This window comes from Mugil cephalus, chromosome 1 (assembly GCF_022458985.1).
Source record: "Mugil cephalus isolate CIBA_MC_2020 chromosome 1, CIBA_Mcephalus_1.1, whole genome shotgun sequence".
Lineage (NCBI taxonomy): Eukaryota > Metazoa > Chordata > Actinopteri > Mugiliformes > Mugilidae > Mugil > Mugil cephalus.
In genome coordinates, this window is record NC_061770.1 from 38157855 (window position 1) to 39210543 (window position 1052689).

At 42.7% G+C, this 1052689-nt stretch overlaps 10 protein-coding genes and 2 long non-coding RNA genes across 19 annotated transcripts; 8 read left to right on the plus strand and 4 right to left on the minus strand.

Moving 5' to 3' along the window:
- The first annotated feature begins 121054 nt into the window (after positions 1 to 121054).
- nrxn2b (neurexin 2b) lies at positions 121055 to 811838 on the plus strand. 6 transcript variants are annotated; one of them, XM_047590093.1, is made up of 23 exons: positions 121055 to 121714; positions 204527 to 205907; positions 255956 to 255976; positions 303901 to 303930; positions 342238 to 342255; positions 416868 to 417169; positions 431923 to 431946; positions 442616 to 442777; positions 452362 to 452800; positions 454393 to 454776; positions 456500 to 456703; positions 459448 to 459474; positions 480574 to 480693; positions 481390 to 481771; positions 483032 to 483222; positions 505029 to 505202; positions 509244 to 509363; positions 693956 to 694137; positions 760386 to 760557; positions 778029 to 778118; positions 789733 to 790055; positions 797508 to 797586; positions 809389 to 811838. In XM_047590093.1, the coding sequence occupies exons 2-23, from the start codon at positions 205196 to 205198 to the stop codon at positions 809685 to 809687; spliced, it is 4455 nt and encodes a 1484-aa protein (XP_047446049.1). In that variant the 5' UTR covers positions 121055 to 121714; positions 204527 to 205195; the 3' UTR covers positions 809688 to 811838. The 6 variants fall into 6 exon arrangements, with proteins under 6 accessions (XP_047446049.1, XP_047446040.1, XP_047446012.1 ...); XM_047590056.1 differs by having other exon boundaries at positions 121058 to 121714; positions 808792 to 811838; XM_047590084.1 differs by lacking the exon at positions 778029 to 778118 and having other exon boundaries at positions 121056 to 121714; positions 808792 to 811838.
- A 41221-nt stretch (positions 811839 to 853059) lies between these two features.
- On the minus strand, positions 853060 to 906303 carry LOC125007528 (mitogen-activated protein kinase kinase kinase 11). The gene is made up of 10 exons (XM_047584328.1): positions 904304 to 906303; positions 883030 to 883210; positions 876568 to 876716; positions 874751 to 874926; positions 873051 to 873297; positions 870081 to 870197; positions 866792 to 866960; positions 866330 to 866442; positions 865481 to 866137; positions 853060 to 862758 (listed from the first exon to the last, which is right to left on the minus strand). The coding sequence occupies exons 1-10, from the start codon at positions 905058 to 905060 to the stop codon at positions 862157 to 862159; spliced, it is 3168 nt and encodes a 1055-aa protein (XP_047440284.1). The 5' UTR covers positions 905061 to 906303; the 3' UTR covers positions 853060 to 862156.
- A 4216-nt stretch (positions 906304 to 910519) lies between these two features.
- Positions 910520 to 919228, minus strand: drap1 (DR1-associated protein 1 (negative cofactor 2 alpha)). Its single transcript, XM_047598994.1, has 7 exons — positions 918965 to 919228; positions 917710 to 917782; positions 917334 to 917427; positions 915938 to 916060; positions 914161 to 914251; positions 913916 to 914004; positions 910520 to 912151 (listed from the first exon to the last, which is right to left on the minus strand). The coding sequence occupies exons 1-7, from the start codon at positions 919004 to 919006 to the stop codon at positions 911968 to 911970; spliced, it is 696 nt and encodes a 231-aa protein (XP_047454950.1). The 5' UTR covers positions 919007 to 919228; the 3' UTR covers positions 910520 to 911967.
- Positions 919229 to 920562: 1334 nt separating this feature from the next.
- On the plus strand, positions 920563 to 922332 carry c1h11orf68 (chromosome 1 C11orf68 homolog). 2 transcript variants are annotated; one of them, XM_047589873.1, is made up of 2 exons: positions 920563 to 920713; positions 921151 to 922332. In XM_047589873.1, exon 2 carries the CDS (start codon positions 921187 to 921189, stop codon positions 921931 to 921933), a length of 747 nt encoding a protein of 248 aa, XP_047445829.1. In that variant the 5' UTR covers positions 920563 to 920713; positions 921151 to 921186; the 3' UTR covers positions 921934 to 922332. The 2 variants fall into 2 exon arrangements, with proteins under 2 accessions (XP_047445829.1, XP_047445839.1); XM_047589883.1 differs by having other exon boundaries at positions 920565 to 920713; positions 921132 to 922332.
- An 8-nt stretch (positions 922333 to 922340) lies between these two features.
- On the minus strand, positions 922341 to 938416 carry rela (v-rel avian reticuloendotheliosis viral oncogene homolog A). Its single transcript, XM_047589862.1, has 11 exons — positions 938254 to 938416; positions 936534 to 936569; positions 936182 to 936327; positions 933014 to 933159; positions 931499 to 931590; positions 929934 to 930068; positions 928137 to 928241; positions 924803 to 925018; positions 924635 to 924715; positions 924474 to 924557; positions 922341 to 924222 (listed from the first exon to the last, which is right to left on the minus strand). The coding sequence occupies exons 1-11, from the start codon at positions 938258 to 938260 to the stop codon at positions 923351 to 923353; spliced, it is 1920 nt and encodes a 639-aa protein (XP_047445818.1). The 5' UTR covers positions 938261 to 938416; the 3' UTR covers positions 922341 to 923350.
- A 5660-nt stretch (positions 938417 to 944076) lies between these two features.
- Positions 944077 to 969497, plus strand: LOC125015714 (serine/threonine-protein phosphatase PP1-beta catalytic subunit). Its single transcript, XM_047597633.1, has 8 exons — positions 944077 to 944231; positions 962197 to 962328; positions 962417 to 962647; positions 964259 to 964363; positions 964601 to 964672; positions 966739 to 966890; positions 967096 to 967230; positions 968889 to 969497. The coding sequence occupies exons 1-8, from the start codon at positions 944180 to 944182 to the stop codon at positions 968991 to 968993; spliced, it is 984 nt and encodes a 327-aa protein (XP_047453589.1). The 5' UTR covers positions 944077 to 944179; the 3' UTR covers positions 968994 to 969497.
- Positions 969498 to 973201: 3704 nt separating this feature from the next.
- LOC125011958 (equilibrative nucleoside transporter 2) lies at positions 973202 to 996528 on the minus strand. The gene is made up of 13 exons (XM_047591510.1): positions 996315 to 996528; positions 988916 to 988970; positions 988646 to 988727; positions 986361 to 986508; positions 986134 to 986271; positions 985409 to 985543; positions 985152 to 985249; positions 984997 to 985069; positions 982159 to 982340; positions 980949 to 981051; positions 980768 to 980853; positions 977183 to 977382; positions 973202 to 976269 (listed from the first exon to the last, which is right to left on the minus strand). Exons 2-13 carry the CDS (start codon positions 988942 to 988944, stop codon positions 976158 to 976160), a joined length of 1386 nt encoding a protein of 461 aa, XP_047447466.1. The 5' UTR covers positions 988945 to 988970; positions 996315 to 996528; the 3' UTR covers positions 973202 to 976157.
- A 16486-nt stretch (positions 996529 to 1013014) lies between these two features.
- Positions 1013015 to 1017139, plus strand: LOC125004131. Its single transcript, XR_007112314.1, has 4 exons — positions 1013015 to 1013328; positions 1014891 to 1015272; positions 1015624 to 1015746; positions 1016943 to 1017139. It is a non-coding gene; the product is annotated as an uncharacterized LOC125004131 (long non-coding RNA).
- Positions 1017140 to 1019837: 2698 nt separating this feature from the next.
- On the plus strand, positions 1019838 to 1022468 carry LOC125004120 (cilia- and flagella-associated protein 251-like). Its single transcript, XM_047578509.1, has 3 exons — positions 1019838 to 1020228; positions 1020532 to 1020654; positions 1022199 to 1022468. The coding sequence occupies exons 1-3, from the start codon at positions 1019874 to 1019876 to the stop codon at positions 1022423 to 1022425; spliced, it is 705 nt and encodes a 234-aa protein (XP_047434465.1). The 5' UTR covers positions 1019838 to 1019873; the 3' UTR covers positions 1022426 to 1022468.
- A 230-nt stretch (positions 1022469 to 1022698) lies between these two features.
- Positions 1022699 to 1025280, plus strand: LOC125004128. The gene is made up of 4 exons (XM_047578522.1): positions 1022699 to 1022947; positions 1023096 to 1023476; positions 1023810 to 1023932; positions 1024657 to 1025280. Exons 1-4 carry the CDS (start codon positions 1022842 to 1022844, stop codon positions 1024731 to 1024733), a joined length of 687 nt encoding a protein of 228 aa, XP_047434478.1. The 5' UTR covers positions 1022699 to 1022841; the 3' UTR covers positions 1024734 to 1025280.
- A 5283-nt stretch (positions 1025281 to 1030563) lies between these two features.
- Positions 1030564 to 1041933, plus strand: LOC125003222. Of its 2 annotated transcripts, none has more exons than XM_047577347.1 (5): positions 1030564 to 1030680; positions 1038034 to 1038414; positions 1038515 to 1038625; positions 1039920 to 1040011; positions 1041722 to 1041933. In XM_047577347.1, exons 1-5 carry the CDS (start codon positions 1030623 to 1030625, stop codon positions 1041785 to 1041787), a joined length of 708 nt encoding a protein of 235 aa, XP_047433303.1. In that variant the 5' UTR covers positions 1030564 to 1030622; the 3' UTR covers positions 1041788 to 1041933. The 2 variants fall into 2 exon arrangements, with proteins under 2 accessions (XP_047433303.1, XP_047433295.1); XM_047577339.1 differs by lacking the exon at positions 1030564 to 1030680 and adding an exon at positions 1037388 to 1037639.
- On the plus strand, positions 1031785 to 1033990 carry LOC125003421. The gene is made up of 3 exons (XR_007112209.1): positions 1031785 to 1032614; positions 1032995 to 1033123; positions 1033200 to 1033990. It is a non-coding gene; the product is annotated as an uncharacterized LOC125003421 (long non-coding RNA).
- Positions 1041934 to 1052689: the final 10756 nt, after the last annotated feature.

The window sequence follows — 1052689 nt, forward strand, 5'->3', positions numbered from 1 at the left end:
GTTCACAGGTCATTTAGTTTGCCAGAAGGGAGTCAGGCTTTCGTCAAATCCCACAAACAGCTCTATTGTCGTTGTATTAGTGGAGAGAACTCTTTTAACAGGGGTTATGCGGTTATTGCGGTGAGCGATGCAGCTGTTCGCCGTGACGACGGTGACATTTTATCTCCTCGGCGTATGTGTGAGGTGCAGCTGCAGGAGGAGATGCCAATGTTTTCCTGGCTCGACATGAGGTGACTATTTTTGGCGAGAGGATATTTGATGATTTGATGAGGATTCCAGAGTCAACACAGTTTTTTTTTTTTTTTTTTTTTTTCCCTTTTTCAAGAGAGATGACACGGAGCTAATCCTGCTGTGACACACACAGACACAAGAGTGAGTTTTCATCCTTGGTCTTAGAGGAACGGCACAGAGCTGACTCTACACACATATGTTCACGCACAGACACACACACAGAAACACAACTCTGGTGATTTCTACAAACATGGAAATCATCTGGCTTAATGAAAAGCCGTAATTACAGTTAAGACTGCCAGATACACACATTCCCACACGATCATGTATGCACCCACACTACACAAACACCATTACACCCTTTCTGTGTGTATTCATTTGACAGTTCTCATAAAAATATTTGTCCAACCTGATTCGACCAACAGATTTAACAGCTTTGGTCAAATATCTGCTGAGAATGTAAAGACTTGATCCTTAGAATTTCATTTTACAGCAACTTTGTCACTAATGTGTGATAAATGATGTTTTGTTTCACCACTCATTCAAAAGTCAGTTTTAAACAGTTTAAGCCAGTTTAAGTCCATGGATTTAACATATTTGGTTCTTGGGTTAGGGTTACTGACCCACACTTGGTCAAAAAACCTACCAGACAGTTTAAAACCAAAGAGGCCCTATTTCAAGAAATGCCTTTAAGAAATCCAAGGTTCATTTAAAGTACTGTTTCTTTTTTACCAGCTGAATAAATTTTTGTTTGCACTTCCTGCTTCATGGCAATTGAAATGTTTGTCAAAATTTCACCGAAGACGAGCCGTACAATTGTTTGTATCTCCAAACCTCCTCAGTTAACATTTCCTCAATGTTTTCCATCTATATAGACCCCTTCATGGCCTACGTCACTGTGACTACACGACGTAAGCTGGAGGCAAAACAGAGGTGAAGCTGGAGGTGAACACTGTAACTTTTTGTATTAATACGTAATGCATCAACAGTTTCATAATAATGTTATGGGTTACACTAAATCATGACTAAAATTATGTTAAGTAAATCATTATTTGGAGGATTCTTGTTACAGGTTAATGCTAATGCTAACCGAGGCTAATAGTTAGACCTTTGGTTGAATCATCCATCCAGTGAGTGAGAGTGTAGGAGTCAGTGAATATAGTCCCACCAGTCAGTCAGCTTTTTAAAATAACACTCACAGTCTTGTGGATATGTGTGTGTATATATATATGTATATACATACATATATATATATGCGTTTTCCTCGTCCGTTCTTGCCAAAACAGTCCATTGAAATATGCTAACCGGCATTTACAGGCTATAGTGTTACAGATGTTTTGCCTCCAGCTAAGCTCCGCCTCTCAAAATACGTCACACTGTTAACAAACTGTGAAGGTGTCTATAGGTCCAAAACAATCAATCTAAAAAATTGCTGGAGAAGTAGCCGGAAATACTTAAGTGGAAATATGTGACTAGACCTATCATAGCCACTGCGGTCTGTGTCGCTGCAGTGCGTACTTAAATTTGGGGAGGTGGACATCAGGGTCCGCGTAGGGTCTGGGCTCCGTCGCTGCAGTGTCGAATTGATGCTGACATATAAACTGTGCATCAGGTCAATTGTTTTGTTCACCCCTAACCAAGAGTGGTGTCCTTGGGTTGGCTATGGCAGGCTAGGCTTAGAGAGGTTTATGTAAAAAACGCACACACACATAGGTGTTTGACCCAAGTGCAGACTCAGAAGTTTAGGCACAAAACAAGAGTTTAAAGAAACAGGGGAAGAGAACAGGAGCTGAGTGCTAAAAAGAAACGAAGGAGTCTACAGAAACTGGCTGGGGATTAGTGGTTAGAGCTGAAAGTCTTTAAATGGCGCTCCGGGTTTTATTGGATGATGATGCCCTCTAATTGCCACACCTAAGGCGGAAAAGATGACCCACTGTGGACAACAAGCCACCTCTTGACACGTTTAGGTGGCCAGAACCCTAATGATACGCCATATTTGCTTTATGTCGGTGTTGCATTTACAACTTGTCATCACAGCCTTAAACACAGAACCACTTTAGGGAGTTTTATTCCCTCGTAATGACAATTTTACTAGTTAAGTTCAGCATTTACTTACTTATTTATTTATTTCCCCACCAGCAGCTGCATGTTTGCAGGGAGCACTTTCACAAGCCCTTATCATAACCCCAAACAGAACAGTCAGTGGTGTGTGCATCTGTGTATGCAGCTGAAGGCTGAGAGAGTTGTCGGTGTGCGCCTGCAGCAGCAAATGAAGTGCTGTTGCAGCCAGCAGAGACATCATCTCTTATGTGTGCCCGAGGAACATTTCCTCGAGAAGGTCTAAATAATTTTTTTTTTTATTTTCCCAAACAAGAGTCTGGAGTTTGAACAGAGGGCCAAAGCAAAACAGAGAAAATGCCCAATTATGTGCGTAAGTTATAGATTAGGTTGTTGCCTTAAGACCGCAAAGAGATAGGGAAGCTACATGTTAGCGGCCTAGCTTCAGGGTGGAGGAGTGCGTGCGGGGGCTAGACACTTCATTACTTGGACAGATCAAACGTGTTTTTAATTACCATATCCACGGGTGCCCTTTAGTTTTGCGAGAACAGACTGTGCTACTGATGGTTTGATGTTGCTGGCCACTGCTTTGCACCCGTCCTTCTTCGTGCGCCGATATTGTTGTTTGTGAATTTTCCATGACGTTTAGGTGGGATATGCTAGGAAAGACTTCATACTTCTGTGAAATGTTGTTATGTTTTTTTTTTTAAATGCATGGAGCAGATGACACCAGAAGGTGGGATTCAACGAGCTGCAGCTTGTGACTTTGCTAACTGGATCACTTTCTGTTCATCATCTGTATATACATGCAAACAAAAACAAAAAAAAAAGTGCCAGACACGTCTCCGCTGGGTTCCGTTTGCGTCCCGACCGCTCTGTCCGCACACATGCCGCGCCGCCGTTTGCACACATGCATGCGTTTTCGACCACCTGTCCGTCCGCGTGTTCGGCAAGGCTACCTCCATTACACTGTGACTGTTCATCAAAAGCCTTGCTCCCAGGCAACCTTGTCGCCTGGCAACACGAGCGAGGTTCTCCAGGGGCAGACTTCAACCAGATACGAAGGGAGGAAAAGGAAAAAGAAAGGGCAGGACACACTGGCTCCACCTCTAGATTATTTTTTTTTGGGCCCTTACAGTTTTATACGTTAACCGGTCCCAAATTCTTTTCCCCCCGACTCCTTTCCGAACCTGGCAGCACACTACAGCTCGTAAGTGTAGACTGCTCTATATGAACCAGGCAGGTGGGGTCATTCATTTGTGGCCTGCAGCTCAATATCACCCTGCCAATTATTCAGTCCAGCTCCATATAGATATAAGGCCGCATCCACAATCTTCATCCTCCGCCGTGCGTTGTGTGTGCATCCGTACTGGAGGCAAAGTGATCGAATGTGAAATGCGTCTTCATTTTAGAGCTGTTACACCGTAGAGCCGCAATTACCCACTGATGCCTGCTTACCGCCAGGCAATCAACACTCCATTAGCCCCTCCACACTCAGCCCTAAGACACACACACACACACACATATGCGCTGACACCCACAGACTCACACACGCGGGCAGGCAGATGCATGTACGCACAAATGCACACTCCCCTCCCAGCCGCCGCGAATGTGTAGGGGGACACAAATCATTACTGACTGCTGCGGCGTTTTCTTTTTTTTTTCTGCTTTTTTTTTTCGTGTTTATCTTATTTTTCTGTCTCTTCCAGCATTTTTTTTTTTTTTTTTTACTCCTCCCGATCTTTAAAACCGCGCCGCCTCAGTTGCTTCTGCTTCCTAAAGGAACAGAGAATGTTTCCATTTTTAACACATCCCAGCAGAGGAAACGCGATCATGTGACGCTTAGCCCGAGGTACAGTAGAGAGTAAATGCGTTATTCATGGCCGAAGGCGTTTCTATCATATTAAGTGGAAAATCTGTCGCGGGGAGGTGACGGGGATGCAGGTGGCGCCGGGGATGAACGCAAACAGACACACATGCTCACGCGCTGAAACATGTTTGCTAATCGGTGCACAGCGGCACAGCACAAACACAACACAGTCAAATATAGTGGAGTAAATCTGCCTCCCTCTTTAAAATAGTAAGCCTGTGCAGGGAGCGACGTCGTGCTCTTCACTTCACAGCTGTAGACTGATCTATATTCATGTTCCCGCTCCTGTTTTCTTTCTCTTAACTTTCTAAGGGCACGCAGGCATCCCCCACGTCTATTTTCCCCTAACAGCACATATTACTTTCCCGATGAGACCTGCACCCTCGGCATGTGCGTTGCTGTCGTCGCCCGCCGCCCTTCAAAACACTCAAGGCGAGGAGTGGGCCGTCCTTCACTTTGCCTCCTTTAAATTGCCACACTTTTGGGGCTCTGTGAACAAACATTCAAAGTGTCATTACTCGCACTTGTGACTCACGGACGAGGAGACGTTTTCCTGTCTGAACTGAGGGGAAAGCAGTCAACACGCACAAAAGACACATGCACTGATCAGCTACAACATTAAAACCACTCCCAGGTAAGTAACATGTTGGATCAGACTAGGCCCCCAGTGAAATTTTAAAAAAAAAATGGGTTATTGCCTTAATCTGACTTTAACTGGACAACTTAAGCACAGGTGTAAAATCGGACTGAAATCGGAGTCCTCCTTATCCGAAGACATCGATTTTCTCCACCATGTGTACGCCTTAATCAGACTTTAACTGGACATCGCACGTGTGCATGTGCTCCACAACTGCTCGCAGAAGAACCACCTGAGGGATAGCGCCATCTTACCTGCACCAGAAGTTTTGCGCAAATTACATGCAAGATTAAAATGCTGAACTATTATCCATCAGGTTGCTGGTTGAAATGTCAGTCTGCCACATGAACGAGTCTTGTTCATGACGTATTAGGTCAACCGGAAAGGGGGACATATTAACCTGCTAAAAAGACACATATCGCCACCTAGTGTGGAGGAGGAGGACATGTTCCTGTCAGTTATTCGATTGTCTCCGTTGCATGTAAAGTGGGACAAGGCCTGCATTCAGAAAGTCAAATTTCGGACATATCTTGATTAAGCTGTGTAGTGTAAACACACTGACTGGCACTCCTTGGTGGCACACAAAAACATGAAAACCAGCACAAGGTGTTGACCTGGCCTCCAAATTCACTGGATCCCAAACTGATCAAGTATCTGTGGGATGATCCATTGAGGACCCCTCACTAACAACACATCCTGTTTCCAGACACCACAGGACAATGTCAGAAGGCCCATGTCCACTCGCTGATGAGTCACAACTGTTTTGAAGGTACAGGGGAGATCAGCACAATATTAGGTCATAATGTTTTGCCGGATCTATAGAGTAAGCATTTAGCCACCTTAATATGACCTTAAATCCAGAATCACCTTAGTAAATAGGTGATGTTAATACAGCCACGCATTTGCTTTTCAGTACAACTCGTTCCAGTGGAACTGTGGCACCCACAGTGAACTTGCTCCTTTTTAAAATGGAAAAGGAAAGCAAGCAAAAAAAAAAAAAAAAAACTATTGAAACGGGGCATTTATGATCTGTCTCTTTAAAGCACCACTGATCGTTCACACCTGTCACCTTGACCATACAGTATGAGATTGCTCACACTTGCGGGCGCTGAAAATTGAATGTCCCCCATGTAGCGGGAGAAACCAAATCCTTTTTATTTCCAGGGGTAGACAGGCATCTGTGGTCCAGTTATTTATTCAGGCATTCAGTCAGCATCCCAAATCTAATTTGTGTAATGCCTCCACAGCAAATTAATGCAAATATCTGGTCTTCAGAGTGCCGTATGCTAATCCACCCCTGCTGGACTGTAGTTGAAGTAGTTAGTTCATGGGGAAAATTACGCAGGTTAATTCGGATCAACGCTGTAACTCTGCGGCATCTTAAACATGGGTCAAAATGATTCAGCTACAGAGTGAACAGATTAAATTTGGTCGGAAGTGGTGTTAATGAAAGCATCTTTAATAAAAGGATAATAAATAAAAGCCAACACATACTCTTCCTTTGGTACTATTTGCCTGGATGCAGTGATAATTGCAGATGCATACCAGCCACTGAGATACAGCACACAATAAGCTCCGACCAAACCAGACATTAAGTTATACCTTTATACCCTGGCACTGTTTGTTCTGGCACTGTATGGGGAATCACAAATCTCCCCTCCTTTTATTATGGATTTTTCCACAAGCTTTAGGAGGCTATGGTGTTGCAGGGGTTAACGCCTTGCAATAAAGATGCAGTCTTAAGTTGCTTTTAGAGCACTGCGGGACACAGACGGTGTGACTTGAGCACGTAGCCTGTGCCGGTGCGAGCCATTTATACTTGTACTCGTGCATTTACATCAAACTTTCCAGATACTTTGTTCCCAAACATCAGGTAAAATGAGAGAGAATGAGTTGTGTAGCTCCTACAGCAGGTGGTGAATTGTCTCCAGCCTCCACGCAAGACTGGCCTCAGGGTCACAGGAGAATTCCCGCTTACAGAAACACAATACTGCCCTCACGCAGCGGGGGTGCTCCTACGTAAGCAGCGTTTTGCCACATTCATTCATTCATTCACAGCAGGGTCGAGATCAAAAAATAATAAGCTGTGTGTGTGTGTGTGTGTGTGTGCCAGGTCACGACACACACAAATGTTAGAGACAATAGATGTTAAAATATTCTACCGGAGCTCAGATGATGTCGGGGTTTATTTGCATACAGAGCGCGAAACCGAGACGGGATCTGGGGAAGGATTTTAAAAACGCATGTTAATGCCAGGTGTGACCACACCTAAAGATGGTCCAGACCGGATCTTAATTCAAGGTCTGAAGAGGCCCTCGGGAGTGTATGACATTATGGAGGTCATGACCGAGTGAGGCTGGAAAACCCAGACAGGCACAGGGAGAACGTGCCTATTATTATAGTATAAAAACACTATGAGGGCCACTAGATTGGCTGGAGGCTACACCACAAGCATTAAGCTTGGTGGACCTGCAGCCACATGCATGGTCCTCCAATCCCCTGGGACAGCGACATAGAAAGAAGAGAGAGTCCTTCCTACCTGTTCCTCCCTGACTTAGGCCTCACATGCTCTGCTCCACGTTCATCCTCGTCTCCCTGACCCTTGCAGCTTTGTGACTCCCTCCTTTGCAACTTTCATCACTTCAGAACAGCTCCTCATTGTTCTCTACTTTCCCTCTCAGACTCGCTATATGTTTCCTTCCTGCTCTGTCCTAGTCAGCTGAGCTGCTACTTTCTCAACATGCATCAACCCTACGCAAGTAAACTTAAACGGGGCTGATGCTCTTGAGCCTCCCATTATCTAGGACCTCACTCTTTAGTTGATTACAAGAGTGTTAATTACGTTAATGTTCACACTTATAAATAGAATCTAGAAAATCTCAACTGATTATCACACATCTAGACAGAAATCAAAAACTAATTCTAACAATATACTAATACACTCACTCTGTGAGACTGTGGAGTGTTATTTTAAAAAGTTGACTCTGACTGATGGGACTATTCACCAACCCCTACACTTTCACGATTTTGACCAAAGGAGGACACAGAGGGGACGACGTCTGGTCTTTCTTTATCAAGTGAAGTCTCTCCAACAACGATATTACGAGAAGTAAGTGGAACCACTGTGGAGGGTAACGTAGTAAATGCAACTTCTGCTTGGACACCCCTGAATGTTGTGTTGGCTAGCTGTTAGCATTAGTGTTAGCAAGAATTCCCCAAATAACGATTAACTTAATGAAATTTCTGTGATACTTTAGTGTAACCCATAACGTTATCCAGGTGAAACTGATGATTACATATTAATCTAACCTGATACCAATACAAGTTGTTGTTGGTTGTGTCACTCCAGTCCTTTATTCTTTAATCGCGTTCAGCCGAAGTTGTCTACGACTGGCAGTGGCTGGTGTACAATAAAACTTCATGTTAGTATTTTTGATTTTGCAGTTTTGGCACCAAAAAAAAAAAAGACGTCATTTTCCTGGTTGACAGTGACAGTGTCTGCCTCCAGCTTCGCTCTGTTTTGCCTCCAGCTAACGTTGTGATGTCACAGTGACGTAGGCCATGAATGAGTCTATAGACGCAGAAGCTTAAACCACCTATTATGAAGCACAATCCTCCAACAAAAGGCAGCATGTACAACAAAAACACAATGGGAAAAATAAGGAGAGCGACATATTTAATATTTGCGTATAGGTATGGAGGTAAAGCTGTTTTTTTTCTTTATCTGTCTAAGGTTTACATCTTCTGCCTCGGTCATTCATTCTGTTTGACACTGGAGAGCTCACTATTACTTTCCCACAGCAGATACTATAGCATCTCCTCGTCCTCCTGCTTCCTGATGTAATGAGCTGATAGCCACAAACCCTCTCATTCAATTTTGGGCCGGCCACAGAAAAAGAAAAGTTCTTCCATTGAGGAAGGTATTGTCTGGCAGACTGAAGTCATCTTGATACCACAAAAAAAACAAAAAAAAAAACACCTTTAGCCACTAAGAGCCAGAGAGAGAAATTCAACCCATACACTCATTGATTTTTTTTTTCATTCTCACTCTGTGTTGTCCTGCACATTTAGCTTGGTAAATAAATAAATAAATAAATAAATGCAGGGTGGATGGATCTCTTGCAAGCGATAATAAAGTTACCTGGATTCAACTAGTGTGCAGGACACTGCTGTGGAAGTTTCTTATTAAATGAGTTGTGCTGAGGTATTGTCTTGAGTTTGTTACTGAGAAGAATTTAGTTTTTTATACTTTCCCTTTGCAACCATTTCCTATAAAATATAACTTTAACTTTTTTTTTTTTTTTTTTTTTTTTTTTACCAGCGCTGCTGTTTCCCTGTCTTTCACCATTTTGCCAACATGACCAGCTATAGTGCTCCTGTGAACTCAAACATCAAGCGCGGCGACATATAAAAGAGAGTGTATTTGGACAAGAAAGGCTCAAATGTTCTTTTCAATTTTCAGAATGTGCGCGGCCTAGGGTGCGCGGTTCACGCTGTGTCTTCACACTGCGTCAAATCAAAGGTTCAGTGATTCCATGCGCAGCCACAACACAGTAGTCAACACATTTCTTTCTGATAAAAAAAAACAAAACAAAACAAAAAAAAAAGGGCTACAGTCGAGGGTGTCGATTTGAATTTGACATTTGTGGGGTCGCAGTGGGCCATTTTATTTATTTATTTGTTATTATTTTTTGGTGCAATTACGGCCAACATTTGATTTCAGTTTTGGTGCAATTTGGTAAATGATTGAGTAATTGTGATTGAAATGATACAATTTAAGGTTAAATGGGTTAAATGGTGAATTACAGGTAATTATGATGGACAAGGAGGCAGGTTTAGTCATAAATGACATATTTTTGAAGCTTGAATGTTTTCTGTTACCCTGTTTTGTTTTCCTTGTTTCCTGATTTGTAAAGGTCTTCCTCGGTGTTTCCCCCCTTTGACTGTTGGATTGATTTCTCCTTGTGTGCTCCACCCACATTAGTTTCACCTGTGTCTCGTTAACCACTCTGCCCATGTGTGTGTATATATATAGCCCTGTCTTTCCCCTTGTTTTCTGTCAAGTCGCCTGTGACATTACCCCTGTTTGTGCTTGTGTTTTTAAGTTCCATAGTTCACATTGTGATTTCTTTTTTTTTGTTTGTTTTTTCACACTTGGTTCCCTGGTCCGGGTTCTGCCTTCATCTGTTTCTTGTGTTTGGCTCCTTCGTCAAAAGAAACCGTGACAATAACCTGGTCATGATAGTAACAGAACACAACACAGTAGATGTCACTTTGTGAAGTGAATGAAACATTGAGGGTTCATCACATCTAGTGCAGTTACCTTCCCCAACCAGTGACCTGTACATTTTTATTTACTTAAACAATAGGATATTAACTATATCCACAACCTACATTAAGGAAAAAAAAGAAAAGGCTCAAGTGTGGTTTATACCTCTATGGGACTGGTGACATAACCTACATATGTAGACTATGAGCCATTTATCTCACTCTGTAAAAACAGAGTTAGCTAGTTGGTGCTGTGTCTTTTTTGCCAGTCGGTTTAATTTTTGTTTCTACTTCCTGCTTCACTTTCAGCAGTAGCTGGGTTTACATGGAGCCAAATATCCTGATTACAATCGGTTTAGAAGCCCAAACCCAATAAATATGGTCCATATCGACACCTCAATCAGGCAACAAATTAAATTTCATTCGGTTTCACTGGGAAAGAAAATTCCTTTTCCCAAACCAATCGAAAGTCACGTAAGTCAGGCTCCGTTCTGCCTGCGCATGCTCTGTCTTGACATAAATGCGCAGCGACATTCGAGTGATGTTTCCTCCACCGGTCTGCGGTGCTGTGGCTGAGCTTGTTTTTAATACCAACTCTGAAAGAACTAGACATTATCGCTTAGACGTCAGAAAACCTAGAAATGTCAAACTCTTTGAAATGATCCGTCAAAAAGACAGACCAAAACGTGGAATAAATTAAGCTAGCTAACATTAGCATCATAATTTAAAGTGTACGTGCCACACACGTACACATATCAACTATCCCATGGCTTTCCGTCTTTGTCCACCTGTTTTATGGCCTGAAGCCATACATTTAGGCGTTTTTTGTGCCTCTCTCTTGAGGGAAGTAGAGAAAATCTCAGAGTTTTATCTTTTAAATAGTTTGAAGAACAATACGCAGCAACATCTCCTTTGTTTTCACCCATAAAGGGCCGTGGCCTTATCAGTGATGTAGGGTTACTGTCTTCCATTGCTAACGCACACACTCACATATTTGGAGATTCCAAACTCCTGGTATGATACTGAACTGTAATATAATATTCTCTCTCCCTTGCTAAATGTGAGGATCCGTAGGCTTGGTCCTGTATTTCTGTGCACATAAAAACAGTGACTTCCCCATTTAGTGTCTGATGTAGATCAAATTGACGGCTTCCTATTGTTCCGCTTCTGACAATCAGAAGAAACTAAAGTCACATGTCAGGGGAAAAAAGGAAAGCTAATCCCATTAGAGATACTGGATAAGGAGGCAGGGCTCATGGTAGGGAACGAGATCTGTTAATAGTGTGTGTCACATTTATTGGTGGAAACATCCCCACACTGTCTCCATCCGATTCTTCAACAAAATAAATGTTAATCATATATAATTAAACAAAAAAAGTGATATTTTTGTTTTCATTTACATCTGTAAATGGTCTTGCTCGTATATAGCGCTTTTCTGTTTTTATGTTTTTTCTGTATTTTCTTTATTTCAAAATATTTTTGTCAGTGTCTGTCTTCCATATATTTTTCTGTTTTTGCCACTTAACATAATGCACCAGCTTGCGATGTTACCCGTCAAGATGATGTAATTTCATAGATGGAACTCTTGTCACAATCCGCGTTGCTTCGAGTACAAACGCAGTTATTCACTCAAAGTCAGAGGAAAAAAGTCGTCTCCTTTCATGTTTCCACCACATATCTCCCCTCTCAGTCTCTCTCTTCCATTGTTCATTGTCACGCCAGCAACGTAAATAATTACCCATAGCACTGAGAATGGGAAAACAAAAACGAAAGGGAGGGGAAAAAAAAAATATCTCCAACACAAACATCTTATAAACCACCACCCTGTCAAAAATGAGCCACATTCCCGATTGCAGTTTTCGATCGGAGCGTCAGTGTATCGCTGAAAGTAGTAATTAGGTTGTCAAGGAGAGAGCATGCGAGACAAACACAATAACCGCCACATGCATACACACAGCGACGACACACACAGAGGCTCTGTGGAGGGGAAAGCTGGGCGACAGAAGAGCCGTTATGAGTAATCTGACGGCAGCGACGACTGCGCGCTCTCCTGTTCCTTAACACCTCTATTTTACTTCCAAAAATGTATTGACTATGCGTTGATGTAAATTTTCTATCTCATAAATCAAATGCAAACCTATCACTGACAAGTCATTTAGATTTAAATACACAGCCATTGTAGCAGAACTGCACTTCTAAGAGACTTTCTGCTGTGACATTTACTCAGTTTAAGAATAACCACGCAGGATCTTTATGCCGGGGTTACCGCCTCATGACTTTGATTTACGAATATTGCAATGCATCATATGAATCAATTAGGGCGTATTTCACTGCGGAGGCAAAAGAGTTGTATTTAGTCCGGGCTTAGGGTGTGAGGTTTTGAAACGGATCGCCACCAAAAGCCGCGTAGGCAAGTGGCTAACACTGAGGCCACGTCCGCATGTATGAAAACCGTCCGGCTTTCCTTGGCTTTGTAAATGTTGATCCATTGCGAACCCGCATCTAGATGTAGAAAGGATGTAGTACATACTCCAGGCCTATGTGTGGTGCTGTTTCTGCTATAAAACTGAGGCGCTGTATACAAAGATACAGTCCGTAATCCTTTTTAGCTCATCGTAGTGGCAAAACTGTATATATTGCACCTAGCCACCTAATAAGGGTCAATACCTGATGCAGCACCGTCACAAGCCTGTAGTCTGCCATTAATGTTGTTGTTGTACAGGCTCAGTATTTTTCTTTGTCACTCTAAGACCTGGATTCAAAAGGGTGTGGTTCCAGTCACAGGAAGATCCGTATCAGTCATTGACGGCAGGCAGAACCATGCAAGACCTATGCAGTTTCACCTAAAAATCATATTCATGTAAGCGTGGCCTCAGTTTACACCACTGCCATGAAAAAGTCATGAGTATTTTTTGGAGATCAAGTACATTTTTTTTTTTCAGAATTTACAAATTTCTGTAACTGTCAGAGTTTCCCCCGAATGGCCCGGCAGAGAGTGGTGGAGCTTCCCTCCTGCTAATGACCATGCAAGGAAAGGTCTAGGCTCACAGGTTTTGTGGGGAATTTGGAGGTGGAGGTTAGTGACATTTTGCAGAAACTCCAGAAAATGGATGAGTCAGACACGGAACCCGGCTAAATGGGGAAAGGTCGACAGCACTCAGGAGGAGGAAAAAGGGGGGAAAAGAGCCGTGTCCAAGTGAAAGAAATGCAGAAAAGAGAAAGGAAAATGACGACAAAGAGCCTCACAAGCAAACAAGAGCAGAGAGAAACCTAACTATACCCAGCTGGCAGTTCCTGGCAGGGCCCCGGCAAGTACGGAGGAACCTCGACAATAAAAGGACTTGCAGCTCCATCTTCCCATCATCAGTCTCGATCACCCATGGCTCTTGTTAGACCCCGACCATTAGCTGCACGCAGAGCGGCTAACTAGCATCCCACTGTTCTACTTCCAATATGGCAGTGTTTTTAACAGCAGCATCATGGTGGGACGGAGTGTACCGAGCCTCACATGTAAGGGGAAAAAGTGGCAGGCGGGAGTGCTCTGATAGATGAGTGGTTACATGCCTCATAGCCACAATGGCTGTTTGATTCTCCTTTGTTGCGTGTCAGTCAGCCTCTCTCGCTCTCTATACAGGTTTCCAGTTTGCTTCTTTAGTGTGAAATACAAGTTCGGGGGTAAGGGATGGTAAATGGTCTCACTGTGACACCAGACAGCAGCCCCAGGGGGTTTGACAAAAGTTTTTATTCTGACCCTGCTCCCTCCAAATCCAGCAAGTTCTCTTGACAAGTTGGTTTTCCAATGATATTCCAATTAGCCTCCAAAACAAACCAACTTCCTCACCCACCTAGGTCTCCCCTGTGTCTCCAAAAATAAGTTAAAAACTTATCAGAGAATGGACATGGGCCTTCTGACGGTGTCCTGTGGGCTTTGTGGGTTGAGGGGAGGGGTCTCTTTGGATCAGGTTTGCTCCAGTGCATGCCACAGACACTTGATCGGTTTGGGATCTGGGGAATTTGGAGGGGAGACACCACGGGACTGGGGATGGGCATATCATTAGCCTTCACGCTTATTGATTCTTTTTGTGCCGAATCTTTGCGTTCCAGGCCAGATGGTGGCAGCAATGCATCTAAAAGTTGTTCGGCAATCACCATAACACAGAAGAAGAAGAATCCTTACGTTAAAGCATTCACATCATGTCTCGTGACGACATGGAAGGAAGATGTAATGGCAGAGAGTAACAGCACAATAATCTGTCTATCAAGCATGGCAGCAACACCACCAACATGCTGAGACATTTGTTGACGACGCAAGGCCTTAAATATCAAGTGCCGTGTGTTCGCCAATCTCCGGTAGCCAGAGCAACACTAGTGAGGATCCAGTTACCAATGTCAGTTCCTACACAGGAAGAGGAGGGTTCAGACGAGACAGAACTGTCCTGGAGGTACAAGGGGGACCTACAAAATATTGATAATATTCAACCGGACACAAACCATTAGTCTTCTCCTATGTGCCACTGAACACACTGCAGTGATTGTCTTTGAGGCGTGCCAAAACTAAACAAACATTAGTCTACTGGCATGGCTAATGTGGTCTATTTTGGTTTTGGCCATGATTCCAGTTGGCAATAATGACTCTGTCTGGACTTTCCAGGTTAATTGCTACAATCTGGGAATACAGCTGAATTTCTGCAGATAAGTCCAACAAGGAAAGGAAATGGGGACGAGGTTTAAAGTTTCCCCTCTAAATGTAAACAGGGCTAACCTCGGAATTTGATATAACCTCATATTTTCTTTTTATTAGAGGCCGTCTCAATCGCACGGGCTACGCTCTTGATGTTTGAAGATGCTTGTATTTGTAAGTCTCTCCCCTGGCTTCTTATTTCCACATGGGGAAGACACCCAGAGACCACAAGCTGAAGCTCCTTTGCAGGCCCTTCTCTCCTGATTAGGATCAGGAGCAGCAGGAGAGGGAGATGGGGGAGTGGAGGGAGGGTCGGGGGGCTTGAATGAGGAGGAGGAGGAGGAGGTGGAGGAGGAGGAAGTAGGAGAGGGCATCGCGGGAGCTCTCTAGGAACACACGCCAGTTGACTCTGTTGCACCCTTCACAGTGGGAGCTGTCAATCCAATTATGGCTACAGTCTGGCCCGCGAACACACACCCAGCGCACACACACACACACACACACTCCACCACCTCTACATCCTGACTCCATCCACATTAGTTCCTCGTGCGCACACACACATATGGCTAACATTTTCGGCACATCCACACACGCAAACACACACCTACGGAGACGGCTCCAGCTGAGTCCCTGACGATCACCACATCCCCCGCCTGGTGTGGGTATCACAGCAAAAACATGTGCAGCGGGGGGTGTGAAACGCTCCCCCCCCCCGTCTAATCAGGGCACGCAAGCAACGCAAGCAGCCCCACACATAGCCAGACACTTCAAAAGCCCCGCTGTTGCATGTTGTTTGTCTGGCCATTGTAAATCCGCCGTTCAAATGCTAGAACAAACCCTTTGAACACCCTTCCTGCCCCTTCTTCGTTTCCCTCTATCACTCCATCGCTCCTCTCTGTCTTGGCGCGCCACCTCTTTCATTACAGCTTGTTTACTGAGGAGTTAACCCCTTTTGTTCCAGATGTGAACGCAGCCTTTGTCTCGCTGTGTTTGTTTGTGTTTGTGTGAGTGTGTGTGTGTTGCATCCTATTGCGTTGCCCGACCGCCGTAATCATTTCCCGGAGAAAGAATCGCAATATCTGTTTTCTACCATCTTAGACGAAGCATGGCAAGTTGTTCTATTTTCTGTGCCACAAACGAGCGGAATAAACACACGTAATCTCATTCCAAACAATTCAATCAAATTGTGGCTTATACAGTTGGAAATGACTGCTCCGTGGCGAATTAATCTTTCTACCTACATGGGTGACGTTAGCAAAACTGAAAGCCTGGTGGTGCGGCTGTGCTCTGGTCCTGACATTAAAATATACCGCATACCCAGCAAAATTCTAATGTTTGTGGAATAACACAGTCAAACTTTCTTCCTCACAACAAGTAAATTGATCTGACATAACATTATGACCACCTTCCTAATATTGTGTAGGTCTCGCTTCTTCCTCCAAAAGAGTTGTGACGTTGCGATGTTGTTAGTGGGGACATTTGGGTCCTCTGTGGTTTGGAATCTAGTGCAGCGGTCTTCAACATTTTTCCAAGCCAAGGACCCACAAACCAACGAAGTAATTAAGTAGGGACCCCCTACCTACTATGTGTCCTATATTAAACTTGGATGATGAACAAGAACGGGGCCAAGAACCGAGCCTTGGGGGACACCTTGTGCTAGGGATGCAGTATATGTGTTCTATATTAAACTTGTGCTATTTATAAATATACATTATTATTAACATTTTGCATTCAATAATAAGCTATTAAAATAATACATAGTTCAAATATTTAAATTTCAAACATGTGCAAAACTAGGGTGGCCATGCAACTGCTGAAAACATAACAGCATTACCACAGCTAAATGATTGACAGTTCCAGGATTAACTGTAAATGTAGATAAATGTAGTAGGGGCACCAGTCATTTTGGCCTCAATAGTTGTCTGATGGGAGTGAGCTGCACTGTTAGCTTCTCTTCTGCTAATATTTCATCTTCAGCCTCCATTTATCCCTTTACTGAAATGTGTTGGTTTCATATTAATGTGTTTCTAAAGAAAAACACAATTAAATTTGTGGGGGAAAATGAATAAATGATATATTTGTTTGTATAAAAATGTCTAGACACAGACGCTAGACACATTAAAGCTTAGTGTAGTCATGTTACCCATCCTGGACATTCCAGGAAGTGGCTACATATGTAATCCTTTTGTATATTTTCCACCCAAAGTGAAACAGGCTGAACTTGAAAATCCTATTTGGCTTCAGCCAGAGCTAGAGGCCTGATGTTGGCCTGGTAGATTTGTTGGTAGGAACCAAAGTCACTGAACGTGTTGTCTTATCGTTAACAGGGAGAACTGTATGAGTCTCTCCCATTGATTGTCAACTCAAATATGAGATGAGTCCAAACTAAAGTGCCACTAAAAAGACCTGATTTGGGGCTTTTGACTGATGTTGCACATGTCTGGATCTAAATGATGCAGATGGAAGTCTTTTTTTTTTTTAACTGCATATTGCATTCAAGAGGTATGTTACGTGATGTAAGTGGTGACTGATTACATTTCAGCCTCTTAAAATGCATGTTTAATTTTTTAGTGGTGCCCCTTTTCTTTCATTTAAGCAAGTGAAAACCTGAGTGGGGTCATTTAGATGGTAGAAAAAAAAGGCAATTTGAAACTCAAAAGGACCTGTAAATCCTCAGTGCACATCCTTCCATATTTCCATTTTTGTAGCTAAATCTGTACTACACCATTTCTATGTATATTATTTTTTTTCATAATCCTATAATTTGAATACTCCCAAAACAAAATTATACATTTAAATATAAAACTGATGCTGCAGTTTTATCCACAGACATAAGTCGTCTTTTTCTTCCCCCATGACAATGGAGAATAATATAGTGACTAGAATCTAAACTTGGGGATTGAATTGTACACTGCAAACAAACTTCACACACTTCGCAGCGTGACAGAAAACACAAGTACATCTGAACTTAGAAACAAAGAAACTCGGCCGACGTCAAAGTGCCTAAAACGGCAGATCCCTGCACGGGCATTCGAGACATGGCTCCAAAAAAGCCAGAGTCAGTCCCCCGTAGACCTCCATGTTAAAATGTCCAACTCGACAGCAGAAAAGAAACATGTTTACAGCCTGGTACAAAAGCAGCTTTGGTCTCTAGAGATTTGATTTCCCCCGTTCATGACAACTGCACGGGGTTGAATATTTTATGGAATTCACCCACTTCAGCTCCACTCACGCTCACGCAAGACATGGGTGGACAGAGCCAGCGCACTGGGCTTCAAAGACGACCCGATGGGTGATGCAACCAGAGGTTTTGTTCATCTTTATGCACACTCCACGAGACCACTTAGTGCACATTATCACACAAATGCTAAAGGGTCATGAGGAAATATGGCAGAATGAGGTGCAAACTGGAAGCGAACTGGCAGAGCTGGGTCCCTTTCTCGAGCAGCACCACATTCTGCACAAAAAAACAAGTGGGTGGTGACGGGATGTGGATGTGGAGGGGGGGGAGTGACAAAAGGTGGGCAGGTGCAAAGCATTTAGCCGGAAGAAAAAGGTGCCATAAAAAGTAAAAGTGGTGAGTTAGAAGGAGTATGATGCTGAGTGAAGGGAGAGGGTGGAGACATAGGGGTAGTTTATGGTACAACAGATAAATATGACAGTCTTCTTAGAGGGTGAGTCTAATGGATTTCTCTTGTTCAGCCCTCATCCTTTCTGAAACACATCCCTGTCAACGGTGGCTTATACTGAAAGCTCTGGACCCCCCCTCCCCCCATCTCCCACGTCTGTATAGATACAGCTGGCTCTGGTGCCGTTCGGTATCGTACGGCTGCAGCTTTCGGTGACATTTGAAGCAGTTTGTGTTTGCGAACACGCTTATTTTTATTTTTTTAACCAGTTAGAAGCAGAACTTACGCTCCATGCTTATGTGACTTATGATAATGAGTCCTATGTGCACCACACCCATGCCTGACATAAATCTCTGTCATGCAATGATATATGCAGGGCCTCTCATAGGAGGAGGATATATTCAGTGATTTCAACATATTTCATGGTATCTAGTAACTTTACTATAAGGTACATTCCCTTGTCAGCAATTAAACAATAAAATAATAAATAAAAAACCTCTGCACGCCTCACCAGGAGGAACACTTGCCCACCAACAACGCTCATCTTTAACCATTAACCTTTAAATGCTCGACACGTTTGACTGACCAAGTCTGAATGGCAATTTTAACACACAAGTGCTTCCTCCCTCGTGTCTTATCAGAGGTGATGTTGTCGCAACATCGCATCACGGTTCCTTTCGCAATTATGCCTTCGCCGTGCACAGTATTTACTGTCAGACGCCCTCAAACGGCTCCATTCGTAATGGACTGAAATACAGCACGGCACAATGGCAAATAGATTAATGGTCACGTTGAGAGTGAGAGAGAGAGATAGAAAAAAAAAAGTGGATAGATAATGTACACCGAAGCCTGTTTTGAGAGACGAAATCATGAACTCATCGATTGCTTTTTAATGAAACTGAAAGTACCATGTATATAAATCAATGTTTAATATGCTGAGGATCATTTGGAAATGGAATTGTGTTTAATGCTCCATATATAATACAAATATCCATGGACATCAGCATTTTGTTTGCATTGAGGATCGGTATATGCAGCATACAACTTTTCTCCAGGTTTACTTCAAACTAGTGATGTGTGGATCGATGCTGAAATATCGATACTTCTGATACCAGGTCTTAATGCTATAAAATGAATCTCAAATCAAAATATTTACTTTCGATTCTTCAGTCATTCAAGGTAATGTAGTTAAACAATAATTTATTTTATTGGTCATATTATTTTACTACTTTTTTTGTGTGTTTGAAACAGCATTTTCACATATTTTGTATGATTGTGTCTCTGTTTGGTTTTTCTGTTGTATTAGCTCGGCTATATAGTAAATAAGTTTATATCAATATGCTTCCTAGTTTAAAATGAATAAAGAAATTACTCTGATGTCTAATTTTCTTTATGAAGCTATGATTTTTTTTTTTAGGTTTACCAGACACATTAGGATGTATTTACACAAAGTATCGGATCAGTATCACCGATACCAGCCTGAAATTTACTCAGTATAGGAAATCAGTGGTATCGAACATCGCTACTTCAAACAAACCTGTAAGGATCATATTGAGACCAGGCCCTTTTCTCTGATGTCACACTCATGATGCACACTGGGCCATGTGGTGATTTTCCACAAAGTTGAATTGTTTAGTCTCACTTTCCAAACTGACGAATGGGCAAATGAATATATCAAAGCACCAAAAAGGGTTCAAAAAGAAGGAGAAGTAAATAACATTGACCATCTTCTGACAATTCAATTTTCTGCAGTACAAGGTGTTGACCTGGCCTCCAAATCGACTACATCCCAAACTGTTGAAGTATCTGTGGGATGATCCACAGAGGCCCCTCCCCTCAGAATGTTGTTAGTGGGGTCCTTTTGGTCCTAAGGGCTGTTTATCCCTCAGAAGACCCATGTCCATTCTCTGATGAGTCACAACTATTTTGGAAGGTCAAGGGAGACCTACACAATATGAGGAAGGTGGTCATAATGTTGTGCCTGATTGGAGTGACTTCAGAGGAAAATGGCTGCGGTGTGATCCTGGTCTATAGTTGGTACTGGAACGGTAGTCACCAGCTGGTGACAATAAACTGACTCACACAAAGAACATTGCAGTCAATTTTTTTTTTTAATACACCACCGAGAGTATAATTTATTATTGTGTAATAATTTGGACTGTTTGGTTATTTGTGTGGATTGTTCTGTCTGACTCTGAAATGTCAGTTGTGATCAAAGCCCCATTGATTTAACCAACCCGGCCGATATGCCAGGAAATGAGGACTCGCTGCAGATGTATAACTTCTAAATGACGGAAAGGAATACAATCGTACGAATGATGGATATATTGAGTGGCGAGATTAGACGTTATAGCATAAAGGTTAGGTTATCCAGTTTTTATTTACCCGTTTAGATCCTTCAGGCAGTCTGGTGTGTGTGTGTGTGTGTGTGTTGTATGTTTTCTGAAGTGTGAAGTCATTGTTGTAGAGAGCACATTGTGTAAATAAATGGGTGAAGCGCTACAGTCTTTGCATTTTTCTCAACCAGCTGCTCAAATCAGCCTTCTGTGCTGTATTTTGACTGAGGTGGCGGTACGTTAGCTTGTTGTACACGTGTTACGTGGAACGAAGAGCGAGTGCTATTTTCTCATTGAGGATTATCTTTCTAGAGATTTGTTGTTGCTGTTATAGCATCACCTACCTGAGGACCTGCTGGCTGCTGTCTGGTGACTTGGACGGTGTTTCTGTTGCTTTCTAAACCAGTTTGTAGCGCTGCGAGTCTCATCTCACCTTTGTACTGGCAACCAGTCGTGAAAGTAGAAAGGCGGATCCAAAGCTAAACTCGCACTCTCCTTGTTTGGTGTCGTTTTCTGACAACGTGATTGATTTAAAAGCGTCACATGACCGGATATTCTGTCAGTCTGTGTGTTAATGGACATGAGTAGAGTTGGTTTTGGTACATCATGGTTTCCAAAAAAAATATAGACGATTTTTCAATATAAAACTTTAAAGGCAGTTTTCTCAAAATCAGTTTCTCTTCATACTCTGAGCCAGAAATCTCCACTTCAGTAGCACTTACACACACCAAACTTTAAAGATTTATTCCTAACTACATTCTGCAGGTATTTACAGAGGGAATCTTCCATATATCATTCGAAGCCTGATTTATATACTGTTTTACTCCCAAAAACATGGCGCCAAAAAGAGATATCCAAAATTTACTCAGTAAATACCTGGAAATCTAATATGTTGACAAAATGAAACTAGAATTTTGAACTTCACTTCAGCCATTATTCAGATTTCTGTTCTGGAAATATATGCAAATTTGTGCATATTCAAGATAACTCCAAATTTGCATATTTAAATACAAATTTACACAAAACTTAATTGTCTTTATGAAAGTAATCAACTGGAGAAGTTCCGTGGTGATATTTATTAATTTAAATTTGTACCCTATTCACCTGTAGTGCCTTAATTCAAATCAATTCAAATCCATTTCCAGTTTATTGCACTTGTACAGAAAAGTGGATCAAGTTTCTTCCACTTCAATGTGAAAATACAGTTCACAATTGTCTCCTTGAACAAAAATGTGTTTCGCCGTTTGAACACTCCACAGAACAGAGCTCATCTCATTTTCTACTACCGCTTATCCTCACTAGGGTCGAGGTAAAATGCCATGCATGCTCTCTGTCCAGCTTATTAGTCCCTGTCTCCTCTGATTTGATTTTGATTGCATTTCAAGTTTTGCTCCTGCCACTGCTATGCTTGCTTCTGCTACTTGCCTGTCCACTTCTTTCACTGCTACAGCGACACCTTGTGGACTGGAGGTGCGGATCAATTTTGAATGTCCCAACATCGATATATTGCCATATTGATATTTTTTTCCCACCAATAATATTATGTTTTAAAAACAAGTATATATTTTGTTTTCATCTTGATGATACAAAGTAAAAACTCACAAGGTTGGGTTGGATTCCGATGCAAATGTTAATCCGTAAAGCCTCTATAGTGAATAATACACCCGAGAGGCACAATATACCGCATTATGGTGAAGGAGTTCAATACGAGTGAACAGATGTGACTTTCCTTTCTCTCCTTGCAACAAAAGGCTGCAGTCACGCTGTCAAACATTTGCAGCGTTCAACCGGCAGAGAAAACATGTACATCGAATGAATCGCTCCTCGGCGTGCGCCGCGCCTGAGGGGGTTCATCGGTGACAAACGGCCTCAGAGAAACTCATGTGAGACGCAGGTGACGAAAAGAATCTACACTTAGCACCCTGACGTCTCCCGTGATGGTGGTTTATGTTGCTGTAAAGGAAAGGCTCGAGAAAGAAAAGCACGTGCTGTCGGATATTTGCGTGATGTGTTCGCCCCGGTTGTCTCATGCCTTGTGCTGCTGGTTGTGCCGTGGCAGCATGTGACCTCTCAAAGTGACGTGGAGCGTATTCATAGCCTCGGTGTTGTGGGAAATAAGCTGTCGAGAAGGGCACTGTATTTATTCATTTTTAAGATGTGCGTGCGATTGTTGGATGAGTACGCACGTGCAAAATATTAGAGTAATATATTACATTACTGTCTAGCAATAACCTATATTAGTTGGAGTGTGGAGTCTCAGGCCCATTTTCTCATAAGACAATATGGGTGAGATTTACAATTTACATCTTAAATCCACCTTCAAGTCGCCTACTTATATTTGTTTTTTGTTTTTTTTTTCTTCTGGGGTTGATTTAGGTTTCATTAGAAATCATAGCAGGATAAGACCATTTTCAGTTAACAGATATTTTCATAACTCAGAGATTAAAGATATTAGAATAATGAATACAGGCAGAAGCCTCCAGGTGTATCTGGAAGACGAAAGAGAGCATTATAATCACAGCACATTCATAACAGATTACACTTTCTTTAACGAACTGACTCCCAAAATTATGTTAGCTACAGCGTTTCTGTGCATTTCAGTCTTAATAGCATCTACTGTTCATGGCAGCCACCATTCATAACATACCGACCACTGGTGTACCACATTGTTTACAACAATCCACTGTTTGCGTCATTTTTTTATAGACCCCTTCATGGTTTGTCAACAATGTGACATATTTTGAGGGGCGGGGCTTAACTGGAGGCAAAACATCTGAAACACTGTAGCTTGTAAACAGCTGTTAGCATATTTCAACGGACTGTTTTGGTAAGAATGGACGAGGAAAACACATATTTTAGAGAATATACTAATACACTCACACCCGAGACGTGATTGTTACTTTAAAAAGTTGACTCTGACTGATGGGACTATATTCATGACTCCTACACTCTCACTCACTGGATGGACAATTTGCCCAAAGGAGGACATAGAGGGGACAAAAGTCTGGTCCGTCTTTATCAAGTGAAGACTTTTCTACAAAGATATTACAAGAAGTAAGTAGAACCACTATGGAGGGTAACGTGGTAAATGCAACTTCTACTTGGACGCCCCTAAAACACGCAGCTAACATTGCGTTACCTAGCGTCTAGCATTAGCGTTAACATGCAACAAGAATCCCCTAAACTATGATTAACTTAATGTAATTTCAGTCATGATTGAGGCTGAAACTGATGATGCATTACACATCTTTTCTTTAAATTGCCAAAGCCAAGCCAATGTTGTCTACGACTGGCAGTGGCTGGTATGTGATAAAAATTCAAGTTAGTGTTTTTGGTTTTGGCACCAAAAATTACAGCAAGACGACATTTTCACGCTTGGCAGTGACAGTGTCCGCCTCCAGCTTCCCTCTGTTTTGCCTCCAGCTGACGTTGAGACGTCACGGTGACGTGGGCCACGAAGGGGTCTACTACATTAAACATTAGTAGAATGGTGTTGCCATGACAGCAGATGCACAATTGACTACACATAATCATAGCATAATCACTCAAAAATTCATGTTCATTAGCATTTATGTGAGAGTGGGAAACAAATAGATGCTAACTTAAATTTCCTCCATTATATTATTTTTGTGTCTACTAGAAGGAATAACCTTGGTAGATTACAGTCTGTTTGTTTTTTTACAGCAATGACTGTGTGCCAAAAATGAGAGTTTTCAGTCGGCAGAAGTATTAAAAAAAAAAAAAAAAAAAAAAAAAACGAAAACGAAACAAAACACAAAATTCTTTACAAATCTCACTCTCATGGCTCGTTGTTGCAGATAAGGAGACTTGTTGCATTTTTAAATGTGTCTCTTATCCACAGAGCCCGAGGTTGTTTCACCATGGCCTCCACTGTTGGAACTTGACGATGTTTCATCCATTTCAAATAAAAGCCTTGGGCTTAAGTGGTGAAGATATAACAGTCTAGACTAAGGTGACATCCTAACCTACTTTTCCTGTCCCTGAAGCTACATTATTCAGCTGGTTGTTCATTAAGATATTACATATTTATATGATATTTCATTAGAAGTAAATGGAGCAAATGTGTTTTGAGAACCACAAAGACTATACTTCAGATTAAAGTTTTACTATTTAGCCGTCCAAATACTGTCCATACAGGCAAGGCAAGAAAAATATGTTAACATAACTATCAAAGAAAGCATCACAAGGCAAGAAAATAAAAATACTGCTCAGTGTGAATTCCAACTTGAGATGTAAGACGCTGAATAAAAACATCTATCATAAAGAAAATGACAGAAAGCAATTACAAGCTCTCAGTATCATGGAAGACAAAAGGAACATTTTCTGTCATGTCACTAGAAAGATGCTGTTCTCATATTCTTTTCATTAAAAAAAAAGAAGAAAAAAAGCATCCTTATCACTACTTTTCTTCTCCCTGCAGCTTGAGGAATGTGTTAAGGTAAATTAACCTGCATGTCTGTCAGCTCTGAGAGCACGGATCGAGTATTATCGCGACCGGTTTTTCGTGACTCACGCCGCACGCTTGCTGACTTCAGTAGCACAAAGGCAGAGTGTCTGAAATAGCATTCATTTACGTATTCCCCACTTTTGAGTCTCCTTTTAATTGGGTTTTCTGCACATTCAGATCCTTGCACGGCGCGCTTTGAGGCGCACGTACGCAGACGCCGCGCACTTTCACTCGCACACAGCCGCCGAGGAACGAGGGGAGCGAGTCCTTTCCCATTGATTTCTGCTTTTCATTATGCCAGCGCAGGCATTGGGGGGTATTTCACAAAGCGCTCTTTATCGCCTTCATTCTTTTATGAAATGGAAATTATAACCGTGGGAGAAAAACTCTCCATCCGTCGCTGTCAGAGTTAGCCCAGCTGGGATGCATTCACTGGCGTACTGTGGGCTGTGGACTCGGGGACGCGTTCAGGGTCAGGTTCTGATCTGAGCCTGTTCATCTGTAAACGGTTACCAGACAGTGCTTGACATCCATCCAAAAGACCTACTTAGCTGAGGACTGCTAATCAAAATGTTAGTGCGTGAGGACGCATATTAGCGGCGGCTGTGAGAACATTTTTTTTTTTTTTCATACCTAGTCTTGTTTCTTTCATCTGGATCTTAAAACACAAGCTCAAAGCCTACCTCCTCCCCCATCACCCGCAGCCGCCCACCTCCTTACACCCACCTGCTGTATTTCCTGACAAGCGCCGTTCCTCTCTCCCACACATCTTCATACCCAATTCCCTCGTCTCTGCCTTCACACACATCATCCGCTGAATCATGTGCCAGAGGAAAGTATTTTGACCAACAAAGAAGAGAACTCAGTGTTCCATATGTCATCTCTACACTCCACTGTGCCCTTACTTTTTCTGGTAATTGGATCAGCTCTCTTGCAGCAAGAGGAACATCTGTTGTTGTGAGGGGTTTTTTTTTCTTTCTTTTTTTTCACCACTCGATAGTAACTTTCCATACTCGTTCTGATCTTTAATTGTACCGAGAGTATTTCCACGGGTCCTGTTACAAATACCTGGTTCCTCTGAACATAGCCCGCGGCAAGGAGCGTTTATGGTCCCTGGCAAGAATCAAATGCCCCAGTCTCAAGTCTTTCTTTCTCACACGACCGCCTGTTTTGACTGCTCACCTGCCTCATAAAATTAGAAAATTGTCTTCATTCCACCTGCCATGTCTGTGAATTGTGATTTTTATGTTCAGGACTCCTCGGACGGGGTCGTTACAGTTGAAATAAAACACTGGGAAATGTTCACCAGGAACAATTTGGGGGTATAACTAAAATACATTTTGCTAATAGGTCTTTCCCATATCACATCAGGGGAAAAGGTGTAGAGTCTAAAATGAGTGATACTTAAAATCTTTCACTCTTAGTGTTTCTGGTACTGAACATTCGCTCTCGTGTTCTGAGGCTCGTGTTGGAGTTGAAGCTAATAAATGCCAGTACTCCATGTCAGAAAGATTCTGGTCTTTTCCTACTTTGTGCTTTTCTGTTCCTCATGATTTATTTTTTTTTTTTTTGAACTAGACTTTCTAGTCACGCGCTTGAGTACTCCTCAGCCAGTGGTATTACACCAATCCCAGTTGCCAGAGGTGCAGTTAGATTTCTGGGGAGGTGTATGTCAGGCTATGGCCTAGTCCTTATATAAGGGACAGAATAATGGTATACTTATGGTAGACCTATGACATACGTTTTGACGTAGACCTATGGCATACCTTTCGGGATAGACCATTCGGGCTAGTCCTTTTAATGTAGACCTATGGCATATATTTTGCAGTAGAACTATGGCATACGTTGGACCTTTAAGCTATGGTTTATCCGTCGCATTGTTCTGTGCTGCTTACCTTAGATTCCACCTGCTACTAAATGAAAATGTTTCTCCTGAGAATACCTACCTACCTACTTACCTACCTAATGAACCATCAATATAACATGTGACTCCCACTAAACCAATTCATAACTACTGGAAGTTTCATTTAGGTTTGTTTGGCTGAGCCTCGGTTAAAACTATGTTAAGGGGACATTGTGTTTTATGTTGAGGATATCTTAACTGTAGATGATCATTTCATCACACCTAATTGTAAGTCTGTGGTTTCGGCTCTCATCCACTTGCCTAATTACAGGCCCAGTGAATTGGGTGATACCATTCAAAACAGTCGCCCATCATTTGACGATCACAATTCGAACCATTGTGACATGGTACCAATGCTACAACAACAACAACAGCAAGTGTTCTAACACGTAATACGAGTGCACTGACATATAGAGGACCTTTTCTGTTGTGTCTAAGGACATATATATGTGTGTGCTCCACACAGCTTTCAGGATTGGACAAAAGGCTTCAAGGACATAAGTGACATTACCCTCTGTACAAAGTTAACATGTGTGGTGTGAAAATGCCCACTGTGGTGGAAGTGAGGAAGCATAAAGAAGCATCAAGTGGAAACACTCAAGTAAAGCACGAGCCACTGTAATAAGAAATATTTCTAAACAGACTGTTATTCAACCAGTATGTAAGGATTTTTTTTGTTTTGTTAGCTGGGATCTATAATCCCATATATCTATATATCTATCTATCTAGATATATAAATATATATATATATATATATAGAGAGAGAGAGAGATATTATCGTATATTATATTGTAAAACCCATTCAGATCTGCACTACAACTCAAGAGGTGGAAGTAATGCATTGTAATGACAACATCAGAAGAGGAGGATGAGGAAAATGAAGATGGCTGATTACAACCACTGATTGTCACTAAATTATTCAGTTATCAGAATACTTTAGTAATCCTTCAAAGAAATTGTTTTGTTGCTGTTGCTCCCATAAAGGTACAGTTTCAAGGTGACAGAGACAAATGCAAATAGAGTAAAGTTATTAAAGAATAAATGTAAGATGTCTAAAAAAACAAATATTATTGTACATTAGTTTTGGTATTAATGGCCTAACATCGTACAGAGGTCAAACTATTACTACTTGTCAAGGCAGTAGCTCACATGCAGTACCGGTAACCACCACCAGGAGGCTCAAACAAGCGTGCTCATATTTCGAAAACAATCCGTGTGATTTAAATGCAGGATTCACACTCCACATTTGTCTTAATTCACCCCACATACATATATCCTGGCACATGTGTACATGGGTGATTAGCCTACGTAGCAGCCTCTGCAGGGTGCTCACAAATCACGGGAAAACACATTAACGCTCTGCAGAGGCACACATAAGCGCGCCGGTCGTCTGCTTGTGTTGTCTTTCGCGGCAGTTGCACTTACAGAACTTTTCCCCGGTTGCAAACTGCCTCTCGAGCACGTGCGTGATGCAGGGTGTCGAGATAAAAAGGGCCGCTAATGGAAGCGCGGTGTGCGGTTCGTGAATGCGCGCGCGGGGAGGTGGGGGGGGGGTAAGCTGTGCCGCCGTGGATGAAAAGGGATGTGTCGCTCGCCTGCACGCGCGTGTCTTCGCGTGTGGGTGGAGACCGCGTGTCGACATGTAATTTGCCTGTATGTAACGCTCCGTGCGGGCATGTGTTTTGTGCGGCTTGAATATCCGTACGGTGTGAATGCACGATCGTGTCGGAGGAGCCAGCGTCGGGAGAAAAATGGCTGTCTTTTAAATGGCCCACTCAGCATGGCAAGATGGCTCGCTCATCATCAAGGTCTGCTCTCCGCGCGCACTTGCACACAAAAAAAAAAAAAAAAACGCAAGAACGCAGCTGAGGATTTATGCAAGGCTGTGCATTTGCATAGCCCCCCCCCCAACACACACACTCATATACCGCTCAGTCCTGCATGCGTCCATTTTTACATCAATCTTCTTTATTTTTTCCACGTAGACAAACGCACGTACGCGCACAAGCGCTACACACACCCGCCCGCTCTGGAGCTCGTTCCTCATCCTCATTTTCCAGCTTCCTCCCCTCAACTCCCACCCTCCCAGTTTTACCCCCTCTGCCCCATAGGGGAGATTTCACACAGAGTGAAATACAGCATCGCCAACATATGTCTCCAGCAATCAATTTACACCACGGGGCTATCTCTCTCCTGGCTCCCCCTGCTTAATACACTGCCACGGAGGGCCACATGCAGGCCATCTCAGCTCCGCTCCCATCACGCTCACGCTCAAGTGTTTTTGCGTTGCATTGTGCGATCTCCTGCTTTTCCTCGTGAGTGCAGACAGATTCGGCGCTTGTCATCAACGCGGCGAGCGAAGTCACAGAAACAGATGTTTGATGTGCGGCGTTTCAGTTTTTTTTTTTTTTTTGCGGACATCGTAATCGCATGCGTATGAGAATATGGCGGAATTGCTCCCGGCGGTTTCTCTGCAAGTGTTTTCAAGCTACAAAAGAACAACAAAAACACATATTGTTGAAATGGTAATGATGGTCAGCGCAGTGTAATGTTTGTGCCCCCTGTAAACACTATGTCACCCGGCAGCATGCCAGTAATACCTCTGTTTCAGCACCACTGGAGTGAACAGCTCCCTTGCGTTTTCCCCTTTTCCTGCCCAGTGTGTTAAAAAAAGTGCGTTAACAAAAATAACAGCAAGCGGACACATTCAGTGCTAGTCATTTACATGGCAAGCAGAGTCACAGAAACAGATGTGTGCGTTTGATGCGCGGCATTTCATTTTGCGGACATCGCAATCGTCGGCGCAGAGCAGCTAAGTTAACGTTAAGAGCCGGCGGTCGATATATGTTTGATGTACACACGAGAACATGGCGGTGAATGTTAAAAAGCGCCGGCTGAATTGCTCTCTAAGTGTTGTGTTTTCAAGCTAAAAAAATAACAACAACAACAACGTAAAAACACATATTGTCGAAATGGTAATGATGGTCAGTGCGGCGCGATGTTTGTGCTCCCTGTAAACACTATGTCACCCTGCAGCATGCCAGTAATACCTGTGTTTCAGCACCACTGGAGTGAACAGTTCCCTTGCATTTTCCCCTCTCTCTTTTTTTTTCCATCAACAAAATAAATACCCAATTTCGGTGTAGGGGCAGCAATGCATTAAGAACACAAGAATGAGGTAGCAAGGGAAGAAAAGAAGAGTATGATTGGGTAGATAATCAAACACAGGTTTCAGTTTTTTGTTTTGTTTTTTTTATAGGAGGAAATACATCTCCCATAGCTCTTATCTGGGCAGTGATGTGAGAACATTAATTTGCCTGCTTCTTCTTTCCCATGCCCCTGCCGAAGCCCGCCGCTTCAGTCGATTGCCTGTAGCCGTTAAGACAGGAGGCAGGATGGAGGGAGGAAAAGAAGAATGAAAAGAAGGGAAAAAAAACGGCAAGGAGACAAAGAGATGACACGCGGATTTATGCGGACGGGCACGCACGGAGACAAAGGGAACGCACAAAAGGTTGTGGGCAGAACGCCGCGGAACAGCCTCCCACGCGCAAAGAAATTGATTCCTTTCTCCGCCTCACGTGCACGTACTGTACTTGCACGCAAGTCGGTGTAATTGCAGCAACTGTGTAAAATGGAAAGCTGGAATAAAAAAAAAAAAAAAAGCCAGATGGACTGATGGACTGGCTTCATTATGTTGCAGTCCTCCTCTGAAAAACCACTAAGAAGGGAATGTGCGGGTAGGTTTAAATCACCATAATCCCTTCCCAGTGCCTTCTCACTCCCGCTTTTAAGTTTCCTGCATGCCTCTCTTCCTTTGTATATTTTTCGATTTACCCTTGTATGAAAAATAGGTACCCTTCACTGTGACATACTGCCGAGCTTTCTCCTCGAATGAAGAAAAAAATAAAACGGGGAAAGGAGACCGCCGCGGTCCTTAAGGGCCTCCAAACTCTCAATCAGAATATTCCACTTGCATGCATCAATTTATAATGGACGCAGACAGGTAGTAGCTCCCTTTCGCTCAGATCGTGGTGTCGTTCCCGGCTTTAAATGCACCTATCAATTAGCGGCGGCCTTAAGTTTGCTCAGGGCAGAGGAGCTCCACCTTATGTATTCAAGCCGTCATCTTTTATAGATGCCAGTGAGTCTAAGGCACATATGCTCTCGGAGGGGACCGGCAGGCAGAGTGGTCAGCCGTGGAATTCATTCTCCAAAAGTGGTCCAATAAAGCACGGGAATAATGAGCGATGGAGTGTGAAAACGTGAGGCTTAGCTGAGTAACAAGGTCAGCATTGCCGCACGTGCTTCGTTTATACTGGCGAAGAGGCCGAGCTTCTCCAGAGCCGAGTTTTTTATCGGGACCACTTACACAAACTGACATTTATTCAGTTTAACCAGGACTGTACACCACCCAGCGTGTCCTTTAACGAGCCTTGGTGCTATTAAAGCCAGGATTTTTCATTATAACTCTGGTATTAAAGCGTCCTGAATTAAACCAGTCTTTTCAGCGGAATAAGCGCTAATTACAGGTGGGGAAATCCAAAGGAAACAGTTATTCAAGAACAGCTAAAGGTGTTAAATTGTACCCATTTAGAACCAGCAAACCAGCAAGTAGATGCAGATACAGATAAACAGGAACAATTATTCACAAGTAGTTGAAAACAAAAACGCACAGGGCATAAAGCAGATGACACAGGCCGGCAGCAAACATAACAATCAAGAGGTCTGATCTTGAGGTAAACCGATGAGTACAAATGAATAGAAGTGACCGCGCGTCAAAACTGAGAGGTTTATAAACATTTATCTGACCATCCCACTGGTCATTGTTCTCCACACTCAGCTTGACATCTCCACAGAAGCCATTGTCATGAAGGTCACTTCACGGAAAGGACATGAAAAGGGTCTCGCTGCAGAAAGTTCAGGGTGATCACCTCCACTTCATTCAGCCGCCGCTGCATTATGCTCCTGTGGATGACTTACACTATTCACTTAGCACAATACAATGTGGCCTCTGCAGCCCCCAGCCAGACGGCATGAATGAGGAGACCTGGAGCCAGGCCACTGGTACTTTGTCAAAAAAAAAAGTTGGATGACAGCCTCCTGGGAGGGTAGACAGTTCCAGGAAGGTCAGTTTCGAATGTGGACGAGGCTGCTGGAGCATGGAATGGTGCTACTGCTTCATTGTTCAAAATGGCAGCGTGCACCAAAGTGTTTGTAGGACTCCCGGTTTACTTATGTTTTAAAAAATGTATTCATTGCAGGCATAGACAGCCGTGGCAGAGGTGTATTAGCATGTTCCTGCTGCAGCAGGAGTTTGGAACTCATTTTAGTTTGGGGGCCAAACACAGCCAAATTTAGTCACAGGCGGAGCCAGACCAGTAACATAACAGAATAATAAACTGTAAGCAGTGATGCTGCTAACACGTTACTTAGTAACACGCAAAAAGTGATGCGTTACTATTTCCAAACGAGTAATCACAATAAAGTTACTTATCCAAGATTCTGTGCATTACCATTTTTCCCAGGACAACTAACATTTTAACATTTGTGTCGCTGTGTAACACCACACAGTGACACAAATGTAAACAACAATGGAGGGAGGAGAGAGATGAGCGTTTTCGAGCTGGAAATACTGCCGCTATTTTGAGTTTGTGTCAACTACGGACAACGACATTAAGGTTAAGGTTAAATTCTGGGCTGGGGACACAGTCCTACCTAGCTTCAAAAACACAACACTGAATTTAAGGAAGCAGTTGGAGTCGCAGCATGACACAGTCCCCCATCACCACCCAGACAACAAGCAAAACCACTAAATGGAGGAGAATTGAAGAAGCTGGTTGGGCAACACTATGTTGTAGAAGAAATGCTGTCAGAAAACATTTTTTATAAAGTCACTAAGTTACTTTATAAAGGAATAATCATCCTAATCCATAAATAGATTATTTTTTCAAGGTAACTGTGGTAACTGTCTGTCTCTTCACTGTGCGACAAGAACTCAGAGAGCTAGAAGTCAAAGAGTCGCGAAAATAACATTCGCAAAATTATAAAGTATGTCTTACCTTTGCCGTTTTGTGATTAAAAATTATATTCCAGCTCCAAGAAACGCTGCTAAGGGCTTCTCCTATGACTCTGCGTCATTTTGAAATGAATCATGGCACTCCTATTTGTTTACATGAAGAGGAAGAGGCTTCTAGGATGGAGTGTAGGATCACTGACCATATGCAATCTTTATGTTTACTTCGCTCTCGATTGTCATTGTTGGTTGCTAGGATAAATTTGGCCCGCAGGCCTTCTTTTTGACACTTGTGTGCTACAGCACTGGTAGATGATTCCTTTTAGTGTCATCCTCAAAACAAGTAGTACACTTGACTTGTAAATTCTGCGTTTGGAACAAAGCAAACAATTACAGGCTCTGCATAAAGTGTCTACATACAGTGAGGGTATAATCATCAACCTAAGATAAGATCAAATTTAAGATTAAGACTCTAGACGCTATGTAATTCTTAATTTTTGGAATATATGTCATCTATGCTAAAAAAAAAAGAAGACAGAAATCAGAGGCCATCTGTTTCTCCCCTCATGCGCCACCAAAAGCTTCAGCAAATTCAGCCGTTGTTGAGAAGTGATCAGTAGAAGTGCAGCTTGAGCAGAATGTCGACATTTTAATGTCAGTATAATGAGGACAGAATACTGCAACATTATATATTTATATCTTATCTTTCTACCATGCCGTACTGCGTACACACACATGCTGTGCACACGCGCATTTGTGGGACGTTAATGAGGACGCATCCTTAAACCTCCAACTGTAGGACACGTGTGTTTATGCATGACAGAGCACCTTGTTCATGTGTCGTAAAAGTTGTGCATGATCAAGGGATTGACTTTTTTTTTTTTTTTTGCCTTCCATTAGGCCGGTAATGAGCTGACTTGAAGGTCAAACATGGACAGTCATGCAGGTTAATCAAAAGAAACTTCTCCAAGGGGTTAATATTGTTGGTAAGGTTTCTACATGCCTTACACCTTATAAAAAAAAAAAAAAAAAAAGGAGAGCCTGTAAGTCTGATGCCTCTTGGTGAGGTTTTGAGTGTGTGTGGACCATTTCTGAGAGTATATAAGTCAACAGTACATTGCTCTGATCGGCGTAGCTGTCATTTGAAATAACAGAAAGTCTGAGTAGTTGAAGCCAACAAAACTTTTATGAAATGTTTACCAGATACTCTAATTCATTTTATCCATAATTATCTTCTGTTTCCTTTCTACTTTCCCTTTTGTCGTGACTAAACAGCATTTGAACCCCCTGCTTGCTGCTCGCTCACTGGTGGACTGGACATCTTTTTCCATTTGTTGTGACATGTAACATCATCGTTATCTAGGATAATTAGATCTCGCTCGGCAGAATGACACACGCTCAGTATGTTTTCTGCTACCACTTAACTTAATATAGAACATCTGAATGAGCTCAAATGAACCTATACACAGATGCTACAGGTTATACACAACCATGATTGTCATCCCCAGCTGCCATCAAGCTCACCTACAAATGTAACAATTACAACATCAAAATAATAAAGGTGTTGAGAGCTGTCTTCTTCCTGACATCAACAATGTGGGGCTGTTTCTCCTCTCATATCACACATGCATCTAAATCCAAAACTGTTCTGTCTTACGTTATTTTAGCACGAGGGTAAAGAGAGGCCTGTGGAGGAGTTGTTGGCAGTGGTGCCAGCCACCCCGGCTTTCTGACAAGATTACCTCTACACCCAATTCAATTAGAAGCCCGCTTTAGTCACCGTTCACCCCTTCAGGGTCTCCATAATCATAACAGATGGCTCTCTGTGAGACGCCCACTATCTTTCACCTCCTAGAGGCCTGAAGAGGAGTAGAGCTAGATCGCTCATCATTGGCAAAGAAGAGGATCATGTGGAGTCTTTTCCACTGTGTGTCAGAGATACACTTACTTTGTAGCCGGTGATGTATGCGGTGCACAACAATGCTATTTTAATGAAAGTGAAGGCGTAATTATTTTACAAAGCACACTGAACTGAATTGACTGACTGGCAATATAGACCCCTTCGCAGCTTGTAAACAGTGTGACGTATTTTGAGGGGCGGGGCTTAGCTGGAGGCAAAACATCTCAAACACTGTAGCCTGTGAACAGCAGTTAGCATATTTCAATGGACTGTTTTGGCCACAATGGACGAAGAAAATACAGAGGGTGAAATACAGAATATACAAAGTCTGGTCTGTCTTTATCAAGTGAAGCCTCTCCAACAAAGATATTACAAGAGCCACTGTGGAGGGTAACGTAGTAAATGCAACTTGGACACCCCTGAAACATCCACTAATGTTGCCTTAGCTCGTGGTTAGCATTAGCATTAGTATGTATCAAGAATCCTCCAAATAATGATGAACTTAATGTTATTTAAGTCTCAATTTAGTCTAACCAATAATGTTATTCAGACTGAAATGATGTATTAGATATTTACCTTACCTGATATGAAGTGTGCACTGCATACTTCATATGCAATAAAACGTAATAATGCAATAAAACATAAAGTTAGTGTTTTTGCAATTTCGACCCAAAAATACAGCAAGATGACATTTTTCCAGTTGGCAGTGACAGTGTTCGCCTCCAGCTTCCCTCTGTTTTGCCTCCAGCTAACGTTGTGACATCACAGTGACGTGATCCATCAAAGGATCTATACATTATTTTGCATTTTGCAGCCAAAAATAATCATTCAGTCCTTATATCCATCGTAAATAGTGCACCGAATCTGACTTTCAATAACTTAAGTCCGCTGTGATATAAACGATTTGAGCCATCAGAGTCTGGAGGAACCAAGTTAAGAGTCAAAAGCTTCTTTAGATCTTGGTATTAGGGCCTTCACGTTGATACATGGTTGTTTCAAATGACACAGTTGCAGTTGATAGGTGCAAACAACAACATTATGACCACCTGTCTAATAATATGTAGGTCTCCCTTGTGAGGGTGTCCTGTGGTGTCTGGTAACAGGATGGTTGGGTTTTGGATAAGTTTGTTGTTCCTAAACCATTTTTGTGTGTGTCTGTGTCAGGCTGCAGCAGGATTTGATCAGGATTTACCGCAGGATTTTTAAAAAATTTTTTCATTATCTGTTGCTAGTTACACTTCAATTTCCAACATTATCTGCTAAAATGTATTATATATTTCCATTCAAAGGTCCAGCAAGGTCCTCCTCTACTCCTACTCCACAGTGTTTTCTTGATGTGCAGGGAGTTCCTTCATAGACTCCTGAAGGTCCCAGATGATGAATCCTTACGAAAACCTGTGGCGATCCTTCAGCTTCTCATTCACAGCAAGGTCGACCGTTCTGTGTCTCGGCTGCCATTAGATGGATAGCTGTTAATATTGACTCAGACAGTGCTGCTTAATACACTCGCGTTCCCTTCGGAGCGAATCATGATAATTGGTTTCACCAAGAAGGATCGTAATTTCCATTTTCTGCTGTTTATTTTTTGTGTATCACTAATCCGGGAGTCTTTGCATGCCGTAGCGTGATTAGTCATCCTGATCATGGTACGACCCACAATCTCACACAGATGTACAGTACAGTTACACGTATGTTTATATCAGGTATGTTCACGGCAGTTGCACGGCCACCCTACTGTTGCACATTCACAACTGAAATTTTAAATTGTATTATCTTAATATATTGAATGCAAAGTGATAATAATGTATATTTATGAATAGCACTAGGCCCAGTTTAATATAGAACATATATAGTAGGTAGGGGGTCCCTACTTAATCTCTCCATCAGTTTGGGGTCCTTGGACTAAAAAACGTTGAAGGCCCCTGATCAAAAAATAATCCCTGTAAGTCCAGTTGCACTTGTTTTGGGTCTTTTTTTGGATCCATCATGCTGATGTTAACATTGTTTTACTGAGCCTCCAGCATACTTGTGGACTATTTTTTTCTTTATTCACTCTCTCTTTTGTTGGTACTCACAATAAACACAAAGCTGATTTGTTTCTCTGAGCTTCTTGATGTTCACCCAACTGTTCCTACTGAGTTTATTCTGCGTTTTGTTCATGTTCCCTTTCGCTATTGACAGTTAATCATTGTTTGCTCCCTCTCAGCACCTGCTGTATCCCTGCAAATCCTTCTTTGTGATGTCTGCAGGCCTTATAAGATTTCTCCATTGTTTTCGCCGTTTGATTTTGTGCGTTCACCAGTCATCGAGGAAACTCCGCCGCGTTTCCATGGAAAGGGAACTGACAGTTCATTTGAGTCTTTGTGCTGTGTTGCTGAACCGTAGTAAAGCGTCGAGCTCCAGCAACGAACTCCACTTGAGATCCCTCCAGAGGTGGTTCCTCTTCCCAATCAATTTTTCATGTAAAATAAAATAAACCCCCCCCTCGTACGCGTCTCATGCAGAATAAATGAAGCCCCAGTTGTGTCATTTTTATGATACATTTTTAAAACACACAACACATCGGTCCCTCTGTGCTGCCACAGGCTAAGGCACATACCATGTCCTCACGTCATCACGATTTGGGGCTGAGCTCCGGACCCCTGTCTGACGCCGTCCCTGATTTCTTTCTCACCTCCCGTCTTCCTTTAACTCGACACAGTACGACTTAAAAAGCACCGAAATGGCTGCGTACTCTGCGACTACACTGTGGCTTTTCTTTTTTTGTTTTTTTTTTGAATGCGACAGGAATCAAGTTTATCCTGCTGAGAGGAAAGTTGGCACAAAACCGCTTGTTGGTGCACAAATAACAGTGGATCAAAGACACAAACAAGTCTTTTTGTTTTGGTAAGAGGACTTTTCGGAATAGAAATCAACCATCTACCCGAGAGAGTAACAAATTCACTGATATTGTTCGAGGCCTCTTTTATTTTTCAGCGCACATTTTCTTCATTTTTGGCTTCATCGTGGCGCTCCACTGTATTAATGTCTATCCCTTTGAATTACATTTCAAAACAGGATGCAAACAACAAATGCCTGTGAATGTTGATAGAGCTCCTCAGTCCTCCACAATGTCCCGGGGTCCCCTCTCATTGCCGCCTTTGAATCCTGTCACAGATAACGCTGCAGATTATACACCTCTCCTGAGTCACTTTCAAGTTGACTGTACTCCAGAACCCCGAATCTCTCAATCTGAGCTGGTACGCGCTTTGCAGTAGAGAGTGGCATTATCGAGTCTCCCATCTGACTGTGTTTTTTTTAGTTTTTTTTATCCTCTCAGTGAACAAATGAAGGACGCGTTTTACAGTGGCGGAGCTACGCGGTGCCCAAGGGTGGCCTGTACAGAATTAAACATCCGTGAATGCAACTAATGATAAGTTTTATAAATAATTAATCAGTGGATTCTTTCTTTTTCTTTTTAATTTTTTTCTTTATTAAAAGCTGGAACATTATGTCAAAATGGCAAAATGAGTGTAAAAAAAAGTGCCCAAATATCTGGCTGTTGCTTTATTATTAATAGAAATAGTTAAAGAATTTACATGAAACGAACTGTTAAAAAGATTTGTTTCAGTTTTAAAACCTGTTGATGTTTGAGGACATGGCTGAGATGTCTTACAGGGTCCTCTCCAGATCAAGGGCCCATGAACCCGTCCAGCCACCCAAGAACAGCCTTTGAAGACAGGCCGAATACCATGCCATTGATTGATAATGTACAGTATGTTTTATGTACACACAATTATTTCTGACTTCATGATTGACAAGTGAAACAAGGCATTAAAAGAAGACATTTAATGTGTCAATCAAGGACACTTGGAAAAAGTTGATATACTTTATAAGACACTAAAACAATAAATAAAAACAGCTACAGTACCAGTTGTAATAATGAAAACAGTCATCTAAGACATGTATCTACTAATTGCCAGCCCTATGTGAGTCATGGTGCCGCCCCAGTGAAAAAGTGTTGTTAAAGACACTGTGTGGTCGCTCTATTCCAGGTTTGTGTTTCTCAGCAGAGGCAAAGTACATTTAAAAAAAGTGCATTAATGGACATTTTATAAAATCTGCTGCAACAGTAATTTTTGTCCGTTTTATACATTTGCAAGGTCACTTTGACACAAAGTGGACAATGGTATGGAATCTTTTAACTTCCTTCCTAATAAGTGGGCAGACCTGGAACCATTATACTTCCCCCTGCACTGCTGGGATTTTTCTGGCCGCAGAACTCGTTAGCCAGAGCTGTCAGCAGGATTTCAGGGGACTGGCTTTTTTTCTTCTCTAAACCTTCTGCAATTATCTGTATCTTGATATTGTCTGGTTTCTTTTTAACTGTTAATACATCTGCACGTTAATTCATGCGTGTTTTTTGAGTGGACGATCCAGTTTGCATGAGGCATTGATATGGAATTCCCCGAACACGTGTAAAAACGAGGGGCGCTTGGAGACAGCTGTTGTTGAGACAGTGGCCTTCGGCTGCTGCTGTGCTCATGAGACAAGTGGAGGATAATTAAAGACAAGCCTCGTGTTCAAGCGTCTTTGTGCACGTCAATGAGACTCCTCTACCTGCATGAAGCTGAACGTTCCCAACCTTCTCAGCAAAGCACGCATCACAATTTGCCTCACATTCCACTCACTGTGGTCGTCGCTTCTTTAATAGTTTGACTCGTTTTCGGTCTTTGGCTAGTAAATAATATAGTCTAACTAATAGTGGGCAGTATTCAATTAATGGGTCTTTTATAATGACTGGAGACGTGGTTTAAGCGAACAAATACAGGCCGAGTGCGCTAGTAGCCACCAGTTGTAGATGTAGTAACACACAGCTACCAGAGGTGGCAGTAGCTGCATTTGAAGTGACACATGAACCCTAGATTTTCAATGAAACACTGTTAAAACACTGAGATTTATGGTACTGTGTACAGTACTGTTTGAAAAAAAACATGTCAATTTGCCCAATTTCAGTTCAAACTGATACAATGGTGTAATTTATTCGTGCTTAAGCCTTTATGAATCCTGTCCGGCTGCTGGTGTGTGTACGGTGTACCGGCTAAAGTGAAGCAAATATAAATAAATAAATAATAAAATAATGGCGGCTGAGTAAATGAAGGCCTCTATTAGAGGAAACACAGTATTCATAGAGGGACCGATTCTGATTCCAGATGCTATCTGCAAATTACACCAACCCTCACCACATCTGCAGCTAAATCAAATCCCTCGACGCCACACTTCACAAAACCAAGGGCATCCCCATCCATCAAGACCCAGCCCCTCGCCAAAACTAAAACCTCCTGCCGCCTCGACCGTAGCTCAGCTTTCTAATGGACACTAAGTAGCGCTACGTGCCGTGTTCCTCTGGCGCTAATGGTCTTGCTGTCTGGCCTAGGAGGGAGCAAGCATGAACTCGGCCAAATTTAATCTTTTAATAAGGCTTACTACTAAAGTAGTAACCCCCCCCCCCATCCACCCACCCACCCGAAGCAGGTTCTCAACTGGGCCGGGGCTGCAGCAGAGCACTTAGCTTCACCCGGGACGTGACGGCACTCGGCGGATGTAACGACTGAGAGGCGAGGAAAATGGCGAGGAGGAGATGGGGGTTGGAGGGTGGGACGGTTGTGGCGCTCGGGGCCTCGTTAATGGGTACACAATGTGCTGAGAGGCAAGGAGCGGCACACTCCGGCAGACAACGCTGTCATCACAGACGGAGAGACGGAGAGCGGGAGAGGAAAAAGAGCGGGGAAGGGTTATTGTTCTCCCGGCATGTGAAAACCGGTAAACGCACGTATGACGACCGAAACGTGCAACGCACCTGCAGGTGCTGGCCGACAAGACGCGCTTTGCATTCAGACGAAGGCGCGCGTGCGTGGGGGGGATGAGGGAATGACTCACATTGTCGCCGCGCACACGCGCGCCGCACGGTTAAGTGAATCTCCTAAATCACGAGGCAGTCTTCAATTCATTAGGGAGCTCTTAGCAGCTGTTCTTGTCTAACCGTATCAAGGCGAAGATTTAACACATGAATCCGACACTTATTTAAGTCTTTGCTTTTGTCGGAGATGGGGGAGTTCTCTCGGTAATAGGCTGCCCCGGAAATTGGTTTTAAAACCCGGAGTCTTAAGTATTATGAAGCCGCCAGTGCTATGCAACAAATGAAATCAACACGAGTGGGTCCTCGTGGGGCGGTGGAGGTGGAGCCGTTTGATCGCTGGGGTGCACGTCAGTGAGATAATGATGGATTTCAAATCTGAATGAATGTGAAAGGATGCTTCTTGAAATGTTCTGTTTGCTTTTATTTTAATCTGTTAAATTGGATTTATTTATTTATTCCAAAGGCTGAACGTTGCCTCTGATATTTACCCTCTGGAGACCATGAACGACGCCACAAAGACTATTTTTTTTTTTTTACTCTGAATTATCCAATAGGTGTTAAAAAATTCCTTATAATCTTTTGACCAAGTCAGAAAGGATTTGGGGATTTCTACCCAACGCTGGTCATTAAAATCTGCTCCAAATTTTATGGCAGATTATCGCGTAATTGTCAAAACATTTCCCTCGAACACGAAAACCTCTTTGTAGTGCTACGGCGGGACCATCAAAGCCATCAGCAGCTCCTCATTATCATCCAGGGAACCTGAATGCAATGTGACATTCAGAGCTACATAAATACCTCAATGTGAAGAAGTAGACATGTTGGCACACACGTCTTCAGCCATCTTAAAGGCCAAAATGCAAAAAAAAATAAAAATAATTAGTTTTATTGAGGGCACTTTATTCCACTGGTGTCAGATCCCAAGAGGTCAAATTGTTTAGAGCTGTTATTTATTTATTTATTTTTTTAGAGGGTCTTTAGATTGGATTCCATCTTTAAGTTGCCAAATCATCTCCTACACAAAACTCCACCCTGTAACCAGACAAACCAGAAGTTCCCTCCAACATCCAAAGTCCTCGGCCAGGGGTCGGCAGCCTTCAACACTCAAAGAGCCATTTGGATCCGTTTCCCACTGGGAGCCACAAAACCCCTTTGACATCTAAAATGAATTTGACACTGCATATATCGTTTTTACCTCTATGCTAGGCCTATAGTGTGTTGCATTTATGAAATGAAATAACTGCTACAGAGAGAACGAAATTGCATTTATGTAACATAACAGGGATTTATCCACGGTTGTCTTACCTGGGGTCGAAAAGTCCAATAAATAGCGGGCTGGACCTGCCCGGCGGGTGTCGCACGTCGGCAGTTGTGACGTATATTTTGAGCGACAAAATCAGCTTCCTTGCTCCGCACCGCTCGCCGCAGAGAGCCGCAACAGAGGAACGAAAGAGCCGCATGCGGCTTTCGGCTGCCGCGGGTTGCCGCCCCCTGTCCGAGGCGGTTCAGACTTATGTGTCGCTTTGACGGCGTTGCTATGGCGACAGCGCAGAGCATATGAAAAAAATCTTTGGTTGATTCGACATTTTTTATATATTTTTTTAATTTTCCCTCACAAATTTGAATTTCCTTAAACACACGTTAACATGAACGTTACATTTCAGCGCCACACTGACCTGTGTCGACACGACCCGTCAATCTGAGCCTCCTATACTCAGCAGGCCACGCCCCTTTCGCTGCTCAGCCAATAACGAGGCAGCATATTACAGCTGATTCTGTCAATAGGCCAATAGGCCTGTTGCGTCCCTGGATGAAATCCAGAAATATGCAGCAATATCAGCAGAAGAGAAGCTAACAATGCAGCTCGCTCTGAGGCCAAAATGGATCACTTTGTTTTATTCGTATGCATGTATGTTTATGTCGGCTATGGTTATGTTTACGGCAGTTGCACAGCCCCCATATTGTTTTATGTTTGAAATAAAAAAAAAATGAATATTTGAAGTTCTGTGTCATTTGAAAACCCTAATATTCAATGCAAAATAATATATATATTTATAAATAGCACTAGGCCAAGTTTAATATAGAACACATATAGTAGGTAGGGGGTCCCTATTTAATCAGTCCATCCGTTTGGGAGTCCATGGCTTGAAAAAAAAAGGGACAGGAACTTATTGCAGTTTCTAATTTTAAGTGCAAAAGCCGAAGAGGAAAAAAACATCTCCAAAGGCTGTTATTTCGAACTCTGATTGCGAGGAAGAAGTGCTGCCCAGGAGGAGAAGCTCGCGTTGAAAGGACACATACTACGACATAAAAGGCAGGTACTCTGATGATAAAGAATCAGCAGCAGTAGCTCAGGCAGCATGCACTCCGATCAACTTAAGCGAAGCCTCTGTTTATACTTGGCTGTCAGAACGATAAGCTGATGGACGGCATGGTGGGCAGCTCTGGCCGGGCGATGGTGGCGGCGTGGGGGTGTAGAGGTCGCCAAGAGACAGAAACGCGGAGAGACAGAAGAGGGAACGAAATGTGATGGAGGATACCTAAGAGTAGGAAAATGTGTGCGCTTGCGTGTCGGTGCGCGAGCAATCCAATGAGTAAGCAAATGTTGGTGCGAGACTGACTGAGAGACGAGCCTCCACCAGTGCTGAGGGCAGCAGGTTTTTGGCAGAAGCGGAGCTTTCGTGGGCAGAGGGAAGGAGAAGGGAGAGTCGGAGGAGGAGAAGGAGGAGGAGGAGGAGGATTTGGCTGCGGTACCGATGCCCAGCCATGTGGTGATGGCAGGGTCACGTCAAGCGTGATTGGCTTCACTTTTCTGACAGAGGTTGACCTTGAGATCGCGCGGCTTTTAACTGACTCTGACTGGCCGGTGAACACCAGGCAGACACGTTCCCGTCCTGCCTTCCCCAAGGCCACAGGCAGCAGGCAGCGGGCACACATGCATGAGAGTGTGCAGATGTTCACTTCACATATTAACGCTCCACACTGGTGGCGCAGCATCAAGTATTAAAATTCGTTAAAGCCAAACACATATGCGCACATGCATCGTCCTCCAGGCTCTTGACACAGTCCTGGCCAATCACAGGTGAGCGGTGTTGTGACAGCAGCCTCACCTGATTGGTTAATCATTTCCTGGCCTGGCTTCCCCTCAGACAACGGTGCAATACCGCGTTTGACCACGTAACATTTAGGGGGGCGCTGTTTCACATGTCGTAAAATTCTAAATAATAAGAGAAGTGACACAACGGAGAATTGCCGAACTGTTAAGAAGAGTGTTTTTATTTAATGTTGGATACAGTTATTACTTTTTTTTCTTTTAAAAAAGCGTGGAAGCATGGCTTCTCTTGGCCTCCAGGAGAAAACGTCACTGCCCTGCACAACAATAAGATATCTGCTTTCCCTTTATTCCTCTCTACGCGGGTCAATTTCATTCACAAGTACTATTACCAGAGCTTAAGTAGTTACAAATAGAGCAACTCCAGACCAGCTGAACATGTTCCATTGATGTGGGGTTCATAAATATGAGAAGGATATCATGAAAACATATTGTTTGCAGCCACAGCTGTCAGCCAAAATGATACCCAAGAACAAGCAAAAAAAAAAAAAAAGATACCACACTGTGGATCTGCTGTCTGAAATGATTAGAGGCTCAAATGTAACAGTGGAGGTGTTTGGAACCATGACTTATGTGAAACTCTAGGAGAAATGCTCTGGTGGCAGCAATACCGTTATTACGTATGAACTTCTCCATGACTTAGAGTGGCAATTAGTAACCATCACAAAGATGGAGACACTGTGGCACACAAGGTGATGACTTACTACACAGGAGAAAGCATCTTTAAATCATTTCTACATGTCGTTTATGAACAGTTTATTTAGTTTTGTTTTCAAATTCTCAAAACCAGACTGAAGTCGAGATGAAGAAAAGAACATTTTTCGAATTATTTCATTTATTTGAAAGAAATATAATGTTTTCGTAACTTGATCCAGTGACCAATAGAGTTAATATGATTTGATTTATTAAGTTGCATTTTAGATTACTGTATTTTGGCCTCATTAGATTTTTCCTTACTTCTTTTGGAGGACAGATTGCCGGGCTAATGGTGCGGGGTCCACAGGCAGACGTGTCATCCTATCTAGAGGTGAGTGAATCTGAAAGGATAGCCGGGACCCGAGGCACCTACGGTGTGGAAGGTCACGCGTCTGAGTGGTTCCTGAAGGACGTGGGAAAGCGATCCCACCCTTAAAAACCCCGATGACAACACATTAGCCGGCGTCCAGGGAGCAGCAGCAGCCGTGACACACACCAGCACACACGGCTACACGGGGGCTCCGGTTTCACCATTAACCACGTTACGTGATTTGTGGGAAAATCCTCTGAGATTGCACACGCGATTCACGTTGTCCCCCACCTCCGGGCCACGGGCTGGGCTCTTTCTGCAAGTAACGACGTCCAGCACGTATTCCTGGAGACACTGCGGGGCATACACCAGCATGCCGTTTCTTTTGATTCAGCAAGTTTAGAGACCACAGCTGTTGTTTGATATTATCTGTACATGCACTTTGACAATCAAATCCCACTTCCCTGATCCCCCCCTTTTCCTAAATCTTGCGGTTATTCTCGAAGAAAAACGCAAAACAAAACACAACAATGTGGTGCTGATTGATTGTAAAAGCGAATTCTTCAAATAAACGTCTGCTGTGTGGCTCAAACGGGAGTCCTAATGCATTCCTATTCAGCTTTCTGAAAGCCAGACCGCTTGATGACTGCTTGTTTTTTTTGTTTTTTTTTTAAGCCTACGCTTTGGAGATAAGTGCTGAGCAATTTTGTGAACGAGCTGGTCTCTGCATTCAAAGATAAAAGACGACTGTGAAAGCAGAGATCTTTTTAGCTTTGTCAAGGGAGGAATAATAATCACGGTGTGGGTGATTTGACTGGGCTACCAGATCAACTGGATAAACCACGGCTACTGTTGCATGGATACACGTGAGCACACTGTATGTTACTGTCAACGAGAAGTCACGCAGTGGAAAAACACCACAGAAATGCACAGCCAAATGGAAATTGGGTTTCCTTTTAAGATATAAACTAAATATAACAGAGAATTGGAAATGAATGGCAATGCATTTTTAATTCGCTGTGTAATAACTAAAGTAGAAAAGTGATTTTCCTTTTTCTCTCGCTTCTTCTCGCTTTCAATGGGAAATATTACCCTCCGTTTTTGTCCCAGCGGTGTACTTGCTGGTTAGATTAATACCTTACAAGAAAAACATAACCTGAGCTCATAAATAATGGTTGCACCGCTGAAGAACACACTATCCGCCAGCATCACGTAATTGGAGCCAGTGCCTCCTTTAACGTATTTGTATTCTGCACGATAGTTAAACAGAATGAGTAGCACCTTGAATTTGTTTTCAAGGAAAAGGAGGAGGAAAAGGTGCTGTAGGGACGTGGCGGGAAATTTAGTGACATGAGTCCAAGAAAAGGTGCGATCAGCAAAAGATGATCCAACATATCCAGCTGAAGTATCCAAAAAAAAACAAACAAAGAATCAGAAAACTGACAAAGGACGACTGGAGAGATATGGCTATATATACAAACACAAGGGCTGATGGGTAACGAGACTCAGGTGAAACCAATGACGGCGGAGAGAACAATCACACCGGTGAGGAAAACACAAAAGAACCAAAAGCCAGCAGAAAGACAAAGCCTAAAACTGGTAGGATAGATAGAAAAGCTCAAATAACAAAGGCCTGTAAGTTAACACAGCAGACGAGTCTCACCAAGAGTTTGCACTGAAGAAAGTCTATGTAAGAATATGTAATTGTAACATAATTAAGCCTGTGATGATAACAATAAAAAACAAAGTTTGTCTCTTGTCATGAATATATTATGTTTTGAATTTGTCTACATTTGTAAAAAATTCATTGATTTTTTTTCATTAACAAGCCACATGTGAGTGGATCAACAAATCTTCTTATGAAGACCCCACAACACACAATGTGCTCATTGTATTTACTCTGTTCCAACTGAATTCTGGGTAAATTTCACCAACAAACCAGCTCCACAACAGAAGAAACTGGAAAGCGTGGGCGACTGGACTTTAACGTGAGAATTAAGTTAATGTTAGTGATATAGTCAGTTAATTCGAGACTCTTGATGTAATTTGGAATTAACAATAGCAAGTGGCTTCAAAAGACTTTTTAAGTGAAACTAATGTCAGCAAGTTGTTTTATAACGCCTGATTCAAACTTAATTTCAAGCTAACTTTTGCAAATGACTGTAATTTAACATTAACGTTAGCTTATGGAGCTAACGCCGGTTAGCCGTTAGCAAACACTGTTAGCAAGTGGTTTTAGCTGTAAGTCGACCAAGCACTGATAAAAATACGATGCACCATCTACTTAAAAAAAACAACTTTTCGCATAATTTTATCCCCTAGATCAAACAAGAGTAGTCTTTGCTGCTACAACATTAATTCTATCAGTAATTTACTTTTGCAGATGATGTCAGCGTATGTTTACAAGTTGACTTTACTCACAAAAGTGAGTAGAGTTGTCTGAGCGTGCAATGATGTCTAGTTTGTTAGTTAGCTAGTTAGAGTTGTTATTAACTTGTGTGTGGAGCCACAGACCAGTTGAGGAAAAGTCGCACGTTTACATCAAAACAGAGCATGCTCAGACCGAACGGAGCCTGACTTAATTATGATTCACTGGAAAAGGGCTTGTTTATTCTGATGGAGGTGTTTATATAGAGCATTTTCATTTGGTTTGGGCTTCTAAACCGATTGTAAACGGAGTTTTTGGCTCCATGTAAATCCAGCTAATGTGTGCACCTGAAAAAAAAGTATGCTAATTTATCTAATGGATACCCAACCGAGGAAGACAATAATTACACTTACTGTTCAGAGCCTGTCTACACCGGCTCCTGTCACCAAACAGCTGTGTGGACCTCAACGAAACACAAGGACTGGGCTTGATGCGTCCTACTTAAGTTGTTTTAAAGTGGATGACTGACGCTCGAGGGGGGAGGGGAGGTATACGTGTCAATCAGCTGCCATGTGTCACCTTATGGAACACAGTATAACTTTCATTCAATTTTTGCATGGTTGCACAGACGCTTTGTGTGTTTATATTAGCAGCAATAAGTCTCGTAGCTCAGCAATATATTTCATTACGTGCATAATATTCTAGTGTGTTGATAAACCCATACACACGACTGAATTAACGTCCTGAGACCTGAGCTTTAGCTTGCTGTGCATCCTTAATTTCTCTAAGGTATTTGGGATTAGTAGGACGTAAGGAGTATAACAACTAAGCGTCATCTTTGAACAGGAAGCAGTTTTAACAAAATGTAAAACTGAACACGGCTGTGCAAAGACAGAATTAATGAATTCCCAACGTCCTCAAACGAGTATTTGCTAATTAGTGAAGTTATAGCTTGTTACAACGGATAGAGTTTATCCTATCAGGAATAGGATCTTGGCCAATACTGGGGAACGGGGCAGACTCAATGTGTAATATGCGGCCTCGTGATTGGCTCAGCAGCGATGGGGGCGGGGCTTACCTCCTGTATCACTGAATGAAAGATACCGTTTTCTGCCTCCATTCATCCCTCTTACTAAAATATGTTGGTTTCATGTTAAATGTTTAAATTTTATATACATGTAAAAATATATATTCTAAAAAATGTCTAATCAACCAAAGATCTGACCACCTGTTGAAGAACCATGGTTTAACTCCAGAAGACATCACTAGCATGATATGGGCTCAGGTCAGATAGTCGAGCCCAGAGTTCAGATCAAACAGGGTGAAGCAATTTTAGTCGTTAGGCTCGAATGTTTTTAAATCTATACTAAAAATTGTCTCAATTTGTAATCATTTTAAAGATGCTAGCTAGCGTTCCCCCCTCTATATCTTTTTGTTGTTCCTACCATAATATATTTCCTGAGTGTTTGTTTTTAAATGTCTTTACCCTTTTTTTTTATGTAAAGCACATTGAATTGCCCTCTGTATGAAATGTGCTGCCTTGTCTTGCCTTGACTGAATTCAACATATTTCCTCTCAGAGTCTCAGATGGATGCAGCAGCTTGGATTTTCACTGCAGCCACAGTATGTGATCATATTCAAACAACCCGCAATTTCCCGGCAGTTCTTTAGTCTTTAAATAGTAAAGGGGCCCGTATGGTAACAAGGAGGAATGAAGCAGGGGGGGAAAAAAGGATATAAAACGCTCCTCTTGCTGATATCCACCCTAACTGCGCACAGTGTTCTTTCAAGTGTGTTTTCAGCAACCAATTTTCATACCGCAAAACCTGTTTTCCGTTCATCTCCTGGGTCTAAATATAGAGATAGAGAAGAAGGGGTAGACTGAGTGAAAGTGAGAAAGGGAACCATCTCACACTGGCGTTTTGTCAGATCCTCTTTTTTTTTTTCTCTTGACAAATTTGCCCAATTACGGCTGAGTGACATGCGGCGTGGCAAATGGTAAAGCTGTTGGCGCTCATTTCATCGCAAACAGCAGTTAATGAGCTTTTTATCGTCTCTTTATGCGATTTCTGTGAGAATGCAGATGAAAGTGGAGATATCTTTGAGAAGATCCCAGAAGCTTCTAACTGTGTTGAAATAAAATACAGATTTATAAGAGTTGTTGTTGTTTTCATAAGATCTAGATGTGTAAAAATCAGTTTACAGTGACTGCTGCTGGTTTTTATGAAGGCCAGAGTCAATCGATTTCATATATTTTCAACCTTTTCGTTAAAGAAAGGTCTGGTGCTTAAAGTTCACAATAAATAGACAAGAATATCTATTACTTGACAAGTATCTAGAGGAAATGGTATTATACTTTACAACTTTATATTTAGTTATACAGTAGAAATAATATTTGGTAGAAATTATAGGGCATACGTTCTAGGGATAATACTTATGTAACCTGTTATTGAGTTATTGTAATTATGCCTTATTATCATACTAATTTATAAGCTGTGCAATATTATTCCATGCCTTTCCAGGATTGTGTTTAATTATCAACTACAGCACTTTATTTGTTTGTGGAACAGCAGCATGCAGTTATGTATGACTTCCCTAGTCAGTAAGTAATTTGGGTTCCTACCTGTCATTGTTTACAGTGTGGCTAAATTAGATGTGACAGTTTGTGCGTGTGTGTGTCTCTGAGGTGGAAATAAATCGGTGTGCGAACACTGTTTTAATGCACTGGTTTTAATTAAAGATAATAAGAATGAAAGCTGGAACTTGCACAAAGCGCACAGCCCTGTCGTGTCGCGTGTCATTCTGTGAAAGTGTCAAATGTGAGTCTTAATTCTTTTCATCTCTGTTGTTCTCAGTTTCTCTTCTCACCCCTCTCTTTGCTCTACTTTACTTCCTCTTCCACCTTTCGATACAGAAACCAGAGGAGGTTAGGGTCACCCAGAGACTCGATAGTATCGATACCAAGGCTGGTATCGCCATCTGATTGATACCGGCGTGATGAAATCGATACTTTTGATACAGTTACATTTAAATTTTTGTTACATTGTTCCCTTTTCTTCTTTTTGCACGAATGACTTTTTTTTTCTAAAACAATTGTTTGTAGTAAAATGAGAATTATTAGAATTTTATACTGTTAAATTGTTTTATATCGTAACTGATTAATGGAAACAGGTTTATTTGACTAAAATATTTGTCCTTTATCATAATTAACGAACTAAAGTAAAAAATTACAACGTTATTCAATGATATGACAAGTAAAAAGTATCGGTATCAGCTATAATAGCCTGCTATTTACTTGGTATCGGATTGATACCAAAAATCCCAGTATTGACCACCCCTATTAGACAGTTTGAAAATGGAACAGCTCATCAACAGTGAAGTCAAAGCTAGTAGAGCTCCCCCTGGTGTCTGGCTGCAGTAAAGGTCATAAGCTCCACCCCCTCCATGTTGGTGGATGTCAATTATTTGGATGAGTTAAATTTTAGTTAGTAATTTGACGCTTTATAAGCAGGATGTAACATAATGGCACATAAAAATAAGTTTGTTTACAACAAAACTTAAAAATGTGTCTCACTAACGGCCACTAATGGTCATTAATGGCGGCGCTGCTGGAGACACACTGCATGATGAGATATCCACCACATGTTGAGTGACTATCGGATGGTCACCACTTTTTGCAGTGCTTTATGGGAAATTTTGAGTTCCCTTTAAAGCACTGCAATGTAGGCCATAGAATTTCGGACACCACTATAAAATGACGTAACCCAGAGATTTCGGACACTCATACGATGCCCGCCGGAAAAATAGCGTCAATTGGGCAAGGCGAGAAAGTGAGGACACATTATCCATATTTATATACAGATCTTTGCTGGTGATTCTTCACTTCCCATTAAAAATGATACAGTGTCACTAGTGGCCACATTACCGGTTTAAAGCTGGCCTAACATATAATAAATGTGCCTCTGATACTTCAGCATGAATCAGCTTTTAGTCAACCAACGGGTCATCACTGACGCTTTAACTTTCTTGAATGGTATATTACTTTAGAGAAAGAAGTATTAAAATGAGACCCATACTGGCATATGAATCCATGGTAATTGTAATTACACCTATGGAAACCAAGTCAGTGCGCTGCTGTCCAAACAAATTCACATTGGTGGTTTAAGCCATCATTATTATTATTATTATTATTATTATTATTATTATTATTATTATTATTATTATTATTATTATTAGGTTCCAAAACTAATCGACAGTATGTCAATGAACTTATGAATGTGGCTGCATTTTTGTAAAAGCAAAAGTGTGCAAACTTTACACTTTGGTTGGTTCACTCTAATTTTTATTTCAATCTCGTTTCAGTGTGAAATAAAACTCGCTGGTAAATAATTGGGTTGAAATGATTTGACTGCTAACATGGTAGATTTTTACATTGGGTTCCCCCTCAAACAAGTTGGATTTCACCAAAGATCGTCTTGGTCTTGAAATTAGAAATCAGCTGGAATTGACTATGTTAAAAAAGTGTTTTAAATTACCTTCATTATTTTTAAACACATTGATTCGACTGAATGTTCACCAATCATCAGACAGGACCCTGAATGACTTCCTGTTGAAGGGCAGCATCAATCAGTGCATTAGTGGACGCCACAGTGCGCGGGAAAGGACTCATCCTTCAAAAGGACAGTCCTATGTGTCCTCTACCCTCCTCCGTCCCCCCCATCCTCACCCCCCGGGGACGCGCAGGAAGTGCTTTAGGCCTCGATGTGGGAGGGGTGAGACACACACACACATCAGGCTTCGATGATTAAGAGTCCAGATCTGGTGGCCATGAGTGTCAGCCTCTACAACGCAAACACTATCCAACCGCTCTGGTCTGGTAGAGTGTGAACCCTCCCCAACCGGCTCGGTCAGAGGAAAGGGTGGGGGGGACGCATACAGCCCGTCATCCACTACTGATGGATGGGGGACATTACGGCTCTTGGGGACAGGTGCCACCGACGATTAAAGGCCCCAGCCAGTGGCTCGGAAAGAATGGAAGTGGAAAGGGGAGAGAGGAAGGAAAGGGAAACTGTTGCCGCAGAACGAGTAAACACAAACACTGCGGGGGGAAAGCAGATGTGAAACAAGCGGGCGAGGTGAAGGGGAAGGAGGCGGTGTTGCAGGTGGAGGAGAGACAGATGGCAAGAGGAGTTTTTTTTTTTTAGGTTTTTTTTGTTTTTTTTTCTTCCCTGCATTTAGTTTCTAAGTGTGATACAATACGACTGCATGCGTGCCGTCATAAAAGCTAACGCGCCTGCTGCTAACAGGTGCAGAAACACTCTTTCGGCACACTTCTGCTGATGCGGGCTTCTCACAACAAAACGCTTTTTACATTTCACGACTGTCTCCCAGAGTCCAGCGGCCGCCCCGGCTGCTCCCTCCTGCTCTGTGCTGTGCTGATGACATTTGTCTCCCAGCCCCTGTCAGCGAGCGCCGGGGACAAGCGCTACCTCCCAGACACTCAGACACAATTCACCTGTCTGTCGCTGACACGCCACCACCTTCCCCGTCTTGTCTCAGCCGCCTCGTTGCGCTACCTCGTAATTGGTCCCCAGCCTTCCCTGGGATTCACTCCTTTGAAGCACACCTAAAAACTTTCCCAATTTAATGTATCGCTGGTGGTTTAATTTCTATTTCGTCTGAGTGGACACCAAATTAAGCAGTGGTAGATGTGTCACATCGCACATACGGGCCCTTCGTTCCTACTTAATAATAATCGCAGCACTGAAACTGAAGGTGAAACGTGAGAAAAATAACCTGCGTGCTGCCTGATTCCCATTATCGCTCCCGATCACAGAGGGACGGAAAGAGGACGACGTGTGAATGAAAGACGCGCGATAGCCCGCTGGGAACGGGCCACCCATTGTTGACGCCAAGTTCAACGGACCCGGCTGTGGAGTCGAATCCCCACAACGCCGAGGCGAGGTATAACGAGGAGCCGGGCTACACTTTAGGTTTCGGTTTGCAGAGGGAAATGTACGGCCATCAGCAGAAAAAGAGGACACGAGTGGGGACCAGCGTCTATCTCGGCAACACCAGTGATTATCTGGAAATTGCCTTGACATTCAGCTATAATTTGCTCTGTAATGACTGGAAATAGCTGGGGATGAGTCCTCCCAGATTGCTATGTTATCAAAAATTGCTCCCGTGAAAAACAACGTCTTTACATTTGCAAACAGCGGGAGGAAACTCTTCATCGAGCCCGCCGCCCCTCCCCTCCGTCCTCCGTGGATTCAGCTCCTCTTGTGATCCTTCAGTATTATTTTTTTTTTCTTTTCCTCCAATCCATCAGTGTTTACTGTTATAATGTTTAATGTTTGCTCATCTGCTTACCCGTAATCCCTCAGCACACGTTCCCTCTCCTCCTTGGCCTCTATATTAAGGCTCTGTCGTCACTGGTGGATTAACTCCTGTGAACTTCTCGAGGATGATACGGAGCTAAAACGTGCTATGAACTATGCCTGACTATCATACCCGCTACAATGGCTCTTTGCAGCGTGATTCTGTATGTCTCCGTGTCTACTCCTTGCATGCACACCCTCAAGGGAATAATAGTTCTCTTAAGTCACAGGTGTCAAACATAGCATGAATTTGCAAAGTGCGAAAATTACATAGGAGGCTGCGAGTTTTCATTGAAAATAACTTCTATTCCTAATTTGTCCACTGTGTTAGTAAGAAAAGTGGCAAGAACATAACACAACACTGAGACACAGGACACAGTTATAGAGTTATATATGGCAGTGGTTAACAACCTGATCAAAGGGGGGTGCACTAGCCAATAAGAAATAGGGTGGGTCTTGGAGAACTTGGAGAACTTGGTTGAGATCCAGCTGCAGCTAATGCTGCATTCGAGACAACTTAGGGGAAAAAGTGGGCTCCGAGTTGTCAAACTGATGCTGCACATATCTTAATGTTCAGAAAACGGTGACAATGTACCAATCTTATTTTTTCACCTCCAAGTCAACCTGTAAAGTGAACGCTATGATGTCAGAAGTGTGGAATTTCCAAGATGGAACACAGAATTTCCAAGATTTCCGTGAAGGCATCATCCAAGCCGGCATTTTTTCGTCAAGGTCACTTGTCGGATGGAAGATGGATAGTAAGGAAGGAAGGAAAAGAGGCTGGGAGCCAATAATTTGCTGATCTACTCAAGACACAAAATAATATGTCGTGTTACCATGGAATGAAACATCAAGTTAAGCAGAAATCCACAAAATTTCTTGTGGTGTTTTGGAGTATTTACAAACAACACAGCAAAAACCAAATCTTTCTTTCCTTTGGTTTATGGTCAGTCTCTTAAAACCTATGCATCCCACCTAATTATAATGAAAGCGGTGTTCCTTTCCAGTTAGTTCACGTCTGATAGGTTGTCATGCGGGTTTCTGCTTCCTCTTGAAAGTGTCCCTTTATCAGCGAATCCACATAGATACTGTTCCGAGCCTCTCGCCAGCTTATCTCCGCTCGACCGTTAATTAGTACCAAGCGCAGCAATTACACTCAAATATCACGGGCAGCAGAGGCACAAAAGATGCCCACCCCCCCCCCCCCCCCCCCCCACCCCCACAACTCCTACCTACCCTCATTCCCCCTTCCTTACCCTGGCCTTAAAACTATAGACCGACTCCCACAGATGACGGGAAGGAGAGAAGGGTGAAGAGAAAGAAATGAAGGAAAGGGAGATTTTTTGAGTAACACAAAGACAGAACATGGATAAGGCTCTGCTGCCGGTTTTAATTGGTTTGTCTCTCCTGAGAGGAGCCCCAAATCTGGAAGGTTTTAGATGCTGAGCCTTCTCCTGTACATGTCTGTAATTTTTACAAGTCTGTGCGTATACATGAGTTGAATTTTGCACGCATAAATCAACACGGTGGTGGAATACCAGGGTAAAATTGGAGAGTTGGATATATTTTGCCGGTGTTGTTTACTGTGCTGACACTTAACTACACAATGAACACAACACACCCAGTACAGAACATTTTTGAAAGCTCTCTATGTTCCTAATCCTCTTGAGAAGTTTTGACTTGCTTTAGTTAGTGTAGACAGAATTTGTTCCTCAGCGTAGATGCATACTGTAGAAGGGGGTGTACTTTATATTTGTCAAATGGACCTAAATTACAAACTGCAACAGTACTAGTTATTGCCATTTGCCGTTTTTCCCATGTAGTAGGCAAATATGCTGAAAAATTAGGCCAAAGCAGAAATTGGCAAAAACTGACTAGCAGCATGTCAAACCCTCACAGAGCCCCATGTAACAGTGCAAACTATACAGAGGAACAGAACATGTTTAAAAATATTTTTGCTCTTGACAAATGCCTGGGGGAGATTTGTTTTAATATAATTCACCTATTCAGATTGTATTGAGGCTTAAAATGATGCATAATTAGGGACGAGGCCGCCCTGAGAGACAGATAGGTGCTTTCACAGGTCGATAGCTGTCTGCCTAGATGTCAGCCACCTGCCGCAGCTCCACTCATGCTCCATTTCCTTGCACATTTTCACTTCAGCCAGGAGTAATTACAAGTGAGCAACGGGATGAGCTTTGAAGCTCGTCGTTGTCTTCTTCTCCCGCTTATCCGGGTCTGGGACACGGGGGCAGCAGCCTCAGCAGGGAAGTCCAGATCGAGATCTTCTCAACCATTTCAACCAGCTCCTCCAGAGGAATCCCAAGGCGTTCCCAGGCCAGATGTGGGATATAATCCCCCATCCTTTCCTGAGTTGGCCCTGAGGTCTCCTTTTGGTGGGACATGCTTGAGGCACCTCGGGAGGCATCCCTACCAGATGCCCCAGCCACTCCACCCAACACACATCCTCCTTTGGTACAGGGATTGAAAGGCCCTTAGCAAAGGGCCATCCACCCTATACTCCCGGGGCACCCCTGTGCCTCTGGGGACATGGTCATGGGACTTCTTCAAATCCACAAAACACACGTTGACCAGTTGAGCAAACTCCCTTTTCCACTCCAGCACCTTAGCGAGGGTAAAAAGTTGGTCCATGGTTCCACGTTCAGGACGCCGGCACCGGCCTCTTTCGGAGTCCCACAGTCTATTTCCATAGTCTTTCATAGCCTCACTGAACTCATCTCATGCCTGGACTCAATGTCCCCCACCGTCCCTGGTACACGGTTGAAGCTCTGCTGGTGGTGGGAGTTGAAGACCATCTTGACAGGTTCTTCCACCGGGCGTTCCGGGAAATTTAATGGATGACGTCGTCGATGGTTTGTTCATCATTAATTTGCAGACTATCGAGTTTATAGTAGTCAGGGATAATTAAAAACCACTGACAGAATAAGTAAATAACGGTGGCCATCTGTCACAATTCAACACACTCTGTAGATACAGTATGAAAATGGTTCCCTAATTGGGACATGAGGGTTCACAGACCTCACATCAGAAGAATCCTCCGCAGAGTAACTTCAGAAACTTCTCTTATTCTGACAGAAGCTGTTTCAAAGGTAAAGCAGGTACAAAAGCAGAGGACTGGCAAGACATTATCTGACTCACTAAAAAGCAGCTATTAGTTCTCAGGGTCCACCAGCTCCAGAGAGCAGGTTGCATGCCTCTAATTGTGAGTGTTGCTTCTAAATATGGTCAGTAGGTGCATTACCTCGAGTGCATTTGAGGACAGCGGCTACACCACCATCATCATCATTCAGAGTGAGGACAAAAATATAGCCATTCAGTTCATATTACATTTAAAAACGTGTACAGAAAATGAAAAGACGAGGACATTGTGGGATTGCTGCGATGACTGTTGGGGCCCAGTCTTTAGATAAAGCTGAGTGGGGCTGCACTTACGAATAAATTTATGTTATTGTGAAGACTTAAGCCGACAGAGACAATTAAGACCTCATAATAGGAATACAGAAGGACATTTGCAAACTGTATGGCTTGCTAGCTCCGGTATCTGAAAGGCCTCAGGTGTTAGCTTGTTCTCCCCACATGTGAAATCATGCTGCTCCGTGAACAGCTGACTAGACAGCAACCAGGAAACTGGCAACCATCTGGCGCCACTGGGGATACAGACACCCCCCTATAGCATTCATCATGAACAGAGGAACTCTTGGGGGAAGACAGGGGAACAAATTAGGATGTAGCACATAATCTTAAAGGTTCTCGCGCTGTTTGAGAGTTACTTTTAACTCTGGAGGGACACGGTAATCTACTCTAAACAACATCTGTGACAGTGGGGTGTATCAGCTAGCGAGACATTCAGCAGACATTCACGGAAAACTTCATATCAGAAGTGCTGAACTTCACTAAGCATCTGGCAGAATTCAGAATCTCAGAGTTACAAGAGTACGACAGGGTCTTTCAGCCATGTCTTCCTTGCTCTGGGTCTACCAGAGAGTTGGACTTAATGTCTTTTTGATTTTAGCTCCGCAGCATGGATCCCGCACCCCGCAGAGCAAAAAGAGGCTGAGGTGTGGTGAGCACAGTTAAGGAGCCTGGAGTTGTATAAGATTGTGGAGAACATATAAAAGCAATGCAAGGTCAGCATACCGTGGCTGCTGCTTCGCGATGAGGAATAGATTTAGGTTCACCGGCACTCGTTGGAGAATTCCCTCAAATGAGTCCTGACAACAGGCATTAATCACTATTTTTGTAATTATTTTCCACATGGGATGTTGACATGTTTATACCAGAAACACCTGTGACAGGGAGGCTGACAAGACTTTAACATCAGCGCTGACAAATATTAAATTAGCGGCTGTCATTTGCAAAAAAATATCACAGACTCTAGTAATTGCTGCCCTTCAACCATGGTTTTGAAAAACATCTTTAAAAAACGAAAGCTTCTGAAAATTAACTCCTCTTTCTTCTTTATGTGGTTTTATCCCATTTAATCCAACCAAAGAAAGTCGGAAAGATCACGATGTTTTTTCGACCCAACTAACCAAGTGAATTATCCGCTCAGAGAGGGTGATCTCCAGACGTGGTCGATCGCAGTAGCATCGGGAAGAGGTTCATTTGCAGCGTGAACGCAGACCGACACAAGCGCACAAGCACCAAGCTTTACATCACCAAGTAATTTACCTGAGGTGTTTGGAAGAGCACTGCTGTTCCTTTTGAGGTGTGTGGCCGCAGCAATTCATCTTCTCAACATGCATACATATCGCCTAGATCCTTGGTCAAAACATACTGTTCAATAGAGAACACTTTCTTAAAATACACATTAACATGAATGCAACACATTTTAGTAAAAGGATAAGTGTTTCATGCACACACTGTTGCACATGTTTAACATATAAAATGAATATTTGAACCTGTGTACTATTTGAATAGCTTAACATTGAATGCTGCACTAAGCTGAGTTTAATATAGAACACCTATTTGGGGGGGTCCTTGGCCTGAAACACCCTTGGTGTATATATATATATATATATATATATAGTACATGGCGCTTCTCTTTGAATTAAAGTCAACTGTCTGAACGATGGTTGGTCTGACGAGAGCACATCGACCAGTCGACAGCGAGTCTCCGGCTCCAGTTGAATCTTGCATTGCACTGCAGGTTTTAGCTCATTGTGTTAATATTTTAAACGTTTTGCAGAGTGTCATCTGTCATCTGAGGAATTGGGATCGCGGACAGACGGACAGCCGAGAGGAGTCTTTAAACTGGGGCAGTTCAGTGCGTTTCAGGTGAACGCGCACTCAGCAGAATGATGAGCAGGGGCGAAGGAAGAGAAGAAGCAGGGAACAGCAAAGAAAAAAGAGAAAAAAAGTAACTTCAGGCTATATTATTGAACAGATTATGCTCTCCAGTGAAGCTTTCACAAGCAGCGGGAAAGTTTGAGGATTGACTTTCCACTGATGAGTAGCGGCGTTTAAAACAAGAGCTGCAGCGCAGCTTTACCATTATCACTCCACAGTCATTAAGCAAACAAATTATATATTAAAAAAAACAAACGAAAAACTAATAAAACTATTTACCACTAACAACAGCAGTCTGACCTGTTCATTTCCTCTCAGAAATATGTTTCACAACAGAAAAGTCTCTGATTTAGTTCATTTCCTCCTTCTGCTGCGTCTCCTTAATGACTGTAATCATGACCTTTTGTGGATCCTACAGCTCTGCCTCCTTCCCACACAGCGCTCTCCGCTGCCTTGTCTACACATTAATTTGATCTTATGAGAATCAAACGTTATTACACCTGAAGGTCACCGCGTTATCCCCTGCATCCAGGCTGCAAATATTCACGCGCGGCGGCGCTTCTTGGAAAGGTGGAGATGTGACAGCATCATCGCTTCCCCAGGTAAAAAAAAAAAAAGCTCACATCTCCAAAACGCTGGAGGTTAAAGATTGAAAATAGATCCTTGCGGCAGTGGGAGATGCTTACTGTTAGTTTGGGGGCGCTGTTTGCGGGCGAGGGAGGCGGCACGCGAGAAGGCAAAGAGGGGGGGGGGGGGAGTGGGAGAAAAGGAAAAGGAACAAGAGTGTCACATCCATTTGTAACTCCCGCTGTGATGTCAGGATGCTGGCGGGGGCTCGCCAACTGTGCACAGTGACATTGATGGATGCAGGTGAGCGCGCTGACTTTCTCCCCAAATACTCATCTGCGGAGATCTGTCTGTTTGTTGTTCCTTTATGAACCCGTAGCTGAAAGCTGACAGCAAAAAAAAAAAAAAAAATCAAGCTAGCAGGATAAATGAGGGCCGAGGTAAGAATTAAAGTGAGGACGGAGAAGTGTTGAAAGGAGAGGAGAGGGAACGTTAGAAAGTTCTTGGACCTGAACTTTCCCGCCTCCCCTCCCTCTCCTCAATTCTGTTTAAATATTAAAGGGTTGTAATTAAAAGGTGACGGAGTGGGACGCCACGGGGGGCTCTGGCTTTATTGACCGGGGGGACGTAACAAAGCGTCAGTCGCTGCACCTTGCAGCATCCAGCATCAAACGGCGAGCTCGCGGGGCTGTTGAGAGCTCGAGGCAAGCACATCTGAACACCGAGACGTTTTCATCTGTTTACGTCCCAGCAAGAGCTCCGCCAGGGCTCCCGGGGAGTCCTGACAAATATGAGGCAAGGGCCCACCGCGGCAGATATGTGTTTCTGCGCGTTTATGTATTGCTTAATTTGTTTCTCCCCTCCACGTGGGATTGATCTCTCGCTGAGAGATGACTGGCAGACAAGAAGGAGGAGGAGGAGGAGGGAAAAAAGTCAGTTTTCAGCACTTTGCAGAGGGCTTGCAGAAGGCTTGCGGAGCGGCCCCCGCTACCGCTGCTCTGCTTTGGTTACACGATGCGAGGGAAGCATTCATCACGTCCGATCGGGCGCTCCGTGCGCGCTGAATGCCGAGGCTGTTTGTCATCGTCCCGCGAGGGTGTCAGCGGCGGACGCGTGGAACAGATCACGCGATCATTGTTCACTTTGATGGGGGCCACACGCAGCCCCAACGGAGGCATGTCGGGGGGGGGGGACGCACAATTAACCGCCTCCAAACAGGAAGCGTAAATATCGATGGAGTAATTCATAGGTCTTCAGCAGGAGGTCACGGAGGTACTGCAGGGAGGGCCTCAAAATCTTTGGTTGATTAGACATTTTTGTTATACATATATATTTTTTTTTTACTTTACTTTTTTTACTTACACAAATTTAAATTTCGTTAAATACACATTAACACGAAAACAACATATTTTAGTAAAGGGATAATTGTTTGGTATGTTTATGGCATTTGCACAGCCACCCTACTAAATTTTCAGCTAACAGATATCACCATTAAATTTCTCCAGTTGATTGCTTATATAAATACAGTATTCTTTTGTATTACAAATTATTTGTGAATTTATATTTAAATATGCAAATGAGGAGTTGTCTACTTAAATATGCGCTCATTTGCATACATTTCCAGAACAGAAATGTGAACAAAGTGAGGTTGAAAATTCTTGTTTCATATTGTGAACATTTGAGATTTCTATGTGTTTACAGAGGGATTTTTAGATATCTCTTTTTATCACCTCATAAATCACAAAATACTTTTCAACAAAATCTATTTTTGCCATGTTTTTAGGGGGAAAATGTTCTACAAATCAGGCTCTGAATGATATATGAAAAATCCCCTCTGTAAACATCTCCAGAATGTAGTTAGAAATACATCTGGAAAGTTTGGAGGTTTCTGCCTCAGAGTAGCAGAAAAACTCATTTTGAGAAAACAGCCTTTAAAGTTCTACATTGCAAAATCACGTATATTGTTATTGGAAACCATTATGTACCAAAACCAAATCTACTCAAACAATTCAAAACATATCACGCTTCGTTGCCAATACATAGGAAATGACCATATTTGGACCTGACAGCCTTCTGTGGGAGAAAAAGAGCTTCACAAGAGTAGCTCATATACCAGGGTAGAGACGCCTTAGAAAGCTGAGTTTTAGCCAAGTTAGGAGTTAATTAGAGGTGCAACACAGACGAAATGAACTAAAATGAACACCTAAATGTGCGTTTTGACCACTTTTTAAAAATAGTTTAATAGGAGACGTGTTGATGAAGCAAAATCGCAAAAAATCGCAAAATTGAAAAGTGGTGATAACAATAATGTGTATTTATCGACACCACTGGGCCGAGTTTAATATATAACACATATAGTAGGTAGGGGGTCCCTACTTAATCTCTCCATCAGTTTCCAGATCCTTTGTCTGAAAAATGTTGCAGTAACCTGATGGTGGTATCGAACGATCCGGCGACACCTCGGAACGAAAGCAGCCGCCACACCTCGAAAAGCTCTGGATGAGATGAAACGAAATGTCTGCTCACCTTTGCACATCATCACCCCCACACCCCACCCCCACCCACATCGCATCGGGCGGAGCTGTGAGTTGCAAAGTTGTGAAACAGGCGCAAATATTGTATTGAATCCTCACCTTCATTAATCATACATGCCTTTGAGTAAATTCACAGCTCAACAGATTTAATAAGAGTCGCGCTGGTAGGCCCAGGCAGTCTATGTTCCTCATATATGCCAGTGTAAAAGAGATCATTATGGAAATTCTCGGAGGGAGGTGAACTTTAATAACTGCTCAAAATAAATCAAGAGGCAATATGAAAATTGACAGGCGTTTCTACCCCCCCCCCACACTCTCCTGCCCCCCCCCTTCCAGACTTCAGGTGGAGTGTGGTACTGAAACAACACTAAGCGTCAGAACCCCTCAAGTAATATTGCTTCTTGAGAGAGATTCTGATTATGCGGGTTAGAATATTATGTGCCGCTGCTTTGGGTAATCATGTAGCGCTGCAGCGGTGCTACTATTGCAATAAATCACAGTTTATGATAATGACTCGGGAGGAAATCATTGACACCTAGGCATCCGGAACATGATGCACGCCGTTCATGCATATTCAGCGCCAACACCTTCCGTTTGTTCCACCCTTCGCTTAAAGGAGAACTCCGGCGCGACACATGTGATTGCGCATGGAGATGTAAATCTGAGGGAAACGACAAAACGCCGATGACCTTTCCCGTCAAATCTGGGATGACCTTAGCGAAAGGGAATGCAAATGTGAGCAATGACAGAGTTTCAAAGGGCACTTTTAGCCGTGGAGAACATCTAAGCCTGCTGGATCACATCGATACGTGTGGAGGCGCGATGGATGCACGACAGTGTTCGTCTTATTCTAAAAACTGATAAACCATGACCAAACTGTTAGTACGACATCGATCAAACTGTCTAATCTGGTCTAATTCCATCTCTACCGGTGTTGCCAGGTAGTGCAGATACCTCCTCCAACGGGACACTTGGGGGCGAATCAATCATGCAGTCAATCCTAATGTACTTTACTGTCTTCTACAACGGCTTCATTGAGGTAATCAAAACAAGCAGTAGGAGTAAAGCAGCTGCATCCAATTTACTTGGCATTAAATGCAATAAATGTGCCACTGATATCTGCACGGTTCAATTTTTCCACACATTTCGCCTCGTTATTCTCAACTTTGTTTTCCATGTTTCTATTTATTTAACCTTTATTTTACCAGGTTAGTCCCGTAGAGATTTATTGATCTCATTCTCTAGGGAGACCTGCCCAACATAGCAGCGTCATAAAAAGTTACAGACAAGACGCAACAAACAACAACAGGTACATTGAAAGTAATAATAATCCAGTACAAGTGGGATAAGGCTCCCAAGATTCAGGTATTTTTGAAGGCTGAAGGTAAGAGGAGATGAGCATTAAAAGGCTTTTTTACCCAGATCAGTCTTTTCGTTTGGTGCAGGCAACGGTATAATATCTTACGATCTCAAGCTATAGCTACCACCAGCTAAGAGCCAATATAGAACAGGTACCAGTGACTGAGGCTTCGCATAGTCAGTGAGGGCCAGTCAATCCTGAAACAGAATACAGAGTACAGAGTACAGAGTACAGCGATGAGTCAGAACTGCACAGTTTGTGACAAATCTCAGGAGCTCTGTGATATGTGGTGTCCAACATCCCCAAACACTGGGCTGGAGCATTCATACATAAAATATCCCTATAATTGAGAAGAGGTAAAAAGGTTGCAGAAATTAATTTATTTCTCGCCTCAAAGGAGAATCAACTCCTGTCTCTAAAATAAAACCCTAACTTCAGCTTTTTGAGAAAAGTTTTCACTTGAGGTTGAAAAGATAAGCATCTATCCATCTATCCATATGCCCAGATATTTATAGCAGGAGACAATCTCTAGTTTCCTTCCTTGAGTTGTAACAGTATCTAAGGTGTTGTTGGGTTGTGACCTATTAGAAAACAACGTTACCTTAGTTTTGTCAGGATTTAAAAATGATTTTAAGTGAAAAAGCTGAGTCTGAATGGTATTGAAAACAATCTGCAATTTTGTAAGGGCCTCCATGATGGAGAGAGTTGGCCAATGCGAGGACAGTGTCCATATTTATATACAGTCTATACTTTTGTGCAATAATCGGTTTTATTATTTCGGTCATTGCATTCACCATTCCCTAACGCAACACTTGCACACAATATATTCTATGGAAAGTCATTGAAAGTTAAAGTGTATTAATTTCAGGTCATTCTATCAATCTGAGGTTTAAATCGTTAACACGTAACCTTGTGGAAACCACTGCCCTGATACAGTGTATTCAGAAAAACATATCCGCAGAAATTGTCTTGCATTAACACTGAGAATAACTGGCAATTGTGTTATTTTCTTTTTTTTTTAAAACACCTTTATGCTTTTGGAATAGATTTCCTGCAGCAGAAAACTTTTACATCATGCCCTTTGTTGGTTGAGTTCTGGCATATTTTGCAGTTCGTCTTGACACATTTGCCGAAGGAATATTTGTCATTTATTTACACCGCCGCCACCTGCTGAGACTGAGTCCAGAAATATACTTGAGGGAGTGGGGAGGGGATAAAAAAAAAAAAAACATCAGGCCCCTCTCTGTAGCAAGCACATAAACAAACCACTCAGGCGAAGGCCGAGATTTATTTATTTATTTATTTTTTCTTGCCTGCTGTCTTTCATCCTTAATCATGAATAGAAAGTAATGCAGGTAATACAGCCTCTGCCATTGTGTCTGCGCGTTTCCGCTTCTCCGTCCTTTCCCTTCCCTTGTCACAAACTTGCAAAGAGGGTGGAAAAAGGCCGCGACGCAGAATGAAAATAGCCCGTTTCATATCAGAGCCATCTTCGCTTTCGTCATAGGCTTGTTATGGACTGTTACATCCCTTCCTTGGCACTCTTCGGAAAGCATGTTTGCAGTAATTCAATCAGTCACATACACAGTGTCACTGGAGCGTCTCTTATAAAATAAGCCTTTATTCCTCTCTCCTCAACAAGAGAGTGCGGTTGATAAAAAAGCTTCCTGACCTGTCATGCTCTCTTATCATCACGGGCTTACAATAGGGTTTAAAAAGGAAAAAGAAATATAGTTTTAGTCTTGCGACTGCTGAGCCCTCTGGGGATTTGATGGAAGAGCTGACAAGCGGTGACAAACTTCCAGGACTGTCCCTGAAGGTGCTGGGGTGAGCATTAAGCAGACAGAGTGATGGACCCTATTTTAGTCTCCGGGAGCTGATAAGACCGGGATTCTGAATCACACATTTACAGTCACGGTTATTAAAAAGTGAGGTCACTTCACTCAGGCGAGCTCCTCGAACGACGATGGGGAGCTCGGAGAAAAGGAACGACTTAAGAACGGCCTGTCTTTTTGTCTCTGCAGGGCTGGAATTTCAAGGACTTTTCTTTTTTTTTTTCGTCAAAAAAATGAAAAAATAAAAAAAAAGAGAGTGAGACTCTTAATAAAATCTGTTATGAACTTACGTGCTTGTGTTGTAAGTGTTTAACATTTTAAAGAGGCCCGAAGTCTTGATTTACTGCGGCAATTATGTCTTTTATTATTGCTCACTATCGCGCCTCTGCTCTGCAGAATGTGGTTGCCATAAAGTAACAGTTTTCAATGCAATCTCCCAAAGGACAGGAAGCCTGCGCTGGTACAAAACTGCAAAAAAAAAATCAATCAAAGAGGAGACTGAAAAGAAAAGAAAAGAAAAGAAAAGACAGTTTGTGTGCTCTCCTCTTCTGATCTATTTTGGAAGACGAATTACATATTCTGATCCTACAAGAATATTTGTTTCTGATTACTGTAATTCTTGGATAACAACTGGGCTTGTTTTGCGTGAGGGGGAGAAAAATAAAAGAGTCAATTAGTCGAACTAATTAATGCACTTCCTCTAAAAGGAACACGAGTGTCTCTGCAGTTCATTTGCTTTGGTGCAGAATATCTAGCCTTTTGTGTCGCCTCGTTTGATACCGTGGGGTTTTTTTTTGAGTGAGCTATGAAACACATCTAAAAACACATGATATAATTAAGAGTGCCGTTAAATACTGGGGTGTTACTTTGCTCGGGAAATGAATGGATGATTACGCTGATTCAGGCCCTTACAGTCTGTTAAGTCAAGAGACTAGACCGTAGGTCTTCAACAGGGGGTCCGGGAACCCTAGGGGGTCCACGGAGGAACTGAAAGGGGGTCACAAAATCTTTGGTTGATTAGACGTTTTTATATATATTTTTTAAATTTTCAGCCACAAATTTAAATTTCTTAAAATACACATTAACATGAATCCAACATATTTTAGTAAAGAGATTCGATTAAATTCAATTTTATCTATATAGCGGCAATAACAATACAAATTGTCTCAAGGCGCTTTACAAAAAACGGCCTGCAACCTCCAGAGCAACCCTGAGGGGGCGACAGTGGCAAGGAAAAACGCCAAGAACAGGAAGAAACCTTGAGCATATGGAGGGACCCATAACCCGAAGGCCAACCGGGTAGAAACAGAGAAGATAGAGGGAAAAAAGGAACAGGACAAACAAGGTAAACAGAGACCTGTCACTCTAAGCTTCCTGTACGCAGTAGGCTCCGCCCCTATCGCGGCTGAGCCAAGTTGCACGGCCGCCCTACTGCTTCACATGTTTGAAATAAAAAAAAAAATGAATATCTGTATCTGTGTATTATTTAAATAGCTTAATATTGAATGCAAAATGATGATACTAATGTTGTAGCACTAAGTTGAGTTTAATATAGAACACATATACCAGGTAGGGGGTCCCTACTTAATCTCTGCATCAGTTTGGGGTCCTTGGCCTTAAAAATGTTGCAGACCCCAGGACGAGACCTATCTGACGAAGGAGCTGTCAGATCGGAGCGGACACTACTACAAGGAAGTCGTAAACTCAGATAGCAGCCTACTGTTTGCACAGCCAGGAGTGTTAACAGCGGCGGCCTTTTGTTGTATCCGTGTTAGCCGACCAGTTAGGGTTAGTGATTAGGTCTGTGATCCAGCTGTAGACCCTGGTACTTATAGGTCTGGACCACAATGTGATGTTTGAGGCTGCTGGTGAAACCCACTCTCATCTCCCTGGTTTTAGTTGAACTGCTCTGAGTGTTGGTTCCCTTCGTACCACGATCCTCCTGCTGCTGTCCACCCCTGATACTCCCCACAGTTGCAGTGTCATCTGGGAACTTCTGTGGGTGACATGACTCTGTGTGAGGTGTACGGGGCGAACTCACAGTGCGCTCAGTTCATTGTCATTTATTACAATCCACAGCAACATGAAACAGTGGGTGGAATAAAAGCCACAGAGGCAGCAAATCTAGAAATGTAAATCTTGTGGCGGTTGTGTTTGTATAATATACATTTTACGTTACACAAATTCTTCTGTCTTCCGCTGTATTTTCAATTCAACATATATTATGTGGCGTAGAGGGTGTGCTGAATATTGCATTTATAGTTGTGTGTTATGCGCGACTTGTTTTCAGATTCAGACTGATTATGCCACCTTTGCTTTCTCCGCTGCACCGGAGACGCAGTGTAGTGTCATACCAGGCCGAGAAGCAATAATAAAGTGTTGACCAGTATAAGGAAAAAAAAAAGCCTGTGGTCATAATGTGATTGTTATTATAGAGCTCAAGGTGAGCGGTCACCTATATGCGGAGCTCGGAGAGAGCGACCGCCACCTCTCACAGAGGGCCCAGAGAGTACATAATAATTTCCTCATTTTCTGACGTGTAACTGAACCAAGCAGCCACGCGGTGAATCATGAGTTTATGAGGTTCGGGGAAAAAAGAATATATATATATGTGTGTGTGTAAGGAAAAAATAAGGAAAAATACAAGGGTTTATTACTGGTATTATTGAATAAATCTGATTTTCTTAAAATGATAAACCACAGAGTAAAGATTTGCCTTTAAATCTCCTAGTTCATAGGTCTTCAACGGGGGATCCGCGACCCCTAGGGGGTCCGCAGAGGTACTGCAGGGGGGTTGCAATATCTTTGGTTGATTAGACATTTTATATATATATATATATATATATATATATATATATATATATATATATATTTAACTTTTTAATTTCTTGAAATGCACATTAAAATTACATTTTTATATATGTGTGTGTGTTTTTGATTTGATATATATTTTTCATTTGCACAGCTTAAAACTGAGTTCAAAATATAATATGTATATTTTGTATGTATATTTGTATATGGATATTTATAAATAGCACTAGTTTAATATAGAACACATATAGTAGGTAGAGGGTCCCTACTTAATCTCTCCATCAGTTTTAGGATCCTTGACCTGAAAAATGTTGAAGACCCCTGTCCTAAACCTTTGGTTGATGAGACATTTTTATATATTTTGTTTGTAATTTTCCCCCATAGTTTTAAATTTCTTTAAATACACATTAACATGGATACAACATATTTTAGCAAAAGGGATAAATGGAAGCAGAAGATGTTATCTTTTAGTCAACAATTCACTCGCTCACAGGAAGTCACAGGAACCCAAGCCAATTTTCAAAATAAAAGTACAAAACCACTACTTTATATAGTAGGTAGGGGGTCCCTATTTAATCTCTTCGTCAGTTTGGGGTCCTTGACCTGAAAAACATTGTAGAACCCTGCCCAAGTTTATTTCAAGCAGCCACACAATGAACCTGATACCTTTTTCTTTCTTCTTCTTCTTTTTTTTTTTTACATCAGAAATCAATGTTAGTGGCGGCACTCACAACTGACGACCGTGTCTCATTGTCTTAAATCAAACAGTTTCCCCCCAACTCTCTGTATTTATTTGTGCAGACACATAGCAGCGGTGGCCAAGGTCAGTGGAAGTGTCATGTTGCCAATGCAAGAAATCCCACTTCTGATAACGGCAAAAACCAGAGAGGCCACAGACATCAACCACGACTACACACAGAGAAAGAGAGAGAGAGAGAAACCTCGGTGAACTTTCCCCACACTGAACCAGCCAGTGATTGATTTTCTACACAGATCTCTAAACGGGTGTTACTCTCCTATCTGTAACAGTAATGAATTTCATTATAAGGCCCTGGAACAGAGAGAGAAGGGGGGAAGGAGGGAGACGGAGATGCTGGCCGATGTCAGGGGAGGAGCGGGAGAGCGGAGAGGCTGTCATTCAGGGTCTGCCTGTCAATACTGACGTGCGTCTCCCCCGCTGGCTTGGATACCGAAATAACCGCCGACCGCAGAGCAATTATAAACGCTGCCCGCTGCTTTTAGACAACCTACACGTTCCTCTGCGCCTCGAAAGTGTTGCACTGTAACGGGCTGAAGACGAACTTCCTTCTTCCAGCACGTCGTAACCCCCGTGCCCCCGTAACCACAGTGACCAAAAGACGTCCCCAGGCCGGGTCGCACTGAGTCAGGATGCATGATTGGATGACTCATTGCCTTCTCGGGGCTAAAAGCCCTTTCATCATTATCTTCCCTCTTCTTGTGTTATTTATTTATTTATTTATTTTTTTATCTGCACTTCACCATTTCCCAGGTAAATAAAAGCCATTCCCTTTTCTCCGAAGCCGCCGACACGGAGCGGCGTCGGGGTGTAGTGTTGACTCGCCACTCGCCTTATTTTCATATCTGCTCTCCCCTTCTGTTTGGTTGCTAAGGAAGCAAATTGCCGCTCTATCATTTTGCGGTGATTAGTATTCAAGGAGGACCGGGTCAGGAGTGATTGGCGCTCATGAATAAGCCAAATACCACTTGAGACTTTGCAGGAAGAAATGTTTCCTTTTTTTTTCTTTATTTTATTGGTTAAGATTTCAATCTGAGGCCACAGTGTAGAGCTTGTAATACTCTGTAGTTATTAAAAAAGGTTACACTTGTTATTTATTTATTTATTGTGTATCATTATGGAAATCACTTGCCAGGTTTCCTCGGCAGGACAAGCCATTCCCACCAAGGGCTCTGTCATTATTTATGCGCCTCCATTTCCTCTTGAGCAAAATTGATTTGACTCCATTTCCACTACGTTTGTCCCACCCCCTCCCTCCCCCCCACAAATTATTTCCCAGATGGAGCGTAATGTCGTACAAAAATATTAGGTTAACACTTAACACGGACTACAGAGGAATTTGTATTATGAAATACTCGGCTGATAAACCCGGCTCAACGGTACAGGAGTAAATCAGATATTGTCCTGCTCGGTGAATAAAAGTATAAAAGTGCAAAAATCATTCTTTGGAAATGCTCCATCACGAAGGGCTTTTTAAAATATTCTGGGATTTATGTAAGCGAGGTCACAACTGGAAATAGTTCTAAAAGATTTACAAAGAAAATGTAATATAATATCCGTCCGCTGTAAGTATTTTAGATATTACAACCCTTTGCCGTGCTCCAAGGCTGGGCTAATTAAACAGGAAAGAGTATAATAGATCTGCTAGTCCCATGGAGAGATGGTAATGTCATGTGTTGCCTCATTTAAGCATGAAAAGTACATCTGTGCGGTGCAGGATCAGCAGCCATGGGACGCAAAACGGTTGATTTCAGCCAAAATACAATCGGATCAAAACTGTAACGAGAAGAGACACAAAAACTATTAAAAATGTAACAATGTATTAGCACAATAGTACAATAATCAAACTACAGTATCCTCTCATATGCACTGTCATACCTTCACACACTTATGTGACACAATGACATGTGTGCACTGAAAAAAGTCAGTCTAAGAATATGTCATTTTAACATAATTAATAATAATTTTTTTTTTTACTCTTTGTAACATTAGCTTACGGAGCTAATACCGGTTAGCCGTTAGGTAACTCCGTTAGCAAGGGGTTTTAGCTGTAAGTCAGCCACGCACTGATACAAATGTGATACTCCATCTACTTAAAAAAAGTAAGGCAACTTTTAACTTCATTTTAAGTTGACTTTCCTCACAAAAGTAAGAAGAATTGAAAAACTTACTTTTGAGAGTAAAGTCAACTTAAAATGATGTAAAAAGTTGCCCTACTTGTAAAAGGTGTCATAGTTTGTCTCTTATTTTGTGTATCGTGTTTTGTATGTCCTGTTTTATTTTGCCAAGCAGTTGATTTCCTGTCTGTTGAGTTTCCTCGTGTGTGATTGTTAATTGGTTTCACCTGTGTTGATTGTCATCATGTGTTTCACCTGTGTCTTGTCAGCCCTCATGAGTATATATAGCCCTGCCCTTCCCTTTGTTCCTTGTTGCGTTGTTACTTTCTCCATGTCATGTTTCCATGTCCCTTGTCTCTATAAATTTTGCCATCTCATGATTCTTTTGAGTTTTGGGATTTTTGGTTTTCCTGCAGTACGCAGCGCCTTTGGTTAATTATTAAATACCTTTTTGTTTGGAGTTCCTGCCACATCCATTAGTCTGCATCAGGGTCCTCACCTCTACAACCCTCCTACTTGACAAAGGGTCCTTTGTTCTGAAAAACGTTGAAGACGCCTGATCTACGGGATAAAATGATGCAAAACGTTGCCTTACCTTTTTAAATAGATGGAGCACCGTATTTTTATCAACTCCACAGTACGTGTTTGTTGGGGCATTATCTGTTCCCACTGTACTGTAACCCTAACCTGAACCCAACCCTAAGCCTAAACCTAAGACTAAGACCTTTGATCCTTAGGTGAAACAATCTTTTAGTCAGATTTTAGTAACCTATTTGTTTGCACATTGTTTGAACCTCTCCGCTTGATAATTTCATTCAGAATTTCACCCCTACTTGCTAGCTGTGCATGTATATATGCAGACGATACAGGCTTTTATGAAAGACAATATGTCCATAGCTGGATGATTTCTATTCTCTATATAATCCGGGATAAACCATTTACAGTAAAATACAGGGTGTAATTTTGCGTCATTTTGTGAATGGCATCACTGACACCTCGGCTCATTCAGGGACCGCCCTTGGTCAGTGCTCATGTTTCGTCCTCAACCATAACAATTCCCTCTGTTCTCCTGGTTTTAATCCATCTACTTCACTGTCATCTCTATCTCTTTTTCTCACTTAGTGTCTAATCCTTTCACTCATCCCTTCATTTTTTTTGTCTTGTTGTTTTCACCCATTCCTTTGACCTTCTGTTCTGCATTTCGTCTTCATTTTTTCTTGTTCTCCTACAGCTCTTCAGACTGTGCCTCTGTATAGTGCGTTTATTTCTTTGTCTCAGTGCTTCTTCTTTTTATCACTCTTTTCCCCCCTTATTCATGACTCCACTGTTGCTGCCCTGCAACCAGGCAATTTTCCTCCCTTTATCCAAGACCTTCCTCAGTCTGCGCCTGTCCTGACCTTTTCTCCCCTCACCGCGGGCTGCTGCTCTCACTTTACCATCAGTTATATGCGTGTACGTACATATTACTACACTAGGCGCCTTCTCATTTCCGCTCATCAGCCGAGACACGTTTAATCCTTTTAAATTAAAAGCAACCTACATATCTTCAAAACTCCTGAGTCTGCAAACCCTAACTCCCGTCCACACTCCCGTGTCTGTCTCTTTCGTGCATGAACATGTTGACGGCTTGTCGCCTCAGTGACGTGACTGCACAGAGGTGACACTGCGACTGTCATCCTGACAGCTGGCATTTCACAGCGATCCACTAACTACGGTCCCCACAATGCAGACAGAAAATAGACAAAAAGGGACGGAAAAGGGGCACAGAGAGAAGAGAGGGAAAACAGGCAATATATATAAAGCAAAGATCAGCAAACATTAAAATGAAACGCTATGGCAGATGGACAGTTTTGCTTAATGTTACTGTCCTAACCTTACCCTTGTCCATAAAGATAAAGGTAAGGCTTGGTCTGCAACGTGCAATTGGTTTGGAGGGCACATTGTGGCCAGACTAAAGCAAATGTTAACTAGCCTGATTTGTTAATACAACCATATGGCCATTTACAAGTGGTCCTATCTGTGAATTTTGACCATATAAATTATAACTGAATTATAATCGAGCAGTCATACAGAATACATTCAGCGTGATAAGGTCACTGCTCTGTGCAAAGATGAGATAATAATGAGAGGGGGAAAAAAAAATCTGGCTAAAAGCTCGTATTACCCTTGATTCCCAGACAAACGCGCGTTGAAGGTCGAAGTAAAAGGAAAGGCCAGATCCCTGTTGTAGCTGATTAGCAGCTTACATTCCTGCGGACGAGACGGCTCCGGATCCCATACAGTATTTGACAGGAGGACAGGCTGGACCTGCTGGAGGCCCCACTCATGCATTTGGACTGTTATCACTTTGAGGAAACCTGGGTGTGAGAGGCTTACTGTAAGAGGATCTCAGAGAGTGCTGAGGAGCTGTGTGCAGAGTATTGCCCACTACTTTCTGCTTCTTAGTGCTTTGGATATACAGGACTCCAGAGCTCTGTTACAGTATACGTCGTGAGAGGGGCAGTGTTGGGTAACCCCCCTGTACCACAATGTGCCTTTCATCACGCTTTGTGAATGCTGCATTGGTTACATTCAAGTTTTTAACCTGACACACCAGAGGGTTATTTCACACAATCCTCTGTTGTCAGGTTGTCATGTAGTAAGCATATTGGAAGATGAGTCTTGCCGTCTTTGTACAGTCGCGTATCAAAGGCATTTTTCATTTTTTGAAGTCTGGCAAGAGTCTCCATTTTCATTTAATCTCATGAAAGTTCCAAAAGGTGTCATTCTGGTACAAGCCATCAAATGCATACCTGATTCCTTAAGATGTTACAATCCCTTGTGCGAAGATCCGAAGCAAACCACATTTTCAGTCCAACTGAAAACCGACCAGCAGGCTAGCAGTCAGCTACCAACTAGCAACCAACACTAGCTAACTAGCCTAGCCAACAGCAGTAGGCAGTTTGCGGCATTGGGGTTTTCAAGTGGGCACCTCCCGTCACCGATGTTTCGTTAAGTTAGGCCCACGACACCTCAAGAAGGCTTAACAGTGAGTTTTAGCATCAACCACCAAGAGATTAGCTTAGCCCTTTTTACTGCTTTCCACCAAAATGCACAATTGTGTCTCTCAGGTGTCCAAGCTACTTCTCTCCTCTGGAAGGCAAGGGTGGGATGAGGATATAAATACTAGTTAAGGGAAGGGGAAGGTGGGGGAATAAGGATAGAAAACCAGGTTCGGGTAGGTGATGGGGACTGAGGACTGAACCATGACCCGCACCCCCAAACACAAAGTTGCCCCGCATGAAGAAAGAAATGGGGGGGGACCACACACACACAAAGCCTCACAAACCTCACAAAACCTCATACCTTGAACCACGCAGCAACTACTAAATCTACTCTAGCTAGCCTTACCTTTAGCATGCTTCCCAGCTAGTGTGTTTCCTCCACAGCCACTCACTCTGCTGCCAAGAACATGTTGTTTACTGTGACCCTCTGATTTCTCCTGCGAGAAGGAGAGCAATGGTGGATTTTGCCACAAATCCACAGCAAACCATCTCCACCGGCCGCACTTCATTAGTAATATGGTGCAAAAGGTTGTTTCTCTCAACTTCTTGCTGTTCTTCATATCATTTGTATGTTGCAATTCTAATTTCTAAGCAACCCGTCCCCCATCCCCCAACCCCCCTCAAGGGTGTCGGCCAAGTCACTGGGAATATGCAGCAGACAAAAAGTCACCAGGACAGAAATCGGAAAGCACACACAAGACCACACACAGTATGTGTGTCATTTACCTTTTATTTACTTCCTCAGAAGTTAAAAAAACAAAACAAAACAACACTTACAGCTACTAAGCAGAAAGTTTTTTTTTTTTTTAAGAGACCAATCAGCCTTACTCAGCGCAGGGAGTTTAAGGCACTGCAGGACTCAAGAGCTCTCGTGTACTCGGGAGCAAAATTCAAAAGTAATGGAGAAATGCATCAGAAAATGGAAAAAAAAAATTAAAAAAAATGTAAGTTCACAGAAGTACATCTTTGAAAGTAGGGGAAAAGAAAAAGCTCAGCTACATTCAATCAGCTGGTAGCTCTGCAGGGATCTCTGCAAAAATCACTCTTCCCAAGGGAGAGTGGCGGCGCACTGAAAATTGCAAAGGAGGGTATACAAATCACCTCATGAAATAGTCAAACTGGGAAACATCGTAAGCTGGGGCATTTTTAGATAACCTAGTACACAGAATGGATTTTAGCCCACCAAGATGTAAAATGCAGTGAAACATTCATGAGATTCTTCCGGATTTGTCCCGTATTGTCTGCTGAGAGGTTAAAAGTAGTGCTCCAGGTGTTGAGAGATTTATATGAGGCTCATGAATGAAGAAAATATCTGGTGACTGTTGAAACAGGGGACAACCATAACGCTGAGGGAAGAATGACTCACCTTTTTTCCTTTTTTTTTTTTTTTTTTACCAGTATGCCTCCTCTAAGTGCCAGTAATAAAATGGTGAATGGTGAAAAAATGACTTATTATCATCAAAACTGCATGGCTTCTTGGGGGTTGTATAAATTTTGCAGTCAAAAAACATGCTGCACGTCATACCTGGAAAGGTTTTCTCAGCATCTCCAGCATTTGTGAGGGCATCTTTTGTGCAACAAACGCAACCAAGGATCATACGAAAAGCCGTTTCTAGAGAAAACGTGCAAATTGCGATGCTAATTATGCTTCACAGCAGTGAACTGGCACCGCAGCACCTGACAATTAGCACGTTGGCATGGTGAATGTTCCCCTGTATTATTCACAATTAAAATGGAACTAATCATCAGGGCATCAAAGTTTCTTGTTGATCAGGAGAGATGGCAAAGGAAAAAAAGTTCAAATATACCGGAGAAGCTAATTATAAGGCGAGGAAACAATGGACTAGACTGAACTGTGATTAAACTTTAGCATTAGTCAATTAGCCTTGATCGTGGCGGTTCTCTCTTCGAAAGGCTTGTAACGTGCCTAAGCATCTACTGACCTTCTGTCGTCATCAGTGACATCTAACCGTCAGCGGTGGCCTCTGCTACAAGCTGTCAAGCGTCATCTCTGAACTTTAGAACAGCACCCACAAGGCTTCTGGTGGCTCAGTTGTTTTACCAGCGGGACTAACAGCTGTCGGTGTTGAAACCATCTAAGCCATGGCCACCAATTAGGTAGATCTAAGAGCGGACTAGATGGTAGAGACAAAAAGATCATTTAGCGTGTTACAGATGGCAATAGCACCAAACACGACTTATCTATGATTGTCAAAATGGATGCTGTCAAAGGATTTTTGGATTAATATTTCCTTAGTGAGGGAAATATAGAGCATGTCATATATGAAAGAAAACTTGAACCACGTCATACGATACCTGCACTGCCCAGTCTATGCCACAGTTTGTTATTCATAAACCTGTGAATGAGGCTTTTTCTTCTACAACCCATCCCTCCCAGTCATCTTAAATGCTAATACACCTGGAAAAAAAAACAACTAATTACACAGATATGAGAGCAATTAATCATGTGATTTTCATAGTTAACGCGCATTAACGCAAATTAATAACACTGTTCTACATCGATTCTAAATGTACCCAATTTAAATCCACAGCAGGTGAAGTTAACTTCGTCCTTGTCCTTGTCCTCGTCTTTCAGCTCTTTTGGTTCTGCTTGCTTTCGTCTTCTGCTGCTTTATGGATTTTTAGGAAGCTATTACTGCCCTCTACAGGGCAACGTGACTTACTACAACTGCACTTCAGACTCTGCTTGCTTTCCACATGGTGTAATGACTCGTGTAAGAGCATTGTTTTTAGACAATCCACGCAGTGTTTTGTAGTTTTATAAACAACAGGCGGCAACAGTCAGATTCAAGTGTGAACTCATGCTCCGGTAATTTGCAAAACGCTGACTTGTATACAGGTGCTGGCCAGTAAATTAGAATATCATCAAAAAGTTGAATTATTTCAGTAATTCCATTCAAAAAGTGAAATTTGTACATTATATTCATGCAATGCACACAGACCGATGTATTTCCAATGTTTATTTCTTTTAATTTTGATATTTATAAGTGACAACTAATGAAAACTCCAAATTTGGCATCTCAAAAAATTAGAATATTGAAAAGGCCAATGAAAAAAATGTTTTTTTTAGAAATGTTGGCCAACTGAAAAGAATGAACATGAAAAGCATGCGCATGTATAGCACTCAATACTTAGTCGGGGCTCCTTTTGCCTCAATCACTGCATTAATGCGGCGTGGCATGGACTCGATCAGTCTGTGGCACTGCTCAGGTGTTATGAGAGCCCAGGTTGCTCTGATAGTCGTCTTCAGCTCCTCTGCATTGTTGGGTCTAGCGCATTGCATCTTCCGCTTCACAATACCCCATAGATTTTCTATGGGGTTAAGGTCAGGCGAGTTTGCTGGCCAATCAAGGACAGGGATACCATGGTCCTTGAACCAGGTACTGGTGGTTTTGGCACTGTGTGCAGGTGCCAAGTCCTGTTGAAAAGTGAAATCTGCATCTCCATAAAGTTGGTCAGCAGCAGGAAGCATGAAGTGCTCTAAAACTTCCTGGTAGACAGCTGCATTGACCTTGGACCTCAGGAAACAGAGTGGGCCAACACCGGCAGATGACATGGCACCCCACACCATCACTGACGGTGGAAACTTTACACTGGACCTCATGCAACGTGGATTCTGTGCTTCTCCGCTCTTCCTCCAGACTCTGGGTCCTTGATTTCCAAAGGAAATGCAAAATTTGCTTTCATCAGAAAACATAACTTTGGACCACTCAGCAGCAGTCCAGTCCTTTTTATCCTTGGCCCAGGCGAGACGCTTCTTACGCTGTTTCTTGTTCAAGAGTGGCTTGACACACGGAATGCGACAGCTGAATCCCATGTCTTTCATGCGTCTCTTCGTGGTGGTTCTTGAAGCGCTGACTCCAGCTGCAGTCCACTCTTTGTGGATCTCCCCCACATTTTTGAATGGGTTTGTCGTCACAATTCTCTGCAGGGTGCGGTTATCCCTAGAGCTTGTACACTTTTTTCTACCACATTTTTCCGTCCCTTCGCCTGTCTGTTAATGTGCTTGGACACAGAGCTCTGCGAACAGCCAGCTTCTTTAGCAATCAACTTTTGTGTCTTGCCCTCCTTGTACAAGGTGTCAATGGTCGTCTTTTGGACAACTGTTAAGTCAGAAGTCTTCCCCATGATTGTGGAGCCTTCAGAACAAGACTGAGGAACCTTTTAAAGGCCTTTGCAGGTGTTTTGAGTTAATCAGCTGATTAGTGTGGCACCAGGTGTCTTCTATATTGAGCCTTTTCAGAATATTCTAATTTTCTGAGATACTGAATTTGGTGTTTTCATTAGCTGTCAGTTGTAATAATAAAAATGAAAATGAATAAACACTTGAAATATATCACTATGTGTGGAAGGAAAGTATACAGTATACAAGTTTCACCTTTTGAATGGAATTACTGAAATAATTCAACTTTTTGATGATATTCTAATTTACTGGCCAGCACCTGTAGATTCGGACCCATCATCAAATGAAAGTGAGGCATGTGTGCACCCTCCAGCGAGTTGTCACTTTCTGCAGCTCAGCAAAGTTACACCAAGTTACTTTTTCTGGACCTGGAACAGACGATGTGTCAGACGAAGCCTGGGTGTTATACACACAAACACACACACACAAACAACTCTCAAAAGACTTAGCACCCAGATTAAATCACGAGTCATCTGTGCTCACATCCTCAAGTTCAGTTTCAAAGCGTTTCTGATTTTGTTAAGTTGAGTCTAATAAAGTTGTCAAATTTCTGAGTCCACCTGAGGTTATGTGACTCTAGTCTACACTTGTTCTGCCGTGCATCTAAAACACTTGCTTTTAATTATAGCGTGGCTAAGATTTGGCAGCTAAATCAAACACCAAAGGGGAGGGAAAGGGGATAAAAAGTGGAATTACAGATACACAGCTCATCAGGCACTCCAGTCTTTTCCGTCTCATTACATAAATGAGAATCCTCGTATCCGTACTGCACTTAGACAGTGGATTTAAATCCTTTATCATGATGTAGCTACTGCACGGATGGAACCTGGTACAGTGTGAGGACATGGTGAACTTTTCAGGAAACACACACTGAAGTAAAACTAGAGCTGACACCAAAAGGAGTCTAAACAGATTCTGTGCTTTTGACCGCGAATTGAAAACATCTTTGTGCGTTAACCCACAGAGGCTGCCGCTCTTCATGCCAACTATGCACTTCTCCGGTTTATTTCAAAAGTAACAGCTGTGGCAACGAGAGACGCAAAGTACTTTACTTTAAAGTGCACCACCGCATTACTTTTTTGGCTTCAAGAAAAGGAAAAAAAAAAAATCTTTGCGCTTTCTCAGATGTTCCTCAGACATCTGTTAGTCATCTGATAAAAGACGAGTGAAACGTCTCATGCTAAGCTCGTTATGCTGGAATTTACCTGTCAGGAGCTTTACAGTGTCTCTGCTAAAGTAAACCCAGAGTTTGGATAAACTTTAACGCGCCTTTTTTTTTTTTTTTTTTTCCCCACTTAGTGGGTGTTTAATTAATCTGCAGACCTTTAGCAAGAAAGATACAATGTAACTGGGAGATGAGCTGATATCAGACGGAGGGAAGCTCACCTGATGATGTGCAGCAAAACATGAGAGGATATCGTTATCTGTGCTGATGCGGCCATGCAGCTAAACAGGCAGCAAGCCGGGTCCTGTGAGAGACAGCAGCCTTATCAGAACTCCAGCAGAAGTTTATTTTTTTTTCTTAATTTATTTCCACCAGATTGCCAGATCAAGACTGGCATTTCCATCAGGTGTTGCCAGTTGTGTGTGTGTGTGTGTGTGTGTGTGTGTGTCAACCTGCGCGTTGCCAGCTGCGAATGTGTTTTATAAGCCTGTGCTCGTTTTATGGTAATATAGGTGAATGTGAGTACTCAAATATTTTAAATACCATTTGACTACTCATTAATATTTTCACACAGCGCGCTGGCATTTGCTTTTCCGAGAAACATCTGTCTGGGACCGAACCTGGAGACGCTATTGTTCATCTATTTGGTGTCGTGTGTGTGTGTGTGTGTGTGTGTGTACACACTGGCTCTTTCTTAAAAGTCTCTCTGCTTCGGCGCCTCCACTTTTCTAATTTCCAACACCTCTCCCCGGCTCCTTCCTCCATTGCTTCTCTAATTGCCTTTTTCTTTACCGTCATTTCCCGCCACCATTAGCATATGAATCAGACCCGGAGTGACTCTGTGTAGTTCGCTTATTATGTTTTCACGTGTATGAATGAAATACACAGGGGAGGGGAAAAAAAGCATTATATTCAATTACAGCGGTGGTTGCTACACGAGTTCAGAGTTGGTAAATATATCTCTTGTTCATGTAATGTAACGTATACTGTATGGCCTTGATTTATAATTGGATTACGCACAACAATGAGAGCAAATACAACTGGTATCCCCCCCTCCCCCCACTATGTGCAGCAGTGGTTTCTCCTCTTTTCTTTTTTTTCATGATTAATGGCTTTTAATCAAATGCACAGTGGATGGAAACACTGTTTGTTCATATTATTATCGTTATTATTCATTAATCTTATGTTTTGTCCACATGTTACGATAACTGGAATGGGTTCTTTCCAAACTGGAATGGCTGAGAGCATAAGGGGGTCTCCGACCCCTAGGGGGTTTGCAAAGGTACTGCAGGGGGGTTGCAAAATCTTTGGTTGATCAGACATTTTTTATATATATATATGTTTTTAATTTTTCCCCCACAAATGTAAATTTCTTTAAATATGCATTAAGGTGAAACCAACATATTATAGTAGAGCATGGGTCTTCTATAGGGGGTCCGCTACCCCTAGGGGGTTCATGGAGGTACTGCAAGGGGGGCGCAAAATATTTGGTTGATTAGACGGTTTTTGTTTACATACATATATTTTTAAAATTTCCCATATTACACGTTGACTCTGTTAAGTTCCCCTCAATTGGCCGAGATCTTATTCAGTCCCCCGGGGAAATTTCAGACATGCTGCTATGTCTATGTCAGGTATGTTTGAGTTTATAACAGTTGACCACTCAACAGTTGCTCATGTTTGGAAACATGTCTTTGCTAAATTTGAATTTTTTATTTTTTTTTCAAATGACACCATTTGTAAGCCCAGATTTCATATGTGATTGGTAACATCTTAAAGTCCTTTAAAACAGAGCAGAGGGAAGTTACACTAAGATGCTGCTGACAGGATGTTGGTGTTACATGTTGCTTTGAGAAATCACAAATCAAAATGTTGTTCTGTCTGACAGAAAGACAGACAGGACTCACTGTTTACCAGCCAACAGTATTAACAGCTCTGTTTTATGTATTAATCCTACAACACCTTTTCTAAAAAAAATTTCAAACTGCCATCAGTGTTTTCTTTCCTTTCTGCAGCTCTGAAGAAAGAGCTCTACATCAAACTTTTTTTTGTCTGACAGCTGAACAATCACAAGTGGAATCTGACAACAGCTTACCAGAAAAGGCAGAAGGTAGCTGTTGTGTTGGTCTCCGCAGATTCTGAGGCCAATAAACTGCACTGCATAACCCCTACAATGATTAGCCACAACATTATGACGGGAGAAGTAAATGACATTGACCGTCTTGTGACACATACAGTGTTCTGCTGGGAAACTTTTGGACCTGGCATTCATTCATGTTGATGTTTCTTAGACATGTAGCACCCACCTAGACCAGACCAGGCGTGACCGGTACAGCATCGATACCAGTGCCAGTATCGATATCGGATCGATACTAGCATGATAAGATCGTCACAGAGTTCATACGAGCACAGCTTCTCTTCAAGTCTGTCTTCACATGCCATCGGATCGATACCAAATTCCTAGTATCGCCCAGCCCTAGGGACCGACCTGACGGATCTGAGAGATCCACCAGGAAGGTGGTGAGGGTTAGGGCTGGTCATAATGTTATGCCTGATCGGTGTAAACTGTACCGCACAGTCAAACTGTGTGTCTCTTAGGACTTCATGTTGTTTTAACAACATAGCAAAACTAGATTGCTAACCATGTTGTCATACTGGTGTTAAAGCCTGGAGCGGTTTCATCGAGCAGGCGTTGTTTGTGGTCAAGGGGAGAGACAGAAGAGGAAGTGGCCCCGAGGTAGACCTGAAGCAGCCACAGAAATACTGCTTCTTCTTCTCCAGACACACTTGTTGCTTTCATACGATGTGCGCTTCCCGTCAAGTCTTTACATCACATTGTTTACTCAGTGTAAACCGGCTACACTCTTGGGGGGCTTTGATTAGGCCTTTAAATGTATCATTAATGACAAGCGGCACTGCCGTTAAATGATGAAATGCTAAACAAACAATATGGTAATTATTTCCTTTAGGGGTGTTGTGTGACTACGGTTTGACAGAAACCTTCCCCGTGCCAGATGAAAAGAATACATGCTTGAGGTAATCTAAGGAATTCATATGACACAGGAGTTTACACGGACTGACGGGATCAAGCCAGTGAGGGCGGGAGGGGGGAGGGAGTGTGGGAGAGCGGGGGTTTCGAAGCTGTGATATCACACCGCGTAACTCCCTGAGATTATTCTCTTCTCACGTAGCATTTCTCACTCATTTCCTAATGAGCTTAATGGACTGCGAGCGGAGTCTCACCTCTTAAAACCCGATGAGATCGGGCAGAAAATTGATCTGCCTGGAGGGTTGATATTGGCTCGAGCAAAATTATAGGTGGCATGAACTTATTTGCCCCCTTCCCTGCCCCCCACTTGCCACATTAAATTGGGTATGTGTGGCGCTGCTTCACAACGCAACAGTATACCGAGATGATACTTAATCTTGCAAAAATATCATAATCCCTTAAACCAGTGGTTCCCAACCTTGGAACCCCCACAGTATTATGCAGTTCAGGCAGAGAAAATACAAAATATAAATCTTCACATTAAATATTAGTTCTTGTTATTATTATTTTTTACTATTTTTAAGTCTTTTGCTTGTAGTTAGGACACATTCTCCTGGCTTCATACATTTACTCTCCATCATTCTGACAACAGTGCGTTTACATGCACGTGAAAAAAAAAACAAACAAATTATTGCCTTATTCAATAATCATTATATAACAGGAGATCTTAAGGGCATGTAAACACGTTACTCCGATTAAAATCGGAGTTCTCATTGTCCGATTGAGTTTGGAGTTTTCATCGGATAACGCGTGTGCGCATGCTCCACAACCGCTGCGCCGGAACAAACACGTCCAAGAAAGACGATCGTAGAAGAAGAAGAGAAACGGAGCCGTCTGAGGGATAGCGCGGATCTTACCTACATCAGAAGTAGCGCGAACATTACGTACAAGATTAAAAAAATGTAGTATTATCCGTCTGGTTGTTGTTTGAAATGCCGGTCCGCCGCATGAACGACTCGTGTTTATTATATCACGTGATAGGTCACCTGGCAATCGGGGCGTATTAACGTGGTATTAACCCGCTGAAAAGACACGTATCGCCACCTAGTGTGGAGGAGGAAAACAGTTATTCGATTTTCTTGCGCTGCATGTAAACTGGGATAAGGAGTGTAGTCAGAAAGTTGAATTTTAAACATAGCTCGATTAAGCTCTACATGTAAATGCATGTAAAAGTGACTTCAATGAAAAACCGAAACTTAGAAATTAAATATTCCAATTCGGAAATGTCACACATCCGATAATATAGTGTTCACGTTCCAGGTTAACCTGGAGGAGCAAAAATGTTTGTGGTAAATTGTCACCGTTGGCTGAAAAGTATGTGTTAAGATATGTGCAGCAGCCTTTTATTTATTTATTTATTTATTTTTAAGTAGTCATTTCATGAGTTTGATAACTCACAGCTAATTTTTTCCCCAAGTTGTCTTGAATGCAGCATCAGCTGCAGCTGGATCTTAACCAAGCTTTCCAAGACCCACCCAGACCCTAATTCTTCTGATTGGCTAGTGATGTCAGTTCAGAGCGGGAAAGCTGCGTTACTCTCATTCCATTGGTGGACAAATTTGATTGACTGCTCGAACCTGACAGTATCCCGCATCGACATTTTTTTTCTTCTAAATGTTCGGGATAAAACGACACGACAAACATACTTTTATCCCAGTGTATTACATAGTACACGTAGGGAGACACACCCAATAGTGGTTAAAACCTGGTGAAACTGGTGAAAACTGTAAGAGTTTATTAGAGGCACCCATGAGAAATAAAATTAGAGGAGGTAGATTTTTTTTTCATCATGCACTTTGAGAAAATATTTGAAATTTTGAGAAAAAGTCTACTTTCTACTTTAAAGTAAACTTTAAAAAGGCTCCAGAGCGTGTCCCTATCCGCCCGTAGAGTCCCAAAGCTGAAATTTTTTCTCGAATTTATTATTTTTTTTTTAAATTCACCTTTTTTCTCAAAGTGCATGATGAAAAAGAAATCTACCTCCTCTAATATTTGTTCTCACGCGTGGCCCTAATACTGTTACGTAAAAAACTGATGGTGAGCTCAGATCAATAGGTTGGGAACCAGTGCCTTAAACTGCTTCGTGCTTACTCATGGTCATACTGTCGTTCCTCCAGTTAAATTGTAACGGTATGTCAGACAAAAATTGGCCTTTGAATGATAGTCAACCATGCAGCACTGTCAGTGCCTTCATCATCTCCCAGTTCCACTCATAATCAATATCGTGTTCCATTTTCAATCTGATGAAATGATTGTTTCTCCGAAAGGTCACCACACAAGGAGAGAGCTTTGCTTTTTTTTTTTTTTTTTTTTTTTTCTTATCTGATTACGCTCGCTCTTCTCAGAACGGGGGCTCGCCGGGCCTACGGGTTGCCGCCTCGTAACGAACCGTTTGACCCATCGGCCTAAGGACAGCCGGGAAAATAAGCGTGAAACAGCAATTTTTGTCAGAGAGGCGCTGGCTGTCGATCAATGAAACAAGCAAAATGAGTGACAGCATTGTTATCTGAGGGCATGCAGCCATGAAAGGAGTGTTAAGCAAAATCCGGACACGTTACACCGGCTTCTTTTTCAGTAATAACAAACCCTAAGCCCTTTGAATATCACAGGTAATAAAAAATAGAATAAAATAAAAACAGTTCCTCACTAGAGATGACTTGCGGCAATTAGACAAAAAAAAAAAAAAAAGGCGAGAGTGAGATCAGAGACATGAGGTTGAGTGTTCAGGCATACCAGGGGTCCGGGATGATCACAGCCTCCGCTGGGTCTCTAAGGGTCTGACTCAAGGGGAGATACAGATCACAGAGCTGAGGCTTCGCCAGACTCCACACTGGTGTAAACTGTAGACTCGGCTCACAACTCTAAATGGAAAGACACCATCACTCACCATCACAAATACATCCCCTACCACGAGCTGATGCATGTTTTTAAAGCTTTGACATCCTTCATTAAACTTCCTCACAAACCCAACACGTGATGAGTATAGATGCACTGGCAGAGACAGTGGTCAAATATACGTCGCTCATCGAGGCGAGACACGGCAACAAAAACACCCTCTTATCAATTTTGAGATTTTTTTTTTTGCTATTTTGATTCATTAACATGTCTTCTATCAAACTAGTTTAAAAAAAAGCTGCCAAAATGCACATTTAGGAGTTCATTTGACTACACTTTGTCCATGTTGAGCCTTTAAATTACTCCTAAATTTGCTAAAAGTCATCTTTCTACTGTGATCCTTGTCTCTTTCTGGCAAATGAGCTACTGCTGTGAAGCTGTTTTTCTCCTGCAAAAGTCAGTCGGGTCCAAATATGGTCACATCCTTTGTACTGGCCAACAATCGTTAAAGTAGAATGATCTGAAGCTAAACTCTTACTGTCTTGGTGTCGATTTCTTGACGTGATTGGTTCAAAAGCATCACGTGACCAGATATTTTGCTGGTTTGTGTTTATTAAAGAGGGATATGCTGTAAATTGTCTTTGGTAAAAGGAGACAAAGGTGGAGACGATCAGCAGTGGATCATCATTCATGTTTCATACTTGAATTTGATATTTTGGTGTTATATATGTTAATATGATTATATGATGTGTTTTGAAGGATTTGAGTAGATTTGGGTTTGATACATAGTGGTTTCCAGTAAAAATCGATATGATTTTGCAATGAAAAACTTTAAAGGCTGTTTTCTCAAAATGAGTTTTTCTGCTACTCTGAGCCAGAAATCTCCACTTCAGTAGCACTTATACACACCAAACTTTACAGATTTATTTCTAACTACATTCTGCAGGTATTTACAGAGGGGATGTTTTTATATGTCATTCAGAGCCTGATTTATGTAACATTTTTCTCCTAAAAACATTAATCTTTTTGGACTGTTTTGGACAGTATTTTGTGATAAAAAGTGATATTCAACATACATACTTGGAAATCTATTACAATAAACGAATGAAAAAATGATTTTGATCCTCACTTTAATTATTGGCATATTTAAATATAAATTTACAGAAATAATACACAAAATTGTTGTATTTATGTAAGTAATAAACTGGAGAAGTTTCATGTTGCTATCTAGTAGTTAAAATATTTACCTGCAGTGTCTCGCTTAAATGCTAAATGTCAGTGGTATACAGAGTAGAGTGTGACTGGACAGAAACCTGCCTTCTCCTGCCCTCTCTCTGCATCCGGGACTCTGTGACACCTCTCAAACTGTCACCGAGAGAGAGAAACATGTTTATGTGAGACAATCCGTCCATCACATATTTTTTTTTTCCGCTCTTGGATGACAGCAACATGGCTGCCGTCTTGCTGTCATCCGTGCCATGCAGGCCTGGGAGGCAAGCCTGCAGTGAGGACATAAACAAGCGTGTTGTTTGTTCAGTAACTATTTCAGGCTCTTTCCAAGTCCGCCCCTTTTCCAACATATCGGCGGAGCACTGATTAAAGCGCTCGACTCCAAGAGGAATGATCCATCAGGGTTGTGTTTGCGCTATCGAAAAACCTCAAAGCCAGTGCTTGCTCACTGCTTTGTCTTCCAATGAGATGTAAGACAGCACATCAAACGGCTGACAAAAAACTGTAGTAAAAAGGGAATACTTTATTCACTCCATAGCTGTCGGCAAAAGGGAAAGGTGAGGCATGAGGGGCAAGAGGAACCCTCAGCAATTCAGGTCCTGAACCCTGAACGTGGTGTCTCTTCCATTCCAGTCTCATGATTTAAAACATAATCAGAAGAGCATGCCTGACGCATGTCGAGACACAAGAGGTGAGGATATTTACAGGCACAGATTTTCTGGATTGATATCTAGAAGCCTTCGAACTAACAGGCAGTTTAGACTTCTGGGTTGAATTGCCATAGAGGCTATGGTGATAGCATCAGCGCAGACCCCTACACAGACCCACAGCACCGCAACTGACCTGCACCTCTCCTACAGTCCACTTGGTTGTTGCGTATTTCTGCTTTAGTATTTCAGTCTGGTTCTCCATCTCTGCAATTTACTAATTAATTGCTTAGGATCAATACAGGTGGATTACACAGAGGAAAAGTTAACTGAGGAGGTTCAGAGATTCAGACCTTTGTGTGACTTACCTTCAGCAAAATTTTGGCAAACGTTTCATTCGCCATTGTAGAAACAAAAGCTTATCCAACTGAGCAAGAAAGACACAGTGCTGACTAGCATTTGGGTGGCACTGTTATAGAGTGAGCCAGACTGACTAGCGCACAAGTATAAAAGTGCATAAGTTACAGCGCCTATGTCCTGCAGTACTATAAAAGCGCTTTACCAGTTAGCAAGCTAGCAACCGGTAAATATATACCCCTTTCACATTGAAAATACCAGGTTAACACGGTGCTTTTACATTGCCAGCAGTCCCAGGTCTGAGCTCCTGCTGTGAGAGCTGCATGCCTGTTTTTTCCTCCCTCTCATACGTCATCGCGTCAACAATATCATCGTTATACATTGCCGCCAAATCTCCTCTTCTCCACAGGTGCAGCTGCTCGCAGCCCTGGAGCTTCTACAATGAAAGCGATGTGAAAGGGGCTATAGTGGAGGAAATGGGAACTGGGAATAATACAAATTCAAAGAAATCTTACAAAACATTCATTAACTTAGCTGATATTTGACTGAACTGAATGCTAACATGTAACAACTTACTGAAGGTATCCACTTCTAAGATCATTAATACATAAGTGAAAAGCCGTTTATACGAACTTTTCTTGCGTACACATCAAGCAAGACCTCATTCGAAAGGATTAATTAAGTCACGACAATCTGCAGCCCATGGCAGGCCTTCGCCTCTCAGTAGTGCTTGTTTTCCATCCCTGTTCTCTAGAACAAATCTGTAACAAACCACAGCAGCTTGAATAAAAAACATGTGATGTACCGAGTTCTACTAAACGCTAGTGTCTGCGGATGTCCCAAGCCTTAATGGAACTGAGTATCCAAATAAAATAACGATTCTGCAGCATTGTTTGGCAGCTGTGCTCTACAGCGAATATAATCATCATAATGTCAGTTATCCAAAAGGATCTTTGATCAGCTGAAATCTCCCTGTGCTTCATCAGCATTCCACCGATATCGGACACCGTTTACAGGGGGGAAAAAAAGCCTATTTAAAACTCAGTCTTTCCCATCACCATTGGATAAAACCTGCGTTACTGTATTAGGTTTCTTCCTGCTTTGACATGACATCTCCTCGTTGCCCTCCTCCTATGTGCTATCACTTGCTCCTCCTCCTCCTCTTAGAAAAATGTTTGGAAGCAAGCTGCCGGTGGATAAAAGGGACTTTTATCGGCCTTTAGCTGTAGAGCAGGCCCAGCTTCAGCTGTGCGTTATATCAAAAGACGAAGAAGCATCCAGGTACGTGTGACTTAATATAAGCAGGCGTGTCGGCATTGAATTTCAAAGGCAGGTGGACACAAAGACATGAGTGTGCGCAAGTATGTCCAGGCCCAAGGAGTCACATATATCTGCTGTTTCTTCCCAGATTTGTTCATTTCACTTTCTCAGAAGCTGTGATTGACAGTCAGGTGGTGCAAGAAAGAGACAAGAGTTTGTTGGTGAGCCATAGGTGGATGAGAGAGTGTACACATGTGTAAGGGGATTTATGAGACACGGACTAATGCAAACATGCCAGTCTGACAGCGTCCATCACAGAGGGCTGATGTGGAGGGACGGGTCATGTCAGAACACAGGGCGACGTCTAAAGGCCAGATTTCAGAGAAACACTCCTCAAAGACACACAGTCACACTTAGGCTGCCAGTGTTTTGCACCCAGGTGACCCCGCCTCCTCACATAATGACGCACATAAAACGAATGAGAAATCAGATTAATGTCAGACAGTCAAAGCCGGCGCTCAGACAGAGAAGTCACCGGTAGAAATGAAAGCCTCAGAGCAATGTCACCCCTGTCGTTCTAGCAGGAGGGTTTCCATCCAACCCCTCCACAGACGAACACGCTCGCATGACGCGCTCGGCTTGGCAGAGAAGTTTGATTTCTTGTTGCGTGGCCCGCGTAAATACGCGGGCCACGCTTAGGCCGGTGGCTGACATTGTCATCAAAATGAACACTGGAGACTGAGACGAGCTGAAATCTGCCGGAGTCTCCGGAACTGGAAGCCTAACAGTAAATTTTACTTTATTAGTAAAATGATGTTTGCAGTGTGCTTCTTCATGACCATGGTAATGGGATCTGTATGTATATACATTATGACCATCTTCCTAACATTATGTAGGTCTCCCTTGTGCCTCCAGACTCATAAGAGAATGGACATGGGCCTTCTGAGGGTATACTATACCTGTGTCTGGAATCGTTCGCTCACTCCCTATGAAGGGTTTCACTGTATAGTGAGCTCCATCTCAACAGCTTTCGGACTTCCGGATTTGTTTCACTTACAACTATTAACAGCGGCACCACTATTGACACAGTGCATGATGGGATATATTCCCTATGTAGGGCATAGAATTTGGTAGAAGGTTTCGGACACCACTGAAAAATGGCGTAACCCCCATATATGGCCCTATACAGGGATTAGGGGGCGATTTCGGACGCAGTCAATGTTGTTGGTGGGGGCCTTTGGATTCTATGGGCTGAGGGGAGGAGCCTCAGATGAACAGAGGGTATGAACGTGACATCACAGCAAGTGGAAGTCTCCATGGTTACGGCCACTGAGTGGCAAAAAGTGATAGATGAGCATGGAGATTAGTTTGAATCATAGGCTTTAATACCGTCTGAACTGTATCACTGCATTACATAGAAACAACTGGAACCAGGCACCAAAACCACATTTAGTGTCAGGTAATGTTCATTTATGCTGTATTTTCTGATGAAGATAAATATCATGAGAACAGATTTCTGGCCACATGTCAATGTTCTTGGACCATTTGTTATTTCGTAGTCCATATAAATCATTGTTGAGTCCAATTGTCCTTAATTTGATCATATTTTTGCCACCCGGGGGCAAGATAAGTCAGATAAATCCACATATATTTTAGGACAATCTTAGCCTTTTAGTCTTTCTCGTTCTCGTTTCTTTTACATCAGCCAGCAGCGTTTGGTTTGCGGGAGCTGAAGAGTGGCACAACCATTAGCACCGGAGATGACTCCCTACGGAAACTACGAATACAGGCGGACAATAACGGAGAAAACTTGTCCTTTACCTGTGGGTATACGTCACACATGTTTGTGTAGTTATTCTCCCGGCCAGAAGGAGGACACAGTATCAAGTTCCATGCTGAAAACTTGACACTTGACCCAGTAAAACAGCTGTGCTGGGACGCAGGTTAAACGTTTTTCTCTGGGATTTCTCAGAGGTTGCCGTTTTAGATGAGTGAAGCATTCATCATCCCTGCTCTCTGCCCAAATATTTGTACTAACACCTTTCTGGCCCGTTTTCTTGACATTTGGCGCTGCTGCCCCTCTAAGCTTCTTGATGTTCAGCGTTTGATATTTATTTATTTTTTTTAAGGCAGAAAATTGGAGAGGAAGACAGAGCCAGAATTTTTTGGCATGTCTCGTGGTTGTGCTATTATTCAAATGTGCCAAGTCTTTTGTCATGAAAACATCTTCTAAATATTAAAAAAAAAAAATAAAATCTGGTCTTTGATATTTACAGAAACACAGGCCTGCGAGCAGTTGGACACAGTTGAAATACATGCAATTAAAATACCCACATTTCCTCTCACGACATAAAAGCACTTCTGCAGCCGAGTTTTGGAAGGCAAACCTTCGCCATGCGGTTATTAATATCGGCGCGTCGTTCTTGCCTCCTTCTTGTTAGCAAGCGCGGCTCAACAACTTCGGCTTATTAATCACGCTGCCAAAAAAGTATGCGCATCGCAAATGAGCCTGTCTGGTTTTGTAGCCCTGGTAAATAGCCCCCGCTGAGATTTGAGACATATGTGGTGCCTGTTTCATGTTAAGGGGGAGCTACAATAAATAAATAAAGAGTGAATCGATCAGATCATGAAGAGAATCTCATTCACGCTGCCGCACCAAGAGATGAATTCGGCTGTTTGAGCTGACAGAGCAGGAAAATCCCACACTAGTGCAATAAGAAGAACTTGTTAAACCTGAATAGGAAATATGGAATAGCAGCTAAGCAAAGTATGTAGTACCAGGTAGTTTAATTGCAAGGTGGAGGCCGATTTGTAAGTACATGTATGTTTTGGTCATTGGCTTTTCTGTTCAGAAAAGAATATTAAAAAACCAAAAAAAAATAGGGGTTATTTGATTTTTATTTTAAAATTCAAAAATTGAAATTGACATTCAAGGCGTTTTTCTTCATCGGGGTCGAGAATGGATAAACAATATTTGCACTTTCTGTTTCTAAAAACCGACATAAAATCGTTACAAGACGTTTTTTTCGGAACACTAGCTAATGTTAGTGTTATAATTTGAGGTGATTTGTATTTGAAAGTGTCTTTCAGGGTTTCATGGTTTCCCATCTTCGTCCGCTCGTTTTATTCATTCATTTTCTTCGCTTTCGTCCCTCAAAATCTCAGAGTTTTATCTTTTAAATTGGTCAAAGAAAACAACACACAACGCAGCAACTTCTGCTTTGCTTTCACCCGTAAGAGGGCGTGGCCTTTTTCAGTGACGTGGGGTTACTGTCTTCTATGGTGCAGTCTAATTTAATCTTTTTTTCATAGAATGTGACATTCTCAACAGCATTATGTTTAGCATTAACGTATATGAACTGCACAGGCTGCTGCTAATTGACACTAAATCCATTATTAGCGTCATTACAGACTACGTTATAGTTTCTGGCAGGGGACAAAACATTTTGAGGCATACTGGTCGTCCTGGGAACTCGTACTAGCTAGCTCAAGACATCAAGCAACCAAAGCCTTAAGCTCTCTATCTGAAAAAGAAAGAAAAAATGCTTATAATTTGTATTAATCCCACCTTAATTCATATAAGAGCTTCCTGAATTAGATTTGAGCCTAGCCATGACATATTCATTTCATTCATGTTAGACGCACACCGTTTTATCTTTGCCATGAACTGCAGCTGACAAGCTGTCCACTGCAAACAGCTGATAACTGTGCTGAATAAATGGGCAACTGTCAGCTGAGTTTTCCCACCAGAGTGTTGGCAAGTGAGACGTCCCCGAGCGAGTGACCTGGGCCTGGTTGTGCTCAGTCACCCGAGGAATCCCTCTGAGACGGCCTCCGCTCAGGCAGAGAGCGCCAGGGAGGTGACTGGGGCCCGGACACATCATAAGACTTAGGCTCCCATTGGTCACCGGGGTTGGAGGTCACCGACTCAGACAGGAATTAAGGCAGTGTTTACAGTTTGGGGAAGGAGCTGATGGAAATGAAGGATGATGGCGGCGGAGGGGAGGAGGGGAGGGGGGGATGCGGTCATCTCGAAGATAAAATAGGATAATCCTTTATTTATCCCACAGTGTGGGAATTCGCAGTGATGTAGCAGAATGCGGTTTAAAGGACGGTGCACAAGAGATGAATACAAACATAAATGTACCAAAGTGCATGGTTGAGCGCACACAATAGTCTCTTACCAAGTACTGACATTGTCCATTTAATTCCCAGTAAATCCCCTCAAAGGGAATGGATTGAGGGGCTTCATCAATTACATTTATGATTATATAGACTGTGAATCTTTTTATGCTGTTGGCTTGAGATTAATGGTGAATTATTTTGTTAATCACAAGAAAACAGAAGGTTTTCTTTACGGTAGTCCATATGTAAGTCCATATGGGAAGGTGGATGAGGTGGATGCATGGCTTAAAAACAGGTCAACTTATGCTCAACTTAGCTTGATATTACATTGAGCAAGGTGACCATAAATCAGATTTTAGGTTTGGTTTAGATCGTGGTTTTTGGGAACATTAAAGTTCCTGCTCTCCACTAGAACATTCACAGCTCATCATCGACAGTGAAGACCCGCCCGAAACAAACTAAATTAACCATTTTTTAAGGGCAGTTGGCTTATTATATGGAGAGAGATATTGTTCTCTCGAGATAAGGAGAAAACAAGCTTTGTTATCTTGAGATCTTTAAAATGATTAACTCAATCTTGACATAACGAGCGTTACGGTAAAAAGAGTGGAGAAGGTTAAGCCAATTCACATTAAAACTAGAATCCAGAGTAAAACCTCTCTGCTGTCACACACATGCTCTGACACAAGCACATTTGCAGTGGTTCACAATCACAGACATATGATCGTGACACAGATGTCATATAATACCCGGAGATTTAATGAGGTAAGAGTAAATGTCCAGCATGACACCTCCGGCCCATTTCTCTGTCGGTAGACTGGACATGGAGATACGGCCCCTATTTCTTTTAAATTGTTCTTTGTTATATGTGAGTAATTTAGCCATTTCGCCCATTTTCTGGCCAACAAACACGAGCAACACAAAATAAACGCTGACTAAGGCAGGATTTGTGTTCACCACCAGAGGTTTGTTTTCACTCAAATGTGGGCGTGGCCTAATATGCTCTTATGAAGTTTAGCTTGTTCAAGTTATGTTCTCTGGGTTTTGACCAACTCCCTTAAAATAATTTTAAATATTCACGGTTTTAAAAAAAATCAATACATACATTTTATTTATGAAAAACACTAGTATATCGTGCTTTTTTTCCCCCTTCAGGTTAAATTCAGAACAGAGCAGGTTCGAAAAACACAACACGAACACAACATTGTTTGAGACCTGCAAAAATATTTCTGATTCATTAGTAAATAAGTAATTAATTAATGAAGTAAATCAGACCCTGCCAGGCCCCCATAGTATTAGCATTGTATGGGACTCGCCAACAACTCAACCAGACTCAACAACTATTTGAATCATTTTTGCTTATTTATCACATCTCTTACATGTCTCATCCCCGGCGTCCTACCACCTTGCCAACAGGGCCCCTCTGCGTGGATCCTTTAGCTTCAGCCTCTGGCAGTTTTCACCTCATCCCCGTCACTACGCCAGCGATCACTCCGTAGCCAAGCGGCCGAGGTTAGACGGAGTTCAGCGCTCTCAAGCTTGGCCCCTGCGTCCCTAAAGGACATCGATTCCTCTGACCTGCGTGTGACTGCTCTTCCTCCGACCAAGGTTCACCAAGCCACTTGCCGCATGCTTCGGCGAGCAGCTAATTTCCCAAGGCTCAGCACAGCTATTAGCGCTGAGGCTAAAACCTAGCTGTCACAAGCACCTGTGTTGGCGAGATCTATAACCAGCCAGAGACCAGGAGGGCACTGACATGCCGAAAGCTTCCGCTGGTTACTCATCCATGTGGCCGTGTCCTTCCATACCTGTGTTTCTCTCTAATAGTTTGAGCATGCTGTTGCTGCCTCAGGTGCTACAACTCACAAGTCATGTGGAACAGCAGTCATCGTGGCTTTTTACTGCATTTGAAAGAAAAAAAAATCATAAATGGCAAAGTTAGGATCAGAAGCCCCATGATCAGAAGCTCCTCCTTTGGATACAATGAATGCTGGATGTCTAGAGACCCGCAGAACATTGTAGAGATGACTCAAGCAGAGGACAAACAGTGAGCAAAAGCATATAGATGCTCTGTTTTTGTTGTCATGAAAGCTAACTTGTGCTCTACTAATTAAAAGATGAAGCTTAGGTGAAAGTTCAGGAAGTTCATCTGTTCATGGTATTTTTTCTTTTTTTTCATGCATAATCACGTGTTCACAACATTTCCTACTGGCTGAGAGAAGAATAAATGCAGTAGATTGACTAAGGATGGACTATTTAACTGTGATGATGAGTAAATATTGTAGAAGCCCACACTAGTAGTGAAACAGGTTTGCGTGGCCCCGTGCTAGCGCTGCCTGCTGATGTGGAAATTAAGGGACACCTGTGGAAACTTGTTGTGGACTATTACAGTTTCATTTACTTATTCATTCATATTTAAACATATTTAAACTGCTATGTCTGAAATGTCAATAGTAACGTGACTGGCTACCGTAATACTTGTATTCTGTGTGCAATTTGTTTTTTTTATCTCATTCATAAAAAGCTAAAATTGGGGCCATTTTCGAGGATAAAAGAGAAATGATTAGGGATGACATGGCAACTGACACGGCACCTTTTTTTTTGGCACAAGTCTTCTCCTTCTGCCGCTTAATTTTTCAGACTTTTCCATCTTCACCTCACCTTCATGCGTGTTCAGAAGCGCAACATTGAAAGTGGTCCGGTCTGAAACAGCGTCTTCAGGCGCAGTGTTCCTAAGACTAATCAAATACACTGGTATTCATATCATAATGGACACCGCCCAGCCCTACACCACGGTCAGTTTAGGCCAGTACTTCTGATCCATTATTTTCATCGCTTCCACTTTCCCAAGAATAATTTAATTCTTCATTTCACTGCCATAACTCTACAGTCTGCCCACACCTCATCTCATCCTCATCGCACAGAGCGTCTGGACTCTGGGAGATCCTGTCTCTGTCTACTACTACTTCGTATCACGAGGTCTTGATGCTTGTTTACTTCCAAATGATCTCTCATTATTAAAGTGCAACCATTTTGTGAAGTGTATTAATAAAACCAAAAGTGTATGGACCAGTGTGCGTTAACAGCAGTATCACTCCATGCTCTGAATGATCAAACAGGCGTGACACAGTTCTGCCAAAGTTACGGGGTCGCAATTAAGCTAATTAATGCATAATTTAGCATATTTTAAAATACTTGTCTTCACAACACCCCAGGTAGCAGCTCAAATAAATTCTCCGGGTGTTAAGTTATTATGAGGCCGCAGACGCGATAAGAAGTCGTCATTAACTTTATTGGCTCATTTATTCCGATCATATATGAGCGCGAGGATAAAGAGCATCACGCGGATACCATGCTCACTGAATGCGTCCATGCAGACGCCATTAAGACGCAGGCGTGCTTTGATCACGACAATGCAAGGATCAGAGTTTGACAGGCGATATCAGGGATAAAGGAGGCCGCTTTATCATACTGTAACAAGGTACTCGATGACTGCAGTGCAGCTTCCAACCACTAGACCTACCAGTCGGCGTGCTGCTGCTGATTAGTGCTCCAGTCTGTGATTAAAAGGGAGATCCTGCACTGCCTTTGATGGTATGTGGTTTGCACTGACATTAATCATGGAGCTGCACATGGTGGGGGGCACTGAGTTTTACTGCTGTTTGTGTTAATTTATGCTCGTAATACGACTCATGGTGCAAAAGAAACATCCCCCACAGCAGCCCTCAAAGCATTTACCATTAGGTCACCATTCACTCTTAGGTCACCATTGACTCTTAGGTCACCATTTACTCGAAGGTCACCATTGTGTCGGGAAGAAACGCTGACTGGCTTCCACAAGGTCGTTGTTTTATGTTATTTTAAGCCATGCAGGGTTTATGTTTCTAAAACTTTTTTTGTGAAGTCTAATGGGCCATTAACGGCACTTTCTTAAGAAAGTGCCGTTAATTTCATATGTTTGTCATAAAATTGATAAATAATATATATATATTTTTTTTGTAGTTTGTACAGTTAAGTTGTGCAGTTACATTGGGGACTTTTTTTGCATGATTGCAACACCAAAGTCAGAAATGCTCAAATATAAGCAAATTGATGATTTGCCAACTTCTCCTCAAGACCCTCTTGGTTATTTTCTGATTTTTAACCCTTTATATGCCAGTGTTTGTAACGGCATCAATTTTTTAAAATTAGTTTTTCTTCGAAAAAACAAATTGGAATTAATCTAAAAATGCAAAAGAGATTTTTTGTTCGATTTTTAGAGCATTGTAAGCATGTCAGTGATTAGTAGCAACATTGATTTTGATGGATTTTTATTTTTTTTTGTCTGATTTACAAAAATTATTACGTTTTTACCATTAAAGGACAAAAGTGTCCTTTTCAAAAACACAATAAAAATAGCACATGTTAATATTTCTTTTCTACTTTTTACATAAATCTTTTACTAATCACAAATATCAAAAGCTTGGTTATTTTCTGACTTTTAACCCTTTATATGCCAACGTTTGTGGCAACATCAAAAATTTTGTTTTTATTTATTTATTTTTTGGGAAAAAAAAAAAGAATTGGAATATTTTCAATATTAGAGCCTTGGACATGTTAATGATTAGTAGCAACATTTTTTTTTTTTTTTTTTGGAGTGGATTGTGTCTGTAACTCAATTCTCTCTGACGTTCACTGAGACCATGGAGCTCTGCTGCCACAGCGACTCCCCGTCCCTCTGAGGTGTGGCACGGCGGTGGGGGACGATCACTGCCTCCAAACAAATAACCTATGCGATCACCATGGAAACGCTGACCCCAGCAAGACCTTCCCACCCCAAGGCTGAGAGCGCAACTGCACGATAAGCAGCTTTTTAAGCTCAACTCCAGTCTGGACTCTGTGTCCCTCTCAGGCCATCCAGTTATGGGGCCAGTTGCCAGAGGCCAGTGTGAATCTCATATACAGCAGCCGCTATCAGCCGGTCCACTGGGGCTAGTAGCACTCGGTTAGGGCAGAGATAGTCGCGACTCCGAGCTCATTTTGCCGCGGCTCTCTGCTACGTAGCGAGGCAGAATAATCACACCAATAATACTCTCTGGCTCTATTTCAGCACAGGAGCTCCGAGGAAGGAAATTAAAGGAACAACAAGGAATGAGGCTCACATCCCTACCCTATTCTTTCTTTCTTTCTTTCCCCTTTTTTTTTTTTTTTTTTAAACCCCACGCGATGCCAGGAGAGGACGTCCAAGGCAATAAGGCTCTGAGCCTGCTGAGGGAATTGTTTTGCCAAAAATATTTGTTGTTTTCAATAATGTGGCTGTTTGTGTTGCACAGTGGAGAGGAGAAGAGGAGAGATGGAGGTTCACGTATAATCTCTTGTAGACCTAAATTCACCACCGATGCCTTATTCTCTTACCCGGGGGAAATAATGAGGAAAGAGTATGATTAGCACGATTAGTCTGTCTGTGAGTAATCCTGCTGCGTGTGTTAGTATACAGTATGGATGTGCTTTTTCTCTCTGTCCTATTTCTCTGGCTGATACCACAATCGCTGCCTGTATTTAAAATCTTGGCATGCTGGCTTAGCGCCTCAGGCTTACGGTTACCACTGGACCCACTTAAAGAAAGCGGATCCCCCGAGACTGAATTGCCTGCACAGGCTCTCCTCATTCTGGTTCTGACAAGCTATCTTGCTCTTCGGCTAATCCCCTGGAAAGGTGCCTGGCACTGGGGATGGCAGGCCCAAGAGAGACAACGTGTCCCTGGAGTTTTGAACAGGTGCCCCGCGGGGTCTTTACTGGCCTCAGACACACAACCTCCAATCCTCAATGATCCTCGGGATGAGCCAGGAAAATGCTGTTCCAAGGAGATCTTGCGCGCAGGCAAGACGGTGATGCAGGCAACGACCGGGCATCAGCAGTTTCATGGAGACAGACGAGAGAGTGGGAGGCAGGAGATAGGACTAACACCACTGGTATGAAAAAAAAAATAAAAAATACAGAGGCGCACATATGACCGACTTCCTTCCAGTGCACTAACTTTGACTCACTTAAGGCTAACATTTGGCATGGGGATATTGCATTTTTGCTGCAAGCGGTGTTTCTCAGAGACTGAAGTGCGTGCATGTATTGTCAGTGAGTGAAGAATCCCTTTCATCCCGCGTCTGCTACCAATATCTGAACACCCCCCACCCCACCCTGCACCGCCATCACCATGAGTGAACAGCCCACTCTCCAGTCTCCACTGCTGCCCTGAAAGCCCCATCACTCTTCAGGTGACTGTTTGCTCTAATGTGATGATGAGGCAAGTAGTATAGCCATGCTGCTTTATGTGTTGTGGGAGGGGGGGAGGCCCCCACAATGAGGGCGAGTAGTAGTGCCCAGTACTGTACCATACTGTTGAATTACTGTGGCTCATCCATTGCTAAAGAGGTATTATGGCCTCATTTAAATATGCTGACCATTGAGCCACAAAGACATCAGCTTAAAATATGGTTCAGTCAGATGCAGGGGAGTGAGTGGATTTGATGAATAGATGTGGAGTGAAGACCTTGGCTGTTCTGGCACCAGGGACCCTTAGCAATATTATAAAACCGCGACCATCTTATTAAGGCGTGATTACAGATTCATTACAGCTATGTCAACACCAGTGGCATTAAGAGAACTTAAAGACTAATAAAAACAAAAACAAGTATGACTAATATCGTGTAACTTAAGGACACGTCTATTAATACAGCTACATATACACCAAGCAGTAATATGATACAGAACAAACAAGCAAGCAGTCATATGGGCCAATTAAGGTTGCTAAATAGTTAGGGTCACGTTAAGTAAAGTCACATTTTTTAAATTTCAGATTTAAAAACATATTACAGGATAGCATCACATGCTATCATCAATGGGGTTGGGGTTGTGCAGCATTGGGGTTATGCTGCACATCAAACCCCAATGATGTGCCGCGTATTGCTTACTGTTGGTGGCTAGGCTAGTTAGCTGGTGTCTTATTGTTGGTCTAGCCTGCTGGTCGGTTTTTCAGTTGAACTGTGCTTCTAAATGCGTTTTGCCTCAGATCTTGGCACAAGGGATAAATGTTGGTTGACATGTAGTCCATTACTTCTTACTGAAAACACTCCCTATTGTCGGGGTGGTTTAAATGCTGGCATTTCCCACTCACACTGAGGGACAAGATTACAAATATCCCCCCTACTGCTGTTGGCTAGGCTAGTTAGCTGGTGTCTTCATGTTGGTTGCTAGCTGGTAGTTGATGGCCAGCCTGCTGGCTAAAAGCAGTTTATGGTTCCGAGTCAATTTTAAGCCGTAGCTACGGCAGAAACTCAGACGCCGACACCGTAACCTGATGAACATGTGCCCAGAAATTTATCTATGCAAGAGCAGTGATTGGTATTTCTGGCTGATTCTCCATCTATGAAGCTTTCTAATCGATTGCTCAGGTTAAGTGAACATTTGTACAACTTAACTTCGGTGAAATTTCTGTGAAAGAGAGGCAGGAAGCTGACAGAGAAATTAACCCGACTGACAAAAAGACAGTGCTGACTAGTGTTTGAGTGGTGTTGTTACAGAGTGAGCCGGACTCACGAATGCACAAGCATACATGGCTTGCACGGTGTAGGCTGTATGTGTAGGTTAAGGAGTCTTGCAGAGGCATAAACTGCACTTGTAACCAAAAATGTAAGGGAGTTGCAAGTTATTTACATTTCCTGTATACTTTACTTAGGTTCTCCTATATCTGCCGCACACACTCAGCAATCATTCTGAGATCTCCTCCTTAACAAGATGATATGATAACGTATGACAACGTAGTTCCTATCTGCTGTTGTAACTCCATGTGCCAAGCATTTAATTCTCAAGTTGGATTATGTGATAAAAATACTTTTAATTGTACTTCTTTTTCTTCACACAGCATGAATAAAACAGCAAACACACCAGCAGACAGTGGTGTTCAAACCAGCTGACGTTACCACTTGAAAGCATATTTTGTTTATGCATCTTCGATGCTGTAACCACAAGCTTTTGTGTTCAATGTGAATGCAGCAAAAAGTCCTGAATGAATATAATGGTATGCTTCTAGCTACTCAGCCTTGAATGAGCCAATCATTGTAAGCATATTGCAAGCAGCAGGCGCCAATCAGCCAAAACAAGCAGGAGGCCTTTGCACTTCCTGAACTGCACCATTCACTTGTGCAAAACAGTTTTTGATTAGAGATAAGCAAGCCAGACAGTACTACAAAAAAAATCCTCTTTATGACCCTAAATGCTTGTTTTAGGGGAGGACTTGACTGTTTAAATAGAGTCCTGCACAGCATCCACTGTGTGAGGCTATTCCTTGGTACCAAGTCAAAATGAACACATCATCCAACGCCACGTCTGCCCAGGAGGTGTAGAATAAGCTGCACATCAGCCCAGCAGCAGCTGCTGCTTCAGTTCTCCTTGTGTGCGTCTACACAGCTCATACACCTCTTTTTGTGATTTGTGATCAGATGAGTGGCAATTTCTATATAAGTGACAAACAAATGTAACATGGGGGCGACTTTGAAAAAAAAAAAAATGGAACATACAGCACAACATGAGGGAGGAAAGTGTTTTACTGCATTCATTATCACTGCTAATTAGCATAATAAGTTGTTATGCAAGCCTGTTATGAAGAACCTGACGGAGAAAGGTTAGCTCTTTAAATACTGAGAGGGAGTCAGACACACACACACGCACACACATTGCCAATAATACAGTGGTTGGCTCAGTCAACAATCAACACAAACTCTCACAGTCACGACATATTGTCGAAACGAAGTTTATTTAGGATATTTCTAAAACTTGGTGCATGAGAAGTCGATTACATATGAAATGTGCATAGGTCATTTGATTTTATTATGCTTTGTAGAAGAAGAGCTGATTTGAAGTGCATTAAAAGGTGCAACAGTGCTATTTATAAATATACCCCTATGTGTTTTGTGCCTCCATATATCTCTTTACTAAAATATTTTGGTTTCATGTTCATGTGTATTTAAAGAAATTTAGATTTGTGGGGGAAAATAATATATATATATAAAATGTCTAATCAACCAAAGATTTTGCGACCTGCCCTGCAGTACCTGTGCGGACCCCCTAGGGGTCGCACATCTCCTGTTGAAGACCCATGCTTTAAACCACAGCAGTGGCGATGTACTAAGATGTCAGTGACAGTAAAGTGGTCCAAAGTGGTTTAAGACGTAGTTTAAGTTTTTTGACAGCAGTACAATTTACTAACTTGTTTTCTGCCATTTCAGAGCAAAAGTAAATAGTCATTTCCTGTGTGTATAGATTTCCAATCGGTACCTGACATATTTGTCAAGAAATTACATTGCAGAAAATATGCATTAATCTATATCATCTCACACAGGAGAGTAGGACACTCTTTTACTTTTTCTAATTTGCAAATTCTTGGCTGATAAGACAGTTGTATTTTCACATATTAAGCCAGGACTAATGCATTTTGAAAACATCATGTCCAGAATTTTAAGTACTTCCCAAAATGATGATGTAAAATTATTACACACTCATGCATTTAGATTTGAAACAGACTGCTAATCTTTCTAAGATGAGCGTGCTTTTCTCTCCCTCACTTTCTCACTAGAATAACTGGGTCAGAGTCACAGCCAGACGGAAGCAAAGCAATGCAAACATCAACTCTACTAACCTGCTTATTCCCACTAAAGGCACGGAGCATGAAATGCACCATGCTCCCTCGTGACACTACAGTGAAACCCCTCTCTTTATGGAGCTTATTGAAAAGCCTCTGAACATTGTTTCAAAGCAGGAGGGGCAGAAGGGAGGAGAAATGAAAGGAAAAAGAGAAGGAGCATGGGGAAAGCAACATTTCCATTGAGGTGTCAAAAACTATTTTGATCTCGGTTTCAGAAATGAAAGGAGAGAAATCACCTATTCATCAGGTTTGTAGAAGAAAGCAACACCCAAAGGTTCAAAAATAACACACGGCAGTTAAGTTGTTTTTTTGGCCTCTATTGAAGAACAAAGTGTCCAATCAGCGATTAGGTTGAGCAATTATTTACTACCATGCTCCCCTGCAGTCATTCAGGGTCAGATAAATCCAGTTGCCTTGGTCTTAGCTTTGTTTTAGATACTAGCTCATGCTATGGATGACTGGGAATCTTCAGAGACAAACTGGTTGGTTGGTTTGACAAAATCGGCACTTGAGTTTGTAACAGTGTTGCCTAGATACGAGAGTAGCAGCATCAACAGACGGTGCCATGTTTTCTTATGTTATGTCTTACCTTGAAGAGCATGTTCCTGAGCTCTTGTTTACCATTTCACTTTTGCTTCTCGACATTGTGACCTTCGAGTTTCGTTCTATTTTGTTCATGTGTGAAATAGTAGGAGCTGTACAACCGGGCATGGTAAGGTTGATGTACCTTACGTCAATAAACAACGAGCATTGTGGAAGCGCCGGTTCAGTGTAGCTGTGAGTGTTCCTGCTAAGTTACCGACTAACATGACCTTGAAACGAGGATCATATGACTTGAAAATCTAGAAAGCGAAACTGTGAAAATGGGGGATTAAAACCCGTGACCCTTCAGTCCCAAGCCGCTTCACCGACCACTATGTAACTTATGGCATATAAAGTTGGGAATGTTCTCCTTTGTTTGTCTGCAAACCACAAAATTTAAACACTTGTCTGATGTTTGCAAAAACACACATAAAAAAAGTTGTGGAACCAATTCTTATACAGTGTTGAAACAAAAGTTTACCTTACATCAAAAATTACTGAAAGGCTGAAGTGTTGATGAAAAACACAGTCAAACCACCACCTCATCTTGTATGTCTGTTATGGCTTAGGCCAATGGAATTGTCATTCTGCCATTTATTGGTGAACAAGATGAATCCAAAGGTGTACAGAAAATGCTTATTGGGCATCAGCATTAAGCAAGATAAAAAATAAAAAAAATAAAAAAATAAAAACACCCCTAAACCATCCTAAAGTCCAGGGAGACAACATAGCAGGCAGGAGGTGATTTATCTGCAGGGAAGGCCTGGGAGAACATCACTCAGATGTAAAGATACGAACTGTCTGATGGTGCCTGTGGCATTTGATGTGGTTTGCACCGCTCTTGGAAAAAGAGCTGATGTGCCTAACTTGAGATGGAAACACCCTCTCCAACTAACTTCCAGTGTAAGCTGGATTTGACTCGGGTGGGATCTATCCACTGTTTTAGCTTCTAGACAAGAAGAATCGCTTCTGTCGTTGAGTGGCCCTTCCTAAATACACTAAAACTCCTGCATTTCTTGATCTGGGTCTCCAGACACCATGAACGTTGACATGATAGTTCAGAGGAGAGAAGTCTTTGGCCGTTAGATTCATTAGAGACATCATAGGTCTTTAAAGGGTTGACAAGACAAGGCTGCGCTTAGTGAAGGAAACCCACCGTGGGTCTAGACACTGGTAGTGGTGGTGGTGAGAGGATACAACTGGTACTCAGTGTGGGATTGACCTGGACCCTGGATGTCCAGGAAGACCCTGGAAGACTGGAAGTGAAAGTGGTAGAGGAAGACAGCAAGGACATGATTGGTTGTTAAATATTAAAATAAAGTTCCCTTAAAAGTTGATTGACGCTTTTGAAACACGGCAATTGTTTTGTCATTATCTACCACTTGTCCGGGTCCAGGTTGCAGGGGCAGCAGCCTCAGCGGGGAGGTCCAGGTGGATCTCTCCCGAGCCACTTCCACCAGCTCCTCTGGAGGAATCCCCAGGCGCTCCCAGGACAGACAGGAGATATAATCCCTCCATCATGTCTTGGGGCGAACACCTATAACGGGAGGCGTCCAGGAGGAATCCTTACCACCACCTCAACTGACTCCTCTCGACATGGAGGAGCAGTGGTTCTACTCTGAGCTCCTCCCGTGTGTCCAAGCTCCTAACCCTACCTATCTCTAAGGCTGAGCCCGACCACCCTGCGAGGGAAACTCATTTTGGCCGCTTGTATCTGCAATCTTGTTCTTTTGGTCATTGCCCGGAGTTCATGACCGTAGGTGAGTGCTGGAATGTAGAGCGACCAGTAAATTGAGAGCTTTGCCTTTGGGCTTACAGTAGCTCTCTCTTAACGACGACAGAATGGATCGCTGCAGACGCCACTCCGATCCGTCTTTTGATCTGCCATCCATCCTACCCTCACTCGTGAACAAGATCCTGAGATACTTGGACACCTCCACTTCAGGCAGGAACCTTCTCCTCGGCCTGGAGTGGCAGTCCATGGCCTCAGACTTGGAGGTGCTGATCTTTATTCCAGCAGCTTCACACTCAGCTGCGAGCCAGAGGTCGTAGTTCGCTGAAGCTAAAAGGACCACATCATCTGCAAAAAGCAGGGACACGATCCTCTCGTTACCAAACTGCGCCGTGCCTAGAAATCCTGTCCATAAAAGTTACAAACAGAACGAGTGACAAAGAGCGGATTGGATTTTTCCACAAACTATTAAATGTTGGTGTCACTCTTTTGCTTTAAGTGCTTTAAGTGTTCTCTCTGCCATGCAGTTCTTTGTCCACTGTTGTATTGAAATTAAAGATGTTAATGTAGCCCCCATTGATTTTATTTTAAATTAACCATACAACAGCAGCAGCAGCAGCAGCACAGAGTCTCGACTAGTCATTCCACCCACGTTGTCACTCTGAACTGCACCGTATGCACCGTGCTGTGGAATGGAAAACTAGACATGCGTACATTGAATTTTGCTGACGTGAGTGCACATTAGATCCTAGACTCTTTGTAGAAAGGGGGAAAGCTTCATGAAAATGTGTACAATGTATACGAATCAGCACTCAAGACTATGCTGGCTCTGAGTCATGCTCACTGCTTGTCAGTCACCATTTGTTCTTATGTATCCTGAGTGCAGTATTTTTTTTTTTTTTTTTTGTCACAGGTTTAGAAATTCTACTAGCAAAAAAAGAAAAAAAAAACATTTTGCTTAGGGCAAGAATAAGCTCTAAATGTTTCCATCTACAATTTGGTTAAGGAGACAGTGAAGAAGGGAGACAGGGAGAGATTGGAAGCTCCCTTAAGCTCAAACACATGTAGGCCATGGGTTTGAAGATGTCTCGCTTGCAGGAACAGGATGCTCCTGGGGTCAGACGCTGACCCCGTGTCCTGCTGGCTGAGCAAACTCCAAGTCAACTACAAAAACAGAGAGCAGCTCTGAATATTCTCCTATGTATACGTGCTCTACATACATTTTTATATCCACTCCAGTTGAAAGAAGATGCCCATTACATTCAATAGGGATTCTCTACCCCCTGCTGTTGCCTAGAACTATTTTCTTTTCCAAGAGAGTGTTCAGGAGAAAAAAAATGCAGGGATGAAAATTACCTGGGGTCATTTCTGAGCCCCCAGTTTTCCTTTCCTCATGCAAAATAAAATGGCCTGTTCTAATTCCAAACATAAGTAAATGCTTTTTTTTCAGCGGGAGCCTTGTTGTACAGGCTTTTCAGACCTGTCTAAGAAATATCTTTAAAGTATGGAAATGAGTTCAGCAGTTTCCTATAAGAACACACAAATACACACCTATGGCTCTACCAGCGCTGCTGTGTGCATAGCCTGTTATTTATTTTCCGTACTTGAAAACCCGGCTGGAAAATAAGAGAAGAAACTGAATTAAACATCATTTCAGGGAGAGACTAAGGGTATGCTTGTAAAAGTTTTCCAGGTTTTCGTGTGTGCAGTTTCTGACTGTGAGCGTCGGGAACATTTTACGTGCAAGCACACTGGCAGCTCCGTAACTTCCTAAATTCCATTTCGTGACACAATGACAGATAAAAACTTAACAGCATCGCCTCCCCGTATCACCTTCCTCTGGCTCTGTCTCTCCATTTCTTGCTGAGCCTTAAACCCGCTACTATAAAATTCAAAATCCCACTTGGCTCCGTTCCCGTAGTCCTATCTACGCCTTTTGGTGAACGCTCGCTAGTACTTAGCAGACAATTACAGCACATTTTACGGGAGCAGGGGAAAGGAAACTGCCAGAACCTGTCTCATAAGACGTGTGAGGCTGCCTAACACATGTATAAGCTCATATGAAACTGCCTCTATGCAAGATATGCAGGGCATTGGTGCAGGTTAAAGGTATATAGAATCCACATACATGCTTTTTATGCACTAAAACATGCACCAATTCAAAATGATCTTATCAATGACAAATGTGCATGCAGGGCAATATGATGTTTATGATTTCTGTGAAGAAAATTGAGAAAATAATTGAGAAAATTTGCATCTTTTTCTTATTTAAGACTATCAGAGGTGAGGTAGTCCCAAATAAAATCCACGTGGAAGCGGAAAAAAAGCAGATAATGTAGCAATAGTTAATCTGTGCAAACCATGGGTCTTCAACAGGGGGTTTGTGACCCCTAGGGGTCCGTGGAGGTACTGCAATCTTTGGTTGATTAGCCATTTTTTCATATATATATTTTTCTTTTTTAATTTTCCCCCACAAATTTACATTTCTTTAAATACAAACTAACATGAAACCAGCATATTTTAGTAAAGGGATAAATTGAGGCAGAGAACGTTATTGTTCAGTCAGCACACAGTAGGCCCCGCCCCTATCGCTGCTGAGCCAATCACAAGGCACTATTCAGTCGAGAGGTGACATCTCAGACTCACGCTGCTATGTACTGTTGCACATGTAAAAAAATATATATTTCGACCTGTATATTATTTGAATAGCTTAATATTGAATGCAAAATGATGATAATAATGTATATTTGTAAACAGCACTAGGCCGAGTTTAATTTAGAACGCATGTAGTAGGTAGGTGGTCCTTCTTAATCTCTCCATCAGTTTGGCCTGAGAAACGTTGAAGACCCCTGCTTTAAACCAATCGTGGTTGAATCACAGCCACTTCAGTGCCACTGTGAATTGCGGCAACGATACTTTCATGCAACATTTTCAAGATTGCCTTTGAACCCGCGTGCCACACAGTGCTTTCTGATTCCCCGTGGGCAGTCTCATGTAGCCAGACCATTCTCCGGAGCTGACACAGCGCTGGAACTACCTACAGGGAATGCATGATGATGATCCGTCCCTAGAGGTGAAGACTGCCTTTAGCTTTAGCTCTGGTTGACCTCACTGCACACCACTGGAACCACGGAAGATGAAGGGGAGAACGAAGCATGCAAGGACTTCCGTTAGGACGGAAGGAAGGAATCGCCAGAGATTTGTACAACCTGCAAAGTTGATATTTGTTTTTTTGCCAATAATTTCATTTCAGTGATTCAGCAATGATGGAAAAACATCTGGGAAGCACATGTCACATAAACGACTACTGTTTTTTGATTAAACAAAAACCAAATCAGCTCCTAAACTTGATTTATTAAAAAAAATAAATAAAAACATTTGTTTAATCTGTTGGTAGAGTGATAATTCTGTAATTAAACAACATAATATCGCATGCATTGACCATGGGTATATAGCGCTGCAGCCTGTAAAGTTGAAATAAATAAAAAAATATGGATCACAGAAATAAAAGTTTCCTATAAATAAATGCATAGATTCATAAAAAGAATAATTCCTCTCAGTCATCCCCTATGACCTCCTGGAAGTCTTTCACCGCATATTTTTCTGTAGAGAGCCTGACCTCCGTCTTTATCTTCTTATTTTCTGCATATTTTGCTGTGTTTCTCGGATGCAAGCTTGAGACGTTTGGGTTTGAAGCCCACAGACAGTTGCCCGCCAACATAGATGTAGAAAGAGAGCTGCTGCTGTCCTTCTGTCTGTCCAAGGGCAGCGCTGAGCAACACGCAGAGCAGAGAGGCCTGGGTGAGCGTGAAGATGGCCGCCCTTGGGCTGTCTTCTCACAACATCTGACAATGCAGCATCGCCTTTCAGCGCTACACATGTTGATTTGTGCTTTAAGTTGAAAAAGCTAAAAAAGCTGCTCCTTCTCTTCATTTACTCTTCAGCTACGTTGACCACATCTACTTTCTTTCACCTGTTGAGATGAAGGCAAGATTTTATGTTACGTTAGAGTGTAATATGTCTTCTTTGTCAGTGAATGGATGTGTCTAAGTCAACTGGTCCACGTTTAACAGAATATGAGTGTGTATTATTTTAATCTTGACCAGCTCGTTTGAAATCATCTTTTTGCCAGTTGGGTTAATTTTTGTTTCTACTTGCTGCTTCATCTAAAACAATGACAACTGAAACTTTCACTGGAATTTTGCCGAAGACGAGTTGTACAAATGTTTGTGGAATGTTTGGAAATACTACAGCGAAAATATGCTACTACCAAACAGACCAATCACAGCTCTTGCGTAGTTACATTTCTGGGGCGGTGCTCTTCTGGGCTTTTGCTGAAATTGACCATCAATGGTAGCATGTGATGCTATCCTGTAATTATTTTTAAATCTGAAATTTAAAAATCTGACTTTACTTAACATTATCCTAAGTTTGTAGTGAGTGTATTAGGTCATAGGTCTTCAACAGTGGGAACTGCAATAAACAAATATATTGTTTATTTGAAATAAAACAATATATTTAAACCTGTGTAATACTTGATTAGCTGAACCCTTTGACTTCCACACTAAGAAATACGATTAATTGCGATTAAATATCATTCATTTTTAACCTATATTAAATATCGTTCACTGCAAACTCAGTATTTTGACATATCATTATTAAAATGTTCACACAATTGTACAGACTGATACAATATAAATATTGAAGCTGTATAATGTATATTTTCTAGCTATGGTCATCTGTTCAAAGGCGCTATATCTCAAAACGTATAAAAGCCACAGCTTAGATATTTGTATATATGTTCACACAAGGGCAAATTTGTGTATCTTACAAACTGAATGAGTAGAAAAAGTTAGAAAACGAGTACAAAATGAGAATGTAAGCATTTTATTGCCTAGTCAAAGGGTTAATATTGAATTGCAGAATGATAATAATAATATATATTTATAAATAGCACTAGGCTGAGTTTAATATGGAACACATATAGTAGGTAGGGGGTCCCTACTTAATCTCTTCATCAGTTTGGGGTCCTTGGCCTGAAAAACACTGAAGACATAGATGATGTATTCATGCATCCGTTTCCTGACTCCAAACAGAGCCACCCTCAGCCATGCATGCAGCGCATCCGCACATCGTCCAGCTCAGCTCATCCGCCGTCACAAATGGGTTTTCATAGGGTACAACAGCACAACTGCACGAATTAGATCTTAGTTCATCATTCTACATTTTGATCCCAGCCAGTCCCGCCGCACATAGCGGAGTCGTTTAGAGGGAAAAGACAGTCATTTCCCTCCTAGAAAGTCACACGGAGCATTGAGCGTTCCCTTATTTAATGGTTCAATAGCGATACCTACTCCCTCCTGTTTCAGAGCATTGTTTCCCTATGGTTATTGCGCCATCCGTTACCCCTGCGGATGCCTGGCTGACACAAATGCATACTTCCCATGCCAGCCAAGCAAATTAAACTGAATTGAAGGCGGAGGGCGAAAGAATGGGAGATTAAGTGAGGGATGGCCCGCAGAAAGAAAGAGAGGAGGAAAGAGAAGGAGAGGAAGATTGAGCGAGAGATTGAAGGAATGACTTGCAATCAGGGCTAAAGGAAGTCATCTGGCTCTCTCTCCGAAACTACGCCCAGGTTTGCCTTATTGTGCTTTGAAAGTCCATCTGTCATGCCGACTATCTATGCATGGGCTGAGGCCTCACCCTAATCCAGGCCTGATGACGATTCTAAACCGAAGGCGCAGCGATCAGGGTGATGTGTGGCACGGCTGAGGCAGGGCCGAATGATGGCTTGCTCCATAATCACTGCACTTTGCTTGATCACACGATCCAAGAAACCTTTTTGAGGGATGATGAGACGATGAAAGACTACTGATTGAGTGGGGAGCTACTCTGACAATTTAGAAACCGCACAGGGCAGTGTTTGCAAAAACAGAACACGTGGTGGTGTACTGATCTCTACAATACCTTAAAACAACAACTAACTTTACTATAATTTTCGCACTTTTGAATCCACCACTTGTTTCTTTTCCCACATGTCACGCCCTCGGCCCTCCACTGTTTTCTTTTTCTCTGTTGCTTAATTACAGGAGTGGAGTCAGGTGCAGGGAGTGGTTCACCAGCTGCCAGCGATTCGATCCTCAACACCACTTATACCAGGCTTCCACTCCCGCTCATGTCTGGATTGTAGCCTCAGTCACACTGTGGACACGTTGACCCACTAATCTCTTCCATGTCTTTTAGCCACCAGATGCTGCTCTTCTGATTCTGGTTTTTGGCTACACCTTGGATATTATATATTCTGCCAAACTCCCTTTTAAAAGAAATCAACAAAGCCGGTCAGTAAGAAATTAACTTTAGTGATAAATGAAACTTGTGGCCCAGGTGCCCCCAGACTGTCTTGAAACAGCCCTGATGTTGTTATAAAATCTCCTGCAGAGCAAGTTGTACATATCATGTCGAAACACATAAACACTTATTTTGTACATCAGCTGACTAATTTCCTTAATCTTGTGGGTCTTGAGTGGGTTGTCCACTAACCAGAAACTTGCCGTTTGATTCCTGGCACCTGGACCACAACCCAAAGTTGCTCTCTCATTTCCATTATAGTATTTCGCTAAATATAAGCGATATTTCTGAAATGTTGATAAAGGAAGATGGACTTCGAATTAACTGGTCACATGACCTCCATGCGTCCATGGGATATACCTTGCATACATTTTAACTAAAAGTAGAAAAGTAAACTGTTTTTCTGTTCCTCATGATAACATCTTCCCAAAATCCATAATTATTTATTATGGAATCAATCGAGAAATGTCAACCAAATAACCGTCTGAATTTAATAACAACCACTTTCCAGTTAGCTAAACAATAGTAAAATGAGCTCATTCAAAATTAGTTTCGATTGTGTTCTTTTTGTTAAGTTGAGATAATCATTACAGATGTTTCTTTTTTGGCAATATGTCAAATTTTATATGGAAAACCACTATGACCTGCTCCAAGGTGTGTTCTTCCTGCTCTTTCTTTTATATTTTACACATTTAATATAAAGTAGTGTGTGCTGATATGTGATAAATCCACACTTGACTCAGTGTTACTACAGTATATTTATAACTAACGGTCCTTTGCTCATTTGTGTGTATAATATTTAGAAGAATCTTTCCATAAAAATGCCATGTGGTGACTGGTTATATGTTGATTTTAAGCCTGAAAATGGCCAAAATGTGATCAACTACGATACCTCGACTATGTTAAACTCAGAAAGTCACACAACTATATATTGGCACTGTCACTGTGTGACATTATGCCTGTAAAGCGCTTTGAAAGCCACTGGTTGGAGAATAAATAAATGCAAGCTATTTACCTTTGACCAACCTTTTAGTTCCTGGGACTAAGAGTTAAAGGACCACCCAGCTATTTGTCTGTGGGTTAAATGGAAAGATCAGCTTCATTAGGACGTCCAAGACAAAGGCGTCTGCACAAGGTATTCACCTCAGTTTGTGGCAGAAACAAACGCCAACATCGAAATCAGCGGAAATGAACTGGCACATCTTCCGAACACACCGCGATGTGACTTGGCCTCGGTTTTAAGCAATCACAGTGCAACAAAAGAGGGGTTAGGACGAACCACATGACGCAACCTCGAACACGCTGCTAAGAATAGAAGTCCAGGGATGCAGCACAAAAACGTGCACGCGCGCTAACAAACAAACAAACAAATAAACAAACAGGGCGAGCACACACGCCGCCGTGCAGGAGGGGACCGCGGGGAGCCCTGAGCTGATTTTCTCAGTTTTGATAGTGCGGCACAAAAGCGGCATTGTTCACCAGCGGCTGGCGCTCTCCGTCCCGGGGGGATGAAAGAGAGAGGGAAAAATAATTGCTCACCCTCACACCGTGTGTAAAGTGTGTCTGCTTTTGGCGGCGATGCGTGATGCTAGCGGTGGCGGCGGTAACCCTTTCGCCCACGTCCCTCAATCACGAGCCACCGCTGCCCACGTTCAGTCCCTAGAGAGGCCCCCCCACCACCACCACCCAAACATCCACCCACCCTTGGAAAATATCCCCCCCACTAGATGTAAACCTGTGCACACGCCGCTGAGTAGAGCGTGCAAACACTCGATTGATCCAAACACTTTTCTGTTGATGTAGCGTACCCTCGTATCTCTCCCGTGTATACGCCGCTATCTGAAAATGTGCTGATGTTGTCACAGTTGCATTACACACAACCCGCGCTGCGCACACATACCACGCCCAAAGGGCTCTGTAGGGTAAATATGTTTGGAGCCATCATGCCTGATCATCTAATCATGACTAGGCCTCTGGGGAGCAGAGAATGCATGTTTTTTTTTTTGTTTCCCATCGCCATACATGCTGATCACACAGTCCTCCCACAACGCCCTTCAACACTTCCACCGATTCATATCTCAGAGGCGGCTCAGATTGGCCGACTGAGTGAAGAGCTGCTGTGACGATCTCTTTTTTTATTTTTTTTTGTGGGGGGATAATTGATGTGTTTTGAGTTTTCACCATGACAGCTATTGTTTTATCCTTCCACTGACAAACCCAGCTGATAGATAAAGTTTGCTTGTGGTCACATCTTCAATCTGTCTTATGCTTGAAAAAGCCAAGTAAAAAAAAAACAAAAAAACACCCTAACAAAATCCCATTTAATATCCTTCCAGAAGCAATGCTTGTTAATTCAGAGCATAGGTCTTCAACAGGGGGTCTGTGACCCCTAGGGGGTCCACAGAGTGACTGCAGGGGGGGTCGCAAAATCTTTGCTTGATTAGATATTTTTAGATATATTTTTTTTAAATTTCCCCCCAGAAATTTTAATTTCTTTAAATACACATTAACATGAATCCAACATATTTTCAGTTAAGGGATAAATGGAGGCAGAAAATGTTATTTTTTTTTATTTAGCGATACAGGAGCTGTCTCAACACTGTTTCACCCAAGCTTCCTGTATGCCCCAGTAGGCCCCGCCCCCACTACTGCTGAGCCAATCATGAGGCCTCACATTACACGCCGATTCTGTTGGCTCCCCACAATTGACAAATGGTCGAGAGCCTCTTCAGTCCCCAGATGAAATATTAGCAGAGGAGCTAACTAGCATTTAGCTAACAGGCTCTTTTTGTTCACAGAATACAATTTAAAATAACATTTTCATTAATCAGTAAACTTCCCTCTATATGAGAACGGGAAGCTAACCTGTGTTATCCAGCTCTGCACAGAACTAGCAGGTGGGTGCAGAAGCGGAGTGCGGGGTGTTTCATGTTTCATTTTAAATCACAGAGGTGGTGGGAATACAGTAATACGGGCAAAATTGTGCCAATTTCTTCAGCTTTTCGCCTTAATCAGGTTCTCCACATGAAAAACAAAACAACAACAAAAAAAAAAGGGCATTTGTAATTTCCCTCTGAAACACCACAATGAGGACTGTTGTCAGCTCTGACAATGCTACGGTGAATGTTTGATTGAGTTTAGCAAGACAAACAAGTTGGTTACAATAAGAGAAACATCACGCTGGTTACTCCAACACACAATATGTCTGATGCTTTACTGACCCCGACATCCTCTGCATGTGGAGGAGGGGCCTCTATGGTGGATCATCCCACAGATACATTGAAACTTCATGTTTTTTTTGAGTTGTTCCTAAACTGTGTCATTGCTATGGGGTGGGGGTGTCTGGTCTGGTCTAGGTGGGTGCTACATGTCTAAGTAACAACCACATGAATGAATGCCAGGTCCAAAAGTTTCCCAGCAGAACCCTGAATAGTCACAAGACGGTTTAAATGTTATTTACTTCTCCTGTCAGTGGTCATAATGTTATGCCGGATTGTCTTTAATGGCTCAAAATTCAAAAAAAGTAACTGCACTCCAGTACATACCACTACAGTATGTGACAAAAGAAATATTATTTTCTAGGAATCGCAATCACACTGTTTGTCTCTACAAGATGTTGCAGAGAAAAATATTAAACACAGATATTTAGTGTTCGGGTGACTGACTTCAATATTTTATTTTATTTTTTTTTTAAGATAAATACAAGGAAACATGTTAGAAATACAAATATTTCAAAATAAGAGATCTTTTTAGTGCCAGAGTACCAATTGTGACAACTAATAAAAACCCATGAATGTCACCGTTAAAGCACAAAAATGAAAAACACTCCAATTTCGAGCAAAAGTTAGCATTACCTAACCTACTGCTGCTGTAAAAACCTGCGTTCGTGTCCTCGTAAAACACTTCACACACATATAGTCAGCTAGTATGGATACACCCGCGCAGCACTGCACTTCTAGTCAGCATTAGTTACATACATTTACATACAACTATTCATCACTTTTGGAGCAACACTCCTGGCTTCAATGTGGCTTTGTGTTGTGTTTTATTCAAGGGCAGATTATGTCTCATCAGGATGTTATCACAGTACATAAGTCACAATATCATGTGTTGCAATTTTCTCTCTTTTTTTTTTTTCTCAAAGCAAATTATGTTGTAATCTAATAATCAGGACGTTTAACCCTAGTATTGTCTTGTGTCAGACTAATTATAAAGCCTTAAACAAAATGTATCACCTAATTCCAGGCTACACATGTTTAGCCAACTTCTCCTCGACTAAATGCTACACACTGAACACTTTATTTCATAATCCGTGGAGCAAATCAGGTCACAGTACAATACTGCCATGATACATATGTTCACAATAATATTTTAATGTGACTTATGGTGTGAAGTATTGCTGTTGACTCACCTTTCCCGAATGCAAATTATGTGAAAATGCATGATTATCAGGATACTTAAACCACAGTATCATAGTGCTGCAGTATATTGTGTTACGTTGTTTCTTTTAGCTGCACAAAAATAATATCTTTTATTGAAACCGGAGTTTTTGTTTGCTATGCATTGCATAAGCATACTATGCATTTTTAATTTCTCCAAAGTATATGGGATCAGTAGGACCTAAGACGTATAAAAGCTAAGCATCACCTTCCAACAGGAAGTAGTAGTTTTTGGAAAAAGAAAACCCAATGTCCTCATATGTGGACGCTGGGATTATTTCATTATTTATATTATAATAAAGTGTAACAAAATATGAAACTGTTTACCTGAACATGGCTGAGCAAAATCAGGATTGCAAACAATAAAGTCTCAACGTCCTCAAACGAGTACTTGCTAATTAGCGAGGTTGTAGAAAAATTAGTTAAATTTGTGGGTCATCTCAAACTAGAAATGTAACTAAGCATAACTGAATACATTGTGATCGTCTTTAGAGCGAATCCAATGAAATTCTCGCTTTTGTGTTTTTACCGACTGGTGTATTGACCCTTTGCTACCACTAGAGGGCAGACTAACGAGGACAATGTCCAGTAACGAGGACAATGGGTTTAAATGAAGCACAACAAGCTGCAATAAAACCTAAAACTTAGCGTCCCCATATGAGGACACAGGATCTTTATTGATCTAGTTAGCTGGTGTCTTCTTGTTGGTTGCTAGCTGGTAGCTGACTGCTAGCCTGCTGGTCTGCTTTTTAGTCGGACTGGGCTTCTAAATATGTTTTTCTTGGTTCTTGGCACAAGGAATTGTAACATCTCATCCTGTGTAATAATGAATCTGGCGTTGCCACACTAAATATCACGCTGTAATGATTATTTTTTGTTTTCCTCCACCCTGTAGTATTTGTACCTTTTAAAGGTAATCTTGAAATATTTATTTCAAGCCAAGACTAAATGCACCCAAAGTTTTCTGTGAGCATAACCGCCACAGCCACGTCTGAAGCAGCCAGATAAACTGGCGTTTCAACAACTCTCCCCTTTGTGTTTTAAGCCAAGCTTTTATTTGGGAATTTGATTTGAAACGTGATAATGTGCTAACAGGAAACAAGGGAGATGACTTCTTGGGTGTATTGCCTTTCTTTTTTTTTTCCCCATACATGTCTGATTACACGGCGCACTTGATTTGTCTCATTTCAGGGATGAGCAGGACTGAGATGGTAGCGCTGTGATTCAGGGGCTCCGTACCATCAATTCAATTCAATTAGTTTTAATTAGCACAATGGAGAGAAAGAGGAAAAAAACAACAACCTCACAGGGTACTCCAACAATGAAATGAATTACTCATGAGTGAAAGCTTATCAAATCAGCCGGCTTTATATGTAGGGAATATTAAATCAAGGCGCTGGAAGACATACGACTGCAATGAGTTATACTGATATTTAAAAGGCATGAAATCTCTGTTGGACTCAAATCATATCACGATAACAGGCTTGCAGTTATTTGATGCTGTTTGGCTGTACACTCACTTGACATCTGTCTGCTCCCAGATATTTCCATTTATTTTTAGATGCTGCCTTTGAATGGGGAAACTCCGGCTGCGCCAAACAACACTGACTCACGTTTGATTGATGGTTCCGTCTAACTATGGCCGCAGAGACCGGCAGCGCCGTGAAAGGCAGGGCTGTGACGAAATGTCATATATATATATATATATATACACACACACAGAGACGCGCTCTCTTTATAATGACAACTCAGGCTTCTGTGTGTACATCTCAGTAGACAGAAGAGAAAGGCATCCGCGTAAACAAAACCGGCACAGTATTAAGGCGATGATTTCCGACCTTTATAAGTGGCGACGTTCTTCTTGCATTAGATGTTGGTTTGTGATCGGTTTTATGGCTATTTGCTGTTAACTGATTTCCCTTTCTGAACGCGGATGTGTCGTTTGACTAATTTAAATGTCAAGTAAGTAAAAAAAATGAAAAAATTGTATAATTTGTCTGTGTTTTTCCACCTTATCTGTACATTTTCTGTGCCATTTCTATGCAATATTAAAACAAATGATGGCTTCCCTCATAAAGAACATTGAATATTTTCAATTAACCAGTGTCTAAAAACAAATTTATCGGGCAACAGTGTATATGTAATGATCAGGCATAACATTATGACCACCTTCCTAATATTGTTTAGGTCTGGATTTGTGCCTCCAACAGACTCATCAGAGAATGGACATAGGTATTCTGTGTTGTCTGGTCAACAACGGGGTCCGTGTCGCAAAATCTTTGGTTGATTAGACATTTTTTTTTTACATTCTTTTTGAAATTTTACCCTCCAAATTTAAATTTCTTTAAATACACATTGGCATGAATCAAAACATATTTCAGTAAAGGGATCAATGGAGGCAGAAACACTTGACCTGTCAATATAAGCTTCCTGTACACCGTAGGCCCCGCCCCCATGGCTGCTGAGCCAATCAGGAGGCCACGGCCTCTGTCAGGTTCCACCCAAATTTGATGTTTTAGCCTCAGAAATTAATTCTGAGAGGTGCCAATACTCACAACTGACAGACGTCTCTGGCGCCACGCTGCTCAATAAGCCAGTGATTGATGCCCCCACCCTCAGGCTTCATTGACCGCGACTGGGATTTCTCCGTCGACACGCTGCTCTCCTCTGACGCAGGCAGATCTTTAAAGTAGTACGTGGACACGGCCCACATGGTGGAACAGTCCGTAAAAGGCACTCCAAAGACACATTATCGACGTACGTGTCGACTGAGAGTGACCGTTTCTGACCGATCACCTGCAAAGATATGAGCTAGCCCTTTATTAAGACACCTCTGAATAATCTCCAGTGGCAATCTAATAAGTCGCGAACTTGGCGACATGTTTCCACGAAAGCTCACTCTCCTCTGACCACCGAGCAAATACGTCCTGTAAATGAGCATAACAGGCTGAAATGAAGGCAATTTGCTGACATGATGTCTGACATGATGAGCAGACCCGGCCGTTCACCCACTGAGGGAAGACAGAGCTGCACGCCACGCAGCGGAGGCCGCGCACGGGCAGCTAATGAGGAACTTTGTCAGCCCGCCGCCTGACGTGATGAGCAGAGGAAATGAAAAGAGAAAAGGGAATGCACTTTCTTTCGGCTTCAAATGGTCTCCCCAGCCGAAACGACTGCCCAGATCAAATGGCCCCGCTTGTGCAGGTGGGTTTCGCCGGGAGCAATGGCGACGACAGGCCAGTCTTCACCGTAACGTATGACGGTGCAGCACAGCAGCAGCAGCAACACAACAGGGCATTTGTCTTCAAGAGGGGGTCCGCAACCCCTAGGGGCTCTGCGGAGGTACTGCAGGGGAGTCGCAAAATCTTTGGTTGATTAAACATTTTTTTTATATATTTTTTTTTTAAATTTCCCCCACAAATTTAAATTTATTTAAATACACATTAACATGAAACCGACATATTTTAGTAAAGGGATAAATGGAGGCGGAAAACGTTATCTTTCAGTATTTAATCATGATTAATTGGATCTCTGTGAAAGTCAAAGGGTTAAACCTGTGTATTATTTGAATAGCTTAATATTGAATGAAAAATGATATAATAATGTATATTTATAAATAGCACTAGTTTAATGTAGAACACATATAATAGGTAGGGGGTCCCTACTTAATCTCTCCATCAGTTTGTGGGTCCTTGGCCTGAGAAACGTTGAAGACCCCTGGATTAAGGGCCTGGCTAGACCCACAACAGAAAGCTGCTACAACTGTGTGTTTTTTGAGCCAAGCATAGTTCACAATTTTTAATTTAAGCTATTGATTACGTGGCTGATTTACAGCAAAAGTAAAAGCAACTGGGAGAATTCAAATTAGGCAGAGAGGCCTATTGACTTCTTAAAAACTGGCACACAAATGGAAGCCATAAAGTGGCAGATAATCAGTTTATCTCAGCGAAATGATCCGAGTTCCATCTGAACAAACGGCTCTTGCCTCGCAACATTAACAGACCCACGAATGTAGACGTTTGAAAATGACAGTTATCACAACCCAAGTATTAAGTGTGTGTACGGCTCTGACATTAGAGAGATAAATTAGAGCATATCTTCAACAGGGGGGACCGCAAAATCTTTGGTTGATTAGACATTTTTATATATATTTATTTTTTAATTTTATCCAACATTTTAATGTGTATTTAATTTAAATCCTGATTTAAATACACATTAAAATGTGTGTAAAACATGAATCAAACATATTTCAGTAAAGGGATCAGTGGAGGCAAAATATCATTTTTCATTCACACACTAGCCGAGACCTGTCAATCTAAGCCTCCTGTACACAGTAGGCCCCGCCCCCATCGCTGCTGAGCCAATCAGGAGGCCACACATTACACGCTGACTCTGTCAGGTTCACCACAATTGGTCAAGAGCCTATTGGATCCCCAGATGAAATATTAGCAGAAGAGAAGCTAACAGTGCAGCTCACTCCCATTAGCCAACTAGCATTTAGCTATGTTTAAAGTTAAATCCTCAAACTGTCACTTATTTAGCTTTGTTTGAATAACTTGGCTATGTGTAGCTGTGTTGTAGAGGTGTTTCCAGCAATTGCACGACCACCCTACTGCTGCACATGTGTGAAATAAAAAGAATGAATATTTGAACCTGTGTATTATTCGAATAGATGAATGAATGCAAAAATGATTATAGAGCACATAGGCAGGAGGGTCCTTAATTAATCTCTTGTGAGTTTGTGGGTCCTTGGCCTGAAAAACGTTGAAGAACCCTGGATTAGAGAACTAGTGGACACTGCATATTCTCTAATAACTGTACATTTAGTGCCACGGAGGTATTGAAATAACCAGTGAGAATACTAATAAGTCTTCTATTTATCCAATTCCCAAATCATCTCCTCCTTTATTTGAATCTTAAAGCCAATGTTTAATACTGTAATAACGTTTACAGACATAAATCTTACTTAGGGGTAACATAATTCAACAAAATGTGTGCATGTGTGCATCCAAATAAATTAGCTGTAAAACTATGTGTAGATGGATATAGATCCTTTTTTTCAGTTATGATTTTCAAATGGAGCTTGAGGACTGGACCCACTGTTGGGTTTGTTTATTTATTTGCATATTTGCCCGTAAAAATGTTTGAGGACAGTGATTATAAGAAAAAAACAAATGTTTGTTACGCTTTGGAGTTCCGTTTTGACTCAGACAACGTGTTTTGTGCACGGCAGGAGGCTGTAGGCTGACATCTGGGAGAGTGTTTATGGGAGGCTGCGTAACTGGGCGCGTTGCTTTCCTGGAAATCGCCAAGTGGTTCGTTTTAAATGTGCAGCAGCACACTTGGATAATTACGCACGCGTCCGTGTTGAAAATCCACCATCTCCGCCGCCTGCTTGGCGAAGCCGCTCGGTGTTGCGCAACTCCCCGGGTCCCCGTCGCCTCGGGGGTGAAGTAGCCTTCTCCAGCCGGAGCGGGGCGTGTCTCCGTGGGCGGCCCCTCTCCAGTGCGGTGCCGCTGCTGCCACTGCCGCCGACTGCCGCTGTGCCTCCCTTATTCCAGCGGATTGCAGGTGGCGGTGCGTCAAACGGCCTGCGAGCGTCCGCGGGGAAACGGAGCGGCGGCCCCTTCGCAATAAGAGCCGCGGTGCTACAAGCGGAGCGCGCGGGCTTTTAATCTGAAAGGGAGAATCTCGCGTTGCACTTCCTGTCTTTCGGCCGGCTTGACGGCAGAGATGCAGGTGGAGCGGCTCGGCCAGGACCGTTCACATCTGTCTTGAAGGAGAAGAGGGGGGGAGAAAAACCTGGTCTGCTAGCTGAACGCTCTGGATAAAAAAAAAAAAAAAAAAAGGGAAAGGAGAGACGGAGAGAGGCGCACAGAAGCGTAAACTACACCCAGGCTATACCCAGGGATATTTACAAAATCTTCCCAAGTGTGGAGAATAATATCGAAGGGATTGCCGCAAAATACAAGTAAGGACTTTTCTTTTCCCTTCTTTGCTGTGGTGACTGCACGCTCCTCTCTATGCGTGTGTGTTTTTTCCTTAGCTGTGAGGATTCGTCCCTCTCGCAGCTCTCCAAACGGTGACAGGTGGTGTCGAAGAGGGAATTTAAAAAACATATACACACACCAAAATCAGCCCAGTGGTGATCTATTGTTTGCTTTGTGCCGTTTCGGGGGAGGAAAGTCGCCAGCAAACGACGCGTAACGGGTCAATATTTGGAGGAGGTTTTGGGAGGCGAGCGGGTCTGAGGTCCGCTGTTTGTTTTCTGCGGCTCCGGGAGCAGACACGTTGAATTCGGTGCGAGGGATGAGGGGGTGGAAATTGTGGATGTTTTGAAGACGCTCGTAACAGCGGCAGGGGTAGAGTGTGGGAATTCAGAATAAAAAAAATAAACGAAGGAGAAGAAGAAGAAGAAGAAGAAAAAAAACACTGTGCTCGGTGAAAGTCAGTTTTTGTGCTCCGGTAAACTGTAGATGTGTTTACGCAATGCCCGGACGACTTGCGAGGGGTTATTCTTACAGGTTCTGACACTCGTTTAACACGAGGTGTCTTTTCAGTTCAGCAGCCTCGGTGTATAATCGAACAGGGGGTTGAATTGTAGCCAGTGAGGCATCATACATACAGCCCCCCCTGACTTGTACTTCTCCCTCACTCCAAATACCTGAAATATAAATTTGCTGGGATGTCTCTCTTCGGGGGAAGCGAAGATGTTGGCACAGTTAATTGGGGACGCAATTTTTTTTGTTGTTTTGTTTATCCATCACCATGCACTGCGAATAAAATATTTGTGACACGGTAAATTAGGCCACCGGAGGGTATACTTTCTGTAATGAGCGGCTGCATTAAACGTATATGCGCCGAAAGGGGCCAGGCTGGCAGTGATCCGGACCGTCTCCTGCGTAAAGCGACCTCGGGAGCGTTTCTCCCCGCAAACAGACGCCATCGGAATCGGCCGCGTTAGATGTGCACTCTCGCCAAGTGCGTAGATATTTGGGAATTTATATTGTTCCGAGTGCACTGCGACTGCACTCCTGCGCCACCGTGTCGCCAAACGCCCACTGGGGTGCGTAACGGTGTCTCGAGAAGGAAAAAGGGGAAAAGGGAAAAGACACAATCCCGAATCAAAGGGATAATTAACAAGTACTACAAATCCCTGATTATGAGATACAAATCGGGGCTGTGGTGAGTGAGTTGTGGTGCCAATATTTAAACTGAGCTCGGGGGTTGGTGTGGTAACGCGGCGCAGAGGCAGAGGAGACGGGTTGGGAAGGAGCAGGGAGAGGAGGGAAAGCAGATACCACATGAGGAGAGTCAACGCCAATGGGAAGGCTGACCTCTGAATTTTTTATCACGAAGCTGCCCCCCCCCCCCCCCCCTCTCTTTTTTATTATTCTTTTTAAACCCAACAAATGTGATGTCTTATTCCCAACAATGTCCAAAACAAGCTGCCCACACACTCCTCGTTCCAGCGTGTGACGTTTACTCTGTAGGATTTTCTGACCTTGCAACACAAGAAAGAGGATGCTTAGTGCAATCAGAGGAGTCAAAGTTCGAATACAGAGCCCCCGACTGAGTGACTTCATTTCATAGCTTTTTTTCAACACCTCTGGCTGGCTGGACCACACGGAAGCGCTCCCCGAGCCATGTGTCTTCTTAATGCAAATGAAGCCCGGTGCCAGAAATCAACCAAGGCGAGATGACTCATTTCCTGGTTACATCTCCAGGCCAGGCTGGAGCTGGATGTGCAGACTCACACAGGCTCATGCTGGGGGGGAAAGAAATATATCATGTCAAGGAGTTACACCGACGCTTCGTCACTGCAATCTGTCTGTTTCAGTTTGTCATAATTCGGGATGTACATCTTTTCCTGAACGCAGCTTTCTGGCCTTGACAGTGGTTTTGGAAATACCCGAATCGCTCCTTTTGTAGCGATACAACACACGGTGCAGACACCTTCACCAGCACGCTGGAGCTCCACTTTTGTCCTCAAAGCTTTCAGCTTGCCGCATGAAGGGTGCTTAACATTGCCTTTGTGGGTTGAGATGACTTATAATAATTGCAAATTCCTCCGCAATTTGAATAATTTCTCCAGACCTTTCCACTGTTTGGTATTCAGCGCGCTCAAACAGTGGACTTGAGGTCCCGCGCTTCTCTTTGTTTTCGCTCGTCTCCCTGACACGAGGTTTTCAAACGACTCTTGCCCCCCCGCCACCCCACCTGAATACGAATCTCTGGCTTTTCAACTCAAATGCCACCGTTCTCGGGGTAAACACGCGGCCCGGTACGCCGTTTGGCACGCAACGGCAAAATAACCTTTTTAAAATGTTTTTCGGGTGTCCGCCGCGTGTGTTTAGCTTCTCGGAGCTGCCGTTCGTGAGGGAAATTGATGAAGTGGTCGGGTCTCTGTGTGACTAATAAGATATTCGGCCTCATGTTGGGTATATTTAGCTCAAATGCAGCCCTTGAAGCAGCTGTCAGATCGGAGGCGTCAGTCAGAAACTCTATCCGCGCGCAGGTCGGTGTTTTGAGCAGCTGTCACTTTTCCCCCCTGACAGAGAGCCGAGGCGCTGCCTTCTAGCTCACCTCTATCAAAACACAGGCACTTGCACCCCCCCTCTCCGCCGCCTCCTCCACCACCGCCGCCTCCTCCACCTCCGCCTCACCCCTCCGGTTTGCCACCAAAGAGAGAGCGAAATTGGAAGAGAGGAGAATCAGAATGGGTAATCTTCCTGTAATCCCTCGCAACGGCGGCGAAGAGAGCAGTCCGCCTCATTAACCCACTCTTCTGCTGCTTGCGGCCTGGCCCTCATCCATCTTCCAGTCCCTTGTCCACCCCCCCACCCCCCAAAAAAAAATTGGAAAGGGGAGGTTAAAAGTTCTTAGGGGAGTTTTGAAGAAGGCGAACCTCCTCCAGCTCCGAACTTAATGTGGCTAAATGAGGACAAGACAGAAGTCTTACTCTTTGGCCCCTACCTACATCATACTAATACGAACCTCGACCACCTGTATCACACCATGTAAAGAAACTGGGTGTCTTATTTGACAGTAATTTAAATTTCATCAGGCATGTAAATTCTGTTGTCAGGTCCAACTCAGAAACATCTCAAAAACACAGGCCCTAACCCTGATGATAACCCTAACCCTAATTATAACCCTAACCCTAACGGTAACCCTAGCCCTAATGATAACCCTAGACTTAATGATATCCCTAGCCCTAATGGTATCCCTAACCCTAATGATATCCCTAGCCCTGATGGTATCCCTAACCCTAATGATATCCCTAGCCCTAATGGTATCCCTAACCCTAATGATATCCCTAACCCTAACCCCAATAATAACCCTAATGGTAACCCTGACCCTCCGCTCAGGTACCCAGACCACCATCTCTAACTGGTCCAAAACACTGCCGCCCGGTTATTAACAAGGTCAAAGAAGCGAGACCACATCACTCCCCACTCTTGCATCATTACGCTGGCTCCTCCTCTGATTGTTTATAAATCCCTCCATGGTCTCACTCCTTACACCATCTCCAGAACCCTCAGATCCTCAGACCGTGGCATGTTGGCTGTGCCACGTTCTGGTAAAAGTAAAAGAAGGGGATTCGGGCCTTCTCTGTTGCTGGGCTCTGGAACATCCTGGCAGAAGCTATTAGGAGCTCTGACTCTGTTGAGGCTTTTAAGAAGCACCTTAAGACCCATCTTTACTCACTGGCTTTCAGTGGCATTTGATCTGTTTTTAGTTTTTTTTTTCATCGGGTCACCCTGGGTGTTAATAGCTTTCCATTTGTTGATGCATTGACATGACATGTTGAATGTGACGCTCTTTGCTTTTAAGGTGGTATATAAATGAAATAAACTTAATAAACTGAGGGGGACATGGCGATGTCGTGTCCGTCCCGCCCATACCTTTTGAGAAAGAGGTAAGAAAAGACCGTGCCGCAAAGACGGACTGGGGCTCCTCTCGTTGTCTCGGCGCATGAATGGATCTGCGAGAGGAAGGGAAGAGGGGGCGGGGGAGGGGGGGCACGCAGAGAGAAGAGAGGATACAGTACGGCTTATCGATCCTATCAAGTTACGCCCTTCCCTCCTGTGTGGCCTTGCCGGTAGGATATCCATGTCTAGATTGAGACTAATATTAGTCAGCCCAGCAAGACATTTATTATTGAGTATGTCAACGCTAATATGTATCTTGTCCTTCTTCTTTCTGTGAGATGAGGAGGAAAAGGCGCAAAGTTGTCATGTGATGGCATTAACAGCCTCCCTTTGGTCTCTCTAATTGAGAAAATCCTGGATCTGTACCCCCACTGTACTCCACAAAGATCTCAGATGATTTTTTTTTTAATTTAATTCTCCAAAAACCGTTGAAAAGTAACGTAATCCCAAACTCCCCTTTTTTCATATCTGAGTAACCCCTTCTTCCCTTAAAAAGAAAAAAAAAAGAAGAAAAAAGCAGACTCTGCCAAGGAATTAATGAAGATGTTCTTTGTAGCCTCTGGTGAGAGCTTGATTTGAAATATTTGCATTACCGTATCGCCTGCCTTTTTACGGGCTCCAGCAAGATCCTCGGTGCTTCGGTTAAGCTGGAATTTATAGAAGAGAATATTGGAGTGTTAATAATACACAACTAAAACGTTGGCTTCGAGCTCTTTTTCGTCTGATTTGGCTCAGGACGACGTCTCCGTCAAGAGCCAGGGCTGCAGACGACCCTCGGCCGGAGAGTTCTCCGGGAACTTTCAGGAGTGGCACGTGCCCCTTTAACAGCAATTACTCCATCACAAAGGCAGCTGCTGTCCCCCCCGGGTTTAAAAAATACCACATCACGCTTGGAAGGGGCGCGTTCCGGACAAAACGAGCCGGCGTAACCTCTCTGTTGATGATGTACATCTCTTCCTCCCTGACACTGTAGTAGAACCTCTTACGCCAACTTGTCCAGAGCCCCATTTACCCACCGTACCCTCCCATACTAGGCTACGCTAACACGTAGTTAGCCATGACAAGATTTCAAACTGGAGCAGATTACGTAACCGGGATATGGGACACACACACACACACACTCACACACACACACACACACACACAAAACCCACATAAGAGTTTTATGCTCATAATTGAAGAGTGGGTGTTAGTTACTAATCCTTATGCTGTGGGATATCACTCATCCACATTATTTCTAGTTTTGCATAATCGTGCAATTTGTTTGCATAACACTTGCATATCTAACTGCGTTCGCTTCCGAAGGCGATTGTCGGACATTATTTAGCCGTACGCAATGAAACGGGGAGTTAATTGATGAAAAGCCATTCGGTTTCCCCCCAGGGAGCCTTTAATCCATTTATCCCGCTGTCAACACGTCGTGAGACCGTCTTCCCTCAACGACAGTAAATAGAGCATAGGCGTGAGACGTCCGAAGAAGGTTTCGAGTCCTCACCTGTTAATTTAAGTGCATTTGTGATCCCAGACAAGTTAAATAATCACAAAAAAACAACAACAAAAAAAAAACACTTGGTACAAACTGGCCTGTATAGGAAGTATCTTCTATGAGACTTACTTCCTATTAGTAGGACTGGGTGTATCGATCTAAATATCAATAGTATCCATACCGAGGCCAGTATCGGTATCGGATCGATACTAGCTTTCTGAGCTTTTTGTTACAGTTTCTCTTCTATGCGTCCAAATAACTCATCACAGAGTTCATACGAGCGCAGCTTCTCTCCAACTCTGTGTGGGTTCAGGAGTTTCTCCATCCTCACCTGTAGCAAAAGGTGGATATGGACAGAGTTTGATACTCAGATACCAGCATCACAGCAGCATCACATGATGCCATTATTGAAATATGTTGGTACTCAGAATAGAAGATGACTACACGGGACTCACTTCTGTGGTGGAAAATAAATGAGCCAACGTTTCCTTCTCTGAGCAGTTGTTATATTTATTATTACACTGTCACTTTTGTTTACTTATTTGCTCAGCTCACTACCGTTACTGTCTTTATTTCCCACCGTTGCTGTGTTGTTAACATTGTTATATTTTTGTTCCTTTTTTTCCTGTATTTACTTCATATACTTTTTGGATCGATACCAAAATTCCCAGTATCGCCCAGCCCAAACTATTAGCACCGAGGCCTCACAGCATGAAGATTCCAGGTTTCTCTGAATTGGCTGCAGGTCTCGATGTGAGTGTGAATGGTCGTGCGTCTCTGTGTGTTAGCCCTGCGATGGACTGGAGGCAGCCTCTCGCTGGGCCACTGACAGCTGGGATAGGCTCCAGTAACCTCCGTGAGCCTCCGGAGGGTCGGCGCTTACAGGCGGCGAATGAATAAATCTGAAAATGTTAGCACCTAATAACTAAGTGAGGTCCACGTACGGTGACTCGATGATGACAAAAGGAAACATGGCTGCAGCGAAACGAGGAGCCGTTCCAACGAATGTTTGAAAAGACGAACGAAGTCGGCGGCGATGTTGAAAGCGTGGGTCCGTCTCTTTCCATCTCGCTCATGTTCTGCTATTGAACGAATTTAATGTTGTCAACAAAGTAGGGACACACAACTTCTTCATTTTCTGTCAGATTCTATTTGCCTCAGCAGGGATGACAACAACAAAAAAAAAGTAATATGGGTTTCCATATCCCAAAACATCACAATGAGTCTAGTAATTTAAGCCTGAATCTTTAATCTGAGTTACTTCCCTGTGCTTGAGAATCTCTGTCCGCATAAAGGACGTGCAGCCAGTCTGTTTTCTTGTTTGTTTTTTCAGTTTTTTCCTCCTCCTCCTCCTCCTCTCCCCGTTTTTCGTCGAGTCTCACCGGAGCGGCTTGAAAAACTGTAAGTGCCGCTCTCAGTCAAGTGCCCTTAAGAGAATAGTTTCGCTCCGGCGCAGTTTATTCCTCCCCCAGAAATCCATACGGCTTCTCCGCGCGTCCTGTCATAAATGAATACATTTTCGACGAACGACCCCCGAAGCCGAATCGATGCGACGAATCCAAACGTGATTTGCCCGCACACCTCCGGCCACGTTGCGAATCGCTGCCATCATTTCCAGCCCCAGAATGCGGCCGCTCCTCGCACTCTATTCACCGCCTGAAATTAGGTCTAGATTGTCCCTACCTGTTGGATGAATGAACTGAGCAACAGGAGGTGGGGAACGGCGTGTGGGGGGGGGGTCCACTCAGGGGCTGATGGGGGTCAGGATAGTGAGACGCTCCGCACAGCACTTTCTCCCACCAGGCGCTGGAGAGGGACGGCTATTCCGCGGGGGCCACAATGGCCACTTCACTGGAGAGAGGCAGAGGCTTCGGCGAGGGCACAATGGGTCCTTTCAGAGAGGCGGCCCTGCCTCTGCCGGGGCTTGTACGGACGGCAGGTACGCGGGAATGGCCGCCGCCATTTGTAGCCGAGGACGCGGGGCTGAGCGCGTGGGGTCAGACTATTACCCAGCGCTATTCTCTCAGCTGTAATGAGCCGGGAATAGGGAAGCGTCGTTGACTCCTGACGATTTCTTTTTTCAACGCAGACACAAAATGAAACTGGCACTCCAGTTCAATCACCAATCACAATAACAGCAGTAACAGTTTTTATGTGTGTTGCTTTGAACCTCTTTAAATGTATGCTTAGGTGTTGACTTTTCTTAGTTTTTTTTGTTCTTATTCGTCGGAGGCCCAGTGTCACGTTTTTTTTTTTTTGGTGGCCAGTCTGCCACCTCGGCTGCTGCGTTTGAAGGAGAAAAGCAGAGACGTGAAGGCTAAATGTGTCAGAATGACGGTAAGAGGGGAGGAGGGGGAGGAGGAGGAGGGAGAAGGAGCGGGGAGTAAGAAAGAGGGAGAGCGGCGTCGCAGGCCATCCGTCCCTCCCTCCATCTCAGTCCAGCTGTTTCAGTCCGGCCATCCATCCGGAGAGCTCGAGCGAGACTTGCTGACTAACTGCTCTGCAGCAGCAGCAGCGCAGGCTTTGCTCTAGTCTCTAGTTTGGGCCGCGTACCCTTCCACCCCCCCCCCACACACACACCCCCCTGCGGACATTTATAGCGGTTTTTGCGGCGTTGCGTAAGTTTGCCCTCCCACGCCTCTTTTTTGATGACAAATCGGAGAAACCATTCAAATTTTAAACGGCTTATCCACAGCCCTGACGCGAGGCTGGCGTGTCCCCACCACTCGGGAGTGACGATCGCTGCTGTGACAGATTTAAACGTTGACGCGGAGCTTTGATGCTCTCGCAGTTTTACCGGGGAAGAATTTCCAGCTCCGTCCGGGGTGATTTGTTTAAGAGGAGTGATTCCTGAGGTGGGATGAAACATATAAAGACTGAATACACTGGATGCAAAATCTGAACTAACATTTTGTATCACTTTTTTAAAAAAATTTTTTAATCGATATTTTTAAGCTTTTAGTTTGGCTTGTAATTAAGTCTTAACTTTCTATTCATTTTCTCATTTACTATTTTCTTTTAATCTCTTTTACTGTCTGTAGTTTTATAGCATTTTTTATTATCTTAAGTTAGATTTTTATATTTATTTTTTTCATTTTATTGTCTTAGGTCTATATACAGTTTAGCAGTAAATTTAGCTGCTCTCATGGATATTGTTTTTATTTGTTCTACATAATGAAGCTTTAAGTCCTGTGTGTGTCTGTGCATGTGTAGGCGTGTATATCATAGGTCTTCAACAGGGAGTCCGTGACCCTTGGGGGGTGCTGCTGGGGGGGCGCAAAATCATTGGTTGATTAAACATTTTTCTATAGTTTCCCTAAATACACATTAAGTTGAATCCAACATATTTTAGTAAAGGGATAAATGGAGGCAGCCCTGTACACAGTAGGCCCCGCCCCTATAGCTGCTGAGCCAATCACGAGGCTGCATATTACACGTTGACTCTGTCAACAGAGAGTCTGTTCAGGCCCCAGATGATAATAATAATAATATAGTTTGATTGATTGATATATTTTAAGAATAGATTGTGTTTTGAAGCAGCCTTTAACGGCGCGGGTGTCGCCTGAAGCTGCAGCCTCTCTAACCACGGCCCTGAGATGAAATAAGCCCAGATCTGACTGTTTTGGGATCAGAGCCACTCTCCCCATCAGCGGTGCTAATTGTTGGGGTTTAGCACTTTCCAGGTTTCCAAGTCTCTCTCTCTCTCTCTGCGTCTGCGTCGCTCTTCCATTTCCAAACAGAGCAGTCTGGGAATCATCTGTGTTTTTCCCTTTTTCTAGTTTTTTTCCAAGCTGGTGTGACACGCCGTTTTGGCCCGGGCGCTCGGGGGGCTGGCACGTACGGCTCCCCGCGGAATTACTCGGCGGTTTGACGTGGCTCCCGGTGCACGGCGGGCCGCGGAGTAGGAGGCGGGAAGTGCGCGTGGCAGATGGTGTGAGCACCAGAGACGCCGCTTCCGCTGCTTCTGCCGCTTCTGCTGCTTCTGCCGCTTCTGCTGCTTCTGCTGCTTCTGACAGAGCAGATCGGCCGGAATGTGTCGGGGATTTCTGCCCCTCGTGTTTCCGATTTCGGGGGGGGAGACGTCACGGCGTGCGGCGCCAGAGCAGAATTAAAGCTCAGCGGCGCTTGCTGCGTCATATATTTCAATTTAGAGGCTTGAACTTGGCGTCACTGAACACGAGATTCTTCCAATTTGAGTGTGACAATAAGCTGAATAATAATCCATGACCGCACTAAATCCTTCTAAGTCGTGAACCTATTAAGAGCATGGGGTCACACAATAATGTGGAATGTCTTGTGAGAGGGTACTATGGTTGTACAGTCCTAGTTGTACTGTACTGTAATGTACTTTTATACTTTATTAATATGTTTTTGGTTTGGCTTTGGTGCCGTTTTACACTGGCAACTACAATAAAGACTTCATGTTCTATGACTGAAAGACAAAGACGAAGGTTTTTAAAGAGGTTTGAACTAAATAAGCTAATTGGAAATTTGAAAGTAAAGAAAAATGATTACACAAGAAACACAACTGGATAATAATGCCCTCTTCACAGAAAGAGTAAAGACCGCTATCATCGCTGGGAATAGCTTCCAGGCCGACAGAGTCAGAGGATGATGTCAACGTGGAAAATTAGACAAAAAAATAAACAGAGAAGAGAGAGGAAAACAAAAGACGAACAGAGGCTAAATGTGTATGCCGCGCTGGAAAGTCAGCCCCTCCGAAAGCCCCCGTTCAAACTTCCTCGGAGCGCCATCGATCCGGAGCTAACTCTCCTGCCAAGCCATTTTCTCCAAGGATGCAGCTATCTGCAAGCCGTGCACTTTGCTCTAGTTACCCACTATTCACTCGCTAACCCCGCTCCGCCATCAGCCCGCGAATCTATAAGACTTAGTCACACCTGTGTGGCCCGGAGCGAGCAGGGTGAGTGGGGGGGGAGAGATTGAGTGTGTTGTTCCCTCCCGCTAACATTAACATCTCCATCTTCTCGGCGGCTTTATTCGTTTTTGGGTTGTTAGCAGGAGACAGAAGCGGGGAATGAGGTCCGCGCTTTCCCGCAGCACCGCGTGAATCACCGTTATTAATGGCGGACCGCCGTCCTCCTGTTGATTGCGTCTTTTAGAGACCGGAGACTCTTGTACTGTACCAGAGAACAGCGCGCTTCTAAAGACGGCGCGGTTCGATTTGCTCGCTGCTGGAAATCTGACACCGAACTGACTTTAAGCTGGAAGCCGGACTTTATTATGAACAAGAGATGAACAACATCGCTTATTTAGGAGCGGGGAGCTGCACTTCATCGGCTAAAAGAAGGAGCTGGAATAATGGGAAGGGAATTAAATACAGGGGGAATCATGAAAGGTGCTTAGATTAGTGTGTTGTAGTGGAAACCGCGCGGCCAGGAGTCACATTAGTATATGTTAGAATTATACAGCACATGGAAATACATGCATACACACATATTTTTGAATCTTTTAAAACTGCATTCACACAGATATCTGAGTAAATATGAAAACTTTTTTCATTTTTTCCATAGATACTCCTCTCTAGATTGGTTGCAGGGACATGTCTAGAGGGGAGGCATCATTAAGTAGAAGCAACAGGGGTGAGAGTGGGACCCTAACTCCTAAAGTATGTCACTTAAAGATGCAATGATTTCCCTAGAAAGCTACTTTATTGGCGTAAGGACAAATTTGTGGCATATTATAGGGGTGGGGAAAATATCAGTATGGCAGTATATTGTGATAGAAGTAGATCATTTGGATTCTTGAATCTTTACATATTTTGTCCGAGTAAAAATCTTAATTTATTGCAGAGAGGTCCCACATTTCCAGCTCCCCTCCCTCCATTCATGCATTTGTTCAGCTCTCCTCCATCCTCGACGCTAGCTCCAGTCAAAGGCTGACTGTTAGCTCGGAGTTTTTCTCTGACCTTCCCTCGATGTCACTAAGTGCTTGTGGCACGTTCCGCTGTGCGGTGCCACCTCCTGCCTCTCCAGTTTAGCGGTGCAGCTGAACCTGAAACAAAAGGGTGCCAGATGCACAGCGGAATAGATCACAAGGACTCCATGACCATCACGTAAGGCCACGCTTTGTGCACACGGTCCGTTGCCACATATTTCCCAGACAGCTCCCACCACCGCCGCCACCACCGCCGAATTCAGGACAGCTGTCAATTCAGCACCACGGACAGCTCCCCGCGTGAACACATTGTTTTCGTCCGTCACACTGAGCCAGCCTGCCGGGTTAGTCAGCTGACCTTGGGTTTCACGCCGGCCCTCTCGCCGCTCCCGCGCTGCTCACAGAGCTCACAAGTTTGAGATGAAAACAAATTTTTCGACCGAAAAACCTGCGTCAGGGCTTTGCCAGGTGATCGTTTTACTCCCTCTATCTGTAAAACACAGTGTCCAACAAACCGGAGGTAAAGGTTGTTCGCGTGTGAATATCAATAGAGAATTAAATTTAGACTATTAATTGCGCCACGACACTACCGACATCGATCGGCCCACTGTAAACTGTTGCACTCATATTTCATCATCGCAGCTCGGGAGAACATGAAACCAAATTTTTAAATAGAGGTCTTTTTCCTCAATCAATACACGGTGCAGAATTAATGGAAAGTAAAGCGCGTCCACTGTGTTCTAATAATATTGTGCTTCGGGAGGTTTTGATTTATGCATTTGCGCCATATGCTTGTCTTCCAGGATCTAGTAGAAGTAGTGTTTTCTTTTCCAACTATACACAACATGTTTGTGTCTTTACACAGTTCATGAAACTTTTTCATCCTTACCTCAGTGTTTTGGTTTGCAACACGACACCAAACAACGAGCTACACTTGCGCAGACTGTGGGCGTAACACTGGCTTCACATACTGTACGTAGCATCTGTTTCATAGAATTCTAAAGTTGCGACGCTCGTACATGTGTCGCCTTTCCGCTCTGCTCGCACCCAACCGGTCGAGGCAGACGGCCGCCCACCCAGAGTCTGGTCCTGTCTGAGGTTTCTTCCTGCCTCTTCGCTGTTCTTGTTTGCGGCAGAAATCGTAGCGTTGCTCTATCTGTAAAGTGGGCTGAGGCGACATATGTTGTGATTTGGCGCTGTTTAAGCTAATTGAATTAAAGCGACAGCTTCAGTCGCTCAGTCGGGTGGCCCGCTCTGTGCACAAAATTGAATATTCAAAGGTCTGTACGCCGACAATGGAGAACTCCATGCATGAGTCCACATCCAGTTCGAAAGGGAGAGCTTTCGATTCAGTACCACGGACAGTTCCTCTCCTATCGCTCCTCTAAACCGGCCCATTGTGTCGGAGGGAGTCAGAGGGATTCAGCACCTTGGACAGCTCCAGTTCCTGGACAGCTGCCGCGCACTGTCCCTCTGCCATTTTACTCGGCACAGAGGAGCTGTTCTTTCAGCACCTTGTTCCACAAACTTTCCAGAACAGTTCCCACTCTCCGTGTGCATGAATGCGAGCGTGTGCATCCGACTCCGAGTCGGCCGTCGGTCGAGCTCCCTGGACGGATCCCCACACAAGGACTGCTGCTCTGGCTTTTTGTGATGGATTACAGGCGTGCGTGTGAGTGTGTGTGTGTCCGTCTCGTTTCCCCCACAAATTCTGAGTCGGCCGTTGCGTTTTTGTTTACCTTGTGCTTATACTTTTCCTCCCCGCTGTTGCAGAAATTAATGGCGGGCCGCTGGAAGTAAACAACCATGAAACGACCCAGTCAGGCCTCTTTCAAAATACAATACGAAGGCTGTTCGTGTGTCCAGGGTTGTGTGTGCGTACGCGCGTCGGTTTGTGCGGTCTGGCGGTGGCCTGGGCTGCTGTTTTTATTAATTATTGACTAATGTGAAGCCAGTGGGAAGGACTTGCAGCCTTTGCGGGATGAGACAGCTATGATTACGTCTGATTTACAGCCCCCGGACCTCTTAGTGATGACTGTGCAGGACTTCCTCCCCCAGCTCCTCCCGCGCCACATTTCTCTTTTCTTCCTTGCCCCAGTCTGGCGTTGCACCTAGCATTGCATTACTTACTTATTTATTTATTTATTTATTTATTTATCTTTAATCATGCCAGACTCGAGACGGGCATAATCGAGGCTTAGGGCAAAAACTGCTGACTGGAGTCCTCTGATGTTTGGGCTGCCGGTCTCGCGTCGGGTCACGGTGTAAACGTTGTGATGAGGTCATGGAATGTTAAGCCCGAGCCTCTTAGCGCACTTAAGGTAGCGGTGGAATATCTTCGTAAGCTCTTTTGAAGTGCATAAATTTTGTCTGACGGCATGTGCAGCGTCGGACGTTTTTTTCCGCGAAGGAAATACTGTAGTGATTTATGGAGCATCATAGCACGGCGGTTGTGCTCGGCGTGCAGTAAGAGTGCGGCGCGCGCAAGGACGTGCCTGTGTTGGGGTGGATTCGGGGGGTGAAGGCAAGAATGCATCCACTGATTGCGTCAAATTAGAAAAGGCTGCTTTCCGGTTTGAAGTATGAAAGCTTATCACCTGGTGTCACCACCTGTGAGCGAGTGAGCGGAAAAGTTGGCGGACGCCGGTGCCTTTCCCCTTCGCCTGATAGGCTGCGGCGCGGGGACAGCTGCTCAGTGTCACAGTGACAGGCAGGGAGTAAGAGGTGAGACGGTGTGAAGGGGGCCAGAGCGGCCGGGGGACCGTTTATGTTTGCGCAGGCGGTGCGGAGCCTATTTATCTGCCCCTTCTTCTTATCTGTTTCCCGGCGCCCTGGCACACGCCGGTGCTCTGCCAACGTCCCGAAGGGAAGCGAGGCTAATTAAGCAGATCACCGCGCGAATCTAACCTGGAAGGTGCGAGACGTCTTCTTTAATACACGAGGAGCTGATGTACTTAAAGAGGTTTGAGTTATCTTGAATGAATGCTGTGTTTTCGTGACGGTGTGGGTTGTAGTTGTACACTTTATTTATAGTCTGATGTCTTTGTGGGGTGAAGAAAAGTTAAATGTAATGCCAATACACCTAGAGGGTCTGCGGAGGAACTCTTTAATTACATATTATCATGAAACCAACATATTTTAGTAAACAGAAAACGTTATCTGTATTCCCCGCCCCTCTCGCTGCTGAGACAATATCTATAAATAGCACTAGGGGAGGTTTAATATAGAACACACACAGTAGGTAGGTAGGGGGTCCCTTCTTAATCTCTCCATCAGTTTGGGGGTCCTTGACCTGAAAACCGCAGAGGCCCCCCCGCAGCACAGCCATAGAAACCTGAAAAGGGCAGCGAGTGATGGCCTTCTTTGGAGTCAACGTCAGTTTGAGCCTGGATGTCGAGTCAGAGGAAAATGAGCGACGAGCTCAGAAAACAGAAAAAAAAATAAAAAATTAGGCAAAGGTGAAAGAGAAGCGATGACGATAATAATAAAGAACGAGGAGAATGGAGCGAAGCAATGGGAACGACTTTGGGAGGAGGAGAGATGCGGCGAGAAGCAGGGCAGAATGTTGCCTTTTTTCGGCACGCCGCAGCGAAAGTCTGCCGGGAGAAGAGAAAGACAGACAGAGGCGGAGAGGAAATGAGGTTTGGAGAGGCTGCAACCTGTGGTTTGACACTGGCTAACCTTGACTGTCACTCAGCTGGAAGGAGGGGTTATCTGCCTCCCTCCGGTCCACTCCCTGCTGCTCTAATGAATTTACCGAGGCCTCGGCGATGGGCAGCGTGTTTGTTTATGGAGGCCAGGAAAGAGGAAACTCCCCCAGCAGGGAATCGAACCGCCTCGCAGGCCGGGGGCTCGTGTGCAATTGCGATATCGTTTTGTAGATTTGAATCCAGATGATGACCTTGTACCCCATTTAAAACGTCTATATGTATAACAGGACATTCCCAAAATTACCTTAGTGAATTCCTTGCGCCGGTGGAGGCTTTCCTTTCCTTTCCTTTCCACTCCGCTTGCCTGCTTGCCTGCTTGCCTGCCTGCTCGCCTGCCCGCCTCCCTCCCTGCCTGCTGGCGTCCCTCCTCGGTTGGACTACCGCCATCAAACCATCCGATCCATCATTCATATGCTCCGCTGACTGCGCTGCGTCAAACAGGCAAGCCGTGAACTCGGGGGGAAGTATCCGCGGAGAGACGGGACGGCGGGCTGCGGGGGCGGGAAGCGGCGTGGCAGAGGGAGGCGAACGCGGCCGTCATCAATTCCTATTAGGGGAGAAGAGGGAGGTCAGGGGCCCGTTTGGGGAGAGACGGAGGAGGAGGAGGAGGAGGCGGCGAGTCGCCGGGAGGGGACGGAACGTGGCAACGTGAGGAGGAAGGCGTCGCTCGTATCACTCGAGTTTGGGAGGAAAGGACTGAGGACCTTTAGCTCGTGTGCAGTGTTAAATGATAAGCATGCTACTGCTTACTGCAGAGTTCTCAACCCTTCGGGCCTTCTCCTTGCCTCTGACTCCTGAGAGGAGGAGGAGGAGGAGGAGGAGGAGGGGGAGGGGAGGCGTTGGGTTTAAAGCTAGCTGTAGGCTGCTTGCCTGACTGAAATTGCTGAGGACTCCATCTCCCTTGCCGTCTTTCTGTGCTTAGCATGGTTCAGTTGGCATGTAACCATTTCCTGATTTGACTTATTTTCCATCCAGATGTTTCCAGCATTTTTTTTTTTTTTTTAATACGCATGGTGCAACATGGTGCTGGCAGATGTAGTATAAGTACACAATATAGAATTGCAGGATAATTTATAGGTTGTACTTACTGGGAACTTTCTTTCTTTCTGGACAAAGGGCTGATTTACATTTGTTTTAATGCGTCACTACTCATCCAAGTGGTACCTTCAGCTCTGAACGGTTGTAGGGGAGCTCGGTTTTTATTTATTTGGGGAAACTCCTTCAAGAGCACTCAGCAAGTTCAGTAAACTTTGCTTTAGCTTTGTTTGTTTAGACCGCACAATATTTGCTGACATTTTCCCTGAACGTGGCACCAAAGGTTTGCTGCTGATGTTGGAGTTTGGAAGAAAATAGAGGCACGAGGCGCCATATTGGATTTCAATCAAGCGAACACACCTGTTAAATGACCAAAATCGGGCGACCCCCTTTTCACTCTACTAGTGGTACGTTCCTATTTTCACATGACGTCTGGACACGTTGGTTTAAATTAAGCGTAGTGTGGTCGCGAGCAAATGAAACAAATTAATTGATAAATTAAAGAGGAGGATGTAGCGACATTTTTATTTTAAATGGCGGATACATTCGGTATAAATGACTAGTGTTTATTAGCGTGAAGTGTTTGTTGTCGAGTTTGCTAGCTTGAATGCGAAGGGCGTGCGGCAATATGGCTTTTTAAGAAAAAAACAAACAAAACGGAGCTGGAGGATTTATTACGCCTCTAAACAGTCTGGTGAGTACTTAATTAATTAATTAATTCGAGTATTTATGTATTGGCAAATTGCAGGTTAAAAGGTTCAAATATATATATATACTGTATATTAAGGTTTCTCAAGTTTGTGCGTTTTTAGCTTAAAAGTTCGACGTGACGCAGTTAGCGTCAATATTGTACAAAGACAAAATAATGTCCAGCAAAAATATATTAAAAAAAGCCGTTTTTTTTTGTTTTTGTTAATCATATTAGCAACTTTAATATTGTAACGTCCGACACAAGCTTATCAGACTGCCTTCACGTGTCCCTCTCCTCTCGCGCACCCCCTCGCGCACACCGGTCTCAGTTCCCTCACGCTCACCCCCCGCCCCCTCTCTGTCTCATCCAACCACATACCTGCTCGTACTGTACACATTCACGGACAGTCCGAAATCTTCCCAACTCTTTAACATTATAACAAAATATGATAACACATGATAACACAACACTTTAATGCAGGGTCTCTACAAGAAGAAGAAGAAACAAGTATATTAACAAGTCGGTTTGATGCCAGTGAAGCAGTCTTGCCTTGCGTCTACCGTCGTCGGGGAAAGGCTGCATAAGCTATATTCGAGGCTATATTTGAAGCAGTTTCAGGCACAGTTCTGGGTGTTGAGTGGGATACTTGGGGGGGAAAAGCAATCTTCCTCAATAAGTGAATCTTTTTCTCTGAGCCATAACAGCTTTAACTTTCAAGGGCTTCGCTTTCATGTTTGCAGGCATCTTAAGAGTAGGCATCTCTCTCTGACTAGACTAGCGGCGCCTTATTTTGAAGGAATACACCTCTCTGGGTATAACAGTCGTTTGTCGTCTGATTTTGTTAAGTCCTGACAGATTTTTTTATTTTTATTTTTTTGCTTGGTTACCTTGTATATTTGGTTATATCCATCCAGCATAACATTATGACCACCTCCCTAATATTGTGTAGGTCTCCCTTGTGCCTCCACAACAGTTGGGACTCCTCAGGGAATGGATTTGGGCCCACTGAGGCTGCGGCTTTGGGTCCTATGACTTTTAGCAGCAGGCTGCTTCATGCTGGGGATGACTGCTGTCATTGCTATGGGGGTGGGGGTGCCTGGTCTGGTGTAGGTGCCAGGTCCAAACATTTCCCAGCAGAACATTGTATTGACACAAGATGGTCAATGTTATTTACGTCTCCTGTCAGTGGTGTTTGGAAACCATTTTACTGACTATAATTCTTCCCGTCTCTGTCTTTCTTGGTGTTCTGGACAGCACATTCCCTGTCTGTCTGTTGCTAGGTTAGACAAACAATAGCCATGTGGGATCCGTCCTCATAGAAAAATGTTCAAAACCTGTAATAATAGAATCTAGTGGTAACATAGAGGCGAGATAGATATTAACAAGACAGAGAGACAGACAGACAGACGAACTATTAGTAGTCAAGCATCTTAAGCTTTCAGGCTTTAAGTTTGTCTATGTATGATTATTTCTTCCTCCTTATCCACACTGTTCACACTTGTCACCGTGTGACTGTGAAGAATCACAGCTATGAGTTTAATTAAGATAACAGGACTTCAATGTTTTTTAAATATGTCCTGCATTACTATTGGTTGCCTAACCTATCAGCAGTACCATAGGAAGTCAGGACTTGACAAAGGTTAGCTGCCCTCTGGTTGGTCAGTAGACCAATCAGAAGGCCAACAAAGAGTGAAGATGTCAGCAATTTAGCACTAACGGTGATTTCCCTAATTGCAGAAAGTTTTTTTTGCATGCATTCATTGATCTGAAAACGCATTCCCAGATTGTGATGCTTCACCTAGAAATTAGAAACCTTTAAAAGTTAAAACGTCACATTTACGAGCAAATCGAGGCAGAACAACGAGCGGCCATTGTTTGATTCCTATTCTTATCCTGATATGGAGCCAATATCAAAGACATCAAACTCAGTGGCTTTGCTGTGGTCACCGTTACCATGACTTGACAAATGTAACGTTGAATAAAACATGTCCAACGGGGCCGAGTTAAAAGGTCAGTCGTCAGTGAACGCACGCTTCATTGGTGTCCGCTCTGAACTTGGCGTCGTCTTACTCAGGTGTGTGTTTGTGCAGCTGTGCGCCTCAGCCTGCATTACTTTAATGGTCCCAGGGGAATCTGTGTGTCCTTGTGTCCAATAGTTAGTGTGAGCGGATATAAGGAAGTATTCATAGGTCTCAGCCCGTAGGCAGGAAACATGATATTTTCTTGTTTACAGGAAAGGGATGTCTCACAGTGGAGGCTGCTCTTCGCCGAGCTGCTGCCCATTGGTATGTTAAGGCCTTATAATTGAATTAGTGCATGCCTTATGGCCCTAATGTTGGAGGCACACTGACTTCAAACGCAACACTGCTCACTCATGATTTATGAAAGGAGGTCAGGATGAAATGTGAAAGTCCTTGTACTTGCTAAAGAGGGAAAAGTGCGGTGGCGTGTTTATTTCTGTGGGAGAAATTGCGAGCGTCTGTACTTTTAAGGTCCAAATTTATCCATTTGTTATTTTCCCACCAGGTACACCCTGCCCTTGTACCACATGCGGGGTGTGTGGGTGTGTGTGTGTGTGCGCTCTGGTCATGGCTGGATGCTGGATCTACTTCAGTGATTTGGATGCGGCAATAACTGCGAAACATCCGATCCTTTGTAAATTTGGAAATGGTTAATGGTCGATGTACATGTCCATCATTCAGGACTCTGGGGGCATCAAGCGAATCTGAAATGTGATTCATCTAACAGAGAGGAGCTTTGTAGTTTAATAAGTGAAGATGCTGTGTTAAAATTCCCAGGGTTAATATTACAGGGTCTACTACAAGGTCTGACTTAATCCCCCATGGTCTCATTTTGTAACGTTGTGCGTGCGTTGTGTTTTTCCTACTGCCCTCTCATCTCCACAACATAACGTACTATGTGAGGCTGTTTGGCACATTTATGTGCGTTACCACCACCAGCACATTCAAAAGGAAAGACTCCAGACATAACATGAACTAGCTAGACTTTAGAAGCCCTAGCTAGCATCGTTAGACTGAAAGTCAACTGTTTATTATGAATTACATTTATTTGTTGATCTTACATGCATGTGTCCATGGGATGCCGCGCCTCGATGGCCTGTCACTAAATCCAATATCTGCGTTATTACGGTAATTTAACAACAAATTGATTAAAAAAAAATAAATAAAAAGAAGGATGACCTTATTCTAAATGCCATATACTATAATAATAGCATACAATAGTTCTGATAGCATCATGATTAGGGGCTGATAACAATAATAATAATGATAATAATAATAACATTTTATTTCTGTTGCAATTCACATTTTGATAATCTCAAAGTGCCACAACTCTACAAAAAGGTCAATAAATAATTACAAGAAAGGGAAGGGAATCTACAATACATTCAGTAAAAAGCTTATTTTTTAAAAAAAAAAAACAAAGGTAGATTTTTAGGTGTCGTTTAGGAGTAGTCTGTGGGGCAGCTGATGAAATGGCCCGATCAGCCATGCTGTCGACCCTGGTTCTAGGGGGTTTGGAGGGTGTTTGAAGTTGCAGAACAGAGGGTTTTTTGGGGAGGTCGAGGGGGGGGGGCATGTTTGTAAATGCATTGGTTTTTGTTGTTAAGACCTCCCCCAACAAACAAAACAAACAAAAGAACTAACAGAAAAATGTCGGCAATGACTTCATGATACGATATGTATCACGATACTTGAGTCACGATACGATACATTATTGATATCACGGTACATTGCCATATCAAAACTTTTCCCACCCGTGGCGACCACCCTCTCACCAAGTCTTCCTTCGTTTGACCCTTCATCCACGGTCCACTGGATGTATGTCAGATTTTATTTTAGCCAGCCACACTCCCCTCCACTTTTTCCCAAATGTCCTCACTCCCAAGGTCTTAGAGTCAAACTGGCCTGATGGAGAGACACACACACACACACACGCACACACACTTCTCACAGAGTCCGCAGCAGTTGCCCACAGGTGCTGGCCACAGCTGAAAACGCCGGGCCACAATCATTTATTTCCATCGGCCTTCTGTCAGTTTAGCATAGTTTAGCATAACCCACTTGAGGACCGAAGAAAAATGTATGCAGATTTGCCATTACTCCGAGACATCAGCAAAACAGCACTTCGCCTCCCTTGATCCACCGCGTTGGCTGCATTACGTCACTCTGAGATAATGTACCACAGCCCATCCATCAAATCCCCTTACAGTCCTTTTCAGCCGCATCCTGCTCTCACAGGCATCTCCTCTGTGCTGCTGGAGGTGTCGGGGAATCTGCGCATTTGCATGGATCTGCTTTAGCATTAACTCACTGGCTGCCTCCACTGGTTTTTTTTTATTTTTTTATCGCAACCTAGCGGCAGATCACACCAAATACGCTTAAGATACATTTGCGCCTGGCACAATGCGGCCGCGGCGACACGTTCACTTGTAATGGGCCACAATCGGTTCGGTAGACCGCGGCTGGAAGCGGCGTCGCCGTGGAGGATGTCGGCGTGAATAATAAGGATTAAATCATAAGGCGGGTCAGGAGCGTTTTTTTTTTTTTTTTCGGGGGGACGGCGTCGAGACGCCGCTGCGGTTTTAGCGCACACGTGCGCGCCGAGGCCGAGGCGTTTAAAGCCCTGCGGCGCGGAAGACAAACGCACATGTAAGATGTCATTGTGCATAATTTAGCATGAACAAATCGCTTTTGTTGGTCGCGCGCTCCGCCCGCGTGAAATGCACGTCTGAGATTGTTATCGAGTGAGAGTTCACTCGTATGGAATGGATCTGCCTGAGTGGGCTGATCTAACCCCTGGATTGCAAACGAGCGTGTGGTGTGTGAGCTAAGTGAACGCCAGGCCCACCAGACATGGAGCATATCAAGTGAAAAGCATGAATTATGTCGAATTTTGCATTTACTGATATAATGAGCATATATTAAAATAATAATAATAATAATAAAAAAAGGATATATCTTGGTGGTTGGGTGAAGACGTTCTACTACACAAGCCTTCAGCCTCTAAGACCATTTTAATTACAAGGAAAATCATTTAGCCTCGTTAATATTTAACACGGTACGACACCGACCTGGACGGCGAGAGAGGGAGAAAAAAAATGGATGAGGCAATAGATGAGTGGAAATGGGCAGGAAGGGAGAAGGGAGAAAAAAAAAATTTGGCGAGACATGAGGTTGGAGCTCATTGTCAGAAGGGCCGTTTAAACTCGAGCTTAAATTCTCTGTGGTGACTGATTTCCACAAAAGTACTCGGTGTTGGCGAGTCCTACAGGAGAGAGCGGCGGAGGAAATTGCTATCATTTGATATTCAGAAAAATATTCAAATGAAAAGCTTGTGCTCTCCGGTCCCCCTGGCTTTCTCTCAACAACTGCCCTCCTACCCTCCTCTCGCCTCCTCTCCTCTTCCTTCCTTCTTTCCTTCGCTGGTTTATGTGGCTGTTTTGTCTCCTCTCCCACTATGCGACGTCTTAACACTGTCTTATTTCTGGGCTAATGCACCTCGAGGGGTTTTTTGACTCTCCCGGGCAGCGCCTGCGTTTAATTGTGATGCATCCGGCAGTTTTTTTTTCCACTTCGACTCAATTCAGTTCAGCCTGTGATGCTGCCGCGAATGTTAGAGCTTCTAAATACAACAGAATCAACTAAAAATAAATGACTCCTAACAATAAACATCTGTTCCGTTTCGTACAACTGTGTGTGGGAGCGCTAATGAAGGAGCTTAAACGCGGCGTAGTCATTTTACAGTGACTCACTATCTTTTTTTTTTTCAACAAAAAATAAAACGCGTACTATTAAGGTTCAAATAATGGCTGCGAGTAAAATAAACACACGCCGTCCTTCCTCCCCCTCCGCGCTGTGTCACCCACAGTTTGGCGCTGTTTAGTTTGGCAAATGACTGATTTGTTTATGTGATCCGCACAGAGTCGTTATGGCCGCCTGCCGCTTGGGCAACGTGTCCCTCCCTGTGTGGCTTTTCCCGGGGACATTCATCAAATGCCTAATAGCCAAAAACCGGGGCCAGGCCGCGCTCGCCTCAAGACTGGTGGCTGCAGCCAACGCGCTTTAGTCTGCAGATGGAAGGAAAGACAGAAAGCCCGTCGCAATCCGCCAAGACCTGTTTCGTCCTTGGTGGTGAAGCCCTTTTGTGCGATATTTGTTCCTCTTTCTAAGTTCTGACATCATTTGAATAATGAATTTAAATGATGAACTCTGAAAGCTCACGTTTTGTTAGTTTTCAAGGTTCGAGTGTACAAAAAAATAATTGTTGATGCTTGGAATAGAAAATGAAAATGCCAGAAAGGATGCGTCTAATTAATATTGGAGGCAGTAATGACAACAGGTTTGCTGCTGTGTTGTTCTAAGCTCAGAAAATGTCACTAGAATAAATAGGTCAGCTGGTAGCAAGTTGATGCTAAAACTCAGGAAATGTGAGGGTTGTACCGACCGATCGACTTCACTCCTGTTCCACGACGCTTTAAGCAGGAGGTCGACTAGTTGCCACATGTCAGTAATAACACGGATGTGTTTGAGAAGACAGGTGAGGAATGCAGAATGCAGAATATGTAAGTCAGTCCTGAAATATGACCACTGCAGTCACACTCCTCTGAAGAGACGTCCTGACATTAACAGAGGAACGGTCCAAATCCTTTCAGTCGGTTAACAACTTCACCAAAACTCCTGTGGTAACGGGCAGAAGGAGGCAGAATTTTATTATTTAAAGTTATTAGAACTTTAGCTGCTTCACATGGAAAAGACTTCAGAGATAAATCATATTTTTCTTTGCTTAAGATGCAGGTGATGGTTTATGTGGGTGAAGCGTATCTTCAGCCCTTAATATTGACAAGCCCATGTGTTTATGTGGACTTCTGTTGGGTTCTATTAGTTGTGGTTGTAGAGCGAGTGGCAAAAACATGGTGAAATGTAGCAGTAAAATCAAGGAGACCGGGAAAAATGTGGATTATTAGATCAAATTAAGGACAATTGGACTCGACAATGATCCATACGAACTAGTATGAACTTTATCGAGAAGTAGTATCCGACCAAATGTTAAAAAGATCACAAGGAGTGATCACAAATATCCTGTTTATTATTTTATTGTTATTTATTGTTGGAACAGAAATGTGTCTGTGAAGGTTCTCAGTCATCCAGGTCATGGTAATCCAAAAAAGCGTTCAATAAAGTCAGCTGGACTTATAGAATTCCTGGAAGACATTTCGCCACTCATCCGAGTAGCTTCTTCAGTTCTGATAAACTAGTGGGAAATTGAGGTTTAAATAGGAAAAACTTTGTGTGTACCACCCACCAGAAACTTGAATTTCTTGAAGATGTGTTTGACCAGAAACTGGGTTTCTGGTCAAGAAATTCTACAAGTCCAGCTGACCTTATTCAACCCTTTTTTGGATTGGAACGGAAATAGTTACTGTCGACCGTAACTACACCAAAACATCAACATGGACAAACTTAGGTATGACTTCATCAAAAAATACATCATAAATTATTATTACCCGACAGTAAAACTGCTGTTGTGGTTCACGTTTAATATTGTTCACCTGTCACTTTTTGCCACTCAGTGGCCGTAACCACGGAGATTTCACCTGCCGTGACATGTGCATCATACCATCTATAAGAAGTGTCAGACTGACGGTGCTTATGGTGTTGACGTGGTCCACGGCCGATAAGTGAAGCGTCAGAAACTTTCAACAACCCAATGCACTTTTTTCAATGCACTGAACGAACGCGCCACATGTGCTGGTGCTGTCGTCTCAGACGTTCAGTTCTGCATCTATAACTATGATAAATGTCATTGTCATCACTGGTCAGTCCCTGAAACTATCATACACTTACGTTGTCAGACTGCTCACGTTAAAAGAACCGTAACCAAACGCCGTCGTACAAACAGACACCGCGCTGGAGCTGCTTCCAGAACAGCTGACAGCACCAGATCTGCACAAGCGGTTTGACACCAAGCCTGAGCGTGAGTGGCAGTTCAATTTTAATCAACCCTCATCAGCGGCGATCATCTAGGTAAACAGTACGCGGGGACGGGATAATTAATCACCAGTCCCTCGTTCTCAATTAGCCGACGATTGGAGAAGTGGAAGGGGACGCTCCAATCACCGCGCTGCTGTAAAAGCGCCGCGTTGATGACACATCACGGTTAAAGACTTCCACCATCCCAAGATCTAATAGGCAGCGTCTCGTTAGTGGTCCCTCAGCGCATAGTTTATAGAGGCTGCGAGCTGAAGACGAGACGGTGGAATATTTGCATCGCGCCAATTAATGTTTCTTTGTGCTCGTGCGTCTGGTTCTCTTGTTCCGTACGGTTTGTGTACGGTTTGGGTGTGGACTCCAGTTTCTTTTCCCTCAAAGGCAAAAACAAAAAAAAAAAAAGCATAAATCAATGCGGTTTGACGGCTGTGACCAGGCGACTGCGCCGCATCAGCGTTTCCAGGCTGGAAACGGTGGCACCACGCCCCACGATCAATCAGCCAATGAGCTGATCAATCGGCGGCGCCGCACTCGAGCCATTTCACTTTGTTAACCTCTCAGTCAGATTAATGAGCAGCGCGTGTCGCTGCGGCGACCGAGTCAACGCGCGCTTAGTCAGAACGCTACTATCTTTTACCACAGTGTTACGTTGGTTCTGATCGGATTACGAGCTAATAAAAAGACATGAGTGATATACTTTTCCCCCGTCACTTTGCGTTTTCCGCTGAGTTCATTCGTCGGGGAAGGGAATGATGCCGGTGAAAATGTCACGCGGGGAGTCGCTCGGAGAGGGGGCGAGGGCGAAAGCATGCGGGAGACATGAAAGCATGAAAGAAAAAGGTGAGAAAATAAATTTCAGTGTAAAGATAAAGAGTTGGAGACGGGCGTGGAGCGAAATAGGCTTCTGAGGGAAGCCGGTGTACGTCAGCTGTCAGATTAGCGCGGGCGGGAGGAGCAGCGATGGTGAGCCCAGATGAGACGAGTGAACTTTTCACTGCCTCTCCCCAAGTTCCCTTTGGTGGCACCGCAGTCACTTTTTCAAAAGGCATTAGCTGTCACTCGGCGTGAACTCGGGCACTCTGCGTGTCCTCTGTGCCTTTTTCCCCCTGTGATGGTGGCTGCCAGTTTAGCCGGATGCAGCGCGGGGGAAGATGACGGCTGCGCCGGCTCAGTTACCTCCAATACCTTTCTGCCGTGTGTCTGATCTGCCTGTGGAATCCCGTGGGTGACCCGGGCGTGGAAAGGAGTGATCCTCTCTGACTGTATCTATATCTATCTGTGTATATATATTTAATCTATATCTGTGCTGCTGATGTACGGTGTTTCTCAGTTCCACTGACCCAGTCCTTGCTGTTATTCAGCATTGTTCTCTCTGAGTGCTCCTTGTGTTTCTGTTCAAACATCACACATAAGAAAAAAGGGTTTTAACAGCCCAACCTGTTATGTGTTGCATCTCTGATATTTTAAAGAGGCGTCTATGATGCAGAACTAGACACTGTTGCACGTTTCTCCTAGAACTAGTTTCTGTGTTGTTTGCAGATGAGTGGGAGGAGAGTATATCAGAGCGTAGGTCCTTCACAGGGAGGTACTGCAGGGGGTGGTTTGCAAAATCTTTGCTTCATTAGACATTTTTATATATTTTTTTAATTTTCCTCCACAAATTTAAATTTCTTTAAATACACATTGACATGAATCCAACATATTTCAGTAAAGGGATAAGGGGTAGCCTCATTTCTCTCCATTAGTTTGGGGTGAAAAATGTTGAAGACCTCTACATTAAAGTAAAACTGTGAAATAACTTTAACCTTAATTTTATTATATGTTTTTGTAGTAATTTGATGTTTTATCACTCTAATGATTTTGGCGGCAATAACTTTTAGAGAAATATTACTAGATACTTGGCAGAAGTATGTTATTATCCAAACAAATACTAACAAAATGACTTCACAGCAATAATATATGTGAGGAAAAAGGTTACATTAGACTGGCTGAGGACCCCCTACCTACTATATGTGCTTTATATCGGTCTAGTGCTGTTTATTAATATACATTATTATCATTTTGATACATTATGTTCAAATATTCATTTGTTTATATATATATACTGTATATATATGTTTATTTATATATATATATATATATATATATATATATATATATATATATATATATATATATATATATATATATATATACATACCATGCACTGTTACCTTCTCTTCTGCTAATATTGCAGTGTGCTCCTCAATTTCACCTGGGCCAATTGTGGGAAATCTGACAGAGTCGGTGTGTAATATGCAGCCTCATGATTGGCTTAGCCGTGATAGGGGCGGGGCCTACTGTGTACAGGAAGCTTAGATTGACAGGTCTAATGTGGCGCTCTGTTGAGACAGCTCCTGTATCACTGAATGAGTGATCACGTCTTCTGACCTTTACTAAAATATGTTGATGTATATTTAAAGAAATTTAATTTGTAGGGGGAAAATCAAAAAAAAAAAAAAATACCGTATATATATATATAAAAATTATTTCATCAACCAAAGATTTTGCAGTACGTCGGTGGACCCCCTGTGGTGAATGAACTGGCAGCTCTGGGTCATCACTCTGCAGCCGTGAGTTGCCGCTTGGGTCCCGTCTTTGTGTCTTTGTGTCTTTGTTTCAGTCTGATCTCGTCAGTTTGCTGCTGCCGCGCTGAGCTCTGTGTACGTCTGTGTAAAAACCTACAGGCTGTGAATAAAGAGGGAAGACGAGCTTTACCGAGGTGGGAGCAGTTAACCTGCCCGAGAGATTTCTGCAACTTCCTCCTCAGCCTGTTGATAAATTGCTCGTTCTGCCCTGGTGGCAGATTTTGTTGCCCTTTTGTTGAACAAGCGCCGTCGTCATCAACTCAAGTAATAACCAGTGTCACGTCTCTTTCACGATGGCTGTGTCCCGCGCTCGGGCGCTGTGAGTGAAAGGAACTCATTCTCATCTGGGGTGAACAGCAGTCACCTCAGAAACCGACTGTTGAGTGTTGCTCCTGGTCCTCAGCGTGCGCCGCGATATCTGATGCAATTGTCGTCTGCAATTCTGCCGCCCGAACAATAGCAGTAATGTGGTTTTGTTATCGGCCACCTTTTAATCAGGGCACGCTGAGTCTTTATTAACTGATAATACTATAACAGCAGAATGAGCACCTTAACCACAGAAATATTTGACTTTATAGAAGGATTCGACCGGGACTTTGCTGATTTCTCAGTTGTGTGGTTGTATCCTTGTGGTTCTGTTCATATGAGGGAGTCAAGGAAATGTAGATAAGGTCTTCTGGCTTTAGAAACACATTTATTGTTTCCATCATAATCGCAGAGGAATGTTCTGTTCACATATATAATAGATTTCGTTTAAAAGCCCTTCAGTTTATAAAGATATAATGGTGAGTGAATGCCATGCATCTATAATCAAACCAAGTTAGCAAAGGTGGACACAACACATTTTTATAAGACTCAGCTTAGCAGCTTTTCAAAGCAGAATAACATGCGGGAAATGCAATTTATAGTCGTGTTGTTTTACAGTTAAACAACCCACACAATTTCTCATGCACGCACACAATATTGGATGTTTGTTGCACTAGCAACTTGGTGCCATTGTCATAAATTTGACCAACAAAGTGAGATTTTTTAATATAACTACAACCTAAATTAGGATTTTTTTTTCTTGTTGAATTTCTGGAAGCTTGTTGTTCAGCCGCATGATATTTACAAGGCCATACATAGATTAGTATAAGAGGAAAATAATAATAATAAAATAATAAAAAATCCCATGCTACATCCAGAATTAAATTGTAGTAATTCAGTGCCGTAAACCTGATTTTATTACACAGCCGGTCTCTTGTTATTGACACAGTTCCAGCCACGCTGCAAATGGCTCAGTCTGTTGCTTTAAGAAGCAAAGTAGATAAAGACCAGGGAGATCAGATCTCATTCCTAATCCCTCCATTTAAATGATTAAGATCTGCAAAATGATGACGGTGTTTTCGGATCTGGCTGAATCGGAGCCTTCCTGGAGTTAAATGCAAAATTGATGGACGGAAACAAATAGTTGAATCCGTTTTCTTCATTTATTAATGCACGGCCAGGGGTCTGCCTGAATGCTGAGGAAAAATATTGTGATGCTAGACCAGCCCCGGCCCGGTCTTTTTCCCTCCTCTTGGTCTGAGCCGGTGTTGAATGTTTTTGCAGCGCTCACCACTGTAGCTTTTTATAGAAGCACAAGGATTTTTGCAAGCACTTGTAGGAACATGGGTTGTTTCGCCATGTTGAGCCGGAGTTTAACTCAAACGAATCCACAAAGCTGTAGATCAGTTGACCTTTTGTGCACTGTTGCTCACTTCATTGCACAGATTTGTGATTGCGTGGATTGATTTGCAATCTAGCAGCTCACTGACAACTTTTTCGATGTGGCCGGCGAGAGAATAGCAGGAAGGGGAAATAATCTGTGTGTGGGTGTAGTCAGATTCTGGTTTTTAATATTTACAAATGTTTGCTAAAAGAATTGGATGAGCTCATGGGTCTGTGAACTAGGGGTTAGGTATAGGCAAGGACTTCACGTATCACAATACTTGGGTCACGATTTTTGCGATATCATGATATTGCGATATTGTGCGTAGTTCACTAGGGAATTTTAAATGCACGTATATATGTGTGTCAGCTGGCAGTGATAATTCATTGGTCAAATTGAGTCAAAAAACAGTGTTAATCCAAATGATCCATTTCTAATTTATTATTAGAATTTATCAGTTTATTTCTAATTTATTGGACTTGTACAGAAAATGTGGTGTTGGTATTTTAAAACATGGCTCTTTCTGTTTCATTCAAAATCGATATCGTATCGGAAGAAAAACGATTAATCGCGATATATATCACCATATCGATATTTTTTCCCCAGCCCATCCTGGTGGATTAGTTCTCTAAAGACACTGTAGTTGACAATATTAAAGCCCCCAAAAACCTTGTTGTGTGTTTGATATAACTGCTGTCTCTCTTTTTCACCTCCCAGCTAATAGTAGTAACATTTATTCAAACAAAATCATCCTCTTCCCCCCCCCCCCTTCCCTGCTTCCTTTTAACCTTGGAGCTTTGTGTCGGGGCTTTTAGTCTGTTTGGAAGGCTGACAGCCTGAGCTGCCGTTGTCGGAGGCTTTGCTCTCGAACACCGGTCTGAGGTTTCATTCAATCAGTCATTCTCCTTCTGTCTCAGCGTGCTCCGCATCGATGTTGGTTTCGGGAGCCCCTCTCCCACGGCGAGCCGCTGAAGTTGATGTAGCCTCAGGGCAGAATAAGCGGCTCTCCAGCTGTGGATAGATGGGGCAGAAAGACACATGTGCACATATCACACAAACACAACACAAAGCGATCTGCTCGGCCGCTATTGATCCGATCATCTCGTTGCTGACTCCTATGTAGCGCGCTCTCGTCAGAAGGGGCTATGGAACGCCGCACGGCTACAGGGGGGGTCTTTCAGTTGAACCGGCCTAAAAAAAAAAAAACACAAATTACTGTAAATGAAACTCTCAGTGGTGTCCTCGCCGCACTGGCACCAAACATGCCCACCCGCTCCTCTCCTCCCCTCTTGTGTATAATAATGTGCGAGGAACACGCTGAAAGGGTCAGTTCATTTGCATAAAAATAAAAAAAAACAGCCTAACTTCTGTTTAGTCATGAATATTTCAGGTTTTTGTGCTGAGGTTTTGTTAGATAAAGTACCTCTGGAGTTTTGTTTGTACTGCACAATGCAATGAATAAATACAACTTCAATGTCTCTTTATGCGGCGTCTTAGATATTCAGAATATTCAGCGGTGCCCTGCCGACGGTTTCCACTGGAAATATTTCTCCCTTCTTGACGGGCGAGGTGCCAAAAGGCATCGGGAAGCAAACGTGTTTTTCCCGCGAGCGCCGGCCATCTGCCTTTTTTGCACTTACTTGTACACGTGTTGCACTTTGAAAGCTACACTGCCGCGTCCTGAAAATATGAATAAATTCATTTTATTTTATTGTAAAGATAAGACTTTTCGTCCGACCGCCTCCCACGCTCGGCGGTGGGGAGATCGCCGAGCGAGAGATACCGATAGCCAAACGTGCACCACATTGGGAAGTCGTAAAATGCCGGTGGTTCATTACCAAGCTAATGGACAAAGAGAAAATCCTATAACCTAGTTAGAGAAGGGCTTTGTCTTTACGAGCCCTGCTCACTCTCCACTAAACAAAACTCCTGCAGACACGCGCTCCCCGTTCCCTCGCTTTCGCTTGGACCCGGACGTCCGTGCGTCTGATTTATAGGGACGCTTTTATGGCTCCTTTGTGCCGTTACTTTACCTCTATTAGATAGACAAAAGCCGTCAGACGCGCACAAAATTTGGCACCGGAGACCGAGAGCGTAATGGATCCTTCTCACGTTTCCCCCCAGTGTACACATGTACACGAGCAGCGACGGCGCTGAGGAGAGAGGGGCTAATAGACAGAAAGGGAGAGTGTAAGCTTGTAAGTACTCCTCTTTCTATTATCCAGCTAAACGAGTCTTTTGTTATCACTTTTGCACACGCTCCATTCGGGGCGAAGCAGTTTTGTGTTTCAGCCTGGAGATGGCTTCAGTGTGTGTGTGTGTGTGTGTGTGTGTGATGGATTCAAAGTGGGCGCGATGACGCTTTGATTTTATTCCTACCAGCAAGCAGGGATGTGAATAGTGTTGTTTATTCCGAGGCAAAGGAGTAGTATTCATTTAGGTTAAAAGTAGTAAGTACTCGCTAATCAGCGTGGCTTAATTTTACTATGCTAGCTGGGGAGCGTGCTAAAAGATAAGTGTAGCTGAGTGGTTTTAGTAGTTAGTAGTACGGCTAAGCTAATCTCTCGGTTGAAAGTGACGCGGTTACTCACTCAGTGCGTTTACATGCACGTGAAAAAAAAACGAATTATTGCCTTAATCGGACTATAACAGGAGAACTTAAGTGCATGTAAACACATTACTCCGATTAAAAAAATTGGAGTTGTCATTATCCGATTGAAACACCCAGATATTGCGATTGAATCAGAGTTTTCAATCGGATGATGCGTGTGCGCATGCTCTATGACTGTTGCGCTGGCGTGTGACCCCGGAACAAACACGTCCAAAAAAGTGCAGAAGAAGGAGAAGAGAAACGGAGCCGTCTGAGGGATAGCGCGGATCTTACCTGCATCAGAAGTAGCACGAACATTATGTACAAGATTAAAAAATGTACTATTATCCATCTGGTTGTTGTTGTTGAGTTGTCCGCCGCATGAACGACTCTTGTTTATTATATCACGTAATAGGTCACATGGAAATCGGGGCGTATTAACGTGGTATTAACCCGCTGAAAAGACACGTATCGCCACCTAGTGTGGAGGAGGAGAACAGTTATTGGATTTTCTTGCACAGCATGCAAACTGGGACAAGGACTGTAGTCAGGAAGTCCAATTTTGAGCATAGCTCCATTAAGCTCTGCATGTAAATGCACTGACTGATAAGGCTTCTTGACGGTGTCGCGGGCCTTAACTTGGCGGTGAAGGGAGGTGCTCACTTGAAAACCCTAATGATGCGCCTCATGCCACCTGCCTACTGCTGTTGGCTCGGCTAGTTAGCTGTTGTCTTCTCGTTGGTTGCTTGTTGGACTGGGCTTCTAAGTGTTTTTTTGCCTCAGATCTTGGCACAAGGGTTTGCAGCATCTTATCCTGTGTAATAATGAATTACTGATACAACAGAACAACATGAAATTTGTTCCTTGCTTTACTTTCCTGCAGTTGGCCCCTGTCCCTTTAATTCCCCTCCTCTCCTCCTCCTCCTCCTCCTTGACTCATTGCCGGTATTCTCCTGCTTCCCATCCAGAGGCCTCTGGCAGGGATCATCTCAGGACATTACCTATTCAAGGCGCGTAATGGCACCCTCGGATTGATCCCTGCCTTCCTCCACCAGGGGATCTCTGGTCGGACGCTCAGGTTACAAAGCTGACATCATCTTTAGTATCCCCACCTCCTGCAGTCATGCTTCATCCACCGACTAATCCTTCTCCTCCAGTGGGGAAAGATTTGCATGAATGACTGAGCAGCTTTAGAGGCCAAAGATTTTTTTTTTTTTTTTTTTTTTTGGAAACTAGATGTCAAAAGTACACCAAGTTAGTTTGTTGCATTATAAATGGCACCGGCAGCTTCTACAATATCCTGGCGTTAAAGTTATCCCCTGGATTAACGCCGTGCAGCCCGTTCTAGGGATATTTTGACACAGATTACCTTGAATGCTGCCTCAGACAGTAGGTCTACAATGTAAGCTTGTCTACTGTACCTCGGTTCTGAAAGAAAAAAAAAAAAGGGAGTTATACTAAGGGCTGAGTGTGGACATTAAGCTCCAGAGAGCACGTAAACCTGACATCAGCCAAATTTTTATTTTGGCTCGTCATCAGGTTACTCACGGAGCGAGCGTTAGCGACAGCTGAGATCATCCGCCGCCGGCGACGTTCGTCATTTTATTCAGCAAAAGCGACGGTCAGAAATCGCAACCCGAACGTTTTTATTTCTACAGCGTTCCTCGCTCACGGGAGGAGGTGAGACGCGGTCGTGACGCTTGAGTGTTTTCCACCACGCCGCTCGAAGAGCGCTCCTTTGTCGCGGCTGAAGGGCTCGAGTGCGTTTAAATCTCCATTAGAAAAGGTTTCCTTTTATTAAAATTCTTTTCTTTTCACGCACGCAGTCGTCAGGTAGGTCGGGTGGCGGCGCTCTGATGGATTTATCACAGCTGCTGATTGGAGGCAGAGAGGGAGGCGGCTGTGCCTCGGTGGAAGCTGGAGGAGCTGCAGAAGAAATTGTTGTGTGTGTGTGTGTGTGTGTGTGTGTGTGTGCGCCAGGTTGAAGACATTGAACATATTTTAGTCAGCTGCAAAGAAACACAGTGCTATTTGATATATTCAGCCAGTAACTTTGGAAAATAAATTTTTCCTCCCCTCACTCCAGATACCAAATAATAAAGATGTATTTATCTGAGATGATGAAATGGCCTGACACAGTGTAACTTACTATAACCGTTTACAGACACAGGAGAGTGTTTGGGGGAGGCTGTGTGCCGGCCCAGCGGTGCTCCCTTTTTCTACATATAAAAACAAACATTACTCTCCGTGAAGGGTTGAGGAGATGGACACAGTTGTTTGTGGAACACACTGGTTGTGGCTCCGGGGATCAGGTTTTATGCACTTGGACTTGAATATAAAGAAGGACGCGGTGTGGAAACACTGAATTATGAAACTTTTTTGAATATGCTTGTCACAACACAAGAGAGCAACTTTTGTTTACTACAATCAAAATAAATGCCATATACGATGATATGTGATTTGACTTTGATAATTTCCCAAAAATGTTTGAAGACAATCAGGTTTCCATACAACTTTAATACTACGCAGCCCCACGATTGCTAATTTGCCATTGGTCTCAATTCATATTTTGACATTTGAAACACAATCATTGGTTTGCGTTCAGTTATTCTGTCAGCTCCTGAAAGCATCTCTCCCTGATCTGTTCTGACGGTTAAAGGAAACGGCACAGACAGCTCACGTAGCATGAGAAGCTATTTGTGTTGTTCGCTACAAACTAAGGTTACTACTGCTTTTTACAACCCAATGTGTTTGGTTGGTTGTTAGACCATGGACATTTACAATTATTTAAAGAGACTTGATGAAAGTCGAAAGGAAAAGACGCTTTAACGGGAGCTAGCTTAACTTAGCTAGCAAAGTTGGACTGAAAGTCAACTGTTTATTCTCTTATACTTTATTTAATCTTACACACATTTGTAGAATGCCACATCTTAACAGCATATGTTATGTTCAGTATTCCTGTAGATCAGGTTTGTCAAACATACGGCCTGCGGACCAAAAAATGGCCGACCAGACGGTCTAAAATGGCATGAAATTGCAAAATACAAAAATTACGTAACGTAAAATACGTGGACAGAGCACAACACTGAGACTTGGACTAAACTACGGACAAAGACAAATTACACTTACATTTCTTAAGAAATAAAATTTTTTTGAAGGATCAAAAAAATCGACCAGTGGACATCAACCAATAACTGATGAGTAACGTTACAACAAATGCTTTTTTCCCCTCAAGTTTATTTCTTTATTAATGTACAAATAGCAGCATAAAACAACAACAACAAAAGAACATGACCGGGTCCGACATGTGTGTGTCCGCCGCCTTTCAAACAAAACCCTCATGGGCGCTTCACAAAATACAAGCGGAGGCTTTTCTAGAGTGGAGGTTAGCCATTAGCAAGCGGTGTTGTAGCTTCAATACAGCGACTGTTAGTTGTTAACGCCGCACAAGACACACTGCGTATTGCGTCACTTCTTGAATTTTGTCCCGTGTTAACTCCACCAAGGAACCGCACCAGAATTGACTAAGGGAAGCGAACCTAGACCCCCGTTGTATTACGCTGTTACCTTACTGCTCTGACCTGCTTCAGGTCTGGATGCTGCTAATTGTCGCTAAATCTAATCTCCGTGTTATTACGGTAATTTAAACACAAAATGCACGATCGCATTTCATGCACAGACATTTAATATAATGCATAAATAGTTTTTAATAGTTGGGCTGTCATCATAATTAGGGGCTTTTATTAGGAGGAAGTGGGAACTGTGGACTGTACTTACTTGTTTTCGTGGCCAGCTCTTCAGAAGCCAGGGTCAAAGCTATTAGCAGCCTGAGAAGCTGCCTTGGAACGAACGTGTTTTGTTCCTTTGTGGTTGCCACAGCATTTCCCTCTTTTCTATATTTCTTTCTTCCAGTATTTAGACACGGTAGTAAAATTCCTCATTAAGGGGTTAACAGTAAAAATGTAAAGACAACTCACCACAAACCACAATCTTGTGTATTAAAATTTGAGCTGGTAGCTAACAATTTAAAATCAAAAAGAGGCTGCTGTGTTTCACTGTGCATTAGTCATGTTTAAAATTGCTTTTATTTCCTCCGCTGTTATACGGTCACACTTCGCCGTATAATTTCTTTGATGTTTTGCTCGTTTATGACTATTTATCCTTTTGAAGGTTTGAAAAGTGGCGTTCGGTGGCAGGAGCCAGGTGTGTGATTTATCAGCTACGAGATGAAGCCGTGAGTCACGGCCGACGACGACAGGTTTTTTGTGTTCATCCCCAACGAGACGGGAACGGAGCAGGAGCTGGATGCAGCCGAGTTCTCCTAGAATACGTACTCACAGATCAAAAAAATAAAGCAAACGCTTTGTGGGGGGGTGGGGGGAGAAAACAAACAAACAAACAGACAAAAAAAAAGAGGAAAAAAATGAATTATTCATGGTTCGTCATGGGCATGTTTTCATCATCAAGTTTTACCTTCCCGCTACCGCATTCAGCGGAGTGTGACAAATGATTCAGGCCCACAAAAACACACTGTAGGGGAGAGACAATGAAAAACGAGTAAAACAAAAATAAAATAAAAAAACACCCCGAAGAGCTCCCGGGGAAACTGCAAAGCAACTTGATCCCTTCTTTATCTCACGAGGACTGATTGTTAAACAACTCCCGCCCTCTGAGCGGTTGACGCCGGGCTCATTGTTCTTCCTGGAGTTACTGAAGTTGAGGAGTTTTGGGAAGGCACTTGTTTTACATCGTTATCCGGTAACCTCTAATGAGGGGAAGGTTTTGACTCGGTTGCCACGGAAGCAGAAAAACGCACTCTTCGGTGTGGGTTTGAAAGAGCACCGTATTGACTGACGATTGTATAGTGTCACAGATTGCTTTTTCTTTAGCCGAAGAGACGAGTGGAGCTCTGAGTCAAAAGGAAAATGGTGAGATTGCTGCTGCTTCAAAGTGTTAAGTGTATGTATAGTAAACAGAGGTGTTTCTGTGCATCTGTGGAGACCCTGTTAACTCTGTCTCCACAGTAACACAATATATTGCTTATTCCAAAAACTACAGTACAGAGGGATGTGCATTGACGTCACTGCTGCCCAGGGCCACACAACCTGAGTAGCAAAAAACATGGTGAAATATAACAGTAAATACAGAGAGACCAGGGGAAAATGTGGATTATCAGATCAAATTAAGGACAATTTATATGGACTACACTGACATGTGGCAACAAATCAGTTCTCCTGATATTTATATGGAACTGATTTCAACACTGGGACAATAATATACTAAACTATGACCTTTTGTTACTTTATACAACACAACTCCAATGGCTTTGTACTAGAGTAGCCCCTTATTTGGAAAAGCAGATTAGCCCCAGTTTCAGTAAGTTTAAGTTCATTTCAGTTGATGATAAATGTAGCTAACTAAAAGATGCTAATGCTAAGAGATTTACTGAGAAGTAACGCTAACCATACAATACTGTAGTGATAAAAGAATGATGAGGAGTGATTGTTATTTATTGTTGGAGCTGAAGTAGTTACTGTCGGGCGTGACTACGCCAAAACAACAACATCCACAAACTTGTTTGAACGAATTTCAAAAAGTAACTTAAGGTATGACTTCATCAAAAATGCAGCATAAATTAAGGGGAAAGGAGATATCTGTAAAAAATATATCTCTGACTGCTTTTACATCTGTTGGTACAGTCAATCACACAACAGCTCTTCACCTTTTTTTTTCTTTTCTAATTAATTTTACAGTTTAGTTTTTGCTATTAAAGCTGTGATTCAACCGTCACTTTTTGCCATTCAGTGACCGTAACCATGGAAACTTTGCTTACTGTGACGTCACGTTCATAGCCTCTGTTCACACTAAACTGTTTACCTAGTTAATTAAAATGAATATTACACTCATATTTAAGCAGGAAGGACAGTAGACACGTTTTTTTTTTGCAAAAATAAATAACTGTAAATAGCTTACAGCATGTCGGCTCTCATCTCAATAAAACACTGGATGTGTAGATTTGGTGTAACGAGATGAAACGAAACATACATGTTGGAGAGTTGTCTGCTTGCCTTTGTTTTCCAGCTGTTGCCATCCCAGATTCATGGCTCTATACCACAGATGGTTTTAAGATGGACGGCGGGCAACTCCTCAAAAGTGAAGTCAAAGCGAGTAGAGCTCCCCCTGGTGACTGGCTGCAGCATAGGTCATAAGCTCCACCTCTTCCATGTTAATAGACGGGATTTAGGCCACACTAAAACACTGAAGTACACATGAAATATTTTTTTTTTCAAGGATGGTTTCAGTCATTTTAGGTACATTCATATAATGTTGATACAGTTTTTTGGATACATTCTGTTTTAGTTCGTTATTCCCTGGTAAAAATACCTCGGCCAATGCAAGAGAGTGGGGTCCATATTTATGTACAGTCTATGTTCCTACCTCTGTGGGTTTTCGTCCACTTGCTTGAATCAGATATATTTTGACATAGACCTCATTATTCCGGTGAAATTACAATTAATGCGTAGAAAGAACAAAACCAGTTGAAAATATCATGGTATGGAAATGCGTATAACTGTAATAATATGGTCTAATGGTGTTTGCTGCACTTAACCCACAAAATGAGTTTGTTTCTCTTTTAAGTGAGATTCCATATATAATCTGGAACACCCTATTATGCCGTCCAATATATCACCACCTTCATGACCTCAGTAGTTGTAATTGATTTTCCATTTCCGATAATGCCACCAAACATTAGAAGCAATAGATTTGTAGCGTGTATAAAAAAAACAAAACGCACACGGGCTACGTCTGTGAAACAAATGAGTAACTATCCAATAGATGGCGACTAATGTCAAAGTTAAGTGTTTCAAACTAACCTTTCTGCTTCGGCCATTAACAACAGTCTGCGCTGTGGCAAATATTGTTTATGGCCTCGTTTCAAGCAGCAACCAGTGGATAATGGGGTTAGTGTGGGTGTTAATAATAAAAAAAAAACAAGTAAATTAAAAGTAAATAAATGCAAAAAGTCTGGAGTCAGCGAGTGCAGTAACACATTCAAAAAGAGCTGTTGTTCTGAGCACTAGATCGATAGCTTAAATCTGCCTGTTAAAAGACCCTGTTAGGAGTCCAGCCCTCTCACAGCCGCTTTCAAAGTCTGCAAATGTAATTTTTTCAATGCTATGTGGTTTTCTTCTCTTTTTGTCTTTTTGATGTCTGTGAAGTACCATTTAGAAAAAGTGCATATCTTATAGCCATTGTGTAATATTCACAAATGCCGGTTTCACTTTGACTTCAGACTTAAAAGGGTAAAAAAAAATCTGAGTGCGCGTCACGGATTATACTCGGTCGTCCTCACCAGACCCCGGTAGCCACTTGTCCCAAGGAGTGGAAGAGACGGGGGGGGGGGGACGGGGGACGGTTAAGGCCCCTAAATAATTCATTTCCATCTGCCAATATCAAACTTCTCCATTCCTCTTGAAATAATACATGAAACGTCCACCACAGAGACGCCGGTGTCAATTTTTAATGGTCGCCTCTTTTCCACTGACTAAGCCAAATCAATCATTGTCCCGAAGTCAGTCACTCCTCCTCCTTTTTTCGCAGGCCACTATTTGATCCAGTGGAAATTATTCACAGATTCCATTTTTTTTTTGGTCAAATGGCTTTCAAGCTCCACTTTGACGGGGCATTCGGGGACAAATCTTTCACGGTGGCATGGAATTCCTAGTCTCAAAGATGACATTTGTCCTTTTAATTTTTTTTTCTCTTCCTCCCCCCTGTTGAAATATGCATCGTGTTGCCAGAGATCCCTGAGTGCCTTCTCCTGTCGGGGACTTAAAAGTCCCCTGCATTTTTTTTTTTTTTTTGCGTGTGCCAAATCTAATTCCGTTTCCTCTCCCACCGGCGTGTTAATACATATACGACAGAATTAGTTACACTCAACTCTCCGCACACTCCCTGCGCAGACTCGAGTCTTTTAACTCGGTTTGAACGTCTATTTCTGTCCGCAGCCCGTATAGATAATACAGTTTTCCTCTGGTAACCGTGTCACGGCTGCGTGAGCGTTGCATCTTCCCGTCCTGATCGTCCGATTCGTCCGCGCGGCTTCCGTTCGTATTTTTCATGCTGTCGCGCCGGGTGCCTCACACCGGCCCCGACGGGTGTCGTCTGCGTCGCTTCACTTCCCGGCACCCATGAATCACACACACACATGTGCAGCCTGTGTTGTCACAAAGATAGATTTGATTTTCTTTTTTTTCTTTTTTTAAGTATAGAGTGCTTTCACTCAAGTTACTGTTATAGATTTGACATGACACAGTGAGCTTTCGCTTTATGAAAAGCACTCCTCGGTAAAAATCCATTATGTTGATCCGCGTTGGCAGACGTCCGTGCTTTTTATTGGTCCTTGTTATCGAGCGAGGCGGCCAAATACAGTGCTTTTCAACACAATTGAATGCAACACGGGGATGCATTTTGGTCTCGTATATTTTGCTTTACGATCACGTTAGAGATCGATATTGAGTCTCATCACCGTGATGTCAGATGGTGGAACACTGGCACTGTCGGGTTTTTGGGTTGGTAGCTTGTCGCGAGCTTCTTTATGTGTGGATTTAGGTTCAGTTAGTCACTAGTGTTGTGTTTATTCATGTAATTCCACACCGACTCTGTGAACCGTCTTTGAAGGATGTCATGTTCTTGGCACCGAAGACTTTATGACTTTCGGGGTCGTGCTGCGGAACAAATTAGAGATTTTTCAGATGTTTTTCCCGATATCTCATGATAGATAAGAGTCTTAAGTACCTAATATATTTGCATAATACTTCAATTTCCGTCATTTAGACTTGGAAGTCCATATCAGCACGGAGCCAGTAATGTGTAACCTCCATCCATATCTGGCTCAGGAGATGTTTCAAGGCTTGTTTCCATTCCTGCTGCCCGAGCCCACGGGTGTCAAACTCAAATTCATAGCAGCCAAAATTTACTAAACGCACAAATTCGAATATTTTTTTTGTTTATACAAAAAATATGGCCATATAAATAATTTTTTTTGTTCATGTTTTGGGGTTTGCATGCCATAAGACTTTTAAGCGCTTTGTTGTACCTTTAAGGCTGATATTTCTTAGACAAAAAAACAAAAAAACGAAACCAATTAGATTTTTATCGAACAAGGGGGGAAAAAACTACTATTAATGGGTCCTGTTCAGACGGGTCCATTGTGATTTATTTTCATATTTTTGTCCTAAAACCCTGGACCTTGTCTTATATGTCTTCCTCTACATACTCAGCAAGGACTTGAACACTTTATCATATTTCATTGCATTTTTCAATACTTCATTCTTTTTCATTCCCAACGTTATTATCAGCTGTATTTTGTCTCAAGCCTTTATACTGTTATATGTGTACAGATATTCTGCCTCCCACCTGTTCAGAAAACTCCTGTTTTCTGCCTTTCTTTTCTCCACTATTGGACGAAAGCTCTAGTAGTCATTTGGTATTTGGTCTCACGGGCCAAATATAATTCCACTGCAGGCCAGAGTTTGACACCTGTGCCCTAGCCCATAGGTCTTCAAGAAGGGGTCCAAAGGCACCTAGGGGATCTGCGGAGGGACTGCAAGGGGGTTGCAAAATCTTTGATTGATTAGACATTTTTTATATATATATTTAAAATTTTCCCCCACAAATTTAAATTTCTTTCTTAATTACTTCTTTAATACTCATTAACATGAGTGCCCTATCACTGCTGAGCCAATCAAGAGGGCGATTATTACGCTACGATAATTCTGCCAGGTTGCCCACAATTGGTTGAGAGCCTCTTCAGTCCCAATATGAAATATTAGCAGAAGAGAAGCTAACAGTGCAGCTCACTCCCATCAGCCAACTACTGAGGCCAAAATGACTGGTGCCCCTACTACATTTGAACTACATTTAAAATTAAATCCTGGAACTGTCAATTATTTAGCTATGTTTAAATGATTAAGCTGTGTTTAGCTGTGTTATGTAGGTATGTTTATGTTTCCTGCAGTTGCACAGTCTGCTGTTTGAAATAAAAAGAATGAATATTTGAACCTGTGTAGCACTGATCCAAGTTTAGCATAGAACACATATAGTAGGTAGGGGGTCCCTACTTAATCTCTTCAACATTTTTCAGGCCGAGGACCCACAACCCACTGCAGACCCCTGCCCTAGCCTGTTTCTTCTAGCTGCTCTGTTGGTGAGCGGAGAAAGTGTGAAAACCATCACCGCGCACCGTAACATTTTAAAGTTTCTCAGAGTTTTCACGACGCGGAGGCTTCGTTACACCACATACGGCGGGTGTCAGGTTCACGGAACAAGTGTCGAGGCGACCGACTGCGAGCGAGGTCCGTAGCTGACACATTTCAGGGTCTCCAGCCGCCGCTACTTAAGCCACGACACCTCAGGCCAACCTGATTATGCCACCTCTGCCTTGTTTTCATCCACTTCCTCTTTATTAGCTAATAGGCTTAGCTCTCTCGGGGGGACGCAGGCATATTGGATCAGCGCACCAACCTGTGCTCTGTCTGTCTCTGCCTCGTTTTCCATCCTCGCCCTCTCTCCGCTTCATTAACTGTCTCAGCCACTTTTTTTTTCCCTTCTTTGATGTAGCCCATGCTCTTGTATCATCTTTGAACGTGTAGCATGTGCACACAAGCACATTATACTCACTCAGCCTGAATTATTCATGTTATTTTATTTCTGCGTTTAGGCACCCTTCTTCTTCGTGTGTGTTTTTCCCGTGGGGCTGGAAAACACACGTACACAACGAAGGGCAAGTTTTACTGCTGCTTCGCCGATGCTGGGCGTGGAGTCGTAAAAAAACAGACATCATCCCTGACTTATCTCCAGCAATATAACCATAATAACTCCGCTGGGATTATGCATTGCACTGTAATTGACCCTACCTCATCTGCAAGATTGAGCCTATCATTTCCATTTCCGCGTGTGGCAACTCTTTAGGCTGCATGACGAATGGAATTAATATGAGGGCTACCTTGATGCCGTCAAAATGCATCTACCTCCGAGTTAATTGTAACGCTGGAGAGGAGTAAAATGTGATCTGAAGAAGAGATAATTCGTTTTCCCGTTTTTGTCTTATCTGACATTAGTTTAATTAATTTATTATAATCTGTGGGTTTGTGGGATTTAATTATCTTTGAAAGGACATCGTTCCCAATGAGGGGGTGTATTCTGGAGGGAAAACGACGCCAGTGCATGCCCTCTGTTTCTCTATTTGTCAGGCGTTACTGTCAGAGCTCATGAACATGAGGGACGAGAAGGAAAATATTCAACAGTCTCTCAGCACCAATCAGTCCAATGTGGGACTCTGTGGTGACCTTTGATGCGTAGAGGTCTGTGGTTTTGTGACATCACAAAATGCTGCTGCTGATGATGGCTGGTACACAAACTCAAAACAATACCAGCAGACAAACTTAAAGATGTCAACAATACACAAAGGTTGTCTTTATCTTGTGTAACTTAAACCACATGAAGCTTTTTTGGTTTTTCCAGCTGAAATAAATAAAAAAATAATATGCTCCAGCCCTGTACTGTCTCGTAGTATTTGGGTCAGACTCGCACACATTTATTTGACACATTTGACTCATCACTATCGACAACCAGACGGTTGAATGAGTAGACGATTTCAAATATCTCGGAATCACCACAATAAACTCAGCTTTGATCACCGCACCACAGAAATACAGAAAAGAAGCCAGAAACGGCTGCCTACTGTTACTCCTTTACAGCCAGTCCTCCTCTACTGCTCCATCTGCTTCTACACCGTGCTTTCATTCCCCAGCAGGACAAAATTAACGCACGTCACACTAGGGGTGGGTATTGACAAGGACTTCACGATACGATACGTATCACGATACTGGAGTTGCGATACGATACATTATTGCAATATAATGATATATTGCAATATTCTACGAAGTTGACTGAGATATTTTAAATGCAGCTTAACATACACATTGTATATCTGTAGAGCCGATGACAGTGGTAATTCATTGGACAAATTCAAAATGATCCATTTTCAATTTATTGCACTTCTACAGAAAAGTGACGGTGGAGGTGTGGAAGTCTTTCACGATCGATCCAAAACATGACTTTTTCTTTTTTCTTCGATATTCAGGCATTCAAAGTCAATATTGTATCTATCGGAAGAAGAAGTAGCACGATATGTTGCCATATTGATGTGTTTTCCAACCCTGCATCACACACCTTGCCTCCAAAATCATCGATTTTCCCACCCCCACTAGAGATCGACCAATATAAATATTTTTAGGGCCGGTACCGAATATTTAAAGCTCTTATGCATACAAAATAAAAAATGTTTAACTGTTTAACGTTTAATGTTTAATGTTTAACTCCTATTTTTATGTTTATCGACATGCCTATGAGCATTTTCCAGCTTTCAGTTGCACGCACTCTGCTAGTGGGGGAGGAGCAATGTATGGTCTGCATCTCCAGCAACACAGGGCTGGCTGTGGATGCGCCTGCTTGTAAATCTTGCCAGGGGAAAAAAAAAATATGTGTTGGTGAACACACCCACGTATCGGCCGATACTAGTAAAAAACAAAAAACAAAAAAAAAAACTCAAATATCGACCTGATATATCGGCCAGCCTCTACACCCAACCTCACAGAAATGAACATAAGACTATTTGCAGTTTCAATAGAACAGGACAGCACACACCCACTCAACCAGCACCACCTCCCACTACCATCACGACAGAGATACCGGACTTTTAAACTTCAACGGACATGCTTGGGAAAGAGCGTAATACCCACTACCATATCCACCCTAAACAGGGTGATTGTTTTTGTTTTTTTAATCTAAGCACTTTCTTGTCGTCTTGTTCAGTTTCCACTTGACTGTACATACAGTATATTCAACACATCTCCCTTCTGGAAGGAATTAGGTATAAGTTAAATTTTAATTTACACTTGAGGTCTTCAGATTTCCTAACCAAGATTATTACCAAATTAAAAGAGGTACATGGAGTCGTTTTGGCTGCTTTGTGTGAGGAGCTGTAACCTTTTTCTTGAATTTGCATCGGTGTATTCTTTGGCAAATATTTCCTTAAAGTAATGTAATACTGCTTCACTGTGTTGTGAAGTAGACTCTCTCTGTGTAGGTTTCTGCACACATCTGCTTTTGTGTCTCTAACATTGGGTTGCCTTTGCCTGTCCTCATTGTCCTTTGTATTTGATTTTAAACATGTGCATGTGTTTTATTTGCATGCCAACTCCATGTGCTGTTAAAACCTTCATCCAAAATGGAAAGCTTCTTCCACTGCTTCCTACTGACCTTTTTCACCTCACTACCACTAATTTGAACCTTTTTTCTTGTGCATTTGCCGGTTTGAACGTAATCGCGTTTCCATCTTTAGCAGCAGCACATAGGAAATATATGGTATGTGTTAAAATCCCTGCAAAGAGAGAGATCCAACTTATCCGTGCACGTCCTGTAAATTCGTGGCTTTATGGCTGATGCCCTTCCACCACTGTTCAAGGCAGAAAGCGAGGGCTCATGACAGCGTATGCCTCTGACAGTTTTACAAATAGATCTTTACATTCATCTGTTGGTTCGCCTGAAAGTAAATACAGAATGCAATTGCCACAGTGGATACCTGCAGAGGAATCTGGAATCTCCAACTCGGGCGGCTTGCTGGGTGGCGTAATCACCCCCGCACATCGATCCGCTCATGCTGGTTTGTTTACATGTTTGGACGTCGATTTTCACCGCGGTTCTTCTGTCTTCAAAGGAAAGTACCAAAGTAATCGGAAAAGGAGCTTCAAATCAAATGAAGGGGAAAGATATGTTGAACGGAGGCGGGAAGGCGGCGGGGAGCTGAAGACGAGAACTTTAGCTCGGTAACCGTGTTGATTTCATACTTGGAAAACAGATGTGTTTGTGGATAAGGGTGTAATAGCGACAAATGAATTTGCGGGGCTCAGCGGCGTCGTTGTCCGGGAGGCACAGTTTCACGGCCGAGCAAAATTACTAAAGAAAAGACTCGGGTCAGCTGGGGAAAGAGCCATCTCTCAATGCAGCAAGAAAAACTTATTACAAGATGTTAAAACACTGCAAAGGTTGCAATATGAGATCAACTAGTGATAAACACTGGCTTCTGGTTATATTTTTGAACTTGCACAAATGCAGTGGTCAATGAAATATCATCTCCAGGTAAATATGAATAAATAAAAAAAAAAAAAGCAAAGCCCTATTATCCTGCTGCAGCTTTAGCTTTCTCTGTTTTATTTGCTTATATTTGCAACTTCACCAATGACTGCAAGTTGTTCTGCATATATGGAGTACAGCTCTGTATATGGAGCTGTACATGAATATATATTATTATTACCATGTTACATTCAATAGTAAGCTGTCCCTTATCCCTTTGCTAAAACAGGTTGGATTCATGTTAATGTATATTCAAAGAAAATTAAATGTGTGGGAGAAAATTTTAAAAATGGTATAAAAAATGTGTAATCAACCAAAGATTTTGTGACCCCTCCTTGCAATGCCTCCGCGGACCCCCTAGGGGTCAGGGATCCCCTGTTGAAGACCTCTGCAGTACATAGTTTTCCCCGAATCTGTTCTTAGGTTTATGATGAAAGGAGCCATTGAATATTTGCAGAATTAGGCCTATAATTAACTTTTTACATTCTTTACAAATTTTCTAAACGGAAAACTGCAACATTTTTTAATTTTAGTCATTTGGAATTGCAGTGACCTCGAGGATCAGCTACGTGCCTCAAATAGTTGCTGCCTTTACCGTAATATTCGGCCTGTTTTTGCATTAATATAGTTAATTATTATAATCTTGTGCCAATAAAGTGACATGAAGTTGATCCACCATCACTTTGGCATCCCCTTCATAACAGAAACTCCAATTGACGGACGCCATTTAAGAAAGGACCTGTAGTTTTAAATAAGCTTTTACATGTTGGGTTTGATCAAAAACATCAAACAAGAGTGAACAGATGACGGATGTATCGGTCAGTTCGATGGTATGGAATTGGAGCCTTGTGTGATTCTCTTATTATCCGTAGGTCCCATATTTATATCCTCTCCTAACACTGTTGTTCATCTAAGTCGAGAGTATTCATGATATAAAATGCAACAACAACATAATACACAACACCCTATACTTACAGTACAATGCAGAGCGTTACTCAACTTGAGTACCGCATGAATATTTTATGTAATTAGAGAGCTTATAAAAGCCCGGCTCTGTGTGTCACAGTATTTTGATATTATGAGAGTCGTTCCCATTCATAGCCCATAGTTACCTTTGGTTCTATGTATAAACCATGTGAATTCATTTAAATATTTTTATAAGTAGGTTTTGAAAGTTTTACTGCTTTGAAATATATTCCATCAAAGGCAGCGGCTCTCAGTTCGATGTATATTTTAAAGACCGGCTTAAAATATACAAGAGTATTTTTATAATTTTGCTTTTATTACACTCATATAGCCTCCATTACATCAGGCAAAATCCCATCAGTCCTACACCAAATTGCTCCAGAGTACGCCATCATTTATTATTCATACGCGAGAGTCGTTCCTGGTCCGAGTAAATCATCTGGACTCGTCCGCTGAGTGTTGCTTTATGCTGGAAGTGGTCCTCGAGTCCCCGGTGGGGGCAGATGAAGCCTTCACGTGCTGTTGGTTTTTGCCTAAATTTGGAGTTTGTTTCCACTAGTTAAATGTTCCAAAATGGCAGCATATGCTCGCACACTCACCCATAGTCATTTTGTCCTTGTGTTTGGCAACGTTTTCGTTTCGGCGGCTCAAGCGGACTCCCTCCAGCCCTTTTTTCCCGTTGCCTGCTATCGGGCCATGCAGCTGGGGCTGGGGTTGTGACAGAGTCCCCTTTGGCTACAAGGGCTATCATGCAAGTGAAGAACAAATTAAACCGAGGGTGGTGAGCTGATAGCACGCTATTATCCTTATACTATCAGAGGGAAATAAATAAATAAACCCACAGCCCATTTTCAGCCAGTGTTTATAAGCCCCCCTTTGCCCCCCTACAGTATGAACTGTTGTCTCCACAGACCTGCATGTGGGCCAAACATTGCTGATAATATGTGTGAAGTGTATTCAAAGACATTAAAGAGGAAATGAAGCTCTCAATCATGTAAACCGCATTTTATAGATGGAGTCCGGCTCTTATCAACGATATAGAACACTACTGACAAATGTTAGCATATAAAGAGAAAATACGGTGGCCGTGATGTTTTTTTTTTTTAAATAAAAATAATTGATACTGTATTGATCCCCAAGGGAGAATTATGTTCCTGCTGTTTGACTCCTCCGTTTGTTCACACAGTAGTGTGTACAGTTGGAGCAGTGGGCTGCAGCCTTGTGTAGGGCCCGGGGAGTGAAGTGGGGATTAGGTGGACAGGACGGGAGGCGAACCCAGGACCCTAGGAACCGAGGAACCTAGGACCCTAAGCTGCACCTGGAACCACTACCGGGTGCTGCCATTTTGCTGTACTGTGGGCCATGACATCATGGGGTTGGTGATTATCTTAGCAGTAGACGGTGAAAAAGAGAAGATGGAGTTCAAGAAGGATAGATGGTGAAAGATAGATAGCGTTTTAGTAGCTTAGTAGGCTTGGCTTACCTGCTACAGACCCGACACGTAACGCCGAAAGTACGCGCAGTGGTGATACGGCAGATTATATGGTCCAGGGGATGGACTCTGAGACAGTGGAATCGGTGACACCTGGTCTTTGTCCAAGATGTTGAAACAGCTCTTTGTGGATTTTTACGGGACTAAAAGTAGTAGTTCTGGACTGAATATACAACTGAAATGCAAAGTTTGGACGCTTGTCAATACAAAAGGGGCGTTTTGACCCAAATAATAATGATTGTTGGATTGATATGAGGCTTTTTCCGATGAGTTGAACGTTTTTTCGTTTTTATTGTTTTGAACAAAGTGTGTTGGTTGTGTTGGTTGAATCCTATAATGGCTTGTATCTATGAAATCAGAAGAAAATGAGCTTTCCATCACACTGCATGCAGCATTTACTCAAACACAACAAGTGTACGGGGCTCCGATTTGTTCAAAAAACTACTGCCATCCCATATACGATCCAGCGGAATGTTAAGGGGTTGAAAACGGCGACTCCCTTAAGTCTTTGATTTCAGCAACTTTTAATATTTGACTGAAGGTGTTATATGGGATATAGTTCGCAGCACAAGGACCAATACATGTACGTTTCATTTTCCCTGTAATTTAATCTGGTCTCAATGCCGTTGACTTATTTATAGTGCATCCATATGCGTCCATCACCGGGGATGTGTTTTATATATATATGTACAAACATATACATACTATGTGAATATTGGATTTTGTGAGAAATAGCATGAGAAACATTGGTTGACTGATTGATTTTCTTAAGTGTAACCTTTTCCTAACGCATCATTTGTGCCACACAAATAGCAGCCAGTCGTTGAAATGAATTGTATCCATACTAATAATGTGCAAATGAAACGGGATCACTTTGGGTTTAGAATTTGGCCGCGCTCCCTGTATTCAGTCCTCTGCAGTCCAGCTGTTGGCTTTAATGCGGCGCCAAACAGTAACACGCCATTTAAGCAAATATGTGACACGGGCTTCATTTTGTCTGTCAGCTCATGTGTTTTGGCTTAGAGTGGACAGTCAAAAAAAAATAAATAAATAATGAATGTATCGTCGAGTCTTCTTTGATGGGACTGTTTCGCCGCGCAGCTGCTCTTATCACCACCGCATTTAGACTCGGCAAAATATCCGCGGTACAATACGCGTTCTTGGATTTCTTCTACCTGAGCACCTTTTGGATAGCAAACGACAAACAAGCCCGACGGCACGGACACAATCCTTGTCGGCTGAGATTTGTTTGCCTGAAACGAAGGACGAGCGCACATAGCGTCAGAGACGGATAAATGTTTGCTTTATGGGAGAACTGGCTTAAAAGCATCGCTAGGGAGGAGCGAAGAAATGTGGTGCAAGGATGCGGAGGCGAGAGGTCGGCGGAGGGCCTCATTACGAGAGAGTCGGACTTACACTGTCGCGAGTACAAAGCGTCAAAACGCGGACAAGCCCCTCGAATCGAGCGTCGCGCTGTGGATTCCGACCGACCGTGAGCGTCACAACGCTCCGGCTAATTAAAGCTCGCAAAGATGGCTTTGTGTGTCTGCGCTGCACCTTTGTAGACTGCTACGTACATATGTGTGAGGTCGGAGTTCAGGTGACGTGCGCCACGCGGATAAAGAACGAGCCGGGAGCAGTAAAAGAGAGCGGCGGCTCGCTGGGAGGAGGTGTCAAGAGAGCGGCGGTCTGCGCTCCTTTTGAGAGACGCTGATCATAGAGTGCGTGGCTGTTGTGGGATCAAAGGCTTTGTCGGTCAAAGCCCCTTGACTCCGTCTCCGCAGAGCCGACTACAGGTGCTCCGGGAGGCATGCACGCGGAATAATTCATGACCGGAGTGTCTAACCCTCAGATGCTCTTCCTGCCCAGAATGAGAGAGCACATTCGGGGTCACAGGTCTCGGAGCCTCACGTTATCAGCCTCGAGGCGTTCGCTGAGGAACAGCTGCTGTGTTTGGCTTCTGTTCCTCTTCGGCATTATCTGCCGTAACACACATGCAGCAACGCCGCTGTGTTTGGCTGACACACACACACACATGTTCACACACACACACACACACACACAGAGCCGTGCTGTGAAATGTGTTTTGCGGCACAAATGGCATGTTTTGCATGTATATGGGTGGGCAGGTGGGTGGATGCTTGGCGTGAGATGTTTTGTTTTTCCCTCCTGTCTGTCGGTGTGATTTTTAGCTCCTCCGCCCGCGGCTGAACCGATGCTTTAGTGTAGCAAACGGTTAAATCGCATTCGAGTCAGAGTTCCAGAAACGTGCAGTTTAGGCTCCATCGAAATCTGCGTCAATGCCATTGACGCGAGGGATCGGTTCCTTCACGTCACGCAAGGCGCGAGAGAAACACTCGAGCAGTCACCCAGGGTTTATGTGAACTTGCTAGAATATAATTAAGCATTCTCTATTATCACACTTCATTTTTCCAGAATTATGATAAGCAATCAAAGGCTTTGAGTGTGTTTGCCTACAGATCCTTATTTATTATCCATGTACGCCTGAATTAGACTTGTGTGAGCTGCATATAAGCGTAGCTCACTTGACTCTCATCTCTACGTGGTTTTTTAGTTCTGAGAACATGAACTGAGCACAAGTCTGCGTGACTGGTTGAGATTTTGGACCCGTGCACGCTCCACCGCCAGCTTCACCGACCGATAATACTCTTTTCCGCACACATGTGGAGATCGTGCGGAATTCCGACATCTTGTGCGTCTACAAAGGATGTATTCAAGCACCGAGTTGGGAGTCATTCGCGCTCGGAGCCGTAGACACAATGAATGCAGCCATGCACTGCGAATGGAATAAGCAGATATTCTCATCTGAAGGCCGAGGGAAACATAAGTGAGCGGACGTTTTATAAAAGCCACATGGCGTGTGGTGTCAGGGTCGTTCTGTTGAGTGGATAAACGCATTCATTCGTTCGTTCGTTTTCAGGAACCGGCTGATTTAGAATCTCCAGATAACCTAACGAGCGTGTCTTTGGACGGTGACAGGAAGCCGGAGTACCCAGAACCTTCTTGCTGTGATGCTTCGGCGTTAACCACCTGTGACAAAACACAACCTGAGCAATGAATGCAGAATGTGCAGATATTAAGGCATTGTTGTTAAATTGTAGCCTGAAAAGGATTAACTACCCACTGTTGAGCTTGGCTTCTGGCAGTCATATTTGATTATTTGGAAATGTTCACTTTGTTCATTCCAGTTTGTTGAATGTGAGAGCAGGTTTTGTGGTTGTGGTTGTGGTTGTGTGGAGATTTTGATTAAAGTTACAAAGCCTCCAGTAAATGGTGAGCGTTTTGCACGGATGGAAACGGTTTTCACTTTAACTCGTGCTTAATGGGGAAACAATATATGAAGGTGAAGGATGAAGAGCTTGTGTTTGGGAGGCCACTTGTGCCGTGCTAACAATCAGCGGAGAAACTACAGTTATTTTTTATTATAATATGTTCGACCCTTCACAACCTATCTAGGTGCCGTCTATATTTGCCAAGTAACGGTGCGAGGCATCACTCTATTGACTTAACAGTGATTACAATAAAGTATTTTTTGTAGCACTTATCTCAACTGTTTCTTTTTTATTATTATTTCTACCAGCAGACAAAGCAAAGGGAGATGAGAGGGGATAGGATGCAGGGATAATGGAGACATTGGCGTAGTCTGGAGAAGACACAAATCCAGTTCACTTAAGCCTCATTTCGCTCATTAATGAAACACTCGATTCATCAGAGCCATCTCTCGAACACTGGGCTCACTCTCCATTTAATACTGACTCCCTCTTTTGCTCCTATGATTCATCATCTGTATATATTTATATATATATGTATACAATCCTGACGTTTCTTTTCTTGTTTGTTCCTTCGCCAGCCTTGTCTGTCAGCATAAAGCTGTTGTAGTAGAGGATGTAGACCATAGTAGACACCTGTTCACTACCTGGGTTTCTTTGGTAGCCCGTAGGCCTCCTCTTCACCCATTCATGTCAACTTGTATAGACTTGTGTGCCTTTGTATAGACTGTATATAAATATGGAGAATGCGTCACCGCTTCCTTGCATTGGCCAAACTGACGCTATTTTCCCAGGGATACGGGCAACACCATCACATTCCACCTGATGGTGGATCCTCTGCTCCACCTCCACCAGATACAAGGAAATGTTGGATTATAGTGTTTTTTTATAGTTCTTACATTCTCACAGGACCGCTTTGTGAAATGGATGGCATGGCACCTGGTCATTTCCATTATATAACACATAACATAACAAAAAATTGACACTACATGCATCAGTTTTATATTAACTACCTAATAGGACAGAAACCGAAAATTGAAACTTGAAAATGATTTATTTGACATATATTTTAGTGGAAAACAAAGACCGAAAGTGACCATTACCCAAAGAAGACAGCAGGGGAGGGGCTAGTAACCACCTGGTCCAACTGAAAAAAAGATCAAAACTAAAAGACAGAAAAACCTTAAAAATGAAGGGGAATTTTTTTGTGTGTATTTTACAGTTTTAGTTTGGCCCAAGTCTCATCCACTAACATAGAAGGGGGTTGAGCTTATGACCGATACTGCAGCCAGTCACCAGGGGGAGCTCTCCTTGCTTTGGCTTCACTTTTGAGGAGCTATTCCGCCGTCTTTATTTATACTGTATATGACAGTAAAACAGTAAAATTTCCCATGTCAACTCATTAGAACGCCTCCTTATCGCTCTGCTGTTGTCTTAAGGAATAAATTGGAGGCCGTGGGGACAATCCCAGAAAATGGGTCAGCGTAAATATGCGCGGATAAGCGCTGGGGAAGGGAACGAGAGCAAATGGGGGAAGAACGGGGGAAAGACGGAGGGCACTAACTCCGAGGCAATAATTAAGTGGAATATGGAGCAGCCTCAAGGGTACGCTCGAATCAGCACTTTACATTTTGATGCAATGCGCGACAGCGTAGAAGGCACTTTATTAATGAGTTTATTTATGTGTGGGTGGATGGCATTCGCCCTGACTCCGCGACACGCTTGGCCGGACTCTTCCTCATACTTGCAAATTGCTAGCAGGGGGCAAAGAAAGGTGGCTCAGGGTCACATCCACTCGGTGTAATACAAGCTGTGGAGACCAACCATGTAATGATCGACTTATTTACATAACGCGCCCTCGTCGCACCTAATCATATGGATTTGTATGGGTGTGTTAAAGTTCAACCAGTATGGGTTATGCCACTGAAAAAGGAGAATTTGGGAGGGATTTGACCTGCTGCTTGTAGGTCAAATCTTAAGCAAACATGTAATACTCGGAAACCGTCCGACAACAACAATAATCCAGTTGGTTTTCTTAACACTTCCTTGAAATTGCGCATTGGAAATAATTTGCGTTTATGGGTAAACCTCAGGTTTCCAGTGATACATTTTACTATACGGCTGCACAAGCGGTAATTGAAACGATCTTGGACAGGGGAGATCTCCGGTCCGTGGAGGCGTCTTTATCGTCCCATCGTAACGGTCTCCCGCAGAAGCCATCGGAGACGTCATTTAATAAAAACTGAAGTTCAGGTTTTATATGAGTGATACTTTCTCACCCGTCGTCCTCTTTCAAGTTCATGGGTTTGGATGCCTCTTAATAAAAGCTGTCTCCGAGGCGCTGGCGGGCCTCCCCAGAGAAATGTATTTGCGGCGAAGTTTTACGAGGATACCAGTCATAAAGATTTAAGACAGAGCTTTTAAGGCTGCTAGCAACATACTGTAAGCACATGTATTAAGTTGGATGAGGGGAGTTAGTGAGTGGAGTATCGGTGCAGATTGTACATGATGCCCGTACACGTTTCCCAAGTATCTTACCCCATTGCTCTTTGACACCCTGTCGACAATGTCACATTGATGATCTCTGTTTTTCCACCCACAAAGCGTACGTCGGCCTGCCCTGCGTCCTCCTGGGTGATTGTGTGTGTGTGTGTGAAATGGTTTACCACACTAAGAGCCAGCACCATGTGCGAACGCTCGCGAGGGATTTGACATTTGACTGGTCTGTGGCTCACCACCTGTCCCTGGATGAATATTCATGAGCATAATCTCCGCTGACAACAGGCGCGACCACACAAACAAATGGGAATTCATTCGAGAATCTGTGTCACGATGACAAAGGGTCAAAAGAAGGTGTCTCTATAGGATATTTGTTCAATTATACAGCAAGTCGTGCAAGTCTTACCTTTGCAACCAAGGGATGGATTCTGTGTTAATTCCACTCCGGCAAGAGAAACTGTTGCTTCCATTAGTACTTAGACATTACCCACTTGGATGCCTACAAATTTAATGGTATTAAATGTCATACAGGTTGTTATATATCCAAAACCAAAGTTAAAAAAAAAAGGATAGTATTTAGGTAAAGTTTAAAGTTTGAAATGGTTCCTTCCTTCAGAAAAAAAACTAATTGATAATTAATTGATCCAAAAAACCAACAACACCATTTGCAGCTTTAAAGGAGACGTCAAAGTATCGCTCTCCTGAGAGTTCATCAGTGGGATCTATTACTGGGTCTTAAGTGTTTTGTTGATTTCCTCTAGGATGTCAATATCCTGCCATGTAGGACTGAAGTGCCTCGTCTTTTGATCAAAGGACGGAGAACATGAATTAGCAGTTTGCCGCTCGGTTATCTGCAGCGCCCGCTTGATCGGTGGCTTTGATTCGCATCTGGCTTCAGGGACTCGGTTTTAAGCCTGTGTTCCAGCGGCTTGAGGTTTTGCTAAGCTCCCACTCATGCTTCCCACTAGGACTGGAGCACCCCACCATTTTTTTTTTTTTTTTTGTACTAATTATTATTCATACACCCACATCATGGCCAATTCCTGGATCTCTTATTGTGTCCTACATATAAGCCTGTAGTTACTGAGGTAAATCAACACACTTCAGGAACACATTAGGTGTAATACATGGTTTGCTTTTCCTAATCCGCATTGCTACAACAACACTGCATCTTCAAATGTCATCTCAGATACTCTCTCCGATTTAAAATGTAGAAATTATTAAACTCGACCTCGGTCCGACTTATGCTCTACTGCCCACAAAATCGTCTGCATAATCAGTATCAACTACAGATGTCTGACAGCAGCATTAAGAAACTCTGAAGTGAACTAAGAGTTTTCAGTTTGAAGGTGAAATGCATCAAATATCTGCAGAACCTTTTTAGAGATTGTGTGTTTGAAAAAGACTCTCGCATCAACTTATCACCATCTCAACTTCACCACCAGCATCAGCAAATTGCTTAAAACATCCATCTACTCATCGTTTTTTTTTTTTTTCTCTTTTCCTCAAAATAGGTGATTATTTTTCTCTTCGTGTTCCCCAACCAGAGAGATAACCTTTACATTTATTGGCCGGTGGCCTCGCTGCCCCTGCCGCGCTTCGCGGCTTTAATTAAAGTTGTAATTGCGCGGACAGATTCTTCTCTCATTATATCTAATCTTTTCCTTCCAACCTGCTCACTGTCCCCTGTTCAATTAACCGAGCGGCCTGTTGTGGAGGCGTGTTTGGTAAAGAGGCGCTGCGAGAGGGAAGTGAATGAAGTTGGAAATATGAGCTTAATGATTTCCGCACTGACCACGTTGACCTTCGCCGGTTGTTGTGTAGTCGAGATGCGTGTTTGGAATCATATATGGTGCCTCAATTTTATCCGTTCAGCTGCAGCCAGAAGAAGGTATAATACGCCTAACACAGCATTGAATGCAGCCATTATTTATTATTTTTTTACATCAGCATTGGCCGATACGTGCCGACGAGTTTTCTGAGCTGGTATTTGGAGCCAATACTGCTTATTCTCCATTTACATGATAAAAACACAATGGCGACAAATGTTACAAGTCTCAATTTAACCAAATCATGAACATTTATCTGATTTGGCCCGTGGGCCTTCTCAGCCAAGCGTGTTTAGCTTACAGGCTCCTTGGCTTTAACATCAACACATCTTAACAGCAGCACAGCAGCTCCAATCTAAACTGTGGACAATGGTTCATTGACAACCTGCACTATTAACTTGCCAGAGAGAGAGAGGAAAAAAAATGTCAGCTAGCAAACTCCTACTTAACAACAACAACGACAGTAAAGGCAAAAAACTGTACATTTTCCAGCTTCTAGCTGTTTGCACTTGACTAGCGGGGAAGGGGCAATGTATGGGCTGCACGTGTCCTCTGTAAATCTTGCTGGGACAAAATATACATACATACATATATATATATATATATATCGAACATTGAAACAATAATGTCACTATGTAACCATTGCGTAACAACGGGAACACTGTATCTAAATATAGAACTCAATCATACTCAATCCCAATGGAAAAAACAGTATCTCTGCTGTATTTTTCCTTGTATGTGTTTTTTTTTGTTTTTTTTTTCTATCAAGACTTTTAAGACAGTATATAGCACATAGTATAAGATGATGAATTTTGTATCAGTCCGCCTTTAAATCCCCCTTCACATCGATGTGACTTTAGCAGTCAGGATTTAGCGGGACTGGATTTGGCGTCGAGAAAATCCTCTAGTGTTGGCATTAGCAATGTCGTATTGATTAGCTTCTTAGAAGTAAGTATTGTGAGGGGCTAAACTGATAGCCCTGTTGATCAGTCCGAGGTCTAATGAAAGATGCAAGCGTGTCTCCGTTGGAGATGGTGGTTGGGTGATCGCGAACTCCTGTGCGAACAAGAGATGGAATGGAAACTTATATATTTTATATTTTATATTTACTTATACACAGAAGTGCCGAAGTTCACCTCAGTTTTAACAAATCTTGCTGATGTTGCCCGGAATGTGTGCAAGACTGCGTGATACATTTCATTTAAAAGTGTCTAACCACACAGTTTTTAGAGCAGAGAAAATGCAACAGGCGTATTTGTAATTCGTTTATGGGCTATGCAGAAACATTAGGCGCGACACTTGTTTGTTAATTAAACCACAGAATAGATGTCTGCTGTGCCCGGTCGTAAAAAAAACAAACAAACAAAAAACCGCAGCCTCCTCCACGCATCTTTTGTTCAGTCAGGTATTGTGCCGGCCTGTCGCAATTAAGTGCTGAAAACAAGGTGAAAATGCCTTAATTATATTCCTTAGACGCGTCTGTGCCATTAAAGTCAAACACAAACCCCCCTTTTGTTGTTGGGCAATTACAAAGCGTCTTCACTCATGCTCCTTTTGCCTTGTTTGCCGTTCATTGTCTGGAATGGCCTTTATCCTTGTATTTTTGATATGGTCAGAGAAGATGAGAAACCGAGAAATTGACAGTGACAGGAGAAGCAGCGACGTGGCAGCAGGGTGGCGCGAGTCCCGTAAAATATACCGAACCACCCATCTGACCAATTAATTATTCAATTAATTCAATGCAAATTAGCATATCAATGCCTGATAACGGTCGAAGGATGCGGAGTCCTAAAGGTGCATTTAATAGATGCGAGATATGTATTTATTGAAAAGATGAAGGCGGATCACACAACGTGCTGTCTAACCTAACTAAATGCATTCAACTAAAAACAAAAGTATTGAGTAGGCGAGAGTGTGAGAGAGTAACTGTCTGGTGCATGTCAGAAAGAATGGGTGTCACTTTACTGTGCCGCCTCTCTGCGCGCAGCGTTTCCCATGAAATTAAACCTTTCATTTTTGTGTATGTGTGTGTGTGAAGGGGAGGTTCTACTGTCTTAATAAAAGCCCCTAATTATGATGCTAGCCCAACTATTAAAATCTATACAGTATATGGCCTATAGAATAAAATAAGGAGTTTTCTATCAGTCCTTCGAATGTGGACAAATAGCAGCAGCCTGTAACCTTCATATACATAAATGCTAAACAAAATGCCTTTGAAATGTGGAATTCTATGGGCAAACCTAAGTCAGATGACCCCACAGTCAGGCAGAGAAGCTCATTCAGTAATTATTATAATAATATAATTATAATAAAGTATCAATCCATCCAGGTGACTTTCAATCAAACTGAACTAGTTAGCGTTACATCGTTTCCTCTGGTTTGAACCAACTCTCTTTAAATAAGTCTAATTCTCTATGGTCTAAAAAATCAAGAGCACAAACAGTGGGTTTTTATCTCGCCTTCTACTTATCCTGCACTAGGGTCGCGGGGGTCGTTGGAGCCTATCCCAGCTGTCATCGAGCGAGAGGCGGGGTACAGCCTGGACAGGTCGCCAGTTTATCGGAGGGCTAACACAGAGACAAACAACCATTCACACTCACACCTAGGGTCAATTTAGAGTCACCAATTAACCTAACGAGCACGTCTTTGGAGGGTGGGAGGGAAACTCCACCCAGAAAGGCCCGAGCCGGACTCGAACCCCGACCTTCTCGCTGGGAGGCATCAGTGCATAAATATTTGCGATTTGTTCTGAGACCATGCCAAAGTGAATTGGACTCTGGCAGGTCGTCGTAGTATTGACATTATATGGGAAACCATGGTATTTGAGCACTTGCTAGGTGTAAAGAAAGGAGGTTTGTCTGAAGTCCATTCAAGGCATGGGGAAGAAATGGATGAAATCTGTAAAGGACAATGGTGGCAGATTAGAAGGGAGGATGTTGGTTTGCGTGAAGCATAACTATCATCAACCCAGAAACATAAAATTCTGTAAAAGCTGCTTGTAGATTTAGCAGGATGCTGCATCATAGATTCTGTTGACTAAATAAATAACTGAAAAGAGTTATTCCTATGCGAGCACAGACCACAGCAGTGTAAGGGGACACAACCCAGTGTCACCTGGACAAGTATGAAATTGTGATTGTCAACACAATGACTTGTGTTTCCCAGTAAAAGTTCAGTTCATAATCACATTATGAAACCGTTCCCATGCTCCCCACAACAGTCAGACAGACCGGTGGGGAAAAGGATTATTGAATATTGTGCTATTGTCGGGAAAGTCGGAGAGCATGTTTGTATAATCCAGTTGGACAAAGAAAGGACACACAGATTCATGCCAACAGTTATTGACAGCAATCCTCGGGGCTAACGCTGAGGTTATTCACTCCGATTAATGCCCACTCCCCCTCACCTAAAGAAAAAGTGCAGTAAACCAGTCTGTAGTTAGAAACAGAACATGCAGCGTATGGTGTGAAGAAAAGATACGACGGCTGCACATTCCGGTCTGTTTTTCAGTCTCTGCCGAGTATTTAAGATCAGCATTGACCTTGACTGCGTAAACCGGGAAACTCGTCAAGTCAGAGGTTAATGAAACATTTGCAGGTACAAGCAACTGTCCCAGATGTGCAAAGGTCCTGCTCAGTGTACATAAAAAAGGCATATAGTTAGGTTTAGTATGCATTATTCTTCTGGCAAGGCAATGCTATACATAGCTCCATGACCTAGGTTTATAGCCTCCAGTCAAGGCACTTTACCTTGTTAAAAGATCCTGTTTAAAAATTAATCGAGTCCATCAGCATCAAAAGCAGCAATCTGTCGATTGAGCAACTCCGTCATGCCCATTCCCGAGGAAGCTACAGCTTCTATGAAATCTGGTTTTCTCGCCCTCCCTAGTGATTTGTTGTGGCTAGTTCTTATCAAACGTGCTAAGATCAACAAGTGAAATGGCAATTGTACCTTCACGCGGTCATCTGATTTCAAACAAATACAAGTTGTGCCGTGTTTTTTTAGTGAAAAGCTGATTTGCGCACATCAAAGACAAATGGAGGCACGTTAGGGATGACTACTACTGCTCGTGAAAGGTCATCTTTGAGTTACTCTGCTGTAAGGGAGAGAAAATGATGAGAGAGATGAGGGCTGAGGATGGATCCCCCAAGGGCTGTTGCTTTGCTGTCAGCTCTGACCCTTGTCTTGGGGTCAACATAAACTACGTATTGCTTTGCCTCTGGGTCTCTGCAATGCAAACCGGACAGTATCTATCTATCCATGTGTATGTGTAAAAAAATATATATATACACACACACAGATGAAGCTGACATCATTTATCATCCAGATCTTCTTGTCCTGCCTCAGCTCCTCTTGATGCCCCAGGCTTTTCTTCTTCTCTTTTTCCCCTTTTTCCTTTCAGTCCCTAACCTCATTGACTGCCTTTCATGTCTTCATCTTCAGTATAGACTGACTTTTATTTCACCACCGTAGTCAGTATGCACTAAGGCCACATAAGTAGCTATTTGTGTAAGCAATCAAAGTCATCACGAGTCAACAGTGAATTACACAAAATATTATGAAGTGATTTGTGAGAGCAATCTTTAAGCCCAAATGCACTCTTCACAAGAAGACGCAATGACTTATCTGCTTGCTGTATATCCGCCATTGATTGCCTTTGGGTGCACTTGTTAATGTAAGATTTCTTTGTTAGTGTCTGCGCTTTAAGACTTCACAAGATTACAATCTCGGTCAGAGCATCAGGACAACAAGGAGGTATTGTGCACCAGAAAGGAATGATAATGAGAAAAAAAACACTCACACTGTATCATAGCGGGAGGGAGTAGATAAACAAATTTCTTGAAGGCAGATCTTTTTCCTGCCTAAAGTAGCATAGCTGGCATAGACCGCTTTTGCGTACCGTAGAGGGAAAGAAGGTGTAAGGTCTCAGAATAACTCTAGTCTTCCACAGATTGTAACCTGCGTTTGTCAATACTTTCCTCTAAGTCTCCAGCTCATCCTATCTGGAATTACACTGGCAACAGTTCAGACCTCGTTCTTTCTAACATTTTGGAGCTGCTGAAAACACGTGCTTTGGGCTATTGTCACATAAGGTCACAGCGTAAAAACAGGTAGAAAATACCAGACACTCATCGTAGCGGCCAGAACGTTTGACTCTTTACAGAGGCCCCTTCTGTGTAGAAATAAAACCTCCAGATAGCATGTATTTTCCAAGATTGTGCTTTATCTCTGTGGAGAGTGTTAACTGGGATACATTAAAAGTGTGTTAAAGGCTTGATTCCAATTGAGCCTAATATGATAACAAAAAAAAAAACAACAAAAAAACATGTGCTTCTAAGTACTCTGAATACAAGTATCTACCCAGTGGCATAAGCAATGTGAGCTATGCAAGCTGGCCTCAGAGGAGGATTTCTCTAGATACAGAAAACATTTAATATGCTAAGTTAGACCTCATTTGGTAAAGTTACAGAGGCACCATTTTATGTATTACACAATAATATTATTCACTCTCATTCTGGTATGAAGCTCAGAAAAACCTACCCACGGTCAGAAGCGTTCTTGCTTTTATAGAGATCAAATATAGCAACATTAATGGATTCTAGACTTTAAATATATTTTAATTATCCACACATCACTTGGTCGCCTATATACCTTGATGGGATTCTGTCTTTCTCCTTTTAGTTGTCGAGCAATAAGATCAAACTTCGTTTGTCATTAAATCCCAAAAGAAGCAAAGGTCCATGTGGATCCCACCTCAATTATGACCATGACATTTGTCCAATTCCACATAAAGGAATATCATTGATTGTGTTAAGCTGATTGTCCATTCCTTTTAACTTAGCCACCACTGGAAGGCCTCAATGCCCTACAGGTGTCATTGGATCCCATTACCGGAGACATGCTCGATTGGCTATGCAAGACACCTCTGTTCATTAGAGGCAAAGGAACGGGTGTGATTCCCATTTTGTAGCTCCGCCATTTGCATATTGGCTGATGATGTACCATTGTTTGAAAAAGAGTGAATATATTATAGATGGATTTCTGAATGACTATGCAATGTCCTATAAATAAATGAAGGGATATGCTTGCCTTATATTTTTTATTTAAAAGCCCACTGCCAATACAAACTGTTATTTTAACGTGGAAGTAAATATCCTGCACCATCTCGTGATACGACCTTGAATGTATTTATCATGCCATTTGGATCACTTTTAACTTTTAGAAGCTAAGTCTGAGAATATTACTTTTAAAGAGGAGCTATTGTGCTAAATTCTATTTTTATATTTTTATCTAGATATCCCACTAGATTAGATTTAATCAACTTAAAGTTCAGGAAAAAACAATTAATGTATCTCAGTTTTTGTTCTGCAGACCTTGTAGTTGTGTTTCTGCCTGCAAACAGAAAATATTAGCTCCATCTCTTTAGGCCCACATCCCTAAAAGCCCGCTGTCTTTTGATTACCAGATTTTGCATAGTGACTTGCCTTTTGAGCACCAGAGTTTGTATAAACTAATCAACTGGTTGATTAGTTTATAGTTGGCGATTATGTTACACTGACAACAGTAGCCCAGAGGGTCATTCGGGTCACCAAACTACCAGCGGTTGATCAAGTGTGTGGAACTCCTCCACCAAAGGTAAAGCCCATACTACCGTGCCATGTCAGTCCTGAAATTCAACAGAAGCCCTACTGCGATGCACACTCAACTGAAAAGGCATCTGCTGACGCTAGCAGAGGAACAGTCCAAATCCTCTGGCTGACAGCAGTCAGTTAACTACTTCACCAAAAGTCCTGTGTTAACCGAGAGAAGGAGAGGGGAAATCGACCATTTATTGGTGAATTTCATTGTCTAAAGTTATAAGACCTTACATAGATGCACAGAAGAGGCTTCGGAGAAATACAATGCTTCTGTGCTTATAGAACGTGTTTTTTGTCCTTGATGTCAGTGAATGCACCGTGCGAGAGATGGAAGTTACATAAGTTTAGCTCGTTATTTGGATCTATGGTCACATTTAATTTGGTCATTGTAACATACTCTGTTTAAATAATTATTTGTAAAAGAAATGAAGGAAAAGCACTATGTTTAAATAAGGTCATAATTATAAATTCTCCTTTAAATAGACGTGCCTGCTGGTATATTTAAGAGCTGATGGATTTTCAATGATATGGTTTTTGTTTGTTTTGTGTTTTAAGAGCTACCAGCCTTAATCCCCACTGGATGCAAAATAGACTGTTAATGTACTGACTATACATACATTACACACACTCAAAACACATATGTGGAGATTTCCACTCCCCCCTCTCCATCTCTGTTAGTTAATTCATCAAATCCCAGAGGAATCTGATGTGGAATGTGTGTTTTAGAGAGCTCTCTCTAATCTGTCCAGTACAATGAAGCTTCTTCGGCTCATTTTCAGGGGTGAGACCTCTGTCAAAAAGGTGTCTACTAATCCCAGTTGTACTTCTGTCTCTTGGACTTTGATGTTCAGGGTTTCGCAAATAATTCTTATCTCATTTGAATGTTTCAGGTCAGACGCACGGGAGGGGTTTGTGTACATAATCTAAAACATAATAACACAGTACAGTACACAAGCATTTCTTGAATTTTCTTCCAGCCATGTTAAATTGCAGGATGTCTTTCACTGTATCCCGTCGCCATATTGAAAGTTAAAGGCGTCAAAATAAACAGTTAGTGACACTAATTCTCTCCCCAGGTCCCATTAAACCATAGCGCAGGGAGGGGACGCGATGTGATACCAGACTAATCTCTAACTGTGGATAACCGCGTGGAAATATGACAATTCTGTTGCTGTCATCCAGGTGTCTTTATGTGTGAATTCTAACAATATAATAACAGCACTAGTAATTGTGAACATTTTTAAATCTGCATTGCAAGGTCAAACTATTGATACACTTGAAAAGAGGAGACGTTTTATAGTCTGACTTTTCTTCCACTCCCCAAAATAGAAATTGCTATACACTATTAATGGCAAAATATTCAAAAAAACTGATTCTATTATTATTTAATGAAGCCATGCTGGTTTTTTTTTTCATAAAGTTTTGATATGCTTTTAAATATTTGTTGTGAAATGTAGATGCCTGCAATTAGATTATCCGTTCATTAGCTATTCCTGTTTATCCTTGGATGTTAGTGGGGTGGGGGTGGGATGGGGTGGGTGCCGTGGCCAGTCAATCACAGGGCATTAGCAGTTCATTTATTCTTAATGGATGAACAAATGGGATCAGTCAGTTCAGAGGTGGTATGACTTTCTCCTGGGTGATGCAGGTGTCATTTACTGTCACGCTGTCAGCAGGAGGCATCTGGTAATGTGAGACGAAAAGACGGGGGCCGCTCGTACGGCCGTAATGCGCCCCATTATTCCCGTCATTATCACCTCGCGACCTTACCAGGTCGCTCTCCAAACACACGCTGCTCATTTGCTCGCCTTTCCGAGGGGAGCGTTTCGGTGCGCGGGTTATTTACAGCTCTGCCTCAGCTCTCCTCCTAATGCAATTGAAAGCATTTGGAGAGCGGTCATGTATTGGGCATCTTTGCGTCACGCTGCAGGTGACGTCTTCCTTTTCGCCAAGGTCACTGAGGATGGGGTCCTCGATGGCCGTCGTCATCTGTTCCTCCTTTCTCTTCTCCTCCTTTCTCTGCGACGGGCCGATTGTGCCGTTCAAGCGTGGCGGAAGGTGGCATCAGCTCCACTGCCACGCGCTCGCCGCTTTCTCCCCGAGCGCAAAGTGTTTAACCAAAGTCGTTGGGAGAGTGCAAGCGGTGATTTGCAAAGGCAGTGTTCTCTAATGGTGCTTTTCATGGGGCTGTGTGTCACAACCCTGACGGCCCGGCGTCAGCCGACCCATTTGAGTTTACGCCGTCACTACCGAACGTAATAAATCCCCGCCGCAATCCCTCGCATCCCTTTTCACACCCTGCCATGCACTCGCCAAATTCCTCTACTTCCAGCCGCTCCGCTCTTGGCTCTCGCTCCGCCGTCCCCGCGAGTTCCCAGAGGTGACAGCCGACGAATGAAGGCGCTCGTCGTTACGTCAGCTGAAGCAACGCCATGAATTTTTAATCTCCTCTGACACTGTTCCCTCTTTCTCCGTCTGTCTCCCTCTCGTTGCCTCTCTCCGTCTCCGTGTTCTATTTCCATCGGCATCCTGTCCACTGGCCACAGCTTGATTTACACCCAGCCGAGAGGCATTACACCTGGGACCACAAACCTCAGTGTTCTGCCTGGCCCCGGTGCCTGTGTCATGCACGTGTGTGTGTGTGTGTGTGTGTGTGTGTGTGTGTGTGTGTGTGTGTGTGTGTGTGTGTGTGTGTGTGTGTGTGTGTGTGTGCGTGCGCTTTGCAGCTTCGCAGCTTGTGTCAGGCAAGGAGGAGCATGGGAAGAGAGGAGTGGCGGGGAGGGGGGTCAGCATCCACTGACCTTCAGTCATTAGCAAGAGGCTGCTCTCATTTGCTCCCGCACAGACACAGACATTTTGTCCACCGCAGGTAGATGTCGATTCATAAAACTAATGGCGCTATTACCGGAGACCTTTGGTTGCCAGCTGACAACAGCCTCTTGTGTGAATAGATCAATGGATTCATCAATAAGACACTTGGCAGATATTTACCGTCGCCGTCTGAGGGAATGAGAATCTCTCACAGAAACTAAATAGACTTTTCTTTTAACAAAAAAATGTTGTTGCAGTTTTGCGGAGGAGGGGCAAAAAAAAAAAAAAATGACCCGATTTACACAATTTGATTCATTTATAATTACTTTTAAGACCGTTGCCGGTTCAGCGGCTGCGCCGGGCTCACGCTAGCGAAGGCTCAACACGACGATCCTGCAATAAATTCAGCCTTTATGAACTATTTTATTTACTGTTCTGTTTTATTTGGAGCCTGCTCAAAATTAAAAGCACCGCCCGCGCTGCTTTCATTCAACAGAGCTCCGTAGAACAGAAAAAAAAAAAAAAACTCCAAAAATGCCTTGAATCAACAGCGAAACAAAAGCCGAAACCTTCATGAAGGTTGACCTCACTTTGGAAAGTTTATTAGTTTTAGCCAATTGTTCCTAACACTAAGTCGAGGGTCTTCAACGTTTTTAAGACCAAGGGCCCCCCCCCAACCCACCCAGGAATACATTATTATCATATAATATTAAGCTATTCAAATAATACACAGGTTTAATTTTGGTTTTGCGACAGTGGGGTGGCCAAGTACAGAGTCGACGTGTGATCGGCTCAGCAGCGAAGGGGGCGGGGCCTACTGTGTGCTGACTGAAAGACTTCTGCTTCCATTTATCGCTTTACAATAATATGTTGGATTCATGTTAACTCGACCCCCCCGCGGACCCGCCTGTTGAAGGGCCATGCACTAAATGTACTCTACACATCAAAAAAAAGAAAAAAAAAAAAAAAAGGACGCTTATTTTTTGGCTCCAGTGCCGGTAATTTATGGACACTGTTGATCTCTTAATGTGTAACTAGATTTATGAATGCAATAACATGCCTCTGGTCATCACATGTGTGCAGACACATAATGGATGTCATTACTCTCCTGCCTCGTGCTCCATTCTAATAGAGCATTAGTATGCTCTCAGCAGCGCGGCCCGCATCGAACATCCTCTCCTCCAGAACAAACTAACGACTGCAGGGTCTTGGCTTGCGGGGCCCCTTTTTTCCTCCCGGCGTCACCTCGCCGACTTCCTCGCCCGCTCTCTCCCCCTCGCGCTCGAAAGACGGTGAATTAGCTCCAGCCTTCAACAGGGATCCGTCTGTAATGAAGCCTTTGTGTTTGTACTCTGAGCCGGCACCGTTTCGAAATTGAATTGGATGTTCTCTCCCCGCTCTGTTCCTCTTGCCTTCCTGCTCCCAACACGGTTCGGGCTCTCTCCCATTATCTACACCGCATCCCTCGTCGCAGTGCTCCGCATTGTGCGCCCCCAATATGTTGTCTTGCTGTTTTTTTTTTTTTTTCCTCCAAGGCTCTCATCCAAGCCTCCACACCTTGTTGCATAATAGGCTACACGCTCATATACACTGGCGACATATCACTTTGTTACGGTGTGAATGTCAGACGTACACATTTCCATGCAATAGACAGGCCCCTTCTCGCCACATCCACAGCCCTGTTTGCACCGACCCAGAGCTCCCTGCATACTTGTGCATGATACCCTCTCCGGAGTGCTCCTGCACCGCCACAATCACCACTACCGGTCTTTCAGCGCGGTTATTGTTCCTCTTTCCAGTGTGCGACTCTTCCCGACCTCACCTCATTCTTCACACGTCGCCTCTCTTCCATCAGGGAATCGACGCAGATCCCGCTCTCGCCGATTCACCTCTCCGTGGCAGGGCGATCTTTTGTGTTCCCTCAACGCGCTGAGGCTCTCACCGAGCGCTCTAGTCGCGTATCCTTCCTCCCCCCGATCTCCTGGTAATGGTTGAGGATGAAAGAGAGAGCCTGTCTCATCTCACGCCTCATCTCCTCACCTTTTCTTTCACTGTTTTTTACTTCCGTGTGGCGGCTAGCCGCAGCTTAAGGTAAACATATCAGCTGGCTTCACGGGAATGAGGATGAGAGAATATGCGAGATGGGGGTTTATTTAGGGAGACGATGAAGAAACGTCAGGTGGAGTACGATGAATAATATATGATGGAATCAGAGGAGGAAAGTATTGTTTTGCACTGCGAGAAGCTCCCGTTTGCTAAATGTGGACCCTTTACGCGAGAAACGCAGTTTCAGACTTGGACAGTGCGTTTTATTTCTCACTTTTTAATTTCTTTCTTGACATACAGCAATTCTACAAAAAATCCACAGGCGTTGCCCCAGGCCAACAAGTCACATAACCAGCAAATAAACTCTCTTTGACAGTGACACTTTATGTAAGGATCATAGGAGAAAGATGCAAACATGACATTTCGACGCGGCGTTTGACTTAGCAGAAATACAACAGACAGCAGCAGACAGCACTGGAGGTTAAAGTCCCAGAAAGAGGGTAAAAAAGACAACAAAGTGTTTTCACTTTTCCATCACAATTCTCCTGCATTTAAGTTCTTTCGAGTGGCGCCAGCCTTGTTTCACGACGCACCATCGCTACTGCAGGCTCCTTTAAGATCTGGAACGCTATTTACGCGCTCAACGTGGACAGTCTCATTATGTAATATCGTATTACTGCCGCATTATAGCTGGTTTATTGCTGGTGGATGGGCACAGTGTGTACTCATTCCAGTCCATCCAGCCAAATGAAATATGTGGCAACTCTTTAACTTTCACAGGTGGCTCTGTGGCGAGCGCATTACCGAGAGCAAGTCGCTTCCGGAGATTTACGAGCCTCTATTTGCATGATCCTTTTAAGATGGAACATCTCCGCTGAAGGACACAGGCCTCTTCTTACCTTGCTAAGGTACACCTTGCTACTAAAACGTCCTCAGAACTGCCTTAATTCTTCGTGTCGTACTTTCAACAAGGTGTTGGAAACATCTCTTCAGAGATTTTGGTCCTTATTGACGCGATAGCATCACGCAGTTGCTGCAATTGAACAGGTGTACCTAATAAAGTGGCAAGTGGGCGTATACTGACACTGAAATGATTCATTTTTGGGATGTGCAATAAAATAAAATCAGAAACACTGGACCGTGATGGTCACCCTCAGAATTAAATTACAGGATGTTTAGTAAAATGAACTCATCAGTTGTTATTTTCCACCTCGCATAAATAATATCACAATAGCTAGATTTACTGCTACAGTGTGGTGCTATGGGATCATCCCTGTGTTCCCCGGGTTCTATGTTCCCCGCTTTGTATGTGACTGGGGAACATAGGAACCTTTCTTTAGAAAAGGGTTAGGGCTAGGGACAGGGCTAGGGACAGGCTTAGGGCCAGGGACAGGCTTAGGGTTAGGGATAGGGCTAGGGTCAGGCTTAGGGTTAGGGACAGGCTTAGGGCTAGGGACAGTCTTAGGGTTAGGGACAGGCTTAGGGTTAGGGTTAGGGACAGGCTTAGGCCTAGGGACAGACTTAGGGTTAGGGTTAGGGACAGGCTTAGGGCTAGGGACAGACTTAGGGTTAGGGTTAGGGACAGGCTTAGGGCTAGGGACAGACTTAGGGTTAGGGTTAGGGACAGGCTTAGGGTTAGGTACCCGGGGAACATGGGTACACTCCCGGTGCTATCAAAGCCTGACTGGGCTGTATGTTGGACATAACGTGGACGAGGAGGAAAACCTGCAGTTAACGTGAAACGCATAAAGCCAGGCATAGAGCGCTCGCCTGCCTCCGTGATGCCAAATCAATAGGTGAGAATATTGACTCCATCTTAAAATAACGTGATCATCAGCATCTTACATTACTATACAAACTCACCTGAGACAACAGGCGGGCGTTCTCCTACGCGGACAGATTTTTACAAGGTCATAGCCGGTGCTTCTCGTATTGATCAGCCGGGCCGCCGTCTTTTAGCCTCTTATACTTGCTTTCGGGTAGTAAATCCTGAGGCACTGAGTGGTTTCAATTGGCCTCAAAGGCAGCCGGTGTAATATTATTTTATTCCAGGGGTCGTAATTTATCCTGTCTGTAATATCCCCACTGAGGCTCTTTGGAGGAGGATGCAGTTTGTCTTGCGAGTTCCTGTTGGATGCGAAAAATTCTTCCCTCCATTTTGTGTTTATTTATTTATTTTTTGCTTCCAGATAGGGAGTGAGCATTAGCTTGTATAATCTGATATTTATTCTCAGCCGCCCCGCCACCCTCCCCCTTGAAAATAAAATAAATAAAAATTCCAGTCTCCTCTGTTCGCTCTCTTCTGCTTAACCTACTTTTGCCCTGAGACTTGCAAATACTTGCATATTCTGCACCCTATTTCACAGCTCCGTGTGTGTGTGTCCGTGCATGTGCGCAGGCGGAGCTGTGCGTGTCGCCTCGTATCTTTTCAAAACCCAAACTCTCGCCACTTTCCTGTTCTCGAGTCGCCAAGCGGCACCGCATGCCCGCGCATGTTCCCTCTCCTTAAGATTTAGAGCCGGACTAAAGGAGGACTTGAATCGATGTTTTCTGAGCGGCGTCGGCTCCGTTTTTCATCAGTTGTTCTTAGTTTCTTCCTTCACGCCACCTCAAAGGAGAAGAGAGGGCCGACTGGGGACGGACGCGATACTGACGGCTAGGTACAAGAGGAGCTTGGTGAGAGGTCTTTTGTAAGACACGGCTTTCAGCCATATTGCCCAGATCAATATGCCACCATAGGAAGTGCACTGAGTGAATTGAGAGGCCAATAATGAGCTCGGTGAGTCTACAAGCTCAGTGAAATTAAACACATTGCTCACCTGCTGCAGATATCAGGGGCCTTGACTCTCGGTAATCATATTGGCGCCCTAACATCGGCGGAAATCGCTAAGCTTGAGTAGAATATCCAAACTGCCTTTTATCGCCTCCGCCGGTCGTTTTTCTTTGTTTGATCCCTCTGCCGAGTTTGCACCAGCGCGAGGCCTTCGTCAGCCGCGGCCGGCATATTGAAATGTCAGTTTCATTTACAAATCGTCAGTTTCGCGGCAAAAAAATCCTTTCGAATTCGTGTCTTCCACCTGCTGAGTGCGCAAGCTGTGAGGACTAAAAGAAAATAAATATTAAAGAGGTGGGCAATAATTGCATGTTCCCTTCAAATAACATCACTCTCGAATGGATTTTTTATTATTTTTTTTTTAAACTATTTTCTTATTTTTGAACAAATGTCAAGCGCCGCCTAAATTGGTTCCGGGATTGAGTTCGGGGTTTTTAAAATCCAGACAGGAGTCAAGAACGCAGTGACTCACGTACAAAGATGGCCACTAGGCGTGTATGTCACAAATTTGCCGTGCCAACTGTAACGAAGGTTGAACATGCAGTATGCGCACTGCATTAACATAGTAATGGTAAAAGTGAACAGACCATTTTTTCTGCGTTGAAGCTCTTTTTTTTATATAAAAGGGACTGCGATATGTCAAAGGGAAGTAATATGAATTAAGGTAATGGATCATTTTTGTTTCTTGAATAAAACGCCAGGGTTATCCATTCAACAGCGGCCCTCCCAGGGTCTAATTTGCTCCGCCATGGTCTCAAATCAGAATTATTTTTGCACGCCTCAAAAGACGTATTCCGCCTGCAGAGTGTCTCTTCCCATTAGTGATGTGCAGATTGATACTGAAACCTCGATACTTCTGATACCGGGTCCCCTATGCTCTAAAACCGATTCTCAAATCAAAATATCGATACTGTCGATACTTTTCACTGTCATTTGAGGTGATGTAGTAACATGGTGGAAAGTAACTAAACTATTGAGTTGTGGCAACACAACAAACCTTGTGAAACACCTCAGGTTGAACCACAACAAAGAATACGATGCACTTATGATGAGGAGGACAGAAGAGGAGAGCACAGTGTCAGAATTTTCATTTTATAGTAGTTCTTAAAAAGAAAAAAGTAAAGTAGTAAGACCATTGAAATAAATTATTGTTTATTAGTTTTTTTTAGTGTTTGAACACCATTTTCACATTTTTTGTATGATTGTTTGTTTTTTCTGTTGTTGCATTAGCTTGGCTATACAATAAATGAGGCCACAACCTCAATATACTTCAGAGTTTAACATAATTAAATAAATTACTCTGTTGTTTTGTATTCTTTATGAAGCTATGATTTGAAATACACTACTTTTTTCTGTGCGCTACCGCCACCATTTAAAGATCCTATGTTTGTGCTCTTGATTTGACTCTGGACACAGCGAAACTAGCATCATTTTTTAACTAACTAGCACAGTTAAACTGGTAAGCCGACTGTTTCCAGTGAGTTAGATTTAGATTAGTTTATTTAATTTAACATAAAATTGCATTTATGTATTATGTTTTATATAGACCCTTTCACAGTTTGTAAACAATGTGACAATTTTTGAGGGGCGGGGCTTAACTGGAGGCAAAACATGTCAAACACTATAGCTTGTAAACGCTTGTTAGCATATTTCAACCAGTTGTTTTGGCAAGTATGGACGAGGAAAACGTATGTTTTAGAGAATACGCTAATACACTCGCTCTCTGAGACCTTGAGTGTTATTTCAAAAAGATGCCTCTGACTGACGGGGCTACATTAACTGCCCCCACACTCTCAATCTCTGTACGGATGATTTGTCCAAAGGAGGACACAGAGGTCTTTATCAAGTGAAGCCTCTTCAACAAAGATATTAGAAGAAATAAGCAGAGGGTAACGTAGCAAATGCAACTTCTGCTTGAACAGCCCTGAAACGTACAACTAAAGTTGCTGAAGTTAGCCGTTAGCATTCACATGTAACAAGAATCCTCCAAATAATGATTAACTTAACATTATTTCAGTCAGTTCTTCCAAAGTGGATACGACTGGCAGTGGCTGGTATGCTTTTTTGGTTTTGGTTCCCAAAAATACAGCACAGTGACATTTTCCCAGTTGACAGTAACAGTGTTCGCCTCCAGCTTCCCTCTATTTTGCCTCCAGCTAACGTTGTGACGTCACAGTGACGTAGACCATGAAGGGTTCTGTTCCTCTATGGCTTGCTGCTATTTGTTGCTCATTCCAATATCCACGTTATTACAGTAATATGTTGAAAAGGCAGACTGATTATATAATAAACCATCTTCAAATGCCATAGTAGATACATTTGGGCTTTTATGAGACGGTTTAATTTACGATACTGTCCCACCACTCGCATGCCCAACTCCATTCACCAGGACCTTTCGCTTAAAAACATGTCCTCTGCTAGACAGGTGGCTTATGGGTACGTGGACACTTTGGGAGGTCGAGATGCTGGCCTCTTAAAATATAGGGCAGACTCCCTAATAAGGTGCAAATATCAGGCCTGTGGCACGAGCCGCAGCAAATTGCTTTCTGACAGTATATTTAAGATGGTAATCGACTGTCATTTACCACAGCCCATTCTCTCTGAATTGCTACGTGGACCCGAGCGTTCCTCCCACTCCGGCTCCATCACCCCCTCTCTATCAGCTGTCCCTCTCATTTTTCCTGTCTGATTCTCCCATAATTCACCAATGAATTATGGCCCCTCCCCGCTCCCTGATAATAAAGGAAATTCAATATTATATTCATAAATCCCGCACTCGCTGTGGGCTTAAGGAGGCTGTTATTCGGCTGTGCTGTCTTCTGCTCTTCGGTTCCACAGAGGAGCTGTTTACAGTATATGAAACGACACATGCAACCAATCTACATACATGCATTAGTCAAGACATTACAAATATTATTTTACATGGATGTTAAAAGTGCCCAGTTTTTTACATATATCTGCATTTTGAATGATCAACACGTTTTTGATGTGCAAAAACACATGAAACAAACATTAGATGGAGCAATGTGTAATTTCAAAGTCCTTGCTCTCATTGGCTGCTATTGAAATGCTTATTGGGTTCTCAAGAACCAGAAATGGCCTCCAGTAATGGCTGGCATGGACCATGGACACAGGAACCTTCTTTTTTTTTTTGTTTTTCTTTGTAGAGGTAAGCTTAGCGGAGGCTTAGTGAGGCTTTTGAAATGGAAACACACTTTTAGGTGCACATGTAAGATTGTAGCTGGACTCGGAAAAAATGCACATTCGCAACTAATTAAACCATCATTTTCTTTATGAGGAGAGAACAAAATCGCATCACATCACTGAATCTCACTTTTATATCCATGTTATGAGCTTGGAATGGACACGTGTGTGTGTTTATGCATCTAGCTTAGCAAACATCATCTCTCTTCATGTAATTCTGTAGAATTAACCCACTCACCACAATCATACATCCAAACTAAAGCTGTTTAAATCATAATTAACTCATTTTAAAGCCGTAAAAAAAATAAATTCTCACTCATCTAGCCTAAATAATAAAATAAAATATCTCTTTACGTTTTTATTTATTTATTTAAAAAAGACATTGCTCATTGATAAACTTAATAGTAAATGTGCCAGTTTTAGCCAACTGGCTAATTTGTAGTCCTAGTTGTAGTATTTAAAAAAAAAAAAAACATTATAAAAAATAAAAAAAACAAATTAAAAGTGCAGAGTTGTGAATAAGTGGCCGATGGAGCGTCCTCTTCCAGTGATGGTGCAATGTTTTCTCACTGCGAGAGACGTAGCACCTTGTCGCTTCCTCCCTCCCCACACCAAGGCGCCGCAAGGTCTTTGCTCCTCCAACCAAGATGCTTCCCCCGCATGTGATGGGGGGAGAAGAAGCAGCGAGGAGGAAATGAAAGCGCCGGTTAGTTCTCTGCGTGACAGACAGGGAGCTGAAAGATGGCGAGCGAGCGAGGCCCCGTCTGCGCGCAGTGAGTCCTCCCTTTATTCCGCCGCTGCACCTCTCGAGCCCCGCTCTCCGTCGCCTTTCCAGCTCCTCCCGACGTCTTGTCTCACTCGCTCGTCTATCTCGTCCTCCCTCTCCTCCCTGATAAGGCCGGCAGAGCTGCAGGCTGCTGGTCTGGTTAATTGGAACAGGAGTGTCTCGAGGCCTGGCCAGTGAGCCTTCGCGTTTCCTACCAAAACATCTCCAGGCACCGAGACAGCCACACGCGTGCCGCCGGGCATGCACACACACACACAAACGCACACACACACACATTTATTCATTCATATTTCCACACATCCCCCACATCCAAACATTTTACATTTCATACACGCAAAGCATCATAGATAGTGTTAGCAGGCGGCGGCGCTCAGAGAGGAAAATGGCGCATGCACATATCTAAACTTGTAAACTGTAAACATAATCCAAATGGCTCCAGTTGCCTTTGATTGTCGTAACGCGCGCATTACTTTTGGTGCCGATTGAAAACGCGTACCCCTGCAGGTGCTTAAACTGCTGCCGTTTTCACCCTCCATACTGTAATGACCCACATTATCTCCATCGCACAACAGCGATAACTTTGACGGAGCGTGACCCCGGGGCGCAAACGAACCGCCGGTTCACCCCGCTTTGGAACGCACTTAAGTCTGACTCATTTCGGATGTGGAGTTTTCGGAGGGACTGCGAAGTGTAATGGTGATGGATGGTGGGATGAACTGAGACGGGGAGGGGGGACATTACGAGGAGGTTAGTGTCAAACTGAGATGACAATAAAAAAACGTGCTTAGAGCCTGGATGAGCACTCAGCTCATGATTATTTTACGGTACATGTGTCTGTTTGTCTGCCTCATCCCTGATTGGTACTTCACACTGTCATGTGATGAACATGGCAGAAGGCGCGCAGGTCTAACGGCGCCCATGCGTGGAGATTGATGGTATGTGTGTGTCAGTGTGATTACATCTCAAGTAGCAGCACTGTGTCACAAGTGATGCCCTCTTCCTTCATTTTTATATATATATATATATTTTTTTTTTTCTTCTCTTTTTTTTCATGCTTGCTTCTCATGCCTCAGCTCTTTCCCTGGGTCGGCCATTTTGTTTGCGTAACAATAGACTGTGAACATGGACAATGTGTCTCCACCTCCTTTCATCGGAGACAGAGTCCTGGAGTGGAGCCACGCCCACACTACTGCCAGACTCGTTTGCGTTTTTGTTTAATTCGTAGGTCTTCAACAGGGGGTCTGCGACCCCTAGGAGGGTCCTCAGAGGTACTGCAGGGAGGGTCACAACATATTTAGTTGATTAGACATTTTTAATTTTCCCCCACAATTTTCCGGCACGGCCACCCTCTCTAATCAGTTTGGGTGTTATTGGCCTATAAAAAGTTGAAGAACCCCTGGTTTAATTAATACCACACTCTGCTCTACCACCACCATTTACAAATTAAATGTAGGATTCTACGCTGTACTTATTTTTAATTTTTTACTCTCTCGGCCCCACAGCACTGCTTTATTGAACAATTGGCAAAGCAACTGGTAGTGGACCCCCAAATGGTTGTGGACCCTCTGTTGAAGACCCATGTTTTAGTGTTTCATTTTAGTCCCATTCACTAACATGGAGGAGGTGGAGTTTATGACCTATACTGCAGCCAGCCACCAGGGGGAGCTCTACTTGCTTTGGCTTCACTTTTGGGAAGCTGCTCCCCCACCCATCTTTATACAGTCTATGGATGTCACGATATCAGTAAGAGGGCTGCTTCTTTAAGCCCGTAGACGTGTTTTATGACGGAACAAAACATTTGGATGTCTTTAATTGATGCCTGATGATTCAGACAAATTCAAATGCCATCCAAGTTCAGTTAAAAACCCTTCATTATCCACGACCTTGGATAGTGACCACCTTGATTTTGGGCGGACTGTTCCTGCGCCTTCAAATAGCTCGCTTGCCGCGAGTGTAGTTATCTGTCAGAACGAGCGGTCTTTTGGATTCACCGCCTATGGCTGCCATCTCTTTTGACCCACACAACACATCGGAGCAAATTCATTTACTCCCCACGATTCATCCTGCCAAGGTGTCACAGCAAAAGGAGCAACGAGGAGTCCCGCTGAACACAATATTAATCTGGCTGTTGCGTAGCACGGGTAAAGCCCTTGATCTGTTTCATTAACATCTCCTCATCAGGGCTAAATGCAGCTAGCACTAACAGCCAGAGCCAGTCACTAGCGGCTTACGGCTGACGAGCCTGATCAAAGGCAGTAATCTGATGTCGAATAAAGGCCCGCTCACCTTTGTGTTAGCGCACGCGGCCCACATGACTGAAGAGCCGCGCTGAATAGCTGCGCTCTCGCAATATTGATTCCTTCATTTTTTTTTTTATCCCAGCTTTAAGGTTCTGCGCTTTCATTTCGTCTTTTATATGTAGGTTTGTTCCCTTTTTTTGTAATTCCTCCTTCTCCCAATCCCTGAGTCATAAATCTGTCTCTTAATCCTACAGCTAAATTCCAGTGATGTCAGTCAGTAATTTGGCTTTTCAGCAGGAAAGCCACACAACCCCGGTCGAGAATGGAGCCATTTCAAATAATTAGCAGTGAAATTAAACAATTTGCTAATAAAACAGCTTTACCACAGGATTTACGCCAAAGCAAAAGGCATAAAATGTCTTCTATCTTCTCCCTGGTGTTGGTAACAATTTTATAACTAGGATTAAAACGCCTGATTCCACTCATGTTGCCCTGTCTGCATCCTTGATGTTTGAGATCACTTGGCCCCGGCCCTCTCTTCCCATGTGTCCACTATTTCTTGTCCTTCTCTTTCTAAATCCTTGTTTTCCATCTTGACCAGGAATATTAAACGTGGCTCAGCGTGCCTCTCTGGTTAATTAGAGCGCAGCAGTGGCAGCAGCAGCGTCACGCTGACGGATGGTACACTGCTGAGCTTCTCACGGGCCAGGATTAATGGCTCCTGCCTGACTAGGATATGCTGTGTATGTATGTCTACTCGGTTGCATGCGAAAGCTCTGCAGGTGTGTTAACGACTCAGACAAGCATTTGCACATGTAAAGATTTGTATCGTTTGTCTAGATTGTTGTACCCCATAAATATTTCATACGATTGAGTCATTTTCCCGGCTCTATGGAAAAGTGTTCTGTTGTAATATTTAGAATTCTGCATAAAGCTTCACATCCTCGGAGGAGAAAAGACGAAAAAAAAAAACGACACCATTTGAACTCTGTATAGCACTGATGGGCAGTGAAGTATTCAAACCAGGCTTCACCTGGTTGTCTGTGAGCTGAATATTTTTCAGAAGGAAGATGAAAGCCTGGCACAGCTCCACACAACAGGTGTAGTCTGGTCTGTGGGGAATCTGAAGACCTGGGGCCAAGGCGGAGCCCTGCAAGAGGTGGATTAAACACAAAAACACACATTTATGCCAAGGCATATTGCTAATGTGTGTACAAACACCAAAGCTCAGAGATCCACGACAAAAAAAAAAAAAGAAAAAAAAAGAAACGAAACAAAACGAACAAACCACTCAGAAAAGCAAGAATATATTCATATCTTAATACTAGAATACTAACACTAATAATAATTTAAGCTATTATTAGTTAACACAGAGAGACAGACAACCATACACACTCACACCTATGACCAGTTTAGAATCACCAATGATCCTAACGAGCATGTCCTCGGATAAACAAATTCCACCTATAAAGGCCTAATAGTGATGGATTTGAACCCAGAACCTTCTTGCTGTGAAGCATCAATTAACTAACCACATTGAAAGCTGATTTTTTTTTTAAAAAAAGGTGATATTATTCATCACTCATGCGATTAATCGCGATTAATCTATCAATGGGAACAATTCACATATTTTCCCTGTTTCACATTGCTCTCTAAATCTTTGAAAAACACAAATGTAAACCATATACAGCACAACTACTGAGGACAAATACCTTAAAATAGACGGCATAAAGTTAATCTTCTACACATTTCTGTTGTTTTCTTATCATACTGGCTTTTTGAAATAGTAGTACAGGTTGGATCAAAACTGGCCAAAGGGGTGCTGTGCAAGGAATACTTAGACTGATGGCTGAAACCAAGGCAGACAGACACCTCACACACCTCCACCCATTACAGGCTGCAAACATGGATATTTCTGCTGTAAAGTTTCTTTTTTTTTAACATGAAGTTCCATGGCATTGACTCACTTTGAGTCAGCCTCAAGTGCCCTGGAGGTTGCCACTTGGATTTAATTAAATTTGGCATCTCCTTAAATACCAATCAAGTCAGCTAGACTTCTCTCATTACTGCCTTGTTGGCTCTGTGCTAAGGCTGGCCAGTCTAAGACGCTGTTGGCACTCAAATCATCAGCTGGCTGAAGTGAATTATTTACCTTTTAAATTTTTACATTAGGAGCGTTCTGATATCAGAACTATTAAAAAAATAAAAGACGGAAGTGATTCTGTGTCCTATTGTCTTATCTTTGTCTCAAGCGAGGCAGTAAAAATAATACATGGGGCGGTATCCGTAGCAGCCTGGATGTAGCCAAACACTCTAAAACATTTGGAGAAGAGTTTCTGTCATGATTGTGCCAACATTCCCCTTGGGATGATTTCAGAGAAAATGGGTCAGTGGTGGCTCACATGACCGTGCAGCAATCCTGGGGGGTTTCAGAACTTTGCTTGTACAAGAAGTCGGGTCAGGGTGTACGAGGCTGTATACACATTGTATCGCCCAGATCTGCTGCATGATCGGCAATCACTGAGACTTGTTGTTTTTCTTCGGGAAAGGATTGAGGCAGATGGAAACCCTGCTAGTGGTTGGTTTAAACAAAAACAACATCCAAATGTTATCATTGGATCGTGAATGAACGGAGCTTTATTGTCGCTAGTAAAATAACGCCGTAGCCAACTGCGTCAGAGGAGGCGTTGTAAGCCTGAACTGTGACAAAACATATAATCCCAAGCGCAGACATAAATATATATACATTTTTTACTGAGTATACACAGTCCAGATGAACACTGTCGCACAAGGACATTTGCTTTGCTGGATGTAGAAAGCTACATGTGGAAATGGAATCAATCACAACCACACAATGTGCAATCCACAGAGCTCTAGCTATCTCTTGAGGCTTGTTTCCTCAGTGTCTTTTTGATTTCGTCTCTCAGACATGTCTACCAACATCTCCTAATAATTACCAAGTTATAAACTTATAAACATAACAGTGCTGAAAGAACAGGAAATGCTGCTTTTGTCCCTCTCGCAAGTGCTAGTTGGAGGACTGGTTGATTAAACAAGCTCTCAAATTGTTTATGAGAAGCAGGCGTTCAACAAAAACATGATTAACTCCCTGATGTTGATTATGGCAATTAAAACAGCGTCGTGAAAACGTAAGTTTCTTGTGTTAAATGGCAGGTTTTGTGCATTTGTGATTTCTTTGGTATAGGCAGGGTTTCCCATACGATGCCTATACTATGTCGGCACACCAGGGTCTACTTTACTCCGCCATGGTCTCATGACGAATTGGAAACCATGCTGTGAGGCATCTATTTGCTAACCACATTGAAAACAGATGGGAAAAAGGTATTAATCATCATGCGATTAATCGCGATTAAACATTTTAATCTGTTGGCAGGCCTGATTTGCATATATTAATTTCATGACATCTAATATAAAATACCTCAATTCCCAGTTGTACATTGCTCTTTAAATCCTATATAAACACAAATGTAAACCATATACATAAACTGCACACAACATTTGCATTAAAATACTATGGCGGACCACCAGCGTCTCATTTACTCTGCCATGGTCTCGTGATGCTTGTGCCTATTCCATCTCTTCCCCAAAGCCACGTCCCAGCTGGACTTTTTCAATTAAACCTGACGGAGAAAATGGCACAGCCAACAGAAGCTATTTGTGCGGTTCACCAATAAAAATTTACATTTTTACCACTTTTTTAAACCGGATGTTTGTGCTCTTGATTTTTAAGACAATAGAGATTTACTGTTATTAAAAGTGAGTTGGTCAAAACCTGTTATGGAGTCAAAGACGATGAATTAGCTTAACTAAGCGCTAGCTGGCAAAGTAAGACTTAGATTGAAGACTTTATTCAATCTTACATACATTTATCCATAGAATGACACATCTCAGCAGGTTTATGTTTAGTATTCATGCTGCTATACTGCCTGGCAAAAAAAATTAAAAAAAAAATAAAAATTCATTGGTCCACATTTAGCTTGGATTATAGCACACATTCGCTGTAGCATTGTTTCAATAAGCTTCCGCATTGTCACAAGATTTATTTCCATCCAGTGTTGCATTCATTTTTCACCAAGATCTTATATTGACTGCACAAAGTCTTCTCCAGCACATCCCAAAGATTAAGGTCTGAACTCTGTAATTTGAGCCCCATGAATACTGGCATTGACATTTTGGAGTACACCCGTGCCATCAAGGAAGAAAAAAAAATCCACGGATGGAATAATCTGGTCATTCAGTATATTCAGGTAGTCAGCTGACCTCATTCTTTGGGCATATTGCTGCTGAACCTAAAGCTGATGCAACTGCAGCATCCCCAGATCATAGCACTGCCCCCCCAGGCTGGTACAGTAGACACTAGACATGATGGGTGCATCACTTCATCTGCATCTCTTCTTACCCTGATGCACCCATCTCTGTTGAACAGGTTGGTTCCCTGCAATCTTTCCAGATTTTAATAATGCGTTGGACATTTTTTAACCAAATTTTAGTAGTTTCTGCTTCAGTCTCTTTAATCTGTTTGGGAATGGTCAAATCATTGGCATGCACCAGGCAGAGAAAAAATCTAACATCTTCTATAATTATCCCGGCAGGAGGCTCCTACCTGCTTAGTTAAATCCAGGTGGCAACTTCTATTTTTTTTTGTTATTTTTTTTTGGCCAGGCATTGTATTTGTCCACATTATCTGCGTTATGATGGTTATTTAGAGACGGACTGATACAAATCTTTAAGGGTTTTATTATTTTTGGTAGAACTCCCCTCTCTTGTGAGGACTTTTGTGAGAAACACTGCATGGTGCACATTTTTCTTTCTGTCCTTTGTACATTTATAGCACAATGTGTGTTTCATGCATATGTATATGTACAGTATCTCTGTAGTCTTTTAATTATACTCAACTATTCACATGGCGGGGGTTAATGAAATTTGAATGTGTGCGTATGCTAGCATGTGAGCATAAGCAGGACTTGTTCAAAGATTGGGCTCTGTCACTCAGAGACCAAAAATAGACCAGCCTGGTTTTTATCACCCCTAGAGGCATGCTGCGCCTGCTGCATCTTAGAAGAGATTTTGTCTGACTGTCTAACATTTAGCAGCACAGAAGCTGATCTATTTTCGACGCCACAGGACTGTAAACTGAGGTTTTGATCGTTGAGCGTCACCCTCTCCCGCAGCTTATGCTCTATACGTGTCATCCAGGTGTGTGGGGTATTTGATTTTCCTTGGAAGGATTCGGGATGGCCGGGTTAACTCTCGACAAACAACGGCAAACAACTGAATTGCGTTTGTCCAAGCGAATTCTTCCTAACAACCTTTAATCACGACGCCTTTCGCGCTTCCCTCGTTGTAAATATAAGCCCGTGAGTTCAACATGAAGACAGCACTGTGAACATCACTCAACAACTAATTGCCCCTAGATTATTTGCTTTCCTCTCCTCCTCTGTTTCTCACTGCTGCATCCGTCCCCTCTGGTCCTCCGTAATATTCGTTAATGTTAACGTTAAGCTTCGCCCCTGTGGTAGCATGATTATGCAGCCTCCTCCCTAACCTCCCTCCCCCTCCCTCGCTTCCTCCCTCCCTACCCTCCCCTGCTCGTACGGCGGCGTCACCGCCACCGCTGTCACTTCGAAACCAGGCGGGGTGGCGCATGGGAGCGCGAGCAGGGGTGAGACTAGCTTTAATTGTAGACTGTCTGCGATGGAAATTAAATCTCACTCGAGAATTAATGGCGAGGGATTAGGTCGAGCCCCGGGGTCAAGTCCAGCTATTCAGATAGCTATTGACTCTGCTGCACTCCACTCTGAATGCCATTTGATTTAATGATGTGTGTGTTTGCATACGCATGTCTATAGTGTGTGTGTTGCAGTGGGGCGGTGCGATTTATCAAATGCAGCACTAATGCTGCCAACAAAAAAATGTATGGACGGCCGCTTCCGTCTCTCAGTATGAAACCAATATGTTAATGCTCGGAGAGTCGCTTGTCTTGGATGAGAGTGAAGAGATGAAATAAGACGTTCATTTTGCTCTGGTGCTTTTGGGACGTACATGGAACCGTGCAAGACACTTTCTTGGCTGTCGCTGTGTAGGGATCTTTATTTATAGTGCATAGTACAAAGCAGATGAAAGGCAGATTAATTTAACACGGGGGCCGATTAACTTACTTTGGTCTGGCTCATATACATGGCCCATATGTCATGAACTGTTCTATATAGTTGCAGTAACACTGTAATTTAATGCTTTCTTGTTGTGTTTGCTTCTTCCAGATCCCTACCTGCCCACATAACCATGGAGCCCATACCTGCGTAAATCTTCGTGTTCCATAAGTTCCGGGAGAAGAAGAATGGGTTTGTGCTGAAACCATGAACGTGCTGCACGCTCCGGCAGACACCAGCGAGCTCTGATACCCGTCTGCTCGACGGCTCGCCTCCCGCTTTTCTTCTGCTTGCACTCCTCTTAAAGAAAGATCACAATCTTCCCCCCAAGCTTTTGGCAGCAGCTCAAATTTCCTGGAAATTGCTCGGAGATCTGGATTGTGGAGACGAACGTTCTATTTTCGGGGCCAGGATAGACCAAGAGGCTTTTGAAGAACCGGCTGTGTTGAAATTATCATATTCCCCCTCTTACTCTTCTGCTATTCCTCAGTCCCGGAGGCGCTAACTGATGGAGAGACGGAGGAGAGAGTCAGGATAAGAACAAGAATTAGAGAGATTCACAGTGAAGAGGAAAAACTGCTTATTGGTCAGGAAAATTGGAGTAGGGCTCTTGTGAGGATTACGTACCCATCGAGCTTTAAATCCCAGCCTTATTGTGTACAATTATACTTGTTTACATTTATAATTTGTTAGTCACAAGTGGAGCTAGGTCTTATCTCCGTGCTTCATTAGGCCTGTAAAACATCAAGTCGAAAAGGGAAAAAATTCCGAAATTTGAGCATGACGAGGGGGTTAAGATTCCTGTGTTGGCCCCTGTGGCCCCTGGCCCTCCTTAGCCTGCTCACCACAGTGACGATGCTGGAGTTCGGCGGGGCGCCGGGCCAGTGGGCGCGCTACGGGCGCTGGGAGGCCGGATCGGTGGGCGAGCTGAGCTTCAGCCTCAAGACCAACATCAGCAAAGCCTTGGTGCTCTACCTGGACGACGGCGGCAACTGCGACTTCCTGGAGCTGCTGATAGCCGGCGGGCGCCTCCAGCTGCGCTTCGCCATCCACTGCGCCGAGCCCGCCTCTTTGCACATGGAGACGCGGGTGAACGACGACCGCTGGCACATGGTCCTGCTCACCCGCAACTTTCGCGAGACCCTGCTAATGGTGGACGGGGAGACGAAGGTGGCCGAGGTGAAGTCCAAGCGGAAGGAAATGGCCGTGGTCAGCGACCTGTTCGTCGGCGGCATCCCGCCGGACGTTCGCCTCTCCGCGCTGACGTCCAGCACCGTGAAGTACGAGCCGCCCTTCCTGGGCTTGATCTCCAACCTGAAGGTGGGGGAGATGCCTCCTACTCTGCTTAACAGCCAGGGCATTCAGAGCGACCTGGAGTACCTCTGCACCAAACAGAACCCGTGCTTAAATGGAGGGTTTTGCTCTATTCAGTATGGAGAAGTTCACTGTGACTGCACCCATACTCGCTTCAAGGGGAAGTACTGCAAGGAAGGTAAGGAACCATCAGCTACGCTTGCTTCTTTTTCTTGCTTTGTTCCTGGGACATTGTTGGGCATCCTCATCCTTAGCATTTCAAAGCTAACACGGAGGCGTGTTTGCATTGTTACTCAAAAACTTGGTGGAGATTGGGCTCTTTTTTTTTTGTTTTTATTGACATTTTCTTGACATTTTCTACACAGCGGTATCAACATTTATCTCTAATTAACATTATACACATGTTTTATCTGCTTACCCACCAACCCTCCGGACCTCACCATTCAAAAATAAACAGTCCTTAGCCAATTACACACGGTAAAATTAATCTCAGGAATTTGACAGGGTAAGATATGACAACGTTAATTCAAATCATCTTGCAATTCTGGTTTTGATATCCTATGTTGCTGCATACCAAAATAATGTTTTCTTCTTCAGCATTATGAATTCTGGCTGTAGAAATATGGAGATTTCAAGAAGTCTCATTTAACAGTGAAAGATATCTAGTGTATGTGGTGGTTTCGATGTTAATCCCTAACCCTAACACTTTTTTCACCCTGGCTTTAGTCCAACAGGTGTTATTCTGCTAACCCTAAGTATTTGGGGTTTTTGCAGGATGCTTTTTGTTATGAGTAACGATTTTAAGTTTAAACTTAACCCTAACCCTAATGTCTAACGCCAACCTAAGGGTTAAACCTAACCCTTAATCCTAACCCTAGCCCAAGGATCTAACCCTAACCTAAGGGTCAACCCTAACCCTAAGAGTTAAACCTAACCCTAACCCTCTTAAAAGAGGATCCTAACCTTCTAAAAAGGGGTTAGGTTTACGGTTGAACCACCCTAACCCTCTTTTAAGTCTGATGCTCAAAGTGCTGTCAGATAAGAACTTATAAACAATTCAGTTTGGCAAACTTGCAGCAATATGTATAACCCTTTTTTTCCCGGAGAGGTGGCAGGGACTTGTTTCTCTGCTGACTGAGCGAGGTCAGAGTTGAGGGAAGACGAGGGGATCTCTGAAAAGCCTGCTTATTTTAGTACACTATAATTAAACTAGTTTTAAGAAGTTTCTTTGCTGGAAGGATTAAATTGTTGAGGAGCGCTTTCTTTGGGATTATGTGTCTCAAACAAGAGACGTGGCACAGGTGCTGCTTTGAATGTGGCTGTTATTTATTTTTGTCGAAAAAAAAGAAACGATATTTAACATCAAAGCTGCTGAATAATTCAAATGCAAGGCTATACGTTGTACGTCTGCTTTCAGACTCTCCTTTCTTTCCCCTCAGTTCCGTGCGTCTCTCTCCATACCTATTGTCTCGGGCGTACGCGCCGCTCTTGCCTCCCTTTGCTCTCGGGATGCGCTCCCGTGCTGTCAGCTCACGTCAAACTCTGTTCTCTTTTAAAACCTCTGGCTCCCTCCTTCACTGACACATCCCATTTCCATATCTATAGTTTTTCCCCTCTTTCCTTCACATTCATCCGTCTCCGTTTCCCTCTCGTCCTCCTACCTCCTCCTCCTCCTCCTCCTCCTTTTCTCAAGGCTATCTGAGCTCTCCACTTCCACCCTCCCCTCCCCACCCCGCCCTCCTCTCCGTTCACTCCCGAGTTCACTCCCTCATTCCACTTATCTCTCATTCACCTTTACCCGCTGTCAGCACTTCGTACCACTGCTGCTCCTCTCCTCCTCCTCCCCCCCACACTTATCTCCCGCCTCTCTTTCTTTCATCCTGTCCGCATCTCCTCCACACTTTGCTTGCGAATTGTCTCGTTCCCCGTGCGGCCATCAGAAATTGCACTCTGTCTCGATCATTTGTAACGGGGGTGGGTGGGGGAGCGGGGGGAGCTCTTCATCCTACATTATCACCACATCCTATAAATATTGCATCGGGGGCTTTCAGAATAATCAATAGACTCGGCAGCTCCTACCTTGTCCCGCGTGATGAAATGACTTGTAATTACAGCACGTTCAAAAAGGTAGATAACTATTTTTTGCCCGCGGTCACGCGCCCATTGTTTGAAGTGCTGCATCTTTGTGGCGCCCGGAGATAAGCGTCGACTGCGGCGAAGAAAGTAATCAACCCAAACAAAATATTCAGTTCAATTTTTTTTTCAGCGCTTTGGACGGAGCGGCGGTAATAAGAATAAAGCCTAGCGTGCGGACTCGTTTCAGATCAAAGCCTCGGAGTTATTTTGACGCGGGGAGGTTAGAGCGGTCCCAGACGCCTCGTGAGGCCGCATTGTTTCTCTCTTCCCCTCCGAGCCAATCAAAAGTCCTTTCCCTCCTCGCGGACGGGTTATTGCTGTTCAGAGACCCCTCGCGCCGATGATGTCGCTTTCTCGACAGACGCGCGGTCTTCCCTTCTCCCCGGCTCTCCGTCTTGTGTTCCGCGGCTCCCTCCCGGCCTTTTGCGCCTCTGTGTCAGATTGCTGCCGCGCGGCCGCTGGAAGCAGAAACTCTCAGAAACTGAGAGCAGAATACCAATGCGGCGCTACGGTGACTGCAGGAAGCACTTGTCCTTTTGAAATGGAGAGAGTAAGATAGAGAACGGTGACGGAGGGAAGAGGAGCCCGACGAGGCAGCAAGCGGAAGAGGAATAAGGAACGGCAACTTTTGCTCGGTGTTAATTTATTTTTCCGAGATGTTCTTTGGTTTGAGGGCTCCAAATTGGGTCATTATGGCTGACTGCCAGTGCCGCCGTGTATTTATTCCTTTTATCTAACACGTGGGTGGGAACGCAAAAGGTCTTCGGCGCTCTCTTTTCACTTGGTTTTAAGACCCTTTAGATGTCTGTGCTAACAAATTCATGTCTCGCCGTGTTAGCTCTCTGGTGAAGGGGCCGTGTCAAAGCAAGAGCTTATTTTGAAAGAGCTGCCGCCGCCGCCGCCGCCGCCGCCGCTGCCTCCTCTCTTCAGAGAGGAAGGAGGCATCATTTGATGGGAACATTTTTAATGATGAGATGTGGCACTCGCAATATATTTATCTGTCTAGTTCGAGATGATTCATGATGCACTCGTTGATCACTCAGCCATTTAGCCGATGCTCTTCTTCTGAGAGATTTACAATCGCTAGGAAAAGATTCAATTCCTAGATGTCTGAAAAAAAACAACAAAAAAAAACACAATTTAAAATTAGTGATGCACGGATTCTGCAGCTTTCATTTTTCTTTCTTTTTATCTTTTATTTATTACTTTAATATGCCTGTTGTTGGTTGTCTCAGAAGGACAAGATGTTTCCTAGATTAAAAATACATTTTGCCCCGCGTATGACGTACAAATGTAAATTAGTTTGGTCGTATGTGCTCAGGGTTTTGAAGCTTATTAGAAGTCTTCTTCCACTTGAGTGCACAGCAGATAGGGAGGATATGTTGATCTTTTCTAAAAGAAAAATCTGCTCAAATATTTGTATTCTAAAATTAAAAGCCAATGATTTATTCTTAGTCTTTTAACTTCTACACAAAAATTGGCTCCGATACGGTTCTCTGCTAATAAATAAATAAAAGCTTCGGTTAGACCCCGCAGCAAACAGCACACACGAGACAGAGCGTTAACTCATGCTATCATTAGAAAGGATATTCCAAAGCTTCAATACAGAAAACTTGAGAAATTGGACAGTCCAATTAAATAACATGCTCCATTTAGAGGAATGCGGCATTACCAAGAAGTTAAAACTGTGCTTTTAAATAAATCTTCTTTCAGTTGTCAGGTTTCACATTAAATTTTCTTCCCGGATTTGAAATATTCATCTCTTGTACCTGATGTGAATCCACTGTTCCCACAATTCCCTTAAGATGGTCATGCACCCAGCGCCATGTTTACTTGGCACATCTAATACATGAATTACGGTATGTGTGGATTTTCTTGACAAACCTGAGTTGATGCTGAAAACAACCAAACTCGACTTTAAACCACATCTCATTATATTCATGTATGAACTGCACAGCCTGCTGCTGTTTGTCACTAAACCCAGTATCCACGTTATTACGGTAAGTCAAAGACGAACAATGACAAAAACAAACAAAAAATGTAGGCTAAATTTAATATTAGAAATATCAACTCAGAAAGGTTACTGGGACTCTGTTCCTAAGTCAAAAGTACATGGGAATATTGTAGCTTTAACAGTCCGTCAGAGTTGAATTTGCCGCTATAATGAAAGCGAATTAATATTTTGTCGTCTGGAGCTGATCAGTTCCAACCTGAATGTACAGAGGCTGCCACTCAGTGCATTAAATTCATTAACAGAGGGACTGCTTATGCAGAAACAGACCAAAACAGCCTGTTCACATGTAGGCGGAGAAGAAGCACTGGGATGTGAATCACCAAAACAGCAGCTAATGGGCAGAAAAAGTAAATAAATAAAACCGACGCGCTTCATGGACCCCACATAATTGCACAAAACTGCAGGACATGGAAAGATAGCGCTTCTTCAAAGAGAGCCAAATAAAGGTCCTTGAAGGGAGAAAATATGTGTTAATGTAATGTGTGTAATGCTCGCGCACATTACAGTTGTTCGGTCGCGGTTCTGGATTAAAGCTTACAATATTAAGCAACTGAATTTAACGATTTAAGTGCCGCACCTTTTCGAACCGGTGCAATATATCACCAGTCAAAAGACTGAAGGTCGATAGGCAAAATTGGTTTGGTGCAGAATTTGCTTTACTGGCACTGATTTTTAAGTTTTTTCTAGCCTCTCATAATACACCTAAGTTATTCCATAAACCCAATTTGAAACGCGAAAAAAAAAGAGAAAACGTGATGTATTGATCCGTTATATTAAAACAGCAGACAAACTTTGATATTATTTGCTATCTTAAATTGGCCAGGCTGGACAGTAGAACCGGTTGGATTTTAAAAAGATGATGTCAAACAAAGTATTACAACTCCCTTTGAGTGCAGCATTATTAACCGCTGGACAGACGAGACGCAGAGAGATTCGCTGATCAGAAACACTGGTTTTCCCCCACCGCCCTCTTCTCTGATAGCTGCTGCATGCTCATGAATATAATGCTTTGGAAGTGGCAGGCTTTGATGTACGCATTAGAGCGTACCAACAGAGAGATTGAGACAAGAAGTTGTTTTAAAATCCGCCTGAAGCGGAGAGCCGAGCTTTAACCACAGATCCCCATTCAGCGTCCGCAAATTTAGCAAACTACAGCGCAGCGTGGACAGATGATTAAAACGGAAGCTGTTAGCCACAAAGGTCTAAAGGCTGTGTTAGACTAGATATTTGGTGTCATTTTGTTATTGCAGCCGTCGCTCAGAAGTTCTCGCAGCTTGTTCTCTCAACGCGTCTACCGGGCAGAACTTTTTTTTTTTCCTGTTCTGTGATTGGTCAGAAGCGGGAAGGAGGCGCGGTGAATGCAGAAAAGTGGAAGTGCTACCGGCAACTCTCTGAACTCCCAGATGGTAATATCTGTGACAAGCTTAATTCAGTACGAAAAAACACTGTCCTCCACTCTTTTGAAATCCTTTGTAATGATGAATTTCAGCCCAAAGTGGAATTGGTAAAATCTGAAAATTGAAAATGACAGCAGAAGCTTTTGTAATCTAAGGAGGTTGAGTCATTTCATCTCCCTTAGAGACATTGTTTTTTTTCTCTTCCACTGCTTTGGGAGTCCATACCTCCCATAGCACTGATTTAAATAACAGTGATGTCGCTCATCCTAGGGTTAGGGTTAATGTTAGGGTTAGTGGCTAGGGTTAGGATTAGTGGTTAGGGTTAATGTTAGGGTTAGTGGCTAGGGTTAGGGTTAATGTTAGGGGTTAGGGTTCGGGTTCAGTTGGACATTGGTTAGATAGGATGCATGATTGAAGGTGCCATTTTACCTCACACTTGCTTTATTCTGATATCACTGAAGATTGCAGGGCTTGCATTCTACCTCAAACATGTATTTGTTTTCTGCATCTATGCAGGTGCAACCTCCCCGCCTTAACCATGGTATTAGCTTGCATTTTGCGATTGTTATAAGCACACATTTTACCATTAGGGTTGGTAATTAAGCTGCCATGAGTCACTGTAGGCCATTGTTTTTATAACTGCCTCTGACCCCGGCTTTGTGTTGGTGTCGACCTCCAAACTGCAGTGGAGGGTAGGTCAGCTGTGAGCTCTCATGTCAGGGTAATTAGAGGTTAAATGACTTCATAAAAATGACTCCTATGATATTAATATGTTCGTTTGCTCGGCAAACTGTGCGCAGCCTTTCAGGTTGCCATGAGACACTTCAGGCAAGGCAAGAAACGGCATTTTTATTTATATAGCGCATTCAATACCAAGAGGTAACTCAATGTGCTTTACATAAAGACACAGCATTTGAAAAGAGCAGCATGAAACAGAAAAATTTAGCAAAGAAAAAGAAAAAAGTACAAGCTGATTTGAGTTCTGCGGGCAGTTTGTTCCAGTTGTGTGCAGCATAACAGCTAAATGCTGCTTCACCATGTCTGGTTTGAACTCTGAACTTTGTGCTCCACTGTCTGACTTGAGTCAGTAGATCTCAGAGCTCTACTGGGTTTGTACTCTATTAACATGTCATTCATGTATTCTGGACCTACACCATTCGGTGATTTGTAAAGCAGTAGCAGAACTTTAAAATCTATTCTGTAGCTGACTGGAAGCCAATGTAAAGACTCAAGAACTGGGGTGATATGATGTGATCTCTTTGTCCTGGTTAAAACTCAAGCTGCAGCATTTTGAATGAGCTGCAGCAGTTTGATACTTTTATGGGGGGAGTCCAGTCAGAAGACCGTTAAGTAGTCGAGTCTATTGGAGATGAAGGCATGAATCAGCTTCTCCTGATCTGTTTGGGACATAAAGCCTTTAATTCTGGATATGTTCTTAAGTTGATAAAAGGCTGTTTTGGTGACTGACTTGATATGACTGTTGAAGGTCAGATCCGAGTCTATCAGCCTGCCAAGGTTTAAAGCCAACAGACTGTAAAGGAAATGCATCATTCATTGAAAACAAGCATTTCATCATGCCGCCAGTTCCTTGGAAGACAGTTCTTTCTGGGGACGAACTAGACTTCACTCCTGAATAATCAAATACTGAATTTATTGACCTCTTATAGCTTCACTGTTTCCGTTGAGGAAGGTAGAGACTTTCCATGGTGTTGTAGACATGCATAGGTTGTGCTGGCCACTTTGTAGAGAACCAGTGTGTGGAATATAGAACTTTCAGCAGTTCCTGGTTATGCTTTCATCAATTAATAATCTCATACCTATTTCTGTTTGCTTTAGATGAGCCCTTCATATCCACATAGGGACCAAGCCTTCTTCCACTCAGCCCACTGTGCAGCGTTACTATATTTCTGCAGCAGCAAATAGACGACAAACCCAACATTGGTCTAGACAGGCGCTGTTTTATATCAAGCGATGCCACAGTAGGCTCACTTGGAGAAGGACAGGTATTCAATTGGTTGCAATTTTTTAGCATCACAACTACAATATTGTTGTGGCGTTCTGACCACTGACAGGTGACGTGAATAACACTGACTATCTTGTGACAATTCAATGTTCTACTGGGAAACTTTTACACCTGGCATTGGTGTGTCACAGGTGAACTACATATTGGTAGTGCGCCTGAACACATCCTGTGACGACTCTGACGAAGGACTCGCATTACAGCTAATGCTTCGCTAATAGTCAGGAGTTAAGAAAACGGGGTTAAGGATTTACCTACACCAGTAATATCAGAGTAATATCAGTCATGTAAATGAGTTTTCTTAATAAATGAGAAGCGCGTTGTTATTTAATTATGCGTGCAAACGTCGTGTTACTTTCAGGAGATGATAGGCAGTCGCCTATTGTTTATGCCCTCCATGATTTAATTGGTTAATTTGCATAAGCTTTACGTCTATTTCAGACGAGAAATGTTATCCAGGAGTGTCTCAGAAAATTGGGCGTCAGACTGAATGTCCATTTTTTGGCAGCGTTATACACAGTTTATCAGCATTTATGAGAGAAAAAAAGATTGACGCGGGAGCCCTTTTCCACTTGGCAGCTCCAAATAAAGACGTGTTCAGAACCAGCTGCTTAGCTCATTACTGCTCACTAATCCCCAAATCGCTTTCATCATCACTTTTTATTTTAGTTTTTGGATTAAAGGAGGAGTCCTGTGGTTAACTGGCCCGGACCCTGCATATTGGGATTGCGCTCCCACGTCTGAGCGAGTTTAGGGAGCCAAGGCTTCGGCTTCATACACCCACGGACCTTTTTTTTTTTTTTTTTTAAAAGCCCACAGAGGTGTTTTACCGCTGTATGTCGTGAACAGATGCCGTTTTCCCTGACAAGCCGGGGTAATCTTGTTTATCAGCCGTTGTAATTCACAAACGATAAGGGCTCACCGCCCCTCTTAATGCCACGACACCTGTGAACTTGACATTCTGTATGTTTTGCAGGTCTAGATTCCTTTTTAAATCTTAAATCCGGCCCTGGCATAAAGGAGAGCCCAAAACAGGGAAGCCTAAGACTTTCCTTTTTCTACCGCAGCACCGTGTTGACCTTTTGCAATTCTATATTGTAATCCTGAAAGTGTCTGCTACATTTCTTCTGAAAGAGAAGAAAAAAAGTATAACAGTTAATAACAAATAAGCAGATTTTCCAGCAAATGTGACCAGATGGTTTAAAAATGCAAAATGCAGGAACAGCCTAAACGTCCCCAATGTTAATGCCTCATAGTTGTTGGTAATGCGAGTCCGGTGTGGCGGGGCACTGAAATTCAGTCGCGACATTACAGCCGGACAGTGGCAGTGATGGAACAGGGCTGCGCCGAAAGGATACCAAAGAGTCGTACATCATGGTGATAATTGCGTCTCCCCACTGGCAACCACAGCGGGGGGAGGAGGGGTTGGAGGTGGCGGAGTGTGCGGCCGTGAAGGGGTGCCACGCCGCCTGATAACTGAACTCCCAATTAACTTGTCCTGTATACATAAATAAGTATAGAGCTAATGAGGGCTTTGCAGACTGTACGGCCGCCTGAAGAGATTCCATAGAACCCTGAAACGACCGACGCTTTTATCTTCACCAACCAACTGCACCGTGAACGTCCAGCGGAGCTGTCCGCAGCATCTCACTGCTGAGATTTTCTATTTTATCGGTTTCAGAGTTTTTTGCATATGTAGCATAATATACTGTTCGTTTAAGAGGTAGATTCTCTCCTTATAGGCTTAATTCTTGTGTAACATACGAGAAATCCAAGGTATATACTCTACTACTCAGTAGTAGTTCGTAATTAATTTGAGTTAACACACTGCATTAAATAATAATAACATAATAATTGTAAATAATCATATCAAATTGATTTTTCTTTTTAAAACAAACAAAAAATAAAATAAAAAACGTATCTGCACCCAGGTCTGTAAGCCCTACAGACAGACTGTCGAGATTTCATAGCAGCTGCCTTTATTTACAATGTGTTTCCCGATTGATAGTGCAAGGATTTAGGGTGGGCGGAGGGCAAAATAACAAGCAAGCAAATCTATCACAATGAAGATAACCTAACCAGAATCAACAAACGAAATAACAACAGCTTACCTCCCTGTCTAACACAAACAGGAGAATGCAAGGTCAAAAGAATGGCAGCCCACCCTTTACCAGACTCCTGGAGGAAAATAAGCCCTCCTCACGGCGGCGGCTACAAGCCGAGGATTTGAGAGCGAGTGGCTGGGAAAGGACGCTGCAGCGGCGCCATCTTGGTGGCGCAGGCAGGCAACCACCAAGATGATGATCGGTCGCTTCCTGATGCACATCTTTCAGACTTCCGTAACAGTAGGTTAGGAAAGAAACCGCAGTTTCTTCAACAAAGTAATCCAAGTCATAGCCCGTTCCAGTGCTAAATGATGAAACCTATCCAAAGAAGTGACACCTGGACATGCAGCAGCATTATATTGACTACCTAAACTGACCGAAACCATCCTTAAAAAAAAAAAAAAAAGACATTCGACGTGTATTTTAGGGTTTTAGTTTGGTCCACCAGGGGGAGCTCTACTTGCTTTGGCTTCACTTTAGAGGAGCAGTTCCACCTCGATATTTATGTTGTCTATGGTCTAACCACATCATGGATCTAAGTAAGTGTAGTGTTTTGCGGTAGAACATACTTAGCCAGTACCTACCAAGGAGAATACAATAAAACCACCTAGCTACATATTACTTTTTCTGACATATTTCGTATGAAATGTATATTTTCCAATCTGCCACTCTCTAGGCCTTCTCACCACCTTTTTTAGTTACAACTTTTTTTGGCTCATTTTCTACCACCCTTTCTTTTCATATATATATATATATATATATATGTATTTTTTTTTCTAGCCTCCACTTTGTTGAGCCATTTTGCTTGCTGAGCAATCCCGAGTTCAAAGGACACCCGCTCCAGGGCCTCCGTTCTGCGGCTGATAGATTTCCAGCCTCCCCGAACAGACAGCGGCCAAATTTCACTACTTAGACATGGGTTTCTAATATTCCTCAAGTCCCTCTACTTTGGTAGAAGGTGCTACATGTCTTGGCCTCACTTACCGTTTAGGCGCGCTCACATTTTGCTCCCGTGTTTTTTTTTTTTTTTTTTTTTTTGTAAGTCGAGCCCACATATTAATCTACACTCCAATAACTGATTCTGATCCCGTGTTAAACTGGTCTTTGGTGAGCTAAAAAAAGAATCCGGTAACAATTGCTCCAGATGAGTGACTTCCTTAAGTCCCTAATCCCCTAATTCCTCCATTTTTTTTTTTTTTTTTTTTTTTTGCAGTGTATGAATACTTTTATGCAGATTGCTTTTCCCTTGCGGAGGCAAAAAGCAAGCATTACTGGATTAAAGAGTGAGGTTAAATTGCCTGACTCAAAGGACCCGGTGAGCGCTAAGACTCTCACAACGCATTTGTTTTGACTTGCGCGTTGCCATGGGGGCGGCAGCGTTGGATGCAAGTGTGCGTGGGCGGGTGTCACTGTGATGCATCCTGCCCTTCCTCTCCTTCACCCTTTTCTTTTTTTTTTTTTTTTTCTCTCAGGTGAGTCTTTTCTAGTATGAAGGTCCCTGCCAATGTGGCCGGCCGTCAAATGCAATTAAAGCTTGCTCTCTACCCCTGCTGTCACTCCGCAAGTAGAAAATTGAGCGGGAGGTCTGGCTCCCGCAAAACCCCGTCACATGTCACTTGCTATCCATCCCCATTATCGCAGAGGTGTGGGAGAAACGGGCACAAAACAAAAACAAAGACAGAAAACAGCCTGTGAAGGTAACCTTCGTAAAAAGCTTTGTGACAGTATTTTTTGACTTCCTCGGATCACGTGTCTCTGCAGCGTCACCGTACACGACACCGAACACTGTCCAGTCTAATGTAACGTGAGGCAAACGCGATCCGCAGCATTTACCAACGAGGCCGTCATTGATCTCTTCTTAAACTATTACATACTTCCTTAAGAGAGCATTAGGCAGCTTAACTAACACAACAACGGAGCGGATCGATAACGTATTTCACCGTGTTAACTATCGAGCATCGTTATCCAAATGCACTCGCGTCGATGGCTTTAAACTTCATATGCATGGATTTTTCAGAAGTCGCTGCAAAGCTTCATGCGGTTAGTCTTGATTTATTTATTTTTTTCAAGCTCTAAGGTCTCTTGGCTATTTGTGTAAGCTGTTAATTAACAGACAGGCGATTTCACAGATGCAGCAGTCAGCAGAAACTGAGGTAAATAGCTATTTCAGATCTGCTTTGGATATATATATATATAAATATATATATGGGGACGATGCAGTTGTTGCAGTAAATTGTGAGAGTTCCACTGTCCACAATCTTGCTAAAAACAGCCACACATGCTAGGATACAGGGCTAATGGCATCTACAGCTGCAGTGACTTTATAGATGAAACTAAGCAAATAATAATGGGAAAACCGTTGTTTTGAGTCGAAGAGGTCACGAGAATAAAAAGCCACAATATTACACAATTTGGTTGACAAACCGGTTTCCCATTGTGCACTATATTCCTCTCTACGCTCAGCCACATGTGGTAATATTGTTTAACTCTTGCACTTTTTTATTAGAGCGCTTTGTAATCATGAGAGAACACCGCAGTTGCCGGCCGTCCGTTTCTTTCCCGTACGCCACAGTTTTGCAGAGGATATTGCTGGCTATGTGTCAACAGTATTATGTTAAGGCTCACATAAAATATTTATAGTTCATTTTATTTTTATTTTTTTATGGTTTGAGTTTTATTTTCCCATATTCTAGCTCAGTGTTGTTTGCTCTCTTTGCAGCTGCAACAGCTAAATGTTCCCGCCGACCAGAACGGTCGCAGGTTTCATGGAATGCTCCGTCCTCGATCTGTCAGCGTGATTGGTCTTTCTCAGTTCAACTCGCATGTAATTGGACCACTTTTGTGGCTGCGCCTTTCGAGGGTCGTCGTCAGTGAAACTAAATGACTCAAGTTTTTAAGGATTGCACAATGCCTGTACACCTTTACGCATAAGTGTAAAGTGTTTCCCATACAATGATAATACTATGGCGGTTGCCAATATACTCCCAACCCGATGTTTGTGCTTTTGATTTTTTAAACCATGGAGATGTAGAATTATTTAACAAGACTGGGTCAAAACTGGAAGAAAACGAGAGAAAAAGGGAGTTAATGTGAATTATTTATCAGTTATATTCATACTTGAATCATAGGTCTTCAACAGGGGGTCCGTGACCCCTAGGGGGTCCGCAGAGGTACTCTAGGGGGGTCGCAAAATCTTTGGTTGATTAGACATTTTTATATATTTTTAATTTTCCCCCACAAATTTAAATTTCTTTAAATACACATTAACATGTATCCAACGTATCTCAGTAAAGGGATCAATGGAGATGATTCAGGAGTTGTGTGAACAGCCCACCGTTTCACCCACAACGCCACACGAGCCGACAATTAGATGTAATTTTTAGCTGCTGCGGCACCTTAAATGTAAGCCTTGTTTATTGTGCAATGTATATAAGAGAAACTATTTATTTTTTTTTTACCTCAGTCAGCCTTTTTCTCTGCAAAGCCAGATATGTGAAACTCACATCCTCACATGGCGCCATTTTTTTATTTTTTATTTTTTTTGAGATACGAAATGCATGGGGAGGTAAGGAAGAAGCGTGAAAGGAAACAAGTGTCAGGTGAAAAAGTTGTGAAAGCATTAAAAAAAAAAAGAAAAAAAGAAGCGTTTGAACCAAAGCACTGCTGTCAACACTGCGTAGGAATACCTTCCTCGCTTCCCTCCCCCTTCTTCCCACTTGAATCAAACACCTGCCAGCTGAGCTACAGAAGAGCACTGCAATCCCTCTCCTTAACCAGCCGAAGACCCCCGCTACTGTAATGTGACAATATTGATATATGAAGTGCAGAAGGTTCTGATACCTCGCTTCGTGTCCCACAGCCCCCGCTGAGTGTGTGACTGTGAATACAGGTGCAAAATACACTACACTCAAGCGTGTGAAAAGGAGAGGCCTTGATCACAACGTGTGGGACTTAAATTGGCCTTTTGAAACGACCTGCGGGAACTAAGGTGCCATCGCGGCCGATTCCTGCACAAACACGGTGGCGTTCATTACGACTTCATAGATCTCCTCTGAACCCGGGCGAGTTCTATGACATTTTATTTATTAATTTCGCCTTCCAAACAGACGGGACCACCTATGGAGTTAATGCAGCACCGGCGACACCAAATTACTCGGAAATGAGGTCTGATTGCTGATGTGCCTGCTGCTGTAATGCCGTCAGTCAAGTTGCAAGCTGTTTGCGCTTGCTGCTCATCAACGCTCTCCTGCCACGCTGCTGAGAGAGACTTCACAACACAGAGAATAAAACTTCTCTCATTAATTTTGGTCTCAACTACTTCCATTTTCCAGTTTAGCATATTTTCATTATGTAAGTAGTCTCGGTGAAGGACTTTAGCAACATGAGAGCACGGAAGCAAAAGAACTGGAACAAAATATGCGCAAAATTATTACCTTTTTGTTATTCATGAGGAGCCTAATTTCCCTATCAGCCAAATGCTGCGTTGTGTAGTTTTTGGTAGCTCACTGGTTGTAGCCATACCATTGATTTCGGCTTGGGCTCTCAAGCCCTTGAGCTTGAGTTCGACAAAGAAATTAATCAAAATCTGATTTTGCTTTAGGTCAGCAAAATAAAACTAGCTGCTAACAGCTAACCAGTGCTACCTCGATCATGCTTTTTGTAAGAGTTGCAGATGGGCACGTCATCATTGAAATATTTGCAAAGTGCAACTTCCATTTCCCTTCTTGTGCACTGGCTTGCTAAAATGAATGGCCAATCAGAGTAATTGCTCTCATTGACGCACTCTCAGACTACTCCCAAATCCGTTGTAGTGAAGCCAAGTGAACGGGGAGATAGTAAAGAGTTATGGGCGGTTTGGGTTTCTCCGTCCGTTTGACGCCGTAACTTGGCGACAGTGCAGAGCATATGCAGACGTGAACTTCAACCAAAATAACTACGCAAACCACAAGAGCTGCGATTGACAGACTGATATTAAGTGGCATTGTTACGGAGTTAGCCGGACTCATAAGAATACAACGATAAATTCCTCGCACCGGCGTAGCCTTCGTACGTAGGTCACGGTGTTTATGTCCTGCAGTACTTTAAATGAGCCTTAACCTCCTAAGACCGTGTGTCCTCATATGGGGACACTAAGTTTTAGGTTTGTGGCAACTTATCCTACTTCATTCAGGCCTGTTGTCTTCACAGCTAATTAGCAAGTGCTCGTTTGAGGACATTGGAATCTCATTAATTAATAATGTCTTTGTGCAACCATGTCCGGTATTAAAATAGTTTGATATTTTATTACGGGTGTGGGAGTTTGCATGTACTCCCTGTGTCTGTGTGGGTTTTCTCTAGGTACTCCAGTTTCCCTCCGCCTCCGAAGACTCATCATGCTCATTAGGCTAATTGATGACTCTAAATTGACCCTGAGTGTGAGTGTGAATGGTTGTTTGTCTTTGTGTTTGCCCTGCGATGGACTGGCGACCTGTCCAGGGTGAACCCTGCCTCTCGCCCGATGACGGCTGGGACAAGCTGCAGTAACCCCCGCGACCCTAGTGAGGATAAGCGGTAGTAGAAGATGAGATGAAATGAGATATCATTTATTGTAACATAGAGTGAAATAATCCATGTGTCCACATATGAGGACATTTCCTTCATACTTCTTAAATCCTACTAATCCCAAATACCTTGGAGAAATTAAAAATGCAAACCCTATCGACGGTGCAGTCATAACAGAGATATAAAGAGGGCACCTAATTGGCAGTAATTGGTAGACAGAAAGATGCTGCGTCACGTAACAATGTGAGAGTGGTTTTGACAAAATTGCCATCGCCTTATGAATGAGCTGATGGATAGCCCAGGGTGATATTTGTCAAAGAAAATGGAACAGCTTGAGAGGCACGCTGCGAAGAATGGGAGGGCATCGCATTGTCATGCCAGTCAGCGCACTGCGCATCTGTAGGAATGCATAGAAATGGCAATCAATATGTAAGTGGATGGTGTGGGTCCCGGTTAGTGGTGAAGCCTTCAGCAGGGATTCTTTGTGTCACAGACAGCCTGACAGATGGCATGGAAAAAATTTACAAAAAAAGGCACAACAAAGAAAGGTACAACGGCGTTTGCTTTTTTTTTTGTTTCTTTGGTAGCGTTTCACCTCTTCTCCTCTCGGCATCCAGCTTCACCCTCCAAACAGCCACACACGGGCCTCGATGGCAGTTTTCCGTTTCATCAGATAATGTGATGCAAGAAAACAGACTTGGCTATGGCGTTCGGAAAAATCATTGTAATTATTCAGTCTTTCCATTTTGGAGCAGTCATCACAACATAGCGCCGCATTTATTCACAGCCATCTTTCCCAGGCAAAAGAACTTAATCACACATTTCCATAAACACACAAACACATTGACACACATCCTCTGGCGTCACCGCTCACAAGCCAAGCAGGGAAGGTAAATATTGACTCAGTGTCTTCTCATTAAAGGCCTTTTTTGACTATCGACGCCCGTAAAGGACACATACTACACTAATTGCGAGTGGTAGGATGCCAGGGGCAATGCGCGCCGGCGATAACGGCCGGCATTTATCTTCATGCCTCTCTTGTGTGCGGGCTATTGCCAAGGGACGAGTTAAACCAAAGTGTTGAATCAGATTGGAGGTCATCTCGGATGTTGGGAACTGCACAATTTCACTGCAGACGCAGAAAACATAGTTCACGCGAAAACAGGGTTAATCTTGTTATGCTCGGGATTCACGCCAAGTTCATACAATGAGCACAGCTCCTAGTCCCCGTTTTCTCTGCCAGCTGTTGTCTTAGTGTTTCACTAAGCAGCGCATTTTTTTTTTTTTTTTGAATTATCGTTACAGCTCAGAGTTACAGTACCAGCGCTGGTTGTTCAGCCGTGGTTTAATTTAGGTGCACCAGAACAACAAAGTCACACAAAGTCACCAATTGTGAAATATTGCAAAAAAACAAAACAAGAGAGTGTAAAGAGAGAAGGGGGATGAAAGAACTCCCGGTCTCAAAGAGAATATTGTTCTGCTGCCCACGTGTCTGATCAAGCTTAAAAAATGCTATTACGTTATTGTCACTGGAGCTGTTCTCCCTGGTTTAACTCGAGAAGATGCACTGACCTTTTCAGCACTTTACCACATCAGGTCTATTACGCACCAACAGTTCACCTCTCCCTTTTCCCTGCCAGAGGATAATACATGCGCCCATCCTCATTGTGATGAAAAAGCGGAGCTGGCTTTAGTGCGATTTCATTTCCCCCTGCTCTTTGGGGCTCCCATCGGCAGAAATTCACTTCACCTGAAAGCAGTCACCGGGAATGGCACTTGATCCAGTGCGCGATTGAATATCAATAAATCTTAACCTCATTATTTTTCCACTGAACATAGAACAGTGGGAGGATGCCAGCTCCTACAGACTAGAGGTTGGATTATCTTCCCTGTTGGACTTTTAGCTACATGATCCAGCATCGCCACGCAAAGCTTCCATCAAATATGTAGTGGAACGGATTGATTGAAGTTGATACTGTAATCCGCGTAATACTTCCGACTTCATGTTACCTCAGCCGTTCGGTGTGTCTCAGTTTGCACTGTGTGACCAAGGATTTCTTCCTCTTTTCTTGGGCTTTTTTATTGCCGCTGAAGGTGGTTGGAGCATCCAGTTCCCTGTAACTCAGAGCTATCTGCAGTCCGCCTCCCCCTGGAGCTCCACTCCCATCCATCCACTTCTATTCAGCACAGATTTGTGCTTTTCCTTGTTCATAGACAATACTCTACTAAGTGGGGATCTTGTCTCATATATACTATAGGCATAGAAAATCACCATCTGCACCACTGGGTTGCTTCAGTTTCAAAAAAAACAAACCATGACGCAAGAATCCCTGGATGACTTTGTGGGCGATTTTGTAAAGTAAGGGCAGATGGGAGTAAGGATTAATTCCCTGCATTTTATTTGTGCCGCTGCTGACAAAGCTGCTGCTTGGGTCTTGAGAGGGGGAAGCAGCCTTGAAGAGAAGGGGAGATATTTCAAGAATAAATATTTAGTCACAATACTGACGAGGCTGCGAGACACAATAGCCACACCCACATAGCTGGTAATGAATGATCAACCTGGTATTATCCCTTTATCCTCTCCCACTAGGGTGTTAATGTTGAGCTGTGACTACAGTGGATATTTACCAGTGTGAGACAGACGCTTTTATAAATTCAGATGGGAGCTTATACTTTATTCGCATGCATGCAAGAAGAAGGAAAAATAAAATAAATAAAAAAAACGTGTCAACCTAACCAGACTCGGATTCCACATGAGCTGATGAGCTAGAGATGGATATGTTTTCTCCGTCTGTCTTCAGCCAAGCAACCACTGCGATCTGGCCTGCTTTTTGGCTGCCACGTGTGCGCGAGACTGTGTGTGTAGTCGTACTGCACAGGTGGCGGGCAGCAGGGACGGGAGCAGGCCAGTGAGCAGGTAGAATACCACTGATGTGGAAATGACAGTCTGGACTCTTCTGCTGCTTTGAGAAGCCTGGCATGAAATGCTGCTGGTAGTGCTGACCGCACACTGTTGCTCCCCTTGTGCTTGACAAAATTTGCTACAAGTGAGTCCGTGTGGGTTGGTATATCTGGGAAAGACATGGGCGGGCCTTATTTTATTTTCTTCCAGTACCAGAATAGAACAGAATAGGTGGCACGGCTGATGCATATTCCTATTATTCTGCAAAAACTGAATCATCTGGACTTGCCTCACTGATGGTATGGTTGCATAAGTAGATCATGTGGAAAATGCTCCTCAAATGTTTATATCAGGGTAACATTTACATCACAATGCAAATTTTCGGTTAACACGTAATTTCAAGGCAACAAACTTTGATGAATTTTTAAGTTGGGCAATCCCTTCCAACGGGGTCAAGTAAATGCAAACTAATGAGACCCAGTTGTCCCAGTCCTTGGAGTCAACTTACGCTACATTTTATTCTTGTAAACTCTGAGACTGAATAAAAGATCAAACGTGAGAGAGTTGAGAGTGAGTAACAGAGTAAATTGGAGTTGGATATACAGAAAGGAACTCTTAGAGATCCACAATTCCAGATCCAGCATCATCAGTTAACTTGTGTGTTCACTGAAGGAGTTTGTTTTTGAGGAGTTTGACTGTTGCAGAGAGGTCTGCACCAAGCTCCATGGAAACCTTCTGAACAGTTTCAAATGTGTACTTGAGATCCTTTGGGTACTTAAGGTTTAAATCATAGATCAGTCCAAAGGGTACTTAGGGGGCTGTGTTGTTATCGTCCTCCAGCACAGTGAGGATACCCACAATGACAGACAGGAAAAGACGAACACATGAATTGCAAGACCTTAGTCATTAAAATACTGTGAATCACAATTACTCCAAATGAATTCCTAATGATTGGACAGTTCATGATTTCCAGATCCGGGGTATTGATCAAAGCTTGGTCACGGCGCTGAGACACCGGGTCACTTTCATTCACATTGATCATTGGCATTTTAGCGATGGTGCATAATCCGGTCAGTATACAACAGGTAACAGTAACTTTATTGCCTCTTCACCAACAGCTCCTGTCTCCCTTGTGTGATGTGATTATTGTCCTGCCCACACTCTGAAGCCTGGTTTAAACAGAGATCCCGCAGAAAAGGATCGATTAACTGGCAACTCAGTTCATTTAATTGAGTAAATTCTCATCGAATCGATAGTCAATTAATTGTTTACATCCCTAACCAGAACATATTGTCATAAATGTGACCAATACAGGCCTATATTATGGCTGATCAGATGCTAACCTGCTGCGGTATTCCCCTAGTTCTTCTGTCATGAAATGTCAGCTAATACTGTGACCACAACTTTGAATTAGCATAGCCTAATGGTTGCTCTTGTAGCTGTAACAAGATAGCAAGCACGAATTAACATAATACAAACCAGTCTTAAGGTAATATGAACAAGTTCATGGCTAACTGATGCAACGCCGCTAGCACCAGTTAGCTGCTAACGTTTGCTAATGACTTGTTTGTGTTCAAATGTTTAAAAAAATGTGTAGGTAGCCTTCTTCTTAACTGATTGAAAACAATCGGTTCAAAAATTGCAGAGATGGAGAAGCAGTCGGGAAATACTGAAGTGGAAACAATCTATTACCAAGTGGACCAATAACAACTCCTGCGATTTGTGTCTCTGTGATGTGTAGTTGCATTTCTGGGGAGTAGTGTAGTGTAGTAGTGTTTTCTGATCTTAGCAATCCTGTCTTTTTTCAGTCTATGGCCATATTTCGCAGATTTCTACTCATATTCAATCATTTCATTTTTAAATAAACTAAATTAAATTGCTAGTTTTGCTAGTTGAACAGTGACAGGGACAAAATGTACTGAAAAGCTTCCTGTGCTAACGAACAGGCAACTCTGCCTGCAAGGGTTCAGTTTGCCACCTTCTCTATCATTATAGCGTTGTTGCATGAAATTAAATGCATCATCATTAGTGGATGTCACCCCCCTATTCAGGAAACTAGGATATACTCAAAATATTCAGCTAAATGTTTAATGGTCAAGGCTGCTGTTTAATATTTGATTGCTGTGTTTTGGAAGCTTTATTGTTGTACTGTTAGATGTTGTGTCCATGGCCATTGTCTTCTTGTTGTTTCACCTAATGCCGCTGACCAAAGCCAGCACACAGTGCCAGAAGCTGAGCTGAGAGCCCAGCTGCTGTTTTTCTTACATCTTAGACAGGTGACATAGCCAAAGGAAATCATGGACTGTCCAAAAGTTTCAATTACATGGTAGCCTCGAAGGGTGATTGGTCCAAACACAGGGAGCCGGCAGCAGAGGAAAAACTCAGAGAATAGGTTACCAGCTGGTCCCAAAATAAACCTCACTAAGAGCCTGTTAAAAAATATATTCTGCTCTTGACTCTGTCTGACCTGTATACATACATGATTAAGCTTTTTAGTCGGTGTTGCTGCGAGGAGGAGAAAAATAAAAGAGACCGCCGACCTGTCTCCTCGAAAGACCTTTCTTTTGTTCTTAGGGTTTTGGCAGGGCGCCCCAGGCCCAGTCAACTTTCACTCGTCAGTGATTTGTCTGTGACACTTCGGCGCATCACAGAGCCGCTCAGCGCTCACATCTCGGAGAGTTTAGAGGGGTGAAGTGAGGGGCGAGTTTAGGTGCCAGCGTTGGATATGCTGTAAGGCCTGCCTTTGGCTCAAGCTGTCACATAAGAGGTAATTATTCTTTGGGGGGATCAAAAAAAACATTTTCATTTTTAAAAATGTCTATGCTCGCTGGCAGATCCTCAGGCAGTTGGGAATGCTGGATAGCAGGTTCAAATTAGTAGACTGATCTTAAAATGATACTCTTTCTTCCTCACACACATATGCAGCTGAACTTGTTTACTTACCCCAGAAAAGAACTATTACGGTGATCGTTGGTTGGTGCCTCAGAGGAGTTGTTCCATCCTTATCTGTTGTGTTCAGACAAGAACTTAGTGAACACTCCCTGGAGCAGTTGCTATTAGATTCCCGTGCATTTACAAGCTTTAAGCAGTTTCTTTTAATGTGCATGTATAACTATATCTGTTATGCTAAACAATGTTGATTTGCTGTGCTATAACTCTGTAGTTATTACAGTAAATTGTAACTAACGTCTTCCCATTTCGGTCTACACTACATGAGTTTTAGTGGCACTGGTTTATTTATGCTGAGGGTCAGAGAGTAGCATCGTGATAAAGGCAAAACGTCAAATCAGGTCGAGACTGAACGTTTCTAAGGAGGCAGTAGATGCAACTCGATCAGCCAGACGAAGACCGACCACACCATCAGTCAATACATCAAGCTTTGTTTGCAGAGAGTTAGAAAGGCAACTTCATTACCTATAGAAAATGTGTTAAATAACCAATGAAAGACTTCAAACAGGAAAGGTCCGTCCAAACGAAGGCTTTTTAGCAGCAGCAGAGGACGAGTAGACTTTCCAACTCCTTGTCGGGAGGTGATATATCAGCATTTTACGAAGGGCGACAGGAATAAAAAGTCCTGATTTATCCCAGTTAGGCATTTGCAGCGGTAACGCAAGGAAGAAAACTAGAGAGAATCATGCTACGGTGTCTCAGACCTGCAGTGAGAGTTGGACACCTGTGCTGAATCAACTCCACACGGACCGAGGAGAAATAGCTCAGTCCGGCGGACACGTGGTACACTTTGTGCTGCGCATCTTTGTGGAGGAGGATTCACGTTGCTGCAGGATACTAAACCCAAACATATCCTAAAAGTGGTACACTAAAGCCTGGTTGCACTTGTCACTTGAAGTAAGTCATGATATTATCATTTCAAATCATTGGAAATGTCTGAGACCCTGTCATGTCGTGGACATCCGTACTCGTTTGAACCGACATCGAACTTGACCTCAGCCTGAGAAGTGTCTGCAGCGGCCTTTGATAGAACTGCTACCACTGCATCTTTGACATCCCACCTATTCTATTCATTAATACAAAGAACGAGATGTTACAATCCCTTGTGCCATGATCTAAGGCAAAACTCCCTTAGAAGACAGGTCTAACTGGAGAACCAACCAGCAGACCAGTGGTCAGCTACTAACTATGTCAGAAACGAGATACAATTAGCCTAGCCACAGAAATAAAAAACACCAGCTAATTAGCCTGTAATTAGCCAATAGAGATGATGGGAACGCAACTACACTCAGACCAGGACATGTCATCCTTATGCCTATGAGATGTCCTGGTCTGAGGCAGAGCCTATAATTACACTCGGCTTGATTCCCGTTGCACCTTCCGCTGATCTTCACTGTTTGGTTACTCACTGCCCCCCCCACCCCCTTACTCACATACAAACCCGCACCGTGACTCTTTTCATACTGCCCACAGCCAGTTTCCCTTCCACTCTGGTGAATAAGAGCGAAACGGCGGCTTGGTGTAACCCACCGCCGCAACTCTGTACTCCCTCCCTCTGGTTCAGTGAACACTGTCTCATTGAGGGATGGAGCGGAGCCTGTGTTCCTGTTGCCACATACGCATAAAGGAATGATGAATGCCTTAATCCAGTTGAGGGGGACAATGGGGGGGGGGGGCCCAAGGTCAGGAGCCGGTCCAGACGATAATGCATGAATCTCAGGTGGAAATAGATGTCCTGAATCCTAAGAAACAGGGCGAGACTCCGCGGAAGACTCACGCAAAATGTTGCCGCCGCCGCATCGAGGGTTTCTCCAGTGATTTTTTCCGGTTTATGCCGCAGTGGTTGACTTTAACCGAGACAGCCGCGGTTTTGAAGTCTGCTCTTTCTGCTCCGCTGTGATCTTTCCGTGTCCGAGGTTTTCGTCGGCCGTGGACGGAAACCCTGTCTCGGGGTGCGTTCGTACAAAGCATCCGTTTGAACTCCAGACCGTTTATTCCATTAGCATGGTTCACCGGGGCAGGGCAGAACAATGCCGCATGCTATTTTTTATTTTTTTGGCACCAAACACACACTTAGTTGGCTGAAAGTATGACACAGAGTCATGTTACAGAATAGATTCTGCTAAAAAGCAAGGCCTGATGGGGGGAAAACGACATGACAAAATACCTCTGATTTACTCGTCCTCGGAAAGTCGAGCAAATCAAATTGAAGGGCGAACCACAGTCTAGACTGATATTCTTTCACGTGTCCCTAACTAAAGTAAAGACTATCGACAACTCTGATACTTTTTTTCCACTTGTTTCCGTAGCTACGACGGTGATATTTATGACAGCACCCCAGATTTCACTTTCCCAGTCACATATGCTTACGCCTCAGCGGTTTGTCTTGATTATGAAAGCATGCAATACTGTTTTAGAGAAGTGTTGCGCACATAAAGTTATTATTACTTTATTCCTTTCGCGGCAAACATGAATTATGGAATGCAAAATGGCGCCCGAAGCTGCTCGGGGTAATTTACATCAGCATCGAAAAACAATAGACTTTGTAATAGCTTTCGAGTTAAGATCTATCTTTTCTCCTCGACATCTATCTTCCCCGGCGATATTGGATTTTCGGCTCTCTCCGAGTCGAGAACGGTGGCCCTAAGCAGCAGCAGCAGCAGCAGCAGCCGTCGTCGTCGTCGCCCACCCACCTTGCCCCCTTATTTTTCTGACATTAAAGGCAATAAGATAATGGCTCTCTTGGCTGACAGCAAAGAGCCGGCTAATAAACCTCAGGGCCATCTACCGGACCACATAATGATTCTGATGGCAATAATTCAGTGTCGGAGTAATTTAAGGAAAGAAAGAGGAAGAAGGAAAGGAAGTTTTTTTTTATATATATAGAAGTCTCTTTTTCTTTTCAAATAATTACATTTTAATATTTCAGTTCCTGTTATTTTGTGGGCGTCTTGTTATCCAGATCTTTTATTACTCATCGATAATAGACAAAAATTTAACGTGCAGGTTAAAAATGACTTCCTTAGCCTCCGGTGACACTACACCGTGATGAACTTATCCAGCTCTTTTTAGGGTTATTTAGATATTAAGTCATTTAATTGCCCAAGTGCAGAACAGTGCGGTGCAGAGATTACTCCCAAAATGACCTGATGCGCAATATAAATTAAACCCCCGAGACCAATGTACTGTGCAGCCGAGTCTGGCCCGTGCTCTTCCAGCGCGCCGACCAGACTTGTAAATAACATTTAGATTTACCCCTCGTGATCGACACCTTGCTCATTCGACTTGTACACCTCAACCCCGAAATTCATCGGCGGCCGCCTGGCAGGCCGTAATGTACGCTTTCTTTCCGACATTCATCACTTCCTGACTGTAGGCAACCGAGCCGGTGCGGGCGCGCGGCCGTCGACAGCTCTCGCCTCAGAGTGGTGGCATTTTTGGAGATCTATGAGGGTGTTTATGAGCAGCTTGAAAAGGGCATTTTGCAGATTTATGGACGACAGGGCTAAATGATCTACCGGAGAAAAAAAAAGAAAAAGAAAAAAAACGGGAGCGTGTGAAGAGTTGTTGGTGTTGATTAGAAAAACCTGTTTGAGTCGTTCTTGTGTGCCCCCCCCGTCCCCCGTCCCCTTGTCCCCCCAATCTCTTTTAGCAATATCCCAGACATTCCATAGTGCAATTTGACAGCTACTGGGTGGGGAGGCGGGGGCGTGATTTAGATGAATAAATAAAAAGGTCACGTCAAGCCGTTTTCATAAAAGCTCATTAACTTTTATTTGCTCAAAAAGATGTCTGTGTAATTAGAATAACAGAGATTGAGCTAATGAAATTACAATAAACAGTGGTGGTGTGGAACCAAAAAATAATAACGCGGAGCTCGCGCACGTCTGAGGCTTAATTGCGCGTTATTGGCAGGTGACCTTTGAAGGAGATTGAGGTGGATCCCCAGGTGTGTTTTGCAAGGCGCGGGTTTGTCTGTGTGCACGCATTTGCATACAGGGTGTCCTGACACAGTGTGTGTCTGTGTGTGTGACAGGGTGATACAGTAACTGCAAGTTTTTTTGGTTTTTTTTATTGCCGCTCCGACCTTCATTTATTGGGCCCATTATTGCCCGCTAGTGAGGAAGTGGGGCGATATATTTTCACTGAATGGCAAGTCATCGAACTTACTCTCTCTACTACTTGTTCGATTAAAAATGAGCAATCAGAGGCTCACGTTTGTCACTTATCAGCGGACTTAGTAGTGAGGGTGGCGACACTCAGACCATTATGACAGGTAGAGTGAATAACATTGACCACCTTGTGGTAATTCAATGTTCTGCTGGGAAATGTTTGGATTTGGCATTTGTGTGGATGTTACTTAGACATGTAACACCACCTAGACCACACTAGACCAGGTACCCCCCCACCCCACAGTAATGACGCTGCTTGATGGCAGCAGCCATCTACCAGCAGGATGCAGCCTGACACAGGAACACACGATACAACAATATAAAGATGTATGCGGAATGACTCCTTAAAAGTGAAGCCAAAGCAAGTAGAGCTCCCCCTGGTGGCTGGTTGTAGTATAGGTCTTAAGCTTGGTCTTGAACCAAACCAAGGTACTAAAATACATCAAAATACACCAATTTCTTCAAGGAAGGTTTGTGTCATATTAACCCTTTAAGACTTTAACATCCACCCGTGGATAAAAAAAAAATCAAAAATCACAAAAAGCTTATGGAAAGCTAAGAACAAAACATGAAGAACGGCACAAGGCGTTGACCTGGCCTACAAATCCATTAGACCCAAACTGATCAAGTATCTGTGGGATGATCCACCATAGATGCCCCTCCCCTCAGCCCATAGGAGGCAACAAGGGAGACCTACACAATATTAGAAATTTGGTCATAATGTTATGCCTCATCGGCTAAACCCTAGCTACAATTTACTGTAGACGGCCAAGTGTGTGTTCCAGTGTGTGATTAGCGGGAGCTGTCCGTAAATGATAAACGATGTTGCGTCTTTAATATGGGAAAACGTTAATCTATTATCAAGCAGTTAAATCACCCTCACTGGTCTAACACCTGTTGTCGACCTTCAGATGAGTCGGTCATCAGAGCGATGGTTCATATCTTATAAAAAAAACTTAGCGGGGGAACTAAAGATGATACGGATAAGATCGCGTGGACGCGCTTGCGGCCGTATCGACATCTCTCCTTTCGCACCTGCCTGAAACCTGGCTCCGTTCCACGGATATGAGGGAGATTTGTCAGCCTCCCTGTTTGTTGGCGGCGTGCGCTGATGGCCTGGCAGCTTGTTTGTTTGTTTGTTTATTCCCCCGTCTAGGTCAAAGCGGACGCCCTCCCTGTTCTTCTCTCTCCTCTTTCCGTGCGCTCGCTCTCTCTCGTCAAGGCTACGTATCCGCGAGTCTCCGAGTCTCTGAACTCACACGGAACCCTGTTGTACTGACCTTTTCGGAGCTCTATATGTGCTGTAAGGTAATGTCACAACATTCAATTCTCAGATCCAGAGCGCGCTGTCTGAGGAGGCTGAGGGTCGTCTCTGGCGGGAGGGAGACTCTTTTGAAAAACACCTTGAGGTTAATAAGTTGCATGGGTTCAGTAAAGGTTAGAAAAATGGAATCTAAATTGGTTTAGTTGCTCCATATAGTTTCATTGTGTGGGTTCCTGTAACTTATTGAAAATAAGAATTTATATATATATTGTGAGAGAAACCAAAACTACATATGTTTCACGTCGCATGTCACTATGTGTGTTTGGCTATTATTCTGCACTCAATGAACAGCATCCTACAGGTCAGCACATATCTAAAGGCAGATTATCCTGTTGACATTTTATCCTTTTATGCCAATCTTCTGGCAGTGGAGTCTGACTTACAGTGCGTCCGCCAATATGTTCAGCAATATTAAGTCGCCCTGAACACGACGCGCCGCCACAAAGCGCGCAACCTTGACCTTACTGTCAGTGAGAATCCACATCAACCAGCTCATCCCATCAAACGTTTGAACGAGGTCAGGCCGCCTTCCCGCTAACGCTCGGAAACATTACGGACCACAAAGGTGATCAGCATAATGACGCGTTACTTGCGGCGGAGCTTGAAAACCGGATTTATGTATTTATCTAATATTCATGGCTCTCTAGTAGTATGCAGAACACACATAGGAAGGCTGGTGAATACTGTATATTACTATGCTTTACTTCCCTGTATTGACCCATACAGTCATTTTAAATTCATGGCTTAACCCTTAACTTTATACCTCAACCTCAGGACTGAATGTATAATTCATTATCCAGCACTAAGACTCCATAAAGGACACAACCCATATATACAGTACCAGTCAAAACACTCCAATATTTCTTTCTTTTTTTTACCGAAATGTAAGTTTAATTTCTTATTTTACTCTGAAATGTAAGAGTAGACCATGTTTCTTCAACAGTGGGGCGCAAAATCTTTGGTTGATTAGACATTTCTTTCATATATATATATATATATATTAATATTCCCTCACAAATTTAAATTTAAAGTTGTAAATAACTTCATATGATATAATAATAATGTAAACTAAATGTAATAAGTAAGGAATGACAAACAGTAGCTTTGATTCTAGTTTAGTTGGCGTTTTGAACAGTCGCTCTAGCCTTGATCATCTCCATACCAGACAACAGCCTTGTTACCAGACCGCTTGATCTCTATGGGAGACCGAGCCACTGCAACGACACACTTCTCTAAAATAGCTCTGTCCATTTTAAGAAATCTCAGGTGGGTTGTGACGGTGTGCAGCGCAACGTGTCTGAACCCAAGAAGACGGTGGCGCTGGTGCACACACTGCGATAATATAGGTCGGCACACACTCGCATACCTGCATTTACTGTACTTACACACAAAGGGTATTGATTTAGTGTCATCGCCTTGGAGGGGGGGATGGAGGCAGAGTGGGAGCTCTGTTTTCTGAAAACTGCAGGTTGCCTCCACGGTACACTTTGTGAATTCGTATTCTCAAGAAGACGGAGGCGCTTTTTGGCTCAGAACACACGTTGTCACCTGGCGAGGCGGTTCACTGGGTGTTGACACCGTGGGCCATTGGTCCATATTTCACATTTCATTCCTTGAAGGTGAACAAACAGATACATTTGGAATTCTGTTATGCAGCTGTTTACTTCTGTTTACTGTATTTCACCCTTTGCTAATAATTTTAGCTCATATATGTGTTTGCAGACAGTTTATATAAAAAAAAAATATGGACAGGAATATGTTTAAAAGCCCCTTCATAACACAGGTGTCAAACATAAGGCCCATGGACCAAAAGCAGCCCGCCAGGGGGTCCGAATCTGGGCCGCAGCATAAATTTGCAAACAGCAAAAATTACATAGAAGCATGCAGTTTTTTCAATGAAAATAACTGCTGCTCCTAATTTGGGCACTGTTTTAGTCAGAGAAAGGGACATAACACAACACTGAGACCCAGGACTAAACAGCAGACAGCTTTTAAATATCATTTTTTTAAAGGATATTTCATTAAATGTAAACAAAACAAAATGTAAATGTAAAAAATATATCTGGAGTTGTTGTTACTTAAAGGTTATTGTGTTATATTAGTGATCCGGCCTGATATGAGTTTGACATCCCAGCTTTACAACATAATCATGTGAATGTTTGCTAACTTAATACCGCTTTGTGATGCAACGCCCGACATGTATCTGGGGGGAAACAAGTGGGAGATGCAGCAAACCGTCTGGAAAAACACATAAAAAATTTGCAAGCATATTAATGAGTTTGCTTGTTAAGTTACTATATGAATCATAGATCCAAAGATATTTTCATCTAACTTTGCTTTCCAGTCCCACAAATAGAACCTTCAAAGGACATTATAAAGCTAGGGACACATCAGTTTGGGGATTTGGGGGATTCGCAGTGGCCCTCCCACTTTGTTCATCATACTGTAGCAGAGGATTTCAAGTAACTTTTAATCATTCGAGGTCTCTAGCAAAGTAGTGTACGTTTTTGGTCGGTGCTGTTATTTGCTTCCTTATTTCCCTATATGTTTCGCTGTTGTAGACGACAAATACACACTCCCAAGCCAGAGGGAAATGATAGGAGTGTTCTCTGCAACAGAGCTGCGGGAAAATAAATCAATACTCTTCTGTTGATACAGGAAACAAGAAATAAAACAAGAGTCGGAGCTCGTCGCCGTTTATAAGGTTTCGCTCTTTATTTGGCTTTTGGAAAACAAAGAAAGAATATGTACCTTCCTCACTTTTTTTTTTATTTAATTCTCGCGTCGTGTACCTTTCTATTTTAGAATCCCTTCGTCCGTGTAATGTCGGGGGCGTGCTGCTCAGCACCTCGGGGCCACGCCAGGCAGCTCCAGACAAAGTCACATTAGCTTCTCTTGACCTCGCAGCTGTAATCGGCTCTGGGGAGAGGCAGGTGGTCGGTGTTTTGCGAGAGTCCCATGCTCATCGTTAATAGTTTTGCAAGGCGGAGAGCGAGGAATGCGGACCTTACTACGACTTTCCTTGGAGATTAAAGCATGCGCAATTCAGTCACAATTACCATTACCCTACAGTGACACTGTAGGTACTGTGGTACAGTGAGAGTTACTTCCTGGGCTGTTATTAGAACGGAAAAGATTGAGATTTAAGCACATATTTCAACCCTAGAGCATTAACATTAGTGTGACATCAGGCTACTCACTGCTGTCATCGTAGGTACAGCTGGCGGCAACCTCTGAGTCTGAGAGATGAAGCCCAGGACCAAGTTCAATAAACTGCAGTTCATCGAATGGCCACTTATGGCTTGCTCCAAAAAATGCCCAACTTTACAGCATTATTAAACATGTTTACATCCTGGTACAAAAATAAAAGGTTTTGGTCTCAATAGCTTATTTCATTATTCATGACGACTGTACAGGGGGTGATTGTTTTTTCCATCATTTATTTTGTTATTGAGGTTTAAAATTCTGAATATTTAAGGGCGTTCCCGCTTTGAGTGACAGGTGGTAGCCTGAGCTAACAGGTAGCGGAGAGTTGAGTGGGCGGGTCTCAGCGGCCAGGCTGCTTTAGCTCCGCCCCAACGCGACAGCCATGTCCATATTTGGAGTATCCACCTGTGGCTGGAGTAAATCACATCCAAAATGGCGCCTGCAGGCTCCGCCCACTTCAGGCTTAATTTTCCAGGTTCAGAATCCAGTAGGTGACATCACGATGGGTATGTCCATAGTATAAACATCCCTGTTTTGTTCTACAACCACAATGTGTGGTTTTCAGCCGACATTAGTATTTGTATATTAAATCAGATGTTTGATAATCTGATAGACCAAGAAGTGAGTATAACATAACTAAAGGTTAATTACTTTAGCAATCCCTAGGTACACATGTTGATTATTCGATATCAAAGCTAGCTAAGTGTTCCTGGAGTTTGCATGTAATTCTTATTTAGTGTAATGCTCACGTATAAATATCATTTAACGGTAATTTCCAAGGGAATTCATTTGGTCAAAACCATCAACACTGCCATTTTTAGACGATGGTTGTGCAGGAAGACCGTGCCTTGTCCTTACATGAGCCAGGAATGGGTGGACCAAAGTTCAACTTCCTAGCTTCCAGCTTTTTTGCAAATTTTTGAGCCATTTTATAGGTACCCCTTGTACTTTATTTAGTATTTAATATTTTTTTGATAAGAAGTATGTTGTTTTGGGTATATTGGGTGACATATCCCCGATGCTAGCTCTAAGGATGCCACTTAGTGAGGGGCTTCCATTCATACTGTACTCTATCTGCGACATGGGCTGTTTCAGCCCATGTCGCAAGAAATGGGGAGCTCAATCCTAACTCAATCGAGGATCATCAACAATTGTCACTAAATCAGCCCCCTTAGTCTTTAGCTTCTCTTTCAATTCATTACGAGTGAATGGGCTTTTATTGGCGTGACCGTTTTAACAGGGACTCGGGGAGTGTGTGGAAGCTTGTAAGGCTGGATCGACACAGGCAATTTACGAGGGGATCGACAGCCGACTTGAGGCCAAAACCCAGCACAAAACAAACAGAGCCAGAGAGTGAGAGATTAAGAGATTTGTCACCCCTCCCATCCATACCCCCTCCACTCCACTGTTCCTCCTCTTTTTTTATTGTCCTTCCATTTTTGTTCTCAGCTTGTTTGTTTTGCTCCACTCATCTCCAGTCTGTCTGGGATGCTGTTGGTCTTCCAGGCTGATCTTTCATGTATATACTGTATGTTTTTTAGTTCTTTAGAAATGTCTTCCACTGAGACTGATATTCAAATACTGTTATCTCATCTGCTGCTGCCTTTATTTATCTATTTTCCCAAAGTGTCCCAGTCAAAATACATTTAAAATGCTTAAAGAGGTTCCTTTCAGAAGAACTTAATACAAAATTCCAGAAATAGATACAGAACATAAATGATATATAACAAAGAATCTTCTTACACTGCCTTATGTTCACCATGTGTTAGTTTATTATTATTATTATTATTATTATTATTATTATTAGTTTCCCATACTTTTTTTTTTCACACCAAACCGCCATAATTGTCATAATAAAAACAGTGGGGCTGGGTCTCACAAGACGGTACATTTCTTGGCTTTTAGAAAAATGCTATAAAGCATTTGCGTCATCAGATGTTTAATCAGGTTCGAGGTGTTACCTCCACGCTTCTAAATAAGATGAACTTTTTTGATCACCAGCCAAACAGAATTTCCACTAGTCTGTTTATTTCCAGTGAAAATAAGAGAGAATATGAGTGCCACTGAATGCATTTGATCATTTTATTGACATTGTTGGCAGGGAAAGCACACAGGAAGTACAACACATACAACAAAGTATACACAGACAGTGCAAACATTTCATTTTGATAAATTCCAAGTTTGGGATAAAAAAAACTTCAGGTACTGTCATGGTCCTTTAGTGCCACTACTTTAAAATGATCAGTCCCCACCACAAAGTTGTTCATTTTGTTTTTTCTTTCATGTACATGTGTGAATCCTTAAAAATCAGAACGACATTTTCGTCATCAAACATAAACACAACCAGTCAGCCATTTAATGTTAAACTTTGTCTTCTTGTCGCGCGTTCTATCGATATTCTCATCCCCTGCTTCATTGCTCTTCTTGCCCCCTGATGTCTGTCCTATTCACCACCACATTTAGTTTAACTTCACTTTAATTTACTGTTTAGCTGCCACCTTGCTCTCGCTCCGAGTCTGTTCATTCTGTTTCTTCTTATTTGTGTTTTCTGGCAGACACTCCATTCATTTCTGTGGTTTCTTGTATTGGTTGCACTGCAGACTGTAGCGTGTTATGTCTTTACATTGCATGACGGCAGTGTTCGTGGGAAATGTAGGAAGTACTGCCAGGGGGCATATGACTGAGAACAGTAGAGTGACTGACTGATATGATTGACTCACCGGTCAAACTGGCTAGTAAGTAACCCACCAAAATTAATTTTAACCTGCATTTGGCGGGTTGGCAGATGTTGATTTAGAACCCTGACCATCCTTGCACCAAACCTTGCCAAGTTTGCTTCTTTTGAGGTGAAGTACAGTCAAAGTCACAAGGATTTCCATTGGACCGGAGTCCATGCAGGTGAAAAACTGACGTGCCGTTACATGTAGCATCAGCACGGAAATACGAGCTAATGGTGTGCTAATTAAAAATTCAGTGGCACCGAAATCCGTGTTGCTTTTCGGTCTGGTTACTACCGTTTGCGTCAGCACCGGCACCATCATGGTACCCATCCCCAAGTACCAATACATTTTCCTCTTCACGAGAAGCCTGAGGGATTGCAGCAAAGACAGATCAATCCAGTGCCTGTTTTTCTTTGTTTGCTTTTTAGCTCTTGTCTAGAACCCTACATCTCACTTGGTGTTGAAATCAACATTTCAGGCTGAGAATAATTCACTTCATTTATATTTATTCATTTGCATCTAGGATTCCAAAATGTTTCCAAGAAACTGTTGCTAGAAAATAAAATAAGTGTGTAACTCTCATTTTTATTCATCAATCTTGTGATATTTTGGTATGTGGTTTATAGACAAAGCAGCCAAAAGGTTGTGTCCACCACTTTCAGGTCGGAAACTACGAGCTCTACCCTTGGCTGACAGGTTCCTAGGACTTTAAATCGTTTTTTAGGTTCTCTTGATTTGTATTGACATCTTTTATGTATATTTTTTGCCATTTCATTGGGTTGACATTCATGCTACTGCAGGATTTGACATATGTAGCGCTGGTCTTTTTGAATTTTTCTGAGTTTCTTGCTTTCGTAATGACATTCATTTCATTATATGAGGTACCCGTCTAAGATGCGACGTCCTGTTTTATTGCGTATCGGTATGATGTTGATGGCATCATGAGGATTGTATTAAGAGGTGTTTTGAATGAGGTTGGAGGCCACTGAAGGCCTACGTGGAAAACGCACGACTCACTAAGAAGAAATCTGAATATATTTTTTGAAAATTAATAACATGTTTGTATTAGCACCTTGAACTGTCTATTGTCGTCTATCTTCAAAACATATACAGAAGTGAAGGTCACAGATGGGTGATGGGGAGATAGACGCTGAGATAATAAATGACGGCAGCCACCTCGACTTTTTTTTCCATCTATCGGGAAATCTCAGGAACTTTCTGCTGTTGTACTCTTACGGTATATCATTGCACAACTAAATGGTGAGGAAAGTTAGTTTTCATTGCCCCATAAAATTTAACAGTTGTTTTTAAAGCATGATTAGGCGTCGCTTCAAATTCTCGTCTTGTTCCATCCGGTGCCAGACTCTTAAACAACAGCCTTCAGTTGCATCCCGCTTCTAATTTCACATACGCGATAAGCCGTCTGCCAAGGCTTCTAACATCTCATATCTCCCCCCTCCCCTCCCCTCCCCTCCCACCCCCACCACCACCACTTCTCTCTCACCTGCTTCTCTCCCACTCCTCTCTTTTCCCATTATCGCCCCTCTCCCCCATCTCCTCTGTCTTCCTAGCTTTGCAAAGATAAGATTTGCTCTCCCATGTGAGTTCTTGGTGTCGATACTAATGTGCTGCTATCATCGATGAACTGTCAGACACTCCACCCCCCCCTCCTTTCTGCACCATTCCTTTCCTGACCTTCCTGCAGAAATCATAGAAAAAGAATTCCAAACGAGGCAGAAAGTCGCAGCCGCTGCTTTCCTGTTATTGGATTACATAGCTGTGCAGAATAAGAGCTTTCCGACTACCAGTCTTTGGTGGGCAATAAATACAGTGCAAACAGTTGTGTTGCAAACAGGTTGATGATAATGGACATATGTGGTAAATGTGTAGGGTACACCAACAGATTGTAAAAGTATTAAAATATTTAATTTAAATTCTTTTTAAAAAAGAAAATATATAAAAATGTCAAATCAACCAAAGATTTTGCCTCCGCAGACCCCCTGTTGAAGACCTATGCTTCAAAGTATATCTTCCCTTTAATAAGTAACATCACAGTCGCACGACAACGTGGAAGTCAAACACCTCGCAATTTATTCAGTGTTGTGTGATTTTGTCTATATCTTGCCTGGCTGAACATCAGTACGTCGCTTTACTCTCTTGATTGCGGAGCGTGCCCAAGCTCTGGCGCCAATCAGCCACTCGTCAGGAAGAAAACGACTAAATATAGCGGCAGCAGAATACAAAACGTGTGGGTTTTGCTGTTTGTGCAGAAGATCTTTTTAAGCGGCGCTCCCGTGGGCTCTTGTTTCTAGTGACACTCGCCGACACGTGAGTGCAGCACCTTCTCGTCCTGATCTACTGCGTGCTCAGGCTGTCGTCGTCGTGATTATGTTCAGCTCTTTTGTGACCTAAAGATGACATGCGGGGCAATCGAGAGGGGTGATGGCTCAGAGCTGTTATGCATTTAATGTAAATGCGAGGATCAAATAAGGAATGTAAACACTTGTATGTAAAGAGTTGATTTTCTGAGGCTCAGTCTTAGTGTCTTACATTTAATTGGCATTTAAGCTCTGGTTTGGCTCACTGGATACGCTTTTATGCACGCAGACTGTACAACATGCAGCATACGGAATCTCTGCACATACAATAAGACCGTGCATTGTTATCAGTCCATCATTACCGTAATTACATGAATATTGGATTTAGTGACAAAGACTAAATTCCTCTCCAAGTAAACTAAACCAGAGGTCTTCAATGTTTTTCAGGCCTAGGACCCCCAAACTGATGGAGAGATTAAGTAGGGACCCCCTACCTACTATATGTGTTCTACATTAAACACAGCCTAGTGCTATTCATAAATATACATTATTATTATTATCATTTTGCATTCAATATTAAGCTAACCCTAACCCCTTTGCTAAAATACGTTATATATGATTCATATTAATGTTTTTTAAAGAAATTTAAATGTGTTAGGAAAAACTTAAAAAATACATATGAAAAATGTGTAATCAACCAAAGATTTTGCGACCCCCCCTGCAGTACCTCAGTGGACCCCCTAGGGGTCGTGGACACCCTATTGAAGACCTGTATACTACACAAACGGCTGTTGAGTCTTGATATTCTATGGACCAATGTATGTAAGATTAAATAAAGTATCAGCAATGTAAACAACTTCATTATAAACAGCTGACCTACAGTCTAACTTCACTAGCTAGCACTTTAGCTAGTTTAGCTAGTTTGCGTCATTTCGTCTGGGCTTTGACCAACTCTCTAAAAATCATTTTAAATCTCCGTGGCCTAAAAAATCTTTGGTGATAAAGCAATATTTAATTAGCGAATAACCGAATAGCTTCACGTGCTACGTGAGTTCCGTACGTCGTCCGTGTCGTTTTCTCCGTCAGGTTAAGTTCAGTAAATTTGCTGTGAGGGAAGGCGCGCACACACAACATCATTTAAGACATGCAAACATATTTCCCGTTCGTTATGAGACCATGAGTAAATTAGACCCTGATGGGGCGGCGTCGTATTAACATTGTATGGGATACTCTGTAACTGTGAACAGCCTGTCGGCGCAGTTCATTTAAAGTCATGCATTAGCTCCGACGTGTGAGCTCTCACTCTGCTTGTGTAAATAGCTGTATCAGTTCAAATAGAGCAGTATGTGTCCCTTTTAGATTGGACGGCTGAAACACCTCACCGTGTAGACACAGCTTGTGAGCGATGCACCTTGTACAATCCCATTTTGTTTGTTTGTCTTTTGTTTTGTTGTCGGCGTTTTATTCAGCTCCTCTGGATATCGCACTACAGCCCAAACATCATTAGTATTGTATTGCAAATGGTCCAGCAAACATGGGGACACACAGTGTTTTTACGCCGTCTGCTTCGCAGAGGGCTGTGACTGAAAAGGGCCTGTCCCACAAATGATTGTTCCTGAAATGCACTGTAATTCCCCACTGGTATCCTCTGTTACCAGCAATGTCCTGATTCTACTTGGTTTCGGTTCAGATACTGAAGCAGCGGACCAATTTTGTTGCGTTTAAAACAAAAAGCCAATTGTTACCGGTTCTGCCCCTTCCTCGTCGGGGCAGCATTTGTGACAGTTTAGTTCAGTCCCGCAGTTTAATTCCGACATTTTAAATAGTCATGTCTCCTAAGGATTAGGGCTGTCACCATTATACTTACAATAGTTGCAGTTATCGAGTGAAAGGTCAGGCCCGGTTTACGCGTTCACACGCACTGTGTCCGGCTGCTCTGCCGTGAAACAACAGATGGACTCTCATCACTAAATCCAGTTAACCGTATCCTTTCTAAGATCTAACCGTTGGAACAGAGCTCCACTCTCCACCCGTCATGCTCACCCAGCTTTGTCAGTATTCACCGTACTGAAGACGAAGAGAGATTCAGTCACACGTTCCCTGAAAGCTTTTTCTTTTTTTTAGATTAATGTAGCAAGTGATGCTAAATCCTGTCATTTATGCTCTGATATTTGTTGATCATCATTATTATTAAAGATAATAATGATAAGTCGTTACGCTCAAATAACTTAATATAGTTACTTTTTTTTAGAATGGTCAGATGCTGCTTGGATATTGGCAATATTGGATATTGGCAGTGTCTCCTTAAAAATAAAGCCGAAGCAAGTAGAGCTCCCCCTGGTGGATGGAGGCTGCAGCATAGCATGTTAGTCCATGTTAATGGATGGGACTAGCGCTAAACTGAAACTAAAATGCACATACTTTTTTTTTCCAAGGGTGCTTTCTGTCATTTTAACTAGTGGTAGGTAGTTTAGGTACTGGTGCATGTTCTAGTGTTGTTTCTTTTTTGTTTCAGGTAGCCATTTTAGGATATAGAAACAGGATGTGAGATAATAGAGACTGCCAATTGCCACGCCTGCTCCTACATAAAGTGGCCCTGTGAGATCATGGGATTTTATTTTTTTCTTGTATAATTTTATACAAAATAATAAGTACAGTGTATAATTAAACATTTCCTTGTACGTGGAGTTAGAGCAGAGTACAATAATAATTAATATGTATCAGTTGGACAATCTAAGGAAGTGGGGACGTGTTGTCCATATTTATATACAGTCTATGTGCTGCACATACAGATGGTCCAAAATATTCAATTTGGGGAGGTTTCCGTAAGCAATCCTCCAATAAACTCTTTCATTCTTCACTTTGTTGGCCTCAGTGTTAGTGCAGGTAATGTTAACTCTGACCCTCACGCTTACTCTCACACTTTACACTCCACTAAAATTAGAAATGTTGCCTATAATATGAGACAGAAATGCAAATACACCCTGTAGCTTTTATTTTGGGTATGTCATTTTCAGAGCAACAACAAGAAATTCATCAGTAGAATTCCTAGTCTGTTGCAATGTTTGAACGCAGTCGGAAATGTCTGATGTGTACCGCTAATATGTTGTGTATCACACATTTAACGTAGCTTTTTGTTATGATGTACATTAAGAGATGATTGCACAGGATAGAGGCGAAAGGATACACTTCTTTACTGGCGTTTTTCAGTGTTGTGTGATTTAGGGTAATGCCTTAGTTCACTGACAGTGACGAGGAAGATAAAGTCCTCATCTGCATGAAAAATACTGTTTAAGACTGGTCTAAAATAGACTTATGGACCTTTTTTTCCCCACGTCTTCTAATAAAACCAGTCTGCATAGCTGAGTGAAAAATGACAAAGCTGCGTCATTAGATCACAACGGAGCACATGATCGCAGCTACAGCAGGCATCCGTCCGCTCGGTGAGGGGTACGGCAGAGAAATGGGGCAGCAAACATGCCGCTTAATGTGCGTCGATGCGTCTTCGCTCACAGTCGCTGGGCTCGGGGTGGGAGCCGAGCGCCCGCCACTGCCAGCCAACGGTTAGTGACATCAGCGAGGAGGATTCGCCGCTGCTTATTGAGCCAAACTGGAAGTGTCATCTCGGTGAACCCCGTTATCCGCATCCCCTCGCGGCATCATAAGGGATGCATATTTTTAGCGCCGGGAACCCCGGTGGGAACCAAATCCTAAACATCAGCACCATTACTTTCGCACTCTGTCTTCAGCGCCGCCCATAGAAACGACTTTGCGCGCTGCCTTTGCCACAGGGGCCGAGACCCGACCCAGAGGGTGAAATGTCACTGCGATTCTTTGACATCAAATGATAGTCGTTTGACTTTCTTTGCACCGGTCGCGCAGTCTTAGAGTAAGGACTGAAATTTAAATAAGGTAAAATCTTGGTAAAGGTAAAAGTGTGGCAGTTGTGCTTACAAGTGATGGCTTCAAATAGAGACAATTCACAGAGATGATGCTAGCAGACAGTCTTAAACAGCCAATGATGTCATCCCTCGTCTCAGTCTCTGCTGTCAGACCAGCTTTACAGCCTGTACTTGTCAGTTTTGGAGATTTTATTACAGGCCTGTTTACTGTAAGAGAAACCAGACTCTGTTTAACTGGAGTTGTACTTCAAATATCCATTTACAGTAAAAAAATAAATAAAATAAAATAAAATAAAATAAAATAAAATAAAATAAAATAAAAATTGACTGACACAAATGTTGCCTCTAGATCATTAATGTGAGGTAGTAAATCCAGTACATGAGCAGCAGAGTCCCGTGCAGAGATCGTACTGTTCCTTTGGTGTGGAATTGGAGTCAAGGATCCTGTAGTAGTACACCGCATGCAGATGAAAATACAAAAAAAAAAGAAAAAAGAAAACCTTGTCCGGCAATCCAAATCCAAACAGCCTTGTTTGTATATTTGTGCAATCGTCTAACCCTTGTTTTAGACATTTGGAAGAAGTAATCTGGGTGGGGATTTGATAGCGCGAGACAAAGGAACATGATCGCCCCCGTGTTATTTGATGAGTTGGTGATCGTGGAGATTTCGGCAGCGACGGAAGCGAATCCCTTTTGGGTCACCTTGAACAGGGATTAGAGTACAAGAACTCGTTTTTACATGTTCACCAAAAGTCCCATTTGTCGGCCAGTTGTGGGGAAAACAGCTTTTATTCAAGGAAAATAAAAGCTTCAGTATAAGCCTTTGTAAAAAATAAAAAAAAATTAAAAAAAAGTAATATTTAGTAATATTATCCACTTGCATATCTGCTTTTGAATCACATCTCATCTCTACAAATAAAAACACATTACATCATGTCAGGTGCTTCTGCACACCTGAAAAAAAAGCGTGATATTCTTTCAGCTGTTATGTTGCGTGTTGAACCTTACAGGGTGGCAGACATATCCCACTCAAATTAGCTTTAATACATCCGAATGCCATACTGTGTTTGGATGGTGTGATGCACTTATCACGTTTTCTTTATCGGACGAAAGGGAGTAAGCTGTTGTTTCCACCTATACATACAACCTGCTTAGCTGTCAGGGGGTTGTTAGAGGTAAGTCATCACAAACTGACGAAGATGGAGTACACACTACATAAACGTTGCCATATACAACACATACAATCATTTATTCAGGTGTCCTGTTTATTTGCTGGCTTGCAAAGTGATATAAAAAGCCACAAAGCCCAAGTTTTGATGAGGAGATGGAGGGAGGGGTGGGATTTTTTCCCAAGACCCTGTAGTTGACTTGTTAATCCATTCCTCGCCTGTCCACCATTTTCTTGGGCCACCGTGATGATGAGTATCATCCCGGCTGAGAGATTTCACACGCGCTTCATTCACACTGCCGCGGGTCGCATAAGTAAAAATGAATGGCATCTCTTTCAGCGATAAGAATATTAGAAACTCCGGTTCATCCCAGGGTCATCAGCGACTGTGCAGGTAGCAGGCCGCTGCGTCCTGTGGAACGCGTAGAATGGAAACGTGAGAAATGCTTCTCCTCCGCTTTGAAATGAGTCCTTTAGTTAACTGAGCACCAGTCATTACTTCGGAGTTTAATTGCAGTGACACGTGAATGATATTAATACAGATTTCAATGGAGTTTAAAATCAAGGTTAAATGTAGTGAAAAATTAGCTTCGTGGAAAATCAAATGTCATTAAGTCCGCTAAGCTGGAGGGCCCTAATGGACAGGAAGGCAGCCATGCCAGGCCAATGCTCGGCTGGTGAAAGATACACTCATTCCTTGGACTCATTCACCTTGTTTTTTTTGTACACTTTGTGTTACAGAGGCTTAAAGAGTCCGTTTTCAATTGGTTTTATATAGCTTTTCTACCTATTGGTACGCAATGCACTTTACAGTCAAAATGCCAAATTTACCCTCTCATGCACAAATTAGCAGCACCAAATTGGGCTTCAGCGTTTTGCGCCAGGACAATTCGGCACATGCTGGGGATCAAACCGCAGACTGGTTGGTTCATTGGTTACAATGAATTCCAACAGACCGGGGCCTTTTCTGTGCAGAGTTTGCCCATTCTCCATGTGCCTGTATGGGTACTATCCAGGTATTCTGGATACAGCTTCCCCCAACATCTGAAGGCGACATGCTTGCTAGGTTAATTGGTGATTCTAAATTGGCTGGTGTGTGAATGCTTGTCTGTCTCTCTGTGTTAGTCCTGTGATAGACTGCGGACCCGTCCATGGTGTACCCTGCCTCTCGCCCTATGACTGGGACTGGAAGTCGTTGGGCTGGGATCGGATCCAGCCCTTCCACGATCCTCTAGAGGGCAAGCAGTTACAGAAAATTAATGAATGAATGTTTTAAAATTCTAAGTGAAAAGTGTAATCCCTGTGAAGAGAAAAAAACTCAGACACTTCATTAAGTACTTTGTGAAAGCCCCTTGGGCAGCAATTACAGCCTCGGGTCTTCTGGGTTAAGTCTCTGCAGACTCTACACACCTGGATCTGGGCAGTTTATCCAATTCTTGCTGGCAGATGCTCTCAAGCGCCATCAGATTAGATGGGACGAATCTGTAAACTGCCACCCTCAAGCTTCTCCACAGATATTGATTGGGGTTTCATTGTTGGCTTGGCGACTCAAGGACGGTCAGAGACTTGCATTTAAGAAACTCCCATATTGTCTTGACTGTGTGCTTGAAAGTGGAAGGAGCAGCACTGCTTCTGTATGTGAACTTTGTGATGCAGAGGTTAAGTACGACTTTCCAGGTGTATTTTGTCAAGAAACATTAATTATCTTAGATTAAACATTATGTGAACTGCTAAAAGGTAGGGTTTTGAGAATAGGTAACCATGCTATAAATCTGCAGCATCATTACTAGGAAGGCCCCACGTTTGTGTTTTTGGCTAACTTCATCCTTTTCTCAGTTCTCACATCTCTGATCGTGCCACATGATGCTGCCACCGCCATGCCTCATGTATATTGGCAAAGTGATGAAAGTTGCCTAGTTCCTGCTGGACATGGTCTTTTGATGGCCCAAAGAGTTCAGTTTGTCTCTTATCAGACAGAGAAGGTCTATCCTGAAACTGTTGGAGTCTTTTAAATGACATTTAAAGGAAAACGTTCAGAGGAAGCAGTCCCATGCAGTAAGGTGATCCATCCTGCAGGATCATCCAGCTCTATAGATATATACAAAGTTGGACAGAAAAGAAGACCTAATAAGTCCCTCCATCTAACAGTTGTTGGACTCAGAGCTTTAAAAATGGTTTCATATGCTTGCCTTGAACAATTTTAATACAGAAACGATTAAATGGGTCTTTGATATAATAAAATTATACGCCATATTTAAAATAGTTTCCATGCTAAGCAGCCATTTGTTCCCAATTATAGTATGTTGTCAGAAACAATAGGTAGATAATCCATTGCAGCAAATGAGAAGCCATTGGTCGTCAGAGTTGTAGATTTCTCAGTATATTATTTCACCTTAGGTTTTTAAACCACTACTTCCTGTCACATACCGGAATTATTGTTCATTTATGTCGCCTTTGGTAAGTGCTTGAACTCCGTTCAGTAATATATCTTTGTGTTTCTGAAATTCTCCAACTTTCTACAACAGTCTGTCTTTTTGCCTCCACTGGCTGTCCCCAGTCGACAACTATTAGACAAGAAATCATGCCTTGTTAACCTACATCTCATTTGAACTAATTGAAATCTGCTCTGCATTTCTTTTTTTCTTCACAGAATAAAAATCTCTCTCCTCGCAAGGTTTTGTAAATTGGCTCCGATTATTTCTTTTACTTCGAATCAAAGACATTTTTTTCCCTATTTTATTCTGCATTTGTTTCCTATTTCTTTTCTAACTGACCTCGTCCTTGTTGAACCCTGTTTAAGCGCCCTGATATATGTCAACCATTGCCTTTACCTTGTCCCCTTACTTTAGCGCTCTCCGCTCTGTGGTGACATTGGCAGGCAAGGTGCACCCCTACTCATTTCTCAAGTTATTACCTTTCCCTGACCTCCGCCTGAAACCCGCTTTTGCTTTATGAGTCAGCGCACCTCGAGGTTGCGTTCGTCTCTCTTTATGTCTTCCGCAGACAAACTATATACTGTTTGTGTATCACTGTCGGCGAGAGACATGTGAGAGGCGAGAAGGTACCCGGGGCGCGTTAGTTTGCATAGGCTGAATCATTTTCTGCATATATTTAGATCTTTAGAAATATCACATCTGATGCTGGCACCCGTATGTGCATCAAAATACGTGGTAATAGAAAATTCACAGGCACAGAAGTGAATGCAAATGGGGGTGAAGGAGTTTTTCAGTGCTATCTCACTATGATAAATCCTTAATACTTCAACTAGTTCCCTCACAGCTTACTAAATTAAATGGATATATATTAAATGTAAATGTAAAAGAAAAACTATTTCACCAAATCCAGGAAAAACATAAATGATTTTATCCAAAAGAAAATGCAAAACTTCAGAATGACCACTGTGCTGACAGCATTATGTTTATGACAGAGATTTTGTGATAAGTCTAAGTCAACGCATAGACTGTGTGAAGATGGAGGCGGAATTGCTCCTCAAAAGTGAAGCCAAAGCTAGTATAGCTCCCCCTGGTGACTGATTGCAGTACATCGCAATACTTTTTCCTCTGATACAATATCAATTTTGAAAGTCTTAATATTGATTTAAAAAAAATAAAGCCATGTTTTGGGCCTATCGTGAACGACTTCCACACCTCCACCACCAATTTTTCTGTAATCTGATGTACATATATATACGCCTTGTATTTTAAGCTGTATTTAAAATGTCTCAGTGAGCCATGTACAATATTGCAATAATGTATCGTATCGTGACTCAAGTATCGTGATTCGTATTGTATCGTGAAGTCCTTGCCAATGAGTATAGGTCATTATCTCCACCTCCTCCATGTTAGTGGATGGGACTTTGGCCAAACTAAAATACATATCACATATTTTTTTTTCAAGGATGGTTTCTGTCATTTTAAGTAGCGACAATTTTTTTTCTAATAAGTTTTGCTTTTGTTAGTAATTTGATGCTATAGTGACAGGATGTGAAGTAATGACAACTGCCAGTTGACATGCCAACGGTCGCAGACTTGTAAAAAAAAGTACTGTTTATCATTGAACATTTCCTTGTGACTGGTGTAGGTAGAGCAGTGTAGTATTATTTAAATGAAAACACGAGTAAATCTAGTGCAGCTGCGTCATCGATTCCGCAAGATGGGTCTGGCTGTATGAGCGGAAAAATATTGTCAATTTGGCCAAAGCAAGAAAGTGCGCAGTATGTAGTCTATGATCTGGTGTGAACAGTCTTTGAGACCTTCACAATGTTAGGAAGGTGGTCATAATATTATGTGTGTCAATTGGCAGTACAACTCAGACGAAAAAAGACTTATAACTGTTCAGGTCTGTTAAAAAACAAACAAACCCACACACGTGTTAAAGGTTTTCATCACTCTAATCCCTTCCATTTGCCCTCAGTTTTTTTTCTTTATTTCCCATTCTGACATCCTGTATTAAATGGTGAAGAAAGTGCTAGATAAATCAGTCAGTTTGTTTATTTTTTCATATATTTTTTTAACATTTTTTTTTTTTTTTATCAGGATTAGAAAACCTCACTTACATTTGCACATTTGTTGGGTGCAACCTCTGTGTTGCGGGATGGAGATTTGTAGTGAAATCAGCAAAGGCTATGTCTTGCGGATTAACTTGTCACTCAGGGAGAAACTTTCTGACAGTCTGCAAAGTTCAGGACAAAGCTTTCTGATAAAGGAAAACGGGTGTAGAGAATGTATGCGTGCACACATGTTCCCATCCGTCTGCCTGCCTCACACACTCCATCTCCGTTATTCGCTAATCTTGTCATTTCTCTTTTCTCTGTGCTTCAAGTATCCATTTCAAATAGCCTTCCTCAGAAAGGGCTATCCCTTCTCACTGAAATGACACTGAAATTCCCATTGCAACTAGACTTACTCATAAAACCCATGGGGCGAAAAAAAAAAAGGTTTGCATTTGAATCTGATTTCAGTGCAAAAAAGAAACGTAATGAAATTAAGCATGGCTTTTTCTACTGAAGCGGTTGTTATGTAGAATTCATTACAGGAGCTACAAAACAGTTTAGCCAGTGTTGTTCAAAGCGTTCGGAGTCCTCTTTGTTGGCAGTTATTTGCCAACAAAATGACATATTTGCTTCATTGCACATTTTAACTGCGAAACACAGGGTGCATAAACAGCAGCTGGAAAACAAATAGAACATTTGTTAACCAAACCAAACCGCTATTTGGACAGAATATTTACAGGTGTGCACGCCAAGTGGAGAAAACACCATCTGCAGTGAACACCCTGTCCATTCAAAGGTTGCTACAGAGGCTGCAACGTTGCCTTCCCGTACACGAGTCATCACATACATTATATTAAACATATATGGAAAGCGACATTTTTTTTTATATCCAAATAAGAATTGGGTAACATATGCTTCGTAAGTGCCATGGGCTGCATTACAAGGGATGATCTTGTTTAGTCCCTTCACCAACAGGATACCAGTCTGTTTCTAATGTCTGTATAGTAGGTAAAGACTTCTTACTGTAATACTTGTCTTAACCCTAATATTACCTGGTGATCTCTAGTAATTAGTAGTAATTGCAGGGTAGTTTGTGATCTTAAACCTGCTTGACTCAAAAATGTCTGTACTCAACTTTCTCTTGAGGGTTATTCCGGCTGTGTCAGCGTTTCTAAACGAAAAGCTGGAGAGCTTCGGGACCAGATGACAAACCCAAGTCCAACAATGATCACAGCTAAACTGCCAATGATGATGAGATGGATGACATGCGTGAAAGCTTGATTTAACGTTTTGGAATTCATTCATTCATCAGAGACTGCGGCTACCACCGCCTCCCAGCGAGCTGGACATTGGTTACATGAACACATAAATAGCTACTACATCACTTTTTTTTTTTTTTTAGAGAGTTGATCAAAACCCGAAGGGAACGACTTGCTAGCAAACTAGCTTTGTAAGCGCTAGCTAGCAAAGTTAGACTGAAAGTCAACTGTTTACGGTAGATTAAATTTATTCACTGATACTATTTAATCTTACATTACATTATAATTACATTATCTTTGTCCATAGAAAACGTTTCAAAAGCCGTTTGTGTAGTATTTGTGTCTATGAACTGCACAGGCTCTAATATTTGCGTCATTACGGTTATGACGAGGATATTACGGAATATGATCTTATTTTATGTGCAGACATTTCATACAATGTATAATTTGTTTTAATAGGTGGGATAGCATCACATTTAGGTTTTTAACACTGTAAAAAAAAAGCACCAAGGTCTCGCAAAATATTGTGGGAAAAACTTTTAAAACTGGTATTCTATTCATCCTACATGTGTCATGTTATACTGTAGGTGCCAGAATAGTTGCTGGTACGTTAAATCACAGTTTAACTTTGTTTTGCTGAGCCTTAAAAAGGAATAGCATTACTATAATTGCTGTTATGCAAAAATACAAGGCCATTTTTTACCGTAAATCACTTTGCAGTGCACTTGGCAATGTGCTCCTCCAGCTGGGTGCGAGTGAAAATGATTTACAGTTAGTCCCTCGTTGCCTCTGATGTTGAGTTCGAACTCCCTCTGTGATGACTCGCTGCTGTGCTTTAGCCTTTTAATGAGAATATTATTCAGCAAATTACAGATAATTATTTTTAAAAGAAGTCAACAGCCGCAACAGAATTTATTTCCTTTCTTACGGTGCACACCATTTGATTTTTCTCATTAACTCGCTGAATATTTTACGTCAGAATGACTGAAAAGAAGTAATTGGTCACCCAAATGTTCTTTGTGGAACCAAATCAAAATGCCTGATAATTTGTTTTAATGTAGTTCCTGAAAACTTGTTTATGATACTCAATGTGGAGTTGATTGTTTTTTTATTTTCAATTATGCTGATGAACTAATAATAATTCTAGTTGTTTCATAATAAATATGTTTCGGTAATGATTAATATAAATATTACTCCACGTCCATTTATGGTGCTGTCCAGCCAACAGTTAATTGTGTAGCTTGTGCAAAGAAATGGGAGGACAGACGCTGTGAGGAGGTTGTTTTTCAGTGCAGGCATGCTTTTCTCCCCTCGGTAAATCCTTTCGTTAGCTATGTGAGGATTAGGTCTGAAAAGTCTCTCATTTGCCTCCAAAGCCCTCAGGGATTCATTGGTGAAGACATTCAGCTCCTCCACCGCTTCCATTTGAATTTTACTTTGGTATTTATTTATTTTTATTGCAGCCCACGTCTTATATCTCCCCTCCTTTGTATTCCGCAACTGTCTTTTTTGATTAATTTAGACTTTTTTCATGCTTTTGTTGCTGGGGGTACTGCACACTAATTTAAAGATATGGAAAAGGAATGTCACATTTGACTGACTATCGATTTATACGTAGGTTTATACGACATTTCAGCATCTGATTTTTCTTTTATTCTTGAAATGGGTTTGAAAGAGGTGAAAATTTTCGAATACATATTCTCCTTTTCATCCTAAAGTTATACTATCCTTGGCTGTAAGCCTTGGCAATTCACCCCAGTTTAGCACATGGGCAAATTATGCAAAGATACATAGCTGAGATTTTGTTCATTCTTTGAAAATTGTTCTGCACATTCCCTTGTGAAAAACAAAGTACAGTGAAAAGGCAAGCATCCCAATGGAGCTGAAAACCCCGAGGCTATGTGGGATACACCCTAATGGAAAACTCTGAAATAAAGGCAATGGTTGGTAAAGAATACAAGTAACTATAAATGGGATAAAAGCAACAATCTCTGAAGGATGGAGGAGATCTCAGCAAGTGTCTGACTGAAAGCATCTTTCTTAAGGCTAGATTTTGGTGCTGTATGGAGTGAAACAATGGCTGCTCAGAATAAATATCTTGTCGAGTCAGAATCAACCTTGAAACGCGGTACATTTGACAATGACCAATTGTCTCTGAAGGGATCGTTCTGGCGATGTGGGGAGTGGGAGCCTCAAGATGATTTATTGAAATGCGAGAGGTAGAACTTATTGAATAATATTTAGCTTTTCAGTTGGAGCTCTTGGTCGTTATGAATGGTTTCCACTTGAACGTAATAAGACAAGTGAATGCTTTGTCATGTGCGCCGATTAACCACAATGTTAAAACCATTGACAGGACGAGTAGTCAGGGCGGCAGTAGCTCAAGAGGTAGAGTGGTCATCTAGTAAACCCACCAGTGTGAACTCTGCTGGTCTGTGATTGTGAGTGAGTGATGTCTTGGCGGTGGTCGGAGAAGCCGTTGGCAGCCATTGGGAGCCATTAGCAGCTGTGAATACTGAGGTAGTTTACCACACTCATCTTCTACTACTGCTTATCCTCCCTAGGGTTGCGGGGAAGCCTGTTCCAGCTATCATTGGGCAGGGTACACCAGGGTAAGCTTCTTCTCAAGGGGTGGACAGGTCGCCAGTCTCACAGGGTTTCTTCTGGGAAACTATTGGACCAGGTGTTCATGTGGGTTCTACCCACCTAGACCAGACCATTACAATGTCACTTGACCAGTGTAACTGACATGGAGACTATACACTTAAGTATATATATATATATATATATAAAAAAGGTTTCCCTCTATCACCGCTACTGTTTGAAGGGGTTTTGGCAGAGAGAAACATGGGCCACAAAGAAAAGCAAGTACGAGGGACCGCGTTGATAGATTAGTGGAGGGGAAAGGCAGAGTCATGGCCGGTGATGATATAAACAACCTCCGCTGTACATCAAACACCCTTTGCTTCGGCTCAGAGGGGAGAACGAGAGAGGGGGAACATAGGCTGGTGCACAATGAGAGAGCGGATGAACGGCTATGATCAGAGATGTGAGAGAGGAAAGCCGGAGTCACGGCCGGTGATTATATCAACAACTGCAACCCTACATCAGAAACCACGGCCCCCCCCGTGCTCGGCAGACGCTCCGTCGTTCACAAAGGGGCTTTCAATCAGCGCGCCGCTATCCTTTGCGCCGTTTAAATGCATCTCATACTACGTTTAAAGAGGTTTAATCTCGGCAGTTTGACGGCTCACAAAGTATGATGGCGCTTTTATGGTAAATGACGGCACTCGCGACAAACGCCTTGACCCATTCATGCCGTCTCCGGTCAGATTAGGTGGCGAGGTTGCGGAGTGGGACCATGTTTCAACCGAAGCGGTGCCTTGATTGTCGCTGTGCGGTGTTGTCGAATCTGAAAGTGGTTTCACTTCCCTCTAATGTTATTATTTAAGATCAATACTGCTTTAATATTCTCTCAGAGGAGAGTGGCTGTAATGAATTCATGAGCAGATGTGAGATTTTGTTGAAAAATGACTGAAAATATTCAAGAGAATCCCCTTTTTGGGAACTTATTGGAAATCTGGTTCACTTGCTCACTTTTCAGCCCTGTTGAGTTCCCAATGGTGCGTTTCGGATTTTTAAATGCCCTTAATGCTTTTAAGCTGCTCTCATCATCAAATCTTAATGCTAAAAGCCACTCGAGCTATATGGGCTTCAAAAAAAAAAACACACGGACATATATAAAAAATAGATTCGTCCTTGGCAGCTGCAGAATGCGGCGCATTCTTCTCTTTGCTTGACCTCGTGGTTTGCCATAAATTGTGCGCCCGATGTGACATGTGTCCCTGTGAGGATACCGCACGCCGCCTCTGCCGCTCTGACTCAGATACTGTGCCAGACAACCATTGCAGTGTAGAGCCACATTAAAATATTATCGACCACGCTACAACTTAATACGGCGGCGTCGCGTGAAGACCCGGGGCCGGCACTCGCAAACGGCAGATCAAAATGGCAAGCTCTCCGCAGGGATGCCATGGATGGCTTTAGGCTGTTTTACATTCTAGGGTAGCTCCTCATCTTCCAACGGGGGGGTTTACATATTCCATTACATATAGGCTGCTGCTGCTGCTAAAGGGTAGCCCTTTCATTTTATTTACTTTTTTTTTTTAACTAAAACGCCCTTCTAGAGCCTGATCTTTTTTTGCTGTATCGTTAAACATGGGAGAGATGTCTGCGAGTCACAGTCCCAGAGTCATTTCAGACTCCAGCCGCCCCTTTTGCTTGTTTGACGTAGTGCGGCTGCAGCACGCCGGTTGCGGTTCCACGCACTTGTAATGGGCATTTCTTTTAAGAACTATGGCATTTGCGGGAGTGTCGGCCATCCACGGCCTTCTAAGAATGTCAAGCAGATTAAAGACTTCATATTGCATTTTCAGGGGAGCAGACTCGGATCGTTTTCCTGTCAAGTCTCCGGGATGTCTCGGCTGTTATTATCTTTTATAGATTTTGTTTGAAAAAACTAAAATGCTAAATCTGAACCTACTTTTCTTTTTCTGTCTCTCTCTCCCTTTCCACATGCGCTCCCCTTCGGATCCTGAAGTTGAAGAGTATGCTGTTGAAGGTAAGACTGATGCTTTACTCCTCAGGCCTCCTGATGACTTCCCTTTAATGCTGTCACGGATGCTGATGCTGGATGCTTGTAATGCTATGTGCCCTCCCCCTGGGGAGGGGCATTGTCAGTTTGGACTGCGGTTATAAGTGACTTCCAGGGGGCTAAATTCCAGTTGCGATGGATTTGCAACCAATTCGAAGTACCAAAATTGCTATTTTTATTTTCCCTTTTGTTCCTCTTTTACTTTGATCATAGTTTATCTCTACAGATGTGAGCTTGTGTATTAGACTCAGGGTTTATGTTTGCGCTCTTGAAAATGGTAAATTGTCAAGGCAGTCTGGCAAACTTGAGTCATTTTGCCAGTTTTGTTAAAGTTAACAAGATATGGCGTGATGATTTTGAGTTGCTGTCTCCCTGCCGTCCTTCCTATCCTGCCCTGTCTCCTACGAAAATGAACAAATTCTGCTAGTTGGGCCCCCTGAGGGACCTCGTTAGCCCCTGGGCTAGCACGAAGTCGGTGCTAGATGTAGCAGACTCCTCTGTCTGCAGACTGTTCCCTGTCTCCACTCTGCAGTGGAAGAGGCTCACTCACCGGTTGACTGAATCTGTTTGTCAGTCAAATCAGACACTCAGATTGACAGAAGCAGGCTTCTTTTTCTTTTTTTTTCGGGAATCTTTGCTCCGAGTGGCGAATAGATGTCTAGGTGAAGGTGGATGTTTGCATGTTTTGGAGTAGCATTTCCTCCTTACTGAGTTCCAGGTGATGGATTACCTATCACAGTGCCGTATCTAGCAAGGGAAATCACTATGACAAACACCCTCTTGCCCCAGGATGTCTTTAAGTCGTAAAAAAAAAAAGTTCACACCGCAGTTATTTCTCAATCTTTATACCAAACATGAGTTGTTTATCTGGTGGCATATTGGAAATAGAGAAGTTCATGTCAGTGGTGTGAGGCAACCCAGTGAACTTTATTTAAATTGTGCTCTGCACTTGGAAGAAGGAAAAAAAAGTTGGTGATTTGTAGACAGTGTGAAACTGGCATTTTGTTAGTGACTGTATCTGTGGGTGTACATCTCTCTATATATATATGTGAATGCCGTCGCAGTCTTATACCAGCACCATCAAAGTACCCTTGATGGGTAAATGTCAGGCCTGGGAACAGCAATAAATGTCCTTGAGTTCCTCTGAAACTTTGTCCAACTATCCAACTTCTTCCTCAGTTCTTCTTCTTGATTCTTTGCAATCAAAGACTTAGCTGTACTTGTTTGCTTTGATGCATGGAGGCGTGGATAATGCTGACCTATTCAAGAGTGCAGTAGGCAGGCTACAGGCAACCGGCTTTTCCAACATGTGAAAGAAGTAAAGTCAGTAGCTAGAGTCATATTCATTTAATAGCGAGAGGATGAAGAGGATTGATTTTCTCCACTCTTGTCGCAACAGTCGGTACGTTTACATGCGTGTGAAAACAGTATTGCCGTAATCTGACTTTAACTGAACAACTTAAGTGCATGTAAATCTGTTACTCTGACTCAAATTGGAGTCCTCCTTATCTGATTAAGACACCCAGATAATGCGATTGGAAACCTATTTTCTCCAGCATGTATACGCCTTAGTTGGACTTTAACTGGTCATCACGTGTGCCCATGATCCACAACCGCTACACTGGCGTATGACCCTGGAAAAAAAAATCCAAAAAAGCTTGTCGGAGAAGAAGAAAGAAAAACAGAGTCTGTAGAAGAACCACCTGAGGGATAACGGCATCTTAACCGTCCCCTAAGTAGCGCGCATATTAAGCACAAGATTAAAAAAAGTTGTATTATCCATCTGGCTGTTGTCTGAAATGCCGGTCTGCCACATGAACGACTCTTGTTTATTATATGAAGTATTAGGTCAACCGGAAAGGGGGCCGTATTAACCCGACACATATCGCCACCTTGTGTGGAGGAGGAGTACATGGTCCCGTCAGTTATTTGATTTTCTCTGTCGCATGGAAACTGGGACAAGGAACGCATCAAGAAAGTCGAGCATAGCTCGATTAAGCTGCGCATGTAAACACACTCAGTGTCAATAATAGGCGGTTTAGACTTAGTTTAGCTATGGCAGCATTGCAGAGGATATGCAGATCCTGCACAGACACTAGTAGCACAATTTGGAGGTCCAGAGATACGAATATTTGCTAGACTTGTCTTTGTCGAAATTTCTGTGAAAGTTTCTTTCGCAATTGTTGAAAGTGAAGCAGGAAGTAGAAACAAAACTGAACCCAACTGGCAAAAAAGACACATCTGCGACTAGCGACTAGAGGCAGATTGATGAGCGCACAAGTATGAACAGCTTGCACTGGCGTAGGCTACGTATGTACGTAAGTTTCGGCGTCTTTGTCCCGCAGTGCTTTATATGAGCCTCACGTTCTACCCCCAGCACCTGCAGTTCTCCCACTGACTTACGGTATATACTGCAGACATTTGTAAGCACCGGGCAAGGGCACGTGTTGCCATGTCATGCAAGCTCCCAGCGATTTGAGAAGAGAATATCTCTCCTTGTGCAGGGGTCTAGATGTTTTCTGTGGCAAGATGACTGTGGTGTAAAAGGCCCCCTGAGTTGGTGAGGAATTTAAAACAGCCTTGGAGTTTACTTTGACTCGCGAGCATACTCTAGGGTCAGGATAAGTTGTTTTATTCAAATACTTACAAAAAACTCAAAAGTCCTAAATTGTAAACACCAACACCTCAATTAATTTATTCTCTCCAGAGTCAGGCAGTTTAATTAAAAACAAGGAATTGTGTTCCCAGTTGCCAATGTGTTTTGTATCAACAAGACAGCTCGATAGGTTTACTTAATGGCCCATTGTCTCTAATAGCGAATTCTGAGTGCTACTGCAATTCTTTCACCTCTATTTTTAGGGTTTTCCCCGTGACCGCGTTTGGTCTAATTAGTGTTGGTGACCATGTGTTCAAAGGTTGCTTGAGATTGATGATGCAGAGAGACGCCCGAAGCCCCGGAGAGGCCGGTGCCCCTGGAAGGTGGCTGGTGGCCCCCGCTCTTACACCGTAGGACTTCGATTGATGATGTGCCTGCGACACTGACCTGTTTTTAGCGGCAAGCCAGCCACGCTCCGCCATCTGTGTGCTGATAGCCGAGCTCGTCCTCTCCCCGGAGGACCGTACGCGTGATGTATAGTTTCATTATGTAACCGCAGGTTTACCTCATCGTCTGGCGGTGTTTCTCCTGTAGAGGCTAGTAAAACTGAAGGGGAGCGCTAGCCTGTAATCATATAATAAACAGGCTTTTGACCTGGAGGTAGCCATTTGAGCCAGCTGGATCTATTGCCAAGACACCAGCTGTGTTCCCTTGTTTAAGGCATTAACGGACAAGATTGCATTGTGGTGTTTGGGATCTGTTTGTCGTCACGTCACTCTTTGGTTCTTGAATAGGCCTGCGTGAAGAGTTGCTGCTGTCGCTAAACAAGTCGAAGGAATCGTGCATTTCCAAGGCAGCGCCGATAAATACGCATTCAAAATTCTGAAGGACGGAGTTTTCTAATTTTCCTCCGTGACCGTGAACGCGGCTGAGAGAAAAACAGCTCACGGGCCGGTGGACAGTAACACACGAAATCTGGCTCTGCCCTCGGAGACCGGCTTCTAGATTTAGCGACCTGTTGCTTTGTTTGGGTGAATAATGTTCTGAGCTGCCCACGCTGATCTTAATCAATCTGATCAAGGCTAATGATCTGTTTTTCTGTCTCTTTCCCTCTCTCTCTGAGCCACGCAGACCTCCAACTTAATCTGACCCTCGGGGAAGGAGAATAACTTTTTATTACATTTTTTTTTTTTTTTTTCCTCCCAGTATATCAATTTGATGTTAGCTGGAGATACAGGATTAGAGATTTGAGTGAGGCCTGTAGTTATAGGAAGATTACTTTGGATCATCCAAACCAGATTATGGATTTTTTTTTTCTTATTTGCTCAGGAGAAATAAAACAAAAATAATAGACCACACACTTAAATGTTTTTTTCTTTTTTTTGTTCTTTCTTTTTTTTATTGCATGCGTGTGTGTGTGTGTGTGTCCAGACAACAGAGGGATAAAACAGCAAATATTAAATATACTGATGTCATCATGGTATTAACCTAGATTAAGTTTTTTTCCTCCTAGAACAAATCTATATTCAAATTCCAACTGCTGATGGTATTATGTATAATACTATATATATAAATATATATATGAGCATAAATCACATATTCAGAGGTCAAAAACATCCCACCTTGTTAATATAGGAAGATTACTTTCCATTTTTTTTTTTTTTTTGTTTGTGTTCTGTTCTACTGTACAAACAAGGCCCACGATTATACAGCAGGAATGAGTTTTTACCTCTTAAATATTTAACAGTGAAGCGCAACAACGCGATCAATAAAGCTTAACTGTGCATTTTTTTACTGAACGCACGAGAGATTTGCAGTGTTCAAACAAAGCCATTGATTTGGAAGGACTGTCGGCTCGCTTTTAGCACACGAGCAGCAGAGAAATAATAGTAATAAATAATAAAAAATGAAACAAAAGAAAGGCTGCAAAAACACACACACAAACACACTCAGACGTCATGGCGAAAGAAATGGCTTAAGAGCCTTTTCAGACAGTAGGAGGCCCCGGTGCTTCCTCCGCCTGCCCGGCCTCTGCCAGATGTTGCGGTGAGATTAAGCCTCCCCAGGTCCTGGAGGAGACAAAGTCCAGCCATGCCTGTTTTTGCAGGATGTTAATTTCAGCCCCCACACAGCCGTCAGTCTTTTCTGCCTCTTTATTTTTTTTCGGGGATGGAGTGGGCACGAGCCCTTGTGAGCAACTCCAGATGCTTCAGTGTCAGCATGGGTGGCCGCAGGCGGTACGATGGAGAGAAATGGATTGCATGTCCTGGAGTTGCTGAATTTACTTGGTGTGTGTGTGTGTGTGTGTGTGTGTGCGTACGTCCCCGATTACTGCTTACGGTTGTTTTTCGGGGCTCTGAAAAAAATCGTAGAAATCTGTACATGAAGCGTTGTTGACTTTATCGTGGTAGTTTTCCACTGATTCTGAACTGTTCCCCAATTTTTATTTTTTCCTTTTGACTCCTTTGACAGCTCTGAGGAGAACGTGAACGACTGCGGCCTTTCTTCCTTTGAACTGACAGAACAACACCTTTTTTTTTTTTTTATCATATTATATATATATATTTTTTTTATAAATCAACCCCTTTTTAACTGACGTTGTTCCCTCCGCCCGTCACCCGAGTCATAACTCGAGCACCTCCGCTATATCGCCATCCCTGGTGGGATTCGGGACGACTTTGTTTCTTCAAAGTGCTCGTTGCTAAAATGAAAAGACGTGTGTTGTGTTACCTCTGTGCTTGTGTTGATTTTTTGAACCAGGAAAGAAAAAATAATAATTTCCCGGAAGACCTCAAGGTTGCGGGGAGTTTATATTGCTTCATATACTTAATTTGGCTGTCTTCACCTTCCTCTTAATGTATGCCCGGTCAGGGATTCGGTCTTATTAATCTCATTTTGGCGTCTTTACATCTATCACCCTTATCCCTTATACCTATGCTGGGCTTTATTCGAGTCTCGTCGGTCTCCTGTTGTGTTTTATCATCATTATCTTTCTCTGCTCTTAATATCTCCTCCATTTCTGTGTACCACTATTTTAGGTTCTGTCCTCTTTATCTCACAACCCAGAGCTTGTGGCCAATTCTCTTCTCTTCATATGATGCTAAAAATAATGTTCGTGAAGGTTCTCAGTCATCCAGGTCAAGGCAATCGAAAAGGTATAGAAAAGAGAAGAATAGGATCCATATAAATAACGTGGAATGTGGTCATGAGAAAGCATGCACGCAGCATGTACAGCATACAGCTGAACTTACAGGTTTGTAACTAAGAGCTAGTGATGTTCGATACCACCAATTTTCTTCCCGATCTGATACGGAGTAAAATTCAGGCTGGTATCGGCGATACCGGTCCGATATCGATTCTTTGTAAACCTAAAATAAAGTATTGTATTTCAAATCCTAGCTTCATAAAGATACAAGTCATCATTAAAATAAATAAATGGCCCAAGTATTGAAGAGACCTGGTATCGGAAGTATCGATATTTCAGTATCGATCCTCACACCACTACTAAGGTGGGTGTTGAAGAGGTGCCTATGCTGAGGGAGGCAGCTTTACTGCAGTATTATATAAGGATATACTGTAAAGAGTGGACTGGAGGGGAGCATTTAAAGGGAGAATAGTGGGTCAAGGGTGTATTTACCCGAGCCCACAGTGACTACTTCCTAGTGTGACATTAAAATTCCCACGCACTTCAAACAATTACGAATTTGATTGCCTATGTAATAGCATAAATTCAAAGGCAACATCTCCATCTCAGCATCCATTGTGTCCTTAATAAACGTTTGACCTTGTTCTTTTGAAAGCTCATTTAAGAGCTCGTCGGAAACCAGAGGTTAAGTCAAAGAACGTGATTAATCTCCGGGAGCCGCGCTGGTGTCGGTGTGCAGCCCGGGCCCCAGTGGGAACGTATTAACAGATGAAGGTGGCTAATATAATTATTACCTGAGCACCTCAGTAATTTCTTGCTCCCTTTGAATCTCCAAATAGAGCTCCGTCTAATTCCACTGAACGCAAAACGCGGCGCGAGCAGAGGGTTACACCGGGTCAGGTTTAATTAGTGACGGATAAGCGTGGAGAAGGATCCCAGAGCACACGTTTAAGCGGTGTGTGACTGCGTATGTATAGCTCTCTGGGACGTACGTAGGAGCTGACGCGTTCCCATTTTCCACACGACACCAACTGTCACTTTCATAACCAGATTGTTCCACCGCTGAAGTCATAAGTCCCTGCTTCTTATTTTCTTATTCTCTTTGCACGAAACACATGTACGTACGGACTCTTTTTTCGTGTGTGAATTCAATTGGGCCATGAAATGCCACTGACTGTAAAGCTGTGAGGCCGGGCCGGCCAGGTGACACCGCGAGAGATTGCGTTTGGGCAGAGCTCAGTGAAAAGTCCATCTCCTGCACATCCCTCAGCTGACAGCAAATAAAAACCTTTCACTTCCATCTGACTGCAAAACTAAAAGGTTGAGGAAAGTGTTGCTGCTGTATTTATTTATTTTTGCTTCCTCATACATGTCTGCATGCACTTTTTTTTTTTTAGTGTGCAAGAGCGTTGCCCTCAAGGCGGACGACACGTGTGATGTAGTCGTATAAAGCAAACGGGCTCCTCGTTGATACACTCACCTGTCGGCTTTAGCTGCCTTCATACGTGGTCCAGCGTTCATTTACCAGACCTGCTATTATGAATGAAGGCCTATGGGTGCACTGCAGAGAATCACAGTCTGTCAAATTTGAGATCAATAGGCAAGTGAGATGAATGAGAAAGACCAATAAAGGAAGGGAAACAGGGGATGAAGCTATTCTCCCCTCATTCCTTTCATAATGGGAAAATAGTAACACTTGAGTGGGCTTGTTTTGCCACCGAGGACCTCCCTCCACTTGAATGCAAAATGATCTTCTTTTGGGATTGAAGTAGGATTTTTTTTTTTTCTTTTTCCCCTTTCGCAATTTTCCACTTTTTGCTTTGGCTTTCTGCTGCAGTCTAGGCGTCTTCATTTCGCAATTTAAAAAAAAAAAAAAAAAAAATTTTTTTTAGTTTTTTTTTTTGGTGCTTTTACTTTCTTGGCCTTGATTTTTTGCTTTTTTCTTATTTTAGCTCAACACTCACGCTGACAGTAAATCGATACAAAACAATAAACAGCTTGTGAAAGATTGCTTGGAATGTAATGAATGTGATTTAAAAAAAAAATAAAAAAATATTTAACACGCCATGCGTTCACACGCAACAGGTTAACATACAAACATTAAAGCAGACCGCAACGCTAGTGGTGGGCAAGACTTCTTGGTAACAATCTGATATTTTTTTTTTGTTTACTTGAAATGTCATGATCATTGAATAGCTTTGCTTTAATTACTTGATTATGATACAACATAGGTCAAACATTTTAGTCAAATAAACCTATTGTTTCTACTAATTAATTACAATATAAAACAAATTAACAGTATAGAAATGAAACAATTCTCCTTTTACTACACATGATTGTTGTCAGGAAAAAAAAGTCATTAGTGCAAAATAACAAAAAGGAACAATTTAACAAAAATATAAATAATGTGATCATGTAAACAACACAACCACAATGGGAAATAAAGTCAGTAAAAAAGCCAATTGAACAAATAAGTAAACAAAAGCAATAATGTAATAATAAATATAAAAATTGCTCAGAGAGAGAAATATCACGCTAGTATCGATCCTATACCGATACTAACCATAGTATCGATACTTTCGATATTTAGGTCAACACGCCCACCGCGGTCCGCTTGTTAGTAGAATGTTTCCGCTTTAGCATTTCCAGCTAGGTCTCCATCTCCGAGCAAAGGTTAACTGAGGAGGTTCGGGGATACAAACATTAGTTTGACTTGTCTTTGGCAAATTTTTTGTGAAATTTCCGCAAAAGTTTCAGTCGCCATAGTTTAAAATGAACCAGTGTTCTGTTCTGCAGTATCTTAAAATAGCTTTTACAAGTGGACATACTGGGTGGACTCATGTATCTATAACTATGGCACGAGAGTGAATATAGGATAAGAATCTTTAATGTTTCTGAGCTTAGGCTATGTTTTGAAGTTTGACTCGATGAGCCCTGGAAATGCCTGGTTATCCCAATGGAGACAGCTGTAGCTTCTGAAGACTCATGTGAGATGTTGAAGACCATTTCACCAGAAAGATTTAGGTATGCTGGACAAGCATGTAGCCAAACGTTCATCCTCTTCTTTTTGATTGGTTTTAATCAAATTCTACACTGTTTTATAAAATCCTTTTTAGATTTAATTAAACCTGCCCTTTTTTTTTTAATGAAAACACCCACAAAACACTTACAAAAATTGTAATATAATGTCCCGCGCTACACTCTCTCACATCCTGTTCATCTCCTGGGGGCTGAGCCTCCCTTGTCCGTAAAAACCTAGTGACGCCCCTGGTCATCACCATTCATAATTTCCTGGTTTATATTCTCCATAATGGAATCCAAATGACGCTGAGGACGAATTTAAAGATCTGATTTGAAATTGGTTTCTGAACAAGACACCTGCACTGTTCCAGGAAGCCACTGATTGCAATCTGACGTCCATTATGTCACTTGCGCCGTCGCAAAAGTGGGAACCGAACTCTGATTGAGTGCCGTCTTCTCCTGTATGAAGCTATTAGTCGGTGTAAAATGAATATGGCTGCCATCCTCATAAAAAAAACAAAACAAAAAAAAAACAAGGCACTGCATTATACATCCCAGCTGGATATTTGTTTACTGTTACACTTTGCAGAACACATAACGGCAAGAATTCTGTTAACAGTTATCTGAGGGTATTTCTGCTGCTTGAAGGAGCTCATTATTATTAGTGGGAAAAAACAGTCTACGCTGTATTTAAACCCACAGTTGCGGCGCAGGCTGCGCGAGGCCTTTCATCATTTCGTGCAGTCTGATTTAGTCTTCACACCACTTATTAAAGAACGAAAAAAAAAAAAAAAGTTTAGCTTACTCTTTCTTTCTGGCATTTATCTACTATAACAGTTAGAAAAAAAATATTTGATTTATGTTGTTCTGGAACTGCAAACATCACCACATTTATTTATCTCATCGGAGTTCATTTGACACGGTTTAAAATAAACCAAAAGAGACCTCCTAGCATCACCCTGGATTCATTAGGCTCAGCTCAGACTCCTTATGTAAAGTCTTGCTCCCTATGTGCAGCTACAGACTAGCTCATGATGAACAAAACGGACATCTCGGAGAAAAATAAATGCTCGAACTGTCCCTTCCACAACATCCCTGCAGACAGGACTCCCCCAATTTGTTATCCCCGCTGTCAGCGCGGCCTAACCGCTATGATGACTTGTTATCAGAAACACCATACATTTTCTTTTTTTTTTTTTCTTTTTTTGCGGCAGCTGCCACAAAGCCTCGCTCCCCTGCAGCTCTTTTTATTCATCTGTCGCCTCCGTGATTCTCCGAGGGCCGGCGAGGAGGAGCATCGACGCCGCGCACACGCTCGGTGCTCAGGGAGGCCCGGCCTCCCCTGGTTTCTCGCGTGGCGACTTCCTCGTGTGAGAGGAGGACTCGGGCGAGAAGGGGACAAACGCGATCGGGACTGGGGGTAGGGGAAAACAGACGCGGGGTTTGGAGCGAGGAAGAGGAATGGTAATCTCGAGAGCCGAGGCGTCAAACCGGCAGTGTGTTTCTGCTGAGGGAGACGTGGCCTAGATACTTCACTGTTAATGACTGTTCAGCTACTCCAGGGTTTCTTTTTTATTTTTTTATTTTTTTTTCAACTGAGCCGGTGTCGTACGCAAAATGTTATTATACACCACATGGCCTTTCAGCCCTGTGTATTAATGTCAGATGATTGTCAGTGCATTAACCTTCTTGTAGCTATGAATTTTACATGTGAAGCATTGTAGTTTTCACAACATAGTATGTTTTAGCACACATAACCCTAGATCATAGGTTTACAACGGAGGTCCGTGACCACAGGGGGTCTGCAGAGGTATCTAAAATTTTATTTTAGATATTTTTTTTTTTTTAATTTCCCTCCACAACATTTAAATTTCTTTACACACTAACCGAGACCTGTCAATCTAAGCATCCTGAACACAGTAGGCCCCGCCCCATCACTCCTGAACCAATCATGAGGCTGCATATTACTCGCTGATTATGTCAAGTTCCCCACAATTGGTCGAGGACCTCTTCAGTCCCCAGATGAAATATTAGCAGAAGAGAAGCTAACGGTGCAGTTCACTCCCATCAGCCAACTACAACATTTATAGCTAAATGTAGGTTTTGTTTTTGTTTTTTTTTGATATTTCGACTCAAATCCCATAATTCTCCATTTTTACACTGTAAAATTTATATATAATATATGTTAACATTTTTATTCTACGTTTTCTATGTTGTGATTCCACAAACACTGGCATATAAAGGGTTAAAAGTCAGAAAATAATCAATCTTTCATATTTATGATTAGTACTGAATTGGATTAAAAGATTTATGTAGAAAAAAGTTGAAACAAATATTCACATATGCTATTTTTAGGGTGTTTTTTAAGAGGACACTTGTTTTAAATTTTAAAAATTGGCTGTTTGGCTGTTTTATGTAGGTATGTTTATGTTTCTGGCAGTTGCACGGCCACCCTACTGTTGCACATGTTTGAAATAAAAAGAATGAACATTTGAACCTGTATATTATTTGAATAGATTAATATTGAAAGTAAAATAATAATAATAATAATGATAATACATATTTATAGATAGCATGAGTTTAATATAGAACAGTAGTAGGGGGTCCCTACTTAATCTCTCCTCCTTCTGGCCTGAAAAACGTTTCTCCTAGATTATGTATCATTAGCGTAATCCAAAATCCTTAATTGGCGAAGTTTAATCTTTTATTCAATTATATTCCCTGCTTTATTTGTCTGGACCCTGTCTAAGTCTGTATTTTATTTGTATTCTTTGTTTCGCCGTTTAAAATTTGTGCGACGAGTCCTCGCAATAACAGGCCCGGCAAAATGAAAATGTGAAAGTCGAATCCTGTACCAATCCGAGTACCACAGATGGTCACTAAGCCTTTACTCCAGATTGGACCTTTAAATCAGCACTTTGATATCCGCTGGAAAGTTTTATCAGGAAACCCGAAAGAAATACAACCATTTGTTTTCGCCGCTTGACAGTTGGCGATGAATGAAATCCACCCAATCCCCAGAACCTCTTTTTCTTTTCCACTGACTTGAGGCAGACAAATGCGAACACCTGTGCGAGATCCAGACCATTCCCGCGTCACCCTGGAATGGATCGAGCGCGTTAGCTTGCGTCTGTGCGTATGTATGTGTGTGTGTGTGTGTGAGTGAAAGACGGCGTTTTGTGCGTGTGCGAGGGCGCAAATTAAGCTGTCACACGGGCCGGATCGCTGTCTCAGACATGCTGATCAATGTGGGGCCAGCTTGCAGATAATAAAGCGGTTAGGTCTCCCAAATGCCTCTAATTGGACAAGTGTCGCTGGCTCGGCCCATCTGGACGGAATGCATCCTGGGAATTGGGCGTGTTTGTGTGCGCTGTAGTCTGACTGGCTGGTAAGGAAGAGTAACTTTGGAGACATGTGATCCTCTGACGACATCGGGAGGTAGTAGAGGCTCAACGTGTTGTCGGGAAACCTAGTGGGGGAAGAAAAAAAAAAGTATTTTTGCTTCGTTCTCAATGATTTTATATGCATAAATGCCTGCAATCAACTTAACTTCATTTCTGTGGCAACGCTCGTGGGGAAAATTCAGCATAAAGCTGCCGCTGATGTGATTTCTATAAACAGATGTCTGGATGTGAGCACAGAATACTAAGTTGTTATCAGACGATTGCCGAGAATAATCCGAACATTTCCCACTGCTGCAACTTAACTGGGAGAGAAATGATGTGAGATGGCTTTTATTAGGAAGAAACGCACAACTTTTTGTCAGTGAAACAGTTTCACACAATTATTGCCTAATTTTTATCATTAGAAATAACAATGGTTGTTGGTCTTTTCTGCCACCAGAATTCAGCTAATTCTGCTAACCACACAACCCTAAATCTAATCCTAACCCCTAAATACTAAACCTAACCCTAACCCCTAACCCTAAGTCTAATCCTAACCCCTAAATACTAAACCTAACCCTAACCCCTAACCCTAACCCTAAATCTAATCCTAACCCCTAAATACTAAACCTAACCCTAACCCCTAACCCTAAATCTAATCCTAACCCCTAAATACTAAACCTAACCATAACCCCTAACCCTAAGTCTAATCCTAACCCCTAAATACTAAACCTAACCTTACCCCCTAACCATAACCTCTGAAACTACCCTGACCGCTGGCCCTATTAATGATAACCCTAACCCCTAGTCCTATTAATAACCCTAAACCTAACCCCTAAATACTAAACCTAACCCTAACCCTTCCCTAACCCTCACACCTAGCCCTATTAATAATAACCCTAGCCCCTTAAACCTACCCTAATCCCTAGCCCTATTAATAATAACCCTAACCCTAACCCTGCCCTAGCCCTATTAATAATAACCCTAACCCTAACCCTGCCCTAACCCTAACCCCTAGCCCCATTAAACTACATTTGGTATAACCACCAGTAACTACAGGTTTAGTCACCACAGCCTTGACTGGAATGTTTGTACTTTTGCACTCACTCTGCATTCACTGGCTATTTGATCAGTTCATCAAGGGTTTCCTCACAACTCTTTGTGTTTTTGTTGGACAATCTCACAGGGGCAGAAAGAAAGGCTTGGTCTCGTTTGGTTGTTTTTCCATTTAAGTTTTCTTTTCTTTTTTTTTTTTTTTTCCATGTCCCGGCCATATCTCTGGCTTTCAGGACCAGTGTAGGTGGGTTGTACCGTCGGCTGTTTAAACCGAGTCCAGCCGCCGCCTCTTCAATTGGAAGTTCTCTTCCTCTGTTAGTGGAACTTGGAGCCAAAGGAAGGCTGTGATTGCGCTGTGGGCCCTCAGTTCCCTGTGATATGAAAATAGAGCACTGGAAAGAGTGTGAAAGCACATTTATTTACACCCCGTGGCACCAAAGGCATAGCCACAAACCGCCCGAGGGCGTCGCTTTTGAATTCATTACAATCGAGCCGTTCTCTTTTTGTGCGAACGTGTTTTATCTTTTAATTCTTTCACCACTGTCAAAAGGTCCCATTGTACAACTCGCAGCCGCTGGAGAGAGCGGGGCTGAACAATCCGACGCCTTAAGCGAGCGGCCCAGTTGAACGAGATAAGGTCAGAGCTCCACTCCAGATTTAGAGGATACGGAGCGGCTCCCGTCTGGACACTGACAAGAGCAGCTTCCCTCTTCCCTCCGAGCCAAGTCAATGAAGAGACCTTCTACCCGTCTTGTTCGCCTGTTCTCCTTTCCATCAGCCGGAGCCCCTATACACTATTCATAAACTTGGGCAGAGGGTTGTCTGACCTTTTTGCTGAAATGTTAGGGCAAATTAGTTGTCAGAGCGGTGGACGTGGTGGCCATGCTAAGCCCCAAATTTAGTCCCACACATATAGATATATATATATTTGCTTTTTGTATCTACCCTTTAAGTTCCACCACCACCTCCACCTTGCACATATTTGCGCTTCTGTTAATATTATCGGAGTAAATTGTGCAGACATCACCCCATACCAACTACATTATTTGGCAACAAAAATAAAAGAAGAAGAAATTACGTACACGATTGCATGAGGCCACTCTGAGCAACACAGCCTTCAAAACGAAACGCAATCCAAACAATCAGCCGTGTGGTTGATTTCTTCTGAAAGGCTTCCTCCCAGGTAAACTGCACGCGCAGTAAGTCCTTTCTTTCAAAAACGAATTTGAGAAAAAAATAATAATTCTCTCCGCCACTCTGCCCTGCATCCTTTGTTTATCCCTGCCCCCATTTCAGCCCATACATCACAGATCCTTGAATTACTATCACCCACTTTTACCCTGAATATAGAGCAGCCCGAACGCAAGCAGCACCCTTTAAAAAGCGGAGTAAACACCGAGCTCGCCGAGCCGCCGGCCCCCAAGAGTCTACGCATATTCATTACCTTACGTAATGGCTTTTTAAAATAAACACCGCTGTTTTCAGAAAGCATTAGTTATTCCTGCATAGCAATTAGCCACTACAGACATTTTTTTTTCTTTGTGCATTGTGTAAATGCTGGGGCTCTTCTTTTTTTTCATACGCCGAACGGGAGTGTAACTCGCTCAAGAGCAAGCACGTTTACGCTCGAACTTTAAGTTAGCAAATTTGCTCAAGAGAGTGTTGGTTAAGTGGGAGTGGGCATTAGCCACTGCTAATTCCTCCGCCTATAAAGGTTTTCAAAAGCTTTTCTTTCCGTTGATGGAAACATCCTCCCCATTTCCTACGTTCACTTTCCGTCCTCTGCCTGAACTTGATCGTATCTTATGGTTCAGGCCTAAAACTGATCTCCTCTCCCCGTAGGCCCCGCCGCCTTTAGTTTCTGACCTTAGCCTGACACTGATCCTGCCTTTTGAAGACAAGCGAAGATCAAGTGCAGATCAAGGGGGTTTGTCGCTCCGGTGATAACAGGATCTTTTTTTTTTTCTTTTCTTTCGTTGTCTTCTTCTGCTTCTTTTTTCCGCTGTCTGTGGTTAGTGTTTGTCTCTGCTCTGTGGATCGATGGGTCCCTGCGTGCTAAACCTGCGCAGTAATTGGGGGTGTGCCTGTTTGCAGGCAGCTCCGGCTCATCATTCAGCTTGATAGGAAATCTATGACAGGCTCATAAACATATTGCTAAGTAAGGGGGTTGCAGGCGCGTGAGTGTCATTGTTGGCATCGCTGTGTACACAAGGGGACAGTGCTGCATGTGAAAAAATGGGCAGACAACTGACGCCTGAGGTCCCCTTTCCACCAGAGTCGCAGCTTGTGTACGAAAAAACGGCATTTTGGGCAAAATTTTTCGACACCCTTTTTGTGGCGGGCTAAACTGTCTTAATAATAATAATAATAAAAACTCTAATTATGATGCTGTCCTAGGATTAAAAATAATTAATATAGTAAGTTTGTTTGTTTATTTGTTTTGTTTATTTTTCAGTTTGTCATTAAATTACCGTAATCGTAATTTCATGATTTAGCAGTAATTAGCAGTGGCCTGCCCATGAATACTAAACACAGCATTTTCTATGGAGAAATGTAGCGTTGGCCAGAATGACCAAATATGTATATCATTTTTCAAAATTCTTGTCTTATGTTATCACAGTATATTACGGTAATCACATGTTCACAACATTTTCTACTGGCTGAGAGAGGAATTAATGCAGTAGATTAACTAAGGATGGACTATTAAACTGTGATGACGAGTAAATATTGTAGAATAATCCCACACTAGTAGTGGCCCTGTGTTAGTGCTACCTGCTGATGTGGAATCTGGGGACATTTACAACTCTGAGATTTAAAAAATTAATCAAAATCATGACAACTTAAAATTTAGGACACTTTCGGGGCACCTTTTGTTGGCACAAGTCTAATCGTTCTGCTGCTCAGACACAGTCGCACCATGTGTGTTTAGAAGCGCTACGTTGAAAGTGGTCCAGTCTGAAACAGTGTCTCGCAGTGCAGCATTTCAAAAGCTGTGTAATCAAATACACCGCTACGCCAGTATGTTAAAAATTCATATCATAACAACAGATATTACTGGTAATACCGCCCAGCCCTAGAGAAATGTATGTAAGATTGAATAAAGTATTACCAAATTGACTGTACTAGCCAGCACTTACAAAGTTAAGCTAGCTCACATTACGTCTGGACTTGTTTCTTCCAGGTTTTTTCACCAACTACTAAAATAATTTTAAAGGCAAATATGTTTTCGGGAGCAAATGGAGAAATACAACACAAGCGCAACGTTGCTAGAAACAAAAATCTGTCTGATTCGTTATGAGACCGTGGCAGAATAAATCAGACCCTGGCAGGCCACCGTAGTTTTAACTGTTTTATGTACGGGAAACCCTGTCATATATATTTTACTTGTCAGGTCTCCCTTTCTTTAAACATGCAGTGTAATAACTGTCCACATCCACAGATCATCACTTCTTACCACATTTGCATACCCATCTACCAAGCTCCAAAGATATTTACACTCCGAGTCCGGGCGGCTACAGTCGCCGTATCGCATCCCTCCGACCCTCGCTGTTTACCGAAAGGCCGTGATTAAGAGCTATGATGGAAAGCATCAACATCCATTTCATCCATATTTGATGAGCGAACATCTCCCTCCCATTACACACAACAGGGTGTGTGTGTGGGGGGTGGGGGTGGGGGGCTGTAATCAACGTTCACCCACACTGTGAATAATTATTTACCCAGATAATGGCTCTGGTGTTTATGCAAGCACAGAAAAAAAGGTTGATTTTATTTCTGCACCATTTTTTTCATATATTTATATATATATATATATATTCATTCTAAGATAAAGAGAACTCTGATTAGGTAATAGCATGACTGATTTCCTGTTGTTTTTATTATTTAGCTTGCTCGGGCTGCCTCCCCATTTGTCAGCTAATGTTATTAGCCCCCTTCGTAGACGTACCTTTGTCATCTCCAGGACGACGGGATCACAATAAACTTTATCAAGGAAGACCCGGCATGCTGTTATTTTACCGCGCTAATGATATGGCATAATAACTGATTGCACTGGGCGTTGTGCACTCCGCTCATGCGTGGTCTCAGCAGAGGGGCTGCATCCGGGCTGCAAAGCGCCGCGCTACAATTTCAGGCTTTAAACCTTAGAGTTTTACTATCAAGGCCAGATTTCAGCGGGGTAGCACCACATTAAAGAGAATATGAATCCGCAAATGAGGTCACCAGAAAGTGCTGTTACTTTAAGGGCAAAGGGAATCACACCGTCTGACTCCTGCCTATTATAAATGTCATGTAAAGACTACTATATACTGGGCACCGAGAGTGATTATTAAATAATATATCAGGACAAGGTCACATTGACATTCTAACGTTTGCCCAGTTTGCCGGGTTATGAGGTGCACCTTGCTAAAATTAACACAGCGTGGTCTGCGGCACCTTAGTAGAGGCTGAAACCGTTTTGATTCAACGATCATTTTCTGAATATGTACTGAGTCGGATTAGATGAAATAACGTAGCAAATTATAAGAAAAAAAAACGAAGATTAGATAATGAATAGGAGTTATTATTGGGTGTCTGCCAATCGAGATTATGCCTCGGGACACTATTTGGCATTCTCCTTGTTCTCTTTGCTCTGCCACTGTTTAGTGGACCTTTTGACAGCGTCTAATGACTGATGCAGGTTCAACCAACCCGCGACAAGCAGACACGTGCCCTTCAGATCCTCATCTCGCCAGCCGGGTTTTTCATCTCCAGCGGCCAGACAGGTGGATAAAATGAACGGTCGCAGCTGATTTATTTTTCCTTCTTCTTAGTTTTTGTTCGGACGGGTGGTCTGTTAGAAACATCCTCCCCTGTCCGGCCTCCGAAACCCTTGAAAATGGATGCTTTTCGTTCATATCTCTTTCAGTTTGCACACACTGGCACAATCGTGCAGATTTGCTATTGTGTGTTAATCAACGGGAAGAAAAGTAGCTTTTCCGTTAAGTGCAGCCTGTCTAGCTCCGGCACGAAAGAAAGCAAAGCGAGAGGGTAAAATTCTGTTGCTCTGGGTAATTAGCATGAAAGTAATGGCTAGAAGTCCTTGTTTCTCAGGACCTCAGCTATTATTTCACCAAATTCATATTGATTCTTGCTCCCTGCAGCATTGATCTGAGTTTTAAACAGAAAAGGAAGCACTCCTTGTACTCCACTTAAAAGTGGCGTGCCATTCTGTCATTGCACATTGCTGTCTCTCCGTTTCACCCGACTCTAGGTAATCTCTGCAGTGTGCCACAAAGGGCTGCGCTAACCCGGTTTTCATATTTGCTCTTGGCAGCTGTCTATTAGCTTTTTAAAATATTACCATTAGTCCGGCGGAAAACTGTTGTCCTGTTAACCGAGGTGGAAATGCGGTGGCTAGACTCGGCATTTGCTGAAATTAATTGGGGTTTTTTCCACACAAGTGTATCAGAAAGAAGCAGACGGCCACACTAGCCATTAGTTCGCTTAGCAATCCCAAAGACCCCGAAGAGTCCAATTTACCTGATATTTACAGCCACAACAATCCTTAATGGGAGACAGAGGGCACCCAAAATGCCATATCTTCGTTGCTATTTCTATGCGCAATTACTGCAGTGTCACCATTTGACCCTCCCCAATAGGGCTGTATAATAACTTGGTTTTAATAGTAGCCATTACTGTTTTCCATAATGAATTGTACAGGTCTTACAGAGCAGCGTCTACACTCCCATCAAAATGTAGGCCTAAATAAGCTCATAAGCTAACGGGCTGAATCTTCAGGTGTGCTATTCATGCCATGTCCAACAGACGTCTTCTCTTTGAAAATTAGTCAGTGTTGTATAATGTAATAAGCGCCTGTAGAAGCCAATGTGCACTAATCAGCATTTTTTCGGTCCTGTCCATCACTTTCCGTCCATTGAAATGCACTATTTTGAGTGTAGCATCTTGCTCGGACTCATTTCCCTCATTGTGTTTGTCATGGGTGACGGGATCAGATGAATAACAACCATTCGTTATTATTCAGCATCATATTGTACCTATTAGCCGGACCCAGGTCTGCTTGACTGCAGCTGTTCTCGACAAAAAATGCATAGTGAGTAGTGCATGGTATGTCGGAGCCGCTTCACTCCGTGCTCTGACTCTCAGGCCATTAAGCCTGATGCTGCTTTCATGACCTTTTCCATTGTGAAGCGGGTGTGTGTTTGAGGGACGTGTGTGAAATTATTACTACCACACTTTCTCCACATATTGCGCCGTAGCTATTGCCGAAGTATAACTTTTTAAATCCTTATCGGGATTGTAACATTACAGAGCTACCCATGGCCAAGCAATTTGTATGCGAATTGTATTGATTAATTGATAATCCTTTAGGTGGGACTGCTCCACTCACTGGAATCTGGAATAGAGTCGGGCTCATTACTCTCCATCCGGGTCCTTTGACCTTTGGCATATACCATACACAATGTCCCTTCCCTGTCTGCACATAAAACTTTAAACTAAAACATAAATTATGAAATCCAGACATATATAACCAACTTGCACGGTGACCACTCGGGAAGAGTTTTTTTTTTTTTTTACCATTGACTGTACTGAATGGTCCATTTTTACTTCCATAAGAGAGGAATAAATGCTTCTTATTGTATTCTACTGTCTCAGTAAAAGCCCCTAATTATAATTATATCCCAACTATTAAGAACTATTCATACAGGAACGCTGGACATGATGCTTTTTGTATCCGTCTGCCTTTAAATTACTATAAGAATGTGATTTAGCTTAAAATGGCTTTGAAACCCCTACCTACTACATGTGTACTATATTAACCTTGGCCTGGTGCTATTTATAAATATACATTATTATTGTAATTTTACATTTAGTATTAACCTATCCCTTTACTAAAACATGTTGGATTCATGTAAACATGCATTTAAAGAAATTTAAATGTGTGCGGGAAAGTTAAATATATATATATATATATATATATATATATATATAAATGTCCAATCAACCAAGGGGTGGGGGGAAGGATTAACATTGTATGGGAAACCCCACAAATGGCGGATAAAACTGACACATTTTAATAATTTTATTGAATTAAATGGGGGGAAAAAGTAAGGACAACTTTGCCATTTTCCTACCTTACCTTCATACCAAATCCATAATAATCAGGTTGCCAGTACTTTGAACCTCCCTAGGCGGTAGCAGGTGAAACTTGTCCTCTTTAAAAACTCTGACATCTATGGTCTGCTGCACTCCATCAAAGGGTGTCACTGCATCATGCCAAGATCTAAAGAAATCTCCAAGAGCTTGGAGATCTATGACCTATTTCAGCCGTGAAGAACATTAGAGGGAAGCTATAATTTGCATGTGAAGAATCAGGCAAAGACCAGCTTTTCAGAATAATTACCTCATACCTCATGTAGCATGATGGGTAGGAATGTAAAATCTGAGGGTTTCTACGATGCATCAGGGACCAAACAGCTTGCGGTCGACAATGAATTCCACAGTATTTACTCTAAGAGACGTTCAACGTAATGTGGGGCCATCTTTTCCCAAGTAGAAGTCAATTTTGCATGGAAGATCAAAATGTTCTGTACGCCAGTTTCCAAGACTGGTAGACGTCTGTGGAAAGGGTCTGAAAACTGTAATTTCTGCTATTCCTAACTTTTCTGCAAAAGAATGATAAATCCATTGATATTTTAGTTGAATAAATTATTGGACAAGCTCATTTTGAGTATTTGAAGCAGACATTTTATTTTTTTTGTACTAACCATGGATACTTTCTCAGTGTAGGCTGGTTAATCATGTTCAAAGACTTTCACAGTGTCTTCTGAGACCTTCTGGCTTCCAGATTTGTATTGGATGAATATGTTACCATGATGAAAATCAAACACATCTGCATCTTAACAGTGAGACAACATTAATGCCGTCAGTTTATGCTCATACTTTTAATACTCATACTAGTTTAAGGTAACCAAAAAGTTAAGTATAAAACTCTAGGGTTGCTAACCCTAGATGTATGCACAAAAAAAAGCTGAAGAATCTGAATCGTCTCATCCTCTTTCAAGTATTTTTACCACGACAAACCGGCAGCCCCAATCCCCCCTTAAGTGTAGGCTGACATCAGAGGGGACGGGGAAGCCGTAAGAACATGAGAGGTGTTTGGGGATGAAGAGGGAAGCGGTAGAGCAGAAGATATCACGACACGGCTTCCCTGTTTATTCATCCGGAGCGCTGCGTGGAAGCCCCACTGGTGTTCGTTATAAAAAGAGGCATCACTCAGAACTCCGTGCTGACACGTCCCTGCCTCCTCTCTATATGTTTTTGTACCCCACTTTTCCTCTTCTGTCTACTGGCAGTGACGTCAGATGACCGAATAATATTTCATGACATTTCCTTACGCCTGTGCAAATAATGGAGGCTTTAAAAAATCAGAAATATGTTTCTCTTTATCCCAGAGACAGGCGCAGAGCACGCACACCCACCACCCACCTCTGTCCCATTACATTCGTCATACCCCTAGCTGGGTAGCCCCAGGCTCGCTGCATAAGACATGAATTGAGGTAGACCTAAATGATGCATTATAATAAAACATAGCACTGATAAGAGGTTGTTAACATGAAGAATTAATCTCCTTGTTGTATTGCTTTATGTGTCATTGTCTAATCGTAATATTCTAAACATCATGTCTTTCCTCTAAGATGTACTAAGCTCGACAAACCCCAACCAAGTTCTAATCGGCATTTTTATTGATCACTATACCTCGCAGCAAACCCCATAAACATTCAGTTACACTCGACTTAATTTTCAATATTTTGCATTTCTACCTCCCTAAGGCATTTTTAGTTTTGTACATCACGGAAGCCTTGGCTCAAAAATAAATGTCAATTTATGTGCCTCACTTTTATCTAGAAGGGGGAGGAATCATCTTGATTCCTTTTCTTTTATGTTTAGGTGTTAGGCACAGCAGTTCTGCTCCTAAAACATCCAGGAAATTTGGCTCGGATGTGAGTCATCGTAAGATGAAGCATCCTGGGGTATTCGTTCCCAAATTAACTTGGCCTTTATTCAAGGGTGATGCCGGCCAGCTTCAAGTTTTCTTTTCCTTTGTCTCCCCTTTATCTCGTGGAAGGCAAAGCACCGATGCAGATAATTATTATAAATGACTTTGCAAGATCCTTATTTAAACATGCTTTTATCTCTCGTCTCTTGTTCTTCGGCATGACAGCGTCTCACTTTGAGCGTATTGTTTTGTTGTCTTATTGTATTGCAGTGAACTTTGATTTGCTGTAAAGAAAGAAATGGTTTCTCAGCGTCTTCCCAGCTGCGGTGAACGGTGGGGCGTGATAGCAATTCAGAGCTTTTATAGGCCATTAAGAGCCATTTAAAATGTTCTCACTTTGTGTCTTCACTTGGCTGGATTGGATGACATAGCTCTCAGGCAACTGTTGTGAGGTCTGATGCCCTGTGGTAATACTGTAGTCTGGTTGAACACGGGGACATTTAGTGCGTGGCTACATAGAAACACATTCACATGCACTGCAGTAATCTGGTGAAAGTAAATCTGTATGTATGTATTCAAATTTTGGAGCCGGTATTTGTGATAGAAGATTCACTGCTGTGCTGGGTTATTTTTGTGTTTTCCTCACAGTATGAGAGTGTCTGAATTTAACACATACTGAGATGCTTAGTGGTCAAAATCGGATTATTTTTACAGCTAGAGGCTACTATTTTTGAGAAAAAATACTGAAGGACTGCTTTTTGAAAGCAGCACACTACCTAAAACCAAATATAACCTGGCCGCTCACACCAAGTCCATGAATATACACTATTTTTTTGCAAAATGGATCCACTTTGGTGTCTGAATACCAAACTAAGATCTCATCTCATCTTCTACTACAGCTTAGGTTGCAGGGGTTGCGGGATCCTATTCCAGCTGTCATCGGGCGTGAGGAGGGGTACACCCTGGACAAGATGCCAGTCCTTAACAGACTTAGCACAGAAAGACGGACAATCATTCACACTCACACCTACGGCCAACAGGAATCCCACGTCAACCCTATAATTTACACGATGACGTTGATGTACCTGCCTGTCGCATTCTAACTTTGTCACTGGATGGCCTGTCAGAACGTGTCATTGTAGATGCTCCAGAGTAGCTCAAAAACAGAGCCAAGCTTTGGTCTACTCCCATAAGAGTCCGATCCGGTTGGAGGTTATTGTCCATTTTTTCAATCACTGAACGTGTAATCTGCGAGCTGGTCTGCATCCATGGAGAAGAGGAGATTCGGCGCACTTAAATGTGTAATGATGACGTTTCTGATGTGATGGCGTATGAGAGGGAGGAAAAAAAGGTGGGACTCAATGTGAAAGACCATCAAGCAGCAGGTCAACCTGGGTCTGAAAATCCCATGTCAACCCGATATTTTTGATGTTAAAGGATTATTAGTTTGCAGTAATCAAAAGTTCTTTGGGGTTCATATAAATACATTCTACTAAGTGAAATGTCCTCAGATATAATACCTTTGAAACAAACTTTTTCAAGAAATGGGTACTTGAACACTATGACAGTGTTTATTCCAAGTGTCTCTCTATTTGCTCTTCTCACACTGCCCAATCAATAGCTAATGGACACTAATACAAAGAGCAGAGAAAATCTCACACGCCATGAGTGCCCAATCAGCCAACGCTTTTCAAATCAAATCCACTTCAGGCGTTGCCCATGTCGACCTGTGGCCTGATTAATGCAGTTATTTTCCTTGCTACCTCCCCTTGCCTCATACATGTCAACACCCTCTTAGGCTGGCAGAGCATGTCCAAAGTCAGTCGTATGTGCACTAACCTATAGGTCAGACTCAAATTATAGAGAACGCAGTCTGTTGAAAGCCCACACATTTAATGGGATTTAAAATGTGTGATTGTTCATTGTGCGACTGCAATCAGCCCACACTTAGTCTTTGAATACATAAATCGCCCTGTTGGCAAATGAATTCATGTGTTCTCCATTGTGTCTTTACAGCATTTATTGTTCAAGTGGCTTTCTCTAATGTTTCCAAGTCTGCAAGAGTAAGACACCCACAGTGTCTGCGCCACTTATGATTGACTTCCATTTTCGAAATTCTCACATGCGGCGACAAATCCTTTTGATTGTGATGCTAATTCACAAACTCATCCATATTCGCGAGTGAATATATCTACATCTTTTCAATGGAAATTAATGATGCACGGTACACAACAAGGCCAGACATTTTCCTGCATGCATGCAGCCTTGACATTTAACCCAGTTTTTCTTTCCATCTGCTGGAATATCTTAGAGGAAAATAGAATCAAGCAGGGCAGGTAGAACACAGAGACTCGGGTGACGACTCCTCTTAACCGCTTGCTACGAATACGATAGAAACAGACGGGGATGAGCCTTGATGGGAGAGGTGGTATTTGGTTTGCGGGGCCTGACGCTTTCCACAACAGGATAATAACACCCACATGCCCTGACAAAGATCAGACCAACTTGGCAATCTGACACACCGGGCCACAGCGAGGTCCTTACTGTGGGATTTATTCCGCCTTTGCTGTATAAACAGTTCCTTATCTTATCGCTACCCTGTCGGCTGCAGGCCTGCCCTGACAGCGTGTAGCTTGAGAGGAGCCATCATTAGGGAAAACTAGGCTACGTTCACGCAGGAGCCAAAAGTGTCTCGCTGCTGATTTTGTTCTGAGTTGGCTGTAGGTGTGTATGTGAGTGACTGGCAAACTAGCTTTTTTAGATTAGCTTTTTTTTTAGATTTAGGGACTTAAAAAGACTGAATATAGACAAAAAGAAAGGGACCATTCTTTGGTTGAAGACTAGTTGTAGAAGACCTCAACACTACATATGCAACTGCCGATTGAAACGAAAACAGCACTGAGACTAGCACCTAACTATGCACCTAAGTTATGGCACTATGGCACCTAACTAGCCATAAAATAGGATATAACAGGAAAGCAAAAACAATAAATGGCAGAGAACTCGAGAAAACTTAGCAAGACCAACTTCACCAAACCTGCACACCCACTCAGCAGCAAAGAACAAAGGATGGCTAAATGGAGCTAAACAAGCAACAATCAAAAAACCCTCAGCATCAAGCTCAAGCAGAGCCGCGCCAACTCGACAAACAATATCCCACTAATAGTCAGAATAATAGCTGTGTAACAATGCCTCGTGTTGACGACTCAATTGGAACACTGAGATATTGTGCAAGCCGTCATATGGATAAACTATAGTACTCCACGATACATACCATTTTTTTAAATTGAGAGGCAAAACCACCGCACTGCGAGCGAACCGTGAGATAGATACGCCGCAGTAGTGTACTCTTAAAGTGCACGCACGTACACGCTCTCACGTCAACCTGTGTTTAAGGCGGCTGGAGATAAGGGCAATCAGAGTGTTGTTGCTTTAAAGACAAAAAAAAAATATTGCAGAGTGAAATTACAAGATAACCATCATCGCTACCACTCGGAATTATCTGCCGTGACGCGTTTCACCATCCCCACAACAACGGAAGGGAAAAACATTCGGCAGCGGCTGCTATGGCTAAACTCTCTCACCAGTGTGAAAATTTGCAATCCCTGCTTGTGCGATCAGATTATAGGTTATTCTCTCTCTCTCACACACACACACATCTCCATACATCAAGGAGTGCGTAGAGATAGTAATGAAAGTGTCAATCAAGTCAAATCAGTGACAAACAGAGAATGTTTCAATCCATACCAGCAGCAGAAAGAGTCCAAGAGTCTACAATGTCACCAATAAAGCATGCTAAAAAGTCTGATTCGCAAATAATGCATTATGTTTTCCATGTTGAATAGTGTTGCTGTGCTCCTTTTATTATTTGACCAAAGTGTAGGGCTGCACAATTAAGCAAATTTTAATTGTGATAACGATTTTGGCTACCACGATTAAACCAATCTGAATGTCATCCATACTTATACATATTTAATCAAGCAGTTTCTCAACCAGTAGTCAACCAACCAGCAGGGGGCGAACACGTGTTTAAGGTGGACCCCGGGGAGAAAGTCATCGAACTTGTTTTGGATTTAGCCCGAGTGACGTGAAACAAGAACAAGTTAATTGCAAAGAATGCAGCAGTTGTGTCTGCCCCGCAGGGTAACACAACTAATCTGTTCAATCATCTAGAAAAACATCACACTCCAAAGTACAAGGAATGCATGTATGCCAAAGCCAGCGCTGCATCTCTAAATCCACGTCCATGTCCATAGGCAACCCAGACAACCATTTGTGTATTTTATTTTTTCATTATCAAGCGTTCATTCTTATTTAAAGTTTAATTTTAGACTGAAAACTGTTCATTTCACTGTTTCATATCCATTTAAAACAAAACAAAACAAAACAAAACAAAAACAACACAAAAACAACAAAACATGGGGATTATTTCATGGTATATTATAATAAAGTCATCAATGTGTAACAAAATAGAAAACAGTTTATTGTAATACCAAACAATGGAGTCCCAATGTTGTCAAACGAGTACTTTAGCTAACTAAAAAGCTAATTAGCTGTAGCTCATTACTATTGACATAATTTGTAAAATTTGAGTGGTTAACAAGCATAAAAACACAACTTTCACTTGTAAAACTAGATGAGGTTCTGTTCCTTGTCCACTTTTGTCCCGTGATTTGCTGTAGAATGAATCCACTGAAATGTCCCCATATGTGGACACAGGGTCTCGGGAGGATAATTACGGTAATAAAGTGGATATTGGATTTTGCGCTTGTGCAGCAAATTCCTGCAATTTCTGGCAAACAGTCGACTTCTCCGGGACAATAGGAAAAACGGCGCAAACACAACATTCTAGTAAATTACCAATTTCGTAAATAAGACCCTGTTGGGCCGCCGTAGTATTGACATTGTATGGGGACCCCTACGTGAAGCACATATTCTTTTGCCGGTGTATTTTTCTGTTTGGTTTTCAATATTTGCCTATTATTTGCCGACGCTGTCGAGGAGTGTGCGTTTGTTAGTCTCTGCCCATGTACCTGCCTTGAAAGGTAAAAGGGTTATAAATCACTGTCTCAGTGTGCGAGCACATGTTTGTGTTTTCCATGCCTTCTCTGCCTGTTATGAGAGGCTGCTCGTTGTGACAGTTGGAATGGATGGCACCCATTATTTACGATGCTGTCCACACGTCAATGCGCCTTCTGTCGCCGCACGAGCTGTCAGCCGCCACGAGATGATAATCGCGCAAATACCATTTGGCAAGAACCTGGTGCTGGTGGTAAATAACATTATGGCGTGCTCTGCTGCTTGGACATGTGTCTTTCTGAGAGTCGTCTCCACTCTGATCGCGTGCATCTCCCATGTTAGATTTCCAATTTAAATCTGAGTGGCTTTTAGCCTGAGGGTGACGCTCAGCTGAGAGTGGTTGTGTCTCCTGTATAACATTTTCCCACTTTATAATTATTGTAACAAAGGAATATAGTGAGGGCTTATTGTAGCGTCTGTGCCAATGCGTACTGCACATTCACCTCTGTGAACTTTACAGGTAGGTGCCTATATATTGCCGTGGTCTCTTTGAATGACTTTCACAACACTGAACTGCGGGTTTGAGTACGGATTAGCTTTGTTAGCTAAGTTGCTTTGTGTCGTGGGGTATATGGGAATCAAATAACTTCAGCCAAACATTTTGTGTGTGTGCACCTTAAACATTCATGGTTCAAGCCCACCCAATAACAGGGTTTCCTTTGGGCGATCCGTGAGGTAGGGATTGTATGGTTTGAACCCATCTACATCCATAGCGTAAAAAGCCTGGAGTAAGGCACCCGAACCATAAACCCGCTCTCCTGGTACCTCGTACCGCTCCAAAGGTGCTCTCTGATTGTACAATATGATTAGTTAAAAGTGGAGAAAAGCGGGAAGAGTAACAGCTTCTCACTTTTGATGGACAGCAGGTGACATCAACTGTTGCAAACTAGCCTCAATTTCACAAGTCTCACTTCTTTCAACACCTCTGTCACACCACTTTGCAGTGAGAGCGGAGTCCTGAGTGTTTCTCTACTCCAAACCAAGTGAAAAAGGCAAAAAAGTAAAAAATTATTAACATTTTTGTTTCAACTTTAAGTTAAAAACCAAGAACCGCACATGGAGCGAGCTGCTGCTACAAAATTAGATGTATTTAATTAACATGTGACAACTTCCACCGTGTAACATTTCAACCATGAACATTGAGCAAATTTGGTGGAAAAAGAATTCTTTGAGGATTAACTCTGTTTTAAAGATCTGTCGCATCGCTTATCTTAGTATGTTCAGGTAGTAGCTCAAAGTTGTTTGGCTGGCAGTCAGATCTTTGTCTTGCCACCTGGCAGATTTCAACCGGATTACGGGAATTTACTTGTCTAACTTTAGGAAATTAAAAAAGAAGTACTTTCACCAACAGGTTGAAAAGTGTTCAATGTTTGGCAAATAAAATACTTAATGTGGGTTAGGTTGGATGAAATGGTACATTTGCCACTCTGATTTCAAAAGCAGAAACTCCACGCTGTTTGAAAATGAGTGTGTTAATCAAACGGCATTTATTGGTTTCGCTGTTTTTCTTTTCTCTAATGTGTCGAAAAGAAATCTGGAAAGAAACTCGATTGTTGCAAAGTATGACCTTCCTTCCATCATTTGAAACCGTTTTTGATTTCAGGCATTTTCGGTACGTAGCAAAAAGTTTGGAGTACTTCTAATCACATTTTCCAGTTTTTCATTTGCATAATGACGAAGCGATAAACTTCCCGTTGCCACCGCTCGGTTTGATCAGATGCGTTAAACCCAACTCTAGACATCTTCTTAGACTTTTGCTATCACATCGCCGTGTTTAGAAAAAAGCCTTTGCTTCCAATTGGAACTATGTCACACACCAAATTTGCCCTGAACCACTCTGTATGTGGGTGGTGCTGCAGGAAGGATAAGGTATCCCAGAGGAGATAACGGAACCCCACAGAGGGAGCGGGGTGGTTTGCCGGGCTTCAAACCCACACCACTTGCCACTTTCTCTGCGTGAATTTCTCTCTCTTTGTCTCTCACCTTCCCCTTATGGTGACATTTTTCGAAGCTGTGTGTCGCCGTGAATGACAACTAGGGGCTCTTTGGAGTGTATGTCGGCAGAGTGGCCTGGTAGAAGGAGATAAGGAGAGGAGGCCGCACGCATTCCCACACACACACGCATGCATATTGTCCATGCTTTAAAAAAAAAAAAAAAAAAGGACACAGAGACCTCCATAGCCAGAAACAAAAAGAGCGTTGGTATTATTCTGCAAATTTCTTTGTGGTTTGTGTAATAAAGACCTGCGCACCTTGTGTGCAAGCTTTTTGCAGTGCATTGTTGTCGACAGTTACGTAATCGACTGACAGCGTCTGCCATTGCCCAAAGTGATATGCAAATGTGACTGTTAAGGCCTGGGCACACAAAACAAACATCAAAGAAGCCCTAGTGTCACCTCACGTCGCCTGGACCTGGGCCAGAGGAGCTGCACTTCAGCGCACCACAAAGACTACGGCAGTAGTGGCTCAGGAGGTAGAGCGGTCGTCCAATTACCGAAAGTTCGGCAGTTCGATTCCGCCGTATCGGTCCGTTGTGTCTGTCCTTGAGCAACGCACTTAATCCACCTTGTTCGGTGTTCCAGTGTCCCAGTGTGAATGCCACTCGTGTATGATTGCAAGTGATGTTGGTGGAGGTCAGAAGAGGCTGTTGGTGCAGGTTGGGAGCCATGGTTCCGTCAGTGTGGCCCAAGGGCAGCTGTGACTACTGAGGTATGATGGGGCGCTATATAAAACCAAGACATTATCATCATTATTAAGTGTTCGACGCCTGCATGAAGTGTATGAAGTAACATTTCATACCAGCAGGTAGAAGTGTTTGTTTCAAAAGTGGAAATTGGATGAGCTACTAAGGCTGGGAAAAGACACAAACTGTTAGACAGATATGGCCTCTCCTCAGTCATGCTGATCAGTTGTTCTATACCTTGTTCATTCTAGAACTAGTCAAACTCGATGCCTCATGGTTTCCTCTGTTACTCGTAGGGTATGGCAGTGCAGCGCTCTGAAGCTACTTCAGTCCATATGGTTGACCCATAAAAGCCACAAGTATTAGAGCACGAAATACTAAAGTGTGTTAACGGAGATTCTTACACAAAGACCAGTTAGCAGACAACAGGCTAAATTGGTTAGCCTACTGGTCCACGGTAGCACACAAGGAAAACACGTAAAATACTCAAACATATATGGTAACACCAGTACCGTTAAACAATAATCAAATAATATACTATATAATATATATGTTAACATGCAGAAAGTTTCCATTGGCCAAATAACGTCTTTGATAAACCATTAACATGCCACGTTAGCCCCGCTAGTCTCGTTTTATTGTGGCGTCAAATAACAGCAAATAAAGTATACAGATAACGTTAGGAAACCATACCGTGGACTATTATTTCCACAATTATCTGCTTTTCTGCACTTGCAGACTTTCCACACGACCCACTAAATGTAGAAACAAACTCAAAAAATGAGATTTACATCTCTTTTGTGTCTCCTCTGTTGACTTTGTGTCAATAAAACATATTTAGTTGAAATAAATCTGTAGAAATCTCCAAATAGAGTAACACACAAAAAAGGCCACAAATATGTCTTTTTATTGAAATTTGTTCTCATTCAACGTTTTCATTTCCGGACAGTCGACTGTCTTGTAACCAGGTTGTCATACTAGTAGCAACAGTGCAGAGTACCGCAGGAGATCTTCACCGACAAAGCTCATTCTTGGTTCGTGAACTTTGTCGGTAAGACATCAGCCAAGTCTTTCACGGCCCTTGAAATTCATGTAAAAATTCATATCGCATTAACATAATGGCCATGCTTCTCTGTTGGTTTCTACTTTAGGGTGTAACATCATTACACCATTAAATTGCAGAATTTTAGAGCGCAAGCAACAATGCACACAACAGTAGAAGCATTTCAACATGAGTGCTCCCCACAAGCCACAGATGCTCATTAACATGTCCAACCGCACCTAGTAACTCAGAGAGATATGCTCGTACACATATACACGTATACCAAAGCACCAGCGTAGCACCCCAGCTTGCCGCTCCGCCTCGGGGACGGCGGCGGCAGATGGCGCCTGTTCTGAAGTGCAGAGTACCCAGATTTGTTGGTTGGAGCCCCGAGAGGCGCCGTTGATCATAGAAATGAAGTGGAGATGACACTGATCACTCTTCGCCTCTTCCCCGAGCTCCCGCGCTTTCAATAAATGCAGAGGCGCTGAGCGATGCTTAAAGTGCAGACAGGGGAAGGGGGTGCTGCCGCAGTGTGGGACATGAATGCAAACAAACCAGAGTCTTTACATGGAGGCAGTATCTTGGTGGGAGGGTTTGGGGGTGGGTGATTCAGATGCAAACGAGGCGCTGCCGCCAGCTTGTTAACTAATGGCAACACAGGGAAAAAGAGTTGAATTGTCAGTGATAATCTTGAGAAGAAGGAAAAAAAAACACCTCTTGATTGATTTTGGTATTTCTGAGGCATCTCTAATTATACGCTTTTGTTACTGACACTGATGAAATACTCAAACAGTTATCGATTCGGCTACCTGACTCTTTTTCCAAAAGCAGATCCATTCCTGTATGGCTGGTATCAATCATTGTTCCAGTTTTAGGTGCCTTCTTTAGCCGAGCAATTAGTTTTAATTACAGGAGCTTATATGAAAATTGATTGATCTGGATCGCGGTATTATAGGCTATTTCTGAGTCCCTTTCCCCTTTGTGAGGAAAATTAACACCGTGTATCTAATTCACCGTTCAAATGAAACACAGTACATTGGTCTTGAAATTACGCACTTTTTACTCTTTATTACTAACTATAAACATTTTGTTAGCCATTTTTGTAACAACTATAAAAGGTAATGTACGTCTTGTAATGAACGTCTTTTGGGTTGATGCCAAATTCTTGCAATATTTTTGCAAGAATTCCCTAACTCTAAACCCTAACCCTAAACAATAACCCTAAACCCTAACTCTGACCCTAAACCCTAACCCTAAAGCACAACCATGAAACATAACCCTAAACCCTAATAACCCTAAACCCTAAACCCTAACACCTCAACCCTAACCCTAACACCTCAACCCTAACCCTAACCCCTTTTTCTATTATTCGTTGTCTTGGTAACAAAGGTAATGTACATCTTGTAATCAACGTCTTTTGGGTTGATGCCAAATTCTTGCAATATTTTTGCAAGAGTTCCCTCACCCTTAACCCTAACTCTGACCGTAAACCCAAATTGTTAACCCTAACCCTAAACCCTAGCCCTTAACCCTAACCCTAACCCCTTAACCCTAACCCTAACCCTGAACCCTAACCCTTTTTCTATTATTCGTTGTTAATGTGGCTATATTTCATTATGTGCCAAGTGCTATGTATTTACAAAAAAAAGAAAAAACAAAGCTTCACACACTGTCAATTCATAAATAAGTGAAATAATTGTACAGTTTGATTCTCTCTAACGTGGCAGGCAGTCACTCGTATGCAGTCACTCACACGCTAATGCCGTACAAAGGCCTCCTTAATGAGACCCGCCAGAGAGAAACTCACGGACTCATGAGTGTCTCCCATTGATAAAAACGCTTTCAGTTTCAGTCAGATAAGGTCAGCGACGTTCTTGGGTCCACGGTGGATAATTGCGTATAGTTGGATTTAATAATTCAGCGACCTCGTGGTCAATTTTTGGGTGTGTATAGGAAGGGGATGTTAATGTGGGTGCAGATCGAGTATAATGTCAGTCAATGTGTTTTAGGCCTCTGAGAGACAAGTTGATCCAGACAGATACGTCCCCCTGATCTCTGTGGAACTGATGTCAGGTCTTTAGCTAGTCCAGACAGAGCAAGAGTACACCCCCCGACTACTTATCACATGCTAATGTTATCAATCTCGGGGATCGCCGGAATCCATCTTTATTCTGTCACATAGAGTTCTAACAAGTATAGGAAACAAGAGGTGTGTTAGCGGTACGGGGATTTGAGTCCTTTGTGCTTCCAGCCGGCACATTAACATTCATCGAGTGTCGTGGATTAGAAAGGTAATCCTCACAAAGATTGTTTTTTTTTTTGTTTTTTTTTTCCTGATTTCCATGATATCTGTGGTGCTAAACTGTCGCAGTTTCTGTGTTTTTACACCGCACTTCACAGAGACTGCGTTTCCGCGTCAAAGAATTGAGCCGCTACCGAAGCGTCTCCATTTAGGTTGCTCTTTTTCCATCTGTTTAACGGCACTGTGCTGCTTTTGTTTCAGTCACAATCGCACGCTGCCTGTGCTAATTTCCCGCCGTCGATTGCGAAGTTTCCCGTCGAAAACTTTGCAGGAGGAGATGCGCTGTTAATCCAGCGCTGTGTCGATACAGTCCTCCCAACAGCTGGGGTGCAACAATTCACACGGCTTCCTGCGTAAATGCCTCGTTCGCCCTCTTTAACTTTTAAACCGGTGACCCAAGTTATGACCGGCTGCCTGAACACACACAATAATGGACAAAAGCACCATATTTAGGGATCTCTCTCTTATGTGCATTCTGAGCCACTAATCCTGTTTCCTTTTGGCTCCCCGGGGATGAGCTGATCAGGCAGGGACTAGTATTCAGCCGCTTGCACTCTAGTAGGAGCTGCTGGCACGGAGGGGACGAGGACCCATAGGTGCCAAATAACTGGCGACTCCGTCAGCACCGAGCCCCTCTGATCTACCGCCAGGTCTTTGTGCGGAGGCGGAGGTTGTGGATGTGGCGCAGAGGAGGGTGGGCTCACGGATCGAAGGGGGGTCAGTCAGTCTACCCACCTCATCCTCTAAGGAAGTGAAAAATACGCCTTTTATTTTTTTATTTTTTTGTCAGGCTATGTTTTTCTGTGCTTCCTTCTCCTGCAATTCCGAGAGAAAAAAAAAAAAAAAAAATGTAAAGGATGCAAAAAATAGCCCAGAGAACAGATTGAGTGGTTTTCTTAAAGAGCTGTCGTGGGGCTTGAAACAGCATGGTGGATCTGAGGATGAAGTCGTGACAGATGGGATCAGTGGAGCCTAGCATAACAGCCCTGTCTGATTAAGCAGTCCTACACTTTATGAGCGCTAGCCAAAAATGGTGGTGGCGGTGGTGGTGGTGGTGGTGGTTTTGGCGACGATGGTGACGAGAGTATTTATTCGAATTCCCAAAGGCGCTGGCATAAGTACACTTTAGCAAACACGTACAGATTGTGAGCGGTTGATCTGCGTTAGCATGGACCTCTTGAATCTGAGGCTTGATCTCCAGAGTTCTCCCATCCCTTTCTCTTAGATATGAGAAATGTGATTCTACGTTCCCATTTTATTATATTTGAAGAATCTACACACAGCAGTCCTCAAGCGTATTTGTCTATTTATTTACCTTTTTCTATAGTGTAGATTAGGGTTAATTTGATCTCAATCAAGGCCAGACCACTAATATAACCGAATAATAACCTAGTAAGTAACGACAACTCCAGACTTTTTCCATGTATTTATGAAATTTATTAAGAAAAATAAGTACAATATGGACACTTAGCTGTTTAGTCCTGGCTCTCAGTGTTGTGTTCTGTCCACTCCTCTTTCCAAAACAGCGAACAAATTAAGGAACAGCAGTTTATTCCATTGAAAGCGCTGCGGGCCAGATTAGACCCTCTGGCGGGCCGCGTGTTTGACAACTGTGGTGTGGAACGATACTAAACGCAGCGATACTTAAACAAATAGACATCCGATTTTAAAGTTTAGGTGCACCTTTCGGTTTCCAATTAGCAAAGTGAAGCTTGTTAAAAATTAATTAGTGGAATTTATTGCCTCGGTGCGTTTGGGAGAAGAATCTAAAATTTGGAACAGGTTTCCTTGCAGTGTTGTTGCACTGGTAGTGTAACATCGTCTACATACTCCATACTGCCCCCTTCTATTTAATTTATGGAGCTCGTGTTTCCATTTGCTTTAGGTGATATTAATGTACCGAAGTGCAAATTAATGGAATAGATAGTGCATGCGCCACTCACGCTTAATAGCAAAATGCTTACAGTTAAACAATACAATCCATGCAATGCAGACTTAATGAGATACATAATTCCTGACTATACAAAAAGTGCTGCAGTGAGAAATGTCTGAGAAGAGGCTGGCTTCACGTACTTACTTGCTATGTACCTGCAATCCCTGCAGAGTTTATCTCGTTTGGCAATGAGCAGACTTTCTTGTGAATAGCGCCGCATATCCCAGCGTCCCCTTAATATAATTACAGAATTGTCTTAGTCAGTTATGTAACCTTTTTCTAATGTGAATCCCCCTTGACCTTTCCGAGTTGAGCATTATGTATTTGGGTGAATTAATAAAACACACGGAGAAAGACTCTCTGTGGAAGGCAGAAGGAGAGTGGGTGACAGAAGTTGCTGAACAGTGAAAGGAGAGACCGCGGAGAGGTCAGCATCAATAGACGTGTACGACGGAGGAAGAAAGCGGAGGAACATGAAGCGCGTCGGCGCGGCCGTCGTCATGGAAAGAGAGGTGCTGGAGCCAGTTGCCATGCCAACCAGGGTCTGGCTGTGGCGTCGTTTGTCCACAAAAGGCCTAAAAAGTGATGAATGACATTCAAGAGAACCCAACTTGGGAAGAAAAATAAGAAAGTGCTACGTCAAAGGGGAAAGAAATTGAATCGTGTCCGTCTTTTCACTTTCACCTTCTTGGGTGGGCTGGAGTACCTCGATGTGTTTCGAGGAAATGTAGCTGACACTTCAGGGTGGAGCACTCTGCATCGGTAACGGGGATGTTATTAGCGAAGGCAAAACCAGAAATATGGATTCTCTTTAACCTTCTGAGCGGAAGAAGCCTCACCCTGCTCCAGCTGTTACATCCGTGTGTGACCTTTTCTCTTCTTCCATGGTTTTATTAACCCTCTGGAGTCCAGAGTATAATTGGCCGTTTTTGACTACTTTTGGTTTTAAAAACGGTTTACATTGCCTTGTTTGGTGTCATTCTTTACAGCACAACCTCACATGTCATTTTACAATCATTTGTTTTAATTTTGACAAACTGTATTAACACACTGGACCTAAAACCACACTAAAACATGAAATCCAAGTAGGAAAAAGTTTGATTTTTCGACATTTACAAAACTGTCAGGTGTAACAATAAGTAATAATTTGTCTGTCGTCTTTCTCATTGGCTACAGATGCTCGTTAGACTGAATATAGCGTCACTCCCACAACTTTTCCCTCTTCCTTAGCAACCATTGTTGACACATCATTTCAGCATTTGAAACTAGGTAGCGGTCTCTGCTTGCTAGCGTTTAGCTTTTCACCGTTTGTCCCGTGCCCCAGACGTGCACCAACGTGACGGAAACATTCAGGAAAAAGTTTCCCATCAATTATTTATAGTAAGTCTAGTTTTACGTGGCCTTTTATGAAGTTAGCACTTTCTACAAAAGTTGAAACAAAGATTCAGTGACGCTGCGTCTTGCTGCTATGTCGACTTAAATCGGTCACGTGATTTGAACGCACTGGACGGTTGTCCGACACAGGGTTAGGTTTCGGCCAGTGTCTGTCATACGTTTGACATTGTTAAAATATTTGTTTCCAAGGTTCGGTGGCGTTCAATTTCCTTGTGATCGTCTCTTCCCACTTCTCTTCTCCCGGGTTCCCCTTCCTCGCTCAAACTCGGAAGCCCCTTTGTTTGAATATTCAGAAGGACTCCTCTCTCCCTCTCCCTGTTATTTGTTCAGTTTGCCTAATTAGAGTTTGGCAAGATGAAAGCAAGCAGCGGGGCCTTTTGCTTAGCAGCTGAAACTAAACAAGATACTTTTTTTTTTGTCTTTTTTGTCTCGGCAACTCCAGTTCATTTGGGATTGAGTGTTTCCATGTTGTGGCATAGCATCGCGATTGTCGGCGAAAATTGAAACAACACTCACGTCTCCCCACTCTTTTCTTTCTGATATTTTCCATCTCTCGCATACAGAACACTCCTCATGACAGCCTAGTGCATTGGCTTACTTTGAAATCATTTAGCATTCACTTACACGGCTTTAAGGACAATTAAGAGCAGAATTCTCCACTGTTGAACTTGTTGAAGAGCCTGTTGAAGCAACTCCTTCACAGCCTTTTATCCAGCCATCGCGCAGCCAAGAAACACCCCGACATGCTGTTGTGAGCCAGGAGGATGCACCAGTCGATCCTTTCAAATCTCAGTCAAATCAAGCAGCTTATGAATTACAACTACATTTGTTACACAAATTTCCATTAATGTTTGCCACAATTACTCAGCTCTCTGAACTTCCAGGAGCTTAGCGGATTCCGTGGTATAATGGTGTTTACCCGACCCAATGAGTTAAATGGAGTTGGCGCGTTGTCTCAGTTGGAAGACATTAATTCTCCATTATGGGATGTTGTTGTAGTTACCTGCTGGGAACCCACCCCCTGATACAAGACAGGAAGTCGCCCTGTCAAAGGCAGGCTCACAGGGAGCCACGATTTCGGAGAAAGTCATTACAATTTTATTTTTATGTGTTTTTTTTTATGTATTTTTTATTTATTTATTTATTTTTATTTTTTTACACAATGACAAATCTTCAGTACACAGTGTGGTGCTGTTAGCGGAGAGAAACAGCGGTGAGCTCCTAAATGCAGGCTGAAAGGGTGGGGGGACGATTGTCAAAATGAAGCATTGAACATCAACAAGCGCTCAAGGCAAGGTGCTATTTCGCGGTAATGTCCCTGTAGATCACTTTGGCTCTGACTTAAGCTTCCACAGCTCGGAGGACCAGGAGGTGATGTTGTTGTTTTGACTTTATTTCACTAATGTGGGATTGCTTTTGCAATTGCAGCGGTCCTAATTAAAAAAATGTTCGATACCAGTACCGATACCAGTAACCATAAAAAGATACCGATACCAATTAGTACTTCATTCAATTCAATTCTTTCTTTTTTTTACTTCATTCAATATTAATCATGTGAATACAAAGCAATCAGTTGTTTAAGTTTCACCACTCCTCCCCAGTTAAACATTTATTACACATATACATTTTGAAAGTGTTTAAATTACTGAATTTTTTTTAATGAAAAGTATTATTTGGGCTGTGTAATTTTCAACATCACAACCATGAACCAATATTCCCTAGTCATAATACCAAAAAACCTATCAACTTTGGGGTTGGGCATTTGTATCACTGGTAGAGGATGATCATTTATTTTGTTTGCTAATAACTCCATTGTAAAACATTTCAAGTCAGTCTATCCTAAAAACCAAACTTCACCTTTTGCCTCAGAAATGAACCTGAAGAAAACCTCTGTATCAACTGAAGTCATAAGCAATGATCATTTATTGTTTCCACTTGATACTGTGAGTTGAAACAACTTAATCAGTTACATTATTTTGAAGAAAACTAATTTTATCTTGTAATGAACTCACATTTCCAAGTTAAGATCAATTTAACTGAATTCATATCAACAGCCACTTTAAGTTGAGAGCGCTAATGTTTTTGCTTCTACTTAGATTTCTCATCTTGACAATTAACGACAAGTTTTAAAGTTGGTGTAGACAGATTCAACTCTCATCTTGCCAGAAATTATTTAAAACATTTATTTTATTTAGAGAGACAGATGCTGTGGTATTCCAAAAACACAGAGTAATGGCTTCTAAAACCCATCCATCCGTGATGCTTGTGGTGGCAATATTTTTGCTGACGTAATGCCGTGGTTTAACTGTGCTTTATATACTAATAGCTCTGTATGATTAAAAAATGCAAAAATGGAGGAAGCCTCTGTATCTCCCAGTGTTCAAATCAAATCAGTATGAAACCACGTGATCAGAAATATTACAAGAGTACGATGAGTGAATGGAGGACTCTGGGTGTCTGTGTGTGTAGTTGAGGTACTTCAGCAGTTTTGCATTTAGGGGTCGCGGTTGCATCTTGTGCTAATCATCCACTCGAGGACTGGCTTCCTTCCTTCCATCAATGCCGCCGGTTTCTCCATCACTTCTGATGTTGCAATTACAGTTTCCAACCTCCGAGGAAGAAGAAGAAGAAGAAGAAGAAGAAGAAGAAAAAAAAAGCTGTGACGGACGCCATGCATTTTGTTGCCCACTCCCCTCTTTAAGCTTCTCTAATGAGTAGAGTCCAGAAGTGGCAATCAGAGCCATTCATTCCATGAAATTGGCTGTTGAAAGAGGGCGGATGGACCGGGGAACGGTTGTAGGGTACATCTGCGGCGCTGGCAGATGAAGATTAGGCAGGGGGAGAGGAAGGACAGATGGATGCTCTGAGAGGGTGCACCAGACCTCCATGGGGACTACTGATGAGTTTTGACCTCATAAATGAAAGGAAAATAGAGGTCAGATAGAGAATATATTGGATTTTACGAGATGAACCTAGCATTGGATTTCCAGGCCAGAAACCCATAACATTTGGTAAATGGTAAAAACCCAAACAATGGACGGATGGACGGGAGGTAGTTCCGGTCTAAATGTTGCAGAAACACTCTAGGACACGAGGCTGCTGCATTTGCCAGTGTTCCTCCTTTGAAGTGAATGCACTGTGGTTTTATTTAAAAGCCGGTTAAATGCCGGAGCTCCTCCGAGCATCTTCACTCCGTCTCGAGTAAATTAGCAAAAGTGAAAGAAATCATCCACTTCCCTTCTGTGTCTTAGCTTCAATGGCTAAAACATTAAAATTAGTCCAAGTCCTCCGGCTTGACATATGGAGGTCCAATTTATTTATGAAGAGTTTAATTAAGATGGAACAGCAACTGTACAATCTCTACCCCTCGCTAGTCTCCGAGACACACTGATTTATTTTCGCAAACATATCCCATGATATATTAGCTGCGTCTTAATGAACAAAAAGTGGGAGTCAAAGTGATTCACTGAGCGTTGTGGTGTTTATTATGTGATACGGGAGAGCACGATATCTAGTTATGAGATATTTTCCTTTGTGATCCTTTATGATCTTCCCACACACGCACAGTAAATATATTTATTTAATAAAAAACACTCAAAGCGGTTTGTAATATGAGTACAAACGTTGCATTGAGAGGTTTTAAGTTCATGCTTTATATCTTTAATTTTACTTTTTATTCGCACAGCGCTCGTAGTAATTAGCCAATATAGGGAAAAAGTGTTCCTTTAGCTCGTGTGTCATGGTAGTCTTGGTTTTCATAACGTGTGTTACCTTAATTATGCCACACGGGTACGTGTTATTGTAAAATGGAGTGGTAAATCGCGTTGCGTGACAGGCTTCCCAACAACTCTGCGCATTGTTCCTGACAGATGACGGCGGATGCTGCTGTGTAAAGTGGAAGGTGACCATAAAGATTTAATGCTTCGCTCGCTTAGCTTAAGTGCCTCGTCCGGCCTCAACGGTTCCCAGTGGCATCTCCACGCACAGACGAGAATTCTGCTCTGATTTTCAGACATCCAGATACACTGATAACCGCGGGCAATAAACCGAGAAATATGCTTATATCCACATCTTTCGGTACATTTTCTCCTATTAAAGTTTATTAAATCCTACAAAGTTAACTTCTGCCTGCATATATTCAAAATCCTTCCCACAAAGGGCGCATATCTTTTATCTTATACCGTGACTGCAGTAATGCAGGTAAAAACCAGTGCAGCTAATGAAGTGCATATATGCTCAGGTTTCACTTTACTTTTTACATTACTTTGCTGATTTAGTGTCATCATATAGCTGTGGTTCAGTGCTGAAGATAGGTAGCAGGGGCGTCACTAGGTTTTAAGGACAGGGGAGGTTTAGTCCCCAGGAGATGGGCGAACGTAGTGTCCAAAAACTTCTGCAAATAATTTCAGTCTGTTTTTAAAGACATTGTTACAACAAAACACAAGTTCCAGCTTTAACTATTAATAACCGATCAGCATCGAGGCTTTCGATCACAACACAACGAAAGTTTGCTCTCAAATGTTTTGCACAGATTCCAAACCCTGAAAAATATTACTTGAATTAAGTTAATATTAATGAGTGGAATGGATAGGATAAAGACGCAATGAAGAGGATCGATCCACCTATGAAGTGAAGGGAAATGGACAGATTTATGATCATATATAATTATTTATTTAAACTATTTTTGTATTGAATTTGTCAGCATTTTTTTTTGCAAAACAAAAAAAAGGCTTCAGCCGCCCTAAAACATGCAGTGCTAAGTAGTATCTTCCCAACAAGAAAACCCTTCAGGGCCTCTCCTCTGCTCTTATTTTTCTGAGCCATTCCAGTTCAGATACAACTAATGCTAATGCAGTATCCGAGCTAACCCTTTTGGGAGCCATCAGTATTTTATTTATTTTTTTAATGAACTGATTGTCATTATATCTAAAACACATGCTGCAGCAGCCAGCGTTTTCTCGCGGGGCGCACATCGATCTGAACCACTGCCACCAGCGCAAAGCTCGTCTGACAAGGTGTCCGCTCGTTCTCACGATCCACCAGCTGCCTCGTGAGGCGCGGACGTCAGGTGATTGACAAGTCCTCCCCCTTGAGCTGCAGCCGGTTACTTCACAACGCCCGTGCGTGTCCGCGGGTCCGGCGAGCCAGATTTGCACCCGATGTTAATTCACAGAACTACAACTCTCTTTCCTTTGAAACAGGCGAGCTCCGTGTTAATAATTCAGAGCGCTGAAATACATGAAAGCAAGACTGCGGAGGTGTTCTTAGCCCCTTACCTCCAACTATCTTCATTCTTCTCTCTATTACACAATATATATCCACGATGAATTATTAAAGCACTTTAAATTTCTGCCACAGTTTCAATATTAAGCCGCTCAAAGACACTACATTATAGAACAGCCCGCTCTGATGAATATTGCTCGCGCTCAATCAGAGCCACTTTTCCGACATCTTTAAGCAGGTGTTTTTACAAATTGCCCTGGTTTGTTTCGGAGCACTCAAGACCCATGCTTGTACTTTTTTTTTTTTTTTTTTTCCCTCCCACTAAACGATATACAGCAATGATCACATAGTGAAACTTTATCTTGGCCCGGGCCTTGTAAAAAGCTATTGATTTGTGGACACGTCAAATGTTTTGGATAGTGTGCAGTTTTATACCTCGTGCAACGGGCGCGCCGAGCAGTAAGCCGGCCGTAAAGGGATTTATTGTTCTTCTTTTACATTTCTTGACGTTTATGTACTCCGACAGTTCTCTTTGCGAATGCTTGCGCCCGCTAAAGTCATCGGAGGCAGTGTCCTTAAAATATGTTTTAACTGCTGTCGCGGGACCACCTTTTCGGATAAGTAAAGAAGAGGCTTTTGTGTCAGTATGGTATGTGCTTTCATTCAGGAGGCACTTAAACTGCAGTGGCCATATGCTGATAAGAGTCCTTGGAGGACAATGCTATTTAACATGCCACCCCGACACCGCAGGGGGCCTCAAAGGCAAACTCATTCCTCCTCCTGACTTAGCTAGCGTGTCCATCTGATGAACGAGGGATATAGAAAGTGAAGGGAAAGTGCAGAAGGGGTAGAACGAGATAACGGCTCCCGACCCCTCATTTTTCTCAGCCCCCTCTGAGTGTGTGAGACCCGACGCATCTGTTGTTGGTGCGCGCGCGTATGTGTGCAGAGTGATGACGCTCGTACTCTGCAAATATTTGAGGAACGTCCGCGATGGATTAACGCCTAGGAAACGGGCGACAGATATAAGGCTCGTGGGCCAAGGGCGGCCCATCAGAGGGTCGAATGCGGCCCGTGCCGTGAATTTGTAAAGTGGGAAAATCACATAGAACATCGGTCTTCAACAGGGGGTCTGCTACCCCTAATGGCCCAGAGAGGTACTGCAGGGAGGGTTGCAAAATGTTTGGTTGATTAGACTTTTTTTATATATTTATTTTTTTTAAATTTCCCCCTACAAATATTCTTTAAATGCACATTCACATAAATCTAACATATTTTAGTAAAGGGACAAGGGATAGCTTAGTATTTAGTATAAAATTATAATAATGTATATTTATTTATAGAACAATATGGAACAGCAATGAGCCCAAATTACACTTATTTTTCTTAAGAAAAGAACAATAGTTTTTTCCATGTAAGTATTTTTCTAATTTCTTAGCAGCAAAACAAATATAAAACATCTCAAGTTGTTGTTATTATGCTATTATCTTCGTGGTCCGACCCACTTGAGATCAAATTGGGCAAGTTTGACACCCTTGGCCTAGAAAGTCGTCCAGGAACACGCTGGATTCTCCCTACATATCAAACGCGTCTTTTAACAAATATGTCTTTATTAATTTCACCTTCATCGCACTGTGACGCGTGTCCAAATAAGATGTCACAACAACTTAAGGTCCCGTAATTAGTCTTGATTCGTCCTTTATTGATGCGGGAGAATTTCGGGGGGACTGTTGACGCTCGCCTCGACGCTCAGTCACTTTTCCCCCGTGCGCTCATCAATTACCGCTCATCTTCTTGCAAAAATCCACAGTAATTATTTGTAGATGTTTGATGAATGCATTCAGTCTCCGGCAGGACGAGAGTTTTTTAGGGGCCGACGGGATGAGCGCTCCGCGAAACAATGGCGGGGCCGCATTCGCGGGGCCTGAGAGAAGAGCGTACGGAAGTGGCAGACGAGGAAGAAGGGAGCAGGAGGCAGCTGCAGCTGGCTAATGGAAGGCTGCATGCGGGGAAGGTGGGGGGCGGCGGGGGGAGAAAAGGTGGAGAACAGTGGAAAAAACAGAGGGCAGGCCAGATAAGACGCGAGCACGTGTCCCTCTAATGACAGAATTATGACCTTGCTCCATCTGCCACTCAATCACGACCAGCCAATCGCAGCCGCTACCCAGAAGCCGCTCCTGTTTCCGTTCGTTCCTCCCATCTGTAGCCGCCGCCGAATTAAGGGACGCAATCAAACGCTCAGATGTCAGGGAAGATGGGAAAATTCGTAGTTTGGCCTCGGATTTCCGAGGACGCGTCGAGCAACAGCGCTTGCGGCTCTGGTGATTTGACGTGCATTGATGCAAGTAAAGAGAGACGGAGCGTTTCCTTACGTCCGTTGTATTCGGATGTCTCACGGTGATCAGTAATCTAAATTTTCCGTCACGCCGGCCCGTCTCTCTCAAATCACTCGCAAGCGAAAAGCTGTCACACCCTGATTGGGATCTGGCATGTTGAGAGTCTGCCGTCCAGTGTTTGTGCCAACACGACATAATGTGTGCGACTGGCTGCGTCTGCCCGCGTGGATGTGGCTTTCTGTTCTGGGAGAAATGCTGTGTGAAAATAAATGGTTTGCAATTTACCTTCTGATGCCATATCTCGGAATGAAAGAGTCGGTCTGATTGATTTTTGGCTTTTGTCTGTGGATCCCTGGTTAACGCCGGCTGCGAAGACGCCGCTTGACAACTTGCCGCCGCTGCTGGCTGCGTTTCTTCTTAACCTACTACTCTTTGCCTTTTCTTGTCGTCCTTCTCCATAAAATTTCACCGCTGACTTTTCTTTTTCTTTTTTTTCTTGTGCTTGCCCGCCCGCCTGCCCGCCCGAGCTGGATGAGGCCGCGGTGGGGGGTGTATTTGAATGATTTGGTATGCAGCGACAGCGCCATTCTGTTTCATTGCAGGAGCCTTCGCCTTATCTCCTTAATGGATTATGAGCAAGGGAACAAAAACAGAAGGAGGCAGAGTGAGAATGATTGGACTCCCTGCAAAGGGCCGGCAGGAAACGGACTGCAGACAGATAAATAAAACACTCTGCCTGTATATTTCCTCTGTCCCTGAATCACAGATGTTATTAAGAAGGAGGACAATAGGAACAGCTTGTAGTTAAGAGTCATTTTAGCTTCTGTCGCCTTTGCATTCTGATTTGCCTGCCTACTGGTGGCAGCAAAGATGCACTTGTGCATTCGTACTGTGGAGTAACAGCTAGACGCCAGTTGTGTGCTAATTTGTTTTTAGAGACTTTCCGTTTCTTGCTGTCTGCAAGGAAAAAAACAACAACGGGCAGGCATCGGATGTTTAGGTAACCTTAGATGTCGAGTACCTACCTTAGCTGATCCGTGGTCTAAATGTAACTACCGTCGTAGGAGCTGAGGCTTGGTGCCACTAGAGTGCTAGAGATCTGACATTAGTGTTTTAGCGAATCCTTGATGTAAGAGGACTGAATTATTACCATTTTTAAGTGGCGGACCATCTGGACCAGCAAAGCCTTCTCTGCAGGCCTAAACTTTATCAAAATCTCTAACTTCCTTTTTCAGTATTTTCCCATTACTCTTATCAACCTGATCCCATTAGCCTATGCTCTTCATTTACTTTATGGCTGGTCTGTCTCTCAGCCGTGGTGCTTCTGACAGTGTAACTTGGAATTAGAGCTTTTATCCAACAATATTTCAGTCGTCACGCGTTGCCGTAGTCAAAGGAATCCGCCTGGGCCTCCACAATTAAACCTGCAGGCGGCTGAAGCTTGAGATAATGACGCTGTTCCTTTAACCGGTTCTCAGGCCTTCCCTGTGGCCTACGGAAGTGTTGGCGCTTTTGCGTTTCGATAGCTATTCGTTGAACCCACGACGGCGGAAGGAGGAGAGGCTGCCGACTGCGTCGCGGATATTCTTAGAAAGACATTTTCACATCCGACTTTGAGGGCAAAGCTGGATGTTGTGAGGAAAGGCCACCAAACCTGGAGCTAGGTCGCATGACCCAGCCGGGAAAAGGGTGTGTCCGCCACTTTCAGGTCAGCAACTGTGAGCGCTACCCTTGGCCCCAAGAAGGACTCTAAATTGTTAAGTTCTGGTGAGTAAAATTAATTACATTTACATCTTTTATGTATATTTTTGGCATTTTATTGGGTTAACATTGATGCTTCTGCTGGATTTGATGTATATGGTGCTGGTGGCTGCTGAATTGAGTTAATTGCTCTACTAATGGCATTCATGTCCGGTGTCATAAGCATTGGCATCGTAAGGATCCTATTGTGAGGTGTGTTGTATGAGGTTGGAATTGAAGGCCTACGAGGAAAATGCATGGCCCGCCACTGCCATAGATAGTGCTGCTACATGTCTACTAAATTAAGACATGTAGAGATCTGCCACTGAGGTCATAATATAGCGTACGTTTAGCCATGTTTTACCGAACTATAAACCTGTATCAAGAACAAAAATGTTTCCAATAGCTAATTCATCAGCTGCAGCCACGTGACTCTCTTCGAGTCTGAAAACTCTATTAGGTGACAAATAGCTTTACTTTTCTGCTTGTTGGGCTCCTGTTCATGCCCTGTGAATGATGATATTCCAACGACAAGTAAAGCTCAGTACTCCAAGGCTCAAGAACTGCGCTTCCTTTATTCTCGAGGGATTACTTAAGAGCCATTTGCAGGTGGTGCCAAGTGTGGGCCGTCTGAAATGGTATCGATCAGCAAAAGAACAGCTGACCTGTAAAGATCTAACCTTTTGACTCTTCTAGTCCGACAGACATGATGTTGTTTATACCCCAGCGCTGCCTGGGGTTAAATCCGCTTGAGCCATTCAGTGTATTACATTGGTTTTTAAGAATTCTATGCTAAGGAGAGGTTGTTTTGAGTTCAGCTAAGCCAACTATATCTATCTATATCTTTACTTCAGCTTAACCCTTGAAGACCAAACATCTGCACACGGATAAAGAAAAAAAAAAGCTTTTCGTATCTGAATTACCGTAACTCACCAATGGATGAAATTCAAGGTGTGGCTTAACACTAAGAATTTGCACATTCTGCAGATTGGGGACCGACGCAAGATGATGTCACGAAGGTCTTTCAGACAAAAGTGCGACGTCCCAGTGTTCAGCCAGACCTTAAATTTTCTCAATAGTGGAAACCATTGTGCGTTACGGTAATTCAACGACCACAAGCTTTAACGGATTGCCGGCGATCCGTTCGGTCCTAAAGGGTTAAGGAATTGATCTTGTGTGTTGGTATTTACAAGTCTGCGCTTCCAGTTCCCTTGGGGATGTTTGTTGATTGGCTGAATGAACAGCAGTTGTGTTTGATCAGAAATCAGCCCCATCGAGACTTTCCTATGAATGATATTTTTGAATATTTACGAGGGAATTTCTGGATTGTTCCTCGTTCATAATTTTGTCGGCGACCGCTTATTGATCTCAGCGTGGATGTGTTCGTGCACAATGCGCAGTGCTAGTAAGTGGCTATTGTGTTGCTGTACTCCCACAGGTGGTGTTTTATCCTGCAGCGTTTTTCCAGCTGTATCTCTGACCTTACCTGTGTGAGACCTTGCAGAGCTCAGACTCTTTTTCTTTAGTCCTAGTACAGTAGGAGAGCAGGAATCCAGTTCAAGCCTTTTGTGCCAAACAGTTCTCTGTGTTCCATAAGTATTCCAGAGGAAAAAAAAGCATTTGTGAGAGCAATAGCCTTCGGGGGTTGCGCCAAATGAAAATGCTTTTTTTTCTAAACCCCCCCACACCTCACTCAAGAAGTGTTTGCTTGTTTTCTGTTTCTATTTCTCTCTCTCTCTTTCTCTCCTTCACTCTCTTTCTCTCTTTTCCTTTTCCTTTTTTTTATTATTATTTTTTTTTTACCTTTGATTTGAACTCTGACATCCGAGTCTGCCCCAGGATGTCTGTCACAAACTGCAGTCCAACGTTGTGACAATGCTTTTTTTCTTCCCGTGCCTTTTATGACCTTCTTTTCTTCCTCTTTCTGTTCTTTTTTTCTGTTTTTTCCCTTTCAAGGTCTGGCGCACCTGACGTTAAACGACCAAGGTATGGGTTCATTCCTTTTTTATTTTGGTTCTGTTTTTTTTTTTTTTTTTTAGAGGCACTGAATCAGCCTCTTCCCCCCTCACCACCCCTCTTCCAAAGCCTTCGAGAGTACCGCTTCTCCCCCACGATCTCCCCCTTCCCTCTGTGCCATATCCCTCCTTCCCCTCCACCCCCCCTCCAAAATCCTCCCTTGCCTTTTAATCCTCCGCAACATCCGACCCGGTTGGTGTCCCCTTCTTCGTCACCTTCCACATCTCTTCCATTTTTTTGGTTGTACCTCCTGCTTCTCCCCCCCTCCTCCTCCTCCTCCTCCACCTCCCTCTCCCCTGCTTCCATATCTCCGCGCTTTTCCGTGACCTCCACCAATGTGTGTCCCACCCTTTGTCCTGTCCTATGGCTCACGTCCTGGACCTTCACCTCTGACCACCTTTGACCCCGACGACCTGACCCCGGGGGGCTGAAGGTAACACTTTTCTGCTCTCCCTTCTGCTTGGGTTTGAAGAACAAAACAAAACAAAAAAAAGAAAACTGCTGATTCTGTTGGAAATGTGTTTTCTGGTCAAAGCTCCAAAATCAAACTGTGTCCAGACTTCCATTCACTAACACTTCAAGGTGAAAGTGTTGTTCCGAATGTGCAGAGTTTGTCATCACCACTCTGCTTACATTCCTATTGTTTGGCATTCAGCTTCTTAAAGGGCAACGGTTCAAGTGCTGATAAACTGTACATGTTCTCCTGTTTTAAGAGCAAATCTCTGAAATTGTCTTGACGTTGCTATGAACACTTGATTGTATCGATGCTATTTCTGTGTACATTTACAGCACACGCACATGTCCCACCACAGCTGTTACACCTCTGCCACACTTTTTCCCGTCTCCTTGATTTTCCTCCTCCTTATCTCATGACCTTTCGTGCATTTGAAATATCTTTCAAAGCGGTTTTAAATCACAAGCAGATACAGAGTTGATGTGAACATTTGATGTCATCTTGTGTACCTCCGCAGCCAAAGTGCATTTTCAGCTGCACACTTTTTTTTTGCAGGACCATTTCTTTTCCTTCACAGTTTGCTTCTCCTCGCTCTCTGACCTTTCTCTGGCCCTGTCCTCCCAGAGCACAAGCGTTCATGAAAAAAAAAAAAAAAAAAGAGTGGTGTGTTCAAGCAAAGTTCACAAGAGAGGAACGAAGATAACAAGTGCGGTGCATGTTCTGACCTTTGCCAGGGTGGAAACAGCTTCATCTCTTCCGTCAGTGGAGCTCACGGTTCACACAGACTTACCTAATTCTTTTCACATTGCGTTCATTTTCCCCCTATTCTCTTATCATTTGTTAAGACACTAAAACGTTTCACTTAGTAGTTGAGGTGTCTTCACTTCATAATATCACTCTGACACATCAACAAAGACACCACATAGTCAATTCTTTACTGCCGGAGCTTAAGTGCTGCAGCAGACAGCGACTTCAACATATTCTGTCCTTGTGGCTGTTGACAATCCAAAATAATAAGTACATTGAAAAGAAAAATCCATGTGAAGTTAAGTCACTGTGTTTCCTCAATAGTGGCCACAGCCTTTATTATCCTTTATTATCAGTCTTTTGATTAATACAAAGGAAACAACGCCAAAATCCCAGACAAAACACCTTTAGAAGCCCAGTCCAACTGAAAACAAAACAACCAGCAGGTTAGCGGTCAGCTACCAGTTAGCAAACGATGAGAAGACACAAGCTAACTAGCCTAGCCAACACTGATGTTTCATTAAGTTGGACCCAGAACGTCTCAAGAAGACTTAGCAATGAGTTCCAGCATCCTGGATCTCACTGTAATCTCCTACCCAGAGATTAGCTTAGCCCTTTTTATTGCTATTCACTAAATTGGGAGGGAAAGGGTGGGATGAGGCTTCAGACCCTGGTTTGGGTAGGGGGATGTGGATTGAGGATACAGGACTGAACCATGACCTGCACACCCAAACACAAAGCTAAACTCTATTATTATTTATTAGTTATTTATTTATTTCACCCCTGGAAGAGAAGAAATAAATAGTAGCTTAACCTGTGCCTGCTTTAGCTCTGTTCCACATTTTCTGCCACGTTAGCATATGCTACGAACGTGCTGTACAAAACAAAAAAAAACACTACTTGCCTGTTTCCCAGATCTAGTCGCACTCAGTTGTTGGGGACACACTTGTGTTTTATGAGAGGTCTGAACCACAAGCTGTATATAAATATGTCTGACGTGTCCCCACTTCCTTGCATTGGCCAAACTGAAGCTATGTTCCCGGGGATACGAGCGCCGCCATCTTTGGAACCAGAGTCTGATCAGTACAGTCCGAGACTGGAGCCACGATATTATTGACCCGACCACACTCACTTGCGTTTTCATTTAATTAATACTATGCTCTATTCTTTCACTTTATGGATAACCTCCCATGGCAACTCGTAGTCAGCATTATGTCACTGTTTTCATAGGGTCAGATAACTACCAACAATGAAACTCATCCTAAAAATTGACACTTGAACATCCATCAGCATTGTATTAACTACCTAGAATGACTGAAACCATCCTCACACAGTCCCTGAGTTGACACTGGGAGATTGAGGTCCAGGTGTAAACATACAAACCCCACAAACCATTGCACTATACACTAGTGTGAATAAATTCCATCTCTATCAAAGAAAAACAAAATCTCTTTAAGCAGATGCCGTAAAATGGGACTTCTATGTCAATTCCTCAGCCATACCAGACCCCTGCTATTTTCTACCCACCACTATTTTTACATACTTTTTACTACTTCATTCCAACTCTGCAAAGGAAAAAAAAATCACTTTCATCTCAACATTTTTCTTTTTATCTCTGGATTTTTACTTATTTTTTATTTTTTTTGCCAATCCAATGCATTTTAAATCCCAATTCCTAACCAAAGCTCACCCCAGGAGAAAACTTATGTAAAACGATTCCTCTCAGTTGTATCCACTTTCTGGATCTAGATGTTGACCAGTTCATTATTCCTGTATGGCTTAACACAAAGACACAACACGTGCCCCGCAGACATCCACTGCCACAAGCAGATAAATCATAACCATAATCCCTTCATCTCTATGCAGCCCCAGCTCTCCCCTGCTTTAACGATTCACACGGCCGACCGCCGTTTAACTCTATCCTGGACCGCAGTCCGTCCCAAACCGGGCTGACTGTTTACTCCCGAGCACACATGGAGATAACGGAGCATAGCGGAGGAATAGGAAATCTGACATTAGAGCGTCCAGCCATCTCTATCATCTCCCCGGAGACGTGTCCTGATCTCAGCATCCAGAATATGTCAAGGGCACAGCTCGGCAATTCCTGTGCACTCGGTCCCCAAAATGTAGCATGATCTAAACTTGGTATGGTGACTGAAACTGCAACTTTTCTTTTCTTTTTTTTAAGGAAGGGAAGAGTTGTGGTAAAAGTTGTAAAAGAATCAGTCGAATGCACAGCTGAGCCCCTTTGAAGTGTATGTCCACCAGTTCTCTGTCGGTAATTTCCACAAGAAAGTAGCCTCCAAACCAAGCCCAGGCATCCATTAGAGCTCCAACACGTAGCTCCTTTGGAGATTAAACAACAGGGCTACTGTAGCAATATGTTGTCATTTTATTGTGTTATTTCCTTACCACGACCGAGTTAAATAAAAGCTATGTAAAGAATGTAACAAGGTAAATAACCTGGAGGATAGATGCCATATTATCAGAGTTCAAAGTAAAGTAGCTGATTATGCTTGTTTCATCAAGCAGTGCCTGGCTGGCCATTGATATCGATTTACCCTGTAGCCAGAATTAATACAGTGTTTTTTTCCCAAAGGACAGGCCAAAAACATCTTAAAAGAGGGAAAAAAATCAATAAACCTATTATATGTTTTTTTTTTTTTTTTTTTTTTTTTTTTTTTCTACCGGTGGATCTAGGCACACTTCAGGCTTCGAGGCATCAACTCTTAACTAAATGTGTGCATGCACAGGACACGTCCACGCATGTGAGGATAGGTATGTTCTCGACAAAAAGAAAGGTTCTGGTCGGTCTGAAGGATCAGAGGCAGGCGTCTCAGCCATCACATAACCGGGCCAAGAAAATCAATGTCAGTCTCCTCTCAAACCCAAGGCTGTCCTTCACAGCTGTAGGAAGGACAAACCCCAGGCTTCAGTCACTGCTGATCTCTATCTGCCTGCCTCTAAGACTGCTGCCCACCACAAACACTGGCCTGCATACTTATTTCACAAGTAAATAGTTTTTTAGACTCATTTAAGTATAGTGTACAGTATAGAGTACATTAAATAGGTAAAACGTTGAGATAAAATAATTATAAAAAAAAAGAAAAAAACAGATGCCGTATTTTGCCGCAAAAAATCCTTTTCAAGTGAAAGATAGGACGAAAGAAATGGGAATCAAATTAACCAGGGCCTGGGAGATATTGTCTCTTGGCAAGTTTAATGTAGATCTCCTTGGAGATATTGGACACAAAATGAAGGGAATATCCAGCGTGATCTGTATCTAACCTCAAATGAAATGGACTAGGTCTGCGCCAAGATAGCCATCTCTGTCTGAGCTCGCCGAGGGCAGTGGCCCTGCCATGTTAGTCAAGCCTATGTAAAACACTGGAGTGCAGTGAAACTCACAACAATACAGTATTGATTTACTGTGAGGCGTTTTGTATTCACATTCATTCATACAAAAATTAAACAGCAGTCACCTTAAGTTGCAGATGATCACGCCAACAATTGTCCAACTGGTTTGTGACTTAAACCAGAAACAAATTTGTATGAGTTTACTAGTGCTGTATGAGCAATGCTAATGGTTTAGCATTGTGCTTTTGTTTTTCTTTAAATGGTCAGGCTTTTATCTGTTTTCCTGAGAAGGAGCCATTGGATCGGTTCCAAATCCACCCTGCAGCTTGGCAATGACTCCTGCCCGTCTCATAAAGACCTGTCTTCAGTGACGAGAAGACCAAAGAGACCTGCAGCATATGGCGGGGGGGCCCCTAAGGGCCTTGATCCCAGCATTAAAGAGTTAAGAGGAATGACGTAAATAGACAGAATAAAAAGAGGCAACCTAAATCTTTGGAAATGTGGCGAGTCCTCCGTGATGCTTTTGTGCAATCCCGGCTGCCAAGTACTTTAGCGTACTGGTGCGAAAAAGGCAAAGTGTGATCACTCCCAATTTTGACCTCACATTTAACATAAATCCCTTTTTTTGTGAATATTGGACTAAATTGATTGCTATATTAAAAATAAGCTTGTGTAATGATAATATAAAAACGGAAGCCTGACCCTTAATTTAAAACATTTACCAAATGCAGTTTAAGTTAATACAATACACACAATTGTCTGAATATTGAGAGTTAAGGGCTTCAAACGTGCTCCTGCTCCTCTTTCACGACTTCCCAGTCAAAGTGTCTTGTTGAGGGACAGCTTCGTAGAGCTCTGTTAATTATCTAAGAAGGTGAAAACGTACCGCTGTCATTTTGTCCCAATTGCCGAGTGTTTACCGCTGCGTCTGCTGCCAGGTCGCATTGGTTTTCTGTCATTTTCATGGGCGGCAAACGAGGTGCCAACGCCGCTGTGATGACTACCTGTGTGTTACAGCTTGATTTGATCTGAAGTAGTAATTAGTAAGAACACAGTAAGTAAATAAATAAAAATACTGCTAGGTTAATCTAACACAGAGTAAGAGCTGAATTAAAATGTATCCTCGCTTTTCAAATATATAATCATTTACATAAATGGAGATTAAATGTTAAAGCATTTTTTAATCATTAAAAACAATTTCTTCAACCATATCTTGAAATTGGAACGTACTGTCAAGCAGGATTCGTCACAAATTCTCTAAGTCAGTCTTGATCCCACAAAAAGCTGGACTCGCACTGCAGAAGTTTCAAAATCCTTCCCAATTCTGAAATAAAGTTGCATCACGCAAGCCCCCGAGGTACCTATTCTTCTTCCTACACACACACCACAAGTTTTGAAAATAACAGCAGGACACGCGCTACAGGATATTATTTAGATTTGATCTGCGAGCTTTGAATGTAGCTCATTTAATCTCGCGAGTAAACGGAGACGCTGGTACAACAACGTGCTGTAACTTTTGTAATACGTTGCTGTGAGGATACAAGAGGAAAATAAAGCAGAAGACGAAGCAAGAGTAGACGGTAAATTCGTTGGGGAGACGTGATCAGCATGGGGGAAACTGGAGGTGAGATTTTAACTGTCACTTTTAATATCTCTCAACTCTGGTATGTTTGCAAACAGCAGGAGGAATGTTCACCGTTGCTTGACAACACCGTCAGCTGCTCCTCGTCCTTGTATTGCCACTTTTGTCATCGGTTATTGTGAAAGTACTGACATAATTCCCCAGGTTCTGAAACCTAAGTAGATCAGCATGTGTGATATATATACTGTATAAATATGAACAGTCAAACAGCTCTTCAAAAGTAAAGCCAAAGCAAGTAGAGCTCCCCCTGGTGACTGGCTGCAGGATAGGTCGTAAGGTCCACAATGTTAGTGTATGGGACTTGAGCCAAACTAAAACACTATAATATACTTTTTATTTTTTTTTTCCAAGGATGGTTCATGTGATTTCAGGTACTTAGTGTAATGGTGACACATGTTCAAGTGTCAGTTTTTTGGATATGTTTTGTTTGAATTAGGTATTTGACGCTATAGAAACGGGATGTGACATAATGGCGACTACTATCTGCCATTCCAAACAATCCATAAAAAAAAAGTACAGTGTGTAACATTTCCTTGTAACTGGTGAAGGTAGAGTAGGGCGTAGTATTAATTAAATGAAAGCACGAGTGAGTCTTGGGGGTTAGGGTTAGGACTAGGGTTTAGGGTCAGGACTCGGGGTTAGGGTAAGGGGGGTTTAACCCTAACCCTAAGGGGTAACCCTAACCCCGAGTCCTAGTGGTCGGAGCGTCGATATCACAGCTCCACGTTGTTCCACCCTTGAAGACTGATCAGACTCTGGCTCAAAACTCATAAGACGCCGACACCGCCTGTATGTGAATATAGCATCACTTTGTTCAATGCAAGGAAGTGGGGACGCATCGTTCATATTTATATACAGTCTATGCCTTGACATTAATGATTCCACAATTCATATGGTTTAAAACTAGACCTCCTGACACTTCACATTCCCTAAGGGCTAAACCTTTGTACTGAACGCGGTCTGAAACGGATTTCTCCTCCAATCTTTGGAAGGTGTGAAATGAAAGACAAATCACCTCAAAACTCATGGCAGGTAAGTCGAAGCGAAGCAAGGACATGAGAGGGATATAAAAACCTCAGGCCTACTTGGCGTGTGCATTAAGAATCGAGCTCCATTGATGTTGGAGATGTCTCACATCCAGCTGCTGCAATTAAAAATAATTTCATGTTCATATATTTTACAATTCTTACTTGAAAATCTTGTTTTAAATTTTTAAACGAATCCCCTTTATGGAAAAAAAGACTGTAATGCTTATTGAGAGCAAAATTATTTTTTTTATTTTTTAAAATAAGTTTAAACTTGTCTGGAGGGGATCTATAATATTAATTTTTCCTGTATTTCTTTTATGATAAAAATGACTAGAAAGGGAGCAGTTAACAAATCTACCACAGCAGCAGTCTTAATTAAATTGCTGGTTAGGTGAAGGTTTGGCTACGTATGTTCACTTCAGAATTTAAAAATGTTGCCTTTAGCGATCATTTTACGCGTCAATCTCACAATAAAGCCCGAATAAACATGTCGATGAAGCAGAAACACAACTGATGTAGGATGAAGGTTTAAATAGGACCTTGTTTAAACCAGGTTTAAGCCACTACAACATCATTCACAGAGCTTGATTTCATCCTGTTAAAAAATTCAACCTCGTCGTGCACCTGAAGGGATCATTTAAAATTTAGAAGTGACCTCTTCCAGTCTGTTTAGCAGACGGGGCATTGGGGGGGGGACGGGCACTGTCTGGCTTGTAGCCTGCGAGGCTACTGCAGAGACATTAGACCAGGTTGACAGAAGTCCTCACACAGGCAGAAATTTCTCCTGACACAGCAGCGGGCTAAAACGGACGGAGCTCCACAGCAGAATGATTCTGCTCCATTCAGTTTCCACTGTAGAAAGACAAGACAGGGATGAGTAGGTATGTGCATACAGTGCCACGCAGTTCATGCTGTTGTACTATTTTTATATCCTGGGAAAGCCGGACTCTATTCCTTAAGACTTTTAGTCATGTAACACACCATTTGGATGTCATTATAGAGCGAGTGTCCGCTGCTACACCTCTGCAAACAACTGGATCCTCCTACAACCCATCAGAGGAGCAAATTATGTATCCTATTCACATGAGACATACACATGAGAATAAAAGTAACATTTATGAAATTTCGCGAGACTACACTTTGAGGAAAATGGACTTCAATTAACTGACCAAAAAGTAAAAGTAAAAGTATTTTAGATATTTGAGAGGTTTGTCTTTGGAATGTAGGTGTTTCCATTGCCAGTTTTTATTGCGCTTTTCTAGAGGTAATGGAAACACAGCATATATCTGTGTTTTGCCCAAATTTACTATATATCAGGGATATTCAATGTTTTTCAGGCCAAGGACCCCCAAACTGATGAGAGATTAAGTAGGGACTCCTACCTATTATATAGGTGTTCTATATTAAACTCCGCCTAGTGCTATTTATAAATATACATTATTATTACCAGTTTGCATTCGATATTAAGCTATCCCTTATCCCTTTACTAAAATATGTTGGTTTTGTGTTAATGTGTATTTAAAGAAAATAAGTTTTTGGATGGGAAATTAAAAGAATATATAAAGAAAATATCAAATCAACCAAAGATTTTGTGACCCCCCTGCAGTACCTCTGTGGACCCCCTAGGGGCCATTGACCCCTGTTGAAGACTTATGCTATACATGGTTACTTCTCTGCTACTTTGTTACTTCTGCAAATTTTCATTTGATATTTAAAATAAAACATGATGTAATGAAGCTATTGATTCTGTAGCACTCTTGAGCGACCTGCCCGTATTTAAATCAGGCCCACTTTTATCGATGAACACATTAAAGCTTGAACCAGTAATTTAATGGGTCTGAATGGGTGAATGGGTCAGCGACAACTTTGATTTATAGCACATCCCTTGTAAGTGGCAACAGGACAAAAAAGAAAAGTCTTGAAAAACTCAAAACACTCCCCGAAATCACAAAGATGCTGAGTCACACCAGATAACTGGGTGCTCCATTAAAAGCGAGAAGTTTGTTCTCACGGCCCTCGTTTGGAAGTCCTCACATCTTGTTCTCGACACAGCTCATGCTAATCCCGTGCGAAAAAAGAGCTTCAATCACAGTTGACAGTGCCTTTTAAGTTTAGATTTTAAAGTTACTATTAATGTTACAGTGGATGCAACTGCAGAATCTAAACATAAAATTCTAAGCATTCATTATTACACTGGATGAGATCCCAAGCAAAACACATTTAGAAGACCAGTCCAACTGAAAAACCGACCAGCAGGCTAACAATGAGCTACCAGCTAGCAACCAAGGAGCACACGCCAGCTAACTAGCCTAGCCGATGGCAGTAGGCCCACGTAATCTCGTCCCCGAGTGTGAGCGGGAAATGAAAGCATTTCAGCCACCCTGACAGTAGCGGGGGCGGTTCAGGTGGTAAGAAGTAATGGGATGTATGATTACATGTCAACCAACACTTCTCCCTTGTGCCAAGATCCGAGGCAAAACACATTTAGAAGACCTGTCCAACTGAAAAACCGACAGAGAAAGCCTGCAGTTAGCTAGCAACCAACAAGAAGACACAAGCTAACTAGCCTAGTCACCAGCAGTAGCCAGTATGTAAATAAAATCAATTCAGATGGATGGAGCTCTGCAGCAGATGACGTGTGCGACTAACGGCTAACAGCATCACTCTTTTGTCCGTCTCCATAGGGTTTGATTGGTCTGACACAGACGAAGTTGACTCAAATGTCTCGAGGCCACTTCTATCATGGATGCTTCTTAAACTTTGAGGCAAAATTATCTGCAGAAAAGTAAAATCAAAACGCATAAAATGTGAATATATGTAGGTAAGACGTTACTTTATCATGCTCAAAAATGCCATCTAATTAACTATCCATTAAACAGTATTAGAAATATCCGATTTTCATAGTTAATGTCGTGTCGCGGCAGCCCTGACTCGTAATCACGGTCGTGACGCTAATGCTGATTGACGGAGCTGGACCGAGGCTACCCAGCATGACCTTCAGTGAGCCCCTTGGGTGGAGCAAATGGCAGAGAGCGAAGTGTGTGACAGTCCCGGTCCCCGTGTCCCCCGTCTGAGATTGATTGGAGGCCCGCATTGTGTTTTCCAGGCTAGTCACACCTCATTATTGGCAGCTTCACTTAGAGAAACTGACAGGAGGCATCATACGCCCAGAGAAGTCCCACTTCACTATGCGGCGTGAACACACTGCTGTTAACACTGTGTTAACACCGCATAGCGTAGGTATCAATTTAAGATTTAACAGTACATTTTGACGAAGGAAAACAAAAGAAAAAAAGGTTTTCCGAGTTTAGGTTGCTTTACAGAGACTGTGACACGACAAAGCTTAAAATTACATGGTTGATATTTGACAGACGTAGGAGTTATGATACAATGACTTTACTGCAGCAAAAAAATCCAGTCAGTTAAACCTTCTCTGTTGTCCTCTGTTGCTCTTTCTCGCTAATCAGTGGACCTTAAATGCGTCTATGTCTGAGGGCGGTTTTCACGAGCAGGGACGTTAACAGTGCAGGGTTGGCTTTGGAATCCCCCTCCTGTGAATTTGTAATGAAAACACAGATCATCGCCGTATGGCAGCGCACAGCGTGAGACGATACGCGCCGCGTCTTTCCAGCAGGCAAAGCGGCTCCTATCTGCGCCGGAGCTCGGCAGTTCACGGTCGTGCCGCCAAACGGATGTTTCATCCGCCCGCAATAAGGCACTTAATTCCTCATCGCGGGCAACTTAAACGCCACCGTGACTCACAGAAATCACAGCGAGGGCTGAGAGGGAGACACCGAATCTGTACCCGAGACTTCCCCTCCTCGAGGAGGACAAATACATTTCCCTGCCGCTAAGTTCGTCATCGCTTCATTAATGCGCATTTCATCTGTAAATATGCGTAAACAAGTTCAGCCTGACAAGCGTCTAAATGGCAAACAAATTGCCTCCAATGCCGGGGGGGTGGGGGGGCACATTCAGTAACCTCAATTCAATATAACAGTAAATTGCATGTATTATTACAGATAATGAGGAAAGTGAAATAGTAAATGAAGAATAGAGATTTTACTCCCATCTTTAGCTGTAATTCAAATGCATTAGATGCTAAATAACTCTTGTAGCATACTTAGATTATATGTAATCCATGTAAGGCAGCGGGAGCCTCAACGCGCACTTTATAAAACAGAAGCAAGGCGGAAATAAGGCGTACGCTTCTGTCTTTTTTTTTAAGTAAACTGTTTATTTGCTGTTCACAATCCTCAATAATGTGCAGTATATGAAATATAAATCAGGGAAGGGAACGCTGCAGTGGCTTCCTGTTTATTTCCTGCCTCTAAACCCGCTCTTCTCGGGTGAGTGAGCAGCGGCCAGACAGTGCAGCAGTTAAAGCAACTGCTGACTTCAGATATGTACGCTGCCATATAAATTTAGCCAATCAGCGTTCTTTCAATTTGATGAGGGGAAAAGAAAAAAAAAAGAAAAATAAATATATATATATATATATATATAACACGATTATTTTACCGACGCAAGTGGAATCAATCAATCAGTGCTGCAGAACTCCTCCTGGCTCGGCCCGGATCATAACTGTACAACAAGGCGGCGTTAAAGTTAGAACCCACGTTAATTGACAGGAGATGAAACTCAAAGGGCTCACCAAGCCACCTTTGGTATACAGTTTAGATCAGGGGTCTTCAACGTTTTTCAGGCCAAGGACTTCCAAACTGATGGAGAGATTAAGTACCTATTATATTCCTTATTATTATTATTATTTTTGCATTCAATATGAAGCCATCCCTTATCCGCTTTGAGTTTGCTGCAGGGCGTCGTTAAATATTCACTTCCAACAAATAGTGACCACGGAATAGGACAAAATGCAGCGTTATACTGTAACATTCACCAAATGATGAAGGGGATTTAACAGGTTGTGCGTTTCTAATAGGAGCGTGGATACTTTCAGGCATGATTGACATGTTACCTAGGAAACCAAATATGTCAATAGAGCCATTTGACTCATGTATGAATGGAGGTCATTAATGCCTAGTGCGTTCAAGCAAATTCAGTCATCCTTTGCATGTTTCCATTTCTTTTTCTATTTTTCTATTTGTACTTTAATTCTATTAACGTAATATTTTTTTATTTTTTTATTTCAATGTCACGAACCTATTGTACCGTCATCCGCTTGTTGTTGTTTTTTTTTTTGTTTTTTTTTTTGTAGTTCTTTCTTAGAGGGCAGTTTAATTGAATTTGCCCCTCTGGGTATTAATCTTAGGGCACTGTGGTCAGAGGCTGGAAATTGGATCCAGGTCAGGTTTTTACATGTTGTAATTAAGGTCACTGGGGGCAAAAAGGAGAGGGGAGGGGATGGGAGTGGAGGGGAAGGAAGGGGAGGAGAGGGGAGGCAAGGAGAATCACATACTAATACAGAGCAGGTGATGGGGAAGCGTGGAAGCAGGAGTGGGCGAGAAAGGAAAAAAAGACAAATGTTAGAAAAGATGAGAGCAAATAACAGGAGTATGGAGGAAGGCAAAGAGGAGGGTGGTGGGTTTACAGGGCAGAATGTGAACAATCATTATGTAATCACAAACAAGTCCCTCACTAATGATGATATACCGGCATCCCTCGTCTACAGTCACACCGCTATGTATACAGGCTGAGTCGTGTAGGACCAAAGAAAGGAAAGAAATCACAACACTTTGTTCCAAATTTAAAAATAAGTGACTGTGAAGAGAGATGATTGTGGGCACAAGACAAAAAAAAAAAAAAAAACTGTCTGGAAGGGAGGTCCCACAACGTTTCACAATTGATTTCCGTTGCAAAATATGAAGGTGACCCATACAAACTGGAAACACAACAACAACCCTTTCCACCACTTGAAAATATAACACTACTATAACACCAAGGATAAATGTGCTTCCAAACCATAGACTGTATAAAGATGGATGGTGGAGCAGCTCCTCAAAAGTAAAGTCAAAGCAAGTACAGCTCCCCCTGGTGTCTGGCTGCAATATAGAGGGTATACATGATTACGGCCACCGAGTGGCAAAAAGTGACATATGAACATGGAGTTTAGCAACATTACTTTGAATCATAGGCTTTAATAGCATCTAAATTGTAATTTTTTTTAAAAAAAAAAAATGGCTAAAGCTTTTCTGCGATTGACAGAACCAACAGATTTGAAAAGATATATTTTTACAGCTATCTCCTACTACCAAAGAAAAGAGAAGTAAATGGATCACTGCATTAGAAGAAACAACTGGAATCCAGGCTCTGAAACCTGGTGTTGTGGTTCACATTTAGTGTCAGATAATATTAATTTATCCTGTATTTTTTGATGAAGTCATACCTTAAGTTACTTCTTTAGTTTCATTCTGGAGGGCTGTCAGACAAGTTTGTGGATGTTGTTGTTTTGCCGTAGTCACAGCCAACAGTAAGTATTTTAGTTCCAACAATAAATAACAATAAAACAATAGACTGAATATTTGTGATCACTCCTTATCATCCTTTTAACATCCAGTCAGATGCTACAGTATTATATAGCTAACGTTACTTCTCAGTAAAGCTCACAGCGTTAGCATCTTTCATTTAGCTCCATTTTTCATTACTGCAATGACCTAAAACTAACTTAAACTAACTGAAACTGAGGCTAATCCACTTTTCCAAATCCATACTAGTTCGTATGGATCATTGTTGAGTCCAGTTATCCTTAATTTGATCTGATAATTCACATTTTTCCTGGTCTTGTGGTATATACGGATACATTTCACCATGTTTTTGCCACTCAGGGGGCGTGGCCCCAGGCAGCAGTGGCATCAATGCATACCCTCTACAGGTCATAAACTGCACCTCCTCCATGTTGGTGTTTGAACTTAACTAAAAAAACACTTTATATATATATATATATTTCTATTTATTTTCCCAAGGATGGTTTCTGTTATTTTAGGTAGTTAATATAATGTTGATGTATCCTCGAGTGTCCTCGATTTTTTGGATAAGATTCGTGTTAGTTATTTATTTGACACTATATAAACAGGATGTGACATAATGGCAATGACTGGTTGCCATGCCAATCACTCTGTAAAATGTGAGGTTTGTTCAAAAAAAAAGTAAGTACGGTGTATAATCCAACGTTTCCCAATTGGTGGAGGCAGAGCAGAGCGTGGAATTAATTAAAACAAAAAACACAATCTATATCATGCCTCCGCGCTCAGACCGTACTGATCAGACTCTGGCTACAAAGTCATGGCGCCGCCTGTATCCCCGCTTAAGTAGCATCATTTTGGCCAATGCAAGGAAGTGGGGACGCCTTGTCCATATTTATATACAGTCTATGCCCCAAACGGATAGCATCAGCTTTAGCAACCAAGCTAATCTCTGGTGCAGTCTTCTAACTCTAACAACTGAACAAGATCAGACCAGTTGGTTTTACTGTATAGCATGTGTCCATATGTGCTAACAAAAATGAACCATGGTCCCCGGGGAGTTTACCTGTAAATAAGCATAGTTATTTTAAGACACGTATATCTGTCCTTGAAGTCTTAACAGACAAGCTGATGCACTGTCTTCCTCATTATTAAAACATACCACTCATCAAAGGGGAATAATGAAAACAAGCACAATGAACAGCAGTAATAACTATAGCATATACATTTACATCAACAAATCAAACACTGATGAAATATTGCCAACAAAGGCATCGTCAAAGTGATTAAAGATTTCCATTTCTGTGAAATATACCCCCTCTTTTTTTTCTCCTCCACACTTTCGACTTTTTACCTTTCTCTGTTCTCCTTCTAGTCTTCAGCGAGAGTAATGAGGGGTCTGATGAAGACAAGACTATGTGGGAGAAGGGGAGGGTGCGGAGACGAGACCCATCAGGTGATGAGCGTAACAGGAGTGGAATGATAATGACCAGTGAGCCCTGCTCTCCCTCGTCTCCCTACAGCCGTAGTGTCACGGGGAGAAAATCCGCAGAGCACGCATGTACTGTAACATCTAATCTAGTCCCTGCCTACACATGGCCTCTATACTCTCCTACTCAGTTCAACAATACAGAGGCAGCTGTAAAACCCTCGAGGGACTGGGAATTACCACACGAAACATCAAAGAGATCGCACACTCGGAGAATTAATCATCCCCCCGTCTATGACACACATACGCTCGCTCCGTGCACACTTATTTAGATGAAGCGGTCTTGTTTCGCGTCTTATTTCTACAGTTCTGCCATTGTTCCGCGGAACGACGCTCATGAATACTCTGTGGCTGTGATGAAAGAAGTGAAACCAGTGAGTTTAGAAAGGCAAGAGTTAACACAGCGCTCTAGCAACGCACTCCCTCTAATGTTCTCTAAGCTCTTAAATGTAAATGGAAGCAAACTTGAAAGCTGGATAAGTGTATTTTAGGCCGCATATTTAATATTCTTTTCAGTATGAAAAAAAAGAAAGAAAAGAAAAGAAAAGAAGAAGCTCTGGCTGGCTGACCAGAATGAAATGTAATGAACAAAAATAATCACTTCCTCTTTCACACTTTCCTTCACCCTGTCCTCGGGGAAATGATATTTCTGTGTTTAGTAAATAAAAAGAAGGAAGGACGGGGGGAAGCTAATCTCTTTGGTGGGAATGGAGGACGGACTAATGAAACATGTTGACACGTGTATTAGTGGCTGCCATAATTGAATAAGGGGATTTGGAAACGAGAGATAACGTTATTGAGATACATAGGGATTTAAGAGGGCAGAGAACAGAGGTGAGTATAACCATCCCGGGGGGTAAAGAAAAAAAAAAAAAAAGTCTCTTTCAAGTTATTTGAAGTTTGAAGCTAGAGTCTGAGTTAATTGAGAGAGTGGAGCCACGTTATCAATGACCCGACCACACTTCCACAAGACTCACTAATACTACACTCTGCTCTACCTCCACCAGTTATAAGGAAGTGTTGGAATATACACTGAGTTTATTTTTATTTTATTTATTCTCTCACATTCCTTTATGGAGCGGTTGGCATGGTAACTGGTAGTCGATATTATGCCATCCTATTTCCACAGTGTGAAATAACTAACTGCAGTTAAACTTATCTAAAAAAAAAAAAAAAACAAAAAAAAACACTTGAACATTCGTCAACATTATATTTACTACTTAAAATGACAGAGACTATCCTCGAATAAAAAAAAAAATCTATTTGATGTGTATTTTAGGGCTTTAATTTGGTCCCATTCACTAACATGGAGGGGGCTATACTGCAGCCAGTCACCAGGGGGAGCTCTACTTGCTTTGGCTTCTCTTTTGAGGTGCAGTGATATTTGTTCAGCAGTAATGCCTTTTAAAATATCCCGTTCTTGAAGCTGTTGACTAACTAAATATATAATATATATATATATATAAGTAAATCCAAACAATCCCTAACAAATGGAAGCATTTAATGAGCTCTCTCTGTGTGATTCTCTCATTAAATAGTGTACCGGCATGTGGTTAATTATTTATGCGATCACATTGATGGATGAATAATTAATAACTTAACTTGTGTGCCCAAGTCATGATGAACACACAAAAAAAAAACAAGGCTGAAAGAGCGACCCATTGGAGACAGCAGTTGAAACAATAGCTTCTCTGCTCCGCTCCAAATGATGCCGGTTTTTATTTTTAGATCAGATCTCAAGTGCTAGCTAGCTACGTGTGGCTAGCTACATTTAAATGCCAGATACTTAACGATGGCCACTTGCGAACGGATTTCCTTGGATGTGTGTTAGGGTTAGGGTTGAACAGAGCCTTACAGTAGTGTAACAGACGTCAAGTGGCGTCTTTAATTTCGTGAATGCTACCCATCACAATTTGAATGTTAAGTGTGTTATCATTTTACCCACGTTTCCACACAAGTCCTCAGACAGACTTCCAACTTTAGCGTTAGCCCCAGGTAATTCCGCATTATTCATGCCACGGTAACATTAGCAGGGTTAATGTCATCATAACTACAATTAAAATGAATTAAAACATGCTTTTGGATGATGGGATGTTAGAATAATGGTTTAGACATTTAGCTAAGATGGACTCGCTCAACATGTCTGTATAGTAGCCTAATTGTGCCGCTTGAGAGCGGGGCAAATGCCAAGCTGAAAATGACAGACGCTGACTTGAAATGACCTTGTGATAGTTTTTCCTTTTGGATGTAGTGGTGGTGAAATCCATTTATAAATGTCACATGTAGGCCTTGTCCTTCAGTTTGACCAAAACCGCAGTTTTAATGGAGGTAAAGAGCAAAAATGTCAAGAGCAAGAAGCGTCTCTCTGCCTCTCTCTTCCAAAATATAAAATCTGCTATAATGCATTCATTTAGTAGTCACTGCGCATGTATTGGTTTTGTTTGATGGAAGACTGGACATTATCTTACCTGAACAGGTGTGGCCTGCACATTTGTAGCACGTACCATTACCGTAAGGTTAAGGGTGAGTTTTTACCCTTTATAAATCTTTTAAAAAGATTTTAAAACGAATGACGCGCAGCTTTATTTTAACATTTACACATATTATTAGTTTGAATCACAAATAGTCGCTGCAACTAATATAACCTTTTCCGTCACACTAATTAAGCCAATCCCGGAACACCCTATTTGCCCGAATACAATTAATTGACTCTGTAGTCAAGCAGCAAAGACAAAGCTTAACATTTACATGTGTAAGGATTAACCGACGTCTGAGCTCTCTCTTCGTTTTTTGTTTTTTAACTGAACATTTGCATTACAAGTAAAGTAGTGTTGCACTTACTAGCTTACACAAGGTCTTGCTTACGGTCTAACTAATACCAAGAACTACAAGGAAAATGTTGCAAACTACGCAAAGCAAAACATGTAACGCACCCCCTACAAAATCTAATGTATTGTCAGGTGAGGATAACTATTATGAAGCTTAATTTGCCTCATTTCAAAGCAAAACATAAAGTCTGCAGTTAGCGCGAGCTGCAGCTGGAGAAATCTGGAACCACTGACATCTTCTTCATCACCTAGAAACATATGGAGACGAAAGGTGATGGAAGACGGTACGAGACGCTATAGAAGCCCACATTTCACACCCACACATTAGGTGAGATTACAGGATTTCACTAAAGCGAACCTGATGATTAAGCCCAAGATGGCTTATTATTTACCATCTTGTGAATGCGCCTCGGTCCGTAACTACACGGTACTTCAGTTTTGCTAATAGTAATGCTACTAAAGTCATACTTTGCAACACCTTTATGCTCACCTCCCGTGGAAACCCCTGGGCATGTCATTTGCATGTCTGATTCATCTACAAGTGTTACTTAATGGCTAATGAATATCCGTATTTGAAAAGTTTGCTAACTGCACTAGCATTAGCACTGTTGCTGAGCTTCTTTCTTGGGCATATAAAGGACATAATACAGCTGTCTCCAAGAACACGTTGAGTATATAGAGCAGAAGTCAAGGAGGTTTGCTGTTAAAGATGCACACAACCAAGGAAAAAACTGAGGCACTCTGTCCTCAGGTGAAAATATATACACATTTAAAATCGATAAAGTTTTGCCAAATGTGATTCTGGGAAGGCAAAAACATATATTTTTTTTAACTTTACCTAATATACAGCACATACATGTGGACTGCTGTACAAAACACAGAAGGGTTTTCCAATACTTCAAGTTTTCATATCTACCGGGAGTCAGAGAGATGGCAAAAAGTCAGCCTCATCATTCAGATCAGTGGCCTTTAAAGTGACAGTCCAAAATGTTTCTCTCTTCAGTCTATCACCATCCGTTTTGTGGTTAGGTACGACTTCAATCGCAACCGCTTTTAAGGGGGAAGGACTCCCGTGTCCTGCTTAGTCATAATGAGCAGCCATGGGATACTTACGATTGCTCGTGCGAATGGCAGTTTTATGCTCTCCGAGTCTGTCCTTGAATCTTCTTTTGGTTCTGCCACCGTAACAAAAATCCAAAGAGGCATTTGAGACAGTGCACTAAAAAAGGAAGTATTAACAGTTGGCAAAACGATTAATCTTGTAGCTCTTGTTAGTGAATACATGCACAAACCTGTCCGGTGGCAACAGTTGCCGCAGGGAAAGTTGCCCAGAGGTTCGTGTTTGTGGAGCCAAGTAGTATTAGGTGTGGGCTAGATTTTCTTGTAAGGTGGGGGCCCTTTTGGAAACAAAAACAGGAGGTCCAGGGAACAGAGTTTTCAAAAGTGAGAATATACCGTATTTCCTCAAATAGTGGCCAGTATTCATTGAACAGCCGGGTCTCTTGTAATGGCCAGAGTAAATGGTAGGAAAACTGAGGAAAAACGGTACGTACCGGTATGAAACGAAGGGAATTAGAAATAAAAGCCTCCCTCTAATAAAACCCTGCCTCCAATAATGGTTGGGTTATCTGGGCAAAAAAAAGGCCCAGGCCAGTTTTAGAAGAAATACGGTATATTAATTATATTCAGGTCTCCTTACCACTCCAACCTTCAATGAACACTAGTGGGTTTTTCAGCTTTTTGGTTAGCTACTGATTCTATATGTAAATATTTTTGTATCTTAACATATTTACCTGCCACTGTAACACTTTAATTTCTCACAGGGATGAATTGATCTAAACTTTTCTCATTTAAAGATATATTTCCAGCTTTCTGTACATTGGCACTTTGCAATGCATTCCAACATAATCATCTTTATAATTTGTATTTTATTTTAAGGAAATGAAATAAATATCTATATATATATATCTATATTATATTAAATATAAGAAATACACGTATAATAAATATCTATATATACAAGTATATATACAAGTATATATATATAAAATTACACATATATATATACACAGTATATATATACACAGTATATTCATTAAAGCTGTAAATTGAGAATATTGCTTAGCCCCATCTGGTCCTCTTTACCAGCTACACTTATAGAACGTGAAAAGTGAAAGACAAACCACTCAAATAATCCTAAACAGAATGAAAAAAAAAAGCTTCTGACTGCTGAAAATAGGAAACATCAAGCCAATCAACGGTGACTGCATATGAGAAATGTACCAACTGTGTAGGGGAAAAGGATTTTGGACATTAAGTGTACTTCTAGTTGTTCAGTGGGATTAGCCATGAATATATCAAACGTACCATTGTTTCACTTTGGATTGAGACGTTAACCTTATACGGAGGAGTCCTAAGATCTTTTTAGCGCTGTCTCCACACATATTTAGTCCTACCACTCCACATTCATTCACCTGGCATTTCTATAGGTCTTTCTATATCGCCAAGATGGCTGCCAGTTGGTGAGACCTGCATATCAGGACCTCATTTTAATGTAAATACGCCTGCTGACTATCGACGACTTCTCACTAGGTAGTATGACAGGAACACGGCAATTATATGTATTTCATCACGAACGCTTCGCTGAAACCTGTGAGCACGGTGGAGCCCATCAGTGTCGGCGGGACGAGAGCGAGCAAGCGCAGCGTGACGCCGGTCGTGATCTTTCCCAGCCGAAGCCGCTCGGTTTAAAATTCCCCCACAACGTCGGGGAAATGAATCACAATGACCTCGTCCTGTGAATAGCTCGGCACCGATCAAAGCTACCTATCTTATCTCCAAATGAGCCTAATTGAGCAGATGATTTGCGTAGTGAAAGGCTTTAACATATTACTGAGGCTTGGTGAACCACAATAATTCCCTCTAGTTAAGATAAGAAGCCAGTACCTAGTGTTTGGAGTGCTTTCAGTGCATTTGTTCTGCTCTCTGTGCAGCAAGGTGAACGGTTTAATAAGCCAGAGAGCAAAGGTCCCCATCAAGGTTACGGGAAAATTTATTTTCATTTTAAAAGTTAACCGTTCATTAGCTTGTTTTTTTGCTGGTACGATTGCTAAGTGCATGTACGGGACACTAGCTGAAAGGCTATTTTTCTAACGTTTCAAAAACCTTTTATTTCAGAGCTTCGCCAGAAAGAGATCACATAGACATTTTGTTCTTTGTAAATTAGAAAGAAAGCAGCTGAAAGGTGGTCACAACCTCTCGGAATCAAACCCTCTTAAGCCGGGCAACGTACTCCGCCTCAATTTTGCCATTTGCTAATTTTGAGAATTCACGGGGCAGTGGGTGGTTTTGTGCTCGCCGGAGCATACGAGCGGAGGCAATGAGGCAAGTGGAATAACATTAGAGCCCCTTGTTTGAAACCGCTAGGTAGATGGGGTGTGGAGGAGGGCGAATGGAATGTGTCGCCGGCTCTGATCATGAGCATAACTAATGACCGTCGACTCCGAATGTCAGAAAAGACGTAGGGCTGCCCTGACGGAAAAAAAAAAAAACTTCTCAGCGTCACATCACGGGACCAGTCCAAGGCGGGAGTAAAGTTTCGTCCTCAGGTGCCAGGGGACAGGGATGCTGTGAGGAGAAAGGACTTAGGGTTGAGGATCTTGGAGGTGGACAGGTAACAAAAAAATAAATAAAAGAGACGTCAAGTTGAGCTTTTAGCGGAGGACCGTCTATGTCAGCTGTGTACAAAAGAGGCACACTTTAACCAGCGTTGTAACCACACGGTTGATCTTTTTAGTAGTAGTAGACGACAAAAAAATGTACCCGTTTTCTAACCACTGCTAGTTTTTTTAGTTTGTACAAATTTGCCGCCATGTTTTTTGAGCTATAGCGCCTTTGAACAGAACAGACAGTTGAAAATACACATCATACAGCTCCAGTATTTATATGGTGTCAATCTGTACAGTTATGTGAACATTTTGATAATGAGATGTCAAAATACTCAGTTTGCAGTGCGCGCTATTAACATAGATTAATCGTGTTTCTTAGTGTGGAAGTCAAAGGGTTAAGTCCTACCAAAAAACTAAATAAATAAATCTGTGAATAAGACATTACAGACATTTCTCTGAGTTGCATCCTCAGTTCCCAAAGCTAGTTTGCAATCGCTTTTCGTTCTTACGATTGATCAAGCACATTTGTTTTTTGGAGGAAAAAAAAAAGAAAAAGGCCAATTACAGTATGAATTAGCATGCCTCTGACATTATGTGCAAACGGAATAGGCTATGAGCTCTGAGAGCTTCACTCGGGCCTGTCAAAACTGATAGGCACTTTCATGTATCTAATTTTACACTAATCTAATTTCTCTCACACACATGCACACCAGCGCTCCTGACTCCGGCGGCTCATGAAACACACTCAGTCACCCCGATTCCACTTCCTCGCGAAGCCACGGCGCCTTGGAGTCACCTGCACCTCGCTCTGTGCCTCCGTGTGAGGATATAGGTTTTTACAACAATGCCCTCCTGAGGAAATTCAGAGTAGAGCAGTGCATAGGCAGCCCTCCCTCAAAATCTGTGTATGCGTCAGTCACTCTGAGGTTCTCCTGTACAGATATCTGTTTGTATCCGTCACGGTGTGATCACTGGTTCTGGATATTGTGGTAGACGGAGCTGTTAAATTCGATACGTGTTCTCCTGCTGCTTTAGTTTACAGCCTTAATATCATGAATACATTTATTTATTATGCAGTTTGGCAATAAAAAAGAAAAAAAAAAAAGCTCATGTCATCTTAAAACGTCAGCCTATTGTTTTCCCTAACTGGGAAGAAATGCGGCGAGGAGTGGGATGACGCTCAGAACGCTATGGGACATTAATCAGTGACCTTTATTATCCTTCCCAGAAACAAATAAAGTCATTTTCCATTTTTACTGACATGACATTTATTCTTGCCCTGCCTCAACATTGTAATGACATTGCCCAACTCGTGCTCCTTTTTTTTTTTTTTCTTCATGATTAATCATTCGCTCACGCTGAGTCAGTTCAGATGACAAATGAGAGATGAGGTTGACTACGTTGAGTGGGAAGCATTCCCACCGATTGGATTTGCGTCGGGCCAAATGAAAACAGGACGTCGGTGGTCGTTTTTTTTCCGATCAGTTGCAAAAGAGGAAAGTTTATGGGTGCCGATACGTTTGACGACATAAAAAAGTGAATAATAATAATAAAAAAACTTAAGAAAGATTAAAAAAAAGGAGAATGATGAGCTGTGTGACAGAAGAGTTCAAGTACAGCACAGAGATCCTCATATTGTTTTTAACACATGTCTAAATTGACTTCGAGCCTTCAACACTAAAAGAGATCACATTGCGTCTCCATCAAAGGTAAACATTTACCCAGACTCTGTAATGAAACACCTATCGTGAGTGCCGGGGTTTTAATGGGAACCCTTTTTTTTTAAGATCGGTTGGCACAGAGACAGGAGGGTTTGCTTTTTCTATGCGGTGTGCAACTTAAGGAGATTTGGGTCGATGCCTTCTCCACTCCACTTATCCCATAATTCCTGCCCTGCATCCACTTATTAATTATTCAGATTCTTCCCTCACGACCATATTTTTTTTTTTGGTTTCAGGAGAGGCTCATCAGGCTTACAGAACATTAGCTGTTTCTAGACCTGTCTGATGTCTGTCTTGTCTTCTTGTATTCCCTAGCACATTTGCACATTAAAGGAGTTTAATACCGTTTAATGAGCAAATGCTTCTCACGGGGTCGCGACTGTATTGCGGTTTGCAGTTTCAGCTTCAGACCAACCTTTTTTTGTAAAAATGAGTATTTGAATGAAAGTTTACTTTCACTGACACTAACTTATGAGATAACTAAATTTGAGATTGTGAAGTAGCTTTAACTTTTTTAATAAGCAAAAGAAATACAACGTAATCATTTTATTCTGACCAGTCACCCCCACCGTATAGCAATGATATTCCCTAAGCATGATAATGTTGGCTTCCACACTACAAAAAATGATTTAGGAACCACCAGTCTGTTGACTCAGCTTCCAAACTCCCCATATCCTTAACTGACGGAGTATATGTGGGATGCACTGAAACAAGCCTGATCCACGTAGGCCCCTTCCCCTACTAGCGTCCTGGCGCCAGACACAATAAGACACCCTCACAAGGCCTAAGTCCATTTCCTGATTTCCCAAAACTTTGCGGGAGGCAGTAGAGAGAACTAAACAATATTAGGCAGTTGGTTTTAATGTTGTGTCTATTGGGTGTATTTACTTGAAGAATAAGACCAAGGCTGCCCACACCGATTCCAGCTTTGTCCATTTTTTCGAATACTTGGGAGTTTACTACCCCCAAATTTAGGATTTTTTGCCCACATGTCGCAAACGTTGGCAGAAAGAATGTCTTTACTCTAACGACAGAGGAACAATTGGGTCAAGGGTTTTACATGCGAAGGGATTATCATTTACAACATTTACACCACCCATCTCAGTCCTGAAATTCCTTCCCATCAGACAAGTCATTTCCAGTTGAAATAGTTGCGCAGCTTTTGTTCTGGTTGTGCAAATGTCCTGACTGATTATGGCATGCTAGCGTCCACATAAACACAATAACTGATTGGTCTCCAGAAACCCCTGTAGAAAATAGAGGTAGGTCATTAACGTTTAAAAGCTTGTGCATGCATAATGTGATTTGCCTTATATCTGATGAGCACCACCTACTACGTGACTATAGTAGCAGATAGCCAGGCATCCATGCCATTCTTCTGACTTAAAGTGTGTGCTCACAGAAAAAAAGACTTAACACCGACGCGGAGGCAAGAAGCCACTGGATCCTTACGAAATTCATCTACTTGTAGAGACAAAAGTAGAAAGTAGAATAGGAAAACTTTAACTCTCATGGTGCATTCCAGGCAGGCTTTTGAACTACGACTTCAAGTCACCACTTACTTACTTTGTAGTGTTCCAGGCAAGTTACAAGTTACAACTGGGAACGGGGAGCGAGATGTAAACAAACATGGCAGAACATATGCTGCTTTTTCATTTCCACTGGCAACGGTGCTCACTGATTGCTCATTTGAGCAAAACGGAAATCCAGAAAACAGTGCATCTCCTCATCTAAATACACTGTTTTTGAATGGAAAGCTGATTTCAGTACAGATAAAATGATGATTATAAACGCATGACATCAGGCACACTGTCAGAGCCGGTTAGCTAAACATTACATGCAGTACTTTGCATTGCTTTATCCACGATAATCAACTTTTTAACAGCTGAAACTAATGCTAACGGCTGACGCTAACGTTAGCTATTTCTTAGCTTAGCTTTTGGCACCGTTTCAAAACACACAACAGGTTGTAGTACAAAATAATATGTTGAATATTATGATTGTAACAAGTGAATCGTCCTAAAGTCTATCTATCACAGTGTGCCACACAAAGAAACACCTCCTCCACAGGGCTCACTATTTTGTTGTGTGACATCACCAGCTGTAAGTGGGAGTACATCGATCTAGTACGAGTTCACAGGTGGGAAGTTACGAGTTCGACTAAAGTCGCCATGGGAAATGATCGGAAAGACACGAGTTACGGATTGCCTGGAATGCACCATTAGAGACGGTTAGGCTTCTGCATCAATTTTACGCCATAACTATGGCAACTACGCTCCTCTGTGATTTAGTCTGCAAGAGCTGTGATTGGTCATTAGCTTGTTACTGCTTTAGTATTTTAAGGTCCTTCTCAATCCCTACAATTTTCAGATTGATTGTTTTGGATTAATAAAGATGGAACATATTGAGGGAAGGTTGACTTAGAAGGTTTGGAGATACAAACATTTGTATGAGCACCTTCGGGTAACTTTTGACAAAAGTTTCAGGCGCCATTATTGAATGTGAAGCAGGAAGTAGAAACAAAAGTTACCCTAACTATGTGCGCAGGTGCGTGTGTCCAGCAGTACCCTAAAGGAGCCTTTAGTGACTGAGGTGACCAACAGTGAGAGCGCCTGATATCGTTCACCAACATCACACAACACATTTTAGTTGCCTCAAACCAAAGCACTGTCCATGACATTGGTTCCTAGCAGCATATTCGCCATACTCCTAGCATGCTTGGACTCGTGTCAGTTTCAGTTCGTCTTGTCAGAAATAGCTAAAGGTGTTACCCAGGCAACCAGACCCCGGAATGGTCACTAGCTGACTTGTTGACTACTGAGCAATCAGTGATGAGTGAATCACTTTATACGTGGACGAGCCTTTAATGTGACACCCATTCAAAAACAGTATTAAGCTAAGGTAGGATTTACTAATCACTGGAGGGAGTATTTGCTCAGTGACAACCAATAATCACCAGTGACAGAGATTGTTGCTGGAACCTACTTACTTAGCTTAGTTGCCTTTTTCTTTTTTCCTAAAGCTCTCTGGGTGAACCTCCTAACTTACAATTTTTCTTGCAGCCCTTTGTCCTACACTATATGTTTATCGTCCAGTATGCTATAGCGGCCCATTTAGTGTTTGCTACCGTTATTTGCTGGTGGTTGATATAACACTGTCATGCATGGTTTACCACATATTACCACTGTTTGCCTTAAATGTGATTTTGTAAAAGGCGTTTGAAAAACCAAACATGACTTGTAATTAACCGTGGATCAGGAATCGCAGTTTGCAATAATCACACTGACATTTTGAAACTGCATTAAAGGGTAATCGATCGATGTCCAACATTTTTTTTATTTTCTTTTTTCGTTTGTTTTTAATCGGGGTGCTTGCTCAACAAGGTGACTTCCCAACTGGACTTACAAGGTACAAACTGAAGATCATGTACAGATTGTTGTAGCCAGTTAAAGAATTTGATCTTCACGGAAACTACTTCTAATGCTGATATCTTGTTGTGTGAAATGATTAACGGGCGAACTTCTGGGTGGAAATTAGTCGAGTGAATACCAAATACCTAGCTCCCTTGGTAAGTCATCTGTTGCGCAAAGTTACAATCACTCTGACCCAGTCAATTGGTAGATTAATCAACTAATACTGATATTAAGTGAATAATTTAATCAAGCACCAGGGCTTGGAAACAGTAACCACAGGCCATTAACCCGGGTACAGCATTACAGAATTACTCTAATCACATCTAACAGAACAAGTGCACTAATCATAAAGGCACAGAGGAGGCCTTGATAGCAGACCACTCCAGCATATACAAAGTACACTTCTTAACCCCTCAGAAGGCGGTTAGCCGAAACGTTGCCAGACTCACAAGAGCTTTCAAGGTTTCCCACACGTTCCTTACTTCACCCTTATGTACAGACAAGTCCTTTTATTTGTGCGTTTTTTTACAATCTTTTATGTCTTCCCTCTCCCAGACTTTTATGTTAACCCACAATGGCTTTGTCCAACTGGCTGGACGGTACGCGAAATGTGCAGCCGGCGTCTTTAGAAATCACTTATGACATTCATCGCCCCAGTCAGGTGCCCTCCCTAACTAGTTTCAAATGAGCAGCATCACTTTGGGCCGCATCCGACTGCGCATCTAATTAAATCTGTTTATCATACAGATATCACACATCTAACCAAATTAAACCTGTGGAAAGACGGCACGCACACGCGAGACACATGAGAAAATTGTTAGATGGTATTATTTGAAGTGTTACTGTGTATGCAGTGTATTTTGCCTCAAATTAAAGCAATTATGTCCGCTTACAGTTGTTTTCGTTAGTCTTCAGTCTCATTTATTTAAACACGACTTTGTATGTTTTGCCACAAAAATATACTCAGCGTGTTACAGGCATTTTAAAAAAGAGCCGTGGGTGACATGGGAATCAGAAATATCTATCTCGGCGTGCCCATTTTATTCTTTATCTTTGTATGCAATCTTCATTTTTTTTTTTTTTTTTTTTTTTTTTTTAAGAAAGAAAAACATTTCGTTTCGTATCTTGCTTTTAGCGTCAACATTTCGCTCCTGACTGACGCCTCAGACAGCTTCGGTGGCAGGCTAAAATTACACATTGTTCCTGTGGGGGCTCTCTAATGGCGAATGTGGGAGCACTTTGGCGTTTTGCGAGGGAAAAAACAAAGCGTTTAATGAAATCAGCGATCAAATGTGGATGTTTCTCGGTGACAGTTTCGAGAATGGAGACATAAAAGCAACTCATTATCGACAAAGGAGGCAGGAAGCGGACCTGGTGGTGCTTGAGACTGCACCGGCTGAGAGCCTTGGAAAAAACAGGAAGCAAATCCAAGGCGAGACGAGAAAAAAAAAAAAAAAAAAGCTTGTGACGTGCCGCGTGTGGAGGCTTTATGTAGAGGTTTAATACGTTTGTAGCCTTTTATGTGTTTTGGCCTTGTTTGTACAGTATGTGGTATATTTGTTTGTGTGTGCTCGCATTTGTGTGCTGTCGAGCGCCACTTGACATCAGAGTGAGAGGTATGGTTTGAGGGGAGCAGAAGGGGATTTGGTGAATTACCAGGCTGCAGCATCAGCATCGAGTCCAGAGGATTAGAGCAGGAACTGGGGTCCAAGAGAGAGATGTGCACACACACACAAGGACGAGGGGATCAGTGTGTGTGTGTGTGCGCAAGAGGCATCGGTCAAACACTGCCTTTTGCGCACTACCCAACTACGAAGAGGCACCTTGTCGTATCACACGGGAGCACACCTCAAGGTCACAGAGTTATATGAAAAGCATGGGGTGAGATGTACCAGTTGAGAAAACTGCGCTTTAACGACGATTCACGTGCACTTTTAGAAGTACGTAGGGTTATAGGAGATCTGTAGGGTCTGATTAGATGACAGACAGAGGCACTTTGATAAAAGGCGCTTTCATGTTCTCACAAAAGGCAGACTAAATAAACAGTCTTTATGTAAAATAGTAAGAAACAAATGTAAGTGTGTCACTAAACCACTGAAACTGGTTCAGTAGTCAGCCACAGCCAAAAGTCGTGTTTTGTTATGTCCATGCCGTTTGTTGCATTGCTTTTCTTTTTTACCACCAAACTGTCTTTTCCCATATTGAGCTGAAATGGGCCTGTAATAACAGTTGCGAACCATCAGTCTTTTTTTTTTTTTTTTCCTGCTGGGAGAGCCACTCATGTATGTCGGCTTTTGAGGGTCCAAAGGACCAATGGTTTCTCAGAAAACCACTCCAGCTATCAGGCCAGCCCCAATCACTCAGTTGTGTCACTGTTACCTGGCAACAGAGCGTTCCCTTGTCTCCTGTTGTTGCTACAGGGGAAAAAAGAAATAGATATGAATTATAGGTATATTTCCTGGGTGGCTGATTGACTCTTCGAGATCAGAACAATGTCACCAGCCTGATGTATTCAAACATACGTTCAAATATCAAAGGGCTGCTTTATCGGAGTGGTTCTAATATCTTCAGAAATATATATGTATTATTTAATCCCAACGGATTCCACTGCTGATGAACATGTTAAGAGGCTTAGATATTTCATTTATATAGGATACACATATATTTGAAGATAATTGCTGTTATTTTGGTGTTGTTTTGAAGTAATTCCAGTTTGTATTGTTCAGTGTATAGGAACTTGAAGGCGTCGTCTTTGTAAAAGACGACAGTCGTATACATGTGACTTGGATTAAAGTTATAGGTTAAGCCAGGACGCTGGTGGTCAGCACTGATGCCTCGCAGCAAGAAGGTTCTGGGGTCAAATCTATCGGCCGACAGGGGCCTTTCTGTGGAGTTTGCAAGTTCTCCCTGTATCTGCGAGAGTTCTCTCAGTTGTCCTTCCACCGTCCAAAGACAGGCATGTGAATGCTTGTCAGGACTGGAAAAGCGGAGGTGACGTAATGGGATTGGGCTCTACCAAGCCTTGCCTTGGGAAAAGCCTTGCAATATACAGGACAAAATTAGTTTCTTTCAGTCATCATTAACCTCGACCCATCACTCTCATAACAAAGTGGCAGCTCCACTCCAGTACATTGTTGTTAAAGTACTTTCTGCTTGCCCAAGTCTTTGAGCAATGCTTAAATTGGTGCATCTAATAAGCATCTAATCTAAACTATCTTTAGCCAAAGCTGCACACAGACTGAGTGACCAAGAAGACAGACATGGGAAACATGGGAAGTGCATGTGACATCCAGTCAGTTTTCTAAATAAAATGCCAGTTAGCATGTTGAATCATAAACCCATGTGTCCCAGAACACTGGGATTTAGTGACTATGTTGGTTTAGTGCAGTGCTTCTCAGTTGCTGTCCCTGGGACCCACTGACCTGCATGTTTTCGATGTTTCCCTCCTCCACCACACCTGATTCAAATGAGCTCGTCATGCAGTGGTCTGATAAGGAGCTGTTCATTTGAATCAGGTGTGTCGGAGGAGGGAAACATCGAAAACATGCAGGTCAGTGGGTCCTGAGGGCCGCAATTGAGAAACACTGGTTTAGTGTAAGTGGGAACACAGCAGTGGTGCTCTGGTAGATGCCTGCTCTAGAGATACCTGCAAATCCTGGACCCGAACTCGCAGAGTAATGTTCTTTTTAGTGGAGTCACCCTGCCAACAAAACAAAGACCAAGACCAATTGGCTTATCCCCAACTCTGCTGGAGGCAGGAGGAGACTTGGTCTCAGAAGAAGGATTGAACCTAAGGTAGCGAGGACTCCCTCCTAATCTGATCGAAATAAATCTAGTGCCGAATCACATGGCCGAGGTTTTTTAAAGGTTTTGCTTTGAGGGTGACAGCATGTCGTTTTCTCTTTTTCACTCGGAGGAGCAACAGCCCACCTCTGAAGTAGTATATTACGGTCGACGCGGTTGGTTCTCGCCTTTAAGACTCACTGTGTTATTCCTCGGATGATGCTGTGGAGCAGTGAGGGAGAAATGGCAGTCGTACTTTGCTCAAGATGAAGCAATTATAAGTCACACAACCTCCTTCCCAGGTTTCAGGATAGTATTATTCAGTTTTGTGATTTCAATTTGCCGCGTGCATTCTTTAGGTTCTTGGTTTGGATTTGAAGATTATCACTAAACCAGTCAAAATGTGTCTCATTCCTCTGCAAAAATAAAACGAACATGGAATGCGTCTCCTTGGGCAACAACATGACGTCACAGTCTGTTCAGCCCTCGTCTGTTTCTCGGAATTTGATCTTGACGCGTGACTCTCATGTGGTGCTACATCCTTTGACCATGGATCACTGTACTGGGAAAGAGGACGTTGTTGAATACATGGAAATCAAGAGGAAGAATGAGAACTAAAGTTCAGAACTAATAGGGATTCAAATGCACTGCATCGACAATCATTGTGTTGTGTTCACACATCCGGCATTTAGGGTAGAACACACACCATGTTATAGGCACCTAAAGAGAACAACCTCTGAAAAAACGTCATTAATCGTTTCAGTGGGACTTTTCACCAGTGTGGGAACTCTATGCTATGTCCACATTCAGAAATCATGTTCCAAAATGGAAATCTCCTCACATCTTAGAACTTTGCAAAAACAAGCGCAACGGGACTTGTTTGAGTCATGAGAAACTGCTTTGCTTTAGATTTACCATGGCCAAGACGATTGAAACCGACACGTTGGTTGGTATGAAGTAGCAGATTTATAGGCTAAAACAGTGAATAATTACTTGCGACTAAAATGAAACAAATTCACCCAATGTCTCATGTACATCTCCTTTGCTGTGTAACTGAATAAAAGTCCCAATTTAAATAATCTAACTGAGGCAAATTGTGTTTTTCGTGCCTGACTGGATTTAGCCTCATGTCAAACTTGTAAAGCCTAAGTAACTGTAGCTTATTAGTAATATTTTCTGAACCCCAACTGGGGAAGTCGTACAGTTTTGCCCGGAGTTTATAATGGACACGCCAATGAAGCGACGGCGAAGGGAGAAGAGGCAGGAAAGAGCAAATTACTTCTGCAACTTGATTTAATATTGAGTAATTTAATCTAATAAGGATGCATGTTGTATTTAAAACATTTAACAGTTATCATGCCGTTAAATAGAGCCTGTTATGTCAGTGCATTATAGATTCCCAAAATGAGATTTCAGGGATAATGATGCATGTAGTCACATTTTCATTTTATGCTCTTTTTTGAAATTCAGACCAGAAAAAATCAGTAGTGTAGAGTGTGTTAGAATGATGTGGATCATAGACGCCGTAACCTACGTCTGTAGCATACTCCACCATTTATACTTTTGCTCTGTGAAAGCGCCACCCAATCACTAGTCAACGCTGTGTCTTTTTTTCCAGTCGGGTTGATTTTTGTTTCCATTCCCTGCTTCATTTTACATTTCCTGCTTCACTTTCAAAAAGTCGACTGAAACTTTCGGCAAATTTTCGTCAAAGACCTTTTCTTGATGTCTATCTTTATTGATCGGACACAGTGAATTCAAAATTTCCATTTTCCCCATTTCTGGGGAGGCGCATGTCAACTACAGCATTAAGGTCTGCATATGGTCTGTGCTTGCTCTACGCTATCACCGTAGCTACGGCATCAAATTGACGCTAAAGCCTAAAACGCCTTTAAGCCTTGTGTAGGTGTCCATTGTCGGTGATGAACCTCATGAATGGGATTTGTGGATTATGTAGTGTTGTGATAGTTTCAGCATCTAACTGTTTCAGTCCATTTAAACTTATTGGGCTCAATACAGCAGTAATAAGATCTTGATCAAAGCAGAATGCCAGTATCTTTCCCTTGCCTGCTCACTGTTGCACAGAGTAATCCCATCAGGTGGGTTCTCACCTCTTTGTGGGAATATGAGTATAGATTTTTGCCCAAAGTCTCTCAGGGACTCTGTAAATGCGTGTAAACCGTATATCCTACTTTCATACTATGCCCATCAGAGGGGAGGACTCCATTACTGCGTGGATGCCACAAACACAGCATTGTCGAACTTTTCTAATCATATTCACATTGTAAGAGCCTTCGCCGGGAAGAGTTTTAGCTGCTGTTTCCTGTCGGCAGTGAGGGGAAGGCTGTCGAGATGAAATATTAACTCTGGAACACTTCAAGCAGGAGTCCTGCTGAGGTAGAGTTTCTCCCAGAATTCATTGATTTCAGATGTGCGGTTGATGTTGTTGCCTCACGCCCACCGTCTCCGTCTTTACCTTTCATATGTGTTTTTCAGACGCAGCGGCTCCAAAAGCGTAAATGATGTTGTTTGTTTGTGATTTTAACTAGAGGAAAGAAACGGTGCGAGATAAAAAGGCGGTGGCTTGAAAGATCTTCACTCTAGTTTTACATTCGTTTCAGCCTGGAAGCCAGACCAACTTCCCTGCCCACAAATTGTCTCTTTGGCTTAAAGTTGGTCTGGAACTGCCTTTTTCCTCTGTATCAGTTGAAACACACCCAGTAATGAAATCCACGTGGCATGTTACCAGACTCATATTCTAATAAAGGATGGCTACACCAGACCAACCCTCGATTTGATAAACTTTTTACATGGATTTTTATTTTTCATTTCTTGTTTGCATTTTTCACAAGTTCACCAACTGTGAACTCTCTTCCTGATGAGAGAGCCGCTATCACTGTGATTAAATGTTTTGCATAGATATGTATTTTTTTTATCAGTAAACCATATTCATTCTACGTTTTAGACTTCAAACAGGACAAAAAAAAAAAAAAAGAAAGAAAAAAAGAAATTCACAATTAATACAGGATTCCATTTAGATTCGCCAGCGTCATATATTTTAACTTGTCACAGCTGGAACCAGAAACGGCTGACACACATTTTGTCAAGGCAAACTCAATCCCCTGATGTAATGCGTTAATGTTATGAGTTACACCAGTGCTTGGCTTGTTTAAAAAAAAAAGTCTATGATGAAAAAGGTGTACTGGCTGTACTTAGACCACGTCCCTAGTGGCATACTTCCATTAGTAGACTTCCGTGTAGCACGCTATGTACTACTTGTAGTGTGTGAATTTTTACAGGCACAGGGAAGTGTCGCTTAAAGCTGAACACAGTTAGATATGCACTTACCTGAAATGACATCATCGTTTGACCAGCTGATCTATCGAGCTACCGCTAGCTGCAGGAGTTTGCCATAGCAAATCATTGGAGACTGCTAAATGGTTCCAATAAATCTACTGATGGACTCTGAGCACCAACAGTGTAGTTGTACTAGCGCAAGTGGAAGTAATGGCATTTCCACCACACTAACAAAGCGTTAGTTTGGACATGACTTGATCTGGGCTGAGACTAAATGACTTAGTGCCAGTTTATCCCCAAGTCCACACCTCCCTACAATTGAACGGAGGCATCACCAGATTGTTCTGGTGATGTGAAGGTTATTAAACCTGCTAGCAGACTAATCAGGGCCACCCAGATATGGATTACATCGACTCTTTCACATTAACCAACGAGAAAGTAAATGAGTCGACAAGGATGCGGTGCAGCTGACAGTGTTGTCACGCAACAGCAAATGCAACTAATTCTGGAGGCAAACATTAGCTATTATACGGCTATGGGCAGATATTTAATTGACAAATCTCATGTGTTGCTGCAGAAAACCAGTGGCTGTTGACTGCATCTCCACCACTTTCTCATTCGTTCTTATATAGTTATGTAGCATTGAAGCAAGGTCTCCTGCACCTTCTGCTCTTTTTTCTTTTGATTTGTTGAGCGGTCGGAAAACCAGTTCGTAGACGCATTACCCCATCTATCTTACTGGAGTGCGGATTAGTAGATTTATCAAGGCGATCTCGGTCCACATTTTGTTTACGTCCGCCTTCCTGTGAAAGTGCATTACGCGTTCCCCCCGATCTGGCAGGATAGTCAGAGTAATATCCTGTGGTGTGGTGTGTTGTGTTGCGGTTTGCAAATCGTCGTCGTAGTTTAAGATCAGGAATAATCTGTCAAGTTTCTCCTTAAGTGAGTGATGCGTCCTGATTTCAACGTCAGGGAGGATTTAAGAAGTAGTCGGAGCTTTCAGCTTTTGCTTTTAGCGGTTTTCAAACTATGAACGGTCAGATTCAATCATTAGACAGTGTTTGCACATACATATAGACATTTCCCCTGCAATAATAAAAAATTAAAAAAAGGACTGATAAGTGAACGTTATTGAACATCTAATAATGATGATGTAATAAATGGATGGAGCATTCTAATGAATAAAAACATGGTCATATAGTAAACCATAAAACCACAAAGTGTGGGTTGTTTTAAATATTTCTGTCCCACAAAACCCAAAACAACTTCTGTTTATAGGGTTAGGGTTAGGACTTAGGGTTAGCCGCTGGGGTTAGGGTTAGGGTTAGAGCTAGGGTGTGTTTCTGGTTTGGTTTTGTGATTGATAACTTGGTATGTGATGGGTTGCCCTTAACGTCCTTGTTGGCCTTCCGCGCTCCCGTGTGAATGCACGTGCGTTGCGCCCCCACTCGTTCATGCGTGTCCCGTCCTCTCCACACATCTCTCCTTCTTCATTTATGGGCATGAGAACGGTTGACAGCTGAGAGAAATCGTCGAGAAATGGAAACTAAATTGACAGCGGACAGGGGTCACTGCGTCTCGGCTGTGAGGCTGAGTTGTGGAAAAACAAAAAAGGAGAGGGCGTTTTCCAACTCGCTTTTCCCGCTGATGGCACAGTGGTCAAAGGAAAAAAAAAAGAAGTTCCAACGGTCGTTCGGTGTAATGAAGGGTTTCATGCAGTACAAGGAGGAATGCTGAAAGCGTCGCTGGGCTTACAAAAGCCAATGCAGCTCTAGAGACTTTCAGCACGCCGCAGCTCACCAGCCATGGCCTCAATGTGTTTCCTTTCATGAAATACCTTCAGGAGTACTGTGATGTTGCTGGCATCCAGCTGAGGTTATTTACTATACTACAGGGTCACTATAAACTTTATAGCTCTGCCCCTGGGTCCTGTCAACTCTCCAGAATGATATATCCTCACAAAGACATGGTTACTCCATTTCTGTCCACAGCTGCCATAACTTTATATTTCTACACAGCTGCCCTGACATGATATTACATGGGAGCATGCATGCCACTTTATACACCTTTATTTCTCTTGGCGTGGCTGCAAGTGGCCTGGGGGGGAAGCGCAGAGCCATGATAGATGAGCTGTGTTTGACCAGCTATCTCTTCATTTGCTCCATTCCACTATCTTTGCCTCCTTGTCTGATTCACACACGTCTTCTCTCCCCTCTGTTTTTTTTCCTTCCCGTCATTGGCTATACCACGCGTGCGAATTGCTGTGTTTGTCGATGTAAGAGCAAGCTGGGCAGCTGATACCACTCGGGAGCTGGAGATATCCTTGTCACAATCCAGGATATTAACAAACAAGGCCTGGGAGACTGAGGTGTATTGATTGCGTTCATTCCTTTGGGGCCTTTTTTCTACCTTTGCCTTCATCCACTACTGTGGACATTTAAGCTCTGTCTCAGCTCTTGGGCCTGGACATTAGATCAAGAACAAGGCCGACGCTGCGAGCGAAAAAAGCGCCCCATGCTCCATCTGCTCTGGCTGGGTTTCTCGCTCTGCTCCATGTGTTGGGACTGAAAAGGCTTTTTTTTTTTTTTTTCTTTTTTCTTTTTTCTTTTTTCCACAGACGTGAAATGGCAGCTATCTTGCCAGTGTGGATGGCAGCCTATCCTGGGCCACTTTGTTTATGGCTGGCACAATACGAGTGGACCAGCAGCTCATTTAGCCTGGGCATAAACCATCCTCTCCAAACTGTGTGTTTGAGTAAGGTCACAAAACTAAAGGCTGTTACGTACTTGGTGAGAAGCGAGAAGTTTGTTCTTGCTCCTTGGGCTGCGAAAACAAAATGACGTAATTTTGCCCTCGTAGCTTGCTCTCGACATATCAGCAGGCACTTCGTGAGTGATCAGATGCTAATATTCACAGTGTGACTGCTAATGGGTTTGTAATGGGTAGAGACAGATATTGTATAAATGAGGCCACTACCTCAATATACTTCCGAGTTTAAAATAAATAAATAAATTACTCTGATGTTGTGTATTCTATGCTTTGAATTACACTACTTTTTTTAGGTTTACCAGACACATGAGGATGTATTTGGTATTGATATCGGATTGGTATCGCCAATACCAGCCGGAATTTTACTCTGTATTGGATTGAAAAGAAAATCATTGGTATCGGACATCTCTACCCCTAATACTAGGCGTATGTGACGTATGCAGGAGTGGGAGGGCCCCATAAGGACTTCCCTGGAGTTCACCTCCAAACTTTCTTGTTTTCACAGCCCTAGGGTTATGTATGCAACAGGCTTAATCATCATAAGTGTTGTGTATAGGTCGTAATGTAAAATACTCAAATTTAAATCTTCTTTGTTTCTTATGCCGACCTTGATTACAGCAATTTTAGGATGGAAGAACCCTAAGTAACAGAAAGGCCCCATGGATCCAAGACCGGTTTTTAGATTCTTCCAAATTTGCAGCAAGTGCAGAAATTGTACTGTGTATTTATTTATTTATTTTTTTTAATTGGATGCTCCCTCCCGTCTGAATTGATCCTTAAACCCACCATATCACCTGTACCCTATCAGCAATGTAGCGGGTCCAGTCCTTAATTGGGAGTTTGACTTTAAGGTGCGGATCAATATCTCAAATGTAAATTATGCATTTTTTTATTTCAGTTTTTTTTATTTGTTTTTCTTTGGGTCATCAATTGGACCCTGGAACTAGTCCAGAAGCAGCTGGGTGATAGGTGGTTTCTTCTTTCTTCGTTCCCTTTTACCCTGACATTAACTGTGCATGGTTGAAGTCTAATTAACCCTCATCAGCTGATGTGTCATTTGTTCCGCTGGTGACAAGAAGTAGAAGACTAATTCTACTCTGCGTTGTTCCAGTAACTACTTATTACATTTTTTTTTCTGGTGTTTTGCAGTTTGCCCTTCTTTTCTTGGTTATGTCAATTCTGTTGAAGAATACAAAAACCCTCTTAATTGGATAATCCGCAGTTTTTCCAAATCACAAATACATACTACATACAAACTAGCGAGAGTGTTTTCTTTAACAACACAACGTTTTAATGAGTCCTAGGATGAGCTGTTTTGCTGAGGACAGAGGGTGGTGAATGCCAAGAAGTTAGTCGTAGCCTGAAAGGTTCTCTGTTGACCTTTAAGGCTCATTCTCTGAAGAAAATATGGATGCTGCTTATTGAACATGCTTGGCAGTTGTTGTTTTTTCTTCCCAGCATCTCAATTAGCAGCTGTATGTTGACGCTCGCATGTGGAACAATGCTCCCGAGCGCATCAAATGCTAATTGCATCCTGACTTTTCTTTTTCTCGCTGCGCTACTACATCTCATTTTGATGTGAGCAGGTACGTGGCGCAAGTGACTTTTTTACGCTTTGAACTCATCACTCTTTTTTTCTCTCTTCTTTTTCTTCCCTTACAGGTGATTCGTCTCAAGTTGGTAAGTGAACCTCTTTCTAAACTTTCTGCCACCTTTGCCAGTTCCTTTTTACACACTCGTAACTCACCAGGCTGTTGTTATTACACAGGGCTGTGAACAGTGAACATTGACATTAGCACATGAAGAAACCACCAATTATACCTTTTAATTTCAGAGTTGGTGGGAAAAAGACGAAACAAAACGAAGCGCTGAATTTGTTGCAGCGGTTTAATTTGTGTACCACATTACCTCCCAGCTTTGTGTTCTGTGTATTGAAGGCGCACACAGAACTCTTACCTCGTCCTTTTGCGCATCTCACCAACTGCATTGTCTTCCAATGTAAATGCTAATTTTTAAGGTTCCATTGAATGACGAGCCAGTTAGGGAATCCAGGCGTGATTCACTTTGAATAATGAATGCTGTTATGCTGCGCTGGCTTATCATGACCAAGGATTGAATGAGTTTTTCTCTCATTTTCAAGTTGGAATTTGCACTGAGATTCAGATGTATGGATTTCTTGTATAAGATCTCAGCTGTTATATTTATGCTTTCATTCATCCATTGATTGTTCATCTGCCTTAAGTGATTGGGCCATCTTGTTATGTGCTTGTGGCCTCACAGTGATGGCATCTCACAGTGTTCTACTTGAAAGTACTCGTCTGATATTGTTGGGAAGTCCAACTCTTTTTAAAGATTCAGCTCGTATGGCTCGGCTCTCAAATGACTCGTATGGTTTTATTCAGAACCTTGTATTTTATCCTAATTTAGCAACTATGAATTATTTTAACACAATGATATAATCCTAGTCTGCCCTCTCTACATGTGATTGGCGCATCAAAATAAAGTCCCACCCCGTCTCTGTGGATTTCTGGACGGGAATCGGCTTCTCTCATTTGCTTCAAAGAATCGTATCTTAGAGCCGACTCGTTCGTGAACGCCACATCACGACCATCTGAACATGTAAAGTACAAAATGCCCAGATTAGTGATGTGCTCTTGCCCTATCCATTTTAATACCACCTATTTCCTTAAAATTCAGACTGATATCTGTGATACCGAAATTGATACCGATACTTTGTGCAAATACACCCTAATGTGTCTGATGAACCTAAAAAAAGTAGTCTATTTCAAATCATTGCTTCATAAAGAATACAAGACTTCAGAGTTATTTATTTATTTATTTTAGACTCAGAAGATTATTGAGGTAGTGGCCTCATTTACTATATAGCCCAGTAAATACAACAAAAGAAAAACCAAAATATGTGAAAATGGTGTTTCAAACACTAATAAAAGGAAAGTAAAATAACAACACCATCAAAATATTATTATTGTTTAACTATTAAGAACTACTATAAAATGAAAGCCTACATCTTAATTCTGACACTATGCTCTTCATCATAAACGCCTCGTATTCTGTGTTGTGGTTTAACCTTAGTTTGTGTTTCACAATGTTGGTTGTGTTGCCACAACTCAACAGTTTAGTTACTTTCCACTGTGTTCCTACATTACCTCGAAGTAGTAAGCGAAGTAACGAAAGTATCGATATCTTGATTTGAGAATCGATTTTGGAGCATAAACACAGGTATCAGAAGTATCGATATTTCCGAATCAATACGCACATCACTATTGGACATGGGACATTCCACATCAAGTTCACTCATATTCCAGTTTAGTGACTCTACTAAGTCCTTTTACCCATATATCCGAATCAAATTTGTCAAGTCTGAACTGTCAAGTAGTCCAACATAAATCATATTGATAATGAAGGCTGGATTCTTTCTATTTTGGATAGTAATTCAGCTTCCAAAATCATTTATTCAAATGAAAAAAAAATAATCTACTTTTCCTGTGTACTATTACAGACTTTATTAAAAAATAACAACAAAAGCGTTATCTGTAAATATGCTGACTTGTCACAGTACACTAGCTTTCTATCAGCATATCATTTAGAACCAGTGGGGGTGGAAGACATGAGCAAGGGAAGCATTTGGCCGGGGAGATGAGAGCAGCGACGGACGGACTAATGGGGTATATCAACACCTCACTCAAACTCGTAGGAAAATGAGATGCCTAGAGTTTAAAACTCTATCTCGCAGCACTTTGCAGCAGCAAACTATTGCTTTAGTGATGTGTCAGTGTTATCGCTCGCCTCCCAATAATTAGCTTTGTCTCGCTGCAGTACCCACTGTGCATTATGAACTTGAAATAGTCATCTAAAGCACGGCAGAATGTGTAGCACGTAATGAGAAAAACATGCGGTTATTCTCACATACTGATGAGAAACAGGTTTCCAACCAATATCGTGGTTCACATTTTCCATTGTGCACTTCGATAATAAATGCACGCCCCTTAATTCCTTGACGTAAATAGTTATTTGTGCGTGTACACATGGGCTTGTTGAGGTTTGTCCATTGAGTATTTGGCCAAGAAATCGGATGTTGTCTGAATACTAATGTTTTGTCTGACTGCGGCAGCTTTTGACACAGGGTGGAGACCGGAGGTTTGGTTCGAGATTCGTTCAACCCAGAGCGGCAACACACACTCAGATATTGTAGTCGGTTTTTACGACCCTGCATGTTCCAGGAGAGGGGCAAGGAATTAAAAACAGTTAAAATTTTATCTGGGAGGCCAGTGCAAATTGAGTTTTATCATCATTAAAACCACCGGACCGAGAGGAGGGAGATAAATCAGTTTTGCTTTTAAGATACAGGCTGTTTCAGCATTGGGTTGGAAATTCAACATGGCTTCGGTTCTGTAGACCCTGTGCTGAGAAGCCACTCATCATACAGTTTCTTCGTACATTATGTAGTATTTTCCACAGGAACTCGTGAGACCCTGGTGTTTTTTTTCTCTTCTTTTTTAGGAGGGAAGGGTTCTACTGTCTTAATAAAAGCTCATAATTATGATTCAGTCCCAACTATTGAGACAATCTATACATTATATAAAACCTAACACATGAAATAAAAGCATGTGTTTTGTTTCAGTTCATTTTTAAATTACCGTAATTGCACGGATGTTGTATTTAGCTAGAAATAGCAGCAGCCTGTTTAGTTTCATCTACAGAAAAACTAAACAGCAAATGCATTCAATCTAAAGTAAACATTTGACCTTCAGTCTAACTTCCATGCATTCACATTTTATTAGTGAACAACACAAATAGCTTCACATGCTACGTGAATTGACCATGACATCCAAAAATCTTTCCGATTTGTGCTGAGACCATCCATGGTGGTGTAATTGGCGCCATAGTGTTACCATTTTATGGGAAACCATGTCTATATAAACCAAAGGCAATTTTAAGGGAAATGTCCCCTGCAGTTATAATGTATATGGTTTACATGTGTTCTGATAGGATTTAAAGAGCAATGTAAAACTGTGAATGAAGGTATTATGTTAAATGTAATAAAATTAATATATGTGAATCGGGCCTGTTAACCGATTAAAATATTTAATCGCGATTAATCGTATCATGATTAATACTAATTAATGTGTTTCTGTAGCAGACATTATTATCGTGCAGAATGTCTCAGTAGTTCAGACGAGGTTTAATGACTTTCCCCACTCCATATAATGTCTATAAAGTGGCAACTTCGCTAAGTACTTTATGAGTTATTGACTCTACAAAGTCACATTTGGCTGTAAAGCTGTCATAATCGTAATAATCTTTTTTTTCCCATTCAGTTTATTGGTCCAAACCTAATACAGAGCTCTTTTTTTTTTTCATCAAAGTGGATGTGCTGTTCAAAATATGAGTGTAGTGCACATGCTCATACACGCACACATCGCTCCCCTGAGATTTTGTCAAAATTCTGTAAGTGCTGTTAAACTCACACGGTAGCAAATGTCACATCCATTTTCGTAGCAGCCGAAGAACTTGACAGTCGAAAATACATTATGTCTAGGAGTTAATATTGCTGTTTTTTTTTTTCCTTCAAGACGGTCCAGTTTTTCATTTCACTACTGGGTTTATGAGGCAGGTAGTGGCAGAGATAATTGTCATCCTTTAGATGTAGAAGCAGGGAGGCCGACTACAAGCAAAGATCCTTATCCTATTGCTGAATTTCATTCCCGGCTCCCAAAAAAAAAACAGCGCTGGCAGAGGCAGAGACATCTCTCTGTGCACATCTCTTTGTCTGTCTCTGTCTCTCTCAAGCCTTGTTCTCCACAGATCAGATGATTAGCATCTTTCCTTTTTTTTTTTCCTTTTTCTTTTTTTGTCCCTCCCGCTCCCTTTAATGCCAACCTCAGGCTAGTCAGAGCCAGCAGAAGCCTCTTCATGCTGATGGCGCAATGGGATTGGCCTGCTTGCCACACATGGTGCCATGAATGCTCAGTGAACCACACATTCACAATTTGGACGAGAAAATGAAGCATTCAAGCTCTGTGTTGGTTCGAACGTGGCACTTGGTTGAGCATATTGTTTTTCTCCACGCTTCCAGTCTATCCTCAGTAGACTATTTTTTTTTTTACAAAATTCTGTTTGTTTTATAATTCAGCCAACTCCTAAGGTTTATTATTATTACGATTAAGTTATTGCCAATAATGAATTTCCTGATAAACAGATTCAAGTGAAGCGTCACCAGTATCGTGTTAAAGAGACAGCCTCATTAGCGCCACAGTTGTGTTTACGCCGTGCCTTATTTATCCACTTCCTACCAACTTTCCTGATTTATGAGTTCCTTTCATCACCTTGATCATTAAAATGCTGCACACTGAGCACCGTGTTCTGTTTGATTGCAGCGACCTGGCAACTTTACCGAACAAGCCGCACAATTGCCATCGCTCTGTTGCCGTGAAAACCCGAGACAATGAAAACACTCCATTATCCTCGGAAATGCAACCGGTACTTAAGATATTTTCCCTGCCTGCTGATAAACAGCACAGTCCTCCGAAGAGCACAACAAAATGGGCTATCCGCGGTGTAAAACCCGAGCCTGCGGCCACATTTACATACTAGAGGAGGACAGTAATGAGATAGCTACCTGAGATAATTACTACTTAAGGCGTCCGGCTCTCATCCCCTACCACAGGGAACTGGTTTAACTCGCTACAATTAAATGGCCACTCATTTGCTCCATTTATGCCATTTTATGCTCCACTGTGTCTTAACAGAGTGGTGGCTTAAATAGCGGAAAACCTGGACCTGTAAATGTGAAGGGATGTGTGGATGTACTGGAGACGGGGATGTAATAGTAATACATTAAGCTCCTTGTTCTGTTTCTGATTAATGGAACACACTGGAAATATCTGTGCGTCTTCTGCTTCAATTTAAACAGGAAAAATTAGCAGCGGCACTGATAATCGTCTCACATTTGAACTTGTAAGTTATCTAGTTTAAAGCTGATTGTAAAATGAACATGTCCATTATCAAAATGTACCTCTTGCAATCAGCCACAACATTAAAACCACTGATAGATGAAGCAAATAATGTCTTATGACAACTAAATTCATGTGGCATTTGTGTGGATGTTACTTAGACTTAGACTTAGACTTAGGGTTAGGGTTAGGGTTAGGGTTAGGGTTAGGGTTACCCACCTAATCCAGACCGGGCACCCCCTTTCCATTATAATGACACTCCTTAATGGCAGCAGTCATCCTCAACTCAATGTAGTCTGACACAGAGACACACACAAATATGGTTTATGAAAAACTGAAAAAAAAATCTAGAAAATCTAACCTGGCCTCCAAATTCACTCAATCTCAAACTGATTAAGTCACTGTGGGATGATTCACAGAGGCCCCTCCCCTCAACCCACAGCCCCCCAACTAACAACACCCTGTTACCACCACAGGACACCCTCAGAAGGCCCATGTCCGTTCAACTGCTTTGGAGACCTACACAATATTAGGAAGGTGGCCTAATCAGTGTATGTGCTAATCAGTGCATGCCTTCTCGCAAGTTATGTTACATGTTACGTTGTGCCTCTTTTTGCTTTATAATCCCTGGATTTGATCCACTTCATTAATGTTCTTTCAAAGTTTTCTTTCTGGAAGTGACTGCATCGTAGCTCTTCGTCAACTTCTAGATATCCAGGATTCCTGCTCGGACCAGGCATTAACGCGGAAGATGTTAAGTGTAGCGGTTGTAAACACGCACTAGATAAGATCAGACAGGCATTCAGCGGTGGCCCGGTCCGCAACAATGGTCTGCCCACGAGACGCTCACATTAGAAATGTTCTTAAAAATGCAGCTTCACTGCGGTGAATGCGCAATCAGCGACAAGGAACATTAACAAGGCTCTCTAATAATGTGTGTAATCTGGCCGTTGACATAACAGGAGCTGAAGTTATTTTGTTGCTTCCAGCTGTTTGTAGGGGTGTCTGCTCTAAGTTCATTACTGAGGCATCGCACAGCACAAAGATACATACCGAGTACTTTTCTATTTTCTGTCCTTTTATGACCTACTGGATAATTTGATTATTTGTAAAAGTCAGATTTAAAGAATAATTGTCTGTAGTGCCATTTACCCTTGATTGGTGATGATTCATGTGTTTATTAGCACATTAGCTGTGTCCTCGAGCAATACTTGAGTTACGTGTGGATTCCAGTGCCTCCTTGGTGGCATCGGAATCCACACACAACTTGAGTATTGTTCGAGTTATTGTGACTGGATCACTCAAAACGCCACATTCAGATATTAATACTGAATGATAGCATGTTTGACCCTTTCTCGTAGTGTATAAAACCATAAATATCCGACTCTCTTCTGACTGTGGCGTCGCTTAAAGACGCCATCGTTAACGCTAATGGTAATAAATCTTGACTTGTAAAATGTTTATGTTGCCGATGGCTACTCCCTAACTGCTCCGCTGACATTCTTCCGTTTTTTTTTTTCTTTCTTTCTTTTTTTTGGGATGCCAGAGAAATCCCTGACACGGCAATCACTCAAAGCTGCTGCCATTATATTTCATCCTTGTCCCATCTAAAACGAATAAATTAAACTGCGATATCTTGACTGCTGAGAAATTGCGTCGGATTGTTATAAATGATGGCGAGTTGATAGTGTGTGATCGCTGAGCTCGGCCATTCAGCCGAGCCGTGTGAAGCTACACTACGGACTACGGATAGGAGATAGAGTGCACCGCTAGATGTACATTGGTGCCAGCATGTGAAGATTAACGGCATCCGTTTCCATTAGTCTCAGGGTAATTGTTAAGACAGCGATGAACTATCCATAGCTCTAATCTTCAAATCAAAGAGAAGTTGCTCAGACCCCCAGTGTTCAGATCTGATTTCCTTCACTTAAAAAAATATGAATTAATATTTCCTACTTGCTGAGAGATCACAGCGCAGAGGCTGCTTACATCCTGTATTAACTAATTAGCCGGAATTTGATCCGAGCCCTTGAAAGACTTTTTCAATCAATGCAAGCTTTGTAGAAGTAAATATATTGACTTTATGACAGAGGTGATGTTTTTATGAGTCTTGAGATCCATTAATTTGCAGTGGGGGTTGATATGCAGCTCACTGTAGGAAAAACCCTCTGTCTTCTGGCAAAGTCAGCGTGGCAGTGTGCACCCACAGCACGGATCGAAAGAGTCCGGCAAAACCATGTATATACTGTATATCAATATGGACAATGTGTACCCCCCTTCCTTGCATCGGCCATGTTGGATGAGCGATCAGCTGGTCATCATGGCGGGAACACCCTAAATTATGCAGAATTTTTTGTTCAGTAAAGTTGGGCTTTTTAACATTTTAACACTTCCACATGGGCTTCATTGCTCAGATATAGAGTTTGCTGCTTGGGGGATACGGGCGGTGCCATCTTGAGTCTGCACAGCCTCATGGAGCTGAGATATTGATGACCCGACCACACTTAGCCCAGATTCACTCAAGTTTTCATTTAATTAACACTAAACTCTGCTCTACCTCCAACAGTGACAATGAAATGTTGGCTTTTACACTGTATTTGTTCTCTCTTGGACTCTTTACGAACGTTATGTTTCCATAGCATCAAATACCTAATACGGAACTTGAACATGCATCAGCATTACTACCTAAAACGACAGAAGTCATCCTTGATGTGGTATTACATCCTTGATAATATTTGACGTGTATTTTAGTGTTTTAATTTGGTCCATCCACTCACATGGAGGGGGTGGAGCTTATGACCCATACTGCAGCTAGTCACCAGGGGGAGCTCTACTTGCTTTTGCTTCATTTTTGAGGAGGCTGTTCCGGGTCCATCTTTATACAATGTGCAAAACAATATATTGACATTATAGGTTCAAATATTGGAAGACTTGTTCCAGAGACAGCATTGTGAGAAATCCAACACACAATTCATTTTTCCGTCCATTTTGCCGCTAATCCCCTTATAGTTTTAATTTGCACGAAAACATATTTCCTTCGCATTACATCACATGACGCCGATTGCCATTTGCCAACTCGGGGCTGAAGTTCATTACGGTGCGCTGCAGGTTCATTGCAGGTCCATTAAGTGGATTTAACTCTTGGAGGGGGTTAAGAAAGAGCTAGCATTCTTGGAAAAAAATGGTGTTGGAGGCAGAGAAAAAAAGGGCAGATTAATGTGATTATATTACGGGAGCAGCAGGGGTGTTTGCTAAGTATAGGGCTGTACCATTGCTGTAGATGGGCCTTGGTGCCCTGTAGCTCCACAGCTTACAGAGTGCGTTCATTAACAGCCACAGCTTATTACTAACAGCTGGTGCTGGGTACAGCCCAGGGCCATTCGCATACATTATCACACACCATTACATATCACACCCGTGCACCTTTGCTCTTCTCACTTTAACTTGTTTTTGTTTTTTTGATATGTATCGCCATATGAGTGAGCCCAGTTAGTGTGGTGCTGCTCATAGAAGTTTCTGGACTAGTTCTTTAAGGGAGAAAACACTGTGATAAATTTTATGGCATCCATTCTCTCAAAAGCAAGAAACAAAATTAACTCTTACCTTTTCGTCACAGCTGTGCTTGAACTTAATCTTTAGCGTAGTTTTAACGGTAAAGGCGTGAAGTGCTTTTCTTGGAGAAAAGGGAAGGACGTCTCTCAGCACACTCCAATTCTGAGCCTTTAAAACTCATTCTGGTTTTATTTCCCATACACACACACACACACACACACACACACACACACACACACACACACGTGTCTGCATTGCCTCAGGGTTGTGACAGTGTGACTGTGGGTCTGAGGAGGCGATGACAGCCGGGGTCACTCCTGTAGACTCGACTGTGGGCGCACGCCTCCGAACTCCACACAGCAGCACCGTGCAGATGTAAGTGTTTGTCTGTGGTGAGGTGTGTGTGTGGGGGGGGATCATGCAAGCTCCCTGCAAATGTGAATTTTTAATTGAGTCCTGTGATAATGTTATGACTCGAGTATTAATGAGTGAAATAAAACGAAGAGTGAGTCAGATTAAACCGTGGCAGGAGAGGCAGGGAGTTGTGACAAACAGCTTTTGGGCAGACCTAAACGCTGCAGCGTTGCGAGGAGCCGCACTAATTTTGTGGATGTTTTGGCTGAGACGTCTCACCTCACACATGACAGAATTCAAAATAATTCGTTGATAGGCCATAAACATTTTCAGATGAGAAGCCGCCTCAGCTCAAAAACTGTATAATTAACTTGAACAAGTGTATACCTTCAAGGCTTATTTAAAAGGAGAGCCTGTAATCAGTTGGAGCACTTGGCAGTGACATTTATAAATTACACACATACTGTATCTGTGAACCATAACTCGGATCATCAGTCATCATCAAATACCACGACGGAATCGGCAATAAAATGGAATTAAATACACGCTCGTTAATGCATTTGCATCAATTTACATTTAATTATTTACCAAGTGAAAAAAGAGACAGAAAATAAAACAATGGGAAGCCCCAGTAGTAAACAAAAAATCAACACACAAAATACTATTTAAGCGTATTTAAGACTGTGAGGGATCGTGATCAGACTAGTTTTCAACCCAATTTTAGCAGCCATAAGCGATAAAGAAAGGATATTCAATGTGTTGCAGTCTGAAACTTCACCCCTAGATGTCACTCTATTAGACACACTTGACCTTTAAGTCTATAAAGCACTGTACTCTCCATGTGTCTACGATGTATTTTTATATACCAAGCTATTTGAATCATATTAAGGCTCGGCGTGACCACCTTAAATAACCGGTCAGGGATGTCACCGGTTGCTTGCTCTTCTCACTCTCCCCCTATAGTCAGTTTTTGATTAACGGGTAATTAGGCCAGTCAGTCTCTGCTAACATGGTGACAAACTGAACCTCTGCACTGAGCTTAAAAATCCACTCTGTCATTTCTCTGTCTTGCACCACGTAAGCAGAAATTCTCGTGCCAGGTTATGTTGCCCCAGCAGATATGAGTTGAGTTGAAGCTGATGTTAAAATCTGATTTTGTCATTTTGCTTCTGCACTGACAGAAATGAAAAACTACTCATGTGGATAAGGAAAAAAAAAAAAAAAAAGTAAACTGTACACTGGAATAGAGAGACAGCAGTTTTTCTTGGTGATATACGTATACTCTACAAGTTAAACCTTGGTAGTATCTGAGCTAACAAAACAGAATACTATGTTAACTGCATGTTCTCATTGTCATCTTCTACAACTACATATACTCTAGAGGGTGGTTGGTCAGGTCTCCAGTCTATCATAGGGCTAACACACAGAGAGAGAGACAACCATTCACACTCACACCTACTGCTAATTTAGAATCACCAGTGAACCTCCCTGCAATTAAGAGTAATTGCGGGGTTAGGGTTAGACCTAGAGTAAGTTCTGAGGTGGCGATCGGTGGCAATGAAGATCTCATAGGAGGAGGCCATCATGCACACATCTGAATAAAGCATTAATGATGCATAGAGACATGGTACAAACAAGAGTACAAAATATCGGGCAATCAACGAACACTGGATGGGTCGGTGGGGCCAGGGCCACGGATGAATGGTGCAGATCAGACACACAGCTCCAGGCCGGAGGCACTCACACAAGAACATGCTGGGAGTGGAGATGGAGATGAGGACACGCGACTAATCACATGCTATAGATAGTTTCATTATTGAAAGTCCCCCAGCAACCTAGACCTACGGTTGCATGACTAAAGAATAGCTCAGGGTCAGCCCTAAGTATAAGCTTTATCAAAAAGCCGTACCTTATAAATAGAGAGGTTGCTATGCCTCCTGAACCCGACCTCGAAGCTGGTTCCCAATAGCTGATGCGATCTATTGTGGTAAAACTGTGGTGACATTGGGATGTGGTGGAGCCATAAAGACCTTGTGTGTTCAGTTTTCCTGCTCAGCTGTTGTAGCCGTCCTCATTTCATGGTTGTACCTTAGACCATGTGATCCAACCTTGTTTAAATTCAGGCACCGGTGCCGGTGGTTCTCGCGCATTTCTCCCGTTTCTCCGATCTCACGGATCCCAGTGTCCCCAGTGTGTAACCCCCAACCCCCCCACCCCCCAGCCACTGTGCATCTCTTAGCAATAACTGCTCTGTGGTTCCCAGGCCACGGTCAGCAGCGGCCCACAGCCAGCCTGATCGATCGGGAACCCGATGGGCAGGATGAGGCCCATGAATCAACCTGTCTGAATATGAACCAACACACATGCACACTCCTGGCAGCACACACACCGTAGGCACCGAGCGAAAGCACCGTACGCACACGAGGGATATACGCACCGTAAAGAGAAATGATTCATGCATAGACTAGACCCCCCTCTACCACCCTCCTCACACCACTGAGCACAATCACAGTATATGTTTCCTGATTAAAGTCCAAGGAACTGTTACCAAAGTTTTACGTTACCAAAAGCGAGTTCATTGCGTTTCTTTGGCAGCCGAACGTGCGATAAATTGACATTTAGAAGCGCCGTGTATATTCTGTCATGCGACACAAATAGCTTTTCAATCTTTTGTGATGGCTGCGGTGGAATCTCATTACGTACGTAATTGCAGTTTGTGTTTGGGCCACATCCTTTCAGGTAGGACACAAAATGGACACGCAGTTCAATATTTATCAAAGCGAGGCCTTCGCGGCTAATATAAATGGATTCTTTCATGGTGGAGCGGTGGAGGAACAGAGTGCTGACGGCGTTGTTTTATTTATTTATTTATTATTATTATTTTATAGTAATGGAGCCCAGCAAACTTTACCACATAATAATTGGGAAAACAGTGCGCCAGATAATGCTGAGTAGCCTTGACAGGTGGCAAATGTACAATATGCCACTTTCCCTATGTAGAATTGTGACAACTTTCTTCACTTTTAAAGAACTGCGTAGCTCATCTCTGTTACACCGTACGATAACACACAGTAGATCTTTAAAAAAGTCTGCAACACCATCTCCTCAGCCAACTTTTTGTTACATTCCACCTCGTAAGCCAGCGCAAAATAAGTCCACAGCTACCAGTACAAGGGCCAGGAGCCTAGTTGGTTTGTGCGACCGAGGCTGCTCTGCTATTTTTACGAGGGACTAGCTGGCGTTGATAGGACCCCGGCTTCCAGGCGCGTGGTCTCACACAGAGTGTGAATGTTTCCTCGATGGATATTTGGACGTCGGTGTCTGGCACAGAATGTCATCACGGTCCTTTCATTGCTCTGTATCTATTATCTTTTTTTTTTTTCCCCCTCTCGCTGGATGATTCACAGGCAGTAGGATGTAGCTAAAATGATGAACCGACTTTATGGGGGGAGAGGAGCGCGACGAGACATCAGAGTTTCTGTCCCTGTTGCATGTTACTGCTTCGAAGAGAAAACAAATGAATAAGTGCACTTAGACTCAGCAGGTGATATGTAGGTTCTAGATCCAATTCTCAAAGCGCAATCAAAAGAAAACTTTACATGGTGTAAGTTTTTTCCCAGGTTACATGTTGCATGAAATGGGTCCATTAGTCCAGGTTACATGAAAACATGTATGGACGAATGCAAACTGTAGGCTACATAGAATATATTTTAATATAAACATCCCTAGGGATAATGGAGACGCAGCAACTGTTAATGTGCGCGTTGGACAAAAACTACAAACAGAAATGTAAAACCGATAACTGCAGTGTAAATAGTAATATGCATGCAGGTTAGTCCAAATAGAGAGCACACATCACAGTTTAGTGGGAGTTTTTTATTTAATTGCTGCAAAGATAAATTGAAGTTATTTGAGATGCGTTTTATGGGCCCAACTCATCGAGCACTCTCCTCTTAAATCCTGTGGTGTTTTTATGGTGTAAAGCAACTGGTGAACTGGTACTTTGAGCTGATAAATGGAGGCAGCGTTAGACCCGGAGTGTTATCAGTGCTATTAAGACCCTGTGAAACTAAGAAGAACACAACGTTTGCTTCGGGATAGGGCAAAGCCGGGCTACGGGGGCTGCGGTTGATCTATCGCACGGTCACAATAGGATTTGTGTTGTAAGGCCCCGGTGAACACTGGTAGAGCAAGAGGGCCAGTAGCTGCAGGCGTGTCTATATATGTGTATATATATATATATATATATATACACACACATAGAGTGCGGCAGGGATTAAATTTATTTACATGTCCTCGTGCGGTTTGATGCGTTTCACACAAAATTTTGTGTACTTGATTGAGTGGTAGCGCGAGATGAAGTACTGTACATTGTACTGTGCAGCTGAGATGATGACGATGAGTTTTTACTAGGGCCTCTTGTGTGTGTGTGTGTGCTTGTGTGTGTGTGTGTGTGTGTGTGTGTGTGTGTGTGTGTGTGTGTATGATAGATGTGCTTGTTAAAGAAACGCATGCGCTGTGAAACAACCGACCAATTAAATCCAATCTGTTCCAGAGGACAGATGACATCATAAAAGTGCGCCATCTTGCCTGCACACACACACACACACACACACACACACACACACACACACACACACACACACACATGCAGGCACAGACACAGGGTCTGCTCACATCTTCTTCTCCTTTGGATCTAAACCTGTCTGTGACTATTGTGTGTTAGTCTGCGTTTGAGATTAAAAATATGCATCTCAGTGGTAGAAAATATCAGGATACAGTACGATATTATGCACGTGTTGACACCAAATTCATCAGCGCTTAGCATGTTAAGGACTCCTTCAATTAACTTTCATGCAGCTCAGCAGGCAATCCTTGAAAAAAAAAATTAATAAAACAACATCATTATGTAAGGGTGGATATTGCCAAGGATTTCATGATACGTATCGTGATACTTGACTCTCGATACGTTATTGCGATATTCTACGTAGTTCACGGAGAAATTTGAAATGCAGCTTATAATACAAGTTGTATGTATGTACATCAGTCTGAGGTGATGATTCACTTTAGAAATGGAGTCAAAAAAACAATTCAAAAGAAGACATTCAAAATCAATATTGTATCGGAAGCAAAAGCATCGCGATATATTGCCATATCGATATTTTTTCCCACCCCTATCATTATGTCACATTATCTGCTCTTACGTATTATATTATTCTCCTTTCATTTCTTACTGTATCTGTCGCCTTCCCCGTCCTCATCTCCTCTCATCAAACATATATTCCTTTGGTAATTAACATAGACGAGACAGTTATGCAATACTTCTCCTCCTCTGGGCTCCGCTTGCGTTCCTCCTCCCTTTTTCCTTTTTTTTTCCACGGCCTCTGCGCACGACGCCAGAGTCTTCTGTTGTTCTTTTTGTGCGGATCGCTCCTCTCCCCGCCCGCTTGATTTATCTTGACGTAACCCTCCGCGCCGCGCTATCAAGTTTTCAGGAGAACGGTCAATATCCAATCCTTCGCCACCCGGTGTGGCTTTAACTTTATTTCCTAAACTTCGATTTCTGGTGGAGGAGCTCCCCGCTTTTTTTTTTTTTAAAAGCAAAGTCAGAGCCAAGAGTTAGTATCCTTCCAGGGAGGGCCTCTTAATTTTTTGTCACACATCATTGCATTAATGATTCAGAAGCCGTGTAGCCAGGGATTTTATTTTCTACGTGGCAGAATGTGAAGAAGAAGAAACACTATTAAGAGTACAAGCATGCGCTACTGTATAACACATACACTGGCGGCATCTCTCATAGTGGCACGAAAAGGCGCTCACACATTCCCTCCTGCCTCTGTAGGTATCCTATTATTTCTTACTTTCCACCTCTTTTTTTCCCCCCTCCCATTCACATGGCTTCTAATTAACACTAGCTCCTGGAGAGGAAAGCTTTATTTACCTTTTGTCACATGGGAGAGTAAGGAGGCATATGGAGGGCTGAGGACGCCGTAAAACACCAGACATGATAATTAAATTGAGATGCGCGCGCGGTTAGGGAACTGCAGAGCGCCGGCGACTGGCGGCTTAAAGCGCTCGCCGCCTCACGCACACAGCTCGAGAAGTGGGGGACGCCGCTTATTCTGGATGTGAGGGGATGACGATCGAGGTAATCCGCCCGGTTAAGGAGCGACTCCGTTGACATCTAAATCTTTATCGGCGTGAGGGAAGGAGTCGTGAAACGGAGGCTGGACGGTCCTGGGCCTTGAACGCGTGTAACACCCACCCCACCCCTGCGCGTTGCTCAGGAGCTTGAATTAAAGTGGATTTAAGGCTGGCGAGGGTTTGAGGAGAGTGAGGGTTTATAACTCTGATTGCCATGCCCACTACTCATAATGAGACGCATTACAGAGCTGATGTCGTAAGATTAAGGTGACTTAAGAGACATGAGCTGCCTTACAGATCAGAAGTGAGCGAAAAGAGTGGAGAAAACAGAGTAAGTGCTTAGTGACGGGGAGGAGGAGGAGGAGGAGGAGGAGGATGCGGGAGTGTAAAAAATGGAAATGAGAGGGGAAAAGGAAGCCAAAAGAATATTACATTGTGGATGGTGGCACTAGAGGAATAAGGGGCAAGTGAAACAAAAGCAGACAGAGGGGGACAATAAAACAGACAAAAGGAAATATCTGCATTCCTGTCAGCGCGTGAGAACATCAGAGGAGCTCCTGGTTATAAAAGCGTTGACAGCCCCTGACAGCGATATAGCTCCATTTTTTTTGCTCTGGCCCCATCAACGCCTTGACTGGAATTCAAAACAGGCTGGAATTCATCATGTGGAGCGCTGACAGGTGTCCGCGTCCCGTTACCGTTGCAATTGCCAACAGTAATAATCATAAAATACATAGGAGGAAATCTCCCCTTCCCTTCCGCCCGTGCCCGGCCCCACTCATTTTATTTGACATTTCCACTCACGTCGAAAGTTTCCGGTGTGCGCTCGAGATCCGTGCGGCGGCTGCTCGGACAGAAGACCTGAACTCCATAAGTCTGACTTCCGTCACGGCGCCTTAAAGTTAATACCCCAAAATGTTTCAGCCTTGCTGCCAGATCTGAAAATAAAACCAATTAATCCGCGTAGAGGACGTCGACAGCTGGCCCCTCAGTGTGTAGCAGTGTGTGAGTGATTCCTTACTCGGGATACAGGGTTTCCCAGTAACTTAATCATTGGTTCAAAAACCGGTGGACTGCGTGATGTAGTGCAGGATATTGTGCTTCGGTAGCAAGTGTTTCCAGTTGTCATTTAACATTTTTTTCCAATTAAGTTTAATTTTGTGTAGCGGATGTTCTTTTACACGTAGCACTTTTAACCAAATCTAATATTCCCATTGTCCCCACAGCTGATAGTATTTCCTGACACTCTCCACTGTCCTATTGTTATGTTTAATTGATGTCCTCTTCCTGGTATTTTTATCTCAAGACTAACTAAATCCCGTTTTGTACTTCTGCAACACTTTGTTCCCACCACACAAACCACGGAGACGGTCGCGGTCGACCTTTACCGCGCAACGTGGCCTTAAGAATGAATTGTCTCGCAAGGACACTGTGCCATCAGCGGGCAACCTTTGATAAATGGACCAAGGACTGCTCTGATTCACGAGGGCCTCGGTGACAAACATCCCTTACTGCGTAACATGGTTTAATGGGCATTAGAGTGGACGACCTTCTGCACGGTGCTCACAACATCTTCATCATCGTATGAGTATTTTTGTGTGATTAAAATTGAGTGTTTGTTTCTATAGTAAAGGCAGTTAAAGCGATACGTAGAGATGAGCCCATTTACACATGTACAACGCCTCAATCTCAGTGTCTTTATGATTATCTCGTGAAAAAAAAAAAAATGGGATTTTGTTCTGTGGAGACATAAATTGTTACTCCCAAAGGTCCACAATACATTTGTTTCTAAATTTCTCATACGATTTCCAATTGATTTTTACTGGACGCAGTGGAGGAATGTACCATCAATCTTCACCAGATGGTTTAATGTCCAGAATACACAAAATACACAGAATAATTGATTATTGAATTTCTTGGCTATAGAATTTGTACCATTATGTGTGGTAATGTAATTGTCAGTGTAAAGCAAGTAAAGCAATTGAATTTATACATGATTTATACACTGGCACTAGTGGGGCTGTTGCAAACAGTTCAGATTTTTTGCCCTAATAAGCGTGAATGTGACCCAATATTAGGAATGATACATTTATTGTACAACGCAGCCCAATTCTGCTCCATCACACAGGGTCGTCAGGTTGGCTGTGCAGACATATTGCAGCGCCGCTGAGCGCATGACGCCATGTGACAAATCGTAAGAACTTTTGGAGGTGACAGCAGCTAATTTCCTCAGAAGAGAGGTTACAACACTGCCTGCAGCAGAGTACATGCAGTGAGACAGGAGTACGCTGTCACAATGAAGACGAAAATAAGTGCAAAATCACGCTCTTGATTCAATATTGCAAAGAGCATGTCGGACGGTTCAACATGCTGCTGCGATTAAAGTTGCATGCTGTGTTTCGTCTCGTTCGGATTTCCGGTGAAATGTTGAGGCACCATAGCCACCATTAGTGTCACATAGCATCACCGCTGAAGCTAATCTGGCTACACTGCGCGAGGGTTGACAGTTAGCTGCTCCCTATAGTGGCATGCTGCACTTTCATTATTCACCAAGACAACATGCTCCCACCGAGTGGGCGGTATTCAAGTTTTTTATTTATTTATTTTTCATGCTGCCTTCTATCTGTCATTCTCTCTGACAGCACATTTATATTATGGGTACGGATAACACCCAACAACTGAAATGTGTACACAAAGCACCCAGTTTACTTTTCTGTCCTGAAAGAATGATGGCATGAATGTGCAGAGTTGAGAGATTATATGGTTGTAAAAATAGCCTTAGTGTGGCCAATGCAAGGAAGTGGAGATGCGTTGTCCATGTTTACATACAGTCTATGCTTTAACTTATTAGCATCACCAGATTGCGCTAGCTGTCTACCTTCTGAAGCATCAGAAACAGGGTATATGTAGCAGGGCATCACATAATAGCTGTTATTGCTTTACAAAGGCTCATTTTATTATTTCTATAAACCAATAGATAAACATTGACCACAGTTATGTCCATGGGCGTCATTGTTAGTCTGTAGACCCGACAGGTCACACCACTAAAATTAACATTTTAATTAACTGTTTCATTGTGCGTGGGTGTAATAACACATTAATGAGAACATTTTAATTACATTTACACACAACTTTTGCCTTGAAATGATATTTATTTGTTTGAGGCAACATTTTGATTTATTTAAAGACCACTGCAGATATAATGATAATGTGCATTAGGTTGCAGATCTAGAGCGGATCTGTGCATCACTAATGGACAGAAACGATCCCAAGGGAGGAAATTTATTCTAAAAAAGACCAAATTCAGATTCGGCTACTTGCCCAGGCAACTTTGCTTTGCGATGAATGGGCATCTGTTTCCTATGATGCTCAAAAAGACAGTTTTTTTTTACTCTAAACACTCGGCCACCTCTTGGTTTCTGGGTAATCACCATTCTAAACAGGCTGTAATCAGTGTGGCTGGGGGAAAGCTGAATATGAACCCTCTGCTCTGATTGGGAATAACAACATGTCGGCCTCCCAGCTGATGCCTGGGCCACTTATGAATTCCTTTTTTGTATTCCCAGAAACAGGGGGTATATGAGAGATGCCTGGCGTGGTGATTTTATTTTGCGTTAGGAATTCAGTGTGGCAAATATGAATGCACGGAAATACAAGAAAGACAGATTTTTACAAAATAATAAAATAGACAAAAATTTTCAGCGTCATTTGCCAGTTTTACCTTAGTCCACTTTTTCCATTGACAAAGCTCTGACAGTAAAATCAAAGCTTAAAATAAAACTATCATGTAGGGTTACATAAATACATAAATGTAACCAAGTTGAGGCAGGCAACAAATGAGGGAGACTCCAGGCTGTAGTTTCATATTTTAAATTCTTTTCTTTCTCCAGCAGTGCCACCATAATGTTTGCAGAGCTGTAGATTTTGATGTGGGGTCTTTCAGCCTTTTTGCTCTCACCTTAGACTCCTGAGCTCATTGCTATATCTCAGCAGGCTGTTTCTTTTAGCTCGAGGCTCTCTAGGGTTGGATTCTGTTCCATCTGGGGAGTCCTTTGTGTCCTTTATTGTTTCCAAAGTCAGCTGCAGGAGTGTTTCATGTTAGTACATTTACTTGTCCTCAGGAATCCAGAAATGCAGTAACATACAGTGTAGATATTTTGATTATGTCCAGTATATCTCTGTTATCTACTAATCTATCTCAACCATATCAGGTGCTACGAGAATCAACAAAAGTAACAGATCACATATCCAAGTGTAAATTGATTGGCTCATTGCCCATCTCCTTGTTGCAGACGGTTGGTCACTTGTGGACCTTCCAACCCATGGTTGCCTAAATAAACCCCATGAGTGAAACTAGCAATACTTATATTTGTAGTGTGTGGACGTCGCCAACTCGTCATACCTTTGCGGGTCCCTTGTTGAGAAGAAAATACTGGGCCTTTTGTTGACCGAATGTTCCAAGCTTGCTATGATCATGGTGAGTTTGGTGGTAGAATTCAAAGTTATGGACGGTGTTTCCTTCCGGGAAACCTTTGTGTTTGCGTCACAGTTGAGAGAGTTAGTTCAACACTTTTTTCAAGAGGCCAAAGGTTGTTTCAAACAATACCAATGCAGCTTGCTGAATTTCACTGACATTCCAGTCTCTAGTCTCCACATAACTGCTCGTTTCTTCCTTTGTGTACACCCAATCGAGTTGATGTCCTGCTAGGGCATGTCAGACACTAGGGTCGCAGCGGTTGCTGGAGCCTATCCCAGCTGTCATTGGGCGAGAGGTGGGGTACACCCTGGACAGGTCCCCAGCCTATCGCAGGGCTTACACATTCGCACTCACATGCACACCTAGGGTCAATTTACCTAGGGTCAATGTCTTTGGAGGTGGGAGGAAACCAGAGTACCCATGCAGACACAGGGACAACAGAACTCCACCCAGAAAGGCCCGAGCTGGACTTGGACCTGTCAGACACTCTTGATTAGCAAATCATTGGGTTGTCACTGGACAAAAGGCAGGGTACACTCTGGACAGGCTAACACAGAGAGACAGACAACCATTCACACTCAATGGATTCAAACCCAGGACCTCGATCACTCAGTCATGTGACTGAAACATAGTGAAAGTGAAAGCAAGTCTTTTAAAATAACACACAACTTTTCAGAATTCAAACAATTTTACCACAAGCCCCGGACTCAAAAACCAAAATGTTTGCAAATTCAATTTTGTCAGTAGTCGTCTTAGCACACCTTCAAACTCCTTTTGGAAATTTTATCGTGGCTTAGGGACAAAATGGTTTTTGACTAAGATTTTTGAGTATTGGGTTGAGTTTTGAGTATTCAGTCTCATTCCTTCGGCTTCGTTCTCACCAAGGCCACCTACGACGCAGTCTGTCAATGTCGTCCACACAAAACTCCTCTGTGTTTGATTCTGCATTACAAGTGCTGTGGCTCACTGTCTAAATGCTTTTAATTGTGTTTGCCGCAGGCCCTTTTTTGTGCAGCAGGGCTTCTGACAATACAGCTCTGATTGTGGTTTTTGGACAAACAATGGCGCTGTGATTTGAGCCACTTGGCCAGTGATTGCTACCAGAGCAGACTTTCTGACTTCTGTCAGGGGAAGACATCAACATCCTCCTCATGAACCACTCCATACTGAGGTTGGTTGTGTTCATCTGTGGGTGCCTGGCTCTTAACATATTTTTTCTCACACTCTATGCCTGTTCAGTTTTTCTTTGCAGGAAATGCCTTGGCTCCCTTTGCCTCTCTACTTGCCGTTATCTATACACATATCTATGTCTACACGAGATGTTATTGTCAGTGTTAGTTCCTCTAAACATTCAGTGTGCATTATGCAATGTTAACTACCTGTGTTGTAGTAACACAAAACAGAAGAGAATGCCAGTTTATTTTCTGATGAACTGTATTTCACAGTTTAATTTTCTTCCCTTTATGGAAGAGATCTCCGTTGTTTCACCAGAGGGCTTTTGAATTAAGCTAACCGATATATGTTAGCTTACATGGTACTTGTAACACCAATGCCAGGTCTAAAAGTTTCACAGCAGAAGCCTTGAGATGGTCATAATGTGATTACAAGCTTCTTTGCAAGGTGAGTGCAACATTTGACTAGGGACAACACAGGGCTTAGAAAAGTTTTAAAAGAGAGTGAGTCTCAGCACCTGCCACACTAAACGCTGAGTCACCGAAATTTAATCAGCAGTCGCATTAACCCCCTGCAGAATCTATTATGCTCAATTTGCATCTCCAGGCTGTAAAATTACATTTTTTTGGAGATGAATACAACACTAAACATGCACTTTGTTGAGGTTGCGGTGAATGACAGGGGGTTTGATGGGGGTTAAAAGGAAGCTGACAGATGAAACACAGCCAGGATTAAAAGCTCACTATCTGGTCATTGCCCGCCACTCTACGCTGATTCCACCTGCAGCAGGTGGTGCGACCCAAACACTTGATACGCGCTTAGGCAGACAGAGTGATCGATGACTGTTGGCCCTCTTTGTCACAATGAGAACAGGCCAGTATGAATAAGCACGCTCGCAAATGGCATCCCGTCGGGGATGTGACGCCCTGCCTCACACCTAACAGCTGCCCCTTTGGCTCGCTGTCTCCAGCCTTATTTCTAGCCGTTTCTAATCTGTTCGGCTCTAATAGTGGAAGACGGGGTTGTGGTCGCGAGTTAAAGCCGTTGAGTCCATAACAAAGACTCTTTCGCCGTCGCCATTGATTTGCAGAGACCCGACACATTTGATCTCGATATGCGTCTTCTTGTGTCCTTGTTCCCGCGGCGTAAACGAAGGCATTCTATCCATCAGATTGGACTTGTGACTAAACACAGAATCTGAGCCGGAGACGCAAAGTGTTTACGCAGGCGCCGGTGCGCTCATGCATCCTCACGGGCCCGCGTGTGTTGAAGTTTCCAGACTAATGAGGCTTCGCCTCGAGCTTTGCCGATATCAAAAAACGCACCAAGACTCTCTGAGACTGATGGATTTGATGGATCTGCTCAGCTGCCGTGCCAGCCGTTGCCAGGCGATACAGGTACCTCGGAACAGACGCGGAAAATGAATATTCAAATCACGTGCGTTGTTATCATCACAGCCGTGTTTTACTCCATTTTGTCTTTCAACGCGTAATCTCTAAAAGCAATCTTTTTTTTCTCTCTTTTTTTTTTGTTCCATATACTGATGATTTATTTCTAAAATATCAGGTGTTAGGAAGTGGTAGATAAAGAAGGAAAAAGACACTGCTTTGTTCAGCAGGAGTGATTAACAAAGACAGTTTAATTAAAGTTGGACATTTGGTCAGTGAAAAGAAGAGATTTATCATCCTCATCAATTAGCTGGCAGAGGCAACGGCAGCATAGAACAGACCAGGGATGTGTGGACTTCATTTGCTCCACGGGGCTTTCTGGAGAGCAGCAATCTGGCAAAAGCTAATCCAGTCAGTGTGTGATTCCTTTTTAAAACTCCTTTTATTTTATATTTTTGAAGGTCAACTGTTTAACCATATAACCAGTAATTCGAAATATTATGAAAGTTAGGACTGGGTATGGACTAAAACATAGGTCTTCAACAGGGGCTCCACAACTCCTAGGGGGTCCACGGAGGTACTGTGGGGGGGGTCACAAAATCTTTGGTTGATTAGACATTTTTTATACATTTTTCCCCCTACAAATTTAAATTTCTTTAAAGATACCTTAACATGAATCCAATATATTTTAGTAAATGGATAAGGGATAGCTTAATAGGGATACTTTCCCGGTTTGCATTGCTCATTGCTTCATAACTAAGCTGACATCACTACATGCATTTTCACCGTAGACCTTCGCAATAATGATACACTAATTTTTTTCTTCTCTCTTCTTTATTTATGCCAGAAGTGATTCAGACAATTGGTAAATGTGCCTTTTTTTTTTTTGTACTATTCCGCTTGAGCTGCTGCATCCCAGCTGCACAGTAGATTCTCCCAAGATACAGCCAGCTCAAACAATTATTTGATAAAATGCTAAAAAACCCAACCTGGCAAGCGTCAGGAATTCATGAAGAAAAATAACAGCATGAAATGTGTATTATGGATGGGGTTAAGTGAATGATAAAACTGCAGGTAGGAAGCTTGTGTGGGTGGACGGGTGGATAAGGAGAGAAGTGAATAGACAGAGGAGAGGTGATGTGGCAGCATTGTGTTGGAGGAGGAGGAGGAGGAGGAGGAGATGGCAAAAGGCTAAAGCAGCTTTCTCCTCTTGACAGGCTTGAGGAGGGCAGGAGAGCGCGCTCCCTATCTGATTCAATTGACACGTGCAAGAAACAAGGGTGTTGTTGTTTGGGTGCAGATACTGCGCGTATCTCTTAGCCTGGCATAATAACGCCTGCATTCAACTCAAATTACTGTTATTTTACAGACTTTAGGTGGACGATATCATTAGCCTGTAAAGAAAAGATTATGGTCTTTGCATTTTATGTGTTTTCATCTCATTGGATGTTTAATGTAATGTGTTAAAACAAGGAGTGATAGCGGTGGAACTTGCCACAGTGCTGCAATAAGATGCAATAATAAGTCCTATTTATGTAAGGGTGCACCTGCGTACAAAACGTACGTTCAGTGTTACTGTACGTTACAATTAAGTCACTCTTATCATACCGTAGATACATAAAATAGAAAGCTAGCTTCTCTTCTGCTAATATTGTAGTGTACTCCTGAATTTCCCATGGAGACTGAACAAACTCTCCGCCAATTGTGGGCAACCTGACAGAGTCAGCGTGTAAAATGCAGCCTCATTATTGGCTCAGCGGTGATAAGGGCAGTGATGGGGCTGTACAGTGTACAGCTAGCGTAGCGCTCCGTGTGAGACGTCTTGTGCTTCCATTTATTCCTTTACTAAAATATATTGGATTCATGTTAAAATGCATTTAAGGAAATTTAAATTTTGGGGGGGGGATTAAAAAATAAATAAAATAATATATATATATATGTCTAATCAACCAAATATTTTGCGACCCCCCCTGCAGTACCTCTGTGGATCCCCTAGGGGTCACAGCCCCCCCGTTGAAGACCTAAGTCGTATTGTGTTATAGCTTATCTTAGCTGCTTTATTTTCAAACTAAAATTCACACTTTAAAACAACCCAATTAGCAAATCATCTTATCTCATAAGGGCTGAGCAATAAATCAATTACAAATCTAAATTATAATCATTTATCAGATTTGATTAGTTTTTGTAGTAAATACATGTTGAGAACTGATCTCATCCGCAGCGTAGAAGAGATGTAAAGATGATATCCCATGTAGTTATATTCATCCCCTTCATTACACAATGAAAACTGAAGTGAATCTTGATGTTATGTAATTACAATTATGCTGCAAATCAAATCGCAACTCCAGTATCTGTCAGAAAAAAAGCGCAATTATATATTTCCTCCAAATTGTTCAACTCTAATCTATATTGAGAACTACAGCTCATTAAGTGTGCATTACCCCGCACTACATTTTTGCGAATTATCTTACAACCGTCCCTGTACATTTGATTACTCTGCCTGCTGCCTAAGTTCGCCCGCGTGTGCAGCTGTTTCGGATCCACGCACACACTGAACTCAAACATCTGAATTTACTACCTATTGTGCATTAATGATCTGCCAAATGAAGTTGTCTGGAGAAATGCATTCAAACAGATTTATATGAAGGCAGCCAGCGTTATCCAGCCCGGAGCGGAAAACCGAAATGTAGTTTTATTTTTTTTTTGCTCTCTTTACAAGTGTAATGAAAGGCCAAAATGAGGCTGCCTCTTTTGTATGACCCAGTAGAAATAAGCAGCCTAATGCAGAACGCATAGAGAACTCCGCCATGGCTGTCACTGCGCATCTGCATGGTGGGGATTCAGAAATAAAGCTCTGGCATCCAGCATGAACTCAGGAACGGGATGATTTTTTTATAGCGAGGATGCAGCGTTGAAGACTCCCTACATCTTTTGTATTGCCTAAGGCCAAGCTCGTGTACTCATCCAGCCAGACGGAGCTGATGAAAAAAAAAAAGAAAAAAAAGACTATGAAGACTATGTTTGGAGTCTGTCTTGCTTGATTTGATTAGGGTGTTCTCCGTGGCAAATTTCATCCCCGGTGTTTTAAGACGGCTCTCAGGTATGAGTGCTGATTGCATTGATGATGTATTTTTGTTCTCTCGAACGCTGTCGCTTCGACGGAGCACCTTTTATTATTATTACTTTCCTGCACAGGAAAAGAAGGAACAGAGTTAAAGCCAAATGGTAACTCTTTGGTGATTTGATAAAAGTCAGTCACTGGGGACGTCGTTTGTTTCTATTTTCTGGAGAAGAAACAATTATACTTCACGCAGACGACGCCAAATCATTTCCCTAATAGGCCTTTTTATTCATAGCAGACATTTTAACTTGTCACAGCAGCGAGAGCACAGATGTTTTAATTGCGTCTTCTTCCCGCTTTTGTGCTCTGTCACAGTTCACGTGGACACTTAATTGAGCTGAACCATCATTAGCGCACTTCTCAGAAGGTCTGATGTGGACAGTGTTGCCATAGTTACTTCGAAAAAGGTGATCTGATTACTTATTACTGATTTCTCCGTTAAAGTGTGACTTTACAGATTACTTGATCGAACAAGTTACTTTGTTAGTTACATTCACTTTGTTGGAAGTGCATGTTCCCTTCCACAACATTCTGCCCGACCAACGTCTTCAACTCTCCCCCACTTATTGGTTTTGCACCAAAGTCCAACTCAAGGTGAGCATCACTGATTCATACTGGCCACCTCTTCTCACTTTTCATAATTGTTTCTCCGAAGGAGGCTCTGCTGAGGCCGGTTTAATTGTATGGAGATTTCTACAGCAAACCTGGCAATGAAAGGAAATGGAGAAAGTAAATTAGGTAAAAAAAAAAGAAGAAAAAAAAACAAAAAACGCTGATCCGCCGTGTTCTTTAAAGTCCGGTCTCTGAAGCTGAGGCCGTAGTGGTGTTTTGCTCGCCAACTGCGCGAGGAAATAACATTTCATCAGCATTGATCATTAGTCTTTTCAGAGGCTACATTGTCGGCTGCAGTGGAGGAAAAAAAAAAAAAGTCCAGGGAGATGGGATGTTATTGCGGAATACCGCAGGTGGTCTGACTCTGCAGGACCTGGTCTTGGATTGGCGACCGGCTTCCAGTCGTAGGCGCTGCCAAGTACTGGTCTGTAATCACATTATATCCATCGTGAATAATAAAGGCCAAAGCCTGAAGCTACTGCTATGGTCTAATTCACCTTTTTTTTTTTTTTTTTTTTTTTTTTTTTTTATGGATTTGTGTGTATGCATGCATGATTGAGCGTGTGATGGATTACATGCACCGGAGTGGAGAAACTGTAGGCCTTCTAGACGGAGAGAGCCCAGTTAGTGGTTGGACTTGAAAACTGCCTTTTTTTAAAAAAATAAATACAATCCACGTGTTTTAGATATTTAAGTTAGAAGTCGTGCGTCGCTCCAGCTGATGCCTCCTGTCTGCATGAAGTCCTTTTGAGATCATCTGCAGCCCACCTTCCTGTATGTGCTCCTGTTTTTTTTTTGTTTTTTTTTCTTTGCAAAACCTCTTCATTGCCCTCCATGTCAGCCCATTCTGCTCATTAGGGCTAAGGGCACATCTTGACTCCGCCATCGTCATGGCAACAGCAGAATTAAACTACTCAGGGCATCTCTGGCTATTTCAGCGCCTTCGCCTCCCAGGCACTTAGGAAATCATGTGGAATGTGTGTGGTTTTTTTTTCTTTTATTGTGTGCAACCGGGTGTGAGTGACAAGCTAGCTCCTGTGGAGAGTCGTATGTATGCGGGTGCGTACGTGCCTCATGCGGTTTAGCACATACCTAGCTGTAGGTGAGGCTTTCTATAGGAGATGATCCAAATTGCCGCGACCCGGGTATGGCCCCGGATCCACTTATTTTCGCCTTGAAATCCTAATAAAAGTTGTCTGGCTGCAGCGGTAGCCGGAGCCACTTATCGCATGATTGGATGAAAGCGGAGTGGAGCAGCAATCTGTATGCACAGGAACACTCCAGCTGTCACAGGGTGGGCTAACCCAGGAGATTAAGAACCCGTAGAGGCTTTAGCGTCAGGGAGAGATCATGTTTTGGTCCCAGTGATCAGCACTAGCTGCCACACGGCAGCGTGATAAACCGCGGGACTCAGACGCTGCCTCTCGGTAGATTTAAATACCCCCCGCTGCACTCACCTCACTTTTAAGGGGCCGTAGCTACTTTGAAAGATGCACTTTCAATTGCTCGTGATATATCTCGGTTAAGGAAAGCAGAGCAAGGGCGGCCGATGATATATATAGCAATATATAACGGAGGGCTGTTAAAGGTGCCCCGCGTACACCTGTTAATACCCTGCTTCCAAATGTCTGCAGCTCGCAGTGACTCATTCAATGAAAGCAAACTTTTTTGGGTTCCCGGACGTCACATCACTAGAGGCAGTTTTGTTTGCGCGCGGGGGGGTCTCCTCGCCACACTGAATTGATTTTACGTCCCCTTTTGGTGGGTAATTTACGTCTTTGATTTGTCTGTTTGTCAGTGCGCTGGCTCTGTTGTAAGGCAATATTCTCAGCGTGGACGTTTTGAACCAACTTGGCTTTTACTGCGTGATTGCCTGTATTACTCAACCTGGTTTACTGGCCTTCCTCCAGGCCTCTCATAGGGAGTGATGATATTGGATCTAATGACATGTGTCTTTTGTTTTTTCTTATATCTTCAGGGCATCACACTGATTTGGGGTTTGAACAAAGCATAAAAACATAAGCACAAGAATGGATTTTTCCTTCAAATTAAGCCATTATTTTGTGCTTACAATGGCGGCCATTTTGGATCCAGGTCCAGATTTACAGGTTTTGTTTGCTTCTTCTTTTAACTTGGCTTCACGCAGTTCAATTAGTTGTCAGGGAGTAAACTTAAAAAGCAGGCCAACCAGTGTTTTCGGATGCCACATTTGCTTGAATATATCTATATTGCTTGTGTCGGTTCAGGCATTGCAGCCTAACGTGGCTCGGTGCTCTGCTCACAGCTTTTCATCTGAACCTTTTTGCACCTGACGCCGACAAACGCACACGCTGTAACAATCCTGTCGCTTGGTTGAACGGAAATTCAAGGCGCGGATGATGCAAATAAAAAGGGATATCTGCGAGGCGAGAAGGAATGCGAGGTGGCGGGGGTGGGTGGGTGGACGGGTGGGGAGGGGTGGCATCGCAGTTGGGGGAACATAATGGATCTGAACTTCATCAGCAATCAGCATTAATGTTGATGTTGCTCTGTTTATTCAAATTAATCATCAAGGACAGGGCACCCTCCTCCCCATGCCAGGAGAGCTCGGAATTTGTCTCCGCAGAGCCTTGCCAGCGAAATTGATGATGAATTACTCCGTTTATCAAGGCGCCCCCATTAACAAGGCTGCTGACGGCCCCGTCTCCTTCCCAGAAGATGTTTTCCTTGGCTTCAGTGGATGGCAATTTGGATCCTGTTGATATTTCCTTCCTTCCCCGTTAGTCGTCTGAGTGAAAAGTCAAACCGCACCAAGCTTCAGTAGTAATGGCTAGGTGTGATGCGGAACCCTAATGCATTTTACTTAACATCTCACTGGTTAGATAAGTGGATGACTTGCAGAAGAAGGAGCAGTTATACAAAGTAAGGAAGGAAGAGTGCGCATAAATCCCAGGGTATCTCCTCTGGCAGCTGAGGGTAAACACAGATTAATGTTGTTCGACCGATACATCAGAGCGGATGTCTGCTTGGATAAACAAGATGTACCCAGGATACCAAGGCTCTGTTCAGTTAGATTTCAAAGTTTTTTTTGTTTTTGTTTTTTTTCCTAGGGACACTTCAAAGTTTGTCTCTGTGATTTTATAATCGGTGATTTCTCCCCATGATGAATGATAACAATGAGGAGAAGGTATTTGTCAGGCTCCGAAGTGCCAATAAATAACCATTAAAAGCTCGCACCGCTAAGAGAAAGCATTTTCGATAGAGTACCTTTGGCTTAACAGAACAAAGGTAAAGTAATTTGGCTTAGTTCAGCAAAGATGGGTTCAACTTGTCAGGCCGTAGATGGAAACTAAATGAAAAAACAGTGGAGATTCATTAGCCGCCGGGCTTCCTGGAGAGACGAATGGCTGAGAATTTCAAAAAAAACGAGGTCCAGAAAGCCGAAGAAGCAATCAGATGAAGGGGTGAAGAAAAGCTTGTGGCGGAGGAAAAATGGCTAGATATCGGAGAGCACATTTCTCGTGTAGGCCATTCGTCATATGCAGCTTGAATGGAGGGTGGGTGGGTGGGGGAGGGCTGGGGAGGTGGATGGAGGTGCGAAAAGGAGAGGCCGGAGAGAGGTAGAGGCTGGAGAGTGATGAACAGTTGGCCCATCCCATCAAGGATGCCTTCTAACCTGTGCTACAAAAAGGGGCATCCATCACGCAGGCAGGCGGCTGTGCTTTACACAAATGCACAGGCGTAGAAACACACCACTCACATGCTGGGCTCAGTCTCTCAAAGGACACAGTGATCACAGCCAGAGACTACCGAGCAGACTCTATTACACCATGGAGATGTTCCACCGCACTGTTTTTATGGCGCAGTTAGACGCAGGAACGTGACAAGAACTTTTTTGTTTGTTTTACTGCTCGTTCTTAAATCTTGAATTAAAAAAATGAATTCTATCGCAATACACCATTTGCCTTAATAAAGACAAGTCAAGCAACGCCATAAAATGACGTCTGTGTCCGGGCAATCTCGATGTGGGAGTGAATGTTGCACCGTTCCCTCAATGTCTTAATGGTCCACATTCGCCAAAGCATTAGGTGCACTAGCAGAAACAGCAGAAACACAATCTGATAAGACAATCCTAAATCCCTAGCTTGATGTGGCCAGACCGAGCATGCGAATCAATCCTACAACCAATCCCAGCCAACTTCTTGTTAACGAATTCAACTCCACGGTACCAAGATGACAAGTATTAATACACCACTGGTACAATGCTGTCCAAAGCCCATCCAAATGATTTGACTAGTCAGACAGATCTTTGCCGGAGCATAGTCACGAGTTAAGCCCACTAATTAAAAGGTTGTTGTTAAAATAGGCGTGGTGAAGATGGAAAGGTCCGAAAAATCAAGCCCGAGAACAAGAAGACTTGTTCCTAAAAAGAAAAGGGGCCGTGTCGGTTGTTTGGGTTCCTTTTTAGGGTGACCAGACGTCCCCAATTTCTTGGGATGACCTCTCCCCCCGGCTATAGCTGTCCCTGAAAGCGTCCCCAATTTTAGCTTTTTATGAATGAGAATAAAATGTTGCGCGCAGACTACAATTATTACGGTAGCCGGTTATTGACATTACAGACAGGATAAATATGTCAGAATAAATGAGACCGTAACTGTCCCTGTTTCTACATTTCATCTTAATAACATTTAATTCTTCTTTTGTCCCTGGTTTTCCACATCAGCAGGCTGTGCTAACGCGGGGCCATGCAAACCAGTTTTACTACTAGTGTGTGATTATTCACAGTGTTTACTCATCATCACAGTAGAATAGTCCATCCTTAGTCAATCTACTGCATTAATTCTTCTCTCAACCAGTAGAAAATGTTGTGAACATGTGATTACGCATGAAAAGAAATACTGTGATACCGTCAGATTGAGCCCTGACTTTCATGATGATGAGATTTTGTGCAGGATTGTAATATTTATATGCATTCATTTTCACTTGTGTACCTAATGAACTGGCAAATGTGTTCACCTATGTTAAACACAAATGCAGGTGTATTTGACTCGGTCATAGACTGTATATAAATATGGACAATGGGTCATCATTTCCTTGCACTGGAGAAACTGAGGCTATAATCCGAGGTGTACAGGCGGCGCCATCTTGGAATTTTAAGCGCCATGTGGCCTGGGACCGGAGCCACACAGAGCCACGATATCCTTGACCCAACCAGACTTCACTTTTGAGGAGCAGTTCCAAATTTTGGTGTTGCCATAGCAAATGCATAATAGGTTTTGTGTGTTTTTGAAGTTATTTGCGCTCGTGAAATGGAAGATGTGGTTTGAGGACAGTATACTTGTATAGCGCACGCTCTCACACTCTGACCTGAATGCTCGCGACTTCTGTTTCCGTACAGAAAGCACCTTATCCTTGGAGGCAACACCTTTGTTTTCCACATACTGCAGGGCGAGCATTTATCTGAGCCGCCCTGACACTCACACAGCTGTGTGTCAAATGAGGCGCATGTGTGTGTGCCGTACGTGACGCGCACACACACAAAAAAAAAAGTGTATTCCGCACTCATCTGTGTGGGAGAGGGAGTTTGCGCACGTTTCAAACCGAGACCCGTTCATCTGTTTCCTCCACGGTCGGCCTATTTACGATACGGGGGACACGAGTGTCGCTCCCGGCTCAGCAGATGTTGGTGCTAACGCCGCTCGACTGTTCACTCTTAATCATGGTGGCTCACGTCAGACACCCTGCTGCCGCTGCAGTTATGGATTAGTCTCTTCCAGCTATTGACTTCTGGTGAAGCTGCAGGCTGGGGAGAGACTGATAAAAGACACCAGGGAGTGTGTGTGTGTGTGTGTGTGGCATGCCACGGCTCCGGCTGTGGTTTTTATTGACTACCTGGCCTAATCAACAGTCGGAGCCGAAGGGAGAGCTTGTTAGCGGCTATGTACTGCTTAGATGCCTGCATGATGTAGGAGTGTAGGCTGTCGGGTGGATGGGAGACGGGTGTGTTTTTAATGTCGGTGTGAATTCAACAAGATAAAAGCAAGGTCGTATGTGTCATATCTGTGATTATATATTTAGAAAATCCTATAAGATCGGAACAAAATTCACATATTTTGCATCATTCTAAATAAATCAGTGTTATTTAAGGACCCAACCACACGTAGTCCTTGGACAAAAGCCGGACATCCTGCCACGTTGCTGCTTCACTGTAGTACCGATTTCACGGCAAGGTTTCCCCAACAAAATAATTAGAATTGGATTCCTTTGAGTGAACATTATTTACAAACCGATGGAGACCGAAGATGTAATTATGCATAATGAGTTCAAAATGTAATGGATAGTAATGTTATGGAAGCCAGTGTGGGCAAACATCGATACGGAGATAATAATTGGCACCATTTACACACATTTATCTTTGATGGGATTTCTGGCCTGCCTCATGTTGTGTGCCAAAGGTTTGCAAAATACAGAACCTAGTTCATACACTTCCCACTTTTTTTTATGGTTTGGTTTTGCCAGTTTCTTCTGCGTCATTCCACTTTGGTTTCATTGTGATGTGCAGATCGATACTGAAATATCGATACTTCCGATACCAGGTCTTCATGCTCTAAAATCGATTCTTAAAGCATAATATCAATATTTTCAGTCATTTGAGGTAATGTAGTAACACAGAGGGGAGTAACTCAACTATTGAGTTGTGGTTATCGGTATCACTGATGCCAGCATGAAAGGAAATCAGAGGTATCAAACATCGCTATTGTATAGATCAGGGGTGTCGAACTCATTTTAGTTCAGGGGTCATATACAGGCCTATTTGATCCCACGTTGGGCCAGACCAGTAACACAATAATAACCTTTAAATGATGGCATCTCTACTTTGTTCCCTTTGTTTTAGTGCAAGGAGTTCATTATGAAAGTGTTTTCATTTTACAAAACATTTCATAAACAACCTGGGATTTCTTAAGACATATAAGCTAAATTTCTATGATCTTTTGTGCATCTCGGTGTTATGTTATGTGCAAAACTCTTACTATAACTAGTAACGTTCGGTACCACCAATACGATTTTCTTTCTGATCCGATACTGTAAAAATCAGGCTGATATTGGTGACACTGATCCGATACCAATACTTTGTGTAAATACACCCTAATGTATTTAGTAAATCAAAAAAAAAGTAGTGTATTTCAATTCGTAGCTTCATATTCATAAAGAATACAAGACATCAGAAAAATGTATTTATTTATTTGAAACTTTAATGTATATTGAGGTAGTGGCCTCATTTACTACATAGCCGAGCTAATACAACAACAGAAAAACCAGAGAGACAATCATACAAAATATGTGAAAATGCTGTTTCACTGAAAAGTAAAATATCAAGACAATTAAAAATAAATCAATGTTTAACTATTAAGAACTACTGTAAAATGAAAACTTGCATCTTAATTCTGATGCTGTGCCTCATATTCTGTGTGATGGTTTAACCTGAGGTATTTAGTCACTTTCCTACCTTACCTCGAATAACATAAGTATCGATATTTTTATTTGAGAATCAATTTTAGAGCATAAAGACTTGGTATCAGAAGTATCGATAGTTCAGTATCGAATCGCACATCACCTCCTAAAACAGCACAACCTTTAGAGGACAACTTGGGAATAGGTGTCAGTTTGAGAAATTGCAATTAATGTCTTCTATGTAAATTCATCCTGGGGGCCGGGGTGGACCCTCTGGTGGACCGGTTTTGGCCCACAGGCCCTATGTTTGACACCCCTGGTGTAGAGGTTGTAAAAAGAACAAAGGAGGAAAAAAATCTTGCTTTTTTTAAAAAAAAATCATAAATAAATAAAAAGATATGTTCCATCTTTTAAAATGACTTGCATTGCACTCTACTTCTGCAGAAGCTCAACACCAAAGTTTACACCAGATCTCTTTCTTCTTTCAGAAACGTTATATGTCCACAGAGAAGCGTTTGTATAAGTACTTTTTCTTCTTTCTTTTTTTTTTGTACCTTCCTTGAACCTAAAGTGCTGTCGACACACTTCACAGATCTGGACTTTATTTCGTAGAGACTGATGTTAGAGAAGAGAGTTCGGTGGCTACACAGAAAAAAACGACACCCTTAGTTAAGCGTTATTAAGAATGGATGAAAGCGTTACTTGCTTTTTTTTTTTTCATATCTGATTTAGAGTTAATGAGGGAAATTAGAGCGGGGAGGGGGGGGGGGGGGGTAAAAAAAAAGACTGATTGGGCCGGAGAACGGGGGAGGAATGAAACTCGACTGCGGTGCTTACAGCCTTTGTTGCCATGGAGATCAGTGGGGAGGCAATTAGAAATGTGCGGATGGTGTTTGAATAGCGTATGCATAATTGATTAAAATGATCCACGGTGCGGTTATGGCGGCGTTGGTGATGGAGGGGGGGGGGAGAGAAATCAATACTTCTATTTTGTGGTGAGTATTGAAATGAATGTGGCAGGGAGGGTTCTCAGCTTAATACAGGAACCCGCAAGTCAGAAACTTTCTTTTTTGTTTTGATATTTAGTATTTAACAGATTAGTAAAATCCTTCACATAACACTCTGCCTCTTTAAACTAAACTGAGTGCTTCCTCATACTTTAATCCTTAATATATGAATAAATGTATAAATGCTATTCTCCCTATTCAGAATTCAACTTTCTAGGGTGCCTACTCTTTTTTTTTTTTTTTTTTTTATCCTCAGGGAGGGATAAAAACTTCATTTGATCTTCTCTTTTTTTCTTTTTTTTTTATTTAAAGTTTGATTTACACTGCCGTCGACCTTCATCTGCACTGCCTCCTGCTCTGGGAGGTGGTTTTAAAACCTCGCATATGCGCACCGAGCGTGTCTAAAAAAAAAAGTTCGGGGCGCGAGCATATGCCGTTTTGTTCATCAAAACCTGTCGAGCAATTATCAGGTGTTCACAATGCCTGCTGGAGGTGTTCCGCGGCACCAACAAACCCCGGAATAGCTCGGTAAAAGGCAGCTGCGAATGAAACAAGGAATTTATTTACACGGTTCGGTTTCACGTTTACCGTATTGCTTTCACGAGCCCGCTTAAAAAAAAAAAAAATCACCAAAACACAGTGGATGTTTTGGACTTGGACAATGAGTTGTGGAGCTTCTGTGAGGGCCGGTGGTTGCAGATCACACGGCCTAGAAGCTCTGCTACTTCCCCGAGAGAGCCGCTAGTTTACGCTTTGTTTTCTCGCATGGAGTTGTTTTGTCTTTTCCTGGCAAATCGTCTCTAAACCATTTCTTTAATTAGTTTAATTTCAAACCAGCTTCCTCTGGGTGATGTTCATTGTGTGGAAAACATTTTATTGTGGTGCGTTCCGGTTTCACAAGGGACCTATTCTGTTTGATAAATTTGCGGCACCCTGTGTCATCGGAGTAATCATCGGTGGGTGTGGAGGGGCTCGGGCTGCCATTCATGATTAAATCAGACCTTTTTCCATTCTTTAATTGCAGCGCCCACTGACTTAATATCGTCATGGTTACTACAGTCGGCGTGTTGAAAGAAGGAGCTAACGCACGTCCTCCGCTGTCTTCATTTTGTCTCATTCAAGAATGTGTCTGGAAAGAGATTTCGAGAGGAGCGGTGTCCTGTCGTGTTTCTTTTTTTCTTTCTCTCGCCGCTGTGCTATGATGTCGCCCGCCTCCCAGTCAGGCCCAGGTCTCCATGGTGACGGGGTGGCCATGCCACTGCCTGGCATCGGCACTCCAGAGATTTGCTGCTGGCCGGGCGTGCTGCCAAGCCTGCCTCTTTGCAGGTGCCAGTGTACTGCGCTGCTGGTGAAACTTTTTTTTAATTATTTTTTTTTAAATCCATGACTGACACGCGGTAGTGTCTGCAGCTTTGTGGCGAACGTGACACCTGACTTCGGATTATGTTCTCTATTATGGACAAATGTGTTAGAAACTTTAAAAAGGGGCCGCTGCTTCAACCAAATGAATGATAAACATACAGTGTTTGTGTTCTACTGTTAGCTAATTTCCTGTTAACTTTATATATATATATACATACAAATATATATATATATCTCTCTATATATATATATATATATATTTTTTTTTTTTTAATGTGAATTTTGCTTTACGTGTAGGTTTGGCTCCTGTTTTATCCACTTTCATGTTCTGATTCTAGGATAAAAGCACAGAATATTTAAATATTGACTTTCTCAAAACAGATAGATTGATAGTAGCAAAGAGGTACTGATCAGACTCTGACTCCAAACGATTGTGCCTCCAGTGTCCCAGGGAAAATAGTGTTAGTTTGGCCAACGCAAGAAAGTGGGGACACATTTTTAAAATTCATATACAGTCTATGGTCTAAACCAGGGGTGTCAAACTCATTTTAGTTCAGGGGCCACATACAGCCCAATTAGCTTATTACCTGGTAAATAACGACAACTCCAAATGTTTCCCTTTGCTTTAGTGCAAAAAAGTACAGCTACATGTAATGAACAACTGTGAAATTTCTTATTTCGTCAAAAATTTTCAGCTAATATCTTCAGTGTAATTTTTGCAAATTCATCCCACGGGCCAGATTGGACCCTCTGGCGGGCCGGTTCTGGCCCCCGGGCCTTATATTTGACACCCCTGGTCTAAACCATAGGTCTTCAAGCACTGTAGGAGAGTCGCAAAATATTTGGTTGATGAGCCATTTTTTATACGTATTTTAAACTTTTAAACACACGTTAACATGAATCCATACATATTTTAGTAAATGGATAAAGGATAGTTCAATATTGAATGCAAAATGATGATAATAATAATGTATACCCTAGTTTAAACCTACACATTGTGGTCTAATTACTTGCCATCTTAAGGAAGCGTTTTACTTTCCACGAATGAATGAATTACATATGATCTTATCCTCACTTGCTGTAGCCGAGGTTGTGAACTGCGTACAGTCAATACACGAATGCAATTTTAATGACGGCGATGTGAAGTCCAGACCTAATGTCTTTTCATATCTGTATCGGAAGCTTGATTAATAATAAGAATATAACAGCGTCTTAACACTACAGCAGCAGTGACACATGTTTGCACCAGTCTGCAGATAACGCGGTGTTCTCGATATTGACTCTGTGACAATCCCGTTCTAATTAACACACACAGAACGTTTGTGTTGAAACAAAAGCCGCCGCATTCCTGTGCCTTTGACTGATAGCGAGGTGCTTTGAATTGTTCTCTGACTTTTTTATGTTTTGTTTTTTTTTTTTTTTCCCCCTGTTCACCTGTCAGTCCATCGGGCACGTTTGTGTTTGCGATAGAACATTTGCATCAGTTTCCTCGGGTGAGACAGACAGGGGAAAGATTAGACGAGCCTCCTCTCATTAAAGTCGCAGTTTCATTCCTGACATGTGTGAAAATGACCTCAGCGTCTGACTGTTCCATCTGTTACTTGTTTGTCTCCCCGTCCCCCCTCCCGCTCTCTCCCCCTCTTCTTTTCCACCTCCCTTCCACTTTTAACTTGTCCTGCGTGTCTCTAACTACGATCTCCGTGCGTTTCAGGCAGAAATGGATCAGATTTTCTCAAAGTTTTTGGGGTTTTTCAAACATTTTTGGCGCCCCCCCGGATTGGAAGCTGATAAGCAACTATTGAGGGATATCCAGGAGACGGCATCAAGTTGCCTTTGTTTTAGCATTTAGCATTGTTGTAGCATGACCTGGATAGCAGAGAATCTTCACAGAAAAAGATGTGTGGCCTTTGAGTGTCAATTGCTGATTTCTTTTAATAATTTTCTCATAATATTCAACTAAATTTTGAGGAATTTAGTTGCTTTAATCTAGTTCCAGTTAAATAAATCAATATGCAAAGATTAGTGAATGAATCGTTTTAAAAATAACTTGTGAATAACCCAGGAATGAAATAAAAATGTATGCAGTGTCAAAATGCAGTACATGATAATTAGCTTCCATCTATTATTTAATTCTATAAAGACTTGGGATAATACTGCCAATATACATAATAATCAGTCACCGGCTGTAACTTTGCTTTGTAAAGACGCATTCAAATATTTGAAATAATCTAAAACGAGGTCTTGGAGCTTGAAATCACCACGGGAACACGGTGTCATGTCTGTGTCGTCTATTGTGACAGTGTGTTGAACGGCGCGGGATAATATTGCTTCTGTTGACATGAAAATTGGATTTGATCCTGTAACGGCAGATTATGAGGTTGGTTCGGGTACAATGGCTGATGCGCTTTTTGTCACCAAATAGCAATTGAAAGGGGGTTTGAAATGTGTTCCCCCGTGTGTTATCAACAAAGCACGGTTATGTGCTATTCTCAAGCTGTCAAACTGGATCCACCACCGTAAATTACCTCTAGGTCAGTGTCATGGATTCAATAGTCCTGGAGCTGGATGCATCCTTGCATGTATAGGAAGTGAGAATAAAGCAATTCAGATTAGTATAATACTGTATTTCCTCTAATAGTGGCCCGGTATTCAATTAATAGCTGCGTGCGGTTGTCAGCCAGTTACAGATGTAGTAACACACAGCTACCACACAGATGGCAGTAGCTACATTTGAAGTGACTTTCAACGAAACACTGTCAAAACAACAGAGAGCTATAGCAGCATGGTCAAACAAGAATAAGTTGTTTTGACACGTTATCTTCTGGTACGCCCATTTAAGTTGCGGTGAATTTTTCATCTGTGTACAGTACGATTTGAAAAACCAATTTGCCCAATAAATGAACCCGGTTTATTTTCAATTGTATCAAACTAATACAATGGTGTCATTTATCATTGGTCAATTATGAATATGGTGTACGTGCTAAAGTGAATATAAATAAATAAATAAATACATAGCAGAGTAAATGGGAAAGCTCTGAGCAAATATACTAGTACGTACCGGTGTGAAACAGAGGGAATTAGAAATAAAGGTCTCTATGTAATAAAAGCCTGCCTCCAGCAATGACCAGGCTTTCTGGGCAGCTGAGTAAATAAAGGCCCCGGCCTCTATTAGAGGAAGTACGGTAATTTAAATTGACAATTTCATCAAATTTTGGATTATCGCTAACAATCTTTTTTATCCAGGGAGGGATAAAAACTTCATTTGATCTTTTTTTATTTTAAGTTTGATTTACACTGCCGTCGACCTTCATCTGCACTGCATCCTGCTCTGAGTATATGGGAAAACTCTGAGCAAATATACCAGTACATACCGGTGTGAAACAGAGGGAATTAGAAATAAAGGTCTCAGTGTAATAAAAGCCTGCCTCCAGCAATGACCAGGCATTCTGGGCAGCTGAGTAAATTAAGGCCCCGGCCTCTATTAGAGGAAGTACGGTAATTTAAATTGACAATTTTATCAAATTTTGATTATCGCTAACAATCTAGGCCACTGGTGCCAAACTCTTTTTAGTTCGGGGGCCACATACAGCCCAATGTGATCCCCAACAGACTGGACCAATAATGAACCAGCCTTTTACAAACATTTTATGAACAAAGCGAAATAAGTTCAGTTTTGGTGACGCTGCTGTTTAGTTCAGGGTGTCATTTACAACAAAACAGTTTTACTGAAAATTTGCAGTCAATGTCTTCTGCAATTTTCACACTTTGTAAATTCATCCTTCTGGCCAGATTGAACCTTTTGTTGGGCAGATTTTGGCCTGGGGGCCCTGTGTTTGACATTCCTGGTATAGATGGAGTAACAGTGTGTGTGCGTGTGATTTTAAACGAGATCAGATTTTTAGCCTGTTTGAATCTTAAAAAAAAAAAAAAACAAAGATAAAAAAAATCATCCTTTTTTAAGAAAACAAAAACATAAATAAATAAATAAATAGATGTGAACCATGTTCCAGCTTTTGAAATTACTTGCGTTGTACTATGTACTACGCCAAAGTTTACTCCAGATCCATTTCTTCTTTAAGAAAAGTTCACAGAGAAGTAAACTTTTATTTATTTATTTATTTCCTTAAAGTGCAGTCGACACACTTCATAGATGTGGACCTTATTTGTAGACTAATTTTAGAGAAGAGGCTTAGGTGGGTAGACAAAAAAACAACACCGTTAGTCGAGCATGGACCAAAGTGTTATTTGCCAGATTGGACCTTCTGGTGGTGCTGATTCTGGATTGCGGGTCTTATTATTGACCCCCCCTGCTGAGCCATGACCACTGGTGTATATGTATGATCCACAGGTTCAACACTATTGTACATCAGCTGGGCTCTGCGTCCTATTTGCATACCCAAAAAAAATAAATGAGCATGCTCTAACACGCGATTGTTCCTAAATCCACATATGTCACAGCTAAAAATAACACACCCTGCTCTGTGCGCGGATGAGACAGCTCCAGTAACGTCTCGGTAAACAAGCGATTCCGCTTCTGGCGTTTTTTTACGAGTGAATAGCGAGCATGCGACGTGGCCTGTGTAGGCGACGGATCGACTAAAATAAGAACGAGCGTTCCCTGAGACAGACGACTCACGCGGCCAGACGACGTCACTCCCGTGCCTCGGTAGGCCGACGCAAAGTTGACAACTTGCCTCTTATCTGCGCGTCTTGTTGAGGGGGCGGGGATTCATTTGCTGCCGATAACAAGAAACATCAACGTCTGTGTTTGCACATCCGTCTACACTCACATAAACACACACACACACATATAAATATAGTGTTACATTCTCTCATTTACTCAAGCCTCAACCATCGGTCACCTTAAAGTTGTCATCTTTCCGCTTCGCGCTGACAGCTCCGACTGCGTTCTGTTCATCCTCCGGTTTCCTCTTGCGTCGTCTCGGTGTGTGATAAGTCGCCGGAGCCGCTCATTATGCGTGTTGCGGGTCTGCGTGCCTCAAACTGTGACACGCTCAGACTGTTAATGGTAGGAGATGGTCTGCGTGGAGGGCGCTGGATTGCGGGGCGGATAGAGATGCGGAGTCGTGGGTGGTCGTGGTGGTGGTGGTGGTGGTGGTGGTGGGGGTCCTCCTCCATAAATCAAGTGTGTCAAATTACAAGACTGTGTTACATGATTAGCATCTACATAATGAGAGGAGTTCATTAGCCTCCTTTATTAGCTGTGATTGGGTGTTCAGGATGCCGCGTCTGGAAAGCTTGCAGAGTTTGGGTGAATATATGTTTGTTAAGATGATGGGTTCGACCATGCGTTTCAAGGGTGCAAAGGGTGTCCTGTTGTGGTTTCCCGCGTACAACTAGAACTGGGCGTACGTTCGCGAGCGCTTCAGTGTTTGCACGAAGAGGTGGGTGTTCACATGTGCCCCCTCCCCACTTTAAACATGGCGGCGCTCCTTCACTCAACGTATACGTCCACACCCCCGCCTTCTGTGGAGCATCTGCTCGGTTCGGAGTGTAAACTCACCTGCCCAGCACGCCAGCGCAATCCACTGTCACTAAATCCAAGCAGCCCATATGGCTCCTCCGACACTCATCTACAGAGCATGCTGTGTGTGTACACACACACACACACACACAGATATACATTTACATACATATATATATATAGTCCCCCATGTACTCAAAGATGCATAGAGGAGTATATGTCTCTAGAACTCATAAATTAAACACAGTTCTTGTAGCTGTGTTCTTCATGCATTCATTTGCTCTTGATTACATACTTACGTCCTTAACATGGCTCTAACCCCAATTAGTATAATTTATATTCCTACTGCAGGCTGTTGTCAGGACAAATCCATCTTTCTATCCCGTGAGAACGCGCAAAGGTACACGGGGTTGACAGAAATGGCCGCGTTTAAAAAAAAATAATACCCTTATCAAAAGAACAACAAAAGTGATTTTTATTATTGTGCGGTTGTACCTCTGCTCTGCCTTACCTGAGCACCACGTCCGCCATTCATATTTGCTTCATGCAGAAATGAAGCATAAGGACACAAACACCCACAAGACCGATAGACACACTCACGTTCCCAGAGTGCTCTTTGGCCCTTTTGTTTTTGTCTCTCTCTCGGTCTGTCAACATATCGTGAGAGCGGAATGAGGATGTGAAGTGGTAAGTGGCAAGACATGACCCTGCCTTCCCCTCGTACACACATGCACACAAACACACAAATGTGCGCCGGGCCTCCGTCCGTATCTGCCCCCCCCCGTCCTATCCCAGCGGTATTGAGGTGCTATCTCTCTCTAACCTGTCAAGGTTGTCAGGTACTGATAGATGGCAAACAGATAGGGCGGAGGGAGAGGCGGGGGATAAACAATGCTTCCCCCCCCCCTGCACCCTGTCCTTGCTCTGTCGCATCCTCCGCTGCACACCGATGCTGCTGGAAGGCTTTCCGTAGCCACCTTTTGGAAAATGTGCAAGCGTAGCCTCGTTTTAGACTGTCTTAATGGGCTTAATCATAACTGGCCTCATGCACATACCCGAGTTTTGATAGCTTGGTGGTGCCAAAATGCAGTATTTTGTGCCTTTATCCCGTGCCAATGCATAAACTGTTCATAATTCCCCTGTAAAAATGCAGTCCGGGTTGGAAGGACTGTGAAGCAGAAGCCTCGATTGAAACAAATGCAATAAAGTGAGTCAGGCCGCATGATTCTATAGTTGTTAACTGCGGCCTTTATTGACCAACCGCTTGTTCCGTGATACTCAAATGAAAAAAAAGGACATTGCTGGTAGGACGGAATGAGATCAAATGGGCGGCAGTAGCTCAGGAGGTAGTGTGGTCGCCCAATGACCGAAAGGCCGGCAGTTTGATTGCGTCCTATCCCCTAGTTTGTCCATTGTTGTTGCCTTGGGCGGGACACTTAACCCCTGGTGTATGCTTGTGAGTGAGTGATATTTGGTGGTGGTCGGAGAGGCTGTTTAGCAAATTGGCAGCCATGTTTCCATCAGCCTGCCCTAGGGCAGCTGTGCCTTCTGAGGTAGCATCTAAAATGGAAAAGTGCTATGTAAAACCAATGTATTCCTATTATTATTATAAAATGATTCTGGAATGAGAAAAACTACTTGGGTATAATGAAAAATGTAAATATGCTGACATGTCCATAGATTAGTGGAAACTCAGACAGTTACAATATCAACGTTTTTCTGGACTTTGGGCACGTACCTGTCGTCCTCTGCACAGTCGCCTGTTGGTGCGCTAGAAGCTGTCGGGAATCTCTTCAGAGAATGGGGCGCCGAGGTTCGGCTCGCCCGTTATTTACGGCCGAAAGCTCCTCTCGGAGGTCAGCACATGCAACGTCTTTGAAATGTAATTATGTGGCGATTGGTGAAGTGTGGATGCTGATGTGGCAATTTACGACGGACTTAGTTCTAATGGATGACACCCCATCCATCCAAGCACGCACGATTCCAAGGCCCTGCCGCAGACTAAAATAAACGGATGGCGGTGACACGGAGGTTGAGGCGATGGGTGCGCGGCCCCGGTGCAAGGAGAGGGCAGCGGTAGGGATTCTGCGTGTGACTGATCTCCGAGTCGATGCTGCCTCTCGGATTCAGGGTTAATGGTTGACGGCAGATTTGAAAGCGATGAAAGAGTCACGGGTTCACAAACGCCATTTAAACGACAATACTGCAGCTATTGAATCCTATGGTATGAATGCTGGTGTATACAATTGTGCTCTTTAGTTTTTACTATACACATACGTTAAAACCTTACATAACAACCTTACGAAACCTACTCCATCTTAAAACGGCATGTAGCTCTAGAGCTTCAAGGTCACTTGCTGGGTATCATGCGAGGACCAATTGAGCTGAAAGGGCGCCGGCATGCCTGGGATTGTTTTCCTGTGGCCATAATTAACTGCGAGTAGAGATTAGGATTATTTCATTTAGGTAATCTGGCCCAGGAGTCCCCAGCCGGTAGTGGTCGGGAGAGATAGAGAAGGATAAATTGGTAATGTCTTATAATGAGCAGCTACGACAGGCGTGCTTTGGCCCCTACCAGACAAATAAGCATGCAGTCGCCCCATTGCCTTCTCCCTCCATTGTGACAGGGCCCAGAATGGGAAATCATTTTTCCATTTATTTTTTAATCATTTTCTCAATTTCCCCCTCCCTACCATCCATGCCGAAAGTAATTTAATCTGTGGGCCACTTCAAAAGACACTTTTTTTTTTTTTTTTTTGCGCGCATGCTCACGCTTCTCCAAATACCGCGCACTGCATGTCACCAGACCCATTCACTGCATCGCTTGAGGATATGGTGTCGTTTTTTGCGGAGATGTGTCCTTTAACTTCATTCCGTACCGAATGTTATTTACTGTTAAATATGTCAGTGACTACAGAAGTGGCGAGGTGGCGACCATCAGGAAGGAGAGCTGGAGCCAAAACCAAAGCTACGTTTTGCTTGTACCATTTGGGAACCATCGTCCTACCTTCAGTTTGGCGAGGGTAGCATTTGATTGTCGTCACACCCAAAAAAAAAAAAAAAGAAAAAGCCTTTTGGTTAAAAACAAAAATCCTTTGAACAGCATCAAGCTTCCAGACTGTGCTTTTATCATGAAGCCATAGCTGACACCAGCTTTGCGGCGCACCCAGGTGGAACAGTTTGCCGGCATTCAAAACACAGCAGCAGCAAATCCCGTCCAAAAGTATAAGTTTTCCCGCTCCAGCAATCACATTTGAGAGGTGTCTGCCTGCTTGCCCCCAAAAATCACTGGTTTGCTCCAATTCCATGGGCTCTGAAGATTTTTGTTTACCCCATTTAGGCCGGCGGTAGCGGTATAAAGGGAGTAATAACCGATGATGAGCGGGGCCCCTGTAATTTTCGGAATCCAACTATCTGTGTAGCAGTCGTCCAGAGGCTAAATCATTTCTGCTGACAAATAATAAAGGAGTGGTGGGGGAATTGGGGACGCCGGCCTATAAATATTTAAGGGCTGGAAGATTATTACAGAGTTGGGTTTTATAGGAATCCTCGGTTCTAATTGTAGTGGCTTGGAGGGATTCTGGGGATGTGTGCGCACATGTTCGCTGGCCGTGGTTTCCAAGCTTTGCGCGTTGTGCCAAAGCATTCGTGGCAATGAGTTTGTTTGCTCCTTTAATGATTTCCTCAGACATAGTGCAGCCGCGCCGCCCTTGTGTTGTATTTCCCTGATCTCCGGCAGGACCTTGGACCCCAAAATTTGTCAAAGAAGGACGATTGCTTGCTTGACAGTTTGAGGAAACTGCTTAATTCTCATAGTTGATTAATAGGTTACATTCTGCTGAATGAGTTTTACTTTGCTTTGCTGTCACATGGGCCAGAGATGCTTTTTAACCTCACATTTGGACAAATAATCAGCTCCGTCATTGAAGTACATCTTTGTACTACGTAAGTTAATTCATCTGTTTGTCTCATTCCATATAGTTTTTTATTATATTAATTCTGGAATTGCTTTGTTAGCTCTGCTAGCGTCTGATGTGAACACCCTCCCAACTCCGGCATCGTTAGGCCTATTTTGGGGGGGCTGAAGCCTCCCTATAACATTCTCAATTTGGTGTTGTTTTATTTACTTTTTTTTCCAAAGAGTGCAGAGAAATTCGATAAAATTGGCTAGAATGTGAGTTTACATTAATGAATGTATAAATAATTATATGTTAATTTATATTCCTATATAAAGCCCACATTACCAAAAAGTAGTAAAAGTGTTCATCACTGCACCAATACTTCATTTAGCTCCAGCCCCCAGCTAACAGCAGGAAGCCCCATGTAATTTAATTGAAGTAATTCAGTAATATTTTTCAGGGATTCGAAATTGCAACAATTTTAATTTGTGCGATTTCAAAATATTTGGGAGCAAACAGTTATTGTGTTGTGAGTGAAAGTTGCCGTTTGTTGTTGCAACGTGAAACGATTGAAATAATAACAGTAATAATGATACATACATTCTCAGTTTGTGAAATTTTGTGCCCTCCTGGGGGCTAAACCTCCCCTGTCCTTAAAACCTAGTGACGCCCCTGCAACTCAGTATTTGCCACCATGCGCCAAGTCTTGAACAGTCTTAGATTTGACGGTGACACAGTGACAAAACTTAACTCCTTTCAGTGCCTCATACAGCTCCCACCTTCTCAGGATAAGCACAACTGACCTTGTGACATGGACGCAGGATACGCAAGGGAGCAACACTGCAGTATACACTCCCCCTGTCATTGTGTCTGAACCAACCTTAATATATGAGCTGATATCAAATGAGGGACCGCAGTGGAATTGTTAAACAGGAACTTGGGACGAGTTTGGAAGAAAGTGATGCCGTGAAGTGAGTGCCAGTCCGGGTAATTCTTTACACATTTGCACATCTGCAGCTTCCCTCCTTATTGCGCCCGCTGACCCTCAGCGACTCCCCAGCGGTGCAGACCACCCTTCTGCCTTCCCGCTGGATGCCGTTGGCCGGTGGATGAGGAAAAATGACTGTGACATTAGCTATCGATTCCACATTAACTCATAGGGCTCCATCGCTGCCTCAGACGCATTGATTTCTATTTTTGTTGTCAGCGGAGAACACACCAAAAAAAGGTGAAGCTTGCTAAGCATTGAAAAATGGATGGGGTGTCTTTTTTTTTCTTTTAAACAGCTCCCACCTCGCAACTTGGGTTTTTCCCAGAGCCGATGACATTCCACGTGGTTAACCTTGTCTACTGTATAAATGAGACATGTGCGGCACGTTATTCCTCACCAGCAGCCTCCATTAGCTGCGACATTTCTTCATTTGTTTACTGATAATACCTGGTGGGCTCAGGAATACCTTGGGCATTTTATTGCATATGGTGCCAGCCTTGAGCTTTTTTTTGCGTATGTTGACATAATTAGCCGCCGCTATACAAATGAGTTATGTCACTGATGGAGTTAGCATCGTGGTCTTTGTTCAGCATCTGGCTGGCTGTGCAGGGGGAGCCCTAGCGCGCCGGATAATGGGCCCGATGGCAGGTGGCGGCTTGTGTTGGGCATCCGAAAGCCTTTCTCTCTGTTGTTTGGCAGGAGAACGGTTACGCCGGGGTGGGTGCACACACACACACGTGGGATTATACCAGGCAGAAGTGGCCGGCAGTAGTCACTTGGTCAGCTCATTGGCCGTCAGACGTGCTGGTGATGCCACGGGGCAAACGGTAGTAATTACACTGACTGCTGTTCATTATGTTGCCACTGTTATGAACGTGTTCTTCTGCGCTTTCTTTTTTTCCAGATGTCTGTAATACATTTGGAGGTTTTACTCCACTGTTGAATGGAGTTTGACTCGGTACAGTTTGGAAAGCAATTCCTTTGTGTTTCAAAGTTGACTATTTATATTCGACTAGCATTCCTCTGGACTTAGTTTTCACACCGTTTCAATAACCGGGGTCAGTCACCCTTTTTTGTTTTGTTTTTTGTTATTCCACATATTTTTCTCATCATGAATATTTATACCGACAGTCTGACTGGCTGGGAAGCGTTTCATTCTGTCAAAGTGCCAGAAATGCAGCTGTCGTGTTTAAGTTGATAGGCGCGTGCGTCTCATTTATTTATTTCCTCTCTAAGCAGCGTAAAGTAGTAATGGAAGGAAAGCAGGCGCCTCTCAGAAACACCTACAAATACCACGACTGATAAACCAGGGATTAAATACATAACACCCAATGTGACAAAGGGAAAACAGCACATATATCCTGTATGTATAAAGTTGGAGTATGGGCCATTTGATTGAACATTTGAAGACGAGAATAGACGAGAATAAAGTATTCAGAGGAGAAGTTCAGCCCCACTGGATGAGGTCATACAGTACGGCGTAAAAAGAGTGCTTACTATATGTGATTTATGGTAGTTGACTCTCAAAGTTAAATAATTGCAAATCTCCACGGTCTAAAAAATCAAGGGCACAAACACTGGGTTTTAAAAAGTGGCGGTAATGCAAATTTTATGAGTAAACAACACAAATAGCTTCACATGCTACGAGAGTTGTGTGTGTGTGTGTAGAGAGTCTGAGTGGTGACGGCTTTGGGAAGGGGAGCGATTAAAATTAGACCCAGGTGGGCCACCGTAGTTTTAACATTGTATGAGGAACCGTGCATTTATTTACCGACCTACCTTTTTATGTAACCTTTTCCTGATCATACACGGCTCCATTGCCCTGTGCTTGAGCTCTCCAGTACCTCAGTGGTTGCAGGATGATCCAATCTTGAATCATTCACCATTCTACTGATTGTCTGCTCTGAGTCACTGCGCAGTAGTCACTTGTTTTACTCACTTGTCAAGACTACAATTCTGAACCTCCGGGGCAGAGGTGACATTGTGTTTGTGTGTGTGTGTGTGTGCATGTATGTGTGTGTGTGTGTGTGTGTGTGTGTGCGTGTGCGTGTGCGTGTGTGTGCGTACAGGAGAGTGTGCGTGCACAGATTGATGACTAAAACAGAGAGTGATTACTCACAATAGCTCCCTCAGTCAATCTCTTGTTCCCAAACTGCCTTTCCAGTCATCCGTGTCAAGTCCACTGAGTGTCAGAAGCCTGTCAGGCGCTCATGATTGACACAGACGGCGCGCTGGTGCATAACATAACACAAAAGGCCGTCATATATAAAACGTAGATTGACAAACCCTAAGAAAGTGACTTGAGAAGCTGGGAATGGTTGAGGAATAGACTCAAGAATTCCAAATGATCACCACATTTTATCTTGTAAACCTTAAAAGGGAAACGATGCTAAAACCTGAATGTTGGTGCCATTGGGTGATGTTGAATTATTTCCACAAATAAAGTGCCATACTGACAGCCTAGATCATAGGTCTTCAACAGGGGGTCCGCAACCCATAGGGGGTCCGTGGAGATGCTGCATGGGGGTCACAAAAATATTTGGTTGATAAGACATTTTTCATACTTAAATTAAAAAAATTTACACATTAACATGAATCCAACATATTTTAGTTAATGGATGAGCGATAACTCAATATTAAATGCAAAATGATAATAATAGAGTATGTTTATAAATAGCATTAGGTCAAGTTTAATATAGAACACATATAGTAGGTAGGGGGTCCCTCCTAGCAGTCTGGGGGTCCTCTGACCTAAATGATGACTTTCATGGAGAGACAAGAGCGACACAGCTTTGTTGGAGCCACCATAAAGTACCAAAGGACAGCATCAAACCGGTGACTGCTAAGAGTTTAGCTTCCTCCCGCAAAGTCTTTTTTTTTTTTTTTTTTTTTTTTTTTTTTTGAGTTGCAGCGTCGCGCGTGCATCCCCAAGCTTTCAAGCAACCGACCTCTCCTTTCTGTACACACATGCCTTCCTTCACATCTCCTCACAGCTCCCTCACTAAATAGCTGTCCTTAAAACTTCTCTCTCTTCTCCGGCGCGTGCTCCTAACTTCGCCAGACATGTAGCTGCGGTTTCTAAAACGCTGACAGTTGGCTCCTTCTCCTGAAACCCCATCTTTTTTATTTTTTTTCTTTCTTTTTCTTTTTTCTCAACTGACAGCTCGCTGGCTGTGGTTTTTGATCTGGCTGATGAAACAACTTTGTTTTCGGCACTGCCTGCCTACAGGGACGGCCAGATGTAGATGTAGGACAAAACACAACAGACTGGCGCGCGGCGCAGACAAAGGATGAGACCTACCGTTTGTCACAATCTGAGAATGATCAGCCTCTGCGCGGCACGCGCATTGTCTGCGGCGCGTTTGTTTATGTAATTACCGCAGACGCCTGGCGTTGATGGATGATGATCGCTTCGTTAGCACGGCCCGGCCTTCCCTCCTGGACGTGTGCGTTAGCGGAGTTGGCTGCGTTTGCCGGATGACGCGAGCGTCACGGTTGGTGGCGGAGGGATGAAAGAGCCGGCGACACTACGAGAAATATGGTTTTGTACCTGCGAAACCATTTTAGCATTGTACGCCAACCCCGCAAATTGTCCCGTCCCCTCCTTCCTTCTCATCCTCCACCTCTCCCTCCAACAGCTTCTCGTCCTCCCCGCTTTCATCTGCAACTCTGTCTCTCCTCCTTTGAAACCCCCCCACACACACACCCCCAACTCGCAGCTCGTTTTGGTCTAAATGTGATCAGGTGCCGAATTCATTTGCGCGCGCGCCCCGTGCCGAGGCGGCAGCGCACGGAGTTGGCGCTTTTTGGGCTCGGGAAGATGAGGAGATGCGAATTTGCGGAAAAGGAGGAGTGACGGAGGAGCTGGGGAGAGAGAGAAGAAGACAGAACAGATACAGTTCTGCAAGAGAGAGAAGGAGGGAGGAAGTCGAGTGCAGTTTTCTGGCGTGGAGGAAGGGAGATGTGGGAGGCGGAGGCGATGTGTCGTGGAAGGGACATTCAGCAAAGGAGGGGGGAGCAGAGGATGGAGACGATGCAGAAAGATGTATACAGAGGGAGAGGGGTGACGATTTTGACGGCGATGATGCGTCTCCAGAGAGAGAGAGAAAGACGAGGGGAAGAAGGAAGAGAGGAAATGTCCGCGCAATTACTGCGGCTGCCAGAAAGAGGCTAATCGAATGGCACTTGGCACAGCAGGCCTCTGTTCCACACAGCTGGTGAAGGAGGGAGGGAATGGGCTTTGACAGTGGGGAGAAAAGATGGGACGGAGGAAGTGAGGGGGATGCGGGGAGGAACCGGCTTTGAGGGGATTCAAAACGCGGGGAGGGGACCGCGCACGGGACGAGAAAGGAAAGGAGATGTCAGAGATGTCAGTCCTTGGCGAGAGTGGAGAGAGGGAAGGGAGGAGGGACGCCGGGGTGGGGGCGGGGAGTCGAAGAAGTCACGCCACATGACTTTATGTCCCTGACTTCGTTTTGATGGGCGGCTGCATAAAGCACAGGCAGATGTTATAAGTGATGTTCGATACCACTGATTTTCTTTTGAATACGATACAGAGTAGAATTCAGACTGGTATCGGCGATACCGGTCCGATACAGATAAATGCCTCTTATTCTGTGTTGTGGTTTAACCTGAGTGGTTTCACAAGGTTTGTTGTGTTGCCACAACTCAATAGTTTAGTTACTTTCCACTGCGTTCCTGCATTACCTCGAATGAGTGAAGTATCGAAAGTATCGATCTGAGAATCAATTTTAGAGCATGAAGCAAATGGAGGGAGGTTTGATGTGCCATGGCAGGTGTGGGGGCGGGGAGTCGAAGAAGTCACACCACATGACATTATGTCCCTGACTTCCTTTTAATGACCAGCTATATAAATCACCAGCATCCACAGGCAGATGTCATTAGTGATGTCAGATGCCACCGATTTCCTTTACAATCTGATACTGAATAAAATTCCGGCTGGTATCTGCGATACCGGTCCGACACCGATGCTTTGTGCAAATACGCCCTAATGTGTCTGGTGAAGCTAAAATAAAGTAGTGTATGTCAAATCATAGCTTCATAAAGAATACATTGCATCAGAGCATACCTGGTATCAGAAGTATCGATATTTCAGCATCGATCCGCGCATCACTAATGGGGAGCAAATGGAGGGACGTTTGACGTGTCAAGGCGAGTGCAGGGAGTCGAAGGAAGAAGTCACACCACATGACATTACGTCCCTGACTTCCTCTGATGGGCGGCTGCATAAAGCACCAGCGTCCACAGGCAGATTCCTTCACTACAAGCTCCCTCCATCCATCCAAGCTAAAACTAGAACATAGCAGCACATTGTGCACAATACACTCCCTGCTTTTGATCAAGAATTTCAAAGACAAACCGTTTTTTTTTCTTCTTTTTTTTTCCATTTATCAAACAGGCCTGATTATATATTTTGAAGTCAGTGTTGGTACAGTGTTTATCTGGCCGCCCCGACTCAATCGCAAGAGCGAGCTCTTAATAGAATGAAGAGAAGGCTCTGGCGATCAAAGCGGAGAGAATCTTTCGCTGGCGCTCGGCAGCAGCAAGATGGCCAGTCAATGCTAATTTCAATAACTCTTTAATTATTGGTGTCAAAGCTCCTTTGGTTCATTTTTAGCGCGTAAGCAGGCGAGGCGGAGGAGAGGCGAGGAGGAGGAGGAGGAGGAGAGGCGGCGAGAGGGGGGACTCTCCGCGCTGAAATATTAATGGAATATGAATGACAGGAGATAGAGGGAAGGTGCTCGAGATGAGACAGAGGGGGCGATAGAAGCGCCTCTCCTGTAATATTGATGCCGAGAGTTTGGTCGTAAGGGGAACTTCGGGTGGGACTGAGGGGAGGCGGTAGGTGGAAGGTTAACATCTTTCTCCGCATCTCATCTCGACTCCCTGATGAAGTCGAGCTTTCTGTCTTTTTCCTGTTAACATTTTCCTTCCCCCGTTCTGGGGAGCGGCCGACATCAGGACGCTGCCGCCGCTCCGTCCTCCCCGTTCCCCCGTTGAGTTCCAGTCACATTCGTGAACCTGCGGTTCCTGATACGGCGCTGTAGCACCTCTGTTGTTTAAAATAGTCGCCTTTAAACCATCAAGGGTCAAAGGCATTTTAATGGGTTTCAATGGGACTGATTTTCAAAATTGCTGTCTTATAAAGAGTTAAAATTCTGAACTTGATCGAACATTTAGTATTTATGATGAGGACGGAAGCTGATTAAAAGATTTATGTAAAAAAAAAAAAATTAGACAAAAATAACATGCTATGCTTTTCGTGGCTTTATTTTAAGAGGACACGTTCGTCCTTTAATGGTAAGAACGTAGCTATTTTTTGGAAAATCTGTCACTACAAAACAAATTAATTATAATTACCCATCAAAATCAATGTCTTTGCTAATCAGTGACACATTCAAAACTGCACCAGTCGCCCCAAGAATATTATTAAAAGTATTTAAAATTTACGTCTATTTAATAATAAATAATAATACATGCAGTTCCACTTTGCAATCTTAATGGGTTTCAATGGGACTGATTTTCAAAAACGCCTGGTTAAAATTCTTACCGCAATCAAACGTATGGTATTTAAGATTAGGACTAAAGTTTATTAAATGATTCATGTGAAAAAGGTAGAAAAAAAAATGAATGCTATTTTTCACACTTCTGTCCCTTAATGGTAATAATTCAGTCATATCACAGGATTTGTATTTGAGATATCAAAATGACCGCTGAATTATCGAAGGATAAAACACTTTTGTCGATATCAGGGCGCGAGGGTTGAATAAAGACACGACGAGAGGCTCATTAACTACAAGAGGCTTTTACTCTTTACACGGGTGCAGCTCGCATTAGGGCTAAGGCAGAGCCCCGAAAGAAGCTTCAAATAACCTATGCAGCTCTGCTAAAAATGTGTTGCACGTGTTTCTAGCCAGGCGCCGCCAACCCGCGCTGCTGAAAAAGGAGAGACTCTTTAAATTGGAGTTATAAGAGTTATAGGAGGTTTAATTCTGTGCGAGCAATGGAGTTCTTTCAGGTGGCCACTCTGGACTACCTGGGACTGTCTGTCCACTTCTAAGGACTGTTTCTGTTTTTCTATTCCAGCTGCTGTATGAATTCCTTGCAGTCAGTGTTCGCATTTCAATACTGACACATTTACTACTGTTCTCCATTACGGGATGATGGTGCCATGCATGGTTCCAGTTTAAGGGGTTTCGAGAGTTAATGTTAGAAATAGTTTGGATACGTTGAATCGACCCTGTAAGCATTGAGACCCATGAATTCCTGTTTGGTCCATTCTCTACATCAGGGGTCTTCAAAGTTTTTCAGGCCAAGGACCCCGAAAAACACAGGTTCAAATATATATATATATGTATATATATATATATATATATATATATATACAGTGTGTATATATATATATATATATTTGAAACATGTGCAACAGTAGGATGATCGTGTAACTGCCGTAAACATAAACTTACCTATATATATCATGCACTGTTTGCTCCTCTTAGCAGGCCAATAGCAGGGAACCTGAGTCAGCGTGGCAATATGGGGCATCGTGATTGGCACAGCAGCGATAGGGGCGGGGCCTGCTGTGTACAGGTCTCATGTGGCGCCCTGTGTGAAACGGATTCATGTTAATGTGTATTTAAAGAAATTTTAACTCGTGGGGGAAAATTGTAGGTAAAAAAAAAATAATAAATATGTAGAAAAATGTCTAATCAACCAAAGATTTTGCGACTATCTTTGAAGACCTATGCTTTCCAAACATATGTTGGCGTACTGTGAAGTAGTAGATGCTAACTTCCCTGAGTGTGGGTCCTTTAACTAACACTACCAGCCTGGTCTTTGTTTTCTAGCTACTTTAACATTTCATAAATTGGGTCTTCGAGACTGAAAGTACGCGCTGCAGGCCAAAACAAACATGGATCTAAATAAGTTAAGTACACAATAGAACTGATGGCATCATAAATGATAAATTAATGAGTATACTCGGAAAACATCATGTCAGCACACGTAAGAGCTTCCATGTAAAGTGAAGTACGACTATGGTGAAAACATCCTCCTCTAGTTAAGATAAATTCACAGTGAAGTCCGTATACTTGTATAACTATGTTGTACCACACACCTGCATTTCTTTTTTCCCCCTCTTATCTCTACATTAGACAAGCACACACTTACAACCAACATCCACAGATTTCCTCCAGTGGGTTTCCCTCATTCATTCATCACTAAATTGTTAAATGACTAAAACCAAGTGTAAAGCGCGTGTAATTTAAATTCTAGCTCACAATAACACCGCGATATAATAGTAAAACTTAATTGCAGGCTCCAAAAAACCTGCTTAATCATAACAACAAGTTAATTATATATGTATTTTTTATTATTTTTTTTTTAATTCCAGTTCTGGCTTGGCTTCTGAGCCACGCCAAAGAATAATGGAAAATCCGGTGCGCTTGTATACCTGGGTAAGGTAACGACTCTGAAACCCATTATCTTAAAAACTACACAACACTTCTTTTTTTTTTTCTTCTTCTTCCGTTAATATTTAATGAACTTTCACATATTCCTGAGCAGTGGACTTGTACACCGCCTCTACTCCGTAAACAATGGCTGGAGTTGTCACAGCGCGCCCCGCGGTGCCGCACGTACCTTTTAACTCCTCTTTGAAGGTTACCTAACCGACCTGCGCCCGGGGCGACACTTCAGACGTCTCCAGCGTGAAGAGGAGTGACACTGACGCGAGAGTCACGGCGGAGTCACGTCTCTCGCGCCTGACAGGGTTGTGATGCGGCTGCCGTCGTATTACGAGGAAAAAAGCAGAGCGCGGTTGTCGGCCGGGAAGAAGAATACTTTTTATTTTTTTTTATTTTTTTTATTTTTTTTTTCCGGTTTGAGGATCGCGCGCCTGGAAAGAAACTCTCCGTAAATGGCTGCGGGCCGTGTCTCCGTGTGCGCATGTGCAGTAGTCTGATAGTAGAGGGGATAGATAGGGCCCGATGTCTAATTAACTTAGTGCCTTCAGAGAATGTGTGCGTCCGCAAATCCGCGGCAAATGATGACGGGGGGGCAGCTAAGCCGAGGAAGGGGATATGGAGAGAGAACCATGTGAGAGAAAGAAAGCAGTGTATGTATATGTAATGTAAATGTAGTTTGCTAAAACTAAAACTGTGGAGGAGTGTTCTTGACTTAGCCTCTCAGCAATAAAAAATGAAAACACAGACCAACACATGTTAAGACTACGGGCACCATACAGCGAAATTATCATTTATTTTTTTTTTACTGGCTGTGCTGATGATGTTTGCCAGCAATTTTAAAAATAAATAAATACATAAATAAAGAGAAAGAAAGAAAGAAGAGAGTCTGGCTTCCACAGAGTGAGCGATGAAGAGATAGAAAACCTGAGCCAGACATTTCTGGGGAGAACGCCGCAATATGAATGTTGCAGACGAACACCTGATGGGTATTTGCTCGCACTCTGAGTTTATTTTACTTTATTTTATTTTATTTATTTATTTATTTATTTTTATGTGCCTGAACTGAAATTCCCCACGACACCACATCTACAGTATTTGTTTCGCATAACTTTATATTTTTTTCGAGCGAGGAAAGGCGAGTGTTGACGGCGAGCAACACACGGCTGCAAAAAATCACTCTGTGGGAGATTGAAAAACAAACTCGCTGAGACACAGAAGACAGGCAGGAAGAGATGCAGAGGCAGGGGCAGAGGGAAGCAGTGAATTAGAGCCTTTAATTAGACCAGACATAGAGTGCTCTCTGCATGTATCACACAGGCGAGGCCTGAAGGGAGCAGTATAAAGGGAAAGTCACTTTCAAGCTCCACTAATATAATGGGGCCCTCATGGGCCCAAGCAGGGGGTAGATGTTTTTTTTTTTTTTTTTTTAGTTCATTTCTATATCTGTTAGTGTTCATCTTAACAGTCTCCCTGTGTTCAACCTGTTTCAAGGTTGCTCCAAACAGCTGAAGTCATCACCAGAAGTCCGTGAGGTTGACGCGTAACTTTCTTTTTTTTTTTTTTTTCCCGCCGTTGTCGTCCTCGGCGGAAGCGGCGAAATAGAGCCTCTCGCTAAGCCCGGTGTCATATCAGTCTTGTGTGGCTAAGCAGGCTGTTCAGTGAGTTGTGAAATTGAAATGCAGCCTTGGTTATTAGACAAACAGCCTATCACCCGTGCTGCTAGTTCACTGTCAATAGCCACTGTAGCGTCAACTAACAACACAACTCATTTGTTGATTAGGAAGAGCCGTGAGTGTCGTGCGCGCTCATAGGTGTGCGAGGGGCTAATGCCGGCTTTCTGAGCCTGTGTGCGTTCGTGCGCTTGGGTGGGACCCGTCAGACTATACATCACTGAGACTACATTAGCGTGACATATTAATCCTCAGCAGCCGTACTAATGAAAACATGACTTGCAGTTAAATATTGTATTTGAATCCATTAACCCGGCGAGAGAGGTATACAAATATCAGTATATAGTATGTATAGACAGCATATTTATGTATATACAACTATGAATAAGAATAGGCGGTCAACATATTGAATATTTTTTTTCGTAGTGCGCGTTAACTACACCTTGTCTCATCTGTTTTACAGTAAAGGGATTTTTTCAGGTTTGCATTAATCTTAGCATGGGAATGGACATATATACTTGCTTCACATGTTATCATTAATGCAAAAGGCCTCAGCCTTGGAATTTATCAAGCCGCTGCTTGAGCCAGTGGTAACTCAGCTCACATCAACAGTCAGTGCAGATAACTTTGTTCTTGTGTGGCCGGGCTTTGATGCTGAACTTGCTGTTCATAAAAACAGCTTCTTTGACTATTTTCTTCTGCTTCCTTTCTTCTCCCTCTGTCCATTTTGGATTTCTTTTTTTTCTTCTTCTTTTTTAGAAGTTTTGACAGTACACGCCGTACCACTGCCACAGCTGCTTTGATGACCTCCTGATTTCCCAAACTGCGGTCGTAATAATCAAACGTGGGCACCTTTACCTGTTGTTAAAAACAAATACTGGCAATGTAAGGAACTTTCGTATAGACCTTATTACCTCTGACACCCTATGTACAAGTAGAGTTAAATATTATATGGAATTAGTATAAGACTGACAAAGGCAGTGTTGGACAAACTGAGTGAAGTTCATCATAGTGTTGACCAGACAAAAGAAACAGATGGAATGATCTAAGAGTGAGTTTTAACCCTTTCGAATCAAACGGATTGCCAGTTATCCGTTAGAGCTCATGGTTTTGGAATTACCGTAACTCAACATGGTTTGCGCTGTTGACAAAATTCAAAGTGTGACTGAACACTGGGAGAACTTTGAGACATCTCAAGGTATAACTAACTTTGTTTTTACCAACAAATTCCTTCAAACAACTCTCTCTTCCTGGGTTATCATCATTACCATAATGGCAATGGTTACCACGGGCAGATGTTTGGGTCTTAAAGGGTTAAAGGCAGTCATTCAGGCAATGAGGTAGGATGAGGTCACCTACCTTAAATGAAGTCGGCGAACAACCGGGGGCAGAATGATAATCATGAGGATCGGTAGAAATCACATTTCAGCATGATTACTTTAGTCTAACAATACTGAGCCTTACTTCAGGCTAAGCATGGGAGAGCTGTGTGCTTGCACAGACAGCGTCCCCTCCCCTCACTTATCAAATAAACACACTGCCGGGGTCCAATCCACGTCAACGGTGATTGTGTTCACATTTTCCCCAGTAACCGTACTCTGGTAACTGTCATGTAAATGAGAAACCACGTTTCCATAATCAGCGTAGGGGATAATACAAACTGGGTTTCCACAGGTAGCTTTCTCATGGAGACCGCCAATTTATCTGCCGTTCGCACAACTAGGTTTCTAATTTGCTTTTCTGGAGCGCGCATACGGATGACAAAAGGCCGTATGGAGTGGATGGATGAAAAGGCGAAATCGTTACACAGAGCACGTTCAGAATGAGTCAAACAAACGTTAAACTGAAAATGGATCTGTCACAAACAAGTGTGTGAATGCAGAGTGGTTTCCAGTCTACTGTTGGATGTTTGCTAAATTCATGAACAGAATCCTGCGAAGAGAAGCTTAGTCTACACATAAATGCACATAGAGTCTAAGCAAAAAAACAAAACAAAAACAAAGGCAATGTGTGATTTCTTTCTCTGAATAGTTAGCATATCAGAGGAGTAGCTGAGCAGCCCCATGTGCCTGTTAGGCAGGGGCTAACCTTGTGTAGGTCTCCTTTGTACCTCCAAAACATTTGTGACGCATCAGAGAATGGACATGGACCTTCTGACGGTGTCCTGTGGTTTCAGGTTAGTGGGGGTCTTTTGGTAGGGGAGGGGCCTCTGGGGATCATCGCATAGATACTTGATCAGTTTGGGATCTAGGAGATTTGGAGGCCAGGTCAACACCTTGTGCTTTTCATGTTTTTTGAGTTGTTCCTGCTGGTAGGTGACTGCTGCCATCAAAGAGTGTCATTGTGGTAGGGGTTCCTGGTCTGGTCTAGGTGGGTGGTACATGTCTAAGTAACAAGCAAATGTCAGGTCCAAACTTTCCCCAACAGAACATTGAGTTGTCAAGATGGTCAATGTTATTCACTTCTCCCGTCAGTGGTCGTAATTTTATGCCTGATCAGTACTTTTAGTATTTTCTGTCTATTTCTCAAGACCTTTGAAGGATTTCCACGAGCAGCTCCATCTACAAACACACAAAATCAGCATCTTTTTCTTACTCTTGTTTTGATTGGGCAGAAGCCAAAATGCTTTCTGCTCTTCTATAATCTAATATTGGGGAGCAGTTATCTCACCAGCTCGATGCTTCTGCCTCACTGTCTGACGTGCGGGTGATTGATTCATGTAGCAGCATTTATCACTGACAAGCCTCGGGAGGTAAAGGCTAGCATTTGGCTAACGGCTTTCCAATACATCAGCGGATTAAATCCCGTCTAAGCTCTTGCTCTCTGTCTGTTGTCTGGTCGTTGAACCCTTCGAGTTGATAATTCTACATTCACCGGCAAATGTCATTGGAATATTGATCATGTGTTAAAGTCATCCTTAGAATTTTACTTTCTAAACTATCGTATTGTCCCTGGGCAATTTCTCCCCAGGGGCAATCAAGCTACATTGCTTTACATCCAGTTTCTACTTATTTTCAGACTCCAATATTTACTAAACCCTATTTTTGATACAGGTATTAAAGGCTATAAATTACTGGGAGAAACTTATGTCACCCTCATTTGATTAAAATACTTATAGTAATTTTAAAGTAAGCAAAATTTCCTGGTGGGTTGCCGTGTATTTGTGGCAAAATCCACCATTGCTCTCCTTTGCGAGACGGACAATCACAAGAGAAAACAGAGGGTCACAGTAAACAACATGTCCCTGGCAGCAGAGTGAGCAAGTGAGTGGCTGTGGCTGAGGAGGAAACATGCAGGCTGGGGAGCATGCTAAAGGTAAGGCTAGCTGAGTAGTTTTGAGTAGTTGAGTAGTTGCCAGGTGGTTCGGTCTGAGCCACAAGTACAAGGTTGTGTGTGTATTTTCATTTTTGGTTTTGGTTTGGTCTGCATGTGCAGCACAACTGCAAGACTGGTTCTAGTTTGATTTTGTGTTTGCATTAATTAGTGTGTATTTCAGTCCTGTATTGTCAATCCCCATCCACTACCCGAACCTGCGTCTGTATCCTTACTCCCCCACCCTCCTCAAACACCCATCACCTACCTGAACCAGGGTCTGTATCCCTTCCATTCTGGACAGAGAGGTAGCTCAGACACCGACCGACATAATTGTGTATTTTGTTGAACAGTGGTAAAAAGGGCTAAGCTAATGTGTCTGTGGTTGAAAGTCACGCGGTCACGGGTCTAACTTAGTGAAACATCGGTGAAAGGTGGTGCCCACTTGAAAACTGCAATGATGTCCCCAATACTGCTGTTAGCTAGGCTAGTTAGCTGGTGTCTTCTTGTTGGTTCCTACTTGGTAGCTGACTGCTAGCCTGCTGGTCAGTTTTCAGTTGGACTGGGCTTCTGAAATGTGTTTTGCCTGGGATCTTGGCACAAGGGATTGTAACATGTTATCCTGTGTATTAATGAATGCACTGTCTTGTACCAAACTCCTTGCCCGTCTGCAAAAAGTCTTCTGTCTCCTATGTGGGCAGTTGTGCTGTTTTTCAGTACCGAGATCAAGAGACCAAGCGCCTTTAGCAACAAGTCCCGCTCATTAAAACTGTTTCTCTGCTGGGTGAATGCATTATTAGTGGCACAACATGCTGGATTATGGTTTGCCTCTGTCAATGTTGGCATTTACTCAAATCTGACCCTCAACTGAGTTTGGTTGTTTTTGTTTGTGTGTGTGTTTTCCCCCCAAGCTGTCATTCTTACCCGTAACAACTTTTACCTCCCAGTATGAAGCTTTATAGTCTGAGTTTGAATGAGTCAAACCGCTGTTACTTCATACAAAACATGGTCTTGGTCACCAAAGTGACTGCTTGATTATAGGACCCATTCAGACCTTGCAATAACATCAATCAGGTGTGAAAATTTTTTCACCTTTGAAGAGAGTTGGAGGCGGCTTCACATTCACATGGAGTCACATTATAGACCTCCTACTCAGCATCTGTACTCTTATGTTGGTGGAGCTTTACCTCATTCATTTGAAAAACTAAATAAATAAATAAAGATAGATAAATACCACAGCCTCTATTAATAATGATTGCCCGAAAAAGAGAAAGCACAGTAAGTCATGCCTGTTTATTAGTAATGAGAGCCTTTAAAAATGTTTTGTCTTTGTAGCTGTTAACTAAACAAAGTAATAAATAAATCTAATTCAGAATTAACAACTGAAAGGGTTTAATATGATTACACAAGGGTGATTCTATCATTATTTAACATAACATAACAGCATCTGGTTAATTACTGATGTGATCATAAGGCATTTGGGTAGAATTAAGCAGAGGTGGGTAGAGTAGCCAAAATTTGTACTCAAGTAAAAGTACTGTTACTTCAGAATAATATGACTCAAGTAAAAGTAAAAAGTAGTCATCCAAATAATTACTTGAGTAAGAGTAAAAAAGTGCTTGGTGAATAAACTATTCAAGTACCGAGTAACTGTTGAGTAACGTCTGATTTATTTGTTAACACAAGCATTCAATCAGACAGACCAAAATACAAAATAATCATCTTTAGGCAAATTAGAGTTAATCCAATAAGTAAAATAAATTGAAATTAATTAATTATTTAAAATAATCCAGGTAAATTCAAGTACTAGATGTTGAGGTTTTGTTCCTCCTCGTCTGTGTCTGCATTGCCAACCGTTGACCGTTTCTCTTTTTTATTTGCGACCACTGTAAATTGTAAAGCTAACCCGCAACTCGTCCCGCTGCTGAAATTGAGCATGGTCACGTGATGACACTGCACAGCTACGTTTGATTGGTGAAGCACAGTCATGTGGTAGAGTCTTTGCCAGAAGTCTCGCTCTCTGTCAAAATAAAACATTAAAATGAGGCATACGCCGGGGGAATAAAATAATGACGCGTAGAATAATGAAGTAGTATACAGAAAAGTAACAAGCTCATTGTAGCCTAATGTAGCGGAGTAAGAGTACAGTTTCTTCTTCACAAATCTACTCAAGTAAAAGTTAAAAGTATAGTGATTTAAAACTACTCCTACAAGTACAATTTTTTCTAAAACTTACTCAAGTAAATGTAACGGAGAAAACGTAACTCGTTACTACCCACCTCTGGAGTTAAGTTACTATTTCTTCAATTACCAGTGTCTTCATTTACCTTTTTTTGTACTCTTACAGTATGGAAGCCTCTAGGGACTGAGTTATAGTCCAAGTTTAATGCAAGTCTACCTAATGGCGGGTACATAGATAAATATGTATCAACTGTATATATGTATATATATGTGTAAATATGGATGTTCTCTGCCAGGGACTGTATGGATATGTGTCACCACGATATCAATGACCTGAACAGACTCAGTTGCATTTTCATTTAAAGAATCCACCAGTTACAAGGAAATGTTGGATTATATAGTGTACTTATTTATTTATTAATTTATTTTCAACTCCGTGGTTGGCATAGTGTCAAATAACGAACTTAAACGAACCTTATCCAAAAAACTGACCCCTGAACATGTGCCAACAATATATTAACTACCTGAAATGACAGAAATCATTCTTGAAATTAGTTTGACCTGTATTTGAGTGTTTTAGTTTGGCCCAAATGACAGTCACCGGGTAGGTCTACTTGCTTTGGCTTCGTTTTTGAGGAGCAGTTCCGCTGTCCATCTTTATACAGTCTATGGCATACACAAAACAGTGTTGTTCTCAAACAGTAGTAGCGTTCCATTAGAGACAGCTGCTGTTATAAAATTCTACTGTGGCCCAAATTATGTTGGTGCCAAACTGAGATCAAATCTTGAGTGGTACCTGCGAATGCAGGTACCACTTCCAATTGGATTTCCCAGGACGGATGTTATATGCAAGGTCTGAACTGGGCCCCATAAACCTATCTACGAAAGAATTAAGGAGAGTGACTTGTGATGATTTTAATGTAATGGTGGCGTACCCTCTCTGCTCCCTACTGCTGGCAGTGACATTAACATATTAAGTTAAGCAGTTAACAGTGGGTAATTCTTCAGGCAATTTGCCAAGGATTCTCGTACAATTAAAAGCACCCACATAAAACAACATCAGGCACTCTTCCAAATAAGCGCCACATTGTTTTTCATTTTCTCTCTGCCTTAGTGACAGTAATTTCTGATAAAAATGTGCGAGAGTGCGGTTCATTAAAGTTGATGTATGTTTCTCTTCAGGCAGTCGGTGTACATGCGAATAAAATTTTTCTAGAGCAACTTACGCTATGTTTTGCTTGCAGAGCGGCTTGCTATTTTTGTCCTTGGCTTGGTGTCTTCTGTGAAATACTTTCGCCACAGTTCAAGTAGAGTTAATGAGCCCAGTTCAACCTCTGCTCACTGGAGCCATGAGAAGAAGAAGGAAAAAAATAAAAAACGCTTGTCTTGGGATTTCACATGACTCCTCTTGTCCTGCTGCTGTAAAATTATACGGCTATTTTAATTGTCTATCAGATTCTAGATGTAGAGAGTGGTCAGTTGCGAACCTGAGGCAAGAAAAGAGAAAGTTAAGTTGGAAATAAGTTATATTTCTTGTAAAGAATATTGTTCCTATTGAAGATAACAACCTTGTCAGTTACATACAGCTAACACTATAGGAAGGTTTCTTTTCAAATGTCTGTATCTTTTAATCCATTTTCTTGGCTGTGTGCCATTGGGTGTGCTCTTCTTTCTATTTAGGTGCTTTAGAAATTAAAAATGAGATGGAACATACACTGATTAGACCTAACATTATGACTACCTGAATCATCAGAGAATGGACATGGGAACTTTTGAGGGCGTCCTGTAACAGGATGTTGTTAGTGGGGAACCTTTGGGTCCTATGGGTTGAGGGGAGGGGCCTCTGTGGATCATCTCACAGATACTTGATCAGTTTGGGATCTAGTGAATTTGGAGGCCATGTCAACACCTTCTGCTGTTCTTCTTGTTTGAGTTGTTCCTAAACTGTTACAACTGTTTTCCTACATCCTGCTTTGGATGGCTACTGCCATCAAGGTGGGTCATTGCTACTGTTGTGTTTGGTTTGGGATGGCGGTGTCTGGTCTGGTCTGGTCTGGTCTAGGTGGGTGGTACTTGTCTAACTAACATCCGTGAACACCAGGCGTTGTTTTTTATCTTATTATGTCTTAAGAGTGAGTATAGCTGGCAGATTGCACGCATATTTTAGCAATGTTCAAGAATGAATGTGAATTGTTGGATAGGGTTAGGCTTAGGCTTAGGGTTAGGCTTAGGCTTAGGGTTAGGCTTAGGGTTAGGGTTAGCCTGTGGTGACATTGCACCTTAATATTTGCAGATGATCTGCAGAACATTGCAGTTATTGATTATGATGTGTTGTGTTTGTGTTCTGTAAATCTGAAGTTGACTACATTGCGCCATGCATAGGAGGAAAGTTTACTTTTGTCATGTATGTAACATTTAACAGCAGGTGACCAAGCTCCGTTTAGCTCCACTCACCTACTTCCTCCACATGCCAACATTACAGCGACACAGGTTATTCAAAACAAGCCTCATATTAGCAGCAATGGCACCCTGTGATGTGATATAATGTACAAGATGTGTGGGTAAGTGCAACATGACAGTGGTTGGGGGTCTCACATTGCTCGAATGAAGGGTATGTTCTGGCTCAAGTTAATAGGGCTCATTATGTACTTGGCCAGTCTTACAGTCAGCTCCCTGTTGGTCGAGGGGGCGCTGCGATTCAGGAGCACACAAGCCTATTGTTAGTGTCAGTTTACGTGACATTTTCCTTGTGTCCCGCTTGAGCCCAGAGACTGAACAGCCATCCGCTGTGATAATAGTCACCTGCCAGACACCCACGGTGGAAGGGAAAAAAGAAATCACTGAGGAAAAATGAATGAGGAGAAAGAGTGCAAATGAGAGAGGGGGGAAAAAAAGAGGTGGAGTGGGGTCTTGAGGTGGCTGCCACGGTGTCTGATACTGTGGTTACAAAATGGATTGTTTCCAGGGTGACAGACAATTACGGGCGACTGTTTTATCCCTATTATGTGTTCTCTTCTTCTACCTCCAATTATCTTCAAGAAGAAGGGCGTGAGGAACACAGGACTCAGGGTCTCATGAAGAAGCTAAATATAAACTAGCGGAGATAGAGGTGAAGTCAGAATGCCAAACAAGACCACCAGACCTCGTGAGTTATGTCGGATTTATGTGCCCCAAACTTACACTTCCAGTCGACCGGTGAACATTGTACAGATTTAGCAGATTTAAAATGCAAATCACTTCTTACCGACTCCACGGAAAGATATACTTTTCTTTTTTACCACGTGCACGCTCCTCTAGCTCCCTTCAAATACTGTCAGTCAAGGCGATGGCAGAAGGGATTAAATTACAACGAACCGTGCACACTTAAAATGTGACCTGCAGCTACGTTTAAAAACTGGAGGAGCAAAAAAAGGAAAAAAAAAAAAGAATCTAATCAAGAGTCTTTACGCCAGGGGGCTGTGAAAATGCATGTCGTCCATGTCTTGTCCTCCGATGCACTTAGCCGTGGCTTGGAATAAAGTATGTGGACACCTCGTAGACATGAATTTTATTAATAAAGTCAAGTGAGTGAGGAGAATAGCAAATACGTTGATGTTAAAAATGCCGTCAAGATGAAGCCATGTGTTAGTTTAATATTCCGTGAGTGGATCTGGATAATATATCGGCATTTCTTTTTAGTTTGGCCGAGCTAATTTTAAACTACTTTTGGAAAAAAAGCTCTTCACCACATACGATCCACCTAATATATTCAGAAATACTGTCTCTGAATCCGGCGCCTTTTGATCCACCTGTATTATCTCTAGGAATTGTGAGACGCTATCAATGAAAACCTTGGTCCACTAAGACATTGGTATAAATATTGCGAGGCTCGATATGTAAACAAAAAAGGCATTAGGGATAACTTAAATGTCTTTTCATTCCCGTTCATTGCCTCACTGTTCTCATGCAGTATTGACACTCCTGCTCTTTTGGCAGCTCGCCTCAGAACAAACGAAACGCTGAATGGCATGATAGCACATTCAGCATGGCCCAACAAGCATCTCAAGCGAAGGAGGAATGGTCAGCGCAACAAAAGAACTTTGGTCCCAAGCAAATAGGCAGCGGAGAGTGCAAATTGCAGCACCTTCATTACGGGATTACAATCAGCCCGTGGATCGATGCGTACAGTAATCACGGGCTGTGCGGAGACGACTGAAAGGACGACCGGTGGTGGGAACAATGTTCCTGTATCTCAGCCCAAACAAGAGATTAGAGAGATCCATAACTGCATTCACAAAATGTCAATACGGCTAACTGTGCAAAGATCAGGTCAGGCCTGTAGAAAGGAATCATCTATAATAGAAAACAGTTTGAAAAGATATAAATTAAAGTGCGTAATTTCGATGATTACACAGACTTGATAATATATGAAGCATGCACTTGTTGACTTCTGCCGAGGGAAGTTCAAAGAAAGCTAAAAAGGTGCATGTGTTATACCTCAACAGGCTTTAAGAGTGGCATCTGGACCTCAGCGTAAGGCAGTTAAGTCCCTCAGTAAAGTCTAAGGTCGTGTTTAAACTGGTATGAATCGGGCATAAAAAGTTGCACATTGATTTCAGTGAGGCTATCCAGCAAACCTAACCCTAACCCTAACCCTAACCCTAGACTGGGATCCCCCAGAGTATAGATACTAATGGTGGCAGAGCAGACTGACAAACTTCATTTGAGAACCCCCCTGAGCAAACAAGACGGGGTGGGCAAGGGAACGAAAAGGGCTGCGCAGGATATGACCCGAATTGCAATCCATTTAAAGAACTCGGAGTCTGAGCCGACCGGCGACAATGAAATTCAGTCTGATTTTGACAGTGCAGGATAAATTATGAGGACAATGGGGCAGCAGAAACAGCCCAACGGGACCACAGAGGGACAGAGACAAAACATGTGAACAGATTATTCACCTTATCGAACTTTCTCCCGAGCTTCGTATTTTATCTTTTCACCCAAAAGAACAACAAATCTATAATTATGTCTGTGTCTGCTGCTATTTGTTTTAGGATGACCCCACCGTTGTCCCACGATGGTCGACACAGATCTAGTACCCAACCGGTCTGAGAGACTGGTCTCGGCCAGGGACCGTAATTTATAGGCTCTCGCCCGTGCTAAGGATACCATAACTATTTTTGTTACAGACAGCTGACAGTCGTGATTTATGTGTGAGCCAGACAAAGAGAGTAAAATCCATGAGGAGTGGAGCAGGCAGGGGCCGCGGAGATCTGAGCAATCGCTCAATCATCCCACCTCAGCAGTTTCTCTGCATCCCACCCTCTGCCACTGGAACGCATCCCTGTTTTTCTTTAAAAAAAAAAAAATCTTTTTCAAAATCTGCATTGCCGGGTTTGTTTTAGCTCTCCACGACTTTTACTTCCATGGCACGCTTCATGAAACAGCTATGAATATAAGAGGGGGACATTGCGTGCGCATGACTTATTTATCACCGCCTGGGGGATGAGTCGGTGTATTCATTTGCGTCTGTTTGCTTATGGGGTGAGGATTTTTTATTTATTTATTTTTTTCGAGCGTGCACAAGTTCTTTAAAACTGGCCAAATGTTTAATAAGCAAACAAGCGTTTTTCACAGCGGCTCACGAGCCTGCGCCTGCGCCTTGCAGCTAGCATAGGAGACTAGCCGCCGTCTGAGGACCCAGCAGGCCTGTTTGATTCATGAAGCGGCATCAAAGCGTTCGTATGCCCCTTACATTTCCCACTGCTCGCTCTCATCTTGCTGTTGAATCGTTTCTCCAAAGCTGTTGGATACTCTCTCTGCAGGGTGGATGGCACTCATCGAAACCTAATAGAGGGTGACTGTATATGCACGTGTGTGTGTGTGTGTGTGCTGGAGCAGTGAGGTAATGTGATGTGACGGGAGGATTTTCCAGCATGCGGTCATCTAGATTTCGGAGCGTTGCGAAACGCACGGACACACGCGTCGCCTTCTCCCGTGCTTTCTTTACTAATGCCCCTTAAAACTACCTAATCACTCCCAATATGTAATCCAATCGGCCAGAATGCAGTATGCTAAGGTTCATTATGCGTTGACTAATGCACCACACAAGTTCGGATGGAGCCACTCATGCAGCTCATCTTATTAAACCTTCACTCTCTCAGTTTGAGCTAAATCCAATTTAATAACACATGCTGCACTGCACTTTTATTACTGTAATATCCACCCAAGATTAGACTAAAATAGAACTTCCGCGAGCGCACCGAGAAACATATTATATTTATTTTATCGCCTTTCAAGATGCCAAGTTATAAGATTTGCTCCACAATCATATTTATTTACACGTATCTTGATGTTCACCGTTGCTTCTGGCTCTCAAATGAAGCTATAGCATGACTGTGACGACTGTAGCTCTCTGTGTGATGGCCCACGTCAATGGCATTGATTTCAGTAGGGCTGGATCCTCTTACTCTATAGCCCTCCTACGCCTCCCCACCCCACCCCCTCACCGTTTCGCCGCGTAGCTCTCAGAAACGAAACACCCTCAAGAACAATGAAGGGCCACAGATTGCAGGGGACAAACTGCTCGGCGTCTGCAGAAAAGTCCTTAGCTGTTGCTGGTGGTGTGATTGTGACGGAGGTGGCGGTGGAGGTTGAGGTTAGTGAATCCGTTCTGTGTGAGGTGTAGCTTCAGGTGGGAGAGACAGAGAGAGAAAAGCGTATTCTCTGGGATGTGCTCCACACTAAATTGGATCGGGAGCGCTGGGAAAAAAAAAAAAAAAAATAGGTTGTAGAGTTCACTCCGTCAGCATGGCTGGATCATTGGAAGTGCTGTTGCCCAATACCATCACCGAAACCATCTGAAGGTCTCAAAAAGTACTTAATTTGACTAAATAATCAGACTGTGGTTTGGTTATAGTGTGTTTTTTATACATCAGTTTCTCTGGAATACTGAACTTGGATAGATGATAGTAAGCGTAGACATTTGTAACATGCAGAACAAATAAACAGATCAGACATAACATTACGACTTCCTTCCTAATGTTGTGTTGGTCTCTGATTTAGGTGTGTGATTCCTTTCTCTGAATAACCCGGTTAGCGTATCAGAGGAGTAGCTGAGCAGTTCCATGCACCTATCAGCCATAACATTATGTCCTAATATTGTGAAAGTCTTCCTTGTACCTTCAAAACAGTTTGAACCTTTGGGTCCTGTGGGTTGAGGGGAGGAGTCTGTGTGGATCATCATGATCAGTTTAGGATGTAGTGAATTTGGAGGCCAAGTTAACACCTTCTGCTGTTTGTTTGTTTTGTTTTTTTCCCACATTGATTTCAATGAGGCTATCCAGCAACCCTAACCCTAACCCTAACCCTAACCCTAGGTTGGGACCCCCCAGAGTATAGATGCTGGTGGTGGCAGAGCAGACTCACTTACAAACTTCATTTGAGTAAGTAACATCCACATAAATACCAGGTCCAAACGTTTCCCAGCAGAACGCTGAATTGCCACGAGATGATGAAATGTTTATTTACTTCTCCTGGTAGTGGTAATGACATTATGTCCGATAGAAATGATAAAAGAGAGCACTGTAAATTCTCACCGCTTTAATTCAGTTGTAGTAGTCTAATAGAAGTATTCTTCTCTAACATGACCTGGAAAGTGGTTTTCTACCTACATTTGTGCTTAGACATGAGCAGAAAACTGGTTTCTGTTGTCCTGAGTGCATGCCTGCTTTGAGGTATGACTGCCCCCGATGGGTAGATGGTCATCTGTGACGATGCTTACCCGTTGGTACCAGATACAAGACATCAAGACATCACAAAGCAGACCACGTATCTGAGAACATTTTGGATGTGCTCCAGGAAAGGATCTTGCAATTCTTGTGTCATCTTATCGGCTTTTTTATAATAATTTTTTATTATCAGCCCCTCATAGAGGTTGGCAATCAAACAATTTAGCTGGAATACCTTCCAATAATGGTCAGCCGCCTTTTGATTGGAGCAGCCATAACACTGGAGGTTGCGTGCCGTGGCAATGATTTCTAGGTTTAAGCTGTGTTATCAGTTTCACTCCAGCAGCTAACAGAGTTTCACTTTGGATTTTCTGTCATCTCCTTGGACTTATTTCATTGTTAAATTCACCAAACTTCAGGATTTAACCCGTATTTAGAAGCGCCCTGATTCCTGGCTCGCCTCGTTACATCCCCTCGTTCACGAGACAGTTCGGATTACTCCCTCTAACAGGGGGAGTATCGTTTTGACCCACGAAAAATACTCAGCGCTAAAAGGTCCGTCGAGCAAACGCCGTAAAATCAAATATCAGAGGAACTCAACATTTAATTAATAATAAAGACGCTCTTACGGGTGGCTAAATTTCAAATGACTCATTCCTGTAATGTAGTCAGGGCCTTGTGTGAGGTTAATTGAGACCTTGACAGCACTTTAGTCTCTGCTGCCGCATGCTCCGCGCGTTCTCGTCTTTCCTCTGGCTAGAGTGTCTGCTCCTGGGCTTTACGGAAAGAGATTTGATCTGAGTGAAAAGCGTAATCACACGAGTGCCCGCCGTGGGAGGGAGGGAGGGAGGGAGGAGACGGAGATGTACTGTAAATGTAAGATGAAAACTAGACGTATGGGAAAGGAGCGCATATTCACAGGGGCTGAAGTGGTCTCTGGGAAGGAAAGAAAGGAGTCCTTCTTTATATTAGTTTTTGCACCTCGGCTGAAGTGATCTTGTCACTGCTGGGAGCCGGGAGCTGGAGTGTGTGATGGTGGTGGTGGTGGTGGTGGTAGTGGTGGGGGGGGATCTTCCAGTGCTCCGCAGTGTGGAGGACGATCACCAATCACCTGGAGCCTACGGGGGATACGGGGAAACGGCTTAACCTGACTCACTATACAAGATATTTTTGGATGCCACTGCAGTGCCGCACTGACTCGCCAACATTTTTCGTTTCTCCTTCTCCTTCTGGCTCCAAAGTCCCAAACAGAAGCCATATGACTGTGTTAACCTTAAAATTATTTATTGAGGGCCACTGTCGCGTAACCTCCCCCCCCGTCCCCGTCCCCGCACGCGCACCCACATCCTCTCCTGTCACTCGCCGATCGTCTCCAGCTTTATCTCCCCCTCTCAGCCTTCTGTTCATTAAACACACATCAACAAAAGCAAACTTTTTTTTTTTTTTTTTGTCCTGCTTGCTTTCCCTCGCACGCTGAGCTCCTGGTAGAAAATCGCAAGCTGTTGCTCGCCGTCAGCAGCCCCATGCTACGGGAGGAGGAGGAGGAGGTGTGGGGTGGGGTGGGGGGGGGGGGGGGGGGGGTTCGGGGTCTAACTTAGTACATAATTGAAAATAGTTGCCGTGGTCCATTTGCCACGCTTTTGTTCTTCCCACATCAGCATCACAGGCGCCGCTCGGAGGATGCTGCTCTCGGGGGATTTGCCTTTGTGTGTCACCCCCCTCCACCCCCCCTCCGTCTATTTCCCCTCTCTCTTGTTTGATGCCTCGTTTTTTTCTCTTTCTTTGCCACGACAATTCACACTTCACTTGAGATTGCTCTAAATTTCGATTTCAGCCAAAATGCTCTTTTAAGTAGCTGTCTGCTGCTGGATGATATTCGTCCCTCTCTGCCTCCGCCCCTGAAATGTTTTCTTTTATGTGAGTGCATCCACCCATATTACGTGGCTGTGTTTGCGAACGCTGTCGTCCTCTTTAATGTTCCACAAGCGTGGCAGTTAGCATGTCACTTAATGCTCCTCCATGTGCCCGGGAGGGGTTTTCTTTCCCCTGCCACGTGCCTTCTGTGCGGCAGTCGCTCCTAACCAAATGGCGCCGTGAACTTTTTTCCTCACGTCCGTCGGCCCATCTCAGACTGCATAGGTGTCAAATGGATGCGCTATTACCCGCCGCCGCCACTCTTCCCCTCTCACCCGAGATTGCTCCTGGTGGTGAACTCGCTCTCCCTCCTGAGATTCGGCTTTCAATCTGCCAACGGACCACCCCCTCTGGCCAGAGCAGCCTCCTCTCCTCTCTCCCCAGGGAAATGCAGCGGGGTCTCGAAGTGATTTCGCTGTAATGGAACTTCAGGATAAACTAGATTTGATGATCCACCCATGCGGGGGCCTCGTGGTTTGGGTTCCTCCCGTCTGACCCCCTAAACCTCATTACCCGAGGCTGATTCTTTAGTCTGGCCTCTCCGGGGGAAACAGAGGTGTGCGGGGGCAAATGAACACAGGAAGTGGAGTGTCACTTCAGATAACGGTTCGTGTCAGGAAAACCGGTTGATTTTTATGGCTGCAGACTGAGGAGGGACTTATTTGAGTGTGTGGCGGCGTACGGCTACCGATTTCCTGAATCCAGCCTTTACCGGTTCAATATTAATTCATTTTGAGATATCATACTTTCAGTATCGTTTCATTTAGTTGTGAAAGAGATTTTAACAAAGTTGTACCTTCCGTCACATTTTAGACCTGGTTTAATCTCTGTCAAAATTCGGTTAATACCCTCAATTGCTTGCTCCGCTTTCTAGCGAATGCTCAAACAGTGCGTATCTGAGATTTTTCCCTTCTTGACGTCATGGAGGGAAATATATACCACTCTCTACGATCGTGGATGCAGCCTTTGAACCATCCCCCGGATAGATGAACTAAGCGGGCACCATTACTTTTTCGCAAACACATGGTACGAGCATAGCACGGTCGTTGCTCCATTGTTGGGTGCGTCAAAGAGCACAGAAGTCTGTTTTTACTAGTCTACTTTTAGTCTACTTTTTATTTATCTTTACCTTCGTCTGAACCTCTGAAGGCCCAGTGAATCGATTTTATTTTTACTGGAAATGAACCAACAAAACTTCCCAAAGTGTAACTAGTAGCCTAATTAGACAAAGTAGTTTTAAGTTTACCCCTCAGAGTGCTACTTGTGGTATCTCCAAGCAGCAAATGTTCTCAGCTTCTGTGGACAAAAAACTGTGAAGTGTGACTATTCCAAAAAAAAAAAAAAGTTACCGAATTGAAACTACTATGGTTCATTCTAACCGTAACAATTACCCTTACAGTTAGCGGAAGCTAGCATTAGCTACATGGTAGTAACTGTAACAACACAAACAAACAAACAAAGTCACATATTCAGACACACAATAATTTTTACTAATTAAATTCTTCTGGGTCAGATTCTGGTTCAAACTGGTAACGTTGAATGACAGCGTCTCTACGTGTCGTAGTTATAAATACACTGTAAATCTTAGCGCATGCTAACACCAGAATCCTCGCCCTGAGGGGGCCATGGAGTAGGTGTGATGACAGACATTAGCATTAGCAATTCAAGGTACAGACACAGAAGCAGCCTGTCAGTAGAGCTCACTAGAGACACTTGTTGACTGGCTGAAATTGAGAACCAAGGCTGAAGTTGGAGTAATAGGCTTTGAAAACATTAGTGTTGGACCTCTGACATGAAATTCTTGAAAAAACGTATAATATGGGACCTTTAAGGGAATGAAATGAGATTGACTATGAAGTCTTTCAAATGAAGATGGATTTGAATAAGTGAATAATATAAATAACATGTATAAATAGGCTGCATATGAATGTAATTAATGTGGAGTAATAGATGAAGGCTGGTCTTTTCTCCTGCTCTTCGGCTCCAGCGTTCGCATTCTGACGTGTGTGATTGAAGGTGTCACTGTTGTGCGTGTCCTCGTGACAGCTGCAGGTGTCCGTTCGCTCCTTGACAGATGTCTGCCGTTCGACATGTGTCCGTCCCACGGGCTGTCTGTTTTGACTGGTAGCGCTCAACGCCGCGCAGACTGGCAGGCGCTGGCAAAGTGGTCAGCGCCGTTTCTTCCCTTTCTGTTGGCCTTTTTGTTTGCTTCTGTTAATCCGCTTTGTATCCGGCTGGCTTTGGTATTTCGCTGTCTTTTGTTTGTGTTTTTTTTTTTTTTTTTGCCAAAATTCAAAAATAACCTCATGTCCAACGTACAGGATGCTGCCAAACCACTGCATTATTCCACCTCATCTCTCTTCATCTCTTTATGCTAATCAATCGAACATGTGTTGATTAGTTTTTAACCATTCTTTTAGCTGTTTTTTTAAAAAGCAGTGTATGTCATACTTTCTCCAATCGTATTCCAACTATTCAGCCTTGCTGTCCCCTCTGGAGGCTGATCTGGTACTGAGAGTAGTGTCAGTCCGTCTAATAAACTCCTCCAGGGATGGGGGGCCAGACCACGAAGACTGTGACGAAACTAGCTCGTCTAAAAGTTTGAAACCAGTGGTGCTTTTTTTAAAATGGTACAATGCACGCCTTGAAGACTGAAGTTGTTCTGTGGGTTGTAGTGTAGTGGTGGCAAAGTAGTCGATACGAGACAGGATCATACAGTGGAGGTATGATACATGACAACTTGGCAGCTTGGGCTGAGATTTAAGGCCTGATTTGTTTGAAATTGTGCAGGGTGAATAAGTTTGAATGAGCTTTTGATAAGTCAGATTGGACTCCAATAGGTCTTGAATTGGTCCCGTTTCAAGGGATACCGAATGTCATATAAACCGTTTCTGTTTTGCTTGTAATAATGGAATCAGTGACCACGCCGAAAGCATTCATTGTTTATTTTTGAAATCTTAACTAATCTTTGACTTTTCAAACCACGATGCAAGCTAACCCTGAACACGGTGGACTCACTGAACTCTTCTCTTTCCCTCCCCCCCCCTCAGCTAAGGAAGAGTCGGTCGCCACCTTCAAGGGCAACGAGTTCTTCTGCTACGACCTGTCCCTGACGCCCATCCAGAGCAGCACGGACGAGATCACGCTCTCCTTCCGGACGCTGCAGCGCAACGGCCTGATGCTGCACACGGGCAAGTCGGCCGACTACGTGAACCTCTCCCTGAAGAGCGGCGCCGTCTGGCTGGTCATCAACCTGGGCTCGGGGGCCTTCGAGGCCCTGGTGGAGCCCGTCAATGGCAAGTTCAACGACAACGCCTGGCATGACGTGCGCGTCACCCGCAACCTGCGCCAGGTAAACACGGCACGCGCGACCCGGGTTGCCGCTCCAGTTGGAATGGTGCTGTATTTCCTCTTAGCGTATGGAGAACACAAGGACTGTTTGTCTCCGGTGTTTGTTTTCCTTTCCCCGCACATCATAACAGAAGTGTCTCCTCTTTGCTTTTTTTTTTTACAGAAGCCGAACAGAAGCCCCTTTCTTTTCTCTGTCTTTTGATTTCCTATTTTGACAAAATCACCAACGACCCATCTCATCTTTTTACTCAGGTCATTCAAAGTCGGCGAAGTTTTCTCCGAAATGAGACCCCGGCTGTGTTTAGACGAGCGCTAATACACCGTACATCACAATGAAATCAAAGACGAATATGCATATTTAAGGTTTTGTTCTGGACCATTGTTCCGCGCTCTTATTAATGATCGAGCAGAGAAAGGGCTCTGCAGAGTATGTATGCACATAATGTACTCGGCTACACAAATGGAATGCGCCCTAATTTATCAAAGGTGACAATGCACTTAAAACCTTTCTGAACAAATTACCCAACACATCTTCACAAACCTTTAATCGTAGCTAATGGAAAACAAAAGAGCACCCGCAACCTTAATGTTGGTTGTGTGTGTGTGTGTGTGTGTAAGCATGGAAACGGCCAAAGTACATGCACCAAGTCGTCAACTGGCAGGTGCAGATACCAGCGGTGAGATACAATCAATTTCACTTATACTTGCCTTGCTTACTACTTCTTTTTTTTTCTTCTTTTTTTTTGGGGGTGGTGGGGGTGGGGGTGGGGGGTAAATGTAATTGGAATGAATGGCTTGTCAGAACTAATAATGGCCATTGTAAGAAGCGGAGAATGCAAAAAAAAAAAAAAAAAAGGGCTAATGTGAATGCATTAAGGCAAACATGGTGCATCAGCTTCTTGTTGTGTTCCTGCAAAAAAAAAAAACACATCTCGAGAAAGTTGGATGAAAAGCAACCAATTGCATCGAGCCTCCGTACTTACAGACAGTGGGGGGAAGGGAAAAAAAAGGAAAGTCCTGAGAGCAAAGTGTTTTTTAATGTAGACTAAGTGCTGTTAAATTATAGGGAGAAATGTCCGTGTCACCCAGACTCTGCAATTTATGTCACATTGCCATATTGTTATTACATACGCCGCCGTAGACACGCATATAGTCCGAGGCATATGGAGCCGATGTTCCATTAGCATATATGCACTCGCCTTAGGACAAGGGCAAATGATCGCGCGCCATCTCTGACACGTGCTTGTGCACATATATTAGAATAAATCTATATTTTAGTCAGTTTGGAGGAATATTCATACACCCAAATTTTTTCAAATAATTGGGAAACAATATAAATTTTTGTCTAATTGGATCAGTAAATGAAACTTTAACATCAAGTTAAAAAAAACGCAAGAGTTTTAGTAAAGATACAATAGATATAAATACCGTCATCCCTAAAACATTTTTCCGTGCGTCCGAGCAGCTGATATCAAATGGCCGTACTTAGTCGTGACGTGACCCGCGTCGCGTCGTCCGGTCTCCATTAACTCCCACAACCGCCTCAGTCCCCGGTGGATCTTTCTAATTGACTTAACGGGCAACCTAAGTGTTAAAGAGCTCTCTCGGTTTACAGTGGACCGTCCCCCCGGAGAGATGCATCGATGACATTGACCACCTCTGACCCCGTGTTTTTTTTCTGCTGCACTGATGCCCGGTTACCGATCAATGGCCGAATGCTCGTATGGTTTGAAGTCGCGCGCGTTCATTTACGCCTGGGGACGACTGGGGCAGTAAAGGTATCAAAAGCGGAATTAACACTTCCGAGATAGTCTAATAAACTTTGACCTCGGCTCCATTAGATCTGCTGTTTACTGCCGGGTTGCCTCTAATGGGATGTACTGGTCAGAAATATAAAAATCCAATTAAAAAATGAGGGGTATTTTCAGTAAAGGGCTGAATCAATAAAATTATACTTTATTCCCAGTCCAAAAAATGCTGCTCCAAACTTTAATATTGTTAATTTTCGTCTAAAGAATTAGTTTCCCATATCTTAATAGCTCTGCATATTGAAAAAGATTGATGCACGTGACATTTGTCCATGAATGTATTGATTTTCTTGCTATACTTGACATTCCTTTAATTTCTCTAATAGGTTATTAGAGGCTATTATCATCTCCCACCGCTGCTGAAGCGGTGTCTTCGTAGCTGGCAGTGTATGAGGAAAGCATTAGCTTCTATTGTAGGTTATCAAGCAGCCACAGTGCTCGTCTGCTCCCCGCCTGTTGTTCTTAACGGAACGGCGTCACGCGTATCTACGGCTGCATCGGCGCTCCAAAATAAGTAAAGCCTTCAAGCTCTAACAAAACCAGCCCCTCTGTCTCCGCCTCTCCCTCCCTCTGCATGTGTATATCCGCTGTCTTTCTCCACGAAAAAAAAAAAAAAAAGAGCTATGAATTTGTTAGCTTTGTGTGGGATAAAATGAAGCAGACAGAATTAGGTGAGGTGATAGGGACTCTCTGCCAAGAAAGAGAAAGAGCCGGAGAGTGGAACAGGGGAGGGGTGAGGAAGAAATGGATGATCACAGCTCCAGAGCTCCCCTTGGTGGTGCCTCGGCGTGCTGCAGGCTCGGATTTTAGTGAGTGCTCCATGCTCGGGCTAACCCTTGTGGTTTGTGTTTGATAGGCAGGCAAGCACACTTGGCTTGACCTTTCATCAGTGCAAGTTTCCACCCAGTACGAGCGCTCATCCCCACCCGCCCCACGCTGTTAGCAGTGCACACTGGTTAGCATAAACAGCATGGCATCCCTCCTTTTTGCAGGGCTCCTCCCTCCCTCTGCTCTTCCTGACATGATCTACACATGCATGGACAGCTTGCAGACTTCAGCAGCCGGCAGTCTGTTCTTTTCTCCTGCGGGATTATTCCGAACGCAGGGCGGAGAGAGGAGCGATGGCATCCAGGGGAGCGACGTGTCAAAAGAACAAATGCGTCAAACATTAAGTGGGCACTGGTCATCACACAAACAGCAAGTTGGAATCAGCTTTGCTGGTCAAGTATGTGTACAAGGAATAGATACATACATACATGCAAGGGAACTGCTCAGTGGTACATGACAAGTACTTAAAACTGTATAACATAAGTTAGACTTCCAGAATAAGAGAATTTAGAGAAAATAATAAAGAGAAGAGGCAGATATATACAATGAACTTGAACAGTAAAGGGGGCGTGATTGGTCTGTGGAGATTTTACTGGCCCTGGGCGGGTGCAGGTCCTGGATGGAGGGCCCGTTTCTAAAAGCATCCCTACATGTCAGATAATAATAATAGTAAAAATACTCAATGTCTACCACACTTTATGCTCAGTAACTGAATTTCTGATGTTTACAAATCCCACTTTGATTTTCCCAGAAGCCCTACAGACACAGTGGTGTTGGTGCCGTTTCCCTTAACTGATCGTTCTTTGCTTTCGCACAGAAATTGTTATGAGCTGCCATCATGAGGGCCATTCCAGGGTCTTTATTTCTGCCTTAAGGAGCGAAGACGGATCCCCGAAGAAACTTGTAACAATGGCACAAGAGATCCTGCGCTAGTTTGTGTCCGGGCGTCTTTTACAACACAGACACGCCCCTTTATTGGGAATCTTGTCTTGCGTTTGGGCGCTGCAGCGACCTGTCATCGCACTTTCCCCCAAGAGGCTATTCTCTTCAAGATTTAGATTTAAAAACTGGAAAGGACGCTTCATTGGCCTCACTTCTGTTCCATCTCCTGCACAGTGACTCAAATCAAGAGGAAGTGGATGCACTCAAGGACACTTGCACGTATTCATGGACTCACAAAGAGACTACTGTATCCTTAACAGGGATGAGTTTTCACATTGACAACTGGAAGCCACAACTCAATTGAAAATCCCTTAGACAGAAACTAAAACCACTGGCGCCTGTGTTATTACGTCCATGCACATCACTGTCATCGGAGTAACTCAATGCCATCATCAGTTTTTCGTGTATTGCAGAGCAGCAGCGCGGAGTGAGTTCTGGCCTGGTAATGTTCACTGTATTTACAGGACTTAATTAGATTCAAACATTAGTTTCAAGTATTGAAGGGGGCTGCAGCGCTGTAGGATCTGGCAGCAGTGAGCCGATTACTTTTATCAACGATCTTCTCTCATATGCCCTGAATCAAGTTAAACCGACCAGTTGAAAAGAACTGTAGCAGTAATTGGACGCTGAAGAGGTGCTGCTTTTGCAGGTAATATTGCCCAAGTCAGCCTATTGAAGTCCAGTCCAAGAAACTGGATTCTGATTATACTCCGTTTATGCTCTGAAATCGGTACATTGAGCAATCATCGGTCGCCAGCCTTTATGATTCCACTACTTTAGCATGAGTAGTTAAAACCCTTTACATGGTTTGTAGATGTTCCAGAAAAAAATAAAGTATGAAGGAACAGCCCTTATAGTCCTCACAACAAAATGCCCTGCATACATTTTTTAACAGGTGCTCCCGTCCCACAGGACTCTACAGTCAGATGGAATAAACTTACACATTTGAATCTAAATTTTTGTTGTTTCAGAGAGTGGAACAATGGTTGTTCACACAATAGATTGGGAAATGAAAAATACTGCTACGATGCGAGACTTGGGGCTCATTTGGGGTAATACTGGTCATAGACGCCGTAACCTACGTACGTACCCTACGCTGGTGTAAGCCATTTATACTTTTGCACTCCTTAGTCTGACTCTGACAGTCTAGTTGGCGCTGTGTCTTTCTCGCCAGTCGGGTTCATTTTTGTTTCTACTTTGCTTCACGTTCAACAATGGCGACTGAAACTTCTGCCGAAATTTCGCCGAAGACGAGTCGTGCAAATGTACGTATGTATCTCCGAACCTCCTCAGTTAACCTATCTAACCCAACGAAAGACCAGAAATGGAGAAGCAGTTGGAAATACTAAAGCAGAAACGTTACTACCAAGTGGACCAATCACAGAGAAATGAACAGTCGGCTAAGACCCTAGGATCTCCCTTGGGTTAGGGCTGCTACCGCAGGTACGGCATCAAATTGACGTCCAGTTGCCTATCCCGCCTATTAAAGCAGTGTCTGCATGGTGGGAGGAGGGCTGGGGCACAGGGAGGGATGCAGCAGTTTGTTCTCCACTACGAACTCAAGCAGACGGGCAAGCTTTCTGTTAATTCCCCAATGTGACTTTACAACCAAAGGATTCTGCAACCATTGTGTCACAGAACTAGGTCAGTAGCTTATCTAGCATCTAGGGAGAGAGACCTTTGAACTCAATATTTCTTTCTCCCGTCTCTTTTTTTTTTTTTCATTCTGTATAGCTGTCACCCTCTACCTCACCTACAGTGTCATCTTCCCCTTTGTCTCCGGCTGCCTCTCTCTTTCTTCCTGCCTCTTCGTGTCCCCCGCTTCCATGTAACTGGGCTAAAGGGTTTATGAGTAAGCCTTCGCGTTCTTTTAATGTTGAATGCACAAGCCTGCTGTTCATCTGCTGGCCCCGGAGTTCAGCTGGAGAGCACGAGCCTCGATCTGTATCGGGGAGGAGTTCATGAAAGGTGACACTGTGAATTCTTATCCATCGCTCGTCGGCCGTGACCGCCATGAACCCGATCACAACCCACTGAGAGAAAGTATATTTGTTCATTTACCATTTAGAGAGGAACGGGATGGTATAGAATTATCGCTATTATGCAAAACAAACCATTGTTTTTGACGTTTTTTTTTAAAAAAAAAATAATAAAAAATTGCACACCGCTGCAAGAGCGTGAATAACACCGCTGTGTTCACTCATTGTGAATCAGCGGGCGTGTGTGCTACTGTTTATGATTGCAGAGCTTCGAGCACAGCCTGATTGTCAATAATGGATACTAAAACTTTACACACACAAGCGTTGTGCGTGCAGCAAGCCAACGCTGGCTTTAAATAAAACGGTTAAAACAAGCAAACACAGTCAGACGCTTTAGCCCGAGGGCTGAACCATAAAACCAATGAGGCGCAAAAAACATGCAGTTCTTCAGATGGCCACTGGAGGCTTGTCTAAAACAACAAGTCAACCCCATAAACACCAACAGCTGTTTAAAGCCCATTATTTCACTCACTTGTTTAAATCAGGGGTCAATGTTTTTCAGGCCAAGGACCTCCAAACTAATTAGGTAGGGACCCCCTACCTTCTGTGTGTTCTATATTAAACTAATTTGTAAATATACATTATTATCATCATTTTGCATTCAATATTAAGCTATCCCTTATCCCTTTACTAAAATATGTTGGATTCATGTTAATGAATATTTCAAGAAATTTAAATTTGTGGGAGAAAATATATAAAAAAATATATAAAAAATGTCTAATCAACCAAAGAATTTGCAACCCACCCAATGGTTGTTGGTTGTTTCCATCACTTTTCTCCCATAAGGCGACTGAATAAAATTGTCATCCCTTCCCATTCGATGAAAACCAGACGCGTGGGCGCCACCGCCCTCTTTGTTATTCTTTCTCTCGTATTGGACTTGTTCACAGTGTCTTTCGTCCATTAATGTAAGGTATGATCAGCTGCAGTTATCCTCTCTCCATCCATCCATCCATCCCTCCACCCCCCCACCCCTCTCATCCAGCCTTCCTTCCGAGATGCAGCCAGAAATCCCTAAGAGTGGGCCAATCAATCCCTCTCCCGCTCGTCCTCCCCTCCCTCCTCCCCTCTCCCTCATTTTCACTCTATCTCTCGCTTCCATTCTTGCTAGCAATTTGTCACTTAGCAACGGTGTCTGCAAGGCCGCTGGGTAGTGAATCATCCCTTGCTGCAGTCCTGTATTAACCTTTTCCATTCAACTGAGTTTTTCAAGTTAAACACTATGATATTATTGATAAAAGGAAGTCTGAGCAGTTCCCATTTTCTAGGAAGCAGGATTTTGGGAACCTCATATCTCGGTGTGTGGGGCTGTTGTGTTTGTAGCGTGGATTAGTGCCTGTTCGCGCGTTAGCATGTGGAGAAACATACAGGATTATTAGGAGAATTACAGATTCTGGACGAATAAGAATAAAATGGCAGCTTTTAGATTATTAATTGAAAACAATCGAGCTAATCCTCTCCCAGTGTACTGCCAGTGGCATTTTGAAGTATTCCTAATGTACTCCTGCCACGCTGAGAGGAAGTGGGGGCGCAGTCAACACGTATGATGTGGGAGGATTTGCATTTAAGATTATTTTTATCTATTTTATTCATGTTTCCCTCCCTCCCCGAGTCGATCAAAGGTCGACACCTCAAGAGCAGCTCCTGCCCCAACTACAAACGCCTCATGTTAAAAAGATAAATAAAGAAATAAATTAAAAAAAAAACACACACACCAACCCAGCTGTTTGATTCCAATACCGAGAGATTTTGTGCATTTCAAGGGAGAGAAAAAAAAAAAAAAAAAAAAGAAAGATCTAATTTGCATCGCATTTCCACGGCATTAGCATATCAGCCCGCGTTCTCACACTCACTCACTCATCAGCCTCATTTGCCACTCCCTGCTCCGGCACTTTAATGTTTATTCATCCCGCTGCCTCGCGGACCTATAATCACATAACAAATCTCTGCGCCATTAGCACATTCAAACAGGTGGAAACCAAATGTTAGCGAGGCAGACGCTCAACCTGGGATTATAGACGAGTGCTGGACGAGACGGAGTAGGGGGAAGGGACGGAGTAGACGGAGGAGGCCTCGCAAAAGAAATATTTGTAGTATTTGTGGCGTATTAATACTCTCGAGCCAAACCGAAGCATCCTAGGCCGCTACCTGCGTCTAAATTGAAATGTTTTCCTACTGTGCTTTTGATTGAGTTGTTAACATCTCATTATCTAGTTGTGAATAAACTAGAAGTTGCCGGAGAAGCTGCCATCACTGCGAAGACGCCGAAATGACACATTTTCGCTTTAGTTCCGGGGAATTAAAGCTTCACACGTCTCCCGCTAATGTTCACTTGTGCTTTTTCCTCACACTTTGCCGCATTTTTAGCAACTCGCCTGTTTCCTAATAATGTGCAATTCTTTAGCAAAGGTGCGACAATTTTTTTCTTAGAAAGCTAGCTGTTACTAGCGTGCAAACAAAACAAAACAAAACAAAAAACAACAACAAAAGAACAGCTGGAGGTACGCTCTCTGAAATATGCATATTCATATTCAGCTGTCTGGTGAACTGAATCACTGTATTTTAAGAGCTAGGAAATAAACATCAGCTCTTCAGTTAATCTCCCACCCCCCGCCAACTCGTTATACATTCCTAAATTCCCATTTAGTTTGGATAGATGAGCCTTCTGTCCATAGAGTATTTCATTGATGCAGCGAAGCACGGATTCTATTTGCCAGGGGTGTCAAAGCCGTTTTAGTTCGGGGGCCCACAGCCCAATTTGATCTCAGGCAGGACTGACCACTAAGATATAAGATAATAATAATAATTTCCATCTGTTTTGGTAAAGAAAAAAGTATGTTTGACACCTGTGCTACAGGCATGCTAATGTTGTGCTAATTATGGCTAGTACAGCACCGACTCATTTCAGTGTTGTTTATTTCATAGAGCTAACGGACAAAGAAAGAGCGTAAGGTGCATCATAAAAACATTACTCACATGAAATGAGTTGAAAGCTGCCTCTTGCTATTGGTAAAGAGAAAGAGGAGAGTCAGAGTTGAGAAACAGACAGGAGAACGACACGAGTGATGTTCATCTACAACTGCGGCGCCCATGTTCTCCGGTGAGTGACTTTCCATGCACAGATTCCCCTCTCACGCCGCCGCCGCCGCCGCGCAGGAGCAAACAACCTTGCGCTGTTTGTTTGCAGACTTCTCTCGAGCGTAATTGCAGTGACATTTATATTTGCACCTGAAGGCTGTCTGCCGGTTTCCATTACTCGCATTACTCGGAGCCAGCCTCGGAGAGAGAGGCAAAGCAGGCCGAACGCTGGATGATTGGAATGAACGCAGAACCAAATGCGCCTGAAAAGAGCTTTTTTAAAACCGAAGGGCCCAGCTGCGCGCCGCCCTGACGGGGTCACCCAGTAGAGTCTGTGTTGCCGATGACACCGAAGGCGTGTCTAGCCCGTTTTTTAGGGGTGCTCAAGCAACCCTAACTTTGTCCCCTAAAAAAATAAGAATTGAAAAAAACGTTGCACCCCTAATGCTGCGATGTCAGAATACCCCACACACACAATTACTCTGCAGCCAGTCACATACTAACCAGAATAATGTAAACACATACTGAATTTCCATGTGTCACTAATTATTAATTCATACTGTGAAATTTCCAGCTAATGAAAAATAGCACCCTTTCCGTCCCCATGATATTGTGCTCCAATATTACATTCCTTTCTTATTTCCAACGTGTCAAATTAGAAATTTGTAGCCGCACGGTCATCGCTCTCAGAACTTTCTCTGCTACAATGACAAATCTATCCGGACTGAGAATCTTGGCTCCGCCGCACTATTCATTGATCATTTTCACAGCTTTGTCATTAAATATTTATTCAGCTTATTCGCTGGTGGCCACAGTTCAGTAATGGCCACCATGATGAGCGCGTAAAAGATCTGGAACTCCACAAAAAATCATTTTACATCTGAGCCTAAAACCGGCCGGCATCCCGCAGGTGTCCCGCACGCCTGGAATGCTTGAAGACGCCATGTTCGCCGCGCTTCCAGTAGCCCATTTCCCCCGCTTTCCCGCTTTGTCTCCCAGTGTTTAATACATATTTAATACATGAAAATTCCTCAGCCCAGAGGGCCCTTGGAGACTGATGCAATGCAAAGTTGTTTGTCTGGGTGTGTGGTTGTTTACATGACTGGGAGCTTTATCCTCCGTCAGCAGGCATCAGCATTCATGGTCTTTGTTTTTCCCCACATGGGTCAATTACAGAGCGGGTGATGGGCTGTCACAGCGGGAACTCCGCCGGGCTTGTTGGCTTTGCGGCCATAAGGTGCACAGAGGAGAGAGTTAAATTAGCCGTACGGAAAAGAGCGAGCTTGGCTATTCTATGCTCACTTTTCGGCCCAGTGTATTTTTCTCCAGGATTATCGCCAGCATCCATCCATCCTTTCACTAAAGGCACATTTCCATCCAGTCCCTCAAACTTTCAGCTGCAGGAACTTTTTTAGAAAGATTTAAGTCCTTGTTTTTACATAAGCCATATGAAAAGAGGTGAGGTTGGTTATTCTGTGCTTATTATCAGCCCAGTGGATTTCTTCAGGATTATCGCCAGCATCCATCCACTCACTTCCTTTCACCAAAGGCGCCTTTCCATGCAGAGTTCCTAAAACTCACAGTCCCAGGAACTTTTTAGAGAGATTAAAGTCCTTGTTTCTACATAAGTCATATGAAAAGGGGTGAGCTTGGTTATTCTATGCTTACCACCAGACCAGAGTATTTCTTCAAGATTATCACCAGCATCCATCCACTCACTTCCTTTCCCTAAAGGCACGTTTCCATCCAGTCCCTAAAACTTTCAGCCCCAGGAACTTTTTAGAGAGATTTAAGTCCTTTTTTGTAGATGAGCCATATGAAATGGGGTGAGCTTGGCTATTGTATGCTGATTTCCAGCCCAGTGTATTTCTTCAGGATTATCACCATTCATATCTACTCACTTCATTTCACTAAAGGCGCATTTCCATCGAAAGTTCCTCAAACTTTCAGTCAGGAACTTTTTTTTTAAGAGATTAAAGTCCTTGTTTGTAAATTAGCCATATGAATAAATGTTGGCTGTTTGGTAGTTATGCAGAAAACTGCATAAAAACATAACAGGAATCAGAAAGAAAGGAGATTCATCATGACAGAAGGAACTATTTCAAGCCGTGACTTAATGCTTACTCAGTTTGTAGTGCTGGGAAGTGGCTTCCATCTTAACCGTAGGATAAAATGCTACCAATTCTCCGGCATTCAGAAACGGTCAGCTCTGCTATTACTACCCTCCTCGAGCAGGGAGTTTTTTGGGACTAGAATAGTTTTGCCAGAGCTCAGTTTAATGTTCCTAGTCAGTGACAACACGGCACATCTGTGAAGTCTTCTGACAGGGATAACAAGCGAGTCCTCTCAGACAGTTTGCTCTTGTCAAAGATGTCCCACTTTTTTTTCTTTTTTTTTTTTTGTTCTCTCCACGTCCTGCAAAAGCACCGCACGCATCTCTTCCTGAACACCCCGGTGCACCGGACTAGTTACCAGACTCTCCTCCGTGCACCGATTGAGAGTGAAAGTAAAACAAAAAGTTTAATTTTCCGCATGATCGGCCTCGACAGTGGAGCGCTAGTTCGCCGGTACTTACAGCTCTCAAGCCCGCAGTAAAATGTCTGACTTGTACAAAGCATGTAGCTACGCTCCTAGACCTTCTACGCCTTCCACTTTCACACATCACTTCTTACCTGGCAGTGTACTGTTTTTGTACTTTCTTCTTATTTGTCAAGTCAGGACCCCCGTAGAGCGCTTCTGCTAGGGAAGAACTTATGTAATTATGGCTCTGATAAACTTTAAACTGGAAATCCTAATAATGCTGCAACAGCCTTCTGCCACCTATAGATGAAGCAATGTACAAAAAGGAGAATTCTCACAAACATATTCTATGCATTTATTAAATTGCTGGTATTCCTCAGTCGGCATGACCTTGCAGACTTAACCCTTCAAAGAGACCTGCTCAGAAAAGATCCAAACAAAGTGTTGCTCTTGCAGCATACGCCGATGTCGCTTACTCACGCACCGACGCACACACACACGTTACATAAGATTAAGCGGGGCTCCGTGCGCAGAGAAGCGAGAATGTAATAACTCTCCTTTCATTTCCAGCCGTTTGTGAAGGATGCATTTTCTCACAACCGTTCCAGGACTTTTCTGTCAAAGAACCCGACGGTTCAGAGAGATAATATTTCTGAATCCAGACATCAAGCGCCTGCGAGGGATTTCGACAACGTAACAGAATTTGAAAACGTCCCATCTAATAATATCTAATTTCTTATCCCCTCGCTGCATCACCAAAAAACCTTCAAATGGGTTTTCAAAGCCCAAGCAAGTCATTGTCACCTTTGCAGGGGAAACGTTTGTCTGAGTTAATAGCTCTTTCTCTTCTCTCATCACCGGCTGCTGTGCACTAGACTAGGTAGCTGGTGTCTGGTAGTATCTCGTTTCTGATCTTGGCAGAAGGGAGAAGTGTTGGTTGAAGTGTAGTTGCATGTACCATCACCTCTATTACCTGCTGCTGCTGGCTGGGCTAGGCTAGTTAGTAGGGCTGGGTATCGTTTAAAAAAATTCAATACCAGTACCGATACCAGTACCGATACCAATCGAGTACTTCATTCGATACTTTTTCCAACTTCATTCGATATTAATGTGAAAAGAAAGCAATCCTGTTAACCTAGTGTTAACCTAATATAGCAGTAATTATTTATATATTCCTGAAGTTATCGACAGTTGTGCCGTGTCCTGTTGAAATGACGACGACGACGCTGGTGTCGTAGAGGCCGGCTTCTTAAACGCAGTGCAGTTCTCCACCCTGAAGTTTGTTCCGTGCTTGATGAGGTGCTTCATCATGTTGCTAGTATTTCCCCAAAATTATCTTGCCACATTGTAAGCATCTATTTGTACCAGACCCCACAGGCGTGTAGTATAGCCATACTTTTGAATGTTTTGCTGCCGACATCTTGGAAAGCTGACCGGGCAACGGCTTCCCGCTTTACCGCCATACAAACTATTGTTGTTGTTGTTGTGGTGGACCAATCACACGCTGCATTGAATCGAAGAACGCTTGCTGTGATTGGCTGTGAGTAAAACCATAGAAACAGTAATTTTTTTCTTGATCTGGGTACAAAAAGAACCGATTGCAGGTATCGTTTGACAGGCGCAGTTTCGATGCTACTTGGTATTATGTAATTTCGTATTGGTATTATGTTGAGTACTGATACCTGGTACTGATACTAGTTAGTAGCTGACTGCTGGTCTGCTGGTCGGTTTTCAGTTGAAAAAAATCTGATCACATCCAGTCTTTGACTTTTCAACTTTTTTTTTTTTTTTGTAAACTGTGAGGACAGCGCGGAGTGTGTGGTGCTGGTATGCAAATTCACACCCACTGCTGATTTATTTATTTATTTATTTATTTATTTTACCTAATTAACGGATTAGAGGAGTCATTAGACAAAAGGGGTCACTGGAAACGGCGATTAGCTGTGACCCCGGATCAAAGAGTGGGTGTGCGTGAAGCTTCTAATTGGCCGGTTAGCCTCATGGACGGGAACTTTGCTTAATTGTCAACAGCTCCCACAGTCCCACATGCGCACAAACACACCACAGTAGCGTCCCTACTGTAGATAATACAACGACAGACTGGTTTGCGTTACCATTCCACCAGGCAAGGTAATCGGGTCAGGTTTTCGCCCAGATAGGTCTCACTCTGCCGCCCCTCAGCAGCGCTCACATTCAGCTTTTTTAGATCAAGACGTAAGATGTCCTCTAGATGTCCACTGTGTCCTGAGGGAAAACTCGATTCGCAGATCTAACCGTTTTTTTTTTCCATTTTTCATTCATCCATTTCCATTTCGCGTTAATTCCCGTTTTCCTCTCTTTCTAGGAGCTGCTGTGTATTGTGGAAGCGCCTAAACGAACATTTGTCTCTCTTCCAGGACGCTGCAGATACAGGAGCCGTTAATGAAATCCCCCTCTGTCATTTCCTCTCTATTTCCCCTCTCTATCCTTCAGCCTCTTTTCTCGACCTCAAGAAAGCACCAGCTCAGTTCTGTTTTTCCTAAACGCTGATTTCCCACCATGACCTCAGCGCTGAACATAGTTTCTATCGTAACTGATCTTTTTTTTGTTGTTTTTTTTGTTGTTTTTTTAACAATGCAATAATTTAATTTTTTTGTTTGTTTTTCTCTTGCATGCACCACAATAGCCCCTGTACTGACTACATGGGGGGTAAAAAAAAAAAATAATATATTGTCCAACTGCTCCTCCTTTTCAAGTCATCAAATGCAATTGGCATCGTCCGGTGATACGTTTTCAAATGAGCTAGACCTCAGCGAGAAGCAAGCCCGCCGGCCAGATTAGCCTTTCCAGAGTGAACACTAACACTGATGTACTTTTCCTCCTCACTCCCACTTCCCCCTTCTTAAAAAATAAGCACCCCCCCCTCCGTCAGGTCTGCCCAAATCCTTACCCCCCCACCCTCCCACCCCTCCCCCCCACTCTGTGGAAGTTGATTTGCTAACTCTTGTCTCTCTTACTAACAAGCTTCCGAATTCTTCCAATTTGATTCTTTTCATTGGTGGATTTTCTTTTCCCTTTACCTCTTATGATTTCAACAACTAACACTGTGTCATTCACGGAATGTGAACCATCTGTTGTTTTCTCTACTTAACTTTGCGACTTACATACTAACAAATGTACTGTTATCCTTTTATTCCCTTTGTTTTTTTTTATATGATTTTTCCTTTCTTTTAATATATATTCATATACATAGATGACCCTTTTAAACAAAATAACTGCTTACGATTGCTTTCTTTATTTCTTTATTTGGATGTTTTGCCACACAAAATAGAAAAAAAAAGATTATTTTTTAAATTATATTTTCCTATTTTATGCATAATATATTTTTCTCTAGACTCAAAATCGCCTATTAAAAGGAGAAGCTGGTTTTTGCTAGAGGCGATTATTTTTTTCTTTTTTTTTTCTTACCCACTTTTTTGGGGTTGAGGTGTGGTTTCTTGAGTTTTTAAGGTTTGTCATTATTTTTTTTTTCTTTCTCCTCCCCCTGTTTTCTCCTGAAGCACGCAGGCATTGGACACGCTATGGTAAACAAACTGCATTATATGGTAGATATCATTCTAATTGTCTTACACTTTGGTTTGCCCTGGGTTTTCCGTTACCTCTTTCTATTCTGTTTGCTTTACTGAAAGTACAACCTCCATCAATCAATTCCAAGGTAGCCGAAAAACTCCTACATTTCTGTTATTTTTCTTTCTTTTAGCCCTCTCTCTGTATATATCTATATATGTTACCGCTTTTTATTGCCATCCAGTTCCCCTTTCCCAGAAAAGACTTAATGTTTTCATCCAAAGAGGTCTGCCCAAAAAGTAAATTATATCAATTAGCTTTTTTTTATTATTATTGTTTTTTGTTTTTATTTTATTTATTTGTCTTCTTCGAGTTCAAACACTATCCGTATGAAGAAATAAAGAATCATAATGCAAGATATTTTCTCAATTAAAAATATTTTAGCGGTTACCTTTATGTTTTTCGTTAACCCCTCTTCCCTTACTGATTTTTTTTTCAATTTATTTTATGTAGAATAACCCCACGAATTGAGCGTACACAGCAGACTTCTCATGCTGATAAAACTCCATTGGCCATTCCAGTGAAAGGAAGTATAAAAAAAAAAAAAAAAAAAGCTTTCTGACAAAATGAGAGAAATGGCACCAAAGTGACCTTCTTGCTCGTTTGCCTCACTTGCACCTGTTCCCTCCCGCCTGTTATGGAGCGACCTTTTATCTGGGCTTGCCATCCCGTGCTTTATGGAGTCATGAAGAGTATTTACAACTCTTGATTTAGTGGTCAAAGCCCTCGCTGTAAAATAGGCCTCAAATGAGGGCTTGATCCCATTAGTGGCCTTAGGCTGATTTATGATCTGGCGGGGGCTCTTCCAAGAATGCCCTCCTTCTCGTACAAACACACTCACACACACTCACACACACACAAACACACTCTCACACACACACACACACACACACACACACAAGATTTTAATGAAGTGCTTTAATGTGCCAGTCGGCCTTGTGAACACGTGTGCGGAGGCGATCGAACTCGGAGCGAGTTGACAATTATCAGTCACCCTCAAACAGGAGAAGGTTTTTCAAAATAGACGCTAGACCACAGGTGTCAAACATAAGGCCTGCGGGCCAAAAAGTGTCCCTCCAGAGGATCTGGTCTGGCCCGCAGCAAGACTAGCATGCTATGATTCAAATATTATCTCCACATTCACAATATAGACAAACTCAAATTTTACTCAAATTTACGTTCTGTTGTTATGGCTCTGCTACTCCTCCTCTTACTCCACTGCATGTCAGAGACATTTATAATTACTTTACAAAGTATACAGTTGAATAGTTCAGCGACATATCAAGTTTGAGCTCTGACATCTGTCCAAACTTTGAATTGTAGCACACAGACAAGAGGCAGAAATAAGCCGCAAACCAAACGCGGAAAAGTCGCAGAAAAGTAAAAACTTACCCCAGATGTCGATTCACAGCAGATTAGTATTATCAGAGGACCTACGTGTTATGAGAACTGTGGCAGGTAATTTGCAGTGTGATTTTTACTTAACAAATGTGGACGATTTGCACCTGATTAAGATCACAGGTGATCTCTGTGTGTGTGTCTTATTACAAATTACCGGAGGTCCCCAGGTAAAACTAATCCCGTGCGAATAGGACTTTTGACTGCAATTTGTAACTTACTATTTGTAATCCACCCACTGTTTTAGTCAGAGTAGTGGACAGAACAACACTTGCTGTGTTTCCATTCCCCTTAGAAATGCATGAAACCCAAACATTTCAAAAAAGCTCTCAAATATCATAAGCTAAAAGACTCATGAGGTGGTTTTTCAGACGTATCCATTTTATTTCAAACATGTGCAAGAGTAGGGTGCAAATAACTGTCAGATTTAAAGTTTTAACTTTAAACTTAGTCAAGTAGAGACAGTGAATCACTAAAACATTTAGGCCCCAGTAGTTGGCTGATTAGCTTCTCTTCTGCTAATATACGTAATATACGTACAATGTTTCTGGTATTTCACATGAGGACTGAATAGGCTCTCGGCCAATTGAGAGGAAACTGACATAGCCAGCGTGTAATGTATCACCACGTGATTGGCTGAGCAGTGATAGGGGCGTGTCCTACTATGTACAGGAGGCTTAGATTGACAGGTCTAGTGTGACGCTCCATGTGAAACAATATGCTGTCGAGACAGCTCCTGTATCTCTTTTTAATGGACACTTTGTTGAGAGTTGTTGTCACTGGCCCCACTTCAGATCATCGGGCTTAATGTGTCCCCCCCGAACCAGAATTAGTTTGACACCTCTGATCTAGACATTTACGTTCCTGACCAACAAACTCACTTTCCAGTTAAAAGCAGCGGGATGAGAGCGCTTGTAAACCTGCGTGTAAATTGTGCTCGGCGCTACTTGCTTTCACTGGACTTTTCCGATCAATAGATGAAAGCGTCTGCCCGTTGATGCGGACCGCGAAGAGAGCAGCCTGAGAAACTCTGAACTGTGTGCGATCGACCCCTCATTAACACTAACACTAACTTATATATTTCTTATACTTTACGGGCCTCACCCACCCCCTTGCATGAAGAGACCCCCCCTCCCACTTTCCAATCTCTTTTTGTCGTTGTTGTTTTTTGATATAGAGATTGCATTGAGTATATATGTATATGTATATATCATGGCTAACATATATACATACATATATGAGCTGTCCTAATATAATCAATACGGCCATGAGACATTTAGCCACACCCTGTTGATTTATTTCTTTTTTGTTTATTTGTTTTCTTTATTTTGTTACTTCTATGAGTTTAACTTCAAAATTAACTCACTAAAACGAATAATGACCTCACTCCCTATCTTGCTGGAACAAGAAATGAAAAAAAAAAAAAAAGAGGGGAGACTGACTTTCATTTTCTGGTGAATAGAGGGTTGATGCCGCGAGGAAAGAGTCCGGCCGATCCGTCATGAGACGCTGGAGAGCTGGAAGAGGAGAGCGTCACGCGCTGAGAGCCGCCGTATCCGGTAGCGTCTCGCTCTGCCTCAGCTCAAATTAGACAAGAGCGATGAAGCGTTTTTTTTTTTTCTTTTATAAGCTCAGAAATACGAAGAACTTTCAGAGGCAATCATGAGAACTGCAATCATGACAGCTCTATTCACCAAATACAGGGACGTCTTTTCTCCCCTCTCAAATTTCCCCTATTCTTTAAAAAACCCTCTCATTTCCGTTGATTTCATCCGTGGTTGTCGACAACCGGTCCCATCTTGTCCACCTCCAAACTGACAGTATCCAGTGGTCGTGTCCCCGCACCCTATTTGCATGTTCCCGTTGGCTAGAAAGTGTCCACAACATCAGCATCCTGTCGGGGTGTAAGCGCTGCTCTAGCCCAGCACGTGTCCGTCTGTTGTACACGTGTCTACATGGGTCTTTATGTTGCCTTCTTCCAAAGCCAAACACCTTAACACTTAAAATCCTCCCCCCCTCATTTTTTTTTCTTCCATTTGTCTGGTGTTGTGGTGCTCTGCGACTACATTAACTCCCCCATTACTTCCCTACGTTGCTGCATCTTGCCAGACGGTTGTTTTTATTTTTTTCTATTTTAACCGTTGATCTGTTTGTGTTGTGTCCTCCTCGTCCTCCTCCTCCTCCTCCTCCTCCTCCTCCCCCTCTCCACCCACCATTCTCTGTGTCATCCTTCTTCCACGTAAGTGCATGGCTTGTGTGTCACCCCGTTAGCTTGGATGGGTTCATTTTGTTTCTTCTCAACCAAAACAAACCCTCGTCACATGAAATAACGCATTCAGTCCCAAAATCTGGATCTGGTTTGAGCAATCAAATTGCAGAGGACTTTTAAAGAATCCTCCCACTCTTGCCACCTCGACTAAAATTTACTAAAACGGTGTTACTAATTTACTGTTTGAATCAAACCTTTGTTGTAACTGTACTAACAACCATTTTTGTGTCTGACTTTCCCTTACTTACAAAAGTACTAACCGATTCCGCTCACCCTCCAACCCTTTTAACTCTTTTTGGCATACAGATAAAAAAAAAAGAAAAAAAAAAAGAAGCTCCCGTTACTTTCTTTACCCATCATTTTGAGATCTGCTGCCAGAGCTACAACCGCCCCAAACCTCCCAGCCCTCCCTCATGTCTTTACTAACCGTAGTATAGCTTATTTCAGGGACCCATGGCTTAGTTTTCCAACCTCCGAGCCCGTCTGACATCGTATTTTGCGCCACGATTGGGCATTTTGACAAGCTGCCAGACACCTATCAAAGTCCAATGCCGGATGGGAAACAGTTCTTTCCTTTTTTTTTTTTTTTGTCCTGAGAAACTTGACTTGACCGGAGCGAATGCTTGGGGACTTGTGTAAATGTGTAATGTTTTAAATCCAAGTGATAACACATTGTTTCTTCCTGCAAAAGATCTCTGGCAGTAATCAGATGTAGAACCGACCCTGGTAAGTAAGCCTGGGGCCTTCCCTGCATGGATTATTTAACGGTGAAGGTGTCTGCACTTAGTCACATTGTGCTGTATAGGTTAACTAAGAAATAAACTGCAGTACGTAAAGGCTGGATGTTTGGAATCATGACAGTATATCAACGCCACAAACAAATAATCCATTTTTCCACCCTAGTTAGCTTCTGAAGATCAGCAGACAGTGGATGAGCTGTGAGTGCTGAGGTCATAGACTGTATATAAATATGTACAATGTGTCCCCACTTCCTTGCACCGGTTAAACTGAAGCCATTTTCCCAAGGATAGAGGTGGCGCCGCTGCTTTATGGCTTTAGAGCCAGAGTACTGCACTCTGCTCTACCTCCACCAGTAGTAAGGAAATGTGGGATTATGCACTGTACTTTTTTTTTTTTTTTACCACTCTCTTTTGCCACGGTATCGAAGCATATTGCATTCACTTGAAAAAAAAACAAACAAAAAAGAAACAAAAGCAAAAAAAACAAATGTTATTTATTGGTTTGTTTTGGTACATATTTTTTTTCCTGGTATTCTGAGTAATTTATTTATTTTTTTGGTTTGTTTTTTTTGAGTAGTTGTTTTCTTTTTTGCTGAGGTTTTTTATTAGGTGCTTTTTTGAGTAACTAATTTGTTTTCAGTTTTTCTGAGTGAGTTATTTATTTATTTATTTATTTATATTTTCGTTGGTTTTCAGGGTCATTTTTTTCCCTGTTTTTCTGAGTAATTCGTTTATTTGAGTATTTTTTTCCCTGTTTTTTCGACTAATTTCTGACCCATACTGCAGCCAGTCACCAGGGGGAGCTCTACTTGCTTTGGCTTCACTTTTAAGAAGCGAGTCCGCCATCTATCTTTAAACAGTCTATGGCCGAAGTACAGTGAGAGACTGTGTGCAGATGCATCTCCAAGAACTCGTGTTTCGGCACTTTGAGCTTTATAAAGGACTAACTAAGCTGCATTCAGAAAGTGTTTTTTTAAATGAGTTTCTTTTTTTGTGTGTGTGTGTGTTTTTTTTTTGGTTTTTTTGCGGTTTTTTTGCGGTTTTCTTGCGTTTTTTAGCGTAATCAACAGCACAGTTTTGACTAATGTTGTTTACATCCTGAAAGGCAGATTCACTTTACGGAGCCCCCGGCTGCCTGCAATCATGGAGTAAGAAATGTGCAATGAGCTAGTGACACACTCAGCTGAACACACCTCAGGGCTCCACGGAGAAGAGTCCTAGTTCTCCGTACACGTTCACGTGAAGCCCCATTACAGAAGCTTTGCTCATCTGTTGGCGGCTGATGATTTATCAGTCACGACGGAGACGCCTTGGATAGGGAGGTTAATAGCGTAAAAGGAAGCATTGCTCCATCAGAGGACAACGTAGGCGGCTTACATGACGACATGAAACAGCTTCGCATGATTGTGAGCTTCTCAATTGCTTCGTAGTGTATTCAGCATTGTTTTTTTCTGTTTGTACGGGGCTAAAGAAATATTTGTAGACCAGCTGTGTGGAAAAACAGAAATCTAATAGAGACAGCAGTCAAGCTTTTGAGTCTGTGTGTTTTCCTCTTTAAATAGGCCCGCATTTTATTTATTTATTTTGTGTGTGTGGTGTTGTGTTAGCTGCTTGTTTCGAGGTTGGTGTAAAAGGAAGAACAAAGCCAGTGGAATGATTCACACTTGAAAATCAGTCGACAGGGATGCTAGAAAAAGTCTTAATTAGTCAGTTGTATTTTTGTACTTATTGGGCCTTCCTCCTCCTCCCCCTCTTCTTCTTCTTCTTCTTCTTACGTTGTCACACTAGGCTTTGTTTCGACAACTGTGATCACGCAATTGCGGCAAATTATTTTCAAGCCATATTGTTGTCAGGATCTCAAAGTTTGTTTGTTTGTTTTTTTTCCCCAGCGGTAGAAAACTTTTTTTTTTCCATGCATAAATAATAAGCTTTTTTATGATATAACTCTGTCTACATATATATACTGCAAAGCTCTATATAGGCCGCTCACTCACGTCTCTTGCACAGGCACTAAGGTTTTCATCCGGTGACCTGAATGTGGATTTCAGCCGCCATTAATTTTACCTGTGAGCTGTTGTCAAGTGTAGACAAATAACAGAGGGCCCTAATGCTGGAGGAGGTTTACCTGTGAAAGACGCTGCAGCGTTTCATCAAAGCGAATCCGCGCTCTCGAGTGATTTATTGTTTCTGTGACCTGGTGTTCAGTCAGATTCACTGAGAGGGAGCAGGAGAGTGACCATTATGATCAGGGATGTCCCACTCATTTATTTTTGTCCGTGATTCCTACCACGCATCCTTATTTTTACTGCTTGCCTTTACAAGTAACCAGTGCGACGCATACGATCCGAATGGCTCTTGAAACGCTCTTCCTTGATCTTTTCCTTGTTCTATCCCTCTCTCTCTTGTCCCTCTGCAGACTGTATAATATCAGAACAAACTTATACAGGTGTAGAGCTTCCACAGAGATCCCTTAGTTAATCGCTTGTTGATTGGCATTATTCTCTCAGAAGGATTAAAAACTCTTCTTAAATGGGTAGCAAAATACACTTTTGTCCACAAATACTTTTTTTTCATGTTCTGAACTGAGATATGCAGTACTACCAAATGAAATGATTTGTCTCTGTAAAAACTAGGGTTGGTTCTTTAAAAGAACCAGTTCCAACTGGTTTAATTCATCGATATCATTGGCCTTCATGCTTATCGATTCCCCTTATCGATACTTCTCGTGCCGAATCTTTACGTCCCAGACCAGATGGTGGTGGTAAAACTGCCATAAAACGAAAAAAGAGGAATCGTTACGTCTCACCTTATCTCCTACTACCGCTTATCCTCACTAGGGTCGGGTGGTTGCTGGAGTCTATCCCAGCTGTCGTCGGGCGAGAGGCGGGATACACCCTGGACAGGTCGCCAATCTATTGCAGGGCTAACACAGAGACAAACCAATCATTCGAACACTCTCGCACCTTGGGTCAATTTAGAGTCATCAATCAACCTACTGAGCATGTCTTTGGAGGTGGGATGAAACCGGAGTACCCGGAGAAAAGCCACACAGACAAAGGGAGAATCTTTACGTCGAAGCACGTCATTCACATAACATAACAACAAGGAAGACGCTATGACAGAGAGACTGAAATGGTCCCAAGTATGGGAACTGTCATAGCCCAAGGTGCAATTTAGCCAGCACCGTAATTTCAAGCAAGAGCGGCAACACCACCCACACGATGAAGGATTTGTTGACGACGCACGTATTAAATTCCGAGAGTGCCGTGTGCAGCCATCGCTAAATCTCATCAGAGCAGTGCTAGTGAGGGTCCAGTGACCAATTTCCTATTTGTTTTCTTAAGCTCTTATCTGTTGTTTAGAAAATTGCTGTTGATTACACGAAATCCCGGTCTCCTACTTTTCATAGACCAAAAATTCACAGGCAGATGAATTGATGAGGGAATCGATAAAGAATCGGATCGGTAAGCAGAATCGATAATGGCATAGGTATCAATAAAATCCTATCGATGCACATCCCATCCTCATTTGCAACCCCTGTGTGTGAAATAAAATAAAGAATCAGTTTTTATCAACTGCTGATATCAGTTCTACAGGACCTGCTTACCACAATTAATAAGAATGATCACAAAAACCAGAGTCTCTCAGAATCATTATATTTTCCCCATTGGGATTCTTTCAGAATAAGAAACAATCTGCGCGCTCATTATAAGAAACTATTTGAGGTGCAAATGTGTGCGTGTTGTTTCAACCAGTAACCTGTGATATCATTACCCCTTCCCTCCTTACTGTTAGTGATGCAAGCGCTTGTAATGTCAATGGGATGAATGTGCAGACCGGCAGAAAGGGAACACCAGCTAACAGTCATACATTTGTTTGTCTTTTTGTGATTTCTTTAGTGGTTCGTATCCTAAATTGTTTGAAATATTGACACATTGTTGAATAGAAAACTGCATGTATTAATGCATTTTGTTTGTCTTTAAAGTGGTGGTACTCTGGGATAATAATAATAGAGGGCAAGAGAAAGAAAGAACATATATCTCTAATTTCCTCTCTGAGCTGGGAACTTTATAGGTGTCTGGCAGCTAGCCATTGCTAGTCCTTCACAGGTCCAAAGAGTACATTCAGCCCTGAAGATGTGCCATCAGCAACTGTTCGTAAAATATTTCCCCTCAAAATCTTTCACGGTCCTCGCTTAGCCATTAACAGTATTGATATTCTTGAACTCTTTAGTCAACTCTTGAATTTCTTGAACGTTGCAGCTTATCCTAGAGGTAGATGGCCCAACCAAAGTCGGTAGAGTCCCCCTCCCACCGGTTTCTCCTCCTTAGCCCAGTAAAGTCTCTCTCATCACTACAGGACAAATGAAGTGGTCCTGCCGAAAGCCCGGTCCGAGACCTCCAAAGACGACCCCACATGCCAGCACTGTGAACTGCAGATTTTTTTTTTTTCATGCCAAATACATCTGGACGATATGATCCTTCTTTTTCACGAGTAGCAACAGCAGACATAAAAATGAGTTGCCCTGTTAAGAGGGGAAGTACAAGAAAAAGAAAAGAAAAAAACAAATCCAAGGAAAACAGAAGATGCGATCTCAGCTGGGGCGACTGATCTCTGGAGTGCAGTTGCTAAGGTGCTTTAGGAAGCATTTTGCCATGGTTGTGGACCCGCATGTCACATCGAATCAAAGCGTATTTCTTTTTTTGTGGATAACAGCTATATTTGTGTGTTATTTAACAACAAAGTACCAAAAAAAGTGTGTCTGCGCTCATAAACTTCTATCTGTTAAAATTATGCTAATGCAAAGCAAAGCATTAGTCTCTAGATCCGTCGTGACAAAAAGAAGTCACACCATATGCAAAAATGGCCCTGGAAATGGCCGAAAATGTAAAGCTGGACCTCAATGAAATTATAGCCCTAGTTTCGCATTTTATGTGTACGGAGGTAATGAAAAGCAGATGGTTGTGTACGTGGCTCCCAGGAGTGCTGTATTTGTACATTTATGCAGAATAACAGATGTTGAATCAGAGACTGGAGTGCTTCACTTTCACCCAGGCCAGCTCTTTGTAGGATAATTAGACAATAAATTGGTCAGTGAGTGTGAAAGTCTCTCCCGAATCCAAAAAAGCACAATTTGGCAGGATGTCTATGTTCCAGCGTAGCATGACTCCGGTACTGATAGCTAATACGTTCATGATGTAGCGCAATTAATCAAATTATACCTACGAGTGATTTCCTCAAGTGTCTCAGTTTGCCGCCACGTATTGAGTTTAAAGTAAAAGCACAGGGTTTTTTATTTGCGATGACCCCTGGAAAGATCTGAGTTGAGGAGATATTAATTCTCCAGGTATTCTTTGAGCTGACGAGGTCCAGTGTAAACAGCTCCTTTACCACGTCCTTTAGGGGTTTGGCGTTGCGTTTACTACAGGAGTAGCCTACAGGCACTACAGGCAACATCATTTTAGCTCAAAAGGACTCCAGAACAGTCTGGCAGAGTCTCGGAAATGTACCAAAAGTTGCCCCCCATGACCCGCTTGCGGCTGTGTGTTTGATTCTCAAATCTACCTGGCACCCACTACTCTCCCGGCAATCAAACATTCAGCTCAAAAAGTGTAACCTTGCACAAAATACCAGACTTGAGCCAATTAAATATTGAAAGAAAGAGTTATTTTTACTGATATTTCAACTTGAATAAAGGCTGGTTCAGGGAAGGAGTGGAGCGGAATAAGCTTCGCCGATCACAGGGAAAGCCTGGTTAGCATTCTAAATGTAGCATTACGTGCAGGGTTCCGGTTTTAGCACAAAAGTTCAGATAACACTTGATCCGGTACGTCTGCAGATGCTCACTTCTTATCCTTTATTGCTGAATTTTGATATCTTTTAGGAACACTTTTTTTTTTCCAGTGCATACAGTTAAAGCTTCACTTTGCCTTTAGTCAGGATTGTTCTTTTACCACCGGCAGTGATTTCACAGTCCCTCAGTCCTCCAATCATTGTTCCATTGGTTTTCTCTTAGCAACTGCACTCTAGAGTGAAAGCCCTCAGTCTGACTGGCACCAAAAGCAACCAACCAATCGATACTATTTAGGGGACAGCCCCACCTATTACTGGCATTTAATCCAATCTCTTCCTTGTTTTTCCTCCCATTTCTTCTAATTTCTTCTCTATATGTCTATCCCTCTGTCCTCTTCTATCTCTTTTGGGCCGTGCCTATGCCAGGTGACCATCTCAGTTGATGGCATTTTGACCACCACTGGTTACACCCAGGAAGATTACACCATGCTGGGCTCCGATGACTTCTTCTACATTGGAGGGAGCCCCAACACGGCGGACCTGCCGGGATCACCAGTCAGCAACAACTTCATGGGCTGCCTCAAAGATGTGAGTATCTATGTGTGATTCTACACTATCCCGCATATAAACCTTTTGTAGCTGAAATGTTTTATTTAACTACTTCAAGCCCTGTCTACATATAAAGTGTTTCACTTAGCACAGACAACTTTGTGGTTGACTTTCCGTTGCTAGTGGAGGTCCCAGGCTCTGGTTACCCTGGCACCAAACTGTATGAGACTGTCCCACTGGTTGTTGCCCCTATCATGTCACCCTAAAGTTGAGATTAGGTCAGCGTTTTCTCAGATTTTTCACAAGTATAAATGGCTCACACCCACGTAGGTTACGTACGTAGGTTACGTACATAGGTTACGTACGTATGTTACGGCGTCTGTGTCCTGCAGAAATTGCATTTGACCAAGGTGGGCCCATTTTTACGTGGTTTATAGAGGGTATGCATTGATGTCACTGCCTCCTGGAGCCACGTACCCCTGAGTGGCAAAAATAATGGTGAAATGTAGAAGTAAATAAAATGAGACTGGGGGAAATGTAGATTGACAAATTTAAGGAAAGTTGAACTCTACAATGATTCATACAAACTACGAAATAACAACAATTATGTGGCCAGAAATCAGTTCTTCTGATATTTATAAGGACCTGATTACACCAACGGGAAATACTATACTTACCAAAGTATTACCTTTTGTTACTTTATACAACACAGCTCCAATGGCTTTGTACTAGAGCGTCCCGTTATTTGGAAAAGAGGATTAGCCTCATGTTTAGTTAGTTTCAGCTCATTTCAGTTATGATAAATGTAGCTAAATAAAAGATGCTAGCGCTAAGAGCTTTGCTGGGAAGTGGCGTTAACCATACAATACTGTAGTGATAAAAGGTTGACGAGGAGTGATTGTAATTTATTGTTGGAGCTGAAATAGTTACTGTCGGCCATAACTACACCAAAACAACAACATCCACAAACTTGTCTGACAGCCCTCCAGGACGTAACTTAAGAAGTAACTTAAGGTAAGACTTCATCAAAAAAATACAGCATAAATTAATATTACCTGTTCTGTGTCTGGATTCCAGTTGTTTCTTCTAACGCAGTGACCCATTTACTTCTCTTTACTTTGGCAGATATCTGTAACAATATATCTCAGACTGCTTTTCAGATCTGTTGGTTCAGTCAATCTCACAACAGCTCTTTACATTTTTAGAGCCTATGATTCAAACTAATGCTGCTAATCTCCATTCTTAACTGTCACTTCTAGCTGTGACATCACGTTCATACCCGCTATAGGCGCCATTGTTATCCCCCTGAACACATCATCAAAGGTTTACCTGAGCACTGTCGATCCCATGGAGACGTCTTTCCAGTCGGGCATCTATGCTCTGACTGGGTTGTTCTGATTAATCACAATGAAAGTCAGTCACACAAACAGTGACAACATGTGACATGTTTTACGTAGCGTCATCTTCACACGCAGTCACACACAGTTGCGTTTGTGTTAACTCACACAGTCTCTTGAGATTCGTCAGTATGGGCAGATACAACTCCCATATGTGAGAGTAGGAGGTGTCAGACACTAGGTATCCCGTGACTCTTTCGAGTGTGTTATTTCCTGCATGCCTCCTCCCTCCGTGCAACTACGAACGCACACCAAACACATACAGTGTGTGGGCTGCAGGGAAACAGAAAGACTCACACAAGCATAATAACACATAGCCACACATAGTGATGGATGGATATGTAGGGGACAGCTGCCTTATAAAAAAAAACTTTACTTCAACTCAACTTCAACAAAATAGTTTTATTCTCACCGGGGCTTTAATTCATGGCTGAAGAAGCTGTCAAGAGGACCAATCACAGCTTAAAGTATTATGCCCTTGTAAATGTAATGACTTGTATAGAGGCGACGCAGCATGGTGCCATTGCATTTCCTCATAAAACTGCGCTGATTGAATAAGTAATTACTTTTGCCATCGCTTTTAATGGATCGCGCAGTAATCACCCTATCTCCAACTTAATTACGCCTGTAGAATTACATTTTCATTATTTGGGTTGCTATCGGGAGGGATCCCTCGTGGGTCTTAAAGTTCCCAAGGCGTTTAACTGTCCCCTCTCTCATCAAGACAAGGCTGGATTTACAGTCAACGTACAGACGGAGCACGGGGAAGGAGGAGCGGGGAGAGGGAACGACAACAAATAGACATGGAAGTGAAGGAGCAAAGGTCTGGGAATGGAAAGAGCAGATGGTTTGAGAGCAGATTGTTTTAGACTTTTGACTACACTGATGATCCACCTAGTTAGTAGTTGATTGGCAAGAACTTTAAAGAGGAAATGAGGACGAAGTAGTGAAAAGCGGGGGAATATTAAAAAAATGAAAGTTAAATATGTCTAGTATTAGAAAGAGGAATTATTGCTGCAGATCTTGGAAGATTGCATCAGAACGTGATCGTTTTAGGTGAGACGTTGGAGAGAAAATGGGAAGGAGGAAGTTCCAGATGAAATTAGGGTTTTTGACCTTCCGCCAAGACCTGAATGTGTTTTTGTTCCAACTTTATTTATTGAACATTTTGAAGATTCTGGACAGACAGTGTGATATACAGCCTAAATCTTTAAAATATGGTACGGCATTGTTTGTCACATTTGAATGTTAACTCCCTCCCCATGTACACCCCACCACCCCTTAAAGGCCAATCGCTGAAATGAAAAAAAAACAAAAAAAAACATGATAAAGAGATAGATCTAAAAAAAAAGATAAATAAAATTAAGAAAAAAACACATAAAACAGACTAAATACTAATAAAATAAATATATAAATATGAAACAAATTCCAAAAAGACAATAAAAAAAACAGAATAAACAGAATTAAACATAAAAAACTAAAAAAAACGTAGATAAATAAAACAATGAAAAAAGACCAAATAATAATGAAAATAAATAAATGAATAAATATTAAATAAATGACAAAAACTCATTTACACACATCACTCCTCCAGCTCAAAAGAGAAATCTGTGTATATATTTCAAAAAAGGGCTGCATTTGTTACTTAGCAGCTTATGTTTCAAAGCTTTTCAAAGCTGAACATAGAATTAAAAATTGTCCTTTGAGATGAGTGCTGTTACAAATGACAAGATGTTGCTTTTTTTTTGTTTTAACACAGTGTGAAGTAGCATTGCACTGGGTTAGCAATATAATTGAGTACATTTGCAACGTTTTTTTTTATTATTTTATTCAACGTTACACATTGACTAAAAAGACTCATCATAGTTAATATGTATAAATATATTACTGGAAGCATCAGGCCTTACGGTCTTGACTACATGACTACATCAGCTGGACTGAGCCAGAAAGACAACCACGCAAAAAAGGCATCGAGGCCGCCAGCATTGAGAATTACCCAGAGCAGCAGGTAGAGCCGTAGTAGTAGTAGTAGTAGTAGCTGAAAGTAAAGAGGAAAGTGAGTGGTTGGTGGTGGGAGGGGGGGCAGACAGTGGTGTGTTTCATCCTGTGCGGGTTCAGTAGCACAGCGTGGATTATCAGTGGTGTTATGGTCCGGGGCAAAGCTTTCATGCCGCCACCGTGGTCAAATGCCTTTGATACGCTTGGCCAGCACCCTCCAGGCAGCAGAAATCTAAAGGAAGAGCACAGCAGAAGAGGCGCAGAAAAAAAAGGGACCAAAAGAGACACTGACGCTCTATGAAGTTTTTATTTGCTTCGTGTGTGTGTGTGTGTGTGTGTGTGTGTGTGTGTGTGTGTGTGTGTGTGTGTGTGTGTGTGTGTGTGTGTGGGCTCCTCCGTGTCTGTGTGCTCAAAGACGCCCACATGCTATGATCATACGCTGCGTGATGCGAATGTGTGTTTTTCAAGGCTCTGAGAGGTGGTGGTGGTGGTGGGGGGTTGGGGGGGGGTGTGAAAACAGGTCTCTTTGCTGCTCATCCCCCAGTCTTGTTTCCACAGATTCCTCTCTTCTCCCGCATGTCACCATCTGTCTCTCTGCTCGCAACCTCCGCCGCTCTATTTCTCTCGCAGACAGTGACCTTGCTATCGCCCATTTCGCGCTACCCTCTCCATCTCAGTCTATCCACTCCTGCTCGTCTTTGTCACTCCCGTCCTGCCTCTCTCATCACTTCTCTCCCTCACTCCCCTTTCTCCCCCACCCCCACCCCCACCCTCTCTCTCAGGGGCAGTTTTTGTGTAATTACGTCCATGGTAGCGCTGTTGGTGCACCAGCTTTGCCATCCTGACAGCCAAATTAAAAATTGATTTCTTCGACTGATTCCATGCGCTGGATGAATGCTCCTGCCCTCCTCCGTGCCCTCACTTCTCTTTCACTCTCTTTCCCCTTTCTGCCCTCCCAACTTCATATTGATGCTCTGTCTCCTCGTCTGCGGCTTCCTGCTAGTCTCACCTTCGCTTCGCTATAAAATCTACTGGACTCACCCATCGCCTGACCTACCACGCCGACATTGACTTTGCAGTGGGAAGGGCGCCTCGGCCCTTTTTTTTTCTTCCCCTTGTTTTCTTGTCGCTAAGGCAACAGCTATCAGTAGGATGTATGCTAATGCTAACATGCTACCAGAAACTGTCAGTAAATGGCACTAAAGTTGATTAATACGTACAATATTTGTTAAATTAGGACTATCAATCGGTTGCAGCGACTGCCCCAAAGCTCCAGACCTGCAGGTTCCCAATGACAAATCAATGGAGTCACACCTGAGGGAGGTGCTGGCTCCGACTATGCTATATTGTTAGAACAGAAGGAAACAACACGCATGAAAAGTCATATATCTGATTTCAGAAATTCAGTAAACTATAGTAGATTCTACATTCAGCAATGTTCAATTCTAAAATTCAAAAGAGGGGTCAAAAAGCTGTATCTACTATTAACTGTGTTCTGGACTGTGACCTTTGACCCTTTGGTCTTTCTGTTCTCTGTGGACAGACACATTTTCTGCTCTTGAGTCTTTTGGCTTGTTAGCCCTGCCACACTGACAGACACACACTCCTACACTATGTAGAATCCAAAGAAGCCAGTGGCAGGCTGCTCTTTTTCCACTGTCACAGCTTTATTCAGAACGCCTCTCAATACGATGCATACGACTGCTATAGAAACCATCAACAATATACGGATCATCAATCATCACTGTCAACCCAATAAAATGGCTGAAAATGGTTTTGATAGTTAATCCTCAACCAAATCCACTTCTTCTTCAACCATTGTGGGTGACAAAACAGCTATTAAATCAACACAGCAGTCCACAACAGATGGAGTTTGTCAGATCTGGCTAGTGAATACGCTGACGCCACCGTAACGCCTGGTATCAGGCCCTGGTGTCATCAACTCAAAATCTGATTGGTTAAAGCAACAGTCTGATCAACACTGATTTCATGCTACGCGCAAGTGGAAACCTCCGGATAATGAAGCCCATAAAGAAGAGCAAAAAACTGCAGTTCATCAAGTGACCACTTGAGGCTCCAAAAGGGAGCAAATCCCCATAGACCGCCATGTTCAAAAACCCAACTTTACAACAATATTAAACATGTTTACAGTGTAGTACTTAAAACAGTTTTAGTCTCAATAATTTATTTCACAATTCATAACAACTCAGTATCAGAGTGTGGGCGGAGTAAAGATCATCCAACATGGCAACCACGGGCTCCGCCCGCTTTGGGCTTCATTTTCGAGGTTGAGAATTCAATGGTTGATGTCACGATGGATTTGTCTATAATATATAGAGTCAATGACTGGAGCGCTGGCAGAACTGATTCTGAAGGCCTCTCCAGGCAGATTTCTTTGACCCTATCAACAAATCATGGCTGAAATGTGACTGGATAGGAGCTTTTATGTGAAAATATGTGTTTGGAAGCATGGCTTTGAGTCAGCCAGTTCACCACTGAGAGAAGCATATTTTACAACATGGATCTGGAAATTCAGGGTTTCCAGGTATGAAAGAAGTAAAGAAACTCAAGGATTCATACAGAACCTGGCTCCGACTCAGATCATGTACTTTTGCATATCAATTGATGTCTCTTAGTGGGTCTTCTATGCTTAAACCTAAAAGAACTGAAAATGCTGCGCAGCAAACTGGAACATATTATTATTATGGACTGAATTTTGCCACATATAGACCTAGCATCCACGCTCTGTTGCTCACCTAAAACAGAGGATATGTAAACATCCCAGTTGTGTTTCACCTGGATGGGCATCAAACCAAGACTTTCAGTTGTGATAACTAGGGTTGAACGACTTCAGATTTTTTTAAAAATGGACTAACATGTGGTTAAAGTCGCACATGAAAACAGTAGAAAGTAGCGCTTTGACGACACCGACGACAGAATACGTTTTTATATCGCTGCCAGCCGACAGTGGTGGAATGGATTTGTCTAGATTTGTTTTCAAGTGCAGTCACTGGGGCCACATTGCACACGCTGACCTGATCTGCTGCAACACGTTTCAAGCTTGATTTCCTGCCTCAATCTTTTCCCAGCATGCTCTGCAATCCATTGTATATTTTGTTTTCGTGGAGGCAGAGCAGAAAGGCAAAGGGAAAAAAAAAATAAATAAATAAAATGAAAATAAATCTTCTCCTTCCTCCTGGCGCCTTTACGCTCCCACACCTAACACTCTTTTTTCGAACACCTTAAGCCGGGCGAGTTCACGCCTTATTAGCTGCCAGTTTTAGCGTTATCGCGGCTAATTACCAGGACTAATCTCCGCTAATGACGACATTATGAGGTGTACAGTACATGTGGCAGCGTGGCCAATGCAGGAGATAACCAAAAGAGAGTGGGGGAGGGGGGGCTGACTTGGTTTCAAGAATAACTCCAACGTATCTGTGTTCCTGTTGAGCATTCTGTGCCTGTGTGTAGGTGTAGTATTTGACAGAGAGGACGAGCGAGAGTGTGTATGTGCGTGGAGAAAGAAAGTAGGTAGGATTGGAGGGCGTTTGAAAGAGACACTGTGAGAGACAATGAGAGATGACAGCAGCAGTCTGGACACATGAGGCAGTCAAAAAAAACAATACAGCCAACCATGTCGCTAACGGCTAGTCTCAAGCATTAGCTCATAGGCAAATGAAATGCAAACAAAATAAAAAGCTGATTTTTACTGCGCAGGTGGGTCAATATATAATTGAGGGACTTTTGATGTCCATGTGATATAGCTTGCATACATTTTTATTTGAAGTAAAGAAAAACTTCTTTTTTTTATGGTCATTATGATCATGTCTGTACAGAATTCATAAGTATTTAGTATGGAATCAAACACTTATTAATAAAAATAACTAGGTATCACTATGAATTTAATGACAACCACTAAACCACATTAGCTAAATGATAATAGAATGAACTTATTCAAAATTTGAGCTCTGTGCACGAGTTGTGTTTGAGTAAATGCTTCATGCAGTGTGTCATTATCTAGAGTGATTCTGACTTTTGTCATAGAAACTTCAGAGTCCTGGCTTTCAAATGAGACCAAGACCATGTGTGTTCACAAACTGCATACAGTTTACTTTGGGTACGTCCTAAATAGGTGTTTTTTTTGTTTGTTTTTTGCAAAAAGGCTGGAATGAGGTTAAGTTGAGAAAATCGTGACAGATATTTCTTTTTCGGCAATATATCAAAGTTTGTATGGAAAATAACAAATTCTATCTGTGACCAAGAAATCACCTTCAGCTAAGTTACCCATAACAAACACGTTACATTACACCTGTCAAGGAAGTGTGTTAAATCCAAATCACATGACCTGCTCCAAGGTACGTTCTTCCTCCTCTTTCTTATTATATATAAAGTAGTGTGTGAGTCAAGTGTGAATTTATCACATGGTAACAGTGTATTTAAAAATAGCTTTCAGTTTCAATTTACTCATTTGTGTATATAATATTTAGAAGAATCTTTCCGTAAAAATGCCATGTGGTGATTGGTTAGAGGCGGCCATGTTAATTTTAGGCCTGAAAACAGCTATAATGTGATCAACTATGATACCCGTCGACTATGATGAACTCAAAAAGTCCCACAATTATATATTTTTACCCACATAATGATTCTTTTGATTTAGTTCTTCTCATTGTTTAGGCAGGAAGGCAGCAGGATGCAGAACGCATCTTCTGCCGCCATCAAACCCGAGAGTCTCCTCAACCCCACAGCTCAGACAGCGGCACGAAACAAAGGCAGAAACGAGGAGAAGGCTTTTTTTTATTATTATTATTTATGCATTTCTTATTTTTTTCTTTTCTCCATTAACTGTCAGCAACTGCGTGTAGGTGTGTGGGAGAGCGTGAAGAGAAAACACGCAAACAAAGAGACCTCAGCTGGTTCACGCTATTACCTCGAGGACGGCCTTTCAAAACACTGTGTACAGAGCGTCGAGCAAATAAAAGGAAAGCTAAAACTATAAAAGACAAGAGTAATTTACTTTGCCTTTAGCGCTTAATCCATTATGAATGCGCACAGCGAGGCATAAACGCACACTTTGAGCTAAGACAATAGAGCTGTATTTCATCAAAGGTTGCGGGAGACATTTGCATTAAGGCTGTGGGCAACGCTCACTTCTTTCTGTTTTATGAATATCCCCCGAAGTCTTTTTCATTTTTTTTCCTCTTCTTGCATGTTTACTTACATTCGTGAGCTGCTCTTTCTTTTTTTTTTCCTCTCTACAACAGTTTGCACACATTATGGATTTGACCAAAGAGTCGGAGCTTAAACTGCTGTGTGTGTTGTGTACCCGCATGACCCCAGCCCTCGCAGGCATCAGTAGAATCGATGAAAGCGTGCCCTGGGCCGCTCGCGGGGCCTCGAGTGGTCGCTCAGTGTCAGTTTCTGCGTGTGAAGGATTTCCTTACCGAATTATTCAGCATCAGTAAGCTGGGGGTTCGTCTGACCTAAATTTCTTGTCAGGGAGATGGTGGAGAGGAGATGCAGTAGCAGTTGAATAAATTATTATTTTTTTTCAATCATGTTTTCCCAGCAGCTGCTATAGATTATACTTAAACCAACTAAAGCAATTAGCATGAATTTGCAAGCTTAGTTCTGCAGCTGCATTATGGTATAGCTACTGCAAGTGTTGGTTGACATGTTGTTGCATATCCCATCACTTCTTACCTACTGCTGTTGGCTAGGCTGGTTAGCTGGTGTCTTCTTGTTGGTTGCTAGTCTTTAGCGAACTGCTAGCCTGCTCCTTGGTTTTTCATTTGGATTAAGCTTCTAAATGTGTTTTATCTCGGATATTGGCAGAGAGTACAAGTGTTGGTTGACATGTTGTTGTGTATTCTATCACTTCTTACCTACTGCTGTTGGCTAGGCTAGTTAGTTGGTGTCTTCTTGTTGGTTGCTAGTCGTTAGCGAACTGCTAGCCTGCTGCTTGGTTTTTCATTTGGATTAAGCTTCTAAATGTGTTTTATCTCGGATATTGGCAGAGACATGTTGCGTATTCTATCACTTCTTACCCACTGCTGTTGGCTAGGCTAGTTAGCTGGTGACTTCTTGTTGGTTGCTAGCTGGTAGCTGACTGCTAGCCAGCTGGTCAATTTTTCAGTTGGACTGGGCTTCTAAATGTGTTTTGCCTCGGATCTTGGCTTAAGGGATCTGATCCTGTATCTTTATGTTTAACCTGCTCTTTTTGCTCCATAGGTGGTGTACAAGAACAACGACTTCAAGCTGGAGCTGTCGCGGCTGGCCATCCTGCGCGACCCCAAAATCACCTTGAACGGCGACTTGGTGTTCCGCTGCGAGGACGTGGCCGCCCTGGACCCCGTGACCTTTGAGACCCCCGAGTCCTACATCTCGCTGCCCAAGTGGAACACCAAGAAGACGGGGTCCATCTCCTTTGACTTCCGCACCACGGAGCCCAGCGGCCTCCTGCTGTTCAGCCACGGACGCCCGCAGGGTCCGAAAGAGCAGAAGCCAGGGAGGGAGCTGAAGACTGATTACTTTGCTATGGAGCTCCTTGACGGGTATCTGTACCTCCTGATCGATATGGGCTCTGGGAAAACGAAGCTCAGGGCCAGCAACAAGAAGGTCAATGACGGGGAATGGTGCCATGTGGATTTCCAGAGGGAAGGGAGGAAAGGTGAGCGTGGCTTCACGTTAGCAAATGGACAAGATTTTGCATTGTATAGTACGGTATTCTCATTTGACACGTAATATGTTCCAATATTTTTATCGAGATTAGGATTCATGAGTGGTTTAGCCTTCTGCGGCAATTTGACGCCATAGCTATGGCAACAGCGGAGAGCATGCTCATACCCTAGTGGCGTAGCTGACATGAACCTCCCCAGAAATGTAGCTACGAGCCACCGCGACGCAGACCACACGAGCTGTGAGGTCCGCTTGGTAGTAGCGTGTTTCTGCTTTCGTATTTCCGACTTCTTCTCCGTCTCCCAAATTCTCGAATTGATTGTTTTGGATCAATAATGACAGACCACATCGAGGAATGAGGAGGTTCAGAGACATTTTTACGACTCGTCTTCGGTGAAATTTTGGAGGAAGTCTTGAATTTGAAGCAGGAAGCAGAAACAAAAATTAACCCTAGTCTATGTGCATAAGCTAGTGATGTTTGATACAGGTTTGTTGTGTTGCCACAACTCAATAGTATAGTTATTTTTCTACATTACCTCGAATGACTGAAGTATCAAAAGTATCGATATTTTGATTTGAGAGTCGGTTTCAGAGCACAAACACCCGGTATCAGAAGTATCGATATTTCAGTATCGATACGCACACAAGCATAGACTTTGACCTAAGCTAAAAATTAAAAAGTAGAAGTACACTTACAGGTACAGCTTTACAGTTGGGAGCTTATTATCCATTGCTAGCTCCCCAGACGTGCATTTGGACTGACCATGGATTAATTCACGCTCCTGAATATCCCGGGATTGGGGAGAATTGACGCGACACAGAAATAGTAACACATTCAAAGTATGATACGGCCTAAATGTATTTTTCATAGCATGCATCCCCTCAACTGCTTCTCTCTGATTGTGGCCGCAAAGCGGGAGCATCTGCATGCCTGGGTGCAAGGTGTCTGATGAATGATCTGTAGGTGGGCAAGCACCTTGGACGTTATGTCTCCCCCCGTAATGGTGTCTCCTTAATGAAGGAGGGTGCGAGCGAGTGTGTGCGCTTGTGCACGCGTGCGATCTCACCGCTGCTCCGGCTGTAATTGGCTTTTAATAGAAAATTAAGATGGAGTCGTTAATCACAGAAAGCGAGAGGGCCTTTTGTTTCACCCACTCCCTGCTGCATTCTGCTTCCCTTCTCCTCCATTTAGCTCATTATAGACACATTAGACACATGCACACACACACACACATACACTAACCTGTCATCCATCCCCTCTATTACTTATATGTCCTTCTGTCTCTGAATTAGCCACCTACCGCCCCTCCCACTCATCCGCTCACACTGTCGCCCACTCGCTCAACCACTTGACCTCCCACCTGCTTGCCCCTCCTATTCTGATGACACACATCTTCAGTCTGTCCCTTTGAGGCATTAAAACACACATTCAATCACTCACTAAATACTGCTCTCAGTCAGGCTCATAAGCTGTTTTTATTTATGTAACTGGGGTTAAACAAACGCACCATTTGTCAGCGTAGCAGATGAATAATGGACCTTCATGACATAATATGTTATTCTTTGCTCCTGTTTCTCTTTTAGGATCTATTTCAGTCAACAGCCGCAGCTTGCCCTTCAGCTCTCCGGAGGGCAGCGAAATCCTGGACCTGGACAGCGACATGTACCTGGGCGGGCTGCCCGAGTCCAAGTCGGACCTCATCCTGCCGCCGGAGGTCTGGACGGCCCTCCTCAACTACGGCTACGTGGGCTGCGTCCGCGACCTCTTCATCGACGGCAAGAGCCGCGACGTCCGCCGCCTGGCCGAGATCCAGAGCGCGCTGGGCGTCAGCAGCTTCTGCACCCGCGAGCTGCAGAAGCGGTGCAGCAGCGCCCCCTGTGGCAACGCTGGCCTGTGCAAAGAGGGCTGGAACCGCTACATTTGCGACTGCACTGGCACCGGATACCTGGGGACCAACTGCGAGATAGGTAAAGAGGGTAACACAGGAGAGACTGGGTGTGTGCTAGCATATAAAGTAAATGTCCCAACGGAAATCACCGATGCGAGGCAGTGAAATGACTTGAATTGTGAACCAGATACAAGACAAACCATGTAGAATGAGCATTTGGACATATTTGACAACATTCCTGCTTGTATTTGACACAATCGAGCAGCTGCTACTATAGTAGGAGTAAGAGCTCCACGGGGAGATGTGTGTGGACCAAATGCCAGCCCAGTCTCAGTTTGTATCTGTGCTAGGAGGCGCGGGGGGGTGGCCACCAGGCTAAAGCGCTGAGGCTTTGGCAGCAATGTGGCAGAGCAGCCAGGCCTACTGCCGCCATCTGTGCCAATCACGCGAACCCGGGTGGCACACACGCCGCGGTGGAGCGCGGCGAGCTAGTCAAATAGCACTGCGTCTGTCTGATTCAGCCCAATTAGCCGCGGGCACCTCGGGCCGCGGCTTGCCTTTGCATGGCCGTGGTGGTGGTGTTGGTGGTGGTGGTGTGTGGGTCGTGTGAGTCGTGTGAGTCGTGACATGGAGTTTTGAGGGACATGGAATGTAATGAGGGAAGGAGGGACTGGCTACAGGATCAGGACAGTCGAGGCAGAGGACGAAGCCTTTATTTTGATGGGGTGATGTTTAAGCAGTTGCTCTGATATGATATTTTTTTTCTGATGTTCTTCTGCCATCTAGTGGAGGTTTATGTTACCGCAAGTGTTTTCCACTTAATTCATGGAGGAGCAGAGTGTGAGGGGAATCGTCGACGGTCTCTTTCGCTAAAAGGTGGAAAGTGTGTTTGTTTAGGGTGCGTGACTCTTCTGTAAAATATACCATCACTGCTTGTACCCGATTGTCCGCCTATGGCAGGGATTCTCTGCATCTTTTAAGCATCGTGCCTTTGCACACTCTAAAAAACCTAAGCCCCCGAAGCTCTCTGACAGTGACTCATGTTAGCCCACGGTGACATGTCTCAACCCACGCTGCAAGATAAGAGCAGTCTCCACAGACAGCAGTCTATTTATGGCTGAGCAGTAAACACAGTTGCACCTGTGTGTGTGAATGAGGATGTTTTGGAATCCGGCATCTCTTCCGTCGCCGGCAATTTCCTGGGACTGACACTATAAATGTAAAATGTGAAACTTTGGGGGCTGTGGTGGATGGGTTAGAGGAGCAGGTTCGGGACCGAAGGGTTCCCACGAGTCCACGACTTCCCCGCGAAGTGTGTCACGATATGTTTGCAAGAAACCCGGGAATCTGCATTTTAAGGATTTTCAAAAACAGAAACGAGACGGAAAGTCGTCGCCGCGCAGTCTGCGCGTTGTCACCGAGCCCCATATACATGCCTGAGAAGTGCCACGAAATTGACACTGTTTGATCGGCGTGATGACTTTTCTGACGTGCGTGACTTTGATCTCCTCTGTTGCCGAGTGTTCCCTTGATCTCACGGGGTAGGTTTGACATCCGAATACGGCGGTTTGACAAATGGAGGATATTATACAAGTGACGGCCCCATTTGAAATAGTTGAAAGGCAAAAAGGAAATGTTGTATATTCACAAACTTTTTTGATCGGTGTAAGTAGTTGAAATTCAATTTAATTTAAATCTGTAGTGTAGTCGGATCTTTTCCAAACAATTAGATTAAGGACTGATCATTGTCTATCGTTCTAAGTTAATATATATATGTTTCGTCTCTCCTTCACCCTGCGCAGAGGCGACGGTGCTGAGCTACGACGGCAGCATGTACCTCAAGATCATCATGCCGGTTACCATGCACACGGAGGCCGAGGACGTGGCGCTGCGCTTCATGTCCCAGCGGGCGTACGGCTTGCTCATGGCCACCACCTCCAAGGAGTCAGCGGACACCCTGCGGCTGGAGCTGGACGGAGGCCGCGTCAAGCTCACCGTCAACCTCGGTAGGCCCCCGTGACTCATCGTGGATGCCAGCCTTTTCACCCTCCTGCCCCCTGCCCCTCCCCCCCATGTCTCCTCACCGCCTCTGTACTTTAGCGTCGTTTGCCTCCAGAGTACGAACTATAGTTCCTGTTGTCCGATTGGTTGGGCGGGGAGCGGTTTCTAAATTTGTCCCTCAGTTACGTCGGAGATTCTTTAATTAAATAGGCACGGTTGGCGGTGCATTAGCTTTTGGCCATCATTATCTGTTGATTTAGCTGAAGGACGCCAGCAGTGCTCAGAGTATATTTGTTTGAGAAAACTGGGGTACAAATAGAGAAACTTCTGCTCAACAAACTGCTTGCTGCAGGAGAATTAGATAAAAAAAAACAAAAAAACTTGCAGTAATTAGTGTTATTTTCTGACTACTACTACCCCTTTCTGCATTCCTGCCCTTCCGTAAAGACCCATAGCTTCTCATCCTCTTAAAAAAAAAAAAAAGCTCCATCTCTAACAATTCTCCTGGCCCAGCCCTGAGCCTTAACCCACTCACCTGTCTCTAGAAGCTTCAAGGTGACCTCGCTTCTGTCTTGCTCTTCCTCATGGTCTTTGCATTTTTTATTTTTTATTTTTTTTAGTTAGTTTACCAATTGGTAGTTGGTCCATTTCTGCTGTGGGCTAATTTGAGGAATCGTCGTCGTAGGCAAATTACCAATATGCTGAAAGAGGAGGATGAAATAGGGATGAGGATTGTACAGATTGTAAAGTGGATAGAATCATAGAAGGGGCAAATGCATCCCCTCTAATAACTTGCCGCCGAATGTGGAATATTGACTTATTAAAATTTCATTGGGATGAGTATTAGTGCTCCGGGGGAGATGGGTTTGACCTTCCCTCGCTGGATAAGCCTTGTCCCAATCCTATAAAAGACCAGACTTTCAGCAGTGAACCTGGAAGAGCATGACAGAGGCGCACACTGGAATATGAGCCACCGTAGAGACGGGAAGGAGTGGGGGTAGGCGACGGTGGGTAAGAAAAAAAAAAAAAAAAAAAAAGGGCCATTCCTCTCTCTTCTCCTTCACCCTTTCTATTTCTGTCACCCCACCTGGCCAAGCTCAGAAGATGGAACTTTTCATCCCTTCAATGGCCTGTATGTCTGCGGCCCTCGGATCAAACAGCCAGAGAGGCCGGCTCACAGCTGTAGCTGTCACGCGCATTTGTACTTACCCCCCGGGTGACGCCTCGACCTGCTAGCGATCCCCTACACTTTTGACACCTCGAGAAAATTCACGTAGCCCGTCAGATGCTGTAGCTCGGCGGAGGCTTGATATAGCTCTTTTCTAAGAAAATTAATTAGCAGCTAGTCCAAGTGAGACACCATCAAAAAGGAACCCTACTCATCTGTTAAGGCCTTAATCCTTGTTCCGATAATTAAAATCCTGGTAATTCATCACTAGGAATAGCGTTAATTGCACAAATTTAGCCTTAATGATATGCATTAGTAGCAGATAATGACGATAACCTGTTCAGTGCGCCGACTAAAGCTAAGTCTGCCATGCTAACACTGTCAGTTTAGCGCTATTATAGTCAATCCACATCCTTTAGGGACGTTTTTTACATTTGTCGGAATAAAAAAACACGACTCGAGTTCAGAAAACTGATTACAAACACGTGTGAATGCATGTTAATGGAGCTCCTCTACCACTACTACTACTTCTACTACTACTACTACTACTACCTCCACGTCTCTACAGAGTGATGCCGGTCCCTGGCTGTTTGTGTCCACTATTCTGTAGCGGTTGACAGCTCGAGACCACAACTCAGCCACGCTGCCACATGCACATTTGCACATTTACCCCGCAGCTCTAGCTAGCGTCTAGATGGGAGACAATAGCAATTGATGAAAATGAGGAAGCGGGATTGCTCCGAGTCAGATCCAGTCTCTCGCTCTACCAGACGAATCTCATCAACCCGGCGCTATTCGCCGCGCTCCTGACGAACCCCTCATAGACGACAGCGTGCGGTACGCTCTTTATTATTTACTCGCAGTTTGTGTGCACCAGGCATACGGTGGCTGGGATGTGCAGATCACCCTTCCTTGTCATTCACACCGTTGGGTTTCTCATACCCGGAGTGCCGCAGAAGGCAAGCGCCTCTCAGATCTGTGAGGAAGCGGGGCTAAAGTTAAAAGGTGCGAGATGCTGCAGCTGCTATCGTGATAGCGGATTCAGGAAAAAAAAAAAAAAAAGGTGTGAGCGTGTTCTGAAAGTTTTTAATTGATTAGATTTTAATCTAATTACGACCAAAACATTATCTGTAATCGCAATTATTCATTGAAAAAAAAAATTGATTTAGCTGCATATTATGTTGAACCTTTGCATCATTTATGTCCAGAAATCTGATGAAACAGATTTGATATCACCCCATCCTCGCATACTGCACTGACGGTACCGCGTAAGTCTTGCTTTCTGCTGTGCTTTGAGAGTATTGGGCAACAAGGGATGGATTGTAGGAGTGAAAAAAGAAAGAAAAAGATGGAGGTAAAGGGTGATCCTGACTCAGAGCCTGTCCCCGGATGGTGGCCCAAGAGCAATGTTTGGTTGTCTGCAGAATGTACCTTGAAGGATGTAAAATGTCTTTTTTTCTCTCTCTCTTATCTTTTCTCTTCTGTCTTTATTTTTTTTCCTTCTTCTTCTTCTCCCTCCTGTCTCTTTCTTTCTCCTTTTCTTTTTGTTTGATCTCACCATTTCGCTCTCTCTCCCGCCAGATTGTATCAGGATAGACTGTAGCCTCAGTAAGTGGTTCTATCCATTTTTCTGACTAAAATGTTTCTGTCTATCTCATCCTGAATTCTGTGCAGTGGCGCTTATTCTTCTCTCCTGTCCCCATGATTCGTGACATTGCCCATCTCATTTCAGTATTTTATAACCCTAACCCTAGCCCTAGCCCTAGCGCTAACCCTAACTCTAACCCTAACCCTACCTTGAAGGACATTTTTCTCATTTTCTTCCATTTCATTTGTCTGTTTGTACACTTGTTACACCTGATCTTCATTGTATTTTCCTTCTCCATCCATAAGTTCTGTCCCTTTAATTTCTCTGCTTTTTGTCACACACTTAATTAATGTTTCACTGGTGTAATTATCAGGCTTTTCCTTCCCCCCGCCCTCCTCACTTGCCTATGATTGTTTATTTATTTCTTTATTTTCCACTGCCTTTCCCCTGCTTATTACCCATTCTAGTCATTTTCCTGTCAACCTTCTCCAAAAAAAAAAAAAAAAAAAAAGCAAAAAACAAAATGCATTCAGAAAAGAGCAACTTGACACTCCCCTGTTGGATGTTCCCATTTTCTATTACGTACCGCTGAGTCTCGGCTCCACGCGGCTGCACGCGCAGGTGTTGCTTGTTTTCTGCGCAGGACACACTGTAGCTTTGTCCCCCCAGAAAGCTAATTGCTAATCCGCCGAGAGACGGCACCACCTGGCGTGCTGCTTGTTTTCAGAGAAAGCTAATGTTTTCCGCCTCGGGCTGACTGATTGAATGATAGCAAACTGTTATTTCTATCATGGCCGCTGACAATTCTACAGCTAGCCCCCACAGGTAAGTGCCGCCGGCCACGGAGACATAAACAGAGAAAACCTCATGTTTGCAACGTTGGTGTGTCTGATTTGTGTGATCGGGACAATAGTGGAGAAGAAGTGTGTGTGTGTGTCCTTGATTTATGTTGCTCCTGTCGGGTCACAGGTTGCACTGTAACCGTGTCAGGTCACTTGAACTTCAATGCAGGCTATGGCCGACTCTATAGAGCACAATCCAAAAAACTTCAAAAGCCTCCACCGGCTACAGAATGGATGATAAATTGCATCCCCTAGAAGATGCCAGTACCACGGCCCAACCACTAGATGTCACAAAAGCACTAGGAATATTGCGTTGGTCTCCCTGCAGAAGAAGGGAGGAGTTGCAGACTGAAGCATATTTTTCTTCCTTTTGCACAAAGGATTGAAAACGGTTTCTCTTTTAGTTGGAATCTGACAGCTTCGTTACTGTAAAGTGCTGTCGAGTGTGTCAGACGTATGTGTTCCAGTAGGAGAAATGTCTCAGAGTATGTCAGGCAATTTAAGAAGAAAGATTTTACATTAGTCATATAACTACCTGTCCCTTTACCTGTTAAGTTTAAATATTGATGTGGTTATTCTGCTCGAGAGGTAATCCGTCACTGAACTGAACCCTGTGTTTCAGTTGTTTTTCAAGATGTATTTTATTTGACTTATGCGTTTTTTTGAGATGCCTGAGCGTCCTTGTACCGAAATGTAAAACCAGTCACACACAGCGAGGTATAACAGCCTCGAACCGTAAGCATGTGCTGCCTATATAAATGAGGAGGGGAGAGTCTGTGGGCGTCTGACAAAGAGAGAACGAGCAAACCAGGCAGAACTAGTGGACAACAATTTATTCAGTGCCGTGACATCTGCCGGTCGATACCTCCTCCAGAGCCCTTCAGTAACTAAAGCCTTGAATTTGAGTTAGAAAATCAAGGAGCCCAAGTCTCTCTGCTGGCTAGTCCATGAATATAGATAGCACCACACTTATAGGGAAGCAGCGCTACTAATATGTCACTGTAATAGAGATGCTGAAATATATTGGCAAATATTGAGTCGAATGCGCAAAATATTAATGCATCTGACTGACTCCTTCTACTGTTACAGCTACGGCATGTCAGCCATCGACCCTCCAGTCCTTTATATGCCCGGAGAAACCGTGTCTGGAGGCATTATTTTTTCAACTTGTCTGTCTTTCCATACAATCGTCCAGTGTGTCTACTGCACACTATATCTCAGGAAAACTGTCAAAGCATTTGTCCAGGCTTGTCGCAAATATTCTCTTCAACTCCAAGGTAAACTGATTACAGATTGTTGTCGGAAGGTCAAGGGCGAGCGACTTCACAAAACAGAGTTTTCAGCCATAACTCAATTCCTGAATGCGAAACGCTCGGAAACACCTTGACCGGACACGAATGCCTGCTTGGCCTCAAGGATGAAAAGATTATAATTTGGTGGTTAAAGCTCAAAGGTCACTGTGACTCAAGAATTCATACGCTAATTAAATTTCTGGCAAATCTAACTGGATGCACTGATGAAGTGGTGACATTTTCTATCCGAAAGGTCACATTTCAACTTTGCTGTATCACAAGTTCTGCAAAAAACAGTTCCCTTAGAGTCAGGCATAACATTATGACCACCTTCCTAATATTGTCTAGGTCTCCCTTGGGCCTCCAAAACAGTTGAGACTCATCAGAGAACAGACATGGGTCTTCTGAGGGTGCCCTGTGGTGTCTGGCAACAGGATGTTGTTAATGGGGGCCTTTGGGTCCTATAGGTTGAAGGGAGGGACCTTTGCGTATCATCCCACAGATACTTGATCAGTTTGAGATCTTGTGAATTTGGAGGCCAGGCCAAAACCTTGTTATGTTCTTCATGTTGTTTGAGTTGTTGCTAAACCATTTTTGTGTTTGTGCCTTTGTCAGGGCTGCATCCTGCTAGGGATGGCTGCTGCTATCAAGGAGTGTGGGGGTGCCTGGTCTTGTCAAGGTGGGTGGTACATGTCTAAGTACCATCCACACAAATGAATGCCAGATCCAAAAGTCTCCTGGCAGAACATTGAATTGTCACAAGATGGTCAATGTTCTTCTCCCGTTTGTGGTGTTAATGCTGTGGCTGATCCATGTATATCGCATGAGTCAGAATACATGCAGATGTAAAGTGCTACTTGTGTGCACTGTGGATGCACACAACTCAAGGCTGGAATTCTGGAGTGCTTTATGAGGCTTAGAAACCGAAGGATGTTTTTTTAATGTGGTGTATTGCGACCCGGCTCTCCCGACCTTAGTGCATCTAGATATGATACAGAGAAGAGCCCTCAGCAGCAGTCAGGTCATGGTGTCGGGCTGATGATATCTGTTTGGAAGGTGGCCTTTCAGCCGCCGGCAGCACCTTCTCTTAGTGCAAGACGAGACGAAAGTTGGCATGACATATGGCCGGCGTGAGGGGTGCCAGCACTCCGTCTGCTAAAGCCTTACCCTTTGCCCCGTCTACCTGGAGGTCCTCACTTCGAAACAGGATGAACCACAGCGTGTCTCGGTGTGTGCGCGGCAGCATTACAGTTCAGCGTCTAAGCATCTCAGAACAATAAAACAGAATGACAGTTATGCTCAAAGCTGTTTGAGCTGCTGGCTCTCATGCTACAGTCGGGGCAGTCCATATTCAAACATCTACACTCCTGAGAGTTTATAGGGTCTGTTGTAATCCCGGGTTGCCTGCATGTCCACTTTCCCAACCCGTTCCTGTGAACATTATTTTATATTTTTATATATATTTCGAATAATCTATATTCAAGAAAGTTCAAGGGCAGCTTCAGTGTGACACCCACATGTTTGTCCAGTTCCTTCAGTTGACGACATATATTTTACGGTACGTCTGAACAGGCATACCGAGATGTAAAACTCAAATGAGGTAGTTCTTGCTAATTCTAGGTCAACGGTGACGTCAGTGAGAATAGCACATGGATGACTCACAGCACCAGGAGATGAGCTGCTGTCCAATGCTTTCAATGTGCGCACCCACAAACGTACATTTGCGCGCACATGATCAGATGCAGGCATCACTTGACACGCTTTGTGGGTGGATAAATTAATTTGAGGTTTTTACCCACACACGCATGCACGCACATTCTCAAACTCATACCCCTTCTTCGTGGTAGGTAAAGTACACATGTTCAGAAGCAGCAGATGTCATGACCATTTTTAAATCTGAAAGAATGATGTGAGGAATTAGGTGCGTATCTGCCTCGCCAACACTTTCACAGTTTTCTCTAAGCAGATGGCTTTCTCTTATTTTCTCAATGAGTCACAAGTATTAATAAATTGGAATGAGTCTCCAGCCGCTCACTTAAAATGTGAATCATTCGCGTCCAGCGTGAGCCAAACGGATGACAGAGATGGATTTGCAGGGGGCTCCAGAAGATGCCCCTAGCGCACGCAGCGCCCAACACTTTGTAAAGTTAGAGCGTGTATCACTTACAAGGCATAAATTCTATGTTGCTTGGAGTGAGGTTTGATTTTTAGAGGCAATTTAATGCTCCAATGGTGGATATCCGTTTTTTGTTTAATGTTCATTTTATTCTAAAAAGAAAAAAAAAAAAACTCCAGGCCAAATGTGACGCAATGAGCCAATAAGTAGAGAGAGTGCATTATTAAGATAATGCATGAGATCTTTGCACCTCCAGAGATTCCAATGGATACACCATCTGACAAGAATGGATTTGGGTTCTAAACCAATCATCTATTTTAGCCATGTGCTACAGAAATCAATGCACATTCCTCAGTACTTAACAAATTCATATATAATTAACACTATTAGTGGTATTAGTGCATTGATAAACACCAACTTACTCATTAGATATACTTTAGGCAGCCCTAGGAAAGTGTTCAGTCGCACACAAAAGACATGCTGCTTTTGCATGTTTTAATATAAACGAACCAAATACCTATTAAAATGTTAAACAGATCACAAAAAAACAAAAAAGTGTTTTGAAACCTTTTGAGACTTTAAGTGAATATGTGATAACATGATTGTTCTAATTAGTGCAGGAGCGGAATGTGCTATTTGTGTAAGGGAACATGCCACAGGATAAACTGCATACGTGCACCTCTATCTGCTCATTTCCATCAGGCTATACGGTGACCTATAACGCTGTCATTGTACATAATGTTAATGAGATAGCTGAGGCCACTGCCTGTCGCAGTGTTACCCTGCCAAGGTCGGTTGATTTGATAATTGGGACAAGTCAAAGCACAAACACAAAGATATACAATCGGGTACGGCATCTATTGAAATATGACTATAAAAATCAAGAATAGGGGTTTAATTAGGAGAGAAAATCTTACAGAAAAAAAAAAATACGGCTCTCAATTCCAAGTTATGGTTGCACACAATTGTGCAAATGAGCAGAAGAGCTCTTACTGCAAAACTAAAGGGCATTAGTCTATCTGGAGTACATGCAGAGAAGGTGATGAGCCATGGTCAGAGCGCTTGCTAATGCTGAGCAAATGTAGGAGCTCTAACGAGCGTGGTGCTGTGCCTTGTAGTTATTTCCTTCTCTATTGACTTCCTCCTATCTCTTGTCTCTTGCCAGGCTTAACCAGGTGAAGCGAGAGCCTCTCCTTCCATCCCTTTGTGTCTAACACAAATTGTTCCTATCAATGTTCCAAGTGTCTGCTTGTAGCCTGGCCACAGTTTCAAATCTTTAACTTGTCAGGGACCTAAGCAGTGTGCGGTGGACTGGCGCATCCACCTTTCAAGGCCTCCACTTTGTCAGCCAAGTAGTTCGAGTTCCCATTTAACGGCGACGAGTTGCGATTTACACACGCCCAATCTTTTAGGCACAAGTGTTTTTTCATGAAAAATGTGACGGTTATTGGCGCCCTTTTGTTTACTAGTAGTATTGCAATAAGACATATCTACAAAAATCACAAGTTCATCAAATACGTTAAGTAAAGGGCGGCAGTAGGAGGTAGAGCAGTCGTCCAATAACCGAAAGATTGGTACCCAAACCCTAATCTGTCCCTTTGCGATTGACTGATTTGATGTTGGGTGGTGGTCGGAGAAGAAACGCAGATTGGCAGCCACGTTTTCCTTCAGTCTGCCCTAGTGACTACTGAGGTTGTATTATTATTATTAATATTATTAAGTTCTCACATCCAAAAGTACAGGACCTGAATGGGACTGTGGCTTCCTCAATGGCATACCCTCAGTCAATGATGAGTCCGCCTCTTGTCACTGCTATGTGGCAGTTGCGACAGGTTAGATGTGGACTCATTACAGACACTCTAATGAGAGAACCAGCAGCAGCCTGGAGCTGTCCAGACCCATACTGCCTTGCAGGACTGATGGCCGTCCCAGAGGACCATACCCTCTTGCCACAGTATGCTGGCAGGTTCGGTTCAAATCATAAATCAGCACCCTCCGAGCCACCCCCCCTCCCCGCTGAGGGGGCCTTTTTCTAGAGTGTGAGCGAGAGAGATGCGAGGAGGAGGGGACGGAGTGAAGCGATAAGAAGCAAGGGAGACGCGAAGATGGAGGTGCAGATGGCGGCATGAAAGGGAAGGAGGGAGTCGCTTGTCTCGTGCTCCAGCGGGAGCTGTAAGATTCTGGAGAGGACGGGTAAATTGTATGATTTATTACCTGCTTCTTGGTATCAATCAGGCGCCCTCTCAACATCTTCCTGACTCAAATACGTCTTCCTGCGGTGGCCATCTGCAATTCTGGAAGCTATCAACAGCAGTTATCTTGTCGCGCTGCAGCGCCAGAGCCTCCCCCCCTCTCCCTCCCTCTCTCACATAGGGGCAAAGAACATTGGGAAAAGAAATAGTGTGTGGCTCTTGATCGCGACCACTGAATACAGATGTCTTGTGTGCGAGGAGGCATCGCACATATATTTCGCTTCAGAGAAAGAATAGGAGACACTCTCTCGTACACGCACACACAAACACAGTCGCAGGCTGCCTTATCTCTGTAATTGGCATGGGGGGGGGGTGGATGGGGAGGGGGGGTCAGAGCGGCAGGCGTAGATAATCATGGCTGGGGGTCACAATCTGTTTGCCGCTCCCCTCCCTGCTTCTTATTCCTCTTCTCTCATCGACCCCTCCGTCGCCATCATAACCGCACACACGCAGTTTAGTATTTCCACATGCAGGCGGCCGCCTCTGTTTGTAAAATGCAGCACCATGCGGGAGAAGTTTTTTTTTTTTTGGATGTGGCCCTCGGGGGGGTTGTTGTGCCATCTTATTGCCAGACCCCTACTTACAGTATCACTCCCAAGTCCCGAATACAAACACCTCAGCACTCAGAGCTGCCACATATACAGCAGAGAAACGAGAGGCACTTAATGGCAGGAGGAAGGACTTGATAGATTAAGGGGGACAAATGTAGGTTGGAATGGCGGAAGAAGTGGATGGAAATGTAGTTAGTGGCAATAAGAAAAGAGAAAATGGAAGAGAGTGATGGATGGGGGAGGGCTCTGATATAGATGTCTCTCTGCGTTCTTATCAGCGTTATCTGCTTATATCTTTCATTTCCATCACTGCATCTTTGCTCTTAGCAGATGGCTGCCATTTAGATGGGGCGCATGGAACTCCGTCTCTCTCACACACACAGAAACACACACTTTTTTTTTTTTTTGCTTTTCATTAGATCCACAGCGATAGGCCCGCGCTCCTTTGAGTTAGAAAATATGATATCTTAAGATGGGAGCCAAATAGCATTAGCGTCAAAAGAGGTCTTACCCAGATAACTCCCGAAGAGCAAAGTGAATCCTGTCTCTTGCCATAGAAATGATATTAGTTCCTGCAGTCTTATGTAACTTTCTCTGCAATCAGACCTGGCTTTTACAGGAAAATACAGAGTCCGTAAGGGTCACTCGCCTCCAATTGGAAAACCCTCGGCCCTTCTATAAACCGTATTCCACGGCGGTAGAAAAGCCATTTATACTTCAATTCCCACATGTGGCATGTGTATAATAACCATTTAGTAAATCATACTGCAGTGGAACCTGAAGAGTGACTAAGGCAAAAAAAAAAAAAAAAAAAGGACATACCTCCATTCAAACACACTTGTATAATATACTGTATGTAATTTTGGCCTCTGTGGCTCGGCCATAGTGCGCTCTCTAATTTAGCCGTCGCTGGGCTCATTTTTAAACAGGACACTTCTGCATCTGAAAGTCAATGAAGGCGGTTAACGGAGTTACTGGTCATGAATCATAAAGTGGCACCCCCGGGTCTATGAATAAGGAACCATTTGCATAGTTCTACCTCTGTAGATTCAATTTTAGCCACGTATATCAGTAACAGCTGGGACTGGTGACTTGTAGGGGGTGGTTTTGCCGTTGGTGTGGACTAAGAAATCGAGTAAGATTTCTTTTCATTAGAAAGAGAAAAAAAAATACATCGAGGGAAGCATTTTAAAACCCAGTGAACGTTAATTCATTTGAGTATTTGAGTTAATTTAAAAAGAAAAAAAAAAAACTAAGTGTGATATTGTGAATTCGCATCATTTCTGTCCGTTTCTTTGGTCTATTTATTTATTTATTTTGCAAGTCACCCCCCTTTGTTTTTCCTCCATTAAATTAAATTACAGAACAAATTGTTTGTCATCGGTTGCCCAAATAAGAAATATGTTTGTGGCATGGAGTCTGTCTGTTCACACCATTACTATTTATTATTTATAAACTTGTAAACTCGTGTGCCTGTGGCTATAATTAATCAGCCATGGAGTGATGTGTTGTGCTGTGCAGACTAAACAAGCGGTGAATTAGAAATTAGAAATCGGTGGAATCTGCTTTTATAACTTTACATCTGTTAAGTGTTTCACTATAGACGTACTGGACACCTAATTAACACAAATGTAGCAGCTCTGCTGTCGCGGTAGCTCCGTCTCCTCGGCCTTAGCGGCCGTTGTCTCTTGTGTGCGTGGAACAATGCCTGCGGAGGGACGTAGTTGTTGAGGCGGAGACGCACACTTCTGGTCATTTCAAAGACAATGAACATGGAAATAATACCTGGCATGGCAAGGCACAACTCTGGCAGTTGTTTGTTGGTGTCCACACCTACCTTTCAAGCAAAGTTCTGCAAAACAATACCTATGAGATCTGGTTGTCTTGCTCTGTGTGTGGTTTGTAATCTTTAGTATCGTTCTGGCCAGATATTAGATATGATATTATATTATGGCCACCGTACTAATACTGTGTAGGCCTGTGTTGTGCCTCCAAAACAGTTGAGAGTCATCAGAGAATGGACATGGACCTTCTGAGGGTGTCCTGTGATGTCTGGTAGCATAATGTTGCTAGTGGGGGTCTTTGGGTCCTATGGCCTCTGTGGATCATCCCAAAGATACTTGATTAGTTTGGGATCTAGTGAGTTTGGAGGCCAGGTCAACACTTTGTGTTGTTCTTTGTCTTTTTGGAGTTTTTCTTAAACTGTCTTTGTGTGTGTGTCTGTGTAAGGCTGCATCCTGATGGGGATGGCTGCTGCTGTCAAAGAGCAGCGTTGCCCTGGGGCGGGGGTGTCTGGTCTGGTCTAAGTGGGTGGTTCATGTCTAAGTAACATTCACACAAATGAATTCCAGTTTGCAGCGAATGGCAGATTGATTGCAACTATTTGAGCTCACTGTGATTATGTTGGAGAATTTCAGAGTCATTTAGTTTATTTTTTTGTTTTTTGTTTTTTCCCCCACTATTTTTGACGCTGGCTCTTTCAATGACACCATCTTGCGCTGTGGTTTAGTGGCTTAGAGGCTGAGGGGAGAATTAGTGCCACCGACTACTTATCTCAAGACAGCATTTCAGAAAGCAGTTATTGACTTTAATGTTTTAGTTGCAAAACCAAGCTGTGGGCACATTTTTGGTTCTAAGCTTAATGGGAAAAAAAGAGAGAGAGCCCAATGACTTGGAGGAGGCAATTTGTCAGATTTACAGTCAAAGACACTAATACCACTAATCTAAAAAGACATCAACGAATCTCTTACCGCGGCCGATCCACCAAACTTGGAAAGAGAGCCAGTTTCATCCCAGCAATTAGTTATTGCAAAATAAATAAATAAGAAAGTGTCCTATTAATGTCGGGTTGAGGTGGAAAATGGCGGGAAAAGAAAATCTACAGATCTTTGACGAAGACACAAATTGTTATATAACAGTTAATCATCATCTGAAATTTGATGATGGTGGCAGCTTATTTAAGTGATCCGCACAAGGGCACCACTGTGTGACTAGGGGGGTGATTATAATGAAGGACATATTGCATAACCATAAAAATAAAGACAAACATTTATAATTGACATTGGTTCGAAATACTTAAATATACGAAGCTGAAAATACATTTGTCTTTACTTTTTTAATTATCCTGCAGGTCTTTTGGCCAAGATATACTTTTTTATTTTTTTATAAAGTCAGTAATAAATGATTTCCCTCATTGTGGCCTGCTTAAAAAAATATATATATGTGAAGAAACAAAAAAGAGCCGAGGGTTGTTTCCACTCTGGCAGACGTCTCTAAGTTCTGTTTGCTTTTTATAAGAAATATTCCCCGGTACCACTTTGCCCACAGTCTCCTCAATCCTGCATTAACATTTCTAATGAACGCGGTTTGCATGCGAGTGCGGTGGCGGGGAGGGCTTCGCTGTCCTGGAGATGTCCCCCGCCGTCCAGACAGCAGCCGACTTGAGTAATCAAGTGTGAAGGTTGCGAGGGGCAAACAGCCATTAACCTCCTGAACGCAGGCCATCATCACCATGGGCAGAGGACTCGAGGGAGGATGTGTGTGTGTGTGTGTTCGTGTGTCACTACTCGTGTGCGACTGCCAGCGCTGATGAGCGTGGTACGGGACTGTGTCTGTGTGTGTGTGTGTGTGTGTGTGTTTGATGCTAATGCGTAATGAGTGTGTGTTTGCGAGTGCACGTCTGCTGCTAGGAGTAGTGTCATCGCTTGGCTGCGGAGTGTGTTTTTGTGCATGCGTGTGTCCAACGGTGCTCGGAGCATATAAATCGGAGGCCTTGGCCGCAGTCTGGTAAATAGCCATCGGTGTGCGTGCTTGTGCGTGTGCAGTCTGAGATTCGTGCATACCTTCTGGTAACCACGTCTACTCATTCTGATTTGCAGGCAAATCAGGCCGCGCATCTCGCTCCTCCCGCCCATCAGCTCGCGTGGATCTCGCCGCGCATCGTTCCCATATGGCGCTACAGTATGGCAGCGCTCGGCGTGCCCAAGCCCGCGACCGCCTGTTTGACATGCCACTGTGTCGGCTGGTGCGATGCTATGCTGAACCCGAAACCATCTGTTCGAGGCCAATGCTTCGCGGGAGGGAAATCTCATCACGGGCAAGCGCGTGAGAAAAAAAGGGCATTGGACGTGGGGTTTGGCAAGACACCGTGTCCAGAAATCTCCTGAACTGCTGCCCTCGAGACAGTTTGGAGAAACAAGGGTGCGGCGGAGTGTGACGCCGTGTTTGTGTTCAGTGGAGACTCGAGGAGTAAACGTAGTGCATGTGTTGTCCAACTTACTAGGTGCAGTTGCTTTAAGATAAAAAAAAAAAAAATGCACACTTTATGCCAATGAAAGTGAAAATCAGGGCTTTAATTCAAAAAAATCTTTTATTCATAATCTCTGAAATAAGTCAGTCCACTAAAGTATTCCACAGGTTTCAGACCTGCTATAAGAAATTCATTCAATAAACCCATTGATTTGAGTTTGAGTTCATTAGTTCATCTTTTTTTCTTTTGCGCCGTCTTTCTCTTACTACTAAATAATAACCAGAACTTCCGGCGTTATAATTTTTGAAAATTTTATTTAAACATTTTCTCATAATAACATTTTTCAACTCAAAATCTATGAATGAATAAATATTTCAAACTTCTTACCCCAGTGATACCCTTCAAAGCAAAATTTTAGATTTGCGCAGTGCAGGCCTGATTTATTAATAAGTCGTTCACTCTGTTTAGTTTGTGGTGTTGAGTCCGATTTAACTTTTCATATTTGGAAATGCAGTATCATCTACTGTAGCTGGCGCGAGTGCTTACACCAACTTATGGTGTAATGCAAATAGAAATCTGTGTCATTATGGGTCTGCAACTTCCAAATGGAAAGTGGCATTACAGTGCCGGTCATAGGATCTGCTCTAGTGGTCTTTGTTGAGTTTTTGTCTGACAAAACAACAGATGGACAACGGTTTCCAGGCACCAGCCAATAATCGGACGAAACTGACTGTAATAGTACAAACTCTGCCTTTTCATTATTTGGACTTTTTTTTCAGATTAAAGTTAAGGCCAACTGGGGCCTTTCTGTGTGGGGACTCCGGCTTCCTCCCGCCGTCCAAAGACATGCTCGTTAGGTTCATTGATGATTCTAAATTAACCGTAGATGCGAGTGTGAATGGTTGTCCGTCTCCCTGTGTTTGCCCTGAGATAGACTGGAGACCTGCCCAGCCCAGTGACAGCTGGGATTGGCTCCAGTGAACCTCCAGAGGACAAGCGGTTATAGAAAATGAATGAATGAGTGTATGATTACGCGTGTGGACGTTCTGGGAGCGGGGGTCATTTGAGCTGGAGACAAAACATGGTAATACTTTGTCATGTAAATATTAAGTAAAGCTTTTCCAAGTTTGCCATGTGCCCAATTTGCATGCAGGACCATGCAATGCGGCTAGTGCGAATTTGTGGAAAGAGCAATATAAGAATTGAGGTCAGGTATATGGCAGCTCTGATAAAGGCTCGGCTCAGCTCCTCAAAACATACTTAAGCGCTCGGTGTGTGTATAAACTTGTGTAATTGAGGGTTGGGTTAGGGTGGGTTATCCGGGTATGTTTCCGAACACTTCAGAGGTCCCTTTCAGTGCAGGAGCGAGATGTGTAGTATTTATGGGATTTGTTCATTTGGGTGGGTGGGAAGCATTCAACCGTTTGAACCTAAGAGGCAACACGCTGAGAGGCTCTGTTTAAAAAAAAAAAAAAAAAAAATCAATAGCAAGTCAAGCGGATGCAGTTGAGGAGTTTCCAGAAGCAGAGACGTACCTGGGACAGATGAGCCGTTCGTGAAAGGTGCGCGTTTGTCGTACGCCGCCGCCGAGTCGTTTGAGAGTGAGGAGGAGACGTTGGAGGAGAAAGCGGGTTGTCTGGGCCAAACGCTGACACAAAACAGAGAGGATGTTTGAGTGTGTGCGAGAGAAAAATAGATAGAGTGGTGAGGTTGGGGGGGGGGGCGTTCTTCTTCATTACCGACACTAAGGAGCCGTGCCAGCAGCACAGATGGCAGAGGAGAGAGGGGGCATGGGATTGGCACGCGAACTGCAACACACACTCGCATACGTTGGCACGCTCAAGCCTCCGTAGAAAAAAAAAAAAAGTATGTAAATCCAAAGAATAGGTCCTCAAAGCTCAATATGTTTTCCAAATAATTATGATATAAAGCACAGGTTGAACAGACGGGCACATTCACATAGATGCTGTCCTCACCCCTAGTTGCGTAGATCATTTGCCCACACACACACACACACACACACACACACACACACACACACACACACACACACACACACACACACACATATTTGTATGGCTATCTCTGTGAGGACATCCATCGGCCCCAACCATCTCAACTAAATGCCTAACCATGATGTAATTGTAACCTTTACCCCAAAACTGAAGCTTAAACCTCAAACAGTCTCGTGAAGAAGTGAGGACCGGCCAAAATGTCCTCACTTGCACAAATGTCCTCACTTGTACAAACGTCCTCAATCTGAAGGTGTAAACCTGGAGCTGGTCCTCGGATAGGTAGCTGTACAGGAACACAAACGCGGACACATGTCATCCAGTTGTCCCGTGGTTTTCCTGCACCAGTCTCTTGGCCAGGAACACAGCCGTGCTGACGCTGCATCTCTCTCATCATCCTCTGCACATCTCACCTTCTGCAACACACACACACACACACACACACACACACACAGACACACACACACTGCCCTCCCATTATGCTCATTCTCTAACCCCCTCACCACCTCCAGCACTATAACCTGTGACCAAAATTAAAATTTTAACGACATCTTTCTTTCGGGCCCTCTTACCTTCTTTCATTCTCTTGTATGCCGTTCACACACTCACACACACTCACACACACACTCACGCTCTCAGACCCCCTATGGTCCAATTAGGAACAGCAGTCTGTTTGCACAGCAAGAAAAAAGTGTAACACGTTTGTGTGTGGGAGAGGTATCTATTGTGCACAGCGTGTACTGCTCTCCTCTGCAAGGTTGAACGGAAGAGCAAGCTCTCACACGTTTTATTCCTCTCCATCACACACACACACACACACACACACACACACACACACACACACACACACACACACACACACACAACCTCCCACAAACGTAGGAAAGAAGAGAGCCGCGTGGTCTTAGTTCATAGGCTACAGTGCACCTAAGAAACACCGACCAGCTCCTGTTCATACGGTTAAAGTGACTCGTTTGAAGACATCTCTTAATGTCAGCTATCTCATTTAATAAAAATGTATAAAAAAATTATAAATATGATCAACCGTAGGTAATTAGCTGGATACAAATGTGGGACATTGGATATTGAAACGGGAACATCTATATACAAATATTGATATCGATTATAGTTGCCCGTTTTTTTTTTATAATTCTTATGCCTTTCTCGTTAAATTATGACGTAATTCTGACAAGTACGACACTGCGTTATTAATGTTATAATTAACATTCATGGCCGCCGTGGAATGACAGCGCGGAGCTGCTCTGTTTGGCGGTTCCCACGTCTTCAGGTGGGCGCAGTGTAACGTCCTCTTTACATTTAGTCAAAACTGCAGGCAGCGGCGTGAACAGCCTGAACACAGTTTGCTTTCCCAGATGGGTTCGCAACAGGGGGGCCGCCTGAGGTCCATCACCTGGTAGTAAAATGCTAATCATGAACATAAATAAGATAATAATAGTAAAGGTTCCCACGCTCGCGCTGCACATACACCCGTTGCCATTTTGATGGCGTCGCGTGTCCTTCTTTCAAAATCGAGGTTTTATGAAAGCGTGTATTTTTTTTTTTTGCTGTCCTTCTCTTTTCCATATAAATCACACGCATTACAATTCCCCCTGGTCAGCACTTGGTCTCTGTAGCTATGTTTTTTTATTCTCCTCTGCCGCGCTGCATGGAAAATCCATTTCACTCATCTGGTATCCACCATCATCTTTGCATTTTCAGGCCCACCCTGTATTCCGGTCCTCCTCCCTTCCCCTCGCTCCCTCTGCCCAGTGACAGGATCGGCGTTCTCTTCTTTTCCTCCGAGTGGGGCTGCTGAGCCAAGAACGAGAACGCTCAGGAGTGTGGATCTTTCCCTAGCCCGGTTTAATTACACCGCATTCCACTTGTGTTTCATTTTCTCTTGCAAGCGTGGGTACAAGCGTGGATTTGTGTGGCTTTGTGGCAACTCCTGGCCTCAAAGCTCTAAAGTACTGGCTGCTCACGGTCATGTTGTCTTCCAGGGAAAATCAGAGAGCTAGGTTAGGTCCTCCTTTTCAATTAGTTTAGTTGAGTTAGTTAATTTAGAACTCAAAATTTCAGGTCATTCAGGTATATTAGACTTTTTCTGCTCAGTGTTGCATTTATTTTGATCGGGCAGGTGAGAGATGTTCTAACTCTGGTGCTGTCACACACAAATGTATTGTCATCTCTGATCTAAATCCAAAGACTTTGTCATTGTAGCCGGCTAAAGATACAAGTGTTTGCAAAATTTGTAGCTAAGACTTTTCATTTGTAGCATAGACTCTATGAAGATGGACAACACAATTGCTTCTCAAAAGTAAAGCCAAAGCAAGAAGAGCTCCCCCTAGTGGCTGAAGGCTGCAGTTTAGGTCATAAGCTCCACCTCCTCATTTTTAGCATATGGGACTTGGGCCTGACTAAAACACTGAAATCCACAATTTAAAAAAAAAAAAATAAATTTCAAGAACAGTTTCTATTGTGTTAAGTAGTTTACGTAGTTTGAGGCATGTTAAAGTGTTTTTAAATAAGTTTTGTTTTAGTTAGTTATCTTAACGCTATAATGGCGACCACCAGTTACAATGCCAACCGCTTTGTAAAATGTTCCAATAGGACCATGAGGGGTGCACAACAAACTTTGCAAAACAAGTACAGTGTATAATCCAACAATCAACAGCGTAGTATTAATTAAACAAAAACCCAAGTGAATTCACGTGGCTCCACTCTCGGGCCATACTGATCAGACTCTGGCTCAAAACTCACAAATGGCACCGCCCGTATCCCTGGGAAAATAGCGTCAATTTGGCCAATGCAAGGAAGTGGGGACGTGGTGTCCATATATACACACGATGATTTGTACCTGTTCTCTCCATAGCGTAAAGTGCACTACACCTTCTACAAATTGCCTCCAGCTCAGTGCTTCAGCAAGGCTGGAAATATATTCTCGTTTGAACTTTCTAAATCAAAAACTCCTAAGTGAACCATTGCTGAAACACCTTTTTCCAGCCGTATAGACAACGTGCTATAACATATATATATATATTTTATCAAAGAAAGCTGTAGTTCAGGCCGGACAGAAACCTGCATTAATCGAGTGCGTGGTGGATGTCCGCGGCACTGAATAAACGACGCCACAAAACTTCATACATCGGCGATCCCCTGTTGTTACGCCCCTCCATTTAATTAGTGAACGTCTCTGCTCTGCATGTAATGGTCTTGAATTATTTTTGAAGAAGTGTAGTCACAACAAAATGTGCTAAATAAGTTATGCTAAATGCTTATTTCCTAACTAATTCAGTTCAATTAAAATTAAATCAATTTGTTTCTCCCCAAGGGGCAAATTAAATTAACAGGATGGCTCATTTTGATGAAAACGATGTTGTCTGCCTTATTACAATTAGAAAGTGGCATCTTTTGTGTTTTGATACTTTGGGTCGTCGATCCCCAAAGTTTAAATATGTTCTGTGAGACACTGCTTGACGCAGGCTCAGTGCACTTCGTGCTTCAGGGAGAAAGACTGTTGCGTTGTCTCTATATCTTTATATCCATATACATTTGTTATCCCATGCACACAAATGAATCAAAAAGTGGGAATGAGCTGTATATCTTCTGCATGCATTAGCCTTTTGAGAGCATAATGCGGTAAAACGTGTCCTTGACAGTTTTCTCTCCAGGGCTCCATCAGTGTGACTCAGTAGTTTTGGGGGGTGTAAACAGCCTCATAACACATCATCACATTTAATCCCCTCCTAGAAAAAAATATTAACCCTCTAACGTGTGGACACGCCCTGCAGTTACCCTTGATCCGTATAATCTCAACTCTAATTACATACAGTATGCCATCCATGGATGACTGCATGACTCACGTCCTGTTGTTATGTGCTACTACCCGTCTTCCTGTGGTCGTATCATGCTGTGGTGTTGTGGTTTTGGCCGCCGCGTTGCCTGCTAATCATCTTTCCTCTTTGACCTTCTTTGGTCCCTGTGGCCATGCTTTGGTACGGTGGTTAGCGTAACGAGCATGTTAGAAATGTTTTACTGCGCGGCTATCATCAGAAGAAGATGATTCCAAGTGACAGTGGGGATGTTAATGGGACCACACAAACCTTTGGTGTAATGCAGAATGCAAAAGAGTCCAAACGAGCTGGGCCTTGGAGTGGTCTTTGATGAGCACGGACAGGAGCAAGAGAATTCATTATGCTAAGCAAGATGTTCAGCTTGTCAGAAACCTCTGTTTTAGCACCTTGGAGGTCTGAGAGTTTGGACATTATCATCAGTGGTCTGGAGATATGTGGATCTCTGTGCCACCCGATGCGAGAAAACAAACATTTCCCGTCTTTCACTCCTCGAATGGAAGTGTTGTCATCATTTCCCACCCCGGGCTGATGATCGGCCTCACTCCCTCAAGTCGTTTTGATTAGATCTTAGACAGAATAATTATGCAACTGTGCACAAGTGGACTCGGCGCTGCAGCTGCAGCCGCACAGCCTGAATGGAGAGTGATGGCGACCTGCATTCGTTGGCTGAGGGCTCGCGTGGCATTGATCCGATTGCATTAATCAAGGTTGTTTACAGAAAGAGCACAGCGGCCGGTGATGGATGGCTGCTGGTAATTACACAACAGCCCCAAAACATCACACTTCTCACTTATGGCAGGCCGGCGCAGTCAATGAAAGGAGTCCAAAGTCATGGATATATTTGTACTGCTAAAGAAGTCTCCTTGACATCTCTTCAGCTCCCATTTGGCAATTAGAAAAGGTCAGCAGGACACTGAGCAAAAAGAGATGAAGAGAGGTTAAGCTCGTATTTATGTGATCACAGCCCTTTGCCCTGCCTGATCTCTAAGACAAAGTGAGAGGGCGCAAGTGGCATGGGAATTAATTGCATTTTAATAATTATCAACTCTTTTATTAATGAGGCCCTTTGTCTCTTTTTGTTATTTCAGCAATAGGTGCTTTCTCCACCAGTGGCTGCACTAAAGACTTAGTGGTTCATTTATCACTGGGGCATTCATCCACGGCTTTTAGTTTTTGTTTTACTTGGACAGTGAAGAAGGGATTTGGCGACCAGTGAAGTGACCTACCAACACTTTGCCATATCCAGGAATAAATATCGATACGGCAATTTATCGCGATTCTTTTTCTTCCGATGCAATATCGATTTTGAATGTCTTAATATCGATTTTAAAAGAAAAAGAAAAAGCCACGTTTTGGGCTGATCGTGAAAGACTTCTGCAACTCTGCTGTGTAAGGTGTTGCGGACAAAGGGCTGGACAAAGAGTATGCAGTTTGTAAACTGTGCTTCACTACAGCTAGATATTCAGGGAATACGACCAACTTGAAAACCCATCTAATAACACACCGTGAGGTATTAGCACCCGCAGCCACTGAAACGTGTTGATCCAACGCAAACTTGTATTTTCACATATGTTCAGTCCACTTTCTGTACAATAATTTGAATTAATGTCGATTTTTGGACTTGGTTTGTCCAGTGAATTATCGCTGTCATCTAATGTACATTGTATTTTAAGCATTATTTAAAAATTTCTCAGTGAACCATGCAAAATATTGCAATTTAGCACAATATCACAATATCGCAATAATGTATCGTATTGTTACTCAAGTATCGTGATACTTGTTGTATCATGAAGTCCTTGCCAGTACCCAACAGTAAGTAACACTGATGGCAATATGGTCAATGCATAAGAGGTTGTTAACATCAACATCTGCATGACTAGTCTTTTAGTCTTTGAGTGTCACAGTGGCATCCCAGCTTTCCCAGTTGTTATCCTCAGTTGTTGCTTCACACTTTGCCCATGCAGCCTAACGGGTCCCTGGCTGCCCCTTTTACCACCTACTGCCCAGAGCTTTTGTTGCCTGGAAAACCCGGCCAGACCAGCATATATATCTTTTGCCTGCCCACCGTTGTTAGCGGTATTATGGCCAAATGGCTCTTGCTATGTGAGCAGCAGTGGCCCTTGCTCTCTTGTGGCCTGTAGCAGCCAGGCGAAATAAATATTACATGGGCTTCATTCTAGGGTAGCTGTTCCCATTCATTTGTGCTGCACTGGGCTTTTCTAAATTTTACGGTCTTACATCAGCTAGCTGTTTCACTTTCTTCCTTTCTTTTTTTTTTTTTTTTTTAAATATTCATCTGTTTTTATACTTTAGCCCTATCCTTGTGTCTTCCTTTGTATCAGCTTTAACTTGTCGACTGGTAGGTTTCATCCACTCTTGCTCTCTCCGCAGCAGCGATGCCGTGTCCCTTTTTCCGTTATATTTACTTCACACATGGTGTGATCAAAAGTCTTTCTTTCCAATTTCATGTGGCTGAAGACAAAAAGCCCATGAAAAAACAATATAATAAAAAAGTAATAGGAGTAAATGGGAAAACAATTCTCCAGCGGGCCATGTGTGCGTGTTGTTGCCGGGCGGGGCCATCAATTGATGGGACTTTTTTCTTTTTTTTTCCTCTAGACTAAATAATTTCACACACAACTGGGAAGGGGACAATCATATTTCGCCCGGCTATACTATATCAACCGCTCGAGTGGCACATATAATACACTCAGGCTCCGGCTAGCTAACCAGTCAGAAAAGAGCCACCGACCCTGGAAGTGGAACGAGATTGCAAATTTTCGCCCCTAATAAACAAATAACCTGTGGTAACCGCGTGAGAAAGACGGTATCTTTTGATGTATTTGTGTTTTTATTTCCCAGCCACAATGGCCCTGCCTGAAAGCCTGGACAGTGCTAAAGGTGGCTTAATGGAAGTGACTGGTGGCCTCTGGCATTCTGCTATTTCAGGCTGCCCTGCTACCAACGAGCTGGAAGTTTCCTCTCATTATATTGTTGTTTACTGAATTTGCCTCCTCCTCTCTGAGCGCTGATTACCTTCATCATCTCAGCGCCACGACACTGTGCTGGCACACGACCTCGGAAGCCTTGTGATTAATGATTTCCCTTCTGCCCTCACACCCCATACTTTCGAACTTGTGTACATCTATTTTTAATCAAAAATTAACCGACATTTTTTTTCTTTACTTTGCCACGACAGCCATGAATCAGTCCAACGTGATACTGAAAGAGGAATGCGCGATTAATCAGAATCTTTGGTTTCCGCTTTGTGCTAACAGTCTGTGCTAATGATGCAATGAGACTCTTATGTCTCGCTTCTGCAAACATTTCCCAAACAAGCGTCCCTGCAATGCCACATTCGACGAAGCTGCCTCCTTCAGTGGTGGAGTTGAGGCAAGAGATGAGAGCAGAGGAGAGGGGGAATTGGGAGTAGGGAAGTGGAAAGGGGGGAATTATGGAGGAGAGTCGTTTGGGGGGGGTGAGCAGCTAAATCGCCTGGTCTCGCCCATCAACTTCCCCTCTTATGTGGCGCATTAAGAGGCGCCTCTGTGTGCTCAAGTGAAACACTAAATGCTCTGTGAAAGCAGAACATGCTTTCGTGTAACGTTTGCAACTCGGCGTCGATTTTGTCGTCCCGTGGTTGCGACAGAATCGTCTCATTGTCTTGACGCTCTGCTGACACACCGCAAGCTTTTAAGCAGACATTCGATTTTACAGTCTGTCAGGTCGGATGTTTGATTCCCGACGTTTCGCTGAAATTAGCGAGGAACTCCATTGTGCGAATGCGATTTTTGCAAACATGCAGGTTTTCTTCACTAGCTCTGTCGCCCGCTGTATTTTAACTTTGTGTGTGTGTGTGTGTGTGTGTGGAACGGGTGAGGGAGTGCATGGGTAGTCGCGCAGATTATTTCCCCCTAGTGCGGTTTGTGATTTGAATTCCCCCTGCTACAGGCAAAGGACCCGAGACGCTGTTCGCGGGGCAGAAGCTGAACGACAACGAGTGGCACACGGTGAAGGTGGTGCGAAGAGGCAAGAGCCTGCAGCTGTCTGTGGATAATGTCACAGTGGAAGGTTAGTCCTGTTTTGGACACAGAGGGATTGGGGTGAGAGGCAGCGAGGTAGAGGGTAAGAGTGTTAAATTGCAAATTCATATGAAGAGTGGAAAGACAAAACAATATGTAATTTAGACTGAAGAGAGAGTTGAGCTCTAAGAAAATAGCAAGGGAAGGATGAAAGGTCAAGAGACGAGGTGGAGTCGCGGACACTCGCGGCATTCTTGCCTCGGGCAAAATGTTGGCAGGGTGAAGATGAGAAAGAGAAGAGGTGAGAAAAAGGTGTGAGCTAGATAAGGGGAAAAAGAGTGGGCATGTTGAGGCCCGAAGCAAGGGGTGACCTTGTGAAGCTGTGACTGGTTCACAAACTGGTTCACGGGAAGGGAAAAAAAGGAGGAAATGCCCAGGGAGTTCTTCCACAACCGTCTTTTTAAATTCTTTATTGGCAGCTTTCCAAGATCATTAATCCACGTCTCCAAGTAAACACAAGGTAAACTGTGGTGTATATACTATGAGCAGGAGATTTTCTGCAATATTATGCAAGTGTACTTTACTTCACATCAGGTTAGAAATGCAGGCCCAACTATAGAACCATGTACCGTGCAACTGTTTGTACCGTTTTGTCAGGCAGCTGAATTATAGTTTAGGGTATAAAATGTGATGTACTTACTCCGTTGTTAATGCTGACTTTGTCTCTATCATCCACCATTTTCAGGCCAGATGACCGGTGCCCACACGCGTCTCGAGTTCCACAACATCGAGACGGGCATCATGACCGAGCGCCGCTTCATATCCGTGGTGCCCTCGAACTTCATCGGCCACCTCCAGGGCCTGGCATTCAACGGCGTGCCGTATCTCGACCAGTGCAAAAACGGCGACATCTCCTACTGCGAGCTGAACGCCCGCTTCGGCATGCGCCACATCATCGCCGACCCGGTGACGTTTCGAACGAAAGGCAGCTACTTAGCGCTAGCCACACTACAGGCCTACGCCTCCATGCACCTCTTCTTTCAGTTTAAAACCACCACGCCGGATGGCTTGATGCTCTTCAACTCTGGAGATGGGAGCGACTTCATAGTTGTGGAGCTGGTGAAGGGGTGAGTGTCAGTTAAGGGGGAACTCGGAATAGATAGAGATGCTTTTGCTTCCCCCCCCGGTTCCTTGACATTTGGCTTTATTGCGAACAATACATGAGAGTTTGTTGTTTCGGTCTGGTCTTCTTCTGCAGTTTGTCATGACTGAAAACAATTGTTTTTGTGCCTCTGTTTCGTGCTATGAATTCATCCCCGCATGTCCTAACTCAGCTGCACATTGTGTGAAGTACAATTGGAGTTGGAGTTTAGCTTTTAGAAACAAACTAAACTGTAAAACTGATATACTGCCATTTATTTGTCCCTTCAAATTAAAACAGATAAGGGGTCATTTAAATTTTCTGGATTTATGGGGCCGAATGTAAATGAGTTCAGTATGTACGGCCTGTTTTTGTTTAGTAAACAGAAGGTCTGGTTTTCTTGAAGACCTTTCTACTCTTATTTCACGGTCGGTTAACTGGTGACCGTTGGTGCATAATTCTGAACACAATGTGCTTTTCTGACCAAGCATTTGGTGAAATTTCTGCGCAGACTTCAAAAAGCAAGCGCATGCCAGAAATAAACTGGACTCGTGAATTGTGTCGCCCTGAAAGCCGCTCATAATTAGAGTATCAGAGAGAGGCTTTGCTTGTGTATCTCGCTTCCTCTTGTGCTCTGTATTCAACACAAAAAGCCTGAGCTGCTTCTGCCACACAAAGACAAGAGGCTACATAAAGGAACTGGAATAGAGGTAGAGGGAGAAAAAAAACAAACACACACAAAACAAACACATACCTTGAATGAAACAGCCACAATAGACTTACCCCAAAACACAAAAGATTTGTCACAAGGAGGGAACTGTGCCACCTTGTTTGCCTGTGGGCAAACAGGGACTTTTAGACAAAAGAAGGTTTCTATATTTACATGGTGAACCAGTGAGAAAACCGAAGTGTGTGCAGGTATATATTATCCTCAAAAATGTGTTTTCCAAGAACAGGATTGAGACATTTAAGAAAATATATGTATGAATGCCTTCCAGTTACTTCACCATGGCTGTTGTGAGTGCTGTCGGATTTGACCTGTCATCGGCGTGTATCCTTGAAAGACAACACGCTACAATAAAAAGGGTTTTTATTGAATTGAAGCTAAATCAGTCCTGCACAGACTGTCTGAAAAGCGGTGACTAGCCCGCAGCGAACTCAATTTTCTTTCCATCAAGGACAGCTATTGAATTAAAATATAATGACAGCTCGAGCACACCCCTAACCCTGACGTCTTTCTCCGAAGGTATGTCCACTACGTCTTTGATCTTGGCAACGGCCCTTCGCTGATGAAGGGCAACTCGGACAAGCCGCTCAATGACAACCAGTGGCACAACGTGGTGGTCTCCCGGGATCCCAACAATGTACATACGCTCAAGATCGACTCACGCACCGTTACTCAGCACTCCAATGGAGCCCGCAACCTGGACCTCAAAGGTAAGAGTACTCCAGACGGAAATGTTTCTTATTTTAGTGTACCCCAGGAGAATGACTGGGAGAGTACACAGTTTTTCTATTACCGGCGCATTCTTTTCAAGAGTACACAAAGAGAATGAAATCACTGTTTAGCCTTGGACCCAGGTGTGCGTATGCTTGCCAGAGTTGCGTGGACAGTAGTGCTGCCTACCAGAAGCCCAGCAGCACCTTTGATAGCCTCTCTGCTTCCCCTGTCACTGGATGTTGGCTTTACAGGAGCAGGGCAATGACAGAGCAATATCCTTTACCAATCGGCATCCCAATTCGACAAAACAGCAACATCACAGACCAGCATGGGGTGGGAGGGGTGTATCAAAAACAATAACGGCTTACCCAGCACTTCATCCGTCTGTGCTTTGCCCTTTTTTGCTTTCATTTCCTCTTTCCACTCAGCTGCCAAGCTGACTGGAAAAAAAAAAAACAAACAAACAAAAAAAAAAAACAGTCACATTGCATGCACATGGCTTTTAGACGCAATATGATGGCTATCTTTTGATGGAGGTACTGAAGTTGACCTCAAAGTACCTTGTCTTTGTGAGTCATTTTCAAACAACAGCCATGGTTGAAAAGCACTTAAAGGGTGTATGGGTATCTCGGTTTGTGCTGAGCATCTGGGACCGGAAGCTTGGGTAATTGTAGGCTTAAGACCTCAAAAGTCAGCCTTCCAGATGTGTTATTCGGATGCTTGAGATAGTCTGTCTGCAGACAGAGAGACAGTATGGAAATGAAAGTCCACAAGGAAGAAATATCTACTTAGAGATAAAGGCACTGTGATGTTAAACACAGACAAAAGAGGACTGACAGTGTACGCGCTAATATTAAGATTAGATTGTGAAGATTTCACTTTGATTTCTGTCTGCGGGGCAGTTGCGTAAGACACATCAAAAGTCAAGATTAGCCCCTGGGACAGCAGAAGGCTGGAAGGAGTCAAAAGATCAAGAAGCAGCCCAGGATTTTCAAGGAAGTCATGATTTATTGACCAGCTTCTTTCTTAGTTTCATCCCCTGGGTTATCCAGCAGGATAATCATAAGGTGTTGGCGTGGGATGTGGAAGAATGGCATTATGCCAGTGTCCTCACCTTCCCTGGCTAACAAGCAAAGGTCATGAACACAGAACAAGCTTATGTAAGCCAGAAACACAGGGAACGAATGGTGTAAACCTGGCTATAGTGGTTTCAGCAGTAGCACATGCTGTTAACAGGCTGGTCCCATATGCTTTGGAGGAGAAACGTACCTTTGTCACTTGGTTTATGTCCGTGTACTTAATTCTCACTTCAAAAGACTGCATTGTCAATAGAAGGAACAGTAACTACGAGATATAATGAATGCTCGCTTTCAAGGTTTCGGAGCATAGCAAGCTGTAGCGTATTCATTGTGCATTGTGCAATTAATAAAGGAAACTAGTCTCCCGTTTCATGCATATTTCTAAACTAACAATCTCAGTTAAGCAAAAATAATTAATGTCTGTAATTTAGAGGGTTTGTTTTTGATTGATTGCTTCTGCCTAGCAAACACTGCTGTCAGTCAACTCTGAAGACAGACAGGAGAATCATTAAGAGACAGATAGTGAGGATTTAAAGGACCCTGGTGTAGGCTTTCAGGTGTTGGGCCAACTTCAGACTCATTTGTAATTATCTGAATTGTGTCCTGTCTAGTGAAGAAGAAAAGGTCTATAATCAGCCCCCCTCAAGCTGAAGGAATCCACACCTCCAGCTGCTATTACAGTTTACACAATCTGAACATAATGCATCTACCCACTATTGGAATAAACACTGTTTGCCGAGCAGTACAAGCGCTGTTCCCTTGCTTGGGTGATCAATGGACAGTTGTACCTCCTCCTCGTGAAATGCTAACAAATAAGCATAACGAGATGCCTCAGCTGCCCAACACGAACCCATGCAGACACGGGACCTCCATTTGCATATACAAAATTACAGACAATCCACTGAATGATTCCCTCAGAAGGCAGCTTTGCAGAGTCCAATCGAGGCAGCATATATGGCTGTGGGAGGCGAACCGCGGTCTGTGAGCTGCTGAGTTTTAAACATCTTTATTTTCCATTTTCTCTATCGAAACAGCTTGTACCTGCAAAGGTTGGGGACTCAGGCTGCTTTGTATGTGTCTATCCTCGATTCCTTTGTCTAATCGGGCATTCAAACCTTTCTCTGTGGTTCCACTGTGGCAGTTACCCTGCCAAAACACTGTGCACAGCTCAAACATTTAACAACCGCTACCAAACTCAGCAATCAAAATAGTTTGTCTCTGTTACATGTGTGTACATGCAGGCTCACCCAGACTCTCTATGTAACTTTATCAGACTGTTCAGTAGTCTCGCACAAAGCTTTGCAAATCAAACGCATAAGAAATAGCAACACTGAGCGATTTCTCACAATCTCTTTGCTCGGTTTTAACACCGTTTCAGCCTGCATTTCAAAGAGGAAAAAAAAACCCAATTCTCCAAGCTTTATCTGTGTAATTGTGCAGAGAAAATTGGGAAAATGGGTTTTGTGCTCTCTGTCTTCCTTCTCTTTGTTTTTGGACAGGCAAAAAAAGTCTTCAAGGCGTCCCTCTTTGTCAGCTAAAGTATGGCGAGGGAACAACACACACAGTCGGTGAGGATAGCGGCGAGTGGATGTGGTTTTGTGTCGTAAAAGACGAGTTGAACGTGCGCCGTGCAAGGGAAACGGCCCTGCCATTCCCATTGACTATCTACAAAACACAATGAGAGCTAGTTGTTACCATATATATAATCTGAAACAATTCTGTAGATTGTACCGCGCAAGAATCCTTATCAAATATGCCAGAGAAACTTCACAATGTGATGGTAAAATGCGATAATGCGGAGAAATCCTTTAGTTATAGCAACGGAGGTGAGAGATATCGCAAATAATGATAAGCCGAGAATGGTAGCACAGTGAGAGCATATTTTTCGAAGTATTACATCATGGACAGCAGATTTCACTGCAGCCTTAACAAAACTGCTCATGTTGAAAGTAAAAAAAAAAAAAAAAAAAAGTGAAAGCAGGACAGAATGAGTGTCCCTTCATCCATGCATGCATTATTCAAGAATGGTACTTTATTACAAACTGGGACTGATTCTCTGGGCCAATTTGCTCTCCCTTTAACGAGACAAAATTGACTTAGCCCCTAAGTCAATTTCTTCAAGGATGGAGTGCAAGACTGGTCACCAGTAAGTTAACAGCAACACATATTTTTAACACAACAGAAGCCCGTAATGTTACATTTATGGTAGTTGGGCAGCCTAAAGGGATACGAAGCTCCACGCTTGCCGAGAGAGTAAAATAACCCATAGAAGATGTAAAAGTTTGTTACGAAGTACCATACTTGTATATATGTATGCTATCTTTCTTAAAATCTTAGAGTATGACAGTCCAACGAACATCCTTTACGGCAGTGGTTGGCACGTTGTGATCTGAGCCCCCATTCACTCCTCTGAGGTTGCTAAAATTAAAAATGCACATGTCAAAGAAAATCGTAATGACACATTTAATACGTGATGCATTTTTTAGGTTTTCATTAATATCTTGTAGAGTACTCAGTACTTAACCTCCTGAGACCTGAGCTTTCGTTTGCCATGCATTTTTAATTTTACTTGGGTCAGTAGGACCTAAGAAGTATAAAAACAAAGCATCTTCTTTCAACAGGAGGTAGTAGTTTTTTGAAATAAAAATATGTCCTTATATGTGGACACTGGGATTATTTCATCATTTATATTATGATAAAGTCACCAATTTGTGACAAAATATAAAACTGTTTTTTAATACCTGAACATGGATGAACAAAACCACAATTGCGAATGAAGTCCCAACGTCCTCAAACGAGTACTTGCTAAGTAGCGATGTTGTAGCTCATTGCTGTTGATAAGATTTGTTAAATTTGGTCATATCAAACTAGACATGTTAATAAGCATGAATAAATAAGTTTTAACAATAGCATTCGAGGAGGTTCTGTTCCTCGTCCACGTTTGTCCTGTGATCGTCTGTAGAATGAATCTGATGCAATGCACGCTATCATGTTTTTACCGACTAATGCATTGACCCTTTGTTACCACTAGATGGCAGACTAAAGTGTCAACTAATGAGGACAACGGGTTTAAATAAAGCAGAATAAGCTGCAATTAAACCTAAAATTTAACAACCCTATATGCAGATGCAGGGTCTCAGGAGGTTAATGAAAGTAGGGCAATATCTGAAGAGTTTCCTTAACTTTGTGGTGAGTAGCTAGCTAACGTCAGTTTTGGATTAAAACACTAAATCGAATATCACACAGCATTAAGGCACTTTTGATGCTTTTGTGCTTAAACAGGAGTGCAAATTTGTATATGTGTGCGTTGTGAGCTGGAGGGCTCAGCTTGTCTTAGATACAAGCAACGGGGACTTCAGTGGAAAAAGGTTGGGAACCACTGATCCACAGAATAAACTCCTTATTGATTACAAACACCCATCCCCAGAAAACGACTTTGATCCAGAAAATCATGGTGTTAATTAACACGGAATAAATTAAAACGTGAGAGGCGTTTCCACCCATCAAACATTCCGTTAATCTCTGCAGAGAAGTGCCAGACAGACTTTTTGTCGACGCCTCACTTTGCAAGCGCCGCTTTTCCCGGTTTCCCTCGTGCCTTTTAATGTTTTGCCTGATCTATACTTTCCCATTAAGGGTGTGAACGTGAGAGATATTTATAGCATAGTGCAGTTTTGTTCCTGAATTGTCAACATGAATTTGCGTTCTACTATAGCAGGTGACGCTCACACCATGCTCATATTAGTAATTACCATGTTCATTTTGAGCCCTCGGTATAATTAAGAGAACAAGATTGTGCATTCTCCTCTTGGGAAGATAGCAGAAACAATTAGCAGCATCCTCTTCTGCAACATGGTTTATAAGATAAGTCTTCATTTTGAAAAAAAAAAAAAACAAAGAAAAAAAACAACAACAACATAAGAATTCCCACTGCACCATTAATACCACTGGGGGTGGACAGAGGCTATTAGACCCCTTTTGTTTATGGTAATTACGCAAGTATTCACAATTAATTTAATAGTGATATAGTCGTCATTAATTTGTCAGTTTGACAGAGAGCAGCTTTAAACCAATGACACCTAATTAGTTAATGTTCTCTGACTAAAGACAATGAGGATCTGTGCCCTTGGTTGTATTCCGTAACGTATTTTACTAATTAATGTCACGAGCGTAGCATAGCATAGCATAAGTCATAGAAGATATTTTTATATTGCACTGTAGTAAAGGTATAACTCAGTATGATCACTAATAGTTTGACATTTAGCAACTTTAAACCAATGACACCTGATTAGTGATTCACAGACTAAAGGCAACAAGAATTTCTGTTGTATTCTGTAACAACTTTTACTAATTAATGTCACTACCATAGCACAGCACAGCATAGCATAAGATAACGTAACATAACACAGCATGGCATAGTATAGCAGTCACATTGTAATTCATAGTAGATATCTTTGTATTGTACTGTTGTAAAGGTACAATTCTGTGTGATCACTAATTCATTAGTTTGACATCTGCCACCTAATTAGTGATTGTTCACTGAAAAGGATCTACGTTGTATCCTGTAACATCTTTACTAATTAATGTCACTAGCATGGCATAGCATAGTGTAGCATAACTGGCCTGGCTGAGCCTAGCATGGCACTGTAAGTCATAGTAGATACCGTAATATTTTTCTGTTATGAACTAAGAATTCCATTATACATAAAAGTAGACAAACCCAACCACCCCCTTTTTTTTTTCCCGAAGTTGAACTTGAACTAAATTGTGTCGGGCACATGGAAAAGGAGGCAAACACGCACATCCATTGCCCTCAGGGAAAACAAAACACACTCCTGTTTACTATGCAAAGAACATGACAATGTCAAAGATATTAATGTTTTTATTAAATACTGTGATGGTAAATGAGGAATATCAGTAGCATGACAATAAATCTAATGAAGCATTTTTCAGGTTGAGGGGACGCAGGGAAGAGGAGTAATTTGTCATACCATATTCAGACCGTGCGTGTCCCTTTCTTTTGAAGATTTTTGCTAATGAGGCGTACTTGTCTGGAATTGTGAAGGGATGACATTGAATATGTTCCATTTTGCAACAAAAGCAGAACAAATTGAAACACAATATGGAGGACGGGTTTGGCAAGTGAGAGAAGAGACAAACAGGTACACACGTTTTAATTAGCTTTGCTGCTGCCAGCAGTAAATTTGAGATTAGACGTGTGATTGCCCCAGAGCTTTTTTTTTTTTTCCTCTCTTTTGTTTGTGGGTGTGTTAATATCAGCATATGACAAACCAGTCTAAGCCAGACGCTAATCCGCTAAAAGTTTTTCAGAGGCACAAATGCAAAAGGCTAGTGACTGTGATATCTATCACAATGGAGCAGGTTTTAATATTAAAGAACATTTCAAGATGTTAGAAGTCTCTTTCAGTTACACATGTTGTAATGAGTCTGCTTTTGTAAGAAAAGCGGAGAAGCCAAAAACCTCCTGGGACACAGCTAATGGATAGTCTAACAGTTTGATCTGACATCACAAGACTAATGTGCAAATGTTAATTAATCTAGCATATCTCAGTACAGCATGCATTTATATGGCAACCAGGATGCTTTTAGGGACAGGCGGATCGGCCTATGTCAGATTGGAGCAACAAAACATGTGATTTAGCCGTCTTGAAAAGTGCCTCAGTGGTGTTCCTTTGTGCAGTCATCGTATCAGACTTGTCCCGGGTTAGGTAAATGCTTGTGATTGGTCCCATGTGGTCAAGGCCAGGTGGTAATTTGTTGGAACTGGAGGTGTGTTGGAAGTATCCAGCCATGGCTAATGAAATGAGCTACTGAACTTTTTCAGTTTGTCCAGAAATATGCCACAAAAAATGCAAGAGAATTCTCCATCCATGCTCGGCCACAACACAGTGTCTCTATCCAAACTTTCATTTGAGCGTCATTCTTTGTGGAAATATGATCCGATCTTTAGACATAGATAAATACATTTCTAAACTACGAGATATATTTATTTTGTAACATTTCGGAATACGCTCTGAAAAGGTTATGAGAGAGAGGATTTTAATGGCTTGCTGTTTCACTATCACATAAACCACCCAGTGTGCAGCACCCAGAGGCATGTGTATATAATCTTATTGTCATGCTACATAGATAGATTTTTGCCTGCTGCCCCTCCTGACAGGGGAGATTGTTCACGTGCTAACCCCCTCTCCAAGAGGATCGGCGTGAGAAACAGTCGAGCAGCGCCGGAGCCGCCAGGCGTTGGTTCTCTCGCTCAAGGACACAGCAGTGTGTAGCGTATACTTGACACGGCTTTTGTGTGACTTTTATGTAACGCCTTTGGTTTCTGCTGCCCAACATTTGCCCTTGAAAGGTGCTGTTGTAACAAGGGTACCGCATTGAACTGTAAATCATCATTTCCACCATGCTAGCCCGTCCTCTCTGTTCTGGTGTGGATTTTCACAAGTGTAAAATCATTTATTCAAAGGAATAAGTGGGAAAATCTAAATCTAGTCATCCCCTGATAATATACATACACTGTTACATCCTGAGGGTTTCACTGTCCTTCTATTACATTGCATTGCGTGTGGATGAAATGTCATTATCATAATGCCAAGGCCTGCTCTATTATGCCAGAAGAATACATTTTTATTCCCCGCTGCTTTTGCTCCTTATTATTGCCCTCTTCTGTAGTGTCATATCAGTGTGAATAGCCTTTAAGATCAGCATCTCTGGGGGAGCGGTAGCAAGGGGATGGCGGAGATCTATTCAGAGAAGGACAAGGCATAATCATACAGTCCGGCGGAAAATTCTAATAATTTTCCTTTTCGACCTTAGACGCCGTAGAAGTAGCTCAGAAAATGATTTGAATCGAGAAGCAAGGCTGAGCAGCGCCGCATTGATTGCATATTTTTCATCAGACATTTTGTTGACCTCATAATCTTCAGAAGAGTACACAGTGTTAGCCTTAAGCACTTCATATGTTGCTACTTGAGATTCCTATGCTGTGAGTGGTAATGGATACGTTTGTGGCCCGTGGTAGAAGCAGTCAGAAGAACCTTGCACATTGATTTTTCAATACTGCATTTACACGCTTATTCCAGCGGTCATGAGTGTACAGATCTCGTCTTAGTGTAAGTCGGCCTTCCAGGATGGGGGCCATCTTCCGCCGTCTATCTGAAATGTTTAATTCAGCAGCACACTTCCTTACCTCCAGGTCTTGCTACCGTGTTATCTTGGTCCCCGTTAGGTGGTATGCCCACGAGAAGGAGGCGGTGGACGACGGTACAAAGGCCAGTAGTGCCCGTTTTCCCAGACAGTCCCAGACCAAAACAGACATAACACTCGAGTTATTAACACCAACCTTCCTGCATACGCATGTGACGAGAGCTGGATAACTCTTTCCTCCTTATGCGACAAAGTCACCACCGACAAGCCCCCCCTTTTCCCCAGGTGAATATTCAAACTGGAATGGAGGTGCTTCTCTAATGGGCATCGGGTGTTGAAGATATATCTAAAATACAAAGAGCACTTCCATTTCTTTGGCTCACTGGTCTGTTATGTCAATGATATGCAGGCTTACAGAGCGATGGGTACATAGTTAATGGCCTGCGAGCCATTTGAACTTCTGCTCTCATCAGTTTGGCTGAAATTTTCTCTGCAATCTTCGCTGAATTTTTGCCGACTCATACATATGTTTGTATCTCAGAACCTGCTCAGTTAACCGTTCCTCCTTTTGTTCCATCTTTATTTATCCGAAACAATCAATTCGAAAATTGCAATGAGATGGAGATGCAGCCGGAAGTACTACAGCAGAAACGCGCAACTACCAAGTTGGCCAATCACAACTCTTGTGACCTATGTCTCCCATTTCTGGGAAGGTGCTAGGGTCTGTGTGTGATGGAAACATAATAATCACACAAAGCCGAAAGATTCAAAGTATAAAGCATATTGTAATTACAACAGGAGATAACTGCAACACCTCACCACACAAAGTGGTGGGATGGTTATCAAAGGTACAACAGACAAACAGTTGTCTCTTATGGTGTTCACAAAGACAGAGTTTGTCATGTGATTGGCTGGCTTCCCACAGCAAACAATACAATAACTAAACCTGCATTCCTGTAACACAGTGGAAAAAGGCCTTTTTTTCTACGATGCCAAACACCTAGACCAGGTGTCTTCAACATTTTTCAGGCCAAGGACCCTCAAACTGATGAGAGATTAAGTAGGGACCCATGATTCATACACAAACACCCCAGCTGTCTTTTTAATGCTTTACTTTTCAGAGGTTTCTCGATACAAGTTGAGGCACGTTGGAACCAATCAGGCAAATCAATGTGTGAGACTATTTAGAACATATATATATACTTTTTTAATGATCATTATTTTAGAAATATTTAATAGTGATGATAGCTACTCTTTGTTTGTATACACTTCACGCTGTTCACTTGAGACTTGTTAGCTCAAAGAGTTGTGAGAATGAACAGGAAGGATTATGTTTGAAAATCTGGCGGCGTTTTGGGTGAAGAGAAAAGCGAGAAATACACGTGTACAGTATCCATCGCAACATGTGTGTTGCACCTGGTGTAGGACTGTGAATGACAGAGGAGGAGGAGGAGGAGGAGGAGGAGGAGGAGGGGAGAGAGGCAATATAATAAAGAACTGCCAAAGGAGTGCCTGAAACCATTTGCATAATAATAACTAAACAAATCACATGCAGCATAACTGGATTATCATTTGACATCGCACAGTGTAAATGTCTTGAGCGGTTTCTTCAGCCTCGCTCGTGGCACGTCTGCTTCACGAAGGAGAAGACAATGGGAGCAATTTAGGGGAGATGTTGAATTTAATTAACTTACCACAATATACATCATCAAGAGCACAGCGGGTGATGGGGCGATGATCTTATCCTTTTCCTCATCATGACCGTTTTCAGTCAGCAGTATAATAATTCAGTCATTTAACCCACATCATCATCAGATGCACTTAATTTTTTTTTAATAAACTGCTGACTCTTTTTTGCACTATCCAATTTCTGTGAACTATGCACCGATCAGACTTAACATTATGACCGCCATACTTATAATGTGCCTCCAACACAATTTTGACTCATCAGAGAATGGACATGGGCCTTCTGATGGAGGTGTCATCGCTATGGGGTCGGGGTGCTTGGTCTGGTCTACCACGTAGGTGGTACGTGTCTACATCCACATGAATGAATGCCAGGTCCAAAACCTTCCCAGCAGAATATTGTATTGTCACAAGATGGTCAGTGTTTTTAATTTCTGTTGTGATTGGTTTGAAGGTTGTAGCCCTCATGGATGTATGTAGGTCGTCCCTAGGGTTAGGGTTAGGGCTAGGATGTCTGGATGACTTAGAATCTACAAAGGCAAGTATATACCGCAGTTTCTTTACATAGTCCCGTAACACTCCGCCTTCCATTTCAGATTCTTTTTGTTTCCTTTTCATCCATTCCCCTCCCGCATCCGTCTCCACCGCCTCAATTTTTCTGTTCAGTGCCAGTGCTCTCAATAAATGATGGCCGAGGTAGGCTTGAGTGCTGCAATAGAGCAGTGTGTTTTTAGCTTTGTTTCACCCCCTCTTGCACTGGCCTGTCTTACATTACAATTTGCTGTGGCATCAGTCAGAGCCTTTGGTCGTTTTCCAGCCCCACCTTCCTCTTTCTCCTGCTTCATCACTCCCTTTCATCCAAAAAGTAAATAAATGCTTCCTCACGGCTGGTGGAGCCGAGATAGAGACAGCATTTCTCCTGAGTGTGTGTCCATGTCTGCGCACTCATTCAATGTCCAGTGCTGTCCTCTACAACCCCTTTGCTGACTTTATTGGGAAACAAGAAAATGAAACAGAAGAAACTGAAATATGTCACTTAATTGTATATTTGAAGCCTAAAACTTATACATGTATTGTGTCCAGCATGTGTTCCATTAGTAAGTACACACACTGACACAGCAATTGCAATGACGTGCCAGCGGTTTGTATAATAATTTCACATAAACCAACTGTAAACAGTATTTTGTATGTATGTGCACAGGCAGAAGCAAAGAAAACTGACTCGAATCCTCATATATCCAAACTTTAGAGTAGAAAAGACAACATACGTTTGTTCTGTTGTATTTACTAATGCAGGCAGAAGAGAGGGAGAAAATAACGGCATTTCAAAAAGAAAAAAATCAAGCAAGCAATTAGGATGGACTGACTGCAAAATGTCCCATATATGTACAAAAGATGGTTGGTGTGAAAAGGGGGATAATAGTTGCCATAAAAAGAAAAAATCACAACCAGGATAAAAAAATCACAATTATGACATAAGGATTGTTGTAAATGGACTTGGAACAACAGGCAAACCTTAAGTGTCCTCGATTCCTTGCGATTTCAGTTATAAACCTCTCAACTGCCCCTCCACTCTTTTTTTAGTAATTTTATTATTATTTTCAAAATTACATGAGAAAATTGCTGCAACTGATTGTCTGCATCGAGCTGTAGTTTTATGTTGGGTGAAAATGGGACTGGCTTTGTCCCATTTGCATCATCGTAAATCCCAGAGGCCTCGTTGGCTTTGCTGCTGCTTACCTGGCAGACACCAGACTACTAATAATGCCCCTGATGAATGCGATATTGTCATGGGTGCCATTTGTTGTTTGCTTATTTTCCAGTCTCCCAGAAGGCCGCTCCATCATCTCAGAAAAACTGAGATTTTGAAAGAGAAAAGGTTTGCTCAAGTAATCTCCAAAGTCGTTATTCAGCTTCCATTGTCTTTCGTAGTTGTCAAGTGTTTAAGGATAATTAAATATTCAAATATTAGTCAAAAAAACTAAAATCTTCCAGCTAAGTATTGTTATATTTATAAAAACATTCTGAAACTGGTTGTATTTGTTGCATATGGAAGTAAGTTTTAAAATGAACTATTTACACATTAATTATTCCGACGTAAAACCTGAATATATCAAAGTGCCTGTTCCAGTCCAGCAAGCAGCCACACACCCTCATAGATCTTCCTTGCTCCACAGGTTTCTTACGAGGGTTGAGGTCATGCAGTTGAGAGTGGTCATACCATGTCTTTCATTCCCATAGCAACCAGAAAAGTCGTGGTACTTTATGTAAGTGTGGGACGGTGTATTGTCCACAATGAAAAGACACGATTCTATAGAATGGCAAGACATGTTCAGTTAGGGTCTTCACGTCTGTCAGAGATGTCATTCCAAATACCATCTCGCCCCACGATATCCAAGCCCCGGATCGTATCTCGGTGACCTCCTTGTCATCCAGACCTCCACTCTTTTTGGATGATGCGACATTGTGTCGCATCGGTGAATAAATGCCTTTACCTGTCGCAATTCATCTCCGCTTCTCCGTCATACTTTTGCAAGAGAGTGTGCAATCCCACGTGTTTTATCACCGAGGAATATTTGATTGCATCAGGTTTATCTTTAATTAAGATCACCTGGAAGACGTATGACCCGGTCTGATATTGATAATAGTTATTAATTAACTCCGCCACCGCTTATTCACGCACCAGATAGTGATAGCTACTCAGCTAACCTGTTAGCACTAGGGATGTGCAGCGCCCAGAAGAGGCAACTCTAAGAGCCGACTTGAGGAAACTATATATGTCACCATTCCCCCATAAACATATTGTAAATGGGAGAAGCTTAGCTGGCTTCCAGGCTGAATTAGGAGTTTCTGGCTATTAATTAGTTGTAAGAACGTCATTATTTGGAAGGAAGAAACAGAAACGTCTTTGTTAACATTGTTTTTGGATATTTAATTACTATCTTTTACTGGTGGTACTAGGTACTATCCCTCTGTTTAGAGGGAGTTTCCTCTTGCCACAGTCAAGTGAAACTATCTGGCAGTTTATTGGGCTCTATGTTCTTTAAAGCATCTGGATTTGATTATGATGGTTACAACAACTATATGAATATAAGTGAAAAGTTAAATTGAGAGACGCCCTACTGATGTCAGTGTAGTAATTCTCAACAAAGCCGTCACAAACATCCACTTGAAAAATGCCATAATTAATGGGAAAATGCACCTCCAGATATACTCTTGTGTCCAACAGCAGAGGCAGACCGGCGTTAAATTGCTGAGTTGCTCCATTCACAGGGAACGATGCAACTGCTATGACTTGTGACAGCAGCCGCTGAGCAGGATATGACCACACTGTCTGATTTACACCTATAAACCCCGCAACACTGACAGTACAGTAACAAGTCCACGGTCGGTCATTAATTGCTTGGACTAACCCCAGAAAGTCTTAACAGAAGACACCATTCATTCCAAAGCACAGCCTGTGCACATTCACTATCTGCAGTTTTGGTGGGCGCAATAAAAGCTCGACCGGTAAAACACACGCAGCACGTCTGAACAGCTGTCTTGCACTGGCATTTTACACCAGATATCATTTCAGGTAGAGCCGAGTAAAGCAGAGCGGCGGGGGGATAGAAAGGGGAGATAAAGAAAAAACGAAGTTGAGGACATTAGGAGCGGAGGGAGCTGGAAAATGAGAGGGCAGAGAGATGAAGACAAATACGGGGAAAATGGAGACCAAAGTGGGAAAAAGTGAAGTGCAGTAGGTGAGTCTGACCAAGGCGAAGCGAAAGGACACTGAATACGAAGTGACATTTCATAAAGGGAGAATGGAAGCATGAACGTGTGTAATGATGCCTGTCTGTGTCACTATACAATCCTTCACCCGAGGTCCTCTCAAGAACAAGAGCATAAAAACGGACTTGAGGTTCAGCGAAACAAACGATTGCGTTTTTCATTCAGTATTTTTGCTTGATGTTTTTTTTAGATGCACCTCCCTGTAGTGAAATAATGTATTAACTGGATAATTAATACAGTAAATAGTTAATGGCATAAATAATTATAGGTCAGCTAAGAGACTTTAGATATACTACAAAGCATGGCGTCTCATGCGTGGTTAAACAAATTTGTAAAGATACAAGTGATTTGTGGGCAAGATTTTACTGTTTACTGAAATATTATCTGGTCTGGTTTGACTTTACAAAACAAAAAAAGTGCACTCTTAGTGCAGTTAATTAAATACCACTGAATATTCTGCTGGTATCTGCCAAGTTTTAACACAGTGACAGTTTCTCTTAATATGTGAATAACGGAATATTGAATATGGTAGCAGAATACTCAAAGATATGTAGTATGTTCTTTATTTCGATGCATGTTGATTGAGGCTTATTAAAATAAGCCATGTTATCCTGGTTGTAACGGAAACCCCTATTATTAATTAGAGCATTTAAGAAAAAACCGTATTTATACGAATTTATGATATTTTATAAAACATTAATCATAATTGTCCATGTCTGTTACCTTAAATCTGTTCTTTTGACAACAGCTCTGCTCTGCCACCACCAGTTACAAAGAAATGCTGGATTATAAACTGAACTTATATATATTTCCCAAATTTAATGTTCCAATAGACCCCTTCATGGCCTATGTCACTGTGACATCACGATATTAGCTGGAGGCAAAACCAAAGGAATCAATCAATCAATCCCACAGTTCCGTAAAAAGTAAAATCGTCCGATGGTCAAACGATGTTTTGTTGTGGAAAATGCATAATCACCCCTAAGGAGCTGTTTTTTCTGGGAGCTGAAGAGGTCTCAGTTTTGCTCTCAATGTACTGAAAGCTAGGCAGGCTAAACTGTCTGTGGTTGACGAAACAATAATGAGCTGATTGCAAATCAATAGCAAGATAAGAACCCCCTTTTCCCCTCCATCTTGATCTAAGTTTGCCTCTATTAAAGAGTTGATGTGACTTTCAAAGACTCAATTGCAATGAGTGATTTAACAAAAAAAAAAAGTGTAATGATTGCCACACTACAGGCTGCGAAGCACAAATTGTAATTAGTGCATGGCAAACACAATCAAAGATTAGTAGCCTGGCTTCGAGCGTACGGTAGTAATTTTCTAACAAGGGTTCACTTATCATTTCTTAAACAGTCGCTCTAAATATTGATGACTTTATGCTGCCGACTGCATACGAATATACATATTTTTTTTCATTTTTTTCCAATTAATTTTGCCTCTCTGTTTTCAGTTGTCTATGTTAAAAGTGAGGTACAGAGGGATAGAGAGGCTTTGAAAATGTGTCTCACCACCTGTGGTTACAGCAGAACTGAGCCTGAGCGAGGATGCACCTGTTGTCACAATTGTATCAAATAATTACAGCTTTAGTTGCCTCCTATACCCCCCCATTTGTTGTCAGAAGCACAGACACGCAACACACAACGCAATTATGCAACTTATAATTTAGCATCAACAATTAACGCGCGAGCGACGACGGCGTTTATGCTCTGCACCAGTCGTCTTGTTGTGGCGTCTTTGCAGATCGGAGCGCCTCTGTAATTAGCAATCACAGATTCCCTGCATCTTCCTGCTGGATGCCATTGTCCCGGGCCTGCCTATAAAACACACACACAACACCCCCACCTAACAGTCATTCATTTGCGCAGCCCTCAGCCTAGCGTGTTTGTATGTGTTTTTGTGTTTCTCATCAGTAATCATTCAATCTTTGTCAATTACAGCCAGCATGATAGTGAGGCAAAACAAGCAATAGAGGAGAAGAGCGAGAAGAGACTCGAGAGGGAGGCAAAGATCCCTAATAGAGCATTTAATGAAAGTTATTGGTCGGGTTTGTGTTCACTGGGGACCTGGCAAAAGGGAGTATTGTTTAGATAGGACCAGGCATTGTGCCACCGTGGACAATTTTCATTATCAGACGTCTCTTAACGTAAGGTATAAATAATGTATATCACAGAGTTGCAAGATATGGGCAAAGACTGCAATACCATCACTTCACTTGGGAGCCAATTACAGGCAAGGATAAAATACAGGCCTTGTCTTGAGCTGACAAGGTGTACTGACCGGATAAAATGAATACCTTAAAGCTGGTACAGGATTTAAACAGTATACCTCAAAAAAAAAAAAAAAAAAGTAAACTTCACAGGAAACAAACAAACAAACAAAAACCCCACTAAACCCCATTGTTTTCTTTTTAATCAGCCAAAGTACTTGAGATATTAAACAATGCTCGGGTAGTAAGATGGGTGCCGTGGGCTTACACTCGTAAAACTCATTCCTCTCGCAGATAACTCAAAAATAATGAAATCTGTGAAATTGGAGCTATGAGGTTTGTGCTTACAACGGGTGCCTGATACATAAAAGCTGTTACATACATCCAGACATGGCCAAAAGTCTGTGTGCCTTTACACCTCTTGAAACAAATTCCTTTCCTCCTGAAAAGTGCTGGAATTAAAAGCTATCTCGTCATGCCTAATCCTTGCCGAAGCAGAACATTATCTGGATGAAATTATTAACACCCCGGTTGTAAGTGGATCATGTTGATGTTTAAATCGGGCACGTTCCTTTCAGTTAGTTTAATTGCAGTTTTATGCCACTCGGTATCGTGTGCGCCACACTGAATTAGACAAAAGAAAGAAATATAGCCGTATCTGTTATAAAGTCTGTTTTGTGTCTCACAACGTGATGCATTGATCCTCCGATGGTGTGGTTTTCCTGATCGTGCTTTGGATGCAACAGAAACAGTTTCCTCGAAGCGTTTCAGACTGTCACGCAATGCCCCTTAGAGCCTTCAGTCTAACCTTCAGATTCGATGCGGAGAAAGACCCTCTTTGCTTAGAATAACAATCTCCTGGCTTCTGACATTTTCACTTAGTTCTAAACCCACGTTTGCGACTATCGCCGTGCTGCTCGGTGAGCAGTGTTCTGCCTGAACTTTGAGGTGGAGCCACATTCGCAGCAGCTGAACAATGGAGGATTCTAATCGCGAAGGAGGGGACACAGCTCAAGGAAATCTTACCTTTCAAGGGAGTTAACATGGACAATTACACACATTTTGCTGAAGATGACTGATGACCTAGACACAGTGCAGAATCTCTCTCTACTTCATTTTTACATGCTTTTGAATGTTTCTAAATCTTTAAAACCTTAGGATTATGTCTAGTGTGGTTTAGCTAGACTCAGTTTCTACCAGAATATCAGTCTGGTAACTCACCATTCGGATTTCATCATATACCCTTTTCACATCGAAAATACCATCTTGGATTTTCAGACCCAGGTAGACCTGGCTTTGGTGTGCTTGACCTCCCATTAACGACTGTGTAACAGCACATTTAATTTGTTTGATTAAGAGATGGACAAAAATCTCTGCCATTTAGAGATCGGATTCTTAAGGGAGTAGACCAAAACTTTGCTCTGTTTTTGAGCTGCTGGAACTTCTACAGTGTCCAGTGACAAAATCAGAATGTCACAGAGAGGTACATCAATGGCATAGAGAAAAGCAGTGCGTCGAGGCGGCATTCCCGTTCACATCGAAGCCGAGCCGATAAAATCCCGGGTCGAGTGCCAGGGTTATTCGACCTGCGTCGATAACCCTTTCAGACGAAAAAAAACGAAAGGGGCTATAGGGAGCTGAAACAGAGCACCTAGAAAGTCCTACACCCAATCACCATTGTGTTTTAAACTAATTGAATTCTACAACCCTTAGATGACGTATACGATCACAAATGTGTAGACCACACATGGGATATTAACGTTGCACGCCCAAAGAAGTAATCACATTTACCTAGTTTCAAATGAACGGTCTTCTCTGCTGAAAAAGCAAATGTCTAACTAAGTTGTTAACAGTGGCCCGGAAGTAATCCACCCACCTCTCCAGCAACTTACAGATTCAGCAAAGCTAAGATTTAGGTTTTCACACCTTTAAAGACAAATAAATCCATCATTGCAGAGATTTATATTTTCCTTTAAAACTCTCTGAAAACCCTGACTGCCCAGAGTAAATGTTAAGTCAGTGCTCTTTCAGATGGTGCTGTCAGAGGCTCTCCTGGGCCCCCTATCCAAGCATCCCAATTCCTCCCACCAGCCCATGAGAGGTCATTATGGTAACCGCGGAGATGTGGGGGCGGTGTTCTCTGGTGGTGTCTGGGACGCCGTAATTGGTCCCGTCTTGAGGATCTCTGAGCTCTTCGGCAGCACAGGCATGCATCACCGCTGGGGCAGCTGAGCCAGACCAGGGCACACACTCTGGCTGGAAGGAAAAGTGGTTACTCATCACCCTAACCTTCCTGCTGTAGAGCGGTGCTAAAAGATGTGAGCCTTTTGGCTAAGATACGTCAAGGCGTATAAATAGCAACCGTGTACTGTGTGTAGCCCATTCAATTAACTTTTGACTCCCAAGCGCAAAGTTGCATCAACACTCAATATATGATTTAATTGTAAGGATGTGCAGCAGCCTAGCTATCTTAATCATTGTGTGATAACAGACTACAGAATAAATTATTCACGTGTATCAAGGTGTTTTGATCACATCTTGCTACACGATCGCTCTCCAACTTCCCAAGTGGGAAAATACTCCCTTTTCGAAGTGACAGTGGCAACTTATCATGGGCTTTGCATGGGTGTTTTGTAACGTCACAAAGTTAATTTCCACCAAATATCTATGTCTGTACCTTTTTAAAATGTGGGTGGTATCTGCGTCATCCTCAAGCTTGGGTCCTCTAGTTTTAGGGATTTGCTTGTTCAGTATCTTAGCTGTTCCTGGGACTGCACTCTTCTGGACTGAGTCTTCTGGTGTTTGTTCCTGGGATCTGTTTGTCCCGAGTGCTCCTACTATCACGGGGACCACGCTCGCCTTAATCTTCCACATCCGTTCCAGCTGCTCTTTCAACCCTTGGTACTTCTCAACCATTTCGTGTTCCTTCTTTCTGATGTTGGCGTCAGCTGACGCAACTGCGATACCAGCTGACGCCAACATCAGAAAGAAGGAACACGAAAAAAAAAAGGTTTGAGAAGTTCCAAGACAAGACCAAACTAATTCAATAGAAGATGGTGGCCAAGATAGATAGAAAAACGTGTTACATGGTTAGGCGCAGATATTTTCCTATTGAACTGATTAAAAATCTACACCACTCCAATCAATTCCATTGAAAATTCCTTCCAGTCTGGCCAGACTGGGCCGGTGTTGTTTGGACTGATGTGTTTACCAGGCATTTTTATTCTGATTGGGCTATCATTCCAATCATCACCGAAATGCTAGAATCCATGTACACGTAGTTAGTGTCGCTTGTGTAGCATTATCAGTCAGCTGAATGCTAGCGCTGCCTATTGTGGGTAATGACATTTAAATGAATCCTCGAGATTGCCACGTTAATGCAGAACACTTTCTTTGTCAACAAATATAAACTGGTGCAAGAAGGACTTTAATCTTGTTATAATTAAAGTAACAGAAAACCAACAGAATTGAATTTTGTCTTGGGTCAGTCTCGCATGCTGCGTGAATGAATGTAGCGCCACTTAGATCAATACATGGTGAGGCATTGTAAAAGTCTAACTTCGTTGCCCTAACAACACGAGTTGCATTAATAACTCCCAAATGAACGAGCAAGTCAAAACTTTACCCAAACAAATCTGTAATTCAAATGAAAGCGTTCATCTCCAAACTAAACACAATGAGGGCCCAGTTTGCTGAGTTTGTGTGTGTCTGTGTGCTGCATACTTATTCCCCCGCTGTAGTTTTTAACTTCAGTGAAAGAAAACAAAACTTGCATGACTAATTTTTACAGTACATCTGCTGCAGCCCCCTCGTTATGCAGGCAGCCGGTGGAATCCCAAACACGGCGTTGACTTTTACAGGGAATCCGCTATTTGCTCTTTTGAGATTAACTCCATACCAATAATTTCATGTTTGCTAAATGGGTCTTACAGCACTGATTTCAGGGCATCACTCAGTTGGACACCTAATGAATTCATTGTATTGATTATGATGCCCAGGAGCCCTGGCTGGGAAATATGAAGTGTCAAGTGCTCATTAATTCTAGAAAGGAGTTGGCAAACATCATTGACTCATTCCATTACACAAAGTCCACATATAATTGACCTTCTGTCTCATTGCTTCTCTGTTGAAAGTTCTCGTTTTTAGCTGGGGAAAAAACAAAAAAATCTCTTTCCGAGTCGAAAGGTTTTTCTTTCTGAATGTCTTATCTTAGTAACGGGATCTCGCCCCTGTGTGAAAGGTTTTGCCGGATGTTCATTTTTATGCCTACTTAAAGATAAAGCGTAAAGTGAGAGTTTTGATAAAAATGAAAAGCCCGAAGCATTTCAAACCGTGTTTATTCTTATGCACTTACATCAAAGGCCTCGCTGCGTTTTTCCTAATTTCACTTGGCATTTTCTGCAAAGACTCCGCAGAACAGAGGGGCTCAGATAGAAAGGGAGAAAGGGGAAATAATTGGGTTTAAATGCGGATGGGTATTTCTTTTACGTTGTAATGTAAAGAGACCCTAATTTTACTTGAGCTCTGAGATTTCCCAAAAAGCTTTATCTCCTCACTTAGGATTCAGAGATTCTTTTTTTTCCTGCACGAGTAAGTGCTGCTGCGTATATTCTTCTCTTGTTCCGGAGGAGTACACTGCATGGACAGGCTCATCATGGAATAAATCTGTGAAGCATCAAATGCCATTTCCAATAATCCAGGCTTGATGCGTTACAATCTATTCATGTTGGTTCTAAGCTACATTTTTGAATCATGTAATTGTCAAAAACATGTTCTTTCTGCTTCTGTAATGACAAGCAATTTGCCAGGGAGGTCTCTCAGGAGTCTACTTCCCAACACCCTCGCCGCTTGCATTTAAAATGTCAATTCATGTCTACTGGTGACTGTAAGCTTTGCTATCTGCTTCATGCATATGATAATGCACACCTTGATAGTGGATCGGCCCTGCAGCACACTCTAAAAGCAAAAGCTGTGATTCATAGCAGCCCCATTAAAACCATGCATTTACCAGTGGTGACTAACGAAGCACTGACTGTGGTTTGTGCGCTTCAGATTAATTATTTCGGTTTAATATCTGCCCTATGGCACACTTTCCTTTCAGGTCGAATATAGTAAAGTTCATGCTATTTGCATGTTGATTAACGTATGAATACGAAGGCCTTTTAAATGAATGTGATTAGGATATCTTACAAACTGCACACGCAGCAACAGTATAGGTTCTTCCTCCTGCAATTTAGCATCACAATCTATTGTGTGACCTTTTTACCATAGTTGCATTGTTGTTAATGCTGCAGATAAAATGTAATTGTGAATTAGGCGAGTCAAAAAGTTTAAATTAGGTATAAAAATCCTGGTGTGTTGCGGCTGCAGTTTCCATGTACAAGGTGATCTAAAGTCTCAATATTGCCATCACTGAATTGACTTGACTGAGCATGAGATGAACTGAAGCCTTTGATTATTGGTAAAGAAGGCCACGATTAGTTTTTTGTTTTGTTTTTTGCAGATATGCATTCATAATTTTTCCGTGGCGACCATGGTGATGGTTAATTTGAGTAGCTTTATTAGCTGACCAACGTTGCACTTGTTTTCGCCTTCCATTAAACACAGTTGTTAACAATGATCGGAGCTTATTATTGTAGTTAGGGTCACAGATTGAGTCTGATGTGTTCAATGACCCAATTTTTACCAAACCCATTCAGTTGTCCTGTTTTTTCCTGTACATGAGAGTGATTGCTTTTTGAACATGTTTGGATTATATGCATTTATATGGAAAGTGAAATGTCTTGTCATGGGATATCATAAAACCAATGATTACTGCGCACAAATTGCTCAAGCAATTTCCTCTTTTCAGCGTTTCACTTGTAGTAACTGTGTGTGATCTTTACAGGGGAGCTGTACATCGGTGGCGTGACAAAGAACATGTACAGCAATCTGCCCAAACTGATTGCATCCCGGGACGGGTACCAGGGCTGTCTGGCCTCTGTGGACCTGAATGGGAGACTCCCTGACCTGATCGCGGATGCCCTCCACAGGGTGGGTCAGGTGGAACGAGGCTGCGATGGTGAGTAGGGGAGGCGGCTTTCTCTCACATATTGACTCGCTGTAATCGGAGTGAAAGTCTTGTGCAGTTGTGCTGTTTGCTAATGGAATCCCTCTTCTGTTGAAAGGGAAGACAAAAAAAGGAACAATCGTTTCACATTTCACGCCAGGGGAAATCAAATAACACAGAGTATGATGCAGTGTTCCTGCTATAAGTAATAGTAATTTCTCACAGAGAATGGCTTCTTTTCAACAACTGCACATCAAGGTTAGCTCAGTCAACATTTTTAATAGTCCGTTCCCCTCCCACATCATACATAAGATTGCTTTTCTAACTAAACTTCTAGTAAAACCATACAAGTAAAGTAGCTGAGGTGCATTTTTGGTGTCCGTGTTTTCCCCTATATACTCCAATATCCACTCCCAGTTGCTTCTAGCCCCAGCCAGTCTTTACGTTATGTGTCCTGTATATCCTCTCAATTGCCCCATAAAACCTGCAAGGAGGAGGCACCTTTCCCCTCTAATGTTATCGTGAGTGTGGCTAATCTCAGAAACACCCTTGCTGGCTTTTGCGTCATCAGTCTCATATTTTTTTCTTCTGCAGTGTGTGGTTCGCCGCCACATCTCAGGCTGCATGGCTCCAGTACCGGGCAGTTAATCCTGAGTGTAACAGTGGATTTTGGCTATAGCATTTCCCTTGCGCACACCCCACACTTAACCCCCCCTGCACCACATCTCTATGGCATACCGAGCGACGGAGAGCACAGAGTTGATTTCCCTGAGGACTGCACTGGCCGACTCAATGCAGCACTGATCCAGCTTCTTTTTTTTCTTTCTCTTTCTTTCCCTCTTCTTCCTCTTGTTCCCTAATGCTACTACTTCTGCCAGTTGGCCTTATTACCTGCCTACAGTTATACACTACAATTACTTTGCTCTAAACACTGTTTAAAACTGCATTAAGATATCATATCAAGCCCTGCAGGCACCTGAAAAGGACATTTATAATAGTTAATGACTGGATGTGGCAGAGACTTGAGCAGTAGTAATTGACCAGTTAGGTGGAGCCTTTTGACAAATATTAGTATATGTACTCCTGAGGCTTTTTTTCTTGTATTCTTGTATTTCCCTGCTGATATTACAGGAATACATCAAAAACAATTCTGACTAGTTATCGAATTACACTATGATCAAATTTAGAATATTATTCCTCACTATACACCAGAGAAACCAAACTGTGTACGTCATTCCACCTAAGTTAGGACTTTTTTTATCATATAGTTTTAAGGCTCTTATATACTCTGTGAGAAGCAAGAAGTTTCGTCTAACAGCCCATGTCTAGGAGTTCTCGCGGCTTGTTCTTGACATGTCAACAGGGCAGAACTTTTGCCCCATGTAGTATCCGACAACTTTTCTGTTATTGGTCAGAAATTGGTAATAGGTGTGGCTAATCTGTAAAAGCAAAAAAGCTAGCAGCCACTTTGTGAACTCCCTGATGCTAATATTCGCAGTGTGACCGCTGATTAATGACCGGCACACTACGTTTGGGTGCATGCCGAATGAACGGCACTATCAAACGGACACAGTCATCAAAACGACTGGCCGACATTCGAAAATAATAAGAAAAATGCGTTTCTGCCCCCCACATCTCCCACAGTGCTTAGCGTTTCTGACGTATGCTGAAGTGGGAGGACCCTATGAGCACTTTCCACCGCTCCAGAACAAACTTTGTTTTTATTCTTGCCTATCTCAAGAACGAAAACATTTTCTTCTTGCAGAGTATGTAACACGTTTTAGAGTTGATGGAGACTCTCTACATTTTGGGTTACTAAATCAAGAACAAGACTAATGAAGAAGACTTCTCCAAATGTGTTGTTATCCTGAGTATAGATCACGCTCTTAAGTCTACACCTAATTGGTTCCAAATGGCATTGTTAGCCTGTGTATCAGGGCTAGATAGAGTGAAAGTGACTGCTGGTCCAGTCTCTCAAGACTGCAGGGCCTAAAAGTTATTAGAGCTTTAGCAGCTTTACACAGATCTCATACACACTATGACATAATATTGAGTGCTATTGAAGATGCTAATTTACACAAGCTAAACAACTATGCAGAGTATTGTATTGATAAACGCATGCATTTATGTTCAATTCAGTTGTGTTCTATTAGCTGACATTGCTGTGGTTGCACAGAGACTTTCTTGTCCTTGATGTCAGTGAATGCACCACACAACAGCCTCATATTAGAAGTGTCAGACAGATTATGGTGTTGATGTGGTCTACAGCCGACACTAGCCCATATTTGAGCTTCAATAAACTTGCAGAAAAGCCTCTGTAGTTTCCTTAGTGCTACAATATCTCACGTCAATAATATAGATGTCATTGTTGCAAAGCATTATTTTCCAAGGCATTTTCACATAGGACATAATCAACCAGTTGACTCAACTTTCAACACATATTAGTTGACTTTGAAAGTTGTTAAACCCCTACATGGTATAAAACCAATGTTGCTAGGAGAGACAACGCAAACAAGGTCAAACAGCTAATAGTGACTGATGATTAAAGGTTCTGGTCTTCAAGGCCATTTTGTTAGGAAATAAAAGCTCAAACTAAATTCCAGCTCAGGCACTCTGGCATACTGACGCTATTAGTACTTCAGCAGATGTTCCAACTGTATCCAAGCTGTTAGCTGAGCACACAGTTGACATCAGCAAGGGAATATAGACGCGTGTTCGCTTGGGTTTTGCAGTGATAGTAGGACTGCCACCGCCCTCCCAATATTCTTCCTGAGCATTTCATTTGCTGTGAACACAACAGATGGAGTTTCATGCTCCAACAAATCCAAAGCACCTAATAAGAGGTTCTCAGACACCCGTCTGAAGGTAATGTTTGGCCAATCAATAGTATAAAGGAAGAGTGAATAAGTGATTACATGGCATGCTTATTAATTATTACAATATGCTCAATTAGCTCATCAGGGAACCTTTTATTAGTGACTAATTAAAGGGCAAATTAGCGTGGAAGTAGAAACGGAAAGAGAGTGAATATTTTAGAACAGAAAGTGAAATTTTCTAGCACTTGTATGTATATATTTGTTGTTTTTTTTAGGTTTGGTGGGGTCTTTTTTTTTTAATTGGACCATTTGTAAATGGCACAGTGAGATGTCTGTTTATCTATGCAGAAACAAATTAGTCTGGCACTGAACCATGGTACTTTGAAAGTGTCTGTGTTTAATTGAGATTTTAATGAGAAACCCCACCGCAGTCACCACACACACACACACACACACACACACACACACACACACATTTTTAGAACAATTGTTTTGCCCGTGACTTGATCTTCATCCCAGTCTTATATCTTTTAATTCATAATTTCCAATCTAATTTTACTAACAAATATTTGAAATCTGGAGTTCTCTTGTCTTTTGTCTTTCCAGTCAGTTCTAATAATATCTAGTCAACATTGGCAAAACCACATCTTCAGTCTCGTTCGTGTGACAGTGCCGTTTGGGTTGAAAGTATTTATAATCCAGTATGGCAATAGAAATGTTCACTGCAGTTTGAGTAATTGCCTAGAACACCACTGACAATTTGCAACAGCGGAGATTATAATTGACATTTTAAATATCTTGCACCATTCAAGAGTGTGGAAAAGAGCAACTTGAGAGGGCATCTAAATGTGGAGACACAAAAGACACCTGGACAGAAATATGCTGTTTGAAGTAGATTGCTCATCAACAAGTACATTTGATCTGCTTTTCTCTACCCATTCTTTTCCACCACAGTCAACTGGAGGCTGCTGAATGGCGACAATTCTATGAGGGGACTGTTAGTACTAGAAAAAGCAGCCCTTTCAGATTACAGTGGGGATTGAAAGTAAATATTACACATTGATAAACAGAGCTTCAAAAAGCAGTTTGGCCTGCCAGCAGAGCACCCTGGGGTTTTGCTTCTGGGTCAGCTAAAAACGGTATAACGTCTATAATGTGCTCCCGAATGGTATGTTTATGTGCTTTATGTGTAGATGTGTAGAGGACACTGCAGTGTATTTGTGTGCTCCGCCCTCAGGACCCAGTACCACCTGTACGGAGGAGTCCTGCTACCATCAGGGGGTGTGTCTCCAGCAGTGGGAGGGCTTCACTTGCGACTGCACCATGACGTCCTATGGAGGATCGTTTTGCAACGACCGTAAGTGAAACGTTTCTACTGGATGTTAAGGCTCGAGTGCGTATGGAGTGAATGGTGTTGGTGCTGGTGCTTACCGCAAACCTGCTACTAAATTCTCAGAGACTCCTGTATTTTTGTAAGGTAAATTTCTCCGTGCGCACGTCCTTCGGGTAGTTGTGATTGGCAACCCAACGGTTATTCTCAACGGTGTATGCAACCATAACCCTTCAGGAGGCCATTTGTGCAAATCTGTGGGCTCTCAATTAATGAAAATTGGGTGCCCTACTCTTTTTTTTTTATGAAAGAATTGCATTTTCATATGCATGAATATCTCGCCTAGTGCACTTTTAACAACATTAGAGCCTCGCTGGCGTGCCATTTTATTTCTCAAACGGCAAATGCTTTCACAGATAAACAGTGGAACGCTTTAACCCATTACTGCTAACAAGTTAAGTGTCCAAACCCCTAGTAAACAACGACTCATTATCTCACTCGAGCGGCGCCCGCACACAGATTGCGCTATGCGTTACTCACAGCGGAGCCATGTGCTTAGAGTTCACCGTGAGATTGGTTCCCCCGGCTCCTGAGGTCCCACGAAGCACATGCTGCGCGGAGAAATGGCGGTTTAAGTCCCGTGTCCCTGCCATATGGTCACCTGCTGGGTGGCTGGAAGCCAAGGAGGGGAAGATGAAAGGTATGGAAAGAGGGTGAAATTGGTTTATCATGAATGCAATGTTTATTATAATGGTTTTAGGTGCTTCTTTCTTGAAAAGAGACAGTATGTGTTTATTGTCAAATGATCATGGCTAAAGCTGTTGCTGAAGGTGCAGGATACACTCAGAAGTATGTATCTGAAGTATATATATATCTATATGTGTATATATAAGGTTACCTTGGATACACAGGTGACTAAACATACTACTGCAGCTGAAACACTCTTGTCTCTGAGGCCTGGTGTTCGTGTAGCGATATGCCTCAGGTTGTTGGGCGTTCGTACGACAGGTGCTGTCTCATCTCATTAGCGGAGATGTTCCTTCTTTATTACGGTGTTTAAGAATTGTGTCTGTAGCACGGCTCAGCTCGGTAACATGGAGCTTATGTACAATTAGCATTCAGCACTCTTCACAGGAGCGATTTAAACAAGGGCAGAGGCAGGGTGACAGGCTAATAGACTTGTTTGTATAAGCCTTTGTTTGCTTATGAAGCGGTGGGCGCTGGAGTTAAGCCGTATCACCCTCGCCTCCCCTTTTCTGCTTTTCAAACCACCCTATATTTCATTTGTGATAGGGCTTATTTTGGATCGTCGCGTTCTGCCGCCGCCGCCGCCGTTGTGCCGGTTGCCATGTTAGCTATACAGAATATGACTGGGCATGACAGTAAGGGGCTGATTAGCGAGGTGTTCCTCCAGCTCTTGGAAGTCTCAAGCAAGGGGCGAAGGCGATAATAACTGCTCCGTCGGTGTGACAGCTCTGCCAAGATAAGCAGAGTTCCGTCACTCCTTGAGAGAGGAGAGCAAATGAAGAAAAGGGAAAAGGAGACTTGGGGGGAGGAAGAGGAGGTTGCTGATTTCTGCATTCGAGATGTTGCCTGCGGGGAGCGTTTGCGGCTTCCCCGTCGCCACTTTCAGGGATGACGAGCGGAAATGTGCGGAGTCGGGGAGCATACTGACATGTGTTCTTGCGGAAAGACGTGGGAGATGTGTGTCTGTTGTGTGAGAGCGTGTGGAGGGAAGGACTTCACCAGCAGCCTCATCAAAAGTGTCAAAAAAAAAAAAGAAGCATTCCAGCAGAACGGATATCAGTCTGGAGGAGCACTACAGAAGGATCCTGTTAAGCACTTCATTTTAAATTCTAGACTCGCTGTTTGTCAACCTTGCTGATTTGTGTAGTTTTATGGGTTTATTGGCTGCTGGTTAAACTTCACTCCACACTACGTGTAGTCTAATTACACACTGTGCAATGTTTTATATTGATGAGAGGTTGCCATACTACAGCATAACACATCCACGATATCAGATCGAACTGCCAGTACCATTTTAGTGGATTTCATTCATCTCAAGCTGTCTGGAAGGTCCAGCCAGCGCCATTTTCCTTTCTTTGAATTGGAGCTAACTGAGGGATGGTAAAGACACACGCGCTATGCACTTGTATGTCAGCCTCTGTCAAGTCAGTGTGCATGCATTGGTGTGCGGTTTCTGTTGCAGCCTGTCCTTTCTTCCCTCACCACAGCAGCCCATCATCTTTCAGGCTCCGGCATCACTTCTGCCTTCCTTGAACCAGGGACAAAAAATAAATAAATAAATAAAAAAATAAAAACGCTTTCTTGTCCTTGAGAGCCCACCCTAACTTGAACATTTGGCTCCCTCTCCTTTGTGTCGTCTTCTCTTTCTTGGCTTCCAAAAGCAGCCTTGTCTCCTTGAGCCTTTTCACAGAATCAACCTTTTCTTTCTTTCTTTTTTTTTTTTTCTGAACACGTCAGCCTTCAGGGAATTGTCCTTGAGCCCCGCTCTGAAAAACCAAGGTAGGACTTATTACATCAGGTAGCATATCTGGAATGTGAATGAAACCGATGCATCAGCTCTGGAGATCTTTCAACGCGCTTTCTACCGTTGGATGCAGAAACCTCGCAGTTTCCCGTGAAAAGCATGGAGACGGGGGTTGCGCTCCGTTGCTCTGTAGCTTTCCTGAAGAAAAATTGCTGTCGCCTGTGCTCTTGATTCATCTTCCTACACATGAAACTATACATAGCAACCTGCCATGCAGTGAGTCTTCATTGATGGAATCATTGGATGGAGAATAAAAAAATAAATCGGCGTAATTATTGCTTAAACTGGTTTGTGGAAGGCCTTTATAGACAATGTATGGCGGGCCCTTTGGGGCATAGCATTGACTTGTGTGCATGTGGTCTAAACTGGTCTATCCCAACATGCCTGCAAGAGAAGGTCGGTAACAAATGAAGCAAAATGGTGAAAACACATTCATGGCAACACATTACGAGTTGCCTATACATACTCAGCAGAGAAAAGCGTGTGTGTAATTTTCTCCGTTTGAGCCGGAACTCATTTGTTTCGCCCCATAGGTGGGAAGGTTGTCGGTGTTATTGACACAGCAGTTATTATTTATGAATGCAGATGCACAGTTTATCGGAGGAGATATTTTCAGGCATGTTTCATACCAGATAGACTCGAGGGATTTATATTGGATTTTGTATTTTGTTACCAGTTGCACGTCAGTCAATTGCGTCTGCTACCTGAGATATAACCGCAGCAGAAAACACATTGTCAAGCTTTAGATGAAATAGATTTTTATTTTTTTTTTGCACCTTAAATGCAGCGGCTGAGCTTTGATAACAATGACTACACATTGCTAAAGGGTATATGCCAGAACTGCTAAACTCCTATGTCTTCAAGAGGGGATCCAAGACCCCTAGGGGTTCCACGGCGGTACTGCAGGAAGGTCACAAGATCTTTGGTTGATTAGGGTTACGGTTAGGGTTAGGGTTAGGGTTAGGTTGCTATCCTGAGAATTAATAACTCTGTTGAAGCAATAAATAACACATGGCATCCGGGTAGCCTTGGCTTGTCAGAATATGTCGAGCGTATTGTTGCCCGTGTCCCCTTTGACAACTCACAAACGTGTGCACCAGGAGACAAAATTAAGTGTGATCCTGACGACTAAAGCGGGATCAAAGAGGATTTAGATCTGTCAATGCGGCTTGTGCCATGTTGACGTGTCTAATGTGGCTGTTTTGTCTAATTTGATATAGATTTGCCTTGGGTGCATTGGCGAGCGTCGCCAGGTGGACGTCAGCTCACTCAAGGTGTTTACTTTAAAAGTACATTGAGACTTTTTATTATTACTTACATCAGAATTGTCTGCACAGAAGAACAGTTTGACACCGCTGACATCTTTTCTTTCTTCTATCTTGTCGGCAACACCGTTTAGCAGAGTCTGTACATTTTCACAGCCCATGAGTTTTCGGAGTCAAGGAAAACTTCTTTTGAGAGCTCTTTCATAATCTTTCTTGGACTGAAGAAGCTGTTTACTCCTTTGCATTGCTTATTTATGAGTGTTCTTCTGATAAGAAAAGACAGCGCCGAGGAAGCCGGGCGGTCTGACTGACGGAAAGTTGATATTGGGCGTGATCGCCGTAGCCTAGGGTTAACACTGTTGCCTTCCGCCCTCAGATAAAGGGAGGCCCCACGCTACTTCATCCTGCCGGGCAAAGTTGTCAAGTGTCTGTGTAGCTCTGTTAGCTGAGAGGTGCAACAGGTCAAGGCAGGATGGGTGTGCGTGTTTGTTTGTCTGAAGTAGAAGCTCTAATCCCAGTAGAGGAGCTCCCGTTTGATTGAACAGCACCTCTTCGGTGACCTCTCAGCTAACTCCGATGGACCCGCTGCTCAGCACTGCAGAGAGGAAGGTTACAACGCAGCTGGAGGAAATAACCATGTATAAATGAAATTGGTCTTTGGGTGTCGTCTTTCCAACATAATAACCAAACTTTATTGGTGCGTTTAAACACAAGTACCCTCCCACGCTATTTTCAATCAGATGTATTTCCTTTCCATTTTAGCCTTTTTCTATTAACGGCAGTAGCTGTATGAGCATCACATTCAGCTGAAATTGTTTTGTTTTTTTTCCACACTGTAACACTATGTTTACGCACACAGACGCATTTATGGAGCAAAACATGAAAAAAAAAAGAAGCCGTCTTCTACCCCTTCTTTGAAACACACACAAACCAGAGAGCATTTGTTATTCAGCAGCAGCCTGCAGTGATTGACTGGTCTATTTGTCTCTGCGTAGCGTATAAGTGGGCCACTTGGTATTCTGCCTTATTCATCTGGAACCAACTCAGACAGAGATGCTGTGTAAGTGCGTGCAGTGCGAGGGGCTTTGTTTCTCTTTCATTTTCTGTGTATGTCAGCGAGGGAGAAGGGGACGGAGATCCTGGGAGGGGAGGCTGTGTCTGTGCTACTCTTTGTTTAACTGTATGCGGCCGCTGGGCATCAACGCAGCACATGCATGTGTACAATGAATCCAGCTGCTGGCGTATGGTGCTGTCAGGCATACTAATTGAGCGCGGAGTGCCAGTGTGTTTGCAGCACTGCTGATTTCAATCTGCCTCCTCTCCAACTACCTCATCTCTATTTCATTGTTCGCCTTTAGCGTTCCCAAATACAGAGCGAAGACGAAAGGGTACACGACTTACACAATTGTGTGTCAGCGGTGTTATCCAGCTATGTAGGTTATGTCAAGCTACAGCACTCAACATGTGCAATGCTAATGACCTGTTGAGGCTGTGATTCAGTGTGCATACACCGATCAACCACAACATTAAAAACCCCTGGCAGGAGATGTAAATAACACTGACCGTCTTGCGATGATACAATGTTCTGCTGGGAATTTTTCGGACCTGACATGGTTAATTACACATGTACCACCCACCTGAACCAGACCAGGCAGCCTCAACCAATTGCACAACAACAAAAAAAAAAACAACACGAGAAACAGCACAAGGTGTTTACCTGGTCTCGAAATTCCCTACAACCAAAAACTAATCTCGCACTACACTTCAGGACTGAGAGGTTCAAGAGGTCCTTTGTCGCTACACCCATCAGAATATAAAACGTAAAAATGTCCGGTCAACTGCACATAGCTTTTGAACCACCACCACCGCTCAGACATACACGTTAATACAGTACGTTAATACTGTATTAATACCCCCACTAAAATAACATCCTGTTACCAGACACCACAGGACACCCTCAGAGGGTCCATGTCCATTCTCTGAGGAATACCTATCCAATATTAGGAAGGTGGTCATGATGTTATGCCAGATCGCCTTAAGCATCTATCTTAAAACTCCTTATCAGCAGACATAAGGAGGACATGTCTTCTTTGAATGACCGGTGGGTCCTGTCACAGTTCACGAGTAATTCGGACTTGTCTGCCTCAGCTCCACCCAGCTGCCGCTCCGAGTCTCCGGTGCACCGTTTTGAATTAGGCGGACGTAAGCAAAATCCGACACTGCCAAGACGGTAGACACTGAGCTGCACAACCGCTCCTTAGGAGACCTACGGGTTATGCTGCAGAAGCTTTGTTCTCTGTCTACTTCTAAACAGAGCACTCGGTTTTCATTTAATGGACACCCACAGTATACCAGTAAGGAAATAAATTTCTGTTGGATTAGATTAGATTAGATTAGATGCTTTATTTATCCCGAGGGACCCACTAACCACCATTAACAACTGGTGTGCTGGAAAATATAGAGTCCGGCTCCGGAATGAGTCGGTACATGGTACGGCAGCTTTTAAACTACACCGGCCCATTATCTGAAAACTAAATGTTATCTATTGTCGAGTGTGCATTTACTTCAGCTCTTTATTTCCTGAGTCCTCTATCTGTGACTGCCATAACACTAAGTGAATTGACTTCAACAGCTTTAGAGGCCTAAGTGCAGCTCGCTAAGTGTTGCGCTCCATGCTTTTGCTGGCCTACTGTTAACGCTGGATGAGCTTGATAGGCTTCAGCGGACGCCGGTCACGCCGGGGCCGCCTCGCCACCGCTCCTAGCCAAACCTTTAATGAAGGCTGATCAGCGTAATGCATTCGCTCTCATCCTCTCCAGCGACTCGACAGGTGACCATTTGCTTGGTGCATTATGTGAATTGCAAATAAAAATAAATAAATAAATAAGCTAAACAAAGCAGAGATTTCAAGATGGCCACTGGTGTCAAGGGCAGAATACAATCCTGCTTCACCGTGCATGTAATAGACTTGGTTTAGGCTTAACATCGATTGTCGGGGCGCTTGTTGTGATGAAGGTCACACCGGCTTCAACATGGACTCCGTGCACAACACAGCGTGGATCAGGACAGACTTTAGAGAAGGCTTTAGCCCTCTCACATTCTCCTCACCTGCCCAAATCACTCGGTCTAAACTCAGGAGGGATGAGTAAGCAGAGCTGCGAAACTCTCACCTCAAACCCCCCGATCCAATAAGAGAAATCAACAGTTTTTACCCAAGAAGCCACTTGGCAGACATCCAAGCACGGTCCCAAATGAAAACTTGTGGAAGCGGGTCTCACTTACATTTTTTTTTATTTTTTTCCTCATGAGCTCTATGACTCTCCATTTTCACTTTTGTCCAAATTTGTTATTCATTCCTCCCCACTCTCCCGTGGCTCCCATCCTCGCCTCTGTTCTGCGCCGTTTGCCAGCCACCCCCAAAAGTGCCGCCGTCCGGACCCCGCAATTAACCGCCACCTCATTAGGCCAGAAACGCAGTGTGAATCCTGGATAATTACTTGCTTTCCTTTCTTTCAACCCCATAAATACGCACACACACACACACACAGGCTTGTACAACAAGCCCCCCCATCTCTACCCTCTACTTCTCGGCCGTGGGCTGCTGTTGAAATGAGACGAAGGGCGACCGAGGTGTTTGCAGTTATCTTCCCATGTGCAGACACGGGGAGCGAAAGCGCAGGCGGAGGAATGAAAGTGCGGCTGGAAAGCGGTGGGAAGCGGGGAGCGCGATTGGGGTAATGAAACGGCGGTTTGAGCGTGCAAAGGCAATTTTGGCCTGCCCAAAAGAGGGCAGCGCTAAGCCCGTTGGACGCTGGAAGTCACCATGTCAAGGGCTCGGAGGGGATCGGCCGAGGGCGGAGGGGCCAGGATTTTGAGGCCTGCCGTGCTGAGGGCAGAAGGTGTAAGTAATAGCTTGGCACAACTCACCACTTTGATGGAAACGGCGCTTTTGCTGGACTGATTAACTGGCTGGAACACTTGCAGTGTGTTAATTAAAAAATTCAATCATCGTTTGAATGTTGAGCGCAAGTGTAATAGAGGGTAAAACAAATATATCACAGAGACGGTAAATGTTAAATATTAGTTCACTCCGGTCTTATCGGTTGTGAGAGTAAAACCCTTTGTGTTAAAATTCTTTGCTTTCAGGTTTCATTTTGTTCCTCTCACCACACTGCTGGTAAGAGATGATGAATATAAATATATATATATAGAGAGAGAGACATCTGTCTCTGTCTTTGGCAAAAAAACACCATAAACTTTATATTTTTTTTGATTTGTGTGGAAGTTGTGCAGTTGTTTTTTTTTTATCCCTTGCTTGGCTTTAATTAAAAAATTGCGTAAGCTTTTAAACTGGGATGTGCATTAAAGGACAATTAATGGGGCTTTGTAATTGCATTGAAACCACTCCAGCCACTTGCAGGCATTATCAAAAAGCTTTTTACAGTACTTTGGAATACGAACAGGAGAGGCGGGAGGGGATTTCTCTGTCTGTCTGTGCATGTGTGGACATGGTAAAGACAATTTGAAATATTAAAATGCGACTGAAAAACGGGGGGGAAAAAAAGCAATTATTTCTCACGGGTACTCAATTCACACGTTTCATATCAGTCACTTCCTTTATTTGCACTTTGTAAATATCAGCGCTGCACATCGGAGTAGCGCCACTTTTCTGGACCTGATTGAATTCCGTGCGACAAATGTGCTCCCAAATGGCACGAGCGTGCGTGCAGTCGGACCGGCGTAAGCATGACTTGGAGAGACACTGCAGCCGGTATGAGCGCGTGATGCATTTTGAAAGCTTCCAGTGTGTCAGTGTGCCACAGATGGAAATCACGGGCAGGTGCTAAAAATCCGTCCACCGTCTCATTTTTCAACCCATTTGCAGGCGTTTGCTTTGATTTGTTTCGACTCACGGTCAAATGGAACAGATTTGTGTGTCCGCCAGAACATTATTTTTTTTTCATACTTTGTCCCTAAACTTTAACCAGAACGTGTATCAGTGGGATGCCGTGCATTTTCCACCCAGGCCTTCAGTGCCCTCCAGCCTCATTCAACACACCTCTTAATACGATCCTTATGAAACCACCAATCATCGTAGGGATGTGCAATAACACAGGACGTTGATGGATGCCATTCCTGAAGAACTTAAGAATCCATTTACAGTCCTTCTCTGATCCTGTCAGCCAATGGTAGCGCTCACAGTTGCTGACCTGACACACACTCATCCCAGCTTGGCGGCCTTTCCTCGAAATATCCAGATTTTCCCTCAAAATCAGCCGTGAAAATGTCTTTCTAAGAAGATCTGCAACCAAATCGACCACCTGTCCTTCTTCCACCTTCGTGGGTTAGCTACAAATAGCTATAAAAACGTTACCGGGGACGATTTGCTTGTGCAGCTCAAATCAGATGAACATGATCCGCTAGCTTGGGTTAAACCGAGCAGGTCTCTGGCTCTCTGGACCTTCAGTCGGAAGATACGTAAACGCTGATGCTACCGGAGGCCACAGATGCCCACAAATTACATTTTTTTTAAAATACACATTAACACGAATCCAACATATTTTAGCAAGGGGTAAATGGATTTAGAAGAGGTTATCTTTCAGTCAGTGATTCAGGAGCCAATCTAAGCCTAGGTAGGCTCCGCCCCTATCGCTGCTGAGCCAATCAAGAGGCTGCATTACATGCTAACTCTGTCAGGCTTCCCAGGCGCTCGCTGCTATGTTAGCAGAAGGGAAGCTAACAGTGCATTATGTCAGTTTGGAAATCTTCGGACACGTAATAATGATATTGTTGGCTGGCTGATTAGAAATGACTATGACGCTGCAGTACATGGAGAAGAGACTCAGTCTTAGAAGTAGGGACGGCTTCAGTACGAGCAGATGCTCAGTTTACCACTCGTAGTGCTGACCACCTGAAATATTAACCAGCGCTTCAGGGATGGCTTCGCTCCCAGAATACGTCAATGTCCAATAATACCGTCTACATTCGGCTGGATGAAAGGCTGCCATGTACTCATATTGTCTTTTTATCTCGTGCTTGATTGTGCCTTCCTTCCTCCACACTCACACACACACGTGCAAACACACAAGAAACTCCCCTGAGAATGTCAATGTTTCCTCGGGGCATCGGCACAGGGAGAGACCTTTACTCGAGCTGACACGGTAGATCATCAGGACTGACACATGCACACACGGATGCACGCGCGTGCACGCAGCCACACCGCTGCCACCCGTGTATTTATCCCCGTGGGGGTTTGAGCTGTCGATAAGTTGAGCCGACAGTCTCCCCTTCACCTTGTCTTTACCCTGCATCCTGTCCTCTTCCTCACCTCCTCCACCTCCCTCGAACCCTTTTATTCCCACGAGCTGCTCCCGTCACTCCCTTTCCCACCGCCGCTCCCTGTAGGTCGGGGGATGTCCCGCGCGGCTGGTAACGGGGCTTAAGCGTTTAAAGCGTGAGAAGGCCGGACATTAATAGTGGCATATTACAGTAATTGTGGTCTCTTCAGGTCGATCCAAGCGTGACTCTAAAAAAAAGTCTTTGTTCAGTGTAGAATATCAGCAAAGTCGATGTATAATATTTTTCAATTTGATCAAGTAACAGGTGTGCGGCAAGCTTTCTCCTCATAAAATGCTGAATTTACATATATGGAACAATTCCCCTCGTTGGAGACGATTGAGCGTTACCTAACTACACTTTGGTGGCAAAGAAATCAAAGCGCCAAAAAGCAGGTCGGCTTTTGGAAAAGCAACGCAGGAAACGAAAGGTGTGAATTATCACGCACTGGATTTTCTATAAATTCTTCTGGTGTGTTTGAGCCACAGTCTTTTATCTGCACGCTCTCCAGTATTAACAATTGATTATGTGTTTGCAAGGAGCCTAAAATTTGTTTTTGAAAACATTCACTTCATCTAAAGCCAACATCTGATTCCTTAGCCGGGCCGCGGTAACACTCTAAAAAATGAGAATCAATGACACGGATGATTGCTGTGACAGAGTCGTACCATCTTGGTAATGCTCCCAGACAGTTATACTTGTAGGGGAGGGGGCTGTACCTCCGGCTGTTTTAATGGTCACCGGGACATTAAAACTGCATGTGATTCTACCACCAATCGATTCTGATAAAAAATGCATAAAGGGTTTGTTGACTCTCTGGTAATTGTTTTAAAAAATCATATATTTCTTAAATGTCTATTGCAATTGTGTCTGGCGACACAATGATGTTGTGGGGGTCTTTGGATCCTATGACTTGAGGGGAGGGGCCTCTGTGGATCATAGCACAGATGCTTGACCAGTTTGGGATCTAGTTAGTTCGGAGGCCAGATCATCACCTTGTGCTGTTCTTCATATTTTCTGAGTTGTTCCTAAAACGTATTGTGTCTGTGTCAGACTGCATCCTGCTGGGGATGGCTGCTGCCATCAAGGAGTGTCACTGCAAGCTGGGTTCTGCTCAAGGTTGCGTCCTGTTAAAAGGGTTTTTTTTATTTCCTTGCTGACCTGTACCGCAGCCAGTCACCAGGGGGAGCTCTGCCCGCTTTGGGTTCACTTTTGAGGTGCTGTTCCGCCGACCATCTTTATACAGTGGCAGAAAAAAAAGTTTTCAGACACCCTTAAAATTTTACACAATCTCAAATATTATAATGAAATATTTTCTGGAAAAATCTTTATATGTAGACACGAAGCTCGGCAACAAAAAATGCATCTGTTAAAAAATGACACAATACTCAAAATTTCTTATGTATTTTTTGTTGTTGTTGTTGTTGTTTTTGTCTTTTTTTTGGTTGTTTGTTTTAAGGAACCAATACATTTCTAATGTTTTAGTGTTTTGTCTGTGACTGTACTAAAAGAAATTGCCCTCAAAGACCTATGAGTGATTCTTAATGCAATACTTCACAAACTCATGTCCTATAACGTTTTTCCACCCCTGTCCAGTGTGTGCTCCATGCCCGTGTGTCAGCGGGGAAATTCTAATGCATTTCTAATATAAGAGTCCTGCACTTAATCTCCCTGCCATGACTGTTAAATTCATGTTCCGTTTATGCTGCAGCATCGAAAAGGTGGTGACTCAACTGTATGATCATTTTGAAGGATGAGGTCTGAAGTATTTCTGTCACTTGGCCTAGCCTTGACACGTATGGGTACGACACGGTACAATTCCGCAGCACAACAAACTGCAGCCTCCAAAATGAAAAAACACAGTTGAATCAGCAGCTCTCTGTTATTTCGAATAAATCCTGAATGCCGTAACCTTCAGGAAGCTGAGATTTCGTGCACGGCCGTTATATTAGAATGCGTGCATTCAGAGAAACCAGGGATCTCAGTAGCGCAGCGCAAAAGCGACTCCCACCAGAACATCAGCTCTCACAGTCTGTACTCGCATCTTCTTTCTCTGTCCCTCGACCAGTAATGGAACCCGCCCAAGCAGAAATGCAGCGGCCATTTCATAAGAGGCCCGGATCTGTTGCCTAGTGAGGTGATAAATGTGATAAATTTAAGAGGGGTGATAAATTGGGAGTATCACTCACTCCCTTAAAGAATTAGCGTGCGTCGATTTTAATAGATTTCCTTTCTCTCCTCCCATGCTTATCCTCCGTCCCATATTGTTAAAACCCTGCGTGGTGTTTTATGTCGCCCTTTTACAACTATGTGTCAGGAGAGAAGGTTTTATTGATATTTAATCTATTTTAAAGACAAGAGTATTTCATTTACTGCTGTGATCGGGTTGTGTTGTAAAACCCCAGTCTTCAATATTTGTCCTTTTTTTTTTTTTTTGTCCACTCACGGTGGATATATGTGGACATGGCGTGTGCGCCTCTGTGTGGTTTATGGAGCTACTATAGTGGTGGGTTGTGCTGCCTTGAGAGTCTGGCTGCAACATTCTGACATGGGGATGGGCCACGTACAGACGAGAGAACCAAGAAATAGAGCAGAAAAAGATGAAGACAGAGAATCAGAGTTAATATATGTATTGCCAGAAGCCCGTCTTCCTTACCTGCCGAGGGAAAGTTTGACTTTCAGAGTTGTATAATCAAATCAGCCTTCTCTTTTCCTTTTAAATCAAGTCCCGTCACTATCTGACACGAGGAAAAAAAAAATAAAAAGACTTGTAGTTTTTCATTATAATTCTGCATTTTCTGTTCTTTGAGTTCTTCACAGGCAGCGAGTCTGACTTTCATAGGCACCATTAATAGTATCTGATTTGAACTGATGCTGTCTCCGAAAAAATACATCAGTATGGTGCCCATGCAGACGTGTGGTGCCTTCAGATGGGGTTGCGTTTCTCGTGTTCATTCGGGGTGGGGGGGGTGGGGGGGGGGGGGGGGCAGTGGAAGTTAATCTTTCATTGGATTGTCAGTAAATTTTTCGTTATTTAGTTGAGTAAAGATCAATTATCACAGATAACTAGCTAGTGCGCATGCTAGCTTGCTAAATTGCTCGCCACCTTTCTAGACTCTGACAATCCCCTAAACAGTGTGGCATGGCCGAACAGGATCTCCGATTATCTTCACTTAAATGGTCTCAATGTTTTCTTGGGGAATTCATGTGAGCAGCTTCCCGCACTCCCACTGGGCAAGCCACAAACGTGCAAGCAAAAATGTGTTTTCAGAAATCAGCAGAGACTGAAATGGAAGTTAATTTTTCATCAGATGGTCAGTTATTTTATAGTTATTTAGTTGTGTATTGTGTGTTTTCCTAATGTTGCGTTTCTTGCATTTCATCACCCGCTTGCTAGCTGGCTAAATCGCTAGCCGCCTTTCTAGACGGCTCGCAAAATTCTCTGGCCTTCCATTTGAAGGCAGCAGTAGATTAATACATTAATATAGCTGTTCTGTTCCAGTCATTAAAACTAAAATAACACATTTTCCATTCCGTATGACTTGCAACTAAAGCAGCAAGATGCCTCTGGCACCAGTAGATATTTTATCAGACCACATTTATCCACTTAACATAGCTTGACCAAACGGGATCATCTCCACTTAAGTGGTCTGAATGTTTTCTTGTGTCCTTGTGGGGAATTCATGTGAACAACAGGGGTAGCCATCAAAATTCAAGTCAGTGCAAGTCAAAATTCGCTGAAAGTCAATAGGTCACAAATTGTGGCGCGTTCGCCGATGTTGTCAGAGGTAGGAAGTTTAATTTTTTCAGTTAATTTATGTTTATTTAGTTGTGTAATGTGCTTGAGGAAATTGTTGATAATCCCATAACCCTTTACTTCTCCTTATGTTGCATTTCCTGTATTGCATCACCCGCCTGTTAGCTTGCTAAATTGCTAGCCGCCTTTGTAGACACCTATCTTCAATTTGAAGGCAGGAATATGTTAATACATTAATACATATGTGTTAGCGTATCCCTCTTTGGACATCTATCCAAATAATTTTCCATTCCATATGACTTTTTGCAGCTAAAAGCAGAGCAGGCTCAGTTTGCCTCTGGCACCAGTAGATATTTCATCAGACCACATTTATCTACTTAACGTAGCTTTAGGGGTCAACGTTCAATACGCAGGCCAAAGATGCAGGGCGTAGCTGTTATTGTAGAGTCAGAAATAAGGGTGCAGGCTCTGGGTTTTTACTTGGCCAGGCGGGATCTTTGATGAAATATTTACCTTCACTTAAACGTACGTGAGCCCCGGCTACACATCATTTGTTTTCAGAATGTGGTTTTAATCTCTGTTGACGTTTAATGCGGGGTTGCATTTTTGGAATTTTCTTTCAATACTGCCTCAGTTTATGGACCAAAGTGTTGGTTTTCAGGACTTATACAGATGAAGAATTCCATTAGCTTCATGCCTTGAAAACCTTTTTATTATTTTTTCTTGACCTGACGTCCACTTCAGTTCTATTATGACTCAGATTTTGGTTTTTGTTTTTTTGTTTTGATTTTTTTAACTTTTAACTTTAACAAAGTGCAGCTGAGGTGGGCCGGGGGGATTGATTGAAGCTCAGCATTTGAGCATAACAAAGTAGACGAGTGTCCTTGAACAGAGCAGAAAGCACATTAATAACCCCCAGTGATGACAGCCCACTTCTCTCTGAATGCGGACGCTCTGAATGTGCGTCTCTGTAAAAATTGATAATGAATGCGTCTCAGTAAATTTGTCATCCGGCCCTCATCAGAGAATCATGAAGAATTTCAGTCCGTGTTAGGGGGGAGGCTGAGGAAGATGCTGCCGGAACATTCCTCTTGTCTCCATGAATCATCTGGTAGCCAAGTATCTGGCTCTGCATTCTTCTCTCTCCGCTCTCTGACTACAGATGTATCTATCTTGTGTGTTCCAAATGTGTTTTCTTGCCTGGCCAGATAAAAGGAAGCCAGAGCCTCCTCCTCGTCTCTCCCCTGTCTCCATCCCTGTGCTTGGCACGTCCTGTATAATTCATGGCCAGGCTTTTCTTTGTAAATAGAGTAGCTCCGGCCGCCCAGTGTACTGGAGGCTCCGTAGGCAGGCCTGACAAAACATTTCTACTGTAAGAGCTTTTAAAATTGAAGGCGGGGAGGTGGGAGGGAGGGAGCAGAAGAAGAAGAAGAAGAAAAAAATGTCACACTGAAACAAAGCACTGTATCTACGTAAATACTGCGCCACACATGTGCGCACACACCGTGAGGTTCCTTCGCTCACATTGGCTAAACAAACAAGACCTGAAAGCTGATTTGTGGCCCTCACTCGGCCAGGAGCTAGAAAATGTGCTTACAGCGGCGGCGCTCTTGAATAATGTATTTGTGTTGTGTGTGTTTTTTTTTTTTTTTTTTTTTTTTTTTTTTTTTAGATTTGTACGATGCTTTGTTGGCATAATTCTTTCTAGTCACTCTGGATCCGAACTTTTCTGCTGAAAACTGTTGTAGCTGTGGAGAAATATATATGTATATGTAATAACTGTAATAATCATAAAACTTTGCTGGAAAATGGATAGGCAGACAGCAATAACAATGTACAGGGAAATTCACAAATTTGGTGAAATTCACACACAATAATCTGGCGGAAGCATCAGGGTTTTTGGGAGCTGCTAATTTTAGTACTACAACTAACAGAGGGTATGTAGGTGATGTCACAGCCAGTGGAAGTCTCCATGGTTACAGCCAATGACAGCGTGGAGATTAGAAGCATTAGCTTGAATCTTAGGTGAAGAGTTGTTGTGCGACCAACTGCACCAACAGATTTGAACTGCAGTCAGAGATATAGTTTTACAGATATATGACATTTTCCCCAGTCTCGCTGTATTTACTGATACGTTTCACCATGTTTTCGCCACTCAGTGGGCGTGGCCCCGGGCAGAAGTGACATCAGTGCGTAGCCCTCTATACTGGAATTATTTAAACAATTCCAAACAAGAAAACTTAAAAGTTAGCCAAACTCAATTAAATTAATTGAAAGTAAACATTCTAATATTAATTTCTTAAAAGAAAGTAAAAAATAAATAAATAAATAAATAAATATCTAGCCGTATTTAATTCAGTGAACGCGAACCTCACATAAAAAGATGTGCAGTGAGATGACTTTTTATGCGATGAACCCAGCCAAGGTTTTTACACACTGCTGCCAGCCCCACTGGTCCCAAACCTCCCTGTCAATTCACAAAAGACAAAACAAAAACAAAACATCCCTCTCCTCACCATCATATTCCACGAATGAGTAGGCTGGAAAGTTTAACTGTCCACCCACCACCAAGTGTGGAGGTGAATTTTAAAATTGTTTTCTGTTCTCGGATTAGCCCGAGGACTGCTTAAATTTCACTGAAAGGCTGTAAAGGACACGAGAAGACTTGTGAATCGCCTCGTTCCTTCTCTCTTCTATTATCTCCAAGCGCTCGCAGCCAAAACTTCTGGTTGTTACGGTTAAATATAGTTGTGTTAATTCCTGTAGTTTGAGCTAATGGCGTTTACTCTGTCTTCCTCCAACCGTAACATTATCTCGTTTTTTTCCCCAACGTTATGCTATATCTGTGCTCAGTTTAGTGTCCGTTCTTGTAAATTACTTTTAATTAGTTGAGTCACTAATTACACTTAAGTTATTAAGCTGTGATTATCCTCCTCTGTGGTGCTTTAGTGGACCAGACGCTATAGTAAGCTATAGCGAGATATTGGGTAAAAAAAAAGAAAAAAGAAAAAGCTCTTCAAACAGTAGCTGAGTATAAAGTCCTTAAATTAGATTAGACGGAGAAATTCTTTCCTCTATTCTGGCACATCATTCTGTAATGGCTGGCAAAAATTCCACCCTCTTACTCTTGCTTGAGCATCATAAAAGTTTTATTTTTCTGTTTATTCTTTATGGAAAATCATAAAATACTGCTGTTGTTCAATAAGAAATATCCCTGCGCTTCCCTCCCAGTGATTTTCTGTTTTATTGTGAGCTTGATTTTCCAATAGAAGGCTTAGGGTCTACTAAATTGGCCTATCTTCGCCACTTGCCAGAGATGGAGCATGCATGAGTAGCCTGCATGCAGGCATTAAGTGCATTTCGATCTAAAAGCCCATCAGTGCGATTCTCCCCAGTGTGCAAATGTGCACACAAGCTCCCGTCCATTTGCACACACACTAAGAGACGCGTACACACAGCCTAATAAATATTGCCTCCCTTTTTTGTGTGTCATTCCACTCCCTGGAGAGGGGCCTCTATCGACAGGCTGCAGCTTTACCTGATCAATAGTCTCTTTCTGTCTCCGTCTCTCTCTCTGTCTCCTCCCTCCTTGCACATCTCCACACGTATCTCAGCTCCCTGTTCTTTCTCTAAATTACTTCTGATAGAAGCCAGAAACCACAAAAGCTCTGATCAGTCTCATTTGGTTTTATTTTCAATCAATTGCTCAGGACCCCTGCACGGTGGTAGCTGGCGGGAAGGCATGCAAAGATTCGGAGTGTGATTGTATATCACAGAAATTTTCAATAGCACGGTGGGCAATGCATCAGCCCTTATTTGCACAGCTGAGCGCCATCAGCAGCGCTATAATGTGCTGCCGGGAACAGGCCAAAGGGTCACATGAAACCATTTAAGTCAAGCCAGCCTGCCTAACGTCGCTGTGCTCCGCAGGTCGCCTCCTTATGAACAGCCTATGATGCCCACCTCACCTTAGTTACATCGACACACTTCCATGCTCACGTAACACAGACTGGAGCATTTGGTGGCTCAGCTGGCCTCATACATATTCAGAATCAATGTGTTTGTCTTATCTCGTGATTCATATTGCTCCCGGTATTGAAATGCTGTAGCGGAATCCATGATACCAGCTGAACTGACTCATGTTCACAGTCATCCAAAATCGTGATTTAATTGCTAGTTGATACAGGGAAGGAACAGAAAGCTGATGCTTGGACAAAAACATCCGCTTAAAAATTCCTCAGCTATAGAAGTTACTCTAGTCTTTACTCATTTCTGTATCCAAACAGAACAGATTTAAATTTTTATGTGGGGATATGTGTGTTCTTAGGGTTAGGGTTAGGGTTAGGGTTAGGGTTAGGGTTAACCCTTCCCACGCTCTTTTGCTTCGTGACTCCCAAATGGCATTGGCTTTTCTTGTTTTAAATGACAAGTGCAGTGCAGAACAGATCAAATGTATGTTACATTCATAATGAAACGAGGGTGCATTCATCAAATCGGAAGTGGGCGTGAGCATCCAGCTGATACCAGGAGTTTAATTAAAGGCCGACATCGGTAAAAATGATTCCGTGGCCTGATTTTGAGTGTAGACCGCGGAGAGAGTAAGAAGCGCGACGCCGCGGGTCTCCCCCGAGGCCCCAGCCAAAGCTCAGTAAATACACAACAGCAGAGAGCGGAGATTATTGCTCTCCGATCATTTTAAGAGCTAACAGCACACACACGTTGGGAATTATCCTTAAACCTGTTGGCTAGATGTGAGGTTTGACGGAAGTGCCTTAGAAATAAAGATTAACAGGCTGGAGACAAGAGCTGCCTTTTGCATTTGCGAATTAAGTCGTGCAAAACAGTCAACAGAAACAGAGGAAAGAAGCAACGATTCTATGTATAGTTTCCGTGTCTCTCACTCCGCCCACACTCATTATTGGTGGCATTTGGGGCTGTCAAGGACTGGGAAAAGAGAGGGAAAAAAATCCACTTTTGATGCCTAGCGTAGCTCCAGTAATAAAATATTGAAGCGACTTTCAGCTCACAGTACGGTCACCGCTATTCATATATTCTGCTTAAAGATAAAAAGCTGACCCCCCCACCACCTCCTCGACTGCTATACCTCACCTCACCCCTTCTCATTAACGACTCTCCGTTTGTCTCCCTTGCTGTATCTGTCACCTCGTAGCCGTTCTCGCATATTTTTTCCCCTGTGTGCGGGTTTGAGTACAACAGCGTAAGGTCCTAACAACGAAATAGTATGGATGGTCTGCCTCGCAAAAACATGTAAAACTGACATTTTCACGCCAAACGCTTTAGTTCACCTCAGTGGGCGTGGTTACCTCAAAGTAAAAACATGGTACCACTTGAGACAATTTTAACCAACGCGCTAATCCACATTTAGAAGCATTCTTGCTGTAGACTTAATGAAAAGTGTGTTTTATGTCATTAAAAAGGGCTGCACCACGAGTCAGTCAATTGCTTCTAAAGCCACACACACGGTTAAGCACCATCATCCACTAAACATTGATCAGCTCTGAATGAGAAGTCTTTTATCCAAAGCTGCTCTCAGATGTGAGCTTGTGCACACAGTCTGGATCTCGTTTGTTTTCGGATATTATAGGTGTGAGCAGGACGTCCAAAATCAAGTGAAAATGTCCTTACTGTATGTGTGTCTACCAATCAACCAGTCTTCTCTTTCCCTCTATCCAAATCTCTCTGCGACACTCCTCCTTCTCCCGTGTGGCAGTGATTCATCGTGGCCATGAAACTGTGAATGCAGGGAGACAAGAGCACTTGGTAGCAGGTGGTAACTACAGCTGACACTTCCTTTAAAGAATAATACTAAAAAAAAAAAAAAAGGTAGACAGAAGCAGTAAGAAGGGGATGGTGGGAGAGAGAGGGCTATTTCATTTTCTTGTACTTTAGAGTTTGCGTGACCTGTCAAGCCGGAGAGCAAAGTCCTGGCAAGTTGGATGTCTGGCTCCAGTTGTACTTCTTTTCTTTGTCAGACCTGTTACAGAGTCTTGACGCCAGTACAAATGGTGATATTTAAGATGTTATAAAATCAAATGTTAACATGCTGTGGTTATTGTTTTTTTGCTACTGAAAAATAAAGTGAACTTGTCAGTGCCTCGCTGGTGGGCAATCAGGGAAACCATATCCAAACGCTCTATTTCTAAATGACCTATTTAACTTCTTATTTATATAAAAGGACTGCACTATTGCCACAGAAATCATAAGTTCATGTATTTGTTCACTTATGTTGTGCTGTAATACTTTGTTGCTGTGGCTGTCGAGCGTGTATTTTTGCCCTTGATGTCAGTGAACGCACCACGTAAAAGGTGGAAGTTATGGTTAACATTGTAATCCTCATTTAACCATTAGCCACACTGAGCCACAGAGGTCCACTGTACACCAAGTTGTGCCATCCAGTCTGTAAAAGATCTACAATAAAAAGGAACCGTCTTCTTCAATTTGCAAAGAAATATGCAGGTAAGTAGTTCATTTTAGATACCTGCATCACATTTCCACCTTTAAAAAGGCTTGCTGCGAACTCTACATGTCGTGAAATTACAGTTTTCATTTCTGATGGCGTGCAGCCACTATCTCCCTCACCTCACAGTATTCAGAGGCAATGAAATGTGACGACTTTGCATATGGCTGTCGTTTGAAGAAGCATAACAGCGAGTTATGGCCTACTTTACACCGTATGCCATATACGTACCGCTATAGCTGAGCGAGTGCTTGTCTTTTGTCCCTTTTTCATGCATCTACGCCTGCCACCACTTTGGCCAAAGGCCTTTTTATTTTTCCAGTCCTCTGTACATCTGTCAGACTCATTCAGGGAATTTCATAAAAATGTTGATTTTGAGTCAAGGATGATGTGATTAGACAGGAGTCCATGCTCTTCACTGGATATGAACCAGGACTGGAGGCTTCTTGTTCCTCCTAGTTGAAGCTCATTGGTTTTGTTGATCCTTAGCTTTAGGTTATTGTTGGGAAGGAGGTCTGTAAAAATAGTGACGATTATCTTTTTCTTTTCTTTTCTTTTCTTTTTTTTTTTTTTTTGCATTTCTCCGTTGTCATCTAATACTTTGTTGCTGTGGTTGTGGAGTGTGTATTTTTGCCCTCGATGTCAGTGAATGCACCATGTGGGAAATGGAATTCAGTATGTATGGTGGCCATACTGCATACAAACTGTGTCCCATATGAGTCTGGACAGACATGGATCTACATTGTGACCGAGTGGTGGTGGTGGTGTCCAACCATGAGGAGGCAATCGTACTTTGTTTAAGCAATCATACAACTGTAAAAATTATGAAAGTCTGCGGCTGTAGAACCCTGTTGTTGTGCTCTAAGTAGATATCGACGAGTATTTAGTGCTTCAGATGAGTGGAGGCAAGAGAAAGCAGACTGGCAGGGAGACAAATAGGTAAGGTGAAAAAGTGAGAGGTACTATAGATGAAATCTATACTGTTGGAGGAGGAGGAGATTGTTTCCTCATTTTCTGGTCTCCTGAGAATGAACCAGCAGTGCAGCGGGAGAAAGGAGCATGAAGCAGCGGAACACACACACACTAAGTTCCATCTTGTTCAGATTGGTACTAGATAACAAGCAGAAAGCTTTAAAAGCTATTCTTTTGATTCATCCACCTTGCTCCCGTGTCCCATCTTTTATTTCGCAGTACCTCTCTCCTTTATCTTTACATTAACCTTACTCCTTTACTTCTTCTGACTTTCCCTTCTTACTTTCTGCTCTCTTCTGTGACCCCTTTCCTTCCTTCATGCACCCTTTATTATTTATTTCCGCCTTTTAACTCCTCGCCTCCTAAATCCCTGTGCTTTCCGGCGAATCTCTGCTACCTCCATGTGTTTTTTTTTTCCTCCTTAGGTCTTTTCCTTTCCTCCATTTTTCAACCTTCTCCTCTTTATTATCCTGTCGATGCTCAAAGTTAAGCATGGTTTATACCTCTGCGGGACCTAGACGGTGTAATTTACATACGTAGCCTACGGAGATGCAAGCCATTTATATTTGTGTTCTCATCACCCAAACAGTAGTTGACACTGTGTTTTCCCAATTTCTACTTCTACTTCCAAAACCGAAGACGAGTCCTACAAGTAGTCATTTCTCTTCAGTTAACTTTTCCACAGCTTTTGCGGACTCGTAGTTACATTTCTGGCGAGTTGCTCATCAGGATGCGTCGCTATCGTCAAATTTACGCAGCGGTACAAACCGTGCACTATACCACCCATAGTTGCAACCACTCTACCAGAGCTCATTCCTTTTTTTTTTTTTTTTAACAATACAGCCACACAAAGCCATGCCTTATTGTCTCGATGAAAAGGGGAAAGCACAAAGTTCCGTCATTCTCAAGGGATAGTTGGCTAAAAAAGTCGCTGAGTTGGGAGAGAGGGCTATGAATAGGGCATTGTTTTATCACTAGATTGAGTATCGCTGGTCAGACTGTGTGTGTGTGTGTGTGTGTGTGTGTGTGTGTGGGGGTGGGTGTGTGTCGGGGAAGTCAGTGTGGGAAAAGATAAGAAAAGAGAGCAGGTGATTTGGGTTTAAGATGCAGTCAGAATCCCCCGCTCTGAGAAATCACTCAGTCTTTGAACCCCGTCTTTACCCGAGTTTCATGCATAACGTAGCTGTGTGTGCGCGCCATAGGGAATTTCAGCCCGAACAAGGAAGAAAGAAGTCAGGAAAAAAAGAAAAAATAAGTTACTCTTATCTGATATGGGGCAAGTGGAGACAGCGAGGTGCTTTGCCCTAAAATTAATGAGACCCCACTCCTAGCCGAGTTCAACTAAAATTCACTCTGCCTTCGTCTCCACATCAATTCTGCTTACTTTCCTGAAATCTAGTAATCACTTATCTAACATTACCACAAATTATGTCAGTTGTCCCAATAAGGGGTTATAGTAGCAAAAAGAAAGTAGTTCACGTTTTGAAATTATTTGATTGATTTTTAAAAGATTTTATTCAAATAAAACATTTCTCGCCATACAATATGTGAACTTAATTTGCTTCAAACATACTAACCTATTGGGTTTCTTTCTTGGTTTAATGCCCCTTTTCTTCCCTTTTATACCTGTAAATGAAAATTAAAATTGCTTCACGAGGTGATTTGAGTAATTATAAATGAAATATCTAAAGAAATGAGATACTGAGGAGTTGATCGGTGATGTCTGTTCTTTATTCGAAAGGAATAAGCAAATTAATAGTGGCAAATTTTAACTTTATTACGCTGATTTGTTTTGCAAATGCCTACTCTTCTAACAGTCAGAGAGGCTTTGACCCCAGGTCACATCACACATAATGAAGTTCACCTTTTAGCCCTACCAATATCTCAGATAGTCTGACACACTGCAAACCCAGCAAAATATGCCTGTTTCACCAACTGTTTCGGTCTCCTTTTCGTATATATTTCCGCGTGGACTATATTTGTGCATGCCAATCAGCCACAGAGGCGATTAAGCTGCAGCGGGGTGCCCGGCAAACAAGTAGTAAATTATTAACAATGGGTCTAAATGAAACTTTTAGCCATTGGCTGAGAGGCAGAGGTCCGTGTACGCGCGTGCGTGCACCGACTCACTGTGGTGCATTCAGTCACTGTGGGGATAATTATTTAAAAGGAAAGAAATTGGAGAAACAAAGAGAAAATGGCTGTAGAAACAGAGAGGGATGAGGGCGCGGGGAAGGAAATTGGGATGTAGACAGCATGTGGCGAGGATGAATTGCATAATTAAAAAAAAGTAGCCAGCGCGTATTGATTGCGCAGATCCTGAGAACGGATTGTGGAGGAATGTCCTGGGATTGCGGCTGTCCCCGGGCCAGAGTGAGAGATAGCGAGGGCAGGGGGCAGGTGTAATGAGCTTCTTCGAATGGAAACCGCCGCTCCTTTAAATCGCGGCTATCTGTTCCATTTTGACGGAGACGTGCCCGAGCATAAAGTCACGCATAAGCGCGCATTAACTCGCAGGGATGCAAATGCAGCCACACAAAATACGGCGACTGCGCATTCTTGCAGATGCGATCAAGGATCCTTGCATGCACGCAAACAGAGGGGCCTAATACGCTGAGCCTGCTTACCTTAAAATGTGCTGGCATGCTCTCCTTTTATTTATTGTCGCTGCAGTATCTGGTACAACAGGCTGCAGCGGGAGCCAAAAAAAAAATTGTGCCCCCGGGGAGGGAAAACAGAAGTGGAGAGGAGGACAGAGGGACGGCAGCCTCCCGTTCGGCTGAGTCAGTTTGGTTGCTGGGCTCCTCTTGGCGTGTTTGAAGTGTGTTTGTTGACCCGTGGACCTGCAGCGCTAACATCCACACATGAGTTTCCATGTGTGCAAATAGTAGGCAAGCGGAAAAAGCATAAAGAGATGTTGAGTTTTGTGGGAGGTTTTTTTTTTGTCTGACTGCTACAAGAAATACTCAGTCAGTCTGAAACCGGCTGAGCAAAGATTCAGCTGAGCCTGCTCGGTAGATTACAGCTGTTATGGTTACAAGAGAAACTGCTGAGCATATAGGACAAAACAGCTGTGATACAGGAGGGTTCACGTACTAATACATATGGACGAGCAAGGGTAGGGTTTCACTGTGTTTGTCGACATATTAAACTCATGTATGGATCTCATACCACAATCCCACCGTTGATATCTCTTTCAGCTTTGTCATATGTTGTTTGGTTTGGGATAAAAAAAAAAAAAAAAACAAGTTTTGATTTGAAAGAACCAACTGGTAGTGATTCTCGTTGGAAATTGCGCTGCGGCCTCGTCATACTGGTTTCGCACTTTCGTGCAGCATCAGTCCATATGAGAGAGAGATCCCAAAGCATCACAAAAGGTGCTTATCTGAAAGTTGCCCCGAAAGCTGATGTGTGGCCGCGTTTTGTATTTAAAAAGTAAGAGCTGGACAAAAGAAAAGACATGTGAGAGATATGCCAGCCAGAGGTCAATTATTGTGGAAATACCACAAATCTCTGGAGCCGGTGATGACATTAGTTTTTATTAAGAGAAGAAGAAAACTATTCAGTAAATCCGTACTGACACAGCCCTAATTGAGTCCATAATTAACTTGAGTAAAGACACAATGCACAGCAGACTATATTAAGCTTAAAGCCAGTTGGTTTTGACCTTTCTCAGACTTTCACAAAGACTGAAGAGACATCGTAGTTTTAACTGCGATGCCAAATCTGCATTTTAAAGCGGTTTAAATTCACCCTAATACTTAGACAAAGTACAACACTGGTGATAATCTAGAGTTTTTGTTTCTTAGTGTATTAATTAATCATGTTGCTATTCATTAGTCAAATTCTAATTCAGGATAAACATTAGCACCGGCTCAGATATTCTAAAATGAGATTTACAGACACAAAAATACAGAAAATAAAGTCTCTGGCATTATTCATGCACCTCCTGTCACCCCTGCTGCGTGGAATGAGATTCAGTGGATAGAGCCTTGCCTCATGTCAAACTTTCACAGGCTCCAGTTCAGGCGACTTTTTTTTTTTTTTTTTTTTTATGCGTGTGTGTGTGTGATTCAGCTGGGATTACAGCTTAAATCCATACGTTTAAGTCAGTCAGCTTCGCCTGGTCGGTCTCCCAGAGGTACGTCCCCGGCGGTGAGAAACTATCGGGTGACGTCAGACACTTCAAAAGGAAAGTGCGTGGAAGCAAATGGTCCCGAATGCCGATTGAAAGTCATGTACACGCACCCCAGAATGGGTAAACAGCAGCGCCCTGGCTTGCACGCTCCTTCACTCCCGTGTCCTCTGACTCACTGTTTCGGGCTCATCTTTGTTGAATTCATCAGCATAATCCCTCTGTCTTTGCTTGTTTAATAGAGGAATGGAAGTCAGGGGAGGGTTACAACCGCTAAGAAGTGGGGAAGAGACCAGACATTAAAATGCGTGGGTGCCTCACAGTACACCGGCATCAGATCTCAACAAACGCAGCCAAACGCCCTGTCCATGGAACATACATGCGTCTGTGTTCAGCGCTGTTACCTTGGAAGGGAATAGGCTGTCAATACATGCCCTGGGCTGACAAAACGTCAAAGACAGACATGGTAGATGGATTGAGAAACACTGGGTGCTCTCTTTCTGGTATAAAGCTCGGATCAATGGAGAACTGCCCCTGGTCAACAGTGCCTCAAAGTCACAGTGCTGTGTTGTTTTTCAAAAAAAAGGAAAAATGCAACCTGCAGTGGCAGACGACCCTCACATGTTTCCTTCTTGTTTCCCTTTACAAAGCAGCAATTGTGAGCAAACTGTGAATCTGAGCTACAGTGTTCTCCAGGTGTCAAGATTCGCTAATACTCTTCTTCTATCTCAAGATGTGATTCATTTAGTGTCAGGAAAAAAATGTTCCTGAGAAATCTTTGAAATGTTAATGAAAATAAATCTCTTACATGCTCTGCGAGAAGCAAAAAGTTTGTTCTAGCAACTTGTTCTTCAAACACCACCCGGGCAGAGCTTGTGCTTTTCTTGAGTGGCGTCCAGCAACTATGTGATCGGGCAGAAATTGAAAGTGGCCGTGGTTAATGTGGAAAAGTGGGAAAGCTAGCGGACTCTGAGAGCTCCCAGATGCTGTTCTTCACAGTAGAGATCAACATACTGCATGTGGGTGCATGCTGAATCAACGGTGTGATCCGATGGACGTGGCTGTCAACGACGACCCCACATCTTCCCTATGAGGACGCCCAAGTTTGAATTTGCTCTTGTTCTTGAGGTGGTCAAGAACAAGAACAAAGTTCTTGATTCTCGTGGAGTATGCTTAAGGGCCCTCACCCTCAAACCCCTCCAACACCAGCTGCCACCTGATGCTTTGTAGCCGACGTTAGCAGCTAGTTAACCCCTCAGAACCAAAAGCTTGCAGTTTTTGAATTACCGTAACTCACGGCGGTTTGCGCCATTGGCAATATTCAACGTTTGGCTGAACCCTGGGAAGGTGTGCCTTTGTTTGGAAGACCTTTGTGATATCTGCACTTCGCTTTTACCTGAAAACAACGTCCTCCAAACAAATGTCTTTTCCTGGGTTTCTGCAACTTCCCAGTGTTCAGCCACTCTTTGAATTTTGTCCATTGGTGAGTTACGGTAATTCAAATACTGCAAGCTTTTTCTTTTTTATCTGGGGGCAGATGTTTAGGTCTTAAAGGGTCAATGTTGCCCGGGCTATGCTACTAAATATTTTTCACTCCAGATGAGTCAAACAAACACAGCATAAAAGGTTTGCTAGTGTGTGTCCGTAGGTAGCTCCACATGCCGTCACGTTATCTCCATTTTGGAGAGGAAATGGCGTCAATGCTAGCGTTCGCCTGATGCTCCAAGACTGATATCAGCTCTGAATTTGGTGGTAGGAACCAAAGCTGTGGATGGTGTTTCTGTGCAGTATCAATGGCCCCCCTGGCCTCAAAGATAAGATGGTTTATATCATCGGTGTATGCTATCGGTATATTTTTGTCATCGGTACAACTCAACATTCCACAGTCTCTGACGAAGTTTAGAAGGCCTTGCATGGATACTGACATTTTAACTTGGTAAATAAGACTAATAATTAGCCGGCTATCTGCAACAGGTTTTTACCCTTTCACGGTGGCACCCGAGCAGCCATAAAGAAGGGGCCAAGTTCATCTGAGCACAAATACCAGAGCAAGAGGCAGGGGAAATAAGCGTGTTGAAATGTCTCGGTGCGCTCTGCCTTTTTTCCCCTTCGATGATTGATGGTGGACATTGTTCAGTGGCTTTTAGTCACAGGCTTGTAATTGCTTTTTGATATTGTTACAAATGAGAAATTACTCTGTCCCATTACCAGCGCGGGAGATAAACAATAGAGAGGCTTTAGCGGGGCAGGACGATAAGACGGTGTTTACAAAGGGAAAGCTCCAACGTTCGCATCCCATTTATTTGAAGGGAGTTATGTACACAAAGAATGAGGCACGGTTGAGAGCCTTGAGAGATTAGGATACCTGGGAAATGCCTGTGGTCCATCATTTTGCTAAACTGAACTAGCATACAAGAGAGTTAAATAATGCTGTCTTTACTGGTTTCGGAGAGTAATTACTTATAAAAGACACATCTTCAGGAGAGGGAAAACTCAATATCACTCAGTCTTGGATATCAAATCCGGTCCTTAATTGATTGGTAGTCATGGCGAATGAGGATGAATGACAGTTTAATCCACACGCGTGCAGCCCATCCAAATCCCCTGTAAACAGCCTGAAGCAGCTAAATTAATGCACCCTGTCTCTTCACATGTCAGACTCTGTGTAAGCAAAGTCCTGGAGCGTCACTCAAAGGTCCCTCCTGTCCGCTAACCAGACTCCCAGTGCCCTCTCATCACTGCCACTACAAACGGGTAAGCATTTGTAATCGCTCGCGTGGTAAGCACTGGGTAGTGGGTGACAGATGAGATGGAAGTGTAGATGTGTGTGTGTTTAAGAGTTAGATTAGTGGATGCCTGTGGACTTACATCCACGGAATAGTGAGCGTGGACACGATCCTCTTCTCGGCCTTCTGGCATTTCCTGTAAATCACTAACGCGGCTGTAAGGCATGTGATGCATATTGAGAGGCTGTGTGACAATAAAGGCTGGTTGGTTGGGTTTTTCGCGGGTTTGCGCCAAAGCTGTTATTTGTGGCTTTTCCCAAGAGGTGACAAATCTTCACTCCTCAAGCCAATTTTCTACCTTTTTTGATTAAACCCAAGTCCAATTGCGAATCAGTAGCACGTTGTAAGCTAGTGGCATCGGCTCAGACCATTCAAATGAGCCAGTCGTTGAACATTTTACTTGTTGTTTAAAGAGTACTGCCAGCACCAGGCTCTGATATTTAAGCATTTGAAAATCTGATTAAATGTATGTTTATCAGTCTTATTTTCCTTTATTTTTGCATTTGACCAGGACAAAACATAGACTGCATATAAAAAGGGGCAATGTCTTCAATGCATTGGCCAAACTGAAATGTTGTCTTTTAGTGTTTTAGTTTGACCCAACTCCCATCCACTAACATGGAGGAGCTCATGACCTATACTGCAGCCTCCAGCCACCAGGGGGAGCTCTACTTGCTTTGACTCCACTTTTGGGGACCTATTCCACCATCCATCTTTAAACAGTCTATGGGTCAAAAGGAGAGACATGAAAGTTTCCAGTGAAGTCTTTGGTGAGCCTGGTCGGTTGTAAGTCTCTCAGTTGTAGGATGAGCATTAAATCCTTACTTCCGATTATTTCATATTTCATGTCCAAGTCTCTGGATGCAACCGTCATACTTTTAGAGTTTCCGTTCCACACGGCAGTTGTTGTTTAAAATTCAAACACTGACCTTAGATGATGAATGGAGTTGGAGAGTTCACTCTATTACCGCTATGACTGCCAAGGTTTACAACAAGCTCTGCTACATTGCTCAAGCATTTGCAATGGGGAGAATTTACAGAATCTATGTCTGTGAAGTTTCTCAGTCTTCCAGATCCTGGTACATCCAAAAAAAAAAACATTTAAGAAAAGCAACTGGGCTTGTGGCGTTTGACAGCTAGATACGTATCTATCATTGGGCTGTTGGTCCCTGTCCTTCCTCTCTATGAATGTTATCCCAGAAAGGGTTTGTGTCAGAGCTGTTAATTGTGGCATGTGCTAGGCAGTCGAGACAACCTTTGAACCTTTCCAGATATTTTCTTTCATACTGCTTCTTAGTTACACGAAGTGAACAGGGCAAAAGCAAAAAAAACAAAAAAAACAACATGCTGCCAGCAGCTTTGTTCGACATGACTGATCTGTCATCGTTTTTGAAGTATGAATACGTATGCTTATGTATGCTACGTCTGAAGCGTGTTTACCACATACAGCTGACTTTGAATCAAACTGTCTCAGCTCATAAACACCCACTGAATGTGTTGTTTTGCTCCGTCTGGCTTCTTCTGCCCAGTTATAACGTATGGATATCTGAGTATTGATAGAGAATATCCGATGATTTCTTTAGTTCTTGGTTGTTTTTTGGTTGATTCCCAGTATTTGTTTTGCTCTTTGCTGTTTGAGCTTCAATCACTTTTTTTTTTTTTTTTTGGCGGTGTGCTTTGATTCCCAGAGCCACAAGATGGAGGAAAACTTGTTTGGCAGTTGTAAGAAAAGAAAACAACCCACCTCTCAAGGGTGGCGACGATCCCTGCAGAACACGTCCCGGCCTTAGTGACGGAGACGAGCTGGCGTGCAGCAAGTCCCTGCACTCAGAACATGCTCCCTCTGTGTTAAAAGATTCCCAGAAGATTCCCAGCCTCGCCCTCGGACATGGAAAACAACTTCCCTAATTGATAGGAACACGCCGTATGATGCAGGCCGATGACTCAGGCGACTCAGTGTTTAGGGCCTGAAGGCGGTGCTTTCCACTTTTTTTTTGGCTGCATGTTGGAGGCTGAGGTGAGCCACCGATTGCATGTTGATTAATCCACTGCAAGTGTGTGTGTGTGTGTTAAAGAAGTGGAGACCACATAAGAGTTTGTGGGAGCCCTAGTAACAGGAAGCCATTTTGCATTCTCCGGTCATCTGAGCTTTCCAGATATTTTCCCTCTCAAACGGAATACTAAAAAAAATAAATAAATAAATAAACACCATCCACACACAGCAGAGCCAAAGTAACCGAGGATGAAATATGCAACTTCAAGTCGCTTTAGTTGCCTCAAAGCTGAGGCTGTTTGTCATTTCATGGAGAGAGGTTCTCATGCTTAACTGATTCTGTCCGCCACGGGCTCATGAAAACAATGATCCGTTAAGGGCAAAGAAGTCACTTCCCCCCGGTCCTTTGTCTTAGACCGGCAAAGCAATAAACAAGGTTAAAGTGCTTTTCCTTGTTGCTGTGAATAAACAGAAAATACATGTTGTGCGCGTATGGGCTTCTTGTGTGGCTCACGCTCTTTTCTTTTTCTTTTTTTTTTTTTTGTGCCTCCACATACCTGAACTTTAAGTGTGTCACCTCTTGCTAATTAAACAGGAATAACATGGCAGTCACTCCGGTAAACCTCCCATACGTGTTAACCGTGTGTCAACACCCGATGACGCACGCTTGGAAATAATTAACATAGCTCCGTTTCAGTGTAAAATGAAGACGAATGGCCCGTTGTGCCCACGCTGCTTACACACTTAGAGTCCATAACTCTTGTTTTGATCAATCACGTGGAGTGTGCTTTCCAGTGGATGCTATCTATGAAGGTGTTCAGCCGCTGATTGTTCCGTCACTCAGGAGCAGCTGGCTCGGCGAGTTTTAGCGCGAGAGGGAAAGGGGGAGAGGAAAAGAAAATTTGATTAAAATGAGTTTACGAAAACACGACATACTGTGTATCCGTTTCCTTCTGTTACACGTATGTACGCGGCGAGCTATTAAACTCCCGCCTCATTAATGCCAAGTGAAACATATTGCCTTTAACAAGCCATCAACAGGCGTCAGCGCCATAATATAGATTCTTGAGCATCCGAGGAGACACAAACATGCCACAGACTGCAGGGCACAGAGCATATGACGGATTGTACATGGTGTACATAATGATTGTAATTGGATTCTAGTTTACATTTATGCAACATTTATGCATTTAGAATTGGTGGCGCTATTATATGTTTAATGTGTATAATATGAGTGGGGTTTTATGGGGACAGCGTTTTTATGCGAGCTCTAGAGCATGGGTCTTCAACAGGGTGTTCGGGACCCCCCTAGGGGTCCGCGGAGTTACTGCAGGGGTTCGAAAAATCTTTGGTTGATCAGCCTTTTTGCATATATATTTTTTAATTCCCAACACACAAATTTAAATTTCTTTAAATACACATTAACACAAATCTTTCAGTCAGCACTTCACCGGTTCAGCAGTACAGGAGCTGTCTCCACAGTAGACAGTACACAGTAGGCCCCGCCCCTATCGCTGTTGAGCCAATCACAAGGCTGCATATTACATGCAGTTGACTGTTGCACATATTTGAAATTTTAAAAAAAACAATGAATATTTATAAATAGTACTAGTAATGGTAGTAGTAACAGAACTCACATAGTAGGTAGCGGGTCCCTACTTAATCTCTTCATCAGTTTGGGGTCCTTGGCCTGAAAAATGTTGCAAACCCCTGGTCTAGAGATCAACGACAAACAACTAAACGCATTTCACTGACTTTTGGCTGGAAATTCACAAAATATATACACGTATAATTAAAATAATTTATAATTATCTTTATTCATTTAATTTAGTTCTTTCACTTTTTCCTTAATTGCTCAGCAGGTTGGACCTTCCACCCCTGGCTGCCAGATAATTAAGAGACAAAACTAAACACATTCATTATGTAAACAACTGCAAATTATGCTTTACATATCTTAATTCCTTTTTCTTCTTCTATTTTTTTTTTTTTTGCTGTAAACTTTTATATTAACCCACAGCGCCGACTCCTCCGCACACTTACCTCATTTAGTCGATGTTGTGTAACTGAGAAAAAAAAATAATCCCCCCTAAAGTGTTGTTAAACATGCGTCTGCAAATGTAATGCATGCCTGCTTCTATGATCTGCATCGTACAAGGAAGGCGTTCCCGTTATTGTTTTTTGTTATCGCCCCCCCCCCCCCCATACCCCGTGATAATTGAGAGGCGTTGAACCTGCTTTTATACAAGGAACGGGGGAGTGTTCGCGGGGGAGCTGTCCCTGGTGCTGAATTGCTACCAGCCTTTGTTGCTTTCAAAAACTAAAAAAAAAAAAAAGTTACAATGCTATTTGAAAAAGGGTTTTCAGCAGGGTGGATGGCAACCATTGCATAATTCAGAGAGGGAGGCAGCAGGAGATTTGTTTGAGAAAAACATCAACAGCAGAGAGAGAGGGGGAGAAAAATAAATAAATAAAAACAACGATGCAGAGGATGAGGAAGTGTGGGAGGGGGAGGCGCGCGAGGCGGCTACGGAGGAAGTGTGTGTGCGTAGTAACGGTGGAGCCGGCGCTGTGTGTGACCTCTGCCACGGGGAAGGCGGCGCCAGGGGAGCCGGGCAGATGGATGGCGAGCTGGTGTCTCAGCACCTCTCTCAGTCCACCGCTGGCACACACTGTCCATTTGTCAGCATTAGGGGAAGGTGGAGGAAGACTATCGGGAAGTGCCGAGCAAACCCAGGTGTTTTACTGCTCTGCCTTCCCCCGGAAAGAGCTCTAGATCAGATGGACGGATGGATGGATTTTTTTTTTTTTGTGTTATTTACATTACGTCTATGGTACAGCAAACCAGCCTCAAGTGAGAGTGGAGGATATGGGTAACCTCCGAGTCTTTTTTCCCAAAATCTAACCAAGTGGTTACTAACTAGAAACGCTGCATCAAGGACAAAAAGCCATCCAGTTATCATCACTGTAATGTCATTCGAAGGCTCTAGACCTTTGATGGTCTTGTGTGTCTTGCTGATACTAGTCTAGTGTCCTGGGTAATTAACGACTTTAAAGGGGTTCACATCACTGCGTCCAGTCAATCAGAGGACAACCAGGATGAGCGGCCAAGGCGAATGTCTAGTGCAGCACAGATCTACTGAGCTCGGCAGGTCGGCCACTAATCACTGGATCAGAGAGATCAGAGAGATCAGCACCTTCACTGGCTTTAAATCCAAGATGAAATCATGGCTAAAATCAACCCAGTCACGCGCCGATCCATCGTAAACCGTCAAACACCGGCTCACAATTCATAAATGATGCGTAATCTTGTTGTCAATGTCGTGTTTTTAACGTCGTGATTTCACTGTTGCCATTGTGTCTTAATAGTGTGAAGCATTGTTGTTGTCTGAAGTTTTGTAATGATGTCTTTAGATTTGTTTGTATTCAGGTGTGAAAACGTGATAGCGGGTGTTTCAGCAGATTCACTCGACAGCCAACAACGTGGCAGAAGTGCAAAAATGTTCACATATTTTATGGTTGAAACTTGTTGACCCCAAATAGCTTAGAGAAATTAAAAATGCATAGCAAACTAAAGCTCAGGTCTCAGGACGTTAACACTATGTTTTGTGTTCCTGCTCAGGCACCAGGGTTAGCTAGTAGCTAGTAGCTAGGTGCTAACTCTAGGTGCTAATGAGCATATAAATAGTTTTTGTTGTTTAAGCGAACAAAAGGAGTAAAGAGCAGCATGAAACAAAAATAAAAAGAGCAAGGGAAAATAAAACTATATCAAATAAAAAAAACAAACAAACAAAACAAGAACAGCGTAGTATTCAAACCGCTGTGTGACGGGCACCAGTAGGATCCCTCCAGCCCTAGTTCACTGCCAGCACTGCACCTGCACACACACTGTGGTCAGTATCACAGAAAGCACAGGGACATGTGTTTCCACGCGCACACAAATCATGTCTTCAGAGTAATACTTCATTATATATATATATGGTCCAGTCATGGAAGAACTGAAAGATTGATATACATTATTATTATTATTATTATTATTATTATTAGTAGTAGTAGTAGTAGTAGCAATATAAGTATTCATTTCTGCAGTACAGAATTGGGAAATACCTTTCTCGTCTTTTTGTAACCCTCATACTTGATTTCAAAAATGTCCTTTATTAATATAATTTTTTTTTTACATACAATTTGGTTATGTTCTGATTTTCAACCCTTTTTATGCCAGTGTTTGTGATGGCATTGAACTTTTGTTTTTCCTAAAAAAAAAAAAGAAAAAAAAAATTGGAAGACTTTCAATGGAAGCGGATTTGTCTTGGGGGGGGAGTAGTAGAGCCTTGGACACGTCAATGATTAGCAGTGACATTGATTTTGATGAGTTTTTATTCATTTATTTATTTTTCTAGTGCCCGATTCAAAAAATCACTCCCATTAAAACCCATTGAAAATCCATTGAACCTGCTGCTTTTTTTCACATTCAGACTGATTCACTTTGACTTTCAAGGTCAGGATAAAAGATGTAATTGAAAAACCCTCAATTAAACACACACTCACACTCACACAGACACACAGGTCAATGCATGATGTCCATTACTTTTAAAAGTCATATTAGAACATGGCCATGAAAAAAAATCACCCTTTCTTCACAAACTGCCTTGAGACCGTGTTCTACAGGCATGAACATGGAAAGGCAAGACATAGAATTGGCGTACATTATACATATATATGTATATAGAAATAGTAATAATAATAATGATAAAAAAACACTTGGGAAAACCACTTGGGTGCAACTGATGGGAAATGTGCCTGTGCTTGGGTGAAAAATGAACACCGCTCCATCACCATCACCATCATCATGACTCTGGAGCATCAAATTTATTGATATTTTAAATCTTATATCGGAAATACAGTAAATGTAATTTATTTATTTATTCGTTTACAGTGATTAAATGACCACTGCATGGCCGGCTGTGTTGTTTTCTAGACCTCACCAACACTTTTTCTTATGTTAACCCACCTCAGTGAGTCAGAGGTTGTGGGGCCTGAGGCTCTGCTGTGATCTCAGTGTGTGTTGGATGTCACGGATCTGTGGCCTCGGTGTGTGTGTGTCTGTGTCTGTGTGTGCGTTCCCTGGTCAAAAACGAAAAGCCCCGGAGCGAGTCATTCGTCTCGAAGTTGTGTGCAGATATCGCTATCATTATGCTACGGCGGTTATTATTCAAGAGAGGGGGGAGAAAAAAAAAAAAAAACTAACTGTAGAACATCAAAAGTGATGCAGTGATACACACAGATGGGCGAGGTAGCATCGCCGTGCCTTCGGGGTAATCAGCAACGCAATGGCGCAGTGGAGAACAGCTCAAAACCCCATTTTGAAAATAAATAAATAAATAAGTAAAAGGCCTTATCAGCAGGGGCAAAATGTTTTGTTTTGTCTGGCGCATTTTCAAGTGTAACGAAATAACCCCGTCGGCGTCGCTGCGTGAGTATCTTGATCAGTCTATTCAAAGATCTGTTTGCTGTCAACGGAGGAGCAAGATGTTTTTTTTTTATTTTCTCAGTTACATTCCCACACATCTGTCTGAAAGTGCCACTTGTTTTACGCTATGAGGTAAAGGGTTGTGTAGCGGTTATAAATGAAGTTGTAATGGAGACGCAGATATAGAATTCCCTTGTCATTCCTTAGTGTGCTATCGAAGACTGTGGAAGGTAATGGAAACTGGAGCGCAGTTACATGTGACATGTGTGTGTGTGTGTGTGTGTGTGACTGTGACTTTAATTAGACTTATTGTATATGCGCGTATCAGTGACAAAGGAACAGATTTTATTCATCCACAAGGGACATTGCTCGGCCACAGTATTTCGGTTACACGTAAAAAAAAAAAAAAAAAGAAAGAAACGCAGTTGAGAATCACAAGTAAAAATAAAATAAATCCAGTAACAAAAAAAATAGTAAAATAAAAGTAAATATGCAGTAAATTAAAATAAAATAAAATATAAGTAAAAAAAAAACAGTAAAATAAAATAAAAATTAAATGTGAGCAAAACTCTAGTGAAATAAAATAAAAATATACCTAACAATCAAAAATCTTGTAAAATAAAATAAAAAATGAAATGTAAGGAAAAAAATCTAGTAAAAAATATTACTAAATAAATAAAAATCTAATTTAATTAAATAAAAATAAAATATAAGAAAAAGTCCAGAAAAATAAAATAAAACATATCTAAGAACCTATTGTAAACACAAAATGAACAAATGTACAAAATAGAGACAGAAGTAACTATATATTAAATACACATGTATTTAGTCAGTTTTGTGAGGACAGATCTGTTTGTAAAGTGCGCCCTGGAGGTCCAGGATGAGCTGAAGATTGGGTGTAGAAGCAACCGACATCATTGGACAGAAGTGATCTCTCCCAGTATATCGTACCTCCCAGTTGTTCCCGGCTCTGGTTGCCAGAGACTTGCGAAATAAATCGCACATATGGGTTCTGTCACAAGGAGATAATGGGAAGCAGGTTTCTGTGATACATCAGCTCAATTGAGTTACTGCTCTCAAACTTAGTTAACAGTCTGAGCGTATATATATGTGGGAGGAATGCATAAACTATTTTCTCCTTCCCTTATTTATGGAGTTTATATTCACACCTTGTCCTTTCCTGCTTGCGTACGTGGCAGTCCAAAGGTGGAGGCTCACATATGGTTTTGAAATTTGAAAGCATTTAATTCACAGCTTGCATCTCGCTAAGGTCAATCAGATGGTGAGTCGGTGAGTTCAGCTTTGTTACCCGTACACGGAGAGGACGGCAAAACGAGGGTGATGAGTTCAGGTCATGCACCGCCAAGCTCGTCCCAGTTCTAGAAGACCTATTAGAGAATGTTTTTAGTTTTTTTTTTTAGTTTTTAGCATATTAAAATCCACGTGTCTGTTTGTTTTTTTTGTGTCGGTGACTGACAGGCAGAGCATATGCTGTGTTTTTCTTTATTGATTATTCTCCAGCTCGTGTTCTCTCCTAAGTGAGAACAGTTGGTTCTATTAAACGCGTGCATGCGGATTCCTCAACGTGACATGAGGACGGTGAGCTGCAGTCTGCTGCTGCTCATGCTCCCGCCGAGAGTCCCCGACGAGTGCGAATGATTACCTTTACAGCTGTCCCGGTTGCTGCTGGTGTGTTCACTTACAGTTCAGCAATGCTGGGTGGAGCCGAAGTCTTTAAGATGTGTTGAGGACCTCTTCATCTTTGAGTCAACAACTACAGCCCCAGCTCCCATTACATCCATTTTAGTGGGGCTAGTAGTTTAGTTTAGGGTTAGTAGTGACGTGCGATACCGCCGATTTCCTTTCCGATCCAATACTGAGCAAAATTCAGGCTGGTATCGGCGATACTGATCCGATACGAATACGCTAATGTGTTGGGTAGACCTAAAAGCAAGTATTCACAAAGAATACAATACATCAGAGTAATTCATTTATTTGTTTTTAATATAGTATATCGAGGTAGCGGCCTCATTTGCTATAAAGCCGAGCTAATACGACAAAAGAAAAATCAAACAGAGACGCAATCATGCAAAATATTTGACATTGCTGTTTGAAAGACTAAAAAAAGAAATAAATAAGACCATTAAAATTCACAAGGTTTGTTGTGTTGCCACAGCTTAATGACTCGAATGACTGAAGTATCGAAAGTATCGATATTTTGATTTGAGAATCGGTTTCAGACCATAAAGAAATCTACTTGCCTTAACGCACTGAAATGCAGCCATGTGATTGGCTGATTAGCTATTTGTGTTAACGGGTGTGCCTAATAAACTGGGAGCCAGGGAGTGTACATCGGGGTCGTTTCTGAATCTCGTGCTCTTATTTCTACTGTATGCCGTGCCCTTTCTTATTTCCGTCTCTGCGCCTCTGCTTTTCTGCGCCGTTCTCCTATTTCCTCTCCTCTGCTGTGGATCAATGGCCCTCCCCCCAGGTCGGGCCCATCTTATTGACGTTTCCGTGCTGTCGACAGTAACGCAACACTGGTCAGAAAAGAAGCCGTCCTCCCGACTCAGCTCCGGGTATAAATAGAGCTGTCAGTCGGAGACATCACGCGGCCGTTACAGTTACAGTGTCACGTTTCACACTTGCATTATTATGATCGGTAAATTGCCTGTCACAGTCACTTGAGTTCTCCCAGCTTATTTAAAGATAAGCACTTTTTCGGTTCTCCGGGCCTATTTGGTCTAATGGATATTGAGTGTGTTAATATTTTTGCTGCTCATTGCGGCGCGTTTACATTTCGCAGCCTCAGCCTTTTATGGTAATGAGGGAGGATCTGCTAGTCCTGGTGATTTTTAGGACCCCAAACCTCCGAAGGTTCCTTGTTTTTTTCCTTGACTTTTCTTCTTTATTGAATTCCCCAAGCTCTGATTTTCCGTCATCGTATCTGGCACTTTGTGGCACTGTAATGACGCCCTTTGCAAAGGCTTTTGTGGTTGTCAGTCAGTCCCTAGGTTGTCCGCTATTTCTTACGCACGCAGATATAAAAATACAGACTGTAACAGCTTGCTTTCAGATATTGAAGCCTGTGTAGTTGGTAGTGTGAAGGCAGGTAGAGGAAAATATCAGGTATTCAACGGTACACAGGGCGCTTTGACACTGGCCGCGTGATTGTCGGACGCACACATAAAACTAAGAACAGCAGTTCATCAAGTCCACTCACACACTAAAGAAACTCAGGAGTGGAGGGATGGACGAGATCTGTGTGGAAGAGACTGCTGGCATATTGCTTTGGCTGTCCTCTCTCAGTGCATCACCTGCAGGGATGCTGCCTTCCGTGCATCAAATAAAAACTGTGGAAAACTGTGTTCGTTTAGTAGTTTCACACCATTAAAAATTCATCCATTTAATCATCACATGCACAATGGGTAATTTATGTAAATGTGTGTTGTGTCTTTGGGTTAAAGTGGCTTAAATGCCCTCAAAGCACCTTCGTGTTGTCAGGGAGCCGTCATTCCACCATGTTCACGAACCAAAATGTTCCCATGGTGATCATCCGAGGCGGCCGAGACGCACTCCTTTCCCCCTTTCCACCCAGGAGCTGACGGGAACAGTTCTCATTCTGGCTTTTCATTTCGCCTTTGCTTGTTCTGGTGCGCCGCCTCTCCGCCCCTGCCATCGTGCCTTCCGGCGGCGAGCAGGGGCTGTTTGTTTTGGGTGGCGAAAGAATCGCCAAGACCATCGGCCAAAACGCGGTCGGTCGGGCCAAGTTTCTGAATGGCCCAGTTACCTTTTGAAAAGACACATTATTATCAGACAGAGATTTTAAGTCGTAGTCCTTGAGGTAACCTTTAGTGGATCTTCTGTGTCAGTAATAGGAGTCACTTTAATGATTTTGGCATGGACAGACATGGAGATGTACTGGAGGTCCCGCGCGTGCTAGTCTCGCATTAGCCACCACGTGAATAATGTTTTTTGTATTATTTGATAATTAAAAAGATCTATATTTCAGTTTTCTCATCAAGATGAATCTAATTCATAAGTTGATATTTTCCCCAGTGATTGTTATGCTGCTTTGCTGGATGGTCCAGAAGGCAGACTCCTTGTCTGACCCTGGCTGCGCATTGAAAAATATACCCCATGATATTAGTCACATTTGCATTTTGCTTACCACAAAACACTTCTAGGTAACCACAGTAAAGCCTTGCTTGGGAACTCCTTTAAGCATTCAGTGGCCTGTCACAGCCAAATAAATAAATAAATAAAAAGCTTACGGGTTCCAACCTTACCTGTGCTCCCTTTGTCACTGATATGCACATATACAAATTACGAGGCTTGTGCTACGCTCGCTGGGGCCCACCTCAATCTCCTTCCTCACGGCTTCATTTAATGACTTCATCACTCATCCGTGAGAATTTCTCTCTTTCGTTCTTTCTGTTCCTGTCATTAGGTGAGGCCTGGCCAGGGAAACGCCTGGGTCTGGTTTGACTAGCCCGGGCAGACAGTGAATCATGGAAAGGGTCTTGGGGAGTGCTGGGGATCCAAAGCTCCGTGATTATCCCTTTCGCTCGGGCTGGATGTAGGCTCAGCTGGCTGGACTAATAGCCCTGATCGGTGCCTCCACGAATGGGACCCTAAGCCCTAGGGCTGCCAAACCTTCTTTATTCAAGCTGGCTTACTGGCAGAGAACTTAGTGTGTGGTGTGGTAGACACGAGTTCAGTTGGTGTCAGTCTCTGTCTGACCTCATTTCGCATTTACCAGTAATGGAATATCCAGAAATTAGGTTTATATAAGTTACACCAGAGAAAAGAATGAACACTTAGTGGAAACTATGCAAGATTAATAGCTCATCTTTAATTTGTGTCCCGAGGTACCTTGGGACACATAGCCAGGATCGGAGTCTTTGTGCCAGTTTAGAAGGGTGCCTCCCTCTGTTGGCGTATGTGTTTGCTCCCACAACAAATAATCACCGGCCTCTGCTGACCTCCGTGGATATAGAAAGAGAGAGGAGAAATTCCACATGGCTATTGAGAGATAAGCCATCTTAACTCCCACCCCCCTCGGTCTGAAAGTCCCCCCAAGAGAAACATGTCTGCCGTTAACTGGGACACTTGTGAAATTACTCCTATACGGCTGTGAAGGGATAAAGGGAATTGCGACTGTACATACTCCCTCCCTACGGACTCAAACTGGCAGTGTTCCTTTTTTCTCTCTTTTTTTTTTTATTCCTGACAGAACCTCAACACCATAAATCTTGAATGCCAGGAAGGTTCTGTTGAATGCCATTTTCAGCCCTTTTTTTTTTCTCCACATGCTGCAGCATAGTTTTCACTGATGGCATTAAAGGACTTTTTGACATGCTCACAAGCCTCTTCCATCTCCCGTCACATCCCCACTTCCCCCCGCCTCCCTCCGAGGCCTTGTTTAGACTCATGTGAATGCCAGTATTTTTGGTACCTGGAGATGTCATCTTTGCCCCGATCCTAGACACGCTGACATGATCTGAGCGAGATGGAGGATCGCATGTCTTTCAAGGTCACAGCAAAGTTGTCACACCTCCTTGGTTCTGTTGTGGCTGCAAGATAGATTTACAGCCACGGGGGTGTTCTGGTCTGTCGGAGCCACCAACCATACTCCTTGGGACAAAGCTTATCTGCGGGTGTTTTACAGATTATGTCTCAGAAACATGGACATAGAGTACAAGTTCTGTTTGTTTGTCTCACCTTAGAGTGCACTTGGTCATGCACAGCCCCGACCGTGCATCGGTGCGAGCTGAAAGCATTCTTCTGATTGCCCTGCCTCTCCTCTAATACCACTGAAGCACCAGTGTTGTGCTCACCGGTGATATCTACCTCCTACTGTGTCGGTAGCTATTCTCAACTAAATAATGAATTTGTTTGATGCAAGTCTATCTCCCCCGCCTAACCAGCTGCAGCCTTTTGGTGTAGTCCTCTTCAATGCGTTCTTGCTCTTCTCAGCAAACTGTGACCCTTGGAGATAATTGCAAAGCCATTATAGCGAATCATTGTCATAATTCAGGTTGTCATGGAGTGATTGTTGAAGCATTTTTACAAAGTAGAATAGGGCCATTGCTAAGGATAGGGGTGTTATAATATTGAACCTGATGTGCCCTGAATTATAGCTCTATGGTAATGTTACATCTTATTATAGTAGGTCTCCATAGCATTGTGTAATTACACGACTATTGGATTAAGTGTCTGACATAATCTGTGATTTTTTATGAATGTGAGTGTTTACACACTATAATCTGCCATATCTTGCCAGTTATACTGCAGTAGTTTCTGTTTCTTGGAGTTTAAATTGACTTGTTCCCAAGCTGTCATTTGGGCACAAACTGAAGCGGTTTCCAAGTGACAGCTGTTCAAAATTCTCGTAAATGTTGACTTCCCCTATCTCTATACACTGATTATATTCAAAATGAAAAGTGCACTCCATTCTAGCTGTACAAATTGTTCTTTGAATGTACCCACTCAAAAAAAAAAAGAAAAAAAAAAGAAAATACGTGGCTTTACGGTATAATCTTGAACAAAAATCAAATGGAAGAGCATTAATTATTCCAACTTATTCAGTCATGCATTGTTAAGGGCTTGTACTTGTTCTGAGAGAGTAAAGTTTGAATGTCGCCTAAAATCGGTCCTCAGCCGATACAGTTCAGTAAAATGTAAGATTAAGACATTTTTGCTTAAATTCACTGAAGAATCGCCATCACAGTTATTGTTTTTGGAAGGACACACTTTCCAATACATGGTTTTACTAAATATAAATCCTCCATAATTTGACCTTATTTCAAGACTGAATTAACTTGTGTACACAGTGTGTGTGTCTTAATTCAGTGGAACCATTAATATTAGGGGTGGGAAAAAATAATGATATGGCAATATTCTTTCTTCCGATATCGATTTTGAATATCTTAATATTGATTTTAAAAGAAAAAGTCATGTTTTGGGTTGATCATGAATGATTTCCGCACCTAAAGCACTAAAGATGACATTTGGACACCTTGGCTTTCAAATAGAAGAAGGAACTAATCATCTCTGGACAAAGAGTATGAAGTGTATTGTTATTTATTTTTATTTTTTTTGCCTCAGTTTGCCCAATGAATAATCACTGTCATCTGATGTACATGTATACAGTGTGTCTTTTTAGCTGCATTTAAAAAATTTCAGAAACTTTCTATGTAGAAAGTTGCAATATATCACAATATCATAACATCACAACAATGTATCATATCGACTCAAGTATCGTGACACGTATCGTATCATGAAGTCCTTTACGATACCCACCCTGAATTGATTTGTGTTATAAAACCTCTTCAGTGAGGCCACAATTCACCAAAATTCACCTTGCTAGCCAAAACAGCAAATGTGTAGCCTTTACCCTCATTGTCTTTCTAAACCACAAGCCTGTGTTTATACTTTCACCCATACAATCCCCCAACTCATAAGTGCACACATTCAGTGACCCAAGCACACACAATATGTGCCTCGCAAATACAAATGTATACAACAAAGACGCAGTAGACAGTCTTTAAAAAGCTGTAGACAAAAAGTCAATGCCTCTGTGTTAGAGACCCAGAGGCAAAATAGAACCACCTGCCAGACTAAGACTACTCTGAAAAGAAGTACACAGGATGGTGTATAGTTCACACTCCCCTTTTGTATACCGATAACCAGGAGAGCCAAGTAAGCACCTTCTTAGTCTGGGATGGCTGACTTTTTGCATTTCAAAAAGCCCTTTCAGATTACCTTATTAGTCAGGATTGACACTCGAGTGGATATGACGTCTTTCTCCTTTATAGACTGAACTATAAAGAAAGAGGGCAGTGATTAACTGGGCGGTTAAGGCGAATGTGAGTCCATAGAAATCATGGATTTTTTTTCTCCATGTTTTTCATTCTATTTTCCCTATCCCCCGCTGATTTATTTCAACCGTCTTTTGAATTAAAATTTCACTACTTCCTTTTGAATGGTCTTTTTCCTTATCTGAATACCTTTTTTTTGTACTTTGCATTTCCTTTGTTCTTTTGGAAACTTTGTTCCCAAAGAAAGACTCCAAAAAGAAGGAAGAAGGGGAAAAAAAGGCAATAGAATTAATTTTCTCATCCTGTTTAGTAACATACCATTTGTGCAGTAGCGGAATTAATGTAGCATAAAACGTACAATTCTACGGATCCGACTGCAAGATCTGACTCTGAAGAGGGTACAACACCAGCAAAGTGAAAGGGACCTTTTTACATTTCTCCTGTGGTTTTAATCACCAAAGGGAGCGACATTAGTCATACCACAACCATTTTGGTTGAAGAAACCATTATAAAAGATAGCAGCCTGGTACCTAATCCCAGATCAATCACACAGTTAATATTTGAAAAGGAGATAGTCACTTCTAGTCTAGAGAGGACTACCTGAAATGTGCTTTCAGAGAGTTAGTGGTCAATCCATTGAATATGTCCGCAGTGTGTGTTTTTTTCCCCACTGCGAAATGTCAAACATTCCAGCCGATAGATTTTACACACGCTCAAAGGTTAATTAAGTTTTAGCTGACACAGAAAAGAAGGGTTCACTCAGATATATGCTCTTATTCAATATATTTGATTGGTTAAAGCGGCCATTAGGAGAAACTCTGGTAAATTCTGATATGACAGTAGCACAGACAGCAGAGTCAAAAGAAGAGACAGACAGATGGAAATCTGGAGCAAATTAAAACAGTTGTGAACAGAGAGTGAATTTACAAAGGGGGAGGATGAAATATGAAGGCACTCTTACTATAATTTTCAGTAAAAGTAAGCCATGTACTGTAATTACTCTTCACATCCTCTGCCTGTTATTAGATGGATTATCCGATAATTAGGGGTCGCATCGACTAGTCGGTATATTTAATCCTTGATGTCAGTGAATGCACCATGCAAGAGATGGAAGTTATGGTAGAGCTGAGAGTTGGTCAATCATGAGACACTTATTAGAAGTGTCAGGCTGATGGTGTTTGTGGTGACGTGGTCTACGGCCAACAGTAGTCCATGTTCAAGCTTCAGAGCTTGTAGTAAAGCCTCCATAGTTTTGTTTGTGTGAGATGCTACAATATGTATTCGGGTCAAGAATATAAGTTTAATGAAATTATTTTCTACTGTTTAGTGATGTCATCAGCAACTAGTCAACGTCAACTCAACTTTCATCACACATTAGTAAAGGCTTAAAAGCTTGAAGATATGAAGGTCAGTAAAGGAACAAGGTGGATCATACCACTGCAATGCAAGGGGAGGGGGGTGGGTGCTGCATTTCCCCGTTAAAATATTATATTTGAACCACACATTTTCTAATATTGTGCCGATTTTTGGTCATTTTATCATAGAATTATATTTAGAGGTGCTAGGACAAAGTTTAAAAATGGGCTAGACGCGTCTATGACCCGCACCAAAAACTTGTTTTGATTACAGAATTTATTATGTCCCCCTTAACGATCGGAATGCTATTTTGAAAGATCGCCCCTGCTTTGCTGTTTGAATAAGTAAGTGACTAACCTGTTGAAGTCGACAATCAAAACCCCTACTGAACCTCATTTCACTCAAGTGATTGCTCTAAATTATATCTCTATTGGCTCACTGGTAACCCACAGAGCAAACATGGTAAGAGGCCCACTCTCCGCCATGGCTTTAGCACAAGATGGACACATCCTGTGGAGTGATGTTGTATTGGTGATATATTACATCTTAATCTATTTATTCATTAAGTTGTGACCAGATGTATTTATTTACGGACCCGCAACTTATTTAGAGAACAATAAACTACAGGTGCACACCTAGTTGACTTGCAGGCAAGAACCCCTCTGGCCCTGACATCCATCAGTGCTAACTGTAGTGAGAGGGAAATATGGACCTACGCCTAGACGAAAGCTGCAAACGGGAAAAAAGGTCAGGGAGACGAAAATGCGAAGCCGTCACTCCACACAAATGTCAGAAGCACAGTTCAGTGAATGTTCTTGGGCAAAAGGTGGGCAAATTAATCCAGATTGGACAGCAGTGTTTCTGTGATGTAGAGTCAAGGCTGAACTGTTTCTCTTTGTGTATTTCTTTTTGTCTTTATATAAATGGCTAAGGCTACTCTAACTGTCTCGGCTGCTCTTTTTCGGTGGTGAAAAGCGAGGACACACTATTACTCTGAGATGTGATGAATCAGCTGATACTGATACTGAGTTACTTTATTTTGCATTAATTTCAAGGTAGTTGCCCTCAGATACGAATGAGCTATCCCAAAACGTTCATGTAGCAGTTATTGGCAGAAGTGTTTCCCATACAATGCTAATACAGTATTCCAGTAAGTTTCAAACAACGTTGTGCTTGTGTTGTGTTTTTCCTTTTGCCCCTGAAAGTATCTCTCCCACTTTTAAATCAGTCCAGGCATTACTGTTAGCTTTAGCTTAGTATAGGCGCTGTAATGTAGTGTTGCCAATAAGCCAGTCGCAAAAGTGATAAATAAACTCAAGAATTTTCCTAATTACTTTTTATGACCTGTACATTCACATTGTGTGCAAATGTCAATGCAGTTAACACGAAGGGATTGCCCAGGGAAGATATAGAGAAGGGACTATATTCTGGTAAAGCACCGCTGCCAGGTGCAAAGACACCATGCAGCAACTGAAAACCAGTCACGGCGGTGTGTTGGCGGGGTTTTCAGATGCAGCGCCTAAAATGTATACATCACAAGAAGGAAAATTCTTGAGTTTAATGGTCACTTTTGCAAACGACTGACTAATTGGCAACACTACATTACAGCACCTATGCTAAGCTAATGCTAATAGCTATACTGCCGGATTAGGACAATGCCTGAACTGATATAAAAATGCTTTTTCTCACTTATTCAACCCTGGGCAATATGCTGTGTGACTTAATTTCACCTATGGGTGGTGTATCCCTACATAGCATGAACTAGCTTTTTAAGTACTAGTTAGCAAAGTTACTGAAGACTGAAATTCACCAGTTTTCTTAAAACACGTTTAATTCACTGACCTTATGTAATCTAACATACATTTGTCCATAGGATTTCATGTTTCAACAGTTTATGTTTAGTATTCATGTTTATGAACAGCACAGGCTGCCATTATTTGTTGCTAAATTCAATATCTGCGTACATTAACGATGACGTTTAGTTAACCTGCTGCTCATTTAACCATTGAAGGGAGCTCCTTAGCTGGAATAACTGCCTCCTGAAACAAAAGACGGGCAAGCATACTTGGATTACATTGCTGCTTTTACCGCATCCATTAAGAACCAAAAAAAAAATGCAACAGTTTCTCTTTTATGAATATGTTTAGAGAATGAAGTGACCTCCGGGGCTGGCAAATTAAGAATATGCAAAGTGACAAACCCTGCATTTCCTGGAGTGGTGACATTAGGCTGGCTCCATAAGTCCATCTTCATAAACTGAAATACCCATATTTAGCAGAAATGAGCACGATTACAGGGAAGCACAAAAAAAGGGGGGCATTTTTGTTTAATCAAAATAGGTAGATTTTGCTATTTTTTCTCGTCTCTTGCCGTTGTTGTTGCCTCTCCTTGTGATTTATACACATACGAAAAAAGACGTGTGAACAAATGAACAGAATAATTTGACAGATTGTTCTCACCCCGAGCTCACATTCATTCTACTTCCTGCAGCGATCTCGAGTGTGTACGCCATTATACCAATGTGTCTGAGATAAAAAATGAAAAACAATTTCAAGCTGTCATGGCAGCTCTTATGGCCGGTATTACACATCATTTAATATTCTTTTTATTTTGCCATCTATCCCTTTATATTCCCGTTGTCTTTTTGGTCCTCCCGCTACGCATTCTCTTGTCTGTTTCACTTTCTGGCGCGTTGCTGTCATGATGATTTTCAGGTGCGGCACAATCAGTTCCAAAGAAAGAATTATGACAAAACAAACAAGATGGCATCACAGGAGGATGAGGAGGAGGACAGTATCCTAATCCGGGTGACATGATACCTGATTGCCACCCACCAGTGTGACAAAGCATGTCTTGATCAGCCCTTCCTCTGTGCAGCAGCAAAAGGAACACACAGGGATTTTCAAAACTTTTTTTTTTTGCCTGTGTATGGGTAATGTAATATGAGTTCACACTGTAGAGGCCCCTTAATCAATGTCAGAGCTCCTCCTGTCATTTGTGAGTGACACTGCAATCACTGCCACGACTACCACTTGTTCCTGAGAGTGATTGCAGCAGATGAAAAGTTTTTTCAGCTTCTTTCTCCAATCACTCTTTCGCCGTTTGGAATCTCATAATCATCCAGTGTTGCGGCGGATACATGGCCCGTAGAATAAACTCTTAATGGAAAAAATATATTATTCACACATTGCAAATCATTAATAGCAGAAAAGCGTCCATGGAAACAATTTGATATTTGGAATCTACCGTCTGAATGATGAATTCCATTGCTTTCAAGTTTCAAGTACTACTGGTTTACCAAGACCAGGTGCTGGACCAATGGGTTCACAACTAGTTATTGCATCAAGCTTGAGATTTGCAAAGAATAAAAAGAGTTTCTCCCGGTTACCACAGATGCCTCCCAGCAAGAAGGTCTAGGTTTGAGTCCAGCTCGGGCCTTTCTGGGTGGAGTTTGCATGTTCTCCCTCTGTCTGCGTGGGTTTTCTCAGGGTGCCCACTGTCCAAAAACATGCTCGTTAGGTTCAGCGGTGATTCTAGGCGTGAGTGTCAGCGCAAATGGTTGTTTGTCTGTGCAAGTGTTGGAACTGCGGTAGACTGGCGACCTGTCCAGGCTTTACCCCACTTTTCGCCCAATGACATCTAGGATAGGCTCCAGCAACCCCATGTCCCTATTGAGGATAAGCGGTAGTAGAAGACGAAATGAGACAAGTTTGAGTTTGCACAGCATACCTGCTCCGTTATATCCACGTCCCACGTCTTCTTTTATCTTGCACTTGCATCTTGACAGCAGTTGTGTCAACTGCCGAACTATCTTGATGTGCAGTTTGGCGTGACTCATTGTTGAGATCAACGAGGTGTGCATGTTGGCTCCCATGTGAGCCTTTGCAACCTACAATTACCCATAATACTCACAAACTCTGTATGTAGGTCTGCTGTGTTTACGTGCCTCGCTGCAGAAGCATCATTTTGGCCTTAGACACCATAATCATTTTGTGAGCTATCATGAAAGGCTCCCAGTATGTTGTGGAGAATCATACCTTCAATCTGAGAACTGTATGTGATGTAATATATTACATCATATCTGATAAAGGGCCTGTGTAATCCCTGTCTTTCTGATTGGCCCCTTGTGCCCATACATCAGCTGCAATCTATCCCCCATAGCTTTGCCTGGTATGTTTCTCAATCACACTCTCGTGGCACTGTGATAGTGTTACATCATATAAATGGCCTTTGTGTGGGCCATGAATGGCCTTGTAATAAGGCGGCACATCTCATTGTGCCCCGGATGGAGCACGGTTGAGACCAGTGAACCCTTCTGCTACACTTATCGACTGATGCATGTCACGACGGAAAAGTGTTTATGGAGCGATGTCGAAAAACAGAACCAAAACTTGATCAGATGAGAACATCTGCAGATGCTACAGAGGCATCTGTTAGGCCTGGGGCTAGGCATCTAAATGAATTCACGTCAGTCCGGGAGAGTTGCAGATAAGTACGTTAACCGTTGCTGATTTGCAGTTTTCTAACTGTTGCTTACCTCGGAGTATCTGAAATCTGACTGTGATAAATTTGGTTTTGACATCTGAAAGTGGTTAAGCTATCAAAGCACTATCTTAAGCGCCATGAATATTTGATGCCGTTTTCATTTAATATGTTCCAGATCGTCTCAGTCCTCCATATAAATTGTGAAATTAAACTTCTTTGCCAAAGGAGTTAGTGGCCAAAAAGGCTCCCTCTGCAGTTTGTGCCCATAAAGATAATTCAGTACCTGATAGATTCAGCCATGGTGACTGCGACTTCTCGGTGACAGTGTAAACATCTCCATCCTCTCCACACTGCCCTGCTATCTGTCTTTTCCCATTGGCCTTGTGCCCAGTACATCCCAGCCTCTCTCTAAACCTTCCTTTGGCTGCCTACTTCCCATTCCTCACCTTTCTCCATCCCTCCACTTTCTCCTGAGGTAGTCAGCAAGCTAATGGCTTTGCACCGAGTCCTCACCATTAATCAAGTCCCCATTAGCAAGCCCATACACAAGTTTGGACTAATTGATAACAATGGAATGAGAAGAGAGTGGAGGAGGGGGAGAGGGTGACATCACAGGATTACAGTTAACTTATGCTGCAGAAAGAGTTTTAAAGCATATTACTGAGTATATTTAGATACCGAAAGAAATGTTGAAAGTGATTTCCCTTGATGAATCATGCACCAATCTGCACTGAAAGTGTTCAGACAGACGGTTCTTGTTTCAGATTTGGTGGCTGGTGGTAACAACAAATACAACTGCTGCTACAATTCACTGGAATTGTGGGGGCGGCGAAGATTTTCATTCGCTCACACAGTTACCCCCTAGTGATGGTAAGCTACCTCTGTAGTCACAAATGCCCTAGGGCAGACTGACGGAAACATGGTGGTCAATTTGCGTCAACAGACCACCACCAAACATCACTCACTCACAGTCATACACCATTGAACTTCATGCTGGGAGCAAGGTGGCTTAACTGTCTTGCCCAAGGACACAACAGACAGGCTAGGAATAGGGCCGAATTGAACGCCAACCTTTTGGTTATTGGGCAGCTGCTCTCCTGAGCTACTGCTTCCCCAATGAATGTCAGTGAGCAATCTGTTGCCTTCATCTAAGGCTCATTTAAAGTACTGCAGGACCTTGATGCCGTAACCTACGTACGTAGCCTACGCCGGTCTGAGCCATTTATAAAAACACTACCCAAACACAAGTCGGCGCTGTGTCTTTTTTGCTACTCAGGTTAATTTTTGTTTCTACTTGCTGCATTTAGTTTCAACAGTGGCAACTGAAACTTTCGCGGAAAATTGACCAAAATTTTGCCGAAGACGAGTTAGAAATGTTTGAATCTACAAACCTCCTCAGTTAATGTTCGATGTGTTTCATGATAATTGACCCAAGACAATCACCAGCGAAACACAATTTTAAAGCAGTAGCATAGCAGGATCATCCTCATTATGAAGGTCTCTACAGAAACCCAGTTTATAATGACAAGTATACTATATATACTGTATATATATACTGTATATATGTAATTCCATTCAATGTTCAATGCTAAAGAATTATTTAAATGCAAATCTTCAAGAGCGTTGTGCAATGAATGACACAATTGAGTTTTTTTTTTCTTTCTTTTTGCAAGTATGTATGCCTTTCAGGTCTTTGATAGCAAAGTCGTCTGGCTGTAACAGTAGTCGAGTGTACTCACTGAACTGAAGGGATGCCTTCAATTAAGTGTTTTTTCTTTGCACGGAACCATGGAAAAGTCATTTTACACATACTACAAGTATTGTTGAACTCTCCACCTCTATTGAAAATACTCTTGTTAACTGAGATACCTTAGCTGTAATTAGTGGTAATAGTAGCAGTAACAGTGGTAGTCCATGCAGTGCTTGTACCCTGTTGCTTTTGTGTTTCTCAACATTAGCTGAGTCCACGCATCTTTTAATTAGCTGTGGCGCTCTGTTGTACACTCTACGTGTTTGTTCTTGTGCATCCCGGGCAGCCAGTACACCAACCTTACACCGGCACATGTGCAGAAACATCCAGCTTTCTTCCTCATTATGTCTCGGAGGAATGTGCTGAATTGGGAAAATCCTGACAGCAATTAGCTAGAGAGAGTCCGAGAGTCAGCAAGCGGCACCGGAAAAGGGGCCCGCTACACGGAGACGACACCTTGTTCCCGGCGTCGGATTGTTCTCATCAGACTGTCCTGTCTTTGCACGCAATGAAAGGGAATGGAGAAAACACTAACAGGGCCAATTTAATAGGTTGCAAAACAACAGTGTGGGTGGAAGAGAGAAGGAGGTATCCAAAGATGCAGTTGTGTGATATATCACTCTGCCAAGAGTAATGACAAGTTGAAATCTGAAAGGATGCTGCAATGCTACGTCTTTAGAAGCGTATGAAAGGCTGCCTTTTTCTCCGCTAATGGTATATATATAATATATATATGTAGAAAAAAAATGCTTCTCTTTTTCAGCCAGCATGTACTATATTCCCCAGACTGTTGATATGTGTCATCTAAGGGCAGGAAACGGAGGAACACACAAACATCTTGAATCTTGGGTTGCTACAACAGATGCGGAATCTTCACTCTTCGTTAGAGGTTTGCGAGGGACAAATTTTGCGTTTGCCCAAAATAATCATTCTCCATTGCTGCAGGTTTTCCCCACAGCTTTCTGTTTCTTGCATGACAGAACCTCTGCAAAGCTCTGAAATATATATGAGGAGGTGCGGGACGGGGCGCCATTTCAGGACCTCCCATTATGACTACGAATCAGAGCATTCTCCTCACCGCTGAATAATTCATGCAAAGAAAGTATCTGCTTAGTCAGATTTATTTTTTTTTTTTTTTGACCTGATGTGGAGAACGCATTTAAAGCAGGTGGCACTCGTCTTAGAGTTGCCACTGAGATCAAGTTCAAGTCAGGGGACTCGTAAGGAGCAAATAAAATCTTTGCAAATAGTGGATTTTGAAGATTGAGACGTGCCCCTAAAGAGGAAAAAAAAACACTTACCAGGAAGCCTCATCAGAATTCAGGAAGAGGGTTTCTATCGCTTTGCAACCTGCAACATTTGAATTGCAATGAGTGGAGAAAGGAGCAGGTGACGGTGGTGGAGGCTGAGCCGGGGCAGGAAGGCCTGTTCCGGTCCCCCCCCCCTTTATTTATTCTGCACGCTCTCGCTTACTTATTACTCATGCAGCAGCCTGAGAGCTCTTACTCACTGAAACCGTGTTAAAGCCCATCGTCAGCAACTGAGACTGGACCACGAGAAAGGAAAACACAGAGAAAGAGGGAGGGCAGCAGACAAAACAAGAGGTGAGACAAAACACTCGTCCCGCTCTCAGACCCCTTTTTTCCTGAGTGTGCCTGCCGGTGGTTGCTATCAAAACCTCCATTAGCCTCCATGAATAATGAAAGGGGACAATGAGTGTGTTTGCATCGAGCTATTTCCTCCTCCTCCTCCTTCCACTGCCCAGATGTGCACCCCCCATGTAGCCAGGCAGAGGTCGAGAAATTAGAAAATACTTAAAGGAGAAAATGATTTGTTCTTCAAAAAGTCACTCGGCTTCTCCATCTTAGAGACGAGGGTTGGGTGTATCGATACCAAGGTCAGTACCGGTATCAGATCGATACTAGCGTGATGTGAGCAAGTGGATGTGTAGCCAGACGGAAGTTGAAAAATTAGAAAATGCCTTAAGGTGAAAATTATTTGTTCTTCAAAAAGTCACTCGGCTTCTCCATCTTAGAGACTATGGCTGAGCGTATCGATCTAGTATCGATACCAAGGCCAGTATTGGTATCAGAACGATTCTAATGTGGTGCAATTGATACGTTTGTTAAATTGTTCCTTCTTTTTATTTTGCACTAATGACTATTTTCTAAAACAATTCAGTATAGTAAAAGGAAAATTGTTTAAATTTTATACTGTTACTTTTTTTTATTGTAATTAGTTAAAAGAAACAGGTTTATTTGCCTAAATATTTGTCCTGTCCATGACATTTCAAGAAAAAGTCTGCTGAATGTCGGCGATACTAGCCCTATATTTACTTATCAGATCAATACCAAAATTCCCAGTATCGCCCACCCATGTTAGAGACACCTGTATCTGTGTCACGGCGGAGTCGGCATTTGTGGGCTTCGTATCTGCCTGAGGTGAAATGACTTGAGGCGCAAAACTTTCATTTTGGTTGGTTGAAAAGGTTTGAGACAAGAGAGGCTGGGGTGAGACTTACTGGGTTTAGTTTTAGAGAAGAGCCGGCTAAGTTGGGAATGAATGCGAGAAGCTTGACGTGGACTCTGAATAGGGGCTTTGGATCATGGGATGTGGTGTTTCACCTGTGATTTATGATGGCGCACAAGAAAGACAGAAATCCTCAACTATAAATTATGAATAAATAACGGCATGTTTTCCACTTTCAATCTGCAAATCACATCCGCGTTTGAAGGCTGCGCCAAGCATTGTGTACTTTAGTGGCCTTCAGACCAGTCAAGTCGAGTGTTTTATAAAATACTTTTTTTAACGAAATGTTCACCAACGAGGCTTCATTCCCCTTCATTCACCAGTTTCTTTACAAATATTCACTCTGCTGTTAATGTTACACTACTCTGACCAGAGTTCTCTACTAAAACTCTAGATATGAAAGATCTACTTCTTTTTAGCCCACAACAGTTTTTCACCCTCCACTGAGTAATCCACTTCCTTCGGCTGTTAGAGCGCACACACACACACACACACACACACACACACACTCCGCCAGGACCATCGCTATCTCCCCTCGTTGTTGTGAGAACACTTGAAACATCTCAAATCAGACGGCAACAGCTGGCCTCAGACTTGGAAAAAAAAAAGAAAAAAAAAATGTCAGGAAAGGCTCAGAGCAAAAGAGAGGCGAGGCAGAAGTGATGGTACAAAGACGAGAGGAGATAAAGGCTGAAGCAGAGGAACGCAAAGGTAATAGAGACAGAGGAAGGTAAAAGACTGGCAGTGATCAAATAGAGATGTGAAGGAGAACCAAAAGAGAAACAGACGTGAAGAACGAAGCTGGAAAAGTGCCTCGCCTCGCTCCAGCTCCTCCCTTCCAGTGACAGGGCAGGGAGAGATGCGAGGCCGCAGCGTGAATTTGTCAAACGCACCCTTGCTCTGTCACATTGCTTTGAAGGGATGTCAATTACTCCTGACATGCGGTGGAACCGCATCACCTGTCAGCGCACATGAGGCGGATTGTTTTGCGTCTTCAGGTTGTTTTCTACATTCGGGATGTTGTCACTGCCTTTGAAAGGCGCACGGCAAATGTAAAAATAGGATGTGAAATGTTAGGGTTGTTTGCCGCCTTTCTGCTTTCTCCTGTACGTGCGGCACGCTGCCTTTTAGTAAAGACTGTGTGAATACTAACAGAGAAGCTTAAATAGCTGTAATGTAATATGGCATTTTATGCCTTCGTATATTAATGGGCTGTATATCTACGCCGTCCACATTAAATGTGGCACTGGTCCAATTTTTGTCTGTTAATTTAGCTACTATGCAACTCTTACCATTTATACATTCGCACTATCAACACCAACCAGCCACAGCATTTACAACTTGCATTCATTCATGTGGATGTTACTTAGTCCTGACAAGGCGCCCCCACCCCATAGCAATGACACTCCTTCCTCCCAGCAGGATACAGCCTGACACAGATACACCAATTCACCAACTGGTCCAAATTCACTAGAATTTAAACTTATCAAGTATCGCCAAGATGCACTGGACAACATCCTGTTGCAGGCCCATGACCATTCTTTGACGAGTCAAAACTGTCATAGAAGCATAAGGGAGACCTACCGCAGACTCTATAAATATGACAGAATAGCTTCTCAAATGTGAAGCCAAAGGAAGTAGAACTCCCCCTGGTGACTGGAGGCTGCAGTTTAGGTCATAAGCTCCACCCCCTCCATGTTGGTGGATGGGGCCAAATTAAAATACTAAAAATACACGTGTAATATATTTTTTTCAAGGATGATTTCTATCATTTTAGGTAGTTAATATATTGTTGATGCATGCTTTCTGGACGTGTTTAGTTTTAGCTAGTTATTTGATGCTATAGAAACAGGATGTGACATAACAACGACTACCAGTTGCTATGCCAACTGCTGAACGTCCATGAAGCGTGAGAGTTGTAAAAAACTATTTAAAAACACAAAAACAAATGTACACCATATAATCCAACATTTCTTTATAACTGAATGACTTTATAACTGGTAGAGCAGAGCGTAGTAATAATTCTCCTGTAAAATCACTTTGGCGAGTGCAAGGAAGTGGCGACTCACTTACCATATTCATACAGTCGATGAGACATACATGGATTTGGTCATAATGTTGCGGCTGACAGGTGTATGTGAGGTCTTTGTTCAAAGAGAAGCTCACAAGAAGAAGTAGAAGCTCACATTTGAAAATGGCTTTGTTTTTTTTTGTAATTTGCTGCAAAAATAGTTTTCTGTCACAATCGTGTATCTGCGCACCCAGTAAACTTTAAATCAGATTTAAATTACGCAGCTAAAATGAATCAGACGAGAATGTGACTCTTATCTACATAGAATGATCACCCAATGGCTGCTCCCCTCATCTTATCGGAGCTTAATTTAGCAGCGAGGCTCAACATTCTTTTTCACTGCCAACGCTCACGTTGCCTTGTTTTTGGCCACTGGAGGCATCTGACTATAACATGTAATGGTAGCATATAAAGCATATCGTTTTCTGGGAAATCCTGGATACATAAGCATGCAACATGATTTTCTGTATTAGAAAAAGATAAGATTTGAAGGCGAACATTGCATGAAATAGAAAGCTGCACTGCCATGCCCTGCTCTATGATCGTGGTGCTCTGCAGTCATAGCGATGGTGATGGTTGGGGTCCATGGTGGGATGTCAGGTACCCAACGCTCAAACGCTCATCTTTTATGTTACCCAGTGCAGGGCTGCACACATTTCATGCTTGGCCATGCGTGTCCTGTCTCAATCCATCCTCCCTGCTCTCTTCTTTACCCTCTCCATTCTTCTCTCCTTCACTTATTCATTTGGTCACCGGGGAGTGGGCAGGATGGAAATGGTAGTGGTGAATCTTGACAGTCAGCACTGCCTTCTGTTTTTCTTCTTTTTTTTTTTTTTTTTTAACTTTACCCCCCTTCCTCTGTCTTTGCTCTGACCCCTTCACACTCAGACTGCATTGCTGTCTCTCTCTATCAGAGGATGTTGTAAGTGGGGGCTTTTGAGTCCAGTGGGCCGAGGGCAGGGGCCTCTGTGGATCTGGCCTGTTCCAGTGCATCCCACAGATACTTGATCAGTTTGGGATCTAGTGAATTTGCAGGCCAGGTGCTGTTTTTCATGTTTTGTTTTTGCCTGTGTCAGGCTGCATGGAGGAGGTGTCATTGCTATGGTGTGGGGCTGCCTGGTCTGGTGTAGGTGGGTGATACATGTCTAAAGTAACATCCACACAAAACCTCCAAAACTTTTCCTGCAGAACACAATGTTGCCATAATGCCTGGTTGGTGTATATAAGCTCACTGTATATATAATATATATATATTTTTCCTTTAAAACGTCCACTTTTGAAAAAAAAAAAAAAAAAAGTGGCCATGTAACATTCAGTATGTTTAAATGCACATGGAAAAAAAGTAATTATTGCCTTAATCTGACTTTAACTGGACAACTTAAGTGTATGTAAACACGTTACTACCACTAAAAAAGAGAAAAAAATAGATCTTGTACCCAGATAATACAATTTTCTTTGGTATGTACACGGCTTAATTGGACTTTAACTGGACAGCACTTCACAACCGCTGCACTGACGTATGGAACCCGCGTATGACCCCGGAACAAAAACATCCAAAAAGCCGGTCGCAGAAGAAGAAGAAGAAGGTAAACACAGCCAGTAGAAGAACGACCTGAGGGATAGCGCCATCTTACCTGCACCATAAGTAGCGTGCACATTATGTACAAGATTTTAAAATCTGTTATCCTTGTCGTTGTTTGACCGCATGAATGACTCTTACTTATTATATGACGTGATAGGTAAACCGGAAAGGCCGCTGTGTTAACCCGCTGAAAAGATGCATATCGCCACCATCGTGGAGGAGGAGAACATGTTCTCGTCAGTTATTGGATTTTCTCCATTGCATGTAAACTGGAACAAGAACTGCATTCAGAAAGTGGAATTTGAGCATAGCTAGATTGAGCTGTGTAGGTAAAGGCACTGAGTGCATGGTTTCCGCTTTTTTAAGCACTTTTTTTTTGCAGCAGATAAATGCCACTCTTCAACATTATGAGGGCCATTTTACTAAAAGTGCAGCTGTGCGTCTGTTGTCGTCGCCCGCGCTGTGTGTGTATTTGTGACAACATAAGTTTTGTTGATTTTTGAACAATATTTCCTGTTTTAACCATATGTCTGAGTGTCATAAGCCGTACGTCGCATGGGACGGAAGAAGCCTGGTCTCAACTGTCGCTATCATAAGACATCTGTTCAAGAAGTCTGTTCGAAAAACACTTCAGTCAGTGATAGAGAAGGATGAAGTTTTGACTTCAATTGATTTATTTTTTGTCCCCTTTTTTTTAAAAAAAAAAAAAAAAAAAAAAAAGAAGTGCAGTTTGGTTGTGTACAGTATGCTTGCTGGAAGAGGAAAATTGTATCCTTTACTCTCCATTTACATTTTTTTCCGCCCCGTCTACATTTTTCTGTCTTTGTCCATCTGTCTCGGTCTATCTCCTTCTTTCTGTCCACTGGTCCTTGGCTTTGTAGTGTTGGATCCTCAAAGAGGGAGCCCGGCCTGAAAGAACCCCTTGCGTTTGATTGCAGAGGGGTCAGTGATGATTGCTGCAGGTTTTAGTTCCTCAGAGAAATTGACAGAGAAAAAGAAAATCCACAGTGTGCATTTGACTGTTCGGGGCTCCTGCAAAGTGCGTGGGTGCACGCGTGAAATTGGACGTGGTTACATGTGTGTAATTGTGAATCGGCTGAAAGAATCTTGAGAGAAATAGGCAGCTATGCTTAGATCTGCCCTGAACCTTCCTCCCCGCCTGGCATTTGTTCGAGTGTTGTGCCTGAGAGCTGTGGCTGGTTATTACTACCCAGAGTCTTTTACTTGCGGCCAATTTTACCGAGAGTTTACAAAGCATGACTCAGACAGGCAGAGGTTGCAAGGGCACCAACGAAGGCAGGGGGAACTTGTGGTAAACGTGTAGCTCTCGTCTGCAGCTTTGAATCTATTATGAACTTTGGCTTAAGACGCTAAAATGACAACAAGCCCACGTGAGAACATAGGGGTATTCGCACACTAATGAGGGCTTTTTCTGTAACTCTCAAAGAGGCAATATAAAAAGGAAAGAAAAGTAAGTGTTGTCAATTATTCACAAAGGTCAAAAGGGAGCTGGTCAATAGCTGCTCTCTGCTGATGGGGTCATATGATGAATGCCACTTTAATGGACTCGCGAACACGCTTTGACTCCTCCTATGTCAAGCCTTGGGATGAAGTGCAGTTCTCATTATTGTACGTGATGCCCTGTCCCAGACTCCGTCCCCCTCAGAATGACCCTCCGTCCTCAAATTCAGGGGAACGGACCCATTAGGCGACAACTGCCCCAAGATGTCCGTCTTTAAAATTCTCCGGGCCTTTTCAACCCTCCAGTGTAATTTACAGCTATAATGATGGAGGAAAATTTAGAGCAGTCACCATCGAGGGAGCTGGCCGGGGCAAGGAAAAGGTTGGGTGGTGGGGTGGGGGGCGAAAGCTCAAGACAGGTGTGATTAAAGGTGTAATGGGTAGACGAACGCGCCACGGTAAGAAGCGTTCTCGGTTCCTGCGACACCAGAAGGCAGTGAGGTATGACGCCCGAAAACTAAAGTGACAGAGAAAAATGTCTCCCCTCCTCTTCTGTTTCCCTGGGTTATCACTGGGAATCAACTCGGTGTCATCAAAAGCTCCGGCTGGTGCACGCCACGTCCTGTGATCGTTACTGCAGAGGCCTAGAAGATGGGAGAAAACTAAAAACAAAGTGATTACTTCTTCTTCTTCTTCCTAGCGATGTTTAATCAGTCTCCCACTATGCTTTAGATAACTTCTGACCCACGCTTGATAGGAAATTAAAACGATTTCTGAAGGAGTAGATTCCTGAAGGACATTCACACCCTTAATTACATATTAGGCAATTCTCCATTACATGGTCAACACAGGTGGTCTTGTTCAGTCCACAACCAGGAAATGAATTGCAAGCATTGAACTCTCTGTTGGTTCTTCTGGTTTGTAAACAGTGTGACTTATTTTGAGAGGTGAAAAGAACATCTCTAACGCTCTAGCCGATAAACACCAGTTAGCATATTTCAAGAATGGCAAAAACGGACAAAGAAAACATATACTTTAGAGAATATACTAATACATTCTCGCTCACGGGATGGACGGTTTGACCAAAGGAGGACACAGAGGGGACGAAGTCTGGTCTGTCTTTACCAAGTGAAGCCTCTCCAACAAAGATATTAGAAAAAGTAAGCGGAACCACTGTGGAGAGTAAGATAGTGTACAACATCTGCTGAGACACTCCTTAAATATACATCAAACGTTGTGTTAGCTAGCAGTTAGCTTTAGCTTTAATGTAACACGAATCCCCCAAATAAAGATTATTGATTATTTGATTTGTCAAATCGTCCGTCACTCACTGGATGGACAATTTGACAGGCCTGTCCAACATACAATGGCCAGACATTTACCGATATTGTGAAACACAAATAGCAGAATTTGAATGATGACTTTGTCCATACCAACACAGGGGATCTGTCTTTATCAAATGAAGCTTCTCCTACAAAGATATTACGAGAAGTAAGTGGAACCACTGTGGAGGGTAACGTAGTAAATGCAACTTCTGCTTGGACACCCCTGAAACACACAACTAACGCTGACTTAGCTAGCGGTTAGCATTAGCATTAGCATTATGCGTTGTTGATGATTGTCTCACGCCAGTCCTTTCTTTTGGTATGTGATAGAACTTAATTAAGTTAGTGATTTTGTTGTTTTTTTTTTTACGGTTTTGGCCCCAAAAATACAGCAAGACGACATTTTCATGGTTTCATGTTTTGCCTCCAGTTGACTTTGTGACGTCACAGTGACGTAGGCCACAAAGGGGTCTACTGTCCCCCAATAAAGGACCCCCGTGCATTAAAAGGAAGAAAGGGTGTGGCTAGGGCACATTTTGCTTAATCGCTTGAGAATGCAATGGTAGAGTGTTCTCCACAAAATTAAATGCTAATCACGTATGAAATGTGACACCCACGTAGTCATGATGTAGAACACATAATGGCACAGCGGCAGTCAGTGTTTGGGAAATAAATGACTTCAGATTGGAGTCTGAGGGAGTCTGGCTTCGTTGCTCATGAACACCGCTTTGCACTGACAGCATTCTTCACGCGCTCTGCTCTGGTTAACATTCTGTCCTTGCAGTCCTTCTTTCTTGAGTATAATGTCTAGACAATAATTTCATGAATAAATACAATAGATATCACCTCAATTTGCCCCACCCTCGATTGATCTGTAAGCCCCGTATTGATATGATGAATACAATAGCATGAGATGCTGCGGTGTGTATATCTGACTGGACTAGAAAACAATGTAGGAGAAGTGTGTGTGGTGAGGCCTCAGTGTCTGTCAGCATTATGCAGAGCAGATAAATACACACCTACACACATTCTCACACCGCTGCATTCAGTATACGCTCATAGGACATGAAGGAACATTATGAACACACAAAACGCTTTCATACACACACACACACAAGTGGAATCAGTAATAGAAGTAGGTCACACTGACGGAGAAAGAGGCATTGATTTCACACAGCTGCAAGACTAACTACCTCTCCCCTCAATGTATCACGTCCCCGCGTCTGCATACATATCGATTTGGCAGGGTTTGGGACATGAAAACTCCTGAACAACTGCTTTGTCATTTTTTGATGATACTTAACTATTTTCCTCACATATGAGACAAGATGGTGCGATGCTCTGCAGAAAGAGTGAGGCGGTGTTCGGGTCTGCTAGCATGCTGGGAATGTGATGTGATGCGGAGGATACAGAGAAAAGAAATAGGGGCACGGGGGGAAAGTCACAGAGGGCCACTAGACTCGGCTCTAATGCTCACAGGACCTGGCGTTCTCCTTTGTGACTCAAATATAACATCGAAGATAAGGTACGGGGCACGGCTTGAAACGAAATGTGCTATTACATTCCACATATTCATATTAGTGCAAACATTTTTATTCAGCTGGTTTTCTCACTAGAATTGAAGACATTGCAAGCACCTAATGTTCGGGGCTTCGGTTGCGTTGTTGTTAACAAATCATATTTAAAGATATTACATTTTTTTTTATTCTGTCACACTATTGGTGCTTTTGGAATAAACAGCTCCCAAGAGCTTCCTCAAGAACTACATACCTACAAGGGCTTTTATTGCGTTTGTGTGGGGGTGCCCGATTGACCTGTAGTTCACGAAGGTAACAACAGTTCATCCACAGCCATGCATAACAATAAAGAGACTACCGTCTCTCTTAAAGGGGCAGGACTATTCCCCTAAGGATGCAGTTAAACATTTTTTAAAAGAATATGATTAAGGAAAGAGTATATATTGGTAGGTACATCACTTTGAATTGGGCCCTGTAAAAGTAGCTCGGAAGGCAAAAAATTGTGGGCATGCCTGGTATTCAACAACATTACATATAGGCTGGATAGAGCCCAGGGCTTAAAGTTAACCATATAGTGCAATAGTAAACTATAGATCATATTCTAACTCTAAATTGCAAAATGTACATCCTAACATTTAATGAGTTTTTATTGTTATTTTATTCATTTAGTCCTTTGTTACGACACATCCTCCTAGCTTCTTAAATTTATTCTCCACTTTTCCAACAACAGCGACTTTGATGAAAAATCATCAGCTCAATGATGCCTTCACAAAAATCTGAAATTCTGTATTCCAACTTGGAAATTTCAGACTTCTGGTATCGTACCGTTCACGTTCCAGGTTAACTCAGAGGGGAAAAAATAAATTTGGTATACTGTCATCGTTTGCTAAACATTAAAATATGTGCAGCAGCTATTTATTTTTGCTTTGGAAGCGGTGATTTCCCAAGTTGTCTGAATGCAGCATCAGCCGGATCTCGTTTTCTAAGTCCCACCCGACTTCTGATTGGCTAGTGATGTTAGTTTGGAGAGGGAAAACTGTGTTACTCTCATTCCACTGGTGGGCAAACTCAATTGACAGCTTGAACCTGACAATATCCCGCCTCAGCAAGTTTTGCAGGATACGGTGCTGGAATACTTTAAACTTTAAAAGCCTGGAGTTCACTGTTGGTCTAACTTCCTCCTACCTAGGGGCCCTCCTACCCTGAAGAATGAGCCTAAAAAGGTCTTACAATAGGAGTTCTACTATAAGCTATGATTGTGGTGCATCTTATGTAGTTCTGTTTGCCATAAAGTGGCAGAAGATGATTCAGTCTCATAACCACAATTGTACCACACCAGAGTTATTACATTTTGCATTACTTTTCATTTTAACATTTTAGACTTTCTAAATTTTAATGTACCCTGGGTTCACGGCGCTGATGCACTATTTGTTATCTCTTAAGGGAAAAGACGTACCTTGTCTGAGAATTAAGTGGTTTGATGGGTGTATGTGCCTTGGTAATTCCTATGGTTTAAATTAAACGGCATGCAATGTTGAGCTGAGTTCGAGCGATACGTTGTGAGGATGAGAACGTATGTGCCTCGTGGTGAAAGTCCCTGATGACTATCACGGGCGCATACTACTACTATTAATTGAAATGTGACTAGCCAGTCTAACATATCTCCCTCATTAGAGGAGCTCAGCGATTGCTCTTTTTCTGTCTAAGCTCAGTGGCTAAATGCATCTTGAAAGTGAAGGAACCGAGAAAATACTGGTAGAGAGAATGAATAATAAACAGTACAGATCATGAAATCAAAGCCATATGAAAACATCATCTCCAGTTAATTATTGTGGATAGTGCGAATTCATCTGCATGTTTGTTTTGATATATTGTAAAGTCACGTGGCAGCTTTGCACGTGGGAGGAATTTGCTCATATTTGTTTGTTGTTTTTATTTAGCATACAAACAAGACACCAAAACACATGTATTTGGATGTTACTGCAAATGAGGCCACCGCACGCAGTTTTGAAAATCTGCAGTTTCACTTTGTGCGCCCCCTTCCCCCGTATCTCCCGCGCACAATGGATTACCTGCTGTGATATATCACGCGGAGAATGAAGGGCGGAGGGAACATCGTCTACAAGCGCCGAGAGATGAGAGTGGCACCGTGAGGAAATGGGCTGGAAAATTCAGAATAGTGTCGTACCATGATGATGCCCGTTTCCCGCAAAACAAGACGGAGTGCATGGGAACCTTCAAATGAAGGAAAGAGAGAGTGGGATTGTCTTAGACTGATGGGGAAGACACGCTAATGGTCACAGAGCCGGTGGAAACAACAGCAAATAAAACAGCATGTGCGCCGTAGTACAAATGAGAGGAGGAAGGATCTGAATCATTTTTTCTCTCTCTCTCTCTTCATGAAAGAGACTCAGCAACAACAACCTCAGCTTTTCACAAATCAGCGTTCTCCAGTCACGTGCAGTCTTTGTTTTAATTCTGCGAACCCATTATCTGTATGTGTATAGATAAGGCAGCTCTATAGGGCAGTGGAGCAAGGCAGGCTAATGTGTTGAGGTGCTGATGCAGTCCAAGCAGACCATCTGGCTGCCTGCCTTCCTGCCTGGTCACTGTCTGTCTAATGGAGATAAAATGTCCATATTCTTCTCGTCAGCATCACAGCTGTAGTGGGGTCAGAAAGGGTGACAATTCTATTGCGCCCGTGATTCAGTGCGGTGATTTAAATAACCCCATAAAAAATATACAAACTATTCCACAAGCAGGCGGTGATTCAATCTTACAATTTCTTGAAATAACACTGAATACTTTTCTAAACCATTTTTAAATACTTATGAAAGATTCAGCAGGAATAATTTTAACAACCGTCTGACATCCACTTCACTTTGTTAATTGAACCAAAGAAATATACTACTTTAATCATTATTTTTTTTGCAAGAATATGGCCGCAAAGACCAGAGAGTAGGAGTGTGATTTGTCGATACATGTGCTCCCTGTTCAATTTAGTTTAGTATTTCATTTTATAGTAACAGTCCATGAAGGTTAGAAATTATCTGCTCTGTAAGGGCAAATCAATGGTCAAAGCTTAGCACAAATGCACTTATGTTGTAGGACCGCACCATCATTCTTATCTGTCAGGCATTCAGTGTCGACCACGGGGATGTTAGAAAAGAGAAAAAGTACATTCCTTTAAATATCACTGATCATGTATAACCGCTTGGGGTCATGTAATTTCCCAGATTATAGCACCACCTGATGCTGAAATCAAATTAAACTAAATTAAAATGATCCTTTTACAGGCCTAATTAATTGGGAGTGCAATGGCGGCCCTATGCTGCAGGGTACGTCAAGGTATGTCATGAAGCAGTGCAAGGGGTTTCGTATTCTAAAAAGGGTTTTATCCGAAAGCATGTCCACAGATTTCTCTCCCCAGATTTAGATAGTCGACTGGGGTAGGACTCTACACTGTCAGGCGGAATATTACGTCCAACGACAGGAGTAGTAAATAACATCTTGTTACAATTCAGTGTTCTGCTGGGAAACCTGGTGGAGACTGGTAGGAAGTTGAGGTTAGGGTTAGGTTAGCCTTAACCCTAACCCTAGGTTAACCCTAACCCTAACCCTAGGGACTGTGTACCTACACCACTTACCCTATGAATGCTGCTCTAACGAAGAAATTCTACATGTTCATTTGCCTTCTTTCAACACCTTTTGGATTGCCATGACCTGAATGACTGAGAACCTTCACACATAATCATGTGGATGTTACGTAGACATGTACTTGATAACACAGACACCACAGGACACCCACAGAAGGCCCATATCCATTCTCTGATGAGTCTTAATCGTTTTGGATACACAGAATTAAGACATTTGGTCATAACGTTATGACTGATTGGTGTACTTTATAATATATCTCGTGTGACCAGTTCCTGTCCTTTCCCAACGCACTCATACCCAAAAGCCAATGAACATCACTTCAGACCAACTTAAAGAACATCAGTCATAATGAGAAGAGAGTGTGTGTGCGTTAGGATGAGTGCATGCATGAATTGTCTGGCATGTTCCAGCGTGTCTTAATCAGTGCCAGTAGCTCAAGTGAAGCCCTGCAGCTCTGGTGGGCCGGTGGCTGGTTGTCTGGGAAGCAGTAAACACGTTGTAGCATACAAACACAGACAGTGACACAACTGTGAATGCCATCTGGCTTTCGCAGGCCCCCACGGAAAAAGGCTGGCCCCTCAGAGAGATGCGCTAAGGACTGGGTGGTCATTGGAGTAGAAGGACAAGAATAAGGGGGGAGGGCGCAAAGGATGAAAGGAAGAAGTGAGGGAATGTGCGAAACTGCAGACTGATAGGCTTCCACCTGCCCATTACTCATTGCTAATTGGCCATCAGGCTGTTGATGGTGTGCCAACACAATAGCAGGGTGCCAGCGGACAATCTGACTGGCATATTTTCCACCACTTTCTCTTTCCCTCTGTCTGTTTACTCATATGTACTACACTGCCCCCCGTTACCCTGCCACTGCTTTTAAGTAGGCAATCTATGGAGATGTAATATAATGTGAACCGATAGGCCAATTCCTGAAGGGAAAAATAAATGCTGCACAAGACGGCTCATCTCCATTTTCTTCAGAGTGACGGTCCTACGAATACAAAGAACCTAAATGCCCTCATCATGAGAATGACAATAAATAAGACATCACTTTGCCTGCTTTAGCAAGCTGCGTCCTGGCACTTAGCAAACTTAAGTTTTCCTCATAAAAACTGCATTGTTCGCGATGCATGTGACTGAGTTCTGTGGGCGGGTAATGCCCTGGTAAGAAGACCCAGTATCTACTAACAGCTGCTGCTGACTCGTCCGTCCTGGAAATACATTTGAACGTCGTCCTGTTTGAACTGTAATTGGAAAACTGGTAAACCCTGCCTCCCTTGCCCTCAAAGCCTTTGTTGGACTGGTGTTTACATACTTCTTCCGATTCCCCATGTGGCTTTGTCTGTTCGCATTATCATCACAGGCCGACTTCCTCGGACCCCCTCAGTTGAAAGTTTGGTCATCAGGATTAAAATTGAGAAGTACTGTGGAGATGTTTCTGTTCTAATTTTTAGTTTTCTTAACCACTAATATAGCTGTATAATATAGGCCTCTCTCAATGAAAGGACATTTAATTGTTTCACAGTATGATATCATTAGCGGTTGAGAGATGTTGCTCTGATTTTCTGTTGCGGACCAATGCACTCGTGCCACAGAAGGCTGTTCTTGTTCTTCATTTGATCTTAAAATACCAATTCTTGAATATTTTCAAAAACAAATATTACACAAAACACACTGAAAAGCGACAGTGTGACCCAGGAGAGGCCAGGCCTCCCCAATGATTTGTAGCTTTTTTCTAATTTCCTAGATTATCCCAAGTCTTCCGCTTTCCCTCCTTTGGATGACAGATGGCTGCTACCAGCTGGTTTAGAGAGTTATTTCCTATTAGGTTGAACTCTTTGTGGTGAGCTCAAGTGCAACTCGTTTGGTCCAGACACAGATTGACATGAGGAGACGGCCTTGTTTGTCAGTCGTTTCTTTGCTGTAGTCTTAAGTGGTGATGCAGTGTTTAAAGGATGTCAATAACTTATAGTTTGGGTAACAGTAGTGTCAAATACAGAGCGAATCATAGACAGTATTCATTTCATTTTAAAAGAGTGGCGCTGAGTAAGGATGAGCTAGGATTTAAAAAGGTAAATCATGGTGGAGTTAAAGTGCTTTTGATTAGAAATGAGTATGGGGGTTAAGGTAATTATTGGCTTCTCTTTGTAGTGCCGGGAAAGGAGCTGCTAGAGCTGAGTTGGCACTGGCTACGATAAGCAACGAGAAGGGCAAGAGCATAATTGTCATGGAGTCAAAGTTGTGTGCCTTTAACAAACCAGCCTGCTTTTTTTTTTATTTCTTTTACTGAAAGAGAGAGACAGGGTAGGAAATTTGCCCACAGGGAGTTGAAGCATCGGTGGAAAAAGAAAACAGAGGAGAAAGAATATGATTATGTAGCTGGGCATTGCAAATTGAATTATTTAAATGTACGCACTGTAATCATGGCCGAGGGAGTGAAAATAAAACAACGAGAAAACCAACGAGTGAACCGGAGTAACGGGAGAGACGAAGGAAACAGTCCAGGCCAGTGTGAGTGGTGAGATGTCCGTACAGCTCTTTGTTGCATCCATGCATATGCTAAAGCTCTTTGTCTCATAGAAAATCATCAGATTACTTCAACAAAGTTGTTTGAAATGCAAGGTTTCCCTGCCCGCTGAAGTAGAATGGTCACGCTGTAAATGTTGGACCCTGCGGGATCCACTTTTTACACTCCCTGGCAGTCAAATATCATCTCATTGGCTCAAAAAGCCTGTTTGGACCACGGCCAGACAGCTACAAGGAAAAAATAAACAAAAAAAAAAACAAGAACAGCATCATTAAGACTGACTGCCTAAATTCTAAATGTTGTATTCACTGATTCATTTATGTAACCTATAGTTGGAGCTCAATTGCAAACCAATCCCAGAGAGCCAGAGATCCATTTCCTTCCCTGATTAAATTTCAACTCCGTCGTTTTGTGTGCCATTAATCCTATGCACTTTTTCATATTACAGCTCCCTCTGTACTTCCAATCATCCTAGATTAGCGATCCTCCATTACACGTTCCTTTCTCATTTCCATAAGCATTCATCTCCTGTGTTACATGCTAGCAGTGGAGCCTATCTCTTGGCTAACAAAAGGACAACCCTGCACATTTCCTATTATTAGCGTGGAGGCCTAATGACTTTATCAGACCCTGTCACAGAGTGATTCCTGTAAACCCCTGCAGTGCGTAAGCGGGACTAGACACAGGGGCCAAGCGGAGTAAAGAGTGTAAGGGTCTTTAATTAAATCTGTCTTCATAGCATTTGATAAGCACAGCAGGGCGTTATGGCTGCCAGCTATACAGCATGATGCTGGACTGGAAGCTGCATAGAGTGTATATATATATATATATATATATATATATATATATATATTTAGATAATAGCTTCAAATAATATTACTCAAGTTAGCAAACATGAATATTTACATTCACACCCAGGTCCAGATTTCATAATCATTTATGTCAATAATGAAGTGAGAGTAACAATTAGTGTAACAAGCAATTATGTAACTCAGAAAAAAAAAATGTTGCTTTCCATTTACGGGTTACTCATCTGCAGAAATAGAAATAAAGTGAATACAGATTATGTTAAAGCCGTGGGAGCAAGTGGGTATTTACATCATTCTCATAAAATCAGAATATCAGACTCTCAGTCAGATAGTTAACTCTCCTCTTTGGAATTTGAAGCGGCAATTAAAATGGCCAAAGTAAATATGAGGGATCTAATTTATGATTAGTGGTTAAATAGTTTAGTATACTACTGCCAGTTTTATGATGCCAGCGTAATAAACGGCGTTATCTGGTGGCACAGAATGGATTTGGATAATATAAAACAACCGGTGGTGACTTCTCTTTATATTAAAACAGAGTTTGTTACACTCAGAAGCAGGAACTGTGCAGTCATTAGTCAGATGTCTGTAAAGTCTGGCATTTCTGATGAACTGCAGTGGGCGGGTCGAAGGAATCGTGAGTTCCTGATGTTCCTGCTGGTAAAGTGTGTCAGAACTTACGTCTCTGTTTGAGTGTATTTTATTATGGATCAAAATCATAGACTGTATTAAGATGTATGGTGGAATAGCTCCTCAAAAATGCGACCGAAGCAAGTAGAGCTCCCCCTGGGGGCTGGAGGCTGCAGTATAGGTCTTAAGCTCCAGCTTCTCCATGTTAGTTGATGGATTTGCACCAAAGTGAAACACTAAAATACACTACGTTACATCATTTTTGGGATAGTTTTAGGTGTGTCAATTTTCTTTAGATAAGTTTTCTTTCAGTTAGCTATTTGACGCTATGGAAACAGCAACATAATGGTGACCACCAGTTGCCATGCCAACCACATTTCTTTGTAACTGGTGGAAGTAGAGCAGAGCAGATTATTAATTAAACGAAAATGGTAGAAGTGTGGTCGGGTCATCAGTATCCACTCTTGGACCGCAGACTCTGGTTCCAAGCACCATGCCAAGCATTTAAGAACTAACTAATGTGATGATGGTTAGGAGTGACACTGTAAGGCAACCAAATCTTTTATTCTCCAATTCACCAGTAGATTATAATTATTACATCTGGCAATATCTTTAGAAGTGTGTCCAACTTCAATTTTGTGTACGCTTAAGACCAGTACCATTTTTACATCGCATTACTTATTAAGTATTATTTCTGCGATGTCCTTATGGCGGTACGTAGCGGAGAGACCTCGTAACAGTTTTTGATGTGTCAGCAGCGTAGCAGGGATTTCAAAGAAATCACTCTCAAAATGGTCAGACGACATCTGAAGCCTGAGAGCAAAGACGAACGCCGCCACCGCTTGGAATGCGTTTAAATATGGATTGAGTCTAGAAAGTGCTCGCACAGCCCTCTTTCTGTGTTTAAATTATTGAGTGCATACATGTGATGTGTTTACTTGGCCTATGTCCTTATGAATAATCAATGCAGTGTCACATGTGGAGCATGTAAAAGGGGTATGAAGGCACAAAGACAAAGGTGGCAGATTTTAAAAGCACATTAAAAATCCCATTGACTGTTAATAATTAATAATTATAATAAAGTTTGTCAGTTTAAATTAAATCTAAGTATAATCTATCTGACATTTTGGAAGTCTGCTCTTCTAATGACCCTATTCACCAATGTATGTATGCATGTAACTGTATACAGACATGCACTTACTCCTTATTTCCTTGCTAGGTTGCATGAGACACATGCATTTGTCTATTGCTTTAAATGAATCGAGAATGTAACCATGAGAACGTGCCACACTGCATCACGTAAGCACTTGTGCTACAGGTGCGCTGGATGTTGCTTTCTGGCTTGATTATTCACCCTTTTCCTTGACGCCTCCTGTCACTTAATTCCCCTCCACCTGACTCTCCAATCCTGCAGATTAAATGTCACCCATATCAGCATCTTGTATCAACATCCTGTTCACCTCTAAGTGGCTGTCGTGATGTTTATGTTTTTTTGCTTCATTTTTTACGCACGCTCTCTGAGTTTGAGGATGCTTTCTCAATTAAAAAGATCGTATTCCTTTTACTGCCCTGTCCTGTGTCCTGTAAAATCTCTTGTTCGCGATCCATCCACGGAGTACCGAGGGCGACTGTCTCTTTAAGCATCCACGGTTGTAACCCCCGTGTTGTAAATCCTGGAAATGTGCAAGCTGTTACTGTACCTTATGTCCTGTACGCTTTCCTCTGAGTATTCCCTCAGTTTAACTAAAGGTTGTGTCAAATATTTCTTCAGGAACTGGGTGTGATAGTGCCAGCAGTACCTCACAAATGAAAAGCAGACATGTCATAACACCAGTATAACTCACAACCCGTGATTATACCGTATTTGCACTGCAGAGACTGTGTAGTCATAGACATGCTCTGTAAGCACCATGCTATGTCTCTGGTACTCAGTGTTTCCAGATGGAAAATGAACAAATATCGTACTGTTGCTTTACATTTACTGTATTGTGACCCAAAATATCATATGTACTAAACCAACTTGAAAAAAACATACCTGAAATTACATTAAATGAATCATTATTTGATTCACTGCATACAGTTGGATTCTTTTTACCAGTTAATGATAATGTTAACTGCTATCTAACTCAACCTTAGTTGTATGTTTCAGGGGTGTCCATTTACTACGTTACTCTCCACAGTGATTCCACTTACTTCTTGTAATATCTTTGTTGAAGAGGCTTCACTTGATAAAGACAGACCAGACTTCGTTTTCATCGTCCATTCTTGGCAAAACAGTTGAAATATGCTAACGGGCACTTGCAGAGTACAGTGTTAGAGATGTTTTGCCTCCAGTTAAGCCCCGCCCCTCAAAAAATGTCACACCGTTTACAAACTGTGAAGGGGTCTATTCAGTGTGCATGGAACTGAACAAAGACTCGGGCATTTGAAAGAAACTGCTTTATTCATTGTCAGTCCGCCGACAAACTATTATAAATTTGCCCTTTTGTATCGTGTAGCCCCTCAAATAGGATAATCATCGTATATCTGGCGACACTGCCACCAGTTGCATTTGTTTCGTCTTCACCATTTCCCTCTTTCATCCCGGTGGCTTGAAATTACTTAATTAAATAACAACCGACACTGCCACTGGGTCATGAAGTGTGTGGGAGAAGAAGGGGGTAGCTTCCCGATTAATTATTATGTCGCCGATATGACCTCCTGCGTTGTGCGCTTGTGCTCGAATTGTGCATGGAGATGAGAGGGAGATAGAGAGACAGCATGTTAGAGTTACTGAAAGAAGAAGAATATATAATTAATATAAAAGATTGCCCTTGAGTGTATTTACCCGTTGACTTACTTTGTTATTCTTTGATAATCATTTCGGTGACACTCTCCTAATTAAAAACTCAATCATTGCTTGGCCGGTAAAATGTGCAGCGCAGCGCTTTTTTTCCGCCTCCCTGATTGGCAACGGCGGTCGATGCAGTGATGGAAAGTCATGCTCTCATATTCAAAGCAGGCATCTCCATCTGCCTATTGATAACCTCGACGTGTTAACCCTTCAGCCTTGAGCTGCTGCGAGGCGCCAGATAAGTTCCAAAACTTGTCTCCGGCGGCAGCCTCATCAATGAGCCCTGGCGCAGCCGCTCAATAGGAGGCCTGCACTTGGGTGGTTAATGTCCTCTATTGAGCTGAAGCGGTAGCTGCTGTCAGAGGAAGGAGATAACAAGGGGAGAATGGACTGAGGAGAGGGGGAGAGAGGTATAAAAACGTCAAGGACATTTCTGGACGCCTCCTTTCACCCGTCTCGATTTTTTCCCCCCTCCCCTCACATTTGCTCATTCTATCATGTTTTTTTTTTCTCTTACGGTAATGGTGAAATGTGAATTACCCCGAGACTCGACCCTCTTTTGCCGACTCTCTGCTTTACGTGATTTCAAAGCAGCATCCAAAAACAAAGATCAAGTTTGTGTCTGGAGGGCAAGACGCTTGTCGTTATGTTTACATGTTATCTCTGCTGCGAAGAATCATTTGCTGACTGCGGGAATTTGTGATATACATTAGATACGCTGTGTAGCTACTGGGTTTCCTATGTAAAGCTAGCTCCATGGATTGTTAGCATCTTTCTGAAGAGTGATAGTCGCTGTGGAAATTCTAGCTAGGGGCTGTATGCTAGGGGCGAGTATACTTTTGTAAGAGCCCGACTCAGATGCCTGAGTCCCAGGTCTTCTATTCAAATAGAATAAATGATTGGATTATTTTGTGCCGTTGACATAAAAAGCACAACCAAAACTTGTAAGTGGGCAATAAACAACACTGCATCAAACATAGATACCCCAGACACAAGCAAGCACACAATTTCTTCCAGTTGTTAATTGAGGGCAAAGCCAAGCAACAAAGTAATCAAACTTATCAGACAAAAGTCTTTCAAGGGTTCGGGATCCAACTGTTTTCCTTTGTGTTTTGCTTCTCTTCAATGTATTCAGCTGCTATGTTGCCCTGTAGCGGGCGGCAGCGGTGGCTTCTGTGTGCAGAGCGTGTAACGAAGGCTGACACATCGAGGAGGCAGCCGTCACCCTGTCCATTAACTCTGAAATCCTGATTCCAGTCAGCTATACTGCAGTAAAGGCTGTGCACTTTTGCTGCACTCAACCACACAGCGCTCACACTCACACACACACATGCACAGTCTGCCTCGTTGTAGGCACAAATTCACCCCAAAACATGCCCTAAAAGGATATTTTCTGCTTCTGTTTTTTGAAAAGTTGTGCTTTTCCGGTAATAAGTGAAGCTGTATGCAGGGAAATTGGAGGAAATATTTTCCAGCAAGGGAAAATCAGTGGAAAGTGTTTATTTCAAGGGTTTCTCTTCTAGATAAGAGATGACACAAGAGGGAGCAAACATCAGAAAGGGGGATTATGAACAACTGCCTCCCAGAGGGAGCGAATGATAAAGACTAGAGTTTCAAAGAAGTCTAAGCTGGGAGCGGGTTTCTTTTTTTTTTTTGTGGGGGAGGATTAAAATGACAGGTATAAATATCAAGAAAAGATTGGGATATCCTGCAGAAAGGATACTCAGTGCTTAGGAGCTGTAGAAACTGATATGTATGCACACGGGAATCTGTAAATAATACGTGGCATTACATGTTTTTCTCACTACAATGTCCCTGCTGTTTAATGTAGTATTTTAAATGGTGATGTTGTAGAACCTTTATATATCCACACATTGGCAGTGTAATATTACATCACACTTCATCTGGGTCTTTTCACAAAGACGTGAAAATAGACACAACACAGAATAACGGATGAATGGTTTTCCTGTTGGACGTGTTGAATTTAAAGTCCTCTGATAGGCAGAAGTTGCCCCGATACGTTCATTGTCAATTTATTTTCAGGGAGCTGTGCTAAGAGAAGGACATTTCTGCACCTAACCACCCAAACTGCTTCCTGGGCGCTGCAAGCATCACATGCGTGGTTGCCCACAAATGGGTTAAATTGAAAGAATGAATTTCCCCATAAGGGATTAATAAAGAACAGCACAATTTTGACTTCCGCGCTCCTTGGGAAGGTCACCTCTGAACTTCACGGGCACAAACTGCCAAGAAAATAACACTAACGAAAGAAACAAGCGCTAGTGCTTTAAAGTGTCTGATATGATGCTCATCCTCATGCTCATGCATGTGAATAGCAAATCCATATTAAGGTTGTCAGGAAGCTTTCGGTGCACCAGCGGCCATGCAGAGGGCAGTGATATGTCCTGCATCGCCAAAAGTGCAAAAAGTAACCTGCCACAAGATTCTCTCACTAATATCTAAGTAACTTTGCTAGAGCAGGGAGCTTTCTCAGCAGCTGAACAGATGTTGATAAAACTGATACAAATTTGAAAAATACTCCTTTAAGGGAGATTTGAAACCGATTTAAAAACACAAACAAACAGCTGGGTTAATATATGTTATCATGAGTTAACTATGGAAAAATGCGATTAATCACAATTAATCGCATGATTAATTTTTTTATTATTTAAAATCTATTAATCATAGTTCATTGGCAGCCCTAATAAACAGGACAATTGCTGCCACACTGTGAGGAGAACCCTGCCTTTATACATTATATATTAAATAAGAGACATAGGTGCGCAGATACGGTACTAGCTCGGGAGAGGTTGAAAAGAGTCCTATGCTCTAGCGGGAGCTAATGGCCTAATTACGTAATTATATAAGAACTATGCAGTTCACCTTAAAAAGAACCGTATTTGATGCTGGCGAAGTGAATACTCATTAAAACCTGAAAAAAAGGGTTTAACGACATATCACAATCTTCCACAATACGAGTAAATATGCGAGTGAATATGCTGTAAATCCTGCTACCCAACCAGGTTTTGGGTTTGGGTGAGATTCATATGTAATTCATTCATTGAAAGAAATCTCTCTTCTCTTCTCTTCTCTTCTCTTCTCTTCTCTTCTCTTCTCTTCTCTTCTCTTCTCTTCTCTTCTCTTCTCTTCTCTTCTCTTCTCTTCTCTTCTCATGTCTCGCGTTGTTGCAATTAAATGTATAATACCCAGAAGGAGAAGGAGGGGAAGAAATGGGGAGAGTGGCCATTGTATTCATTAGCCTCCTGCGCTAATGCTCCCTAATAGGTGGCATTTAACAAAAAAAAAAAAAAGGTTTAGCCTCAGATTTCAGATTGGATTTTTCTTTTTGGTCGTCTCTTGCAAAACGCTTGACAGAATATAACATTTAGATCACTCTGCAGGGGTTTTCACACACTTTTTTTCCCCCCATGTTGAGAAGTGAGCCTCTGGGTGATGATGCCACTGATGCCACACATCAAGAACTTTCTGGGTTCAAATCCATCTGCTGACTGGGGCCTCTCTGTGTGGAGTTTGCATGTCCTCTCGCCCAGTGACAGCTGGCATGGGCTCCGGCCCCCCTGCAACGCTCCAGATGACAGAAAATGAATCAATGAATGAATGAGCTGAGTGACTCCTTGAAGAAAACACTTAATAGTAATGTAAACAGAGCCTTTTCCTGTATTGCACTGCATTGCAACTATGTGGGTCGCTATCAGCGGTAAATGAAATCGGAGCTCAAGCCATGTATCTCTTATGTGCAGGATGAGGCCGAGAGAATTCTCCACCCGATCTTTCCTCCCCGTAGATTCCCCATTGTTGTAAACGCGTTAATCTCGGCGATAACGGCGCGGACTCCGCGCTCCCTATCTGGAGTCTGAATCGATAGGCGCTTCCATTTATCGAACATCGCGCGCCATCGGAGCATCAGAAGCGGCTTATGTCTCAAATAAGCTGTTGTGCGACGCACTCTGTCTCTCTGTTGATCTTTATTTTTTTCCCTCTCCCGCTTTCGCGCACATTAGATGCTTCCCTCTTCACGTGGGCTTTGGATAAATTAGATGTGATTCAGCAGGCATTTTAAACACTGGGGTGTCTCGTACCCTAGAGCTCTGCAATCTGGCTCCCCAGAAAGATGATGACTCTTTCTTTCTCTTTCTCATGCACACCCCCCCTCTCTCCCCCTTCCTTCCCCTCATCTCTCCTCTGACTAACTTCCTCTCGTGCCGTGCTCTGTTCCCCTTCTTTCCCCAGCGCTATTGTCGGGCCTTCATTGCGTATAGAAATTGTATTTAAAATCCTTAAATCCTTGTCAGAATTTCTCCCTGTGTGCAAGAGATTACTGTGAGCCAGTATTATTCTGGAATAGCTTTAGCAGGCACTCTCCCTCCCCGCCAACCTTTCAGCATGTACCCTGATTATTGCCTCCACAATGGCTCGAAGAAAGGAATCGTTTTCAGGTCCCTGAAAACCTGTAAATCACACTCTGAATTTGTTGCATGGCAAAGAATAATCGCTTGCTAAAAAAAAAAAAAAGACCAATGTTTCGCTGCTAGTGCTAATAACAACATAGAGACGCTGCAGCCGGGAGTTTTGATGACTGCTAGAATCCAGCCACAGAATCTCCTTCGGCTGAGGGGGAGCGATGCACTCCAGGGCCAGTTGTGTCGGGGGCCCCTCATAGACATCATGGATGAGGGGAGGATGAAGCGGAGATGAGCCCATCTGGCCTCCGACAGCTGGGTCCACAGCTGGAGGGACAGACAGTGACAGCTGACTCACCGCGCAGTGTTAAGCTGCAGAGATGGAAGGATGGATGTCTGGAGGGGCGGGAAAGACGCAGCGGAGAGGAGAGAAGTAGAGGCGGGAGGGTTGACGAGGGCTCGCCGACACACCAGCACGGTTCTTGGTCGGCCTTTGTGTGACGCCGGAAGTGAGGCGGAAAAGGGGGATTTTAGCTGGTTGCAGCTTTGCTGGCGTCGCGGGTAAACTCGTGTTCGCTTGTGCCGCTGACTAATTAAATAAAAGTGAAAAATTGATGTGTACTAATTGGCACGGATGCTCCACGGCAAGGAGGTCCTGACTGGGCCGACTGGGGCCTTTCTGTGTCTAAAAACTGCCGGGTTAAAAAAACAACCCAACCCATAAGCCAAGGGTTGTTCAACCACGGGACAGAACACGTGCTGGGTTATTTAGACCCAAGTGCTTGAGTTAGTACATTTAACCCAGAATCCTCATTTGAGCCAACCCAATGAGGGTAATAATGAATGATGTGTAATTTATGGTGATTTGTAAAATCAAACTAAATTAAAAGCCGCTGCTAACTTTCATTTAATGGCACTTTTAATGACGATTTGGAAACAAACATAGTGTCAAATCACAGAACCAAAGAACATTAAAACAAGTAATTGTCATTATACAGTATAACGAGGAGAGCTTCTCCTTTTCAGTGCAAAACAACACAAAAAAATAAAATAAAAAAATAGTGTATTGGTTACAAAGATTTACAAGCTAAAGTTAAAATACTAATACTAAAAAAAAACATTGAAAATATACAAAAAAATATAATTTGCTTTCTCTTCTTCCTCCTCCTCCACTCCAGCGTTTTTACTCGTCATCGCTTATCTGTCATTGCTAGTGAAATCATATCTAGCTAGCACTAGCTAACTTCACTGCTGTTTACGCTACGTTTAAGTTTAAACATAAGTATGTGATTATGTGCAGTGGAAGAGTAAATGATGACTACACCCTGAACCACCAAACATTAAATTGTGAAATTCAAAGAGCTTTCGTTATAGCTAGCTAGAGGACATTAGCTTAATTTAGTGAGCGAAACAGTTGCTAACTTAACTTTGTTAATAGATGTCAAAGGATGATTGTGAATTATATTAACAGAGAAGCTATTCAAAATGTTAGTTAAGTATTTAATTCAACCTACCAGAAAATTCATTCTCCTTCTGTCCAGTCACTTGGATCCAGACAAAACCGTATTTCAACAAAAAAAAAAAAAAAAGAGCGGGAAAATGAATGAACCAGGAGTTGGATCAAATTAACCCAACCAGGCGTTCAGCTATAAATGAACCCCTTTAGATAGATAGATAGATAGATAGATAGATAGATAGATAGATAGATAGATAGATAGATAGATAGATAGATAGATAGATCTGTTTATGCTTACTTGTTCAAAAAGAGACGAAGATGCTCATTTGGAACCATGATCACGGTTTTACTCCAGGGTGAAACCGGTCTCATTTGTCCCTGCGTTCTAAAGACAGTGAATAATTCTTACTTTACCTGGAAAAAAAGAAAAAGAAGCTGATTCAGCCAACGAGACTCTGTTACAGCACCCCGAGGCGCAAGCCGTACCTGTGCTACCTGTTTAAATATTCAACATGCACACTTACTGATAGATATCAGATCTTTGTAACTGGCAACCACCCAATTAACTAGGACAGGGAGAGCTAACGTGAGACTGGCAGACTGTGTCATCCAGCGTATGATCGGTAATGAAATCTCGGCGTAAATGGCTCTCGGGGTGATGTGGTGATGTGGTAAGGGTGCGGGCAGGGGATTTATATATTTTCCTCATCTTCCTCGCCGTCTCCCTCGAACGTCCCTTGAGGACATATCATTTCACATGATTAAGATGTGTGCAACCTGTTCATCCACCCCCGTCCCTCCCCCTTGGCTAGTTATCGTCCCCCTCTTACACCTAGCTGAGCCGCGACGCACATTTCTTCCCTTTAATCCCTCCCCTCTAATTACCAAACACTGTCTCCATGCATTTTGTCCGCTCCCGCCTTTCATCCTGACCTGTTCTTTTTTTCATCTAACCCTCAAAAACACTCTTTTTTTCCCCCTTGTGTATCACTGCCAGCGTGCTGAACCTGTTCTTTTATTATCCCCCCCCCCCCCCTTCAGTTCCTATTACAATCACATCATACACCACATAGATGCATTTAACTACACATTCTCAGCTTTGAGGGTCGGTGAAGCCACAATACTATTAATGGATTTCTTTGCCCATAACCGAACTCTAATGCATCCATCAGCTCTGTATAGATAACTTAATATTTTGCTTTCATTTTCCATTTGCATCTTTTTTTTTTCCTTCTTCTTCTTCCTCTTCTTCTTTTGTGGCTTGCTTTGAAGGCATTGTTGGGATAAATGTATGCATCTGATTACCGGCAGGATAATTGATGCTGGGTTTGGTGGAAAACCAATAGATTTTAATTACAAAACCTCCCGGAGAGCAGCATATTAAAGTAAGTAAATAAACAGTATGAATCACATTACAAGCCACAGCCATGGCTGCAGGCTCATGTTACTGTCTCTTTGTTGTCTTAGACGGTGCAGTGCTGAGGCTTTGGTTTTAAACTGTTAAACGGAAACCGGGCAAGTGTCAAACTGCATGGAATAGTGTTTTAATTTGTTTTGCTTTCTGTTTTGTTTTCGTGCCGGTCCGCTGAGACCCTGTGAATGCCAACTTCCACTAAATGTGCAGAATAACAAAAGGCGGTGGCCGCGATGCTAGATGAGGGCCTTATTACGATTTTGATTGTCAAGTGTTGTTGTTATTTTCTGGTAGTTATCTGAAGTTAGCGATTCCTTTAAAAAAAAAAAAAAAATGGAAAGGGAAAGAGAGAGCGGTGGCTATAACAAACAATGCAAATTAGCCTCTTTTGAGTTTGCCTTTTGAAAATTGAGTTTGAATGCCTCGGTGCCCAACAGCCCAACAGCCTCCATCTCCATGTTGGAGTGTCTGGAGTAGTCGTAAAGCAAGGAATTGACTAATTGCTGTCGAAAAAGCTTTATGTTCTTTACTTTCTTGTACGTTTTGTCCATGAAGGTCGTTACCTGGTGAGAGCTGGTGTTACTAAAAGCGAAACATTAACATGCATTTAAGTGATTGTCTACAGATGCCCATCATTCATCAGTATATCTGTATATTGTACTGTCCATTAAAAGTTATATAATATATATAATATCATATAAAAGTAGCAAAATTCTTCTTGAAACTATGGTGCAGTTCTACTTATTTTACAGTGTGCATAACCATCATATAAATGAAGGCTGACAGATTGACAGTACAATGTTCTGCTGGGTAACTATTGGACCTGACATTCATGTAGATGTTACTTAGACATGTAGCACCCCCCTAGACCAGACCAGGAACCCCCACCTTATAGCAACAGTTTAGGAACAACTCCAAAAAAAACACGAAAAACAGCAGAAGGTGTTGACCTGGCCTCCAAATTCACTAGATCCCAAACTGATCAAGTATCTGTGGGATGCTCCACTATAGAGACCCCTCTCCTCAACCCATAGGTCCACACTAACAACATTCTGTTACCAGACACCAAAGGACACCGCCATCCCAGACTTAGACTATTTAACAGACTCCCCTCTGGCGGGCAGCTGCGATCCATCGAGTGCAAGACCACTCACGTGGTCACCAGTTTTTATCCATCTGAACAATGCCAGGGCCCCCCATGGACACACTAACCCCAGCACCATCCCACTGTAAATGTGCCATTGTTGTGCATACACCGTATATACTGTTAAGTTTATTTCTTCCATGCAGCAGAACGCCAAGGCCGATTCATTGTATGTACAAACACATTGCATTTAAATGAGGAGATGAGGCTGGAACAAACTTAAAGATGCAAAGGTCTATAAAGACAAGTAACGCTGCTGAAGAGACCACATCATCCTATTACGTGTCTCTCCTTTTGGGCTGACTTCCAAAACTACATACGTTCTACTATTTTTTTCCTTTATCATATGATCATGGACTTTTTTCGAACTTTTTTTAAGGGGGTGCTGGGACAAAGTTTAGGGCTAAAAATTGCCTACACATGCCTATGAGGGCGAGCTCCACAATATTAGGCAGAAAGATCGATGTACACTCCGCTGTATGGGAGACGGGCCTCTCCAGAGAGAATGATTTTATCCGTGCTTCACAAAGAACCAGTGTTTTGTGGTGGTGTCTGCTCTCAAATGCAGAAGTAGGCAGAGACAAGATTGCGGGGGTTGGCGGTTCGGTGACTTCTCTCTAACCACGACTCCTACCTCAGTCTCTCCCACTCCATCGCAGTTATTCACGGTTTTTGTAAAGTTTTAGTCAGTGATAGACTACGAGTTCAGGTACGAAACGTGGAGTTCATTTTTAATTACAATAAGAAATGCTAACACCAGGCACCTTTTTTCTGTCTCTGTCTGGATTCCAGTCAGACGAGCTCATCTCCCAGACTGCTAGGGGGCCAACGCACGGCGGCTCAGTCTGGAGGAAGTTTCCCGGCAGTGCACTTACGTAAGCGGCTAACGCTGGGCCTCGGCGCGGGAGGAAGCTACCCAATAGCGCAGGCAGGCAGAGGAGACGGGAGTTAAAAAATTGATGACTTGCTTTTTGTGTTTTGCTCTCCCCTCCCCGCGCCAGTGAGGAGTTTCAGCGCGTCCTAGTTTCCTGACCTCACCCAGCGGAGAAAAAAAAATGCAAGCCTTTTCTCTTCTTCCTCTGCTCTCGTCGTTGTCGTAGTTACTGCCGCCGCTCGGCGCCTTCAAATAGTCCCGTGCGCTAACGCTGCGCATCGTACGTAGTCAGGTGTCTGGCTGCCGTCGTTGCAACTTCGGAACGTTGTGGAGTTGCGTTTGAGGTCTAATTAATTATGTGTATAATGGCGAGAGTGTTTCCTCAGGATTAGACTGTAGAGGCGAAGCTTTGATCCCACGTCTGTCAGTAAACTAAGCCTGTTTCCTCCTCGTATAGCCTCGTGCTCCCTGAGGGATCCTGGGGTTTGTAGTTTAATCAGTGGGCCATTTAACGTCTTACCCACAAAGGCTTACAGCCTCCGTTGCACCAGAGAGCGGCGGCTCTGACGTGGCAGTCCTGTGCGTGCTGTGCAATTAGTATGCATGCGCGTGTGCGCGGCGGAGTGATTGTTCACCTGTGCGTATTTGTGTGCTCTCTGTGCCTTATTTCTTCTTCGCCGGAGGGGAGTGCAGCAGCAGGTGCTGGCAGTCCTCTGTATTTTTCCTCATAATGAGTTCCCAGTCCACACTCCTCCGTCCTCTGAAGGAAACATCTATAGTGTCAGTGACAGTCTCATTATAAAGCGCGGTGCTTTGTTTTCCATGTATTTGAATATGCCTCAGAATTGGGTTTATGAAAATCGAATCGCTAAAAGGGTTCGTAAAGAATTAGATTTTTAATTCATACGTGGTTTATTCTTTCACTGTCGTCACTCTGACGACGAGTGCACTCGTACAAGTACTTTTTCCATCCAGTCCCGTGAATGATTTATAATCTGTTCTATAATCTGCAAATCCGAAGCTGTTTGTACCAAGAATTCTATAGAAATACAACGAAAGCTCAACATCCTGGGTCCAGACACAACGCCCAGAATAGCTCGTACACTCCCATTGTGTGCAGCTGAATAGACCGGAAAAGAAAGAAAATAAAAAGTTGACTGTTATGTCTCGCCCAATGTGCTGGAGGCGCAAGAGTTTTGGAATGTAAAGAGGTGCACTCTACTCCCCCCCTCAGTTAATTTAATACGTTTGTGTCGTTTCGGTCAACCTTTATTTAATGGTTTGGTTCAGACGACCATTAACTTGTCTGGCCAAAAGCGTTGGGGACAGATGTGGCGCGTGGAGGTGCATTTGTTCCTTTTTTTTCAGTGGAGGTGTTGCTCCAGGCCGTCATTCAGACTTTTTGGAAAATAAATAAATAAATAAATGACCTTGTGCTGCAGGTAAATACTTCCCTGCAACTTTCGGTTGGTGCGTCAAGGAGTCCCGTTCTTTGTCCTGCTTTAACTGCAGAGGATGATTTGTGAAACATGTTAGTGCCCAAAGCAAAACAGGAAACAGAAAGTGTGTGTTTTTTGTTGTTGTTGTTGTTGTTGTTATTGTTGTCATCCTCCCTCTAAGTTCAGCAGTTCAGTGTTTGTGCAACATCAGGACGCGTGTCCCGGTCACCCTGAGTGTCACATCTCCCTCACACTGACAGCAGCAAGCGCAGCATCTCTGCTGTCCCCTGGGATCCTCCCACCTGGCGGAGGTGCTCGCCTCTTGTTTGTGTGCTCTGTGTGTGTGTGGGTGTGTGTGTTTGTGTGTGTGAGAGAGAGAGAGAGAGAGAGAGAGAGAGAGAGAGAGAGGCAGCAAATGAGTAATAGCCCACGCTCCGTTCTCTCGATCTGTGCAGGAGACCCGCTATGCCTTTTTCCCCCGCTTCGGCCATTTTTCTGGCTTCTTGTCTCTCTGGCGCTGAGCTCCCGTCCCGACCGCGATCTCTATCAGAGACGGTGATTTATCAGAGACGCAATCTCCCTCCATTCCTCTCTTTCCACTTTCTCACCTTTTTGTCTCCCTTTTCCCTTCACGCCTCCTCTCTTCCTGCGCTCCGTTGTCTGCATTTCCTCCCCCTCATTATATTCAACCCCTTCTTCCTCCCACTCTCCTTATCGTCGTGATTTCTTGGCATAACCTCCTGTCAGTCTTTGTTGCCCACACTGGTTTCTTGTCATCTTAATTAGTGTCCTTGGTAATTAGTTACAAAATAATATTGTAATATTACTGTCTTCAACAGGGGGGTCTGCTGAAGTACTGCAAGGGGGTCGCAAAATCTTTTTTTGGTTGATTAGATATTTTATATATATATATATATATATATAAAAACGTTTAATGAAAAGCTTTTCTAAAGCTCAGAATGATTCTGACCGTCTCATTTCAGGCGGTTTGTCCAAGTAGAGTTACCATCACGCATGTGCAAATGTGCAGTTGATCAGGTGGTGACGGGCAGCAGAACCAACCCATAAAGACGGACGAGGCTAAACAGCACGCTCGTCCTCAACAAGACGGAAAAGATGGAACAGTGGACCAGCATAAAGCATTATGCACACTCTGCAGGAAGGACTTTTCTTTTCGCAGAAGCACTTCTAGCTTAAAATAGCACATTAACACCAAACATATGTTAGCCAGGGATTCTGATAGCACTTTGGCTAATGCATCGCCCAGCTTCACAGAGACAAACCAAAACAAACCGAGACAAGCTGGCAATGCTGGCTTGCAAATATGTGTCCCACTCCTGCAACCGCTGTTCACTGGGAGAGACTGTTATCAGTTGCAGCAGCATTGGAAATAAGAAGCGGTCAGATCTCCTCTCATTGGACAAGTTAGTTTGTCTTAGTAGTAACATTAATTAATGTGGACAAATGTTGGTTTTAAAAAACGACAAAAATCAGTTTGGTTGTTTCAAGTTGTTTTGTTGAAACTGTTCAATCAACACTCAAGTGTTGAGTCTGTTTGCTCACGCTAAATGAAACGTGATTAATATAGATTAAGAATTAATCGTGATATTTAATTGTGATTAATCGAAATTAATCCACAGCAACCCTGTGATTAATCTGATTACAATTTTTAATAGTTTGACAGCGCTGCACGTAACACATAGGAGACACACGCTCGAAGAGAAAACAGTGTTTAACATTTAGCCCGGGCCGCTCTGACCCATTTAGCGAGGTCTTTTGCTGAGGGCAGCCACGGCAGCAGGTGTCAGACTTTTTTTCCGAAGTGGGCACCTCAGCGCTCCAAGTGTGTGTTTAGTGGATGTGTGAGGTCCTGCTCTATTGCAGTCACGATGCGTGTAATGGTCCTGTTAAACGGTCCCGTTATTGAGATCTGTTAGATTTGATGTGAGGAGGCCAGATTATTCTTGAAGCTGTGACGGCTGTGCGTGCGAATTTGGCCTTGTTTTTAACAGACAGCATATTGAAGAAGCAGGTGGATGGATTGAATCACGCTTCAGGAGTCAAACGGAGCACGCGCCATATGCAAGACATTTAGCTACTGTTACATTACAGCAAAAAAAAAAAGAAAAAAGGTAATGCATTGCAGTAGTCTAGGGCTGAGCCTTTGAGGTGTGCCCTGTGTTGGGCACAATGGGGTTAGATGACAGAATTGGGGGAGAAGAATACTAGCTGAGACTATTAAAAATGTGACTGAAGAGATGATAATAGCTCTTAAATGTGCTCATTAGTGAATAATACAGTTGATGGTGGGGTTCCTCGCTGTCCCCAACCCTTCAATTAAGGTGTGCGTTTGTAGTCGTGCCAGTATTTAGTGTGATTTGTGAAGCCAAACGCTTAAGTGCGTTGTACATAAAGAGGACGTGCTTGCCGGCAGAGTGCACCACTTGAAAAATCACTGGTTTCTGTACACGTGAAGGAGTGTGTGTGCGTGTGCGCACGACAAACCCAACATGCGTGTGTGCCTCCCGTCCTTCCTTCTTCAGTGCTCTACCACTCTTTCCCCTCCCACTCTTTCCCTCTCTCTCTCTCTCTCTCTCTCCCTCTCTCTCTCTCCGCGCTTCAACCAGACGCGCAAACACTCCCTCACTGTCTCTGCTCTGTGTATCATAGTCACCGTCTGTGCATCCAAAGGATCCGAGCGCGTCCACCTTTCCCTCTTCCTTTTCGGCTCTTATTTCAGCCCCCGACTCTTGGTTTGTTTTTGTTGGTTTTTTTTTTGTTCTTTTTTTTGTTGTTGTTGTTGGGGTTTTTTTTTTGCCCTGCGGAGGGAGTAAGTGCCAGTACGGAGCCTGTGTGCGTGTTTGCCGTCAAGGGGGGAGGGGGGGAGGGATCGGCTGACGACTCGATCGGAGGAAAAGGAGACTGGAGAACTGTGCGGGCAGGAAGGATGCGCTCGTTGCTGCAGCTTCTGATTCAATTAGCATGAATTTCACAGCAGAGGCAGCAGCAGCAGCAGCGGCGGCGGCATCGTCAGACTCTCCCAGTGAGCCAGCGACTGCACCCCGCCTCGGAGGACCGGCGTTTGTTTCTTATCCACTTGCCACCCCGGAAAGCTTCATCTGAAGGTGGCAGGCGAACGGAGTCGTGTTCTCAGAGGGTGAAGAGCGGCCGCAAGTGGGACGGAGTGTGAGGGTTGGAAGATTGTTCCGTGGAACTGGACACCAACCACTCTGAGGCTAGGGTTGTCTTTCAGTGCTGTTGAGGTGTCTTGTCTGTGCTGCTCTGCGTTGCATGACCCACATTGATTTATTTTGCCAGAAAACAGGAGAGGAAATTCAGCAGCACCGACGTACTTGGAAATAGCCAGCCGTTTTCGCCCTCCTTTCTCAGCATCCTTTCCCCATCCTTGCGGTTCTTTATTCTATTCATTCATTCCTTGTTTTCCTGCTCTCGACTTCAGACTGTCCGGAGCTCCTTCAGGGAATTCAAAGCCCCGAAACAGGATTCGGCTGCTCCTTCGTCACAGCACGTCTACGTTCTCCTCTGGTTTTTGCACCTATGTATCTTTCCATTCTGCCACTCTCCGTTTAAGTTGTCTCCGGGAAAAGAAAAAAAAAAAAAAACTCAGAGGGGATGGCGGGAGTCTTTTTCTCCGTGATGATGGAGGTTTGGATTATGGGTGGAGAAACCCTGTGAAGATCTCCCCAAGGCAAAAGGAAACCCTGTCGAACAATTAATTCAGACAACCGTGCACAAGATATTTTTGAAGGAGCTAAGATGGGGTCTTTTGTTTGCTAAACCGGCTGGTGGCTGCGAAGCTGTGATTATTTGTGTCAGGGCTGCCGAGGAAGTTAAACAAAACAGGTTAAGTTTTACGTAATAATTGTCTTAGTAGAGGAGTCGTTTTGGTTCTGGAGGATCAAATCAGAAGCATTTGGATATCGGCTCTAGACTGCTGGAGAATTTTTGGGGGTCTTTCATTTCACGAAGGATTTTGTAATTTTTGTTTTCTTCTTCGCTGATTTTTCCATTCTTTTTGGGGGATTTTCACAGAAGGATCTTTTTTCTTTCTTGGCTTACATTTTTAACCTGTATCCTCTTTTAATTTTTTTTTTTGTTTTTTTCCCCCTTCCCTCCCCGGGCTGGAAGGCTGGGGATCATGGGCCCTGGATTCATTTGAGATGTTCACTTCCTGTTTGTGTCGCATGAGGGGGAGGGGCCTTCCGTACCTTTCAGGCCCCGCCCCCATGGAGGAGGAGGTGGAAGTGGAAGTGGACGGAGGGTTACTACTGGTGTCCAGACCAGTCACGGCATCACCTGTGGTGTGGGCCAGTCCAGCCTTCCTGTTCAGGCTGGTGCTCTCTTTGGCACTGCTGGTATTCCCATGCCCGGCTGTGGCCGCAAGAGTCTCCTCCTCCCTCAGTACCACCCACCACGTCCACCACTTCCACAACAAGCATGGTACTGTGCCCATTGCCATCAACCGGATGCCCTTTCTTACACGTGGGGGCCATGGTAAGATCCTTTGGCTGTCTTATTTTTCACTCCGACAGATTAGTCAGCAGTTTACTGGTTGGGTTTGTCTACGATGAATGACATGGGCTTAAGGGTTTAGTGGGAGTTAATTTCCTTCAAGAGGTTGATTTACGGTGCCAATGTTCTCTAAGTTGAGTGCATAAGCCCAGGCAATTGGTGCATCTATGTATCGATCTGTGTCATCTCTGGAAAGACGAGAGGAGCCAGGCCTGCAGGACCGCTCTCATATCCCCTGCTCCTTGTAGACTAGTGTCTTGATTCATGTCCCTGAGTTGGCAGATGATGTTTCTAGAAGCTGCTCCCTTCTGGGCTTCTTCTTTTTTTTTTTCTTTCCGTTTTTGCAGTGCATCCTCAAGGCAGCTGGGTTCTGCTACTCGCCTTTCAAGCCGAGCAGCCATCTTGGGTCTATTGATGTATTGAACTGTGGCCAATTTAAATTCATGTAATCACCACCCATAGTGTAATTGGTGACGCGTGATGGCAGCCACTAAAGGAGAATGGCCTTAACCGGGTGTGGAGATGCTAAGTCTCGCCTGCTGTTTGTCACGGTACGTTGTATACTCAGGAAAAAATCCATTGATAATTGCCAGAACACTCCTTATTTTGTCCTACTTTCCACAGTGTGTGTCTTTGGCTCAGTGCTCTGCGGTGCATCAGTTGCTGCGCTGTTCTTAGCCTAAGCTGTCAGGGACAAGGCAGAGTTTCACACTGATGATTCCTTTGATGTTCCCCAGCTCTGCCTTTTTTCCACTGCAATTTCTCTTCTTCCCTTTTTTCCCTGGATTTATTCCCCTTGCTGCTTTTCGACACCCTGCACATACATTACTTTGACAGGAGATACTAATAGCATTTATTGATTCGCCGGCATGTCCGTTCTCGTCTCATTCCATTTGCATCCACTTAGCGGTTTTACAAGCCCTGCTTCTTTAAGTATACTTGTCTTTCAGTTTCTGTCTCTAATTTCTACCTTTCTGGCCTTGGCCTGGCTACAATCTGCGCCACCAATCTGCTGTCACATGGGCGAAGGAGCCTCACGCAGCCCCTCTGCGGTGGTTTGATTGTAGCCATTATCAGTTCACAACGTCTTCCCTGGTCCTCAGCACCGCTCTCCATCTATGGCATCCAAGCGTGCAGCGGCATGTGCACATATCTTTACAGTCAAAGTGTGCCTGGGCATACAAATGAGGACTGACGCGTGTCATTGACAAGGAATACTCTCAGTGTCATGCCAATGACAAATTGATGAGTTCACCTTTTCCTATCGTTCGCAGGGGCGTGATGGTTCACCAGGCCCTTGTATGCATTTGGTTTTGGATCTCAGTTGGATATTTGTATTTTTTTAGATGAATAAAATGGGGGTGAATATTGTTTCTGAGAACTGAGTTGGTTCTGAAGTTGGGTTTTACTGCACCTATGAGCATCCCTTCATGTGCTTCTTCGGTATTAAGTTATCACCGGTTTACATAAAGAATTCTGTGTTATAGGAACCTCACAATGTTTTTTCTTACTAACACCAGTGATATTATTGTGTACCCTTGATCTGAGACGAGCAGGAGGAGCTTTTGTGATTCTTTTTGTGTTTCAGGAGCCTTCACCGATAAAAGCTCAAACCAGCCTGTTATTGTTCAGCGTCGACAACAGCCACTCCATTATCTTCCCCCGGCATTGGAAATAGACTGCAAATTGTCAATTATTATTGGTTTATTATTAAATTTCTCGATGATAGAGTCCCATCGCTGTGCACACCTTTTTATGCGTAATATCTTAAATTAACCTCCCAGACTCAGTTAGAAACGCTGAGTGACAGCACACGGGCAGTTTCTCCTCCTCTAAGATGGCAGCTCCAACTGGTGTCCTCTCTTTATTTCCCTGCCTCCTTTTTCCATCTAGCTTGGATAATTGGATTGCACCTCTCACATGTTGAGTTGCTAAGCTATTTAAATTGACATAATTAACATAAAACTGTTCTCTGGCACTCAGCGCGGATTTATGGCTGTCAAAAAGATACTGGCCTACTAGAGTAAATAGTCGACGAAAGGCTGCATTTCCATTGCAAACCTACAGCTCAGGGGCGTCGTCCTACTCTGTTGACGCCTGTCAGTCTCCCATGTTTGCTCTCACGTGCTGCAAGTTATGTGTAAAAGCATGCACATCGAGCGGAATGAGATGTTGCCAGAGCAAGACGGAGAAGTTATTTGGCTGATCGGTTGGCTGTATTTGCTCTTCTTACTTTCTTTTCCCTTTTTTTTTCTCTCCTTGGCAGTATGCTGTAGCAGTTACTAATGTACGCCTACGCGGCAAACACGGCTGCTTCTCGTTTGGCTTGTGTTGTTTTTAGTAGCGCACTTCCAGCATTTTCATTATCTACTACAAGACAGCGCACACATATTAGAGCACCGCTCATGTGCGGGGAGTCAGATTCGGCATTCGCCATCGTAAATACTTCCACTGCCGCCTGGCGTATCCAATTCTTCTTCTCTTCTCTGAAATGCCAGCTCTTTCCGCGTATTGTCAACCCGAGTGGCACAGCTTATTACTACCGCTAATACCCCACTCAGTGATAAGAGCCCACTTGCTTCAAAACATTTTTCAGTCAGCAGCTTCTCAACTGGGTGTCATTGAAAATAATAATAAAAAAAATAAAAAAAACACTGTAGAAAAGCCTTTGGCATCCTTGACACGTAGACATTTGCTGCCGCTACCATGACCAAATCTGATCTCCTGTTTGCTCCAAAAGCATCAGAACTGCTGAATGCAGTGTGCAGCAGACAAGACCTTGGTGTCAGCTAGGAGAGGAGGCACCTATCATTCGTTAGGTTGTCTGAACCCACAGACCTTACCCGCCTCCTCTCATCATGTAGTGTCATTACATTAGTGTCATGACCCCTGCAGGGTCACGCTGTGCTCACTTTTTGGCACACAACAACCCAGCTACGACTGCATGCAGTGATTGCAGCCTTGTGTCGCAAGAGTCGATTTGTAAGCCACGCTGTACATGCACTCCATGCAATGCTTAAACGGGTGCAGCTTTGTTGGCTCCGTTGTGACGAGGTGCAGGGAGTCTGTCGACATGTTCGTCCGCTGTCTTTTAAAGTTGTTGGCGACTGGTGTCGGCCGTCAGGCTGATCGTAAGTGGGCCCGGATTGCAACCCACCATTTGCCACAGTGATCAGAGATCTCCATCATTACCATCACGGGCTGTGATGGATGCCCGTCTCAGATAGCCCTTTCAGGTTGTCCGAGACAGCGACCGATTGCGTCCTTCTATATGGAAAGCAGTTCATTACTGTCTATTCAGACGCTGCAAAGTCTCACCCACCTTGCTCTGATTGCAGCTAATTGGAGAGTCTTGACTCGCTGAACTGTGGCATCTTACCAGGCTGTCTGCCGGCTGTCTGCCTAACCTCCCTTCTTCCCACCACCACCACCACCACCCTACCCCTGCCCCAACACAAAGCCTCCTGCAATGACCTCCTCAATGCACAGGAAATGCTGCCTGTTACGATTTTATAATTATCTGCGAGTCTTCAAAGATTCGTAGCGTATTAAGTGCTCCTCCGGTTCCAGATGAGATATTTACAGTGCACGCGTGAATACACAAGCACCGCAATTAGCGGGTAATTGCACTGAGGTGTTAACAGCCCACAACATTCCAAATATAAGCCAATAAGCTTTGCCCGGGGCTTGTTTGTACGTGTGATCACCACTCTTTCGCACCACTGGCATGGCCGCCGCTCCGCTGGTGTATCTGTCGGCACATCTGTCCTTGCAAACACACCTCTTTGTGCACACGTTTTCCTGAGAAAGAAAGGGAATATTTGCCATGCAAGGTGATCCATAGCTGATCACTGCCGTGCACGGGGGCTAAAGGGATTAAAAAGCTAATTTTGATTCTGGCCCTGTCTTGTGTTTTAGAAGGACAGCTTCCAAGAGATTTTACAGTTGGGTGGATCACGTTGTCATTGGCAGTGGACAGAATGGATCCACTGGGGTTTTCCAGGAGGCACGAGGTGTGTGCCTGGTGTGTACGTCCATGTGTGTTTGCATAAATGTAATGAGGGGGGAAAAAAAAAAACTTCCAAGGTTGAGATGTCTCCTCAGTTTCAAGAATCACTCAATCCTTCATCTCTCTGTCCGCCAATCGTAATTGGTCAGATAGGAAACTGAGGAGCGACTTAAAAGGGAGAACAGCAGGAAACGAAATGTTAACCTGGAATACCTCAAGCAATGAAATTATTTAAGGTTCAGACGGGACCATATTTACAGCTGCTCACACATCATTTCCAGGACCCTTTCTCAGCTTTACTCAAGAGTTTGTGTGAAGAGCTTTCCCATAAAACACAGACGTTCTCCTTTTTATGTTCAAAAACCTGCAATGTGACCATCAAAAGAAAACACTGCCGTCTCATCTTCCCCAGAAAAGCTTTGTGTGCAGCAAGTCAACACACACACAATAGCATTGTGTTGATGAGGCAAAGTGTGCTAGATTAGTGTTTTTCATCCTAAAAATAATGAATTGTGTTAAAAAAAAAAAAAGAACATTGCAAATGGAAAATTGGCGATTACGGAATGAATGGGGTTAGGTGTGTTGCTGAGGTTTAGCCGCAAACAACTCACATTCCAAGCAACTTTAAGTCGCGGCAATAGTCCCCCGAGGAACAACCTGCAGCCCGGAGGAAGGGATCGATGCTTGTGTGCCGTGTGTTGATGTTAATTGGGGGGTCCGCTGTGGGCGCATGCTTCCTCCGGTCTTCGGTAATCATGGCAACCCACCCCACAGTGCCGTTAAAGTAATTGTAGACATCTTGTACGTTCGCACATATTTGACCCTGTTTTAAAAATTCAATACGCCATTGTCCTCCTCAGCATAGATTCCTTCACCTCCCCCCGAGTGTATTATTGCCGTTCTGTTCTCAACCTTTTTTTTTTGTTCCATCACTGTCCTGAGTCACTTTATTTCCAGTCTATTACCTTCATCTTCTGGACATTCTCTAAGATTTGGTCTTTTTTTTGTCTTTCTGTTGTATCGTCCTTTAGAGTGATTTCTGTATGCTGCGGCCGTCTTGCTTTGGGAGAACAGTCTCTGTTTGTGGTCCTCTGTGTGTTGCTGTTTGTTCGGCTTGACAGAACATGCATACTGATGAGATCAGCTGCAGCCCACACCCATCCACCCATCCACCCATCCATCCATCCATCCATCCATCCATCCATCCATCCATCCATCCATCCATCCATCCATCCATCCATCCACCCACCCACCCATCCACCCTATACCGGGCACAAAGATCCACTAACCCTCCGCTTCCAGAAGTGCACGCGCGACCTCGGCCAAAAACAAAAACACCCCTCCCCTCGTGTGTGGCCATCTCAACTCAAGTCGCTTCCTGGTCTTTCACCGATTGCTGCTATCACTCGGTTGGTGTGCTAATGACACGCCGCTATGTTTGATAATCACCACTTTATCTGTGGGCTGCAGGGGGAGGTCAGGTGCAATGTGTGCGTGTGTGTGTTCATCTGTGTGTGGGGATGTGGAGGGGCAGAGCTGTTGAGCGCTCTCCTTTGAGAGTCAAGTCACAACCCTTCTCTTTCAGAGAACGCCATTAGTATTCATGATTCTCCTTCCACGCGAAGTCCAAGGCGCACACATGCGCGGACGCGCGCATCGTGATGAGAAACAGAAAGGACGCTTCAGGTGTTCTGGCCAGTTAAGATAAGCTTGCTGGTTTGACATTTTCTGTCCCGCACACACACACACACACACACACACACACACACACACACACCCTCTTACACCTGAGCATTTGTGCAGCTGTGAAAGGGAACATATATAAGCCAAGAGCGCCGGCTACACCCCCCCCCCCCCCCCCCCCCCCCCCCCCGAAAACCTGCCAAGACCAAAAATGGAGCATGTGGGTCATCGACTTAGGTTGGTTTGAAGATTTTTGAGTGTTGAGCTCGCAGTTGGGGGAGAAAATTTTGCAGGTTTTCTCCATTTCAGTATCTTCTTTGTCTCTTGCTTGGTGCTCAAAGTGCATTTTGGGCCTTTTTGTTGGCTTTGATGCAGGAACGTGGGTGTTTCACACACACTGGGAAAAAAAATAGATATACACTGCTTTCTTTCTTGCATGAATATACCCCACTGACAGCTCTAGGCCAATGGCTGGTGGGGGCCTTCAGGTTTGTCACCTTCTTTTTTTGGCTCTATTTGCCAGCTTCAGAATACTATCTCCGTTTTATTGGAATGGAAGGTCAGTACGGCAACAGGCGGCGCGGCTGGATGGCCGCCCCGACGGTGGTGGAGACTAGACTGTCATGAAATAGGCAGTTACTTAACCTCCTGAGGCCAACAAAGACAAAGCCAGAATTACAAACAAAACCCCAACGTCTTCAAACCCTACTTGCTAATTAGTGACGTTGCAGCTCGTTACTAGAAAAGTTGATAAGCACAAATAAACAAGTTTGAACTGTAAAACTTTTGTCCCGTGACTGGGTGACACGCCTGCTGTCATGTTTGTACACCATTTAGGGAACTGAGCCTTTGCTACCACTAGAGGGTAGACAAAGGTGTCCACTTGTGAGGACGACAGGTCTGATGAAGCAGAAGAAGCTGCCGCAAACCTGTCCCCATATGAGGACACAGGGTCTCCACATTTTTACAGGAGGTTATTCAGACAATGTTGAGATAAAAGGCCTGGTGGTTTCATCCTTTAATCCTCATTTAGTTTAGGATTTCTGCAGTTTCGCATCCTTCTGTTGATTTCAAGTGGAAGAAAACTGCGGACAAAACTGCGCCCAGCATTGTTGATTTACATCAGTCCGCCGACCACTCCTGCAGCGTTCTGCATGCAGCCAGTTAACTAGCGAGCATATCGCCTGCCTTCCTTGCCTGTCTTCCTGGGAAAATGACTCGCCCCGTCTTTCTCTCGCATGTTCAAGCACAGACGAAATAAGGTGTCATGCACGGCCGCGGGCGGAGGAGATGAACGCGTTCCCCCCAACGCTGCTCGCATTCCCAAGCTTTTCTATTAAAATGAAGGACTGAGCGAGGGGAGGAAAGATAGCACTCCGCCGGGCCGCTGTGCTCGAGAACCTTCTCCGCCTGGGTTATGATTAATTCTCCCCTCCGAAGCAAGGGAAGCCACGAGTCAATCAACGTGTCACAAACTAAAAGATATGAATGAATGGTTTTCCGGTCACCTATTAAGCGTACACTGATTTTTAACACAGACCATGGTTGAAGCTGTGGCAATACTCGATATTTGTTGACTTCAATAACATATTATTAACTTCTAAATCAGTACTTTGTTCTCATGAATATTTGTGCTTCTAATTAACAGCAGCAGCTCGAGCTGTATTTCAGGTTTTATTCGGCATTAACAATTGCGTGACTCTCGTGAGGTGTCGTCCGGTGTGGCGCGGACGTTGCCTCACCCCCACCCCCCCGCCACGGCACATGAAAGCAGCCCGGGCACATCAGCGGGAGCGCGTCACGGCGTGGGCAAACACCTTGTTTCCTTTTGGGCCGCGGAGGCGACGGGGGCCAGATCTTCAGAGAGGGTGCGATTATGTAAGCCAGCTTTAATTATTCAGCGGTCAGATATTAAAGCGATGCAACTAGGGGGCCCGCGCCAACTATTTCGCCCTCCGCCGGGAGTGCTGGCGATTAATAAACAAAGTGGCTTGTATTATGCATGACTGATGCTTTGAAAAAAAAAAAAAAAAAACGCCATCTCTGCCACTTTACCCAACTCGAAGGAGTTTTACAAAGGCAGAGGAGAACACTTTCATGAGCTTTGCGGCTATACGGATGCGTGCCGCCCCTCATCCCTCAGATGACGTTCTCTGGCTTCCACCTAAGTTTTCAAGGGGACTTTGGTAATATTTCTGCGTAGTAGTTTCCGGGCGGCTTCATTTGGAATCAAATCACAACCGAACGCTATGCTAGGGATGCAGCTACGCTATTAGATACCATGGAAATGCAAACCAACAGAGACACATTTTGTGTGACACGGCAGCTCTTTTGTGTTTTTCGTGAGTCATTTTACAGCATCAAATGACTCACGACGGAGTTAGGGCTCCGGAGATGGCGTAGGCGTGATTGTCGTAATTATACGGTGTGAAGTATCACGCCTAAAGCACAAAATGTGTACTGCCAGGATGCGACGTGACTTTGCGTGTTAAACGTGGACATGCGGCGCCATATCAGACTTCTCGTGCGCGCTTGTAACAATAACCAGCAATGCACATGCCTTTCGCAAGTGTGCTTTGGATGCTTTGTAAACCGCGCAGTCATCTGCTTGTGTCCTTCAAATACACAATCACACATTTTGGAAAATATGTTTTTTTTTTTTTTCTTCCTTGACTGTGTCAATTTGAGAACTGGTCTAATGTATTTGAAAGAACATCATTAGTATCTATGACTTAGGTCTTCAACAGGGGGTCCGCGACCCCTAGGGGGCCCGCAGAGGTACTACAGAGGGGGAGGGGTCACAAAATCTTTGGTTGATTACACATTTTTTTAATATTTTTTTTTTATTAATTTCCCCTCACAAATTGAAATTTCTTTAAATACACATTAAGATGGATGTAACATATTTTAGTAAACGGGTAAGGGATAACTTAATATAGAATGCATAATTATAATAATAATGAATACTTATAAATAGCAGTAGAACACATATAGTAGGTAGCGGGTCCCTACTTAATCTCTCCATCAGTTTAGGGTCCTTTGCCTGAAAAACATTGAAGACCCCTGATCTATGACAAAATTTGCATACCAAACATAATCTTTTGGGAAAATTTGATGTGGATCTTTTTATCGTTTATTGCTTGATTCAAATTCTGGATTAATCAGTTCAGTTCACTTCAGTGGTGCATTACCAGCATTATTTATCTAATGTTTCCATTCATCTACGATCAAAACTATATGGGCTATTTAGATTTTATTCATCTGCAGAGCTCACATCATCTTGGATTTCATAGAATTCAAAAAAACGATTCAATTATTCATACGCAGTTCCATTAACTGTGAGCACTCACAGCAAGCAGCATGTCAACAGGGCATTTTTTTTTTTTTTTTTGGTCAGCCTTTTTTTTTCTTTCCTCCATCTGCTTGATGACAGGGATGGGGCACCCCGTGGGACTGGGCAGCATGCTGGCCGCTTACATTCCACGAATGATTCTTTTCTGCCGCGCTCCTTTGGGGCTGCCGACTCCGTGGCCTGATTGTCCCGTAAGCCGGCAGCACCGGGGTTTTTTTTTTTTTTTTTTTCGTGCGCGACAGTTCAAAAGCTGACGCGCGGCACGAGCATTTTCGGCGCTGAAACAATACGTCCCGGTGCGAACATAAAGGTTCGCCGAAAGGAGCCTGACAGATGAGAACCTCCCGCCGCGTACGCCCACGCGTGATCCCGCCGGCAGAAAATAACTTTGCTGGAGTTCACGTGAACTTCAAAGATCGCGGCACCTTCATCTGACTCATGCGTGTCAGGGCTGCCATGGCTGACAGGTGAGGCATCCATCACCGTCGTCCAACCGCCCCCCCACCCCTCCGCCCTGCCACTACCGCTAATGTGCCCACAAGTCATCTCTGCATGCAGCTTCTATATCGGAGAAGGAAGGAGGAGGGAGATGAGGTATCTGGTGGAAAGAGTGGAGATTAATAGAGAAGGGAAAATAAGGGAGTTTGCACGGCAGGGGAGGGAAAGGAAGGCTGGAAAGCAAGAGAGGGAACTACAGAGAATGATAGAGTGGTGGTGTGGTGTGTTTGAAGCCCTAACTCATCTTCTTGCACACAGAGCCTTGACACACTTAAATCTCCTCCTCTGGGCTTTTTGGGGGGTGGGGGGGGCTGCAGAGATGAACCAAGGCACTATTGGAGCAGAACCAAAGATAGGCGAACCCCTGCTGCTTCCCGCTCTCCTCTACTTCGCGCTGCCGCAGTCTTATCCGAGGCCATCAGTCATTTCAGCGTGGAAATGGGTTATTCAGGAGCGTGCCCAGGTGACCGTCCCATTTGAGGATAACCAAAGCCACACTCGCCGTCACGGTTCTGCGCCGGAGGGCAACAAACCTCCGCCTCTCCGTCCACTCGCTCCTCTGGACCCGGCACATTTGTAGGTCTGCCGCTGGAAATAAAAAAAAAAAATAATAAAAAAAAAAAGCACCTGACACGACACAGGGATGATTTCTCCGTAATCGGGCAACGACGGGAGAATTTACGGTGGAGTTTATGGTGTATTCGCGCTTATCTGATTATAGGATCTGACATTCAGATTGGGTGCGTTGCTTGTTCCCTCGCGGGACGGAGGAGCAGCGTAGGTCAATATCTACTCAGAGAGAGTCAAGTGAAAGCAATAACTCGAATTGGCTGTAAACTTGATTGATTGCAGCGGAGAATGGTGGAAGTGGAGCATTCATAATGGCAGCGGGGCACTGAAGGCCTATCTGGCATCATCCTGTACTTACAGAGAGAGGGACTATAATCTGTCTGCGATGATAACTGCTGTAATGTGGGAGCCTTTATCTACCGAGGGGAAAACCAAGAGGTTTATCTCATGGCCCGTATGTAAGGCAAATCACTCAGTCGCCCATCCTCTTCAAGCTTCGCCCCTTTCCACCTCTCCCTTCTTCTTCTTCTTCTTCCTCTCCTTCATCTTCCACGTGCCAGCTAATGTTTCCTCATTGGGCAGATTATTGACCGCCAATGGCAGAGCACGTGGGCGAGCTAAGAGGCTCAGTCTGGCAGATAGTTTGGAAATGGATAGTTTTCTCCCCACAATCTCCCTCTTTTTTTTTTCTTTTTCTTTTTTTTTTACACTTTGCTGCTGAGTGTAGAATGTCATCCTGGAAAAAAAAAAAAAAAAAAATAGATATTAAGGAGAAACATGACATTTAATTTGCCTATTTGTTTATGCTGGAGGACTAAACGGCCCCTTAGCCAAATAAATTGAAACTGGCATCGAGCACTCCGGCTAAATACTGAGAATTCACACTTAATTTGACTCTCCAAAGTAATTTAGGGTCCTTGAAACCTTTTCAATTAAACTCGTGTATCTTGTGTCCCGAAACCTTGGAGCTCTCCTCGTTTAGCGCGGAGCTGCATATTCATCAGTCAGGATGATGGCGGCCCACTGCGCGAGCTGTCCTGTCCTTTTTTTTCCGGCTTTGATGGAGGGCTAGGTTTACCCACAAACCCGGTTACATTACAGCTGACTGTCATCATGAAACTGAATCCCACAGGAGCAGGCGTATTATTGCACCATTAGTGGCCCTTGCATAGTTACTTTGTATTTTTGGGCCTCATTGCTGCTGTGATGATCGGATTACAGGCCTTTTTACTTCATAGGTACCAAAACAAACACCCTAGCATTGAGTGACAAACACGTACAAGTTAGACAGCAAGGCTGGCTTGTGGAACCGGGAGCAAGTTTGAGGAATTAAACAGATATTCAAAGGCACGGTGGTACGCTGTGGCGTGGTATGTACCTCTTCAGAAAGAGCTGTGCTTGGCCCACTTGGTAGTAGCGCGTTCCCACTTTAATAATTCCGGCTGTTCCTGCATCTCCGCAATTTTCGAATTGATCGGATCAATAACGATGGAAAACATCGAGGAAAAGTTTAAGAGATACAAATATTTGTGTTACATTTGTAGCAAGATTTAAGCGAATGGTACAAGTCACAGTGTCTATGTCCTGCAGTACGCTAAAAGAGCTTTTATGCTACATCCTGCCAAAGGAAAATTGCCATTTCTCAGAGGAATGTACTTGACCTTCTCCGGTCCAGAAGACTCTAGGTCCATCTTAGGGCTGGTATACCAGTTCATACCGAATACTGCTATTTTTTTCCATTATGATAAGATTTTTTAATATACCGGCATACCGGTGTGTTTGACTGCACAGCGTTCGAAGCGTCACGCCTCAAGACGCTGTTTCAGACCAGACCGTTTTCAACATAGCGCTTCTAAACAGGCATGGTGCGACTGCATCACTGCGAGGTGTGGCGAAGATGGAAAGGTCCGAAAAATGAAGCAGCTGAAAGAGAGGAATTGTTTATTTTTGTTTTTGTTTTAGTCCCCAATTTTAGCTTTTTATGAATGGGGAAAAAAATCTTGCACACAGACTACAATTATTACAGTAACTCGTTGCGCTGCTATTGACATTACAGACATAGCAGTTTAAATATCTTTAAATATGAATAGATATGTCAAAATAAATTAAACTGTAATTGTCCCTGTTTCTTCATTTCATCTTGACATTCTTTTTTTTTGCTGCTGCATTAATTCCTCTCTCAACCAGTAGAAAATGTTGAGAAAAAAGAATCCTCTCACTCAGAGGATGATATTTTTTCATGTCAGTTTTTCTTTCCTCTGTCCTGTGGAGGGCCCAGTCAAAACAGTGTGTTTGCGGTGATTAGCTGGATGTATGATGTATCGCCAAAGCGTGCTAAGCTTTTCATAGATGTTGGGTTCCCGGCACCGCACTTGACGTGAATTGGTTTACGTGTTGAGGGTGCGCTCCCTGCCCGTCGCTCATCTGTCTTGCTTTGTCAGCTCCCTCCCTCCGTTCACTGGCCCCCCCATCTTCCTGTTCGGACCAGCCCTGCGGCCTCCCATACAGCGCAGGGACACATAAAACTGTCCAGGCATTGATTGCTTTTCACTCACAGGTAGACGCTATTGTCCATGAGCCCTACTTTGGAGATCAGCAGGTCAGAGTTATTGAAAAGTTATAAACGAGATTGATTCTAGACTCTGGCAGGGTCCTTTAAGTGGTCAATAATGTATGCGCCATTGTTGTAGCATCAATAGGAATATTTAAGACTTTCTTAAACTGAAAACTGTATTCATGCCCTAACGAAGGCTTCAGCTTTTTTCGCTGGTATTATTTTAGAAGAACACTTTAAACTTTTTCACACGTATGACGGATGTGGGATTTCATTTCTATTTTTGCCTGGAGATGTCAGTGATTCAGACGAGTTGAACGTGTGCGGATGATTCACGAGTTATGATGGATAGGCTGTAAACGCGCTGTATCCTGTCAGTCTAAGCGTGACTCATTCCATTTGTGCAAATATTGCTTCGACACACAGAATAAATGCTAATCTCATCCGCTCCCACAAACAGCTTCGCGAGTGCATTTTAACGGGAGCGATAATCAACTGAAAATGTGCGTTCGATGCATTTGAAATGACATACCTGTTTAATGAAGTCCCCGCCTCGCTAATCCTCCCGCAATCAAATCAAATACGCGGTGTGATCTTAACTTCGCAGAAACGTTTGTTCTGTAATGTTAAAAGCTCAGGAGCAACAACGAGACCGCCACAGCCACAGAGTATTTCCATGTTCAGGTGGATGTATGACTCACGCACGCTTCCACTCGTTCCCTTACAGTAACCAAGGAGGATGATGATGGTCAGTTCACAATCAAAGCCACGGCCTTGCACGTCAATTTGTGCTGACAACAAAAGATAACATTGTGCCACGGGGCGCGCTGCTGCTGCTCGTGTACGCGTTTCACACAAGGCCAGATAGACAGAGGGACAGGAGCACGGCGAGGATTGATGAATGCAGGCACAGTGGGCGAGCAGGTGAAAGATGGAGCGCGTGTTTTTCTCCTCCCCGTCTCTTCTGTCTCGTTGCTGGGAGGTGACCTCTAGCGCGGCGATATGAAGAGAGTGTCACGCAACATTACCCTTCCCTTCGCCCCAGACGCAGATGAAGTTTTATTTTTCGTGCCATGCTGCGGTGAGAAAACAATTCTTTTCCATCTTGATTAATGTCTGGTATGTGGGCAGACAATACACAAGGAGGCAGTAAAGGAAGGAATTGGTATCCCCGTTATACATCCGTTCTCTCTCATCCGCCACATGTATTTATCAGACTGTTGACACCCTCGGTGGAGGACCATGCTGTCCGGGACCTCCTCCATCAATAGTGTTTTGGTTGCTCTGCTGACCTCTCTGTTTATATTTCGCGCACATATATTCCGCGCTTCTTGTCGGAAAATGGAATCTATATGGAAAATGGACAATAAACCTGGAATACCTGAAATTTGTCCTTATCTAGTGAAGCCAGGGCAGATTTGTATTTTCCTGTTCCACTTCCGTTACCAGCTGCGTGTCATTGGGCCCCATTCCATGTGGTGGAACCAGGAACCAATGGAGTGGAAAAGCTGCAAAGTTGGCACCAACAACATGTCGGTTCTCCAAACAGCCATCTCGGTATGTTTGATTACCCTGTCTACCAGATGGGTGGGGCAGTTTCTATGTATAAGCACTCGTTCATCTGGTTAAATAATTAGCGAGTGAGGAGAAGGGAGAACTACTGCCAGCGCCATCTGCGCAATTACCCGTCAGACGTGGCCATCAGATAACGCCGGCTTCACGTTTTATAAAAAAAGGGCCTTGACATTCTTTACCTTCCATACCATTCAGCGGTGCACAATCGACTGCTTTTCAAGACGTGTCGGGAGTGAACCTCGGCCCCTGAATCACACATCCAAGCTGATGTCTAATGGCACTAAATGTCAGATTTGACAGAAGGTCCCTTCAGAGGTAAGCTGTCCAAAGCGCGTCAAAGCCCGACATGTGAATGATGGGGCGACATGAGGTTGTGGCTCCGGCCAGAGAGCGGTGTGATGAACTTAAGCTGGCTGCACGGGGGACTTGGTGTCTACCTGCTCCTCCTTCATCTGAGTCGGGTTCCGCAAATAGGCGAACAAAGACGGTATTTGCGTCGTGGAAGGAACATCAGATGTGAAGAAAAACAAGTAATGTGTGGGGTATTTTGTATGCTTGTACAGTTTGTTAAAACGAATCAAGTGGGAAGCTCATCAGTGAGTCATGCAACACATAAAGCGTCGTCTTCCGCTAGGACTTGTCCATATACATCAAGGTTATTCAACACTGCACATTGCGGAAGGTATATGTGCAGTTCTATGTGATAAATGCATATGCTTAGGTGCCCATGTGTTTGCTGTGTGTGCCGGATGGGTAGCAGAAAAGCAGGCATTCAAGCAGCATCTGGATGGGCAACTCTGGGAGGAGAGTTGAAGTGGAGCTTTAATTCTGCGGGAGAATATCCACTCACTCCGCTTCTCATCGCTGTTTGATTAGGAATTAGGCCATGCATGCTTGAAGAGAGCAGCCACCTTGTTTCAGGTGTGGAAAGAGATAAAATAAGTAATATTTTCTGGATATTTGCCCGGGGCTCAAGGACATCTTCCACTGTGAAGTAGCAATAAGATACGGGTTCATTCTGCAAGAGAATTCCAAACAGATACTATGTATGCGACATTGTCATCTCTGAAGATGCTTTTGTGCCACTGGCTGAGAAAGACGAGCACACAAACATCCAATAAATGGGATGACAAATGTTTGCTGACTAATTAGTAATTGATCCTGGTCTCTTACCAACAGATTTATTGAGGTAATTAGTTTTATCCTGTTTGAAAACTGTATACATTGTCAAAGCTGTGGGGGTCACTGAGTTAGGGATCAGGAAAAGTTGGGGTGACATGGAAGAGACATATGTCAATTGGGAAACTATTGACCAAAGACACATAATTTGACTGAATAATTGTGCACTGTATCACACTGAATAGACGACTGGGGGTATTTACACAAATTCACTGACCAACACAACATTGAAACCACTGACAGAAGAAGTAAATAACATTGACTATCTTGGGATAATTCATTGTCCTGCTGGGAAACCTTTGGATCTGGCATTCATTGTGGATATTTCTCCGACATGTACCTCCTCCATAGCAACCACTCCTTGATAGCAGCAGCCGTACCCAGCAGGATGCAACCTAACATAAGCATACACACAAACACAGTTTAGGAACAACTCAGAAAACATGAAAAACAGCACAAGGTGCAGGAATCAAAGGCCCACCCACACACTAGCAGGATCCTGTTGCCAGGCACCACAGGACACCCTCAGAAGTCCCATGTCCACCCTCCAGTGAGCCTCAACTGTTTCGCAGGCACAAGGGAGACCTGCACAATATCAGGAAGGTAGTCATAACATTATGCCTGATCTGCGCATGTCTTTGTTTGCTTCAATTGTTTTTCAAGATTTCCCCTGAGTTTGGTTTCTATTTAGAGAAGTTGGCAAATGCTCATAACCACAGTCTTCACAAAGAGAACAACCCAAACACAGAGGAAACGCCAAGTGGCCTGAAATGCACTGCAGTCGCTATGAATCACATGAGAACGTTCACTCGGCGTACTGGGCTGTGGAGTAAGAAAGTAAATGCAGGAAGAAGGTCGCGTATTTTGGGACGAGTGCATGTGGAGCCATGAGATAAACTTTGCCATGCAATTTGTTGTGGAACCACGCAGAGCAGGCAATGGTTTAATGATAATTATCTGTGAAATATACCAAGCGAAGCTATAGAAGATGTCAACGGAAGGGAGCTGGTCAAACTTGCAGCATACAGTACGTCTGGTAGTTGGGTTGGATCATTGTATTCCTAGCACAAACACATTGCTTCGTTAAGGACAGGGAGGATACCACTTATTCTCTAAGAGACTCGTGTGGTTATGTTGATCTGAATTCATGAGGGATTGCCGTAGTCCCACCTGTCTAGGCAAAACCAATCCAGTGTTTGTTCACTTTGGTACCAGTGATCCACTAATGAAGGCCGTGCTTTTCATTAAAAGGCGCATTTTTGCTTCTGCCATGCTTCATGTTCCTTCGCGTCCTTTTCCACCACTGCATGTCGTGGGATAAGGAGCGTGCAGCATTTCCCTACCTGAGTGTTCCCATGTTGCCATTTTAAAGATTGCCACCGATATTGTGGCAGATATCGGTGGGAAGGATTAATCGTCCAAAAAGGAACCTTTCAAGCTGCGAGCGGACATTCGGACAATCCCCTTGAATCGGGGCGTTGGTGACATTTGGGCTTTTTCTGGATGCCAGCTCCCGTTGCATGACAGAGGAGCTTTTCATCCTGCCACCAGCCCATGGCCGGCTGCCAGCGTGACTGAATTTCGAAGCTGGTGCCACATAGGCTGGACGCAGCTGTCAGGGTTTTTCAAAGAAAAAAAATATATATATATATACACACCGCTGTCTGAGCAAAATAAGAGAAAGGCTTTTGCACTTTACCCCTCAAGGCACGGCTTGATCAAATAAAATCCACTTTGGTCTGCATTACACATTCAGCGGTGAAAAAATGTAACAAGCATGAGGGAAGACAAAAAAAAAAAAACACTGAAAAAGATTGCGCTGTTATTAAGATACAGTATCTCCTTTTGCAGAGAACCAAGGTTGTTTAAGGCAAACACCTGAAAGGAAAAAAAAAAAAAAAAAAAGAGGGCAGGGATGATTTACTTGCTGCTGCATGTAAATACGAGCACAGCGATGCTCACCACCACCACCACCCCTGCTGCTGATCTGTGTCGTAAGCATTTTCTCAGAGGCCCCAATTAAAAACTTCTCCTGATACCGTAACATTGTTCTGCATACATCAAAACGCCATACAGCTCTTCTCTTACTTCCCTCACCGCAGTAATCTTTCCTGTCTTTGCAAAATATATATATATAAATATATTTTACTCAAAGAATTTCGCCCTCCTCCCTCCACTGAAATGCGAAAACGAGTAGTAGAGACTAACAAACACAAGGGAATGATATGACAAGAGGAAAAACTAGATTCTTGAAACAGATGGTTGGGTTTCACAAAATCCTTATATCGAATAGAGGGGGGAAAAAAAACAGCTCATTCAGGGATATATCTGATATCCGTGTTGCCTAGATTCACAAATCAAACCAACCTTTTAGAGAGCACCACATGTCGGTTGAAGATTATTAGATTGGACTTTTTCTTTTCCTTTTCCTTTTTTTTTTTTTATTACCACCTGGGTGAATCTCACCATTATCAGCTCCGCTGAGGGTGTGACTGTGTCTTCCACCAGCGTACCCTCCGCTGTCCTCGTCGGTCCCCTCTCCCCCTTCTGACTCCCCTCCCCGGTCACTTCTGCCGCATTTCCCTCTTGCGCGACGTGGAGCCGGGAGACTTTCGGGGCTGGAGCATCTGTCAGCGGCACAGCGGCCTCTCTTAATTGGCTCTCCTGGGGCGGGCGCCTTGGTGGAGTGGACCAGGGGCAGTAGCTGTGGTTTTGGGGCGGGGGGATGTGCCGAAAAGCTCATGCAGGCCTAGTTTAAAACTCGGATTATGATTATAACACATGGCAATGCGTGGCATATTTGTAACTTTATAAGCTTTACTACCCATCACGAGTTTCTTCTTATGGTTTATGAGGCGTCATGCGTGCAGCCTGCTTCTAAAGATGCCAGTCTAATAGATATCTCCCTGCAGAAATCTCAGCAGCTCCTGACGTGTCGTGCGCATCCACCCAGCCTCTACCTCTTAGTTTGTCTTTGTTTCTCCAGCGTTACATCACCCTTAATATATCGACATCTATTACATCTATCCCCGGCGTATTGTTCTTTTTCTTTCCCTTTCTCTGCCTTTGTGGCTTTTGCGTGGCTCCCGTTCCCCTCTACTTTATTCCCCGGCTCAGGCATTCAGCCCGCATGCCTTCGATGCCACACAGCCCCGTCTACTGCTGCGACAAAGAGGCGTTCCCCCTTTGTTTTTTCTGGCCCCCTCATTACAGTTAATGCAGCAGCGTTGTGAGCCTCCAAACAGATGGAAGTGCTATTTGGTGATGACTGAAATGGGGGGTTGACAAAGGGGTAAATGGATGAAGAGATGGAAGAGGAAGAAGGAAGACAATCAGGGAGGTTTCGGAGGGAGTGACTTGAGAATCGGAGCGTCGCCAAGGCTGCACCATTGGACTTATTGGCAGGTGCAGTGTTTATGCTTTAGACAAGCATTGGAGTTGATGTGGAATCTGAGGTCTCTGCAGAATCTGAAAATGCACACAAGAAACACTTTTCCGTTTTGATCACACTGTCTTGATTCATCTGAGTTGACAGCTTGTTTTAGCTCAGAAAGAAAGAAAGAAAGAATCAGTGCCGTGTGCGTAAACAGCAGCGTGACATCAGCGGGATTCCGCAAAGAACAAAGCCTGAGCGCATTACGTAGCTAATGATAAACATCCATCCACAGGGTCTATTAAGTGGGACCCAATTAGCACGGAATAGCAGGGAAGAAGAGGCAACTTTGCGGTGTGATATTTTCATAGCCTCTGGTTCCTTGGCATTTTCAACTGATTTGTTAATTAAAGTTGGGTGGGGGCGGTGGGAGGGTTATTGACCTTTTAGCTCAATTTGTTTCCTCGCTGCCGACGGATTGGGGGTGTATTTCCCTTTTTTTTTTTTCTTTCCTTCCCTGTGAGTAACCGAGCGAGGAGAGAAGGCTGCACCCTTGGGTATCCTGCAGTCGGAATTACACAGTCACTGGGCCTGGCGGTGCGTACGCACTGTACGCTACATGAGCACATTTTCATGGCACAACGACATAATTGTGTCTGCTCTTGTTAGCAAACACGGGGGGATGTATACCTGCTTGGACCGACACTGTTGTGGGTGCTGTTACCCTAATATGTGACCACGAGGGATTCCAAAAAGGCTTTTTGGCACCGGGAGCAAAGTCTAGTTATTGACTGAAAATAAAAGGTGCAAACAGTAACTCATTAGACACAGCAATGCTGAAATGCAAATTTCAAATGAATGCACTCCAACGGTTTCCACAGAACCTTAGATCTCTTATTTCCAAGGGGCACTTTCTCTTCTTGGCTTTTTCTGATCGCGTCTGCTCACCGCTGGAGTCAGCCTCTTCTGCTCGTTGCTGTTTTCAGTCATGCAGTAGGACACCGGGAGTTACTCACGAATACATTAAGCAGTAGGCAATCTGACATTTTGTTGTTTTTGCAATTGTAGCCGCTGACACAGTTTGTTTCCCTTACATTGCCGAGGCGCGCTCTGCAGCCGGTCATACTCACCGACAACGAGCCGGCAGTTGTTCCGACATTGACTGCACACAAATATGACGGTGTTTGATGTTTTTAACCCTCAGGCGTCAGTTTAATTCACTACTCTCCTGAGTCATTAAGAGTGCAATGAAAACTTTCCCGATTGATATTTTTTTTCTGCTTAAACCACTTCCACATTTTGCAAAACTACCAAAAATTCCATCATTTTGAGGATGTTAACCCTTTAAATACCAGGCACATTACTTTTTCCACACAAAAGAGAAGAATTGGTTATTTTCCATGATGTTGGGAGGCTGGGGCATTTTTTTAAAACATTTTTTTTTTATGAATCAGATTTAAAACTTTCTACCCTCTTGAGTCATCACCTGGCATTTAAACTATGAAAATCCTCAAAATAATTGAATTGTTGGTAGTTTTGTAAAGTGCTGGAGCGGTTTAAGAGATTTAAGCAGAAATAAGCAAAAAAAAAAAAGTTTTTATTGCAGTGTTATTTGGAGTGGACATTTTTGTCCTTAATGAATCAAGAGTTGCTCCGTTGGCCTATCATATATATATATATATATTCTTTTTTAACTTTTAACTTTGTGTATAGAGAGAGACTTTGTTAGAAAAAAAATGTGCCATATCAACTAATGCAGCCAACATGGTGGCCAAATGAAGAGGAAAGATATCCCTAATGATGCATGAGGGTTAAACATGATGTACCGGTAATCATGCAGCTTTACTTTTATTACAGTTAGCATCATCGTCATTCACTCTGTAATGTTTGTATTCAAAATTCAACAAATTTTGCTTCTTCTATTGCTAACAATATGTATCAAATTTAACAATAGCATCAGCAAATTAACATTATAAATATCCACTAAACAGTTGGAATATTTTAACGGCATTTTTATTTTTTTTTGTAAGTGATCCGGGTCAGTGGGTCTGCCCAACTAAACAGCTGAACTTTTTCAACCACTTGATCGGGCTGCTCATTATCCGCACCTCGGCCTGCCAAGTACCACTTAAAAAAGCAGAGCCAATATTATGTTAAGGACAGCTAATTTAGTCGGATAATGAGGTAAAGCAGCAGCTGATTTTTGTAAAATACGCGTTCCACTGTTTGATTATTGTTTGAATACAGCACTCCACTGATCCCAGTTAAAACGCATTAGTCTAAGTGTTGTTTCAGTGCACATGAAGGCTAAATGTGCCAGCAGAGAAATACCAGCCGGTTTGGGCTTCAGTTGGACACCTCACAGTGACTTGCATCTGACTAAAATTGTGAGTGATGGTAGCTGTACACTGACAGGGACATTGACTATCGAGATTGATGGGAGGTGCCATCTGGAGACAGATGAGGGTGTGATGGGAAGGGACACCGCAGATGGAACGGCGCGCAGAAAAGGTCAAAGTTTGGGGCACAGTATGAAAGGGAATTCGTACTCTGTATGTTGTAATCAGAGGAATGAAAGACACTTTGAAGTGGTGGCTTATGGCAGGGAGGTGTTTTCAGCCATGAGGCAACATGCTGCCCCTTTGTCTTCGGAGCGTTTCTGACGTTATACATAAAAACATCTGTCGTTCTGTGCTCATCGCTGAGAATAAAAGAGAAAAGTGGGAGACGAAAGGTTGCAAAATAGGATAATGTGACAATGGCTTTCTAAAATGAGCTTCCATTGTAAGAAATGAGGTATACCTTCACAGATGCATGTATAGAAGCGCTGTCTGTTGTGCACCCGTAAGGACAGTTTGGTGATTGGTACTTAATATCAATGGGAAATGATAATTCATATCTAGAAATATGTACCGCAAGGAGTAAATCCCAGGGCACCACCCTGTAACCAGGGACCAATAGCCAAACCGACAAAACCAGAGTACAGTCGCAGAAGATTAGCAAAGGATGAGCTAGAGCACTGACTGCCATGAATCCAGAAACTATCACAACTGTATGCTCATAAAATTCATCAATGACAGATTATATTATAACAGAATTTATTCACAGTAATCATTATGTACAATGACATTACTCAGCATAAAAGACTATAATTAAGGCAACACACATGTAATAGCATGGGCTGAAAGTGACATGGGCTGCGCCAATATGGCTGCCAGCCGCAAAATATCAATGCCGTGAACAAAACGGGAAAGGGAGGAGAGCCTTGAGCGTTGCATGTTGCTGAGGTAACCTCCGTGCAACAAATGCGAGATCACACACCCTACGGCAGCTTTAATGTGTGCAAGGTATGTGTGGGAGAGGTGTACGATTGCACAAATAACACAATTATACACAGTGACTATACACAATAGCAGAACCAGCAAATCGAAGTGGCTTGGTCAGGTATAAATTCTTTAACTAGAGATAACTGGCTTATTAACTGATCACAGTGAACAACAGCGACAAAACTACACGCTTGCTAACTGTCTCTGCCCAGACATAAGCCTCTGAGTTTGAGGAAGAAAGGGAAAAGCGTTCCGCTTCAAGTGTCCGCAGCATGTTCCTGGGCCGGGGGTCTGGATGAGTTCCTCTGCGCCTCTGTGGTACATAGTCAGATAAAAAAATAGTCTACGCAAATTCTAAATTTAAAACAGTAATGACTCCGTGATGGCCACGTTGAGTCTTCTTTCAGATGCGGCCTCATGAATAAACAGTGCTACTGGTAGAAAATGAACGCCCTATATGTCCCCAGGCATTAAAAAAATATAACCGAGAGCGAGGTGAAGTGTGTTCCCCTTCCACCTGATAGAACCCATTCCCAATTCTCCCCGAGGATCATCTCTTGTTTCCGAGAAGAGTTTGTCGCGCAGATGAAACAGAACGGCGGGAAGGTGTATGAAGTGAGCCAGAGAAAGGAAAATTTGACAACTGTGACAACGCTGGAGAAAATACCCAGCTGGATGAATGAGAGTCGACGGTGGAAATAAGTAGGGCTAACCTTGAGGTTAGAGAAGCTTGGAAGCAACAGAGCTGGAAGAATACCAATGTTGTATCTAAAGCTCAAGAGAGGGGCATCCAAGGAAGCAACTGTTGCAGCGTGTCTGTGTTGTGACCAGCATTACCAGTCTCTAAGCTTTCTGGGCAGCTCCCAGTAGAACTGCATGAATGTCAGAGTGTCGCTGTAAAAGAGCATGCATGCTTAGTTGACTGTCCTGCATAAATGAATGTTCAACAATACTGAAGGTCTTCAGCTCTGCTAGCAGCTCCCCGAAGGCAGTGTGGTTAATTGAACACTACAATATGCGCTGGTTTCGCCAGACTTTACCATTCTAGGCTCACCACTAGCAAGAGGCTTGGGGTTTATTCACATAGCAATGCTCATGGACAGTAAAATTCAAAGGAATACAAATGTCTTCAGCAGATTTTTATGGCACATCTGCCACATAGGTTGTGGATATGGATTGTCTTGCAAGTAGAAAGGTTAAATAGAGTTTCAAATGGTAGAAAGTTACTATTCTAGGAATCATGAATGACAGAATTGTGTTCAAGTAAAGGATCGGATGATATGGACCAATTTGCAGGATAGAGGAAAATGCTCCCAACTACTTCCTTCTCTGTCACATTAATTCAGTCTGGCCATATAATGTTGCTATGTGCCGCCCACATTCAAATCTAATCTTGTGAAGTTGGCTCTCGTCGTAACACGTGTTCATTCACCTATAACACAAAAGCTGTTGCATGTCAGCCCAAGATAGCAAGATGGATCCTCTCAGTGAAGCCCTTAGACGTTTCCATTCAGGCCACCTCTCTCTATAGAAGCTAATGGGTTCTCCCTGCAGCACGTCTTTATTGTCTAATGCACAATAATGTCTTGGATGGTTTATGAGCTCGACCTAGCAAGCAGACAGAAAAGAAAGTACCGCCAAGGCTGATCGATGGCCAGGTAGTTGATGGATACAACCATATGGAACAGGGAAGGTTGATTGGGATGGAGGAGGGGGGTCACTGAGCTGTGGATGCAGACAGCCACATTAGATGCCTAATGCTGTTCTTCATAGACATCTGGGCATAATGCATTGCACAAGGATGTTTGTATCTTGTTTGTGGTAAATTATAAATGTGAATATGGGGGAATGGCTTGTAGATTTGAATAGATTTGGACAGAAACAGGCCTAAGGGTTGTAGGGAAATCAACTGTGGTTATTCATGGGTATAGCACATTTCTTTCCGGTTTCACATTATATTTGTCTCATTCAAAGGCTTGTTTTATTTCTTCTTCTCCGATGGGAATAGTTTAAGGGTACCACGTACTGTATAGAAGCTGGTGACAGCGGTTTCACCTGACATATTTTCAGTGATGCACCTAGCCAGATTTCCGTTCCACAGCTGTGTTTGCTCCTCGTTCAAAAGTAGTCCAACTTTCCCCACAGCTCGAGATAGAGCAGTGGAATATGTGTAAATGCGTGTGGCTCGGAGTCATTATGTACGCAGCCCGGTGTTAGTTTAGCAGTGTGTAGCCGGTGGAGACGATCCGGTGCTCCTGTTGGAGTGGAGTGGAGCCGTACTGGTCTCTTTTATGCCTGCGATGCTTGACTACGCTAATCACCCATCTGTAGGAACACATGGGGTAAGGCAATGCTGCAGGCGATCACTGATGGAAAAAGTTGGTTACAGTTGATAAAGAGTGCACAATATGCACAGACAGAGATGCATGTTGTGCACAAGATAGATATAAAGAACAGTTAATTTATCCTCAAAAGCATGTAAGTTGAACAGCACAATGTCCAACCCTAACCCTAATCTCAACCCTAACCCTAACCCTAAGGGACGGCCTCCGCTAAGAGACACAGCTCTTGTGCATATTCGTTCCTTCTTTTGAACTTCACACTGAAAAAAAGCCCCAGCAAACCTTGTGGCTGACAGCAGCTGTCATTTTGAAAGACATTATCTCGGTCACATCCTTACCCTAATGTGGTATTCGCTAGAATGTGACAGTACCCCAAGAAATGAGGTCAGAGCTAAAGGTGAATTGCTTGTTTCGATTTTGCTGTTGTTATCAAAAAGGCAGACAAAGAAAAGTCCCTCTGCAGCCATTTTTCAAAGGTTGAAAACAGAATACTCTGCGCACTGTGGCAGGGAAAAAAAAAAAAAGATAACCTTCCGCTGTGGCTGGATCAAGGCAAAGGCCTCGTCTGCAGATAAAGTTTCACTCAGCGGGCTAACCAGCTGACACTCCACCGCTGTGCTGGATAGCCGACTTTAGACGATACGATTATTAAACCCCAATCGTGGTTCTCTCTCGGCTCCCCGGCTCCACTGGCTTGGCCCTCTCTTTCTTTCTGAAGCCCTCGTCGGGGTGTTTGCAGCCTTCAAAATCACTGGTCTTTAACCAGCCAATCCTCTTAACACTGAGAAGAGGATATCCATGTGACACAATGCTGACGTTCGCAGCATGAGACCTGTCTGATATGTGTGAGGCGGTGTCTCTAAGAAGCTAAGTTTATTTGCCCGTAGAAGTTTCAAAGGAAATGTGATTCCTAAGTCAGGAATCCATTAACACCTCAGGTTAATTAATATTATAGTACTGCATTTGCATACATAATGGATTGACGCAGGCATTGGGGTGTGTAGCTGCCCCAGGATCTACCAGACTGACAGTGAGTCAATCTGCACACTTGCCACCCATGGTCTGTACCACTCTTATCTGTACAAACAGCCATAAAACACTTGTCGGTGATGCTCATGCGCTGGCAGCCAAAATGGGCAGCACGTCTGGTTCACCAGGCGCAATAATCTCATCTGCACTCTTTAGCCAGGATTTTTACGACATCGTTAGCTCCTGATAACAACCACAAGTGAGCGGGGGTTTTTATTTGCGGTCAACAATCAGCAAGCACTCTCTTGACATTTCATCGGCAAAATGTTTTTTGTTTTTTTTGTTTTTTGGATGCATTGTGTTGAGTGCGGCCCTAAAATACGAGGATCTGTTCACCGGTGAGTCTTTGTCTGAGTGCATCAGTTCGTTTATTTTTAATAATTTACTGCAGCAATTATCACTTTGGTTGAAAAGAATAGAACAGTTTATTGGTGCCGGTGCGGCTGGAGCCGAGCCGTATGTGTTTGCGTTTCTGCTATCTCCGTGCCACATGCAGACATACTTGCAGGATTGCGGGTGATTTCGTCTGGAAGACGGATGCGCGTGCGCGTGCAACCGAAAGATGTGTTGCCGCCTATCCCCGCTGCTTATTCGGCGCGTTTGTCTCAACATGCCGCTTTGTAGGCTCCTGTGAAAGAGACACGGTTGTGTAGGAGGAGAAAAGTGGAGATAAGGATGAGGGAAGAAAGACGGACCGACAAAGGGAAGATGTAAAGGTTGGAAACACAAAGGAGGGTGCTGAATGCAAGTTGTGCGAGGAAACCGAGGCAATGCCGAGGGAATTTAAGTGAGAGTGGATATAGGAAGGAGCCGGTGATGGAAGTGAATTTGTCTTTGCGCTGCTATCCACTTGTATGTGATGTTCAAGTGGAAGAACCGTGGCCTCAGAAAGATAGTTTGGGTTAATGTTAATGCAGAGATCTGGGATGAGAGTAAAAGTTCAGATTCATTCAAAAAGAAAAGGAGAAAGCTATCCTTTCATCGGGGTCCATTTTGCGATCCTCCATTATTATTACAAAAACAGCTGAGCCATTGGAAAAGTGTGTCCATGCCAGCCCCTGAGTTTGTGTGTTTAAAATACATAGATAAAGCCGGTGGAGCACACAAAAAGAAAGAACCCCTTCGGCCCTAATGCGCGATGCTTGCCCGGCGTTTCGCACACGCCTCTGCCAACTCACATTAGACCTGAATATTTCATAAGAGTGATGTTTATTTTATCACATGTCTATCTCCTGCTTCTTATTGACTCGGCGCAGCCCTTCTTGAGCCACTGCGCTTCTCGCTTTCTTCCCACGCCTTTCTGTTTATTGCCAACTCTTGCATCCGCGTATTTCTCGTCTTCGTTTACTCTTCCATGATGCTCAAGGTCACGCTGGAAAACAATGGCGGCGCAATGAGTCTCCTGCTGATTTTTATGCATTAAAAAAACAAAAAAAACAACAACAATATTTAAAGCTTTACTTTGTAAGACTTAAAATTAAAATGACACTTGCGCGATTTGCATAATTCACTCAGTCTGAGACCATTTTTATTCAGATTTGAAACAATGCTGTCATATTTTCTTGATTAAAGCCCTGAATGTTATTTATTTCCCATCATTATTTTTGACTCATAGCTAAAGCAGTCACAGTCCAACTGTGTTCTCGCTGTTGAATCTGTCTTATTTTTTTTATCTTTTATTTTATTTTATTTTTTTTTTTTGCTGCAGCCTCATTTTAAGAATCCTTCTCCTTTTAACTTAACATTTTCAAATTCAACCGGACTTGATAAATCTGACACATTCTCCTTTTCTGAACGTATGGCTCACCGATGTCCCCTGACACATCCAATTTGGTGGACGTTTCCTATACGCGTGTTAATAGGTAATGTTGAGTTTCCTAAGTAACGGCTCGCGCTGCCTGGGCTCATTTCGCTGGCACCTCTGCGGTGAAAAACCGTAAAGAAGTGAATGAGTATTTGACAAAAAATAGATTTTCATTACAGCATATATATGTCGCATGTCGAGCTCCATATTCAAAATGAGCTGGGTTCCATATTTAACTGTGCCATATTATATTATAGTACTAGTTCCAGACTTTGCAGTAATATTATTCTGGCTATACTGTGTTTTAAAATGATGATGAAAAAAGAAAAAACTGAGCTTTTTGTAACTTGCTTTTATCTCTGTCTCTGTAGCTTAAAGATATGTACATTGGCGCACGCATCCGTTTCCATCTAACGTACATACTTCTGTTGACTGTCTCCCCACTTCCTCAGCCAGAAAGTGCACGGGGTGTTGCTGGGTCTGCTACATTGCTCAGGGGCCATTAATTTCCAAGCTGTGCTTAACACACTCGGTTCTCTGCGGGAAAGATGACATGTATATGTATGAGCTGTGTTAGGGCCAGGGGAGAAGCGAGTGAAGGAGGGAGGGAGGGATTGAGAAAGGCAACTAGAAAGATGCAAAGAGAGGTGATGGCACAAGAAAAGAACTAAGTCAAGGTATTGCCATAGGTCTGTTGGAATACTGGTATAACAATAACAATAATAATAGGTCTATGCGCCAATTTAGAAGCATGCCTTGGAAACTCCTGTTTAGATGCTTGAGGTGGCATATCCAGGAATATTTTTAACCTGTTTATATCGCGCACAAACTTCTGGACCTCAAGGTTAATAAATTCAGTAGTTCGTCGAAGTAAGAAGCAAACCAGAACAAATTCCGAAGATTATCGGTTATGTGAAATAAAGCAGGGGAGGTCCTCACCGCACCTCACTCCACATCATTAAGACACAAGCGTACCGTCCAAAGAGCAAACGTTTGCAGGTTTTAATTCCAACAAGTGTCACTTTGTCGCCTTGTGCTTGAGGGCGATTATTAAACGATAAAAGTGGGGACTGCTACTCGAGCTGGGCAATCGATTCTGTGCTCAACCACGTTTGACCCCAAGAGGCGGTTTGTTGCGTGATTGCTCTGTTCCACACCTAGCTCAGCGTACTGTGTCCAGATGTGGGTCTTGCCGGGTTTTCGGGCCTAAGGCGGAAGGAGATTAGTTTTACAGCTCTTTGACTTTCTGGGGTATTGTGCCAAAAGTTTGGTCGTAGAACTTCTAAGTAAAAATAAAAAGTCAGTACCTTCTGAGGAAATGCACAACACAAACTTTGCGCAGTCATCGATTCGGTTACCGCCCAAGTAGGTCCACAAGAACGTGGTGGCAACACTAGTCGTAGATGAGGCTTCTTACAGCACGTTGGCGAGTTCAAACATGGCAGAGGCGATGCCCAACCTGGATGACTGGCAAGCGTCACCACGCAGGCCAAGATGCATGAGTTGATGTTGACCCCAGGAACGCAGCCATGCAAAAAAAATAACCTCCAAATGATCAAACTCGTGACTTGAGTGTACCTTTTCTAACTAGAGATAACCAACCAATGAAGCGGTGGAAACTCCCAGAATCACAAGGAAGCCAGAACTGTTTCTGGAAGTCCAAGACACCAACTTCTACAAATAAAAAATCCAGATGCTCTAAGACCACTATCTTTTAACTATGTCAAAAAAAAAAAATAAATGAATATTCATGGTTTTGACTCAATCGCCAGTTGAAGACTACATAAAAAAAAAAACACCAAAAAAGACATTTAAATCTCACTTAAAATCAAGAGCAAGCATACATATTACCATGATCAACAAACTGCCAGTCTGCATCAACGTCATTCCCCGTCCTCACTGAGAATCAATCAGGCTGTCAGAGCTGCATTCACCATCACATCTTATCCCAATCAATACGCTTCAAATGAATACAAATAAAGACAGAGGCCTCAGTGTTCTTATTTATTTTCCTGCAGCCGTGATGAACATTGTACCTGATGAGAAACCATCACGCACAGTTTTCCCAATCTGCCCCCGCACCCCCAACTTTTTTTTTTTTTTTTTTCGCAGGTTACACTCATATTAACGAGCAGCGAGTCTGTTGGCACTGTGTGTAGCGTCTTGCCTTTGAGGTCTTCTTTTGAAGCGGGCTCTCCGCGAAATATTTAGGCCACGGGGCTGATGATGGAAATAAATATGGAAATGTTCTCTCTCCAGTAAAGCCTGCCAGTGTCTGTGCCTCCCCTCCGCCCCGTTCCGTTATGTGCTCTGGGAGCTGAGATTTGAAAGAGATTCCAGAGGGCTCCGAGCCACACATACTATATTCGCATATTTGTCATAATAGCGCCTGCATATAATCCCCCACGTTATATCCGGACAGTAAATTTGCCCGTCTTCCAGCAGATGCAACAGTAAAAAATAATTGCCACATTGCACATGACTTATAACTGTAATTGCCGCAAACAAGTCGTTGCTAATTTATATATATGTCAGATTTTATGAAACACTATTACTTGACAGCATTTTCCGCTGTAAAACAAATAGCAATGTATATTTTATGCATAAATAAAAATGAAACAATAAGTGGTCACACTTTAAGAGTAGCTGGGACCCTGATGTGCTCCTTTACCGGAGGCTAAGAGACGAGCAGGCTGCAGGGAAACTATTCACAAATTAGCTTAAAATGCACAGGTGTCATGCTGTTTTGTTTCCAACTCGGCTTCATGATCTTTTCTCTTCATATTTCAAACCCTCAGTAGATGAAGAACTGATGTGAGTGTAGAAATGTCTGAGCCCACCTTCCTGTGTACTCCCTGCTCAGCAACCTCGGGCTCCAGAACAGGCGAAGCTTTCAAGGCATGATCCAAATTTATTGCGACAAGGATCTGAAATGCCGCTGCATGAACCCCACCCCCCACCGCGCCGCCCTCCCGCTCTTTTTGTTGGACAGCTGCTTTCTTTGCCCGGTCTCACATGGATTTTTTTATTTCATGCTCAGATTATTAATCAATAGGCATAAGCGCAGTGAAATTTGGTGTAGCTGCAGAAATCACCTTGTGAAATATTGATTTCATAGATTTACATGCGTTGTAGGAATCTTTGTAATAAGATACGCAACACAGACCTTGAGGGGTCCTTGCTGTTAAATGTGTGAGTTTTTTTTTTTGTGTTCCCTGCATTCCAACCCGCTGAAACTGAACAATGTTTATACACATTTAGAAGGTTACTTTAGCATTTATTCTCCTTTCGCTCATCACCATGTCTGTAAATAATAATAATTACACGGTTTCACCGTTTACACAGTTCAGGCTTATCAGGGAATGGACATCCACATGAATGCCAGGTCTGATAGTTTTACGGTGGAAGAATAAATTGTCACAAGATGGTGAATGTTATTCATCATATGGTCATAATTTTGCGCCTGATGTTTAGCAGGGAACATTACGAGTGCATACTAGCGGGGCAGTGCTGAGGATGGACAGCTGGTCGCATAGTGTGACCATGACCTCGGTTTGTGGCTACCTTTAGGTTTAAACCAAGCGGCAGCCTCCAGGTCTGAACATTGAAGCTCATGCAGAAATGCTAAAAAACTGCAGTTCATCGAGTGGCTCCAAAAGGGAGCAAATCCCCATAGACCCACATGTTAAAAATCCCAACTTTACAGCATTATTAAACATGTTTACATGTTTACAGCCTGGGACAAAAAAATGGTTTTGTTCTCAATAGTTTATTTCACTATTCATGACAACTGTGCAACTATTTGGAATATCCGACTGTGGGCGGAGTAAAAATCATCCAACATGGCTACTGTGGGCTCCGCCCACTTTGGGCTTCATTTTTGAGGTTTGTGCATAGTATATACAGTCAGTGGTTTAAGCATGCAGAAACCCTGTTGTGGTGATGTTCGCTGGGTTCTTTAGCTGCCCCCTTCTAACCTTCCCATTCGTCCATCCATCTATCCACCCATGCTCTGTCCGTCATGTTGTCTTTACTCCATGCCCTGCTCGGCCGCAGTAAGAGGCACCTGCTGAGGTTAGAAATGAAGAAGGGCAGCAGTTCAAGCCCTTACACGGGTTTGGTACAACAGGTCAGGACGGGTCAGAGAGGATTCCCACAGATGGTGTTACCAGTCAGATTGCTTTTGGCAGCCAAGTCTCCGGGACCCCGGGTGGGCACGGGGTGGATTTTCAAGATTTCATTGGTGTGTGGAGTAGGGAAAGTGGCGTACAAATTTCATATATATATGTTTGGTTTTTTTTGTTTGTTTTTCTATTATTTCCCAAAAGTTAGGATTAATTCCAGTTCAATAAAGACGTAAAGCACAGACACTGTCGCATCAGAAGAGTTTGCTCTGGGCATTATTTAACAGTGGTTTATGCTAATGCGCTCATCATTTTTCTGTCTGTATGGAAATTACCAAAATATAGCAATCTCGGAAAAAAAATTATCAATCGCACCTCCCGGAGCCTAATCTCTGTAGGAGTTATCAATTTAAATGTGCACAAAAAAAAGAAATAAGCAAACAAGGGAGCAAACAGATTACTGAATAAAGAAATAAAACATATTAACACGGGACATTAGCGTTTTATGTCGCTGCCCATGTGTGGCAGCTCGGCTCACGCCCACATCTTTTCAATTAGCCCTGAAGCAAAGGTGATGAACTTCCTATGGTCCTTCAGCTTTTTTTTTTTTTTTTAACCAAACACACACTGTCACCTTCCTCCGTTCTTTAGTCTTCTTTCTTCCTTCTTTCATCCTCTCGCTGAACTCCACCCCGATGGAGCGCGATTGATTAAAAATGGAGGTCAGCGGAAAGAGCAGAGGAATGGAAAAAAAAAAAAAGGAAATCTGAATACCGAAGAGGCTGACACACACACACACACACACACACACACACACACAACCCACCCACACACACACCAAATACCTGTGTGTAGATCAGTCGCAGACAGCCGCAGCAGGTGCTATCATGGGGACCGATGGGAAGGTGCAAAGGCGCCACGAGTCCTTTTCATGTGTCCAATTAGTGATTGCATGGTGCGACGTGTCTTCTACAAAAGCGGACCTATCATAGCCGGGAGGAGGAGGAGTGAGGGGATGTTGCATATTTGTTTGGTGTGTTTTTTCCACAAGCAATTTCGGCTACTGTACATAGCACGCACACAGTGATAGTTGATAGCACACTAGAATATGCATGATATGAAAAGGTTTCGCTCACATTTTTGAAGCCCCCCTAGGGGGTCCTGGGAGGTACTGCAGGAGGTGGGGGATTGCAAAATCGTTGGTTGATTAGACGTTTTTTATGTATTTTTTTTTTATTTCCCCTTGACAGACTTTCATAAAGGGACGAGCGGTAGCTTAACACTGAATGCAAAACGCTGATAATAATGTATATTCATAAATAGCACTAGGCCACTAGGTCTCTCTCAGAGTGTGACATGGAGTTGTAGTCCTCCATCTATTCTTTTTACTCTAGATATCTGTGGAAATGTGACGCACACGAACCACCTTGTTAAATCCAATTATTGACCTTATGACCACATTACGCTTGGCAATAAGTATTCCTTTCCTTTGACTACACGGAGGATGTTGTCGTGACTCCCGCTACCACTGATATAGTGTAAACAAACTCTTTGTGCTCGTTAAAAAAAATAAAAAAAATAACTAAGCGGGATGTCTCTCCCAGGAGGTTATCTTTGGTTTTAATCAAACGCTACGCTGGTCACGAGTGTTTTCTGCTGCAACGATTCTCCATTTGCAGATTTACACAAGTAGTTGAAAATGAGTTGTGATTCCGGGAGAGGAGCAGAGTTGCGGTAAGCTGCTTTGGGAATTCTCCAGTCATGGCAGTTACGTTTAATTAACGGACTATTGCCTGAAGAGAATACTATAAGCACCGTCTGTGCATTGATGGGGACTTTAAACTATAAATGACAACTGTTTTTGTAGTACAAATGTGAATGATTTTCCTGAATATCTATTATTCAGGAATATGTATACACTGTACCTACACTGCATATGTTAACGTGTAGTGTGAGCCTCAGGATAAATGTGCCTTCCGTTTAATTTGAGCTGCAGCTGCACTCACAGTCGGGTTTGGCCGTTTCACTTTACTGGAGCGTATGGCACCATGCACCATGTTTCCAGGCTTCATGGGGAGAGGGCACATTGACAGCGTTCCAAAATAGAGATCCCTGCTGCAGGAGGAGGTGCGTGCATGATAGCAGTGCCCACACGTATTGTACCCAAACACACAGACGGGGGTTAGGCTAGAGGTTAGGCTTTAATTTGCTTTCCACAATGCGGCGAAACAGCTCGCCTCATTGATCCCACGGCTCATAACATGTTTACACCTACGTCTTTTACTCCTTTCTCCATCCGCCATACGAAATGGAATATTAACCGAGGAATTGGGCTATCCTAAAGCAAAATAAAATGAAACATGGCTTTTTAGATATATGTTTATAATTAAAAGAAAAGCAGAAATTTGAACTCCATAGTCCATATGCACTGTTTATTGACGGATCAAACTGGTTTGGTGAGGATGGCACGTGAGACTGGAGGACCATTTCAGCAAAGTGGGCTAATCCCACTCAGTCCACTAACCATTATGGACTTCCAGTCTACCAATTTGCAGCCAAGATGGAATTACTCAGTATGACACGATGAGCCATTATTAAACCGACTCTCAGAGAAGAGGAGTATTTTACTGTCAATAGATTAAAATATTGAATCACAATTAATCACTTGATGTTCCTAATTAATGCTCGTAAATGCAAATTAATCACACTTCTTCAGGTCAAATTGAAACGTAACTTCAAGGGCTATTTTTCGGTTTCGCAGCATTTCATCTGCTCAGAAAGCCCCCCTACTGATTTCAGGAGTACGTTTACATCCACAGCAAAATGCAATTAACATTGAGAGAAGCATCTGACGGGGCTTAGAAGCTGATCTTGCGGTTCATGAGCCACATGTCTCAGATTTCTACAATAATACCACAGGGCACATTACTGCCCTCTGCAGGGTAAAAACCTTTACTACTACCCGACTTCAGATTCTGCTTGCTTTCCACACCTTTAACGCTGCTTCAATCACTTCCCGATTTCCCAAAATGCAAATGAAATACGAAACAAAAACAGCGTTTCGGATTTGGAGCCGAGCCGATGAGCAGGGCCTTGGTTTTGCTGCCGTTTGAGAAAGTTCCTAATGTCCTCCAGGCAGGTGGTGAGGTGAGGTGGGAGGGAGTCTGGTGGTGGTGGCAGGTGGGGAGGAGATGTAGACCTGTGTGCCGTTGGCATAGTAGTGGAGGTGGATCCCATGGTGACGAAGCACAGGGGGAGGAGGTAGGTGATGAAGAGAAGGGGACCCAAAATAGACCCTTGGGGGACACCAGGTGATACACCTGAACACCCAAACAGAATTTGCAGAAGTTTTTGCAGTACAGCTCTATATTATTCACACCGTTTTTGATATTACATGTCTTCATGTTCTCTTCATTGTCGTTTGCCTTCGGGTTAATGATAAAGGAAGGTTTAGATGTAAATTATTACCGCTACAAGGCCACCTTTGTATGCAAATTTCATTTTATTATTCTTCACAATCATACATTTAAAGGCAATATGTGAATTCTTATATCCACAGACATTTAACAAGAGTATTTCCAACTCATTAAGTCAGTACATTTCTTCTAACGTGCAAAACAGGGACAAAGACCAGCAAACAGAATTATACCCCATTTACTCCTGATGCTGCATCTCAAGTCACATCCAGGCTGTACTACTCCAATATTGGATTTGCCAGAATGCACAGCAGACTAATAACATGCATTATAATGGAGTTTGCCCATGATATTGCTGCTCATTTGTTTGTGATATAGTCAGGTTGGAGCCCACCGCACTGCACTCCATCTCCCACGCATGAGTTATTACTGTAAGCGGATACAGCCGGTTGAGTCTCATCCCCGCACAGACACACACATATAAACACAAAGGCGTAGTAATAAACGTCAGGGTTAAAGCTCCTTTTAATTTAGGAAATTGGGATGTAAATGGAATTATTCGGGATCTTCATTCCACCTACTTTTTTACCGTGTTTACTTTTAAGGCATAAATCTACAGTTGTGTTCTGCCTTGCAACCTTTGATTTGAATTAGGCTTTGTTGGCAGTTTTGATCTGTAGGAGGCATGATAGCATTAGTCCTATTTCCCAGCCTACCCGCCGTTGCAGTGGTGTTTCTAGATAATGGTGGTTGAAAAGGGTCTTTTCTAAAATAGGCAGAGGTGTTCTGTGTTTCGATAAAGGCGGCTGAGGAAAATGGGGAATGCAGTTATGTGTGTGAAATGGATTCACTCTTTGAGCTTCGCATTAAAGAAGCCTGGAAAGGCGAATGTTTCCCCCCCTTTGCCAGGGTTTTATCCGTCATTTGCTGTAATGCACATTAGCAACAGCACCTAAGTAAGTTATTTCTTGGTACCACACGCCTTCAGCAGATACGTGTGTTTGTTTGTGTGCGCGTGTCCTTGTTCAGGTCTTATTTCAGACGTGGTCCCAGGGCTTCTGCCAGCAGACGGCCGGCTGGGGTTCATCTCGGATCAGCAGTTTTCTCTTGTCAACTATTTTTCTGTTTTGCCTCAGCCACCAGCCGCTAAATTGAGGGGAAAAGAGTGAACGTGAGAACACAAAAGCCGAAGAAGAAAAAGAAATCTCTTTCCCACCCCGCGCTTGGCACCGTTTTAGCTGTCAATTCTTTTTCTTTTTGACTTTTTGTCATTTCTTCCTTTCCATCTTTCCCACCGGTGTTTTGGACGGTCTCATACCTCAGGATGAAACGTGGTTGTTTCTGTTGTCCAAAGAAGCGCATCTCCGCGACAGATGTCATAATTAGCCGACGCCATTCCAGCCCGGTGCCCCCCAGGTGCCGCTCTGTGAAAATACCAAATCTTGCACAGTTCACAGTGGTAATTTCTAAATAATTTCTGCACAAAACAGCCATAACATATCTGCAAGCGGCTGCTGCTGTACACTGGGAACAGAGCTGCCACTTGGATTTCCATTAACCTCTAAATCCTCAAGCACCGTTAAATCTGCTAAGTGTCTTGCTCGAGGACTCTTCAGTAGGCCAAAGGCTTGTTCGGTAAGGAGCTCTGAAACTTGCGTCTTCCAGCTGCAACAGCTTTTCGGGCAGATTAGAAGGTCATAGCGTACATGCAAACAAGGACAAAATGGTGGGGTAATTAAAAACTGCGCCGTCAGCTAAAATGCGACTTAAAAATAATGGCCTGGTGGGCACTCCTTTTTTGTTAACTTCCAGGTCATTTTGTCCAGCCGGATGTTTTTGGTGGCCTTTCAATAAAGCTCACGTTAAATGTCACGGAGCTAAGAAGCGGTTTCTTTCGCCACATGAATCCTCTGCTAATATACTCACACAGCAGCGCTGCCTTTGAATTTTACTTCCAGTCCGCTGCTTTGCCCGAGGGTCCCCTGCCCCTTGTGGTCAACACGTGATCAATAAAAAAAATAGGTGGGGGGGCTTTCGATTGCTTCACATCAGAGACACACCCACGTACCTCTCCTTCGCTCTGCATCCCCTCCTTCGCCTCGTTGGCGCGCACACCCTTATACGCTTTAACTTTGCTGTCGGATCTCTGCCGGGGCCGCCGGAGCGCAAAGACAAATGTTTCCCGTCGAAATGAGAATTGATTTTCCCAACGGCCCCTGTAATCAGCGGCTCGTACGTTTTCATTTCGATAAAAAGTGGTGAGGGGCATCGTGGCGGTGATGACTGTCCCCCGCGGGGAACTAAAGGTCACTCGGGGGGTTTGTGAGAGGCTGCAGTGCCCCTGGAAAGGGGATTGGCGGCGAGCAGGACCATTGTGCGGTCGTTAAGAAGGTTATGTTCTGGGAGGAATCTCGGCGATACCGGTGAATGCCAATTGAACTTATTTGTATATATGTTGTGTCAACATGCAATACGTTGAGGAGCACGCACGAGAGGGATGGAATCATGCAAAGCGAGGGATGCTATTAGTGATAGGGAGGAGGAGGGAGGGGAGAGTGAATGCGGCGGACAAGAATCTGAGCCAAACTTAATGGCCTATGCAGTGCCTAGCGGAGCCAAGACATAAATCCGTGTGCCGATGTACCAGGCCGACGCTTGGCACGATCCCCCGCCAGCAGTTAGCGGCCACTTTCCACCTCACTTCCCCGTTCTTCTGGCTCTTATAGCTCGCATTCTGCCTCCTGTTCTATTGTCCCTGCCGTGACACGGATATGCGTGCTCTTGTGATGTGAAATACAAGTAGGCAAAGACTTGATTTTAAATTATACTACAGCCCCGTTTCACTGCAGTTAGCAGAGACTGTAACGCCCCACGCACAGCCATACACTTATTTTGAAATGCATCCCTTGGGGAAAACATAGGTCTGTTTTTTTTTTGTTTTTTTTTTAATTGCCTGTCACATCACTTCCTGCCTAACTCCTGCCATATTTACTGTCCCCCTCCGGCCGAGACAGAAAAACAAAAACATCCGTTAAAGTTTTATGCGTGCAATATCATTACATGAATATAATAAATCCAGCACGTTGGACAGCTTTATTGCACGGCGATGCCGCTAATTTAATTTAAAGTGCCATCTATATGCTCGTGGCGAAGCCGCGCCTCCTACACGTCGGGTGCCAGTTTACTTTGGGGAGAAGTGCAGTCGTTGTGGATCTGTTCAAGTGCCACCGCTTCCGAAGGACGCGCAGAAATGACGGATTTGTTGTGACTGATGCCGGGGCTGGTGGCAGCTGGTGCTCTGCCCTTTTGGGAACGTGCTCATTTTGAGGTTATTATTTGCCCTCAATTTGGTGTTGTTAATTACGCTATACCCCTCTCCTTACCGTTTCCAATTACGCCGTTGGCCCAGAGCGAGCCACGGAGCTTTATAAAGGCCAAATCAGACGTTTTATTTAAAGATATTTCAGGGATTTTGTGATCGAAAGCAGGATGGGCTCTCTGTGTTCTCGACATGTTTATATATAGTCACTGGAAGTATGTATCCTTCTGATAGAAATTTCGAGACATTTTAAATAAATATGTTTACCCTTAGGGACTGAAATACAAACACTGATTTATATATGATGTCAGGTATGTTTATGTTTACGGCAGTTGCACGTTTGACCATATTTGAACCTGTGTATTATTTGAATAGATTAATATTGAATATATCTATAAATGGCACTAAGGCGAACACATATAGTCCCTACTTAGTCTCTCCATCAGTTTGGGGGTCCTTGAAGACCCTTCTCGAAGCGTCTTACATGGTACATGGATGTGTTCAGCACCTACATCAGGTGCAACACTGTGCTTTATTCCTTAACATGTGCAGCCTCTTCGCAGATTCTTGACGTGTGCCACATATGGGACATAAACTCCACACCTCACTGACTCATTGCCTAGGTGTCTAAGGGTGTTCTGAAAGTCATTTGCAACGAGATGCATGGCGCAGATCATCATCACCCGTCCACCTTTGCGGGAAATGTCAGCGCGTTGAAGCGTTCGCGCTTTTATCTAGGCTGCTGATTCTCCGCGATCCTGTCTACAGTCGCCTGCGAGCAGCGCCGAGATCGGGAATTGACTGCGTGGGCTCGTGCCCGTGTCTGCGTATGCGTGTTAAAGCAGTGGTAAAAATGTGAGAATGCGCTACCTCTTAGCCTTTATATTCCTTGACATTTTCTTAACACTGACCCGGTTTGCTTTTTCTCCTGAATTTCAGCTTGAAAAGATCCACTGACAGAAAGGTACAATGCTTTTTCTGCTGTGTTATTCGACGTTATTCTCCCATTCTTACAAGAATATGAGCTCCATCACGTCTCTCTTTGTAATTCCTGGCTTATACACAGATCTATGGCAATTTTGAAAAACCTGGGAGGACTTACTTGGATGACTTAATGGGGTATATATATCTCTTGGTAAGCCAGACTGTTTAAACTAATTGAACCACAGCGTGGTGCTGAATAAACAGGCTGTTCCCCCTGCTGCATGCGAGTAATAGAATCTCCTCAGTTGAATTAATGGCACAATAATGTCGTCTGTGTTTATACTGTATGTGTCACAAGGGATTAAACTAAAGGGAAGACACAAAGACACCAAAAAAAAAATTAGTTATACCTTGAGTACTTATTATTTGGGATTTAATCATCTTGATTTGGTGATTCGCTTTCAATTTTCAAAATTCTGCCTGTGTATTTTACAGAAAAGGCACGGCAAAACCCTTGTCACAATCTACCCGCAGTAGCTTTGTGAGTTGTTCCCCTTGAAGAACCGCTCTTTGCAGTCACAGTGCAGCTTTGAGTGGCTACTGTCAAGTAGCTGGTTGGTTACACACTGCCGAGTGCCACTTCACGGATTATTCAGTGTCTGCTCTGGAGATGCCCCGTAGAAAAGTGGAGGGATAAGAGTGAAACACAATAATAATGATAATAACAACAATGATAATAATAATAACTACAGCAATGGATACATCTTTTCCGAGGCGTGTGGCGAGTGGCTTGTTGTAAATGCTCTGTCAGCGAAAGGCTGAAGTCTGTCATTCACGTTTGACTGAAGTTGACATTTTGTTGGCGTTCACCTGCCGGCCACTCTCCATACGCGGACTCAGCATCGTTTTGCTTGTCAGACGGCTTCCATTAGCTGGGCGGTTAGGTGCATTAGAACTTCTCCCGGGCGGATTGCAGTGTTGATAGTCTGTCAATCTCTCTCTCAGATGCCAGACTTCACATAGATTTCTCCTCTTTCTGTCTGTTTATCATTCCCTCACTGATTGAAAGTCATCCCTGATGACTGCGCGGCAGAAATTCATCTCATGGTGATCACCCGGAGCCTCGATTACGCCGATGCCTGCGCCTCTTTGCGATACAAGACTGTGAGGTCAAATCGCATTTAAGTGGGGTATTAGAATCCGGAGTTGAAGTGTCCTTCCCCTGATCTGTCAAATAGTTTCTTGAACTTCCGATAACTGATGTGTGTGCAGTATAGACCCCTTCACACTTTGAAAACAGTGTGACGTTTTTTTGAGGGGCAGGGCTTAGCTGGAGGCAAAACATCTCAAACATTATAGCCTGTCAACACTCGTTAGCATATTTCAACAGACTGTTTAGTAAGAATGGACGAGGAAAATGCATAGTTTAGAGAATATATTAATACACTCACTCCCTGAGACCATGAGTGTTATTTTTAAAAGTTGACATGACTGATGGGACTACAGTCACCGACCGCTACAATCTCATTCACTGGATGGACGATTTGACCGAACAAGGAGACAGACGGGACAAAGTCTGGTCTGTCTTCATCAAGTGAAGCCTCTCCAACAAAGATATAACAAGAAACCACTGTGGAGGGTAACACAGTAAATGCAGCCCATGCTGAAACAGCAAACAGCTGCGTTATCTCGCAGTTAGCATTAGTTCACGGTTAGCATTAGCATGTATCAAGAATAAATAATCCAAATAGTGATTAGCTTAATGTTATTTCAGTCACAATTTAGTCGGCACAAATCATTATCCAGGCTGAAAATGCTAATATATTAGATGTAAATCTTCTTGGTATCAAGTGTGCGCTGCAAACCGAGAGTTGCTGATGATTGTCTCACTCCAATCGTTTATTTTAATCATGTTCAATCAAAGTTGTCTATGACTGGCAGTTGCTGGTATGAGATAAAACTTCACGTTAACGTTTTTACATTTTTGGTTTTGGCACCAAAAAATTGGTTGCAAAACAACATTTTCATGGTTGAAAGTGACAGTTTTCACCTCCAGCTTCCCTCTGTTTTGCCTCCAGCTAACGTTATGACGTCACAGTGACGTAGGCTCTGAATGAGACCATAATATATACAGTATATGATGCTGTACACTAGAAACTGTGGCATTTCAGGCCTATCAAACCAATTAGAGTTTCATTGTTTTCATTAGCTGGAAGATTGCAGGGTGACTACAGAAGAGAGAATACATTTGCATGTTATTACAGTTGCGGTAACTGAAGTCTAAATTGTAAAATTAGATGATTTCCATCCACAAGTGTTTTGGAATGGTGACAAGCACAGCCAGTAAAGGACGGATGATTCTTTTATCTGGCACAAAACAAAACTGCACCCTCTACATTTCTGTAGGCAGCGGAAATTATTCAGCACTAATAGCGAGCTGACATTATAATAATGATAATGTTATTAATAAAAAAAAAGAAGCACGTAGGAGTTGACTGCATGCTCTTTTGGTGCAGTCTGTACATCTTCTCACATCACACACCTGCAAATGTCACAATGTTTTGCAAGTGTCCTTATCTGTCTTTAAGTTACTGCATTGAAATTGTTCTCGCCATCACCAGCGAGCATGTGATGCTAGACGAGATACGTGATGTCTGTCACTGCTGGCACATAGGTCCTGCAGCATTTCAACCGTATATATCTATACTTTTTACAATCCAATGTCTTCTGTACCTGTCAGACTTCACTAACAATAACACAGACTGACACTTCCAGCTCTATCTGCAACCCAGACTGCCAGCTAGATCAAAGTTTATCTCCTGATGCAAAGCAAAGGATATTGTTTCTCCAAGGGAACATAATAGAAATAGACTCTAACACTGGTGTAAGTTTTACTTATTTTGTCATTTTTTTGTTTGCGCCGACATGATTTATTTTTTACAATTTTTTTTTTTTTTTTTTTTTTTTTTTTTTTAGTGATGTGCATTTGACAGAAAGAAAAAAGATTGAATATACCTTGGGTTTAGTTTCCCTTTAGCGCCTCGTGATGATGTTGGGTACGAAGAAGAGCAAAGAATAAATGCGCAGCAACGACCCGGTCTGTTTGAGGCTGGAAATTAATTCAGTCTTAAGCAATTCTGCTTGAGTGACAGGCCTGGCGAGAGGCCTTGATTTCCCCACAGCGCCGTCGCTCCATCTTAAAGCTAACCTCATACATAAAAAGACCACCAATTAGGAGTTAGTCAGGGCTGCCCACCATCCCGGATTATGATTCCATAATTGAGTGTGCTGAAGGTCACTACACTTACTCTATCTCTGCGAGTGGGGGGACGGGGGGACGGGACGGTTGTTTGGAAACGGCCCTGCCAACAGAAGGTGATGGCTCGCTAATAGCTGCCAGCTCCCGGCAAAATTGCCTGTCAATGAAGGTAATTGGGCACATAAGCTTTTTTTTTTTTTTTTTGCACTGTCACTTTGTCCACATTCAGACACAAAGGAAAGAGTTAAGTCAGAATGCCTTTGAAGCACACCTGGCACGTAGGCTGATGAAATAACTCCACGCCAGAGAAGCTGTTTCACTATTTTCCTCCGTGCACATGTCCGCGGTTTAATAGTTAATCGCCAGGTGCGCAGAGCTCATCATGCGTAGTCGACGGTTCGGTGCTGGGAGACGCCTTTCAGCTGAGACCCTCTATTGGGGGATTCAGCTGGATTACTCCGTGCTTGTCATTGCGCTGTGCGACACTATTCAACTCTCTGACACATCTGTCTAGTCCAGCTGGCTTATGAGCTCGTGCACATGAGCACGTTTTTCTTTTTTTTTTTAAAAGAAAAACATATTCTTACTTCATCTTCCCCACCTTGCTCTACACATCCCAGATATCCCTCCCTGCGTTTGTCTCTGCTCTCCAGCCTGCGCCCACTCTTCTAAGAGCCTGTAACCCAGGCAGGTGAGGTCTGGCAGCTATTGAGGCGAAGCTGAGAATAGCGCCGAACGATCAATAGGCGAGCACTGAAATTCACGAAGAGGAAGGAAACGCATAGCAAATGCAATTGAGCTTCGGGGTACCGGGAGGCACTGAGGCGGCAAGACAGCACACTAGGTTTTCTTTACATACATTATTACACAGGTGCAGCTCCTCTGCGAACACGCTCATAGACAAGAGGCTGCATACCTACATGGGGTTTGAGGGGTTTCGCTCAAGGTAAGAGCACGTATTTGCTTTATTATTAAATAGACTTGAATACATTTTCATAAATCTTAAGAGATGCAGCCCGATTCATACGCGAAAGGGATTTGATTTCCAAAGAAAGAAGAAAGAGAAGGTTGAACTCTTCAGCCACGTTTCACCTTCATAGCGTCAATAAACCGGGAAATGTTCCAGTATGAAAAGAGGCAACTGATTTACAAATGGGGGGGGGACTGTAAAACCAGACACGAAGCATAAACTACAGACGCCGAGTTCGAAGACGCATAAAAAAAACCCTGTCGAGAGTCCAGTCACCTCCCCTCACTGTCCTCCCCCCCCTGACCCCATGTTCCACTTCTGTGTCTCGCCTCTTGCTTTTTTCCCCCTTTCATCTTGCCTTTCATCTAGCGGCTGCTTTTATTTATCATGTATATATATTTTTTTTTTTTTTTTTTTTTTGCGCACGGCCCAGATCCAGGACCATGTCAGCTCCTGATTGAAGCCATCAATTATTTAGGCCCATATGCAACACAGATCTGGCCAAATTCCTCCCTTTAACTCCTGCCACTGTCTCAACTCTGAAGCCGCCCCGTGAATTATTCACAAGCGTCCTCTCTTCCCTCCTTGGCTGCGGGCCCGACACAGCTACTCCGTGTTTCGGACTTGATTGGTTTTAAGGTGGCGAATAAAGTTTTAGCCGAACCTGCACGCGCCGGTGCGGGTTTGTTCCAGCTTAACCCCCATCGGGGTTGTGCACAAACGCAAGGCGCGATCCCGCGCCCGCGAAGTGATTCACACGGGGGGTGCTAGCACGGAACGTCAGGTGTGGTTACCAGGCAGTGACATGTGTTAGGCGGTACAGCGGCGCCGCAAGGTTGATTGCTCAAAGGAGAGCCGGAGCACAGGAGTGATAAATGATCCGAGACCAGCTGTGGGCATAGCAGGAGGAGATGGAAAATTAAAGGAATAGCATGAAAAGCATATTTCAAATGGAGCTTTTATAAAGCAGTGATTAGAGACAAAGTTGTACATAACCTCTGCGGGGGGAAAGGCTATCACAGGAGGCTTGTCTGTAATGTGGGCTTGTTATTTAAAGCCACATCAGTCCTTGTGCAGAGGCAACATTAGCATCATTTTTAATGTGCAGACGACCGGGGGAAGGTATGTGTAGCCGCGCAGCGCCTCGTTTTACCATTAAAGTCAATAGCAAAATGACAGACTTCACGGCGCGACCTCTTTGTATTGTAAATAAAGAAGCTTTTCACTTTCCCCGGGACTCAGGCGTTGGATGAACACACTCACTCAAGACTGCACGACAGCATCCACCCACCGCGTTATGTTTCTTTCTACCCTCTGAAACACATACACAGATGCCCACACGTCTCTACTACACAGCATCAACAGTGGAGCTGTTATCCCGAAATTCGATTCATCCATTTTTAGACTTCTTTTAGTCAGACTTGATTTAGCATAGAGGTATGAGGTTGAGGGGGTATATCTACGCATTGCAGTTGCTCCTGGCCCCTGTGAAACATCTATCCTCTAGAAATCTATCATCTAGAAAATGAAACTCTAAATGAAAGCCAGAGGAAGCCAGAAGAAGCAGCATGATGAGCAGGTAGAGGTCAAATCGACACAGCACTGATTGGACAACGATGTTTATCTCGGGACTCTGCAACCGCTGGTGTCCTTCTTAATAGGAAAACATGACTTCCCACAGGCCCATCTTGTATTGACATATGTGTGCGTTTATGCTTCCGATCTATAAGTTGGTGGAGGGCGTTTTGTTTTCTACTCCTGCTAGAACTGTATTTCATGTGAAGTCAGAATAAAATATAAAAAAGCTAAACCTCATTGAACTGGTTCCAGGGTTAGGCTTAGGGTTAGGGTTAGTTGTTCCTGGTATCCTTCATTGTGCTGCTTTCATTTATCTCAGTGGACACCTAGCTAGAGCTGATTTCACTGGCCACAGCAGCCGCCCAACGTCATCTACTCTCATCACCACTATCGAGCGGGCTATTAGCTTCCCCTGACCGGTGCCGTCACAAGTGTAAATGATTATTGGATTGCCGGAGAAGCAAATGATACAACGTAACCACAGGTTAGAGGACGTGAAGGCAGTCGTCCGTGTTGGTTTTATTGATGTCTTAACTGGTGTCGAGAATCAAAAGGTGCAAGACTTATATAATTGTGCCGCTAATTGTATCATGTCCCTTGTTCCAGAAATCCCCAACTTGAGGTGACGCCCTTCTTTCCGTCTGTGTTATTCCTCTTTAAAGACCTTTTCTCCTCTGCTCACAAAGACGTGGCGGCTCCCCAAGGCAAAGACTTCCGTATCTGTCGGTGCGTTAAATGGGAGGGGAGACAGAGCGGTAGCATTCAGTGATTCGACTGAGGTCATCCTATTGTCGTCCGTGGCGTAGGTACACGGCAGATGGGCCCTCGGCGCCTCTGCGAAATAAGCAAAGCAGTTGTCCTTGGTGGCATTGGCTGTCTTTCACCGAGACAGGCGCCTATTTTTTTTATATTTTTTTAATTTATTTTTTCGTTGCAGTAGCGGTAGATTAGGGACAAATGATTAGCCGGGGGATTATTAAATTATCTCTGAGTAATTGCTGTGTTATTGTAAGTGGGGGTTTTTTCACGTTGGAGTGTTGCAGATTAAATGTGCAGATGTGGCTTTGGGTGGGGGGTTTTAAAAGTCAATGCCAGAATCAGGTTTAGTTGGAATTTTAGGCTAATACATTTAGTATAAAAGCTTAGGTATTTGTATATATAATGTGCTAGGGTTAGGGTTAGGGTTAGGGTTGTGTATCTTACAAATTGAATCACTAGCAATGGTTAGATAACAGGTACAAAATGAGAAATTAAACATTTTATTGCCTACTACTATTACTACTACTACAAGGATCAACTGAGTTACAATGCCAGTCATGGGTTAACTGAACCTTGAAATAAGTGAAAAAAAAATCTCCTTCTGAAGTTGCAAACATTGCCTGATATTTTATTTCTCTCCTTCTTTGTCAGGTCCTAATGGTCAGAGCTGTGTTAAGGTTAATGTGTCTTGGGTTACTTTCTTTTCAGATGTGCTACAAATAAGACCTACTTTTTCACTGTTTACTCATCTTTTGGGAGCTATAATACCGCAGTAAAGTCATACCACGGAACATTTTTCTGACATAGACTAATTGGTTGTTGTAAGTGACATAGCAGAAAGCAACAGGAGTCCTTACAAGGTCGAAGGACTCTCGAACACCAGATCTGAGTCCCGATTCTGAACCATTTACTTCCTCAGTCAGACGGTTGCTATTCAAAGTGTGAATAAAGATCGCCGTGAAAAACAAATGAACAATTCGGTCCCGGTAAGGTTTTTGTCACATTTACACAAATTGGCCTTGTGTCTTTTCGCTGACTACTCCGTTCTGCAGCTTTTCCTGCTTTGTTTCCTTGAGTGCTCTGCCCACTTCATACCCTCCACCACGTCCTTCAGGGGAGGCGGAGGCTCTGAAAGCAGAAATAGCCACTCATGCATCATTGGCGTGGTCGCGCGCCGCTGTTTCGCCCGTCTCTCGCTCCATCTCCTCCTTTTGTCTTTCAGACAAAGGGGCAGAGTGTTAAACCTCCGAGAATACAGCGCTGACCCGACACCTTCACGCTCGTGCGCTATTTTCCTCTCCTCTCCGTGTTAAATTTTTAGCTCCAGTATATTAAAATGTCACAATAGCAACTTGAACATTCGTATGCACGTCAGCTGAATGAGGGCTCCGACTGTGGCAGGATTTATGTGAATTGCTAAAGGTGCTTCTCTCTGCCTTCCTTCTCCATCCCTTTTAAAGTCTTTCAGGTTTTCACGTGTGGTAGCATGTTCTCCAAGGTCTATGAAAAACAGACTGACGTAAATGAGATGAACGCAGGAAACAGGACAAAAATACCAACCAAGGTCTTAAAAAGAGCACCTTATAAATCATAGCTCTAACCAGATTGCCTTTCCAGATGTACTTTGTCTGTGTTTTATCCTGGTTTTGTTTGTAATTAGGGTTTGACTCACCAAGACAGCAGCTAATTTCCTTATCAACAAAGTGAATTGCTTTCTAGTTAATGCTAGGGCCATATTGGATTAGTAGCTCAGCGAGTGTTGGGCTCCGTTTGAAGTTAAACGACCGCTTGGCCACGACTGTCTGTCTGTCCACTCTTTGCTTGCCGTCATAAAACATTTATGTCCTGTTGATTTATTGCCTGAGGAGGTTTTCCTTCTCTTTGTTTTTTTTTTCTCATCTGCATTCCCTGGTGGAACGCTCAACCTTCTGTCCTGTCACTGAGATTTATGAAGAATGCATGTTAATTTAAATTACTCATCCCCGATACGACGCTTCTTCATGCCTTCGCAGCACTGATCCCTGATAAATTGCCGCGTCCATCAGAGAGTGCACTAAACTCCACCGCTTTTGTGTGTGTTAAAAGTGTATGAGTTGGTGGCGCTCACAGTGCTCATCTCCGGATGGTTGAGATGTATCATGCATGTCCTTAATTGGACAATGAATTAAGGAAAAAAGGCACTACAGTCGCAGCGCACACCCTGCCGTAGACCCTAGATCTAGATTCGTGTCCACCTGTAGCACCTCTTCAGAAACACAGAGCTGCGATTGACCCGCTTTCGTTGTAGTATTTCTGGCTGTTTCTCCATCTCAGCAAATTTCAAATTGATTGTTTAGGTTCAATAAAGATGGTAGGGGTGGGCGATTTTGGTATCGATCCAATACCAAGTAGATACCGGGCTAGTATCGCTGATACCGATGCCGACACGTTGTACTTGAAGTGACATGATCATTGAATAACTTCTCCTTGTTCTACACAAATGGTGGGGATGGTACCGATACTAGCCTTGGTATCGATACTATCAATATTTAGATGTATACCCCCAGCCCTAAAAGATGGAGCACATCGAGGAAGGGTTAGCAGGAAGTAGAAACATGCCCCTCAGTGCTGGCTATGTGCGTAGGTTATGGCGTCAGTACCCTAAAAGAGCCTTAACTAGGAACAAACTGTTATGGAAAGTAATCAGGGTGGGGTGGCCCAGCATTTAATGAATGGTGCATTCTAAAAAGTTCAGGCATTGCTTTCCATTTCTGCAGAAGATGACATTTAAAGTTTTTTTTTAATAAGTTTTACCCCTGGGAAAGATCTGAATATATGACTACTGCATGTAAAATACCCGACTATTAAAAGTCCATCCCCAAACACACACATATCACGTCGAATCTTTTTGTAATTAGTTGGACGAACTGCGTAACCCTCATAAATGTTCTTTCAGGGGGAGATTTTAGAGCATGCAGCAATCCGTGTGCTGCAGTTGTAGCTGCCTGTAAGACTGCGTCGTGTCAGAGCGAAGCTGAGGGTCCCTGGCATTGAGATTGATCAGGCGCTGCATCGTGCCAGACAGGCCAGTGATTGCAGAAAGTAATGATCACACATGTAAGGTGTTCAGCAAGAAACACCCACTTACACACACCACTGCCCAGAAAAAAATATCCAGGTTAAACACAAATAGAGACAAAGCAATAAAACTGCACGAGATGGTGGTTCACTATAGATTGTGTGCAAGGTTTGACTGGCCCGGGGTAAAGATAATGTGGCATTTACTGAATTAGATCATCTCTCTGTTCTTTGCTTGAGGAATTAGCTCCCTGGCAATCTTAGCTCTCTCATCGTGCTGTTCTTAAATACCAAGGTCATATACCACCACAAGACTTACAGCTATGTTTGTTTTTACAGTATGTTTTATGACTTACTTCCACAATGCATCTTTTGTGCTACTAGCAAACCACATTCTTACCGCTTTTGAAAGAATTTGTCACGACACTGTGCTATCTACATTTAGCAAGTTAACCTTGACAATCAGAAAACATCTCAGAGAAACGAAAAATAAAAAAATAAAAAAATGTGCCCAGGAATGCAAGATTAAAGGTTTTTGAGACACATAAAATTGTAAATGGTAAAAAAAAAAGTTACAGTTTACTAGTTTTAACATGTTAACATTAACATTATACATTTTAACAATCTCAAAGTGCTACAGAGCAACTAAAGTTTACTAACATTAACTATCTTAAGCTAAAGTTTACTTACATTAGCTACTGTAAACTAAACTTTGCTAACATTCGCTCGCATAATCCAAAGTCTGCTTGCATTAACTACTATAAAATAAAGTTTGCTAACATTAGCTACCACAATCTAAAGTTTGCTAACATTAGCTACCACAAATTAAAGTTTGCCTGCATTAGCTACTATAAACTAAACTTTGCTAACATTAGCTACCACAATCTAAAGTTTGCTAGCATTAGCTACTATAAACTCAAGTTTGCTAACATTAGCTACCACAATCTAAAGTTTGCTAGCATTAGCTACTATAAACTCAAGTTTGCTAACATTAGCTACCACAATCTAAAGTTTGCTAACATTAGCTACCACAATCTAAAGTTTAATAGCATTAGCTCCCGCATGTCTCTACAGCAGCGAAATGCTTTAGATTTGGACTGAAATGGTGCATTTTATTATTTAACTTTTAATTTCAAAGACAAATAAATAATTTCCTCTTCTGAAACATACAGTATGATCTCACTTTCAATATTAAACCATAAAACTCCAGTTGATCGTGACAGCTACGAGCAACTTTAATACTGCTTAGCGCTCACGTTCTTTCCGAGACACGAAGGCCTCAAAATACTGTACATCCGACTCTCCCGAAGTGCGGTTGTGATTTGACTGATGCATTGTGTGTTTGCTGTCTCCGTCTCCTGCCTCAAAAACAACCACAATAACAACCCGGGCCTAATAATGATTCCTAATAGGGAGCAGTAATTGGAAATAGCAACTTCATTAGTGAGTGACAACAGCAGGTGATAAGACAGGGGAATACTGTAGCCAGTGATGCTAGAAACTCATTATCTGCAATGCATGCTCCACGCCTTAATTATTTGAGAGGATCTTCACACTCTTCACATTCCCTCTCTCTCTCCCCCCCTTTCTCTCTCTGTCTCTTCAACTGTGGATTTTTAAGTAGTTCTTTTTAAAGGAGATATTTGGGGTGCCTCTGTTATCTGTGTCGGGGAGGTGGATGGCCTTGGGATGAAAGTGATGAAACGGAAGAGGAGCTGTAATGAGAATCTCCTCGCTTCGGCCTTTGATGCAAAGCAGATGCAGCTATCCATGCTTCTTTTTTTTTTTTTTTCTTGCTTGCGCGCATGTGTGTGTGTGTGTGTGTGTGTGTGCGCGTGGGTTAGCCTCACTACAGACTGTGGCAGTTGTTTGATTTTTAATATGCCCAACATATCTCACCAACATTTTTCGTTAGCAGCTTATTATTGCTACTCAAATACAGTATGTCGCAGACAGGCGGCCGTGTGGGAGCACAGAGCCGTCTGCACTACTATATGTTGTGTACCGACCCAGCGCACTCGAATGAAAAATTGTGATTCTGTGTGTTCTAGGCTGGTAATAACAGCGTGGGGGAAACGGCAATAAGCAGGCCAGATTGCCAAAAAGAGACTATCTGCGCGCGAGTGTTCCTGTGGGTGGACAGTGCGACCTGCTGTAGAGTTTGATTCCCTTACAATAGTCCGCGCTTTCACCCAGCCCCGCTTGGAGGGCGGCGGATGGCTCGCTGAAAACGAAGGGAGACGAAGGGAGAGGTGAAGAATGAGGAAAGAGACGGAGCACTTGAACTCTTGAGTGGCATTGTTGATGCTAATGCTCCCGTGCCGGGGGGAGAGGGGAGGAAGGAGAAAATTGAAATAGTAAAAGTGATTGAAGGAAACAAGGGAGTCTGGCGATCTAATGACACTGAATAGGCGAGATCACAGTGATTGAGGGGAACGATAAGATTATCTCTTATTATCTGCGCTCGCGTTAAGATCAGAGGGGAGAAAGAAAGCGGAGAATGAGTGCGATTCATTCGCCAAGTGCGAGCAGGACTCGCAGCACTGTTTTAGCTTAAGCTTAAGTCTGTTTCAAAGAATGATCCATACGCACGCCCATAACACAAACACACAATCTCTATGCAACTAGATGTAACTGGGAATGATTAGCCCTGCCTCTTTGCAGCCAGTGGTCCCCAACTACATAGGTCTTGCACAGGGGGTCCACACCCCTAGAGGATCCTCGGAGGTACTGCAGGTGGGGTTGCAAAATCTTTGGTTGATTAGACATTTTTATATATATATATATGTGTATGTATATATATATATATATATATATATATATATATATATATATATATATATATTTTTTTTTTCCCTCACAAATTTAAATTTCTTTAAATACATATTAACATGAATCCAACATGTTTTAGAAAAGGGATAAAAGGAGGCAGAAGCCGTTATCTTTCAGTCAGCACTCCACTCATTCAGCGATACAGGAGATGTCTCAACAGCAGCAACCATTTCACACAGAGCGCCACGCTAGCTGAGACCTGTCAATCTAAGCTTCCTGTACACAGTAGGACCAATAACGAGGCTGCATATTACACGCTGACTCTGGCTGGTTTTCCCGCAATTGACCGAGAGCCTGTTCAGTCCCCATGTGAAATCAAGGAGTATGCAGCAGAAGTAGCAGAAGAGAAGCTAACTTTGTTTTATTTTCTATATATATATTGTAGGTAGGGGGTTCCTACTTAATCTCTCCATCGGTTCAGTGATCCTTGGCCTGAAAAACCCTGATGTACTAGAAGAGGCACACGGTCAGCTGCTGCATCATACGGCGGAGCCATCACGCAGCTCCTCTGGCTTATTTATGTACATTGACATTCATCGCTAACCACTTTAAGCTGAATTGATCCACCGGAGCAACGCGCTCTCAGCCCGGAGAACAGACCGGAATGACAAAGTCAGTCTCGCGCGGCCCCGAGAATTGATCAGCGGATGCTTCAGATGGAAATTCCAGCATCTTGTGGCCGTCTGCGTCCGTGAAAAGACTAACAACGCCGCCTTTGCGCGTTCGCCAGGACCAGCCCCAGAACGGCCAAAGAGCCGTCGTGTCCGTCCCGGTTGGGGCTCGAATGGATCACTCTCGCCGGGATCGATACCGTATGATAATGACGTTGTGACATTTGGAAAAAGGAGACCGTGTAAGCGGCTCTGGATGTGCTTCCTCCGGTCACTCGTAACACACTGACTAATTCATTACTCATCTAGCGATCCTGATTTTGAATTAAGCCACCGAAAATTGGCATTTTAAATCCTCTGCTCCCTCGGAAACTTTGCATGACTCACGGTGTGATTTCGGGTTTGTGCGGCTCTCTGGGGGGGAAGCCATGAAACTTTGATGTGAAACATTGTTCTCATTTCTTTCTCTCTCTCTCTCTTTTCTTTTTTTAAACGGATAAACCAAAAAGGATACTCTGTGTACCGAGAGCAAGACATCTCTGGTACTTCTTATCTTATTGGCATTGTGAAAGAGTGGGAAATCAAATCAGGGCAGGGCATTAGTTTGATGGAACAGGAAGTCAGTGAATCATCTCTGGTCGTTTCAGGGAAAAGCAGTAATAGTGCTATAATGTGTTCCTGTATCAGGTTTCTGAATACTATAATGCTTATGGGGCTTTAAGACAAAATAAAAGCCTGCTACATCATTTAAGGTTTTCCATTATAGCATGGGGATATCACAACTTTCAATTGAGCTTTTTGTTATTTTCCATCAGGGGTTCTTCTTCTTCCTCTAAACCACATTATATTGACTTCCCTCTGCCTTTCAGCCGACTCACTTTTGGCCAACCAAAATTCCACCGCTTGTCCTTCCAAGCTGAATTAGTTTCCGCCGGAGCCTTTATGAGCGGCATCAGCAATCTGTCAAAGAGCTTGAGGACAGCCCTTTAACGCCATTGATCCCTCTGCTCTGCCAAATGTGCATATATATATATATATATATATATATATATATATATATATATATATATATATATATATATATACACACACAGTACATATATATATACTGCCTATACATCACTGGTTGATGCTTTATCATGAGATGGATGAAAGGCGGTGGAAAGCTTGGTCTCCATTCGAGATACTAAATATTTCTGAGGGTGCTTGCCCCGCTGATTAATGGCTTCATAAAATGCCCACAGCTACCCCTCATCTTTCGGCAGCTTTTCAATCACGGGACGCCGCCGCACGGATCCGCTGCCCAAGTGCAACTTGAGTCTGATTTGGGCTCCTTTTGCCTCCGCGTTCAAACATTTACATCTGCGTCCCCCGCGTCACGTGACCACCGTCGAGAGTAGGGGGGGTGCATCTGGCTCTCCGAACTATTCTCGTCCCTCTCTCCCCGCGCCGTCTGTCGATATTTTCTGCTCGTCCTCGTCCCCGTACGCGTTCTTGTTTTTCCAGCTTGTCCCGCCGCTCCGGCTCCCTGAAAGAGTTGGCTGCATTGTGGTGAAACACTATTAATTACCTTGTCATCCCCCGACAGTTGGCGGTGACAGGTTTTAGACCAGCTCTCCGAGGAGGTGGGCGGACACCGGCGCTAAATTAAAAAGCTGGGGAGAGCTTGTCATATACCGCCGCTGGTATATTTAATGAAACGCCCCGGAACGCGTGCGCGTTCAGACGAGGCTATAGATGTGCAGAATTACAAACAGATGGACAGGAGGGGAGGCTCGGGCTCGTATCGACTAAGCGAGAGACCGCGAAACAGCTGGTGGTTATCTGGGCAAAAGCCTGCAGGCAAAGAGAGAAATGAGGCCAAAACTCACAGAATAGGCAGCCCCTATCATTTTTAAAACACATGCTGGGGGTCTCTCAAGCGTGCACAGGCAATAACTCTGGACTGTGTTTTTCACAACGTTATCTATTCTATTTTACTTTTTTTTTTGCGATTTACCTCAAAATAAAGGTAAGACAGCTAGAGTACGATCGATTCTACCGTTGGTTCCAGCGTTAGTTACCAATAAAACGGTCAGTCCAAAGATCGCATTTGTGTGCTTTCGCACACAGATGGATGGATGGAGGAAGTGCTCCTCAAAAGTGAAGCCAAAGCAGGTAGAGCTCCCCCTGGTGGCTGGAGGCTATAGTATAGGTTATAGCGTGGGTTGTAGGGGTGTGGGTTCAAATCCCACTGCTGCAAGTAACTTTTTTGCAATTTCCCCACTAAGGGACAAATAAAGTTTTTTTTTCTATTTCTATTTTCTAAAACACTAAAATACACGTCAAATATCATTTTTTCAAGGATGGTTTCCATCATTTTAGGCAGGTTTTGTTTTAGTTGTTTAGTAGTCCTGTGGGAGCACGAGAGTTGAAACTGAGTGTAATATTAATTAAATAAAAACATAAGTGAGTCCGGAGGGAGTGTGGGTGGGTCATCCATATCAAGAGCCAGCGTGGCTCCACTCTCGGACAGCCCCGGGCAGACTGGGGCTCCAAAATCGCAAGGTTGCACCGCCCGCACCCTTGGGAAAATAACATCAGTTTGGCCAATGCAACACATTATTTACAGCAGGGTATAGTTTCAAAATATTTTGGATTCATGTTAATGTGCATTTAAAGAAATTTAAATTTGTGGGGAGGAAATTGTCCAACCAACCCTCAAGATTCTGCAACCCCCCTGCAGTACCTCCGCGGACCCCCTGGGGGTCGCGAACCCCATGTTGAACACCTGTGATTTACAGTCAGTGATGCCCCAAAAGCGTCTTCCAACTTCTAACTAAGGTCCGGCGCAAAACAAGCTGAGCTTGCCCTGCAGAGTTATGGAGATTTGTTGCTTCCATTTGACACCCTACTACTTCTTCATCTAATGGAAAAGCTATGTCATGTCTCCCGGGGTCCGGAGCATGCTCGGGCAGCGCCGCGCCACCAGCCCGCAGCGTTGAAACGCCTCTCTGTGGGGCTGTTTATCCCGGTCCGGACCTGTGTTTGGCCTGTCGAGTGTGAACAAGCAGCAGCTGCCCGGGGAGGGAGGGGGTGGGTGAGGAGGGGGAGCTGTCCGTGGTGCTGAAACCGAGCATCACTCCTCCACTCATTCATTACATCAACCAACCACACAGTCATTTTCAAGTTTGCTTGCTTTGGCATTTCAAATTAATGCGCGGAAGATTTAGAAAGCTTCATAAAAGGTCACCGCTTTTATATGAAGAATAACGGTAAGAGAAAGAATCATACTTTTTCTACTTTTTTTTCCTGCTTTGTAAAGAGAAAACAGGAACTTTAGGGCAGATGTGATTGGCTGAGGAAGAAGCGTTCGAATGGTGAGCTAACTATGAATCTGATGAGTCTACTATGTGCCATTAAGCGCTGCTTAAACGTGGAAAATGAAAGCCCGCTGGGAGTGGGCTGTTATTTTCAATCCCGCACTGAAGAGGGTGTGATGTTACTGCGGCATTATGGCTTGGGATAAAAAATAAAAAGGGTGAAAGTATCTAAAAGAAGAGAAAGAATAGAAAGAGCCCTGGGAAATCTCCTAACCCATCTCACAGGCACCTCAGCTTCCCCGTTCCTCTCACTCACCTGACTGACTTTTAATCGCCGGAGCCAATTTGCTGGGAGAGAAACCCCACACTGGCAAGAAATGAAACCGGCTCCTTGACATACACCTACCCCACAGCTCCGTCCTCCTCCTCCTCCTCCTCCTCTCCATCCCCTCGTCTGTTCTCCTCTCCGGCCTTCCAGCACATCAAAGCCCTGGAAGAGAAACACGGAGGCTCGCTTGGCCGCCTCTTCGCCCCCCCGCGCTTCTTTTAGTCGTGCCCGACCGCCGCCTCCCTCCTCCCCTCCTCCGCGACTTGTGCCAAACCCTCAGGCCCGAGGAGGGCGACAGAACGGGACACTCATCCTTCACATCAGTGAATTACTGGGTGGTCCCCCTTTTTTTTTATAGTTTGGGCTGCATTTTGTTTCGCTCTGGCGCTTCATTATTTATCCCTCCGCCTCGCTGTTCCCGGTAAATCAGCGTCAAGCGGCGGAGACTTGACGTTTAGGGAGACAAATAAAGCAGAACCGATATTCATATTTGATGCACTGCTCCCTTTGTGACGCCAGTTTGTTGCAACAGAAATGTTTCACATGAAAATTTCTTCTTTTTTTTTTCTTCTTTTTTTTTAGTCAATTGCGCTTTAAATACTCTCCCCCCCAAAAAAACACCAAAGAGCAGCGTAGACGCGTAGACGGAAGGGAACAGGAAGGTGGAAGAGAGATGAAGGTTGTTTGCCCGAGGCCTTACCCGGCGCAGTGGTGGCAGTGTCGGGGGTTTGAGACTGTAAATAATTCAGCGTCTCACAGCAAAGACGACGCACACACACACGCACACACACTCAGTCCCTCTCAAACACACTAAAGGCCTTTGTTCCTTTGCTCAAACAAAGGCCGTTTCAGTTTGTTCTCTTGCGGGAGTTCCGGCCGCATCACTATTTAGTTTAGCGTATTTATACGTTCCTATAAGTAGCGTACAACCGAGCGTGGGGGGGGACAGCGACAGCGGGGTCAGAGTTAACTCGAGGGCCGAGGGCTTACGCGCGATCCTTTTTCCGTGATTGCTTTTCCCCGTGTAGTTATAAAAGGCCCCGACGCCTCTCAGGTTGTAACCTCACTGCCACCGCAGGTGGATCCCCACGAAGCTCAGCGGCACGACCCGATTACCTCCATGTCCGCCATTATCATCCCAGCATTTAATTGGGTTTTTTTCAACCCCACCCCTTCCACCTCCCCTCCCCCAAGCTGCACCCTGTTCCCGCCGCATCGTAATGGGTAAATAGTTGCTCTGTCTTTGGCATGAAAACTCCATTACTCACACCAGAAGGATTCTCCTGACATTTAATGTGGAAGCGTTTGCTGGGAGGAGGGGGGTAAAAATGGCAGCGATGGGGAGGGCTTGCTAATGGGCACCAGCGGAACGTGGGGATGCTCGTGGACGTGCGGACTGATGGGCAATTTCCTGGTCGTTAGCGAGATGCCGGTGACCTGGGGGGGAGGAGGGTGAGGGGGCCTCAGAGTGAACGGGCCAGTTAGCGATCGAGCCAGAGGCGTCTAAAAATACAACGCTGATGCAGACACCTGCAAAATAGAGCCACTCAGTGGGATGTTTATTGAAAATATACCAGCATTATATAGTATTTTTGGGGCTGCATTCGTTAGGGGCAAAAGCGTCACGGTGAGCGGCAGAAAAAAGAAACAGTACGCGTCAAAGCTTCCGCTGCCGATGCTGCGTCTACATCTGTGATTCTGTGCACCCATGCGCGCTGTTCTCAAAACACGCTTTCTCAAAAAGAAAATAAGCGCCCATGAGCCGGCCCCCTCTGGTGGGTAAAACTGTAGCAATAAATGGCTGGAGTAGCTAGACAGTCAAGCAGCCTCAGATAATGAAGCCAGGAACTCATATTTCACCAAACGCAGCCTACAGTGGTAGCACAGCAAGCATAATGTAGCGTAGCAGTAGCAAAAATGATCTGTGTGCACGCCCATGGTGTAGATTGCATGTCAAAGCTTTTAAAACCGACGTCTGGGATTTTCCCATAGAAGGCTGGTTAGCTTACTTCCAAAGTGCATCATGTTTTTTTTTGTTTTTTTTAAGTATAGTACAAACATACTCATTGTCAGTGTAGTACACTATATAGATAGTTCCACAGGTGTGTGGTTGCGCACGCTAAGGGTTGCGTCTTTCAAAGGTGCAAAATAGCTCAAAGAGAAGCTCAATGTATATGCAAAATGGGCCTTTACTATTTGACAAACCTATAAGCAAGTTTGCATTTAAGATGTATTAAAAATAAATGCAAAGAGATTTTGCGATGCCCCTCCCCTGTTGCTGGATTAGAAAATAAAAATTCCTGGATGTACCTCACCTTAAAGTCATATCTGACCTGAGATAAAGTGTGCACAGAAAATTAGTTTTACCAAAGCGTTTTTTCCCCTACTTGCCTCACTAAATAAGGAAGTCGAGCTTTATTCCTAAGCCTGAACCGGGCGCCCCCGGTTTGCACGCTAGCCGCTCGCCCCTCCCTTCTCGCCTCGTTGCGTCTGAAATGCCAGCGAGTGGTTGGAGCGCTGCGGCAAACCCCGGCGATCCCTTATGGTCCCGGCGCTCCCTCCTGGTATGACACAGATGGAGAAGGCCGTGCCCCACTGGTGCCACTTTGTTTTGGTTCGTGTCTCTCTGTGATTTGGAGGCTCCGCGGGTGCTGGCAGGGCCACAGAGGCCTCCCCCTGGCACCGAGCTGCATCATCTCTGCCGGATGATAAGTTAATATGAGGGAGGGCTTTTTTTTTTTTTTTTTTTCTTGATTCGATCATTTGTTTGATATCCGACCCGCCGCCGCCACCACTGCCTGGTTGTCTCCCCGCCGCTCTCCACCTCGACTGCGGCAGCGAAAGGCTTATCTGTTCTCTCTTTGCATACTCTGAGGATGCACTCCATCCCTTCCTCCCTTTGATTTCACCTCCCTCCTTTTCTCCCCCCCCCGCTTCCCACCTTGCCATCTTTACGCCAGTGTGTTACTAATCAGGCCGCGCCGAGCCAGACAGTTTGTTTGCAATCCGATAAGAAGGATGGACCAGAGGGAGGTGGGGAGGGAGGGGCGGAAGGGGGCCGTAGGGTGGGAGGGAGGGGGGGAGGGGATTGGCAAAGAGGGAGGGAGGGGAGAGGCATCCTAGAAATATCAGCAAATTGGATTTAGCCGAAGAAAATAGCAGGTATCTGATAGCACACAGGCTTGACGCTAATAATGGAAGGGAGAAAGTAAAGCAGGTGGTGTGTGTGTGTGTGTGTGTGTGTGTGTGTGTGCGCGTTCGTGGATCTGTGCATGATTGCCTGCGCGATGGTGGTTTTAATTAAAGGGGGGCAACATGGAAGAAGAGTTCCCCCCTCCGCACTCTCTGTGACAGGAGATAGGTTTTTAAAAGCTGGCACACTCCTCGCGTCTCTCAACATGGCTGCTGCCACCCCACACACACACACACACGCACACACCTCAACCTCCAACCACAATCACAAAAACCCCTCTCCGGCTCAGCCGGCTCCCCCTCTCCATCTTGAAAGCGGGCCAAAGTGCTCAACAAAGCAGTCGTCGCTCGTTGCGTTTGATATGGAAATTTTTTAGCATCGCAGCTAATAAACAATGAAGTATGACTCCTGCCTGGTGCCAGATATTCTCACGGAGGACCGCCTCTCTTGCTCGCCCCCTGTTTATTTTATTTTACCCCCCCCCCCCCACCCCTCCATCCATCTGCACGCCATTTCGCCGACAATCCGCGAGAAAATGAGAAGCGATCAACAACAAGCAGGAGGAAAAAAAATTATATAAAAAGTACTCGCTCCCTGCCACGCCAGCTAGCCTCCACCGCCTCCCCTACCTCCCCCCCCCCCCCCGCCCGCCCGCCTTCCCCTTCAATACCTTCCTTTGCTGACCCAGATAGCGGAAAAAAAAAAAGGCGAGGAGCTGGAAACACATGACTTCAGCAGAATCAGAAATGCTTTTCAACAGCCTCGTACGCTGGCCTTTTTTTTTTTTTTGTCATGCTCCGATAGGCGCTTGCATATTCTTCCCTCTTCCAGATGGCGGTATTTATAGTAAGAGGTTGCTGTTGTTCCCGAACCCTCGCAGGTTTTTCTCTTACCCCCCTATTGTGCGAAATAAGGCCGGCTTTGAATGTCTGACTTCTGAATGCCTGGTTTTGTGTCGTGTGCGCAGTAAAACTGGAACACCTCGCCCCTCTTGTATCTTGGGTGGAGAAGAGGCTTTGAAAGCGAACGCGTTTAATGTGTTTTCGCTTTAATCAGCGCGATTGCACACACAATCAGAATCAAAACTACTTTATTAATCCCAAGGGGAAAATTAGTTTGTTTCAGAACAAAGAGCAATGTAGGCAATGACAAGGTGTAAGAACAAGTAGGCAATTATAGTAAGAATATACGCATCGATGTAAAAAACAGAAGAAATATACACTCACCAGCCACTTTATTAGGTACGCCTTGCTGGTAAAAGGTTGGACCCCTTTTTTCCTCGTGGAATACTTTCAACCAAGTGTTGGAAACATTCCTCAGAGGTTTTGGTCTATATTGACATGATAGCATCACGCAGTTGCTTCAGATTTGTCGGCTGAACATCTATGATGAGAATCTCCCGTTTCACCACATCTCAAAGGTTCCTCTATTGGAGTACAGTGAACTTATTGTCATGTTCCAGAAACCAGTTTTAGATGAGCTTTGTGACATGGTGCATTATCCTGCTGGAAGTGGCCATCAGAAGACGGTCCACTGTGGTCCTAAAGAGATGGACATGGTCAGCAACAATACTCAGGTAGACTGTGGCATTTAAACCAGGCTCAGTTTACTGCCATCTGAATATTGCAGCTGAAATCAAGACTCGTCAGACCAAGCAACGTTTTTCCAATCTTCTATTGTCCAGTTTTGTTGAGCCTGTGTGAACTATAGTCTCAGTTTCCTGTTCTTAGCTGACAAGAGTGGCACCCGGTGTGGTCTTCTGTTGCTGTAGCCCATCTTCTTCAAGGTTGGACATGTTGTGCGTTCAGAGATAGTATTCTGCATTCCTTGGTTGTAACCAGTGGTTATTTGAGTCACTGTTGCCTTTCTGTCATCTCCAACCAGTCTGCCCATTCTCCTCTGACCTCTCACATCAACAAGGCATTTTCATCCACACAACTACTGCTCACTTGATATTTCCTCTTTTTGGACCATTCTCTGTAAACCCTAGAGATGGTTGTGTGTGAAAATCCCAGTAGATCAGCAGTTTGTGAAATACTCAGACCAGCCCGTCTGGTACCAACAACCACACCACGTTCAAACTTAAATCCCTTTTCTGCCTCATTCTGATGCTGTAGAAGCTGACTCTTTCTGTTTTTGCATCGCCGCACGCCATCTGTATGTTTCAATCTGATAAGGAGACGCACGGAGAGACGCTGTAAGAGATGAGGACTGTACTCTGCTTGTATATCGTCACAACACTGGCAAACTAGGTCATCAGGCCTTGGATGGTGGAAACATGGGTAGCCTGTGCTGAATAACTGCAGAATTATGCTTCCATCAGTATGAATGGAAAAAAAAAAAAAAAAAAAAAGTGCCATGGGAAAATAATGACCTTTTACACCTCGTGAACCGCGACCGGATGCGACTCTATGCTCTTGATCTTTTGCAAAGGGCGGCATTTGTTACGTCCTCTGAAGAAAAGCCACGGCTAAGTGTGATGAACGAGTGATGAATTTATCAGCGTGTGATAAATGTACAGTCTCGTCCAGGTGCATTTGAACTAACCTCTGTTTTTTTTTCCCCTCCCCTCTGTCTCTCTCCTTCCTCTTTTCCTCCTCCTGCCCCCGCCGACGCCTCGAAAACATCCAAACAGGTAAGTGACAGAATCCCACTTTGCACGCTAAAATGTCAAAATTGAGTTATCTGGTTCATTTTCCTGCGGCGGCAAGCCCTGAGCCGGCAGGTACAGAGTAGGCAGGGCTTTGAGGATTCTTCAGCGGCGAGGCGTTGCCGCCGCTTTTTATGGCCTTTAATGGAATTTCGGCCCCTTTGATTGAGGACGAACGCGGCGTATGCGCCGTATCACTGCACCTTTAAAGCCAGGGAAAGTAGAGATCCATCGGGGAAACAGCATTATTGTAATCACAGCTCTCTTCACTGGCTGGGGCCGCTGCATTTTCAGGAAATCTTGAGCTGTCATTCAGGCGGTGATTTGAGGCCAACCAGTCGCCCAGCTTTTAATTACATATTTAGCACGAAAACGAGGGAAGCCTCTACTGTAAGTTTTCGCTCTCGTGGCTAAGAACTTAGGCTCGGCATTAATGTTTAATAGACACCGAGGTGGAGATGCATCATACTTCAGTCTACCACCAACTCGTTTCTTGCTACTTATTCCTCTGGGTGTCAGAGGACATTGCAATATTAATATGTGTGGTGATTATAAAAGGGGGCAATTGCCGCACTTTTTTAGAGGTAAATGACCTCCAATATGTGCAAATGAGGAGCAGCTAATGCCAGCACCTCAGTGCTCTTGATAGGCCAATTTACATCAAACCACATTTTTCCGCTTTGCGCTGGGTCCCTTTTAAAAAAGTTTCGCCGGGCTGCTCATTAGACCTCCAAGCAGACCGCTCTGGTCTTTTTAGCTGACTTGATTTTGTCCGGCGTTCCCTAGATTTTCAGGCGCATTTTGCCGGCCCCTCTCCTCTTTCTCTCACCGGCGCACCAGAGCAAATTGCTCTTCTGTCGCCTCGACTTTACTCCACCTTCCCGCCTTTTCATTGTTTGCCTCTCGTTCTCCATCACCTTTTGTCCTCTTCACAATAATGAAAACATCTTTTTTGTGCTCCATCTGCAGCAGAATGCGTGTCGGAGCAGGCCCGCTCCGGCGCTGCCATTCAGCTCACATCTTGCGAGCGCGGGAAAATAGAGCAAGATGGCGTTAGAGTTGCCTCACAATGAGCGCCCCTGCGTTCCAATTTAATTTCCTCGTTTGATCTTGTCAAACGGCTCGGTTTGGAATGCACGAGCCCGTTTAAGATTCGAGAGATCGGACGGAGTGCTCCCCGTAATTGGAAATCGTTCACGCACTTCCTTGAAGATACTCTCTTAGCTCTTAGCTCATTGGTGACAACGGTGCGACCAGGGTGAGTGGGTGAAAGTGCACTTCCTCGCCGTGAGAAAAATCAACAACTGCTCTGCATTGCTGTGATAAGGTCAGACTGAGAATAATTGTGCAGGCACACCTGCAGACAAATAACAGGCCGTAGAATATAGTTTAAAGTCTTATTTACAAGGACTGGCTCTTGGAGGAGCCTTATTTTGGTCCTCAAACTTTAACTCAAAGATCTGTTGTATAGGACTAGATGCTAATATCCCTTAGTGCATGCATGAGACACCACTAATACTCTGTGGGATGACAAGCGAGTGAAGGCATCTACTGGGTTATCAAGTGGGCACTCTCCTAACCCTAACCCTACCCAGGTGGAGTCCTTTTGCATAACTTTCAAACAAAGAGTTCACTAAAACTCCTATCTAGTGGTAATTGGTCCATTTGTATACAAAATAACTTCTTAAAGCGTCTTAAAATGCTCTCTGGGTGCTAACTCACGCAAATCTCTAGCCTAGCATAGCCAAATGCTTATGAGAATATCAGTCCGAGTATAAAACATTTGGATTTCATTGTGGGGAGCCAATAACAACCAATAACAGAGAAAAATAAAACGCTTACATGTAATTGGCCAGTCCTACAACCAATCAGAGCCATTTTGCTGCTAACAAATTCCACTCCATGCCACTCGTCTGCGATTACTTTCTTGATACTCTCACGCCCATTGTTACATAAACTTCAACCGAAACAGTTTGGTGTTGGCCTGACAGATCTTTGCCGGGGTGGGTGGCCCCCTTATACTCTTCCATAGTTTAGTGTAGTATCTGTAGTGGTGTTGTCATTTATAGTAAATATAGTAAATTTTATGTTTGCCGTGTGTGCTACTGTGGATCAGTACCTATTTAGCATGTTGTCTGCTGACTGGTACAGTAACTACATCTTTGTATAAGAATCTCATAGTGTATTTTAGTGTTTCGTGCTCTAATGCTCGTGGTTTGAGCTTTTAATGGGTCAACCATACGGACTGATGTAGCGTCTGAGCAGTGTGCTGCTGTACTCTAGCAACGGTTGCTGAGGAAACCACGAGAATCTGATGAGTTTGTCAATAAAGTTGGAAGGGGGAGCTGATTGACGTACCTGCCTGATGCCAAAAGTTCAGCTCCTGCAGTGCAGTCTGGGAGTTGTAGTATCAATGGCACACACGTAAAATGCCTGCGGGTCGGTTCTGCTCTATGGGCAACATCTGAACTAATGCGCTGCTGCAAGTGTAAGAGGAGACGTCTGTGACACAGAAAAACAAATCCTATGCCTCAAGGAGAAGCGCAACAAGAATGAGATGAAACTAAACATGTTAGTAAGTGTAGAGATACTTGACTGAAGGAAACAAAAGAAATCCATACGGATGCGCGTCTTACAGCACTACCACATCTTGTAGCAACGAGAGAGAAATCACCGCACATAGGTCGTGATTGCTCCTCTACATTTAGCCAGAATGTGCCTTCCAGTGCGGGGGGAGGGGGAGTACGAGAGGACACATTATAGTTGTGGTATGAAGAGGAAAAGAAGAATGCCTCTTAAAACCCTCTCACCTTGTAGCGTTTAATCTGAGGTGTTGCAAAACTGCTTTCAAAAGAACGGAGCAGAGGTGGTCGAATCAACGTCAGTCAAGCGTCGTTCAAGAAAATCGCCACTGATTTGAGAACAGACTCAACAGCGTGAACTTAAGTTTTAGTTGAAATAGCTGGTCGGAGGTGAAAAGCACTTATCCCGGGGACTATTACATGCAACCACTAAAAACATTTTCAGTTTTGAAAATACATGTATTGTATGTATGAATACCAGCAGAAGATTTTTTAGTGCATCATCAATCAATCCCAATCCAGGAGGCAGAATTTTTATCATGTGTATTTATTCTCTTTTTATTTTATTAGTTTATACAATGCAGTTTCCTTGCACAGATATATATTGTAGAAATAAATAACTGCAAATTCAAAGGCATTAAGTAAAGAGAGGTTGCAGAATTGTTCATTATAGGTACAGGTACATGCAGGTATTGTGTCGGCGTTTAGACAGAACAAACATATGCGTCGCACATTATAATTTTATATTATACTTTGGGGTGTCTTTTATTATGCAGCAATATCTGCTTTTACTATCAATAGCGGTGTATTCATCTTCACAATGCCTCGAAAACTGATAACGGAGATATCTGTCACTGGAAACGAACTGCTGCGTGCAGCATCTGCCGCTCCATGAATCACCACCACGCATACAAACGTCTCATGGGAGTTTGGGAAATAGTCACGAGAAATTTAATAGAAGTGATTTGTGTCCTTGGGCGAGAAATTTCCACTTTTCTTTGAAAATATTGAATTTTCTCCTGGCGGTATCTTTTTTTTATTTTTTATATTGTGTGGCTTGCACCACATATTTGAAACGAGCGTATTTCAACCCAAACCGTGAACCCCTAAACCACGGTCAGTTTCTGCTACCCAGGCAGTGGCTGAAAGAGAAAGAAAAGGGCGACACGAGTGGATTAAAATATGACTCGAGTGAATGAAAGAATAAAGAAACAAAAAATTGGAGTTTGATTGGTAATAAGACCCCAAGTTCTATGAGTTGCTGGTAACTTTTGCCAGTTTCTTATCACATGAAGGTAGTAGGAATAGGATAGGAATAGGTAATAGAGGATCTTTGTCCATTTATACAAATCAGTTGATTAAATTTTACGACTGTTTAATCCTCTGCCCCGAAACTGCCTTTAAAAGATTTGGGTGCAAAACCATTAGAATTACATTACTTACTGCTCTGAGTCACAAAAAAATGGACAAATTTGTCTCCACGGACTCAAATCTGTGCCGGACAGTAAGATTTAAGTCTCCATTTTCTGCCGTATAGAATTTGCCTCTGTACAGTCAACACGTTTCAGAGAACTCATAGTACAGTCACCAGTGCTTGTTCTGGCTTTGACAAGATTCTTTTGTTTCCCTGTGGAGGAAAATTACCGTTGAGACTTCCCAATTCACCAGTTCACCAATTTTTTTGGAAAATTAATATAATTAAAGTGCTTCAATGCAGGCAGCTTTATGCTGTAGTGTTCGATCAAGCGCTTCTAAAACATAAAACTTCAACACCCAAGGGGTCTGCAGAGGTACTGCAGGGGGCCCACAAAATCTTTGGTTGATTAGACATTTCTTAAATATTTTTAAACCCTCCCCCCACACACACACACACACACACAATTTTACATTTCTTTAAATACACATTAATCCAACCTATTTTAGTAAATGAATAAATGGAGGCAGAAGATTATCAGTCAACACTTTTCAATCAATTTGATGGTCCTTAGCCTGATCTAAAAGATCATGTTTTTGTCAGTTTCACTGAAAACCACCGGGGGCCTGTGCCTTCTCTTGACACAGAAAATCAATGTGCCAAAGTCAGGAGAACTCTAATTATTTGAACACTGAAATTACAAGCAAGGAGTCCATGATCTAATTTATTAGCAATTAAATAAAGGATATAAAGTGAATGCATAAAAAGAGCAAAGAGTCAGAAGGGGTCTCAGAGAGCCGGAGCTGATTTCACTGGTGCTTTAAATGACCCCGCTATCTGTCTTGCGTTAAACACACTGTCCTGCAATCTGCACTAAGCCTCCAGCCTCACCGTCTGCAATCCGCTTACCCTTAAATAACTCTAAATTAGCAGTTGGCTTTTTCACTATTATGCCTCGAAGGGGCCGGAGGCATGGCACAAAGTTTTTCTTCTCCGGAGGTAAAGATTTAATACAGCCCCTGGAAAAAAATGTGCTTTTAATTAACTTACCTTTAGGGTGGTTCCTACCCTGAAACCTTTGATTAATTAGATGGGACGGTTTCAGATGACGGAGCCTGTGGGTGACCCTGAGCGCTTTACTCTTTCTTTGAGAACTTTATTACTCCAAAATCTCTTAAAGTGGCATCAATAGATGAAAAGTTTATATTTTTTATCATTTTTTTCTGGTGTCCGAGATAAGTGGCTCTTTGTTGCCTTAGTCTAGTTGGAACTTTTCTTTTTTTCATCTTTTTTTTGTGTGTCTTTCATGGATCAGCTATAGATGGTTTTCACGGTGAATCATCAGCGCGTCAATAATCTGGAAGTCGCCATGTTGGAGGCGCCTGGCAAGGTAAACAAAGCGCACAGAACAAAGTAGATTGTGGAAAATGGTGAATTATTGCTTTTGGCTGTACCGACTGGGCAGACCTTGAAAAACATTTGGGATTTTATAGTATGCCAAACGTTATTAGTAATCAGGGAGAACAATGCCAAAAGTTATCAGAGGAAAGGAGGCGCTTGTGGTTAGCGAAGCTAAACCAGGATCTACTAGGCAAAAGTCTGGACAACATCCAAATTTTTTCGGCAAATTTCTTGTCAGGTAACTGAAATGTTAACTAATTTTGTAGTGCAATGATAATAATGTAATTCATATCAAACTCAGGTGGTCTTTGCTGACCTGTCATTCCAACAGATTTCACCCATTTGCTGCTGTAGAGTGATCAGGATCAGATATACATTAATAAGTCCACATCTGGTGGCTTGATATGAGTTATTATCAGAACACTAGAAAAGAGCTAGCTAAGAGTCGCTGCTATCAACATTTCAATTAGATGAACAAATATGGACGTTGTCCAGACTTGCCTGTATAACCTGGTTTAGCTTTGCTTACCACAAGCGCCTCCCTTTTAAGCTGATTTATAATAACTTTTGTCTGTCTACAAAATTCCAAATGTTTTCACGGTCTGCCCAATTGGTACAGCCAATAACACGGCAATAATTCACAATTTTCCATGATTTACTTAAGTCTGTGCGCTTTGTTTACATTTCCATATGCCTCCAACATGGCGACTTCCAGATTTATGATGCGCCTTGAAAACCCTTTATTTAACCCATAGACTGTATAAAGATATAAGTACTCCTTAAAGGTGAAGCCAAAAGGTCATGAACTCCATCTCCTCCTTGATAGCGAATGTGACATTTTTGGATTTTTTGGTTTCATTTAAGTTACTTATTTGATGCAGGTTGTGACATAATGGTGCCTACAACCTAAAATAAGTACTGTGTATAATCCAACATATCGTTGTAACTGGTGGTGGTATCATCCATATCATGGCTCCTCTCTCGGACTGTACCACTCAGACTGGCAAGATGGCGGCGCCCATGGTTGTGGGTAAATAGCATCATTTTGGCCAATGTCAGGAAGTGGGACACATTGTCCATATTTATATACAGTCTATGATTTATCCAACTGAGGGAATTATGCCCGCAAACAAATATCTCCAGACTGACGTGTCTTGAAGCAATGCTACATTAAGCCACCCATCTGGTAGGATTACAATTACAGGTATTTAATTTGGCGTTAAGTCGCTAGTGCTTTGTTATGTCATCTGACACAGTCAAGCCTCTTCTTCCAGTGACAATGACCTGCATTAGCAGAGATTAAATGAGAGGGCTGATTGGAAAGATGACATGGCAGGTACATAATTGGGCCGGGTGGGCATAAAATCTCGAGAAAGGGATAAATCAAGGAGAGAGGAAGGTTTAAAGTGAAAACGCCAAAAAGGCAAGGCAAGCTACGCAAAACATATTTTTAAGTACAAATAAGTCATCTTATCAGGTTAAATTACCAAATCGCCTCTAGAGACACCATGGCTTTTTCTTTAATTACCCACTAAAATTTCAGAAAATGTTCTTGATACCCATTAAGGGAATAATAAAAAAAAGCTAAACTGCTCCTAAACAGCGATAAATGAGTCCTCCATTCGAAGACGAGCCATTAGATCTTTTGCTTCTTTCGTCCCGTTGGTGTACTTCAAAGTATAAAAGCATTGCAGTTCTGCTTCTTTAATAATGTAGATCGCTTTATTATTCAAGCAAAGTCAGTTCTGAAACAGGTGATCCTTTGCCAAGTGCACCTTTAAATTTTAAATCACATCTTAGAGTGGAAATAGCATCCAAAGCCTCCGGTGCATACCATGACCTTTTGTTACTGCCATCACTACAGTAGGCTCAGGGAGGCTTCATGAAATGTGTACAGAGAGAAACCTCTATGCGACTCTATTGTTATAAATATATTCAATCTTTTATTTATTTATACACCAACCAAAGCCTTTTCTATTAATGGAACAATAACTGAGGACACTGGGAGGTCACCATCAGTATATAGTCCCCCGATCCCATCGTAGTCCAGCTCCCGTCACGCCAGAGTACCGGCCTACTTATATCACTGATAGAGTTGAACAAGCAGAGACACACTCACACTTGTAGTACATAAATGCACTTCGTTTCAAATCAGCATTAAAAAGTAATTAGAAAAAGCAGCAAAGTGATGCCAACAAGCCCAGCTTTTAGTTTTCCTGCCCAACTCTTTATTTCCCTGCAAAACAAAAACTCAATACCACCCAACTGGGCGTGAAGAAGCCGCCAGGTCTACCAACTCTGCCAAGAAATAGTGTCAAAACATCTGTTAAGTGCAGTCAATCTGCCCGCTGTTTGCGTAATCCGTAATGAAATTAGAAATTACACCGATCAGCCACAACATTATGACCACCGACAATTCAATGTTCTGCTGGGAAACTTTTGGACCGGGCATTCAGTTGGTGTAGATGTTACATAGACATGTACCACCCGCCGAGACCAGACCAGACCGTACCAGACTAGGCACCCCCATGTACTTGACCTGATCTCCAAATTCACCAGATCCCAAACAGATCAAGTATCTGTGGGATGATCCACTATAGTGGCTCCTCCCCTCGACCGATAGGACCCAAACATCTCCACTTACATTGTGTTTCCAGACACCACAAGACACCCTCAGAAGGCCCATGTCCATTCTCTGCTGAGTCACAACTGTTTTGTAGGCCCAAGGGAGACCTACACAATATTACGATGGTGGTCGTAATGTTGTGCCCGATCGGTGTATCTCACAACCTCTCCTGGCACAAAAGTGGTTCCTTAAATCCTTTAACGTGATCACAACATGAGGATGAAGGAGGTTTGACTTAACGAGTGGAGATTTTAGAAAAAAACGCATAAAGAGCATAAAAATAACATTAAAACAACATTAAGCTAAAGGACACAAGCACCAAGCAAACAGAAAGTAAAGTACAAATGAAAACACATATCAAACATTTCCAGAAGCGTTCACACTTAACAAGAAGTGAACTTAGAAGATATATTTCCACAGGCTTTGAGTTCTTGAAGCGCGATAACAACAAAAAAGAAGTCTGTCTTGGTATATCCGGAGATATATAAGTTTGTCAGTTCCGTGACAGGAGATTGATGTCTGATACTTGAATAGCTTTAAGAAATACAAGCGGTAGTGGTTCTCTCTTAAGTCAGTGGCACCAAAGGTCCAGTGTTTAGAGTGGGAAGAGGCTGTCCTGGGTCGGCCGGGCTGGTCGCCGCCACTTCTGCAGGACGGATTGCTGCCTGTCCACTGTGTGCCGGGTGGATTTACAACCGGCTCACATCGCAAGAACACAAGCATCTGCTGTTTAATACGCTGCTTCCAGCCCGGCAAGACCAACACGCAAACAAACACATAGACGTAGAGGAACTGATTTGACAACAAAAGCAGACAGCTGTGATTTAGCGGCACCAGAGGAGGCAGCGTCACGTACAAAGCGTTCTTCCATCTTCTGCCGAGCCCTGCTTTGTTAGCTTTCAGCGTGTATCTCCTCTTGTCAGATATTAGCGGGGCACAGTCGAAGTGACAGATATCGAAACGGAGAGCTGTCTGTTCAGAGCACGCTGGCAGACTTTTTTTTAAATTATTTTATTATTTTTTTCCAGAGGTGATATTGTGAGGCCGAAACACTCGACAAGATGTTTGCCCTTTGGTGCGAAGCCGCACGGTTCAGCATCCGTGACATTTTCGGGGCGAAGACGGCGCCGTTTGATTTAGCCCTTGCGCCTCCCACGTTCCTGTGTAGTTCGGTTCTGTATGCGCAACAACAACGCAAATTAAAATATATATCACTCCTTTGGTGCCATTGATTTCCTCTCCCCATAGCAGCCGACAGCTTGCCTCTTGTCAGAGCGAGCTTTTTAATCAGATGCACGCAGGAGTCTGTCTTTGTCGGATGAAAAGAGCATGGAAGGCCTGACTGGAGGGGCTGCGGGGAGGAGGAGGTGCTGGGGTGAGAGGAGGAAAGTGGAAAAAAGCGTTGAACAATTGGCATGAAATGAACTGTCGTCAAAGCCGGTGCTCCGCTGAGCATAAAACAGTCAGAAGGGGATGATTTATTGTTGCAGGGAGAACGAGGAAGGGCTGTGCTCTGTATGCACATCGTACATGTTCTGATGGAGTTGTGGGCCCAGTCGAAGAGTACTTCTGAAACACAAAATCATAATAATATATATATATATATGTATGTATGTATGTAAAAAGGTGGTTGAAGACTACAAATTATACCTCTCACTGCATGTTGTCTTCACTCCGCAGGATATTTCTACGGTGGCTGGGAGGTGCAAACCAACATCACAAAAACACTTTTGCTTGCCCCAAAACAAATTTACAAACCATAGAAGTGAGTAGCAAATTAGGCCACGCCCCCATTTGGGTGAAAACAAACCAGTGGCCAGTAAATACAAATCCCCCCATAGTCAGTGTTTATTTTGTGTTGCTAGCATTTGTTGGCCGGAAAACAAGTGAAATGGCTAACATTAGTCAGGCAGACACATATATAATGTCGTTCCCGAGCGACCATCGGCGACGCTACATAGAAAAACTAAAGAGTAATACATAACATAGGAAAAACACTCTGATCCCTCTCAGTGGCCAGAGGTGTTATACCGGGACTTTACACTGAATCGCCCGGTAATGTGTGACAACTGTCATAATTCATAATCATTCCATAATGTTAGATTAATGAATCATGACATACAGCATGAAGCCTAGCCAACGTTAAAAGAAAAAAAAACACAGAGCAGCAAATTATGCTTGGTTTTCACCCATCAGGGGGCACAGCCTCATCTGTGACGTAGCGTCACTCTCTTCCATAACGGAAGGGGCCAATATGAGTTGTTGTTGATGATGACCATGGTAACCAAAAATGGACACCAATCGAGTGATGTTTTTCCCGTTTTGTGGGCAACTTATGACCCGCTTGACTCAGTTTTGTTTTTCGTGTGGTCGGTCTTTTTGTGTTTGTAGATGGCATGGACCAAGCCGACGGACCAGACGCACGCTCTGTTTCAAGATTAAAAGTTAGCTAGCTAACCAGTATTGCTATTCACATTCATTGACGTACTTCAGATAGCGGGCGTTATGCTGCACTTAGCGTTGGTCCATTGGTTAGTCCATGCCATTTAAATACTCTAACAACCGACCACCATGAAAAACGTCCATCTTTGGTCACCATGGTCACCATCAACAATGACAACTATGGGCTGCTCCCGTTATGATTTGGACCTCGGAGTTGGTCCATTCCCTTTCCGGTTAATGGTGACGTTTGTAAATTTGTTTGGCCATTTAAAAAAGTGTTTCGCATCTTGTTAATATGTTTTCTAAAATGTAAAATTGTCTCAAGCTTTGTAAATGTGTTTCACATTTTGTAATGTTGGTTTACACCTCCCGGCCTCCATATATTTCCAAATGATTTCTGATGTGCACTGGTGTTTTTTTTTGTTTTTTTTATAACCCTTGCCAGGATGTTTCACACCCTCATGCTTCCTCAGATATTTCCATCTCACCTCACTGGACCTTTTTCTCTCACCCCCCGAAGCCCCTCTCTTCCTTGGGATCAAATCCAGACAGCTTCCTTTCCCAGACAGAGGAGGGTTGGGATGGTAAAGCAGTAGCTGCAGCAACAGCAAGGGGGTCTTTGTAGTGAAATTGACTTGTGCCGTGTTTACCAAACGGATGAGCCAAGCAGGTCCCTGCCCAGGCTCAACAGTATGCATGACACACTCATTTGTCATGCATTGGCCTGTACATGTACTCCTGCCAAAATGCTGTCCTGGCTCCCATCCCAAGTCTCTCCTTAGTCTCTCAGCGCTTCTCAGGCTTGGGGGGAAAAAAAAATACGCAGACACAAAATGGCTGCTGTTGTCACTAGACTGTTCTCTCAGAGGAAGAAGGAATAGGTTTTATGTTTTATGAAAAATATGCTCTACAGAGGGGAATGATGCACATTTTGTCTTTTCAGGTGAATTGTCAGAAATCATTCATACAGAAACAGGAATTTAACTTTTTCCGAGTGCTAACATGGTGGAGAGTGGAACTAACAAAGATGCTAAGTTAGCATGCTAATACCATGTTAGCTAACGGACACTTTCTGTGTGTCTGTATGTCAGTGTGTATGTTAACTGACTGGTGTTTAGCACTAGTGGTGTTGCCGTTTGTGTTTTAGTTTAGTTTTCTGTTTTTGCAGAGTGTGCTTTTGTGGAATAGTAAGCTAACTGGTTTAGCACGTTGTCGCTAAGTGGTACGGCTTTACTACAGAGTTGTACATGCATAATCACAATATTTTCAACAGGTTGAGGGAGGAATTAATGCAGTAGATTGACTAAGGATGGGATATTTTACCTTGACGATGAGTAAATATTGTAGAATAATCCCACACTAGTAGCAAAACAGGTTAGCATGGCCCCGTGTTAGCACTGCTGATGTGGAAATCTGGGGACATTTACAGCTCTGAGATAAAAAAAAAAATTAAAATAATGTTTTCAAGATGAAATGAAGAAAGGGACTATTACGGCTTAATTTATTTATTTATTTATATCTGCGATGTCAATAGTAGCGCGACCAGCTACCGTAATAATTGCAGTCTGCGCGCAATATTTTTTTCTCATTTTTAGGACATTTCCTTCTTCACCACACCTCGCAGTGACGCAGTCACACCATGTACCATATACCACCCAGCCCTACTTCACTATATCTTTTTATAATAGTCTTCGTTAAAATATTTTAGGCTCTAAATCTTGTGGTTTGAGCATTTATGGGTCAGCCGTACGGACTGCCGTACTCTACTGATACTGGACGTGAAGTCTGGGATTCGTAGTATCAATGGTGCACATGCAAAATACCTGCTGGCCAATTCTGATAAATATAAAATATTACCTTGCGGGCAGATACAATTGTCCTTCGGATTCAACGTAGTCCGAGTTTAAACGTTATGTCTTAAACCTCTTCATGGTCAACTTACCTGTTGTCATTTTTATTCCCATTTTGTTTGTCCGTTGAATCCACTGAAGGTGTCCCAAAGTGGCGTACCGATGTTCCTTCTAGGGTGATACCTCAGTGCCCTACATTTGATGATTTATTAGCTGGATATGATTCATCTCTTTGACCTTAATGCTATTCAGTCAGACATTTGTCATTGCGTCACTCTGTCCCCAGAAATCTGAGCACTATAAATTGAGTTTAGAAGTTCTGGTGGCAGCTTATACACACAGTCACGACTTTCCTCTGGATTAGAAGCTCAGTTGCATCAGCCACCATTTTCTCCCTGGCGAAGATCCCCATTTTGTAAAGGTCAGTGTTTTTTTTTTTGTTGTTTTGTTTTTTTGGTGTTTTTCTTTGTGAGGGTAGTTCCTCTTTCTCCGTGGCTCCCTCCATACGGAACTTCATCTCCTCTGATTGCGGCGTGGCACGTGTGCAGCAAACACTGCGCGCTCGCTATTAAGGCCAATTTCCATCACTCCTTCTCCCCTCTTGTCACCAGCGTGCCTCCGCTAGGGAAAGAATGGATTTTAATAGGTGGTGGTTGATTAGTGCGGCACTAATGACGAGTCAAGTGGAGCGGAGGGCCGCGGAGAGTTAGGCTGATTTGGAGAGGCACACCAGAGACAGAGAGGAGATGAAACTGAGAGGGAGGGGACTCAGGCATTGATTGATCAACTGATTGCGGCGCCGGAGTTATTTTTTTTTATTTTATTTTTTTTCTTGAAACATCCATTTATCCAGAAACATATTCATAACTCTTTTTTTTATTTATTTTCACATGTAACAGAAGATGCTCGGAAACTTCTGACTCAGCCCGTTTGACATTTGTGTTGTTTTTTTGTCTTTGTTTTTTTTTGTTTCTCCGTCTCTGTCATCAATGCTCGTACATTCTGTCACGTCTACTTGTCACTCTCTGATTCACACTGCTGGTTTGTTTCCCGGGTTGTTTCGGCCAGCGTCATTCGTACTTTTCTAGCGCCTTTTTGCACAGGAAGTTGTAGGTTGAAGCAACTTATTTTCACTTGAAAACTGTGATTTCAACCAGAAACACTTTTGTCTGTAGGTACCAGGTAGTGTGGACGACTTCAACTCATTTTCATTTTGAAGGTTGTGCTTCATTGTACTATGTAGCTGTACTCTATTGTTTCTATTATTTTGATAACCCCGTTTTATTCAGTGAGCTAAATCACAATTTAGTGTTTAATTCAATCCAGTTTTATAGCACAGAAAGAAAGTTAATCCTCCAAAATGTTTGCACTGACTCTGTTTCGGCATAAGGCATAACATTATGACCACCTTCCTTATATTGTGTAGGTCTCCTTTTGTGCCTCCAGAACAGTTGTGACTCATCAGAGAATAGACATCGGCCTTCTGAGGGGGTCCTGTGGTGTCTGGTAACAGGATGTTGTTAGCGAGGGGCTTTGAATCGTATGCATTGAGGGCAGGGTCGTCTGTGGATCGTTCCACAGATACTTGACCATTTTGGGATCTAGAGCATTTGGAGGTCAGTGTTTCACAAGTTGTTCCTAAAGTGTCCAACTAGGAATGTCCTTACTATGGAGTGAAGGTGCCTGGTCTGGTCTAGGTGTGTGCTACATGTCTAAATATCATCCAAAAAATTCCCAGCAGATCATTGAATTGCCACAAGATGTTCAATGTTTATGACCGTTTCTCCTGTCAGTCCCGGTCATAATGTTACACTGGAATCCATACGGTTTCAAAAGTGTACCTAATGTTTTGTCAAGTATATGTAACTACCAAACTCCAGCTACGGGCTTTTAATCTTAATCTACTGGAAGCACAAGCTTGTGCCTCATTTCTTTGGCTGCCATGGTGACAGGTCCCACCCCAGTCTAGAGATTTTACATGCACTTTGTTCCCTCAAGCACTCACAAAAGATTTTCACACAAGATCACCATACAGAATTTATAGCATACACAGATCCTCAATCGTCTCATAATGAACCATCGTTGGGTATTTGTGTTTTAAATGAAATCCGGTTTTTGACTCTCAACCCTCTCTAATTAAATTAACTTGTCTGTCTCACCTATGTACACCACCTTTAGAATCATACATGACAGGAGTCGTGTCGACAACAGCAGGACTTCTGGCAGTTTCCACCAACCTTATGGAAATGAGAGTGCGAGCTGTGATGCATTTATTAAAGATCTCCTTCCCTCCCTCCTCGCCTGCCAAATCAAAACTAGGTCACTGCCGAACTGTGGACCACTGTAAATCACTTCTTCCATGTGCAGGCTCTCGTTTCTACATGTGAACATTATATTAACACTGAGCTCGTGTTTGTAACTCAAACGCCGGAGCTCGGAGATAATTCAAAGGTAAGCATCTGAAATTGGATTATCGAGCCAGATTTATTGAAGTAAACTTCAGGTGAGACAGCAAATATGCGTCACGGTTTTATTATGTTCGGGGATTTAGGTTGTTGGTTTTTAACCGTGGCAATGAGGTGTAATAAGACAAAAATCCAGTTTGCTTTAGCAGCTCTTTTTCTGCTTTGCCCGGAGATGACGTGTCTCTGTGCAGGAGGAGTGGGTTTGGATTGAGTGCTTTGTTTATCGTCTTTTTTTGTCTCTAACCATTCTGACCCAAGGAACATAAGCAGGAACATAAGCAGTGAAGTATTACTCCATATGCACCACGAATCCATGACAGAGCTGAATACATTCACTGCCTCCATTTGCCCACCAGTTCCCAAGCAATCTTGCTGGTGGATCAGGCAACGAATAAGAGATAGGACAGTCACTTTATCAGAGGAAAAAAAAGTCACCTGCGACCTCCAGTTGCATCTGGCGCCCAATGATTGCTGCGGAAAGTACAGGCATTCTGACAGCGCTGAACAATTGGCATCGCTCCACTCGTGTTTTTTTTTTGTTTATTTTTTTTGTGCATCTACTGCCTCGTTTGTGTGGCGAATCTGGGACTCCACGGTTCTGTCGTCAGATGACTTTGCTTCAGGGGACAACTTGCCAGTGCTTCTCGGCTCCCAGTGTTGCCAGCAGATGAAGGATACGTGGGCCAAGGCTGCCTGCCTCCGTGCAGTGGCTATTGTTTACGGCCGGCCTAGCGGCTTGAGACGCGAGAAAGGAGATAAGAGTTCCGAGGGGCTGCCTACGAAAGGACAAATTCCGCTTGGTTCAACAGTTTAATACCACTTCAACGGCTTTGGCTTCAGTATTAGCTAGACAAAAACATGCTCTTCAGCAATACGGCATGTTCGCCTTTTTCGTTCTCCGTGTGTACTGTTGGTAAGCGAAGCCCTTTCAGAAATGACTGATCTGAAAAAGTTCAGGTACCTTTATTTCCTCTATAGCCACTATCGATTAGGCATAAAATCGTGACTAATATTGTGTACCTTTTGTGCCTCCAAAACAGTTGTGACTCATCGGAGAATGGACTTGGGCCTTCTGAGCGTGTCCTGTGGTGTCTGGTAACAGGATGTTGTTAGTGGGGGGCCTTTGGGTCCTATAATAATAATAATAACTTTTCCATTTCAGATGCTCAAAGCACTCACAATTGAATGCATTATTCATACGCTCTCACAGTCATACCTCGGTGGTGGTAAACTACCTCGGTAGTCATCTGCCCTGGGGCAGACTCTCCGACCAAGTGTCTTTCCCAAGGACACAACAGGGCCGAACCGCCAACCTTTCGGTTATTGGGCGACCGCTCTACCTCCTGAGCTCTTAGAATTGTAATTGAACACGTCCTAAGGCCTATAGCCAACCAACGTGAGAGGAAATATCTCTAAATACCAACAGGCAGCAGAAGTCTTAGAGGCTGAAGTCTTTATCATTTAAAAGGTGAATCCGGAAGAACCCCCCCCAACCTTTTGGCTATTGAACGACTGCTCTACGTCCTGAGCTACTGCCCCCCCTATGGGTACAGGGGACAGGAGATGTCTCTGTGGATCATCACACAGATACTTGATCAGTTTGGGATCTAGTGAATTTGCCAGGTCAATGTTTTTCGCGTTATTCCTAAGAGTGTCAATGCTATGGGGTGGGGGTGTTTGGTCAGGTCTAGTTAGGTCCTATGTGTCTAAGTAACATCCACAGAAATGCCAGCGGAATATTGATTCATAGAGATGTAATTTCAAAAAGTTCCATTATGCTCTGAATGGCCTTGACTAGAAGCAGAGAGATCAGGAGAAGATGAGACGCAAATAATGCAGTAAATTGTATGGTCAAGTGTTTCGGCTAAGAAGGCAGCTTATGACGGATTGATTGAGTGGATTGCAGGATTACTACGTGGTCACCAAAGGTCAAATGAAGCTGAAGGAGGGCTACACACTCGAAAACACTCCTCATCTTTCTCCCATTAACATCCTCTCTCTTTGTTTCTCTTTCCCTCCGTCTCTAGGCTGCAGCTTCTCCATTCCGTATTTGCTTCCCATTCAATCCCACCCACACGTGGTTTGTGTATGAACATGCGGATTATATAATTAAAGTGTTTTATTTAACACTATTAGCCTCCTGATATTGCCGCGACATAAATTCAGGCTTCGTAAGAAACACTTGAATCTCAGACATATCAAAGTTGCACAAAACACCTTTACGTAATTCACTCTATTTTTTTCCCAAAAAACTAAGCAAAAACGAGATGCATTTCTTAAAATAAGGCAGCCTACTTCAACAATAGCTCCAAAATAGTTTCATAAGGTGTTTCAGATTGTCGTATCTTTGCCTCCCCTACAGTGTCCCACAAAGAAAAACACAATTTCCAGTATTTCTATATTTATCTTTCCATTCTTTTCATTGAGCAGGAGCTCCAGTCAGATTTTCTATTTCTTTTTTTTCTTTTTAAAGATAAAATCACACTACCCGGTCATAGTAATGGCGTCTGTTCGCCGTCTCCCAATTGGAAGATTAGTTTTAAGATTCCACTGATCAATTTTTCAAGCGCAATTAGGCCTTGCCCTCGAGTTCCGTCGTGCACTTCTGAACCCTCTCCGAGCGAGTGTGCAGCCTCAGATCTTTAACGCACAAGGAGATTTGGTTGTAGATTACGAGCCTGAGGACTGCTTTGTATCCTTGTATTGTACATGGGTGAACTTCTTTACTTCTTTATTTTTTTTACACTATCTTGTAGGCTCTGTGATCGGCAAACTTTCCAGATAAAAAAGTTGGCCATGACCTGACTTTATTGTCATCAGACAAGGTCTTGTCCCCCTCTGCCTTTCCCTCCATCTTCCCTCTCTTCTTCGATCTCATGCTTCATCTCTTCCTCCGAATCCCGCCATCTTTCCCCCTCTCAGTCTAACCTCTTCCCGTCCACTGCTCTGTGCCAGTGTTGCTGGAAGCAAAAGGACAGTACGGATGTTTGATATCTCACCGAGGGTGTCTCATTAGAAACAGCAAGTCCTTTTCCACATAGCTACGGCGAGAGCCTGCCGCCCGAGCGTGGTCTTTGACGGCTTCTGCAGCGAGACCGACATAGAAAACGAGGGCAGGGACTGAGCGGGGTCACGAAAGAAACAAGAAACGAGAGAATAGCAGCAGCGGTAGCGGTTGAAGGTCGGGGCACAGAAGTAATAGTGAGAGGTAAAAGCACAGGTTATCAGTCTCCCACCCTGTCTTTCCCTTCCTCTTCCATCATCTCTTCTTGCTTTTCGCGCCACATCTCTACCTCTTTTCTCTCTCCTTCTGTCTTTGCCTGCTGCTAGCAGCAGCTGTGGGAGGAAATGGGGGACAAAATGTCACCTCGCTGCTCCATCTGCACCCACCGCTAACATTCCTGACACCGGCTCTCTCTTTCTCTCACTCCTCGCCTTTTATTCTGCTACCTTTGACTCTGTATTAAGATTTCTCGTGTTGTTATATAGGATAATCTGCAAATCTACGAAACGTGCTATAAATAGAACCCAGAATTTTCTTTACTCATTTTTCTATAGAGGGAATGCATTGACGTCACTACCGTCCGGGGCCACACCCCCCACGTGGCAAAAACATGGTGAAATGTATCAACAGATACAGGGAGGATTATTGGATTATTAGATCAAATTAAGGACAATTGGACTCAACAAAGATCCAACAGAATTAGTATGGATTTGGAAAAGTTAATTAGCGTCAGTTTAAGTTAGTTTCAGGTCATTTCAGTTATGAGAAATGTAGCTAAATGTAGCTAAATAAAAGATGCTAATGCTAAGAGCTTTACTGAGAAGTAACATTAGCTATATAATACTGTAGCGTTAAAAGGTTGACGAGGAGTGATCCCAAATATTCCATTTGTTGTTTTATTGTCATTTATTGTTGGAACTGAAATAGTTACCATAACTACGCTAAAACAACAACACTGACAAACTTAACTTACCCCCAGAACATAACTTAAGAAGAAACTTAAGGTACTACTTCATCAAAAAATACAGCATAAATCAATATAATCTAACCTAACCAGGTAAATGTGAACTACACCAGGTTTCTGTGCCTGGATTGTAGTTGTTTCTTCTAATGCAGCGAACCATTTGCTTTCGGGAGCCTTTAAAAATATATTCCCAGCTGCTTTTCAGATCTGTTGGTTCAGTCAATCACGCAGCAGCTCGTCACCTTTTTTTTATTTAGTTTTACAATTTACACGCTATTAAAGCCTACGATTCAAACTAATGCTGCTAATCTCCATGTTCAACTGTCACTTTTTGCCACTCAGTGGCCGTAACCATGGAGACTTCGCTGGCTGTGACGTCACTTCCATGCCCCCTATATTGCACCCTGACTTAAGGGTGTAGCAGCACATGGTAAACGTGTTTCCACAGACACAAAGGCAGCTCCATAAACTCTGTAATATGCCACAATAGTTGCATGGAGTGTTAGTTTTCTACTTATATCTACTCTTGCTAGAGCTCCACTTGATAATGTTTTCTAAACAGCCTAAATTATTCACCCGGGTCCCTCATTGAAATGCAGTAGAGAAACTCTTTTTGAATTTTTCTCCATTTTTCTTCATATACTCACAATCACCTGAAGCCGGCACTGTGACAAGCTAATGATGTTTTTCTATTTCTTTCTTTTTTCTTTCTTTCTTTCTTTGTTTTTTTTTTTTTTTTTTTGCAACCAAAACAGATGCAATTGAGTTCCAACGATTCATTCCATGTTGTCGCTGTAAATGTATTCTTAACGACTTCCCCCAAATAACATGTAGCGGTTTTATTAGCTCAGGTTTTCAGCTGCACTGGAGGTCAAGACAAGACATTGATTTCATGGAGCCTGCAGTACTGAAAGACAGACTCCTGAATAAAATGTGTAGGTTACCGTGGATAATCCACACTTTTCAATGGAATCCCTTCTTCTCCAAGTAATTCGTCCCCATGAAACGTCTTAACAGCCTGTTAGCGCTTGCTTTCGTTTCTGGTCACAACTGTGACATCTTGTTGCAATGACATATCACTTAAAGGAATGTCACTAAAAAAAGTTATTTATTGTGTGTTTTACTTCACGCTAACATAGATAAGGTCGAGCTTATGACCTATACTGCAACCTGTCACCAGGGGGAGCTCTACTTTGGCTTTAATTATAAGGAGCACTTCAACCGTTCATATACTGTCTATGGGTCGGACCATTAACATAGTAGTATAATTACCTATAAATAAAACAAAAAACATAACGTTCTTGTACTTCTATATACTGAAAGGGATTTTTTTTTTTTTTTACATGTAATTAACACAATTCTGCTGTTTAGTTGTGGGTCTCGGTGTCGTGATATGTCTGCAACTCTTACTAAAACTAAAAGTGTGACCCACAATTTAGGATTAGCAGTTACTTTTATTGAAAAATTACAGTTAATGTTTAAAATATAAACGTAAAATCGCACTTTTCAAATTAATCTCGCGGACCAAATTGGACGCTCCGGCGGGTGTTTTTTGGCCCCCGGGCCTCATGTTTGACAACCCTGATTTAAATGATAAATTATTCAAAATCATTGCACAAATAATTTCCAGTTAAGGCCGAAGTGCATGGGAATCTCATCTTCTCTGTTGGAACCTGGAATCATTTGAACAATTTTGGAAACTTTGGAGTGTTTTAATGTCGAATCAATAAAAGAATCAAGTGTGAAGAGTTTTCAGTGAGATTGCTGTCGTTAAAGAAAAGGAAGATTCAGTCCGTCCCTTAAAAACATCAGCACATCCTCTCATTATAGTTTCATTAAGATTATTTTGCCCCTTAGGAAATCTTGTTTAAAAGGACATTTGTGCACTTTTACAATGTGGGAGCTAGAGGGCCGCCACTTAGCTGCACGCGCTGAACATTTGGAGCGATGTAGGAGACAGAGAGTACGAGATGATGAGGTCGCTCCCTATTTTCTCCAAGCCTTACGTGAGAAGCTAATACTTCTTGACATCCGTGAAACCCCGTTTTAATCTGCTGCCTGAAAGTGATAGAGAAGGAAAGGAAAATGTAGAAGGGAAGGAAGCAGGAAGGAATTGCCTTAATTTTCTGTGCACAGAATCGGCTCCAGTTTGAAAATGATCCGCTTAGGCGTCTCGTTTTTTTTTTTTTTTTTTTTTTTTTTTCCCAGAGTGTTGCTGGCTCGTCCTTTGGTCGTGCCTAGATGGGCATTCAGCCATAATGCCTGTGCTGTGCAAATCCCTTTTTTTTTTTTTTTTTTTTTTGTTACAAGCAGACATCATTTATTGCTAGGTTGGAGCTCCCATCACATATCCTAATCCTTGCTGGAGTCAATGCACTGTGCAGGGATGTGTTACTTTGATGAGCCTGAAGACTTGTATCGCTAATTAAGTGTTATCTTGCTTTTTTTTTTTTTTCACATTCAGTTTCTGTGCATCCCTTTAGACAGACAAGTGGGGGTCTTGTACTTTTGGCGTTCGCAGCCATGCTTAGACAGTGAAAACTTGCTGTAGGTTCGCCATGCTGGAAAAGAAGCAGGGAGTTATACAACCTTCCCTTACATGATTTAAGAAATAAGCCACGAAACCTCATGTGTCTTCCGTCGAGAAGGCTCAGGAGCATTGCTGTGATCACTATAATCACCACTTCCTGGCCACGCTTTGGCAGGGAAGCATGGCTAATTACAGAGAAAATGTTTGCTGTTTGTTTACCAGCGAGAACTGGCTGAAACAATCTATTTCCTTGCCACCATGAGGGCCCCCAGACTGGCTGTTGTCTGCGATGTGTTGACTCAAATCCAGGGTGAACTGTATTCGTTATTTGTCTAATTTCCCTCATTACCCACAGCATACACGGTTAAGCATGAGCTCGGGAAATGAGTTCGGGTGGTTCGGGTTGTTCGGGGGTACCGGAGTTGTCGCAGTGGCAGAGATGTCGTTGGGGCGCGCGGACACCGGAATGGCTGCCTGGTTGCATCAAATCACATTTCTGTTTGTGTTTGGGGGCAACTGCGCCGTTATCTGCTTGCTGTTACTAATAAGACGAGATGAAATAAGATTTGTGGCTTTATTTGCCTCCGAGCATTTCTTTCAGCCATCTTGGCTCCCATTCATTTCTATAACCTGTCTCTTTTCACTTAGGGAGAGAGCGTTAGCAGACCTTTGCTACTTAAAGGCTCTGGAATGGACACGCAACGAGAACAAATGCCTTGGCACGGGAGAGGCACAGTTTCCAGCGCTGAAATAATTCGTCCTTTTAATGCAGAATTGCGCCATCGTGACATTTAGGAATTGTAAATGGCTTCGTAACAGCCACGGCCCAACTCACCAGCGCTGCCAAGAATCGTCCAAACACTCTCAACAGGCTTGGACATAGCCCGGAGCTAAACACTTGCCGGTGTTTTTCTTTCACTGTTGTTCTTTCCCCCTCATGAAAATCTAGTGTCTTTGCATTCAAAGATGCTATTTTGGGTTTAAGCACCCCTCCAGGCTGCGAGAAGAGAAAATTACATGTGAGCGGTCAGAAGGTTAGACCGCCCCGGGCGTCATCAGCGAGGAAACATGGATGTATGTATCTGAACAAATTTAGGCACATTTGATTAATGAGCACAGACTTTAAAAACATTCGCCTTCTGCCAGAAACACAGAATTAACGTTTTTTTATTCAGTTTCTTTTTGGTTCAAACCTTGGAAACAAGTAAAACAATATTGTTAAATCTTTGATTTGGTTGGGTTTTGTTTTGTGAAAGACTGGGGCTGCTCATCCAACTGCACCCAACTGTATGATCATGATCCTTGTTAAGAAAACTTCAAAGACTAGATAAGTAGAAGTAAAGCAACAGCCTAACTTCACCAAACAACTGTGGGAAGGGGGATTAAAATGATGTGTGACCTCGTTGTAAAATCTCCTGGATGGAGCTGGACTCATCACACTGGAACCCAGGACAATAGAGGCTAATAAACTCTTAAATGGGAGACATTAGCATTGTTGACCCAGCAAAAAGTTTTGTTGTGACCCAAATCGTGATCCTTTTCATGATCTAACCGACATATCTTATCTGCGTGAATCAAACCAGATAGATGTTAAAACAATTGTCCAGCTCAGAGCACAAACCCCACTCTCATAGTGGAGGGCGTGTTTTAATTTATCCCAGTACTTCACGCTTCACCTCAGAATGCGGACTTTGTTGCTCGTTATTTTTCTACCTGGTGCCGATGGTGCTGGTGCTGTTTCCCTCTTTTCTCCAGTAACCCTAACCCCTAACACCTAACCCCTAACCTTAACCCTAACTTAACATTCTCACTGAGAGGAGAAGTCAGTAACACTGACCATTTTGTAAAAATCCAGTATTCTGCTGGGAAACCTTTGGACCTTTTGGACATGTAGCACCCACCTAGACCAGACCAGGCACCCCACCCCATAGCAATCACACAGCATTCCTGGCCTCCAATTTCACTAGATTGCAAAGGACCCAAAGACCCCCACTAACAACATCCTGTTACCAGACACCACAGAACACCCTCAGAAGATCCATGTCCATCCTCTGATGAGTCACAGAGGCAGTCGAGGGAGACTTACACAATATTAGGATACATATTTATATGAAAGCAGGATTAAATTGCAATGGGATGAATATCAGTGGCCTCAGCAGAACATTATGAAATCCACCATATTGCTCGAGAGTCCAGTTGTCTCCTGGGTTTAGATGACGCACCAGCAAAGACGAGCGTAAGCCCTCCACTGGTAACCCCAGTTTGCTTTCCTTCTTGTTACAGCCTGTGTTTATTTGTTTGCGTCTGTGAATTCTTATTTTCCCCTCTTAGGGGGCCCTATTTTCTGCCCGCTCGTCGGCCGCCAAGCAGCCTCTCAGCGCAAACCAAAAAATGGATTATTACGTAACGGCCGTGGCCGTATGTCTGGCTGCCAACCTTGGCGAGGATGAAGAAGGAGAAGCGGTGGGGAATAAAGGGAGGGTTGAGGATGATGAAAGAGAAAGAGGGAAAAGAGAGCAGGGCGGTTAGAGAAGGCCCTCGGTTAAATGCTGGGGTTCCAGACACAGCACAGCAAATCTCCTCGACTTTTGCCCCGTCCTCTCCCATGTTCGTTTTTTTTTTTTTATTATTATTATTATTCTTGGGACATTGTCGGCCGGCTTGATTTGTTTTCCACTGAAGGGATCTCGGCAAAGTACAGACTCATTTATTTAGCATCTCCCGTTCCCTCGCCTCGCTCATCCGTCTTTCCAGCCTCTACACACACACACACACACATGAAATATCATCTCTGTGACAGGCGTACTCAGAGAGCCGTCCCTGTTCAGGAGTCCCTCAAGCCCCGTGTGACGAGGGAAGACAGACGAAAAGAATACAATCAGCCACTTCAGCACTGACTCGACATCAGAGAACAGAGGCGCCGATGACATTTCAGATGACTGCTCGGGTTCCTCCGAGAGCTGGATATTTGGCGCAGTGGCCTCTCTGCCGGATCTGCTCAGTCGAAACCCGCCCCCCCACCCCCCTTCTTTTTCTTTTAGCATTTAGCATTTGGACGTTCAGTCCGACAACAACCACCAAAGCAGCATGTGGCACATTTTAAGTCTCACAAGATCAGAGGGCAGCCGGACCACCTTCAACCTTCAAAGACTCTCCCTCGGGTTTGTTCCCTTTTTCTTCCGAGGCTTAACCTTCATGGATGCGAGCTTTTTATATTTACAGCTGAGTGAATACATAACGGGCCCCGCTGTGTGGGTGCAAAGAAGAAATAAATAAAAATGTTAGCCATGCAATATTGAATTCCACCCAGCAGCTTTCATGTGTCAACAACACTCAAAGCTTCGCAAGAACCCCAAAATCCTGTGTGGACTGACCTGTGCCGGCTGCGTGCGCGGCAGAAGACACTCGGCACGCGCGCACGCCATATTTAATGCATGCGCCTCACACTTCGACTACAGACTATGTCGCTCTTTCATCTCCTCACTTCATCCGCCTCCACCTTTGATGTGGGATACCCTAGAGTCTTAGGAATACAGTCCTGGGGAATGAAACAGAGTGGATCTGTGCTCCTTGGAAGAGGGTTCCCATTGATCCCCCCCCTCCACCTCCGTTCCTTCTCTTTCTCTCAGCCTCTTTCTGTTGCCTTCAATCACTCGCTACATCATCTCCACCGCTCTTCAACATCAACCCATTCCAGATTAAGGTAATTATTCCATTACTTGCGCGCCCTCTCCTTTGTTCTCGCGGTCCGCTTTCACACTTCCAGAGCCGCTGATAACATGCTACTGATGCCCCGCGGCGCGCTCTGCTCATTTCATTAAAGAGCCATTTAGAATGTTTCTCCAACCCCCGGTCAAGTGTTCTGCATGGGGTCCATTTCACGTTCGCCTCTAAGTTGCCAAAGTGGAGGATGATGTCGGCTCGGACAAAACTGATTGTGCGAGGTGTTGACTCCCTCACTCTATTTCTGACAAGTGGTTTCTCTGAGAGGCCATTATGTCCATGTAACAAGCAGGAGAGGTGAAGTCGGTGAAGACTTCATCTTTCCCCGGTGGGCAGCGCCGGCACAGTATAGAGGTTCTGGTTGTTAAGCAGTAGTTTTGGAGGCTTTTTCTTCTATGTAAATGCTGCACAGCACAGTACAAGAGCTTATTGTGAACTGAGCAAGATGATTTTTAATTTGCGATCAGGAGAATTGCGTCTTTGCAAATTGCGTCCTTGCCATTCTTTTCCGTCATGATATTATTACCATCGCTTGTTTCGTAGACAACAAAAAGAGGCTTTTTTGCTCAATGTCTTATTCTGACAGGTTCAGGAAAACAAAGCATATTTGTAATCTTTGTGTTTTTGACTTTTTAAATCATCTCAACGGCACTTTTGTATGAGGCCAGAACACTAACGTTAATCTTTTGCAGTCAAGAAGGAATTCGGCATCTTTTTATCATGTCATCTTTTTTCAGTCTCACTGTTTTCAATATTTTTTTTTTCAGTTTTGGAGTGGAGGGGTTTTTTGGGGGGTTATGAAACAATGCCGAGACTAACGGCAGCGGCCTCTGCTGCTGCTGCCTGACGCTACCGAAAGATGACATGGACGGAACCAGTTCGGTTTCCGGCCCCGTACTTTTGCACCCATTTCATTCATTTCTCGTCACACGAGCTCCGTTCATGCAAAGAAAAGTTTTCCGCCCGCGTGCTTGTGTGCGCTTTCATTTATTTATCTTGTTTTCAGGCCACTGTTTCCTAAGGTCACCACTTCAGGGATGCGGCGGCTAACACCAGCTTCAGCCTGTGTTTGTTTATGCGCTGTGAAGGCCACTCCAGTGTAATTAGGATGATGTTAACACTAATTGGGCCCGTGGCTATTAAACATTATCAAGAAGTGCACACAGTTGCTTGCACATTCGCTCGCCGCACACACGAACACACACCTGTATCCCCATGAGCGTGGCAGCAACAATACAGCCTGACCTTTTCAGACCATCACAGCTTAATGACTTTGTATGGAGAAATAATGTTGTGCCATGCAGGCTGTTATTTCTTCATTCAGCCATGCCTTATGTGCAAGGTATGATTTTTCTCCAAAGACTATTCCGCCTTTTTATTTCTAGCTGCAACCTCTTTTCACCGTTATGTCAGTCTTTTCTCTTTTTTTTTCATGTGTTTCCATCATATTTCCGTCACATTCAGAATTGAGCATTCGAGGGGGGGGTGGCATGTTATGTGGGAGGGGTGGGGTCAGGCTGTCGATACATACCCTGCAAACATGGTGAATAATTAAGCAACAGAGTCCCAGGGCAAAACATCCAGCTGAAATATTCACACATTTCTCTCTGCTGGTGCTGTTTGATTGGCATGTAATTAGAGGAGCAAATGTGGAAACACGCCGCTGTTGTTGCTGCACTGAATGTGTGTTTGCATGCTCTCTGGCATGTGCTTCTGAGCCGGGCATTGTTTGGGCACGCAGCTCCGCTTGATTGCGAGCAACCGGTACAAAGGTTTCAGATGCATTGACGAGATTCGCAAACAAATCACGGTAAACCGGAAAAAAGGATCCACCAAATAAATGGCACACTAATGTGTCATGCTATCAGTCATCAGGCTTCGCATGCTCAAAGTCTGTTTATGGTAAACAGGCCCCAGGAAATTGTCCTTCCAATTTGCTAGTTATACGTATTAATGAGGTTGCTCACTCAAGTCCTGTTTGGCGTCAGCTTGCAGAGATGTGAGACTACAGTATATTAGGGTGAATAACTTTTCCAGTGGCATGCTTGGATTTTTCAACTGCAGCGTTCCAGGGCAAGTTTTAATAGAAATGAAGCGGACAATGACGTTCATTTAAACTTTTATTAAAAGTTTTAGATTTATTATGTGCAATGCAGCCGATGCAGACGCAACAAAACAAACATAGAAAAAGGTTCTTGAACCATTGTGATAGTTTTACATTCCTGCAATTCTTCATCTGCAGGAGTGATTCAAATATCACAGTTATACAATAGCAAAGCAATTATTTCCGTGAATGCTGCAGTTGTTTTTCTTGGCCCGGACTCACCAGATGAACTAGCAAGTCGGACTGTGACGACACCTCGTACTTCGCGTTTCTGGGCTAAAGAATTGTGCTTGAACACGTCCTAAGGTCTACAGACAACCAACGTGAGAGGAAACATCTCTGAATACCAATAGGTCTTTGTCGTTATCATCTAAAAGGTGAATCTGGAAGAGCTAGGGCTTTGGATGTACGAACTGTTGCCCTGTGCTGGCTTCTTCTGAATCAGGCCGATCGGTTAGTCCAGATTCCAGATTGCTGAACATTTGGTTGGGTCAATCACCTTGTTTCTATTCTCGTGCATTAATTTGCCAAGCTTAACTTCACAGGTCTGTCACACCCTACTGGTCTTAAACCAGCCTCAGGGGTCTGATTATTGTCAGTGGTGTGTGAAATCTTTAAAAATATTAGGTCCTCAGACACTCATTGATGACCCTACATTGACCAGCAGGTGACTGTCTGGCTTTGTCAATCAAGTCCACCAAAAAGGATAAAGTAAATTTAGTCCTGACATTTAGGCCTTCAGTATTATGGAAAGGTTCCTTGGAATAAATTACCAGTATTTCCGTAACCCTGTGACAATGCTTTACACACTGTGTAATTTGAAAACGTCAGTAAGTTATTGTGCTTATATGGACCTTTGACAAAAAATATAAATTGCTGCTTTCTTGTCTTAGCGCCTCTGCTGGGCATCACTGTCTGAATCTCGTCAGACTATCGAGCAGGCTATCAGACAGAGGAGGTTATTTTTGGGGTGATCAATAAGCTTTCCAGATGATGTATATTCTGGGTAGAATGCCGTCCTTCTTACCAGATACACTCTTCTTATGAAAGTGTAAATAAAAGCGCCCTCTCCATGTTCTCATACCAAACTCCCCCACGGCTTTTTTTTTTTTTTCTTTTGCAATACTCCCACCATATTTGTACTTCATTTATAGATATTTGGAAAAAGAAAAGGGTAGCATCAAACTATGGACTGGTATGTTCACCGAAAATTCGCGCTCTGATATTATCATCCTCTCCAGGGACATAACAACAATTTTGAAATGTTGTGAGCAAGCGTTGCAAGCACATCGCTGGCGTCAAAAGCAGAACAGGAAAAAAAAATCAAAACAAAAAACAAAACAAGACATTTGAATCATCTGAAAATGTTCAAGATGCAGTTGGGTATCAAGTCTCCACTGACAGAACAAGGGAGCAGTACAATCATCACTGTCAAACAGCAGTTTGGTGGGTGATTTACAGATGTTTATACTGCTGACATGTGAATTTGTGTTAAATACTCCAGCTTTGTCCATGTTATTTGTAGTTATGTGATACTGATTATCTCCCCCCGTAAATTGAACTTTAGATGGAGTTAGGGTTAGGGTTAGGGCTAGGGTGATAGATAGATAGATAGATAGATAGATAGATAGATAGATAGATAGATAGATAGATAGATAGATAGATAGATAGATAGATAGATAGATAGATAGATAGATAGATAGATAGATGAGTGAATTGAAATAAGTGAATACAAAATAAGAATGTCCAAAGTGCCATCTGTAAGGAATGACGAATTGAACAAGCGAATGTGTTAGCGCATGTAGTGTTCTATGAGACGACGGAGTCTCTCGGAGAAGGTGCTCTGTTGTCTGTCTATTATCTGGCGGAGAGGGCGTTTAATCTACACAATGCAAAATGTGATTTCTAATAAGTATTTTTCAACAGTCGGCAGCCTATAATTTTATTCAAAACACAAGGCTACACTGTTATTCTCCTATTATAACCACGGAAAGAAAGCACTAATCCACAACTTTAAGTTAAAATCTGGAAAGTGCCAACATCTTTAGGGAAAATTACATTACATTGCACTGTCGGTTGAGGTACAACTGTAGTTCATTTTTGACCTCCACATTTGGAAATTCAAAGACCTACGATCAGTCCAGTTATGTATTTGCAGTATATGTCGCCCTAATACAGTATATACCATAATCAAGAGTAACCTAACCTAACCTCGCCTCATGCAACAGTGAGGTGCAGCTCATCCACTGAGGCAGTCCTGCATTCTGAATTTTCTTATATACAGCCAAAGAGAAAAAACATCACACAAAGGGTGGCAATGTTGACAGGGTTGTTGGACTACAAAGATAGTAGTGTTTGCATCCAATGGTCTTTGATGTGCATGCGCCGCAGAAGTGAAGGGAAGCGATGGAAAGGCACTAAAATGTGTCGGCAAAGCGTGCGCCTCTTTGCCAAGTTCTCGTCGGAGTGTGCGCGCATGTAACTCCACGACTTCAAAGATCAACAGCAGTCTGAAAACTTTCAGCGCGTGTCTCGTCTCACCCCCTTTTCTCTTTCCCTTTGTAAGTGTCTCAGAAAAAAAATATGTTGTGTCAAAAAAAAAAAGGTGGAAAAAAGGGCTTCAGACTCCTCGTTTAAAAGGAATCAATAGCTCCGTCTCTTTCCTTAACTGCTTCAAAGAATCAGCATGCCCTGATGCAATAATGTATGATAGTTGCAGGAGCCAACTCTGTGTTATTGGGTTATTGTTTGAGAGTCTGCCTGAGAGGTTAAAATAAGAAGTGTGTATAAATTTACATGAGCGTACAGTGCATGCCTTGGGGCTTATTGCTTCTCAAAAAAAAAAAAGAAAAAAAAGTGACTTCCCAGCTATCAGTCCTTTTCTTTTCTTTGCGGAGGCTTTCATTTTATCGCAAGAAAAATTGCAATTTTCACACCGTCAGCTCCCATGTGGCTTTGCGACGGGCGTTGGATGATGCAACATTGACCGCAGGCCTTAATGAAAAATTGCGGCGTCTGCTTTCTCCAATATGACCTGTTTATCCCCACGGTGGATGATAGTGGCCTAGAACCCACTATCCCAAATCAATGTCCTTGTGCCGAAAGCATCCCAAATGATAGACTCAAGGGGGTGGTTTGGTATGGGGGGTGGGTGGGGGTTGTAAAAATCAATCTTTTTTTTTTATTACAGTTTTGATTCATGAGTTTTTCTGATTATTTCTCCATCTGATCCATGGAAAAAGGGAAATTGCATTTTATTTATTTTTTGTCCACTCTTCTTCAAACCAAATTACTAGTCTGCCCACGTGAATGGGAATAATAATCAAGCGGCATCACGCGATGGCTTGATTCATCTCTCCACCTGTGGAGCCGCAGGTAGGATTGATTGGCCGGATCGATGGCGCCAGAGCTAATTGGACGAAAATAAGAAATATTTGGCTCTCGTTTTGAACATCTGCGTAGAAGAGATTAAACACATGGGTGCAACATGGCATTTCCATCATTATTGTTACTCAAAGTGAAAGTGGGCCGGCTGATTGCTTGACATGGTGGACTGAAGGTCAGATGAATCCATACTCGGTTAGCAATTTGTGTGCTGACAGCTCCCAGGGCAGCACTAATTTACTTTTAACTCATAGTTTTCTGTAAAGGCAATTATTTGCTCCTTGGGAGAAATGCCTCTCTCAAGACGCTGCAGACACACATTTTCAAAGTATACATTAAAAGCAGTATTACAGGCCTGCAAGTCCAATATCAAAACTCAGCATTTGCTTCCAAATAGCTGTGCGACCAAAAGGGACCGCAATGGCAAACAGATTCTACTCTGGCATTCTAGGTTTCATTTGAAACTTGAGAAACTATTCTTTTCATGGACACAAAGGATCACATAGCTAGAGCTAACAAACAAGCCCCATCCACCAGAGAAACACACACAGCTAAACTTCTATTTTCACTGTCAGAATATTTCATTAACCTCCGGAGACCCAACCATTTGTATGGAATGCATCTTAGGACCTAAGAAGTATAAAAATAACCATCATCTTTGAACTGGAAGTGGGTTTTTGAACAAACAATGATGTGGCCACTGTATATTACAGTTTAAGTCACCAATTCGTCATTGAAAATTGGAAACGATGAAATCCCAAACGTACTCAGAGGAGTGCTCGGGAATTTGTTAAATTTGCACGGCACATAAAACTAAAATAGTTAATAAGAATAAATAAACAAATGTGATGACCCTTCGCTACCAATACATTGCAGACAAAAGTGTCTTCTTATCCGTCTAAATAAAGCAAAATAAGCTGCTACAAACCTAAAACATAATGTCCCCATATGAGGACGCTGGGCCTCAGGAGGTTAAAGCCAACTTACACCAAATGAGATTTTTTATACTTGGTCATTTTGAGCCTAACATGTTTCACCATCAGCTTTGCACCACATGGTGACTTGCCTCACAGAATCTGAGCCGTGTGCCTCCGTTTTAACCAGAATCTATTACAGAGTATGTGTGCTTAGTAGTATTTAGGGGTGGGCATATCGCTCCAAATATCTATAATATCGATACCAAGGCTAGAATCGGTATCAGCAGCTTCTCTCCATGTCCGTGTGGTATCGATATCGGTATCAGCGATACTTTCCCTGTATTTACTTGGGATTGGATCCATACCAAAATTCCCCTAGTGGTTTTATGGTTGAGGGGTGCTTGAGTGAGTTCAGTGACATGTCTGTGTGATATAGTGTTGCTAACAAGGTGTTTTTACTGCTTAATCTGGACAAAATCTTAGGCGCGAAGACGTTGAGAATGGATTCCCTGAAGTCTTACCCATCTATAGAGAGGGTCATGCGTTTGTGTTTCTTTTCTTCAATATTTCTGGCCATTTTGAAAAGCAGATAGAATCTCCCTGTTATTATTTGATGGATAGAGGATGCAAGCAGTGAATCTTTTGACTTTCTTCTTCGGGTGTGTTCAGAGATCGTGGGCAAACCCAGCATCTCGAAGTATATACAGTATATGCTGCCTGATTTTCAGATCGTTGCCTTGAAGATAACCAGGGAAGAATGCCCTCCAGACCCTTCTTATTGGATTTTGGACAATAAGAAGGGTCACCTTTTCTCTCTCCTCTTCGCTCCATCTCTTCCTCCCGTTGGTGTGTGTTGCACTGCAGCATTCAATGGATTTTACCTCAACCACAGCAGCAGGTGTTTGCTGGAAGAAACAGTGACACATGGATGCGCCCTGTCAGACTACTCATTAGAGACTCTGCACCTCCTTTGTCTCCTCATTTAGAGGGGGAGAAGACTGTGCGAACACGCAAACGCGTGCACACACGTATACAAGTGCATCAAGCGGCAGGTGGCCACTATCAGCTGGACAAATCAAAGCAGGCAAAGTCAACACCGGCTCATTGGATGGATGTAGATAGAAGCAGAAAGTATTATTCCAGCATAGAAGCTATTAGTTTGTTTGGTTTTTCCGGGAAACTATGACACATCGGTGCCTCCGTTTGTGACTTTCATGAAAGTGAATGTGCTGATGATGAAGACAAAGTAAAAAGTGACAAGTGTGGCTGTGACGTTCATGCAAACTCGCTGGGGAAGGCAAAGCATATGGTGGAGGCTACGCATGAGGGGGGTGTTAATTGGCGAAAATCAGTTCACCGCTAGAACACGCATAAGATATGCGGTGACGATACGAGCTGCATGTCTAATTCATGGTACACCCTAAATGAGATGTCAGTCGGCATTACACGTGAGTTGGCAAAGGCCCTTTTCCTGTTTCCCGCACCATTACATCGAATAGAATGCTCACTTGTTCCGCATTGCTTAATACAATTTTGAGAGAAATTTACCATTAGGAATTAGATGTTTCCTCAAGCCTTGGGTGTTGAAGTTGAATTTGAAATTCCATTCTGTAGTGTGTAGTTTGCCATTGGATGGCAGTACGGGTCATGCTTCAACCAATACAGATAAAAAATATATATGTATATATATACCCCTGCATGCAACTGGATAGTCCGGCATAGGGGTGGTCATATTGATCGGAATCAGATATCGATATTATCGGCATCGTACTATTGTGAGATCGATACTGTTGGTACACTTTCTAGCAAATTACTCCTCACAGAGTTCTCCTCTCTCAAGTCTGTGGAAATTATTTAATTTATATACAGTTAACTTGTTTTATATCGTAATTAGTTAATAAAAAACATTTTTTTTTCGGTATCGGCAACACTAGCCCTGTATCGTCAAAAATCACAAGAAGCAGCCAGGCTTTTGACACTGGCTATCATTCTTGTGTTGTGTAGCATGTAAATAGCTGTTTCTTGAGCTGAGTGATTTCATATATTGTATTTTGAAAAAAAAAATATATATATTCTTCCCTCTTTTTATTTAAAAGCTGGGTACTCTAGGTTTGACTGCTACATTACTGAAGTTGAGAAGGAGTCAAGTTAATCAACCATAATGTCCACAATTGCTGCAGTAGTTGCAGATAGTTGCAGATCCTGACTTTTACAGGGTCAAAGATTGGATCCTACACTTGCCATGGTGCAACATGATAGGGCCTTCTTTTTTCCTAGGCCTTTCAAATACCTAAGAAATTTCCCACATCTCATATTTTGGGTGCGTCGAGAAGCACCAACTTCATCGACCATTTTCTCCTTTTCTCTCACATGACTTCACTCTCATTCATTAGAGCGTGGCTCCCCTCCCTCTCTGTTTGTCGGCCATTTTAGAAATCCTTCCTCCTCTTCCTGGCGAGTTTTCTGCTTTCCCGCTTTCCGCGAGTCTCCTGTGCTGCACTCTTAATAAACACAGGAAAGAAAAAAAGCCCCAAAAAGAAACCGCCAACTTCTTCTCTCCACCATCCGCAGTTCACGCTATTCCCTGCCTCTGTACCCTGTTGCCTTTCTTTCTTCATCCTCTCTCTTCCCCCCCCCCACTTCTTCCTCCCCTTCTCCTCCGGCACACAACCTCTTTATAGCCCTCCTTGCCATGCTGCGATAATTAGCGCTAAAATAATACAGCCTCAAGAAAACAACAAGAGCTGAGCAGAGGGCTTAGGTCTGCTGGGAGGGAAGGAGGGAGGGAGGAAGGGAGGTGTGGTGGGAGGCAGAAAGACAGAGAGAGGAGGCCAGGGAAAGGGAGGGGAGTTGTGTGTTTGTGTGTGTCAGCCGATTTCAAATGGCTAGCGGATTGTTAGATAATGAAAGTGTCAGGTAGCCGACTGAGGGCGCGCGTATACTGTATGTTTGCGTGAGTGCATGCCTCCATTCGCTAGCAGCTAGCTTTTATTTTCTCCTCGGAATGAATGAGACCTTGTGCGGCACCATTGCTGTGACTGTTGTTTGATGGCTTGTTGCCCCTGCAGCCATGCCAGCCTGCGCTTTCCATCCTCTCTGACTCGAGCACACCTAGAGAAAGAGAGATTTGCAAGTGGATGTGCTTTCCAGTGCTGTTGTGTACTAGCATGTCCAGACTCGGCTGAACTACACAAAACTGGGGCATGCGCTGCGATTCAGCGCTTTCTCCAAATATTTTTTTGGCTCCGTTCAACTGGGAAACCTTTTATTAATGTTGCGTTGTCACCAAAATTTCAGAAACTCCATCGAAATGTGTGTCGGGGAGGCGGTGGGTGTGCATAAACGTGTCTTAATCAGGCTGTTTTTATCTGCGTACACGTGCATGCATTAGAATCAAGACATACCGCCGCTTGCGTGGATGTGTGTTTATGATCCGTGGAGGATCGACAGCCCACAGGGTTGAGAGCAGTTCACTGTGGTTTCATTACTCTATGCTAATCACAGCCAACGCCCGTCATTTCTCATTTACCACCAGGCTTATTGGAGGCAAGCCAAGTCCTCCGTTACAGTTTAGACACGAAATCCGTCAGTGTATGGGGCGGGTAGACTTTTTCTTTTTTAACTTATTTTATTTATTTTTTATTAACCTAGAACTCAAGAATGCTGTTGAAGCAAAGACTCTTTGACAGGGAGATCTGAGGAATTTCTTTTGTTGAAGTTGAGAGGTGCTGGTTATGCTGACAGCGTAGCCGACACAAAGTTTGTCAGTTCGCCCTAGTTTGACAACGCAACTGCAGGCAAATATGGGCAAATGGAGCTACAGTGGACTGGCACGATTACCATTACAAAGGGAAGTGACAGCCAGTACCAGTGAAGCGCTAGCTCTCATGTTCTGACTTCATATGGCCGAGATGTAGACTACGATACAAGTGTTTTATTTACCAGAATAGGTGCTTTCTTACCTATAAACCACCATTTTTTTTCCAAATCATGCCTATCAAGGCATATTTAAGTACATACAAACAACTCAAAAAGGTGAAAAAGACAACCAGGAAGTACCAAAAATGCAGTATCCAAAAAGCATTTTTAAAAAACCACTGGCCTTCCTTGAACGATTTTTTGATATACCATGATTTGGTTGAGTGAGAACCTTCATGGACTAATTTTTCATCGTTTCTAATGGTGTTCTTTGTTTGCTTGTTTGTTTTTGTTTTGTTTTTTTTACAGCTGGGACAACTTACATCTTTGGGCGAGGCGGAGCCCTCATCACATACACCTGGCCACCCAATGACCGGCCGAGCACGCGGGCAGACCGGCTGGCAGTGGGCTTCAGCACGCAGCTGAAGGAGGCCATTCTGGTCAGGGTGGAGAGCGCCAAAGGACTGGGAGATTACCTGGAGCTGCACATAGTAAGAGACTGAACCGATGATATTAATGGGCAATAAAATGGCGAAGGGGTGTCAGTGTACCTCAATGGGCGTTCATTCGGATACATAGGGGAACTCAGAAAGACAAAACAGATTTGTAACAACCAACAAGAGGTCATTGATGTAGAGTGAATATAGTGAAAGTATAAAGCTACTTTGTTTGAATTAATCTGTACACAAATTGACACATTGACGCAGTATGTCGGCGTGGGATGGGATGATTTAGGCTGGCTTTAGTACAAGCCTGATATATGTACACATTGATATACTTGCTTAATCATGATTCTTCTGAGCCCCGTAGGCTTATAGACTGACTTTCCACAGAATTTGTAGGGCTTAAAGGATCATTCTGGTTTATGTTGCGCCTTTTGCCTTTTGTTTTGCTGCTTATAATACGATGCATCGACAATGCATTCCTATATCTCAAGAACTGCATATAATGTCATAAGAATGATGGCCAAAATTAACAAGAAAAGTCCTCTATTGTATTGAATGCGAATGATCCTTTAATGTTGCAGTTGCTTTTAAAAGAAAACCAGATTTGCTCCTGTAAATCTGAAAGCCCAAGTGCTGCAAGTGTTAAAGAATTCCCTTTGAGTGGCATTTAGATTTAGCCGCGTCGTCGCGAGGGTCACTGACAGAAAACCAGTGTGTGCAGAGTCCAGAAAATGACTAATCATGCGCTGGCATTTTGTTTTATCCCCTGTCAAACCAGTTATTAGCCTCATTTCTGCTTTTATTGCTTTCATATGTTAGGCTAAAAGGTCATTTGCAGCCACCTCTAATGGTAGCTTTAAATGGTAATTAGGGGACAGCAGGCATTTAAAAATGCATTTACACGAGCTCCAAATTGTCTTGTTGACCTCTGCGCTTCCTCTGCACAATATTACCTTCCAGGCTCTGAGTAAAATTTGATGGTGGGGTTTCTGTTAATTACCAACTCAGACCACACCTTGTTAGTCGGATCCACTAATCATGCCGCCGGAGTCACACAATCAAAGCACTGCTGTGCGCTGTTACTGTACCGGCAGTTCCTTTACACTCACTTAAAGTACTCAGTTATTAAGGCACTGTCGTCGACACACAGCCATCTGCACGAGTGTGTGCGATCACATCACCACTCCAGCATCCCAGTGACCCCAATTTGTTTGGGCCACCCGTGCCTAGAAGCGACAGGAACATAGTCGACCCTGGGTCACGTCTCATCCACTGCTCCATAAAGCGGGAGTGACAGAAGGAGGGATGATAGGAAAGAGAGAGGGATAGGTGAAAGAGTAGCGGGCCCGAGCTGGTGGTTGGACTCTAATGGGTCAAGGCCAATTTGAATGCTTTTAACAATGGTGGTAAATAATGATAATGACTGTAATGATGAGAGATTACTCTGGTAAATGCAATGGACACAACAAACGATGCCCCGGGTTGAAGCGGCTCTGCAGTTCAAGGATCAGTTCCTGTAATTTGCTGTTGATGTTCAGCTGCTTTTCAATGCTCGAAAGGTTGTTTGCAGAGAGTCGCATATGACTGAAATATAGAGCAACAATTGCTTGGTTTATCCAAATTACAGTAGCAAGCCAGTTTTAGCTTTTGCCTCTTGTGCGTCCCGCACTCCTGCACTACACGATGTTTTTGGACATTCCTGCAATCACTTGATCACAATGGAAGCAAAGAGAAATTTCTCCTGGTGCAATTGAAATCAAGAGCACCATTCCTTTCCAGAAACATTATTTTCCCTCAACATGATTACTGTAAGTCTGTCATCATCCAGGTCATGGTATATCCAAAAACAACTTGCCAACTTGGTAGAGTTTTTTGGGAAGATAATTCACCACTCATCCAAGTGGTGGGAAGTGGAGGTTTAAATAGGAGCCCATCAGAATTTTGCTTGACTTTTCGGTTAGCGACCAGAAAGTAGCTTGACTAGTGTCCATAACGACTAGAGACTTAGCTGTTGTTCAGTTTTTTGGGGGTATGGTTATCGTGCCTGTAGGATACCTGACCTGTAGGGCTCTTGAAGAGGTGTTTCCACTTATTTGAGTAGGTTCTTCAATAGATGGATAGACGGACGGACAGCTAGCTTCCAGCAGATGTTAAACAACTCCAAAAAACACCTGAAACCCATATACACGCACATCATTCTTACGTAAACTCTAATTCCCAACATGTCTTTTAGATCTGAAGAAGAGGCTGCCTCTTCTTCCTTTGTTTCGGCTTGTTTTATATTAGATATAACATGTCTGAAAATTCTTCTAAATCAAGACACTAAAACCTTGTCAGAACCTTTAACAGCCGTGTTCTTTGGTTTATTTGGGGGAACAAGATGGTAGTTTCTGTAATGAGATGTTGCTGTGGGCTTTCTCAATGTAATTTTCAAAAGCTGTGAGTGCTGCAGCGAAGCTCCATCTGCCTTCATTTCATTGGTGGTGGTGGTGGGGGGGAAAATGAAACCGGAACTCTCAACGTGGCTTCAAATAGAAGATGATGAGATGACGTCAGGTTTTCTTTTTCCTCTTTGTAATTTCATTGAGCTCATCCGTTAACTGGGATTGAACTTTTTGTGGGTGAATCATTAGGTGAGGCATTTGGGTTGTTTTTTTTATCCCAACCTGGAGGAAGTTGTTTATCTCGGCCTGTCGCTTATGATCCCTCATCAGTCATTCTTCTGCTTGCTCTTCTCTCAAGTGCATATTCTCTATCTAACTTCTGTGCCTTTCATTTACTCCCCTACTCCCTCATGTCTGACTCTTTCATTCTCTCATTTTCTCTCTCTCTCTCTCTCTCTCTCTCTCTCTCTCTCTCTCTCACACACACACACAGACACACACACACACACCAGTACCTCCGACACACCATCCCAGCTCCTGTGCTCCCATTGCAATTACATTTCATTTGCTGCCGTTCCTCCCGAGTCGCTCCCCTAAATGACTCTGTTCAGACTGTGGTGGGTGTTTTGGTCCTGTTAATTATGCCCGTCTCTCATTGAGGTGAGAAGTACAGGCAAATTAGACCTGAGGACCTGTGAGCCTTGGCCACATATCATCCCACCTGATGGGGGCCTCACGGACCCAATCAACCTACAAAATAGCTGCAGGTTCAAAGACTGATGGTGGCCTCGAGGTCCAGTACCTGGGGCCTTACTTGTTAGCTTTGGCTAGTTGATCAAAAATAAGTCATTCCAGATTGCCTTGTTCCATGGACACTAATGGGATTTTAAAGGTCTTCACTCTGACTGACATGTTTAAAAGTTGACAATCCGAGATTCTGAAGATTTACAGAAAACAAAAATCCACCATGACTCATCTGACAGCTCATGGATTCCCTTAGCTTCTGTCATTAAGCCAGTGACCCGCAGACTCAAATCACAGCAATATCTTGTCCTTGCAGGAAATGATATAACACTGACGGATGCTGTCTCTGCCTGTCTGTCTAGAAATACTGGCACTGGTGGGCACAGCTGATAATAACATGCCACCAGGATGCGATCGGGCATTATTCCTTATCTTGCTCAAGCCACCCGTCTCTTTATATGCCCTTCCTCCCTTACCAGGCCTTCTTCCCTTTCATGCCACTCCCTCCTTCCATGTCTGTCCGTTTACCTGACGGAGGGCAGGACATCACTCACTACGTCTTCCTGACTCGCTGTCATCGTTCCCCCGCAGTACAAGATGTAAAGTCGAGGTTGCGGGATGCGTTTCTTAAGCCAAATAAAAGAGACATATCACGTCCTCGTAAAACCTCCTGCCTCGCACCTACCTAATTATTTACCCTGGGTGTGTCTGAAAGTGCTGCAAACTCTCTCGCTGACATTTTGGAAGTTCTAGATGAAAAAGCTTTGAAATGCATTATCTGGAAAATGCCACATGAATGAATCATTGCTGAGCCACCCAAGACATGACTGTGCATATTCCTGTAGCGGTGCAGCGTTGTCTGTAAAGATTCTCTGTCATCTACGAGGGAGAATATTGAGTGGTAGTAAACAAAACACATCTGGGTCTAGTCTTGGAGACAATTCGCTGTTCATCAATCAGCCCTCATGCTCCCTATATTTAATCACCCAGAGAAGTTAAATACCACATAGCTCCCCAAGAGTCACCAGAGCCAATTTGAGCTCCGTGGATGAATGGTGCGACGTTTTCAAGAATGCAGAGAACTTCTAGTTTCCTTTCTCTCACCCTGCTGCTGTTGGTTACCTCAAGTTGCAACTGCCTTTCACATTTGTTGTGTTGTGTTATTGTGACAGGCAGTCACTGCTGTGGGTATTGCATTGTCAGACTGGTCTATATGGGCATTGTGAGATGTTTATGCCACTCGTTCCTAGTTCATCTTCTTTTCATTCGAAACCGAACGTATTTCTAAAATCACCAGTGCACACTAGGAACTAGGAACTTGTGGCTGATCCACAGAGGTCTGGGAGTGCCCTGTCAGCAGCTACTAGCGGCTATTGCTGTGTTTTTTAGGTGTCTTTCTTTCACAGGGCTTCCCTACGAAGATGGCATGGATCGTCTATCATCACAAACAGCTCGCTACTCTAAGTGCTTGCCAGCTTTTGGAGCTTCTCAGCCACTGCCACTTGTTGTCTTTAGCCTGTGATCGACAGATGGTTCACCCAATCCGTTTTATTTTTTGAGTGCCTGCCCTTTTTCAAGCAGTTTCCCAATACAGCTTCTCAGATGGCCTTGTGTAACAAACCGTCTGGCACGTCTAGTTAATTGCGCCGAGACGAAAAAGCAAGACCTTATTGACTTTTTGTTTGTTTAGAACAGTAAAGTATGCCGAGATTGCAATTCCCAGATCTTTAAACCATTCCTCAAGGTCTTCAGCAAATAAAACTTGCAGATCGTATGGCCTGAGTACAAGACCTTTATTCGCCTGAAAGGGGTCCATGAAGTGGTGCATTAAGAATCTCCACCACAGCTACTTATGCAATGATCAGGCATAACATTATGACCACTGACAGGGGAAATAAATGAGGTTGACCATCTTACAATGGCACTCCATTGTTCTGCTGGACCAGACCACGCACAGCTTGACACAGACACACAAAAACAGTTTAGAAACTACTTGTGAAACGTGAAGAACAACACAAGGTGTTGACCTGGCCTCCAAACTCATCCCAAGCTGATCAAGTATCTGTGGGACGTTCCTGGATAGAGGATCCTCCCCTCAACGCATAGGACCCAAAGGCCCCCACTAACAACATCCTGTTACCAGACACCAGAGGACACCCTCAGAAGACTCATGTCCATTCTCCGATAAGTCCTAATGTTATGCCTGATCGGTATGTGTCTCTAAGGTGATGAATAAATCTCCACATTCACTCATCTGTAAAAAGTTTTGATGGGCTTGGCACATGTAAAATCAGAATTAAAAGTTATGACTAAAATGTTACAGATTCATCACTTATGAATCTCACATTCATTTAAAAAACCACCCACAACATTAATTAAATAGGAACTCTTATTTCTCTCATAAAAATGTCCATGTCCTCCAGTGCCAACTACATATCTCACAGGACGTTAGGTCTACTGAAGTAAAAGCGGTCGTTTGGGGGGGAAGCAGGACATCATTTTTGCCAATCTTCATGACATTTCCGCCGTCAGGGCCTGCGGTGTTGGAGTCAGGGAATGAAGGGTACTGATAGATATGGAAGTGGGCTGAAAGCTGAATCTCCCATCTGTGGCTGCTGGAAAAGGCAGATGTCCTTGCAAGACCTTGGAAGACGATCATAAAAAGAAACAGGTTATATTTTAGATTTGAGGCATATTGAAGCCTCAGCTTTTATTTCTGCAAAGCTGCATGTGCTGATAATAAGTCCTGTTTGTAGTGTGCACCGAAACCGTGCAGTAAGCAGCAGATTTTAACACCTGCAATCAAATGTAAGTACTTCTAGAACAGATTTTCGTGCAGGCAACGCTGTATTTCAGCCGGTGTACCAGTTGGTTTGAGTGTGGTAAGGATACACCGTCCTCCTGTCTTAGCTTTACCAGTCTGAGTGTAAAAGCTCCATTTGTATCTCTGGCCCTGCAGTTATATCTCAGTGCAAACAAAAGTGCAACATTTGGTTGCTTCATGCGGACTTGATACTCTCAGTCTCAGAGTTGATCCATTTTTTTTATTTTTGCCTCAACAGAAATATTGGCAGTTAACTCTCAGTTTGCCTTCCTCAACCAAAGGAATAGCGTGGGACGTCACAAAACCTTTAACTATCTTCAGAAATTACTGTGCAGGTTCAGAAGTTGTATTCCTTTCTTTAGACGGCCGAGATGATGTTGCTGTTTCCACTCAGAGCCATAAAGGCACAATAACAGAGCAATAAACCAGGGTCATCTGTTATGCACAGAGAGATGAGCCTTTGATGAAGAAAGGGGCAAATATCAGCGCCATTCTTTTCACGAGCTACTCGTAAAACTTCCTAAATGGCCTGACAGATGGGCGAATAAAGTTGCGGGAGTTACGATGCACCTTTCAAACGCAGACTTGCAGTCTTTTTTTTTCTTCTTCTTCTTCTTCTTCTTTCTTTCCAGAGATGTTTGTATTTATTGCCGTTCTCACATTGCTGTCATTACATTTACAGCTGGCAAGTTGTTGCGCTAACTGCTCTGTGGGAAGTGTCTCATCTGCAGTTATGGGCCGGTGCACAGCGCTCGGCGGGCCTCCCCTAGTGCTTCCATCACCGGCTTGTCCGGGACTGGCTCATAGCATTAAATAAGGGCTGCCTCTGATTACACTTTCGGGAGTCATCCTTCACCACAGCTGTCTACTTTGAGCAGGGGCAGGGAGAGGAAGGAGGGGGCTTAGCAAGAGGGACACGGCTATATTTTCTTCTCTTGACCCCACCCTTACCCCTCTCCCAGCATGTGACAAATGCTGATTGAGAAAGGGATAAAGCACCCCCTGCATTCAATTTCCTGCACGCCAGGTTTTTTCGTGGTCGGCGTTCCCACAGTCGACGTGAGGCATCGCACTGGCTCGGACATTAAGTTCTCGGTGAAACTTTTTCTATCGCTCATGGTGAATGAGAGGAAATTTTGGGATTTACCGCCGCCCTCACTTTTATTTTCGTGAGGGGCCACAGGTTATCTGTCGAGGGCTGAAGCCGGCAACTGTTTAATTACGGGTTGAAAAATATGATCTGACACACAACAGCAGCCTGGGATAAGATGAGTGGCGAGGAGGACGGGGTGGATGGAGAGCTTTCATGGTGCAGTGGGGGAGCTGAGAGATGCTGGCGTCAGATAAAGGCAGATGGTGATGCGGATAAAACTGTCAGGGAGAGGCAGAGGCTTTTATCCACTACTCCCAGCCCCCGGTAATACACAGGCACACACACACACAGGGATGCGTATGCACACATATATACAGCGCAGGGTATGCCTTTACTCCTAACTAGCTGTCAGAAGCACACAGAGTCACTCGCTGCTGCTCTCAGGTTTCGCCTAGAATTGCACACCGGCACATTCACAAGGACACCTTCACATTCACTTACAAGACAAGTATGATTAGCCCTTGTGCACACTTTGATCCATGCACCGCCAGAATCTGCAAGAACAGACCTGCACAATCGTTCGCCACACATTGCGACGTTGTTTTGTTTTTCCCTATTTATAACTTCCACACCCCCCCCCCATCATTCCTCTCCTAAATGGGTGTCACTTCCGCAGCCTACTCCCCTTCATCTTGTCGGGGAGGGATGGAGGGATGAAGCGTGGAGAACAGTTGAGGAAGAAAGGGAGGCATGGCTTTGATGAATGCGGCTGCCTAGCAAAGGGGAGCGTGGGCCACCGTCAGTAATGAGATCGGGGTCCGGGTGGGTTTGGCAGGGTCTCTCTCCTCAGCCGGCGGGAGCCTGACAGTGTATCGATTAATCCTTCCCCTTTCGCACCGCTAATTAATTGTCCCCACGGGTGGAGGAGAGTCGGGACGTGAGCTGAAAGTGGGTGGGTGGGGTGGGGGATGGGGGCAGATTTTATGTTAGGGGTTTATTAATGGGTGGCTAACTTTTGATGGACAAAGGGATTAGGAGGTTCCTCTAGCTCAGTTAGGCAGGCGGACACATTTCAAGTCGGACGAAAGTTCCCTCATTTGACTTGATGAGTGCACCACGCAGCATGGCTTTAATTGCTGCCTAAGAGCCTGAGTCTCAAAGCAACAAGTGGATGACTGCTTCAAACCGGTGCTTCTGCTGTTTACTTGGTCCTTTTCCTTGGTGTTCAAATGCAAAGTGCTCCACAGATCCAGGAGGTAACTTCATCGGATGACTTTGTTCATTTGCCTAAATTAAATGTAAATTGTCATATCTTTTGTTTTTGATAAACTGGACAAGTCTACAGTAACACAGTAACCAAACAGTAACATGCAAAGCCTTTGACAGCTGAAGAAAACTCTCAGCATCACTGATCTGATCTGTCAGAGTATGATGATTAAACAGCTACACAGAGAAGACCTGTGAAAGTGTTGATTTATTCTTGAAGAAATACAGTTGAACTTGTTCTTTTTGTAAAGAAGTTGATATGCTCTTGCTGTAGCTTGAACCCCATCACCGTGGTTTTCTACACATTAGCGTAAGTGACCCCCTTAAAAGAAAGCAATACATTACAATAGAGTAAATTGGCAGATGCTTCTCACCAAATTGACTCACAAATTGGAAGCAATTTGGGGTTTAGTGTCTTGTTAAAGGACATGTGGATTGAATCCACCAAGCATCATCGATGAAATTTGAACCAAGGGCACTTAGGACACTTTCTTGGTATGGTGATTCTAAGTCATCACTCTACGTTCCAGTTACAGAAAGGATTCTCTCTGCAAACATATATCTGCATTGGAATATGTCTGTAAACAAGAATATTCTCGTACCAGAAAACTTTCAGGTTTCCATCCGTGGACTGTTTTTGACCGATTATGACTGAGCAGGCTTTGGTTGTCTGCAAGTAAATGGAAAGAAGAGCCCTGCATTACAAATTGGCAGCAAAGATAACACATTTTAACTTAGCTGGCAGAGTGGTTTAAAAGTTGTTCAGTTTTAGAGGTGTCATCTCTCAACTCTAACTCAAGAGTTTTTAGTTGCACTTTAAATGAAGAAAGACACACATAGAGTCTGTATTTCGGATGTCAGATCGGAGAGAGTTTCACAGGCGTGAAGCTGAGCGACTGAATGGTATATGACCCATGGTGGTCAGTGCAATAAGTTGGTTTGCCTGAGGAGGTTCTGAGAGAAAGAGAAGGAATTTGGGAAGTTTAGCCAGATTTGATGGAGTTTGGTTGTGAAGGGAATTGAAGGTAGGTAGGGGATCTCGTACTCGGAATGAGATTGTATTGGAAATCATGGAGAAAGTTTGGGTGATGACACAAACTGCAGCTGTCAAGATGGATGGGTGTCGAGGTGAGGACCCAGGTGTAGGACAATAAGGACCAGGCAGGGAATCCATTGAAAGAGTTTTTTAATAATAAACAAATAGCGCTGCATTGATGCAGGTAAATGCAAAATACAAAAATCAAAAGAATCAAGAACATGGCTTGGGGACGAAATAATATCAAGGAAGTTAACACAAACAACGCGACAAGGAACAAAGGGAAGACAGGGCTATGAATACACAAGAGAGCTCAGGGTTGACAAGACACAGGTGAAACATATCGGGGCAAACAAACCAGGTGAGACCAATTAACACAAGGAACACAGACAGAAAATCCAGAACTTAACAAAATAAAACAGGACACACAACACATGACCTGGACAAACATGACAAAAACACAAGGACGCACGACAGACAGGAAACTAAGAAACTTAAACCAGAAACTCCAAAACATGATCCCAAAATAAAAGACAGACAAAGAACCTTGACAGAACCTTGATAGCAGCGTTTTGGACCAGTTGAAGTTTACTTCATAAACAAGACAAACAAGAACAGGGTCACAGTAGTCGATGCGTGATGTGACGAGGACGTGGTCAAGACTGCCGGTGGTGTTCTGTGCTAGGGTTGGGCGAAGTCGATGAGGTGGAAGTAACTGGCCCGAGTAACGTTGATGTGGACTTCTAGTGATTAAGTGCTGTCGAGGGTGATACCCAAGGGCATGGAGGTACAGTGGATTTATCGATGTGCTAGCGGTCCGTTGGTTATGCCACGAAACAATGGCCTGTGCCCCAAGAGGCGTAAAGTCATCAGATGGTGGCTGCTGGTTTCCCAGATTGAAAAAAAGGCAAGTCAATGTATGCAAGCTAAGATTAGCCCTTAGCCCTTGGTATCACTTGGAATACAGGAACTGACTGAAGATAAGTTCATTGAAACTAAATATTTTTGTTAACATGGTGCCCTCAATTACCTTAACTGCCCATAGGTCACTGTACTCGCTGCTCTCACCGGATACATAGGTGGTGAGAGCAAAGTAATGGAAGGGTTTTTCCGGATCAATAAGCTATTAGGGTCCAAGAGCAGGCCTGTCTCTATGGTTTCAGTTGTGCCTTTACTGATCACCTGGGAAGGCAAAACTGCTCTGTTGCTTATTCTGCCAACTCCTCTCTTACACTCGCCTACCTTCGTCTTCGTATTTTCAGCGTGTACACAACACGATTATCATCGTACTCCCGGTGATTGCTGTGTTATTGCACAGCGTGATAAACGTCTGCCTGTGTTCCATCTAATGTGATGCATGTGTCTTTATTCTCATAATTCGTCCACACTAATCATGCTCCGGGAGTTGCGAGGCATCGGACTGGCACTGACGTCTCTACCGCTCACGTCATTCTGTTCGAGAATTGATGTGTAGCACTTCAGCGTGTGTCGTGTGGCTTTTGAATCCTTTCGAGATGAGAATTTGGACAAGTACGCGTCAGGGTTTCGCAGTGCGACTGTGTGAGTCAGATGGAGACCTCAAGAAACTAGCTCCATCCTCTGCAGAATGAAAACACAGGAGAATGGGACGAGCAGGGGAGCAAAGAAAGAAGACTAAGAGCTTTTAAGAGGAGGGAGGGGAAAAAAAAGAGAGTACACTTATCTCGTCTGTTTTGTCTTAAGTGAGGTGGCCTGAGGAGAAGACTGCTGTGAAGCCTTTGCCAAATGCCACCGCCGCATATCCAGCCCTCAGCTCCCTGTGCGTGCACTTTAGCCAGGCCTCCCCTCACTCGCCGCAATAAGCACTGGGCCAGACAGGGTGACCCATTTTATTTAACGCAACCCCAACTTCGTGCAGCTCAGCGGCCGCCATTAGACGCGATGCATTCTGACTCATGTGCACTCACTATCTACACTACGCCCACTAATACACTCATTTTCTGTGCGAATGCACAGGTGTCGTTACTGTTCTGAATAATCTCATTAAAAACTTCTCCTCTTCCATGATTAACTCGTAGTGCTGACACATGCCTGAATTTCAGAGCGGTTGAGACATCTTTTCTACCAACACCAACGCCTTCCTGCAGTCTATGCAAACTCCTAATTTTAATAATTAACGTCGTCTCTCCGCTTCCAGCTGCGCCTCACACGTCGTAGCATCGAAAGCTGATGGGCTTCATCTCGTACTTCTTGGACTTTGGCTGACCCTTGCGTCTTCTTACCGCATTGATTCATAACCATATTCCAAATTCATTCTTGCCCTTTTCGTGAAAGTTTACGTATTGACTTTCTGTACGCTTTTAATAAATCTTATGTCTCCTATTGATTGTATAGCTGCCACGAGTCCACGCTCCCCTTTAATATCTCAATCGACCTCTAAATGAGCCTCCCGCATCTCAAGAAACAAAACAATCCATAGCTTATTGCCCAAGCATTATGAGTTTGTTGTGTTGCTGGGAGGAGAATCCTTCCTGGCTCTTCGGTGTCGACTCAAGAATAATCTGCTTTAGAATTTTTCCACATACAGCTTTTGTAAAACGCTCACATCAGCTTAAGGCCCAAACGTTGTTATTCTTGTATTTCATTCCAGTGTACTTGACCACCTCGGGGAGAACGTTTCTACCGTGAACACATTTAGGCATAAAGGAGAGGCTGAAAGCAGAACGGGAAAGGACAATAACGCACAAAGAGAAATGGACTTCCAGGCTGAGGCGGGGGGAAAAAAGCTAAATCAAGAGGGGCGGAGAGAGACTGATGGACTACAAGAGAATGTCTCGGAGGCTGCGAGGATGTTTACATCTGCTCACCCATGCAGAGCGCATATGTCTATGTTTCGCAGCCTTTGGTGGTGTTCTCAAGGCAGAAATGATGAATGCGTCCTTTCTCTCTGTCGCCACTCTTAACTTTGCGAGCCCGTCCGAGTCGACCGCTCCGCCGTTGACACACCGGGAAAAGCGTTTCATTATTCAGTGCTTTTGTTGTTCTGAAAATGAACGCCATTAAGAATGAATGCGCGGAGCCGTCAGCATAAATTTGGTCAGAAAGGAGAAGTGAAGCTTTTAAAAGGCGACCGGTGCAGAGAGGAGATAAAGCTTTTTTCTTTTTTTTTTTTTTTGTTAACTGTAATTCCTTTAAAGGAGTAAAAGAGCTCTTAATAAATGCCCCACTAGTGAGTTCACTTCCACACAGCAAGAAAAAGAGACAACTGGTGGTGGCAGTGACAGTGACGGCTGCACGACGCTTCTCTGGTTTGTCCAAGTTTGTCTCACATTTATGTCACCGTTGGTAAAAACAAAATCAGTGTACGGCCTTTTACAGGAAGTCACTGTGCACAGTCTAGCCTACAGGCCAAACATATTTAGGGCAGTCACTTGAGCAGTTGGTCAGTTTCCAATTAATTTCGATTGCCTGAGGAGGGGTGATTAAAAAGGGAGCACAAGGAAGAGACGGGGAGGATGAAAAGAACGAGGAACAGTGCACATTATACATTTATGGTTTATCACAGCTGAGGCCATATCTTCAGAGTTGTAGCCCCGTTGATGAAAGTAGTTGCTGTGATCTTGGAAGATGTGTTAAAATAAAAATAACACGGTAAACCTTGTTACATAGTCCGTGAGAAGCGGGAAATTTGTTGTCACTCCTTGGCCAGGTCATTTATACTCCAGGGGAAATCTTCCCGCCCGTTGCAGCATATGCTATCACACATACTAAGCATTGTGGGAGATGCGGGATATATACGACAAGGTGCACTTTTCTCATTTTCAGATATCGACCAGTCGTTTTGACAAACATGCCCGTCGGATGCACTCACACAGAGTATCATCTCTACCCAGGAGAGATTAGTGGTCACACTGTATATTAGCATTGGGGAGCTCACAGAGTGGCCGCTAGCGTTTTCGCTTTTCAGTCTAGTAACTGGAATAGTGAATGGTGTAGATACCAGATCTGCTCGGGTGAGTATCCAGAAGACGTCATGATGTAGGGGAGGTTGACGTTGCATTTTATAATTGGTTGGAAAACAGGAACAAGTGTCTTTGTGTCTTTTCTCTTAGTCTTTGGATAAATTGATAAAAGCTGTGTTTTTATTTAATCTTTTTCAGGAAAAAAACTCCTTAAATCTTTTTGCGCCTACTATACAAATGAATAGAATGATTATTTTGTCATTTTGTTACTTTATTTTTTATGAATAATGTGCTGTCGTCGTGTTTTTTTGCATTTTGTGGAAAATTAAAAATTACAAATAAGAAACTTTATTGAGCTATCTCTTGGAACACATGTTAATAGAACATGTTATTCATGTCTAACCATGAACCGATCCCACAGTCCGAGCTAAATGGAGCCGAACGTGGCCGAACATACAGACCGAACAAATAACTGACATCACCTGGAAGCGCCGGACATTCATCCGAGCAGATCTGGTACCTACACCGGACACCATACAAGAAAAAAGTTGCCCGGTTGATGTGTCATGAACAAGCTGTGAGACCTTCCAAACATGGAGGCAACAGTATTTGCTCATGGTGAAATCTCCGCGGGTTATTTGAGTCTCGGAGATAATAGCCGGATCCAAGAAAATAGTCATGATTTTGCATGAAAATGTCCTCCTGTGCTCCACATTTAACCCGCGACCCTCTTCTCCCTTATTCAATTTCGTCTTCTTTATGGGTCGAGGAGTAATTCACCAGTAATCCATCCTCACTGATACGGGTGACCGGGGTCTTGGCTCGCCGAGCCGCTGGAGAAGTCGACTGTCCCGCCTTCCTCTCTTTTTCCCCAGGAGATGAAATCCCGGTGTCAGGCCGACGATAACTGATAGCATGATGGGCCCCCGTGGTCTGTGCAAACCTGCGGTGGAGACCGTCCTATGGATGTTGGCTGCTGAATCTTTCATGTGCTATCACCTGCCAGATAAGGTGCAAATAGGATTCGCTTGCTGCAGCTGCTGTATTGCTTTGGTGAATCTGCTGTAAAGGGTGTTTGAGGTTGGATTTGAACAGAAGGCAGTGATTCAGCTGGGGACAGGTGTGGACAGAAAGGGAGAGAGAAAGCAAGAATATGAAAAGGCTGAGCTGCAAATATAAAAAAATGGATGTGCGACAATTACTCTTTAGCTCAATCCAAGCTACATGTGATCTCATAAAAACCGTTTCAACACACAAATGCAGCTGCTTAGTGCGTTCTGTTTTAATTAAATCCCCCGCTCTCCATCTCCTCAGCAACAACAGTACGTCTTCATCAGCCATATCATCTTTTGTGTCAGTTTTCTGTCAAGATTGGCTCTGAATTTGATCACAACTGAGAGACGAGAGAGGCTCTTACTTACTTTGATTCCTTCCAGCTGCCGTTCAGCACCCCGCTCTCCCGGGGAGGGGGTCAGTCCGAGGGAACTTCACGAACAGCCAAAAATGCAAATGCTTTTGTATCATTTAGCTCGAGATCAGGACCCGAATAGGGAATAGATTGTGTCTTTTGTTGCGCATTTATAAGGGAAAAAAAATCACAAAAAACCAAAAAGAATATTCAAAGAAGTCAGGAATCAAGAGAATCCTCGGGCTCTTTATTCTCACTGAGCCTCACTGTACCACATGTTCCCTGGCTTATATTTAGAAGAACTGAGGCCCCGAGGGAGGAACCTCTAATGAAGTGATTGAAGGATTGGTGCCATTGTATTGTTCCTGCACAATCTAGTTAGAGAAGAAAGCGCCTCATTAATTTAGTGGCTGCTGCCACCGGGAACAGGGTGTGCTACGGTTTCTCAACTTCATCCGGTTGGGTTTCAGGATAGTCAGATGCCAGAATCAGCAGCTGTCAGTCGTTTAGTTTGTAACCGCACCTTGTTGTGCGAGTTTCACATTTTTCTCTCCTTCATGTAGAGTGCAAATTAAAAGTTACTCTGCTGGAAGGAAGAAAAAGCAAAGGGTAATCTCCTGCATGCAAACTAGGAGCTTATACCTCACTGGGCCACCAAGCTCCTTAACTTTAAAACTCCCTTTAAAACTTTAATGTTGCGAACTGAATACATAGCTGTGGCTAGCGGGTTAAGGTAATTCCTGTTCCTGTTTGCACATTTTTTAACGTGGCTCCTCCAGTTCTTTTATCATATGTCAGTTTTTCGCCCCGTTTGCTGAGTCAGTGGTTGTACTTACACGGGGCCAAGCTTCTGAGTGACACGCTGAATAAGAATCTGTAGCTGATATGGCAAAAGGTTGGGAGAGGGATGGTGCGAGGGAGGGAAAAGTCCCCCAAAAGTGTCTTTTTATGCAGAAAGAACTTGTCCTGATGTGAGGCATTTAGGGACAGATTAGAGATTCTGACATTCCCAAGCAGACATACACATTTAAAGACCACTATTAGGGATGGCGCAGGCTAACCCGGATTCCTTGGGAAACACGACAGAGAGTTCGCCGACACCGACAATTATCCAGTGGACACGCAGATCCTTCCTACTCTGCTAAGACTGGGGCAGTAGCTGTCAAGCTGTTTCTCTCCGGGGCCAACTCGGGGAACGTTGGATGTCTTCCCAGAGCAATTAGCTGAACCCACATGCCTGTTTGATTAATACACAGATGAAAATTAGTTTCTCCAAGCCACTCTGCTGCATCTAAACCCCTTCCAATGTCACCAGGTTTGATGTCAACCTGTGTAATTGCCACTGTTGATTCATCGACGCGCCATATAGAGAATGTTATGTTCAAAAGAGAGAAAAAAAAAAGGATTTGTATGATCCACACCACTGCTACTGCTGCAGCGTGATGAATGGATGAGGAGGCAGACCACAGTCATCTATGCTGACAAATTAAGCTTTATTTCCCCCGTCTTGCTTACTCCACCTGCTCACTGCTCTCCGCTCATATGCAGTCTTCGCTCAGTCATGCAGGGCGCAATCCATACATGCGTGACAAATAGGGTGTAGTTATCAAAGCTGGCAGTCTCAATAATTAGGAAAAAGCAATAGTCAAGGCCGAGGAGAACATTTCCCTGATGGATTATCAGCAATCGCTCACACCGGAGTCCCAAAGCTGTTTACGATGGTGGTCATAAGGCAGACGTATTGCGCATCGGTAATGCCTTTCCCTGGATCCTCTCGATCAAAAGCAATTGGCTAGCTAATCAACAGATGTAATGGCGTACAGTGGTCGGCTTCCAAAAACAGCAGATGTATTGTCATCCGGCGGAAAATAAGATGCGTAAACAACAGGCACTTCCTAGCAGTTTCAAACACACACACATGCAGGCACACACACACACACACACACACACACTGCAACCCACCTGGGAATGATGGTGTTAGCACCGAGTGTGATACCAGTTACACAGAGAGCAACCTAAGAGCTATTCTGAGGAGCCCCACCTGCTGTTTTAACAAGGCCCCGATCAGTGAGGCTTCTCCGGTGGGTCGGATGGCTGGGGGTGGTGCTTCTCAGTGCAGTTGTGTGAATATCTCGGGTATATACTCATGCCTTCCCTGGCTGGGCTAAAAGCTCAACGCTATCAGGCCTCTGCCGCGCCCAAAAAAAACGGAAACAGCTCCCAGAGGTCGGAGGGTTTAAAGGGGAAACAGGAGGGAATGTTTTGACACCTAGAACATCACGCGCGCACACAAATATGCATTCAGACGCATGCTACATAAATCCCTCGGTGCTTGAGGCTGACACGGTGGGTCTTGAAATGCAATGCTTGCCATGACAGCTACTTGAACATCTGGCCTGATGATTGAGAGAGTCGACGGGACTGCTGGTATAGCGCTACGAGTGTTTAATGTGTAAATCTGGAGGGTGCCGGAACACTGAGAGCAGATGCAATGGGGGATGCAATGCATACCTATAGATGCCAATGGAAAAAAAACAAAAAACACAGCAGCTTTTTATCACGCGCTGTCGTGCAAAGCTGTGAAGTTAGTATCTGAGGGCGTCGGCTGAAGGTATGGGGGATGCAAAGGAGTTACAAAGCAATCAATAGATTAAAACTTTCAAGTAAAAGTTTCTGGCTTTCATCTCATCATCTGACTTTACCCTCTAGCCTAAATCCTTATATTGGCATGATGCATGTTGTTGCATATCCATCAGCTCTCAGAGATCAAAATCTGAAAGGAGAGGAGTTTTAGTACATGTATAACTGCATGGGCTGTTTAGAAAAGAATGAATTTGGTTCGCAGCAAATTGAGCTTCGGATCATAAAGTAGGGCAGACTAGGAGGAAGGCTGACAGCCCAGCTCCTGATTCCTCAGTAACACAACAGGATAAAATGATCCAAATTATATTAAATATACTAGGGTACATTAAGAATTAACCTAGCAAAATTTTATTTACGCATTTATTAGGTAGTCACGTAAGGATAAGTAATCGCAAGCTAATGCAGGCGCTGTTGATGGAAGAAAATAAAGCTAAGTGGGGTGAAGGAGATAGTGGCATATGATTGTGGCAAATATACTGCGTATTACATAAGCATAAGCACAAAATACAGGTAAAGCTGGTCCAACTTCTAATAAACCAGAACACGTCTGATCTTTATTAAAATGTTAGTATCTGGTTTTAGAGGGGAGCTAGGGATTTGCTGAATATAACAAGTGAGTGGTAGTAGTGGTGAAATAACCAAGTGACCTAGAGTAACAGTGAAATCAAATGAGGGACAGCGTTATTAAACCGGGTTACTCAGGCAGCTCATCATTTGAATTTACCCTCTAGGATAAATCCGTATATTGGCATGATGCCTGACTTACAGTGTTGCATATCCATCAGCTCCCAGAGGGCAGAATCTGAAAGGAGAGAGGTTTTATTAGATGTATACCTGCATGGCCTGAATGGCCATTTAAAGGGGCATAATGTGAAGCTGAGAGGAGGGGAGCACCTCAACACCCACGCACAATCCGCCACCGCCAAGTCCCGGACTCTTAATTATCCCCTGGAATGATGAAAATGAAAAAGAAATAGTAAAGATGGAGCCATAGCCGTGAAGGCTGGTGGGTCATTTAGTCGAGCGTTTATAAAATGAGATCCCTCGCTCGGCCTGGAGCCATATTAGAAAGTCTAATGCCTGTCTGGAGAGATGGAGAGAGGTAAGGTCGCCCTAATCTGCCAGTTATCCGGGGCGACGTGTTATGACAGGCGCAGAGAGGAGGGTGGGGTCTCATGTATATGTATCTGTATCCGCGCTTCACCAGATCACATGTACCAGTCTCGCACTTGCATTTCGTCAAACAGGGACATTAAGATGGGAATGAATAGTGCTAGTTTCCGATTAACCACTCCTTGTTCCATTAGGTCCCTTATAATAAAGCCTATGTACCGAGGAGCCCTAATAGGCATACATTAATCAGTTGCAATGTTAAAAACCATTGACGGGAGAAGGAAACAACATTGACCATCTTGTGACAATTTATTGATCTGCTTGGAAAGTTTTGGACCTGGCATACATGTGGATGCGGACATGTGACACCCACCTAGACCAGACCAGACAACCCTCACCCCATAGCAATGACACACACACACAAATGGTTTAGGAACAACTCAAAAACATGAGAGACAGCTCAAGATGTTGACCTGGCCTCCAAATTCCCCAGATCCCCAACTGATTAAATATCTGTGGGATGCACTGGAACCAGTCACCACAAGGCACCCTCAGAAGACCCATGTCCATTCTCTGATGGGTCTGTTTTGGAGTCACAAAGGAGACCTACACGATATTAGGGAGGTGGTCAGAATGTTATCCTTGATGCCTTGACAAAAAAAAAAAGTCTACAAAAATATGTACATGAATTTAAAGTGTCTTGCTCTAATCACGGCAACACTTGTTTTGTGCAAAACCTGCTAAGCCGTGTTGTTCCAGCATGATTTGACAGCGTTCCAGACAATCTCCTTGTGCTGTCGGCTGTTTTTCTCAGTCTTCAAGCACTCCCAGAGATGTTCAGTGGCACTGAGGTCAAGTGATCGTGGAGGGCAGCCAGCGCTACCCGGTTATCTTTGGTCTTCAGCGAGTTCCCGCAAAGTTTTGAAGTGTGTTTCTGCTCATTATCCCGCCGCCGTATGAATCCTTCTCCACAAAAGATGCCAAACACAGGGTCTAGTGTGTCTCTGAGGAATTGGGTGCTATTTCTCCTTGGTCCATATGGAGTTGATTCAGTGCAGGTGTCTAACTCAAGAGCGGCAATACCTCCGCAGACTAGAAAATTGCCAGTGCCATGTTTCACTGTTGATTTGATATATTGTGGTATCATTCTCTCTCCGGCTCGTCTCTCTATGTACACCCTTCTGCTACAGCCACAAATCTCACACTAGGTTTCAACCGTAAATAGAACTTTCTCTGCACTGCCCTCATTTTTTGGCCCTCAGACACAATCTACGCTAAGAGGCATGTTCTTGGATGGAAGGGATACTTATATCATGCAAGGGAGTCAATGCCACAACATTTCTCTCCTTGGATTGCTGACCTAGAAATAGTGTAGCATCTCAAATTATCATTTACTGATTATTTTCAGCTTTAGGGTTAGGGTTAGGGTTAGGGTTAGGGTTACACAAGACACAGCATCAACTAAAACGAAAACCCCCAGCCCATCCAATCAATATTGAAGGTCAAAGAATCATTTTCCATTCTAAACTTGCCCCTGCTCGGTTAATACCTCCCTAAAATGCGCCAGCTGCAGAATCTTAATACTTCATTACTGTATCCTCAAGGTGCAATCCCATACTCTCCGACCAATAAATGTATGCAGCCGTGACGCTCATTACGGCTTCTTTTATTCTACAAGGATATTAACAGCATATGCCAGTTTCTTCTCACGCTCACACTTGGAGATGCAGTGCGCTTCTTTCGCTCCCTTATGGCCACTGAAGGAGAGGAAGCACCAACTTCCTCATCAAACACAAAGGTTAAATCGAGTCTTAATTAAACTGTAAACTTCTTGCGTGCGTCCTCGCGCGCACGCTTAATCTGTTGCTTTGCCGCTAATACCTATAATACAAGAGGGTGTTTGTTATGACGGCTCTGATTCTGTAATTGCTGGTGCTACCATTACGCCCGACTCCCTTAGAGCTCCGGGGTGTTTGTTCACAGCAGCCATTTTGCAGCCGAGACGAAAGGGAGAGGAATGTCAAGAGAGTTGACTTTGAATCTGATGGGAATCGTGTAATGTCACCGCTGCTGTGTTCAGCCGCATCTGTTAAAGCAGCAGCCCCTGAATGTGTTTTCCAGCGAGCGAGAATGCTGGAATTGGTGATTCAGCACGCGTACAAAGGGAGCCGTCCGAACAGATTCTTTTTTTTTTTGTCTATTTCTCGCCCAGCTTGCATCCCAATATGAGCTGACAAGAGTGCCAAAGCGGGGGACGTTACCTGTGACTGAATGCAGCTTGAGTCGGGCAGTCTCTGAGCGGTGAAATATGGTGCATATTATAAGACATAAGCAAACAGACAGAAATCCCCGCAGCACCGAATCAGCGTCTTCTGCTGAGCGTCTGTCGCTGACCTTCATGTCACTCGGGCGCTTAACGCGTCGTGACCCGGGGTGTCCTCCAGCCGAGCCGAGTCCTCGGACTTTCTCGCCCCGTCGGTGTCACTCCGCATGGGTTTGTGTCAGCTCGGGGTCAGGGTGTCACGGAACCGCTCGCTTACCATCAAAGTCAAGATGAGTACTACCTGCCTGGGGTTGCTTACACCAACGAGCTGTTGCCACCGCTCGTCTTCATCTTTGTGTATCTCCCTCTCTGTTTCCCTGTTTCACCTTACTTCATAAGTTTTTGTTTTCCAACCCCTCTCCTACCAGGCTTTAGGTCATACATTAGTTAACTCAAATAATCCGTTCGAGACTTCTGTTTGATCAAACTCTCAGATACTGCTCATTCAATTATGTCCACCGCTGTTATAACAACCTTCCATTTGACTGTATCAAGCAAAAACCTACGAAAAAACAAAGGTGTGGAGGATAAAGGAGGATTTCTGTTATAATGGATCCCTCAAGACGTTTCCCTTCTCTGAGTGGGCAGACCCATGTTTGATTGACAGTCCGGCTAACGGGGGCACAAAAACCCAATGTAAACATACTGTAGCTTACAATTAACGAAAGAGAGTCAGCAGCTTTGCTTGAAGTTGCCACTGTATGAACTCGACTCTTTTAAGCCGTTTAATGTACTACAGCTGGATTATCTGTTCCGCTATGTGAGGTTTGCCCTGCGCCTTGGTTATGTTCTCATTTTACCTGCATAAATGCATGTAGCATGCCGCCATCTGACTTTAAAATGAAATAATCTTGTATGTATGCAAGCTAGGCTGAGTGAAACAACAAACTTTCGGGCTGATTCGAGCACCGTCAGGCTTCGCCATCATTAATCTCCCATCTGCCCCACGACTAGAGAAACCACATGACTACAACTCCTCTGGGTCCTCATTTTCTCTTAAGAGAAGGCAAATCTGCATGCTATAACAAAAAAAAACAGAGGCAATTTAATTTGAGTTGGACTTCAAACAGCTGTCTGCAGCTTGTTTAAAACTATATCGTCCTTCAAAAACATCTATTGATCCACCCCCGAAATTCCAGCATCCACGTTGTCCTTCATTCCTTTCTTCTGTCCGGCCTCCTCATTTATCTTTCCTTTGCTTTTGTTCAAGTTCTCCTGAAGATGGCCAACTTAATTCATGTTCAGAAAGCCTCTGGCCTGCCATGTATTTGTTCCAGTTAGACGGGGTTTAGCCAACTCTGTAATTGGCCTGTGGTTAATCCCTGCCTTTCTTTTTAGCCACTTTCAATGGAGGGTAAATGACTTCTTCGTCAGCCGGTGGCACAAATTGGTTTACGCAGTGTGTGGTTGAGTGTGCTGTGCACGCTGTGAGAGATTATAGCACTCCAAAGGTTCTGACACGAGGGGTAGGCTGCAGGTATTCTCACATGTTGACGGCAATAGAGTAAAGCAAAAAGCAAAATTGGGGTAGTGATGAAAGGCTGCTACATGAAACGACCATAGCTGTGCGCTCTGCTGAGACAATGTGTGATGGACGACGGGCGCGCCACACTTTCAACAGCTTGGGGAACTCTGGGGAGATTGTGAAACCCGTTCACAATTAGCATCCTCCGGGCGAGAGGCTGTAAATCTGTTGCGAGGATCAAGCATCTGAGCGTGCGAGGCGCCAGGCTGGGATGCGGTATGGATCGCTGTGCAGGTACCTGCAGAAAACCAGATTAATAGTGATGGGAAGATGAGATGCCACAAAGAATTCATTATTCCCCTTCTTAAATAAATGAGCCCTGGGCTGCGACTTCACCACTGCCATCTCTGATGTAACACATGCTTTAATAAGAGCTGTCGGGGAGGACGGCGCCTTGAGCATGTGTCTGTTCGTCTCGGGATGCATGTGCGGGTTAAGGCTTCTCAGCTTTCGCTTGGGTCTGATACCTACATGCATAGGTGTTGCAGGGGGAAGCGTTGAGGCAGCAGGGAAGTTGTTTTGAATTTAATCATGATTTTAAGTGAGCTGTATGTTTGAGACGACGCACAGTCCTTTATTGCTTCCAAGAACGCTTACAGGGCACATCCCACCGCCGGCCTTCCTGGAAATGCTGGTTATGGACGTCTCATTGAGTTTCCCAAACGTTCACTCAATGGATTAAGCAATCATCGTCTGATGTACTGCACTGTCTGTGCGTATCTGCAGCACCATATTTTTTTTAACTAACCGTGCAATGATAGTCTTCTAAACTGCTGCACACTGGAAATGGCAGCTTTACAATCAAGTGCAGCATTGGATATAATTTACCTTTCTATACTGTTGGCTTTCACGCTTGTAAGCTTTTGCCAAATGGATAAATATGTAGTGTTTGGCTCAACGGGAACGTGGAGCCAGTTTTGCAGTCGTGTTAGTAGCTTGGTTGCCTCACCGAACTGACAAACAAGCAGAAGTATGATACTCAAAATGTAAAATTAGATTTCTCAGAGTGCCTCAGTGTGCCGTTCCACTGTTAACTGGCCTCCGCTGCCTATGTCACACGACAACCACCAACATATCACTTATATGAGCTCATTAACCGATTGCCAGATATGTCATTTTTACTGCAAGGGCGGCACAAAAGATGGTATAATGCTAAATTTAGACGGACAGCACTGTGCACTGTGTATGGTTGTAGCTACATGTGAGTGTGCTATCGCTAAGAGCCTGTTGTCGCTATGGAGTGTCAACACTAGGGCCTGATGGCAGAGCCCTGCAGCAAGAGGAATGTACCCACAATGTGGCAAGTCTAAGGCAATAAGTGACACGTTTGCTCCTATGCAAAATGACGCCTCTTTGCATCCGTCTTGTAACGATCTGATCTGATCTGAACTGATCTTGCGCATCAGTTCCTTTCAAAGAGTCATTCAAAAGACTGGCTCATTGTAATGTTCATTTATTTATTAGACACCAGCCTAGGCTTTTTATCCTCAAAATGAGCACTGTGATGGGGTAAGAATTGGATCAGAATCATTAAAATTCAGACATCCCACCAACACGTGTTGTCTTGGTGGCATATCTGAGTCTATCTGCATGCTGACCAGCAGTCGAACCTGTGTCCACTGCTGTGCTCACCTCGATACCAGCTCCATCAGAGCCGGTCAACAGACTCGGTTCGTTCGCAAACATCACAACTCTACACGCCTCGTCTGAGCGTTTTCCGCGTGCTCTAAATCTGTCAGGTCCTTTCTAGTGACTGTGTGTTCTGTCACCGAGGCTGCATCATCTGCTCGGCTATTTCAACGAGGACTCCTGTCCCCCAACCCTCCCTCCGCCCTCCTTCTCTCCCTGGCTCTTATTTTCTCATCATGCTGCTTGGCGCCGTCTGCCGCGCTTTTGTCCTGTCCTCACTTGGAGCCAAAATGGAAGCATCTGGCTCCAGCCTATTCAGCACAGCCTGTAGGATGGTTATATTTACCAGTCGAGTAATTGGGGTTGCAAAACCTTGTCGCGTGTGTGTGGCAGGTGTGTGTCGATAATGAAGTGAGCCGTACCCTTCTCCCTATAGAATACCTTTTTTTTTGTTTTTTTCTAGTTTGTATCATAACCAGTATCACAAAGTCAAGTGTAGCTATAGCATTTCCCATATTTTGCCACATCTGTTAGATAAGTATGAGAGCATGTTCATCTCTCGTCTAATGAGATTATTCATAAACCAGGGCATTCCCAACAAGTTATTGGGAGTTTTATTAGAAAAGACGGTCTAAAAAACAGCTGTGGAGGAGGAGGAAGTTTATGTCCTGATCGTGAGAGCACAGATCGGCCGCTGCAGACTCCTCCGCTTTAGGATCGTCTTGGCAAGCCCATGTAGCACAAAGTAGCTCGGCGGGCCTGAGTCTATTCTTTCCAGTAATCCTTCACCGAAAATATGGAAATTGGGATTGGAAAGTTGTACACAAAACTGAAACCCAGCAGGAGAATGCAAAGTGCATTTCAGGGGACGAGGGCGCTCTTTGTACCCCCGGAAAACAATGATTCCCCGACACTGTGTTGACCACATTGAGAGGGATATGGTCAGGAGAGTTTGCTGGCCCAAGCAATGAAAGCATAGAAAACAAAGCATAGTGCTGGGGTCACTGGTTGTGCCAGAAAACAATATTTTACCAGCTGTCCGGCTTCAGTGGTAGAAAAACCCAAACCCCTGCAGTTTGCATATGTTCCTCTTTCTTAGAAGACCATTTATTCCACCGACCGGACAAATTGTGTCAGGACGGTACTTTGCGAGTCTCATTTAAAGACAGTCCTGTTGCCGAAGGACTATTTGGAAGTAAGCGGTTCGGGGCTCATGTAGGCCAAGAAAAGTTGCAGTAAATTGGAGTTAAGGACGTTAGACAACCACTCCTTCACTCTCCACCGGCATCTTCTCTCAACCGAACGCCTCTGGCACTTCAACGCGCCAATGCCTATAATTCAACCTAGAACACTACAATCTCCCAGATCAAATGTGTTTCACCATTGTCATTTCCCTCAATCTAAGCAAGCGGAGCAACAAAGAGAAAAAAAAAAAAAGAAAAGAAAAGGCTCCGGGATGTTTTCCATTAGTGATCACAGTTCATTTAAATGCTCATCTCCCGGTCGCTCTCCCGCAAACATCTGGCCCTGCATCATTTTACGGCTCCGGCACAAAATGCGGGCGCCATTAATAAGCTTTATTACAGCACATTGGCATTTCAGTGATGTCTTTTTAATTACTTTGATTGATAGTTTTGGATTGAGATAAAAACCTAGAACGCAAGTCAGGAGGATGGTGGTGGTTCGACATTTCATTCAGTTGTGAATCAGTAACCTTTCCAACTTGCAGCTTAAATGTAAATGGCGCCCCAAGGGTGATTATCATAACATATATCAATGCCCTTTAGATTCACTCAGAAAATGAATAAGCCCCCTACAAAGGGAGTATTTCAGCCCCCTCATCTGGAAGCATACCTTAGTTTACTTCAGTTCAGTTTCTGATCCGGGGGAAGATAAACATAAAATGATTATCAATCACACGCTGTAAAGACTCATAAATATTGACCACAGCCTGAAGTTGAGTCCATTGATTCCTGTCAGCTTTCCTCACACGCAGAGACAAAGACTCCAGTCTGCAGCCAAATATGTTTTCATAATAGATTCTTTCCCTCAATTTGCTGGATTTCAATTTTAAAAAACACTTCCCTCTCTATCGCAGATACGCAGAGGGGTAATTGTCCTTCGCCGTTGAGTTGGATGCTAATACAGCTGCATGTTTCACTTTCCAGACAGCGTAACTCGACAATAATCGGCCAAAGAAGAAGTCGAATAAACAAAGACGCAGTTACCTCTTACCAAAATTTGCTCACGTTTTTGCAACATGTGCTCACATATACAGCAGCCACAACATTATGACCACTGAGAGGTAACAATTCGGTGTTCTGTTGGGAAACTTTTGGACCTGGACCTGGCATTCATTCGTGTGGATGTCACTTAGACATGTAGCACCAAGGATGTGCACAGTTAGCCCATTAGCATGATATACACAGGCTGTGTGCGTGACTTAAAGTTAATGCAACGTATGTATTGACTGAGGGTGAATTAGATTCCAGAAATAAAGTAAAACAGACGTACAGCTGGTTCAGAGCGTTTTCTGCTATATTTAAAGGCCACTAGCTTAATCAAGGATCAAGGGGCCACAGCGTGCACAGTGGGCTTTATTGTGTAATTATGGAGCCATCCCAGGTACAAATTTGTGCACTCAGTCAGCAGAAGCCACTCTGGATGAGAGCTTTCGCTAAACGCTTTAATGTAAATAAGTTGCTGATGATTGTGCTGCGTCAGTCTGCCGCCGGTTTCGCTCACAGCAGCCGACTGTGGCGCGCCCCGCTCGGTTAGCTCTGAGCTGCAAATCAAACATGATAGCAGACACGTTCTGATGATGCTTCCAGATAGCCTGCAGACAGGCGGGGCGGGGGGGCCACAGGAAGGCTGACCTCATTTCCTGACGGAGGACGTAAATAAGGTGCAGGTGCGGTTCGGCTGCAGGACGCAAATGTATTCACAGCCCATCAAAGCGAGCGGCGTCCGCTTGCACTTCCCTCATCACCAAGTGATCTAACATTCGGCACGAAGGACGCGCTTCGGAAATGTATCAACGCACACCTTAAACATGGTTCTGTTGCTGAGTGTGAACCTGTGCATATCCTAAATGTCTCTTTGAGGCGGGAAATTAACACGTTCCAAGCTGGTATATCTTCGTCAAAATGAAATGTAAGCGGGTACATCACGCACAGTTATCTTTTATAGCTACTTTATTTGATATTACATAATATATATATATTTTTTTTTTTTTTTCATTTCAAACTACCCACACTCTCTGCTATTATGATTGGGCTAATCAAATCTGTACTGAGTAACAGGACTTAACAAATGGTCTAGATAGAAACATTACACAGGCAAAGCAGGGATTTAATGTAATCATATTAAAAATAAAAAATAAAAATAATACTTAGAAATTATGCAGTGCTCTATATGTTTTCTCTGTTTTGTTTTTTTTTGGTTCTGATTTGTCCCCATCCCTCGTCCCCATGTGCACGCCGCATACAGTAGGCCGTGAATAATGGTTTCATTTCCACCAGCCATTGTGGTGGCAGCTGTACTGACTAATTATGGCATCACGAGCAGAGCACTACATCACCTCATCGCCTCGGCGCAGCAGCTGCACTTTGCCAATTCATAACGCAATTCATTCACTATTTATAATGGTGTCGGGAAATACATCACTTGGATTTGAAAATATTGATTTGGATTTGGATACCTGTAGCCCGGTTTCACGGGCTAAAGGCATCCACCTCACGTATTTGACTTACTTGACTTCACTTTTTGGATTAGTTTAGTTTTCGGTCTCTTTTTTTGGTTACGGTTTGGGCTGAAAGAAACTGCTTCACAATGTTAAACGCTTCTCTTATCTGCAGCAAGCTACCATCTAGTATCCACACTACCATGGCGACATGTCCCGCCACAGCTGAGAGATTTCTCACGCACTGATTCGCATGATCAAGGGACTGCGCATAGCGAGAATCTGAGGATCTGCTTAAAGTACATATACACTGATCTGCCACAACTTTATGACCATTGACAGAAGCAGTTTGAACATCGACCATCTTGTGACAATTAAATTCATTCATTAATGTGAATGTTACTTATTCATATACCACCCACCTAGACCAGACAGCAGCAAAACAGTTCAGGAACAACTCAAAAAACATGAAAAACAGCACGAGGTTTTGACCTGACCTCCAAATTTACTAGACCCTAAACTGTTCAAGTATCAGATGATCCTCAGAGGCCCCTCCCCTCAACCCATAGGACCCAAAGGCCCCCCAAACTAACGACATCCTGTTGCCAGACACCACAGGATGCCCTCAGAAGGCCTATGTCCAGGCCCATTGGAGGCAAACTGTTTTGGAGGCACAATAGGCCAATATAGATTTTTCAGAGCCGATACCGATTTTCTTAAATCAGCATTTGCCGATGGCCGATACCTAGCGCTGATTTTTGTGAGCCCACATTTGGAGCCGATATATCGGCCTATACCAGTAAAAAAACGAAAATATCGGCCCGATATATCAGCCAGCCAATATATCGGTCGATCTATAATACACAATATTTGGAAGGTGGTCATAATGTTATGCCTGACCGGTATAAGTGTGGCCATACACTTATTTTGAGATGACGTTCAACACGTTACTCAGAAGTGTGTAAATGTGCAGTATTTACGGTTATCGCCTCATCTCGGCATAACTTTGTGTGTAGGTTTTTATATTTACTCATAATCTATTAAATTTAACTGCCGCACACTTGTTTTTCTTTCTTTTCTTTTTTTTTTTAAAAATCTCTTTAATACTCCTCCAAGAGTCTTTTCCTTTTTATATTTCTGTTTCCTCTGCCTTTCTCGGCTGTCTGTTCTCCGTCATCCATCCGTGTCGGGTCTCTTCTGTCAAGAGCAGTTTGCTTGATTGGGGTGATAATCAAATTCTGAAGTGGCTCTGCACCTTGGTGAGGATCCACTTCTTGCACAATTTTGTATCTAGTTTGTCCCCCACTTTTGTTATCCCGGAGCGTAGGTTTTCTTGAGGTAAGATTTTTCTTTTTTTTAAGAAGTCCAGATAATTGATCATGAAGTGGGAGGCCTTTCAGTCCAACCACAAAAGCTCTTGACATCCTTTGAAATATTAGACGCTGAAATTGTTGGAGCTTCTGAACAATGCGCCATAATTCCAGGTCAGTTGGACCGAAAACAATTTTCCTGACAAATCACACAGAGTGCACTTACTAATGAGTGGTCTAAGACTTTCAAATAGTTTATTGGGGGTTCAATCATTCGCCTCAACACAATTCTTCCCAGGCACACTTATGAATATGCTTAAGTATTTAGTTTTAAATTATCAGGTACCTGTTTTCTTAAATTGGCCACTCTACCGGTTGGCGTTTACATTCTGTATATAACACAAAGAAACTGTCTCCCATCAGTGTTGCTCACTGAGACATTGCTCCATGCTCAATACCAGCATTCAATTTAGATTTAATTAATACAGTAAAGCTTCAAGGTTTCTCAAAGGAGAGTGTTCTGTTTTACACTCCGTCTGTCTGTGACTCCTCGGCCTGACGGAGTTGTACGAAAACTAATTCTGAGTTGGAGACTTCAGAAAATGTACAAAATGCATCAGCTTTGTTCGACTTTAACTTCTGGGGAGACTGTCGGAAACTTTGAAACTTAATTTCGTCTGAACGCCAACGAGGTCTCCTGTAGCACTCTGACCTCTTTCCAGCACAGATGGACCTCTGTCCCACAAACAAAATCCTAGTGCCGGAGCCGCACTGCGGATGCAGGAGTGCACCCGTTGCTCGGGACCTGCCTGAAAATGCTATTAGCGGCGGGATGAAGACTCCCCTTGTTGGGTCACATATGTCTTGTCCAGTCATGTTACAGGAGGTTACTTGTTCGCCTGCGTCTCGGTGGATTTGCACGTGTAGTTGTCATTGTATTTTTAACGCATGCAGTCAGCCAAGCTTTTTGTTCCTCTTAGCAGCACTTCTCATTCACACGGAAACACAGAGTCATCCCTGGGAGCTTACGGCACAAAACTTCTCTGGATGATTGTGCAGCTTTTGCGCATGCTAGTCTTGCGCATTCTTTCTGTTCTAATTTCAGGTCAGGTATAGGGAGACATAGCCGCTGCTTTCAAACATATAAATGTATAAATATGGACAACACGTCTCCACATTCTTCCATTCAGGAAGATACAGGATATGGACGCGTCGACCACACTTCCACTCGTGTCACATTTTTGTTCAATTAATACTACGTTCTGCTCTACCAAATAACTAACTAAAACAAAACTTAAACAAAAAGGTTACACTTGAACATGCATCAGCATTATATTAACTACCTAAAATGACAGAAACCATCCTTGTGTGGCATCACAATGTTAGCTGCAGGCAAAACAGAGGGAAGCTTCAGGCAACACTGCCACTGCCAGCCGTAAGATGTTGTCTTGCTGTATTTTATTTGTGTTTGTTTGTTTGTTTCTAGCTGTACTTTAGGGCGCCAAAACACTATCTTGAAGTTTTATTGCATACCAGCCACTGCCAGTCGTAGACGGCTATGGTTGAACGCAATTAAAAGAAAGGATTAGAGTGACATAATCATCAACAACAAGCACTCTTCATATCAGGTCAGATTAATATGTAATGCATCATCAGTTTCAGTCTGGATAACATTATGGGTTAGATTAATTGTGACTGAAATTAAGTTAATCATTATTTGGAGGATTCCTTTTACATATTAATGCTAACTGCTAGCTAACCCAACATTAGTTGTATGTTTCAGGGGGTGTCCAAGCAGAAGTTAAATTTGCTACGTTACCTTTCACAGTCGTTCCACTTACTTCTTTTAATATGTTTAGAGAGGCATCACTTTATGAAGACAGAACTAGACTTAGACTATCTCCTCTGTGTTTTCCTAGGGTCACATTGTTCATCCTGTGCGTGATAATGTAGGGGTGCATGAATGTATTCCCTTCAGTACACCCTTATTAGTATATAGTCTAAAATATGTGTTTTCCTTGTCCATTCCAGCCAAAACAGTCTGTTGAAATATACTAACCAGCGTTTACAGGGTATAGTGTTTGAAATGTTTTGCCTCCAGCTAAGCCCTGCCCATCAGAATACATCACACTGTGAAGGTGTCTATTCTGCAGACGGTCACCAGGGGGAGCTCTACTGTTCCACCGTCCATCTTTTTACTGTTTATGGTTCGCATTGTTTAACTATTCTGCCACCAGAGTAAAAATGCTCCTAGTGCACGTAAATAAAAATATTATTGCAAAAATAATTTTCAAAAGAAGAAAACAAAGAACAAAAAAAAAAATGATTCCAGAAGAAGTACTAACTAAAGAACAACCAAGAAGTAAAGATACATTTATTGCTTTTATTGCTTCTTCTTCTAATAGAGAGAGTCATATGTGTTTGTAACTGTGTTTAAAAAGTGCTTAGTAGATTAAGATTCATATTATTTTGTGTGTTACAATTAGCTGTAGTCAGCATCTGCTGTAATTTTTCTGGCTCGTGCACAGTTTATAAATGTCTCCCCTGTCTGTTAGATTGTCCATTTGCCTGTCTGTCTGTCTGTCTGTCTCGGCCAGTAACCAGCCTGCGGTCTGACTCTTCCTCTCCCACTCCACCGCCGCCAACATTTTTTTTATGGCATCATGGTGGTTTGAGGACAGCCAAGCGAAAAAAGAAAACATCCTAATCTAGGGCACAAGCTGCATTCCATTAGCTAGGCCTGCCAAGCCTTATCCATTGATCTGCCCGGATTTGGGAGACTTTCTAACTTTATATTTTGAGGAGTTGTGTGGAGTGGGACTAGCGCCTCACTGATCTGACAGATAAAAACAAAGATGAAAGAGCTGCATTTAGGCACAGGCCTGGGACAATAAGCGGAGACGAGCGAGGGGGGGATTGAGTCGGAGATAAAGGGATGAAGCGGAGGATGTAGAGGAACGTGTGAGAGACAGAAGTTTGCCCTCCAACACTGGCGAAGGTCATAGGGTTTAGCGTAAGAAGAAACGGCCGTGGGAGGTTGCCATTACAGAATGATAAACAGATAGAGATCGGGGCTGAGAGTGCATGGCGCCGAGATGAGCCAGGCTGCATGCATATGCTTTCTTTAATTAAGTAATACGCTCCTTCCTTGCATCCACTGCACCCTACACGATTTCTCTATATGAGTTAATAAAATATCCGACTGTCGGGCATTGCTGTTTGGCTTCCTGTGGTAAACTCCCTCCCCACACTGCATCGAGGCTGCATGAAACAGAAAAATAAATACATTCAGGAGAGGAGAAAGAAAGACGGTTGTTCAGCTCAAGAAGAATTGGACATATTGTCTTCTAAAGTGGACATTATGTGTCACCCATTTGTGACACGTCATTTTAACATCTGTCCCCATGGGTCTTCCATGTTTTTCAGGCCAAGAACCCCCAAACTGATGGAGAGATTAAGTAGGGACCCCCTACCTACTATATGTGTATTATATTAAAAGATAGAGTCCTCCTGAGAACCCCTAGGGGTCGCAGACCTCCTGTTGAAGGCCTATGGGTTAGAGTAAAATTCTTCGGAGGACGAAACAGTCCAATTGCACTTGAGTATGTCGTCATTAACGGACTTGTGTCATGTAAGTTAGGTGGGCACCACCTATGGATGGTCCTAAATGCACCTCTAGTGTATTAAGGGTGGTTTAGGTTTCTAGGCAGTGCGCCCAGATGGGAAATTACAAATTATCGTGCCGGAAACTTATCGTATTTTGAGGAAGATTATTGTAAATACCCAATTTGCCATTGCTGAGGACTATCTGCTGCAGTGGAACATTACCACAGACCTTTACCTTTACCTTTAAATAAACTGGCAGCACTGTGTGGGTTTGCTAATAACCATGTGTTGAAGGGGTCCAATTATCGTACGTTACGGGATTTTTGGAATTATTGATCATACAGAGGGCAATATTACCATACGAATACGATACGATAATTATCGTATGCGTACAATAATAACACCCACTGTATGATTAATAGCTGTTTCTAAGTCAATTTGGCAACATAGCTAAGGCGTCAGTTCAGACCCTAAGTAAACCCTAACGCCGTGGCCAAGAGCTGCGATTGGTCCGATTTGTAGTGGCGTGTTTCCGTTTTAGTATTTCCGTCCGCTTCTCCATGTTGGCAATTTTCACATTGATTGTTTTGGATCAATTAAGATGGAGCGCATCGAGGGAAGGTTAACTGAGGAGGTTTGGGTGTACAAACAAGTGTAGGACTTGTCTAAATTTCGGCAAAAGTTTCATTTGCCATTATTGAAAGTGAACCAGGAAGTAGAAACAAAAATTAACCCATAGCGCCGACTTGTGTTTAGGTGGGTTTTTACTGAGCAAACAAGCGCACATGTATCAAATCGCCCGCAAGAGTGTGACCTACGTACCTACGTATTATGGCGTCTATGTCCTGCAGAGGTATAAACTCTGCTTTAGAAATGTAGACAGTGAAGATATCAATAAAATGGCAGTGGGTTCCAGGTAAATCTGAGCAAAATATATGCGATCAGTGCACGGAATAAAATGTTTCTGATAAGCCTTTCTCGTCCCTTTTCGTCCTCCCTGCCTCCCATGCAGTGTAAGGAACGACCTGGCAATGCATATTTACCCAAACACTCCCTTAATTAAAAACTGTCTCTCCTCTCCACTCGGCTCGGTGGCCCGTCCCAGCCCCTTAGCCCCTCACCGACAGCCATTCGCAGCGGAAAATCTGTGGACTACATCGCCCTGCTTGCCGGCTTAATCTCTGCCTCTCACAAGCCTGTTTCTGAATTAACCGTCCTCATTATCGCGTCCTCCCAGAAGCTCTGCCTCACCTCTCTTTCTTTCTCTATCATCTCCCTCCTCATCCTCACCTTCCAGGAGAGTGAGAAAGAAAGAAAGAAAGAAAGAAAGAAAGAAAGAAAGAAAGAAAGAAAGAAAGAAAGAAAGAAAGAAAGAAAGCGTTCTGCTCCCTCGCCTAGAGTTGAGAAATTCTAAATAGCATTGCGAGTGGCCGCAGGCGGGAGAACGCATTTCGGTGTCAGCCAAATGATAATTGCGCTTCAGAGTGGGGGGGGCGGGGGCTCATTACATAAACAAAACACCACAGCTCGCCATGTTTGCAGCTGAAGCTGTCAGTTTTTTTGGTTTTTTTTTTGAACGGCAGCCAAGGGGAAACATGGCCGCATTACTACAGCTCGGCCACAAAGCGTTTAGTCGATCCTCGTTCATCCACCGCCCTAAAGATGCCGTCGTAACGGAAATGTCTCTGCAAGTAGTACATTCCTGAGTGGGTGTAGTATTAGGTGGTTATAACTGTAATCAACGGAGAAGGATGAGCTGGTTGTTTATCATTTCAGCAAACTCTATCGTAGATTATCTTTATTTTCCCAGAGGAAGTATCTAAATGAGTCAAACGCAATTGCTTGAAAATTGAGAAATTAGTTCATTGCATTCATTTGGCCTGTTTCTAATCACATGCGGCAGCAACCAAAAGTCCATTCGCCTTTGTCATATCACAAAGGACCTGAATGACTGACAATCGGCCACAATATATAAAGACTCCTTTCACCTTATCCTGTGACACTAACTTTTAAAACCAAAGGACAGATCGCGACTGGTTCAAAAATATCTCCCCTGAAGACGCTTTTGTATTTTTTTGTACCTAAAATGTGTATCCAGACCTTATGTGTGACTTAATCTCTCTGCAGAATAGGCGGTTTGCAAATGGGAGTCTGAATGGGATTGAGCTTGCCAGGTGATCCGTCTTTTGCCAATTCTCCCTCAGTGGAAGTACAATACGGGCTCGGGAGGGATATTTTCTGCCGTGAGGGTTCTTGTCAGCCCAGTGGTGGTTACACTTCAAGACTCTGAAGGCTCTTGTGTGCTGGATGTCACTGAAGTCTGAAGAGCACTTTTCCAAAAATATTAGCTTTGAGAGTAGCTTTTAGCTAATAGCTTTTAGAGCAGTGGTCTTAAGCGTTTTTCAGGCCACAGACCCTCTCGCTGATGGAGAGATTAAGTAGGTGAGTGGTAATATGTGTTCCATATTAAACTCAGCCTAGTGCTGTTTATAAATATACATTATTATTATCACTTTGCATTCAAGAGTAAGCTATCCCTTATCCCTTTACTAATATATGTTGGATTCATGTTCAATGTGTATTTAAAGAAATTTAAATTTGTGGGGGAGAAATTAAAAAAAAAATTTAAAAAATACACAAAAAGCATCTAATCAACCAAAAATTTTGCAGAGCAAAATAGTGCATCCTCCGCTCTCCGCTGATAACAAGACCGTATTACTCGTTGACCACAAAGCCTCTTTGATAACACGTGGCGAGGATGTAGTTAAGGGTGACTGATAGAGAGACGCATGATGTCGGCCACGGCGAAACCGAAGGACGCAGATGAAACTGTAAAAAAAAAAAAAAAAACACACAAATAAATAGGAAAATAAAAGCAGGAGGCATGTCTCAGATGAAGACATCAAATGCTTTCATTACTGGCTGTCAGATGCCAGCATGAGATAGAGACCGGTCTGAAGACACTGGGTCAGGACTCCAATCTCCAGCCGCCGCACGGCGAGAAAGAGGCAGCCGAGGAAAAAACAATTCGCTGCCGCTGACGTGGCACAGGCGATGGCGAACATGGACAGGCGTGCAGGCCCTAACGTGCGGCATTGTGTCTGACTGGAGAGGCATCTCTAAATATACACTCTGACAAATGTGCAAGAGCGCGTACCTGCATTCCTCGCTGAAAAACGCGAGGAAAACCAATAACTCGCAGCTAAACCCTCCTCAAACACGTGAGCGCGCGCATTGAGCAGGCACCCGGAGCTCCCGCCGCAAACAAATCTTTTCGCTCCTTATGAGCGTCAGTCCGTGAGGGAGAGAGAGAGAGAGAGACGTGTCGCCGCATTCCTCTCGGGACGCCGTGCCCTCTCTTTCATCTCTGAGCTAATGACGTTCCCGCGCACCCTTCACCGAGGCCCTTTTTTTTTTTTTTAATGAGACGTAGGGGAGGGGGAAGGGGGGGAAGGCGCGTTGACCCGCCTTTTATTGAGAATAATGGAGCCAAAATGGCTCCCATCGGCTCCAATATTTCCCAGGTGGCTGTTCATTTATCACCGGACCTGCACTTCCCAAGAGAATCATAAAAAAAAAAAAAAAGAAAGCATTCAGCTCCTCCTTTTAATGGCCACTCAGCCTAAGCTGAAATGTCCGTGCGGAAAGGAAGAGTGGCATCAAAAGCATCCTTTTATGTCTGGCGGGCGGGATGCATTGTGTCTTTGTCATCTTCCTGAAATAAAACTCTATCTTACTCAGGCCCAGGCTAGGTGCGGACATTATTTGGTAATGTGGGAACTAAAGATGAAGCATAAAGTCCGAGGAAGAGTAATAGTTTTTGGGGAAAGTGTGACAGCCTTTGCGTCCGGATTTATCTATTTCACGTTTAATCCCCGGGCTTTTTCCTGTTCGGGTCTCCGGCAAAACCAGGTTTTAAGCGCTGCTGGACTCGCTCAGTCCATTTCCAAGTGCAGCAGTACACTTACTTTTTTCCTTGGTGCAGTGCAAAAAAAAAAAACAACGCATCACTCATTCTGACGGCCGTGCCCGTCCTATAAAAAGATTTTCAAAAAAAAAAGAAAAATAGCCCAGGAATACGCACTAAAAGTCATCTGGTATGCAGCTAACCCGACGTTTTACAGCTCCACTAAAACATTCAACGGGCGGAGGCTACGTCCCAGACCGGCAGCGTCAACAACGGTGGATTTATCTGCGTTGTCAGTCCCCGCTTACGGGTGAACCTCGCAAAAAACATGTCTTCCCCCAGGGAGCGGTGGTGGGGGTGGGGGGTTAAGATCCAGTGTTTTCAACTCACTTCTATGTGTTCCCTTTTTTTGGCCTCTGTTTTGAAGAATCATCTGTCCGAGAAAAGAGTCACGCTGCAGGTGCGCACACCACCAAAAGGCTGTCTGAACCCAGAATCAGAAATGCCCCCATGTGTCTGCCTTGGGGCCCTGAATGCCCTGGGTCTGGCTGGAAGGCAATACAGGGCGAAAGAAGAAATCCTCTGAATCATCGCAGTGATGTCGAGATCACTGTGGCCGCGGTAGGAGGTGGTGTTGCGCCGGGACTGAATGCAACCTGTTCAGCCCCTCCAGCTTCAGCCCCTCCTCCCCCCTCCCCCCGTCACTGAATAACAGCTCAATAGTATCCCATTGCTTTTAAGCGTTGTGTGGTGTGGCAGACAGATCATTGCAGAGCTGGGACCAAAAGTCACATTGCGCTCAGAGTGATTACAACAACTCTAAAGCTCGGGAAAATCCGATACCATCTCGATATGAGTCTTATTTTACTCTGACTTCCTTCTTCCCTTCCTTCCTTCCTTGCCATCTGTTTTGTTTGTAACCATCCACCAACCACAGCGCACAACCCCTCTTGTGTACTTACCTGACCACCTCTTGTCGAGAATAGCGCAGCCTTAAGACTTGAGCGCATGATCGATGAACGTCTGGTACGTTAAAGCCAAATGAGGCCACACAGTTTTTATCATCAATCAACTCCAGGCAGCTCCCTGTATTTTCCAATATACCAATGTGTAGATGTGTATATCTGTCATACGTGGCGACAGTCCGGGGGTGTGATTAAGGTGGAGTTGGGGATGAGGGTTGTGGATGTAACCAAGGTTCTATGAATTCTGGGCGACCACCATGTAATGGTAAATCCAAACACTTTAAAAGGAAGGCTGTGCCCTGAGCTGTAGCCAGAAATGCGCTAACTAGCTTATTAGCTTAGCAATTGTTACGTTACGAAAGGTTTCAGTTAAGGCGCACATTCTTCTTCATCTTCTCCTCCTCCTCCCCTATTCCCTTTTCTTCCTTTTCCTTCTCTCTCATTTTTACTTTATGTTCCTCCTCTTCTTCTTTTTCACCTTCTTCTCCTCCTTCTGCTCCACACTTTGGACTGAAAATCTTTCTGATTTTCAGTCCTCCTCCTTTTACTCCTCCGTCCTCATGTTCGACACCCCCAAGTTGTATGACTTCAGTTTTTTGGTCAGACGCGATCACGCCAGTGACCAACAAGACAAATTACAAAGCGCCTACGAGGACTATTGTTTCTCCTTCATTCTGACGCTCACAATGGGGCTGAATGATCCCATTTCAGCCTCCACTCATCATCAGCGGCCCATTACCTTTTCTAGATTGCTGTCAGTTGGATATGAGAGGGTCTCTCCTTAATAGAGAGCTCATCGCCGGCGTCCGGCGATCGTTGATAGCGTTTGATATGGGGAACGGGGGGAGGGATCAGAGCCCTCGGGCTTAGCTTATGCACTCTAATCCTCACAGAAAGATAAGGGGAGAGGGCCTTTAATGTGACACGCAGTCAAACGGAGAAGCGCGGGAACTACACACTACGTCTCGCGTTGTCGGCCGTTTTCCTGACGTTATCTCAGTTACAGTATATGCCGGCAGATCTGAGGCATCTGGGTTATCTGGAAAGGGAGGACTTTTATCTCGCGTTTGTCATCGCCTCGCAAGACGGCATGTAAGTGTGTGTTTTGTGTGCGTGTTGTTGTTTTTTTGTTTTTTTTCCCTCCAAGTAGTGGTTCCAAGTGCAATTACTCCTGCTGTCGCCATGACGAGCGCGTGATCTCGCGTCTGCGTGTCAGTTCGTATTTTGTATGCGCGGCTCGCTTCACTTCCCATTCAGACAGAGGCAGCAATCGGGTGTTTCTTAGAGCCGGACATATCGATCTAAATATCGATGGTATCGATATCGGATCGATGCTGGCGTGCTGAGGTCGATACTTTTGTCATGGTTTCTCTTCTATACGTTCAGCAAAGTATCATGCAGCGCAGCTTCCCTCCTCTGGGAGGAGCTTCTCCGTCCCCGTCTGAGGTAACAGGTGTGACGTGGACACAGTCTGATACTCGAATCCTAGCATCACAGCAGCATCGGCACTCGGAAGAAAACACAACTGCACGCAGACTCGCGCTTCTTTGGTGGAAAATTAATGCGTCGACATTTCCCTCTATGAGCAATTTTTATATTTACTATTATATATTTATATAATCAATTGATTGTTGTCTATATTTATATTTTTGCAACATTGTGCGTTTTTTTCTGGAATTGTGTGTAGAAAGAACGAAGAGCAGTTTATTTGCCTAAATATTTGTTCTTTATTTTATCATGATCATAATCAACTTACTAAAGGCACAATTACAAAGTTTTTCAACGATCATGACATTTCAAGAAAAAGTATCGGCGTTGCTACCCCTGTATTTACTTGGTATTGGATACCAAAATTCTCCATATCGCCCAGCCCTAGTCTTTCTATCTTCTTCTTCTTTATCTTCTTCTTCTTCTTCTTCTTCTTCTTCTTCTTCTCTGCCTGCCATCAATGCCTCTGTGAGCGTGGCAGAACATCAGACACTGAGTGAGAGAGTCACTGAGCCTCTGACACGTAAACAACTCCATAAAGCAACCACGCCCAGACAGACAGACAGACAGACACTCACCTATCGGATCAGCTGCCTTGATCTGTGCTGCAGTAATCAATCATTATGCATTATCTCCACGATCAAGTAAAACGCGCACACACACACACACACTCATCCTGATCAATTTGCCTCCGTTTATTAGACCAAATGAACTGCACGATGCACACTGACGCAGCTAATCTATAATCACACACACACACACACAAATAAATACATGAAATGAAAGGATGTCTATTGAATCTGCCGGAGCCAAACAGAAACCAGACAAACACCTAACATGTTTGTCGCATGTTAAACGTGCGCGACCGAAGGCCGAAGCTAACGTGCCGCGCTATTTTTACTCCCGGGATGCTAGCAGAGATCGAGTTATTATTTAACGATAATAGCGCACGGGGGAGGGGTGAAAGAGACGGAGGCTGTGGGGAGGATAAATAGAAGGCGACAGAGTTCAAGAGAGACGCAAACAATAACGGGCACGGAGCGAGGCAGCGAGAGGACTAGCAGCTGGGTAGTAGTTATGCAAATGTGGATTTGGCAATTATGAAAATGAATGAGGAGAGTAGAAGGCGAAAAACTTGGAATAAATGGCTCCAGTGGGACAAAATGAAGAAAACGGGTGCGTACGGAAAGAGGTGTTTTGATGAATAAGACGCGACAGAAGAGAGAAAAACGTTGGTAGATGAATCAAACATCAGACTGACACTTGTTGTTACCTCTTGGCAGGTTTTCACATACGACTAGGATCGGGCATATCAACAGTTTCGATACCATGGCTTGTATCGGCATTGGGTCGATACTAGTGTGATGAGATTGATACTTTTGTCCAGTAAATTACTCCTCACAGAGTTAATGCAAGTGCAGCTTCTCTCCAAGCCTGTGCACGTCTGTTTATCAGGACACAGAACCCTAGGGATATGGACAGAGCTTGATTCTCAAATCCTAGCACCACAGCTGGTACTGATGCCGTTACTGAAATGAAGAGAAGACAGTTGCACAAGATGCAGAACCACTTCTTTGGTGGAAAATGATTTTTTTTTTCCTATTTTGCACTAATGACTTTTTCTCAAAAACAATTTACTGTTAAATAATTTACAAAGTCATTCAATGATCATGACATTTCTAGTGAAAAGTATCGGTATCGACGTTACTATCGCTGTATTTACTTGGTATCGCATCGATACCAAATTTCCCAGTATCGCCCAACACCCCTCCCTACTTGAGACAACCCCTACAAACGGAATGAAACTAATGTTTATTCACCAATCCGCCTGATTACCTGATAAAAAATACATTTAATTATCATTTCACTTTCGCGGCGTTCGCCAAGAATTTGGTATTTGGCATTTGCATGAAACAGGCACAGGTGCGGCAAGAATCAGAGACCGAGGCGGCGAAGACGGGAGGTTGAAGAAAGAAAAGGGAGGAGGCTCATTAGGAGAAATTCGGGCAGAAGTGCTTCTGCGTTTTACTTGTGCTGTGTAATTAAGAAATGGATTAATGAGAAAGAGAGGCACTAGTCTGCCAGCGCCGCCACGGCTAACAAGCCGGGGAGAAGTTTGTTGTTCGGCGGCTGCTCAAGAGGGAGCCGAGTGCGGTCTTGATGTTATGCTCATTGACTTGTTGTCTCTTCGCATCTTTCTTTGTTTGCTTTTCAGAAACTTTTGGCTCTGTTTACTGCCCCTGCTCTCAAAATACCCTTGTTCCATTCTTTGCCAAAGCTTTCCCATTAGCCTTCACCTTCTCTCAAATATGTAGGCTGCTGCTTGGAAATGAGGCAGGCATGTGCAGTGTGCTTATGCACATATGAAGGTTTGTGTTCTGTGTTTTATGTATGTGTATTTTGCAGGATTGCTTATGTGCATCCCTTTTTATGAGCATTTGTTGCAGTTAAAAAACTCCAGCTACTCCATAGTAGCGATTGGATCGGTGCAACAGCAGTATTCTCACATTACTTAGCAGTGTTTGTCTGTTCTAAAATAAGTAAATACTGATTTTCTTTTAGGTTTTCTCAAAAGATTTTAATGAAGTTTCTGTTAGCGTTGTACAGGTTTACGCTTCACAAAAGGCAGCTCAGAGTTCTGTTGGTACAGCTTAAATCGATCTCGGCAACATTCATAGCTCGTTGTTCTGAACTGAACAATGAAGTTCACACTCTTCCTCTTATTGATCCACACATCCATAGACTGTATATAAATATGGACTCTTGTTCTGGTTTAATCAACACTACGCTCTGGTCTACTTCCACCAGTTACAAGGAAATGTTGCATTATACACTGGACTTATTTAAAAACTATTTTTACAACTCTCACCGTTCCTTTACGAAGCGGTCCTGTGGCAACTGGTGGTCGCTGTTATGTTACATCCTGTTTCTTTTGCGAAACATATCCAAAACATTGGCTCTTGAAGGTGAATCAACATTATGTTAAATGCTTAATATGACACAAAACCATCCTCGAAAAAAATATTTGATGCTATTTTAGTGTTTTAGTTCGTATCCACTAACATTATTATTATGATGACTTATGATCTATACTGCAGCCTCCAGTCACCAGGGGGAGCTCCACTTGTTTTGGCTTCACATTTTCTTCACACTGTCGATATTTTTACTTTCTATGATCCACATGGGCAGAAAGCTAGGACCGTCGCCTCAAGGTCTCACCTTTGCTTCCCCAGACGGGAAAGATGCTTAAATTTGCTTTATCTTTTCTTATGTCGGTTTCATAGTTTAAACTTGTTTTTAGAGGCTCTATTGGCCTGTAAACTGGGGCCTGTAAAATTTGTGCTGATTTGTCCATAAAATTCCTTCCACGTATTCTTATGAACTGGCTTAATCTGCGCCGGTATCTGTGTTGCCTATATTGCAGATTCCGTTCCGCAAAGTCAGTGTGCCGGCTCCCCTAACACCGTGCATTAACGTCATTAGCTCTCGCAGTGGTTAACAATGCTAACATGTTACCCATTAGTCACAAATGACCGACTAGCATTTAGCTTGCTCATGCGCAGCGCTGCAGCTCCTCCAGAGTTGGTTAGCTTGAAAGCCATTAAGGGTGTAATACATCCTTCCCCTGCTAGCCATTTAACACGAAACACCTGGGAGTTATTAGTTATGTTGCCATAAAACTGGCGAGAAGAAAAGAAAAAAAAGATTTTCAATCTTTCAGAGTATTCAATAATGCATTTACATGTCTAAATTTAGTGATGGTGCTTTTTTGGAATTTCGACATTTCAGTTCAGACACATCAAACAGGATGCTGTGATATTAGCGCTAATGAAATGTTCCCTAAAATAGGATGTTTTTTTTTGTTATTTTCTTTGCATTAGGTTTAGATCAAAGTGAAAGCAAAATGCAGAAAACAGCAGGTCCTCTTATAGCAGCATGTTGGTGCTCCTCCCTGTCTTCATCCATCAGTGTGAGCAGGCAGCAGGTGGTGTGTGTCACGGGTGGCTGGTGCGAGCGGGAGGGGGAGGGTGTCAGGTGTGCGAGGTCTGAGCGGAGGTTGCGGTGGTGTCGTGTGCGAGATACGCGATGATGCGTGCCGGCAGAGTTGTCGACTCAAGTCTATTTCCACTTTTTTTCCCCCCTCTTTTCCCCGTGTCTTTATCTCTTCAGCACACACGTACAAAGACACGCGCGTCCAGGTACTGTTGATAGCTTGCCATCCCCGAGGACGCGTTTCTCTTCGACGAGCATCAAAACTGGGCCGATAACCCCAGCGGTCACAAGAAAAGTAAATGAAAACAGAGAATTTATGATTTTAGCTTCAGTCTGCTCTTATCCTCCCTCCCCCTACACTAAATGCGTGCAGGCTGCCCCCTTTCCCATCTTTCTTTTGCTTCAAAGTAAGTTTGGCTCACACATGATGCAGCAGTTTACAGTTTTCTCCTCTGGGTAGTGATGTGTGGACCGATATTAAAAATGTCGATACTTATCGATACCAGACCTTTACGCTCTAAAATCGATCCTCAAGTCAAAATATTGAAACTTTCAATACATGGAACACAGTGGAAAGTAACTAAACCATAGGTCTTCAACAGGAGGTCCACTACCCTGGGGGGTCCACAATGGTACTGCAAGGGGGTCGCAAAATATTTGGTTGACTAGACTTTTTTTAATTATTTTTTTTAATTACTTTTTGCGATTTTTGGCCAAATATTTGTAAAGGGATAAAGGATAGATTAACAATGAATGCAAAATGATAATAACAATGTATATTTATAAACAGCACTAGCCAGAGTTTAATATATTTAATACATACAGTACAGTACATACTTATTCCTTGTTTTTACAGCATTTTCATATTTTGTTTGTCCTCTGTTTGGTTTTTCTGTTGTTGCATTAGCTTGGCTATATAGTAAATGAGGCCACTACCTCAGTATACTTCAGAGTTTAAAATGAATAAATAAATTACTCTGATGTCTTGCATTCTTTATGAAGCTATGATTTGAAACACACTACTTTTCCCTAGGTTTACCAGACATTAGGGTGTATTTACACAAAGTATCGGCTGGAATTCTACTCGATATCGATCATCACTGCCCCCGGGATCCCTGTTGTTGCTGTTCATTTGTTCATCACTCATCTTCTTCAGGCCAGTCATAGAGGATGACATTGATCTCAATGAGCACGTCCTGTCACTTGTGTTTTTTCTTTTTTTTTTTCTTTTTTAATGGTGTCCTATGTTGTGGTTTGTGGCCAACACGTTACCGCCCAAGTCCTGGCCTCTACTATTACAATAGAAGCTGATGAACTGCAGAATGTGAGTTATTCATGGGTATCTAATTGAGTTACTTCTGGATGTCAGGAGAGATCAAGAACCCGAGCCCTCGGCATGACACGCTGGAGCAATGTTTGCAGCCCGCGTTAGTACACAGTCGGCTACGTCATCGCGCCTGCGTTTCGTGTCTTGGGCGCGCAAACGGTCTTGGGGTGGGGGAGCTCTCTGCAGAGCTCCTGCAGCATTTTCCCAATTAAAGTGCAATGAGTCTTAACCAAAGCCGATGTTGTTGTCAAACTGAATTTCTTGCAAGGGCCAAAAGATTTCAGTGCATGTAAATGGGTTAAATGTTTATGCTTATTTAGTTTTTTAGCAGAAAAGGTGTTGACTGGTTTGCCCAAAACTAAATTAACTTCATCCAAATGAGCAAAAGTAAAATAAAAGCGAGACTATGGTGACCGTAATTCATTGTATATCGGGTGCTTTGGATTTCAAGTAGCTTACTTTTGTGATTCAAGGACGAAAAGCTGCTGTGTTCACTTTAAAACGTCCTTCCTCTTCATGAAGCCGAGCGGCAGACACGGGCGCCAAGAGGTTCAGAGGTGAGCGCTCATATCGGAGAAGACATTACTGGTATTTTTCAACTTGGAGGGAGAAGGAAAGTTTGAGGAAAATGCAATCTCTTCCAGTATCTCCTCTGCTCTTCCTCTCCTTCGGCGTCTCGTTCGCTCGCATTGCCCTTCCCCTCCCTCCTGATCCTTCCCTCCATCCGTCCGTCGGCCCCTCCGCCCGCCCGCTGAAGACATTTATTCCTGGTTTTGGTGATGAGGTGTGTAGTCTGGAAGAGCTTTGTCTGCTTGATTGGCTGATAAGATGTCTGGTTAGTTTTTTTTTTTTTTTTCTCACTTCCCCACGAGTGAGGGGAAGGCTGGCTGCCGAGCGATGAGGCCCCCGTGTGAGCTCCCACACTCTTTCGGAGCGGTAATGAGGGAAGAGGTAGCCGCTCACGTTGCCTGTGCGATTTATATTTCACGTGCGATTGCGTTTTTTTTCTTTTCTTTTTCACCCTCCGAGCCGAATGTCATTTGTATTGTTTTTTTTTGTTGTTGTTGTTTTTCTTCCGAGCGGGGATGCGTGGCGAAGCCGGGGACACGCAGAAGGAATGAGAGTAAGTAGGGGCTCATGTTAAATCATATTGAATTTATGGAGAGGTGGGTTTTGTAGCTCGAGGTAGGGAGGTGGGGGCAACACACACACACACTGTACAGTAAGTGGTTCTGCCCCAGCAGTGCTAAACAAGGCCAACAGTCCACAGTTATGGACAGTAAATAGAGCAGAGCACTACCTGTAAATAACCAACAACACAGACTCATAAATCCTTGTGTGTGTGTGTGTGGATGTGGCCTCACACACAGTCCGCGAAGGCAGCTGTGTGCTTAAAGGTGTTTGCAGACTAATTATAATCAGCCCTGACCCTAAATCTACTCCTTATGTCTCCTGATGTTCGCGTACATTTATCCGCAGTTTGCTCGACCTGGCCCTGCTACCTGCGTGTGCCCATTACAGTGAGGGTAACGAGTTCTTAGCGAAAGGGACGCGACCTCTTTTTGACTTTCCCTCCGCGTCCCCCGCCAGGTCCGACCGCTCCACGCCGTCACAGGTCAGAGGGGCGCGTGGGCGCGCAAGTCGGCGCTGGCGTCCTTCCCGGCGACCTGATCGCGGATGGCGCAGAAAACCAGAGGCCAGACACGAGCAGGGCCACGAAGTAACGCCACATGTTCGTGTTTTACTGTTGTTCACTATCATGATAAAATCGCTTAATCGCGGCTCTGTCTTGTTATTTTTGCGAATAAGCGAAGCTTCTGAAGTCAGTAAACATGATGTCATGCGCGGGAAATGGGTGGAATAACCGACAGCACGTAGCCGACTTGTTTAATGAAAAACTTGAACGGCTTTCTGAGAGTAGATGCTGCAATCCTCTCCATTTTCTGTTTGGTCGGCCGTCATCATGAAACGGAGCCAGAAGGATGTCATGTCCTTTTTTTATTTTTTTCTTCCTATTTTTGTACATAAAGAAAGAGTGCGATGATGAGCGTGATTTAGATAAAGATGGTGTGATTGTACATTTAAGTCTCATGTTGCGAAAAAGAATGACACGTAGCTAAATGCTTAGATTAAAATTGTGCAGATAAAAGTTTTATTTCATGAAAAGACTGAAATCTTATTTTACAAAAAAAGACAAACAGGGTTTCAAGGTTTATTTTATTTTATGTTTGATGCGTAATGTTGATGCACGCATGTTTTAGTGTGTTTACCGTGTTTGGGCTGAGGGACACTCCCAACTCACCAGGTCACAGAAGAGCAATAAGCTGCTGTAGAAGAAGAAGAAGAAGAAGAAGAAGAATGCAACGATAAGAAAAATAACACGTGCCCAGCGCTGTTAGCCTTAACATTTTATCCGCTAATGGCTCTTGAATGGCCAGAGGAAGGCCATCGTGATAACCATTGATGGGGCTAAGCTTTATTAAAGTGTCTTTTTTTGTGTGTGAATATGCACATTTTACCACAGTCAGTTTTGTAAAAGTCAGTGGAGGACACTCTGGAAGTGCAGATAATTCGATGTTGATAATGGAAAACAAATATTTCTTGACCAGTCTTGGCCTTATGGAGGAAAAGTGGCACACGGTAGCAGAGGAGAGGGCAGTGTGCGTGTGTGTGTGTTTGTGTGTGTGCCTGCTTTATCTGTAATGACGGGTGTTTATTTGTGTACGTGTCGAAGCCTGACACTTAGGGAAAATTGTTGCTGCCTGCTGACAGCACAATCTAGATGATGTTTCCACTGACTTATGCCCTGCTCTCCATTTTTAGTGCAGCCACTAATTCTTCTATAGATGATATTTAGTGTTTAAGTAGAGTGTGTGTGTGTATATAGTATACCTGCTGTAACCTAACGGTATGTGGACGTAAAAGAAAAATTGAAAAAAAAAATATTTTTTTTTTTAAAAAACAAATTGAAGGCCAGGCTGTGGGTGTTCGATATCGCTACCCTATCATTTTCTTGGCCCGTGAGTCAATGCGGTTGACGGCCCGCTGCCAGCGGCGCTCCGAGCTGACACGGCGGGGTTACTATGGCAACACAGCGAGACAGGAAAGAGCACCTGCGGCTGGTGGGACGGCAGCGTTTATCACCTGCCGCGGGGACACAGGGTCACACCTGGCTAGCTCGCCACCCACCGCGCGGGAAGACGAGCTGATTCAGGCGGAAGGATTTTACAAAACAGGCGCAGGCGAGAGTTTAAGGAAGTCTCTGCCATTTGATGAAGTGACACTTACTGCTGATGGTTTTCAGCACTAGAGCAAATGAAAGATATCAGATGGCGAGTCGCTCGCTCACCTACGGAGAGTGGAGATGAATATTTCTACAGTCCTCAAAAGAAATGGTGGTTCTGTGTTCTGTGTTACATAAATCAGGCTCTGAATGATATATATAAAAAAAATTCCCTCCCAAAAACACCTGTAGAATGTAGTTAGGAATAAATCTGTAAAGGTTGGTATGTGTAGGTGCTACTGAAGTGGAGATTTCTGGCTCAGAGTATGAAGAAAAACTAATTTCGAGGAAGACGGCCTCAATGTATATTTTTATTGGAAACCACTATCCACCAAATCCAAATCTACTCAGATCCTTCAAAACATATATAATCATTTCAACATATAGAACATCAGATTATCAGATTACATTTTCAATAAATTCATTCAAGTGTGAAACAGGAATGATGATCCATCGTCGATCGTCTCCACCTTCGTCTCCTTTTACCAAAGACAGTTTACAGCCGAATGAACTCAGATGAGTCTGACTTCCTCTCTTCTCTCCTTCGCGAGTCTTTTCTTTGACTTTTCTTGCTAATTTCAGCTGTAATTTTCTTCTTAGAGAAGATTTTGCGCAGAATGTCCGGTCACGTGACACAAATTGGCTGAACGTCAGAAATCGACATCAACCAATGAGAGTTTAACTTCAGATCGGCCTTTCTACTTTCACGATTCGTTGCCAGTACAAAGGATGTGACCACATTTGGACTTGACTGACTTTTGCAGGAGAAACAGAGCTTCACAACAGTAGCTCATATGCCGGGTAGAGACGAGGATCGCAGGAGAAAAATGAGTTTTAGTCAATTTAGGAGTAAATTAGAGGTGCAACATGAACAAAATGTAGTGAAATGGACACCTAAATGTGGATTTAGAGCCATTTTTTTAAAAACCAGTTTGATAGAAGAGATCGATAGATGTTGATGAAGCAATAGCAAAAAATCTCAAAATTGATCAACGGGTGAAAAAAATATGTTTTTGCCTGCGGTCTCTTGCTTTAGGTTGGAAAAGAGAAACTTGAGTGTATACTGCTGATGTCCAGTTTAAAAAGATCAGCAACAGCTAAAACCTGACACGTCATTTGTTAGACCGTTTTTAATAGGTTCGGGGAATTCTGTGATTTATGTTTTTATATAGGTGGAAAGAAGGGCCGATGTTGGCTAGTGTTGGGCTTTCAGATGATATAGTTTAGCTGGAATTTGAAGATTTAGTCTGATGTTTCGATATTACATGTTGATATGATTATATGACATGTTTTGAAGGATTTGAGTAGATTTGGTTTTGCTGCCTAGTGGTTTCCAATAAAAATCTATATTGAGGCCATTTTCTCAAAATTAGTTTTTCTGTATACTATGACATTCTGCAGGTATTTACAGAAGGGGTTTTTCATATATGTGAAACAGATCCACAAGATCCGCCTCTCTTCAGAGAGCTGTAAATCCCATCTCTAGTGTCTGCACTTAGTCTTCACCCGGAGGCAATAAGAATAACGCCTCATAAAAGCAAGCAGTACTGGCTATCAGAGTCTATGGCATAGGTCTTCAACAGGGGGTCCGTGGAGGTACTGCAGGGGGGTCGCAAAATCTTTAGTTGATTTGACATTTTTGGACCTGTGTATTATTTGAATAGCTTGGTACTGAATGCAAAATGTATATTTATAAATAGCACTAGTTTAATATAGAACTCATATAGTAGGTAGGGGGTTCCTACTACTAAACGTTGAAGATCCCTGATCTATGGCTTGGAGGCTAGGAATATGAATCCAAATGGAAGAATTGGCCTCTCCTTAGTCATACTGATCAGTTGCTCCACAGATTATTCGCTTTAGTTGGACGTTGGACAAACTTTTTGCATACTGGAATATTCGGATTAGATAAAAATGTAAAACGAGAAAAGCTGTTTGCGTCATTTTTGCTGTCTTCTTTACTTTCACGGCTATAGAATAATTGTTAAAGAGCCACTGTGTAAATAAGATGCCCAAACCTGACAACCGTATAGACATTTTTTTGAATTTTTTGAGTTATTTTTTTAAATTGGTTCAAACTGAGCTTTCTGGAGACCGCGAAGCCGTCTTGTAAACAGAAGAACAAAACAGGAGACAGCCTAAGCCTACTTTATGATCAACTTGTAAAGAGACAAACACTTGCATGCAGTCAACAAACAGCTTTGTTCTTTTGTGTTCATCGCTGCATTAAAAAAAAACAAAAAAAAAAAAAAAAACACCCTAATGATTCCGCGTGTGTCACTGCGCCACATTCATGTACTAGTAATGAGAGCGGCACGAGTGCAATATTAATGCACGGCTTGCTTTTTCTCGGCGTGATTGCGTCAACGCGGTGGGTGTTAATTTTTCATCCACATTATGTATGATTGTGGCGGCGCTCACCCTGGCGAGACACGGAGGGCTAAAGGTTAGAAGAACGCAATTTATACGTTTAATTATTCATCATCTGTTGCGATTTGCTGCATGATAATATTCCAGTTGTCTCATTTTTTAAAGTGTGTACTCCTCAGCTCTGAACACTTATGAGATCGTTAACTGCCATTTAATATACAACATACTGTTTGTTCACCGCAAACCTGCAGCTACCTGCTAATGTTTCTCTCATCAGTCGTCATTTATGGAGAATTAATGGATAAGAGGGCACAGTCAGGAAACTACTCTTGTCTTTATTTATGTTATAAAATTTCACAAAAGCCTCAAAATTTAACTTTGAACTCTTATGATTTACTGTTTTCTTGTTACGCGGGACCCCGACTCTGACTCCCTGCGTATTTCTAATGGCTCATTGCATTTCTCATATGCCTCTGTAGATTTTAATAAGCAATTTCTTTTGATCTAGGAGCTGGAATTTAAATAAGTGTTCTAATCATGTGCAGCAGTGATTAATAATTATCGTCTCACTTTGCATAAAATAACGTTGGGTGAAAGTCTTTTAATGTCGTCAGATTACCTTTTTTTTTCCCACTCCGTGCTACGTCTTGAAAAGTAATTGGCTTTATGTGGCATTTCACAAATATATCACATTGGATATTGGGTGATTTTTTTTTTTTTTTTTTTTGACTATATCTACTTTGTCTTTCAGGATTCATAGCTCTCTGTTTAAACTCATGGCCCAGTCCGTGTAGCTGTGTTCTTTTGAATATCCAGTAAGAATTATACATCACATATATTATATAGAGAGCTGTGTTTCTCTTAGAAGAGGCAGCTAAGTGAAGAATTTCCACTTGTTTTTAAGTACCGTCAATATATTAAAGGTACGGGAAACTCAAGAGTCTTGAGTTGAATTTTATCGTCCTGGCTGCTTAAAGAAAAAAAAAAAAAACCTCTGGGGTTTCTTCCAAGTGAGAAAATAACTGCGTATTTGTCAACCAAACTGAATGCACTTTGTGTTGTTTGATCAATATTGTGTACCTGACGCTGGTTCCCCAGGTGGTCTGTTTTATTCGTTTTTTTGTTGGTTCAAGCTGCTTTTCGAATGTAATAGTCTGGTTTTGCTTCTAGTTGCTTGTCTACCTCATTTGAATAATTGACCCGGCAAGTTAAGGCGCATGGATTTATTGTCTTGATTTTATTACAAACACTCAGACATGGTGGCAGACATCTATACTAACCTTAACCCTAACTACCGAAACTCAATCAACAGTGGCATTCAGATGTTGAGCGAATACAGAAAATGTGAAGCAAAGCCTCCTTACATCAGTGACCTTTGTGTGAATATACTCAAGAATGATCCACTCCACTCCGTCACGGCATTTCAGTGCTGATATGTATTTGGCTCTTTTGATCCACATTTAACCCGTGGTGACTCGACCTGAGGACACTAAGCATTCGTCTTTGATTCAATAGCATCCGACAGTAAGGCTTGATAAGTCTTTGTTAAGATGCAACAGGACATTCGTAACCTTTTTGCTTCCCATTGCAGCTAAGAGTTGTGAACCTTTAGCCACATTTCAGCCTTTTCTGTTCTGACACAATGGCAGATGACATGTGCATGAAGGGAAGTGTGAGTTCATAAGTCCATTGACTGTGTTTTCCATGTCCTTGTCTGCAATATTCTGCAGAACGTCAAACAATGCATGGTTTCATAATGTCTAGGGTTAAACACAACAAAACCTAAGGTTAGAAGATGATTATAGGTACAGTTAAGGCTTCAGGCCTTACCTCCTCACCGCCTTACCTCCTACATCTGTGCCTGAGTCATTATACCCCCCATCTACTATCTCACACCATTACTTTTTCCCTTCCCACAACTACATAGGCTCATTACTTCTAACATTCGCTAGGAATGTTTCAACATGTTAAATTCCTAGGTGTCCCACCAGTCAGTTAGAAGAGGTGAAGACTCTCCAGTCAGTCGAGGTGCCTATGTTTCTGCAATAACCCGGACGACGGAGAATCTTCACAAACATAATGGTACTGAACATATCTAAGTGCAACACAAAAGGCCTTTCAACCTTTTCCGTTCAGACACAATAGTCGATCATGAACAATTTCTGCTATCATTTCCAGGGAATTCCCACCAGTCGGTTAGAATCGAGGAAGATTTTCTGATGGGAAGTAAAACGTCTCTCTTACATACACGATTACCTGGATGATTGAAAATCTTCACAGGCATCTGTGCTTTCTTAAGTTTCTCTATTTTCATGATGAAAGAAAGGAACTACAAATGGCCAGATAGAACTAAAGAAGACTTTCGGGCGAGAGGTGAACTATCTCCAAGTACCTCACTCAAGTCGGTTCCCTTTCTTTTGACACTAAGATACACCAATCGCCCACAACATTAAAACGACTGTCCACCTTGTAACAGTTTAGACGTAGCATTCATGTAGCACCAACCTAGACCCGACCAGGCACCAATACCTCATAGCAATGACACTCCTTGACGGCAGCAGCCATCCCCAGCAGGAAGGAAGAACCCAAAAAACCTCGACCTGGCCCCTAAATTCACTAGATCAAATTCAAAAACAACATTCTGCTTCCAGACACCACCGGACACCCTCAGGAAGGGCCACGTTCATCCTCTGATGTGTCACAACTGTTTTGGCAGCAGAAATCTCATGCAAGACCTTTCTTTTAACACTTTGATATATGACCAGGATGACTGAGAATCCTCATAAAAGCGTTGGCACTGGTCATAAATTGCGGGGTGTACGATTGTCCGTTATGAATGTGCACACTCGGGGAAACTTTTCTCAACAGCAACTGACCATTGTAAGCTTCGTGTAGGGTTCACCGCAGACCAGGTGGATTGGAAGACATCGGATTGCACAGCTGTGCCTAAGCCTCGCACACTGATGTAGAAAGACATACACCCGAAAACGGATTAGGCTATCAGATTTATCCCCCACCCAATGTTTTGCTCAAAAAACAACGTGTGCACAGTGCGTGCGTTGATTAGCCAGCAGTCATCTCTGCAGCGGCGGCTGGCAGACAGGAAGAGAATGAAAGGACAACAAGGCAGACGGCCAGGGACAGAGAAAGAGATTGTGTTCCCTTTATCCGTGTTTGCTCAGTTTAGCGCAGGGCAAATATTAGCCCATGTGCTCGGCAGCCGTTCTTCTCTGCTGGGCTTCAACCTCCTGCCCCGCCCGCGGAGAGTAAAAAGGTAAAAAGAGAACAGGGAGCGTAGAGAGTGAATGGAAGAGAAACAGTTGGAGAGTTATCAGGGTAACAGATGGTGAGAAGCAAAGGGTAGGTAAGAGAAAGTAAACAGGAGACTAAATGATGGCAGAGAATAAAGGGAAAGTGGTAGTTCGACGGAGGGCAATGTGAGAAATCATCCAGCACTGTGAGGTCCAAATCAAAGTCAAAAATCAAAATAAACCTTTTTTTTTTTCTTTTTTTTTTTTTACTGACGGTGCGTACTTAGGTATAGATCTCATATTGAGGACTTATGTATAGCCTTTCAAATGGCTGCAGTTTATGGTGCATGTCTATTTCAGGTCTTTTGATGGAAGCACAGCATGGCACTTATTTTCCTGCTCTTACAGTCTGAGAGCTTTTCTTTATTGTACCAGGAAAAGTGCACTGTTTAAGTCTGTTCAAACCGGCAACTTCACAAAATGCACCACCGCTGCTTTCAATCGAAGGAAGTTTGGTACCATAAGAGACGGAAAGTGAGGGGAAGAAAACAGGTGTGGTACTTATTTATTTATTTTTTTCTTTTTTAAGTTTGGAGCGCAAAAGGAAGCAAAGAGATAAGAGAAGGGAAAAAGATGAGGCGAGGACATAAAACAGAGAGGAGTAAAAAACGACGGACACAGAAAGCTCTTTGCTCTTGATTTCGTCCGAAGGTCACAGTCATTCCCTTCGATTTCGGGCCGTCTGCCTGCCTGCCTGCCTGCCTGCCTGCCTGCCTGCCTCGCCTCCCTTCAACGGAGACGAACGCGAAGCACAGACACACTCACCAAAACAAGACATTAATACGAACGTCTCACCCGTAGCTGCACACAAAGTCACACAGTCAAAGTGTAACAAAAAAAAAGAAACATCAAAAAGAGAAAGGGGAAAAAAAAAGGAATAATGTTCCGTTTCGCCTTTTTCTCGCGGTGTATGCTCGAGCGTGACAAATTGTTTGCGCAAACTGTAGATGAAAAGAGACAGCGTCGTCTCCTCCGCTGTCTGCCTGTCTGTCTCAGCTCCGTTCTATCTCAGTAAGCTCTGCTATTTTCTCAGCAAAACGGCATAATTTCTCTTGTTCGCTCCCCACAGGTTTTTTTGTTGTTGTTGTTTTGCTCATTCGCTCATTGTAGTGGCACAATTTACCAACATATTGTAGCATACAGTAAAAAGTAATTATTCGCCCAGCTATGGAAAGAAATCAGTTTGAGGACATCTTGATCAGCTGCAGGCGACAAGGCACTCAAAGTCGAGGTCTTTGTGTGTCCGTTCAGTACCTTGTCATTAACTCTGTGTGCAGCCTCAGGTTAGTTTAGAAAATGGTCTTTTTCTACATGCCTTCTTGCTGCTCACTCTGGTTTTTTCTTTCTGGATTGATGGATTCAAAACGGCCCTGACTGGTCTCATGTTGCTTGCATTGGTCAAATTGACGTTTATTTTTTCATTGAGACACTTGTGACTTTGGAGCCGGGGTCTGATCAGTACGATCCGAGGGTGGAGCCACGATGTGGATGACCCGACCACACTTCCTCCAGGCATCACAGTCCCACGGAGTGGTTGCCATGCTAACTTGTGGTCGCCATTATGTCATGTTCTGTTTTTATCGGGTCAGATAACGAAAACAAAACTTATCCACCAAATTGACACTTGAACATACATCGTTATGTTAACTACCTAAAATGACCATCTAATTATATGATAAGTCCCATTCACTAACATGGAGGAGGTGGTGCTTATGACCTATACTGCACCCAACCACCAGGGGGAGCGATACTTTCAAGGGCAGCAGAGCCATATGTAAGAGAGAGTGTGGCCAACTCAAACCATAGGCGATATTTTTGCTACATCGGAGGGAAGATTATACAGTGTAACTCTTTGCTATGTTGAAATAAATGTCTTGTTTTTACCATTAATGAGCTGTAAATGTTATTGCCAACGTCTGTCAATATGTAAAAGGCCCTCACTTAATTGTTCCAGCGTTTAATTACTTTAAATATCTTAAATGAGCCTGTAAAATGCTTTGTAGCCCAATCACCTCATCAGTCATGGAGCTGTATTTACCTTCTCCTTGGTCTCCCGTGTTCATCCATCGCTGTTAAAAGAAAAATTATAAATACTCAGAAATAATGAAAATTAAACCAGTCTTACTATTATTTAGAGCTAATGTTATCATTATAACATTAGCACGCTAGCCATAATAACTCAGTAGTGATCGAAGCAAAGTTACGTGTCAATTAAATTTGTCTATCTACATGGACATAAATTACATGCTCACGTGGTTTTCACATTATATATGAGGGTAGCTGCTATTTTTTCTAAGCCTTTAGTCTAGATAACTAGCTAGCATAAGGTTTGGTTAACTTCAGACTTTTTTGAGATCAAGGAACACGTTAATGATGGTATTACTATATTTTTCTTCTATAAAATCTTAACAAACGTTAAAGAGAGACATTGATATGTACCCCACTTAATAGGGAGAAATCAGTTGACACCTAGTTCTTCCTTTTAATCTTCTGCTCCCATAACTTTCTCCATTTTTGTTCACTGGGGTGAAGCGGTGGAGCTGTGGCATATTTCAACTTTTCATCCAACTTTATTCTCTGTTATTACCACTTCTCTATGCGTAAATAGCGGTTAGCTGTATCTAATACATCTATGTATGTACGGCTCTGAGGCGCAGCTCCATCGTCCATGGTTTTGACCCAGGTCCAAAGTTTTCCCGCGCAAATGTGTCCACATCAGGATTTTTAGAATGGGACATCTTACAACATTTTGTTGTTGGATCAACACTGCACTGTTAAGGGTTTATTTATACCACCATTCATTTTATTTGTGCCTTGTTGCGGCATCAAGCAAGGCAGACAATTAATACCGTGCCACAGAATTAACCCATACAATGTCACAAAGGATTATTATTGCACAACGCCACCAAACAAAAGACGGATTACGCGCACTATTCAAGGATTCGACTATCTCATTTCACAGGTTGCCGAGTAGATTTATGCTGCCAGGCGGGAACGATCCACAAACGCCATTTTTTTTTTCGCGGCCTTCTCTCCGTCGGCCGCGGACTCTTTTTCCTCTCAGATCGCTCACGAGAATGCGCGGATCAATTTGATTCAAGCAAACTCATGTGAGCAACTCCAGTCAACATGGTAATGAGCCTCCGGGGAGTAAAAGAGCCGATGACGAGGGAAGGCAGATTAGAAAATTGAGAACAAGGGAGAAAAAAGGGAAAAGGGAACACGACAAAGGGAGACATTTTATAATGGAGGACATCCGAAGGTGAGGCAACAGACACTTGTTGTCGAAGAAAGAATAATATTTTAAAACCTTTATTGTTATAATTGAAATAAGCAAATGTCTGAAATTTGACTTTCGGAGATAGCAAAGATGCAATTACTGGTGCTTGAGTGTCTAATAGTTTTATAAACCTGATAAAATGTCATCTCAGTCATCAGTTATTGCTTTGCTTTGTCAGTATAATGAGGTCTGGTGGCAGATACGAGGATTACAGCCATATCTTAGAGTTTAATGAATAGATGAAGGATTATGCGGAACTAGTAAAGGCGAAGCATAATTGAATACAAAAAAAAAGGGGATAAATCGACATGCATGGGAAACCTTATTGGTCTTGTAAGCCTCTTTGTCCCGTAATAAGTCACCCAAACTGACAAATATCTGCCAGTGTCTGGGCTGGGCCTGCCAGGGCTTTTGGTAAAGCAGTGACTGAGTGGGTGGATGGATGGACATTGATTGCAACCACCACAGTGACTTGAGATCTTTTTCCGGCTTTGCCTGAAGGAAAACGCCCCAGCAGCTTAGGTGCCGTGGCTCCAAACCCTGCATAATTTCTTTTTGCGCCCTTTTCTTTCTTCATTCTTCGTTCCCTACTTCTTCTACTTCTTACTAGGGGTGGGCGATACCAAGTAAATATAAGGCTAATATCGCCGATACTGATACCAACACCGATGCCGATATCTTTTCTTGAAATATCATGATCATTGAATAACTTAGTAATTTTCACAAGAAAAAGGAACAATATCACAAAAATATAACCAAAACAATGTAAGTAACAATTGGTATTGATCCGATACCAATACTGGTCTTGGTATCGATACTATTGATATTTAGATCGATACACCCAGCCCTACTTCTGACTGCCCTCTTCCATTACTGCTCGCTCCTGTAGCGCTTTTGTTCATCGCCGTTCTCCATCTCCTGTATGTCCTACATCCATCTCCAGTTAGTGGCTTGAAAGACCTGACACAAAACATCTTTGCTCTCTGAAGCGTTCTTTTTTTTTCTTGTGCATCGTGATACGTTTTAGCTGTTTTAACAACTCTCTTGGCGTCAAGAGAGACAGAGTTGTAAATGATGATTCTATTTATGCCCTTACGTGGCGTATCACCTCTCGAATTTATTCATTTATCACATGACAAGTCGGTAAAAAAGACTCACCGGCTAATCTTGTTGGATTCCTTAGATTTATCACTATATTTTTAAATGGGGGAACGCCAGAACTGAACATAAAGAACATAAACAAAATGAAGAAAACAGAATAGACTTGAAGGAAGAGGGGTTAGAGGTGCTTTTATCTCACCGAAACTGCGCATTAGTAAGATTCCAAAGCGCCCGTGGTCTGAGCCTGCCTTCGCTCGGTGCTCAGTCATTTATTACAGCCACTCGAATCGATGTGTTTATATGAAAAATGGATCTAATATCATCTGTGCAATGTGAAAGGTGTCCCCAGCAGTGACAAACCAATTGAGAGTCAACACCCGGCACCGCAGATCATTTAAGCTCCACATACCTTTATAGCTATCTGTCTTTATAATTCAATAAGTCTGCGTTTTTGTTTACGGCTTGTTACACACGGCCCTAGGAGCAGTCGGTACAGGTTTAAGTAAAAGAAATTAACAACAAAATCAATTTTTATCCGTGGAATCGCTGCGCTCGTTCGATTGAGCGAATCCGGCTGCGTCACGTGACCTGATGACAAATGACTGAGCGGCAAATAACTCAGACGGCTCGAGAATAATATGATTTTTCCAATAATAGAGGTGTGAGTTTTATCGTTTAGATGACTGGTGACTGGTTTCAGTTGGCAGTCAGACACAAAGCAAGAGCCGACCCCACTTCACCTTTTGTGCAATCGTTTGGATCCCAGCCACAAATCCCTGTGTCTGTGTGTGTTTTTGTGTGCTCTCAGCGGTTATGTAAACAAGGCTGCGGTGTGCGGCGGGCCTCGGCGTTACCTCGCTCAAGGACGTTCCCATGTTTGCATACTAGTGTGTGTCGATAGCGAAAGCAGGCCGGACTCAGACCTACAGGTGCAAGTGGTCGTTGCGCTGAAGGACGCCATCCATCATCAGTCTCGGCGGTGCCCACTGTGTTTGTGTGAACTCACCTTGCACTGTAGTTTTCTAGTGCTTGTTCCAGGCTGACCCACGGTGAATGAAATGAGCATCGGCGCTGGCCGACAACATCGTTGGGATCATGGAGGATGATGCTGCGGCTGATTTATTTTTTCCTTCCCTCTTTCTCTTTCTTTAACGTGAATGCTGTTTTGGCTCGCTGCCACTGTGTACGTGAACTCTGGCACGGGTAGGCGAGCCCTGATGGGAGATTGAGATCCAGACACAAGCACTCGCCCACCCCACATCTGTCCAAGTCATTGATTTCTTTTTATTTATTTATTTATTTTTTTAATGAGATCTGATTCACCACCGGAGCGGGCCACTCATCAATTTTAGGTGTGGGAAGGGACAGATGGACGGATGACCCTGACAGCTGCCGAGAGAAAAGGAAAGAAGGGTTGGGGTGAAGGAGGTAAGGAGGGAGGGAAGAGGAGATAAACTGTTACAGACCCCTTCATGGTCTACGTCACTGTGACGTCACAACGCTGGAGCTGGAGGCAAAAAAGAGGCAAACGCTGTCACTGTCAACAGTGAAAATGTCGTCTTGCTGTGTTTTTGGTGCCAAAAAAACACTAGCATGAAGTTTAATTACATACCAGCCACTGCCAGTCGTAGACAACTTTGGTTTGGCTTTGGCGATTAAAAGAAAGGACTGAGTGAGACAATCAACAACAATGCGCACACTTAGATAAGATTAATATGTAATGCATCATCAGTTTCTCCCTGGATCACGTAAAGTTAGACTAAATTGTGAGTGAAATTATGTTAATCATTATTTGGGGGATTCTTGTTACAGGTTAATGCAAATGCTAACTGCTAGCTAACGCAACATTAGTTGTATGTTTCAGGGTGTCCAAGCAGAAGTTGCATTTACAGCGTTACCCTCCACAGTGGTTCCACTCATGTCTTGTAATATCTTTGTTGGAGAGGCTTCACTTGATAAAGACAGACCAGACTTCGTCCCCTTTGTGTCCTCCTTTGGTCAAATCGTCCATCCAGTGAGTGAGAGTGTAGGGGTTGGTGAATATAGTCCCATCAGTCAGAGTCAACTGTTTAAACTAACACTCACATTCTCTGGGAGTGAGTGTATTAGTATATTCTCTAAAACATACATTTTCTTTGTTTATTCGTACCAACTATGCTAACCGGCGTTTACAAGCTATTGTGTTTGAGATGTTTTGCCTCCACCTAAGCCCCGCCCCTCAAAAAACATCACACTGTTTACAAACTGTGAAGGAGTCTATTAAGATGTGTGTTTGGGGTGTGGCTCGATCAAGGTGACTGCGGCGCATCTCGGCAAACACATACAAATAAGTTTAGCAGAAATAGGGAGAAGGTGCGGTAAATGAAATCCTCTCCTATTTGCTCAAATCGAAACGACACACACACACACACACACACGTGGCTCGACTGTAATGGCCTTGCGTCACTGGAGGTGAATGATGACAGGGAGAGACACGAAATCTGAGAGCCAGATAACAGCTTCTTGATTCAAAATGGCTCCTGGGCCCCCCCTCACCCACTCCTTCTGTCACACACAAACGCTTAAAAACGCAGAGAGGACGGACACTGGCTGATTTAGCCGAGTCTACACGTTATGCAACCGCCTATTTCTTTTTTTTTCTCCTTTTCTTACATAATGCTGCAGCTTCCGAGTGGAAGATTAGCCCAGCTGTACTGCTCTTCTTCTCGTAGCAGACGCCACAGCCGATCGCCTCTTGCAGGCGTTACGCGTAGATGCTGACAAGCTGATTAGCCCCCCCACTCCCCACACCCCACCAACAACAAAAAAAAAAAAGTAGATGCATAGGATGGAGGCTCAGCTGCAGAAGCCCGTGGGGTATTTTAGGAAAATGTTCACAGATTTTAATGTGGGGCCGCGAAACATTAAAATTAACATTAATGCACGGAGTTGACACACGAGCAGAAATGATTTGCCCGGGCTGCATGTGAAATATTAATCTGCCCTCCACCACGTAGCCGTGTCAGATGTACATACGCATCTACATCATAATTGATTGCTTTCCATAGGGGCGTCCAGTAAAAGTCTATTTATCATTCATTACTATGTCCACGCTGCTCCGCTGGCTGATGCATAAGCTAATAAATACTCATAGCCTACTGGCGTGTCAAGTTAAGCTCAAGCAGACGCGGGCTGCGATAGATCATTATCGGGGGCAGGGTGGGGACGAGAAAGGAGCCGATGAATGCTTCGCGTTTCCAGCCGCCCACGGGACTCTTAATATGAAGCCTGTCAAACCGAATAATCGGCATCAGCGAATTCCTGAACTGGTCAGCCATGTTTCGGTCTTCTTGGGGCGAGTTGATACAGCAGAAATGCAAAAATAACCTCGAGCGATCCAAACAACAGCCGAGCCTCGCTGAATCCAGCCCGTGCCGTCATCTCTTTGTTGTTTCTCTCTTACTAATTTGCCTGTTTGCGCATCGGATCTAAGGAAGGAAACACGGAGAGACTTGTAGGGGTTGGTGGTAGTGGTGGTGGTGGTGGTGGTGGGGGATGCAGATACATCAAGTAGCTGTAGGCTGTGTGAGAGAAGAAGCGGTGATTGAGAAGTCTGTTAAGAAATGAAACAAATCCGACAAAAATGCACTTGCATTCCGCTTTTGTCTCCCCCCCCCCACCCCTCCCCTCTCTTAATTGACTACCAGTGTGCGCAAAGGATGTAGCGAACGAGATCTCGACACCTTCAAAAGGAGCTTTGATCTCGAAGCACCTTGAGGCCCCGGAGGATCATCAAGGTTCCCCGTGTCCTTTTATCGCGCAGTGTTTCTCTCTGCCCCTTGCTCCTCCTCCTCCTCCTCCTCCTCTTTTTTTCGCTCTTCCTCTTCTGCTCGACGCGATCAGCGAGAGGCTCTCTCTGAGGCTGCCTGATAACCCTGATATACGCACACACACACAAGCCGACTGCAGCCCCCCGGCCTCATTCTCATTCCGCTCTCGACGGCAGCATTTACCTCGACGCACTCTCGCGCGCTGCAAGGTCATGTTGGAATATTTCAGACGGAAATGCTCTCCGTATTCGAGAGCTGCTCTTTCTCTTTCTCTGCTGCTGTTGCTGCACAGGAATCACAAGCCAATTTTCTTTGTCTTTGAGGAAGAGGAAGGAAGTGGAGAGTCTAATCAAAGAATTACACAAACTTTTTTTTTTTTCCTGTTATTGAAACCCCATCAAGTACTCAGCAGTTTTCAGCAATGAAAACATATTTTCCATGGTACTGAGGACAACAGGTTGAAGACATAAGACGGCGTTTATTTATCCCACGTATGGGACATTACCTTGTCACAGTAGCGCAGAATTACGTAAAAAATGTGTACAATAAACAATATTAAATTTTAAAGAATGTACAAAATATACAAGAATACAACAGCACTTTGACAGTCAGTATATACAGTGCTAAAAAATTGGAATATAATATAATGTGCATGGTAGGCAAAAAAAAAAAAAAAAAAAAAAGCAGATTATTGTGCAAAAATAATCTTTAAAAAGGACAAAACAGGTCTCAAACACAAATCTCAGTTTGTGGTTGAATAATTCTTCAGATATTTAAGAGGAAATATTTGAACAATCTTTTTTTTTTGCACACATAGCTCTTTATTAATGATGTTGGATACCACCGATTTTCTCTATGATCCGATACTGAGTAAAACTCCGGCTGGTATCGGTGATACTGATCTGATACTTTGTGTAAATACACATTAACGTGTCTGGTAAACCTAAAAACAAGTAGTGTATTTCAAATCATAGCTTCATAAAGAATACATCAGAGTAATTTATTTATTATAAACTCTGATGTATATTGAGGTAGTGGCCTCATTTTCTACATAGCCCAGCTTATACAACAACAGAAAAAACAGAGGCACAATCACACTAAATATGTGAAAATGCTGTAATGAAAAAAAAAACAAAAAAATAAGCAAGTAAAATAAGACCATTAAAATAGATGATTATTTAACTCTTAAGAACTACTATAAAATGTAAAATGAAAACTTGCATCTTAGTCATCTCTGTGCTCTCCTCTTCTGTCCTCTTCATCATAAACGCCTCATATCCTGTGTTGTGGTTTAACCTGAGTTTGTGTTTCACAAGGTTTGTTGTGTTGCCACAACTCAATAGTTTAGTCACTTTCCACTGTGTTACTACATTACCTTGAATGACTGAATAATCAAAAGTATCGACATTTTGATTTGAAAGTCGATTCTAAAGCATAAAGGCCTGATATCTTAAGTGTTGATATTTCAGTATCGATACGCACATCACTACTCTTTATTCTCTCCGGATAAAACCGCTCTCTTTGAAACAAAAAAAAGAAACAAAGTTGAAGCCGATTCTTGGTACGTCTTTCAAACCTCTACCACCTTAGAAACTCCTCCTCAGGCGGTAGAGATTTAACTCATATGTAATTGAAAATGAATCTTAAATATAGTCGAGCTCTTTCCCCCTCTAGTCTAGAGAGGACCCCCTACCTGTGCCACAGATTGACCCACAGAAGGGAAAGTAAGATGAGCCAACCTCTAGATCCAAGAGGCAGAACGTTAACATTTTCACTCCCGACATTAGCCGACAGCTGCAGCAGATTAAGGACGGCTAAGCGGTAGTTGAGAAGCGGCGGTATTTAAAGAGCAGAGCAGCCGGGGCTTATTGTAAGTTACCTACCAGTCCCTTCATTTCAATGTTGCAGGCATGACTGCTCCCAGTCATTCAAAGATATTTTTCTTTTTTTTTTTTTTAGCCGCTCTGTTTCCAGAGATATGTTCGCTTAAGGGAAATGGCCATTAAAATGTCATTACCGCCTCACTAAAATCATTTTTTAAGAAAAAAAAAAAGAAAAAAAAAACTCCAGTTCCCAGCGGCTTCCCACCGTAATGGGCTCGATACATTCCCTCAGCACGGCGAAGAAACCCTAATGTTGCGGAACACAAATGCTAATCTCTCTGTAAATATCACTTGAATTCACTCTCCCTTCTGCTTTTCAGTCGTAATAGCGCGGATTCATTTTGCTTTGCCCCGGCAAATTAAATTAATTCTCCAAGCAAAGGTGTTGTGATTATTCTAAGCTTCCTAGCGTGTGGGCTGTAATGGAGATGATCCTGGCATTTCTGCTCAGTCCAGGAGCCTTTTTCCCTCACCCACTCCATTTGGTTTCTCTTTTTTTTCTCTTCTTTTTGCTGTTGTATCTCAAAGGTATCAAAAGTCAAAGCTTTGATTCAATTTCCATTCATGTGTGCCTGGCTAATCCTTCCGTATTCATATTCATGTCTTTGAACCTATATTGGATTTTGACGTGCATGGGGAGAGTCAGTCATGGGGTCAGTCCGTAACATAGATCAGTTGCCTAAGAAGCAGGAAGTCATTTGAGACGCTCGTGGCTCTTCGTGGAGCGTGAGATCATCTGTTGAGCAGTGGATCGAGGTCAGTGCCCTGAGGAGCTCCTCCGGGTTAGGCTCACTTAGGATCTCCACGCTGGTGTCTGTTTCCTGCTGGCACCTCTGCAACATTAATCACCAGCATGTCCGCCTGCACCCCTATCTGAGCATGCTCAATTAATATCCTAATCACGGCCGTCGTCGGTGCATAGCCATAATGTGGCCTATACGCCGCCAAAGAGCGTTTAGGATGCACATAAATTCGTCTTATTATACTGATCATTAACTTACTGTACAACCTCTGCACTTATTTACTCAATTAACTGGCTATTTAAAGTTCTGTTAACATTAGGGTGTTTTATTTTCTTTTTTAAAATGCTTAATCGGCCATGAATAATGGAAAACCGCCGCGGGCCGAAACAGCCGCGCGCTTCACCTCCGAATATATCAGCGTATGGAAAGTGGCAAAATAAATGCACATTGCTAATGAGATAATGGGATCAATGGAGTCGTAGCTGCAGCCAGTGAGGTAGTGAAAATGTGACCTATCGTGACAGCCGGGAAGTGTTCTTGTCTGTGGTATGGGCAGAACAAAACTGCAGCAGAGGATTTAGTGCCAGACAGAGGAGTTGTCTGTAATGGTGCTGTCTCTCTCTCAGCCTTGTTCTGTGCCTCATTCTCAGACTGTAACTCTGTAAATGACTTTGACCTTTCCCGGGACTGAGGACAGGAACCATAGAGGGAGAGGGGGGAGAGATGGCGGGAGAGGAGAGTAGGGTAGGCGGTTGACTGTAATAAACTCGAAGCAGTGGGCGGCTGTCAACACTAATAGATGGGAGAGGGGAGGGGGGTCACCCGGTTGATGAATACTAAAGGTGCCTGAGTCCTCGGCAAGTGCTCCGTTCTTTTACCAGGCTGATGCGCGTGAGATGCGATGCTCACATCGAGGGCCTTTCTGTTCGCTGAAGAAAAATACCGCTTGATTTTTTTGCCATAGCACATCAAAAGAGCAACCGTGTGCGTTAGAAGGGATGGCTACACGCCCGGATGACTGCAATTCTGTGCAATGTAACTGCTGTTCAGCTGAAAGTGCTTCAGTGAAACGCATTCACATCACAGACTGTATATAAATATGGACTCTGTTTTTTCCAGAGATACAGGTCAGGCCGTCTTGCTAGTTTGGAGCCAGAGTCGGATCGGTTCGGTCCAAGTGTGGTTACAAAGAAATGTTGGATTATACACTCACATATTTTTAAAAACAGTTTTTACAACACTCACGCTATATGGAGTGGTTGGTATGGCAACTGTTTTTCACCATTATGTCACATCCTTTTTCTATAGCGTCAAATGCCTAAAACGAAACTTATCCAAAGAATTGACACTTGCATCAACATTATATTGACAACCTAAAATGACCATCCTTGAAAAATAATCATTTGATGTGTATTTTAGTGTTTAGAAGAGGTGCACCTTATGACCTATACTGCAGTCAGCTGGTAGGGGGGAGCTCTACTTGCTTTGGCTTCACTTTTGAAGAGCTGTTCCGCCAGCTGTCTTTGATTCATGTACACAGAGCATTCTTGCAGATGTTTTGCCGATTGTCCAGGTAGCTTCTTCAGTTCTACATGACTGGTGTGTTGAGGATTTGTTTTATAATTAAACATAGTAGTCAAATAAGTGATCTCTTTGTGTTCACTTATTTTGTGCGTAAAAGTTAAATATCCACTAATCCAAAGGTAAATAATATTGACCAACCACTCCTGTGACTCTGCATGAGATAGTTGGCTCCTACGTTAGTGCATTGGTTGCGCAGCGAGCAGTCTGTATTTGCTAGACCCATAGACATAATGAATTATTACGGTGTTTTGTGTACACACACTGACCCACGCAAACAAAATGCATGTTAGCAAGTGCCTTTTATTGGGCAAGTTACCATATATGTCACTTATAGGTCACTTCGTTGACCTTGATTATCTACATGAAAATGAAAATTTTTGAGAAATTTCTTGACGTCTCGATGTGTCCATTTTATCGACTTTCCAGTCTGAATTGAAATTCAAATGAACGAACGGTACATGGATCGACCCTACAGCCTTTACAATGAAGGGGTGGGGCCTGGTGTAATTTTTTTTTTTCTTATGGGCCCCAAAATTCCTGGCAGCACCCCTCGCAGAAGTATTACATTCCAAAGCAAAGCGGCGAATCTATATATTATGTTCAAAATGCACAAATACCATTTAAAGCAGGAGGTTAAGCTTGGACTCTCGGATCAAGAGTGGATCTTCTAGATTTGGTGGACTCTTCTCACAGTCCTCTCTGTCTTTCTCTGTATTTTTCAGGAACGGGGAAAGATCGGCGTGATCTTCAACGTGGGAACGGACGACATAATCATCGAGGAGAGCGCGGTGATGGTGAGCGACGGCAAATACCACGTGGTGCGATTCACACGCAGTGGCGGCAACGCCACACTACAGGTGGACAACCAGCCCGTCATCGAACGTTTCCCCACAGGTAGGAGCAAGGGGCCCTCATCCATGAGCCCGAAGGAGGGAGGGAAGGAGGGATGGAGCAATCAGCATTTGATTAAAACCTTCACAGTGTCGAATGTTCGGATAAGCTGAATAACACAGTGGAGAGAGACATAAAAAAGAGACCTCTGGAAAAGAAATTTTGATTACTTCAGCCTTTAGTGTCCCTCTAAAAGCGATTCTTCTAAAGAAACACATTCTGGTTTATTTATCGAGACATTCATATTCGAGATTGCTTGTATTATTCTGGGTGATTAAGCCAGGTTCTGGTCTAAGAGGCAGGATGAGCAAAACAGTCTTCCCGAGGCAAGCAATCTCCCATCCAAGAGCGTCAGCTCTCTGCAGTTAGTACACCATCGTAGCTCCTGGCACTGAATGTAGACCTCCTGAATGTGCTTGCAAATATGCAAATCCGTCAGGTGTGGCCATTTTTAGGCAGGACACAGAGGGAGGACACTTCACGCCGGGAAAGTAGGTGGAGGTGTTTAGAAGTCATGCCTCGGCTTCAAGATAAACACACATGCAGCATCTTCACAGGCTTCAAACGAGGGCGACCGCCCGGTGAGTCGCTGCTGGGGAGTGTTGCTAATTCCCCTGCTCGCTGTTTAACTGTAATGATGGTATGCTATTTTGGCCGGAATTATGAGGCTATTTTTGGTCGTGCAGAGGCTCTCTCTTAATTTCTCTCTCCAGTGTGTTTTTCCTCATACTTCATGGTTGTTCAAAGGAAGACGTTTAGTGTTCCCATCACATGTTTGCATTTAGCAAACAGCAGGTGAAAGTCGGACTCTTCTCTATCGCCTGCGTCAACGCTCGTGTGGAAAAATGAGTAGCACATATTGCCAATGCCTATTTATTTATTTATAAAGACATTTACTCTCCGTATCTGCTTTTTAAATCCTTCACATAATTCATAACTTTTAACTCTCAGGTTAGGGTTACGGTTAGGGTTAGGGTTAGAGTTAGAGTTACAGTTCGGGTTGGAGTAAGGGTTAGGGTTAGGTTTGGTCCTTTTGAATTCATATTTTCATTTAGCAAAAACATCTACTTCATTAATGAATTTTAAGTCCGCCGACACTCACAATAGCCTCCCTTTACATGCTAAGTCAGGGTTCTTTAATGGATTTCAGGCCAAGGATCCCCAAACTGGTGGAGAGATTAAGTAGGGACCCCGGCCTACTATATGTGTTCTATATCAAACCCAGCCTAGTGCCGTTCATAACAAACATATAACAAAAATATTTTGCTACCCCCTGTTGAAGACTTATGTGCTAAGTTTGTGTGTTATATTAAGGCCTTTGTTGTCAATGTTTACTATTGATTTTTTAGTGTTTAGTGTTTAGTGGGACGTACCTTGAATAAGCCCAGTAAGGCTTTTTTTTTTGTTGTTTTTTTTTTGTTTTTTTACCTCTCTGAATACAAAATTAGGATGCTGTCTGACTTGTAAATCTCCATTCCTGCCGAAGTGGACGTGTCCGTCTCCATTGTCTAAAGGCGCCGCCATTGTTTCACTCAGCTGGGAGAGCGCCGCTAATGTGGCCCTGATATTTGCTCTCTTTGACACATAGCGCGACGGGACCGTGACATTCTCTGTCACAGCGGTGATCCCGTATTTTGAGGCTTTGTTTTGGCTTTTCGAGAGGAGCGTATTCTCCCGCTCATCCATCAGCACGGTGAGACCGAAACCTGGGAGGGGGGAGGGGGGGTGGAAGCGCCCTGTGACAGTTCACTCTTTTCAGCTGTTATTATGATGGAAATGCAGCCCTTTTCCCCGCTAACGCACGAGCTCCGCGGAGGGCCCTTCATCTAACAATAGCGCGAAAAGTAACGGCGTAGCAGCCTGTTAGCGTCGGCAAGCGAGTGTCATCATCCAGATCTGTGTTTTGTTTCATCGAGAAACATTAATGCGCAGCCCATATTGTATTCCTTTTATTCCTCTTCCCTTCCGCCCTCCTTTGCCGCTGTTGTTGTCCTCATCAAACGCTCCTTTCCTTTTCCTCCGCCGATCAAGAATTGACGAGCGTTATTTTGTTGTTGTTTGTTAGTTTATCCAACGCGTTTTTTGTTTGCCCGTCTGAAGTTATTGGGACTAAGGGAAGGAAATGGATGGAGATGAGAGCGGGGGGAGAACTGCTTTGATTCATTTATGTGTGCTAGATACACTCAAACTATTTTTGGACGCCCGCTTTGAAGGCTCCGGTCGTCACCGTCGTCGTCTGGTTGGGGCGGCGTCCTAGGGAAACCGAGATGTTACGCATTAGGAAAGCAAAACCTCGGATGGGGCGCGGGAGGGGAGAGGGGATTGCAACATCCTAACTGACACGCAGGAAATAAAAGAGATTGCGGATGTATTTTGTGGAGAGGTGAAAAAATAAAGGAGCTCCCTTGTCGACACGAGTTCCTGTGACCCAGATTACAGATGTCGCCGTTCTCTAAATGGGGCAAAACACTCTTTGCTCACGGTTTCAGAATGTATCCAGACCCACCTCATTTCCTCCATTGCTTACATTATGCAGTATCACTGTCATGTTGTCCCAGTAGAACACTAAAATCATCTTAAAGTGTCCCTGTAACCAGATTTTAGGAATAAAATGGAACAAGACGCCATGAAAGACGCCTCCAGTGGGGGTTGCTCTTAACAGGTGCCACATTTGTCTGGTCCTTCTAACAAAACATGGAAGTGTGGTTTCCTGTGAAGTCTCCCACCCCAAAGGGATTGTTCCGACCCACATTAGACAGCCTAAAACTTTGTGCAAAGAATTACACAGATTCTTCCTCGGCTCCTAAACTCCCAGGGGCGGAGGAGGATGCTAGAGATTAAAGGAATGTGTCACCTGTCACAAGAAAGACAGTAACAGGTTGTCTTTGTGTATCCTCTCTTGACAAACTGTAACCAGGGCCTCAGTCCAAACATGTCTGTTAGATTCATTAGTGTTTGTGTCCCTTTACCCACGAAGCCTCCATTAAGGCCCAGGCTTGCCAGCAGCGGACTTATAAACAGAAGGCCATTGCGAGGTGATGATGCAGAGAGACAAGATGTTGACAGCAAACACGGCCGTCACGGGTCAGACGCATTCGACGGCGAAGCAACACGTCTCCTGATGTCCCACGAAGTGATGTTTGTCGTCCCCCGGAGGGGAGCCTGTGTGTCTGTGGATGTCTCGGTGCGTGTCTGACGGCTCATTGTGCGCGTATCATGCTTTTTTTTTTTTTGCTTTTTTTTTTTATTGCATGCCTTTGACGGACAGACAGCAGACATAAAGTGTCAGAGGCGCACCCGGACAGCTAATCCAGTGTGTCAGGTGTCTCCGGTGGGTCCCGCCGCAACGGTTATTGGCGCCGTCCCGGGCTCTCGTATTCTCAAAAGGGCAGGATGGCTCAATAAAAGGATCCGCACGCCACGCTGAGCACCTCAACCTGGTCACAGATAAGCCGGCAGATGTTAACAGCAGCGCCATACGGTACTGTAATTGTACCGTTTCACACTCGGTTCCCTTTATTTACTGGTCATCTGTTGTGAGAAAGGAAACAGAGCGGCTGTGGATAATTATTTAGTCTGCAGTGGATTTAAGAATATTCTTTTCTAGCTGACCAAATCATGCAAAAGAAGGAAAGAAAACAAGCTAAAATAAAAGCTTTCTAACGGCAATAAACTGGAAGCCTTGAATTATATAAGTAGAACACATCTATGGAAGTTGTCTATGACAGATTGGACAAGCCCTTTCCCCCAAGACCTTTCTGAAGTGGTGATCTGTCTTCAGTTTACTACATCGTCCTTACACCTGACCCCAAAATCTGTATCAAGAAATGTTGCAGAAGTGCAACTGGAAAGTTTCTTGAAGACATCTCATCTTAGGAGCTTCGTCAGTTCTAAAGGACTGGTGGGGAGATGGAGATTAAATATGTGTAGGTGTAAAACATTGACCGTTTAACCTTCTGAGACTTGAGCTTTTCTTTGGTATTTATTATTAATTTCTCCATTTCTCTTCATTTGGGATTAGTTGGACCTAAGAACTATAAAAACTCATCTTTGAACAATTATCTTTGAACAGGAAGTAGTTTCTTTGGGGGGGGGGGGGGTGTCCTCATGTGTGGACATGGGGATTGTTTCACTCAATAATATATAACTGTTAAATATAAAACTGTGAAACTGTTAATTTTCATGTCTGAACATTGCTGTGCAAAAGCAGAATTGCAAATCACGAAGTCCCAGTGTCCTCGATTGAGGATTTGCTAACTAGTAAAGTTATAGCTTGTTACTATTTATGGATTTTGCGTGTCATAATAAACTAGAAAAGTTAATAAGCGTAAATTTATACATTAAGTTAAAACTCAGAATTTGTCCACTTTTGTTATGTGATCAGCTGTAGAATGAATCCGCTGAACTGGAGATGCCATGTCTTCAAGAAACAATGCCTATTTGCCCTTAAGAGTATGGCGAGTGGCTAACGTTGGTTAATGTTTGCGGTTTGCAAAATTTACGGATACCTGGCCTCAGTTAGATTACATATAGATTTTGCAGCAAACAGAATTTTACTGCACAGCTTCTAAAGGCATAACATACTGTATGTTTCCTCTTGCAAATTTAAGGTCACATTTATTTACACCTTTACTTGTTGAGCACTAGTGTCTAATGTTATGAAACGCTTTTGTTTTTCAGTATAACTGATTAGTCACACTTTTTTATAGCAGAGTTTGGTAACAGCACTGCAGAGTGTATTTGACCTTGCTAAATGCCAAAACATAAATAAATGGTTATTTTTGTTTTTCAGCTGAATTTCTTTCTCTGAACTAAAATATATGTATTGATATATCTATAAAAGTAACATGAATACACTCTCTCCCCTTGTGTGTTTTTTTATTTTGTTTTGTTTTGTTTTTCATTAGTTATTCTTGACGAGCAGAGTGTAGCGGTTAGCATTAATGCCTCACAGCCAGAAGGTTAGGGAGCTCGTTAGGTTAATTGGTGATAGACTGGCGTTCTGACTACGGTGTATCCCACCGCTCGCCCAGTGACAGCTGGGATAGACTCCAGAGTACAAGCGGTTACAGAAAATGAATGAATGTTATTTTTGACAATCAATCATGAGTCACTTTTTATTTCCTCCCGTTCTCTGCTGAGTCTGGAAAGAATTGCTTGGTTTATTCCATGCTGCTCAATTAAAAACTAAATGAATTTGTAATGATGAGTTTATATATACAAATAAAAATCCCCTAATTGTGCAAATCTTACCATTGTTTCTTAAGCTTGGTTTATATCTCTAACTACAGGGCTAGTGTCACCAACACCGATACTGATACCGATACTTTTTTCTTGCAATGCCGTGATCATTGAATAACTTTAGAATTTTGCCTTTAGTTGGTCGATTATCATAAAACATAGGACAAATATGTTTACAAAAGTATCGATTACACCAAGCTATGGTATCAATACTATCGATATTTAGATTGATACGCCCAGTCCTATGCACGTAGCCAACACGGTGTGAGCCATTTATACTTGTCCGGTCCTCCGTCACTCTGTAACACCACCCAAACACTAGTTGGCACTCTGTCTTTTCTTGGTTAATTTTTGTTTCTACTTCCTGGTTCACTTTCAACAATGGCGACGAGTCGTACAAACGCTTGTATCTCCGAACCTCCTCAGTTAACCTTTCCTCAATGCGTCCATCTTTATTGATCCAAAACAATCAATTAGAAAACTGGCGGAGATGGAGAAGCAGCGAGTAATACTAAAGCTGAAACATGCGACTGCCGAGCGGACCAATCACAGCTCTTGATGCGTAGCTACATATCTGGGGAGGCGCACGTCAGGCTGCGGCGTTAGGATCTGCGTAGAGTCTGGGCTGATTCCGTAGCTGTGGCATGAAATTGGCTCCTTATAATCTCTGCTTCACCCCTGTACTGATCACAGCGCTCAGGCGCTCAGAGGAGAGGTCAGATTTAGAGAGTGGTGGCCTGCTACAGCATTAATCCCCATCTTACCAGGAGCCAGCCGCCTTTTCCTGAAGAATCAGGCCAAGAAAAAGAAAGGACTCGGACACAAAATGTGGAAGAGAGGTGTATTTTTTTTTAGTGTATCCGACATCCTCTTTGCAAATTTCTTTTACATCATAGTAATTCACCACAGTAAATGATGGCATTAAGGAAGGAAGGAGGGGGGTCCTGGACAAATCCATTCATTTCCTGTGGGTTTAAAGCACACTTGGCATTTGGACTTCACCGCGGCACCCCCTGAGCTTTGGATAATCATTACGCGTTTTACTACCGTGGTTATACCGTCACCACCGCGGCTTATTGGCTGTGATCACCATAGTGCCATTACCGACCGACGAGAGAGTGCAGTGTGCTGTCTTTCACCCGCACTTACCGTTTCTTACCCGCTCGTCGGTATTTACAAGCACATCCACAAAAGGGTTGTCACTCTTGGTTCTGACAGGGCTTCATTGAGGAAGAATTAGGAAGAGGAAGTGGTTGTAAAGCAGTGGGTTGAAGGGGGATGACGGCGACGGGGAGGTAGAGTAGAAAAGAATAAAAAGCAGAAAAGTGTCGGGGATGCGTCGCCGGAGGATGATGGATTGACGGTGAAGAAGAATGGATGGAGGAAGAGAAAGAGAAGGGGATGTTTGGTGGTGGTGGTGGTGCTGGTGGTGGGGGAGAGGCGAGATCCGCACGCCTGCTGGAAGTAAGCTACTGTCACCACTGTGATGGATGATGAGGCTTTTCATGTTAGGGAATAATAAGCGCTTCGCAAATTGGATTGCATCACAGCGGGGAAGATGCATACAGCATGATACAGCACACCCTCCACATGGACTGTATTGTACACGAGTAATTTCCTAACATTGCCTGCTTCTTAAAATGCATCCGGACACGGCTGTGTTAATTTTGAGCGGACCAGCTAACACAGCTCGCAAATCAGGGGCAGAAAAAGGAAGAGGAAGAAGAAGGAGTACGAAGCCCGGGCTATTGTCGTTCCCTGTTGTCATTCTGTGAGGCATTTAGAGGATCGGTTCAGCGTGAAGGCTGGCCATTAGAGGGAAGAAAAAGATAGAGAAAGACGGAGATGTGGACTCACAGATGAAAAGGGAGACTCTTTGCGCCGGTGAGGTCAGCGCCAGCTCTTCCGACTGAGCTGTTAAGATGTTCTTACTCCTCAGATAAATGGTGTAAGAAAAGGGGTCAACAAACCTCTCAGCTGTGCTCTTCCCCTCCTCTTTCCCCTTTTTTCATTTTTTTTTTTATCATAGCCTTTATGTCTCTGCTGTTTCACGGCATCCGTCTTCCTGACCTCGCCACGCTGAGAAGAATGGAAAACCAGCCGTGAATGCGCGAGGAGGAAGATGGGCAGCCCAGAAGATCTGCTCCGCTCTCCCCTTTGGCGAAAGCAACACGAGAGCACTCTGAAAGTAGTTACAGAAGCTAAATGTAAGGGGGAGAGCAACAGGATTAAGATAGGAGAGGGGAGTGCTTGGTAAAAAAAAAAAAAAAAAGACAACGAATAAATCACTGGAGGCACAGCAACTTTAGCCGAACATGGACTGGATTTCACTTTACTAGCCTGGGCGTCTGAACTGAAGCAGTCTAGCGTGGCTTTAATGGTCCATCGAGCAGAAGATGACAGACGAGAGTTAGGGCTCACCGGCGTCAGAATGGCAACGAAGGCCGACTGCACCTGCATCGCCTCCGCCGAAAGGTTGCACTTGTAGACACCACAAAGACTACGCTCGACCTCCACTTAATGATCTGTTCCATATCTGTGGGGAGGAAATAACTACTAGTACCAGCAGGTGTCGGTGTATTTGTCCTACGAAAAGGGAAATCCAAAGAGGTAGGACTAGTCGGCCTCTCCTGTATCATAATGGGACCATAGGGACACGGTGGTCCATGCATTCTTCTTTTCAATCATCCGTCAGCTTTTAGAGTTTAGCCTTGGTAGTTATCAACCATGGACAGTCGGAACTGCTCCTCAGAAGTGAAGCCAAACGGAGTCGTATATTAGAGAGAGTCTGGCCAACTCAAATCATGGGCGCCATGTTTGCTACATCGAAGAGTAGATTCTACAGTGAAACCCTGCGTCTTATTTTCACCATTAACGGACCTATAAATGTTATCACCAACATCTGTCAATATGTAATACGCCTTCACTTAAATATCCCAGCGTCTGCTTACTCTAAATATCTTAAATGAGCCTGTAAAATGCTTTGTAGCCCAATCGCCTCATCAGTCATGGAGCTGTGTTTTCCTTCTCCTCAGTTTCTTGTGTTCATCCATCACCGTTTAAAGTTTTAAATTAAAAATGCTAAATACTCAGCAATAGTGAAAACTAAACTAGTTTTACTATTATTTAGTATTATCATTAGTATTAGCATTATAACATTAGCACACTAGCCATAATAACTTAGTAGTAACTGAGGCAAAGTTACGTGTCAATTAAATATGTCTGTCTACATGGACATAAATTAAATGCATTAACTTTAAATCTAATTTTATTCTCTGTTATTACCACTTCTCTATGGATCTAACCATGAAATACGTGACCATCACAGAACAAATCAGCATGGAGGGATAGCTCAGATGATCCATTCCCTAGTTGGAAAGACTCTCTCTAATATATGGCTCTAAAGCCAAAGCAAATAGAGCTCCCCCTGGTGACTGGAGGCTGCGGTCTAGGTCATAGGCTCCACCCCTTCTGTGTTAGCGGATGGGACTTGGGCCAAATTAAAACACTAAAATACACATCAAATAATTTAAATATTTAGCATGTTTAATTTAAAATACTTTTCAAGAATGTTTTCTGTCATTTTAGGTAGTTAATATTTTTTGGATAAGTTGGTTTGAGGTTGGTTATTTGACGCTAAAGAAACAGCATGTGACATGGTGACTACCAGTTGCCATGCCAACTGCTCTGTAAAGCGGTCCTATGGGGAAAAAAAAAAAACTTAAGTCCAGTGTATTAGCCAACATTTCCTTGTAACCAGTGGAAAATAGCGTCAGTTTGGCCAGTGCCAGGAAGTGGGTACGCGTTATCCATATTTGCACAGTCTGTGGTTTCAACAGTGCAAATCATTTATCATTTACAGTTATAATCAAAGTATGAGAGAGTTATGATTATAACATTTCATCAGTCAGATAAAGCTTTGACTAACTTCAAATTGGCGGACAGAAGAAAATCAAATCTACACTAAATTAACACATCAATTGAATATGTGGTTTATTAATTCTTGCAAGTATTGATAGATACAGGCGGATTAAAAGCCAGGCTCTTGTCTAATGATGCATAACGTAACAATGACGCGTGGCTGACATTTGTCATGATTTGGGTTTTTATTATGTTCATTATATTCAGGAGGGTGCAGCAAAAAAAAAAAAAAAAAAAAGGCCACAAGCATTAATGTAAGACAGCCAGCTTAGTCACTTGTCACTGATGACACTTCCCGGCTTGTTCTGCTGGTTCTTATTGGGCCTCTGGTGCTCTGCGACTTCTTCTGATTGGATCTCGCACAGTTGGAAGGTATCTGCAATTATTGGCCTGTGGCTATGGGATGATGGAAAGAGAGAGAGACGCATTGAGGGAGAGAGAGAGAGAGAGAAAGAGAGAATGGGGAAAATAGTCAAGGAAGTAATGATGAGGAGGGAGAGAGTGCGGAGACAGGCAGCTAAGAAGTGCAGATCAGAAACGGGAAAAGATTGCTTTGGGTAATTAGAGAAGTGACAACTTTGATTTCCACATGAGTTAAAGGGGGGGATGGTGGGTGGGTGGGTTGTTGGAGGGAGGGGGCCCAGTCTCGCACAAATCCAACGTGGCCGAGATGAAAGGTGGCGGGGATCCTGTCGAGAATAGAGGAGGTGATGGGGGGAGGTGGGGGGTTGAAAACGAGCCGCCGGATTGATAACCGCCGCATACATGAATGATGAGGTAGCAGCTAAAACAGTTAGATAGCGCGCAGACATGAGCGGTGTATTTACGTTGAACAAAGGAGTGGAGTGGGAGGGTAATTTGCTCTCTTTTTCCCTCGCGGTTCGCACTCGTCGGGAGTCTTTGACTGACGAAAGAAAAAAAAAATCCATCTTATCATGTTAATTCAATCCACTTTCGCGCACCGAAAAAAAGGCTTCCTACTGAAACAAGCGCTCAAACTCGACTTGTTATTTCGACTGTCTGTCCTCGATGTTTCTCGTTTTTCTTGATTTTACTTATGACGCCGTTCTGTCTGTTGTCACAATATTGACACTGTTGGAATTGGATGAAAGCTCTCTGTTAGACAGATTTCTGAAAAATGTCTACACCGACCAGCCGGTGTGGACGTGGCACTTATTCATATGGATGTTATTTAGACATGTAGCACCCACCTAGAGCAGACCAGGCAGCCCCCCACCCCGTAGCAACAACACTCCTTGATGGCAACACAGACACACACACAAAAATGGCTTAAGGACAACCAAAAATAACCAGAAATGACAGCACAAGACCTCCACATTAACTAGATGATCTATATGATCGGTACCAACGATTTCCTTTCCGATAAGAGTAAAATTCAGGCTGGTATCGGCAATACTGATCTGATATACTAAATATGATATGACTAAATACACCCCAATGTGTCTGGTTAACCTAAAAATTTTTTTTTTTTTTTAAATGTAGTGTATTTCAGATCATAGCTTTATAAAGAACATAATAATTTATTGTCATTTATTTACTTTAAACTCTGAATTATACTGAGGTCGTGGCCTCATTTACTGTATAGCCGAGCTAATACTACAACAGAAACACCAGAGGACACAGTCATACAAAATATATGAGGTGTTTAACCTATTGAGTTGTAGCAACACTGTGTTAGTACATTACCTCGAACGACTGAAGTATCAACATTTTCACTTGAGAATCGACTTAAGAGCATAAAGACCTGGTATCAGAAGTATCGATATTTGAGTATCGATTTGCACGTCACTACTGGCCAGGTCATTTATGCTAAACGAGAAGGATGATCCACAGAGGCTCCTCCCCTAAACCCGTAGGACCCAAAGACCCCCCCCAATAACAACATTGTGTTGCCAGACACCAGAGGACACCATCAGAAGGCCCATGTCCATCCTCTGATGAGTCACAACAGCTTTAGAGGCACAGGGGAGACCTTATGGCTGATTTGAGTATTTTACTGGACTGACAGATTTTGCAAACATAACATGATTTTTTTTTTTTTTTTTTTTTTTTTTCGGCGGTGCACTTAATAGCACAAGGTTACGGCGCGCTGGGCAGCGGTTTTCTTCGACCCGTCTGCTCTCAAAAACACCCGGTGGATATGAGAGCGATCCATCTAAAGTTACCTAATGAAAAAACAGAATGAGGCTAGTCTGACAGAGAGAGGTTTCTGCGAGAGGGAGGGAGGGCGCGATGGCCGCCGGCCAATCGTCTCCAATGTAATCTCCATTCTTGTGGATGGATTTCCGATGCGGGTGTCCTGTACAAGGGCATCTGGCTGCCTGCAGAGCTACATGATATACACTTGGCTCCTTGGAGAGTCCCTGCACACTCTCCGACGTAGTCGTACAGACATACATGATTCATACGTGGAATAATCATCAGACTCATGTCCGGCTCTTCCAGACAGGCACTGAAAAAGGCTACTCTCGCCCCGTCCTCCACCTTGCTCTGTGTCTCCCCGAGGTGCCAGTCAATCAGCGTGCCCTCGCCCTGAACCTCGCCATGCAACCGTGATACCCACTCAGAACCGGCCCCATCAGGGCTCGCTGATCTGGACGGTGCTCCAGGCGGAGAAAAAAAACAAAAAAAAAACATGCGGAGCAAGACGAGGAGGACAGACACGTCTCCGGCTTCCAGAGTAGAAACGTCAGGAGTGATTCAGCCTCGGCCTCAGGGGTTGGTCCGGAGCCTAGGTCTTCAACAGGGGCTCCACGACCCCTAGAGGGTCCACGGAGGTGCTGCAGGATTTCACAAAATCTTTAGTTGATTAGACATTTTTTATACATTTGTTTTTAAATGTTCCCCTATAATTTTCTGGCTCGGACACTCTACTGTCGCACATGTTTCAACAAAAGTAAATGGGAAAATAAATGGAGTCCACCTTTAAGGGAACATTAGCGTGCATGTAAACCTCAGGTGTCCATTAGAGGAGAACATCCGTGAAAGAATAAAAAACAAATATACGCCTCTGCAGCTTAGGACCACTGTCAGATTTACTCGTTTATTTCTCTCTGTGTTGTATATCAGATTCTCTGGAGAACCGGGTCAGATAGAATTGTAGTGTCGCCTTTCATATCAAGAAAAAAAGGAATAGTCTGCAACGACGGCCGTGGGGGGAGGAGAGAGGTGGAGGTGTGTTGGGGAGGGCCCAGCTGTTTAATCTAACCTCCCCATTCTCATGCAGAGCAGGCTTCGGCTGGCGGGGAGAAGAGCGGGAAGGGAGAAGTTTCGCCCGGCTCACGCGGAATGACTTATTTCTCCAAGGATCCGAGTGCAAACAGATGCAAACAAACAAGCAGGACGCGGAGGAATTTAGATTTTCTGACACTGCAGCATAGAGGACACACACACACAAAAAAAAAGAAAGAAAGAAAGAAAAGAAAAACGTGCGCAGGGAGGCCTTTGTGTTGTTTTTCTGTTGCTCAAATTAAATTTACAGCCTCTCCTCCTCCTCTCCGACCGTGAATTTTCTTTCACCTCGTTCATCTTTTTTTTTTTTTTGGTTTGGCTTCGAGGAGATACACAGAAACGCCGTTTGATGTTTCCTGCATTGTCTTTGGTTGTTGATGGTGTTGTCACTCATTTCTGTTTGCCAGGGAATGAACACACATTAGCATACAGTACAAACACTCTTCACCCTCAGCATTTATTACTTTGCCTGCTAAGTACTGAGTCAGACTGTGTGTGTGTGTGTGTGTGTGTGTGTGTGTGTGTGTGTGTGTGCGTGTGTGCGTGTGTGCGTGTGTGTGTGTCAGTCGTAATGGATGGCAGCGCCGGTGATGCAATGTACTACATTTAATAACCCAGTAATAAACTCCCTGTGTTACCAGGACATGGCGAAGAACAGAGGGGTAGAATGGAGTGAAGGCAAACAGAATCAAAAGCATGCCTTTAGGTATTTGGGATTTGTAGTACCTAAGAAAAAATTATCTTTGAACTGAAAGTGAGTTTTTCAACACATAAATGATTTGGACAAAGGGATTATTTCACTGTATATTTCAATGTAAGTCACCAGTGTGTAATTGAAAATGACAAAATCCCAATGTCCTCAAACAAGTACTTGGGAATTTGTTATATTAGCATGTCATATCAAAGTGGAATAGTTAATAAGAATAAATAAACAAGTGTGTAAATAAAGCAGAATGAGCTGCTATGAATCTAAAACCTAAACGTCCCCGTATGAGGACGTCGGGTTTCAGGAGGTTGTGGCGAATGAGTCGGTTGAGAAGCCAGTGAGAGTCAGGAGTCGTGAAAAATGAATCAAAACAGGCCTTGGCGGGAGGGTGAGGAAAAGGACAGAGAGAAGCGTGGACGAAGGATTGTTTGAGAACGAAGGAAGGACGAGCGGGAGGGAATGAATAAGTGAACAAGACAAGGAAAAGGGATTAAGGGAAGTGAGTGAAGAAAGGGAGGGGGGGAAATCCATGAACAATAACATAGCAGAGAGGGAAGAGAGAAAAGGAGGGAGGGAGGGGGAAAAAAAGAAAACATTTTAATGGATGCAGTGTGTGGCCCTCGCCACTAGAGGGAGAACTACATCCCTCCGGTTGATGATCCTTGTCAACAATTAAATGGCTGATAAAAATGGAATCCTGCCTGGGATTAAGTTACTGGAAACTTGCTCCCTCGGTGTGATTCAGACAGGAAAGTTGGAGGAGGCAGGAGATTCAGTCAGATAGCGGAGATAGCAGATGCTGCTGTAGGAGGGGGAACACGCGGGATTGATTCATCTCACTAAGGACCACCGCCTCCCACTGTTTTCCTTTCTTTTTCGCTCCGTTATAATTTTGATCGCCTTTTCTCTGCAGCCCCCTCCATCTCCACCACACCCCGTCCACGTCTCCCATCTTCCCTCCCTCTCTCTCTGCTACCGGCAGCATCTGCCCGTCCTCTCCTCTGATTCGGTGATTGCAGCAGAAGAGTGCCCGCGTCATTATTAAAAATGTGGCCGTGTGAATGTGTGAGCAAGGCTCTTGGTCTTTGCTTTTTTTTTTTTTCTCCAGGTGTACCTGACTATTCTTAAGTGCAGGAAAATCTGCTTCAGGGTTTGAAATCCCTAATCATGGTTAATTAAGGTTTTATTATGCGTGATGGAAAGATCAAAACCAAATCCACCGTTTTTTTATATTTTACTGGCCTGTGAGTCACTTCTCACCCATATCATCTCTGCAGTGTCATGTGTCATCCCGTCTATTCCTACGTGTTAATTGTGCTCATCTCAGCGCTCGTCTCCATCCATTTTTAAAGAAAAGAAAATAAATAAATAAATCTGCAGTGGTCCTTGCTTGTCCCTACGCCCAAACAGCTGTGTCTGTTCATATGCAGCGTGCACACGTGAAAATGCTTCTCCTCTGCCTATGTGAGCCTCTCTTTTTTTATTTTTTTTTTCATTTTTTTTTTGCGCAGGCAGGCAGGCGTGGGTAGAGAGACCCCTGGGGAGTGGAAGTAGGTACTGCAGAACTGAGTGGTGGTCTATTTTAGATCACTGCAGCAGCGCAGAGCAGCGGGAGGGGGGAAATCAAAGTGTAGTAGGGAGGATGCAGGATATACTTAAGGCCTCTTCTTCTTTCTGCTGTTTGGACGTGGGCCCCGAACTCTCAGCCTCTCTGCAAATAAAGCCTTGTCCCTGTTACAAAATTTCCTACAGCTTTTTTCAGATCAGGGACCCCCCAAACTGATGGGGAGATTAAGCAGGGCCTAGTGCTATTTATAAATATTCATTATTATTATCATTTTGCATGAAAAATTAAGCTATTCGAATAATACAGAGGTCCAACAGTAGGGTGATAATGTCAGAAAATTGTAGGAAAAAAAAAAAAAAAAAAAGTATAAAAAATGTCTAATCAACTAAAAATTTTGCGACCCCCCTGCAGTACCTCCACGGGCCCCCTAGGGGTCACAGACCCCCTATTGAAGATCTATATCTTTAGGTCAGAGGTCTTCAGCCTTTTTAGGCCAAGGACCCTAAACTGATGGAGAGATTAAGTAGGAACTCCCTACCTACTATATGTGTTCTATATTAAACTCGGCCTAGTGTTGTTTACAAATATACATTATTTTACATTCAATATTAAGCTTTTCAAATAATACACAGGTCCAAATATTAAGTCTTATTTTAAGTATTTCAAACATGTGCAACAGTAGGGTGGCCGTGCCAGAAAGCTGTTAGGGAAAACTTTAAAAAGTTGTATAAAAAATGTCTGATCAACTAAAAATTTTGCGACCCCCCTGCAGTACCTACACAGACCCCCTAGGGGTGGCGGACCCCCTGTTGAAGACCTATGTCTTAGGTATTTAGACTAAAATATTAAAAATTTGTTTGCCACCGTAACTTCGTTGCACAAATAAACAACAGAAAAAACACCAGAAAGATAAAACAAATGAGATCCAATTAAAGAAAAATTAAAAATAAACAATGTAATCAAGAAATTTAACAAATTAGCATTACGCCAATACACAAGTGGGCAAAAACAGTGTCCGAGGTGTTTGGCCGTTTGACCAGTTGCATAGCAACAGCAGCATCGTGTCAATTGGCATCTCCTTGTACTCGTACTTGTGAAGAAGGGATGTAAATTCAATCCCTAAGCAGGACCTAAGAAGAATAAAAAATAACCATATTCTTTCAACTTAAATTACAATTTAAGTCACCAATGTGTAATTGGTGTAATTAAAAACGATGAAATCCCAACGTCTTCATACGGATACTTGGGAATTTATTTATTTATCTATTCTAGTTTTGTATGACATGCAAATTTAACAAACAAGTGTACTGACCCTTCGCTACCAGTTCACAGCAGACAAAAGTGTCTAAATAAAGGAGAATAAGCTGCTACGAACCTGAAACCTAAACGTCATATGAGGACGCTGGGTCTCAGGAGGTTGTAGGGGAATGAGTGAATTGGGAAGCCAGCGAGAGAAGGGGGCATTGCGAAAAATTAATCAAAATGGGGCGAAGCATGGACGAAGAAACGAGTAAAAGAAAAGTCTAATCAACTACAAATTGAAAACCTTTGTCCTGCAGTTCACGTCTCTATTGATCACTGTTTAAGCTGGATCACTTCGGCTTTGTTATATAATAATAATACGTTTCATAATTTTTTGTAACCCTCCAGAACCCACCCCCTCCCCCAACGACCCCGGGGGGATTCCTAGTTCGAGAAGCCTTTGATTTTTAGCCCATAATCTGCAAAGATTGCCGCTTGACATGGACAATAACTCCTAATTAATCCTCCGACACTGCCACCACATTAGACTTCATCAAACTATCGCCGCTCCACCCACCCTCCTGCACACTCCCCCCCACCTCCCCACGCCCCCCATGCCCGGGCACCATCAGCCCTCATCTCCCCTAATTCCAGCCCTGTCTCCGTCGACGCCGCTGGAGATGTACGCGGTGTGACCCCGAGGTTGATTGAAGTGAAGTGAGGGATAATAAGTTTGCACAGCGGCGCTGAAACTTCTCTGACACGCTGATGAAGTGATGCTAATTGCCAAGTGCCACTGAGAAGTGCTCCTTTAATGCGTATGGGAGAAAGGGGTAGAAGAAAAAAAAAAAAAACGAGAAAAACAGTGTGCGGTTCCACTACATCCTTCCAGTTGAAGTGGAGGATCGAATGGAGAAGCGGTGCCACGCGGGGCAGAACGCGGCGGATTTGAGGAGGTGGTGATCTCTTAATCAAGTCGTTGTGCGCGACGGGAACTAAAACATGTCTTCCTTGAAACAACCATGAAATGTGTTTTAATGCTGCATGATTATCTGATGTGATTTACCGTTTTACTGCTGACTTTGAAATGTCCTTTTCTCCCTGCTTTATTCTTCCACAGTGTAATAATTCTGTTGTTTAGCGAGTGCTGGTTTGGCTGTGCGCGAACTCCGTGTTGAATTATTGCTTCATTACTGCTAATGCTTCTCTTAAGTTGTATTCACTGTGCGGACAGCTATCATAAGTTAGCACTTCCACAAATGCAATCATGCTCTCTGCTCTAAATAATTCATAAATCTGTTTAACGTGTTAGTGCATTTAAAATAAATCATTTTAAACTCAAGGTAACTAGAATGCTGTTAACTTGTCTAACCGAGCAAACCAGCCCAAAAAACACATCCTCAAGTTCTTCCTGTCCTAACTAAAGCTGATTTAAAGTACATAACTTGCTAAACATTTACCATGTTGCCCTTCTAACCTCTAACCTTTCAACTTCCAGATTTCTTTGTAACCTCTCTTAATTTGTCTTCTCCAAATTTCTTAAAGGGAACTTTGATAATGACCGCCTGGCTATTGCTAGACAAAGAATCCCATACCGACTTGGTCGGGTAGTTGACGAGTGGCTACTCGACAAAGGTAATAAAATCCCTTTAACTCCACTAATGATCTAACCGCCTAACCTACCGTTAACCACCACTCTGGAGGAGGTGCAGTGCCACGCCACAGGGCTAAATGTGATCTTTAACTCGATTTCCCTCATAATCCACTGCAGAGCTAACAAGTCCGACGCCGATTGGCCGATGCGTCATTAACCAATTCCTTTCGGTTGTCATTTATCTCCAGTGGAAACCGAGCGGAGGCATCGTCAAAAGGGCACTTAATTTCGCCCGCTAAAGCTTGCTAATGTGCAATAAATTGGCTTTCTGTGATATCTAGGGGACATGTTCCGAAAGCACCTCAAACTGGGGCTGCATCTCCTTCAGAGAATTAACCCCCAAATAACCCAACATAACCCCCAATAACCTGAGCACATGTAAACAGCCTACTACTGACTCCGTTTGCTTCTTTCCTGTGTCTTTTGTTGGCTGAATGTGAACTTGTATTGACTATATTTAATCAAAAAAGAAAAAAAAATAAAAAAAAAAAAAGGATGACTATATCACTGGATTTTCAAGAAAAAGAACCCTTCCCCCCACTACCACTACCACCACCACCACCACCACCACCATGAAAGTCACTAAAAGTTAAAGGGACTGTTGTGTAGTGTTTGTTTACTCTTTGCAGCGCCTGGGCGCCCATTTTTCCCGCCCAAAACCACGAGTTTTCGAACGTGGTCCCATGGAAGTCAGGAGTCTTTAACCCTTTGAGTGCCGAATGTCCCGACCTCTTTGTCTTCTTGTGCTGTGTGTTTGTGCTGCTGAAGGTGGTTGATTCTTTAAAACAAAAAAACAAAAAAATCAACAGAAAAGCTCGGACACTTTAGGGGTCAGTAGCAAGAGCACACACATGTCCGTTTACCGCGGCAGCTTTGGTCGTCAGAACGTTAAAAGCTTCCGACAGCGACGTTCGCTTTTCCACTCACTCACATTAGAGTTGAACTGAGATTATCATGAATTAAGCGTTTCGAGCCAACTGGCTTTAGGGGGGCTCCTTTGAAACGGCATTGTGAACCGATAACACATGCAGGGATGAATTCAGAAGATAAAATTAGTCTCAGCGAGAAAAAAAAAAAAAAAATCAAGTATTCATGTGACAGACAAACAAGATAAATGAAGCGCTTGCATATTTATTTCATGCTTACAAAACAATCCGTGCGTTCATCTCCTTCAGCTCCTACGAGTTAAGCTGGCTTCTCCTCGCCCGCATCTGGGAATGCACTTTTTTTTTTCTTCTTGCCGAGGGTAGTTAGGACACAAATCAGAATTAAAAAGGCTTCAGAGATGAAAGTTGAATGAAGAAGTGGATCAATAAAAAATGACTTCCCCACTTATGAAATGATTTGTGCGTGCCATGAAACTCCAAGGGGAACGAGCTTGAGACCCAATGAATTATTCTCTTTCTTCCGTAGCTTTAAAATAAGTCTGTATCCAGTCATTTAGATGAGAGCACTACTGGGAGAAAGTAGGCGGGAGAAATAAGCAAATAAACCCCATCAGATCTCAAGTACAGGCTTTGATCGGGGTGCGTCTGCAGGAAAAAAAAAAAAAAAAGGGTTGCTTATTTGTTAATGATTGTTTTCATTAAAGAAAATTCGCAAAGTGGATTTTGAGGATGCTTTGTGTCTGAAGGATACATTAGTCTAGGTAATGGTATATAAAGTCTAGATCAAGGGGATAGTGGACATTTCTGAGCTCAAAGGGTTAAAGCTGTTTGTTGCTTTGATGAGGAAGCGGCTAGAACTCAAAGCTAAGAAGCCTCTAAGCAGAATCTAACCACCTAACAGCAAACCAAACTCCACCCACACTAACCGCTGAGGGCTTCTCTCGTCACTTCCACGTCCATCTTCCGCCGCCACAAATTGTCTAACGATTCGACCGACGTCTCCCAGCTTCGCCCCCCGCTGGTGGCAAATTCAGGAGAGCCCTCAGTTATAACCTTGTTATAAATGATGTCTTAAAATTTGTGCCTAATTGGAAGTTACCACCGGTTGCGAGTATTTTTATTTATTTATTTTTTTTTTTGGAAGAACTTGGACAGGTTTCCGGCAGCCGTTACGGGACAAAAAAAAAACTAAATAAAAAAAAAGCTAACCATGTTCTAACTCCTGCTAAAACAACAAATCTGCGGGTGTCCTCCCGTTGTCCTCACCTCCATGTAATGCAAAACTCAGAGGGTTAAAACAAAGCCTAAATTCAGCTGTGACTCAACCGCTCTGGATCTGAAACATAAATTAAGGTCCCTTTAACATTTATTGTTTTCACCACTGAGGAAATCTATTGTATTGTGTTTCACTGTATTCTTCTTGTGTGTGTGTCGTTCTGCCGTGCGGGGTGAATGGTGTGTCTGAATGGGACCGTCATGTGCGGTAAACAGCCTGGACCATTCATCCTGTAATAGATGGCCTCCGAATGTTCCAGGCTGCCTTTCCATTGTGGGGTTTAGGTCTCCAGCCGCTGGTGACATTAATGCCTCAGAGGGTCGTAACATGCTTCAGGGTTCTTGACCAGAGTGCAGAGAACAATCGGCCCCGTGGGTCTCCTCCTCCTCCTCGAGCGCCTTTAGCTTTTCATCAATCCTGTGAAATTCGGCGAGCAGGGAAAACATGCCGCCGTTAATTTCGAGTCATTGCTGCTTTCGCATGTGGACAGAGGCAAATAAGAGTGTTAATTGCCCGCATTTCGCTCGCGCAAATCGGTATTTTCGGTCGCACCAGGACGTAATGGAAGTCATCGGAAGCCAGCAGCGTGTCCTGGAGGAGAGCTGTGCCGCTGTCTCGCTACATCTTATTGCGAGGCCCTTATCCCGTCTCCTCCTGCTGTGCGTGAGGCAGATCAGAGTGAGCGTCTCTGCCGGACTCCTGTGCCCGCTGACTAAATCCAAAACGGCAGTCATTACAGAGACCCAATGGAGGAGAAAAACCCAAGTCCCAAAAGTTTTCAACAGCCCTATCCAAGAAAAAACTTGCTCAGATGCACCCCCCCCCCCCTTTTTTTCTCCCCTCCTTGTGATTCATCTGTCATCCTAGGTTTTCTCCACATCTGCCTCCTTTTAGCCCTTATTTTTCTTTTCTTTACAGCCATCAACGGCTTAACGTCCTAGTCGAAATCTTGGCAAGCATCCCCCTATGTCGGTGTAGCCCTTTTTCCTTACAAACACTTAATAAGGTGTTGCAGCTTCGTGATCTCGTCAGGGAGGCTCCGCTAGAAAATAAAGATTACAAATAACCAGCGAGAATCGATTTCCCGCAGGTGTTTTCTTTTAGCGGATGAGCAAGGAAGCAAATAAAGCACCCGGGAAGAATTAGAGCTTTACATCTTCTTCTGGCGAGGAGTCCGTCCCCCTGGATCTCTCCAGCAGCCCGACGATCAAGCTTTGAGTTGAGCTACATGAGTGCAGGGAAGATGGGAAAAAAAAAAAAGGATGAATACTAGGACAACGGGCCTCTGCGGCCTGGAAAGCAGGCTGGAGGACCAGGTTTAATGTTCAGTGCTTAATGGTCTGGTGTGAGCTCCCCCATTCCCTAATCGAAAGCAATCAAGTCCTCCCACTTGGTCTGGGGCCAGAGCCTAAATCAAATCTCCGGGCCAGGCGTTGGTCCAGATCTACTATTCATGATGCCTAGCTTCATTTCAGAGATTCCCTCACATCTGGCCGTGGTCAACGGGCGAAAGAGGCAACTCCGCAATGTGCTTCGCATCCCGCTGCGTCACCATCTAGGTTTCACGTTTGATCACTATGCGCTGTTACCTTCGTCTTCCCGAAGAGGAAGTCGGACCGAATGAATTCAAAGGCGCTTGCTCGTGAGCGGAGACGTGGCAGCAAGAAAGAAGGGACTCTTTACTCTTATTTCATGCTCCCCTACCATGAAATGGCCTAAAAGCAGCATAGTCGCAGCTGGGGGAGAATAAAAAAGAGAAGAGGATTGTCCCCAGCTAACCAGCGTGCTATCTGTCTTTGTGTCTCCCTCAACAGTATCACTGGTTTAAGATCTACATGCAGATATATAGGATCAGATAGAGAGGCACGTCTGATTAAATCCAGCGCGCCGTCTCCAGAGGGCTGCAGATTCACTGCCGCAATCTCGGCGCCCTCAGCCAGGAGGGCCTCAAGGCTCCTCGCTGCGTCCCGAGGCTTTCGTCTATCTTCATGGCACATTTGGTCCTTCATCTCCATTGTCAAACACAATTAATTCATAGCGTTCTGCCCGAATCAGCCCAACTTCTGAGGAGTAAAAAAAGGCAAAACGCTCTGAAAAGAGAGCCTTGTGCCGAGGAGATAACTCGGGGAACACGTCATAATCGACTTCAACATCCCACCCCACCCCCATTGTTCTCTAGTCTTCTTCTTTTTTTTGTTCTTCTGAGGAGGAATTGGAGGTAGGGGGAGTTCTTGTTTGTTAACGCAGATAGAAGAAATGAAGGATTTCTGAACATAAAGACAGTCCAACTCTCCGTTGTGCACGTCACAAAGCCGTTTATTGACAGAGGTGAGATCTGGGCCATCCCTCCCACCCTCCAAAAGGGAAAACATTTCAGATAGACGCTCCTCGCAACCATATGGCATCCCTCCTGTCTGCAACATAACAGGGGTGGAAGGTGTGCGGGAGAGGCGTAGTGATGCCGGCGGTGGGAGGAAGATACAGCTCTCTTCAGCGGACGTTCCCTTTCCTTTGGCTCCCTCCAACGACCACCTCGGTTCACGTGAAGGAATGGGAGGGGCTGAGCCTGGAGGGAGCAGGACATCAAGCCGCCATCACTTCCCCTCGTCTCCACCTACGTTCAGACATACAGCCATTATTCCGCAGCCTCCGACAAGCAATCTGTGCATTAGCAAGTGGAGCGTGGCCCAAGCCCGGCCCACTCGTCAGTTCGGCTCGGCTCAGCTAGTAATTACCAACCAGAGCTCGTCTGACACAATCCATTTCTCTCTTTGTTTTCGACAAAAAAAAAAAAAAAGAAAAAGAAAGAAAGACATTGAGGCATCAGTGCTGCAGCTGGAAATTTACTGTAACTGCAGTAGCTGCTGTACAAAGAAGTCGTCTAAACAGAATGCCGCCCTCTATTTGTAACTGACATCTGACGAGAGTGACGCCACCTGCGCCCAGGTGATAAAGGCTTTTAAATGAGTCGCCCAGTGCTGCATTGCATTGAAGGAAGAAGCGACGCCCTTTATCTTTTCTCTGACAAATCATTGTCAGTTGCAAGCGCTAGAGCCACCGAGACGGAACGGACAAAGAAAATATCTCATGCTTTCCTGAAGGAAAAAAAGACAAATCTTTGTTGAGAGCAGACAACCAACAATAGATCCAAAGTCAAAGCTGGGCTGTGGGGCTGCGAGTGTCTCAAAGGCAATCACAAATTCAAGTTGGCAAAAAAGCCTGCGTGGGAAAAATCGAGGACACCTGACTTGGAGGCATTCATCACACACCTGGAAGATGAGGGACATTCAAAAATCGAATTATACCCTGGAGTTAGTTTGCTATTAGCATTATTATTCGTCCTCTACAAAGACATTTATTTACCCTGGTGAAGACTGAGCTTCCTGCTTCCAACCCTACAGATCTCTCAAAGCTAGTTGCACCCTAACACACGTTTTCCTTCACCACACAACCTCAGGTCGATTCCTTTGGGCTGGTGTGGACAGAGCTATTGCACTCTCTGTTCAGGAATAAATGAACCAAGCTGAGCCCAGTTAAAGAGGGTGGTCTTGGCCCTTGGCCTTAGCAATCACTCCTGGGAGCTGTGTAAATGAACGTACACCCAATTCATCCATATGAGCATCTTTTCTGCTCAAATAACATTGACCATTTTTACGGCAAATCGTTGCTCTGCTGGGAAACACTTGGACCCGGCATTAAATCATGTGGATGTTACTTAGACATGTGGTATCCAAACAAGACCGGACCAGACCATAGCAATGACAAGCTGAGACCTTTCCACTCAACCCACAGGACCCAAAGGTCCCCCCACTAACAGCATCCTGTTTCCAGTCGCCACAGGACGCCCTCAGAAGGCCCATGTCCATTCTCTGATGAGTCACAACTGCTTTGGAGGCACAAGGGTGACCTGGGATCGATAAACCGTTAAACCCTCTCACTGCCATACAGTTAACCATGTGAGCCAGCTGACAGGCCTTAAAAATTAGGATGGGAAGCTAGCGGTGACTCACCAGGCAATTAGTTTCCTTTACACGGGGACGTTCCTCAACCTTTTCTTTCTCCACATCACTTACTATTTCTCACCATCCAACCCATGTCCTATCGCGCGTCTTTCTTTTTCTCGGCTACCGCCTTTAACCGTGTCATTCTTCTTGTTCGTTTTATCGAGCCTGTCACCCCCCCCCTCTCCTCGATGCCCTCGCGCGGTCTCTTTGACATTCTACCCTCACGCGAGCTCGCTCCTTCCACCGTCCTCGTCTGTCATCCTCCCTCGCTCCCTGTCATCTCTCATGTTCCTGTTCTCTCGGTCCACGTCGGACCTCCTCCGTCTCTCTCTTTCTTCATCGTCTCTCGTTCCCGAGCGCTACTAGATAGGTGATTCAGGAGCTGCCCCGTGGCCAGTGCTGGAACCAAAAAAAAAAAAAAAAGAAAAGAAAGAAAGTTAATTACACATTGTATGTAACTCCTGCATTCGATGACAAGTCTCATCAGAAAATGAGAGACCAGTGTACAATACAGTCGCCGTTCATATTGATTACCTGCCAACTAGAGGAGCATTCCACTGTGCATTGTACATGTAAAAATAACCACTCTCCTCCAGCTGCACAGGACGCCGTGACATGCAACGGGTCATTACCACAATGATTCGTCGAGGAAATCAAAGTCAGAGCGCTTTTCATTCATTCCTCCATGATTCTCACTAAGCCCCCACCCCAACCCCCCCACGATCCGACCAAAGGCGAGTGTGATTGTGGAAGATAACGCCTTTAGAAATACTTGTGCCCGCCTTCTTTTACTCAGATGACCCTCTTCAAGAAAACAAAGATGCCTCGCTAGCTTCTAGCTTGGATACATGGCAGGCAGTGGAGCGGGAGCAAATGTTCACCGAGCAGCAGCAGCAGCTTCAAAATGAACATACGCTCCTCACCCAACTCTACGGGTAACAAGGGATTAAGAAATACAAAAAGTATTATGCACTGTCTGACTGCTCAGTCTTCCTCGGGCCCCTTCGCTATCAATTTCCTGCAGGTTCTTTTTTTTTTTTTTTTATGCATATCCCTTCAACACCCGGAGCTATTTTTACTCCACTTTGTAGTGACAAAGTTGAAGACCAATGTGTGTCGCTTTGTGCTCTCGGTATCCCCCTATGGATTTAAAGTCTATACTCGGTGGATTTAAATGTAATGTGGAATGACAGAGTTAGGGGAAGGCATGTACAGGGCTTAAAAAAATGTAGTCGACGGATGGGTTGACTGACGCAATTCCAAATTCCCGAAGCCTCAGCTACTGCACATTATACGTGATGCTAATTAGATGCTAATTAGATAGTGTAAAAACGCATTGAATTAATGATTTGATGTGGGTGACATGTTAGTATTTAACACGTCATTGGGCCTATATTAGATGGGCTGAAGCCTCCCTAAAATATCCTCTCTTTTTTTTCCAAATAAGTGTTGACAAATTCAATCTAAAAATGGCCACAATTTGAGTTTAAATAAATAATTATTCATGATCACTTAACTGTGATCATGAATCTGTCCATTTCCCTTCACTTCGTAGTGTAAGGTCGAACGAGCCCCGTCGGTGCGTCCTTATCCAATCCATTTCACTCATTAATATTAATTAAATTCAAGTAATTAAGTAATATTGAAACTGCAACCATTAACTTTCCTCTTTATCAAGTTAGCTGTGCACGCTAGTCATCTTGTAATCTTTGCTTGCTAGCTAGCTTGCACACATGTAATTTGTGGCGACTTCAAAATATTTGAGAGTTGCAGTGTGTTTAAAAACAGACTGAAATAATAATCATAAATAAATCCTCAGTCTTCGTTAGCTGCTTGTGAAATTTTGCGCTCACCTCCTGGGGCCCGAGCCTCCCCCACCCTTAAAACCTAGTGACGCCCCTGGTGTTTAAGCTTTTAGTACTTAAACGTAGCCTTACAGTAGACTCTCAAAGATTGATGCAGGTCTTTCATTATTCCTGTTCATGCGTTTTAGATAGGCCTCAACTGTTGTCTTACACGGACAGATTAATACACACAAGGCTCGGCTAGTGAGAGAGATGCATCAACTCTGTGTCTGCAGAGGCTCATCGCTGCATCCTGAGCATTCTGATCCCTGCGCTGCAGTTAATCAGGGCTTTGTGTACGCCTGTTATAATGACAGGCTGGCTGTCAGCCCCCACACCCCCTCCAAGAACCATCTATCAAGCTCCATCATCAGCAACACCACCACCACCACCACCCTCTCTCGCATCCCTGAGCCTCTGCCCATTAAATGCCATCCACCTTAAAAGAGAGTGGCGTCGGCCGACCATGAATCGGAGACCCTCATCGACACCCCGAGTGCTGCCCTGTCTGCACGACCCCAGAATAGAGAGAGAGGCGCATGTAAATAAACGTTGGGCGGCAAATACACATACACTTGAAAAGGCCAACCATCGCGCACATAAAGGTCATTTCATTGACACGTTTCATAAGTTATTATACGCACGCTCACACAGCCTCGGCCTCAGCTCCTCCGCAGCGACGCCGCATCCAGCTCGGTCACATTAAGCGCCGTGATTGCTTGTCATGCGGACGCTCTTTTTTTCTTCTTTCTTTTTTTTTTGAAGCAACCCCCCTCCCCTCCCTCCCTACTACTCCCCCGCTCATGCCTTGCCGCCACAATTGCCTCTAAAACCACATGTCACTTTTGATTTGACCCGGCAGACCCTGAAACAATAACTTCATCAGGCCCTGTTAGAGTCTCATCCTGACCAGACAGCAACAAAAACAAACACTGATTTCCCTTCATCTAGTCTAGAGGGCACCTTTCTTCTATTTCGCCGCATGTGTCTCAGTCTCTCATTCGGATTGGGGGACGGACGCACAAGTTGAGCCACGGTGCTCTCCAGCACTCAAGGCTCATCCTCTTTATCTCATTTTTTTTTTTTTTAAGAAATGAGAAACTCACGGCGGATTCCTGGACATGTCACAATGTCAGTGTGCGCGCTTGCTCGTGCGCGCACCGTGCTCTGCGTCGCAGTCACAGGACGCCTGTCAATATGACTTACTTTACAAACTGTTCTTGCCTCAGTGTCCGACTCTGACACCGATACACTGCTCTCCTCCGGAGTAAGCTCTCCTGTCCGGACGCATCATCCTCCAGCTCGGAGTTGGATGCTCACACACGGACCGGGGGAACTTGAGCCGTACGGGAAACCAAGAGGGGCGACAGCATGTAGCGGTATAGGTTGTGATGTGTGTCCTCTCCGTACTCCATGACCCTTTGAGTGGAGAGTCAAGACCAACTGAGGCGGGTTTGAAACAGGAGACCCTTAGGGCCGACTGTGGACTGTGTGTATAAATGTATGTATGTAGGGGCTGGGAGTGAGGTGCACCGAGATTGTTTTTGTGCATCGTGCTCTCAATCTTGATGTTAACCTCTGTGAGTGTGTGTGTGTGTGTGTGTGTGTGTGTGTGTGTGTGTGTGCGTGTGTGTGTGTTCACAAGCTTGGTTTTTCTCCCGTGCTTTCCTGGCTGATGTCCACGGTTTAAACAGCAAACTGCAAAATGTCCGTCATTCCCTCTATTTACCGCCGGATCGTTCCCACTCCGAACCATGTGAAGTGACGAGATAACAGAATGAGACTCGGCTATTATGTCAACAGTGCATATGCCAGACATTAAGTCTCATCATTATGGAGTTAGGGGATGGGAGCCGGGTCTCTCGTGGGTCCCCGACGGGCCTAATGATCTGATAATGGGCTGACATGTGTAATGGCCCATCTCAGTGGAATAGATTTATCTCTCCAGCACTTCGGTAGAAAAGTTGCAAACACACATACAAGTGAACATGTGGATTTAGGCCCATGCATCAACACTAACCATCTTAGCAGACATTATTTGTCCGATGGTCCCACCCACCTGGGTGTTACACATGTATCAGGACAAGTGCGCCCATTTAGATGGAGAGTAAATCATAATTACGGTGATGAAGTACCCTCTCAGCTCCCTTAATTGAGAACAAATGGGACCCGGGCCTTTCTCCAGTGTCTCCGCGCCGTCCTTGCTGGCTCGCGGTCTCACAGAGGGAACAATGGCAGCATTCAAAAGTTATTCATTCGTCACCATTCAGCGCAATTACGAACGCAGGAGCCCCCCCCCCGTCAGCAGATGGCATCATGCGCGCGAGACGCAAATGTGCAAAGTCGCGTATCACGCATGCGGAGGCACATTCAGGATGACACGCTCCCTCCAGGCCACAGAGCTCTCGCGTTTCAGACGTTCGTAGACCGCCATCTCTAGAGAGTCGATACTTCACTCTCAGCTGCGCACATTAGTGTAGTATCCCTTTCACAAACAAACACACTCCCTCTTTCCTTACAGGGATTGATTAATCCATAAAAAAAAAAAAAAAGCTCTTTGGCTTCTCCCGCCCTTCTCCTCTGAGTAATTACCTCATAAGGTCTGTTTTTAACCAACATCCTTCCAACAGCGACCCCCCCCTGCCCTCCGCGTTCTCTCGCATCCACGTGGCTCGTAGCGGGGGGTCAAGGTTTGTGTCGTTCGCGGGCGGCGCGATGGGACGTCCGTCGAGGAGAAGGTGATGCAGATGTGGAGGGTGGCGGGTGGCGGGGAGGAAAGTATAAATAACACCTAAACTGACATCAGCTAAAGGAAATACAGGGAGAAAAACTACACCTGTCAAACCCACCCAACCCCTTCACCACCAAGTCCTGGGAACACATTAGTATTGGACCCTGGTTAAATGGTCGGCCCTGTCCTCCCTTCATCCATCTATCCATCCAGATGAATGGTAATGACCACAGAGAGGAGCAGCCCCTGCTGAATTAAACATTTCCTTCCAATGAGGATCTCATTTTCCTCCTTTGGATGGCGGAGCGGGGCGACATTTTTTTTTTTTTTTTTTTCTCCTGCTGGCAGAGGTACTTTATCATTGTGCAGCTCAGGTGCATTGGAGGTCAATGACACAAACCCAGCATTGTTCTAATATATTCCATCTCGGGGCAAATGAGATGCATTTTGCTGTGGACCTTCAGTCTCGGGGTCAATCCGCAACTGCCCCTGCAATCTATTTGACTGCCAGATTCAGGCTATCTTTCGGGGGGGAAATGTGCCACGTGCCCGGCTCAATAATAGCTGCAGCTGTAGCTAGCCAAGGTCCAATATCCCTAAAGTGTTACCCAGGAAATCCCATGTGATTGAAATAGCCCCTCTATCTCCCTTGTTTCACACTGTGCCTGTGTATTACTTTGTGTTTCCTGTTAAAGCTCACCCAGAGACCAGAGGCTGATTTGTATTCTTCGCCCTTTCTCTCCCTTCCTTCCCCTCTTTTCATGGCTTTTCTCCTTCGCCCATGCCTCCTCTCTCTCTCTCTCTCTCTCTCTCTCTGCATCACTCTGCTCTTCTCCTCACTTCGACACACCAGGTCGCCAGTTGACCATCTTCAACAGCCAGGCGTTCATCAAAATCGGTGGTGGGGAGAAGGGGCGCCACTTCCAGGGCCAGATCTCAGGCCTGTACTACAACGGCCTGCAGGTCCTCAAACTGGCGGCCGAGGGCGACCCCAATGTCCAGACCCAGGGCAACCTGCGGCTGGTGGGTGACGTCCCCTCGGTGCTCACTACCGACACCACCTCCACCACCCCTCTCGCTGACATGTCCACCACAATCATGGAGACAACCACCACCATGGCCACGACCACCACCCGCAAACAGCGCTCGCCTACATTGAGGGACAGTGTCACAGAGGTAAGCAACGATGAGCTCGTGATCTTTTATGCGATTCGCTCCGACAATCTGCAGAAAGTTTCTCAGAGTTGTTCTGCTGCTGCCGTGCGTGGTCATGGAACGCTGCCAGATACTTTTAATTGGCTCTTCTAAAGTTCGTCCAAAATCGCAAAGTGCTGAAAACAATATTTGAAAGATTAAACAGCATGGCTGAGTTGCCAGATGGCCCTCCTTGGACGAGTAGATGTGCGTTTCAAAAGAAATCCTAACTCAGCTGCAAGGTCAAACAGTCGCGTCCTCAGCCTTGGGTTGTTTGTGAGCCTCTCCTTGTTAGCCTTCAGCCACTTCAGATGTTCAAACAGTCATCAGCCTGAAAGAGTTTCACAGAGCTGCTTTGTGTCCGTGGTCCTTTTAGACCAATAAACGCCACAATTTTGATTTCTTTTAAGAAAATGCGTCCGCACACCCAGACACATCAACGAAGGCTGGAGGAGGAGAAGGGAAGGGACATCATGAGAAGGAAATGAATACCATAAACTTATATTTATAACTCTGCTCCACACACGTGTGAGAAGCTGTGATTTATGGTCCGATGATTTTCCGCGTGCAATAAAGGCACACGCTGCCGTCACGGAAGGCAACAATTAGCCGACGGCGGGGAACCGCTCCTGCCCACATGCATGTAGATGGAAGAGGCGGGTCATCCGAGCCCACTTCATATCATAAAAAGATCTAATAACAGGGAAGGGGAGGAGGTTACCCTCCAGTTCACACCCGCCATCATTAGCCACAAGCTGTGTGCTGTGCAAAAAGAGACTTCCACGTTAATGCTCGTATACAGTATGTCGGCTATTTCTGTTACTGAGCTGTAAATACTCATACTGTTGACTCCAACTGAAACAAGGTGGCAGTCAGGTTTCTTTGTTTGCATTAAAGGTCCCATATTATATAATTTCATATAGAGGTCATTGTTTTTAAAGTCTATTACCCCAGATTCAGCCTTGGTTCTCAATTCCCAAAAAGTGGCTCTACTGAGCTCTACTAAGAACAGGAAGCTTCTGCTTCTGTACCTTTAAATGGGGAGAGGATGCGGCTTTTGCTGGCATTACCGTGCTACGCTAATGTTTACTGTGGATTTATGACTATGGCTGGTAGAGACTCTGTTGTGGATATGACTATGTTACTTTGTTTGTTCGTATGTGTTGTTACAGTCACTAACATGCAGCTAGTACGCTAGCTTCTGCTAACTTTTAAGCTAATTGTTACCATTCGTTGACGCAGCCAACAACAGAGCAACTTTGCTAGCACCTTTTTGTGCTAGCAAAGTTGCTCTGTTGTTGGCAAGTGGGGGGAGGGTGACAGAATTTCCTCACTTCTGGGGCCTCATACAGGCTATAGGGACACATATTACTGTCAGTAAACCTTTATAAATTGAGTATTGCATAACATGAGACCTTTAAGGGATAAGATAAGACTCTTGTGGGTAAATGAAGGTGTTACAGCAGCAGGTGCAAGACAGTGCAAAACAAGCTAGATGTCACTGTTCATGTCACCAGCAGCTCAGCTGGAATGACTCAGCGAGCCACCCTGGTTCGTCCCTGATAGCAGCAGATACTGAATAGATTTAAATTTTTGTCCTTTCGTCGTCATCCCAAACCTTTCCCATCTGTTTCATTTTGAATAAACGCAGCAGTACCAATTAGAGTGAAGTCAATGTGACGACGGTGACAGCACACTGGCTCAATTCAACCAAGTTTGTATTGCAACCCCCCCCCCACCCCCCCCTCCTTCCTACCCACCCCGGAAAGTTCTCACATTAAAAATGACCAGTTTCTTTCTTTCTAACTTTTCTACATTTCTATAAGAGGTCACTTAATAATAAGTCTATCCTCCTCAGACTCATGAAACTAGTGTTGTTACGGCAAAATATGAAGGTAGGGCCATGTTCAGAAATGTTCATCCAAGCTCTTGCTTTCAGTCATGGTTGAGGGTCCCATGTAATTACAAGCAAGGAAAAATTTAGGACTCAAAGTCCAGCAGAGCTCCTTTACAGACAACATTGTCTCAAGTGCGGCCAGTTGGCATGGCTTTTTCTTTTTTTTTTTTTTAAAACCAACACTGTGATTTCAATGTTTCTGTGGCTCCTCCACAAACACGAGATCAACGGAACCCGACCAGAAGACGTCGCATGTCAACATCACACTCACTTCAGTATCATATCTCTGGCCTCCAGACGTCTTGGCGGAAACATCCTTGTGCGCTTCGGTGTAAAACAAGCTTTCACGGCAGCGGCCTGTGATGTGCAATTGGCAGCCACAGACAGCCCTGTTTGATAAATTATCTGGAACCATTTTGGGATAGCAAAGGTTCTTTGAGTGCTGCCTGCGTGTCTGTTGTTACAAGCCGTAATGTGCATTGCATTTGCTGAGTGACATTTATGTTCGGTCATAAAAAATAAAATAAAAAAAGCACGGCTCCACCTTTAGAGTGCTTATATTGCTACGATTTTTTTATTTATTTTTTATTTTTTTAACAGCATGCACATATTGTAGCGCTTCTTCTTTGGTATTATTATTATTATTATTATGGCCCTAGCTGAACATAGTTTAATGTCACAAAAGCCTGAAATTGCATTAAGGAAAATGTACTTGAGAATGAACGGTTATTACCAATGACTCGCTCACTCACGTATGTAATAATCAAGCAGCAATATTGTTCTGTGCATGGAACAAAAAAAAAAAAAACAACAACAAAAAAAGCATAAAAGCATTATTTGAGTGCACGGTTGGCTAACACACCCCTTATCATTCATACAGATGCCCCCAGAGTGAGTGAAAATTTCGTTATCTTGAAAATTCGTTCTAATTTGCCAGGAGGTGCCGAAGACCTGGCAAGCTCATCTGGTCCCCCTCGATGAAGGGAAAGAATCAAAGGGAAATGGCTCAGTGAGCACGGCGAAAAGAATAAATGTAGACACAGTTGCAGTCTGGTAAAATTAAGCAACAAAGAGGGCCGAGGGTTCCATTGATTTTGAAACAGGTGAGAGGCACCACACGGTGTGTGAAATCTTTTGAACGCTCGGCAGCATCCGGTTTACGGGGGCGTCCTGGGAAAAAGTCTGCGGTGCACAGGAGAAGAGTCTGTTTGTTTGTTTGTTTGTTTGGAAATTTGTGGCAGCGATACGGTAGCAGTTTGGTAGAGAATGGAAGATAATGGTTATTTGGCATGAGTGGTAGTGTGTAAAATAGCTGAGCATGCACAAAAGAAACAAAACCTGTGTGCAACTCAATCAAAATTACAGTCATTCTACATGGATAAACTTTGGAAAGCATGTAAGTAGCTTTCAAGTTGACAATGTCTTTGAATGGCAGAACTGATTAATGTGGAATAACTGAACGCTCTCAGATACATTAATATAATAACCACATTTAATGTAGGCGACTTCTAAAGGTTACTCTGCTGTGAAGGAGGATTTTAGATTCTGGGGTTAATTGGGGGGGAAAAAAAAAGTTTTCAGAGTCGCCATGGCGACATAAATGGACTCCAGGAGAGTCCTTAGATTTCTCCATAGAGGGTATGAATGTGACGTCACAACAAGTGGAAGTCTCCGTGGTTACGGCCACTGAGTGGGAAAAAGTGACGGTTGAAGATGGGGATTAGTTTGAATCACAGGCTTTAATGGCGTCCAAACTGTAAAATTAATTCACTGCGAGAGATGTGGAAAGCAGTCGGAGATATGTTTTTAGTCGACTCTCCGACTCCCAAAGAAAAGATAAGTAAATGGGTCGCTGCATTACCAGAATCCAAACAATAAACAGCAATAAAACAATAAACTGTGATCACTCACTAACTTCATGTTGGATGCTACAATATAGTGTGGCTAACGTCACTTCTCAGTAAAGCTCTTAGCATTAGCACCTTTTATTTAGCTACATCTATCATAACTGAAATTAACTTAAACTAACTGAAACTGAGGCTAATCCACTTTTCCAAACTCTAGTACAAAGCTGTTGAAGTTGTGTTGTATAAAGTACCAAATGGTCATAGTTGATTTCTGATTTCTGGCCACACGTCAGGTTCATGGACTGTTATTTATCTCCAAATAAACGGCACATTAGAGAAAAAGGGCGCCAATGCTTACTTAAACTGTATATCCAGAAAGATGTGAGTTCAGGGTAACCGGCCCAGGCTTTTGTTTGAGAAGAGAAATTGCAGTAGCGGCTCACACAGACACTCGCATTGCTCACACAGACAGATAAAAAAGTAACAAGGACTACAGTGCTCTAATGAATATCCCCCATCACCCACCGAGACACAGTAGAGACAGGCCACGGTGGCAGAAAGCAAGCGAGCAGAACCCAAAATTTCAATTTCTCCCAAACGCTCTGGGCTATCCACCGCGCAGCAGCTTTGATCGTGGTGGAATAATGTGCTTTGATGCTTTGAATAAAAGATCTACCTTTTGATGTGCATGTGGGGGTCTGATTTTGTTCTTCCCTTCAACCCTTGATACCGTGGGCTTCCATCAAACCGGCGGAGTCGTCGCTTGTCTCGCTCCGATCCAAAATTGGTGTCAGGGTGTTACAAAACTAACATCACAACCTGCGTCCTCGCTGCTGCTGCTGTCTTAAGCCGAGAGCTCTCCCGGGTGTTTGCGGCCTCTCTGATTTGTCTCGATGGATGCGAGGCGGTTCAAAGCGGATTCTGCTGGGAGTTCTGACCAGGTCAAGCTGGAGTTCGGAGCTTCTCCTTCAGTTCCCCTTCAGCATTAATCAGTACACTGGGTTAGTGGGCTGTGTGACAATTTTCTATCTGATAAATTACAACCATGGCTGCTATTGTGGGCCGCTTTAGATGATGGAGAGGGCAGGTTGTGAATTGGGGTGTAGAAGTGTGTCACAGATAGATCCGGCGAGGCTAAAACAGCCATTTGACATTTAGTCAGTAAGGCACTTCAGTATATATAAAGATTTATGGGATTTTTGATGGATAAAAATACGCTCTCTTGTGTGTATTTACTTTTGTCCCATGTCCATAATTTATAGCAGTGCACATTTTAAACAATTCATTATGTGCTGTTTATATCGAATTAGGAAAAGCAAAGCAGCCGCCCGCACGAGTGGAATAGAAATGTAAGTGCACGTTTGATAGAAACGTTGCCGGGAAACCGAGGCGAGATCATTAGGCCCATTTGACAGAACCAGGTGATGTGAACACACACTCAAACTGACACAGTCTAATTAATAAATTATTACAGCCAGGCCGCGGATTAATAACAGAGAGGGAAAAACTCCACGAAGCAGTGTGGCGCTCGAATCAATTATGCTGATAAAAGCCCTCCATTTTCTATCGGATGACCCCATCTTAAATAACAACCAGAGGCTGAGGAGAGAGGAGGAGGAGGAGGAGGGAGTTTGGGTGTCTAGACATGCAGCTCCGTGAGTCATGCAGTAGTGAGGACAAAACTCGGCTACTAAATTGGAACCACCTTGTCAGATTTAATCTGTTTCCCCCTCAAGACCCCCACTGCTGTATCTGCTGTACTCCTAAACCCTGCACCACAGACTTCATGTCTACTTTCTTATCGGTTTGTTCAAATGTCTCCTGGTGAAACAATGCTCTTGGTATAGATGTAGATATTATGCTGTATTAGGCACCAGTCAAAATTTCAGACTTGAAAACCATGAAGGATCACTTATGGAAGTCGCTCAATAAGCTTCACAAGGTAGTCACCTGGAATGGTTTTCCAACAATCTCAAGCTCAGGCTGCTGCTTTTACTCATCCCAAACCATCTCATCTGGGTTTAGGTCAGGTGATAGTGGAACATCTCTCCGTCCGTCTCCTTCTTGGTCAGAATAGCATCTACATAGACTCAGGACGTGTGTTTGGGGTCATCGCCCATTGTCCCAACAAATATTGGTCCAACTAGGAAGGGATGTTTCTGTTGGTTAAGTATCACCACTGAAGCACGATCAAAGGGACTCAAAATTTCCTATAAAGCATTGCAAAAAGTCAACAGGTGGTGGACAGCCCATCATGCATTGCGTCACTAGTGGCGCCGCCATTAATGGCCACTAGTGGCACCGGTTTCTGGTTCTTACAGAAACAAGTCAAGTTCGGGTGAGCGATGAAAGCATCTTCAAGAAACTCTACAAGTCCGGTTGTACACAGATTAAAAAATAAAGACAGAGCTGACCAGTAAGACTACTTTTTTCCACAGAGAATACAAAGGAAGTGATGATTTTTTTTGGATTCAAGAAAAGTACAAGAAGGCTCAGAAGCCTGTCAGGAAACATTTTCACGGCTCAAAAAGTAAATAGGTCGCCGGTGAAAGACATATTTTTTGTGTGTTTATACCCAGTGCAAGACATATTTTGAAGTTTAAAATAATGTATAAATTATAATATCCAGGGGAGCCGCGGCGGCCTGAAACGTAACGATGCAACAACGGTGACGTTATTCACTCTGCGTCAAACTATGGTACGTGTAGTGTCCGAAAGCTATTGGAATTGAGCTCACTACATAGTAAAGGATTTTGGACACAGGGATGGACGCCATCCGGGACCCAAAAGTCTCAATAAACTGAATCCAGATTGATCTAACGTCCATTACTTGTGTTTCTTGGTCCAGGCCATTATCCTTCCTCTGTAGTGGCTCCTTTGCAGATCATGAAGGCCTGATTCACGTAGCCTTCTCTTGGTGCTGAGATCTGTCTGCTGCTTCATGTGGGTTCTAATCTAAAGTCCTATTAGTTTGTGCTTTCTGAGGCTGGTAATGTTAATCAACCATTCCTCTCTAGGTCTTCCTTTCGTCGCAAGAGCAAAAGTAGTTCTGTGTACCAACCCTAGCTCTCCTCAACACCATTGGTGGTGTTAGGCACAATTAAGAAGGCAAGAAGAACTTCACTGTGTACCCATTAACCAAAAAAAAAGGATTCCAGGTGACATTAAGTCAATTGAGAGAATGCCAAGATTAAGCGGAAAAGAAATATAAACTGTGCAAAATTTTGCCTGGCACTGTATATTCAGTAAAGATTAAATAATAGTGTTTGAATGCATTGCCCACACCTACTGTTTAGACGGTTATATTTCTTTTGATTTGTGGTGTTTGGTCAGGAACAGCGTGTTTCCCTCTAGCTCCCCATCTCTGCTTACATAAATACACATGGGTGCTACTCATAAAGCACTCCCACCTCTGTGTTTTCAGCACACTTAATGCTACAGACAAACTTCCTCACAATGAATCTCTGCGTTTTAAACCCAAAAGTTGCAAGGAGAAAGATCGTTTTTATTCCCGCGGTTCTTTTAAAGTTTGTGGCTGCCTCAGCTTCTGTTAAAGCAGGTATCGGCCGAGACAAAGACCTTCACCCTAACTGCCGCCAACACTTAATCCTCTTAGATGCTCTGTGTACCTTCTGCACACTTACATTTTGTCCTGACTCCGTCTCCCCTCCTTCCTATCTGTCCTTCCAGAATGCGGACGACATCTTGGTAGCATCAGCTGAATGTCCTAGTGATGACGAAGATTTGGAGGAGTGTGAGAATGGAAATGGTGAGTCAACTCAGGGAGTTTCTGTCTTCATTGTTGTGTTTTTATCCAGAAACAAAGGGCAGCCTGAACTAAGCTACTGCTCTGTCCCTTACTCCACTTCCAAATGACACTTTTTCGACTGCACGGCCCCCTGTATGCAGCTCTGATTGACCAGATGTGTACCCTGCAAGCCTGTTTCTTATTGGTTTTCAAAACAGCAGGCCGTCAGCAGCATTGTGGTCCGTCAGTTGCTCAGACCACTGGTAATACCTGGCATTTACCCAGCTGTTGCACCAATCTCCTGCTCCCTGGCTTCAACAAGGAAGGACAGTTTCAACGTGGAGGCGCAGCTTGTTCTGCACGGTACACAGCTGTAGCCTGGCAGCCCTGGTGGCTGCGGCACCTTTAGTGTGAACAGCGGGTCAAGTAATGTTCTGACACCATGACAGGAGGTGGATGTTAAAGGCCATGTGTTTGTACTCGCTGCCTCTAGCAGCTCCTCTGAGCTGGCCATACATGAAAACTGCCAAGAACCACGTACGCAGACTGAACTATGCAAATGACTCCTACTGCTGGGGCTTCGAAAAAAGTCAAGGGAGCCAGGAGATATGCAAATCCACATTTAATGACATTTTATCCTGGAAGATCCTGACTGACAAGATTTTTATTGTTAAATTGGTTTACAGATTTAACTCCGCCGTGGGTGGGATGAAACGCATCGCAACGGTCCCAGTATACGCGCCGCTATGGCGATAACGTCTAGGAATTAAAGTAGCAGAAATTATTAATAACACCTGGGGGCAAGAGTAATTACTTCAAATTAGGTTTTTAAATGCACATTTCGATTTGCATATTGCTGCTCGGCAACTTCGTCCCACAAGCGGTCAAGTGCAGTTTTATATGAAGGGAAAGGTTAGCTCATCACCACAAATCCCATTGGGTCGGATGCCTTCATTTATACGCCCCCGAGTATGGGATGACTCATGGAAAATATTTCTGTATCTGAACATGTACCAAGAAAGAATTAAAAATGCAGAATAAATAAAAGAGTAAATAAAAATCAATTTCACCATGTCTGTGAACCTTGACCTAATCTTTTGCACATTTTAATCTACGCTCTCAAACACATCCATGGTGGCAACTGGTGGTGAATAAAAATACCCAATTGCTTGGGTTCGCCATGAATTACACAGCTCATTACAAGGCTTTGGATTAGCCCAAAATTTAGCCTAATGTGCTGAGGGTGTGAGACATTAAGTGAATGTTATAAATGAAAAAAATGGAATCACCATTTTTTTTTTTTTTTTTTGAGAAAAACACTTCCCTTCCCAAGAAAAACTTTTTTCCCCCAGGAACGCGGATTAGCGGTTCAAATTTGTCGGACTGTAAATAGCAAGAGATTACTGGAGGTATCGGTGTTTGTAAGGAGAAACTGATCTGAACCTGCGTTGAGAAACTCAAGTGTGGCGCTCTCCTGCAGTTTTCTCTGTAGGCGGCTGGGACCGAAATAGAGACTCAATTCCCCCCTCTTATCGAAAGGAGAAATGAGAGTTTTTCGGTGGATCCTGTGCCCAGGATTAATCTCCCATGAGGAAATGCAACTCTCTCGTTCGTATGCCCACACACATATACAGTGGCAGACGTGCTCACCTCTCCAGACGTGCACTCTGTCTCGTTCGCTCTGCGGGTATAAACTTTTCTCCCTGCAGCCCGACTCTCTAGAGAAACAACAAATTCACGCTCGCACAAGCTCCGTATCGCGCCTTCCAGATGCCGCAAGAGCTCAGGCGAGGCTAGCCGGCGGGGTCGGATAAGCCTCGGCGGAAGCAGCGGACAAGGGCGACGAGGGCCGACGCCGTCCGCCAAAGCGTGTCCCCTTCTCCATCCGCGGCCCACAAAACGAAGGCCTGTAAGCCGTCGCGCGATAAGACCGACTCCCTCTGTCTTCAATTACATGTGGCTCGGCGTTATTGAACTGCCTTCAGGAAGGAGAAAAAAATGTTAAGCACGACTGTAGATTTTCCATTAAGCTGAGCAGATATGACTGCTGTGAATTTGCGGGGATCAATACGACTCCTCTCTATATGCAGCCAGTGGAGCTCAGGCTGCTTTACAGATGTGTTCACCTGCAGCTGTAATACCGCAATATACACACAACAATTCAAGGGATTTAGCTTGTTGTCTTTCAGCTCCATTTGCTCCCAGAGTGTGTAATGGTGAGAGATAACCCTCAATGTGAAACACTCGAGTGGTGATTGTGGGTCCGGCAGAGTGGATGCAAAACAGACAAGAAGAGCCGAGCGGCGAAAGGGGCCTCGCCGTGACAGACTGACCCTCGTTGCAATTGGTGTCACGTTCCTTTGCGCTCGGAGCTGAAAAGGGGGAGCGGGGTAGAGGAAAGAAAAGGGTAGAAGATAAAGGAGGGAACTTGCGAGAGGGGGAAGGAAGAGGAAGCAAAGAAGAGGCTTCAAAAATAAAAATAAAAAATTGAGGGGAAATTCCCATGAACCATTCCTGCCTTTCCCACCAGGCTAATTAAACTTTGCCTGTTGGAGAGCCTTAATTACATCACCCAATTAGAGCTTTAGCTTGGATCCTTCAGCGATGCTAATGTGCCTCTGTCAGAAAGGGCAACACAACTGAATGAAATCTGGATTCAGATCTCAAAGCAAGATGTGCATATTGGTATGGCCATTTCACACATATACACATGTACATAAATACAGAAGTCATCTGTATAGCAACACAGAAATGTTCTCCAATGACATGCTCGCCTCGTTAGATCTCCCTTCTCGCTCCTCATTCCTCCCCCTGCCTCTTCTCCACCTCGGCATGACCCTGCCTCCCTTTTTCTCGCGCTTACCTCCGAGCTACTTATCAGTCGTAGGATGTTGTAGGCGCTATATCGCTTTTACTCTGACAAGATCAGAGCTTTGAGGAGCTCCTCAATAATTCATCAGACAACGCGGTGCGGAGACGACCCGCGAGTGCTCGTCTTTTGAGGTCGAGGAGTGCGAAGTAAGAGATTGGGTGATAGATGAGGGATGACCCGCAGTGCTGCGCCTCCAACACACCCAGCACAAGTCGGAGCCCCGGCCGGTCGATGGGTTCGGGTGTCAGTTATTTGTCAGTGTGATACTTTATCGATCCACCTTAGGTAGCCAGCCTCCACGAGAAAATAGACCCCCCCCCCCGGTTTATCATAGGGTCGCACAGGTTGGACGTTTAGTAAGGATGAACCAGTGTCCCTGATGATCTCCAAACAGCACTCCATCCTTTCGTAGTTTCTTCTTCATGTCTTCAACATCGCCCCTTTCCGGTTTGAACCCCCGCCACCACCACTACCACCGCTCTGTCCCCATTGTCATACAAATTACAAGATAACTGTTAATTATATACGTAATAACTGCACAACAGAAAATCCCCACCTGCGGTGAAAGGAGGAAAAATGGTTAACAAGTTGCGTGAATAGCAAGAAAAAAGAAAAAAAAAACATTCAGCAACAAAGGCACGTTACATAAGTCAACTAGAAATATGAAGGAGTGGGGACGCAGAAAAAAGATTTAGAAAGAATTCAATATGAATTTTCATTTTATTATTTCAGATCACATCATATACTATTAATAGGTAATTACATAATTTAGCAAAAACAAACTGAATTAATCACGGCTGATGAATAACACCTATTTGTGCGTATATGGTATTTATAGCCGGTAGTAGGAGAGACCTACTATATTGTCAATTTAAAAAAACAATAACAATAATACTTTGCTTCTTTTACAGATAACTGATATTTTTGATATAGCGTTGCCTTATTTCAGATAGCACCGTGCCTCAGGGTATTGTCTTTATTTAGACCTTGGAGATGTGTTTGGGTAATAAAAATAGGGATTATAGTCTTCACAGAGTTAAGTCAGGGGAATCGGCTAAAGCAGAGCCCGGGCGCTCAGCCTCCTCTTAAACACACACACACACACACACATCCAAAAACCAAACAATTCATTTCTCAATAATATTCACATGCCTCGTACCCACTTTATTTCATTACTGGTCAATGGTGCATTTTACTAAAGAAAAACGTCTGCTTTAAATTCAATTCTGATGTTTACTCAGAGCAGCGGATGAAGAATGGCTTATTTTTTTTTTCCCCCTTCGCTTGTGCTTTCTCCGCAGGGACTATTTCCTCTCACACTTCAAGCTCCAAACAAATATTGTAATTTTCTCCCCCCTCTGTGAGAGGCACAGGTTCATAGATTGTCTGAACCACCTGACCTAGTCATTTCCTTTTTTAATAAATGTTCCATCCCTTGTATTTTCCAGGGAGGTTGTTTAACCAGTATACTCAAAGAGAATTATGAATTAAGCGGCACAACGACGAGAAGAAACGTTAGATAGACCATAAAGTGGGCTAGAAACATGTCCGATGAAAAACCAGGCTGGGTGGTGAAATTGTAGATATTCTCTGTGCGTGTCTAAGATTTATAACCCAGTGAGGTAGAAAGACCAGAAAAACAAAGCCGGCCATGTTGATGGAGATGGTCCAGGTGCTAAAGCGCTGTGGGGAGGTGACTTTGACAGTAGCCAACATGTGACTCAGAGTGAGACACAATGTGAGCAGGGCATTATCTTCCTTTTTTGTCAACATAAATCACTTTGCCTGAAAGCGACAGCAGCAAACGCTGCATTAGTAAACAGTTTATGAAGCCCTACGTATGAAGAAGCAGGTTTGTTCCCTGTTGCACAGATTATATGGCCATAATTGTACCTATTGTAGAATGATTCAAAAGCAAGCAGGAGAAAATATATTATGCTTGGACACGCTGTTGGATTTTTCCATCTGCAGCCTAATCAAAACTGAATTACAGAATGCTCAAACTCCAAACAACCTTTTTGCTCTAAATATTTCAAATGGATGTGAGCGGGGGCGACGTGATCGGCACAATAATGATGTTTGTCAGGAGACCGACATACATGCATCAGTATCCATCTGCCTGGTTCTCATTTCGCGTAAATAAAAGGCAGATGACTCACACAGGCAGTGCGCCGTGAGTGGCATAAGGGTAAAGATAAAGAAATTTCATCATGTGGACCAAACATGGTTCCACAGCCTCAGCTGTTCAAATCAGTGGAGTCAAACTCAATCAATCAAGCTGAATATTATCAAGTCTCTGTTGTTTAAAGCTGCGTTACAATCCTAAAGAAATCCTAAAGAAACACTCACTGGAAATGTGCTATATATATATAATATATATATATTATATATATATATATATATATATATATATATATATATATATATATATATATATATGTATATATATATATTTTATAGGCTTTCAATCTCAGGCTTTTAATGTAAAATAAAAGAATCATACACAGCCTCCATAGTGTTAAGCTTTGTCAGATACCTTGTGCTCACTTACACTTGATTTATTAAAGCCCGCGTTTACTCAATACGGTACAAAATGAGAGCACTAAAATTTGTCTTGGCACAGCTCAAATGTAGCCGTCGTTATAGCAATATAAAATAAACAAAAAATGGCACGAACTATATCAGATCACAGTCAGAAATTCCCTTTTCCTATATGTGTATTATTATATTTATTACACAATCAGCCTGACAGCACATGCATGGACGGTATGATATGTATATGTGACATTACAGTACACGACAACAACTACAATGTCAAACAATATGCACTGTGATGTTGGCATTTCTTGGTTCTTCGCATTTGGTTGTTACAATACGATACAGTGCGATACGATACACTTCGATACAATACTATACTGTACGATACGATAAAACAGTACGGTACGATGTGATGTGATACGATACGATACGATATGATGTGATACAGTTCATTGTGATATGGTGCAATATGATATGATACAGTAATTACAGTGGGGGAAGTATTTGATCCCCTACTGAATTTGTAAGTTTGCCCACTTCCATAGAAATGATCAGACTCTGGTTTTTATGGTTGTTTACTGGTTATGGGTATAGACAGAATATCAATCGAAAATGCATAAAAAACACACAATCTAAAAGTTATAAATTGTTATGTATTTTATTAAGGGAAATAAGTATTTGATCCCCAACAATTCACTTAGAATTCAGGCTCCTACAGATTGGCTGGTGCGCATGTGGCACACAGCTGTGCTCAGTCAACTAATTACCAATACTCCTGATCTTAACTCGTCATGTATATAAAGCACACCTGCTCTAAGAATCAGTTTCTTACATTCCAACTTCTACAGCACCGTGGGCAAGACCAAAGAGCTGTCAAAAGATGTCAGGGACAAGATTGTAGACCTGCACAAGGCTGGTATAGGTTACAAAACCATCAGCAAAAGGCTTGGTGAGAAGGTGACAACTATTGGTGCCATTATTCGCAAGTGGAAGACCCATAAAAGGACCATCAACTGTCCTCGGTCTGGAGCTCCCCGCAAAATCTCGCCTCATGGAGTGAGGATGATGATGAGAAAGGTGAGGGAGCAGCCTAAAACAACACGGCAGGAGCTTGTTAATGATCTGGAAGCAGTTGGGACCTCCGTCACCAAGAAAACAGTTGGCAACACACTGCGCCATTATGGATTGAACTCTTGCAGTGCCCGCAAGGTCCCCCTGCTCAAGAAGGCACATGTACAGGCCCGCCTTAAGTTTGCCAGTGAACATCTAAATGACTCAGAGAAGGCTTGGGAGAAAGTGCTGTGGTCTGACGAAACCAAAGTTGAGCTATTTGGCATTAACTCGACCCGCCGTGTTTGGAGGATGAAAAAACGTGAGTATGACCCAAAGAACACCATACCCACGGTTAAGCATGGAGGTGGAAACATCATGTTTTGGGGCTGTTTTTCAGCAAAGGGTACAGGGCAACTTCACCGCATTATGGGGCCAATGAATGCAGCCATGTACTGTAACATCTTGGACAAAAACCTTCTTTCCTCAGCAAGAACACTGAAGATGCCTCGTGGGTGGGTTTTCCAACATGACAATGACCCAAAACATACTGCCAGGACAACAAAGGAGTGGCTCAAGAAGAAGCATATTAAGGTCATGGAGTGGCCTAGTCAGTCTCCAGACCTTAACCCGATCGAAAACCTGTGGAGGGAGCTGAAGCTCCGAGTTTCCAAGAGGCAGCCAAGAAACTTGAAGGATTTAGAGACTGTCTGTAAAGATGAATGGGCCAAAATCCCTCCTGCGCTGTGTGCAAACCTGGTGACCAACTACAAGAAACGTCTCATCGCTGTGCTTGCCAACAAAGGTTTCTCTACAAAGTACTGACCTGTGTTTTGCTTGAGGATCAAATACTTATTTCCCTTAATAAAATACATAACAATTTATAACTTTTAGATTGTGTGTTTTTTATGCATTTTCGACTGATATTCTGTCTATACCCATAACCAGTAAACAACCATAAAAACCAGAGTCTGATCATTTCTATGGAAGTGGGCAAACTTACAAATTCAGCAGGGGATCAAATACTTATTTCCCCCACTGTATATGACATGATACATATAATACTATACAGTACACTTTGGTGCCATGTAGCTGTCACTATAGTAATATAACATTATTTTTAAGGCATTATGTGACATGCAAGTTGACCAGAATATTAATTTGAATAATAAAAGAAATAAATTAACACAAATTATAAAATTCACAACAAGCTGTCATAATTATCTTAATTAAAACAGCAGCTTGGGGTCTCGCAGGCTATCAAAGACCATACATTTTTCGTTTTTTAAAAATATGCCATGCATCGTCAGATGTTTAATCAAGTTCGAAGTGTTACGTCCCTTACACAATATCTGCTTCGAACACTTGTTACAGGTTGCCAAGTCTGCATCTTTTGAGGTGAAGTACAGCCAAACTTTTGACAAACGTTTGGCCTGAGGCATTTTGAAGGTTCAGTTCCATCCATGCAATGTGATACAATGCAATATGAAGTAATAATATGCAACATGTCGTCAACATGGGGGGAATTTTCTGTCTTGGACACAGGTGCTGCTCAGATATAACTAATAGTAACATAAAAATATTTTTTAAAAAAGCATATACCATATAAACAAAAATTACTGATAATATTGCGGCTCACAATCACAGTATTTACACATTAAATCTATCTATGTGTAATATTATATGTGTGAGGTTCTTGGCAGCTTTCTGTGTAAGAACACGTGAATGGACGATACGATATGGTACAATGCGATGCAATACAATACAAGATGGTGTTCTACAATGGAGTTCAATACGAGATACAATATGCTGATGATGTTGGCATTTCTTTGGTCAATATGATTATGATACAATTACAAAACAATGGCTCATACATTAGCAAATCGCAACCCCAAGTCACTTATATTACACAGTACATCAACATGTTTTCTTATACATATTACACATTTAATCTCGAGTTCTTGGCAGCTTTCATGTACGGACACAAATGACGTGATTTATCTCCCTGAGCTCAAATCCACTATCTGGGGCTGCCTTTGGGTGTCAACTGAAGAGTCAAAGCTGCATACAGGGACAACAAGGTGCAGTAGTGGAAAAGGGGTAGAGCAAGATGAAGTTGTTGATTAGTTTAAACTTTTTGTGCAGTAGGCTTGGGTCACTCAAGAGGAAATGAAAAGATGGTTCTCTTGATAACTGCCTGGAGTGGAGATGTGGCTCACTCTGTGTATGAGGGCTGAGATTCATTATTTCCCAGTAACCACTGCCTGCCAGTCATACGGGGATGAGGCCATAAGGCCCTCAGGCTTTGGCTTCATTAAATGCCGAGAGCACAGCAGAGTGATTTCTTGGACCAATCTTGTACATTTAAAGCGATTAGTGTTGAATATGTATCTCTTCGATATTTAAAAAGTAATCCTTTCAACTAATCTGTGGGTTCATATAAATAACACGGTGCGCCTCATTGTCAAAGGATTACATTAAGTGTTTAGCATAAAAAGGGCATGCATTTGCAGTGTCAGCTACGTGTCCTGTAAGTAGGGCACACCATGAGTGGAAGTTACTCCTCGGTAATGGCCGGGGCTGCACACCAAGCAGCGGGTACAAAGCTTGAAATTGCACTTGCAGCATCTCTGCCACGCAGAGAGATGGCAGAGTAAAGATAGTGAAGCTTGCGTCTCATCACCTTCAGTCACTCATACATCCTGTATCTCTGAGGAATTATCTCTGAGGTCCCTAAATCTTTCTTCTCTCTTTTTTTTTTTTGTCCCTGCTTCGTGACTTTGACAAGTTATTTCACAAAACCAAAGATTCCCTTTTTAACACACTTGGGAAGTCCTACTCGATGAGGCTGTTTCCTTTTTTTGTTTTTGTCGTTCCTTAAATGTGCCACCTCGCTCTGCTGTCCTCTAGCCTTCAAGGTGAAACACATCCCTCAAACACAGAAAGAAAAAAAAAAAGAAAAAAAAAAAATATATATATAATGGAGAGAAATGACTTGAGCATTGCCATGGAAACTAGCCTTTCCAGCAATAGTAGTGAAATAAGAAGTTAGAAAGGTTTGAGGAATTACCACTACTTTTTTCCTTTACAGCTCTCACAGTTTTCTTTATTTCAAGGCCTGTTTTTCCTCAAGTGTACTGTTATTTCCTGATGTGTTGCAGTGGCTTTGTTAACTCAATGTATTACAGTTACCCTTTAACAAAGTCATTGCCATTATTTGAGTGAAAATGTTGTATAACTAACAACGGGGGTATGGGGGTGTTTGAGCGTTGGCGAGCTGAACTGAAAGGGGCACAAAGGAATTCTTACAAATCCCAGAACCTCTCCTCCCGATCCCCCCTCCCCCCATCCTCGGACCGACCACGATTCCACCCCTCTCCCACTGAGTCCGATTTACCTCATCAATTGAACAAAGAGCCATGATTTTATGCTGGTGATGTTGGCATTTCTTCCATCATGTTTTGCTGTTCCCCCTTTTCTCCCCCCCTCCCCCAAAAAAGGTGTATAATCTAATCCCCTCTTGCCATGTTTCTTTTAACTGTTTCCTTGACTCTGACCCCTTTACGTACATATTTGCTCCAGCTGAAGACAGAACGTAGTGTGTAAATAGAGTCGTACTGATATTCTGCCATGTACTGTGATAGAATGAATGCCGCCTTCTCCACACTGGATTACGTAACTGAAGCGTGACAAGAAATTTTAGCTCGTTAAGATGATTTTTAGACGAGACTGTTGATTTGTGTTGGCTGTTTGAGAAGAACGCCATTGCCCCATGTTTATGTGTAGAGTTTGGGAGGGAAGTGGTGCATGAGGGGGGTTATGTTCTGCAACAAAAAAAAAAAAAAGAAAAGAAAAGGAGAGCAGTAGTGGTTAACACTCCTTCTCTCAGTTTATCATAGTGAGAGCACTGAGAGTTTGAGTTAAAAATTAGGGGCATCAGTTTCCCGCAGCTGCTCCTTGGGGTCTGCATACAGATTAAGCTAATTAGAAATGAGCCATAGAAACCACCATACCCAAAGGGGGGAAAATAAGATTGAGACAATTCTTCATGAGAATTAGGGGGCCGGGAGGGGAGGGGGCACAGTGAATAGTTCGACTATATCTATTTTACATTATGATTATTTTTTCACCCAGTAATAAAATAGAAATAAAAGAGGAGAGGAGGTGAAGAAAGGGGGGTGGGGGATGGAAGTTGTTTATCACTATCCGAGAACAATCTTACACAGCTTTCTTTTTGTAATTTTTTTTTTCATGCAAAAATCATGCGGCCAATTTGTCGATGTAAGTGACCTGAACCTCGTGGTTTGCTATCTTATTTAACCAATCACAGCAGAAACATCTGAGCGCTAGCGTAGCAAGCGTAAGCAAGACTGTAGAAAGTTAGCAGTGAAGGATAGCTTGTGTAGTGCAGTAGATGTTAAGTTGTTCAGTGTTCTTTGTAGTTTACCTTGTTTTAGCGATATGTAGCATTGTAGGCCTGTGCAGAATAGGGAGTTAGGTCAGCACAGTCAGGAACAGGTGCAGGATAGAGTACTTTCTTACATCTTGTATTATGTTGCAGTTCAGAGTTAGCCAACAGATTAACTTGTTAAATAGAACAGACTAACTAAACTTGTATAACTAACCTCATGTTAAGTTGTAGTGCTGTTCTAATACTGGTGTTGCTGTATTCATTTGAACTGTTTTTCTTCTGTTGATTTGGAGGTGGTGCCCCTCTCTCAGGTGGTCTCTAACACATGTTCTTCGTTGTCTCATTCTTGTCCTAGGAGGTGAATTAGTGTTGCCCATAATAACGGTGGACTCCCTAGACCCCCCATCCATCGCCACCCGCTACCCAGTAATCCCCCCGCCCCCTACAACCTACCGCCCCCTCCTCACCCTGCTCGAAACCACCAAAGAGTCCCTCCCCTTGCCCAACGGCCGGCCCCCATGCCCCTTGGACCAGGAGGACTGCGAGGAGACCATCGAGGTGTCGGCGTACGGCTCGGGGGAGATGACTGAGTCGGATGACGAGGACTATTACAAAAACTCCCCCCTGGTCACCGACAGGACTGTCCTCCCTCCTCCCCCGGCCGTCGAAGGTGGTGTCCAGAACCCCCGAGACCGCCATTTCTCACGCTTCCCCAACTCCCACCGCCCACCTCTCTCCTCCACTCCCACGGCCAACCCCGACCAGCTCGGCCCACGCGTCAAGCCAGCTGGTGGCGGCAGCAGCAGTAGTAGCAACAACAACATCCCTGCCGGGAAAATGAACACCCGGGACCAGGTGCTGCTGCCACCGGCCCACCCCTCGTCTGACCCAGGCCACCGCAGAGTCCCGGGAATAACCTACCCCCCTAATTTCCCCCATGTTCCCACTCCAGGCCCCACGTCTCCTGAGAGAGGACTCCCTGGCGCCGTGGAGGTGCAGCAGTCCAGCAGCACCACTGGAATGGTGGTGGGCATCGTGGCAGCCGCCGCCCTCTGCATCCTCATTCTCCTATACGCCATGTATAAGTACCGCAACCGCGATGAGGGCTCCTATCAGGTGGACCAGAGCCGCAACTACATCAGCAACTCGGCCACACAGAGCAATGGCGCCCTGGTGAAGGAGAAACAGCCCAGCACTGCCAAGACGGTCACCAAGAACAAGAAGAACAAAGACAAAGAGTACTATGTCTGAGGGAGTGCTGCAGCGACACACAGAGACAGACACTTAGAAAAGGAAAGAGACAAGAGAGAGAAGGGGAGACAGAGAGAGAAAAGGCAGTATATGGCTAATTCATTTAACACTCAGTATTGTCAGGTGGTCATACGTGTTACCAGAGGATTCACACCTTTCAGCATTGCCTTGACCGATTGATTCATCTAAACTTAACTTGTCAACCATGGTGCAGATTTTAACAAAAGGCTCCGATCTCAACACATAACTGTGCCAACAACCGTGTAGCAAATGCTCATAAAACAGCGATTTATGGGTAAGCATTTGACTTATTGGTTATTTAATATCTTGAGTACTGTAGGAAAGCACAACCATCAGTATTTGTGTCAAGGTCTGTACATTCTGAGGCGAGCTTGTGGTGCATGCGTCACCTTAGACAGTATCAACATATTATTTTCCAACCGGGCTCGAATTAGCAACTTTGACATCCTTCTGTAAAATCAATATACTGCCAGCTTACAGAAACACTGTGTCCAAATCCAGCTCTCCCACCTCTGGAAGTGTTCAACATCTCTCTGATCTTGTCGTCGGATCTTTCTCTCTCTGTTTCTCTCCTTGTCTACGGTGCCCAGCAGCCGACTGCAACGTGAACTCTGCCGTGTTTCAAGCATGTAGTATTCATTTACGAAAAAGAGATAAAAAACTGATTTTACCTTTCTGTGGAGTTTAAAAAAAACAAACAAAAAAATACGATGATTGATGATCATAACAACGTTAAACGTAGCAACTATGTGAGACGCCACCGCTCCAACCTAACGGAAGCTAACTTGTACGTTTAGCCGCCAAAAACTTGTCGAGGCCAAAAACCCCTTGGTCGTCCTTTCGTTCCAGCAGATCTGTGTCATGTGTTTCTGGGGCTCCGGGGCGCCCTCTAGTGGGCCAGCAGAGAAAAACTGTCACGTCCTTACAGTTACTAATCACGGAAAAACAGAAAAAACCTCCAGCAAACAAGATGAACTCTGTTCTATATAATTATAAATATATGTATAGACGTTGAAGAAACCTATGGACCTAAATCGTGAGCGAGTCTAAGAGTGTGTTTGCTGACGATGCACAGCGAAGACGGACTTTAGGATTTTTGACGTCGGAACAGTTCCACCGCCCTCTCCTCAGAACCCTCGTCCCTTCTCATGAACAGTATGGCTGATGGAATGCGTTGCTGCAAGACTCAGTCACTATGTTTTGCTCTTATAGTTTTTTTTTTATTTGATTCTTTTCTCCGGAGAAATGAGAGACACTTTAGGGAAATTCTGAATTCATTCTTGCTGGAGTTCCACTGTGGAGAGAGATACCTTGCAGCTGAATAAGCGACTGTGTCTTTCACCCCTTCTCTAGCCTGACTGGACTGACGGCAGCCAAAGGGCAAAGCAAACTTTGTGGAAAGAGCACACAAATAAAAAGGTGAACGGCAGTTCCCCGGAAGATGTACAACTGAACTCTAGTATTCCAATTTTCTCAACTCTATAAAAAAAAAAAGAAAACTGTACCATGAAAAGAAAAGAAAAATCCTGAAAAAAGTTTGTGAAATGTCTAAATATTTGACTCTCATCCCATTACTAAGAGAAATGTGTTTTCCCTACTACCATTCCTGTTTGGAGAGATAAAAAAAAAAAGACCATGATTCTGGGATTCTGGGAAACTGAAATTTTTATGTATTTTCTTTTGGTAATTGAGCAAATGTGATTTGGGTTATGAACATGAAACCATGCATTCTCCTTTTCCAGAGGGGAAAGAGTTCCTCGTTTTCTCTTTACATTCTCCATCTGTCATCCTCAGCCTGTTTCTTTGTCCATTCCTTTTTCTCTGTATGGCAGATCATATGTCCCCATACCCCCGTGGAGAAAGCAGGCTCTATCCATCCTCCGGTTTTCATTTGTCTTATATCTTTTTCTGTCTATACGGTGAGAGACAAGATGGCGGCCGATTCGTTCGTCGGACTCCGTCAATTCATTCTCCCGCCACATTTGTCCGGTTTATCTCTTTCTCCACTCCAAGCATACTCCTCCCAGTATCTTCCTGTTCTTTCTAAATGTTATTGTAAAGTGTTCCAGTGAGATGACTCTAAATATGTGTACATTAACAGAGGGAATACACTTGGTTATATACTTCTTACTCCCTGCGTTGTGTGGTTTGTTTGAAGTCTTCTGGTTCGAGTTTACATTTTAAGACATTTGCAAGAGGATTTTTAACAGTTTTTAATACCAAACTAATTACAGAGATGCTGTAGTCACATTGTGAATTTCATTCACCAGTGAAGCTGAAATACATGCCCTCACATCTACATTCAATATAAATATATGAGTTGGAATACAACATGTTTATTGCTGGGATTTTTTTGAGGAGATGCCCACTAAACACATATTGGATAAAAGGTTGAAAGCTGGACACAGCGGCTATAGCTTAGCAGCATAATTGGTAACATTAAGGTTTCACAATGAGGAGAGTATTTACAGAAAATGGATCCGGTCAAGGTCACTTGCACTTGCAATATTTCACATTGCAGTGTAAGGATGAATGATTGGATTGGTAATTTCAAGGTGTTTTAGTTCAGCTTCCTTTTGTTAGAAACTGTCAAAAATATAATAAGCAAATATTGAACCCTGACTAAATTTACTTAAGAAGACAATATCTGCTTCTTATCTACAAACCATGAACAGTTTTTCAGGTTTTAAAACCATTTTTTACCACGTCCATTTTCAGAATTAGCGGATTTGAGATAAGTACATCAAATCTGCATTAATTTTTCATCATTTGATCGTCCCTAAAGTTCAGGTTTCCTAAATATGAGGCATAAATACCAAGAAGGATGTGAAGGCAGAGGCATGAAGCAAAGATTCTGCTTAAGATCAAGGTGTGTACTGGTGTTTGAAAAAACATCATAACTCAGTCATATCTGAGCACACAGACCTGATGCGGGTATTTTTAGGTATTCTATGTCACACTGTCAGACAGTATAAATATCTGCAGTGCACAGAAAATAAACATCCATAACATATATATATATATAAACACTTTCTATATAACTGTCAACTCTCAACTGAACGTGTCTTGGAATGAAGACTTCATTGGTCGGGCAATCTTTAGTGTCCCTAAGAAAAAGGCTCTACACCAATAGCCTTGCAGGATAATCCATAATCACACTTATTTAATATTTGCTGAATGTCAGAGCAAACTAATTAACACCATGTCAAAGACCTGCTGGTGTGACTTCACGTTTTTTTGCAAAGGCCAGATCTTTTGTTTTAATGCTTGAGGTTTTGAATCTGAACATATGAACAATATGAACTGTGTGTTAACAATATGGCCAGGTACTAGGAGTTTACAGACTTGCTGACTAGTCGATTTGTCGACTTCACAGCTGTGTGGTGTTGACTAGTCACTGATCACATGACAATAACAACATGGACGTCTCAGAGAAGACACGTGTGCATTTGCAGAACAAGCAGGACTAAACAACATAAAACATAGTCCCATCACCCCAGATAGTATTAGATATTCAGGATGTTCTGAAGAAAGGAGATGGGGAGGTCTCTACAGGGCTGGTGGCTCAGGAATATCTGGATCAACACTTTTCAGGTAGAATTAACATTTTTACAGACAGTATAAAAGACCCAGAGACTGAGCGTACAGGAGCTGCAGTTTTTATCCCATACAATAATGTAAATGTTAAGAAAAGAACCGTAGATCACCTGGCAATTGATTCAGTTGAACTCATCGCTATTTTACTTGCATTAGAATGGATTGAGGAAAATAATAAAAATAACACTATCCTACTATGAGATTGTAGGGCAGCACTTACAAGTGTAAAAACAGTGATGTTGGGTAAATAAGATTGTATTTTTGAAGTCCACAGCTTTCTGTATAAGACTGTAATAGACCGTATAAAAAAGGGGCTAGAAGGAAATGAGGTTGCATCCCCCTACTGTAGATATAGACCGACGAGCAAAGCGGAAGAGAAATCAATTATCAAAAATTACACACAGGCAAGATGGCAAAAATTACTGGGCTTGTCATGATACTGGAAGGCACCTATATAATACATAAAAGCCGGTTGGGAAGGAAACAGTAATAGGCAGGGACAGGACAGAAGAGGCAGTGATATCTCGCATTAGAATAGGACATACTGAGTTAAATGAAACGCTACATAAAATTGGATGGAAAATTGTCTGTTTGAATGCAGGAGGTATAAGGCAAAAAGGAAGGTTTAAGAAAGCAAAAGTAACATTCAGTATAGGAGGTCTTAGTACTGTCTGCTTCAAAAGTCTCATGATGTTTTTAAAAGAATCGTCTTGACAGGATTTAGTTTTGTTTTTATTTTATTTATTTTTTGTATCTACTGCCCGCACTCCAGTCCAGTAGGTGGCGGTAATGCTCCTTCAAACCGATTACCAACCGCCAATTAAAAGAAGAAGAAGAAGAAAACTGAGACGGGCGAGGAGCCCAGCGGCCAGTTGCGGCAAACCAGTCGCGGTTCATCAATTTTGTGGAAATACGTTATTAAAGAAGAAGCCCATTCCACCGTGACATGCAAAACAAGTAAGTCAGTCCTGAAATTCAACGATACACTATTTCAATGCATACTCATGAAAAGACATCAGCTAATGCTAGCAGAGGAACGATCTTTTCAACGATAGTCAATTAACAACTTCACAACCGTCCTGTGGTAACGTAGAGGAGGAGGAGGCTGTACATCAACAATTTGTTGGTGGATTTCATTGAGGGCTATGTTATTCTCTCTTACAACACGCTATGAAGTTCTGTTCAATGCTATTGACGGCGCCGATTTATAAACATGTCTGCAGCAGTATCTAAGCGAAACTGTTTATGTTCAGCCCTGTTGTATTCTACTAGTTGACATTGTTGCTGTGCTTATAGAGCGTGTTGTTTGTCCTTGATGTCAGTGAATGCACCATGTGAGAGCTGCATATTACTGAGAAGCGCCAGGCTGGCAGGAAAACCTCAATAACTTCCGTTGTGTGAGACGCTACAAAGGCTATACATCTCTGCAGCACAGTATATAGCGTACAAACTGTTTGTTCTCAACATATGTGTTGAGGTCAAGTTCATAGATTTCACTGTTGTAAAGTATTTATTTATTAGTGTCGTCGTCAGCAACTAGTCGAGTCTAAACTGGTCAGCTCTTATTTTAGTAGTTATCATTTTAGTAAAAAACTAAATGGATTTGTAATCCTTGAACATACTGCAAATACTAGCTTTTAATGTCTTCTTTTTATTAAGGCCAATTAGTCTATCACGTACAGCTTACTCAATGCATTGTGGCTGAACCTACTGCAGATTTCTTTCATCCATTACCACCAAAGTGTTTAACTGATCTAGGGAATCGAATAGATATCGGTTTGAATACATGTGATCACTGAAGGACGGAACCTCCTAAATAGATGTCATAGAAGTTGTAAACCACAGCTAACGAACACTGACACAGTGGTTGTCAAGGGGGGCCCCAAAGTGTCTACCCTGCTGTAGTGTACTGCTGTACTGTAGAGTTTTTAATCATTCTTTAATCGGTGTGAAGACACTGGTTCTTAGATTAATGCGATGAGGGATTATTAGCATCACTTACCCCAACAGAGAGGACTGGTGGAGCAGCAGGACAGCACGTCTGGAGCTGGTAGGGATTCACTGTAGTGCTGAAATATCACTTTAGCTTCACTGAGAAGCTGCTCTCACTTTGAACTGAGGACAAAGGAAAAAAACGTCAATTTATTTATTTATTTTTTATTCCTGTTGATGATGGTGCTGCAGCTTTTTAAATGCACCAATTTATTTTATGACCTGCCAAGGTGTTACATGCCTTCGTGTGCACAGATGTTCAGTCAGGAGTGTTGTTCTAAAGGTGTTGCTTTGCTGCGATACCACTGAGAGAAAAAAACAAAACGAAAACAAGCATCTAATTTTAATTTTAATCCTAACACCCGAACAGATTCCAGCCCCCCGAAAATAAATTCCTTGTTCTTAAGTGCCACAGTTTAAATTCACACAAATCCCACGCTAGTTAGTTTCATTAGTTTCAGCTCGGTTGCGGATTTTTATTTTACAGCAACCGCTTCTGATGAGGTTTTATTCGGATAGGTTAGACATGAGTCTTCATGATCGACCTCTTGTTAAAAACACATTTCCGATTGTGATGCGGAGATCATCACCAGTCAAGACAGTGAATATGTTTCAATGTAACGGTTAAATCATGCTAATCTCCCAAACTTTAAATGACAATCACCCAACTCAAGCACAGTCCTCACCACCGCTCCAATCAAAAACGCAGGGGATGAGAGACTCAGGTAAGAGCTCTAATGTAGTACTGGTGATTTATTTGACAGACAAGAGTCTATTCACTGGACTAGGAAGGGTATGAAAGCAAAGAACACAGTAAATTAAGTTAATTTATTTCCAGAAGAAGTAAGACAGGTCTCCTGGTGACTGGCAAATTTTACGAACGCAAGTCATTATGATTCGCTACTTACCATACACAATTAATGTTTCCGTCATGCTGCATTTTAGGGAATAGAAGAGGCTGCAGAAGCACACAGTGTATAAGCAGTGGCCATTACATGCATTAGCATATCTACGTGCAGCAAAACTTGTCCACATACTGTTTATTCACTAAAATACATAATGCATTTGTGAATCTTCATGTACTTATCCTAAGATAAGTACCAGAGCCAGCCTCAGCTAATTAATCAAAAAGTAAATTGAATAAAAACTATGTTCCTGTCATGAAATTGTCCTTAATCTGTTTTATTTACAGAACATCCAGATAAAGCTATCAGATCTGTGCAACAGGATGTGCTGTCCCTGCGGTTAATGCTAACATTCAGATGTTAAAGCAACTACAGCTTTTACAACAAACATTTTGGCATATGCATATGCTAATTGTGATGAATACAAAATCCAGCTGAGGTAGAAGGGAAAGCTGTTACTTTTGCAGATATTTAGTCAAAGACAAAATCACTGTGCTTATTTTGATTATGAAAATTACTGAGATTGAGCGCTGTTGCTCATTTTTCCAGAATACTTTACTTTTAATATCTGGCAGCTATTTACAATTTACTGCATATTATCACATTATCAGTGTAGGAACCTTCCGGGAGAGGAACTAGCCACAAATCTGCAAAAGGAATGTCTCAGCTTTCAAAAGCTGTTGGCAGTTTTTTTTTTTTTTTTTTTTTTTTTTTTTTTTAAAGACCGTGCCGTAGTTAGGGTAATCTAAAGTGAGCTTTTGCAACCTTGCCACCAGCGACACATTCGGTTTGACAGAATTAACATGAGCAATATTTCTTCAACATGTTTGAAATTCTGATTAGAGATTCCAGCTGTTTACATGGACACTGAATATAATGATCTGATATACTTGGGTTTACACTGATCAGACATAATATTATGACCACCTTAGTAATTTTGTGTAGGTCAGTGGTTCCCAGGCTTTTCCAGCTCAGGGCCTACTTATAAGCCTTAAAAATTTTCACGGCCTACTTCAGATCCTATAAATATGGAGGCCATATAATGCGTTTTCAGAGCACTTTTTTTTATTATTATTATTATTGTGACATGTTGCTACACCTTCAGTATTACAGTGTTCGATCAGCACCACACAGATGACAAGCAAGCGATTGTCTGTAACAGGCTAATGATTCATAAATAACGCTATCCTTCAACAACGGAGAAATACATTGTCATATGTAACAATTTGGCATCCAATTTCCGATCCAAACAAAATACAAATATCAAAAGAAGCCCATTAAATCTATAGAACTACAAATGAACCCCAACCAGTCATCAAGATAATATACTCTAAATTACTCTAAATTGAATCTTCAATTTAAGCAAAAGCACTTGCGGCCCACTTGCAGTACCTTAGTGGCCCACAGGTTGGGAATCACTGGATTAGGTCCTCCTTTTGCCTCCCAAACAGTTGTGCCTCATTAGAGAATACACATGGGCCTTCTGAGGGAGGGAAACACAGATACCATCCACAGATACTTGATCTGTTTGGGATCTAGTGAATTTGGAGGCCAGGTCAACACCTTGTGCATATTTTTCATGTTTTGTTTTGTTTTTGCTTTTTTAGTTGTGAAGGTTATTTGCGTCTCCTGTTGTTTTAATGTTGTGGCTGATTGGTGTACATGGCCCATGCGATAGAACACAAGTGTCAAACATAAGGCCCGCAGTCCAAAAGCCGTCTGCCGGAGGGTCTAATCTGGCCCGCCGGATGTATTTGCAAAGTAAAAAAAATATTACAAAAGAGAAAAGGAGATTAGCTACAAATTTTCCAGTAAAAGCAACTGGTATTCCTTAGATTCACAAGGTTTTAGGAAGAGTTGTGGACACAGCACAGCACTGAGACCTAGAACTAAACAGAAATTACATTTGTTTTTCTTCATAAATGTCCAGTTGTTCATTACATGTTTCGTAAAAATGCTGCTCATAAAATGTACACACTTTCAGTGTTCTTTGCGCTAAAACAAAGGGAAGCATTAGGAGTTGTTGTTATTTACAGGTTAATATGCTGTTGTGTTACTGGTCCAGCCCCCTTGAGATGAAACTGGGTTGTGTGTGGCCCCTGAACTAAAATGTGTTTGACACCCCTGCAATAGAAGAACGTAACCAAAGTGCACCCACGTTTCCAAAGTGCACTTCTTTGAGTTACACAATCCTTTTGCAACCACTGTGTTTCTATCACGTCTTCCACATCTTTACCCCACATAGGGCAAACATGGGCAGAAGTTGGTTATCAGACACTCATATCCATTGGTTCAGCCTGTTTTGCCTGGAGTGGTGATGCGTGTCATTTATATTCTTATTGGGCACTTATTGTGATCATTAGTGCAACACTCTTGTCTGCATAAATGCATGTAAATGTAAATGCAGGTGACCATGGCAACTGTTTTGGAGGAATTAGGAGCAGATGTTGATGTTCTCCCGACACAGGCTCCCCCTCTGTACATTGACAGACAAGCTGCCTATCTGCTCTCCCTGATCCGCTCACCACGGTGCTCACAACATAGCGAGCTAACTGTGGCATAGAGGCCCGTGGTTTGATGAGATAATTTGCACCCAGCACTCAACAAAGACACAAAGCAAGCCCGACATCCAATCCTGGGTGGATGCAGAGCAATTAATAGACTCCCCCAGACATGACTGAAACACCTGCCTCCAACAGCAGACCAATTACTCTGTCCTTCCCAAATCATAAACCAGTATTCCACCTGTCCACACCACACATTTGGATCTAATTACTGCCAAATCAGAATCAGGGAGCAGATAAATATTGACGCTGAGTGAGGTAGCGAGGGCCGAGGCGTAGCACATTTCTGCAAAAATGAAGTGACCTTTAAGACAAGCAGCGAAACATGTAGCAAAAGCAAAAAGAGGAGAACGTGCCAAAGCAAATCAATTACCACCGGGGATCGTGTGAGATTCCACACCTCTCATGTGCTGCAGTTTTGTTTTTGGCAAACAAAACCTGATATATTTGCTCTTGGTGGAGCTTTGGCTGGGTAATTTCTTGATTCGGTTTCATAACACCTACAGTGTGTATATTTGCAAGCATCTCAGTCTGGTGGTTTGACTGGATGTGTTGTACGGCCAGATGAGAGCAGACTGTTGGGTCCACATGTTCTCTTGCTTGCTTTTGCTTTTACCAGCGACCATTGTAATAATATTCATATATAAAAGATTTGTAATTATAATTTTAAAAGATGAAATAACGATTGGGACCGACTGGGACCATAAAAATACCGTCTACAATCAAGCGTCTTCTTTCAGCTGTAAAATGTTATCACAGTTGCAGTTATCACAATTGTGAATTCAGTGTACACATAGGTATATTAATGATAAATGACTGGCAACAGATTAAAATAAATAAATAAACAGATGAGGCAGTAAAGTGGGAGCCTCTTACGGTTTAATGTGATCGCTAAACCAAGTAAAACAAGAGTCATGCTGATGCAAAAAGGTGTGCAAATCACTGTCCATTTTAGCTAGCAATGTGAGGCTATAGGCTAGTGTATCAGTGAAAAATCAACACCCTTAAACCTGCATGAAGTATATGAGCTACGCTCTCTGCTCTCAGTGTGACTAGGTGCTGGCAATGGCATTAATAAAATATAGGTTATTTATTGTGGAAAAGATACAGGTACAGATACCTTGGATTTCTTGTTTCATAACTATTTACTGGTGTGTACTTTATCTAGTTTCTTAACTGAACTGAGCAAGCTTTAAAAAACATTGTACTTCAGCCATTGACATGTTGACATGTTAAAATATATTCTTTGCATCCCTACTCACACCACCAAGCAACTAAATACTTGATTCCTTCGTTTAAATTCTACCAAAGTTCTTCCCAACTTCCTAGAAGTTTAGTCTGCTGCAAATAATTTTTCAGCAAACTAGTTCAACAGCTACAAGGGGGGCACCGGTCCAAGGATGTCGATCACTCTTCGTCCCTCACTTTGACGAGGAGTAGCAGTCTGCTTTAATCAAGCTGTACACACTGCATTAATATTTCAGGATCGAACTGGTACGAGCTACATTGTGCTGTGCTGGCCCAGAGTGGAGGCCTCCTCCGGCGCACGGTATATCTTTTAAATGAACCCATTAAAAACGCTACGCGGTCTAAAGTTGGACAGGGACTGAAAGCGGCGACGAGTCCTGTTATTTATACGCAAAATGGAGCAAGCGAATGTAAATATGCGTTCAAAGGGCAATTTATAGCACAAGAAATGGTGGGAGCCAGCACCGGCTGGTGATACATTATTGTTGCGAAACACAATGAATTCATCAGAAGCAATTAAAGCGGAGCATATACTAAAGCCGCTTGTCCCATCATCTCTCACTGTGATAGATGTGAGCACCCTGTGTGTTTTGTGTGTTTCTACCCCCCCTCCTCCATTCTCCAAGGATTAAAACGACTCCTCTATAATCGAGTTTTGAACAGTCAAAAGTCTCTGCGGTGCTCCCTCTGCAGGGATCGAATCAGCCCCAAACCAAAATCAAAAGGGTCTGTTTGCGAATCTGGAGCAGGGGTCGTTAGAGGTATGGAAGGAGAGAAGACCGAGACTTCTCTGCTCCATTTTGTGTGGCGTTTCCTCCCTATTTCATCATCCAATCTCTCCCATCCCACTGTGAGTTGTACTCCGTGGCCACTCTTCCCGTTAACTCGCCAATCTATAAAATATGATGTGCACACATGCGTGGATCCCGAGCACGATAAGATATGTCAAATATTCCTCTGCTAAACTGAGATGACCTCCTCGCTGCTGCTGCTGCTGCTGCTGCTCCTCCTCCTCCCACAGACTTTTTTTCTTTTTTCCTCCCCGTTCTGCTCAACATTCAGCAAATCAGAAAAAGTAACAAGGCAAAGACAAGTCTGTGGCTTCATTTCCCCACTGACAAAACTGCTCGGTTTTCACTGCAAATGTGACATCACTGCTTAGACAGACACAGCCACCGCTCTCGCCGCGCAAATTATCATCACTGCGCTGGAGTGCGTGGTGTGTCTGAGCACGTGTGGACGCACGTGAGAATCGGAGGAGGTGACGCTGCCGCGGACTCAATTTGGTTGTTTTCTCCTCTCTGAGTAGAACCTCAAATGAGCTGTGAGATGCCTGTGTGTGCTTGTTTGTGTGCGTCTTGTTCAGGGTTTAATCGTGTATGTGATTGTGCACCCCAAAGCAGCATTTATGACAGAGATGGGGGGCACGAACAGACTTTGTTCGAAGTCCCCAAAGGAAACCAGGAACTTAAGGTAATCCTCATATTCTGTCTCCTGGCACGAGGAAAACAAAGTTTAAAGCAAGTCCAAAGGCACCCACAGACTCAACACTGAGCTCTAAACCTGAAAGGGCGGATGCAGAATCATCTTGCATCACACATTGAAGCAGGGTTGTCAAACATACGCCGAATCTGGCCCGCGGGATACATTTGCAAAAATACATCTTATGTATCTTTGACAGCTGGCAAATGCATTGGATTGGATTTTTTGTCTTGATAATTGGACTTTTTTTGTGAAAATTGGAATTTTTTCTTGAAAATTTGAATTTGTCTTGAAAATTGGGACTTTTCTTGAAAATTTGAATTTGTCTTGAAAATTTGAACTTTTTCTTGAAAATTTTAATTTGTCTTGAAAATTTGAACTTTTTCTTGAAAATTAGAACTTTTTTCTTGAAAATTGTGCTTTTTTATTGAAAACCTTATTTTTTCTTGAGAAATTGGGCTATTTTTTAAAAATTGGAAATGATCTTGAGCAATTTCAAGTCGTTCATAAAAGATAGAATAGAATTGAAAAGAATACCCTTTATTGTCTTTATACAGTGCAACAAGATTGGAGATCTTCTCTTTTTCAGTCCAGAAACACAAGTATATACAAAATAGTGCACAAGGTATTATTTACAAGAGATTTACAAGACCAATTTAACATAGTAAATACTGAGAAATATTGCAAATATACAAATTATAAAAAATATATTTTTATAGCAGCAGTGATAAAAATGTAAACATGTATTGCATGAGGTTAAAAACAGATTAAACCCATTAGCAGCATAATGTGTAGTAAGAAGTAATGTGTAGAAGAAGTGTTATTATACATCTCGTTATTACATTGACAGATTTAGCATGTGAGCATTAAGGGTGGTGATGGCTCCGTAAAAAGAAACTGTTTTTCAGTCTGTTTGTCCAGACTCTGATGCAGCTCTAGTGCTTCCTAGAGGGCAACAACTCAAACAGCTGCGAAGCGGGGCTTCAACTGTCCTTCACAGCATTGCAAGCTCTGGGCACAGATAAGAGATAAGATAAATAACAGATAAGGTTTTATTTGTGACATACACAGTTTTAGCACAATGGACAATGAAGTGTATTGTTGTACTGGCAGCCAGTAGTTACTAAGTACTATTAGATCTAAACATTTTCATGATGTAATTGTACTTCTTTGCTATTGTGTTACCGGTCTAGCCCACTTGAGATCACATTGGGCTGTATGTGGCCTGTGAACTAAAATGAGTTTGACACCCCTGCATTCAAGGGACATTTTTGTGTTTTTGACCATCATGCTATTTATTTGTTTAAAAAAGAATAGCATGACTTTGACCACTGATACTAATATTAGGTCCCTAACCTAATGTTTTGTTTGTGGTACACTTCTTCTTCAACCTTGCATTTACAAGAACCTTTAATACTTAAAAAATATTTAAAACATTCCCATACATCCCCATATTACAGACTGGTAGCTAATTGCTCCATTCACAACAAATATGACTAGCCTTTAAATGAAGTTCTGCATAATTATGGTTTCGCTTCTGTAACGTTATCCTTTTAAATGGCTAAACACAGTAAATGAGAGCTTGCTAATTAGTTGGTGCAGGGGAAATGCACTACCAGTCAAAAGTTTGGACACACCTTATTGAATTGAATGAGTCCAAACTTTTGACTGGTTGTGTACGTCCCACCGCAGATCAAAGAGTGGGGGCTGTCTACAGCGCCATTAGACGTGTTCACATCCACTCTTACTTTAATGACGTTTTCCACATCAGACAATACAGGAAAAGGACAGTTACTTAACGGCGATCGCTCGCTCACTGTCATGGCTACTGCGACAGAACCATCGCTAACGTTATCAGACCTGTGCTTCTATCTATCTTTCTTTCCCCTTTATTTCCGTTCTTTCCTGTGATGTATCTATTTTTAAAGTGGAAAAGTTTGGTGTGAAAGGGTTCCTTAGAGTCGTGTACTTTCTGACTGTGAGCTCCAATGCATTACTTCTCTTTAAGGTGCGAACACTTCGCACTTTACGGTTGGTTAACTGGCAGACAGGTGGAGGGTGACTGATTAATGATGACATGCTAACAAGTAGGAGTATAACGTTATAACGAAACGAATACTCATAATGAGGGTTTTAATCCTACCAGGCCAGTTTATGTTCCACTCTTACTCTGTTTTAGTCAGAGTTGCGGACATGACACAACACTGAATCCCAGATCTAAACTGCAGCAATGCACCAAAATTTAACTTTTTCTCGAGAATTTTAATTTTTCTTGAAAATTTGACTTTTTGTGGAAATTGGACTTTTTCTTGAAAAGTGGACTTTTTTGTGTAAATTAGATTTTTTTTCATGAAATTTTGTTTTTTTTTTGTGAAAATTAGATTTTTTTTTCTAAAAAAAAAAAGATTTTCATTTTCAAAAATTGGACTTTTTTTGTGAAAATATTTTTCTTTTTTTTACCATTGGACTTATTTGTGAAAATGTAATGTTTTTGTGAAAACTGTCTATTTCTTTCAAGGTTGCTGTGAACAGGTTCCTTAGAGGCATTTCTTATACTTTCAATTGTGAGCTCCACTACATTAAGTTCCAGCTACTTCGCACTTTACGGTTGGTTAACTGGCAGACAGGTGGAGGGTGACTAATTAATGATGACATGCTAGCAAGTAGGAGTATAACATTTGAAGAATCTATCATAATGAGAGTTTTAATCCCACTGAGCCAGTTTATCTTCCAGTTTCTCTGCTTTAATCTGCTTTAATTTTTCTGCAGCTATTCCACGTGGAATATAGGGGCATTTTACCACTACTGGAGTCTCCGAACATCTGTGGGATTTGCATAGTTTTCCATTTCCATCATTGCTCATTAATAAAAGTGTGTGTTGTGACTAAATGTTTACGTCTTTGCGCAAGCAGGCCCTCTCTAACATACGAATTCCAGCACAGAGTTTCGTGGGTGAGCGTCTGACCAGGGCTTCTCGCGGAGACTCTCAGTAGGAAGCAGCGGGGCTTTTGTCTGGTGACACCCGCCACTGATCTGGGATCTGCTCTGACACCAGGAGGTCTCTCTGTGGAGTAACACCAAGCACCGAATTGACTTGACTCTGTAGCTCTCCTCACTTTTCCTTCTCTTTGGTCTTCCTCTACCTCCTCCTCCTCCTTCTTCTTCTTCCCTCTCATCTCTCACTCTCCGCTCACAAGCTGCGTCACGGTGTTTAGACTAATTGACAGCACCTCTTGGGCATGACACAAATAGAGCCCCAATTTACAAGTCAAATATGTATAAGGAGCGGTGCGTGAATGGAAAGGGAGCCAGGCAGAGCTGAGAATGCAGCAGGGGAAAGGGGCGTGGGGGGTGACGAGGGCGAAGGCACGGTGTTTGAATAAAATAACTGGATACAACATGGGGAGCAGGGGCTCTATCTGGGCCATGGGTGGGGAGTCAGGGAAGCCTCATACAGTGAGGAGGAATGTGTGCATGAATCAGCGTGGCTGCTCACTGAAGTTTGCCTTTTGAAGTGTGGTTTTCTCGGTATGCACGGATGTGGCTCCGCTCGTGTCAGCGTGAGCACATGGGCACCGATGCATGCATGTGAAATTAAGAGCAAGAGTGTGTTTTTTTTGTGTGTTTTATACAGTAGGCAGCAGTGTGTGTGTGTGTGTGCCCATGCCTGAGTGTATAATATGCACTACCAGTCAAAAGTTTGGACACACCTTCTCATTGAATTCAGTGACTGGTAGTGTATGCAGGGACACAAGCATCTGTGTGTGTGTGTGTGTGTGTGTGTGTGTGTGTGTGTGTGCGTGCATGAGAGGGTTGCTGTCACTGCAGAGGAAAAATCCAGACTGCAGGGCAGAGAGGAGGGATGATGGATGAACAGGTAGCTGCCTCCGAAACCTCCGGTGCTGGAATGAAGCCATACCAACAACGCCACACTTGCCTATCAATCTGCCTGTCAGCGGATTACACCGACAAGCCCACGGTACACAAAGTGTGTGTGTGTCTGTGTGTGTGAGAGAGCGAGAGAGAAGAGAGAAGGGGGGGGGGGCAAAAAGATGGAGAGATGTCGAGGGGGAGGATGAGACAAACATGTTGAGCGATTGGGGATGAAAATCACTCCGTTTTTGTGAGGGTTTACGTGTGCGTTTGTGTGTGTGTGTGTGTGTGTGTGTGTGTGTGTGTGTGCGTGTGCGCGCACCCTCCACCAATCCCCAACTATTTTCGCCCAGTTGCCATGGCAACCGCCGTCCTTACGCTTGTGTGTGTGTGTGTTTGGGAGGAATGTAAAGTCAACGCCGTGGCTCGCAGAGACTGCATCGTCCACACCTCGAAGAACAACCTGTGCCGGCCCCCGCCCAGCTCTGAGCTCCGTGGTGACTGAACGAGGCTAAATTGAGCACCGAGGACGCACTTCACTCACAGCCCCCCCCACCCCCCACCCCCAAACTCCCCCCTCGACTGCTGACACCGACCGGCCTCAGATAATCACTCACAGCTTGAGATTATTCACGGCCTCGGCTGTGTGGAACAAATTAAGGACGCATAGAATGACTAGGTGCTCATTAAGACCCCCCCCCCCTCCCTCTAATAGAACGCTCTAATTAAACTGCTGTGGCATTGGGGCAGCATCAGGCTGACCTCCACACCTCTGAAGACTCTTCAGCCCTATCGTGCTACCAGGATACACTCATTACCAGCCTGCACTCTGGACTAACAAGTGAGTGGTTTGTGTGTTTACTGGTGAAGAGCGTTTTTTGACATTTGGTAATTCGCTTTGGTTGATAAAGAAGACTTTCCTGCACCCTCCCTGTGATGTTTGCATTTGCATCTGCATTGTATTTTTTGTTAAGGTTTGAAATTCTGCTATTCTGTCACTCCCATATTTGGAGTATCAAAGTGTGGGCGGAGTGGAGCTCATCCAACATGGCGACCGTGGGCTCCGCCCACTTCGGGCTTCATTTTCGATGTTCAGAATCCAATGGGTTACGTCACGATGGGTTTGACCATAGTATACATAGTCAATGAGCCTAGCGCCTGCACTGGTCGGCTCGGTAGTAGTATTTCCCGTTTTATTCATCCCAAAAATTTCACAGTTGCAGAAGCAATGTACAGGCACTCAACCCCATACATAGTATATAACAAAAAATAAATAAGTAATAAAAAAGAAAAAAAGAAACCCACAATGTACTTGTAGGAGCCAGATTGTTATTTTTTTTGTTTGTTTCTTGTGGGTGTAGGTGACAGTATGTTTAGGCCTCTAGTTTTCTGGCTATATAATCAGGAGGGTTAATCAGCCAAGGAGTGTGACGTGTAGACGAGTATTTTGTCTCAAATGAATCAGTGCAACGAAATAGGGAAATGTTTTGGACAATTTTTCTGTGTTGTTTTGTGTTAGTGCACTTACACTTGCACTTATAGCCAGGCTCACGTCCAAGCCCTTCATACCAGTATGCACAGATAGTGACAAAGGAAGCCACTACAGTACTAAAAATGACCATGAAATGAAATGGATGTACAGCCAATAACCAAACAATGATGTGCAAAAAAAAAAAAAAAAATGGCCAGAGTGTCATCTGTCACACATAGATGAGGCTTGAGGCAGGGAAGGTTTCCTGCAGTGTTTTTTGTGAGACAACGGAGTTGTCTGAGTCTCTTTGGGAAGGAGCTCCGTTGTCTGTCTATCATCTGGCGGAGAGGGTGGTCAGGGTTATCCATGATTGATTACAGTTTGTTTAGTGTCCTCCTCTCCACCACCACTTCAAAAGTTTCCTGTCTGCAGCCGATGACAAAGCCAGCTTTCCTGGTCAGTTTGTTCAGTCTGTTGCTGCTCCCCCAGAGAAAAGGTGTGCTGGCCACCACAGACTGGTAGAAGATCTCCAGCATCTTACTGCACACGTTGTTGAAAGTGAAGCAGGTGGAAACCAAAATTAACCCAACTGGGAAAAAAGACACAGTATAAATGGCTCAGACTGGCGTAGGCTATGTACGTAGGTTACGTACATTGGTTACGTATGTAGCTTACGTACATAGGCTACGGTGTCTATGTTCCAGAGTACTTTAAAAGTGCCTTAAAAGATGCCACTCTTAAGACCTTTATAGGTTAGAATTTACTTTTTATGTACTAGTGGCAAAAAGTATGACATTTTTTACACCTTGAATAGATTTTTAAATCTTCCTCTATCTTTACTCTTACTTTGTTCCGTACAAATAGATCTTCAAATGATGTAGATCTATTTAACATCCAGATGTTTAGAAGTTTTATCAATCATGGTGTCAAATCACCAATATTTTATCGGGTGTTACTGGTGAGTGCTTGCCTGGAAACCAGCCCTACTTTCCCCTTTATTACCCTTTGGTAACTGATTATCCTCCAGGAAAGCGACATAGTTGTACACATCATTGGGTCACCATGGAGTTGAATTTTTTAGTTTACAACTAAATATCTCTGATAGGTTGGAGGAGTTTTTTTTTCCTGTGTGGGCTGAAACACCACACTGTAATTATGACCAAATGGCGTCGTACCAGAGTAATATTCTGATAAGAACTTGAGTCTGGTAACATGCCAGATTCATATTCTGATAAGATTTAAGTCTGGTTATGCCAGGCTAGATAATTACCAAACTTTAATCAGATCCTATTTCGTATGCAAAATGGAGATGAAATGGTCACATTTTCATAAAACTAATAGCGTGACAGTGACGTGTTTTTTTGTGTCCGGTGTCTTTTTTTTCTTCTCCCCAGTCCTTTTTATTAGCTTTTCTTGGCTCCTTGTGCCGATAAATAAATAATAAAACACTGGTTACATCGACTTGTATCAGTCCCTCGCACAACGTAGCTTCAGCTTCAGTATGTGTCTTGCCATTATGACCCAGCCTTGGTTCACTGAAGAAAGTGGTTGTTGAAAGCATCGACTGAATGATTCATGACAATATCCTCATATTGATCATGGCCATGTTTTGTCCTCGCATATGGGAACACAGCTATATATTCATGTGTGGTATTTCATATTTACAATGCGCATATTTGTCCTTGTCATTTTATTACTCACAGTTCTACACGCAGACGAAAACATAATTGCTTCAGCATTTCAATATTTGTCAAGATCTTCCCAATAAAATACCACAAGAGAATAAGAAATGAAAACACATGAGTCACTTGAGCAGGAGGGAGTGATGAGATTTAAAAGCCGAACGAGACCCGGATAGGGATCAATTCTGGCGTGCCGTATTGAATTACACCTTAAAAATGAGAAATATCACCGTGGCTGTGTTTTCCCAGCGTGGGATTGTTTATCACAGCTCTTCACCAAAGCTCACGTGTCACCGTCAGAGATTTGTTTTGCAGCCAAAAAGACTTCCCGTCTCAGTTCGCTCGTTTCAACTAAAGGGGTTATTGACTGTGGCCGTTTACGAGCACTGAAACCTAGCGAGCAGCACGTTTAGCGGACGCTTCACCCTGACTACCAGCGAAATTAGGTTTCTTGTTTTGTTTTGTTTCTTTTTGTGGGTTTACAGGGCAGTAAGTATTCCAAGATTTTATTTTTTATATTTTGCAGGGGTTTTTTTTGTTTTTTTTAACCAAAACCATAATGACTTGTGCCATAATTGTTTTATCTTCATACCATAATGAATATTTTCACACATATCAATATTGCTTTTTGATTATCCTGATTGTTCTCACTGCTCCTGTTATAACTTACCATTACATCACTACTTCAAATCATCATCATCATCTTTTTTTTTTCCCCGAGGAGACAAAGTGTATGTATGAGCTGCTTTGTTGATATTACCTTGGTAAAACCACGCTGACAGCTACTCAAAGTCTGTCAGACTGATTTACTGAAACAGACAGTGATTAACTTTGAGGCTTCAGGCTGTGATTGAGACCGAATATTATTTTAAATTATCTGAAAAGTCACAGTCAAGCTTTAATCTTTAAATCTATTAGCTAAACCCTGCGTTATTAGTCTTTGGATAATAGCACTCTGAGGAGGGCTGTTTCATTTGAAATGCTCTCACACTAATGTTTGATAAAATATATCTGCTGCTTTTTTTTTTTTGTAGTGCTTTAACCCTCGTGCATCATCAGGGACATTTTTGTCCATTTGGGCAAATTGTTCCTCTTCGTCTGGCTGTCAATTTGGCTGTGTTAGTGCATGTGGCACAAGTTTACACAAAGTTTTAAATTAAAAAAAAAAAATAAAAATCTAATAGGTCAACAGAACACTGTGGAAAAAAAATAAATTACAACCCCTCTGAGTCATTAAGGACAAAAATGTCCATGTCCAAAAAACTGCTTTAAAACTTAACTGATTTTTTTCTGCATAAATCTCATGAACCATTTCAGCACTATACAAATCTACCAAATATTCCCACATTCAGAGGACTTTAACGCTTTAAATACCAGTTTAATTACTTAAAGTCATTGTTGTTTTTTACAAGAAAAAGGTTGGACCCCTTTTGCCTTCAGAACTGCCTTAATTCTTGGTGTCATACTTTCAACAGGGTGTCAGAAACATTTCTCAGAGGTTTTGGTCCATGTTGACATGATAGCATCACACAGTTGCTCAAGATTTGTCGGCTGCACATCTATGATGAGAATCTCCCGTTCCACCACATCTCAAAGGTGATGGTCTATTGGATTGAGATCTGGTGACTGTGGAGGCCATTGTTCATACAGTGAACTCATTGTCATGTTCCAGAAACCAGTTTGAGATGATATGAGCTTTGTGACATGGTGCATTATCCTGCTGGAAGTAGCCGTCAGAAGATGGTCCACTGTGGTCATAAAGGGATGGACATGGTCAGCAACAATACTCAGGTAGTATGTGCCATTTAAACCATGCTCAGTTTGTACTAAGGGCCCAAAGTGTGCCGAGAAAATATCCCCCTCACCATCACACCACCACCACCACCAGCCTGAACCGTTGATACAAGGCAGGATGGATCCATGCTTTCATGTTGTTTACGCCTAATTCTGACCCTGACATCTGAATGTCACAGCTGAAATTGAGACTCGTCAGACCAGGCAACGTTTCCCAATCTTGGGAGCCTGTGTGAACTGTAGTCTCAGTTTCCTGTTCTTAGCTGACAGGAGTGACACTCGGTGTGGTCTTCTGCTGCTGTAGCTCATCTTCTTCAAGGTTGGACGTGTTGTGCGTTCAGAGATGGTATTCTACATTCCTTGGTTGTAACCAGTGGTTATTTGAGTTACTGTTGCCTTTCTATCATCTCTAACCAGTCCGCCTATTCTCCTCTGACCTCTCACATCAACAAGGCATTTTCATCCACACAACTGCCGCTCACTGGATATTTTCTCTTTTTTGGACCATTCTCTGTAAACCCTAGAGATGGTTGTGTGGCCCTTGGATTCATTTTTGAAAATTATAAAAATGTTTCCTGTACCGATCCCAAAGAGTTTTAAGTTGTAACAACACAGTTCACCATCATGTTCACGAGAAAGAACCCAAGGTCAATAGGTGGCAATAGAGCATAGTTATGGCGATAATCGCCCACAATGCTGGTTGGCAACCGCCGTTAAATACTGAAAAATAAATAAAGAGAAGACGAAGATCAGCGAGGAAGAGAGGTAAATCATGGTGAAAAAGCAAAAACAAAACTCAATAGCCAAAAAGTAAAGCCACAAGTTTGTCATTAAAAGAGAAACAGTCATACTGACTCACTAGGGGTGAGGTAGAACAGCTCTGCAGGAAAAATATTGATATTTGAATTGTAAAAATTAACAAAATGCGTTCTTGCTCTTTATGTTGGTTTTCTGCGCAACAGTTTTGTTTCATCTTTGAATAGTCGTTTTTATTTATAAAAGCCCTTTGCACTTGAAAAAAAAATCAAAGTATGTAGTTATTTTTTGTTTGCTTGTTCAAACCCTTTGTTGTTTAAGACTGGAATCTATACGTGCTTTGGTGCAAGAAATATATTGAGATACTGTGATTTATGTTGGTTAAATAAAAAAAAAAAAAACAAAGACATATGCACACATTTTGCTCTTATTTAAAATAGTATGTTTGTCATTTATCTGGTTAGGAAAGTTCTCAGGCCTGTGTGCCCCCCTCCATCATTTAAGTTGTCCATCCCTGATCTAAAGTATTGACGTGATTGCGTTATTAGTTTTTGTATAGCATCAGATTTAAAATTTACCATCCTATTGTGACCGTAGTCATTGGATTCCATGATAAACACATTTTTTAAAATCCCTCAGCCATGACACAATATAATCATTCATTCTACAACACACAAGAGTGTAGTAGATTAAACTGATGCCTGAGGGTTAAAACAACAATAATCATCTTAGATGTTTTTCTTGAAGAAATATTAATGCAGTGGTGCAACTAGCGATTAATCATAGTCTTAAAATGCCTTGTACTGGCTAACCAACAGCCCCAAACCCTTTCAAGATATTCCCATAAGCACACTTAGAAGGTGAAGTATAAAATAATTTGCATTAGAAGTGTGCAGGCTTAAAAATGATTAGGAAAAGAGTTGCCTGGTACAAAATTTTTGACTTTGACTCAATTTTGCAACTGAATTGTTATGCATATTGCTAATGCATTTTTTTTAAATAACTTTAACAGCTGCATTTGAACATGTGAGTAATTTGTATTTTCTCTACTGACAAGTCATCGTATTGGTTTCTGTTCAGGTAACTGAACTGTACTATGGTGTGAAAGTGAAGTAGACTCATAAAACGGTATCACCTGTTACACATTTGTGTTAAATTCATGTCGTAATTAGTGGCGAGGCAACAATGACCTTTGATGTATGACCACCGAAATGTAATCTGTTCGCCCTTGAGCCAAATTTCAATTAGTTACCTCATGTTTCTGAGTTCTGACTAAAATCTCTGGGCCTTGATCTTTTTTTTATCTTTGAAGTCTTAATAATTTTGCCCTTTGAGACTAATAGGAGAACGTTTTGTGCTAAGTTTCAAGGTATTTCAGTGAAATGGGATTCACGTGAGGTCAATAACCTTTCACACCTTTAAAAATCTAATTCTAAACAGTTCATTCTTGAGTCCAGTCTTTGCCCAATTCAAAAACATTTCCTTTAGGCATTCTTCACATATTGCGTCCATGAAAACAGACCACACAGATGGAGAGTAGAGATGAATGGATACCCTAAAGCATATTGCCTTCAGCCACGTGTGTTTCCAGCTAACAGTAGTTAGTGTATTATGTCCAGTCACATTTACAAGATAAACTAACCCTACTCTGCAGGGCTACGCCAGAGCCCCCATGCACCATAATATAAAGACAAAGCAGTCTAACCAAGGCAGAATAATTCTGTTTCGTGTGGACATTTATCTTTTTCAGCACAGAAGCACTAGACCTGACGTACCATGACTGGTAAACCTTTTATCTTGCCTTTTGTGGTTGTCTGGCATATATCGAAATCAGCATAAATATCACATAAAAACCTCCCCACCCCACCCACCCCCCCACCAAGTCTCCTGGGATCTCATTTACTCAAACATTTGATCATCACCTCCATATGTAATCACACAAGCTTCAAAATGCAGCAAAACACGAAGCAGTGAAAGCTACATCATTAAAAATCTTCCAGGATTTCATCACCGGCGTGTCTCTAATTGTGAGTTGCTGCCAGATGTTTGATTGTCAACTCCTCCACCTGTTGCGCATCTATCACCAACGTGATGGAATGCACTTATTAACAGTTTCTTACAACAAAAACATAATTAAACACAACAGAATCACACACAACAAAATGTCTAATAATATGTCTCACACAATATCATAGTGAAGAAATGAGCTTTATTAATTAGCGCATGTTTAACTAGAAAACTATTACCATTCTGCTGTCACATTACAGTCAGTAGAGTCTCAGAGGTATGTACATTAATGTCTTCTTATTGCTCCACAAAGATCTAATATGTTGGCCTGCTGCTATGTGTCACCTCTTCATTGAAGCAGAATCTGAGGTGGACATTTGGGTTAGATTTCAGTCATACTACCCTTTAACAAGTGTTTTGTTGTTATGTTTCTAGCATCCTTCCTGAAAACCAGAGGTGGTGAATTCATAGAACCATGGTTACATTTGTGACTTTTAAAAGGGTGTACACACAGGAAGGTATACGATGTATGTATAAAGAGTATCGATCCACACGTCACTACTGGGGACATTGTGTGATTCAGATATTACCCACCTACATCTGGATAAAAAACAAAAACAAAAAAAAAACAGTTTTATTCAAATTTACAATCTGTTTTTATGGCTCTGCTATCTCAGTCCACTCCATGTCAGAGACAGTAGTTTTAATTACTTTGCAAACTGTAATGGGTAATAAAAAAGTATATTTTTGATACTATTTCCTAGGGGTGTAACGATTCATCCACTACATTGATTAATTGATTTATTTTCTTACGATCCAACTACATCGATCTGTGCTCGGCACGTTGGCCTTCCAGAAGACATACATCGATATAATATTGTTTTAAAAGGTAATCGATCGATTGTATCGATACTAGGAAATAACGCGTTAGATTACGCACGTCAGGATCCTAAGTATACTTGAGAAACTGTAACCACAAAAAAATTTAGCTATATACGAAAACACTGTAACAAATATGTAGCTTCGGTAAGTCATGCAAAATGATTATATGTTAGTGCAAACATTCGCCTTCACGTCTTCTCGTCTCCCCGCCTCGTCCCACCAGTGACGCAAAAGAAAACAACTCAATGAAACGTCGGATAATAAACATAAACGGACACGTGGTGTTAAACTTCTGGGCCATAATAACCTCGTTCTTTATTGATCAACCCAGCGCCGTCCAGCCGATCGAGACACTTGAGGCAGTTTAAAAAGTGACGGTAACCGATAACCGATTAGATTAAGAATAGATTAAGAACCCCAAAAAGTAGATACTGAGCAAGATAGTTTTCTGTTGGAGGCCCGTCACTCCTAAATGAATGTAGAGGAATCACTGAGTAGGTATTTATTTCAGTCACACTGGTTTAATCTTTTGGCTAAAAAGTTACTGAATCAATTTCAAGTCACTGAATCATTTCGGATCGTATCGTTCTAAATGAAACAAACTCATCCTTGAATCATATCGGCAATCACGAATCGTGATTCGAATCGAATTGCTGTTAAAACGACTTAACATCTGTTTTAACATCTGTCTAAACTTTGAATTATAGCACATTCTTCATAATTCTTAAGTGACAAGTCTCAAAAAAGTAAAAAACTCACCCCTAAACCATAGAGGTGTTGATTGACACTGGATTTGTGTTATCAGAGACCTCTGTTATGAAAATTATGGTAGGTAATTTGCCTACATTCACATGGGATTAAAATCACAGACGTCCTGATAAAGGTCACACCAACACCTGGAGGCGTTCTACACCAGGCAAGGTCTCAAAAATCATGATCAACAAGAACATGCTAATATGAAAATGTTGTGGGGGTGCAAGGTACAAAAATCCACATCCACTGCAAACTAAGCTTCAAAGATTCTCCTTTCTCAACCCTAAGAAAAATAAGACATGATGGTCAGCCACGTCTCTGTTGCGATGTATGACAAAGGTTTTAAGCTTAATAAGTAATGTTTTAAAGTGGAATATTGAATAAGTGGATGCAGGCTTGGATTCAAAGGGTTAAAAGGGTAAAGCAAACTAACAAACTAGTAAAAGTAAAACCAACACTCCTGTGAAGTACAAGTAGCATCACAGAGGTTTAACAGTAATGGCTGTTGTAGGTCATTCATTTTGTGTGAATAGATATATATATATGCTGCTCCAAACTACTTATTAAGTGGTATTTATAAGCAGGAGGAGGAAGAGGAAGAAGGTAAAGAATACCAGCGCACGGTAAGCACAGAGGTGGGTCAACTCATGAGGTCTATATGCAGCCAACAACTCAACCAATTTATTATCTCCTAAGGGGGATGAATGGACTTCCCGGATTTCATTTGGATAAGAAATGAGGCACGGCAAAGAAAACCGATCCGTCATCATTTCCTCGTGCTGAGGACAGGCCGTGAATGGCTCTTAAGAACGCCATTTATTAAGGCTTACGCTCTACTGTATACCCCGGGTTCCTCTTAAAATGTTCAATTGCACCGCCGCTGGTCATGAATCAAGATACGGACTCTCAAATCCCTCCCGGGACAAAGTCTCGGGGAGAGAAATTAACTGCACCATCGGCCCTCTGGAGTCGTGCAGCGTATCGGCGATGATGATATCGTAACATTGTTCGTTTTAGTCTCTTTTTTTATTATCATTATTTATTTTGGCATTAGAACGATCAAGACTTGTTCATATATTTTATTTTATTCCAGCACTGTGTCTTCTCTGCTTTTTAATTATTATTATTATTATTTAGTTGACTTTCTAAAGCTGAAACAATCTTGTACATATCTCAAAAGATTCATTTGATGCTTATTAGGGACTTAATTTTCAAATGTAAAAGCTGAGCTAAATATAAAAGTTAATCAACTAGCGATTGACATAGCAGCTACACACAATTAGTTTGATAAGTCATCACATGTTTTCCTCAATTGTTCAGTAAAAAATACAAAACTAAATTAGACTTTTAAAGCTCAGACAAACTGCAACGGACAATATTTTCACTATTTCTCAAAATCTGAATGGATTTCGCTCTGGTTCAGACATGGGTTGATTTGATATTTTAAACTGACTGCCGTTTCGGACATTTCTCGTTTAACTTTTTATGTTATTTGGCAAAATAAGACAAGTCAGAGATCACCTTTCATAAACTTAGCTAAGCCAGAGACTCTCTGTAATTACGGGTTGAACTGACTAGGTCGGAAAAAAGCACTACTGCAATTCACACTCACATGAAAAGTGAATATTAGGCAAAATTTTTATTTAATTTTAATTATTTTATTGTTATTGCAGCATTTTATGAGTTACAGCACTTTAGTCAACCCAGCTTGTTTTAAATGTGCCCTATAAATAAAGTTTGAGAGTTGAGTTGAAAAGGCTAATGCTAACGTGACGCTCATTCGCGAAATACCTTTCAATGGAAACACGTTTATCGAAACTCAGAAATAGCGCTTTCATTTTACAAAAAAATTTAATGGAAACGCAGCTATTGTTAGGGTTAGGGTTAGGGTTGTAGAACGTGTTTTTTTGTTTTTTTTGCTAACATGCGAAAGCTACGTATTAGCAGTGATGGTGTTTGTGGTGTTGACGGGTTAAAGCTTCAGTTACCTGGCAGGAAAAACTTGCTACATTACAGTATATACAGTATTCAGGCCATGAACATAGATTTCATTGACGTCGACTCAACTTTCACCACAAGTTCTTGACAATACAATGACAAAAAAAAGCACCACATGGCCCCCTCCTTGGTACCTTCCTTCATCATCGGCTCTAGCTAGCATGTGCTAATAAATAAATAATATCATTTCTAACATGCATCCCACTCATCCGGTTCTTCAGATCCAGGGTGTTTTTCCAGAATCCGAGGATGACTCAAGCAGCAGTGACAACCTCTATATTTATTACAGCTACATCATATTTTGAAATATTCTGCAGTTCCCTCTGATCCCAAGGAGACACAACCTTGATGATTTAACCTACCCGCATCCCAATACATTCTGCAACTTCTGACATCTCCAGCATAAACATTTACTTTTAATAGATTAATGAGCCCAGAACGTCAGCTGATGTTTCATCCTTTTTTTTCCCTCTCACCCTCAAAACAAAAACCCCGTTACGGGTCACGCGCTGAACCACATTTCACACCTCACCACAGTTCATCTGCTAATTTTACACCTCTGTTAGTCTGATGATTGACCCACCTGATTAACACTGAGTGCGGATATTGTGAGTGTACCAGCTGCTTGTCCCAGGCTCACATCCATGATTAGAAAAATCTCTGAGTAACTGTGTCCCTGTCCTAATGGACCCTTTGTCATAAAAAAAAAAGATGATTGTAAGGAAATTCATCTCTTAGGAAAACAAAAAGTCAGGCGAGATACAGCGACAGTTTGATTTATAGTAGTCATCACTTACAGCAGAGATAACTTAGGAGTCGTTAAGAGTGTCTTGTCTTGGTAATTGTGCTGCTGCTGCTGCAGCAGTAGTTGCCGAATAGACTGAAGGCAGCCCAATGCAGAAACACTCATTATACCCACAGCAATTAGTAAAATGAACCAAAAGATATGATCATCCACAGTGGATACAATAATTGTGCCGAGGGTCCAGCATGTTTAAGTCATTTTAACCCTTCATCCTGCAGAGCGACTTTAACCAACAGCCTGCAGGAACTTGTTGTCGCTGACGTGCACATTTCAATGAGATTTGTGTCCCCTGAACTGTTTGGGACTTCTCAGGCTAAATTAGCAGCAAATAGCTGCTGTCTCAACCTACTTTTTTTTTGACACAACAATGAAGCATGTAATTGTTCTGTACACATGCACGACGGCCGACCCCGATGTTTACCCTGCAAACACTTCTCTCTCCCACTTTCTGTCTCTCTCAAGTCTTTCATGCATGCAGGCACATTTATTCGTGGCCCTCTTATCGGCCTCCGCAAAACAGGCAGTTTTTTTATTTATTTTTTTGTTGCTGCGTAATTGTTTGTTCACCGCTGGCATGCACGTCTCAGTCACTATCTTGGACATGCTCCTGTTGGAATGCGTTAGTTGTGAAATCAAGGAAGAGGATGGATGATTTAATATATTTTTATATGTATATATATATGACAGTGCACACCTCTCAAAGGCAACCAAGAACAGTGGGCAATTTGGCACGGAGATAGCCGAGGCATGTTTGAGACGAATTGCAAAATGAATGTTTGATCAGCAAGAGGCTGCAGCAGCAAACATAACCGCCTCAACAGCGGCTGAAGTGGAAGTGAGCTTTTCTAACAAAAGCGTGTGTCTGAAATGTAGACCGGTGGCGCATCCCCACTAGTGATGTTCGATACCACTGATTTCCTCTCCGGTCCGATACGGAGTAAAATTCAGGCTGGTAACGGCGATACCAATCCGATACTTTGTGTAAATACATCCTAATTTGTAGTGTATTTAAAATCATAGCTTCATAAAGAATACCAGGGAGTAGCATTGAAAGTATCGATATTTTGATTTGAGAATCGATTTTAGAGCCTAAGTATCGGAAGTATCGATAATTCAGTATAGATCACTAGTCACTTACTTCTGTTGGAGGAGGGACGCTATCTTGAGACTTTGGAGTCTGATCAGTACGGTCGGAGGATGGAGCCACAAATCTACGATATCTATGATATTTATGATATCTATGCCCCGCCCACTCACTTGAGTTTTTTTTTTGTAATTTTATTACATTGTCCTGAGCCGTATGCAACGAAATTTCATTCTGTATACACCCTGTGCATACAAAATGACATTAAAGTTAGTCTAAAGTCTAAAAAGATGAAAGATTTATTTGACATGTATTTTAGTGTTTTAGTCCCATCCACTAACATGGAGATGGTGAAGCTTTTGACCTGTACCGCAGCCTCCAGTCACCAGGGGGAGCTCTACTTTCTCTGGCTTCACTTTTGAGGAGCTGTTCCACTGTTTTCTTTCTTTTTTTTTTCTTTTTTTTTGCAAAGCTCATACTAACAGCGGATATTGAGCAGGACGTCTCTTCTCCTTGCGCGTACTTTCATCTCTTCCCCGATTTCTGCTCCATCCTGTTAAGGAATTGAGGGACTGACGACTGTGTAATGTTTTAATTCCGCATACATTTCCATAAAGACCCTTTGTCTGTAATTTCCATGGTCTCAATCTGTCAATCAGGCCTCCTCAGTTACATGTGGGAGGACTCGCTCTCCCTAAAAACATCATTAGTCAGCCACCACCATCACCACCACCACCACCAACACCACCGCCGCCACAGCAGCAGAATTATTTCTGACAGAGCCTCATCAGGGAAGGGGCGGGGGGGGGGGGGGGGGGGGTGCAGTCAACCTCTGACCCGATGCACTGCCGGTGTGAAATTCCCCCGTCGTCTGCGTTAGATGGAGAACCACTGAGGCAAAATGGCATATCACTACAGTGACAACAAACATGATAGATCAGTGCACAAGGTCTCGTGTGATCATTGCAGCGGCTTGCACCTACACACTGCCCTCTGGTGGCCACACCCACACACCTCCACCCACTCAGCCTGAGGAGGAATGCATGCAGGGGGAGGATTATCCTTTGGCAGGGCTTGGTCTCAGTGGCAATTTTCACCTTTTAGCATGACATTAAAATTAGTATAGTTCCATACAGTGTAACAGACAACCACATTAATTTAGTGGCTAAATGAATGCTCAGCTGAACCATTATCCTCAGTTTTTTTTTTTTGCTTGTTTGTTTTTTCATTATTGCAGCTCTTGGGACATCTTTGTTTCCGTCTCAGTTTGAGCCAGCCTTATCAGAGTATTGGCTTTTTCTTTATTGTATTATATAAAATTTTTCCCTTCTTCTCGCCACCTTCAAAAGCACTTTATGTAATCTGGCTGCGCGGGCCACATATCACGCATCAGATTGGCACATTGGCGACTTATAGCCGGGAGATCTGTCATTTTTCTAACAGTCTGCAAATGGCAGAGGCGTTATGGATGAATTTTCTTATGGAAAATTCAAAATAATGATCAGGCGTGGGGACAAATGTCTTTAAATTGCAGTGGCTGTATGTGTTCAACAGATCTGATGATCTGAGGCCGGGGATAAATATTTGTGCGTGTGAATACGGACATTTCAGCGAGCTCACTGCTTAGCACTGCAGGACACAGAAAAATATTGCTTTTAATGCTGTTGTTCAAATGGAATCACTCAGCACCGCAGGACAGTGATGTTAATATCAGTATACTGACCCGGAAAAAATAAACGCAGTTGGAATCCAGATTGTGAAGCAAATTTTATTTATTTATTTATTTTTTTGCCAAAGCAGAAATAAATGAGCTCAGGCATGAAAAAAAGATATTTTTTTTTCATATAAGAAGGTTTTCATTTGGGTTTCTATTTAACACTAGTTTGCAGATTTTAGAAGAGAAGGAGTTTGTGACCTCCCGGGAATTACCTGCATACCTGAAGGAATAGCCTTGGGTTGAAAAATAAAGGCTTTTTATTTCGACCGTCAGTGGGAAGTAGCATCACTAAAGGACGGTTTCGGTTCGTTGGCAATTTAGAGATGTGTCGCTTTCAAGGCTCATTTCAGGCCACGCCGCACAGCCGAGGGGATTTTAAATGCAGCAGCTAGCGGAGCAGCCAGATGGAAAAACAAAAACGTGGCGAATGTTTAACAGGTTTGAGTAAATGAAGGTGACGCGGAGATGGAAAAACGTTTTCAAAAAATGTCAGTTTCGCCTGATGCAAATGTTGATGTTCCTAAAGCAACGAGTGATGGGGCGACGGGACCACACTCACCAATAAACTCACAGTTATGACGATGATGGTGTCTATACCAGATGAAACAAGTCAGTGGATTGGATGATTGTTTTTTAATATTAAAATGATAAAGCAGCTCTTTTTTAATTAATCACGAGCTGCCTTTCAAAATAAAAGCGATATTTCTGAAAGTGAAGTCTCACACGAGACTTCACTTTGAGGAAGATGGACTTCAAATAAAGTGGTCACATGCCCCGCCCACCATCTTCAGTGACGCCGATGTTTGGCGAATGCACTTTTGCGATAAACTGTTACGATATGTCTGAAAAACCTCACCTCACGAGAACGTAAAAGTTGTTTTAGAGATATCTGAGAGGATTTTTTGAAATGTAGGCATTTCCATTACCAGTTTTTTATTGCGATATTTAGGTTTTACGAATTTCTAGGGACCAAAAAATGTGATTTTCTTTTGAATAATTATCTTTTAAGACACTAAACATCACAGGAGAAGGCAACTAAGTTGTATTTATGCCTGTGACCTATGATAAAAGTATTTTCCTTTACATATTTTTACTATTTTGAATTAGAGAAAAAGACATGAAAGTCAACTTTAGAAGGATTTGGAAACGCTTTGTGAAGTAATCAAAAATACACCGGATTTGTTAGACCTCTGTCACTTCATCAGTCTGAGTCCATGAAACGGTTGCTTTGGATGTTTTTTGACCGAGGATGAGATTAAGATATTGCGGTCAAGAAGGAGCAGCCACAGTGATCTGTTAGTAGAGGAGCTGCAGGCTGCACTCCTCCAACTTATCACTGAAGTAAATACTTGAATTGCATGAGCTAAATTTTTATTATGTGCATTTAGTCTTTCCCTTTTTGCCCACACCAACAGTAGCAAGTAGTACTTTAGCAATAGGCGCCCGGGTAGCCATTTTTGGCTATTTACTGCAGGTGGCTTGAGCCTATTAACTCTATAAAAATAATGGAAAACAGCAATTATTTAATAAAACAACACTAGCTTTGGTGCCCTCAGCATCCATATTCCATAACAGCCTTTTGTTTTTGTCACCAACAACTTCAAACAAATCCAAGGGTTCAAAACAACCATTTTTAGTTAAGACGAAACAAGACATCTGCTGGATCCAGGTCGCTGACATATTCTGAACACAACTTACATGGCTTATGTAAGATTAGTGGGAAAACATGCGGTAAACACTGTTGCAGAAAAATACGTCTGTTAAAAATGTTGTTCCATTAGCCAGTACTTTCTGTCCTCGTTCTAAAAACGCATGTACCACCAGATTATTTAATGGGTAAATGTTCACTCCCAGATGCATCAGTGCACAGCGGTGATTTATTTTCAATACTGAGCCATTTTGTTGTGTTGAATTCCACCAGTCTACCGCTCTATCACAGAAGCCAAAAAGCCTGCTGAATCTCAAACCTGCAATAAACATCATGGGGTGAACAACATTTCTCTTCTTTGACTTCCTCTTTGCGGTGCCGTCCACAGGGACTTGATCCCACAGTAATGAGCAGTTCAGTCTGTCTGTGTGAAGGTTTTCAGACATCCAGGTCATGGCATATAGATAATAGATACTATTTGCCAGAGATCGACCGATGGGGATTTTTTTATCGGCCAATACGTGCTGACGATGTTTTTTTTTTTTTTTGGAGCCGATACTGCTTTTTCTCCCTCCATTTACATGATAAAAATGACACAATGATAACAAACGCTACAAGTCTCAATTTAACCAAAAACATAAACATTTATTGAACTCAAAGAATAGTTAATGCTCTTATGCATACAAATAAACAAATAAGCATTTTACAGCTTCCAGCTGCACGCACTCTGCTAGTGGGGGAGGGGTAATATATGGGCTGCACGGGTCTGCAGCGTCTCCATCATTGACTTTTTATACAATGGACAAACCCATCGTGATGTCAACCATTGGACTCTGAACCTCGAAAATTAAGCCCGAAGTGGGCGGAGCCCCGGTTGCCATGTTGGATGAACTTAACTCCACCCACACTTGGATACTCCAAATATGGACACGGGGGTCGTGTTAGGGCGGAGCTGAAGCAGCCTAGATGTTGAGATCCGCCCACCCAACTCTCTGCTACCTGTTAGCTCAGGCTACCACCTGTCACACAAAGCTGGAACACCCTTAATTATGCAGAATTTTTAACCTTAATAAAAAATCAACGAAAACAAATACATACAGTTGTCATGACTAGTGAAATAAACTATTGAGACCAAAATCGATTTTTGTATGGCTGTAAACATGTTTAATAATCTATGGGGATTTGCTCTCTTTTGGATGATGAACTGCAATTATTTTTTTATTTATCACCAAACGCACCCACGTATCAGCCGACGCCAGTACCGAGAAAAATATGAAAATATTGTTCTGATTTATCGATATATCAACCGTCTCTACTTTTTGCATCTTTTCATTGTTTTGCTTAGCAATCCACCTGAGGGCCCAGAACACAAATTTGCCTCTTGTGAGACAAAAAGATTAAAGATACAATATGGGAGACTTAAGTGAGCACATTGGTTGCAGGTTGTCTGCAGAATAACCCTCCAAACCCTCATGCCCTCCCCCCCAACATCCACCTTTTAGATGAGGTTACAGGTGGATAAGCATTTGTCTTTTCTTTCTGTTTCTTTTCTTTTTTTCTCTCTTTTTTTTTTTTTTTTTTTACTTATTTAGTGTGTTTTGTTTACCGAAAGTGCGGCTTTGGCTCCAGACACAACTCACTGTGATGGATCCGGGACCACTTTTCGTGCAATTGCTCTTTTTCTCTCTGTGGACCGGTGGAAACAGATGCGAGACGGTGCAGAATTTCTACGAGGCTGCAGATTGGTCACACTGAGATCTCAATTGAGCTCTCACGGTGAGCCTTGCACAACAACGTGTCCCAGAGAGGGGCTGGGCCGGCTGGTCCTGGATTTCCTCCGTTTGTTCCACGCGTCTTGACGGAGGCTTGTCTTGCCATTTCTGAAGCTCAACCTCTGATATCTGGTCTGATATCTCGGGACACATTTAGCTCTGCTGGTAACCTTGCAGAACGAGAAACCTTTACCGTATGTAAATATCTAAATGTCAAGACAATGATTGTTTTACATGACTCCAATCACCTCCCTTCATAAAAGTCAATATTCTAAAGGTTAGCATGTAGACTTAATGGAGGTCTTTAAATCAAACTAAATATGTAAAAGCATACCGGATATTTGTTCTTCTTTTACTCGAGATTTTTTTTTTTCTACAAGCTGAAGGACATTCGCTCAGAAATCCAAAGTCTATTTAATGTACCATTAAGATCCTCACAACTATCTATTCACAGCCGTGTTTGGTGTGATTTGGCTCAGGTTATATTTATCCTTTTCTCGCTCGTTCCAGTAGAAAATTGGCCGACGGTTTCCCGACTGAGAGAGATACGAGTGCCCAAACAATGTTATAAGGTAATGAACATCCGAACACTCATCTTCGAGGCTTCAAGATTAGAATCGGGTTGGAGGTGAGCTTTATTTCATTTCTCTGTCAGAGCAAAATGTGTTTCACTTCAAAAGACAGACAGAGCTTTCACCCCCTTCATTAATGCTGATTAGACGTTCCCGTTAAGAAGATCAGAGGTTGTCTGACTTGATTACCGAAGTGAGCCAAAAGTGAGGACATCTGACACATGTAAATGATGCAGAATAGGGTGTAACATTGACTATCTTCTCCTGGAAGGAAACTGAGTACAGAAACGAGCCAGTGTTGCTTGTTGGACTATTTTATCTCTTTTATCGACTCGATGTGAAAGGTTTAAATATAATTACAATGAAGAATTAGGTAGAGTAGTAGTAGTAGCAGTAGAATTAGGTTAGGAGGAGATAGAAATTGAAAATTGGCTTAATTAAAACTGTTTTAATTATGTTTAGGCCACTTGGGGGCAGCAAACAAAAAAACGTTTTACTCATTATATAAAGTTATGGTTTACTGAATAGTTGCTTGCATATCCATATACTAACATGAGCATGAATCTGGTCCTTTAATAGATAAAAACAACAGATCTAAGTCAGTTTTAAAAAGTAGTTAAGTAATATAAAACTATAAGTAAGTGGCAAGTAAGATATAAATATTCTCTTAACAGTGGCGTCCCTCAAGGCTCTAGCCTGAGCCCCATATCTTTCCACATTACACATGTTGCCCTCGTGGTCATGTTTTAACAAATATAACATCTCGTTTCATGATTTTGCAGATGATTTACAAATTTTATGTGCCAACACACACTAACAGCAATGCCTCTATACAGGCCTAGCTGAATTATGCGTAGTCATGGATGTAGGCAAACATCCGTAATCTAAATATGAAGAAAACTGAAGGATATATTGTTTGGACACCCAAAGAGTGGATTAGATGGTTGAGAGACATACTGAAAAAAACAACAAAACAGCACAGCAAGTGGCCTACTATCAAAAACAAAAAGTAAGTCAAGTTACATGTAGTGTCACCCACTACTTAACAGTTAGTGCTTAATATAACGACATTACCACTAAATTGTTACATGTCGTGCCTTTGCACTCGCCCATTTGTCAAGAATGGCATCAAATGAAATAGACCTTGCCGCACTATTTTCAGTCTTCTTTATCTCCATCCTCACACCTGAACAGAGGAGCAATAAGGACTGTTCATTTCCCCGTCTGTCAACCCACGAATGCTTATGTCATCTCACTGATCATGATACGTTGTCCAGCCATAAGTTTTGGGCGATTATGATCCGTATCCAGCTCTGGCCACTATTGTTTTTTTTGTTTTTTTCTGTCACTGTCAGTCAGCGAAAACAGTCCCTGTCTGGAGAATCCCTCACCTAAAAGCCCAGGTAAAAACTTTAAAGGTATAAGTATGTATGTAAATCAAGTGTAACACTTTGCTTTGTTATTAATAATTCCAGATTTTCATGTTTTTTGTTTTTCCCTTTTAAATCAGAGGGTGGGTGACTACTGATCAGTGCAGTTGCAACACAACAGTAACCTGTCGTTTTACTAGTAGTAGCTTTAGCTAACCTGAATATTTACAAGCCTTTAAGCCTTGAGATAACTCACCTGCTGTCTTTTAACCACTTAGAAAACCTTTCTTTCATCCTTTAAAACTCTTTATCCTTCTCCCTCCTCTGTTTTTCTATATTGAGCCCCAGAGAGCTTTCTCTTCTGCCTCTCCATCTTTACCACCCTGTCATCAGATGACAACAAGATTCAAATGAAAACACTCAATCATTTACACATGCACAAAAGCTTTTAAATGAAGAGAATGCCTACTCAAAACTATTTTTTCCCCATCACTTTGGCGGCACCTCAAGTGCAGTGCTGCATATACTGCGTACACACTTTTTTTGTGCCACTGTCTGACTTCCAGTCCATTTTAGGACTTGTGTTTTTTTTTTTTTTAACTAGTTTTCGAGAGTGTCTATGGTCGGGCACCATCTTACCTGTCAGAACTAGTTTGTAGCCACACTCCACACTTGGAGAACTGTGATCAATAGTCAAGCTGCTACTGGACCTCCCCAGATCCAGACCCAGACACAGGGGCAATACAGCCTTTTATATCTTTTATATCAAAGCTACCCAGTGTTTAAAGTCATTGTTGAAAACCCACTTGTTCTCTCTGGCCTTTAGTTCAAATTGAGTTTTTTTTTTTTTTTTCAGTTTTCTCTTGTTTTATTTGATGTTTTATCTCATATATATTTGTTTTTATATTAATGGGTATTGTTGATTTATATTTCTGCTTGTACAGCACTTCGGTTCAACTGAGGTTGTTTTCAAATGTGCTTTAGAAATAAAGTTTAACTTCACATGTGTATTAACCTAAAGTGTTACACACCTGAAGTGGCGTCAATATGTCCACAACCAAATAGTTTCACTCCAAAGACAGTTGAGCAAAGAGTTAAACTGAAAGAGACAAGACCCTGAAGTTAAAAATGTATCCTGGACATAATGAAAAATTTAAATGTTAATATTAATGTGGTTATGTGGAGACACAAAATAAATATTACTTCGATTAAAGCTGTTTTTATTCATTTTTGGCCACTTGGGGGCAGCAAAATAGACTCTTAATATAATATTGACATATCAGCAATGCAGTTGCAGTTAAAGCAGCTTAAGTATTAATTTATAGCAACATAAACATATTCCTGAAAATAAAATTAATCAGTAAAGAATTGTAAATAATCATCGTAGTATGTAAATAGTATATGATTATAATTATGTAGCATACTTATGGATCTAAATGTATGTTGCACGTTGCATAGTTGTCTCTTTACCTATTAATGTAGCAAATGGTTTAATCTCTTATAATTAAACTTGCATTCATCCTAACAGTGAGTCAAATAAAGGGCTGAATAAATACTCCAGAGAAGATGTAAAAGCTGAGTACTGAGAAACGCTTTCATTTTAACGCTAATGTTACTCTGTTCCTGCTGGATGTGTGCACGGGGAAACAGTCGAGCTCGCCCCTAAATCGTGAAAAAAATTCAAATGAATAAATTGCTTATGTTTTTTTGTTTGTTTGTTTTCTTTTTTTAAATTAAATGTTCTACTATGTTTATTCAGGGTATATGCAAAAATAAATCACGTGTGTGACATTTAATTCGACAGACTGAATAAAGTGAAGCTCTCAGAGTGAAGGCATTGCAGAGCCACACCGACTGACTCTCTCTCACAGTGTCCATGGCAACAGGAGCCTTGGAGACCATCGCCGGGGTGGTGGTGGAGGAGGAGGAGGAGGAGGAGGGAGGGTCAGGAGCTGCGGAGACGCTTTCTCCGTCACGTCCTCGCTGATGCTGCTGATCCCTAGTCCTTCTTTTCTCTGTGTCGTTATCCAGCTATTTGTTTTAGTGCGAGGAAGTAAATTAGGAGAATGTATTGTCGTCATGTATTTTTCATATTTTGCAAATTCATGCAATTCAGGCCAGATTAAACCCTCTGGTGGGCCTCTTTGGGCCCATGGGCCGTACGTTTGACACCTGTGCTCTATGAGGTGTGAACTAACAATGTTTATGTCTTTACCTTCAGCCTCTTTGCTGTATTATAAAGTCGCGTATTATCCTTGAGGCCTCTCCACCATCCAAATAATCAATACATACCTGGAAAACCTGTTAGCAAAAAATATCAGCTTCCATGGACTGACCTCCCGGTTCTGTCCAGGGACTTCTTATCATAATATATAATACATATTATACATATTTATTTTTACTTAATTGACGCAACTAGAAGAGATGCCGCAGCAGTTTGTGGTAATTTGCCTCAGTTTTTCCACCCAATTTCATTTTATAGATTTTTTTTTTTTACAAGATTAAATGTTATATTAAAATGTTTTTTTTTTTTCATATTATATATGATTTTTCTATGCAGCCAAATGTTGTAGAGGTTCACTGGGTAAATATATAGATAATACTACCTAATTTTTTAATTTTTTTGTTGCAGCTTCTTATTCTACTTCACTTAGACCCGTTGTCCTCTTAAGTGGACGCCCTAATCTGCCATCTAGTGGCAGCAAACAGTCAATATGCTAGTCGGTGTAAAAAAAAATGATAGCATGATAGAGGGCATTTCAGCAAAATCTTTATTTTATTTTATTTTTTATGGGTGAAACTTGTCTATTTATGCTTATTAATTAGCGAATTTAACACATTCGGTCGTAAGAGGCTGCAGCATCGCTAATTAGCAAGTACCCGTTAGCAAGTAACACAACACAAATGAAAGGTCAGGTCTATATACTGATTCAGTGAAGAAAAGCAAATTAAATGTGTAAAAAAAAAACAAGAAATGCAACCAAAATGTTATAATTTTTTTTAAAAAATAACACAAATGTGCAATGCATCCAATATGTTACAGAACAAAAGTCACATATAGAAATGGTAATGAATTATTTATTTATTTTTTTAAATTATTTTTACTTAATTTAAAAGTCTGTTTTTTTTGTTTGTTTTTTGTTTTTTAACAGTCGGACTTCACAGAACTTAAAATGAGGTCTGAGCCTATTTCGAGGTCGAGCCCGTTAAAAAAAAAAAAGGCCCTCGTTATCAGCTATAATACGTAGCACTCTCCCCGGGCTTGACATGACACGTCACAGAGTGCAAGACGCACAGCATCTGCTCTCACAAGCCACCAACACACTGAGAGAAAAACAAAATAAGTGCACGAGTGGCCCAGAAAAAAAAAGAAAAAAAAAAAGTGTGTCGCTTCGAGCCGCCGCCACTTGTCATGTAGCTGTGAACCACCGCGGCTCTCACCACTGACACAACAGTCACAGGAACAGCAGATGCACATAAACATACACGCGGGGGCTGTTATTTCTACTGAACCGTGCTCGTCTTCATTCCACTTTATGGGCCGTGAACGATGAGAAAAGACGTCGTAATGTGGTGATAACAGAATAATTCCTTTCACTTCCGTGGCAGGATTGGCTTTATTTGTTGCATTTCATTTTAAAGAGTGGTGTCAGCTGGAAGGGAAATAGCTTCAAACCCAGAACAGATTTATTTGTTGGTCCCTGGTCCCCAGCTACAAGAACTGGACTGGATGTTCAAACCTGTAGTCATTCATCCATGCTTTGAGTACCTGCAGCTGTGGCACGTACGTCCCACTACAGGATGTATTACAAAGCAATTAGACCGTCACCATCGTGAAATGTTATTTGACGATAAGTTGTCAGGTCTAATAACTGTAATTACCTTTGTCTTTGTCAATGTTGAACCACAATTGTTGAGACGTCTCAGTATCCACCTGCTGCATTTATTTGACTATACGCTGTCACCACACATGTCAGAATGATGGAAAACAATGTGGACAAACATCAATAGTGGAAACGTCGGGCAAAATGACCGATCAGGCATAACATGATGACCGCTGACAGGAGAAGTAAATAACATTTAAACCAATGTTTTGCTGGGACCCCCCCCACCCCCACCCCTGATGGCAGGATGCAGTATACACAACACTTCAGGACGTAGGTCTTCAACGGGGGTCCGCGACCCCTAGGGGGTATGCAGAGGTACTGCAGGTAGGTTACAATTTCATTGGTTGATTGGACATTTTATATATATATATATTTTTTTTATTTTCCCCCACAAATTTAAATTTCTTTAAGTATACATTAACATGAATCCAACATATTTTCATAAAGGGATAAGGGATAGCTTATATAATATACAATTATATATATTATATATATAATTTAATGTTTAGTGTTTAATATAGAACACGTATAGTAGGTACAGGGTCTCTGCAGATTACAACAAGTCAAATTTAAGACTTTTTAAGACTATAATGAATACAATTTAAGACCTGTTTCATATTATTACTGGCAAAAAGGAGGTCTGGAATTACTTGCAAAATATATGAATTTATTCACAGTTCTTTCACATTGAAACACAAAATGCTTAACCTAACTTAAAAACAAAAGAAGCCTCTCTATTGTGAACTAATATTCGTTCAGAACTCAGCGTTAACTGATTAGCTGCTGCTCAGTCGCGGCGCTGCTAGCAACCACTAGCGTTACTGTCTGGCAACAGGTCCGCTCACAGTCTAAGCAGTTAGCCTGTTAGCTCGTCAGTAAGTGTTGTATTATCACAACTTGGCCAGAGAAAGCTGAAGCGGTGATGTGGCTAACATTTTCTCCGCTGCTATGCTCCGGCGCTAGCATCCCGCGGTGCTAGCACACAGCATGCTAGCTAGCTAGCTGCTGGTTGTGCTCGATAAACTCTGACTGGGCTGCACAGGTACTTTAGTTCCGTTTCGTAGTTATGTTATAGCGTCCTCAAAAGTTTATTTATTTAAAAGCGAGACTGAAGTTCATACATTTGTATTAAATAAAAGTTACGTCAATAGATTTTTAAGACCTTTTAAAAAATAATATTTAAGACATTTTATAAGATTTTAAGAGAATTTTAGACGTTTTAAGGCCTTAAATTCACATTATTGGATTTTAGACTTTTTAAAACCCCGCAGATACCTTGAAGGTACGGGGTCCCTACTTACTCTCTTTGTCAGTTTGCGGGTCCTTGGCCTGGAAAACGTTGAAGACCCCTGCTTTAGAAACAACTCAATAAAACATGAACAGCTGGGTGTTGACCTGGCCTCCAAATTCACTAGATGCCAAACTGATCAAGTATGTGTGGGATGATCCATCGGGACCCCTCCCCTGAACCCATTGGACCCCAAAGACCCTCTACTAACAGCATCGTGTTGCCAGTCCCAAAGGCGTTTAAAGCAAGGAACCAAGACTTGTAGAGTTTCTTTAACTCAAAAAACAAACAAAAAAAAAAGAACAGCTCAAGGCGTTGACCTTGTCGTCGTCTTAGACTCTACTCTCTCCTTCCACTCACACATCAAATCTGCCTTTTTCCACCTGAAAAAAACATCTCCTGACTCCGGTGGTCACTCTCCAAAACCGTTAGAGACGTGCCTTCATTATCACCAGCCATCTGGACATACCATTCGGGGTACCAAGCAAAACCCACACCAAGACCTGGCAGCATATCACCCTTCACTGGCATCTCCTATAAACCCTCTCGTACTGGTCTGCTCTCCAAGCCCTCGCACCAGCCGACGTACTTTTGGGGATGGAGACTTCAGCCTCAAGGCATCGCCCACAACCCTGGACTCATTTAAATCTGCCCTCAGAACTCATGTGTTTGCCCAGACTTTTGGCCCGTACTCAGCCAGTCTCCGCTCACTTAGCTCACCCTGCGCCGTTTGTCCCGTCTGTTTTGTTCAGTTTGTCTTTTCTGTTCTTGTAAGGTGTCCTTGGGTGTCTAGAAAGACCCCCAGTAACAATATCCTGTTCCCAGACAGGTCTGTGCATGTGCTGGTCATTGAGGTTTCTGTTCAGAAATAGGTATATTAAAAAAAACAAAAAGATGAGTGTTTATTTGATTTTCATTTTAAAATTCAAAAAATGAAAATTGAAATTCAACTTTATCAGCGTCGAGAATGGATAAACAAAACTTAAATAAATAAATAAAATCCTTAGAATGCAGAAACAAAAAACCTGTCTTTTTTTTTTACATTGTATAACCAGAAGTTGCCGTTTTCAAAGTAAGAGCACGTATGAGGACGGTGCTGTGTAGCAGAAGTTGATGGACATGGATCAGTATGTTATTTTTCGAAACAATGAAAGAGTCTCAGGGAAGAAGACAGGAAACATATTTCAGGTAAAAACTAAAAATAACCCTAATCTGAGGATCGATGGCAAAACAAGGCTTGTCATTTCCAGAAATCTCTGCACGCATATCAGAGTAATGTTACTAGCTAACATGATTGATGTGCGTGCAGAGATTTCTGGAAATGACAAGCCTTGTTTTGCCGTCACGTCAGAATAAGGCTCTGAAGACATTTTAGTCAGTGAAAAAACTATAAATATGCTAGCTTTTCTGTCATCTAACGATATTATTTTTTTTATTTTTAGAAACAGAAAAGGAAAATAGACTACTTCTTAAAGTTTTGTTTATCCCTTCTCGATCCTGTTAAAGAAAAATGCCTTGAATTTCAATTTTTTAATGTTAAAATGAAAGTCAACTAACCGCTCACAAGACCCATGTCCGTTCCCTGAGGAGTCACAACTGTTTTGGAGGCACAAAAGAGACATACACAATATTAGGGAGGTGGTCATAATGTTATGCCAGTTGCATTGATGTATTCTGGTTTCATTCATGCGTTTTTTGTTTACTGCATAATTCCACGTTCCTTCAATATTGATCAACAATGAAAGAAAGCGTAATAATGTAATTAAATTACCAAGTAATTATTTTTCCAAACTCCTTCTAAGGTTTATTTCTGCTTTCTGTGAGTTATCATGATGACATCACGCTGTGTTTGCATTGTAGGATTATTATCTGCTTTAAAAAGCAGCTGCTATACAACGTCTCCATCTACAAACAAATTCTTCTACAAAACAATGTGTTTTGATCGTATTTTTTTTTATGATAAGCTGTCAAACCCTCCTTCTTCTCTTCCAACAACAAAATGATCGTGTCAAGGAGGAAACCATAATTTTCATGTTGACATCGTAAAAATAAAACAACACATGCGGGATAATTACATACGTGTCCACTCCAGCCTTTCCGTAGTGATGCACATTAAAATGACAATGCCAATTATAATAACATTGGCAACAATCAATAAATCAATAAATAAAGAAACTCTCTACGCGACAAATCAGACAAACAAATCAGGAGTGTTACATTTTATTTGGTCTCATCTCTTTTTTGAGCTTTTTTTTTTTCCACAGGTTAAAACCCCTTATAATAGTCAAGAGAAATAAAAACGCTTTTTATTTTCACATACTGTATACAGAAATAATCCTCTCAACGTACAATAAAAACAGTTGATTAGGCCCAGCCCAGTGCGAGATTTCACAAAAAACGCAACAATTTCCAAGAAAAAAAAAAAAAAAAAAAAAAAAAAGAAAGAAAGCCAGAGGAACGCAATAACCTCCAACTCGCATGAGCAGAGACAGCTCTGAGAGAGATGTCAAAACGGCTGCCGGGGGGAGGGCAATGCAACAATTGGTGTTATCACATTGCCGAGGTTGTAATAAAACATAGAACAGAGAGGGAAAACGAATCTGGAACAATTACAATGAAAAGCAAATAGATACAGAGACGGAGAGGAGGACCTTGTCTGCTAACTTAAGGTAGTTAACAAACACCTCGCCTCCAATCGAGCAGTTTTATGCACATAAAAAAAATTTTAAAAAATCAGTATGGGTGCCTCAAGGGGACATTTAAGGCTGCACTTTTCTGGGTTTTGCCGCATGGAGCTGGAGGCCGAGCTCTACCGGGAAAATTCTGCTTCCCACAAATACGAGAAGCTTGCAGCCGAGAGTTTATTTGGAAAGAGTCGAATTGGGAAAACTGGAATGTTACATCATCCTTAGGTGAAGCACCCATACAAGCATCTTAAATACTCCAGTGAAAACCTTAAAAATAATAACAATTAAAAAAAAGAAAAAAAAAAGGTTTTGTTCATGTGAAGCAATCAATCCATCATCCTAAAGTAGACTGCGTCCATGGCCATCTCGCAAAGAAAAACAATCCAGTGTGTAAAAAAGATGGCCACTTATAAATATCCTCCCCTACCCTCCCCATTTCTGTATAGTTTTCTGTATGACCTTAACCGGCTGGCAGGAAGCTGTCAGAAAGAAAGAGGCCTTTACAGTACTGAGATGCTGTGAGTGGAAGAGATTTGGTCACCGAGCAGTGGATTTGTACCATCCAAACCGTTTCAAATTGCCTCTGTGGATCATTTAGAGTTCAGTCATTTAAGCCCAGCCATGAGCACCTGAAAGAGACCACCTACTGTGAAAATACCCACCACCCCCCACCCACACCCCCGCGAGCCTCAAGTCGAATACTTTCCTCCGCAAAATGTATCTGTCTGAAGATGGTTTAACCAGTTTGGTCACTCGGGCATTCAGAAACACTGATTTGTTACAAAAAGTAGGACACATGCTGCTGTTGCTGCTTTCAAAAGCCGTTTGCCACTGTTCTAGCTACAACCCTTTGAGTTTCCAGCACCTTCTCAAGTTTCGTCAGCGCCTACGGGGGAAACATATCCATGAACGATTGGTTTTATTAGAACAGACCCAGCGCTTGAGTTAAATACTTTACTGCTGTACAGCTGGATGACATATTTGGGTTAAATCGGGGTGTTGGCTAGCACCAAAACATGTCCGAGTTAGCTTTTAGCCATTTCCGCAGAGGGCTACACTGTAAGCAAACAAGATCCATGTAGTTTTAACTAATTAAAATTATGTTTTTTTTTCTTGGCAGATCTTCAAGGCTGTGGACAACAACTAAAAGCTACCACTGTTTTTGGGGCTAGCACAGCAACGATCAATTTTACCTCCAAAAAAAAAGGACTAATCTAAATAATGCCAAGAGATTATGTTTTTTTTTTTTTAAATGTAGTGTTAATAGTTTAGCATTATTAAGAACAGGAATAACAGTTTTGGGGGTAAGTTTGAGTCAAATTGAGTTTAAACCATTGTCAGCAGTACTGAGTCACATCTAATCCCAAAGTAGGTTGTGCTTCCTGTTACGATTAAGGCTGTATACGTAGACCTAGCTTATGCACCCTGATTTGTAGTAAGACATCACGCGGTAAAGAAAGAAAATGCCACATATATCAGCTACTCTTGTTATCAGCAAACACCGTTTAGCACACAAACACCAAATCATTTTGCCGTTTTCTGTATTTTGAGGGGCTGTTTGCGAAACCAATTGGTGTGCAGTATCATTGTGCGGTCCAGAAACAGAAATATACAGAGCGAACGGTTTCTATTGGAGGAAGATCACAAGGTAATTGAGTGTCAATAGCTAGACAGAACAGTAATCACAATCACCGGGGCTGTTGTGTGCCGTCGAGTGCGGGGAGGAGGGGGGGGCGAGTGTGTGGGCCTTGGACTTAATAACCTCGTAGATAAAATCCATGTTTATTTTCTAAACAGAGCGCCAGTTTTCCACAAGAGCCGTCACTGTGGTCTTGGAAGCGAATTGGTCCTCCTTTCACGGTTGCTATTCGTTCGGTTTTTTTGTTGTTAGCGAGGGGGGAAAAAAAAAAAGGACAGCAGATGGTGACCTTGGATGCACAGACTGAAAAGAATTAGGAATAATATTCACAGTTTCGGAGGTTGGGCATTAGTTTGGGCACCTGGCACGTCTCTTGTGGACACGGCTTTTGTCCGCGTCCCTACTGGGACGTGCAATTCCTGTACGGACGACAAAAGGTCATATTTGATCAGTCGGTCTCGGCCTATTAAGGCCAAACAAAGGCCTGGGCAGGTGTTGCAGTTTAATATAAGCCAGAACGAGCAATAATGTGTCTCTGGTGCAGTCGAGCGTGCTGTGAGACAACTGAAACGAGGCTGAAAACCAGGTACATTTGTAACATCCACTTAATTGAACACGAGCAAGCCAAGGCAGCAAAGGTAAATGGGGTGAGAGCCACTGAAATGCCAGGCCATCTATTTTGTGGTTTCAGAATTTACTCTTCACTGACCCTCCAAGGTAAAAATTTCATCAATAAAGTAAATACGACACATGTTCAGTGGGTTTTTTTTTTTTTCATCGAGCCTTATTGAACCGCTCCCTAATTTTCTACATAACCATGAAGGGCAGAATCAAAAAGCCTTAACTGGAGCTGCAGCACTTTGAGGCGTACCATCAACTGACTGCTGGGCTTGGCGATTATTAAGCTACGTTTACACACAGAAGCTCAGCTACTTTGAGGAATCAGTTTCATCCAGGCGTTTAGACGATTTGACGGGTATCCAAGGTTCAAATGTTTTGATTCCACCGCTCGGTTAATTTACCCAGAAGCCTGTGGCTGAAATAAGATTTTCTCCTGGCATAATTTTGTCGCACACAGCGCTTCGATTCGTGTCATTTCCCCCTGTAGCTGTTCTGACACATTTCTAAAAGTGAATCAAATCAGGCTGATGTATCCACTGGAAAGTAAAAGATTCAACATGAGTCAAACTGGACATTTCTACTATGAAGCTCTGAAACGAGTGAAAGCGTAACTCAGTACGTGGATAAATCACGATGTCGTCAGGTTAAACGGGGACGTAAAAGGAAAAATAAAGCTTGGTTTGGTTGAATGCCAAAGGCTGGTAGCTAATGTTAGCTTAAATCGCTGCTGCTGCTGCTGAGTGTCTTTAGCGTAGCATCAAGGATAGCTGTTCTCTAGCTAACTAGCTAGCTAGCAAGCCACAAAGTCAACTCAAAGTGCAGAAAGATTATCTTTACTTTTTGCAACCAAGTGGAGGAACAGGAATCAAATAAGGCTCCTTTCAGTTCACCCTGACCCCTTTTTTTTGTTTTCTTTTGTATCCAAGGTTCAAATGTTTTGATTCCAGAGCTCGGTTAATTTACCCAGAAGGCTGTGGCTGAAATCAGCTTTTCTCCTGACATAATGTCGCACACATGCTCCTTGATTCGTGTCATTTCCGCCTGTAGCTGTTCTGACACATTTCTAAAAGTGAATCAAATCAGGCTGATGTATCCACTGGAAACTAAAATTTGCCACTGCTCAATGTCTTTAGCGTAGCATCAAGGATAGCTGCTCTCTAGCTAGCTAGCTAGCCTCAAAGTTAGCTCAAAGTGTAGAAAGATAAAAAAGTCTTTACTTTTTGCAACCAAGTTCAAATAAAGCTCCTTTCAGTTCACCCTAACCCCTTTTTTTTGTTGTTTTTTGACTTCTCAACCTTTTACACTCTTGCGAATCAGTCTGGTTTGTTTGTACTGGCGAGAATTGTCAAGGTGCAGTTCACATCCGACATTGGGCTGGGTGGTTGCACTAATTTTAATAATTGCAGATGTGGAAGGTCTCGGAGGCCCCACTGTTATTCCTTAAAAAATAATTAACAGGTAAGTGAATGCCCCTAAACAGAATTAGTCCCATTCACGACTTTATATGATTACAGCTACAAATCAATGGCTTAATCAAGCTAAATCACATAATTAGTGCACATGTAAACATATCCTCTGTTCAGGGACTATTCACTGTTACTCTCTCACAAAGCCAGTAAATAAATAACTTTTTTTAAATTATTATTATACAAGATAATGCCTCACATTTTTCCCCTCTACAATTTTAAGACACAACTCGCGTCTTGGCCTGATGAGGTCACGGCCTTGGGTTTCTCCATTGTGCCGTCTGATTAGATTTCATTCATGTAATGTATTGACCATTTGCCGTTCGCTGATTAGGGCCAATGGTCGGAGCTAGAACTTTGAATTAAGATCATCAAATCAAGTCTGCTCCTCGACAGGGGTGGATTGCCAGGGGCCAGATATCGGTCTCGCCCGCAGAGATTTCCATTCTCCCTGTCAGTTTGCACTCAGGACGGTGATTTGCGGTGACGGATGAGGCGCTGCCTGGAAGAGCAGAGCGTCACAAACAGCTCATCAGGACTTTCTTATTGGAGTGCCGGCTGTCAGCTCAGTGGAAGACAAGTGGCAGCTATTGTTCTTGAAGCTGACAGGCAAAACCCAAGGATTGGACGTCCCTGTCCTCAAAAGTCTTCCAGAAATGAGGAATGTTCATCCCTTCCGCTAAGGGTTAGGGGTTATTGTATTTGTCTGATTCAGGTGTGGATCAGGAGCCTCTTCCACGTTCCAAGTCACAACCACTTTTGACTACAGGTGGCGATAATTTTTGAAAATCCCACCGACTCCTGTCATAGCAAGTAATATTTAAAGTCATCAGTTTCTAAACGCGCTTTCCGGCATCAACCGTCCGAAGGGGAAATCAAAGCCTAGCACAGAGCGAACACACAGACGGAGACGTGAGTGGCAGGCAGAAGAGGATACTTGACACACAAGCAGAAATTTGTGACAGAAATAATCTGCCGAGCGTTTCAATCATCTCAATTCCCTTCATGTATCTGTTCTTTTATTTTTATTTTTTTCCCCCGCTCACAGAGCTCTGTTGACAATAACAGCCACCCAAGCGTAATGTCTATCAGAGGACGGCTCTTGTGGCTCGCCGCGTTGACACGAAGAGACAAGGCAATAACTCATCACTTTGTCACGTCAGTAGAAATGTCGGCGGGGAGGGCCCGAGCGGGGGGAGGCCGCAGAGAGATTGAGAAATACCAACGGCTGGTTGAGTGGTTCAATTTGACCAGACGTCAGGCTTCAGACCGTCAGCTCATGTGTTCGGGTAACACTGTCAGATCCTTCTGACAATTGGCCGATTTGCAGAGGTGTGTCGGCCGGGGGTGTTTGAACTATGACGTCGCCCCCCCTCCACCCTCCCACCCCATTTCATTCTTGACAGAAGTATGTCAAAAATTTCAAAACTGCACACGAGAGTCAAAATGCGTTTAAACACTTGTCAACCAAACACATTCACCCCTTGTTGAACTGAGAGCAGCCCCCCCCCCAAAAAAAAAATAAAAATATAAGCGTTCAGATGCGGTCGCTCGACACATACACCGATCAGCCACAACATTAAAACCACTAAGAGACGTGAGTAATATTGACCATCTTGTGACAATTCAGTGTTATGCTGGGACCCCAGCAGCACACAATGTACCATGACCTGGATGACTGAGGACCTTCACGGACATAACGTGTTGTTGGACGCCAAAGGACGCCCTCAGAAGGCCCATGTCCATTCTCTGATAACTGTTTTGGAGGCACAAGGGAAAACTACACAATATTAAGAAGGTGGTCATAATGTTATGCCTGTTTAAGTGGTGTATTCTGGTTCAAAAGATTCTCCTCTACAACGTAGAAAAAAATCAGTGAATGAAAAGCCGTGTCCAAACGTCCAATCAACCTAATATTTGATAGATGGTCATAATGTTATGCCTGATCGGTGTATCCACACATGTACGTGGGAAGGAGGATTTATTACCGTTGAATACGACTCGGAAGCCAAGAAGATGACAAACCGACGCACAAAAAAGCTCCCGTTTCAACTCCGGACTAAATTACCTGTGTAAAAAGCCCCCCCTCTCCTGTAAATGGACTGCCTCGCAAAACAACCTCGCTGCCGCCGAAACCAAACGCTCTGCCCGCGGTTGTCAGTCAGGACAGAACTGCCCTCAAGTAAAACTTTTTACAGAGTACGAGGTAAGAAAGAAAGGAAAAGAAATTGGTCGGGAGGGGGCGGTGTGAGGGGGGGGGGGGGGCTATCTCATCAGCCTCGGGGTAAGGACGCGGGAACAGATGAACCTCAACAATGAAGGTGAAGAAGAGGTTGGAAACTGTAGCCGGTGGCGACACAGACACGAGGAGCAGAAACAGGAGGCGAGACACATCAGCCCGTCTTTACAAGTGTACATTTTTGGTAACGTCTGGGCAAATTAATTAAGCAAAACATCTGAACCTTTTGTGTTAATGCTCTCTGCTCTTATCAAGAGGCTAATTATCGCTATCAGCCTCCTCTGTTCCTCAGTAGGATTATTAGGCTAATCTAAAGCTTTTCCCCCTTCGGAGACGACGTTATTGTCCTCCAATGACACGGTGTCAGCGATGGAGCCGATCGGTATTCGCGCTCTGCAATGTCTGACGAAGGGTAAAGTGGGTCTCTTTCAGACTGCTCCCTTTGGGACCTGCTGACTGCCATTAATAAAAAAATAAATAAATAAACAAACCCTGAGAAAGTGTCGGGAACGTTTTAGCATGATGACCGATCAGTGATAATTGTCGAGTTTCTCGGTTTTGCGGCTGCCGTGCTGCTTTGCGCGTCTGGAAAACATCTCATCACAGCATCACAGTTTATTCCACAGGAGCCCATCGGGTCTTTGTAGCAAAGAAAAACAAAAGTTCTATTCACTTACTAAAACATGTGCTAAATCAGCGGATTATTGAGATTTTACTGTTATTTTAAAAGTTTTGGGGACTGAAATTATTTCTTTTACAGTTATTGGATGAGAACGTAAACACCACATACAGTACGGGTGAAGGTGAAGCTCAGCGTGGGAGTGTTGATTAAATAAAAACAGATGTCAGTTGGTGACCCTTCAGTTTCAGATTACTTTATGCTAAGCTAAGATAAACTAAGCTAAACTAAGACTCCCCTGACTATAGATCCCATGAACTGACTCATATGGGTCAATATATAATTGAGGGACTTTCTATCAATTACTACAATATATTTATAAGTAATTTTCAATTTGAATCTACTCAATTGTATAAAATGCCATGTGGTGATTGGTTATAGGCGGCCATGTTGATTTTAGGCCTGAAAACAGCCAAACTGTGATCAACTATGATACGTTAAACTTAACAAGTGCCACAATTATATAGTGACCCATATAATTTCATATAAGGCTTTTCTGTCTTTAATTTAAATACTAAATCTGACGCACTGTTCAGGAGGAAATAAATAAAACATGAAATATAACAGTTTGATAGTGATAGTGGTGAACGAGATACCAGTGGTGAAAAAAAGTGAAAGCTTCCATGCCTGGGTTTTGTAGTTTTTTGTTTCTGTTTTCTGTCTGAAAGCCTGTGAAGGATGGTGGTAGGAGTGTATGAGCACATTTAAAAAAAAAAAAAAAAAGGATATTTAAGTTTTGAAGACTATCCGTGACTGTTCCAATTATCTCTGTGCAGTGCTGTGTGCAAACTCCTTCCTCCGACCGCGGCTGGCTCTCTCTCTGCGGAGGTTTAAAAACGACTTATTTGCAAACAGCCTTTGTCCCGGCCCTCACACCGTCACAGTGGCATTCTTTGGCATATGAAGGGAATGCAGAGGGGTACCCCCCCCCCACCACCGGTCTCGTTTCCTGTGCCGAGCCGCCCGCCCGCCCGCCCGCCCGCCTGCCAGCCAGCAAGCCAGCCCCGGCGAATCTGTCCAAATCCCTGGCATTTCCCGGGGAATGTGACTGGAATGTTATCTGCTTCAAAGTGGAATGCCTGGGTCACGGTTTCGGATTTCGTGAGCGGCCTAGTGTGTATCCCCCCTACCCCCCCACCCCGAGTGCTTTTCTCCCATAATGCAACAGGCGGACGCAGTCAAAGAAAAAAAAAAAAAAACACAACAACAACAAACAAAACGCAAGCTTTCCTTGAACAATGAGTCTAGACGAACACGCGGACGACGTTTTCTCACGCAGCAGTGCTAAGCTGATTTTAAGCCGAATTCATAGCGTCTTCCCTACGCACCAGATTAACCATTCAAGGAACCTTGAAAAGATATATATTAAAAACACTTCACGAAATAAGGCACTCCAATTTTTTTTTCTTTTTTTTTTTTTTCCATTGTCCTGAATGCTTTCAGTCTGCAGAGAGGTAGAGGCAGATGAAGCTGTGCAAGTCGCCTTATCCACCTCTGCATTGTCACAATGCTTCAAAGGTAGGGGAGGGGAGGGGAGGCGAGGGGAGTGGGGGGGGGGATGAAAGCAGGTAATACGAGCAGTCTGATAGAATCTCAAGATGGGACTAGTGATCTGTATTCTGCTCCTTCAAAAAGGGAGAAAGAAGCAGAGATAGAGAGGAAGGATGAAATGGGCACCAGGCATCTATCCCACTGTTCAGTGTACCACCTTTCACTGGCTTCTTTCTGGATTCCAAAGCAGCAGGGCAGCATATAAATAAGACCTGCGACTGCTGGTGTTCCCACGGCCGAGACCTCCCCAAAATGGTTGGAGTGACGAGTGTGCGTTTAGTTTTTTTGTTTGTTTTTTGTTTTGTTTTTTTACTCCAAATCCTCATTCAGATGTTGGACATAGTAGTGGAAATGGTCCTGGATTGTGTTCCTGTCGTAGAAAACTGCAGTTTCTCAGCACCCAGTAATGAGAAGTGGATTTAGAACCTATCGTCTCTGAGTTGCGTCGGGGATTTGAAGGGCTTCAGCCCCAGTATCCTGCGTGGGTGAGCCCTCTCTTTGGTGCCGTCCAGGGGCTTGCCGCAGGCCGCCCAGCCGAAGTCGATGAGGGGCGAGTCGGCCGGGTTGATGGGCGCTATGCGGAACGAGGGCAGCGTGGGGGAGCCGTTGGTGGAGCACGGGGCGGAGCGGGAGGTCGGGAAGGGAGTGGAGAAGGGGTCGAAGGGGGAGGCCGTGTCCGAAGTGTTCGAGGGGTCGGCCTTGAGGGCGAAGGGGTCGCAGTCCGGGGAGGGGAAAGGGTCACAGTTGGTGAAGGGGTTGGTAGGCGAGGGCTGGTAGCCGAGGATGTTGCTCTCCGAGCGGTGCGGGCTGCGGCCGCCCGCCGAGTTCCCGCCGCCAGCCGAGATGAAGCTCCAGGGGTCGATGCGAGGGCGGATGGGGGACGGGCGGGGCCGGGGGATGACGCTGACCTCCAGGCGCCGGGTTTTGGGGCTCCAGAGGGCGGGGTTGGGGTGGAGAGCGTAGGGAACTGAAGGCTTGTCCTCAGAGTCCTGGGTGTCTTGGCACAATGGCAGGTCCAGAACTGAAAAGAGGAAAAAAACATAAAGAACAAAAGATTAGTGGAGCTCAGGCAATTCAGTTTTACACTTCTAGAAGACCGAGGAAAAGGCAAACAGGATGAAAATCAAAGGGGATGAGTTCAAAATGACTCACAGATTGCATTATTCAAAGTTAAAGCTGTGCGAAATCGAACCAGATCTGTCACCTATCTGTGATAAATGCAACTACGCACAAGCCAATTTACTACATATTACTGCATTTTGAGTTTTTCACAAAAAGTTTTGGAAGCCAGATCCTGTTATAATTTTATTTGGTGCCTCAAAAACTCACGTACACAACATCGCTTACTGTTTTATAGCGGTGGGAAGAAATATCGATATAGCAATATATCGCGATACTTTTTCATCCGATACAATATCGATTCTGAAAGAAAAGTGTTGGGCAGATCGAGAGCGACTTCCACACCTACACCAAAACCTGAAATTGATTTCTGCAGCACTGGAAGGAGGAAGAACTCCCATCTTTTAACCGGTGGACAACGATACTGACAGACAAAAATCAGTCTTAAGTGACAGACTGGAGGAACATTAGAAGATCTGGGGACCAATGATCACTTTTTAAAAGGAAAGTATTTGTCACTTTTACACTCTGAGCATGTATTTGTACTGAGCAGCATACCTCATATTATAATTACTTTTTCTTTTCTTTTTTTTGTCTACTGTCTCCCACTTTGTTTGCTATAATGTTACTTCTCATAAAGTTATCTTGTTATACATATAGAGGAACTAAAGGAAGCCTTATTAGCTTTATCGGTACTGAACTTGTCTTTTGCCTCCCAATAAAAATATTTGAAACTGAGTACGAGCATGAAAAATGCAAGGCCCCTTTCTAGAAGACAAGTATCTGAAGCCTCAAGTCTTCAGATATCATCGCAATTATTTTCTTAGACTTCAGAAAGCAGCGGTTTGAGAAGAAGAACAAACCTCATCTGTAAAATCAGACAAAACAAACAAACGAAAAAAAAAAGACACAACGCACGGCTTAATATTCTAGCGACACGTAAACCTGCGTGATGAAACTGACTCAAACGGAAATGTGAAAGGGGCACTTTGCCAAAAGGAATGAAACAATTACGAGCCCAGAATGTAGATGCAATTAGTCTAAATTACGTTTAACACAGCGCCGCGTAGCTAGTTGACAGAGCTGTGACAGTGGCAAACAGAAAGTGTAAATTAGCGCTGACAAGAACATTAAACTCGGAATAAATCAGCCCCAATGAACATTCGCCGTCTCCGAGTGTGACGTCTCCGCCAAATGGCATTATTTACATCAACAGCAACTCTCCAAGGCAGCGAAGAAACTCAGCCGGCAAAAGGAAGAGCAACCGGGAGTCGCATGGGAGCAGACGGCGAGCGGGGGAAGGAATACTAAGGAATTTATCCCTTTTTTCTGTTTCAAGTCACCGCCGGCGACAGCCTTGTGGCGGCCTGCCTGCGCATCCGAGTCATTACAGTCAATAATCGTAGTAAGAGGTTTAGCCGAAACACTCGCGGTTTAATTGCGCGTCGCTCTTCGCCTCCTGTGCGTCTGATGTAATGAGCGCATGAGGTTTTTGTGAGATTATGTGTCAGCTTGCTTCCTGGGGGCCGAGCCGCGAAGAGCTCTCCATGGAGAATCCGACGCTTTGTGCGTCAATCGTGGAAGATGCGCGGTGTGAAATGTTACCAGAGGTGCACTCTGGTAAAGCCCTCTGAAAGCCCACTCGCTTTTAAAACAACCGATGCCCACGCCTCTACCACTACGCCCGTAAACAGTGCTTCTAAGGAATGTATATTAGTCTTTGGACAAAAGGAACATGCTAAAGACGAAGGCCTTTGTCGCGACACGTGTATTAAAAACGCACATTATGCAAACGCTAATCCCTCTTGAATGTGATCCTTTATCGCGCGTCATATGTGTGCTTTATGTGTGAACATGTGTTCTCAAACTTAAGCCTCTGAGCGTCAGAAAGACGGCGTTAAGAACAGATTATTGGCAATTTTGACTCTGCCACTTTCGGTTTGTCCGGAAAACCCCGCGTCTGAAGACACAAGCAGAAGATTGCACGCTAGGTTTGCTTGGAGAGCATTAGCAGAGAAGCACGGAAGAGGGCCAGCTGTTACCTGAGATATGTAAATAGACGGAGAACAGCTTTGATGTAAATGAAAAAGTCTCGAGAAGCGTTCGAGGCCTCCGTTGTGCCAGACAGATCTCGCAAAATAAAAATAAATAAAATAAAAAGCATTATAATAAATTCTGCAAGAACCGTGAGAGGAGATTGTCATGCTGAGGAGGTACATCATTCAAGCTAAAGGCTGGGTGCGAATCTTTCCCGTGTAGAGCCTCCTGAAAACACGCTCTTGAGGAAATGCAGATGAATCTGGGCGGCTAAATTAAAAACCAAATCATCGGCCCAATCTCGGGAAGAGGCTGTACTTTTAAAAAGAGCACTGCAGTGATTTAGTATTGCGCTTTCATTAAATGGGGAGTCATACATAAATTTTTTTTTAAACTCCTACACTGCCCGCCGTGCAAACCAGAGGGAATCTTTTTCTCTGCTCTTTTGAAACGCCACAGTAGTCCAGGTTCATAACACAGATTTTCTTTGAAAGATGTTTATGTTCTTCTAGCGGGAGGTTAAACCGACTCTGGCTCGTTAAAGTGGTGGGGCGCCCTTTTTAAAGCAAAAGCAGATTGAGACTGACCTAGCTGAGAAGCGTTCAGACCTTGGCTGGACCTCCTCCTCCTCTCGGCCCTGTGCTCCCAGGTCTCGCAGCTCAGCTCCCCGTTGCTGGAGTTGGAGCTGGAGGTCCATTCGGCCTGCGGGGCCCTGTCGTGGTGCGAGGGCGTCCCGGGGCTTTGAGGGCTTTGAGGGCTGTGAGGCGTCTGTGGCGTTTGCGGCGTTTGCGGCGTTTGCGGCGTCCGGTGGCCACTCCGCTCGCGAGGGTTCGGCGGAGGCGGCGTCAAGGGCAGGGGCTTTAGTTCTTGGTACTGCAGGGCTAAATCCCAGAGCGGTTTGGGGAGCGGCTCAGAGGTGGAGAAGGTAATGAGATCATCCACTACTGGGGGGTCTGAAATGAGGGGCCTGGGGAGGGAGATCTCAAGTTCGCAGTGGGTGCAGTCTTCTAGGGAAGAAGGGTTAGTTCGAGGTGGCACCCTTGGGGGAGCATCCAGGCAGCGACCGAGTCCTATGGAGGCTAGGAGGGAGCCACTGCCCAGCAGGGCCCGGTGGGTGCTTTTAACCAGGCCACCGAGAGAACCCCTCTCAGGCCTGGGGGAGCCAGCCGGGGAGGAACCCCCTTCCTCGCTGCCCGAGTCTCCCTGAGGAATGGGAAGCCTTAGGCTGTCCTTCACCGAGGAGCCTGCAGAGAAAGAGAAGAATATATGTGAAAAGACGGGAGGAGAAAGAGACAGAAAAGGAACACTTAGGATATTTATTATTCATTCAGATTTTATTCATAATTCACAGTCGTGCCAATGCGAATCATAACGGCGGCTAATGGACGACACGAGGCCGCCGGTTAGGCCGGTGGTGATGGAGGGTGTCGGGATACCGTTCAGAGCTGGGGGGTGGTTGGGCGTGGAGGGTCGGTACTCCTCAAAGTCGTCCTTGGACTCTCCGTTCTCGTTGCTGTCTGACTCCAGGAGCTTGGCTCTCATTGACAGACTGAAAACAAAAAGAATTCCAGTGAAGCTTGTCAGTCATCCAGGTCACGGTATATCCCCCAAAAAGAAAAAAACTTTAAAAAAAAAAAGAAGAAGGCAACTTGTAGAGCTGTGAAGATGTTTCATCTGAGTAGCTTCTTTAGTTCTAAGGGACTGGAGGGAAGTTGAGGTTTAAATAGGAACATCTGTGGGTGTTACTCATCAGAAACTGCAACAACTCCATTAGTCCATTAACGACTAGACACGGGTCTGATGGGTTATACCCACAGATACAAGTACATTTTTTTTTCTAGATAACAAGATTCCAACTCAAAAACAGTAAAGAATCAAGTAAATATCTGGAAATGTACCTGTTTTCCTGGGGACTGAGGCGCAGGACTTTGGGGCTTTTTGGACTTTTTGGGCTCTGGGGCCTCCAATGTGAGCTCAACCTCAAGTCTCCATTGGCTTGTTTAAGAGAAGGGGCATCCAGGGTCCGGACTGGACTCAGACCAAACGTCCTGCTGTCACTGGGACTGACTGCAAAGGGAAAAGAAAAAAAAAAGACAGGGTGAAATTAATATATCATTAGTATGCATACTGCTTGGCTGTGCTCTAATGAGGTGAGTATTTTAAAAGCCAGCAGGTTTCACCAACAAATCAATGCAGCCCTGCAATCATCTGCAACACACCGACCTTTAACCGACTCCTGCTGCAGCTGGAATTCATGAAACTTCAATTCCAACTCATATTTATGCAAAGTTTATGTTCCAATTAAAACTAAAAGGGATCATGTGAACGCAGCGGTTCACAGGACAGAGACGTGCGAGAGAGAAGGAGCCAGAGTCACCTGGGAGAAGATGAAGGGAAAATGCAGCGTTCTAATAAAAGTTTGCACCTGCCAGGCTCTGGCAACAGCATCTCATCGCAGTCCTCGCCAACTGGCTCGGGCTGCTAACGCATTCACAAAAAAAAAAGAAAAAAAAAGTGTGTGAACGGCGTGTTAAGGTTCAGTCGCGAACGCTGGGCTTCTGTCATCACACCTTACGACGTATAGCATAGGACGGCCTCTGGGAATCATTCTAAGCATAGCGCAGATGAAGAAATTAGCAAACTTTCCTTCTGCGCCGACGTGTTGCATCATTCTCTCCACCCTCTACAGAGACTGGAGGTGATGGTGTCAAGGCTGCAGTTTCATTATACTCTCTTTTTTCTCTATTAACGTCTCCAACATTCACCATCATGTCTTGATGGAATATACGCTAATCGGGCATGACATTATGACCACCTAATATTGTGGAGACGGAGATAGGCCTTCTGAGGGTGTCCTTTGGAGTCTGGTAACACATTAGGTGCGTTTACATGCACGTGAAAAAAAGCAAATTATTGCCTTAATCCGACTTTAACTGGACAATTTAAGTGCATGTAAATGCGTTACTCCGACTAATGCGAAGTTCTCCTTTTCCGATTAAGACACCCAGGTAATGTGATTGGAAATCAATTTTGTCTGGCATGTACACGCCTTAATCGAAATTTAACTAGACAACACAAAAATAAAAACATCCAAGAAAGCCTGGTTACAGAAGAAGAAGGAGGTAAACAGAGCTCGACTCAGGGAGTATCTGGTGCTTCTAGATGATGTCATCTATATGTTCAGTTAAGTTCTGGTCGGACTGATCGATTCGTGGTTAGACAACACAAGTTTAATTTATTTTTCACAATATGTTTGGAAGAGATAGCAAGATAAAGATTTTTATTTATAATTTTTCATTTTTAATTGGATAAAGAGAACTTATAGAATATAAAATAGTTGGAGTAAAGTGTTTACATGCACTTACGTTGTCCAGTTAGAGTCGGACTAAGGCAATAATTAATTTCTTTCATGTAAACGTACTGAATGTTGTTAGTGAGGCTCTTATGGGTTGAGGGGTGGCCAGAATTTGAAGGTCAGGTCAACAAGTCTTTTGAGTTGTTCCTAAACCCTTTTTATGTGTATGCCTGTTGGGGATGGCAACTACCGTCAAGGGGGCTATGGGGTGGGGCTGCCTGGTCTGGTCTAGGTGGGTGCTATATGTCTAAGTAACAAGAATGAGTGCCAGGTCCAAAAGTTTCCCAGGAGAACAGTGACAGAGTATGTGACAGAATTTCAGTGTTAACCATCTTATTTTAACATGCTAAACAGACTGATGCTGGTGCTGATGGGTTTTGGAGGAATCTGGTCATAAATCAAAGTGTCGGTCAAAGAATCCTTTTACTCAAGTCAATGAAGCTGAACTTTAACCTGGAGGGTTTTCAATGACCAAAGTCAATATGGTTTATCTTGCAAGGGCCGTGGATATCAGTGACGAATTTCCAATGATAATCAATGTACAAGTCATTAGATGGTGGGCTATCAGAGGAACTCAGGCGCTCCTACATCTAGGCCATTAGCATCACGGAAAAAGATCACAGTCTAATCATACTCTAATATATATTAAGATGCCTCTACCTCGCTGGATGTAACTGGAATAAGGACACCAAAGAAGCACAGGAACCAAATCTAATCCTGCCCCCACAGAGAGAAAACATAAACGTTGGCGGCATTATCCGTAAGCTGCCAACCTCCTGAGATGCTAAAAATTCTACTTTTACAACGCCAGACTGCAAAAAGTCCCTAGAAATATGCTGCTCTGAAATCGTCTTGCTGTCTTATTTTGTAGCATGCGGCTCAATGGGATGTAGACTAATGCAAATCAATTTGGCTTCTTCTCTGGACAAACACGTTGGAGAGCCCCCAGCGATAAATCACTACTCCCACCGAGAGGGCGAGCATAAATACGCGCTAAACACATTTTAATGACAGGCACACTCGCGGCTTAGTGGCTGCCATTAAGGAGAGTCATTAGGAAGTAAAGAAAATCAGCCCATTATTCAATGAATAAACGAAACTAGCAGATGTTTTTGGATTCACTGGCCACTTCCTTCAGATAAATGTTTCACCCAGACGCGTGCTTTTATGTCAACCCCTAGTGGTAATTGTTTAGTAAAAATCCATTCTATTGCCTGTTGCCGAACCACAAATTTCCTTTTGGGTTTTGCCGAGACGCCCCCATGACCCACTGGCTCGGAGATTTCCCTCCGATGGGAAGGATCTCGGGGCGTTTGGCTAAAAGCCTGACGAGCAGAGGAGCACAGTAAATCTCTGCTGCTGCTGCTTCTCGGAGCACTGAATTCCTCCCTGTTTATTTTTAATTCAGCAAACCGCACTGTAGGCACTACATGCATGTAAAACTGTGGACCTTTCCAGGGGCTGGAAAATATGGCTGAATGGCTCCCCCTACTGCAGCATTGGGGTAACTGCAGGCAGGTGGAGGGGAAGCAGAAGAAGGCTACAGTGGAAAAAAAAAAAAAAAAGAAGTGCTGAGCTGCTCAGAGGAAGTCAGATAATATTTGGACTGGAACAGACTATTGAAAAGGGAAAAGGGAAAAGGGTGTGTGTGAGAGGCAGCCACAGAGAGCGAGCTGGGGCCCACAGGGAAACAGGGGAAGACAAAAAGACGAGTGGGTGGTTGAGAGCACATGAAAGGAGGGAATTTGGAAGAGATGCACTGGTTGCACATTGGTTTTCATACAGTACGTGCACCTGTAAGCATGAGTATAGAAAAGGGACTGCACACTCACGTTGGATCGCACGGAATCGCGGGCCGAAGGAAGGCGAGGAGCCCGAACCCAAGTCGGGAGAGTTCCGCCTCTTCTCCAGACCGGGGGACGCCTGCACCGTGATTTTATGGATGAAATCTGCAAAGATGTGAAGACATTCATACGGTTCAAGACAGTCATTGAAAGGGTTGCAACACATTTTTTTTAGCTTCCTTATTTCTCTAAAATACCCCGGTTTCACATTTGTGGAAGTTTTTTTTTTCTTTTCTTTTCATCTGTGACACAGAGTAACAACAGGAGATACTTGGTCACAAAACATTACAGGCACACTAGTTTTGTGACCAAAAAACCTTCGTGACTGTTATAATTTTCGGTTTATGTTAAAACAGCAACAGAAAGGTGGTGATTTAACTGGATGATCATTATGGAGGATGTAGTTTGTGGTGTTGTTGAAGTGGATTTAATTAAACACTAAAAAAAAAAAAAAAAAAAAAACTTCTGTTATTTAGCCGAGCACACAGACTAAAAAGTGTTGGCACAGCAGAATATAATTCAATACAATAAACAATGAAAACCATAAACCTCAATAGTGTGGAATTTTTATATCAGAATGCATTAGTTTTCACTACTGCTACAGAGGAAAACAGTGCAAATTCATTATAGATATACAACTATATAGATGCCTTAACAGCTTGTAAAAAACGTGACTTTTGTGAGGGGCGGGGCTTAACTGGAGGCAAAACATCTCGAACACTATAGCCTGTAAACGCTGGTTAGCATATTTCATTGGACTGTTTTGGCAAGAATGGACGAGGAAAAGTCATATTTTAGAGAATATACTAATACACTCACTCCCTGAGACTGTTATTTTAAAAAGTTGACTGACTGATGGGACTATATTCACCACCCCTACACTCTCACTCACTAGATGGACAATTTGACCAAAGGACAGAGATGGGACGAAGTCTATTACAAGGAGCAAGTGGAACCACTGTGGAGGGTAAAGTGCAACTTTAGCTTGGAGACTCCTGAAACACATAACTAACGTTGCGTTAGCTAGCCTAGTGGTTAGCATCAGCGTGTATCAAGAATCCTCCAGGAATCCTCTACAGGAATGATTGTCTCGCTCCAGTCATTTCTTTTAATCGTGTTCAATCAAAGTTGCCTATGACAGGCAGTGACTGGTATGTGATAAAACTTCAAGCTAGTCTTTTTGATTTTTTTGGTTTTGGCACCAAACTTGTTGCCTCAAATTACCCTCTGTTTTGCTTCCAGCTAACGTCGGGACGTCACGGTGACGTAGGCCATGAAGGGGTCTGTATATACCTGTTGTGGAAAGGTGAAGCTTAGTATGGTTCACTAGGGACATTTTTAATATTTTTCCCCTTTATTTAATAATGTTTATTCTGGTCTTACTTTGATTTTTACTTGTTTAAGTCTACTACTGCAATAATAAGTTACTATCAAGCATTTTCATTGCACTGTTCCAGTATCAAATCATCAATTTTAGGAAAAAAATTACCTGACATCTGGAAAAGATGCAAAAATTATGGTTGTAAAATATGACATAACATTGTGTTTAACCTCTTGAGACCGGAATTGTGACATTAGCAACACTGTATCTTTTTACTACCGATATAATTTGCAGATTAGCTAAAATTAGCTTGCTGGCTTTGGTACTGGTGATCTAAACCAGCTAGCTTCGCGGCAAGCTAATGGAGGAGCTAATGGAGGAGCTAATGGAAGAAATAATGGAGGAGCTAATGGAGGAGCTAATGGTTTTGTTGTAGGCTGACTGAGCTGAGTCGGGCTACACAGAGTTGAGAAGTGGAAACTTGAGGCTAAAGATAAAAAAAACGCAACACGCTCGCTTCTCTGTATATTTAGCCACAAGACAAACCATGACACAGCCACATTTGTTATTTGCGCATTTAATGTTTGTGTACGTGACAAACAGGAACATCTAAGTTTGCTTTATTCCCTTCTAGAGAATAAAATACAAGTTACACTGAGGTATGAAGTGGAGAAGCAACGCAAAGATGAAGAAAAAAAGGATGACAGAAATAATAATAATGGTGGAAAGAGGAAGGGGAGGGGAAAAAAGAAGGGTTTCAGGAACACAGGGTTAGAAGAAGAATAAAAACACCGAATTGGGAGCAAAAGAGAGAAAATGGGTGAGGAAGGCATGCCTAAAATGAGAGGGAGGGAGGGGGGGGAGGGAGGGAAAGTGAGAGGCCAGCCAGCAGTGTATCCATGGACAGGAAGTGTCGAGGCGTGGTTGGCTCACTCTCCCCTCTCATCAACCCCCCACCACATCACCGCCCTGCTGCTGCTGGGAAAGGCCTAACCACAACACACACACAAACACACGCACACACACACACACACACACACACACACACACACACACACACACACACACACACACACACTAACACACAGTGCATTTACGCATGCTTGCTCGGCCCAAAATACACTCACACACACTGAAACACTGCATGTGAACTGCTGCAGGACATGTGACTTTGTGACAGTGGAAAGAAGCAGTGGACAGGTGAGGACGAAGAACCAGGACAGGACGTGGTCAGCGAACGCATCTTGTCAGTCATGTCAGAGATCCACCGTGCACGTCAAAAGGCTGCATCATGTTTGCAGAACACATTTTAAGATTTAGACACATTTAGAAGAGTTTTAAGTTGTTTTGAACATTTTTTTTTAAACTTATTGCGTGACAACACTATCAAATATCAGCCTTTTCATGAGCACCTCCCTCCCTGATAGGAACATTCAGCAAAGCCGAGCTATAAAAATACAACACCACAAAACTCCCTCGCATCCACTGCTCTCTTGTATTTTCTTTTTTTTTTTTTCATATTGTTGTTGTTGCTTCTTGAGACTGAGCCAGTAATGGCCCTTGAAATGGGATTTCTCGTCAGGACCGCCGGCTCGACTCACTGCTCGTTTCTGACAGAATTAAAGTTTGAGACTCACCTTGGGGCAGGCTGATCTTCTCGCCGTTCTTGCTCTTGAGCTTGTGCTTCTTGAACGTGCCCTTCCTCTTCTTGACGTTGGGCTTCTCCTGGTTCTGGTTCAGGTGGAGGATGAGGAGGCTGAGCTCGCGCTCGAACACGTCCTGCTCCCACTGGGCCAGCTGCTGCTCGCGCTGACGCAGGAACTCCTCGTGGGACTTCTGCTCCAGGGCCGCTCGCTTCAGCTCCTCCTCGCGGCATCGCAGCTCCTGGTGGGGGAGGACAGTGGTCGAGGGTGGGTATAGAGCTTCTTCTCCAGACATATTAAACACTTCCAGTCGAGTATGGTGGAAATAACACATAGATAATCAAGGACGCACGCTACCTTAGCTAGCTAACGTCATTTCTACGCATCGTCCTTTTCCTCTCCAATGCACCAATCACAGTTCAGGCTAAGGCAGTTTTTAAAATCCTACACGATCATTCAAAGGGAGCATTGAATGCATCATCATCTAATGCCATCTTTTCCAGAGATGTAGCCTCAAGAGCTAGCATGTTCGCTAAACAGCACCATCCTTCGAGGCCAAGTTGCAGACAAAATCATCCAGATTTTGAAACCTAAATATCAAACGTGTTACATATCATCAAGCAGTATCTGTAAACACCTCACATTTCCAGACACTCTTGGGTGAACCTCTGTACAGCCCAAAATAAGTCTGCTATAGCTTGGTTTAAGCCGGGACCGTGGTCATTTCTTTGGATTTACTTTCAACCTTCAAATGTGTCTGGAGGAGTGGCGGACAAAGCCTTTCATGTTCATGGCTGGTCTGTCTCTATCTTTGCATTAGAGCTTTTATCTGGTCGTATTTCAAACGTCACATTGTTGCCAGAGTCAAAGGAATCTACCTGGTCCTTCACAATTAAACCTGTAGGCGGCTGAAGCTTGAGATATGTCACAGTGACGCTGTTCCTTTAATCAGTCGCATTTCAAGTTTTGACCACTTTCAGGTCAGCAACTAGGGGTTGATAAATTGATAAAAGCTGTATAATTATTTCAAATTTTAAGGATAAAACTGGTTAAATCTTTTGGCGCCTACTATACAAATTAATAGATTGAACTTGAGGGGCGTGGCTTAGCTGGAGGCAAAACATTGTATTTTTTGTCTTTTGTGGAAAATTTAAAATGATAAATAAATAACTATCTCTTCCATACATTCTGTGAAAATAAGTAAAACCCGTGTTGTCTAACGAAGGGCTGACCTCACAGCTCCAGCTGAACAAAGCTAAACATATCGTTGACGTCATCTAGAAGTGCCAGATACTCCTCCAGCTGACCAGGAAACCTACACCAGCATTCATCTCGCTATATGAGATACTTGTCTACAATACAATGTCCAGTTTTATTGTGTATGATGTTTCTATAGCAGTGGAGTCATATCGCATTAAGTGGTGTTTTGAATGAGGCTGGAGGTCACTGAAGGTCCTAGGTGGAAAATACACCGCCCACTACTGGTCTGGAGGATGTACAACAGCTACACCTTTCTGCATTAATCATGTGGTTTGTACCGCATCTATTATTATACTTTTATTACCAAAGTCTTAAAACAAAATTAGTTTGATCTGCTCAAAGCTAACATTAGCATCAAAAAGCACATTGTTTTTGCCTTAACATCTGTGTGATTTAATAGCACCCATGTTGCAACAGGCTTACTAGACCCTCACCTTCTCTTTGGCCCGGAGTTCATCAAACATGTCCTGGATCTCCAGTTTCCAGTCCTCCTGCAGGGAGTGGAAGGAGTCCTGCGGCATCTCTTCCTTCACCTGCTGCTCCAGGGCCGTCAGCTGGTCCAGAATGGAGCAGAAGTTGGGTCTACGGTGGGGGTCCTGGTCCCAGCACTCTGTCCCACAAACAACAGATGTAGATAGTTCAGAGCAGGGCTGGTCACGATATCAGATTTTCACTTTCACAATAACAACGATATTATCACGATATCAACAAAAATGTCAAGAAAACAGGAGCAGATGTAAAACACACACTGTGTTCAAGTGGCATTGGATCATTTACACGACATATTAACATATGTACACAGGATATTTATTAATACCACGATTATCGTCTACTTCAGAGTCATTACAAGTACAACGCTAATAGAAATAAAGCTAATGAGGAGTGTATGGTTGTCAAGAAACATCCGTGTCAGTGGGCATACAACATGCATTTCATAATAATGCTCTTATTGTGAAATATCTGCAGGAAGGTGTCTTGGGAACCTCATTAACGTGCATGTTTGGGTTAGCACTTGAAATTAAGCTAAGCTAATTTTTGATCTTCCCTCTAAAAAGGTCGAGAACCACTGTATAAAACTATCCTTTTTTGCTGTCTAGTCCTGGGTCTCAGTGTTGTGTTCTGTCCACTTATTGTATTTTATATATATATATAATTGTCTTTTTTTCTTCTTTCTTGCTACTATTATTTAATGTTATTAAATACACCAGGGATCATTCCTGTGTACATTGCACTTTTGGCCAATAAAGAGATTCTGATTATCTGACTAAAAGAGTGAACAAATCAGGGATATCACTGAAAAACTGCAGTCTTCTACGTAAATTTCGGCCCAGATCAGACCGTCTGGCGGCCGCTTTTGGCCCGCGGGCCTTATGTTTGACACCTGTGCTCTAAAACGAGGGACAAACATCCGATTGATTCACTCGCTTCCAGCACAGTTTCACTTCTTTTAACTTTTCTTGAATCGAGGGCTCTGAAAGGAAGAAGTCAGTCAGTCATGAGCCATGATCTTCACACGCACACCCACACCCACACCCACACACACACACACACACACACACACACACACACATTGATCCACGCTGCACTCATTATGCGCTATAGTGAATGGGTATCCTGCGACGTCTGTAATTATTATTTACACACGTTTCAGGCACTTGTACGAACACAATCTAGAATCAAGCTGATCACTTATTCAAAGTGTTACGCTTAATTGTCACGCTGCGGGGGAGTTTTTGCATAATTTGCTGTTAAACTCTGGGCATTACAAGCAGATCAAAAACCAATCCCGTAATTAATTAATCCTCTGAGGTGGCTACTGCTGCACTGGTTTTTAAATACAACCTCAAAAAGAAAAGAAAAAAAACAAAACAAGCCAAGCCGACATCAAGGGAAGGGGTTTAAGTGGAAAGAGTGTGAACTGTCTGCTTTTAACATCAAGGAGCGTTACATGGCGTGGCGTTTCTTTTCAACTTGAGACTGAACAGGAAAACAACATAAATGGGTGCAAATATATTGCACAAGGAGGCTGCAGCACTAAAATGCTTCCTCACTTCCTCTCCGTAGCCGCGTTATTAGCAACACGCAGGAATTTGTTTTCTCAATTTCATTGCGATTTTGGGGAAATGGAAATAGCTCGTTCTCCGGGCTCGAATTTGATCTCACGCAAAAGACAAAACAAAACAAACAAACAAACAAACAAAAAACACCGAACTGAAAAGTGACCACTTTTACATTTCCCAATGTCCCCCACCTGACATGAGCTGTGCAAAGGGTTCGGGGCAGGTGGAAGGGATGGGCAGGGTGAGCTTGTTGACGGCGACTCCGTAGGCGACGGCGAGTCCATCGATCCCTCTGTAGGGGGCCTCTCCCGTTAGCAGCTCCCAGAGCAGGACGCCGTAGCTGAACGCAGGGGAAGACACACAGACAAGAAAGCATGAGCCGGTATAGAGGCCGGGTTAAAATTAGACACAGGATGTATCCCGGAACGTGCTTCATGACATATTTACACATGCCACAGCTATCAGGAACTGGCAGAGTTAGCATGGAAGGCTAACTGTAGATGCAAATAGTTCCATAGGTCCTATATTTATCATCATTTAAATTAATATTACCTCATTTAAACCAAATATTTATCAGCATTCATATGTATTTACACACATAATCTCATTTCCATCAGCTTTTTCATTGATATATACATACAAAAAATCATGGTCATACAAGAAGCAGAACAACTGAACCAATAACAGCTCCTCAAACAACTCGGGTTCACTGGATTCTATCGAATATTTCTCTGCACATTTCATCTTCCTGGCTGTAAAAGTAGGACATGCGATAGACACAGCTTCTTTTTTCCCACTCTTCCCTTAAGGCACAGGTCCTCAACAGGGGGTCTGCGATCGCATAATCTTTGGTTGATTAGACATTTTTTATATATACATATATATGTATATTAAAAAGTACTAATTTTAATTACTTTAAATAGACATTAACATGAAAATGAACATATTTTAGCAAAGGGATAAATGGAGGTTGCACAGTCACTGTTGCACATGTTTGAAAAAAAAAAAAATATTTGAACCTGCGTATTATTTGAATAACTTAATAATGAATGCAAAAAGATGCTAATAATGTATATTTATGAACAGCACTAGGCTGAGTTTAATAATGAACACATGCCTTAAGGAGTGCCGCAGTACTATAAAATGATGGGTTCAAAGGTAAATCAATGTTCAGTACCAAACATAACTCGTTCTGAATTCCCTCCAAATAACTTCTTGTTTGCAGACATATTTGCAGGCAATAATAACACTAATCATTTTAAGTGGTGTCCACCAAATCAAATCAAAAACAGGAAAACAGACACTCAATCCACCTTAATTTATAAAGCACTTTAAAAATCCTTTAAGTGCTGTACAGAAAAAATAAATGACAAAAAAAGTCTCATTTTGTAAATGAATTAAAACTTACATTTACTTGTTGATTGATTGATTCAGTGCTTTTAAATATATTTATGAAGTCTTTTCTTTCTTTCTTTCTTTCTTTCTTTCTTTCTTTCTCTATTTTTGATCCCTAGGAGCTCCATAGTTGAATTAACTTTTTTTTTCTTTTTTTCCTCCTTTTAGCTCTTGTTTTGGTCTCCACCATAGACTGTATATAAATATGGACAACGCATCCCCACTTCCTTGCATTGGCCAAATTGAAGCTATTTTCCAGGGGCAAGCTTTCATTTAATTAATACCATGCTCTGCTCTACCTCCACCTGTTACAAAGAAATGTTGGATTATACACTGTACTTTTTATGTTTTTTGTATATTTTTTTTTTTAACAACTCTCACAGGAACACTTTACGGAGTGGTTTGCATGGAAACTGGTAGTCGCCATTATATCACATCCTCTTTTGTCAGATAACTAGCAAAAACAACAAGAATCAGCATTATATCAACTACTGAAAATGACAGAAACCATCCTGGAAAATAAATAAATAAATAGTCATTTAGTTTAGTGTTTCAGTTTGTCCCAAGTCCGAGCTTTTGACCTATACTGCAGCCTCCAGACACCAGGGGGAGCTCTATTTGCTTCAGCTTCACTTTTGAGGAGCTGTTCCACTGTCCATCTTTATACTAGTCTATGGTCTCCACCAATGCCTTTTCGCAGCATTTGGTAGAACACAAGTATTGTGCAGTGATATTATCAGAGCTTCTTTGGTGAAAACTACTTCCTGTTGTGGTCGAACAATTAGGCTGACCAAACCAAAACTTAAATTACCATATAAGCTTCCAGTCTAATTAAAAACAAAAAATGATGGCACCGGTGCGAGGATAATAGCTCCTTCAGTTGTGACCTTATATACGAGATGACATCTTTACACACTGGGCCGGCTGTTGCGTTCACATGTAGATGAACCATATGAATTTCTAGTCAACTTTAATTGCACTTCCTGCTCTGTACGGCCGACTATACTTCACGCTTTCACGAACACACGTACCGCCGCCTGACAGCACAGCAAAGGAATATTTTTGCTTCATGAAACTTGAAAAGTCGATGTGAACTCATGCATGCAAAATTTGAGCAAATACACAAACACATACCCACACGGGACACATGGGACTTTTGAGCCCACACAATGGGAGCAGCCCTGCGTCCTAAGAAGATGAAGCGTGGCGCAGGACTTGGATCTCCCACACTGTCAATTAGCCCTCGCCCGGACCTGACTGAGCGCAGTGTGGAGGCTCCCTAAGTGGAGAGCGCAGGCCGCAGCCTTTTTTTATTTAGTTCTTTAATTACAACTTCCACACACTGTGACTGCGCAGAAAGCGCCGCTCGCTGGCTCGCCCCGAGGCGGCCGCCGTCTCAGCGTGGCGGCTTTGGAGACGAGCGGCCCGTGGACACATGAGAAAGAATACTAGAACAAAGATTACCCTTCATTTTCAGAGAAGGCCTGCCTGCCTGCCTGCCTGCCTCATTTTGTTGTTTTCCAGATTGTGTGGTGATTACTGTGAAAAACGTGCATGCGTGGGTTTGTTGCCGATAGACGGTTGGAGACCGAGATAGTGAGATGGCGCTAGTGGGAAGGCTCAGGCGGTAAAATCTCATAACTACCAGAAATGTCCTCGTGCCGCATCTAAATTCTTTTGATGATTTCAAGGACGCCTTCAAAAAGTTCTGCATAACAACACACTCAATTGGTTTCATACAGCCTCTGTGTGCATTCAAGAGCGGATGAAATGGTCCAAAACTTAGGGATTAAAATTAGCGTATGAGCGGCAACTTCTATAACCCCACTGCAGCCAAGTCTTAAGCTACGTGCAATGTATGTATTTATTATATTTACCAGCAACACACACTTGTCTGTCTTAACCTATAAGTAAACAACTACTACCAAACTTAGCAAACTCTTGTTAGCTAGAATGATGCTAACAGTGTTAGCATTGGTAGTTAGCAGGTTGTCTGTCTTTATGTGCTGATACTTGGCATTAACCAGCTATTGTTAGCAGCTAATGTTAGCTACAACTTCAGATTGATGCCGATTTATAAAAAAAACTCAAACTCAAAGTAGTCAGTTAGCCAGCTAAGTATGACATCAAATATTACATATTCTCCAATGAGGATTTCTTATCTTTACCAGTAACACACTCTTGTCTGTCTTAATCTATAAGCAAACAACTACTACGACACTTAGCAAACTATTGTTAGCTACAACGAAGCTAATGCTATGTTGACAAACTAGCAGCTAACTTAGCAGTGCTAGCTCTTTATCTGAGCATACCTGGGATTAATCAGCTGATGCTAGTTGCAACTTAAAGTTGTTGCTGACCCGTAAAAATAACTCAAACTCCAATTAGCCACTTAGCAAGCTAAGTGGGTAGTTATTGATGCTGTAGCTAATAGGTGATATGTTGCTAAATGACAACAAACATTACATATTCTCCAATGACACTTTTATTTTATCTTAAAATTTATTTCTTATTTTTACCAGTAACACACTCTTGTCTGTCTTAATCTATAAGTAAACAGCCGCATCCACAGTTAGCAAACTGTTGTTTGCAAGGACAATGCTAATGCTACGTCAACAAACTAGCAGCTAATTTAGCTTTTCTAGTTCTTTATCTGAAGATACTTGGGATTAACCAGCACCTTAGTTGCGACTTCAAGTTGCTGCTGATTTATAAAAAATAACTCAAATAATAACTTGTCAACATGTCAAAGCCGGTATTTCATGAAAATAGTTGATATTCTCTATTCAAACAAAGGTCACAATCTAAAAACCTTTCACTTTTCAACAATATATGGCCTAAACATTAAGTTAAAAGGTTCTCCACCACGATCATACTTGACTTGGCTTCGATTATAAAAAAAACAAAATAATTAATAAATTACAGTGTGTTGTAGTGAGATGGCGATAGTGGGAAGGCTCAGGCGGTAAAATCTCATAACTACCAGGAATGTCTTCGTGCCGCATCTAAATTCCTTTGATGACTTCAAGGACGCCTTCAAAACGTTCTCCATAACAACATGCTCGATTGGTTTCACACAGCCTCTGTGTGCATTCAAGGGCGGATAAAATGGTCCAAATCTTCAGGATTGAAATGAAACTGTAGCCTATGGGCGTACCTTCTATAACCTCACTGCACCCAAGTTGTGAATGTCTTATGTGGCGTTAATAATAAATAATTAAAATTCTTTTCATCCTATTGCCATCTTCATTCGAAATGCAAATTAGTAATACGAGCCCCTCTCATCTAATCATACAGCCGTTTAAGCCATTATCATAACACTACAAACTGTAATCAAGGGACTCTTCTCTTTCTGTGTAGATGTGGCCAAACAGATATATGAGAGCGCGCACACACACACACACACACACACACACACACACACACACAGAGCTATTCCCAGATAAAGGGCTGTGGTTAGGTCTGGTGTGTGGCCTCCTTCTCTGTCTATACTGGAGACAATGGGACAGTGTGCAGCACATATGTCCCACAACAAAGCACAGAGCAGCCCTTTGAAGGGACGCCATCACATGGTCGCCGCGGCCTTGCTGCAATCCATCACTCCGGCCCTCAATCTCTTCATCGCCCAACTCTCCCACCATCACCTCTCTGCACTTTCACCCTTTTCCCCTTGTTTCTATCACCGACTTGTTCCACGGAGAGGAGCGCTGTGTAATCATCGCTCCCTTCAACACGGTCAGCCCTGAACGTCCGACTGGAAAATGACCTTTAATCCCTGGATGGTATCGATCCGGAAACAGAAACGCTGGCTACTACACTTTCAAAAATCATTTATGTTCTTTTCTTTTTTGTACACCAACAACTTTGAACATCTAACTTGATGGTTAAGCTTAAACTGAGACTTTTGAGACCTTAGAAAATCTGTGCTCACTGCCTGAGTAGTGTAAATTTCAAAAAAGCATCAACGTAAATGAAATAAAATGCTACAAACTACGTCTGTGATGATCCTCCAGGTCGTCCAGATTGCGGTATATCCAAGAAGCTAAGCTCAGACAAGGGGAACTTAACTCATCTGAGCCTGGTTACAGGTCTGTATCTCATCATTAACAGACCCTAGTCATGTGAGTTTCATGCAAAATCGATTTAGGAACATCTAAAAAAAAAAATTAAAAAAACATTAAGAACAGTAAGAGGTGTTGACCTGGCCTGCAAACTCACTAGATCCCAAACTAGAATCACAGAGGCCGCTCCCCGCAACCCATAGGACCTGAAACCAGACACCACGTCCATTCTCTTCCACATTTTATTACCTAGCATTTCACAGCACTAGTATTAGTCACTTAACGACTTCAGACACCAGTGTTTTCAAACTCATTTTGCTCCATTCAATCCCTGCTGACGATCGTTTTATTTAATTCTATTCTATATTTACATCAACTGATTCTAACACATTCCAAGGAAGTCTTGGAATAATCTGACTCATATTCCTTCTCTATTCCTTTTTAGTTTACAACATTCGCTAATTGTTTTCCTATGGTAGTAGCCTTTATGCTAAGCTAGGCTAACAGTCTGCAGGTTCTAGCTTTATGTCTATTATGCAGATATGAGATTTAACAGTCTTTCGTCTAACTGTCTGCAAGAAGGCAACAATTCAAATATATTTAAATATACATCGATCAGGCATAACATTATGACCACCTTCCTAATACTCTGTAGGTCTTCATGACAGTTGTGACTCATCAGAGAATGGACATGGGCCTTCTGATGGTGTCCTGTGGTGTCTGGCTTTTGGTCCTATGGGTTGAGGGGAGGGGTCTCTATGGTGGATCATCCCACACATACTTGATCACTTTGGGATCTAGTGAATGTGGAGGCCAGGTCAACACCTCATGCTGGTCTTCGTGTTTTTTTTAGCTGTTCCTCAACTGTTTTTGTGTATGTGTGTCATTGCTATGGGGCGGGGGTGCCTGGTCTGATCTGGTCTAGCTGGGTGGTACAGGTGTAAGTAACATCCACATGAATGAATGCCAGTTCCCCAGCAGAATATTTTATTGTCACAAGATGGTCAACGTCATTCTCTTCTCCCGTGGTTGTCATAATGGTGGTCATAATGTTATGGCTGATCGGTGTATACCGTGTATTCAAAGCTATTCCATGAAGGTGACTGAATCTGTGTCACTTGTTCTTACACGTGTGCACAAAGTACAAACCGTGGAATTAGTTCAGATGAATTACATTGTGAACACATAAGCACTGACCTCCAGACATCGCTGCCCTTGGAGAAGGTGGAGGACTTGATGACCTCCGGGGCCATCCAGGCGTAGGTGCCCGCCGTGCTCATCTTCGTGGTCTTGTGCCACTCCCTGGCCAGGCCGAAATCCGTGATCTTCAACGTCAGACCCTCCATGCATTCATTCTCTATGGGCTGGGCCAGAAGGACTTGAGACAGGAAGAAAGGGAGAGAAAGACAGAAATACATTTTAGGCTTGTAAACAGTTAAAGCTATTAAAAGACTAAATTTGCAATTTTGTTTTTTGCTTGTTCCAAAAAAAAAAAAAGGAAAACACAAGTGGTAGACTGAGTTGAGACTCTCGTACACACATTCATGTGTTCTCAGTTTCTTTCTCACTTCCTCTTCCTCTTGTTTTTTAGATCACTACAATCTAAACTGACAGCGACAAACTAATTTCCACACTCCACTTCGATTCACTGATGTACATATAAAAATCTCGGCCTCTTTAAATTGTGAGTGGTGGGGGACAGGAACTGAGTCTACATGTTTTTGCTTTATGTAGCATGTCTCCACCGGCACGTCAAGCCAAGGTCAAGTTACTTTGAGGTCTGGTTTAACCCCAAATGAACCATACTGTGTCGTCAGCGAACTGGCTTAACGTGTTGGTCACATGGGGAAATATAGAGGAAATGGAATTTACAAAATGGATAGTCAGAACTTCTGCTGTTGTGTTATTAAACCGTAATCCAACATCACAAGGAATCTTAACTCATCTTAAGCCATGTGTGGTAATGTGAAGAACCAGTGTTAGCAGTGCTAGCCAGCACCTTCTCTGTCTTTATCTGCAGATACTGGCTAATACCAGCTAATATTAGCAGCTAATGTTACGTGCAACACAAGGTTGATGCTGATTTATAAAAATAACGCAAAACCCAATTAGCCACTTAGCCAGCTGAGTAGGTAGCTACTTTTTCTCTAGCTAATAGGCGACATGTTGCTAAATGACAACAAATATTACATATTCTCCAATTATGCTTTTATTTCATCTTAAGCTAAGTGCAATTATTTATTTCTTATTTTTACCAGTAACACACCCTTGTCTGTCTTAACCTATAAGTAAACTCAACTATTACCACACTACGCAAATTCTTGCTAGCTAGAGCGATGTTATGGCTATGTTAACAATCTAGCAGCTAATTTAGCATTGCGAGCTCCTTATCTGAGGATAGGATTAACCAGCTGATGTTAGGTGCGACTTCAAGTTGATGCTGATTTATAAAAACAACTAGAAGCCCAATTAGCCAGTTAGCCAGCTAAATAGGTAGCTACTGGTGCTATAGCTAATAGGTGATATGTTTGTAAATGACTCAGTTAAGTACATATTGTACATATTTACTGACTCAAAGTTCCACTTTTATGCTAGAAGATTTTTTTTTGAGTACAACTCAAGTAATATCTGAGTTCCTGAGTTTCATGCACATGCACCATCATCTACATTATTCATATATTTAAAACTATATATGCAAAAGACTTATTCTGAATAAAATCAGCTACTAACAGCACATTTATTGAGCTAATATTGGGATTCCATACAGGAAGTACAGATTTTCATGGTGAGATTTGGATGTTTTTCTGCATTTCTTATAACTGGATCAGTTTTAAATCCAGCAGGGATGATCGGTAAAACGAGAATTAGTTACAGCTGATTAGATGAAGCACTGCGGGTATTTAGATGTGCGGACTCAACCACTCAACATGTAATGGAGGTAAGAAACATCTTGTATCCTGCAGCCCTGTTAAAAGGAAACCCACCCACACCGCTCCCGCATCCCGAGCTCTAATCACAACCTGGTCCATATCCCAAATGTACATTCAACGTTGTGCTAGGGGCTTGCTGAAACACAACACAGCCACCAATCTGTCAGTGTAATGGCTATAAACTGACCGACAACCTAATGCCCCATTATTTCTTCAAAGGCCACTGATACTCATCTTTCCTGTATCTTATCTCGGGCCAGCAGACCACCATCATGTAGCCACTGAGCGACATATGTTCACAGTTAGCAGAGGCCACCGTGGTGGGTTAGATCAATGGCTTCTTCTTTTTTTTCTTTTTTTAGCTCTAGTGGCACTGCTTTTTTTTTATGAGACTAACGCACATTTCGCCACAAGTTTTACTTCATCTGCAAACGGTTTTTAATCAGATGATGATCATAATGTGACAGACTTATCTTGACTTGTGTTTTCGGTGGTTACATTTCTTTTCCCGTTTGCATTATCTCACTTTTTTTTTATTTTCTAAGCTTCCTACCTAAGCCCTTGTTTAGTTTAAATTCATGCATATCTTGGCACGTTTAGGTAATTTCTTTCTTTTATTTATTTATTATTTTTTAAATGCATGTGCCTGCAAATTGTTTTTTTTTTTAAATCTCGGAATGAAAGGATTATTCGGTGAACTATCTGTTCTCCCTGCATGAAAATTCAAGTATCTTTTGGTTTCATGCAGAGAGGAAGGTGCTCTGGCGGGACAAAGCGTTTCCTGGAGCGTATTTGATGTGTATGTATGTCTCCCCCCCACCACCACCACCACCCCTCTTCTCGTAGTCATAACTTTAGCTAACGCCGGGACGCCCGACTCATTCAAAGACCGGCAGAACATGTGCACGCCAAGATAAAGAAGATTTTCCTTCTTAAGATCGGAACCTTTCAACCAAAAAAAACTATGTTTAAGATACTACGCTGTATTTACGATTCAAACGACGCATTGCCCGAAATGTTGAAAACGGAGTCGATTGAGTGGCACCATTAGAGAAGGTGGAGCACACAGGCACCCCCCCACCCAAAAAATAAAAAAAAAGAATAATCTACAAGTGAACACATTGTGAAAACCATCCAGTGTTGCGCAATCTTGTGGCGAGCGAGTTTCTGTGAAAATACAATATAAGGCTGAGGATGTCGGTTGCTGCGGTGTGACTCTGTATCACATGTCTCAGTATGAACGGCAGCCGTGCCCCCCCCACCACCACCCCTCCCTTCCTTCTCTTTCGCTCTTTCCCTCTTTGCTTGGCAGGCTGGGCATCGCTCAGGGCAAGGCTGGCTGTCAAAGGGAGGAGAGGCAGCGAAGAATTCGACTTATTATAGGGAAGTAAGCCTCCTGCTATTTGCAGTCACTTTCCGACTTTCTGAGCTCCGCCGACTCTCTCCCTCTTTATTTTATTTTCACTGAAAAATCTACCGCCTCTCTTTTTTTTTTTTTTTTTAACCGCACAAATATGAATTCAGCTATTTTTTTTTTTTTCATTTTGGTACACATATAAACGGTTCCCTCTCTTGCCTCTCTTTGTCTTTGTCTCTCTTGTTCAGACATCCTGTGCTGAGCCTCGCAGCCCAGAGGCAGCAGCGGGTTTGACGTCACAAAGGAATGCATCACAAGAGGTTGTGTTGTCTGCCGAGTGAGTGTGTGTGTGTGTGTGTGAGAACGTCGGAGGGCGATGGGAGAGACTCGCTTCTTTCATGATGTACTCGCATGACAGATTCTGCGCCCAAATTCTGCTAAACCCGTCCAGCAACGTCTGCGATCGTGAGGACAGGTGCACCACTTCCCGTTCTGAACAGCCTCCACTTTAATTCTTTCTAAAGAAAATAGTGATGTCCGATACCACCGATACCGAGTAAAATTCAGGCTGGTTTTGGCGATACCGATCCGACATCGGCATTTTGTGTAAATACACCCTAATGTGTCTGGCAAACCTAAAAATGTAGTGTATTTCAAATCATAGCATAGTGTATTGAGGTAGTAGCCTCATTTACTACATAGCCAAGCTAGTACAACAACAGAAAAAGCCAAACTGAGGACACAATCATACAACATGAAAAACACAAAAAAGCTAGGCGGCCTCTTAACCTCCTGAGACTCCACGTCCTCATATGAGGACGTTACATTTTAGGTGTGTAGCAGCTTTTTCTGCTTCACTTAAACTTTTATCCTCATAACTAGATAGTAGGTGGTGTAAAAACATGCCAGTGGGGATTTCAGTCATAAACTTTTACAGTTGAAACTTGTTTTTTTTATGTTTATTAACATTTTCTAATTTAATATGACGCACAAACGTAACAAATTCTATCAATAGTATCGAGGTACAACTTTACTAATTAGCAAATACTCGTTTGAGGACGTTGGGAATTCATTATTTGCAATTCTGTCTTATATTGTATCTTATATTTTGTTACATATTGGTGAACTTCGCATAATATGCAGTGACATAATCCCTCTGTCCACATTTGAGGACTTTTTTCTTTTCCCTCATTTCCAGTTCAAAGATGATGCTTGGTTTTTATACTTCTTAGGTCCTACTCACCCCAAATACTTTTAAAAATGCACAGCAGACTTAAGCTCAGGTCTCAGGAGGTTAAAGAGAAGCAGTTCGTCCATCACACCCCCAACACACACACACACACACACAAAAAAGGAGAAGATACAAACAATAAAATGGCAAAAGTAGCCAATGGCCAAAACAAAAACAACCTCTACAGTGTGTGCTCATTTAACCTTTCCGCAGAAAATCAATTTCTGTCCATTCTTATGTCTGAGTCATTGTTTCTGTCAGTTCAACAGGACTTCAGGGAGGGAGGGGGTTGAGTGGGAGTGGTGTTGGAGTGAAGGGCGGGGGGTGGGCTGATCCCTTGCTCCACTTCTTTTGTCCTCCTGCCGGTCAGCGTCTGGTAAAAACAAGCCCCGGTCACTCACCCCTATTTCCAGCAGGATGCGAGCTCGCCGCGCTTTCAGGAAGTGACGCTGTTATCTGCGAATTAGCCTCTGGTCGCACACTCAAAACTTTTTATTATTTTTTTTATTTTATTTAAATAGACCATTAGGGTGATTGAACAAGCACGGAGCTATATATAGCAAACCCGAGGTTAAGAGGGTTCATGTGGCTCCAGATACCGGCAAGAGATACTGGCTGCGGCGAGGCGAAGGGGTGAGGGGGGGGAGGTGTGTGAGTGTGTGTGTGTGTGTGTGTGGGGGGGGAGGTATCATGGTCGAGGTGACACAGAGAACTACAGACAGAGGTGCCGAATGCCGATGGTAATCATATCGTGGAGTAAAGCTCAGTTAAAAAGTGGCTCAGGGCCTAGAAACAGAGTTACCTTCACTTGCATTTAACGCCCGTACTTAAGACAATAGGGAAATATGACAAATCTCTGCGCAGATAAACACTTGAGGGCACGCAGCTGAAAGATGCACATGGTTACACACCACTCACCAACTTTACACATAAACACAAAAGCAGCGGTTAAATCCCACGAGCGTATGAGCGTGCTATGACAGCTGGACCAGAAACTCCTGGCACCTGGCACACGGTAGATTACGAGACAGATTATGAAATGCGGTGAGGATTTTACCCAGTTCAAAAGGTAGTTTTTGGTGTTGCTGATGCCAGAAAATGAGTCATTTATCTAAATGAAGGTTAAAATGTGCCAACACGTGAAACAGGCTGATGACAGATACAAAATCCAATTTCCAGAAACGTAAACTAACCATTTGGATTTCATCAGGGTAATATGAAGAATTTTGCTGTTTTGACTCCAACCCTACAGTTAGATTCAAATCTCTAGCTCAGCACATTTTTAATACTTTCATAACCGGGTCATTTACGCAACAAAATACATGCAAGTCAAAAGGAAACTGCACAATTATATGTTGTAAAACAATTAAAAGGTCCATCTGGAGTTCACCAGCTGCCACTTTAAAGAAGGTTTGTGACTTAAGTCCAACCTGAGCTGCAACCACAACATCAACCAGTCATTACTTGCTTGTGTCAAATGTGTTTTAAACTTGTTTTCTATTATTTGGTTCATTGTCTGCTTCTATGTTACATTCATGGTAGTAATGTGTATTTTTATGACTGCATTCTGGTGACCGTCAAGGCACTGGTGCTGCAAATTAGCTTGTGTTTTCACACATTTCCACATCTTACTAGAAGAGTACGCTCAAAATTCAACTTTCTGAATGAAGCCCTTTTCCCCGTTTACATGCAACGGAGAAAATCAAATAACTGACTGGAACATGTACTCCTCCTACACACTAGGTGGCGATATGTGTCTTCCGGTCGACCCATTACGTCATATAATAAACAAGAGTCGTTCATGTGACGGACTAGCATTTCACACAACAACCAGACGGATAATAGTTCAGCCTTTTTAATCTCGTACGTAATGTGCACGCTAATTATGGTGCAGATAGATGGCGCTATCTCTCAGGTGGTTCTTCTTCCGACTCGTGAACAACCGCCAACATTATATTGACTACCTAAAATGACAGAAAGCATCCTTTTAATAAACCGGTTATTTCACGTGTATTTTAGGGTGTTATTTTGTCCTGCCCACTAACATGGAGGAGGTGGAGCTTATGGCCTGTACTGCAGCCTCCAGCCACTAGGGGGCACCTTTCCAGTTGACCTATTACATCATATAATAAACAACTGAAGTCGTTCATGCGTCATACCGGCTTTTCAAACAACAACAAGATGGATAATAGTATTTTATTTCGTCCTAAGTCCCGCCCACTAACATGGAGGAGGTGGAGCTTATACCACAAGAGGTTGTGTTGGGCTCTACTTGGTTTGGCTTCACTTTTGAGAAGCAATTCCACCGTCCCTCTCTATACTTTATCTATGGAGTGAACTGACAAACTACACATAAAAACCAGATAAATGGTTATTTATCAAAAAAAATTAAGAAATGCATGTGTTTATGGACCCACCACACACACACATGCACACAGGCTGCTGCATAAAACGGACTTGCTTCTTAACGTGCACAATAACCACAGGTAACCCGTGCATATAAACTTGTCTGCACTTACAGACACACGCACAGAAATCAATTTAGCAGTCTCAGCACACACAACACGCCACATTCTTCTTCCACTTCCTGAGCCGAGGCAGAGTGCATCCACAGTTCAGAGCCGCGCGCGGCCTTCCTCCTCTCGGCGCCGCCATCGCACTGACGTGACGACAACTTGCGGCATTAGTCAGCTGCTTACGGGACGGCATGTGGCAACGCGGTGTGTCCAAATCAGCCGCTGACCCACATAACATGAAGTCTGCTGCTGCTGACATCTTCAAAGCTGGAGGGGAGGGGAAGCTGTGCGCTTAGGTTTGGACAGGGTAGCTCCAGGCTACTGTGGGAGGAACCATGGGAAAAAAAAAACATACAAAAACACCCCTGTCCTTGATGACCTGTGTGCCGTGTGGGTAGCTACAGCGGCAAACAGCCTCAAGTCTTTCGCATATGATGAGTGTGTCAGTACTTCAAAGAATGACTTGCATTGTAGCTAATATATGGAGGATTAGGGAGTTCTCTTTGTCTGCATTTTCTGTTATCTCTGAGGTGCCTTAACTAAAGTGGTGCGCGGTCGGGAAATCCACATCCCCTTCAAAGGATAACGGCGAGCAATCTGGACTAGATCGGTCTTGCCCAGACAGAGCGTCTTCCTGATTGAGAGGCGAAACCAACAATGTCGCCACAAAAACACCGTGACAGGTCTCCACGGCAACGGGACTCTGTTTGTCATTGTTTGTTGTTCAGAAACAAGAGTGTGTCAGTTGCAGACATGACTCCTGCCAGCGGCGGCCTAGATATGAGTTTGGTGCCGGGACTGACTCAGCCCCTGTAGCTGTTAACTTAGTGAGAATCCCAGAGTCAGGTTTTTTGTTTTTTTGTTTTTTTTTTTTTTTTGCACGGGACATTCCAGCACTGATTTACTACCCTGACTGATAAAGTAACGGCATGCATCCTGGGCAAATATGAGCTATTTACGTTCCCCACATTCTTTGAGTCATTTTGGTCTGTTTTAATTTCATGCCCACTGAGTAAGATGCAGCGTAGTGTGCAAAATCAGATCAAAAAAACCCCAACTTTAAACTTTTTACTTTAGGCTAAAAATAATAATAAAAAAACTTGCTGTGGCATCATTACATATCCATAATCAGTTGGTTTCTGTAATGCATTGAAGCTATTAAACCAACCATTTGTGGAAGCCTGTTTTTCTGCAGAACAATAAATTAAAGCTACAGCTGTTAGCATGTGCGGCTAGTTAGCTTAAATCTTTGTAGTTCGAGCACATCTTTAACTAATGTCACTTGCAGACCCAAAATGGAATCGGTTCAATACAAAGCGGTCGGTATCATCAACCATTAAGTCCACAATCCCATCTACAAGCCAGTGAGGCTAACCGCTAAGCTAGATAACGGCAGGCTGCTTTCTGTAGGAGATAACATTTTCCTCACACATAAAATTATCTCGGGTTAAAACCAAGCGGCAACCTCCAGGTCTGAGCAGCGACGCCCCCGCGGAAGTTCAAAAACTTGCAGTTCCTCGAGTGGCCACTCGAGGCTCCAAAAGGGAGCAAATCCCCATAGACCCCCATGTTAAAAACCACAACTTCACAGCATTATTAAACAGCCTGGTACAAAAAATAGGTTGGGTCTCAATAGCTTATCTCTGTATTCATGACAACTGTATGGGGAGATTTTTTTTCATTCATTTATTTTTTATTAAGGTTTAAAATTCTGCATAATCTCATCCAACATGGCGACCGCGGGCTCCGCCCACTTCAATTTTCGAGGTTCAGAATCCAGTCAATGGTCAAAACTCACTACTTGTGCAGTATCAGCCAGGAAAACGTCCTTCGAATGGACTTTTATTTGTAAAGATTATTCTTTGTAATTTCACTTCTAATGGCCTCATCCTTTCATTATCCCTTTGCATTTAGCTTGCTAATTGTTAGCCTTGGCTAACTGTTAGCCTTCTAGATGCCAACACTCGTCTAGAAGTCATGTTCTCTCAACTTACAGCTGATTTCACTACTCGTCTATCATTTCCTGTACACAACTTCCCGTCGTAACCACAGGTCCATTTCGAGGCATCGTCCCCACTGCTTTAATTAGACAGCAAACAACACTTGATAATCTCATCACCACTTTTAGCTTCAAAGTTGACAGAAGTCCGCAATGTCTTGTTTGTCTGAATTCAAGGAATCCATTGTTTCAGAAATTACAAAAACTATGAATACCATCATCTGTTACATCTATGGCAGCTGACGTCCTGTGCAGTAAAGAGTAACTTAAGGACGCTTTAGAGAAACCACGCAGACGTGAGAGACGCCGCAACCTTTCTGAGCTCCCAGACTCTTCACTCTGCACCTCACTTAATTATCTTTTCCCTATAATTCCACACTGGAGCTACATCTCCATCTCTCACCACATTTTTCTATGCACGCCATCATTCCTCACCCCTGGACTGATATCCCTGATGCTTAACTGGAAAACCATGCAGTATTTTGCTTTTTAGACGAGGAAAAGGTATCTTGGGGAAGGCCTCTGGCTTTAAAATATCGGTATCGGCCTTTTTTTAAATGCCCACATCGGGTTAACGTAACGCCTTGTCAATGCTCTCTGTACCTTCCTCCCTCCTTCTCGTCGCGCTCTGCCCCGCACCCGTAGGCGAAGGGAGAATTCCGGCAGGGTGGGGGCTTTCCCAGGAAGAACGGGAGCTTTGTCCCCTGAGGGACGAGGCCATAGGCTGACAGACAGTCTGGCAACCTCTGACCAGGCAGGGAGCGAACGGCCCGAGAGGGGAGGAGGGACTCAGAGAGACAGTGATAGGGCATAATCATAGAGCAGGAGATGTCAACTCATGGTGAAACTAGTTGTAGCTCCTCTGGAGTTTCACCTTAACTCAGGGGACATGCACTCGGATCTGTACCAAGGGTGTAAGTTGGCGAGCGTGCATACCAGGCCATAAGTGACTGATAACGCCGATTACAAGACTGGGCAGTTGGTGTGAGGTGGCAACTCTTCCGCATTTGATAAGTGTGAAGATAAAGCCGTGATTTGAGTTGAGCTACATTAACCAGCCACCCTGAACACCGCAGCGCTTTTGGTTAGTAGTTTAATCTGAAATTAGAGTGCAGTTATTATTCCGACTTGCGTGGAATGTGGACCTGCATTAGAGCAGATTATCTGTCAGGTCACACCTGTTGACGGCGCTGCCGTACGTCACTGCTTACAAAAGCCGCGCGACGTGCAAACGGAGCGGCATGAGTAATCAGCACTTGTTTTCGCTTTTAAATAATCTCTCTTGATAAATAACCGTCAGCTACAACCTGCATGGGATGGGTGATTGACGAGTCAGGACGTGTGCCAGCTGCATCTGTAATTATTTGTATTATCTGAATTAATTTTACTTGGCATGTTTCTCTAGTATCATCACCGCCTTTGCAGCTATTTTTGAAAAGGAAACACAGATCCTTATAATAAATTCCAGGAATAAAATACTGATTCTGTCAACAAGCTTTACTACATTGAAAAAAAAGAAGAAAAAAAAATTCAACTGGTTTCACCCTCTTAGCTATGACTCATGTAATGAAAACAGTCAAGTAAAATTTCAGTTGGGCACACCAGACAAAGCACAACATGAAACCAGTTCCCAACTATGACAAAATAGCACAACTAATGGCTGCTTTTCAAGCCTGCAAGGGTAAGGGCGCTTCATTATGCAACAAACCCCTCTAATTACACTAGATTAAACCACTTTATACTTTGCAGATACCTTTCAAATCTGCTACTCCTTAATTTAATGCATGTTCGTAACCACAGATTATTGGCATAGACGTAGCAATCTGAGAGCTCTTGCGGTTGGTTTATCCATTTTTGAATGCACAATCGTAAGGGCGTTTAGCCTGTAGTTTATAAAAACTGCAAAACCGGAGCGTTGCACCCACTAAACCAGTATTTTGGGGGGATAAAATGGGATCCGTAACCTACGTACGTACCCTACGCTGGTAGGAGACATTTATGCTTGTGCACCTGTCAGTCTGGTTTGCTCTGTAAAAAAACACCCAAACACGTTGGCGCTGTGTCTTTTTTTGCCAGTTGGGTTCATTTTTGTTTCTACTTCCTGCTTCACTTTCAACAATGATGACAAAGATGGTCATACAAATATTTCTATCTCCGAACCACCTCAGTTAACCTTTCCTTGACGGGTTCCACCTTTATTGACACAAAACAAAAATTGCGGACATGAAGAAGCAGCCAGAAATACTAAACCGGAAACACGCAACTGCCAAGTGGACCAACCACAGCTCTTGTGGTTGGCGTAGTTACATTACTGGTAGGGATGGGCATCAAGAACCAGTTCCAAATGGTTCAATTCATCGATATCATTAGACTTCACGCTTATCGATTCTTTTCGTGACGAATCTTTACGTCCCAGTCCAGATGGTGGCGGTAATGCACCTAAGAGTTGTTTGACAACCGCCATAAAACAGAAGAAGAATCTTTACATCATTCAGATCACGTGACGACAAGTCGACCACAACGGCAGAGAGACTGAAACGGTCCAAAGTGGCTTCACTTCTCCAGAAGGGACTGTAACAGCGCAATGTTCAATCTATGCAGCACATTAAATACTGAAAGAGCCATATGTTCAACGATCTCCGGTCTAAATCTGTATCTTTTGTTTAGAAACTCAATAAAATTGCTGTTGTTTACACGAAACGACGAACACCTACCTTTTCTAAACTTTAAAATTTACAGGAAGAATTGATAAGAGAATCGTCTCAATAAGCAGAATTGATGGTGGCATCGGTATCAACAAAATCTCATTGATGCCTAATTACTGGGGAGGTGAACACGCTAGGAGCCCAAACTGCCTATAACTCATAGAATCTGGGGTTACAATACGTAACCAATGTCCTGTTTTGTATAAGCTTTATTGGGATAAGATAGGTGCAATCCAAATGTGACACCAAAGGTCACCAGGTATCAGGCCACCAGACTGTCGTAGTGGAGATGCAGACCTAAAGAGCTTGTGCTATGTGCAGGGCATGAAATAAAATCTTTAAAACTGCGCACGCAACGACTAATTATGGTGCGTTATGGTGGAAAAACTGAACCAAACCTGACCGCATGACTAAAAACAATCGCGTATCTAGCATTTTCCGGCATATAGGCTACAAGGTAATCATCATGGAGTCCAAACACACACACACACACAAAAGGGAGCATTCTGTTTCTGGGCACCCACATAAACACTGTCAGAGGGGGGTTATAAATGATTCCCTGTGCAAAGTATCCTGTGCCAGGTAAAAAGGCTGCAAGCTTCTGCAAGTGGTCACTCATTAACGAGCCTCCGGAGCTCATGTGTTGAAATTTAACCTTCATTAGTGGCATTTTCTTACAAGCGCAGACACGGTGTCGTTACCGGGTTGACCCCTGAAGCTCAGGGGTCAAGGCAGCGGTGGGAAGCGGGGCAAATATGATTACTCAAACACGGGCAGGTACAAAAGAAAATGCACCGCATTGTATAAAGCAGTTGAATAAGTCATTATAAAGGCGCCCTTTGACCGCACAGATTGAGTTTCTGTGTGCAGTTTCGCCACGGGACCAATCAGCGGCAGTTGTCACAGTAAACCCATCACTCTCCACTGCACAGCCTTTCGGGAAATAAATTTTAACACCATGAGTTCTGCAAAGGTTCCTGCTGCGGTTACTCAGTATTATACGAACCTAAAGTGGCAATAAAACATTGGAATTGGAGGGCTTTGGGTAATTGTAATGGATATTTGCTACTTTTATTATCCTAATGGGCTGAATACTTACTATTATATTTATTGCAGAGAACCTGTCTGGTCTTGTCACATTAGACATCGTGCAACTAGCAATTACAAAGCAGGGCGACAACCTTTGTTATTGAGCAAGTGTGTGTTGTGTAGTAACTTATAATCAACCCAAACAGGAATGGGTAGAATTCGTCCTATTGCTTGCTGAGTGTGTAATAGCTTTTATTTTTCTATAATCTAATAATGACTGATGGCAAGTCTAGTGTCAGCGTCACAGCCAGAGGTGGACCCTAAGCTAACCCTAAACTCGGGAGTATTTTTCTTATTCTTTCTCTGACGACATCTGTTCTCGTCCGTATCGTTCCAGATGTATTTTCGCAGTCATACGCAACCCTCGTAATCATTTTCCTCCACAAACAGATGGGAGCCTGATCTGTGCTGCTGAGAGAAAGAAGCAGAGAATGAAGTTTCAGATTGGGAAAGAGGAGAAAGGAAAAAAAAAAAAAAAAAAAATTGGAAACCTCTTTGCTTCCTGTGAGCTCTGACCTTCTAGTGTCTGCTTTTATTTTTTCTCCCTCCTCCTCCTCCTCCTCCTCTTCCCCTGCAGTTCTGTTGTTCAGCCCACTCACTCATCCTGCTTGGGCCATACAAATCCAGACATATTCTGCAGCTTTCATGACAAGGCGTGGGCGTGCAACCATTGTGTGTGGGCACATCTCACTTTACACTCACAGTATACGGTCTACAGAGCATGTCAAGAGACAGGTTAGCAGAAACCAGCACACGGATGCTATTTTATTCTTTTGATCGACGCAGCGACTGGTTTTCTGGCTTTTATTGTCACGGAAAGAAGAGAAATGTCACGAGTGGCTTCGTTTGAAAAGGCAAACAAAAGAAAATGCTCAAGATTTTGCACTTGTTAAAGCTGCATATCTGAAACAAATTAAAGTACAGTCAAAATACAATTAGTGACAAAGGAAGGGCCCTGAATGAACCTCCGAGAGCCGAGCTATGAGTGTGCCAAGTGAAAGTGCTGAGAGAAAACTGAAGCTTCGGCTGACGGTGAGAGCGAAGAGAGGCGGCTGAACGCTCAGCTGAAGTGCAATGAACTGAGCTAGCGTCTGAATGTGGCGTGTACGAACCGAAAGCTGATGTCATTTGTCGGCTAAAGTGCAATCCCTCAAAAAGGGAGCAGAATGTAACGACAGCGAGTTAGCACGTGAGTTAATGACAAACTGACCATGTCCTTCAAGTTTAGCGGGGGGAGGAAAAAAAAAAGATGTGATTAGCCTAGCTTAGCGTGACTAAAGCTTTCCTCAAACTGGATATAGGCGTGACTTCTCATCAGGATAGGTGTTCCCCTCTGCTTCCCTCTGCTTCCTGTTTTTACTCTTACGCTAAGCTAGTCACCTCCTGGCTCGAGTTCCGATCTTAAAGGGGCAGGAGTTGGTTAGCTAGCCGAGCCTAGCTACCTAGCTCCTTCTAACGGAAGAGTATTGGGTCCACCCATGAGAAAGAAATTCTCTGTCATTCTGTAGTGGAAATACTATATCAAGAAAAAAGTTGAAATACAAATTTGAGAATAAAGTCGAAAACCAGTTTTGAGAATAGAGCTGAAATACAGTATCGAGAACGTGACTGCTTCTACAAAATACCGTGCAGGCAGTTAGATGAAGTGGTAAAACTACACTTTGGACTCTAGTAACAAAGAATTACTTTCTCTTTTAGCTCATAAACACAGTGTAGCTATCAGGTATTAGGAATTTGAAGAGACTGCGCTGAAAACGGCAACTGTCGCAAAAGACAAACCACACAATCTTGGAGGAGGTGGCGCGTAATGGTGGTAAATTTTAATAAATAAATAGTAATGGCCCTAATACTGTACTGCAGGTCTGAAGTGAAGTTTGACCATTTCCTCTAACTGCCTGCACGGCATTTTGTAGAAGCAGTCACAAAATTTCGTCTTTATTCTCAACACATTTAAACTTTTTTCCCAAACAAGCATGATCACAAAAAAATATCTGCATCCGCTACTTCCTACAACAGTTTTAAACTGATCTGCTGTTACAAAATGACCATGTTTTGTTTTAATAAAAAGTAACTGTACGTGCTAAGAATGTACAAAACACTGCTAGCTAATGCTAGCTAATGCTAGCTTATCCTGTGACGACTTCGTAACGAAGGTCAACCTGCGTTTGATCACTTAAAATGTCTGTTTGCTTTGTCTACAGTGGGACATACTGACCATTTAGTTTTTATCTAGTGATATATAATGACATACACCCATCAGCCACAACATTATGACCAGGATAAGTAAATAACATTTAAACCACCTTGTGACTATTCAGTGTTCTGTTGGGAAACTTTTGGACCTGGCATTCACTCATGTGGATGTTACTTAGACCAGACACCCTCCACCCCATAGCAATGACTCTCCTTGATGGCAGCAGCAGTTTAGGTTTTAGAAAGTTTAGGAAAAACTTAAAAACCCAAACTGAACAAGTATCTGTGGGATGATCCATAGAGGCCCCCCTCCCTTCAACCCCTAGGATCCAAAGGCCCCCCACTCACAACATCCTGTTGCAAGACAGTATTAGCTTTGAGAAAGCCTACAGCTGATGTCTGTTGACACCTGGATGAACTTTTAAAAGCTCCACATACACCTTGCTGTTCAGTAGAAGCCTAGAAGCACTGGATACCGAATTACAAAATAAAGACAGCAGGAAAATAAAAAAAAGCCAGGTGGCTTGGGCACGCTGCACACGGAGCTAGACTCCCCTCTGCCTTATCACCCACTGACACACACACACACACTGAGCCAGCAGCAACACAGCTGAGCCCTACCCCAGGTGAATCCCCCCCCCCCTTTAACACCAGGACACCCCAGGCACCCCTCGGATGTGCCAGTCAGCAGAGTCCGGGCTGAGGACGCAGCCGCGTTTATGGATGGCCTGCTTCATGACAACGCACTTTCTGCTGCACTTCAGGGGCTAATGCTGAATAAAAAGATGTAGTGTGCGCATAAATTTAGTTTTCTTGATGTGGTGGATTTAAAAAAAAAAAAAAAAAAAAAAAAAGCTGAGAGCTAGAAAAAGAGCGGTAATTTCACCTTAATTTGATTCTTATGACTCCGAAAATGAAACTGATCTGACATTTTGCGAAGTATCGCTGTTAATCAACAAGTTCTTCATTTTTATTTATAACTTTGTGTCTTAGGTCGGTGTTCAAAGTCCCCAGAGATCTCTTTGCCAAAATACTTTCTATGTAGAGATGAACATTTTTTTTTTTCTCTTCTTCCGTCATGGCAATGTTTCATTTTCTTAATGATGTCTTTAATTAGCAGTTTGTTATTCAGGGCTTAAATCATTAGGCAATGAAGGCAGATTGCACCAATTTGAAGAGAATCCTTCCTTTGCTGAGTACGTCAGTTTTCATTTGCACTCCTACAGATAATTTGCCCGCATTTAAGACTGAACACCTCACCGTCAACCAGCGGCAAGACACGGTTTGAAACCAAAGTGCAGACATCTCTGGACAGACGGAAACTGCAAACCTAAAAAAGAAGCTACTACTTTACTCGGAGCGTGCTATTTGGAGAGGCTGGTACAGTAGCCGGGGCCTGTTTCATAAAAATGCAACATGCAAAACATGCAAGCTGTTACTTACAATAAAAAAAAATCCCTTTTTTATTGTTAATTTAGGTAATTTTTACCATGCACGAGGACGGGAAATGACTGCAGACGCTCACATCCTCTGCATCGTGCATGCAAATAGGGTTGGCTTTGGAGAAACATGCCCCTGATCTGAAACAGACTTCCAGGACCTCGAGCATCTTTAGAGGGAGATTTCCAAAACAGAAAGAAATTTGAATTTTTAAAGGAGAGCAGGTATGTGCACAGAGGGACTTAACTGAAACCTGAGTGTGAAACGTGAGTTATTTCAAGATGTAAAATCTTACTGTCTTGCACCTTTTCAAAAGGAAACAAAAACAAAGGAGACGCGTACGGTGCATAAGGAGCCCGTCTTTTTGCAGATGCTTGACACCATGTGTAGCTCAGCTGAGTCGAGTGTGACCAGACGGATAACATCAAGGAGGGGAATCTGTTTGAGCTTTTCACTGGAGCGTTTGGGTTTTAAGGAGACCGTGACACGCAGGGCATCAACACAGGTCAACACGACAGCCGGATCTGCTGCTGACTTCAACCAATGAATTCATCTGCTAATCATTGGAAATGTTTCCAAAGCACAATGCGCCGTGAGGATCTGAAGTCCAGGTCATTGACTCCTTCAGCCACGTCACATGACACCCTTTTAATAATGTGACAACAGGTTCCCATATGAGTCATGTGATGTTTACATGGCAAGTCAAATTAACTACTGTTCTCAGCTATGCTGGTGCAGCCGGAGCCAATTCTTATCAGAATTTATTAGCTTTTAGTTGAGCTTCAATCCATTGGGATCGCAACTGGATAGTCCTACAACCAATCAGAGCCATTTTGTTATTAACAAATTCAACTCAGATGACGTGTATGACTGTGTCGCTCTTCTGTCCATCACCACATACCAGAACATAATCCAGCGCATAATCAGTTCTCAACGTAGGGGGTCCAGACCCTGGCTACTTTTTAATGGCATGAGTCACCTTTTACACTCAAATCAGAGAGAGGAGGTAAACATAAATCTAAATGGATCATAAATTAAACGCTTGCCTGTGCCATGAACATGTATTCGACAGCCATTTAAGGATAATGGCAGCACAGGCTATCGTGCATACAGCAGGTGGTTCAGATGTCAGGATAATACGACGACGTTCCGTGGAGTATTGCACACACACTTCAGCGACTGCTAAGGCCTCAGCGTCATTTTCTCCAAGACCAACATTCCCTTTGTTCCACAGTTAGTCTTGACAGCGACTCCCAAAAGTGCTCTGTTAAGAGACTATTAAAGCTTATCAAGGGATAGGTTTCATGGTCGGTTTGCTCTGACCGACAGCTACTGGATGTAGCTCCACTATCGTCAAATAGTCACAAAATGGGCAAAATGTACAGGCGAAAAGAAATGGAAGTAAACCGAGAACAAAGTCAAGTTAACTACTGAACTTACATTCACAGATAGGATTTTTTATGATCCTGTTTCTCTCTAAGGGTCAGCTCCACTCCACCCTGCTGCCTTATCACCCAGACTACACACATTAAATGATAGTACGGCGGCTTTAAGGAATCGCAGGTCAGCCAATAAATCTGTGAAGTCAAGAAAATGGCAAAAATGTCTAACATGCCCTTATTATCCCTGCTGCTGCTGCTGCTGCTGCCACAGCTGAAAAGAGGCAACGGTGATGTTTGAGTGCAGTTCGCCACACACATGCAAAGATCACACACTCGGCCGCCCGTACACACACACACACACACACACACACACACAGGGGTTTGTTTTGAGTGTGGGGCACTAGGGGCCCTGAATGAAAACATGCCGGTAGAGACATGTATCAGATGTTTGTCCACTCGTGGAAAACATTTCTCATAAAAAGACATGTTGATCCAAGATCTAACTGCGGCTTCTTCCTGAAAAATGGGGGCCTGTGAGCTCCAGCCCGGCATGTGCTTAGCTTGGCACTTTCCCCACCAGTTCTAACTAAAGCCTCCGCCGAGTTTTATGGCGTGTGGTGATGCCTATAGCTGTTTTTGGGTCTATGAAGGCTTTGTGCAGATAGCTGCGAGGACGACGGTTGAAGGCCGAAAGCCGCCGGTCACCCGTTTGCCGGAGTTGGACTGTCAGAGAGGCTAGGTTTTTCGGGTGTGTCCTTAGAGCTCTTCTTAGGTTCCTAGACTTCCAAGCTAAAATCAGCTCTTGGGTTTTCCAGGCTTTGGTGGAAGGGCTCAGAGTTCGTTGGTCTAAACTCTTTGCGTTGTGTTCAAACGGAAATTCTTGACCTAGACACAAGCGAAGCGAGGTGACGTCAAAGCCGGCCTTCGTTTGCCGGTGGTTATTTTGGTTCTTTGAAATTGCTTTTGGTGCATCTCCTACCTTAAATCTCACCACTCTCATTATCCTCCTTTCCAAATCCAAGGACAAATTTGAAATACCAGGCAGAGAAGGCTAACAATTAGCTGCTGAACATATCGGGGATAATTAGGAGCTAAAGAGCAGGATACTTTTCTGGAGACCAAAAGAGACTGTCTAAACAGTGGCCTTGCAATCCCTTGATGACTAAGCACATAACAAATAAATGCTTAAAGCAACTGGAGGTTCTTCTACTCATCTTCAAGTTAGAAAAAAACACAATAAGTGGCTGTTTTAAGACTCCCGTTGGCACTTTGTCAGAGGAATCAAGAAACGCCTTTTTTTTTGAAGAATTTTGGCATTGACAGAATGAGTCATCGTCGCTGGCCATTATTCAATCAACAATGGTAAAAGGGTTCCATGTCTCTCTTGCAGAACTGCATGTAAAGCCCCGATACCTCAATTTAGATAGTGAAACGCCTAATCTGATCAAAGCAGAAAACAACAGTTCGCAGAAGGTGCGAAAAATTCCCCCGTCGCCCTACAGACATGCAGACTCAACAGTAAGACAAAGAGGCTCTACTCTACTCTCTTGTTGTGCACTTGCGTTCGGCAGAGTTGCAGTCATGGCCGCTGGCTTCGACCCAAGCCCTCCGCACTGCACTCCCCTTCCCTTCCCCTGCTCCCAACCTCCCGACACTCCTGTTTAATCAGCATCTTCTGCTGGTCATTAGCTACAACAGCAACTCTTGTCCATGGTTTACAAGCCCTTCAGGGATAATGACTATTCGCCTTAATCCATCACTATAACAGATGGTCCTAATTATGAGAAGTAATCTCCTTTTTTTAATCTAAGCTATGCCCTGCCGGTTGCTCTCTTCACCTGGCCTTTTGATTACGATATGCATTGCATAATCCAATCGCACAATACAAAGAGTTATTGTTTCCCCGCTTTTCTCATACCTGGATGACCCACTGCGTTACAGTCCGCTCGTGGCTAAAACTGGAAACAAGGTTCCTGCCTCCCCTGTGACAGATTCCTCCTCGCGCGGCGCAAAATGGCAGCTCGAGAAAAGAAGAACTTGCACCATTATTCTGAGGAACTGACACCATAATCTGAGGTTTACTATTGAGGCACGAGTACATTTTGTCCTGTCGAAGTCGCTGCCTCGTTTTTCAGATTTGCGAGCGCTGCGTTTTACCCTTTGAGATGCCCCCATGTCGAGATGCTTTTGCACCTGTGTGTTAAACCTGTCAACACCCCACCGCCGTTGCAGAACATTGCAGTGTAACTGACAGAGTGTCTTATTGAAAGACCCCCCCACCACCACCACCACCATCCACCATCCACCATCCACCATCCACCCCCTCGTTCTTCCACCAGCCACCACAGGATATTGCTCAGTGGCACAACAGGGTTATGGAGACATGTAGAGGCAGGCCAGGGACAAAGACTTGGAGAAGAATTAAAAAACAAGAGGCAGGCGAGCGATACGATCTCCCGGCGTGCACAGAGAGGGACTGTGTTCCCCTTGGCATGCCTCATATACAAACACTATATTAACATAACTCCTCTTTCCTTTGTGTTACACGAGCTGCATTTCCAGCCGGGAAAGAACCTGACACAGGGGTGAAGATAAGCGAGGGGTGAAATGGAGTGTGAGCCGGTGCTGAAGGAAATATGTGGAGGTGAGGTTGATAATGAGCGACTGACAGAAACAAAAATTGGAAAAGTTACAGCGGAAGTGTTGAGGAGTCCCTAGGATGAGCTGAATAAGGGTCATCTCCTGTAAACAAACCTCAAATAAAGGGATTTCTTAGTGCTCCTCCTGGCCAAAACCACATTCTTAAAAACCTACTGCACTTTTCTTAGCTGTGTAATTCCCCGTCAAATGAGGAGGAATCATTTTCTATTTTGGTGTTCTCTGGCGATCGGGATCTGCAGCTAAAGACAGGATGAGCAGAGGAAGGTTTTCTGGGCCGCGAGGGATTCGGCCGCAAAGCAGACGGAGCTCATGCACTGCCTCACAAGAATGATAATAACAGAGAGGAGGTCGCCGTAAAAATTCAGGTGGCTCCGTGTTTGGGGTAAAAGCACAAAATGCTTCATCAGCAGCACATCTTTCTGCAGTGTCACTTTAATGATAAGGTCCGATGCGTACGTGTCCGCTGCGAGGGCCCGTTAACACTGACGCAAGACCTTTCCCACTTCCCCCGCACGGCATCCAAGTCTAAAGTGTGACTTGTTCCGGGGCCGGGATGGAAAGCTTCCTCCTGAATTCCTTACCCTCGGCTGGCGAAAGCTTGGCATTTTTTATCCAATCAACAGAACATATTTTCAGGCCTCTCTGTCTCTGTAGCCTCGGCCTAACTTTCACAGCCTGGGAGTCACGTGACCGAGTTACCTAAAAGACCTGTTGTCATCCCTCTAATCTTGTTTCTAAGTGCTTTTATATGATCTTGGACTCTAAGTCGAGATAAAGCTTGTAAATACTGTACAGATTACGGTGGGGAGATAATTCAATTTCTCAGACTAACAGCATGAGTCTGGGACACTGCATGAGAGTTAAAAAAGGTTCCCTTTGTTTCTTGTGAACGTTAAGATTGATATACACTAACACTGACTGACAAGACAGGACTGAGGCTGGACTGGATTCGACCGACGAGGACTTACTGTTGTTAGACTTGAGATCTCGGTGGATGACGGGGACGATGGCCTCGCTGTGCAGGTACAACATCCCTCTGGCAATCTGCACGGCCCAGTTGACCAGGACGTGCGGCGGGATGCGGCGGCCCGCCAGCGCCCGGCTCAGCGGCCCGCCCGAGGCGTACTCCATGATCAGGCACAGGTTGGGCTCCTGCAGGCAGACGCCCTTCAGGGCGATGATGTTGGGGTGGGTGAGCATGGCGAACAGACGGGCCTCCTGCCTCACGTTCTGCGCCGTCACGCTGATGTCCTCGTCCGGGTCCTGGCGGGCGGCCTTCACCGCCACCAGCCCGCCTCTCCATGTACCGCGATACACTTTCCCGAAGCCGCCGACCCCGATGACCTCCTCGAGGCTGAGCTCCCGGAAATCCACGTCCTCGGGTTCGAACTCACCCACCACGGCCGGGCTGAGCTCGCCGACCACGGCGCTGCCCGGAAGCTTGGCGTATCCACTCGGCTTGAAGGAGCCATAGTTGGAGGGGAAGATTCCCACTTTGTTGTTGACCTTTCCCGCCCACCAGCCCTCATCCCCTGATATCTCAGAGTCCAGAGAGAGGACTTCCACGAGGTCGCCTTTGCGCAAGGTGAGCTCATCCTTACAGGACGCCTCATAGTCGAACAAGGCCGTCCACACGGGGTTGGTGAAGTTCCCTTTTTGCGATTGATCCAAATTCTTCCAGTTCGACAGTGGGCCGCGACTGAATATGTTCTTCAGCGGCTCCATGGAGCCTCACGCAGATGTTTTGACTGGATCTGATTTTGCACCCCAAGGGTTTGAAAATAAAGTACAAAGGAGTACTTTATTGCGCCTCGCTCCCTTTCCTGTCTTTCTTGTAGGCTCATCAGGGACCAGTGAAATGTGTTCAAAAGTTGGACCAACAAGTGAGGCTGCAGGAGAGGATTCAAAGACGACCGAACGGCAAGTGTCTCTCATTCGTCTTGACGTGAAAACTCAAACCTCTCCATTTCAGGGATTCCAGTCGAAAGACGGCTTTGTTGTTTAATTGAGGCCAAGAGTTTCAGGGCTCAGACAGACGGCAACGTCTCCACTGAATTTCTCTCTCTTCAAGTGATGCGGTGCGTGGTTTGCCAACACATGGTTCGAGCACAATATCATCTCACCGGCCTGTATTTAAGAGGCTCTTGAATTGCCTCATTATGGCCCAATTAGTTCTTCTTTCCCTCCTTTCATTCAAAAGCTGCCACCTGTTGAGTTCTGATTGTTAAGGCTGAGGACAATAATGAAGAACACACATAAAAAATAAAATAAAAAAACACTAAGCGCTCCTTTTGCAACTGTAAAATCAGGTTCCCACACACTTTAGCTGTCCATTTTCAGGTTTTATGTATTTTTAGCCATTAAGTGCAGTGGCCACCACAAGCAGGAAGCGCCGAGGAGCGGAGAAGAATAGCAGGAAAGGAGCATTCAGTCCAGCCAACCAGTGTTTTACGACAAGTTTCGGCGCTGACCAGTTCGCATTATTGAGCCCGAATCTCCAATAACCGCGTCTGACCGCAGCACTGCGGCGCTCCCGCAGGAAATCCCGCATCCCGCTGCGCCAGCGTATCCATGCTCCGGAGTTAACGAGGCGCACGCAATGAGCCAAACTTTATCATTTAAAGAAATAAAAATCAACTCATGGAATAACAACAGGAAGAGCACTCCAGACCTGAAACACGGACTGAAAACAAATTCCCGTTAGTTATCTAGTTAGTTCCTGGTCGGAGTTCAACGCGTGGCCTGCTCCAGCTCGGGGCTCCTGTCGGTACCGTCCGTGTCCAAACGGCGCAACAACTCCATCATAACTTTTCGGCTTCCCCCTTTCTCTTCCTCGGTCAGCGTTCACTCGTCAGGTCCTCGAACCACTTCTACGTCCGTGCGGAGAGGGTGGGGTTTCAAAACTTTTTTTCTTCTGCTCCCAACAGGAAAAGAGTCAGATGACAGACAGAACGCGGTCAAGGCGCACGCAACATGAACTAACCGCGCATCCGGTTGTTTGGCTGTCGAAATAAAAGCCCGTTCGACGGCGAAACTACCCCTAAGAAGATGAAAACCATCGCAAAACGAAAACAAAACGACTGCGAAGAAACGCAAATCAACCAGAGAGAGACACAAATGCACCACAGAGTCACAAAACAACCAGAAAATGACAGAAATGAACCACGATGAGAAACAAATGAACAATAATGAGACACAAAACAAGCAGAAAGAGACGTAAATTAACTACAGAGGCAACAAACAACCATAAAGAGACACAAAACAACCAGAAAGGGTGTAAAACAACCACAAAGACACACACATTGACCACAAAGAGACACAAAACAATCACAGAGACACAAAACAAGCATGTATAGTTTACCAGATTACAGATACTTTTAATAAATCTAGTTTTATTTCTTCCCGCTGCAGTAAAAATGTTTAATATATTTTCAAATGCTCAAAAATCTCAAAATTAAATTTACAGTAACAGAATTAGAATAATATTTTACAAGTAAAACAAAAATGGTGCCGTATCGACTAAGTATTGACTGCTGCACGGAAATATTAATCTTAATATTTACGATATTTATTTTTGATTTGATCAATACCTCCCTTCTTTGCCTAATTATGCTACTGGATACTGAATTTCTCACGGGATAAATAAATGAAGCATCAATTTCCATACTTTGTTTTTTATCAGACTTTTATTTTAAGATACACGTTTCCGGTAACCCCGCGGCTACATCCATGCTAACTTGACTCAAAGCCAGACAGCCACCGTGGTGCGCCAAGTTAGCGGAAACATCCTGCTAAAAACAACAACGTAGAGGAAGTGTCTGCCTTTACAGTAAAATAACAAACAAGCGTAAACCCAAAACAGGGACAGCTGTAAGCTATTGTTGTGTTGAAGCGGTGGGAATTTTCATTTTACACCGTGACTATCTGTGATTATCCACGATATTGTGGGAGGAAATGCGCAACTTTTTTATGAAAAAGCGTCAGATTTAGTTTCGCGACTCCTTCTTGTTTGAGCTTTTCTTTTGAAAATGACTCCGTCGTGGCTCACATGACTGTGGCAACAGGTGGAAATGAACCAGAGACACATTTACTAAAGAGAAGTCTTTTAAAAACTCAAGAACAATAACATAATTATTTAAATATTACAAATATAGCTGAACTATTTTTTGATAATTAGCATAACACAATAACCATGTGTTATATATATTACTTTAAATATATCTTATTATTAGCATTTTGCATTCAGTATTAAGCTATCCCTTATCCCTTTACTAAAAAAAAAAGTTGACTATATGTTAATGAGTATTACAAGAATTTTTTTTTTTTTTTAAAAAAAGAACATAAAAAATGTCTAATCAACCAAAGATTTTACATCACCTCCGTGGACCACCTGTTGAAAATCCATGAAATACAGGGATAAGATAAAGACCTGCTGTTTCCGTGAGGAGAAGTCTAATGACGATTTTCTTTGCTGTTACACTAAACAAAAGAAGGCAACGCATTTAAAAGCCTGCAGCTTTGCCTGGATTTATGCAGCGGAGACTCGGCCGTCTGGGGTGGAGGAGCTGCCGGTGAAAATTCGCTCGGGTCAGATTTACTGATTTTCTGTTTGACTTAAAATGAAGTCAAAGGAGGCAATTTAAAACTTTTATTCCGGGGGGAGCACTCCTACAGTACTTTCAGTATCCTCTTTCTATCGCAGAGAAGTGGTTCAGCAGATCCTCTTAATTAAAAACGGCTGCTTTAACAATGTGAGACGGAGTTTCTTCTAAAGTCGATTGAATATCCAGCTACCATTGCCCACATTTTGATGCATTATTTATATAAATAAAAAAAAAGTCTATTTAACTACTACAGTTAATGCTGAACTATTGGAAGACCATTTGTACAATAAAAAAAAAACACAAAACAAGTGACAAAAACATGTCTTTATCAAGTTAATTGCCATTATATACAGTTGTTATGTTTATATTCCCATTATATGTATATTTGCAAATAATAATTGGCATTTTAATGCAAATATGGAGTTGATTTTGATATTCTGATTGTTACTTTACTTGTGGTTTATCAATAGCTGGCATGATGCTGCCACCACCATGCTTCATGGTGGGAATGGTGAAATGGTGAGATTTAATGCACTTTTCTTTTTTTTCTAATACGATTATATTTTATCTTTTAAACTATCTTACACCTGTTTATTTACTGCTTTTCTTTACCATTTTCATGGAGAGTAGAGCTACCGTGAACAAGCAGTTCCCCACGTGAATTAATTAAATCTGGTTCTATTAAAAGTCTACGGTGCTTTAGGCTTCTGCGTCAATTTGATGCCGTAGCTATGGTGACAGTCCAGACGCTACGCTAACGTTGTAGCTGACGTCCACCTCCGTAGACATATAACTACGTGCGCAAGAGCTGTAATTAGTCCGCTTGGTAGTAGCGTGTTTATACTTTAGTATTTCCGGCTGCTTTTCCACCTCTGCAATTTTCAAATTAATCGTTTTGGACTAATTAAAAGGGAATACAACAAGGAAAGGTTAACCGATTGAGGTACCCATCGTGACGTCACCCATCAGAATCTGAACCTCGAAAATGAAGCCTAAAGTGGGCGGAGCTCATGGTCGCCATGTTGGATGAGTTTTACTCCGCCCACACTCAGATACTCCAAATATGGACAAGGGGGTCATGTCGGGTTTTTTTTACACACTTCCGCATTCGCTTCATGACTCAGACCTTTGTGTACCTCCATGTGAAATTATATCGTTATCTTGAGACTGCACATTAAACCAATTCCCTTTAATTTACATTTTTGCAAATGTGCTGCAATAAATGCAATAAAATGTCTAAGAGCCTTAGATACAAATTACCATTTAGGGTCAAGAGACTAAGCTAGAAAACATTATATTATCTACACTAAAAATAAAAAATAGGTTATATGTGATTTAGTTGCCGGTGCCACAATAAAAATTTGCCATGGTGTACTTAAATAATTCAATGTATGTACATAAACGATAAAGCTATTTATTTGTGTAATTATAGAGCAGGTTATAGAGGCATCAAACTTTAGTTGGGGTAGATATAAGCAGCTGAAGATATCCAGCACACCACCGAGCATAGGTCTTCAACAGGGGGTCCGTGACCCCTAGGAGGTACGCAGAAGTACTGCAGGGAGGGGGTCGCAAAATCTTTGGTTGATTAGACATTTATATATATGTATGTATATTTATTTATTTTTAATTTTGCCCCGCAAATTTAAATTTCTTTCAAGACACACTAACATGAATCCAACATATTTTGGTAAATGGATAAGGGATAGCTTAATATTAAATGCAAAATGACGAGTTTAATATAGAACTCATATAGTAGGTAGGGGGTCCCTTCTTAATGTACTCTCCATCAGTGACCCTCCGAATAGTCTTTCTAAGTCTATTACCCAGCGTTCCCTCTGATTAAGGGCTGAAACACAAGGTGCATTTTCAAAACATGTGCTTTTTCGAGCAGCTCGAGCAAAGAAAAAGGCTTTTATTGTTGAAAAAGGTCAGGGGGATTCCTTATGTGCCGCACTTTCCCATGTTTCCAAAAGTCTAAAAAGTCCACTTCTTTCATGGGAGGGGATGGGAACCAGAGGGCCACCTTTGGCCTCCGCCGGCTGCTGTGTGGAAACAGTGCGCTTCCTTCTGTTGGCCTTTTGATGGCTCCCCCACCCCCTCCTCCTCCCTTCTCGTCCTCCCTCTCGTCCTCCCTCCCCCCCAACGGCTGCCGTTTGTTTGAATGCCAGCCTCCTAAAGTCATCCACCTACACCGAAACCCCACCCGCCTCGCAGTCCGCTGAGTCAACGCTTGTGCAGGAAGGATGCAGTTGTTTTTGCGGCCCCGGATCCGAGCCGCTCGGGTCAGTCGGGCGTGGAGAAGGCGACAAAGTGGACTGTTTAAAAAAATAAATAAATAAAGAAAGGCAAAGGGGGGAGGAAGAGAGAGGCTGGACGCACCATCAGGAGCCAAGCGCCGGGTCCCTCTTGATCGAGAGTGTTCGCAGAGGAAGGGACGACAACAATCACCTCTCTGTGAACGCCTTCGCACACAACCACACAACCTGTGCCGTCTTGCACTTATCTGATTCAAATACCAGGAGACGGATAAATGGAAGCGGCCGTCTTTCAGGTTGCATGAGTCACACACACACCAGATCCATGGGAACATTTTTAATTCTGCAAAAAAAAAATAAATAAATAAAAGGGTCAAAAAAAAAAAAAAGTCACACGAGTCAGGCCTGGACTCTACAAGGTTCCTTCAAAATAAAAGAAGGCGGAGCTTCGTCTAAAAAAAACCCTCGACGTGTGAAGAACAAAACCACCGAGACAACGGTCGACGCCGGTTGTTTTTTTTTTTTTATCATTTGTTTGTTTTTTTTTTCTCATTTGAAATATGAACTTTATTTCACCCATACAAAATAAAAAGAATGCTAAAAGTTTACAATACAGATTCAACTGCCTGTTTTCGCAACCATTCAATACCGACACGTAAATGGGAGCCCCATCTCTGCATTTTAATGAAATACGTTTAAAACAATCTAAAATAGAGAGGGGAGGAAAAAAAAAATAAAAAAAAATAGAGGTGGCAGAAAATTAAGAGAGGACAAAGGAGAGGAGGAGGAAATTTCTTTAAAAACAAAGTTATGGTTCTGATGGGGGCAATTTAATGGTCATATAAAATAATGTAATACCCCCCCCTCTTGGCATCATCAAAAAAAAAAGGAAAAAAACAGCATCAACACAATGGAAAATCATTAACCTGCTGATATGGATCCGCAGAGGTTTTACAGTTCTCTTGATAAAAACTGGACTTAAAAATAGACTCGGCGGCGGCGGCGGCGGCAGCGACTAGCTCCAACCTACAGTAAAAATACACCTGCTTCCTTGTTTATGTTGCAGCCTGACAATTGGTCTGAAGGGCGAGTTGTAGGGAAACAAAAAGAAAAAAGAAAAAAGGCGGGAAGCGGGGCTCACATCTCATGTCACAGCCGATCGATAGCCGGAGCGAGGCTTCGTCTTCTTCAGCCGACCCGAGGGCCTGACCGATACGTCCACTGAACTGTGTTTATCACTAAAGAGGGAGGGAGGGGGGACACACAAAAAAAAAAATAAAAAAAAAAAGCTACGAGGCAACACAAAAACCACGCCTATCCTGTCTGGGATGGGGAGGGAAAAGGAGGAGGAGGAGGGAAAGGGGGTAATTATTTCTAGTCAAAATCTGACTTGTTAAAAAACGTTTTTTTTTTTTGGATTCTCCTCTAAGATAAAATAAAACCATTTTTTTTTCTTAAAATGGAAAAAAGAAAATTAAAACATGTACAAGAAATGTGTCTTGTGGCGGCGGCAACGATGATGATGATGATGATTAAAGATGGTGGTCGGCCGTCGGGAGGGGGGGGAGGGAGCTGCGATGAAGAGTCTTTGCCTCCTCTGTTTACAGCAGCAGCCGCCGGAAGAACAACTTCCAAGAAACAAAATTCAAGAAAAAAAACAAAAAAAAAAAAACATCGAGTGTGTTTGTGTGAAAGTGAGAGTGAGAGAGAGAGAGAGAGAGAGAGAGAGAGAGAGAGAGAGCAGCGGGGGAGGAGGAGGGGGGGGGGGAGCTAAGAGTCATAGTCTTCATCGTCGTCCTCGTTTTTGTGCGGCGCTGGGGCTGGGGGAGGCGGGGCGACGCTCATCATGGAGGGGTGGGGGGCGAAGGCCATGCCGCCGGGGGGCTGCGCCGGAGCCATGCTGCCCATTGACAACATGTTGCCCGTGTGCATGAGCTGGGGGGGCGCGTTTGAGCTGTGGGGGGGGGGGCAGAGGTGGAAAACCAGGCGTTAGTCGGTGGCTAAACAAAACAAAAACTAGTGATGGTCGATACCACTGATTTCCTTTCCAATCCGATACCGAGTAAAAATTCATACTGGTATCGGCGATACCAATTCGATATCGATACTTTGTAAATACACCTTGATGTTTCTGGTTTTACCTGAAACATATTTCATATCATATCTTTGTAAAGAATACAAGACATCAGAGTAATTTATTCATTTATTTTAAACTCTGAAGTATATGGAAGTAGTGGCTGATTTGCTACATAACCCACACACAATCACACAAAATAAGAGAAAATGATGTTTCAAACACTAAAAACAAGTAAAATAAACAAGTGTTTAACTATTGACACCTACTAAGAAATGGAAACTTGCATCTTAATTCTGACTCTGTTCTCTCCTCCTCATCATAAACGCCTCATATTCTGTGTTGTGGTTTAATCTGAGGCGTTTCACAAGGTTCGTTGTGTTGCCACAACTCAACAGTTTACTTACTTTCCACTGAGTTCTTAAATTACCTCGAATGACTGAAGTATCGAAAGTATCGATACGTTGATATGAGAATAGATTTTAGAGCATAAAGGCTTGATATCGTAAGTATCGATATTTCGGTATCAATCAGTTAATAATGTTTCACTTTTGTTCACTTTCTTTGTATCACTTCGTGGTTCTACTTGTGCATCCTTGGGAAACATAGGAGGACACCTGCGTATCGTCTCTGACAGTGTTACTGTTGAATGTTGGTTCGCTGCCTTCGGGACGAATAAAGTTGAATTGAATTGAACTGGTGTACCTAATGAACTGGCAAATGAGTGCAGTTACAAAGAAATGGAGTCTACCTCCTTTTTCCCCCCATCGTGAGCTACAGACTGAATCAGCGCTGACTCCAGTGGAAAAACGGCGCCCTCTTCCTGATTCTGGCTGTAAAGTCATCGAGTGTGAACAGGTGGTGCACACTTACTGGTTCCTTTATTAGGAGGAGGGGCCACCGGTGGTCGTTTAACGACCCATCGATCATGTCAACCTGACGTTATTGGCTGTTAAAGTCACTTTAAAGGCAAGAAAGGGATCTTTTCTTTTCTCTTTTTTTTTTTTCTCCTTCACTTTTTTGACATTGGAGAACAAATTAAAATGAAGACACGATGAAATGGAAGCGTGCGGGGTCGCGTTAATACAGTGGGACCTTTGTGGATAATAGAGCTGCAGCTGGGTGGGAAACGATTTGAAATGAGAGGCAGCAGCTTTTCTGTTGATGCATGATGGAAAATCGCTATTACGTTCGAGGAATTTCATCTAAAAAAAAAAAAGGGGCAAAAATGTCCAGAAACACACTGATTGATATTCAGTTGTTCTCTCATGCTCACCCAGGAAGTTATTTATTAACCCAGGGGTGTCAAACATACGGCCCAGGGGCCAAAACCGGGCCGCCAGAGGGTCCAATCTGGCCCGTGGGATAAATTTGCAAAAATTACACTGAAAATATTTGATAAAATAAGGAAATTGCACTTCTTAAGAAATTTACGGTTGTTCATTACATGTAGCCTTACTTTTTTGCACTAAAACAACATTTGGAGTTGTCGTTTATATACATTTACAAGTTAACAAGCTGTTGTGTTGCTGGTCTGACCCCCTTGTGATCACACTGGGCTGTAATTTTGAGTTTGACGCCCCTGTATCAGTCCAAACTGTGCTGTCAGCCTGCGTCTAAATGCAGCACTGTCTGTTTTCATACCTGTGGAACCTGGACGCAGCCTGAAGGTTTGTGCTCGACTGCGAGCCGTCCTCCTCGTCCCCGTCCGTCTCGCTGTCCTCAGAGTCGTCCTGTTTCCGTCACAAGGAAAACAAAAGTGAATCAGTCGAGATTCTCTAGAGCTAATAATTAGTTTCCATTCTTTTAAATGAACCAAAGGATTAAACTGGAAATAGTCAATAGATTGATATAGTGAAAAAGGCCTGGGCCTACAAATCCTCTCCCACCTCTTGCTCCGACTCCGTCCCAGACAGCTTCTTGTCTTTGCCTTTGGAGCCAGCCCCTCCATTCTTACGGCCAGATCCTGGTTTTCGACCTCTGAGGAAGAAAAAGAAAAAAAAAAGTCATGACATGAGAAAGTAGTTCAGGGTTAACAAATGATACATAGATGGTATTTTTTTGTGGTTGGTCTGACTTGCTGGTGGACGTCGTAACCTACGTACGTAGCGTACGGCGGTGGAGGCTAGTTGGCAAAGATGGAAGACGAGTCGTAAAATTTTTTCTATCTCCGAACCTCTTCATTTATCCTTTCCTCTACGTTCCATCTTTATTGATCCAAAACAATCAAAATTAAAAACTGAGGAGATGGAGAAGCAGCCGGAAACACTAAAGAGGAAACACGCTACTACCACGCGGACCAATGCTGGTCTACGTCACCAGGACACGTTGTTACATTTATGGGGAGCCTGAATTTGTTTCATTTGTTTACAAGAAAATGACTCCAACTAATAGCACGATTATTACTTCTACTACATCCTCAAGTTCATTGTGCTTGTTTTATTTATTTGTTTTTTCAAAATAAAATGCGGTTAAATGATTTCAGTGTGTGTATAATAAGTACTTGTTGAACTTTTTGAGCACATTTCAACAATACTGTGATAATAATGATAACTTTAAAATAATGATTTTGGTCACAATAATAGTGATAACATGAAATTTTCATTGTTACATTTTTATCTGCATCATTTGAAATATGCCTCCGATATTAGTGGAGTAACGTGCTTAGATGCACTTAAGTTCCAGTTAAAGTCGGCTTAAGGCAATAATTAAATTTTTTCACGTGCATGTAAACGTACTGACTGATTTATGGGTTCTTGTTGTCAAGTCTGATTATTTTCTTCACCAAAACCTCGTGCTTTGAAGTGATGTAATTTTGACCAAGTCTCGAGGCATCTGATGTAGAGAATTTGTTTTCCAAAATAGCGCAACTGTAGCCTTTCCATTGATTCATGTTTTATTCACTAGAGTTCAAGTATCAATCGTGTTAAAATCGGACAGAATTTTGTTTCACATCCTCCTTAGGAAACAACAACCACTTCAAACTGAACACGAACTGAGTCAGCCACGGACTTTTGGTGAAAAGAAGACGACGCACTCACTTAAGTATAATTAAGTCTCTCTTCTACACTTAAAAGTTAGTTCTCGCTAGAGATCGACATATGGGGCCGATATTTCCGGTTTTTTACTGGTATCTGTATCGACCGATACCCGTGTATGTATGTATATTTTTTTTTTCCCCAGCAAGATTTGAGACAGGCGCATCCGCAGGCAGCTCTGTAGTGCTGGAGACGCTGTGGACCGTGCAGCCCATACATTGACCCCACACTAGCAGATTTACATTTTTATCGTGTAAATGGGGGGAGAAAAAGCTGTATCAGCTCCAAATAACCGCTCAGAACAATCGGCAGAAAGTATCAGCCATCGGCCAATGCTGATGTAAAAGAATCGGCATTGGTATCAGCTCTAAAAAAAAAAATCCATATCAGTCGATCTCTAGATCTCGCTCTGTGAAGCTGGGAAAAAAGAAGCCTGCTCCTTTAAGTTCTTTTTTCTTCCTGTAGCTGATCCATAACCACAACACAAAATGACATCAGGTGTGACGAAGCGTTGCTACGAAACAGACATTCCTTTTGTAGCAGGGCATATTTTCCAGTTTATTTCCATTTTAGTCATGTTTTAGTCATATTGCTACACAAGCATGAGCGTGCGGGTGCGTTTTTATACCTGCGTGGGACTTTTTCTCCTCCCTCCATGTGGTTCTCTTCCCCTTCGCCCTGCATGTCAGGCACAGTCGCCACCAGGTCTTTTAAGAAATCAAACTGTTGCTCCAGCTCGATACACTGCTTTCTGGAAACACATACGGAAAGATTTCAAAAAGTGCTTTACCTACACTCAGAGGAAAGACAATGTCAAATAGACAGGAAGATTAGTGGCATTACACATTAAGTTCTTTACATCTGAAGCTGGTAAAGTGAAGTCAGAATTTACGAGTTCTGAGTTGGAAATTTCAACTGGAAACGTCCCCGAAGTTGGATTTTCTACTCAGAAAGTCGTCGAATTCTCACCACCCCCGAGTTGAGTTACCAAGATGGCCGCTCCCGTAATATTCTGTTTATTAGCACTTCTGGTTAGTTTTTGTTGCATTAAACTGGTCGTACAGACCAGATATTTTTAGATATGCGAAATGCTGTTACAGTGTAATTTTAAAAATGAGTCAAACACCATCGCGGCAAACTGTGGAGTTTTTCCGTGCCACTGTCGCCCTCAGGCTGATCTGGAGGTTGCAGGCCGGTTTTTATAAAGCGTCTTGATACAATTTGTATGAATTGAACTGAATTGAATTGATTAATAGTGTATTTTTTTCTACATTTAAATTAAACAATTACATTTTTTTTAATATTTTTATAAATTTCTGCCTTCTAGATTTAATCATTGCAAATAATTCTAATAAAAAACTCGCGAGTTGCAATAATATTAGTTAATATCAAGATTTTTTTTTAAACTTTCATTTCACTCTGCAGTCAAAAAATGTAAATACTGAACACACCAAGTTTCCAGGAAGCTATACTGGGACAAGGCAGCTGCTTTATTGGACGCGGACATCTAGTTTTCAGACTTCTGTAACTGGAACATAGATAACTGAGGTGTGACGTCAATCCCAGCTCTGACTTCCACCCTCCACAGCAAACGGAACGCACTCAACATTAGATTATTGTATCGGCGTTTGCTTCAAATAACCGAGGGAGCTGTTGATTGAGTTGCGTTTCCATTGTGGAGGCCGTGGTTTGTGCGGTACCGACGGAGCACGTTCTGAGTCGGTTCTCTCCGGGTTTTCTGGCTTCTTTCCACCATCCATCCAATATCATGAATATATTGGTTACTCTAAATTATCCAGAGTAGGTGTGAGTGTGAATGGCTTCCTCTCTGTGCTCAACTCATTACAGTTATTTCCATCCTTCTCATCTATATATAGGTTAAGTTTTTAAATTTATATTTGTATGACTTGTACTGTTTCTGTTCTGAGCCATTGCACCGAAATTTCATTTTGATGCGACTCTAAATGACAAAGTCAATTTAATAACCACTTTTTTTTTTTTCTTTTTTGATGCCGTTTACTTACAGATGCGACGTCGTCATCGTCTTCGCGTTCCGAGACTGGGTAACTTGACAGGCCTTTGTCAGCAAAGACTCCAAAAAAAGCTCCAGTGCTCTCGCTGGTGTCTTGGTTAAGGGGGAAACTACAGGTGTCGATAAATTAAAACAGCCAAATTAACACTGTAACGCCTCAAAACATTAACTTATGAAAGCTGGAAACATAAACAGTTGTTTATGTTCTCGACCAAACAAAGCTGACCTTTACCCAAACACTGCAATGAGAACCAGCGTCCTCTGATTACAGTTTGAATATATTAAGTAAACACGGGGCTGTTTTCTTTTTTGATTTGCTTTGCATGAGGACATTCATTTATTCACAACATTTATGGAAGAAAGGATACAAATAATAACAGGCACTGCTGCAGCCACTTTGCCTATTTCTTCATCGGTCTGCATAATCTTCTTAATCCTTGCCTGAAAAGAGAAAACATCTCATTTTAAACCTTTTTAACATTTTGTTTTTAAAGAAAAATTAAAAGAAACTTACTTCAGAATAGATGTGTGCGCATTGCGTGTGTGAAATCCATTTAAATCGGGGGTACGACAACACATCGAATGATCACATTTACCTGATGGCATTTTATGCAGCGTACGCACTGTAAACAGCTGCACTGATCGGCTCATTGTGCAGCCACATACATACAGCAGATGTGTAACATCTGTTCTTTGCACTAGTTTTAATATAAACCTACATACACATACTTACATAAAATTCTGCAAGTGTTTAAATCACGCCTCAAGATGCATTTTTATTCATTCATGCAACAGGTTCCTCATGCAGCACGAAACAAACGTATGAGCTGACTATAGAAAATATTAAAAGTGCACCAATAAATGCATAAAAGGTCAATAAAATACTTTTGTTTGTTGCATGTTTGTGTTTACGAGTTTTATTTATGCACGAGTTGTGATTGTGACTTACTTGGAAAGCACTTTGTTCTCAACTCTGCTGTTTAAAATGTGCCACTGTGACAAAATGGTCTGGTACATATATATTTATATTTATTTATTTTTACCTGCACTATATTTATAATGATATTTATTAGTCATATTATCTTTTTTTGCTACGCTTGTGACACTGCAGCTGCAACAAGAGATGCACACATTGCACTGCACTACTCATCTCCAGTGTGTTTTTTCGTTTATCTTATGTGTGTATTTATGTTTATGTTGTTTTTTTCTATGGTGCTTATTTTAACTTTAGCGTTTCCACTCACTCTTGTGTGGTTGTTGCCTGCTCTGTGCGCCCTTAATTGCCCACTGGGCACAAACAAAGTTTTCTGAATCCTGATCTTTCTGTTCAGGTTAGCTTCAAATGCTAAAAACAACGTTACATTTAATGGACTTGTAGCTAACTTGAGAGGCGCGCCTGAATAGTATCAAAGCAAACGCTGCGTAAGTTAACCAGCGAATTCGGTGGAGCCAACGACGTCCCACTAGTGCAGGTTTCTATTTTTAAAGTGATAAACGGCTTGATTTTTGTAGTTAGTTTGTTACCTCGCAGGGCAACAAAAGAGGCCGACTGGGGCTAGCTAAAAGAAGTTAGCTAACGTTAGCTAGCTGCGACGCCGGTTTCAGAAGAAGTTGGGAGCTTACCGGAGGGAATCTGGCGTTGTATTTCTTCTTTTTGCTGGGCATACTTAAACTACCTGCGAGGCTAAACGAAAAATAAAACGCAACGAAGTGTGGATTGTAAACCTGTCTCGTATATAATTCGCCTCCGCCGCCGTGTATCCACACACCGGATAGCGATAGCTACCCGGCTAACCCGTTAGCACTGAGGATGTGCCGTGCGCAGAAGAGCCGACTCTAAGAGCCGATGCTCGGTAGTGAATCAGAAGAATCGACTCCAAGAGCCAATACTGGGTCCCTTTTGGTCCCTTGAAAACAAGATAGCTACATATTAAAGAGCTTTAATTCCCAAACCCCTTCTCCAATTTCTATGTGAATGCCCTCAAATTACAATTGAATTAGCACTTTAACACCATATTGATTATATTGTGCTATATCTGTAACACGTTGTAGCTAATATATAAGAAAACTTGTGTCACTGTCTAAATATATGTGGACCTTACTGTATAATCACAGCATTATGTGAAAGCAGAGACGCGTAAAGACGCTCTTCTTTGGAAGCCGTGGCAAAAGAGTCGATTCTTGGAAAAGAGCCGAACTTTCCATCAGTTACCCACGTCGACGTCACTGGTTCCTTGTTGCCTGGCAGCAGCTCAGTTTAGTTCCGTGTTTGGTTTGTCGGAAATTAAAAAAAAAAAAAAAAAAAAAAAAGCCTAGAAAAAATCAACCTTCTCATAATTATAGCCAACTTTTATATTTTAAATTTGCTCAGATGCGAGCATATTTTGCATTGTAGGTCTTTTTTATTATATTTAGCCAAATCTTAAATTACCACTTCATTTGCAGTATGAGCCCATATCTTACCCTGGCCTATTTTGTTTCTGTTCCTCATTAGAAGGGCTCTACTAACCCAAGGGATGTCCGGAGTCGATTCCTGAATAACAATACATGTTGTTATTTTGATTTCCTGATTCTCTAGTTTTCCTTATTTTGCGTACTTTGTGTCTTAAATTTAACCCATTATGATCTTAAAAAACTGAACACACTTTATTTTATACATATTACAATACTATAGCTATAGCATATTTATTATACTGCTTGTGCGACGAATTGGCAAAAAAAAAAAAAAAAAAGACATTAATGGCTCCCTTTGATACAGAAATGTGATGTTCGATACTACTGATTTCCTTTCCACTCCGACCCGATACTTGAGTAATATTCAGGCTAGTATCGGTAATATCGATCCGATACCGATACTTTGTCCTACCGTGTCTGGTAAAAAAAAGTTTCACAAGACATCAGAGTAATTTGTTTATTTATTTTAAACTCGTAAGTGAATTGAGGTAGTGCCCTCATTTACTACATAATAATAATACAACAGAGCTAATACAACAACAGAAAAACCAAACAAAATTTAAGTGCAGTTGTTGTCTGTTTATTTGTAGACTCCCTGCACCATTTTGTATCACAACATTAATATTAACACGATAAAAGGGACAACAACAAAACACAAGTGCAGCGTTGCACAATGTAAACAGACTTTCCAATTGCCCCCTAAGGCCACAATGCATTGCGGCTAGAACCGTATACGTCACCTTGACTGACTGAAGTATCAAAAGTATCGCTATTTTTGAGTTGAGAGTCGATTTTAGTGCATAAAGATCTGGTATCTGAGGTATCGACGTTTCGGTATCGATCCGCCCATCTGATACGTAGTGAGGAACAGAGCTACTAGCAGCAGCAACACTGGACGTAAAACTTTGACAACCGCAGGTAAATTAAACCTCTAAGTTTACGACGACCTGTATAACTCCAATGAATTTAATCATAGCGATGGCCGCTTACTGTGTACGTGTTACATTTACTTCCAAATAAAGCTAGAAGGACGAGTGTGCGCGTCTATTGGCTAGGCGAAACCGAAGCCATTTGTAGCCTCTTCCGTGTTATTTTTTTTTTTTTTTTTTTTTTTGGGTGTGTGTGTGTGTGTGTCAGATTTAGACGGCGCCGCACAAACGCTAGAAACAACAAATGTTTCAATTTTAAATAGTCTGTGGTGGAAAAAAAAGTCAAAGGCTGCCTAATAAGTGCTGCTAATGTAGCCGGTGCTAACGCAGGACAACACGTCTCCCTTTATTTATGACTTTATCTGCACTTTGAGCTCGCCGCTGTGCTGATTTCAGTCTTATTTCAGTCCTTGGTTCTCCTTCTAGGACTTGTGTTGTAGTCCGAAACAAAGTGACAGCACCATGGAGGAGGAAGAGGCCCCCGACGATGGCGACGTGGAGACCCCCTACCCATCAGACACCTACGCTGCAGAGGCCATGGCTGCAGACATGGACCCCTGGATTGTGTTTGACTCGAGAAGAACTCCCAGGAGTGAGTTTGACTACTGGCTGGAGAGCAACAGGCCCTCTCAGGTGCAGAGGTACGGCGACGAGGAGGGCAAAACGAGACCTGTGGGGTGGATCGCCGTGCGGGGCCCCAACTACTGCCCCGACTGTGGGGACCTCGACGGCCTCCAGGAGAGTTGGGAGAAACTCTTGGCCAGCTGCCGGCCGGTCAACTTCCAGACCGTGAAGGAGCTGGCCCTGAACCACCGAGTGCTCTCGGGCAAGTGGCTCATGTACTTGGACTCCGGGTTCAAGTTGGACCGCGCGTGGGAGTGCGTGGCCAGAGCGACCCTGGACGGGAAGATCTTCACCACTAAAGTGAGCCCGTTCGACTCCAAGGCCGGCGGCGGGAGGCAGGTCATTTGCGTCTACAACTCAAACTTCACAGATGAGCGCGAAGTCGTAGAGCTGGATTCGGTCATTCGCTCCACGGGGGTCAAGTGCCCCCTTTCCTACAAGCCGGACGTGTACACCTACCTGGGGATCTACAGGAACAACCGCTGGAAGCTTTGCCCCACCATATACGAGAGCAAATTCGACCTGGAGTGCGTACCCAGGCGTTCCCACATCATCAACAAAGTCACCAATGTTGAGGTGACATAAGCCAGAACGAACAAGTGTAGCTTTGCACTACAGCTGTAACGGAAAGCTCAATCTCAAGTTCTTCCTTTTTTGCAAAAAAAAGAAAAAGAAAAGCACTCTCATTTTGTCTTCTCATGCTGTTATATTTTCTAAGTGACCTGAAATACAGCCACATTTTGAACATGTTGTATTCGGAAGTATTAGCATTCGAGTGGTTCTGTTTCTACGACACTAACACTTACCTGAGTGGCAGGGAGGTCGAAACTCTTAATTTGAATGCACATTTTCAGGGGATGTTTTTTATCCAGTTGAAACACTTCTTTTTTGACAATATACGTTTGTGTCCACCTCCCCTTTATTTCATGCTTTGTACTCGATCAAAAAAAAATAAATCCGTTGCCAAATAAAATGTACTTTTGACGAGCGTCTGTAAATGGTGTCGTTTTTATTGTCAAGAAAAGTGTTCTGAATATCGACAGTTAGTTATTCATGACAGCAATAAATGCATAATCATACTAAAAAAACAAGAAGAGAAACAGAAGTTTGCTTACATCATAAAAAAATCTCAAAGCATCTTGTACTACAGCGTATAATGAGATGACAATCACTCACGAAACCGTAGTTAGACTGCAGCCATTATTCATAATATGAGAATAAACTAGACAAACTGATTAGAGAGGAAAGGAAATTACGCCGTCACTAGACAAAAACAAATATAACTCTTTTATAATCCGTATTAATGTTGCTTGTTTGATAGTTATTTACACGTAACCCTTCATTTGGTTCTTCGCACGCAGTTATTGCCAACCTTCAAAAAACATTTCAAATGCATACAAACACATATTTATATTCCAAAGGGATAATATAGGTATATTTAAAGAACGGTGGACCTTACTCGCATAGTCTTGAGAAATACGAGGTCCTTCGATTAAAGTCAAAAGGTGGATCACATTTAAACACGTCTGTGACCATAGCTACCAAAAATGGGTATAATGACAGCACAAAAAGACAAAGCTTGACACGTTCCACCAAAACCAAACTCAATAGATGCCCCGAAGCATCTAAACATGTAAATATATTTTTAAACCATCGGCTTCCAACATTAAGTCCACCTTGAATAAAAAAGCTAGCGACTGACGCTACAAACGGGCTGAACGAGTGGGATGAAATTTGAATATGTTTTGCATCATTTGTTGGAAAAACTGGATACGACACGGGACGAGACCCATTCACTGAACACCAAACTTTGCACGCTTTTTTTTTTTCCAGTAAGTATGTTCACCACAGTGAGGAGGTTTGCTACATTCTGTATCCTCCAGCTCTTCATGTCCACTTTCCATTTTTGTCAGTAATAACAAGGGAGCTCAAGTTCAGAAGGCTAAATGGGGAGATACAAGTGGAGATCCAAAAAAAAAAAAAAAAATCGTAGGGACAACCTTTAAGTCTGGTGTCCTGACACAAACCCAACTTGGCTTCCACTGTTGAGTATGGAAATGAGACGATCCTCATCGGCGGACATCAACTCGTCAAACTCGTCCAGCATTGCAGGCCTGTGGTTGTTGTTGGGCGCAATGTCAATCATGCCCTCGGACTGGAGCAGGCTGGTGATGCTGTTGGGGTAATTCATCCAGGTGCTTGCTGGGTTGCTGGCAGGGTCGGCCTGGTTCTGGGGCGGTGCACTGTTCTGGGCTGCGGTAGAGGTGCTGGATGGGGCGACTTGTGGGGATGAAGTTTGAGCCAACATTGAGGCGTCGTTGCCGGCCTCGCTCATGAGCCGGTGGTTGAGAAGTTCCTCGAGGTCGTCCATGTTTAGGCTTTCCAGGGTGACTGGGACCTGGGCATCAGAAAAGCTAGGGAACTCTAGGATATCCTCTTCGATTGGTGGATCCACTCTGAACTGGGAGTTCTGGAGGGGGAAGGAGCTGCTGGCCTGGGAGGGCGCCGAGTTTCTTTGAGAAGAAGCGGCCGCCGACTCCTGGGCCATGGCCGAGGAGATGTTGGGGAAGAATTCATGCAGGTCTGACAGGCTGACTGTTGAGTAGTCCTGGTTGGCTGCGGAGGTGGTGTTGGAAGAGGAGGAAGATGAAGGGGCAGCTCCCTGGCTCATTGTGAAGGAGGCCACTGGGTTGGATTTGGGCTTGGGGCCAAGGTTCAGACTCTCCATGATCTTCCATGATTGGCTAGTAGTTGCAGCGGCGATGGAAGAGGGGGTCTCTACCTTGGGATGGCTTGAAAAGAGCTGGCCTGGCTGACCGTAGGAGTAGGTGGGTTGGGGTTTCTGCCCACTGGCGCCATGGGGCAGAATAGGTGCTGGAAACAGAAACATAACAAGCCATTTGAGTCCTATGCTACTAATAATGACCCTTTTAAGGTGTTTTGTTTGCAGCATAAGACACGGTGATTTTACTTTAAGCCCTGCAGTACATCAATATTCAACTAATTTATTTCATAAAAGGTCCGTTACAGCTGACGAGCAGTTAATATCTTTGGTTGTCTCCCCAACAGACACTAATATGTCCTAAAGCTTCAGTTTGAAATAGGAACAAATCAAACAAACTCACCAGCTGGAGAGCTGATTGACGGAGGCTTGGATGCCACTGGTCTCCTTGCTGGGCTTATGTGCCGCCTGTCTTGTTGAACAGACACTGAAATGCCAACACACATGGTTAGCACTGCATTGCAACAGCAACAAAAAGGAGGAAGTAGAGGTAAGAAAACGTACCACTTGATAGTATGGGCCCCAGCTTCATGCTCTGGAACATGTCTCCTGTACGCTTTCTCTTCTCGCTCAGCCTGTATTCATCTGTAGGGGTCATTTAAAAAAGTTACGCATGAGATTCATGAGTTGATCAACAAATGAATCCCAGGATAAGGGAACATTGCCACTCACCTAGTTCAGCTGGCAGGTATTGGAAGTCCATTGGCTCGCTGACCTCACGGTCGGAGGGCCGCCGGAGCTGCATCTTGACTCTGATGGGCTCGGTGAGGTTAGTGTCGCGGTAGGGCGGCGTGCGGAACACAATGGCCACTTGCCTGTGCACATCCGCCTGGGAGAATGTGCCCTTACCCTCCCAGGAGTCCTGGAAGAACCGCACTTCGATGTCTTCTACAGAGAAACAGGAAATGCAACAAGATGCTAAAGCTGAGAATGGGCTCGCCACACTGAAAGATGAATAAGCATCAAACACTGGCCACAACAGAGGCGTTTTCTCTGCAGCTTGAATGCAAAGTTCGTGATTAACAGACAGAAACTCCCCAAGGAGTGTTGCATTATATTTGCTTCTATGCAACACAACCCCTTGCATCTGGTTTCAGATGTGTAACTTCAAACAAAAGCGAGGCACACTCAAAGTAAAAATGAGATGGTTCTGGCCTGTTGTCAAAATGGCTTTGTACAAGAGACATCAGGAACAAGAGTGTCATAAGTTAGACCAAGATTCAGAGTTCTCAAGCTTTTTCACAATGATGTTATCCTTCTGTCTCTAAGCTGAGTACTCAGGGGATTGTCCCACAACTCCCATGTTCAAAATACAAAGCACACAGCTCCCATCACATAAGCCCGCCATGGTCAAACTGCTGCAGCAAACTGGGGTGATCTTAGATAAGAAATCACGTACTTTTGCTTTGTGAGAGTGTTAATAAGGAAGAGGTAATACAAAGAATGGAAAAGGAAAAGGTAAAGAAATCGGAGGAGGAAATCTCAAAGTCAAAGATTTGGACTTGTAATCAACCCACACAGGAAACTGTCTACAATCGAACTTCACACCAGACTACAGGAAGAGCACTAGAGTGCTTTACATAAAGTTGAATACTTTTTTTTTCCCAAAGTCAGCAAATAAACACCGGAAAATATGAGAAGTAGAGATCCGAACAAAAGAGAAAAACCACAAGTAGAGATAACGTGATGGCCTTTGCATCGACAATAAAACCTCACAGGTGCAATAAAGTCACGTTATCCAAAACCAAAGGTTGTTCAGACGCAGACTTGTTGCCGTTTTTTTTTTTGGAGCAGAATTGGATATTTAGCTTCTAATTCTCCATTTTATGCATCAGCAGGTTGCGTATTTTGTGCTGGACCCAGTATGTTGCGTCTTTCTTCTTTCATGCTGCCTGTTGCAGCTGGAAATGATGTCAGTGAGGCACTTGAGAAAAAAATAGAACCTCTCCTTTGACTGTTCATTGATATAAGTGACTGGTACTGCCAAATGGTATACTGCACTATTATTATGACCACTTTTTAATATTTTGTAGGTGTCCCCTTGCGTCTCCAAAACAGTTCAAACTCATCACAGAACGGACATGGACCTTCTTAGGGTGTCTCAGGGTGGAAACAGGATGTTGTTAGCCTCTGTGGATCATACATGATCCACAGAGTGTCATTGCAATGGGGTGTGTGGGGGGGGGTGTCTGGTCTGGTCTAGGTGGGTGCTACATGTCTAAATAACATCCATATAAGTGAATGCCAGGACCAAACGCAGCAGAACATTGTATTACGTGGTCATACTGTGATTGGCTGTAGAACGAATGAATGTATGCATTGACACTTTGCTACCACTAGATTTCAGACAAAAGCGTCCACTTATGAGGACAACAGGTCTAAATGAAGCAGAATAAGAAGCTGCCACAAACTTAAAACTTAATGTCCCCATATGAGGACGCCCGGTACTATTACCCTAAATTAATTATTAACAAATAGCACGTTAAATGGTTGTAACCCTTCACGGTTTGTAAACAGTGTGATGGTTTTTGAGGGGCGGGGCTTAACTGGAGGCAAAAGATTTCAAACACTACAGCCTGTAAACAGCGGTTAGCATATTTCAAGAGACTGTTTTGAGAACAATGGACGAGGAAGACACATATTTTAGAGAATATACTAATACACTCACTCTCCGAAACCATGAGTGGGATTTTAAAAAGTCAAACCTGACTCTTATGGGACTACATTCACTGACGATTTGACCAAAGGAGGACACAGAGGGGACGAAGACTGGTCTGTCTTTAACAAGTGAAGCCTCTCCAACAAGGATATTACAAGAAGTGAGTGGAACCACTGTGGAGGGTAAAGTAGCGAATGCAGCTTCTGCTTGGACACCCCTGAAACATGCAACTAACGTTCCGTTACCTAGCGGTTAGCATTAGCATTAACATGTAACAAGAATCCCCTATATAAGCATTAACTTAATGTAATTTCAGTCACAACTGATTCTAACCTATAATGTTATCCAGGCTGAAACTAATGACACATTACATATTAATTTTATGTGATATGAAGTGTCCAGGGCGTACCCCACCTCTCGCCCGATGCCAGCTGGAATAGGCTCCAGCAACCCCTGACTGTACGGAAGATAAGATGACATGAAGTGTGCACGTTGTTGATCGTCTCACTCCAATGCTTTCTTTTAATCACCAAGGTTACACCAAAGTTGTCTACAACTGGCAGTGGCTGGTATGTAAGTTGAAGTTAGTGTTTTTGATGTTTGGGCTCCAAAAAAACACAACAAGACAACATTTTCACAGTTGGCAGTGACAGTGTTCGCCTCCAACTTCCCTCAGTTTTGCCTCCAACTAACGTCGTGACGTCACAGCTACGTAGGCCATGAAGGGGCCCATAGTGAACATATAATAGCAGACTCAGAGATGACCAATCTACATATACCCTTTTCCAGATGCATTAGCTAACAGTCATATTAGCCTTAGTGTAATAAAGTGGGGACAGGTGGGGGGTTTAATACCTGTAAATTCAAATAATTCTTTTATTTCATTCGTTAACCTTCGGTATTTCCTGCTAGCATTGCACTACGACACACGTCTGGTCTGTCTCCTGTGCTACACATTTTGCCGTTTCTTTTTTTTTTTTTTTTTGAAAGGAGGCAACAGAATTTGAAAAAGACAGTTGTTGTAATTTGTCTCATTTCATCATTTTCACTGCGAAACCCGCTGCGCAACATGAACCTCTAAAGTGCTTTCTGGTGAGAGTCAGGCCTCTATATTAAGCTCACTTACTCAAAATGAGCCAGCGTACTCTGTGGGTACACAAACAGCTCCCCCCCGATCTCATGTGGGTGGGAGGTGTTTACACCTTTTCCGCCTCTAGATGTATTGTGGGCTGTTATGTCTGCTTAGTCAGTCCTGGGTGCTATTTCTAGACGGATCAAATTGAAAGTACAGATTCACAGTTGCTCGGCCTGTTCTCTGAGCGTTAGCGTAACGGGGGCACATTCTACCTTTTTGCACTTTGTCACACAGCAGGAAGATTTCATCGCCCCCTTTGCAGCTTCCAGAGTTGCGGTTCACTCTGCAGATCTTCAGCTCTGCTGTGTTTGGGGCCCCTTAGAGACAGAAAATAAACAATAAAAAAAATACATTAGATTAACTGCACACAAATGGAAACTGTATGTGGGTTTTGGCCAGCATGTGTGATACTATTTTGATTAATTGTGACTACTGCTCATTTAGAAAGTCTGCCTTTTCGTCATGGCAGTCACATTTTGACAGTACAACAAATTTAGTGTGGAAACGTTCATTCATTCCGAGAATTCGTACCCACTTGACATGCACTGTGGTCGCAAATTTACAGAGGGCATGGACGTCACGTCACAGCTAGCATAGTCTCCATGGTTACGGCCACCGAGTGGCAAAAAGTTGACAGTTAAACATGGAGATTAGCAGCATTAGTTGGACTCATAGGCTCTAATAGCGTCTAAACTTTAAAATTAGTTTCAAACAAAAGGTGAAGAGCTGTTGTGTGATTGACTGAACCAACAGATCCGAAAGGCAGTCAGAGATATATTTTTACAGATATCTGCCAATGAAAAGAGAAGTAAATGGGTTGTTGCATTATGAAGAATGAAGAAACCTGGTGTTGTGGTTCACATTTAGTGTCAGGGAATGTTAATTTATGCTGTATTTTTTGATGAAGTCATACCTTAAGTTACTTCTTAAGTTAAGTTCTGGAGGGCTGTCAGATAAGTTTGTGGATGTTGTTGTTTTGGCGTAGTCACGGCCGACAGTAAATAACAATAAAACAATAAACAAAAAATATTTGTGATCATTCCTCGTCATCCTTTTAACGCTACAGTACTGTATGGCTAGCATTGGTTCTCAGCAAAGCTCTTAGCGTTAGCAACTTTTATTTAAATCCATTTGCCATTACTGCAATGACCTAAAACTAACTTAAACTAACTGAAACTGAGGCTAATCCACCTTTTCAAATCCATACTAGTTCGTATGGATCATTGTCGAGACCTGGTCTTGCAGTATTTACGGATACATTTCACCATGTTCTTGCCACTCAAGGGGGCAATGCATACTTAGTAATTGGCATTACATTATGATTATGATTATACAATGCAGTTGACTGATTGATGATGTATATGTTGTAATTATATCCTATTTATTGGTGCAGTTGATTAAATATCAATGCATATCAATGCATTTCGCATATTAAATCCATTCTATATATATATGTAGGGACATGCAATATTGCAATGAGTCATAAGGCGATAAGGGGGAAGGAGTTAAGTTTATACTTCCTCCTGCTGCTTTTTTTCGAACTGATCTTTGTATATTCTTTCCTTTTCATTTTTGCTTGAAATAAATAAACATTCATTAATTAATTTATCCACAAATGCAAAACTCTGGAGAATGTACAGGAAATTTGATCACCATGGTAAAGTTGCATAGAGCTCAAATGAAATTGTCGCTGCCGAGTACTGACAGTGAATTGGGGAAGGGGTTTTGCCATTAAATGAATGGACCGCAACTGAATGCCGACTGGAAACGGAAAACTGAGGCTAAACTTCTTGTAAATGCCTTTGAGCTGACAAGAAAAGTTACCATGCAAAGAGGAACAAAGAGTATCTGAGGGAATTGAAGGTTGCAGGATGGGTATGAGCTTTATATTGTGTGATGGTGGTGTGGCTACTCAGACCATGCTTCTATGCTTTTTTTTCCCCCTTCCTTCTTTGCTTCTATGCCTGAAATACTGGATGTGTACTTCTACACGTGTCTCGTCAACTCACTGTTGTCATAGATGGGCTGTGATACCACGGGCTCCAGAGGAAACAGCTCCCCATTAGGCAGAGTAATGGAGGCCTGGAAGCAGAGCCGGACTGAGTTCAGGTCAAATTCCTCTTCCCACACCTTTGCATCAGGAACTGTAGCCAGGAAAGAGAAGGGAAAGGGTGGGGTGCACAATCAGGCAACAAAGCAGTCTGGAAAAGCACAGCAACACGTTAGCTGAAAATGCAAATATGTGGGTCACCATTTCTCTAGTTTTCAGAATAACTTGTATAATGGTATAGATTGGAAAAACACACGGGTCTTGTCGGGAATATTTATTATTACAGATAAGAGGTTAGTTTTAAAATACTGCAGACCAGCTATCCAGCCAACACCAATCTTATAAAATATAAGATAAATATTGACACACTTTCCTCTTTTTGCAGCATTATACTGACTGACCTTCATAATTATAGCCAAATTTCATACTCACTGTTCCAAGTTTACTAACTACCGACCTAATATTAATGTATTTAAAGTCATACTAATGTCCTTTTTAGGAAATATTGAAAAAGTTTAAACCCTCAAATATTTGTTGTATTTTTGCATTTTATCCTGACCATTTTTGCATTATTGTACCTTTTCTGTATATAATTTATTATTATAATTTTGTCAATTTCTCTGTTTTCACCTTTCACACTAATGAACCAGTTAGGTATTTTGTAAGAGTGTGACTAGCTTAAGTTTGAAACACAAATGTATTCTCACAGAGTGAGCATTCTTCCTCATGTAGCCTTGAAAGTGGCTAGCTTAAAACGCTTGACCGTAGACCGTTTGTTAGCCTCAGCTAATTCAGGGTAAGCTAACAACAATGTCCCAGCAAAAATGCAATTAATGTAGCCTTCAAATGGAATTTTTAAACTTGCGGTTACCACACTGGACGCTGTGCACACAAAATGTTTGAAGTTCAGGTGGTAAAAATAGTCAAAAGTTGATGATGAGACCAATGCAGGCATCTAAAAACCACCGAGGCTAACAGTTAGCAAGCTAACATGGAAGTAATTTCATTCAGAAAAAGGCCTGGGTCCCCCTATATAATTAAATTGTGATATATGTTAACGTACCATTCAATAAAATAATTTTCAAAAACGTCAAATAACACATCGCAACTTGTGAACTTATCAAAAATCCATCCATCTGAACGTCCTCGCAAGTGGAAAGTGAAATTTCTATATATCTCATTGGTTTATTTGCATTTCTTACTTTGAACGTACCCTGTTGTTGCTTAAGTATTAGCCACGGTGGCTTCAAGGAGATGCTAATGGTAACCTCATTTAAAACCAGTAAGTAGTGAATCTTTTTTTAAGTAAATCCAACTAAATTAAATGTATGTTAAATGTATAATCATCTTGCCTTTAACAGACAAATCCCATCTACTTGAATAAAACTGCAGCAAAATAGCAAAATTCTTTAGACACCAGTGGGACATTCTCTCCTCCACACACACAATCCCTTTTTTATTTTATTTCTTTTTCAGAAATGTCAACAGCACAGGAAGAGCTTTGTGCCATTCATGACTACTCACTGTTGAAGGGGTTATTATTGGTCTGCAGTCTACAAGTGATGGCCTCATTCACGTCCTTCTTCTTCACACACTGGATGCCCAGGTTCTGAAAACTACAGACAGACAAAAAACAAAAACAAAAAAAACACTCAATTACACATGTACTGTCTGATTTGCATTACTTGTCTGGAATCCATTGGGGCACTAACACAAAACTGCAGCCAGATGTTACACACACTTACGTTTGTTTCATTTCCATTTTGGGTACATCAGCTTCTAATAAAAGCCACATATCAGCATCATGAATGTGCATCACTGACTACATTCATGGGTGGAGAGGATAGTTGAGGAGAGTGGATATGCACTAACAAAAGCTTAAGAAGAGATATATATATATAAAGGCTGCTAGGATCTGTTAAGTGATTCATCCACCTTTGACCCAGTCTGCACTTCTGCTAACAAACTAGCGGACACTGTATTACTCAAGAATTTGCTGATCTCATATCCCCATATTGTAGTAAACGCCTCTTTTCTGGTGGCTATTTTTGTTAAGTAGGGAAAATCTAGTTGATTCTCATTCACTTACTTATGCATATTATTTAGACTCCTAGCATTCTGCAAATTGGCACAAGCTACCTAATAGCTTTACCGTAAATGCGTCTTTATTAATAACCTAAGTATGTGGAGCCAAGTATAAATCCTTCACCGTGAAAACAAATGACTAATATGTCCTCAGTCTGAGTCACATCATTGCTTATTGTGTGCAGTACAAGCTGTTTGTTTGCCTCTCTTGTGATGAAGGCACAAATAAAACACAGCTCCCAGTAGACAGGTCAACTGGTTCAAACACCGTAGTGCTAAGTTTAAACACAACGTTGCATAATGAGGGGTACATATACGCTGTCATTTACCAAAGCCACTCTTTCCAAATCCAGAGGACTTCTTTACTTTGCAATTTTGGCGCACACGACTGAAAAGGAAGCAAAGCCTCTCACACAGGCAGACTCTCTCTGTTAATGTTTTACTAAGCTCCACTCCCAAGAACTGGCCGTCTACTAGTTTCACCACAGCAACAGTTTGCACGTCATTTCCCGCGTCTGATGATTTCCTTATCTAGGTCACTCGCTAAAAACATGCCACCTTGTGTTAAAGTGAAACTGTAAGTTTTCCTCCAGGTGTTTCTGTGTAAGTTTTGAACCAGTGGCCTGAAGTTGCACCATTTCCTGAGTCAGGTCCCCATAACGTGAAGGTCCCCGTAACGTGCATGTCCCCATAATGTGAAGGTCCCCATAACGTGAAGGTCCTCGTAACGTGAAGGTCCCCGTAACGTTAAGGTCCCCATAACGTGAAGGTCCCCGTAACGTGCATGTCCCCATAATGTGAAGGTCCCCATAACGTGAAGGTCCTCGTAACGTGAAGGTCCCCGTAACGTTAAGGTCCCCATAATGTGAAGGTCCCCGTAACGTGAAGGTCCTTGTAACGTGAAGGTCCCCGTAACGTGCATGTCCCCGTAACGTGCATGTCCCCGCCTCGTACCTGTGTATCCGTCTCTCCTGCAGGTCGGCCTCGTAATAGCCGTGTTTGCAATCCTTGCCGACCAGTTCGTGGGGGTGGGGCTTGTGCGGCGCGTTCTTCGTCACCAACGAGATGCGGACACGCAGGGGACCACTGTAGTTGTGCACCTGTCCGGGGGAAATGAGACGCACTTTATTGACATGAAGCTAAACCCAAGTATTGCACATCGGCCCAGGCTGCACCTTATTTTTTTTACTTCTACAAGCAAGCAGCGGTATTTAGTAAATCCTCAAACAGTCTTTGCAAATTTGACCTTTCGCAGTTTCCCCTTTGCTGGCAGAAGACTGGAAATAGGTCACGACAACCAGTCTGGCTCTGTGCAAAGGAAAACAAAGGCGTATCACCATCACCATTTAATGAGGTTTTACTACTTGGCCATCTTCCGCTTTCCTCTGACTGACTCGCATCGGTACAGATTAAGATCTATCTGGCTACACCCTACCCTTACACCCAATCACTTGCTTTTTTTCCTTCCAATACAATATCAGTTTTGTATGTTTTAATATCAATTTTAAATGTAATATATAAAAAACGTCTAATAAACCAAAGATTTGGCAACCTCACTGCAGTACCTCTGTGGACCCCCTAGGGGTGACGGACCCCCTGTTGAAGACCTATTTTGTAGGATATTGCAATATATCACAATATCATAAAATCACGATAAGGCATTTTATCATGACTCAAGAATCGTGATACATATCATGAAGTTCTTGCCAGCACCCACCCTTATTGTAAACCATCACCTATTTCATGTCTTAAACCACTTGCTCCAATGTCACTACATTTCTCTGATGTATTATTACCTTGACCTCCATATCTGTCGCCTTGTTTACATGCAGTTTATTGACTTGCGATTGCCACCAACACTTTAAGCAAACACAAGAATAAAAAGCAGTTTGCACAATCACTGCGGGATATTTTTTTCTTCACAGCCCAAAAAGATATTGTTAAATAAGAAAGTTCTTCACATTAGTGTTGAGATTTCTTCACTACTGAAGTTTTAGCTTCAAGTAACTTTAGTTCTCTACTACTAACATTTACATTGTGTGATGATGGACCGAAGAGTGAATGAATGAATTATGTTTGTTTTCAATATGTAAATAAGGAAAATAAACGTTCATCGAGAAATACTACAAAATGCAAATATGTCGAAATTAAAAATAAGACTATTATACATAGTTGTAGCAAATAATATGCAAAACAAATATCTTCTATGCTGATTAACAGTGACATAGATGAAATAAGATAAGATAGATACTTAATTCATCCCGAGGGAAACTCAGCATCCAGTATCTTCACCACATAGAAAAGGATATATATATATACACATATATATTTTGAAACTACACAGATTTTGTTTACGACTAACTGACTGTGATTGGTGGTGGGACTATCCAGATGTGAGAAGATATTTATTTTTCCTCTCTCTAACGATTGAAACCACACAGAATTTTAAGTGGCGTGTAACCAGACTCATATTAAAATTCAGTTTCCTCTATTTGGGGGCGCATCTACGTTTCTAAGTTTCTAAGTCTATGTTTTTTTAAGTATAACCTTTGCCACAACCATTTTTCCCCTCCTTGTTTGATCTTCGTTGTTATATTCATTCGTTTCCCTCCCCTCTCAGTTACAGGAACATCATCACGCTCATCTACGGCTTATCTGTCAACACCCTCGGTGTTATTATTACTGTAGCCGCAGTTAGCCAAGTTTTTTTTCTTCCGTTTGTCAGTGTGTTCATATCGTCAGCTGGATGTAATCAAACAAAGAAGACAAAGATGTTCCAGTTGGAGCAAGACATTTATCAGCGCCGACCTGCCCCGAAGGGAATGTACACCAAGTACACAATAACCGTGTAAATATTAGGTTTTGTACACAGATTCCTCCCAAAGAGTTGTGACTCATCTGAGAATGAACGTGGGCCTTCTGATGGTGTCCTGTGGTGTCTGGTGACCGAATGTTGTTAGTGGGGGGTCTTTGGGTCCTATGGGTTGAGGGGAGGCTGTCATAAGTTTGTCGATGCTGTAGCTGTAGCGGTTGGACGCTACAGTATGTCTATCGTAAAGCTCTTAGCATTAGCATATTTTTTTTATTTAGCTACATTTATCAGAACTGAAACGAACTAAAACTTAATCTTCAACAAAATTTAACCGGGGCTTTTCCAAATAAGGGCGTACCCTAGGACAAAGTCATTGGAGCTGTGTTGTATAAAGTACCAAAAGGTCATACTTTAGTATAACTTGAAATCATGTCCATATAAATGCCAATGTCCGTGGACTATATGTTATTTGGTAGTTCGTATGGATTATTGTCGAGTCCAACTGTTAATTTGATCTGATAACCCACATTTCACCACGTTTTTGCAGACCTGAGGGATGAAGCTCACGCTTATGTACAAAAAAATGCAGTTCATCAAGTGGCCACTTGAGGCTCCAAAAGGGAGCAAATCCCCGTAGACCCCCCAAGTTAAAAAGCCCAACTTTTCAGCATTATTAAACCTGTTTACAGCCTGGTTCAAAAAACGAATTTTGTCTCAAAAGTTTATTTCACTATTCATGACAACTGCACGGTTAATACAGTTTTTTCAAACTCACTCGTTTATTTTTTATTAAGGTTTAAAATTCCGCATAATTTAGGACATCCCCACTTTGAATGACAGGTGGTAGACTGAGCTAACTGGTAGCGGAGAGTTGACACGACACGACTCCCTATGTCCATATTTGGAGCATCTGAGTGTGGGCGGAGTAAAGCTCATCCAACATGGCGACCCAAGGCTCAGGCTCCGCCCACTTCGGGCTTCATTTTTGGGGTTCAGAATCCAACGGGTGACGTCACGGTGGGTTTGTAGTATGAACAGTCAATATGTTTTTGCGGAAGTGACGCATACCCTCTATTTTATGCCTGACTGGTGTATGTGATGCTTAAAATACATTATTTGTTGAGGTTGTGTGTAGTTAGTAGTCTGGTGCATTACAGTGTCATATCGTTTGGGGTATTTACTTCTTATGCTAAGACAAGCTCAAAAGTTTCCAAAACTCATCTAGGCGTGGCTTCTGAAATGCTTTATGGGGGGGTAACATTCACACCAATGTTTACACCATTTTTTAAAACCAAAGCATCAACACACACCTTGATGGCTGGGTGAGTTTTAGTGGTGTCGTTGCTCTTCTCTCCAGGGATGCTGCCGGCTGAACGTCCTTCACACTTGTACCTGAACCTCATGCCCCTCTGCTTCGGCTGCTCGATAATCTCTATGAAGGGAGTCCCTGCTTGCACTGAGGGGAAGAGACAGAGAGGGGAGGACAATGCTGAGACCTGGACACGATGGGTTTTGGGAACACAAAGGCCGCGATTGTGAAACACATGTTTGGTGATCGATTACTAGCACACGTCAGTGAAGCAATGTTTGCTCGGGAAATGTGCGCGGCGCCGATTTAAGCAAAAAAAAGGAAGGTCGTGAACAGGAAACGCTCTTTTTTACCTGGGTTGAGTGGAGCCAGGTTCCATCCATACACACCTGCATAGAAACAAGAGGGGAAAAAAAACAAACAATGAAAAAATAATGCAACCACTTAGTTAGTCAGAATCTCCCGGTGAGTTGCGGTTTGCCTCCACATTACAGGACGGACGCAGTTACGCAGCGTCAGTGCACATGACAAAACTCAAAACCGCGGCTTCCAACATATTTGTGGTTTAGTGAGGGTTTGTCATTTGCGGTGTGGTCCGGGATGGAAATCTACTGAACAGTGCAGCAGCCTTCAGCGAGGTCAAAGGACGCAGAGACACAAGGGTTTCCCAGCTAAATATAATTGAAGCGCGCTCAAGAGTGAGAGCGGCGCACCAAAAAAAAAAAAAAAAAAAAAAAAAAGGGAAAGAAGAAGGAGGCAAATAAAGACAGACGGCGTGTAAAGTCGGTGTCAGATTACCCGCCCGGATGTTTGGCGGCTCAGGCAGCGCTCTGGTTTCATGTGGTCGGGAGTGAAATGTGACAAAAGATCAGGTGGTCAAAGCTCCACCCATGGGCTAGAAAAACTAGTTCAATTCAAAGGCATCCGCAGGATCCAAGCTGTGACATGTCTGCTGTCCAAGATCAGAGCGAAGACAACCTGGGACAAAAACCAGTCAGCCACTCATGAAGGCAAATGCAAACGTGTTGGGGGCAATTACGTAAAAAGACACCCTTGAGTAGTCATTCAGCCTGGAAAGCGAAAGTATATGAAAGTACCACGCTGCCAGCACTCATAAACCACTGAATGTAGTAATATCAAAACACAGCTGAAGCTTTCATAGACTACCGAGTGAGTCACTTTCACGCAAATACTCCAAACAGATGCCCCATTAGGCATTTTATCACAACTGTCAATGTTAACCACATTGTTTGTTTCTTTTTTCCTTCATTTTCCACAATAAAACACAAGCTTAGCAGCAATTCCGAGCTGGTCTGCACCCGCGTTCAAAACTCCATTGTAAAATCTTGCAATTTAATGCGTTTACAGTTTAAATACATTTAAATGTGACATAAAAGAAAAACAGACGCTGTTTCTTAATCTATACAACCCATTCTTAATATCTGCTTATATACACACTCGGCTAAGCAGCCCACCTCTTACCCCAAAGCGGTTTTTTGAAAAGCAACTGTGCTATTTAAATCACTTCCGTCCATTAAAGTTGATGTGGGCGGCTGCGAGCAGCGACACAATCAATTACAAGATTAATTGATACGAAAGCTACCTGCTGGGTTTAATGTCAGCCGAATGAGAGAAAATGTATTGACAGTGACGGAAGTGTGATTAAAACTGCGGTTAAGCTGGGTGTAATTACTCAAATTCTTAGAAAACTTTACATTGCGAGTTTTGTGAATGACGTCTGGCGTGATTGGTCGCTAGAGGCGAATCCATGCGGTGGAGGAACCAGACAGGCCTCCTATGGTCTCCCCGTGCCAGGTGTGTTAAACACGCACCGGGAGGAGTTAATTAAAGCACGGTTAACTTTAGCTACATATATATATCACAGTTTATCAAATAACAACATGTTTCTGTTCGGTAGCTCACTCTCCGGGAAGCGGCTCCTCCTGTTAGCGCAAAACTCAAAACGATAGCGGGGCTTTCCCCCTGTGCGCAAAACAACTCCTCGTACAGTTTCACCTCCAGTCTCCGGGACGGACTGAAAAAAGGGCCCGGGGCGGGTGAACACAAGCTTACCATCCATGGCTGTGTCCGGGTCCGGGCTCTCGTTTCTCCGCTGGTTCTCCGCACTGTGTTTGTTTTGTAGGGTTTGCACAATAACAAAAAAAAAAAAAAAAAAAAAAAAAAAACACACACAACCGTGGACTCCAGAGAAACTTCTTGACAGAGCCGCGGCTCGTTCTGTTTCGCTCCACCCACAGACTTGCACGGTTAGTAAAGCGGCCGGGAACCTCGCGTGTTTTCCGGTAAGAGAGAAGACAGAGAGGCAGCAACTATTTGGAGAACTTTTTTTTTTTTTTTTTTTTTTTGCGTAATGCGCTCTTGTCACAATGAACATATCAACATTGCGACCATGATTTGTGCATCATCAGCTCTGCAGTTCATGAACTTTGTCCTCCTCACCAAGCTGTCTTACTCACACCCAGGGTGGTTTGTTTATTTATTTCTCGCTTTCATTGATCTGATTTATTTAAAAAAAAAAAAAAAAAAAAGCCTACAATAAACCCACAAAGACGCAGGATTTGAACAATAGATATATTTCTAAAAAAAAAAAAAAAAAAAAAAAATTCGAGTGCTGCCACAATATAAAGTGACTAGCAACAGTAGCAACAATGCAAAATAAATAAATAAAATAAATATAAATATAATATAAATATAAAATAAATAATAAGTAAAAAAATGTTAATTAAATTTAAATTAAATAAAACCAGTGCAATGTGCCAATAATAATGTCGCCATTAGGATTACGCCCAAAATTTAACCATGAAAAGTTCATTCAAACAAACAAAAAAAAAAAAATTCCACTGCTAGGACCCCATAAAACTACAATAATTTGCAATAATGCAAAATATAAAAAAATATATTAATATAATGAATAAAATAACAAATATGATAAAATGTAAAAATATATAATATCAATAATAATATGATATATAATTTAATATAAAATATATTAATGAGGATTACACCCAAAATTTAACAATATTAAAAATAAATGTTTGTTCTAATTTAACAAAACAAATCAGAATTCAACTATACACATGTTTAACCACATATATTGAATAACATGTACAAAATCTTCAAATTCAGCTTCAAGACTGGACAACTACTTTTTTCTCTTCTTTTTTCAATTTTACAAGTTTTATTTGTCTTTTCTCTTGTATTATTGGCAACTAGTGTTTACTAACGTGTATTATTGTTGTCAATCATTCTTTATTGTTATTATTATTCCAGCTGCACTAGTCGTATATTTACGCATTGTTATTATTATTATTATTATTATTATTATTGCGTGACTCATTTAAGTGTAGGTGAATGGAGGTGAGAAGTTGTTGCATGCTGTTATTTTGAAGAGAAAGTTTGCGCGTTTCCGACGTTCACGCTTGGTCAGCTTGATCAGACTGCACCTCTTCGCTTTTTTCCCTCAGCAGTGCAACTTGCCTCCACCCACTCAAAACAGTGCGGAAATACCCAGATGACGCAGTAGAAAGGAACAGAAAAATAGGCTGTGAGTGGGAGAGGCAATAACATAACTTCAGACTTTAGTCATAACCTGGAAGCGGGTTTGAGACTGTAATCCGTCTCAGTGTCCTCTAGAAATCTGTTGTCAGTGATTTCTGTGGTCACCCTAGTTTTACACCAGGGGTGGTTTATTTATTAATACCTTAAAGGAGGCCCTTCACACACTGACCTATATTACAATTGTCAACACTCCTGGCAAAAAAATTGCCTCTTTTCAGGCGATATAAACACGACAAACTATCTTTATAAACTACTATTTCGTATTCATGTTCTTTGCTCAGCAGGAAATGAAGTTAATCTTCCATTTGAATCACTTTTAAATCTTAGAAAACTTCAACTCGTAATAAGCATATTGACACATTCTGGCCAGGAGGAGGCGCTGTCGGTAAATAAATCAGAGTCTGCTGTTGGTGAGACTGCGTCTTCGTAAGTCTTATCTACACATATATTTATGGGGCGGGTGTGGAAAAATTCTGTAAACTAAGAGTTCTTTCAAAAAATATAAATAATGTTTATTTTTTAACAATTTTCAAAATGCAATTTTCAAAAGGGGGCGAACAAAAGAAAAGTCCAAGTCACGTCAATATTTGGTGTTACTAACCTTTGCCTTCAAACCTGCATCAATCCTTAGAGGTACACTTGCACATTTGTTTTAGAAACTATATAACTTTATTTAACATAACATTTGCTATTTAGAAAACTCACATAGCCCCAAGACGTTGGGAAAACTGTCGAAATCTCCAGTGCAGAACTTGCTAAGAAACATGACTAGTCGCTGATAATTAATAATGCTTTGCAAAACTGTAATCTATATTCTGGACCTGAATACATATGCTGAGCTCATGTGATACACACTGTATGCTGCAGATATGCATAGCCTGTATAAGAACATGCAGGAACTCAGCACCATCAACAGCATTTAATAGTACTCCAAAGTGTTAGAACGTAGGATTCCTGCACTGCAGCTGAAGGTCTAAAACATACAGTAATGTGCAAAGATTTTAGGCAGGTGTGTATATAAATAATGATTGTTTATTTTTATCAATTCACAAAATGCAAAGTTTACTAGAAACAATTTGCATTTCTTGCAGAAATGCAGTGTGGATGCCCGCTGCCGAACTGCCCGATGCATCTGTGGAAATGTGTATGAAAAGGTGGAATTGTGTAGTATTTGATGAAATGGTGGAATTGTGTAATAAATTGTGGGATGAGCTGGAAACCTAAGAAATTTATAACAAAGTGTTAAAGCAAATCAAAAGACATTGTTGCAGGCAGCAACGAGCGCCATCTGGCGGGCCCTACTTAGAGGCACGCATATCTGGTGTTACCACCCTTTCCTTCAAACCAGCATCTATTCTTCGAGGGATTTTGTAGGATCGTAGACGCAGTGGTAGGCCAAGGAAACTTCATCAAGCTCATTTCCCTTTGAAATCTGAAAATGTCCAGAAGAACCATCAGCTCAGACCAGGCAGAATCCAGAGGGACCTATCTACTGTTTGGAGAAGTCTGGCCTGAAGTGCACCAAAACATAGGAGCTGGGGTCAGAAAAATGGCAGCAGGTGCTCTGTGGGTACATTAATGAGTGTCTGCAAACAACAGTGAAGCATGGTGGAGGCTCCTTGAAAGTTTTGGGCTGCATTTCTGCAAATAGAGTTGGGGATTTGGTAAGGACTGGTCCTCAAAGCTGAGAGATACAGGCAGATACTTATCCATCATGTCCCCAAACATAAAGAACTATCTTCAGAGTAAAGAAACATAAAGAACTATCTTCAGAGTAAAGAAGAAGTCCTGGAAGTGATGGCATGGCCCCCACAGAGCCCTGATGTCAACATCATGGAGTGTGTCTGGGATTACATGAAGAGACAGAAGGATTTGAGGAAGCCTACATTTTGTATTATTATCAATAGAATAGAATTGAATAGAATAGAAGGCCCTTTATTGTCATTATACAATAGACAGTGAGATTGGAGATCTTCTCCTTTTCAATGCAAAAAAAAGAAAAGAAAACACAAGTATATACAAAATAGTGCAAAGAAGGTAGTATTGGTAGTATTAACAAAGATTTACAAACTACTAAGTAGTAGTAGCAGTATTTTTACATTTTACAACTACTTGTTACAAAGGCCATCCATAGTTACACTTTAAAAGGCCTTCCAGTGCAATTTATTTACTTATCTGTTTAGTAGCTTTAATACTGAACATAATGGCTGGGCTAGTCATTGCATCACTTTAGCTAATGCACAAAGTTAATAGCAGTTTACAAATTTGACTGTGAACTTGAAAAATGCTACATTAAGAAATAAAACTAGTCAGAGTGTCTGCTACACACAGCTGTGTAAAGTTGTGTAAAATATACATATTTATATACATTTAGTTTTAGCTACCTTTAAGTTCATCTGGGAATATTGTACTTTTGGGTATTTTTACAATGTGGTGTTGTTAGCTTTTCCAAGTAGACATTTGTAACTGAGCTATGTTACTCACCACTGAAGTGAAATAGTTAACGTCATCTATGGTAAATTGAAAGGTTTTGATTTTCTCTACTAGAAACTTAAATTTCTGAGGAAGCTCTCAACTGGTGATGGGTAGTTTGTCTCTTTTTTGAGAAGCGACTCTTTTGCGACAGCTCTCAAAAAGAGCAGAGTCTTTGGCTGGTGCAAGACATTTATACTTTAACTCTAGTCAGTCTGGCTCGCTCTGTAAAAACGCCACCCAAACACTAGATGGCGTTGTGTCTTTTTTGCCAGTCGGGTTACTTTTTGTTTCTACTTCCTTCTTCATTTTGAGTAATGGCAACTGAAACCTTGGCTGAAATTTCACTAAAGACGAATCATACAAATGTTAATATCTCTTTACCTCCTCAGTTAAGCATTCCTCAATGTGTTTCATCTTTGTTGATCCAAAACAATCAATTTGAAAATTGTGTCGATGGAGAAACAGCCAAAAATAATAAAGCAGAAACACAATACAACCAACTGGATGTGTGTGTATTTTTGTTTTTGTTTTTTTTGTTTTGTTTTGTTTTTTTGGAATTAATTTTCGCATCCTAGTGTCAATACCAAGTTCGATTTCACAAGAAACATTAATACTTTAACCCCTGACACCTGAAACCGGCCTCTGTGATGGAAGCCCTTAAATTCGGGGAGGCAGGTGATATCCAGGTACTGTATATACTGAAAATACATCATCAGTGTATCAGTGCCAATCATGTCAACATGCTGTCCCTTCTTAACAAACATGTATAAATGGGAAATGATAGAGAATGCAGAGTGTGACATTTTGTTGTCAAGTTGTGTTAAGTTCTAACCTGAAGACCATCCTGTCTGGGTCAAAAAGAATTACATCAAAGTCAGAGGGACAGTTCTTATTTTCATTAAAATATGATTTGCTCAGATTTTCAGTTGACCTGTTGATTTGCACAGATTGTCTTTAACTGCTCTGGTAAATTTTTCATAATTACAAATGTTGTAAAAGTCATTATTTTCATATACACAAGTAGAGGCCTAAAAGTATCAATGTTGGTATTGGGATATTAGCCTTGGTATTACCAGAGCCCTATATTAGAGGAGTCTTTCCAACTAGGGAATGGAGCTGAGCTATCCCACTATGCTGATTGGTTCTGAACTGGTCACGTGTTTCATGGACGCCATGTTAGATACATCTAACCAATATTCATCCATAGAAAAGTGGCAAAAACTGAGAATAAAGTTGGATTAAAAATTAAAATATATCCTCCAGCACAGGATCAGGAACAAAAACAGAGAAAGTTATGGTAGCAGAAGATTAAAGGTAAGAACTGGATGTCAACTGATTTCTCCCTGTTATATGAAGATTTTAAAGTCATACCATCATTAATGTGTACCTTGATCTCAAAAACGCCCAACACCGCTTTACAAATGAATGAAGTTCGTAATTTAAATAAGTTATTTCAAACTTTTAACGGCAATGAGGAGAAAGTAAACACAGCTCTGTAACCGTGAAGGCCTATTACATACTGACAGACGTTGGCAATAACATTTATAGGCCCGTTAATAGTGAAAATAAGCGATTTATTTCAACGTAGCACATCAGCCCCATAGGGTTACACTGTAGAATCTTCCCTCCAATGTAGCAAACATGGCGCCCATGAGTTGAGTTGGCCAGACTCGGCTCTACTACTTGGTATCGGATCGAAAGGAAAAAATAGTGGTATCGCACATCCCTAGCTCTCACTCGATGGGACTCGGCTCTTCTGATTCACTTCGAAGTATCGGCTCTTGTAAGGGACGGCTCTTTTGCGCATGACACATCCATAGTTGGTGTGGTGCGTTTACGTCCAGCGAGGCGGTCCGTTTACGTGCAGCGAGGCGGTGCGTTTGCGTGCACTGAGGCGGTGCCTGCTCCAGACTGCAGCGGCGGGGCAGAGCTGTTCGTTTCAGAAATGGCGGAGGGGGAGTTGGACGTCGACTCGCTGATCTCCAGGCTTTTAGAGGGTGAGTTCGCGACCGCATTTTAATCTTTGTACCATACAAACACCGGCGTTTACTCCATTTTAGGTTAAAAACCCAGACGCGAGTTTAGAAGAAAAGAAAAAGGGGGGCCCGCTTCTTTTACTTGCTAGCGTAGCCCGGTGTTGGGAGCCAACAGGACCGGTCCCGTCTGTCGGTTCTCACAGGGCACACCTACAGTTAGCCTCTTTTACCTAAAGTTATGACTAATTCACACTTTAAGACAGTAAAGTATTGCAAAACGTGGCGTTTTGAGTGTTAAAGAGTGGCTTCGCGGCGAAGTGGTGAGAAAAGTTGAAGCCAGAGGACTGTTTGTGTCCAGCGTAATTTTTTTAACTACAGCAGTTACCTACTGCCTTTATTAAAGATGCAAGAATAGTTATATTAAGCACGTAAAATACCCCCCAAGTTTATTTTAATATCCGAAAAGTATTCATCTTAATATCTATTTTTCCCCCGCAAGCTCTTAAGAAAACATTACGGTGGGCGGTAGCTCCCGGTGCATGTCTTCACCAAAAGTTGTCATTTCTTTAAAAAAGAAAAGTGCAGCTTGTTGAGTTAATTCAGCCGAAATGTTCAACAAAGGTCCCTGACATCAGGGGAGACCAAAAACGTTGGCTTTCTTCCGTATAAACGAGGTCTGACCACGATTTTAGGCAAAAAATGACAAGTTTTCAATGGGGATTTGGCGCCAGGGTGTAATGTTTCTCTGTGATCGTTGCTAAATGTTTGCACAAGCTGCAAATATTGATGATATTTCCACTTTAAGTAAACCCAAACAGTTTGTACCCTGACAGCATTTCATAACTAACTTTTGATAACCCTAACCCGTGTTTGTGTGTTTTGTAATAAGTTTTGTAATGTGTTAAGCTGTCCCCCTACAAAGGTTTTCACCGTAATTCACCTTTTTTGTCTTCTGGATTTGAAAGGTCTAATAAGTGGCTTTCTTGGTTTAAGAGCTGATGATTCATAATCGTGCCTGCAGTATATATTTGTGTCCACTCTGATAGTTAATTTGCATGCTTGGGTGTAATATGTTCTTTTTTTTTTCATACCCATACCGTTATTTTGGGTCCGTCACGGCACAAAAGTCGCCTGTACTTTCTAAGAAAGCACTGTTCCCACTCCTCCATCATTGTTATGTGTTGGGTACCAACAGTGGGTGACTTTTTTGGCAGTGCCAAATAAGGGATCCTGACAGAACCCGGGGCTGATCTTCTTTTCTTTTCTTGCCTCTTTGCTCTCTGGAGAAGACGGTAAATATGTGGGAAGCAGTGCTGAACAAACACGCTTGGATTTAACTTTCTAGAAGACAAACGCGCTCGTTTTTTTTTTTTTTTTTTTTTGCAGCGTGTGCTAATGAATTGAGTATAGCGCGATCATGTGGACTGATCAGAGGCGGTGACGTAATTACTGCTTCTTTCACTACTATACCGTAACTGGTTAGCTGCTTTTGTGCTTAATGCAGCCAATGGGAAACCTCAGTGGAGGAAATTGGAGGGCCCTAAAGGCTTCCAGATGTGAGTTCTGAACATATCCATATCTGACACTTTATCCGCATCTACAGCCAGTTTGCAGCCCCCTTGGTTTCTTTATTAATTTATTTAGAGAGGAGAGGCAGTGCTTTATCTAAAAGTTTATACCCCTTTCTTGTGAATTTAAGACTTGTCCGAGCAGGGGGGATTTGACATCCCTGAGTTTGTTGCGCATGCCACAGCCTGCGAATGTTCTTCTGCAAGAGCTCAGAAAAGTTGGTCTAAACACAAGCCATAAAAGGCCGTAGTTAGGTGATGTAAGGTTTTAGATTTAGTTCAGGAGCTGTACATCCAAATGGCATTCCCAAACCCGAAGCTAATCGACTCCCTGATATAAAACTCAAAGAAAGTGTAAGATTTCACTGTGGATTTTGCAGGACTTAAAAGTTATTTAGGTTTATAGGTGCATTTGTGCACGAGCAAAGCACTTACAACTTGAAAATGGCACCATTAGCCTCTGCCCTAGGGAGCTTTCAATGAGTTCTTGTCTGAAACACAGCAGATAAAGGCACAACAGCGACGCCCAAGCGCTGACCAACAGTCAGAGAAAACTATAGGCGCTTTAGGCTTCTGCGCCCATTTGACGGCGATATCCCGGATCCTGACGCCGTGGCCTGACGTGCACCTCACCACTAATTTAACTACATGTCACAAGACCTGTGATTGGTTCACATGATAGTAGCATATTTCCGTCAATTTTTGAATTGATTGTCTTGGATCCATAAAGATGGAACACATCGAGGAAAGGTTAACTGGTTCAGACGTACAAACCTCTGTACGACTCTTCGTCCGCAAAAGTTTCAGTCGCCAAAGCGAAACAGGAAGTAGAGACAAAAATTTACCCAAAAAAGACAATGGTTCTTAGTGACCTAGGTTATGGCGTCTAGTTCCGGAAGTACGTTAAATGAACCTTTGGTCCAAATCCTGGTGCTGTTTTCTCGTTGTTTTGTTGTTGGGAGGTCCCAGGATGTTGTCTGTTGAGATTCCTGGTTCGTTTTCTTTGGGCGAGAGGATAAAGACCTGGCAGTGGGAAATCAATGTATTTTTTAATTGTTTTGCGTCATTGAAGCACCGATGGAAAGTTTCGGTAAAGTGTGGCATTAGAATCAAGTTCGTACTAGTAAGCCTGAAGTTAGTAGTCAGAGTCTGGTAACACGTCATGGATCTTGGATTTCATCATGGGGCGTATTTCAATCAGTATAAGCACAAAAACATACCTTTGCTTGCAAATTGTTAGTCCTACAGCCAATCAGAGCCAATGTGTTGTAAACTAATTTTACTGTAGGGTGTCCAGATGACGTTGCTGCATATAAAACAAAGCCCGCCCAAACTACTGGCTCGGCGTATCTATGCTTAATCAGCTCCCAACGGAGAGACTCCAGGAAGTTTATTTTGCTTTCAGGTCCGACTCTAAGCTCATATTGATAGTTTCTCCAAATAAAAGATAAAAGCTATCAGGCTCCATCGCACAAGGTGGATACAGCTCACCAGGCTGGGTTATCTCAAAAACAGCTCAATGGTTTTACTGAAACGCGAAGAGACGGTCTTGGGCCGCTCACAAACGGCACAAATCCAAACTCCCAACTCGTCTCCCCTGTATCAGTGTGTCTCCGTTAGGGCCATCTTTTTATTTTAGGACTTGACCTTTCAACAACACAAAGACCTCTCACAGGCTCCGTCTTGGTGTTGAAATCTTGTCATTTCGGTTTACTTAACCAGACTGCATTGACAGCTCGCTCACTTTTACACACTTGCATCACTGGTGACCTATCTGTGGCTTAATACTGGTATTCACAGCTCAGTTATTACACCACCACCCTGCAGAGACGTGTATTTTTTTTCCTTCTACGCATAAATTAAATCGTATTTTTCCCGATGTCGGAAGGGATTTTCTCAGCCGATAGTTGACGTTGCTTTTTTTCCAGTAGAGCGCCGGGTTCCAGGCGTACTCTCATGGCACCGTCTGATCTCCTATTAAATGTCAACATGCACAGCTGTCCCTGGTAGAAATGAACCCACCCTTTTGGTGTCACAAACACAGCGGGACGGGGAGGGAGGGGGGGGGTTAATAACGCCACAGTTAATACAGTAGACTTTGTTGTTGTTGTTTTCTACTTAGAATACTTCAAATCGGTGCAATTAAACTCCTTAAAGGCGCAATATACATTAAGCGCTGTATGAGTTTGTTGTATTTCTTCACTGCACCGTGGAAGAACCTTCTGAGGAATCTGATTTTTATTCAGATTTGATTCTTAATTGAAGACGTAGGAAATGGGGCAATGCAAAAATCCACGTTTGGCATTTGTGAGTGTACAGCTGCACGTAAATCCCTACTGTTTTATGTGAAATAGTCGATAATAGTTCTCATTTCAAGTGGCGCAGTAAACTATTTTTGTAGATGGTTAACTTATTTCACTCATGATTATAATATGGTGCACTGATGGGTTAATTCTTTTAATTCTAGGCTCTCTAAATCTTGATTTGAGGGCAAATATTACTTCAAAATAACACCACAGTCAATGCGTAAATAGGAATGAATGTAATAATGAGAATTTTTAGATTCTTTTCCTTTTGAAAGGTTGATAAAAGTAACTCTTGTTATACTCTTAAAGCCAGTTTACGTCGATGGTGACCATGATAAACACAGTTCATTTTAAAAGGAAGAAATAACATCTAATGCATCAGGTCTTCAACAGGGGGGCCGCAAAATTTTTGGTTGACTGGACATTTTTCATACGTTTATTCTTTTTAATTTAATTTAATTTGTTTAGATGCACATTGACATGAATCCGATGTTACACAAGATTCACTGTCCCTACTACATTTAACAGCATAAACACAAATTCAAGTAATTCTTTGTAAATTAAAAAATAAGCTATAGTCTTCTTGTGTTTGTGGATTTACTCAAGAATTTAGCAGCCATTTGGGCGAAATCCTGATCTGTGGACGAGCTCTCGTCCTTCAGTGGTTGACGGGAGGGGTTGACAGGCGTCGTATGGCCGACAGGCTAAACCTGATCGACTGACAACATGGTTTACAATCACTGAGGCCTCCTCGGTTTCCTCAGCCTGCACGTTCCTGGGCTCTCCGCTTTCATTTGTCGCCGTGAACACAGCCGCCTGTCATTCGCCGTCCTGTGACCAATCTTGTGAGTCACCGTCGAAATTTATGCAACAAAGTGGCGTATAGTTTACCTACCGAGCCCATTTGAATGTGATTAAGTGTTGGTCGGGTGTCTGTGTGCGTCACATGGACGGAGTTTACAAGTTAACCGAGCGTGCAAAAACTCCATTCCTGTCGTCTGTGAATGATGGGCAGGTACACAGACTCGCGGTGTGTAAATGTGGCATCACCGATCAGACAATAATAATAACAACATTACTGAGTCATGTGACGGGGGTGCATGCTTGTCATAAAGAAAAACGTTCCCTCCGAAGCACATGTGTAGATCACGTGGCCCGTGGACCGTAAGCGGCACGCCCGAGGGTCCAATCTGGCCCGAAGCATTTTCATCGCAAATTACTTTATTTCAGACCAGGCCATGAGGATACAATTAATAAAACAACATGAAAACTAAATAAATCTCAAGATTCACACGTCCCACTCTGAATACACCAGACATGAATATTTAACAAGCTAATCTGACAACTCATTAAACTATTTAATTGTATATTTAATTTTCTGTAGTTTAAGAAAGAACATGGTGTCTTTAAATGAGTCTGACTTCACACTTATTTTTCTTAATTTTTTTTTTTTTTAACCGCCTGAGGCCCAGCGTCCTCATATGGGGACATCATGCTTTAGGTTCCTACTTAGTCTCTCAGTCAGTTTGGGGGTACGTGGCCTAAAAACGTTGAGGACCCCTGATCTAAAGGATAGTTTATTAAATGAAACCGTTCTAATTTACTTGTTATTAGTTGCCCTAAAACAAATTGGAGAGTTGTCGTTACTTATAGTTCTTTAGTCTGTTGCTGGTCCAGATCAGCTGAGACCAAACGCTGAACAGAGCAAAATAAATAAATAAATAATGTAAACACGGGCCACATTTGATGGGTGGATGTCCAAACACTCGCTGCGGTGAGAACGGATCAATATCGTCACGACCGCATTACACCGCAGGAATCAATCAGACAGCTGTTGTTTTGGTGCGAGGACCTCTCAGCCGAATCCCTGCGGTCGCACACGTACTGAGCTCACGACGTAGCAGCGCTTCGGTCGACTCCGCTCTGCGAGGCCGGTGTTGTGTGCACAGTTTACCGAACAAGCCTCATGTTTTTCTGTTCGTCTGGATGCGTTCTCCTCTCAGCGCCTCCTCCTCCTCCTCCTCCTCATTAGTTTTTACGAGTGCTGTACCTCGTGTGCTGCGATCCAGCAAAGCAGTAAGCTATTACCGTCCTCAGCTTTTCCAGAATGCCCACACTAAGCCCACGCTGGCCCGGGCTTCGGCCACAAGGGCCCCTCTGTCTGGGCTGCCAGCACAGGTGGCACCCCGATCATTGGCCACGGAGAGCAGGGACCGGCTGGAACGGGAACTTCTTTATTTATTTATTTGTCTTCTTTAGTTTGTGCTCTAATATACCTGCACGAACAGTATTTGTTCATATCTTGACTACTTTTGGTTTTACCTTTATATTTCATCTTAAAGACGGTTTACGTTGTTGCCTTGTTCGGTGTCATTCTTTTCAGCACAGCCTCACCTGAGTCATTTTACAATTATTTTTTTGATTTTGACAAACTGCATTAACACACTGGACCTAAAACCACACTAAAAGCATAAAATCCCAGTAGGAAAAACACAAACATGTTTAACGAACCATTTTTACAACTTAAAATGCAATTTCCAAAGTGGACATTTCAAAAGCTTATGTAGAAATGCATCACACATTTTTGCACAACTAGTTACAATCATTTACAAAACTGTCCTTAGCATTGACCATTGACATATAGTTTCCTGATTGGTTGATGGATGCATTTCTCCACCAATAGGAGAAATGCTTTCGAGCATTTGAAGCTAGCTAGCGATCACTGCTTGCTAGCGTTTAGCTTGTCACCATTTCTCCTGAACATCAGACGCGCACCAACATGACGGCAATATTCAGGAAAAAGTGCGGTGTAAATTATTTCTAATAAGTCTAATTTTACTTGACTGGTGTATAGTTTGAAGTTGGCACTTTCGACAAAAGTTGAAAGAAAGATTCAGACGTTGCGTCTTGCTGCTACGTCGTCGTAAATTGGTCGCGTGATTTGGACGCACGACGTGTCAGAGGGTTAAAGACGGTGCTTTCATTCGGAAAAGTTTCCTGGTGTGTTTTAAGCCCCAAAAGGCACTAAAATGTAAAAATGTCAAGAATGAATGTCGACTAACTGGCGCTAAAGGCAAAGAAAAATTGTGTTTGAACGTAAATGGCATTTATGAACAAAGCTCTCAGCTCTGTTTTTATGCTCCTTGCTAAGCTTTCTTCTAGCCTGGGATTTTCCAGAATCAATCCTTATCAGAGTGTGAGTCAGGTATCATACTGCTTGGATTTTATCATGAGGTGTGTTTAAACCAATACTCTTGACCCAATTGGAAAAGTTTTTGCAGGAGTGTAATCAGCTCCCAACGGAACAGCTCCAGATCACAAAGAAAAGTTGACTTCTCGTAGTCACTTGCTGTGTTTCCATTCCCCCTAAAACTGCACCAAACCCCAAATATCACAATAAATGACTGGTGACAGAAACATCTACATTTCACCAACCTCTCAAATATCGTTAAAACACTTCTCCGCTCTCATGAGGTGGTTTTCAGGCACATCGATACGAAAGTTTATTGCAATGGAAGCACTTTGTTTTCGCATTTCCCATCGTCACGGGAGATGAAGCAGGGGGCAAGTAACCAATTCATTTGAAGTCCATCTGCTTCAAAGTCAAGTCTTGCAGAACAAGTTTTAGACCTTTCTAAAAAAAATAAATAAATAAAGTATGCGCTAACCTTTGGTTGTAGTAAACCAAATAAGACTGCTACAGTGAAGACTCAGAATGTGTTGATTCAAGCAAAAGCTAGGGCTGGGCAGTATACCAGTTCATGCTGAATACCAGCATTTTTTTTTTTTCCAAAAAAAACAAACAAAGTCGCAGCGCTAACACGGGGACAAACCCATTTTACCACTAGTGTGGGATCATTCTACAATATTTACTCATCGTGACAGTAAAATAGTCCATCGTCAGTCAAACTAGTGCAACAATTCCTCTCTCAAACCAGTAGAAAATAATGATTGTGTGTGAAAATAAATAAAAAATACCGTCAGACATTATTGGTCATACCGCCCAGCCCCACAGGAATGCGCTTTCGCTTTCAAACGCAGTAATTAAAGGTCATTCAAGCCTTTCTCTAAACTTTTAATCGAGCCTCGTGTGGCTCTCGACTTTTCCTCATTCTCCACCTCCCCGGCGCGTTTTTTTTTTTTTTACGCCGGCGTCGCCCTGCTTGTTTTCGTCGGACGCCGAGGCCTGTTGCTGCTGCTGTTGCTGCTGCTGCTGCTGAGTTGTGTCCGGGCTGCTGGCGTGGCACTCTGTTATGGAAACAACAATGATGGAGCCTGTGCGGCGGCGGCATGGTGGTGGTGGTGGAGAGGGTTTAAGGGGGGGGGGGGAATATAGAGCGGTCACCCCCTGGCACCAAACGTGGCACAGAGAGCTCACCCAGAGCTTTTCAGCTGCCTCCCGCTCCGGCCTTTCCAATAAAAACCCTCCCTCCTATTCACTCCCGCTGCCGTCTCAAGCTTCACTTTCCTTCTGCCCGGTCCCCCCCCCCTCTTTATTCCTCTCCCGCTTTCTGCGTCTATGGCCTCCTGTTTACTTCAACCCTCTCGGTTTCAGTCTTTCTCCGGGGCTCCCCCCACAAAGGCGCCCATTCACTGGTGGCACTTAAAGGCGAAAACAAAACGTCCTCTGAAAATGCCCGCGCACGAAAAATGCCATCGCAGTCGGGATTTCGGGCCTCGAGAGTCGTCGCTCCGAGTTACTGTGGAGTTTCTTGTTCGCTGATTGTGTGTGTGTGGGGGGGGGGGGGGGGGGGGGGTCACTGTTTTCCATCACCCCTGCGTGGGAGAGGGTTAGATCGGGAGGGAGCGGGGGAGTCCCTGGCCCGGCGCCCGGTCGGAGAGAAAGGCCGGCGGTCGGCCGAAAAACTCTGACGGGGCATCTTTATCGGCGCCCTCCGAGCGAAACATGCACAGTCACACCTGCTTAAAATTCATGAAGCCCGCTCGACCCCTTAGACGTCGCCTCGAACGTCTTCGCCTGGAAACCGGAGGAAATGAAAAAAATCTGGCTTTTGCTGATCTCGTCATTTCTTGCCGAGGTGAAAAAAAAAAAAAAAAAAAAAATGGGGGGGAAAAAAATGGCTGCTGCGCTAATCGATGTATTTTTATGAGGTCGGGGAAAAAAGCTGACCGCAGCCTCTGCAGTTCCCCCCAACTTTTCACGTTTTCATCCAGCATCTCAACAACTTTGTTTTTAGACTTTCTGCAAAAACAAAAAAAAAGAAGACGACGTAAGATCTGCCCTCCATTCTACGAGTCAATGGAACACACCGTAGACCACTGTGTTCCCGGTTCTGTTCCTCTTTCTTTAAATCACCTTATCAAAGACAAGTATAATTATTGTGGTTGGCTCCAAAACACATTGCGCAATATTAAATAATTTTAGAAGCCGCACCCACGTGAGTTTTGGAAACTTTTGGGCTTGTTGCAGCGCAGAGAAACCTGCTCATTTCCCGCCAGAGCAGCTCTAAGATATGAGGAGCAAATTAAAAACAAGAGTGACGGCTGGACGCCGTCTCAACAAGGAACGCGTTATAAGCATCACATGCACCAATCAGCCACAAGATTATGACCGACGGGAGAACCGGGAAACTTTTGGACCTGACATACGTAGCACCCACCGAGGCCAGGATGCAACCACACAAAAACGCTAAAAAAAAACATGAAGACCAGCCCCGATGTTCATACAAATCAAATGAGACACAGTAACAACAGTACTCTTGCAGCATACACGTACATCAACACACCTGTTTAATAATAACAGAGGTCCTAAGCTGTGGAATGAATTGAGTCCACCGGTGAGACCTACGTCCTCTCATGGTGCTTTTGAAAAGCATCCGAAAAAACCTGAACCCTCACTCATCCTTTTTTGATAGATTTTGATCATTTTTTTTTGGTCTTTCCTTCGTTGCTTCTGTCTTTTTGGATTCACATGTCGTTTTTTTGTTGTTGTTGTTGTTGTTTAGCCTGCATGTAATATGTTTTCTCTATGGCCCAGTGTGTAAGTCTGTAAAGGCTTCGTTCCCACCTTGAACAGATTCGTAACATAATTTAAGACCTGGCCTCCAAATTCACTAGATCCCAAACTGATCAAGTATCTTTGGGATGATCCACCATAGAGGCCCCTCCCCTCAACCCCTAGGACCCAGAAACCCCCCCACTATGTCCACTGTCTGATAAGTCACAGCTGTTTTAGAGGCATAATGAAGACCTACACATTATTAGGACCATATTCTTCACAATGTTGTGCCTGGTCGGTGTGTGTAGTTTTCATTTAAAGACCAAGCAAACAAACACGAGTAGCTGAATATTTGACTTCACTAGTGACATCATGCAGCTCTTTGCAGCTCACAGCCTTTCCATCGCCGTGGCCGCTCGCTGCTCTGGTTCTCTCTTCACCCCACACCGCCAACGAGGCCTTCAGGCCCCCGGTCCTGATTGACTACTTCCTCCTCCTGCATACAGCAATGCCCATATATGGCAACGCCTTCCAGAAGCAATCTGACTTATCGCCCTCTCTCTCTGTCTGTGTTTGGCCCTTAAACACATCGTCAAAGCGCAGTTTTTTTTTTTTTTTTTCCCAGCGAATGGAAAAATAGTCGACCCCCATGACCCCGAGTGAGCGTTTCACCGCGTGCGAAGCGGAGGAAGCGACGATCGACAGCCCGGCTCTTTTCTTTTGAGCAACTTACCCGTGCACACGTCTACATTTTCCTAATCGTGAAGTCATTTCTTTCATTGATTGAAGTCTGACTAGCAGCAGTTTTCAGAAACAAGGAGCTTAAAGTTTAAACTCCCGGCCCTTTGTGAGTCTGCGGTTGTGTTTTGTAAAAACCCATCAGACGGGCCCGTCCCTGCCCGTCACGCCGGCTTCGCCTTCGAATTAATTTCTCCCTGTCACAGTTGAGGCGTGTGCTCACACACTCTTGTCACCTGATTGTTGTTGTTGTTGTTCTGTGTCGTAACTTTTCTGTGGCGTGGCTCAAACGTGCAGGACAAAGGGCCGGGCCGGTCCTTTCACTGAAGATCCTCCCAAGTATTTAGTGAGTAAACCTGAAAGGTTTTTTTTTAAACGTGGCTGGACTCCCTCTATTATTCTGTTAACAGATCCAGCCAGCAGTCCAAATGTAAACTATTTTAAGTTCATACGAGACAAAGAAGAGCTGGAAATACTTGTTGTAAATGCGACTACTCAAGCGAGCGAAAGACCTTTCTCTTTTTACGTCGTCGTAAACTAACCGATGGGTTTCGGACGATTGGTCGGACGTTGCAAAACACGTGAAGGCAGAAGCCGAAGATGAGCGATTAAGTGCTGCCTTTAGTTGTCGGTGCAGGTTTATATCTGTTCACATGTTGTGGTTTCCTTGAGCATGCTTCTTCAGTGACGTATCATATCAGTCACTTTGTTTTTTCTTCCTTACTTGGATTCCTCCAGTGACAAGTTCAGCCTGGTATTCGTTACTGATCGAGTAGATTCTGATTCACAAGGCTGTGTTTTTTTTGGTTTGTTTTTTTTTTGTACAAAGCTTTTGTTGTCAAGCTCTTCCTCACTATTTAAATCCAAAGTGCGGCCTGGCAGTTTCCTCAAACTTGTCGATTCTGGTATGTTTGGAATCTCCTGTTACACCGGGACTTATCTTTTCATGCGATCTCGCAAAACGAGTCTCACACAAACGGTCTGCATGAAAAGGTATACAAGCGTTTCCTACAAAATTTCACGAGTCCCTGGCTTTTTTTCCCCCAAATGTCTCTAATTTTGATGCTGTCCTAACTATTAAGAACTATTTATTCAGTATGTGGCACATCAGATTAGAGATAGTCCAGCTGATATATTGGGCTGATATTTGCATATTTTGCCGGTATCGGCATTGGCCGATAAGCGGGTGCTTTCGCCGATTACCTGTTTGTTTTGTTTGCGTCAGAGGGTTAAATACTCTTCAAGTTCAATATCGGCCCTAAAAAAACAGAGTAGCAAATGCGAATAAATCGTATTTTCAGAAAATGGCTGAACTTCTAACTTGTAATTTCTAACTTTGCTAGTTAGCTCTTATAAAGTTTTCCTTATAAAGTCTGGAGTCGTTTCCTCTGGTTTTGACCAACTCTCTTTAAATAATTTTGAATGTCCATGATCTACAAAAATCGAAAGCACAAACATCGGGTTTGAAAAAGTCACGCTAACCTAAATTCTTATTAGCAAACATGCTAATGCTACGTGAGTGCTGTTCTCTCCATCAAGTTAAAAAGTCAATGGTTAAATTTAGTGTTGTACCGTTCCGGTAGAGGACGTTGGGTTCGGTACAGGACTTTTGCGTTTTGTTGTCATATTTTGCCGAAAATGAACCGAACTGCAACCTCAAAATCGAGGTTAGTATCGAACGTTTTATGTTTTTGTTTGTTTTTTTTTCCGCGTACCATTACACTACTGGTTAAATTACTGCTTTGGTAACAATGGGGGAAAAAAACAACGCAAGCACAACATCATTTGGAAATATTTTTGTAACTCCAGATATCGGCTCAGAAAAATCAATATCGGCCCTAAAAAATCCATATCGGCCGATCTCTGCATCATAGCGTACGGGAAACGCTGGTATACACTTAAAGGCTTTTCTGTCATTATTATTATCATCAAAGGGGGTATGTGAGGCTGCAGAAAAGCCAAGGACAAGCGGAGCTGTTTGGGTTCGGAGGGTCTGGGAGCCTCGGGGGGGATTTCGAGGCTGAGCCGACCTCTGACGTCAGCACAGTTCACTGGCAACGCGACGACCCAGGAATGCAGCCGCAGACAGGAATGCGACTTAGAGATAAATAGACGAAGGGAAGGGGTGAAGCGGGGTGAGGGTGGGACAGTGCCCGAGGGTAGGAGGTCTGGGAAGGAGACGCAAATAGATGGAGAGGGGAGTTTGATTTGAAGGCACAGTGCATTCATCTGTGAGAAGTCAGAGTACGACCGGACCTCGACTTAGAGGCTTGGAGAAATGTGCACCTCGCCAAATTAGGAGAGACGAACCGGAGCGCGAAAAGGTTTCTCAAAGGCGAGGTTTTCACTCATCTTTCACAAATAACCGGCTAAGGAAACGCCATCTGTGTGGGTCGTCTGTCAACGCGAAGGCGTCTCTGAGCTTGTGTTTACGTTTCTGTGATCGTTAATGTACCGTAACGGGCTTAATTTAGAAACCCTCGCCAGAAATCCACCAACAAATCCACCTCGTAAACCGCTTCTTCTTTTGATTATGACACTGTATCGCTGAAGGTTTTTTTTTTTTTTATTATAGCTTTTTGCCTCACAGGGACTTTTGTCGCATGACATTCCCGTTAGTCTCTCTCTCTCTCTGTGACTTTACTGTCAACTACAGGCAAAATGCCAGAACGGTTTTTATTTTAAGGACACAAACGAGAGACTCCTGCACCGCCCTAAAATGTTGGCAGAAGTCCTGCACAGAGCCAACAGCTAGGACGGATGAGAGTAACGCTGAGGTTCAGAGTCACTAAAGGCAAAAACATTTGCAGCAGAGTTTCGAGTTTCAGGCTTTAAAACTGGGATATTTGCCGAAACCTGCACTTTTCTATAATGCAGCGTGGATCATTGGTCGCGTTGAGCTTTAACTGCACATTCCAGTGCTTGTATGTCAACAAGGGGCTAAACTATAGACGTGTCTGCATTTGCTTAAAAGTGTCCAGTATGTACACAAATATCTAAGTTCATAACTAACTTAAACTTTCCAATTATCCTTTATAGACATCACATGAACGCACAATTGAATTCCTGCATTTGTGGTCCTTGACGTAACCCGCTGCATTATGTAATATACTGTTTTCTTGAGTTGTTTACATCCACATGACATTTAAATTAAATTTCAAAGGGTGAAATTGGATGAAGAGCCATGAGTTCTATGGCAAACAATTACATACAATTTCCGTATTTGTAGTACGGATCCTATCGAATATCAAAAAATAAATGATCTTTCAGTGCCAAATTACGATATCCAGGAAAGTAAATGTTAGCCATTGCGAGCCAATAATCATTATTCTTACACGATCTAAAGTCGCTGGTGTAACGTGGAGTTGGAGGGAAGTTTAGCTACAAATGCTAGTAGCATAGCGTCAACATTGTAAAGTTGAAGTGAAGGGATTTCCACACGTTGCATTTATTTAACACAATATAAAGTTTAGTAGAGGTGGGAAAAAATATCGATATGGCAATAAATCACTTTTTCTTCTGACACAGTATCGATTTTGAATGCCTTAATATCAGTTTTAAAAGAAACTTTGACTTTCAAATGGAAGACGGAACTAATAAGCAAACACGATTTATCACTGATGTCATCCGATGTACGTAAACACAACTTGTATTTTAAGCTGCATTTAAAATTTCTCAGTGAACTGTGTAGAATATTGTAATATATTGCAATGGCATAATATCGCGATAATGTATCGTATCGTGACTCGAGTATCGTGAGACGTACTGTTCGGTGAAATCAAAGGAGGCGCCATCCTGTGGTGTAAACTGGCAACTGCACTGGTAAAATGGAAAATAAAAGTTATGTGCTGTAGAGTATTTTTGTTGTTGTTCAAACTGGTTTTTAAAACGAGTGGTATCAAAAAAATTTATCGTTCGCTATCGAGATTGACACGATACTCAGCTCTAGCCGCTTAGAGTTTAACCAGTCAAAACCGACTCTGAAACCCAAACAGAACATTTTCTGTTGGTTGGCGAGAGGCTACCTGTTGCCAGTAGGGTCACGTGTTGCGAAACATGACATGTGCATTACGCCATTTCTTGGTCGTGAATCGCGAACCTGATTCTAATCTAAAGGAGATTTTCTCATGTGTTTTTTGTGTGTGTGTGTGCCAGCGTCCTGTCAGGTTTCTGTTTCTGTTTCTGCTGTGGCAGTCTGCGGCTTGTGTTAGTATTCAGGGCGTGGGCCGGAGAAAGAAGGTGCCACTTTATCTGCAAATCAGCCCCCCCCCCCCAGTGATGCAGCAGCTCCTCTCGCCCAAACACCTCGCAGGCTGGAAATTGGTCTTGCTGGGTTGCCATGGTGATCAGACCGTTTTTTTTTTTTTTTTTTTTTTCTCCCCCCGTTGTGTTTACCGGTGAAGCTGCAGTGCGGTGTGGTGACCGGGCTAACCAAAAGGATGCTGGGAAACCACCCCACGATCTCGGGAGTGGTACGATCTGAAGTCAAGGTCACTGGTTGTGTTGCTGTGTTTGTGTAGGGGAGAGTGTGTGTGTGTGTGTGTGTGTGTGTGTGTGTCTTCCCTTTGCTCTGCCTCAACTTCACCATATGATTGAAAGGGGATACTCCCAGGCAAGTAGCGCTGGTTGTGTGCGTGTGTTTGTGTGCGTTTGTCCTATATCAGGCCTGCCCTCCCCATGTCAGCTGAGCCAGCACAGACGTGCAAACGCGTCATCGCGGAGTTTGAAAAGGAAGGGTGTGATATCACTCCTGACAGTCGACACAAACACACACACACTCACACACCTCACTGGACACTCCTGTGTTGCCTGTGTGTTGTTGTAATCTCTGAGGGATAGGCCGCAGCGTTTGTGCGTTTCCCCACATTCACACCTTAAATGACTCGTGCGTATCTTTTACTTTTTTGAAATCCTACCTTTTCGGACAGTCTAAATATAGCCCGTCTCAGGTGGGACGTGTGTGAACGCAGGTTGTGTTTGGCTGCAGCGTTTCTCCGTCTAAGGTCTCCAAGCAGAAATAGCTACACGCAAACACACACACACACAAACACGCATATACAAGCTGGGTTTACATGGAGCCAAATATTCCGATTACAATCGGTTTAGAAGCTCAAAGCGAATAAAAATGCTCCATATAAACACCTCGGTCAGAATAAACAGGCCCTCGGTTTTTCCAAACCAATAGAAAGTCATGTAAACGGTGAATCGTAACAAAGTCATGCTCCGTTCTGTCTGAGCGTGCTCTATTTTGACGTAAATGCGCAGTGACAGAGAGCTTGTTTTTAATAAGAACTCTGAAAGACGACAGAAAAAAAAATAGGATTATCTAACTGTTCACAAAGGTCCTTCAAAAATTAATTAAAGCCAGGATAGCGTTCAACAAATTCAGAACCGTTACTTTACTAACTTAACACAATTGCAAAAGTGGATATGAGCCCACAAACTTTCCCAATCAAGTGAAAAAACAATCGCAACTACTGGTGATTAAACGAAAGATCTCCATCTTTCAGCTGACCTGACACCTTCAATCGGAATGAGAAAAAAAGTCTCCACGTAAACCTGGCTAATGTTGTCCTTTAACTCTTTATGGGGCAAGGAACCATATTTGGTAACTACCTCACATTTTAAATTGCATCACTGTGTCTCTTAGTGAGGGTTTTAGAAGCATGTGGTTTTCATTCAGCCAATCAGAGAAGATCAAGGAAACATTCTGATGTGATCTACTGGGTCCATCTCTGCATGAACTGAGCATAACTGATCTATTAGGTACCGTGACAAAGAAGTAGTGTCCTAATATTGTCTAATATGATCACTTAAGTTCTAACGCTCTGAATACATGTTTATATCTGGATTTTCTCAATGAAATTTTAAAAGATTTCACAAAAACAAAACAATACAATAACACTCTAGGGTTCAAATTTAGAATTATTAGAATTTGTAGGTGTTTCAATTAGTAGTAGTACCCTATAAAGGGTTACAGGTGGATGTCATAACGTCAGAGCTGCAGAGCTTCTCTCACGAAGCAAGCGTGCTCTTCTTCTAAACCACATCTGTTTGAGCTACATGTTAGGTGGCATTTGATGCCCGCCTGCCTGGTTTTCCATCATGTTGCCACGGTGTCGTCTGTCAGCGGCCGGCTTAGTCAGCTCTGGCCCACTTCTCTAGGTTTACGACCAGAGAAGAAGAAGGTGAGAGGACGGGCAGCGGTGGAAATACTGCAGGGAAAGACCAAAATCAAATCGGGAAGAGCTGCAATGTGGTTGATGAATTGCCTTTTACGTTTAAATGTGCACCTGGAACCTGACCGGCAGGAGCTTTGTTGTGAAAAAACATTGATAAATGTGTGGAAGTTAGGTCCAACTTGGATTTAAAGTCAATGAAAATCAGAATAGTTTTATATTTATTTCTAGGCTGATATGTGTGAACTAGCAACAAACAAAATTCAGCACACAAACAGTGAGTTATCTCCAGATTCTTGGCTGGTGGAGTTGTCGTCGCTTCATTGAGTCGCCCAATACTCACTCACTACTACTAAACATTTTACCGTTGAAGCCCCAGGATGTTTTCTCGTCGGGACGCTCACGCATGGCGGTTGCCTTGCTGTGGTGGCGAGGCCGCCCATTTTTTTTGTGTCAGTAGTCAACTTTTGACAGCTGCTTTTGGTTTCTTTTTTATGTAGTCGGGCACAAATATTGTGAGGCAGCATCGTATTTCAACCAGATGTTTACCTGTTTGCGTGATCGTTGTTTCCTACATTTATGTGTAACTAACCAGCTAACGAGAATCCAATGACATTCAGTTCACACATGTAAATATCACTTTGGCAAAATATGAAACCGAAAACCAGCAAATGTTGTTGGTGGGAGCAAAAATGGACAATTCTTGACATTTTTACAATTGTTTGTTGCCTTTAAGACCCAATTACGCCGTTGGCTTGAGAATCTAGAGTAAAAGAGAGTGTGACACTATGAATATTTATTAATGGGTTAAGTTTAACCATAAAACCATGTAGTTTAATAACAACTGTTTTGTATTTATTGTCTGTTCTGAAGTAATAACTAACTCGTATTTGACCCCTGCCCTAAAATCCCCCCAGTCTTAACTGAACTTGACTTTTATATGAGTCTTAAACACAGTTGATACTATGATCTGACTCACCCCTCCCCCCATCTTCTCCTTTTCCTTGTTACACAACAGGAAGCGTCTCCAAAAACGACATCAACAATACCCACACAGGGCTATTTCTATCCTCCGTTTGTTGACTAAACCTTTCCTCCCGTATTTTCTTTAGTTTTCAGTTCATCCTGACGAGGGCGGTGTGACGACCGACAGGGGCTATGACCCCTGAGATCAATCCGAGCGAAAGGGTACGCCCTTTAACCTTCCCTCTTTTTCTTTCCCCCCCTTTACACCAGTACGAGGATGTCGGCCCGGGAAGATCGTGCAGATGACGGAGGCGGAGGTTCGCGGCCTCTGCATCAAGTCCCGGGAGATCTTCCTCAGTCAGCCAATCCTCCTGGAGCTGGAGGCTCCGCTCAAAATCTGTGGTCAGTACCAATCGCCTCCTCCGTGCTCACTCATAGATTTCTGATAATCTTTAAAGAGAGCAGCTCTAACTCCCTACTTCTGTCCTAGGCGACATCCACGGACAGTACACAGACCTGCTGAGGCTCTTTGAGTACGGCGGCTTCCCTCCCGAGGCCAACTACCTGTTCCTGGGGGACTACGTGGACAGAGGGAAGCAGTCCCTGGAGACCATCTGCCTTCTGCTGGCCTACAAGATCAAATACCCCGAGAACTTCTTCCTGCTCAGGGGCAACCACGAGTGCGCCTCCATCAACCGCATCTACGGCTTCTACGACGAGTGTGAGTTCACGGCGAAGCAGAAGTGAAACCCAGAGATGGGCATCGATAAGATTTTACTGATACCGAAGTAGGCGCTAGTGGTTTCACGTATACAGTAGAAATTTCATTGATTTTCTAAACAAGAGGTGAGCTTGCGTAAGTAAAAAGAAGAAGAAGAAGAAATTGGTCACTGGGTCCTCGCTAGCACTGCTCCGCTGAGCTAATTAAAGCCCCTTTGACACTGTTCGAAAATCAGGTGTTGACCCGGTTTGTTCTGGGTCTTTTTGCCAATGTGAAACGGTTGTAACGGCATTTCTACCTCGACCCAGGGATTTTAGCGGCTCGCCTCGCCTGCAGTGTGAAAAGGCGTCCCGCTAAATTACCCAATGACGTTGATGCACCTGCTTGTACTGAGCTTCCTGTCAGGCTGCCATTGTAGAAGCTCCAGGGCTGTGAGAGCTGCTCACAGAGATCACAACAGAATAAAGTTTTGGTCCACTCCCATTAGTTCATTCTTTGTCTTGATCTCCCCGACACTGATCATATAGCTACATGATCTTTAATGGAAGCACATACATGAATTAGCCCTGCGTCATGCTCAGGAAACCCCATAATAATAATACATTGGTTTTATGTAGCGCTTTTACATTAAATGCTCAAAGCGCTTAAAATTGATTATACAATTGCATTATTGATTCGTTTGCACAGTCATACAGTCAGTGCGTTTACATGGACATGAAAAAAAATAATTATTGCCTTAGTCGGACTCTAACTGGACAACTTAAGTGCATGTAAAGGTGTTAACGCCAACTAAAATCGTTCTCTTTATCCAATTAAGACACCCAGATAATGCGATTGGAATTCGGTTTTCTGTGGCGTGTATAAGCCTTAATCGGACTACGACAGGATAACGCGTGTGCGCATGCTCCACAATGACTGTGCTGGCATGTGAAAGCAAGTTGCAGTCAGAAAGTCGAATTTCGAGCATTGGTGGAGTGTTGGTGGAAAACTACCTCAGTAGTCACAGCTGCCCTGGGGCAGGCTGATGGAAATGTGGCTGCTAATCCGCGCCTACAGCCTCTCCGACCACCATCAGTGGAGTTCCCACTGGGAGCAAGGTGGGTTAAGTGTCTCGGGTTAAGTAAGGACGTGATGCGATGATGTGTGAGGGGGGAGGACAAAAGCAAGTATGAAGCAGACCACCAAAGGCAGGTCAATCGTGGTCAGAAAATCCCAACTAAATGCACTATTTTCAGTGCGAGTGATTGCGGCTGTACCAGAGATTTCGAACACATGCCACTTCTAATGATGCCGTGTGTCGTCGACTAATACATCATTATGTCGGTGATTTTACCGCCCTTGATTGAAATTAAGGTGCTGCATAGTGACGTTACTGCTACAGTCTTCTGGTAAAGGAAGCATTTGGACGTTTCCGTCTCTCCGTCGTCACGTTCTGATGCCATCCATAGTCAAAACGAGTGTGTATTTAATCAGCTCCAGGGTAGAAAGAGAACTGCCTTATTTGCCCTATTTCCAGACGACCGGTCCCTGAAACTCGAGGCCGAGCTTGTAAAAACATTTGAACCTGCCTTTTATGGGCGACTGACACTCTCCGCTGTGTCGATCCTGCAGGTAAACGCAGATTCAACATCAAGCTGTGGAAGACTTTCACCGACTGCTTCAACTGCCTGCCCATCGCCGCCATAGTGGACGAGAAGATCTTCTGCTGTCACGGAGGTACTCGTGGTTGTAACTATGGTGTTTTTGGTTTTGTAGAGTAGGCGTAAAAAATATAAAATTAAAAAAAAGCATCCGTGACCCACATAAGCTTCTGGGAATTTCAGATTTATTAATCTGGCGTGAAGCAAACTGGGTCAAAGCCAGTTTTTTTTACTGATATAAGTTAATACCTGGGGGAGATTTAAGAGATTTAACCTGTTTTTATGTTTTGTTTTTTCTCTGTGTAAATCACAGGCCTCTCTCCTGACCTGCAGTCCATGGAACAGATCAGACGCATCATGAGACCAACAGACGTCCCCGACACAGGTGTGTGCTTCATAAATGACCCAGTTGACCGTCTGACCCACGGGTTTCGGGCGTGTCACAGGTCTGTCTGTGTGGGGTTTGCATGTTCTCCCTGTCCCGGCGCCAAAGACACGCTTGTTATGTTAATGGCCGATTCTAAATTGGCCGTAGGCGTGGACGTGCTGAGCGTGAATGGTTGCTTGTGTCTTTGCGTGATACCTGTCCAGAGCGTGCCCCCAACTCTCGCCCAATCACAGCTGGGATGGGCTGCAGTACACTGATCAGCCACAACATTATGACCACCGAAAGTGCTGTGCGAGTCTTGTGGAGATTACTTTAGTACTTTACTTTACTAGAAACTGCTAAAATCAGCCTATAGACCAGTTTAAAATTGTGTTGATAGACCAAGTAAAATTAGTTAATTATAAAGTCACTGAATTATAAATATGCTAAATAACATGAATTATAAATAATTGACGACGCACTTTTTATTGAATATTGCCGCCATGTTGGTGCGCGTCTGGTGCACAGGAGCAAAGGTGAAAAAAAGCAAAACACTAGCTAGCGGAGATCACTAGCTAGCTTCAAATGAAAAATGAAAAAAAATAAATAAATAACATGACACCCCGTTTGCTAATGGTGGAAAAATGCATCCATCAGCCAACCAGAAAGTGATGTGCCGACGGTTGCTAAGGGTAGTTTTGTAAATGTTTGTAAATAGTGTGATGCATTTCCTGCTTTTAAATGGAAATAGTTAGAAATTTGCTTTGTTGTTTGCTAAATTTGTACATAGGGTTTTGAAATTTACACTTTAGATTGTAAAAATTAGTTTGTTTAACATATTTGTGGTTTTCACACTGAAAAATCAAACTTTTTCCTGCTCTGATTTTATAGTTTTAGGTCAACTGCGTTAATACAGTTTGTCAAAATGAAAAAAATAATTGTAAAATGACACCAACTAATGCAACGTAAACCATTTTCAAGATAAAATATAAAGGTAAAACCAAAAGTAGTCAAAAACGGCCAATGGGCCTACGTACCTATCCAACACCTACGAGCCACTTATCAGTCTGGCTTCTTCTGTAAAAACACTTTTGTTTTTTTGTTTTTTTAACCAGTTGGGTTAAATTTTGTTTCTGCTTCACTTTCAACAACGGCGACTGAAACCTTCAGCAAAGACGAACATACAGAAGTTTGTTTTTCTGGACCTCCTCAGTTCCTCCATGTTGTTTTTTATTAATCCACAACAATCTAATCAAAAATTGCGGAGGAGGAGAAGCTGCAGGAAATACCAAAGAGTCGACCAATCACAGCTCTTAGTCAGAGTCCTTCTGTTTACAGCAGAAGTAAATAACGTTGACCATCTTGTGACGATGGATGTGGATTTTACTTGGACCTGTCGCACCCACCCCCCACCCCCGTAACACTGACACTCCTTGATGGCAGCAGCCTGACACATCCACCAGAAAAACCTAATAAAATGTAATTTCCAGTCGGTGGCTCGGAGCCGTGTGCTGCTATCTCAGAGCAGGGATCCTCTCTCATTGAAGGTCAGGACACAAAGCTCCATAAATCACTTTGATTCCGAGGCGTCTCGTAAATTCAGGTTCTGATTCCAGCTCGGCCCATGATGGATTTACTCTTCGCTGTGTTTTATGTTCTCTGGTGTTAACGCCGGGTAAGACTGTGTCTTCCCCTCGGGGCCGTTAATCCTGAAGGTCTGTCAGCGTGCTGAGGTTTAGATCAGAAACTCACTTTTAATCGGACTTTTCTCTCTCTAAATGAATAATAAGTTTTATCTGGAGAAGCAGGCGGACGTGAAGCCTCTCTGCCCCCCTCTTCATAAAACCTGCTGGCTCTTGTCCTTATAAGGCAGCCAGCGTTCAGGCCCTGGAGGACGCCGTCTCAGATCCTCTTATGGACTTTCAGGGCGACTCTGTGTGGATGTGAAGAATGTGCGTCTGTATTTAGGATAAACATCAAATTGCGAATGTAACATGAAGGTTGATATACTCCGTTTTATTGTCTCGCGTTGGTTGGGTCTGTGTTGTGTATTATATCTGTTATCCCCCCCTCGTCTCCTCCAGGCCTCCTGTGTGATCTGCTGTGGTCCGACCCAGACAAGGACGTCCAGGGCTGGGGGGAGAACGACCGCGGCGTCTCCTTCACTTTCGGAGCCGACGTGGTCAGCAAGTTCCTCAACCGCCACGACCTGGACCTCATCTGTAGAGCCCACCAGGTATTAACGTTCAGACACACGGGAACTTCCCTAACCTGAGCAAACCAAACCACCAGCCTCCTAGAAACACACGCACATTTGTGGTCCAACGCGGCCGCGGTGTGTTATCGTAAACTTTACATATCTGCAGGTCCGCGCGCTGAAAGACGCCTGTGTCAAGCACTAATGTGTGTGTGTTGTGTTTCCGTGTGTCTGGCGCCCCCAGGTGGTAGAAGATGGTTATGAGTTCTTCGCCAAGAGGCAGCTGGTGACTCTGTTCTCGGCTCCCAACTACTGCGGAGAGTTCGACAACGCAGGCGGCATGATGAGCGTGGACGAAACCCTGATGTGCTCCTTCCAGGTATTGAAGTGGGGTTAACGTGTACGCCGATCAGCCACAACTTTATGACCACCGTCAGGGGGGCGTAAACAAATCTTGTGACAATTCAGGGTTCTGCTGGGAAACTTTTGGACCTGGGATTCTTTTGTGTGGATGTTACTGAGACATGTAGCGCCCACCTAGACCAGACCAGACCAGACACCCCCCACCCCATAGCAATAACACTATTTGATGGCAGCAGGAGAACAGTTAAAGGAACAACTTAAAGAACAGCATAAATTCACTAGAGAACTAGTAATGTATGAAGCTTAGAAAAAGTCATTTTAAACCAAACCAGTCAATTGAAAAACATAAGGCTTGGTCATGTGGCATCAGGCCAACCAGTTGCATGCAACGATCAGCCATAACATTAAAACCACTGACAGGAGAAGTCAATAACATCGAAAATCTTTTTGATATTACAACGTTCTACTGGGAAATATTTGGACCTGGCATTCGTGTGGATGTTACTTACACATGTACCACCCACCTAGACCAGACAAAGCCCCCCCACCCCACCCATCTCCAGCAGGATGCCCATGTTCATTCTCTGATGAGTCACAACTGTATTGGAGGCACAAGGGAGACCTGCACAGTATTAGGAAGGTGGTCATAATGTTATGCCTGATCGGTGTACTAGGCTCATTTCTCTTTTCCGTATCAGGCTGCAGTCTGCTGCTATTATTAGAAACATGGTTCATTAGGTTGACGTCCATTACGCAACCAGACACGACTCCCACATAATCCAAACTACTTGAATTCATCTTGTTGTAGAAATGATGAGACAAATTAGAAACTTTTAAGAAGGAGGTCATGTTCCACTTCTGGTTGATTTGGTGAAAGTAAATCAATGCTACAGCTGACAAGTCTCTGCAAAGTCAAGGAAACAATTGACCTTTTTTATTTTTCCGTCATTCTATGAGCTACTGGGGTTAAATTAAATGAGCGATAGCTCCTCATCTAACAGCTCACTGCAGCTGCTCCTTCTACTTTTATTACTTTGATAGCAATGAAAAAAAAAGTTGCATTTACTGTGACTGCTTCATAACAAAAGTCATCTTGTGTTTGATGGTTAAGTTATAACAATAGGAAATCGTTAATTTACATTAGCAGCAATCTGCTACTCTACTGAACCTTGAACCTGTGTATTATATAGATAAGAGTAATAATTTAATGTAAAATGACGATAATATATATTTATAAACAGCACTAGGTCGAGTTTAATGTAGAACATATTGGCCTGAAAAAGGTTCAAGAATAGAATAGAGTAAGAGTAAGGATAAAAATAAAATAGAATAAGAATGAAATAAGATTAAGAATAGAGTAAGAATAAAGACAGTATAAGGATAGAAAAAAATTGTCGTCTAAAAAATAGAATCAAATGTCTTTGTGATGTTGTGATTGCACAAGTACAGTAAGAGTGTAGGTCTCAAGCGTAACACAAAAGTACAGTATGAAAAATGAACTGAATAAAAAGGAAGTGGACAGTAAAAATAAATAAATTTAAAAAGCAGCAGCCAGTGTTATGACCAGAAACATCTGCCAGAGTTAGTTTCTAGTTTCTAGCTTCGTCGCTCCCTGGTCCAATATGTCGAGATCTTTTACTACTCGATTTAACACCGTTCCCTTTTCCGTCCCAGATCCTGAAGCCCTCTGAGAAGAAAGCCAAGTACCAGTACGGAGGGATGAACTCCGGCCGGCCCGTCACTCCCCCCCGCACAGCCCAGCCTCCCAAGAAACGGTGAAGGAGGACGGCGTCGGCCTGAGACAACGACGAGAGAGAGAGCCGACCGTCTCCCTTGACGGCTTTTCACCACACACAACGAGTAAAAGCAGCAACACACGGCAGATGAGGAAGTCGGCTGTTTTAAAAGAAACAAAAATATTAAAGACACGTCCCCCCCTCTCCTCCTCCAAAAAACAAAAACAAAAAACACTTCATTGAAACTTTTCTTACCTCCTCCTCCCCCCTCAGAGCTTTCTTCCCTCTGCATCCGTGTAACATTTTTAAAAACGAGTGTTATATAAATAAAAAAAAGAGAAGCGATACAAGGGTGTCATTCTGTAGCATATCGGAGTGTTGATTTTTTGTTTTTTGTCTCTGTCCTTTGCCCATTTTCTTGACAGTTTACCACGTCACCTTACTCCCTTCCCCGCCTCCTCCCTCCCTTCCCTCCTCCCGCCTGTACAGACACGACAGGTATTAATGACGACTGCTGGGTTTTCAATAAATAATACAGGGAAAGAAATCTGCCTGGATGTTTGTTTGTGTGGCTCTTCCCGTTCTCTCTCCGGATTCACAAAAGTCACAAAAAGCACTGACAACACAACAAGAGAAAAAGAAGAAGAAGAATGTGTTGGCTTCTACCTTTACAATCACATCATTTAAGATATTAACTTTTTCTACTCTTTACTGCCTCAAATATTTTTTTTCAATGACATTCTGGTAATAAATTACTAATTAAGTAAGACTACGACAAAAAAATAAAAAGTTTAAGAAAGTAAATGGTGTCTCTAATCCATGACAACAGGGTGATGTCATTGATGTCCACTTCTGATGTTGGATACCACCGATTTTCTTTCCAATCCAATGCTTACTAAGATTCAGGCTGGTATCGCTGATACCAGCCCGATATCGATACTTTGTGTAAATATACCCTAATGTTTCGGGTAAACCTTAAAGAAAAAAGTACTATATTCCAAATCGTAACTTCATAAAGAATACAAGACATCAGAGTAATTCATTTATTTTAAACTGTAAAGTATATTGAGGTAGTGGTCTCATTAATGATAAACAGCCGAGCAAATGCAACAACAGAAAAACCGAACAGAGACACAATCATACAAGATAGGTGAAAATTCTGTTTCAGACACTTAAAGAATAATTTACTTAAATTGTCTTATTATTTTACTCATTTCTATTTAACTATTAAAAACTACTATAAACTGAAAACCTACATCTTAAGCTCTTCTGTCCTCCTCATAAATACCTTGTATTCTGGTTTAACCTGAGGTATTTTTTTTTTACAAGGTTTTTTTGTGTTGCCGCATCTAGTGACTATCTAGTACATCTAGTTCCACTGTTACCACAGTACCTCGGAATGACTGAAGTATCGCAAGTATCGATTCTGGTATCGGGAGTGTCGATATTTCCATATCGATCCGTATATAACTAATTTCCAGTTATTTACAATTAAACTCCTGGTTAGAAGACTCACAAAGGCTAGTACATCCCTTTTAGACTTAGTGGGCATTTGGCTTTATTTTTGTCCTTTTCTAAAAGGTTTTCAACGCAGTTAAGTGTTCCATCTTCAGATGCAACAGTGAGCTCCTTTTTTGAAATAAGAGGTTGGCGCCTCCTGGTGGTTGGTACTTTTATTTTGAGCTGTAAGGATTGTCAGATCTACCAACCTAACATTTTTAGTTTATTGTAAACTCATCTGTTTAAGACAGTACAGGATAATGCATTCCATCCCATAATAATTAAAACGGTTTGGGAACAACTAAATAAATAAATAAAAACATGAAATAAAAACAAAAAAATACATATAATCAGACAGTCTGTTGTTAACTGTTTATTCAGGGGAGCTAGTACGGATATATATATTTATAACGTTAGCCCGATAGCAGTATCTTAAAGCAGCAGTGGAGCTGAGAGAGGTCTCTAAACCAGAGTTTACCAGAGTCACATGGATGCTAGCATTGAAGGTCCCTAGCTTCCTCAGCAAGTGTAGGCACTGTTGAGGTTTTTTTTTTGGAAAATGCTGTCTGCATTCTGGGAAAAGGAGAGGCAGGTCAGTGTCTAGGTATTTGAATGAGTCAACCTGGAAACTGAGTGGGTTAAAAATGGTGGTTGCTGACTCTCTTCTGACCCCACAACACAGCTCTTTTGTTTTGGAGGCCCAAAGGCCCCAATAATATTAATTCACAACTCACATATACAGCAACACGTGTACAGACTTGGAAATTAGATTGAGAACTTTGTTATCAGAGGTTGTCAGTGTTTACAGAACTTGACAGAAGATCGCATGTTTCTAGTTCCAGAACTTGAATGGTTTCCTCTCAAACACAAAGGGAGTGAAATTCTAAATAACTAGACTCGACTACTCTTCGCCTGCTTTCAATGCTCCCCAACAAAAAAAGGATAATTAAGTAGTGATGGTAACACCAAAACACCCGTAGGGCGAGTTCTAAAACATGCAAATCTAACGCATGTAGCAACACTAGTTTGACAATGCTAACTAATAAGAACAACTGCATTGAGTCTCTACAGAAAGAGCCGGACGAGCTTTTATTCACACGTTCACAGGTGTGGCTGGTTAAGGTAATTAAGCGAAGAGGGGCGTGGCGTAGGCTAAAACACGTGACAGCCTGCGGTCACTAATGGCAACACGTATACAGCCAAAAGACACAAATAAAGTTTCTTTTTTACCAACGTAAACCGTCTTCCTAATGTTGTGTGTGTGTGTTTCTCGTGATGTTACCTGGCAAAAAAAGCATATTTGTTCTGGTTCTCGTGTCCCCAGGAGCGAGAACAAATGTCTCGCTTCTCTCAGGAGCGTCGACCACCAGTAATTCCTCATAGGCCCCGCCCACTGCACCATACGTCACACGCGCGGGAGATAGACGACGAGAGGAACGTTTGTACTTATTATTAAAGATAAGCGGTCAAACTTTTAATATAAGCACCTGGGGGCTCACACAGTGGAGTGTCTGCTAGTGTTTCCGCATTAGCCACACCCACTTATGATTTCTGACCAATCTTGGACAAATAAACATTTGTTGCTCAGCTTTCAGATTCATTCATTGACAGGATTTTTGATAGAGCCTTGAACTCAGACACGCCCACTTTACCAATTACCCACCTGCATCCATTTAAACCCTCTTCACTGTGTTTTTGAGGAAGATTGAAACGTCAGTTATGCCTGTAAACTTTTCATTAAAATAGTCCAATACAAGTTTCTTTCCCATTGTGAGGATTTCTGTCAAAAGCCTTTTTCATACCTGACTTTGTGTAACCCCTAAGCAAACAGTTTCACTAAAATTCACTGACTTTTCCTCTTGTGTCTGCTACCTGTTGTTGTTAATATCTTTTATACCTCTACACTCCGACAGCTTTAGTCACTTTACAGATTGATAATACAAAATATATACATGTTCAAACACATTATTCGACTCTCATTTACCAACCACCTCTCGTTATTTATATCGGCTCCACCATTACTGATGTGACAAATAAAGAAAACCATCCTTTGAGACTTTGTTCTTTCGATCGTTTTGAGTTTGACATCTCAGCTTTTATTTGTAACACAGCCTTTATAATTCCTAAGTGAAATGAGACAAAGAAAATTGAGAATCAAGCAAAAGCAAAAGATAGATTTAAATTTTAATCCCAGAAAAAGGTTTAGCATAATCTGCGTTAGGAGAAATATTGCAGATAATTTGGTGTCATTTAATTTATTTTTACATTAACCCTTAGATGCATGAACTACCAACACCTACACTTTTCCATGAGTGGGGTAAAAAATTAGCCCAATTAGAACCAATGTATTTTTTGTGGTAAACTTTTTTTTATTATATATTTTGGTCAACAAAAGAATTATTTAATTCCTCAGTAGTCATGAGGTGGTGGTGGTGGTAAACCACCTCAGCTGATAAAAATCTTACCTAGGGTTAACCTCTCATATTCAATGGGGTTAACTCCATGAATGGAACAAGTGTGGCACTGATGCAATTACTTAAAAAACATAACAATTAGATACAAATCCAAATGGCCTCATGTCAATGACAACTTACTTGAGGAATACATGGAAGATTAAATGATGAAATTTAAAAATTACAAAGATATTGCAAACAACACCAACAGCTAGAGTCATTTTTGATCCCAACTTATGCATCTAAGGGCTAAAATCACAGATGACTCAACGTAAGAAACTTCCCACAACACACAACGTTTCTGGTTGAAATCTTCCATTTATTTACACTCCAAAATGTGTACAGATGCATTATGAAAACACACCAGCATGAATTCCCTTTACTGTCGCTTGTGTGCAGCGTTAAAACCTTGTGTTAATGTTGCGGCTACAACTGAATCACAGAAAATGAAGTTAGATGACGTGTTGTTGCTATGGACCATAGACGTATATAAATAAGGACGTGGAACTTCTCATAAGCAAAGTCAAAGCAAGTGGAGCTCCCCCTGGTGGCTGGAGGCTGCAGTATAGGTTATAAGCTCCACCCCCTCCATATGAGTCAAACACTAAAATACACGTGAACTAAATTTTTTTCAAGGATCGTTTCTGTCATTTTAGGTCGGTAATATAATGTTGATGCATGTTCAGGTGACAATTTTTTGGATACGTTTTAGTTAGTTAGCGGCCCCGTGAGAATTGTAAAAAAAATTTGGTGGAGGTGGGGCAGAGCATAGTATTAGTTCAACGAAAAACACTTGTGTCTGGAGCATCTGGCTCCAAACTCACAAGATGGCTCCGCCCATATCCACGGAAAAATACCATAGTTTAGCCAATGAAAGGAAGTGGTGACGCGTTGTCCATATTTATATACAGTCCATGCTATGGACACACTGACCCCCAAAAAACAATGAAATATCTAGACTGCTAATCCATTACAATTAGCGACACAAGCATATTTTAACCTTCTGTTAATATTAGTTTATGTTAAACCAATACTAAATGTTGCTAAGGCTGATAATGACCCAGTTGATACATCTATGTGTCACTTTTTATGTTTATTTATACAAAAAGGTACAAAACAAAGTGTCAGTTATTTTTACTTGGTTCTTCTTAACTCATGGATTCAGATCCTGAGATGAACCCCAGTAAATTTCGTCTTAATTCGGTACTTGTATTTGTCATGGCAATCCAGCATGAATTAAGTCCCACTTTAAAAGTAAATAAACATAAATTAAATTAAATTGCTGATCCTTCAGCCCACGCTTAAAGAATAAAAAGTCAAAAGATCCAGTGGATCTTTAAAAACTGAAATGTGTCTGCACTACAATCAGAAATAAAGTTAGGTCATTGGGTTATGGCACATTGGTCAACAATGTCTACAAAATTCACTTAATTACACAATTCGGTTGCCATCATGATACGAAAGAACAATTATTTTGTCCCTTATGTTCATATCGTAGTAGATTGAGTACCAATGGCGCGCAGTAGCAAAAGTCTTACATGTAAGACCTTATTCCATGTCAAAAGATTGTGCTGTTTCTCAGAAGAACTTGTCAGTATGTCTCATGTCCAGTAGATGGCAGTAGTAGCCTTGAAGTTGGTGATGAGGATTAATACAGGGAAGAGGGAGGTGGGAAAAAAATACCCAACAGAGGCATGGATAGACTATGAGAGAACTGGCCACAGGGGATGTTACTGTACATGTTAAAAACCTCCCACCTGAGCTACATGGTAGCCAATCCAGACTACACGGTTATTTTGAGTCTACTGCCGTTGTCTATAGATTTTGTACGGGTGTTTTGAGTGCCTTCACTGTGGCTTTGAGTCTCTTTGTGGTTGTTTTGAGTCTTTTAGTGGTTATTTTGTGTGTTCTTATGCTTGTTTTAAGTGTCTTTGCTCTTGTTTTGAGTCTGTTTCAGGTTATTTTGAGTATTTGCTGTAGTATTGAGTATTTTGAGTTTCCTTTCGGTTGTTTTGAGTGTCTTTGCGGGTATTTTGAGTCTGTGTTGTTGTTTTGAGTCCCTTTACAGTTGTTCTGTGGTTGTTTTGAGTCTCTTTACAGATGTTTTGCAGTTGTTTTGAGCCTCTGTGGTTGTTTTGAGTCACTTTACAGTTGTTGTGTGGTTGTTTTGAACCTCTTTGTGGGTACCCTGAGTCACTTTGTGGTTGTTTTGAGTCTGTTTCAGGTTATTTTGAGTCTTTGTTGTTGTTCTGAGTCGCCTTGCAGTTATTCTGAGTGTCTTTGTGGTTGTTGTGGAACTGTTTGCGGTTGGTTTGAGTCTTTTTGCAGTCATGAGTGCCTTTACTGTTGTCTCGATGCTCTTTGTGGTTGTTTTGAGTCCCTTTACAGTTGTTTTGTGGTTGTTTTAGTTCTCTTTGCAGATTATTTGCAGTAGTAGTGAGTTTCTTTGTGGTTGTTTTGAGTCTGTTTCAGGTTATTTTGAGTCTTTGTTGTTGTTTTGAGTCTCCTTGCAGTCATTTTGAATGTCTTTACTTTTGTCTTTAAGTCTTTGAGCTTATTTCGAGCCTCTCTCTGGGACAGATGCAAGGACCTTCAACAAACTCCAGTCCATCACGAACAATGTCCACCACCCACTACACAGGAAATAACTGCTTCCCCTGGCCCCTTGAGACTTCACCCAGTTGACTGGTTCAGTAATCCATCTATGCCTGAGGCCTAACTTCACAATTACAAGTATCAGTATAGCACAAAGAAAGTTTTTTGCTCGTTCTACCTCCTTCAACCTTGACCTATTTCATTAGGTTGACTAGAAAAACTGAAATGATGCTAGCAAGAACAATAGCTCAGAAATACGTACCGTAATCAAATCTAATGATTCAAACTATCAATAAATGGAAAATATGTTGTGTCAAAAGCGTTCCCTTTATCTATGTATGACTGGCACTCTATAACTTATAGAAACAATAAACAGTCAATATAAAAACTTCACACACAAGAGATCCTTTCTAACCCGTCATTCAGGGTAGCAGCAAGTCACATGCAGCATTTCTTTTTTCTTCTTCCTACTTTTAAAGGGAATCGTATCAAGTCATTTTCGACTCAAGACTAGTTCAGAGTCAGTGCTCGTCACACCTCCTCCTCGGAGGAGGAGACTGGAAGAAAGACAATCTATAAAAATAAGATCAGGTAAAACCCTTTATCCTGTTTGTCCGTCCGGTTTGTGTGTGATAATGTCGTGTTGTATAAGTGTGTGACTAGACCAGAGCCCGGAGGGGGAAGGACAGCGCGGCCCCTATGGACAGACCAAGGGCCAAGAAGAAGGTCATGAGGGCTCCTGCTGTTTCTGCATCCTTAGGCTCCACCAACCTGATGAGACATAAGTCAGAAATCAAGTTTAGTGATGCTGAAATGAAATGATGAAAACACATCACATCGGCAGTTTCACAAAACTCTGCTGACAAGAGTGATTATGCATAGCATGGCAGACATGACACAAGCAGAAAAACAGACCAATTTCCGCATTTTATTTATTTTTTTTTGGTGGCAGAAAGTTGGTCTTGAGTCTCTCAATGCATACCCTCTATTGTAAGAACTTTGAGCTTGACTCACTTTTTTTTTTAAACACGCTGCTGTTATTTTGAACACAACTATAATTTTATGCATTTGTGTGCTACTACTGTATAGCCCGCTATTAGCTGTATGCACCTCTCTCCGTCACCCTTCACATCTCGAGACAATCTGAATTGCTATTAACGCTATATGATATGCACATCCCGGTCAGATACACATCTCCATTACACTGTGTCGGTGGTTTGGTTGTATGGAGACAGGGTCTAATAGAGTTCTTCTTCTTCTTCCTCTAACTGATTTTAATCGTATCTTCTGCTCAATTATGTTGTAAAAGCAAAAAAATAAGTGCAGTGACAGGAAGTCTGGAAGCCAACTGTAGTTGTAGTGTCCTTGAACACAATGTGGATCCTGTGTGAACTGCCATGAGCATTAAGGGCTAAAACCAAACATGTAAAACTATTCATTTACATAGGAGCTATTAAGGTCAACTCTGGAGGTGGTAATGAACACTGTTAGAGAGAAAGAGAAGCAGTATAGATTTTCTCTTTTAAAGGCCTTTTTTTTCCATACGAATCAGGACAGTTCAATTAATGAGTGTTTTTTTTAATTAGGTTTTACTCTGGGGGGGGTAAAACCTTAAAATGTTACTTAAAATTACTTAAAATGTTTCTTGAGGTTTTATTCTATATATGTATATCTATATACTCACTGTGGTGCGTAGGACATGGAGAGGCAAACAAAGTAGCCACTGGATACAGAGAAGAGGACCATGATGGCCGTGAAAACAAAGTCGTTTTCAAAGAACACGGGACTGTAGTTGCGAGGCTGGACGTTACAGAGCATCAGCAGAGGGATGAACACCACCCTGGAGACGACCAGCACCGGGAACAGACGAGACTCTTTCTTGGGCTGAGGAGGAGAGATCAAAGATGAGGCGTGTCCAATTTACAAAGCCGGAAAAGATGCTGCAGTTTTACATTCAATGACGTGAAAAATTGAGAGCGCTTGACACTGACTGGGGCCACGGGGTAGGGGATTTTCACGAGGGAGCTGAAAACAGATGTGACATGTGGCAGAAACAGCAAAAAAACAAAACAAAAAAAAAGTGCGTTATCTTGTTCTGAGTCAGTAGAAAAATACCAAACACTCCTATCACTTCCTGCTCCAGTTAATGTGAGATATCACTATTACCGTTCACAGCAGGGGAGGTTAAGGTCATTTCCAGTGGGGGAAAAAACTAAACAGGGCTACCAGTCAATCTGCCCACCGTCATTTACTGCATTGGTTTCTAATGGCTGCTCTCAGCTGAATGGGCTTCTGCAAACACATTAGAGCTGGAAACGTTTCGGCCGGTTTTGTAGAAGCATTCCGATCGAGTTGCACTTTCATTTTTTAAATGGTGGTGCAACGTGCGTGACAGAGGTTGTGGTGCAGGTGCACATCAGTGACACCGCTGTGACATCGAGCGGTGAAGATACAAGAAAGTTATGGCATCACCCCACCCCGCCACCCCCCCAACATGAAAGCCTAGAATGACCTCGAAAGAAACCGCGTAAACATGTATGCATCAAAAGCTGCGTTTCCATTACAGTTTTTCACAAAATAAAACCAATATTTCTGACATTTCAGTAATTGCGCTTTATACATGTTTCCATTGAAATGTGCTTTTTTCAATGACCTGTAATATATCGGCCTGATACTGGCGTTTTTTTACTGGTATCAGTATCGGCCAAGTTTACCTACATATATATAAATATACCTACATATATATACGATACATATATATGTATATAGATTTTCCATGTCAAGATTTACAAAGACGCTGCGGACCCGTGCAGCCCATACGTCGCCCCTCCCATTCGTTGTTATCATTGCGCATTTTGATAAATGGAGGGAGAAAAAGCACAATCGGCTCCAAATGTCGAGAGCACGCATCGGCGGACGTAAAAGGGCATCGGCTCTAAAAAGTCCACATCGGTCGATCTCTACACCCGTAATTCTCCTAAATTCTCACCACTTCACTTTGAGGAAGATGAACTGGTCACATGATCCCCTGCGTCATCTCCACTGGTGGTGAAATGCACTTTTGCGATACACTTTTCTATCGATACGTCAAAAAACACCTCATGAGAGCTTAAAAATGTTTTAGCTTTAGATATTTGAGAGGTTTATTACATTGTTTGGGTTTCCATTACCATTTTATTTTTTAATCGCGCTATTTAGGCTTTGCACATTTCTAGGGGGAATGGACACGCAGCAACTGACTGTACAAAGATGGATGGTAGAGCAGCGCCTCAAAAGTGAAGCCAAAGCAAGTAGAGCTCCCCCTGGTGGCTTGGAGGTTGCAGTATAGGTCAGAAGCTCCGCCTCCTTCATGTTAGTGAATGGGACCAAACTAAAACACTAAAATAAACGACAAATATTTTTTTTCAAGGACGGTTGCATGTTCAAGTGTCAACCTTTTAGATCAGTTTAATTTTAGTCAGTTATTTGATTCTATAGAAACAGCATACACATAAGCGTGACCACTCGTTGCCATGCCAACAACTCTGTAAAGCGGTTCAGTGTATAATCCAATATTTCCTTGTACCTGGTGGAGGTACACCCTTAGCACCAGGAAAATAGCACCAGTTTGGCCAACGCAAGGAAGTGGGGGTAATATTTACATACAGTCTATATGTACAGAGTGTGTAACTTGATTGACTCGTCTGGTAACGTGCCTGGAAGCAGCAGCCTTTTTGAAAAGTTAATATGCCGTGGGAACACAGCGTGAGAGGATAGTTAGCTCAACAACAGAGACCTCATAGACGAGTGACGAGCGTCTCAAAGAATCCTGAACAGGTGAACCCACAACGCCTCAAATGACAGCAGACATACAACAACATAAAAAACACAATCGTCTGGTGAATGACGGCCGAAATGCGTCATTGCACGATTCATGAAAGTTTTTAAATATTTGAATTTCATTATGGGGCATGCTGAAACTATCTTGAGTGTGGGTTGGGTAACTTCTGACTCAATTCCAGATTATTTATGGTCAGATGTGGAAATAAATATCACAGTTATGGCTCCGTCCCTTCATTCAGATAGGAGCCTTGTGACGGCCTTAACCTGAATGTGGAATTTCCCTTTTCCACAAAAGCTAAAAGAGCCCCACTTAGTCAAGTAATAGTGTTAAAATTTCGGGAAAATCAATTCTCCGCTGATGTTAGTCGACGACTCCATCTGGTATCATGTGAGTGAAATTACTTGCAGCAGTAAGTTTTATCTGTGATTAGTTACCTGACATGACTCATTTTATTTTATCGCCTCAGGAATTCAGCCTCATTAATAAACTAAAACTTTTCCCCGTTGATTAAACGAGTCGAATAAATCAAAGAATGGCATTTGAAGATTTTTACGCACCAGATCACTTCAACCATGCGTGGTGCAGAAACAGATTTGGTATGTGAAGAAAACTCATTTGATATTCCCAGTATTTAAAATATAAAACAGTTTATTTTAATACCTGAACATGGCTGAGCAAAGACAGAATTACCAACAATAAAGTCCCAACGTCCTCAAACGAGTGCTTGCTAATTAGCGAGGTTGTAGCTCATTGCTATTATTGATTAAATTTGTTACATTTATCAAACTAGAAACGTTATTAAGCATTAATAAATTTTAACCATATAAATCGATGGGGTTTTGTTCCTTGTCCGCTTTTATCCTGTGATCGTCTGTAGAATGAACCCATCCACTATCATGTTTTTACCAACTAGTGTATTGACCCAATGCTACCACTAGATGGCAGACTAAACTCTGATGGGTTTGAATGAAGCAGAATAATATGAGGATGCAGGGTCTCAGGAGGTTAAAGAGAGAGCCTCGTTTAGCCATAGGTTCATCTCATTTATAGCTAGATGGTAAATTCTCATTGAATTATTTTTGGCAGTAAATCGATAAGATATCACATATCATTTCATGGCAGGAGATAATTTTGAAATATTCCAGGTAGTTGTGAAAAGCGAAGAAAGACATAGAAGGAGCAGTGAGAGAGAAACCCATTATCCCTTTACTAAAATCTGCTGGATTCATGTTAATGTGTGTTTAAAGACATTTAAATTCGTGGGGGGGATTAAAAAATATATAACAAATGTCTAATCAACCAAATATTATGCGACACCAATGCAGTACCTCCATGGACCCCCCCTGTTGAAGAGCTATGCTTTAGAACTTTGTGAGATGTAAATATTAAACTTAATTTGCCAATAACATCACTTTCTAGACACACTAATGATAAGTGGGAACTCACCCAGTGTACCAACGTGGTAATGGACCGTCCGAGCCAGTCGTTGATGTTGAAAGTCAGGAAGCAGCACACTGAGATGAAGAAACGTTCTGAAGACAAGGGGACAGAAACAGGAGATGCTCAGTGACAGGGGGACAGATAGATATCATCTTTTAAGCGCGTATTATCAGATTACAGGTCATACCCCATTTTCCCGGATACGCCGTCTTGACGTCCACAGTGACAGCAGGAAACACGGACAGCGTGACGGTAAACACAAAGGTCACGCAGAACGCCATCACCCAGATCTGAAACATGACACCAGAGTAGAAGAGGAACAGGGTAAATATGTGTTGTTATAATACAATGCTTTAGATGGAAGCTGCCTTAAACAGAAGGGCCTGTTCAGACCTGTCATTAAGATGAAGATCCCATCACGAGTGGCCAACGTAAAAGACAGGTTAGGTTAGGTTTTTTAGAGAGTGCCCATAACCGGTCTGTCCACATTTCTTTAGGAATGTGAACACATTTCCTCATTTATTACCAGAGATTATGGTGTACATGGAAACTTAACCCACTGATCAGTTTTGAGATTTTCTGTTATTTTGCTTCAGTGACATGTCTTTTATCAAACTAGTTTGACGCTTGAGTGAATTTAAGACAACGTAGCAGCAACACACACAAATCTCCATTTCAACTTTTTTGGAAAGTGCTAACTTCAACCTATAGACCAATTTTTAAATTGTGTTGATAGGCCAAGTAAAACTAGACTTATTATAAATAATCTACGCCACACTTTTTCCTGAATGCTGCTGTTATGGTGCGCGACTGGTACGTGGGAACTCAATGCTAGTAAAATAAATGATTTTACAATGTAAAACTTTAAAGGATGTTTTCTCAAAATTAGTTTTTCTGCTACTCTGAGCCAGAAATCTCCACTTCAGTAGTGTCAGTAACGTCAGATTTATTCCTAACTACATTCTGCAGATATTTACAGAGGGGTTTTTGCATATATCATTCAGAGTCTGATTTATTTAACATTTTACTCCTAAAAACATGGCAAAAGTAGATTTTGTGGGACTGTTGGCATTATTAGTATTTTGTGATTTATGGAGTGATAAAATGAGAGATCCAATATTCACTCTGTAAATATCTGGAAATCTAATATGTTGACAAAATGAAACAAAAAATTTGAACCTCACTTTATCCATTGTTCATAATTCTGTTCTGGAAATGTATGTAAATTAGTGCATATTTACATAGATAACTCCTACTCTGCATATTTAAATAGAAATTCACAGAAAACTTGTAATACAAAAAAATATTCTATTTATGTAAGTAATCAACTGGAGAAGTTTCATTGTGATGTCTCTTAGTTAAAATTTGTGTCTGTCGTCTGTAGTGGAGCTGTTTACCTTTTTAAAGACCTCCAAGACCGAGGCCTTCTCTGGTTCTTGTTCCACGTGGTTCAGAGTCAGGAAGGCCTGCTTGTTCTCACCCGGAGTGGGTTCCACTTCTTCTTCAACCTTGGTCGAGTTGCTGGTGACAGTTCCGTTAGCATGACCGTTGAGTTTGCCGTTCTCCACTGTGCTGCTCTCTGCAAATGAATATATATAAAACATCCCTTTAGTTCCATTTAAACATAAAAAAAAAATGTTCAAAAGTAAATGTGTTCTAGTAAATAATGAATGATAGTCTGTGTGAGTCTAACAGGCTCCGTCTTTGTCTGGGCTGTAATTGGTTAAACAGGGGGTCAAATGACTTAATGAGATAATGTTCACTGGATTGATTTGATACAGCCAACTTTGAAGTACACAACCATGAACTCAGTGGAAAAGCAAACAGGCGCTAACTCAATGTCAGGCAATGGGTATGTTGGATTTTCAAAATAAAAGCACAGTCTAGTTGGGGTGGGAAAAAATGTAGATATCGCAAAATACACCACAATATTTTTTATTCCGATACAATATCGATTTTGAATGCCTTAGTAACGATTTTAAAAGACAAAGAAAAAGTCATGTTTTGGGCCGATCGTGAACGACTTCTGCACCTCCGCCACCACTTGTTCTGTACAAATGCGACAAAATTTAAAATAGATGAATTGGATTAATATTGTTTTTTTACTCAATTTGTCCAGTGAATTATCACTGATGTCATCAATGTACATACAATGTGTACTTTAAGCTGCTCAGTGAACTACGCACAATATTGCAATATATCGCAATAACATGATATGGCAATGTATCGTATCGTGACTCAAGAATCGAGATACGTATCGTGAAGTGCTTGCCAACACCCCACCCCTATTTGGTTGGCCACTTGGTTGTAAATTGGTCAACTGTACATAGTTTTTCTTGTTAATACATGTTAATACAGTCATCTTAGGTACATTTAGCTACACATTTCCAGTGGACCAATCACAGCTCTTGCAGCCTGGGTCGCCGCAACACAGTAGCTACATTTCTGGGGAGGTTCATGTCAGGCTACAAAATTAGGGTCTACGTAGAAGCCTAAAGAGATTTAATCCATCAGTTTTCAGTTGTGTCTTTTAAGGCTAATGTTTTTAAGGCAACTTGTTTTTGACTTTCCAAGATTTCAAACTGCAAACCCATGCACAGGAAAGAATACAGGAGCCGTGGCCTTAGTCAGTGCACGCATGCATTTACAGGACTGTGCATAAAAAAAAAAAAAAAAAGAATTGAATTACCGTAACTCATCAATGGACAAAATTCAAAGTGTGGTGGAAAACTGGGAAGTTTCGCTTTCTGGGTAAAAAAAAAGCTGCCATTACGACATTAATTTGGTAGTAAAAAATTAAGTTAGTTATAACCCTTGAGATGACACGAAGGTCTTCCAGACATAAGCACAACTTCACAGTGTTCAGCCACACTTTGAATTTTGACAATACCGTAAACCACTGTGAGTTACGGTAAATCAATTACCACACACTTTAACGTATTCACCAGGTAGTTCCTTCATTCATTTTATGTAACCACTTGTCCTCTGGAGGGTCTTAATTTTCAAATCCAATGATGGTGTCCTGTGGTGTACAGCCACAGGATGTTGTTAGTGGGGGGCCTCATTGCTTGCTAATGTGGTTCTTAATCCTCTTGTTTTGGTGTTTAGCCTCTTAGCCATTCATTTTCGATTTTTTAGCCTCTTTTTAGGTTTGATACACACTGTACTAAGATTAAGATTTTTCGTATTATTTGATTCCACCCTCACTTATGTTTCTTGTTCTGATGAGGTCTATCTAACAGAGCCATATAATAATACAGATCTCATTTGGTTTGCTGCTTGAGGCTGGTAACGCTCACACACAATCATCCTCAATCAGCAAGCGGCTGAAAATAGCCGACTGTGAAGTGCCTGTATTTATAGCAGGAATTAAAGTGCTTCTTAGGCCCAATACATGAAGGAAACGTGGATGTGAAAGGACCCGTGAACATGCAAACATGTGAAGAGTCATTTGACAAGACTTATGGTTCCAAAGGGGTCCTGACATTTTAACACCCTAAACCCAGACTGAATAACATGCATGAACGAATCACCTCCACCCCTGTTAATCCACCTAATCCAGTGCAACGCATACAATAACATACAATGCATACTCTGGATTTGGAGACATTTTGTTGAGTTGTATTTAAACAGCTTGTTGTCTACAAGAGGTTTTTTTTGTTAAAAAAACAAACTTCTCACCCAACTTCTACATTTTTTTTTGCAGACGACACTGAAGACATACTACCATGCACATTTAACATGCACTCACCAGGCATAACATTATGACCACCTTCCTAATACTGTATAGGTCTCTCATGTTGTTAGTGGGGGGTCTTTGGGTCCTTTGGGTTGAGGGGAGGGGCCTCTATGGTGGATCAACCAAACAGGTAATTGATCAGTTTGGGATGTAGTGAATTTGGAGGGCGGGTCAACACCTTGTGCTGTGTGTTGTTCCTAAACTGTTGTGCTACTGCTGCCATCAAGGAGTGTCATTGTTATGGGGTGGGGGTGTCTGGTCTGGTCTAGGTGGGTGCTACATGTCTAAGTAACATCCACACCAATTAAACGCCAGTTTCCCAGCAGAACTTTGAAATGTAACAAGAAGTCGATTACTTCTCAAGTCTGTGGTTTTAATGTTGAGGCTGATCGGTGTATGTTTGATGGTCTGCTAATAGAAACCAAGGTGAGAGGATTGCACATGACTGAAAGAAGAGTTCAGAGGAAACTTAGAGGCGAATAGTTGAGAGTCCCACCTTTCACAGGCTCCTCTGTGGTGACCGCTTCGTACTGGCTGCTGCTTTTTTTCAAGTAATACTGAGCGAACTTCTGCATGAAAGAGGAAAAAAAAAAAACGAATGAGACTTCAGTCCAGCCTCGTAGTTCCTGCAGAGACCGAGGGGTGACTGACCATACGAGGCAGCAACAGGTAGCTGAAGAGCGTGACCAGCGTCCCCACACACGGTGTGATGAAGTAACCCAAAGCCGCCGACTCAGAGTCTGCATCACCTGAAGGACACAAAAAGACAAACTAACTAACCCAATCTGAGCTGTGTCTTTTCTGGTGTCGTGCTAATTTGACTACATGCAATTTCAACGTCCCCTGTTACTAGGCAACAGGGGGATTAGATAATGGGCTGCGTTTTGTGGTGTGCGTAGGCAGCTCACTGGCTATGGCGAGCAGCATGGCGACGGCGGCGAAGGTCCCCGCGAGGCCCTGTCCGCTCATGAAGACGGCGCTGTACTTCTGAGGCAGCAGACCCACCAGGCCAAACAGACTGCCCTGCAGGACGGCACCGAAGGCTGAGGGACGAGGAGGAGGAGGAGGAGGAGGAGGTTATTTATTTTAATCAATCAATCAAATTTTATGTATATCACGCCTTTCAAAACAAATGAATGCCATTCAATGTGTTTTAAACTTCGATTGACAGAAATACATAGAAAAAGTGAAACAAGAAAAAGGATAATAATAAACGATCAATGTCTAAATAAATAACAGGATATGTATAATAATAAAGGATTAATATCAAAAATAAATAAAAGCAAATAAATATAATATAAATAACTAATATAATAGGTTAAGTGTAATAGAAAGTGTCAATATCTAAATAAATAAAAACAAATAATAAAAATATAAATTACCTATAAATAATAGGTTAAGTATAATAATAAAGGGTTAATATAAATATAAATAATAATAGTTATAAAATATAAAAAATATTTGCAATATAATAACATTAAAATTAGAATGAGTAAAATGGAGGATAAAAATATAGAATAAAATACAGAAACCCTCAAAATAAAGATAACAATAAAAAAGAATATAAAACTGTAAAACAGAATAAAATAAGTATGAGATTACAGCCTCGCACAATCAGCCCGCACCGACTTACAGTTAATGAACCAGATAGTCGCCATGGTGATGGAGAAGAAGCGGTCCTCCCCCATGGGCACTTTGACCAGCACCGCCGTGAGGATGAAGAACAGCAGGATGAAAACGAGGCTCCCCGCGATTCGCACCGCCTCGCACATATCCTGAAACGACCGATTTGAGGTTTAAACGCCTTTAACATTAATTAATCACAGACGTTACAAAGTTCCAGGAACTGGTCTGGCTCTGACCTCTGGTACAGGAAGGAGTTGAGCAGCGTGAAGAGCAGCAGGGGCAGCTGGGATAGCAACGTCATCCAGTTGTTGAAGTAGTACTCCTTGGGTTCCTCCATCGTACCGTTGGTCCCGCCTGTTGTGTTCAGGCGAGCTTGGAAGTACTACGAACACACACAACAGTGGGGAATAAACCATTTATTCTGTTTCTAGCCTCTTGTTTTTTAGTTTCTAGGTTTGCTGATGGTGTTCAGCGTCTTAGCTCTTGACTTTGATTTAGCTTTCCCCCCTTGTTTTGGTTTTTAGCATCTGGACTTGTTGTGGTTCTTTAGCCTCTTTGATTTTACTTTTTTTAGCCTCATTGCTCATTCTTTAATTTCTTAGTCTCTTAGCTTACAGATTAACCTTGTTGCTAGTGGATTTTGCTTTTCAGCCTGTTAGCTACTTGTTAGCCTCTTTGCTTATTGTTATAGTTCTTTAGGCCCATGTTTTGGTTTTTAGCCTGTCCGTATGTTTTATTGTCTTTTTAGCTTTTACAGTACATCTGATTTTTTAGCCTCTAAATTTGTTGTGGTTCTTTAGCCTTTTGGCTTATTGTTTTGGTTTTTAGCCTTGTTGCCCATTCTTTGGTTTCTTAACATCTTAGCTTAGATGTTTTTGCTTTATTATTTGTGGATTTAGTTTTTCAGCCTGTTAGCTACTTGTTAGCCTCTTTGCTTCTTACCGTAGTTCTTTAGCCCCTTGTTTTCATTTTTAGTGTCATTGCTGGTTCTTTAATTTCTTAGCCTCTTAGTTTATATATATATATATTTTTTTAGTTTTCTTATTTGTGTATTTTGCTTTTTAGCCTCTTAGCTACTTGTTAGCCTCTTTGCTTGTTATTGTGGTTCTTTAGCCCCTTGTTCAGCCCCAGGTTTTAGTCTCTTTGCCCTTTGATTTGATTCTTATAGCCTCTAGACTTGTTGTGGTTCTTTAGCCGTTTAGCTTATTGTTTAGGTTTTTAGCCTCACTGCTTGTTCTGTTTCTTTAGTCTCTTTAGCATAATTTCTTAGTGATTTAGTTTTTCAGCCTTTTTGCTATTTGCTTTCTTCTTGGCTTGTTTTGGTTTTTAGTCTCTCCAAATGTTTTATTGTTAGAGGTTTTGAGCCTCATTGCCCATTTCCTTGGTTTCTTGACTTTGTTTTTAGCCTATTAGCTATTTGGTAGCCTCATTGCTTGCTAATGTGGTTCTTTATCCCCTTGCTTTGGTTTTTAGCATCTTAACCATTCATTTTCGATTTTTTAGCCTCTTTTTAGGTTGATGCACACTGTATCAATTAAGATTAAGATTTTTCGTATTATTTGATTCCGCCCTCACTTATGTTGAATTGAACTGAATTTATTAAGGGATAGCCCCTTGAGATGCAGCATCTCATTTTCGAGGGGGTCCCATGTTTGTTGTTCTGGTGAAGTCTATCTAACAGAGCCATATAATAATACAGATCTCATTTGGTTTGCTGCTTGAGGCTTGTAACACTCACACACAATCATCCTCAATCAGCAAGCAGCTGAAAATAGCCAACTGTGAAGTGCCTGTATTTATAGCAGGAGTTAAAGTGCTTCTTAGGCCCAATACATGAAGGAAACGTGGATGTGAAAGGACCCGTGAACATGCAAACATGTGAAGAGTCATTTGACAAGACTTATGGTTTAAGGGGACCTGACATTTTAACACCCTAAACCCAGACTGAACAACATGCATGACTTCAACGAATCACCTCAACCCCTGTTAATCCACCTAATCCAGTGCAACACATACAATAACGTACAATGCATAGTTGCATAAAGTTGCATAAACAGCTTATTGTCTGCAAAGACATGTTAAAAAAAAATTCTCAACCGACAATGTTTTCACTTCTACATTTTTTTTTTGCAGACGACACTGAAGAAATACTACCATGCACATTTAACATGCACCCATCAGGCATCACGTTATGACCGCCTTCCTAATATTGTGTAGGGCTCCCATGTTGTTAGTGGGGGGTCTTTGGGTGTTATGGGTTGAGGGGAGGGGCCTCTATGGTGGATCATTGGATCATCCCACAGATACTTGATCAGTTTGGGATCTAGTGAATTTGGAGGCCAGGTCAACACCCAGTCATTTTTTTTTGAGTTGTTCCTAAACTATTTCGATGGCTGCTGCCATCACAGACTGTCACTGCTATGGGGTACGTGTCTAAGTAACATCCAGGTCAAAAGGTTTCCCAGTAGAACATTTAATTCATGGGATTAATCAATCCACATTTCAGGTCATGTTTTTACCAGTGATGCCGTCATGAAGAAATTCCATGGCAACAGCGTCCCCAGGCCGAGAATGAAGAAAATGATTCCCACAAACCAGAACCTGTAGATGGAAAGTAAAGAAAAGGAAGGAAGACAAATTTATTGTAAACAGCACATTTTTGCTTTTTTTTTTTTTTTACTACAATAACTTTAAACGTGTCAGCAACTGAGAAACTGCACCTCGAAACTGCGGTCGAGAGCAAATAATGGGAAATGAGAGTGTGACGTTTCCATCTGATTTGAACTCACCGGTCTGGAGGAACCACTGTTTGTACCATCCTGATGTAGGAGGGTCAGGTGAAAACTGCAAGGCCAGAGGGAGAAATGATTACAAATGATGCAGTTTGTTTGCAAGACACTTATTCTTCTGGCAAGGTTTCACTGCTTACTAATGCAGGAATGCTTTGCATTGTGGCAAGAGGCTGCGAAGAGCTGAGCACACAAAACCGCTTCCAGGGAAGCTCTTAGCAAGTCAATGTTGATATGTGGACAGTTTTTGATTTTTTTTTTTTTTTAAGTAAAGTAAACCTGTGCACAATTATTCAAATGGATTCAATTATCTAACAACGTGTAGTTCAATGTGCATAAGCCTCCAGGGGAAGCAGGAGTGCACACATCGAATAAAAGCGACCTGACTGGGTGAAGGTTTAGTGATTTTCCATTGAAGGCTTTGGCAGTGGAACCAACACCCGAGGCTGGGAGCGAGTCCTGTCGCTTTTTAATGTGTACAGTGGTCAAGAATTTGCAAGCGCACACCCTGAATACACACACAAGCATACAGTCGCCGGCATATCGAGCCATTAACTGAAAAAGCTGTGTTCCCTCCAGTTGCGGCGTTGCCATTGGCCACTCTACTTGTCTGCACTTGTTGAAGGATTAGGACGGACGCATAACAGAGCCTGACTCATTTTTTTCTCACTCTAGGAGTCAACACTACTTCCTCTCATACATGCCACACATTTCCCGCATATTACGCAGCTGTTGTTTTTATCTTTCCCTTACTCTGCTCTCTGGTTATTCAGCTTTTCCCTTTACTTCCCTAAACTTGCCATCCGACACCTCTGTTCGTGTTAGTAACCAGACACAAAGACAGCTGCATCACTGTTTTTGCAGAGTCTGCTGAAACAGCTCACGCTGTAAACCGAGCACTCCATATGGTTGCTTGAATTTGTCAATCTCAAGTCAATTCCATGCCTTGTGGTGTAAGTTCCTAGCTGCTGTTTTCTCAGATGGTTTTAACAATTTAACAGCAGTAGCCTTTTTAACCAATCAGAGCTCTGGACACGAGTAAATGCTACATGCAACATGTTGCTCGAAAGCTAATTTTCTTCTAGTTTCATTGATAAAAGCCATTATAGGATTCAACCAACATAGCCAACTTCATATTTTTTAACTGTGTGCCACCTCTGAGTACCCAAGAACAATACGATTTAGAGTGATTCTGACTTTTGTGATAGAAACTTAAGAGTCTTGGCTTTAAAAAGAGACCAAGACCACGCATCAGCTCCAAACTGTTCATGAACAGCATTCAATTTACTTTGGGAATGACCTAAATAGGCATTTTTTAAATTATTATCTGCAAAAAGACCGGAATAGTAAGAGGTCAAAATCCTCCCGGCCATTAAATCCAAAGTCAATATAGTCCTAACACCAGCGTGTTTAAGGAAGCCATGCAAAACTAATTGGAGGTGCTAGTAAATCATAGACGAAACATTTAAAAGATACATGTGAGGGTGTGGGAGGTAGAGAGTTCTAGTGCGTGACTTCCTGCCGCTCCTCCTAATATAGCTCTAGTCCTTTGAAATAGTATCAGGCTGTTCTCTGAAGAGGGTTTGGTTTTGTGCATGTCAGGGCACAGAGACAAGGTTGGAAAAGTTCACCACAGGTCACCATGCATCAGGAATGTCTGGCTGCTCCAGTCCCACCGATATAAGCCTCTTATGCTACTTAAAGTATGTTTATGTCCAAACTAACAAGAAACCCTACCAAACTACACTTAAGCCTCTTTCAATCAATCTTTTGCAACCAGTTCTGTTTTAGTACAATTATGTATATTTATATATGATAAACACTAGGTAGATATGGAATGATCCAATCGAAGGACAAGGTGATGCACCATGTTCTCTGGCCATAGCTTTTGTGTTCCACTGTTGCAACTAGTTGGACCCCTTGTCGAAGACTTTTAAGCTGATTCTGAATTTACATTTGGTTTCAGAAGACATTATGACAGTAGTCATATAAATCTTTCTGATCAGCTTAGAGACACACCAATGGCATTAACATCAACATCTTTATCTAATCTTGTTATCACAACGACACAGAACATGATTTTCCAGAATGAATAAGCTGTAGACCAACTGATGTGTGCAAACCTATGTAACACAAGCACAGAATGTACACGGATCAGTCACAGAACTGCAACCAACCAACCAACCAACAAACCATCCAACCAACCAACCAATCAACTAACCAACCAACCAACCAACCAACCAACAAACCAATCTACTAACCAACTTATTACCAACCAACCAACCACCCAACTGACTGACCAACCAACTTATTAACAACCAACTAACCAACCAACCAACCACCCGACTGACCAACCAACCAACTTACCAGCCAACCACCCACCCAACCAATCAACCAGCCAACCAACCACCTAACTAATCAACCAACCAGATAACCAACCACACATCTAGTCAATCAACCAACCAACCACCTAGTTAATCCACCAACCAACTAACCAACCAATCAAACAACCAACCAACCAACCAACTAACGAACCGACCGAAGAAGTGGATAACATTCAGGTAATTCTGGGAATCCTAGGTTCAGGCCACCCTTTTTTCCTTGGTCCAGTTCTGGGATCCACTGTGTGTTCCAACACTTTTTCTGTAAAAACCAGCATTAACTTTTTCAGCAACATAAGCTACAGTAGCTACCAGCCTTAGCTCCCCACATGCATCAGTGAGCCTTGGCCACATGTGACAGTGTAGCTGTTCACGCCTTTTCCTTCCTTAGGTTGACCATTTTAGATCACGCCACCAAGGGGGTGCAGTAAAGTCCTTGTGAAGTCACTGAAATCCTTCCAAAACGTCCTTTCACGGCAGGTTAGAACCTGAGAAACATAATAATATGTGTACTAGGATGTACTCTGCGGTGAGAATGAAATACAGATGTAGACATTTGATAGAAGAACAAAGACATGTGCCGGGAACATTAAACATTGTTCAGTGGAGGGAGAATTTAAAATTATAGTCAGGCAGGTCAGCCTCTTCATCACAGAAGTCTCTACGACCCCGCTTACAAAATATACAGGACTGACTGGATGAGTGGCTTCTTTGTTTCAGGCCACCTCCTCCGACTATGCAAATATGAGAAAAATAAATAAATAAACGTCCCAAATGAAGACGGAGGTGGGATTTCACGAATGTACTGACTTCTGTGGGCAAAGACACTGCTCCAATGTCAACTCCTCAGCTGCTGAGGACAATCACTGAGATCATATTAGACAATGAGTCTTTTGTTATCACTCCTTCAGAAGACAATGATTGCTTTTGCCTGTGGGTTTTTTTTTAAGAGGCAGCTAGGATAATACTTGTTGAAACACAAAACGCTGTTTGTGCATCTTTTCTTTAAGGGAAAAATCCCTTCTTTTATCTCCAGATAGCCAATCTAATCTAATTTCCAATACCCTTGATTCACTCAATTAAGTAATGTAAACGCAGTCATTTATTTATGTTTCTTAAAATCAGCTCTTATTTGCTGGGCGTTCCACTGCATATTGCCAAACTGGTCTTTCTCTGTGGACATACAGGGAACACTATGTCTACACACAAAACACACTTCAGGAGAACTTAACAGGTATCAGACCTAAAAACAAGAATTTCCAGCTGAGAGAAAGCGGCTGTATAATTGCATCTAACAAAAATAAGTTTTGGTTATGAAGTAGTCCCAGATCAAGAAATGATCCGTGGGAGCACATTAAGACATCTAGACTTTTGTTTTGGGAACGACTGGGTTAATCTTTCAGCCATCTGCTGCGTCAGTTCCAATAAACACTTCCTCACCTGCGATCCAAACATGTGACACACAACTCACTCAATTTGAAAACCCAATAACACCACGTGCCAGAGTTTCAGCTTCAGTTTGAGACTTCATTAGTACAGAAACGAGTAAGCGGTAAGTACAGCCCTTTGAATGCAAATGTTAGGGTTTCAAGTATTCAGAGGGACATGTATGAAGTGACACAACCAGTCCCAAAGCCTTGCAGCAACAGACAACAGCTTTGTGTCTACCAAGACCTTCACTTTAGACACCTTTGCATCCTTCCTGACAAGAAACCATGTCCGCCTACATCCTCGAGAGCATTCCTGCAGTGCAGTCATAAAACAATTAGTCGTGAATTAGTCTGAGCCACTGCAATGTCACACACACACACGACTACTCATAGTAAAGCTTACACAGGTACTTATAAGTATTCTACACAGTTGTACTTAAACCAGATTTGTTGAAACAGAGACTAAAGGTTAAAACGATGTGTCGGCGACAGAATAGAATGGATATAAGATGTCAGTCGCAGGTATCAGTCTTATCAGTTATTCATCGGCTCCTGAACACCATGGGCTCAGATGACACAGACCATTGTAGCTATTCGCACAATACTACACTAGAAAGTACACAGTAAGGAACCAAGATATTCATGCTGGTTCCTTACTCTGTAAGCTCCAATGTACAGATAAAATCTGAAGTAGGTCTAACTGGAATGCAGAAAATACTGAGCAGCCCACATTTACAAAATAAAAACTCAGTTATTCTGTACTATCAAATACAGAGTAGGGAACAAACATCCTGATTCCATGCTATCTACACATATCAAAGTTAATATGAAAGAATCAGTCGTGGTGAGATTAAGGACCACATAGTTATGATGGTTCCCTAAGGACCACATGGTTATGATGGTTCCCTACCCAGAACTATACCGTACTGAGTAGGGGACAAACTCTGTGTTGTATAATTTACATATGCAGTAATTGGAACAGGGGAAATACTAATAGCAATATAGTAGAATAACTTATTTTATTATTATTATTGTTATTTTGGTTCCCTAGATAGAACTACGGTACTACTCTGAACTGTACAATATACACATTTATAACTTAATATAAGGAAAATTTACATCATTACTTTGGTTCCCTACTTCAATTTATGAAGTACAGAGCAGGGAACAAAGACAACCAAACTCATTCCCTACTCTGCACTGTATCTTTACGTTTATAACTATAAAAGGCCAACTCACATTGTTGCTTTGGTTCCCTACTCAGTGAACTAAACATCCAGAGTAGGGAACCAACACAACCACGCCGGTTCCCTACTCTTTATTGTATACACACATCTATACATTTATAACGTAATATAAAAGTCCCGTTCGCACTGTTACATTGGTTTCCTACTCAGAACTATAAACTTAAGAGTTGGGAACCGGTGTAGTTATGTTGGTTCCCTACTCTTAATTTTATAGATCTGTGCTCTACAACATATTCACATCTACACATTTAGAATTTAATGAAAAATGCAAATTCACATTATTACTTTGGTTCCCTACTCAGGGAACTAAAGTTCCAGGGAACTAACATGGTTATGCTAGTTCCCTGTTCTGTACTGTATTATACACACATCTACACATTTATAACGTGATATAAAAGCATAGTTCACACTGTTGCTTTGGTTCCCTACTCAGAACTATAAACTTAATAGTAGGGAACCAGTGTAGTTATGTTGGTTCCCTACTCCTAATTTTATAGTTCTGTGCTCTACAATATATTCACATCTACACATATATAACTTAATAAAAAATGCAAATTCACATTAATACTTTGGTTCCCTACTCAGGGAACTAACGTACCAGGGAACCAACATGGTTATGCTAGTTCCCTATTCTGTACTGTAATATACACATTTATAACGTGATATAAAAGTATAGTTCACACTGTTGCTTTGGTTCCCTACTCAGAACTATAAAAATAAGAGTAGGGAACCAACATAGCCATGCTGGTTCCCTACTCAGTGAACTAAAGTACCAGGGAACCAACATGGTTATGCTAGTTCCCTATTCTGTACTGTAATATACACACATCTACACATTTATAACGTGATATAAAAGCATAGTTCACACTGTTGCTTTGGTTCCCTACTCAGAACTATAAACTTAATAGTAGGGAACCGGTGTTATGTGGTTCCCTACTCATAATTTATATCTGTGCTCTACAATATATTCACATCTACACATTTAGAACTTAATAAAAAAATGCAAATTCACATTATTGCTTTGGTTCCCTACTCAGGGAACTAAAGTACCAGGGAACCAACATTGTTATGCTAGTTCCCTATTCTGTACTGTAATACACACATTTATAACGTGATGTAAAAGTATAGTTCACACTGTTACATTGGTTCCCTACTCAGAACTATAAACTTAATAGCAGGGAACCGGTGTAGTTATGTTGGTTCCCTACTCCTAATTTTATAGTTCTGTGCTCTACAATATATTCACATCTACACATTTAGAACTTAATAAAAAAATGCAAATTCACATTATTACTTTGGTTCCCTACTCAGGGAACTAAAGTACCAGGGAACCAACATTGTTATGCTAGTTCCCTATTCTGTACTGTAATATACACACATCTACACATTTATAACGTGATATAAAAGCATAGTTCACACTGTTGCTTTGGTTCCCTACTCAGAACTATAAACTTAATAGTAGGGAACCGGTGTAGTTATGTTGGTTCCCTACTCCTAATTTTATAGTTCTGTGCTCTACAATATATTCACATCTACACATTTAGAACTTAATAAAAAATGCAAATTCACATTAATACTTTGGTTCCCTACTCAGGGAACTAACGTACCAGGGAACCAACATTGTTATGCTAGTTCCCTATTCTGTACTGTAATATACACACATCTACACATTTATAACGTGATATAAAAGCATAGTACACACTGAATAAGAGTAGGGAACCAACACAGTCATGCTGGTTCCCTACTCAGTGTTGTACACATCCAAACATAATATATTCACATTGTCACGTTGGTTCCCTACGCAGGGAACTAAAGTACCAGGGAACCAGCATGGTTACACTGGTTACCTACTCTGTACTCTACAGTATACACACACGCCTACACGTTTACAACGTAATATTCTTTGCTCGGAACTATAAAATGCAAATTAGGGAAGCAACATGACCACGCCGGTCTCCTTCTCTGAACTGTTCACACGTCGTAACATAGGAAATACTGAGTAGCCCACGTGTATAACTATATAAACGAGTCACATTTAACACCTGCTCGGTTTCCGCTAAGAAGCTACAGACAAAAACAAATCAAAAAAACATGTAATTACGCTATTAGTCAGGCGTGTACACATAAAGCTCTGTTGTTCAAACACGCCTGTGATGCTCTGACACTCGGTGCTGTTTATTGCTATAATAGAAACATTCGCGAGTCCCTTTTTCAACCCGGTCGACGTTAAAATAGAGGAACAGTTCCCTTTAGAAACGACAATAATACTATAAACGTGGGCAAAATAAAGCTGCGGAACATGGTTGGTGCTAGCTAACATACAGAAATGCGACATACTCACCTTGGAGATGGGAGAAGAAAAAAAAATTGTTGATCACTGGGTTTTCATAATGGTCCCACGGTCACTACGAGCATTTACGCTGATTTTTTTCCGTCGGGGGCTTTAGGAGGGGGGGGAGCTAATTGCTAGTTAAATGCATTCATCGCACTTACACGTGTCGGCAATGTGTAACAGCTACGACGTAAAGCCTCCATGTCTGTGCTCTGCGCTAACCCAGACCCAGGAACAGAGGCGGTTCTAGCTTTAATGTGGGGCCGGGCGCCATGTGCCCCTCCCCCCCTATACACACACACACACAAAAATAACAATAATAATAATTTAATTTGGCTTTTATATTAACTTAAATGTGTAGATGTGTACAGTGCAGAGTAGGGAACCAGCATGGTTATGTTGGTGATGTTGTGCTGTACACATGTCCATCTTGGTAATATGTATAATATGTACCTCAAACAACTGTGCATATGGTTTCACTTGTAGATAGGATTTCATCATTTTTTACCCGGCTGGCCTTCGGCAGATGGGTTCCTCCATATGAGCTGGGTTCTGCTCAAGGTTTCTTCCTGTTAAAAGGAAGTTTTTCCTTGCCACCGTCGCCCTCAGGCTTACTCTGGAGGTTGCAGGCTGGTTTTTGTGAAGTGTCTTGAGATGATTTGCATTGTTATTGGAGCTATATAAATAAAACTGAATTGAATTGAATGTTAAAGAAATCCAACTTTTCAGCATTATTAAACATGTTTACAGCCTGGTTCAAAAAACAGTTTTGGTCTCAATGGTTTATTTCACTATTCATGACAACTGTACGTTTAATTTTTATTAAGGTTTAAAATTCTGCATAATTAAGGGTGTTCCCACTCTGATTGACCGGCGGTAGCCTGAGCTAACTGGTAGCGGAGGTTTGGGTGGGTGGGTCTCAACCTCCGACACAACCCGTTACATCCATATTTGGAGTATCCGCGTGTGGGTGGAGTAAAGCTCATCCAACATGGCGACGGCGGGCTCCGCCCACTTCAGGCTTCATTTTCGAGGTTCAGAATCCAATGGGTGATGTCATGATGGGTTTGTCCATAGTATATACAGTCAATGTATAATAACCAGTCTGTACCATACCACTTATATACCACACTATGTGCTACATGCCCTTACTGCTTTTTGCACTTCTGGTTAGATTTTGTTGCTCTGTACCTATACATGTGTAATGACAATAAAGTTGAATATAATCTAATCGAAGACCACGCTTCCACAAATGCGATTTTGGGTAAAACCACATAAGTCTTGTCTCATAGCAACAACAACTACAGGCTTGTGACGGTGCTGCATCAGAGATTGACTCTTGTTTTATGGCTAGGTCCAATATACGTTGCTTCAACTGTACAGACTGCAGTCTGGACTGTATGTTTGTATACAGTGTGCAAGGTTGATGAGCATGCGCCACCACCTAATGATTCATATTGGTAACAACCGTTTTGTTAAAAAAAAAAAAAAAACTGCACCTGACTTAGACATCTGCCTTCCAAAAAAGTGACCTAGTCTGATGTTCAAACTTTGAACGGTCTAAATGGGGTCATGGTTAAACATCCAAATATCAGGCCTGGTTCGCATGCTGTTTCGACATCCAGAATTGGTCGTGGACTGACAGACGCCACATAGATATGATCTGCACGTCCATCAGACATCTAATATTTAGTGGGATAAAGTCAGAGATTAGATGTTAACTATGAATATTTCAATATTTATCATCACAGTAACAGTGTTACACACATTAGTGAACACTCATAAAAACATTTGAAAAATACATACGTTTGGTGCTTGCTCGAACATAAGGAGTAAACATTTACAATCATCGCTTTAAAAGTTAGATATGTTGTTTTTGGTGCCTATGTGTTTCCCAAATGTGTTAGTGTGTGTGTGTGAATGGGTGAATTAGAGGCATTAACTTAAAGCACTCTGTAGAAAGGCGCTTTATGAAGTTCAGTCCATTTCCTTTTATTAGTTTACGGGGCAGATCTGCCACATCCAATATGGCGGACGCGCTAACTTATCGCAGCACGTGTCTATGGCTGTCACTGTACAGACTGATGTAGCCTCCTTCCTTCAACTTTTCCTTCTTCCTTAGCAACAATTGACAAACAATTTCCTGATTGGTTGATGTGATGCATTCGTCCACCAAGAGGAAATGGGAATAACAGGTGATTTTTTTTTTTCACCATTTCTCTGCCAGGAAAAAGTAAATTATTTATAATAAATCTGGTTTTACCTGGCTTATCAACACAATTTAGAAATTGGTTTATAGTGTGGACTTTTCTTTCTTTCTCTTTGTCTGTCGTCCTAGTTTTCAATGCCCATATTCTGACTGTTGGGACTTTTTTCTTGCTTGTTCTACTTCGGATGTTTCGAAATATTAAAAAAACAAAAAAATAAAAGAGGTTTTTAGGAATGAAGGAAGGAAGGAAGTGAGCTGCAGATTATCTTTTCTGCTGTCCTCACCACTCTGTTTTCATGTCTGAGGCACTGCAGCTGCTACATCTCTGTGGTGCTTCTGTGTTTTCAAATGCAACTGGACAACTGGATGTTTGAACACTCATTATTCAGTCCACTCGCTCTGTTCATTTCAACTTTTTATGAATCACGTGACACGCATGATAAACTGAGCCTTTAGCTTTGCATGTTATCCTCGCGAATGTGTAATCTCGCAAATCGAGAACATTTGCATTACTGAACGGCGCAGTTGTGACAACATTGCTGGTAAAAGGAAGGGCACTCTGAAGAAATACTGTCACATGTCTCCATTTCCTCTTATTGCCTAACCCAAAAGTTAGCAGAAGGTTTACCACTCCTATATTATTTTCAAGAAAATAGTTCTGTAAAATGAAAATGATATATATTTTGTAAAATTTTGCTGCAATCACAGAGGTGCACAAACACAACAACAACAACAACAACAACAACAAAATAAAATAAAATAACATAAATGACAATAAATAAGGTCATGTCTCCTGCTGGTGATAGCTGCCTGATTACATTTACTGGTCTTTCTCGCCCTCTGCTGGTTCAGTCTATTAACTGAACCTTAAGTATCTGTGTGAACTGTGTCTAATGGGGCTTTTCTAAAGACTTACATCAGGGATCTTCAACGTTTTTCAGGCCAAGGACCCCCAAACTGATGGAGAGATTAAGCAGGGACCCCCTACCTACTATATGAGTTCTATATTGAACTTGGCCTAGTGCTATTTTTAAATATACATGAGTATTATCATTTTGCATTCAATATTAAGATATTCAAACATTGCACAGGTTCAAAAATATTATTATTAATATTTTTTTTAATAATTTAATTTAATAATTTAATATATTTTTTTTTTTTGTGAAACATGTGAAACAATAGGGCGGCCGTGCAACTGCCATAAATATAAACATACATGCATACATGGGATTTCACCTGGGGACTGAATAGTCTCTCTTTAAATATGTGGAAGAAAATAAAAAAATATATATATAAAAAAAGTCTTATCAACCAAAGATTCTGCGACCACCCTGCAGTACCTCCGCAGACCCTCTAGGGACCCACCGTTGAAAGAACTATGACTTACAGTATTTTGGAGTTAATTAAATTATTAGAGTAAAAAAAAAAAAAGAGCAAAAACCTCCTGATTGATAAGACATTCACTGGATCCTAATGTTGGTGCGGTACCTCCAGAAAGCACCAAGAACACAACGAACAGATGAATAAAACACTGGCTATCTAAGCGTATGTGCATTAAGCAGTGTTTTAGCAGCAAGCAAAGAAGCTTGGTGTAGGCTACATGTGAAGATGCATGCTAACACACCTCCTAATCTGCCCCCTCGATCTGCCAGGTGGTGATTATGACACAAGTCATGTTCACGCTCCTCTGTGGTGCATCTGGCCTGTTCGAATTTCCACATCCTGCTTTGGGGTTTCTTCAGCGCTTATCTCCTTCCCTCCGTTCCTGTTCACTTTTCTGATTTCCGATACAGCTCTGGGTCCTGCCACATGCAGAAGTTCTCTGATGACTCTGCAGTGGTAGGATGTGTTGGAGATGGACAGGAGGTGGAGTATAGGACACTGATGGGAGACTTTTTGGAGTGGTCCCCTACTTCTCAATGTGGACAAGACCAAGGAAATGGTCATTGACTTCAGGAGGAAGAGGAAACCAGTGGAGCCCATCATCACCATCCAGAGCCTCCTGGAGGTGGAAGTCGTGGACCGCCACAAGCACCAGGTAGTCCACATGAACAACAGGCTGGACAGGACGGACAACAGTGATGCTGTGGACAAGAAGGGCCTGAGTAGACTATGTTCTCAGGAAGTTCAGGTTTTTCAACGTGTGCAGTGAATTACTAGAGACTTTCTACCAGTCTGTTGTAGTGAGTGCCCTGTTCTTTGCTGTGGTTTGTCGGGGGAGCAGTACCAGCAGATGGACATGTGATTCATAGGGAATAGGAGATGCTTGTCTCCATTATGGACAATCCATCCCTGCCACTTCACCAACTTCTTTTATTTCTATGCAGCTCTATTGCTAACAGCTCGTCTTTTTGTGGCAATTAAGCAACTTTGACCAATTTATTTCCCTTGCGGGTCATTAAAGTCTGTCCAAGTCTAAGGTGTTTAGAGACAGTGACACTTCTTTTGCTGCCTGGACCAAAAGGAACCTGTTGTTGACACTGTCCCACTGTAATTAACCCCACTTTTCCGATGACAAACTGAAACTGGAACATGGAACAGACGATGCACCTGCTCCTTGTAGTTTGACCTCTCTTTATTAGACATGAGTCCCGGTGTCAGCAAACTTTACTTATAAGCCAATGCACGAGGAGACGGGTCAGGGCTTTAGGAAGCAGAATCAACACAGCATCATCAGTAGGTCAGTCCTGCATGGAAGCGATCTGGCAGAGATGGCTTTGCAATAGAGTGGGTGCAAATCATGTCATGCATTAAGTCTGTTAACACCACAGACTCAAACGACACAAAGACCGCTGCTAAAACCACAGAGAAGCTACAGAACTTTCACATCTGCAGTAAAGTCAGTGAGAACACATGACATTTGTTTTGTTTATGAATGCGGTCAACGTAATTGTGTCAAACCTTGCTGCCAACACACATACGTGCCGATACTCATATTCTGCCATTACGCTGCTTCCTATACACACAGACCACACAATGTGCTCTTGCAAACAAGTGCTGTGGTCATAGGCGTTGAAACTGCCCACAAAATGTGAGTGGAGCTGCTGCATTGCGCCACGCTGCATGAAATGGCATGAAGCAACCACTAGATGGCAGCGAAAGCTGGCTTTCGATCATATTTTGAACCCCAGTCACACTTTTGTATAAATAGGAATGTTAGTTTAAAAACAAGCGTCTTTTAGATTAGATTTAGATTCTGAAAAAGAAAAAAAAAAAACTATTGTGTCAGCAATCTCCAGTCTGGTTTCTCACTTGCAAAAAAGAAATCCAAATCCAAATGAGGAAAAGTGGAAAGCAGAGCCGTCTATGAAAATTTAACGATGCAAAGTCCATGGGATAGTTTTCTCACCATGAGGGTAGAATGTGAAAGGTAACTTAAAGCAGCTGTAGTCTGAAAGAGCACAGGGAGGAAGTGGTAGGTGGAAGATCTGATAACACATACCCTGCACTCTGACTCACTGTCGAGACATAAAAACAACTACTTAGGGTCATTAACAGTGACTTATTCTCACCCCTAATTAATATTTCCTGACTAATATGTCCAAAGGTTCGGTAAAGGTTTTCTTGTACCCAGGGGAACTTATACATCATGCACTGACGAGTAGTCTTGCATAGAAAAGACAAATCGATTAAAGCGGTGGTATGGTAAAAATTCCATAGACTTAAGTGCATTTTAAAATTCAGGCAACTACATGTAGAAATATATAATCGAAGGGAACACAAGTGCAGTTCATGAATATTTAACAGTGAGTATCACTAAAACTAAGGCTTTAGTGTAATCAGGTCCATTTATAATTATATATAATTATAATGGGAGTCAATGGATTTAGATAACTTCAGATAAACTATTAATTTTAATAATGAAATTGATTATTAAAGTTACAATTCTTGTTAATAATTAATAACATTTCTTTTAACATCTCACACCTCACACAGGAAGTTATTTTATGTTCCCCACCCTCTGCTTCTGTTAAACCAATCAGATGTTATCAAAGCTCAAAGTGTCTCTGAGCCACTCATTTCACTCCTGTCGCTCTCAGACAGTTCCCTCCTGCTTCTGTCACTATCACCGCCACCCTCCTCCCACCAACTTTTTAGGGCTAGCGTGCGTCAGGGAGTTCTTCATTCATTCAGATACCACCACCAAGAAAAAAAAAAAAGAAAAAAAAAAACCTGCAACCTGCAATGTTCATGACATCAGTACTCAAAAATAAAATAAAAGAATGATGTCACAGTGGGGTATAACCAGCAACGCACCTTAATGACTGAGGATCTGGGGTATGTAATGTGTATGTTGGTTCAATAGGAACCATAGTCGTCAATCCATTATCTTCTGTGAACTCACGCAAATTCAGTAGTTTTACATACTTATATATAGCTACTGTGAGTTAAATTACTTCCTAAACTATAACTACATGTTATAAACTTGCAACAATGAGTGCAATGTCCTTTTTTGTACAGCAAATAAATGCAAAGTTAAGTTATGATGGGAGTGAATGGGCCACCAAAGAAGATAATACAGGTCATTATGCTAGCTTCAGAGATCAGAGTCCAGTACTAATTATACTGAATGTGGTTTCCATAGACTTCAGTTCATTACATAACGCAACTCATACTGACTCATAGACTGTACATGTAATCATAGTGACGTTATGTAGGTTTCATCAGTCTGCGGCATTGAATCTTGAATTTGGAATGGACTCATTTCACTCATTTCACTAGCATTGTCACACCGTGGTGAGGGCGTCTTGTCTTGGGGTTGTTTTGTCCTGTCATTTCCTGTTTTATTTTGAAAAGTAACGCTCCTCTCGTTTCAGGTCACTTGCCCTTCCTCGTGTGTCACCAGTCTGATTGTCTTCCCTGATTCCTGATTGTGTCCACCTGTCCCCTATTTCCCTCCATGTGTTTAAGTAGTCTGTGTTCCCCTTGTCTCGTGCCAGAGTGTTATCGTCGTCAACCTGTTCTCGTGCTTTGCTTCATGTTTTCAACCAAAGTATTTTCAAGTAAGCCTGTGAATCCTCTCGGAGAGAAAGTTTTGGTTTGTTTAGTCTTTTCTTAGTTATATCCTCAGTTCTGAGGTTTTCCTCCATTCGGAGTGTTTTGTGTTAATTTTGTGATTTGTTTCTTCGATTTGAATTTCCTCCTTTTGGAGAGTTTTTTTTGTTTTCAATGATTAGAGTAACGTCTAGGTATTTTTGTGGCCATTTGTTTGTCCCTCTGCGAGGGATCTCTGAGCAATCCAATTAAAGCCCCTTTTGTCATCTCTGCATTCTGAGTCCTGAGTTCTGCTTTGAGTCTCGGCCTGACAAGCATGTGTTATTTAATGGAAGTTAACAGACCAGAGGGTAATGTGTTGTCAAACTAATATTAACACGTTTAACTCATATTAAACTGTATACTTAACCATAGCTGCAGACAAACAGAAAACAGTGTCTGTCTTCAAATCTTCCTTTTAAATGGATTTCACTTGACAAGATAATGAATGTCAATGGTATTCTTGTTTGAAGTAAAGGACTGGCGGGCCATGCAATCTAGACCTAGGACGTTGATGCCCTGCTACAATCTTACAATGCCTGGGCTACCGAAAATATCAACATCATATGGACACACAATAAAACTTCTTTACACAGTATCTCATATAGTGAGACCAATGTCTTTACTAATTCAAGTAACTCACACACCATATTAACATGCACATGAAAACGGTTTAGGTATCAGATGACGTCAACTATACGTTCAGCTATGTTCACCTCCATTCGACTCGAACTGTGATTTCAGTTAGTGGTTAAACAACACAAGTTTAATTTATATTTCACAATATATTTGGAAGAGATAGCTTGGTAAAGTTTTTTTATTTTTTACTTTTAATTTTCCACAACACAGCACATTATTCATTAAAAGTAAAGTAATACAATGACGAAATAATTTGAGTTCAATCCATTCATTTGTATAATAAGCGCAAAGAGATTTAAGTTTAAATAATAATAATGAAACTTTTATCAATTTATCCAAAGAATAAAAGGACAAAACAAAACCGCTCTGCTACAATAACAACCGCTAGCCGCTAAACTGCTAATCTCTCTTCTGCTTCTTCCTGTTGTCCAACTGATTGTAAAATGAGACGTTTGTTTATTATTGTTGTTGTTTATTATGTGACGTAATAGGTCAACCAGAAAGGGGGAAAGACACATATCGCCACCTAGTGTGGAGGAGGAGGAGGACATATTCCCGTCACCAGCGACACAAATAAAGCAGAAGCATAAATGTTGACCCAATAAAATGGCAAAAAATATACATAAAAGATGTTTCCTTCAAAACCTACACAGATACAGACAGATATGGATATATTTTTTATTGTTATGTAAGCGTTCAGGACAGCAATATGATTACTGTTTCACAAATACCATGCTGACTGTAGCTTAACTAATACGTACACCTGTTCAACAAGACCTTTGGTCACAGTTGTGTGGAGAATTTAAAAAATCAGCAGCTGTGTTTGTACATCTGCTCAGAGAAGCAAGGCGGACTTGATCAAGTGCTATGTCAGTGTGAAGACTGACGATTTAGTGGTCTGTGGTTGAAGGTCTTCCTGTTTTTCTACATCTCGACGCTGACAGTCCAAAGCAGAGCACAAGGCCACTTCCGTTTGGCAGGCCTGAAAGTAATGTAGGACATGACGCAGGGTGACTGTTGTCTCTCCAAAGGGCATCTAATGATAACCTGCTCTGTATATCACAGAGTAAAACTACCTCAGTTCCCCTTTTTTGTTGCTGTTGATGTCAAATATGTCATAAAGGCTTTGATGAGCCTAATACTTCACTATTAATGTAAACTACATCTGAGATAGAGCACAGAGCCTTGTTTTGTCTTGAACCCCTCATAGCTATATATTTTTGGTTTGATTAGCATTATAATTGCATACAACACGTTGAATTTAGAAGAAATAATGCACATAATCCAGCATTTCCAGTGAACAGTTGCATATTAACTGACTCAGAGGCTCCGAACTGACATTAGCATCTGTTAGCTAGTTGTGTTTCTGGTTTACTTGTGAATATGCTGTTTAGGAATCGGACTCACTTAGCTAAGGGCTGACAAAAATTTTAATGACTGTACTACACCTCCCTCAGGGGCCCAACTTATGACACAAATCTGCACACGATATACAGTTTCATATCGTTTGCATGACTCATACAGGTAACAAAGTATGACACCAGTGACCACTTGAAACTGAAAAGACGTTTTCCTTCATACTCTTTTCCCATATGGCTCCTAATCGATTTGCTTATTAGTCTAACTAGGAGGCTCAATGTAAATAAGCTACAAGTTTAATATTAATGCTTAATAACCAGTCATCTAAGGTGTTGTTATGAAATACACATGGCATCTATCCAACACTAGAGAAAGGAAATAACCTAATTTTTATTTTTCTTTCGTGTCAAAGGCTACTGGATGTCTAAAGTTTTTGAGAAGACATTTAGTCACTCGCTTCTTCAGTTCTAAGAGACCAGTGGTGGGAAACTGAGGTCAAAACAGGAAACTCTCAAAGTTATTACTGTACTGTAAACTAATAGCAGATCTCATCTCAGTCCACGTCCTCTGTAGTGAGAAGGGTTCTGGTTACTGCAGTAAAGAGTCAAGCAAGTTTCCAATGGGTATTACCCACAGTTTCCTATTTAAACCTCAATTTCCTACCTGTGTCTTAGAACTGAAGAAGCTACTCAGATGATGAAATGTCTTTTTATAACTCTACAAGTCCAGACCTTTTGGATGTCTCCTGTATTATTTTTGCATATTCAATTGATGTTATGAGTTCAGCCTCATGAAGATCAAACTGGGCTTTATGTGGCTCCCGAGCAACAACAACAACAAAAAATAGTTTGGGAAATCTTGGATGAGCTGCTACTTTCTCCTTCCTCCTTCATGTTTGAATATGAACAATATTAAGTAGTGTATGGAAAAATAAAAGTTTGGAAACCTCCATCCACTTATTGCCTGGCAACCTAATTAGCTTAGAGAGCTAGAGAGCTACGTAGCACAGCGGCTCAGTGGTTAGCACTGTGGTTAGCAATGATGCTTCCGAGTCCAGCTCGGGCCTCTCTGGGTGGAGTTTGCATGTTCTCCCTGTGTCTGCGTTGCTTTTCTCTGCATACTTTGGTTTCCTCCCACTTCAAAAGACATGCTCCTTAGGCTAAAATTGTGACTCCAAATTGACCCTAGGTGTGAGTGGTTGCTTGTCTTTGTTGTAGCCCTGAGACAACACCTCGTCTGAGGACAGCTGAGATCGCGCACAGCAACCCCCGCAACCCTAGTGAGGGTAAGCGCTAGTAGAAGATGAGATGTGATAAGGTAGGTAGCTATCCTCTAATTGCTAATTACATCGGTACACAAAAGGTCATGTTGTCTGGCCCTATATATGTCGATAATTATCGTATTCGTATGTCTGTATGATCAATAGTTCCAAAAATTCAATAATGTACAATAATTTGACCCTTCAATACATGGCTGTTAGCAAACACAAACTGTGCTGTTAGCTCATTTAAAAGGTAAAACTGCATAATAAGCTACACTATATGTGTCACGAAGGTTGGGGTGAGGACCCAGATGCAGGACTATTGATGAGGCAGGATCTCAAACAAGAAGGTTTTTAATTAACAAATGGCGCTGCGCACGTCAGGAAAACCAAAATCCAGAAATCAAAAGAAATATTCAACATGACAAACATGATGATGATGATGAACAGGAAATGGTGCAGCGACCAGCTCAGGAACGTAGACGTGGGCTGCCGGTGCGGCGACCGGCTCAGGAACATGGACTGCCAGAGCGGACGGCTCCACAGGAACTTGGACGACGGGACCAAACGGCTCCTCAGGAACTGGAATGTGGGGTGCTGTGGGCAGCCGGGTCCGGGGCGCAGGCACTGGACTATTGATGAGGCAGGATCTCAAACAAAAAGGTTTTTAATAATTATTAAAAGGTGCTGCGCACGGCAGGAAATCCAAAAATCAAAAGAAATCTTCAACATGACGTGGATACATAGACACGTGAAAACATGGAACATGACATGAAGGCAACATTAACGACGTGACCAGGAACAAAGGGAAAGGCAGGGCTAGATATACACATAAGGACTGATGGATGACAAGACACAGGTGAAACCAATAAACAATCAAGAGACAAGGAGACACGATGGACAGGAAACTGGGAGACATGACAAAACAAAACAGGAAACGTCAAAGCATGATGACAAAATAAAAGACAGACCTAGAACCTTGACAATATGGCCTGTGGTAATATTTTACCATAACCTCAAATCGGTTATATACGATATTTTTCCTCAAAATACGATAATTTTAAGCTTCTCGCACAATAATTTGTCATTTCTTGTTGTTAGTATATGGAGTGGTTTGGTGAGCCTCACGTCACGCATCCTGCTCGACTCTATTCAACCACGATAAACAAAAAAAACTAACCCATCCTGTGTGGGTCTATGTGTGAAATACATATTTCAAATGAAATACTGTGCGTTTTGTTGTAATACGTGACAAAGCGTCACACTGAGGGGAGGACATAAACACTTGTAGCTGCCCTCTACTCATCTGGAGGGGAAGGAACAGCAGCTGTGTTTTTTTTGCATTTGTCTTTGAAATACCCGTAAATGAAGATGATGCCCGGGCACCTAAGCTACTGCTGAGCTCCATCTGTCAGATGTGAAGGCCATTAAAGTTGTACTCAACGGCGGACTGAGAGAGGATGAAGCGTCTCCTGAACAGTCTGCTGCTCGTATTCGCTCTCTGCACCGTGACATCTTGGAGTAAGTAAAACCAAACTCACCGTTACGTATTTGACGATAGATGCTTTTCAGATTGGCAGTAATGTCAAAAAGAGGTTTGAAATTCAGATAGTCTAAGCTTTCTTGGAAACCTTGCATAGTTTAAGAGGTGAAGAATGATTATTAAGTACTTCAAATGTTCACTTTATGTAGTGATACTTAAAGTAGCTCCACCGACGGGCTTGAGTTTCTTTGTCAATGTTCATGCCGGAAGATGGCACTTTTTTTCTTCTTTTTTTTTTAAGAGAAGAGATAATAAATAATTAAAATCTCCATGTTGAATATATAATGTGTTTTTAGCCTATTTTAACCTGTTTTTTCTTGGATTTGTGGCACATTTATGATGAGTTCAGCTGCATTGCTCTCATCGGAAAATAAAACAGAAGCTTCAAGCTTCAAGACATATATGTACATATATGTCTTTATGTCCGTTCTCTTGGCCTCTATTATTGGAAGAATGAGTGTGAAGTAGTGGAATATTTTCCCATATGACTCGACATGCTTTAGAGGTTTATGTTTTGGATTAATAGATTCATATGTACCGATCAGGCATTACATTATGACCACCTTCCCAGCAGTTGTGACTCATCAGAGAACAGACATGGGCCTTCTGAGGGTGTCATGTGGTGTCCGACCACTAGGGTTGGATATCGTTTAAAAAATGTCGATACCAGTACCGATACCAGCACCCTTAAAACGAAAACGATTTTACTTCATTCAATATTAATCATGTAAATAGATAGAAATGAGTTGTTTAAATGTCACCACTACTCCAATTTAGCGTTAGCACACATAGCTGCTTAGTACAAGATGCCGAAAACGATTTACTTTACAGTAAAAGTTTTAACCCACAAAGGATGGGTACAGTTAGCCTAGTAATCATTTATATATAACTTAAAGTTATCATCGGTTGTAAACACAGTGTAGTTTGATGAATGTGTTTTAGGGTTATTTTGTTTTGTTGTTTTTGGTTTGGCTCTAGTACCAAACTTTGGTATCTAGTGAATTTAAAGGCTACGTCAACACCTTTGGCCTGGCCTTTGGTCCCAAAGCGGTTTTATATGTGTTTAGATCATATATTATTCACATAATAAATGTTGTATACAGTGAATGGTTCCATCACTGTGTCTCTTTACAGGTGCTGCATCAGACAAACTAGTTGTGACTCAGAGTCCAGATGTTTCTGTCACAGAGGGGGAGATGGTGAAGATCATCTGCTGCTGGACAGGGAACATTGGAAGAGTTCATGTGAACTGGTTGAAAAGTCAAACACAAAACAAAGAAAATCTCAACATGACAAATCAGTCTCAAGTGTTTCAGAAAAAGGAGGAAAACGACTGTTGGCCTCTGACCTTTCCAAATATCTTAAGAGAAGATGCAGGTACATACGTCTGCAAGGTTTCTATGGAGATACCAGTTTTAGTTACAGCTCTTGGAAACGGTACAGTCATCACAGTTATATTCGAGAAGGAAACAACCAAAGAAACATCTGATAGAACATCTGATGAAACAGCTGGAGACACAGCTGAAGAAAGATCCGATGAAACAGCTGGAGATACAACTGGAGACACAGATAGAGGTAAGAACAAAGTCAAATATTGTAGGAACCCATCCGAACCCAAAACACAACCACCGTCCTCCTCAGCATATATCACAGTAAACTGAAGTGGTGCAGCCCTGTTCCTCTGAGACTATAATGGCTCTAAACATGACGACTGGACGACTAAAACATCCTTAAATCATCTAGTGTGTGTTATCTTTCTAACCGGCCAGTGCTGCTGCTTAATTTAGATTTAGTTTTCATTCAGCTGATTCAGATCAGACGTCTGGTTAAAACTGGTTGGTTGATGATCTTTGAGTCTCAGATCAAATTTTTCCTCAGATTCTCACCAGGAAGAAGAAGAAGTGCTCATTCATGTCCTGAGGTGTCTGCCCATCCTCACCCTCATCATCGCCTTCTTCTGGCTCTACTACGTAGGGACTAAAGCTCAGAGGAAAGCAACAGGTACAACTAGTTCAAACCAAACCTCCTCCCTTTGCCTTCATCCTCCTCCCCTTTTATTGTTCTTCATTCTTTCTGTTTTTTATCTTCTTTTCATTCCTCCTTCATCTTCTTCTCTTTGTGTTCCCCATTCTCCTCATTCTTCTTCCTTCTTTCTGATTTCTAATCCTCCTTCTACTCTTCCTTGTTCTCCCCCTCCTCTTCTTCTTCTTCCTCTTCCTCCTCCTCCTCCCCTTCTTCTTTTCCCCATTTCTTTGTCTTCGCCCACCTCTTCGTTTTCATCTTCCCCCTTCTCCTCCTCCTTCCCCATCTACTTCTCCTCCTCGTTCTTCTTCTACACCTTCCCGTTCTTCCACTCCCCTTTTCTCCTCCTACACAGTAATATGCATACTCAAATTAACACTTAAGTGTCTATATGGGTCCACACCTCAGTGTGTTAATTTAACACTTTTTCGAGTGTTGGTACCTTTACACTAAGTTGGTGTAAATTTGACTCTTCTTGTAGTTAAATTTAACACTGACTAACACCAACCAGTGTTAAATAAACTTAACTAAAATAAAAGGGTAGTCATGTTTGGCAGTTAAAAAACATTTATTTTCAAACTTGCACCACAAATATTAGAACATGCAACAGTAAGGCACAGTGTAGCGTTAGCACCACTTTACCACGCTAGCTAGCAACTCCGAACCATTAGCATCATCTTACCACGTTTTATATCTATGGTTGCAAAGTGCATGACTTGTCTCACTCATACAAAACGTCGAGCCAAACGCAATGTTACTCACTTTCTATGTTACAGTGAGGCCAGGCATGCATGCTGACCATGCTAACCATGCTAACCTCTAGCTCATTAAGCAGGTGTTCGGGTGGTTAGTAACAGCGCGACGAGTAAAGTTTCCGTGGCTCACTGCTGCAAAATGACTTCGGGTTCCCGAAGAGTAATGGGGACGGGGGGCGTTAACACTTGAGCTGTTAAATACAGGATCAGAGTTTAGAGTAAGAAGTTCTGAGTTAATATTTAAACATTTACACCTAGAGGTTTGATTTAGTGACACTTCCTTTTTACACTCGGTTTTGACAACAACTATTTATCGACTGAGAGTTAATTATAATGGATTAACTCTACCCAGAGTATAATCAACTCTACTAGTGTATTTCTAGTTTAACACCAAGAATTCAACTCTTCTCAATTTGCTCTTCGTCTTCTTCCTTTTTTCTCTTTTTATCTTCCTCCTCCTCTTCCTTTTCATCTTTGTCCTTCCCTATCTCCACTTCCTCCTCCCCTTCGTCCTCCTCCAATATCTTCTTCTCTTTTCTCTTCCTCCTTTTTTCTTGTTCTCCTCTTTGCTAGATTTGAGCATCGCATTAGCATCTGACTGGTGTTTATGTTTTTAGCTTCTCCAGGAAATGGACCAACTCTGGCCTCAAGAAGAGAGGAAGACCAAGAGGAAGAAGAAGAGAGAGAAGAGGAGATAGAAGAGAAGAGAGAAGAGGAGATAGAGGAGATAGAAGAGAGAGAAGAGAAGAGAGAAGAGGAGATAGAAGAGAAGAGAGAAGAGGAGATAGAGGAGATAGAAGAGAGAGAAGAGAAGAGAGAAGAGGAGATAGAAGAGAGAGAAGAGAAGAGAGAAGAGGAGATAGAAGAGAGAGAAGAGGAGATAGAAGAGAGAGAAGAGAAGAGAGAAGAGGAGATAGAAGAGAGAGAAGAGAAGAGAGAAGAGGAGATAGAAGAGAAGAGAGAAGAGAGAGTGATAGAAGCAGCAGAAGAGTCAGAAACATTGGAAAGAAGTGAAACGAACACAACTACTGTTCTGTGAATTCTTGTGTAAACACTTCTGACGAACATATGAATAAAAATAAGGCCTGGAGTTGGTCTGTTGACTTCCTGTGTGTCTTGTTTTAAAGGAAATGGCAAAGTCTCTGTAGATAACAAGTCAAATCCAAATATAATCCTAAATATATGTTAAAAGTGGAAAATATAACATTAACCTTTTTGCCAGGAAGCCTTTGGTCCTTTATCTAGTTGTTGACGTATTGTATCTGCTTTTTGGTGCTGGACCTTTATCGTAATGTGGATTCATCACAAAGAGCAAACGCGCCCTCAGGTCAAGGGTGACGAAAACGCTTTACTTCCTGGTGGTACTGACACTTGATAGGGAAAGGCAGGGCTATATATACACATGAGGACTGAGGGATGACAAGACACAGGTGAAACACATGACAATCAACGCAGGTGAAACCAATAAACAATCAAGAGACAAGGAGGCACAAGACAGGAAACTAGGAACTTAACAAAATAAAACAGGAAACACAACATGACATGGACAGACATGACAAAACCACAAGGAAACATGATGGACAGGAAACTAGGAGACATGACAAAACAAAACAGGAAACGTCAAAGCATGATGACAAAATAAAAGACAGACCTAGAACCTTGACAATATGGCCTGTGGTAATATTTTACCATGACCTCAAATCGGTTATATACGATATTATTCCTCAAAATACGATAATTTTAAGCTTCTCACACAATAATTTGTCATTTCTTGTTGTTAGTATATGGAGTGGTTTGGTGAGCCTCACGTCGCGCATCCTGCTCGACTCTATTCAACCACGATAAACAAAAAAAACTAACCCATCCTGTGTGGGTCAATGTGTGAAATACATATTTCAAATGAAATACTGTGCGTTTTGTTGTAATACGTGACAAAGCGTCACACTGAGGGGAGGACATAAACACTTGTAGCTGCCCTCTACTCATCTGGAGAGGAAGGAACAGCAGCTGTGGTTTTTTTGCATTTGTCTTTGAAATACCCGTAAATGAAGATGATGCCCGGGCACCTAAGCTACTGCTGAGCTGCGTCTGTCAGATGTGAGGGCCATTAAAGTTGTACTCAACGGCCGGCTGAGAGAGGATGAAGCGTCTCCTGAACAGTCTGCTGCTCGTATTCGCTCTCTGCACCGTGACATCTTGGAGTAAGTAAAACCAAACTCACCGTTACGTATTTGACGATAGATGCTTTTCAGATTGGCAGTAATGTCAAAAAGAAGTTTGAAATTCAGATAGTCTAAGCTTTCTTGGAAACCTTGCATAGTTTAAGAGGTGAAGATCGATAATTAAGTACTTCAAATGTTCACTTTATGTAGTGATACTTAAAGTAACTCCACCGACGGGCTTGAGTTTCTTTGTCAATGTTCATGCCGGAAGTTTGCACTTTTTTTCTTCTTTTTTTTTTAAGAGAAGAGATAATAAATAATTAAAATCTCCATGTTGAATATTTAATGTGTTTTTAGCCTATTTTAACCTGTTTTTTTCTTGGATTTGTGGCACATTTATGATGAGTTCAGCTGCATTGCTCTCATCGGAAAATAAAACAGAAGCTTCAAATGTCAGTAAAGACGTGGTTAGCGAGCGACTACCTGGAAGACATGTTGGGGGCATCGAGACGCTGCTGGAGATCAAACAGATAAAAAGAGAGTGAATTAACCGTTTAAAAATGACTATTCATCTTGAAGACGACAATGAGGATGTCATTTTAAAACATATATGTACATATATGTCTTTATGTCCGTTCTCTTGGCCTCTATTATTGGAAGAATGAGTGTGAAGTAGTGGAATATTTTCCCATATGACTCCACATGCTTTAGAGGTTTATGTTTTGGATTAATAGATTTATATGTACCGATCAGGCATTACATTATGACCACCTTCCCAGCAGTTGTGACTCATCAGAGAACAGACATGGGCCTTCTGAGGGTGTCATGTGGTGTCCGACCACTAGGGTTGGATATCGTTTAAAAAATGTCGATACCAGTACCGATACCAGCACCCTTAAAACGATACGATTTTACTTCATTCAATATTAATCATGTGAATAGATAGAAATGACTTGTTTAAATGACACCACTCCTTCCCATTCAAAAGATTTTTACACAAAAATATTTTGAAACTGTTCAAATTACTGAACATTTTATTGAGTGACTGTGCAAGAACGTATTATTTGGGCTGTGTCATTTTCAACATCATAACCATGAACCAATATTCTCTAACATGATGAGCACCTCTTCAAACATCAAGCCCCTGACCAGCCGGTCCACCACATCTTATAGTTGACAATTTGGTAAAAGTTAGCGAGCAATTTAGCGTTAGCCTACAAAGCTGCTTACTACAAACGATTTACTTTACAAGAAATGTTTTAACCCATACAGTACAGTTAGCCTAGTAGCCATTTATATATCACCTGAAGTTATCGTTGGTTGTAAACACAGTGTTGTTTGATGAATGCGTTTTAGGGTTGTTTTGTTTTGTTGTTTTTGGTTTGGTTCTAGTACCAATACCCAGCCCTAGTGGCAACAGGAATAAAGTTACCACCCACAGATACTTGATCACTTTGGTATCTAGTGAATTTTGAGGCTACGTCAACACCTTTGGCCTGGCCTTTGGTCCCAAAGCGGTTTTATATGTGTTTAGATCATATATTATACACATAATAAATGTTGTATACAGTGAATGGTTCCATCACTGTGTCTATTTACAGGTGCTGCATCAGACAAACTAGTTGTGACTCAGAGTCCAGATGTTTCTGTCATGGAGGGGGAGATGGTGAAGATCATCTGCTGCTGGAAAGGGAACATTGGAAGAGTTAGAGTGAACTGGTTGAAAAGTCAAACACAAAACAAGGAAGATCTCAACATGAAGAATCAGTCTTAAGTGTTTCAGAACAAGGAGGGAAACAACTGTTCAACTCTGACCTTTTCCAAATATCTCAAGAGAAAATGCAGGTACATACGTCTGCAAGGTTTCTGTAGAGATACCAGTTTTATCTGTAGCTCTTGGAAACGGTACAGTCATCACAGTTACATCCAACAATGAAACATCTGGAGAAACCTCTGACGGCACAACCGGAGGTAAAACTGGAGGTAAGTGAGTAAACTTTAATATTGTAGGAACATGTGTATTTAATAAAAAAACAAAAAAAACAAAACAAAACAAAAAAACATCAGAACCCAAAACACAACCACCGTCCTCCTCAGCATATATCACAGTAAACTGAAGTGGTGCAGCCCCGTTCCTCTGAGACTATAATGGCTCTAAACATGACGACTGGACGATTAAAACAACCTTAAATCATCTAGTGTGTGTTATCTTTCTAACCGGCCAGTGCTGCTGCTTAATTTAGATTTAGTTTTCATTCAGCTGATTCAGATCAGACGTCTGGTTAAAACTGGTTGGTTGATGATCTTTGAGTCCCTGATCAGATTTTTCCTCAGATTCTCACCAGGAAGAAGAAGAAGTGCTCATTCATGTCCTGAGGTGTCTGCCCATCCTCACCCTCATCATCACCTTCTTCTGCCTCTACTACGAAAGGACTAAAGCTCAGAGGAAAGCAACAGGTACAACTAGTTCAAACCAAACTTTTCTTCATCTTCTCCCCCCTTTGCCTTCATCCTCCTCCCCTTTTATTGGTCTTCATTCTTTCTGTTTTTTTATCTTCTTTTCCTTCCTCCTTCATCTTCTTCTCTTTGTGTTCTACATTCTCCTCATTCTTCTTCCTTCTTTCTGATTTCTAATCCTCCTTCTACTCTTCCTTGTTCTCCCCCTCCTCTTCTTCTCCTTCCTCCTCCCCTTCTTCTTTTCCCCATTTCTTTATCTTCTCCCACCTCTTCGTTTTCATCTTCCCCCTTCTCCTCCTCCTTCCCCATCTACTTCTCCTCCTCGTTCTTCTTCTACGCCTTCCCGTTCTTCCACTCCCCTTTTCTCCTCCTACACAGTAAAATCATCATACCCAAATTAACACTGTAAGAGCTTAACACTTTTAAAGTATCTATATGGGTCCACACCTCAGAGTTAATTTAACACTTTTGAGTGTTGGTACCTTTACACTAAATTGGTGTAAATTTGACTCTTCTTGTAGTTAAATTTAACACTGACTAACACCAACCAGTGTTAGTTTTTTAACACTTTTATGTAGTGTTAGCAATTAACTCTCTCAGAGGACTATTTCTTAACTACACAAGTGTTACCCCCATAATACTTAAAAGGTGTCAATATAATTCTTATACAATCAAAACTTTACTAAAATAAAAAGGGAGTCATGTTTGGCAGTTCAAAAACATTTATTTTCAAACTTGGACCACAAATATTAGAACATGCAACAGTAAGGCACAGTGTAGCGTTAGCACCACTTTAGCATGCTAGCTAGCAACTCCGAACCATTAGCATCATCTTATCACGTTTTATATCTATGGTTACAAAGCGCATGACTCGTCTCACTCATACAAAACGTCGAGCCAAACGTAATGTTACTCACTTTCTATGTTACAGTGAGGCCAGGCATGCATGCTGACCATGCTAACCATGCTAACCTCTAGCTCATTAAGCAGGTGTTCGGGTGGTTAGTAACAGCGCGACGAGTAAAGTTTCCGTGGCTCACCGCTGCAAAATGACTTCGGGTTCCCGAAGAGTAATGGGGACGGGGGGCGTTAACACTTGAGCTGTTAAATACAGGATCAGAGTATCTTCCTCCTTGTTCTCCTCTTTGCTAGATTTAACCATCGCATTAGCATCTGACTGGTTTTTATGTTTTTAGCTTCTCCAGGAAATGGACCAACTCTGGCCCCAAGAACAGAGGAAGACCAAGAGGAAGAAAAAGAGAGAGAAGAGAGAGTGATAGAAGCGGCAGAAGAGTCAGAAACATTGGAAAGAAGTGAAACGAACACAACTGATGTTCTGTGAATTCTTGTGTAAACACTTCTGACGAACATATGAATAAAAATAAGGCCTGTAGTTGTTCTGTCGACTTCCTGTGTGTCTTGTTTTAAAGGAAATGGCAAAGTCTCTGTAGATAACAAGTCAAATCCAAATATAATCCGAAATATATGTTAAAAGTGGAAAATATAACATTAACCTTTTTGCCAGGAAGCCTTGGGTCCTTTATCTAGTTGTTGACGTATTGTATCTGCTTTTTGGTGCTGGGCCTTTATCGTAATGTGGATTCATCACAAAGATCAAAAGCGCCCTCAGGTCAAGGGTGTCAAAAACACTTTACTTCCTGGTGGTACTGACACGTGATAGGGAAAGGCAGGGCTTTATATACACATGAGGACTGAGGGATGACAAGACACAGGTGAAACACATGACAATCAACGCAGGTGAAACCAATAAACAATCAAGAGACAAGGAGGCACAAGACAGGAAACTAGGAACTTAACAAAATAAAACAGGAAACACAACATGACATGGACAGACATGACAAAACCACAAGGAAACATGATGGACAGGAAACTAGGAGACATGACAAAACAAAACAGGAAACGTCAAAGCATGATGACAAAATAAAAGACAGACCTAGAACCTTGACAATATGGCCTGTGGTAATATTTTACCATAACCTCATATACGATATTTTTCCTCAAAATACGATAATTTTAAGCTTCTCGCTCAATAATTTGTCATTTCTTGTTGTTAGTATAAGGAGTGGTTTGGTGAGCCTCACGTCACGCATCCTGCTCGACTCTATTCAACCACGATAAACAAAAAAAACTAACCCATCCTGTGTGGGTCTATGTATCCCCCAATTTAATCTGATCTGATTTTAATTATCTATATTTTAAGTGTTGCTCAAATGAAATACTGTGCGTTTTGTTGTAATACGTGACAAAGCGTCACACTGAGGGGAGGACATAAACACTTGTAGCTGCCCTCTACTCATCTGGAGGGGAAGGAACAGCAGCTGTGGTTTTTTTGCATTTGTCTTTGAAATACCCGTAAATGAAGATGATGCCCGGGCACCTAAGCTACTGCTGAGCTGCATCTGTCAGATGTGAAGGCCATTAAAGTTGTACTCAACAACGGACTGAGAGAGGATGAAGCGTCTCCTGAACAGTCTGCTGCTCGTATTCGCTCTCTGCACCGTGACATCTTGGAGTAAGTAAAACCAAACTCACCGTTACGTATTTGACGATAGATGCTTTTCAGATTGGCAGTAATGTCAAAAAGAAGTTTGAAATTCAGATAGTCTAAGCTTTCTTGGAAACCTTGCATAGTTTAAGAGGTGAAGAATGATTATTAAGTACTTCAAATGTTCACTTTATGTAGTGATACTTAAAGTAACTCCACCGACGGGCTTGAGTTTCTTTGTCAATGTTCATGCCGGAAGTTTGCACTTTTTTTCTTCTTTTTTTAAGAGAAGAAATAATAAATAATGAAAATCTCCATGTTGAATATATAATGTGTTTTTAGCCTATTTTAACCTGTTTTTTCTTGGATTTGTGGCACATTTATGATGAGTTCAGCTGCATTGCTCTCATCGGAAAATAAAACAGAAGCTTCAAATGTCAGTAAAGACGTGGTTAGCGAGCGACTACCTGGAAGACATGTTGGGGGCATCGAGACGCTGCTGGAGATCAAACAGATAAAAAGAGAGTGAATTAACCGTTTAAAAATGACTATTCATCTTGAAGACGACAATGAGGATGTCATTTTAAAACATATATGTACATATATGTCTTTATGTCCGTTCTCTTGGCCTCTATTATTGGAAGAATGAGTGTGAAGTAGTGGAATATTTTCCCATATGACTCAACATGCTTTAGAGGTTTATGTTTTGGATTAATAGATTTATATGTACCGATCAGGCATTACATTATGACCACCTTCCCAGCAGTTGTGACTCATCAGAGAACAGACATGGGCCTTCTGAGGGTGTCATGTGGTGTCCGACCACTAGGGTTGGATACTGTTTAAAAAATGTCGATACCAGTACCGATACCAGCACCCTTACAACGAAAATGATTTTACTTTATTCAATATTAATCATGTGAATAGATAGAAATTAGTTGTTTGAATATCACCACTCCTCCCCATTCAAAAGATTTTTACACAAAAACATTTTTAAACTATTCAAATTACTGAACATTTTATTGAGTGACTGTGCAACTACGTATTATTTGGGCTGTGTCATTTTCAACATCATAACCATGAACCAATATTCTCTAACATGATGAAGCACCTCATCAAACATCAAGCCCCTGACCAGCCGGTCCTCCACATCTTATAGTTGACAATTTGGTAAAAGTTAGCGAGCAATTTAGCGTTAGCTTACAAAGCTGCTTACTACAAACGATTTACTTTACAAGAAATGTTTTAACAAACAAAGGATGGGTAGAGTTAGCCTAGTAGCCATTTATATATTACGTGAAGTTATTGTCGGTTGTAAACACAGTGTAATTTGATGGTGTGTTATAGGGCTGTTTTGTTTTTTTGGTTTTGGTTTGTTCAGTACCAATACCCAGCCCTAGTGGCAACACGAATAAAGTCACCACCCACAGATACTTGATCACTTTGGTATCTAGTGAATTTAAAGGCTACGTCAACACCTTTGGCCTGGCCTTTTGTCCTAAAGCCGTTTTATATGTGTTTAGATCATATATTATACACATGAACGGTTCCATCACTGTGTCTCTTTACAGGTGCTGCATCAAACAAACTAGTTGTGACTCAGAGTCCCGATGTTTCTGTCATGGAGGGGGAGATGGTGAAGATCATCTGCTGCTGGACAGGGAACATTGGAAGAGTTCGAGTGAACTGGTCGAAAAATCTAACACAAAACAAGAAAGATCTGAACATGAAGGATCAAGATCAAGTGTTTCAGAAAAAGGAGGAAAACGACTGTTCAACTCTGACCTTTCCAAGTATCTCAAGAAAAGATGCAGGTACATACGTCTGCAAGGTTTCTATGGAGATACCAGTTTTAGTTACAGCTCTTGGAAAGGGTACAGTCATCACAGTTACATTCGTGGAGGAAACATCCAAAGAAACATCTGATGAAACATCTGATGAAACAGCTGGAGACACAACTGGAGACACAGTTAGAGGTAAGATCAAAGTCAAATATTGTAGGAACCCATCACAACCCAAAACACAACCACCGTCCTCCTCAGCATATATCACAGTAAACTGAAGTGGTGCAGCCCTGTTCCTCTGAGACTATAATGGCTCTAAACATGACGACTGGACGATTAAAACATCCTTAAATCATCTAGTGTGTGTTATCCTTCTAACCGGCCAGTGCTGCTACTTAATTTAGTTTTAGTTTTCATTCAGCTGATTCAGATCAGACGTCTGGTTAAAACTGGTTGGTTGATGATCTTTGAGTCTCTGATCAGATTTTTCCTCAGATTCTCACCAGGAAGAAGAAGAAGTGCTCATTCATGTCCTGAGGTGTCTGCCCATCCTCACCCTCATCATCGCCTTCTTCTGGCTCTACTACGAAGGGACTAAAGCTCAGAGGAAAGCAACAGGTACAACTAGTTCAAACCAAACCTCCTCCCTTTGCCTTCATCCTCCACCCCTTTTATTGGTCTTCATTCTTTCTGTTTTTTTATCTTCTTTTCCTTCCTCCTTCATCTTCTTCTCTTTGTGTTCTACATTCTCCTCATTCTTCTTCCTTCTTTCTGATTTCTAATCCTCCTTCTACTCTTCCTTGTTCTCCCCCTCCTCTTCTTCTCCTTCCTCCTCCCCTTCTTCTTTTCCCCATTTATTTGTCTTCGCCCACCTCTTCGTTTTCATCTTCCCCCTTCTCCTCCTCCTTCCCCATCTACTTCTCCTCCTCATTCTTCTTCTACGCCTTCCCGTTCTTCCACTCACCTTCTTTTCTCCTCCTACACAGTAAAATCAGCATACTCAGATTAACACTGTAAGAGCTTAACACTTTAAAATATCTATATGGGTCCACACCTCAGAGTTAATTTAACACTTTTTCGAGTGTTGGTACCTTTACACTGAGTTGGTATAAATTTGACTCTTCTTGTAGTTAAATTTAACACTGACTAACACCAACCAGTGTTAGTTTTTTAACACTTTTATGTAGTGTTAGCACTTAACTCTCTCAGAGGACTATTTCTTAACTAAGCCATCACACTTAAAAGGTGTCAGTATAATTCTTATATAATCCTACAAAAAATACTTGGAAAATAAACTTAACTAAAATAAAAAGGGAGTCATGTTTGGCAGTTCAAAAACATTTATTTTCAAACTTGCACCACAAATATTAGAACATTCCAAAATATGTCACAATGTATGTGTGCAGCGTTAGCACCGCTTTACCACGCTAGCTAGCAACTCCGAACCATTAGCATCATCTTACCACGTTTTATACCTATGGTTGCAAAGTGCATGACTTGTCTCACTCATACAAAACGTCGAGCCAAACGCAATGTTACTCACTTTCTATGTTACAGTGAGGCCAGGCATGCATGCTGACCATGCTAACCATGCTAACCTCTAGCTCATTAAGCAGGTGTTCGGGTGGTTAGTAACAGCGCGACGAGTAAAGTTTTCGTGGCTCACTGCTACAAAATGACTTCGGGTTCCCGAAGAGTAATGGGGACGGGGGGCGTTAACACTTGAGGTGTTAAATACAGGATCAGAGTTTAGAGTAAGAAATTCTGAGTTAATATTTAAACGTTTACACCTAGAGGTTTGATTTAGTGACACTTTCTTTTTACACTCGGTTTTGGCAACAATTAATTATTGACCGAGAGTTAATTGTAATGGATTAACTCTACCCAGAGTATAATTAACTCTACTAGTGTATGTCTAGTTTAACACCAAGAATTCATCTCTTTTCAATTTGCTCTCCGTCTTCTTCCTTTTTTCTCTTTTTATCTTCCTCCTCCTCTTCGTCTTTGTCCTTCCCTATCTCCACTTCCTCCTCCCCTTCGTCTTCGTCCTCCTCCTCCTCCCATATCTTCTTCTCTTCTTTCATCTTCCTCCTTTTTTCTTGTTCTCCTCTTTGCTAGATTTGAGCATCGCATTAGCATCTGACTGGTTTTTATGTTTTAAGCTTCTCCAGGAAATGGACCAACTCTGGCCCCAAGAACAGAGGAAGACCAAGAGGAAGAAGAAGAGAGAGAAGAGGAGATAGAAGAGAAGAGAGAAGAGGAGATAGAAGAGAGAGAAGAGAAGAGAGAAGAGGAGATAGAAGAGAAGAGAGAAGAGAGAGTGATAGAAGCAGCAGAAGAGTCAGAAACATTGGAAAGAAGTGAAACGAACACAACTGATGTTCTGTGAATGCTTGTGTAAACACTTCTGACGAACATATGAATAAAAATAAGGTCTGGAGTTGTTCTGTCGACTTCCTGTGTGTCTTGCTTTAAAGGAAATGGCAAAGTCTCTATAGATAACAAGTCAAATCGAAATATAATCCTAAATATATGTTAAAAGTGGAAAATATAACATTAACCTGCACTTCTCGCGTTTTTTTGCCAGAAAGCCTTGGGTCCTTTATCTAGTTGTTGATGTATTGTATCTGCTTTTCAGTGCTGGACCTTTATCGTAATGTGGATTCATCCCAAAGAGCAAAAGCGCACTCAGGTCAAGGGTGCCAAAAACGCTTTACTTCCTGGTGGTACTGACACTTGATACTGACGCCTCTTCCTTTTCTTAGTCAAAACAGCAGTAAACCGACGTCTTTCTCTTCCTCTTCTATGTCAAATGTCACTACCTCTGTGTTTGATTCATTTATCTTTGAGAGGATGGATCGTGTCCTGACCAGTCTGCTGCTCCCATCTCTTTGTGCCACCTCATCCTGGAGTAAGTGAAGACATCTCAACATTTAACTGAACTTTACCAAAGATAAATCTGTGCTTTTATAGGTGATAGACCTATATAGTATTAGTGATATGCCTGATCTGTGGATGTAATATACAGTGAACGGTTCCATCACTTTGTCTATTTACAGGCGCTGCATCAGACAAACTAGTTGTGTCTCAGAGTCCAGATGTTTCTGTCACAGAGGGGGAGATGGTGAAGATCAGCTGCTGCTGGACAGGGAACATTGGAAGAGTTAGAGTGAACTGGTTGAAAAGTCAAACACAAAACAAAGAAGATCTGTACATGAAGAATCAAGCTCAAGTGTTTGCAAGAAAGGAGGAAAACAACTGTTCAACTCTGACCTTTCCAAATATCTCAAGAGAAGATGCAGGTACATACGTCTGCAAGGTGACTATAGAGATACCAGTTTTATCTGTAGCTCTTGGAAACGGTACAGTCATCACAGTTACATCCAACAATGAAACATCTGGAGAAACCTCTGATAAAACAGCTGGAGACAAAGCTAGAGGTAAGTGAGTAAACTTTAATATTACAGGAACATGTGTATTTAATAATAATTAAAAAAAAACATCAGAACCCAAAACATAACCACCGTCCTCCTCAGCATATATCACAGTAAACTGAAGTGGTGCAGCCCCGTTCCTCTGAGACTATAAGGGCTCTAAACATGACGACTGGACGATTAAAACATCCTTAAATCATCTAGTGTGTGTTATCTTTCTAACCGGCCAGTGCTGCTACTTAATTTAGTTTTAGTTTTCATTCAGCTGATTCAGATCAGACGTCTGGTTAAAACTGGTTGGTTGAGGATCTTTGAGTCTCTGATCAGATTTTTCCTCAGATTCTCACCAGAAAGAAGAAGAAGTGCTCATTCATGTCCTGAGGTGTCTGCCCATCCTCACCCTCATCATCACCTTCTTCTGCCTCTACTACGTAGGGACTAAAGCTCAGAGGAAAGCAACAGGTACAAGTAGTTTAAACTCTGTTCATGTTAAAACTACAACAACTCCACATTCTTACTTTGTTTTATTTTATTTATTTATTTATTTTTTACCTGCTTTAGTGTGAGTAAGTTACGTCATGAAAGGTTTCAGTTAAGGTGCACTTCCTTCTCCCACTTCTTGCTTCCCCATCGGTAAAGCTGAAGGGTTTTGAGGAAGGACCCAAATGCAAAACGCAGGGAGATGAGGCCGGTGAACGAACAAAAAGTGTTACAGAAAGATCAGACTCAACAAAAAGAGCTGCAGACACAACAGGATGATCCAAACTACAAAAAGTCAAAAGAATCAAGAACATGGCATGGATCTTAGAGACGAACACATGGCATGAGACAAGGGCATAAAAACCATGAAGACGGGAACATGGGGACTAAAAATCATTGGGACAAAACATGGAACAGAGGGAAGGCAGGGCTATATATACACACATGGGTTAACAAGACACAGGTGAAACTAATGAGGACAAACACAAGAAACTTAACAAAATAAAACAGGAAACTCAAAACATGCAACAGACAGACACGACACCATCTACTTCCACATCTACTTCTCTTTATCCTCCTAATTCACCCTTTCTCCTTTTCATCTTCTTCTCCTCTGTTAGCTTCCTCCATCCTTCCTCCTCTTCCTTTCTGGATCAGACCATGCATTAGCAGACACATCTGACTGGTTTTTATGTCACTTCTCCAGGACATGAACCAGCTCCGGCCCAAAGAAGAAAGGAAGACCAGGAGGAGGAAGAGGAGAGAGAAGAAAGAGTGGTATAAGCAGCAGGAGAGTCAGAAACGCTGGAAAGAAGTGAAACGAACTCAGCTGATGATCTGTGAATAGTTGTGTAAACACTTCTGTGGACCAATTTTTGTTTTTTTCCCTCAGTTGCTAGCTAGCTCTACCACCTCCAATAAAACATGAAACTTAATTTCACACTGCATGTTCTCCCTGTGTCTGTGTGGGTTTTCTCCACGTACTCCGGCTTCCTCCCACCTCCAGAGACATGCTAGTTAGGCTGATTGAACAGGAAATGGAAAAAGCTGCCCACGGTATTTCCTGATTTATTTCCTGTGTTGAGTTCACGGAGAGTGAGGATACACTAGGTATGTAGATAGGTAATATTTTACAGAAAATATAAGTTTAAGTACATTTTATGTGTTGTTTGATGTATTATTGATCTTGTCCTTCTGTTCAATATGTACAGTTATGCACTCAGAAGTTTTTTTTTCTTTTTTTCCAGGCTAAACATGAGCATTTCCTGGGTACAGCACCAGGGTTTTAACAAATTGTACTGTAGAAATAAAATTAAAGTTGTGTCTTGCTCATACAAAACTCATTTACATGTGACCTTTTAACTAGTTTTATGTTTATTAATATATTTAGCATAGAGAAGACTGTTCTATGTAGGACAGTGACATTATTTCCTGTGAGAACTGACACTTGATAGTGCAACTTCCTTTTGTCAGTAAAAACCACACTGGCATCTTTCTCTTCCTCTTCTATATCAAATGTCACTACCTCTGTGTTTTATTCATTTGTCTTCGAGAGGATGGATCGTGTCCTGACCAGTCTGCTGCTCTCATCTCTTTGTGCCACCTCATCCTGGAGTAAGTAAATAATGCATTGGTTTTATATTTCTCTTTTCCAGATGCTCAAAGCGCTTACAATTGTATGTCTTCGCTCATACACTCACACCCTGGTGATGGTAAACTACCTCAGTAGTCACAGCTGTCCTGAGGCAGGCTGATGGAAATGTGACTAGCTACAGCCAGTAAATACATCTTAACATTTTAATGAACTGTATGATTTGATCAAAAATCACTGACGTACCTTTTAATATTTTCCCATTAGTCTAATTAAATCCTATATCGTACTAAGAGGTGTTTTCAGTAAGGTTGGAGATCATTTGAAGGATGCATGGCCCCCACAGACACAGAGAAAAATAGCTTTAGGAAAAACTTTAAAAAAAACAACAACAACAAAACAAAACAAAAAACAAACATGAAGCATTTGGAAAACTATTTTCACACCTTTAATACAGTCTTGACCCCACTTAGGCAAGAGAGAGTGCTTCCCTAAGAGTGGATCAGTGTTTCTATGTGTAACCGAAAGCCGGCCATATCTGGGTTTGAAGGAATGTGACAACTCTGAGTGTATGTTTACTATTTGAGTGTAGCAAAGCCAAAGCAACTCCTTACATGGAAGGAGCCCACTTGCAACACTTGTGTTATACAAGATGAGAACTAAGAGAATAAGAGAAGAGGAAATGTACACCTCAAGATAACTAAAACCTTAACAATTCCCCCTGGTGCCGTGCCCTAAAGGTTCGCCACTAAAATACTAGTTATTTATTTTAACAGTAAATTACCGTATTTTGGATTACAGTACATAACAGTAGGAGAACTGTGGGTTCTGGTGATTTTACAGTAAATCTCAATGAAGAGACATAATCATGGGATCTAAATTTACAGCAATATAATACATTATGACTGATTTAACTGTAATTTTACTCTGAAATGTCTGGTCATGTCATATACAGTGAACGGTTCCATCATTGTGTCTCTTTACAGGTGCTGCATCAGACAAACTAGTTGTGACTCAGAGTCCTGATGTTTCTGTCATGGAGGGGGAGATGGTGAAGATCAGCTGCTGCTGGACAGGGAACATTGGAAGAGTTCACGTGAACTGGTTGAAAAGTCAAACACAAAACAAGGAAAATTTCAACATGACAATTCAGTCTCATGTGTTTCGGAAAAAGGAGGAAAACGACTGTTCAACTCTGACCTTTCCAAATATCTCAAGAGAAGATGCAGGTACATACGTCTGCAAGGTGACTATGGAGATACCAGTTTTATCTGTAGCTCTTGGAAACGGTACAGTCATCACAGTTATATCCAACAATGAAAATCAGAAGAAACCTCTGACGGTACAACCGGGTTAAAATGGAGTAAGTGAGAAAACTTTAAATTATTGTAGGAACAATGTGTATTTAATAGAAAAAAAACAAAACAAAACAAAAAACATCAGAACCAAAAATCAACACTGTCCTCTCACATATATCACAGTAAACTGAAATGGTGCAGCCCTGTTCCTCTGAGACTATAAGGGCTCTAAACATGACGACTGGACGATTAAAACATCCTTAAATCATCTAGTGCTCATTCATGTCCTGAGGTGTCTGCCCATCACCCCTCATCATCACCTTCTTCTGCCTCTCCTACGTAGGGACTAAAGCTCAGAGGAAAGCAACAGGTACAACTCCACATTCTTATTTTGTTTTATTTTATTTATTTATTTATTTATTTAACCTTCTCCGTCAGGCATGTCAAACATACGGCCCGCGGGCCGGACCCGGCCCGTTGGGTCATTTAATCCGGCCCGGCATAAATTTCTGAGTATGTCAAAAAAAGAAGCGAGTCTCTAGCTAATTTCTATTAAAAGTTGTGATTTTTTAAAATAATACAAACCAAATGCTCCCATCGCGCTAGAGGGCAGTAAATGTGTAAAAGCGCTCCGTCAAGCATGCGGCACGACACGAGTTAGCACAGAAATAAAAATTTCACAACGTGATGTGTCCAGGTAAAAATAAACCGAGTCTTGTTCACCATTCACCACTACTAAACAGTTATCGGTCAACACAGCCTTCCCAAAATGGCACTGTCAAAAAAAAGGAAGAGGTGACACGGAGTGCAGAGTTTTCCAGGAGAATGACGAGAGTTATTTATTCCAGAAGTGAATGCAAAACCAGTGTGCTTGGTATACAATCAGCAAGCTTGCAGTTTTTCAAGAGTTTAATATTCGGCGCCATCATCATAAAGACAATATGTCATATAAAAGACATTAATATTGGCAGGTATATCTCAGCCTCAGTAGGCCACAACTAGTATTTGATCTGATTAGTCTAATTCCTATTGCCATGCACTGCTATAACTTTTTTATTTATTTTATTTTATTTTGTAATTTCTTTTTTTATTTATTTCAAAGCAGTATGACAATTAAGCGAAATATATTTTTTTATAGCTCCACTTGAGTTTGTGTAGTTGTGGTGAGTTGGTCAGGTGTAAAACTGCATTCACACTAACTGTTAAAATAAACAGTTGTGAACACATTCACAGCCAAACAGAAAAATCATTTTTTTCCATTGTTTGAATAAATGTGTTGTGCTTAGAAAAGATCCTTGTTATCTGATTTAATATGTAGGGTAGGCTACAAATGTAGGCTGAATGATAAGCATAGTACTGAAAAACAAAGCTAAATATTTGGAGTTGACATTCTTTTACTGATCCGGCCCACCTGAGAACAGAAAGTCTGGATCCGGCCCCAGAGCCAAACTGAGTTTGACATGCCTGGTTTAAGTGAAGGTGCACTTCCTTCTCTCATTTCTTGCTTCCCCATCGGTAAAGCTGAAGGGTTTTGAGGAAGGACCCAAATGCAGAACGCAGGGAGATGAGAAAAAGCATTAAAGAAAGATAAGACTCAACAAAAAGAGCTGCAGACACGACAAGATGATCCAAACTACAAAAAGTCAAAAGAATCAAGAACATGGCATGGATCTTAGAGACGAATACATGGCATGAGACAAGGGCATAAAAACCATTGTTACCTCCACAGCTTTATAGTTCCTAACCGTCGTATGAAACTGCTGGTTATAAAGCTAAGTCTCGTCTCACCTTACCTTGGCTCGTTGATGCTGGTAACTAGCAGTCCGGGTTAATTGCGCGCACACACAGAGGAGGAGAGGCGAAATAGATGAACACATGCACCGGGGCTTTATTTGGCACGGTTCTTCCTTTCGTACAACACAATACTTTTTATGGCTGCAGAGTGGAGTGTATTCACACCGACTGTATAGTTTTCACACACTTCTTTTCAGCGTGACGTTATTCAAAAGAAAAAAAAACAATCCGGCTACGTGCTGACTACGTCACACACTACCCATAAGGCCACCTCCTTAAAGGGGAATGCTCAGGCCGGTAACACCAGGAAGACAGGAACGTGGGGACTAAAAATCATTGAGACCAACATGGAACAGAGGGAAGGCAGGGCTATATATACACACATGGGTTAACAAGACACAGGTGAAACTAATGAAAACAGGGAACTCAAAACATGCGACAGACAGACATGACACCATCTACTTCCACATCTACTTCTCTTTATCCTTCTACTTCACCCTTTCTCCTTTTCATCTTCTTCTCCTCTGTTAGCTTCCTCCATCCTTCCTCCTCTTCCTTTCTGGATCAGACCATGCATTAGCAGACACATCTGACTGGTTTTTATGTCACTTCTCCAGGACATGAACCAGCTCCGGCCCAAAGAAGAAAGGAAGACCAGGAGGAGGAAGAGGAGAGAGAAGAAAGAGTGGTAGAAACAGCAGGAGAGTCAGAAACACTGGAAAGAAGTGAAACGAACTCAGCTGATGATCTGTGAATAGTTGTGTAAACACTTCTGTGGACCAATTATTGTTTTTTTTCCCTTAGTTGCTAGCTGTTGGAATTATTGTACATAAGTTATCCCATATTTCCTCTGAGTGTTTATGTATCTATTAATCTCCAAGTATGCCAATGTGCAACAGAATATGTCTGTGGAGTTGTTTTGCAGGAAGGAGAAGTGGAGAGCCTTGATTTCTGCTGAGTCATCCGAGAGCCATCAGTGACATGCAGGAAGTGCGTCTCCGCCACAGAAATAAGACTGAAGACGGAGCATACAGTCCTGAGGACAAGGTCAAAGCGATTAAACATGTACCAAGAAGAAGATAGTGCTTGTATCATTTGAGAAGTTGCAGATATGTGCTCCCCTCCCCATTAGCGCTGCAACTTCTGTTGTAACCAGGGACCTCCCTAATGAAATAAAGAGAGGGTACGGTGAGATACGCTTCAGAGTGGTAGGAGATTGTAACTGAACGTATCTATGCCGTTCTCCTCGCGAGTAAAAAGGAACTCTTGTCTTTCTCTTCTTTGTGCAATGTTTATGAATGTTTTAGGTTGATGAACCTGACACTAGCTCAATAAAAGCCACCTACAATAAAACATGAAACTTAATTTCACACTGCATGTTCTCCCTGTGTCTGTGTGGGTTTTCTCCACGTACTCCGGCTTCCTCCCACCTCCAGAGACATGCTAGTTAGGCTGATTGAACAGGAAATGGAAAAAGCTGCCCACGGTATTTCCTGATTTATTGAAGATGTGTTGAGTTGACGGAGAGTGAGGACACACTAGGTATGTAGATAGGTAATATTTTACAGAAAATATAAGTTTAAGTACATTTTATGTGTTGTTTGATGTATTATTGATCTTGTCCTTTTGTTCGATATGTACAGTTATGCACTAAGAAGTTTTTTTTCTTTTTTTTCCAGGCTAAAAATGAACATTTCCTGGGTACAGCACCAGGGTTTTAACAAATTGTGCTGAAAAACATAAAATGAAAGCTGTGTCTTGCTCATACAAAACTCATTTACATGTGACCTTTTAACTAGTTTTATGTTTATTAATATATTTAGCATAGAGAAGACTGTTCTATATAGGACAGTGACATTATTTCCTGTGAGAACTGACTCTTGATAGTGCATCTTCCTTTTGTCAGTAAAAACCACACTGGCATCTTTCTCTTCCTCTTCTATATCAAATGTCACTACCTCTGTGTTTTATTCATTTATCTTTGAGAGGATGGATCGTGTCCTGACCAGTCTGCTGCTCTCATCTCTTTGTGCCACCTCATCCTGGAGTAAGTAAATAATGCATTGGTTTTATATTTCTCTTTTCCAGACGCTCAAAGGGCTTATAATTGTATGTCTTCGCTCACACACTCTCACCCTGGTGATGGTAAACTACCTCAGTAGTCACAGCTGTCCTGAGGCAGGCTGACGGAAATGTGACTAGCTACAGCCAGTAAATACATCTTAACATTTTACTGAACTGTGTGACTGCGATAGGCTGGCGACCTTTCCAGGGTGTACTCCGCCTCTCGCCCGATGCCAGCTGGGATAGGCTCCAGCAACCCCCGTGACCCTAGTACAGGATTAAGCGGTATGGAAGATGAGATGAGATGAACTGTGTGATCAATTCACTAATGTACCTTTTAATATTGCCATTAGTCTTATTATTATATTATTAAGAGGTGTTTTAAGTAAGTTTGGGGGTCATTGAAGGTCTTGGTGGAGAATACATGGCCGCCCACAGACACACAGAGAAAAAACACTTTAGGAAAAACTTTAAAAAACGAAAAACAGCATAAGGTGTTGACCTATGTAGTGTATGGTCTTCATCCTGTTCCCCTTCCCTTTTCCAGGTTTGTGGAATGTGTTCATTATTTAAAGGTTAAAAGGTTAAACACTCTGTAAAATATCAGCCCTAAGAGGTTAGGGTCTTGTTGTTCACTAATGTGGAGTTTTTGGAGAAAAGATACCAAATATAAGGAGAGTGTTGGAGCTGAGCAGGAGGGGATTCTACAATCGGCATGTGAAGCTCCAAAAATTATTATTGACGTACTGCAGAAAAGACACCCCAAACCCGGAAAAGGGAAGGGGGACAGGATGAGGACCATGCACTACACCTGGCCTCCAACTGGATGATACACCACAGAGAGCCCTTCCTTCAACTTTTTTGGAGTAAACACACAATATAAGGAAGGTGGTCATAATGACATGTCTGATCACGTCTGTTATGTGTGGCCAGGTAGCTCCACACCTAGAAAAGTGTTGAGTTCTGCTGTTTCTCCTCTCTCTCTGTTCCCTTCTTCACAGGTTGGTGGGCATTTCACAGTCAGGTAGGGGATAAAAAGGAGAAGGAGAGAGAGGCCAGTCTCTCTCACTCTGGTTTGCTTTGTTTCTTTTGAATAAGTTAACCCTTGGTTTTTTCCTCTGACCTTGATGGCAGAGTTTGTTATTTTAGTTTGAATTAGAGACCGCCGGTAGTCCTGTTTGGCGTAATTAGTGGGGAAAGCACAGGGTGCGACGGCCCATTGCGTGGCTTGCTCTGTGTTTCCCTCTTTTGCTCCTTTTGGCTGGGGTCTCCATCTCGCTTTGCTTCATAACTTTATGGGTTAACCTTTTTTCCTTTTCTGTCCCAGTGGAAAATTTTCAGTAAAGTTTCCTTCTTTTGGCGACCATGAAATCCTTGTGTGGCATCCTTATATGTTGTGGTCTCATTGAGCCTTGTGTTATTTCAATTTTATGAGGCCGTAACAATGTCATATACAGTGAATGGTTCCATCACTGTGTCTCTTTACAGGTGCTTTATCAGACAAACTAGTTGTGACTCAGAGTCCAGATGTTTCTGTCATGGAGGGGGAGATGGTGAAAATCATTTGCTGCTGGACAGGGAAGTTTGAAAGAGTTCATGTGAACTGGTTGAAAAGTCAAACACAAAACAAGGAAGATCTGAACATGAAGAATTGGTCTCAAGTGTTTCAGAAAAAGGAGGTAAACGACTATTCAACTCTGACCTTTCCAAATATCTCAAGAGAAGATGCAGGTACATACATCTGCAAGATGACTATAGAGATACCAGTTTTAGTTACAGCTCTTGGAAATGGTACAGTCATCACAGTTATATTCAAGGAGGAAACATGTGGAGACACAACTGAAGAAACATCTGATGAAGCAGCTGGAGACACAACTGAAGAAACATCTGATGAAGCAGCTGGAGACACAGTTTTAGGTAAGTTTAAACCCAAATATTGTAGGAACACGTCTGTTTACAAAAGCTCAAAATCCAAAACACAACCACTGTCCTTGAGACCAACACAGGGAAATCTTACACCGATCGGCCACAACATTAAAACCAGTGACAGGAGATGTAAATAACATTAACCATCTTGAAATGATTCAATGTTCTGCTGGGAAGCTTCTGGACCTGGCAATCATTCATGTGGATGTTACTTAGATGTCCCCTTCCCTCAACCCATAGGAAGCAAAGATCCCCACTAAGAACATTCATAATGTTGTGGCTGATCACTGTATCATTTTGAGACGTTTTCTTTTTTTTAATCCTGGTGGTGTTAGCTTGTGCATAATGTACCTGCTCTGGTGTCTCTGTAGATAACATTTCAGAAGCTCCCCTTAAAAAAGAGTTCATCTTTGCCCTGAGGTGCCTGCCCATCCTTACCCTCGTCATAGCCTTCATCTGCCTCCACTGTTTCCTGAGTAGAGCTCAGAAATGAACATCAGGTATGACAGAAACCTCTATTTAGACCTCATATAACCTTCATCTAGACTTCACCTGACTGGTGTTGTGTTTCTGCAGCTCCTGGAAATGAAGCGAGTTGGACCCAAAAAAGAGAGGAAGACCAAGAAGAAGAGGAGAGAGAAGAGAGAGTGATAGAGGAGGGAGGAGAATGAGATGAAGAAATGGGATGATATTTTCTAGATATGGACACAAACCGCCTTTAATTCTTGCTTTCCAAACGGATTAGTGCCTATATCTGTAAAAAAAAGTTTAAGTGTAAAAACTAAGTTTATGGTTTAACCTACTCCTCAGGAACATATAAATAAAAATAGCACCTGGTTTGCATGATTTCTCTGTGCGTAATGGGCTGAAGGAAATTCCCAGATGTGGCAGACTGCTTGATTGGATTGAGAGGTGGACCACTCAAATGTGGGCTTTTGAAAGCCATGTGCTCCCAAGAAGAGAGGCTTGGTTTTGGAAAGGGAATAAGATTAACAGCATGAAAACCTGTGAGCGTCTCTGTTAGCTGTAGAGAGGCCTATGGGGATGCAAAGTCAAACTTTGCCTAGTTTGGACCTTAAAGACTGCATGCCATCCTACAGCCAGTCAGAGCGATGAAGCATGTGGTAATGAGCGAACGAGGCTTTCTCGACAAATGCCTTAATTTTTGTTCATTGTTTGTCCTTCATTTTCCGATGGGTTTTTCCAAAGTTTATACTGTCAATGCTCCAGATCAACTTTTAGCCACTAAAAGAAATGCCAATCGGTCTTATTTTGTTTAGGTGTCCCTTGTTGTCTCAAAAACAGCTGTGACTCAGCAGAGAATGAGGGTGTTCTGTGGTTTCTGGTTAGTGGGAGGTCTTTGGGTCCTGTGGGTTAATGGGAGGGGCCTATATGGTGGATCATCCCACAGATACTTGATCAGTTTGGCATCTATTGAATTTTGAGGCCTACAGCACTCCTTGTGCTTTTATTCATGTTATTTTAGTTTTTCATAGACTAGGGTTAGGGTTATCATTGTTTTGGGCTATCATTGCTTTGCAGTGGGGGTGCCTGGTCTGATCTCAGTGGGTGCTACATGTCTAACTAACCCGCACGAAACCCATGTCCAAAAGTTTCCCAGCAGAACACTGAATTGTCACAAGACGGTCGATGATATATACTAATCCTGTCATAATTTTGTGGCCGATTGGTGTAAGTCTTACATTAGCAATCCTTTCGAAGTTTCGTGTCCGCTTAGCAAAATTATTGTCAGCCTGAGTCAGTTTAGTGAAATTATCTGATTACAAAACTAAAAAAAAAAAAGAAAAAGAGGGAGAGACCACAGAAATTACCACATGGGTCTGAGCAAACGTAAAAAGAAAAGATTAATGGAGATCCAGTGCATCTACAAGTAGAACCTACTCTGTATACCTGAGATGTTATCTGGGCACAGTTTTAGTGGGGCATACCTAGACTTTGTTGGAGACCACATACCTTGGCCTCTTTCAGTTGGATAACGTGCACCATAAAGCCGCAGTAGCCGTCCAGGAAGCAGTTCAAGGTGTTGGTTTTGGCAGTGAACATGGCCAAAATTAAATTTAACTGAGCATTTTGTTGAGTGGGTTGGTAAAAGTCTAATCCCTGGATATCCCATCTTGGGGGGGCTGACAGGAAAACATTCAGACCACATCTCAGCCGCACAAAACGGCTCACTTGAACTCCATTGTAGAACAAAATAGGTGATATTTTTGTCAAGTTTGTCAAGTGTATATAGTCAACCAGTTGCTCCTGTATCAAATAATTAAACCACTTAGTTTGACTTTTTCATGTTTTTGTGTCTCAGAAAACCAAGCATATTACTGCAATCCCCTTTTTCCCCAGCAAATGCAGAGGGGTGTGTCACACTCAGGCTTGTGAAATCGCACCATATGACTTCCTTCCTGTCTGAAACACATGAAATTCAAAACACTAGACACTTGAACATGCATCAGCATTACATCAACTACCCTAGATGACTAAAACCATCATTGGAAAAAAAAAATTGCTGTGTTTTAGTTTGGCCCTGGTCCCATCTGCTAACATGGAGGGGGCGGAGCTTATGACCTATACTATAGCCTCCGGCCACCAGGGGAGCTCTACTTGATTTGGCTTCACTTTTGATGAGGTGTTCAGACAGTGACAGTGTTATACTGTCTGTGGTCTTGTTTTGAGACTCCAGCTGCTTGCATGATGTTCTTCATCGATTAATAATTCTTAAATAATAAGAAATTCTTTATCTTTATTACTTGATATGCTTCCACCTGTAAATAGGTTTCCCTTGTGCCCCCCAAACTGTTCTGACTCACCAGGAAATGGACACGGGCCTGTTTAAGCCATTCCTATATGACACACATTTCATAAACAATTGCCAATGTTCATGGTTCTGAAATAACAGCCAATAGATAGATAGATAAGTAGATATAGCGACCCGAGACACCAGCCATCAGATCAACCTAGATGCAATGCCAGGTGCGAACAGGGTCAAAGACATAATTCTATAAACCTCCATATTATCATAATTATAGCATAAATCACTAGATTAAAGGAGAATCCTATCTCATTTCACCTTAAACACTTACATTGTGCAGTTCCTCACATTTCCAATTCTTCTAATTCCTTCATAGCTTACATTTAAGTTTAGGTTCTGCAAATGAAGAACAGCAGCACTGGGGTTTATAATGTGCAATCAGAAAAAAAGGTACAGTTACATAACATAGGAGTGTTAAGACACGCTCTCCTGGAACTGGCACTGTGTTTGGATGTGGAGGAACCACCCATAATGCAGAAGTATGAACCTGGAGCGTGGGAGAATGAAATCTAAAGAGAACCCACGGCCTTTTTTCTTTTTTTCTTCTTTTTTATAGCATGCAAACACAGAACATAGCTGCCAGTGAATGCACCTTTAAAAAAAAAAAAAGGTGTTATAACTGTGTTCAAAGACGGATGCACATCTGCAGCTGACACTGAGCTGAACTATTAGGGCACATGTGAAGTCACACTTTTAGTCTTCATTGCCCCCACACTGTGGTTTACTCTGAATCGCACACAGAGGCCTGCTGCAAAGAATGTTTTCTATTGATGATTATTAACCAGCAGCTCAGAGTGGATGCAAAGAAATGCCCCAGTTTTGCGAGTTACATTTGTTTATAGCTGTTATTTTAGTTTTACTGATATTAATCTATAAACTCTTGAGCTGTTTGTTGAAGATGTGACAAGAAAGCGGCCCGAGGCCTCAGGTGAGATTAAGGAAGATTAGTTAAAAAGTATTGTCTGAGGCCGAGAGTTCAAATAGACATAAGCCGACACTCATGACATTATGAGTGTCGAAACTTTTGGTAGCAGCCACTCCCTAAAAAGTATTGTCTGAGGCCGAGAGCTAAAATAGACATAGGCCGACACTCGTAGCATTTATGCCAGATTAAGAAAAGCCAGAGGTGTGGAACCTACGCCAATCAGCCACAACATTATGAACACTGACAGGAGACGTTAATAACGTTGACTATCTTGTGACAATTCACAAGTTCTAGGGGGAAACTTTTGGTAGCAGCCACTCCCTTAAGCCAAACCCCCCCCCTCCCGACGTGACTAATAACGTTAAGTTGCCAGACACCACAGGACAACCAATGTCCATTCTCTGATGAGTCACAACTGCGCAAGGGAGACCTGCGCAATCAAGAATCAAGAGTCTTTATTGTCATCGCGAGGACATAACGAAATTTTGCAGAGTCCCGCGCCTTAAACTCATGCATAAATACACTGACATTTAAATAATACTTAAGGATAAGAAACACCCTCACAGACAAAAGATGTACAGAGAAAATGTCAATAATTTAATGATGTACATAAAGTGCAGCTTAGTGCAAGTTCCAATCTATGAAATGTTGTGACAGCCTTGAGGACTGATGGTCTGGATAATGATCCAGATATTGCCCCCACCCCCCAAAAAAGGCCTTTTCTTTTTTAATCTGAGGTGTCAGGCTTTAAGAAATGCTTCCTGGAGAAGGATTGAAAGGGTCTTTCAAAGAGTTTGGGGGCTCCTAGTGGTAAGAAAAAAACCCACTTCCTTAAACCCCCGCAGTTTCCTACAGTAAGCTTTCTACAAACCAAAGCCAAGAAAAATGACACGGCAGATTGGCTGCTTTATCAGAAGCTGAATCAAAACCCTAAATCGAGCCATCATCTAACTTTCCAACTCCTTCTCCCTCTCAGACGTTTCATGTAGAGGCTACTTCTTGTAGTTTCTGTTTTCTGTCTGAAGGAGGAACGAGTGCACCCTGTGGTTTTTCTCACTTCTCTCTCTCTCTCTCAAAAGAATAACGGAACTCTGAAGATGCCCGTCGTGTTTTTGTCTTCTTGGTCGGTGGTGGCGGTGGGAGGGACTACGAAGGAGCTGCTGCCAGATGAGAGATGAGTGTTCAGCGATGAATCAGAGTGGAAAGATGAAGCTGCTGCTGAGCGGTCTGCTCTTCGCGTCCCTCTGCGCCCTCTCATCTTGGAGTGAGTACAAACCTTTAACACGAACATATGCGCTGTTGTAGATAAATGTGTTTATTGGTAACGTGTGTGAAATGTGTGCAGACCGTCTGGTTGCTTTCAGCTTCCTACTTACTCAGATTCTCTCAGCATACGCTAATCTTATTTTAAGATTTTAAATATTCCACTGGTTTACATTTTGTGAAATTTGTTTGTGAAGACACAAACTGAAACTGAGAAAAAAGTGTGACCAAATGTTATTTTCGTTGTGTGATTGCCACTCGCCTGCGTTAAGTAAAATGTTATGATTTGTGTTATGAAAAAAAAAGTAAATCACTATAATATAAACCATGTGCATATGGCGCATACGAGTGTCCAAAGTAGACGACCTTTTATATTTCACCATGTCTCTTTCCAGGTGCTGCATCAGAAAAACTAGTTGTGACTCAGAGTCCAGATGTTTCTGTCATGGAGGGGGAGATGGTGAAGATCAACTGCTGCTGGACAGGGAACATTGGGGAACAGGAAACAAGAGTTCGAGTGAACTGGTTGAAAAGTCAAACACAAAACAAAGAAGATCTCAACATGACAATTCAGTCTCAAGTGTTTCAGAAAGAGGAGGAAAATGACTGTTCAACTCTGACCTTTCCAAGTATCTCAAGAGAAAATGCAAGTACATACGTCTGCAGGGTTTCTATGGAGATACCAGTTTTAGTTAAAGCTCTTGGAAACGGTACAGTCATCACAGTTACATCCAACAATGAAACATCTGGAGAAACCTCCAATAAAACAGCTGGAGGTAAACAAAAAATCAGAAAAACATGTCACTGAAGGTGAAAACATTTTTATTTAATGTTTGGTACTATCATTTAAAAAAAACAATGTCATTATTAATCTAGACAAAGAACCTTCCATTAATCTACCACAACCCGTGATTATTGCCCTGGCTGTGGTGGCGCCAATGCTCCTCATCGCTGTCGTCTGTTTCTGCTCTCTGCGAAGGAAAGAAGGTAAGAAAATAATAATAATAATAATAAAAAATCATCATCCATCAAATTTATTTTATTGAGAAACTTGGCGGACACGTCGCAGGAGAAGTGGTGGTTCCAACTAAATTACAAAACACATGAATATTTATTTACTCACCTCTGGGTGAGTTGCATGAGTGTTTCTTTAAAAAAAATCTTACTCAGCAAACATGAAGTCAAAAGGGACTTTTTTGTTTTTTAATGTTTCTAAGGAAGTAGTTTAAAATGTTTATAGTGAGGTTTGTGAGATTGAAATATTCTGAACGTCCAAACGCTTGATTTAAATATCATGTTTGTAATGTAATATATTACATTATATGTTATATTACAAATAATACTATACTATACTATTCTATACTATTCTATACTATACTATACTATACTAAACTATACCACATATAGTAATACACTTTGTTGGGATATTTATTTAGAAATAATGGGATTTAAATATTTCTAAGACATTATACAATGTTCCGGTATCTCAGCATTGTGAAACATATCTCACAATAAATAATCGTATTTTTTCAAGGCAAAAGTGCTAATATTTGCAACAAAAATACGAACCACAATAGTGACTGATTATGATTTGTGTGAAAGGAGCTTTATGGTTACATCTCTCAATTTACCATTTGTGTCAGCTGATGCTAAACTGGTAAACACTAGTTCCTGCTGTGCTTTAAAAGTGACCAGCACGATTATTCAGTTATTTCTTAAGATCAAAATGCTACATATGCTACTAGTGGACTTGTGTAGCGGTTCATTGTAAAAAAAACATGTAAAAAATTGATCTAAATTCTGAAATACTTTTATTAAAAATGCATTTATTATCATTATTAAGCATACTTTAAGCGAAATTTGGAGTGAAACTGTAATTCCAATCCATGTGTTTGACTGTTTGAAGATGAAAAAGGCGTCACAGGATAACACTCACAATAATGTCTGAAGGAGGGAAAGATCTCAGTATTTGGTTAAGGCTAAAATAAGAGAAGTAGTTTTACACGCATAGTAACTTCTCAAAAGTGGCTGCATGAGGTCTGCACACAGTCGGTTTTCTCAACTGATGGCTTGCCCAGGTGATAGACAGGTGGTTTAGACTCACATGACTGACAGTATCAGACTGAGAGTATTAGTAGTAGCTTGGTGTCAGTTGTTCTCAAAGTGTTGCCAAAAATAAGGTACTGATTGCAAATACTCTTCTGTGCTAACCTAAAGCACATTTCACATTCAAATGATGTTTGACCATTTGTGTTTTCATGTGCTTTGCCCGTGGGTTCAGCGCAAGCAGCCAGAGTGATCTACGAGGTGCCTCACGTCGACTCTGAGGTGGACAAACACAGCACCAGCTCCTCCAGAGGCTCTTCTCAGTGGGTGAGTATGAGTAGACACCTGGAGGGATCAAATCGTATGCGTAACCTTAAAAGTCAATAATAATAATGGATTGGATTTATATAGCGCTTTTCAACGCACAAAGTGGTTCCCAAAGCACTTTTACAGAACCCATTATTCATTCATACACATTCTCACTGGTGGTGGTACGCTACTTTTGTAGCCACAGCTGCCCTGGGGCAGACTGACAGAAGCATGGCTGCCAATGTGGACTGAACAGCCCCTCCGACCACCACATTCATACACATTCACACGGGGCAAGGTGTCTTGCCCAAGGACACTACGACAGTAACCGGGACAGAGCGGGATTCAAACAGTCAACCCTCTGATCACTGGACGACCTGCTCTACAGCCTGAGCCACTGTCGCCAGCATGATCGAGAAAGAATTTCTAAAACCAATCGTACTAGTGTCTTTGTCAGCAATATTAGTTATGATTAATTTCCAAGCCATGCAACTGACATCCTGTTTGTGTCTATTTGTGGTTGTTACTCATGCCTTTGACGTTCCTTGTTGTGCAAATTAGAAATGTGCAATAACGGCTTCTATCGCTCTATCTCTGCTTCTTATAATCCCCAATTAATTACCATTAACATAACTAATAAAGTGCATACAATAGCAAATAGTTGCCCATTTAAGGGTCAGTCTGAGCTTTTTGGCTCCAAACAACAATAGTGATGATGTTGCTGCAGGAAAGAAAATGCAGAATGCTGGACAATCATAAAAAACATTTAGTTATAAAATACGATAAAATAAATCTATTTGTATAAAATATAACTTAAATATTAATCATTCGATAAATTAAACGTAAAGCGGCTCATGTATCGGGGCTGTTACGGCGGCAAAAGTGCTACCTACATAGTTTTAGGCAGGTAGTCACAATATTATGGCGGATCGGTATACACAGTGCTGTTTAAAATAAATAAATAAATAAAAGTCTTTACGTGCCTCACTATTTTCAGCATTTCTGCATAAAAACAACTCGGAGCTTCAGCGGCTCCCAATTAAAAAAATTTATTCAGGAAATTGAATCATCTTCACATATCTATCAGGTGTGAAAATAAGTCAAGCCTTGTTTTTACCATCTGACATGACCCCCTTGAGCAACAATAACGGCAACTAAGAGTTTTTGGTAACTGCCACACAGTCGTCTACAGCGGCTTAGAGGAATTTTAACCCGTTGTACAGAACCGCTTCAGTTCTGAGATGATGACCTTCTTCACAAGAACTTGTTGCTTTAGGTCCATTCACGACATTTCTATTGGATTAAGGTCTTGCAAATACTTGATATATATAAATGGTAAATGGGTTTTTTTTTATATAGCGCCTTTCCACCTATTGGTACTCAAAATGCTCAAGGACACTTCTGCATGTGACACATTTCGGGAATACCCTCTGGTTTATGGACAACCCTCCACCGAACCGATGTACAGACATATATTACTGTATAGGCACAAACACCTACAGTAACACGCTGTAAGACACAAAGCATTTTAAACTCTCTTGGCCATCTTTCCATCCGGGGTGACTTCCAGTATTGAGACATTTTTCAACCCATGCAACTGACATCCTGTTTCTGTGTAATTCTAAGTCTTTGTCAGCCTCTGTGTAGAAATCGGCCTGTGATATGCTAATAATACTGTGCAACGTCGTCGTCTGTGTAACCGTTTTTCCTCTCTCTGCCTCTCCTCAGTGCCAGGTACCTGTGTACGAATCCTTCGATTACTTCGAGCGCGTGCAAACCAAAGAAAGCGGATGAGGATCTTCGCCAGGATTTTGTTACCCTTGTTTTCACTTGTCAGCATGTATATAACATATCTTCTTTGTAACCTTGCATTGTATAAATGATTTTTACACGTGTAAATATTTTTTATTATCTATAAACGGTTTCTATAAATTGGAAAAGCGTTGTGGTGTAAGCTCATTTCCTAGACGAGAAGCTGAGATGTATTTGTAATTTGTACTGGTTTCAAAAAAAGCTTTTTGACATGGCCACTAATCTGTGGTCCAAACTAGTGGCGTGGGAGTGGGGGCGACGTTCGATGCTCCAGCAAAGGTGCACACTGACCTCAGATCACAACATAAATGCTGAGTGGAAAGTGTGGTGTTGCGGAGTTAGAACATAATAGGTCGCTGCCAGGAAGTGGAGACGCTGCACTGAGTATGTCACACTCGTCACACGGTGCGCATTCATTCATCTGAAGAACTGAATCTGAGACCTCGGTACCACCACCTACTTTAGTACAGTTACCTTCGACACGTTCTGTACAAGTTATGCAATCGTCTAAAAAATTTTCCACAGACCGTGTCGGTAAAAAACACACGCTTGCGGAGGCAGAATTAGCCAGAAGTCTTCGGGTGGTCAGATTAAGACAGTCAGAAAATACGCACATGCTATTGTACATACAATGAGTACGCACTTAACTGAAGAGGATCTAAGTTTAAGTAATGCGTCTTAACCCTAACATTAGATATGGACAAGATAGGGTGGTGTGGGTTAAATGGTAGGGTTGTGTTTTTAATACCTTTCATTCAACGTGCTTCCTTGCTACAGGTTACTCTGAGGTTGTACAGATAAAGATCAACCTAACTCGTGACAAAGGAAGCTATAAAGGCCAAAATGACATGTCTAATTCAAGGGTATCATTGCAGATAGAAATGCTGTACGTGAGAACACCTCTCTTTCAGACCCCATATATTTAGCCTGGTCTTTTTATTTTAGGAACATTATGGTGACATATTGTACACGCATGCTCCAGCCGCCTGTTTACGATCTCCGGACACTGTATGTCATTAGTTGTACAAACCTGACCCATCATTGCACTTTGTATCAGTAAGATAAGATAATATTTATTTATCTATCCCCGTTGGGGGAAATTCAAATGCTACAGCAGCACAAGTGAAGAAGAACTAGAACAGTGACCTCAAAAGTGAATTAAATTAAAGACACAGAGAGCAGGCAGTTGTTGATACTTTTAAATCAGGCTTTTTCATGATTTTAATTCCTATTAACACTATTTTATCACATTGGGTTTTTAGTTATTTACATGGCTTACTTTTACATGGTTCATTTACTTAATTTTATAACTTGTTTTTATTGGTAAAGAGTATTTCGTCTTTTTATTTACTATTTTTATTACTTATTGTATCTGTTTATTTATTTTATATTTTATACCCATAAGGTAGCGTCTTCCTTGCCTCAAGCCTCGGTGTCCTGCCATGTCTTGCTGACGGTTCCTAGTGTGTGGATTGGTGTGAGTGTGGACCAGTGTGTGCCTGTGTATGTGCAGCGTGCGTATGTGTGTGTGTATGCGTGTGCCTGTATGTGGTGGTGGTTTCTTGATTCTTCGAAGTTTTATGTTTTTTTTAATTATTTATGTAAAGCACTTTGGGATGCTTTTTGGTATGAAAAGTGCTATATATATATATATATAAAGTTTCAAGTTTGAAGTTTGGATAAAGTGACTACAAAAATGGCTGCCGGTTGGCTCAGTGAGATCAGAGCTGTGTGCTGTTGTACACAAAGGAGCGTCTAAAGCGTCCAGTTTTGCATCGGGGTTAGGTGTAGCCATCAGCCACAGCTCGTTGTGCAGATGTTGAGACAGATTTTGTCCTTAACCCTCCTCTCATCCACTGTTTCCAAGCAGTCCAAGTTCAATCCCACCACCAAGAGGACTTTCCTCACCAGCTTGTTGAGTCTGTTGACCTCATCAATCTGCTTAGGAAGAACATCCTGCTCCGTCCTTTCCTGTCGAGGGCATCTGTATTATGTGAGTCCAGTTTGTTGTTGATGTGGACCCCAAGGTACTTGTATGAGTCCACAATCTCCACCTCCTCACCCTGGATGGTGACTGGGACAGGTTTCCTCCGGTTCCTCCTGTAGTCCACCACCACCACCTCCTTAGTTTTTCTGATGTTGAGTTGTTCCGGTTGCTCCACTCAACAAAGATCTCAATCGTCATTGGCGATACATCCAACTATGGAAGAGTCATCGGAAAACTTTAGATGACTTGTATTTATAAAGCTCTCCTTTGTGTGGTCCCGTCCTACCTAGGAAAATACTTGATGAGGAACCAAGGACAGCATACCCTACGATCGTGTGACTTCCTTACACTGACTGTCCCTCGAGTGTTTACGGAAATGGGAAAAGGGGCAATTCGCTATGCATTGAACTCTTTGCAGGCTGATCCCATTTGGCAGCTGTGTTGCAATTCTCAAAGAGAAGGAACTTGAAAGCAGTGGAGTTTGTCACTGCTTTTAAGCCATTTCGAACCTGCTTGCATATACGACGATGTACGAATGTTTGTATTGTAATTTGCTGCCTCTTGCCTAGGTCGCTTTTGCAAAATAAATTCTCTATCTCGATAAGCTCGCCTGGTTAAATAAAGGTCTAATAACAATAATAATAAAGAAATAGACCCATTAAGGAACCACCACCAATTATTATTCAGAGAATGAGGAACTGATCGTTTTAGTAGAAACAATACAGTGGCTTCCTGCCAGAGGAAATTAGTGACTTGTACAGATAATGGACAGATGCTTCAGTGCAGCAAAGGATGACTACAGTTAACTTTGTACAGGAAATAGAACATATGATGTGACATCAGATGTAGTTTTGTGGTAGAAGCAGTGTGAAAAATGTTGTAAACAGGAGCCACTTGAAGAACTACTGTGCTTGGCATTTCTCCACCTGGCCCTGATCTCCAGGTCCCCGAGTTTGTGGCTCGTTAGCCATCAGAGGGAGGGTGACTTAAAGAACACAATGAGTCAAATGTTTGCCCGAGATGCTTCATTGTGCATGTCCCCTGTGCAAGCTAGTGCAGCAGACAATGGCCGCTGCACTGTGCAAACATTGGTTGGGATGGGCTCATGCAAACATTTTATAATTCTGGCAATAAAGGCGGCAACTGCAGGAACCATAAAGAAAGAAGGCGCCTGTGACAAAGTGGGTCAGACCATTTGTCTCATTATTTCATCTTTAGTTTAGTTTAACCATACTTGTTTGTTTCAGCTTTTTTTCCCCCATCAGTAATCACCATTTTGCAGATACAGACTATCCCGGGTTTGTTTGTGTTTTGTATTATGTTTGGTTATATTTGGTAGCTCAACATCTTGGTTGAAATAAACATTTACACATATTGTTAGATTTAGTTATAGTTTATTGATTTACTTCTTGTTAAAATAAGTTATGTTGATATTCATTTGTGTTACTTACCATACTCACCATGTGGCCAGAGTCAAAGGAGGGAGTGCGGTGATATTTCCTGCTTTTATACTCGGGTAACATGATTGGGGGCAGGTCATTGGACTAGTCCAAATGGGTAAGGGTAAGGGAAATTACTAAAAAGTATTATTTAGATTTATTTGTTATTATATGAAGGTATGATTAAATATGGATCATCGGTAATGCAGGTAAAGGTGTTTTACTGTAGTCAGGTCAGAGGTTAGTTTTGTAAATGGTTTTATTAGGAGCCAGTGGACTCTCCTCCCGTAGTGGTACAGCCAGGGAGGCTGGGTTAGGAGGAGGAGAGGGTATTTAAGCAGAGTGCTGATCAGGTGTAGCAATTTACACATGATTTAAGTTGAATTTTGCGTTTGTTATAAGTTGAGTTTTATTTAGTTCAACTCAGTTAACTGTTCAGTTACCTTTTTTTTCTGTTGTATATACTTTTGTTGCTACATCAAAACTGGAAGCACATGTAAATAAACACCTTGCGGTGATTTTTTTCTAAACAAACGGCCTTGAATCTGCCTCCTACTTATGCCGCTCCGGTCAGCTACCCAACAGCGCCTTTGAACGCAGACACACTGGAAACCAGGATAAAAAAAAATAAATAAATAAAAAATACATTTTAGAGTTCAAAAAACAGATGGGATTTCATGAGCACTAGCGAGTTCTCGCTTTCTGCGCAGTTCTTGACCATTTAGGTTCACTAAATTGTTAGCATGTACTAGGCGGTAAAAGGCGATTTGGCCTTTAGCAGGACAGTGAACACCAAATTGATCTGGCATAGCATTATGACCACCTTCCTAATATTGTGTAGATCTCCCTTTGTGCCTCTGAAACAGTTGTGACTTATCACTCAATGGACATGGACCTTCTGAGGGTGTCCTCTAGCGTCTGGCAATAACAGGATGTTGTTAGTGGGGGACTTTGTTTCCTATGGGTTGAGAAGCGGGGGCTCTGTGGATCATCCCACAGATACCTGATCAGCCTAGTGAATTTGGAGGCCGGGTCAACAACTTGCTCATGTTTGTTTGTTTTATTGAGTTGTTCCTAAAACGTTTCAGTATAAGGATGGCTACTGCTATGGAGTGGGGGTACCTGGTCTAGGTGTAGGTGGATGCTACATGTCCAAGTAACATCCACACCAACGCCAGGTCCAGAAGTTTCCCAGCATTTTAATGTTATGCCTGAGTGGTGTACATGCGTCTGTATGATCAAGTTGGAAAATGTGTCATTGTGACTGCAAGGCCCATCAGGTAATAGGTAGAAAAGCACCATGTAAATGCAAGTGAGTTAATGTAAACGAACCAAGCAATTTCCCTTGAGGATCAACAAAGTCTTTCTAAGTCTAATTCCAAGAGCACTTACTGTTTACATTGGTGGTTATGATAAGCATGGGCCTGATAGGAAAAATTGCCAATATGTTTCCGAATACACACACTTGACCCGTTAACCAGTTCCAGGTTAACACAGAGTGTAAAAAGGCTAAATAAAGTTGCTCCTCCAATGAACTCACACAACTCTTTACCTGCAAGACGTGTTAACCACCATGCACATGACATGTAGCTCACACTTTTGCATGTTTCTTCTGCTTGCAAAGAATCAAGTAGGATTCTTTGAGACTATATTGCTTTCCAAATCTTGCACGTATTTGCAACTTTTTAATCTTCATTTGAGGGTGCTACATGCATACATATTGTGTGACCCCCCCCACCAACCCCCCCACCCCCACCACCACCACCACCACCACCAACACCCACACCCCCACCCCCTTAAATCCATAAATAACTAACTATAGCTGTATGAGCCCTTTCAGATGATATGTACATTGGGCACTGAAAGATTGAACTTGTGTCGACAGAGTAGAAGACGCCACCTACATTAAACACCTGAGACAGGATAACCACATCACAACCACAGAGCCTTGTCTGATTGCTGGTCTAAAGGGGTATAAAAAAAGAGCCGTCTCTCTTCTTTGCCCATCTACTGCTCAGTCGAACTGTGCGACTCTTCGCTATTTTTCTCTTCATCTTACTCGCCTACCAACCATGACCCAGCTGGAGACAGCCATGGCTATCCTAATGCAGACCTTTGATACCTACGCTGGCATTATTTTATGTCATGTAGAGCAGATTAATCAAGAAAATGATCATAATTAGAAGAAAAACAAAACGTAATTGACATGCTTCATTCATATCTGCATATATAAGTACACAGGAATTTAATGTATTCTAAAGCAACTAACGCAAGACAAGGAGGCAACTTCTAAGAATACCCTGGGGGTATAAATAAAGTCACATTTGAATAACTGGTAGAGATTCAGATCATCATCACACTAACATTTGTCACAAGATGAATCTCAAGAGTAACATATCAATCATTGTTTCACCTCACCTGTGAATTTCTAGCCTCTCCTTTAGCTTCTCCTCCTCCATCTCCTCCGCCCTCTCCTGTCCTCCTTCAGCTCACATGTTAGCGGGAAACCAGGAGAGCCAATGAGAGAGCGATATTTAGATTAGAGGCGGGATTTTTTCGCAGAGACTGGCTGTTAACGTTTTGTGTGCCTTAATTATTACCTAAACACTACGGATAGCGGTTATGACGGTAGTAATGACCCAGACTCCTTCATGGCCTACGTCACTGTGACGCTGGAGGCAAAACAGAGGGAAGCTTGAGGTCAGCCATGAAAATGATGTCTTGCTGTATTTTTTGGGGGTCAAAACCGAAAAATCAAAAACACTAACTCAAACTTTTATCACATACCAGCCACTGCCAGTCGTTTTTTGGTTTGGCTTTGGCAATTAAAATAAAGGACTGGAGGGAGACATTCAACATCAATTTGCACACTTCATATCAGATGAGATTAATATGTAATGGATCATCAGTTTCAGCCTGGATAACGTTATGGGTTAGAAAAAATTGTGACTGAAATAACGTTAAGTTAATCATTATTTGGATTATGTAACCACTAGGCTAGCTATGACAATGTTAGTTGTGTGTTTCAGGGGTGTCCAAACAGAATTAGCATTTGCTATATTACCTTCCAGATGTCTCGCCTCCAGCTAAGCCCCACCCCTCAAAAACATCCCACTGTTTACAAACTGTGAAGGGTTCTATAGGTAGGGTTGTGTCCCTAGCATCCCTACCTGCTACGCCCATGCTGCTTTGGATGAGCAAGTTGAAACATCAATCTATTGCTATAATGAAACTCTCAAACTAACACAACAAGAAAAACATTAACATTCCTCCATCGAGCTTGCTACAACACGCATGAAGGGTAAAAACGAAAGAGGAATTTACGAACTGTAGCTCGCTTTTTGAACAATCACTAGACTTCCTGTCTTACTGGGACATGTGAAGTCAGAGCTAAACATAAAAGCACACAGCCTCTTTGTTACATCTTCTGGGGACTATACAAAGTTTGTTAAGTAATTTCGGGCAAACAGAACAATGATATGTATGAGAGTTGAGGAAGGCCTTGATGTGACAGAAACCTTTTAAATGACATGACAAAACAAAGATTAAAATCTTTAATGCACGCCGTGAGGTTATCTAACTGTCTCTCGTTCTCGGAAAATGGCCTCGTCCTGTGACTGCGACGTGCAGCAGAAGGGGACATTTGCAAGAACTCAAGCTGAGTGGTCACAGCGGTGGTTTTGATGCATATAATATCAGCCACAAAGGAAAAAATGGCGCCTCTTCTTGCAAACATCTCATTGGCTTCGAGCAGTGAGAGTATGAGCTTCAGCAGGTGGCAAAAGCAAACACACAAACACCTTGTGAGAGCTTTACAGAGACCACAACAATTACAGTTAGAGCCCTAACTCTAACTGTAACTCTAACTCACTGACTGCTCTGACAGTTGGAGGGAAAACTTTCGGACTACTTTGTTTATCATCTGATCAGAGGCATCATGCCTCCTCTTAATCCTCCACAGTGACGCTTAGTGTCTTGAGGTCAGGTCAGCGCTCCGTCGACCCAGCAGAGAGCACCAGCCACACTTTTTCCAGCTGGGACAGTTGTGTAATTACAGAATGTAAGTGTTGCCCCCTAGTGACAGATGCTGTCCCTATCTGCCCTCATACACAATGCAGCAGAAGCTCGTCATTACTCTTACTTAGTATCTACTCTTAGGCTTAACTCCTGCCTTTTCTGTGCATCTGCACATAATTTCTCTGTTCGAAGCTGAGATCGAGGCCTCGCTGCATTTGCTTGTGAATTGTGGGCCGGGCCTATAATCGGCTTGCATGGTCAGTAAGCACAGACTCTGCTCTCTCTCCATTACAGGGCATTATGAAGGCTAATGGGAATTAGGTGTCCAGAGTGGAGGAGGATGTGGCTCTGGAGTGAGGTGATACAGGTGAGAAGGGGGAAGAGTGTGGTGGTGTGAAGCCTTTAACGCAGGGTGGGCAAGATTTTAAAACTGAGCACAAACAACTAGCAAAAACAACACAAATAAATATAATTGCATAACAAGTGCTGTTTATTCACGATCATCTTTCACCATCAATACTTTTTCAATTCTGTATAAGTATGAGAATAAACAATTTAAAACCAAAAGTGCACATTTATGGTGATAAAATAGTTTTGCATTTCAAATTAAACAGATATATCTGACAAAGGAACATCAAAAACATTACCATGTTGGTTGTGTTTTACTCGGCCCACGCTTGGATAGTCCAAATATAGGCATGGGGGGTCATGTTGGAGCTGAGCTAAGGCAGCCTGGACATTAATTACTGAACACCCAACTCCCTGCTAGTACCATGTTAGCTTAGGCTAACAAGCTAGGCTAATCTCTTGTGCTAGTAGCCGGATAACATGCTGCCTTGATCTTGGTTTCATGATACTGATAATAAGTCAGTAATGAAGTGGTGACTTTACAGTTCTCTCCCATTGACTGTATACACTGTGGCCAGGCAGGATTAAACCAACCAGTTTGTGGTTGACTGAACTAACAGTTGGCAACTTGGGCATTGCTTCTGAGCTGCATATGACAGTTGGCAGTTGGCAGTTGACAGTTGGATAGACCTGCTCTGACATGTCATTGTAGATAGATAGATAGATAGATAGATAGATAGATAGATAGATAGATAGATCTTGACTCTAACATGTCATTTGGTGGCTAATAAACCATATAAAACCACTTCTAAATACAAGTAGTAATACCATAGCTGGCAAATGAAGGTATATAGAGAAAAGTTGAAAACCCCTTTAAAACCTTGGGAGGTGGACGTAGACAACATTTATTAACCTCTTACAACAGAGTCTTAATTTAGGATTATAATTCCTGAGGGGAAATATTTGACTATGAGCTCTCACCCAAGACCAAAACATATAAGTGTGTTCAGTTGGGGACTGTTTACATCCGTTACGAGTATCGCTAACAGAGATGATATAGAGATGCACTTCCTTCGGTTAGGGCCTAGTGATAAGAGGGTCTCAACAAGTTTTAAAAAGTTCAAAACTTCATCAAAATCTTCATCAAATCCATAGAATATAGACCAACAGGGTATTCTTTGATAATTTTTGCTACCCTAACCCTAGGTGACAACCTAGGGTTACCTAGGTTAGATAACCCTAACCCTAGGTGATAACCCTTAGGGTTATCACCAACCCTTAGAGCTATCACCTAGGGTTATCACCCTTAGGGTTATCACCTAGGGTTAGGGTTATCTAGTCTCAGGAGTTTCGTTCCTTTTTCTTTGTTGTTATTGTTGTTGTTGTTGTTGTTTTGATATACCATGACCTGCTGAGGCCTGTATCACGAAGCCAGCTCAACTTATCCAGCTGAACCTATCCAGAACAGTGACGATCTGGATAAGCGGTATCATGACGCTGGTTATCAACTCACTAACTCAGTCCAGACTGTCTTGTTGTGAATCGATGAATGCGTACATATATACATAGGGCGGGTTCCAAGGCAGCAGACCAGTCACAATTACGAGTGCTGATCTGCCGGCAAAAAAGACAGCATATGTCTCCTACGAGGAGAAAAGACTGATTCTACTAATATGAAGAAGAAAAAGTAAATCTCACTCAAAATCTTGAAAAGTCAAACACCGCGGCTGCATTGAAGAGACGCCATAAGGCAAGGTAAAGGATCGCAGATTGCATAAATGCGCAAGTTACACATCAATGGCTCAATTAGTTTAGATTTAACAAAGCCACGAAACCCAATCACTGCGCTGCATAGATGAATTGCGTGCATGACAATTACTGTCATTCCCCCAGATGTAACCCCTCTGGAGTAAAAAGAAGGTGGGAGCAGATAAAAACCAAGCACAAAAATATCATTTCATCTGGGGAGTTGGGTTTCTTAATTCTGTAATGTTACATGTGCTACGATAAAGATGGAAGCTGATGCCACAATTACATCATATCAGTACATCACCTTGTTTGCCTGAATGAAATTATCCTGATTTTAAGGTGTGTTTGAGCTTAGTGGGGACAAATGGCTAAATTATCCTCTTCTTTGTGTGGTTATTTCCTGGAAAATGTGTTGTGATGCTCTTCTCGTGATTTGGGCGCCAATCTTAATCAAGTCTTTAATGAAAGGGCACGTGATTCTTTACCGAACAGCTGCTTGGCCGGTGGGTGGAGCCTTTATGCGGATTCAGGTAAATCCTGAAAGTTACCCTGGCAAACCTGCCCGAAGCAGGTTTGCCATTAAAAGCAAGTACCTCGAAAAGAATGAATCCAGCTTCGTGATACCAGGAAACCCAGGGTTAACCCTGAAGTTACCTCGCTAAATTCGTAATCCTGCTCCATGATACAGGCCTCCGGATGACCGAGAATCTTCACTCAAGTGTAACCAAAACTCCTGCCTCTCTAACATTCAAGGCAACCTAACTGAATATGAATGACCTTTTCTTAATTTTGTAAATGGATTCAGCTATAATAAAAAAGAAAAAATATGCCATGCAGGTTTCAATGTTTCAGCAGGATAGTTGAAGATGTGTAAATCTTCAATAATTAAATATATATAAAAGTAAATGAAATTAAAGATCTCACCCTGGAACCTCATGCAATTTTATTCCCATTCTCTCGCCTTTTTTGTGTTATTTAAATCTGTTGGATTTAAACCTTACCTTGTTTGTTGGCTTGTTTGTATCTAGTTGTAGCGTTGGCAAATCTTTTACTGAACAATAAAGCCATCATAAACTCTTATCGTTGTCCAAGCCCATGTTTATTACCAACACCACCAAATTTTCTCCTCAGTATATTACACCAATGCCTGCCTGGTGGTGCACATACCACCTGTATATGAAAAGTAAATCAAATTAAAGGCAGACACATAGACAACCACATAGACCTTGATGGTAATAGTAATAGTTTACACTCTTCATTTAGTGATGAACAGTGATTATAAGCACAATGTTTATACATCACTGTATATACATATATATCTATCTACCCATAAGACTCAATATA

Excerpts from the sequence above, each read along its gene's own strand:
- drap1 (XM_047598994.1), bottom strand. The coding sequence starts at position 919,006 with ATGCCCAGCAAAAAGAAGAAATACAACGCCAGATTCCCTCCG. Across the intron at positions 914,252-915,937 it reads GGAGAAAAAGTCCCACGCAG|AGGTCGAAAACCAGGATCTG; the intron begins GTATAAAAACGC and ends TTTCTTCCTCAG. Across the intron at positions 914,005-914,160 it reads GGACGGAGTCGGAGCAAGAG|GACGACTCTGAGGACAGCGA; the intron begins GTGGGAGAGGAT and ends TGACGGAAACAG.
- LOC125004120 (XM_047578509.1), top strand. The coding sequence starts at position 1,019,874 with ATGGAGGGGGAGATGGTGAAGATCATCTGCTGCTGGACAGGGAACATT. Across the intron at positions 1,020,229-1,020,531 it reads AACTGGAGACACAGTTAGAG|ATTCTCACCAGGAAGAAGAA; the intron begins GTAAGATCAAAG and ends ATTTTTCCTCAG. Across the intron at positions 1,020,655-1,022,198 it reads AGCTCAGAGGAAAGCAACAG|CTTCTCCAGGAAATGGACCA; the intron begins GTACAACTAGTT and ends TTATGTTTTAAG.
- LOC125011958 (XM_047591510.1), bottom strand. The coding sequence starts at position 988,944 with ATGGTACAAACAGTGGTTCCTCCAGACCG. Across the intron at positions 988,728-988,915 it reads ACAGTGGTTCCTCCAGACCG|GTTCTGGTTTGTGGGAATCA; the intron begins GTGAGTTCAAAT and ends TTCCATCTACAG. Across the intron at positions 986,509-988,645 it reads TCTTCATGACGGCATCACTG|TACTTCCAAGCTCGCCTGAA; the intron begins GTAAAAACATGA and ends GTGTGTTCGTAG.
- c1h11orf68 (XM_047589873.1), top strand. The coding sequence starts at position 921,187 with ATGGAGGAGGAAGAGGCCCCCGACGATGGCGACGTGGAGACCCCCTAC.
- LOC125004128 (XM_047578522.1), top strand. The coding sequence starts at position 1,022,842 with ATGTCAAATGTCACTACCTCTGTGTTTGATTCATTTATCTTTGAGAGG. Across the intron at positions 1,022,948-1,023,095 it reads TTGTGCCACCTCATCCTGGA|GCGCTGCATCAGACAAACTA; the intron begins GTAAGTGAAGAC and ends GTCTATTTACAG. Across the intron at positions 1,023,933-1,024,656 it reads AGCTCAGAGGAAAGCAACAG|GACATGAACCAGCTCCGGCC; the intron begins GTACAAGTAGTT and ends TCACTTCTCCAG.
- nrxn2b (XM_047590056.1), top strand. The coding sequence starts at position 205,196 with ATGACGAGGGGGTTAAGATTCCTGTGTTGGCCCCTGTGGCCCCTGGCC. Across the intron at positions 255,977-303,900 it reads TGAAGAGTATGCTGTTGAAG|GTCTGGCGCACCTGACGTTA; the intron begins GTAAGACTGATG and ends TTCCCTTTCAAG. Across the intron at positions 417,170-431,922 it reads TCACCCGCAACCTGCGCCAG|CACGCAGGCATTGGACACGC; the intron begins GTAAACACGGCA and ends TTTCTCCTGAAG.
- LOC125003222 (XM_047577339.1), top strand. The coding sequence starts at position 1,037,543 with ATGAGAGATGAGTGTTCAGCGATGAATCAGAGTGGAAAGATGAAGCTG. Across the intron at positions 1,038,626-1,039,919 it reads CTCTCTGCGAAGGAAAGAAG|CGCAAGCAGCCAGAGTGATC; the intron begins GTAAGAAAATAA and ends CCGTGGGTTCAG. Across the intron at positions 1,040,012-1,041,721 it reads CCAGAGGCTCTTCTCAGTGG|TGCCAGGTACCTGTGTACGA; the intron begins GTGAGTATGAGT and ends GCCTCTCCTCAG.
- LOC125007528 (XM_047584328.1), bottom strand. The coding sequence starts at position 905,060 with ATGGAGCCGCTGAAGAACATATTCAGTCGCGGCCCACTGTCGAACTGG. Across the intron at positions 874,927-876,567 it reads CTTTGCACAGCTCATGTCAG|AGTGCTGGGACCAGGACCCC; the intron begins GTGGGGGACATT and ends TTTGTGGGACAG. Across the intron at positions 866,138-866,329 it reads CCACCCCCCAGCTCTGAACG|GCTCCTCGGTGAAGGACAGC; the intron begins GTATCCCGACAC and ends CTTTCTCTGCAG.
- LOC125015714 (XM_047597633.1), top strand. The coding sequence starts at position 944,180 with ATGGCGGAGGGGGAGTTGGACGTCGACTCGCTGATCTCCAGGCTTTTA. Across the intron at positions 944,232-962,196 it reads GATCTCCAGGCTTTTAGAGG|TACGAGGATGTCGGCCCGGG; the intron begins GTGAGTTCGCGA and ends CCTTTACACCAG. Across the intron at positions 962,329-962,416 it reads GGCTCCGCTCAAAATCTGTG|GCGACATCCACGGACAGTAC; the intron begins GTCAGTACCAAT and ends CTTCTGTCCTAG.
- rela (XM_047589862.1), bottom strand. Across the intron at positions 933,160-936,181 it reads AAACTCACCCAGCCATCAAG|GTGCACAACTACAGTGGTCC; the intron begins GTGTGTGTTGAT and ends TCCCCCGGACAG. Across the intron at positions 931,591-933,013 it reads CAGGAGAGACGGATACACAG|TTTTCAGAACCTGGGCATCC; the intron begins GTACGAGGCGGG and ends GTCTGTCTGTAG.